This window comes from Columba livia, chromosome 14 (genome assembly GCF_036013475.1).
Source record: "Columba livia isolate bColLiv1 breed racing homer chromosome 14, bColLiv1.pat.W.v2, whole genome shotgun sequence".
Taxonomy (NCBI): Eukaryota; Metazoa; Chordata; class Aves; order Columbiformes; family Columbidae; genus Columba; species Columba livia.
Window position 1 is genome coordinate 4,302,244 of NC_088615.1, and position 976,088 is coordinate 5,278,331.

General features: G+C 42.8%; 17 protein-coding genes and 3 long non-coding RNA genes across 52 annotated transcripts; 12 read left to right on the forward strand and 8 right to left on the reverse strand.

Moving 5' to 3' along the window:
- Window positions 1-1,416: 1,416 nt before the first annotated feature.
- LOC102086398 (ovomucoid) lies at window positions 1,417-10,594 on the forward strand. 3 transcript variants are annotated; one of them, XM_065029662.1, is made up of 11 exons: window positions 1,417-1,555; window positions 2,559-2,578; window positions 3,296-3,432; window positions 3,932-3,989; window positions 4,276-4,412; window positions 4,991-5,051; window positions 6,080-6,189; window positions 6,635-8,558; window positions 9,397-9,413; window positions 9,847-9,962; window positions 10,400-10,594. In XM_065029662.1, the coding sequence occupies exons 1-8, from the start codon at window positions 1,501-1,503 to the stop codon at window positions 6,678-6,680; spliced, it is 624 nt and encodes a 207-aa protein (XP_064885734.1). In that variant the 5' UTR covers window positions 1,417-1,500; the 3' UTR covers window positions 6,681-8,558; window positions 9,397-9,413; window positions 9,847-9,962; window positions 10,400-10,594. The 3 variants fall into 3 exon arrangements, with proteins under 3 accessions (XP_064885734.1, XP_064885735.1, XP_064885736.1); XM_065029664.1 differs by having other exon boundaries at window positions 1,426-1,555; window positions 2,559-2,577; window positions 3,292-3,432; XM_065029663.1 differs by lacking the exon at window positions 4,991-5,051 and having other exon boundaries at window positions 1,422-1,555; window positions 2,559-2,577; window positions 3,292-3,432.
- Window positions 10,595-14,039: 3,445 nt separating this feature from the next.
- Window positions 14,040-18,598, forward strand: LOC110359585 (uncharacterized). Of its 4 annotated transcripts, XM_021289214.2 has the most exons (6): window positions 14,040-14,270; window positions 15,812-15,947; window positions 16,427-16,449; window positions 17,199-17,567; window positions 17,822-17,940; window positions 18,419-18,598. In XM_021289214.2, exons 2-6 carry the CDS (start codon window positions 15,890-15,892, stop codon window positions 18,462-18,464), a joined length of 615 nt encoding a protein of 204 aa, XP_021144889.2. In that variant the 5' UTR covers window positions 14,040-14,270; window positions 15,812-15,889; the 3' UTR covers window positions 18,465-18,598. The 4 variants fall into 4 exon arrangements, with proteins under 4 accessions (XP_021144889.2, XP_021144890.2, XP_021144887.2 ...); XM_021289215.2 differs by lacking the exon at window positions 14,040-14,270 and having other exon boundaries at window positions 15,602-15,947; window positions 17,825-17,940; XM_021289212.2 differs by lacking the exon at window positions 14,040-14,270 and having other exon boundaries at window positions 15,603-15,947.
- A 3,154-nt stretch (window positions 18,599-21,752) lies between these two features.
- Window positions 21,753-25,946, forward strand: LOC102086591 (serine protease inhibitor Kazal-type 6). The gene is made up of 4 exons (XM_005503340.3): window positions 21,753-21,958; window positions 24,001-24,026; window positions 24,879-24,991; window positions 25,771-25,946. Exons 1-4 carry the CDS (start codon window positions 21,901-21,903, stop codon window positions 25,814-25,816), a joined length of 243 nt encoding a protein of 80 aa, XP_005503397.1. The 5' UTR covers window positions 21,753-21,900; the 3' UTR covers window positions 25,817-25,946.
- A 12,470-nt stretch (window positions 25,947-38,416) lies between these two features.
- UBLCP1 (ubiquitin like domain containing CTD phosphatase 1) lies at window positions 38,417-51,716 on the reverse strand. Of its 5 annotated transcripts, none has more exons than XM_065029675.1 (11): window positions 51,584-51,716; window positions 48,506-48,699; window positions 48,009-48,100; window positions 47,517-47,602; window positions 47,310-47,425; window positions 46,136-46,234; window positions 45,132-45,169; window positions 42,746-42,844; window positions 42,200-42,316; window positions 40,708-40,835; window positions 38,417-39,438 (listed from the first exon to the last, which is right to left on the reverse strand). In XM_065029675.1, exons 2-11 carry the CDS (start codon window positions 48,657-48,659, stop codon window positions 39,411-39,413), a joined length of 957 nt encoding a protein of 318 aa, XP_064885747.1. In that variant the 5' UTR covers window positions 48,660-48,699; window positions 51,584-51,716; the 3' UTR covers window positions 38,417-39,410. The 5 variants fall into 5 exon arrangements, with proteins under 5 accessions (XP_064885747.1, XP_064885743.1, XP_064885744.1 ...); XM_065029671.1 differs by lacking the exon at window positions 51,584-51,716 and adding an exon at window positions 51,218-51,357; XM_065029672.1 differs by lacking the exon at window positions 51,584-51,716 and adding an exon at window positions 51,218-51,354 and having other exon boundaries at window positions 48,506-48,696.
- A 303-nt stretch (window positions 51,717-52,019) lies between these two features.
- Window positions 52,020-55,311, forward strand: LOC110359473 (uncharacterized). Its single transcript, XR_010466108.1, has 3 exons — window positions 52,020-52,160; window positions 54,590-54,730; window positions 55,177-55,311. It is a non-coding gene; the product is annotated as an uncharacterized LOC110359473 (long non-coding RNA).
- A 2,542-nt stretch (window positions 55,312-57,853) lies between these two features.
- Window positions 57,854-98,253, forward strand: RNF145 (ring finger protein 145). Of its 4 annotated transcripts, none has more exons than XM_065029670.1 (11): window positions 57,854-58,090; window positions 66,688-66,901; window positions 75,711-75,819; window positions 81,468-81,559; window positions 86,221-86,456; window positions 89,769-89,944; window positions 91,495-91,635; window positions 92,441-92,623; window positions 94,298-94,445; window positions 95,117-95,473; window positions 96,614-98,253. In XM_065029670.1, the coding sequence occupies exons 2-11, from the start codon at window positions 66,718-66,720 to the stop codon at window positions 97,055-97,057; spliced, it is 2,070 nt and encodes a 689-aa protein (XP_064885742.1). In that variant the 5' UTR covers window positions 57,854-58,090; window positions 66,688-66,717; the 3' UTR covers window positions 97,058-98,253. The 4 variants fall into 4 exon arrangements, with proteins under 4 accessions (XP_064885742.1, XP_064885740.1, XP_064885739.1 ...); XM_065029668.1 differs by lacking the exon at window positions 57,854-58,090 and adding an exon at window positions 58,232-58,548; XM_065029667.1 differs by lacking the exon at window positions 57,854-58,090 and adding an exon at window positions 58,401-58,673.
- A 16,983-nt stretch (window positions 98,254-115,236) lies between these two features.
- Window positions 115,237-388,745, forward strand: EBF1 (EBF transcription factor 1). Of its 10 annotated transcripts, none has more exons than XM_021288959.2 (17): window positions 115,238-116,203; window positions 117,607-117,763; window positions 118,017-118,080; window positions 118,355-118,410; window positions 127,584-127,657; window positions 134,710-134,778; window positions 287,797-287,878; window positions 295,816-295,957; window positions 317,341-317,474; window positions 325,081-325,207; window positions 356,656-356,744; window positions 374,019-374,084; window positions 374,693-374,870; window positions 376,067-376,246; window positions 379,850-380,044; window positions 380,414-380,482; window positions 385,538-388,745. In XM_021288959.2, exons 1-16 carry the CDS (start codon window positions 116,070-116,072, stop codon window positions 380,479-380,481), a joined length of 1,815 nt encoding a protein of 604 aa, XP_021144634.1. In that variant the 5' UTR covers window positions 115,238-116,069; the 3' UTR covers window position 380,482; window positions 385,538-388,745. The 10 variants fall into 10 exon arrangements, with proteins under 10 accessions (XP_064885753.1, XP_021144634.1, XP_064885750.1 ...); XM_065029678.1 differs by having other exon boundaries at window positions 317,344-317,474; XM_065029679.1 differs by having other exon boundaries at window positions 295,816-295,933.
- Window positions 378,162-684,737, reverse strand: LOC110359432 (uncharacterized). The gene is made up of 10 exons (XR_002414620.2): window positions 683,934-684,737; window positions 683,325-683,427; window positions 601,315-601,373; window positions 513,080-513,206; window positions 510,970-511,092; window positions 504,237-504,339; window positions 492,034-492,135; window positions 487,419-487,507; window positions 486,389-486,496; window positions 378,162-378,991 (listed from the first exon to the last, which is right to left on the reverse strand). It is a non-coding gene; the product is annotated as an uncharacterized LOC110359432 (long non-coding RNA).
- Window positions 555,511-565,366, reverse strand: LOC110359612 (uncharacterized). Its single transcript, XR_010466109.1, has 3 exons — window positions 559,548-565,366; window positions 558,247-558,334; window positions 555,511-557,332 (listed from the first exon to the last, which is right to left on the reverse strand). It is a non-coding gene; the product is annotated as an uncharacterized LOC110359612 (long non-coding RNA).
- Window positions 684,738-684,860: 123 nt separating the features above from the next.
- Window positions 684,861-733,428, forward strand: CLINT1 (clathrin interactor 1). The gene is made up of 12 exons (XM_065029677.1): window positions 684,861-685,066; window positions 709,499-709,603; window positions 710,626-710,722; window positions 712,204-712,312; window positions 713,196-713,360; window positions 716,596-716,770; window positions 721,734-721,977; window positions 722,475-722,556; window positions 726,412-726,489; window positions 729,998-730,293; window positions 731,006-731,210; window positions 731,677-733,428. Exons 1-12 carry the CDS (start codon window positions 685,026-685,028, stop codon window positions 732,015-732,017), a joined length of 1,938 nt encoding a protein of 645 aa, XP_064885749.1. The 5' UTR covers window positions 684,861-685,025; the 3' UTR covers window positions 732,018-733,428.
- A 9,807-nt stretch (window positions 733,429-743,235) lies between these two features.
- Window positions 743,236-758,314, reverse strand: LSM11 (LSM11, U7 small nuclear RNA associated). Its single transcript, XM_065029683.1, has 4 exons — window positions 757,828-758,314; window positions 753,736-753,875; window positions 752,917-753,000; window positions 743,236-751,443 (listed from the first exon to the last, which is right to left on the reverse strand). The coding sequence occupies exons 1-4, from the start codon at window positions 758,252-758,254 to the stop codon at window positions 751,039-751,041; spliced, it is 1,056 nt and encodes a 351-aa protein (XP_064885755.1). The 5' UTR covers window positions 758,255-758,314; the 3' UTR covers window positions 743,236-751,038.
- A 2,851-nt stretch (window positions 758,315-761,165) lies between these two features.
- Window positions 761,166-766,789, reverse strand: THG1L (tRNA-histidine guanylyltransferase 1 like). 3 transcript variants are annotated; one of them, XM_065029684.1, is made up of 6 exons: window positions 766,573-766,789; window positions 764,981-765,157; window positions 764,346-764,515; window positions 763,573-763,661; window positions 762,855-762,962; window positions 761,166-761,934 (listed from the first exon to the last, which is right to left on the reverse strand). In XM_065029684.1, the coding sequence occupies exons 1-6, from the start codon at window positions 766,743-766,745 to the stop codon at window positions 761,773-761,775; spliced, it is 879 nt and encodes a 292-aa protein (XP_064885756.1). In that variant the 5' UTR covers window positions 766,746-766,789; the 3' UTR covers window positions 761,166-761,772. The 3 variants fall into 3 exon arrangements, with proteins under 3 accessions (XP_064885756.1, XP_064885758.1, XP_064885759.1); XM_065029686.1 differs by having other exon boundaries at window positions 764,346-764,511; window positions 766,573-766,751; XM_065029687.1 differs by having other exon boundaries at window positions 764,346-764,511; window positions 764,898-765,157; window positions 766,573-766,676.
- Window positions 766,790-766,933: 144 nt separating this feature from the next.
- On the forward strand, window positions 766,934-775,343 carry SOX30 (SRY-box transcription factor 30). The gene is made up of 5 exons (XM_065029688.1): window positions 766,934-767,714; window positions 768,951-769,190; window positions 770,214-770,393; window positions 771,995-772,487; window positions 773,995-775,343. Exons 1-5 carry the CDS (start codon window positions 767,018-767,020, stop codon window positions 774,365-774,367), a joined length of 1,983 nt encoding a protein of 660 aa, XP_064885760.1. The 5' UTR covers window positions 766,934-767,017; the 3' UTR covers window positions 774,368-775,343.
- A 5,533-nt stretch (window positions 775,344-780,876) lies between these two features.
- Window positions 780,877-816,331, forward strand: ADAM19 (ADAM metallopeptidase domain 19). Its single transcript, XM_065029689.1, has 23 exons — window positions 780,877-781,029; window positions 781,271-781,356; window positions 784,005-784,075; window positions 794,656-794,734; window positions 796,059-796,135; window positions 797,565-797,757; window positions 798,229-798,294; window positions 799,821-799,892; window positions 800,739-800,905; window positions 802,061-802,145; window positions 802,389-802,528; window positions 804,147-804,324; window positions 805,011-805,100; window positions 806,322-806,517; window positions 806,771-806,879; window positions 807,408-807,612; window positions 808,149-808,229; window positions 809,182-809,290; window positions 809,392-809,527; window positions 809,758-809,824; window positions 810,367-810,582; window positions 812,967-813,113; window positions 813,856-816,331. The coding sequence occupies exons 1-23, from the start codon at window positions 780,969-780,971 to the stop codon at window positions 813,928-813,930; spliced, it is 2,706 nt and encodes a 901-aa protein (XP_064885761.1). The 5' UTR covers window positions 780,877-780,968; the 3' UTR covers window positions 813,931-816,331.
- Window positions 816,284-826,207, reverse strand: NIPAL4 (NIPA like domain containing 4). 3 transcript variants are annotated; one of them, XM_065029691.1, is made up of 8 exons: window positions 826,050-826,207; window positions 824,139-824,387; window positions 821,415-821,471; window positions 820,307-820,397; window positions 819,060-819,220; window positions 818,376-818,959; window positions 817,898-817,940; window positions 816,284-816,486 (listed from the first exon to the last, which is right to left on the reverse strand). In XM_065029691.1, the coding sequence occupies exons 1-7, from the start codon at window positions 826,084-826,086 to the stop codon at window positions 817,929-817,931; spliced, it is 1,191 nt and encodes a 396-aa protein (XP_064885763.1). In that variant the 5' UTR covers window positions 826,087-826,207; the 3' UTR covers window positions 816,284-816,486; window positions 817,898-817,928. The 3 variants fall into 3 exon arrangements, with proteins under 3 accessions (XP_064885763.1, XP_064885762.1, XP_021144648.2); XM_065029690.1 differs by lacking the exon at window positions 816,284-816,486 and having other exon boundaries at window positions 816,702-817,940; XM_021288973.2 differs by lacking the exons at window positions 816,284-816,486; window positions 817,898-817,940 and having other exon boundaries at window positions 818,340-818,959.
- A 5,542-nt stretch (window positions 826,208-831,749) lies between these two features.
- CYFIP2 (cytoplasmic FMR1 interacting protein 2) lies at window positions 831,750-885,256 on the reverse strand. Of its 5 annotated transcripts, none has more exons than XM_065029696.1 (31): window positions 885,081-885,256; window positions 878,061-878,201; window positions 875,935-876,024; window positions 875,779-875,856; window positions 873,934-874,035; window positions 872,519-872,700; window positions 872,131-872,227; window positions 871,333-871,461; window positions 869,884-869,988; window positions 866,711-866,799; window positions 863,947-864,064; window positions 862,982-863,101; window positions 862,229-862,354; window positions 861,816-861,982; window positions 861,401-861,548; window positions 860,919-861,072; window positions 860,218-860,374; window positions 859,419-859,515; window positions 858,783-858,859; window positions 857,693-857,801; window positions 857,225-857,344; window positions 856,345-856,544; window positions 855,769-855,856; window positions 847,471-847,614; window positions 845,821-845,911; window positions 845,010-845,140; window positions 841,847-841,919; window positions 841,245-841,339; window positions 837,094-837,332; window positions 836,463-836,610; window positions 831,750-835,940 (listed from the first exon to the last, which is right to left on the reverse strand). In XM_065029696.1, the coding sequence occupies exons 2-31, from the start codon at window positions 878,175-878,177 to the stop codon at window positions 835,773-835,775; spliced, it is 3,759 nt and encodes a 1,252-aa protein (XP_064885768.1). In that variant the 5' UTR covers window positions 878,178-878,201; window positions 885,081-885,256; the 3' UTR covers window positions 831,750-835,772. The 5 variants fall into 5 exon arrangements, with proteins under 5 accessions (XP_064885768.1, XP_064885765.1, XP_064885766.1 ...); XM_065029693.1 differs by having other exon boundaries at window positions 866,711-866,802; XM_065029694.1 differs by lacking the exon at window positions 885,081-885,256 and adding an exon at window positions 878,879-878,900 and having other exon boundaries at window positions 866,711-866,802.
- FNDC9 (fibronectin type III domain containing 9) lies at window positions 853,165-855,187 on the forward strand. Its single transcript, XM_021288972.2, has 2 exons — window positions 853,165-853,318; window positions 854,287-855,187. Exons 1-2 carry the CDS (start codon window positions 853,176-853,178, stop codon window positions 854,954-854,956), a joined length of 813 nt encoding a protein of 270 aa, XP_021144647.2. The 5' UTR covers window positions 853,165-853,175; the 3' UTR covers window positions 854,957-855,187.
- Window positions 885,257-890,416: 5,160 nt separating the features above from the next.
- Window positions 890,417-916,471, reverse strand: ITK (IL2 inducible T cell kinase). Its single transcript, XM_005503355.4, has 17 exons — window positions 916,180-916,471; window positions 906,120-906,224; window positions 904,171-904,252; window positions 902,650-902,778; window positions 901,943-901,983; window positions 900,995-901,146; window positions 900,486-900,551; window positions 900,242-900,296; window positions 898,409-898,488; window positions 897,643-897,779; window positions 896,790-896,864; window positions 895,931-896,102; window positions 894,986-895,202; window positions 894,196-894,260; window positions 893,988-894,106; window positions 891,202-891,359; window positions 890,417-890,662 (listed from the first exon to the last, which is right to left on the reverse strand). Exons 1-17 carry the CDS (start codon window positions 916,348-916,350, stop codon window positions 890,591-890,593), a joined length of 1,896 nt encoding a protein of 631 aa, XP_005503412.1. The 5' UTR covers window positions 916,351-916,471; the 3' UTR covers window positions 890,417-890,590.
- A 7,673-nt stretch (window positions 916,472-924,144) lies between these two features.
- MED7 (mediator complex subunit 7) lies at window positions 924,145-926,925 on the forward strand. 3 transcript variants are annotated; one of them, XM_005503356.3, is made up of 2 exons: window positions 924,145-924,286; window positions 924,834-926,925. In XM_005503356.3, exons 1-2 carry the CDS (start codon window positions 924,162-924,164, stop codon window positions 925,543-925,545), a joined length of 837 nt encoding a protein of 278 aa, XP_005503413.2. In that variant the 5' UTR covers window positions 924,145-924,161; the 3' UTR covers window positions 925,546-926,925. The 3 variants fall into 3 exon arrangements, with proteins under 3 accessions (XP_005503413.2, XP_005503414.1, XP_021144907.1); XM_005503357.3 differs by having other exon boundaries at window positions 924,184-924,296; XM_021289232.2 differs by having other exon boundaries at window positions 924,235-924,345.
- Window positions 926,926-930,971: 4,046 nt separating this feature from the next.
- Window positions 930,972-940,965, forward strand: LOC102089489 (T-cell immunoglobulin and mucin domain-containing protein 4). Of its 2 annotated transcripts, none has more exons than XM_065029698.1 (9): window positions 930,972-931,129; window positions 934,891-935,235; window positions 935,522-935,866; window positions 936,831-936,911; window positions 937,530-937,589; window positions 938,369-938,424; window positions 938,885-938,969; window positions 939,427-939,457; window positions 940,515-940,965. In XM_065029698.1, the coding sequence occupies exons 1-9, from the start codon at window positions 930,985-930,987 to the stop codon at window positions 940,558-940,560; spliced, it is 1,194 nt and encodes a 397-aa protein (XP_064885770.1). In that variant the 5' UTR covers window positions 930,972-930,984; the 3' UTR covers window positions 940,561-940,965. The 2 variants fall into 2 exon arrangements, with proteins under 2 accessions (XP_064885770.1, XP_005503415.2); XM_005503358.3 differs by having other exon boundaries at window positions 940,537-940,965.
- Window positions 940,966-976,088: the final 35,123 nt, after the last annotated feature.

Below are 976,088 nucleotides of genomic sequence, written 5' to 3' on the forward strand. Positions count from 1 at the left end.
CGGATCTAAAATGTTTAGGTACACTCCCTGTAATTTATTGAAACAAATCCAGCAGCGTAATTATTTTAATCCTTTTCCTTGTGAAGAAATTAATCTCCTTTAGGTAATAATGTAACCTATAAATCCATGCAGACATGCTGTGACCTTCATGACATGCTAGTGTCCAGGACAGGTGATTCCATGCACTACAGTGCAATTTATGGATCAAAGTGCATATACTCTTTAGACCACTGTGATGTATCAGACATCAACACAGTTGTTTGGACTAGTTTTCAATTATTTCAGCTGAATTTCATATGATTAATGTGTGGTGCCTTGTTTGTTCAAAGGAGCACCTGTAAAGCATCTTCTACCCTGCAGTGCTGAAGTCTGTGTTAAGCACAATATTTAGCTTCTGTGACCAAAAAAAAAACAGGTATGCTTGCCACTTTGGGCCCATGAAAGGGATCATGGTGAGAAACACAGGTTACAGACAGAACCCACTCCTACAATATTGCACCTCCTAAAACAGCAGAAGTCCAGACCTCCTCCTAGGAAGGAGCAACTTGGAGATGTTACAAAGGCTGGAGATGCGAGACAGACAGGAAAATGGGGATGGGGTCTGTGTTTTAAGTATAATTTTCTAAAATGTCTGTAGGGGGAAAAGACCTTCTGTACTTTCAAAAGTAGCTGGTGCTATGTAAATAGGTTCCCAAACATTCAGTGTCTTTTGTTCCTAAGATGGCTTGGAGGAACACTTTGGATCGGTCAGTGTGTTTAACTGTGACTAGGTCTGCAAATAATGCTCCCTGCTGATAAGTTTCAAGTGACATTTTTAGTGGCATTTGACAGATTTTGCTTTCAAGGCAGTGAAACTATCAAGAAGCCCTTTCTTTCATCAAACCAGTGCTAAATACCATTAGCTTTGCAGGTTAGACACAGTCCAGCCAGACTCAACTGACAATGGTTAACTGATTCTGCTGATGGCAAAGCCACACCTGACCCATGTTCATATCTAGTGGTGAACATTTGGAAGTGTGGAAAAACAAAACAACGTGACCCAAAAGCAGAAAGGAAAGGAGAGCTTGTCAGCCTGATGTGTCCGAACTGCTCCCTGGTGGGAGATGTTGCTCTGCAGGGAGGGATGAAAGACCTGCCCTCTGCTCCCCTCAGTATTTTGTTCTCCTTTCATTTTTGCTAGAATCGTAAAGAGGCTTAATTTGTGTAGAAGGCTGTTTGTTCGGTTTTGACCCCTGAGAACATGTGATACTTGTCTCAAGCTATTAACCAGATGTCCAGCCAAAATCAATTGCCTAGAGGACGTAGACCATTACCTGGAAGTCAAGACCTCAATAAATATTACCGGCCTCATTGTGTCAATGACAGATTCTGCTAATTGTGTATGTTACAATTGAGCAATTTAGACATTGCATTTGTATATATTTGCAGTCAGCCTTGGAGAGACCATCTCACGAGCAGAACAGGAGTGGGCAGCCTGCAGACTGGAGAAATACTTCCACCATGGCCATGGCAGCTGGTTTTGTGCTCCTCTCCTTTGCGCTTTGCTGCTTCCCAGGTGAGTAATTCTCAAGGTGCTGCAGAGGCTTTGTGTCTGAGTCCTGTCTGTCTTCAAAAGCATAAGATTGTGGCTTTGAAGAGAAAAACTCTCCTACTACAAAGAACTAGGCTGCCTGGATACATTAGCATTGCATAAGATGCAGGAGCAGATTTTGGGATGGTCTTAAATGGATCACTGTTGTAGCCGGTTGCCTGTCAGAAATACAAATAACTGCCAGTGGAGCTCTGTGATGGTAACTGGTGTTGTTACACTTTTTACAGTTGTTCTAATGCTGTTACACTGCTTACACTTGTTGTACAATTACAGCAAATGGATAAATACTTGAAACAAGGCCACGATAAGGTGGTCATACCTCCAGTAACCAGCCACAACAATGTTGTAATGGCACAAGCAAGTTTTGTGCAGGAGCCTGGCAACTTTCCTGCGATACTTTCGCTGCTAATGGAGAAACAAGAGATGAAAACAACCTGGAGTCTGATATTCTCGCTACATATTTACATCTGATGAAATTACAAAGTCAAAGACATTTTTATTTTTTTTCCCACACTCAGCTTCTTTAAAATGCATATTCCTGACAACAGATGCTGTATGTATTTGTTTATCCTCTAGGTGACTATTTGCATTTGAATTTATCTGTGTTGATTCAAGTTTCTTTTCAGATAAATAACAGCGGTTCTTTGGGGTCAAAACGGATGTGTAAAAAGATAAGGAAGGAAAAGCTATTCTATTTACAACTAATAAGTCTACCTATCTCAAAACAAAAAAAGAACAAAGATATTCAAAACCAAGTTTTATCGCAGCCAGCAATAAGCAATGCTATTATACTTATCAACATAGCAACAAATATCATACGTAGTTTGTTTAGTTCAGGAAACCAATCGCTGGAAATTGTTCAGCTTGGTCCTGTGTGCAGGAATTTTACATCCAGATTTCCAGCTTTAACTGAGGTCTTATCATACTGGCTTCATTTCACATGTTCTGCCTCTCTTTTCTTTTCCAGATGCTGCCTTCGGGGTTGAGGTGAGTGAGTATTTCTTTATGTCACTTTTCTCAGGCATGTGGCCTGTTGAAGACAATTGGTAAACACGCAATAACCAAAGGAGTGAGAAAGACCTCAGGCCCGTAGATGCTTAGCTATTTTTCAGCTAGCGTGAAATTAGTGTCACTGTAATCAGATTTTACAGTACAAAACATTAAATTATATTGCTCAACATCTATGCTGTATGTTAATAATGTGGTAATAATAAAAAAAAAAATTGGATGAGTACATTTTTCACCAACTTTAAACTGATCTAAATCTTAAGCTGGTCACATATGACTGGATCTAAACTGATACCAATAGACTGTGGTATCAGAACTTATCTGAAGACAACTTACTGCAAGAATAAAATACCGTGAGATACCCCAGCTTCAACACACCAGGTCTTTAGTCTTGCTCCTCCAGAAGGAAAAGAAAAAGTAATAAAAATCCATGTATTGAGAATAAAAGGGTAAAAAGATAATAACAGAAGTGCACTGAAGGGGCTGCATGGCTGTAGCCCTCTCCTCCTCTCCTGCCATATGGGGGGGTCTCTGCAGGAAGGATTCAACCCTTCCCAGGCTGCTCCACCAGCACAAGTTAGTGTTGTGGTGGTGAAAAACCCACTGAAGGTTGTATCTGGTCACTGTCTCATGTAAAGTGAGAGTTGTGAGTGTAGAATGTCTTCTCCTCCCTGTTGCTGTATGCTCCTTTGGCAGGTGGACTGCAGTAGGTATCACAACACTACAAATGTGGAAGGCAGAGAGGGGTTGCCCTGCACCAAGGACTTCAACCCCATCTGCGGTAGCGATGGAGTCACCTACGACAACGAGTGCCTGCTCTGTTCCTACAACAGGTACATACTGCACAAGAGATCTCGGGCAGTGATGCTTAGGACTCCTGGAACCCCCGTTTTTTCAAGAAAGAGTGATCTGTCACATGTCACTCATGTCAGTTCCTTCAAAATGAGCTTGGGTATCACAGCGTGGCACTCCGTTGCCTAGACATCACATTAGTCATTGTGTCTTCTCTTTTTCTGGTGTAATTTATTCAGGTTTTTCTTCTCAAGCCACTAGGGCACATCTCGTCTCAGCAAAGCAGGTGGAAAGGATGGAGAAATGCTATGCTCTGAACCCTCCAAATAGGTCCTAAAGCTCTCAGGGTCTTTATATCTCTGCCAGCCACTCAGTGCTGGCTGATCAGGAAGGATGGCACTACATTCTCAAAAAGTAGATATATAAAAGCCTGGCTGATAAAGAATCAGATTTCCCTTGTACTAACTACATATTTCCAGCACCTACAGTGTAGCAAGACATCTTTGATGAGCTTCCTAACGTTTGTCTTTCCCTCTACAGAGAATATGGAACAAATGTCAGCAAAGACCATGATGGACAATGCAGAGAAGTTATCCCTGTAAGTAAAACCAAGGGCAAAACAAGGCGTGTGTCCCACTTCTGAAGGGCCAAAGCTGCTTATTGACTCCCCCAAGTAATAATTCAAACACGAAATAAGACGACATATGAAATGTCGGAATCCTGTGTTGTTTGTCTTCAAGTGTACTGTCATCACAGTGACACGTGAAAAAGCATTCTTCCTAATGTGGTAGTTGTCTTAGACGGCCAAACAACACACTCACCAGATCTACTTGCTTCCTATAAGCAAGCCTTCACCAGTGTTTTGTTGCGTGTTCCCTCAACAGGTGGACTGCAGTAAATATCCCAACGTGACAAATGAGGAAGGCAGAGTGGCGCTGTTCTGCACCGAAAACCTCCGCCTTGTCTGCGGTGCCGATGGGGTCACCTATGACAACGAGTGCCTGCTGTGTGCCCGCAGCCTGTGAGTACCATGTGTGCCCAGCTCTCCTGTGAGGGATGGGTGCTTGGCACTCCTGGCAGCTGCTCTTCTGAGTATCAGGACTTCTACCAAGGCCTTTTCTGTAAGGTGCTTGGACTTTGACCCTCCTCTTCCCCTGGTAACTAGACCCTTGTTTTCCTTTGCGGTTAGAAGGAAAACTGTGCCTTTGATCTAGAGAGAGAAGTAGAGGGCTGGATGTGGATATAACACAGGAGAGAATGCTTCTATTAACTAAGTTAAAGGGGTGTATGTGGCAGATGTTGCCTTGCAGAGGCCAGCAGCTAACCTAAGGTGCATCTACATTGTCACACAAACCAGCGCCTAGTTCACCCCAACACCCTGGACTGTCCCTTGTCCTTCACATCACACTATAAACCACCACTCCAGCAGGCTGTGGCACCACCTGAGCTGGTGTCTAGAGCCATGCAGACACAGCCTAAGGGGGACATCTCCTGTATCCCATATGTTGTACCAGAGGCTGGTCAGCATTGCTGGGACATGGGCTTCAGCAGAGCAGGTTGCTCACAGAGCTCCCTAACACAGGTGTCTTCCCTTCTCAGAGAGCGTGGAACCAGAGCTGGCAAGAAGTATGATGGTGAATGTAGAAGGGAAATCACTACAGTAAGTGACCTGCGTGATGAGGGATGGGGTTCAGTCCCACTGATGTCAGGGGAAGCACTGCTGGTGTCTGCAGCAGCCCCTGGACCAGCAGCATCCTACAAGAATGTGACTGCCGCTGTGCTTTGGCACAGGGAAGATTCAGCTTTATCCACACATAATACACATTATGCATGCTAAAGTCAAAAGGAAGAGGGCGACTGCATGGGAAGGGATCAGTAAAAGAGTAGTAGCAGAAATAGTCCATCAGGGCAGAACAGAGAATGAGAAGAGAGAATGGCTTTTGGGGTCAGACCAATGGTCCATCAAGCCCATCATGGCTTGATGCAGAGCCTGCTCTTAGCAGGGGTTGTGAGGGCTGTGTAGGAGAGAGTAAGAGTAGAGTGTAAGGGTCTTCCCAAACACTCTTCCAGTCTCCAGCTATTTTCAGGTGGTGGACCTCAGGCGGGTGAGATTTCTGTATAGTCAGTAAGCCTCATTGGGTTTCTCCTTCATAATATTCCTCAGCCTATTCCTGGACCCATATACATTTTTTGCACTGATACCTCTCAGCAAGTGTAGCTCTTGTTGCACAAACAAAATCCCATTTGTGCAGTATGTAGCTAAGTGTTGATCTCCCTCTTTTGTGGGAGAGGAACTGAACCGCTATACAGGCATTAGTACCTATGCTTCTCCAGACACCAGTGTTTGCCCATTTAATTTCCTGGCCGGGTTGTGGACATGGTGAACGTGATCCCGAGCACGGCACGTTCACCAAGTGAGCTGCTGCTGCTGCTTAGAAATGCTGTGGTCAGGTTATGATGTACATCCCTTCAAACAGGAAATTATGATCTATTTTTATATTATTAAATTCTTCTAGAATAGAAGAAACTGATACTTCATCTTATATCAGATTTTGCAAGGAAGTTAATTACTTTTGGTTAGATTGTTATCATTAGTAATGCAGCTGTAGCTAGGGGTTCAAGTCCTTCTGCTACTGATTTCTTCATATCCCTCACATAAAACCTTTCCTTGTATTTATTTTTTTTCAGGTTGACTGTAGTGACCACCCTCAACATGCCTGCACACTTAATTACTTGCCTGTCTGTGGCTCTGACAGCAGAACATACAGCAATAGGTGTAACTTCTGCAATGCAGTCGTGTATGTACAAACACAGATCATGTTTGCGTTATCAGTTGCCTCCTATAGGCACAAGTTCGTACAGTTGCTACTTTCTTGTTTGCTGACCAGTGTTGACTAGAGATTTGGGGCGGGATGGAATATCAGCCATCATGGTAACCATTCGCTTTTTTTTTCATTAGAGCATACAAAGACCTATATCCGTTTTGTTAGTGTAAATGATTTGAAGACCTTTAACCTTACTGGAGTTTTTCTTGTGTGTTGCAAAGAAAATTAAATTTGAAATTTCATTATAGTTTCCCTCAAAATATTTTCAGTCTTAAGAATGGGTTAAATAATTTTGCTCATCTCTTAATAATCAAACAGCTAATGGGACTCTGAGTCTGCAATTTCTTTGGCTCTGGGGCAGGATCTTATCTGATGCCTTCTCTCTGTCTAATCCATTTTTCCCTCTCCTTGCTTTCAGGCACAGCAATGGGACTCTGACTTTAAACTACTTTGGAGAATGCTGAGAATTGGTGCTGAGAGAACTCACCACGGGATCCCCACTGGCAAATCCCAGCGAAAGATCTCACCTCGGTTCATCTCGCCCTCTGGGGAACTCAGTTCTATCCTGATTTTCTCTCTCAATAAACTAAGTCAGCAACATTTCTTTGTCTTGTTTCATGCATTGTCTCGTGAAACATTTTCTTCTGATTTGTTGAATGATGATGCCAGGCTGAATAGGTTGTGTGCACATAGCTCCGGGATATAACAAGAACGTCTTGCTCCCCTCCCTCTCATAAAAGGCAGAAAATTAAATAAAGATGGATAAACCTCAGAGCTGTGTGGCTTTGCACACAAATGATAGTCAGCCTACATTAGCATTCAGACCTTTTTAGACACTTGACATTGTAAAGGGCAGGAATACTGCTCTGAAGTGATGACACTGATCTCTCCTAAGGTATTTCTGGTGCACTTTCCCTGTGCAGGCAGCATCAGCAAAAGCCGTTCGGTTTGTGGTGGTGTCTGCACCGAGGGCTGAGCCCCAGCCCCCTGAGCACAGCCCTTACCTGAAGTGTAGTGTTCTACCAGGTCAGTCTGTTAGCAAAGCCCATATTTTTCTTGAAATGACCCTTTAACAACCTCTAAGTGTTTCAAGATAAATGCTTTCCTAGGGATGGTTCCTACTTCTGCCTACTTGTCTTCTCTCTTAGTCTTTAATAATACTCTTTGCCAGCCCAAGTATTTCAGCAGCATTTCACAATCCAAGGTCAAAGTATCCTTCTGTTTTTGAGAGTGTGACCTGTCATTGGTGTATTGTCTATGAAATTTATTGTACTTTTGTCCTGTGTTGGTGTATTGAATTGGTGGGGTTTTGATCCACACAAGAGAAAGATAAATAAGTTGGGCATATCCATTCTAAAAACTAATGTCTCCCATATGCGTTTCATCTGGGAGCCAAAGAGAGGTCAGTGCTTGTTTTCCTTGATGAAATGAGGTCATCCAAAAAAGTGACATTTTGATGGTAAAACAAAGGATTTATGTTGAGATAGGCAGAGGGATGAAGCAGCAATTTCTAGATTGGGTTCAACTTTTTTTCTGGGATCCAGGCTAGGGTCTCATATCATTCTGTCATCATCAGACTATCAGTCCATTACTGCAAATCTAACCCACAATGCTAATGGATTTTAGGGAAAATAGCAGTTGTAAATTCTCCACGAATGCCCATAAAACTTGCTTCATCTCTCATCCAGTCCAAGAAATCCCTTCAGTGTCTGGGACACCCTCCTGCTTGCCTGCCCAGTTTGCTGTTTTCCTGGCTTCACTATAACTTAATGATGCTTTACTGTGATGAAGCTTGAAAATAAAAGTAGAGACTTTCCATTCTGGAAGCTGTTCATTCAATGTTTCGCTCATGAAAAAGCAGTGTGTGTGAATTGGCACTGATAGGTACACGCAGAGAAAATCTGACAGCAGTCGCTGCTTGGGTTTGTTCAGTTGCTCTTTTGCCCGCAGGATTTTCCTGTGATCCTTCAGAAGGAACCTGCCACGTATTTCACTTGAAACAGTGACACAGAGGGTGTATCTAACACACCTAAACTCCTTGTGACTGCTGTTGATGGAGAGGCGTTCTTTCTGGTTCACAGCACGACTCACCTCTGTTGAGATTGCCACACCGACCATTGACCGGGAATGTTACTTCACAAACCAAATACGAATCTATACAAACACACGGGCACACACACAAACAGGCGCATGTACATATAAGCATGGTTACCACCTGAGGGCAGAATTAAGGCTCCATTTCCTGAGCAAAACACAGGCTCTGCTGCACACAGACGCTTCAGCCACCATGAAGACGGCAGATGTGTTGCTGCTGTTGGCTCTTGCCCTTTGCTGCGTCCCAGGTGAGTCGCTTTGCTGCCTCCTGCTCTGCCTTTGAGTAAGTGCTGGCTGTCTTTAAAACCACAAAAACATCCTCAGACTGGAAAGAGCTTCATTCTACAAGGACTTATTTACTCCTAGAAAGATAGTGTTGAAAAGACTTGACATCAAAGACTATCACTTATGGGGTAATATTTTAGCAACAGAACTGAGTGGGTAAGAACAACTGTGGGAACAGCTCTACTCTCGGTGTTAGCTTATGCATAATGAAAGAAGTGACATGTACGTGGTACAACCCGGAGACTCAGACATCCAGTATTTAACCTCTGAAATGTTGCAGAAACAGAAATTATTTTACTGAATGAAAGTGAACATTTCTTGTAGTCATCCTGAAGTGAGAGGCAATTTGAGAGCCTGAACAGCTGTAGAAGCTTTATAAAAGTTACACCTCGCTAAATAATCCTCTATTTAAGAACTATTGTGGCAACGCATATAAGATGCTGTGCCCATGCCAGCTTTATGACCCTGTTTGCCTTGCTTAGCTCTGAGTACATGTCCTGCTCCATCCTTTGAACCATGGAAAATGCCTCTCTCTTCTTTCATTTTTTACACCCTTTTCCATCTTGGCTGTAACCCTCATTAAAAAAATATATACCACAGAATCAATATTGTAAACGTAAAATATGGCACAAAATTTTGCCTGAAATTCCTTTTGTCTAAGAAGTAATTTACTAACAAACAGTGAATTGAAAGTTGTGTATTCAGGGCATGCATTCACAGATTTTTAACTCTAACAGAACCAATTAATTGGATTTGTATCATATCTCCTCATTTTTTTTTCTCTTTTTTTTTTTTTTTCAGATGTTGATGCGCAGCAGGTAAGGGGCAGATCTTTCTACTTTCCATCTCTTCTTTCCTTAAAGCAGTTTCTGTATAAATCCTTACTAATCACATTGTGATCGAGCATTTGAAAATCCTGAGTCACCCAGCTGTCTGAGCAATATTTGCCACAGATATTATTGGATGAAATTGCCATTTTCATCTGATGACAGCTTCAACAAGTAGTGCAGTCTGCAGTTTGCATCCAAGTTATTGCCAAAGTTACTGCAGCAGCATTTATGACGGTTACGCAGGCTCTACATTGCTGGAGGCAACAAACCTCTGTACTCCAGCCTTGTCCTCGGGATTTTTCTCAGTATCTGCTTCTGTCTGGTCCTGGGGGAACCTGGGGTGTGTGTCTCCTGATGTCACCTTTCCTACATATCTGTTGTTGAGAGCTTTTTTGTGAGCATACATTACGTCCTTCTACAGGATTACTGCAGGAACTACGTGGTACCCAGCGACGCCTGTACTATGGAGTACGAGCCACACTGCGGGTCCAATGGCGTAACATATGGCAATCAATGCTTATTCTGCAATGCAGTCCTGTATGTATGAAAATAAATCTCTCTACTAACTAAATCATGAACCAACTTAGCTTAAACTAACTGATCAGTCCGGTTGGAGAAGTAAAGTGCTTTTATTCTGTGTTGGCCTGTTCTCTTACTAGCAAGTCATTTTTTATCGCGACTTTTTTCCAGGAATTCCTTTCTTTCAGGTATAGTAGAGTTCTCCATTTCCCTCTTAAGTATTTTGCTGAAGAGCTTTCTTCCAATAAACAAAGTCTATTTCCTACAGACTATTTGTTCTACCTTTAAATTAAGTCTTTATCTTGTTTCTGAATGTTAGTAATAAAGGAAATAGCTAGAATAGTGTTCAGTTTTCTGGTTTAAGTTGCTCTGAGATACTTCCTTCACTAGAGGGAGAGACAAACAGTAAAAGCCTACATGTTCTGTCTCTGAGGTTCTGATTTCTTTCTCCACAGGAACAGCCGTGGGACTCTTCGCTTGAGATACCTTGGAAGGTGTTAACTTCTCAAGAGGTTTCAGCTCAGAAAGAGGAATCCTCCCTGGCGATATTCCCCATGGCAGATGCTCCCCTAAAGCCTTGTCCTGAACCTCGAAAGCTCCTGATGAATCTTGAAACCTCTGCTTAATTAAAAACAAACAAACAGCATTTATATCTTGCTTTAATAATATGTCTCATTCTGTTTTTACTTAAGATGTTGCATGATTACATCGCTGCAATGATCCTGGGGTGTGGGTATTAGCAGGCAAAGAGGGAACACATTGCTCTGAGCTATGAAGAAATCAACACCAACCACAAAGGTAATGGGTGGATCTTGAAGGCATCTGCCTTCATCCAGCTTTCCAGGGCTGGAGCTGCATCCTGGTGCAATGCTCCAATCAGTTTATTGCGTTAATGGCATCTTGGACAGGCACTGTGTCCTTGGGTGAGAGGAATCTTTCCAACTGCTACCGTCAAATACCTGCTGCCTCACGCCTGAGTTACCGTATGGCAGCGTGAAGGCACCCAAACAGACCTGGACACACATATTTAGAGACAGTCCCAATACAGGTGCAGTTGGGGGTGTTTTGTGGCTCTTCTGCAAAAGCCCAGGAGGCACAGAGGGTCTTGCTGGCACCGGGAGCTGCACATCCCTGTTTCAGTTTCCAGGGTTAGCCTCAATTTCTTATGCTCACAAGAGAAGTGGTGAAGAAGGGCAGTTCCCAGCTGCATCTCTTCCCCTTGCAAGCAGGGCTGGACAGACATCTTTAACTGAGAGAAGGCCTTTTGCAATCCGCTCTGCCTCCCAAAGCAACAGGACAGTGTGTTTTCTCCAGGCAGGCAGATATCTGGCTGCCCACATTCGTGTTTGCAATGTTCTTCCATGCAGGGCATTGCAGAAAACCAGTGGGCAGTCAGTCCTAACAGACCTGACATTTGGAGGACTGCTGGCAATCACAACTGCAGCCCGTTTCTGCACCTCACCCACCACTTAGCTGCTGCTTGTAGGTAATTACACCGACTGTTGCTTATAGAGGATCCTTAGAGATTCTCCGGCCTCTGGAAATCTCGGCTGATGAAAGGAAGGGCTCAGAGTCACAGCGTTAATTTATTATTCATTAACAGCAAAGCGCTGGCAGTGTGGCATGCTGTACAGGCAGCAGTCTCACAGTCAAATAGTTAATGATCTTAAGCGACAATGTGTCACTCTGCAGAGACCAGAGAAAGCAGCTCTCTGAAGGGAGACAATTTACTTCCAAAAGACATGACTCTCTGCAACCATTTAGTGCCAAGTCCCTTCCCGGGGCTGGAACATCCCTCCTGTGAGAGGGAGGTCTGTGTGCAGGAAGGCATTTCGGTGTCAGATGCAATTTCTTAGGACCAAGACAAATTGAGGCTCTGAGAGATTGTGCTGGGGGTGTGTGGCTCAGGGGCTTCACACTCCTTCTTGTCCCCATTCACTGAGTGAGGGAGTTGGGGGTAAGAGATCACCAGCTCCAGCACTTATTTGCTTTCCTGGGAGCAGCGGAGGGGATGAGGATGGTCCCCAGGAGCCATGGTGCTTTGGAGACAAGTGGAGCTCCCGATCGCACCCAAGATGCCAGTGGTCCTCAGGGGGAATCTTCCAGGGGCCATGTCTGCTAAGCAGAAAAATCCACAGGGCAATTGGGGGGAAACTGTGAGTAGAAATGAATGGGGACCAATCCTTCACCTTGATGCAGAGCTTGGTTACTCAGGAGTAACTGAGGGCAGAGCAGGACCCTGGCGGCACCCCCTACCCCCAGCGGGGAGATCCTTAGGATGGAGATGAACCAAGTCCTCTTTCATGGGCAGCTCATTGGAAATCATTTTTTTGCTGCTGCTCAATAAAATCCTGCCACAACAACACAAAATCCTCTCACCATTACTAATCTAACACCCCCTCCAGGAAATTCAAGGCAGGAAATGTTGTCTGCCTGCTGAGGTATTTTATGGTACAATTCTTTAAGCAGTACCTCAGCACTTTATGTCATTATCTGATGTTTGTGAATTTAGGAAATGTCGTTCAATTACCCCACAACCTGATTAACACATTGCATGTAGTTATTTTGTTCTGCTCTATTTTATATCAAAGCTTTTGTTTTAGTGGATTGTTGCTGGCCAAAATATACCTCAGGCCAGTCTAGACCTTTCTGTTAATGCCGTTTCTCTCTGAGGCTCCATTCAGGATAAATGGTTTGTTACTACGTTCTTTCTCGATGCGGAGAAAAATGAAATGATGTTTTAAAAGAAAATTACTTAGAGACGTCTTTTTTGGGGGCTGGCTGTGTCAGAGCTGTTGCAGGGAGGCAGAGCTGAGATTTGTTGAGGGTTGGGAGGTGTGGGGCCAGATCCTCAGGCTTTTGCTGTTTGTATGCGGCTCCTAGACAGTCAAATTATTCCAGACACCCTTGCCTGTGATATCATCTGTGCTTAAACGACTGGAGATATGCAGGCAGCAATCAGATAGCTGAACTGCAAGGAGAAATATTACATGAGAGCAGCTTAGAGCAGGGGCTTTGCTTGCTGTAAATTGAATTCATGTTGTCATAGAAGATCCAGTTCTGCCCCCATGTGCAGAGGTCTGGGAACAGCAACCTGTTTTGGGGAGCTCTTGCCGTGTGCCACATCACTCATCAACGGGAAATAAATGCATTTCACATTTGTCTCTACAGTAGCACAGACTGGAGCACAGCACCACTTTATTCTTGATTACGGTGCGGTGTGTGACAGCAGGATACAGGAGCAAGGACAATGATATCGCTGCTGGAATAACAACTTGTGGTCTTGCAGGCACACATCCACCTTTCTGATTTTTCAAAAGAATTTTAAAGTATCATTTTTCTTTGTAGCCAGATGAAGCCCGTGACAAGGTTTAAACTAAGGCAGGGAAACTAAATGAAGAACATTTTAGGTGGTGGTAGATTATGGACTTGTTTGACACAGGGAATCTTAAGACCAGAGGAAAAGATTTCCAGGAAAATATCACTGTTATGGGAAGAAATTTCCAGAGTTTTTAGAAATATACCTCAATACAAGAGGATCCATCACAGGACTTCCAATGTTTATCCCACTCATATGGCTACAATCTTCTTAAAAGTTTGCCCTCCAAGAACTTGGAATAGCAGGGGGAGTTTTAGTTGAACTTTTCTGTGGTTCTCCTATCTGTAGAAAGGGTAAAATAATCCTGTGGCCCAAGCTACTTTATGGAGCCCACTATCATGAGACTCCTGAATATCACCGAGGGGTTTTGGCAGGTGTGTTCATTTTACCTTTTGCATTTGCAACATGTGTATGGCATTTCCCAAAGCTCACTCTTCCCAGTGCATGGAGACAGTCATTTTTGACTTCTCCTAATGCCTGTTTTCAACCCATCTGCTGCACTACAATTGCTCCTGTCCCATCCCTCTGCTTCTGGTTAATGGAGCTCCTTGTGCAACCCCATGTCACACCCAGCCCAGCAGCTCTTGCTGCTGCCAATTGTCTCCCCCCCTTTCTCATAGACCCTGTAGCCGGACTCTTTCCTTGCTCCTCTTCCTCCCCCTGCTGCCCTGTGAAGTGGCAGGGATTTCTGGAGGAAAAGAGCTGCTTTTGGAGCAGTCCTCGTTGGCTACCCAGACCCTCAGAAGCAGATGCAGATCAGAGGGAGATCTCCCCGGCAGATCTAACTAGTCAAAGGGCGGGTGTTGGCCAAACGAATGACGCCGTTCCCCAGCAGATACTCTGCCACTCACAACAACTCCTGAGCCACCAGTGTGACCTCAGCCTGGCTGGAGATGTAACCGGAGAAGCAGCAAAGCTTCTGGTAACTGGGGAGCACAGATCTGGAGGTGGGTTTGGAGAAGCTCGGGTCACAGGGCTGACAAGGGTTCAGGCTGTGTTCCACTGCGAACCCAGCAAGTGCCATCTCCACCAGCTGCAGGTTGTGAGGAAGCCTTGTTTTCAGGCTTTGGCATTCTTGCCCCTGGAGAATAATCAATATTAATGCTTCTGTGATTACAGCTTCCCTTCCAAATATGCTCACAATCAGTTCAAGGAATTTGAAAGTCAAGGCACTCAGGATGCTAAGAATACAACAGAAACAGATTTCAAAGGAACCCTTCAACTTCTGATATTTGTGAATAAGATCCAAACAGCATTACTCATTTATTTTTCAGGAAAACGATTTCATTGATATGAACAGGCTAAATCCCACAAGCCCTATTCTGTGCCTATAGTTCCCTTGCACTTTCAGCTACTTTTTTATGATTTATCTGCCCATGCCAAGCCTTGAACTTCTCCCAGGATAATAAGAAAAACAATCCTGATATTCTATTTAAAAAATCATGCTGCCTTTAAACCACATATATGAATCAAGCTTCTTCTAAAGCACAAACATGCTCCATCTCTCACTTCCTTCCGTCTCTACCTTAAATCAAAAATGTATTATTTTATGCAATATTCCTTATTTATTTTTCCATACACTCGTGATAGAGTTGAACCACTTAACAGAGCCTAGCACATTATTCTTCACTTATCTTCCTTAAAACATGACTTCAGCTGATACTCTAAATTTAACGCCACATAATAGTGGGGGAAGGGGGAGCCTAAGGACTTGCCTTCTGTTGGCAGATGCTGTGAATTTTTCTTGAATGTCTTTGGTATTAAGAAGCCCCTTTCACCACTTGCTTGCCATTAAGAGGAAACATTATCCCAGTATGGATTTAAGTCTACTTATTCTCATAATTTCTTAATCAGACTCATTCCCATTGTCAACAGATGAATAATTATTGCTCCTACACAGAAATGTCTTATAAACTTCTGAAGTTTTAGCAAATGCTTTCCAGTTGTGATGACTGTTTTCTCTCTGTTGGTGAGAAATCCAGTGTACCAGGAAGCTACAGGAGAGAGTGTGGAGGGGTTCATTGAGCCCTCAGCATCTTTACAGTACACTGACACCTGCCAAACCCCAGATTTTATGCCTATAACAGTTTAGAGCATGCCAAGCTGCTCTCCCCCCACCCTGGTGTACCCTGCAACTCTCCTGGAGCCCCAATACTGTCCAGTGTATGCAACATGGTGTGCACAAGTTCAAACCACTTTCAACAAATGGCCTTTTTTTGCATTACCAACTTCCATATGTAATTTCACAACGTCTATTATTGAGACAGTGCTCTCGTTTGGAAAGTACAAATCACTCATTGTACAGCAGGCTGCTTTTGTTAACAGCTGGGTGTAGCTCCCATTTTTGTTTAATTCTTCTGGGTATCTCTAACAAGTATTCGATAGAGCTTACCTCAATAATCAATACAATTTTCCTAGTTTACATAGCAAATAATTACTCTACGGGATTACTTTACAAGGTCAGGGGAGATGTGTATATATATTGCAGGGAGAGCAGGCTGAGAACCATCTACCGAACACCACAGGGGAAGGTTTGCAAGTAACGGGGTCCACAACCATCTCCGCTATGCAGACAACAAGAAGTGCTGCCCTTCTTGGGCTTGCACTTCTCAGCTGCCTTTCTGGTAAGTTGGTTTTGTTCCAGTCTTTGCTGGTGTCTCTAGTCCTCCTGAACCTCTGTCTTCATATAAACATCTTAAAGGAGAGTTCGATCTTTTGAAGAAGTGGTGATTTAGCAATAAGTGAGCTCTCTTCTAATGAACTTTATCTTTGTGCAGATAAATACTGTAGATCATTAGGATGCATTTGTCTGATTAAAATGTATGAGGCTTAGTGGGGATAATAGTACTGCAAAAGGAGAAAATTTTGTACTATTTCTTCTTTAGTGAGTCAAAATTTCTGGTTTCTCAAATAAGGACTTTTTAAAGCTTAGCACATAACTTCTTGTTTACTTGGAGCAGACAAATCATTTGGGAAAATAATAACTTCTCAGTAATAAGAAAGTGTATTTGGTTACTATATTGAGAAACTGATGATTCCTGAGGAATTTTGGTCAAGGACATTGTACAATCTTTGTATTTTATAATCTCTGTTTTTATTGTAGATATTGTTGTTGCTGAACGACTGGTGAGTAGCAGATATTCTTTGTCATTTAGATTTCTAAGTCTAGATGAATTATTCATACACTGTGTCCCAGGGAAGGCTTGAGGGAGAAAAAAATAAGCGAGTGACTGAGAAAGAAAGAATTAAAAGCGCCTCTAAGTATTATAACACCTCTTGTCCCCAAAATAAGAAAATACTTTTGTCAGAGGAAGATAACTTACCATGTTGATGACAAAAAACCCAACGAATAATGTAGAGTGAGAATCAGCACAGCACAGAATGCCAGCAGAAAATCTATATGACTATTGAATAACTGCCTAAATATCTTCCCTGTCTTGGTTCCCCAAGGAATGATCATCTTTGCCTGCAGCTCTTGCCGAAAGCACTGAAAGTCTTAATAATGAAAAGGTGCTTTTGCATGCCATAAGAAATGCAGTATATTTTGTTCTCTTGAAGGACCGACAGAGAAAAAAAATGACCAGCAGTAGTTTCCCAGTGCAGAGAAAACACGATTAACAGGAGGAAACAGTTAAAATATGCTGGGGTGGAAGGGTATTGAACCAAATCCATGGCTCTGATATGCAGTTCCCCCTCAGATCTGGGTGCTGAGACCTTCTTTTACTGGGAAAGGGGCTGAGCATGAGACGTTTTCTGCAGGAAAGCAGGAGGGTCATATACTACCAGAACTATTAGTAGCGGTGTCTCCTTGGGTGGGAGTACTTCGTACGCTGTGGCTTGTGACCATTCACTTTCTGTATGCTTGCCTCTGCTAGCTGGGTGAACCAGGCCAGCTCAACCAGCCGGGGCTCCAGCCGGGGTTCCAGCCAGAGTTCCAGCCAGGGTTCCGACCAGGGTTCCGTCCAGGATTTCGGCCAGGGTTCCGTCCAGGTCTTGAGCCGGGTCTCCAGCCAGGTCTCCAGCCGGGTCTTGAGCCAGGTCTCCAGCCAGGGTACCAGACGGGTCTCCAGCCGGGTCTTCAGCCAGGTCTTGAGCCAGGTCTCCAGCCAGGATTCCAGCCAGGCCTTGAGCCAGGTCTCCAGCCGGGATTCCAGCCGGGATTCCAGCCGGGGCTCCAGCCGGGATTCCAACCAGGTCTTGAACCAGGTCTCCAGCCGGGTCTCCAGAATGGAATTAACAACTTGGTAACTTCACTATTTATAATAGTATCTATTGTTTCCACCACCCACCACTCCCCTGCCTTCTCCCCATTTCAGGCTGCCCCAGGCAAGCACTTTCACTGCCTTTGAGTTTGTAGAGTCACTAGAACAACAAAGCCCTGTACCTGAAAAGTGCTTTTATGTTTTGCCATATCATAAACATTAAATAAACTTAAAGCACTTACATTGGAAAACATGGGGAACAAAACCTTTAAAAGCTGCTGTTGCTCCATGATTAGCAGATCGACTGCAGCGACCAGAAGAGCAACAACCTCGTCTGTGCCATCGGCTTCGACCCTCTTTGTGGCTCCAATGGCAGAACTTACAAAAACAAGTGCGAGTTCTGCAAAGCATTTTTGTAAGTATGGAGCTCACTGTGTAGCCGTGGAACCAGAGGAGTTGGAGCACACACACAGCAGCGGCCGCTGGTGTGGCAGCCCCTGAGCTCCTGTTGGCCCCCCCAGTATATCCATCCCTGCTCCGCATTCCTCTCCCAACACTCCTTTGTCATCCCCCAGGTACTTCAGATCTTAAGCCTGAGTGAGTTGTCTTCTTCCCTTGCAATTAAATACAGATCCCCATTTGCAGGCTCATAGCATTGCTGAGTGACAGAGTGATTTAGGCTGTAACTGTAGGAGGTGTCAAAAATTATGGGGTTTGTCCCAAATCTCTTTCACATGAGAAAGAGTGTAACCTGGGGAATCAGGAAAAAGGTGAAACATTTAGCAGAGTACTTTATAACTTGGAGAGCATGAGAACATTGGCTTGTTTGGGTAAAGTTAGACTATAAAACTAAGATCCATGTTTGTAATTTTGGTCTCCCTCTTTCTCTACAGGCGGAATGAGGGAAGTCTGTTCCTCAGACACCGTGGCAGATGTTGAGCATTGGAACTGTACCCTTCGACCTGATTTTTCCCTTACAAATCCTGCAAGAAAACATGCTAACACACTCTTCCCTGCTTTCTCGACTGTTGCACCTTGGTCTCTGCTTTGATCAATAAATGAAATGCAGCCACTCTGTTTGCCATGGTCTGGTTTTTTTGGTAGTTTGTTTTTTTGGTGGTTTCTAAGGGCAGGGGTAATGGTCTTTGGGCTTTTAGGCACTTATCTGTCAGGCAAGAAGAGTTGTGAAATAAACCACAACAAAGAGCAAAGCGTAACACCCATCACACACCAGCCCAAGCCTTCACGAGAGTACGTCACACCATACCAAACCATCAGAACAGAAACCAGGCTGTTATAAGATACTGTCACTTTCCTAATTTTGGTGTCTTATAGACTACTAATGGATTTGTCTTTGTACCAGCATTGAGTCTTGGAGGAACTGGTCCTTTGAGGGGCTCTGGCATTGGGGCATGGCTCTGGGCAAGTGTGAAAGAGAAAGGTTAGCCCTACCTGGTCACACCTGGGCAAGGGGTAGGTCTGGACATGTGTTATAAAAAGGAGGCTTATGGCAAAGGGAGGAGGCTATCTCATTGGGAGGAAAATTAGGAACTGCTGCCTCCTTAAAGGGTGTGTCCATTGAGACTGTTGATTAGCAGAAAGAGCAGCAAGCTAGGCAAGGCTGTAATGAGCCTGATGAGAACCTGAGGAGAAAATGGACTGTGCTTAGGCCTTCAGCTTTCTGGAGAAGATATCTGAAAAGGTTTTGAGGCAGAGGTAAGACAGGGGACCCTTCAGGAAAAGGTCTGGGATTTTTTAACCCTCAGAAAGTAGGACCAGAAGATGTGCTGGTAGCTCCAAGCTGCTTTCTGTCTTGGGAGAAAAAAGGTATGGAGATAACATCTTTGTGGGAGCCTAAAGAGAGCACTGGAGGAGCAATGATGTATATGAATGTTCATAATGACGTACCATCTTTTTGGTGAGTCAAAGAGTTGATATGCAAATAGCGTAAGCAAAAAGTCCCTAGTGCCATGGCTCACACAGTCCTTTCCTCTTCCTTTCTCCACCTCTCATTCTCTTGTTATGTAGTAAGAGTATGTGCTGCTAAGGCTGATATTTAGAACAAAATCTATGATTTCCAAGTTTTTCTTTGGGTCTTGTTTCCTCCTGACCAGGATTTTTGTAGGTGCTTCCCACCAGAAGAGTCTTGACCTTCCCATAATACTAGCACAGAGCGATCAATGCTCTTTCCTAGGAAGAGGGATGGACTTCAGATTTTCAGGGTTTTTTTGTTGTTTGTTTGTCTTTTTGCTGTTAATACAGGCAACATAAATCACATCATGCCTTTGTGCCTGCTCTTAAGAAAAAACAAACTGGAGAGTCATGGGAGTCCCCACTGCTTCCTTGCTTGCGTGTGTGAAAAATAATTAAGGAACAGTCTAAGTGGCTAGTGGATGCAAAGGCAGATCTGTCAGCACAGGACAGAGATCCACTGCAATTTCTTGTTGGCCAAGAAGATTACGGAGTGGCCGCAGACTAGTGGAATTTTGGCCATATCATGAAATCATCTTCAACAGCAAAATCTTACATTGAACCTCCTCTGCAGTGGCAGTTTCTGCCTGAGGAAGCCCAATATTTGCTTAGGATCTCAGGTGGCTTTGGGAAAGCCCAAAGAAGAGCTGCTCACCTACAGGGAAAGGGAGGGCAAGCGGCAAGTACAGGGCATACGGCTGTACCCTAGATGCCTTGTGAGCATTCAGAGGTAAGAACTCTTTAGAAGATGGAAAGGTTTGTAGCCTGTAAGACTAAAGACTGGCCCAGCATGGACAAGTACTTGACACCAGCAAGACTCTGCCCAGCTACACATCTTAAACTGCAAAGCAAGGTCCAGATGCCCTTCTTCTGTCCCTGATTTTCAGAGAAGTCAGAGGAACAGAAGAATTCCCCGACCTGTGCCAGCAAATGGCCTGTTGCAGGTGCTGTAGTGAAGTGGAAAGGGCAATAACAATAATTACCTGCTTCGTAATTTAGTCTCTTCCTCTCCTCAGCCCAGAAGGGGTTGGTCCCTGTGATACGTTTGCGAAGGCTTTATCCACTCAGTTGTGCTGCAGCAACTGAAACGTTTGGGTAGATAAAGGACTGAGGCATTAAGGCTGTGGTTGTGAGCAGTGAAACGAGAAAAGGCAAACAAGCAGTGCTGCGAGTGGCAGAACCGAGCGTGATTTTGAACAGCGCTGCAGCTGACTGACTTGATAACTACATTATATGAGAGGCTGCATCGTGAGCTCACCCTTAATAGACATCTGAGAATTCACCTGTCAGTCACGGTTTCTCTGCTGTGTGGATTTTAAGATGTCTAGCAAGCTGCAAACTCTACTGCTTCCCCTGTTGTAGAGCATTCATATCATTGCTCTCCTGCAGAAACTCTCTCCCTTGCTCACCAAGGATGTTAGTAGCATCTTTTGTCTGTTGCTAGAAAAATGTATACAGATATATATATCACTCCTATGATTGGAACTAGTTGCAGATGTAAAATTTATTGGGGGAACTGATAAACATATATATTTACACACAGTGCTCTCCTAAGCCCTGTTTCCTTAGGAAAGCATACTAAAGTTTTAAGTTTATTCTTATCTGAACAGATATTTTGCAAATGGTGCAGCTGAACGCGAACATACTCAGCTGGAAATAGAGCTCAAGTCTCCCAATTCCCCATCAAATTCCCTTCATTGCCACTTGCTGTGGGAGCAGAGCCCTAACATATGTTTGTCAATGTGAAAAACTGGAAAATATTGACAGCTAGAGTTTAAATAGTTCAGGGAGGAGAGTCAGCAGTCCTATCTGGGACTGTGCACACAGCTATGGGAGCATGTCACATCGGAGTACTTCTCCACCCCAACCTCACAAATTTAGAACCATCCTCAAAAATAGCCAGGGAACAACGTATAATTGGTTTCACAGACAACACATTCCCATGCTGTGATTTATTTCGTAACGTCTAGTAAGTGTCATCGCGCCGCAGTCAAAGCCTCGGAGCTGGCATTCAGCGAGGGCCCAGAGAATGAAAATTACCAGCTTCCTCGATGAATCACCGCTTTGAAAATTCACCCTTGTGAGAATCCTGTGACTATTTAGAAGGGGAAAAAAAAAAAAGAAGATATTACAAGCCTGAGTCTATCACTCATATAATTATCCCTTTCTAGGTTTGATGTGGACAGGGCAGCATTCCTAAGGCACCATAAACATGGCCAGGACCAATAGCGGCTTTAGAAATGAAGTGGAGAAGTTCTCACAATTAAGGTGGGGAACGAGGACAGCTACGGACAGGCACATAAATACACAGAACGGCAGGTCCGTGTGCGCACTGTGCGCTCCGGTGCGGGGACGACACCTCCCGCACAGGTTGCTTGGCTTGGACTAAAGAGCTACCTGCAGCATGAAGGCAACAGGTTCCTTGGTGCTTCTCAGTCTGCTGCTGCTCTCTTTCTTCTCGGGTAAGTGATCTTTTCCCTAGCCTAGGAAGAAAAAATTCCTGACAACAGCAAACTTCAGAGTCTTGATCACCAGATGACAGGCTTGAAGACAAAGCTGAGGAAGTGGAAAATATCTGCAGGACTTGCTCACTCGTATGACATGTTTCCACTCCTCGGGTGCCTCCGCAGTGAATAACGCAGCGGAGGTGTCACCGGGAGACAGAGCGAGGAAATTCTAAGCGGGTCTTTTAGCAAATGTACCAAAGCAAAGAGTAATTATGAATTTTTGGTACAGATGTTCGCTGGAGAGTTTTGCTGAACCAGTTAGAGAAGCAGCTCGCTCACCTCAGGGTCGTCAGCTCTTGTTTTGATCCTAAGCATCTTGGCATTTGGTGTTTTCCTTGGAGATGTGGAAACGTAATTAGATGAAAGTTTCAGCTTTCGTTTATGTTGCAGAGAAAAGCTTGAAAATTAAATTCAAATGTCCTCAAGGAGTCAGAACAAAGAGGGCAAATTAAAAGGATCCAGTACTTATTTATCTGGAGACTTACACATTTCTCTGATGATCTGGGGAAGCTGAGTGATGATTTTTTGAACATATAGGTCATGTCAGTGTTATCAATCGCTTGCGTCCAGCTGACCCAGCTCTGGAAGGTTTATGGTAACAGTTATTGAGAATGTGCAGAACAAGAATTATTTATACTTGTTTTTCTGTGAATAATTTGACTAAAGAATTCACTTGAGAAAATTGCAAGCTGTGCATGGAGAAAAAGAGATGAATTACTTTGTACGCATTATTCATTATGAAATATTCATCTGTCTCTAATTGAGTCTTAATTGGGACTGGGTTCCGTCAGAGTGCTGAGGCTTCCTTCCAAGGCCAGGCAGAATAGCAGCAAACTCTGTGATCTCCCATAAAATAAACAAATGTCAAGAGACATCATCACAAAGTCTTCTGTAGCCGCATGTAATATTTATAAAAAATATTTAATGAGCTGTTTTGCAAATAATATGCAGTAGCCATAACACTGACACCTAAGGCAGCCTAGCCTAACCTAACATGACAAATACACCAGCACTGGAGGTAAAACACCAAAGGGCAATACAACTGGCAGAAGGAGTAGGGTGGGTTGATGGATGATGGTCTAACTGACTGAGGCTTGGGTGGGATTACCAGCTGCAGGACAAGGTCCCCCCATCCGCTGCCCCAACGAGCCAGCAGGTACAGCCTCACATCTGAATTCTGCTGCCTCACTGACATGCAAGGTGCTGAGTATTTGTCTCGCAGTGTTGTGACCCAGATTCTGCAAATCTGTGTTCAATCCACCGTTGAGTGTCGGGCTCCCCCTTAGAGACAGGGTCATCCTGTCCCAGAGCCATGAGTCAACCCATGTGCCTGGCTGCAGTCTTTGCAGGCAAGAAATAGAAAGAGGACAGACTGATCAGCTGCAAGCCCAGAGCCTGTGGTTGCAGCGGGTATTTTTGTGCTCTTGCTGACTGGCACTGCCTGTTCTGCTCCATATCACCCCATGATGTCCCTTTGTACCTCACCTGGGATGAGGTTGTTCCAGGAGGTTCTCTGGGCTGTGCTGTGCTGAGGGGGGATGCAAAGCTGACCGCGGGGTCTCCTTCTCCGTGGTGCACTGTTGTTAGCAGTACCAGCCATTTGCACTGTTCAGAGGTGCAGCAGCTTTTGCCTTAGAAGTGAATATAGCTTTAAAGTCTCAGTTGAGCGCAGCTCCAGATCCGATATGGCAGCTCGCTTCCCCGGGAGTGGCTGCCTTCCAGGAGATTGGGTTGTGTGTCTGAGGTGCAGTTAGCAGCTGAATGACTGATTACATGGTATTTTAGTAACATTTTTCAAAAAAAGCAAAATACTGAAAAGCAATTCAGATAATGTATTTCCTGCCCACTCCTCCGCTGCACAGGATGACAGAGTAGAAAAAAACCCCACAAACCCGGTGTATGTTTCACTGTGGTTTGTGACTTTAGTTCAGCCTCTATCAGAAAATAATGCCGGTATGTAAAGCCTCTGTTGTTGATCTGTGGTTTTTTTATTTCAGACGTAGCAGGTCAAGATATTGAAGAGGTTAGTGCCGCTGTTTCTGCTTACTGAATCTGCATTTTCTAGAGGAATGGTTTTGTAACCAAGATCTTGGTGCATGGTAAACAGTTTTTAATGTCTGCTGGGTGCAGGTGGGTCCTTTCAAGATGTCTCGACACTTTGGGGAGTTTACCATTGTACAGGGGCTATTACGTGTGGCATTAACAAGTAGACTGTGGAAACAGACAGTTGGTTTAGCAAATGCTTCCCATGATGAGGTGCTTGCACAGGGTAGGGTACCTGCACGGGGTTGTGTTTGTCCACTTTGCTCCACTGGCCAATCTCATGAAGGAAATGGACTATTGAGAGTGTTTTATTCCCCCAAATGAAGTTTATCACTGGGACTCGTCCAGAGACAAAATACATTTCCTGGACACCATTTTTTAATTCCCCACAAGCTGCAGTTTTCTCCTCCTTTTGCCGGGAAGGCAGGAAGCTCAGCAAGCGCCAAACCGGGTGTACAGTTTTGCAAGATTCACGAAGCCAGGCAGCAGTGAGCTGCCCCGGTGCCAAGCGCTTGCAAGAGCATCAGTGCTGACTCTTCTCCTGCATGCCTGGGCTGATCCTCCCATGTCTTTGGGAGATCAAGACTTCTCCCAGGTGACTACAGCTTCCCTCCTCAAACACAGGGCAGAAATTCCCCTGAAACACTGCTTCTGCTCATTTCTGACAGGGCTTTTTTTCTTTCAGTAAATGGGCAGTGTCTGTCATCACCACTGTTTTAGTCCTTTTACCAGAAAAAGCATTGTATTAGTGACCTTGTATCCAATTTGGAAAGTGAAAGAGAGAAAGAATATAGGAGTCCTAAAAAGGTTTTTTATTTCATTCCTTTTGCAGATTTGTAGAGAGTTTGTGGAGAGAAGCGTGTACTGCACGAGGGAGTCCAACCCTCACTGTGGCACGGATGGCGTCACGTACGGAAACAAATGTGCCTTCTGCAAGGCAGTGCTGTAAGTGAAAGTAGAGGGGATGGAAATAACAGAGAGAGTTGGCTCCATTTCCACATATCTAATGATGTTCTTCATGGCAGGGGGCCCTGCATCCAGGCTGCTCTTCTTGTATAGACCAGCCCCTGAATCATGCCGAGTGGAATAATTGCTCTTTGGAACAGAGCTGTGTGATTGCAAGTTAATTTTAATTCATTTCTAGGTGTTGCATGCTGCTGGTTACCATGCCGAGAGGCAGCACAGGGCCTGGGAGGCAATTGTACCCTGCCTGTACCTTCTGCACGCACTGAATTGATGCACATTTCCCACTACATGCCACAGGCTGCAACTCTCACTGCCCACACTTCTGGATACCGAGAAGTGTTTGGAGGAACGCGGGAGCTGAGCTGTGCCAAACGATTCCTGAAAAGTCTGAAAGGACTTTGTGGAACAAGACAAAAAATCTTGGAGGAAGAACCTGACTTTCTCCTTTTCCTGAGCTCTGTCACCTTTTAAAGGAGATGCAATCGGAGGCAGCACCCCAGGACTGAATGAGCTTGCAAAACATGATATTTTTCCTTTTCAGTCCTTTACATTTGGTGTGCACTCAAGGCTGCTTTTCCCTAGGGTTAAGCAGAGAAGAGCAAGGAAAGGAGAAAATGTCTTGATGTTCCCTGGGAGGCACCAGCGTACACTAGCATGAGTCAGGCAAATAGTCCTGTTTGGACAGACAAGCTCCTTGTCCCGCAATGCTGTGTCTGTCATACACTGCTTTGTCTAAGTTTGTGTTGCTTCTTTTGCAGGAAAAGTGGAGGGAAAATAAGATTGAAGCACCTGGGGAAATGCTGAATCCTCGCTGTCACCGAGGAGCAACAGCTGAGCCCCCGTGAGCAGCGGCTGCAGACGCCTGTGAGCGGACACGGGAGCAGCTCGCCCTCATCTCTGCCCTCTCTGCTCAATAAAGTGAAACTCAGCACCACTGTTTGGCTGGATTCCTTTTTCTGTAACACCCAGCAAAGCACTTTGAATGTCTAATGCGTGGCTTCGCTATCCCGTGCTGTTCCATCACCCCCCTCTCAAGGCGCTCCCCATGCCAGAGCAGCGATTCCCGTGGGCTCTGTGCCCCCATCCCCAGTAGCTGTAGCTCTTCTGTCCCCATCCTGCCTGACAAATTGTCACACGCCTGCCGGGCAGCCAAGCAGAGCAACCGCTTATGGGCTCCTGCCCAATTCTCCCCATCCCAGGGGGTGGGTGACAGCGGGTGTCTTTATTCTTTACCCAGCCCCCCATAGACATGTTCCTTCCTCTCTTGGAGGTTATTGTGGGAGGGTGACAGGAGAGCTGGTGAACAGCGTGACTGCATATGCCTCATCTCCTTTGGAAACCAGAGACAAACAAGCTGAGGCTAGGGAACATTGCTCCATTTAAGCCTGCAACAAGAAGATGGCAGGTGGAGGCTGGTTTTAGGTAGAAGCTGCGAGGCTCTTCTTTCCAAATCGGTCTCTTTCTTCTTCGTTCTAAGAGAGTGCTTTGTCTTGAAAACTGTGAACTCACCAGCATTAGTTTCCTGCTGTCAAGTGGTTTCTCATGCTAATAAAATTATATTTAGAAGAGAAACAGATTGTCTAGTATGTCAATAATTTTAAAAAAAATGTATTCCCTGGAGAAGAGCTGTGGGCTTCTTCTCCCCTCCTCTAGGATAAGTTCTCCCTGAATCATACATAGACCTCGATTTCATAGGCACAAAGATTTGTATTTATTTACAATTTTTAATACTCATAGACATCATTTCTTTCTTTTCACACTGCTGCCCTCTATCTTCTTGATGCTGGCTGGAAAATCCCTCTTTGTGCGAACATGAGAAAATGAATTCTATGTTCTCTCACCGTTGACTGTGCAAAATTCAGACAGGGAAATAAATACTTGTGACATCCCCTTGTTAAAACATTGGCAAGAGATCAATGGGACACCAGCTCCTTCATGCTAGACACTTGACTTTCAAAGGGAGCTTTAGATTTTATCATGAGCCTGAGGGGTCAACATATTTTGCAAGCACCTAAATGCTGAGCATCTAAACCTCTAGACCTTGTTTGAACAGAGCTTGAATGTTTGCTTATGTCATGGTTTAGTCCTGGCTGGCAACCAAGAACCACGCAGCCACTCACTGACTCCCCTGTGTCCCCGGTGGGATGTGGAAGAGAATCAGAACAGTACAAGTGAGAAAACTTGTGGGTCAATATAAAGGCAGTTTAATAGGTAAAGCAAAAGCCCTGCATGCAACCAAAGAAAAACAAGGAATCCATTCACCCCTTCCCATCAGCAGGTGTTCCGCCATCCCCAGGACAGCCAGGCTCCATTGTACATAACGGTTACTTGGGAAGACAAATGCCAGCACTCTGAATGTCCCCAGCTTCCTTCTTCTTCCCCCAGCTTTATATGCTGAACATGAGCTCGTATGGTGTGGAACATCCCTTCGGTCAGTTTGGTTCAGCTGTCCTGTCTGTGCCGCCTCCCAATCACTTGTGCAACCTGCAGCCTTCTGGCTGAGAAGTCCTTGACTTGGTATATACATACATTGTTTGGCAACAACCAAAACATCAGTGTATTATCAACATTCTTCTACTAAATTAAAAACACAGCACTATATCAGCTACTAAGAAAATGATCCAAGCTGATGGGTGGGTGCCAGGGACAGGGTAGGAGTGTGGCCATGGCCACAGCCTGTCCAGACTGCGCTCCTGTTTGTATCTGGCTGCCCTCCTGCACATGTACCAAACCAGAAACCAAACCTTCAGCCACTGCTTTTCCTTTGGTTTCCTTTCTCCACCTTTCGAGATGTGTAGGGTTTTGGGGAATTTTTTTTGACAGCTTTGAAAGGTGAGTGAGTCATGATACATTTCAGATCTCTCTTCTGTTAGATAACATGAGCATCTTCACAGCTTTTCTCTCCCTGGGGAGGAAGGGTCCTTAGCTACAGGGCAGAGGCTGGACTGGAGCTGCCCCAGCATCTCGGCTGCTGCCAAGACCAGCCTCTTGCAGCAGAATGAGGGTCCTGTGCGCCCTGTGTCTCACTCATTTCTCCTTGGCAGTTAAAATAATGGAAGAATTTAGTTTGTGCATGGTTGCTCTTACTGAAAGGAAGCCATTGCTCACAGCTGAGCACCCTCCTGTGACCGGACTATGCATATGGCAGAGGGGAAGGATGTATTTCCATCTAACAGCTTCACTTTGCTGGTGAGGCAGCTGATACATTATTGTGTCCAGGCTCTTGGCCCATTTAACTTCCGTGCTCCACCGCTTCCTCCTCCTCCTCTAGCACAGGCACATGTCACTGTCGCAACTCAGTTGAATCCTTTGTCCTACTTTTTTTCCCTTGACATTCACAGCTTTTGACAAGGTTTTTCTAGCTGCCGTGGGATAATCTTGGGGTGGTGGTGCTGACTGCAGGGTTCCGCAGCCCAGCCAGGGAGGAACTCTGGACTTGGTTATCATTTTAGTTCATCATCTTTTTCCTAGGAGAAGACAGACTGGATCATGTTGGAAGGGACTTCAGCCCAACCTTTTGGTCACAGCAGGGTCAGTTCTGAGGTCAAATCAGGTTACTCAGGGCTTTATCCAGTCTAGCATGGAAAACCCCCAAGGGTGGAGAATGTATGATCATAGAATCGTTTATGTTGGAAAAGACCTTTAAAACCACGAAGTCCAACCCTTAACCTAGGACTGCCAAGTCCACCACTAAACCATGTCCCTAAGCACTGTATCTACATGTCTTTTAAATACCTCCAGGGATAGTGACTTAACAACTTCCCTGGGGAGCCTGTTCCAATGCTGGATTTGATTCCATTCATGACAACTCTTTGGGCCAGGCCACTCAACCAGTTTTTTATCAAGGCAAGAGTATGCCTGTCCAAGCCATGAGCAGCCAGTTTCTCCAGGAGAATGCTGTGGGAAATGGTGTCAAAGGCTTTACTAAAGTCCAGGTAAACAACATCCACAGCCTTTCCCTCATCCACTAAGCTGGTCACCTTGTTGTAGAAGGAGATCAGGTCAGTCAAGAAGGACCTGCCTTTCATAAACCCATGCTGACTGGTCCTGATCACCTGGTTGCCCTGTTCGTGCTGTGTGATGGCACTTAAGATGATCTATAACCTTTCCTGGCACCAAGAGAAGACTGTCAGGCCTGTAGCTCCCCAGATCCTCCTACTGGCCCTTCTTGTAGATGGACATCTTATTGCTGACCTCCAGTCAACCAGGACCTCCTCAGTTACCCAGGACAGCAGATAAATGATCTCCTGCAGCCACCTATCCCAGGGCTTGACTGTTATCATGGTAAAGAAATTTTTCCTTGTATCTGGTTTCCACCTCTTTTGTTTCAACTGCCTCATCTCCAAGCCCTGCACCACTGTGAGGAGCCTGGCTCCGTCTGCTCAGTAACCTGCTTGTTAACTGGTAGGCTGCCTTTATGTTCCCCTGATGCCTTCTTGTCACCAGGCTGAACAAGCCCACCTCCCTCCACCCTTTCTCGCAGGGCAAATGCTCCAGCCCCCAACTCTCTTGGTGGCTCTTCGCTGAACTTCGTCCAGCTTTACAGTGTCTTTCTTATATTGGAGGGGGACCAAAAAGTGATCATGGGAAGGAAGGCTGAGCTATGGGGACAAGGAAAAGGATTGTTTGGGGAGCAGGTGCGAGAACTGTATTGCAGGGGACTGAAAAGATGTAGATAGTGACAGTTGTAGGGAGTGGCAGGAGGGTGTCAATGTGTATTGGGTCCTTTAAAGATTAGAGAGCAGCTGATCCTGCTCTGGGGTGAAATGGCTTCCAGATGTTGGGAATCAGCCAACAGTTCTGCCTGTCCCCATCACAGCTGAAGGATTTAAGTAGGACCCAAGGGGAGGTATTAGGTTGTTTTCACTGGTTCCAGAGCAAAGAGAAGGTGAGGAGTTTCCTTTGTAGTGTTTGTTTGATGTTTTGGTTTATTTTTCCCCTCTGAAATAAGCGGTGTCCTTTAGGAGCTTCTCATGGGAGTAGCTGCAGTAATTGTGGCTGGTGTTGGTGTCATATAAGGCAACTTTAAAAATGCTGGCAAAGGCTTATAAAGTGCATGTGGCAGACAAGCGTTATCACAATATGTAAGGGGAGAATGGGAGAGACATAAGTTATATCCATACAGAAAGGCAGGTACCACATAAAGAATTGCTTGTTTTAAAGGTCCAATGATGAGATGGTGCTCCAAGGCATCTCTTTGGATTTGACACCCATGGGCCAGTGAGGGGCTTCAATAAGGTCAGGTCCTCAGGTCTCCAGAGGAAGCAGAGCTTTGGCAGAGCCTCAATCAGGACTTGAAAGATAAGGTCAGGCTGAGCTTCTGCTGGGTCTGGAGGGATGTTCTGACCAACCTGAGACTGGCCCCAAACAACAGCTTCAGTGCTTGTAGCAGAGCTGGACCCAGTACCCAGCTTGGGAAGCAAAGGTTTCCCAGGAATGTGAGAAAAGTGGTGGTGCTGTGTAATGCAGTGCTCAACTTTCTGAGCTAAACCAGCTCAATTAATTGGCAGCGAACTGAAATGTTGGTATTGTGACAAGGGCTGGCTGTGACCCTTCTGGCCTTCTTCCCAGAGAACGTTGTGCCTTTCTTGGGAGGGTGGTTTTGTGGAGTGACCTATAACAAAACCATCAGCTGCTCAGGTTCTGCCCTGTAAAAGCCTCCTCATGTTGTCTTCCGCTTCTAGATGTACCCTTAATCCTTATTCACAGTTACAACTGGCAAGCGAATGCTTCAGTTTTGCGTGATGATGATGATGTCCCACTAAAAGGAGCTGAGAGGAGCTGCAGAAGGTCCCTGCGCTGCTGGCCCGTCCCATTGGGGGCAGCGCTGCCCGGCGCAGCCATGCAGGGATGTGGCTGCGGGGCCGCTGCTCCTACCCGGGCATCGGGCTCCCCCTTGTGACCGCCGGGCACAAGCCGGGACAGGGATGCTGCTCCGGCCCTGCTGAGCAGAGCTCGTTCGGGACAGAGGCCCCGATGTCCTTCCTCCTTGTGCCAAACTTTGGGAGCAAGCCAGCTCTGCTCCGATGAGCAAAATGCCATCTTGTGGTCCTAGTGCTCTGCCCAGCCACGGAGCTCATTTTACCTGTTGAAAATTTGTTTAAAATTAGAGGTGTCCACAGCAGAGCTGTGCAGAAAGAGTGGTGAAGTTACCCTCAGAGACTCGCGGGTTCCTGAGATTGCAGCACCCATCCACGGTGGGTGTTTGTATTAGCTTATTTTTGCCGAGCCCCACAGCAGTTCTTGCAATCAATTACGCAAATGAAGATCTGCACAGGGCAGGGAGGCACTAGCACAGTGAGCTGTCCTAGTAAATTGCTTGTTTGTTACTGCTGCCTTGTCTCTCCCTCCTGGCAGCCGTTCTCCCCCTCTTCTGAGACCGCTGCCAGGCCAGGGTGCTCTGAACAAGCTTCCTGGGCTCCTGCAGGCCCATCACCTCTCAAAGAGCTCAGGCACAGTCTCAGCATGTCCCCTTGATATAACAGATAAGAGGTAGCTCTAATCAATGATGTCCTTGGCCTGAGGCTCCCCAGGCTGCTGTCTACCCCAGAGGATTGCTCACTTCTCTGCCCTCAAACTTCTTCCTCCAGTGGCTGCAGGAGAAGTGCTGCTGAGATGAGCTGGGCTTTGCACCTCTAGGATTTGGAGACAGTTTTCCAGTTATGCTGTTGCTGGCTGCAAATACTGAGATTTAGTATCAGTGGTGGAACTCCAGGTGCAATGCGCTTGTTCTGCTTGTCACTGAACCCGCCTGAGGCTTGGGCTCTGCCTCTGTGAAGCAATTTCTCTCTGTTATTGCTGCAACAAAGGAGAAAGCTGCTGTGTACCCTTGTATCCAAGCAGCTATGGCTTGGCACAGCCAGAGCTGGTGCAAGCCCCCGCTACCCTAACAGGTCTCGGAGGACCTTTCACTGCTGAGGCTGCTCTGCTGTTTGCTCTTATCTCTTGGTGGCCTGTTTAGCACCTGCAGAGGGTTCCCTGAGATGGTCCAGGCCTTGGCGTTGTCTCTCAGAGGCCTGGCAGGATGGTGATGCTCTTCCTCTTGTGACCAAAGTGCGGAGCGACAGAGGGGGGGAGAGTGCAGTACCGAGGATGGACACTGGATGCTGCCACAGACCGGCTGGTTTGATCAGCGTTACTGTGTCTATTGGGCGCTGTGGTTCTTGCTACGGGATTTTTCTTTTGTAAAGCCCCAGCTCCTGGAGTGCAGTTGTTAGGTGAGACCTAAACTTCTACCTTCCTAAATATGTATGTATATTTATATAGTTTAAGCCACTTTCATGTGAGGTCAAATTGCGACTCAAGCGGAAGGCTGAGAAAACTCTAAGACAGAATAATAAACTTGTTTGAAAAATCAGCGCAATGTTGTATTGCAGGGGGCAAACACTTCAGTGGACTCAATCCCAGTTCCTGTTTGGTTTGCAAGTCTGATTAGCCCTGGGTCATGTCGTGCAAACGGTCACCTGGTAGCTCCAGGAGCCTGAGATATGTCACAGCTGCTGACACAAAAATGTGACCTTCCTGCCAAGCTGTGATAACAGCCCTTATTCCTGCCCCCCCAGGGCTCTGCTCCTTCAGTCACTCCAGTTGCACTCGTGGTGCAGCCCTTCTCTTGGCATCAGCCCTGAACCCTGGCTGCCTTTGACATGACTGGTGCTGCATTCCCCTGTGGCTTTTTGGATGCAGAAACAAAACAAAACCCCTCAAAAATTAAAACAGGGGCTTTTGCAGGTGCACATGCTTGTTTCTTCCCATTTGGCTGAGCTCTGCAATCTCCTGGGGCAGGCAGCAACTACTTACAGCCTGGCTTTAACAAGAAACTTCAGGTATACATATATCTGCTCACAGCTCCAGAACTTCTGTCTATTGCGATAACTTCTTGCCAGCTGCAGTGCTGTGCTCCAGGGAATGGTCTCTGCTCCAGAGCATGAGGCATCACAAGTACAGAGAAGGGCAGTGAGATGGGTGGTGGTAGAAGAAACCATTCATGTTCCATCCCAGTCACACTGTTTGTAAGAGGACTGTGAGTGTCTTGTCTCATCCTGGAGCTGTAGGGAAGTCTGTCATGTTTGTTTGGAAACCTGACAGCAGGCAATAAAGCGTCTGTCTTGAACTGGTCCAGGTACCTGTTGTAGGGTGGGAGACACTGTTTGACACTTCAGTTGTGTGAACACCCTGCCTGGTGCTGTCTCTGCTAGGTGAGATAAGGTCACTCTGTGCTGTCTCCTGCCTCTGTAAAGCTAGTGCAATCCAGCCCGTGCATGTTAATTGTTCCTGGCAGAAGCTTTAGCTCAAAAGCTCCTGTCTGGTTTCCTTCCTGGCCTTGAGCACTTTGCTGTCGTGCTTGTCCCATGCCTGGCCCAAGGCTTCTGCTCAAGCCCCAGGAAAGGCAAGGTGGGAGGAGGGTGTAAAGCTCAACTGATCCTTGTGAAAGATCGACCAGTACTGGAAACTCTGCCTATGACTCTGTATTTGTCCTTCTTACTGCCCCAACAGTCTGATAACTTAGTGCTGTTGCTGGTCTCTGGCTTGATTCAAGGTTCTTTGGAGGGAACACTGACTTTTTCACATTCATAGTTTCTGGAATTGTGCTCTGTTCTTGACTAAGTCATGCTTTGTGGGTCTATAGTTATCCCTTAATGGATATTTAGGCAACAGATTTTATATGTTAACCTCACAAGATCTACTGCTGTTCTTGATGTTCTCATCTTACCAGCTGCCCGCAACCTCTGCATGCAATGCGCTGGGCTAACTACAGGGCAAGTAGAAATGTGGACGGTTGTGGGTGGTGTTGGTTGGTTGGTAACTCACCCTTATCTCTGTCCCCCAGTTGTGCACTCGGGTTCCCAACACCCAGCTGAGGCTTTTGGACCAGCACGGAGCTGCGGGACTCTCGCTGTACGCGGCTCAACAGGGCTTTCCGTGCTTTGGGGAGTACGAATGGTTCTGAATCAGCAACGTAAGTTGAACTGGACAACTGCCTTATCGCACCTCTGAGGTTAAAACCAGGCACTGTCATATACCTTGGTCAGAGATTGCTAGAATGAGTGACAAGCTATGAATTTGGTTTTATCAGTAGCAACAGTATTGTTTTAATGCCACATGGATGCGTTTCCAGTCCATAAAACCATGTATTATGTAGTTTGGTAGTTGCAGAACTAAGTCTACCTAAATTTACTCAGTTTTGGTCTATCTAAAGCAAACATCTGAAAAGGGGTGGTTTGATATCTTTCAGCCAACCAACCAAACCAGCCATATTAGACTGAGGAAAAAAAATCACTTGAGGTTACTTAAATTCTTAAAATTTAGAACCAGATGAAAGTAGAAATGTGCATACAAAATAGAACATTTTGATTCTGTTTAAAGAAGCCAGACTTTTCAATAATTTGCCTGTTTTCTTCCAGCTACAGCTACTCAATTCAAAACAAAGTACTTTAATAGTTTCTGAATGTGTTTATCTCAACTATTTTACTATTTGTGGGGGTGGGAATATTGCTCAGATGTAACTGCTAACCCAGGTGTATCTGCATAACACCATCAGAAAAGGGCTGATGTATGAATGGTGGGGTTGAAGCCCCATGTGCTTATCAGGGATCTGAAAGACAATGGGGATTGCAGTTTAGATGATCTGGAATGGATAATACAGCTGGGCTGGGAAAGAAAGGCCTAAAATAGACAGTGTCATCCAGCAGATAAACCAGGTAGGAGAGTCAGACTTAGCACTGTAAAGCATCATGGACATTTTCCACCATTCTCTAGGAAAACCTAACCAGACTGGAATTGTTCATCTCTTGCCATGAGGCAGTTCTTCCAGACCCTTGATCTTTTGAGCTGCTTACACCTAAAATATGTCCTGATTAGCAAAAAGCCCTTTCAAAGCACACGTCTGGTAACTTACGGTTGTCACAAGATATTGTTAATAACGTTTACACAAGAAACTCATCTCCTTTGAAAGATGTACCTTGTCTTCTCCAGGAAGGATCAGTATTTTTCTCTTATTTTCCTGTTATTGTCTCTCTCCATGTTTCCTCTTCACAGAAATCTCTCTCCATCAATCCCCCAGACAAAGAACCTCATCAGCACCCTGCATTGGGCGCTGTGGTCGCCTACACTAATACCAGCTAGCACCTGCCACAAATGCTGCAATATCAATAGCGAAATGTTGGAGGATTCTGCCCTCTAACACCTCTTCATTCAGCATTTCTGGTTTTAAACAGCTTTAATGAATCAGAACTGTTCACTTTACCCTCTCAAACTCAGTTTTTTACCTCGGCTTCGCCTTCTTGGTAGAAAGAAAGTGTTCAGCACTTCTCACATCAGCCTTAAATACATCCTGAACAGGCAGAGTGGAAAATTGTCTTAAACCCTTTGGCATCCACTTGCTGTCAGTTGCATGTCAAGTCAGGAATAAAAATTGGCAACTAGCTGTAGATTTCACGGTCGTGCAGCAGGATTTGTGGAGCTGAATTTGCAGTTGAGTTCTTGGCTTCGGCTGTCACTCCATGTACCTCCGGTGATGGGCATTCGTGCCACAGTTGAGGCATTAGAGTTGTCAGATATCCAGAGCTCACAGAAATAACTTCATTTTCAAATGGACTGTCTCTTTTGGTATGAATAATCAGACAGAACAACATATAAAATACTTGACATGCACTGGGAGTCCAGTACAGTCTCTGACACATGAAAATATTTGGAATATTTCAGACTCCATTTAGCTCTTCTCCAGAGTTTTGCAGAACAGTAAATTATGTGCTCTATAATTAAGCCACACACTCTGTCTTTGTTTATGCTTGAATCCTATTTCTTTTAACAGAGACTGTGAAAGCCATTGATCAAATACTTCTCAGGGACCTTACTATAATTGAAGAGAACTGGATGTTAACAGAGAACAAGGCATTAGACTTTGCTGTTGATAGTTATTCCCAAGGCTCAACTACACTTCAGAAATACAAGTAGGTCAAAACTGCCTTTGCTTTGACAAAAAGTCAATTGGGGTGTTCTTCTCTGAACTTACATGCAATATATACATTATTTTGGAGCTAAGCAGAAAAGTAGCCATTTATCCTTACAGTTATACTAAACTTTGGTAGTTTGGCACAGAATCATGTTGTATGTTTAGCCAATGAGAGTCACGTAGCACACATGTGAGAGACTTGACCCAATTCCACCCAGAAGTGGTTAAAGACTTGGCCGCCACGTGTGACTCTCTCATCTTCTGAGCACCCACAATTCTCACATTAAGGATATTAGAGCTTCCGAGCATTGGGCCGTGGACTTGTTCATGAAGTTCTCCAACTCTCTCCTGAACCTGCTGATGCCACCTGCCGCAACAGATTCCAGGAGATCACTACTTGCTGCTCTTGACAGTTTTAAGCCATTCTCCTATTTGTGTGAGTGGCCTCTCATTCTAGTATTGTGGGATTTGGTGAACAGCAGTTTTGCACTTGCCTTGTCCACAGCTTCAGGATTGTATAAACCTCAGTTGTGTCTCAGCCCAGAAAATCACAGCAGCATTTTTAGAAGGTAGCCAGTAAAATACACAGGCTTGAGAGGGGGAGGAAAAATCAAACTGTAAGGCTAGTTTTCAAATATAAGGGAAACATTAGTCATAAAAGACACAATGGCTTATCAGCAACAGCAATGTGTTACCATCCATTGAGATCACACTCTCGTGTATTTCAGCTCGTCTTACAAAGTATTTGAAAGGAGAGTGCACATTTGCTTCTGATCAGCAAATACTTTGAAATTCTAGGATGAAATCCCAGTGTCACTGAAAAAAAAAAAAACCACACACACCAACAAACCACCAGTACATTAATATTTTTTAAGTGTTCCTTGTATAAAGCAAAAAGGAGTCTTGCTCATACACTACAAAGCTTCTGTTTCTATGCCAACTTTGAGCAGCAGATATGGGCATGTGTTTAAATTAATAACCTAATGAAATTTAACAAGGGAAAGTGTAGAGTCCCGCATCTGGGCAGGAACAACCCCAGGTTCCAGTATAGGTTGGGAAATTACATATTAGAGAGCAGTGTAGAGGAAAGGGACCTGGGGGTCCTGGTGGACAACAGGATGACCATGAGCCAGCACTGTGCCCTTGTGGCCAGGAAGGCCAATGGCATCCTGGGGTGTATTAGAAGGGGGGTGGCTAGTAGATCGAGAGAGGTCCTCCTTCCCCTCTACTCCGCCCTGGTGAGACCACACCTGGAATATTGTGTCCAGTTCTGGGCCCCTCAGTTCAAGAAGGACAGGGAACTGCTGGAGAGGGTCCAGCATAGGGCAACGAAGATGATTAAGGGAGTGGAGCACCTCCCTTATGAAGAAAGGCTGAGGGAGCTGGGGCTCTTTAGTTTGGAGAAGAGGAGACTAAGGGGGGACCTTATTGATGTTTATAAATATATAAAGGGTGAGTGCCATGAGGATGGAGCCAGGCTCTTCTCGGTGGCAAACAATGATAGGACAAGGGGTAATGGGATCAAGCTGGAACACAAGAGGTTCCGCTCAAATTTGAGAAAAAACTCCTTCTCAGTAAGGGTGACAGACACTGGAACAGGCTGCCCAGGGAGGTTGTGGAGTCTCCTTCTCTGGAGACATTCAAAACCCGCCTGGACATGTTCCTGTGCGACCTCACCTGGGTGTTCCTGCTCCAGCAGGGGGATTGGACTAGATGATCTTTTGAGGTCCCTTCCAATCCCAAACATACTGTGATACTGTGAAATAGGTTCTCTTGGTTCTGTTTTCTGCCTGGCTAACATGACACACTCCACAGGTGAATCAGGTGCAATGCATTGACGTTTTCCAGTGCTTTAAATTGGAAGGTATTCTAGTACAACATATACCACTCTTGGATTCCAATATCTATGCTACTGCAGGCTCTCTAGGCAAAGGATTGCTGTTCCAACCTCAGGGACTGTATCTGCATTGTACGCGAGTGAGTGAGTCAGCCTTCTAGTTCAGGAATCGGCTACTGGAGACAAAACTGCAGAAATTCACCCTCTGTACCTACCTAAACCAAAGATTTTAATGCATCAGGTTTCTGGTTTGCTAGTTTAAAACACAGCTTGGGTTGGCACTAAACCACAAAGAGTGGTGGATAAGAAACTGTATATTTTCTGACAGGCCACTGAGCCGGAGCCTAATGTGCTCATCTTAACAGCTCATTTGTGTCTGCTGTCCTGACATTCTGGCATTTGCTGTCACGGTTCCTTTCCTGGGCTGCTGTGCACGTCGCTGTTCAACACCAGCGCCCTAATCTGCAGCGGCACGTACCGGCCTCTTACCTGACTACTGGTGCAAAATCGGTATCTCTGTAATCCAGAGAAACACCCCAAAAAACCAAAAAGAAGATTATCAATGGCTTCTCTATTATGCAAACTAGATACTTAAGACAGCACAGGACACAGATTATGAAAAAAGGAATTTTATTTACACAACTGCTATAGTTCCTTAAGAACAATATATACCATTTTTATTTGAAAGGGTCAGTCTTCTTTCAAATACATGAACTGCATAATGCACAAGTGTTGGTAATGCTGAACAGCAGTCACATCACGCTTCTATAGTGCAGGCATAAGCAGCGCAAGTAAATGATATTTCAAGAACAGTATGGCTGAATATTGTATTTAAACACAGTGTTTGCACTTCAACAAGATTTAGCTAGAAGAGAACAAGGGTTTTGTTCATGCTTTGTTAGGAATGTGACTTTCCCATCTGAGGTTTAAACCCTTCAACTGACACGTGAGAATGTTTCAGGCAGACTGCTTTTCACTTACCAAATAAGAGTGGGTTGCTCTCCCTCAAACTTCAATCTTTTGTTTTCCAGTAAACACTGCTTTGTAGTACAAGTTCACACACTGGGGTAAATTGGCCATAGAGGTGGTATTTTCCCATCTTACTGTCTTGCACAGAGAAACACTGACGTACTAATACATACCAAACTTAGACAACTTGTAATTTATAGACTTAAATAGTGGAATGGGAGAGGGAGACTGTTCCTAAAGATGGAGGGAATAGAGGGCTTATACAATTCATACACTGCCAAGATTGGCTCCTTACTCAACTTTTTTGGTCTAAATGCTTTCATTTTCTAGTTTCAGAATGGTTTTGGTCTTTAATGGTTATGGTTGTACTTCGGCAGCAAAGGAGAGGAAAGTATTTTAAGTGATAACACCAGAACGGAACGCAAGAAAAAGTAACTGACTTCCTTCTCCCACTTTGAGCTTATTGCTGTGATCTTTTAAAAAAACCCACAACCAACCACCTGGAAGACCAAGTATAGCAGTCATTCTGGCATTGGATCCAGTGGCCAGCACTATTATACTCTAGCATAAAAGCAAGGAAAAGTCCAATGATCTTAGGTATGTTCCCTTCAGTTCAGTGCCACACGATTTTATTGGTGTTATTGTCCTTGCTTCTTTGAAAGATACCTGAAAGAAACAAAAGTACATTTTTTTCTTTTCCACAAAATCAGAAGTAGGCACAAATATATCTGGTACCTTTTATACACCTCAGGTATGAATCTGCTTCCTTTTCTCACTAGAAATCCTTCTATCGATAACCGAAAGTTAGAAATGAGATCAATACTACTTCTGATTTCATTTGCTTTCAGTATTCTTTCAATTCCATTCTAGGTTATCTCACAGTAATTCAAAGTCATGTTTTCAGCTACTCTGTTAGGATTTTCAAACAAAAGGTAGGAAGGAAATGGAAACATGTTTTATTGTAAGAGGTTGAAAATGACTTCAATTGGAAAAGTAGCTATTATATCCTTGAAGATAAAAAGGCCCATTAGATGTGGCGCTCCTTCAGATAAATTCAGGACTTTAATTGAACATAATCCAGCATAATCTGAAAAGAACAGCTCTTCGCTCGCTGCTTTAGAGAATCTGAGTTTCCTGATCTCACAGTCCTCCCAGCACTCCAGCTGGAGCAATCTGACCAGGTGGGGACATAGGGGAAAAATCTAATCAATTTAACTGACAATGTGAAACATCCAGTGAACTTCACTGCCTTTAAAGTTTCACGTTTGACTTTCGATTCTAATCAGAAACTAGAAAATTGTAGGAAGTCTGCAAAGCTGTTCTTTTAAGCACCGAATGAGTGTTTTTTCAAATAGCGCATTGCACATACTTTTTTTCCTATGTATTGAAACTTCAGGCTGTTGCATAAAAACTATTAAGAATTTTGCCTGAACACTTCAGTTAATCATTCTCCAGCACGAATCGGGATGCTAACTGGTGCCCTAAGCATTGCAAATGAATACTATAATGCCACACAACTTGGATAGCGCCTGAGAACCACACTGTAAACCCCAAACCCTGAACTAACTGCTGGAAAAGTCGCCTCATACCAAAGGACCTGAGATCTGAACTGACAGCCGAACTTTGCAGGAGTGGAACAAGAGGATCTCCGGGAATCAGGTTCAAAGTGTAATTGCTTCATTGCAAACAATCAGCGGGCCTGAATATTGGAGAAGTATGAAGAAAAGGTCTATTCTGTCAAAATCTTACCATTTTAGGCAATAAGCCCAAACACTACAGCCTTATTAAACTTCTACTCAAACTAAAGGACCTTCATAACTGTAAGTGATGTCAAAGTTCATCAGCTCAGTTGTTTCTGGTCTTTCTATGACAACCTCAAGCAAAACAGAGTGGGGTCAGGGACAGAAGAAGAAAGAATTTTGACTTTGTTCTTACCTTTCCCAGTGCTTGTGATTCAGTTCCAAAAAGTCATCTAATTTTGCTATTTCTTTGAGGTATTGAGTGAGCTTTAGAAGTTCCTTGTCTTTATCACGATTTAAATGTGCTTTCATAAAAGGCCTTATCTATACAAAAGAAACAAACTGGGTATAACCATTTGCTCAACGTAAGAAAAATACTTCCGATTCTCTATCATTTACCACCTAATTAAACTATATTTTCAGTACTATGCCAAGTTATGATTTTTCTTGGGTAAGAGGAAGAAAAACCTTTTCCATTAGTGGCCACATCCAATTTGCCTTGTAATTCACACGAACCCGACCGCGGGGTCTTTGCCTTGTGTACCCACCTCAAGCCTTCCCTTCCCAGTCAGACAGAATGAGAAAATGATCTGGAGTGGGCTGTCACATTTTCTAATATGATTTCATAGATACTTTTGCAGGAGACACGAGGGGTTCTCAGCTCTGCTTTATGAGTTGTGTGGCATCACTGGAACTAGATGCTTTTTTTTTTTCCCCAACAAAAAGCATTTGACTACAATTATAGTTTCTGTGAAGACAGATGTCAGAAATAAAGCTTATCTGACAACTGCTTTAAGCTCGGAATACATTACACGTGTGTCCTGTTTCAGTGATTCAACATTCTTGTCTGCAGCTCTGTTAACAACATTTTGACAAACATCTTTCCAATCTGAGCTAGAGGGAGCTCTTGGGATAATCATCTCCCAGCAAGTTCTTTGCTAGTCCTCATTCTCCTAACACTGTACAGCTCCAATGAACATCATCTTGCTAGATCTCTTCACATCATGGACACTTTCAAAGAAACATCATCTTGGATTTCTGCAGCTGAAAACAGGTTTGATTTTTTTAAAAGAAATTCATGAAGGTTCTTTTAGCCCCACACTGCTGTACCATCACATAGAAGTAGAAATTGAAGCTGCGTTCTTCTTATTCAGAACCAGCACTGATAATGGAGCACAAACTGGCTGACAATTTGATAACATGAAATATTTGCTGTTCTGCAGTCAAAATGGCTTGAGGTATTATTTCCCAGAATAGAATGCTTGCTATTATATTGGCATACTACCATGGAGTAGAGCTGCTTGTTATTTGATTTATTTTCTGAATATGACCACTCTTGAGACTGAACATCACGTATTTCAATGGTGCCTGTCAGCAATGCCCAGCTTGATTATGGTTTGCAGGTATCATTTAAGCAGAAATCATAATTTCATTGATTTTGGTAGTCTCTTAAAAGCTCAGTTAATAGTGAAGCCAAGCTTATCAAATACTACTATTAGGGAAATGTTAGTCCAGAAAAATGGCATTCTAAATTAAACAAAAACAACAAAAAAATCCCCACACAATGAAATATGCATCTTTGCCAATTAAGAATAGCCTTTCTTTGTGATCCAGCAAAGAAGTAAGACAAAGTGCTACTTGAAGTATAACAAAAAGTAGTAATAAACAAAAATCCCTGTTAAAATTACCTTGAGTCCATTCTGCGGATTCATTAGGAAGTTTCGGCCGATATCATCAAACATTATAGTATTTTTTTTGCTGTAATATTCTGAAAATTTTCCCCAGATAACACCAAGAGGCTTCACCTGCAAAAATATCAGATACAAGGTACCTGAGGTAAATCAGATCACAGGCAGGAGATGAAAACATCAGTCCACAGGAACTTGAGTCCAAACTCAAATGGACACTTGTACTTCTGCTGAAAAATCCGCAGGCACTTGGGCTTTAATAAGGGAGGGGATGTGAAATAGTATAACATACTAAATATCCCACACGCAAAGGAAAAGCTTTCTGTTATCTATTATTTGATTTGAAAGCAGTCTCTTCCAAACATACTACTCCAAATGAAACGTTAATAGAGAATTTTGGTAGAAAAAAAATCATCTATGCTTCCAATATTCTTAAAGTTTTTTTGCATGAAAACTCTCGTACAACTTCATTGTTGAATATTTCGAAGGGTTAACAATACATGTCAGTTGAATGTAGAAAAAGGTCAGGAAAAAATAGCCACTTACATCTATTAGCCCTCTCCTAGGAGTGTGCACTGTTATCATGGCAGCGCTGTCCAACATGAAAGTTATCTTGTAGTTTGCATTGGTACTCACGCCCAGCTCCTGCAGCACAAAGGTTTATTATTAAAGCTTCTAATTATGACAGTTTTACTGTTGTACAGCTGGAACCATCATTATAGCACATTGTCTGTCAAAGGGTGAGCTGAGGATTACCAGAGACACACTAAAAATAGATGTCTGAGGGGGGTTAAATTCTTCTATCCAATGAGGACCATAAAATTTACACCATTCTACCAAGAGAAAAAAACAACAGGATTTATTTTTGCAGTGATTACTATCAGCAACTTAATAACTGATGTCAGCATAAAATCAAAGCAACTTTGCAGGAGAAGCAAAATACAAGAGGTCTCACCCATACCTTTGTGCATAATCTCCACAAGTTCCACGTGCCTCAGCTTTATCTATAGCAAGGACAGCAACTGTGTACTGTCTATTTCTTCCCTTCAGTAAGTAGCAACCATCCAAGATGAAATGTATGGTAACAGTTCATTGTTACCCTTCCCTCCTACGCATGTCCAAGACAGTCAATGCTAGTCAGCAATCTGTCAGTTTGCACTTTAAAGATTTGGTAACTCGTGAAATAAAGACTCTAAGGAAACCTTATGCTTTTTAGAAAAAAATAAAACAACAAAAACACAACCAATTTTGACTAGATGAGAGAGCACCATTTCAAATCCTTTACAAAACTGAAAAGTAATAGTAACATGTGCTGACATGTTATAACATAGATATTGCTGACTTCATTTCTGGTGTGTGCAACAGTAGTGATGTGCAAAGGTACAGAACAAGGAGAAAACATCTACTACAGCAGCTCTCTTGCAAATATCCAGCCACACTGAACTGATTTACCTTTATATCAAAAAGTGAATCTTGCAAATGAAAAGCACAACCTACCTGGGTCAGTGTCGTGTTACACTGAAAAAACTAGCTGTTCTAGACCTGCTGAATTCCGGGCATAAAGAGATGGTAAATGGGAGCTTAAACTTGGTTATCTGATACTCCCTTCTTTTTAATGCTGTTCCTGCTTTGTAGTTTAAAACAAAAACTTTAATGCCGTTATTGCTGGGGTCATTGTTCCCTGACGTAAAGTGAAACTGTTCCAAGGGTTTCAAACTCATTTTCACCGGGGGCCATATCAGCCTCACGGTTGCTTTCAAAGGGCCGAATGTAATTTTAGGACTGGATAAATGTAGGAGTAGTTACGCCCCTGTGTTACAGATGAGCACCCCAGGTGCTATCAGTTTAATGAGAAACAGCAGTTGGCACCTATGGGTAGGAGGCTCAGCAGATCAAGATCCAGGGGTAGGCACAGAAAGGCTGTGATTCAATAACATATGAAAGGGCTGGAAAGGTGGTGCAGAAATGTAGAAAGGTGACCAGTGCAGGGGAAACAGCCAAGTTTTGAACAACGGTTTTCCACTACACTGACAGACACAACACAGAGATGCAACACTGCCACAATGTTTGCAAGGCTCAACATTGATTTACTTGCATTAATGATAGTTTTGATTAAAGGTTCTCACGTCTGAGATCACTCTGAGGCATTTTTGTTTGTTTAGAAAACTTGTAGCAATTTATTACTTTGAGATATACAACACTGGAAACTGTGCTTTGCTCTGTTAAAGCCTGAAAAAAAAGTTTAGTCTATAACAAAGAGTGGAGATAGAAAAGTTTAAATTTAGAAAAGTTTTGCCTGAAATGGAAACAAGCTTTGATTTTTTTTTAAGCCTAAAAAACCCCAAGCCACCAAGCAAACACACAGCAATTCTTAGTAAGCTGATTAGATTTACAGCTAAGCCTGTCTATAAATATGTTTACCACTAGGTCAGCTGTGCAAAACTGGCTAGTTGCCTGATTTAGGTACAGAAGAAACTAGGATTCAAAGAAGAGCTCTGACGGATGTTTAGTAAGGCAGAGGAAGCAAAAGAACCACACAGCTGCAAGAGCTACAACATAAATATGCCAAGAGTTTCCTCTTGATAACCTACTCCAGCATGTCACATCTGTCTGCTCCTTCAAAAAAATGATATTACAGACTAGAACTCTATAATTAGAAGTAAGATGAAAGCAACTGTGAAGGCTGTGTGACTAATCCAAGTTTCAGCAGGTACTGACTTGTGTTCAGTTCTGCTAAATTTAGCACCTACTTCTGATTGTGTGGAATTCTAAAATTAGATTTAATCTAGTTTTGTGACAAAGATAATTTAAAGTGACTATGAAGATTCAAAAAGCTTGGCGTTTAATTTGTAGGACCTCCCCAGTTGCTAATCTGCTTTATAACACTGAGCATGTGAGACTAGAAACAAATCACATTTTCAGGACAACTTACTTTCATTTTAGCTTCAATCCACTTCATATTAGTAGCAGCTGCAATAAAAGGGAGAAAAAGAGAGAAAGCTTTACCAAAATAAGTAATTGACAGACAAAACAGAAACAAGCCAATTGTTCACTTAATATATCAAACTTTTACAAAAAGATAGATTCCAGAAAAATCCATCCTTGTTACAGCTTCTAGGGTTCACTGCCTTGAAGACAGTCTTCCTTCATGAAGTTTATTTTTACTTGGAAAAGCTTACTTTTTGAATAAACAACTAGATGAAGCACTGCATGTGTTTAAATCATTTTCTAGATCAGCTGTTACTGAACTACAGTCTGCAGGACCATAAGAATTGGGCTACACCTGGTCTGACCCACAGAGCCTGTGCAGGATTTTCTCCTGAAGCAACAGTAAGTGAACACATAGATGGTCTTGAACACATAAGGTCTTGAAAGGGAAATATCTCAACACTGCCCATTGCTCTAAGAGTATGTGGAAACAGCGTTCCACACTATGAAAACTAAATTTTGTAATACAGTTTTCATATGGTTTAAACTCTGCACTGGCTAAAGTCTGTTCTCCAGCTGTCGGAAAGGAAGTGAAATAGCAGGCAAAGGATCGACCATCTCTGTACCAGAAGATTTTGGTTCATTTGGCACTTTTTATTGTCTGGATTGAGATCAAACAGTGGCTGAATATTGATGATACAATTCTGTTACTTCAAGCACTTGTTTGTTTGTGCAAAGTAACGCTCGGTAAAGTGATGTTAAGCTTTATCCTGTGATTAGATCCATTCATGTGAGCAAAATTTTCACATAAGAATTACTACTTTTCTAAAAATAGCTCTACCAGCTGTGTGAACATTCCTGCTGAATGTATTACAGCATGTATTAATTCATGTATTGTTTTAGATCTTGTGATTCGCACTAAAAAGCAATATAAAAACCTCCCACCTGGAGTATTTGCTCTGAATGACAATTTGCAACAAAGTCTTAGGTATTGAGTATAAAACTTACACCAAATTACAATATCGTAATCCTCATATGCAGATGTCAGGAATTCATGCAGGTATGGCCTCATCAGCTCTACCCCAGTTTCAGCACATGACCTGTGGTCTAAAAAGAATATAAGAGATAAGCAATTCATTATTAAAGTTTAGGTTATTACAGTTCAGTCTGACTTCCCTATCTATGCAAAGACCTGAAGAGTTTCATGAGGGAAGCACTGGGGCATTTTAAAATCATGAATGAATTCATAGTAATCTACCCCTCCCATTGTAAAGGTGGAGAAAAGAAGCAGAGGGGGATATTCCCCATAGGTATCTGAGGGCTTAGCTAATAATTAAAGCAAAGATCTGTGGTTCTGAATGTCTTTGAACAGTCAAGCCAAATAGTTCACCTGTGCAACTTAGAAAATTTGTAGCAGCCCAGATATGAAACAGATTCCTTCAAGCCTGGTCAAGTTAATTTTGTGAACATTTATCAGGCTGTCTGTTCCAATTAGAGAACCGCTGCCTCAAATTGTCCTAGCACAAGACCTAAATAAACATTTTAGACTCAGCAATGGGTTGAATTTTGATCTCAGATGTAAACAAATCTCCTCAAAAAGGAAAACTAAGGAAAAGGCATAAAGTAAGCTATTATTTACTGCTTATAGTTGAGCTGCCACGACAAACCTGTGTGCCAGAAAATTAAGTCAGAAGAAAAATTCGGGCTTCCAAAAAAACCAGTCTGACAGAATATCCAAGTAAAATGTGCTTTATGCATGTTTAGTAATCATCTAGAAATCAAATTTGAAGCTACTCTCCCATAGCCCCGAAAGTGGAGTCAATCAGGTACAGACCAAGATCACTATTTTACAATATCTTGCCCTGCCACCGTGACGCCCAAGATACAAGTTGGTCAAGAGAAAAAATATTTGGCTAAAATATTTAATTTCTACTTGTTTGTGTCATCTTGCAGAAAGCAAATAGTTGCTGCTCTAAGATCAGCAATATGCAATGTTTACAGAGCCCAATGTTTTTTAAAATATGAGCAGAAGACCCCACAACATTACAAAGCAGAAGTTATACAGTACAACATATACCAAAGTCACTGAAGAAGATTCGTGAGGCAAAAATCAGGAAACATGAACTGGTAAATACACTGACCTCTCAAACAAGCAAAAAACACGGGTTGCATAAAATCTCACCAAATAGTGTATAATCAACATCCAGCACCAGCAGCTTTTTGCCTTCTCTAGGAGGATTCAGAATTTCCACTTTGTATTCTTTAACTCTGCGGGAAATTTTCAGTAGGTTTTCTTCCCTAATGTAAGAGTGCAAAAAGTCGCAGTTAATTAAAATGCACACTGTACATTCAATAACAGGACTGTTTTTTAATAGCTAAAACTCCCAACCTATTTTCGACTTCCACAACTTCCTCTTCAATATCAAAGTCATTGACAACATCGTCATTATCAGGAGGCGGCCCAAGGACATCTTCCTAGAGGAATAATAACAACAAAAGATAGGTAGGATCACTGAGAGAAAATAACAATGGACAGCAAGTTTCTATTCCTGCACATTACAGGAAAACATACTATTTAACGAAAATTACTCCACTTTACTAGTGGGAACAATTACTGAAGCATGCTGCTGATGGTTCACATTTGAGAAGTCGGTGAATATCACAATAAGAAGTTAGTAGTTCATGTCTAGAACATTACAAGAAAATGAACACACTGCTCTCAGAGTGCTGCAGAAAAGCTTACATCACATAAATAGACACCAACAGAAATCTACTGTACCACCATCTTCCAAATGATTACTGGAATATTCAAAATTTAAAATCACAATTAGGAGACAGATAAGCATTTTTTCCTATTTAAGCTAAGGGGTAAAACACTTACCAAACTCTCTTCACGAGTGCCCATCATCATTATTTTAGTGTTTGGTTTCAACTTCAGAGCTCCAAGCTTCACGTCATCATCCGCAGGTTTGCCTATAATGCAAGCAGATAATTTCTTTTAATTGGGTAGAGAGATTTTAGAAAAATGTTAAGACATTTTAAGCTTAATTGAAATAAAACACCCATCAAGCACCAGGAAAGCCCAAGCTGCATTATTCTCTTCCTCCACACGCAGATAAATTGCTTGTCTGGCTGGCAGTAACTCAGCGTTTTCTAACATACATTTGCTGCACTTTCATATCAGCCATTAAAAAATGACCCAGTAGATGTATCAATAATAAACAATATCCAGTGATGTATAAAATTTCTATGCTTGTGTTCACTCAAAAGCTGGATCTGGGAGGTAGATGCCCTGTTACTATTCAGATCCTGGGTGGGTTTAGAGAATGGTCAGCCTTGAAGGCACGTTCACCACAAACAGCTAATATAAATAATTACCCTTCATTTTAAGTCCAAGTAGTTTTTGACGCTCTGGTAACACTCCAGTAAGGCCTTTAAGAGACTGCTTCAGATCCAACACTGTGTCTTCTTCTGACAGCGAGGTTATCGTATACTCCTGTCCACCCCATTTTATTATGAGAGAGAGAGACATCCTTGAAGCATATGTTCAGTATTATTTTCTGAAAAATCTGCTGCAGGAAGAAAATACAATGATTATGTAAGGAAGAAGTAGAATTGCTCTTTTCAGAAAACAAACCATACAGTCTGTTTAAAGAATTTTTGTGGGATTTTTATTATAATGTTTGTTTTGTGTGAGCAGGTGACAAGCGTGTTGAAACTGAGGGAGAAGGAACCAGCACTAAAACTGGGGCTCTGAATTCCACTTCAATGTGTTTAGCAATGTCATGCTCCCCGTTTGCTCCAGTACATGCTCGTTTGCTGTGTGTTCTGTGCAGGTACAGCCTGTTCCCTGCACAACCAGCACCCAAGCACAGTGCTGCAGTATCATAAAAGTCATTTCAAATCGCTGAAATGTCCTCTGTAATAATTATGCAACCGAATCAGCCACCGATATCTTTACATATGTAACAACAAAACAGCAAATATGAAACACTTAAAATATATAAAACCATAAGAATAGTTCTGAACCCACCAGCCCATTTTTAGCGTTGGATTTCTCTGATCACTTTCACTAAGACCTGTGAAATACCTGCAGTAATACACACCCCAGGTCACGTCTCGCTGTAGCAATATCAAAGCAGGAGTTTGAAAACAAAGCCAAAATACACACCCACGCCATGCAATTACACTGTAAGAACTGCACTTTCATTGCAGTGCTAACAAAGCAACCATAATTATACAATCTTTAATTTACACAGCATCACTTATACAAATTGTACTTGACAGTTTAGTCCCACATTAAACACAGCAGAACAAGACTTTTAGCTTTGTGCAGAAGGAAGGACATGTTTTTTCTGTTAAAGCTTGGAAACAGAGAATCAAGTAGATAGAAAGGTATGAAGAGGCTGTTACAGACTGTCAGGAGATGCAGAGAAGGTCTCTGCACCACTAATGGTGAGAGTGTCCTCGAAAGACTGATCTTTCAAAAGAGACAGACCTATGAACAAACCTGAGGTGATCCACCTTCAGGAAATGCCTTACACCAAGAAATACAGGTCTGGCGGATCTGAAACTCTCAGAATCCAAAAATCTGATTCCTCTTCCTCTCTAGCATCAGATTCTCACGGGTTACCTACCTGCTCTCACACAAAATACTACTCTTTCATACAGTGTCGCCTATTAGAAAGGAACAAGTAATTACTCAGGTGAATGCATTAAGCTCAGACCAGATGAGAAACAGAGAGCTAGACCCAACCTGCTTGCTGAGGACACTACAAGCCACATCTCCACACTATTCCCTCCAAAAGCCCTGGAAGCAAATTGAAGAGGAAAACTGGTCTCACATAAGTCTTTTTTTTTTTTCTTTCAAATATCCACAAATCAGACAGGGACCTGGTGTTATCCTGTGAAAAAGACTCATGAAAAACACGTCACAGAAACACTAAAAAATTCAACAGAGGTTATGGCTGCATAGCATCAAGTATGGGGTCACTACCATAAAGCATCCCTGTCCATAATCCTCAGACTAAGTTTATATAAAGAAGAGTTTGTTTTCTCACCTGTACCATACACCTCAAATCACTCTGCCAGAAAATGCCTCAGGCAAGAACTGTGAGAAAACTGCACAGGTCTCTGTCCAGCTCTACATTGAAAAGGTCATCTGTCTAAAGTTGAGCACTTTACCAACCCTCTGCCTTTACTGAGTTACAGTCCTGCTAAGTGTTACCAGAAACGACAAGAAACGCCTTTATTCAATGCCAAAACACTAAGGGGACTGAGTGTGGACACCAGAATCAACAATTGCAGGAAAACAGATTTGGAGCAGAGAAAGCCACAGAGATTTTTGAAGTTTCTGCCACCAGGGCTGGACGCCAAGTGAAACTGAAGCCTATTGAAATTGATCCTGCTTTGGTGAAATTACATTTTCAGAGCTTTAACAAGCCCCTTGGGCCACCAAGAGCCTATGGGTTGGAAGGTCCCTGGGGCAGAGAAAGTGTTAAAGTTGTGCTGTTGTAGTTAGATTGTCACATCACACAATTTTTCTTGGGAAATTTGGAAGAGAGACATCTACATCTTCAAGTTTCACCACGTGACATAAACCATACAAACCCCAAAAGCAGGGGTCGTGCGGACGGGCCCGCAGCACTTTCTCCTACATCGCAACAGGTGGAGGGAGGGGGTTTGAACCAGAGCTGCTCCGTGTCACCCACCCCCGCGATCGCGCCTCCGGCCGGCGCCGGCGGGACCGGCCCAGAGTTCGCTCCCCTCGGCCCCGGGCGGGGCTACCCCAGCGGCGGGACGGGCTGGGGGAGCCCACACGCCGCTGCTGGCCCCGGGGAGCCGCTCCCGCCCCGCAGACGTTATGGAGGCACCGACCCGGCCGAGACAAGCGCTCACCCTCGTCCCCCCGCCGCCATCGGCCCTGCCTAACCCCGGCCCCCGCCGCACACAGACGATCTCAGGCCCGTGCCCAGACCTACCGGGCTGCCCCGGTGCTAGAGGGCACGGCAGCGCTCCCCGCAGCCCACCAGGTGACAGCGCCGCCGCCGATCTGCCCCCCACCCCCGGCAGCGCGATGCGGCCCCTCACCGTGGCAACGGAACCGGCACCGTCCCGGGTTCCGCCGCACCGGAAGCGGAACTGGCGCCCGCCGGAAGCGGGCGGAGGTGGGGGGGAGGCAGTGCGGGGCGCCCGCAGCCTCCCGGATGGGCGCGGGTTTCCCGTCCGGCGGCCGCAGCGCCGTCAGGCAGGGCGGGGCGGCCGGGCCGGGCCGGCGGGTTCACTCCGGGCTTGTGGCCGGGCTCTGGGTCCCTGCTGGAACCGTCATCCCCGAGCCAGCCGCTGGCGGGCTCGGTGGCCCCGGTCGCCGGGGCCCGAGCGGTGGTGGGGAGGTCGAGGCGGTCCTGCCTGTTCTCGTACCGGTCAGACTGTGAGGCGAGGGAGAGTTTTAACTACCTTTAACGAGAATAACAGCTTAGGCCCGCCTGCGGAGGGTTCCTCAGGGCTGCTCCTGTCGGGTCACGCAGAAAGTGGCGGGTTTGTGAGGTAAAACCCACGGCAGCCCCAGGGCGCCCCCCCCATCGCCGGCAGAGGGAACTGCCGTGTGCCCCTATCGCCACCGGCGGCTCTTCGTTATTAAATCTGAAAGGGGACTGCTTTGTACCCAGGGATCCTGACTCCAGATTTTCTTAGCTTCGAATATGACTCTTTACAGGCATGTTATCTTTCTGTGTTTGTTGATTCAATGGGCACTTCGCAGCAGCTGTTGGGAACTGGCTGCAGCTGCGGCGCTTTTGTGCGTGGACCACAAATGTAGAAGGAAAAAAATGTATTTTGCACAAAGATGGCCTTTTGCACTGAGTATTCTCCTTTGCAGAAATACATGAAAGGAAAGGTACGGTCCAGTTTCTTACATATGTGAAATGGAGATGATACAGACTGCAGTTCCTCTCGGCATCAGCAGAGACGCTGTTAAATTGAAGGAACTAAAAGTTTCAGTCCTCGCTCATCTTCGGTCTTGCTCTTAAGAGAGGTTAGATAGTTTTTCTCTGCCTTTTTTGTGTAGTTACAAATAGGTAAGGGAATAAAAGAGCAGAGGTGAGCAGCTGTGCACCAAGTACAAGTTTCTTCAGAATGGCTGCTGTAACTGTAAGTAAATCACAGTGAAGAAGTGCAGTAGAAACAAAAACTGCGTAGAAGCCAAATTTCTTTGCTGAGTGGATATGAATTGAATGTATTTCCTGCCTGGATATGTAGTTTGAGTTCTGTTCTATATTCAGGTTTTGGCATAAAAGCAGTTTGGGTTTCAGGAGAGTCGTACAAATGGCAGAGTACTGTAGCGAATACATGTTGGGTTTAGCGTCTGACTGCACATAAATCCACGTAAACCCAGTCATTATGTGTGTATTGCAGTCAAGAAGGGTTTCTTTTTCCTTTAATGACACACAGTTGTCTTCCGCACAGACGCAGCACTTCACAGCAGTGCTGAAAAGCTTCCAAAGCTGCAACTAGTAACCAAAGTCACACCCTGTCATAAAACTGCACCCTCCAGACCTGTTTAAAAATTCAGAATGCAAAAATGATACGTAGTCTGACCGCCTCTCTATTTGTAATATTACAAAATATATTTTCTCATTATTTTTGGTTGGCTTTTAAGAAGCTCTCTTGAAGAGAAGGCAGTAGCATTTTTGTTTGGTGGTGGTTGTTTGTTTGTTTGTTCCATGTTTGAGGAGGAACATGAAAAAAACATACATACTTATGGATATTTCATTTCTGGTATGATACTGGTGTTCTACTATCCTGAGGTATGACTCGGACATCCTCACGTTAGGTGGTGTTGAAAAATGCTCCAATCCTGACAATATTTATGCTGCACAGATAAATATGTCCTTTTGCTTAGCTGTTAAAACACATGGTGGTGCTCAATCCTAACATTAAAAAGTGTTAAGTGGTAAAGTAATTTAAGACCATAGAATTTAAGCCCAAACAGCATAATCTTTTATTTGTACTGAGGAGTTTGGTTTGTGGTGGTATCCTCTGGGTTTATAGTGTGGTAAACTATAGTAGACCATGGAGGAAGGAGAAGCAGTGGGGAAATTTTAAAGCAAATGCATGTTCCCTTTCACCTTGATGTGCTCTACGTCCTGCGATGCTCCAGGGTGAAATAAAAACAGTGGCTGCATGTCAGATTGATGCCTCTGGCTCTGTTCCAGTGCCTCATGTTCACAGCAAGCATCGCTGCACGTTTTGAGGAATACGCGCACAACTACTGAAGCCTGGGAGCTCATCTCCTAAATTGCTTCTCTTACTGCAAGTGAGAGAGCAAAATTCCCAGTAGCAACTCTGGGGAATGCTGGATAAGAATCCTTTAAAATCGTCATTTAAAGCTGAAAAACGTGTGGAAAGCTCAAAAGGTTGCTTTGAGAATTAAGAGAAAGTTTAAATCACATGTGAGGAGTTAGAAAGCGAAGGTGATGATACTGCAGGGCTGAGAGATGCTTAATATTTGTTCTATTTAGTGACTTCAATGGCAGAGAGTCAGTGCAGATGTTAAGGTGATGCAGACTATGAATGGGCCAACATCCCGATTTCAAAGTTTCGCAACTTTTTATTTTCAAATTGCTTTTTGGTTCCAAAAACTCATTTGAATATATGCCTGTATCTACCCCACTTCTAAATTGAACCCATGTTAGGAAAAAGCCTAGAACAGAGCCCATATTCTCTACTGGGAATAGAAGAATAGTTAAAATACAGCTTTGTATGCTTTTAATGCTTTTTGATTTTCCCTCTCAACTCTTTGCTATTTCCTACAATACCTTCTCATTTATTACTGTTCCCAGTTCCTTTGTTTTATAATTTGTTCTAAGTGAGTGGTAAAAGCAATGTCTGAGAATGTGAAATGCTTGAAGTTTATACCGTCCAAGTGGTTCCAGCCCTGTGCAGACGCGTGTGCGAGCTGCCTGCACTGTTCATGAGCACTTCAATGGAATACAGCAGACATCGTGATTTACTGGACGCTGCCATCACCGTGCCCTGGAAATGCAGCGTTTGACTGTGGGCTGTGATGATCTGAGTCACTGTGTGACTCTGGGCAAAAAACCGAGAGCTGAATTTCCAGCGTTCAATAATGGGATGTATGTTAGTCGCTGGCAGCTTAGCTGGAGACATGGAAGTGTCTCAAGTTTGAAATGAAACACATTTTCGAGTTATCACTAATACAGTAAGCCTCTGTCTCAGCTTCCTTATCAGCAACGTGGTGGTTAGAATAATATTTATGTCTTTTCCTTACTGGAGTTTTGTCAGGATTATTTAATTAATGTTGGCACTGTGGATGCTGTGAGTACTAGAGGCTTGTACCAGTATACCATATGATTCTCCAGTTTCTGAATGCAACTGTTATTCTTCTGCCACTATTCAGCCCAATTATTTTTATTTTATTTACTTCGATTCTTTGTATTCTAGATTATGCCCCACTGGCAAGAGATCTTAGGAGAGAACTGTGATGCTTTTGTTTGCTGAACAAACCCTGATTCATCACTTTCCTTACATCACCACCCAGCTCTCCAGCTTCTCAACCCAGAGACTGGTATTTCTTTCCTTTAGGTAAGTTGTAAATCATAGCAGCTGTTTGTTTGTTTTGAGTCAGCGCTCTCCAGTGTTACAAAAGTGATAAGAATATATGTAATCATATGAGATACCTAATTATCAGAGATACTGCTGAAGAGGTTTCCTGAAGAGAGTCAAAATAAATATGAAATTGAGAAACTGCAACTAGCTGAATTGCTAGAAAGAACTGTGGAAAGCAGTGAGAATTAGAAGAAAAATAAGGGTTGATGAGAAGCCAAGTGATGGGGAGGAAATGTGGGAAATAGGGTCACAGAGAGGGGAAAATGGGTATTTCTGAGATGGGGCTACGGAGTGAGAGTGGGTAAATCAGAGACAGGGATGCCCTGGCTCTGTTGCTATTGTGGGACCCAGTCACGCTCCCAGTTCCTGTGTCTGGGGATGTGTTTCTGCAGGAACTGAAGTTTGTTTATTCCTTTGTTTAGTGAATGGGATAAAATTGCAAGAAGCGAACACAAAAGGCTTTGGGGGCTGGCTGCCATCAGCGTGACAAGGCATACGCTTGAGGCACCAAATTGGGTTTCACAGGCAATCTTAATTTTTGCATTATTTTACTTTTGTCTGACTTTATGCAATACAACCTACTTGTTAAGACATTCCTTTGCTTTTACATATGTATGTATGAATATTTTTTGAAATAATGACTTGTAAAAAGCTTCAAATAAAACTGCCCACGTTATTGTCCACCTTAGGCATGCAGTGTCCTTCTGTGTCAGCATATTTTGCTGCTTTTGAGAATTCTTATGAGGGATTTTCTTTGTAAGCAGTTTGGGGTGCTGGCATTTGTCCATCCTCATGGACAAATCAAGCTTCCACATCATCTGAACTCCGAGAAGGTCTTTTGAAAGTTTTAATGAGATGTCACCATAGCGGCCTCCTTCAGTCCTCAGTTGCTGATCACTGAAAGTTTGGAATTCAAATGCCTCTGTTAATAATGAGAGATAAACAATAATTGAATTCAGAATTCTCAGCCACCCAGTGTCAAATGCAGGAAAGGCTTTTAAAATTCCAGAGAAATGAAGCAGAAAGTTGAGGTGCTTTTAAAAGACACGCCTGACAAGACGGTGGTAACACCACATACCTGACCTGCCCATTAGGGAACTTGCGCTTTTGTAAATAACACATTTTCAGAATTAAATGCTGAGAGATGATAGAATGAAATGAAGGTTGGGTTCAGTTACTATTTGTTTGCAAACTGAACTTTGATGATTTGCTACAATACTTCCATGATACAATTACTTCTAAAATAATAATAGATTTCTACTCAATCTCCTATAAATACCTGTCACTGTCCACAGCTGTGATATGTATTTGTCTCTCTCTGCTGCTTGCTGTCTTTTTGCTCAAAAGCAGCACTGAAGACAGGTGGTAGGACTTAGATCCTGCACCATCACCCCGACTTCAGTCAGAATTGAACCAACCCCACAAAGAAAAGAAGCGACTCATGATTTTTTTTTTTCCATATATGTCATGAGAGGACAAGCAGACCCTAGAAATGAAGCTGAAATTCTCACTCTGTAAACCTTACAAGCCTGACCAGAACACAGAGCGCTTATGAGCAATAATCACATGTACATGCATGTCCTTACTTTGGCTGGACATGCTTATTTGTTCTTTCTAAAGAGAAGGATTACTGTGTTCAGGAGTCTTTGCATGAACTGATAGCTTGAAGCTAAATATTTCCAATAAAAAACTTATTTTCTGAACAGCATTAAAATCTGAAGTTTGTGGAAGATTATATCAATAGGCTGAGTTTGTCTATGGTGCCTGAGGAAAGGCTTCTGCCTGGGAGATCCCCGTCACTTGTGCTATTTGGTCTCCTCTGCCGTGTTCTGGACCCAGCGGAGTTTGGGAGAAGACAGATCCAGTTTTAACACCAAATAAACTGCCTGAGTATACAGCAGGGCAGAGCCCCGCTGCACCTTTGGTAAAAGTTCACACAGATATGTCCAAACTACCTTTTTGTTCTGTTTTGTAAACCTTTGGGTACTCGGACAAGGGGTAATTTTGCAAAGCAGAACGTGGACAGACACTCAAAGCCCTTATTTTAATATCTTTGCTTCATAAAGACAGCGTGTTGAGGCTACGCATTGCTGATGTCTATGTCTGCGAATGCTCCAGTCCTCATTAGAGATGGAAGGAAAAAAGCAATTATTAAGTTGGCCAGCCCAACCCTTGTGAACGACAGGATTTTCTGGTTCAGTGTATTCCCTCATTCCTCACTTTAGCTGAAGTTTTTTCACATCCCAGACAATGCGGCTTTGTAATTTTTCAAATATAAAGGTAACATTACTTCTCTTGGGTCACATTTTTTTCCTTAGCACTTAGGGGTGCACGCTAGGGCCTGGCCATGCAATCTTTACAGAAGAAGTAAATTATTAGTGAGGTGTTTCATGCAAAGGTTGTGAGCACAGCCTGGGAAACATAAGCTCCTGCACAAGAGCCTGTGCTGTGAGGGAACTGCCCCATCACGGGTCCCCAGCTGGAAAATGACAACGCACAACAAGAAGTCTGGGATTTTTCTCCTTGATCTCAGAACAACAGTGACTACGGATTCCGCAGTACTCTCCTGGGAAAAAAACGGGTCAAGTTTAATATTTTAAATTAAGACAGCATTTTGTGTTCCACAGGGCCAGTACAGAGTATTATTAAAGTATCTGAGCTGCCCTTTCAAACATCTGCCCAGGCACTACCTCAAATTTTGCTGACCGACCCTTGTGAGTCATGGTTCAGACTTGCAGCTGCCTGATGAGCCCTCCACCTCCCGGGAAGGCCCGAAACCAAAACTAAACCCCTGGTCTCCCATCGAAATTTAACCGCAAACCTTTGCCTTTTCCGGGGCCGGTGAGGGGGCGGCTGGCGCCGAACTGCCGGGCGTTGACAGATCCCGCTGGCAGGCAGGGAACCAGCCCCGCAACCCCCTCCGTCCCCCAGCCAAATTCCTACGCCCAAACCGGCGTTTTCCACCCAAACCCATGCTTTCCACCCAAAAACCGCGTCCCGCTCTCTTCGCTCCCCAGTCGCGCCGACCCCCCCGCGCTGCGCGGCGCCGCGGGCGGGCCCAGGCGGGCGCGCGGGGCGGTGCTGCGGAAGGAGCGGGCGCATGCGCGGAGCGGGCGCGGCGCGCGCGCGCAGGCAGCGGGTCCATGGCCGCCCGTCTGCGGATCCGGAGGGTGTCGGCGTCCTGAGGCGGCGCGGCGCGGCCATGGTGCCTCGAGGAGCCGCTCTGCCGCCGCCGGGCACCGAGCCGCCGCCGTCGCTGTGAGACGCGGAGACCCCGCGGAGCAAGAAGAAGAGGAGGAGGAGGAGAAGAAGGCGGCGGCCACCCCGCCGGCCCAGGTGATTCCCCACCCGCCGCCTCAGACACGCGCGTGCCTCTCTCTCTCCCCTCACGGCGTCGCGGGGCCCGATGCCCCCCCCTCCCCTCCCTCGCACACCCTTCCCGCGCGCGTGCGGGGGGCGCGCGCCGCCCCCGCCGATGCGCGCGCGGATGTTCACAAGCCGGGGCGCAGCTCCGCGCTCCCCGCCGCTTGTGCGCGTTTGTGTGGCGGGGGTTCCCCGACCTTTCCTGTGCGCAGCGCCCCCCTTCTCCCCTCCCTCCCCTTCCCCCATCCCCTCCTCTCTCCCCTCCCTCCGCCAGCGCTGGCTTGCAGCGAGCTTTGCAGGGGGTTACTAGAGTTCAAAGGCGGCGGAGCTGCGCTGGGAAGGATGCGAGGGGCTTTCTGCAGCGCCGGGGATGAACGCGCGAGTTCGGCGTGGCAGGCGGCGGGCAGGGAATAAGTCACTGGCTGGGGAGTGTGCGTGGAGTGGGGCCGAGGGGGTGGCAGAGTTTGCCCGCCCGGTGCGTGTGCTCAGCCCGGCCGCGGGGCTCGACTCGGGCCCGGAGGATGAGGAGCCGCTCGGCGCCGCAGCCGTGAGCGAGGTGCCGGCTCCGCTCCGGGGGTTGCGGTTCTCCCCTTCCTCTCGGGGCTCCGGCTTCACCTTCTGTCAATGTCCCCTGACCCTTTCCGCGGCGGCCAGAGGCCACAGGGCTCAGGGGTGGGACACGGGGCTGTGACCTGGGCCCAGGTGGGACGCGGGGGGCGGTTATTCCCTCCTGGAGACGGGCCCAACAACATATGGTAGCGCTTATGTAAGGAGCGGTCCCTCAGTAGCATGAAGAATAGGGCATTTTCTATCTTTCCTACTTATATCATCTTAGTCGATTATTTTGAGGCCTTCTGTAGCCTTTAAAATAACCTTAATGATGAGATTTTTCATTATTTTCTTCTGTGATTGAGAGTATTTCTGTGTAGCAAGTACACCTGTGACAGATGGTTGCTCTTAGAGGGATTTTTGTCTTTTGGTTGTGCTGCCTTTTTGAGGGTGAGAGGGGGCTGGTGCATAAATAATGTGATTGGGAGAATAAAATGAAGAAGTGGTGGGTTTTTTTGTTTAATGCACGTAAGTATCAGTAAACGAGGGGTAATAATAGATATTATAGGCAAAAATGCCTTTTGCGTACTAATGAAAAAGCAACTGTAACATGTTTGACGCATAAATGTTAGCCATATGTGATCTCATTCAAAATACTTTAAGTCTGAAGCTGCTGTTTTGTTCGTTTTCTTCTGCAACTTTTAATACAAGAGTTTCTATTATGTTTTGTGCACTTGAATACTTTTAGTTATGTTTGTGTTAGGGACATCAAACTTGAGGGGAGAAGAAGGAAATAGTTCTTAGTTACTTTTCTTTGATTACTTTGTAGATTAATGAAGTTAGGTTTAAATATTGAAAAAAATATTTTTAAGGTGAGAGCTGTTAAGCTGTTGCACCCTGTAAATTACGTTTATCTATAACCTTGGCTTATTTTTGCCAGTTCTAGTAAGAAAGAAGATACCTGTGCATGAGAAACTGTATATTTTTGTTTGTATTTAGTTTTAATAACTATGGTAATCAGCTGCTGGGTTTTGAGGCATAATGTCATGCAAGGATTTAATTTTATTAAGTCTTGAACTCATTAGCATTAAGAAATGCTTTGTGGCCACCATTGTGTGGAAGCACTGTTAAAAAAATCTTAGAGAGCAACCTAAAGCTGCTGCTTGTCCAAAACGCAGGATTTACCTTGTTTCTATCAGCCTTAGGAGGAACTACTGATGTTATAGTGACCTGTTTCTGGTGGTGATAGGTACTGAGTGACGTGCATCGGAAGAAATATTGGGGAATTCCTTCCTTTGGAGATGGTGGAAGGAGATCAGTATCTCGCTCGGTGCAGCAGCTGGAGTCCCTGGTGCAGATGCAGAAAGGCACATCGTGCCAGTAAGATGTGAACGGATGGGTGTGTCTTGGAAAACTGTATAAGCCTGCTCAGTGTTTTGTGTTCCACTCTCAAAAACAGTCTCTAATCTGTTTGCTGAACTTAAGTTGGTTTCCTCCTCTTTACAGGGACAGGTGGATAGCTTCTATTTCAGTCCACTGGAAATATTTATATTTGTGTGGCGATTTACTCTCTGAGTCCATTTTTAGCTCTAAATACACCTGGCAATGTTTGATGTGGTTATAAAGTGAACAGTTCACTGTAGTTTTGCTTTGTAAGTGTGTGTTCTCGTCTAGTGCCTTCAGTATGATTCAGATATCCATGGACCAGTTTCCCTGCCTTTACTTTTATAACATTTATTTTCATTTTAGAGAAGCCTTGCTGCTCTGTAATTAGTTGTGTACTTGAAAGCAACATTCAGAAGTGGGTGCTTCATCTTGTGGAGATTTTCTGCAAGATTTTTTTGGTTGCATGTCTTGAGTTTGAACATGTTTTAAAAGGAACTTTTCTAAGTGTTTTCACCATTTGATATTTCTGTCATATAAGTCTGGTACTGCGGGAAGCTAAGCTGCCTGTGTGACAGGCCTGGAAACTGATGCTTGTTATTTACTGAAGTCAAATAGCTAAGGCAGCAGCAGCAATGGAAGTTATCGATATTGACTTATTGATCTTAAAAGTCTTATTTTATATTTCAACTTCTAAACCAGTCAGGTAGCTAGTTACTGGCATTGCGGGCTCTAAACAGGCGGTGTCTGTATCTGAAATGGCTAAAAACTAAATGAGCAACCGTGGAGGATGGAATATATTTCATCCTGGTAACACATTTGGGTTGCAGGGCTTGGTGAGGCTGATGGCTGCGCCAGATTCCCTCGTGATGGGCTCTCTGAGGTGGGTTGTCACAAACCGCATCACCCTGGGCTGTCACCGATGCTCAGTGTGCGGGTCCGCTGGGTATTCTCTCCTCTGCAGAGACGCTTTGGGATTGCTGCCCAGATTTTTCTCAGAATGTGCTGATGCAAATGTAGTCAGGCAGGCTTGTAGGTGTAGGCTTGCAAACATGGCTGTGACAGCAAAGAAAAATGCTGAATAGCTAGTTAATAAACCCAACCTTGGACTGGCAGGGAACTGTAGAGTTAAAAAGGACCTCAGAGCAGTTCAGTCTGTTGATTCGACCTGGATTTTTTTCTGAAAATTTTACTTAGAGATATAAATACTTACATTTTTATTTCAATGAAGTAGTTTCCCATCTTTAGGGGACTAACTGAACTCCGCAAATCCGTGATCTAAAAGCCAAGCAGTGACAAGCAGCCCCTCTTAGTGTGGCTGGATTTGAAGTGATCGTGTGTGGGCTGAGCGCTGATCCTGCAGGAATCCGCAGGAAGACTTTGCTGTGTACCTGGTGGATTTGTTCACCTTCGTTAACATGTGTTAGTCCCTGAGCTCAGTTTCCTGGTCTTACCTGCTAATTATGAAAAATAAAAGGCAGAGGATGTTTTACAGGCTGCCTATGAATAATACACTTGCTATATAATTGAAAGTCTACTGGAACTGTTCATAGTGTATCAGTGTACTCTAGAAATAAATCTTTAAAGGAAACTTTAGCTTCACAGCCCTCTGATATGTATTCTCATTTCCTGATTTGATTTTCTTTTCCCTCATATAAAACTTGCTAGAATTAATGAAAGCTGGAAATATAGGGTTTTTTTCTTCTATATGTTAACTCTCTAGTTTATTTTGTCCATTTTTAATATGCTTTTAATGTGAATGTCTGTTCATTTATGTCCCTATGAACAGATAAGAGGTTGACCTAATTTGTTTTACAGTAGAAGTTGTTTTTTTGCAAAGTATGTTATATATTTGGTTAGAATAATTAGCTGTGCCTCAGTTCACAACTGAGTGAGTAGCAATTTAGGTATTCATTTGTTTTCTAGGTGGAAATAACAGTTCTTCCGTCACACCACCGCAGCAGCTCTATAGCAACCCATACTGTTAGACCAAATGTGGAAAAAAAAAGTTGTTTGTTCTTGTTAACTTCTTACACAGCAAGACTGAGCGGTGTTTGCTGACCAACTCTCAACCTTTAAATTGAAGGCTAAATACTTTATGGTTGTTACTTGAAATTATGGGGCTACTCCAGTGAACTACAAGAAGTGGGTATTATTGGGGATGCTGACGGGATCGGAATGCGGCGTGTTCTCTGGGTCTGGCCTTCTCAGCAGAAATTTGTGAGCACTGTCCTCGTCAGTCAGCACTGAACTCGGCCTCATTTAAATTGTCTGGGAGCAAGAGATCTGCAAGCGCTGGTTTGGTGGAGCGCTGACTCACTCGCTGGAGTTCTAGGGGTTTTTTTTGTACAGACTCACACAGAGAAATTATTTTCTAAGTGTGTATCTGATAAACCTTTTTGTCCTGTTCCTTCCCTTTTCTTCTCTTGGTTTTCTCTCTCCCAAACTGATGATATAAAGACATAACACTCCAAAGGATGAGATTCTTCTGTACTTCAGATTCCTCTCTTTTTGCCCTCTGGAACAGGACAGGCATATAGCAGGAGTTCTGGGTTCTGCCTGAATGCAACACAGCCTAATTTTAGACCTAATTTTAGTTTTTGAACTGTGACATTGTATTTTTCTAGAGTTACTGATAGGAGTTGTATTTTTTTTCCCTCTTCGAGATTGATCTAGCAAAATTTACCTTATAGGAAAACAAAAGCTTTTCCTGGTGATATTTTTAATTTCAGAATGTATCATTGAAAAATAATTTGAAGTGGAAACTAGACACAGATCAAAGCCTGCTTGTTAATGAATGTATCCAAAGTAATGAGAATTTCATAAATGTGAGGAACAGAAGTTGAAATTGTTTCTTGGTTTCTAGTCAATCTTTTCAAGTGATTTAGGTCATAATCATGCAGGAAACTGAGCACCTTGTTCACAGATGTTGGGCTGAACATGGCAGGATCAGGTCTGGTTTTGAAGTTCTCATCCTGACTGGAGTTACTGTATCTTTCTATGGTGATTTTTGGTGGCAGTGATATTAGAGTAACTCTGAAATTTGCAAGTATTCCAGTGTATTTCTGTAATTCTTAAGTAACTTTATAATTAATGCTTTTGTAAATGTGCAAGCTCTACTCCATTAATATAATTTTGCACCTGCTTGGGTAAATGGATGCAGGTTTTGTGTGGCCTCTTGAACTGCTCTACCAGTATTTTCTGCCTGTGATGTGATATATTTATATTTAAGTTGGTACATAAAGAACAGTGACACTGGTTTAAGTGGCATAATTCACAGCTTCAGCTGAAATGCTAAAATTTTATGCAATGGCAAAACCTCAGAAAGAAACTTCTGTTAAAGGGAAAATATGTCCTATCTTGGAGAGAGGGTTTTTTTTGAGCTAATTGCTGATCTGTTCTGCTAATGGAAAGAGCTGGGGCAGACTTGTGATAGTATTTCTAATTTTGTTTTATTTTTAAATTGTATTTTGCTAATTCTGCTGTTTTCTTTAAAGCTAACCAGGCATATGCTTTTGATAAAAAATGAGTATGTCAGGTGTGGGATGGAATTTTGGGAAGTACTGTGTTGTTAGAGAACAAAAATGTTTCGGTTATGGAAAATTTTTGAAAGCTGTTTTTGGTCCAGTAGCACAGCTGTGGTTGCACTCACTTAGCATGTGAAGTCTGAAGTTCTTCCTAAGACTGTTCTTTTTCTTGTCCTGATTTGGAAAAGGGAGATGTTTGAGATCGTGGGGAAAAAACATTGTGTCACAAACTGGTCCTGTTCTTAAGTCCAGTTTTTGACTATGTACAACAGTGACCTATTTTTTCCTCATGTCTGAGCATCCAGCAACTCTTGTCATCATCATTTATCTAAAGGTTTTAGAGGTTTAATGTTGTGGTGGGTTTTTGTTTTTGTTTGTTTTTCGCACCAATCAAAATAATGCATTGTGAGAGCTCTTGACGATTTAATGAGCTTACAGCAATGGACTTTGTTGCTTCCCTGCATTATATTCTGTTAGAACTTGGCAGCAAATACAAATGAAGCTTTATTTAACACATCCACATTTATGGTGGAGTTAATTTTAAAGGGTTTCTTATTAGTGTTGGATGCTTTGTCAGTCAGTGACAGAATATGCTGCGGAGTTGCAGTGGCTGCTTCTCATCTCCCATCCATGGCCACATAATGTGATTTTCAAAGTTTGTTTTAACAGGGTTTGAAATGTAGATTGTTTACTTAGATAATATAAATTTTGTACTTTTCAGTTCTCTTGCATTCTCAAATGTGCATGTATGAAGTTGGAAGGCAAAATTTTTCAGCTCAGTTTTAATGTGCCGAACCTTAGTTAACTTTCATAATAAGGAGAAGTCCACAGAATTCTGCATTTGGAGTAATTAAGGAAACTGAAAGCTCAAGTCAAAATTTTCTTCTTGTCCTACGTGATTGGTTGTTGACTGGAAAAGGTTTCACAGTTGCGAGAATGTAGTTTGAAATCAGGTGTTTGTTGTGACTTTACGTGGGTATTTTTATGACAGAGTGAAAACCTGTAAGTCAGTTCTCGCCCACCCCCAAGCCCTGCTCTACTTGCAGAAGTAACCTGCCAAACAAACAGGAGGCAGCTTCATTTCAGAGTTCTAATTAATTTTGCAAACTCGGCAAAACCAAAGAGTTTTGAAAATTCCAGGACATTTTAAGTGTTTTGATGTAAATTATTTGAGCTGTGTGCCTGTAAACTGTTCTGAGCATAGCCTTGTATATCAGTATGCAGCTTGGCAAAAACTCTGTGTAGCTCCCAACTTTTATTTGTACAATACCACACATTTAAACTCCATCTTCTATTCACCCTAACTGTTGAACGCTGGTATTCTGTAGTAACTGCTTGGGCAATGGTTTTGGTTGTTCATTCTAAATAATTGTAGTCTTCTGGCTGACCTTTTAATTCATTTCAGGAAACATTGTGCAACGCTGGTGCTGCGTGGGATGCCCGAAGTGGCGGGGGGGGAAGGACGTGGTGTCTTTGGGGTTTGCAGAGCTGCTGTAAGAGCCGCTCTGCCTGCCTTGATGGAACTTGCAGAGTTAGACTGTGGGCTCGGCAGCAACAAGCAGCAGCCCTGTAACCTGGGGTTTACTGAGCCAAATCTCTGTTTCGATGTCTCCCGACTTCTTGAGCTGGATTAATTTTATGTCATCATGTCTCAACAAGTGTCAGTGTGGCTTTAGGTGAGCACATGAACTGTTAATGGTGGGATCTTGGCTATGGCAACACAAAACTTCACAGGAGGCTTTTTTTTGTGTGTGTGTGTGTGTCCATACAAGAAGGAAGATGTTTTTGTATGTGAGCATAGTTTCATTTCATGCCGTACTTCCATGTTGGCATAAAAGAATAAAGCTTGAACAACCACAGAAATTTCTAAATTTTGCACAAGGACAATATGAATAAAGTCCTCTACAACTTTATTTGAAAAGTGCATTTTGAAGTGCAGATTTTTCTGTTTCTTTGGTCAGGAGTCAGTTCTTTCAAATTGTTCCCCTAATAATTGGGATTTGGAGCCTTTTCTTAAACTTGACCTCATTGGGAGATGGATTGTGCTACAGGTGATTTGTTTTACTTTGAACTGCTGTCTGTGGATAAAAACTTGCTGGATCATCCCCACCTTAGCCTTGGATACTGCACTTCTCTAGTACAGTGTATATAATTGGTGGCTTCCAAATAACCTGGGATGAATGCTGTTCAGGGTGGGCAAGTGGCGTGTGGTAAAACCAGCACATTTCATTTGGGAACACCTGTGAGTCTGAGCTGAAGGCCGTGCTCTGACAGGATGTGGAAACTGATCCTTTTGCTATTTAAAATGGTCCTGTTCATGACTAGATCTCTTTTGAGATGCTGTTGTAGACCAGAATTTTCTTCCTGTTTAAAAGAAGAAAAAGCGCCCTTCATTGTCTTACATTACCCATCTTCTCTGATCACAAGCACCAATATTAAATTACCTTCTAGTACTCCAGAGTGAGGATACGGTCTTTTGTTTGTATGATTCCTCGTGGTAAATTACATTAAAATGAATAGAATAGTTGCATTATTGGTCCTAGTCTTCAAAACCCGCATCCCTCAAATTCCACAAATGTATAAATTCATAGAGATTACCAAATGCCATACATTGTTTTTTAAAAGCTTAGGTATTGGAAAATCATTTATTTCAATTTGCATTGGCAAAGTGGATCTGAAATGTTTTAAGAACTATTTTAGTTGGTGGTCATTTCATTTGAGAGACATAGTTAAGTGAAGGTAGTGTCTGAATTTTGTTTGCTTTCCAAAGCTTATTATGTCATTGGGGTATTTTGGCTGGGGTCTTGGCTGCTAAATTAGTGCAAATAAGAATAAAGGTTTATCGGGTGCACACTCTTTGACCATTTTGATGTCATTAATCTGCTCCTCCCTTTCCCATGTTACTGTATCACTGTGGAAATATTGCTAGCAAATTGCCTTTTATAGAGCAAAAATAGAAGCTGTCCTGCATAGATCCGAATTTAACTCGGTTGATTCATTCAATCGTTTGTGGCCACCCAGGAAGCCCCATTCATATGGTCACAAAGCCTAATAGCTGTTTGTACAGTGAGATTGATCTGATTACTCTTCTCTGTCTTGTGCTATTTACAGTCTGCTGCCAGTTCACAGAAAGGGAAGAGAATGGCTGCAAAGGAGAAGTTGGAGGCAGTATTGAATGTGGCCCTAAGGGTCCCAAGCATCATGCTGTTGGATGTCTTGTACAGATGGGATGTCAGCTCATTCTTCCAGCAAATCCAGAGAAGTAGCCTGCACAACAACCCTCTCTTTCAGTACAAGTACTTGGCCCTCAATATGCATTATGTGGGTAAGTGTGCATGTATTCAAGAGAAAACACTACGGTAGTAAATACAGTTTTGTTTACTACAAGAATTTGAAGCATTTGGTAATAGCATGATGATATATTGATTACAACGAATGGCACAATAATATATTCATTACAGTTCTGCTTGAGGGACTATTTATGTTAGCAACAGAGAAATCCTGTGCAGTCTTCTACTGAACTTTGGTATGTAGCCGTGATATGTAGCATAAATCTGGTGTCTGGAAACGTGATTGACACCCTGAGAGAATAGCACAGTGACTTTGGCCTGTGTCTGACTGGTGAAAAAGCTGCTGTCAAATGCCATGCAGACAAGAAGTAATGCAATTTATATCATTGGTATTAAAGAAGATAGTAGGGAAACTGTCGCTTAGTTTGGATTGTGACGACAGCACCAGTTGCCTTTAACTGCTGCATGGCTATGGCTCTTCAGTGTACAACCTTATGAACCACAGGTATGCCGTGAGTGGATTAGAGCAGGTAACAAGTCCTTGTGTTACAGGCAAATGGACAAAATTCCTAACACAGCTCATGGAGCTGAGGTTTGAACCTTGGCCTGCAAGTCTAGCTCTGGAATGCTATATGTCTGCTTTTAGGAGATGAAAGGGTTGATCTTCTGGGACCTGTTCTCCAGGTGGGTATGTGATTCATCTATGACTGCACATGAGGTTCATTAGGGATTGGATCCAGGCTGTTGAGACTGAGAGCCACTGATGATCTGCAGGAGGACTGCCTAATTTGGAGAGAAATGGCTAGCATATATTTTCCCACTCTGCAGTGTATTCTTCCTTGTAAACGGCTTTGGAAGATAAAGATGTACTGCAGTCAGCTAAAGGAAACACTGCCTTTCAGTTAAGTAGTTACTGGTTTTCTGAAGTAGCATATTCAGGTTTTTAATCCTGACTGCAGAAGTGCTGGCATGTGACCTGACTTTTTTAATCGATTAAATGTCTATTGTCTGCAAATTATTTACTGTCATTAAAAACACATGTGACTTTCTTTGTTACAGCTCCACTATACTCGTGCAATGTACTTTTAGTGCAAAAAACTGGTGTTACAGTTCTATGCCCTTTTCGTCTGTTTGTGGGAGAGAGTACTCATTTGTTGCTGGTGAATGTGACTGACACAGGGCTGTGGTGACATGTAACTGCAGCGGGATTGCTCATGCACTTGTATGCACACAAGTAGCTTTTAGGAATGAGTTATCAGAACAGTTTCTAATACAGAACTAACAGTTGTGCAATAGGCTATCCAGATGTCAGTGGGAAATTTCCAGCTGTGACACAGCCCCTCTTTACAGCCATTTGATAACTTTGCCCTTGTTTAAGTGCTTTGAGATAACACCAATAAAAAGTTCTACAGAGAGGGTAGGTATTGTTACCAAAGTATTTCTCACCTGGATGCAATTTTAGTACTAAACCAGTGGATTCTGACTTGTGCTCCTCATACAAGTGATGATTTTGTGCTGCTGCACAGTCACTCAGCAGTTGTTTTACTTCTTGCTTTAACAATATTGAGTGTCTGCACTATTACTGCTCCAACTGGTAATTGCTGATCAAGAAGGGCTTCTAAATCATCAAAACATTTAGTGTTTTAAAAGATGTTCAGACAGTTTTCAGTGACAAAACTTTGCTAGTACTTCTAAAAGTTGATTTGTTTCAATTCCTTGGTTGTTTTTTTTAAGCTGTGCCAGTGTGAGTATGGGCTAAATTAATTTGCATGCCCGCACAAGATTTTAAATGGATTTAATTGCATCAGTTTACAGTATAACCTTAATTAAAATAGTGTCTCAAAATATGTGAATTTGATTTGTAAGGAAAACAAAGTACTTTTTCCACTAGTTTGTGAAATTAAGCTTCTTTGAAGATATGTTGGGGGAAATTAACTGCCAGTGTGTGATTTAAATAACAGCTTACCACGGATATGCTTCAATGTGCTGATCTCTTTTATTTAGGAAAAAAAAATCCACTGTTCATATTTGCGTTTAGGAAACACAGTATCAGCAAATGCTGTGGCAGCTTCGCAATATCGAACAATCACTGAGTTTCTTATATGGGCAGTGTAAGATACCGTACCATGGAAGTGCTTCTAGCAGCTTAGGAAATTGGGTGCTTCTGTCTTGGACAAGTACTCAAGGAATGGTTTGATTAGAGAGCCATAAAAATCAATGAACTCTACCTATCTTGATATAGTGAACATTTTCCCAGAACTAAGAATGCAAAGTTGGAAATTTCCTCAGAACTGGGGGTTACTAGGAGTACGTTTCTGTTTAAATACACTCTTTTTCTTCCATCAATTTGACTTAAAGTTTGAAAAGCCAGTTGTTTTTGATCAGGTGATGTATGTTAGTATGATTTGTGTTCCAGTTAGCCGTACTGGGAATGTAATAAAAGCCTCTAGGATGCAATTTGTCCTTTGATAGAACTTTCGCCTTTCATATCTTTTCATGAAACAGCCCTTATCTGCTTGAGGGAAGGAAAATATTCCGTCCTGATAACAACTCAACCGCAAGTTCAACTGCGTGAAATGTAACTAAATATGCACAAAGCTGTGCAAACAGCAGAGATAAATTTGTGGTTAGAATTATTGAATGTAAACAGATTGCAAAAGAGTTGTGTTTATGAACTTCTGAATTTACTGCCATCGTGTTTGCCGACTGCTCTCTACTTTGGTCTGCCTTCTTTAAGCTTTTGTGTGTTAATGAGAAGATCTTTTTTTGGTTTGCTTTTTTGTGGTGCCCTTTCTCTGAAGAGGAAAGATTTAGTACTCTGATACAAACACAATAAGAAGTGCCATGTGAAGTGTCAGTGTGAGAAGCAGCAGTCAGTTCATTCCAGAAACAAATTTCCCAAAATTGTGAGAAGAGGATGTATGACTACATGTGTGAATGCAATTAATGCATACAAAGATGAGATGCTGCTCAGAGTCAGCATCTCTGGGTTTGCTGTCCCATGTCTTCTGTCTCCCTCCTGCCAGCAGCATTTAGGTAAATGGGTAGTAGAACTATTTTCTGAGTGTTACTATTTTAAGCGGTAGCTATTTTTAACCAACTTCAATTTTGTGACATGGACTTGGTCTTTATTTCTTAACAAAAAAATTACTTGCTCTGTTTTCATATTCTTTTCTTGGATAAAATGCAGTGTATGCTGCAGTTGGTAGACACGGAAGAGGGCAGAGAGCATGCCATGCTCAAAACATAGCATACCCTTTTTTCTCTTGCCAACTCTAGAGGCTGCCGATTCCTATCTGCTTCCTTGGTGTAAGCTGCTACTAAGCAGCTTTTTCAGCATATGGGTATTTTCTGGTGACTTTTCTGTATAAAGCTGGTATCTCTCTTTGGCAACCTGAATCACTTTTTATTTAAAAAAACAAGCCAATAGCAGCTTGCTTGAAAGGAGACACTTAAAATTTTGAGGTTCATTGAACTCTGAGTAACAGTCCAATGACAACATGGCAATTTGTGTTCATAATTTAGAGTACATTGTGACTGTTTATATTTTTACAGTTCCACTTTGTGTTCTTTTCTAGTCCTCTTCAAGTTTTCTGTGGTTGTAATTTGTGCCAGAATTCTCATTGTTAGGTGTGCTGTATTAGAGAAACTGCCTCTGAATCATATGATGGATCCAGAGTCAGAAGTCCATATTATTTGTTCAGACAACACTGCAAATCTCTGAAGGAACTTGCTTCTTGGATTATTTATACTTAGAGTGCCCAACCTGTTCTGCATTTAAAAATTCAAGAAACAGCTGTTGAAACTGATGGCAGCCCCTCAGTAATGAGTAAATTCTTTTCTTGGCATTATTTTCACTGCGATGTGCAGATGTTGATAGCAAGATTTCTGATCTCTGTTTATAGTTGCACTGTGCCATGACTGGGTAAATACTCATTTCCTTGAGTGCAAGTATGTTTGGATGTGTGCTTTCTCAGTTTAGAACTAATCTGTCAACATTTTGCAAAGGGCAAAATATTTGCCACATTAGCTCCAAGCACAAAACTTCTTGGGGTGAATAACGTTTGTTTGGGCAGCTCTGGCTGAGCGGGAGCGTGAAGAAGAAATGTGCCTTGGCATTGCCATGCAAAAACATCATTCCCCGTAAATACAATATATCTTATTAATATATCTCAGCTTACACTGCCTTGCACAGGTATTGAGTGAGACAGTGGTGAGACAGGCAGCATTTGGTTGAGAGATACCCTTCAAAAGATGCCTAATATCTACGTAGTGAGGATGTACAAGGGCTTTTTGTCTCTCCTTTTATGGAACTTTAAGTGCCTGTTCGGGTTCCTTCTGTGCTTGAGCTGGCCTCCGGTGGAGAGCCCACAGAGCCTTCCTGGTAGCTTCTGCATCTTGCCTTTAAGTACTGTGAGTGCTAGAATGTCTCTAAAAATCATCCACTCTTGAAATTGATGCTTTAGACACAGACAGTTTATTAAATCTCCATGTAAATTGTGTAACTAGACTGATGACTGGTTATCCTGAGAATCGGACACACTGAAAAGAAAGGTGCCAATTGTTCTAATATTAATGCTTCTACCATATCAAATACTGTCTTTCCATTGTCTGTCTTGTGTTATTGGCACATGTTGTGGCCAGATAGCTGTCTGAATAAATGGAAATGAGGACAGTCAGGTGTTGGGCTGAAATGAAATGAGCAGCTCAGTAGGAGTTTTGAGGAGTTTTGATGGGATTCTGTGGCTCATGACCTGCTGCTTCCCAGCAAGGTGCTTCTCAAGTCATTGTAAGACGAGCCCTTCACCCTCATAGGATGTGGGTGAGTGGGAAGTTGTTACTGCCCTCCGACTTAATTTCCTAGTAGAATCCAAGCAATTATGCTATTACTTTCTGGCACTCCAAGAGATGTTGTGGTTTTATTAAGAAATGTGAGCTCTTTCCTGTGCAGGGTTCCCATTTTTAGACTAAACCTGCAGCAAACTTTGGGTATAATGTTGAAGTGGGCACAAGGGATCTATAATCATGCAAGTGAGCACTAAAATGTTTCATAAAGAGGATGGCTTGCAACTTTGATCATGCTCCAGAAGCCTCTGTTGTATGCAGCACGTCAATAAAACTTGGACACCCGAGTTGGCAAAGAGGTAACATGGGGTGAGAGGAGCCGGGGGACACCTTGGTGGTGGCACACAAATGGGGAGATTGCTGAAAGGCAAACTCTGAGCTCCTGCTGACGGTGACAATGAGCATTGCACAGTGAGAGGTTTCCATCTGGCTGAATCAACTGGTTGTAAATGAGGTCATGAGCTAGTTAATACATGTGTTCTTGTCTGGAAGTGTTTAACTCTTCTGCTTATTATTGTCTTAACAGCTTTATTTTCTTCACTGAGGCCTGAGTCTAGTATAACTGGATTTGAGCTTGTCTTCCATTTCTTCTGCAATGAAACAGTTTGGTAATGAATTATTTGCCTCTTTTTTTGGCAGAGGCATTGTCAATAAAAATGAGGTTGGTACCACTTTGGGAATAGGGCTTCTACAGCAAAAATGCAAATATTACAGTGTGAAGTGTGTTGAAATCTCCCTCTTACCAAGTCACAAGAGGGAATTGTAAATAAGAGTGAAAGGGAGCTACTTTAAGTGTTTCTCATTCTCTTCAAAATCTAACAATTAGGCCAAATGGCTGCTTCAAAGTGAACACTTAGATTCCAGCCCAGACTTGTGAGCAGTGGAGTTCATTGCTCAAGCCTCTGCAGTCACCTTGCCTGTCCTGTGCTGATTCCCTGGGCAGTGTTACAAGTGTCTGTGCTGTTTGGAAAACCTCCGTATAAAAAGCACAGATGTGATCGTAATCTTCTCATCTTTTGATTTGTATTTGGACATTTTTTTCACTCCTTCAACTTATCCTGCTACATTTTGATTCAAGTTGGGATCATGTAGAGAAGAACTGAACTTCAGTCTCTTCTAAAATACTCCTATGTAACATGGCTGTGTTGAAGTGCAGTTACTGCCCTCAAAAATGTCTTCTTTTTGCAGAAATTAGCCTAGCACCGCTCACGTACATCATCATGTGGCCAAGGAGCAGACTTTCATGTGATAGAATAAGGTGAAGAAGATGGCAGAGCTTAAATGCAGACACAGTAAACAGGTGTTCTTAGCCTATTTATAGAGTAATAGAGGAATAAAAGACTGCATAATAAACTCCATTTAGTTCTCCACTGGAGGTGAGTCATGGGCTGCCGTGCGAAGGAAGGGTTTAGAGAGATTCAGCTCAAGTGGTGGAATGATACATGGTTGTTTCACAGGAAGAATTGTCCATAACTAAGCAATTAAGGGAAGGTGGTGAGTGCGGCAGGGACAAGGTGTTAAGAACATCAGATGGTGTCAGAGCGGCTGGAGCTGGCTTGTGATGCTTATGATGGGGTGGGGCAAACTAGTTAAATGTCTTCATGGAGATGCTGCCGAGGAGTTCCTGCTCTTGTCGTTTGTGTATTTGGTAGAAGGACAGCGATGGATGTATTTGTTAGAAGGAAAGCGATGGACAGAGAAGATGAATTCCGTAAAATACAGGTGTCTGCTAAGAAAACTAATGGCGTAGAATGTCTGTGTTGTATTAACTAGAAGCATGTTATACTGTATAAACCAGTTGCTAGAAGGAAACTGTTGTAGTGCTGAGTTTCAGGCTCAAAATTTAAAAAAAAAAAAAAAAAAAAAAGCTCAAGATAAAAATCACAGAATAGTTTGGGTTAAAAGGGACCTTCCCAGCTCATCCAGTGCCAGCCCTGCCATGGGCAGGGACAGCTTCACCAGCTCAGGTTGCTCAGAGCCCCGTCCAGCCTGGCCTGGGATGTCTCCAGGGATGCTTCATCCACCACCGCTCTGGGCAACCTGGGACAGGGTTTCATCACCCTCAATTTAAAAAATTTCTTCCTTGTCTTTAGTCTGAATCTATGCTGTTTTAATTGAAACCATTACCCCTTGTCCTGTCGCTGCTGGCCATAGTTAAAAACCTGTCCCCATATTTCTTATGTGACCCCTTTAAGCACTCAAAGGCCGCAATAAGGTCTTTTCGGACCCTTCTCTTCTCCAGGCTGAACAACCCCAGGCTCTCTCAGCCTGTCCTCATGGGAGACGTGTTCCAGCCCTCTGGTCATTTTTGTAAATGATCAAATGGATACTGTGCAGATACTGGTGATGGTGACTGATGTGTTAACTTCATTTCTGTCAAAGAAGCTATCAATTATTTCAGCCTTCAAAAAGGCACATCCTCAGACAAATGTGCAACTTGTCACATCTACTTTATGAAAGTACTTGAAAAAGTACCTTTCAATACATAAATTGTATATTTGTATTTTTAAAAAGGTAAGTAAACAGGCTTTGTCTATCATCACTCCTATAATCTATTGTATCTGAATTGATCTTTGCTTGACGTACTGTGGGTCTGATGCCTTTTTCAGGAGCATGTTGTGTTACCTTCTTGAAGACCTAGTGATAGAGTTCAGAAAAAGCTTATTGAAGGTGGCAGGTATTAAGTAGCCTTGAAATACTTCTACGTACTGACTGGCTCTGAAATTGTATCATTTTCAAATATAGCAACATGCTGTGTTCACAAGCTGTTTTCTAGTAGCTGCTTGTCCCACTGCTTTTGAGTGCTTTAATCTAGAGTTACATTATTTTTTTAAGTATTCTTAAAAAGCTCAAAGTATGAATTAACTCAGTTAAAAAGGCTTTGCCCAGTGTTGCTGAATAGATGGATGAAACTTTAAATGTAATGTGACAAATGTAGCTGTAAGTGTCAGGATAAGTTCTGCTATAGCATTTTGTTCTTAGCTGCAGGGAAGTTGTTCGCTGTTGCTGGTTTTTTTTTTCCCTAAATGGATTTCAGTGCCAGGCACCGAAACCTGACCTTCAGAAAAAGTGTGAGTGCACCGCGTCGTGATGGAGTGCTGGGAAATGAAGATTAGTAATGGCACCATGTGCTGCGGTTTTGACCTGCAATCTGTCTGGGAAAGAGACGGAGATGGACATGTGCCACCCAGTTGTGAAGTGGACTTCAAAGTACTACTTTATTTAAGTATCCTAATGAGAGCAGATATGAGAAAAAGGATCTGCTTGTTGGAGAGGCTGCTGAGCAGCCAGGCTGTGGTCTTGAAGAGTAAAGCTGTATCTGCATCGTGTCTTTTTCCACAGTCTTACTAAACGCTAACAAGAAGTGAAGGAACTGGGGGTGTAGATGCCTACAAATCCCAGGCTGTGCCAAGGCTTGTCCTTGATTTATGTGACACTGATAGCTTGAATGGGATTTAATCTTACTAATATGGAGAACAGCCTGTGTGTCCCCATCTCAAATTATGGGCATGCAAAGTATGTTTAAATCATGAAGACAGAGTGGAAGAATTAAAATGTGCAATGCTGATCAGTGTGGAAAGGTGGTGTGTGTGTCCTTTGCTTGAAGAAAAGGAGCGTTTGCATCACTGGACGGAGTTTGTTGGGCGGATCGGCGTTTTTCCTGCCACACTGAAACTGGCTTTCACTTGGAAGAAGAGGGAGGTCTAGGCCTGTTTCCCTATTGTTACATAGGTTATGTTAATTTAGTCTTGTTAAAATACTGTGGATCAAGTCCATTTCTTGACATTGAGATGGAATCTTGCAGAATCTGGTAGAGCTGTTCCAGTTCGTCAGGTTTGTTGTGTGCTTTGCATTGTGATGTAGGTGCATGAATTTTAGAACCAAATGAAAACAAAGGTGCTTAAAGAATCCTGGATAACTGGATTGTTAATTCATACTTTAAGAAATCTGGTATTGGGTAGTATTTTTTGACATTCCAACCTCTGTTTTTTGTTACAGGTTACATCTTAAGTGTTGTGCTCCTAACTTTACCAAGGCAACACCTGGTTCAGCTTTACCTGTACTTTTTGACTGCACTGCTGCTTTATGCTGGGCACCAAATTTCCAGGTAAGAAGAAATGGATTAACTTTGCTAGCTTGGTTTGGAAATTAGAAAAATAAACGGTATTTTGTTAATATCTTGTATAAATGGGGGACATCTGGTTTTGTGGAAGCCTTTTTTTCTGTGCCAGATACCTAAATATATCTTGCTGTTCTTTGTCTTGAAAAAGCTTATGGAATCAAATATGCAGTCAAGTAGTTCTGGTGTACTTTTACTGACTTAAAGGGCATTTTGAGCTACTTTTTCTGTGGAGTGTAATGTCCACTAATCTGAGGAGAGAAAAAACACTCACCACAAGACTAAAAGTGGCCTCTGATATAGTAATCCAGGTTACTGAGTGGCTCAATGAATGTGTTTTCAACACTGCTGCATTTTGCAAAGCAGACAGGACGTTACTTTTAGTTTCCTGGCACCTAAGATGAGAGAGCACATAGAGTCATGTGGACAATGGTAAAATTGAAGTAATAGTGGAACTCATTCTTAAATTAATCTTTGTGTAATATAATTTACAGTGAAAATGAAGACAGGCATTTTGGATGTAAAATGCAGAGCAAGAGGCTGGAGAACTGAGTTGGACCAGACAAAGTCAACCATCTTTATTTGTTTGGCTGCAGCTCAATCTGCTGGAAGCCAATGTAAACTCTCATACTGATAAGAGGTTTAATTGGAACCAAAGAGAGTGCCATCACATTAATGACTTTATATGGGGAGTTTTGAAAATGTGGACTCCAGCCTGATTTATTTTGGTGTCTGCTGGTGGGAAGCATTTAAAACTGTGCTTTTGATTGATTTAAGTGAAGTAATAGGTTGGTTAACTCCTGCATCGAAACTGTTGCTCCAAAGTGTTTGCTGGAATATCTCTTTACTCGCAGTTCAGGGGAGTGTTAATGAAGGTTTTGTGGTGACTTGACGTGTCACTGTTGTGGCTGTCAGAGTTGCAGTTAATGATTTCCTGAATGTATGAGGGTGCAAGAGAGGAATTGTGGCCTCTTATTTCCTGGGGAGGAAGAAAAGAGAGGTTTTTATCATCCTTAGGGGAGGCCGGGGTTTTTATAGCTACAGTTTGTGAGTGTTTCTCATGGGCTTTAAGGCTTACTTATTACAAAAAGCAACCTGAACATTATTGAAGAACTTGTGTTAAAAATAACACTAGTAACAAATCCCCATCAGATACAGGGCTTTGGTCCAGAATGCTTGCTGCTGGAGATCTCTATGACATTCTGGATCTTTAAAGTTTTAAAAGAAAAGGAGATGGTCTGGATTTTGGTTGACACATAAAGGGACAGCATTGTGTTTGATTTTAATACCTTTTTTGCTTGTGTTTCTACATAATGCAAATAGTGATTTCTGTTTTGGGAGATTTGGGACTCACAGGCTTCATTGAAACACGTTAGGTTAATATTGCTTGGACTGCTCAGTGTATTTCTACTAAGCTTTCTCTATTTGGTGCTTCTGGAGCAAGTTAATAAAGACTTTAATTAAATCTTGTGTCAACTGGAACAAAAAAATCTATTTAATTAAAAGATGCCTTGGATTCAAATAGTCCAGCAGTATTCCCTGGCTATTTTGCAAAGCAAATGTAGTTGCTGATGCTTCGAAGCGAGTTTACCCATCCCCTGGGTCGGAGGCTGCCTTGGTTTGAAGGCAGCGCCGTGCAGGGCTTCCCAGCAGCCTTCCCGTCACCTGGGCAGTGACGCTTGCATTAGCTTTTCAGAATAATTTGTGTATCCCATTGCTTCTCATATTGAAAATAGTAAAGTGTAACACAAAAATATATTAGAGAAGCTATTCCTGTTATTGCTAAAGCTATCTTAATTCCAGCTGATGTTTCTATTTAGCAGCCTGATCGTAACAAAACACACAGCAGTCACATGTGCAAGCTACTCCTCGGTGTCGTTAATAATTCTGCTTACAGCTGAAAACTTGCAGTGGATTGCTTGCATGCACTACCAGTTGGGATGCTATTAAAAACAGATGAAGAGGTCTCATATTGAGGCCAGTTTGGTTAATGCAGATTATAGAACAAGACCAGAATCAGCTGGCACTTGTGACTCTGCAGTGTCCTGGAAATTCTGAGCTGCTGAAAGATTTCAGCTTTCAGTGTTGGTTTTTTTTTCCACCCCAGAAATAGCTTGTGGTTCAGCTGCAAGTTTGGGAATGGGAAGATCTGAATTTTATAGTTGGCTCTGACTTCAGACTTCCAGGTCTGTGTGACCTTGACAAGTCACCCAACTTCTTAAGCCTTTGTTTCCTTATTTGCAAAACTGGGAATTACCCCAGTGTGTGAAGAATGAAGAATTATGTTGGTGAACACTTGGGGAGTCCAAGAAGATACTACATTTGTATGTAGCATGTTAACCTGGCAATTTGGGTGGAGATAATGTGCCATCTGTTTGTGGAAAAAGGAGAAGTCAGCTTTAAAAACAAAATCCTGTGGCTTCTGACGAGGAAAATGGATGGTGGTTTTATTTTATATGTAGCTGCACAAATGTCTTGCTTTGAAGGATCACACTTCTTTTCCACATTTCCAGCAATAAAACTGGGGAAAACAAATGATGTATTTAGGCAGAAAAGAAATGATGCCATTAAATACACTGTTAATGCTAAAAATTGAATCTACATCGTTATTCCATGTTTTGCAGTTTTGTTAAAATTGAATTCCAAGTGTTGAGCCCTGGCAGAGTTTAGAATGAGAAGATAGGGGGCGGTGGGGAGCAAGAGACTGAGTTGTTTCTTGTGGATAGTCTTAAAATACACTTTTAATTCCAAGGTTGTCTGTAGACATTTAAAACCTATGAGAGTGTGTATTTGTTGATGGCGGAGATTAATCAGCCAGAGTAAATGTCAGCAGTATGAGTCAATTAGGTCAGGTTACCATTGTGCCTTATGTCAGTCAATTACAAAGCGTATTTTTAATAACAGAAGACTCTCCTGCACTTTCAGTAACAGAAGTGGTTGTGTGTGAAGCCCTGTATCTCTTCATCTTTTTAGAGCAATGTCAGTCATGGCTGGCAAAGAGTGGATGTGAGCAGTCCAGCAGTTTGATTGAATGAGGCTGGGAATGTGTCTGCAGAATGAACAGCAGGAAATCTGACCTCACATTTATTCTTACATCCTAATTTTCTGCAGTAATAACGCAGTTTCAGTCATTTTGTTAACTAGTAAATAATGATTTTAGCATTCTTGTTTTCTTACATCGTTGCAGTAAAGTGAACAATTCTCAAATGTAAAAGCTGCAGCTTAATACAGCTTTAATTGATCAAAATTGAGTGCAGGCACTTGCTCTTCTCAGCATCTTGCGTGGCACTGCAGCTGTTCAAAGCATCATCTGATCCGTGTCTGTGCCAAAAGATCCCGTGTTTGTACTGGTAATAAGAGAATCATTGCTTTGACTTCCTTTATTCAGACATCATCTACAAATACTGTTTAAAAAATTTAGGAGATTGTAAAACATTGCTTCTCCAAGCTGGTAGGCCTAAAACTCAGTTAATGAGAGTTACTTAAAGAATTAAGCCAAGTACAGACCTCTGTGCAGGTGACCGAATCAGATCGACAACAGCATGAAATGCAGCTTGAAGGAATTTGGGTTGTCTCCAGGCACGTTCCTGGTGTAGAAGAAGCAACTGTAAGTGCAGTTTTTTGGTATGGCTTAGCTAAGTTGTATAAGGTCATCTTGCTACAGTTGGTATCATGGGTGATTTTGTAACCTGGTTCCTAACGGCTATAGAAAAAAACTTGATGTCTTCACTGCTTTCCTTTTGGCAGTTTAGAAATAACCATTTTTACCCCAATTTCGAAAATGGAGTGTGGTATTGCTAATACAAAAAACAACCATTTGCAACATGCTGAAGATGGTATTTTTTTTTCCCTTTGTAACTCTCACGGATTATCCTGTTATATGTTGCTCATGTTTTCAGAAGGTGCTTCATGCAGGTTCATATGAAATAAGTAAAAATACCCAACTTTGTCCCACAGATTACATCTGTATAGGTGTTGGAAGGTGGGAAAAACCCTTGTGCTTAGCAATACCCTTATAACAAGGGGGAAAGTTCTACCTAGAATCCATTGTCCTAGGTGCCTTTTCAGTCCTCATGTGTTTTTAATTGCAGGTTACAGTATAAAGAACCCATTTCAACATACCTCCTGTATACTATGACACTTGAGAAGCTGCAGCAAGTAGGCAGGGCAGTCAGCTATGAAGAACAGGCTTTGAAGTGTTTGTTTTAGTACTTTGAGATTTCTGTCTTGAATTCCAGAGATTTTTCACAAATGAAAATGCGAATACCTCAGCTTGGGGTTGCAAGCTAGTACTAGAAGAAGGGTGTATCTCCACATTTCTGGGGAGAAGTGAATGCTTCCAGTAGCACTGAGTTGCATTTTTGGTTTTTTTGCTGCACTGAAATAAAAAACCAATTCTTGTCTCGGTTGTGGCTTCCAGTACTGTTTATCTTGCTTTGACTGCATCTGTTCCCAGCCAGTCTGGCTTGTCTCACTGATATAAATAAATCCACAATAAATGAAGTGCCGTGCCCCTCGAACAGACTCCACTTGCTCCGTGCGGGGTCAGATCAAGTGTGTCTGTCTGGCATTCCCGCGACATGAGTGACTGGACAGTGTCATGCAGATTCCAGCCCAGGATTAGCTGCGCTGTTTGGTGGTATTGCGGTGGTGTCGTATCGAGGGTGGAGCAGCAGCCGACCCGGAGCAGAGGAGGAAGGACCCAGCAAGGCAGAGAAGGGGGCTGGAGATGTGGATGCAGAGGGTCATGAGTATCAGCTGCTGTCCCATGGCAGGGGCTTGAGGAGCCGCTGGGAATTACTGCTGTGCTGTTCCAGAGTCGCCTTCTGAAAGCGGAGGGTGCTTGCTCCAGTGTGAAGTTTGTATTTGAGTCATATTGCCATGCCATGTGTGACCCTGCTTGATGGCAGAGCTGACGGATGATCACCAACAGCAGAAAAATGCCCCGTCTTCTCAAGTTCTTACCTTTTCCCTTGGTTGCTTGAGCCTACCTTCCTAGCCAACCTGTTCTGAGAGGAGTTACAAATACCATGTCAGATCTGTCTTTGAAGGTATCAGTTTGGTGCCCCAAGTTTCCCAGGATAATGCTCAACTTTTAGATCATGTTGAATAAAACAATTATGAAGCAACTGTGTTGCTGAATCTAGTCCGTGACTGTCAGTTTTCCTTCATGCCTCTTTTTTAATTTAGAAGAAAGAGCTTTTTAGGTGCAAGATACTTTAACTATTAGATTGGGAGACCTGTCTGTCAGGCTCTCACATTTTTTTTTCACATGGAGCTGATGGGAAAATAAATTACTATTAGGAAGAAGAACACTTAATAAGGATACTTAAAAATGGAATGGTGCTTAAGAGGCTTTGTCAATAAGCAGTTTCAGGCCACGCTCTGAAGAACAGCTTGGATGTCCCAAAGGATTTTTACAGCTATGCCAGTGAGTCTAATTACAGATAATACTCCTCTGCTTAAGTCATGCCTCAGATCCTTACAGCGACACCACTGAACAGTAGTGTTAATATTGCTTTTTGTAATTTAGTTAATTCACTGTGACATACACTGAAGTTACGTGTGTGGAATGAATAAACTGCTTCTTATCTGATTAGATGGATCTTTATAGTTTGTGGGTTTATTTTTTTTAGGGATTACGTGAGGAGCGAATTGGAATCAGGATATGAAGGGCCAATGTACTTGGAACCTCTCTCTATGAATCGTTTCATGACTGCTTTAGTAGGTAAGTGCTTTAAATATTTGTGATGCATCAGAGAGCTCTGCTTAATTCTCTTCATTGAAACCTCTGCAGGTTTTACCTCTTGATTTCAAATTTCTCTTACCGCTTTTAGTAGCTGTGATTCTCGTTAATATCCAAAATGTGCGGGACGCCAGGTGTATCCTGCCTGGCTTTTTCTGTGCCATCGATTGACCAATGCTCCCATACTTGCAACTTCAAAGTATTTTCTAGATCTGTTTTTTGTGCTCTGCCCCTGTGTTCTCAGACTTGCAATCTCATTCAGAAGGGACTGGCTTGTCTATAATCATCCTTAGGTGGAAAGTATGGTAGGAATTTCAATAGGAACCTGTATTTGTGTTGCTTTTGTCAATGAAAGTGTTGTACGAGTATTCTTGATTTGCCTTATAGATGAACAGTCTCATTGTCTTACAAAAAAATGGTGAAATAGATTTGTGGGTGGGTGCATGGGACTATAGGCTACTTTTTTTTTTTTAACACTCCCAAGGGTATTTCTAATTAGAGTTAAGGAGTAAAAAGTCAAAATTAAATTGTGTTTGGTTAATGGCAGAGATGACTTCTCTACCTTCAAATCCCGAATAAATCCTGAAGAATTGGACTTTCTAGACTGTTCCCTTACCCTTTGAACTTTGACTGGAAGAGAGTAAATTCAGTGTTAAGATTGCTACGCCATACCATATGTTCTGCTGAGAGGATATTGGAATACACACTCACCATGTGTATTTTGAAGTTAAGTCTGAGACAAGCTTGGAAGAAAAATCTTCCTTAATTCCTTTCACTAAGATCTATGGTTTTCATCAGATTATTGACAGATTTAGTCAGCCATGTACTGTTGGCAAGACTCAGCTGCTTTCTGTTTACTTGCAGCTGCTACTGGCAGATTTAAATGGGTTTACTTCTTTGCAGTATATTAGGTCTACCAGAACATGTACATCTTTAGATATGATTTCTTTTTTCTTTGGAATGTCTAGATTTTGCTGTCTTGTCAAATGACACCAAAGTACAACTAAAGCTTTTAGCGTGTTTCTATGAGCAAGTGTTTGTAATTTGTCCCTTGAATCTCTGGGGCACGATGCCGGGTCCCATGATGAAGCAGAATCAGCCTCCCAAAGCAGCAGGAGATCAGGAGGTGTTGTGTCATTCAGTAACATTTAGACAGAAACTGAACCGAGATTCAAACACATTATGTTTCATCCAGGATTTAATATGGATTAAAAATAAGTGAGAAAAACATAATGTTTTTAAGCAATACAGTTTTGGGTTGTACTAGGTGTCAAAATAAAATGTGCCCTTGTTGTAATTATTTTTCAGAAGTAGGTGCTTGACTATACTAGCAAATGTGTGTACATCAACATACTTAATATCCCCATTATTAATTTCCCATGTTCATTTAAAGCCAACTTGAAAGTGTAATTGTCGTGTGGATGGCAAGCAGAGCTCTTTGGGGCAGACCCATGACAGCGGGCTGTGAGGCCTGACAGTGTCTATATAAATATACATTTTCAGATTTGCTACATAAAAGGTATTTATCCAGTGCAATCTGCCGTGTCTTAGGAGCGTACTGCACTGAACCATCTCTTCTTCACAGCAAAATGAATATAAAAGTGCTTTGCTCCGTCTTTTTCTTACGTGTTCTGCTGGAGTGTTGTGCGGCGGCACTGTTGACAAAGGCGCTGAGGCAGGTGCGTGGGGGAATAATTGCGCTACTGATACTGCTCTGGTTCCTAAAAGTTCTAGTCAGGATTAAGGGGATGATGTACGGTATGCCAGCTGGTTCACAAATTTAATCTTTGTTAATGCTTTTATTCATTAGTGCTTTTTGAATGGACTCTCATAGTAATTTCTTCCCCTGTGTCTAGTTCAGCCTGATGACTCTTGACTGGGGTTACTAATACTTTCCAAAGTGCTGGATGGGAGAAGTAAATGTGTTTGAAGACTTTGCTTGGATGAATGTGCCACTTTGTGAGCGTGTCAGCTGTGAACGTTACAAAGCCGCGTGGTTGTGGAAACAATGCTGCCATGAAGACTTGCTTTTTCTTAGTCCACAATAATGGGATTATGTATTAACTTTAAGATCTCCTGGTTTTTGAATAGCAGTTAATGACGTAGCCAGGGAATTTGTTAACATCAGCTTTTTAAAACTTGGAATTAAATAAAGACAGTTCCCTACTAAAAGCGGCTTGAACAGTGGCTATACCACATAGGTTTTCTTGTTGCACATTTTCCATCAGCTCACAAACTGGGAGGCTTTGGCTTTCTGTCAGCAATGTTTAATGTATTTTGCAAAAGGAAAAGAGTGGGCAGGAGCTGAAGGCAATAGATTTATTCCTTATTGCCTCACTCCCTAGCAGAGGAGCCTGGTGTCCTGCAGGATTCCAGCTGTCAGGTTCATTAGCTGTGTCTGGCGGTTTTCAGTCCACGGCATGTAAGTTTATGGAGTGCAAACATCCGGCTGGCTTTGCTAATCTTAGCAGATAGCTAGGGTGTTAAAATATATTTATGATTTGATATGAGGTACAAACTAATTTCTTCTGACTGATCCTGCTATGTTACGTGTGTTGACTGACGGTGTACAGCCCCACTTGGAGATAATCTGATTTACTGCAGAAACATTGTCCATCCTGAACTAAGGTGCTGCTACCCCAGTTTAAAATGGGAAGTACCAGTGACCAAAAGCTCCGTTGGAGACATTTTCAGGCCTTTCCTGAAGGGGTTGAAAATCAACAGGCTGCAAACGTCAGGAGGGAGATTGGGGCCTCCGGAGAAAGGGCTCCATGTATTTTCCTCTGGTCTCCTTCCCGTGACAAGTAACTTTTGATTGGTGTTTAAATTAAAAAGGTGGGAGGGTCAGAGAGTTTAGCAGGGATGACCGGCATACTTCACACATCAGTGTTGGAGGAAAGCGGGTTTTGCTGTTGCATGAGACTGGACTTACAGGTCCTTATGTCATGATTGGAGAGCCCAGAGTCATCCCAAAGACTGCTGGATTGTTTAACGCAACATTGTTAAGATATTTTATCAGATGACCACACTCTTACTAAACCCTGAAGAACATATTGGATGCTGGTATTTGTATCCTTGTGTGTGTGAAGCTGGGTTGCCTTAGTTACCGTGAGTTGCAGAAATCTTCCCAAGCTGACTGTGCCAGGTTTCTCAATATTACAGCACAGCAGCACTGGTGGGAGCCGAAATAGGGTTGTAGCAACACGTGTGCGGGCAGAGAACAACAAAGCAGAGGGATAATGCTTCAGAACTGGAGTCTGTTGAACTTCTCAAAAAGATGAGTAACTTTCTCTGAGACTTAGGAGACCCAGTGTGCTGATAGTGTCCTGCTGAGAGCAAGGGGGCTTCTTCTGAAAAGACATCTGCTAATTCAAAAATACATTTAGCAAATTGACAGTAGGACTTAAACATGGAAGAGGACAGTGTGAATGAGGAACAACTTTGTATGCTTAAGTAGTACAGGTCAGAAATTGCTTTAAGCACAGTCGCGGTTATTTTGAAAGCAGAAGTCCCTTCCTGGGTAGGGAAGCAAGGCAGAATGAAAGCAAACCTCTGGTACTGCTGGTTTTCCTCTTGCAGCTTCCATCCCCAACCCATCCAGAAGGGCTTACAAGGTCAGTACACTTATGTGAACACATGGGGTTAGTGCTGACCCAGAGATGTTAACAGCCTTCATTTTTTTTCGCTAAGGTTAACTCCTGGTTTCGGGAGGAGCTGCGAAACACAAATATTAGTGGAGGTGGCTCCAAAACAGGGCATAAGCACTTGGTGAACCAAGGTTCTGCTTTGAAATAACACACAATAAACCTTTTCCATACTGCGAATATGAGGAGTGAGAATTACTCTTTTCCAGGCAATGTACATTTTGCCCCACTCTCTTTCCTCTGCGATAACTTCCAGTGTCTCCAATGGGAGCAGTTCTGTTGGAGTGGTCTGCTCTGGAAATACCACCCTCCACGTGTGTGTGTGTGTGTGGGGAAGAGCTCTGCTCGTGTTTGTGTCCCTGCCAACTGCAAAAGAGAATTTAGTTGTTAATTATCTGTCACTTGCAAGCTCCAGTGATAATTTTGAGCAACTGCCTCAGGGTATTATGAAATAATTGAAGTCTCAGCTGCTGACCTGGCTGTTTTCCTGTTGCTATTTTCGGCCAGTAATTTCTCTTGACACTTTAAATATTGTTTCTTTAAAAGCCATTCGGCACTTCCGATTACTTTTTTTGCATAGAGGGATGACGTTGTATGGGTGGGCTTCAGAAAAGCTGCTGCTGCATGTAAATATGCTGATGGGATTTAAGTTGAGCTGGGGAGGGTAAGGCAAAAGAGGGATGTCTTGTTCAGTTATCCTCTGCGTGATTTATTCCTGGAACATCATATTAATCTGAGTATAATTCTGCATGCGTTTTGGGTTTACATCTCACTAATCTGCAAAGTGAAATCCTGCACTTTGTGCAGTTGGAAAATGGCAACTTTTGTGACCCAGCAAAAGATGCAGAGGAGCCTGGTTTCATAACGGGTATGTCCTAGTTAGAACCGTCACAATATGCTGGATGTTGATAACTGTATTATGGAAAGATAACGTATTAAAATACGTTTTTTTCTGAAGGGGATAATCAGCTTGATTATAAAACCCTGTCTCGTTTTCAGGTCAGCTGGTGGTATGTACGCTCTGCTCCTGCGTCATGAAAACAAAGCAGATCTGGCTGTTCTCTGCTCACATGCTCCCTCTGCTGGCACGACTGTGCCTGGTCCCTTTGGAAACCATTGTCGTCATCAACAAATTTGCCATGATTTTCACTGGTTTGGAAGTTCTCTACTTTCTGGCATCGAATCTTCTGGTGCCCTATAACTTGGCGAAATCTGCATACAGAGAGCTTGTCCAGGTAAGGCAGTGAATGTAACAATGTTGTTTTCCTTGGATTGAGCTTTTTTTGAGGAAAGAAAAAAGTACTTTGTCTTCTGTGCAACTGTATTAAGTCACGTTTTCTTAGCAAACCAAATCCATAGCATCTTCTTTCATTAATTTATGGTAGCTTATAATTTGTATGGGTGACCAGTTAAGATATTAGCCTGAATTATGTTGCTCTCCACCTGATCATATCCACTTTGCTTGGACTTTGCTTAGTCCTTTCCGAATCCAGGCTAAAAGACAAGATTGTGCTTTATTTACAGCCTTATTAAGTGAGCAAGGTAATCCCCATGCATTAATTGCAGTAGCTGTGCATTGCAAGAAATTTCTTCTGTATGTGAATAATTTGTATTTATAATAGAGTTAAATTGGGAGTAATGCCAAAGCTGATTTTTTACGGTAATAATCACTGACTTACAGGGAGTGATTTGGAAGGTCTGTAGTATTTTCTTTAGAACAGCAGCATTGCTGAGACCTCTAACAGAAATTAGCAGAAACAGACTGATCTCATCCATTTAGTTAATGCCTTGGCATCTGATACGTATTTAGTTTAAAAGATATTTTGTTACTGGTACAGAAGCATCACACCTAATGTTATTTATATAAAAATAAAATATATATGCATATGCATCCTTCTGTATATTTCCATATAAAAAGATTGATGCTCGCTTGACTTTTGACTGACACACTTTTTCAGCTTTCACCGCTCTCTGGATTTTTATGTTTTGTTTTAAACCAAGCCACCAGTTTCCTGCCTTCTGCTCCTCGGTCAGAAGCAATCTGAAAACTAACTTGTTAAGCTCTTTCAAAGCCGTCTTTAAAGCTCTTCCTTACTGTCATATCTGTCATACACAAATAAAAACTTGGCAGTAGCAGGTGTCTGGTGTGCCAAGGTCTCAGCCTGTCATGTTGATCATTGCTGGCTGGTTATTTGTTTTGTATGTAATTGGTCTTTGGAGCAGGATTATCCTGTGCTTGTACAGTACCTAGCATGGTCTGGTCTTGCCTGTAACTAGCTTGTAGATTTGCTGATCATTAACTCCTTTGGGAGCTACCTGGCAAAGCTTCAATAGCTTTGTTTTCCAGTGAGAATAGGAAAAGCATACTTAACAGTTTACTTAGCGTGGTAACATTTGGGGTGAAACAGATGGACAGCTTGAAGACTTGCAACAGGTTGAAACCAACACTTTGCTTTTCCATGTGCATGAACACATGCAGAGTGTTCCTGAAGGCAAATTGGATGCAGATTTGAGAGTCATGTATCTATTTTTTATTAGACACATGTTTAAAACACTTCAACATCTTACACTTTAATTGCAAATACATTCCAAGGTGAGGGGGGCAAGAATTGTTTGTTGCTGAATTTTTTTGGTTGGAATTGTATTCTAAATAGAGCTGTTGGGCAAGTCTCCTCATCTCTAGGATTGCTTGTCTCTTCCCTCCAATGAGTATCTCACATTTTCCACACTAGACTGTATTACAGTGTTGTAATCAGGAGGAAGAAGCATTCCTTGTTCATGGCCTTAGGACACTGATCATACTCCTTCTCCTGACTTTTTATCCAGAGGGCATACAGGCTTTTCCTTGAGAATACAGAGAAAACAGTAAAAACTTTATAATGTGGCACTGAATTTGTAATAGAGTGGTGTATGCTGCTTTTCTAAATGCATGTAGTAGAGGGCGGGTTGGAATATAAAGTTGTGTGTGAGTGGTTTTTCCTTTGACAATATGGGAAAACATGATTTATTATTTTTTTTTTAAAGAGCTTGCTGCTCTTTGCTTGTGTTCCTGAAACAGAACAGAGAAAAACATTGGCTCATAGTATGTTCATATAATTGGCTGCAGCTCCACTACACATCAAGCTTAATATGCTTATTCTAGAAGAGGTTATTGCTGTTTTGTCTTCAGTGTTTTCCTACTTGTGTTTCCACCGCTATAACTCTGTGTAGCTGTTAGTTCTCAGTGATGCCTCCATCCTGGTATTTGCAAGTTTACTACTATTTTAGGGTGGATTTGGTTGCTGGTTTGAAATCAGTGGCAAAACTTCGTGAATATTGGGATGTTGAGCACCAGGAGTGTTTCCTGAATGCGGCACCACAGGGGAGACAGCCCCACCAGGTGGCCCAGGGCAGTTTTTTGTGTCTGTATTTCAGGCTTTGCCTAATGATATAACTTAAAAGCAGGTCCAGAATCTTGGCTGCCTATTTGCCAGAAATACCTCAGGGTTATGAATCTGCGTTATGAGCGTAGCATGACCCTTTTCCCACGTGGTGGGGCACTCTGCCAGCAGCTGCGTGGCATTGCTTGCATTGGTCCCAGGCCAAGGGAGTCTCCTGAGGGCACAAGTGTTTCCTTCACCAAGCTGTGTGCACGGTTAAAGCAGGAGCTCGGCACCATATCCCTGCCAGCAGCTCTTTGCGTGTTGATGAGCCACAGTACACACTGCAGCAGGTCCCGTGAACGTAACATCCATCCTGCTTGTCATGAAAGACTAAGTTGGCAGCTTTTTTAGTGTTCACTAAAATTTTCTAACCAATATGAATTGTATGTCATTGTGGGAAGCAGGTGATGAGGAAACAGTAGTTACGAGTGATTTCCTTTTGACCTTTTGTATTAAGTCAAGTTATATGAAGTTCCAGCTTCTTGGAAATTACTGTATTGTAACAGTCTTTGCAATACAAAAGTAATTTGAGCTTCAGAGTTTCTGAAATAACTCTTAAGCATGAATTTCAAAACACTTTGTGGATTAGGAGCAGTCAGATGTCTGGTACTTGTTCTTTTTAAAATACTTAAAATGTCTGAACTATTATGTTTTTCCTTAAAACTAAGTCAGCAAAACAAATCTATTGTGCTGAAGTGATGTGGCTCATATTTTCGTATCCAGTGTGTGCAGTGGGCAGTAGCTATAGAGAAAACAACGTTGCTGTCCCTTAAGCTGGGCAGAAAGGTCTGAGTGGGCTGCGGCAGATGGGCAGCACGTGTCCTCACCCCTGAGGCTGCAGCTGCCAGCTCTGAGCCCCTTGTTCACTGGAAGGGACATTGAGCTGCTCTGATAGTTTGCTGCACACTCAGGTAGGTGTCCGTACTTCAAGACAGAGAGTGGATCAGTGGGTAATGTGTTAGTGCTCTCCCTTTGTCACGTTGTAGTCTGGTGTACCACCTCTTCTCCTTTGGGATGGTTAATGCAGTGTGAATTATCGTCAGCTTTTTTGTGGCTTTATTGTTGTTATCAAATCACAGGTGCTGTGAACCAATAACAAACTGCATTTTTTTCTGTCTTGCCCAGGTGGTGGAGGTGTATGGTCTCCTGGCTCTGGGGATGTCTCTGTGGAACCAGCTGGTCGTCCCAGTTCTCTTCATGGTGTTCTGGCTTGTCTTATTTGCTCTTCAGATCTATTCCTATTTCAGCACACGGGACCAGCCTGCTTCAAGAGAGAGGCTCCTCTTCCTTTTCTTGACAAGGTAATTAACTAGTTAATTAATTAACACCGCACAAGGCAACACGCAGCAACACGACTGGAAAGCTCTTGCTTGTGTGTTTGCTGTTAAAAATTGTCCTGTACCTTTCATTTTCGTCGTTATTCCTCTCAAAGTCTTTTCCATGGGTATACAACTGCTGTGATTTTTGAGAAGCCTTGAAGAGTTCAGCTCTTTGGGACAATTCCTAAACTTGTGCTTGACACATGAAAATAACACTGAAAGCTTCCCAGGCTTCTCTTTGAGCTCTTAAGCTTTTCTGGGGCCCTTGCATAGTAGATCATCTGGAAATAAGTTTAAGAAGGGTACTATTAATAAAATTATCTGACAAAAAAGGATTGGGCGTCAGGTGGAAAACCCAGGATTCTTGATTTCTGATAATTTATTTTGAAACCAAACTTAGAGTTCCTCAAATATCCCACAGTAATAGCTGCTTTAAATACTGTATTTCTGACTGTCTTGACTGGCACGAGCAAATAAAAGCTTTTTCAGCCCATTTCAGTTTGGTAAACAGGCAGAATCTGAAGGTTTACTGCAAGCACTGCAAATAGTATATGTAAACATGTCAACATTTTCTGCTGTGAATTGCTTTCAAAGGAGTTTTCTGGTTAAAGTAGTCATTAAAAGAGACAAAGTAAATGTCTCTTGGATGAGCTTTGTTTATTTTTGAAGCATATGCTTCCTCAAAACTCTTTTGTCAGAGTGCTGGACTAGTTCACTCTTCAGTTGGCTAATTAGCATGGTGTGTTTCTCTTACAAAACTACTATCTTGGTAAACAAGTGAAGTTTTGGATTTGAGTGTATGGGGTTTTTTTTGGTGTGTGTGTTTTTTTGTGAGGGTTAGGGTTTGGTTTCTGTTGGTTAGTGAGCGGGGGTGTTTGTGTATTACCTTGGATTATGTATGTGAGGATTTCCAGATGTGCAGTCCTGTCTGACAGCTGGGTCTTCACCATGCTGGGGCACAGGGTGCACTGCACTGCACTCCCTTCTTCTGCCAGTGTCATGTTTCAGAAGCTCAAGTACTTTCTGAGGCTTAAAGTGCTCCAAGTACTATAGTGCCAGGATGAGCGGAACGGCCCTGAGGTGAGGGAGCTGAAATAACTATTCTCAGCATCATCAGATATATTCTGGGGTCTCAGCCTTTGGGACTTCACTGCTGTAGCAAAAGAGAGGACGAAACCTGCTGAGGGAGAATATTCACCGTCTTATTTTGCTGCTTCTGGCTCAGCCGTTTGAAAGACAGGTGTTGCCTACCTTGACCTGGTGAGAATGCTGCCAGAAAGCCCCCAGTCTCCCGATATTATCTATCCTTTTGATGTTTGTTTGCACTATTATTGTTCTGAGTGGGAAGTGCCTTAGTGAATCCAGTGAAATCTCAGCAACAGACTTTTGGTTGGGAAAGCCCGATGCAGGGAGGACAGTGCCGCCGTGTGGCACATCTGAGAGGGACCAGGGACATCTGAGAGGGACCGGAAACAGCTTTTAATATTGTCATTAAACCAATCTAATTTTGCTTTCCCCCTCTCTCCTCCCAGTATTGCAGAATGCTGTAGCACTCCGTACTCGCTGCTGGGCTTGGTTTTCACAGTCTCTTTTGTGGCTTTGGGAGTTCTGACTCTCTGCAAGTTTTACTTGCAGGGTTACCGAGCATTCATGAATGATCCTGCTATGAACAGGTAAGTGCCTCGTTGTGCCTAGGGTCTAAACAGAAGCAGCCAAAAAGTGATTTATTTGGAAATACACAGATTGCATTGCTATTTTTTAACTTCTGGACTCTTGGATATCTTTGACAGGCTTCTGGTCTGCCAGCCTATGTGTGCATTGGAAGGGTTTGAGTGAAAACACAGCTTGTCACAAACTTTTTGAGAGATGGTTCATTTCTGTAGCATTCAAAGATATTATTTGGGACTTGAAAGCACTAAGACTATCAAGCTGCAATTTTATTTGCATGAGTCACTAGAAAATTTTCACGTTTGGATAATATAAACACTTCACATTTCCGTGTCCTCATTTACCCTGTAGTCATGTGTGAAACTTTACTAATGGATGAGGCTTAAAACACTGCATTGTATTGATTGCCTGTAAATTACTATGGAAATAGCCAAAATATAGAAACTGCCTTTTCTTAACACTTGTCCTAACTTGTCTGATATGAAATTGGGATTCTGGCTATGACACTACCTTGCTCAGTTATTCCAGCCCTTAACTATAGAAAGTTCAGACCGTGTGCAAAAGAATGTTTTATATTTTGGATTCCAAGATGTGGAAGTAAAAACGGTATAAATCGGGGTTGCAGTGCTGGGTGCTCTGTACTTCACTGCATCAAATACTGGTGCTAAGATGTGCTTCTTGGAGGTATTAAATCCAGTCTGAAGGGTTGTGGCGGAAACAACTTATTTCCTGGTGTTTCTAGATGTATTTTTCATACAGCATTGACACACAGATGTGATTGATTGTTCTTTTAACTGTGTTGATCCACAGGGGAATGACTGAAGGAGTCACACTCCTGATCCTGGCTGTGCAGACAGGTTTGATTGAGCTCCAAGTTGTGCATCGGGCATTCCTGCTTAGTATTATTCTTTTCATTGTGGTGGCGTCCATACTTCAGTCCATGCTGGAAATTGCTGATCCCATTGTCTTGGCACTGGGAGCCTCAAGGGACAAGTAAGAGACTGGTTTCTAAACTGAAAGTTACTCAATGTTCTTTTTAGGAGCTGATAAAGTAATAATTGATGGCGTGATTTGGATTTTTAGTAGCTTGTAAGTACCTTGTCTTTTCTGTATGCAGATTTCTTTTCTAGTCTAAATTCTCTGGTTTTTCCCTCTCTGTCTTCCTCCCTCGAGGGCACACTAACACTTTTCACCCTGCTTTGTGCTGGCAGACAGAGCTGACTTTGGTCGCCCACTCTGAGTATTGCACAGAGGTTTCCCTCCAGTGCAGTGGTCTCAGACACCTGTTGAGGATGGGAAGTTTCTGGGAGTGACCTTGTGTTAGATATTGTAAGACCTTTTTTTTTTGTGAGGCTGTAATTCCAAAATGATAGGGTTTACCGGCACAAAAGAAGAGGTGGAAGACTTCCATTAGTGTACCAGATGTCCTGACCATGTGGGATTGTTGTTAATTTGTGTTTTGAAGAGCTGTATTGGTATCTGGTGTTCTTGTATTAATCTGTTTGTATCTTTGTTAATTGCTTGTGTCTTTTCCTTTTCTGTAAGCTGTAACTGAGGAAACAGGAGGTTTGTTTTTGTGTAGAGAGTTTGTTTAGCTCTGAGGCTACTTGTGGGCAGCGTGTGCTGCCTGCAGTGATGTTAACTTCAAATATAGTAACAGAGGGAAGGGGAGTTGAGCCAGGATATGAGCATCTGCCCAGCTTAAGCAAGCAGACAGCGAGTTTTAAATCTCTTCTGCCAAATCTCCCAGGCAGTTCTAAATCAACAAGGATCAGGGTAAATTCCACTTCAGCTCTTCCTTTCTCCCTCACCCACAGACACAGAATTGCAGACCTCACAGTAGCATTTTGATGTTTCTTCAGACCGTATTAAATTAGCTGATTTCTGCTGCTGGCCTGTCCACCCAATACCTGCACTTTTTCTATACCATATTGCCAGAGCTAAATGAGTTTAAAATATCAACCTGAGGAGCATGTAGAGGTAGTATAGTAAATAACTGGAGATGTTCTGAAAGCCTTCACAAATGGGTAGGTGTAAAAAGATGAATGGTGTGTTTAGGTTGGGGAGGAGATTAGGAAGAAGTAAATGATAAGAGCAGAGTAAGGACTGGTGGAGATGAATGTTCAAGTCCCACTACATTTCTTCTTTTGTGATCCCTAAATTAGGGAATATGCTTCTAAACGCAGCAGGATTAAATCTGGTGATGAAAGGAAATACCCTTGCTTCATGCAAAAAGACATAGAAGAGTTGTAATAAATATGTAATCTGGAAGAACTCTGTTTATATAGAAAAGTCTACAAAGTTACATGTCTATTTCATAATGGTTTTCATTTCAATAGGCTTCCATCTGAAACATTCAATATCTTAGGTATTTAATTTGTGTAACCACTGACTTGACCTATTATGACAGTTACCGGAGGTGAATTTTTTGCCTATAATCTTTGTATTGAAAGCAGCAAAGGTCAGATGAGAGGAAACTTTTCATACTGTATTTGTTGTAGGGGTGCATGCTGGGAATGAGACTGTGCCCAAGTCAAATAGAAACTCCTTTCAACAAGTGAAAGCCTTGAGCAAACATCTAACGCACCTGCATCCAGCAGGCAGCCTGTTTTTATCCTGACACTCACATCTGACTTAAGAAATAAAAACGTCTTGCGTTGTTTGCAGGAGTCTGTGGAAGCACTTCCGAGCCGTCAGCCTCTGTCTGTTCTTACTTGTGTTCCCTGCGTACATGGCCTACATGATTTGTCAGTTTTTCCACATGGATTTCTGGCTGTTGATCATTATCTCCAGCAGTATTCTGACCTCTCTTCAGGTAAGAGTGTTAGCCCTGTGCAGCCCTGCATTGGCTGTGATCCTCTTACTCTAGAGGGGGACATACGTGGTGAGAAAAGAACAGAAATGATAGAAGGACAGAAGTACAAGATACGATATAAAAATCTCTAATCCAGTGTCTGAGGCTAAGGATGGGCTGAGAGCATAGGTGAAAGGAAGTCTGTTTCAAATTGTAAGGCCAGAAGGCTTTTGAGGGCACAACTATCACAGTAAAAAGTTTGGGGTTTTTGTTTTTTGGTCTTTTTGTTTGTTTGTTTTTTCTAGAGCACTCATTTATGTATTGTTACCTAGATGTGGCTCTTTGAGAGCAGTTTGATGTTCAAAACACAGTAGTGTGAATACAGGAAATGTTTTGTACTATGTTCAGTTATTAAATTTATAGAATCGCCCCTCATGGTGCTCAGCACTTTTGTTTAATCAACTCAGCCGTGTTCTGGACTCAGGAAGGTACAGAAGGGGATGAACTTGGGAACAAGCTTAAGTGCTCTGCAGGAAGGAATGACTTCTGTTTGTCTTGAACTTGAGCAACAATGTGACTCCTTTGGGGCTTGTCTGCTCTCTGTGTGGTTTGGGAGCATGGACAAAGCTTGAAGGACTTGAGCTCCAGTTCAGAATTGAATGCTGAGCTCATGGTCTTGCACTGCATTACAGGTGCTTGGGACTCTCTTCATTTATGTCTTGTTTATGGTGGAGGAGTTCAGAAAAGAACCAGTAGAAAATATGGATGATGTGATTTATTATGTAAACGGCACTTACCGGCTGCTGGAATTCCTCGTCGCTCTCTGTGTGGTGGCGTACGGCGTCTCGGAAACCATCTTTGGTGAATGGACTGTGATGGGTTCTGTGATCATCTTCATTCACTCCTATTACAATGTGTGGTTGCGGGCCCAGCTCGGGTGGAAAAGTTTCCTTCTTCGCAGAGATGCTGTGAATAAGATCAAATCACTGCCCGTCGCCACAAAAGAGCAGTTGGAGCAACACAATGACATCTGTGCCATCTGCTACCAGGTAAGAATTCGAGTGTCAAAAAGATTGACTTGAACTTTAATACCTCTAGACTGTTAAGTTCAGCCTGCAACTAGTAAAATAAATTACTTGAATTATATTTAATGAGTTATATTGTGCTATGAAGTTATTTGAATTGCCCCGTGTTTTGCTTTGTGTAAATTGATTTGGAGTGCTGTCACTGAGATAGTTTGGATATGTTTAAATTTTCATTCCTTTTTTCCAGTTACACGAGAAACTCTGTCCTTGAGCTTCTTTGAAACCTCCTGTGTTTGGGTTGAGCTGGTCTCAGCAGTAACAGCAAACGTGCCTTTCCTTCGTTAGTGGAAGATTTGGATACTGAAAGACAATGTGTACTCAATAGCTGATCTGTTATTATTCCATAGGAGCAGATCAGTCTCTACAGACTTTGCTACTTCATGCACAGTGTCAGTTTTATAACAGAAACGTAATTATCAAAAGGTTAAGGGACTGTCTAATGTAAGTCAGCAGATGTAAAGACCTTAGAAATTAGTGCTGAAAGTAATATCTTTATCACATCTCCAGCTCCAATGTCTTTTTCTCTTGGATAGAAATTGTAGTTTTATGTGACAGTGAAAGAACCATCCTAAGATGAGTAGTGTGCAGTTGGAGTGTGATTGGATTGACTCCAACTCTGATCGAAATTCTTCCAGACTAAAACTACCAGTGCCAGATTGAGAGACAATGTTTAAAACACCAGGCGGGTGATTTGTGGGTCTCAGCTGACAGAATTAGGGTGTCACTTAGTTTCTGGTTTGCTGCTGTTTCCTGTTGTATCTGGAAGTGTGCTGGTTTCGACCTGCACAATTGTTTCTTGAGCCAACTAATCCTGTGACTCTCATCCTACAAAAGCTTGTATTTAAATGTAATAATACATATGCATTAGAAACAAAGCTTTTGGCTAATTTCTAATCCCAGTAGTGTAAGGAAGCAGATGCAGCCAGTGTGTGGATTGTGTGTGTATCTGATTGTGAAGGGCTGTTGATACGAAGAAACATTCACACTTGCCGGTGAGCTGTTTCTGTCTCTGCTGTGGCTGGTGGACCCAGCAGCTGTGTGAGATGAGATGAGATGAATGGGATTACAAATAATATGTGTTTTCTTTTTTTGTGTGCTTTCCAGGATATGAAAACTGCTGTAATCACACCATGTAGCCATTTTTTTCATGCGGGTTGTCTTAAGAAATGGCTGTATGTGCAAGAAACCTGCCCGCTGTGCCACTGCCAACTCAAGAGCCCTTCGCAGCTACCAGGACTGGGAGCAGAGCCAGCTCAACAGCCAAACCCCAGCGCAGAGCAACATACCAGACCTGGAGATGCAGCCGAACCCCCTGCTGTTGAACATGACAACGGGCCAAGTGTGAAAGGCAGTTCTGGCGAGGGGGATGGACAGGTTGGGGAGGGACAGGACAGCCCGAAGGCCTCTGCTGGGACGGAGGGATCTCAGAGCACGGACAGTGACACAAGCCCGTGTGGGGCCAGCCAGGGAGCAGCTTGTGCTGCAGAACCAATTGCAGCCCCAGAGGGGTGTCCAGCTCGAGACCCGAGCGTTTGTGTCCAGCTCTAAGGTGACAAAGGATGAGACGGGAACAAATACATTTCAGAGATCCAAGTTTGACTCAGAAGAAAACCTGTCCTTCCACAGCTGTGAAAGAAGTTTAGCTATTAATGCTGGTCAAAACGTAATCTCCCATGCTGATTTTTGTGGGCTGCTTGGTAGCGGTAACTCCAGTGAGATGTAGTAGAAATGACTCCAGAAGCTCTCTGAACTGTGGGCATAGGAAGGATGTCTGGAAATAAATTGCAGTAAAAAGTGTTTTTGGAGACATAGGTGAGAGGTAAGAGGAGTGAGAAGTCTGTGAGAAGTTGTAGAAAGACAGACAGAACACGAGCTTTTATTTTGGTCAGGAAGAGGGTGTCACATCCAGCCAGGTATCCACGAGGCGTTAAATGCAGAGTTGCCGGTCTGGCTGAGGTGCAGCTTTGGTTGCTGACAACATTTTTTTATGGCACGTATGCAAAAATCAAAGACAGAACAGCAGCGGTTGTACTGGAAGATGGAAGCACTCCGTATACGTCATGTGTATGCTTTGGGTGTTCTTGGTGGGGCAATTGCATTTGAATTCATGTAATCTATAGCGACTCTTGACATTTATGATGGAGTCTTCAATATTTTGATGTATATGAAACTTTTGCTAATAATGGGAACAGTCTGGGCTGCATGAAGTAAACTAAAGCTCTAATGAACACTTTGACCTCTGCTACCGTGTGCAGGAGGAAAGTGGGATGAGTTTTAGGGCACAGAGCAAGGCCTTACAGTACTGTGCTGTGTAATGTTTAATTCTTGCAGCTGAATTCAAACAGTATTAAACTCTGGCGATATTTGCACTTTGGGAATGAGTACATTATTGTGTATGATCAGACTCCGCAAATGCCACTTTTAAAGCTGTTAATAGGTTTGCACCCTTTTTTCTTTGACATGGACATGTCCATACTTAAATTTTTACATGCATCATGGCTTCAAGTAGAACTAGGGACTGGGTGGGGAAATAGGCGGGAGTAGGGAGCAGGCAATTTTTTTATGTGAATTTTGATATGAAGAGAAATTAGTCACTTATTTATACGATAGGCTTGACTCAAGTGTTTTTCAAAGTCGGTATTCCTAATGTGAAATGTGATACTATTTTATTTTTAGTAGTAAATTTGGATGTAGACTGACAGACATAGCTGAATGTCTTAATAAATTACATTTGAAGATTTTTACACCTGGTTGCGTGATTCCTGTACTGAAGTTCCGTGAATTATGTGTTGACTGGCTCTTCTGCAGTAGTAGCTTTCTGTTCCCCTTGGAGATCAGTGGAACTTGTGATACCTGCTTTCTCCCCCATTTCCATTGCAGTGCTGTGTGTTCTGGTGGTACCTCCTGCTCTCCCCTGGTTCTCACCACCAGACCTGCACCAACACAGAACAGCACAACACGAGGCCCGTTTGCTCCTGGAGCCTGTGGGAGCTGCTGCTGAGCCTCCAACAGAACCCAAACCTTCTTCATTCTCACTTTGACAGGATGGGAGGATCAGTTCCACCATCCTTTCATGCTGTATCTCAGTTTTGTTTTCTTGCATGTTGATCAGAAATTCAGGTTTACCAAGTGCTTCAGTGAGCACTGCAGAGCTTTTACTAACTGGTGGGTGGGTTGGGGGCGGGGGAAATTGTGAGAACTTCTTTCTTGAAGTCTCACTCCTGTTGGTCAGTGATTTGGAACCTTCTCTTCTGTGTCTGTGCTTCTGTGGAACAGAGTTTTTCTCAATAAGATGTTAGGCTTTTAACCTACGGAATTAATGATTTTTCCATTCTAGCCGCACTTAAAAATCTGCGGAGGTGGGAAATTGAGAATTTCTAGGCTGCGCTTTAGTGTTGTGAAACAAAGGCTTTCCCTCGATTCACAGAATACGTTCTTGAAGACCCTCTGTTAAACCCTGCTTTGCTGTCCCTGGGTGTGGAAAGATGAGCCCACAAGTTCCTCACACCAGGGGTGGGAGGTTTTCCCTTGGTTAAGATCAGCTCCGGGGAGCAGTGGTTCCCCGGGGAACAGCTCAGCAGAGTCGGGCTGGTGGGATGGAGCCTGGAGGGGCTGTGGCTGCTGGACACACCTCAGGGCGAGTGCGAGGAAGGGAGAACAACTTGTGCTCATCTAGAGTATTCATCTGAGGACAGGAGGAAATCACAGGAGCCATCAGCTCCATTGCCATCCCACACGGTATGTCACGTCACTTTCTTAAATATAGGAAGTGGTGGTGTAACAAAAAAATAAGGTTTGCCTTCACTGTTTATGCTAAGAGCCGTTTCTCAGCCTGACTGATCTCTTGGCAATGAACCTTTTAATTTCTACCCTAAATTATTCGTAGCTAATGGGTAGTGCAAAAGCTAGAGGAAAGGACTATGGATTTACACCGACATCGCTAAGAGGTAAGTGCGCCTGGAGACTGCTCATTGAGAATCAACAGACCCACAGCAGACTGAACAAATACAAATGCCCCGTCTGCTGGGACGGCGCGTCAGGGCGTGGATGTGGCGCTGGAAAGGAGCCCGGCGGACCGGGTAGGTACGTGCTGTCTGAGGAGAAATGACGCTGCAAGGTGCCCACCGCAGTGAACCACAACTGTTCTGTGCTGGAGAAGGTGCTCGAGGATGTGGAGGCTCAGGCAATCTCAGCTGAGTTCTGCATCCTGGCAAGAGGGTGTGATGAGATGAAAACATCTCTGCACCTTTTCGACTGTAAGAAGGATGTTCTGGAGAGGAAGGGAAGGGAAGGGAAGGGAAGGGAAGGGAAGGGAAGGGAAGGGAAGGGAAGGGAAGGGAAGGGAAGGGAAGGGAAGGGAAGGGAAGGGAAAGGAGGGGAGGCTGCTGGCTTGGAGAGTTCATAGGAACGGGGCTTTGCTTGAAGGATGGAAGTTACCTTCCTTGGGTGCCAACACTGTTACAAAGAATTGTTCTTAAGAGGTAGAGTGTGTATGTTCATGAGGCAGAGCTGACCGGTTACTAACATCTGCTGGACTAGAAAGTTCAAGGAGGGAGGGGTTTGTGTGTGTGTGTGTGTGTGTGTGTGTGTTCGTTCACTTTTGCTTCATTTTTGGCTTTGTTTTCTCCCACTCAAAAATGCTGACAAAATACCATTTTCTGAAAAACTAGGGACATCTACCTCTAGCAGAACTCAAGAATAAGCCTGCAAGGAATGGGAGTGGATGGGAAATAAACACTGAAAAGCCAAGCGGGCTGTATCTTACGGGTAAGGGTGTTCAGGGATGAAGTGAGAACTGTCAAAACTCAGGAATGAAATGAACCTATCTCAATGCTCTGTAGAGCATTTGGGTGAACAGACCTGATCTCTGAGCTTTGTCTGGTGCAGAACTCCCCCCTGGACACGCTTGCTTTGAGCTGATGTTCTCTGCAGCTGTGCATGAGTAAATGGGGAAAAAAAATGTCTTTTGAGTGTTTATGATGAGGGTAGAACTGCAGGCTGAGGCTTGAAATCATTTTCATGATGTCAGGACTCCTAATGGTGGTGTGATTGATGACCATTTGGACTCACAAAGATGCTTCCAGCCAGGTGATACAATGGGAACAGTTGGGAATTTCATGGCTGGTTGGTTTGTCGCTGGAAGTGGCAGCACTGATCACAGGTTGTGATGGTCTGTATGTCTGGTCAGTCCTACTGAGTATCCCAGTGCTGCTGATTGAGAGTCCATTGCTCTGGGCTCAGGGAAGTGTTATTTACACGAGGTGAGATGACTCCACGAGAAGAGCAAACAAGTCTGTGGCTGGGAATTTGAGCTGAACTCTTTGGTTTGAACTTCACTGCCCTCGGCTCCCTTGGCTTTTGGCTATTTTGCAGCAGAAAAACCTATTTCCTTCCCTGTTCCTAGTGAAGCACTTCATTTCATGCCAAGGCAGAGAGCTCTTGAAATGCACAAAGTTTTCCACCCCTTCTTTCAGAGTCCTCTTCTTCCTCATTAATTTTAAATTCAATTTCCAAGTTACCTCAGTCCTTTTCCTGAGATAGACCGGAGTTTGGACTTATCTAAATGTTTGAGAACAAAGTTGTAACGTTTTTCCTAACTGGCAGGGACGGTCACAGAGTTTGATTTCAGTTTGTTCAAAGTTCAAATTGTCTCTAGCAAATAAGATAGAAAATACAAGAAAGCTGATATCGGTGTCTAAAAAAACCACACTTGGGAAGGAGAACTGGCTGTTGGAAGCATGTGATGTTGGGAAGCCAGCTGTGTGCAGAATGAAAATAACTGAATTAGAGTGAAACTTGCTGGATTTTGTTTGGGTCAGGAGAGCGCAGGGCAGGAAACCCACGCACTGGGGTTGAAGCCGGCAGCGCAGCCCGTCCCGGCATGGGCGGTCATCAACGGCTGGAAGTTCTCGAGAAGGAGCGTTCCATGGACCACTGCTGGTTTCATAGAATGTCCTGAGCTGGAAGGGACCCACAAGGATCATGGAGTCTAACTCCTGTCCATGCACAGGACACCCCACAGTTCACATTGTGTGTCTGAGGATGTTGTCCAGTCTCTTCTTGAACACTGTCAGGTTGGGGCTGCGACACCTCCCTGGGGAGCCTGTTCAGTGTCCAGCACCCCCTGGGTGAAGAACCTTTTCCTCATGCCCAACCTAAACCTCTCCTGGCACATCTTCTGCCATCCCCTTGGGTTCTGTTGGTCACTAAAGAGAAGAGCTCAGCCCTGTCCCCCCTCCTCCCCTTGTGAGGAAGCTGCAACCCCATGAGGTCTCCCTTCAGTCTCTTTTGGTTCACGCTGCTCTGTGGAGGTGGCTTGTGGATTGGTACCGGCTTTTTTCCTCCTGTGTGTTGAATTTGTATGAAGAGATCTTTAATTTTCCAGCACTACTTGTCAGTGTCTGGATCTGCAGGGTAGCTGAGTCTGCCCTGTACCGATCGCTTATTCCAAGTCTTGCCTGTGACGGGACTCCACAAAAACATTTGTGGGCAAGACTGACAAATACATTTCCCTACTAAGCTCTTTGGCTTTGCTTGCACTTATAAAGGTGTCAGTAAAGGCAATTTTAAACTCAGTTTTTCATAGTGTTGCAATACTGAGTTTAGAAATTAACTGGTCCCCCTTTCTGTGAAGTGCATGTTCAATCACGTTAAGGATCACAATTCACTCCCCTGCACCTTGAAGATAGCAGTTTTCTTTTTGACAATGCCTATTTCTTGTAACTCTGGCTATTTTATTTATGAGCACCCTGCTGGAGTCCCAGGCCAGGGCTGCGCTGGCTTGGGGACGACGAGTGCTGATGTGGAGACTCTGGCCAGGGAAATTCCATCTGCTTTCATAGAGGACGTTACAATTCAGCTGATGAACCACTCAGCAGATATGTTCTGTGGCTCTAATGTATTGATTATTGTCTTGAAAACAAACGCTGTCTCTTGGAGAAAAAGGGAGCCCGCAAAACTTGGTGAGCTCTCTACAATTTGGAGGGTGTTAAACAATACTAAGAGAACATACCCGGCACACATGTAAACCTACGGGTGACCGTCTTGGTTAAAAAGATGTAAGAGAAAAACAACTTATATGCACAAATAACCAATCCAAATTAAAAACAACAGCCACAAATAGGTTTCTATGTGTTACAAGTAATTAGACGTGATTTTTCTCAGTAGTTGTCATTTTCTGGAGGCTTATAATCCACATCCTAAAATAAACCTGGTAGCTGAAATTCTGGGCTAATAAACCAGCCAAAGACCAGGCGATCTGCAGGATTTTGGAGCAACAAATGTGAAAAGCATAGGAGTGCAATGTGGATAAATGACTTAATTCTTAGGAATTTAAAATGTAAAACTGACTTAATTGGATCAAAATAATCAATTGAATACATATCTGGTATTTACAAATGAAATTATATACAGTTCCTTAATTGAACATAGTCTGAGTTTTCTTTAAACTGATTGTTCACTTCTAGCTTGGGGAAAAAATGCTGGAATGCGGGGGGATTAAGTTTTATTTATTTTCCTTGCTAAGAGCTGCGTTGTGCAATTTAAAGGGAAAGGTCCTTGAAAGATGGGTTCCTTTGTAAATGCTTTCAGACCTTGTTTGGTTTTGGATGGGAATTAATTTCTCGAAGACCATGGTGGAAAGTGCGTGTTGGTAAGTAAAGAAAAATGAAGAATTGTAACCTGCTAAGATACATCTTGTTTTCAAGACGAAAATCTTCGCATGCGTGTTGCTGTTTTGGGCATTGCTGATGTGGCCACCTTGCTGGAAAAAAGGCTGGTGATGATCTTTGTTTGCCCCCAGGTGGTAGGAAACACGCAGTGAGAGAACCTCATATCCAGCTGTTGGATATTACTAGAATTCTTCACTATACCTTGATGTACTTTAATATTAACCTTAAGTGCTGCAGAAGACGCAGCCACGTGTGTGGGCTCCTTGTTGAGCTCTGTGGGTGCCGTGGGGGTTCTGGTCTGTGTGTGTCCGTGTGTCCAGCTGTAACACAGCAGTGAGGATTGACTGAAGCAGTTAGAGACATTTTGACAAAAACTGGACCCATTCAGCCATTTCTCACCAGAATTACAATTGCATTTAAGGTGGATCTGATGGCTTCCAGGTCCCAATTTCTTTTTCTAAAGGTGTGGAGCTGGAAAGAATAATTAAAGGAAGGTGCAGGGTCACCTTTTCCCTCGGTATGGATGAGGAATGATATAAACCGAGTTCTGAGAACCTCCTGACCGTGGCAGTAGGCACAGGGTCTGGGGTGATGTGATGGGGTGGGCTGCTGTCATCTTCTCCCCAGGCTTCTTCCATCAGAAAATACAGATCTTACCCTCGTGGGCTTTTTCTTTTTAGCTGTGTCTGTCTGTCACTGATGGGTCCTGGAATTATCCCCTTTGCTTTTGGAGACAAGCAGTCTCTGGATCTGCTTGTGCTGTGCTTTTACAGGGGGTGTGTAGAACGCTGCCTGTGGTAGGTTCAAGCTCCTCTGGTGTTGCTGTGGATCAAACTCTTCTCTGAGCAGAAAACTGGCACTAAACCTCTTCTTCACTCCTCCTGAGGATCCAACCCTTCAACACCTGTGTGACAACCCGTGTGTAAACACCTGGATGAAACTAAACCCCGTGCGACGGGACCCCAGACTGCCCCAGAGCCCGGGGTTGTTTCCAGCGGGTTCGCTTTTCTCCTTTCCAACTGCAGAGGGAGAGGATGGAGTCAGGAGCCGGGGCTGGGGGCGGGGGAGCCCGGGCAGCCCCCGCGGTGGCCACGGCGGGGCGGTGCCGCTCCGCAAACCGGAGCGGCTGCAGGGGGGGAGCAGGAAGCGGGGCTGCCCTTCCTGGGGGTTCTGCACATTTAAATAGTGCATGGCGAGTTTTACAAGGAAAAGAACAACAATAATAGAATCTCACGTTTGAATCCACCAGCTGTAACAAATGCCGAGTGAAGCTGCGGTCCAGCACATCCCCTGCGATGCCGATGCCCTGTGAACGGTTTGTCTGCAAAGTTTGCTGTGAAGAATCGGATTTATATTTACAGGGGATGTATGATGTGCTCTAACACCCATATTTTTCTTTCAGCTTGAAAGATGTTTCCCTTCCGTCCCCATTAAGAACCAAACAGCGCAGTCAGCTCCGTTCTCAGTGACAAGACAATTAGATGCCACAAAGCAATGCCTTTTATTGGAGCTTCCCACAGATAAAGATTTATATGGTAGAAATAATTCGATTTGGATCAAGATTTCTGCTCAATATAACCCAAGGGTATTCTGAGAATTGCTTGGATTCTGGTGAAATCCCACTGGGTGTCCATCAACACCGTCCAGCTTCAATTATGGGTTCAGATATTTTTTCCTCTTCCTTTCACACAGGGTTTTAAAGCTGAGATATGCAAACACAGGCCATTGTCAAATACTCCAATGGGAGACAGCTCTTCACCTCCTTGAATACAGTATCTTTTGCCTTCTTGCATAAATATTTTAATTGCTAATTTGCTGGTCTCATTTAACACAGATTTGGCATTTATCATTTGAATTTAAACTTGTTAAAATTTACAATTTTCTTGGCTACCTATGTCAATAATTTAAAGGGAAAGCTCATTATTAAATTATTATGGGCAATTATTTCATGACTAGTGTGGAAATTTTCATTTCTGCAGCCTTAAGAGATCCTAAAGGAAGCACATGTGGATCAATAAGGATCAAATCCCAGAAAGCGTAAAGATGCACAAGAACTGAGTCTTCTGTATAAAACATTATGTACCTGGGAAAATTCATATTAAAATTCCTGGGTGGCACTGATACTTTTTCCTTCGCAGGAACATGTCAGGTGGTGGTTAATGCTCCAGATTCCTCTGAGGCAGTTAAGTTTGTTTTCTCTGAGAAATTATACTTAAGTATGATGAATGCAATTTTAATTTCCATCTATCACAAGCAAAGGCAAACAAGAGGGGCAGATAATTTCTGTGTACCTTGAAAAAGGGGACTGTTGGCTCTGTTTTCATTTGGCAGAGAACACGCTTGCTGGGGTGACATTTGCAGGCTGCAGTTTGGGATCTGTGACTCCAGCGCTCCCATCCAGCACACACCGAGCCTGCTGGAAGGGTGGGCAGCGCAGGCTGAGTCCCGGCCCTTCAGGGTTTCCAGCAGTCAGGTAAATGCTGCTGGTTCCAGTGAGGCGGTGCTGAGCTTTACTGGGCAGAATGAATCACAGAATCGCAGAATGGCTGGGGTTGAAGGGACCTCTGGAGATCACCCAGTCCAACCCACCTGCTAACGCAGGGTCACAAGAGCAGATCATACAGGAATGTGTCCAGGTGGGTTTGAATGTCTCCGGAGAAGAAGACTCCACAACCCCTCTGGGCAGCCTGTTCCAGGCTCTGGCACCCTCCAAGTAAAGAAGTTTCTCCTCATATTCAGATGGAACCTCCTGTGCTTCAGTCTGTGCCCATTGCCCCTCATCCTGTCGTTGGGCACCACTGAACAGAGTCTGGTCCATCCTCTGACACCCAGCCTTGAGATATATATAAGCATTGATGAGATCCTCTCTCAGCTTCTCTTCTACAGGCTGAACAGCCCCAGCTCTATCGGTCTCTCCTCATAAGAAAGGTGCTCTCAGCCTCTTGTCATCTTCGTATCCTGCTGCTGGACTCCCTCCAGTGATTCCTTATCCTTCTTAAACTGGGGAGCCCAGAAATATATCCTTTTCCAGCCCTGTGAATGCTGTGGAAGAGCCTTTCTCTGCCTGCAGCACCAGACTTTCCATCCCTAGTAGGTGTTGTGCTGCAGGCAGTGCTCCCATGTTTCTGCAGGTATGGTGCTTGCCCACGCACCAGCCCCTGGCCCCAGCAGCTGCCTCCATCGCCGACACAGAACCACTCGGCAGAAGTATGTTGTGTTTTGGCAGTGACATAGTAATTGTAGATGTAATTCCCTTGAAAAGGGTATTTTGAGGTGCAAGGTGTGTTACCGAGGTGATGCCAGCACAGCCCCTCCAGCGTTCCCCAATTTTTCAGCATCCGGCCAGCAGTCTCCACAGCTGGATTTAGCTCACGGCAAAAGCGTGGAGAACAATGAGGTAAAGTCAAACCCCCTCCCCACTCCCACCAGATGGCCCTCACGCTTTTTAAATTTTATGCTAAACGGCTGGTAAATGCTCTGCAAGCACTTGGTGAGTTTACAAGGGGGGCAAGTCTTTCCCGTCACTTTATTTTGGCAGCGCGAAGCGTGGACTCCTGGATGAAGCCAGTGCCTGTGGCGGACACCTCCCTGCCATTCCTGGGGGTCCCCTCGTGTTCTGGGTCTGTAGGACGAGTCCTGAAGGAGAAGCACTGAGCAACTTCGGGAGGGTGCAGAGCGGGTCCTGGAAATGTTCTTAAACTGAACCTTGCGCCTATGTGTTACAGATCATGTCTAGCGCCTGCACCTGGCCCTGGCACTAATCTGGGGGCAAGGCCAGGCTCCAAAGGGCAGGCGGCTGTTTCTTGCTCAGATGCAGCCCTCAGTCTCTGCCTGGCCAAGTTCTGCCAGCAACGCTTTATGCTTTTTGAGAGCAAGGGACAGTTTGGGAGGTACTAAAATAGGCAAATACTTGATTGTAGTTAATCTCAAAGATTAAGAAAGGACATTTACTAACCCTTTACCTACTAGCTTGACATTTGAGTTTCAACTTTATGGCAATGTTATAATATTGAGGAATTCAAGCAAAACCTTTCAGCTTGCAAAACAGTGAAGTTCTGAGTTTTGGCACCAGTATAAACCCATACTTGATCCTGGATTTCCTAATGTATGCATCTTCCCCCCTCCACCAGGATCATTTTCCCTTTGAGAACAATACCGGATTTGGCTCTCTCGTACTGTACTGTTACTGGAGTAGTTTAGTGCACTAACTGGTAGATTTGTTTATGCACAGAAAGGTTCTGCCCAGACATCGGTGCCGTAAGCTTTTCCATCTGCATGGCCCCGTTCTGACCTTGATCTGTTGTGGGGCTGCGGAGGGCTCGTTCACGCTTCAGCCTCACAGGCTTTTCTATCGGGATTAGCTTTAAGGGGCTCAAGTTGTTGAAGGGTTTTTCTACTGATAAATGGATTGAGACTCATATTTTAATCTCACGTCATCAAACATTCATCAGATACTCTTGGTCATTACTGACAGAGCCAGGTTTGAACTAGTGACCTAGCAGTAAAAGGTCCCATTAGCAATTTCCTTAAACTGTCAAGTCATTGCGTAACACAGATGAAATGTGATGGGATTTTTCTTTTTCCGCAGGTAAGGGCAGTGAGTTTCTGTTTAATTTTTATTTACTAATGACTGTGTTGCCAAAACATTCTGCGTTAAAGCATTCACGCTCCCATGTAAGCCAGAAACATGAAGAAACACAAAGATGGGGTGTATCACCCACTTGCAGCCCCTCTGCACAGGGCAGTCGCAGGGTCGGGCAGTGTCACCCGAATTTCACTCATTTGTTTCCATGAATGGGGAGAGTGCTGGGGAGTCCCGGTAGCAAATCCCATCCTCACCATATCAGGTACAGCACCCACACCCCGTGCCAAGACAGATCCTGGCTCTGTGTGTGTTGCTCTCTCTCCATAAGCAATAAAAACAAAGACTAACAGGCGTTTAGTAAAGCTTCTTTGGCTCACGTCGCACTGCACTGTTCTTTTACCAGCAATTTTTGTATCCAAGTCGTTTCTCTCTTTACAGAATCGTTTGAAGAAATAATGTGTGAGGGGGGGAAAAGAATTACCTCCGGCAGTCGTGTTATAATGGCTCTTGTGCTGACAGCCCTTGGGGAACAGTGGCAGCAGCGGGGTAAGTATGTATGACATCTTTGTAGTGATAAAGAAACAAATAAATGTTCCCATTAACACTCCATCGGGTCAACAGCTATTCCAGACCAACATGATGTTGACGGAACCCATTTGATTCATATCATCTAAGACACACTTCTCTCGCAACATATCTTCTGGAAGGCACATAAACCAGAGGTCCTGCTCGAACCAGGTGGAGTCATTAAAGAATCAGCGAACTTTTTACAAGTTGCTTGAAATACCCTGGCTAGGATCCAGCTCCAGCGTTGTTGCTGTGTCTGTTTAACAGTTCCTTCATCACACCATGACAATGACTCTGTTTCAGTGCTGGAGGAAGTAATTTCTCCATACATCGTTTGTAATGTATTTTGGGAGGCTTTCTGAAGGCTTCCTAAGCCCTGCAGTGAGATCAGTGGGATGTGAGCCTCACCATAATGATCTTGGGAAGCATGAGCAGCATTTGTATATCATCCATAATGAACGTGTGTGCATATGGAACAAGCACACATGCTCACAGATGCCTGCTCAGCCAGGCTACCCTTTTCCTACAGAAGTCAGTGCAAGTTGTGCTTGAGTAGGAACTACCATGTATCGTTCTCCACCCAAATGTTGGGTAGTGAAGCACATCTTAAAAAAAATCCCAACTATTTAGGGGAGTGTTTAAGCACAATTTAGCTCTGCTAAAATGCAGACTTTAAAACAGGCACAGACTTTTTAACTGACATAGGATAACCCAGAATGTGGTTCTTCCTTCCCGTTTAACAGGCGCTGTCTGGTTGTCTCTTCACCAGAACTTTTGTTTTACTATTTCACACAGGTCGAATATTTTTGAGGAAAGGTCTGAAGAAGGGACCTGAGAAGTCCAGGTGGATGGGATCATGCAAAGCCAGGATCTTGAACTTCAAATTGTCCAAAGCACTGTGGAAGGTACGTACAACAGTGAGTCTCTCTTTGTACCTTAAACTTCATTGCAACCAAAGCATTTCCATGCTGTGTTCTGGCAAAATCTCGCTTGTCAAAGGTTTGCCTGTGATTCCGGGGAAAATGTCTGAGCCCAGGTGATGAACTTTTAGTTCTTCTGCTGAAATCATAAAGTCTTCTGATGTTAACACAAATTCCAGAGAAAACAGGTTTCAAAATGGTCGGTACAAAAAGAGCAGCCAAATCCTGAGCAGCCAAGTCCTAGACATTGAGAAGTTAACACTTGCCGACCCAGCAAGTTGTGTCTCATCACTCCCCTGTTTGAAGGAAGAGCTTGAAATTCTGGACGACACCCTTCAAAAGTTCTTATGCATGTTTAAAGTCAAAATTCCAAGAGGCAAAGTCCTCATAGTTTATAGAAGTGTTCTAAAGGAGATACAGATTTCAGAGTCACTTAAATACTTCTGATAATAGTCATGATTCAGCAAAGCATGTGATCATTTTAGTAGATGTTTAAATCCATCCCATGTAATATGTTTAAACTCCTTCCCTCAGTGCATGTCTCTGGGCTTCTCCCTTCCATCTTAAATGGGAGACATGTACTCGCATGTCCCTGAAGCCGATTGCAGTTGATCATATGTTCACATGCATTGCTGAACTGACAATGTAAAAATCATATCAAGATTTTGTATGATAAAATAACCATAGTCTGCCCAGTGGATGCCAGAATAAACAAATAAATACCAGCCAGCCTTTAAATGTACTGTAAACTTCTGCAAGTACTGTAGGGAATGTAAATCTGCAGCTGGCTGTAGCGTAGTGCAATTTCCACCGATACACTAAAGAAACAGATTTCATCTGTTTTTATTAGTGAAAACAGAGGGTGTCGCTCCTCTGTAGAGATGGTTTGCCCTTTTGGCATGAGCAGGGCTGTGAGGACTAGGAGGTGGTTAGGACAGAGCCATCAGGCCCCTGTCACTGACACCCTGTGGTCCAACTACCCCTGCAGCCGTATTTACCACAGGATAGCAACAACTCCCCAAGGGTCAAATTCATGGCTGGACACGACCGCGTGTCCTTGTCTGCGAACGACAGCACTACCGCCTGCCTGAGCACCCTGAGTATTTGGGGTGGCCCACAGCACCCACCCCCCCGAACCCAGGCGGGTAACTGTCCCTGCTCAGATTTGCTGTCAGATGTGGGGACGCGGGTCCCGCGGGAACCCCACGGGACAGACGTGGGGCTGGGATGCCGGGGGGAGCTGTGGGAGCTGCTCTCTACCCCGGTCCCTCCCCCCTGGCCCCCGGGTGCATCCCGCGATCCACGCGTCCCCGCGGTGCCGGCGGGAGCAGCTCCCCCTCACGGCCGCCAGGTGGCGCCGTGGCCACGCGGCGAGGAGGCCCCGGCACCGCCCCCCCCGCCAGCGCTCGGGCTCGGCTCCGCTGCTGGGGGCGCAGGGGGGACTCGCCTTCCCTCCACCCCCCGGCCCGTGAGAGCGGAGGCTGGGGTGCCCTCCCTCCTCCTTCCCCGCCGTGCAGCCCCGTGCGGGTCTCACCTCGACGTATTTCCGTAGCTCTGCTCGCCCCGCGCCCCTGGCGGGCTCCTACCCCGGGCGGTAATGGGTGAGCTAAACTTGGGAAGGAGGGGAGGGCGTATCCCCCCGTCCCGTCGTTCTCCTTCCGACGAGTCCCTGGGGGCCAGCCCGCTCTGTCGGACTCTTGCAGCCGCCTGACAGGCCCCCTGTCCCGGGGTCCCGCTCCCCGAGGCACCGCTCTCTCCCTTCCCCCCGGCCCCTTGCAGGCCAGGCAGGCAAATACTTCCATCAATGTCCCACTGCTTCCCACCTGCAGGAGTTAACCCAGCCCCAGGGCCAGCAGCCTCTCCCTGCCCAGCGGGGAGAGCCCCAATGCCCCATGCCAGCCGGGGGTAACCCGGGGGGCCCCAGTTCCCAAGGGCTGGGGGAGGCAGGAGGAGGAAAGCTCCTGGATAAGATGTTTCCATCTAGATCACCTGCTACTGCTTCTTTATGGAAAATAGGGTAAAAGCGGGCTTCTGTATCATCATACTATAGACAGACCCTTTGTCCCAGAGGCATCCATGCTTCTTCCTCCACAGGCAGAGTGTTCAGTCCTCAGTCCTCAGAGCCTTTTTCTCCTCCTTCTCCCCAGAAGCAAGACAGGTAGGAAGAATAAAATACCCCAAGTAGCTGAAAAGTGTCATCACCTGCCAAGATGAACATTGGATTTATTTGCGGATGGAAAGTCTTTGCTTCAAAACAGAAACCTATTGGCAATAAGGAAAATACTCACAAAAAGCATCTTTGCTGGGGAGGATACAAGTGAACTGTACCCAAACCTTCAAGCCCCTTCCACCTCTGCATCAGCAGAAAGTGCAGGTACGTGCTCAGACTCCCAGTGCTTTGCTTTCAGTCCCACCTTGAGAGGAGAGTCTGCTTTTCCCTTTCCCCCATTCAGCATGGGTCTGTTGCTCATCTGCCTTCTTCCAAAAAGGGCAGGAAGGAGCACAGTCCCTTTGGGGGTGCCTCATCCATCTGCAGAGGTCAGGGAGGAGGGAGCAGGAGGCTTTTCTCTCAGAAATTCCCATTTCCAATCACTTCTCCCTCACTTGGGGTCTGGGCAGAGGGAAGCAGGTCCTGATTGTCACCCCTGTGCCAGGAGCCCTGAGTCAGAGGGAGTGGAGAATGGAGGCAGGAGGAGGGAGTTGTCCAGGATGAGCTCCAGGTCAGAGGAGAGAGGGGCCTTGGGCCCACTTGGAAGCCTCATCAGGGCAGGGGAGAGGCCTTTTCCCATGCGGGAGTCTCCTCTGTCTCCAGCCCCATAAGAGCTGTGTTTGTCCTCTGGAGTAAAACCTCTTTCCATGCCACTTTGTCCTCCCCTGTTTACTGCCATATAGGAGATGTGACACGTGGATCCCAGTGCTGCCCCATCCCTGCTATCTGTCACAACCGGGGACTCTGCAACCAGATCCTGGTCCTGTTCATAAACTGCTCTTGCCCGAGTTGCAAAGTTGCAGCTTATGAGTTGGTGTAGCTGTGGTAAAACCCACAGCTTGCCTATGCAGCTCTCGCCTGCTTTGGGAGCAAAGCACAGCCTGCAAGTCTCTGTGTGTGTTCTATTCTGCATTGTGCGCTGAGAGCATTTAGCTTGGGCTTGCAGGGAAGCCTCACTGCAATGTGCCTGAGTTTTCTTCTGCAGCAAAACAGTTAAGCACCGAGTCCCAGCCAGCCCACCGAGTACTCCCCCGTGGCAGGCTGCAGAGTGTCCTCCAGCTCAGTTTGCCATGCTGAGGAAAGGACGAACCCAGCTTCCCACATGAATACGCTCTGGCCTCATAATGGGCATGACAGCGATATGCATGCAGGAGCGGCTCTGCTGCAGTCGGCAGAGTGCAGTGGTGTTGGTCCAGAGACCAGACTCAGGTGGTGAGGAGAAAGTGAGTGCTAAAGGCAACTGGGAATGCTTTATAACAAAAGCCCTGGTACGCTGGGGCTGGCCTCTGCGGGGTGGATGGAGCACAGAAGTCTCCTTGCATGCTGCCAACATGTTTTTTTTTCTCCCAAAGTCTTGACTTTCTCACCCCCTCCTTGTTTCAGCTCTGCTTTTCTTTCACACTGCCCCAGTGGGGGTCGATCCAGTGTTTAACTCTTTCATCCTTGTAGCAATTAGTTTGTGGCTTTGAAACCGCCCGTAATGCCTCAAGTGTGGCATCTCCTCTGTCCCTCAGCAGGACCCTCCAGGAGCTTTCTTGTGTGTTGGACACAGAGGTGTGTGTGTGTGTACAAGGTGGAAAGTAGTGGAGAACTTGTCACTTTTATTGTTGTGGCTGGATGTCCCTGCCCAGTGGAGGTGCCCTCACACTGCTGCTGGGATGCTATTCCCTTCAGCATCCAGGAAAAGGCATGGAAATGGTCCCCTGATCCCTTGAACAGATTTGAAGGGTAAAATCTGCCAACTGCTCAGTATATTGATTCAAATGCATTATTCCTCCCTGGGCAGATCCCTGCCCTGGGAAAAGAGCAATCAGTGCAGGTGCAAATGGCTATTAATTGCAAAATGTATCTCACCATGGAGGCATTTAGGCTGGATATGATACAAGTGACAGAGCAGCAGCCTGAAGAAGACCAATAAGCCAGAGCACTACAGGGGCCAAACTACTCCTATGTGATACCTATGGTGTAAATATTCATGTATGGCTGTGTGTCGATGTTCTTCTGCATATCCCTGAGATATGACACAGTAGGATTATGTGAAGATTCAAATTTTATCTGCAGGGAATGTGAAAAACTTGCTCTCCGTAACGGTTCCCATGTGAGAGCTCAGTGTACTTCGAATGTGGATGTTTTGTGAGTGGATCCGCCTAGAGCCAAGGATCAAGTGCGGTTTCTCATTGCCGGCGAGGTGCGGGTAGCGGGCTGTGTGCCTGTGTTTTTGAGACAGAGCTCTTGCCGAGATGCAGCTGTGTGCTCAGACAGCCGTTGCACACATAGTGCCGTGCAGGTGGCTGGAAGAGGGTCCTGTAGAGTTGCCGGACTGCCCTAGGGTGCCTATGGAGCTGAATGATGTGCCTATAGCGTGTTGTACCTGTGCTGCCTGTTCTCTGGACCCTCAGCTGTGCTTCGGGCAGGGCTTAGCACGGCCCGCTGGGCTCCTCTGCCCTCCGCGGCGTTCTGCGCAGCCCCGGGAACAGCCACTCGCCCTGCTATCGACAGCATCTTCCGCACCTCGGGGGAAGATAGAGGGGTACGGGAGCAATTCAGAGACAACCCAAACACTTCAGAATTTTCCCTCCCCTCAGCGGGGTAGGGGGTTCCCCTCGAGCGGGGCGACATCGCGAATAACCCGGCTTGCCGGGACGCACCGGCTTTTGTTTTATTATATGTGCAAACCTGTATTTGAGGAGGCATAACCCACGCAGCCAGCACAGCGAACTCCGTTCCGTGTGAAAAGCCCGTGAGGGAGGCGATGGCCAGAGCCCGGGGCGCAGGAGAGCCGCTCGGCAGCGAAGCGAGTTGCGCGGGGGGAAAGACAGGGGTTGATACGGGAAGACCGGCGGGAGGCAGGTCCAGGAGCCCACGGAGAGGTGCGGAGGCTGCGCCCGCTCCACCACCGCGCAGCCAGCTCAGCGCTTCCCCAGCGAGGGAATGAATTAGTTTTATTATTATTATATTATTATTTTCCCTAGAAAACGAATCGGACTTCCTAGAGGAAAAAAAAAATAGGACTTTCTCTGTGTTCGGAAATGGTGTGCTTTTGCTGCAAAGCAGCGCACTGCTGCCCGGAACGGGGCAGGAACCGGGGCGAGCGGTGGAGGCTCAGCGGGGATTTGGGGATTTGCAGCGGGGAAGTTGACGGGACCCAGAACACGTCCAGCCACACGCGTGTTTCCAGCGGTGTTTGCGCTGAGGATAATCCCGCTGCGTGAGGCGGCCTCTCCTCCCGGGCTCGGGCAGGGGGCACTGCCGGCGGGGCGCCCCCGGAGCAGGGGTTGGCGGCCGCGGGGCATCCCCGGCTTTGGGCAGTCGGGGTCTGCAGCCTGGCGCTGGGGAAGGACCCGCCGGGACGGCCCCGGGGAAGGGGGGAGGGCTCGGCCACCTTTGCAAGTAGCGCTGCCGCTTGTCCCCGCTGGCTCCGGGCTGTGCGGGAGCGAGGAGAGGCGCTGGGCGCTGCGGGGGGAGAGCTGGGTGCCCCACCGAGGGGGTCTCCGTGTGTCAACCCCCCCTTCCCCGGTTATCCCCGCGCGGGGCGGCCCCAGCGAGCAGTGCCGCCGCCTCGTTGATGAACAAAGGCACGATCGTGTTTGTGTTAATACCCCCAACCCCCGGGGGGGGCTTCGGGGCAACTTTCCCCCGGGTCGGCCGGGGTTTCTGGGCGGAGCTATGCTAACGACGGGGGGCGTGGCCTCGCCCCCGCGGCAGCGTCTCCGCGAGCGGCCATTGGCGGAGGCGCCGCGGGGGGGGAGAGGTGACGCGATGCAAATGAGGGGGCGTGGTCGAGGAGGCCCCGCCCCCCGCCCGCCGGGGCTGCGGGGCTCGTGTTCGGCGGCGGGGACAGTCAAAGTGGCTCCCATAGGGAGAGACGGCGAGTCCGCCCCGGCGCTGCGGGAGAGGGAGGGGGCGCGGGCATTGGGAGCCCCAGGGTCTCCCTCCGTCCGTCCGTCCGTCCATCCGCGCCGCCGCCGCGGGTGCGCCCCTCTCGCTCCCTTCCCGGCGTGCGCCCGGCTCCGGCAACTCGCTTCCTGCGCGGCTGGAGGAGGGAGGAGAGAGCGCTTCGGCGGGGAGCGGAGAGAAGAAAGAGGGAGAAAAGAAAGAAAGAAAGAAAAGAGAGAGGGGAAAAAAGGGGGGGGAAACTTGCCTCTCTTGTCACTGGAAAATGACACTTGATGTAGCAGAGCCTGCCGCAGCTCCCGTTCGTCCTATTGTTTCTTAAACTGCCATCTGAGATTTTTTTTTTTTCCTGCTGCCATCCGAGGGGTGTCTTCATACAAAAGGGACTTCAAGTACTCCTCCGGCTTGCCAGCGCTGCAACCAGCCCCCAGCACCCCGCCAGCCCCTCCAAGCACCCAAACAAACTGCACACGCAGCAAACTGCAGCAACAAAACCGGGCTCTGATTGCTTCTGGATTTTTTTTTTTTTTAATGTGCGTGCCTGTGTTTGCTTTCTCTGACTTGCTTTGATTCCAGAGATCAGCTGCAGAGAGAGGAGAAAAGAGAGAAAGAAAGAAAAAAAAGACCTATATAACAGTCCGCCTGGCGATTTATCACTTTTTTTTAAATTATTTTTTGACTAAAGAAAGAAGATTTGCGCTGTTGTTTCTGATTCATGTTTGGGATTCAGGAAAGCATCCAGCGGAGTGGGAGCAGCATGAAGGAAGAGCCCCTCGGCGCGGGGATGAACGCGGTGCGGACCTGGATGCAGGGAGCCGGCGTCCTGGACGCCAGCACGGCCGCTCAGAGGTAGGGGGGCTCCGCGCCCGCGCCCCGCTCCGCGCCCCGGCGCGCACGCCGCCTGCAGCGCTGCTCCCCGCGGGCAGCGCCTTTCCCCCCGCACCACCAAAAAAAACCGGCTCTGGAGCTCTGCTGAGAGCTGCGAGTTTCGCGTAGATGTCGCCAGTTAAAAATTTATCCCTCTCGTCCCGTAGGAATGATTTTTAAAAATTAAATAATAATAATAAAGGAAGCAGCGAGTTTCGCTAGGTAGGAATAGGTGGGTTTTAATCTCTCTAGCCCCTTGTGCTCGCACGGAGGAAGGAGTTTTGAAAACTATGTTTACTGCTGATTTAGTCTTAAGATCTCCAAATGACACTTTCCTCCTCCGATAAGCCGCGAGTTGTGCACGGATGTATCCAAAATATATTTCTCTACCTCGCTTTTTTATCCTCGTCAGGATCAGCAGCCTTCCTTCTTCTCCTCCGATAAGCAGTGAGTTTTGCAAAGCTTTCTCGAGGAGAAATTTAATTCGAAGCCCCTTTGTAAAACCACTGCCACTTATCTCAGATTTTTTTTAAAGAAATCGCTTCATATAGGATGTGCATTTGGGGAAGCTGTGCCCAGCCTCGCTTTCTCTCTTATTTCTCCTTCTCATCATTCTCTTCCCCGAGAAAAAAATAATAATAATAAAAAAAAAGGAAATAAAAATAATTAAAACCTCCAACCAAAAACCAACCCAGCCCTGATGCTGGACTCCCAGCCTGAGCCCCGGAGCCGGCACTAACTAAGAAGTTGATGTTGACATCTCCCGGTGTCTCCCACCTCGCCCCGCACCCCTCCCTTTGGAGCCCTCTAAGGAAGGGAAAGTTCTGCAGGGACAACCCTGAAATATTTCAAGTTGTCTCTTGGGCTGCCATCGCGGTGTTTACCCACCGCTCTGGCGAGGGGAGGAAAGGCTCGCAGGACTGAAACTGAAAGATAAGGCACATGGGCGCTCGGGTGACAGCTTCGAGCCGAGTTTGAGAAGTGGCAGGACCGGTGCCGCTCCGCGGGCAACGCGCCGGCGGGGCTGAGCGCAGCTCCCCCGCCATGCAGGGCCGGCTGCGAGCGGGAACGGTCCCCGGGGAGGGTTGGTGGGTGCCAGTGTCGGGTTCCTGGGGGGACTGCTTGGCGCTTCGGGCTCGCTGCAGGGTGGGATAGAGTCGGGTCTGTGCCGCACTCTCGGCTCCGCGGGGTTTCGACGTGGCCGCGGTTGAACACGCCTTACCCTGGCCCGGAGGGAAGAGCCCCGGGGGAGGGGGGATGTTCAGCCCCGGGGGAGCCCAGTCGGGGCCCGGCGGGGAAGACATGGGCCCAGGAGCCGGCTTGCGGGTGGGGGTGTGAGGCCGCGTCGTCGGGGCTGCCGCTAACCCGCGTCTTTCTGGTCCCAGCGGAGTGGGTCTGGCCCGGGCTCACTTCGAGAAGCAGCCTCCTTCCAACCTGAGGAAGTCCAACTTTTTCCACTTCGTCCTGGCTCTGTACGACCGGCAGGGGCAGCCCGTGGAGATCGAGCGCACCGCCTTCGTGGGTTTCGTGGAGAAGGAGAAGGTGAGTAGCCCGGCAGCCCGCGGGGTCCCTCTCGCTCTGCTCCCCCGAGGCCGCGGCACCGGCTCGTCCCGGGAGCCACCGCCACCTCCTGGGTGCCTCTCTCTACCTTGGCCCCGTTATGCTTGGGGCAGGGCAGGGGGCTGAGAGCTGATCCGTCCAGCCCCGGGGTTACCCTGCGTGCGAGTGATGGAGAAACTTCATATCATATTTTTCTTCTTTTTCCTACGGCCTCCTGTGTCCTCTTTGACTTCAGGAAGCCAACAGCGAAAAGACCAACAACGGGATCCACTACCGCCTGCAGCTGCTCTACAGCAATGGTAAGGGCTGGGAGCCCCCGGTATCAGCCCCACCATCCCCCGCCGCCGCTGGCTGCCCTCCCCGGTTGGAAAGCCCACCAGAGGCCGGGAAACCGCTACTCTGGCTCCCTTCTGCTCCGCTCGTCCTTGCGCTCGGTGACTGAGCGCAGCCCGGTCGCGGCCAGAGCTGCTGGGACTGGCGGCCTCGGGTGGGAGCCCCGGCGGGCCCGAGCCCTCGGGCGAGCCCCGGCGCGTTGCCACCGGCCCAGCTCCTCACACCTCTGCCTTGTTTCAGGGATCAGGACGGAGCAGGATTTCTATGTCCGACTCATCGACTCCATGACCAAACAGGTAGGTGCTGCGGAACGCCCGCGGAGGACGGGGGGATGGCAGCCGTCGGGGCGGCCCCCGGGAGCGCGGCGAGGCGGCCCGCGGAGGCGAAACCCACCCCCGCTGCGAAAGGAGGCGGCTCTGTCCCGCCAGGGAAGGGGCTGCCGCCTCCCGCAGGGCACGGCCGCGCTCCCCGCTCCGCACCCGCGCAACTGCGACCGGTCTCCGCGCAGCGGCGGGGGCTGCAGGGCCGAGCCGCGGGGACAGACCCCGGCGTCGGGGCGGCGCGGAGGATCCGCTCGGGACCCTGCCCGCCTCAGGGCTTGGGAGCTCGGAAAAATACAGGCGACCTTCCAGCCGTCCTAGTTCGGGACGCTTAATTAATAAGAATTAACCTCCCGCCGCCCCCAGCCCACCACACGCCGCCAGCACAAGCCGCCGCTCAGCGCCGTGGCCGTGTTGGTCCTTTTTCTATTCGCGCTGCCGCTGAGTCCCCGGGTGAAAGAAGCAGCGATCACACCGGGGTACGTTTGTGTGTCGCAGGAGCCCCCGGAACTCGGTGCGGGGAGCGGCGAGCTCGGTGCTGGACTGCGGAGAGGGCTGTGGGGCAGTAGAGCTTGTCAATGGATTAACCCTGGTTTTAAGCTTGCTCTTTAGCTTCTCAGAGTACTAACGTGCGTGTCTACCTGTAAAAAATACTTGTATTTTTGAAAAGAGTATTTCTGCAAAGGAACTATCTGAAAAAATCGATTCTCTCTTTTTAAAAATTATTTGTTACTCTGGCTTTTTCTTCTGATACTGTTAGAATATTTTTGTTTTATAATACGTTTCTTTTAAATAGTTTGGTTCGCTTTTAAGCCTTTTATCCTTAAGAGAAGTTTTTTCCCTCTTCACCTTGTTAAAAAAATTCTTACATTTTATTTAAGAAAAACATTAGTCTCTTTTCTATTGATAGGAAAAGTCAGTCCATGTATGTTTTCTGTAGTGGAAAAAACTCTTGGCTTGTATTTGGGTTCCTTTTCTACAGCAAAACATGAAGCTCTAAGGGCTGAGTTTGTTTTAGAAAACTCTCTTTGATGGTCCCAAAACATCTTTTCCTGCCATTGAAGACTGTCTTGCAACAGAAAAAAAAAAAGGAAGTTGGATGAATTTTACTAGAGAACCTACTATGCATCTGAACTTTGTTAAACCATACACTTCCAAACAGAGCTCATTCCCTGTAGGAATTAAAACAGCAGCAACATGCCCTCCTTCGTAACAAACCTTGGAAAGCATTTGCTGTCATTCTTTGTTTTTCAGTCACCAATGGGTTAGTTTGTGTTAAAAGTAGCAATATCATCCTGAGATAGAACCTCTCTTTAGTCCTTTAGGAGCTTATGTGTTTCACTGTAGACCATACGAGGGAGGCTATCGATAAATATTATCTTTAAATAGCCTTCTTATCGTTACGGAAATGCAAAAGCCTCTGTTCATAACCCTGTTGAAAACAGAGCCCTGAACTCACGTAGAGCAGCGGATTCAAAATAATTTTCTTAACAAAGGCATCTTGCATATGAAGAGTTCATCCTAAGGCACTGTTTGACCTCTTGGTCTCTCATTATTATCAAGTCATCAGAGGGTCTTTGGAGAGAGGGGAAAAAACCTCCCCGAGATACAGTTTATTTGTAAAACCTGCCATGTAGCTTTAAAGTACGTTCACAATGATGAAAAATCTGATTTCAGGAAGTCTTACAAAAACAAAGTTAGTGCAAATTACGGATTTTGGGGAAAGCACGATGGAGTTGAGAGGCAAGGATTTAGAACAAAAGCGCTCTGAACTTAGATTAGAAAACAGGGAGTGAAAGGCTATTTTGGTCGCAAACATGTTTGCTTACGTATTAATTTCATGAATATAATTTCTTTAGGCATGACTATAATTGCTTATGAAGAATAGGGCATTGCCATGTCAAAACCGTGGCATGTGCCACTCTGATTTTTGTGAGGGGGTGGGGGCTAAATTCTTACTCTTCTTCTTTTTTAATTATTTCCTTTTTAAAAGCGAAATGATTTCAGAGTTGCAATTGCTTCGATCACTGAATGCTTATTAGGAAGCGGAGTCCAACACATGACAGAAGCTCACCCAAATGTTGAATATATCATTTATATTTTATGACAGTGAATTATATAGAAGATTTTTAAGTAACTTTCAAATCATCAAACTGTAATTAAATATTGCAAAGACTGTCTGAAAATTCTTTAATTTTTAATGAAAGTTAAATATATATTGTCAGTCTACTTGAAGGTGTAGTGTTTTAATGCATGACGCTCAGAACAAATTGGATAATGAAATGATTACTTTTAAATGAAACTGTTGCAGAAGCGTACATGTTTCAGCTGGCGAGGATCTTCTCAGCACTCACACACACGCATTCACACACTCAATAATTGTGAATTGCCAGACTAAAATTACAGCTACTCTGAGGTTTCTGGTGGCAAATTAAAAATCCCACAGAAACAAAGCTTGAATGAGTTAGGTTCCCCAGATCATACAGGAAAGTAGCTGTAGCTCTTTCTTTATATTAAATATATATATATTTTTTGAATTAGAGAAATCAGATTTAAATGTATTCTTTTTGTCTCACAGTTACAAATCACAAGGTTTTGTGCAGCTGCAGGTTATTAAGTTAGGCAAGATGAAATAAAATCTGTTCTGCAAACCAGACCTAGGTTTCTGTATATAGGATTGCTACTCATAGATTTAACATAAATGCCCCATTATATTAGCAGGTAGACAGGCAGGGCTTCACTATGCTGGGTGCTGCGTATATAATAAATGGTAATTCCTACTCGTTTAGAGTTTTTGCTCTGGATAAGTCAGGGATTTGTGTGTGTGGCTGTGCCCAAGTAAGGAACTCATGGCAGGAATCTCGTCATAGGTGGAATAGGGGATCTCTGCGTCCGGGTGTGCGCGTGTGTGTTCTCTGTCAGCTGGGATGTGATTTGGGAAGCGGGGCTGGACAGTCCCGTTACTGAAGTAACCAAGAATTTTTGTCGCCGGCTACATCCCAGGGCAGATCTGGGGTGCAGCACCACGCGTGTGCTGCCCCAAAACATGAGCTTTCGTCCCACTCGCGCTCCCTGGGCAGCCTGTGGGACTTCTGAATGGGAAACCCGGGCGGGATTGGTCTCGAAGTGCATCATTTCGAGTTATATTTAGGATAACATACTTGGCCTTTGGCGGTAGCCCCAGAGAAATGCTGGGTAAAATGGGAATTACGTGCCTTTGAGGGCTTTCGCTACATTTCCAAATGCGTCCACGTCATCTAAAAATTGTAAATACTACGCGCAAACCGTGAATGTTGCGGGGAAGTTCTTTTCAGTTAGGGTAACATTCGTTGTTGATGCTGGCTTAATTACATTTTCTTTTATGTTATCTTGGCACCTCATTTTATGTCGGGATCACATTCCTAATGCGTTCAAAACCCTGTAGGATCCCAAACTTTATAGCTGTTGCTTTCCGTAAAGCAGCAGCTCCTGCCGCAGTAGGTCTGGCTCTAACAATGATGCATTTTGAAATCGCCTGCAAAATGTGAAATGTGTCTGCTCTAATAAAACAGGAGTTTTCAGGCGAGTCCAAGGATTTTAATATATTTGCAGAGAAGAGATGCCTTCTATTTCTTCAGCTGTATTTTCATAAAGTTGAGATATTTCACTATTAGGAAAGATGGAGGAAATAAATCTGAAATAGTTGTTCCCCACCCATTTTTCCTTCAACTGTTCTCATCCATAAGGTATAATGGATGCTAATACGGCTCAGGCATCTTAAAAATCATAAGTTTTGCATGATAGCTATTGTCTATTGCTGAGAGTCCTCATGAGTCAAACCCCCTTCCTTCAGACTTAGACTCTCTTTATGTTTTGCCTTTTTTTCCCCAGTACTTTAACTCTGGATGCAAATGGTTTTTCTGTTGACTTCTCTATCATTCTGTGATGTCTGCAGATATTTGATCAGCTCTCTATTCTATGCATAGCGCGGCCCTTCTCTGGCAGCTACATGCATGGGAAAAAAACCCATGTTATCAGTAAGTTCAGAGGAGCCTCAGCAGACTCGGAGAAATTTCACACAAACATAAAACAAAACCTAACCCCTGCAACGGGGAAAGTTTACATTGCGCCAGATTTTAGCAGCTTTCTTGTGCCTTTGGTGAGATGTCAGAAGCGCAGGTGATTTTAATTTTCTTGTACAGAGAGGAATGGAGAAGTTTGGAATTTGCATGCATGATCAGGACCTGTGTTTGGGAAAATGTAAACTCATCACAGTGGAAAATGTGTTGTTTGGAGTCTGAGGGTGAAAACAAAGCTGAGGATTTTGGAGAGACTGCCTGAGCCAGATGGCCTGGTGCATTCCCAGTCTGGCAGCCCAACTGCTCCCTCCTGTATAATATACAGCCATTTGTTCTGGGATATTTACGCTAGAGCTGTTTCCATGTGAATGTTTGAAAACCATTAAAAATGAACATATTAGGAGAGATAAATTTATTTAATTCGTGTGAATATGCCGATAAGCAGGCCGGGTATCAAAGGCAGAGGGAGACTGCATAAAATAATTAGATGCTTCTGAATTGTGCATTGAGAGGCACAGCAAGAACTGACGGTGCTTGCGCTGGGACTCAGCGCTGAGCTGCTCGTCCGGGATAAACCTCACTGGGATGAGTGGAAATTTGCTAAGGGAAGGGGTAAAAACCTGGGTAATTAAGGGTTAAGTGTTCGAAGCCAAATAAATGTAATTCACAGTATTTTCTGTGTAGATATATAGCGGATACAAGCCTAATCCTCTCTGGGTGAAATCCTGGCCCATCTGAAGTCAATTGCGAAGCTCCTATTGAATTCAGTGGGGCCAGGATTTTATTTTCTCTCTGTGTGTATGGCTGTATACGTCATTCCAGATAATTTTAGTTCTGTTTTTGAAAAGATTCTCATTTTAATGAGTTTTTCTTTCTCCTTTATTTCAATAAAGGAGATAGTTTGTTTTGTGAAACAGATGAGGAATTGGAAACCGAGTGGATTTAGATGCATGTTGGTGATTTTCTCTCCTTCTCTTACTCTTTTAAAATCAAGGCCATGACATAACTGAATAATATAATGACCATGATCTCATTCCTTCAAGATTGTTTCTCATTCAGTTCAGAAAGCAGAATCACTTGACTGGCAAACTGACACCACAAGACGATTCTGCCCACAGTTACACCAGTATAAATCTGGATCTATTCAGGAATAGTTAAGGACAAAATCTGGCTCTATATTTTTTCCAACTTATTTGTCAACTCTTTTACTGATTGATCCTGTTGTCTTTACTCGGGGAAAAGTGAATTAAATGATAACTGTAGTCTTGACTTTTATATTACCCCCCTCCCTTTTATTCTATCTATCTATCTATCTATCTATCTATCTATCTATCTATCTATCTATCTATCTATTTATCTATCTATCTATCTATCTATCTATCTATCTATCTATCTATCTATCTATCTATTATCTGTTGTCTATCTATTATCTGTTATCTATCTATCTATCTGTCTATCTATCTATCTATCTATCTATTATGAACTCTGTCACTGTAAAGTTTCGGTAAATTGTTGGACACATTTATTGTCTCGAAATGACTGCAATGTGCCCAATTTAGTAATTTTTATTTGCTGGAAAGCAGTGAATTGCATTCTATTTAACTTTGAATGCAGCTTTATTTAAATGGGAGTGAGGAAGCCTTATATTTTGACACCGATTTCTTGGGGCCTGATTTTGAAATCTGTTTGTGCATGAATGATCGTTACTCACTGAGACTTCTTGTGGAGGGGTTACTTGGGTGAGTAATGGCTTACAAAATGGAAGATGAATTTTGTGGGGAAATATTTAAGTTGTGCACGAGGAGAAAAGCTGTTTTGAAACCCGTATGAAATAAGACCAGGTTAAAACTACATGATGTAAACAAAAAGTAAAAAAAAAAGTCTATAATTTTACGTTTCCTTTGCTGGTGTTTTGTTGTCCAACCCTGATGTGTATTTGCAGGCTTATTTTTAGCTTTGCTGTGGTCTAAGTGTATACACTGTAACTTTCACTTTATCTCTCATTAATGTGATCCTTATTTGACAAAATCATGATGAATGTCAGCAAGACAAGGAATCCTGCAGCAAGCACCTTGTTTTAAAGCCTGAGCTTTAAAAAATAATAATTAAAAAAGAAAAAAAAATACTTTTTTTTTAAGAGAGTGGCTTTTCAAATCTTACAGTTAAATATTTTCACAACGGTAACATTGTGGACCCTTCCTGTAAAAATACTTCTGGCAGCTGTAACGATCTGAAACTTAAGCAGTTCCTGTTTCCCTTTTAAAACTAATTGTAGAATTAATGCTTTAGAGCAGCGTGGTTCACAAGGCGGTGGAGTAGCTGTAGTGCTCTCGGGCAGCCACTCATGGAAACAAACACTTGGCGCTTCACAAGTAAATAGGGACAGGGAATGGGAGTCGGGGATGGGTTGCTCAGAAGTGAATTCGGCAGTTCCTCCTGCTTCCTAGAGCTGCCTAAAAATTCCTGCAGGAATAGGGCATGCAGGACTATCCGCACTTAATGTGGAGACAACAAAATGTGCATGGGTACAACATTGGAAATTAAATGCAAATAAAGTGAAAAGCAACTCCTGAACGTAGAGGAAAGCAGAAGAATGTCATGCACGCAAAGAAGGGATCACTGATGCTAAACACAACAGACAAGGTGATTATGTACCACAGTGTTGACTCTGTCCGTTCATTATTGCTATTTAGTTGAGTTATTTCAGCGGGTACCTGGAGGTTAAGTAAGCACAGCAGCACGAAGAGAGAGGGGAGGGGAAAACAAGAAAGTAAATTTGGGGTTCTGGTTTGTCATTTCTAGTGCTTCCTTGGCTTCAACTGGCAACAAGATAACCCACTTTAAGATTTAAAAGCCTGAGGAGAATGAGCCAAGTCCAGCAGTTGTCTCTCGGGCACTGTTCCCCTGGTGTCACACTCTGATGTACGGAGGTGATTGGGCACCCGAGGTGTTTGTCTCCACTAAAGGCCATGGGGGTAGATCTGCTCTTTACCTCCATGCTCTATACTCTCAGAAGCAGATTATTATTTAATTAGTGATTAAGTCCATCAAGTGCCCTGAGCTTCCCTTACCTGGCCTGTCTTACTGCCAGGTGAAACCCAATTTGGGGTTTTCTGGAGTCTTCGCAATGTCCCCGCTGACCAACCCCATCAGACACCAGCTGGTTACTTTGACTCATTGGTTTTGGCTGGAAGAAGCTTCTCTCCATCTTCCCCTTTAATGCATGGAAGTGCGGGACTCCTGAACGTACCGACTGTAGTGCATCTTCCACATCTTCTGGCAAAGCACCAGCAGCTCTTCTGGGCACTGATGTGGTGGTGACTCAGGGTATGCACCGGCAACTGAGCGGGAACGTGGGTCCCATTTGGGTTCAGGGGGGTTTGCTGGTGTCTGTGCTGTGGGGACTCTGCGCGTCTGGTGACAATTTTTGTGTCCCTTTGATATGAGTGCTGGGTTCACAGGTTTTGTGCCGTACTGGTGGGAATGAGGGGGCGGAAGTCGGGTTGAACTCTGTACCATTAGTTGCAACAGCACCAGTGGCCTCTGTTTTATCAGAAAGAAAAAGCCCCACTGGCTGCCAGGTTTCGGGGGAACACACAGAGCAAAACCAAACCGAAAAGATTAAAACTAGCAAAGATGACACAGCCCCATTCCCGATATTATTTATGGTATCACTAAATCACTTGATAATGCATGATATTAATATTGCATATTGCAATTAAAATGATGTTAAAATTCAGCTCATGCTTCTTCAGATGTGTGTCCTAAGATCCGTGCCCTGTTTGTAGGTACAACATCTCTTACCCTTGTTGGATTTTATTTGTAAGGCCTGGGAAAGCCATTCACATGATCTTACTTCATCATATATTAACATACCTTATTTTTTCTCGGTATTTTCCACACTTCCATATCAAAGTTACCTCATTCCATAAAATGTATTTCATCCAGATAATATACTATTTTTTTAAAATTTTCAGTACCTATTTCATTGCTAGCTTTAGGGATAGCCTTATCAGATGCATTTTTATCTGCAAAGTTTTTTTCCTCAATTTCCTCTGTCTATATTTTAGAGGCTGAAAAGGTCACGGTGCAGGGCCAGGGCAGAGCTGATGCTCAGATGCACGGGTGGGCATCCCACCGGGAATGGGGCTTTAACCATCGATCCCAGCTCAGGAGTGGCACCCTAAAAGATTCAGGACCCTCAGTGCTGTCACAAGATGCTGTTGCAAAGGCAACTCTTTTGCACTCGTTTTGCTGCTCGGGGGCTGGTCCCCAGGACCAGGAGTGCTTAGAAAACATAACTCTGTCGTGATGAGATGGAAACCCTTGCTCTGTGAGCACTAAACCAGTTAGCATGTAGTGCCAATCCCTCCCCGTCACCGCCTGTTCTGCCGGTGGGAGGACTGCAAACGTAGACTCTTCTCGCAGTGCGAATACACCGTCTTTCCACAGTTTTAACTTAAAGGATTCTCCCCGTGCTATCGCAGAGTCAAATTTCTCGGGCTGGTTTATCCTCTGTTTGTTTTGGTATTCTCTGCTCTGGTAGGGTCTGGCTCTCACTTATTTATATCCCTGTAGCCCTGGAGTCGCTCTCTGGAAAGTGGTGGATCATGAGGTTCAAGGGGAGAATCAGGCCCAGGCGCTTTCTCAGGAGCTACCAGGAAAATGCCTGGGATGTGCAGCCTCTGTAATTAAAAATACATGAGCTTTCTCTTTTTCAGTCTTTTTTTTTTTTAAAATGAATAGCACCCAAAGTATGCCAAGTCTTGGTGTTTTATTTCTTCTTTTATGTATTTTTTAAAAAAATGCTATTAGGTTTATATTTTATTCCAAATTGAAAAGAAAATTGTGGTTGTCTTGACTACTAAAAAAACCCATCCTACACACCACTTGAGAGATGTGCAACACATAGGAGGGAATTTAGCTGTACTCGGCTTCTGTTGTTTTCCAGCTCTGAGTCTTGGAGCAGGTTCGGTGAAGACGCGGTCTCTTTAGCCTGCAACTTGGCTTCAATTCCAGCTGTGCCTTTAGTTACTGCGATGTGTTTTTATTTTCTCCAAACTCACAGCTAAAAATATGTTTTGTTTCTAGGCGATAGTATATGAAGGCCAAGACAAGAACCCAGAAATGTGCCGAGTTCTGCTCACGCATGAAATAATGTGCAGGTAAGAAATAAACCCCCTTCCAGTTAATTAGTGATGAGAAGATGAATCTGTCTCTCAAAATCTAGGTTGAACCTGCAGCTATTTTCAGACTTAAATTTATCTTTCTTGCATTAAACAATCCCAAAATAACACAGTTCAGTGTGTGTAATTAGCAGCAAGGTCTCAGTCATCACACTAGTTTTCAATTATTTATAAAGAGTTATTCTTAACAGAATGCTACTGGTTTTCATTTAGACACCGTAGCCCACGAAAGGTCCCCTCACCAAAATTAACAGTCAAGTATAGTCTCCTAGCAATACAAATCTCTGTCCCCAGTTCCCACCAAAACCTCATCAGTAAGACCGAATACAAAAGTATTTGGTTTTGGTTGTTTATTATTATTATTATTATTATTATTATTATTATTATTATTATTATTATATCATTATTTTTTTGTCTTCTGGGTGTGCATTAAGACGTGAGTGAGGTCAGGAGCCCTGTTTTGTCCTAGTTGCTACTCATGCAAGGTCCCTGCTCAGCGATGCTCCTCCATGCAAAAGATCTCTTCTTGTTGATTTTCTTTTAACATCCCGTGCAGATCCGGCTCTGTCCTGTGCTCTCTTCCCCTGAACACGCCTGCCTGGGGCTGGTCACTTAAATTCAGGGCAGTCAAATATTTTCTCTCTCATACACGGTACTTCTGCAGCTGTTTCCTTCTCTTTTCTGGCTGATCGAAATAGGTGAAGCCTCTTCTGCTTCCTTTTTACCACAGAGAAGGCAGCATCTTCCCACAGACCCCTCCAACACCTAGCAGAGCTTGACCTTGCAGTCTCATTAAAGTTAGTGGGTGTTTTTTGCATGTCTGAAAAAATCATTTGTTACATGTTATTTGATGGCAGAAAATAATTCCCTGGTGGAAGATGAGGCATTCTTGCATAAGCTCATTGTTACAATCAGTTGTTTTAAGCCTGTAAAAATGCCATTGCATGCGTTGTAACTTTTACAAAACACACTTACTAAAAGGAGTACCTTGAGGGTAAAAACTAGAACCCACTTCTAAGAGAATAAACTTGGATGAGGGTTTCCTGGTGGGGGAGAGTCTTAGACAAAATAATCAGATGGAAACTTCTCTGTTGGTTGATTTGTTGTGTTTTGTTTTTTTTTTTTTTTTTAAATTCTTGGGGATCTGCATGTTTTGTCCTCCATGGCAGCTCCTCCCTGATAAAACCCCGCTCGAGGGCAGCGCTCTGCCACGCTGGCAGAGAAGGAGCTTCTCGCTTTGCCAGCCTGGGCGAAACTCCATGTAGCACTCCCAAATCCTTCGAGATGTTCGTTTTCAGGTCGTATTTTTCTAGGTGTTTGGTAAGTTTGACTTCTTCTAGGAAACCAAAGATACCCTGATCATTCCTGGGCTGTAACAGGTTATCTCCAAGAGGTGCCTGAGCTTCTCCCGGGAGCTGCAGTGTTGCTTTGCTGGCAGCCCCTGCCCAGTTCTCCCTTTCCAAATGGAAATCCAGTCGTGCTGACAACTCCTACTTGCCCGAAAATTCATTGGCCCAATTAGCACCACTTGCACACTAGACACCTAGCTAAGAACAATTCGTGGAAATATTAAAGGAGGCCCCCAACCTGATAAGGCTGAAGTGTGTGCTTTGCTTTGCTCCTGTAATAGGCCAGTAAAACAGTGGGACTGTTCGTATGAGTAAAATTAAGCACATGCTCAAGTGCTTCCAACATCAGGGGCTGAATCTGCTGTTAGTCCTGGGTGATGTGCCCTTCTGGTTCTTAAACGGCCAAGTTTTGGGGCAGGAATTACATGTGCCAGCCACTCACTGACCCGTTTGTGGGATATTAATAATATCCTACTTTAATGTATTAATTTTCTTGCAAATACTTTAAAATAGAGCGAGTAATAAGTAAATTGAAACTTTATATAGAGGCCTGAGTTTTAACCAGAAGACTAAACACCTGCATCAAAGACTTATGGCCATTCAATATACTTTGACTGAGATAAAATTATTTCTGCTCCAGTAATGTGGAAAGATATGAAGTCTTTCCCTTTATTTAAGCACTTTAGGTTTGCTTTGTTCTTAAAACTCACTTGATTGGGAGTCTTATTCTTCTTGTATTTGTTTACTGCCAGTCCCTGCTTTGTGTTTCATAACCATAAGGTGGAGAGGTAGCAAAAAACCCATAATCTGACCATGGTAGGCAAATGTTGTGTGCCCGATGGGGTGGGGGAGACATATTCAAATCTCTTGCAGCTCATATTAGATTTTACCCACTTCCTTTTCTGCCTATACTTGTGTAAGAGGGTGCTGTTTGTTTACCGGGCCGCTTGACCCTATTGCACAAATCTGTCATCCATTGTGCTGCTAACACTCTTTTAAATTGCAAATCTGATGCTCTTTAGGGGTCTAGAAGGGAAAAAAATATCTCTCTCTCCACACCATTCTGTTTCTCTTGATTTCTTGCCTGTTGTAAGTGGAAGTTGGGATGTGCTGAATTTGCACCAGGGGTGCAAATGCAGCCTCAATTATAAGCATAAAATTAGAGTCTGTTCCCCATTAATCAGCCCAGCTAATTGCTATGCACTACCATTAGCCATATGGTGTGAAAGACAGCTTGCTCTCCCTAAGATGAAATTTCTTCATTTCAGACATGAAATAGTGAGGGCTCTGTATTTTAAAATAGCTTGTTTTAGATATTTAATTTCTAAACAACTTTCAGCAGTGCTTTCTATCAAGGCTAACTGCACAATAAAACTTTGCATTTATGTGACAAAGCTGGGTATTTATAGTATACTACAACCACGGCATGGATAAGACAAAGAATTCAAATGTATAGGAGAGTCCTGCTTGCGGTAGGAAAGCGGGGCTGAGGTTTGCTTCAGGTGGCTGTTTATTTCAAAGGATTTCACTGCATTTAGTCAAATATAAAAACCTACACTGTTGGCAAAAATGTTAATAGCTGGGGAGAACTCACAGCCTCAGTGGAATTTATTAGTATTGTAGGCAGCATGGGGAGGGACATCTATAGTTAATATTGCCTCAACAATTTCCATTATGAAACCTTCAGTGGCTTACAGCTTTGCCAAACTTAAACTGTTCTGGCTGAAATATCCTTTGCAGGGTGTCAGCCTCAGGCTGACTTTCTTTGGAAAGTTTCAGCTAAAATGGTTCAGTGATTTCTGAGAATGAGGTTGGAGTAAAAGATGGTTTTTGTCTGTGTAAAATAAAATCCTACAGCTGTTTTGGCAAGAAGCTCTTGCAACTCCACACCTCAAGGCAAGGAGCCTGTTTGGGGCACGGGTTGTCCCAACTGCACCGTCTGCAGGATGAAGCCCTCCTCGCTGGGAGCTTCTGCAACATCTCCCACGCAGACTCGCTAACGACTTGTTAGAGCCTGGCAACGAAATGATCGGAAAGTCGCATTTGCACTGGCCACGTGCCATCACCCCGTAATTCCTCATTGTTCATCGTCCCCGCGGAAAGCCGGAGCGCGCAGATACACAAAGCAGGGCTCCTCTCGCGAGCGATGCTCCTGACCGCCAGGGTGGGGGAATTTGGGGGCACCAGACATTGGGGTGAGGAGGCCATCTCCTGTGCACCCATGGCAGGGCCGGGATGGAGATGCTCCAGCGCAGGGAAGGGGAGAAGAGGAGGAAGATGTGGAGCAAGATGGCAGGAGGGCAGCAGGTCCCTAGGGGGTTGCGGTGAGGACAAAGGCAGCAACAAAAGCTGGGAGTGGTGGTGGCCAGGGGATGGGGAAGCCTGGAAAGTGGCAGGATGGGGACACGTGGGGCTTGGACATGAGCCCTGAGGATGGCGAGGACGGCAACAGGAGGGGGGAAACCTGGGGTTAGCCAGAGATGGGATGCATGAGCTGGAGGGGGTCGTAGAGGCATGAGACTTCATGACTATCAAGGACTGCTTGTTTTAAAAGCAAACAAGCCCCCAGACAAAAGAATTTTTACAGGCTTTTTCCTGTGGGCCAGCATGATGTTCTGCCCGAGCTGTGGCTCGTTGCCCCACTGAAGAATGGGTATCATGGAGGCACAACGAGGACAAGTCCTTGCCCTCCGGCACTTGAACTTCTCCCTGCACTGTCACAGAGCCCTGCTGGGAGCGGGAAGGTTTCTGGGTGACTGGGAGAAGCTCCTGGGAATTTTTAATTCCTCAGAGAAAGGAGAAAGGGCGTTGAATATTTAGGAACCTTTTTTTTGCAAGCGTTAAGTAGGCACTAAAGGCTAAAGCTTTCGAGGCAAGTTGAATTAAAAACACTTCTTGTTCTGTGCAACCAGGTCTCAAACTCAGGGTTTACATGACGTTTTGATTCTCTGCATAGAAAAACTGAGGTAGAAGAAGCCTTGGATTCTGCTGTTGGGGGAAAAAAATGCAAAAGGCAATTTAAGGTTTAAAAAACAATTATCTAGAACATGAAAGAACATTTGAGGTCTCCTTTCATGCCACAGAGCCACCAGGCAATGGGACATGCCAGCCACATACCCATTCCTTCCTCAAATTCACTCTCAAATTGTGGTGCAATGAGCGAGGTGTCCTACTGTTACTCGTGATTATTGGGGTACACTCTACCCCAGCCAAACGAAGGGACCACCCAGTGAGCAACGTGGCATTTCCCCCACTCTCAAAGCCGGGTTGTCCCCATCAGCCAGCGCCTGGCTCTGTCCCGCTGGCAGCAGGAGGTGACACTGAGGTGTCCCCATCTCCGGGCACCCGTGACCGCATCTCCCGCTGGGTTAGTGCCCCAGGAAGGTGCTGGGCTCTGGGCTTGGTGGTGCACGGATGGTGGTATCTGCTCATCTCGGGCTGGGAGCCTGGGAACCTTCACTCGCCTGAGTAAGTGAGGCAATTTCTGTCCCTCCCGTCTGCTGTGAGAATGTCAGGACTAGCCCTGATTCGCTTCAGTCACAAGAACTGCATTGTCTTAACTTGTGCCAACTCTGTTTCTAATTACATTTTAATCATTTAAAAATGATTAGCAGTTTTTATTGCCTTGTTTGTGGGTAAATTTTCTCACCCCACACATTCTAGCTGCGCTCCAATGAGAAGTTCTTTTATAGGCAAAAAGCCCCCCTGAACATCCACATGACTATTTACCTACAGCATATTTTATTCCTTCCTAAATTTTAATACTTTCTGGGTGCCAAGGCTCTTGCATTTTCTGGTGGATCAATTGTGGTATTGTGCTGTAAAATTAAGCAGTTTTTTTTGGCAATCTCAAACAATGTAACTTCCACCAAAATGAAGATACCGCACATGTGTTAACTGTGCAAAGTTTCAGCCCTGAATAGTTGCCTTGAAGCTTTTTGCGGTGAAAAGAATTATGTATTTTCCTCTCTTTGAAAACAATTTTTTTTTAAAACCATGTTTAAACAGGCTGTTTTTGCAAAAGGCCATTCCCCACCCCCCCCCTTTTTTTTTTGTTATCTTTAGTGTGGTTAGTTGCTTTATTGCTAATCTTGGTGGGTAACTGTATATTATTCACTCTATTGTTTAGCAGCACAAGAGAACCTTTGTCATACTCCCAACAGGGCTATTTATATAGTGTGGCACTCTGAGGGCTTCTTCCTGCCCTCCTGTTCTTCCACCTTCTGGGTAAAAAAAGAATAGTTCATCTGGGTTGGGAATGCAAGCAGTGGTTGCTTCTGCCAGCTGCTGAAATAAGGGCGATAGGCAGGTCCCCAGGATGCCATTTGGAACAAACTTGGTGGTTTCCAAAGATTTGGTTATGTGGGGTTGAGGTTTACCATAAAGTTTATTGAATGGGGAGATGTGCTCAGGTCTGGCCAGGGAGAGTAAACTGGGTGGTCTTCACTGCGTGTCACCTGGTGCCACCATAGGATGGGGTCCCTGCTCCCTGTCCCCAAGCCCCCTGTAGACATCACCCCACAGGAGCTGCCCAGGCTTCATCCATGAGGTCCCTGGGGACCAGGGAGACCTTGGGAAGACTAGGAGCTTCCTGATATTTTTCTTTCATTGCTTGCAGCCTTGATTTTCTGTTAAGGGATGTCACCAAACAGCAGTTTTCCTTGCTGGGTGGGTGTTTTCTCTTTGGGATGAGCAGGTGGGTGAAAGCCTGAGGCTTTGCTCACCTACACAGCTGTGCCTTGTTCTGTTGGGTTTACATGAGCTGCTGGGGAGAACAGAGCAGCCCCCATGCTGCTCAGCCACAGCTCTGGATGCACCAGGAGGGGTTCTCACCCTGAGCAGAAACACCTACATTGCCTGTGAGTTTACCTGCAATGTATTTATGCCTCCTAATGGACAATAACCCCTGACAAGGAATCATCACAAACAACAATTTAACCTCTCTTAGGAAACAATGAGCCACCCTTAGCTTAAAAGAATCCCAGCCTAGAGGTCAGCGATGGAGCAGGGCTTTAAGAGACGGAGCTTATATTTCACATGCCTGCTTTGTATCCGAGCTGACGCAGGGCACCAGCCGCCGGAGCTGTGCTCTACGTGGCATTAGCGATTGTTAACATGCTTGGAAAACTTGGGGAAACAGGCACGCTTGAGCATTAAAATCCACTGCTGATGGTACTTGCATTTTGGCTTCCCCATTAACAACAGCGTTTCTTAGAGGGAGAATAATTGTGCTTTCAGATTTTGGAGGGAGGTTTCCTGGTAGCTGAGAATTCATCTGTGTGCAGAAGCAGGAACAGCATGTGTAACATAAACGTCAAGCGATTCTAAAAACCAGGCTCAGCAGGGAAAAAGCTGCTTTATTTTGTGTGCGAGTGTACACAGGACAACTGCTAAACCCTGTGGAAAAGAGGCTGCGAATAGGCAGTTCTCCCTGTTTCGGGTTATCCTTGAATTATTATTTGTGAAAGGGGCAAAACCCCTCTCTTTTTATATTTTCTGTTGCTAACCAGCTGTGCAAGAAGTTAAACATAGTAATTAACCCATATGTGACCCACTACATTTGACTGATTTCCAGGCAGGGACCGAGCGGTAACTCTAGCCGGCAATTTGAACCTACCGTGTTCGTAATGATGATTTTACAGTGTAATGGTCGCACTAAATCCTTTCACTTTTGCTCTATAGCCGCTGTTGTGACAAGAAAAGCTGTGGCAACAGAAATGAGACTCCATCAGATCCAGTGATAATTGACAGGTAAGGACTGCTATTGTTTCCTTTCATTTTTTTCCCCTCTCCTCATTATAATGAAACACCTGCCCTGTGTTGCTAATGGGGAAGAATTAGGAGTATATGTGGATGAAATTTTGTTTTTGATACCGAATTAGTTGTGCTTTGCAATTGCGATTGCCGTGGAAGGGCCATATGGAGGATAACGGAGCGACCTGCTCTTTGGAGGGCTCTGGTTCTTGTAACTGATTCATGTGCATAAAGAGGAGATTTTTCTTTCTGATTTGCTGCGGCTCAATTCACATGCTGTGCCAGGGAAGCTTCAGGAATAAAATAATAATAGTTTGTGATTTATGAAATGTGCTTGGGCGCTTATAAATATTTAACTTTTATTTGAAAAATGTTTGAATCATTATCACTTTTAGCTACAGTAGTTCCGTTGGATGCAATCCATCTACATTTTAAGGTTTTTATTTATGCATAAAAACAGTTAAAAAAATAGATCTGCAAAGTACTTTTTTTCCCCCTCCTGTTATTTTCTGTTGGTTGGAATATGATTTTGACTGTATTGTCAGTTGATTAATTCATTTTTGCCTGTCTTAATTGTTGTGTTTTTAAACAGATCCATATTGCTAATCTGACACCACCAAGTAAATCACTGTTGTACAGTACATCTATTTGAGTTTTTTGGAGCCACGCATAGTTTCTGTGCTTGCAAATCATGCAAAATGGTAGCCAAACAGTCATTTTAATTGCCCAAACTCATTGTCCAAAGCCATGTGGGGTAACCAGGTTACTATGCAGCATTACTCTAGAAGAGTTAAATAACCATGAAGTACTGAAAGTGTCTGTGATCAGCTGGGGGAAGCGATACTCCTCCACCAATGTGTGGGTAGAGGGACCCTGAAGGGAAACTACCTATACATATAGGGGTGAGAGTATGGAGTAGTGTGCTTCTCCTTGCATTATTGTCTGAGTTCACGCTTGCTGCATTAAGTTTAAACTATCTTCTGTGCCAGTGCATCCGTTTTTATGAAACACGAAAGGAAGTGCAGAGGGTTTGACGTGTCGAGTGCCACACGCGGTCCAGGGCTCTGGCAGAGCCTCGTCCGGCTTTGTGCTCATCCAGACTCTCGGATTTTTGGTGCTTGTTAGAATTTGGTGAGCAAGTGCATCTATTGGAAGCTTGCAGCAGATGTTTTGATTAGCTATAATATGTAATCCTAAGAATGTTTAAATCTCAGAAGATATTTCTATCTGCTTTACCTAGGCATATTTTCATCTTCTGTGAGCATTAGGTGGTACTAGGGAAAGTGGGGGGGTGAAAACCCCACAGTGAAATCAGTGTAGAGATGTGTTTTATAAGCGTGCTGCAGAGTTGAACACTATAAACATGGTGTTAAGAGTGGCATTTTGAGTGACATGAAAGCTACAAAATTCACATGAATTTTTCATTGTACGGGAAAGTGAGATGTTAAGATGCTAATGGCAGGTTTACGGAAATATTTTGTTTAACTATCTAGTATGCAAAACTGCTAGTTGCAAAGCACTTTAAATGGTGAAAGCCAGGGATGCTGTCTGTTATTTGCTTCCTGCAAAATGAGGAGAACAGTTACATGAAAAAAACAGATTGAGTTTCCTAGCAGTGATCAATTTATCGGTATTTAAATAAATCGGTGCAAAAGGTTCTGAAGACAGCTTTTAAAACGTGAGCTCAACGTAATCTGAAGATGATGATACAAACCCTTACCTCCCATACTGAATCACGCTTGGCTTGTGAATGGGTTAAGCTTTTAAGTTCTTCTCTTGGTTTTAAATTGTGACTTTGATACAGAAGGTTGATATGACTGTGGTTTGAATAACATTTGATTTTGACCTGTTCCTGTGGGTTGCAGTGGTATAAGAAATTTGACTCAGCAGTACTGTAATTAGCCCTCCCCATGTTTTTGAAACAGTATTGTGTTACCTGGATTGCATTAGTGTGGCTTCTATTGTTGCCGCTTCGCATCTGTCCCAGTAGGGTACTTAAAACCTTTTCTTGGCCGGGGCTAGTTCAAACAATTTAGGCCAAATAAGTATGTGCTTTATACAGTTAGTGGCTTTACTGATGTTTCTTGTGACATTTATCCTATTCATTTTTTTTTTTTCCCTGCCTTTTAGTTTGGAAAGGACGTAGTGATCTATGTGGAGCTTTTTTTAACCTTAAAATGAGTCCTTTAAAATTGTTCTAGTGTTAAAATGCCTGTGCAAATCAGAACATGTGTTTAGTTGTACTCTATTGTCACTTCTCCATGCACACAATTTTTAACTATTATGTCAATTGATATGCAAACCCATATTTAGCTATTTTTATTTGCATGTGAGCTTACAGAATTCATTTACCATTTGGGCTAAAGCGCTCCCACATGCCTTGCGTTCTGATAAAGTCTTGCCTATGGATTTAATCTAACTCTTGCATCAAATCCTACGAATCCACAGACTCTGACCTAACTTAGACTTTAACGTAGGATCTATCCATGGGATTTTTGACTTATGTACTTACATGGAAATGCTATCCTCTTCTTACACGCCGGAATACTATTTCAGATTGATTAATTCTCTTTGATGAGGCTAGAGAAACTTGGGATAGAGAGAGCTCTGTCTTTGTGGTGGTTTAGTGAACTTGGCAAAGAGGCTGTTTGGCAGCTTGGAAGTTACATGTGTTGTGTTCTTTTTCAAACACTAGATATATATGAAAATAAATCGTATATCTTTATTTAATCAAAATGTGGGATTTTAAAAAGAGTGTGTAGTTGTGTTTGAAACAAGATATGATTTTATCCTTTATAAAATTGCTTTATACTTTGCTGTATTACGGTATCAGCAGATATAGCAGTGAAAGGGATCTAGAGAAATTTATACTCATAGCTATCTAAATTTTCTCTGGAGAACTAAATAAATCTATTATGCTCATAGAGCAGTCATTTCAAGGGAGTTTCTTGGAAACATGTGTGTGTCTGAATCATCATCTTAGCATTGCCTGTATATTTTATCACTAATTCAGTTACATGTGTTGAGATGAAGCTCTGATGAACAGGAACTCATTTTAAAAGGGGTATTATTGTCACAACACAAATGCACAATTCCTCCTACAAGTGCAGTGGCGGGGCTGCATTGTAATCACACTTAAACAAAACAGAGAGCACTTCCTGTTATTAAATTAAATTCTAGATCGATTTAACTTTCAAATTGTAACTCATATTTGAATTTAAAAGGTTTGCAATAAAATTCCTGTGAAGAAATTGAATAAATTGTAGTTTTATTACCACTCTGGATATCCTGGTGGCCTAACCCTTTTCCTTACAGTTATCTTAGTTCAATAAATAAAACCTCATTAGACTATTCCCATTTCAACGAGTTTATTAAATTTTACAGGAGTAATTAGCATAAGCTGTGCTAATTTTTCTGGAAGACTAATGAGAAAGATTCCTAATTAGGTTTGCTTTGTAAGAATCAGAAAAGATGATAATGACAAAAGTCACATAGGGGAGAAAGTGGGGCTTTCTGTTATTCCTTGGTTCAGGAAAGCAGCTTCTCTCTCGGCATTGTGTTCCAAACTTTTAAACCCAATTTACAGTTGTTGGGACCGATATTTAATGGTGTTGCCTGTGTCTGCTGGGGCTTCTTTACCTTTTATGGCTGCATCCAGTAAACAGGAGTCCTACTGACTGATAAAATAGGAATAACCACTGCAATCCCAAATATAGTGGCAGAAACATCTCAGCATTTAGAATCTATACCATATACCACCAGCCTGTGACACTGCATGGCAAAAGGGCTGAAAACAGCCCGGTTGGCCATTGCTGGTCCACCCCAAATTTTGCACTTCCCAGAGCACACAAGCAGGCTGATGACAGTGACTTGAAATTGGCTGTGCTGAGATTTACCAATACAGATCAGCCCTGCCCAAGAAATCTCATGATTGTCTTTCTTTGGGATAGGTACATTTTAGTTGTTGTGTAAGTGAACGGGCTTGGTGCTGGAGCTCTCCTGGGTGAGCCTGGGTGCCCTGAGGTGGCAGGTCAGCCTGAGGATGACCAGGGTTTCTTCTAGCCCTTGTCTGGCCATATATTGAAGTGATCAGAGCTCTTGTCCTTGAAGCAGCAGTTGGCAACTCGTACATTGGAGGCTATAACATATTTTTATTATCTACTTTATTATCTGATGACACCAAGGTACATTTTAATGCATGACCTGCTACAAGTGTTTGGAAGGCCTGTGTGCTTTTGACACCTGCGGTATGGGATGCTTGGCCAGGCTCTATGTAATCTGTCCCCAGCTGTCACAGCTATGGAGGGAGCCAGCCTACCTACATATGTTTTTGAGATCTTTCAGTCTTTAAGCTGAAAAATTTTATGTTTGAGGGTAGGATTTCACTCTGCAATGACATGAAAAGAGGCGTGAATGACTTTCAGTGTCCCCATTTTACCACTTTACAAGTCATTGCGTAGTAGATTGTATTTTACCGGCCTGATAATCTTTTCACCCTAAATACCAGGCAGGTGGAAAAATGACACACGGGACTGGATTGCGCTCACTGCATCCTCCTCACAAATACACTTTTTAGGCAGATGTGGCGATTAATATACTTCGCATCAGGTTTCCATGCCCGGAGGGAGGGTGATGGAGATGTGGGTGGGATGGCAGAGCGGGCCAGCTTCGGGAGAGGACAAGCTGGGTGTTTTCCTTGGGAGGGAGCTGCCGAGGATTGCTTTGTTGCAGGGAATGGGATCGGAACCGCAGACGATCCCCAGCCAGGGACACAGGCTTGTCATAGCACCGGTGTCACAGAAAAGTGGCAGAAGATGCCAGGTGATTTGGGAGTGGTCCCTTTGCAGGAGTCCCAGGTCTTGGTCCCTCTGGCCATATGGGTACCTGAACCTGGCAGCGTGGGGTCAGAGGAAGGTGTCCTCCTCCCCCTGCTTGCTCACACTGGTGATGGGGCTGCAAAAGGCTGTGGGTCCCATCTGTCCTGCATCCTTGGGTGAGTTTTACATGCAAGAGGGCAGGCATGGATCTCCTTGATAGATGTCAAGACATGGGTGAGAAATGCTCCTGGGCCTGAATATTTGGCAGTTCTCCTGCATCTTGAGCTAGAAAGAGCCCACCTCATTGCTGTGCCCCTTCCAGTGTCAGATGGGAGTTATTGATCCAGCAGGGAGGGAGTGCGGGGAGCAGAAACAGGGTGACAGAGGACACCCCCAGCACTGCACAGAGATGTCTCCCAGGCTGTCTTTATAGGCTGTGCCGACTAAACCCTTAGGGCCTCTAAGCAGGGTGTTCAGACGGGCAGAAGTTGGCCTCAAGCGTTTCGTGCAAGCTCCCGGAGCCTGTGAACCCATGCGTTTCTCAGAGGGGAGGGACTGAAACACACATCCTTGAGGATTTGGTTGTGATTGATGCATCTGAGAAGCATTACCCAAAACATTTCCCACATGACTTAGGCAACCAAAGGCATTTTGTGTCTTTGTGAGATAAATGAGAGAGTGATCAGTAGATGCTTCTCACACAGAGAGTCAGATATGCTCGGCCCTCTACCAGCAGTCCTAATGTATCTGGTGTCAGTCCTCTTTCTGATGAAGAAATCGCTAGAGCTGGGGGTAACTTTGCAAGAGTTCTTGCAAAAATCTCTTGGTTTCAGCCTGTTGGGGTTGGCACATATTGCTGCTGCTTCAAAATCCATTAATTTTGCTCTTGGGGTCGAGAAAACTTGTGCAGGATCAAACCAGCTTCTGCTTACTGTTTGTTTTGTTTCTCTCCCCTCTGCCCCCAAGTATAAGGATTTTTGTATAATCTCAAAACTATTATGCAAAACCTTATTTTGGTCTCGGCTTCACTCAGGAGGTTTGTGATTTTCTCAGCAAACCTGTTCTGAGTTTTCACTTTGTTATAAAACCCCAAACCAGGCAAGTTTTATGTGGTTTTGGGTTTCACTGCAAACATTTCACACTGCTCTAATAGCAACTTGCTTCTCTCAGTGATGCCTTTTGAATCTGCAGCCAGTGTTTTGGGCTTTATTTCACTACGATCTCATGCCTGATTATTACTATTTAATATCACGGTGATATAACAGAGGCTCCTGTCTCAAAGAAGGCTCATTGTGCTAAATGCTATGTAGTCTCTAGGTAGGCTGTTGACTGCATTCCTGAAGAGAAGCGCTTCTCCTGGTGCCGTTTAAAAATTGAGACTGAAGTTTTTCTATGGAGAATAAAAAACTTAGGCTTGCACTGAATGTCCCAGGTATGAGGGAAACTGAAGTCCAGTCTACTCTATTGCTTTTGGCATTTGATTACCACCTTTAGTGCTCACCTACAGCCCTTTGGGGCTTGACCAGTTGTGCTGTCAGTCCAAAAAGTGAGTTGAGTGCATGCATGGGGTGTGCTGGACCTGCTGCCCCAATGTCCACATCGCTCTGCTTTGCTTTGGATGAGCCCAGGGTGAACAGCTCTGCACCCATTGCTTTCAGAGCTGTGGCTGACGGCAGGTCATCAAGTCCCTTGGGCTCTTGCTGAAAATCTCAGTCTTGGTCAGCAAGGATTAACAATTTTAGGAGAGTGCACCAGCTTGTCTAACTCCTTCAAGGCCATCCTGAAGAGCCGACGGGTTTGCTTGTGTAGAGGAGCACCCCAAGGTCTAATTGAGATCTCGTGGATTACTCTGCTGCTCATTCGGATGGCAGGATTTGGGTATCCAAGGTTAGAGGTGCTTAAAAAATGTGGCTACCTCTCCGCAGTGACCTCCTGCCGCATTAGGAAAGCTCCAAGTGCACCGGGATGATCCCAGGAGGATCCCGGGGCTTGGCAGGGTGATTTGCCCCTTTGTTTCTGGTCACAAAGCTTTGAATGTGCTATTCCTACCTATCCATTTCTTAACATGAACTCCTACTTCAAAGCGTGTCCTGCCGCAGGGAGGATGCGCTCAGCACTGTGGGGTCCCCGGCTCCACGCAGCTCAGTGCCAGCTTTTCTCGGTCTCAAGAGTGGGCATTTTTTTGGGGAAAAAAGTATTGGCTTTTTCTCATGTGCGTATACATGTAGACACTGTTTCTGGTGTGGATAAATTTTCCATCCCATCTTAACACCTGACTTATTTTTGTATTTTTTGTCACAGTGGGAATGCTTGCAAGAATCAGAGTGACAGGAAAATGTATTTGCAAAGATCATCCTCAGTTTTAATGCAGATTAGCTAAAATTGTTCTGAACATGAAAAACGTATCCCAGCGTTTATTGGGTAAAAACATAACCCAAGCCTTATTCTGCAGAAGCTGAGGAGTATGAGTAGTTTTCTTCCTGTGAGTTGTCATAAATGTTTGCATGTTCTATCCACCAAAATGTATTCTTATAAGTAACTGACCACATCAAAATAACTCTGCTAAATTCAAGTTCATTTCTGCCCGCTGGAGATATATAATTTTAGTACAACATCTAACTAATAAAGTTAAAAGAGAGTAAGAAACAATTGTGGGTTTCTGTGTAAATCACGACTGAGATAACTTTCTAGAAATGGATTTAATGTTGTCCTCAGAGAGCAGCAAGTCTCTGTAGTAGTATACTAGTATACTACTATACTAGTATAAATACTAGTATAAATTTTTCGCTGTAGCATAATTTTTCTCTAACAGTTCTGGAAAAGTACAGAAAAGCCATACAAAGTTCCCAGTGTGCCACATTAGCAACTTTGCATAGGTGGTTTGTGATCAGAATATATTACTGTATCAAATGAGTGTTTACTTGTTTTTTTGCTAAGGACAGTATTTTAGAGGTCTTTTTTTGTTGTTGTTTTTTTTTAAAGCAGAATGAATAATTTTCTACTCACTTTTTAAAAACAGTGTTTGGAAATAGGCAATGTGAAAACAAATTTTCTGGCACTGTTAATATGCGAACTATATAAAATAAGTTATTAAAAGGCTTCATTTCAAGTCACTGAAATTATATACTGGGCAGTAGTAAGGTGACCCAGATATAGAGCCTTTCACGGCAATCATTGAAATGCCACGAACAGTGCTGTTTTGTCTTTGGTTTCTTGCTGCCTCTAAAGGTGTAGGCAGATGAAGATAACTTTAAAAAGAGCTATTTCTCCAATTACAAGCTTTTGTCCAAGAGCAAAGAGAGATTTTTAGACTAACAGCATTCACTACAACAAAATTAAATTTCCTTCATCTGACAAGAAGCTGAGTTTGGCAGCAGTTTGGGATTTTTGTTGGTGATATGGCAGAAATCACCCTCTGCACCCCTGTTTTTTCCCGCAGTGGGGAGTGAGCCAGTGCTGAAAGGCAGGCACCCAAATTTTGGGGGGAGCAGGGTGGGTGGGCACTGGATGGTGTCACCCACAGCGAGGGCAGAGTGGCCATCAGTGCACTTGGGGACATCGCGTTCCCGTTTGCCAGTGAAGTGGGGGTTGTCCTTCCCAGTAGGGCTGTGGGGACCGGGGAGCACCACCACCCCCATCGTCCCCCCCGCCGGCATGCCCGGCCAAATCTCTCCTATATTGTAACAACAGGGTGATGTCCAAAATGGCATTCCACAACTGTGCCATCCCGCTAACCGGCTGAGGCACAATAGTTCAGTAATGTAATATAAAAAGTAATGGTGTTAGCTAACACATCCTTAATAAGATATTGTCCGCTGCTCTGCCATATGCTACCGAGCAGCCTTTCCCTCTGTGGGGCTTTTGAGTTCTCTCAATAAGATTATTTCAAATACTCTAATCCTGAATCATTGACATGAATACAAAAGCCTAGTGACATCTAATAGATGCCTCTTAGCTTTGCTTTTCCTCTTGTTCCTTTCCTTTTTCTTCTCTTTTTACCTGACAAAAAGCTTACAGACACTTGGGCTCTGTCTCTCAGTACCAGCATGTGGGTCCCCTCATGAAATATAAAGGAGGAAAAAGGGCTGACATAGGGCTGATAAGCCACAGAGCAAAGGACCATAGATTAAAAGTAAATGCCAGTAAATCCTACCCTGTACACTCAGTTGTTCTTTTATTGTTTTCTTTAACTCTTCCAGTGCCACATCGGGGTAGAAAGGGATGAAGAATTGAGTTAAATGAAAAAGCACAATGCTACAGTGACATAGTGCTAGGGTCCTAAAGGCTTCCTGTACACTTGGGTTTTCTCAGCTCTCTTCTCACCTTGACTTTCTAATCAGAATTGTAAACCATTTCAGCCAATCACATCGTTCAATTAGCAGAATGTTTAGGCTATTTTTTTGAATATCAATTAGAAAAAAAAAAAAATAGACACCTCCAAGTGACATGAGTGTGACCCTGGAAAGGATAAATTTTGTGTAAAGTAGATGTTAGGAAGAATGGATATCCCACTGTGAGTGTCTAGCAATAAAGAAAGGATCTTCCTCTTGTTAGTGTTGTCCCGATGACTGTTGGAGACAGAAAATAATTTTCTTCTTCTTTTGGACTTTGCCAACTATTCATCCATTGACTCCAAACTTTGGAAAAGTTATTGGTACAGGATATAGCCGGTGTCTATAATGGGTTAAAAGGAAGCTATTTAAAAGATGATAATTTTCCTTCATTTTCTCCATGATTTTGCAGGGAGACTCTCAGGCTTTCCTGACCAGGGTAACCACCCACTTCCACCCAGTTGAGTCAGGTCTTCTCTGTAATCTCCCTGAACACAATCTTTCAGTTGGATTTTTTGGCATCTGCACCACTACATAACCATTGGCTGACTTCCCAGCCGTTAAGTCGCTTTGATAAGTGGATGTTAAAAACCGCTTTACCTAATTCAGATTTTGTAGAACGATGACACAAGAAAAAGAGAAATGCATTGTATATTCATTATAAAGTTCTTTGCTGTAAAAGAAGAAGAAAATTAGAGCCATTAAGATCTGATGGTAGCGTCTCCTCCAGTCTGCTCCATCTGTCTCTGCATTGCTTGCACAGTCCCACACAAGCCGGGATTTGGCTGCAGATGGGAGCACATCCCATGGCACATCTCGCTGTGGGTTATGCAAGCAGGAGAAGAAAAGGACCTGTCCGTGTTTTGTGAGAGCTGCCCCACAGCTAGCATCAGGATTTGGCCCTTTTTAAGGAAAAATGAGAGAGTCCTGCTGCATTACAAAGGAGGGCCCTGCGTGATCCTGGACTCTTCTAGGGTCTTGGACAGGATTTGTTTCTCAAGCTGGGGCTTCTTACATAGGTGCATGTTGGCATCATGCTCAGATGTCACTGGGCTGCAGTGGTCTCTGGGTTCTGTTGGGCTGGTCAAGCTTTGGGTGCTGCTGGGTGAGGGGCACAGTGAGACGGAGCCTCTTCCCTAAGGAGCTAAACAATCCCTAGGTTACATCTACTATATATATGTATATCTTTTTTAAGCATAGCGAGCTCCGTAATAGCTCTGGCATTCCGAAAAATGGAATAAACTGTATTGTGGTGTAGGAGGAAAACTTGCTAAACCCCATTATGTGTACATGAATTGTCGTCTGTTGTATACTGTGTGGCAGGAGAGAGCAACATCTCTCTCTTTTTTTTCCTGAAGGATTGCCCTGCTGTGACAATGGTAACTTAATTTGTCAGAAATTACAAGAACATTAATACATCATGCCCTAATGCGTCATTAGTGCATTAATACTTCCGAAGTCATTGGAGTTTTTCTAATAAATGCCTTCAAATTCAGCTGGGCATTCACAAATTTGAGTTTTCAGTATTATAATTGTAATTGAGACACCTATTTTCCCTGATTAATTCTTGGAGTTTGTATGTAACAGTCAGCCTTGTTGACATTCACAGCCATCTGCGCTTGAAAGAATAACACGCCGTTACTTAATATTTGTGTTATTGCAAAGTGGTATGGTTTGAAAAAAAAAGAAATAAAAAAGAGACTGTTCTCGGGGAAACAAAAGAGAATTTTGGGAATGCTTTTTGCCATGGTAACCCAGTTATCACACATTAATCTGTCACATATGAAACAAGTTCCAGACTACAACACACTTAACCACGGCAGCGCTCCCGGGGGCTTCGCCCCCTCGGCTGCTCCATCTCTTACCTGCCAGCAGCGCCGTGGCCGGGCTCTGCCAGCGTCCCAAGGGTTAACCATGGCAGCAAATCCCATCATGTGCCTGGGTGGCTCTGAAAGAGGGGGACCCCCTCCCGGCTTGGGCCACCCGGGCTGCCTGCCCCTGCCACCCCAAAAGCAGCTCCTGGGGGAGCTGGTCCCCATGGGCGCCGCTGCTCTGGCTTTGGGGGCCGCCTGGATCTCCAGAAGGGAGGAAGTTTTTTTTCCCTTCATTTCCAAGATAAGGTGTCATTCATGAGAGCAGCCTGCTGAACTAATCAGGTTAATTGAGAGGCCCTGAATAGCTCTCATTGAGTGGATCCCTCCTTCCTGCTCAAGGCAGATAGTGCAGACAGAGAGATTACAAGTGCTTTAAACTCGTTCTCTCCATCTCTGAATTTCACACCGATTTCAGGATGACGAGGGGCAGAGCAGATGTGTGACATGGGGTTTGTACAATTTAGCTTTGCTGGGAGCAAGGCTTTTTTTTTAATCATCATCATTATGATTATTTTTCAGTTGTGGCCAGAACCTCACGCTCTCCTGGTGCCAGGGACACCCTGCTGATCTGCACCAGCTGCAGTGGTGTAAATTACTCCACTGTTTTGGAAAGACGTAGTGGACTAATCCAGCCGCATGATTTGCTCTAGATTAACCTGCTCTTGAGCATTGTTAATATTAAAATTATTTCAGTTCTAACTCATGGCAGGGCTGCAGGAAACATTAATTTTAAAAAGATGTTTTCAGTGTTTGAAGCAGATAGCAGTTGGTTTTATTGCTTTTATAGTATCATTTCCCTTTAAACCTTTCTAATTGAAGTGGCTGTACATAATTTTATTCAAGTTTACCAGAATGCAAAAGCATTTCCCTCTGGATGTTCTTGCCAAATTAGGAACATCCAGGCTCCAAACCTGACTCTAATCTTCCTACTTGCCACAGTCTATTGTGTTTTCTTTGCAAACATTGTAACTATTAGAATGCAGGAGAGAGAAGTTTCAGGAAAACAAATTCCCAAAAAGTAGCGTCCCCCCCATCTCTTCTCCAAGCCAAACCGGTTGCTTAGTTCAATTTGAACACGAGCATCATTGTCCCCGTTGGCCCCTCTCCTCCCCCCAACTTCTTTTCCTTGGAAGTTTCAGGAATGACTTTAATTATCTCTCCAATCAAATTCTCACTGCTGTCCCTGTGAAAGCCTGTAGTCATGGATTGCTGGGATTATTTTCTTTAGCACTTGGGGATAGAGAAACTGGTTGTTTGGAAATGAGAACCAGCTGGGTTCTCAGCGCTGGCGTTTGGAGGGAGCCACTTTGCACACAAACCCGGCGCTGAGCTGAGCTGTGAACTCAACCCCCAAATTACCGGCACTGGGTTTGCCACATGGGATTATGCAATTCGGGGGCTGATTTTTATTTATCTCATTAATACACATCTTCAGGGTGGCTGCTGCCAGAGCTGGCTTTAACTCCTCAAAAAACCTCATGGAGGCAGAGCCGTTCCTGGGCTTCACCTGCCCAAAGCGTAGCAAATAAAATTAACCCCCCTGATATGGGACACGTGTTCTGCAGATGACAGGTAAGAAGGGAAAAAGAGATCAATGCAACAAAAGGAAGAGCAGAGAGAACTCCTGTTATCTTACATCTTTTGTTGCCCTAGCAGACGAGCTGCAGGGGTGATGTTGTTCCGTTCCTTCCGGCTTGGAGAAATTAGTTATTTGTCATACCTTGTTCATCTGTTTTAGTGCCAAATTCAGTTTGAAATTGGGATCCTACATCTAGTCAGATATTATGACCTATGTTTTCACCTGGGTATTTTGCCATAGGGAAAGGCACAGAAATCTTCATTTAGTTGTGAGGATGTAAATTTGGAGATGTTCCACTGGATTTACGGTAACTGCTCCAGATTTCTGTCTTTTAAAGAAATAAATACAGTAATTTGTGTTTATGGATTATTTAAGTTTATATAGATGTATCTACACAATTTCTGCTTTGAGAGTGCCCTCTCACACTCACGCACACTTGCACAGCTTGTGCTTCACTGGACTCTGTTATTAGGGTGGTTTATGTGTGAAATTATGACTTTTTAATGTTTGAAACGCAACAGTCACTAAATCGGCAGCTCAGGTAAAAAAGTCCAGAAAAGAAGTCTTCAGTTCCTCTATTAAAAAATAAGTTTGAAGTAAAGAAAGCGATTGATCGTTTAGCTTTGAGCAGCTACTTTTATACCATTTGATTTCTTTAATGCCTGAAATATAATGACTTTGACTCTATTAATATCCCCTTTAGAACAACTATATTATTTTTTGAAAGATGAAACCATTTAGCTCCGAACATGCTTAGATCATACCATGACCTAAATATCTTCATATATCACACACACATAATTTTAGGCTGAAACAAATATTCTTGAGCCACTATGACTCCAACATGTTACAGGTTTCCCACTTCTTCATGTTTCCTTGTGCTGACGCATTTACACAGTGTTTCAGGTTATTATTTTATATGTATGTATACACAATCTCACAGGCTTACCGTTTGTATTTTGGGGTTTCTAATGTGGATTTTCCCTTTTTATTTTATGTATTTTCCCAACAAATAGCTGCTGCATTTCCAGTCACTCACATTTGGACAGAATTTTACTTCCTGTTTCAAAGGTCAAGGAAAACTGACCTCAACAGCAGTGCGGAGGCTGCTGAATTATTCATATCATTGACTTTGTGTCAGCTTCCACATTTGTGCAGAGGGATGTTTTATTCATTTATCTCATTTAGGGACCTGCTCTGCACCTGTTTCTACCATTAAGTACCCTGTAATTTGCATTTGATGCTAATTTAGTTTCATATCAGCCTGGTCCCCCCTTGTTAATTTAATTTTCTAAGACCCTTTTCATTACAGTAGAAATGTTTCCCTCTTTAAAGCAAACATCTATACAAGTAATTGTATAAACTGCCTTTTAAATAATATCTTTTAGAAGATTCCATCGTTTAATTCCTTAATTCCTATAATTAGCCATGGTTTGATTAATGTTTCAAAGGGTTAAATTAAAATGCAGAATTACTCAAATGCATACTTGAATAATTTTCTCTCTGCTGATAACAGTTTCTGCATTGCTGCTTTTATTCTACTTGTGATTCTGGATATTACATGTACTAACAAGCACTAATTTTCCTTATGTAGTGATTTCCCTCTGCTAAGCAAGAGCTGTTTTTAACATATAATTGTTGGAAACTCCGTATTGCCAGTGGGATACTTAATTTTTTTTATTCCAATCGATTGTAAACAGTGAAGGAGAAACACCGGGACTGAGGAGCTGCTCTGGGTTTCTTTCCAGATTGTAAGAAACTAAAAGGGATCCTTTATTTTGCCAACAAACATTGCTGTTATGTTCTCACAAACAGCGTGATTAGCGCCGATCGCTACACAGAATAATTTGGCAATATTTACAACCATCATGGATTTGTTTGTGTAGGTGAAAATTTACATACGCTCTGATCCTACAGGGCAAAATGTTCTGCGATTGTCACCTCCAAGTACATTTATGCATTTTCAGTGCAAGAATATGGCACTGGGGTAAATAAATGACCAGATAGGCTATAGTGGAATATCCAAGTCCCCTCACTCCCTCGTGGGTTTATTTAGAACAGGGCTGGATAATTGCAGCTGGGGTGGGTGTTGTGCTCCCACCTCCCCGTGTGTGGGGCTGGGGGTCAGACACCCCGCACTTCCCCAGCCAGGGGAGACCATAATGGTGACTCTGGGCTTCCAGAGGTTCCTCAGTGGGTATCAGAGAGGGGGACGGGGGAGATCAGTGGAAACGTGGGGCTGGGAGCAGCGGACAGCTGGGGTTCACTGTCCCAGCAAACCAGCTCAGGTTAATTCCTCCCTCTGGTTAGAATGGGGGACAGTGTTGGGGCATCTATCCCAGGGGACTGTTTCCCCAAATCCTTCTGTGCCTTCCTAAGGGTGGGAGACAGGTAGAGATTTGGCCTTGGGCTCTGCTTTGACACCTCGGTGAGGGGTTGAACCGGTGCCAACCTGGTGCTGCAGGAAGGATGCCGGTCCATCCTGCAGGGCCAGCTTTGTGTTAGCTTTCCTTTTGCCCCACCGGGAGGTGACACTTCTCTTCCTCTACATCCCCCTGAAGTCATGATGAGGTTGGGGAGAGATGTCTGCAGCTTTGGGCTGAAAGGAGGCTGTTCTGCTCTTCCACTTTTGCGTGGAGCCTGGGGGGCTCCCACTGCAAACAGTGGCCAGGGCTGTACTAGGGCCTGGCTTTGGCTGTGATGGTCCCAAAAGTGTGACTTACGCGCCCCATAGACAGATGAGCCTGAGACTCGGGATCTGAAGCTGCGAGAAGCATAAGGGTTCAATATCCAAAATTTGGTTTGAAACAAAACCTCTGATTTTGCATTGCTGTCAGGATGTTTTGCTTTTACTCTCTTTGGTTGCAAAGATGTCTTGAGGGCTCTGGTTGTGCTGGCAGAGCCCCCAAATGCTGGTGTCAGGGGTCCAGAGTGGGTTTGTGTCGGGGGCGTGTTCCTGGTTGCAGCTGGTTCTGGGAGCTCTGGAGGTGGTTGGTGGTCAGGCATGAACCTGAGTACCTGCAAACATCACCTCTCCAAGCAGCCTCCTAATTCAGATATTAATAACTGCTCCCCCTTTATTTTATCGTATACTCACAATAATGACCTCAGTGCCAGGCATTTCCTGGGTATTAATGACCAGCTGGGGTTAATGGCCCTTGCTTGTGCCTTGAGCCATCAGCTCCTCCCGACTGGTCATTAATTCCCAGGAAAAGCCCTCTGTGGAGGTCATTATTGCTTAATTATCTCCATACACTTTAATGCCAGTTTTGACAATGTACAGTCTCATACTTTGAGTTATAGGTACTTTATAATTCATTAAATAGCTTATCATTAAAACTGTAGATGATCTTGATTATTATTTATTAATGTTTTCCCTTTGATTTTTTTATTTTTTAATGTGATGCTCCCATGCTGTAGTAAGAAGGGGACAAAGGTAGAGGGAGTATGGCTCTGATGCTGAAAACAATCGTGTGGTGGCTCTCCATGTCTGGAGGGGTCTCCCTGGCTGTGAGAGGTCCCAAAGGCATCTGCCAACAGCGCCCAAACCTCAGCTCTGTGTTCAGCTTGCTTAGCCCTCAAGGGCCAGCAGAAAGACTTGAGGAGGAGCGAGATGTTCACCTCTGCTGGAGCTCCCTATGCCAGCCCTGCACTGTGGAAACGCTGGCAGGATCCAGCCCGCATTTTTGGCAGTTGCTGCCTCACTTTTCTTCCCACCCTGGACCAGACGCGGGTTTGGACTTTGCTCCAGGAGCCCTTTCTCACCTTGGTGAGTTGTTCACGTGGTGAGCAATCTTGAGGTTCATGGTTTGGCCCCTTCTCCAGCAGCGTCAGGTTGATGATGTGTTTTAGTGCAGTTAGGTGGTGTGGAAAAGAAGTGGGACAGGCTTAAGCCAAGTAGAGGGACTTGAATTTGTACTTTTTAGTAAGAGTGTACATCTCTTCCTCCTGGAAGAAGCTTGTCTTTCTGTCACTCCAGTGTCCCTCTGTGTGGCATGGCAGAGCTGTGGCTGCTTCTGGCTTTGCACCTGCAGAGCAGAGGCTCAAGGTGCTGCCTGTACCTGCTGGGAAAGGTCCTGTATGCAGCTTGGCCCCGATGGCTCTGCACTGGGCTCCTCGCTGGAATCACAACCCGTGGAAATGGCCAGAGGAGCGCTGACATGTACCAGTGCCCTCGCTCGGATAACACTGACCCTGGGGGAGTTTACTGTCTTATTTGTCCTAAATGGCCCAATCCTGCAACCTTATCTAGTTCTGCACAATTTTCCATTTTTTCCCCCCTCAGGCTTTACAAGTGAAATATTTGAATAACAAAACACTAAACCTTGGTGTCCGTGGTTCCTCTGAGGTTTTGGTGTGCAGGAGCCCCAGTCAGCACCCAGGGGGGCTGTGTCCTTGCTTGGGAGAGTCCTCTTGTACTGGCTTGGGGGCCGTGATGCTGCCCCATGCTTGGGGAAAATTGCAGGGGCAGGAGGGCTCCTTAAGCCAGAAAACCTGTTAGGATGTTTGTTTCTCATACTCGGTTGTCACTTGTATTTCTTTTGCTCTTCCCTGACAACATCAATCTGTTTAGGCAATAGTAATACAGATTTGGAGCTGTTTTCTCCATTACCTGCATCTCTGTTGGTTTTGTGTTTGCTCGAGGAAAAGTTGCTTGTGGATGTGAAAATACTGGCCCCATTGAGCTGTGCCATTGCTTTCAGAGGAGGCCAAGATTTCACCCACCGTATTTGCTTTTCTACCTCTGAGCTGTGTTTGTTTACAAAACCTTCTTCTGAACTGCTATAAACTGCCCAACTGATCTGCCTCCCAGTCCCAGTCTGTTCTGGCTTTCTCCAGAAACCAGTCCATTTTGATTAAAATCATAATGCCATTTGAAAGCAGGAAAACAAACAAACCCAAAGCCTTGCACAAAGTTTGAAAGTAGCCTGCTGCTGAGACGAAAAAAAAAACCCCAAACAAACAAACCCAAAATAAAACCAAAGCAACACCACTACCCCCCCGTCCCCAACAACCAACCAACCAACAACAAGCAAAACAAAAAAAAATCCAGAATCCGGACTCAACGGGTCTCTTAGTGCTGTCAGGGAAGTCTAATGGAATGAAACTGATGAAGAATTGCATGCTAAAAAAGAAAACACAAGGAGGGCGAAAGGCAGCAATGCTATTTATTTATTTATTTAAGAGCCTAAAAGATTTATGGTAAAGCTAATTTAGGAGCACGCTCTATTCTAAATTCCTGCTGTGTGCGAAAGCCAGCGGTGCGCAGGGCAGGGAGGCCGGCTGAGGGTTTTAGGAGAAGGGCAGGGGCGCGGGGCACACGCTGCTCCTTCTCTTCCCCTCCCCCCCCCCGCCCCGCTCTCAGTAGTGCCGTTGTAGCCGTCGTTAAACGGCTCTCAGACCGGTGTCTCTCCGCTGCCCGGCCAGGCCGCGGGCGGTGCTGGTGGCGGCCCCGGGAGCGGAGCGGCCCCGGGAGCGGAGCGGCCCCGGGAGCGGAGCGGCCCCGGGAGCGGAGCGGCCCCGGGAGCGGAGCGGCCCCGGGAGCGGAGCGGCCCCGGGAGCGGAGCGGCGGTTCCGCGCTGGCGCCAGCGAAAGCTCCGCACGACCCGCGCGGGCCGGGGCTGCGCGTGCTGCCGGCGCGGAGCTCGGGCAGCGCGTGCCCGGGGTAGGGGGGGGAGTGGGGTGGGGGGGGGCGGGGGTCGGCCGGAGTGGGGCCGGGGAGCGCTGCGGCTGCGCCCGCCTGTCACCGCCCGTTCTTCTCCGGTCTGGCTTGGTTTTCTTTCTATTTTCACTTTTCTTCTTTCTATTTTTACATCCCCCCCCCTTCCTTTTTCTTTCCCTTTTGCCTCTCCCCTTTGCCTCTCTCCCCTTTTATTTTCCCTCTCTTTTCCCTTCCCCTCTCCCTTCCCCTCTCCCTTCCCCTCTCCCTTCCCCTCTCCCTTCCCCTCTCCCTTCCCCTCTCCCTTCCCCTCTCCCTTCCCCTCTCCCTTCCCCTCTCCCTTCCCCTCTCCCTTCCCCTCTCCCTTCCCCTCTCCCTTCCCCTCTCCCTTCCCCTCTCTCTTCTCCACTTTTTCCACTCTTTCACTTCCTCTCCTCTCTTCTTCTCTAATTGTTCCCTTGCTAAAAGCCGAAGACAGAATTACAAAATGCTTTCTCTTCCGCTTTCTCTTCCACTTTCACTTTTTTGTCTCTTTCACTTTTTCACCTCCTCCTCTCTCTTCTTCTCCAATTGTTCCCTTGCTAAAAGCCAGAGACAGAATTACGAAATGCTGCTTTGCCGTTGTGGCTCACGGCATTCTCAGGGGTGTTTTCTTCTGCACAGTGTGTTCTGTAGCTTCCTTTTGGATTGTCATCCTTGCGGAAGAGAAAATATTCCCTCTGTGTTTAGAGCGGAGAAGCACGGAAAAATTTGCAAAGTGTAAGGAACATACGGTGTTGCTTCCTTTCTCAACACCCATATAACTACTGTTAAGCCAAACTGAAAAGCCTCAGGCTCAGAGCTCGCTAAAGTTACACTTTGCAAGATAAAAACTGAGCTCAGTACTTAAAAAGAAACGGTGACCAATTCTGTGTCATAGACTGTAAAAGCAGGCACAATATTTTGCTAGGGAAAAGCAGAGGCATTCAGGTTTGTTACCGTATGGGATACAAAATTATCTTTATTTACATTTATTTCTTTCCTCCTGGTTTGTGGAGAGAAAACTTAGCTATTAAAACTGTTGATATGTTTGTTTTTCAATAAGAATAAATAGGACAAATAAAGAAAACATCGGGGGGGATAGATGTGATGTACAGTGTTGATGTTGCTTTTTTTTAAGTTTTAATTTCAGGGTGGGAGTGCTGGAGCTGTGTTGGATGGGAAATGTATTCACGCAATGAAAGGCTGCATTTGAATGCAGCTTTTTTGTTTACATTTTCAGCAAAACCAAGATGACACAGCTGGGCATGTTCAAAGTGAAATAAAAATAGGAATGAATAAATAAATAGTAGGGAAGAATAGTAGTAAATAAAAATGAAATCAAGCGAGCGGCATACTGAGCCTTGTGGAAGGCGCCCTTGGCAGTGTTAGGCTGGGAAGGTGGCACAAGCCAATGGCCACGAAGCATGGGTGGGTGGCACAGAGAAGCCAAGGGAGGATACTGGACAACATCCTCAGACACATTAACTGTGGGATTGTCACATGCAGGGACAGGAGTTGGACTCAGTGATCCTCGTGGGTCCCTTCCAACTCAGGACATTCTATGTGCACATTCTATGTACTATATGGTGGGGCCAGAGCAGAGCTCGGCTCCTCCGCTGCTCCCACACTTCAGCCCCTTGGCTTTGACCTCCCCAGTGAGCCTTGTGCCGCTGACAGCTGAGCATTTTATTGCATGTTTTGGGGTGTAATGATTAGTTGAGAGGGGGAAATTTTGGTTGCCCGTGTCAAATTTCATGTGGAAACCTCCTGCTTGAAGACAGGAGGAAGAGGAGGAGGTGGGCAAAGCAGGGAGGGTGTGCGGGGGGTTGGGAGCTGTAAAAGAAGAAGAGGCTGGGAGACCTGGAAGTGGCAGGCAGACAGAGATAGATGGCAATTAGGATCTAGAAGCAGACTGGGAGATAAGGAGTCACTGAAGATTTACTGTATGTATATGGACAGAAAGAAGAAGCGAGTACATTGGGAGCAGAGAGGGAGGTGTGTACACACAGTAAATCTCTGGCGATGCCATATCTCTGGCTGCTTCTGCATCCTAATTGCTGTCTCCTTGGCTGCTGCTTTCTGGCCTCCAGCCACTTTTCTCTCCATTTCCCTTCCTACCTCCAACACCACCTTTACCAGCCAGGATTAGCCCCCATAGGCTTTCGGCTGGGCTGGGTGCTGCTTTCCTGGCGCAGGCTGGAGAGGTTTTCCTAAGCCTGCTGTGATTTATGCTCTGCTTTCCAGGGTCTCCAGCGAGCCCTGGGAAGCAGAGAGGAGCTGTAAATGCCGTGTGCTCGCTCCTTCAGGGCACAGTTGGGTGACCAGCCCAGCTCAGCTACCCTGGGGTGTTTTCCATGTAAGACCATTTTGCACCAGCCAGCCAGGAGTCAGGCAGTAGTTCTGTAATGGGGGAATTCGAGGGGTGTTTCTGATCATCACCCCGGGGATGAAAGGCAGCCCTGAGCTGCAGCTCATGCTCTCATTGACAACAGTGATCTTTGCAGTCTCAAGAGAGTTTGGTCACAGCCACCACTCTGAAATTTACTTTTAGGATCCCGTTTCTCACCCAGAAGCAAACTGGAAATGTCTGAGTCTTTGGGAAGATCTTTCCTCTCCTTGTCAACATTCATATCCATGCAGTTTCCCATGTGATTTTTCTCGGGTCAAATTCTATTTGCTTTAGCAATGTGAGTAGCCCCAAGGACCCTCTCACAGGGAAGATTTACCTTGTTAGATCTAAAGGACGGTCTAAAGAATGGTGGTATCTGTAGTATTGCGCTGAACCTTGTATGGCTTCAACTTTTAAGGATTCCTTTTTTCCTGCCAGACGGGAATAAATGCCTCTTTAAAGTGGAACATCTTATTCTTTTGTGCATCTTAGAGATCAGATCTTGATTTGTTCAAGCTTATATTAGTATACCAGTAATGCTTAATTAGAATAGTTTTATATCAAGTAAATATTTTCTTAAATGCATAATTGATTGTGTAGGGGAGGAAGAACTGCAGGAATGGAAATCATACATCATTTCATTATTAATGGCAATGTCTAAATAAAATGCAGACCTTGTCATATTTAATGGATGGCTGAGTCCATTCTGCTTTAAAACGCAAACTGTTGTTGGTTTTTTTTTGGTGTTTTTTTTTTTTTGTTTGTTTTTAAAGTTGCCTGCATAATTTCAGCCAGTTTAGGTGAATTTAATATTTCCATAACTGTGTTTGAGGGGTTTTAAGTTTGTAGGACCTAAAATGGATTGTCTCAGAGCAAACCAGTAAAGAAATAGTCTTGGCATAGGGTTTGAAGTTCATATTCTCTTAAAGACATTTTTTGCCACAATAAATTAATTTAGGGATTTTCTTATTAACTACATAACACTTAATGAAGATTTTATTTTTTTATCGTATTTAAAATTGAAGCTGGTGGAGCTCTGCAAATTTATACTCGCAGTGGCTGTAGCCCTTAGTGTTACCAAAGGGCAAATTCTGTTTCTTGTTCTTTTATTAGCTGTGAGGGTATATGACCGATGCTGAGGTCTGAACACGATATGTGCAGCACAAGTCATTCTGCCCTAGCCACAAAGAGCCTGGGATCAGACAAAAAATAGAAGGAAGGTGTGGTATACGAGCAATCCCTTAACATCAGTGTGTTTAAACAACAGGAGGATGCAAACAGGGGTTGGATTATAAAAAGAAGACAGATCTGCTGACTGCCCAGTCCCTCAGCTCTTGGCTTCAATGGGAATGGAAGTGCTTGGGGCTGTGTTATGTTTGCCTCCACACGTAGGGATCTTGAAGGGGTTTCCTCTGCATGGCAGTCTGGATCAAAGAGCAAAGCTTGTTCACTGGAGAAATGGTCTCCAGCGGACAGAGGTGTGGGATAAATGCACAGGTCCGTCTCCTGGGCTCAGTCCCACTGAGCTCTCATGGAGAAAGGTTTCCTGAGGTGATTGCATACTGGAGGCACAACACATTTTCTTGCCCCTCTTGTGCCTTCTCTTATGGACCGGATCCATCAGGGTGGCATTGGAAACTCCTTTAAGCAGAGCTTCCAGACTTTGTCCCAATGCCTTGCAAAGCTAGAGAAATCTGTTGTATTATCCACTATGTGAGTGCCAGTAACAACCACATGTTCCCATGACACGTACACTTGCCAGACCTGGCACGGGCTAATTTTCTTCTGGCAGGATCACTCGGTTTGTATCACAGCAGTGCCGGGACAGGAGTGGATCAGTGTCTGAGTAACGTGAGTGATGCAAACTGTCTTTGCATGGGGCTGTGGTTCAGGGGACTCCCAGCACAAGTGATTCCTGAGAGTGATGGTGGGAAAGCTGGAAGAGGAGAGTGGAGTGGCTGCAGGTGAGACACAATGGTGAGAAGGAGAATGACTGAATTCGAAGCATCTTGGCAGCCCTGAGCACAAGCTACAGCTGGTGCTTGCAAAAGGATGTCAGGGATTTTGTTCCCCAGCGTTTGGCAGGGCTGTTGTGTCTTCCTTGCCCAGCACAGACCGCAGAGGCCTTTAGATGTGAGCTGTGGAGAACTCCTGCTCTTCTCATCTCTACATCTTTAAAATATTGCAAATAGTTCATTTGTTTTAAAGCTTTAAACTCCAGCCTTTGATGTTGCTTTTAGGAAGTTAAATAATAAAGCACAGTGTTCTCCAAACGAGGGCTTTTGTCAGAAAACCTTGCTTTACAATGAAAAGAAGGAAAACATAAATAAATGATACTCAAATATTTATAAAGGCGTTCAGCAGATCAAAATGTTTCATTCTGCCTTTATATTGTTATTTCGTGTCTTCCCATCTGAGGCTATTTTTTCTTTAAACCATGCAATGCAGAATGGATTTTGCTCTTATGTCATTAATTTGCAGTGTTTTACTGAGTCCTTTCTCACAGGGACATCAATAGGGCATTCAAGAGATACATATGTAAATGTACAAACGTTATATCTCTGGCTGTCAGTTATGTGCCTCTCTGCTACGGGTGGTGGGGCTGAGCTCAAAGCAGGAGAGATGAGGCTGCTCCAATGGTAATGTTAATTGTTCACAGGCTGATTGAGCCCTGTGCTTGTGTATTTCTTTTTGAGCATTGCATGAAATTCAAAAACGCTTTTGCCCCTGATATGTACTATGTGCTGCTGCCTCCTCCTGCACAGGGAATATGGGATTCCCTGCTCACGTCAGTGGTGAATCCCCATCTCCAGCTCCTCTCAATCCAACGGCAGGAACTCATCCTGATCCCATTGCTGTGAGCAGGGAGATCAGTGGCCTGTTTGCTTTCTCCCCCGAAATCCCTCTGGACTGATGGGGCACTGTGGCTGGGAAAACTCAGGGAAGAGGGAGTCTCTGGAGATAGAAATTCCAGAAGCTCTTTAGGAGTATTTTTTCCCCCCAAACAAACAGTTGGCATCACTTCTGCCACCATTCGAGCTCCTTCGGCTCCTTGTCTCTCCACGTTGCCATGTACTGTGTTGCCATCAGTGAGATCCGGTCACGGTGTCATTGCCCAGAGGAAAATCCTTTCATTATGTCAAGAGGATCTTGGCCAGGTCCTTGAAACTCTTACGGTATTAATACGTGCTGCTAAACAGGAGGGGGAAATATTTTGGCACCCTGAGCCTGTACTGGGCTTTCTGCGTGCAAGGTGCGCTTTGGAAAAGCACAACAAAGTAATAAACTCAATGCATTTCAACAGAAAAACAAGAGTCATTGTTCGCATTTATAATTTGCCTGGCTGGGGGCAGGGACTCAGAAAAGCGTCCTGTGGTTATCTCTGGGGACTTGGGAGAGGTTTTCAGACGAGGTTCTGAATCCATAGCATTCATTGCTTCCTGTCACACATGTGGCCTCTCTCAATGTTTTTTTCTTCTTTATATATAAATAAGGTTTATTTATTTATTTAAGTATTAGCCAAGTTCTGTATTGTAGGTTAGTAAAAAACCTCACAATCAGTACTTGCTATTGAGTAATGTTAATTCCAATAAGACCTAAGCCTGAGCGAGTTGTAGCTTTTGTTCCTGGAAACTCAAGGATTCCTGGGATTCTCTCTGGACAATGAGATTATCTATTTTTTAATGACTTTGAATTTAACATATTAATTTTCTGCTGCTTGTTGTTTAATCGCCCACAGTTCAAATACAGAAATAGAAGAAATCCTGTTTATAAGAGGGAATTTGAAATGGATTACAGAACTCTTGACAAACTATGAATCTGTTAAAGCATAAAGTTGTGTAAAATTGATACTTTGGTATTTTGATTTTCTTTGTGGATGAAGTGAAAAAATAAATTGTCGCAACATGGTGGCAGTTGGAGAAAGCTGCTTTGAACCCTCTTATTGATCACTGGCAGAAAACATTGCCCTGAATTTCCAGAACAACTCATCATTGGGGTGCCTGAATTTCTGGGGCACCCAGCTTTGAGTTTTATGTGGGGTCTTGATTTCCAGAGCAGAGATTTCATTCCCATGGTCAATATTTTACAGTTTGGCTTCCAAAGCCACTGAGCCCCCCAAGAAGTGCAAAGTTGAGAGCTGGAGCAGCAATAGGCATCTCTAGGAAGCCCCAGCGGCACGGTGCAAAACTCCTCGTGCTGAAGGAACCCTGCCTGGGATGCTCTGGAGTGATACCTGCTCCCCACCGTCCTTGCAGTCAATTAATTGAGGTGTTTGTTTCTCTCCCCGGGCCGTGCTGTTGCTCACCAGGGAGCGGTGCCGCTGGTGCTTTGTGTCCCATGGTGCTGTGATCTGAGGGTCCTGCAGAGCCTCCTCAGCCGCGCCTGTGATTAAGGACACAGTTGGAGGGACCTTGACAGGAAGGTGTTCCCAGCAGCAATCATGTTGTAATGATGCAAGTAAACCTGTTTCCTGACTTCTGCTTTCCGATGGGGCTGTAAGACGGTGGGGCCGCTCCGCAGCACTTTCCACGTGCTTCCCGGCATGAGCTCCTGATGAGATTTCGCTCTGTGCTGCTTTCCGCTCTGGAGTCTTCATGGAAAGGGTTATCCGAGAACTTTCCTTTTGAGAGAATATATTTAAAAATGATGTGTTTTGCCATTGGGTGGCTGTCATGGGTGCTGGTGTGGAACTTGCAGTGGGCCTGGGCAGAGGAGAGCTTGGCTGGGCACAGTTATCTGGTCCCTGTCAGCAGCCTCGGGGGTAGAGGCCACCCAGCGTATGATGGAGAGGATAGGAGGGAGAAAAGGGGACACATCACAGAGTAACAGTAAAGCAGCTCATCCTGCTTGCTCCGAAGGGGATGATGCTGTGCTGCTCCACGGGACATGCCCAATCTAGTGTTCCCAGGGGAACTGGGTGACCTCTGATGCGTGGTGTTGCCTGTGAGATGAGGAGTTGAGGTTGCTAATTTCTATGGCAAGAAACACACTTGTTCTATGGTTACTTTGTCTCTGGTCTCAAGCTGCTGCTTTTAGTTGCGGCTCATCAGGCAGCTGGTCCTGTGAGGGCATCTGCCTGCCTGGTACCCCAGGGACTGCAAGGGGAGGGACATCTTCGTGTGTCCGTCTGTCCATCCGTGCAGTGCTGTGGGGCTGTGCAATGGAGTGGTTTAACTTGTTGGGCTTTGCAAAGATGAGCCTTGTAAAGCCCCAGAGCCCCTGGCTCACAGCAATCTCTGTGTGAGCACAGCAGGGACAAGTGTGGGCGAGTGTCCATCTGTCCTGGGAGCGTCAGTCCATCCTGGGAGCATCAGTGCATCCCGGGACCATCCCACCGCCTCCCAAGTGCCCTGGGGCAGCGTTGAGTCTGTGTGTCCTCTCACATTACAGGGCCCTCTCTTTGGCTTCCTTGGTCTATTATAATACAAATAAATAATCATAACAAAAGCCCATGTGCCTCCTTGGGAAAATAACAGTTTTCACATGCAGATACTCAGGAAGTTAAAATTGGCAGCTCTGATGAGTACCGCTGATTTGTCCACACATTTATTCTGATATGATGCTTAAATGGAATCAGCTTTGGGCTCTGGCAATCGCAAAACACAGCTTTCCTACACCCAGTCTCAGCATAAGAGGAGCAGAGATGGGAAATAAGGTCTGTTTCTAAATGAGTGGGAGAAAAATCAGGTATGTGACTCCTCTAATTCAGACAAGGCTGTCTCTTATTGTTTGGCAGTTTGACTATAGCTTCAGTACATGGGAAAAATTTCTCTTCCAATTACACAGCAGTTTTGTGGTGGCTGAGTGCTATAAATGGGAATGCTTTGCAGCCAAAGATATCTCATTCATAAATCCCACTGTTCCACTCTATAATTTTTCTCTTTTGGATAGATCAGTATTCTGTGGTCATATCAACCACAATCATGCAGGCAAAAATGAGTAGTTAAATATTGTGACAGTCCTATAAGTCTTCTCAAGGCGCTGTGCGTAACACAGTTATTCAAAACTGTCACTTGGTGGATGGAAAGGAATTGACCCTTTACTAATATTTCTAGTAAAAGCTCTTGATTAAAGAAAAATACTGAAGATGTCTGGTCTGGCTGGACAATTTATAAATTTGACTCTGAGTGCAAATATTTTGACACGTGTGTGTAAACACACACGTAGATACACACAGGTCCTTTTATACCATAAAAATGCAGGTATGGTATATACACACTCATATGTTATCCTGATACACTCTCTTACTTTCTACAGGATATGTTTATGAATTTAACATGACTCTCCCTCTCTATTTGCTGTCCCTGGTAACACCTCTAGCCAGCAAGCTAAAAAATGAAATACACATCTAAAGAAATGTTCCCATAAAAGAAATAACTCCTGGATCCCAGTGCTGTGTGCTCTGTACCCATTAGCATTCTGTGCAGCAGCTACTTTATACAGACCCCGGAGGAGAGACCCGGGGCTTGCAGCACTCCCATGGACCCCGTGTCACCCGCTCAGCTGGTGTAAATTGGGCAGTTCAGTGGAAATCACGGAGCTGAGCTGATTTACACTTGGCTCAGAGGCTGGGACCGGCTCTGAGCCTTGGGAAGACTGAGCAAAGACACACGTGCTTGTGTGCATCTTTGAATGCATCCCCGTGTTCTGGAAGGACGATGTGCACGTATATAATTGCACACCTATATGTGTTTCTGTAGATGTCTATTTTTTTCAGAGTTGCCTGCTGATCAAAAATGCCTGGGATGATTTTTCTGTTTGCAGAACATCCCTAATGTATTTTTTCCCCTCATTGGTATTTTCTTCTACCCCCACCCCTTTCCACCCCTTTTTTTTTAAACTTAAGGAGACCTGTCTATCTAGAAGTATATATTCATGCCGAGAGATCTAGTTATCCCGTAATAAGCACATGTAACTCCCATTAGTGTCAATGAGAACTTCACATGCGTATCAAAGGGGGGGAATAGATTCATACTCTGTGAAGCAGGATCTGAAATTCAGATTTATAGTTCACGTTGCGTTTAATGGATAAATTCTTTGGCAGAGAGCTAAAAACTCCGAGATGTTTATAACATTCCAGGTTCCCTTCCTTTTTAGTTAAAAGCAATAGCAGAACAAAAAATCTCACTATCGTTCTGTTGTATTAAAAATGTACATATTTACAGCGAGTCGTTTTTTCCCCTTGCTCTTCTGATTTTTCTGTAATGGCTTTCCTGTTTTTAAAAACTCACAGATAGTGACCTCCAGGGTCTCTGAGGGCTGGACGCACTTGTGTGGCCAGAGACCAAACTAAAATGAAAGATTAAAGCAATTCTGAAAGATTTCCTGATAGGCCTCTGCCAGCACTGTTTCAGAAAAAGAGTCCCCTGTCATCTGGCCCTCGGCCATTTCCCCGGCCACCTCTGTGGGTGTAGAGCAGAGACTCATTTCAGAGCTGCACTCGGAGTTTTTGTGGAATTGTTTATTAAATATTTAAGCTTGTTTTTTCCCCACCTCTAATTCAGCTACATTGCAACGAGCGCAGGATTTTCTAAGGGATGCTGTATCCTTGGTATTCAGCTGCTCTAGTGCTTGATAATGCGCTCTTTGGGAGGACTGAGCCTTTATAGCACAGCCACGGTTTGTCGCTGGTTTAGGGCGAGATTGCTGCTCTGCCTGCCCTGCTTTGCTGGGGGTTGACACAGGGACGAGTGGGGTGTTGCAAAGAGATTTTGGCTGCAGGGGGGACACAACCTTGGGGCAGGACCACAGGCTATAAGATCTGTCATAACACAGCAATGTGGGATCCGCAGCTGCCTCAAAAGCATCCCACGGGTCCTGCTGGTTGGTCAGTGCTGCGTCTCACCCCTCTGTTGGCCGATTTGGGGCTGGATTTCCCTTTTCTGGCATTTCTCCGTGCAGCCGGCTGTGTTTCTTCCTTTTTGCCCGCTCTGAAGAAATCATGGCCCCGGCAATGTGGTATTTTCAGCTGGTTTGGGGTTATGGGCAGTGGTACCCAGGCTTTGGGTGCTGTGGCTGAGACAGCTCATCCAGCAGAGTGATAGACAGTGATCCCATGGGGAAACAAGGGGCCCCCAAGCTCCTGCCATGTGTCCCCTCCAAAAGTCGATGCCAGGGCTGCTGAGCTGTTGTGCTTTGCTTTGGTAGCACCCCATGGAGCTGGAATATTTTAGTTTTTTTTGGCAAACAGCTGGATAAACAGTAATTTTCATGATGTTTAACTGAACTGGTTTCAAAGAGGTTGCCACTGAGAAGTGGCAGGATGGTCGCTCTTGTCTATCAGCTGGGCAGGCAACGGATAGATCTTTAAACAAGTTCTGTTTCAGACCCTTTTCCACTCAGAAATAATGTTCTGGATTCCAGCATTGCCCAGGATTACATGGTAAGAAACCCAAACAGAACCAAACCTTTTGAAAAGAATTCCTAGGGTGAATTTTGGGGCAAGAATGAGAGGCCAGCAGAGACTCCGGGATGCCCAGCCCCAGTCTGTCCCTTGGTTTTCACTTAGGGCCAGGCAGAGTTTCACCCACACACCCTGAAGGAGGGATAGTCCCAACATTCAGTCTGCAATATGGTAACAAAGCCCATTCACTGTCTCCGTGTAGGAAACATACATTTTCTCCGCTGTTTTAATTAGATTTTAAGTTGAATCAGTGGCATAAAGTTGTTTTAAAAAATTGCATAACAGAAACCACAGTTGATCTTCAAAAACTCTTTTTAGGAGGGAAATGGTGATTATAAATAAGAAGGCAGTTTTATAGCTCAGTTACTTTAGTAACTTGATTTAACAGCTTGTTTTTTAAATCTACACCAAACCTAAGATAAAGGATTGATAATGCAATATGTAGAATACATTCAGCATAAAAACCTGAAAATCCTACATCATACCATTGGAAGAGAAACATAAATGCATGCCGAAGTCTACAATGGTTTTATTTTAACTAGTATAATATAACAACGTGCCATACTGTGAAAAATAAATAACTTTTGAAAATGCATTTTCCAGGAATGAAAGTTATATTGAAAAATGACTGAAGTAATCACTTTTGTACAGATTCTGAGAGCGGAAGAGACGAAAAGAATAATTCAGAACTCAATGCAGTGTTATAGAAAAGGGTATAAGAGTTTTATAAAATACACTGCTCAAATCTGAGCTGTGTATCTGCTTATGGTCAGATGTGGTGAACTTTGAGTGGTTCCGTTTTCTGTGAATAGTCTTATGAAAAGTGCTGTATCTCGCTATGCATGTGGTTTTTATTCAGCCTTGAAGTGGCAGAATAAGACCTGTAGACAGAGCACATGAGCTTCTCAACGGTTACTAAATGCCATGTTTGCTGTGATTATCATTGTTTGGAGTGGAACAGACCAGCTACTGTGGAAATCTAATCTGCCTCCTGTTAGCCTCAATGGGAACAGCATCATGACTTTGCTTTTTGGGGGGGAACTGATTTCTTCCTGAGAAATCTCTCTTTCTGTTATTTGCATACAATTTGCTATTATTTTTTTAGCTCACAGTTCATAATACAAACGAGATGCAATACTTGCAAATTTTGGAGTATTCATCTGTCATTAAAATCTTTTTAGGATCAGACCAGTGACAGATCCTGATTTAGGAATTTTGGGGTCTGAATCTTCTCTCAACTACGCCAGCATGAATTTGGAATAAATTTCCTAGAACCAGGGGAATTGGTTATGTGTGATACAGAGAGTATGTGAATAGTTGCAACTCCTGCTTAATCCTGTGGATATTGTTGGAAAAGTAAACAGACTTGTGCTTTGGGTAGGATACCTTGCATGGGGCCCTCTGTGAGGCTGCAGCAAGTCATGTCTCCAGCTAAAGGCACTGAAAGTCAAGTTTCTATTCTGGTGCTTGATGTTGGGTAAGGTGGCAGATGCTGCAGCACCTTTTCTGTGTGCTCCTGCCAGTTTTTTGGAAAAGGAGACATTGCATCAATTTCAAAGCCTATTGATAATGTATCTAAAGGTGACATGAGGCAGTTAGGGCATTAAGCAAGTGCTTGTTGGGTGAGGAAAGTGCTATTCTTTGTGGGGCTTACATTTCCACTTGCAGGTCTGGGCAGGAGGGGATGGAGAGCTGACACTTTGGTGGGTAAGGGTAAGGGCTCCTGGTCTGTGGCACCACCAAAAGTGTCTGTGCTGAACACTTTGCATGATGCAAAGAAAAGCATGCAGGTCTTAGACCTAAAACTGTCTTTTCTGCATTGCCCTGAATATTCACAAAGTCCCACTGGGATCAGACCGGGCTTTGCTGGGCAAAGGATAGGAGAGTAGTGCCTATAGAGTTAAACGTGCAGAAAAGGCACTTTATGTGGCTTTATGTTAGTTTTAATTTCCTGGTGGAAAATGCTGTTAATCTCTAGTGTTCTCCCTTACACTGCGTAAAACAGGATATTATACCTATAGCAATATTAACTCACTTTTATTGAGGAGCTTTTAGTTTTGGCACAAAACGGTGACTCGTGCATTGTATGAAGTTGGTAGCTGTGCGCAAAGGTGGGCATGAATAGGAGCGATTCAGTGTCTGCGGTACACTTGGGACATTCTTTGCATCCTGTTAATTATGTTAGTTTTGGGATGGACTTGAAAACCCTATGTCGTGGCAAAAATCAGTGTTTTGAAGCCAGAACAAAGGAGTCTGTTAGGTTTGCTTCACTCAGACCTACAGAGAAGCATTTAAATGAAAGGAGTCTGTCGTTTTCCTCCTCCCGCGTTACTGTATGTGTAAAACAGTGTCCAGGCAAGAGGGGGTTAATTCAATAAAATAAATATAAAATAGTCTCCAGGCTGTTGGACAGAGCTGGAAGGGGTCAGAGGTTGCTGAGCTGCTTCACTAGCACACTAATCGATTTGCTGTCAAGGTAGTGGTGCTGGGGTTTCAAGTAAGAGAAGAATTGAGTGCCGCTCGGGCCCAATTTCCATAATTGCTCACTGCCTTTAGTGTACAACCTTTTATGAAACACAAAAAATATATCACTGAATTGTATTGATTAGCCATTGGTCTGAATAATTCACTTAGTATTTATTACCTGACCCTCAGAGGTTAAATAAATCCACTATCTAACTTTGGCTTGTGAGAAATATTACTTATTCATTGAAATGTGGACTGATTATTACACAATAGGAGTGTATCGTTGTAGTTCTCTTTTATGTCCTCCTGGAAAACTTAGTCCCTACTGCATCTTAATGGCAACAAGTTAAAAGAAATATTTATGGATAGTGAAGAGCATTTTCCAAAATAAATGCTAATGCATCCACACTAGCACAGCTCGGCTTGCTTTTGTGAAGCCTTTTTTTGCTTTCCTCACCCTGTAGTTCAGGTCACATTTAAGGTTCAAAATTCTAAATCCTCCAATGTGAACTTCCATGCACAATGGTGAAATATATTCATACACAAAGTTTTCACCGCGAGCATCAAGTCTGCATAACAGCTTTATTGCTTGCGATGGGATCTAAGTCCATTTTTATAGCACTATTTTTGGATAGCTCCTGAAGGCCGTAAATCTTCCTATCATATTAAACACCCTCTGATAATTAAATTCTCAAAGAAAACAGAAGCCTTTCCTAACATGAAAAGATATAAAATTTAAAGCAGTCGACCATGGACAGCTCACTGTCATTACAATAAAAATGATTTCACATCACCTTAAAATGTTTTGGACATAATCTGCAGGGCATTTTATGGCTTTGTCAAACATTAAGGTGATAATCAATTATTTATCAGAGGATGGTATTTACATATCGCTTTTAGCATAGCTAAATAGTGCTTCTTTTGTTGATGAGCTGATATACCTCGAACACAATAGCGTAGCTCTTAAATTTAATTATATACTCATTTACCATAAGATCTAGTCATTTAGATAAAATAGTTCAGTAGCTTCAAGTATTCCCTCCAAAAAATATTTCCTAACTTTGTGTAAAGTCTTTCCTCAGTTTCCTGCCTGCATCCTCTAGCATCTCAAAGTATTGTTTTTGAAGTTTGATGGAATTTGTGTTAGGTCAAGAGGAGGAAACTATGTGAAGCTTTTTTTTTGAATTAAATGTAAAGGAAAAACTTAATGTGGTCTCAGTGCTACCTTGTGTTTGTTGATAACTGTGTGTGTCTGTATCCAGGATCTGGTCTTATAGTTAGCAGGAGCTTGAAACCCACGTTCTTGGTGTTATAATACTAAACCTCTTTTCCTGTATCGCATAATGGAAGGAAAAGTCTGTCAGAAAATAATGGGGATATAATATGTACAAGATCCTCTAACATTTACCCAGGTGGCCAACTTCCTGAGTGCTGAGCATGGAGTGATAGCGATACTATGTAACAGCATTTCAGACCCTTCCACTCGCAGACCTCGCAGCGTGTGCTGGGAAGGGGCGGTGGGGGGTACCGGCCATGAACCCCGGCCGGGAGCAAAGCACGGCCGCAGGGGAGGGAGAATCATTCTTCCATATGGACCTTCAATTTATAACTTACCTGCTTAAGTGCCTGCGTGCGATGGACCGCCGGGAAGTCAATTTATCTGCCTGGGGGGCAGGAGCGGCTGTGAGCGGCACCTCGGTCCGGGGTAGCGGGGCGTAGGGGGCTTTGTACTCAAGGGGTGGGTGTCCACGAGGGCTCATCAGCAACAACCGAGTCCTATCGGGCTGTTTGATTCAGCCGGGGTTATTCCCTGAGCTCAACCCAGCTGGCAGTTCTTGGCAGGAGTGCAGCCCACGGGCAATGCTTGGAGACGATTTTAGCAGCTGGTGGGGCCAATGGGACTTTCACAGTGGCTGCTGGAGGCGGGGGTGCCCTGGCAGGCATCCATCCCTCTCTTCAGGTGCCTAAATACCTGCAGAAATCTGGCCTTTGGCTAAACTTCAGGCACACAAATTCTGCCTGATGTGTTTATGCTGCTGCTTTACACCAATTTGTATTGAAGGGGTTTATATTCCCCTAAGGGATGTCCTAATGTGTTTTTCCACTGTTAACTGGTGTCATTTTGGTGTTGCCCTCCCACTTCAGTGAGAGAAGGATTAAGAAATGCATCTTTCTGTCTGATAGGAAAAGATAAATTCCCTTCTACTGTGCTACCATCCCTTTGTTCAGGTAAAAACTTCCTAGGTGGGATGTACTAGGAGAACGATTCAAAAAGGTTTATGATGGCATCTCAGGATAATTCTGCTGTGGGTGTTGAAAGAAATACGTTAGCCAAACGATCTCATTTGGAAAGCTAATTATACAAATAACATTTTAAAGCAAGCTAATGTCATAATAAAGTCCATAATAACAGGCAAACAATCTATTAGGAAGACAATCCGAAACCAGCAGCTCTGTCCTCCGAAGAAAGGAGGTTTACATCTCAATTGGAGCCCCCAGGTTTGTTCACCCTTGGAACTCTCCCACCCTTGTGCTGGTGCTCATTTCTTGCCCAGAAGTCGTGATGTCCTCGTCCTGGCTCAGGGGTCCATGGTGTGCTAAGACATCAGCGCTTGACTAAAGCAGCTGTAAAGCTCTGCCAAGAAGTATAATATCTTTCCAGTTTATATTAAAACTGGGGCTTTATTGTTTGTTTGTTTGTTTTGTTTGTTATTTATTTGTTTTTGTTTTGTTTTCCTTGCCTTATTTGGAAAAAAAAATAGTCAAAAATAGAAAGGAAAAGCCTCCTGGCAGGTGAGGGTGAGAGAGGCTGGTCCCTGCTCCCAGTTACATTTTAGGAAGGGGTGCAGAGAATCTGAATTTCTTCCAGCGCTGCTCCACTCCTAGCAAAACCAACCAAGCAAGCAAGCCGAAAATCCACCCCAGACTGGCTCGCTACCTCCCTGTGACCCACTCCTGGGAAGGGAGCATCTCTGTGCAGCCGAGCGGAGGGGAGCAGGGGGTGGCAGGGTTGAGAGGAGCTCTCCTCCCTCCCCGCAGTGCTCCTCCCTGCCAATGTGCCCTGAGACACCAGATCCGCTCCATTTCCCTGCTCCCAGGAGGTCCCCGATGGGCTGAGGTGAGGAAGGGAAGGTACCAGGCAGGCAGGGTCCAGCGCTCCCAGAGCTGCTATCCCTCCCCGCAGGTTGCCGGGCATCTGTCTGTCCTTTCACAGGTGATTTTTTCACCCGTGTTAACCATGATGCTGCACGCAGGCGTGAGACGCCAAAGGTAGACACGGAAATTTGGAGCTTTTGTCCAAGAAAAAGGGAGGGAAACCCATGTGTTTTCCACTCTCTCCTCCCCCTCGTACACTTTAATGCATCCTGAAACATACATTTTCTTTTCCTTTTAGGCTGCGTTGTACATAACATTTGAAAAGCTCTGTCAAAACAACTCATATAGGGGGAAAAGTAATTGTCTTGATATGTGATGATTATCTAGAGCTTAAGCAGCAGCAGAGAGAGAGTTATTTTGTTTGCAATTTAACTAGAAGTGCCCAAGATTTCCCAACTGTTCTATTTTTGCAAATGTAAAAGTTTCATAAAAGGGTCAGATTTGGGCCCTTGTGTGGGAAACAACTGATACTGCCAGCAACAGGGCAAGAGCACTGCTGTGTTGTGGTTTAAATGTCTTATTGCATTCCATGCATTGCTGAACTGTATATAGAATGGATGACTCTAAATCTCTAGGACTTTGTGTGAATTAGTAACCTTTTGATTTTAACATTTATATCTTATTTTTAACTCCTGATGTTTGTGACTTCTACCCTTCCCCCAGTAAACAGTCGGCTTATAACACAGGAAATTATTGGAGCATTTACAAACAACCCTTAGAAATGAAGAACACTTTTCTTTCTCTTTTTGTGTTCTTATCTGAATGGTTTTGGCCCAGAACTAGAAGCAAATGGAGAACAGAGAATTGCCATCAGTACAGAAAATATATAGATTTCATGTGCAGTAATGATGCATCTCAGTAGATTTAGTAAAACTAGAGATGTCACATTCACAGCTGGTTAACATTTTACACTTAAAGTCCTCATAACATTTGTATATGTTTCAACACTTTTTTTCTGACTTGGGACCATCTGTATTTCTCATATGTGACACTGACTGGGAAGCACAAACTTCCGTAGAACCAGCAAATGACTGGTTAGCTCTGCCAGATGTTTGTCTCTTCCCACTTTGTCACTCTAGATGCTATTAAACTGAAATTGGGTGGGGGAAACTGTGGACTTCTGAACTACGAACGGTTTCCCAAAGAAGTTTCAAGTAAAGAATTTAGTTCCCAGCGTCATTGTTGCACTTAGAATAGCAATAATTAGGATGATAGGTTTGCACAGAAGGAAGGCCTTTAAAATTTTATTTTATTTTAAATTTCAAAATAGATCATAACTAGTCTGAACGGGTATTACATCTGCAAGGAAAGCTGTTAAACTTGTTCTCCTAAATTTCTGTTTGTCCTCCATGTACTTCTTTGCTCGGCTATATGGATCTCATTGTGCTTTTGTGTTCTTTCCATTTAGCAAAAGTTAATTTTTCATGCTTGCAAGGGATAAATGCATGAAAAAAGCACCTTCTTTCCTTCTGCTCAGGTCCTATTAGGAAAAAGCTAGGGAAGTAACAGGTGTGTGTGTGAGCCTCTTCTGATCAATGCTATCCCAGCGATTCATTTTCCCTCTCTTGGCTGCTGATGAGCCACACGGTACTTCGGTTGGTTTGCATGGGTGTATTGACGACGTCCTTCTGCATTTGAAGAATCTTGTCATGGAGTTTAGTGCCAAGTCAGCCACCCAGGCTGGGGGAAAGCTTGAGCAGATCCACTCATGAGGGTAAACAACAGCTTGGGATCGTACAGTGCAGAGTGACGGGTACCCCCTGAAGTCAGAGGCCCAAGCAATTATATTTAATCAAACCATGCTGAACAACTGAGCTAGACACCCCAACATTATAGTGTTATCGCTTTAACGTCCTACTTACACTCAGAGCTGAGGTTCAGGAGATGGATGTGACCATTCTGGCACTTTGCTGGGAAAGCCAAAGATCCCTTCAAAAGGAACATCTGTGGGTGTGCCATTAAAATGATATATAATTCTTGAAAAGAATACCACAAAGTTATTTCAAATCACATTACTGGGAGCTTTCACTAAAGGGAAACCTATTCTAAGGTGCATGTTGTCAGTAACTAAAGTTAGCAGGAATTGGATTCCATTTTTTTTACATTCAGACAGGCCTGTAGAGACATATTAAGAAGAAAATCCAAAGAAAAGGAGAACGACCTATAGGAAATCTTGCAGGGTTCAGCCAAGGGCAGTTTCATGTGACCTCGCAGATTGGATATAAAAAGGCTGCTATTAGTTCCATGTCAGTTCTTATACCAAACATTGCAGAGTAATGGAGGGTGTTAAACTGTCAAGTAATAGCAAGGGTTAATAAGGTTAAAGAAGAAGTAAGAGCAGGGCAACAATAATAATAAAAAACCCCATGGATAAATATGCTGTAATAAATAAAGAATGGCATATCATGGGGGAAACAAAAGTCAGAACCTGGGAGCAAAACAGTCGAAGAAATTCGAAGCAGGATAACGTCATGTTGTTTCTTTTGTGCTGGTGATATGTGTAATGCCACACAGCGTGTGGTGCTTCATGGCAAAGCTGAATCCCCTATTTCTTACAGATATTTGGGAAAAAAAAAGTGATGTAGTTGAATCCCCTAAATGTTCTAAATATAAACGCGGGGATGCAAATGAGTGAATAAATGCATGTGTGGACTAAGCAATTAAATAAGAGAATCTCAGGAGCAAAGCACCTGAAGTTAGATCTGAGCCGTGTTTTGACATTGTCCTCTGAGATGATTTGGGCTTCAGTGCTGCTTTTTCATATCTGAATTCCAAAGTAATTCATATCTGTGAGGTTTCTTTAAAAAAGAAGAAGGTAGAACTTGAAGCTCTTATGACATGTTAATATTTCTAGGAGATTCTAGCATTTGTCTCAATTTTGGCCTGCTAGAACATTATTAAGGAAGGAGTTTTAAAGCTTTTTTCTTCCTTGGGAATATTCTACCTGTTTTATAAGTCAAGCCTGAGTTCTGAAAGTCCTTGTATGCTGTCCTTCATCTTTAAGCATGGTTTCTGTGAGCTCAATTATTCCAAGGAGATCAGTATTGCCTTGTATAAAGTTAAGGCTGAAGCAGCATTTGCAGGTGAGAGCTACTGGACTGCAAAAAACGCTGAGCTGTGATCTCAGTGGGCATTTTGATTTTAGTAAAATTGCTGGCAGGTCTCACAAGCTGCTCTCGGGTGATGTAGCTTTCTATCACAAACGCAGTCAGCAGATTGCCCCTTTTATTGGGAAGGTTCATGGATTTGTCATGTTGTTTATAACCGATGTAAAAAGCTTGAGAGTGTATTATTTTGCCTTTTTACGTACTAGTCCTCAACCTTTTTACTTGTAGCTCCACCTGTCTTACCCGGAAAAAATATTAGGCCAAAGGACTATCCTAGGAATTGTTGCCAAAATGTTTTTACTTATAGCCAGCTATGAACTGAGCTAAACTTCGAATGTTTGTCTTTGCTTTTGTTTTTCCCTATTCTGTGTGCTCCTTGGCATAATGGTTTGCCATCAGGTAGGGGACGGTTGGATCTCATCTGCCGTTTGCTGGGACCACAAGGCTGCGGGCAGCCCACGGGGTGTCCCCAGTGATGGTCACGTCCCTGCCAGGGGTAGGGACCTTGCAGAACGATGGGTATATCTGCAACTGTAGGAAAATACTATCCCCATCCCAAAAGAACTTGTACAAGCTCTCTCTTTGCTTTTGCCAAGGTTCCTGCCCTAGGAGGCTGGTTTGGTGGGAGGGAGTTTCAGTAAGGAAAGGCCGAGGAAAAGAGTGTATTTATTTCCTCCACGAAGGAGCCTGAGGATCTGTCTCATTTCAAGACATCTGATTAATAGCCCAACTGAAAGAGCATTGGAAAACGTTCACATCATTTATCAGTGTGGTGGAGGGAACTCAAAACAAAAAATAGGTTGGTTTTCATTGGCTTTGCTTCTCTCCCTTCTCCATCCGTCCTCTGGTCCTCCCCACGGCCGGTGGGGCAGGGAGAGGCAGGGCCGGGCAGCCCTCGGCGCACTGCCTTCCCAAACCCAATTACAGAATTCATTGTTAGTTTTCAGCAGAAAATTGGAACATTTCAGCAAATGGAAAATTTTCTGTTGAGATGTTCTTTTCTATCCAAAATATTCCTTTCCAGAAAACTATTTCAATGAATAAAATGCTACTTATTTCTGTCCTGGAAAACGTAGCTGGAGGTTGAGATCGGAGCTCCAAGCTGGCCGGTTTCTCCTGGATCTCTTACAAAAGTTACACATCTCTCTGTGAGCTGCACTATAGGATGCTCGGAGGGGAGCAATATGTTTGTTTTTAATGATGCTGCTAGTTTTCGCTATAAATTTAAACAAAGTGGGCGGTATTGAAACCAGCTGCTGGAATCTTTTTGTTTGTTTGTTTTCATGAGAAAAATGGTAACGTACTGCAATAAATTAAACAATGTACATATTTTTACACAGCGCTGTCTCTGAGTGTCTAGCTGCTCGGAAATTACAGAAGCCGAGGGCAGCGTTGGGCCCTGTATTCATTTCATATGCAATGAAGTAAAGCGACAAATGCTTCAGAGTAACTGCGTTTCCTTTTAAAGTGACACTTTATTTGCGCTTGAAAAATGTAATGAGCCTTCACCAAGAGATTTTTCTGGCCGTGCTCTTTCTTTAATGACCTGCCCTTACAAAATAAGCTAAGGGAAACAATAATAATAATAATAATAATAATTAAAAAAAAAGCCGAACACCGTAGATGAAAAAAAATCCCAGATCCATTTGGTCAGCTTCTCTTTTCATTAAATGGAGAGCAGCAACGCTTTTAGATGGGGATATAAAATGCAGAGCCTCGTAGGTTCCCATTAATTCCTCATCCCCTTCTTAATTAGTGTTTTACAGCTAATCCTCATCATATATCTTCAAAGAGTTTCACTTGAGTTGGTTCCCCACAAGTTTTATTGCATGCAAAATACTCGGAGTGGCGGGTGGGTGGTGGGAAGTGCTGTGGTCTCAGTGCAGAGGGGGAGCTGCTGCTCCTCAGTCATTGCTCACCAGAGCCCCCCCAGCTCCTTGCCCCCCAGGCCTCACTTTCCCCCATATGCCTGGTGTCAAATTTGGGAAAGCAGCTGGTCACCCCGAGCTCATCTTGTGGGGAGCAGTGGTGCCGGCAGCCGATGAAGCGTGTTTTGCAGCCTTTAATTGAGCTGCATGACAACACCATTCAGCAGCTATCAAAATAAAGCCTTTGAGGAGATTTGTGTTAACAAGTTGTGTGTTTTTTTTGAAGAGACGGGGGCTTTGTTGCAAGTGTAATATGCAGATCAGATGCCTTTCAGCATCGCAATATTCTGCCTCGTGCTGTAACCAACTGAAACAGAGCTTGTAGGAAAAGGCCCTTTTTAAAATGCAGAGGTACTCTGGTGAGCCCCCCCTGGATGGGCCAGTTTAGGAGTTAACTAAAGACACTAATTTTAATGCTCTCAGTCTGTAAAATGCAAGTATTTTACAACTAGCAGCAGTAACGGGAGCAGACTAGACCTCTCCCAGTATCCATAATTGAAAAACACTATAGGGTCCATTAGGGCCATTTAAAGTTGCAATGCAGTCTAATGGTATTAAACTATTATAGGGATCACACATGTGGCATTAGAAATTAATGCCCACAACTGTGAGCAGCCACTGTGCATGCTTTTTTGTCAACTCTGCAGAACTTCCAGAATATCTCAATTGTTTGTGATAATTTAGACCTAATGTCGTGAACTTTTTCATAAAATATTACTAATACGCAGCAGAGGGGCTGGGAATTAGCATTTGATTAAAGTCAGCTTGGAAATAAATGCTGTCAATGTCTATGCCATTCAGCATAAGTTTATTTTGCATTCAAATAACCCGCCTAGAAGTGATGGGCTTCTCCCAGGTTTCAAATGATTTTCAGTAATTAAACCAAAGAAGAATGACTTGCTCCCGTCCACTCTCTCCCAGCTTTATGAGGACATTTGTCACCTTTCTCCCTCTCGCAGGTATGGGCTGAGTAAGGCTGTTTGTGGAACAGGAGATCTTATATCTTTTAAGCATTGTCATTCGCTTTCTTGCAAAAATCAATCTGCTGGGGAGCTGTGTACACTGAGGATGGAAATGAGAGGCTCCATTTCGATTTACTAAGCAAGAAAGTTGCACGGGATGGGGGAGGGGAAGGGAAAATCAGGATTCCTCAGCGTGGCCTTTGGGCTGGGTGATGCTGTACACTGGGCTGGGAATAGCACTGGCACCAACCCAGGGGGAAAGCTGGCCGAAACTTTGCTGTCTGTCCAGCTACAACATCAGCAGGTCGGATTTAAAAGGGTGAATCTGAAGGAGGGAGAAAGAGGACAAGTTCAGGGGTTGTTTTTCATAGTTTTCTGTTCTTTGGCAATTTGGTTAGGTTAATTTTCCTGCGCCGTTGCATCCTGCTCTAATTAGTATAATAATTTTTTGTACTGCACACCAAATATTTCTTTAAGGCTGTGACAGAAATGTCAGCATAAAGAAGTAGTGCCAGAGCTCTGCCAAAGGTATTAAATGGTACTCAGTGATCAGAACTTAACAGCAAAGCAGAATCCGTGTTGGAGGGAATACCCACAAAACAAGTGAGGAAGACAAACATTAATGAGCCTGGTATAAAACATTTTTAAAGCATTTTTATAGTTGCTATAGAAACACCTTGGCCTTCACTCTTGCTAATTAGTTGGATTTTGCACATTTTATATTTGAAAATGCAAATCGGATTTCATAAATTATTACTTATTTTACATTTATATTTACAGTACCATTATCCAGATACACTCAGGAAGTCTGAGATATTAATTAGTTGTATAACACAAATAAACATGACATTTATGGTCACAGGACATCGCTTGTTTTAAATATTCGCCTGGTAAACGCTTGGAGGAATTGTGCAAAGATTAATGCTTTTGTAGGAGAATTAGGTAAATATAAATGAATAGGGCCTAATAAGTTTTTTAGTAAAGTGCATTTTTGGAGCACTGGAAGAACTGTCAGTATTTTGGTCTAAGGAACACAAGTCCATCTTTAAGTGGTTATGCAGGGCTAAGAATATTGCTCAGATTTTTCTCTCTTTCACCCCACTGGAAATCATCACCAGTTACACGGGTGCAAGTCCAGTGAGGTCCCAGGGACGACACCAACATGCGAAATGGTCTCGCTACGAGCAGCGTGTTTAGTCCTCTCTCCTTCACTTTCTAAAGCCTCGTTTGAAGTCTTATGCCAATCAAACCTTTCCACTTTTGTACACAGTAGTCCAGGAAATACTCAAAATTCTTCCAAAATACACATAGTCCCCTTCTGTCAATTTTTCACTCAATAAATACCCCATTTGAGTGAGTGAGGGCTGAGCTGAGGAAAAGGCTGCAAAGATCAGGCTGTGTCTGTAAGTGTGTAAAGATTTACCCATTCAGTAAGGAAATGTGTTTGGAGACTCTGAAAATTCAGTTCTTCTTGTCATTATTTGATCTGTGGATTTAGTAAAAGAGCAAAAGCCTTTTTGCCTTGGTGGTCTGGTAGATTTTTTTATTGTACTTCACCAATTTTACTGAGTATTTTAGTGATAAGCAAGAATAGCCTGTTTTCCTGCATCTCTAGTTCCATGTGAATCCATATTTTTCCACATGCTAGATACTAAATGGTTTTAGGAAGGCACTTGGATAAATATCTAAAAAATGTGATTTGTTCATGTTATCTTGTTAATCAGTGACTTCCGCAGATGCACGTGTTCTGGACTGCACTCACTACAGCACTCACTGCAGTTTAAATGAGTTCATTAGCTGAGAATATCAACAGCTTGTTCAAATCTGATCAATTTTAACCGTATAAGTAAAATACTGAACAGATTCGCTTTATACGTTGCAATGAAAAAGAACAAAAGTTTGGAAAAGTCTTCTTTTCCCTACTTTTGGAAATTGCAACTGATATTAGCAGTGAAGATGTGCACATGTGGAAGCAGCCAGTGACAGGAACGGCACGGCGAGCAGCTATCGAAACGCTGCCGACGATGCTAATGGAGCAGCTCCCAGATCTAAAAACATTTTTGTTGGCTATTTGATACCTGAAATGCCAGCAGACAGCCAATCTGAAAAGGGAAAAAATCACATTTCTGATACGTTACATTGTGTTAAATTGGATTCTGTTGTGATTCCATGTACTGCTGTGTCATTTCACGTATTGACTTTTAACCGGCTGGAACCATGTCATTTTTAGAGATTGCAACGCGACAAAATCCAACCTGTGTTATTGAAAGAGCAGTTGCTGTTTCTCTTTTGGGGTTCTGGAAATGAGAAGAGGAATTGACTCTTAAGTATTTACAGAGCGAGATGTATGAATATGGAGTACATTTTTGTGCTGATTACTATCTTTCCTGCCAAGTAAAAGAATAGTGCCTGTGGAAGTGAGGTGGGAAGATAACTACACACACCGAGGTCCAGATCTCGCAAAGTTAAATGACATGGGGAGGGATTTTCTGCCGAATGCTCCACAGGGCTGAACAAAAGTAGATGTGAGCCGTGAAACTTTTTGCCCCGAGTTTTTCTTGCAGCAGCTTTTCCTGCTGCCCATTCGCATCCATCATCCATCTGGTAGATCGGATAGTGCCCAGATAGATTTTTGTGCACCCCAAAACGTGGTGCTTCTCACTGTGAGGGTGGGTGTTCTGTGTGCTGGTGTGATGGGTGGCAGAGCATCTGCAGAAGCAGCTGGCTTGGCTTTCCAGGGCTTGAGCAAGGGCTAAAATGGGGAGAAGAATTTGATCCCTTTTAATGAGCTACCAAATTAAGCGTCACTGCATAGAAAAAACAATAAGGACATCAGAAATGCTTAGGTAGGCAATGACACATTTTAACTCCACCAAAAAAAAAAAAAGCCATATAAATAAAAGTTTAGTAACTTCTGTATAACCGAGGTAGGAGCAAACATTTGCAGAAGCAGGACTCAGCCTTTGGTGCGCAACGTGTGTGAAATATGGTAATGTTGAATGTCAACACAAAAAGAGTTAAAACATGAAATTTGAGGCACAGTTCAGTGAAAAGTCAAGGAGGACAGTGAGCACCGGCCCTCAGTCCCACACACGGGCCGGTTTGCCAGGGTGTTGCTGCACTGGGAATTCTCCCTGGAGCAAACAAGCTGTTCCCTGTAGCGCTGGCCTGTGTTTCAGCTCCAAACTGGGAGAAGGGGCAAGGGGACAGTTTTAATTTTGTTGTTTTCTTTTTATGGACATCGCCTCTTCTGCTCTCTGAGTCCCAAAAATGTCTTTGTTTTTTTGGGATGGAATAAGCAAACATTGTTGCATTTTTTTTCTCTGCTTCTGCCCCAATACTTTTTTTTTTTTTTGGTAGAAGGAAGGCAGGAGGCAAAATAAAATGCAGAAGTTTTCCTTTCCAATTTCTTTTCCAAAATGGAGGTATTGAAATCAGTAGTCCTCTTGGGATTTCTCTTTCTCCTTTGCTCAAATTTTGGTATTTGTGACATTTGCTCCTCGTATGAGGAAATGCTCCTAAGACATCCCATGCCAAAAATGTCAATAAACAAAGCAATAAAAGAAGGCGGGATCGGTAACAAAAAGGCATTGTTTTTTGGTATGTGGTGAACAACAGTCTGTGGCGCGAACCTCTCAAAATAGACTCCATCCTTCAGGACGAGGCCCCCACACCTCTCTTGCAGAGGATAAATTAAACGCCGAGGCATTCGCCGGTGCCCAACCCCACCAAAGCAAACAAGCTCTTGAATCCAGGGCTGTCATCAGCGCCGGGAAGGCCCTCGCAGGATCACAAAACAAATCAAGCAGCGGAGGGTTTCCGGGCAGCCAGCTAACAAAAATATACTATCAGAGGATGCAGTCCGCTGAGCTCTGCGTCCGACGCAGCGGTGGGCGGCAGAGCTGGGCTTCCGCTGCGCCCCACATCTGGAGGGGCTGCGACCATCGGCCTCGGACCGTTTTAGAAATCAGATACTCGGGGTATCAGGAAGTGGATTCGACTTCCACTTCCTTAGCAAAACACGCATTAATATTTCAGGTTTTCTTTTATAAAGCCGTGTTCTGTCTTGAGGACAGGGTGAAATTATGCACTGGGAAAATGCGCCGGGATGGAGTGGGAGCGTTCGGTGATTTTGGGCCGTTTTTGAAAAAGCACAGGCTAATTGAATCCTGCTGGTTTGTTAGTGCTCTTTGACAGCTTTATATAAGTACTAAGCGACATTTATAAAAAATAGATATATATGTCTACATAAGCATATACACACCTAAAGAAAAGAGGAAAAAAAAAATCTATAAAACAGTTCTACACTCAGTTAGAAAAGAAATCATGTTTATTATACTCAATTCTGCACTGTGTTTAGCATCTTTCTTCAATTAGACGGCCAGATGACACGGATCTTCCTGTTTCTTTCAGTAAGCACAAGCTTTACTATCAAGGTTGGACCTTTTGCTTTTCCTTTCTTGAAAGACAATTTCCCTTTAAAAACTCCCCCATATTTTATTGTAACAGATTAATAGGGTGCCACAGAACTGATAACGCAATCTTGAATGCTGTGTGGAATTCCACTTCTAATCCAAAAGTCTCATTTTTCATATGTTGAAAATGTTTCTTGCTTATGAAGGTTTTGTTTTTTTTTTTTCCTTTTTAATGTTGTGGGGATAAAAAAACAAACAGAAAAATAGTTCTTTAAGGGCTTTACTGATTCTGTGTGAATAATCTATTTTTTTGAACAAACAGCCTGTATATGTTAATGTTGGTTATCTGAAGTTTCATGGTCAACAGATGTTCAGTGGAATAATATACAAAGGTTTAAATTCAGGCGCTGAATGTTCTTTCATGGGAAGTTTACCTTGTGGATCCAGACATGTTGTCTTTGTAGAAATGCTAAATCCTTTCTTCCCCTTTTTAATCAGAAATTAATGTAAACGTGCCCAATATACTCCTTCATACCACCATTTAAAACAACAAGCAAGACTTTTGACAGCTCTTTACCCATGTGCTCCCGTCCGTGAATAAAACACAACAGTCCAACGTCTGTCTCTCCCGAAAAATTAGACTTAGGCGAAGAGCTGAGACTTAAACTCAACAAACTCGGTCTCCGAAGGGCCGATGGTAAAAGAGCATTCCAGAGCCGGGAGTCATGTATCAGCCATGGCCTGTTTCCCATCCCCGCTTGCTCAGAGCTGGGAACAATTAACAGGAGGGCCACAGCTGATCCGGAATGATGGGCTGACAGATTGAGAGTGAAAGTGAGCTCCTAGGTACTTAGCCTCAAACCGCAGCCTCGGGGAGCTCTGGCAGAGATCTGCAGGCCGCGCCGGGGGGCCGTGCTGGGGTTGGCCACTGCCGCAGCGCTGCTGGGGACGGTGCGCACTGTGAGCCCTGGAAGCGCATCTTGGGGTGAAGAGGAGGTGAGAGGGAAAGGGAGAGGAATAGAGGATTTTCTTCGTGGGAGTAACCGCCCCGCATTTCCAGGTGGTCTCAAATTAATATTAGAAAAGGGGATTTTGTTGGTATTTAGGGCATTTGATTAATAAGCTGCCAGAGAGGGAAAACAGATTTGGAAGTTGGCATGGCTGTTTTGCAATACAAGCTGGATTACTGTCCGCCTTTAGCGCATGTTTAGCAGCTCTAATTGTTGCCTGCTCCTCTTGGTGTGAGGAATCTAGATCACAAAAGCTTTGTTTTCAACATCCTCAGAGATGCATACCTTCTCTTTTGTTTTATCAGCCTCGGCCTGTGTGAGTCTGGTGTGTGCTGCAGCAAGGAGGAGTTGGGGAAGGCTCGAATGAGGGTGAGGATGGTGCAATGCTGTGGTGGTGCAGCGATGTTCTCAGCCCCAGCCCATGCTCAGCTCCCCATCCCAATCTGCAGCAGCCCCTGCAAATCCATCCCCAAGCATCGTGGTGCAAGGATTGCAAATAGTCACCGTATCAGCTCCCAGTCCCTCGCTGGGACCCGGCAGCCACAAACAAGGGGCAGTTGGCAGTGCTTAAGATGTATAATTTTTTCCCGTGGGAAGAAGCTGACATACGAGCCAACCTACAGAGCCTGGGTTTGCTGCCGACACTTTACCTGGATACTGAACTGAGCTTTTAATTGGTTTCCCCAGCCTATTTTCCAAGTGTAATAACTGGTTTTGGGTCCTGAGCAAGTGTGCGTTGTTATTGTTAGGGACACTGCTGTGATTTTCCAAGGAGGCTGAAGGGGTGAGGTTCCCAGGTCCTTTGAAAGTGTCAGCCTAAGCCCATTGTGCTACCAAGCTGTAAATCAGTAACTGATAAAACAGCATGTGTGTGTGTTTGTGTGTGTGTGACCCCTTCCTTCTGTGTGTCCCTGTGAGCAGGCTGAATCTTTAATGCAAGGAAGAGTAAGGGGCTTTCTGCAGGTGAATACAAAAGAATGTTGAGGTTCTTTAGAGGTGGCATCCTGGAGATAGTTATATGGGAAAAGTCAGACACAGCCTAGGGGTGCATCTTTATTTTATTTATTTGTTCGTTTGGCCTGGAGCTGGACTCATCGTATGATTGCAGCTGCTGCAAAACTTATGTAGGAGCTGGTACTGCCAGGTACGACTGAGTGCCTTTTTGTGAATTCTCTGAGCATTCGGACAACATTTTAATAAATAGGCTGAAAAAGCCCTCACTTTTTAGGTTTCTAAAATAACACCTTTCCCTTTCATTTTGCTCTTAACTATTTTCTATTAGAATTTTTTGAGAGCAAAGTTAGGGACACTGAATAATTTCACTTTAAAAAGACAGGAATCATTTTAAGAGAAGAACTAGTGGTTCTGGAGTGGTTTGCACGTTATAGGATTTCCTTTTTCCTTAAATCTGTTGCCTGTGTCCTCACTGCAGAATGTTTCAATCTTTGCTGGAAGGGGACAACAGATGGGCCATGAGATGGTCTCTGACTTTTGACTCTGGAGATGGCAGCTAATTCCTGCTCTAGTTTTCCTGCCTGGCTGCAGGTGGTTTTCCCCATGTTTTCCTCAGAAACCTCAGCATTTTGGATGCCAAGTTCTTCTGCAAAGGTGAGGAACTGAAAGTACTGAGAGTCGCTGAAGGCTTGAGGTAGTTGTTGTTTGTTGTGCCTGAGGACTTGGAAAGCTGTCCTTGCGTTTGTCCATCCATCCAGGGTGATGTCATGGAGTGAGACAACTCCAGGTGCTTTCCAGAGAAGATGTGTCTCACGGCCAGATCTGCATCTCAGTGCTTCAGCCCTTTGCACAGGTGCACAGTAAACGGCAGCAGACAGTTTTCTCCTTACAAACTAGGACTGTCGTAGCTAAAAGTTTAAACAAATCCAAACCACTTGATTCTCAGCTGGGTTCAGCTTGCATAAGAATGTTACCTTGTAAATCAGCATGTCCCCAGCATCCTTCCTTAATGAAGAAATCTTCTTTTTCATTATTAAAACTGAGATTTATTTTTTTTAATTTTTTTAATTGAAATCTATTTTCCTCTTTAAGATACAAATGTTTCCTTTTATACTCTTCTGCTGCTTTGTTTTTTTTTGGTTTATGTACTCCCTCGGGTACCAATGCAACAGCTATTTGGTCATTCAGGAGGAAAAATACATTTAACAAATGCTTTTCTGACCCATATCTTGCTTTGAGATGTGCAGAAGATGGATAGTCCTAATACATTCTGCTCTATTCCTCAGACAAAAGTACCCAAATTTCACAGACAGAATGGAGGTTTTCCATGCTGCAAAGCTGCAAATTGTATTGGCATCCAGATTATTGATTTTTCTTTTTGAGGTGTTGTAACTATGGGCATGGAACAGTGCAATCTGTGTATAAGAATGCAAAATGCCCCTTTAAATTATAAATACTCAGCATGAAAAGTTCTGTCACATTTCTTAAAAGCCTGCTGACGAGCAGCTTTATGCTGGGAAATGGCTTCCTAAGCATGTTTGGTTCTGTGTGTCTTTATATCTGAAAATGGGGAGATTTTATTTTAGCAAAGATTCCCAGGAGATCTGCATGTCTCTCACTCTTTACCCCTGTTCTCTCTTGATTTGTGTGATGATGAGTGCAACGTCACTTTATTGCATTGATGGGATCATATTTAGTGGCCTCGTTTCTTGATTCTTATGAATGCCTGGAGACTGTATTGACACTGATTATTTCAGAGCATGTTATACTCCAAAAATCAAAATATAGTTGATGGAAAATATTATCAATCCTATGGCATTTGCAGAGGCTTTTCCATAGCACTGGAGTCTGAAGAGCTATAACTTTGCAAAGATACACAAAGGTTACAAGGAATCTGCATTTACTGCTCCTTTTTCCTGGTTGTTAGAAAGTAAGGAAGAGCCCAACCTGGATGATTTTTTTGTCATTAATTTTCAATGAGAATGTGATTAAGGTTTAATTGATGAGTGAAATCTCATGGCATAGATAATAAAGCTAACAGGTATCTTCCTGACATGGGGGAAGAACAGACTTTCCCTCTGTATAACCACAGTGCTAAAGACACATAATAGAGAACATCATTTCACCTTTTTTATCCTTTTTTTTTTAAATTCTGCTCCATCGCTCACTAAGGACCACATTGTCAGCAAATGTGTACAGCTTCATATATTTTTCAAGATATGCTTGCTACCTGTGTGATAAGCTTCATTTTATGCCCCACATCAGGCCCTCTCCCAGCCTGGGTGCTATTTGTTCCCTGGCCCTGGATTATCTTGGAGCAGGTGCTTCTGCAACGCTGTGATTTGGCAATTATTGTTCTTGACATTTTTCTCCACGGAAAAAGGAGAAACTTCCTTGTGACTGCATTTTGCTGTTCCAGGCTTATGCACCGCACAGCATCTTTACTATCTACTGATACCCTTTCTGAGGTTAATCTATTGTAAAATTAGATTGTAAAAATGGACACAGTTTCCACATTTACATGCCAGCACTGAAGGACTTCTGGAATAATTCAAATACTGTACAATTCCCTTTGCAGAAATCACTGCAAAATTCATTTGTAAGTGACATGTAAACCATGCAAATTAGCATGGAGTCTTCCTCAGTTCAATTCATCTTTCAGAGGTTGTTACCCTTCCCAATCTGATTGCTTTAAGAACACAGATTGTCTTCTCTTGATGGTGAAACTGCTTTAATCCCCTTTTCCAAAGGTCAACTAATCTCCAGTCTTAAGTGCAATAGATGCAAATACAGTTCTCTTGCAATGTTCCTTCTAATTTAATTCTCTCCTAAGCTTTCATGTATAAACCTAGTAATGGATCAAGTTTGGAAGGGGTCAAAAGGTTTCTGTTCCAGTAAAATTTAAATTGACATCGCATACTGATAATGGTTTGCTCTACTCTACTATAAACACGAGCTCCTGCTCTGTTGACATGTCATTCTGTGCAACACCACCGTGATTCCGCACAGCAGCAGAACACATTCTTTGTTATGTTGCAAAAGTTAGTGCCAGCAACCTGTGCTACAGGAGAAGCAAAAATGCGTTGTTTTTAATTCACGGCTTTTATGCAGCACCTTTGGCTTACTTGTTTCATTCCATCATCCCTAATTGCATTTATAAAGCAAAAAAATAAAAACTATGCAGATTGCACACAAATATAAAACTAACAATTAGTTACCTGCCCATTGCTGAGACCTAAATAAAGGCCAAAATGAAATGATTTTTTTTTATTACTTGAGAAAAAATGTTCAGGATTAACCAGATGTGTGTAATTGCCCCTTTTTTTTAGGTCTTTGGTGTACAACCCCCCCTATCTTTAAAAGCAAATGAATAAGCACAATCCAGCATCCAACTGAGTGCAGACAGGAGAATGGCAAGCACTTTGTGAAATACTGACAACGGCGTTTCGTAGGTGGAATGTGCCCATGATGTCTTAGCAAGCTGGATCTTACTTTCTTGTTAAATTGGAAAAAAGGGCTGATGTTGTCAGCGAGGGACACTTACAGCATTTGATTGATAAATTTACCGCTCTTGTGAACTACCTTGTCCTTTTGTGCAGGCGTGGCAGAGTGTTGGGGTTGGGTCTTGACAGACACCAGAACATATGTCCATACTAATTTACGGTGAGGACCGGGGAGCCAGGGCATCATTAGACACCAGGCCACAGTGACACGGAGTAGATGGCCTGGATTTTGTTGGATAGCACTTTTTCCTCCTGAAGGCAGCCTGTCCTATAACTGGTCTGTATGATTTCACGACGTACTAAAAGTGCTGTGTGATCATTAACGGAGTACGTGGAGGGGCAGAGCGATAAAAGACGGGGTTATTGATTAGCTTGTCTTTTAAAGCGAAGGGTTGTACAGAGCTCATAGCTTTAAGCAAGGAACTTAAAATGTTTTTTGTTCTAACCTCATTAGAGTTTCTGGACTGCCTTTTTCCTGCAGTGAAACATGGAAGGAGTGTTGGTGTCGCAGCCGTATGGTCCCCTGTCACACCGATGGGTTGGCCACGCTCTCTAGGAAGACCTAATGAGTATTTTTGAAACAAACCACTGTGCAGGGTATCAGATTCTAGCACACAAATTATGCTTTGTGTATGTGTTTTTCACTAAAGCAGAAGGGAGTTGAAGATAAACAAGGGGGTATTTTAATTTCCACGCTACCCTGGAATGGGGGCAGTGGTGGGGAGGGAAGGTTGTCACCGGGCTCTGCTCGTTCTGCTCTGCCCTCCCAGGCCTGACCCCCATGGGTTCGAGTGGGGATGTTGGAGCAAGGAACGTGTGGTTCTGCTCTTTGTTCCACTGCTTGAGGTAAATGTCTGCGAAACTTCACTGAGCATCTTTTGTCAGGTTTGCAAAAATTAAAAGAAAAAGAAGGAAAAAAAAAAAGGAAAACAAACCCAAATAAGATGGGGGAAAAGAGAAAGACAGGAACAATCCAAATGTGCCCTGCCAGCCTGAAATAGCTTGCCACAGGTTTGAAATCCATTTCTCACAATGGTAACAATTAAAAAGCCACAAAAGCCGACCTGTACATTTGTGCTGTACGAGGATAGCTGATACACAGCAGAGCTGTCATTTTAGGAGGAAATCATCCATCATCTGCCTGCTAGTCCCCAATAATCACCTTCTATTACAGTCAGATTGAATCTTCAATCGGTGGCGTAATGCCAGTTTTTCCACAGTTCTCAGTTTCCTGTTCTTTACAGAGGTATTCAAAATAATTTGCCATTCAACTCTACAAATGTAGCACTTGTGAAGAATATTATTATTGTTAGCATGTTGCTTCTAAAGCAAATCTGTGCTGAAGCATAATTTGCTGAATTAATCATTGGTCACCCACTTACATTCCTCTCCCCTTTCCCACCCCCCCCAGTTACAATTTTGTAATTGTCATTTTTGTTGTGTTTTGTACACACTGATGCAATGTACAATTTGAAAAAGATGTTGAGCAATGACCCTATTGCTAACGGTAAAAGCAATGACCTGATTAGAAAGACTCCATCAAGCAGAAAGCTAAGGGTGCCAGCGCAAAGAAAACTCAGAGACATAAAATGTATAGTGAAAATGCCAAATGTTAAGACAGTTTAGGATGGGTTTTATGGTGTCTCCCCCTTTTCTAATTGTTGGTGTATGGGAATACAAAGAAGACAGTGAGGATGTCCAACTTGACCAAACCTTGAAGATTCCTGAGCAGACAAGATATCATGGGGAGTATTTTGGGGGTACTGAGAGCCCAATAAAACTTACCTGTCTTTTAAATACTTTAAATGGATGTGAATTTTCACATCTTTATTTTTCCCTTCTCCCCAGTATGAATTAAGATGCAGCCTTGTACTAAATTGAATCTCTGCCTATCTTTCGCGGTGCTTGTGATTGCCTCTGCTTTTCACATGTCACTTTAGTCTTCACCAAATAGATTTCTTTTAGCTTTTTGCACAAAATTGAAGTACTGTATTAAAGCAGAAGCCTTTAGGGCATACCATTGTGTTTTTTTCCTTTTGGAAAATAAATAATAGTAAAATTTAATCACTGTACCTACTACTTAAGCAAAGTTTTGGTTCCTCTATCCAAAGTCCAATTTCCTACTTTGTGGTTAAAGCTCCAGTATATTTTGAGGGCAGTGTACTGTTACATGCCTGAATTCAGCAAAGGAAAATAGGAAATAATTCACTCTGGCTTGAAAAGGGTGGGGATTTCTTTGTTTCTTTTTATATTTATTCAGGAAAAGCTGACAATCGTTCCACATTAATGAACAACACCATCAATCAAAGTGCTGACAATGAGCGGAAAAGCGAGGTAGATGTCAGACTGACGGCATATTGCTTTTTTCAGCTAGGCCAGGGCTGTTTATAGCACTTTTCACTGGCAAAACTCTGGCTGCAGCTCGACAGGAATAGAAAGCAGAATCAGAAATTGTGTGTAGAAAGTTGCTCCTGTGCTTCGTAATTTGAAATCAGCATTGAAATGCAGTCGCTAGCACATTGTTTTCATGGGTTTGCTTTGCAAGGTGGCAAGGTCTTTCCTATTGCCTGGTGAAGCGATGATGAACCTGACTTCAGTAGCCAAGAGACAGCTCAACCAAGGGGTGCAGCACCTTGTGAACAGAGCTGAGATGAAAACACAACTTGGATTATAATCCAGTCTCTCCAATAAAACTGTGAAGGCAGAAAATTCTTCCCTGTGGGCACCTTTTTCTTGCCTTTCTTTTCTTCCTGGGCCATTTGCTTGCAGCAAGGAGAAGCTGCCAGGTTCCATCTCCTGCTGCCCGTCCATGGGCCTGGGATGAGATTGTGGTACCAACAGGGTTTCTGCCCTGCTTTGCTGTGTGAGAAGGGCGATGGGGCACCCGATTCATGTAGGATGGAGAGATGTGAATGTCCAAAGCTGAGTGGCTAGATGTCATGGGACATAGACCGCAATGGAAATAAAAGCTGTGACATAGACCGCAATGGAAATAAAAGCTGTGACACAGCAAAAAAAAAAAAGGGTATTTTGTCCGCTGCCCAACCTGTCAACTCATCTTCATCCTCACTTGCTCTTTCTGAAGATGTGGATTACCTCCATCAACTCTTAAAATAGCCACATAAATACCTATCCCAGGAGTCTCCCTCTCTTATTTAGGATCTGTAGTTTAAAACACACGTATCCGCCCCCCCTCTCCTCTCCTCTCCTCCCTCCCAGCTGAACCAAAGCCAACTTTTGCTTAAATGCTTGGCCTGACACAGCATCGCGTAACTCCTCGGTAGCTCCCAGGACTGTGTTATTCACAGCAGCCGTGCGGGGCAGTGAATCAAGCACCATTTTTTTAAAGCCTTTAGAGAAACAACTGTGTTATTGGAAATCTTTTGAGTCATTGCCCCGCTGCACGACCTTGGGCAAGTCATTTCCCCTCTCTGTGCCGCCGCTTCAACCCTCACCCCACGTCTGCCTGGTCCCTATAAATGTAAGATCATCAGGGCAGGGCTCTGTCTCTCACAGACATGCAGACAAGCATGAATACAAGATAAAACAGAGACTTTTGGCTCAAAAAATCGGGGCGGGAGTGGTGAACACAAAACCCAGGAATGTTTTGGTCATTTCAGCTTTGAGAATTTCATAAGAAAAGTTTTTCCTACTTCTCTGCCGCTGTGTGGGAAAATTTTTATTAAACTTTTTCATATTTGAAACATCTGAGAGTTTTGAGTTTCCCTTCATTGTCTCTTTCCCACCCTCACTCAGCACAGAGAAAGAGGAGGAAAATGGGGGAAAACGATTAAACTGAAAAATAATGTCGGAGGGCGTCAGAACTTAATGTTTCCTTTTAATGCTTTGGAACTTTCCAAAGATGAGGAAGTCAAGAAAGGTTGGAGCAGTGATTAAAACAAATAAAAAATAAAAAGAATCCCATACAAGGGATTTCATAGAAGGCCATGAAGCTTCAGGAGCTTTAAATAGGAGATTTTTACAGCTGTTTCCCTTCCTCTGTGTATTCAGTGGAAGGGCACAACACAATCTCGGGGTAGGAGGTGCCTCCTGTGACAAAGAGAGCATCCCAGCAGGGACTGGCTTGGTCCAGATGGGAGGGTTTCAGCCTGACATCTCTCCGTTACTAAATACCTTATGGTCTCACATGACACACACTGATATCCTCTGCAATGGGAGGGGATCATCTTGGCCAGCTGACATCAGGTCACTGCTTGGGACCGTGGCACGCAACAGATTTTTGTGAAAACAGAAAGGGCTGGTTCTGTGTTAGGAAGAGGATGGCTCCTGTGGGTCAGCCCTGAAAAATCACCCTGGCACAACCCCATCTGCCTCTTTGGGGATGTGGGTTTCATCCCCCTCCTGCACTACAGCTGTCCTGCCAGGTCCTGGGCACATCTCTTCATGATTCCCTGGCAATGTGAAGGTGTCACAGCTCTCCAGGTGGGAGTAAGGGCTAGGGACATCGGGGACAGCTGGGTGTTCAGGCACTGCAGGAATGGGGACCTGGAAAGGCGTTATCCAGAAAAGAACACGATCTGTCTCAGACAGATAGGGACAATGCAAATAAGTGAAAGATGTCCAGTAAACTTGTAGTTTAAACTTGCAGTTTAAACTTGCCCATTTACTCCTGTTTTTACTCCTATAGACAATCAGTACTTAGCAGCCTCCTCCCCCTTTCATGCCTGTGCTGCAGTTGTACTCATATTTGGGACAAACCCAGAAGGTCTGAATCAGTGAATGGTGTTTGTGAAAGAGCAGAGGGAACACTCGGCAGGTTACGGTGTGCAGTGTGTTCTGTGGGAGACCTGCTACACCGGCATTCAGGCCCTGGCCTTTTTTTGGTGTCCCTGGAATGCGATTTCCCACCTCACAGCCCCTTTGGGTTGCTTATAACCTTCCAGCAGCAGCACCGCAACTCAGCGGAGGACCCTGCGCAAAGCTGCGTGGTATTTGGCTTTCCCGAGTCATATAACTTTCTTTTTAATGGTGTCCAGAGGGATCTACGTTGGAATAGCATTGCAGATCACCTTCTAGAGTCTTGCTCCTCCTTTTTTTCTGGGACACGCTGTGCTGCTCGGCCAGGGCTGGCTGCAGGTACCACTTGATGGGGGTGTGGAAAGGGTGATACAGCGGGAGGGTGAATGTACAAATAAGGCGTCTTGTACAATGAAAAGCTCATAGTGGGGTGGAAGTGGGTGGAAATACTGACTCTGAGCTTAGGGAAACAGCCGCCCTCACGGCTCCTTCATCATCTGAAACAAATGAAAACCGGGCTGATAAAATTCATGATGTTATTCCCAGCTGTTTCATTTAAAGGAAAGTTTCCTTACATACAAAGTAACTGAAAACTAGAGATGTAATTGCTACAAAATGTAACAGTATCTAGCGAAAATTACAGCTGCTCGATGAAATATATATTTTCTCAGCATCAGCATAAAAGAAAGAACATTCTCATCCAGAAATGGTATGTAAATAAATAAACTCTAATTGGTTTGACAATGCCCCTTTTCCTGGCAGTGCCAAGAATCCTAGCATTGTAATTACACAGTGCTGGGCAGACATGTGGTTTCCATTAGGAAAGACTTGTGATTGACTGAGTTCACGAGGCATGTCAGAAAAAACACATCAATGTCTCTATAAAATGAAAAAAATAGATCCAAATTTACTTCCAACTTCGTGAGAAATGTGCGTTTGTAAATACTCCAAACACGGTACAAGAAACAGAAGTAAGGCAAGTCGCTATTGGGAAAATTTGTCAAATTCATGTTAGAGTTTAAACTTAGACAACTAGGTGCACCTACTTGTATTTTTGTAGGGAGAAGTTCTTGCATTTTTGCTGAGGATTTAAAGTTTTCCTAACCTTCTTCCCCCCAGTTATTTCTATTCAGTGGTGTAGTCATTGAAAAGGTTTCCAATGAAAATGAAAATGATATTCAAAGTCTACCACATTTTGTTTTCCCTACATCACACAAGAGCACTTAGAGCTAAGACACAAGCTTTAAGAGCAAAAACTGCACACAGTTTTTTCTGTGAGGAAGGAAAACTGGCTGGTTAGGTAAGGGAAAATCTTGTCTAAGAGTATTTTAAGCTAAAATTCTAATAACTTGTTTTAATCGCTTAAAGTGACTAAAATGTTGGATAGTTTATTTTCTGCCTTAGCATAAATACTTTCAAAATGACAAACATTTTCGGATGCTGCCAAATACTGTCATCTCTTGGCAACCTTAACATTTTATGCTAGATGTATTTTTCTTGACAACAAAACAATTCTGTCTGTTTCTCCTCTTCCTCCTTTTGAAAGGCAGCAGTGGCAAATACAGGGTGTTTTTTAAATGGTTTATATCTGCAATTACTTCTATCTATAAATACAGATTTAAAATCTACTGAGTTAAAAAAAAAAAACAAAACCAAATTTTGGGGATCACCGACTGTGCCCTTTTACAGCTGTGCTAAATAATAAGGTTGCTTTCTTGACCCCCTCACTATAAATTGAAAAAAGATTTCTTAATTCTGTGACAAGAAACATTGCTTTATGGATAGGTCACTGCACAGTGAATCTAAGTGTCCTGCCTGTGACTCATTCTCTGCCACAGGCTCCTGGCGTGGATGTGGGCAAGTCATTTAATCCAGTTTGTGCCTCCACCTCATTGTTATGAGGTTATAATCCACTAATCACTGTGAAGTGCTTGCATGGCGCAGCAGGGAGGACCAGAGAAGTACAGAGAAAGACGCAAAAAAAAGGCCTAGCAAAGGATTTCAATTGTGCAGTATGTCTGCAAAGTGGTTTAAACTTAAAAAGAACCAAACCAAACTTTTAAACTTTTAATGTGTTTTAAACTCCTAAGAAATTATGAATTGGCAGCAAAGACTGTTCTCTTCAGGTAACTCTAGACAATAGTAACAAGGAAAAAATATGGGTATGGTCTGGATTGTTAAAATGGTACAAGAATGGGAGCCACAAGTTTCTTAAATGCTTAAAAGGTTTAGAAGATCAAGTTGTAGAACATTTACAAAGTTCATGGGGCAAAATTACCTGTAGACAACCAAGTGCAAACCTTTTGGTTCAGGAAACAGAGCAAACTACCACTTGCAAACACCTTTGGAGCACAACATAGAGCAAAAATCTGTGTTGAGTTGCTGGCTGTAACCTTTGTGTGCATGCTGTATTGATAACTGCTTTTGGAAATAAGCTTTTAGGCAGTGTGCTTAGAGAAATGACACTTTACAGGGGATGCATACACATTTTGGAGATCCACAGTTGAGCTTCTGATCCTAGTACTGAATTTATACATCATGGTAATCTGCATAGAATACCTCAACGCATCTGTAGCGTATCACATCGACCTAAGAGCTGCTGAAAGAGTATCTCCACTCACTTTGTTCCTTGGAACGGGCTCTGAGTGGTTTAAAGTGTGTGGTCGACGTGAAAGTAGCTTGGAAAAGTCCCCATTTTTAATTTGCCAGATGCACTTTCTCAAAGGGGAATAACAGCGTTGTGAGGGCCCGGAGGAGATGGGGAGATGATGAGCACCCAGTGAGTGCAGAACCAGTCTCTTCATCTGAATATGATGAGCAGTTTCTGGAGCCGTTGCATATTTTATTAAAAAATGCTTTTTATAGAAAGAATACTTCGTTCATAGTTTCTCAGAGTACGATTTCATTATGCTGTGCTTTTCTGCTCCGTATATAGTAGTAGTATTACTGATCAGCCCTATTAGCAAGGTTTCAACAGAACAATTGTGTCTCTGTAGAACCTTGGTGCGGCAGTTAAAAATAAAACTTCCAGACTGATTACAAAATCAGCACCGTACTGATGGCAAGAGAAACGCTCCCTTCACTCAAGTGTCTGCCTGTTTACGTTTTGCTGTGAGTCTGGTGTCTTGGTTTTGGAGTCGGAAGGACGTAAGGACATTGGACTGTGCTGAGGTAGCCTGCAGTTTTGATGGGCAGTCTAGAAGGGACTGGTTTAACCCTCCATTTTCCTCGGTTCAGTGCCAACCCTTGCCGCTGAGATTCGGTGTCTGGGACTGATGACAAGCACAACTGAACACCGTGGTCTAGCAAGCGCCCAGTGCACGAATGATCCCATTGAAAACAATGGGGGTGTGAGAAGAAGGAAAGAGGCTTTCTGCTGAAGCTCCCATGCAAGTTGCCTGCTCAGTGCTCTTATAATTTGTTATTAGTTGCTCACAAGACTTCACAACTTCTCCTTATCATGCAACAGAGGAGTTTTTGGTGAAAATATAGTTTGCATTTTGGTTAGCTTGTGGAGTGTCAGCAAAGACAGAAATGAAATCTGCCACACTAGTGTCTGTTGGGGATGCTCGAGGTGATACAAGGTCTCACTTGTTAATTAAGTGTAAGCATTATCATGGCATCAGTCATGTAAGAATATCTGGGAATTTTCTACTTGTAATTAATCAGAACTGTAGGAGTCTCTGCACCTGGGAAAATGCGCTAATGCGCTGTTGGTTTGGATGTCTAGCTTGAGCACTTGCTCTGTGTTCAGGAAGTTTGTGACAAAGTGGACATGGTGGTGGTGATGGCAGAGACAAAGCCCTTTCCTTCTTTTTCCCCAAAGCTCTGCCACGTGGACAGAGATAGAGGAAAAGGGGATTTCCAGAGTAAAATCCGTGCACGAAATGGGGGATAACTCCTAATTACCAGAAAGAATCAGGCAGTCCTCACTCTTATTATAAGCTTCACGAGGCTTTTGGGGACACCTGGCCACCTGGGAGAAGCTGCTGTGAGAAGCAGTGCATCTCCTGGGAGCTCCTCCACATCAAAGTGTTTGGAGCAGCGTGGAGCTGTGACCCAGGATTTCCACCCTGAAGGGCTGTGGGGGGTGGTTTCTGATGCCAGACAGCTGTGTGGCTGCTGATCCAGCTGCACTGCATTTGGGGAGAGGAAATTCAGGAGTCAGTACCACAGGGCCAGGCTTTTAGTAGCATCAGATGTTTGAGGTTGAGCTTCTCTATGTGTCTTCCAGCACCCCTTTGCCAGGCAGCTACACGTCCTCTGCTGAGTTGATGTTGCTAGCCTGTCCTCAGCTCCAGAGATGATGGCTACGATGCTGAACGCTGTGTTAGTGAGTAACCTGCTGCCAGATTCATAAAAATACAAGGATCTTAGAAGCTCTCGAGGAGCCTGCTTTTCCATTCATTTGAAAAGAAAGTTAAGCATCTAAATTGAAGTTTAGGTATCTAAATACACTCGTGGATCTTGGACTGAAGCGACTCACTTAGGCGCTTTTGAATATGATATCCATAATATATCACTTTTCTTCTTGTTTAAATATTTATGGGGAAGGCTCAGGGTGAGGCAAGGGGGTGATAACGCTGACTGTAAAGTGAGAGACGACACTGGACTCTCTCTGATGTCACTGTAGATGAGTCACTGCTCCACATTAAGACTAATCTTATAGTGGCTTATGAGCCTTAGCAGTTTAAAAAGAACACTTTGAAAATATTTTTAAAGTGCCTGGGCATGTTCAGGAGACAGCTTTTTTGCTTGTGTTTTGTTGATTACTGTTTGGCACAGAACAGGCTACTGGATGTTGTTTGTACCACCAGAAATCCAAATTCCCCCAATGAGATGACCTGACCTCCTCTGGAACAGGAGGGTCCAGGGAGTTTAAGCTGCAGGAAATTCCTCTTTGGGGGCAGACAAGAAACCTGGAGGTTCAATGGAAAACCCTCCACATTTGTGCGATCTGAAATTTCTCCCCATAGATTAAATACTTCTCTGTATCCATGATCCTTTGGATCATCCACAGAGGTTAACCTCAATGGGGGGCCTCAGTCCTCCCACCCTTGCACTGTGGTCCATTTCTCCGAATGACAGGTACTACTCCCTGGTGCTGCATCCCCACGGTAATTAAATGTGCTTTCAAAGAGCCCTGACTTCAAGCTTGCTGCTTAATTGCTTTGGCTTCATCCAGTTGCTCCCCATCGCTGTGCAATTGGTATCGCTCACTGATATTGGAAACAGATACCTGAAGATACGGCCTCTGAAGGGCTTACACTGTACTGTAAGGTATTTCTAATAGGAATATACAGTCAATTACACCTACAGGAAGGCTGAGAAATGAATGTAACTTTACAGAAAGCGCATTTATATACACAAAAATTCTGCGTTTCTTTCTTTCTTTTTTAAATATTTCCATTTCCAGGAAACATAACCAAGTAGCAGACAAAGCTTTTTCAGTGAAAATGCCAAATCGAGTGCTTGTTTCATTTAAATACCTGCCTTGAAAAGCAATAATCTTACATATAGAAAAAATGACAATGGAGGATAGAGTCATGAAAATGTGGAGTCTGGGTCTATTTGTCCTTTCCGAAGGAAAGCAGGGTTGCAGAAAACCTTCTAGTGAGGTGAATGTGTTCTAATGCACATTTGCTTATTTTTTTTAGTAGCCACGCTATTTCTGCAGGTTACTTTAAAATGTTAAATTAGGATGTAATTGTTTTCTGCCTGTTGGACTTCCCCCTGCAGCTCCAGCCACACCTCATTGCTGAAACGGTCCTGTTTATTGTACTCCGAGCAGCATTTTAAAATAATAATAGCACGCAATATCCCATCCCAAAATACATATGTATTTTTTACATGTTCAGATGTGATATACGGACCTAAACCTAAATTAACACGTGTGCCACATGTGCGCTGTGTACAGTCTGTGATGTTACAGCATAGAAATAATACAGTATTTAAAATGGTAACGGGGATACGTTTGCAGGTAGAACTTGACTTGGTTATTTTCTAGGAGAATCTGGGGGCACTACGATGCTTCTAATGTATGTATGTTCTAATAGCAATGCATGCTGCAGTGATAATCTCCTGTACCAAAACAAATAATGCATATTAGAATACAGAATTCAAAATTTTTATGGTTGTTAGGTAAAGTGATTTTCAAATTAGATTTTAATGAGTTCTAATATTTTAATACAACACAAATTTTCAAGTTAGAGTTGCTTCTTTAGATTCTCTTTTTTTTTGTTGTTTCAGACAATGGGATACAATATTACTTCATGGGATAACATTTAATTAAAATATACTAATTTATGTATTTGTTTATTAGTTTTATCCCTAAAGCAGCAAAAACCTCTGCATAATTTTTATGAAAAATGTAAATGAGGACTTTGGCATCACTAACAAAGTGGAATTAGCATACATTTGAAAAATGGCTTGTTTCACTTTAATAATGTTTATAGCCACAACTTTAAAAGTGCTGCGTTGACTGGGAGCGCGATGAGTTTGCACTGAGGCAGCAGGAGGGTCTCGTCTTTTCCTGGGGGTGTGGACAGATTTTGATGCTGTGGTTGAGTTCAGCGGGACCCGTGTGAAGTGCCCCTTGGTGTGTCGTGTCCTCAGCTGGTGCCCGTGGTGCGATGGTGAACATGCCGGTGGGAATCCGGCTCATTCAGACCAAAGGCATCCCAGTGTTGGCTTCAGCCGCGGCAGGATCAGATTGCTCTGGGAATAACCTTCCATTTTCCTAATTTCCTTTTTAGCTTTATTAGGTTTTAGCTGATGAGGTCTTGTCAAAAAGAAAAGTTTCCTCTTATTGCTCTCAGCATATGAGGAGCTGTAAGGTGAAAATCGGTCCCAGGATGGACAAAACTTCCATGGAAGTTTATAGGAATTCTGTCTGAGAAAGGATTGTTAAGATCAGTCCTCAGATTTTTATCCTGTGGTATAACGCATCACTGCGAGACAAGTGGGGTTGCTGGCAATCTGCTAATGAGGCTGTTGGTGTTTGAGTTTCTTTGTTGTTTTAATCATAAGTATTTTTATGAGATCCTGTAACTCGCTGTGGGCTCGATCCTTGGTGCTGGGGGGCTGTGCTCCGTGGGGCTCTGTTAAGCTGAAATCGCTGGCAGTCAATGTGGCTGGGTGCACAAAGAGGGTTTCCAGTGATGAGGTCTCAATGTTTTGTGCTTGTTCAGGAGTGTTTCTATGTATATAGTAGAAAGAAAAAGCATACTTCTCCTTCTTCTCCTTTCCCAGTTTCTTATCTCTTTCTTAGTCTGCTTATAAGAATAAAAAAAATTGAAATACAGGAAGAGTTGCTGAAACACTTTGAGAGTGCAACGTCCAGCATTAGTTTCAGCTGATAAAATGCAAAGAAAAGCTGCAAACTGGTGCTTGGGTGGGGTGGTCTGGGGTGGGTGTCACAGGGATTTGGGCAGTGGGATCAGCCGCTTTCTCTGTGCCCCCCACCGCTGTTCGTGGGCCCCACTGAGACCCCTCAGTGCTCAGCATGGGGGGCTCCTCGGCCACCTGCCCATTCTTGTGAAATGTGAAGAACTGTCCTCGATGTTCCTTTGTTAAAACATCCCAAAAGGTTCAGATGACTCCAGAGTCCCCATCTCCCTCACCACATGCCTCTTTCTGTGCAGAAAATACTCCCCAAACACACCCGCCCCTCCACCCTCCACAGCCTCCCCCTTCCTCCGTTACTTATTTGGGTTCACACTTGAGTGCCTGCCTTCGCAGGCAGCCTGTGCAGGGGCTGTTTGGTAACAAACTGTCAATAAGCATATGGTTTTTGGGGAAAAAATAGCGAGTTTTGCACACAGGCTGCTTGGGCCAACAAAGCGGGATACGGCTCTGCTTCGGGGGCCGGGGGGGATATTTGGGGTGAGAGGAGAGAAGGAGCTGCCAAGGGGACACAGGCATGTGCCTTTGTGTGAACCTGTCCCTTACCGTCTCTAGCAAAGCAAAAGTCATGTTGGTTTGCTCTTCATCCAGAGCAACTTTGCAGAAAGTAACGACGCTTTTATCGTTGTTGTTGTTTTCTTTTCTCCTTCCTTTTTTTTTTTGGTGTCAATTATCCACATCACTGAAATGTTTTAATGAGGAAATCCCGACTGTGGGAAGGTCAGGAGATGAAAAGCAGAGCTGATTCTAAAAAATAACGCCCAGTTTTACTGCGCGGCCAACTCCCAATGCATTTTGAGATGAAAGGGAAAGAAAAGCTTCACAGCATTTAAGCAATAAAAGTGCTACAAGGAAAAGCTCTTTCATAGTCTTTGGCTGGCATGACTGGGTGGTACATACAGGGGGAAACCAAACAACTTCTTCAAAGCAGCGTAGGATATGAAACGTAACACACACAGAATCAACGTTCACCAGATAGACGTATATATGTGTGTCTTTATATTATATATAGTCATAAGCAGATGCAGGGCCTGAATCTTCAGGCGTGTTATGCAAATGAGGAACTATTTTATCACGAGCAGTTGAGATGATCATAAATTGGACTGATTAAGCACATAGTTAAATCTGAGCAGGATTTAATTCATGTACTTATTCCTATATTCCTATATAAGCCTATATCACATCAGTGTAAAAACAGATTACCCTAATGTGACATTAATATCTATTTGCTGCCATCTGAGATCTTTTAAAACTGTATTTAATTTCTTAATATTCTGAGACTTTTTTCCTTAAAAATTTCATGTATCATTAAAAAAAAAGTCTAGTCTAAGTCACAAATGCATCCCTTTTCTCATGTATATTTGATACCAGGCTCCAGTCTAATCTGATAAAGTGCACTTTGCCTGTGGTGTCTTACAATAAGCTGGCTGCATTAGTGCCGGGAAAAATCAATACCGATTTATAATTTACCATCGCAAAAACCTATCACTTTTTATGACCCTCCATCCTGGCTCATTAATATTACATTAAAACACACACACACCCCATTGCAACAGGGCGAAATTGTAAGCTTGTCAGGTTTGCAGTCATAAAGAAAGCTTTAATTGGTCTTAGTTTGGGAATTCAGCAGGAGATTTTGTTTATTTGTGTGATTACTGTTTTTTTAAAATCTTTCTTACTTTTGGGGCATTTTTAAAATACATCCTGGCAATGCATCGATTTCTGAGCCAACATCTTTCAGTTTTATCTTTTCCTCCATGAAGACATCGTTTCCAAATAGCGGCTATGCCTCCAAAATTTCAACAAGGTTATGTAAATCACTCAGAGGCATTAGTTGGTTGGGCTTTGCACACTTGATTGGAGGTGATAAAGTATAACAAGTCCTATCCACCAGTAGTATATCTATTTTTCTAATCATGGTTGGATTTTTGTTTGTTTGCTTTTCATCAGGGCTCTAGAAGAAAATTTTGGGGCAAAATGTAGAAATCAAATCAATGTATGTTATATCACTTATCTCATAAAATTCTTTTCTTTCCTGAGCTGGCAAGAGTGATCAGTTGGATGTTGTTGGCCCAGCCCTGGGGGGTATAAATGGCCCAGTGCAGTTTAGGGAGCACCAGCATCTCCAGTTGACTACAGTCAGCCTAATAATTTCCTCTCTTCAGTGCACACAGAGGACGACAAGAACTATGAAGTGTAGAACCAATGGTGAATCTGATTTTTTTCCTTACATATTTCAGAAACAAAGTTAAAAAAAAAATCAAACCAAAACAATAGTTCACCTCCCATAAATAAAATTAAACCAGTTTCATACTCATATGTTTTTAGACTCCAAAACTCCTTATATCTAAATTCTTTCCAGATAATGTCAAAAATAATGATGTCAGTGTTTATATTGGCAAGGGAAAGGTGCTCTTTATTTATTTCATACTATTCCCAGAGAGTTTCCAGGGATTTTTTTTCCCCGTTAATATCATGGAGATTCCGTCTTGATGATGATTCATGCGCTTTCTTCCTGCGTAAAAGGTTAAGGAATAAATAGGTAACCGGTGTGTTAACACAGAACTTTCTTAAAAATAAATAAATAAACACATAAACCGGGAAATTCAGTGTGTTCTCAAGTGTGCAGCAGATCCGCACCATGCAGCAAGTACATGTCGTGATTGGGTTTTTAAAAGACGTTCGCCTCCCCGCTGACTGACAGGGCCTATTGATTTTTTAGGTTTCTGCCGTCATCAGTTTTCAGCCTCGCAGCGGCCATATGTCGAGGTCAGGGCGCGCGGGGGCTCGGGCAGGCAGCCCCCGCCACAGCCCAAAGTGAAGGGCCGCTGAAAGAAAATCAATCATGTCATAAGTGGGAAGCATCAAAAATTTTCCCCCTGTATGGCCAGGGCCCATCAGGCTGTCTCCACTCCCCAGCCAAGGTTCGGCGTCTGTCAAGCCATGCTGGGTGAAAAGTATTAGAAATGCCAGTTAACCCATGGTACAGCTGAGCAGAGCCACGCTGCCTCTGCCTTTTTTTGCCCAGGGAATATGACAAGGTTAGCGTTTGCACTTAATTTTTGAGACAGTGAAGTTTCCTTCACCACCCCCCGCCCCCCCAGTTAATCTGCAGGATGCTCTGGACTGGCTCGGTTTTTGGTGAGCGATGGTGGAACAGGCAGGAGTGGGGCTGTGTTTGTACAGACGTGGGCAGGCACAAAATCCATCCATGTGAATGGATGTTGCACTTTCTTCTGGGAAGTCAGCACAATCTGTTCATAAGGTCCCCCAAATGTGGTTCTGAAACGAAGCATCATCACAGGAGCGCAGCTTTTTGAGCGGAATGTGTAAGTTTTCAGTGCGGTGTGGTTGTGGTTTTTTGTTTTCTTGTTTTTTTTTTTTTTTTCCTTTTAATGATAAAATGATGTGCTCCTGCCCCGTGCTGATCTGGATGTTGCTTGACTCTTGTTTCAAAATATCTTCACTGAATTGACAGTAAGTATTTCCATTGTTCAGCTAATTGGGGAAAATATATTTCATGCACTCTGTGAAAGTATACTGCTGTGCTGTATGATTTTAATCTTTTGCCTTCTTGTTCCATTTAAAATCCATACAATTAGATTGTGCAATTATGCTAAATAATCGATCTTCTGTATCTTGTTTGCCACTTACCTGATGCCTCTAGCAGAGAGGAAAACATATCTGAGTATGTCCACTAAATTTGAAATACTGATTTGGTAATACACTGCGATATTTAAGGTTATGTTGGCCATCTTTCAAGCTTTCTGATTGCTGATCATGTGCCCTGAGGAATATTGCAGTAGGCTATGGATAATAGAGTGTGTGTGGATTTATTGTTAAGCAATTAGGCAAAAAGAGAAAACAAATTTATCAGTATAAGAATGGGAGCATCACTTCTTCTTTTTCTTCATCCCCCCCTATTAATTCTAGGTGAAGAGCAGTGTGACTTTCAGTAAAGGTAGATTTGCTCGTTTACTTAAAAAAACCCCATATTTTCCACATTTGAGGCTGATTACGTATTTCATCTCCATGTGCAGCTTTTGTTGACTTAGCCCAATAGAAATACACTGTCCATGAGTGACACTGCCAATTTAAGCTCCTGAGGGGTCTCCTCCTACGAGCGTTTGTCAAAGGAGCGGAGCAGCCGCTTGTCCCGTTCACAGGAGATGATCCCAAGGAGATGACGGGATGTGGTCCATGAATTAGAGTGAAAGCTGTGCTGCACATCACCACTTCAACATCGACTTTCACCACCTGACCCGAGATGTGTACTTCCTAATAAATGTTTTAGTTCGCTACGATCCAGTGATTACACTCTCCATTGAATACAGATAAAAAGACAAAATGTTTCTTTAATCAGTACTGTGATGTGAGACTGTTAAGGTAATAGTGCTTGAAACTATTAGAATCCCGAAGATATTGACTAGTAGCTTGCTTTTGGCACTGCCATTATAATTGTATTTTTAGGCTCCATCATATAGTTTTATATATGGTTTATATATGGTTTTAGATTCTAACATGGAAAGCTTCCCTGTCCAGAGCCCTCACTGTAGGGAGATACAGAAGGAAGAAATTTTGCAGTCTTAGCTGCAGGTACAGCTAGCAGGTGACCTAATTGGGACCAATATAATTTGGTTTGAGAGTGTGCAAGGAAATCCAGGTCATCCCTCTGGAATCCACAGTGAATAAGCGTAGACAGATTTGAGGGGGGAAAAAGTGTTTGAAACCTTCCTCAAAGTGTGTTTTAAGCTCTTGAAGCATTGCGAGGAAGACCGGTGACAAAAGTTATCTTTTGTGAATATAAGGCTGCTTCTGGCCAAGGAATCCTCCCCTCTGCAGACACATATCCCCCCGTTCCCTGGGAAGTGAGGGTCCCCAGGTACAGAGCGCTCCGAATTTCATCACTAATACCAGTTATCCTGACTCATGGATGTAGACAATTGAAATCCAGAAGAGACCATGGATGATACAGTCTGACCTTTGGCTCAGCATCCCCCAGGGAAACTCACCCCTTTGTGACTGCACCCAGCCTGTAACGTTAACCAAACCCTGCCTTGAGAGGATAAGCTGGACTTCACGTGTGAATATGTGCCTGCAGTGACTCCATTTCTACCAGTGTACACCAGTGGTGACTTCTTCCTCACCATCGGCAATGCATTAACGTGAAAAGAGGATCAGGCACAGAAATTCTTACTACACTGGGTTATGGATATTTAACTCAGAAGATACCACAGCTTGCATAAAAATATCAAGAGCTGTCTTGTCTTTATTTCTAAATCTTATTTAGACATAAATTAAAATGGTTTAAATGTGTTGTCTTAGGCTTTTTTACTAGTTTAGTTAAACCAATGCCATTTGCAGCATCAGCAGGCTCATTGTCAGGTTGGATTTGATGACATATTCACGTGATAAGGCACAAACCATGTTTGCTAGCTTTTAGTCGGTACTTAATTCCAGTTATTAAGAGAAAAAAAAAAGTAAGGATGGCAGCCAGGCTTTTAGGATTGCTCTAGATTTGGTTCAGTGGCTGATCCTTCTCAGTGCTCTGCTCATGGATGCTGTGCCTGGCGCGGTGTTGCAGTCATGGGCACAAACCATCCGCGATGCTGGAATCACCCCATGTGGCTGAGCAGTGGAGCTTTGCAAGAGGCAAGCCAGCAAGCTCCTGCACGTTTTGATTTCTGACTTCTTTAAGTAGAGCAAAGCTGGTTTCATCCCTGATACAGCACTGAGTGAGGGCTGTTTCTTGGTGTTTCAACCAGAGTCTGATTCACCTATACCGAAATAGTGGGCTCCTAGTCCCAGAGTATTTTTCTAGGCACAATATTTTCTTCCCTAGTGAGAGTTAAAGTACTGAGATAATGAAAATCAAGTGTAGTGCCTCAAAGTCATCTGGTAGCACCAACTATGGCTCCTGGAAATTGTAGTATGTGTGTGTCTGTGCATACATGTAGAACTTGCTGCTTGCTGCAGGTTTTTTGTGCATCCACAGCTGGTTGTTCTTTGAGGGTCCTTATCCCATCCATAATTTCCTCTTGAGGGTTTGCTAGAGGCTGCATTTGAGATGGATCAGTTGATGTCTCTGGCACTTTACTTGAAGATATGAAGCAACATAGAAGTGTTGTCATTATTGTTCTTTATCAGTCAGAGAATGTTTCTAAAGAGTGTGAGCCGGTCCCTTCCCACTGACAGAGGCCATCGTGGCTCTCCGATCCACCTGACATGGGTCCAGGTGGCTTCTGATGGTTACAACCCGGCACGAGTGGGATGCTGGTTGTGTTATTTTGTTCTGTCTGTTCACGTTTCTCCTCTTACATTGTTAGCCCACAGTATGGACCAGCGTGTGGGCTGGGTTTGCCTAATGGGCACGCGGGAGAAGACTCAGTCTTTACTATTTTGTCTTAAGATGCTGATGTGCAAGTATTTACAGCATTTACCTGAGGTTCCTGTCAGCTCTGTAGTTCCTGCTCACTCAAATTGACCTTTTTATTTCTTTTCTTTTATTTCCTCCAGAGCTGGCATGCTGTACTGCTGCAGCCTGTGAGCTCAGAAATACTTTCCCCCCCTTTCCTGCAAATTTTGGACCTCCCACTCACTGCGTCTGCTGCCAGGACTGTGGCTCTTCTGTGCCTGAGCATCTCAGTCATGCGGACAGTCTCCCATCTTCTCATCTCCCTCTTCCATTTCTTCTCCTTCTTCCAGTTATACTTCTTTCTTTCCTCTTTCCTCTTCCTCATTTTTGTCTGAAAAACATCGCTGCTGTGTGTGCAATAACATGTTCCAAACTTCATTTCAGCCCTATTAAAACAATAAATTCTGATCGCTCCATAGAAGCTGTTTAAGATCTCTTGGGTCAAAGAAAAAAAATAAAACTCCTTTTTAACAAAAAAGTCCCTGAGTACAGATTTGCAAAATACATTTCAGAACCATTACGGCCTTCTGAGTAAATAATGTTCATTTTAGAAAAGTCTTTATAACACATATTTTAAAAGTGTTTTAAATATGATTTTTTTTTAATAGTAGACCATGATGGTTTCTGAAGAGCCATTATGGCTTATCAGGGAAATCATATGTCTTTTTTAAAAATTGTCTTTTAAATACTCATTCTGGAATTGTTGCAAGCAGGACACATTTCTAGCATAGTGGATTTTTTTTCTGTGCTATTCCCCCCACAACTAACATGAAATAAATGAACATTTCCCTATGTCTGTCTCATTCTAAAACAGAACGTGATGGTCTGTCTTAAATGATGCAATGACTGGGAACTCCACCTTCAGGGTACAATATGTTTTCCTACAATCATCCAGTTTAAAGGGCAGCTGATATATGGATAACTCTTTCCTGAGACAGCCTTGTCACATTGCGTGACATTACCTATCTTGCAAGAGCTTGGTACAGCAGGTGACATAATAGGCAACAGCTCATTATTTTTGGATTATTTTTGGCATTCATTCAATGGAAGAGGCTGAGTAGGGACTTCTCTGCATTGACAAGTCATTCCCTCACAAGGTAGGTTATGAAGAAGGCCTAAAGAGCCACCACAACCTCTCCAGAGTTTGGATGTTCACCTGGGGGGCTTTGCCAGCCAGTTTTGTGGCATATGCAGGCTGTGTTATTGTTGTACTCTGAAAGTCAGGAAGGTTCAGGGGATGACTGGAGAGGGCCTCTTCTCCAGCAGGATCAAAGCAGGGATGGATATGTCATCTGACTGAACCCTGGTTCACCAGAAAACGTGATGTGAATGCAGATTCTGGGTGTTGCTTTCATTAGAGTCAATGCCTCAGAGGAGGGACTGGGATGAGCTGAGGCGAAACGCCCACAGGCAGCGGGGAGAGGAGAAAGCTCCTGCCAAAGACCTTGTGAGATGTCCTCCCTTACACAGACACCTCCAGGGCAGCCACTTCCCTTTCAGTACTCCTCACTCCTTCATGTGAGGGCTGTGTATGGTTTATATAGGGTTTTCCGGAGATTCAGACCTGAAGCCTTGCATAACCTTTATCTTTCCTCCTATTGAGGCCACGAGGTGACCCAGTCTCTCACCAGCCCTCCTGAATCTCTGTCGCGTCTTTATTACCTACTTCAGGATCAAAGAAGACATTGGTTTGGGAAAAGTCCTTGCAGAGCCAGAGAGAAGGGATTGTAATGCTTCCAAATTTTGCTGGAATGAAGCAGCATTGCAAAGAAGTTGGAGAAAGTGTAATATTTTGTACTATGGTCACACCTGGGACACCAGTTAAGCACTGAGGCCCCAGTGTGCTAGACAGAGCACGAGCAGAGAGCAGATGCAGCAGGTGTCCTGGCACTGGTGATTGCTGTGTCTTCCAGCAGTGCCATAAAGGGGACTGCAAAGTATAAGATTGAGACACACAAAAAAATAGAGAAAACTCATAATCCATACAAGAATAACTCATGGGAAAACCACATTATCTTAGTTTACAAGCAACTATCTGTGAAATGAGATAATTGCCCATTATGTAATAGAGCTGTGCAATAAAGCTAAGGCATGTGCATTTGAACAGTTAATAAATGGACTTATTGCAGACTGAGATGTTTGTGGTATAATAGATAACTGGGTTAAAAGAAAGTTATTCTGAGAAGTAGGCTATTTTTTTTAAGGATGTTGGATATTTGTAAAATGATAGAAAATTTTTCTTCCCAAATACAAGTATTAGCAGGACTGAAAAGAACTAATGGGTTATTAACTAAGGATGCATGCATCAAACCAGCAGGACAGAATACAAGTATTAATTAAAAATTAGATATATTTATGCAATCAGTGTAGAATGACCCCAAAACAACAGAAAAATATCTGACAATGTAACGGCAGCATGCATGCATGTTACCCTGAACTAACTGCAGTGAACTTCAAAGGGACCCGTTCACAGCCATTTAGGAAACAAAATGTGATGCTGAGGATGATGCAGGATCTGAGCTTTCTAAGGAATCAGTAAGGAGTTTCCAGGTTCTGTAAAATCAGAGACATGTCAAGCAGTGCAAGGTTGGGAACAGTCATGTCATTTTTAGAAAGCTGCTGTTGTGCAGCACAGCAAGTAACTTTGAAATAATAGGTTGCTGAGACTGGATTTCCAGGTGAATTGACAGCAGATAATCTACAGTTCATGAACGGTATATTTCAGTATTTCGCTTTGACTTGTCAGGTCAAGAATGCAGAGCTCAAGCATTGAGTTTCTTATTGGTCAACTGAAGAATCAGTGTATGTTGCAATGTGCTTAATCTGAAGAAAGGATGAAGCTTCAGAGGACCCAAAACATCAGTACACGACATCTTCCTGATGCAGTGTGTCTTGAAAGGTCCATCATGGTCGCTAGTTTAGGGGCTTGTCGATAGACAACTGCTTTGATGGTAGCATACAATGATTCTTTGGGGATCCTGATAGAGCTGCACAGTAGTTGCACTAATGTGTGTGCACGCGTGTGTGTAGGCACATTGGAAAACTTGCAGGGAAGGCACAGTGTGGTAACCAACACTCCAAGAGGACTCTCCTGGTAGGTGGGTACGTAAAGAGCGAGCAGCTGGCAAACTTCCTATAGTAACAGCCACAGTGTTTGCTCTGTGGCCCAGCACCCTGACCTCCTCCTGGCACCAACCCAACCCCAACCAGGCTGAGCAGGATGCTGCTGGGTCTGGCTCTTGACCCGCAGAGCAGAAAGGAAGCCTGAGATCTCCTCATTGGCAGCGGAGTGGCAGAGGCTGAGTAAACCAGCAGATTTCTTCTGCAGAAGGGTTGATTTAACCAATGTTCCCTGCTGGATGTCAGAAAACCCAGTTATGTTGAGTGGGGCTTGTTGTATCCAGTGCCAACTCTGTTCCCTGGAGCTGTGGGAGTCATTTTAGCTGGTATCGGGGGATGTAAAGGGAGAGGCCATGGCACCTCTGTGGAGTCTTACGATCTGTAGCAGCACTTCTCATGGTATATTCTTGGACTCCAAAATCCCTTCCACTAGGGATGAGCAACTTAGATTTCCCTGCTTGAATTCTCCCTTCCCATGAGACCTCTCTAAGGGAGGCAGCGGTCAAACCTCAGAGCTTTTTATGTACCTTTCAGAGTTTCCATTGTGCCAACCCATCTGGGAAATGCTCATGAAAGTAACTTCCAAAAAGAATTCGCGCATCACAGGCAGTGACCATGGCAGCTGAAATGTGATACAACCACACTCGGAAGGTTTTTTATGAGCTACCCTCCCTTGCAGAGTAAACTATCACTATAAAATGTAAGACAGGTAATTAATAATTGTGCCAGTGACCTTGAAAATTAATATTGTTTGTTATTCCTGTAAACAAACTGAGTTTCCTTTCCTTATTATATTTTGTATGGTAATTTGGCATAAACACTCCTTTTCACATAATTTCCCCAGTTGACTTTTGTCTCCTCGGTAATTTCCGGCTTTAATAAAGAAAACCTAATTAAGAAGGAGCTGTTGATTGGTTTGCTAGTGTAATTAACACAGGTGATGCTAATGAGTTTCAATGAAACTAATGGTTTATAGGGAAAAATAAACAGAGTTGTGCTGCATATGGTGTGAGTGATATCTGCACTTTGGGAAGATATTATTGTGATTTTCAAGCCTCATGTGAGTGGTTTGCGAACATGGGCGGGGGAGATAAAATGTTTTATAAGATTCATTAGTGGTGTCAGACCAAGTTGAATAAGCTTTGTGGCTTCGGTATATTAAAAAAAAAGAACAGTTTTTTCTGACCCTGTTAATAGCATGTGAAGTTTTATCTTCCTGATGGAAGGAAGAAACTTTAACTTTTGCCTCTTTTGTCTGTGTTAAATCTGCAGTATGACTGATGAACTGTGCAGTTGGGTCCTGGCTCTGTGGGGTGGAGTAATAAGTCACCAGCCCCCCAAGAACAGTGGGAACCTCACTGCCCTGTTCTCTTCCTGCTCCCTGCACAAAGCAGAAAAGACTGGGGAAAGTCTGTGCAAGGAGCTTTTGCTTTTTGTGACTTCCTTGTTATCAACCCAGGCAGTTGTCTGTTCTGTTTTGGTGTTGGTTTTGTTGTTTGGTTGGTTGTTGTTGTTTTCCTAGATGATGAAAGCAAGATTTTGCCCCATGTATTTAAGTCAATGCAAAATGTGAAATCTTTGTTAGTGTGGGGAAGAGCAGTGGGATATTCAGAACTTCTGCCAGAGATACAAACGCTGTAACATCATGCTGCTATTGTTTCTGTGCTGCAGTTTCTTTAGGAGGAGCTGCTTACTTTTGTAATAACGTTGACAACATTTTATAGTTGGAATATATTTCTAAAAGGCATTTGTTGACTCTGAATTTACATTCTGAGATAGAGTTATGTTTCCTGTTTCAAGAGTACGCTCCTTTGTTCATTCCTGTCCTGCCTTTACATCTCCCTTTTATTTGTTTTTTCTTTTTTCTTATCATTTTCATCTCATTTTTCACCATGATGTAGTTAATTCTTTTTTTCAGCTCATGCTACACTTTGTCTTGTCTATTGCTATGTGACAGAAAAGCCAGAGACATTCCATGTCTGGCAGTGCACCTCCAGGGACATCTTTTGAACTCTCATAATTTGTATTTATTGCCACCCACTTTGTAAGTTCACAGTTTAATTTGCCAGCAGTGGCAGTGTTAGGCCGACACAGTAAAACAAGATAACGTTAAAATGTCAGAACGAGAGGGGGCATGAATGATGCATTACCCACTGCTAGAACTTGCACTTGTCATGCCTTTCCACCAAAGTGATGTTAACTACCTTTTGAGAGCCTTATCTGACTGGTATTACTCAGAAATAGGATCATTAGTTCACTGCTCTGATTAGAAGGTTGCTATGGTTGATTAACTCTTCTGGAGCTGGGATCACGCTGGGAACATAACATGAATCACATTGGATTATGCGTCTAGAACTAATTTTATAATTATTTTTTGCATTTTTTTTATACTTGTTTACATATGTATTTCCTTAATTCACTCCTGGGCTGGCAGGACTGAGGGGTAGAGAGAAAAATTTGAGCATATTTTAAAGAAAGCATTCAAGGTGGATTTCAGTTGAGCTGTTTCTCCTTCAGTACAGTGTGTTAATGGTGACCTATTATGCAAATTACTATAAAATCAGGAAAAACTGCAATTTGATGTGGTTTCTAGAGTTGCGCAGATAGCTAAAGCCTCAGAAGAGTGACAGCCCAAAGCAGACTCCGGTGTCGGGTGCAGAAGGATGCGTTGCTCCCCAGTATCACGGGGCTGCGGAAAGGCCAGCCAGGGTGAGCAGAGAGGAGCAGCGCAGGATCGGCTGATGGCTGATACTGGTTTTCCTAAGTGCTTCTAAAGTGCTGCCTTTCGAATGATTTCCTGAATTTGCAAAATGAGGAGAAATTAATGCACTGCAAACTTTTTAAAATAATAATAATAATAAAATTTGCTACAGCAATATAATTCCCATAACCAATGTAGGAATTTATTTCTGAATGTTGTTCCTTTGGCTCCTTCACTGTAGGGATTCCTTGCCCATTATGACTCCAGATACCATAATGGACAACTAACATTAGTGTTATACTAAAAAAGAAAAGTCCTTGTGATGTGGACATTAGCAAAGGTGCATTAGTAAGAATAATGTCTCCTACCCAGCAAGTGCACATGCACAAGATGGCTCTTTATAATTTCAGTGCTTCCTTTTGTGTACAAACAGTTTTCTCTATCAGCCTACCTGATGCAGGCAATTTCAGACTGAGTGCAGGCAGTACACCCAAAGACCTGACCGAAATACCTAATCCTCTACCAATGTTATGCAAAATGGCTCAGATCCAATCGTCTTTGTAGTCAAGGAGAGCTGGATTAGATCCTAAAAGATGAAGGGCCAAGGTGGATACAATTTAATGGAGAGAGTAGCATGACTGATTCCTACAGTTACATATCTGAGTAAAACGAGGAGGCTTTGGACAACAATTGGCTGAAAAATGCAGTTTTAAAAATACAATAACACTGTTGACAGTGACTTTGGAGAGTAGATTTTTGGCTGCTGAAGAAGAGATTTTGCTTTAATGATAAGAAATAAAGATTCCTTTATGTCAGAAACATGTTTTAATGAAGTCGAGACATTGGAAGCAGAATTTACAGTTGCCTTCTGCCATAGATTGTGTGTGGGTACGTTTGAGATAAGTCCAAATTTTATACCCCTTACTCACTTCTTCCTCAGACAATGATGAAAGAATTACTCAGACTTTGGTCATGACTTCATGGGGACTGTTCACAAGAGGACAGTCCTCAGAACTGGGTCATGGTTTATAGCTGGCTTTTTCATAGACAAATATGTCTACCACTGTCCTTTTTTTGCCGGGTTTGAAAGGTGACCCACAGATGAATTGACAGTTGCTGGTTCTTTTCTGGCTACATCAAAATCAACCACAGTGTAAATCAATGTTGCGTGTCTGCAAAGGTGCTGGTATTCTGCAGGGCTTGTCTTACTAAGACAAGCTCAAGAGAAGGAAAAGCAGATGTAACTTCTACTGGTTGCTAAAACAAGCCTCATGAGTAGAAAGCCACAATTAAGGAGTGGTACAGCACATGAGATTTTGAACTGTCACACTCAGAGCAGGGATGGAGTATGGGTCTGGCTTTATAACTATGGCACTTGTAGCTTTTAGGGTGTTATTAATTGAGGAGCCTTTTCATGGATTGTGTTTGAACGGGAGTATCTATACCAGCTTTTTTTGCGTGGAATTGAGCCCATATAATGTAGTTTGGAAGTTTGGTGTTTTGGATTTCTTTTTTTTTTTTTTTTTTTAATAATAGTATAGGTTCTCTTTGGCTTTAAAAATACTCAGTCTGCCTTTTGGAAATGGTGAAGTTGGGCACGATCTGAAAAGATCTCTGTTCTTATTAAAATTAAATGAAATTAAATTCTGAATGACAGTCTTACATTTTGGATGTGTTTTCAATAAGCGTTGAGAAAAGGCTGTAAGGGCAGAGCCAACGTGTTAGGCTGACAAGAGAGACCTGAAATATTTCCTCATCATGGCAGAAGGTTTTTCAGGGACCAGAGAATCTGTCTGTCCTTGCAAAACAATTATTGCACCTGAATTATTGAACTGCTCAGCAGCCCCTCTCTCTGAGCTGCCTTCTTGCAGCACTTTCTGCAGCGCCCAAGTATCCTCATGTCTTGAGTCATGTGGAAAAAGAAAGAACAAAAAAGAAAGTATCACCAATTTTTGCCTACCTTTTTTTCTGCTGTGAGCCAAGGCTTTTGCAGCACCATTAGGATGTAGATTATCATATTTAAAACCTGTGATGACACCATTGTACCCATCTGAATGATTAATCTGCTCATTAAAAGAGTGCCGATGGGCTAGTCTAATTGGAACATGGATCTTCTTAAAGGACGTTGCAGGGTCGGGAATAGGAAATATTACTCATAACATAAAGTAGGGATTAATTATGCTACTAAATACTACTGTGTGAAATTTACATATGGGTCTGGTCACTGGTGAGGGGTTAGGAAAAGTGTAAGCATCCTATTTTTATAACCTTAAAAATGTAGGTGGTCCATTCATGGCAAATCTTAACCCCTTGTTATTTCAAAGGTAAGATCTGCTCAGATGCCATGGGAGGGGCAGAAACAGAGCTTCACATCAATTAATCACTACTGCTTAAATTGCAATGCTTTTCAATGTGTGGATCCCAGCAACACCTCTAATACCAGTAACGATTTCTAACCGTGGATTCCTGAGAAGTGCAGCCCTTCATCCACAATTTCAGAGGTTGTGGTGTGGGGTGCCAGGGGAACACGCTGGTCGGTGCCTGGCCCTCCTTGCATTGCTCTGGGGAACTGCACCGGCCAGCTGAGTGCTTTGGCTCCAGGCTTAGCTTGGGAGAGCGACTAATCATTTAATTACAGGAAATAAGCATTGTTGCTCCAGTCTGTGAGGGTAAATTTTGCCTCTTCTCGAGTAGTTCTTGGTGACTATGTCAGGCAGTGTTATTCAGTTGCATGGATGGCTCTCACTCTCTGTTTCTGTCTCCTCGTGGTTGCTGTTGGGAAGTTGCTTTAACTATGGATTGGAAAATGCAGCTGTGGAACTCTGCTTTTCCTGAATGTTCTCAGGCCAAGGTATATTCTTGGTTAGATTCACCAGTCCCTTATGGCACTGATAGTCTATATGCTCTCTCTCTGAATTAACAGATATCTTTATCCTATAGTTGCGCTGTCAAGGTGACCTTAAAACCAGTTTGGGCAGAGATTTAGGAATCAGTGGAGTCTGGATAGATTGCAAATCAGGAAAAGTAAGAGTATCATGGATGAAACACCTGTTATTTCAGCCTTAATATTATAAAGTACCTGAGATGTTTTAATGGATATGTCCCCTCGGCAGTAGTAATGGGTTATTTTATTGAGATTTCGCAGGTGAGATTAAACCAATTCTCTAAAGTCCATATTCAATCTGTGATCTTCTTCCATATCCCATATTTCCTGAATCCCTGAGCAGTTCCATATCCACTAGATCTTCCTCTCAGAATATTAATCACTACTGTGTCCACTCCTTTGGAATTTTTTTTTTCCAAGTTATTATTTCTTAAACCTCACAGAATGACCCTCCCTCTTGTATGTGAGTGTATATATATATTCTGTGCAATTCATAACTTGGGTATCTGGTCACTGGATAAACATCCAATACGTAAGACAATATCCACAATGATGAAACTCAGGATGACTTTCCCAGTTTTACAGCTGGAGGAAATGAAGCATGGCTGGGCAGGGCTCAGATCACTGGTACGAGGTTACAGACGAGTCTGTGGCAGAGCTGTGAAAAGTGGATCTGGCTATCAAGCATCTGTGCATATTTGGTGAGCTGCCTTCTCTCTCATGAGCATTTAAGTGTTTTGTTGGATAGGGGCCTAGATGCTTTTAGGGTTTGTTTTGAGAGCTGTTGTTTATTTTGAACCACTTTTCCCCACTGATTTACAGGTTTAATCTTGAGGTCTGCTATGGAAAGTCCTACCTTATGGAAAGGGCTTCTATATATCATAAGACACTGAGAGACCTTTGGGATCCACCTTCTGATAAAAGCTCTTGAGGATGGAGCGAAGGAATTGATCTCTCATCAATCAGCACAGGCAGACTGTTCCCTAAAATACTTCTTGCCCATAACCAGATACTCCAGGGGCTGGTTCTGCCCGAAGACACAGATCGTGGAGGCAGCAATCCAGCCAGCTAACCAGATGGCCAGGATTCACTGAAAGCAGAGCCGCCAGAGACGCTGGCAGCACGCCAGTGGAGATATATAGTGTATATATGTATATATAAATTTGTTTGGGGGATGGAGACGGGGGAATACCAAGCTGCTTATTGGCCATCAGAGTGGGAGCCATTAAAAAATATTTGCTCCATAACTGCATTTCGCTTCCCAGTGGCAGAGGCTGTAATCCCTGTAGAAGCTGTTTTCAGTGTTGGTGGGTTGTGAGGTTTTTTATGTTATGTTATGTGTTTTTCTTTTTTTGGTTGTTGTTTTGTTAGTTTTGTTTTTTCAATAGAAGAGCCATTAGAAGAAAAATATGACAGTTCTCCTTTAAAAATAGAATCTGCTGGGATGTTTTAAGTGATGGTTGGCGAAGTAATCCTTGTATGCCAAGATTCTTCTGTAAGTAATGAGATCACTTGGATCAGCATGGGAAAATGGGATAATCCACTCCCATAGTAAGTGAAAGCTCTGATACAAAGCATGAGTGAGCTTGTGAAGTATGTCACTATGTTTAGCCTCTATGCCTATAATAACCTTGTACTTGCTTCCTAATAGTTGTAAAGAACACAGTAATGGTAAAAGCAAGTGTTCCTGACACATTTGTCAGTGTTTCAGTGAACCCTGATGCTATATGTCATTGATTTGTGGCAACAGACAAATAATATCTTTTTTCTTTGTCTGCCTTCCTGTATTTTCAATATTATTTTTATTTTAATAATGGCTGTGTGAGATAGGGGCTGCATTTACCGATGGGCTCTGTTGTTGACAATGTTGTTTACATATTTGGAATGACGCCGCCCCTCAAGCTGCTACGAGCTTATCAAATCACTTTAGCGAACTCCCATGCTACCATCAACGTTAGTCCAAATCTGTCACAACTGGCAACCTTCAGTGTTTGTTTGAAAAGATAGTTAATAGGTTGGAGTGTTGTCAGAATTGGAAGACATAAGCAAATAAGATTATTACACAGAGTATATTGTTAGATGCGTTAAATGCATGGATCACATAGGCCATGTATTAAATTTTTTGAATGTTTTATTAATGATGATGCTCCCATGCGCTTTCTGGTTTTCAGGAAAATGGTTTTCAAGTTTTCTCTCCAGTAACTTTCTGAATGGATAGATTTGCAAGTATACATGGATAATAGAAATAACTAATATGTTTTTCATTATAAATGAAAATCTCCACTTTTTCAGCTCTATGAAGACAAGAGTCTCACAGGAGAAAAGGGATAAAACTTGGCATAAAATAGGTTAGGTTAGGGTTAAATAAAAAATAGTGTATCCTTGACAAGGACCCAATTTAAAGCAAAAAGTTTAACTCCCATACCACACCAAACCCAGACAAAACAGCTTCCGTGGCCTTTGTGTGACGTGGAAGGTGAACAGAAGATAGAGCATCTTCTGTGATATTGCCCTCTTTGGCTTACAAAGTGTATTAAGTTACATGAATGGAGAAAGTTTTGAAACAGGCCTTAGAGTTTGACATAATGTCTCTCAGTTGGAACCGGTGCTTATTACAGTGAATACCTTTTTTTTTTCTTTATGTCCATAAAAGCGATTGGGTGACTGTTAGCGCAGCCGTGATATTGGCAGTCTGTGCCTTGACCTGGGATCTGATACTCTTCCCAGGGGTTCTTGCTTAGGAATGCTTATGGCAGCAATGCTGCTAATCACAAACCAAGAGGCAAAACACTGCTGGCTTTTGTCTCGATGTTAATCAAAAAGTAGTCTGGAGGGCTCCGTGGACGGTCTTGTCCCAGAATGGTGGGGACGTCATCTGTCACGGCATTAAAAAAGTTGGCGACATGAAGGTGATCTGAACTCTGTGTGATGTAGGCATCATCCCGGAGCCTGATCTCTGAATTTAAAGGTGTGGCAAAGCAATCGGTGGCACAAATTAGAGTCATCCGATTTGCATAGATTAACGAGGGAAGGTCGCAGCCTGGTGACAGGTCAGGGGTACCCCCAGGGATTTGAAGAAAAACTTTGATTCTTCCTTTTTTTCCTTTCCATGAAGTAATCGTGCTGTTCTATTGTAAGAGGAGCTCTGTTACTTATAAAGGAAAGCTTGTCATTTAAATTCATCCAAGTTAGGACACCACTGAGCACTGTCAGATGTCAATCACAATACAGCAGGGAAATGTTTTTCAACAGATTTCTACCTTCATTTTTCCATAGCACAGAGCAGTGGCATAAAGGGGGTCTCTGAATGTACTTCTTAAGGTTGGATTTTATTTCTTTTCATCTGCAAAGGCCTGTTTTTGAAGGTATGTAGTAAAGAATTGTGGTCATTTCTGTGACAGGGAGGGAGGAGAGTGAGGTGAATGTTGTTTATAATATCTTTTCCATTTGGGAGATGTTAGCAGAAGGTTTTTTGTGTGTGCTGAAGCCGACATTCTTTCTCGCTGGAATTGTTGATTGTGTCTCCTCGGCAGAAGTTGCTTTGAAATATTTTGGCTGGAGACCTGGGGTCTGTTCTTTTCACCAAATCTCTTTCACCTCTGTGCTGTGATCCTACATTTTTGTCCTAGTGTTGTGTAGATTGAATGTTCGCCCTACCTGACATCTGCTCAGGAATGAGATTTTGTACTCTGGCCAGATCTGGCAGAAGCATCAATGTGATGCCCTTGTCATCAGTTTCATAGGGAAGCCGGGAGCTGCATGATTTTCAGCACTGAGCCCCGGTGATGTGCCAAGCTGAACTATTGGTGTATGGGGCTGGAGGATTTGGAAGTCCTGGACTGGCAAAGTATTTAGGAGATGGGAACGGGGCAATTCCTTCATTTTGCACTCGTTATTATATCATCAGTAAATTTATTTCGACCTGACTTTTCTCAATATCTGTAATAATCATGTAAAATCACCACAACATATACTGAGAAAAATCTCTCTTTGGGCTGCTGCGTGCTCTAAAAATTATTATCATAGTTTGCTAAGCCTGCTGTTCTTGAAGATTCTGGTTTGTCTGATGGCCACTGAGTAGGTGAGGGTGTTGTTTTTTGCTCTTGGAAGTGACATAAGACCACATTGGCATCTGCCCCTAGGAATGAGAGAGGAGGACTGTGTCCATACGGCTCCCAGTCATGTTAAGCAAAGAACAGATGCTGGACTTGTGAGCAGCTTGGTGGCTGAAGACCAACTACAGGGGAGCTTCTGGCAGCTACTGGGGCCGGCGGTGCCAGTACCCGTCACTACTGTCAGTCAATGGCGATTTCTGCACAGCACCGTCATTCACTGGTGGCCACTTTTTGCTCCAAGAGTCACTAAGTGAAACACTTTCCTGGTAAGGAGTAAATAAAGAGATACACATAAATGTAACCTGTGGTTTAAAATATCATTGCAAGCATATATATTTTTTTTAAATTAGCATTTTTTGTTACCCAGCTGATTCTTTCCAGATCCTGCCTAAGTCCTTTTTTGGCCTTAAGTAAACCTATGTGTTTATTTAGATATGGAAGGATTTCAGGCTTGCAAGACTTGGGATCAACCATGCATTGATCTAAACATTTACTGAGTAGCAGGCAGTTGGACACAGAATACCCTGAGAAAACGATGTTTAATCATGTGGAAAATTTTGCCATTTGCATCAGCACAATGATACATAGATAAGTGTGCTTTCGGTTCCTCAAACAAAATAAATGCTGTAACTAAATGCTTTATGAAGTTGAACATCATATTGTACGCCACTTCACTGTAAAGCCATTAGAAAAAAATACTGTGAAAATCCCCTATTATGCAAAAAGGTGCATGCAATATTTCCTGAGTAAAATGAGATACAGTAAGAGGTATAACTTCATGGTTATTTTTTTTTTCTCCATTAGCTTTTTGTTTACAGAAATTAGGTAAAGTACCCAAGCATAAATCTGCTTGGAAATGAAACAGCACTTGGAATCAGCAGTATATGTAAGTGGGTATCTTAAGTTTAAACAGGTGAGTCATCTCCTTGACTCACAGGCTTAAAGATGCCACGTCTTAATAATTGCACTGCGGCTTGCTGAATGTGTGTCCAAAATTGCAATTTTTGCCCCCGTTATCCAGTCCAGTGCAATCCAAGCTCTTTCACAACTTTTTGTGGTGGGCTGGTAGCTCGTATTGTATTTTATTTCAGGGACCAACCCCTAAAAGAGAAGTTTATGGAAAGATGAAGAATCACATTTGCATACTGTAACGATAGCTTGGGAACACTGGGAAGAGATTTGTTTTACCAGAGTATCTTTGTAGGGACAAATTCTGCTCCATGGAGAAAACCCGCTTTGACACTGTCAGAGAAAAGTGCCGTCTCTATTTAAAATAATAGTGTTGAATCAGTGTTAGGAAGAGTAGTATTGAGTCATAAAAACTAATTATCACTGTTCAAAACATTCTCAAATACACTTAAGTGGAGGTTTGTTGCATAAACATACAATTAAAGAAAGAATCTGTGATGGATGCAGGAATACGCAGCTCACAGACTTAGTGTTTACTGGTGCAGTTAACAGATGGGCAGGCCAACTGATTCACAGATGTGCAGCTTATAAATATAAACTAACGTCTTACTAGTGATGTATATCTGCAAGTGGCAACAAATTACTTTCTCTTTAACTCTTGGCTGTATAGCGGGGTAGATTTTAATAACACAGCAACTGTCATTAGATCTGGTGACAAATGATAAACACAACGCACTTGCTGAGTCTTTGGGTGCACTGCTGCAAAGTGCTGGTAGGACTAGTTTTTAACATATCTGGGTGTTTTTTTTTTTCAGGAGGTGTCCAAATCTTGTATACTAAAGCACATTTCAGGTATTTTATCTAATCCTAGCAGATGCTAACAAGGACCACATCACTTTGTCCTTGGGCTCCTTTGAGGGGCTGAGGGCAGAGCAGTGGTGTGGTGGGTTGACCCAGTACAACCAGGAAGGGAAACTGGAACCTTTCCAGTTCCAAAATATTGTTTGTCTCTTAGTTCATACACCCCTATTCATCTACAGACCAACGCACTGATGAAAACACAGAGTTAAGGGGGGGGGATAGGGGAGGGCTGCATTCCGTTGTTATATTTGCTCTTTAAATAATTTAGTTGCAAAAAAATCTGAAGGCTGTTTTAGCACTAATTAATTATTCATTAATGACATGCTAATTGCATGGTACCTTTGAATATTTAACAAAATGCAAAAACAAGCACTGTAGTTATGTTTTTAATGTAGGAAGAGATTTTTTTTTTTTACTATATTACCTCTTTTGTGGAAAAAAAAATAGACCTCTTTTTTGATGGACCAGGGAAAGTCATAGTAGTGGCCTACTTTCTATTCACTATCTTCAGTCACTCTTTGTACAGTGGAATATAATGTCCTTATCTAGACTTAACAATTGACAGGGTGGCAATCCCTTGACTTTTGTCCAAATGATTTCTCAACAAAAATGGGTTAATTATCGCTCTCCGTAGCTTTTTGAATAACAAAAGGCCATGGTTCCTTTTCTTCTTTTCTTTCCTATTTACTGTATGGAAGCCTTTGAAATGCGATAGTTTAATCGGTGACACCTTCTAACCGGGGATTTCTGAGTGCTGGAGCTCTCTGCAATGAGCTCATATTGCTGTGTGTGAACATTACCATGATTAGGAGATATGACCTTTATTATGCCAAAGCCACCCTGGACTTTAAGGATGAAAATAAAACCACTCCAAACCTCTCCATGCGCTGAAGTAGGTTTGGATTGTTTCACCTCATAAAAGCCAAGCAGTGTGCTAACAATGTCCTTTTAATACACAGACTCACTGAGCTACACTCTCTTGACTAGCTTGTTAAAACTATTAATTGTTAGCTATACCTCGCAACCATTCTTTGTTAAGTGTGTTTAAGTGAACCAGATTAGAACTTCCCAAATCTTTCTCTGTTTGAGAACCAGCTTGGAGATTTTGCTATTATGCAATAAACTTCCATAAGCTGGCTAGCTATTTCCCGTCAAATATTTTGTTTTGTTGTGGGTTCGTGGGTGCAAAACGTAAGGCAAATAGTCAACAGAAATTAGAGTCACTGTCCTTGATTTTGCTCTACTCTGTAATTCCTCAGCGGGAAGGTAAGTGACATAGGCACTACTCTAATTTGCATCCTATAGCCTAGATTTTGTTCTCCTTTCTAATTAGTTGGTAACTCCCATTAACGTTAATAGTACTTACAAATATGCATCAGTGAGAGAATAGATCCCAGTAAATCTGGGCATTATTAGGGCAATACAAAATTAGCATGTAGTACACTTCGAGCTCATGCTGAATTTTATAGCTTGGCTGGCTATAAAGGCGTAGAAATGCATTCAGTGACAAGAGAGGGAAAACCAGAAGTACTTAACTAGAAGAAATAGGAATGCTCATGCATCCTGCATGTGATTGTCTTCCCAAATACTCCTTCAATTGGAGTAATTGCCTCAGAGTTGGCTCAGGTCTCCCTCTCTTTGTGCTGTTTGGAGGCTTCTTCTAGCATCTGTAGCAAAACTCGTTATAACTGAAAACAGGCTGGGCTTAGACTGCGTAGATCTGACTCTGAACTTGCTATCTGTATTCCCATTACGGAAAAGAGGAGGCCAGGATGGCTCTTCTTAGATGTTCTTTTTGCATTTATGAGATTGAATCCAATGGCAGAGAAGGCCATAAATAATATAATTTATTACTCAGGTATTCTTTATTCAGTCTTCTCACAAAAGCATTTGCCCTGTGCACGCCTGAAAGCATATGGATTAAAAAGCTGGGGAATATATGGTGCTTAGCTGGGAAGGAAAGTTTAGTCGGGCTTAGGAACTTCAACAGTTACCACTGGAACCACTTGCAGCATCTGCTCTCCAGGTGGAGTAACATGATTCAATGAAACACTAACCTGAGTGCTGAACCTTGTAAGATGTCTTGGTGACATCTTACAGTCCTCCCCAGCTACTGAGGACTGGTGAGGGACTGGCTCCCTGATTTCAGAGCGCAATAGAGAGTCATTCGCAGCATATTAAACCCCACAGCACTGCTCATTAAATAGAAGCAAGACAAAGAGCTTTGCTTTGAAAGTTCTTTGTGTTGAAGTGGCAGAGGGCGGGTGGTTCGTTAGGCTAGGATGTGAGCCATTCGTGGAGTAACAAGTACAATCCGGTCTCTGGCTTCTCCACCTGGGATGGAACAAGGATCCACTTGAAGGGACAGACAGGTTCTAGGGAATTGTTTCCTGTTCTTTATTTTTTAATTAGAGGTACCTATTTTCGGCTGCGCAAAACCAGCTCCTATGTTACACTTCTTCACCCTGTGGTTAGTGGTCAAAATGTTAGCCTAATGCATATAAAACATGTGGAAATTTATGCAGATGAATTAGGGTCATGGTAGAGAGAGCAATGATGCATTATCCCAGACAAAGTATTCCCAGTCTGCCCTATTGTTATTATTTATTATTTGACATCACCAAAGATACAATTTTTATGCTGTTTGGGCACTTTGCAATACAGATAAAGATATGATCCCCGCTTGAGATGGAGGATAACAAATTAATTTCAGACCTGACAAAGCAAGGAGAGGTGGGCTGTAAGAGGGGCAGACGAGAAGTGTTAGAGGTAGTCTGAAGCCTGTGCATGGCATAAAGAAACACCGTTTTTTAAATGAGGAATATTGTACAGGGTAGAAGCGAGGCTCGCTGGGGGCGACGTGTTGCAGAGGGTAGTGATGGTCAGACAGGAAGGATGGTCCGTGTTACTGTTGTGTCAGGGGCAAAGAGGTGGATTAATGGCATGTACTGGTTGGTGTCCCTGATATAAAGCACCATAAAGGCTACCAGAGCCAAAGCCAGGCCTTGGGGGAGAGTACGATTCCCTCAGGCCCTGCACTCAGCCCTGACGCTCAATGTCAGAGAGTTATTCTGGATGTTATGTGGAGGTGGTAGCCCTATTGGCAGGACGGTATGCAACGCCACTGAGCATTGCGTCGGAGTGAGTTGCCCTCATGTTGCACTTACACTGTGTGTCAGCCCAGTGCAAAATGAGCTATTTTACCACTTCCACCCACTCGCTTCTGGTTTCTGAATGAATTACACTTGATGGGTAATTTACAACGATGTTGTCGGTTACAGAGCTGCTCCTGTCACTCAGCAGTGTGTTCCCACCACCATCGTGAAGGTTCAAGGCCAAGAGATGCTTTGGTGCAAAGGGAACTCGGTCAACCTGACCTTGTAAGGACACTTCTGTTGCAAATGTGATTTTTAATACCAAATAGCAATTAAATGCCAGGTGTGGGTTCCTGACTGCAATTAAGTGTTTGGATTATCAATTCATACTTGCGAGATTTCATGGCATTAAATATAATAAATTAAGTCAGAGGAAGGAGCAGGAAATGAGGGGAAAAAAGGTCCTGTTGAAACATATTCAGACATGACATTTCCTTATGTCGATAACCATCAAGAGCTTTGCTTCTCCATCCATAAAGACAAGAATGCCACCTGTCAATCAGAGGGAGAGTCACAACAATAGATCAGGAAAGAATGAAACAAAAAAGTCTTCTTCCTTTAGAAAAGCACTGGCTCCTTTTCTTGCTGCTGATAATATTTCTAATGCCCACATGCAAGCGCAAGGTATATAGAGGTGGTGTGTAGCTTATATCATGATGCTTCATTTCTTTTTAAAATTGTATTCACCCAGTGGGAGAAATTACACAAATAAGGCATTTCAGGCCACTGAAGCACAGCCCATATTTGTAAGAGTTATTTTAAGAAGCTAGGTTCTTACTTTTGGTGCTCCCGGTCACAGAGAGTACCCTTTATCAGTATTGAATGTTCAGTTCAAAATAAAATCGACTTTTTGCTAAACAACAAAGAAGTTGTTTGGTTGCAATGTTACCAATTCTTATTTATAAAAGAAAGTTTCTAGTTCTTACAGTTCAGGGAAAAAAGTACTTGAAAATAATGTTATTTAATATTGGAAAAGTCTTCTGCAAGCTTTCACTTTTAACATTGCATGCTTTTTAATTCCATGTTCATGATTGTGGGCAGACGCTGTTTGCCCATAGCACATCTGGAGTCTGAGGTATGGGGATTAGCAACACAGCTGCATTAGGTAGATAATAAATAGAACATTATTATTTTTTTTGTCTTCCATATAGTAAGCTATATGTGAATAGAAATTGAGGAAGTGAAGCACGGTTACAGTGTAAGTGCAACACGGATGTAAAGTTTGAAAAAGTTAATAAAGAAGAATAAAACATGGATATTAAATACATCATAATGTGTGCTTCATATTTGAAAACTTCTCCCATCTAGAGAAATTTGAATTTCTTCATTTTGCCTTGATATTCTGATTAAATTCTCCATTCCTGGCCTGTGGGCTAACTTGTCCTAGATGGAGGCCCAAGTGCAAGAGAGGGTCAGGGAGCATCTTGTGTAATAGGCTTCAACTTTGAATATCAAACCGGTGCTGATACAGTCAAAATAACATCAGATGAAGTAAATTTTACGGTTCAGCGAAAATCTCCTTGTAGTTTGTGAATGCAAATGGCATCCTGTCTTTTGCAAGCTGAGAACACATGACAGGAAGTGGAGAGAAAATAAAACTTGAAAATGAGGGTCAGGAAATTAAGACACGAAGCAATTAGACGGGAGCCAGCCGTGCGTTTGTCTGGCCTGGGACTAGATTGTGACATTGGTGGGTCTGAACTTCCAAAAAGACTCACCATTTGTGCTCGATATCTCATTCTTTTAAGAACTGTGTGGTTTTGGGCATGTATCTGATGCTGACTCTTGGGAGTGGGGTCATAAGTGTTTCAAGTGGAGCTGAGGAATTGTTGGTTCCAGAGGTCCATGGAAAGTCTGGACCCGAATGTACAAGTTCAGTTGTGCTGACTGAAACCTAAGAATTCCAGTCTGCAGAAACATGAAGATTTCTCATTTCATTTTCTTTCATTTCAGGAGGAAAACAAGGTTAAACAAGCTTGTGCTTTTTATGCTATTTATTTATTAAGGAGAAAATTATTTCAAGAATAGATGATTCCTCTGGTAGCAAGCTGCTCTGGTGCAGAGATTATTGTGGTTGTAGTCTTAGTCTAAGATCAAGGATTTGAGCCTAGGTTTTAAACTTGACCCAGTAGCTCTATTAGGCAGATTGTCCTCTTTTTGCTGTAAAGATCTACTTTGGGTCTAAAGTACATGAAAAAATTGTAGAAATATTTGCAAGAAGTGACACCGCTGAGAAACTTCCATTTGTCAGTGTAAAATTTGTAGCTGAAAACCTACCGCTGGTCATTTGATCTGCCCCCAACCTGCGTTTTGAATATCTGGAGCATGTTGAATGACTGTTGGCAGTCACACTGACTTTAGCAGGACTACATGTCTATCGTGAAGCAATTCTGTGCCCTGCCTGCGTCTCTGGGTCCATATTACAGATATGTTCTGTGTGCGTGCCAGAATAAAACCTCAACACTCATCGATTTCCTACGGCAAAGGAAGCAGCGGTAGCGTAATGCTCCTACAGGTCTTTAATCCCGATGACTGGTGACAAAGAGTGCAGAGAACATGTTCCCATAGCTGGGATGCAGGCACAGTGTGCATGCTGTGCGCAGGCTGCAAAGCCTCTGAACTGCAGTCACAGAGGACAAGGATAAACACATTACACTCCTCCTCTGAGAACTTTTCTTAGCAGCTCCAGCATTGCGTAGAAGTTCATATATTGATGCCTCCATTCCCATGAAACTGCTGCTTTTATGGTCATGCTTTATTTTTTTAATTGTAAAAGAAGACCACAAATTCAATTAGTATCACCAGAAAACAAACTAATGCCTACAAATCTGCAGCTTATCTTGTACTTTATCTATTTTTCCCTTGAATATCATTGAAAATTTTTGTCACTTTTCTCTTATCTCCCTCTAATTTGCTGATATTTTTTGTCTAATCTTGCTGTCCAGAGGAGAACACAGTGCTGTAGGTGCACAGCCATCAGTGCCACTTGATCACCACGTGCCACCTTTGTACATCTGGCTCCAACTCAGTGCTCATTTTGTAGCGATATCACATATTTAATTTGCTGTCCACCAGCAGTACTCTGAGCCTGTGGCATCTCAGAAGCTCCTCTGGAAGCATCACATTGACAATCATTCTGGATAGGGACACACACATCAACTGCCATTCAGAAAATGTCACAATACCTTAACATATGGGATGTGTTTACTGGCTGCTATCAAATGCTGCCATAGAAAGCTGCTAGTTACTGATATCTGGATCTGGAGTTTTGCTTCTCCTAGTATTTACATTTCCACATCCACCTCAGTGTCATCATTTGGAGGAGCTGCTAATGCAAATCGGGTACTTTTCAGGAGGGTACAGGGATGGATTGGCACAGAATAAGCACTGAGAATTTGTACTAAGCCTATTCCTATGGTTCTAATAATATCTTGTGTTACAGTACATGACGTAAGCTCACATTTGAGACTATGTGTCAAATATAAGCAAAGGAAAGAACAAAACCAGAATTGGCCATCTTTGATATTGCCACAGAGGTGGATCCACTCACATGAGCACAGCATTATGCTACAAGTCAGCTACAAATGACTAAACTTCTGCCTCTTTGAAGAAGCGGTTTGGACACCCCAATGACGCTGCCTTCAGTGGTGCTTTCCTTCCTGCGATGACTAAAGAGAGCGTCATTTTTCTCAGAGAATATCTGAATGTGCCTATAATCACATGGGAAAAAATAAAACCAAAAACCCAGTGGGGCATTTTCTTGGTCAACATCTCATGTTTGCATTCAGGCTGAAATCCTGCCTCCTCCATGACCCGTGGTTATTCTGTGTGTGGGCGAAGCGCTAACGTGGTGACAGCACCTCTGCTCGGTGCAGGCTGCACATCACCGCTTTGCCCTTTCTCAGCAGGGTGGAGGTGGCAGGCAGAGCTGGGGCTGAAGGGCAGCCAGGCAATGCTGAGAGGGCATTGAGCCCTTCAGAGGCCACAAAGCTCTCCTGAGTGTTTGTGGACATCAACCGCACCTTTGCTCCATCAGTTTTTGTGCTGTGCAAAAGATGGATCTCTCCCCCAGGCTTTACCTTAGAGGCTGAGCACGTGATATTAGCATAATAAGCAAGTTTATGTCATGGGGTTTTAAAAACACTTCAGTGACTTGGAGATGCCCTTGAAATGTGTCTGTGGTACAATGTTGTTCTCCTTGCTTTTATCAGCAGCATCCTGAAATGGAGCAGCTGAAGCACCCATTATGAGCAAGGACAAGTTTGGACTGGTTAGAGGAGGCACCAAAGGATTTGCTTGAAATATTTCATCTCATCTTCTATTTCAGAGTCTTTGCAAAGGTGCTTTACCTTGAAGCCTGGGCTCATCAACACCATTTATGTGCAGGGAGGCCACACACATTTCATGTGGAGATGGAGGAAAGTTGCCAAGAGCCACAAGGTTGCCGATCAGCGACTTGAGAGACTCCTCTTCCAAGTCCTGCTTTTCCAGGACACCTTCTCTTACACAGTTTCCTTGGCCCTCAATTTCTTATCAGTAAAATGGGAAGAATAGCCCTTCCTTACCAGCTGCACTCTATTAAAATCGGTGGTGCCACTGCTGGTGAGAAAATATTAAGCATCATGGCAAGATCAGGTGGGTACATCCTCCATCTTTCAAGAAAAGTGTGTCAGAGCTCAACCATTGAGGTGCTTGGCCCCATGAGGATAACTCCCATCTGCAGAGGGCAGAGAAGGGGTAGGATGGGGTATCCTCTTCTACTTGGAAGGATGAGACCAGGATGAGCCCCTTCAGAAGACCATAGGACAATGCAGCTCCAGCCTTCAATTACAGATTAGGAGACAGCAATTTGTGAAGCTGATAGAAACCTTCTGGAGATGCAAACTGTCAGCTTCTACAGGCAGCTCTTCCCCAGGATTTTGTACTAGGTGGGATAAAGTTTTGTGCCATCTTTTATATTTCCAGAGAAGTTGGATTTTCAGATGAGAAGGTGCCTGTGATTTCAGATAAAATATAGATTTTGCAGTGGCTAATCTGCAGAAAGAAACTAATGTCTACTTTAAAAACGTACAATTTAGGCAACCCAACCTATTGACCTTCTAACTTTGGACTGCCAAGACTGCTTGCTCAGTACATCTGTTTTTCTATGGTTTTGCCTGTAATTATGTTGTCCTCTGCAGTTACGATAGTGGTTTATCCTGCTTTAGAAATGTTATGTTTTGAGGTTAACTTTCCCAGGGGGTATGTTTCTTTCTTTCTTTTTTTCCCTTTCTTCTTTTTGTCAAAGCAAACAAAACATAAAATCTCACTTGGTAAACAGAAGCCAGGAAGAAACCTATTAGAAAGAGTTAAAGCACCTTGTGCTGGGGGGACATGTCTGTCAATGGGAAATACTGTATAATGTAGTTACTTGAAAATGGCAAATAGTCCTGCATCTTATTGAATGAAAAAGGACAAATGTCACAGAGCCTGATGGAAAAATAAAGATAAGGTTAGGGGGCATGTGACCCAGACGTGTCCCCTGCTGTCCACATGAAGGGCGGCTCTCCCTACATCTCGCTGCGATTCCTGCTTTTCACTCTGCGTGGACAAAATGATGATTTATGGCTCCTGCTGTGGGGGTGGGTGCGTGAGTTTGCAGGCAATTTCTAAATCCCCGCTGCTGACTGTAGGGCAAAAATTCTTTTCGTGTCTTACAAACAAGTTGTGATGGTTGAATGGTGCCACTGTAAACGTTATTTGTAAAAAAAAACAACTTTGGGGACTGTGTATTCCTCATTAAAGGCCCGGTCTTGCCCCATTGAAATCAATAGAAGTTTTTCGATTGACTTCAAAGAGGAAGGATGAGACCCTCTTATCTCCAGTGTATTTTGATGTGTCTCGCACACACACGTGTTAAGCAAACGCAAGGGGTAATAACTGTGGGAAGTGAGTGGTTTTGCACTGTCGGACACAGATTGTATCCCAGGATGAAATGTATTGTGCAGTATCGTGCTCTTTGGGTTGTCTAGAGGCTTCACATGGAGTGACAGATGTCAATGGCCCTGGCCACCTCTGTCACCCCGCAGCGAAGGGCCAAAGGATGAGGTGGATTTGGTGGCTTTAGGCTGGTTAAACTTGAAAAGTGTTCTCCCTCCAGCCAGATGGAAAGCAACGCAGTACGGGCCAGGTGTTTAAAATGGGATCTGCCCAGAGACTCAAAGCTTTGAATGGCAGCTCTAAATTCGAACTGTAAGTAAAGATTTCCAGTATTAGGCCTGCGTATGCCATGTTGTATTTCACTTAGCAATTGAGCAGTGTCCAAATGCTATTTATTGGAAACAGTGGACTTTTTCCGCTGAAAAATATTTGTGGTGCTTTGCCTTTTCTGAATAATTTGAAGTTTGTTTGGTTTCGCCTCATCTGACATTTAAAAAATTTTTCTTGGAAACAAACTGAATTTTTAAAAATGAATTTGATTTAAACTGAAACAAATTATTGCCTCTATTCTTCAGTGAAGAAAAGGGAGACTTTTCCCATAGAGCTCATTTCTCTACTTTTTTTGGTTTCATGTTATTCTAAATAAGGAAAACTTCATAATCTTTGAACTGTAGTAGTCTGAAAAGAACATTCACTGAAAATGCGAGTGGTATTTTTACTGGCCTTAGTATTAACGTGTACCTAGTTCCTTATTTTTTAGCATACAAGAGCAGAAAAGTAACATTTTTATCACTTTCTTAATCATATGAGTGAAATTTGGGAGTTGAAGTGGGTTGCCAGGAAGTATTGCGGTCTGTTTATGTTCTGAGTAAAGCTGAATGTCTTTAACCTGCTGCAAGGCTTTAGGACAGATGAAGTCCATTGAAGTCTCTTTACTGCTCGCTACTATGCTGAGATTACTACTTAAGAGTCAACTGCTGCTTTGAACGTAGCTCTGCAAAATGAATTTTAGATAATTTTTTTAAATTCTGAAATATATTTGTCAAGGAATTGAGCAATTTGAGGACCGATCAGACTAGATGTTACATTGATATAAACATTGTCTAGTGAACAATGTCCATCTCCACCCAAGAAAGATTTAGGACCTTTGTGAATTTTTACCCCTGCTCATGCCAACTTGTGTAGACATGAGTCAATTTATTCACGAGCACTGATTGCGGGTTTACTATTTTTTCACGGGTATGTGCGTTTGTAGAAGCCATATCTTACTCATCAAACATCTCTAGGGTTTTTTCCTGTGCAAATGTGAGGCCAAACAAAGCATATTTCTACAATACCAAATCCCCAATGAGGAAGAGAGTAGCAGAGGCTCATAAGTACTCCTAGGGCAGACCTGAAGCTCCATCTAGTTGAGCTGGTCGAAGAGATTGCAACCTCTCCTTACAAACATACCTTGCCTTACTATGATATATCCTTAGCCTGTTGTGATCCCAGCTCTAAAACTACTCTTTGATTTGTGTAATCGTAGTATGAATTGTACAACTACTTTGCAGTTATTTTGTGAGCTGGAAATGATTAATTCAAACTGTTTGATTAGGACTTGCAAAATAGGCTGAAAACACCGAATTTTGGGATGCATTTATGAATGGGTTGGCAGCCAGAAAAGCAGGGCTACAATCATCACAAGCAAGTAGATTACTCAAAGCTAGCTATTTCTGAACAAAAACCCACTTACAATTACAGCTCATGCTACATTTCCTTTTTAAGGGATAGTTTTAGATGCAAATTCATTTACAGAGGTAGATGAGATGAAATGTGCAACAGACACACCTGACTAAACTCGCATTTTGTATCTCTAACACTCAAAAGTACAATGCTTATGGTAATGAATTTTATCTATTACAAGGGAAAACAATCACCTTTGATGACATTATAGAATAAACACATTTAACAGCATGCTGAATTGCTGAAGTATCATTTTCAACGACCTCATTAGTGTCACTTAATTAAAACTTCCTGCTCTTGACTTTGATGCTGGTGCAGGCAAAAACACAGAGGGAATTGAACAAACAACAAAAAAGGGAGGGGTATCTTCTAGTGATAAATAGCAGTAGTTGCTAATGAAACCAAATTATGTACCTTTTTCCTGCAACTCCGATAAAATAATATGAAACACACAGCAACTTTGCATCAAACAAATTAATCAGCCGTCAGCAGATTCGCCTGATAATAATCCCCTGCCCTTATTGATAATTTAAGAAAAAAAAGTTGTTTTTTTCTGTACACAATCATTAGGTTGGTGATAATTAAAGCTTCAGCTTCAGAAATGCCATAATAACCATTAATTAGCAGGATGCTATTTTCAACATAATTTGCTAATTAGAGAGGGAGCTTATATAGTGTACGTTCCTAATTATGAAAGGGTCTTGCGCTGTAGACTCATGTGACTGGAGTGTAAATGACACCATTATGGGGGTCTTGGCAAATTTTAATTATTTATTTTTAAAATATATTTTATTCAGAAATATTTAGCCAGTTTAAGCATGCAGAGTAACTGCTTTCCCTCAAAATCTCTTTCCCTGCATTGGCACATTTTACCCATCAAATGCAAGATGCCAAGTATTTGGTTGGATAAATTCCACTAATTTCAATAAAATTAAGCTGGCAGAAAATTTAGCTCAATATATTTTCTTCACGTGGTTAGAGGACAGAAGCCAAACCCTGCATTGATTGCTATGTTCTGATGCTCTAATTTCAGAGCAGAAATTGTGTACCTGCTGCTTGAATAGGATAAATGTCTGTTTCTCTGTCAAACCCAGTTTTTAGCACAGGACGCAAACAATACCCACCCTTTCTACCCCATTTAATTAAGGTGATTGAGTGTCAGGTATAAGTCTGCCTTTTTTTTTTTTTTTTTAAATAAATAAATCACGATATATTTTCTGAAACAGAACTTGATTAAATACATTCTTTAAAGAGAGAGAAGTGCTAGAATATGAAAAAAAGGTGCTAAGGTAAGAGGCAAAATACAATTTATACTGATAAATTTTGTAGCAACTTCTATATACTGTAGTGTCCCACTGCCTTGTAAAGTCAGCTTCTTCATAGCCTTAAAATTAAGCATATGTGCTGTTTCAGGATCTAGGCTCATAAATTTATTAGATAGATATAAACTGTATCTACATTTGTAGTTATAGATGTATTTCCAGATCTGTATGCAAATACATACATATATATATACATGTAAAAGCAGATACGCACATAAACCATATACATATGTGCATTCATAAGTATGTACATAATTTTTTAATCTACCTTTTCCAGCAATGCAAAACCAAAATGCCACTGTCACCCACAGATATGTATTCTTGTTTCCTGAATTGCAGTAGTTGCTTTCTTTGAACTGTTCTACCTTGTTTTAAAATAAAACTATATTTCTCTTTCCCTTTAAAAGAAATGAAAACTTAATTCAATAATAAATGAGCTCCAGCTTGGCATAAGAGTCACTTAACTTAAATCTTTTTGTAGAGGTTCCCACTTAAGCAGCTTGAAAGACAGTAAATCACGTTGGGGAACGGACATCCCAGCTTCATTGCCACACTGCGGAGCGCTGAATTAATGGCCACCTCTTTAGAATGTATGGATGTGCCTCCCAGCTGCTGGGCCTGACAGTGTTATAGCTCAATTAATGTGATTTTGATGTAATTGCAGATAGGGAACATAGCGCCTAAAAATTATATTTTGCCATAAGAATTATATTTTATCAACCAGATGTGGGGATGAATATGTTAAGTAGTGGGGCTTCTATCTATTTTTATTTTCTGGTAAATTACTTAACAGAGAATTGTGTGGTTTAGTTGCTGCCAGTTGCAACTGCTCAAAGGTTTGCATGGGAGGCAAAACATTTTTCTGGTTTCTTAGCCTGCTTGTGGCTGGTGTGTCAACGGATTTTGTTTTCTTACGAAGCAGTGCTCGTGAGACGCAGTGGGAACGTCTTTTGGCTTAGAGCAAGCAGGGAGATGTTGGAGGTGGTTTTGTCCCAGATGCAGGCACTAGTTCCTGTGATTCTGCTGTACGCACTTGTTGACCAGCAAAAGTCTTCGCTTCCTATTGAATCAATAAAAAAGGAAGGTAAGGAAGCATCTTAGGTTGTTTCTAAAAGCATACAGGGCAAAGAGATGGAGGAGGAAGATGCAGAAAGGGTTACTGCAGTGAGGTTAGGTGGGACAAAGCATTTTAGACTATGAGCCTATTTTCTGTGCCCAGATAGGAAGGTTACAGGGATAAGTGATAGCTGATTCTTGGATCGACACATTGCTCTGAAGGTACAGAAAAGGTAAAGTGAATTCAAATTCACAGAAATCTGTATTTTCCTACTTAGTCATGTGTTTTATTTAAAACAACATATATAAATGTATTCATTTGCATTAAGGAGAGATGGAACAGAGCAAGTACAGAATAAACATAGGAACAGGTAAAAGCCAGACCCAAATGCCTAGACCGAACACATATAAGCAATTTACAAAAGTAAGTGATACAAAATTCAGGCTTCTCCCTTCAGGTGAGCTCTGAGCTGATCAGCAATGCTCTTGCTGCTTGGTTATGAAGGCTGCTTGAGATGCACGTCACCCTCTTTGACCTCAGCAAAATAACTACAAAGTTGTCCTCATCCTTTTATTACAAAGTGAAATAACATGGGTCTTAGGCAGGTATGAAAAATAACAGATGACCCATTTGGTGTTTGCCCCTTTTCAATAGTTTCTTCGTTTGCCTGGTTTCTTTGGTGTAATTTTAGACAGTCTCATTAACATGGTACTTCAGGACAGTCCTACTGCTTTTCTCATCTTTCAGTCACCATTTGCTACTCAGAGTGTGGGGATTCGCACAGCACCCACAATTTGTTGTCAGTAACCGTTGTGACGGTAAATCCCTGTGCTCTGATCAGCCACTGTGGTGTCTCAGCTCCTACAGGCTCCAGGACTTTGATTTCTTGTGATGTCTACAGCAAATATGTTGAAAGGGCTGGCTTCTCATCCACTTCAGCAAAGACAAATCCCCTGATGTACCCTTGAAACACAATTTTCAAAGTACTTAACCACCTAGTACTTCCAGGAGGTTTCATTTTAGGTAGGTTCTCTGTTTAATACAAGTAGGGTCTTATACAGTGGCTGATATTACACAGAGCTTTCACGGGAGATGGACCGAGGCTCCATGTTTCCCTGTTTCTTGGTACCTCTTTCACACACAGGAACACAGGAAAACAGGATTTGAGGGGGGAGGAAAAAAAAAGCACACATGAGGAACACGATTGTGAAACCTCAACAGTTGGCAGGGAGTCAAACTGTAAATCCCAAAGCCTCATTTTGTATGTGTACTTTTAAGATGACTGGATTGCAACTTGACTAGATCCTTTTACTACCAGAACAGGCCATAGTAAATTAACGTGGAGAAATCTTGTCGACTAATGTCCTGGCTCCTGGGCAGCTATTAATGGATGGTGCCCGGTTTTCAATGCATTTATTAAGAGATTAAGAATAACGTGGCAATATTTTACCTCATATTAATGCCATTACCGCACATTATCAGCCTTTTGGCCTTGTGCTGTGAGGTTCCCTGAGTCCTCAGGGGCTGAATGTGGGTGAGGAAACCTGTCAGTGTGTACCAACATGTCAAGGCAGCATAAGCCCCTCCAACCCTCCCCCCTGCGGATGCCTGGCAGTGGAGGGATGACAAAAATTAGTTTCTTGGGGTATTTTTTTGTTTGGAGGGTCGGTGTGTGCCCGTGCAGGGAGGCGGCCTCCCCCGGCGAGCGCCCGGCCGCAGTGCGCGGCGGCGGCCGCCAGGTGGCAGCGCAGTGCGGGGCCACGGGGCGCCATGTTGTGGCGGGCCCCTCGGGTGCTGCGGCCCCTTCCTCTCCCTTAACACTCGTGGTATTCGTTGTTCCCCCTCCGCGCCCCCTTGTTTTTCTGCTGTGTAGTCCACTGAAAGCAGAAATGTCTCCTAACACCAAGTGAGCAGCCTCTTCAGGGTGACTGCTGGCCTTGTCCCAAGCCCTTGAGCTGCGTGTCCCAGTGGGGCTCTGGGGCTGGCGTGTGGCTGCCATGGAGGGAGGGAGGTGTGCAGGAGCGCTGGGCACAGGGAAGATGTCTGGCACAAACAAAAGGGAGGGCAGGCATACAGGCAGTCCACCCCCATGGCCTGTCACCTGTTTTGGATGCATGTGTTCAAAAGTTAATTCATGAAATTAATCAGTTGGATAAGCACAGCTGATGCAGACGAGAGGTATCAGGTATAAACCACAACAGCGGTGCGTTGCTGTTGTTGAGTTTCAGGAGCTGGCTGGGTTGTCTGAAAAAAAAAAAAAAATTCAGAGAGCTTATATAACTGTTGTGAAATATTTAGGCTACAAAGCTGGTGAAGGGTTTGGAGAAGAAACTGTGTGAGTGGCTAAAGTCACTTGGCCTGTTCATCCTGGAGAAGAGGAGACTGAGAGGAGACCTCATCAGGGTTACAGCTTCCTCACAAGGGGAGGAGGGGCAGGCGCTGAGCTTTTTAGTGACCAACGGCAGAATCTGAGGGGATGGCAGAAGATGTGCCAGGGGAGGTTTAGGTTGGGCATGGAGAAAAGGTTCTTCACCCAGGGGGTGCTGGACACTGAACAGGCTCCTCAGGGAGGTGTCATGGCCCCAAGCCTGACAGTGGTCAAGAAGAGACTGGACAACGTCCTCAGACACACGGTGTGAACTGTGGGGTGTCCTGTGCAGGGACAGGAGTTGGACTCCATGATCCTTGTGGGTCCCTCCCAACTCAGGACATTCTGTGATTCTATAATATTTATGTAATATGTCAAGCTATCCTTGGGTGCTCTGGGCTGTCCAGGCAAATGCAGATGGGTAACCAGGTAAAGGTGCACTTACCAAGGTGCTGTTGTCACCTGAGAGTTCCCAGCTAGCCAGTTCCATGGCTTCTGGGGAACATTTGTGTAGGCCAAGCACGTAAAGTTGCCATACTGGCACTGCAGGTTGAATCCAGCATGAGTTCTTTCACTGTGCCTTCTACTCGCTGTTGCACTCCAAAAACAGCAGAGAGATTTCAGGTTGTGCTAACGCTCTGAGTAAAGAAATTGATAATGTTAGATTTTAGTAGTGTTCACCATGGCCATAAATCAAACCAGGGCCTACAGCTTCAGGCTTCATACCCAGGCACATTGTGTTGTCCTCTTCCTATTTTATAAACATAAAAAAGGTGGTGAGGCTTTTTGTGATTTCACTGAGTTTAGCTTGGTAAGATAGCCCAAAGAGGAAAGCAGTACATGAGGACTGAATTTTATTATTAAGTGTAAATTTGAGGATTAACTTGTGTGGTCATTGCTGTGACAGCAGCAGCAACAACAACAAATCGTTGGGTAGTTGCCAGTCCTTCTACCACAGACTTTTTAAAATTCCAGGCTTGCTCAAATCTGGTTGGATTTTCTTCAGCCATTTTTTTGGAGAGAGAAAAAAGTATGACATGTTTTAACCCAAGGCTGTTTTTGGGGCAGTTGTAACTCACTGAGAACACAGTTTCGCATGAGCAGTGTTTAAGCCTAGATTACACATAGTGCTTCCAGTTATATTGTGGGCTGTGTCAGATGAAATATTTAAACTGACAAAGGCCAGAACTGGCTGTTTCAAAAGTTTTCATTTCTTAGCTATTAGCAATTTGCATAGGATGACAGGAAAAAAAAAATGGTACCTATCATGAAAACAAAACTAAGTCGTCTCCAGAGACTTTGATACATTTCATGATTTACTCAGATGCAGGTTTTCATTTTTCCCCTACCACTTTCCATAGGCACATACAACCAAACTTCTCATTTCTCAACCTTCTGCTCAGATGGGTTATTGTACCTAGTGCAATATATGTACGTAAATCTCTTTAGAGCTTTAATAATTTTCATAGCTTCTTCAGCCCCTGATTGTTTCAAGAGCAATATTTTAGTCTGAGCCTTTCATTAAGGGACATTGAAGCTCCTATTTGTCATTGTTTGATAATATCGGTCATTATTGTACCTCTTGTGTGATTTATACTTAGAAGGCTGAACTGTGGTCAATGTATAGGTTTCCATAATACACTGAAGAGGTGATCCATTTTCTGTAAAAGTGGTTTGAAGCATTTTTTGACAGGGAACTGGACGAAAACTTGTTTTTTGGGGGAATTCCAGCAAAGAGTTGATTGTGACCTCTGGTGCTCTGTAGTGTCAAGGACAGATGGGAAGATGCTATGAATCAATATATGTCAGCCACACAGATGGTACAGTCATGCCGTGTCCATATCCTGATCTCCTATCCCTTTGAAACAGAAATTAATAATCCCTTCATTATAGGCGATAGCTGCCAACCAGCTGAAAGATCAGACTGTGATTTAGGGTGAAATTCTCTCCAAGGTTTCTTTACAACAAGGAAGCTTGACTGAACGCTGATTTTTACAGAATGGGCTTGGGATTGGTATTGACCTGTCTTTGGGCCCAGAAGGACCTGAAGTGTGGAAGGGCACATGTGGAGACATTAGCTGGTTTTCAATAGCCTGTACAAGGTGACAGCAACACATGGGCTTTTGGAAATAAGACCTGGGAAACCTCGTTATTGGGCAAATATCCCAGATCCTCACTGGAAGATGCTAGTGCTGCTCTTGCAGTTTTATTGTGCTTTTCCAAAAGGCCCTGCTTTTGTGGACATGCAGCCACCTGAGAATTGCAGTTAATTACTGTTTAATGCCTGTCTGGTTTAAAAGCTTGTAATTCCTACAGCTACGGAGAAAACCAACCAGCTAATGTAAAAAAAAAAAATAAAAAAAAATATTAAAAATTAGAACTACTCTTTAGGCTCAGATGAGCAGAGGACAGCTAAGACAGCCCAGTTTCTAAACTTTCAACCAGCCTTCTGACTTGCGAGTGCAATCCAGCAATTGTGTCTGTTGTGGGAACACTCAATGACAGTATCTGTGAAGCAGAAGCCCAATGAATGGGCCAGGGTGGCTTTTGCACACTCACCCAAGGAACTGTTCACATGTAACTTTTCTTGCTGCTCAGTGGGAGAGGACCAGATTGTCCTTGTCGTTGCTTTTAGCAGCAAACAAGGCCTGATATTAAAGGCCACAGTTTGAAGGATAATATGTAATGTAATCAGCTACTGCAGCCCACCAAAACGAGTATTGGCACGCCTGCACAGGCCTCCCTGGTAATGATGAATTCAGTATTCACTACATGGACTAATTAATGCACTATAACATCTCCCAGTGCAATTTGCAAGTCACAGATTGCATTAGGTGATACAAATGACTCATTTGTGAACCTGAAGGATGACCTTTGGCAGGACTAACTTCTGACCTCAGAAATATTAAAGAAAGGTTATTTCACCTTGCCATTGTCTCCAAATGCCAAAATAGCCCAATTAAAAACCTTGACATGGAACCATAGGAGCAGATGCGAGTCCTAAAGGGCATTAATTATTTTCAGTGTCAGCTGGTTGTATAACTGAGGCCAAATGAGAGTTTGGAAAGCTATTAAGCCCCTGTCTTACATGGATTGGGTCTAAGGTTTGAACTGAAAATGGTGTGTGGTGTTCATTTGGGTAAGATACTCTACATATAAGGGCAGGTTGTCCCAGTGAGAGATATGAGCTACCTTTCTATACAATAACTGTAAGATGATCTTTAAAAATGTACCTCTTCAGTAATAATAATCCATCACAGCTTCAATATCTATGAAATAATCATTAGTCACCATGCTGCGAGGTCGAAATCCTGTGCATATGTTCAGCATTGTTTCCTTGTGTGCTGTTCTCACCCTCCCTTCCCTGGCCACTGATCTTGTTGTGTGTGTGCTTTTTTCCAAATGCGGTGACAGATGAAGATATTGCACCAAAACTAAGTTCCCATATGGCTAATTTCTACGTTTGTTTTAACAACATGCAGATTTAAAACAAATGAAATCACAAAGACTTGAGTAATCTTGGCGTTCTTTCCAGTGCTCTGTAATTTCTTCCTCCAGGTGGGCTTTTATTGACACATACTGAAATGCCTTGATGTGCCTTAAAAAAGAAAACTAGTCAGACCATAATTCACTGAAAGACTTTCATTTGTTTGGGACAAAGCCCTTGTATAACACTCACCCTTTGCAACCTTCCCTTCCCAACATCAACAGTTTGAAAATGATTCATTTTCTTAGCTCAGCAAACAATGAAGAAAAAAAGAATATTTAAGGAGCATGAATAAATAAGTTTGTTATTTACATCCATATCCGTAACAGTTTATGCCACTAAAATCTCCATTGCCGTTGTTTTTTTTTTATTTCCTATTTCCACTTGCCATAGTTGCTCCAGCATTAGTCACCAAGAAGAGCACATGATAATGGTTCTTGGATGCCATGATAATGGGAATAAAATAAGAATAGATAGGTCCTATTTGATAGAATGGTTACTGATTTCACCCTAGGGAAAAACTTCCAAACTTCAGTTATTGTCGCAACAGATATTTTTTTTCCTCACCTGCTGGCATTTGCTCTTTGACATCATAATTCTGAAGCTCTACTAGGAGAATATTATGTTTATGCTTCCCATTCATGTGACAGAGAATTAAATAGAGGCATTTTCCCGTCCAACATGTTGATGTGTCCTTCAGCTACATCTCTGATGTTCTTGTGAATTGTTTAGTGGACAGTTCAGTCTTGCCCCACTACAGGACCTAGAGCTGTGTTAAATGAAACTCTCCAATGTTGTGTGAATGAACAAAATAAGAGATAGCACTATGAACGTTTAGCTGTGCTATACCTAAAGTGCTTTCTCATGAAGATGAGTCTTTATTGCTCTTAGGAAATCATAAAGAACTCACCTTCATTATATGTAGTGAAAGATACTGCAAGCTCAGAATGGAAGGTTTTCCCCGTCGTTTTGTGTGGTTTTGTTTAGGTGATTATTTACTTATTCAGATGATCCTGTTCAACCTTCACATATCCAAATGGGTAATACTAGTTGTCCTCCTGCTTTTAGAGTGGTGGATTTCTAGGGGCAGGGGAAGTATGGTCTTGTGGTCTGGTCACAGGACTTTTTAACTTCACTGTGCATTGTATTATTAGTCTTGCTGTAGTCACATGCTGAGTTACAGGCATCTTATTGCCTCATTTATCCTGTCCCTAAATTGAAATAGTAATGCTCTCTTAGAGCTCCTGAAATGCTTGCTGGATTCTTAAAGGATGTCCCTTCTTAAGAAGATTGGGACAAAGGTTTATGAAAGTTGGAAGATAGTGAAAAGGGGTGTGATGGAGTTGCACATAATTTCCACTTCCCATTAAGGAGTGAAGTCGGTGACGTAAATGTAACCTTATGTTTTACATGCATGACCGATAATTTAGTGTTTTCTTATGCGAGTCTGCTGGTGTCTTACTGCTTGCAAATGATGTTCTTCCATAGCCATGGTGAAACCAGGAGGCGAAAAGAAAGAGAAATATAAGGGCAGTGAAAGGAAGGAAGAAACAGAGATGTAAAAAAGAGTATAACTTTGTTGAGTTTGTTCCATGAACACTGGAACTAATGGAACTAACCCCTGTTTTTCTACAGATTTGTATTGTTTCCTGTGCTCCTTTATCACAATAACTCCATTCATCATGTCTTCTTGTCACCATAATACTCTTTGATCACTGATGTGGCATTTATAGCCATCACTCCAATATTTTCACTACTTCCCTATGAAGCTCAGTTCCTCTGCAAACACCCAGTCCTCTCCTGCCTTCCTGCACAACTGTCCCTTGACTGTGCTCCCCATCCTGTGCTCCCTTTTGTACCAGTCGTTCCTTCCATGGGAGAACTTGCTGTTTTTTCTAAGTGATGCATTTGCATGGAAGTATCAAAACTTTTCCTTTTTTGAGACCTAAGTAGACAATGGACAAGGGGTTAAAACTATTAGGAGGAGGGACTCAGAAGCAGACAATGTGATCTCACAGATCCTCATTTCCCTAGGAAACGAGACTAAAAAAAAAAAAGCCTGATTGCCTCAGAGGAAGAAGACAGGAAACTGGCCCACTGGCCAATTATGGCATTGTTTTCTTCCTAATGTGGTTTATTTGCCATGCTGATGAGCACTGTACCAAGATCTGAGCACACTAGTGTTTGGGTATGTCTGATTCTGCTCAACACTGGAGTAACTGTCTAGTAGAAACAGGCTAAAATGGCTACAAAGGAATATAGGTCAGGGTTAGTAAAGTGAACTCATTTCTGGCTTTGCAAGTTCTAATAATGTCTATCTGTAACACCACCTGTGGTTTGGAGCATTTCAGTTCCAAAAAGCCTTTTCCAGATGCTTGTACTTTTGACAAATGTTACCTCCTGTGTTGAAATATTCTGCATTAGGCAAGATCTGAACATTATCGGAAAGTTTGATTTAAAAATGAGATATTGTTCTTGAGTGTGCGAGTGCATCTGTTGTACTCCAAGTTGTGGCCTTCTTGTAGGTAGTGCTGGTGGGTTGCTGATCGGACTGTATGAATCTGAAATTTAGCAGAGATTTAGTCCCTCGGTCACAGAAGTGTCTTTTCAGTGATTTGTTAAAAATCTGTTTTGAGTTCTCAGAGCTGTAGTGGTTTAAAAACATACCTCGCTCATGCACACTGGCCTTTGTTATGCAATAGCAGGCTTTTACAAACCTGCTCCCAGAATCTGCTGGCACTGTGCCTGTGCTCAGGCGAAGGGTAACCTCATTCAACAAGCAATTTCACCATTTTCAACTCCTGTTGTTTGCAAAATATAAAAGGCCGATTGCGCTGGATTCCATTTATGCTGCGTGGGTGTATCCAGGATGTGCTCTATCAGGATGTTTGGAAGGAGATTGCACTCTCAAGTTGAATTCAGAATTGTTCCATTGGCTGTGTTGAGGGTGATATGGAATAATTGCATACAATAAATGCCATATGCAATATATAAAATATGACATAGCTCCCCAGGAGAGGGGAGTGATGTGTTTGGAGTCAAGCATGTTTTTAGAAGAAGGGCTTTGTAACAAGACCGAGGGCAAAAGAAAAAACTATCCTGATTTCACCATATTCATTTAGTGGCAAATCCACCCGAACTTTTCATTCAAATCCTAAACTGATTTGGGAAAATTAGTATCCTCAGACATTGCCAGATTTGATACTTCTACTAAGGTTCACCTATGTTACTCACACTTGGGCTCACTAGGTGGATTGTCAGAATTGCAGCCTGTGTGTGCTGATGGGTGTGCTGATTTAAAATGCCATTATGGGCAACTTTTGCATTGGATTACATCCTCCATGGCCCCCAAAATTAAGGGAGTTACAGAGGGAGTGGTGTGTCAGCCCAGAGATTTGGCCTGCAGTTGCCTTTCCCATTTGTGACATTGGTGTCAGTGAACACGTGGTTTGAGGGAAATGATGGCCTCAGAGTTGGGGTTTTTCTTGGGTGTGTAGTGGCTGGTTTTTTTTATTTGCTTTTCTTATAAAACTGAAACTGATATATTAACATTCTCCTGCTCTCAATTAGCAAAAGCACATTTTAAAAAAACCCCGTTGATGGTCAAATGCATGGTAGATTATAGCAGGAAAAAGGATGGAAAACCAGCTGTAGTCAGTGCCATTTTTAAACCAAGGGAAATACAACATAAAATAGTATTTGTGGTACATTATATAAACTGTGTTCCACCTGGCTTGCATTGTCCCTTTCTTACATTTATGGTGTGAACATTTTTTCCCTCTCTGGAAGCAGCTGGAGGTGTAAATTTCAGGTTTAAGTAGGTGTGTGTTGTTGCCTGTGGAAATCTTTTCTTCCCCTCTCTGAGTGTGGGTAATGACATTACTGTATTTTGGAGAAGGCATCATGACCAGACTAGGACTTATCACCTCACTGCACTGTCCCTTTAAATAAAGCATGCAGAGTTCACTTTCTGAAGTTCATTAGCTTGTGTTATCAATAATTTAGGATAATATTCCAGTGGTGCCTAAGTGCCTGGACCACCTTATTTTCCCTGTCAGCTTTCTCATACCCTAGCAGTCCAGTGAACTTGATAAGTGTCCCATCATCCTGTTAATCAAATTACTTATGAACCAAAATTGACAGTTTTCATTAATTATAAAGGATTATTCTAATTGCAATTCAAATTTATTCATTTAGAACAGACGGCATTCAGTAATATTTCAGGAAATTTGCATATTAAATGGAGAGGGTCGGCCATTAAGTATGGTAATGTATGCATATTTCCTTATTTTTAACTTCTGGGCCATATGCACTGCTGCTACTTCAGCAGGTGAAAAACCAGAACGTGCTTAATTTGTTCAACAAACACAGAGGCCATTGCACATCTTTTGGCGTTAAACACCGTTGTCCTTCCTTTTTATTTCTCCCTCCCAAAATAACTTGCATCCTTCGAAGAAACTTTTGATAAGCCTGGTTTAAAATAAATGGATAATTTTTTTTTTAATGGTAGACACAGCTGGTTGGGGTTGATTGAAATGTTTTGCCATCGAAGCTGTGTTCATTAATTTCTTCAAGATGCTGAAGCAGGCATTAAGGATGCCTGCTGGAGTCCTTCCCAGTGTCATGTGGAACAGCGAGGGGGCTAATCGGCAGCCTTGTAACATCAACTGGTTACCCCCCTCGTGCGATATGAACCTTTCCCCTCCAGTGAAAAATGAACCTGTCGGAGACAAAAGCACAAACTATGCATGCAATGAGACAATGTCATTATTCAACCCTATATAAGGCTGTGCTCCCAGATCATTAAGAATCATATCTTCATGATATTAATAAGCACCTACCTTAAATCTATTGCTAAAGTTACATGCAGGTATATTTATATCTGTCCCTTTACTGGTGGTATTCTATATTGGGAGTATGAAAGCCACTGCATGGGATACTCTTTCAAACTGGTAAACTGCTTCTGTGCCTTATGTGAAAACTGTGGTGTCATGCATCACATGATCCAGATCGCAATAGTTTCGTTAACACACCCAGAAATTATTGCCATCTAGTCTAAATGATTTTAGTAAAACATCTGTCAACTCATTCATCTTAAAAAAAAAAACAAACAACAAACCAACAAAACTTTTCTTGGAAAAATACATTGCTCATTTAACTTGTTTTTAAGCAGGTTTCTTTCATTTTCTGGAGTGAAATGAAAATCTTTGTTGTTTCTATTTGCAAATATTTTCTTTTTGTTGGATGCTTTTGCTTCAGGCTGTTTACATATTACATTGAATCATTTTTTAAACTGTCATATTGATTGAAAGTTACTCTAAATAGCAGTGTGCAAATTATAAGTCTGTTTGTTTGAGCAGAAAGTGAAATTCAGATGACTGGAATGTGTACCGCAAATATTAATTATCCCACGTTACCCTTCTTCTGTACTTCTTTTTGGAGCCCTGAAAAGCACCGGGCAGGGGTGCATCTTGAGCATGTGCATAAATGCCTTTCTAGGACAAAGTCTAAAGCACATGCTTAAATACTTTGCTGCACTAGGATTATGGGCAGGAAATGAAAATAGTATTGAAAAACTATTAACTTTGATTTTCGACATGAACGCTGAAACTCACAAGGGGGTATATTGTCTTTGTAAGAGTTCTTTCTTTCTGGTGAGGTATCTGACAGAGGTGTTTTCCAGCATAAGGGGGATGCTGGATAGAGAGACATGGAAAAAATACCGCAAGCCATTGGAGAGACTGCAGGCAGCTTCTAATTTGCCTGTACATTGTGTGGACTCGACCCCCTGTTTTTGAGATGTTTGGCCATCCTGTAGAGTTCTCTTCAATGTCACGTAGTCTTTCCTGACTTTTCTGCAGTTATTTTTCACTGCTTGGCAAAGGGAACATGTTCCCTGCATTCATTCGGTCTACCTGTGTGTGGCAATTTCAACACAGCAGGTTTGCAGCATGCAGAGCAACTTCATCGCAGGATCAACCATTTCAGCACGTTGGTCCTTGTGAACTTAGACCTGTGCATGCACTGTTTACCTGTCCCAGACTCTCCGATTGCAACGTTTCCAGTCTTGGCCTTATTACAATTCCCTAGGCCAAAAGCTCTTTCTGGTTAGTTTTGTCAGCTCTTCCGAAAAGCACAAATTCCTAAATGTACAGAAAGATGGCATCAGTGTTGTGCGACTCAAGTTTTGTACTTGGTTGTAAGTCAAGTTTCCTGACTGTATGTGTGTGTGGAAACACCCAGAGCAAAAAAATAAAGTACTTTAGACAGGCATGACAAATTCCCTTCAGCCAAAAAAACCTTGCAAATGTAGTAGATTTTTCCAAAGGTCTTAATTAATTTGATCTGAAAATCATTGAAAAACTCCATCCCTGATTAGCATTTGTGAAACTCCGACTGAAGAGTCCCAGTTATTGTATAAACAGTTGATGCTTTGCAAATAACAGATCTCTTGAAAAGATTCCCTTCCGTTCTGTTTGTGTTCTGATTTCACTCTTTGATATTTGCTAATGTGTTCACAATTATGAGAACTTAATTTAATTGCAAGTCTGCAGGCTTGGGAAGCACATGATCTTAGCATTTGTCCTCTGGCTGCCAGTTTTTTCTCTGCGCTTACGAGACGTGTAAGTTGTCCCTGGTCCTTAAACTTTCCAGCCCAGAGGTGCATTTCCATATTCACTCAGGAAAAAAAGAAAAGAGAAATAGAAATCATAACTTAAATGTGCAGTTATCTCGAGGCAATATAGACTTCTATTCTTCCGTTAGTTAGATGCATTTTTCGTTTCACCCCCTGCTTCTCTATCTGTAGTGCTCTTTTTGATTTGCATGGCACGCATGTAAAGCTTCTGAAAGTAGTGGAAGGTGTAGCAGGATAGATGGAATGAGCCAGGAAAATTTGGTACTGATGTTGTTTCGTCTTCTCGGAAAGTGAAGATGTTGGATTCTCCACACCTCTGCATTTAGAGCTGTGACAGGCCATACTTTTCACATATATTTTTTTTAGGTTGTGTAATTTTTGGAAAAGTCATTATAATGGAAATGCACAGGGCAACAAAGATGCTGAAGGGAGTGGAGCATCTCCCTTATGAAGAAAGGCTGAGGGAGCTGGGGCTCTTAGCTTGGAGAAGAGGAGACTGAGGGGTGACCTCATTAATGTTTACAGATATATAAAGGGTGAGTGTCAGGAGGATGGAGCCAGGCTCTTCTTGGTTACAGCCAATGATAGGACAAGGGGTAATGGGTGCAAACTGGAACACAAAAGGTTCCACTTAAATTTGAGAAGAAACTTCTCAGTGAGGGTGGCAGAGCCTGGCCCAGGCTGCCCAGGGAGGTTGTGGAGTCTCCTACTCTGGAGGCATTCAAACCCACCTGGACACCTTCCTGTGTAACCTCATCTGGGTGTTCCTGCTCCGGTGGGGGATTGGACTGGATGAGCTTTTGAGGTCCCTTCCAGTCCCTGACATTCTGTGATTCTGTGTTTTGGGTTTTTTCTTTTTCAATTAGCGGTATTTAGACAACCACAATTTGCACCCCGGAACTTCCAGGATTTACACGCTATGCCACAAGCTGGCTCAGGCTTTTAATTAAAAGAGCAGATGTTTTTTGACAGAAATACGCAAGCCGTTGCTGATGTATACCTTTTACAGAAGGCGGGTTTTTGGCCTTTCAGCCAAGATGATATTTTATTCTGTACAACCTAGAAAGAGCAGAAATACTCCTGATACTCCACTTTTGATGAAGTAGACTTGTGCATTATGTATGTCCCTGTGTGCATGTAGTGAGCGGGCCATTCAGAAGGAGAGAGGCCGTGTCCGTGCTTAGTGGTGCAGATAAGTTATGGTATTAGCGGAGCGTCAGGAGAGGTACAGATGGCGATAGGGCTCTACAACTATCCTGGCATGCCAGAATTTTAGGAGAGCTCGGTAAGGTGCAAAACCAATACATGAAGCTGGTGGAAATGCCTGCCTGTGCCTCATTTTGCCTTAAGAATGAGTGTTTCTCTGATTAATGTCTGAAGAAAACCCTTGCTTGCTTAGTTTTTGCTTTTCTATACTTTATAGAGGGGCATAAAATGAACAGGTCCTGAGAAAGCAAATTGGGTTTCTCAAGTGAGAAACGGGACCTTCTTCACACTCATACACCCGTGCACATGTTATACACTAAGACCCAAGCCTATTTGTTCTAAGAAATATTTAAAGATATGGGAAAATTACCAGGTATTGCTGAGATTAGTCAAAAAGTACATATTAATACATTTTTTATTATGAAAAGGAAATCAGATTTAAATAAAATATATGGTTTTTAAAAAGTCATATCTGCCTCAGTGATTAAACATATATATCTTTACTCCTCTGATTTCATCAAGGTAGCTCAAACTCACAGGAGATGTTGAGACCGGTGCTAAGAAGCAGAGAGAGCAAAAGTTGCTCCTTTTGCTTTCCCTCCCTTCCTGCTCTTCTCCTGCCCCTTCCTCTTCCCTTCTCTTCCTTTTATTGATAAATGGATTGTGTGCAAAACACACACCTGAGCAAAGTGTGGGGATAATATTTTGAATCTTTAGTTTCTGTGTTTGACGTAGCAAATTCTGTGTTCGCAATTCAGACTTTGAATCTATAGCGTTACATATTACTGACATCAGCGTGTACGGAGGCGGAGACAAGATTATATATAGATATCTACATATATGTGTGTGTGTTTACTTCAAATATTCTGCCGATGCAAAGCTCTGTCCGTGGGATTTGGGTAGGAAAATCCTTGCCTACCTGTGTGACGACTTGATTATTCCCTGAAGCTGAGCTTATTTGTGCCTATTTTTAGCATGAAGCATCATCACTGATTTCACAAGTTGTTGGGATTAGCCAGCCCTTTCTAAAACCTTGGGTTAGGTTTTTATGCTGTTTTGTGGGGAGAACATTATCTGAAACACAGACATTTGTTGATGAGATGATTTTGTTGGCTACATAAACGTAGATAATTCAAATGAAGAAGAGTCATGTGCTGTAAGGTTACTCGTTGGGGTCTCAGGAGAGTCCCTTGCCTTGGCACAGATTTCTGATGCGTTTTTGGAGAAGCCATTTCACATCTCTGGCTCCTCGTGCCTTGCTTGTCAGTTATCTGCCTTGCTTGTCAGTTATCTACCCCTCTGTCCTCCACCCAACTATCTAGATGTTAAGCTTTTTTTTTTTTGACAAAAGTGGTCTGGATTTTTGTTTTTGCAGCACACAGTGAGACTTGACTGTTTTTGCTGTGACTGTAGGTTCTTCTGTATCAGAGGCACACCAGCTGAAATCTGGACCACTGCTTGTTGCATTGCTGTAACATAACACATGACACGTTAGAGGGCACAACTTTTTGGGTACGTTTAACTGTTCAGTGTCATGTATGACAAGCAGCATCATGTTTCACTTTGTCATTTGGTTTGCTGCTACTGATGAGTTTTCTTTCCTAATGTGGCATAATATTAATGTTTCTGCCTGACAACTTCCAAGCCTGGGGGTCAGAGCTCATGTTTCACCACACGAGACACCCAGCTATAAATCTTTTTAAATAATACAGGAGGCAAGATGGGGTCACTGCAGCAAAAGCCAGCCAGTCTGAACCAAGTGGCATTGATGCATGGAAGAAAGCATGTCAATTTGGTTGGCGTTGGATAGGCACCGTTCTAAAGAAGTTTTTCTAATGGGAGGATTATATGCCTGTTTTTCTGCTGAAAAATTAATAGTCTTAATTGCAGTCTGTTACAAAGTTTATTTAGTCAACTTGGCTGTGCCCCGTTTATTATTATTTTCAGAATACTGAAAGCATGGTATAGGATATTCACATACGCATAGTGGCTGCTGTATGTAATTGGTGGGAGCTGGTAGCAAGCAATTGATTACTGATATCTGAAAATAAATGCATGAAATAACTGCATGTTATGTTTTTTATAGAAAAATCCAAAGGGGAAATACATATGGTAGAAGCTAATCCCATACAGTGGCTGTAGGTGGACAACTGTCATAGATCAGATCTTGTGTTTGTGCAGCAGTTTCAGGTTTTGAGCCATGGATTGATAATAGATCTGTATTTTCTCACTTCCCACTATGTGTATTTATACTGCTTGTTATCTTTGCAAGACGGATGCAATATGAAACTGTCCTGAATATCATCGGAGCAGTACATGGCAGGTTTTGCTACATTAGATGTTTGCTTACAGGATCCACACAAGACCAAGAGTACCAAGTGAGGTATAAAACCCCCAATGCACTTTTCAATTTTGATTGTTTGTTTTCAGCTATTGGCTTTATGATTGCACGTTTATTTTACAATTCTAGTTAAATGGAAATTGTTGGTTCCTCTTGTAGTTGTAATAACAAAAATAACTGTCTTTTCATAGCACTATTGCCGTTATTTCATGGCATAGTCCTTATGTATGGAACAAAATGGTGAAAAAGCAGAACCGCGTTCTTTGACAGAAGCCACTGTATTTGATGCTAAGGGTGCCATGGAGGCTGCCTGGCTTTTGTCCTCCTCTGTTAAGAAAAGCTGTAGTACTTAGACCTAAAGGCTGGGTTATGCAAGCTTTTCAGCCAAATGGCAATTAAAACTTCCTAGGACAAAACTGCCTTTTTCTCTTCTACATGCACGCAGATCATTACATTTTAATGCCACTTCTTTATATGTGCTTTTGCCCTCTATAATTTTCGGCAGGTGGTTGGGTGCGTGTTTTGATCTTTCAGGCTCTGTCCGACGGTGCCACATCTTCCCAGACACCACTCCAGGGAGAACACCTTGCAATATCCGCTCTCTTTGTTGTTAGATGACCGTCAGCCAGGCTGTGCCTCTTCCTGCTGGGTGCAAGCAGTCCCCGGTAGCTAGCACCTGAGACAAATCCTTGTTGAAGAGAAATTCATTGACAGGAGACAGCACAGCTCATGAGGCAGCACGGTGAAAGAACATGGCAGCCTGAAGGACAATGTTTGTTTTATGAAAGGAAAATGGGAAAATAAGATAGAGCATGAAGATTAAAAAAAATAAACTGATAGCTAACAGCTTGAGTTAATTGTTACTGTAATGTGTTTTGGCTTGTGGATAAGGAGAGGTGCTATTCTATCATCTTTAAGTGTGGCCAAGGAAAGTGTGACATCCTAATTTTGGAATAAATCAAGCAAGGAAAAAGGGCTGTTGTGCTGAAGTATAGGAGGGCACTCAGTAATTCTTGTGTGCTTCCTTTGCTGGCCCACGAGCCGAAAGCCGTAGCACTCGGGCAGCCACACAAAGTAGGTGCTGTGGATAAAATGGAATCAAAGCAATATCTTTGTTCTAAAACTCCAAAGCACTTAGTTTTATTTTAATGTCGCTCTTCCCATTATTTCTTGCCTGTTCTCTTTTTCATGGGAGCTGACAGCCTCACCAGGAGCAGGCCCTGAGCTGGGTTGTGAGTAGTTTGAGCCTTGACTCTGTATGTTCTCCTGTGTGGAATGTCCTGTGGCCCAACAGCATCTCAGAGCAAAACCAGGTGCTGAGTCCTAAGCTGGTAGATGGCACCGCACTGGACACGGTTTGAATAACAAAGAGATGCAGAACTCTCACTTTTAGTCTCTTTCTGGTTGATCTGTTACTTAGAATACCAATCACAATAGTTCCACGTGTAAAGTAAGTATTTGCGTAATCTTTTTCATGAAAAACAACACTTAAAACCTAGGTATTTATTGTTATGATCAGCTCTTTATCTAACATATTTCTGAAGATAAAATGAGAAACTTTCGTGAAAGCAGTTCCTTTCCCCCTTGCCCCATTTGCTCAAATTAATTAACATTACAGCAATGCTGTTTTCTGAGTACACACTTAATAACCTCTGGAGAATAGATTAGTCTAATATTATTTACTTACAAAGATCAGTTTTGATAGGATTTTAAGTGCAAACACTCTTGCTTGTAATCAACAATTTCTGCTTCTCCGAATTTTTGCATCTTCAACTAAAACATCTATTACACAGGCCACCTGTGGTGATAAGTGAATCTTGTCTGTGAAATTATTTTAAACACTCTCAATTCACTAAAAATGTGTATTTATTCTCTGCATTTGTAAGCTGCATGCATCGTTCCTCCCTCCCCCATACTTGGTTGCTCTGCAATATCAAATTACTCCTAACCCATTTGTGTATAAGATGTCTGCTTTAGCAGAAGAGGTACATAACTGGAGGTTGACTGTTTGTGTTTCTTCTTCTCCATCTCATTTTTTTTTGTGCTCCTTTACAGCATTTTATGTATTTCGTAGTGCAGGTGGCCATAAACACCAGGCAGGTGTAGAGCTCCTAAGACATATGTTGTAGGTGGAGTAGTGAAGATCTCACTTAGGACTTATCTGAGATGAAGCATGAAAGAGCTCTCGACGGGTGGCAGTGGTCATCTGAGATGTGGCTACTGAAAATGAAACCACCAGAGTCTGCGATGTTGTGGGCAGATCTGGATTCTCTGAGTGTTAATACTGTGCATTTCTTCTGGTGGGAGGGGAAATTTTTGCCAGAAGATGCAGTCGGAAATGCTCCTATTGTTTGCCGTGTTGGTGCTCTGCGTGTATGTGGGATGGCTCTACTTGCTGTTATCCCCAAATCATCTCTCTGAAATGAGCAGGTTCTGTGCTCACCCTGTGTCCTAAACTTCTGGAGGCGGATCTTATTAGACAGGCTGACAAGATGAACCCATTGCAGCAAGAGCTGTTGTCCGAGCTGTGAATTTTGGGTGGGAAAAGCTGATTGTTGCGGGAATAAAGAGGTTAGCAGAGAGTTTCGCCTTGCTGTGTCACTGAGGACTTACCACGCTGTTATCTCCAATAGCTGTGGGTCTTGCTGTCCCACCTGTGTTCACACATGGTAGTGGGTGCATGCTGAAAGATGACAATTCCTGTGTGCAGGCAGCGCTCCAGAACACCAGTGTATGTGTGGCAGTGGCCTGGCCTGTTTCAGTGCCAAGTAGAAAAAAATGGGTTTATAGTTGTAGCTCTCCCTGATGTCACAGAACACCTCTTCATTTCTAATGATATTCAGTATCCTTTCATTTGGTTATTAAGCCTTTGACTTTAAATGTGTATCCAGACTGGACCATTTGATACTGTTGGAATACGGCTTTACTTGTAGATGTTCTTTTCACTATTAGCTTTTTGGGGTTTAAAATGTGAATTATTTTACCTTTTAAGAGCAACAACCTTTTATTAAAGGAGTTGTTGTACCTTAGATATTTTTTTTTCCTTATTTTTATTTCTGCTTTGTTAAATCCTTTTCTTCTCTCTGGCACCCAGGGCCTGCCAGCCTGGCCAGAAATGATTAAAAGACTGTGTAAACATGTAGGATGGGATTTTCAAAAGTGTTCAATATTGGCCTAACTGGGGAGCGTTGCCATTGAACAGTTATGTGAATGCTGAGTGCTTTTGAAAATCCCACTCTTAAAGTATCAGTGTTTTAACAGAGAAGCTCCTTTGACACGGTTGCTCATCACAGGGCACACTCTGCATGTGTGACATCTTTAGTTACTGACACTCAAGCCTGTAACAATGAGACGTGGTCTTTGTTGGAACCCCGCTGTGATTTGCTTTTAAAATAGTCTAATAAGGGGATTGGAAAGCTGAATGTGGGGAACTTTAGATGGCAATTTGGGATTTAATCGGGAGAAGGGTGATTGCCTTTGGTTTCCAGCCACTAACTTTTGTAGTTTGAGTTAAGCCTTTAGAGATTGGGGAAAGACAGCCAACAGAAGGCTGCCAGCTCTTTTTAGGATTGGAGCATGACCAGAATGAGAATAATTTACTTCCTAGGAAGAGCTGTAATTTAAACTATGTCCAGAAAAATTAGGAACACCTCCGAAAATTGCTCATATGCAGTGGAGATATTCATATTGATAAAGTGTTTACCTGATTGAAGAGTCGAGGCATTAAATTCATAATCATATCAAAGTGTTAATATAACCCATATTTTTCAACTAATCAATTCTTAGTGACATGGAAACATCTCATCATGCACTCACGCAGCTCTGGAGAGGCCCAGTGCCAGCTGACAAAGAGAACTCAGTTCATGAAAGGTGATTTAATCATAACAGAATGGCTCTCAATCTGTGTGTGTGTCAGTGAGGACCACACATAGGAGCAAGAAGAAGATGCGCTTGCTCCTAATATCTGGTGGTCTAAATGAACAGAAATGATATGGAGGTCAGGGGTGCTATGATGGTATAAGAACAGAAATGGGCTTAGTCATATATCACAGATCATGAAAAAGAAATCTGTCCTTCAAGTACCCATAACTGTAAAAAAACCCAACTGAATCTGGGGATGGGTTATCTTAAATGGGTTCTATTTCTTGCTTTTGGAACGGAAGGAAGGGTCCTTTGCAATATCAGCATGTGCTGAGGGCTCAGTGCCGCTGGGAGAAGAACGGTGTTCTCAGCCTGCCATCTGATTTTTGAGCTCGATTGGTTTGTTTGAAATAGATTTTTTTTTTCTGGAAACTGAAGTAAATGAAAATAAGAATTTACAGTATACCAGCAGAACAAGTAGTCTTAATAGATACTTATGGTATGGAGATTTCCCTCTGAATCCTCTTATCTTCTGTTTGTAAACAGGGTTGAAAACAGTTATTTGCAAACATTTCGCAGTAGGTGCCCTCTGACAACTTAGCAAGTTTCCTAACCTGATGAATAAATAACTGTTCCACCTGGTATAATTCAAGAATGTAAGTTTTGTTTGTTATTGTAGATAATGGGCTTGTGCTGGAGAAAACATGATTAAATGCAGTTCTTTTTCTGGAAAGCTTCTAACTCACCTCACTGTTCCTACATTGGGTTCCTTAGGCTGACGCAGATTTCCAGGTTGAGTGCAGTATCCAGTGCCAGATCAGGGCCCAAGACCAGCAAGGCAAAGACCCGCTGAAAAAAAGGGGAATTCTCTTATTCCCTCAACTTTGTTCTCTTACCTTTCCACAGAAACTCCCTCTGGAGGAGTTGATCTAGGGAGAGTGAAGCAATGCAATATTTCCTCTCTTCCACTTCAGAGTCCATGCTTTGTGTTGTGATAATTGGATGAGAGATGCTCCATTCAGTAACATCTCTGAAAAAAGAATAAACTGAATGTGGTTCAATTTGTACCTCCAGCATTGCGTATTACAACGTGATTTCAATCAGTGCTAGTGGTTAGAACTGGATTTTCTTCATTCGTGAAATACCTGTAGCACCAAGGGTGGTAGGTTTTGTTCTAGTTCTGGATTGATATGTAGGAGAAATCCTGTAAATGCTACACAGATGCAGGTGCTTTTATCTGCAGGACAGGCTTTAGGACCTCACAGTAAACTACAAAATCCCAGTGAATTTTTATTGGTAGTATTTGCACAAGTGATCTGTTAAAGACTTGTCGGATGTGGAGTATTTTCTTGCATTAAAATATTTCTCTCCCTCAGAGTATCTTGTGTTATGGGAAGCAAACCCTCTTCAGTGCATTGTGTTTTGAGGCTGGTGTCTCAGGCTTGACAACAAAATACGTGGGCTTTTGTTCTTGTTGACTCTGTTCCTGCACCACTACACCAGGGACATCACTGAAGAGCTTTGCAGAGGGGTGGTTGTGGGAAGAAGTGTGGGACAGAACTGTTCTAAATCAGAAAGTTGAGATGCAGAATGTGTATTGTGCCCACAGTATCTTTGTCCCGTGAATACAGAAACGACCATGATTTCAGTGGACTTGGATTTGCCTGAATTTCGGTGGGATCAGCTAGAACCCAGGGTGTATGTAGTTTTTGCTGAGATCATTCCTTGAAAGAGAGACACATTGATTTGCAATAATGATTTTTTTTTAATTGCACACACGTGTATACACAGACATGCTTATTCACACACAGATTCGTAGAAACACAGGCTAAGATAACTTGTCTGCATCACCTTGCTTCTTTCTTTCTCATTGTACCTCTTAGGGAATTTGCAGCACTGTTTTGTTCCAACACAAACCCCAATAAATTAAACAAACTCCCCTGAAAAGACAGAGACAACATAAAACATCTGTGCACTAGTTTTCTGGAAATCCAAACGTGATCATCAACATAAATTGCTAATAAGTTTCATAGCCATATTTTGGTCATTTTCCTAATTCTACATCCAGATATCCTTGAGTCTATTTATAATGAACATCTTTTCTTCTATTCTTTTTTTTGGTAGTGACACATGCCTCCAATCACAGGACATGTGTTAGCAGAACTCTGAAGGACACACAATGTCTGTAACATTTCTCAGATAATATTGTCATATACTTGGAGCAGCAGGCCCATTTTGAAACAGTAATTTGGTCCCTAAAGAGCTCTTTAGCCTCTGTCTTGCCTGCCCACCCTGGCCAAGCTGTCCAAGAGAGCAGCCCAAGATAGATGGTCTGGATTTGTGTAGAGTAATTTAAAGCATCCTGCTTTTTTCTTGCTTCTTTTTTTTTTTCTGCTTCGTTTTCTTTCCTGGTGGAGAATTTACTTGGGAATACACTTTATCTGCAGCATTGCTTGCTTATACAGGCGCATACAGCTCCTTGATTTTTTATTTTGTCTTACTAAAACCTTTATTAGAATGCAGATGAACCCTGACCTCAGCCGGGGATTAAGTGAACAGATTCTTTAAGTAATAAATCTAAAGGCATATTACAAGCAAGGAAAAGGGATTTCCCTTGTGTTTTTGGATTTATAAGTGCCAGAGGCTAAACAACTTTACAAGGGCTCCAAGATTGCTCCTTTTTTCTAACCTGGGACATGTTCTAATATTGTGACATAGCAAAGAATTAAGCTGGCTTACTGAGTATAAAACATGTAGAGTAATTGAAAATGTATCATACAGACAGGAATGCTCAGTGCAACAATGTCCTTTTACAAAGATTACTCTGATTTATAGGGGATGTCTTAACTCCTAATCCCAGGGACACAGGATCGCATCGACCATGTATTCTTTCATAAGCAGCAAAATAAAAAGGTGGTTAATAATATATATGCTAGAGATTGAAAATGAGGGAGAGGGGGCTGGGACAGCATTGACTTTCATATTAGAAAAATTTAACAGTGCCAATACTTTCATTAGGTTTTTGTGTTTGTCATCAGGGAAGTGCAGCTCTTTTGTGTTTTGTAGCTGAAAGAAGTAACCAAATGGAGCAAGAATGAATTAGTGCTAAATATTGTTTGGTGTAAGCTGTTCTGAAGAGCTCAGAGAGGAAATGGCTGGGGGTGGGGGAGGGAGAAAAGGTCAGATGGACCATAGATGTGAAGCAGGGTGTGGAAACAGCTGGAGCCGAATCACTGTGTCTTGAAATTAAAAGAGAAGATGGTGAAAACAGTTATTTTCTTTCAACCGTCCAAAGGGGAAGACTTCAAGGAGAACAATGGTGCTGCTCTGCAGAGCTCACGTCACCGATCGTGACCTCACCCTACACAAGTTCAAGGACCTCTTCTCCCCCATTAACCATATTCAAAATAATCACACATACTCCTTCCTGATCCATTCATTTTCTCCCAGCTGCTGGTTCCTGCTCTGGGTCTCTGATCAGTCTTTTATCTTCTCATTCGATAACAACTCTTGGAAGATCTGCTAGAGACTGGAGGAATTTTTTCTCTTTGGAGTCAGTCCTCTTCCCTTTCCTTCCTGCTTCTCGTGCTCCTTTCTACTTCCGATTGCTTCATCGAGTTCAGCTTTGCCAAGAGAACACGAATCTATTATTTCAGTCTTCTCCCCCGTGCTGAAATTTTCTGCCTGCTGTGTCCCTTGGGCTTGTGTTTTCCAGGTTGCAGAAAGCACTTCTTTCACCTTAGGACAAATTTTCCTCCATCTCAGAGACAAGTAGTAGGGGTTTGTTTCTCAAATTGGTAGGGACAACTCTTGCATCATGAAGCGACTGGAGAGGGATGCAGAGCTTTTTGCTCGAGTTTGCCAGGAGTTTGAAACGAAAGGTTGTGGAGGTGTATGGAGTCCTAGTTAGCTCACAGTTAACTCCAAAACCTGAAGAGGGCAGAATGACTGACAGTGTTGTTCATGTTTCACTGATTGTCATTTAAAAAGAAGCTTCAGGTTTCAATTGACACAGCTTCAAGCCATCTCCCCTGCTTTCCTATTCGTCTCCAGCTTTGCCGCGTCTTCTCCTGGTACATACACTTTCTTTGTGTTCCAAAACTTCTGGCATATCAGGAATGGAAAATTTATGGTCAGCATAAAATATATGGAACTTCAGTGGCAAAGCAGATGACAGAAAACCTTTTGTGTTACAAGTGTTAACATCCTGGTTATGCTTTTAGTTTTATCTGGCATTTTCATTTTGTTTGGGTTTTTTTTGTTGGTGCACAGATTTCCCTGCCCTCTTCCTACTTTATTACGTCACACTAAAGCCTGGTGTGAGAGGAAACTAGGTTAATTTCTGAATGTTGACATTATGTGGAGCATTTATTTTGAAATGAAGGATATCTGGGTGGTTGTGTTGTCTGAAGGCTGAATAGGGCTGTCACAATGCTACATTGAACACTTATGTATTTTGGAAGAAATGATAATTTTTGAAGATGCAACATAGGGAACACTTGAGTAAGAGGAGTTGGTGCACTGTAGTTTAATGCCTACAAAAATGTATGGCCCATTCAGGGAAGGTACTGTGGCTTTTGTCCCCATCTTGTGGTTGTCCAGATAAGGCATTTGTAAGTCTTAATCTTCTGGGTCAAGCTGTGGAAGGTTCTACTGTTAGCTCTGAAGAGCCTGTTCTTCTTTCACATTAAAATGATGTGAAGTTGCTCATTTATCAGAATCCAGAAAAAGGAGCTCCAGGTGACTGTGCCCTGCAAGCTCTGACGTCTGCAGCAGAGAAACGCTCACAATACTCTTCACGGGGAAAACCAGCAAAACTAAGTTGAAGTCTGGAGCAAGAAGCAGAGGGACACCCTAGAGGACAACCATGAATCTCACTACAAGTCTCTGGATTAGGCCAAAGACCTGTAACTCAGAGCCAGGACTTGGATGCTGTTTGCCGTTTGCTCCAGATGAGATTATCAGTGCCAAAGTTATGCTTGGACAAATTAGCCTCTCCTTGCTCCTTTGTGTTGGTTGGAAGAGATTGGTGACATCTAGGACTAAGGTAGCATCTCTGTGGACACTGTTGTCTGCCCACATGATGAGCTGTAGACCGTGCAGGTGACTCCTGAAGGTGTTGTTCGTCCCTTTACCTGCCCTGGCTGTGTTATTAAATGTAAGACAGCAGCTAGAAGGTAATAAATGGATTTTAGCCTCTGTGTGGGGGGATCCAACTCCAACAAAATGGTCAAGAATAAGTACAAAGGAGCAATTACGGATGGAGATTAGCTGAAAACAACATGTTTACAGATGTGAACTTTAATTAGCTCTTTGTGTAAGAAACTAATCTACAGCGTTGTGCATGGGATAACTATTGACAACATGGTCAGGAACAAATAGCCTAAAATTCTTCTCAGTAGTAGTAGCTCAAGACAGAGTGGAATAACCCATGGTAGCTCACAAACCTCATTATCTTTACCTGTGATGCAAAACCGGGACTAAGTGCAAGGCTGTCAAGATGGTGAGGATCAAGGGGATCAAATTCAAATAGCACAAGTAAATAAAGGAACGTCACTTACTGTATTACAGGAGGGAAATGGAAAGTAACCAAGATTAGTAAAATCCCTTCTTTGATAAACTCTGGACTCCAGGGGCGCTCAAACCACATTTCACAAGGACTTGTTTTCCATGCTTCCACCCTTCACTCAGCATCTTTCTGTTCACTGGCAATTTTGTAATGGCCATAATGTGATTTTTGAAATATTATATTTGGGTTTTTGTAAACGTCTGGCAGTTACAGTCAAGTTTGAGAAGGGTCTACATTTTAAGAAAATCATTTATTTTATTCTCTTGATTCTTAGCAAATGAAACCTTACAGAAACAAATTAAGAAATACATAATAAAAAGAGTAGTATGAACAAGACATTTACAAATACGATTCATCCAGCTTCTGCTTTTTCACTTCCCAGCATCCTAATCAGAAGAACACAAACAAGTCAAGGAAATAGATGTCTTTTGGGAGGGATGGGAAGGTGGGACCTGGGAAGAGGGATATTTAGGATTGTGGAATGATTCATATATGAGAAGAGATTGTAGAGATCAGGAATCTTTAGGTTGGAAAAGTGATGAGAGAAGGAAGATACAATCAAGGCTATGAAATTATCAAAGGGAATGTGGAATGAGAGTTCTAAATTCCTAACAAAAAGGTTAAAGATTGCCCTGTTAAGTGATCAGGTAACAGGTTTAACACAAGAAGAGGAAGTACTTTTTTACACAATGCAGAATGTAACTGTGAACCCATTGCAACAGGATATTGTGGAGGTCGAAACTGAAAATGAGTTCAAAGAGAGACAAGTTCAGGGAGAACCGATCTTATAAAGCCTATAAATACGAGGGTGCAGATGGAATCTCTGGGCTCAGAAAACCTTGAAACTTTTGTTGCTGGAAGCTGGGAGAGTACAGTTGGCTATTCTTTCCATATTCCTCTTTTCTCCTTTCACATAGCTACTATTGGCCAATGCTGAGACAGATGCTTGGCTCAGTGTCTGCCTTTATGGAAGACATTATGTTTGTAGGTGTTATACTTTGGAAGACTTCAAGAAAAGCCCTTTTGGAGGGAGTTTGTTCCAGATCTGAAATCCTTTTCATCTCCTTGGGACCTTGAATCTGTCAGGTGCTGGAACACCAGCTCCCTCCAGAATGAGATTGAATACAAAATCAGAAGATGTTTCAGTACAGAAATACTAGTTTCTCTCTATTTGCAGTTTTGTATGATGGTGAGTAAAGGGTTCATTTTGCAATTTATGTATTTTCTGGTTTTCCCAACGCCATATGAAATCCAGAAATCAACTTCCTTTAAAAAATGGTGTGACGAAATCCTCACAAAAATCACATGGAAACAGAGGTAAAAGAGCTGCTATTGTGAGAATTTCAACAACGCTAGTTAGTGTTGGAAGCAATGCTTTGGAGGGGTGTTGCAGAACAAATGGGGAGCCAGGGCAGGCTCAAATTACTCTCCCTGAGTCAGCTAATGAAAACTGTTTGGTATCTGTGAACTCTTCTTACAAGGAGATGGGCCCCAAACTGCACAATATACCAACTGAGATTGAATGGGGGTACATAAGCCAATAGAGAGGTATGGATAGTTATGTTGTTATTACTTATTTGTGAAGTAGCCTATACTGCCTTTAGCAAAAATCAGGATGCTAAATAACATTTTCTATACACAGTAGAAACCAGTCTGTGTTATCAGACATCCTTAGTGTACATAAGTAGCCAAAGACAGGCAGGAGCGGGGAAGAAGAGAACAGAGGGAGGCACAACCGGCTGAAGTGATTTGCCCAAATTCACAGAACACATCAGTGGCAAAGCCAAAAAACGAGCCCAGGGTTTCTGGGGCACAGCTGATGGGATCATATGCTGCACAAATCCATTACGGAGAGATGTAGCAGCTTTGTGGTCTGAGCTGTAAGTTCGATGTTCATCCACACCAAAAATATAATGTATGGAGACTTGAGTGTATTTTAAGAGTTGTTCCTTTCTTCTTACAGCAACTGGAAAGGATGGCAACCTGCCCTGAAATAGTAACTGTCAATATATGATGCCTTTTGCAGCTCTCCTTCCTGATCAAATAAATAATTTGTAAGGTTTTGATGACAAAAGGATGTATCCTCTGCTCAGCTATCACCTGCCAGCACTACTCTGTGCAATCTGATTTAGAGATTTAAGCATAGAAATCATCCTTTCTGCTGTTTCCCCTGGAAACAGGGAGCCCAGCGGAGAGGTTAATCATTTGGGTTTGCAATTCATAGTCGGCAAAAACCAAAATAATTCCCAGTCTTCTGAGTTTTAAAACGTGCTGCTAAACTTTAAACTTTCAAAGGCTGCGTTGTTGTTTGGTCCCTGATCTTGTTTAAAAGTAAGTAATTCTAGACAATAATATATGCCCAGAAGAGTGTGCATTAAATACAGTGAAGCTCCCCTTGCTTTGCTGTGGTAAAGCTATGTATGGGAAAGAGGAGAAATAATCCTTATCTTCCCTTTGGGTTAGTGGAGTGTTCTGTATAGCAGTAACTGTGCACCAGCATACCAGCTTCTCCGTGTAGGGAATATATCCCAGTATAAGTTGATTCATTGTGGGTGGAGGGTGAGCTGGGAACTGGGGAATCTTTGTCAAGAAATGGGTCATAAGCGTTTGGAGACCCAGTGGAGAGGAGCACTGAGTAGCCCAGTGCCCCCGTGCTGTGGGCTGCTGTCAACATTGTTTGTGAATAACCACCTATACCCTGCTTACCATAAAGAGAGAAACTCCTTCAAGTCTAAGGCTAGTAACTTCTTTTCTGCCAATCTATGCTACACGTGATGTGCAAGGGCATGAGCTTGCACTATCCAGGCATGAGGATGAAGTCACGGCTTTAGTTCAACTTCTGTATGGCTTGGCTGTGTGGGATTAAGTAAATCCAGCTGTAAAGTACTGGGTGCTGGATGCTGTGTTTCCAGCTAGTTGAAAAAGCCCTTAAAAATCTTGAAAATAATGATAAAAGCAGAGGGTTAACAAAAAAAAACCACAATGCAAAGCCTTCCTCTTATGTTTTGACCATTGGGGTCAAAACCCAGTAGGCTGAACTGGAGACATTATAATTTCCATTATTAGGCATCTGAGGGAGCCATGACTATAAGCACATTTTCCTGTGCTTTCAGTAGTGTTCAAATATATTGTAATGTTTCCTGCAGGAAAACAGGGGTAATTGCTGTCACTGCACTCTGGGGGCTAACATTCTCAAAAGATATAACTAGTCACTGCAAAGGGGTTGTAGCTGAAATGAATTTGACCCGTAATGTATTGCAAAAATACTATATGCATCTTGGGATCTCAGCACTCTGCATGCTTTGGAGGTGGGTCAATTAAAAGGCTATAATTTAGGGTCTTCATGAAAATCTTTGGGAATGGGGAAGTCTGAATATGGTGATGAAAATCCATAAGGGTATTTTCACTGTGTGTGTGTATTTGTGCGGTTTTGTCTCTGTTTTTTTTATAGGTAAAAAACCATAATATCACGTTTGTGTGAGATGTCTAAAAGTTAGATGAATATATGCACATAAATAGTGTGTGCACAAACACATGCACACACATCCAGAGCATCCACGTGCACACAGGCACACCCCGCCCCCCACACCTCCGTGTTAATGAGCTTTTCCTCTGGAGAGGACAAGTCGAAAGGAGCCAGTCCTTCCAGCCAAAAAAATCAATTGCTTCTTCATGAATTATTGAGATGTTTGCCATCAGTTTCTTTACAAAAAAAAAGGAGTCATTGTTCAGTGTTTCCTCCCCCAGCATGCTCTTTGCTTTTACCTTGTGATATCATGACATGAAGATACAAATTCTTACATATAGAAGTTTTGATTCTTTCAATGACATGTATATTGCAGTATTTTAATATCTTCTTTTCTTTCCAGTGTTGGCCAGTTTGTGCACATACACACTTTTCACATAGAGCAACTGTCATTCTCCTCCCAGCACTTAGCAAGGGAAGGGATGCTGAATGTAACAAAAAAATCACTTCATAGCAAAAATACTAATATTTCCTCTGCTACCGCGTGCAGTATTGATGTACTGGTGCTCAGAAACTGAATCAAGGCTCTTACGCTGAACTGTCAGACACCACTAAATGAACACTTTTGCCTCTTCTGTAAATAGAGAGATTAATGACGTTAAGTGAAAGCCAAGCCTGCTGAAATGTTAGCTTCCTTATGGTGCTTTGAATTTCCCTTATTTTTGACAAATGAACCAATCTGGCAATAAAATCCTTCCACAGTAGGTTAATAATGTCATAGCTGTACAGTGAAATAGTAATGTTTGTACTATCTCTTTGCAAACAATAATCCTTTGAAGCCTGATGAATCTATTTTCAACCAACTTGTCTGCCCGTACACAGAGCTTCCCCTTTGAAAATACAGCTTAGAAGATATTTAAAACCTGGGAGACAATAGGCCAGGGAAGAAGGACAGTGGTTTAAAAGGCAGAAGTGGAGTGAATTCTTTTCTGCTTCACTTTCTTCTCTGTGTCTCCTTTAATAGCTTTGAAAGCACTTTAAGAAAGGTTTCCTCGCTAATTTTTCTAGCCACAGACTACTGCCCAGTTTGTTTGCTGCAACATTCGGTTATCGCTTACAAAAGTAGCTTTTCCCCTCAATCACTTATGAAGAGAACTGGAAAAGCAGTGGCTGAATGTAATCAGAAACTTTGCTGGCTAAATCGCATTTCAGAATTGAGCTGTCTTTGGAGGGCGGCTTTCGAATGGTGACACGGGTTTTGTTCTTGTATTCTGGCAGGAGCTCTTATTTGTGTTTATATGTACTTTATCACAATTATATATTAACAAGAATATCTGGACACAGTGAACTAATTTCCCAGCAGGAGTTTTTCTTGCAGCTTTACAAGAAACTTCAAACGTGGACACATCTGAATTAAACTGGCCTTGTATACTTGCTAATGGGGAGATTGAGGAGGTAAAAAGGAACTGCAGAAGCTGTGAGAACAAACGGTTCTCATACAAGTTAATCAAGTAAAACAGGCAGTGAGCTGTGCAGGCAGCAGCAGATCCTCTGCCTGGAGAATATTTGTCAGTGTTCATACTCAGAGTGAGATCTAACGCTTCTCATTGTGCAGGAAACTGGATTCCATAGTGGCCAGACACCCACTTTCCATTTAAGAGGGAAAGACTGCAAGCAGGGAGGGAATGAGGAAAGAAACAGGGTGGTGGTGGAGCAGGGCAGTGAGGTCCTTTCTCAAACACCCCAGGCCTGTGTATGTGCTGCTCACTGATCTTTCCTCATCCCCTCTAATATCTCCTGAAATCTCAGCTTCCTCATGCCTTGCATGAGGAAAACCGGTGTTCCCCAAACAAGGAGTAGAAACAGCACCCTGCAGTTTAGGTGATCAACCACATCGGCCAAATTCAACATTGAGCACCCACCGAACGTCTCAGCAGAGACCAGCAGACCTCTAAAGGAGGCCTGTTTGCAAACAGAATTGATGGCAGCAAATAATTCTGTGCTCGTAAGTGCATCAGGGTGAGAGCAGCGGTGGATTTGGTGCAGTAGTGAGCATAATGGACTGGCAGCAATTGGGAGAGGAAAGAAATGGTGAAAAACCAAACTCTCCCATCAAATGGTTAGCAAAGGGCCAATTGTTCTATTTACAAGAGCTCTCCTGCCTGGAGGAGAGAGGAAAAAAAAAGTATCAAGACAAGCATTTCCTCCCTGTAATGATAAGGAGCTGTTGCCTGCAGCGTTCAGACTACACGGTTTCACAGATGTTTGAAAAAAAACCCCAGCTGACAGCCTCTCTCTACCTTAACTATAGCAGTAGCGCAATTGTCTGTCAGTCTTTGTACAAAGCAGAGTGGAAATATTGCCCTCCTGTTTCTTTAAGTCCCAGGGACTTAGTAAAATTAACACTAAATGTTTTAAAAGAAACCCTATCAAAAATCACTGATGATTTCGAGTTATTATTGAGCATGGGTGTCTGAGTAGCTCGGGGCAGTGCACATAAACTTGACAAACAGGGTACTTTAGTGCTGCCTGCCCAGATCCACATAATAGGGCAATGAAGCTTTTATTCATTCAGAGAAAGGTTGAGTTTGATTGGCAGGTCAGCCTGCCTGAACACCACAGTCTCTTTTCCCTAACACTTCACTGCTATCAATTACAGTTTTGAATGTGAATTGTTTCTAATGTAAAATAATGCCAACCTCTGCCTCTAACCTCAGGCCAGAAAGCTCTCTTGTGTTTTTTTTATTCATATTCACTGACTGCCTGAGGACTCTGTTTCTGCTTTGTATTTTCTCAGTCTCTCTCTCACCAAAGTGCTGCCATCAGAAGCCAGATTCATGCACAGCACATTATTTTCATTGTATGAATGATATCATTGGTGAGCAAAATCAAATAGAGTGATATTGCCCCCGCCTTTCAGTTGCCACAGTAGTACTGTTTGTAGCTGTAAACGTGCAGGTTCAGAGACGTAATTCGTAATAAAGTTGTAATCCATTACAAGCAAGCATGACTCTGAAATTACTTGATTTTTATCTGGCAGTTGACTTAAATCTGTTTGCAAAACTTGCTGGATTGAAGAGAATGCAGATCTTATTTAAATCAGGTGATTTGGTTCAGCTGCCATCTGTTGGCCGGTTCATTATTATGATTCTGTGGTTACAGTAGTTACCTGTCTTCATTTATTTCAGTAAAACAGAAATTACATTTAGTAAATAGTGGGGGGTGTTATGTAATGGTCCTTACCCCAGGGAACTGGTTTTATGTGTATGTGTGCGTAACACTAACACAAAATCTCCTTTCTATGCTGGATGGCCATTTATGCTGCAAGATGCATTTCCTGTTGCTTTGTGACAACCCTCAAAAATGAGCTGCTTTGCTGACTTATGAAAATGCTGCGTGTGTTGCATTGCGGTAGGTTAGAAAGGCCCTGCAGGATGGAGGTTTGGAATGGGCTCACAGAGTGGGACACGTGGGTTTAGAACCCTCTGTGTGGTGGAGTCTCTTGTAGAGACTTGTTTTGTAGTATCAGAAGCTGGTTTGGTTTGAGTTTTGGTGATTTTTGTTTATTTATTTATTATTCTTCTGCTCCTTCTTACGCTCTATGCCCCCTTAGTGAGGACTTAACTGTGTCCGTTTTTCCCATTTCACAAAAGCTTCCAGTCCAAGTGAACTTCCATTTCGCTATTGTTTACCTGGTTTTCATCAGCATTGTCCCTCTCTCGTGTTGGTGGCTCGTCTCTCCTGCTTCATTATGGAATCCATATAACACTGTGTGCACTCTGCCTCCAGTGACATCACTTCAGGCTTTTTCCCCCGTCACATCCATTAATATCTTGATAGGGATATAGAGGAAAGACCCACCTTTGCTCTTTCATCTCTCTTGAGACAGCCACTCTGCAGAGTAACCTAGAAACAAGCCATCCCTTTTGGATGCAATTGCTTACACAAATGCCAGTTTCAGGGTGGAACTGTGCTCTCAAGAACAGCTTTTTCATCAAATACATTCAAACATGGTTTTAGCATCTTTTTAATTTTATGGTGTGGTATTGCAGTTTGTGCTGGAAAAGGGTCTCTTACTTTAGAAGAATGAGTGGATGAAGATGTTATATGATACTTTGTATGACATAACTGGAGACACCTCCTGCTCCTGGCAGTTTTATGTTTTCCTGTGAGCTCTCTCCTGCTATCTGAGATTTCTCTGTTAGCTTCAAGTGTAGGGTGGTCTGAGAGCCTGAAACAGGAAAACCCATTATCAAGTTTCACTTGCCCGTGGTGTATATATCACAGTGGCCAGCAGAATGTCTGAGGAAATGATAAATTTCCCACCATATTGCGTACTTCTATCATGGCTTGCATAAGGTAATTTTGATATTCCAGGTCCAATTTCTAGTTTTTCACAGCACGTTGTGTTTGTTTGTTTTTAATTTTGATTTCAGATGAAAATAAATCTCAAAATTTCAGGCTTCTAAGTCAAACAAAACTTCTGAATTTTGACCAGTTTGACATTCAGAAAAACTCACAGCCTATTAGCATATTCCTGGTTGACTGGTCATTTTTCTACCCACTTTGCTGTTTGGGCAGTGGGGATAAAGCGGCACAAAGCCCAGTTTCTGTGTTACATCAGTTTTAGAGCAGAGTAACTACATATTTTGCACAGGGAATTCCTGCTTTATAAGCTCAGGCTAACACTTTCACAGCAAATATGTTATGTAGTTTTGGTGCAAATAAATGTGTGCCTTGCTCTGCTCATCAGTAGCTGCCTTGTGAGACTCAGAGCTTTGGAGCCTGAATCCAGAGTGTGTGAAAAGGAAGCTATGAGAGATGCCACCTACTCCAACTTGTCCTCCACTTCCCAAGCAGACATATGGCACAAACACATTGTAAATAAAGATGACTTCAGACACAGCTCTTTTCATGGGTGAATGAGTTACACTGGGCGTTTTACTGGCAAGCGGGACGTTACTTGGATTCCACATTTGAATACTTGATCTGTTAGCATTGCTGGATTCTTTCGTTCCCGTGTATTGATTTAAAGCCTCTCCTGTAAACAAGCAGCCCGCTGGAAGGCAGCGTTCCTTGGAGATGCTGATGCACAGCCCGGGTTTGCTTTGGCCGGGTCCTGCCGTGCCAGGGTTGTGTTCTCTCCTGTACAGCTCCGGGCTGGTGTTTACCCACCATCTCACTCTGCCTGACAGCCACCAAAACCCGTTATTTCTGCTGCAGGCGATGGCACTTTGTCAATGCCTGTGCTTTGGTCGCTGTAGTAAAGCACGGGCATTACCCAGCATTCTGAGGAGGGTCATGTTTGCCTTCACTGGAGTATGAAGTGGTTAAGGCCGTAATTCAGGAAAGCAATTGAGCGTTGAATGTAAATCCATCATTGTTCTGCACATACTGAAGCCTGTGTTAAACTTTTACTTTAATGAGACTTGACCAAGTGTTTGAAAGTCCATATGTATCTAAGATCAGCTGATACCATGAAGACTGTTTAGCTGGACTTTATGCGTGTTACGGATAAATACAGGTTTAGTATCAGATGAAAGATGCCCTGCTAATAAGAAAGCTTTTTGGCAGATCAGCATTTTGACTTTTGTTTTCCTGAAGCCTGTTGCAATTCATAATGCATACTTCTTTTGTTTTGGAAGGAACATACAAAGAATTGAATAACTAAACTTATAATTTTATGAGGCACCGATATTTTTGGATGGTCAGCAGAATCCTTCCTCAGTTGTTTGGAAGCTTAAGAGGTTTAGAAAGTTCTTCCTTAGAGATAAATAAGCTGTCAATTCATGATGAAGAAAATCAAACTTATACTGTTGATTTTGGCTGTGGTATTTGCAGAAGTATGAGAGAAATTTTTGCAGTCGTGGAGCACTCCATGTGTTAGCACTTAGCTTTCCAATGCCACATTGTGCCTCCGATAGCATTTCTGAAAGGTAAACAGAAATGTCAAAATAATGAAAATAAAAGATTAACCATTCAGATTTTTTTTTGAGTTAGAAATCAAATCTATGTTGCAAATTAATAGAAAGCCAGATCAAGTTCCAAAAGCTGCTTGTTACACCAGTTGCCTGTTCTTTCCCCCCCTTCTTCTGAAGGCCTTTTTCAGACTTCACCACATTTAGATTGCGAAATGTCTAAACAGAGATTCTAAACAGAAACCTGGGAGGTATAGAAGGTATGCCAAGAGCAAATTAGTTTACTTAGTTCATGACTTTAATACACCCTTGCAATTAGCAGAGTATTTCCTTTGGACTTGTGGTCTTAAGGTATGTGTTTCTGTTCATGATTTTTTTTTTCTTTATTCACTGCCTTTAAATGAGAAAAAACAAACTTCACAGTTCTGCTTTGCTGGATCCATATGTACCAGGAGTCTGATCGTGTTCAAGTTGCAGTTTGACTCGCAGATCAGCATCTCCAAATGCATTGGCAGGTGAGAGAAAAAAGTCTGAGTTAAGAGGCGGTTGCAAACAAAGCAGAATTAGGCTGTAAAACTTGCTTGTGAAACCTCTCCCCCAGTGCACCAGTTCCTCATGGGTGTACGCACTGAGGGGTGTGTGGTTTTCGAGCTTCTACTGGGGGAAATGCACCTATTTGCTGACTATTATACTCAGAGCAATATAGGATGCTGAAGGCGTCCATCCCTTCGGAGGCTGCATCTTCCCCTCCACATATCCTAAACCATTCCAGCTCCCAGATACTTTTCACCTCTGCAATCTCCTTGCTTTCTTGAACTAACTTCACCACCTTCTCAGTGCCAAACCTTCTAGAAACAGCTTCAGTTCAAACTGTGTCTTCCAGAGCCGCCTGGACGCTTGTCTCTTCCCTCCCTGGAAAACAACTGCAACCCACCTGGTAGCTGCCAAATTGGCACCCACAATTGCAGTGTCTTGACCCAGCACGACACAACCCTTCTCCCTCGGCTACCAAACCTGCCCACAAACCCCCCACAATGGCAACTTGACCCTGGCTGACACAATTGCCCCTTGTGTTTGCCAAACCCACAAAATTATAGGGGTCGTGCAGGAAAAGGCAGCGGGATGGGTGAGTTCGTGCTCTCTGCGCTGTCTGTGACACTGTGACCCTGTTCATGGGCACATCCTTGCAGGAGGACTCGGCAGCCTGTCTGCAACGCTTCGTTTTAAATTGTAGCCTTAAAAGATCCTTTTTTAGATGCAAATGAAAGACCCAATTAGCTTTTTTTTAAAAAAAATACAAGGCAAAAGTGTATTAAGATTAGCAAGAAAGATCTGATTCTGCCTCTTTAGCCCCATCATTTTTCTGTTCTCAGTCTTAATCTTCATTTCTTAAGCATGTGTGTAAGCTGCCATGTACCCAAAACCAGCCTGGTCAGTTATATTCACATGTGTGAAATCTTCAGGCTATCAAAGATCTGTTTATATTTGGCATAGAAGAGTTATCTGATGGTCAACCGGGTTCCAGCCCAGTTTCTTTTAATAGCTGGTGGTGCTTTAACTGTGTATTTTAGTTTTAACAGTCAGAGAATGGGAGAAATTATACATCCTCATTTCAAAGAGCTGATCTGTGGACTAATCAGACAGTGTTTATGACACATATCTTCTAAAATGTAAATTCATATAAATAACTCTATGTATATTTATATATACTATATTTATACGTAGTATAAATATAACTACAGTGTGTATGTAAGCACATACATGTCTTTGTGTCTATGTGTGTGATAGGCATGTAAAAGACTTCTGTTTTTCTAGTGTGTTATTTATTTACTAATGTGCCACTGAGCGCCCTGATTTGGGAGCGAGATTTGGGGGTCTCTGCTCCGGGTTGTATTTTGCTGCAGCCCCTTGCCGGTGCGCTGGGGGGATGCAGCCGTACCGCGCTCCTTACAGGGAGCTTTTCTCTGGGTTTGCTAATACAGGGAAATTTACTGGCATAATTATACCCGTATAATTATGCTGGAGTAGTTATACTGCTGTAGCTCCCAAGTGAATGCTCTTGTGCTGCGATAATAGTGCCCATCTGGGAAGTTATACCAGTGTATCTCTACTGGTAAATATCTCCGTGTGGGCAAGTCCTTCTTTAGGGGCAGATTTTGCAGACCGATGTACAGCACAGCCCTTGCAGGCCCTTTTGTACCTCATAGGTTACGTTCGTCAACCACAATTTATGCAGAGCAAAAAGTTATTTAGAATTCCTATCAGAATATTTGGAAAGAAACAAATGTTTTCTCTCACCAATATAGCATTTTTTTTTTTCTACAGTCACTTTATTTAGCTTTTCTAATATATTTTAATATATAAAAATACAAATGTAACTTCTGACTTTTGTGTTCAGGATATTTCTTTTTAGATGTACCGAGGATCAGATATAAGCCATGTCTGGAAGCAATACTTGGCCAACAGCTGAGTGTGTGTGTATGTGTGTGTGTTCATCTATCCATGATTCATTCTGAGGGCTGTTTTAGCCTTCATAAAATATTCATGCTGGTTGTGCATGGTTCTATAATTGCCATCTCAGGCCTTGAATTATTTATAGGTTGTACTGTTCACATAGTCTCATTTACTGATAGAGCAGATAACACTATACAAGAGGATCCCAAACACTCTAATGCCTGTTACTTTGCATTAAGTAGTGGAATTATATTACTGTAGGTGTAAAATGCTGGCCTTTTTCTCCTCTCACTTTAATATATCATTTTTGTATTTATAATATGCTAATTGTTGAGATGCTGTTAAGCCTCATAATTCCTGCCGAGTTTTGCAGAAATCAAGATGTGGTTGAAATGATTTAGCTCTTGATCCCAAAATGATTGTTCTAAGTCCACCCCCCTCCCTTCTCCCAGTTGTAACACGCAGGGTAATTTATTGAAGTGATGTATGAGTACACATGCATACCTGAGCTCCTTTGTTTTACACTATTGATCAGTTTGTGTATCTTAACAGCCAGCAAACATTCAGCAGTCCAGCTAACGCAGACGTTCACCAAGTGTATTTTCAAGTTCATTGTACTCAATTAAATGCTGACTATGAATTCATCATGAAAAGTGTCTTATTTCCATCAAATTTCCTATTCATCTTTTCAGTGATTAATTATGTCAGCTTTTCTGACCTACTTTTTTGACTTTATTTTTTTACTGAATATGTGCACTTGCATCAGTTTATCTTGGACATATGATGCACTTTGAGTTTTCTTTGCCTGCTCAGTTTTTGGTTTATTCCTTTTCTGAACCAAGTGCAAGTTCTAAGTGGCAAATTCATCCAAGGAAGACTTTATTTTAATCTTTAAATCCTTCTGCTTTTCTAATTAAAAGACATAACTACAAGAGTAGAAATCTAATCACTAGTAGAGCCAGAGTACATGCAGTGGAATAACCTTTTCTTCTTTCCCCCAAAACTTTTGCATGCCCTTGTGAACTCACTTATTTTCCTCCCCTATGAAAAGAGAACACAGGCGTTTCCTTAGCTGGCATCATGGCTATAGGTACTAAGTATATAAACAGTAATAAAAACAAAGTTCCATAGGAACACATAGGCTGATGAAGTCTGTGGTGGCACTGGAATAGCACAGGATCACGCAGAACACACCAAGCCAGGGTTTCTGTAGAGATGCCATTTCACGCCGGTAGGTGGTAAGGAGAGCTGGTTAAAGCCCTTCCTTTCAGTGCAGCTCATTTCGTTGCTCGCACAGGGATTAGGAAGGATGTTCCACCCACCTCTGCTCCACCTGAGGAGCTTGGGCTGCTCCCGCCCCCCTCTGCCACCTGGGCATTGCCCAGCTGTGGTTTTGTTAGCAAAGGAGATCCTTGCGATGGGATTCAGCCATGTGCTTCTGTCTCTGGTGGCAGTGGACTGAATCTTGTATTGTCAGTGCTTTGCTCCCTTCTTGGCTCCCCAGAGGTCTGAGTGATCTCTGATGCTTCAGGAGGGAGAACCCAGACAGATGTGCTGCAAGGAGGAGAAGGTGCTGGCTCAGCAGTGATTGCGGGTGCAGCTTCCCCACTCAGGGGAGGTCTGAGAGCAGCAGGTAGCAGAAAAGGTGAAGGTTTAAAATTTAACTCTCTTGGAGCAAAGCGAAGTATGGATGGAGGCAGCTCTAGGATGAAGCCAAAAGGAACTGCTAGAAAAAAATAGAGGAAAAAGAAATGTTTCTGCAAAACAAACCATTTTGGTGAACAATAAGTTCTTGAGAAAATATGTCTCTGCCTGAGGCCTTATTTTTCTTGATAATAAATCATTATAAAATAAACCTTGTGACATTCACCGTTCTATACAATGGGCTGAATTGAAAAGAGCTGTGTTCTTTTCTGTACGATTTTGTGAGCCCTTTGGGTCCCTCGGAGAAGGAAACAATGTTATTGTCATGCAGATTTCTCTTCTTTTCTTCAAGATTTCAGAGATTCCATGAATCCCTTGCTGCAGGGTAATTCTACTGCTTTCTTTTTTTATTTTTTAAGCTTTTTCCAGCAGTGCCAGTGTGGTAGTGTGGTAGTTTTATTGCGAAGTCTCCACCTTTCTCATGGAGGTTTCTAAGTTTTCAGAGGCTGCTGTGGTATGTGTATATTACTAAGCTTTCCTGTTAGCACTCAGCTCACTTTTTGCTTTTCTTCCTGCCCATTTAGAGCTTAATGTATATGTAAGAAAAAAAAAAAAGAAGTTTGTTCTTATATATCATGTATTTTGCAGTAGTACCTGGAGGCCTCTGGTAGGTCAGGTTTCTATACAAATAATATGCTACTGCCCCACAAAATTGATGACTGAAAGAACTAGAGATGGGAAATGAATGACAGGACACTGAGGAGAATGGGATGAAGAAACAAGTGACGGGGGTTCTGTACAGCTGTGCTGCTCAAAGAATTTGGTTTAGGTCAGGAATAATAATCTAATAATCTCAGCTTCTGCTTGGCCAGGTCTTGTCACAGAGTTACTTGGAGGGAGAGTTTGCACGACGATTTCTGAGTTAGGTGCTGGAAATACAACGCTGCATTATTACCAAATAAATGTTCTTTAGTGAAATTATTAAAATATTTAATATCTTGGAGATCTTGGTTTTGCACCTTCCCTATTTCCTCTGGTCGCTGTATTGCTTGGCTGGAATGCAGTCCTGGGTTTTCAGGGCTTCATTACCTTTAACATTGTGCAAATGGCAGGCTGCTGGGACACCAAGGCATCCTTTAGCTTTCATTAGTGACCAAACCTCTGTTGTGCACCACACGCTGCTGCGCCATGGCTGACTGCAGACTGAGCTCCAAGTTTCCTCCAGCACAGGGTGTTGCCCATTACGTAGAGTGCAGGAGCAGCAATGCTCACACCTTTCAACACACTTTTACCGTATCTACTGGTCTAAAGGCATGAAGTGCCAAAAAAACCCCACACGTGACCTAGAAAAACAAATTGGGAAGTGTGCTTCTTGCAGTGAATAATTATCTTAGAGACATTAAAAATGGTCTATGAAATCCTGCATCATTTCCCACTTTATATATGAGAAGTCTTTAAAAATATCTGAGATTTTTATTTTTTATGCCAACAGTACATGAGACGATCCCAGATATGTGTGACATCTTTTAGAAAGTGTCTTTGTCTTTATCTATCCTTACAGTACCTGTGTGCTAGGGAAGTGTCATGATCCCTATTTTAAAGATGGGAAAAGAAGACACAGAGCGATTTAAAGGTAGATTTTTAAAGGTGTTTTGACTTCTAAAGTTACAGTAAAGTGTGTAGTAGGACTTTCAAGAGAGCTTAATTGCATCTTTAGCAGCCTAAAAGTGACTTGGCAGCTTACAAAGTATGGCAAGCACAGAATGGAATCTCGGTCTTCTGTGTTCTGGTCTAGTACTTTAACCACTGGATGGCCCTTCCAGGGCAGATTGATTTTGGAAAATAAGTGTGAATTTACTGCACTGTTGTTCACTGTTGCTGCTTCAATGGGGTGTAGAAGCACTAAGCTGTGGCTGCTGACATGAAGTGAAGCGCACACCTTTGCAGGGGTTCCCGTGTCGCAGTGCGATGGTCCCTCAGAGCCAGGTTTTGCTTTGGTGTCTTAAGCCTCAGAGGGTCACAGAGCCAATGTCTGTGGGGTTTTTGCTGGACCTGTCCAGGAAACCTTTGTCCAGGGCCAGAGGCCTTTCAATAGTTTTCTGGTTTGAAACTGGGATTAAAAAACAAAACAAAACCCCAACAAACTGAACAAAAAAACCCCCATTAAACAAAAAAACAAACCACAATCAGAATCCCTATGCAATTTGTGAGTCAATGGTCCAAGAAAAAAAGGGAATACTGTGAATAAAAGCATGATTATTTCTACGTCAACCTTTAAATGTATTTCTTTTATTTTTTTTTTCTTTTTAAGTTAAAATTTCCAAGCAATCTTTGTATTTTACCAGGAAGGTAAATGCTTTTCATTTGTAAACTATCTGAGATTTTGTCACACTGGAGGTTTTCCTCTGAATATGGTTTTCATCCTTCCCCCAGAAGTTTCTTTTTTACAGACTATTGTTTCCCAACAGAGGCAAAAAAAGTACCCAGAAGGTTCACAGTCAGATCAGTCACTCCCGGACTGGCTGTGGACTCATTCACATCTCTCTTAAACTTTTCAAATTACTGTGTGTACTCGAATACACTTCATTTCACAAGGAATCTGTTGCTGTGACGCAGGGTACATTGTTGATGTAAAAGAGAACAGAAAGGTAAAACTGGTATTACCATTTGGAAAGCTTTGTGACAAAGCCAAAACTGGGGTCCGTGGTCTGTGATTTGGTAAGATTCAGCTTTCCTAGGGGTTGGGAGCTCAACTCTCAGAGCTCCTTTCCTGATCCATCTTCTGCTGCTGACAAACCAGGTGAGCTCTATAAAAGCTGTTTCTAGTGACGACTTTCCTTCTGGCCACAGTGTGCATTTCCAACATGCCGTTTTATTACTGCCTACAGTATGTAGATCCAGATGCCTTTTGTCAATCCTGAACCTGCCACAGCTGTAACCAAACTAACCAAAAAGACACCAGCATTTTTCTTGTTTACTTTCCACTGGGTACACTTGCAGGAAAATAGGAAGAAGCACATTAAAAAGTATATGTGTATCACATATACATTTTTTTATTCATGTACCGTGTGCCTTTAAGTTCTTATGTATTATTAACACTGTTTAAAAAAAAAAATCAGTTCTGCTCTAGAAAAAGAAAAGAAACTATTGGTGCCGTGCCAGTCATCTGCAGTTTAGCATCACATTTTGCAATGCAAGTCTGTGGTGTTTCATTTCTGTTTCAGGTTGTGATTGGCCATGGAAGCACTAAGCATGGAAATATTACAGGTGTTCAGGCTAATTGTAAATCTGGCTTCACCCCATCAGTATGTAGTATTGTTCTATAAACTTGGTTGGCTTAAACTAGTGCAAGCAAAGTCATGATACGATGTATACAGCAGACGTGGTTTTGGTAAACTTGCTGAAGAGCTGTGTATACATTCCTTTAATACTGTATGGTATCTACTGTGCATATATATGCATGTATGAATAGGTATGATGTGTGTTGATAAAATATAATGACCAAACGGAAAAATAATCTGTATCAAAATGTATGCAGTCCACCTAAAAAGTATACGCAGGTGCACCTTCTTTGTATGATATACCATTTCCATACACAGTATGCATGTACATGTGCGTGCACATATGTGCCCGTGTATATAAGTGTATCCATGTGTTGCTGTGGTCCCCAGTGCGTAGTTTATAGTTTGGAAAGAAATCATCCTCCATCATTCGTCACTGCCGAGCTGCAGCAGACCAGGCCAGCACATCATTTGTTAACAGCGACAAAGCCGCACTCATAAACGCCGACATGTTACATTAATTTATAGGCACTGAGTGACTTATTAAATGTGACGTGTGAAATATAACAGGGCCCGGTATGGATGATTAGGTTTTGGGCTTTGAATTGTTGACAAGGCAGGGGTAATGAATTGCGGGACACAAGCTAGTGTGTTTCCCCCTCATTAGTCAGTATTAGCTGCATTAATAGTAATAATTGGATATATTCATCATTTGAAATGTTTTAATAAATGTTTGGACAGCACCTGATCTAGGCTGTCAAATATTAGACTGGAAGGTTTGTGATGGGAGAAAAATTATGTCGTTCCTTCTGCAGAGATTTATACAGCCTAGGGGGTGCCGTTTGCTGGTGTCCTTTAAGAGGTAATGGGTGGAGATGATTTGGAATAAGACAGCGCAACACGAAAGAAACCAGCTTCTCTCGCCTTTCAGGAGGGCATTTCCATTTTATCCTGGAGACTTCTTGGTCCTGAGGTCAGGTCTCCAAGATGGGGTCTGAACGGGTTATTTCTGGTCAGGTGCCAACCTCAAATTAGAACGTTACAGAAGGTGTGCATGTTTCCATCTGAATTTGTGTTTCTTCTACAACTGCGGACTGAATGTTGCCCAAAGCTCAGGAACTTTCCAATTTGGGGTTTTGGCTTGGAGTCATCAGTACTTTGAACTATTAACATATTCAAAATTCCAGAAAATTTTCTGCCTGAACATCTTAGAAGCATGTTTCTCCATGGGATGGAGGCAAGACATTTCTGTGGGTGTTCTGCCAGCTCCAGTTTGTTTCCATATCTCAAATGCATTATTGCCTACAGTTTTACGCAAAGATTCCTCTGATTAAAGGAAAAAAAAAAAAGCTAGTTTTGTTTCATTATTTTGTGATCTTTAGGAGTGGAATTAAAAAAATAATCTAAAACTGTTACCAAGGAATGCAGATTGTATTAATCTCTTGCTTGAAAAGAGACACGTAGGTTAAACTGGAATGCACCTTCTAAATGACTGGATGGAGATCAAGAAGACCGTGTCCAGCTGCAAAAAAATGATATCGGTTCAAAACTTGTGACACGCCCCTTGGCTGTAACTCGTTGTGTAATGAAACCCATTTTTCAAACGCAACCTTCAGGATACACAAAAACAAAAGCACATGGAGTTATTGGCACTGCATCACTAGACTGACAATTTTTGTTGTAAAAGAAGAGTCCTCTAAGGAAAAGCCTCTGTGCTGCGGGAAGCGGCGTTCGGTGGCTCAGTAGGAGGTACGCTTCTCTTTCAGATGCTGCTGAAGAGGTGTCACGCCAGGGAGCAGCATGCTGGAGGTGCTGTCTTTCAGGAGAGACACAAAGTCAAGTGTTTGGCCACCTGTAGGCATAACAAGTCCCAAGGCACTTACTGTTAGGATGAAAGTTTTCTCCTTGGTGTCTTCACTAGTTCCAGCGAGCTGCTTGTACTGAGCATCAGGAATCTTTAGATGAAGGGATCTTCATGCTCTCCTAAATACAGTGAGCCAAACCTGCCTCTTTATATCCATCAACTTACTCCACAAAAAGTTGGTGGAGGACTCAGAAGGTGCCGAGGCTAAATCTGACTGTAAATAGGTAACGCTGTAGATCTAGGATGGCAGAAAATCCACGCTGCGGGGGGACAAACAGTGCAATCATTTTGGACTTGTCATAGTTATTCTGCACAGTGGAAGGAAACTTTGAGGGTAGAAACTTTGTCATGCGGTTGTAACCAGGATGATTCATACTTAGAACTTGGAGTAATGTTATTTTGTTTAATAGACACCAAAGTCACATACAACTTGTTTAGATAATGTACATTTAACTGTATTTTCCTCTTTGTTTTGAGTATTATTTTGTCAGGGTTGTCTGTTAGTTGGTGGTTATTGTTGACAAGTCGACATGAGAGTATTTTACAATGTTGTCTAACACGCCTGCTGATAAATTTGTCGTTGGCACCACACAGTCTTCCTTCAAATTCCCTCTTATTTTTTATATGGAGATTAAGCAGGGATTTAAAACTTGATATTGTATGCTCAGCAAATAAGCATCAAGCCTTTGGGCAGACACTTGTGTTTTTATTCCTGCATTAGTTGACTCTGGGCCTGGAGTTTTCACTCACAGGATAAGATGAAAATTCATGTTTTCTTTAGGTTTATATCAATATCTCTGACATAAGAGATATTGTCATCTAGGTTCACATTGTTTAGCCAATCATCTTAAAGGATTTTAGCCTTTTCCTTAGTGATATGTATGTATTATGGAAAGGATAACATATTTGAAGAAAACTATCGTGCAATTAAGTCTTTAGTGAAACTTTGTCAGAGCTACAGGATTGAATGAAAAGAGAATGATCAACATTCAGTACTCATGTAGAGTTCTTGATGATTTTAAGATACTGCCTTGTTAGAAAGATTTTGAGTGGGATTTGTTAGTTACGTTTAAATTAACGAGGAATTGTTACCAGTGAGGTGCTGGGGGGGCAGCTGTAGGTTTTTGCTGATCCTCTACTCTTTGCCAGTTGCCAGCACAACTGTTCTGGAAAGAACAATAGAACATAAAATGGAGTTAGAGAGTAAAAGTTAAAGTTGAAAGCACTTCCTTGTCCATTGAATTAATTGTGACTTTCATTGCTTGATGTAGATGAATAAAAACTTCAGCCTTTCTGCTCTGACCATCTGGCAAGTTTACTTAACTGCTCATTCTAAACCTTTTTTCCATCGCTGATGCTGTCCTCGCTGCTTTACAGTGACACGGAAGAACCATTATTACGCAATACTTATATAGGACTTTGAAAATCCCCATGCTCTGTGTTTTGTGGCTATGAATCCTGTTGATCTCAGGTATCATCTCTTCTTTTGCACAGAAGGGCATCTCGGTGCTACAGCCAGACATCCAGAAACACAGGAGAGATCCCACTTCTTGACTGTGTTTCAGCACCCATGGAAGGTGTCTACAGCTGCTAACAGAGGTCATCTTCTTTCCTAAGATGATAATGCACATTGTTCCCTGCTCCCTCGTGTAGGGTATCTAACACTGTGCCATTGTCTTCACAATGTCTTCACACCACTGAACTCTATGATAAATACGCTGTTTCTCATCATTCCAGCCAATGAAGCCTTTTCCACGTCTCTCTGAAATAGAAAAGCGCATCAGCAAAAGTGTTTTTCCTACGTGTTGAAGGCCCATTGCTTTAAGAAAAGTTCTGATATAATCAGATATTACTTGATTCTGCACGTCTGCTGCAGAGGTCATTATTTCAAAGATTAATTGAGCTCTTTTAATGTCATGTTAAAGGTAGCACACACGTGCAATATTTATTGATGACATCTCCAACACTGCATATAGCATGATCGTCTTCACCGTCACATCAAAAACTCTCTTTTCCCCCTTCTCTTTCAGTCTTACTCTTTTGTGGTGACTTGCAATGAATCTTACAGTGTCTGGATTGCTTGCTCAAAAAAACTTTGCTGTGTTTTAGACCTACAGCCACTTCAGCATCCCTTTCAAACACCCCTGGAATATCTCCTCTTGTTGAACCACCGCATGCACGGCTCAAACAATGCTCCTTCGCCTTTCCACGGAACATCTCTTTGCTTCCTTCCAGCACTCAAAATAGCAACTACACGCCAAAGCCCATCCTCATTGCCAGAGCTCCCTGCTGCAAAGGAAGCGGGGGCTTTATTCTCTCAAATAGCATGAAACAATGGGAACCCCTGGATGGAATGTCCAGCTTGTGGGCAGGAGCCAAAGGCAGCGCTCGTCTTTCTTCCACAGGATTTTTGTGCTTCATCTTCTCTTGTATAAATACAAATACACATTTGCAGATGTATATTATTTTCTAAGCAGCTAATTCTAGACTCATCATTAACTAGTACGTTTTAAAGACTCCTTTTAATTGTCTGGTGGTGTGGTTGCTTTTTTTATTGTGTGTGTGTGTTTATTTATTTTTGTGTGTTTGGGTTTGTTTTGGTCTGTTTTGGTTTGGTTTTTGTTTTTGTTTTTTCTTCTCAGAGGACTGAAAAAGGTTATTACAAAAAGTAAAATCGCACATCCCAGCAGAAACTCTGTCAGATTTTCCTCTATCTCTGTCTCAGACTGGGTTCCCAGTTTAGTTTTGTTTTTAAGTTACTAAACGTTAGCTTTTAATAACTTTAAGTTATTGGGTTTTTTCTCCCCCACATAATGTCCTTCACTGCTGCTATGTTACTTGAAACAAACACTCAACTTGCTTTTTGAAGCATAAGTTGTCTTTGGAGGGGATGCAATCCATCTTTCACCATATTGACACTTTCCAAGTATTTCTCTGTAGTTCCTCAGGTGGGTCGGGTAAGTTCCACTCATCTTCAGAGCAGGACTGTGTCAACAGATTTACAGTCTCGTTTCTAGGTTGGCCATCACTGTTGCAGTTCTGCTGAGGCTTTAGTGATGCAGAAGCTGAGACTGGGGTGTCATCCCAGCAGTAAATCCCATGGTCTCACAATGTTCATCTTGCTGGGGGTGATCCTGGGGCAGTGGAGCTGCTGCAGCTGAGAGCCCCTGGATTTGCACAGTCAGCATTTCCTGGGCTACTTCAGCACGTGTGCGAAGTTTCTGTTACATTTCTCTGGGGCTGGAAACTCCTTGGACTGTGTATTTTTAATGATTTTGAGGCATGAATGGACACAATAATAACTTTTTTCATTTTTTCATGGTTTATTGTAAATAAGAGATCTAACAGCACCTTTGTCACTTCTCTCTCATCAGGCCATCCGCCATTCACTTAAATCTGGTCAAAAATCATTGCCTGTCAGTCTAAGCAGATCCCTTGGCTTTTTCTTAACATGAAGCATTTTCCACTTAAAAGGGGAAAAAAAGAAATCTTGAGGACAAAACGGAGAGGGTTCTGAGCCAGGTCTTGCAACCTTGTCTGCATGTAGCCTAATCCTTCCTGGTTACATCTGTGCAGATGGGCGTTGAGTAGCACTTCACCGCTACTTGAGCCGAAACTTCTCTCAGTGCTTTAGAGGCTCACGCTCTGGCCAGGAGCTGTTGTGCACACACGTGTCATTTTAATAGCCTGACCCTCTGGGTTTCGCAGGTTCGGATGATAACACTGGTGTGTCAAGTGTTATTTATGGATATTGTTGGTGTGAGGGTATTTGAGGAATCATTAATTATTGTAAGTGCAGGCAGATTGCACACAGTTTTATATACAGGGGATTTACATGTGCCTGATCCAGGGAAAGTTGAGAAATGCGTTTCTCACGCTTGACCTACTTACCATGTGAATCTTCGTAACTTTCTGAATAAGCTGATGAAAGAAATAAATCATCAGCACCCTCAGCTCAAGGTGACAAGTTTTAGGGTCCCATGGTTGCTGTAAGAAAAACAGCTTCAGGTGCCTGGATTAGCACTGCTCTCCGACACACTCTGATATTGCTGATGGTTTTTGGTAACCATGCTAAAGCTACAGTAGTTTACCTTGAGGTAGCAGGCAACCAAATCCTGATATCATATTACAATAACAGTAATGCTGTTATGTGTCATCACTTCCACTGAACAGAGGTTCTTTTAGCAAAAGTATGACTTTGGGAGCTGCTAATTCAATGGCATCGTGTGAACTATGGCAGACCACAGAGCTGCTTTGGATGCTTTTCCAGAACTGAAGTCTAGCGTCTTCGGTAAAAACTTAGAAATAGTTAACCCACTTTCATATTTATTGTATTTGAGGAGTGAAAAAGTAGTGCAATGGGGAAAGAGCGAAGGGAAAAGGAGTTCGACTGAAACAAATTGATCGAATATTGGTTGTTTTTACTAAATGAATAAGGATAAATTCTCTTGGTTATGTGACTATACTCAATAATAAAACACTCTGATGCTGGAAATTTGTCACAATTTCAGCTAAAGTACCGACCCATCAGCTTGTAGAGAATAGTCTCAGATTTGAAGCATGTAAAGCAAGGCAGAGCTTTGGAGGCTTCTGTGCCGTGTATGCCAAGAGCAGCGCTGTGCTCGGGGCACGGGTGTGTGAGCACTGCACCGTGTATCTCACTATGTCCTTTGTGTCAGTGTAACCTAAAGGAGGTCTGTATGTTCAGTTGTCTTGCATTTAGCTGTTATAACCCAAATACACTGTGTATACTCTGTACGTAGATGGCATAAGCTCCATCCAACCTTCTTTTTTTTGTGATAGGAAGGTAGCTGCAGTTCAAATATAATACAAATTTTAGATAATGGAGTTGGGCACATGTAAGGAGATATAAGAAAATTCAGATTTTTACTACTTAAAGAGAAAAAAAAAATATTAAAAAATCAGACCTGGGGGCAAAATTAAATTACAGAAAACTGAGCACTCAAACCTGCCTCTGGACTATTTTTAATTCTGTTTCGTGATGTTGTTTTTTGGTGGTGTTATCTCTTTCTTTTCTTATTAAAAGTCTGAGAGAAGAAACCAAAACAGTCTCTCTGGGATTCTAACTCACTCATGGGAGAAAATGACAAACACACTTTCCCAAACTACTCTAAATTTCTCTGATGCATTATAACTCAGTATCAGAGAAGTCCAAAAGATGCAAGATGAAAAATTGATATGCTGCGCTTCGGTGCGCAGAACACACAGACCTGAGGAAAAGCGAGTGGGAACACTTGGCGAAGCGAGCAATGAGTAATTTAAGGCTGTTTTGGGCAGCTCTGCCTTCTGATTTGGTGATTATGTCTGTGCCTCCTTGGCTATTTGCTGTGCTGAGCTGAATATTTACTATATTGATAGCAGCAAGCCCTGGCAATGCTGGCTCCAGGAGTCAGAGCAAGTTCACAAAAATAATGTAGACTATTCTGTTTCTGTTATTATGGCATTGCCTGAAGAATCTCGGAATAGACTCTGACTGCTTGAGGCTTATTCTTTATGTCATGTTGCCTTCCTTGGACCTTTTCTGCAGTTCAAGGGGAAGATACATATTTTCTAGTAAACTAGATAGTTATCCAGGCTTTTGGTTTTGGCTTTTTAATTATTTCTTTTAACTTTTTAAAAATTTTTTTACCCGTTGAATTGTTTAGCATCACATAGATGCTGATTCTCTTTCCATTTTAAATCAGAGAGAACACTGAATCTGGGGAGAGCAGGTTTAGGTTGTATTTTCTTAATTAGGATGCTCAACAACTCAGGAAGGTTATGTTTAGAAGAGAGTTAGATGACCATATCTGGTGTTTAATTTCTCTTCTGCAGAATAAATGTACTGTTATAAAAATGACACAAAAGGTAGCTACTGCTGTTTATTGACTGAAGAGCCAAGTAAAATCCAGCTGTGAACATGTGGGTAATAGGAGATTTTCCCCATGTCTCTATTTGATTTCCATGCACAATCTTGTGCTGGTAAATATCAGTTTAAGTCTCAATTTTTCTTTCTGAATAGGGTCCCTGACATGACCAGTAACTTGTATGTGAAAAGGTCTACAAGGAGAGGAAAAACAAACCAAAGCAAATCAAAACCCCGCAAAATAAAACAAAAATGAAGCATTGCAACAACAGACTTGTTAGTAAATGGGAATCCTCATCTCCTAAATGATAAGGCATATTTTCCCCCTCCTTTTCCTGCAGTTATTAGTAGAGAGCTGGGCTGAGCTCACATTTCCTGTAGTGTAGGAAATGCCATTATTTTGAAAAGTCCTCCCTTCAAGCAGATTTTTAAAATGTTGGAAAATTAAAGAAATTATTGTTCAAGGAAAAATGTTGTATTTTATCTTTTTTTTTTTTTTTTTTTAATATGGGAATTTTCCATTGTAAAACTGGAGTTTTGATTAGAAGAGTCATCTTGAAAGGGAAAAAATGAGCTTTGTCCTTCTGAAATTTCTAAAGAGACATTTGTACATTTTGATTTTTTTACTTTTCCAAATAAAATTGCATGAAACAATGCATTCCTCTGTATTTTTATTTTAGTGGTAAATTACTAATTAGATCTAGCTACCAGTAGGTGCAGTAGAAGTTACTGTTTTAGAGAGAAGTGTGTGAAAAGTACATTGAAAACCCAAATCAAATGGCTGAAGCACTGTTGGCTTCTTGGTGTCCTGTGGACTCACCTCTATATTTGCTTTAGTACTTCTTAGTATTGCCAAGTTTACACCAGAAATAAAATACCCATCAGATACTGTTTGAGACAACTGTATTTGTATTATCACATCCCCAGCATCCTCTGTTGCTGGGAGAGCAACCAAAGAGAGGAGACGGGCTGGTTCTGCAAGTTCCTGCAGTACGTGAGTGGTACCTTTGTCTCCATCGGTACTGCTTGTGTATTTAAATTTATGCACATATTTAGTACTCTGCTGAATTGCTGTGTCCTACAGAATGAGCATGCGATCCCGTTATCTGATGGACTAATTGTTGCACTGGGCCATGTATTTTGGTTTTACTAATTTTGCAAACCCGCATATACTTACTGTTGTGTTTCATCCAGGGGTCTAAAGCTTCTCTTTTCTATCAAATGCATTTATACCTCAGAAAAGGTGCATTTTGTGGATTTTGTTTGCGCTAGGCATGTTTAAGTTGTATAATGGGCACTCACTTTCTGGACAGCCACTGCTCTGGCTGACCTTGGCAGCACGACAGCTGTCGTATTTTCACATGGATGAACTGTTCTTGAACAACTTCTCCAATGTATCAGGAACAAACTAGCTTTTCTTCAGCATCAGGAATGCAGTGGGCCTTCTTTCCAACTATTTTTTTCTCCTTCCACAGACATATTTATTGTGGCAATGGCAAGAAAATCCTAACGCTAAGCCTTCGTGTTTGAGCTCCTTTAAATTTCCTTCAGGGGAGTGACAGAAGAGCCAAACTAGATCATGTCAGAGCTTGCTTTCTTTAATTTAACTCTTTGGTTTTTTTGTTAATAAACATGGGTATTAATTTGTAGTGGCAAGAAATGTAGGAAGGCAAAATCCTTTTAAATCTTTATTGCTACTGTTTCCATGTCTGCTGTACTTATTTAATTTAACTCGTTGTGGTAGTTAGCCATGGCAGAAAGTGGGGTGCTGATGGGGATTGAATATGAAAAGAGTTTGCAGTGTGGTGGACTAGATGGCCAATGATGAATTGCGGGGAGTGTTTTATACAAATGTAGGGACCTCCAGCTGGTCGTGTGCTCACTGGATCCTTCGGCTGCACAAGGGGAATCAGGGCATGGAAGGACAAGGGATGAGCTGGTGTCAGGAGCAAGAAATAGCAATGTGGGAAGGCAGTGGGGACAACCAGGGATCTCAGACCTGGCTGGTGAGAGTCCCTCACTAACATGGAGCTAGAGGGTAATGGCGAGAGCACAGTCCTGCTGACACCAAAACCTTTTTGGGGATGAAGCAGTTTTGCTAGAAAAAAAATCATCATCTCCAGAAATGTATTTTCAATCAAGTTGTGAGAAAGGAGAGAATACTCCCCAAAGAGCCAATAACTCATTTTTATGCCTGGCATATAGAGGCTCAAGTTAATTTTGGGCCTAATTCAGATCAGAGTTTTGTATTTAACTATTAAGGTTATATTTCTACATTGGTCCTTGCAATTGATTAGGGATCAGTAGTAGTACAGTGCCATGGCATGGATGAACTGCTCAACAACTTCAGTCCTTGAGTAGTTTTTGCAGCCTGCACTGAGCTGCATCTTAGCACATCTTAATCAAAATTAACTGGTTTTCTCCAAAACTGCACTCCCATACCCTCCAACCATGTCTCTGTGGGTTAAGGGGTGAAGCACAGAGTCCTGTGATTTAATAGTAACGTAAGACAGTAAATACAAGTGCTTTGTAAAGTGCGCATGTTTCTGGACCTGAGCCCACTTGTGTGGCACTGGCTTGTGTTTCTCTGCTCCATATGCACCAGTTCTCCTCACACCAGGGATGTTAGTAGTCAAGAAGGGAGTCAGAAAATGTGTGTTTGATTCAAGAAAAAAATAAACCTTCAATGGTAGCAATAAGTGTAATTGCTGACTGAGTCTTGTGTGACAGAAGAGCTGGTGTTCAGCGAGCACATAAGTTTGGAGAGAGAGTTGAAGATTTTATTGACACTTCTGTGTTTTGCAGATTTTTTTCATCTTGGAAATGAATGTCAGACCCCAGTGGTTAGCATTAATGCTATATATCCTCTGTGGTTAGTATTAATGCTATACAGCCCTGCCAAAGGCGGATAAAGTTAGAACTGAAAAAAATAACCCACAGTGAAGAAGTTAGATGCAAACAAACAGGGATGGAGGTCTATGCCTACAAAGCGCTCAGCTCTGTTGGCACTTCTCCTGGACCAGTCCTGTCAATCTAAATCTGAATTATTTGCAGAGTGAAGTGTTGGTAATGACCAAGGCTGTCAGGACTGGACTCGAGGTGAAGAAGGCATCTGAAAAAGTGTTTTAAAGCACAAACCGAGACTGGGCTGAACCCCGTGAATCAAACTGCTCCACTCTACCCTTGTCCTAATCTGTTCTCATCCACGTTGCTGCCAAAGCTGGGGGAGACGGTCAGCCGGCACGCACTGTGCCAGCTCAGGAGCTGCTCAGCTCTTGCCCAGACAAGCGGGGATGCTTTTGCGTAGCCAGGAGGACTCCAGCTCTGGTGTGTTCCAAAACAAAGCGCAGCTTATAGTTTGTTTTGTCTTTCAGTGGAATAAAAACATGGCGCTTGGCAGAATGTGTTCTGTAAATGGGCGGCTTTTTACTTAAAATGCAGGGAGTGGACTTGGCTGTGTCAGATTGGTGTCTTGAAAATTGCTCTCAAAATACTGATGGTTTTTAAGTTATTTTTTCTGGAGTTGATTTAATTCGAAGGAAGTTTTGTTTGTTTGCTTGCTTGCCTGATATTTTTTTGGTAGGCTTAAATAGATAAACTTCATTTCTTCTGTAGTTTATTTTGATGAAACTTCTGTAGAATGTGGCGCAGATAGCACAGTGCAAATGCAGTTAGACTTCGAAACTTTGGGTTAGAGTTTGCAGACCCCAGAAGACAGCTCTTGTATTTCATAGTGATTTTCAAAGACCTTGAGCTGACATGAGCTCAGACTTCAGGAGGGGAGGTCCAGTGTTTCTCCAAAGAGCTTCATGAAGGGCTTTCCATCTCTTTTGGGGCCCTCGTGTCAACCCGCCAACCCCCATTGCCCAGAGCTCATGGGTGCTGGGCAGAGCCAGATTTGAAGGCACTTCCCATGTTTGCATGGCTGATGCTGTTTCTCAGTGCAGATATTTTTAACTATTCCATGTCCCAGCCCTGCTGGGGGCTGAGATGTTGCTCCAGGGCTGTGACAGACCAGGTGAGCAGCTGCTGGGCTCGGTACTTGGCTAAGCCACCAAAAATCTCCTGGCAAACCTGGGGTAGCACCAGCTTCTCCCCAAAGAGCAAGTGGCTCTGAGAGGCTTTGCCACATAAGGGCCCATTCAAAGCTGTAGGCACCAGCTGACAGGGATGTCTTTGCCTCTCAACAGATGGCCAGGCTTTTTATTTCAGCAAGCAATCTTGCGTGGAGGGGTGGTCTCTGGATCCTGCCAGCATTTTCCAGACAGGGCCAGCTTAGGGCAAGAGGGATCTGATGTCCATGCCCTTCATAGCTCATGAGCTTAAATGACGGGCTGTTGACAGGAAAGCTATAATCTAAAATGTAAGATCCTGAACTCTTCCCACTTTTAGTTTTTCTTTGGTGGAGTTAATGCCCTATTTGCTTGTCTCTCAAAATCCATTCTGGCGCGAGTACAAACCCTCTCCTGGTGGCGAGCAGTTGTCCGGATTTGAGATGCCAAGATTTGTGCTGACAGCTCCTTCTACACAATCTGAGTCAGGCTGTCACAGCTGGCCATTAGAGGCTTAAAAAGACACACACACCTACAACAAATAGCACCAACTTTCCATCATTGAATATCAGAACCTGCTTGATGAAAAAAACATAATGGCTTACACTGCTCTTTATTTTAGTGTAAACAGTGTCTCCAAAACCCTGTTCAAGTGTGGTAGCTATTTATTTTATGTTGATTGCTTGCTCTTATTTAGGAGCACAGGTTTAGAAGGGACTTCCTGGCTCAGGAGATACAGTCCTTGATAATCCCAGGCATCACATTTTATAATCCCCCTTGTAACCTTATTTTTCTTTAAGGAAAACAGTCTGTTGTAGTTTCAATTTGTCTTCACAACCATTTGCCTAGTATGATATTCTTAGCATGGAGGAACAAGCACCAAAACGCCTCATTGAGGGGCAGCATCACAACTAGAGTGGGGCAAAGAATGCTGCTCATCAAAAAGGGATTTTCTGAAGCTGTTTCCCCTGTAGTTTTGCCTTTCTTGGTGGCAGCCTGTGCAAATTCTGCTGATCTAGCATTCAGTTTGGGTGCTAAAAGATGGATACTTGCAAAAGTTAAATTTCTGATTTAAAGTAAACCAGAATCAAACAGTTCTCCACCCTGCTTTTTGTATATGGAGACAGGTCAGATTAACTTCTGCTTAGTCAACTGATGGTTGTTGCAAGTGTAGTGCTGCTCTGTCTGGATGTGCTAGGTTTTAAACTTACTGTAGGATTAAATTTTGCATGCCCGAGCTTTAGTAGACCTTAGTCTGTAGTTTATTTTGGACAAAAGGTTGATAAACTTTGGCTCTCAGGAAGGAAGCATGGAATCTGAGACTCACTATTATTCATTGACTTGTCTTTATGAGTTTACAGTCCACTGATGCATAACACTGAAGGAAATATTTTTTGTGAAATGTTTGCTTTTTTCGTTGGCTTTGTAAAATGCAACGTCTTTTCTTGGAGATATATGTCAGGGTCATATAGCTACTTCAGTGAACTGTGTATGGTCAGGAAATAGACTGCACTGAAAAGATTTCATTTTTCTGTGAAGTCAAGCTTTTAACCAAGACTTCCCTCTTTCTCCTTTCAGGGTTTTGATCTCCCACTAACTGCTATTTGAACATTAATTTTATGCACAAACAGGGGTAACTGTGGAAGGGAAATTTCAACTCTATGGAACATTTTCAGTATTTTTGTATTAAATCAAAATTCGCACACAACAGTGAACTTGTAAAACAAAACCCCATTTATACATAAGGGAATTTTCTTGGCTGACATTTTTGTGTCCTCTTTTGCTGTGCTGAAATATGCTGGCCGTTTGGTGTGATAGAGGGTTTGACTCTGCAAACTTTAATGGCTATGACACAACTGATCTATTAATTTAATGCTTAAATGTTTAAGACGTGCTTACATATTTTGCTGGATTAAAGCCCATGCAAGCTCTGCTCCCTCTTTGGATGGTCAGTGGGATGATTTGTCTGAGTTGGGAATAATAAGGCAAATAAGGCTTTGTTGGACCAAATGTGTGGATGTTACGTAGTACTACTACACACTGTTTATAAGATGTTAATGTCCATTTCTCTTTCTCCACAGGTTCTTCTTGAAATTTTTCCTCAAATGTAACCAAAATTGCCTAAAAAATGCAGGAAACCCTCGAGATATGCGTCGATTCCAGGTCAGTCGGACACGCTTCCTCCTTTAAAAATCAGCAGCTGTTAGGGACACAAGTACTTTGACCCAAACTAACCTAGTAATTCACTGAAAGATGCTAAAATCATAAGGTCACAGAGTATTGCTTGAGGACTTCTTGTCACAGCAGAATTGGCAGGAAGTAGTTGGATTTTCTTGCTCTGGGCAAGAGAACTCTTGAAGATAATGTCCCTTACACGGGAAATGAAAGCATGGAAAGGAAAAATCAGAATGACCTCACTATTGTTTTAGGTTATGGGGCTACCCTGCTCCGAGATATTCCCTTCTGCTGGGGGAACTATTTGCCTTCATGTAAACATTAAGTGAGCATTATACTTATTGGAAGGGGCAGAGGAGGGTATAAGAGCCATTAATAAAATCACTCTCATGACTACACTTCAGCAGTTCTTCTTCAGCAGTGTTAAAGACTCATAAACACGTATCAATAGGATGAAGGTCTATCCCAGTAGTCAGCTCTTAGAAAAAACTACCGTAGGGTGTATATTTCTTGGGATGTTTTTGGCTGGTATTTCCCTGCTGTTGCAGCTTGTGGCAGTGGGGCTTGGGAACTATAGTATCAACACAGCTTCAGATGGCCAAGAACATATTTTATGCTACACCTATGTCCACGACTGCTTTGGGATTAGGTATGCCACTGTCCCTTGGGAAGATGGTCTGGACTTGCCTTCCCCAGTGCTGGCAGCAGAGTGATGTACGTGGTGGCAATGCTGAGAAATAGTTGCTTCAACCCGCTTACTGAAGATGTGGTCCCTTCGCTGCCAATAATGCTTTACCCGAGTGCGTGCTGAAAAATATTGGGATAGAGAGCCAAAGGACCTTCTCTTTTAATGGGAAGAGTGTATATAACCCAGGGAGAAAACATGATAGTCATTCAGAGGGATTTGCCTCAGGCATCTGAGGAAAAAACAGGAGGTTTGTCCCAGAAACTGCATAGATCTCTGAAGGAAGACAGTTCCAAGAGTTGGCTGTTTTCTGCAGTAGCTCAGGACCTTGTTTGCTTTATTTTTCAGCACTGTAGCACTTAAATAAAAGTGCTAAATGCTATGTAAATGGCAATATTATTTATATGTAGAACATGTGTCTTTTGTTGAACTGCTTAATTGTAACAATGCTGGAAGGCAGAAGGGTGTTATTTGCCCCTCCAAGCATAGCAGTGCAGAGTGAGGAGATGTGGCCACAGGGATTAAATTAATCAGTATAAGAGCTGGCATTAGCATGGCAGAGCCCTCAGCCTCTCACCCCACACTCCTCCCTCCATCACATTTCTCCTGTGATTCGCGAGGGCATTATCACTGAACGAGAAAGAGGGAAAAGGACTCACCAGCACAGGGGTTTAGGCCAAGCAGTCGCCCCTGGGGCCCGTCAGATCTTGCTTCACAACATGTACACTCAACTTGGTTTGTGCTCGTCCAGGCTTGAGGCTGATTTTCATATGGTAATGCCTTTTCGTGTTCTCTCAGAACAGCAATCAGGAGTCTGTGTCGGCGAGTAGGTAGGACACATGAAAGGTTGTTGGTCTCTTGACTTGTAAAGACATTCTGTCATACAAACCCAGCTTCACAGCAGTTGAGCTTTCTGTGTGTAAACAGAAACTGCTTAATTACACAGGTCATGTCAATTAGTGTGACCTTAGCATTTTCAAGAAATTAATCACTTTCAGCAGAGCGAACCACTCATGCTATAAGACAGGGTGGTACTGAAGCTTGCAGCATCCTGTTAAGTGCCCAGGCTTATTGTCCTACAACAGCTCTTTTTTTTTCTTTTGTTGTTTTTTTTTTGTTTGTTTGGTGGTTTTTTGGTTTTATGGGTTTTTTTTTTGTTCCTTTTTTTTGGTTGTTTGGTTTGTTTGTTTTGTTTTGTTTTAATTTTGAACTTGTTGCCTTTTTAGAAATAGACTTCTTAAAATAAAACAGCCAGAGTCTTCGAAGTCCAGGCTTCATTTGTCATTTCTTAGAGTGGAAAGGACCAAGCCTACACACAGTACCTCAATCATATGATGCACCTAGATGTTTGAGACAATGTTGTATAGGAACCAAGTGAAATCTGGGGTCCTGTAAAGTCAGTGAACGGTTTGCTGTCAGCTGCCTTTGGAATATTGCAAATGACTTACAAGGTCTCTAACAGTTACATCAAAGTTCTGGTTAAAGGTGATGAGAGTAAGATATTTCCAGCTTCTTTCAGAGTAGTAGAATACTTTTGTAACAAGAAGAAAGTGAGAAGTCCCCTTCCTTTACTTCATTCCTCCATCTGTGCTGGACTGTTAAGCTGCCCAGAGATTTGTCGATCTTTTAGCCATGGTCTCTTATTCATCAGTGCGCAAAAGTTGCTGGGAGCTGTTAGAATGCACATTATGGTTTTGGTCAAAGAAACGGAGATGGGCCAGGGACATGAGTCTTGCACTATCTAAGCATGGGTCCTGTGAAAAATGTCCTTTCTTGTCATTTTTTGGTATTTTTATCCTGTAGCAGGGAATTGTCTGATTATCATATGGTATGGGAGGTTAAGAAAATATAGGGAAGAGGGAGAGTATGTGTTGATTCAGATGACCTGTGTGTGAAAATTAATTCAGACTCATCTAGGAATAAGTTTGGAATTTTTGTCCTGAACTTTGTGTGCAAATGTAGTAGTGTGATAAGCCTCACCTAAAATAAGTTGTGGGCCTGGAAGGAAATGCATTTCTCTGTATGTCTGAGGTGTCCAGGTATGTGACAATGGGAATGGTGATGAGTGCCAGCAAAAATGTGTGCTGGAGCAGTGCTGGCCCTGGCTGTGTCAGATGTGTTCCTATTAGCAGAAGGAGATGGTCAGAGAGGAGAGTCAAGTATTATGAAGGAACTCAAGACAGTTGGGTGTTCAGTTGTGCTACAGACTCCCTGCTTGTCCTTGAGAAAATCATTTTATCGCCTGTGTTTCATCAATTGCAAAAAGTATTTGGTGATGTCATGTATTGTCACCTTTGTCCAACCTTGCCTTTTTATTCCGACAACCCCATGGAGCAGATGCTCAGTCTGATTTTGCATTCTTCATCACAATAAGTCATCAGTCTTGGTTGGATGAGCTGTAGTGCCCCAGTTAGTTGTGGTAATAATAATACCTAGGAGAAGGCATCATCGGTGAACTCTGCCTGGATTTTATATTTCAGCACTAAGAATTCATTCGTACAACCTAAACAGTTTTGCATGTTATTGTAATTAATGAAACCCAGGTGCCCTAGTTATCTTGTTGTTCTTGTTTTAGTACACTTTCTTGCAAACTGACACATGTCAAGCTTTAATTTAGAGGAAACTTTTCAGACTGAGTCACTGCATAAAGCCCCAGACGTTCATTTATTATGAAAACCTTGAAAGTCACTTAGAAATTGCCATGCTATTTGATTCTGTTACCACAACCTCTTCCTCAGCCTAGGCTGCTAGTTTGCCTCCATGGGACACTGCCACTCATGTTTGAATTGAAACCACTTGTGTCTTATTGCAAATTTGCATAAGAGACAGAGATGATGCTTCATGAATCCCAGATAATGGAATTTGGACATGCAAGGCTCCATCCCCAGAGAAGGGAAAGGCAAAAAAAAAAGCCTGATTTAACAAGGTAATTAAGTGCCTGGCCTGTCCTTGAGCACATGAGCAAAATTACTGAATGTATTCTACTGATGTGCTTAAAGTTAGGTGACTTTTAAAGCGTCTCATTAAATCAAGAGTGATTTTTAGTCACTGGAATAAAGAAGTCAACACACTGGAGGAAGAAGTCACCAAGTGGTGCTGAAAATAAAGGTGTTGCTGCATCACTTTCAGAAGAGCAGCGAACACTGGAGTTACAGGTTTAACAGTAATGACACACTTCAAACTAGAGATCATCTTAATCTTAATTCTCTCTGCTTTTGCCACTGTATGTTGGGGACATCGCACAAATATCAGCTCCCTCACCTTACATCGGAGAAAATTGAAAGCACAAGGAACACGCTATGTCTTAATCAGTTAGCAGAGCTTAATGGGCTGTGGTTAAAAATGAGGAGTCATGCAATGCTTAATTTTGATATATTAGGTGAGGTACTATAACAAATAAACAGGCCGAGCGCTAAACGTGGATAAATAGCTTGATCTCCAGGCTCCTGGTCTCTGAATGTGGTGTTTTGGTTTTGTTTTTTTTTTTAAACTAAGCTCAGGCTTTCACAAACTGAACTATTTAATGGCAGGCAGAATAATTCACAGAGCCGTGGTACGTTAGCGCGACTGATAGTGCCAACTTCATTGAAGAAAGTTGTAAACCAATGTGTTTCTTTCATACCTCTGTCTCCCCTGGTGTTGATACAGGATTTAAATTCAAAATCTATGAAGGGCTAAAGCTAAAGCTCAAAATCATTTTCCATGTTTGCCTGTCCCAAATTAAAACTGTGTTTTGTTGACAAAATTTGGAAAGGTTTGAGATTTGGCAGGCCTGGTTATCCCTGTGCTTACATTAATGTGTCAGCACCTCATTAATCATTTATTAAACTGTAGTGTGCCTTTCCCTCTTGCTATGGTCTGTGTTTTAGGATGTCTCAGAGCCCATTCCATATATACTTTGGCTCTCCCCTCCCCCTAATTTTATGATTTCTCCACAAATTAGTTTTAGTATGTCCTTTAACTTGAACATATCCCAGTCATTTCAAAATCAAAATGAGGAGAGTGCAGTATTTTTTTAGATTAAAAAATATGAGGAGAACTTGTAACTCTGTAAGTGCTCTGTAGCGATCCAAATATGTAACTGTGTCACACAATATTCAAGGTGTATTTTTTAGGGGCATTAATATTTTCTTAGTGCGGTGTATGTTCAGTATACCCATATTAATGAGGTTTTGTATTTAAAGAATTGAGCAGTGAGCGTGTGGTGCATCTTACGGGTGCACTATGAATAATCTTATTTTTTTTTCAAACAGATACATAAGAGTAACCACAGGTTTTCTTAATGCATTTCCTGACACTGAAAAGAGTTTCTCTTGAGGATTCCTTTTATAGTTTCTTCTGCTAACGACACTGAAGAACCACACCAATGTGGTCTCTTTGTAGTAAATCAAACTCTCTGTTCAGGAGGTGGGTAGGAAGACACTGTTAAGTAATTCAAAGTACGTTACATCAACAGTTTTGGAAACCCAAAGAGGGAAAAATTAAATGTAGATTTACTCACATAAAACTGACCTCACTAGGATTTTTTCCTTGAGTTCTTGCCTAGAAAGGTGCGTGTATAGTGACAGCTACTTATATCTACAATTTTCACAGGAACCTACCTTGCTATTATTACTCTTGACTCATTATTTTTCTGGAATCCTATTTCTAGAAATGTTTAGAAGTTTGGATTTCAGCAGAGGATTGATCAGCTTCAGTGGGAAATCAGCGTGTACCTATAGAGTTTTAGGGTTGGGGAAAATATTTTATGTTGTAGCCATTGTTATTTATTGTAATAGTGTTAATTTTCAGATGTGTCTAAGCAGATCCATTGCAGAGTATAAGGAGCTGGCAGGAATCATGGAGCCTTGACAGGCAATGCCAGCTAAGGATTTGGCTTAAAATCCCAGTTGCAAAGAATTTACAATGGTTGCAAGTGCACAAATAAGATTGCAAACCCTGAGCCACTTACTATAAGATCATATTTTATTGAAAATATCATAAACTTTATTCTATCCCTCAGGAATGCAATGGATAAATTACTTTTTAAATCCCTTTTGGAATTTTATATATAGGGCTTGGGGTTTTCTTGCCTTTAGTTTGATTTCAGAAAAACTTACCTACAGTGTTCGGTGCTTTCTTTTTCCCAAATTTCCATCTGTAAGAGCTCTTGAATAATTTATTCTGTGTTTTAATATCTTTCACTTAAAACACGCACAAAAATCTATTGCCTGGAATGCCATTCTGAGGAATGGTTTTAGGATACTTCAGACGTAACCTGCTCTTTTTTGTATTCCTCTTTTTACAGACAAAGACCTTGCGATGAGCTATGGGCAGTTTTGCTTACTTTATATTTTTGAGCGTTTTAATCGGTGGTCAGCAAGAGTTGGAAAATTTTCCATTTACCTTTTTTTCAATCTAATTCAAATGATGAAATTGAATTGTTGTAAGCAATCCTTTAAGTGTCCCCATTTGACCAACTTTGAGAGGCAGGAGCTTCCTGAGAGAGTTGAAGCAATGTTTGCCAATCCTTGTAAAGCATTTCACCTCTTCAGAGGCTAAAGCCTCTCAAAACCAAGAACAATTAAAGCGAGAGCCTTTCAGAGTGACTGGGGAATTCAGCAAAATAAATCAGAAATCCTCTGCCGTGGCTCTGGAGGCTTGCCTCATTATAAGAGCAGATCTATTAGCCCCCTTGCCATTGTCTTTCATTTCTCAAGTGAGGTGATTCTAATTAAATTAATCTGCATGTCAATCTATCGGTGATCAATCAAAAGGGCTGAGGTCCCCCTTTGCGGCAGTGTGCTTGCGGCTGACAGGGGCTGATAATGGAGGAAGAAATAAACTGTCGAGCAAAGTTAATTAGTCAACATAATAGGTGGATTAAACAGGAGCTGCTGATTGCTGTTTCACATGTCGAAGCATGAGGTGGGAGCTGAAACTGCAATTAACAGACAATTATTATATTTGGTTGTAAGAGGTCACATGAATAAACATATCTCTGTGGGTTTCAGTTTTTAATCCCTTTCCCTGTTTAATGTAAGGAGAAGTGTAGGTCATTTCTTCTTATTGTTTTAGTTGAAGTTCTCAAAGGCGACACGTGCCCCTGGCAAACCAGCACAGCCAGCTGAAGGCCAGATCTTTGGCTGGGGTAAAACCCTTGGAATGCCATACTCGGTTGGGAAGAGGCTGTGGAAGGGGGTGACTGGATGAAAGGCAGGGAGGCTGTGAGGTTGCTTGGTCTGAGTGTGGTGGGAGGAGACCTGGTGTGATGAGCTCCCAGCTCTGCCAGGGACTTGCCCCATACATCCCTCTGTTTCCTCCTTGATAGTTCATGACTCCATTGCCCTCAGCCTGAACAGGGATCTCCTATAGGATGATGCCTGCTGGGCCTTAAGGTTGATATATGCCTTTGGACCCCTCTGAGTAGCTGGGTCTCCCGCTCTGGACCCAACATGTACCTGTTTGGCTCCTGCTGGGTTGGCTCCTCTCCCACCCCAGGCTGCTCTGGGGAGCAGAACTGTGGGATCCTGCCTCCAGGGTGGTGCTTCTGTCTCCCTCCCCTCGCCTTAAACCAAATCCCAGGTGTTGACATTGAGATAAGTTGAGAAACACAAATAATTCCAATGCTGCATGAATAGGGTTGTGTTCTCCAGATCAAGACCCCACTGTCAAGCGTGTGTGTGTACACAAACATGCCTATATGTACTCCCGAAGATAGAACTCGGGAGAAATTTGGGCAAGTCCAACAACCTGTAGTGACTGTACTGAGGGGGGGAGTGGGGGGGGGGCAGGGAGGCATGCAGCAACTCTCATTACAACTTCACAAAATACGCTTTTGTTTTCTTTTATTCTGAATTGATTCTCATTTGCAATGTCAACAGCTCTATCTACTTCAGCATGGAAACTGAAGGATAATTTAGGGTGAAACACAGATGCCCTTGTATGCAGGGGAAAAAATACTTAATAAAGATCCTCTTGTTAAAATGATGGTTAACAGTGTGCCGTCTGCCATGCAGCTACAAACTCTGCAATTTGACTTAAAACTGCATCAAAAGCTTTCGATGCCAAAGACCCACTCATCAATAGCGTCTCTTGTTAGATTTGTACAGCACAAGCACCAGTTATTATGTGAAATAGCTATGCAATTTTCTACAGCTCCCAGCTGTTATTTATTTAACTGAGTTTATTATACTGTGTGCTTCTTAAAAAACATACAGATATATCCAAATTTACCTCTATTTTGCTCTTGTCTTTGCAGGTTGTGGTGTCTACAACAGTCAATGTTGATGGCCATGTGTTGGCAGTGTCGGACAATATGTTTGTACACAACAATTCCAAGCACGGGCGGAGAGCTCGAAGACTCGATCCCTCGGAAGGTACGCCTTCTTATCTGGAACATGGTAGGCATATAATTTTCATTGATTGGCATTGCTACTTTAAATGTAGTTTTATTTGGTTTATTTCTCTGGCTTCTGGTTTCAAATTGTCCTGTAAAAGTTTATACCTTTGGGACCAGATATTTTGAAGAGACTGGCCTTCAGACCAAAGCGGGAGTTTTTCTAGTAGGTCAGTGATAAACGTAGTGAAATGACAAACCAGTAAGCAAACACGGGTGAAGAGTTTGTCCTGCGTTGGTTTGAGCTTTTCCAAATTGCCTTGATTCTTGATTGTGTATCAAAAGCATGTTGCATATATTCTGAAGGGATCAGCACCCAAGTTTCAGATTGGATTTCTTCTGTCTATAGAGAGCTGAGCTCTCCAGGAGATCCAGCTGTTTCTTTGAATTGCCCTAAATGAAAGCAGAGCCCTCTTGGAAATCCATCTGCTTACTCAAGCCATGGACGAATACTCTCTTCTGGCTCCTGCTGTGCCAGCTGAGGCAGCTGCTCTTCCCTACACACCACAGCTGCTTGTCTCTCCTCCCTGCTGCAGGCTATTCTCCACCGTGGACATGCCAGCTAAGATGGTTGTCCCATTGCTCCCTAGCCTTCTTCAATCCAAAGAAGTTCATTAAAGTTGAACCATTTAAGTAATAACTCTTCGCAAATCTACTTTATTTGTCTGAAATAATTGGAAGAGAAATGGTACAAGGCAATTTGTCCGGCTTTTCTGAAAGGACAGTAAAGCCCAGGAAGGGTGGGCTGGGGGTGCGTGGCTGGGAGCAGCCTGGGGGACAGTCATCTTTTCTGTAAGATCAGCTGATCTTGGGAAAGAACATCTGCTGGTGACTGTAGGTGCTTAAAATGGGAGTTGTTGAGTGCAAATGTACTTTGAAAAATATGGATTTGATTAATGTTTTGTTTTGCTCTTTGTCCTCAAAGCTGATGACTACTACTGAAAAGCAAAACAGAGGGCATTTCACTCCCCTCTCCCTGTTCCAGCTTGGTAGAATAGCTCTTTGTCTTCAAAGCTGTTTGTAATCCTAAATTCAATAGGTGCTTCCTCCCTCTAAGAGATGTGTATCCTCAGCTTCTATTGAAGTAGTTGAGTGTAGAAGGTTCCAGTCCTTTTTGCTGGTTTGTTTCACAAATATTTGCCAAGGATCTGATGAATAATTAAATAGATTTTTCCAAAGAGTGTAAAGAAACCAGATAAAATTTTCTCTGGGAAGGCTAATGCCACTCAGAAAAAATGTTAACTAGATATGTTGAAAGAAATTATTAATACTGAGAAATGGGCAAATGTGTGGGTTTCTACTACTCAGTGAATTCCTGTGGAAATAGCTTTCTATTCTGTTTATGCTTTCAGGCATCAGTCCTGCAAGCACTTATGCATATATTTAAGATTATGCACACATATGGTCCTGTTGGGATCAATGAGGCTTCTTGTGTCAGTAGAGTTGAGGGTATTGATAAGTGTTTGCAGAATCGGGTCTGTAGTTCACACTTACTAACCTAAAATTCTTAGCTCAGCAGCGTTTCTCATTATATAAACATAACTTACATCTGTATTTATTTAGCTCTAACTTTTTATGTAGGCTATGAGCCATTTTCAGCCATAATTCATATTATAGATTTTTTTTTCATCCTGCCAACGACCTAATTTAATAAACAAACCACTGTTATAATTTTTGCTGAATTTTTGTAAGGAATGTATGAACTCTGTCTTTATTAATTAGCAGAAGGCAGAATGTTACAGAACTTAACTTCTCTCTATTCAACTTTGTAATCTTTCCATTCAGACTAGTCTTTCAACAAAACACTCCTATTTTTTACTTGAATTCCTACTAAAGTAGATGCCATATATTTTTTCTCAATCAGTGCATGCTTTTGGTCAAGGCAATACTTACTTTCTCATACATAAATATTCTTCTTTGCTTGCCTGATGTAATAGCAAATCATTTTACTACGGTTATCATTCTCATTCCTGCTACCTGAGGGATTATGTTAGCAAAAAGAAACAAAAAAAGGTAATGTTATGCTTACATATCCACACAAACCCTAGTTACTGTGCCAACATTAAAAGTCAACATCTGCAAAATATCTCCATGTCTATATTTTGTGGGAAAGGTGATTTTTCTAATCTGCTTTCTCAGGCACCTCTCAATCAACCTCATAAAGCAACTAGTAAATTCTTACTTTTGAATAGCAACCTCCACACTACAAATTGCACTCATCCCAATGGCTCGGTGGAGTCTTCCTTATTAACCTAAATCCTTAAGTCCAGCTCTCCACGAATTCTATGCACACTTGAGTCCAAGACACAGGAAAAAAAAAATCCACAAACTGTTTTAGATGTTGTTATTAGATGTCTGAAACACTTAATGAAAGAAAAATAGGAAAAATCTCAGCTGGGCTTAACGCTGTTGAATTTTGGGCAACCACCACGAACCTTGGACCCCTTGGAACAGATAACAGTTTCCCCCACTGAAATTAATTTTTGCTTTTAGTTGGAGTCCTGAGTTGGAGTCTTCAGGTTTGGAATTTTTATCTTGGACAATATCTTCAGGTGTAAGTAGCAGAGACAGTTTGTTTGCCTTTCCTCTTTCCAGCTCTTCTGCCTCCGCCAGGGGAGGCCAGATTGACCTGAGCAGTAGCTGTAAATGGTGACATGTGAAGCTGACTTAGGCATGGCGAGTTTGGCTCAGGTTTATCACTCTGGTGAGCAACTTCTGATCACAGGTTTTTAAATACTGGGATCTAACTATCATATGCCCTTGACCAAATGTGTTCCAGTGTGCTTTTCTAGATGTTTAACTCTTTAACACAAGTATCTGATGGCAAGAGAGAAGAATGCCTGACTGTGTGTGGACCGGGGGAAGGGGAGGGGGATGTAGCAAGAAAGTGTGCTTGTGGCCTGGTTTAGTTAGACAATAGCCATCTTATTTTCCCTCACAAAGTTGTTTTGGGACAACATGCTCTTAAACATGAAGTTGCAGTTTATGTGACACCTAAAAGAGACTTTGGGTGCCAAAAAGCTGGAAAGAACGCTTTACCTCCCAAGCCACTCAGGAGCCTGGTGTCTCCACATTTGGGTTTTACCATCTCATTAGCAGGTAGCCTGGATTATTTTTGGGACATCCAACACATCTCTATTTATACCTTGCTTGTCAGACTGTAATATGAAAGTTCCTTTTCGTGGGTCATCTCTCTGAATATAGCTAGGAACCTACATCATGGTTTCGTATCCACACACAGTACTCCTTGAAACCAGTGGGTTAAGAAGCCCATACTTCAAATAAATATATCCATCTTTCAAAAGTAATAGCTGGCAGAGGTCGATTATTTCATATATCTCTATGTGGTATAAATAGGGTAAGCCACGGTAATCTGTGGTTTTCAATAATTATCACTTTTTCATTCACAAATAGTTGGATCATCACTTGTTTTATATTTATGGTAAACCAGAAAGCCAGTGTGGTTGACCTTTCTAAATTGTACATATATAGTAAGATGTATAATGTATAGCAAATAGGCCCAAACCAGTAGAATATATTTCAGCTTGTAGTTCATCCCAGGGTGTCAATTTTAAGAGCAAAATCTTTCCAATGTGATTTAAGTGAGTAGCTTATGGAAGGGGGGAATTCTGGCACGGTTTGCCACAATCCTTTTCAAGTTTACCAGCATGAAGTCCACCACTGCAGATGTCTGCAAAGTTTCCAGTTTAAACTCTCATATCACTGCAAAGTAGAAATTCTTTTATTCCCACAAATTTTTGAATAGCTTTACAAGAATGTAAAGCCAATTGCATCAGTTTCTCTGTTATTTTTCCTCACTGGCAGAATGCAATGCCCTCGAAAAATGATAGTCCCCGAGACCCTGTCAGTTTGCATGCTCTAACACTTTATTATCTAATGATCTAATATGCAACAAGGCAAAGAGGGGGTGCTTATCACCCTGACAGCATGCCTAAGAGAAGTGACTAAATTACTTTATGTACCATTAGTGCTAGCTGCCACCCTGAACTCACTGTGAGCATTTATGCAAATATTCCTGAATACATTCAAGTGGCCTTGTCAGGAAGATGACTGACAAGCAGCTTAAATGCTTGGGTTTTTAAAGGGGCAGTTTATTTCTTTTTCTTTTCCTTCCTTCTCCTCCATAGAAGAGTGCTGAAGAATTAGGTGGTGGTGACGTTTGCTGGCAATTTGGTTCTGGGTCAGCTCAGCAGCAGCAACGGGGGAAAGACGCTGGGTAGAAACAGGGCCAGATTGTAAAATGTGTCAGAATTTGAAGATGGAAGTGAAGATAACCATATCCTGCCATTGTTTTGTATGAAATGTGTATAAATCTAGTGTGTGTATGTGCATCTAAAATCAGTTATTATTTAAGAAAGCAATTATTAGTGTCTTCCTTATACTGGAAATGATGCATGGCTGGATTATTTCATTCCTCTATAACGTCGCCTGAGACTCTGTTGTTTTAATTCGTGATAGTAATGAGTGATTCAGACCATTTGCTGTCTAGAGGTGGAAAACCTTCCACAGTAAGTGAAGAGTAGTAGTTGCTGTGCCTCAGCTGGGTATGTCAGGTGGATCTTCTCACCAGCAGTGGGGTATTTTAGGAGCTTTTCTTGCCAATCCTGCCCATCCTGGGAAATCTGAGAGGCGACAGTCACCACAGCAGGCACATGCACAGATTTCCTGCTAAGTTTTCAGATTTGAAAGCAAAAACGAATGCGAGGTTGTGTCTTAGTTGATTAGAGATTTTCTATTTAGGTTAACAAAATGAAAGCTTTTCCTCACCTTATAAACTCTTTTGAGAGGATAATCTGGCTGCCTTTAAGTATCATTGTATCTAGTCTGATTGGAACAGAATTGTTGAGGAATGGTCGTTGTTTACCTTGAATTTAGCTGCATGTGCTGGGCATGCCTGTTAATAATTCTTGATGGAGGCTCAGAAATCTGACTTAGTGACCTGGTTCTTTGGCTCTAAGTGGCTTATGCCACAATGTTAACCACTACGTTTTGGGCAGTGTGGAGAGCCATGAAGAAGATGCCCATGGCAGCTCCATTTTAACCACTTCAATGTATCCATGTTATTTGATGAAATTGTTAATACAAGACACAATACTGACTGAACTGAAAAGTATTAGCAAGTTAAGAAAGGTTAGGCTTCAAAACTTGATACGTTTTACCCTTAGATGGTATAGGTTCAGAGTCTGAATCAAAGGTAGGCACTACTGCATTCACAAACTGGCCAGGTTTAACCAAAGAAACTTAGAATCACAGAATCATTTTGAGTCCAACCATTAACCTAACACTGTCAAGTCTGCCTCTAAACTGTGTCCCTAAGAACCTCATCTACGTGTCTTTTAAATACCTCCTGGGATGGTGAATATTTGGGTGGAAGCACTTGTTGTAAGTTAGTGCTTCACTTAAGAATGTTATCGTGATAATGTGAAAGATATAAACACACAAGCTTTTTCTGCATCATATCATTCCATACAGAGAAATGCAGTGGGCTTGATTTATTATTTAGAAGGGAAATAATGAAAAAAAATATTAGGATTCTACCACTCTACTTGAGGGGATCTTGTATGTTATTCTGAGTTACGTCTGCTTTCTAATTTATTTTCTATGAGGAGAGAATACCTAGGGTTGTTGGACATCTCTATGCATACACTAGGGAAAAAATGTGACTTTCAGAACATTGCACAACATGGATAGTAATAACAGTAAGTGAGCCTTGATATACTGAAGGATTGCAAAACTTCAAGCTGGAAATAATTTTCTTTACTTTTGCCAAGTTGTCTTTTTCATATCAGTTCCTTCATAAATGCAGTGAGTCATATATTCAGGCAATTTTTTACATAATGGCTTGTTATGTGTTCTTGGAGTTTGACCTCACTGAGTGTATAATATTAACCTCTTCGCTGCCCCATGGACCTACTGTATGTTTCTAATATAAGTGAGCACACCAGGGCTGAATTAGTCCCGTATGTACACCCAGATGGAGCTAAAGCATTTTTGCCCCTCAAGAGACAAAAAATGACCAGAAAGTTGAGGTGTTTCACTTCAAAGATTTTGTAGATAAAGACTCCAACACAATTTCAAGATTTTAACTCTAGGGACCACTGAATTAAGTTGCCAAAACTGTGGCAGGTTTTGTCCAGGCTGCACATGTTAAGTCAGGACATGGTATCTTCTTAAAATTATATGGGAGGTCCAGGAGAGGTTAAGGGTTTGAGTAATTCCTTACCCAGGAATTGCTGACTGAGGTTCTCTGGTGGATGCTGTGCAGGAGGTCAGGCTCTGTGATCAGAACGGTCCCTTCAGGACCAAAATCTTAGGATCCTTTAGCTTAGCAAAACACAGCAGAACTCAGATTCATACTGCTCCCATTTAGGTGGCCAAAACTGTGTTAACTAAATTATGCGTCTCTGAATTGTGCTGGTGTTTTTCAAATCTCCACTGGAGCAGACCAGTTGTCTGCAGGCCCAGACCCCCGCTACGTCTTTGGATGTTACTGGGAATTTCACAAGAACTGGGTGGATGGGTGAGTGGGTGGAGCTGCCCTTCTCATAGCCAGTCACGGCAAACAGAAAGCAGAAAATCTGCTGTTTCTATTTGTCTAGGTCATAAATCAGCCACTAAGAAGAGCTACTCAAAAGCTTAGAATATCTGGCTGCAGCAATTTTGATCTTTCAAAATTTATTTTTAGTCTGAGGCTTAAATGAAAACAACTTTCAAATTATTTTCTGGGAGGCGGACTTTTAATGGTTGATTTGGGTGAGGAGATTCCAGATTTGAGTTCTGCCATTAGGCTGTAGGTATTTAATGAAGTTGGTGGTTTGAGTTTGTGATTTTGGTCATTATTTCAAGATTATTTCATAATGTATATGTGCTAACACCGCTGTCGCCATGTCACAGAGGATGTTTGGAGTATCCAAGCCTTTAATAAAAAGGGTTGCTGTTACATAATGCCCATGGAAATACCTCCTGAAAAGTCAAGCTTGGGTACTCCAATTACCACAGTTAAAAAGAATTCCTGCATGACAGTCACTTATCAGGGATCTAATGTCACGTTTAATTGAAAAAGGAAAAATATGCTACAATGGAAGTGGGAGACATCTTGATTTTGAAAAGATAAGGTGTGGCAGTTCCTACCCATGAGCAGCTGCCCTTTAAGTTTTTCAGATAAATGAAAAGTAAAACAGCCCTTCCCCCAGAATATCTAAATGATGTCAAACTGCGATATGTTGTTACCCTCTATTGTTATGAGGATGTCATCAATTCACAAAAAAATAATACCTGGATAAAGATAGAGCACATTTTGTGAATTTCCCAGAGGAGCTTTCAGAACTGCGCTCCCAAAATTGCCAAAAGAAGAAAACATGGGGAAAAATCTCATTAAAATTTGATGCAGATTTGTGTGAACAAAAGCCCACCCTGTTTTGTTACAGCAAACAGATAAGGGAGAAAAGTTCAGATGGAAATTCTCCAACCACCGCGAGATTTGACTCTTATTTGAAGAGTTAGACCAAGCACTTTCTGAAGATTTGAGGTTTCTCTCCAGACCTCAGAGGAATCAGCGTACAATCAGAGTACAGTTGTGCCAGTAGAAAAACCTGAACTACTGTTTGGCAGAAACTTCACAGCTACCAGTACAGGAGAACATTTAGTAGCACTCAAATAGGCAATGAATATTCATAGATAATGGGCATTTATTACATTTCGATTTGCTTTGCTGGCCACAGTGTCACTAATACAATGGCATTACATTAGGGTGAGATAAAGGTTTGAGAGATACTGCACTGTATGGCAATGAAGTTTTGCCAGAGGTTGTTTTTCTAACCTTCCAAAATACGCATGCCAGCAAATTACAAAACATAATATTATTGTTGTATGATTATTGTTTCTGAACAAATTCCTCTATCTTAGCTTTTATATTATAGGATGCCTTGTTGTTATGCTGGGAAAAGGTGTTTTTTTCTCTCCAGTCCCCTGCTGATTTGGGCAGAGTACAAAGGAAAGGATTTTGTGTATTTTGATTTGTAAATGAAGACCAAGAACTGGTGATCTTTTGAGAACACATCTGGGTGTCGTAAAACGTCATGATTATCAAAGAATGGTGTTCACAGCAGTTTGCAGGTACCCGGACACTTTCAAATGTTTCACGTTAGGCACCCTGGTATTTAAATACCCCGGAGCGATTGGTGATTATGAAAGGTGTCTGTTCCCCTTAAACTTATGTCCAAAGGTCTGAATCAACTGAGTGCTAACAACCTCAGGATTAAGGTTTTATTTAGATGAAGATTTTCTTCCAAATTGTCGTTTAGAATATTCTGATTAGAACACTTCACAAATAAGGAACTCAGTATTTTTTGCATCTGAGGCTGTACATCTTCTTATAAAAGTGAGAGAAGGCCAGTGCGAGCATTCAAGTCTCTCTCGTACTGTCTGTTGTGGCGCCTGTCAAGTGTTTCCCCAGCAAAATGAGTATTTGACAAAGCTCCTCCATGTCTGAGGAAATGAGTTAATAGCATAAACCAGGAAACTGATGCAGAAAGTGGAACCGACCACAGTGGGATGTTTGGAGTGGTTGTTCTAATCTGGGTTTCCATGTGAAAATTATTAGTGTTAGTAGCAAAGAACAAAAATAAACTACTAATAATTAATATTGGAATGGAGACAGGCTCTGTGTTTGGCCCAAATCCAAATACAGGATTTTCGGGAGTGCATGGCATTGCAAATAGTCTGCTTTCATTACAGCCAGTAATACAACTTCATAAAGTGTTTTTTAAAATCTTAGCCCAAACTGTTTGCTGAGCATAACCAGAAAGCTTTGTGTGTCACAATTAGTCCTTTCTGCTTCCCACCTTCATTCCATGAATTTACGTTTCTCTTTCTGACAAAACAAATCTTTGGGGTGAAAGTGACTGTAATATAAGCGGTGCTGGTTTATGACCTCATTGAGCAAAGCAAATAGAGTTAGGAAGTTTATTAAAAAGATCAAGAATGAAGTTTTATGAAAAACTTGTCTGAAACTTAGCAGTTTAAATTTATTTCTCAAGAGGAATTCAAACATTTAGATCTGAAAGTTAAGGTACAAGTGAGATGCTCAACGAGATACTGTCCTTCTAGACGTGGATGTTTAGGACTTTCTGAACTTCTGATCCATTCTGTGCGTCAAGTGCTCACCCAAAAGTGTGAATTTAAAGCCGCAAGTGGGTGGTTAGTGGCCTTTTCTAAACTTTGGCTACATAATTTCTATGCCTGTCTGCCAGGTACTTTGAAAATACCATTAGGTGCTTGCTGGAAGCATTGGATAGCTGGGTGCTTCCAAAAATCTGCTCCCAAGTGCTGCAGCAACCTGTGTGCTTTTTACTGTGCTACTGTTGAAGTGTCTGTTCGTAATGGGAGTATAAGGAAATTCAAAAGTAATTATGCTTGGTTAATACCTTGTCATTATGGTTTTGTAGCAACTCTCTGAGAGGTTTTTTATCAACCCCATGAAAAAGCAAAGTGTGTTTCCTGCCAAGGTCCCTGTTTGGGTTGTGACATGGCAGCAGATGTGCTAGATCTCCCCTGCTCCTGGAGACCGAACACACAGCTCGCATTGCTGAGCATTGAAATCCCAGGCTTGCGTATGGAATGCATATGTCTGGTGTTACCTGATCCATGTGGAGGGGAAAGCCAGTGCTTGGAGGTGAATCGCAGGGCTGACCACAGCGCTGCTCATCTTTCCAGCTGCAGCTTTAGTTTGAGGGTTGGGGTTTGAGGTCACGGCGCTTTTCCGCAGTGTGTTCAGGTGAGAGCTTCACTCAACTCCCCAGGCTCTTGGAGGAGATGAAGAGAGGGGGGGAAATATATTTCTGACCAGGTTTGGCGCTCTGAGGCACTGAAAGGTGAAGCAACTCTGATTAGGGGCCCTTTAGGGAAAAATATCCCCTTCCTGGGACCATGACGTTGAAGGCGGTGGCAAGCGCTGCCTCCTCATTCAGCCCCGAGCCAGAGCAGAAGTGCCTGAGGGAAAGCCCAGGGTCAGGTGCCTGTTCAGTATCAGCTGCCAAATGTTTCTTACGAGGTTGCTTCTGGCTGCTTCCTACCTGTGATACCACCTTGCCAAGGTCCCTCGGTCCTGGCAGGAGCCAGCACAGAGCTCCCAGGTGTCCAGGCTTGCAGAGGTGTCTGCCCATCTCTGCTCATTGTACAGCAAAAAGAGGAGAGCCCAATTTAGGCAGTTCGATACACCCAGCCAGAGCTGGAGTTTGGTTGGTACACCCTGCAATGCCTTAGGTAGGTGGCCTGAATATGGCCCTAAATAAATAAATAAAAACATAGCATGACTTTATCAGACACATTGAAAAAACTTCTCTAAGCGTTTGTAGGCTCGGGTCCAAAGTATTTGCTCCTCAGATTTTCAGCGTGTTGGTTTTATGTGGTGTCACTGCTGGAGAGATACTATGAACTATAAATATATTTTTATGCTTGTGTTTTCGCAAGTAAAGCCTAAATGGCTATGAGGAGGTGCTTGACCCTGCATTCAGAGCAGCACAAAGAACAGAGGAGGAAGCAGTCTGAAAGACACCGCACAGGAGAGACAAGGGGGTCTCAGTCTTTGCAATGCAATCAGGGCTTCTGCTTGAAATGCAATTCATTGCTGTCCCGCTGCCATCACAAACATGGACTGAGTATTATATTGCATTCCTGAATCAAACCTCCCAAGTAGTAGTAGTTATAGTAATAATAATAATAATAATAATAATAATAATAATAATAATAATAATAATAATAATAGTAATAATTTTGTTTACTTTTCTTATCCACCCTTCCCATTCCAGGTAGTCATTAGTTTGTAGTATGTTTCTGTCCAGGACAGCATTTCAGTTAAGTCTTCTGATCACTGGGATGCTTTTCCTACAGAAGAGCCAGATTTCCTACCTTTTCCCTTGGCCCAGGGCCTGGAAACCTGAGCCGTCCGTCAGACTTTGGTCTCTCCATTGGCAGCTCCACATAACCTGTCACAGCGACAGCCTGAGCACAGGTTTTGCCCATGATGAACGTGGATATTTGCTGCATCTGGCAGGCTGCAACAATGAATGCAGAAGACCGTCATTAACAGATAATAAAAGCAGAACGAAAATTAATGGGAATAAGCTTTTCTTTTACTGGGACTGATTATTACTTCTTTGTTCTTGGTCTGTGACATGATTGAGACACAAATAACAGCAAACAACGCTGGGTGCATGCATGTGTTTTGTTCTTGGTTGGTTTTTAATCTGGAATATTTAACCATGATATCTTCAAAGTGCCATTGTGTCATACATTCTCATGCACTTATAGATTTCAAAGATGAAGAGCCTGCTGCTTCATGTTTAGTCGTGCCTTCATCTGTAAATTTATGGCAGTATTATGGTTTAATGAATTGAACAAGTCCCAGAACAACAACAAAAATGCTTTTTTCTTTGAATTTAGATATTGCATACTTTGTTCTTCAAACATATAATAAAACCAATATGTTTCTTCAGTGGTAAACTTCAGGCTAACTTCATCTCACATTACTAATCAAGTACTCAAGGATATGTGTGGCACATACACTTGTGTGTGTGTGTGTGGTAAAGAGGCGCTTTCAGTTGTGTGAGACATAGGCTGAACATTCGTATTCTGATAGCAATAGGCAAACCTCCGAGAACAGATGGAGCAGAGTTCAGCACAAAGGTTTAATCCTATCAGGATGATTCCTGTATGACCATCTGGATAATCCTGCACACAAATTCAGTGCCTGTTAAAAATACAACGTAGGCCAAGATTAGCATCACAGATTTTCCACTAGACTTGTTCATATTTGACTTTATGATTTTCAGACTCCAGAAAATTGCATTTGAGAGCAGCTTGTGATTTGTGAGAGAAATCAGAGGAAGAAGAACAACTCTTAGGGTACTCGAATTTCCCTTGAAGAAACTGGATTATAGGCGCTCCCCGTCCCTGCCACAACTGCTTTGTGTCTCTAGGCGCGTTGTTCTGTTTCTGAAGGATGACGACCGCAAGGTCTCTGTTGTGGACAGACTTTCTCAGTTTGGCTGAATAAAGAGACTTCAGCTAAAACTTGATTCTAGTTTGGGCTCTTATTTTTATCAGGATGAAATAAGTTCTTTGCCATAGGATCTATCTCAAGTGAACTGGATGTGGTGCTATATAACATAACAGGGGTGTTTAGCTGATTTTGGTGAATGGAGCTCTGTTTTTTTCTTTGTGATAGTTAAAGATTACAGAAAAGTTTAGTATATACTAATATTTTGTCTGGAGGAGTGAGAATTTAGATTTAGATTAAATTCCATGTAGCATCATCTAAACCTTGTCAATGTAGCCAGAACATACCAGTGTACATCTGGATGTCAAGACTCGCTGCTGTTGTGCGTGGGATGCTGAACATTTTACACCTTGCAGGGATGGGATGCTGTGGCTCAGGAGCTTTTATCTGGTCCTACATTCTGACTCCAGAGAGATTTTCTGGGGGAGACTTACAGTTTTGTTAAGGTGCTGATGGAAAATAAAAGAGAGGAAATGAGACCAGGGTAATGGTGAAATAAAACATGAATTTAGAAATAGCATCCACCTGCCTTTTCGTTAGGTTGGGATTCAGCAAAACAGTAAACCACAGGGCTGACATTAAGGAAACGATTGGTCCCATCTTATAAAATGCTTTGCTGATTCAGGACCTTCGTTAGCAGCACTGAAGGACCAGTCAGTTAAATTAAGTAGGTTTTGGAGTATGTGAGCTGTGCAGCAATGTTTGTTTTGACAAACTTTTAGAGTTGATTTATATTACATATTTTGGGCTTCCATTCTCAAGGTTACCTTCATCCTCACCCAGAAATTGCATCAGTGCAACTATTTTTAAACTTTAGTGCACTTAAACAGATGCAATCTCCTTTCTGGATATGCTTATTGTTTTTAAAATAGTCATATTGACTTAGCTGGGCTCTGTAGCTCTATCAGCGGAAGTTAAATCAGTAGGAAGCCGTTGAAATTGAAGTGGGAGAGGCATATAGGGCTTTTTTCTCTGTTTTGCTAACAAAGCTTTTAAAGTTCACATTCAGACAAAGCAGTGCAATCCCGTGTGGGTGTCACACCTTAGTCCCCTAGATGCTCTTCCCGTCTTTTAGGAGCAAACACTGTTCCTGCGCCTCCGCAAGTGACCCTGTGGGATGGAGGATGCAGTGAAGACACTGAGGGGCAATAATTTGGGGGGTCATGGTAAAGCATTTATCTTGCTTGGGGTCAAAAAGTGGCTGTGCATCCCCAAGAAGGGAGAGCGTGCTGCAGCACTCACCGGTTTGGCGCCTGGGTCTGTGCAAATCCATCTCAGAGCTGCACTGATTTAAGCGGGGTGCTGTGATCGGCCGTGGCCACCCACAGCAGTTTCTGTCTGAATGCAAAAATTAGAGTTTAAAGCCTGCTTGAAATTTCCTTGGAAGAAAAAATAATCATGAATTTTCCCTATAAAATTGTTAGGCTTCTTGAAAAAAAAATATATATCTATTTAGAAAGAGCATATGTATTTTTTCAAGAATAATAATGTAGATTTATTTTTTAAAAAGTATATATATATATATATATATATATATATATATGTTTAGACTGAAACTATATATTGAATTTAACCAAATTTTCAAGTGGTTTTGCAACATTACATTTTTCTTGGGTAATTTATTATTTGCCAAAGAAATATGACAGCTTTCCTTTGGAGGTTGAGTTTACTGAGTTGCATGGAAATGCTAAGGAATCTCACTGGTTTTTGAAAGCAAGAGGTACCTCCCAAAGCAAAAAACAACCAACCAAAAAAAAAAAACCCCAAACAAACCAACCAATCAACCAAAAACCCCAAATCTTCCTCTGTGATGTGAATGGGTTTGAAAGAATGACTGCACATACGTCTCTTGCAATTGGAGAGCTTACTAATTAGAGATAACTAACTTGCTATTTAGAGATAATTCTTGCTATTTATAGAGAACTAAATTATTATTTTAATGGAAATGTTTTATGTAAAATACACAGTGGATTTTTTTGTAACACATCTCTCATTATTCAGGGTCGCCTCCTTTTTCCATGCAATCATTTTTCAGGCTGCGTTCAACAACTGAGAGCTTTGGAAATCATTAAGAGAAACACAGAGGACTCCATGACATGTAACTTTGCCAGCTGGGGCATCAGGAAGGATAAAAGAGCAGCACTGTCTCAATATTGATTGCAGGTGGAATATTATACCAGATAATATACATTTTAAATTCTCATTAATGGAAACTGAGCATCCAAAATGTTAGGTAGAAAGTTACAGCCAATACCTTTAATTTCATCACTTGAAAACAGAAACAAAGGCAAACTTCCTCCCTTCCCCCAACCTGGAGGGATTGCACGGTGTGTGTATTTTTGATTCGGTCATTTCACTCCGTGCAGACGTCATGAAGAATCAGGTGGAGGTTGCCATTTTTGGCAGACTGCTGTAATCCTTAAAGCTTGCAAATGGTAAGTCCCAAATATTGAGATGCTGTAAAGGAGGGAGCTGGGAAGGAGGAATGGGGCATCTCATTCTCATGCCTGTGTTGAATAAAGCTGCATGAGTTATCTCCTCGAGAGGGAAACCTCTGTTACCCTGTTTCCTGCACAGCAGCTGCTTATTGTCAGGAGAGAATAGGAGAGAGAGCAGGCTGTGATATGAAAAAGGAAAGCAGGAAGATCATCACTTTACTAAGATAAACAGCGAACGCATTGTTTAGTTTATGAGTGAAGATTTAATGCTCCGGTACAATATGTAAAAGCTCCACCACATTCTCTTTCCCTGAAGTGTCTATGACTAACCCTTTTGGATGGTCCTGTGGGCTTTTCCCATCCAGACTGGTTTGGTAAACTTCAGTTTCTTGTGCTGGATACAACTCAGCCAATTCCTCTGTACACTGGACTGGAATGATATGTCTATGTGGGTGCACACACTTTTTAGGGCCCACCCTTTCAGCATGCTTAAAGTAGGTAAGCAGACAACAACTCCTGCTTCTCAGGAATGAGCAAGTTATTTTAAAACAAACAAACACAAACAAACCCACCCAAACTGAACCTCCTCACTGCAAATATTTGGTTCATTCTTTTAAGCTGGCAAATTTTTGAACATTATAAGTTTTAGCTCTAAAAACTCCCCACCCTTCCCATGATCAAATCGGTTTGTTAAAGTGCTTGATGTGGAAAACCCACAATAAACAAGGATGAGTGGAATGACCCTTGCCCTCCATGTAACACCCATTTAAATCTGTAATTTGACAAGGGAAGAAATATTGTTTTTCTCCCCTCTTAAGGAAAAACACACCTTGCCAAACTAAAAATACTTGATTCAAAAGGCCTTTAGCATCCCAACAAGTACCGTACACTGCTGACTCCAGGGTGCCGTGGGAAAGGAGTTTAGGCTCACATTGTTCCTGGGCATTGCCTTGCACGTAGTCACAAACCCTACATGATTTCAACAGCTATGATGTACCTGAGGGAAGATCTGCACCAGATGACATAAAAATGCTGTAGAAAACCTGGAGCTGGTGTTGAGTTGCTGTTACATTTGACTCTGACACACTGCAGAGACATAGCGTCTCAGTTCCTGAAATCAGAATGTTGCTGTTAGTATGTCAGCTCTGCTGCTGTATGTTCTTGTGTCAGGTTGGTTGAGCTCTGCACAGCACAGGGTGGTCTGCAGGTGACCCAAGTGGGTTTTGAAATGAGAAACCCCAGTTCTGTATACGTTACATAGCTCTTGGCAGCATTGTGCTGATCTAGTTCCTTAGTCTGTCACTTCTTCGGCTGTATTTTTAAGCACTTACTTTAGTGGTTTGTTGAATCACGACTTTAATAGGTCATGGTTTTGAGTGCTTAAAACTGATTTGTCTTGATATTCTGAAAATCAGCAGTTTGGCGAAAGCATTTAACAGGTTGCAGGATCAGACCTGTACACTGTTGTTTAATATGTGGCTTATTTATATATTTAGCCTGGAATTAGGTTTTATCCAAGAAAAAAAAAAAAAAAAGAAAATTAAACTCCAGATACTTTAATGATGGGACAAATTCCCTGTTTCTCTGCATTCCCAGTTTTAACTGCCTTTATGCAGCTCTCCTTGTGTGGCACAATACTCTTAAAGAAAAGAAAAACAAAAGCATGTACCCCATCATTTAAACTCCTGTTGTGATGCAGCAACTGTTGTCAGAGCCTCATCTATGGAATAGTGGAGGATGAAACCACATTTCATGATAGAAACTGCAGGCGAGGTCACTCTTACAGTCACCAGCACAAACTGGATATTAATCATATCGCAAATACATTTCAGAAGCTAAATAAGAGCAGTCCCAGAGCCCTGCTGATAGCTGTGCATCCCACTAATTCACCTCAGTGAACACGTACCTCTAAGCTCAATTAACCCTTATTCCAAGGCCACCCATAAACTTTGTGGTAAATATGTTTGTTGTTTTTTTTCCTCCAGCCTCTGTTTTCTATCAATGGAATAGATCATTTCTGTTGGAGGATAAAACACTATCTCTGTTTATAAATGCAGGTCCCTAATTAAGAGTATGAGATGGCCAGGGGGTCTTTGTGGGGGACTTGGAACCGTAGCTCATTGATTCTGTAAATTTAGATGCTATTTCTGCTGTCTTCAGGTGCTGTTCAAAGCAGATAGAAATGCTCACAAGGTGGATGGGTGGTGATGTTGGGGAGAGGGATTTCCTAGCGCAATTGCTTGCGTACAAAGTTAGTTGTTACACATGTACAAGAAGCTATGAGGAGACATTATTGCTGTTGTTGTGTTGTTATTATTATTGTTATTAGTATTATTAGTACTGTTATTATCCTCCCTTACAACCATTGTTCAGAGGCAAATTGGAAATGTGGTAATTAGGCCCCAACTGGTAGTGTAGTATTAGTGTCCTGAGCCAAAGTTCAACGCCCTGAAATGAAATTTAAACCAATTAATCTGTTAGATTTTTATCGCTTGTCCGTGTTTTCTCAGCAATTCCCTCAGCACGTGGCCTTTGATCAACTCTCATACAAAAGCTAAAATGTGTGCCTGCTGCTAGCAAGATGGGGCTGACATTAACATGGCACTCATAAAACAATCAGAGCAGTGAAACCCTCAAACAGACAGGGTATAGTAATATTTAATAAAAGCGCGCACATAATCTTCCGAATTAGCATTTTGTGCCTTGCAGTACCTTTGGGAGAAGAGCTTTTATTTGTGGAGTGATCATTATTATAACAAAGAAGAGCTACCTAATAATTTCCACTTTAACTCTGCAATATGCCACGAGCATTTCTGAACCATTATGCTAAACTGTGGCGGGGTAATCATTTTATTGTCACAGTTTGAAGGAAGAAAAATCCCCTGTATATCAGTAGCTTGGGGAGCACGGGAACACAAGAACACACTGACACACACGGCACAAAATGAAAAACTTTTCCTTTTTGCTATCTGTGTTGTGAAGTTGGTACCTACCATCCTTTCCATGGAAGGAATATACATTTTAACAGTTAATATACATTTTAACAATGTATATTCTGAGAAAAGATGAAGATTTCAAAAGAACATTGTTTCCCTTGAAAGTCGTTAAGGTTTTTGCTCATAAATCCTTAAAATGCATTGGTAGAGACCTTAGCTTGGAGTTCAGTGGCAAAATTCCCATTGTCTTCAGTAAGTTTGGGATTGCAGTGCCTCCCTCCAACATCTGTATCTGTTAACTCAAACCGCAGGAGCAGCACAATAAAACATGTCAGATGTTAACGCTGATTTGCCGTGATACTCTGCAAAGAAGGAGAGCAGCTCATTACGACTCAGAACCATTAGGCCATTTCAGCAGGTGGAGGATGCGGCCACATCCCCCTCAGCCAGGAGCTGCAAGGTCCGTGACTGTGGTTGGGAAAGACTGTTCTGAAAACATGCAGTGAATGTGATACAATCACTCCAAAGAGTCTTAAAATCTCTTGTGATAGTCAAGCTGTCCAACTCTTTTCATTCTGGTTGTAGTTGGCTGCCAGCTGTTCATTTAAAAAAGTGTTTCTGCGCGTAAGAAAGTGTAGTTATTATTTTTTATTACAATAAAATAATAATTAGTCCTTGGACTTAAAGTCTCTTCCTATTATTGATCATGTACATTACGTTGTCTATGTTAGAATTGGTCTGAAGTCCTTCACGGTGTTTTTTTGTCAGTGAAGTTCCAGAATTTGATAAAAATCTCTTTTTCTACAGAAAAAAACTAAATTTTAAGTAACTTTTTTTCTATTTGTTTTAAAAGCACCATTTTAGCAACGATGCCTTGGTGTTACAGAAGGGCATGTGAAGTGGTAATATTTTAAAACCAATTATTTTGTTTTTCTTGGAAATATTAAAAAGTGGTGGCGTTAATTCCAAATAGAGAGTCTGGAACTTTGCATTCTGAAAAAAAAAAGGTTCTGTATTTTCGTTTCTCTTGTGACCAAAACAAAATGTAGAAAAATCAAGGTCTCCAATGACAAGATTGTTTTGCCCAGCTGTGTTTTTCTAGGGTTGCACAGAAGTAAACACCTTCCAGACAGCACTTTGAAAGTTGCCAAATGATTAACAGAAGAAGTATGAAGAGCTGAGGGCCTGAGCTGGCCCGACATTTGTACCAGGGACATAAATAGAGCTGAGGTCATTGCCCTGTCCCCTTCCCAGTGTCACCTGTGGTGATGCTGGCAAATGGCACCTGATTCTTCCATCCTCCTTCCTGGTGCTCCAAGGGAAGGACCTGGGAAGGGCGAAGTTTTAGTAAGACCAGTATCCCAAATGACACTGTCTGTTGCAAATGTGTCATTGTATAAACATGATTTGTGCCTTCAAAAACAGGTAGCAGTCTGGATGCCTCCCTCAGCACGTCTCCTGGGGATGCAGCCCTTCAGCACCTTTGTGCAACCCTTCCAGTCCTTACAGACACTTGCATTTTAAGATAAACTGTGTGGGGAAAGTTTGGAGTTCCACTGTTCTTTTCACTACTGTTCCCAGGGGAAAATGATGCCCTGAAATCTTCTGAATGCACAGGGCTCTTGCTGCTTCTCAGGTAGCGCCTGTGAAGTGTACCAACCTACCCTGCTTATTAAATGACCAAGTCCTGACTTTTCCTCCTCAGAGCAGTTGTCCTGGGCTATTTCCAGCTGTTTTGGTGATGCACTGATTCAGCACAATTGCTACATATTTAAATAAAACTACATGTGCGAGTGGTCACATTGCAGCCGAGAGTGTCCCAGGGAACAACCCCCAGCCCCAGTGCAGCACAAGGGCCTGAGTGTCGGCTCAAAGTCCCCTTGGCCGCCATGGCGCTTGGCATGTATTTGATATTAAGTACATACACATATTAACTATCAGAATCAAATACACGAGGCAGCACAGACAGCGCAGCACCTTGCACTTCTGCAAAGAACATCACAATATAAATAGCAAGACCTTTAGCAGGGACCTGTAACTGCAGAACAGTGTCTTGCATTCATTTTGAAGATGAATTGAATCTGTAATTTTGAAGCCTGCATGTGTTTTCTGTTAATGGCTTATGGTCTCAAACAGTTTTTATTCACTGGTATTTAGGAAAAAAATGTTGCTTGTAGTCTTTAAGAAAAGTAGCTTGTTCTCTGACACATGGGAAACTGATTATCTTTGGGTTTTATTGTGGGGTGTGGGTGTCCACAATCAACTGGAAATATTGGAAAGGGTGTAATTTGGAAGTGATGTTAATTTTTATTTCTGAAAAAGTTTGATTCTGTGAAAAGGGCTAGATGACATTTTGAGAAGCTATAAATTTATTGCTGTGAGCTTGGCTGAAAGGAAAGCATTTGGTTTTGGACTTTTTGCAATGGTTTTTTATGTACAGTTTTATGCAAGCATACTTGAATCGAAATTAAACATATTGAAGTTACTTCCGTGTACGCAGTACATTTTCATGATGGTAATGTTGGGATGTTTCTTTTGTTAGCTCATGTGAAAGTTAATGGCTGCGCTCTGCCAAGTTTGGAATAGGGTAATGATTTCTTTTCTGCCTGCGTGTTTGTGTTTTTCACTGGAGCTGGCATCCCCGTCAGCTTAAGTAGTGGAAAAGTTTGTGCCTGACACTTACAACCTTTTGTAGGTGGGGATGGGGTCTGTTTGCTCTGCAGGCATGTGTTCCATCTCCAGGGGTGCCAGTCTGTAGCAGTGCCCACAGAAACACTCACTGCTAAGGGTGACTCAACAGCTCCGTTCCCTCCTGCTTCCCAGCTCCATGTCCACCCATCAAGCCCAGGGACTGGGAGGAAGAAGCTTCTCCAGCCTCACCAACTCTTGCAATTAGCTCCAACCAACCAGAACTTCACTAAATAATCATAAAGGCACACAGGGTCTCTTTAGTGTTTTATGTCTGGAGCATATAAAAGTAGGCTTCTGTGAATGAATTCATTTACTGTCTTTGCAATTAGGAGAATGCAGGGCAGGGGCTGTGCTGCTACACAGCCACATTAAGTAATTAATGAGGGCAAGGGTGTTGTGCTGGGTGGTGCTAACATGTGCGTTCACACCATTATCTTCTTAGTAAATCCTTACCTGGTGATGTGCCTGCATGCTCTCCCCTGAGTACGTCATCAAATCCTCAAAGTTACAAACCAAATTAACAGCCCAGCAGCCTTTTGACCAAGTAGCAATTCATAGCCAAATGCCAGCAACCCTAAAAGAAGATGTACATATGCATAAATATATATATATATATATATATATAAAAATGTAGATGCAGTGTAACTGGAGTGACTGGATGGCAGGGTTGTAGGTTTTGGCTTGCCTGGTTTTTGTTTTGTTTTGTTTTTTAGTAACCAAAGCAAGGCAAGGTGCTTTAATACTAGAACAACCTGGATCTAATTGCAGAATAGTTCAAGAAATGCTGAAGGTTACACACATTTTCATGTAACCAATATTTGCCATAGTATTTATAGGAATTTCCCTCATGAATTTAGGTTATGATGGATAATAAAGCAAGCTCACTCGAGATTGTTTTATTAACTCAGGTATGGCATATAGAATAAAGATAGGGATTTGTCCTGATTTCCAATTGGTCTCTGCCCATCATGTTGTGATTTTTTTTGGTAATATAGGTTTGGAAAAGTTAACTTTTTCAATGCAGATAACAAAACCAAACAGAAATTAATTGAGAAAAAATGCTCCGAATATATAGTTTGAGGTCATGCACATGTACTAGAAAGAACATGATTGCTGAAATCTTTGTGTTAGTGAGGGGGGAAAATGAAAGCTCCTTTTATTTTATTTTATTTTTTCAAGTCTTCTATCATTAAAATCTGGTTCTAACAGCAGAATACTTCTCTTTTTCATGTGTGTTGAAAAGCAGCTACACCATGTATCAAAGCCATCAGTCCAAGTGAAGGATGGACTACAGGAGGTGCCACTGTCATCATCATAGGAGACAATTTCTTTGATGGGTTACAGGTCATATTCGGCACCATGCTGGTTTGGAGTGAGGTAGGTGTTGTCTGAACGGTAATGTCTAATAGCTTTGTCTAGCTTCTAGCTAGCCTGTCCTTTTTCTATGCCACATGCTAAATCAGCAACAAATGTTGAAATGTGAATTCTTTCCTACTTCAGTTTTATCAAAATAATTAGTCAAATTTACCTGTGGCAGAAATCCAGTATAGCCAGGGGAATTGCATTTCCTCTCACTGGCCCAGAATTTAGCTTAGTGCCTTTTATTCCAAGAAAAGAGAAGGATAAATGCTTGTGTAAATAATTCTGCATTTAGCACTACAATTGCTAAAGGCCCACAGGAAACAGACATTTAGGGGATCCTGCTTTCCAGGGAAACTGGCTGCTTGTACCTGCAGCTCAATGAGGTGGAGATCGCAGAAATTCAGCTCCTCTGAATAGCGTATCCTTAAAGTGTAGGCACTTGGTGTAAGCACCATCTACATAATAGGAGCCAAATACACAGTATTGTATGCACAGTGGAAAAGACAGACTTGTCATACTTAGTGGGGGCCTCTGTAGTTTCACAGCAGGTATTTTTTTTTCTTTAATCTATTTATTGCTGTTGCTGTTCCTCCCAGTTTCTTAAATCCTCTCTTCTCCTGGCACATAATTAGATGTGGAGTCTGATATTCCCCAAAGGCCTGTGGAAAGTTAAAACCCAGGCTGCATCACCCAAGTGGCCGCAGAAGTCAGGGCAGAGTTCCCACTGGCTTCATTGGCATGGGAAGGCAGCTCCAAGGAAAGGTTCAGATTTTGCACTTATGACTTGTCAAAAGCATTTTGGGACTTTTATAAGAAATTGTTATTTTCATTATTTTAATACTGATATAAACACACTAACAGACAAACCAGCATCTCTGAAATAGCTATACAATGCTTACCCAGTTATGTAAGGATCTTCTGATGCTTTGCCTTGTATCCTATAAATATTAAATCAATATTATAGCTTAATTCATATCCAGCACATTCCCTCTACTGGTTTCATTGCACATATGGCAGCATTTTTTCCATATGAAGAGTATCCTCTAATGTCCTTCATGGGCTTCACTGTTCTCTCTCTCTCATTCTTCCACTTGAGGACAAGTGTGTATGAAAGGGCATTCCAGAAAAGGAGATATATTAAATGAGCCCTATTCTGAAGCCCTTATGTGATCATGAAAGTGCCCCCTGGGTCCAGTGTAAGCGTTTTGTGTGTTCGGATTGAAGCCATTATGGTTATAAACGTTGAACAGGGAAAGGTGAAGAGGCTGGGGAGAAAGTGCTCTGAATTTGGTACTGCAGCATTGGATCTTTCATTATAAATCTTGATTCTGTTTATTAGTAGAAGCCATTAATTGGCAATTTCTAATCTCAGAAGAGTGAATGCTGGTCAAAATATTGTTGCTGATGGTTGCAAGGCTTTGGCATAAAATTAATAATGTTAGAGGAGGTCTAGACCAGTCAGTCTGCGTGTTGTGAATGATATGATGGACTGCAAGTTGGCTTTGAGTGAAAACTGTTTCACTGTCTCTCCATGGCAGAATTGCTTCTCAGTTTCATAACTAATTAGAGCAATGAAAAACCTGCAAGGGAAAATAAATTCTTTCTAAAAGAAACAGACATAATAAACAAGTGCAGAAATGCATGAACTGTCGGAGTGATCCCGAAATAATAGTGATCTATAAATAATTCAAATTACACAAACTAGCCACATATGAAGTATAAAATAAGTTCTTTCATTTGCCTTCCCATTTCTAAAACTATCTAGTGCATTTTCGGTAGCCAGGAAGAATATTTCTGTTTTCCTTTAATAGAGTGTAGAATTGAACTGTCCATCTTCAAACCTGGACCGGATTCATCTGGAGGTGCCAGCCAGGTTATTTTGTTATTGAACCAAAGAAGAATTCTCAAGTTAATCCTGTTGTTTCACAGATCCAAGGAAAATGTGGTTTTAACTGAGCTGTAGATCCAAACCAAAACTAGATAGGCGGAAACAAAAGAAAAAGAGTGAGTCTTGCAGAGGATTTTCACATGGATTTCTTCTATCCTCAGTTTAAGATGTAATTGCAGGTGGTTTGGGGGTTGAAGTCTAATATTTAAATTAAGCATCATTTTGCTACAGACTTCGCATGGGACCTTGGGCAAACCACATAATCTGCTTAAAGTTCAATTCTCTTTCTCTAACATAGTAATAAGATTAGTCACCTTATTTGGAGAGGTGCTGTGAGGATAATTATTGTAAAGGTCCTATATTACTAAGATTTTATTATAGCACAATCCATGTAAATAGCTGAGATGCATGGATATTTAAAATATAAATCCTACCACGGTTTGGAAGCAAAGTTAAAAGCCAAAAAAAAAAAAAAGAAAAGTTCATTTTAAGGGTGAATTTGTTGCTGTCAAGCAGCATATGTTATAAATAATAGGAAATGTAAATAATATATTTTTAATTTATTTTACATGTATTCAAGTTTTGTAATTGAAATATTTATATGCTTGAAATGGAGTTGACTGTGTTAAAAAAGGAGGCTTAAAATGGTTTCTGAAACACCTATTTATTATTTAAACATATATTTTAACTGTAAACACTCTAACATAATTACAACCTTTCTCAGCCAGGGAGAACTAAATAAAAACTTAATTTGTCACATTAATTTTGTGCAGAAATGCAGATACCCTAAGCCAGTAGCTTCAATGAATCCTTAACTCCCATATTACTTTATAAAAATGACTTTAAAAGCCCTTGGTATTTTTAGAATACAGCAAAACGGGCCATCTAATGCCTTTATTTCAAGGGACTTTCGTAACCGACAAATGGCATCGGGGTATCGTGCACATGCTGGATCTGGACAGGCAGCTCACAGCAAATCGTCTGTTTGCCAGACAGACTGTGCCTGGCTGTTTGTCTGCTCCACGAACAGCCAAAGTCTATTTGCAGGTTTCTACCCAGCGTTCTGGGCTGTGTGTTGTTGCAAATATTCCCAATCCGAGTTGCTGATAAGAATCCTCTGTTGTTTCTCTGACTGGGGGGCTGAAACTCCCAGAGTCGAGTTTCAGGGCAAATACATGATTGTGAAGACAAAATTAGTTTCTTATAAATATTCCACAATATTTGCTTAAAATGAACTATTTCTTTAAACATTTTCCTGCCAAGAACATTCCTCCAGCTGTACAGAGTCAGCTGGAAACAACTTCTTTTATACTTAGAAAAGATGAAGCACTGAAACATCAGTTCTTTTACCTTTGTACAGTACAAAAATAGAAGATGGGTTTTTTGGCTTGTTTTTTTTTTTTTTTCCCCTTTCTTTTTTAATGCTGCTGAATCAAATTCTGTAACACAGATTTTTATTTTGCTTTTTATGTTTATTATTGATTTTGGAAGTTCTGAGTGCTTATTTTGGAGTTCTGACTCATTAAAAGAAAATGAGTAGGCACCCTCTTTTGGAACACCAAGGTTTATTAAACAGGATCTGGATGCCCAGAATTGAGACATGCATAGTCACCGGTCATTTTAAAAAATATAGGTATCTTAAGGGTCCTGTTCTCACTGAAAGCTGTCATTACCTTCAGCTGGTGGGGTTCTTCATCTCTGTCCTAATGGTTCCCTTCACATAGAGTCCAAGTAACATTGATGGCTGATTGTCCCCATTTCCCTAACCACAAGCCAGCGCACAGGCATGCAAAAATAAACCAGTGACTCAGATTAATGACATCTCCTTGTAAAATGTAACTTTTAAAAAAAGAAAGTAACCTGGCACTCCGAAGAGTGTGAAATTATGCTGTATCACACAAGAATGTCTAGAATATATTTTCAAACCACAGAAAGAGGCTGCTTGTACACACTCAAAACAAATGTGTTTTGGATTTTGAAGGACGTGCACCTCCCTCTGTTCTGAAGGTCTCTACCTCGGGGTTTAATGCGATCCACAGCAGGTTCCAACTGACATGTAAGAGTTTATATCAAACAGCTAGTGCAGTTGCCAAGTATCAGGCCAATTCACCTGAAAATCCCTTGGGAGGAAGGGTCCAGTTTTATGTCCAGCTCCAGATCTCAATTAGCCAAATGCTGGAATGGAATGGATCTGGGATTTTTGGCGGGTGGGTTCATCTCCAAATCACAGGTTAATGTCTTGCTCAAGATTTGCATTTAAAAAAATGTGTTCAGAAATGCACCTAACTCATGCTTACAAAATCTTAGTTCTTGGCACGTCATTGTTATGGTTGTTATGACGGCTGTTAATATACCAAGAGTTCCCACCTGAGGTTAGAAGATAGAAATGGCTGTATGAGGACAGACATGGAGGTTCATTCATCTGGCTGAGTATCTTGTGTTTGACGCTGGGCAATGATGGATATCTATAAAAGCAGTAGGGTGAGCATGTAGTGATGCTTCCCCAGAACGTTCCACCAGCCTCCAACGGTTTGGGGCTCAGAGGCTTCCACAACTGGTGTCTTTACTTTTAAAATCCCTTGATGCTAACAGCTCACCTTTTCCAGGTGCCTTATTTGCAAATATGGGACAGACTGTGTCTTGAAGAAGGTACAACCTGTGTCAATGTGAGAGGAGAAAACGTGGCAGGAAAAGGTGGAGTGGGTTCCCAAGGTCAGGCCACAGGGTGACAGTGTAGACAGGAGAACATCTCATAATCCTGGAGTTATTAAAGTCAGGGGCAGATTTTCTCTTGCTGTGGGTGGGCCTGGAGTACCCAGACCTGTGCAGTACCCATGGGGTCACTGGGATTGCAAAATGGACCTAGGGCGATTCAGCCAGCTGGTCCCAATCCATGATGCAGATCCTGGCAGCACTTGAGAATCAGAGTTCAAGTCCAAAGGTGAGGTTCAGAGGGCAGGTTTTGAAGTGCAGTGACGTTGTTTGTCCCTTAAAGACAATTTTGTGATATGCTACTGGTGTGCAACCAAGCTGGCCAGTTCCTTTCTGCGTGCATGAGAACTGAAGGCTGACCCAGAACAAAGGTCCTTCTAGCTCAGCACTATATCCCTGACAGTGGTCAGTGACAGATGCCAAGGAGAAAAGGCAAAAGGAAAAGGCACATGTATTCTGGTATACCTCCCAAGATTTAGTTCTAGAGAAGGAAGGAGTAAAATATATCCTGGATATCTGAAACCATAGGACTTCAGACATAATGTTCACCCTTTGGGAATGTGTGGGCGACATTATTGTATATTTGTGGTTTTAAACACAGTTAAACTTATTTACTTCAGAGCACAAAGGAAAACCAAACTGTTTGTGGAGAACAAACCAGGAAACTTGCTTAACTCTCCCCAGCATTCTGTAACAATGGACCATAAATAGGTCAGACATTTCTTGGGAACCAGGGAAGATGAGTATTGGAAAATGCCACAAATTATGTTTAAAGCACATTAAAGTGGTGACAGACCAGTAAATGCTGGGAAATTCAAAGATACAACCAGAAGCTGCCTGTATAGTTCATGGCAGAATGGGGGTGAGGGGTGCAAGGCACATGCTGATATAGTAAGATTAGCATGTTAACCTTTACTATTAAAATCCTTGGCTGTTTTTACAAATATTTTCCCCCTAAAAATGTCATGAATCTTTTCTCCTCTTGCCAGTTCACCCAGTTAACCAGAACCACTTGAGAATGGGATTCTTCTCAGCTGTGTTTGGCTGCCTACAGTTAGGCATCTAGTCTAAACTTGTCATCTCGCTTTATTGGAGAAAGGTAGATGCTTCCAGAAAGCAGCTCATCCCAACACGAGAGGTGTCTAAAGCACTGGAAATAAATTGCTGTTTGGCAGTGCTTTCTGCCTCTGCTGACTATTGAGGATGTGGAGATAACTGGCCTAGACTTTTAGGCTTGGATCAGCCCAACTGTAAGATAACTCAATTTAAGTATAAGCAATCTTTGGAAATTTGTGTGTTTTCCCAGTTGATAGAGTGAGCAATTTAGAAAAAAAGGCAGGTTTCTTTCAAAAGTAAATAAGTTCCTAAATCACATGATTTCAAAGCAGAGCCTGAAAATATGTTCTTTGGAGCTCACAAACAAGAAGGCATCAATTCCTACATGATCGTTCCTAAATCCACTTCCGTGGATCTGAATAACTTTTGGAGCATTGGATGCTAGTAGTTTTGGTTTTAATCTTCAACTTGATTTACTGTTAATTTTCTTATTTTAAATACGGAGAACTTCCTACTGTGTATGCCATTTCCCTCAGTAGCACAGATGGCGCTCAGACAGACATTACCCTTCTGTGCTTTTTCAGTCCTGTGCTTTAAACAAAGAACTGGTTTAAAGTGAGATTATTTTTTTTGTAGGACCTTACTACAATTTTGGAATATTCGGTTCCCAGTAAAAAAAAAGAATAAAATTAACTTTTTATTTTAGAAAAAGAAAATCTATTGAAATGTGTTCCCCCATCCAGGATGTGAGTCAATCAACAGCACAGAGCAGTTGACTGTCTGTATAGGGTGCCCATGGCTTTGCTCACTGTCAAGGCTGGTTATGATCTTGATCTTGTTTGCCCCTCTAGAAGTGCTTTAATGTGCCACAGTCAGCTAGAGAAGGATTATCCATGTGCCAGAGCTGTATCTTGCTTCCTGGACGCAATCATGTCCCCTTTTCTATGTACCTCGTTTTACTCTTGTTTGAGGGAGCATGAGTAAGAAGAGGACATTCCAGTGATGGGGAGGATAATTCTACAGGTTTTGAGTGCAGCAGAGATTTGAGATAAATTGCCATAAATGAGTGAACTCCTAGATGGCTCTTACATTAATTTCAGGGACTACATTTTAAATCCAGTCCAGAATCCTGAAAGAGCAAAAATGGCCTAGAACCTGGAAACTGCAGCACTGACCCACCCCGGCCTTTTATGTTAAGAGGATCAGGATCCCCAGCTCTGTTAGCAAGAAAGATAAGTTTGTCTACTTATTACTGTGTAAATCCACATGTGCAGGAGCCCTCTCAGATGTGTTTCAGTCATTGCAGTGAAGGCTGACTGGAAGTGATGGTTAGACGGTTATATTTGGTATGTCTCATCGTGTGCTCTGATCACCCGCAATGGGATCCAGCGTCCTTCAGAAGCCAAGCTTTGCATTTCTGCAGTAATCGGTTATACCTCCACAATATAAATAGAGAATTAAAGCAGCAGCACATGGTGCTTTTGCAGAGTACAGATGTCAGCTGGGGACCAGTGTGTTTACAAGCCTGGCTGGGCTTTTGCTGTGCAGTGTATCTCAGCCTGGGCTTGTGCTGCACCGTGTTCACACACGTGTGTATCAGTTATCAATCAGATTTGCTGGACACTGTCGTGACTCTAATGATCACCTGAGCAAACACGGGCATCCTGCTGCTGTGAGCTAGAGCTATTGCATTAAACGAAGGGTAATGCTTGTACTAGGAAGCAAGTGCCTGCCATGTATGAAAACAGAAATAATGTTGTTACAACTGAGAGGGAGAATGCTTGTAAATATTGTACTCACTGGCTTTTGTGTGGGTTATATCAAGATTGTACTCAAACATTGACAGGTTAATTACATGTTTCAAAGCTTGTTTACTGTGATCTGAGAGGAAAGTGTTATTAAAGAAGTGTTCAGTATGTAACAGCGCTTTTTTTCCCCCTTTCCCTTCTCAATGTTTTCCTCTAGCTGATTACTCCTCATGCCATCCGTGTACAGACGCCTCCCCGACATATCCCAGGGGTTGTAGAAGTCACATTGTCCTACAAGTCTAAGCAGTTTTGCAAGGGAACGCCTGGAAGATTCATTTACACAGGTAAGGATGCTTTAGTACTAGATATAACATGGAGAAATAGGGCAGGCAATATATCACACTTGCCAGGGCTTCTACTTCCATCGCTAAAAGCTGTACTGTATTTTATTATTTTGGCTGGTATTGAAGATACCAATTTAAGGCTGAATTTCAGAAATGGGTGACCACAGAGGTGAATCTGAAAACATATAAGTGTGGGATTGTTGTTTGCTTGTTTGTCTTCGCAATGGGACTTCTCTTTACCCGGGAGTGGGGAGGAAGGAGAGAAACATATACTTAAACAGAGGAAGAGTACAGGCATCAAGGGGCAGACACACTGATGCAATCACAAACCTGCCTTCCAAGAAGCATCTTGCTGAATATCTCCATCTCATGTTGTCCAGCAAGTATTCCAAGCATCAGTGGGTTTCCCTGCCCATCTCACCATGACATACCTGTCTCCCAGGGAGGCTCAGTGGCTTTCACCCCAGCTGACACTGCAGACGTGTGTTTAGGGGTGATGTCCCACACTGAGACCACTGAGTCAACTGGTTTGGCCTGAAGAGTTTTTAACAAAACATATGCTGGGACATCGCAGGTGCTGTCAATGTTAAACCACTCTCAGTAGTGACAAGGATGGCATGGGAAGTAAATCAAGAAGCAGCCTAACTTGTTAAAAGAATGTGTGTCATTGACTCCTTGGAAGGTATGCATGCTATGAGAATTAATGGCTTGGTCCAGGTTTTGATGTGCTTGTCGTTTTATGCACTTGTTAGTAGAGATATGCAGACAGGACTACTTCTGCAACTCTTTTCCAGAATCCAGTGCAATTCCTTTTCTCATTCTTAAATGCCCCTGAAACTTTAAGAGTAAGATATATCATAAATACTTGGGTCTGTGAGGCACTCTGAATTACACTGGGCACGTATATTGCCCCAACTATGAATGTGCACAGAGGGACTCGAGGCAGAGGACAGACCTCTGTGCTCCAGCTGGATAATGAAGCTCTCGTTTGATTTTCATAATGCTGAACAAATGGAACAAAGGTGCCTTATAAAGCTTTGTTGTCTTTTCCAAATACCCTCTCCCCAGCTGGGATTATGCACTGGGTTTCTTTAAACTGAGTCTTAAAATGTTCATGTATCACCTTGCTGGCTGAGCAGCCGGCAGTTGTGGAGGCTGTGTGTATTTATTGTGAGCATTATGATTTCAACAATCTCTGGGAAATTCATATATTGGACGATAACACACCATATATTAAAAAAAAAAAATAATAAAATAGTGTTTGAATGTGTTGAAACAAAAGCAAAAGCAAATGTTTAAATTGCCAGCGTATACCATGCGGAAGTGTCAGCCAGAGCTCTGGGCAGCGTGACCATGAATCCTTTCCCGTCTCGCATTCACACTCACAATAAGCTGTGCTGTCCTGCTTGCTGCCGAGCCACCAGCTTGGCTGCATCTCGGGCTGGAGGAATGGCAAGTACACATGCAGAAGAAGAAGGGGAGGAAAGCTGCCCCCATCGACATTGAGAAGAAATTTTGGGAGACTTCATTTTGCGATTTAAATGTAAAAATGGCTTGAGCCCGTTTTGCTTTTCAGATGATCGTTAATTAGCTTTTCCAGTGAAAAGGAGGGCGGCAGTTTAGCCTGTCTGCCCAAAAGCAGATGTCTGAATGTGAAAATAAAGTGTCCCAGCAGGAAGAGTGTTTCCATATATGCATTTTCAGGTTAGTGTTTAAAACACGTTATTTTTCATTCAGTAAACAAAAGTTACGAAATACTAAACAACAATGATATAATCAAAGGCGATCCAGGCCACGGACAATTCTCTCACTTATGCAGCTTTTATAGAGTTGCGGTAGATACAGAAAAGCTCTTGTGACTGCAATCCTACCTCACATAATTTGCATTTTCCTTTTACAGGCAGCCTGAACTTAAATGTGGCTTTTAAAAAAGAACTAAATGAAACTAAAATAAAAACAATTAATGCATCCTGACCTTCGGAAGTGCCTTCCAGCCCTTTAAACAAAATGCAGGTTCAGTACACGCCTGACGATTAGTTTTAGTTAATTGAAAATTATAGGATTGACCCAAGAGGAAAATTTTGTTTGCACTCCAATCACTTTTACAAATTAAGGAAAATTACCACAATTTTGTTTAGCTAAGGTTTCACACTGAGTTCACGAAATTAGCTCAGCCATCCCAACAAAGTCAGCACTTTGTTAGTGAGCACTAGAAAAAAACTAATAGTCTATGGTGTGTACAAACGAAGCATAGAAAAAGCTATGATGCTTTAGAGAACTAGGCCAAGTGTTTTTAATTAGGATTATTGGTTCATTGTAAGTTTTGAAGAACAATCAAACTAGCAGATTAGCTGTTTCTTTTAAAGCTAGAATTTCTTGCCATTCATTTTTCCCATGAGAACTTGTTTTAACTCCCACATAGCGCTATTTTTTTAACTCTTTTTTTTTTTAACAAGGCCTGCAGGAAATGGACCAATTGGAATTTGGGATACAGTAACATTCCCCAGCATCACTCCAGCCGATGGGAGTTTTTCACAATGTTCTTCAGTGAACTCAGTGTTCTGGAACATATTACAAAACCACAGAGGCCAAATGTTTTCTCAGAGGAGTTTGGCCTCTGTTTTTGGCCGAAAACATTTCAGCATCACTTGCTGCTTATTTACTCTGCTGTTAAGAACAAGAAAAGGGGAGAGGAGAAAAGGGGAAAAAAAAATAGAAGAGAGTGTGTGAGAGAGAGAGGAAAAAACGTGGGGTTTGTGGGCGGTGCAGGAGGCGATCAAGCGGAGTTTCCTTTCTGGTGAGAATGTCCCTGCTCGTTAATGGTCCCATTTTGTGGTCAGGTCTCATTTAGAAGAAATTATTTTTAATCAGTGTTCAACAAAATATCCCCTCAAGCCACCTGGCTGTAAACTGTTTTTTTCTTACTGTTAAGTACTTAACTTCTCAGAAGAAAATACCCAGTGACCCATTAATTTTAGCCTTTTTTTTCCCCCTTTAACTGCAAATAACTTAGTAACATGATCTCTAAGTAGTCCATGTGCCATCTAGGAATCAAGGTCACATATATACAGAGAAATCCTGGCTTTTGTAAGTATTTTTGAAAGAAACAAACCAGCGTCAACCCTTTGCTTACAAGTAAACATAAGTTTTGTATTTTCCATCTGCAAAGCAAGCCATTAGCATGCACTTATAAAGCAATTATTTCTTAGATTTAAGCTTTGACAATCCTGAGAGCACATTATAAGATATAGAGAAGTCTCAACATGCCTTGTATGTGTGTTCATTTTGGAATAATATTAAAAGTTCATACTGCACACAGAGATACCCAAATTTGCTTGCTGGTGTTTACCTGTGGTACCTTCACCTCTAAGTCTCTTCTGGTAATGAAGAGCACTGAATGGATTTCCATGTCACAACTCAGGAGTTGGGTATGTACCACTACCCTTATTTTAGAACTGGAGAACCTGAAGTAATGGAAGAAGCCATTAAGGATACAAGTATGTAGTTAGTTTGCCAAGGTGACTCAAGGCATATATGGGTGAGTTAAATAAGGGATGAGAATTGGCACAGATTTGTGATACTTTTGAGGTTTTTTTTTTTTTTGTTTTAATTAAAAAGAAATGGATACATAATGGATAGCGTGATTTTCATAGATGAATTTTGCTATGGATGGTGGTACTAAACTGCAAGATTCGAGTGAGACTGCATGAATGTAAGTGAAATGGGAATTTATCTCACTGCATGTTGGAAAAGACATATGGAAGGTCCATAAAAATGCATTATGCTGTGTCTTCTACCACCTGCTCAGTTTAAGGTTTTGTGCTTTTGTTACCGAGCTACAGCAAAGGACTACATAGCGACCAGAATTATACAGCTCTGTCACCAAGGTTATGTGTACAACATGGCGTTATATTCAGATGCTTTTCTGAGCGGTACTCCACATACTGTTCCTTTTTTTTTGTGAAAATTGATTACATGATTGGATACAGGTTAGAATTTTCATTTGCATTATTCTTGCAGGGAGGCTGAGGGCTAAATTGTTTGTACCTGGAGAAACAGGCAAGTCCTCGCACCGCTCATTTGGGGTTTGTTACAAGCTACGGGGCATGGTGTGTCTCTAGAAGTGCTACTAACAGGAAGGGGTGGATGTAGGGTCAGCGTAGTCACACAGGGCTTGCTGTGCCAGGCGAATATCCCAGATGCTGAGCGCTGATCCTCCAGGATAATTGTGATGAAGGTCAGAGTGGAGCACTGCCCGGACTGACCAGTGTTTGCATTGTGCTTGTGGGCCATTGTGTGTGGAGTGATGGAGAAATGCTAGCGTTGTGAAGGTCAGGATCCTCGCAAGATTTCTGGGAAACTGCATTTTTCTCTGAAAGGTCATAGGGCTTCTCAGGGAACTTTTCACTCCCCAAGTTGCTGCGAAGAAGAAATAGCCTCACGTGGAAAAATCCCTGCTCCATCCTCATTTCACCCTTTATCTACTTCCAAAAACGTTTGAGTCTGTGCACAAATATGAAGAGGCTTGCAGATCACAGATGGTTCGGGTAACATTTTCAAAAGCCTCAGTTTTAGGTGGCTTCATTTTTAGTTTTTAGCTTTAAATTTATAGAAGCATAAGGGTAGTCATCTTCTGAGAATCGTTCTCTTTTCTTTTCTTAAGTCAAATATATCCAAGAGTAAGAGACCAAAAACCTCCTATCACTATTTAAAATTTCAGGGCATGGACCTGGAAGCAGAGATTTAAGTCTTGTACACAGATCTGGTCAGAACTGGAACCACTTAAAAGGTGATATCCAGTCCCTAAATTTTCCAGCCTGGTAAACTTCAGTGATTCCTTTGCTGGGAAAATGTTCTGCTTTCAAGAGGGCACCAATAACTACGCAAAGTTCAAAAGATACGTAATCAATGCAGCAATCAGTTTTCAGAAAGGAGAGCTCTGGAGTTTGTAGACTTAAAAACAGAAAAAAGAAGTGGTGATGAGAGACAGACTGGCTGTCAAGAGGTTCCTGTAGCCCCACTGGAGCCTTTCTTGATCCCTGTGGGCTAGAGATTGACCCTTACGCCAGCTAACCTTGGCCATAGCTGTGTATCTGTTAGTTCCTGAGAAATGTTAAAACCTAGTGGCAGTTTTTCTCAACATCAGTAATACACAACCTCATTAGTTTTACAATGCCTCATTCATGTGTGTTTATTATTAAATCATGAGCACTTAAATAGCTGATTAGTATAAATGAGGAGGGAAGGCCACCATCAACAGAACAATAAAAATAAAATAAAAAAGGCAGCATCTCTGATGCTATCTTGGGGTTTATCCGGATGTGTTCATAAAATTCTTCACCCTCAAAGATATGATGCTCATTTATCTTAAATGAAATATAGAGCACATCACTTCTCCAGAAGAGTGACCAGCTATGAGATCTGGTAGCTAGCAAATGAATGCCATTTGTTTTTAACAGCAGTTTTTATCTGCCTTTCACTAGTAAATATTAATAGCAGTGGTAGAATAAAAAGTATCAGATGTCTTGAAGTTAAATCATCACCGAGTGCTTCAGAAGAAGAGAACAAAATCCCTCAATACAAAGAAATGCATAAAGTTTAAAATAAGAGCTGGTGTCTGTTCTTAAAAGCAGGAGAGCCCTGCACTGCAGGTTACCCTGTGCTTTGGGTGCTCAAAATAAAGTCTGTTCCTGATCTCAGAGAGACTCTGCAAAGGACAGAGGAGAGGTGGTAAATCCTAACTATTGCACAATCAAGTATTAAATTCATCCTTTGTAAATGTAGACTTTTACTGGTGAATTTAATTAATGTGTCTGGAGACAAGCAAAACCCCCCTCATAACAGCTATCTGAAACAATGTCCTAATGCAGAGTTTACTGGGTTCCCCCTGCATCTCATTGTGCTGAGTGTTGGCTCCCAGCTGGACCTCGCTGTGGGGACACCAGGGGTATCAGGTGCTGTGCAGAGCTCAGAGATGGACCCGTCTTTGGGGTGGTGCATTGGGCTGAGGAAGTTGAGCTGTATGCAAGGCTTTCTACTGCCACAGGAGTCTGCCATAGTCACTGAAGAGCTAGGTCCTCAGGACTCCACTGCTGGGTTGGGGAGGATTGCAGGTAAAATACAGATGGGAAAACAAGGGAGGGATTGGGGCAGTCTCCACCGTCCAAGCACCGAAAGCAGTGATGTGATCTTGGGTGTTACCTGCTTTTAAAAGGGAAACATCTCTGTTTAAGCTTGAACTGGCCTTTTCTGAGTTCCAGTCCATTAACTTCATGGCTCTGCTCAGTCAGTGTGAATACCTTGTCTGGAAATTTTTAGGGAAAAAAGAAAGGTTGCCGTTGTTTTGGAGCAAGCTCTCCTAGATGAAATAATTTCAGTCTTTATTATTTAGTGGTGGGCTTAGGGATGAATGTCATTACAAGAGTGTTTGCTTTGAAGTTTCTTAGGTTATGCCCAGTGGAGTGAAATACAGACAATTATCAGGGTTGAATATTAGGGTGGTTGGTTTGGTTTGCAGCAATTCAGGAAAAGAAGCTGGGAGGAATCCTAATTGATTGCGAGTAAAAGGGTGTTACCAGACAGCGAGGGAGCAGTGGAGGAAGACTGGAAAATCCCTTTTGTATGCTAATAGGAACACAGAACCCTCATCTCTTTGGTATTTCTTAAACACTGGCAGCATCATAACACACTGCAAAAAACAATAGCTAAAAGTGTGCAGTGTACCTGTAGGACAGCTGCAAAATGAAAGCAATTACAGCAACCATCAGAATAAAGCTGGCTGTGAAGGAAACATATTATTTTGCATATTTTATGTATACACTTACCAAGAAATATGACCTTTATTTTCTAGTTAGAGGGAAGTGCAATCAGAGTCTATGCAGCAAAGGGTAGCTGCATCATTAAAAAGAATATTTTCTCTGATATTAGAAGTCTAAATGGGCACTAGTCCTTATTCACAACCTTGGCTGTTTCTGTCTGCCCTGAGTTAATAAGTGATAAGGCCAAAAGAGAAATAAATCACTGAAGTCCCTGTCCAAAGAAAACATATTGACTACAGCCAAGCAAATAACAGCCCATAACCAATGGTCCCATTCATCACTCATGTAATAGGGATATAAAGTATTCTCTACCTATGAAACCATAGAGTAGGAAAAAGCCTGATAAGCCCCCAATCTAAGCTGTGTGATTTGATTATTAAAGGACATGAACTGTTTGTCACATACCTTTAATCTTTAAGATGTGTTGCCATTTCTAAACTATAAATTTGTGGTAAAGGATTAGAAAGCTATTAACGATAAAGGTATAAACTAGACTTTATAAGGATTTCTGCAATTGTCATGCAACCCCATAGGCCCTTGGAACCTTCACCTATTGAATATGATATAACATAGTTATCTGACCTTCAAAGCCAATAAAGTGTGTTTTGCTTTTCAAGTTCTGGACTTTACTCCATGACAAATTAACCCTCTGGGTTCACAAAATAAGCCTTGTAAATTCTTTTCTTTATCCCCACCCCAAAACCTTCAAATTTTCATGCCCTTGCTTCAAAACTCTGTTATTGAAGACTGAAATTGTTAATCTTTTTTTTATTCTCCTTTTAGCTCATGTCAGTTGATAAGATATTATTCCATCTTAAAACAAATGGCCAATAAAACAGAAAGCTGAGATGAATTACTAAAAACCTTGAATTGCACTCCATTTCTACAGGGGTCTTCACTGTCTTGTTTCTTAATGTATGAGTATTCAGATTAGATAAATGCCACAGAAACGTATAGTATATAGTAGCGGCAGTGGCTGTACTACTTACCTTAATGCATTTTGATCCTATGCCCTGAGAAGAGGGACAAGGCACTGTCTCTTTGCTCAGCCAGAAAGTCAACTCCTTGGCTACTTGTTGCAACTGAAATATTTCATAGCTGGGAATTCTGGCTGCCTTGTGGGTGTATATGTACCTAACTCACCCGTCTTGTACTTCTCATGGGGTGCAGCAGGTTTTGATTTCTGCCTGGAACCATGTGCAGGATTTACTGGGTGTTGTTGAAAACTGGCCAGGCTGTGGGCTGGACTGTCGGAGATGCCCATGCACACAGCGTGTTGGCTCCGGCCAGAAAATCAGAGCATGAATTTAGCACATGGCCACCTGAGGCACGCTCCTGCACGGCACTGCCTGCAAAATAGCCTCCTTAGCATGTGCTTAATCCTTCAAGGTGCTTGTTAGTAAGGGTTCATTTTGCTTTGGCATGTTATTACACAGGAGAAGGCTGCAGGGCTGGCTTAGACCAGTGGTGTCCTGTGCAGCCACTGTTCCCTGGAGGAAGGACTTGGGCAACCTCACTTGCTTTGAGCTTGTACTGGCATCCCGATGCAGCCAGTAATGCTTATCTAGCCTGGTTAAAGCTATGAATACAGAGTAGATGTGCCCCAATATAGCCCATGTCTACAGATTTAGGCTTTTTTAATATGTAGATAAAAGGAAAATCTTGTACTTGCAGTCTTTCATCTTAATAGATGCAAGAGCGACTTATTTCATGGAGTGTGAAGTTCTTTGTACTTTTCTACTGTCTTGTATAACCTTTACTGAAAGGTGTTTTGCCATTGGATCTTATCATGGGTCTGTTGTGAGCTCTGCAGTTAACTATGGAAGTATAAAACCGTCACTTTATTCTGCCAAGCCAGGAGTATGCAGATCTTTCATTCCACAAAGTAGGACAGAAGATTTTTAGTATATTAGTACACAAGCATGTTTGTGCGATGTAAATTAGACTGTGGTTTTGCAGCATGTTGACTGTTCTTCAGGAACTTCTTTGATAGCCAATACTAAACTTAGACTTTCAAGTATCGGATAGTTCATGGCAGTTTACATCTTGGGGAGATAACTGTGAACCCTCCATTCAGTATCACAATAAAGACCTGGATTTGGACAGGTACCCTTGTAGACTTGCAGTCTTGCACAGTTTACCCTAAGGTATTTGCATTGCCATAGCCACTGTTACTTCATCTTTCAGTGTCTTCTTTAGTTTCCCTTGTCTCCCTTCCCTCCCAAATGTAATGTTTTCATCTTTTTCCTGTTGGCATAAATTGTGGTTAACCTCTTTGCGTGAAGCGTTGCGGACTCTTGAACTGCTCTTGCATAGCACCAGGTGTCAGCATCGGTGGTTAAGAAGAGGAAACGTCATTCTCATTGGACAGAGCGTTAATTAAAAAAAAAAAACAAAAAACACCAAACCAAAACCAACAACAACAAAAAGAACACCCCCTCCCCCCCCAAAAAAAAAGCCACCACCAAAAAAACCCACCCAAAACCAGACAGAGAAGTCGCACATAATCAACTAAGAATGATATTTTTTAAGTCCCCATGCAACAGAAAATGCACATGGAAATTAAAATGTAGTAACAGTTACCCAGCAAATATACATGTTTGTGAAAACAAGAATTTGTGTCAAACTCTCCATTTTAAATGTGTGAAAATTACAGAGCAAAAACTGTGATGTCTACGAATAACTGTGAAACTTGCTGTCAGTTTTTAGTACTGCAGCATCTTCCAGAGTGAGCTTTATCTCTTTTCAACATAATGAGGTCCTCTTTTACATTGTCTGCGTGAGGGATAGGAATCTCGTGAGCTCTAGCAACCCTCCCTTTGGAGCTCTGGGGCATGATACCCCCTTGATGGTCTGAGATGTCATCTTAGAAGTGGGCGTATCTGCACCAAGAAACTCTCCTCTCTGTCTGCAGATGGGCTCTAATAAGTTCTCAAACGTGCGTTTGGATGGCTGGAGCTGGGTGAGAAGCTTTACACCCTCGGTCACCCACGCACTAGGTGCTGTGTAGGAAAGGAACTATTTATTGCTCCAAATATTATGATCCTATGCTGGTTTCTGAAATACATGTGCTTATTGTGCTCCCCATCTTTTGGGGGTTTTTTTGGTTGTTTTTGGTGTTTGTTTGGTTTTGGTGGTGTTTTTTTGTTTGTTTGTTTGTTTTTCTTTGTTTGCTTGTTTTTTTAAAATCTTAATTTATATCCTAGTCCCAGCTTTCTGTGAGGTACTTCCCTTAGAAGACTACAACTCATTGGATAAAAATACATGCAAACAACAGTTTTAAGCTCAGGCAGTTTTAGCAGCAAGCTTCTATTTGTAAAAAGGAAAGGCAAGATGTTACTGACAGAAGTAACCATGAATTCATGTTGAAAGGTCACTTCTGCAAGGGAAATGTTTTTTCCAAATGTAGATTTCTGACTAGATTCACCACTCCAAAGAAAATTCTCCCCAAAGTTTACAAGCATGTTGTGCACAGCTGCTAGAAATAGTCGTTACATTGTCGTTCCTAAAAATAGGTCTTAAAGTGGCCACCATACTGAAAAATGGTATTTTTCTTTGCAGATTTTTCATTTTGAAGTACTTCTGGTTCCCTTAACTTTTCCATTGAAATGTGTGTGTTGTTTATTTAAAAGGAAGAGAGTGAAACATGCATCACCTGGTTGCCTGAGATTGTGTTTTCCCTGGGTATTTTTGTCAGCTCAGGCTCTGTTATTGATGGAGGGGCTCTCAGGACAGTGGATGTGTCTGGCAGGTCAGGGAAAGGAACAAGCATCTGCATGAGGTATCTTTTGTTCTGGAATGAAGAATTTACCTCAGTTTTCCCAAAGACAAGGCCAGTCTGCACATCATTTCTTCACCAAAACTGTTCATCCTTGCACCACTTGCAAGTTCTGTTAAAAAGACAAATGAACCTCCTTTAAACTGGGGCCTAAGGGAAAGGATGGAAATGACCCCCTCCCCACTCCAATTTCCCCCATTAGACTTTTTTTCACAGATGTTCATGCTGATTATAGCTGGGAAATAAGGGTATTTCTAAGAACCATGAATATTCATTTGTTTTTTGGCAATGAATTTCCTTCAGTTTCCCTGTAGTGTTTTGCACTCTGAATGTGTGAAGAAGTGAGTTAGTTGACAGAGTTCGCTTTAAGAAAACCTCAGAGTGTACTATGAAAAGTGAACTTTCCATAGTGTATGTGTCCTTGCCTGAACAAAAGGACGTAAAACTTAGTGTTAGCTGTTAGGAAGCATGACTTGAAAACAGTGAACACACAGGTGAGGTGATGCCCTCTCTGAATATATGCCAGAAATAGACAATTTAAAATGAAAATTTGTAACAAGCCACTCTAATGATCTGTCTATAAGAACAAGGTTAATCAGAAGAACTATTTTACAAATGCTTTCAGCTAACAATTAATTGGAGAAAGATGTCTCGTTGGACAGGTACTGAGAGGGAATGGTTTGTTATGAATTGTTTGCGCACTCTACTACTGATGCCCAGACCCAAAGGAGCTGCTGGACTTGCTCTTCGAGGGGTCTGCAATACTGTGTCTGATTAGACCAAATGGATATGAGCAGAAATCTGTACAATTTACAGAAGAAAATCCCAGGGAGGTTTGCTTTGGTTTGGTTTTCCTTTTTAAAAATATTAAGGTGTTATAAAACAGTGAGTGGAGATTACTGTGGTGTCTACTGTTCCATCTTGTAATTGTGCAGTGAATGTGAGGATAGAAATAGTAGCCAATGTGTAGAGAATAGTCAGGGTGCTGCATTGCAGCCTGTGAACAGCCAGGCCAGGAAGACTGCATGCAGGAATTTGGCAGAATTCCTCCGATTGCAATGGGAATCTGCATTATCCTCAAATTACAAAGTTGCGGTCCATGAGATTACCCTGGATCGTCCTAATTTTCTGTGCAGCAACCTGTGTGTTCTGTGGAATAACGTACACAATTTTTGCAATAACTACATAATTAACTCACCTTGCTGCTCCCCTCTCCAGGGAAACTCATGCTTCTATTAATGCCATTAGGAAGGTCCTATGCATACAACAAAGAAAGTGGTGCAGCAGATGAGTTAACATGATTTGATTTGCAGATGCTTTAAACACTTAGCAGGAGACAGCTACGGAAGCTAATTAAATCACTCTAAGGTGCACAGGATTATCTGCTTTGTGAGAAACAATTTCAGTGAATTATGGTTGCCCTTTAGCTGAGGGAAAGTAAAAAGCATATTTGTTTGGAATTAAATTTCCCACGCAAAGTGCCCATCAGACCTCTCTTTCCCTGTGCTTCTCAAATAGTCTTCTTTTGTAGCTAATATTTTATAGGAATGTGGGTTTTGATTTTGTAAGAGTGGCGCTGTGTCCAACTTCCTTACGTAAAAATTTTCCTACTTAGGTATTGATTAGGATCGGCCTTTAAGCAGCGCCTTGAGTAAAAAATCGTGTTGGTACATTCACTACCTCTCAGATACTGCATCTTATTTAGTGTACCGGAATTCCCAGTTTAAAGTAATCACAAAATTTATGGAGAAACGGATAAAAAAGGTTGTAAAATATCGATTTGGGGAAAATAATAACACAACTCATCTATAATAAGAAGAAAAATGAAGCAATAATTCAGCGGTATTGAACGGCTTGCTGCTGGAAGTATTGATCCAGAGCTTTAGTGTGCAACATCGCACCTAACATTGCAGTGGAAGAGCCGCGCTGCATTCCTGGCTCATTATTTCGCAGACACTATTGCCTTGTTACACGGGTCCCGCAGAGCCTGGACTGCCAGCAGGGAAAGAGCGGAACACTCAAAATAACAACAAACCTGTCGTAACTTAATGTCACAATGTCCCGCTGTAACAATAGGCAGACATCGAGCTCTCTTGCTCCTCTTAGGACAATCCTGTACTTTGGCTTCGCTTGAGTATTTTTTGCTCTTGCTCTCTTCGCTGCATCACATGTATCACCCATGTTCTGTGTAAATGGTAGCTCCGCGCTGCCTCTTTTGATAGCATGTAATCAGAAACGGTGTAATTGAGGAAACATGCGTTCCTTAAATATTGACTTTCAGGATCCACATATAAAAATTCCTAATCATATTGCAGTGTTTGCTTACTGTAGCGATAAGCAAACATTGAAAAAAGGACAGCAAAGGTCAGTGGAATTTTAAAATAAGCACCCCGACATTTCCACAGCATTAAACTCCATCATGCAACATTGCATTTCTGTTTATCTGCTGACATCTGCAAAGGTATCACACTCAATTGTTTGGCATAAATAATTTAGCAGCAAGAATTTTATAATGAGCACAGATAAGATTTAACGATGTAAAAAAAAAAGAACTAAGAAACGGTGCGAGGCAAAAAATAATAAACTCCTGTAACAGGGCGACATTTTAGCACTTGGGAAGACAAACATGCATCCTGCCCTGTGATGAAGCTGCTTTATATGTGCCTGCAAACTTAGTTCATCCCCTGTGATCATCACCTAGAGATATGAGAAAGACTAGATGAGCAAGTTCTGAACAGATCAGGCCTACTGCAAATTTCAGCTAAATTTTCAGCTAATCTGCAGGATTTGCACTGGATCTCCAGCATGGTTGGACATGCAAGGTTTGTCCTTTTTTCCTCCTTTAAGCTGTGTAGTTGGGAGGTATGGGGTAGTGAAATGGGCACTTCTGATCAAGGAATATGGGGAAGGGAGGAAAAATGAAAGAAGGAAAATAACTTCTGGCTGATGCAGAGACCAAAGAAAATTGCTTTCTGTAAACTGCAAGGCCCTGCAGTAAGACTCTGGAACCCTCAATACTGAAGTGAGCACAGGTTGCGATGGTCACAGCATCTCACCATGTGCTGCTTTCCCAGGTGCAAGTTCTCCCTCCATGGGTGTGTGTTTTCTCCAGGCAAGAAGGTGAGGAGTGAGCTGCATCCCTGGCAGCTTTATGGCTCCTTTCATTTGCATCCTACGCTGGCTCAGGAAGCAGAAAACGTGCAATTGTTTTCGTAACCTAAATAACATTTCTAGTTTAGAAACCCTGGGGGAAAAATCCTTGTGGAGCTGGCAGGTTGAGATGGCAGGATGATAAGTGGCTGAGGTGTGTGTTCTGACTCTGCGGGGACAACGTGGGGTGAAGAAAACCCTCTTCTCTTGCGCTCATTGCATCTACTGTCAGGAAGGGGGACCATTGTAAACTGAAGACGTACTCTTGCCTCTGGAAAGAGGTAGGACCATGCCTTCATATTCATGGAAAGAACTATTTTCTTGTAGGTCAAGATGTTTGTGGTGTGGCATCTTTTTAAGGCACTGGCAATGCTTGTGGTTTTTTCTGTCTTTGGTGATTACACTCATAGAACAGATGAAAAACGTGTGTTGAGGCAGGAAACGACTATGGCGTGGGGTGTCAACAGAGCAGTTCAGCAGCTTCATCAGTTCACACGCCTGTTTTTTTAGAAAACAGCTTGAGACTTACCCTGTTATTGACCAGTGAAAGTTTTCTTACAAAGTAAAAAATACCAGGGATTTGTGTAACAAAGTCTAAAGCTGCATGAAATTTATTACAGATATTTTCTCAAATTTGTGCAGTAATTCCCTAATAGCTTGGATCCCTCTAGTTTTGGTAACTTGAGTTTTTATGGAAGTTTCTGGTTTGGTTTGTTTTTACTTTCCCAAAGTACTGCTTACAGTGCCAGATTTCATTTTTTTTTTTGCATATGCTCTCATAATGAACATTTCTTTTGCTCTAAAATTAATTTAAAATGTTTCTCTCTTGTTTATTTGCTACTTCTTTTTGGAAGCTCTGCATCTAACATTTAAAGAAAACTGATAAAGGCTTTATATTTACATTCACGACTAGTTAATTTTCACCATTTTTTGCATTAAAAACAGTGTAAATCAATTGGCACCCTTTAAGTTTTGAGAACATCCTTCCTTAGAAGCACCTAAATGGCTTGGTGAAAGTCCAGGAAACTCTTTAGGTTACTTAAGTGCTCCATTAAATTAGGAATCAAATTGTCGGTCTTTGTGAGGTTTCCTGGGATCATTCTAAGAATCACGATACCTACAGTCTTAACTGCTGGATTACAACCACATAGCGGACTTTTCCATCTTGCATTTTGATCTCCACCATCCCATTTCACAGCCACGCTGACTGATAGGCCTGGTTGGACTTGGAACCTCTCCTTGTCCATCCTGAGCTGAGCCCATCACCTCTCTGCTGGCAGCACTGGCAGGATCCCCTCAGCATTTGCTTTATGCTGCTGTTACCTACTCCAGAGCATCCTCCATCTCCTCTAAAACCTCTGTTGTGGCTGAAGGTAAAGGCCGGGTAGCTTTTAATATGATTTAAGAACCTAATATGTGTATCGTAATTATATGTAGGGGTACAGTAGGTAAAGCCACACACTGATTTGAGTCCCACATACCTCTCGGGCAAAATAAATATTGGCTCTGCCTTGTGTTGGCTTTCATTTCTGCTCTTGTTTTGTTAGTTCCATGTAAGTATTTATCCAAGCCTTTTTAATATGTTCTGAATAAGGCTGCTTTGCATGGCTCTTTGACAATTTCTGGTACCTTCTGAGAGAGCAAGATGGTCATACACACAGCATTTTCTCATTAGAAGCTTTCCTGTAACACGTGTATGCAGCTTGATTTCTTTTCAACTCTAATCTGGTAAAACAGAGGGGAAAAAAGCTAGAGCAATTGCATTATCTAGTTAAATTGCTCAGAGCTTATTCAGATAAAGAATTACTTGGTGCTTTTCTTGGTACATTGTACAGCTGCCTTTTTTTCACAGTCATCTTTTTTGCATTTTGTACTTTGTTATTCTGATGATGCTGAAAGACAAAGAAACAAACTCCTCAGTAATTCACTCCAAAAGAACGTACCATCTCTTTCTATTTTCTTGTTAAAACCAAATTGTGTGCAATTTGTAGGAAATTGAAACCACATTTTTCACTTAACTTTCCAAAATGAAAATTTATGAGGAAAAAGAAGCAATAAAGCAGTTACAATATGGTCATCTATAATTATCTCTGTGGTTGGAGTAGTTCCACATTTAAAGAAAGTGACACCAAAAGTGTATCAAGCTTGTGTCACTATCAACATTTTCACTTCTCTTTTGTTATTTCAGACCATAAGAACTGCTGAAACTAGTGTTATGCTCTTGGTGAATATTATACCTTGGTGAAAAAGGAATTGGGTGGTCCATAAAAACAAACATTCTTCTGAAAAACATTCATTCATTTTCAAATATCAGTGCTAAAATAAATTTAACAAATCATGCTCTTTAAGCTGATTTAATGGCGTTCATTGTGAAAAAGTTTAATTTTCCTCTAGGTATATTTCTAGGTATGTGTTTCACATTATTTTTTGTCTTTTGCTGTTGTGTTTCCCCTCCACTGTGTTGCTTGCTGTCCGAGAACAATGGAAATAACAGTCCAGTGCCAGAAATCCCGACTGCTCCCGCTCTAGAATGTTAGTGGCACTTGCTCTAGTTTTCTCATTTTGCCTTTTTTGTCTCTGAATTAAAATCAAGCCAAATGATGGATGCCCATTACAATCAATTGTTTCAGACAACCCACCAAAAGTATTGTAGGATTCATTTACATTTAATCAAATTACATTTTATTTGCAATTCAGGGAAATGAGAACTCTGCAGTAAATCAAATATTTCCTCTCCAAGGGCCCCATTCAGCAGAAAATATCCACAGTCCTCCAAGCTGGTGCCTCAATGTATGTAGCAAATCTTCCAGCGGGAGGAGAGCTTGTGCCAACAAACCATCTATTGCAATGTCTTTTCAACCTTTTTCAGAGTTGTAGACACCTTCATATTTTCCAGTACAAATGCAGATCCTTGAACAATGAACTGTGTGGTGATTTTAAGCCTGCTGGCAATAGACTTGCATCTCTTGTAGTTCTTGTTCATGGAGCACCAAGAAACAGTTGCAGGACTTGTGGTGTCCTGGAGGTTTGTACACTACACATTGAACAATATTGATCTTTCCTTTGTAGATCCTGTTATTTTAATGGGACATGAATAACAGTAATTATTATTTATTTTTTTTCTGGGATGTTACCTGTCTCCAAAAGATTTGGGGTTTGATGGCTCGGAATAAATTAGGAATGCAAATCCATTTAAAAATTTCAAATAGAGTAAATTCTATTGGCAGGCAATAGTACAGTGTTGGGTGGATCCTCATTTTACTCATTAGTGCCTTAAGGAGAAGTTAGAAAACATTATTTGCCACAGAATAGGAGGTCATCTTTGACTCACAGCTCCTCTTCTGTGCATTTTACTATGGAAAAAATGTGCCCAACAGGTGACTCTTTTACCTTTGCCCATCACAGCACAAAGTAATGCATTTTGAATCTTGTCCCTTGTGATTGTTCACATATTTAGTCAGCTAAAACTTGAATGACAGCAGGATCTTGATATTGCCTGTGCTGCCAGTGACCACCTGCAATTGTATTTACAGTTCTGAATGTTAATTTAGGTGCCTGCTGGGATTTTTACATACGCATAGTTACCTAAATTTTATGGATTTGTGGCTGTTTGTTCCTCAGCTTTAAATTGGAGACATAATGCAGGACTACTATAAATTACAGGGAATGCATGATGCCAAATAACATGGAAAGAGCTCTGATACTAAGGCAAAAAAACCCTGCATAGGTACTCAACAAAGAGGGTTACTTCACTCTTGCTATTAAAAATACATCTTCATTTCAGTACCCTGAAACTTAGAGGCCCCACAGCAGTAATCTGATTGACATAAAAAGATTTTAATGCTTAAAAAAAAATCTGACCAACTCATGTAATGTGTTCTTTAATCCGGTGGGATTGAAGAGCCTAACCAATAATAAATAATGGTTTGCATGCTTAGCAGTTAAATGTAATAAAAATCAACCCTGAGTACTTTTTCAAGCGTATTCTGCCATCTGATACTTACACCAAACTTTGGTGGGTCCGTGTCCATCACATACAATTAGCTGAAGTAAGATGAATGCTGCCTGTACAGTAATGTGGTATTTCACAGCACTACAAGCTTTAAAGCTTAGTCCCATCTCTACCTTTCCAATATTTTAATTTCTGAATATTTGAATGTTGAAAAAGGTTTTGGTTATTTTTTTTTTAGTTTTGTTCTAGGTTCCAAGGAGATGATGTATTTAGTTTCCTTTTATATGTGTTTCAGTTCCGTGTTTTATTTTATACATGTGATAATCTACTGAAACAGTAGATTTTGGAGAGCTCTCTGTCTGTCATGTTACTGGCATGGGCAGATTGTGGAAGGAAAGGCAATGAAGGGGAATGGCAGGTCTGCATTGCCTTGAGTAGAGCAGGAGAATCCTGTGTGAATTTTTTCCCTCTCTTCTTTTGCTCATTCACTTTCGTTTTGCGCAACAGGCAAAGTTTGGAAGAAAAAAATGTCATTACATTTCCCTTTGCTATATGGAGAAAGCATCTACCAGTTTGCAAATTGTAGTTTTAAATATTGTTGCTGTGTCTTTTCCAGCTTTGGCTGTGATAAGCTGGGACACTTCTGCTCCAGCAGGGATCTACTGCTTGCTACGGTCCCCAGGAAGGACTTTCCCCTTTCTGAACCTCTGTACACACGGATATACAGCACATGTAAAATTATTTGCTAGGAGATGCAGTTTTCACCCACCCACACAATCACTTATACACACGCATGTACATACAGATAACATTTGGGGGGGGGGCTTTGTTTAGCTCTTCCTCAAGTAAAGATGAAAAAATAGTGTATTTTTTGAAAAAATCAATTACACGAGCACATTGGTGTGTAATATGACACAGTATCTTGTCAGAGTCCTTTTTTTACTCAATGAGCTACAACTCAGATTTATTTTGGTTAATTACCTGTGCCACTGAATATGTATTACCTGGTCAGTTAGAGAAGAGACCGCATAGGATGTAAAAATCAAAGCCAACAAAGTGAGTAGAGTCCACTGCTGTGAATCTCCTTTCTGAAGGGACATCTCAGGTGCGGTCCCTACCCCCCCAAGCTGTCCCCAGGCTCTGCAAGTGCAGGCACAGCCAGCCCCACGATGTACAAGGGCTGCCAGGCATCAGCACGGTCTTTTCAGTGTGAAAACAAAGCGATTTTCACCGAAGCCCAAGGCAGCGAACAGTTTTGCAAACTCTTCTCTGCATGTAGCCAGTTTCCGACAGCCTTTGTGCCTGCTTTGCACACTGGCTAAATGCATTACGGGCCAAAAGACAAGTTAACTCCTCTTGGAAGTGTGCAGTGCTGAGAGATGGTGCAAGAGGCTGCTCCTTCCCAGCTCTGTCCCTGTGTCCTTGGTGAGCGGAGGTATCCTCACCACGAGTGGTTAGATACCAAGGTGATGGGCTTGGCTTGCACGGGGGTCATAGGAGGGGGAAGAAGCAGCTTAATTCTTGAGTCACCTACACCCAGCACAGGAGAGCAGAACGCAGAGGTGCCCCAGGCCAGTGATGATGGAGCTGGCTTGGAGCAGGAGCAGCAGCATCAGTGCATTGCTCTGCACAGACTAATTACCTCTGGCAGGCAGGTGCTTAATCCTTTGCTCACTCAGGGACTTAGTGACTTTGTCTGTTTAAGCGCATTCTTGCGTACTGCCGATGGACCCAGAAGTATATTTATATATATTGCTTACTGCCTGGAAAGCTACAAATCAGTTACTGATAAGTATACCACTTCCAGCAAGATTAATGTTAAATTCCTCCTTTTAGACTGGCAATTTGCAAATTGCTAAATTAGATTTTAACTCTTTTTTTCATGTCACCCTTGCAGCGTCTTTGTTTTTATCACCCGATGATAATGTTTGTGTTGGTATTGAACTTTGAGGCATATTAATACAATACACATATATTTTGGTGGCAATTTTTTATAATGATAACAGTTGTCATGAAATCCACTAGAAACAAATTTGTACAGAATACTGTAATCTATTATACCAGGGTTTGGTTCTTGTTTTGAATTGGATGGAAGGAAGGTGTTTGTTTAATACAAGAGAAAAGGAGCAATACCATGCTGCTCTGATGGTGTCTTATTGATAACTTCAGAGCTGGGATCTGAATTTTCCTATAGACTGCCAATGATACCTAGAAAATTAGGAAATAAACAGGCACAAATGCAGGATAGTAAACCTGTCTGACCAATTCTGGTTATCAGTGGTAACTTTCTATCATCTACTCTATTTTCTGATCAACTTGCAGTCTTTAATCTGTTTATTTTACCTCTGCCTTGAATTAGGGAAATGGTAATATTCTGGTTTAGGAAAAATTAATCCAATGACACTTAAAATATTTTTCTAAATCCTATTACAAGCAAAATGGCTAGTTTTGGTGAGCCCTATTTGAGTGCAAGAAAGTTTTGGCTATCTCAGAAGAGCATTATTCAGCTGGCAGATGAGTGTGGGTGGGTGCAGGAATGCGGTTGCTGCCTCAAGGTGCCACTGAGATGTTTTGCTGCGTATCCCAAATTCAGCAGTGGCCACCGAAGAACCGATGGTTGGTTCACACCCCCTGTAAATGAAGCATTTAAAGTGTTTCACAACAGGACACTGAGTTTCAGTCCAATTCCTCACTTCCCTCCTTTTATAGTTTATTTTGGAAGCATCAGCTTTATAGGCAAACAGCTGCACCTGGGATATTTTAATTTCCATACTCCACTGGTTTACCAAGGATATCGTAGATGGTAAATTGTGATGGTGGGAGAGAGGCAAGATGCAAAGGGAGTGATATAGGCAATTATTTTTACTTCCTCTCTCTTTTGCCTGTGAGGCTCCAGATTCCAGATCAGCGATGTCTCTGTAGGCGTGTTTGGAGGCTACTTTACTTGTATTTGGGGGCAGAGCTGCGGTAATTGTTGATTTCTGTATAATTGACTTGCAAGGGGATCTAGCACCAACAATTTAGCAAAGGCCTGTTTGGCCCCAGAGCACTCATTCTGTCATGAGTGTGATGAGCGCTTGACGGTGTTTGCTTATGGCCTCCAGCACCTTCACCACCTTTGCTGAACCTCAGGTCCCCCCAAAGCGCAGTGGTGGGAGCAGACCTGCTGGCAGAGCTGCTGTGCAAACGGCAAACTAATGGTTTGCCAATCTGGAGATGGTTAACTGATCTGTGCATTCAATTAAGATGAGTTTCTCAGTTAACAGGCATCCTGGGAAGAAATGAGTTACTTTCATTTCTGGGATTATGAGCAGTTAATGAAGAAGGCGTATTGGTATTCTGCCTGTGTTGCATGAGATAACCCTAAAATGCAGCATGGATTTTCAGCTTACTCGTCTAGCAAAAAAATGTGCCAGGTGAGAGGGAGAAATAGATGCTTGAATGGGTTCTCTAGCAGACAGGCTTACGGGCCTGAATGTAAAGTGCCATTACCTGCAAAGTTGGATTTTACTTTATATGTTTCTTTAGGTCTATTGCTTTGCTTTTGACTTGCCTATTTAAAATTATAGTTCAAAATGTAATTTAAACAAAATGTACCATATTCTTTCTATAAGACTTACAATGTGAGCAGAACGGCAGAGAAGGGTGGATGTATCTGACTAGAGGTGGAGGCTTGGCTATCTGATGTGTATATGCAAAATATAAACTCAGCTCCAGCCAGTAAAGTTTCCATCCACTATCAGTACAGTTTCAGAAAAACTGACAGAACACTTCTGCTTGATACATGTTACGGATCTTGGACAAAGGGAATTTAAGATGAGTTTATGCTGGGCCTAAATGACTAATAAGCACATTCAGGAGAAGCAAGGAAAACATAAATATTTCACACCAGTTTTGCACTGGCATTGCTGACAAATAGGAAGGATGTCTGTGGGGATGATACTTTGTTTTGGGGACTTCCCTTTGTATTGCACCTTCCATGAGGAATAGATGGTATCACTGTGTCTCATTAAGTGTTACAGCTAAGCCGAACCAGCAGCTGTATCTTAGCGACCGGCTGCCTGAAAAAGCAAGGCTGCTTTCTCCAAAAGTGCAGATTGGATCAGGGGCTGGAGTTTCTTACCCCCCTCTTATGTTTGCAGAGATTGAGAGGCTATATATAATTGTAAGCAAAAGTGATGAATGATGATATATTAGGGAGAAAAGGAAGGAAGGGCTGCTTTTACCTGTGGCCATCACTCGCTTGTGATAATTTTGCCACGTGAGAGTACTTACACAAGTGAGCTAGCAGGGCGAGACGCGTTCAGAGTTACACCATGGGGCTGAACCCACTGCTGCCAGAGCAAACAGCCAGTGCTCAAGGAATCCCTCTACTAAACATGCCATTCTCACTTGCAGTCCATGTTATTAATGAACACACTGGGCTGGCATTTTGGCAGTGGTGCAGAAATACCTGTAAATGAGGGGGAGGTCTGGGGTCCATGAGAAACAAGGGCCCTCTCATGAGAAAGGCTGCTGGAGGAGCGGAGCAGACTGAGAAGCACTGGAAATGATGAGTCTTCTCCAAAGTCTTTAGCGGTGAGGTGGAGGTTGGTTTTGAAAGACTTGTGCTAGGCAAAAAAACATCATTTCATCTATGTGCTGCACACACGTGAAGCCTGGAAGCAGGTGCTGAGAGGGGCTGCAGCTGGAGTGAACTAATTCCCCCTCCCTGGCTGCAGATCAGCAGACGAGTCCTTGCAGGGAAATGGGTGTTAGTCCCCTTAGGCCAAGGAAGATAATTAAGTCAGGTTCCATGTTTACTTGTGAGATCTTTTTTGGGGTATAATCAGTGCCATCAAGAATAATTTGCAATATTCTTTGCCCCTTCTGGTAGGAATAAGTGAAGATCTTTTGCTTCCAGTGCGATATTGGCCAAGATCATTGCAGTCACTTCACAGGGTGAGGGAAATAAATTAGAATTATTATGAGCCTACTCTACCTTGGCCATTGGTAGATGGGTCAGGTCATATTACTCTTTGCTTGTTTACTGACCTCCTCAGCAACTCGCCTTGGTTAATTAATTAGTTTCAGTTCAATTACTTTCACATATGGATAATTTTCTTTTTACCTCCAACTAGTACCCCATTTGATTAAATTAAATCGAGCACATAGTCAGTCAGCTTTCTGCCAAAAAAAAAAAAGAGAGAAAAACCATTGAAGTGGTTTTCCGTCATTTACAAATTACCTGGGAAAGCAGCTGAAGAGCCATTTAGTTTGGTCCTGAGGTATGGCTAGTCGGTGCGTGTAACACAAAAGCGATACTGCATCTTTAAATAGGCTTGAATAAGGTTTCTTTAACTATTGAGCCTAACTCTGAGATCTCCCCTGCTGGGAGCCATAAGTTGCTTGTAGGCTTGTTCTAGAGAGTAATAAGTATTGTTGTTTAGCAATTGTGTTGTTGAAATTCAGCTCCACTATGTCTGACAGTATTTATCTAAAATACTTTCCCTGGTGCGTGCTCAAGTTCCAGTAAACCGTGTCTTATTGTGCGACCTTTTCATTTTCCAGTGAAAAGGGATCAGCTCGTCAGATAAAAGCTACAAGCTAGAGTACAGGAAAAATGCGTGCTCAGAAAATCCGAGCATGATTGAAAACAAGATGTGTTAAATCAATGCAGTTTATCGCCTGCCTATTCCTGGCAATTGCTGTTCTAAGCTCATTCTGAGCACACACTAGATGATAAAAGTATAGTGTCACAGTGCTCACTGGGGTGTGAGGGCAGGGAAACATGTTTATCAGAAAACCTGCTATGATTTTTTTTTTTACTCTTGATAACTGTTATTATCAAAATTTTTGCAAAATAAAAAACCATGAACAATTACAGAAGCAGGTGATATAAATGCCGCTAAAATCAGAGACTACTGAGAGCTCCCAAATTATACATTTCTGTTTAAATGTCACAAACTAGCAGACAAGAAACCCAACTGTTTTAGTTTTAAACAATTTGCTGCATCATCAAGGATATAACCAAAACGGTCCTTTTGCTTTCAAGTGAGTAGCCTTTTCGCACTTTCATGTAGACAAATCAAAGCTAATGTTTAGAAGTAAAGATGTTTGGAAACCATTGTTTTCTCAAGGGATTTAAGCTTAGTTATTGTGAGGGATTAAAGACCTAAATTAAACCTCACAGGAGGTCAGTCCCTTCCAAGATCACACCTCTAATGTTCATTACAGCGAGGCACAGTTCATCTTTTATGATTCAGCTCTACTTGTGTTTTTCCGTAAATCTCATTTGCAGAGACTTGGATGTTTTTCCCATTTTGTCTCTTGAAGATTCTTTTTGCTCTGACTATAGTGCGCTTGCTCATCAGAAGGCTACAATTTAGAAGACACAGCCAGACTTCAGCTAAGGTGCTTTCTGATAGGAACGGCCTTGGCATTCAGACAGGACATTGAATTTTTCATTTACACATCTCCTGATAATAGTTTTTTTTTTTAATAATCTGAGAAGAAGATGAGAAATAGCAGGGTTAAAAAAGAGAGGAAAAGAGACAAAAAAGGGATTATTGAAAAGAAAATATTTCTGCATACCAACATATCACAACAATGATTTTCAATGCTATCTACCCCAAAGGAGTTTGTGGAGGGTGACAAAAAGAAACAACTCCCTGTATATTATACAAAATTATCTCTGTGAAAATTTTAAAGATGTCTGCACCTACATTGTGGAATTTGATGAGTCCATGCAAAGCAAAAGTGTTGAAAATATGTGTAACAGAAAATGAAAGAGAAGGTTACATGAGATGACATTTTATCATATCCTACAGTCTGTATGGTACGTCACTGTTTCTGAGCCAACAGTTTAAAAATAAATGCAGCGTCTTTATTCTTTAAATGTTTTGAGTAGACCTAAATCTTATAGCCAACCTTAGGTACCCATTATTATTAGCTTGGCTTATACGCATTTTTGTGTTTGTGTGTATGTGTAGGCATGTATTTATTTATTTAAATTAAGAGGTAGTCTATTGAGAGCTAGCCATTTTCGGGAAATTTTTGCTGCATGCCCGTGTGCATTACCAGAACATGTCTGACAAATAGGAAAATATTCACATGTAAATGCTGTTCTTTCCTTTTTTGTAATGACTGCCAACGGTGCATCAATTAACCTAGATGATTAGACAAAGTAACCAACATGCATTAATTTCCTTCTGGCCCTCTCTATACATATCCCCAGTGATTTCTACCAGCCTGTTCTGAAATTGGTATGTTTAAATTCCAGTGCCTGAAACTGGACTCTGTTTCAGAATCCCTTAGGGCCAAATCTTCCCCATTAGACAAGAGGTCAGTGCAGTCAGAGGCAGAAGAAATTGTGAAGCTCACAGATTGTTTGATGTTTTTTTCAAGCCAGATTGCAGGTTGCTAAGAGTGAACATTCAGAGTTAATGTGTTTTGAGAAGCAAACACATGATTCTTGCCAGACAGATCCAGTAATTTCATTCCTTACCTTTCATAAAGAAAAGATTGGGCTCAACACATGCTCTCCTTGCATCTTCAGCACTCCCACTGGCTGCAGAGACTGGGTTTGGTGGGAAGGGAATATCTCCTCTGGTTTTTAGTTGCTTGAGAAAAATTGTCATTGGGAAGAAAATATCACGCTGTCTATCATGTTTGTAATAACTCTGATGAACACAGTGGAGCTGTCTCAAATGCTGGCCTATTGCATCTTTAGCTCAGGTAAAGAGCAGTCACTAGGGAAACTCAAGGGATCTAGGTGTTAGATTTGTTATTTGACTCGGCTCTGCATTTTTCATATTGCTTGGCACATGCACGTGGTATTTCAGATATCTCTATCAGATTTTTCAGATATCTCTATCTCTTTCTATTTCTAATTAAAAAAAAAAATGGCATCATGTCACAGTTTGATTTTGAACATGGAAACTCAAGGCACAAGCGAGGGAGAACGGAGACCAGAAAAGCAAGAACATTCTGGGTTAGCACTGAAGGGCTTTTCTCGCCGAAACCTTTCTGTGCAGCTCTCACTGTTCCACCCGCTTCCGTTTTCCACTGCTTGTGGGAATAAACACTCCAGGGAAAGTCAGTGGAAAGGAAACTTTATAAAAAAGCAAGCCAAATTCACAACAAAAACAACAACAAATAGCTCAAATGCTTGCATGTTTTCGTTTAACTGTCTTTAATTAGCAAAGGAACAGTCTTTGCAGGGAGATTTGCAAAACAGGCTTATTTTTTTTTTTTCATTAGATGATGGGGTTTTGAAGTGGTATTTTTGCTGTCTTTGTAGAGCAGGCATAAAGAGGCCCCTATGCATAAGAGTTGTTGGGTAGGGTTTGCTTACAGCACACTATGTCAAGTTGTTGCTTTATAATATCATCCGTTGCTTATATTGCTGTACTGCAGGGCCTTAGCAAGGCCTTTTAGTACCTGGAGTTTGATGTTCATGTGGTTGTCCTGTCCTATCCCTAACTCCCACAGTCAACGTGTTATTTCGTTAGAGTCAGGGGCTTCTAGCAGAAATCACCCAGGGCTTGGGGACAGAAGCCACAGGCTGTTAGCAAAGGTAAATACTGTGGATCAGCTCCATGGCAGCATCTTGCCGCTATGAGAAGCAGGAGCTCCTGCTTTCCAGCACCTCATAAAATCTGTGCTCAGTGAGAGTGGGGAGTCAGAAGCCACAGCCTTTTGCTTGACTACTCTCATGTGTTCCCACTCGCACTCCACTCTGCTGTTTCTCAGCAGTGTGGAATTGCAGACACAAATGCAGATTAAAAAGCAGGAGTGCTGGTTGTAGAGGTGGGCATCTCAGTTGCTGGGGGAAGAGGCCAAATGTCGAGGACAAAAGAAGCCCTTAGCTATACAATTCCTCTGAAGCCACTAAGATTGCAAAGCTGCCATTGAAGTCTGCCTTCCTAGATGCCCTTGATTTTGTTTAAAATATTAATTTGTTGTGCCTTCAAATGTTCTGACCTGGTTTAATCTGGGCACAGGGAGACACGTTACATGTGTGCCTGGTCTGGCCTTCATTGCTGGGACTGTGCTGCAGCATTTTTGCATGCATTTCTTCATACTCTTTTGAGGCTATGAGGTGTTGAGATGGGCATATTTGTGTGTCTCGGCCACAGAGTCAACTTCTATTTATATTTTGGTGAAGTTTCTTTCATCACACAGGAAAAACACCCAGAACAACTGAATTGTAGACCCCAAATCCCCATCTCTCTGACATTATAGTTCAGGTGTCTAATTTTGTTGCGGAGCCAAACTGAAAAAAAAGAAACAGGATTTGTGCAGAGGCAAAGGTAGAGTCTAAAGGATTATCTTCCATTTCACAACCTCCTGGACATAATCTGAAGCCATTATAGCTCTGTGCTTCCACAGGTCATTCTTACTTTCTTCAAACTCCCCCAATCCTTCCAGGAAAACCAGTGATTCAGGAGCAAGCACTTTGGGACACTTAATTCCCATGTGCAGCCTGTCCTTGGGAGTTTCACTTAACACAATCGAGACCAGGTTTCTCATCTGGGATAGGGACAATCAAGCCTGTGGACCTGAGGCAAATTTGTTTGTAGCCTTCATCCTTTTCTCATTTTTGCTATTTGAGCCCTTCGAATCGTTTCCCTCGCCTTGCAGCCCTTTCCCCTGGAAAAGTATATGGGAAGTTCATAGGTCTAAGTGCTGATTTCTCATTGGTTCTGGGTCAAACAGAATGAAAAAGAAACAAGCACTGAAAAATAAAAGGAATAAATGAAACCATAAATGCATGGGAAACAAATTAACTGGATAGGTTTTACGTTCTGAAATATTTCCATAATGCTTCTATGTAGTGTGTGTTTATTTTTCTTTGAATAATAATGTTAAAATGTGTCTAATTCAATTACTCTCTGCATTCACTGAATGAGTTTTCCTCGGTGAAGAGTTCTCCTACACTACCTCAAGCTACGAATTCCATACGATATTTGAACAGGTCCTTTTAATTGCTGATATTAAGTGTCGATCATTCTGCTATAAGTTGGCAGCATGGCCAGAGAAACAAATTCCTCTCTCAGATACATCAGACAGTCATTCAATTAACGACCAAAGCTTTATTGACACAGTAGGAATTCATTATGTGAAATGTTTAAAAAAGCCCTCCACTGACTAGTTGTAAAAAAAGAGAAAGAGACTTTTAAAGATGGTGGATTATCTACATGTAGTTATTAAAATTATTCATGCAGAATTTGAAGTTATAGTTATGATGGAGGCACAAGCAGCATTTCTGTTGAAAAATAAGTTGGACTTTGAAAAGATGAATATATGTAAGCACCCTTATTTCCATAGACATTGTGCATTTTCTTGATTAAAAGCCTTAGATTTTATGAGTTATGGCTTTAGACTTGCTGCATAGAGCTTCATGGCTTATTCTGTTAGAGTCTAATTTGAAAGAAAGTTCTTCCTCAAGGGTTTAAGAAGTAATTCATAAAATTGTAAGAATAATAAATATTGTGCCTTAACTCATACACTAGGATAGATAGACAGATTTTGTACACCTGGGTGTAATTTTAGTTAATTCACACAAGAGACAGGCTGAAAGTTTATTGTTTGGAAGGAGAAAAATGGCTTAAATCTTGTATTTGCAAAAATGATTATATTAGCTTAAATGAAAATGCTACTCTATTAATGGCTTCAATAAGCTTTGCATTTGGAAAAGTATTTTAATAAAAAGTTACCTGAAGTTTACTGCAACTTAAAATATGTAAGTGAGGGAAAAGTACTTACGTTGATTTATATGTCTTTTGGAGGTGTAATTATTGGCTTTTTACTCACCTATGTAAAACAATGTACTTTTGTAAATGGATTTCTGGCCACTTTACTCCTTTTTTTTTTTTTCCCACATAAAAAGTAAGCACTGTCAATCAAAGAATTTTAAGGTTTATTTCCTCTTTAGAAATGATTGATAGCCTTTTAGATTTACAAGTTGACAAGTTAAAGGGTTCTATTGGTATAATTATGTACTAAATTCACAGTCTTTCAATTTAAATGTCCTTTTAAAACCACGAGATTATCATACCTGTATTTTGAAAAGTGGGCCAGTCAGTTTGGGTTGGTATACAAATTGCTTCCATTAGCCTTGGGACCTATTTGAATTTAATACAGTTTTTTAAAGTTAGTTATACTTTTAAAATTTAGGGTAATGCGAATGCATTTTAAATACAGCATGTGTTAGCTTGTTTTTAATGTATGGATGTCAAATAGAGAGTTTGTATTCCCTATTGATTCTTTTTTTTTTCCAATCATGGGAAAAATAAAATAATAGCACTGGGAAACATGTTATTGTGAATGGACTTCAAAGGCAGAAATCAGGCTCGTACATATTGGAGACAGAGGCAAAACCTTGCATGAAACTGGGATCTCGCCTTGTACTGTGATTGCCACCAAGGGCGACCTGAGCACTGGATCTCTGCAATGCCTGGAGATCAGAATAACACCTTTTCTTTGGAGTTTGGCCAGCTATTGACACAACAACTGGTGTGGCCTTAATGCTCGAGGTGGGGTTAAATATTTAAATGGGGTTCTTTCTTTGAGAAGTGACTAATTACGTTTGACTTGGATTATAAATGAACTGAGGAATGGAGGGCTGAGATTGTCCAGTCTGAGGTTAGAGGTTCAGGCAGCTAAAGATGTCTTCTTTTAATTTTATCTAAGATCGAAAGGGCTGAATGGTTATAGACTAATGAGTGATATTTAGCTTAGGACCCAATCCTGTGAATTGCTATGAGCAGCCACTCGCCACCACTCAAGTAAAGCTAAAGCTATTTGAGACAGAAAGTTTTCAGTATCTCTCAGAGGATACTTGATGCCCAGTGAGATTGGACCATACAATTAACTCTTTTTTTTTGGTCACTTAGTTCAGAAAATGCTCGCAAGAAATACTCTGTGGATTTCAAATGTGTTGAATGTGTGGGAAGATATGAGAAAATGACGGCTATCTCTGGGGGGATTTCAGAACTGGCCTCCATTTATAATACTGCAGAATTTAGTAACTACTTTCCCAAAGGATGTAAAGCAAAAATGGCCATAAACTAGAGTGAATTAGAGAAGAAACAAATTTGATGGTACCGCACTAAAACCTTCTAGCACATTTGCAAAAGAAATGTAAATTAGAACTGTAGGGGTTTGGGATTTTTAATCTTCTCAGAGAACAGCTATTTTTTAAATAATAAACAGCGGTAAATTAATTTATTGTAAAATTTGAAGAAGGTCTAAGCTTAACAGGTTGACAATAAGAAGCCATGTAAGGAAATTCAAAAGGAATGAAACTGGGGCTTTACAAACACAGGCACTGTGAGATTTTCTGCAGAACTACACAACAGTGTGCACAGCACATGGCCAGGGTGCGAAAGGAAACATGCAAAACACATCCAACCATCCAAAAACCACAAAGAACGCAAGCAGAAATAAAGCCTTATCCTCACCTCTTCCCTATGATGCCCTGAATATAAAGAAAAGATTCATAACTTAGGAGGGAGACCTTGTGCAAGAAGTATTTTCTTTTTGTTAATAAGCTAGGACAAAAGTAAGAAAAACTTTTAACTGACCCAAAAATGAAGGAAAAAAAAAGTCTAAAAATATAAAAATCCATACTGGATTTTTTGTTTGTTTGTTTTCGTTTAACTCAAACAAATTGCAAACAAATTGCTGTGGAAAATTTTGTCGTTGCTGTTGGCATGGGAGGGTCAAGATGCGCTGTTGTTTAGAGATGCTTGAGGATGCTTGACTGTTGTTCCAGTTCACCAAAGCACTTAGGAAATTTTAAGCACATGTTGAAGTCTCACTAACATCTGAGTTTTAAAGTGATCATATGACTGGAAATATAGCTAGAAGGTCATTCAATGCAGTCCCCTGTAATTACAGGCAATCATATAAAAAACATAATATGCTCAAATTTGCTTTGCTGAAAGCAAATGCGTTTAAGTATGTGCTTACAGATAAGCATGTGCTTAAAGGCTTGGCACAATCAGAGCTTTGATTAATGCAGGCAGACCAGCATTTTCATGAAGATTAAAGTGTTCCACTTCCACCATTTCTCTCCTCCATTTTATTGGACAAAGACTAGGGAAAGGTTAACTAAAACCATTATTATTATTATTATTATTATTATTATTATTATTATTATTATTACAATTAATTAATTATTTTTGATAAGCTTAGTGCTGATCAGAGCCTTTTCTGGGTTGCTAAAGTCATTGTGGGTGAGTAAAAAATAAAGCCTCTGCCTGTACTTCACAACAAAATTATGTGTGATTGTTGCACATGCAACACATTAAATGTATAATAGAATCTGGAACAGGAGAGGCTCCCGAATAGTTACTTCTTTTGTCTTCCAATCACAAAGGACCTTCCTCATAATATGAAAGCAGGAAAAAAACCCCAACATGAAACATGGGGTGCAAAGTATTTGTCAAATTAATTTCATCATGGCTTTCAGAGATAGTAATTGCTTCCTATTTGGAAGATGTATGCAACATCCTTAAATTTTCCAGCAACCTTGTTTTAGGAACTTAAGTGGGAAGGTTTGCATTGCTGTTTGAACCAAAGCCTCAGAACCAACCTCAAACAGCGTTTGAACCGAGACTTCACAGTCAGTGCTGATTTCAGTAAAAGAGGATTTTGCTGTGATCCTTCCTTGGTCTTGCAACGCGTTGCCAATTGCTACCGTGTGCCGGAGCCCGCTTGCTGCGTGCTTCTCACCTCACCATCTTGTTTGTTGTTGTTTCAGCTCTGAACGAACCCACCATTGACTATGGTTTCCAAAGGTTACAGAAGGTTATTCCCCGGCACCCTGGTGACCCTGAACGCTTGCCAAAGGTCAGCATAAAGTTTATTGTTTTATTAAATATGGCAAAGCTGGTTACTGCATGTTTTTGTCTGGAAGTACAAAACTCTGTTAATGTAATGGTCCTGGTTTGGTACCCAGCCTGGATAAGCTGAAACAGAGACATGAGCAGTGAAGCCCAATGAGCAACTTTCATTGTAGACTTATGAGACTTCTGTGACTTTTCTGAGTCACACCTAGTTCAAACAGCTCCTGCGTTTCTTAAAAGCAAATTTTACTCTGTGTTCTGAAATACTTAACAAAGAGCACATTTTTGGTTGGTCTTTTCGAACCTGAGAAGCTTATTCATAGAATGATGCATCTTAGTTTTGGTATCACAGTAGTACTTGCCATTATAATTTTGAGAACTTCGCCGTTAATAAAATCAAGTGATTTGGATCTTCAGGGAATGTGTGTCCACAAGTGCTGCACCATGTGTTGGTTTAAGATGATTATTATATACTGCTTTATTTCAGAATTGATGAAATACTTAGAGCAATGCTTAGTGAAATGATTTGATGTTCATTCCCATCAAAGTTAATGCAAATTTTTTTTGTTGATTTCTGTCAAGTAAAAACTGAGGAAGAAACAGAATAGTTCATGTGGGCTTGTAGAACTTCTGTCTTGTACTGTGAAAATGCTGTCTGGGTCTGCACTCACTTCTGTTCTTGCTACCTTGCCTTACTATACTCTCTCTGCCAAGAATTTGTGGTGAGTTTTGTGATGTACTGGAGGAAGAAGCAGAGTTCTTGAAGAAGTATTGCTCTTTGCCACAGGAATACTGAGCAACAGAGTGCATGAGCTGGAGTCACTGTGTGTGTTGTATCTGCTCTGGCATCGTGGCTGTTAGTTGGGCAGTCAAGTGGGCGTGGTGGGTGTATTTGATGAACACTGCCTTTGACTTACGGAAAGGAAGATGTGAATTTGCAGACCTGAGACACAGAACAAATTTGGCTTTGATGCCTCAGACCAGATCCTTTGAACAATGCGCATCCAGAATAGCATTTGTGACTGGGTAAATCTTGTGCCCTTTCTTCCGTAGCTCCTTGAGCTGTGAGTAGGATTTAATCACGGATTGTCGTGGGCTTTGGTTAGCTAAATTTCTAAAGTGTTTCAAAGGTGAGAAGAACCTGTGAACACCACAACTTGTTTTTATTTCTTGAAAGAAATGCAATTCAATATGTGCTTTTTTATTATTATTATTTTTACTTTTTAGCAGGCTTGTTAGGTCTTTTATCTTTGCTTAGGAAGGCTATAGACTGTGGTTTCAGGGTTGATGATGTGTTGTCCTTCCTTCTTAGCACTAGAGAAACATGCTGTCCTGGAGAGTTACATTTTACATTGGCTCTGTTCACCCTCTACAAGCTGTCCCTTTCTCTGACTTTTGGACAGATTTACAGCAGGACACAGCTTTTGGAGGTTGTCAAATTTCCCTCCAGAGGTGCAACCCTTTCCAAAGAAAGTATCCTTCTGTAGGGGCTCTGTCATCTGTGTAGTGCGTCAGCTGCCAAATATGCACACAGATAAAAAATTGTTTCAAAGAAAATAAGAGATCAGCCTTTATTATGCACTAGGCATTTGCAAGACCAAAAGAAATGCTGCAACATTTCCCTGAACCCAGTGTTCCAGCTGACTTGTAGATGGCTGCGGCTTTCCTCTAAATGAGGAAATTCAAGTAAAATAAGATTGAGCAATTCCAAATTGAGTTGCGCAGCTGAGGGTTGAAGTGCATTACCAACTTCCACAGGTATCAGGCTCCCTTTGTGACACCCATGGCACTGAGGGGCTCCCCAGAAATGCTCTTTTGTGCTGGTATGGGAATGCAGCCACCAGGCTGAGCATCTGTCTTCTTCCCACTTAGACCAAGACTGTTACCACACTGATCACACATTCCTGCTATATAGTGTTGCAGGACAAAAAACAGGCCCAGGAAAGCTCCACCTAGCTCCATATCCTGACCCTGACATTTAGTAGGTATTTATGGGTAGGGTATGACAATGAGGGTTAGTACAGAGTCATCTGTCCCCTCGTATACTCTTCTGGCTCAATATGTTTGTTCTGAGTGTATTTTCAAGCTAGTTTTTCAGATCTTTAAATCGAGGGAAATTGTGGAACTGTGGTTACGTATGCAGAAGTGTGATATGATGACCTAAAAAGAAAAAGTTACTGCTTAAGGACCGAACAAACTCAGTGAAGAAACTAGTATCACAATGCAAGGTTAGGAGGAAACAGGATGAAGAGGACCTTTCCTTTTTTTTTTGTCTTTGGGCAATTCATTCTGTGCAAGCTTGAAGGTTGGACCTCAAGTTCAAGGCTCATTAATATGCCGTGCACAGAGCTGAATGCAGCAGGGGTTGGCACATGTCGACTTCTGTATTTGAGACACTGATGGTTCAATTCCCAGCATCACTTGCTGGCTCCAGGATGATAATCAAGGACGCAGCGAGTCTCTGTGCTGGGTGAGCACTGCACAGTGCTCTTCTCCATGTCATTAAACCAGGAAGGGCTTTGGCAATATTCCACTATAGACAATTCTCAGTGGCTACTTAGAAGGGAATTGGAAGCCATATGGCTTCCACAGTGGAACCACGGGCAGAGAGGGCAAATGTATGAGAGAGACAGAGAGTGAGATGGCAGAGAGGAGAGCAGTGCTCAGAGCTTTCAATACCCTTTCCTCCATTCTCCCCCTTGACCTGCCAGGGCATCATCACTTTCTGTTCATTAAAAAGCTCGTACTTATGCATTAAATAAGTAAAACAAAGCACACTTCTATGATTGCTGCTAGCGTTTGTGGCCATTATTCCATTGAAACATTGCTAAAGAATTAGAGAACCTTCAAGAAGCAGAAGTGGTTATAATGTTTGTGTTCGTAAGGGCATGCAATCCTTGCCATGGACCAACAAGAACATTCTGTTATGTGACTTATCCCTGCAGTCAAGGAGAAGAGTTGAAGCCATCAAGTGAACGTTTCCACATGCTCTGCCCTCCAGAGCTGAGGAGTTAACAGACTAACCGGTGTCAGCAGACATTTCTAAACCCATTGAGGTTGTTTGAGAAGTTTGATCACCACTAGTGTAGAACCAGTATCTTCAGAAGTGCTCTGTGTTCATTCTTAGGATGAATTTTCTTAAATGTTCCAGACATGTGATGGAAATAGGCAAAGAAAAAAGCCTGATTGTGAAGTTTTTTCTATGTCTCCCAGTGCTTCAGTAGCCAAATCCCAGTGGAGAATGTCCTCCCATAGTGAGGAGAATGGAGCACCTGCAAACTAGTGTCTTTAGACTGCTAGACTGAGAGCTGATATGGAGGTGTGTTTGAAGTAGAAATGCAATTTATATTTTCTGGAGAAAAAGGAGTGGGAGCTGATGTTGGCAGCTGAGTTGTGGAGTCCTGTTCCCTTCTTGTACAGAGCAGGCCAGGGAAAGCAGCCAGTGTAGGTTTGTCACTAGCAGATGTGCACATCTGTACATACAAACACGTGCACCGAGAGGAAAGAAAGTCAGTACAGAGGTGGTGGGATTAGCACCTAAAGCTTGGAGTGAGATCAAGTACCAGGAGTGCACTGGACAGTATACCCTTTCCTTTCTTATACAGACAGGAGGCAGATCAGAGGAAAGAAGAGATCTCTAGGGAGAAGTGAAATGAAAAATCACAATGCTAATGTTAAGAAATTGTATTGTTGTCCTGTAGCAACAGTTTGTAGAAAGCCTGCCTGTGGAGCTCAGGAACAAGCCTGCACACGTGTGTGCAATTTCCCTGTTTCATGTGTCTGCATACATGCACACAAATACACATGTTGTTAGTTCTTGAGTAAGTAACTGCAGTGGAAGTCAGGAAAAAGTTCAGATCACAACAACATGTTGAGTCTATTGAGGTTCGTTTATGTAACCACCCTACAATCCTTAAAATAAATCCCTGGCAGATACATTGCAATTCTGCAATTTTGTTAAGACTCCACAGCTATAGCTGTAAAACCGTTTCCTCTGAGAGCTAGATTTGAAACACATACATCTTAAATGATTTAATAACAATGATTCCTTATTATATGCAATTTCCTAGAATTTATCTGCCATTTTCCCCACTTTTACAACTCATCACTTGTATTTAAATGAAGCACAAGATTGTTCACTCTGTGTTTGAGATCTGACATCCTCTCCCGCCCAGTTTGTTGCATAAACGCTCTCTCTAGGAGACCCCTTATCCCTCCTGAAAGGGACCATTACTTCTGGTTTCTCTTTATGTGGATGAAAGTGGAGCCTTTTTCTCTCTGTGTAGCACACAGGGGCCTCCCTGCTGAGTGGAGAGCACACGTAACCAGGCTCCACCTTCCCTTCAGCTCTTTTTCTCTGGTCTCTCATTAGACCCCCCAGAAGACATATCCCACCTTCCCGTTTAGGACACTAATAAAAGACAGGTGGTTATTAGGAACCAATGGCTGGCAAAAGCAGTTATTTTTTCCCATATGAAATCCCACAGATCTGCCCTTTATCCATCGTGACATGGACATTGTTTATATTGTAAATAAAGGTTGTCTCTAAACGTGGGTGGGTCGGCCCAGGCTTGCTAGTGAAGGTTAAAATAGCAATGAAGACAAGGCAACACAGGCTTTCTTCTTCAGGCAGACCCCATGGAAATTCCAGAATGGATATCCATCTGTTAACTCAAAATACTGTATTTTAACCTAAGTTAGTCAGTTCTAGCTAAGAAAACACTTTTTTTCTATTTTTCCCTCTCCACTCAGTGTAACAAGAGGTTTATTAGAAAACTTTTATACTAAGTATGGGCAGGAAGGGAGGGCATGTGAAGAGGAGCTGTTGGAGTTCAGTGCTAGGTTAACGGCTGGACGTGATGATCTTAAAGGTCTTTCCCAACCTAAATGATTCTATGATTCATCTGTATAGCAAGGAGGGCATGAGATGTGCTTGGCAGTTTCTACACTGTACTGTAAAATTTATAGGAATGTGAGACCGGAGTTAAGGTTGGTATTGAACCCTTAGGAGTTGGCTTTTTTTCATTTCCTAACAATTTGGACATTTAGTCAATTTGTCCTATTGAAAATATTCAGGGAGAGAAGAAGACCAGGATGCCTGAGGCCACTATGAGAGTATCACCCTTATGGAGTGGTGCATGTCAGAGGCATGTCTGGGAATATGCAGAGTCTGAAAAGAGAGAGAGCTGGGAGACAGAGGCACGTTGCTCGCTGAAGGGCACAGCCACATCCAAATGGCTGGCAAGGAGCCCTTTCCTTTCTGAAGGTCAACCGTGTGCATACACATTTCACTGAGTTTTCTTTATAAGTGGGTCAGCATTTACTCAGCAAATGATTAGAGCAGATGGTGTAATTTAGAATCTATGACAAAACTTTTAATAGATCAGGGCTAACACGATGACAAGGAGCTCCGTGCCATTCTCCGTTCCTGATTTCTGCTTTGCCTTGGGCTAAAAATCATGCCCAGGATTGGATTTTCTAGTCTGCACATTCCATCTGAGCAACTCGAACCACTTGTTTGAGCATCCTGTAAGAAGGATCCCTGCATTTCTCTGTTCCTGTATCCTTATTGTTATAATTTTAAATACAACAATTAACTGAGGGCGGCAGGGAGATACCAAACAGGTAAACACAATCCCTTTGAGGAGCAGAGCTTTTGAAGGAAAAAGCCACAGTTTGAAGAAAGTAACAAAGGCTGCATTTGTGTATTTTGCTCCGTGGAGCTGAAAATATCTAGTAAATTGATCCCGTGGGAGTAATAAATACACATTACTTTATCTTGTACTTCATGTCCTATACCCCTGAGCCTTGATAGAACAACACCACTTAATAGACTTAAAAAAAGAGTAATTACAGTCATTGGTTGTGTGATATTTCAGCCCTTCCAGCCCTGCCTGACCTTCTAATTTAGCTCACCGTGTCTAACTAATGCATTTATATTCATCTTTTATGAAGCATGTGTAGTACAAAATTGACTTTGCAGCCTTTAGCAAGCTGTCTTACCAGGTTGAGGATCTGGTTAGTACAGCGTACTGTATAGCATATGTACATTTAGAGCAGAATCTTGCATGTATATGGTTCTGACCAACTAGTTCTTTTTATCCTTCTGGAAATAAAATAAAGAATATTTATTCCATTTCATCTTCCCCTCCCCTCTCCCAAGCTTTTATTCATTGCGGCATTATTTACAGCTAAACATGCAGGCAGAAAGATGCAAGCATTTTTAAAATGATTACCACTAATGTTTTTACCTGTCAGAAGTGCTAAAATTTTCCTGCACTTTGTCTAAAAACTTAGCACTTTTACCTCTTAAGAATTACAAATTTATAAGATCTTAGCAAGCTGATTTACAAACACAGCTGACAGTTTATGATGAATGATGTTGCAAACTGTACAATATGTTTCTCTGTCATTTCTATGCATGTATATATTAAGAAGAAGATTAAGAAGGGAGAGAACCCCCCCTCTGAAAGAAACCCTTGAGCTAGAGAGCACAGGCACAAATCTCTCTCCTGCGTTTCCTCATAACTTCCTCCTCACTTCACTCATCCAGCAGAGCACAATTGTTCTCTGTGCATTTTCTCCCACCATATGGTATCCTCATTACCATACACTAAGGGTCCATATGGGGAACTTGTGAAGTGAACTGTATTCATTTTAACTGCCAGATGAGCAGCCTTTTGCTTTGCAAGCTTAGCTTAAGTCATCTGCTGTCTTTATGTTGTTATGGCAACACAGCACCAATAAAAAATTCTAATCTACTGTAAGTGTCTGGGATCACAGTATTTTAAATGCTTGCCGTAACTGTCCTCTAAGTGAAGATGCTTGTTCTTTCAGTATGACAAAGGGTTATTGTCAACTCCAGCAGGTGGCAGTAAAGAAATTGTTTCTTTTTTTTTAATTTTCTTTTTTTTTTTTCTTTGTAAAATTTGTTACCACCCCTCTCCCCTGCCTCAAAAAGTCATAGAATTACACAATATGGTCAGTCCTATACATTTCCTAGGATTTCTGACACTGAGGCTGGAATTGCAGGTGATGCTCAAATACTAAAGGTAGTAAAATATGATAATGTGGTGGCATTTTGCTGACAGAGATGCAGGTTCAAGAACCACTTGACCAGGATTCTGAAGCCTCTGTAGGCACATCACTAGCTCAGTTTTGGAGCTGCTTTTTAGCTACACTTCCAAACTCCTGATTCAAACACAAAGCTAATTAAGAATATCTTATAGTAATGGAAGTAGGCAGCAGCATCCTTAAATATAAATCATTTTCACCTCCGCAGGCCACATGATATGTTGCATCTCTGTCTCTCTGTCTGTATTGGAAGTGAATGTTTGTAGTCTCAGTTCATCAGTTCACATTAGCCTCATGCTGAATATTTAAACACAGAACAATTTGAACACACCATGAAGAGAGACAGTGACTGCACTTTCACTTGGAACAGCAAGAGCTCATCTAATAATAATTTAGTAAATCAGCCATTTAGTGGCTCAGTTGTATACAGTATTGTGCCAAATAATATTCAGTTCAACTGTATGCTAGTGAAATTGAAATTCAGACTCCAGTCACATGGCACTTCTTTGCTCAATGGAGAGATGAAATGGAAAATCACCCTCCCAATGGACTGTTTGAATGTAGTGATTTATCAAAAATATAGCGGAGTGACAATATAAACAGGATTTGGTTGTATGTGGTACGATCTATTCTAATTAGGCTTTTGTTATTGCAGTTTCTTCTGCACAGATTATTTGATAATTCAGGATTTGCATTTACATCTTCAGCTTATTTTATATAGGGGCAGAGAGCAGATATACATAGTTACTATACAGCTATAGTCCTTTAAGGCCCAGTGCTGAGGGAAGTGTGGTGAGACTTTTATTGCCGAATTTTGAATCCTGGCTTACAGGGAACACTGTGCCCTTAGGAGAAATGGGGAAACACAGCTGCTGCCTTTCCTCCTCATGAAGTGCCATGTATGTTACTTCAGAGCATGAAAGCAATATCAGATGAATTTATTTTCCCTGTTTAAGGCTATCAGGGTTTGCAGGGACTGGTAATATCTTATATTAGACTAACTGATATAACTAGGAAAAAAAAAGGCAAGGTTTAGGGTGCACAAGCCTTGCTTCCTGCGCACTGGCTGTGCCGCCTCCCACCTCTATTAGTGGGTCTAATAAAAGATATGATCTCACCCTACAAAACTGGTCTTGGTTGTAACCATGGACCATTGTGACTTCAACCAAACAGCTACGCTTTGGGGCTGTCTCTGATGAAGGTGGAAAAGAGAGAATATTTTCCTAGAAAGTGTGTTGTGGAGTTTAATTTGTTCCCATTAAAGTGGCGCTTTGAGATCTTTGAACGCAGGGCATTGCAGGAGTGTGAAGTAATGTCTATAATCTCACCTACAGTTTCCATTTCTAGCCTAGTTTTAGGTGTTACGCGGTGGTTTACGTGGTGATGTAAAATATGATTGCTGTGTATTTCTCACAACACAGTCCAATTGAGTAGCAGAAAAAGCATCCTCCTAACCATCATGATGCCATTTAGCAGAGAGTGCTGGAAGCAATGGGATGCCTGTTGTCGTAATTCTTCTAAGAAATACAGAGCTTCACAATCCGTACTCAACTGCTGACACTTGAAAACTCAAACATTTTGGTCAAATGAATCAAGCAGTAATGTTTCTTTTATGAGATCTCCTCACAGGAAGAGAAGTTTTGGCACCATTTGGAGATCAGGCTCAGTGATCCATCATAGCGAAGTCAGCTGTCCCGGCGCGTCTCACAGGTCACTCGATCGAACCAGTGGCTCTTACAACTATATTATTGCTTATGGAACAGTAATTGAGGCACCATGGTTAAAAATTACCTGGTCTAATAGGCAGTGAACAATTTGCACTCAATACAATTATAAGCCAAATCATTCATTTCATAACACTTGGACTAATTTATTTGTTGACCTTTTAATATCCATAGCTCTTCAGTAGTATTAGCTGCAACTCAGACAAAGTCTCTTGTTCATTTTACTTTCATTGATTTTTTTTTTTCCATTGAGGCAATAACAGTTGTTTGAGTACAACCTTTTCTTTCTGTTGTAAAAGTCAATCATGTAGCTTATGTTGATATAACTCAACTGGACTGAAATGTCCTCTAAGTACAATAGCATACAATCTCATGCCACTTGTATAAACACAGATATGCATTTTGGATTTATTTTAAATAATGTTTTGGAATGTATTTGTGACTATAGAAGATAAATGATATGCTTGCTGAGAGGAGAATCAAAACAAAACACAGAAGTAATTTTTTTAAGCAATGCCACATATATGTAACAATTTTTTGTTCGTATACTCTGAGAGATCTAAGATACAGAAATTTTGGTTTTTCTGTGTGTTAATTTTCTTCTTTAGGGTGACCTAAGAGTCTTTACTAATAGTACTATATATCGTTTCACTCACAACAGAGAAAGGAGCCCTAGATGGTGTAGAATAGTGTACCTGCTTTTACATTGTGTAGGTATACACAGAAAGACACTGTTATCTCTGTAAAATGTTGGATACATTTAATTTCTTAAATACATGGTTATTCAACATTTATACTTGCTTTGAATAACTTCAGCTGATTTTTTAAGGCTGTAAATTAAAATATCTTTTTCTGATAAGAAAGTTGAAAAAATTTTAGAATGTATGCAAGAAGGCACTTCATTGAAGTGCTCTTTCTGAACCAAAGTCTCTTTGTACAATAAAATACTGTAAATCCTTTGAACACATAGTTATAAAATATAATTGTTACACATTTGGCATTTTATGCTTCCCTAGAAATTACCACTTGGTATCAACACCTCATCTATGGTCTGTCTTTTCATTTCAATTGGGTCTGAAGTGGTCCTTCGTTGTAATGAGAGTGCCCCTTTCAAGAGACTTCTTTTAATTATACTGATGATAAAATGTAAGTGAAAGTAGTCATTTATAGGGGTTATGACTGAGCAGTGTTTTAACTGTAATACTAAAACCTACCAACGTTATTCCAGTCTCTATTTCAACATTTTTATGCACTCAGTCTCCACAGAACAGAGTGGAATATCATTGTAGGTCAGAATTTCAATACGTCTTATTTTTCAGTTTTCCTCCTGCTATTAAAAGTAACCTGAACTCTCAATTTCTAACTACTTCACACTTCCTACCTGAAACGTACAATCCAGAAAAGTGACAGATCTTAATGATATGCTGGAGTTTTTTTTCTTGTTTTGGTTTGCTGTTTTTTTTCCTCCCTTCGTTAACAGAAAATGTGGGCGGGTCTTTAATTGCATATAGGTGAACACTTGTTTTTTACAGAAAATAGTTTGTTTGGCATACTTAGATAAATTTTGTGTTTATGTGGACTTATCCATTCATGATCTAGTTTGTATATCTCATTTATTTTTGTCTTCTAATGATTTACTGGATCCGACAAAGTGATCATAGTAGGAAAGATGGGGTTGCAGAACTAGGGGAAAGTATGTGCAGAAGAACTGGTCTTTACATGGTGGGATAAATACTGCAGCCTTTTGTACAGCAGGAAAATGTGTTTCCTTTTGTCATCTTGCTATGTTTCAATCTGAAGGGATCTGTCTTTAGATCCTCACAGTCTGAGCTTGGAAGATAACCTGTGGGAAATGCTGTAGAAGATGCCAGTGAATTACCATAGTGTCAATGTGTTAATGACAGTGAGACCCAAATACGACTCACATCCACCGCTCAATGTCTTGAAAGAAGGAAATAGATACAAGAGTACAATGTAGTAATAACTACCAGCTCTGCGCTGTGTGCATGGAAGTAGATTGACCTCATGAGTTAAAAGTTGATAACTCTGAAGGATTCCTGCAGGTAGCTATATATGTCCTTTTTCTGGTAAACTTAGTGGTCTGGGGCAAGACATACTCTAAACATACTTAGGAGAATCAAATTTCTACAGCTGTCTGAGGGACACAGACATGAGTCATGTAATCACTGTTGAATAAAGTCCCTAAAAGAGGTGATTTAAGCACTGGCTATGTGATTTTACTTCTACATATCTGCTTTCACATATTTGCCCTTCTCCCTTTGACTTAGAGACCTAACATTAGCAGAGAACTCTAGAGCTTTTTCAGCAACAAAACCATCCAGTTTACTTGCCAGATGCTTCAGTTGATGGAATATGGTGGGAGCATCCAAATTCTCAAATGTCAGTTGATTCAAAGAGTTATTCCAATGCAACTATATTAATGCTAGTTTATTCCATGCTACTGTGTACCTAGCTGAAGTGTACATCTGTGCCAGCTACTAATTCTGTTACCATTGTTATGTGCCCATTATTTATGAAAATCAAAACCCAGGAGCATGAGTGGTGTGGATTAAAAAAAGGGGGCTGATACCTTTTTTTTACAATATATTAACAGGAGGATAATAGGGGTAAGATGGAAGACTTACAAGGACAGACTTACAGGTGATCATCATAATTTTGTTCCTTCTTTTTGTCAACAGTGTTTGCAATGGAGACTGTTTGAACAGGGTGTGTTATCCCTATCATTACGCATTTATCACCTTTGTGGTTAAGAGATGTTTTAATCATCGATTCTCAATGTTTATGGCTAGATGCCTGCTTGCATTTGCACTTCAGTGTTTGTTCTTTCTGCTGCCTCATATAGGCTTTCTATATTTTATTTATAAGGTTGGCTCACTGTGGAGCAGGTGGTAAGGTCATGCATGACTGTTTTTAGTGCTATAGATTTAGGATGTGATTTTCAGTTTGGGTGGAGGCTGATAAGACTAAAATGGCTTGGAAAGGCTAAAGTTCTAGCTCCCACTGTAGACTTATTTTCTGGAAATTGCCATTGAAATGCAGTGACAGGAATTCAGTGCATTTCCATCCTATAGGCAGTGGAAAGCAGAAGCTTTTATTTTCTTTTTTTACCCCTCAAGTGAAGTGTGTTGTCTTTCTGATTTTGCCTTCCTGTCTTTGTAATATCTGTATGGTGTTTACTTCTTCAGTATGATTCAATTATAATATATGGAAACAATTCAGTTGTTTGTTTGCTGGAGAAGTTTCCATCTTTATGCGAGTACAAATATCTTTTTAGTAAAATGGCCCTGTTATTTTATACTTTCCATTAGGCTGGCGTAGTTCCCTCAGTTTTACAGTAAATGGAGGGTCTTTACATTTTGAATGGCTTTTATGAGTCTTTATAAAATTATAATTGCTGAAAATGATACGATAATACAGTGCTCAGTGTCAGCGTGGAGATGGGAGGTTCTGGACAGGCTGAAACTCTTGTATACCAAGCTAGATAGCATTTCAGATCTGTGGCGTCCTTCTAAATGGCTTTCTACCAAACTGTTGGGTTTGCCTTTACACTTGAAAGTAGTGATCAAAATTTTATCTTTCAAAATGTGCACACAAAGTCTAAGTTTAAAACTTAGTTCTAACACATATCCTTAACTAGCACGTTTACAATTTCACCCACTGAAAAACAAAGCAAAAGTTTGAGAACAGATTGTTGCCATTTTGACTTGAAATTTCAGAATGTGACCTTTCCAAGGTGAAGAAGGGAACTGGAGGCTGATGTTCACCATTTTGACTCTGCAGAAGAGTTTTTTTTCTTGCAAGTAGCCATGAGAGTAGGAAGTTAGAAGGCAGAGGCAGGAGGTCAGACATAAGAGTCAAGGAAGTATGAATGACATCATCATCCCTAAGTACCCTCTCAGAAGATGAATGGGCTCTCTCTTGTATTACAATGCTAAAGAGCATTAGAAGGTGATATGATATCTAGACAACACATAAGATAAATGCCTCAGGGTATGCTAGAACAGCTTCCCCCCCACGCCCTCCACAAGTACATAAATCCTTTGGTGGTCTCAATAATACAGTGTGTGGCTGCTGAGTATTATATATTGTGGTCAGCTTCTTCTTGACAAAACTCATTTAGATTTCACAAGTACCTTGAACATTATCTAATTTAGTTACTTAAGCTGAATAACTCAGTGTAACTCTAGATACCCTTTATCTGACTAGACTCACAACCCTTTTGGGACACAGGATGGCTTTTTTCACTAGTTACTGAATAGAAAGTAAGCAGCTGTCGACAGAAGAAATATTCCATCTTTTTAGGAGGTGACACAAAATGTGTTTATCATGATAAAGCTTGACACAAAATGTTTTCATCATGATAGAACTTGAAATGCAAATTTCATGATCTTCATGAATTCCTTCTAAGCAAATGTGTGCCACAAATAAAACATGCAAAGTTGCTGTAACGTTGGTTCAAGGTACATTCTGTCAGAAGTGGATTCAGTCTGAATTTCAGTCTTTGTGCTTCAAAAGCACAGTCATTCTGGTATGATTTATACAATCTTTCCTTCAGTAATTTTGGAATATGTAAAGTTGCAGCAGACTTCACTACCAAGCCTCCTCTTTTGCTTATGTAAACACCCCTTAGTATTTTCAGAAGGAAAATTTGATTAATTTTTGAAACAGTCATACAATTAAATATTTTAAAGAAGTAAAAATCCCTCAGTAGAAAATCAGCTTCAGTTTGGAATAAAAATGGACTCTGGATCTGTGGTGTGTAGCTGCATGAAGGGCACAGTTCTGATGCATCATATTTAATAACTAAAGTAATCTTTTCAATATTTGCTAAATCATTGTTTTTATAGAAATAAGACGACGCTCATTTGAAATCAAATGCAAGACAAGAAGACCCTCATTTTAGCTCTAAGTAAATGCTGCAAAGTCCTTTATTCTAAACCAAAAGCTGTCAGACTTTTAGTATTAATAGAACTGTGGATCTTTCTTGACAAATTCCCCCATAAATTAGATATTAGCTTTAGTCAAACTCTGTCTCTCTCAGGAAATATTTCCACTTGCATATTCAATTGGAAGGACCTTACATGGTGCACACTTAATGCTATGAAAATCTAGGTTTTTGAGATGAAGGCAAAGAAAAATTTCTGTGAACAAAAGAATATCTGGCATAACAGACATTGAGCTTCTGCAGAGATTTCTTTTTATAGAATGTGAGTTTCACTCACTTTCTGATATGTCTGTCTGCTGCTCTGTCCACCTATCTGTTTATCTATCACCATTGCAGTGGTAACATGCAGTATCAATTGGATTTTAAAAGACATAGATCTTTTATATTAGCTGTCCTTTTTTATAATACCTTTTACAAATTTAATCAATGCATTTTAATACATAATATAGTTTAAGTGCAATACACAATAAATATCCAAGCTTCATCTTAAACATGCTCTAGCCTTTAAATTGTTAAAACTGCAGTGCCCTTTCAATCTACTTACATAATGCCATAAAATATACATTTCAAGGTAAATGAAGTCAGCTACTTCAATTTAGTCCCTCAAACTGGTAGTAAATGAGAGGTTAACACTATGGTGCCAAACCCATTATTGAGTAAATTTAGCACCTTGGACAGCTCTGTAAAATCTTTATTGCTTTCCTGACCTGCTCGTCATGTTCCGTCTGTGTGTTCAGTGGCTCTCGGCTCTGATTGAAAGGCAATATATTAGATCCCGAACACAAACATGCTCGGGGGCTGCTTCACTGGGAGCGTAATGACATGGAGGTGAGAACAATTTTCTGGTCACCGCAATCCAAGCACCTTGCAAGGTCTGTTGCTCTAACTTATAGAGGACTTTTGGGGCTCCTTTGTATGTGGAGTCGTAACAGTAGCTTCTATGGTAATTTAAGCAGAGCTGAAAAGGGCTTAAGATGCATTCAGAAAACAAGAAGTTACTATCTCAAGCATGTCTGTAGTAGCACTTTATTGTGTATTTTTATAACTAGTTTGTGTATATAACAACTACCGCTAGCTCTGGAATAGAAGATACAGAAGATTTGACACAGGGGTTTTTGTGTAACATCTACTTTGTGTGACCTGAAAATATCATAAACAAGGAATGCTTTTATTGTGTGAAAATATTGTTAGAGAAAGTATGAAACTAAAATTTACAGATTTTGAAACTGTTAAAAAAAATATAACCATTGACTAGCTAGGAAAATTGAATGCTACTTGTCAAGTATATTTCAATAAACCATCATGAAAATTGGTTTTATTTACATGCAATATGATATGTCATCAAAGGACTTTCACTGTTTAAGAACTGGAATATATTTGATATTAGGTAGAGCAGCTGTAAGATTCCATGTAATTACCTCATTTTTTAACATGGTCTTCAATCTCTTTTTAGATGCATTCTAAGATTTTTGGCTCAGCATTACATAAATAACTATGATTAGTCAGGTTGAGCCAAAATGACTATTTAAACTTTCTTCTATTTTTAGTAATTGGGCATAATGACAGCTTAGGTTAACAATATTCCAAAGCAGTTTGTGGGCTCTGTATTACATTATAATTTTCCATCAGTGAGATATATAGTGCAAACAATTTCTCCTGAAGTGAAATAAATCCTGCCTTGCAAAGTCAAACACCTGTGTAGTAATTTTCCACCTAAAATCATGAATTGAAAAAGATAACATTTTTCAATAACATCTCTGTTCGTATCTTCAGTAGGAGGTAAAAAGGGCAACTCAGTGTTCTGATGATTCTGGTAAAGCAACATTGATTGATTTTACCTGGATGTTGTTTGTAGTCTGTCTGTCCATAATTATACTGCTAGATGTTGTGGTCAAGCTACACACACACATAAAAAAATACAATAAAATAAACAACAACCATGAGACAACCACTACAAAAAGAAAAAAAAAGGCTGTAGCGACTTAACTCCTCAGAATCTGTTTCTGATGTAGTGATATAAAAATCCATTAATTATATATTACCTCTCACTTCATATGTGGAAAATAATTTAAATGTGTATTCTGAGAGAGGGTGCGTGCAGCAGAAGGCAAGCCTAAATGTTTACTGGGAGTACAAAAATCCTCCATCTCATTTTTGAATTTAGGACATTATATATGTCATAAGTAGTTACTGCAGTATGACAACTATTTTATCTTATATTATAGAGAATTTAAAATTGAAAAAAATGCTAATATGCATCTAAAAGCTTGTCATTTGAAGAGTTGTTCAAGGATTTTGAAGAGGTTATGGTGACAGCAAAATGAACGTAATTATATCTCTATTTTCTGATCAGAGTCTACAGTATATGAAAATTGAGCATTACTGTTTCTTTTTGGTATAAAATATGGCTATTGTGTAAAATATTTTAAGTTAGAAAGTTTAACTTTGTAGAAAACTGTAAAATCCTTAGAACTGGCTCTATTTTTGTAAGCTATTTGCAGAAATATACCATGGTGAATAGCATCATGTTAGTATATTACAGCAATGCTTAGGGGCTGGGAATTACAAAAATATATTGTTTTAATCAAAGGACAGTCTTGACTGGTTTTGATCAGCAATTGGGAATCTGCTACATGCTTTGAAAGAATAAGAAAAAAAATGTGTTCTGGTTTAACTCTGCAATGCATTTTTACATTTTCTATCAGTATTGTTCATAGAGATTTTTTCCACGCTGTATAATGTAAGAACACAGGAAATATTATTACTTGCATGCCAGTTTAAAATACTCGAAGAAATATAAAGAGAAAAGGAACAAATAGAGGGGAAAAATATGCCCCAAATGGAGAACTAAATCCCAGACTGTTTTAAATTCTGCTGTCCATGCAGGAATTTTCCAGGAAACACTGCACGTACTGGGCCATTCTCTCGTACTGCACATGTTCTCCTCTTGTGCAGCATTTTATGTACACGGATCCTGCCCTGACCCATCATATCAGATACAAACCAAAGGAGTTGAAAGGTTACATTACCAGTAGCACAGGACTGACTGGGTATCTTTTGAACGTGGCCTGCTGGGTAAGGTCACAATTCCTGCAGTATGCAATTAAGAATAAAATAAACACATTGAAGGGATTCATAACATGCTCTGAATGACATTGATTGCAGTAATCTAGTAAATGACCGCAGGATTGTATTCTGCAATAAACCGATGAGTGGTTTATAGTGCAGATGGTAGAGACAATTGAGTGATGTATTTTATTTTGCAGCACCAATGATTCTCACCTTTTGACTTGATTAAGCGTGTGTGCGAATAGGATGAACTAGTGATTTAACACCATTCGGTGGTTGCTGATAGTTGTTACAATTAAGGTGTACCTGGTGTGAGGAAAAAAAAAAAACCCACACAAACCACGGTGCAACTAATAGAAGAGTATAAAAAGATTCTAATATTTGTTTTTCTCCCCACAAGGAGTTTATTGAACTCAGAGCAATGCATCTGTTTTTATATTGACAGGAAGTAATACTTAAGAGGGCTGCTGATTTAGTAGAAGCACTCTATGGTATGCCACATAATAACCAGGTAAATGCATTCTACTTCAGCAATTCTAAAATATGGCTATTTCTTAGATGTATAGATAGATCAGGGGCTAAAGGTACATGATACTACAATGTAAGACAAGAATAAATATAGAGGGCAATGTCATATCTGCAGTGGGGTTTAGTGTGCTTGTTTTCTTTTTTAAAGGGTGTGAATTTAGTGCCTCTAAAAGCAACATGCTATTAACCCTGGAGGCATTTGCCCACTTTCAGCAGATACTATATAATATGGACAATGATATGCATTATGTATTGCCACCAGTGATGATTCAATCTTACCCTAAAGACAGCTTTAAGGTGGAGTAAGTCTAAGCTCCAGCCTCATTCTGCCAGTTGGTCTTGTTATACAGAAGTGTGGCCGCTGGGACTGAAACTTCCAGCTCTCTTACCGCAGATGTCAGGATTTATCACAAAGGCAGCAGATCTTATAAGCATTATCTATCAGTCAGCCAACTGGTCTAGAAAGAAAAGCATCTAGTTTTTGCCTTTGCCCAGGGAAATGTTTCATTTTAGCGTGTAAGAAAAGGTTTGTCAGAGTCACATTGGTAACACTTTTATTCTTTTTTTTTTTTTTTTCTCCTTATCCTCTAGGAAATAATCCTGAAAAGAGCAGCAGACATCGCAGAAGCACTCTACAGTGTCCCCCGCAATCACAACCAGCTCCCCACCCTTGCAAACACGTCAGTCCATGCCGGAATGATGGGAGTGAATTCCTTTAGCGGTCAACTCGCTGTCAACGTTTCCGAAGCCTCACAAGCCACCAATCAGGGTCAGGAGAAGACTCGTCTTCCTCTCTCTATGAACCTTTTCTGATAAAAGTCAGGGAATCATGAAGAGCAGTGAAAGAGTGACGGTTCAAATCTGCAGGCTAGACAGACACCATCCCACATATAAGCACAACCTTTGAAGGACACAACGCAGTCATGAGATGGGCCTTTCTTTAGTCACTTTTGCCCCAATTTGGGAAAAGCACTTCTGCATGTATCTAAATAGATTTCCTTCTGCTCAAAATAACACTTGTATTTGTGTTTAAATTCCACTAATTTTAAAAACCTTTTGCATTTCCCCCTCTCCTTTGCTCAGCTCTATTTTTTTAATCCAACTTAAAAACACACTTTAATGAAAAAGTATTAGAATTAGACTGTTTACTAGAAGGGCAGACAAAATTTTTCTGCTTTACACTAAAAACATATAAATTATTTTCAGATTAAAATATTTATTTTATGGATTCACTGTGTGGTAGGAAGAAAAGCTGGCTTTTTTTTTTTTTTAATTTTAGCAATGAAGATGCATTTTTTATTTCTGTGCTTCTAGAAACATATATTCCTTTTTGGATATTTGGATATGAGTGAGTCTCCCCAACTATCATTTCAAGAATTAAGTAGAGACTCAAATTTTAACTTGGTGCCAAAAATTTGATAGTCATTTTCTACCAAGATCATGATCAGACCAGTGCAAAAAGACTGAGGATATCCCACTACTTTGAGAAATATACCATACGTTTTCTAAAGTGTGCAGCAAGCGTCTGAGATGGAGTAAATGAGAGAGATGTCAGAATAGAGTTAACAAAAATTACATGCTTTTACATACCTTAGGTTGGCATGTACTCCTCGCTTTGAAAATGTAGGTCATGTTTACTCTATTTCCTACAATCAGCTCTTTCAGAGTGAGTGTTCCTGTGATACCCAGTGGTGATCTTTGCTTGAGGGCATGGGTTGCTTGCGGAGCTGTGGAGGCTGTAGCTTCCCTCCTCCTTTTTTGTGCTCCCATCAGCAGTGACCCAGGCAGTGAGGGTCCACAATTTGGGTTACATGGTGGTAGTGGTGGTCCTGGACCTCCCAATGCCTGCCATGGCCAGACTAAGCCACTGGCTGGTAGCACAGAGTTACTTGCTTGTTGCTGTTTGTGTAAAAAACTGTTTTTGGGATAATACCAATTTCTAAATGTGTTCCCTCCCCACAAAAGGTTTTACTCGCAACTCAAGCAGCGTGTCACCTCATGGCTACGTGCCAAGCACCACCCCTCAGCAGACAAATTATAACTCTGTCACAACAAGCATGAATGGCTATGGGAATGCTGGAATGTCAAATTTAGGTGGTTCTCCAACCTTCCTGAATGGATCTGCTGCCAATTCTCCCTATGCCAGTGAGTATTATATAGCTCTTCTGTATTTTATGCATTTTCATTAGAAGGAGATGGTGATTTTTTTGTGATGATACTCAATAGTTGGTTTCTATTCTGAGCACTTGAAACAAAGCTTAGTCCTTTCTCTCCTCCTCAAAGTACTGATCTTCGAAGCACTTTGAAGACATCAGTGTTGCCAGCAATGCTATTCCCTGGTTTATTATTATTATTATTGTTATTATTGTTATTATTGTTACTATTATTATTATGTCGTAGGAGCTTAAAAATTAGGATATCTCTCATGATTTGGGCTGATTGTTTTATAACTTTTACCTTATACTCTGTAAATAAGAAATGTTGTCCTCAATATTGCAGAAAGCAGGGATGACATAAGTGACTTAACGTCTGTTGCACTGGATCAAAAGTCAGTTGTCAGTACATGACTTTTTGTTGTAGGGGCTGTTAAAGGAGGCTGAGGGGCTTCGCTGCAGGAAGAATAGTTTATTCCAGCTGAAAGATATGCAGAGCAGAAAAGTTTGCTGTAATAAGACTGACATTTCCATAAGCTGCATGACGATGTTTCCAAGACCTCTGAGCAAATAATATGTTCATAACCTGTATAAAAATTATTAATTGCTATCGGGCCTGATCTTGATTGCTTACACGCCATTTGCCTTGGAAATAGGTATTATATTGACTTTACTGAGAGCTTAGTAAATTGTGACAATGAGTTTGTGGTTTAGTGTCTGTACAGTGAATGCCACAAACATGTAAGTCACACAAATCATACATTGCATGGCATAAAGAGCTTATGGTCTACAGTCCCAGATACAGAAATATTTATGTGTAGGACTAACTTTCTGCATTTTGATATCACAGGTCTAGTAACCTGCTTAAATATAAATGCTTTTCTATTGATAAAGGCCTATGAACCTCCTCTGCAGCCACTCACACAGCTCAGTAGTCCCTATTGACATGAGAAAATTAAATGAATAGGACCTGTCCAACTCCGCTGACATTACTCATATAGCACAAAGGATTCCACTGACATCTGCAGAAAGCTGGTAGAAGAATCGGACCAGAAGGTCTTGTCATATAAATAGGTTTATGAGCTGAGACCCTTGCATGGACAGGACAAACAGACTGCTGAACATACCAAGGTTTATGGAGCAAATCTTAAGTTTGATGGTGTAAACAGCAGTAATGACTTATTTTGAATTGCATTGCTAGAGCTCAGAATTAAGGGATAGTAACTCTGATTTTGGAAAATTGCCTCCAAGGCTTCTTAGCTGCTGCAAATTTAGAAGAAAATATTTAGCCACATAACTAGTACTTATAATCTGGGGATTGCTAACCAGTTATTATTTTTCTACTCTAATAATAATGTAACAAGTAACGTTACAAAGTACCTTACTTATTAAGTTGAATTTACTGTCATAGAATCTGTGCACTCTGAATTCATAATATAACATGATTGATGAGACATCTCTTTTTGGAAGCAGATGCCAGTAATGCATTTAAAATACTCTAGCAGTGTATTATTTCATATTTATGAAAGAAGTCCTCTTTAGAATAGCACTTCACTTCCCAGCCCTGGTTGTCTATTCTAGCTATATTTTTGGGAGGTTTTCTTGGTAGATCTGTCACTCTGCTAATGCCTAATCCATTGCATCAGAAAATGCTTCAATCATGACCTGAAAATTAAAAGGTGGCATTCTTAATTAAATCAATAAACTAATTGCTGTATAGTAGCAATTCAATTTAGGTGCTTTGATTGCTCTCTCTTAGCTAGTACTTCCAGACACGGAGTGACTTCAGACTAAGATTGTATCTGTCAGACTGTGAAACTTTGAACATTTAATTTCCATTAATTGATTTCCTCAGTGTTAACAAATATGATATCAGATTCTCAAATAAGAACTTAAATAGGGTGATTTTTATCTACATAAATGCAAATAAAATAATAATTCAAAGCCCAGATTATAGGAATTTTACCCTCTAATAAGTAATTATTCATAGAACCCTCTTGTATATAAGCAGTTTCTAAACAGAGCGAAGAACGAAAGTGCAGGATCTTACTATTGGTCTGACAATGCTGTTTGAATATAAAAGTAGTTGGCTTTATTTTCATGAGAACAAATTCACTTAAAACTCAAATACACAAACCAAAGATATTTATCCCACTATATAGTAAAATAATGCTTTAAGGTTATATGATTTGAAAACCAAACCTCCTATATGGCAGATTTGCATTTTGGACAATCAGTTCAATCCCTCAAAAAAAAGAGGTGAGCATTATGTGTACGCTTATTTAGAAAAACTGAAGACTTTCATTTGATTCAGTCTTGTCGTTAAAGCCAGATCTTCACTTGATGTAAACCAGAATGGCTTCATTGCTTAGCTAGTCCAGCTGAGATTCCAGTCGATGGCTCTGAATGAGAATGTTGTATTGACTGTATTCAGACGGTGGTCACAGATGCTCTGGGAGAATTATTTGTCTTGGCCATTATTAAACAGCCTTTCATTTTCAAAATTTTCCATCTCAGGTGAGATGCTAAATGCCAGTTCCATTCCTGTGCATAAATAAATGGTCACATGAAAAATACGACTGTTTGTCATGTCACTGAGAATTCCCGGGAAGTTGTCACAGTGGAAACTGTCCCAAAGCTGATGTATACAGGGAGGCTGGAGACTGACTTGGTGCTAGTAGTTGTAACACAGAAAGCATCGGTGGCCATTGTGAGAAAGGTTTAATGGTTTCTCCCACTGGAAGATAAAATCACAAACTCTATCAGTCATCCACACATTTTTTTTTGTGCAACAGACACTGCAAACACCAGTGCCAGGAGACCAAAGGAGTAAAAAACTGTCAGAGTGGCCATCTTGCTCATTGCTTCACTGGACAGCCTCCATGTATATGTATATACATATATATCTAGATGTGTGTGTACATATAGATATATATATACATTCACAGCTTTCAGAATAACTCTTTTAAAACCCTAGTTCTTGCAGGAGTTGAGAGAGGAAAGAAACCCAACCCTTTTTGCTGACTTTTGACAAGCAGGTTGACTAGACTAGGCCACCACTGAGACCTCTCTACCTTCTGCAAGTTTCCCTGAAACCTCGTAGGTCTTTCTGGAGCCATCTCACCACAAGGAAAGCACAGATTAAAACGCTGGTTTTCCATGGGAGTTAAAAACCTCAAACCTTTCCAGGTTAAAAATTCTAGATCCAGATTTATACTTTAACCACTCTCCACCTACACAAAAACATTACCTATTTGGACCAGGGCAGTGGTTAATGCCAAACACTAGAAAACTTTGAAACAGGATGGCAAGACAGGGTTGTTGTAAGAAGAAAGATTTTGCAGTGACAGTGACTTAAAAGAGTATTTAAGACCTCCAAGAATTACTGCTCCTCAACATGTGCAAAACAAAACAAGTGGGTTACCTGTAGCGATTGATCACACTTTCTGAACAACCAGAAATGTAACTGCGATAAAGGCCTTTGCCGTTTGAAATCAGACCCAGTGCATCCAAGAAGCAGAGTTATCTTGTTTCTGCAGCCTGCTGTTTATCTGATACTAAGAAACGTCTTTTTGGGGTCTTTTTTTTCCTGTAGTTGTGCCATCAAGTCCGACAATGGCCTCCTCCACTAGCCTCCCCTCAAACTGTAGCAGTTCCTCTGGGATTTTCTCCTTCTCACCAGCCAACATGGTCTCAGCAGTGAAACAGAAGAGTGCTTTTGCGCCTGTCGTGAGACCACAAACTTCTCCTCCTCCCACCTGCACCAGCACCAATGGCAATAGCCTGCAAGGTAGGTGAAACCAAGTACGGAGCATAGATGGCTTCTCTCAAACCCATCACTTCCCCGTGCCTTGCCAGGCTCCAAACCACACTGAGTTGTCAAAGGGGATAGAAGACAATGGGGAATCCCTGGTGGTCTCTGTCCTAAAGTTTTCTCCTGTAAAGAGTAACTGGACTCCACCACCAGCCCACCTAGTACTGTGCAGGTGTTTGGCAACCACCCTATCTCTAACTCAACTAATACTGCTAAATTGAGAGGCTGTGTCTTTTAAAGCACAGACCCACTGTTATGATAAAAAAAACAAGTAATATTTCAGCTTACTAATACCATCCTTTTTCTTTCTTTCCTCTCTTATTCCCTCTTGTCGTCCTTTGTCAGACCAGTCTTTTGTGGACTCTAGCAAGTACTCCACTGCAGGGTCTCTCCAGGGGCTGGCCTTCTCCTGAAGTACGTCACTCAATCTTCCCTTCCTTTTTTTCCTTCGTCATAGTACACTTGTGCAGAAATCCTACTGACAGCAACAGACCGTTACAGAGCTTAGCACAAATCTTTGCCTTTCATAAATAGAAGACACATTACAAACTAACAGCAGCATTTTTCCAGTTTAACTCATAGCAGGGCAAACATTAGTTTCCACTCATTAATGTACTTCTGTGCCAATTAACTCCATAAATGGTGCAGGGCCTTTTTGGAAGCCTCTTGAACTGTTGGTATCAAGGGGCTGCTGCTTGTCTGCATCCCTTCCCCTCTCATTACAAAGTATTCCAGCATTAGCACCTAAATATGTTTTGAAGCATCACTGCAAGCTGAGGGAGTGACAGACAAAAGCTTGTCAAACTGAGGGTGCTGCAAAGCCCAGCACTGCCCATTTCATTGTTTGGTTCAGCCCGTTTTACAACACTGTGCCTAAACCTTCCTGTGTAATTACCTCAGGACGCATTAGTGTGCTGAGAGAGTCATTTTCATGCTCGCTTAAACTGAGGCGTTTCCATAAGCAGATGCATCCAGCTGCCTCCAACTGTGCCAGAGGTGGGGAAGACGTTGCAGTATGCGTTGTGCTTCCCACAGACCTCAGGTCTGTTTTCCTTTCCACGTGTCTGTGCAAATTATCCAAAGAGCATCGAGCAGGGAAGAAAATCCATCATTTTTAAAGCCACGTTCAGAAGGAGATATGCAGGGCGGGGGGAGGATCATTCCATAGACTCCACATGTCACTCTACAGCCTCTGGAAAGAGAAATGCTGGGCTTGCGGGCATAATGCTGATAGCACCATTAACAGCCAAAAAAATCTATATGCAGGCAGAGTGGAAGGAATTCATTCATAAAAGCTGGGATCTATTGGGACTGAAGGAAAGCATTATCCTCTGTGCGTTTTACGCTGGTGAATTCAGAGGAGGACTCATTGCAGATGTACACATGCACACTGAAATTGGGAAAATGCTAGGAACTTATAGGCAGCACTTGTGTACCTTCGGTCAGGACTTTGTTATAAATACAGGCTGTGTCAGGAATAAAACAAACAAAAAAAACAGATGAGCTTTAATGTTTAGCAGATTAATTTTTGTGCATTTAAAAAACTCGGCACTGGTGACATGCTACAAATTTTAAAGGCAACAGCTAAAAATGTTTCACCTCCAAATTAAAAAGTAGAAAAGGAGCTAAGAGTTGACTGCCAGAAGCTTTTGAACCTGTTATGTTCATTTTTTTTCCTTCTCTTCACCTTGTCCCAACTTGATGTTGTGGGTGGAGAGAAAAAGCAAATAACAGGAAAAAGCTTTTTCAGGAACCGTTTTCCTTTGACAAGACATGGAATACCCAGATTCCACATAATTGGTTATGAAAAGCAATTATGGGATCAGCTGAGAGCACTAGACAAAACTGGGTTTTGCTGATTGCCACCTCATTATGTCACATCCAGATCTGCGATGCCCAGAAACCACACAGATCTGAGTGTTCCCCCTAATTTTTATTTAGCAACTCAGTTTTCATAATAGGAATGAGACACCAAGAGATGGTTCATTTCTAGGTCATCACTGAACTTCTTTGTGAGTTAAAGACAGGCTTTAGTCCCATGCCTCCTGACACCACCTGGGGCTTGTAATAATCACTCAGAAATGCACTGCCTGTTGTGCCTTATTGCTTAAATAAACAACCATGTATGAGGAGGCTGGCTTATCTCTCTTGGGCTTCTGGATACATCAGAAAGCAATCAAGCTTTCCTTATGTAGCTTAGATATCAGCAGAACTCACTAAAACAACAGCTAGGCTTATCTGTTGTTCCCTTTGCCATGCAATTTTATAAAACTCAAAATACATTATTTCTGTAATTTGCTAGCAGCAAATACAAATTAGTATATAATAGAAGAAATAATGCCCATTAGTGGGAGTTTTTCTACTCCCTACCCTCCCTTTCTGGAGGTGGTGTGATCTCATACCTGCACCGTTACGCACTGGTATCTCTGTTTTCAGGCTCAATAACATGCTACAGCTGAGAGAATTTGCATGACTAGATGTAGCACTTAAGGAATAAAAATAGAAAGATACGAATGAAGACTTGGAAAGAACAGAAATATCAAAGCTTTTAGGCAGAAAAGATATCATTCTGCCATTTGCCTTGTAATTTAATTCAGAATTTCAGAGCTCTTCAAAAACAATAATGCTTTGAAAAAATGAGTGAAGATCTGCATCTGTACCAGTTGTTTCCAGTGGCAAAAGGTGCATGGCTGATATGTAACTACATGGAAATGTCTAAGGGAGGAGTTGCAATTATGTGACCTTTATTTGGGCTCTTACCCAGGGCAGACAGCTACGCTGTCCCAAGAGAGAGACAATTCTTGACCATTTCTTGTTGAAATTGATTTGGTTTTGATGAATCTTTTAGCTTGAGACTCTTTTTTTTCTTGGAGTAATATTTTGACATTTTTCTGAAGTGTAGGCATTTTTTCTAAAGTAAAACAGTATCTTGTTTTAAAGTTTCACTAAATTAAAAATTTAGAAAGGACAAAAAAAGGTTGAAATGATATGCACAGAGGATGAATTATCCATCTGACTCTGCTCAGTTGCACTCATCACGTATAGGAAGACTCTCCCCATCTGCTCCACTCCTTGCTTATCTGAGCAGTAATGAAGGGAGGACTGTTGTCACTATTGCTTTTCCTTGCACTGTAACATGCGGCACTGACATCCAAGCACTGCAGTTCCACCCCTATATTGTGCTAAACAACTGCCATCTACAAATCTCCAAGTGCTTTACTATTAGGGATAGAAACTGTTATCCTCAGATAAGAAACAGAAACAAATCTAATCACTTGTCTTAAGATAGTGAGCTAGAAGGAGAACTGGGACAAAAATCTGTGTCTTGGGTCTTTGCCTTCATGAATCTTTCACATATTCAGATGGGAAAAATTACACTCTTGCCCTCAGCTATAGGTGAACAGCAGAATTAGTCAGGCTGACTGTATCTATTGCTGTCAATACATACTTTACTTATGCTATAGAGGTCCATGATTCAGGGTCCGTATCCTGGCCCACATGGAAGGATATCAAGAGCAGAGTAGGGAGCAACCAAAACAGTGAGAGCGTTGCTTGGCTTGGGTTTGCTTCTTTTTCAGTCTCACGTATGAAAAGGACAGCCCAATTGTGAGGATTCAGAACTTGTTATTTGAGACACTGCTGAAATAAAACCCTTTGAGAATTTTTTTTTTTAAACAAAGCTGCTGTTGTTTCACCCAGTGTTGATTAAATTGGCAAGGATTCTAAAAAAAAAAAAGGCAGTATTGTATTCATCCTATGATTTGAGATAAAGGAGACAGCATAGCTGTGGACATTATAGGAAAATGCATCCAAGATGAAGCCTAAAAAGCCCATGACAGGAAATACCTCAGCAAGGAGCATCTAAGACAAAGTGGTGTCCTCTATGCTACTCACTTAAGTGCCTTGCTGGAGGGCTTAAAGCAACTTAACTCACCTCCCTATCCCTTTTATCCTTGTTCTCAGCTCCTTAACGAGCCCTCATGGAGAATGGAAACAATCAGTACAGTCATTCCACATAGAAACATTGCTGAATTCCAAATATTTAAATGCTGCTGTATAGTTGCAACATGTCACCTCTGAAGATGGCCTGTTGCAAACATGTGGATGTGTTTTGCATTCTTGCCTTCTCCTCTCATTTTATTTCATTTAATCTGTGCAGTTTACTCGGGCTGTTCTCCCCTTGTTGATTAGACTTGTAATTCTTGCACATATGGTGGTGTTTGTGGAGAAAACATTTCCCTCCTCTCCCCCTCCAACCCTGAATCTGTGAGTCTTTTACTTTGGCTCTGTTCTTATCAAATAATTGCAGCTGTAATTAAAGCACAATGAATCAGCACCAGTCGCAGGTTTGAGTTCTTCCTTAAGAAATTACATGTCCAGATGTCTGAGATGGCAGGCAGCTCTAGCATTTAAATAATGTGCCCATGAAGTGCCGCCAACCTGAAGGCGAATCTGTTCTCTACCTTTTTTGCAAATAACCATACAACTGGTATTTTAAAGATGCATTGCTATTATAGTTTTCATCATAAACTTGCATGACTACCTCCTGTAATGTTGTGCTTGCTCACTTGGGCATTTATTACTCTGATCTGCATAGAGTGCCTTGTAAACAACAGGAGACCAAGCTGGAGGCCACACTAGGTGGAAGACTGTACCTGTTGATGTGTAATGAATGTCTCCTCTTTAAGAGAGGTGGTGGGTTCACGGAAAATGAGGTTGGGGAAGCATAATAAGTACTGATGGTTCAACTTTCAAAATTCTAAATTAACATTAACATATGGCTCACTCAATATAGTTGGTGATGTCTGCTACAAGTGTAATACAACCATGAGAAGCCAGTCTGCTAAACCACCAGTTAAGGACATTTTCCAATTTGAAAATTGGATGTGAGAGTTTAAGTCCCTTTCTGAGCACCTGGAAATGCATACATAAGTCTGAGGGCTGAATATTGAAGAGAAAACTGGCATAGGAGAATGAACCACTGTGCGTGTCTAATGCAATGAACACCCTATCCAATCTGTAATATTGGGGGCCTATGGGACCCCAACCAGTTGCTCATATGTGGAACAACTATCTGCTTTGCTTTTAAAAAGTAATAGAATGTGTAGCAACAGGTGGGTCAGGTTTAAGCCTCCTGAGATTTTGAAACTAAAATCAGAAAATGAAGTTTGAGCTCTGATTCTGATATCAGGGAAGTGCACTTTTTCTGCAAGAAAGCCACTAATATCAGCAGTCACATGTAATTTAAACTACCTTCTGATCAGAATGAGACTTCCCATGATTAACGTGTACATAGTTGTCTCTACTGGATGATACTTAAATATAAATTTAATTCACAGTACAGCTGAAGCTCAGTACGTTGATAGTAAATGCTAAAAAGCTCTGAGGATTTGGAAAGTTGCTTGATAATGCACTAAAGTAACTTTTCCCCCCCTCTCTCTCTCCCCTCCTCCCCTTCCCTTCTGACAGCTATATCTGGCATGATTGTTCCCCCCATGTGAAAGAATTGCCTTGAAGAATTTTATTAATGAAGAAGTTGAATTCTGCTTCAGAGAGAATCTGATACAAGTCCCAGAGTGGAACTTTTTACTCAGGCCTTTTTAAAAATAAAATAAAATAAAAAAAAGAAATAAAGAAGAATCTTACAATAACTGCGGATTTTTAAATAAACCAGAAATTGCCATCCTTGCAAATACTGAAATTAACAACCTACAATTGCAAGGTGTTGATTCAAGTTGTCCATCCCAAATACCTGGGAGATATATTTATTGTATGTTGATTAAAAAATCCACTTTTTTTTTATTTGGGGGGGGTGGGGCCTTGTTTTTTTCTTTTTAATTGGTTTTTGTCTTCTTTTTTTAAGGCTTGATTTAACTCAACCCCATTTGTCTTTTCTAAATCACACAATTACACAAGGGACACTAGAGATGGAACTCCACATTGTTAATTTATGATTTTCTTTTTTTAAAGCTGTGTAAAGAAAAATGAAGAAGTGTCATTTACATACAAGTCTGTATGGGACAGAATAGAAGTGCCAGTTAGTTTTTCGTAGAAGAATTATGGCCATTTAATTAAGGGTCAGCTCATACAGGTTGCTTATCCAGTGGTTGCTAGCTAATATGATGCATTTTTAATGTTCTAATTAAATAGATACCACTCCCTAGAAAGATGGTATTTTTGGATGATGAGGGCGGGTTGAGGGGTGGGATTAGTAACCTCTCTTTAATATCAGGCTCAATAATTCTGTAAATAATGCAACGAAAAAAATGGTGAAAGAAAAGGTAAGGATGCAAATAACACATTTCCTCTTGAACTGAAAATCCAGTGCCTCTAGATACAATGCTACAACAGCAGAATTAGATTAGCAGGGCGCTCCCGTTAGCTTATACATCAGACTCTTTCCAAATGAGTGGCCTTCTTGAGGTTTAACGTCACCTGAGCTGTGCATGAAATGCCACATGGATTTTGCACAGCCCTCTCCCAACACAAACTGTGGCCATCGCAGGGGCTCAGTGCAGCCCCATCCCCTCCCCCTGTTCGATTTTATGGGGCAGAACAAGAACAGACTCATCGGTGGTTCTGCATCCTCACAATCTAAAAGCACACGAGTCTGTCAGCATCCCACTAGGATTGGTCCTGTATCAGTCGACCCTCTTGGTTTGTACCATAATACATTAAGCAACAGGTAACTGCGTTTGAATAGTAAATGGAAACATGAGTTGGGTTGGGGGCGGGAGGGCTCTTAGGAAGGTTTCCAATCAGAACCATAGCTTCTGTTTTAAAACAATTTTGCTCTCATTATCTGGGAAGTGTTCTTAAAAAACTATTAGTCAATGAGGCAGCAAAGCTCTGAAGATGCATTACCTGATATTTTTTTCTTTGCTGTTGTGTTTTGTATGTAGTTATAAATACTGTAGATTTTTTGTGATTTTTTGCCAAAGTTGTTGTTCTATTTATACATTTTAATGTCTTAAGACAGTTTTTCAATATCACAAAAAAAAAAGAATTTTACTGCATATTTTGCAAAAAGAGCTCACTACCTTTAGCTTGCACATACTTGCAAAATTAATTAAAGAGGAAAAAAAGCTTTTTGTTTCTGTTTTTTGTTTGTTTGTTTTACAGGGGAGTTTGTAAAATATCCATATAAATAATGTATTTATCTTTGGAATTTGTACATTGCTCTTTTCCCCTGCCAAGTTTATTTTATTGTGTATGTTTGCTATGTGAAAAGTGCTGATTTGTTTGGTCATTCACCGTTGTATTAGCTGTTGAAATGTGATTTTAAAACATTTCATTTATAGTTTTGTTTTTTGGGTTTTTTTTAGTATTGTTTAAAACCATGCTTCCATTTTTTTTTTTAATTTCCACCCAAAAGCCATTGTCTATTTTTGTATTATTTGTAAGTTAAGAAGTTTTTTCCAATATATGGCAAAAAGTAGCATATTATTCTTGTAGCATTTAGTTATGTAGATTTAAAAAGAAATTGTATCCTTTGCTTTTGAGGCTTAACAAAAACTAATGCTGTTTTACTCTATTAATATGCATGGGATTTCTCCTCTTTGGAGTGACGCATTTTTGTGCATTAAATATGGGGAGAAACTTCATAGAAATCAATGAAAATACTTTCTTTCTTAAGTCTGCTTGTATATTTCTCTGTCTTTCACATAAATATAAACCAGCAGATTGGATGCCTTAACAATGCAAATCATATTCATTTCACTTGTACATTGTACTGTGCACCAGAACTGTCAAATCATCACTAACATTCTAAGAAAAAACAACAAAAAAAATGAATTGAAAAGCACAAAAGAACTGTTTTGTTACCTTAAAACAATATAACTTTTTTCTAGTCGAGCAAGAAATCATTTACAACGATGCTGCAACTGTGCATGTTTCCTGTATGAATTTTGCAATGGTTTTCACTAGAACGTCACAGTGTGATTTGGGGGAGGGGGGCGGGAAGGGAAGAAAACAGGATTTTTTTTTTCTATGGCAAGAAAATAAAAGAAGAGAAAACTGGAAAATGTGAGAGACGTCAGTTTATTGCTTCTCTGTATTCCAAACGATTACTCTAATTCACATAGCAAGCAACAGCACGACAATGTAATCAAATTTAAAGCCATATTTTGTCCGGTGACACCATCAATTACTCTTGTAGAGCTCCACTCAAAGTCATAGTGAGTTTGACACCAGTGTTAGCCATCGATGTTCGTAGCCTTCTATGCCAGTGTCCAAAGATCCTTAGACAGCGTGCATCATTTTGTTTTGTCGCAGCTATTTATAGTGATCCGATGACTGGGAATTTATATAAAACCCCCAGACACCACCCTGATCTTTTACAACGTAAAAGATGCGGCTGTTTACAGAATATGGCTTTAAGTGGAAAAGTTCAGATTTCAGTTTTAACAAGGTGAAGCTTCACAATGACTGGATTGCATAAAGTATGCCTATCTCCTCACAGTTGTACTAGGATGCAGCTAAAATGAAGTCATCTCTGAAACTACTAACCTTTCACCTTCTTATCTAAATCTTTTTCAATAGACACACACACTGTACAGTTCTATTGTTAGAGAAACTAACTACTGTAGAGATTGTTATAATTTTTTTGCAGAAATTCAAGCTGTAAAAACTTTTCAACTTTCACAATATTTAATTAAAGTTACTTCCTGTCTGTGAATACAGCTCCTAGTTGTGTGTTTATTTTTCTGTTTCTGCTGACTAGTAGACGAGAAAAAAACATAAAATACAGAAGCCGGAGCCTACTGAATTGTCTTTGTGAAATTAAGGAGAAGCAGAAATTCATGGCATTACACAGGGAAACATATGAATTCTCATGCACTGAAACTACTCTTCATCTGTCACTAATTTTCAAAGGCTCCTGACTCATAGTGCTGAACGTACATCTTGTTATCACTATTATTTCCATTGTTTTAGGCTACTGATTGCCTGAAGGGCCAACTTATTTTTCTAGCAGAATTCAGGAGCTTTAGGTACCCAGGTGCAAAGAGCTGTCCCTCTAAACACAGTGATCATGAAGTACAAGACAAAGGCATATTAGATCCAGTGCCAGAGACCGGGGAGATTTAAGTTTTCATCTTGGTATTATTTAAGTCAATGGCAACACTTCCAAGACCAGGTCTTAAGTGAGTTGCTCAAGGCCAGCTCCAAGACCTGCACCGAAGTACACTGAGCTGTAACTAGCTACCTGACCATGAAGGAGGCTTCTATAAGGTATTTCCATTCTGCTGCCCTTCCTAAGTGACGAATCCGTAGGTGCTAAATCAGTTCTAGGTGTTTCATTTCATTCTGTGCTCCTCTGGCAGAAGAGCACCACAAGGAGTTTTACCTCTGGGATGAGAATGGTTGATACAATGGCACTTAACTGGACCTGAAGAGCTGCTGTCATACAGATGACTTGTATAGGAACAATCAAAAAAACCCTTTAAACACGAGATCTAATGCAAGGATCCAAGCACTTCCAAGGTAGGAATAGGAATGTTTGGGTTCCAGTTTAAATGAAATTAAAATTTACTTAAAAAAAAAATTCAAGTGGCTAAAAACATAAGCAGTTGGAAGTGGCTTCTGGCAACGTAACATTTTGGATATCTCTTAAATGTTAGCAGATCCACTCCAGTAGTTGTTGTTAAGAGAAAAAAGAGCTGTTGGCAGAGAAGTCAGACCCCAAATGTGTTTACTCTGTCAGCACAAGAGATCTGTTTCTTCTGTCTGAGATAATTCTCCTGCTCCTCTTTCAAGTGGTGTGAATATTGGCAGCTCTCACTGCAGCCAAGGGCTCTGAGTGCTCAGCTAACTGGAAAGATGTTGGGTCACATGTCGCTAAAAAGCAGTCTTAAAGATGAAATTCAACCCACTCTAGGTGCCACCAGAGCTCTGCTTCAGCCTTTTGGATCCAATAAGAAATGTTTTTGTGTGAAATTTAATTTCAGCTACATTTTATAAAAAGGGGGTGAGGGAGATAAGAGCATGAACATTCAGACTTCTAGTCCAGGCAAATGCTGAAAGCTGCTATTCAGCTCCAGTGATGTTCATCTGACTAGCCAAACGGAGGTCACCTGGGTGACAGTACTGTAATAAATGATTAACTGCCTTTTTGATGCCAGAAAAAAACCTCCAAAGCCCAAACCACACGAGGACCAATTCCAGCACGGTTGAAGTACAACTCATATCCACCTCATCATTGCAGACCTGTGACCATTTATTGCTTAGTTCATCCACAGCAACATTACAAAAGCATCTCTTTCTACTCCCTTCTTTCTTTCTTTCTGTCTTCACAAGCACACTTCAATACTATCATACTAATAAAAATGTGCAAAACCTGCCAGTGAACACTCGAAGTCCACTCCATACAATAAGTGCACATTTCAGAGATGCTATGAAACAGCCTGACAGAGTTCAGCATGATACTTGGTCACCCACCAGGTACATTCTTTCATGTCATTGTTACCTCCCTTCCTGCCCCCACCACCATTATCTCCATGGGATGCTGCCTGATTTGGGCCTCATTTGACATCTCTGTTTACTCTATTTCCCAGAAGGAGCTGGCTCTGGAATCCCTTTCCCCAGCATCTAATGCTGATATTTCAGTAGGGGAGGTCAGGTCAATACTTTAGATAAATAAGTAATAGTTCCAACTCCACAACCCTGTTCTCTCTTCCTCTCCTTGGTGCCCTTGAGGATACAACCAGACCAGAGCTTATGGCACTGCTCCAACATGATTGGCAGGTCATGTGAAAGAGCACACATCTTAGAAAACTTTAATATAGTCATTCCAGGACACGAATGCTGATGACTACCCAGGTCACAGCCTAACAGCAGGGACTGCAATTCTAGGTGGGCTTTTTTTGTGTAAGCCTACAGCAGGAGCAGCAAACACAAGGCATTTTTCTCCTTATTTTCAATTAATAACCCAAACTTCCTCACTAATGTGAATGCACATTTGAAGACGTCAAATAACAACAAAAAAAATCATTTAGATGATTACCCAGCCCTTTCCTGAAACATATAGAAAACTCTGTCCTGCGTGTCCCAGTCAAGGCAAACTCTGTTTTGTATAAGGTGAAATGAAACTGTTCACTTCCTTCTTTACTAAAGTATAAGAATACCTAATTTTATCACATTTATTCATGTCAAATTGCATCTTATACTGTAAGCCCTTCCAAGGGTTTCAGTGGGTTTGCAGCTGGTGTACAAGAGAGACTCACCATGTCAAGGTGATTCGCTGCACTTTGGCCACTCTTGACCATGCGTATGAGAGAGAAAAGGACCGATTATGTTTGCAGCTATGTACAAGTGTGCTCTGAAGAGGCACCGCTTCTCTGGTTGAGAATAAACTCAAGATGAATTTGCCAGTGAGGATGCCTGAATGACTCCCTGCAGGAAGGCAACAGCTCAGCCTTTAGCTCAGGAGGCTCAAAAATGCAGACGTGTATGTCACAGCGTTCAGGTGGGAAACAGCGTGAGAGCCGTGACAAGCTCTGGGAAGCAAGCCCCAAGATGAACCCTGTCATAAAAGTTCACCTTTCTGCAGTGTTTAGACAAAAGGGGAGCACAAACATTGTACAGAGGCTCATCTGGAAGGTTGCTGTGCTGCAGCTTTCATCTCTACGCCCTCCCAGGCCCACACCTTACCCCCCAGCTTCGCACCCCACTGCCCCTGCCACGAAGGGCTCTGCCTTCAGCCTCATTTCCACGGAGCGCTGCTCACATCGCTCACCGTCAGCCCACCCCAGGCGCTGCATCGCTCCCCTGCCTCGCCACCATTAACTTTGCCTTCAACCTCTGCTGCATCATTGCCTTCTCCTGAGGGTTCCCTATTTATATAGAGGGGAAAATGCAGTTGCTGGGACTGGAAATATTTTGTTACCTTTTTCTACTTAAGTGCGAGGCATTTTCATCTGTGCTCTCTGGAGACTTATGCTACAGTGGGACTGATTTTATCCACTTACTCAATGCACTTTAGTTCAATAATGATTACAGAACTTCTACATAATATATTAGGCATAGCTGATTTCCCAGGGTTTGTAGCCCTCTATCTCCCTAAGCATTTAAAAAGGAATCTCTCTGTGATAAGTAGGTTATGAATGATACACTGCTCAACAGTCATGATGTAAAAATATTAGCAGCAGTGGCCCAGGAAAGAACAGGCAAGCATTTGGCTAGAAAATGCCAAAGCCTGCGGATAATACAACTCAACAGCAATGACCTGCTTTGTTCTTCTTATCACTGTTCCTTAGCCCACCAGCAGCACTTGCAATCAACAGAGACTGGACAACCCCGGCCAGATTCTCAAACCCTCCCTCCACCACCTTACCCAGAGGGGTTTGGCAATTTGGCTCCATTGCAGAACTGGGTTGACCTGGCCTCTCTTTTTAAAATGCAAGCTGAGTTCTTCAGCTTGTTCAACTGTGGAATTAGGAGCCACAAGCAGGCCTGTCACAGCCAGTAATCTCGGCCTTGAGGTGCCTGATGTGATTCAAAAAGCATGCACAACGTTTGTTTTCTTCAACAGCAAAAGGAGTAGCAATGTTTGTGGTCATGGTCTCCTTCACACCTCAAGTTTGACACAAGAAACATGGCCCTAAGCTTCCCTCAGCCTGAGAGGCTCTCTATGCACACTCCCCGAACCACAGGGACTACAAGGCTTCCCCATCCTCTGCTATCCCAGATGCCCATGGTGTTCTCCACCTGCCCTCCCTGGCCTGGCTGCTCAGCATCCTCATGGCAAAGGGCATCCAGCTCCCGTCCACAAATCCTGAGACCAGCTCATTCAAATCCCATTCATTTGCCCCAGGGAGTTTTTCCACACTGGACCCATCACTTTGAACCAAGTGCCTTGCTCATCTTATTGTCACCAGCCTCCCTAGTTGGCGGTATGGCACCCTTTTTCTTTTTTTAAACATAAAAGCACCAATTTACTCCATTTTCCAATAACCTCTTAATTTCAGTAAGAGCTTTTGGCAATGAGTCCCACAGGTTCATTGCTCTTATTCCCCTCTTTTCTCCTTGTGCAATGGGGTGTGTGGAAGCCCCCACAGACCCTCGAGGGTTTGGGGGCAGCCGGGGATGCTGCTGCCTCTCACCCAGCCCCAGCAGAGCGGCGCAGGGCCGCCCCATCGCGGCTGCAGCCCCACGGTCGCCTGATTGACGTCAGGAAATAGCACAACGAAAAGTTGCTACCAGCCAACAGCTGTTTCAACAGTTTTAATCACAAGGCGAGCTGGAAGATAAATAAATAAATAAAGCCTGTGAAGTGACAAAACAAATGGCCTGCTATCAGAGACAGATTTGAAGCTTCTGGCTGCCTTTATGGGAGAGCAGCCTGTGAGCTCTCACCCTCCCTCCTCCAAATAATTAATTTATCACTTAGCAGCACTCTGGCTCTCCGGAAGGCGCTTGGAGACTGCATTTGAAGGTGAACTCCAGCCCTCCAAAGGAGTCCATGAGGCTGGGGAAAGAGGCAGTCGAGCGCTGGAATCTACAGGTGAACCAGTAAAATTGCACAGGGATTTGTATCAACCTGCTCGAGCTACTATGAGCCAACACACACTATTTTGTTCCACCCTCACAAATCACTGTTATGCCCTTTCTGCTTTAAACACTACGGATCAGCTATAACAACACTTGATATTTATTTTATTTCAACTATCACTCTGATTTGTCAGGTGTATTTTTTATGCACAGCAGGTGTACCCTAATGGGGTTAGGGAATAAACAGAAAATTGATGGGCTTACACACCCATTAGCTAATGGATTACTAAGCAAAAGGGACTCTGTTTAACCCCACTGCACTTAGCCCACTGTTAGGAGAAACGTTAAAGACTATAAGCCAACACTCAAATGTCTCTTCATGGACCCAGGGGAAGAGAGCTCAAACTTTAATGCATCACTTTTGATAGGCAGGTGAATGAATGTGGCTATCATTATGCAATCATGCATCTCGGGAACTATTTATCAGCTGCACAACGTGCCCCATGAACCCTGTGTGCTCCTGCCCCACCGCACTATGAGCTTGTCACTATGGTGTATGGAAAGGGTTAAGCAGGATGAAATCCCCCCGGACACAGGCAGGCGCTTCCCACATCCGCCTTGTACAGAGCACACAGCAAAGACAGAGCTGCCACTGCAACTTCATGTTCCCATAACCCAATACTACACACCTTGTATGTTAGTAACGTGCGTTTTTGTGCAAAGGTCTTGTGTCGACGCCAGCTTTAAACAGTTATTTTAAGATAGATGTGCTTCATTAGCATCAGAACAATGCAATTACTTCCCCTCCTTCCCTCTCTCCAAATCCCAGGGTTTTATTGGGCTATTAATGGTTTGATTTGTTGTTGGTAGAAACAAGAAGGATTCCAACTCATTGATCATATTATCCTACAGATATCCAGCAGAATAAATAAATGCGATAATAAAACCATAAACATATGCACAAAGGTTATGTTTTCTAAATCCTTTAGTGTTCAGCATCATAGATTATGTTCCCTTTCAGTGACAAATACACAGTTCAGTGCAGTACATGACAGTTTAAAAAAGTCTGTAACGTTAAATGTTGTATTTGCGATCTTTTGCCATCTTTCTCACACAGAAACAAGTCATGCTGGTCCCCACTGTCCACAGCTGCAATAAGGAAAAACCCACTGACATGGGTGTATAATCAAAAGCCAATTCAAAAGGAGCCTTCTGTAAATATCAACTTGATCCAGGCATATGCATGCTTTGCTTGAAGCACTGGAGAGTCCCACTGACTTCAATGGGATGGCTCATGTGTTTGAAGAGAAATAGGTGCATGCATGCAGGAGAGATGAAGGTTGAAGAATAAAAACAAAACAAGAGAGAATATAATTTTGTGTTGCTTTTCTTTAAGCAATGACACAAAAACTCACAGCCGGGGGGAGCTAAGGTCCTTTTACTTTCCTTTGTGCCTGCCTGTACCTGGGGGGCTTTCAGGTGGCCCTTATATTTAGCTCCAGAGACCAATCTGGGTTGCAGGGCTGCTCTGAGGGAAATGGGATGCCTGTGACAGAGAGAGGGGACGTGACACAGATCCTGGTCTCTCTGGGCTTTGTCTCACCCACTTGACAGACCAACAGTTGAGCTCTTCAGTTTGCTGAGACGCCATAGGAAATGCTACAGATACAGAGGCAAACACAGAAGACACTGGGACTTCAGTCTAATCAGAATGACAGCCCAGGTCCCTCCTTATTCTAGAGAGCAGTGGTCAAGCAGAAATCTGCTGATGCCTGCTGATGCTCTGTTACCAACTCAGAATGAAGCTCCAAAAGTATGGTGGGGTTCAAGTGATTCACAGATACAGCTTTAGCAATAGGTTGTAGAGTCTGTGTTCAAGATTATTTAATTTATGCTGGAATTCATCAGCATCAGTCTAAAGGGCTGGAGCAGCATAGCAACAAGCTTATTAATTTCTAAGCAATTATTTTACTCAACTTCGAGACCAAGGGGATACCCAAAATATCCGCATCTGTTTCATTTTGATTTCTTATTGTTCCTTCCATGCTGTAGCTGAGGTTATTTCACAGCAGCTGTCAGTCAGAGCAGTAACAACTTCCACAGTAGCAGCTTCCATTTCACAAGCTCACTACACAGAAAGCGCTGTGATGGAGTGGAAGGGGTTCCTTTCTCTTTCTTAATATCATCTTCCCCTAGGACAGACTATCTTGCCCTCTCCAGCAGAACACGCTTGGATCACTCTGCAGAGTTTCTGACTGCTGCTTTTAAAAAGGTATATCTGTTTGTTTCTATCAACACATTTCAGCTCCTCTGGCATGCTGTCTTTGCAGCTCTAATAGAGACACTTCACATGTAATAGGGTCACACAGTGATCCTCACGTTCGATTCCATTCCTATCACCATGTTAAATTGAAACAATGTGTGTGCATCAGATTTCTGCAGTGCAGGGAAGCTGTAGCATCTACAAGTTTTGTGATGTGATGAAACTAATGATTTGGATTTTATTTTCTTGGTACCACATTCAGCTGGTGAACTCTTGAAAATACACCTTACCTCATTTTCCCCTCTATCTCTCTACCTCTCAAGAGCTTTCACCAGCAGATCTACTTTCATGCTGGGAAAGAAAAAAAAGTCATTCTATCAGTAATTTATGGAAATTAGAAAACTGATTAGCATAAAGCTTCTACTTGTGATAGTGGGGTTACAAAAGTGGGTTGATAGGTAAAAATGATCTCCTTAGTGATAATTAACTTTGATCTCTTAAATAACTGTTAACTTTCATAAAGAAGGAGAGTACAAATGACATTTGCATCATGGCAACTGTAAAAAGGCAGAACATAACTTTCTTTGGAGATTACATTATAAGCTCTGTTCTCAAAGAAAATATACTCATTTCAAAGCAAAATGACATGAATTGTCAAGGACTGTTGGGTTTGTTCTTATGTTCTGTGCTAACCTGAGTGCACTGAGATGAGACATTGCATATGCTTGTGTGAACAGCTCTGTACACCCATGTAAATGGTGTGTATTTATCTACAATGAAATGACAATGCATGCTCTGCTTAGCACTTGGATGAGATCATTCATCCAAGGACTTCCAAGTACTTTATAAACATTCATTCATTCTGACTATGCGACTGTGAGGTAAGTAAATATTAGTCTTATTGCAATATTATCGGGAAACGGAGAGACACAGCAGCTGAGAGACTTACTCAGGGTCAGTAGGTTACAGCTCAAATGCCCAGCTTGTAGTTCTGTGTGCAGGCATGGCCTCCTGCAAAGCATGTCTTTGGACACTGGAGGTTTACTATGCACTTCACAAACTTTGCTTTGAGTACTGTTTCGAAAACATTCCCGCCTATATTTCTGAACAACGTCCCAGTGCCTGTTTGAGGTGGGACAGCCTTACAACCTCTGTTTTACAAACGGGAAACTGAGGCAAAGAGGAAAAAACAATCCAAAGTACTCACTAGATGTGAACAGCCAGCTTAAGAAATCAAGGGCCCAGGAGCTATAAGCAGAAAACCTCCCACCAAGCTGCAGTTCCTTGTTTAAGCCAGAAGATAAGCAGTTGCGTCTTGAGTTTTGTGGACTCATTAGAAACCAAGTCTTCAAGCAAAACTGAAGCCTTAAAATCCCACTTGAAGTTAGCATGCAAGCAAAGGAGATACTTTGAAGCCAAATATACCAGACATCAGTTGAGTCTTCTCATAATTGACCTCAGAAAGATTAGGATTTGCTGGGGCTGAGAGAACGTAAATATAAAACAGAAGTTACATACGAGGTGAAGTGCGCATCAAGAAATGTACGCACACCCACACACAAGGAAGCTAGATAATTTAAAGTAGCAAATTTAAAATAATATCTTAATAAATAAATACTTGAAGCCATGCAGGCTCCAAATTTTTCAATGCACGGAAATAATCTTAGAACCTTTCTTGCACACGTAAAGCTCCTGACACACTGAGTTGTTGCAAAGAAACCATTGCAACATCTCAATATCTTTCTTCACTAGCTCCTCCAGATACAGAGTACGCTGGGCACTCTCTGAATCATTTTATCCTGTCATCTCTCTTCCTTTGATATGCATGAAGTTAAAGGGAAATGGCAGTCTCCTAATTTCTATTTCCACCCAATGTCATGGGAGAGAGGAAGGGAAAAAAATATATCGCTTTTTTAATGCTGCTTTTAAAATAGAAAAGCAAAAAAAAAATTTTTTTACAGCACTTAATAGGCCTCCCTTGCAATTTAAAAACTGATTTTCAGGAGCTCATATATTCAAATCTCCAAAGTCTATTTGAAGGCACATCTGAAGGTGCACCCTGCAACCTGTGTGTAGCAAACTCTTTTGAATCTTGTCCTTGAAACAAAAATTAGTGCCCCATGGGAGCTCAGCAGTGTAGACAACCACTAACTGCAGAATGACTGAAAGCAGAGCTGAGGAGGGAGAAGGGGATGAGAGAGTGAGGGAAGATGAGAAAAGCCTTCAGGAGCCATTTGGGAGACAGTCACTGGGAAGAAGAAAGAAAGACATGCACTAAAAACAACAGAAACACAGGTGGAAATAGCCTACTGGGAAATCAGGCTGTCAACAAACAAAAGCCGAAGGCCAGAAAGCAGTTTCAGTAGCAGCCCCTGCTAACAGGGCTTCAGTGTTCAGTAAATAAATTAGCAGCAGCTTTGACTGTTCGGAAATTAGTAGTGACATGATGAAAGAAGCAAATGACTTGCTTTTATCTGGAGTGGAAGCACTAAACTTCCAAAGAAATCCTTGCCTGTATTAGGAGAAGCAGAGCAGCTTATATCAGCTTAGACTTGAACAACAATAATATCAAAAAAGTTTCATTTCATTTACCAGAGGCTCAGAACTTCATTTGTAACTAATGACACCTATGCCCCTCTACACTGCTTCTGACAGCATCTCTCCTTTGAATAGTTTATCACTTAGGAGGTAAAAATAACATAGGTTAGGTAGATAGACAGATACCTAGATGTTTGAAAAAAGAAGTAGAGTTGGGACATTAGATAAACTCTTCAATTATTGCAAACTGGGAAAACTCCTTTGGGAGAAACTCCAGTGATTTATTTCTGTTGAGAATCTGATCCTGTTTAATTAAATGAGAACTAAATGAGGGGCTGAATAGTAAACAATTCAGCACATGCTTAAATATTCAGCATGTGCTGAACTCCTATTGATTCCGTTGAGGTATAATTTGCTTAAGCACTCCTCCCCAGGAAGGGTTCCTACGGAATCAGGGCCTCAGTTACTGGAGCTGAATGTTTATTGTGTCAGAGGTATTAAGGAGTTCTTTTCCCACATCCTCATCACTTAGAAAGGTAGTTGGATAAGGAATAACATTTCAGCCTCCAAAGTGAACAAATATTTATGTAAGCTGTGCTGAGTGTGCTTGGTAGGGCAACGGGCCCAGGGGGCAAGCTTGCACTCGCAGTGGAGATGTCTTCAATCTGGTGGGTCTATTCCACTGTCCCAATGTGTGTGGGTCCACATAAAACTCGAAATATTAACTTAGTCCCTAGCACGGACAGCCATGGGCTGTGTCCACGCTGCCTTTGACAAATGGCAACAGCCTCTGCTGTATCTGTTGCCCAACAATTTCGGAGCTGGAACTGGTATGTGATAACACCATGAAATGCCCACTCTAAAGAATCACAGACTCACTAATTGTTTAGGTATTGAATCTGCCCTTCAAGCAGCTTTAGTTTTTCTCCATGGCTGTTCTGAGGTCCAGCTGTCAGCCGGCAGCCTCATCCCAGCTCTCCAGGCAGACCCTGAGTGCTTTCAGCTAAGAAATGTCACAATTTCTCCGTCATATGCCAATGCCAGTGAGGCAGGATCTCCTTCCACTGTGCCTGGCTCGTACCACTAGTTCTTACCACGAGAGGTAAATTAGCTAGCACGCTCGTTCACAAAATGGCCAGTAAGTAGTGTCATCCCCAGGGATCAATACAGGGACCAATACTGCTTAATGTCTTCATTAACGACCTGATGATGGGATGGAGTGCACTCTCAGCAAGTTTGCAGATGACATCAAATAGTGGGGGGAGCAGTCAATATGCCAGATGGCAGGGTTACCCTTCAGAGGGACCAGGACTGACTGGAGAAATGGGCTGGCAGAAACCTCATGAAGTTCAACAAAACCAAACACAAAGTCTTGATATCTAGCCAAAAATAGCCTTACGCAACAATAAAGACTGCAGGCTTGACTGTCTAGGAAGCAGCAAAGAAAGCCAACCACATCCTGGGCTGTATTAGCAAGAAAACAGCCAGCAGGTCTAGTGATGTGCTCCTCTCTGGCACTTGCGAGACCACACTCGTAGTGCTGTGTCCAGTTTGGGGTTCCCAGTCATAACAGAGACATGGACATACTGGAATAAATCCAAAGAGGCCTCAAATTTGGCTGAGTGATGGAGCTGAGAAATGGAGGGAGCTGGACTTGCTCAGCCTGGAGAAGAGGAAGGGGAGGCACTACCGCTGCCTGCAACTACTTGATACAATGACAGTCAGGTGCCTCGTGGAGGTTCACAGCAATATGACAGGAGGTAACAGACACAAGGTGGAACAATAGAAGGAATACTGTAAGGGTATTTTTTTTAACCATGAAAGTGACCAAATATGGGAGCAGGTTGCCCAGAGAGCTTCAGTAAATACCACCCATGGAGGTGCTCAAGACTTGACTGGACTGAGCGACCTGATCTAATAGAACCCGCTTTGAGCAGGGGCTTGCACCAGATGACCTCTATAGTCCCTTCCAACCAGCATTATCCCATGATTCTATGGAAACAAAGCCTGACAGAAATGGTGAATAATATGTGGTACCATGTAACAGCTCATACAATTCTGTGAAAGGAAGATCAGGCCCAATTATACTGAGAATTTAATTAATGAAGACAGACATAACATAGTCGGATTTTTAGTAAATTGTTAGTTTAGTGCTACACACAAACTCAATAGGAAAGCTGGAGTTGCATAGCCTGCATAATAATACAATAAGGTAGACAAAAATCTATCCAACAGCTAGGAACCAATGAGTTATCATCAATGGTTTTATGTCAAAAGAGAGAGAAGTATCAATTGGTCTCCCACAGGGATTGATACCGGAGCCAGTATTAATCGATATACTCATTAACAGCCCAGAGAAGAATTTAAATTCAACAACCACTGGATCTGGAGAAGATTCAAAGAAGCAGTGGTGATGTGGCAAATGAGGGAGGTGGCATATAAGAAACAAAATTGTAGTCAAATGATGTGTAGATTTCATCAGAGGAATAAGCAAGGTTTAATATTTAGTATATTCAGGGAAGAATTTCACAAAAGATAAATATAAAATACAGTGGGGATCGTGCCTAAAACCACCACTTCTAAAAGGCCCAGGTTAGCCAGCTGCTAATTTGTCACACCATTGCAAAACAATGAGGCAGTGTATGAGTTTTAATCCATTAAAAGTCCTGCAAGACAATGTGTTAAATTGCCACTTAACAGCGTCCTTGGTGTCAGGTGTGAAATACCGTAGCCAAATGTCACAAGACATTTTGATTAAGAAGATTAGGAGTGAGTCACAAAAATTCTGCAAAGCCTAGATTCAAACCTAGCCTATGTGCTTCACCAACTTTGATTAAAGAGATGAAAATGCACTACTGATAATAATGGGACAAGATTTCACTTCCTGTGGTTTGGTATGGAAGCTGATACATATAATGGTATTTTCCCTCATGTTTTCCTACATCTTCTCCAATCTTAGTCCTGGGATTTTGATATGTGCATATATATATGCATATATATATATATATATATATATATAAATTTGCTCAAAGTTCATGTTGGTTGGTGAAGGTGTGAGCTGACCCATAGATATTAATTCCAAATGAATTGCCGCATTCATCTAAAATGTCTTCTATATCACACAGGCCAGAGCATTTCCCTGCATGGGTTTCTCAATTTTTAGTTTTTGGAAAAGATAGTAAAAATTTATTTCGGATTTCAAGCCATCATCTGTTGGAGAATATATGATACCCCTTGACCAAATGTTGATAGTTGGTTTATATACTCTCGATCGGAATTGGCTGTTGTAGCTTGCTTGCATCAGAAATATTTTTCCTCGCATAGCTACCCAGTGGTACCATTTAACTCCATAATGCATTATAACTACCATTTTTATAAAATATGCTTATAAACTAGGAACTTACATTACTCCCATTTAAACCCATGAAACTTCCCATGGACGTTAATGTAAGCAGGACCTGATATTTATTCATCGAAAGCTAAAACCGTGTGATGGAAAATAAGAAATCTTTTAAGCCACAGTTCTTAAGGGTATGTTGCATGGTGTTTACTGTTCAACACATCAGAGCCTCATAGCCATATTAGTTGTATGAATGGGATAAGATTACTTGAGCAATTTTCCTCTACATTAGAAACAAATCTCAGCTAACCCTCTGCTGGCTCCACACATTTTAAATTCCCATTTTCTCTCACTAGAACAGAAAAATAAATACATAGATAGCTGACCAAACTTAGAAAGTGTTCAAAGCAATCAAGTGCAAATTCCCTCCTGTTAAAATGTGAACAAAACAGAAAACCTTTGACTGAGAGGTAACTTCAGAGATAAGTAGTTAGATAGATGCTATAGACAACAAGACACAAACAAATTAAATCTATTCCACTGAAACAGTGATATAATTTCCCTCCAGAGACTATCTAAGACTGACAAAATAAACAAAGAAATAACACGTTTCTTAACTTGTGAAATGTGACAGTCAATGGCAGATAGCAAAACAAAACTAAATAGTGCTAGAAGTTCATAGCACAAACATGCTGTTCGGAGATGATGTAGCTCTATTTTTCTTTGACTTCGACCCCCTAATAAACATACTTTTTCACACCTCCCTCCTCTGAGGCTTTTCATCCTCTTTCCAGTGTGGTCCTCCTGTTCAAGAAACATGCTACATGTTTATTTTGAGGGACAGACTGATGGTGGAAATTAGCACATTTGGGAAGGAGAGAGCTGTTAGTCTGGGACTGTAATGTCACCTCTGAAGGCTCTTTGCCCAACAAAGCGTGCAGGGACATGCTTCAATTCAGCTTTGATGGTAGATAAGACCTTGCTAAATGTTGAGCACATACTGCAGAGCTTTGAAGGCACAGTGTCAAACATTGGTGTTCATTTTAAAGCATTACAGACCTGGGCCAATGAAGGAAGCCTTGGTCCACAACCTCCTTGGTCATCAAAAAACTCTGCCAACTGAATTTTCAGGCTTTTCACAATGACAGAAACCTTTCTAAGGTTTCAGGTCAGTTCTGAGACTTCTGTATTAGGAATGGTTCTACCTAGCCTAACCTAATGACTTTGCAAGTCCAAAAGAAGTATCCTCAAAAACAGAGTAAGAGAAACTTCAGGCACTACTGAGATGGCCATACTATTAAAACTCTAAAGATAGAAGTAAAAGCATGAGCATACCAAAGTGTAGTATGGCACTAATTTTCATGTTACTCATAGCAATCATTTTTCCACGAACAATCTGTATATGTCACTTACAAATATCTCATTTATCCCATCCTTCATATGCACATAATAATCCTTTCACTTTATTTTAGTTGATAGTTTGCCTTTAAAATGTCAGGTCTTTCCCCTCGAAGTTGCAAATTGCCTTTTTTTTTTTTTTTAATAACTGAAAATAACTTAGCTCAGAGCTGTACTGAGGCTGATGATGGAAAATGGATCCTTTCAGCCCAGCAGATGGTCAGAAACCAGTCCAGGTCTCCAACTGCCACCTCCTGATTACTGAAGGTGGGGTTTATCTCCAGATGTCTAATGTTAGACATCTAGTTTAAGCAGCTTTCTTGCTAGCCACTTTGCAAGCAGCAGTTCCAAAGGGCAGCTCACCTGGCTCACGTTCCCCAACACCTTTATTTCAGCCTAAATCACTTGCCAAGGTCCCACAGGAGGCTCTTGTAAAGCAAGACTGTCCCCTGACTCATAGCTCTGGACCATCTCTCACCATTGCTGGAAAAGTTCAGCTGGGAATCTGGTCTCTGAATGGCCACAAATACAAAATCACTCTTAAGAAGATATTTTGGACTTAAAAAGAAACACAGAACATGAAATATGAAGCAATGTAGAAACTACCATGCTGGTGTAAGGAAGGTGAGAGTAAAGGAAGAGTTGAGAGAAGGAAGGTGAAAGTAAAAGGAGATTCATTCCCTGTTTCTGAACAGCATTTTGTGGGTGAGTGGTGGTCCAAGCCATGTTTAAAGGGCCAAAGATGGGCTGTGAAGCAGTGAGAAATATGTTGCATGTTTTCAATCAAAAGTTTTATGATAAAGCTGCATGGTGGTCTCTGGGAAATTATGAGCTTTGAAAGTGGTGCAGCTTTCTCAAAGTCCTGGGGCCATGGCCATGCAGTTCAGCTTTGCTATCAAAGAGAACTCTCTTTTCATGGTTCTCAAGAGAGTGACTCCTATCAGCCTGCCTTCACTTGTGAAAACAATAATGAAAAACACACAATATGAAACAGAAGAGCTACTCGATAAATCACATTTTGGACTGATTTTTCAAGGGCGCTGAGTCCAAGCAGCTTCCAGGGACTTTAGCAGAGCAACCTGGGTTCATAGCATCCCAGGACCCCCTGGCATACAGAGCTGTTTCTTTTGCCACCGAAGAGCACCCACTGTACATTTTAACTAGATTTTAGAAGCGCAATCCGCAGTCTCTTTCCATGTTAAATAATAATTCTGAATTACATAACACCACATTCCTTTCCACCCCTCATCTGATAACAATAACAAGCCCTGTATCTTGGAGAATTGTATATTACATTTATGTTGGCACTATTGGAAATACTAACACGAACTGAATCTCTTCAGTGTTCTCAAAGACTAACAAACACCATTCATTTCCTACAGATTAGTTTCAACCTAACAAGTGTTTTGTTGAGCCCCAAAGAATATTTCATTTATTTAGATAATGCTGATTGCTCACTTATGAACGGCAACTCATTCAGTAAGAAACAGGCTGTTGTAGCTTGGTATTTTTTAAAAGAGGGAAGAAAAAATCTCAAACAGCAACTTGGAAATGGCATTTAATACTTAAAAGACAGCACGTCATTATAATAAGCAGATCTATTGCTGTGAATAATGGAGAAGGTTTAATCATACAATGGCACAGATACACTTAGAATAAATATTTAACGGCATGTTTTGCAAAGCTGAAGTATGTTCTACCCCACTCATCCAATGATTTGTGGTTGGTGCCATCACGGTGCAGGATTTGTATTGCACCACTATGCCAGAAGTGACCATGCAAAAGGGTTACTGTAGAATTTTAGATGTGTGCAATAAGGCGGGCAGAGTTATTCCCTGATGGAAGCAGATGAGGGGCTGCTTGTCTGCATGGCCATGATCCCAGTACATCATGAAAGAGCGTGTCCACCCCTGCCTATCTCCCCATCCTGCCCCTGTGCTCACCTTTTGGGTGAGGGACACAAAGCTGATGGCCAGAGGATGGCGTGAAGCCAGCCTCCGGTGTGCTGGGGGCAGGCCCGCTTCCCTCCCGGGAGAAACGGTCAGACAAGTTGGAGGGAAGGGTCCAGAGAGAGGAGAAAAAGACACGTTTGCTGCACTTTCTCTGCTTCAGCAACTCCTGTGCCAGATGTATTCGTCACAGGCCAGCCAGCTGCGTTTAGCTGATGGGACTGAGCAGCCAGAGAGAAGCTGCTGGGAGTAGGGGGCTGCCAGCAGTGCAGAGATGAGGAGTGTTATGGGCTCCAAAGGCTCGTTAGCCCCTCAGTAAATCTGTCTGGTTTTTACCCCTTCCCTCTCCTGCATCTTGAGTTTCCTCTTACTGGAGGCTTGGGTACTCAGCTATAATAACAGCATGATGGGCTTCTAGGAAATATGTACATTATCCACGGAGGTCTTATTACAATGACACTTAACAACCCATAAGATTTAGTAAACACACAAACTCATTCTGTATGAAAAAGCTGAACTGGAAATTGGACTTAAATAGAAACCTCAATGGAAAATTTATTTATGAGTGAGAAAAGCACGGGTGCAAAGGACAGAAGCTGGGTTAGCATACAATGGGGAACAGAGAGTGATCACAAAGGAAAAGAAAGAGAGAATTAAAAATATAATTGAACAGAAGTAAAAAACAAACAGTGAGAGAGCCTATCCTATTTTTTGCAAGGTCTACTGTTTTAAAGGGTGGGCATTACTGTTGCTAACACAAGGAATAGGTTTCCCCTGAGCCAGAAAAACATTTGTGTTTTGTTGTTTTTTTTTTTTTTCTTTTTATTAATCATCAGTTGTGTGGGGAGGGGGAAACCCCCTGAGAATTCAATGACAGGGAAAAAAAATGGTTTGTGAAGTCAGACTCAGTTTGCGTACCTAAAAAGCAATATGATTGATTTGCAAAAACCTCCAGCTTCACAAAGTTCTTCCATCTCTAATGAGAACTAACAGCATTTTTGTCCAGCTTCCCTGCAAAATATTGTTCTAGTGCTGAATCCATCAACAAAAATGGCTAAGCATTAGCTTTCTTAATGGCCTCTGGTTTCGCCTGCCAGCAACTGCAGATGGAGTGGGCTAAGCAGGGCTGGGGCTGGAGCGTGCTGGCCTGCTGCAGATCACAGCTGCATTTTGCTATATTAGAAGTAAGATCGAATAGTGGCTTTTTAGTATATTCCGAACACGACTGGTTTTAAAATCACAGGGTGTTTCTAGCTCTGGCGAGGCACAAATGCCTAAACCTTGCACGATTTAATTAATGTATATTGTTACACAAGTTAATTCTGTGATGCAGTACAATCAACGAAGGAAGGAAAAGAAGGCTTCCTTCAGTACTGACAGCAGAAGCTGTGGATTTTTACTTTTTTTAGTCTTTTTACCTGTCTCCATCCTTTGAGTGTTTGATTACAAAATACCCTCACCTCTACTTGCCTGCAAGAAAACACAACCTTCTCCTTCCCTCCCCCTGACTGCTAGTGTCCCTACACAGCACTCACACGGTGATCTCAGCGCACGAGGCACGGTTAGTCCTGGTGAGCAACCTAAACAGGCTGCAATGTCTGTATTTGTTATGACCTCTGGTGCACCTTCTTGGTCTCCAGACTGTGTCTGCACACTCTTTCACCCTTCTCTTTGAAGAGAAGCAATACTGGTCTCCCAGCCAAGCCTCCAGATGAATTTGTTATTTCCTAACTTTCAACCTCAGCAGAAGCAGCTAGAAGTAGTCTGATAACAGAACCCTGTTTTCATCAGTTTTTTCTGCTCCACCTTGAAAACCCCTAAGATTAAGATCAAGCTTGAAGAAGACTCAAAAGCCTGGGGACTTATGTGAATTTATGTGGACTTCTGGGACCTTGTGAAATCTGCATGTTCAGTCACAGCCCCAATGATTTTCTATTTCACTGTGAGCTAAATAAACTTGATTACCCCTCACCATGCGCTGGGACTCCATTTTTTTCCAAAACTATATAATGTTCTGCCAGGGACTGCTGGACAGCTGAGATTGGCAAAATGAATTTAATCTGAGAGCAAGAAACAGTAATTCTAACATCTGCTTTCATAAACACAGAGATTAATAAATATCCCTCAAGAACTAATATGGATCCTTCTTCAACCTTTATCAATGAGATTTCAGACCAAGAAACCATAATAGTAACCTGCATAGGATTTATCATCTGCTTAGTATGAGAGAAAGGTGTTTTATGAAAAAACAAAACAAAACACCCTCTTTTCACACCCTCAACTTCTGGATTATAAAACAGAAAAGGAAAGAGAGAAATATGTTTGAAATGTCAATTATAGATGGTTCATTGTAATAGCACTCCTTTTAGAAGGAATTCATGTTTTACAGTCTGCATTAAACTGCTCCGATATTTTTGCATGCCTTGAAGAACTTTACACTGATGATATAGCCACAAAAAGCCACCTTTCAACAGTGAAACAGCCCAGATAATGGGCTTGTAAGGAAGTGGAAGTGAAATTACGCTAAAGACACATGACATACAACACTTGGCACCATGTCTGTTACACGCAAATAAAAGAGAACAAATGGTACAAGATAATAGTTCCCAGTAATTACAGAACTGAACTTCATACCAGCATAGCTCCTATTGCATTCATGAGAAACTTAAATAGAACAATACATCTTAGAAAGTCTCGTTATGCCAGAGAGGATTTACGGATTTGTAACATGTTTGGTACGGATAGCACTGGGGTATGATATAAAGGATTCAGCATCACTCATCTGTAACGAGCTTCAAAGCCTACTGGTGATGAGCACTGTGTCTTCTGCAAATGGATGCTGCTGAAGTAAACTTCATACCAGTGAAACTAATAGCACCCTGGTGCATCTACCATGAGCTTTTGAACTCATATAATACCAAACAATTAAGCAAAGAAAAGAATACATACATATTTCCATATTTCTGCTACTAAAATATGCAGATACATTTCTTGTTTGCCATCCTAAGTCAAACAGTGAAGTATGTTTTCAGCATTCAGCAGAACAACATCCCTAACAAACAACAGTGTGGAAGTTTGAAAATGCATATAAGAGAGTTGACAATTGCCATAAGAAAGCAAAAATCCAAGAAACGATTTGCTGGGAATCAGAGATTACATTATTATAATATCACTGACATCTTCTGCACTAAACTTGTTTCTCTAGCACTTATGTCGCGCCAAATTTAATATGCTAATATTACTTTCGTTATTAGCTGACTACTAGGGTAGGAAACATTCATGTCTTGACAAAACAACAAAATATTGCATTCTAATGTTATATGTATAATATAAAATGTATAGTTAATTTGAATGTCACATCTGCTTGACTTTTTTTTTTTTAAAGTCAAATCCTTGATTAATTTCTAAGAGTTTATGATTAACATACTTTTATACTTGTTGTCTGTGTAAATCCAGACTGATAAAAATATAATCTGTTCTAGAGAAAGTCAACCACATGCTCACCAACCTTTAGAACAGATCTGTATAGTAATAGGAGGTAAAAATTGTTCATTCATTGTTTGAAGTTTTCCTTCTCAGCCCCAATTGTTAAATATCGAACTAAAGGAGTTCCTGAAACATTGATAAGGAGGTGAAAATCATTCCCTAATTTACAGCAGATTGTGCTAAAATCCACACTGATAGACAGTGTGCTGTAGATCTTCATAGTTGCTGAAATGTATGCCTAGTGGTGGGTACCTATCAAAGGGAACATTAGAATAAATGAATATTTAAATATTTAAATTTTCCACACTATGTTTGAAGTGCATTTTCAAAGCATTATCATCAGGTTGGAGAAGCCAGTACTCAGTTGGTTACAAACTCCTTGCTGAAGAGTTTCACAACGCTTCCTTCTCCCCACCTTCTACTCATTAGCAACCAGAATCACTTTGCCATGCAATAGTGTGACTGCAGCCCTCTCAGACTGCACTGGCTGCTTCTCTCCGAGTTCTAAGAATGCCCTTTGTGTGACCTTTAGTAACCAGCAAAGCATGGTGGAAAGGAGAGACAGGGATGCAGTCCTGAGTTTAGAGAAGAAAGGGGATGGTGAATATGCTGCTTTGCTTTCTCCAGAGGGCCAAATGTCAGAGATAAGTGCAAGAGTCACTGCTTCCTTTAATAAAGGCGTCTGTTTTTGTAGAGGTAACTAAATATATGTGTCGCACAAATGTGTGTGTGTCATATAGACATAAATGTTTGTGTGTATTTCCCATATACACATACCTGTAAGTGCTTGTATCTCGGTTTAATGAGAAGTGTACATTGAATCAAAAGTCCCTGTATAACCACACATGTTCTGTTCTGTCAAGCAAAGTGAAACAGGTGTCCTCATGAGCTGGCAACCTGAGTGTGGCAGAATACAAACATTCACCTACATTTAGCAGTTTCTTAATATCATGCTAAACCACATCAGCTGCCACAAAGTCCCCTTAGGCTCCATTAAAAAAAAAAAAAATCATCAGTAAAGAGAAGAAATCAAATTTCACACTGAATACTTTTCACTGCTTATTTTACAAAATTATTATTATTTGTCTTCTTAGTTACTCCTATTCATCAGAGTGATATGTGCAGATTGCGAGAATGCCAAACATTCTCAGAAAACTGACGAGTAAGCATAAAAAGAGCTGCTCTTTAAACCCTTCACAGTTTATAGCCACATTTACATAACATTAAATAAGTCAACAAAGGCATCATTAGCTCCCATTAAAATATGAGAGAAGAAATTTAAATGAACAAGACAAGCTAATTGGTAAGTAATGTTGTGTATCAAAAATTATGACTATAAGGTTCCAAAGTTAATGAGAAGCCCTACAATTGTGTTTACTAAATGTTTAAAAATTAAATTAAAGGTGAACATGTAGACTCAGAAAAGTTTCTTGCTGACATTTGGGCTGAGAATCATGAAGGTTACCACTGCTCCTGCAGGGTTTTGAGAGTCTCCTGAGTCACCAGCACATCATTTGATCCTCATGTCTCATTGCCAAACAGCACGATTTCCCACCAAAACAGCAATGTGAGCTGTGATGCCAAATAGAAAGATTAGGTACAAATCAGCTCCTGCAGGTGTATGAAACTGGATTAAACTATCAGTCCACCTTGTCTTGCCTGCCTGTTGACTTTGCTCAGGTGTTTCAGAGGGAGGCAGCAAAAGCAACTGTTAACTGTGCAGTTAAAAATGAACTGGTTCTGCTGCCAAGGCTGAGGCTGGACTCACACCAAGCCAGCTCTGCCACATCCAGTGTTCGGCAAACAGGAGTCAAGCCCTTTCCTGCTGCTTTTGTCCATATCCATGGAGTGGCCAGGACTTTTCTACCCTTTCTGAGCTGCAAACCACCGGCAGCTCATGCTTCCTGACAACAGTTGACTTTCACCAGTCTTTAGTCCACGAATCTCCATCAGTCTACTGACTACAAGTTGAAAGCCACTACAGAGCTTGCTTTTATCTTTAGCCCTACTAAAACCTCTTAAATTGCTGCATTTCAGCTGTGCTCTACTCCCTTCTAAAAGATGGAAACCACTGAGTGGAGATATAATCCTGCAGTGCCATTAATGAGCATAATTATAGTGCCACATTACACTGTCCCTCTTGCTAATTGGTCATTCATTTGCCATTGTGCATGAAATCACAGGTGTTTCTGCCTTCACGATGCTTATCTGCATTTGCCACATAGCACCAATTCCCTTCTGCTTCATTTCTCAGTCCAGTGGGATCAGTGTGTGTTTAAAAGGGGAGGACAGGACTATCTCATGTTCTATCTCATTTGCCCAGATATGTGGGAATGCGTTTCAGTAACATCACACAATTAGATCAGTATCATGTTCTCAAGCACACAGAGCTGTTACAAATGCACCCATTGAACTTCTTCTACAGGGAAGTTTTGGAGAGGCTGACTGAAAGAGTCTAGAAATTGTTTTTTAAAAACCTAATAATATTTGCAATAGTAATTGTCTTGTTTTAAGTGGATGTGTTTGCATATTTGGCAGTCAGGAAGGTACTGAAAGAAATAAGAACCTCATTGTGTTGGAATGCAACTAATTGTTGTACCATAATTCAATGCAACCTTATAAAACATGTGAGACAAAGCTGACATTCACTTGTTCTGGAGAGCAGCTTGCTACAAACTAGCTTTAACCAAATACTACAACTTTTGTGAACACATGAACAAGTGAAATCCCCAGACTCACATGACAGAATTTTTGGTTCACTGAAAGACAGAAAAGTCTTACAGCTATCTCATGTTATTTCATAGATTTACAGTGACAGAGTTTTCTCTGCCAGCTTGAAATCTCTCTTGATTTATTGCCTTTTCTGCTAGTTTACATTCATCCAATCAAGGAACAAAAACAAAACAGGGGGCATCAGTAAAAAATCAGGTACCAAGCATTACGTATGCATCAAGGATGTGTACAGGAAAAATTGTTCACAAGCAGTATGTCATCCTGAATCAGGAAAGTACTTCAGTAGGAGATTAACTCAAAGCATGTGCTCGTTTACCACAGTGGGACTCAAGTACATGCTCAAATTCAGCACTTTTTTATGTGTTCCCCTGAGTAGGGATAATTTCCTGATATAGGAAATACGTGCTGATTTTCCTCCCTTAGGATAATTGAAAAACATTTTTGTAAATTCCAGTTTGTTTCAGATACGGGGGAAAAGGCAAACTGAAACTTGGATAACTGTTTTCTCTCAGCACTTCGCCAGAAAAATCTGTCCCATTCCATGACCAGAAAAAGCTTTTCCTTCATGCTCTATTATGAGCAACCTAATGCAATTTCCAAGTTGGCTCTGCTTTGAGCAGGGGAGAGGGGGTGGACCAGAGATCTCCAGATGTCCCTTCCAAACTCAGCAATGCTCTGATTTTGCTCTGTGTTGGATACCCTATGCATGATGACGACTTAAGTCACAACTAAACTCATTTCAGAAAAGCACGGTAAGAAGTAAGATGATAAATATATTAACACATAAATAAATACAGCTTTGTTTGGATGAGAACTGGATATGGAACAGCATAACAAAGAGGAAGGAAAGTAACTTTTACATTACCCAGCTGCTCTTACAATAATATACAGAAACTCTGTGAATCATTTCATGGTTTATTAAATGAAATTTTGTTTGCAACTGGTGAGTTAGGAAAATAAACGTCCATGTTTGTTTTCATTTTACTTTTCCTTGGTTTGTCCAGATCTTCACAGCCTTGTGTGCCAGTATTGTCCTCTGGGGCTCATTAAAAAGCCCAGTGTTTGCTACTCTGATTGTCCAGGGAAATCAGCAACAGATTGCCATTAACCCCATGAGGCTGAGAGCCAGAAATTCTTGATGCCTTCCCTGTTGTGGGCAATAAGATCCATTGGAGCCAAAGGGTTAATTTTATCTTTCCTATAGCTGCTGTCAGACCTCCAGTAAAACAGTGTGTGACCACTACGGGGTACTGACCATTTAATGCAGCAGAACCTGCCAAAATTGGCTTAAGACTCAGTGAGATCAAGGGGCAGAAAAATACTGTTTTTTTCTAAAGCACATTGTATTACTGGTGTTTACCTACAGTTCTCTCCTGAGTCAAATGCTTAGTAAAATGCTCTTGCTTCTTATAGACTCAGCTCCACAGGAGGAAGCAAGTTACAACATTGCCTGAAGATTATACCCTTCTATGTGTTCACATTAAGTTATGAACTGTTGCAGATGGCATTAGCAGAGACTATCAAGGATATTTTTTTAACCTAGGGATTGATTGCCACTTCATTATTGTTGCCATAATTTCAAGTCATCGTTTCTGTACCCAGTATCGACCTCTAAGGTGCTGCTAGCAGTGAAGTCACAGAGCAGTGAAGCAGTGCACGGGCTCAGGTTGATATTAATATTTCTATTTTGTCTGTCCTAAATGGACAGAGGAATATCACTCGGAGGTGTGCCCAAAGCTGGGTCTTTGCTCAATGGGCAGCTTTGTCTCTCAGGAAGGGTGGCTCCAGCAGCTCTGCCTGCCCTCCCTGGCCACCGTCCTGGGGCTACAGCCAGGGCTGTGCCCGACATGCCCACCTGCTTCAGCTGACACATCTCGGTTCTCCCGGGAGGCCCGTGGCTGTGTAGGTGCAAAGCAGGCTGTGGGAAGGGGTGCTATGGGCTGCACAGTCCATGCTGAAGATGGCTGGGATGCTGCCATCAGGATCCAGCTTTGCTCTCCTCTGTACAGTGCCATGCAAAACCACTGCTACTGACACCAATAGCCCTAAGTGGCTGGTTTTAGATACCAAATTGCCCTGGAGTTTTTCAAAAGCCCTATTTTGGGCCAGAGTCACTGGCAGGGACTTCCATCCAGCCCTCATAGACTGTTGCGTTGGCACTGAGACAGGGCTGGGCAAACAACCATCCCACCAAACGTAGCGTGAACCAGGGGCAGAGCCGGGCTGTGTGCTGGCTCCGTCCATGCCAACTTAGCTGTCAGCTCTGCTTTTCTCTTCTTTCCCTACATCTGGAGCCAGGGTGTGATTTCTGTGAAATCACAGTCCTTTATGGTCTATGTAGGGCTTTGAGGCCTGTACCTGGGAAGTGCTGCAGAAATGTAAAGCATACCTATGGATGACCTTATCACTGGGAAAGGAATCTTAAATCTGATCCATTTGTGTGACTCCCGGAGAGCCACTGTTGCATTATTCATGACAGTCTCCCCTTCTTCAGAAGGCTAATATTACTTCCCTCCCCCCTACCCGCCTCCATACAGCATTCATAATATGAATTTTATATTCTGAACTAAACCACTCAGTCCTTTGTAGTGGTCAGTAACAGGATTCCTACCCGTACTTAGTAGAGTCCACATCAGAGAGAGCACAATCAGCCACCCCGGGAGAAGAGTTCCCAAGATCTCCTCTTACAAGGCATTGTAAAAGTTATAAATAGATTACTCTCTCTCCCTTTGTACCTTCTGGACCTTTTCCTACACCAAGGGAACATATTTGTCACTAGGACACACAATACTGCTTAGAAGTTTGACATCTCTGCCCTCCTCAGATAGGCCATGCAGAATTTTTCAACAAGATAGAAATTGTGAAATGTTTGGGATGCAGTTACAAGTTTGAGAGTTGTTAAAAGAATGTTAAGAAGAATTAGCCATGGCAGCTTACTTAGTAGTTTGTTATGGCTCCCATTTTCTAATACATCATTTTCTTTTATTCTTCTAATTACTTTTTTTTTTGTCTGAAAGACAATTCCCAGGGAACGAACACTTCATTTCTTTGAACCACTGCCAACAATATGCACCAGAATTGCTGAAAGCAAAAGAGAGGATCTGGCATATCTATTAGAGCTTTGCAAAGACACACTCTTTTTTTTTTTCCTTTTTAACCTTGGTTTTCCCTTAATACCAGCACTGAATAAATGAATTACATTTCCTATTTTCCCCCCTTTCCTCACAACTTCTATTTCTGTTTCAGGTTGTTGTTTTTCCTTTTTTTTTTTTTCCCAAGTCAGCTCTTGATGGGTAATTATTACATCTCATGTGTCTTCTGTCCCAGTCTTGTTTTAAAAAATAACAGCTAGAGAAAACAAGTTTAAATTAACAATCTACTTTGTAGAAAGTGATTTTAAAGGCGTTAGTACAGCATTCTTTTCACCTCACTCTCCATCTGCTGTGTCCTTCTATACATCCTTCTGGCATCAGCCACATTAGCTCACCTTGGGATGACTGAAACATTTATTCAAAGGCAAATCAAACCTAAAAACTTTACTGATCTCAAACATTTATCTTCATATCTACAGCAGTGACACAAAGCAGCCGGCCAGTTTTCAAAACATAGAAATTTTGGACCTTTATCTCTCGTTTCTCATTAATACCAAAGTCACTTTCATTCATACATCACCAAGAATGGGTAAAGAGTACTAACAAAGTACTTTAAAAATACACAGCTTGCAGAAGGGATACTGAACTTCTTGTTGGTTTTTCTGCCCATTTCTACCTACTGGGGACTTAGATGTCCCCAGGTGTTCTTGGTGGAAAATGGACAGCATCTGCAGACATCAGGAATTCCTCACTTCCCTGTGAAAATATCTGGGATTCTGGGTACTGAAGTGGGTGATACATGACCTTGATCCAATCTGACAAGTCCTATCTGTTCATCAGCACAACCAGAAAAGATGATCCTAATCCTTTCCTAGGATTAGAGAGTTTCCAGGAGTTGTTTTCATTGAAAATAAGGGAAGTAAGCTGCCTGTTGATCACATATGACTTACTAATCATTTAGCAGATACTAATTTTTCTGGGCAAAATACAAGTTGCAGTTCTGCAAGAATTTTGCTTGTGGAAGTCCCACTGGGCGAGGTCTTTAGGAAAGGAATCAAGTGAATAACATTCAAATAAAGGACCATGTTCCATTAGGAGGAAACTATTCCAGCTGAAATCTTACCCAGGAACATGGGGGGTTGCTGTGTGGGAACTCTCATTATGATCTCAAAGCAGCAGCTACTGGGGAAAATGGAAGCTACTGTTCACTCAGAATGAGGGAGATCTTTGTGCCCACAGTCGTGCACTGAAAAAAAACACTTAGCTGTTAGTTGATCTTACAGCATAGTGGTGCTTTAGAAGATGGGGCAGGGGGAAGGAGCTGACAAGCTTTTTGTAGTTCAGTGTTGGTTCAACACACTGGTAAGCAGATAAGTCATCTTAGATATTTCAAATAGCTAAGTTATGTAATTTGAATAAACAATCTGGAGACGCACTTTATTGACTTTATTGCCTATACTGACTTCATAAGTAACTTTGCCATGTAACTTTGGTCTCTGCCTGCCTGAAGTAGATCAGTATGAATACATACCCATAGATTGTATTTTCCATGCAACTCAATACACTTGGATTGATGTCAATAATCATGTTTTACAATGTTCAAAAAAAGGAAGTCTCAAGATTTCTGTATTTCTTTATTTTCCTCTATCTTATAGCCTTAACAAGAGCCAAATATTGAAAGTCTGGCACTTAATTTGCAATGCAAATTAACTAACATGCTAATGACTTGATTTGTGCACACAAATACTATTTGTATATTCACATTCTATTGTTTGAGCATGCAAATGATGTTCACACCAATTCAGTAGCTGGATGGAGACTTCCTGGAAAATGAAGTCCTTAAATTCAATTGCTGTTGGCACAAACAACAAAACAAAGCAAAACAAAGCAACACAAACAACAATCTCTATGAGTCTGGTGAGTATAAAGTGATACAAATCACTGTTCTCAGTTACGTTTTAGCAGAAATTCAGCAGAATGCACGGCTCTCATTTCTTTGATGCTGGGAACCAGCTCCAACATTACCCTCAAAATAGCCCATCATTCTTTGCAGATTTGTGCATTGCTATTTTTGGACCTTGAGGATATTTTGAAAAAGACAGAACTGCTGGTGCCAATTCAGTCACTCCTTCAACAAATGTTTTCTTCACCACCACAACGTATATGCTACGTATCTCACAGCAAACATGAGCACCAGGGAGGTGTGTCAAAGCACTGGAGAAATCCCAGATTCTACAGCGCAACCCCTGCCAATCCCATCCAGGGAGATATTGAGCAGCCCAGTGGCTGCAATAAATTATGCCAGCTGGACAGAATCCCTTCTTGGTGTTCTGCCAGCTGAGACATGGCAGAAACTGGTTGTTTCTCCCCTAGACACTATTAATTCGAGGCTCAGAGGCAATAATGTCTCCGTAGGGTGGGGAATGCTGTCCTCAAATACCCATTCCTTTCTCCCACGTGAGGTCTCAGCAACTTCTCATTAGGCAGAGTCCGGCTCCTCTTGGGCTAAATGGGTAAAATACCTGGGATCACATCTACAGACAGGCCTTTAATTAGTGGGGGAAGAGGTCTAACAGGCTAACAAACTGGTGCTGTAGAGAACATCACCCTGGAAATAGTTGGGGCTCGTGAAAATCAAAAGCAGAAAACCACCAAGGATAAGAACTTTCTCAGCAGCGAGCAAAAAATGTCACCTTAGACCCCTTGAGTTAATAACTTATTTCTGGATTGAGTAGTATGTCTTTAATTCAAGTAGTGAAATGTTTTACTCATCTTTTTATGTGGATGAATTCAATTATTTTTGGCAAAAGATGTAAAATATGTTGGATAGCTTTGCACTGTTCTAACATATGTTACTACAATAATTTAGACATTATAAAAAATGTTGTTAATACTATGGCATTGTCTTACATACTACCAATTCAGTATTTTTTTCCAGAAATAGATTTTATTTTCAAGAAAAATCGTTAAATAAGTTACAATAAAATGTGTATCTTCCATGGGATTCAGTCTTCAAGGAAATATATAGCCATCTGAAATTGCCCAAGGACATACTAAGTCCATTGTTTGCCCATGTAGAATGTTTCCTTTTTATTAGCATGGGTTTTTTTTTTTTTTTTTCCTTTTCCCTCTTTATAAGAGAGAGAAAAAAGAAAAAAAAATGATACAGGGCTCATTTCAAAATCCATGAAAGTTGGATACTCCCAAAATTCCAACAAGATTACAGAGAAATCTCATCTGGTAAATATTACATTCTGTTTTTGTCTTTGCTTAAGCTTTTACACAACTTGACAGCTTGTGGTATTGTGCCACATTTCAAAGTTAAGGTTTACAAACATCTGGCTTGGGTTCAACATTCCTCTCCATATGGACCACAATGTCTCCAGCGTACATTGTTTGCCTGGACAGATTGAGGTAGAAAATAAGAGTTTTCCTAGAGAATTATGGAAACCTCAACAAGCAAGCCCACTTTCATGATTCATTGACAACAGCCTTGATTTTAATGCATCTTTAGAGAAAAGAGCTTTTGTGCCATTATGTGGACATTAACATTGGGTGGGAAAACTTTCTTCATCCATACAGATAGTTACAATTTTAGAAAAAAGTTGTGTCCTGAACTGAGATGCAAGTTTAATATAATAATTACTGTGAGTGGGAGACACAGTTTAGGCCAAGTGAAACATTTTTGTCTCAAATAGTTTTAAAATATTTAATCTAATTTTTACTATTTTTGAAGGCACTGTGTGATTTTTTCATTTCAAAAAGTCGAGAAAAAAAATTAATTTGGAAAATACTGGAAGAAAACATTTTGATAACTTGGAACATTTACTGAAGTATCTAGTGATGAAAACTTTGTTAAATTGACTCTCTTTCCAGCAAGAAAATAGCACTTTCAGTAAGCCCACGTTCCTCACAATGCAGTTGTAACAATTTCATAAATATTTTTTGAACATAGATGTAATATGAAAGTGCACTAATGAAAATATATTTGTTTCACATAATCTTGGTGTCTCTTATGCATTGGGTCAATAGACAGATTTTTCCTACTGCAGCACTGAAATGGTTAAAACCAATTACATACATAGACCACTTTTACAACTCTACACAGCTCTGTCATTGGAGCGTCCCACTCTCTCCCTTGCCATGATTTGGTGAGTTTAAGTGCTGTTGTCTCCTTTTTTTGCCAAGGGTAACCAAGGCACAAAAATAGGTGCTTTTCTTTGGGTCCTACAGGAAGCTTCTGACTGTGCAGAAAATAGTGGCATGGTTTCCAGGTTTCTGAAGCAGTGCTGGTGGTGTAGAAAGGAGGAAAGGAGGCTCTCAGGTTGCTTTCAGGGAGGAGAGCTCACTGATGAAAAGGCTAGTTTGGTATTTAGCTTTAAAAAAAATAAATAAAAAATTTGAAAGAAAGCTCCCAAAATTTCGAAATTGAAAATGTGGGAGGTCTTAGAGCATCCCAGCCTGAAGAACTGCTGCAGGGCAATGAGACCTATGTACCCCATGGACCAAAAACCAAGGCAGTGTCCCTGGTGAGGTGGTGTAGGGCTGAGGACCAGGTTCTAGGTGAGCCGATGGGTGACCAGGAGCTTGGTGAAACAAGTCAGTCTCCATTAAACTATGATACAACTTATTTTAATTTGAGTTTTTCAGTACAGACTTTCTTTTCCAAGGGATGGTGCCGGATTACCAGCTGTGGAGTGAAGATCTCCAAACATTTAACCACCAATCTGGTTTATAGGACAGCAATAAGTATTGGATGAAAGGCAAACCTGTGGAGGAGATTGCTAAATGGCTAGTAAAGAAGATTTGGGTTTCAGATTCTCTGGCTTGGGAAATCTCTAGCCTGCAGAGCGCTAGAAAAGATCACTGTATACACTCCCTGTTTCTTCAGTTACACGTTCATTTAAAGGATGGAGCTTGAATTAACAGGGAACTGAGACCTGAAAGTTCCAGGTTTTATTCTCGTGCCTGATACAAGTGCACTGTACGATCACTACAAAATTCCTTAACCTCTCAGAGCCTGTTTGTCATCCTCTAGAATGGGGTATTTTGACTTAAAACTTCAGAGGATTAACCCTTGTAGAATAATTTTACAGGCTTTGATAAAATTTGACATGAAAAAAAAAGCAAAAATAAAAAATGCTTCCTTGCAAATTCAGCAGCATGCCTGTGCTGTCTGGGCACACAGATAGAGGTTGGGACAAGAGTTATATGTACTGTGGAAATAGTCATTCTTTATTCATTTTAAAAGGTCAACGCAGCTTGCCAGCATATCACTGCTGCAGCTGTTGCAGAGCTTGTTATGGCATTAGACTGACTCAGAATGATTTCCTTCCAAAGCATTCTGGCACGGAGCACAACCCGACTCATACCCGAAGTGAGGAAACCATTACTGATGGTGCTGATGACAAGAAAGCATGCAGGATGGCCAAGGCAGGGATTAGAAGCTGAAAAATGGAGTGGGGGTGAAAAGGAGGCATGAACCCCTTCTATCGCTGACCTGGCAGCACTTTCTTTCCACTGCAAAACTAACATACAATAGGCTAGAACACCTGCTACCAATTTGGGTATGTGCAAGCGCTACCCATGCGAGAACTTTTGAGCTGTTTCTAGCTAACAATTTAGTTTTCTGATGGGAATGATCACAACAACTTACATGCTGTGCAGCCTTTGGCACAGCACAATTGTGGGGCTTGGGCTGCTGATAGACAGGGAGCTATTCTGCTATTCTTTCTTCCTCCCTCTCATTTCTTTTTCTTTTTTTTTCTTCTTTTTTTGATCTATGGGTGGAACCCCCATAATTGTCAGAGGGAATTTCATACACCCTCTGATGACAGATTGGATCCTTGCAAGAATGTATCATTAAAACAAAGACACAGAAAAAAATTCAGGCTTCTAACATTTCAAATGAGACTAAAGAGAAACCTCCCTAGAAGGTCTTTCTGAAGCATTGTTTTAGTGACATTACTCTGTCTCCCTCTCTCAAGAGTGAGGAAAGACTATCTTCTCCAAAGGAGATACTTTCTGCAGCCAAAAGAACCATGTGCTGTCCCAGAGAGACCATCCTGAATGGTCCATTGTTCAAGCTCTCCCGATACACAGATCTCCTATCTGGAAAAGCATCTGCAGCTTCAGACAGCACCTCTCTGGATCACACTGCTTCTCTCTCAGTTCCGACTTTTTCAATGGAATATGCAAACCCCATTCTGCAGTCGAGACCCTGTCTTCAAATACAACATTTTTAAGGGAGAAAAGGGCTGTTGTGATTAACCAAGCTTTTTATCCAGCCTATATCACACATTCCATGGTTTGCAATCAGCAATTCAGGCATCTAAACCAGGAAACCAGGGGGTTAGTGAGAGCATGTCTTGGAAAGCCTCTATAGGCAGGACTAACCTGCCATAATCTCAGTTCAGCTCTGCAGAAGTTAACTATCTAGTCTAAATTACTCATTAAGTCTCCTTCAGCAGTCTGCAGAGAAAAGCAGGTAGCTCTGCAAGGATGTCAACATATCTCAGGATGGGTTGACTGGATTGACTCTGAAGATTTCTGTCTCACTGCTAATCTTTGTGAGATACTGGATGACTAGCTTACTATGAGCACTAATTTTTAAAAGGCTAAAATGCCACTAGAGTCTTCTCCATCTCATAGGAGCAGGTTCCAGCAATGGGTCAGCCTCACTGACAATATTTCATATCTGGTATCTATGCCAAAATTCCCTTCTTGCAGTGTACCTTGCGTGAAAAATCTAGGTAATCTCTGGAAAAAGGAATTACATGGCTACCATTTAAAACTCCAGTAAGCAAAAAGGATCCATGGTTTAAACCCAGATTAGCTGGCCACCTAGCTTCACTTGGATCTTCATATTTGCTATACAAACACTTCCATTTTTCCTCCTTTACTACCTTGACACAAGAGCATATTGATATGTAAGAGCAAACTCCAACAGTCTCCCCATTGCAATGAGTGACATAAAACAGCAACTCAGCAAACATTGGGCAGATCTACAGGCAGAATGAATTGGAAGCAAATCTTTCTGCAACAACCTTAATTACACACAAGAGCCAAATAAACAATATATAGCACACCTATTTACATACATTGCAATGAACCATTAGTGGGCTGGCTATGACAGATCATGTCTTCACATAGGTTATTTTTAATGGAAATTTCAGCCATGAAAACCTCTGAGCCCATGCAAATGCTCCTGAACAGACATATAGGATTACATGTATGCATATGCTTGCATGTCTATGCACATGGTAGATGTGTTTCAGAGGAAAGAAGACCAGTTATTCATGGTCATTCTTTCAATGCTATATCTACTTCACATTTCAGAGAGAAGCACTACATTTCTAAGTGCCTGTTTGCAGAATTCTGTTAACTGGGAAGACTTTAACGCAAAGATTATAGTACAGAATGACAACAGATCCTCTCACATTCTCTCAATAGAGAATCAGTTCCATTTTCTTCTCTGATGATCCATACAGCTGAAGCTCACAGCATTAAGCCAGCCTTCCTGATGGGAAGCAGGTTTTCTCTGTCACCATCAGAGCCTATGAGTGAGTGGGGTGAGTGGTATAGATTGGTACAATGCCAGTGAAAGTTGCATGAAGATGATTGACTAAATCACAGCATTTAAGAAGGAACTTATTTTGTTTAAAACAGGAGCAACTCCCAGACCCCTAAAACATGGTCAAGTCTGCTGGCAAACAAGCGAAGGGAGGCTGCACCCAGTCATGCAACGGAAAGCTTCACTCTCTGCCCTTGGATGTCTGTAACCAACCACTTTCTCCACTCTACAGGGGCACTGTCATTTACCGAAAGACTTGTCTGTTTGCCATGAGTGTCAGGTGCCTGAGGGATGGTCTGTTTGCACTAAATATCGAGAGGCTGCCCTTCATAAAAATGAACAAATACTTTCTAACCTACAGAGAGGGGAAAGTCACAGGAGATTCCACCAAGCAATTTGTCTGTGAGGAGTGAGACACATTCAAGATAGATTCTTTTGTAATGAGAAGCAGTTTTCAGACAAAATGGAAAAAAACAAAACAAAACAAAACCAACAACAACAAAAAAAACCACCTGCAATGCAATTGCAGGTAGCTATTTATTCCTGGAGTGTGAGGGCACAAAGCAGGTATAATATCTTAGGATTACATGGGAATTAAAGGCCTAGGTTTGCCCTGATTCCTCCCACACGTGGTACCTTACTCTGACAGTGTCAACCTGGAAAGCAGTCTGCCTCCCAGCCCAGGCTGGGGAACCACACTTCTCAGTGAGAAAATGCTAAAAAGATCCAGAGCATCGAAACTCAACTGCTCCCCAAATGACACATTCGGATCTTAAAATGTTATTTGCTGAAAGCACTGTGCAGCATCCCGACTGTGTCTATGCTAGTGTTCCAGTTTGGTGCAGCTCTGAAGAGAATCCTTTGCTCATCCCCATCAGTCATGGCATTGCTTTCAATAGCAGAGGGGTTCCTCCGCACCTGGATGGGATCCCTTTCAGAAGAAACTACATGAGATGTTCCAGTCCAGGTGCATGCCAAACATGCCCCAACTTCTAGTGGGGGACATGAAATCCAAATCAGTGCTTGGTCCTTCAGACTTTTTCAAACTACATGTGCAGTGAGAACACCCAATCCAGCCTTAATCTAATCCAGAGTAAAACCCCCAACTCTCAGACAGTGAAGATGTAGAGTTGTTATCATCAGTTCCTTTCACCTACTCATCTAATAGTCTGGAATTAATTATTAATGTAGAAAGAATATACACTTGCCCCAACACTGCTATAGGGCAAGACTAGTCACTCCCTTTCCCCATGAATTCCGTTCCTGATTGATTCCTAAATGGCCTAGTAGAAACATTTATTTATTTATTTATTTATTTATTTTGTGAGATTTGCTTTAGGAAATTGATAAGGAGCCCTGATTTGGGGTTATGCCTTTTGGCAGCTTTGTGCAACCACACCTGCTAATCGTCTACATTCAAAGCAAATCAGTTCCACTCACTGCGGCCAGGCACTGGCTTAGGCCAGCGCTTAACAAATGAATGACAGGGGAAATAGAACCAAATGTGGTAACATCCCATCTCCACCACTCCTTTGCTGTTTGTCCTCTCTAAATGGGAAAGTGTGAAGGGACATATAGTTTGGAGATGCTTATTTTGATGACCAAGGCCTGCCTAGGTACGGAGGTGCTTCTTTCCTCACCCTCTGGTGCACATTTTAAAATCTACCAAACACCCAGAAGAAGAAGGCAAAGGCAAGACCTGTTCTGCAGGAGTCCAGAGCTGGCATCTCGCAGCACCTACGTGCCAGCTGCCAGATAGTTTTGTTTTTATTAGGTTGACAGCTACACATGGGCGGGTGCCAACTTTTGTTCATTATATTTCATATTTTATAGCTTTGGTTTAGGTTTGGAAAGCTGTCGGCATTTGGAACAACAGCAGCCCCTGCCCCTGAGGGACAGTCAAGGCTTTTTTTTCCCCTTCCCTTTTTAACTTCTCTCTCTTCTGTGACAGCTGCACTTTCTACTGGTGCTTGTTGGCTGCGCTCCTCTCTGCCCCCCAGGGCCCTGCTCCTCTCTTGCAGCTCTGTGTTTAAGCCACGTTGCGAGCGACATTTAGCTCTGCCACAAGAACTCCAGGGCAAACAAACCAAGCTCAAACAGACTGGAAAAGCAGCCTTTTGATGACGCTCCACATGCGACATCGCAAGCCCAACGAGCTGTCCCTTCAAACCGACCTGCTAGCTGACCCGTGCAGCAGATAGGGATCGATCCAGTAAGGCTGTTTGCCTCCACAATGGGGCAACTTCAAAGGAAACAGATGAGTTTCAGCAACTTGGCCAACTGTGGCATTCAAAGCTGCAGCAGAGACGTCACACAATAGGGTCAACTACCTGCCAGACACTGCCAGCACTATGGGCTGCGGCGTGATTTTAAAGGGATAAAGGCCCCTTGCATTACCTGGGAATTTCTTTCTGCCAGGGAATCCCTTAGTGATGATTGATTTCGTTATTTGACTGTGTAAATGTGCCCAGTGGAGCTCAGGACTATGACTGTAAGTTTCTATTACAAGTGTCAGACATCAGTTTGAAAACAAACATTAGCTTGCAGATTTTGTTTGCATGTCTGTATTTTAACTGTCAGTTACTTATTTTTGACTAACAAACCATTTGTACACTAATGTTAACTTTGCTGTTCATAAGGACTTTACAAAGGACAAACCTTATTCTTCACCATCGGTCTATGCAGGAATACTTTGCTTTAAATTTCTTATCTGAGGACCAAACTTGTTGCAAAATTATTAGGGAAAAATCTTTGACTAGTGTTACTATTTTGCTTGTATTTTTAAGGAAACTGCATAACTACTGACTTTTGATCATGCATGTAGAAATCAGATGGCCCTTCATACCACGATCTGTGAAACTTTCAGTATTCTTCAAACAAGTTTCAACATCACCCAACTAAAACAAGGAGCAGAAAACAAGAAAATAACTATAAAAGTGGCACAGAATAAGCAATGAAACCTTTTCCAGCCAGCTCAAGCTGGTTTCCCCATTTAATACCAAGGAAGAGCACTGTCCTACAGCATGCACTGCAGAAGCCTGCAGCTGTCAGGCTGGATCCTCAAATTCAGCATGTTTGATGTTCCTTCAAATTCAGCACTTCTGTGATCATGAGTGAGGGCACTGAGAACGTGGAGAGAGAAATCAACAGCAGCCACTCGCTGCAACCCTTATTTATTGGTCAGATATGCAGAATCACATTACCGTGGTTTGTGAACTAGAAATCTGACAAGAGCAATTTGACTCTTGTATTTACATTTCTAGCAGTTTCATCTTGTCATTAGTGGTTTTCTTCAAATTAGAAAACAATTAAATGAAGACTCTGGCAAAGAAGTGGAGCCAGATGTAACAGTTTCTCTTTACTCTTTGTTAATAGCAGCAGCAGCAATGTAATTTAATTCTGTCAGCTCTTCAGCTGCTCAGCAGCTGAGGAGATATGTGAAGGAAGAAAAGAATCATTCTGCTAGGATGCTGGATCAGCATCCAGTACTTTATCTGCCAAAAAAACAAGAGGGAAGCCCTTGAACCACAATTCTGCTGGGACTCTGGGAGCATCACTGAAACCACTTCGACCTGACATACCCACCAGAGCTGCTCTGACACCATCTGGGGAGGGAAGAGTCATCAATTCAAATTGCATTATCCCAAAAGTGAGCAAATAAAGCTCCATTCATTTAATAAGTAACATCCAGAAAATTGTATGGCCAAAAAGGAATTATTTTACATTAGTGAAATGTTCATTCTCAGACAACACCAATGTCATTATTCAATCCAATACAATCCTTGAGAAACTCTATTTTGATTTCCAAAGTTATTTACTTTCACATACACCTCGGCCACCTGATCTCTCCAAGTTGGGTACTCAAAATGATAACGGATCATTTTCCACCAGTTGTAGGAGAAACTTTGCCCTCCACCTGCAGCAGAGCTGCTTGACCGCAAACCTCTGAGACCACGAGAGTGCAAGGGAGGAGACACCAGGACATGTACTGAGGAAACTCCTGAGCCTGGGACCAGTCCTCCTTTTCCCACTTCGCTGTGGACAAGTGATATAGACAGAAAGCCAGAAAAATACTCAGGCACCTGACCCTTGATTTCTGTGAGAGCTTATGTGGATTTCCCTGACCTGTCAGCTGAAAAACAGGAATAACAGCGCTACCCAGAAGAGCGATGACAGCACTTGCATCAGATATTGTCAGGCTGTATTTAATATTATGCTAGTGATACAGTGAAATATCTTTGCCACCACATAAATATCCAAATTTATCATTCTTCCTTATATTCTGCAAAAAATAATAGCCTGTTACAGCATTTGAGGGAGGGAAGGTTGTTGCCTTACATCAGAGATGTAAATTCTGAGAACTCAACTGAGAATTAGCCTGAAAGGAAACTGATTTTAAAAAACTAGTATTGTTACTGTGCCATACCACAGCCTCCTGTCCCCCGGGGGCACAGCCACACAAACCGCTGAGTCTGCATTTGTCACACTTGGGTGCCAGCAACCCCTGGGGTAGGGATGGGTGTGAGATGTATGGACTGCAGGAGAGGAAAAAATATCTTAGAACAATAGAAAAAAAGTGAAACAATCACAGAGAGTAAAAGAAAAACATCAATTAACAAATCCCCAATGAAAAGGCACATCTGAGATGCCTGCATGCCATGAGATGTTGTTCTATTTTCTTTAACTATAAATGTCCACAAACAACTGACATAAGACAGGAAACACTTTACAGGACTTGCCTTTTTTCTCTCTGTACAAAGGGGTAGCACCATTTATTCATCTCATGAGAACGGAAGTCTGGCACCTATTTGCTGGGAGAAGTGGGATGACAGGCTCTGAATCTACATCTTAGCACTGACAGGTCCCCAGCCTTATGAAGCTGCTTTCCACAAGGTCTGTAGTGTCACCTTTCCCCCAGCCACAGGCTGGATGCATCTGCCTCTGGAAATGACTGTCCATGTTTTAAAAAACGGGCCCTAAGAATTAATCTTTAATAAAGTTTGGCACTTGAGCTACAGAAGTTAAGATCAAAGGGCCATCTAAACACTGCCCTCAGGTACACAAGCACTTCTCCCATTGAAGTCACCAAAGAATTTGGCCCACAGTATGTTACTCTTCTTTATACTAATTAATTTTTACAGACTAATTAGTGTGCCATGTTACAGGCTTGAACTAAATGCTCCAGTTTCATTTGGTTTCTGTTTTCTGGGAAGAGAATTTGCTTGAGTCATATTCTAAATGGTTCTTATTAGCAACACGAACAAAAAGACCCAAACCTTGCAGCATTCGTGTTGACCTTAAATGATTGACTATAAACTCTTCTGTTACTGGGATTCCCTTTCCTCTCCACAGAAGTGCTGAACTTTTAGTCTCACACACCAGTGCCAGCTGCCCAGAAACATTTTTAATTAGTGTATATTTTTGTGCTGGAGGAAAGAACATGGGTTGCACTGATCAGTCTCTTAAAGAAGATTATAATCCTAGCAGCAAAACAAGTTGCTTGTCTAGATAAGGATCGATGAAAACGCTGTACTGGAGCCTCAAAGCCAGCAACCTGGGCTGCACAATTTGTGGTAATACTATATTTTAACAGCAACAGAAGCAATAAAGTCACAGCTTAATGCCTCTGCTCCAACCTCCTGTTGTTCCTGCTTCAGACATGCCACAGAAGCAGAAAGCCTACGTCCCTACAGCTCTGATTCAATGATATTTGCCCTGGTAGATTTTTCTTGGCACACTAAACTTCAGCAATTGCATTATTTGTCCCTGGGTCTCACACCAAACTGGAACCAGCAGGCCAGGTAAGCTTACTGGCGTTCTGGTTTCAGCAAGACTGTGCTGCAGTTATTTGTCCAAATGGAAAATAAAGCATTTCTCAGAAAGTAAACCTGGCATAAAACCAAGAGACCCCTTCCCTAGCCCCCTCCCCAAACAGCTATAACAGGTTTTATAGGAAATATATGATTGCTTTCCAAATTAAACTCACAAGAACACAACTGCTCAATTGTTTGGGATTCCACCCCCCACCCCCTATATATTTTGTGCAAAACAACTCTGGTATCAGACAGACGTACATTTTTTTTCACTACCCCGAACAGATCCAAGAGAGCACAGTCCAGGTAACACACACTTGAAATGACCTTATTATCCACATCAGGAAAGTGTCTACATAGCTTTTCATGGAACTGCTACAAATTAAGCATCAGAAAAAGGAATACAACACACCAACTACTGGTTTGGATTAGACTCTTCTCACCTACATCCTATATTAGATTATACAGTTCCTTAGTGTTAAAGGTGCCTGTAATAAAATAAAATTCAGGTGACAGTTCTGGTTTACTTTCTGTATTAATATGACCAGCTACAAGAAAATGCATGCAAGAGACTTTGGAAAAACTTTGCTTATAAACTAAAATAAATTATCCATGTGTTTTTCTGATGTCTTTGCATTCAAAACCCCAGTAGAGTTTATCCATTAAAAGAAGAGAAATTAGAAGAAAACCCTACATTTTAATGTAAAGCATGTGCTTGGAAATACTTGGAAACTCAGCATTTACAATTCACAGCCATAATGCACCAAGGAATATTTCTCCTTAAAACCATGACCCCAGTTAAGTGCTTTCAAGAACAACATCATTGTCTCCACGAAGAGTTCTCATTATTTACAATCCCTGAAACATTCAAAATTGCTGATATGGGGGTGAGCGGGTGGAAGTTGTTATTTGCTTGAGATTTTATTTTCAAGAAGTCAAAGCGCTTTTTCTAAAAAGAGATTATAAAGGACACTTTCTGGTGGATGTTTTTACTATTTTTTTTTTTAAATTAGCCTTACATTTTTAATAAGCATCTTTGGAACCTAACAACAAGTTTTTCTTACTTCATATATTTGTCACATTATGTCCACGGAAAAATATTGCAGGTCTACTCATATGGGCAAGTTTTTTACTTCATTTACCAGTAAGTTTTCAGGAATCTTGCACAAAAACAATATTTTGCTTGAGCTAGAGAAGCAGGTTATTCTTGTTACCTACCACTGTAGTAACCTCTACCTTGAACTTGCAATTTAGGGTCATTTAAGCCAGTGAAAATAAAAGATGGTCACTTACCTTTTGTCCTTCAGTGGGAGGTACACTGGCTGGAAGTAGATGACAAGGGAAGGTGGGACAGAGCTGCCTTTGCAACCAGAAGAGAAGCATGTTGGTGCAGGTCCTCAAAGAGACTCACCTGCTAATGCTATCAGAAGGACCACAGAGAGAACAAAAGCACAGGAAAGACCTGAGAGCACTGAATGAATCAGGAGAATCTGGGCTAAGGGCCAACGAGAGGGAGGATCACCTGGTGAGGATGGGCACACCTGCAGCATTAAACTAATAGGCTAAGCAGATTTAAAACTAAAATAAAATAGAAGGAAAAAAACCCCACAGTGGGAAACCCCCCAAAACCAGATATATTAGCCATAAGACAGAAAGGAACTTCAAAAATTCTACTTTTTATTTTTATGTACTGTTTTAACTGGGTAAGAAATTGCTAGCTCCAACATTCCTACAGTGCTGCCAGACTTCACCATGTTACTGTGAGCCTGGGGAAAAAATAAAGAAGTACAGGATGTTTTACAGCATCACTATACTTGAGAAAGGTTTAAAAATGCATGTGCTAAAGGCCTGAAACTCATAAGCAAAACCAAGGAATTGTAATGTTTTTTAGAAATAATAAATTTGTGACCATTAATCAAGCCTCATGGATTTTCAGACTGGGTTAACAATCAATTTATGTAGGTTGGTGATACTATAGATCATCACATGTGATGCTGAGGATTTGATAAACAAGAAAACTCTACTACACCATCCAGCTGGTGGTCTTTACATTCTCCTTTTTTTATTCCTCTGTCAAGACTTTTTTCCCAGCATCCAGGAGAAATAATAACTATATTATCCCCTTTATCAGCCTATCTCAGCCCTCCATTACTTCAGATTATGGAAGATAAAGTATACAATAGACAAGTTTCCTTCTCTAGCGATGGAGTAACATCAGTATGAAGGGTAAGAAAGCCAAGTCTCATATACCAACCTCCACTTTCCATGGCAGGGCTGGAAGAAAACAGAGACAAATTAAGGCAGGACAGGGGAAAAGTCTGATATCACAGGATCAGCTGGAAATACTGAGAAATCACAATGAATCTTTAGCAGAGGTCTTTGCCTAACTGCTAAGAATTGCAGAGCTTGTCTGTTAACTGAAAAGTTTTCTTCCAACCTTCATAACCCCTCACACCCCTTTACTTGAGGTCTCATCCCTTCTCTCAGCATCCCTCTGCTGCTCTGCCCACTCACCAGCCCTCCTTTAAAGCCTTCTTCTGATGGACGTTTAACACTAAAACTGAAGACTTTTCCAGCTGACATGGCCTTTGAGTAAAGCAACTAATATGAATGAAAGCAAAACAAAACACCAAACCACAGAGCCCTTCAGTTTTGACAACCTAACTTAAAGAATGTGAAGCTCTGCAAGACAAAAGGTATCAGAAGGTCTCTGCAGCCCAATGGTTCTCGTTGGTAAATACCTATTATCTTACTAGCTGGAGGACAGCCCCCACACCACGTCTTCCCCTTTCCATCACTGTTGCATAATACAGCTTCATTTCATTTCTGAAAGAAGTTTGTTTACCAAGAGGAAAGGCAAAAAGAATATGTTTTGTCACCTCTATGCTAAACCTATTGTCTCCTTCCTAAAAGCAATCATCTTTAGATATTAAAATGGCATGATCTGGGTATTGCATAGCATTTCTTCTAATCTGCCTGCATTGCCAATTCAGTTCACAGATTGCATTCATTCTCCTTTGAAAAGCTTACATTGTTGAGTCAGAACTTTCCTAAGAAACAGCATTTGCTCACATCAGCCTCGTGTTAGCGAGGCAAGGACAAAGTCAAGAACAGAGGAGGGATTGTGCTTTATAAGGAAGACAGGAGAGTCAGCGGCTGGAGCTCATTATGACATCTTTTGGAACAATTCAGATTAAAAGGCAGAAATATGCCAAGTTGGGCTTTTTTTCTTCCACTTACAAAATAATAACAGCAAGAAAGGCATAGAGCACATGTCACACTTAACCACAATGACGGGTAATGTACTCTTCACCATAAAACGAGAACAAAGAAGTCAGATCTCTTCCCAGCCCATGTCCCAATCTCTTTGGTCCTGGCCCAAACTCTGCTTTTCAGACCTACCAGAGAAACAGGCCAAACACCAACTTCCAGCCCCAAATGCAAGAATTTTGGGGCATTCCAGGTTCTCATACAAAATGTTAGCCCACTCTACAGGCAAGTAAAGCTTCCCTTGAACCGGTTCCTTCACTCACCAGTTCCTATGAACTGTAAGAACACTATGAAAGCATGAGATGCATGTGTATATGTTGATCTTCCCGTGAATATATCTAGCCAGCCATCTAAGCTTTGTACATCGTACAGGATCAGCAAGTCCACTGACCAAATCCGATCTTTTTGTTGGGTTCTTTATTTTTGACGAACAGAGTAAAGAAATGCAACATTCTACACAACTTCTCTTTCCAAATCTCCCCTGAGGCAGGTAAACCTTTCCACCCGGCTCTATTTTTTGTCCGCAGTTTGACAAACAACATTTCCCATATGATACAGGCAGACGCCTCAGTCCCAGGTCTGCATTAAAGCTTCACTGGGGAAGCACAGAGCAAGGGCAATAGCACTGGAGTGCTGTAAGGAAGCAATTCAGAAACATCATTCTCTATCAATGCAGGCTACTCACACCAATGTAAAAGATGTCATGCTGCATGGATCACCCATCTAACCCTAGAGAAGGTTTTAATAAAGACACATTTTTAATTTTGCACACAGTAAGATCATACAGGGCTCACAAAGCAGCAGAAATGTACCTATAACTCTTATGTGTTTCCAGACAAATGATGCAGCTTTCTTTATGACATCAATTTATTTTTCACTTTGCAATTACGTAAAAACAGCAATAACATGGGAAGAGAGATGATGTGACGGGTCCTGGTGCTGAATTATTCATTGCCCTTCAGCTGCTGACTTCACATCAGACAGTTCCCAATGCACCTCGCATAAATCACAGTGGATCTTTTTTGCCACAGCCACTCTAAGATCCTATCGGGTGCTTTTTCACCTAAATACCATAGGATAATGGTCTTCTTTCAAGGAGGGGATGTGCATACATTGATTGGAAGGGAGGTCTGTGTCCTATAGTCATTGATGCTTAGTGAGGAGGAAGAGTAACAGAATGAAAAAGATGCATCAGATACATAGGCTTTATATAGAAAAGAAGTTCTTTTACATACCTATTATATATGGCTGGTGTTATTGTGAGGAATATATGTATATAACTTGGTATACCTAATGTTCAGTATCTGATAAGCTGTATTACCTCACAGAGCTGAGTCTCATAAAGACAGTAATATTATAAGACATTTGGGCAGAAGAATTAATTTCATAATCTCTGATTTGAATTTGTTTGCTAAATTCACTTCCTAGCACTTGGGCTTGACCAGGTGAACTGCAGTTCCACTCTGAGGCAAAGTAATCAGGGTTTGCTGCATTGCAAGAACACCTGCAATAAAAACTACGAACTGCAAAGGAACACACTAACCTTAATGAACTTTTAAAATTATTTTGCTGCATGCCATGCACTACACTGGTTTCCAGGCCTGTGAAGGGTTAAGCTGTGTATTTCATTCCTGCTTTCCAGGCCCTTGGGCTGCTTAATCATTGCTTACTGTGAACTCTTCAGGGATTTGGATTTTTCCACCCTGCCTGCACAGGGCCTATTGCAGCGGGATCCTTCTCGCTTGCTCCCTAAGTGCTATCTCCTACTCTATGGTGAACAGTAAAAACATAATTCTTAGGATATTTTCACCTTTCAGTAGGCACTCTCTTCACTAACAATTTTGTTAAGGGTGGCTTGGCAGGCTGCTAGTTTATTTTTCTGGAAAAATAAAATAAATAAAAAAAATAAAATATACATATATATATATATAGTAAATTTCCTCCTTCTTCCCATTTTCCCTCAGGCTCCTTCTGAGACCTTCACAGATCACAAGGGTTTCAGGAACAAGCCCAAATTACTGTGGCAGAACAAAGTGTGATACCTCAGCTGAGCTATGGCAAGTCAATGTATGAGCTCCTGGCCCTCCCAGCAGTTACAGGCCATACGGCTTCCCCGAGCCTGGCTCCATGGTGTTGAGGCAGAGCTGATACACATACATTTACAGTAGCTCAGCTGACATGCAATAATATATTAAATCACATTTAGTGGCTCCAAGGCTTAGGTTCCTCTTTTAATTCATGTACTACTTTATGTTGTAGCCTAGAGAACTGCCTACAGCAAAGATTGTCTTTCAGCCACGTGTGCAATTTTGTTCCATGTGTTGCACTATAGCATTTGTGTCCACCTGCTCCAGTGGTTCTCTTTTGTGACATAACATTTGCTTCTCTGATGCTTCGTATCGGAGTTCATTCATATTAGTTTGTAATATGGCAGCTTCATTTTGTCAGCCCTAAAGAAGTGCAGACTCAAAAGAGTCTCTGCAAGGAAGAATTTAGCCATGCTCTTGTTTGCTTTAATTTGTCTGCCTATGCTAGGAGCAGGAGGATGTAGAAACAACAGGATGTCGAAGAGCAAGAGGAAAAGCAGGGAATCCTCAACAGGAGCTTTTCTGCCACAAACTAACTTTCCTTTTCAGGAGAGTCTGGGATAAGCATAGCTAAGAAAGCTTTTTTTACCATAATATCTGGTATATTTTGTGGTTTCACAGCTCACAGATGACCATAGCAAGTGATATAAATATATATGCAACATCAAGTCAACTGTGAATACTAGTTCATCTTTTCTACTTCATGTTTGTGGGTTTTTTGTTTTGTTTTGGGTTTATGTTTGTTTGTTTGTTTAGTAAACAGTAGAAACTGAGATTCAGAGCTAATAAGGGACATGGGGATGAGGGAGGCTGTGCCAAACCTAGAACCAGGTTCCAGGTCTCTCAAGTCTCAGCCCAAGGCACAAACTAAACAGGAATATACATGTGCATAAGCATTTGCAGGATCAGAGCCTGCAACTGTAATCCAACTTGGATGTAATCCAGCATGGATGAAATTTAATTCACTCATGAGATCTCAGTTAAAAAATGCTGGTTTCATGAAAATATAACATTACTATTGATTTTTTTAAGCTGTAAATTGGGCAAATACAGACGTAAATGCAAACCACAAAATACTTGAACAGATGCACAAAGGACATCCAGTCAGCAGACTAAAATCATTGGAAACTTTCTTCTCTCCACCCCTTCTTTCTTTCTTTCTTTCTTTTTCTGTATTTTGTTAACATTTAGAAAATAATAAAATATGTATTTCTGACCTCTTTGTTAAAAATATCGCAAGATTCATTAAGAGAAGTATTTGGAAACCTCAAAACTCTTCTCCATTTCCACAAATACCTGAAATCTAATGCCTCTGATTAAGCAGAAAAGGGATGAACTGTTATGTGAAGCCGACAACAATAATTGTGAGCTGAAGAATGGCATGTTCGTTGCAAGTAGCTGGTAATGATTTCATGCAACGGATTAGAGAGCTGGAGCAGGGGGGGCAGAGCTTAAGTTTGTTTACAGACAAAGAAATCCTGGGGGCTGCTGGGAGCCCCCAGAAATTGCTGAGCTCCTGAAGACAATAGGGGAGATGGATTTTCTGCTCTTGTAAGGCAAGTTCCTAAGGCAAATGCTTCAAATCTGGCTGTTTACCTTCAAATACCTAAATACAAATGGCTAATTTCCAAAGTGTGGCTACCCCCATGGATGGCATGGGGTTTTTTGGCCACTCAGAAGCACTAAATACATAAATGTCCCTTCTCTCTCATTACAAGAATTGCAGGCAAAACAAAATATAAATTGTTTTCATTGAAATGTTCCTCTGTAGAATTTACCTTTCTTGTTCAATTAAACTACAAAACCTCCAAAATGATGGTTTCAAAAACAGAAACTGTTCCGGTTCTTCTAACAAAACAAAATTTTCTCAAAAAAACCCATAACCATTGCTTCTGAGGAATTCTGATTAACTGAAAATTGATTTTTCCATTAACAAAAAGTTTTAATGTGGATTTAACCACTCCTAAAATGCACACTTCTACAAATCAAATATATTACATCTACAAACCAAAATATTAATTTGGAAATCTGACCTACCTATTCAGGCTTAGAAAATAAGCTGGCTTTGTTTCTTAAAATAAGTGAAATGACTTTTCATTTCAAAATATTAAAATATAGCGTGTTTTAGTGTTACAGTAGCTGTATTATTTTACTATCTATCAGCTTGAATGGGTTACACTGGAAGAATGCCATCTGCTAAAACCAAAATGATTCCTTCAATGATTGAAAGATATCGATCAATAAATACATGGCTGTTATTGATGCAGTTCTCAGCACGTGCTGAAGGACACTCTTTGAACTGAGCACATTTTTCCTTCGTAATGAACTTTCATTTTTCCAACTTTCGTCTTTGCAAGAAAGAAAACGGAGCCTAAAGATTCCCCTTAAAACAAAGCGTCGAGGGTGCCGCAGCCCACAGACCCCAGTTAAAACAGGCTCTTAAGCACCGGCGAGGCATTTGCCTTTTTCTCCGGTGCTACACAAAGTGCGTTATGTGTGGAACACGACCGGTCGTATAATTTACAAATCACTTCAATTGCTTTAGCCTCTTAATATCACTAAATCTCTTTCTCCCTTCCCTTCCCCTCCCCCTTGTCTCTCCGTGCACTATATTTATACCTGGGAGGCTGCATTCAAGCATTTGGAGATGATGTTTCCTGTGGAAACCTTTGAATTATTTCAACAATTTCACAGCATGTTGCTTTTCTCTTCTGTTCCTCGCTGCCTTGTTCTGGTGATTGGTACTAACAGTAATAGGAAAAATGGTAAAGAAAACAATGCCAAGACCGCTCTGCCAGAGGAATCCTAACACAGCACAAAGATCTGATTTCAATTAGATCAGCTCGAGGGAAAGAAATGCTGCAGCGGGGAATTGATCCTCGGCTGAAGTCAGTCCCGTTGAGCTGGGGCTGCTGCCCGCGCAGGCTGAGGCTGCACAGCGGGACGTGCCCCACACACCCCCCGCTCCCCTTGCCCCAAAAAACGACTTTCCAATCATCAAAATAGCAACAGATTGTTTGCCGGACTCCACTTTGCGCCAACGCTGCCAACAATCCACGCCGCGTCTAAACTCTTATAATGTATTTAATATGGGTTCCAGAAGACATAGATTTAGTAAAACATCTGAAGAAATCCCAGACTGCTGTGTATGAAGATAATTAATTATGAACCCAAATCCTTACCCAAAGAAAAAGTTTGTCGTGTGTTTTTGTTTGGTTTGGTTTTTGTTTGTTTGTTTTGCATGTTTCTGTTTGTTTTGTTTGTGTGTGTGCGTGTGTGGTTTGGGGCTTTTTTTCCTCCTCTGAATGGAGACAATGATTTCCTGGTTTCTTCTACATTTTTAATACCGCACTTTTTAAAACTTTCAAACTATTGATACTTTTGCTGTAAACCCAGAGTCTCCTGTGAAAGGTAATGAAGTGAGAGGCAGAATTAAGAATGCCCAGATGTGTTGTAGCACATAAGAACGGTTTACAAGGAAAATGCAAAACTGCCAGCAGACTAGCAGCGGGTTAGCTGTCTATATAAATATATTGTGCAGGAAACATATCGCCAAGCCTGGCTTCTGGACTTCGGTCTGGGGCGTGTAAGCTCAGCTGCTACTGCCTGGGCTGAGAAAATGAGAATTTACTATTTTTATGATGGTTCAGAGCAGTTTACACCATTCATCAGCAAGGAAGCTATGGTTGTTTCTCGAAGCTGGGTATATATGAAGGGCTCCTAATTACACGGAGTGGCTGGCCTGGACCTGATGCAGGGAAGGAAAAAGATGCTTCTGTCCAGCCCATTGTTAACTCTGCCTCTTCCTCCTGGGGTGTGCAGCCCAGCACCCCTCTCTTCACCCTCCTTCCTCCTGTTTTGGGTGAGTGGGCCCCAGGGCAGATGAATTTGGATTCTTGAAAAAATCTGCTGCTCAATATAATTCTTACTTTCTGAGCTTTTCTGCTAATATCACAAAGCAACTTTTTGTATAAGTACAATCCTCCATAGGTTATGTCTGAAGGATCAGGCACTCATTCTCACATGCTATTAGGTTGCAACAGAAATAGTCTGAAATATATGCAACAGAAATATACACATTCCCAGCTTTCCCTTAAATTAAATTTCCTACCCTGTTCCTCATGTGGGTATGGTCATTTTTAATTTAAATTTGTTAGAAACAGACATTAATTTTAAGGAGATTTCATAAATCCCATGCCAATGTTATAAAGCAAGCATGTAAATAGTATGTCAGTTTGCAGAAAGCCAGGCTTTAAAAAAATATGAAAGACCATAACACTGCTGACATTCTCATCATATGCTGAGATTTCTGTCCAAAGCTGCTTTCTGTCTCAGTGGCAAGGAGCAATTTCTGAGTAACAGAGATAAACAGATATGCAGAACCTCTGGGCTGTGTTTGGCAGCACGTGCGAGTCAGTCGCCAGCCGGCTGCTCTGCGCTCGGCAGCTGTCCCCACGGCGGGGACACGCACCCTCCGCCCCTCGCACGGGCTGGGCAGGGATGGCAATGCCATTGCCCACAGAATCACCGACCCCAAACAACTTCTCCCTCCTTTCAGGTCTTCCCAGCTCTGCATCACTTGCAACCACAGCAAAGAGACAGAGGAGTGAACAAGGTGGGGGGACCAGTGCATCATTCTGACTGGAGATGAGCGGCTGTTTGCTGCAGTGTCCCCTCCAGAGCTTTACTCAGCCATTATTTAGATATTAAAGATAACAGGGGTCTGTCCTTCTCCTGCGGGGAAACTTTCCACAGTCTCCTAAACCTCAAAGCGCCCTCCTCCAAGAGGCTGCACAACATAGTGATGGGAAATGGGGCTGCAACACACTTGGGCAGCTTTGTAACCCCCTGTTGCATGCAGTGAAGGTGTGGGAGCACTTAAAACGAGCATTAAATTCAAGAGACGTTGTTCTCCCACTATAGAAGGAAGTTTCTATATGTAGGTCTAAGCACACCTGATGCTCATCCCCTGCCTGCACAGGCAGCTCAGGGCGTGGGGAGCCCGGGAGTGTCGCAGCGCAGTAGCTGCTGTCGCGATGTCTGTGTCCAAACTCGCTCCAGCCTTCCCAAAACTCTGCTGCAATGCAGCTCCCGTCAGGCACCACTTGGAGACAGCAGGAAAAAGAGGTACTATAATATTTCTCCTTTAAAACTTAGGAAAAATTGAGCTTGTCCAGAAAGAGCCCTTCTGCTGTCCAACTTGGGCTCTCTTATTTACAGAGCAACATTTATTTCTATTGCCCTCCTGCTTGTTGCTATTTATAATATAGGGAAGCATTTTTTCATACCAAATGCCAGGGAAAAGTTTTCCTGGGCTGCTCAGCCCATTGCACAAGGGCTGCTTTGTGTGCCATTTGGGGAAGCTGTAGGTCTGTAAGAAACAAACAAACACAAAAAATACAGGAGAATGTACTTAACATTTTGTTGCAGTCTTTGTAACTCCACACGAGAAGCTAAGTATTTGGAGCAGATAACCCAGCCATGCACAGATTCGGCTGTGATTTCTTTCAACATATTACTCTAATTTTCTCCTTTCCTATTGATCTGCAGGGTACCTCCTCTTCAAACCCCAGACAAATTGATCCTCTGAGTAACATCTGTGCACACTATTAATCTCTTTCACACATTTGATGTTCCACATTACTGGACACAGGACACACACTATGACTCAAGTGTTAATCAACTAATACCTGAAAATTAGGCTTGTGTCTACTGTATAAACATTGACAGACTATCCATCACCTGCCTGAGTGAATAAATGAATTTTGCCTTTGTTGCATGCATGATAGCACTCTGTAGGCTGGAATACTAACTGGGCTCAGAGGACATCGCACAGCGAGGCCAATGTGCAGCCACCACTGGGCAGCCACCTGTGCAGGATGGGGTACAGGTGGGGGGACGGGCTCTGGACCACAACTTACCCCAGCAGACCACGCTGCTTCCAACTACGGCAACAGGCTTTTGTCAGTGTATTTTGGAGTTAAAAAAAAGGGTGGAAATCCATTGGCCAGATGGGCTAAGGCAAGTCCATAGATGCCCCAGGCTGCTGTCCAACTCAGGTCCCAGAAGGAAAATGGAAACGCTTAAACCACCACATGTACCATCCTCAATTTTACTGCGCATTAGCTGAGTGCTGGATGTTTGCCTCTGGTGCAAAAGGTTCTGAACTCACATCACTATCAAACCCTATTTCAATGCCTCCTGACAGGCAACGAGGTACTGCGTGCAGTGCAAAATCCTGGACATGGGTCTGTATTCCCCCTCCCTGTAACCATCGAAACAGATGGTTATTTCTTCCTAGGAGTTGGTAAAGCAATCTGATCGCAGTGTCTGATTGTGATCATTGCTGACTCTGACACCCTCCTGGCAGGCTCCTCTCTTCCGTTACGTCAACTTCCATTTAACAAAAAGGAAAGGGGAGAAGAGGACAGGCACAGCTGAAAAGTGGCGGGTTTGGGTCCCTGCTCGGGCTGGGCTGCGGTGGAAGCAGAACGGATCAATGGTCCCCACCCTCAGCACATGAAAAGGGCCAGAAAGATTCTGAGTTTAATAAAAGGTGATCGCACCTTAGCTACAGCATTGTTTCTGGGTAGGGCAAAACTGCTCAAACCATCCTTGTTCCTTTTTCTCCAAGTGGCTTTCTTGGAAGAGGAAATTTACCCAGGGAGGGTCTCTTGTCACAGCTTCCTGAAAGCATCTAAAAAATCTGAAAAATTAAATCTATGAGGTTATATGGCAACTAAAAAGTGAAACATTGTATCTACAGAAATTAAGCTGTTGTGGTTTTGATGGATGCCTAAAAGCTTTGGGAGAAAAATTCCAATGAAAAAAACAACCTTTGCGAGTAACAAAAATAATTTTCTCCTCACCAGGAGAGATTAATTCACTTACATTCCGCTCTCAGGCTGAATTCTTCATGCTCCATCTTTTCCTAATAGTATGTTTTTTTAATTTTTGAGGGTTTTTTGTAAAGCAGGGCAGCAAGGGAGAGGCCCCACAGTCAATGGGGAGAGGAGTCCACACTGAAGAAAGGTTGGTGGAAGAGCATGTTAGAGCAGGTTGGGCTCCATAAGTCAGAATCAATCACTGTAGCTGCTCACGAGGTGAAAGAAAATCATTTCTAATTCCTGTCTTTGATAAGGCTAAATCACTCTGGAGCTGCCAGTCTCCCTCCCAACTTTGCAGGAACCCCAGCATAACTGTGTTCTTAATACAGGTAGCTCAGGTAAAGCACTAAAGGTGGGATGGGTGGTTTTCTGTACTTGCTGGCTTCCCACCACATCTCCCTGTGCCAGTGGTCCCTTCACTTCTGCATGTTAGCTCAGTCTTCACTGATGCCTCCAATCAACATGGGAGTACGAATAATGACAAAATATAAATATGTCAGCAGCAGGTAAAGAATAACAGTGATATTAAAAAGCCTAAAATAACCCAGCTGCAAAGAAAACAAGATAGCTTCCCACATATATTTATACAGACACATGCACCTACACAAGATCGAATATTCCATCTAAAATGACTCCATGAAGACAGTGAGGGCATTAAAAATTCAAGCTCTTGGAAGTCCACACAATTCACACTCCTGATCAGCCAAAGGTGGACGTGAGGGACATAAAAGACACATCTAGATATTGCTCATGCAATTACTCTGTAAGAAAGCACATGTAGCTTATGTATTCCAGAGAAGCCTAATTTTTCCATGAATAATGTCTCAAACTCCAAATACACTGAATCTAAAACAGCTCTGCACATCCCTAATCCTGTTATCTGCTACCCAGAAGATAATCCTGTTATTTGCTACCTGTCTGCTATGCCCTGGGTCAGACAACTCTGCACCTGGAGTGCATTGAACTGTCTCCTGCGAGAGGGGACATATGGATTCGAACCACTCAAAAGGGGCACTGAACTGTGATTTCCCCCAACCCACAGGGTGCTGTCACCTTTAGGTGGTGGTATGGAAGGATAACAGCCTATTATCCCTGTTTTTCTAAACAGAAAATATTTGCCATCTAAGAAGTCTCTGCACAAGTAGGCAAAGGTGCTATACTGAAGTCCAGAGAAGTGCCTGGGTGGTAGGAATCAATAATCATCCCTGTGCACACTGTTTTTCATTTAGGAAAGAACAGCCAATACAACTGGTCAAAACTAGTTACCAAAATTCCCTCCATCACACCAAATATCAACAGGAGGCATCTAACTATTCCCACCAGCAGCTGGGGAGCTCACACACGTGTCCAGGCTGCTGGACTCCTCCGAGAAAATAAGCGTATAAAGAACAGAAAACATCAAATTTAATGTCTGCATTCCTTATCGGTCCTCATGCCTACAGAGTGCTGATCTGCATTGGGATGAGGCGCTGATTATAAACAAAACAGAAAAATGTTCCTTGAAATATATCTCATTCCCTGCACCTACTGTCCGTGCATCCCCGAGAAGAGTTCCTTGTATCAGCTGATGTGGTAGGTGAACCGTGAAAAAAAATCCCTGGTTTTGCTCAAAGTAATTCTATTAGGGCCTGAAACGACTGGGTGAAACATGAGTAAGGGAAATCATTGTAGAAACACAACAGCTGGGCTCCGTGACATCACTTGCAGGAATCAAAGGAAATGAGCTTATAAGTTATGCAAAAAAAATCCTTTTTGTTTGTCTGCTTATAAAGTTGGAGTTTGCTTCCCGAATGACAAGAAAGAAAAAGCTTTGAAAAATTTGGACCTGATATTTTGCTCTTTTAGGTAAATCGTTTTGCATTCATTGAAGCTGACAAGGAAATAAAAAGCCTGAAATCCTTTCTGTTTGCTGTGCATGAAGACGAGTTATTGCAGAAGCAAAAGTACCACATGCTTCCAACAAAAACACAGTAGTGCACAATCTAAAAAGTTATAAAAAAAAAGGATGCAGTGGTTCACATTTTTATTATTGTTGCTGTCATTTGTTTGCATGTTTTGACCTTATTGGATAGCTTATCAGTAACTAGTTCGACACAGACATCATGTTTATTGTCAAGGGATATCAAATAAATGATAAATAACTGCTTTTAGAGTTCAAAGAGCATAAAAATAACACAAGCCAGGATATTTACTGCAAAGGCTTCTGCCTCATGTTTAGCTCACTCGCTTGTGTCTTACGCCAAATGTGCCTGAATCTTTAAGCCACAGCCCAGGAAACAAATCAGAAACCAAGGAAGCATTGCAGACGGACAGACAGACTTCTAGTTCCTTCGTGCTCAGTAGTATGGGTATGCTAGGAGCTGGCTTCAAGGTACTGCACTTAATTATTTAACAAAAAATAATTTCCTAAATAAGGACATTTCTTACCCTGCTCCAGTTACTGCTGGAAGGGTAAACAAACATTTTTGATGGATTCCTTTTTTCACAAAAACAGAAAATAAGAGCTATCAATTCAGAGAGCTGGGATGGGATTCATGCAGCTGCAGCCATCACCTGGGATCTCCCTTCATCATTAAGAAGATAAGAGCATCTCCTGAAGCAACCTGGTGTAACCCAAAGTGCATCTTAGAAAGGTGACACGATCACCTTCAGGAGGGGTGAGTTCCCTCTCGATTATACATAGTCTAGATAACTGCAGTGGATTTTCTTTAGCAAAAACTACAAAACAAAGTACTTTTACCTTCGGTGCTTCTGTGACACAGCTCACTTACACCCACGGTGGTCCTTGCTCTCAGCCGCATCCCTGGTTTCCCTCCAGATGGATGTATCCCCATGTTTTTTAACCCAACATGCCCAGCCTCATGTCTGTGTGTCTGTCTCCAAGGTTTGGTTCCTGCCTCACACCATGCCACTCTTATTCCCGTTTACAAGGCTGTGGCCTCAGACACGTTATCATTAAAAAAGTGTCCACTGTAAAGATTGCCTCATAAAAAAAAACCCACTCTGTTCACAAATAAATTAAGAATGTACTTAAATCCCAGTGAAAGCAATGGAACATAAGCATGTGCTGAAAGCCTTTCCTGCACGGGGGCCTGTTGCCTCCCTCTTCCTAAAACCTATTTTGGTGGAGCTCGTATTTCTTGTTGGCAAGAGCTTAAAAATGAAAAGAAGGAAAAAAACTTTCCCATAAAAGTTGAACTTAATAAACCACTCTTGCATCCTTAATTGCCATATTTTTGTGCATTGATGCAAATACTTATTAATGAACCTTTTTAAGGAAAAGCTTACATTTGATATCAAAAATATATAACCAAGTGAGGTTGCATGGTTTTACAACATAATGTTTTGCAAAGTTAATCAACCTAGATAGTTGGAATGTGGGAGAATGTTTTGCTTCCAAATGGAGAATGATTACAATATATGGGGGGTGGTTGTCTTGCCAACTTCCTTTTAATCAACTCTTTTTTTATATGAAATGAAGGCCATGAAACATCTTTAAACTGCAAGCAATCTCTTGCTTTACTCAAAAAAGAACAAGGCAGCATTTTTTTTTAAGTGGGTAAAGGAATCCACTGATGTAATAAATTCATCCATGTATTCCAAGTATAACTTGGAGCCAGTCTAGTTATAAACTCCTTAAGATCAAGGTTCATCATAAAACTGGGCCCTACCTTTATTTTCGTAATACTAGCAGTTGCCACTAGAATTCCTGAACCCCTTCTTCACACCATCTGGAATGCATACACGAGCAAGTTTATGATGAAAAATATACTGTGCACTAGAGCTGGGCTTTTTTAGGGTAAAAGCAACTACAAAGGCAGTAATGTGCAGGGATTGTACATTTATTTTATTACAAGAACCGTGTTCTTTTTCTTTTGCTCTAACCAAGATAGATCATAGACGCAAGCTTTGCAAATGAATACTACAGTATATGTTCAGCTTTGTGCTATCTGGAAATAAAAAGGACACACCTAATATCTTTATCTACTTAATACTGTCACTGTTTAATTAATTATATAGAGTTTCAGTCTGGGTCAGCTGTTATGTCCAAGGTCAGTCTGTGGCAGGTTGCGTGCCATGTGTCACCCTGATACCTCAGCAGTCAGAACTTCCATTACAGTTATAGTGGGACAACAGGTAGCAAAATTCACTTTGGTGACTTCCCTAGTGTCATTGCAGTTGACAAGTGCTACCTCTAGTCACCTTAAGAGTTTGCTCATGTTTGCCACAAGCCAATTCCTAATCAAAGTGCATTTCCATACTATGTGTTGTTTTATTTTGGGGTTTTTTTAGCAAGAGCAGTGTGAGAGATACCATCTTTCTTTAACTTTTTTTCATATTTTCAGCCCAAGTGTACCAACTCTTTCTCAGACTAAAAACAGTAAAATAAAATCCTAAATTTCAGATTAGGATTCTAATTCAGGAAAGTCCTTAATCATGTGCTCGATGGAAAGACCACGTGTCATTTTCAGCAAAGTCAGTGTCCAGACATCATGTGTTGTTCGGCACCTTGAATGAATTGAAGTCAAGGTGAATTAAGCACGTGTTTTAAATCAGGTATGTGCTTAAGTGCTTTCTTGAACAATGACGGAGTTGAGCACGTGCTGAAGTTCTGACTTGGGGTTGTTGAGGGCCACTTTTTGCTCCTTCAGCTGAGAAAGGAGATCATCCAGCCACAAATGTCTTTCCAGTGGAGGCATCTGCTTTATCATTTCCTAGTGCAACATACAAGCATCAGCTTTCTAATTTGGTGAAATAGCGGAGGGTCATTCTCAGTCTGCATGGCCAGAGTCCATGAAGAAAGTCTCTTTGTAATAGCACAAGAATGCTATGAGCTTCACAAATACAAGCACTCAAAAGATAAGAGCACCAGATATCCAGCTGCCTGCTCACCCTTCCTTCCCTCCCCAGCACAGCCTCTCTCCGTCTATATTTTGAGGAGCTCACCAACACCGTGGTCCAGCAAAAGGGAGGTGAAATGAGTGATGCCACCAACAAACGTGTGCACACACAAGGAATCCACTTGCTCCTTTGCTCTTCTCCCGTTATTGAGCAGCACAGATTTCCTTTCTGTCCTACTCTCTTCTTTGGGTTCTCTGGTATAACTCTGCCATAAAGATTTCTTAAATCATGTGATGAAATAAATTCTAAAAATGCCTGGGACACCATTGGGTCCCCCACCATCCCCCAAAGGGCTGGCACATTGGCAGCTCCCTGCAGCTCTCCCATGTCCACCAGTCACTGGCTGCTATTGAAACCAGCCCAGCTCCCAACTGCTCCGCGCAGGAAATCTTTCCCAACAGCAGTCCTATTTTCAACAGTAACTGCCAAAGCCGAGCCAAGGCCGTGCACAAAAAGCCTAGTTTACCAGATGAATTCCCACAAAACACAAGTGACGCTATTCAGGATCTCATAAGCGGTAGGTCAGGGAATAAGGTGTTAGGACTCCTAAAGTTTAGCAGGAGGGAGCTGCTTGTCCCCTGGCCACGGGCTGCCTGCAGTACTGCAGGGCTAATTGCTACGCATTCCTCAGCCATGATGTCACTGGATCACCATGCTAACTCTTTCCCTCCTATGGATGGAGGCAACTTGTGGTGTATCATTGAGACGCCCAAAAATACATGTGCTGACCCTTTAAAAAAAAAGTCTTTTACCATATACCTAGCAAAGCCAAACTAAATGAAGCTGAGGTCTCTGTCCAGCATTTGGAAGCCAGTTAAAATAGGAAATCAGTGTTTCTCTAAATACACAGAGTATATTACCTTGGTCATAAAACTGGGGACTTTCAAATCTAATTTGTTCAGCACTAGCGCTGTTGAAGGCTGGGAAGTGTTCCAGAGGAAATCACCTCCACGCAAACAGAGATTAGCAGCTCCCCATTGCAGACATATGGAAATGATTGCCTATAATCTCCGGTAATTGTGGCTGTATTACATTCAAATCCTGTTTTCAATTTTCTTAAACTTCTAGACTGATTGTGTTATTAAATCATGCTGGCTGATGTGTTTAATAAGGACCTATTAAATGTTTATAAAATTAGGGAAATAAATACGGGCTTTTAGTCAGATTGTGTGATGGATCTGGTAACCTATTGTTAAAAGTACCGCTGGTAAAAATGTGTCTAAAAAAGTAGATGTAAAGGCTCCCTGTAAAATAAGAAACCCAATATTCAATTTCCAAAATGATATTCACAGATGTTCAGAGAAAGAAGAGGGGCCCAATTAGAAAGATCTCACGGAGCAGTGGGAAGAAGCGCTTCCTCCGCAGTGTGACAGGTCCCAGTCGTAGACAGCGCTGGGAGGGCACAGGTCAGCCCACGAGTGGCCGTGGTGGCCCAGGGTGGCTGTGTGGGCACCTGCGTGGCCTCAGCACTGGCGTTTCAGCAGCGTGTGAGGCCACGAACCGCCCTGGTCACCTCTGAGCTGTGGGTGGCAAGAGCCTCCCATGGCCCCACTGTCCCCTCTCTACCTACAAACAGTCACCTTAAATAGCTAAAGAGCTCCAAGGTACCATGTCAGAAAATTTGGCAAGACAATTTATGTATATATTTATGTATATATTTATGTATATATTTATTATTTTTTTTTAAATCCAGGGACATGTGTCTGGCACAGAAGAGATCTAAAGGATCGCTCTGTGCCTTCTCCTCCATCCCACCACCCTTCTCCCAGTGCCTGCATTCCCACGCAGTGCTGCCCACAGCCAGAGACAAAGCCTTTGTCTCACAGTTAGTAACCCTGGTAGCTCCTTGCATGCCTGGTGTTGCTTTTTGGAGGTAACCTTCTGTTTTTAAGAGCTATTTCTGTGCTTGCTTCACTCTCAGTGCCTTTACAATAGCTCTCACCTGGCTGTGAACGTGCATGCATCTAACTTGTTTTCACCATGGTACACATGCTAAAGTAATTTTGCCCTCTGTCTTAAGGGCAAACATGAACCTGTTTTCTCCAGCAAATTAATCTTTTATTTTATTCTTTTTTTGAGGGAGGGGGGTGAAGAGTAAGGGGGATTATAAATTAATTAATCGTTGAGTTTTTCAGCATAAAATGCACCGCATCATTATCTTTGCATAAACACACCATCTTTTAAAAAATATAACTAGCCCATAACATCATAGTTACAGAATATTATCAAGTAATGAGGAACTTGCATGGTTCACATTAGAGACTTTGAAAGGTTTGAAGAGAATTGGATATAAGGTTAATATTTGGCAGAGCCTTGTAAATAGCCTGATTGTTATTTTATATTGGCTGAAGTATAAAAATCTGTGTTGCGTGCCAGCAAAACCGAGTGGTGTGGCCAGGTAGTTACATGGCTCTGTTGTTCGCCTGTTTCATGTAGGAATGTTCTTGCTCTCAGTAGGTTATTTTTTGTGTGTCTGCTTATACTCAGCTAAAATAGAGCAAGGACCCAGCACGGCAATTATTTTTACTAAATTTTGTTGGTCTGCCCTCAGGGGACCTTCTCCCAGTTTAATTGTTGGAGGGATTGTTGCCTTCTGGGATTTTATTTCAAAATGTTCTTGTTAGAATTTGCTTTCTTAACAGGGTAAGGGCTTTTATTTTAAAAAATTTAATCCCTTTTTAATACACATTAAAAAAAATGCATAAAACACTATGTCCTGAAATTAATAGAGGTGTCTCATGATGCATAGATTTCTAAATTATTTGTCTAAAGATATGCTTGGAATTGATTATATTAAAGAGGCATAAATCTCCTGCCCCCCTCCTCCATGCAGGAGGTTTGGAAGCGAATTCAAGCAACACAACTGCATTTTAAGTTAAGACAAACATGGGAGAGATCATTTGTCTCTAGTTGTACATGAAATAGCTTATAATAGTTGCAGCTGAGTACATGAAGTAAATGTTAGAACCCCTTGGATATAAATCCCAGCATCGTCCTACAAAGATATTTCATTTATGCATCTGACAGGATTCACCCATAAATAATAATAGGAGAAAAATCCAAATTTATAAGCTGCTATTTCTGGATTTATTTTTAATGTGACTGAATATTCGTCCCAGTTCTACAGCAGGCACTACATTAAGCAGAGCACGGGCAATCTGGTTGAAATCAACAGAAAGAAAATAAATACTGAAATGTGCCCTTGTTCAGCCACAACGGTCAGAGACGAGGGACACGCTCCACATGAGAGCAGATATCATCCTGCCACAGAATTCAAAGAAACTGGGGAGTCACGTAACCTATTTTGCTATTTTTAGGTTAGTCGCAGTTTTTGTTTGTTTGAGGGAAGCTCTCCCCTTTCCCAAACATACGGTTCTTCCCCCATTCCCTTATGTCTCATCTACAGTCTATGAAACCTCTGTGGGCTAAATCTCAGCTCGTGTGAATTGGCATCCTCCACTGAAATCAGCAGAGCGGTGCTGGGGTCTCGCTCACAGCCTCCCTGTGACAGTCTACCTGCTAATTTCTTTTAGAGAAAAGAGTGGATGAGGTCAGACTTTATTCCCCACTTCCTCCTTCTCTGCTGTTTTTTGCAGTTAACCCAGCATCTGTAATTAATCTGATAGTCACTGCCTCCTTCATTGTCTCCCCCTCCCTTTTCTGCCCCCCTAGGGAGGTTTGGAAGGAAAGCAAGCTAAACATGAACATGCAGGTAGCTGAGTTCACCCTATATGTCAAAGCACTTTTTTCCACCCAAAATAAAAACAGTGTGTGGACTGAAACTCTGAAAGGTAAATAAGACCCTTGAGCCTCTAGAAGTAAACTCATCAATTAGAGCATTTGAAAAGCCTGGACATCTGTTGTCAGGTATAATGTTAACAGTTTAGCCCACATACTGGGCTCGTTCATTAATTAATAACGAAGCAGCGTTATATCCATCAACCCAAATCTTTAAAATCCTCTACCTTAGGATGGAAAGCGCAAACATCTGCGCTGATCCTCGCAAGCCGTCGCGGTGTTACTGAGTCGTACGCTCACAGCGAGTTTGGGAGGCCTCAGCCAAGAGTCCACATCACACAGCAGCCACACGTAACGCAACATAATTTTTCCCAATTAGTTGTCTCTCTTCAGGAAAGGCCCGAGGCAGATGCAGCAGACAGATCCCTAGAGAGAGCGGTCCGTCTAGGTAGGCTTGAGATCACTGGCAGATCAGTGAGACTGTCTGTATGTGCGTGTGTATGGAGAGCAGGGATGGGGAGAGCTCACAATACAGCCAGTCTTCAATATTCCCAGCTCTTACACAAGGAAAAAATATCAGAAATTCATGCTATTATGCAGGATAAACAAACCTCAAGTAGCTGCTGTTTAAAAATTTGATGCAGAATCAAACAGAGGAGGTAAAGTTCAGAGAAAAAAACAAATCAAACCAAAACAAAGCACCACCCCTCTCCAAAAAAAAACCAAGAAAGACTCGAAGGTTGGTTTTAGGGTTTGAGCCGTTTTTATAAGATGGAAATAGCAGCCAGGCTGGCTGAGGAGTGCAGGAGGCTGGCGGCAGCCCGTGATGCAGCGGCACCCTCAGCCAGGTACCCTTGCCCCGTTACGTTCCGCCGCACCCAAGGCAAACCGCTCCCTCCCTGTCCCAGGTCTCGTGTCCGTAAGAACAGGGTGGGCACTGATGCACACGGAACGTCCACATGGTTCTTTGAACATGAAAGTGCCACTTGACCATCATTTAATCAAAACCACTTTCTGTTCTTCTAAGAGCATTTGTATAATTTCCACCAGATTTCTCAGTATCCAAAACTACAAGGGAGACTCTCATCACACAAAGTCCAGCAAAGTCAATGGCAACATTTCCACTGAATTTGGCCAACTGGATCATTATGCTGGGAGTGGAAGAGTCTTCTCTTGGCTCGGTGCTGCAGTGCTACCACCACCAACCCTTACACCAGGGGTATATTAGACAAATTGGAGGAGTAGGGAGAAGACAACATGTGAAATGAGTTAACTCATGGAGATCACAGCCAGCAGATATTGGTCTACGTCCTCTGCTATGGTGTCTTCAATGATTTCAGAGAAGTTACCTTTGTGTTGAGGAAGAAGACTGCAGGATGCAGAGAACTGGTGCATGACATTGTGATGGACCCAGGTGACACTTGGTGACACTGCTGCTTGCCCAGGTCCTTGGAGACAGCAAGGCATCCTCAAACACGGTGTCACTGGGAATAAAAATTCTACTGTCTGATCCTGAGTAAAAGCCTGGCAGTCCATGCAGAATGAACAACAAGATAGCAAGAAGAACAAAGCTTTTGAAAGTTTTGAAAACAGGGTTGTTTTCAGACAGTGCATGCAGAGAGAAAAAAATCATTTTTCAAGTAAATGTACTGGGTAGAATCAAGGCTGGGGATGAGACGGGGCTGTGTGTGTGCACGAGTGTGGGAAGCAGTGGTATTTGGCACAGATGTCTTAAAAAATTGCTCAGGCTGTTCGGGGATGGTATGCAGCACTTTATTGCTTTGGCTCAGCTGTTCTATTGCACAAGTGACAGCTAAAGGCTCTGAAAAAGAGGGGAAGAATGGAAAAGTGAAAGGTGGAGAAGCTTCGAGTTTTATGTCAGAGCAATGTCAAGCTGGAGAAGTGAGAGAGATGATGTAATAGGTGGGGGAGAGAGAGAGAAAGAAGGTTAATGGGGAACTGTAAAATTTCAAATGCGGTATTTTATTACAGTATTGAAACCAATCCTTACAGTTTAACAATAGGACTGGCATGGAATAGCTTAGTGGCATGAGCCAGCAGTGCCAGGAGGATTTATGATTATATTTTTTTCCTTTTTTAATATTGCAGAAGGAAAGCCTCAGTCTTGTTTGGGTTGAGAAGCCTCAAGCCTGGTAAACTGGAGTGTGCTTGGAAATGCTGGCCAGTGGAAATCCGCCTGGGCTCACCGCTCCAGGGGAGGGAGCCAGGGCTGTCGGGTATTTTCTGGAGTTTATTGTTTCCTTCAGATGCAAAAGAGAAAAAGTGGCAGAGAAAGCAGGAGCAGAGCTACCTGTGGTCAGATCCTTGGGAAGAGGATCCCACTTGAGGTGCCTCAGAGAGCAGGGAGTCTTCTCCAGGCTGCCCCTAGCCCATCCTCAAATGACAGAGGTGCTGCCAAAAAAGCCTTGTGAGCCCAGACAGGGTGGAGCTGGGCTCTTTATGAATCTGGTTTGTGGCCCAGAGTATTGTACAATAATAAGCAGCTTGTGTGGTCGTAGGAGGCTTTTCCCAGCCTCAGACACAGGGATTGAAATGATTTCCTGTGCTGATGGTCAGTGCTGGATCTATAATCATGTCAGTCTCATCTATGCCAACAGACTTCAGTGACACTCGATGCCAAGGTGACTCCGTAGGTAGGACTGCAGGGCAGGATGAAATTCTACATGGGGAGAGCTGGCAGGGAACCGTAAAGGGGTTGAAAAAGCCCAAAGATGAGTGAAGCAGGTAAGTGTATTGGGAATACGGGCTTGAAATCAGCCTCAGAGTAAATTTGAGAAGTGTTCACAAAAAAAAACAAGGCTATTTATCTCAGAAGGTGCACCAACATATACATTTCTTTTTCAGTGGGAAGATTGTTTACCAACACATCTGTAACCTGGATGAATCCTAAGGAAGAAAAGCAAGAGCCTTCTCTCTTCTTTCCCTGCTCTTGTAGAGGAGACACAATCCTGAGTCTAAATTCCAGTTGACATCCCTGTCCCCAACGCAACCAACTCATCTGAGGAACTCACCAGCTCCTGAGCACAACAAGCTAACAAGGAAACTCTTTATGTGCCTCTGCTGCATCCTGCTCTGATATGTTCATAACTTAAAAAACAGACAAATTAACGAAAAAGTAAGTCCCATGCCATTACAACCACTGTTTCTGGGAGGAGCGAGAGCACTTTCAGGCACAGTGGAGTAGCGGACAAATGCCCTGAGCTTATGTACTTGTTGAAGGGAAAGTAAAAAATGGTCAGAAGAGATGTGTGGGGCCTGGGCCACCTTACAGAGGTGGCAGAGGGAGGTTCCATGAGCTTCCGGCACAGGGACATCCATGCACTGTGTATTTGAAGAGGCAGATACAGTTTGTCAGGACTGTCAGGGGAATATCACTGTGAAAGGCTGTGGCCACTTGTCGTGGATCTGAACATTAGCACAGCACTTCCAAGTTGCTCACTGGAATTTCAATTTTTTATGTTTTAAAATGTTATCTTTTCACAACCATGCGTTACCTTTCTAATGGATCTGTGCACACACACACAGGAAGAGAAAGTGGCTCCTGCAGTCCCTTTTCCTCACAGGAGACGCCACAACTTTTTATCCGTGCAGGGGGTGAAAGGCTGTAGCTCATGCTCTGAAGACCCAGCTCCTTTCCCCTTCATGCAAGGGCCACATTCTGCCCTGAAGCTCCTTTGAATTGCTTTGATTCAGGCGCAGTGCCATGTGGGGGGCCCTGCGTGCACACCAACCTCTCCTTCAGTCCTGGGAACACCAGCCACATGTCCCCTGACCCCTGTGCATCTCACACCTGAGGCTGGTCCTGGTGCTCCAGGTGAGGTGACAGTTTTGCAGCCAAAGCCCCAGGACCCTCCTGTGCCACAGGCAGTGCTGTCCCCTCCCCATCGCAAGCGAGAGGTGATATTCTGCAGAGCAGCTTGCCATTCTCCAGTTTCCCTTAGTGACCAAGCTACATATGTTCAGAGAACCGAATTTATGTCGGTGGCTCGTTGTTCCCAGCCAGAAGATTCAGCCTGATTTGTATATAGTTCTGCATAAATTCCTCGTTAACCTTTACAACCATCTGGAGCGGGAGTCGCTCCTTGTATCACAGCAGACCACAGCAATGGCAACAAGCGTAACCGAAACCGTCGGGCTTTACGAGGCTGTGCCAGGCACCTCATCAAGAGCCGGTGTAGGGGGGGGAAGGGAAAAACCTCCTCTGCAGAGTCCCCGGCCAGCACCCACCGCTGCAGTCATCCCACCCAGCCCAGTTCAGAGGGAGGAACAGCCCCACGTTGGTGCTTTCCCCGGAGGGAAGGGGCTGTTACTGTTCGTCTCCCTCCGTAGCACAAACCCTCTACCTTCTGTCACTCTGTTTAAGAACAGGCAGCCACTTAATGCAAGGCTGCCGAGGCTCCGACGGCAGCCGCACGCTTAATGCTTCAATTTCCACATTTTATTTTATATGTAATTTAAAGCCCATGGTGCCTTAATTGTAAAATAGACCTTATTAAAATAATAGCTTGAGAAGCAGTGGGGTACCCTGCACGGCAGAATGAAGCTTTCTATCTTAACTGCTGTTTACAAGGATTTAAAAGAGATACAAACAAAATAGAGTTGTAGAGATGTTTCCAGTGTGAGCGATGGACCAAAGACCACTGGATAATTAAGCCTCTTTCCTTTTCCTTCCCCTCACCCCACCATGTTATCAGTTGCTCTCTTTCGATATCCAGAGCACACCCTTCACGGCATTTATGATTGATGATGCAGTATGGATACTTTGGTACCAGTAGGCAGTGCAGGGTTTTGATTAATGATGTCAGGGGCACTCCCAGAAGACCAATGGCAAATATTATCAGAAAACAACTAACATGACTAGGAAAACCACAGAGCCCTATGAGTTTGGAGTAGTCTTTCTTATCTAAAATCACCCTTTTACGGCCCAGACTCTACTTTCTGGAGACAACCTGTGGGAGATGGAGGGCACAGTCACAAATCTCTGAACTGCCTTTAAACTCTCTACATCTTGGCCCATGCAAGGGACAGAGGCAGCCCCAGCGTAAGTCGGGGGTCCCTCAGGGCTGCTTTGATTTATGTTGTGCCTCAGGTCTCCCAGGTTATGAATGAGCAGGCTGTGATCAACCACCTTGCCACACCTGATCTTTCTGAAGGGCGGAGGTTGAGAACAGGCTGGCACAGCATCCTCAGGCGGGGGGGGGTATTAGCTCTGGGTACCCCAACCAGCCTTGTCTGAACAAACAGTGTGCTGGTGGAGGAGCAGAGGGGCCATAGGGCAACTTGGAATAAACTACCCATTGTGTTTGGCCCAATAGTTTCATTTCAGCTTCATGTGCTGCAGACACACTGAGGCTTAGGAAGGTGGTTGTTGGGGTTTTTTTTTGGTTCCCCCCCACCACCCTCTACTGTCTGTGTTGTACCCGCTTCCTCTAGAGTCTGCAAGCCTTGGCAGGATTTCGTTGCCCATTCAAAGGGCATGTGCATTCTTCCTGTCAGACTTCAGTCGGACGTTTCTACTCTCCTAGACTGAAAGATGAAACAGGAGGCACAGTGCCCTGGGGTTTGCATGCTGTGGCTTCTGAAGCCTGTCTTGCTGCCAGCATGAGCAGTCAGTGTTCACGCTGTAGAGCCGGGTGACTGCACTTCTCCTGCACTCACAGCAGCCCTACTGACTGTTCTCCTAGTGATGAAAAACCCTTAAAAACAAACCGAAACCAAACAAAAACCAGCTGTGTCTCTGTGGACATACTTCAGCAGCATCAGCAGACTGATCCTATGGAGTAGCTGTTGCTGCCTGGGTTTGAAGGCCCTCTTAGCATCCGGACTTTTGGACATCTCCACCACCATGATCCGTGCCATAAGCACATCCACGTGTTGTCTCCCCTAGACCCCCAGCGAGCAGGGAGCCTGTTTGTCCCCTGTCCTTCCACTAGCGCAGCGACACTGCCTGCAGGAACCCAGCGTCCATTGCAAGGGAGCACGGACACTTCTCAGGCTGGAGCTGCTGGTGGACAGCATCTCAAAGAGCACAAGCCATGCTGGGCTGCTGTCCACACATCATCGCCAGCGTGGTCCAGGACCTCATGTTTTCAAAGCCCTGGATAAGATGACAGGGGCTCCTGTAGAGCCTGGGTTGCTCATGGGGAGCTGCACACCCCAGAAGAAACAGAAGTGAGGCCAGACCTCACCCTGCCAAGAAAAGCCCCATCTGGGGCACCACGTGCTGCCAGAAGCTGTAACCGGGCACCGGCAGCTGCATTACAGCTGCTTGCTGTGTGGCAGTGCAGGGGTTGGAGGAAGGGGTGCATGTGCCAAAGGTCTCGGTGCAGATCTAGGGATGGACGTGACAGGGAGAGGGACACATGGCAGCAAGGCAGCTGTGATTTTGGGTGCTGGGAGTGCACATGGCTCCGCAGCACACCCCCCCACCTGCATGCTGCCCACAAAGCCCGTTCCCCGAGTGCCACTTCCAACTTTCCAAACCCATCAGCAGATTCACACAGCTGCTATTTAAAAATAAAATAAAAATAATTTTTAAAAAACCCACAGGAGAAATATTTCCTTTTTTTCATCCTCTAACAGTAACATTTCCCCTCCCAGCATTCACACTGGCTGGGGGCCCATGGCTGGATTATTTAGTCTGACTCCTGAAGCAGGAATAGATTTACAATTCAAATTCTCATGAAACAGCAGAGCTAGAAACTTTATCAAACTTTATGTTATTGGAAAGAAGAAATTCGGGCTAACTGCCTTTAAAGCTGGGATATCTTTACTGTATAAAGAAGTTACTTTATGCTGTCTTTCAGATGTGTTTAAAATGTATTAGTACTTTTCCTCATCATTCTCACCCTGATAAAGAGCTAAGACCCCCACAACTTTTAAGGATGGATTTTAAAAACAGTCTGAATAAATTTTAAAATGTATAGTAAAAAATTAAAAATACCTTTAAAAATGAAAATATTTCTGAAGTGTGTACTCCAATCTAGCACAGGATGTATATGCAGTGCCTGCTCAAAATGAGGGGCAAAGCCCCATCCTTTGCCAGGGCTTGCAGATCAGACACACTGGGATCTGTAACAAAGATTACTACTAATAATAGTTCAGACCCTGGTCATTTCCCACCAGTAGCCACCTACAGCAAGGAGGAGCTGAAGGGCCTGAAGGCACAGGTCTGTGGCAGAGGGGATGTTTATCACTGATAAATCATTGTCTTCCCCTCAACAATGCACTTTGAAAGCTGGTATAAAATTCTTACTGCACTCCCTCCTTGAAAGATCCCACCAGTTAACTTCAGTGACCAAGTGACCAGAGACAACTGGCAAGAACCTCAACATCAGAAGCCAACAAATGCATACCTACATTATATTTACTGTGTATTTATATACTTACACGTTGACATGTAACACATCTCCAGGTAAGGGTCTTGGTAAAATATTGAGAACATCCATTTTTTCTTAGAATATAATATGTCATTTATAGAAAGTGAAACATTTTCCAAATATATTTGACCTTATTAAAAAATCTTATTTTAGTGAATGCTTCAGATTTTTTATTAATATTTTTATCATGATTATGTCCCAATTCACTAATGAACCCTGAATTTGAGTAGACTGTTCTTAAAGGGGAAAATATAACTGAAACAGCAAAACAGTTCATTCTGAACTCTGCAAATTGATAGCAGATTCTCATTTTTAACATCTTACATAAAATGACTGTTCTGGGGGAAGAGAGGAGAAGAATGATTTTTCTTTGACCTGCCCTGGCCAAGTTTTATTGTAAAACAATACAGAATCACTACAATGTACCTGGAATCCAAAATAAATGTGTCTGCCTTGCAATATCTCTGCAGGAATTATCAGTAATACTATATGTTCCCGTTTCAGATGGTTCTAATCAATCTTTTAGTATCTTACATGTCTGCCTATTAAGCTAGAGATGATCACTTGGACTCTGAACCCTCTCTTTCTTTGTAAAATCATCTTGAGTAATATTAAATCATGTTGTTGGAGCCCTGGAATTTCTGGGTTTCATCAACAATTGCCCTCATCTTTCACATGGTAAAGTTAAGGAAATATCTGGTAACATTTTAATCCCACGTTATTCAATGTGGCTTGTGTAGGTGTGGTGCAATCGAGCCCTACATAGGAAAGGCTGATTTGAAGTCCTGGCAGAGTGATTAGCTAATTCCCAAAAGGTATGGATATAAATTTCTCCTAGGCACATCTGCCCTATCTGCTTTTAATTTTGAAACACCAGCTTTAATTTAGAAAGCGTACTGTAAGCTCTCCCTTTTGTGAACAAGAATGACACAATTTGCTGAGCAAAGACCCGGAGCCAAGCTTTTTTGTCTGAAGTAATCAATGAGTAGTAACCAACAGACGAATGTTCCTTCACTAATTCTTTTCTGCCTTCGCAGGTTATTGCACCGTGTGGATTGTGTCTTAATGGAGAGGCTGGGCTGGGCAGCCCTCCCCTTCTTTCAAGAGATCACCTCCTCTCACATTCTTGATCAGCTTCCCTGTGGCAACAGCAGCAGCGGATCACACGGAAAAGTAATATTAGGAAAGTATTTAATGTATTTATAGCTGTCTTTTAATGACATTTACCAGCTGGAAAGGAGGAGGTCTGCCAGCACTGAGTGATCAATCAGCTTTGAGGGACTCCAGCAAGTGCTCTCGAGACCACCAGCAAACCTTCCTTCCTCCGTCTTCTCCCGTTAGGCTGCAGATCCTTGGGGCAGCTCAGGCTGACAGAGTGTGTTTGCCTGGCCCTTATCACAGTGGGACCTTGAATTTAACCCAGGACTGAGGCTGCTGCAGCGTACAAATAAATAGTGCTAATTCTTAGATCATGGCTTAGAAATTTCTGTTCTACATCAGCCAGGCAATCCGTGAGCATGGGACTCATTATGAACACCCCATATAATAAATTCAGCGTGCCAATCAGTTTTTCCAGAGGACAAGGAGACTACTGAAGCTTGTGCTTGGCCACTGTTTGCAGCAGACCTTCAGACCTCTCCACACAACAAAACGCCAACAGACAGAAGTTCTGGCTGTTGCAGGAGGAGTTACCTGCACTTGGAAAACTGCAAAGACAACCCATATGGAAAAGATCATGATTGAAAGGTCCAAGTAAAGCAATTTTCTGCTTCCCAAAAGACGTGGATATAAATAGATCAGTGCCTGAAAATGAGCAGGCAGACACGAAATACACAAACGTAGAGCAAAACTTCTAAAACAAATAAAGGTTTTACTATATTTGTCCCCAAACAGGGTACACCACACCCATCAGGCAATGCAATTTCTTTCTCTACCCTGCTGTCCCATGCAAGAGAGGCAGGACACAACCACTTTGTGCAGAAAGGTTGAATCATTATTCTGCATAAGTACAGGCTCACCTAAAGAGTAATTATTGAGCAGAAGCACATGTTCCCGTGACCACATTATTCCCCACCGCTGTGATCCTGCGCATCCTCATATGCTCCTGAAGAGAGTCCCTCAGGAGACACTCCAAAGTTGTTCTCTGAGCATCATGCCAGCCTTTTGTTTTAACATCAAGGGGTCTTCAGCCATCTCATCCGTTGCTCTAATTGCTCTGACAAGCTGTGGAAATACACGTCATTTAATGTGTAAACCTATAAATTAATCATTTGCTGTCTGTGCGCTTGATGCTCAGAATCTACTGAAATTTCATGTGGGAAAAAGCTTCACTGGGTTTGGAGGAATGACTTTTCTGTTTCCCCCTTTTTCTCTGAAAGGGAATGCTACAGCTACTGCAGGAGCTCACGGCTCTCGGACTTCAAGCATTCATTGTTATTTTCTATCCCCCTCCCTCCCTTCCTGTACAGACTGTATATAAAACAATTTTGCATCTTGCTTGTACTTGTTATGATTTGAAGTTTCTAGTTTAATTTGTTTCTTTTGATAGCCGAAGTGAAATTCAGATATGGAATAAAGGGTTGCAAATGCTCACCATTTACAAGACAGGTAATGACAGCGAGAAGGCAGGAGATTGCTTCACCAGCTCTCTGCACTAATATTATTTAAGCAATAGAACTTAGAAATCTCATCCTCTTATAACTACATAACCTTGAACAGAGACAACAGGAGGCCGACAGAAGTCTGTCATGTGAAAAGCTGCAGGATGAAACACCTGAAAAACAAGTCTCCTGCAAAAAAATAAATCCCAGCGAAAAGTTGGTTGAAAGCTTCTAAAAACACTTCTAGTGGTCCCAAAAAAATATTCTCAAACATGAAGATTTTGTTTCCTCCTTTTATAAAAAAAATTGCATTTCAGCTATCTGTTGCCTTCTCAGAAAGCTTCACCTGTAGACAATTTACTAATGGATTTTCAGAGCTCTCATTAGGATTCTTTTGCAGAAAACTTGGACAATGCCCGTAGCTCAAATAAAGCTGAAGTATCTTTTCCTAGATTGTGGTGTTAAAACGTCAAATAGTAGTTTTACTACAAAGTCCTCAGTTTCGTGCAAAAGGAGTTGCAGGAGAAACAAACAGATCAAGGGCAAATCTCAAAGCTCTAGTGCAATCCCGCAGTGTTTAGGAAGAGGAGCTGGGGAGTGTGGTGTCTGTGATTTTGAGCAAGAACTATTAACAAGAAGTAAATATCACTTTAGCTTTAGAAATCAGCACACATTATACAGAAGAAAATAGGCCTCTGGACAGAGTGAATGTCATCACAAGTTTTGGGGTTGAGTGTTTTCCTTCTTTTTTAATTCAGACTAATACGTTTTCAGAAGCACTGGTGCACTTGCACCACTGGTGCTGTGCTGCTTCTGTTCAGACTTCTGTTATGAAATCTGTAATTGGAGGTGTTAACTTACAAACTACTTCAGGACTTTACGGTGTCCTGGAGAAACAGAACGATGAATTTCTCTGAACTGCTGAAGCAACTCCAGAGGAAGCTTAAACGATGAATATGTAGAGATGACAATGCAGGTAATGGGAGCATCTACAGTGGCATTATGCAAGGCCTGTCATTTTCCCTGTGCTTGTACAGTGCCTACAGTCAGGGGACCTGACCCAGCTGACTTCATCTAGAAACTACCGCAATCCAAATAACAAATAAAAATAATGGGATTAAATCTGAATACATGATATGAGCCACCATGCCGCAGGGCATATCCAACCCACCAGCTGCCTGAGGGGAAGGTAGGGAGAAAGAAATTTTCCCCATAGGCAGATCATCCCACAGCTGCTGTCTCTGAGGCTTCTTGGATCCTTCTCTGAAATGTCTTGTCTTATACTCTTTACTGGGAGAGACAGGATGCTGAACTAGATGGACAAACAATCTGATCCACCATGGCAATCCCTATGATCCCACAGAGATGCTATGAATAATTCAGATTTGCTGCAAAAAAAATCCCCCACACTTCATGCAAGGTAACTGGTGTCTCCATGAAAAAAGATCACACAACCTCTTTATAACAGTGTCGTCATCATCACAATTTAGGTGTGTATTTGACAGTTCATGGGTGCTTCCCTGCACAGGCTGTTAAATGAAATGTAATTAAAATTACAACTTATCTTTAGTAGGTTTAGAAGTCACAGAAGGCCCAGTCACAGAAAGACTTAACCAGACTCATTGGTAGGCCAGCAATAAAAGAGAACCTTGGTTTTTAGTGAACTTCCATGAAATGTTAATTATTTCAGCCTCATTCCTACGTGGAAGATATCCCCATCGTTGAAAAACACACAGGACTATACCAAGCTGCACTGCCAATGGGAAGAATCAAGAAGAGAAGCACTGCGGGCATTTTCAATTTGGGGTTTTCTCTCTGGGACCTCAGTTTTGTCTGAGTGAAGACTCCTGAGCCTTATTTTAGAAATGGCTGGCTCGGAGGTGACTGGTGGCTCGTCCACACTGGGCAACGAAGACCCCCGTGTTGTTGGAGTCCCATAAGCGTTAGGTATCCCAGAACCTTTTGACATAGCCCACAGCTGCACAAGGGGCACAACCGGGCTCACGTGGGGCTGTATCTAAGTGAACAAGCCCTCCTGTTTGGCCAAGGCACACTTGGAATGGAGTTACTCTGCTTCCAGTCCTGGGATGCACAACCTGCTCTGGGACCTCTGCTATACGATCCCACCTATTTTAGGGATAAATATATGAATATACACCACTGCTCTGTCTCCCAGTGGGGTAAAGATATGCCAGCATAACAAGATGGAGTAATGGCTTGGCACTTGGAGTTTCAAGACATACTCTCTGCTCCTGGCCTTACTACTGACAACCTGCACAGCTATGGACAAGTCACACCTGCTCTTTGTGCCTGGGTTTCTGCTCTCCCCACCCTGCTAGTCTGTGAAGCCTCTGAGGTCATGGACCTCCTGCTTCTGCAGGTTCATACGGAAGCAGGATGAATACTGCCGTATTCTCAGGTATTTTCTGTTGCAACCCAAACAGCTAATGACAAACTTCAAATATCTGTAGACACATCACCCTGGGCCTGTCACAGCTCCAGAGAGGCTGCTGTGGTTCACCAGCAGTGAACAAGATTTTCATTCCTCTCATTTCTGTGAGGAATCTTTGCTGTAGTCCAAATTTCATGGGTGTTCTAGCTCTAGACTATGCAAGTCCCTTACAGAAAAGCAATTATGAGTTATACCTAAACACTTCAGTGCTCCTACAGAGCAGGACCATTTAGAATTTGTAATCAGCTTAACTTGATAATGGTTTTATGAGTCTTCCCATGTGAGAGCTATTCTCATAGTCCCCTCTTCCCTTTCCTTCCCCACATCCATGTTCATGGGGAGAGAGGGAGGGAGCTGCTCAGTGTCTCCTGTGCTCCTCTGTGACCTGTTGCATGATAGTTGCTCACATCTTCAAGATTTTATTAAAATATCCACCAAAGAACTGGAGGAATGTTTTAACTCCAAGCTGCTTCTGAGAAATAAAAGCTTGAGATAATTTTAAAATGTCGTTCTGAAGCTTGGAGCTTCTACTAAAAGGGAAGAATGCACTGGAGCACTTGTGAAAATGTGTCTTCAGCTCACACTTCTGAGCCAGTTTCACAGAACTGTGTGGAGAGGAAGGTCCAATAGGGAATTTCCAGTCTCCAAATGAAAAGTAATGAATACAGACAAAATATAATGACTTCAGGACTTTGGTAAGGATCAGGTTATGTACCTCTTGAAAAGAAATAAACAAGTAAATACAGTATAAGAGAATTAGCTGTAGGAAAACACATGGGAAAATATAGGAGGAAGAAAAACATGAAGTGTTTCATAGTCTTGAGGAACGGACACCTGCGAAGAGGGAATCTGCTCCATATTCAAGGATACCTGGTAATGACAAATATTTGCCTACAATATACACATTTATCTGCAGACGTGGGATTAAGTGCACATACAGACTCTATTTCTTTACTTTCAAGAAGCTGAAATTTGATATAAAGTCAGAATGTCGATGAAGAGAATAAGAAAAACCTTGTAAAGGCAGTTAATGGAAAATGTCTATGTTGGAATAATGTAATTGGTCCCTGCAGAGTATTACAGGTTAGGGTGAAATGTTAGATAGTGACAAAGGAGAAAGAATGGATACATGGGAATTTTCCCCTTTTTCTTAGGAACCGCAAGTCCCAGTCCAGGCAGGAGCAGGGGAGGCTGATCGAGGAGTTCTTGCCTCTTCTTGCAAGCGGGGACGAAACTAAGAGTCAAAAATTTTAAAGAACTACTTACTTTCTGCCTGCATTTGAAGGAGAAAATGTGGGGATCTCATTGAAGGTCAATGGGAGTTGCACAGCACCAGGGGTGCTGCAGAGCTCAGATTGTGACCCTGTGTCTTTGAGGATGTACCATGAAAGAACAGTTCTCACTCCCTACACCAGCCCCTTCAGAGCATTTCTTTCAGTATATTACATCACTATCTCAACTAGGCTGTTGGATATTTATTGCCATTTTACTTCTTCAAGCCTGAAGTATCTGACTTTCTTCCACTGAAGTTTAGATACCGTCATTGACTTCAGGTGAATCAGAATCACGTCACCTATGTAAACTTCCCAAATAAACATGTACGCTCCCAAACTACAAGAGGGAAAAAAGATACCTTAGGGGATTGTAAGTGAAGGTCCTCAAGAAGAAATAGAGGATGGCTTACGTTCAGAGGTGACCTCAGTGAATCTGTGTCCGCCTGGGTATGCAACATGTCTGCACCATATATTCAAGACAAATTAAGAGCTTAGGATGTATAGAAACATGGATTCAGATGTGTCAGCTAGTATGCATAAAAACATCTGCTTAAAAATAATGTTTAGGGTTTGCTTTTATGCAATGACAGAAAAGGAATTCAGTGTCAAAGTTGCCTGGGCATTTAGCCACGTGTTATTTTACTCCTAAGCACATTGTACTCTGATCCTTAATTCTTACAATGCCTTCTTGAACTACAGAACCATCCATACAGATCTCTCCACACTACCTACCAATAACAAATGAATTTGCTGAGCGAATGACCCTGCCATGTGTGCTGGCCTGCATATAACATCCAAAAAAACCCTCAGGATAAATCCAAAATGCAAACTGAAACTCTAGCATGAAAAACACTTGTGTTATTTTTAATATGACCCAGTCCTTCCAGCCACACAATACGGATGACTGGATCTGAAGTGGTATGAGTCAGTCAAATGCAACCCTCGATAACTATCACACCAGTCTGTACAATCCAGGGAGCGTGATTTAGACAGTTGCCACTGTCTGGACTACAAGGTCTTTGGGGATGTATCTTCTGCTGGGGCTTCTGAGAAACTGAGCATACTGTCAGCAGTTAAATAATATATCCATATCATCACCATATAAAAAATACAGCCAAAAATCTGTTCAGATGGAGATTGTTGCTATAATTGTCACTTGGAAGCTTTCTCTCCAGCTGAGAATAAAGCTGAGCCTTCCTCACAGCTCTGTGCCTCAGTTTCCCTCCCTTGTTTTGAGTGTGCATCTACTTGGTTTGGGTGGTCAGAAGAGGAGAGACTGGTTCTGATGTTTGATGCTTCCAAGTGTGGGCCTTTCTCAGGTGGAATCTTGTTAAATCCATTAATAAACCAGTCCCTGCTCAAAACACAGTCTGGGGACAGTGACATTTTGGAAGCTAAAGAGGACCTTTGAAACTTAGCTACAGTGTGGCTACTAGAAAGCAATGTGAACCAGCAGAAAATCATTGAAAACTGACCCATAGGGATGGAAACTGGTCTCAGCTGGGTTGTTAAATTGCTACCTAAATAAAAAAAATCAAACCAAACCAAACCAAACAAAAAAACCCACATTTATTGTAGTTCATGGCAAGATTGTAAGTTACAGGTGTTCTGATCTTTCTGCTTTCGTAAGTTGATTCAATATTTAGCATATGCTGGTAGCACTTTTTTCCTAAGTCAATGGACTAAAAATCAACTCTTTTCTATGTAACATCAGAGGCTGCAATGGAGAAGTTTGCTGGAGAATTCCAGGCTAGACAGCTACTTTTGTCTCTTTTCCTGTTTCTTGCTTAAGAAAACAGTAAAAAGAAAGGAAGAATGGAAAAAAGAACTACTTGAAAGAAAAAAGTAGATAAATGGGAAAGGAAATCTTAATAAGGTTCTTTTTTCTTTTCCTATTTTTTTTGAGACTGCTGTATTAAATTAAAGTCATACATAGGTTTCAAAGAAAATTGTATGTCGGTGGAATGGTGAGCCCACCTGACAACGCATGCTAACAGAATTGTAAATGTAAAGGGTAATGCTTGTCACTTCCTGACAGCTCTAAATGGCCTTTTAGTTCAGTACGCAGAGCTGTCATAAAAAAACATAAAAATGCATATGCAGACAGCTGAAACTGCAATGCACATCATTATCTGCAAATGGTATAAGTATCCTGAACAAAGGGCCTTCCAGTTTAAGGACAAGCATAAGACATTTTTCTGCCTCTAGCCTTAAAACAAAGTGCTGTCAAGAAAACAAGATTCTCAGTGCCAGAACTGAGGATTTTCTGTCAATCAGCAAGGTGCTACATTTGTACATATTTTTCTGACCCCAAATATGAGAAGAGCATCCTTAACAGATGTGTATTTAACTTCTGGCAGATCCATCTGTTTCTTTTGGGTTTTTTATACCTTTTTTTTTTTTCCTCCCCCTCAAACACACTGCAGAGCAGAACAGTTTTGTTGTGTACTTATTAGTTCCTTCTATCCTGCCTTTTCCTCCTTGTTTAAAGCATCTGTGTGGTGGCTTCACCATTATTGTGCCAGGACACTGGGAACTTTAGGGACTAGTGTTAACCCTGTATGGGAATCACACAAACAAGGTGAACTCCAGTTTGTTGATGTCCATGACTACCGTGCTAGTCCATTTGGTTCTGGTTTAAAAATGCAAAGTTGCAAGTTCACTTCCAGTGCAATTTTAAAATATATATAAAAGTAACGAGATATTAGCAAAGATACTGTCATTCCCAAGCAGTGTTAAGAATAATCCTGTCCCCGTCACAACTCCAATGCGTTCATGGACATAAGAAGCCTGAGGTGCAGTGTGTGCACAGTGGCCTCTCTCTGAGTGCTTGACCCTGATTTAGGGAGCCCCCAGCGCCCCTGCATTACCATATGCACTGACATTTCTACTCAGAACATCTCTCCAAGTGAAGACTGGGAGACTGCAGGCTGCCTGATATGATTTAAAGATCAGGAAGAAAAGGAACCTAGGGTCCATGGTGAAGTTTCTGCTCTCTGAGGGCAAACTGGCATAAACAAGGACTTCCACCCCAAGCATTGCAGTTCATCTCATTAATTCACAAAAGAACAGCAAGACAGTAGTTGTTTGGGGTTTTTTTTCTTCCCAAACCTCTAATCCAGACCTCATCTACACTAACCCCACTCACAAGTACCCACTGCACTGACCCACAACTTAGACCTTCAATGGTAGCTAAATCACCCCCTCCCAGCACAAATCAATCAACCAAGGGTGGAACATGGATAAGCAGCAAGTACTCGAACAACAAACCCCATTTTCCTAGTTGCTAGGCATGCCAAGGTGTCTCTCTAAACTCTCACATTGGCTTCAGTTTCATTTACACTCCTATACAGACACCTCCATGATCATTAAATTGCATAAGACCTTTGTTGCTACAGACTGGTGTCTCCTCCAGATTTTAAACATGTACTTGTATTGGGTTTTTGTGCTGCTCTCTCAGCCCAGGCAGCACTCTCACCATTAGGAGCGGTGTGTGCAGCAAACAATGATTATTCTGGCCCTGAACATGACTTAAGGTGCAGGACCTGGTGTGCACAACAGATCTTTGATATATTTTCTCAGTGTCTTGCATTATCCACCAAATGCCTCTTTCCGATGCTCTCTGTTTTCAACATAAAGTATGGGAATATGAATCAAAGACATTTGGAATTTCAGAACTTCTGGGATCATGGAGGCAAAATATTTCAGTCCACAAGAAAAGTAAGGGAATAAATGTCACATATAAAAAGTCTCTATTCATCTCATGGCTTATATTTACAAAGTGCTATGTTTGAATCTGTAAATTTTCCAGTGTGAAATTACCCTGAACAGTTGCTTAATAGCATCTTAATTTTCCTTTAATTAATCACCTTTAGAATTTCTAGCTGTTTCTCCATTAAAATCCACATTTATCACATGTATAATCTTCACTCCTTTCTTCCAGAATTGCCCAAAGAAACCATCAAAGAATAAGGCTGTATCCTAAAAATTATTTTCCGTTTTATCTGCTGCAAGATGATATGGGAATACACAGCTATCTTGGAAAAATACAGGTTTTGTCTGAGATTTTAAAAAATTATGTAGTAATTCTGGCTGTCTCTCCCTTCTCGCTGCTGGTTGAGACATCTGAGGACATCTAAATCTCAAGTTTGGTTCCTGTCTCAATAACTGACTCTAATCCAAGCTTGAGAAAAACAACATCTTAATGCTCGCTCAACAGCCTTTCTTCCAAAGCTGCCTCTACAGACGCCTAAATAACTGAAAACATCTCTGCAGTACATCCTCCCCAGAGTCAAAGCTTGCAGACTATGTGTAAAAGCCCCATCTGGCGATGCTCGACATAACAGTATGTTTCCACCTAATTACAGTACACTTAAAAAATACACTGTGCATTATTGACACAAAAACAAGGGAATATATATGTGTCTGCTAATAAATTACACTGGACATAAGAAAAACATTTCCAAGCCCAATGGGGTGAATTGATGAACCAGACTTCCTACAGGAGTAGGAGAGGAAGGAGAAACGAACAGACAAAGTAGTTTTAGGATGCAGATTGGTACATTTGTGAATAGGATTATATGATGTGGTAATACAGCAAAGGAATGTACTTGATGGTCCATGTGACTCATGTTCCTGTAGCCTAGGTATTTTATACATACATTATTATAGCTAACAAAACTGGATATGTCTCATGATATTTAAAACATCTGCTTTAAATAACCCAAGTCATTGAAGGGACAGCAAAAGACATAATTATTCCTATTCTTATTGTCCCATATACATTTCATTATTAGTCTCTAAAATGATATGACCTGTAGAGAGATACAGTCAATGGTGCTTGCAGACAATGAGAGATAATACAAGATGAACTCTTACAGATACCATCAGCATTGATTAGCTAACATCAAAACTAATATTTGAAAATGTAAGACCCAACCTAAGCTTTAGTCAGCCAAGTAGTTGTGCCACAGTACGACACCTGCACCAGGATGGAATAATCACAAGGCAGAATTTGCAGAACTACTACTTGACCAGACTGGTGGTGGTTTGGGACAGATCTGGAGAAGGCAAAGGCGGGGTGGCCCATGAACTCCTCCAGCTTACCCACAGAGTGGCAGAATGGCACAGTGAGCACCAGTGTATACAGAACACCAATCACGTGAGAGACGTATGAGTAGCAGGTGGCTTTTCCAAGACTCATTTATCAAGGAACAAAGAAAGTTGTGGGTATAAGGAGCCTCATGCCTACCTTTCCCACCACATATTTGATTTGACTTTAAGCCAACCACTATATCCTATAAATACAACTGCCTAATTGAGCCTTTTTTGGAGCTCTCTCTGGCAGGCAGCATGCCTTGAAGGCCCAGAGATCTGCTACCAATGGCAGATCTTTGGTAAGAGACTGATATCATACATAACCTTGTAGTATGGTAACTTTGATTGCATACTGAATCTATACTAATGAAGCATTACCAGTCCTCATAGCCTTCCAATATTACAACCTCTGTATTCTTTACTCTCAATCCCTGCATCTGTGTCCTTAGACATAAACTGTTGAACAAGTCTGAGACTAAGTCTGTATGCAGTCACACCTAGACACCTCTCTGAGAAAGCAAGTGGGTCCATTTTGAACCTCATGACTCAACAGGAGGGCTTTCTCTATTCTTTGCATCTCCAGTCTCGGTGTGAAACATTCTAACTTGAGGCTAACTCAGTTTCCTTCTGTATATTTCCTCCATGCAGTAATTAATAAGTTGAACCTTGTGGAACTACTGTTATCTCAATAAAACACGTTGCTGCTTCTATTTTGAGTGAGGTACATTCCAGGACAAAACACATGCAGCTTTAACAACGTAATTCAGTACATGGGGAAGGCAATTCTTGATCAAGTGGTGAGATCTGTGCAAGACTGGCAGAAACATGAGTTGTTCTGGTGTTAACACTAGCGCAAGCCTTCTGCTCAGAGGAGATGCACAACATGCTGCTTTGGAGACCAAAGCAACCTCCACTACAGAACAGGTAGAGATGAGGCAAAAGCATCATTGGTTTCCTTGTACACCTGGCCTTAATGACACGTGCCCTTTCTTGATGGAATAGATGCTCCATCTAGCAATTCTATATTGTGTGTGGCTTTTGTATCACCAAGTTTAAAAGGTGACGCTGTGAAATGCAGCAGCGAGAGTCCTGGACTAACACCTAGAACTGAGCTATGCCAGCCAAAACATAACAATATTTTAACCACGGTGATACAGAGCTGGATTTGAACACACATCTTCCAGACAAGAGCTTCTATATCCCATTACCATGACCTGTGCCAGCCAGGCCTCCCTCTCAATCTGTTCCCTTTAAATTTACAAGGAAAGAAATAACAAGAAAGAAGGACATTCTTTTATTACATTTTTTCAAATAAAATGTCTGTGCTTTCCCTGGATGGTTCAAGTCTGATTTATACAAGGTGAATTTGACCTTCAAGAGGCAGAACATCTGGGAATGACAATTAAAACCATCTGCACCCAAGGCAAGCAGGTTGCTCGCTATCCACTCTGTTCTGTTGCCTTCAGAACACAGAGGAAGGGGGGTAATCTCAAGGCAGCCATCCCTTTTTTATTGACTGTCTCCTGTGCTTTTAGAGATGTGAAAATACACAGAGCCTGGCTGCACTCCTTCCCAAGGATGCTCAGAGGATGGTGTGAAAACTCTGGCAGTGCTCTTGAAAATTTGTGCTGCAGGTTCTATGGGGATGGTATTACCTGCACCCAGATTTTCTTTCAATATTTAATCTAACCTGTATAGATCTCACCAGTTGTGACTTGGCCTGTCTGAATTTAAGTTCTCACACCTCCTTTATGCAGCTGACCGGCTTATACATTTTTTACAGGCCATCCAGCTCCAAGAGGAGTCAGAGGAAATACCATCAAACCTTCTGTTCCTGGAGGTACCACTTAAAGCTCCAGCCCTGTTTAGGAAAGCTGAAGATGTAATATGTAGATATACTGATAAAAATCCAAATCACTATTTTCTGTAGGACTTCAGGGCAACTGGGTGTTCCCTAGAGCATGCAAATCTTCAAAGGTTTGTTGTAATAGGTGAAGTCGTAACACCCTAAAACTCAGTTTTGAGGATTTCCTGTTGTTGTTTAAATTAAATACAGCTAAGGCCTATCATACTGATTACCACTGTCCCAATTTTTCATTGTACTTTTCCACTTACCTGTACCATCTGACTTCTCGTTTCTTACTTTGCCGATGAGCTCTTTAGGACAGGACAATTTTGCTGTGTGTTTCTACAGCTCCTAGCAGAGCAGGATTTGGGTGTCTGGTCTGAGATGCTAAAGCAATGCACATGACAGAGAGTACTTGGAGCACTAGCTGTTTCATGTAGGTATCTGCACAGAAGGATCATGTTCACTTTTGGACAGGCAGTATAGTGTTAATGACTCATTTGGATAACCAGGCCTGGTTGGAATTTCAAAAGCAAAGGAAATAAGAAAAGGCCACAGGATGGGAAAAAGCCCAGCTAACCAAGAACTGGAATATTTTATGTGGTTTTTGGAGTATTATTATTTTAATTTTCTCTTTGTATATTTTTTTCAGCCTACTTAAGAGCTCCCTGTGTGCCACCTATTGGTCCAACCCATGCTCAGTTCTTCTTCAGACAAAAACAGTGGTGGAAGGATTGTGCAGGGCCAGGAAACAGGAGGTTGGAGGACAGAGATCACATACAGGAAAGCTGTCCAGAAAACAGGGAAAGGAAGTGTATTTTTCTAGGCAGGTCAAGCCAACTGCAGTCCAAATGACAGTCACACCCCCTGCTTCGAACTGCGGGTGTGACTCAGATAAACCAGCAACATGAAATTGCACCAGCAGAAAGGTATTTTAGAAAATATTCCACACCATGGATGACATATTCAAGTATTAAGCCTTTGGAGATTTAACCCTGCCTTCTTTGAGCGAGGCACCAGACATTTTGAGAATTAACTGATATTATATTGACAGGTCTAGGTTGCACAACAATTCCCCTTGTATATACCCCATAAACACCTTCCTTTCCAGTGTCAGTCATACATTCATTTTCTACCACAATAATTCTTTGCTAAGATCCCATTCCCATAATAGAAAGAGAAAAAAAAAATGAGTGACACCTCAAACAATATTTGATAGTCTAACAACAATTTCTAACTTCAAAGACTATCTACATAAAAGTTGAAGACTTTTGCTACAAAACCAAACCATTGGGAAATCATTTTCCATCTGACATCAATTCCCCAGCTACTAGAATGAAGGCTTTAAGTAACAGTATAACTTTTACTAGAGGTTCTTTAACATTTTAATCTATGCTATGAGAAAGTATGTACAGAGCCAGGTTGTATTGTGTTAGAATTCAAGAATGGGGTGTAAGAGAGTTAACCCCACAAATCAAATAGAGGGACGGCCTTCATGACCAGCTGATAAGCACTCAGATACACGACTGAGTTACAGCGGTTTAACAAATTAGGAGATGGGAATATTTGACTGAATAACCCTAATATTTGTGGACACGAAAACATAAGAGGTACAACCAAGAGCATTCCAAACCCCAAAAATTATTGTCCTAAAGGAAGGGAACAAATGTTTCAGAGCTGAGTCATTACAGCAAATCCCTCCTAATGTGCTGAACCACTGGAGGAATCAATGGATGCAGGTCTACAAATCATGCATTCCAGACTTGGTGCTGGCAAGCAAAGATCTGTAAGGTTTGACAAGGGGCTATTTTCCCTTCCCAGAAATGCCAGCTAAATCCCACAAAGGCTTCTGTAACAGGTTGGTTTTGGCTTTTTGTTGTTTTGTTTTTGTTTTTTAATCCTGCTTTTGTTTCTAGCTAAAGAGGAGATTGCATGTCTAAGACATCAAATTGTGACCTTGTGGTGAATTAAATGGGTGAGCATGTTAAAAGGCTTGTAAATGTATCTGGACCCTTTTTTTCCTCACCATCTGTTTCATACTTGATATCTTGATAGATAGTTCAGCTTATTACCCACCGCTAGCGTCATCTCTACGCTGAAGCCTTGTTATTTAAAATATGGGGGCTCTCCTTTGCATAGCTGTGACTAAGTACATTGGAACCCACTTAAATTTGTTTTAAATGTATTAAATGGGTTACATGCAGTGTTGCTGCATACCAGTTTCTAAGTTACATAGTAAAAGTTTAAATGATTAAACCAATTTAATGTATGAACCAGGCACTCCATACAGATGAGAGTGGTCAGGTTTTCCAGTGAAATGTTTGCCTGGTAGCTGGTGTTGTGCAGAGGAATGCAGATGCTTTTGCCAGGAGAAAGTGAAATAATTGATGCAGCTGAAAATGACCTTGATCTTAAAGTCATTACCTCATTCCTTGAAATATCTGAAAATACAATGACAGAAGCAAGGGCCTGAGTGACTACCATGACTTTTACTTTGTCCTGAGTATCAGTGTGACATGGGAACATGCCAACAATAAATCATTTTCCTGTAACACATGACAGTAAAAAGTTGGGGTCATGATTTCAAGCTGGCTTTTCTTTTTTCCCTTTGTTTGTGTCTGTTGGTTCTGTGTCTCTGCAGACTTTACATGACGTCCTCCTGTCTGCCCACATCTATTTTATAGATTAATGGTACCTGTAACTACTCAGATGAAAGGTAAAATAATGGCAAGGGTGATGAAACCACACGCTCCATGACATAGGAGGGTGACTCATAGGGTCAGGAATGAATTTCTGCCTTTCACCATTAGCAGAGCCTTGTATTGCTACCACCAGTATGTGTGGTGTAGCAGGGACAACACACACCTGGAGGCGCACAGAAGTCGACAAGATCCACCAGCTTTGTCTTCTTCCCAGGCAGAAGGGTAGATTTCCCCAAGCTACCACAGGACAGGTTATAAAAACCACAGCAGGTCTCAGGAGTGCTTCACGCCAGCTGATTCAGAGCCCAGCAGAGGCAAATAAAAACCTTTTCACTACTGTATTTCCATGTGGGTTGCCAAGGCCACTTGTACGTGTTGGAGATGCTCTGAGGTGAGGGACTGGAAGGATCAGACTCCTCCTACAGCTTCCCACAGGAGCAGGGCCACCCTTTCTAATGGGGCAAGCTGATGCCCACAACCTCTGGTCTTCCCTGAGATACCAAGAAAAGCAACTTGTGCTTTATTGGTGTTACAGAACAAGTTTCCCAGCCAAAGTGTGTGTCCATGGTCACGTTTACAAACCATGTTAGCTAAAGGACTCTCTACCTTTTCTCTTTGAACAGGAGCAGGGAATACACTGGCCCAAAGAAGCGAGGGAAAGCATTTTCAATGTGGTGAACTAAAAGTTGTGCAACAAACATAACTGTGACCAAACACCACCTGCCAAGTGTTAAGAGACTTGATTCACGCAGCAAAATATCACACCAAGCAGTTCTGACGCAGCCAGCTGTCACAGGCGAAGCGCTCTGCATCTGAAGATGACACGTTACGGTAGGAGCCCGTCGCCTGAGAGGAACCAGAGAATCACATTGATGACTTTAGCTTTGAGAAGAGCTTCTTCATAAACAGTGCAAGAACCAGAGCTAAAGTCAGGCTGCTCCTTGTGCAATAAACACACATGCCGTGGCCTTAAGGAGCAGAAGACGGGAAGCTCTGGTGCTTTTGTGGAATTTCACCACCTGCAAGACAGCCCATGGCTCTGGAAGGCAGCGTGCTATTTGCATGATAAAGTTTTGTCTTTTCACCTCTGTTCTTCCCTTTCTGTGGTCTGCCAGAGCTAACGCCCTGAAGAAAGGTGTCTGCAATGGCAAAGATGTAAAGTTTTCAGAGCTGTCATTCTCCACTGATACAGAAATGTGTTTTCCTAAATTTAACCGTTAAATACACATCAAGGTGTTACAAACACTTACTTATGTTACAAAAGATGGTGAAGTGTTGGCAGGCTACCTATATCCTGTACCCACTATGCAAGCTTGATTTCTCATAAACCCTGCCCGGGTTCATTTTCATTTCATCTTATGTAAACAGCATCTCTAACAGTGGCAGCAGGACCTCACCAAAGAACCAGAGGTTCTGCTTCCCAAATCAAACACAGTCCAGACTTTTCAGCTCAAACTGAGGTTTGAGCACGGATCTGGATTTACTCACAGAGTTCAATTTGGATTCCAATTTTATAATCAATTCTTCATTGTTTAAATCAATGTTGCTGATATAATGCAGAGAACTTCTCCCCTTGGTGGAAGATTTTTAAAAGCTGTATTTTATGGCTATGTCATCACCAGGCACTTGTGGCTTTAAAACATTTGTGAAATCGGATTTTCTGGTAAAATCTTGTGTGGTCCATTAAACATACAATACACAGCAGCGGAAATACTTGATTATGCTACACACTCTTCTCTGTTTCTGGTAATATTCCAAACGAATGTAGTTTTGCCTCACGGTTATCAGTTCTTAAGATTGCTTCTGAAGTTTGTAATTTTACTGCTCTGCCTTGCTGTTGACAAGTTACCTGGGACTACATTACCTTAGAACCTGCCCCACAGATATTTTGTATTTGCCCATGATATTACCTTTAAAGTGAGTTTCCCAGAAATTCCATTCAAAGGCCTTAAACATACTGCATATATGTATGCTTTTGCAGCACTCCCATATGTATATTTTGTTGGCTTGTGTGCTGTATACAAAGCACATATGGGATCTGTAAGCATAACAAATAGGATCATTAACTGAAAAGTTAATCATGGTCATGCAGATCATGTGAATTTGCACTATTAGTTCTTTGAGAACTCAGCACAGCGTCTACATAATTTAATACTTCTCTTCAAATCTCAGTATGGGAATCCAACAGTTCTTAGCTGACAGCAACAGAAGCATTGTCTTTCTAAGGATATGTATAAATAAAATGAGGATGTCCAAAGCACATGTATAAAGTGATATATATGTTCTTGTACTCCATGCTGCATAACAAAGCACAGCTCCTAAGCATACACCATTGTACCAAAAACAAATATTCTACCAGGCATCAACTGCAATATATAAAACTTAATATAAAAAGCACCTTTTAAGATATATGCTATAAAAAAATAATCAGTAACACTCCACAAACAGAAATACTACATTTAGTGGAGAGAGCCTCCTGAATTTCTCTTCCCAAACTGACCTAGCCATTGCCTCATGGATTTGCCACATGCTTTAAAAGCAATCTTTCTTAAAAAGAGATACTTTGCATGAATTTGAAAGAAAGTTCAGAATTCTTACCTGCCTGATGTATTGTTCAGCACAGAGGGACAGTGTATTGAAACTCAGGCACGACAACATAATGTTAGGTCATTAATGCAGTTCCTCTGGAGAGCAAGGAAGCCCGCGCCTTGAAATGCCTAGTGAATCCACCAAACAGCCAACCCATAATTACTGCTGCATCACAAAATTCGGATCCCCAGGACCAAAAAGACCAGAGGCTTAGCACAGTGGAGGAAGGGGGCAGGAGTCAGGCCAAGTACTACCAATGTAAGAGAAACAGGCTACACAGAATGCTAGCTTGTAACGCCATTTTCACAAACCCAAAGGTATTCAACATGATCTAGTGTTAAATGTATATCACGCTATTTTGAGACATCATATTCCATACAAAGAACTTTAATAGAACATTAAAAAAATCCCACCTTTTCTTAACATCCAACATAGGGAGACGCACAGTAGCTCTTGAAGCACACAGAGGAAAATCCGCAGCAAATTAGAACAAGAAACAAACAAATAATGTAGTCTCTGGAAATTATGGGCATGAAAGAAAACAAGATTCCAACTTCCAAAGTAAAACTCACTCTAACACAATCACTGGTGAAAACCACTAAGATAAATGAGAAATCACCAACACAAGCATTTTCTAAATTCAAAATGAAAATTTGACTCTAAAATAACATTCTTGGTTGATTTTTCTTACAGTTTTCCCCATAAAATGATGAATGTAATGAAGCAATCTCCTACCCACACCAAAATAATGTTTGGCTGAGCCCTATTTTTGGTGTAAATATTTCTCTGTTGAGGCAGCTTGCTCATGTCCTCATCGGAGCCTTGGAACCACTTTCTGGCTTTATTACACATCCACTGTGTCACCATCAGTAAATCACACAATCCGTACACCACAAATTAACATCTGTAAAATTGGGAAAGCCTATTTAAAAATGTTGTTGTGCAGCTCAGTTAGCTAAATGACTAATTATTTTGTTTAAAGTTATTGGAATTAAAGATGTCTACAGCTACACATGATTTTTGTAATCAGCACTAGGTCTCAGCTACACAGATAAGTAATGATCTCAAGCATTTTAGTCCAATATGAGCTAAGCAAAGTGAATGTAGCAGAGAGAAAGTTCTAGCAGATTCCCATGGGAACAGAAAGGTGATTTTTGCATTCAGAAGCAAAGAAATCCAAACCCCTATTTGCCCTTTACTCCATAACAAATCCCACTCAGGTTCTACATCTTCCAAAGCACACCACACCCATCTCATACAACCATCTACAGTAAAAGATTATACCATAACTCTGACAACGCAAAGAAAGCCAAAAGTTTAACATTATCAGAATTACCTGGATTTACTGACATTGATAGGTTTAAACCCCAGGGGATAGGTTGTATCGTTAACAGAGAAGGTGAAGAAAGTAAAACAGAGGCAATTACTCAGTTCTTCATAAAAAGCTGAACTAGAATTCCCTGAAGCATCTGAGTTTGCCTGACATAATCCACAGGTCAATGCTCGAGATAAAAAGAGATACACATGGATTTTTTTCTGCATTCCTTGGAAAATTCTGCATTCCTGCAGATGTATGGAAAGAAGCGGTCACTGGCCACCTCTGAGCATCAGCACTACTGGTGCAGCGAGCCCTCAGAGGCACATCTGTGTGTCCCTTGCACACACAGTCTCAGCAGCAGCAGGAAACTCATCCAGAATCTGTCTGTTACCCCCAAGCAAGTTCGTTTTCCTGATGTGAACAGGAAGTCAATCAGGAGAAGTCATTAGAGACCTAAAACATATAACTTACCTCAAAGAGACTTGTCCCTGTGGGTTGCCACTATGATTAACAAATCAGGATGAACGCATCTGGGCAATTTAGAGCAGGGATCTCACTGAGGTGCTCTGAATTATCTTCTTGGAGAGCTCTTCCCTGTCCACCATTTGCAGGCAAAGCAGTCTCATGACAGGTGCCATAACCTGGGATGCTCTTCAGAAAAATCATGATGTTAAAGCAAACCCAAACTCGTTTAATTTTCATGCTGATGGCCCTTGGGTGTGTGTGGAGCAGGGTGGATTGATGATGGCAGCAGGCTCCTTACCAAGCCTACCTGAGTCATAATCTTCAAGGAGGAAAAAAAGCCTTTTCCCTTTTGTGTCCAGACCTCTGCAGGTCCTGGCATCTCTGCAGGCTCACAATAGAAGACCTAACTTATTCATGCAGCAAAAGATCTGGAACATGACACTTCTCTTGGGCACTCAGTCCTGACAGGATTTGTCTCTGACACTCTCCTTTCAAGACAAGTGTCAGCAGGTGACGAACTTTGTATTCTTTCACTCCTGCAGCTTCAGTGTCTGGATCTGTTTCTGCAGAATTTATGAATGGTAAATGTCAAGCCCTTCGGTTTTTTTTCCAGACCTGTAGTTCTCATGTCAGAAAATAAAGGAAAGATGAACAACACTTTTCTTTCCTCCATCTTTTATTTTGCAAGTTCTTACACTGGAGAAAGAGCTGTACTGCTTGGTGTACAGAAAACACAAACAGCAACATGCAGCAGGGAAGACTCCAGCACATCTTTGTGGCACCTTCCTGGTCTTGCCCACTGAGTGGTGTCCATTGGTGACAATCACAGGTGTGATATTGTAACAGTGCACCTGGCAGGGCTCCATTGTATTGGGTAACTATTGTTAACTTCTCTTGTTATTTTAGTGTTTTGGTTAATCAGTTCCACCTCATGAGTCAAAGGTCTCATAATTACACTTTGCAGGATGTTCATTAGCTGAGCAGATTGCTTTCTCTGTTCAGAGCATCTCCAGCAAGGGCTCTGTGGTCACTGTATAAAGATGACGGCAACTGAGGCATGATGAAAATTGTACTGTAAAGCTGCCCTTTCAGTGAACTAGGAGTTCATGCTCACCTAGCACAACTGGACAAACCTGAGATTTAGAATACTAAAGCAAAGCAAATTATTTAGCATGAATGTTTTGGCCCTTACGCCTGTTCCTGAATCATTCCCATCTTGTTCTGAGGATTGACTCTGATAGCAACTTTATGCAAACATATTTCAACTAGAGTGCCCTGTGAACCATTTACTTTGACTCTGCCCTTGTCGAGTCTGCCTTTGATTACTCCTTATACAGTCCAAGTTCAAGAGTACTGAACTCCAAACACACACCGACTGCTTGGTTATTTCAAAGTCTAGGGAAAAAACCAAACCTGATCATCACAGGCTTTCAACAGAGCATAAGCACATCCTTAAAGGCTTGAGTGATTCCGGATCACCTCATTACTGAAGTTATGCAGCACAGGTTTTTCCTTCCCTAGTGAATTCCTCTTGCAGTGAATGGCTGCATGTGAGCACCCAGCACACCGGAGCAGCATCTCACCCCCCTTTGGGAACCCCAGGCTCTACCCTCCTGCAGACTGGCTGAGACAAACCCAGCCCAAAACACCAATTCTCTTCTCTCCTCATGCAACAACAGGCTTCCCTGTTTCCCCAGCAGCTGCGAAGCAAACGTGAAAACACCTCATGTGCACAGAAGCTTGTTGGAAGAAGAAAGAAATATGATCAGATCACTTATTCTTTTGAACCAATGCTTCTACTGGCACATCTACTGCTACTCTAAGCTGCTGCATATAGTCATTTTGTAAGCAATTTCTTTTTAAACTAGTAGGCTGAGTACCTCAAAACTGATCATAGCCAACATAGCTTGTCTGTTTTCCTGGAGACAATCAGGCACCACTCTGCATAGACCAGGGCATCACACTGGCAGAAACAGGATCCCTTTTCCAAGCTCTCCTTAATACTCCCTCTTAATAAAGAGTGATTCTTGAGGAAGTGCTGTACCTATTACCCCCATGTTAATACCAGCTTAGGTTTCATTATGACTAACACCATTATAGTGAATTCCAAATGAATTATTCATGATTGGCTCTTTCTTTTAATGCCTTTGGCATGTGGCATGTTTTCCACATTGCCTGCAAAATGTCTGTGGTAGGAAAATGCTCATAGGTGTCCTTGGCAGCTGGAGGCTGAAAATGTAACTGTTTTGCTTTGTATCCAATGAGGGAAGCTTAACATTTATTTTCATGAGAGAAAGTCTTTTGCTTCCCACAATTGGTATTCCTAAGTCAATATAAAATAGACTGGATGGAGGCTGATACACCTATCTTGGTTCAAGTGAGATATGTGGTCTTACTTTAAAATAAAAGAAAATGCCATCTTTATTACTCTACATCACAACTAGTGCCAAAGAAAATGTCTCATGTTCCCTAAAAACTAAGAAAAATTAAAACAACAAAAAATCCAATATTCCTTAAAGTCACTTTATTTCTCTGGGTCTCAGACTGAAATTCCAAAGCAGGGGAAAGAATCGCACATGTCCTCATCTCTTTCTCCAGCCTGTGGTTAGCTTTTCTGCATAACGAAACCCTTGGGAGACAGATGTGATGTGGAAATAAATGGGACCTGACTTCAGTTGGGACCTGAAGGACTCCATGCCACAGCATGGCCACCGGAGCAGAGTTAACAAGTAAGTAGCCAGGTTGTCACCACCACCTCCTGTTCTTAGTAAGCACTGCTCATCGCATTTTTCCACTTGTGGTTCATACACAAAACTCTTGGAGGCTTTTCCCAATAAAGTTTCCAACCTGATATATAACATCCTCCACTCTTCTCTCCCCAAACAATTGAGCTCAAAGGAACTAGCAGAGCCCAAGGTACTTGGCAGTTGGAGACTCACAGATTTCTTATATGCCTAAAAGGAGATATTTTTTTCAGACTATCCACACCTGAAAACATTATCTTTGTGTCTAACCTGAATGAAAATCCCTGCTCCTCTCCCTGTGCTCAAGATTATTCCTCCTTGTGCTCCCCAGGAGCCACAGGTACATACAAGAAAGGTTAGACCAGGTCATGCCAAAGGCCCATGCAACACAATATCCTGTCTTTGGAAAAGGCCAGTTATGGGCATTTGGAGAAAACATATAAGTGATGCAAGTGTGAAATTCTCCATATCTTCTCCATTTCAAGCAATTTGTGGTTTAAGGACTTCCTGAGCTGTAGCCTACATCTGCGTCATCTCATTTAATAGCCCTTTAGAGACCTTTGCTTCCATTCACTTGTTTGGTTGCTTCTTGAACTTTAGATACCTAAAACATCCTGTGGCAATGAGTTCCACAACTTAATTATGCATTGTGCAAAAAAGTAGATCTTTGTTTGCTTACGGGCTGTTGCGCAATCATTTATTTGGGTACTGTTCAGTGTTATGAGAAACAGCTCATTACCATTCCCAACAAACATTTCTCCATATCACTGCTTATTTTGGACTGGAAATGGATAGACAACACTGGAAAGTACTGAAATTGCAAATTACAAACAAATGTGCGAAGGTTGGCAATAAAGATCAGACTCAGAGGGGAAGGGAAGCTACTTTGTATATATGTGATAAAGATATAAATGAACTATTAATATTTTTATGTATATTTCTTAAAGCTGAAAATAAAATACTATTCACTATTGCTTAACAGCACAGAAAATGTTGCTCCCACGTGCAGTACTATTTTCATTGAAACAAATGCCCTTACAATACAAGACATTCCTATCGTACAAGTAGTAATATTTGAAATCATGTTAATTAAAGTGAAGTTTCTTCCTAACAGTTAAAACATTCTCAGTTGCTTTTCCAACCAAACACCATACTGAAGTATTCATACTATTCCCTTGCTGCAAGTATCGTGGCAATGTTATCTAAATAAAAAGGCAACAGTGAAAAAGTTTTTAAGAGAGACCCACTGTATGATTACTGGCTGTTGGTACTTGATGTAAAATATCTAACTTACAAAAGCACTTTGGCATGTTTTTGGACAGGCCTTATCAACAGCTGTAATGAGAAATGACTAACAAAGGACTTTCTGTACAAACAGCAAATGAGATGCTTGCAGACAGAAGGGAATTTATTCTGCAGGAAAAAAGAATGAAGTCTAGTGTTCTTATTCACTGGCCCTTCACCTAAAGTTGTTTTATTGTTGTTCGTGTGTGTCTTAAGTACCATGAAGAACAGCATATGCTATTACAAGGATGTCTTATTTCATCTGAATTTTGTTCCCCATAACCAAGCACCATTGTCATAATCAAATGGCAAAAGTAAACTAGCGATAAAATCCTAGCATTCATTTTCTTAAATAGTCTCAAGAAAAGCCTGCTTGCCACATAAGTCAAAGCTGTAGACACAATACGGTCAGGACACGTTTAGTTTCCAAATTAGTAAGCGAATACACAGGTAGAAATATTTTCATCATTTAATTGTAATTTATAAATGCAGAAAATTGTTTTTCACTTTGTAAAAAGTCTGCTTTAGACAAGATTAGAAAAAGTTAAGACTAAAGTCAGAGCTGGAGCAGCCATCACTGGGGAGTGACGGCTGCTTCACCTGGAAGCACCGAGCCAAACTTGACTCATTGCTGAGGGGCAGCTCGGAACAGGGTGAGTCTGTCCCGAGTCCGGGTAGTCCCACTACAGCCCCTTCCCACATCACAGCAACGGGGCTCCGGAAAGTCAGCTCACATGTTGTGAAAGCACAGAAGAAACAAGAAGTTGATTATTTTGATTCAAAGTGGAATCACACCCACTGAAAGACTCCAATAAACTTCACTTAGCACTAAGGCTCAGCTTTACCATGGTGGCACAGATGAAGCTCCTGCACTGTATTCCAAAGGTACCTCCGCACTTAATATCCAGCACTGGGCCCAGCTTTGCTCCCACTCTCTCCCCACTGACCCTGGAAGAGCCGTCCTCTGTCACATTGAATATTCAGTCTAGAAGACCTATTATGATCTGCCCTTTCTCAGCAACTAAATAATTTTTGTGGTCTGCACAGAAATAGCTGCAGGAAGTAATGAATGATACTATCACATTATAGAACTGTTTTTTTCTTCCATTTCTGTGGTTAAATAAATAAATAATTAATTAAATAAGCAAGAACCAACAAAGACTCTACTAAATCCACAAAGAGAGATGTGAAACCAATTAGTAGGCTAGCCCAGTACCTGTAAAGTTGCTGTCCATGCCATGAAATGTTATAAAACAAAACAGAACACAAACACACAAAATCAAATCAATAAAGAACAGCCCATGGTAAACAACAAGCCTGCAAGTGCTTGCAAGGTGTAAATTCAATATGAATAGTGGCACTTCTAGAAAACCAGCTATGACTGAGATGAAACTGAGCAGAACAGAAATTCAGAAGCAAGTGAGGATATGTTTTCAAAATACGTCAGGATTTATTCTGTTCCTAAGAGAACCAGACAGTTAATCCACCCTGTTGGCAGGTGCATGATAGTAGGTGATTCCTTGCAACAACCTCTATAACTATTCTCATTATATTATTCTCCAGATGGGGATAGAGGTAAAGTGAGCAGGGGCTGAGGATAGAGATGAAGAGCCCGTTTGCCTCACTTCCAATGTAACAGATCATGCAAAAACAAAGGGCCACTCAAACAGAATTTCTTGAGTGGGGATGACACACAGCATTGGTTCATGTCTCTGTGGACACCAGCTTCTGCAACGCATCTTTGGGAATTATGGTTACCTCATTTTGGGGAGGGGGATAGATGGCAGGCTTTGTTGCATTTGAGCAATGACTTTGACTCAAGTAGGAAACAAGGCAAACTGGTTCAAGGATGGAAGGTGCATTTCTCAAAGAATTTATAAATTAGAGTTCAAAGTGTTGCTGTCTTCTAAACAACTACAACCTCCTCCTCCCTCACATTCAGTTCTCTGCAGAAGCAGCTTCTAGGAAAAAAATAAAACCAGCTTTTTAGAATGAAGTATTTAATTTCTGTTTCAATCAATTTCCAATTAGATAATGCAAAATAATGAGAAATTTGGGAGAAAATTTGTTTCAGACCAAAAAATAATTTTTTCTTCATGTGCCTATGTGTCCGTTTTAATGTTATTGGAATTTCTCTCCAGTTTCCTCCCCAAAACAAAGTGGACTCATTTCCAGAAGATGCAGCAGCATTGAGACATGCAGAACCCAACAGCTGGTGGAATATGGTTTCTTCAATGTTTCTCTAGCCAGCTCTGATCAACCAAGGCACGATGAGCTGGTCACATCTGGTGACCTCCTCAAACAGTGTGGCTGCTGTGAGTAATTCTGGCTTTTTCCATGCAGTGAATAATCCCTACTAAGCGTCACCATCCCAAAGCCTGTCGTTAAAACCTACCAACCTTGGAAGGAGGAGAAGTATAGAAAGAGGCTGTTTTGTATTTTCAAATAATGGAAAAAGAAACCCAAACAGTTATGCTAAACAGCAGAAAAAACATCTTCCACACTGACCTTGCAGAGCAGACTTTGTGCTGCGCGTTCCTGAATGCTGGATCCCTGGAGACCAGAAAATTCATCCTTATTTATTTATTTAAATTAAAAATCCTAGCTGTGACCTCAGAGGTGTATGTTTATTATCAGCTTGAATGCACTTGTCACAGCTTTGGCTGGAAGGAAAGCCAGGGGAGGATTTAAAAATAATAATAATCCAAGAAATTTCTCCATTTCAAATGTCATTGTTTTTTGCTCCTAATTAGAACACAGTTCATCTTTCAGATTCCAAAGCATTTGGATTAGTGGTTTTAAGCATGATGTCATTTTTCTGTCTGTATGACCACAGCATAGCCTTAGTTTGAGTGTTTGATAGCAACAGAAAAGTAACTGTGGAAACCTACATGCAATTCTGCAGGATCTGAATTAGTGCCACACCATTACCAGTCACAGTTCAGGAACAGATAAGCAGAACCTCTACAAGAGGACATGTATTCACTCTAATCATCTTCACAAAGTGAGGTTTTGCCAAAAAAAAAGACAAATCCTACTCAGAAACTTACACCATTACCTGTTTCAACTATCCATGCTTTATGTGCATATGTAAAATGAAGATGGTTTGTCTTTTAAAACAAAGCAGGCAGAAAAAGAATTAGTGGACCAGATTTATTCTACTTACAAATACATTATCCTATTCTAGAGCCAAATTTCATCCATATGTGAATTGCAACCCTTCAGTGACTTAAGTATGAGCAATTTCTGGTTTGCTATCTCCTTTTCACCCCAAATGCATTTGTGTTCCCCTTGCAGAGCATACAGGACCCCTGGTATGTGGTATTTTTATTAGAATTAGCATTACCAAAGTTTTCAATGGCATTAATGACCTGACTCGAATTATTCAGGACTGTAATTCAAATTATTTAAGGAGAGTTCTCATCCCTCAGAGCTTCACTCTCACCTTAGAGTCTTAACACAGAAGAGGGTGAACAGCAAACTGGGATGAGAAGACAGAGGATAAAATTATAGTAAAAAGGTAATTTGGCTACAACAGCAAGACAGCAGCTGGTTGACCCCCTTGTAAACTGCACGTGGATAACGTGGATTCAGGTTTTCCAAGGATTTGAGTGGTTTTGCATCTCTCATTATGGATGGATTTACTGTTTGTGTCAGAAACTGGCTTGGCAGCACTGGTTTTGTAGATGCCTGGTTTTCTTATGGAGAGATTTCAACAAAGCTGCCAGACTGCCTTGTGCTTTTGGATCATCCACTGTCATATGTGCTCAATAAAAATCCACCCTTAGTTATCCCTGCAGATAATGAGCCGAAGGCTTTGGAGCATAAAGGTCTTCCTTGCATGTTCAGGGCTGCACTGAAAGAACCACCTGCGGAGGGGCCCTGGGATGCTGCAGCCTGCTGGGACAGCCACAGGTTATTTCCCCTTATCTCCACCAAACACAGCATCTGATGGACACCAGGTGAGAAAAAGAGGCATGCCAGGCCACCAGAAACATGAAACCACCCCATCCCTGTGTCCCCCTTCCCAGAAGACAAAGGCACACGCGCATACTGCATGTGTAACAGTTCAGTTTGCATTTGACAAGCATCCCAAAAAGCCATCTTGCCGAGCCTCCCTTGAGTCTCTATGCCAAACCCATTCATACTGGAGTGATAATAGTTGACAGGAATCAGTTTAGCTTGGCTGAAAACGAGGCACCTTAAGGATAAAATATGGTTTCAGAGGCCCACCCAAAAATGCAAAGGCTGGACTCTGTCTGAGAACAGAACTTGGCCTCCTGTCTCCACTCCCACAAAAAATGCTTGTAAATGTTATGCTCTTTGGGCTGTATTTTTTTTCCCCTGCATTAAAAACTGGGTGAATTTAGTGCTTATAAAACCAAGGGGCTGATAGCAACTGGCTGGAACCAGATGTTAGGAAAACTGGAGCATATCGTACAAACAGATCGTGAGCATATAACTATTCAGAAATATGTAGCTGCATTACTTATTCTCAGTCAGGTTAGCGAACAGATTGATTTCTGAAGCAATATAAAAACATTATGCCCAAATCTAAGGGCTTAGGAAGAAAGGAAAGGGGGGAATGTAGAGATGTCTGTAGGTAGACTGTGAAAGAAGAAAAACAAAATACATTCCTTCTCCCTCATCCTTTGCAGCTCTGTCCTTCACCGCTGTCCCAACCAGCAGTGCATGGCAAGTCCAGCAGGAACAGATGTAATGCTCAGTTACATCTGTAACCCAGCAAGTTGCTCAGCCTTTGGAGGAGAACAACGAGTGTCCCAGCGTGGGGGATGAGATGACCTCCCGGGACGTCCAGCCCCACATTCTCCTGATGTGGAACCATATGGAACACTGTAGCCACCACCAGTCAGATTGCACACAGATACAAACACCTCTGGGAGGACTTGTAGCAGAAATACGTGCCTGAAGAGCCAGCATCCCTCTCAACAAGGCACGGAAGATAACTGCTGCAATCTGCCAATAAGGTCTATGGAAAGACAAGCCTGTGGAACTGACTCCCTTAAGGAATTTGAGCTATTAAATAGGTTGAAGGAGGCATTCTGAACAAAAACTGGATCAGTTTTATTGACTTAGACTGAAATGTTTCAATTTATAGCTGTTGCTCCTTGAGATTTCTATTAAAACATTTAAGCAACCTGAAAGTTTCCTCTGATCTCACATTCCCAGCTCCATTCGGTACATCTCCAGTTGGCCTCACTCAAACACCAAGGCCTCCCAAAGCTCAGTTTTGGCCTTTCAGGCTCCCTCTAACACCCCCACCTTCCTTGCTGCAGAGCATTTACCTACCAGCAGGGCCTCGCACTGTGTGGGTGCTAATGAAGCCCTTCCTGAGCCTTTTTCCAGCACGGAGCCCACCTCACTGCCAGCCAGCCCCTACTGATCATCACGCGACAACATTAAAACCCAACACAGCCACAACTCAGCTTCTCGACTGAATCATTTTTTCCTTTGATGTCCATCTCACAGACTTTGAGACTAAAAGGAACCACTGCACCCTTTAGTCAAGCTTTTGCACCCCACATGGCCTGCAGCCCACCCCATGGCATGCCACTAGCAGTGCTGTGTCCACCACCAGTGGGTTGTGATTGCAACACCTTAAGCCCCAGTCTGGGCAGGGGCTCAGTGAATGAGACTTCCTTAGGAGATCCTACCCCATGAAACATACTGTATTTTACATCCCTCACAACATCAAGCCTGGTAAATTCATCCAGAAGACAATTTCTTCCCAGCTAAATCCAGCAATCACTGCAGTCTGTCCCAAACCTCAAAGTTTCTGCTCTTAGTACGTAGCAGAAGCAGCACCCCAGCAGACACATTTCCTAAGCACCATCCCTCTTTCTCTCAGGTCCATACTCAGGACACCACCGCAGTCTTTGTCTTTCTTTTCAGGCCATGACCACATGCCACAAAGACTTCTGCTACTTCAAAAGACTTTGCCTAAGCTCACTTTTACACTGATACTACTCACCTTATTTATCCGCTTTGTCAAAACTGTGGAAAGACTGAGATCTATGATCTTCTTCAGTCATGTATGCAGTACAAACTGGGATCATAGGTTGAGACCATTAGGTAGAGCCTGGGATGAGAGAAAAAGGCAAGTTAACAGTAATAGTGATGACTCTGGTTGTGGATGCAATTTTAATGCAGTGGCTCAAACTCAGCAAGCAGAGAAGTTGTGATGTATTAAACTGTGAAGAGTTAACAAGATTTGAACATCTAAAATCTAGCTCTGAGAAATTACTCCTTAAAGCGGGCAAGCAAGAGCATCCCAGGCAGAACCAGGAGAATATTGTTTTCACAGGAAACACTCTGTGGGTGTGTTATAAGCTGTTCTTTGGCCTGTCACCACATTATTTCTGCACTTCTTGTATTTCTCTTTCCTCATACTGAAGCACTGCCCTGTGATACAGCAGAAGTGCATTTACAGCTAAAATTACAAAAGTGTTCCATTATGTTTTTTAAGGTAGCAAAAAGGCTGCGGTCTGTCACAGCTGTCGGGAGCCCTGAACGCCTACAATCGGCAGAGCCCTGATGCCTTTTCCCTCGCCCAGGCTGAATCTGTGTATGTGCACATGCAGATTAAAGTTATGTACAAACAGCTCTTTTAATGTGCTTTCTGAAAAGAAAAAAAAGAAGAAGAAAAAAAAAGATGCTTCAGTGAGGCAAGAGGTCAGAACATTCCTGAGCACTTATTTCAGAATAGTTCTGCTTTGGCTGCCGCTTCCTGCCTTCCCACAGTGGCCACACCAGCTTTGGGATCTCATGGGGCTGGGGGAGTGTGGTGAGTCATCTCAAGAGGCCTCTCTCTAGAAGTGAAAAGTCTCAGCACATCCAGCAGGAAAGTTGCAAAGAGATGAGAGAGGAGTAACAGGCCCTCCTTATAGAGCCAACCGTTACAATGCCAAGCTCAGAAGCCCGAGAAAACCCAACCCTGCGCTGCTCCAAGCAAACCCTTTCCCTTGGAAACCTTCCAAATCCAGTACGCACCACCCTCTTACCACTTCTACAGTGTTCAGGGACTGTTTCTGCCAGGCACAAGATCAGAGCATCCCGACATGTAGGAAGTCAAGGAAAGGAGCCAGAAGACCTGCGTGGTTAAACAGAGAACTGATGGGTAAGCTCAAGTGGAAGAGGAGAGTTTATAGATCATGGAAGGAGGGGCTGGCCACTCAGGGAGAATATAAGGCTGTTGTCAAAGGGTACAGGGAGGCAACTAGGAAAGCTAAGACCTCCTTAGAATTAAACCTATTGAGAGGTGTCAAGGACAACAGAAAGAGCTTTTTCAAATTGGGTCCTTGTTAAAAAAGTGAGGAAGCCCCGCCTAGGCTCTGCTTCAATTAATTATGTTAATTGTGTTTTTCCTTTGTCAGGTGTGCTGAGGAGTGCACAGGTGTGATACATTTTCAGCAATGGGGAGGTTCTTTCTGTTACTGGGTTGTTTCCATTTCATTAGAAATTAGAGGCAAACTCTGCATGCAACAAAGTACCCAAGGCTGTTGGGAAGTTCCTGCTATTTTACATTGGCATCATACATTTCCCCTCCAGAAACAGTTGCAGGAGGATCAGGTTATGACCTGCTGAGGATCGCACAACAAAGATATCAGAATCTGTCTTTCAAAATTGATTGAAAAAGGGCAGATCTTGGGTTTCCCACTCAGTGGTGTTGGGTTCAGCTAGTGAGACACATGGCAGAGAGCAAATGACTTTCTATAAGGTCTTCCCACCCTGGGATACAGCCCTGCTTCTGCAGATGAGGCACTTTTGTTGGCCTTTAAAAGCAGGCAGGGACTTGCACAAGTTGGGGAAACTTTAATTTGCTCACTACAAATGCCAGGCTGTGAGAAGGTCTGTATTTTAGGCTAGAATTTTAGTGTGATGCAGTATTAAATCATCCACATCAGTCTAATTAACACCTTCTAAACTACAAGGGAAGACAAAGCAGTTTTATGTTATTAACTCAGGCTCAATGGGTTACATTAGAGCCTGGGCAGACAAAGCTAAAGGTGGCACTGCTGGTGTAGGCACAATTTAGAAGAGTTTTCACTGATTCTAAGCTGCCTCAGTTGAACTAACACCGCTGAAGAAACCACCTTTTTTTTGAGGGTCTCATCTAGTGGCCAATAACATGAAATCACAGCCAGTTGCTGGGCATGGGGCAGCTCATCACATCATAGCTGAAAGGAAAAATAAATAACGAACAAGCTCCTCAGAGCAGAGGGGGTTTCTCTCTCTGTTAGGCCTGCACGAGCCTCAGGATGGAAGTCTGCTCTTGTTTGAGGCCTTTGGGTGCTTGTGTAGTATAAATATTTACTAACAACATAAAGAGTGAGAGCAGGAGAATAGTAATTTTTCTCAGTGGCTTAGGGTTAAGTACAGGGCAATGGCATCTTAAATCCAGATGTTCTCCTTTTGGGATTTGCCCATGAGGCATATTCTCATGAGATTTCTCTGGCGTTTTGATTTGGATAGTAGCAAACACTTTTAGCCCAATGATATCATGAGCAGATGACTCAAAATGCTCAAGGATTTTCTTTGTGAATTCCAGCAGTTTATTTTATGACTAATGCAGGGAAGAAAGTTTTGTAGATTTCATCTTCTCATCCTTCTGTGTTTCTATTTTCAGTTAGCTTTAAAGGATGCTGAACTTGGCCTGAAAGCAGAAGATTTATTTAAATTTATACATTATACATAAATAAAAATATAGCATGCACACGAGTGTGCGTAGGAGTTGTTCCCAAGGTACTGGCGTAACAACTCATCCTGATGAAGAAACAGAGATAATGCAGATGTTTGGGGCTGCCCCTTTGGGAGAGTGAGATAAAATAAATTCTCATTGCAATTGTAGCAGGGCACAATATTTAGTGCCATTTTATCACCTGTGCTTGAAAAGAATGGCTCAATAATTACAGTTCTCGCACCTTTGACCAGAACAGTAGGAGTGTCCAAATCCTTTGCTTTATATAAAATGCCCTGAATGCGGCAGAGGAGGACGGAAGCACACACGAAGATGCACACCATTTACCGGCCATGAGTGCATGAGCAAGGAACATATTTAAAGACCAAGCAAACCCAGAAACAGAGTGAATAAATACAGGAAATTCATTGGAGGTGAAACTGGGCTGACTTGGCCAATGCAGTTTCACAACATCATCAATTCAAGCCTTGCACAGGGGTGATTTTTTTCTCTCCATCCAATTCACTAAGGAGTTGCACGATACTTTGGTGGATTTTCTGCACAATTACAGATTATTGCCATGGTAACAGATGCATCACATGACAACTTTGTTACCTCAGAGACAAGAAACAGCTGCTTAAAGAAACAGGCATCCTCCAGGAATGGGGATATTTATTTTCTTTTTTTTCTTGTTGGCCTCATATTGTTTTAGGAGTCCTTGCTGATTTTCTCATGTATGCAGCTTCCATCATTTGGATAGTTAAAAACGTTTCAGTGCATCAACTAGAAGTTATTTTCTCCTACATCATATTTTTCCCTCATCCTAAGAAATGCAGCATATGTTTCGGAAAAAAAAGAAGAGTTCCTCTAATTTTGGGAGAAGCTAAATGGCTCTTTTCCTCCCTCATCAGCATCTCTCTCTAGTGCTGCCTTTTGCTTCTATTAAGTTAAAGAATATTGAAACACTGCTAATCACATTACTTAAGAGAAAAGCCTGGTCCCCTGAAGTCAATGCTACTTTGCCATCATTTTGAGGGGGGACAGAAGTTCTCAAGCCAAATTCTACAAAAAGAGACAAGTCCCTCCCTACTGCAGGTACCTCTGGCCACACATTAGTTCAATGGCTTGGGGAAAACCAACAGATGAGATACTCTTGTGTAACTGAGTCATTATTCTTTTAACTTGAGAGATGTCATTTATTGCTACCTCACATTTAGGGAATTTTAAATTAAGAAACGTCTTTTAAATAGCTTCCCAACTTAATTTATCTGGTTTGGATTTTTAATTCCAGCTGCCGATTTATTCTCATTTTTTATTGCATAAGGTGTAATAAAAAGTTCAGGGGTTTTTACCCCCGTTTTATAACCGGTTCTCCCACTAAATGTTATCTTGTGGTCACTATGGGGACCTCGATGGAGCCCACCTGCACAGTGCACCGGACTCGGTACCGATGGCACAAACCACTCACCCCATCCCAACACGCAGCCCTGGCCTTGCAGCGTCTCCAGCAGCTGCTCCTGGGCTGGTGCTCAGACAGCCAGACCACTTCAGCCCACAGTGAATGTCTGATTAATTACAGGCTTATAATTAACCTTCATGGCTGAAATTTTCCAAAGACCTTCATGGAATGAGCTGCGCAAATCCCATTGACCTGAATGGGAGTCTGGAAGCAAATCTCTTTAATCCCCCACTGGGAATCCCCCCGTGCTCCAGCAAATAAAACTTCTCCCTTTCCAGGTTTGGAGGTGTTTTCCCAGAGTCACAGGGCTGCTGAGGTCTCAGAGAGAGCTGGAAAACAAATCGTGTACAGAAGACACTCTGTGCCCCTCTGTGCTACCACGGTCGCTGCTCACGCTCTGGGTTTGTATGGTGGAGCGACTCCGGATTTACCCCAGCAAGATGGAGAACAAGACTCTGGCCCACAGTTTCCATGCAAATAGCTTCAGTAATGAGGACTAAGGAAGAGAAATACATCAGACTTGAGAGAAAAACAGATTTTTGTTTAGTTTTTAACCATTTTTTCAGTTTCTTTCAGGAGTCAGATTTCCAGCCCCCCAAAAATGTTAACTGGGAAACCACCTCTGCACAGGACATTTTTGTTAATGAGGCCACTGCCTTAATGTGGTTTTCTCCAGTTAAATATTTCTGGTAAATGAAATCCTGTTGTACAGCTTAATTTAGCACTGTTTTTTTTGTTGTTGTTGTCATTTTTATTTGACCGCATGGAGCTCAGTGACTTGTAACCCAGTCCCTCAGCCTATTTTTAAATTTCATGTGGACCTTTTTCATTAGTTTGTGTTTTGTTTCGTGGGGGTTCTTTTGTTGGAATTTTTATTTATTTTAGAAGCATGAGAATGGAAGGACCGAGCAATGTTGCTTTATCTTTGGGAGCTTTTGTTTCACATGTACACATGATCATAAGTGAAACGAGTTTGTTTGGTTCTCAGCCCAGGCTCTGATGGGGAGCAAATCCCGATATATTAGCAAAGGCTCCTAATCTTGTGGGAGTGCTACTGATGCCAGCAGCACAAGAAACCCTCAGTCAAGGCAGTGGGGATGAAATGTTGCAAGAAAGAGCACAGGGATCCCTTCAACACCTGTACTTCTGATCCTAGAGATCAAGCTGTGTTAAATGGGCTTTGAAAACTCAATGATATCTTACCTAGGTGCCACTTTGGGTATTTTCTAGATCATCCTACCTCCCTCCACTTGTTGAGCACAACAAACATTTTTGTTTCCACTTGGTGAAAAAGAAACAGGGAGCGTGGTGAAGGGAGAGAGGGATGCTCTTAGTCCCTCAGCAAAGTAAAAGCAGAAAATCAGCTGATGAAAATGCCCCAAACTTAAACAGGGCATTAGGCAGAATTAACAGACTAGACCTCCGAGCCATCAAAAATTCCCGGTTGAATAAAAGATTGATTTCAAAGACTCAAAGATACCTCAAGGCCAGCATTTCCAAAGAAGACAGGAGCTGATGGGAGCTGAAGCATTCTTCTTGTTCAGTGCATTTGAGTGAGCACTTTAAGTCTCCAAAGATTGAACTATAAAGAGAAATTAGTTTATTAATAATTCACAAGCTCCAAGAAGAAAAAATGTCAAAAGCATATGCTCACGAACAAAGCTGATTTTATTTTCCCTGTTTAGAATTGAGCAACATGTAGAAAAGTGGAGGGTGTCGAGCTCAAAAATTTAATTCAGGGCTTTTTCTGTTCCTTCCCTTTAACCCAAGCAAGCATATATTCTAACTTCCTCATGAGCGCTGAAAGTTCTTCAAATCCCAAATGGTTTATGTGAAACATTAAAAGCACACTATCATCTTCAGCTCTTTAATAGTTTAGGACATTTTCATGGCATAGTTATTATCCAATAGCTCTTAATTGCAGCGTGTACATTTCAAGACAACACATTCACAGACTGGAATAACAGAGATTGTAGACTCCCAACCCAGGAACGTGGTTAAGCACACGCTCATTGTTAAGCACATGAGGTATCTCACTGAATCTGGCACTGCCTCAGCCAGTTCACCAGGCAAATGAAATCTGTAATATTCATATAGTTAAAATCCAGCATGTTATTTCTCCTGCACTTAGGCACTGTGATTCTATGATCGTCCCTTATAATTTCAGTAATTACTTGATTAGAGTACACTAGACAAATACAGGAATTGAAGAACATGCTTATTAATATTCACTAGAAGACAAGACAGTAAGGAGGTTGTGAATATCAAGATAAAAGGTCTTCAATCGCCCAATGGAGAAATTACAATCATAGTAGGGTTATCTCCACTATTTTCATCCCCCTGTCTTCAGTGGAATATTGGTTCTCCTTGTAAAGGTCCTTGTTTCCCTCTGCTGGAGATCTGAATGCAAAAATTTTGAATTTAAAGAAAAAAAAAGTTTAGAAAATAAATGTGTTGACTCAGAATTTATTTTGAAGTTTCCATTTGTCATTGGAGAAAAGCAAATTTAAAAAATTTTAAAAACAAAACCTTTCCTTCAAAAATATTCATGGGGAATATTTACTTCCTTCACAAAGGCTTTCAAGGAACACGTCACATCTTCAGTTTTTGACCCTCACCTACTGACCTCAAAGTGCTTTAGCACATTTACATGTGGAAAAGGCCATAAGGTTCCTGCATCCTTCCACCAGTGCAGGTAAGTTTGTAAAATTAAAGACCACACATGGACCATAAAGACCATAGAGAAAACCCACATGAAATCAGGAGAATGCCTATTATCTTCTCTAGTATTTCCCAAGGTGATATGGAAGATACACAGAGCACATGTGCAGCTCCAAGCTCCTGGGGAAGACAATTGCACAGCTAAGGAAATCTCACTTTCCTTCTCTGAACTTCATCTCACTATTGCAGATTGGACCATTATAGAATATAATTAGTCTCAGTTTTACACACGATTAGGCCTGGAAAGTTTGATTCAAATAACACACTTGCAAATCAGGAGTGTAATCAAATTTAGGATGTGGCTGTTGGGGAATCTTCTCTAGTTAAAGCGCGGTAGGTGATGGTCGGTCTGCAAACATGGGTCCTGATCCCAACTGCCACCCCCTGCCCTGTCTGCAGGGCTCTACAGTCCTCACTTGCAGCATGGGTTGAGGGAAACACCCCCAGGCAGAAGGAACAGCAATTTGTGGCATCTAATCTCGGTGTCTGGGACATGGCACCTCTTCCTCATAAGACGAATAACGTTTGAAAATTTCAGAACCACCTTAGCTTTTAACAGTGTGTTTGCCAGCAGCCTGGACCTTCCAGGAGGGTGTCTGGGAGCAATATTAGCATGCGGGGGGGTTCTGCATTGCTGATTAACTGCCTGAACAAGACAGGTTGCTCCCAAATGTGCCCTCTAGCAGGGAAGGCTAGGGCTTTCTCCTGTGCTTTTTTCCAGAGGTACTTCATCCTGAAAAGGGCTAAGCAATCAGCTACTACAACTGCCCTTTTTTTTCGTAATCTCAGGAAAGAGAAGAGTCTCATACCATGACCCAACCTCAGCAAGAAAAAAACAGATTATGAGTTAGAATTACATTATTAATGTGTCAGTCCCACTTGTTTCTCAGTTTCCATTATACTGAATCACAGTATTACTGCTTTTGGAAGGAATCTGATGATAAAGAAAGCCACCTCCCAACAACCGATGGGAATGATGAAAGTAAAGAACAGGCCAACCATCATCATCCTAAAGCAAATCCACCAACCCCAGGGCCCTGAGGCAGCTGTGATTCCCACGGGACTCTGCTCTGACTCAGAACACAGGCTGCAGCTGATGCTCATCCCCCCGGATCACACTCACAGCCAGCAAACTGTTGCTGTCTGAATATAATACTTTTAACCATGTGAATTTTTTCCTGCAAAGATAATTATTTATTTCACCTCTGAATGAACCAAAGTGGAACTTGTTCCAAAGAAGCACTAGAAGAATGTAAAAAGCTTAGATAAACTCTTTACGAGATGCCTTTCCTTTTTTCCCTTCTCTTTGCGAGGAATGCGTGGCCGGGAGACAGAGATCGTTGTCCTTTCTGCAGGTTCATCACGAGACAGAGTTCATGGTGCACAAAGAGTGAAACAAAGCAGGTTTAGTTGATCTTGGCTGCTCATAGTTGTTTCCTAATATTCTGCATCACTCAAGCAAAGTATTAGGCTTTTGTTGCTGTGATAGGTGAACTGCAAAAGATGGAGGTTCAAATTCTAGAGTTACTATTTCATCGTCTCCCAGGCCAATTTCCTCTTGGCTCCAGCTGGAGTCCTTGAAATCCAGGGAAGTTTTGCCTGACTATGGAGTGAGTAACGATTCCAGGAATCAACATTTGGACGTAATACCAAATTGAATATCTTTCCCAAATTAACTTTCCTCCTAAGGTCATCTCTGCAACACTCAAGCACACAATGTGTTATTTTCAAAATGAGCCAGTCTCTATCTGTTTATCATAAGGCTGATATAGGAATTACTGCTCATTTATCCACAAGGCACACATGATTTGAGGCTATTAGGTGGTGCTCATCCATACCTCCACTGGACAGATGTGTTCCTTGGGAGCGGTTGTCCAGGGTTTGGCAGTAATAACCCAGTGCGGGCAGCAAAATCAATCCCAACAAGTTTCAGAGGGACCCTTCCAAGGCTCCCTGCTATGTGACAGAGGGCTGCTAATGAGAGGGAGAGATAATATTCATTGCATGAGTGACGGGTGAAAGGGAAGATTAACGTTAGCATACACCTGCTCTTTGGTGCCCCAATTAAGACCTCCTACTGTGAGCAGTAACATAAGATGCAAATCAGCCGATGCACTTCCCCCTCCTCCAGAAAGGCTATGGCAGGATTTGGAATAAACTACAATAAAGAAAAAAAAAAAATGCAAAAGCTTGGATGTCCTCCTTGCTCTGTGAATCATTCGCTTGCTTACTGATTTTCCCCTTTTCCTGCCTTTTCTTTGCCACTCCCCAACTCTTCCTTCTCATGTAGGAAGGGATTATGACCTGTTTCATCAAGGCAATGCCAGCCCTGGGGACAATCCTGGGGACAGACTGGAAAGCCGTGACTTGAATTGACAAGATTTATCCCTGATTTAAATTCATTTGAACCAACCTTGCTCAAGCCACTGGCAATAGACAGAGGAAATGGGTAGAAATATGACAGAAGGAAATATGTGGAATGGAGAAGGAGGGGAGCCGTTCATCAGCTCATCCTGCATTGGGTCTAGGGAACTGCTTCTGAGGCAATATGTTAATGCAACATTGGCAATCTGTGCTGGAATATTGCAAATCCATGAGTAGCTCTTGTGAGTGCTTTTCCAATATGTCCATACTATGCCTTTTGGTCTCCTCCTACTGTCCAATATTAACCAAATATTGCTTATCTGATGGAATTCCAGCTGCCAAGGTATTGCAGACTCCTGCTCGAAAGTAATTGTCCTTTCAGCTTTCCTGTAGCTGTTGTGTGAGGAGAGCAGCCCAGAAAATGCAAATCTATTCCAAGGATATAAAAAAAAATAAAATTATATAAAATAAAATTTAAAAAGACAAATTTGCACCCTTTGCTCCATGAAAAAAAGGTTTGAAAATGTCTTTTTTTTTTTTAATAGATTAATCTAGACAATAAAATTCTGGGTAGGTAGACAAGGCCTCCAGGACCCCTATCTCCCTTTGTCCCACCCAGCCCAATGGGCAGAGGTGACCACGCTGTGTGGCAGGCAGACAGCCAGGGCACTTAGCCTTTCCTTCCTCCTCCCAGCTCTGCTGGCTCTTGGAAAACATGCAGCAATCTGTTTTTCTCCCTCCAGGCAGAAAATAAAATTGGCAAAACTCTTCCCAGCAGGAAGCCAGGAAGCTCTGTATAAATTTTCCCAAGGGAATGGGGCAACTGAGCAAAGTCAGAATTTTCCTGCAGAAAATTTTGATTTGCGTAAAGACAAATTTTTATTAGAACACTTTCTTGATAGGAAACATCTAGAAGACCCATTCCAGAGCTTTATTGCCAGAGAAGTGAACTCGTGCATTTCACAACCTCAAACCTCTTGTCCTTCAGCAAACTGTCAGCTTTTGACCACGCAATTAAAAATACCTCAAATCCTTTAGTTTGTTGGCCTGTTGCACTTTCTATCTGGGGTGACTTAGCCCAAATCATCTGAAACAATTGCACACACTCAGCATCCTTAGAGCTCTAGAAGCACTGATGTATAGGAAGGGACTAAAATTAATTGGATACTCTCTAGTTCATCTATCTATTCTTGTAATCTTTTGAAAATATCCATAGACAGGACCTAAGTGGAAAGCAATAGCTTGATGGTTCAGTTTCTCAAATTCCTACTTATACTGAAATTAGAGCTAAGAAATCCTCCTTCTGCCAGTGGTGTTGTGAGAATAAATTCTTCAGTGGCACTAAAAGGCTGTCAGGTATTAACGCTGAGTGCTTGCAAGGGTACACAGAAAGATGGATCACATGTGTCCTTAGCCCTCAGAAACCATTAAGTCCCCTTGCTCTGCAAACCTATTTGCTCTACTCTCCAAAGTTGTTTGCATCCAGTTACCTTCTCTACAAATTCTGGGGGTTGGGATTGGCAAATTTAATGAAAGCATCAAAAAGATGTTTTGGAGAAAATCTACCATCCTTTTCTGCCCCCTCTCACCTCACCTGATGTTCCCACTCAACTATAGCTGCTCCATGGCTTGGCTCTGTCAAAAAAAGCCAAATTAACCCCAACAGTTTTCTTAGTGGGTTTTCCTAAATCAGACCATTCTGAGAGCATTGAATGACAAGGAGCTGGGGCACAGTGGCCTCAGCCAGCCTGGTCCACTCCTTTACACTGTCACTCTACTCTGGAGAATTATGGACTCCTATGAAGATGTACTGGTGGAAAGGGGAGTGTGTGATGTGTATCTTGGAATGAAATTGGGGTGGACAGGAAATTTGTGCATAGTTACCAAGCAGAGGCATGCAAACAAAAACAACAACAACAAAAAGAATCTGCATTTATGTAATAAAGTATGTTAATTTGCTCAGAGTAATTTTCCATAGATTTTATTGATTGACTTCAGGCTTTGAGGGTTTAACCACCATGTCAGTTTGCCCACTTTAATCTAGCATGTGGATGACTTATAACAACAAGCTGATTTTATCACTTGAAACCCTTCCTAATTAATGATAGACAAAAGAGCTCTGGAGAAAACCCTCTGGGTGAGCACTTACCCTTCCCTTCTCTTTCATCCTGGAAAAGCTCTTAAAACTTGTGAACTTCAGTAAACCATTTGAAAAACTGTTAAATACATAGGTATAGCATCAGCAACAACTGTGCAAAGCTAATATGTCTCCCTGAACTGGAATTATTGCAATAAGGCTTATTCCAGATTTAGAACAAGGATAAATATCACTATGAAACACCTTCATCAGTGTCTTCAGCCTCTTCATTTTCTACCGCTGTGATTCAGCTACTACAGTGTACACATGCTAGGGAGGAAGTCAAATCTCTACAAAAGGAAAGAAGAGGGATCAGACCTCGCTGGGATCAAACAGGGATCCGATCGTTCTGCCACTAGCTTAGTTTATAGTGCTGGGCAATATATCAGACACCTCCCTATTTCATTTGTCCATCTGTAAACTGTTAAAACAATTCTCACCCCAGCATCCAGGAGAAATCAATCACCAAGACTGAACTGAACCAAATAGCAGTTAAGTTCTTGGATGGAAGACATAATAGAAACACAAATATTTTTACTTGAAGTGTTATACTGCCCTCAGTGCAGACTCTACTGGTGGTGATGTTAAACAACGCACATTCTCCTCTCCTCCAGGGCAGGCTGCTTCCAAACTTTTTTTCAGAGGATTATATAGCAATAACATTTTCTTTATCCCGAGCCCCTTGCAAGGTTGCAAACAGTAATAGGCATTGCAAAACCCCCAAGTTTTTCATTCTGGGAGACAGCCCTGATTACTCTCTAGCAGCTGCCTTGCAAGCACATCTCAAGGCGGCTTTGTGGTGATCCACCTTAGAGAGATCCTTGCAATTAACTGACCTTGTCTGGCCCCTTTACTCGCATACAGCAGCAGCATTGCCAGTTCTAAACACTTGACATCATGAAGTCAGGCCTCTAAAGCAGTCATGACAATGCTTCACAGATAATTTTGAGGTCTTTAAAGGAGGAATACACTTACATTATCCTCATGCTTGACCTCTGGTTTTGGTCACACTATAAACCCTCCCCCTGAAATCACTTGAACTTGAGTTTTCCTTTGGTTTTCTGAATGAGAGCAGAACCTCTTGCATAATCCCATAACTCCAGCAGCTGCGGCTTTGGTAAAAAAAAGATATCTTGAAGTACGGCATAGCATAAGTTCATTCTAAAAGTGAGAAACAACACCAAGCTCAACAGAAAGCAAGTACAAATCACCCCATTTGTTCGATATGGAGAAAGCCATGAAACACGTCTGTCCAGACCAGCTCTTGAGGATGTATTTCTCCAGCAATTCCATCACACCCTTCCAGTGACTGCCCAAAGAGCCACACTGTGGCAACCAGCACAGCGGCTGAGCCACATCATTCAGCACAACAGCAGGTGAATCTACAGAGGCTTCTTTAGCAAAGTTTGAGCACAGATAAAAAGATTTCTGCAATTCCAGGAATTCTCTTTCTCTATTACTTTTTTTGGAGCAAGCTTCCACTTTATATTGAAAACAAACTAAAATATTCCAGAGCTTACTTTCAAAAATAATCCAGAGAGACTAGTTTAGGCTGCAGCTAGAATCTGAGCTGCAGGCTGCAATAATGATGGCACTGCCTGGTTTTCCATCAATGCTCTCCAAGGCCTAGAGGCCAAACAGGCTGGGAAACTGAAGTCCTGCCAGAAGTCACCCCACCACCCAGCACCCCCACTTCTCCTGGCTCCCCGTGCAGTGCCTGTTCACTCAGCTGCACCGTCTTTCCAGACTTAAACCCAAAGGCTCCATATCTGTCTGTACTAAAGGAGGTTTCCCTGTCCACCTTCAGCTACACAACTTGCACGAATCCAGCAAAACAGTTATTGTGTGGCCCAAGCACAAAGCAAAGCAGCAATGTATGTGATAGCTTCCAATGACTCACCAGGCACTTCTGTTCAGAAATTTTCTTCCAAACCCTTGGGTCTGGCCAATCTTCAATGGTGGTCTTGGCATGCAGAAATGACAGCATGTCATCTATGTGTGAGCTCCGTGCCCTCCTCAGATTTGCACGTGCCAAAGTCGCTTGCGGAGCTCCCATTGGTCGTGACGATGCTTTCAATTTAGCAAATGCTTATGTGACTCTTGGTTGGAAAAGGATGGAAAGAAGTCCAAGCACATCACTCTAAATAGATCTGTGGGTAACACTTTAACTACACATTGAACTTCGATTTAGTAGCATCGTTATTGCATGTAATGTTTATTTTATTAGGTTTATTTTATTAGTGTGCCCACAGCAGAATGTAAGCCTTGTCTTTGTCAACTCAAAAAGCACCCCACAAGAGACTCTGAGTAGAAAAACATGGGGCACTTCATTTTTTCCTTTGGAAAAGCCAAGCAGATGCTGATGAGTGGATAGTCACAATAAGTGTGTGTTTTGCATACAGTGCTAAGCTCCGAGCTTAGCTAAGTTAACTTGGTGGGAAGTTGGGTTTAATTTGATCCTGTCTCTGAGTGTTCACAAAATGATGCGATTCAGCTTTAACCAGATGAGTAGTATCATCAAAATACATTATTTAAATCCCACCCCCTCAGCCATGTAGCCAAATTGGAAGAAGTGTCACTTAAGTATCTCCTTCCAGGCCAGGAAAAGATCAGTCACACTTTAAATTAAGTGTCTCAAGTAAGGATTTAATTTAGACCTAATAAGACAGCGATTGTACATTAAATACCATTGGGTTATTAAAACCATATTCATTGAGGTTTTACAGCTATGTCAGGACAATATGCCATAAATGGAAAAACTGCTAACAAGGCACAGTTATTGATTCTGACAACATGTGCTAGATAGGATGCATTTGTATGTTCAATAAAAAGAAGATATACGTAGAAGAAACGCCCACAAGAATGTTTTCCAGAGTCTCCATGGAGCCCTCCACCAAAGATCCAGAGCACTCAGACAGGAGAGTGAAGTTATCCTCACCGCCTCCTTAAGAATGAGATCTATTTGTCCTGTTGTTGGAGAAACAGACACAGAGAGGTCTTCAAAAGCACTTCTTTAGGCTTTGCTGAAGTTTTGGGGAAGGGCAGAGATTTAAAACTAACCCTGTGCTTCTCTTCTGGTGCTTTAGCCACAGGACAAACCTGGTAGAGAAAAGACAGGGTGGGTCTGAAGAAGGAGGCTGCTGATCCCATCCGCCAAGGACATAATTGTGCCCAGACATGACAGAGGACATTCCATGGGGCCTGCCAGGACAGTCCTCTGCTGAACAGGGAGTGAGAGGACTGGGCAGACCCACAGCACCTTGGGATCAGTGAAACACAATAGATCCTGGATGCGTTAGAGTTCGTGCATAGGGAGCTGGCAACACCTCTGCTTGCACAATGCTGGGAAAAAATATTGCGTTTGCATAAATTAATTTCCACACAAATATGCATATCTGTGTGCAAATGTGTACATATAATACATATATACGTGTGTAAGAGGACTTTAAGGAGGCACTTTCCCACCAATGCAAAACTTGGAAAATGAGAATGTTTATACAAAAAAACATTCTGTTTGCCAACAAGTTTCTGTATTCTCCTCACTGTTATTAGAGACATTTGTGTTTAAATCAGAGCTCCCAGCCCTGCCTCTCCTTCCATCTGAGCCTACACAGATTGCATAATCCTCTGTTTGTGGCATCATCATATGTTGCTATAGAGATAGGGGAAATGTCTGTGATGATGATGATGTCAAATCGTTCAGCCAGATAACTCCAATATCAAGATAGAGGAGGAGAGGGTCCATAAACAGAAGCAAAGTATCATCTCCAGTAGTCAGTAAAGAGGAAAGGTAATATTATTTATAGACCTTTAAAGGTAAACAGATGTCAGCTCCAAACAAGCGTGACTTGAGAGCTTTCTCTAGTGTGAAAGTTCCCAGCTCTGCTCCTGCTTTCAAAGGCTTTGCTCCGTCAACATGACTTCTTCAATTGCTCTTTTATTCAATGGGCTCTATAAATTTGGGAGTAGTTATGCTGCTACTGCCACGGGAATGCGGCAATCCTATGAATACTTTGTCTGTCTCATCTTGTGGCTATGTCTGGAGACAGGCTAAGAGTGAAAGTGCAGATCCACTACTCATAAGCTATCCATATTGCTCCTATTCAGGACTTCAGACAGGGTTCAGACCTGGCTGCTCTACTGTTCTACTAGAGAACAGCAGCCAGAATGCCCATGGCAGGGAGCTCACAGGGGTGGCAGGGAGGTAGAGGCATGGCTGTGGTGAGACCCCCACTCCTGAGTTCACAGAGAGATGCCAGAATTGCAGTATTCCTTAGAAATGAAAATATTTCTGTCTCTTGGAGGTGAAGTGCCCTGATTGTCAGGCTTGGTTCAAAGTTCACCCTTACTATCTGTGCTAGATGTGAAGGCTGCACAATGAGGACATTCCAGACCACATTTGGGAGCATCCTGCCCAAGCTCCCAGGGGAAGGAAGGCCAAGGGATTGGCAGAGCTCTGTCTGCACCACACCATGTACAGCCATCCCCAGGTACCATGGTGCGAGCAGGGCTTCAGGCTGGCAAGGGGTGGCTGTCATCATATGAGCCCCCACCAGCCAGATCACAAAATAATTCAAGCCCTTTTCCTGGCATGGGGTTTCAGGACAGCAGCAGCCAGCCTGACAGATCAATGGGGGTGGGCTGGTGGCCACCAGCACTACCAGACACACACGCAATTGTCACATACTACCCCAGCAGGTCCCACAGCCACCACCTCACTGCTTTGGGATCTCAGGTGCCTGTCCTGATGCACAAACTTAGGAGCCACTTTGGTCTGCAAGTACCAATCCTGGGGAAGCAGCTTGGACCTCACATTTCATATATTAGCTCATATTTCTGCCTACATGCAAGTTTTCCTCTTAGCCTTTCTCTACAATCAAAACACATGTATAAATGGCAGTTGAAGGAAGCTGATCTGAAAGACAATTATATTATACAATTTCTCTAATTAGGTAAAAGTAGTGGCTTGGTTTCTTTCCACCCCAGCCCGCTTAATTATTGGGGTATCGTGGAATGCCTGCATTGTAATAAAACTCCAGTGTGTATCCAGGTACCAGGGGATTTATTAACTTGCACTCAACACTGGCAATCAGCAGCCAGGGTCAGATGTGCCTGGTGATGATGACATCATCATTTTTGGCAGCTCTCTCCAATGAGTGTTGAATGAGGTAATGTCCCCAAAATTAAAACTGACAGCAGGATTAATAATGATAGATTCTTTGAGCCTTTTCTTTGTGTTTTAGATCGGTGTTCTATTTCTTCCATCAGGGGTTGCCAAAAGATCATCATAACATTCACCTAGCATTTCAACACGCCACCAGTAAGTGACAAGGGACACCAGCAAGTGTTTCTGGGTGAGCAGGTTACTTCAGGATGGTTTTGTCACACGCGGGCACAGACCGACTGTATTTTCTACTGGAGATAGGCAGGTCTCATGGCACCAGACCTGTTGCCATCCTCACAGACACGCCAACCTTCAGCTCTGGGTGTACAAAACTGGAAATAACTCATAGGGTTGTGGTTGTCAGCAGCTGAGAGAGACAGCGACTGGTCCCTGCAGATTTACATCTATTTCAGTTGGAGGAAAGTTGCATCAGAGTGTGTACTGCTCCAGTCTTTTAAGGTATCTCCAGTTGTACACCACAATACACCTGCTGAGCCCAGAAAACCTTGCCCAGCACAGCCATGGATATTTTCAGATTTCAAGTTGGGATTTTTTGGTTGGTTTTTGTGTTTGGTGGTGGTGGTTTTGTTTTGGTTTGGTTTTTGTTTTAATTTCAGAGCAGTTTGCAGGTGGTTTAGACTTTCAGGCCCAGGAGGTTTTGCTTATTTGCTTTTGAAACTTTGCAAGGGAAGGAGAAAGGAAAGGAAACCCAGGCTGTGGCTGACACCCTGTGATCAAGCTCCCTCAGCCCAAGACCTCAGCAGCCACAAACCAACGCCACAAGCATAGAAGCACGAGCTTCAGCCAGACTGACCCAGTGCAAACAACCCTGCTGACACCAGGGGACATGAACTTGCATCTATTTAAACATCTGAACCTGGCCCTCTTTTTTGTCCAGTTAAAGATCAGAGGGAAAAGTCTTCCTGGAACATCTTGAGATCTGTTCCAGTGATAAGCAACTATGTAATCACCACCGGATCTAGGGACAGGACAGATTTGGGACTCACTGAACAAAAGACACAGAGCATCCAGGATCCCACTTTCTGGCTCTAGCCCCTTTTCTTCCCACCACTCCCACTATCTGAACATTTTTCCTTCCTTCAATTCTACTCAGATTCATCTCCTGACGTTTTTTTGTGCTGTTGTTACCCGCCCTGCTCCTTCACCCCTCATCCATGTTCTCCACTGAGATGGACACAACCAAACAATAAAGCCTGAATGCAAGCTTAAACTTGAAAGTCAGATTTCTCACAAAGTTCACCAAACTGGCCAGAAGAAGACTAGTAAAGGCAAGTACCTGCATTTTTCCTGTTGACTGTATTCTGTCACAGCAGCTGATGGAGGTGGTTTGGCCACTTGTAGTCTGTTGACAAATTAAATCCTCTGATGGTCATCAGGCACTAAAATGAAGAAACACAAAACACTGGAACTGTTTGGATCTCAAATAGCTTATATTAAATGGCACTTACTACCCCTAATAGTCACACAACTCAGATAAAATCCACCTCACCAATGCATTACTCTGCCTATACACAAGCTATAGACCCGAGCACTTTTATGCACTTAAAATGCCATAAAAGCATTTTACTATAGTGTCTTCATATGTAGGTGGATGGTATGGTGCATAGAGCAGGACCTGAACACTCTCATGAAAACACAGACCCTCGTAGGCCCTACAGTCCTTGGGTCATCCCCACTCCTTGCTTCATATTCAGAGACACACTGCCTCTATATTGCTAAGTCAAAATGAAGACATGGAAATATGAAATAATGATGGAAGAAATGAGCAAAGTTTTGGTCATTGTTTAATTTGCTAAGAGAACAACCCCACCTAAGAGTCCTTCTGCCAACTCTGACAAAGTGGCCAAAGATAAAGACAAATATGCCTCAGAGATGGAGCACAGCTGTTAAACTGACAGTGAAGGAGGGGGGAAATGCACAATAATTTAATTAGTAGCTGTGCCCTTTCCATGTTTCTCCCTCCAACGCTACTAGTAAGAAAAAATTTTTAAGATTTTAATTTTTCCAATACAGATGTTGCCCTTAAAAAGTCTACTAATAACCTTGTAGAACTCCATTTCTCTGATGATGACAAAGTGCTTTAGTTAATTAAACCTCACAACATTTCTGAAAGTGTCAAACCAAACAGCGCAGCCGCCTCATTGCAAAACACAGCCCTTCCAAAAATGTGTCTGTGGGTTTTGCACCGCCACTCTCCCCCCACACCCTCTGTGTTCATATCAGTTGCAAAGGAACCTCAGGGGAAGATTATATACAAGTTGACAGAGAAAATGTGTTGGAACTGTTTCGACTGAAAGGTTTGTTGTTTAAGCAAAAAAACCCTGCCCTGTTAACAAAGCTAAAATGCTTTGTAAATATTATCTTGATTTTGCCCAAGATTTCAACAGAAAGGTTTGTGAAGTTCAGGGTGGACAAACTTGTCCCTCTCAATGAAAGAGGGGGAGAATGTGCAATCACTGCAGACCATGTTCTTGAGGCCTGAGTTTTATATTGCAAAAAACTTGGAAAGACTCCTTTTCATGTCAGCACAAAAACATCTCAAAATTGCAAAATGTGGTCACCAGACACAGTTGTAGTTTCACATCAAGTTCTATCATCAGGCAAGTTTGGATCTGCTTTATATTTCCCTTTCAGGTGGTGGAGTTGATAGTCCAAGTAATTACAACAATAACGTCTCCAGTCAATACCTGCTTGTAACAACCCCTTCACATGGCCGCATACATGTAGAATGGCACGTGTACATTTGAATCTACTTCATTAAGAAACGAGCATGAGATTTGCTATTATTGCTCTGCTATACTCCCCATCTTTTTACTTTGAACTCTGAGCAGGAAAAAATCAACAAGGGTTTCACCTGCGATGAGACACTTTAATCAAGGTTGCCACCTCACTGCTTGGTGCTGGTCCTGAGGACTTCAGAGAGGTTTTCAGCAGATCAGCCCGTGGTTTTGCATTTGGTTCATTCACGCTCTGATTCAACAGATTTAATTAAAGGACAATGTGATATTAGGGGCAAGAGAGCATCACGTTCTCTTCCATGCTTGCTGAGAATCCAGACCCTCTATGCCAAACTTTAGCCCCTGCATGGAGTTTGACTGCTAGATGTAAAAACACAGCAAGCAAGGTCTCATCAAGTATAAAGAGGCTGATATAGAGCTACTTACAGAAATAGGAATATTGGCAGCCAGGATTCATACAACCTACCTGGGAAGATAACAAAGAAGCAAGACCTATCTTCACATCAGGTACCAGCCTCACTCTTATTAACATTGTGGATCCTGCAGTGGTTTTCTTCACTCCAAAACCCACTAATTTAATGTACGGTACAGTCATTCTATGTGGGGGGAAAGAGAAATTCTTTCTTCCTTCCTGTTGGAAAACTCTTTGGCAGTAACGCTTGGATTGTTTTCTTTGTAAATTATATTCATGCTGTTTTCAATATGTTTTCCTGACTTTATTGAAATCCGACCAATTTAACGAGTAATGTAGAACTTGTTTCCATGTTAAAAAACTCACAAAGCTGCTTGGGAATAATTATTAAAACTTCCATATGTGCAGCAAAGCCAGTCAGTTTTGCAAATAGCAAAAAAAAAACACCCAACCAAACCAGTCCGTAACAGAAGGACATCACTCTAACAATAGGCAAAGTAGTGTACAACCAAAGACCATCAACCTCTGGAGAAAAGGGGCTACACTGGCTCTGTGCCAGGAACATAACACTCACACCTGGTTTTCATGCCAAATTCAGTTTTAAAAAAGTTTTAATCACGGATAAGGGACCAATACAAAGCCCTGAAATCAATGGAGAGGCTCATATGGAATCTAACAGAATGGAATCAAGCTCCAAAGACCTGATCTCTTGCACAGCAGTTACACATGCTCCTAACTCCTTCAACTCCCCTTGAACCTGTGTTTTGGGGTGTAAAGGGTTTGCTGTTAGCCCTACCTGATGCAGGTGTACCTGACAAGTAGAGCAGCTGCACAGTCTCTGTACAACCCGCATGGAGGGTCTGTGTCCAGCTCAGAAAGCCAGCAGGCATCTGCTGAAACTTTACCACTCTAGGTTTGGCTAAGTAAGGCATGCACTTAGAGGTTTGATAGACTTGGTGCCCACAGTCACACACAGCTCCATGCTCCACAGTATTCATCAGCCTTTTTTTTCCCCCCTCCCTTCAAGATCCAAAGCTTAGGGACTCCTTGTGATGGGCAGCTGGCAAGATTCACACCCTAAACTGAAGGATTTACTACCAATGGCTACGCATGACTTTAATAGTGCATCTTGGACGGTCATCTTTTGAAACAACAGCTCTAATACTGTCCACAGCAAACCAGCAACTGCAGTAACCTCCTGAACCAGCCCATTCTGCACAAGTAACGGTAGTAACACGTTTCATGCAGCTGCACCAGCATTAAAACCTCCAGCTAACTTTTCTCCATCATTTTCTATGTGAAATACGTGACAGCAGTGCAGCTGGCCGTGCCTTCATGCCACAAAACCTCTCTGAGCTCAGCTCCATCCAGAGCTGGGTGAGGGCAGCGATGCCAGGGAGATGCCTGCACCATGGACCCTTGTCAAGAGGGAGGGGGACATCCCCGTTGTTATTCAAGCAGAAAGCCGAAGACGACCCTTACTGGTTGCACAGGGTGCGAGGAGAACATTATGTACATGTAGTTTACAGAACTGAAATACAGAAGCTGACATTTTTATGACTTTCATAATTTTTCCAGTAAGCAGCATGTACCATGAAGCAGAGACTGGCCCTGCACCTGTGACACATATGCAGAGAGACAGGGCAGCGTGTTCAGGTCGCAGCCAGCACGTTAAGGCACTTCTGCTGATTCTTTGGCACCATGAACACCCACTAACTTACAAGCAACATCTTACATATTTCTTTAGCTATAGACTTTGCTCCATTTTTCCCTGGTGGCTAGAAAGTAATTCATGGGGGCACACACATGCATACATTCCTTTCTCCTTCTCACCCGTTCTTTAGACTTTGAGGCCAGCTTTACAGACAATGCTCCTCATCTGCCTTTGAGGTCCTGCTTTCTCCACAGGATTCCTTGTAACACTTTCAGTCCTTGTCACAGACACAAGAAAAGTACAACTGGAGATTTGGGCAACCAGAATAAATGGCCAGACATCCAAATCAATGGCTGAACAAGAGAATTTGTGATTTTATGGGCACTCCTTGCTTTTAGCTATTTCTGCACTGTTAGTTGGCTCAGCAGCTCTGAACAAAGCCCTTGTAACACTTGCATTTCCTCAGCATCAATAATAATCCCGTCAAGATAGGCTGTGCCACAGCGAATCGAGCCACACGGGTGTCATGCTGCCACGAGCCCCAGCAGGGTCACAGGACTAGATGGGGCTGTTGCAGCTGTAGTGGCATCCAACGTGGCAGAGCAGATGTTCTGCTCCAAGGGAAGCATCAGGGCTTCAACCTTAAAGTGCCTTTTTCCCCCCCCACCTCTGTTTTTGACACCCAGCTCCAGAATAACTACATCTGCGTGTCTGTTACTAATTCAGGACACATTTAAGAGGATGTTCATTAAGCACCTTTCACTCAAAAGAATGAAAAGCCTCTGCAACCATGACTCGTGCAACTGGTTCATCCTTGCAGGATGGGCATTCGGGGAGCTCCAAACTTCCAGGGAGGCACAGGATTACTTTTCAGGGCATCATAAAGAGGTGAATGAGGTAGAGCTGATGCAAGAAATTACACTTCCCTTTCCCAGCAAACAGGGCCTGGGTTTTGCATGGAGTTCAAAGAGGTGGCACATTCCCATTCACTTCAGAGGAACTTGGCTGCTTTGCTGCCTTTGAACCTCCCTGCCTTAATGCCAGGCAGATGTTGGCAATGCCTTCAGCTTATCCACCCAAGCACAGTGCCCACCCCATAGAGCAGCCAGCAACACATCTTCTCCACATAAGTGAGGCTCAAGGATAGCATTTAGGAAGCCATTGCAACTTCGCAGCACTTATTTTCCTCTTAAGATTAAACTGACACACCATATAGCGTGTTTATAAAATGCAGTGCTGTTTCGGTGTAGGCAGCATTTATAAATAAGAAAAAGGTGACTTATTTGCCCTCCTTTCTAGGGGCATGGGACAATGTGTGGGTTGGAGAACTTTGCCTGGTGCTTACTTGTTCTTCTGGCTGATAAAACTGTGCCTGTGTCCAGATGTTTATTCCCTGTGGTTGAATGGAAATTAGATGTAGGGGACAAGCGAGGCTCAGTTAAGCTGAACTGTGGCAAAGTAAATGCAGTCAAGGATGGAGGAGGACAGCAGACCTCAGCCAAAACCATCACATCTCCCTGTCTACTGAGCATTGTTCTGACCCTGTGAAATACTGGTAACCTAAACAATTGCTAGACTTGTCACATAACAAAACAAACAAACACACACACACGAGCAATTCTTTGATTTTATGCTTCACCACGACTTTCAGTGCACAACTGTCTTTGCAACTACTCCATGATGTTGTCACAGCTCTGGGAGTCAATGAGAAATTCTCTGTCCACTTACTAGTGAAACTGCAACATGTTAAGAGTGAAGTTTATGAAGGCCATAACTAATATATTCAGCATTCATTCCTTTAGTGCAACGTAAGCCGTTGAGAAGCTCAGACCAGGATGACAGAAATAAATATATGCGTAGTAACTTGTTTGGGGAGGAAAAAACAGAAAAGCCCCAAACCTTGAAATTTCCCTAACCCAGAAGAATATAATTGCTTTAAATATTTTTAGATTACAAATTGTTCCTCTTGCATGAAACTTCAGAAGTCTTATTCATGTGCATCTGTATTTCTTTGCCATGGCCAGAGATGAAATCACAACTACATTAGAAAGATTTTCAGAATCCTCAAATACTAAAGAAAACACCTTTAGGCGGGTCATATCACAGCCAAATCACAGTTTGCAAAGTAAAACACAACCATGAAAACAGATATTTAACATTATAAAGAACATCCTACCAATTGTAGTGAAGAAATGTCTCTTCTGCATAAGAAAATAAATCATAAAGTCATGGGTGCCTAGGATTTTTTTTGTCATTTTTTAAATCAAAAGGGAAACTAGCAAGATAGGGTTTAACATTCCTTAGCATCTGCTCTTTGCTGCTTGTTGAGAAGCAGTCTAGCACACATTACAAGGACAGGAGTTATGCAAGAGGACTAGAATGGTCTGAACACCTGAGGAAAACCAGCCTGGGTCACACCTGTGGAGATTTTAAATTCAGCGAAGCATGGAGAACACAAGCCAACAACAAGCAAGGCAGCCCCCTCCCCACAACACAAGGAGGAAGGAGCAGGCAAAGGGTGGATTCTAAACCCCCTAAAGCGATGCTTAATTTCAAATAAGGAAGCCAAGAGCTGCTTGGCAAAGGGCAGGGAGGGTTTTTACCGCTGCATCTCTGTGTTGAGGCTGGAAGAGGGGCAGATTCTCAGCTCCAAGCCCAGCAGAGCCACCAGCAGCTCTGCACTTCTCTGCAGGTCCCATCTGAGGAAGCACCAGCAGCACCATCCTGCTGCAATTTGCCCCTGACTTTATTCCTGGGTATGGGAGGGTTTCCCCTCCTGTTTGTGAAGTCCCAGATCACCTGTGAGCAGTTGGCAGTAAAAAGTGCCAAAAGCATGCAAGATAAATATATATACGTACACTGTATAGTATTTACTTTACAAGCTGTATATATGTATATATTGTATAGTATTGACTTTACAAGCTGCATGACAGGTTACTTAATTCACTTGATATCATTTTGCCACCAACAAGGCACTTCAAAGTTAGCTATCTCACAAAATCTGACCTTTAACAGGTTAACAGAACCCTTCTGGTAAACAGAGAGTTAAATATTCAGTGCCAGGAACACTTATGGAAACCCCAAGGAAGTCAGAGCCAGGACCAAAGGCAGATTTCAGAGGAATTCTCTAAAATACCAGCTACGAATGTTACAAAGTTCACCCACACTTGCTGTCAAATCCAAGCTGCTTTTGGGCAAGACTTACACATAAACCATTTGCAGCTGTAAAAAGCAATCTTGCTTGCTTCAGAAACTGTTCTTCTCTCCAAAAATCCAGAATGACTTACAAACATTATCATGAAGACTGAATGAAAAGGAAATAAAGTGCCTGCGAGGAAGAGAAAATAATTTTTGCAAAATTAGTCACATTTATCCAAATATTTACAATCAAGCTTAATATTACACACACATTTCCACTCAAAGCTGATGAATGTACTCAATCATATATTGTTAAGCATTTGCCTTCAATGTCTGAAACATTAGCGATAATTGGCACGAGAAAAGTCCTGATGCTTATAAGCTTTTGGAACTGCTGATAACCTGATAAACAAAATGTTAAGGCAACTTCAGGAGCTAGTCAAAACCCTGGCAGGTTGGGGAAATGTCAATATTTACAGCGGGCAGCCTTTCATCAGTTAATCACTTTTAACCTTCATAAACTAAGATACTACAGAGGACTTCAGGTTAATGTATGAACCCTCTATTCAATTAAGGTATTACAAAGGCAGTTACAAACAAGTAAGGCATCGTGAAATGAAGTATAATTGAGTTTATCAGGGTATAAGCAGGCCAAACAGGGAACAGAAAGCCTGAGCTTCAGTGTTTTAAAGGAAGAAGTGTTCTGTGCAATTCTAAAGAAACACACTCAGCATTAGCTCCAAATATTTTATTTCACACATAAAGCACAGTACCCATACCCATACTAATAAAGTACAGGTTTATGCCAAGTCTGGAGCATGCTTTTGTTATTGCATTATAGTTCATGAAAATTATTGTCCATAATTAAATAGAAAAAAACCCCTTGAACCTGGAATTATAAAAATGTCACCAAAAACCAACAATTCCACTTGATATGTATTAAGTCATTACTTTTTTTTTTTTACTTTTTTTTTTCTTTTTCTTGAAGAAAGAAGAAGGGAATCAAGGAGGAGGAAAAGGGGGGAAGACAGAGGAAAAATTCTTTTCCTTGTAAATCATTAAAAATGCATGAAGGTTTAGAGCATGCCAGGAACAGCCTGTGCATTCATTTAGAAGACTGCGCACAAGAAAATCCACTGCATTAAGAGAATAAAAAACCCTAAGAATCAGTATGGCAGGGAAGCTGAACAGGCCACGGACGAGACTGGTGCGGTGGAAACGCTCCAGGCTGGAGGGGCAAGTTCCTTGTTCCTACCCCCTTTCCTGACCAAAAGCACCAGGGGCCTTGAGCGCCGCAGCATTCGTGATGCTCCAGCAGAGCTTTCTAAGTTTTATCTTCCAGAGGAGCTGATCACAATAACAGACATATGGATTATTATTCTCACTGTTGAGTTCAGCTTCTGCCATAGAGAAACCTCCTGGTATGAATAGCTAATTTATTGAGCTACAGATGTGAGGTCTCCTTTGCATGAGGAAAGCGGTGTGATGTAGGAGTCAGACAACAGGGCTGGGGAGTCAGCAATTGCAGGTTAAATATCTCCTTGACACTTCCTACCTCCTGAAGGCACTTCAGCTCAGCGCTTTCCTGCCCTGCGAGAGGGAATGCTTGCTACAAATGATGCCCCACTATGACAATCCTAGCTTTTATATAAGTACAGTTTATCGTTATGAAACACCAGACATCACACACCATCAGGGGAGGATTTTCACCCTGCACAAAGCCGTGCTCCTGTGGGACAGGGTATCTGACCTTGATGTGTCATGCTGTAACTAGAGAGAGATGTCAGGAGAGAAATGGCTTTTATTGCGTGGAGCTGGTTTGTTTGGTTTTTTAAAGTTTTCTGCGTCATCCTCTTTAAATTTTTAGAGTGAATTTATTGCTCTTGAAATCCATATCCCAGGGGCCTGGGTCTGCTCAGCGCAGGAGAGAGTACATGGGCAGCAGTGCTGCAGCTTTCCCCTCCAGTGTCTCAGTCCTGACTTGCAGTAAATGCTTGAAGATATATATTTAAAAGAAACAAAATGTTAACTCCATCTCTCTTGGCCAGGAGACCCCAGTCCTGATGCTTTTCCTTTACACTATGGACAAAACCAGCCTGAGGGCACCACTCATTAGCCACAAGGCACCAAATAACCAATAATGCCTGATCATCACTGGCACCCCTGGTCCTACTCACCATTAAATACTGGCCAAGGGAAGGCTCTGTGCAGGATGCTCAGCTCCCTGTGTCCCCAGTCATCTCTTTGGAGGTCTCCAGCAGCCCAAGCTGCTGTTGCATCCTGGTTTATGCATCACTCGCACCCCTAAATTAGAGGTAAAATATGAGAAAGAATAGAAACATCAGACTTCATGACTTAACTAACACAGGGATTGATGTAATCTGTAAAAGGGAGACAAAATATCCCACCCGTGCCTACTGCAGGGCTCCTGCTGTCAGTGTGTGCAGCACAGCTGGTGGTGAGCACCAGAGCCTGAGCTGCACACACCACCAGGGTGACCCAGTTTGGGGACCACCACAGCCTGGGGCTTGGCCAGGGCTGAAATTCCACAGGCCAGACAAAAGGGCAATTCACTGCTTTTCTGGTCTGGGTGGGAGTTACCGCTGAGCCCGTTCGCTGGTCCGGACCAGCCCTGTTGTATCTCTCCTAATGATGCCATTTCCTACCACAGGCAGGAGGCAGTCAGGTTTTGCCTAATCAGCAATTTTTGAGCTTTTGATTCCCACTCCTCCCCACCCCCTCTTTTTGTCAATATTCATTTTAAATGCTTGAAGTCACGGTTCCTTTTTAGCTGACTGTGCTTTCTCTGCCTCACCCCTTCAGGTGGATCGCTGACAAGTGACCACTTCGTGCACAAGGAAACTTTAAATGAATCCCAAAAGGAAGTATTTGTGTAAGAATGAAAGGGCATTCCAGGCTTCTGCTGAGTAATGGATGTGATAATAATTGTAGGGAAAAAAAGATCCAAACAGTTGGGTGTTGGGTTTTTTTTTTCTCTTTCTGCAACCAGGCTCTTGATCAAAAGATGTGAAAAAACCTGACAGTTGCAGGAGCAAAAGCTGCACTTTGATTCTGGGGCACGCAGGAAGGGCAGTTGCCAAGCTGGGAATCAAGAAGCTGGCTATTGCTCCTTTGAACTGTATCAAAAGCTCATCATATTTACTTCTTCCAATTAACGGGTGAATTTATTATGAGTGTAAATGAAGGGCTGGTAGCCAAGACTGGGAGCAGACAGGGAGTGGGGCACTCGGCTAGTTAGAACAGCAGTAACACACGGCAGTTCGGCAACACGGCCACATCCAGCCCCAACGTCTCCGCACCGCTCGCTCCTGGCCCCAGAGAAGCCACTGCTAAGCCGTGGGCTGCTTTTCCCCAGAGACAGCCCCTTGTTGCTAACAGTCCATCAGTTTTGACATACAGAACAATAAAACCGCAATCAAATACCTTCCTCCCGTGCGCAGAGGCTGGGGATCAGGTTGCCCCTGTATCTCTTACCTTCCATCTACCACTTTGAAGGGTTTGTTCTTGAATTGTATCTGGATATCTCAGAGTGGAATTTCATTCTTCTGAGACTTTCAAAAGTGGACCGCGTAAAGAATTAGCATGAGACAGCGAGCACAGCGAGCGACCTGCAGCTCACAGAGCTTTCTGTCACTATTGTTGGTGCTGCCTGCAAAAGATGACGGGAATTACCCTGAGAAGCAACGGATGGCATCTGTGTGCTTTCCACTCCTCGAAGAATGAGGACAGTCTTCCTTAGTAAAACACAGGTAAAGATGCACTAGCTGAGATCAAGCCAGCATCTTCTCACTGAGAAAAGCCAAAAACTGATGGCTTGGGAAAGGGTAAAAAGAAAAAATAGGAAGTATACTGAAATTTTTCAGTATGTTTACTCCATGCAGGCTGAAAAAAAACACGTGAAAGGGCAGACCAAAGCAGAGCCCATTCCTCAGCTTTGAGGCATGTTTGTGCAGGCCTGAAATCTGCTGGGTTTAGTGCTGGTTTGTGTGTGTAAAAGAACTATCCTGAAAGCAGAATGTATATATCCAAGAGTTATATTAATATGATCTGATCTGGGATCCAATACAGTTGATAAACATACATCCTTGAACAAGCTACTGAGATTCAGAGTATACTCTAAGTCAAATTCTCGAAGGTTCTGCTGCATTCTGGTTTATATTCCACCTTCGTGCTTCTCCAGGTGTAGCAAACACCAAAGGTGCTAGCATGCACCCATGACACCCGTGTAAAATGTCTAGAGAGGAGTTGTTACTCTGCAGCAGAGCAAAGATGCTGTTTCCAGGATGCCATTAGAGGAGTAAGCTGTGCCCTACACTTTGTCTGTGCCTTCTGAATGAGATGTCCTGGCTGCTTAGCTGGGGAGACTGTCAACATGACTGATCACTCCTCACTGCCTCAGGAAAGGGCTTTTGTTTATATTTCAGGTAGACAGTTTTACTGCATTATATATGATCCTTGCAATTGTTACCACTATCTGCTTCTGCCCTAAATATAGTGTGAATGTTCCTTGCCCTTACCCTGGTGTCACTTCCATCCTTCATGCTCCCACTCTAGGTCTCTTACACCGGTTTCAGAAGCAACAAATCAGTACAAATGCATCGCTGCTCTTCAGGGCTGAGCAGCAAGGCAGCGGCTGTGCCTGGGACATGCCAGGGGATGCTGTGTCTCGGAGCTGAACAGAAACTCTGATCCCGTGTAGTTCCTCTGAAAGCTTCCCATAAATATACAAGGCTTATGCTGACAAGCTTGTGTTAGATTTATATCCCCAGGACAGAGCAGTCACTTGTTCAGTCATAGAGAATGTCCCCAAGTCCCTTGCAGATTTAGTGGTGGGTAACCTGCTAACAGGACAAAGCTTTGATTTCACTGTATATCAGATTTCACTGCCTTCTTGGGGATTTTGGGGAGGGGGCACAGAAAGAAGAGGGAGGGGATTACAGGGCCAAGTTGAGAGAGAAACCCTTGCTCACTTGCTTCTGTCAAGATCCTGCTCAGAAGCATCAAGGAGGTGGCTTTATAAGTGATTGCAATCACACAGTCTCTCTCTGTACTTATTCTTCCTGGCTGATGCTCCTGTCAAACCAACTTGCTCTGCAGGCCAGGAAAAGCTGCATACACTGATTTCAGCTTTAAGCTCAGCTTGTGCACCTGAAAATGAAATGAGAGAAATCCACATCGCTCTTCGGCACTAGAGCAAAGCAAACCACGGTGCATCTCAGGGCGCCAGGCTGAGCGAAACACAGCACGTCCTCCCCCCTCACTGTTTGCTCTCGCTTCTGACAGTGCCACAGACAGCTCCTTGAATTTTCAAAAAAACCTCACATCCTACTTAGGTCCAACTCAGAAGGCATCCTGAGAGGAAGAACTGTGTGCCACCGTGACAGAATTACTGTGAGATCCAAAGGATGCCTCAGAGGAAAGAAAAGAAGGAGCAGCAGGTCAGCCTTGCTGCAACAGAACCACCTCCGTTTCCTGCCCAGCCGTGTGCCCCGTGGCCCCTTATCGTGGCACTGGTTGGGCTCAAAACTGCTTTTCAGCTAGGCAGTTTTATATTTCAGTGCCCCTCCTAAGGCCAGATACGGAAAAAAGATCCAACTTTTTAAGACTGGTGTGTACTGAGTACGAACGAGCTCATGGGATCATCTTGTTGTCTATGTGTTTATAGATTTGTTCAGCGATTATTCCATAGTGAAATGCAGTAAATTCTGGCACGGAAGACAAAGAAGTGGAGTCACCAGGAAAAAACAGTGATAGATCACTGAAGCAGAGTTTATCCACCTGAAATTACAGGTTTCAGGGAAGGCAGGAGCTAGAATTTATGCAGGGCACAGAAGTTAATGCACTTCCTTTACTTACTGAATGCAGACAAGAATTTTACCATGCATCCACCATGGATCTGCTGCATTCAAAATGCAGCAGATCCAATAAGAACATGAGCCTAAAATACTCTTGGCTCAACAGAAATAACTTCAGCGCTTGACTTTTCCTTTGGACACCTCCTGAACACGCACTGGCCTGAGCTAACTGGGACTGAGTGAAGGATCCACTAGGGTTACAGCCCGAGTAAACTGGAAGTAGACAAGGAAAACATTGACCATGATGAATTCAATGGCAAAGCAGGGAAGTGCAAATGCTGACAAGTCATTTCCTCTCTGTAATTAAGGTTCCCTGTAGAGACACAGTAAATACAGGATGATCCAATACCTTACGGATTTCAAATTTCCGATGGCATTAGTGCAGCCGAGATGTCCTCAGATTATTTGCAGAAACAGTCCAGTCTAGTCCAGATCTGGAAAGAAACTTCTTTCTTCAGGTGAGAGGAGAGCAGTTTCATGCAGAACTCATTAGCCACTCTGCTGAGTTACCAATTACTAATTGTTTTGATCGGTGGCTCTTGAGTAACATCCATCTCCCAGGCTTGCTCAGGACCAGTCACTCCTTCCCACTTGCTGCTGATGGGCTCCCAGGCAGCAACTTCTGTGGCTCTTTCCTCTGAGAGATGTCGACCTGACAAGCAATCATTTTGCTTCTCTTTTTGATCTACCCTGCTGGCTAGATTCCTCCTTTCATTATTAACCTAAAACCAAAGTAAAAAAACAAACAAACAAACAAAAAACCCCCTCTTGACTGTGTGTCTAAAATAGCAAACAGAGTTTTTTTAATAAATGACCCATAATGGCACATCAGTGACTGTGCTCCATCCTAGATAAGGAGAATCCTGGCTGCAGCTTAGATATGCAAGCGTGCTGGTGAGGGAGTGATTTCCAGCCTACTCCACAGTACCATGAAATACAAGGTCATACTTCCCTTAAGCCAGAGTAACAGGGAAGTATTTCTATTTCTTCCACTTTCTTCAGGGCAGTTAGCTTTACTTTTCCTTCTGTACCCACCCACACAGCTTCACTGAGTATGCACAGAGAAGTGACAGCAAATAAATGTGGCCGTAAAATTGAGCGGTGGGATTTACCATCTAATAATACTTTAAACTTTTGAAAATAACTTGATCAAGTCTCAATGAGACTCTTTTGAAATGGCAAACCATCTCTTGCATGAAAATATATTCAGAGTGTAGTTAATAGCCAGCTACGAGAGACCATTTTCACCACTGAAATTGCAGCTAATTCATCGTATCTCAAGGGTTGGTTTGGCGTTGTGGGTTTTTTGCGTGTGTGTGGGTTTTTTTGTTTTTGTTTTTACTAGTAACTTTCATTCCATCAACACGCTGCAGCAATTCTTTGAACAAGACAGACCTGATAAAGCAGAATAAAGCCAAGGCTTGGAGAAATAAAGTGAGAACATGCACTCTGCGGGCCCAGAGCGAGACAGAAAAGCACATAACACACGGTGCCAAGGACCTTAAACCCCCCTACAGAAGCAGCTGCAGAGCTCCCCCTGCTTTAGCTGCAGCTCATTAGCTTCCAAACCTCCACAAACCCTTCCCAAAAAGCAGGTGAACTGATGGCAAGACCACAGCTAGAATTGCAGTTTTTCCCTGAACAAGGGCTGCTCAGACTTACCCAGCAGCAAACAGAATTAGACGAAGCAGCAAGTGCTGCAGACTCCCCTATTGCCAGCACCCACCCTGGGTGCCATCGAGGCAGGTGCCTTGGCAATCCAGCAAGAACAGGGCAAACCCGCAGTGGCTTTTATTTGTCACTGTCTCCTTTTTACAAACATTTTTTGTAAAGAATATTAGAAGCATGTTGCACAGAAACATATAGCAAATGGTAATTTTACTGAATGATGGCAGTGCTCTTCTGATGCTTAAATCAAATCATAGACTCTGGAAAAATATTAGGATTCATTGCATAACCCTTAAAAAAAAGAACCTTGAGAAGAAAAAGAATTCTGTATTCAGTTGTATTTACTTATTTTGCATAATTCTCACACCACGATTAAAAATTAAAATAATTTGTGTTGATTCAAGTTTTTAAAATGTCGTCTTCACCATTGGCATGTGATGGTGGAAAGCAGGGAGATGTCCGCACTTCTGTGCTGACTGCCTTGAGCATCTCTACACACACAGGTTTTGCCAGAAATCTTTGGCCCACTCATGGAAATTTGCTTGCTTGATTAACTTCTATCACTAATCACCCCTACTCCCATACTAAGTGGGTGAACACAAAGAGGTAAAGCCAGCAAAAAGTGAGCCAGACGGAGCTAAACCTCCTGCTGCAAGAGGCTCTTCTCCAAGATGAGGCTCTTCAGCCCCTGCTCCAGTGTCTTGCTGAGTCGGATTAGAAATTCATGGGAGGGAATGTATATTGAAATGCTAAAATCTTCAGCAATTCTGGCATCCGCAGGGGAAAACAAAAAAAAAATCTATGGGATAGGACCAATAAAAAATAAACTAGGGCAAGAGAATGATTAATCTCTCAAAGCCACAGCAAGGGCTCTCTTGCTGGAACTGCACCCTCCAGAGGATGCATCCCAACAGACCTGCAGCCACGTTCAGCTCGCGTATTTATGTGTGTGTGTTTTATCACACGCTAACATGGGACTTTCTTTGATTTGTATGTGGGATAAAATACCCGAAGTTCCCATCAAACTTACGGAAAACCTTAGTGGTGATTTAATGCAGTGAAATCTGGCTTACCACAAGGCTGTGACAGGGCTGTATTTTGTTTCTGCCAGGGTTAGGTGCTCTCTGGTACAGCAGCTTAAAAAGACAAAAACTTCATCATTTATGAAGCTGTAGGGTCTTGTTTGGACTCTGAATGTTGTTCTGGGCGCAGGGCAGGCAGCACGTGGCAGGAGAGGGCAGGGAGGGACAGGAGCTCCAGCGCGGAGCGGTGGGTCGTGGCTGGAGCTCTCGGTCTGTCTGAGCACAACGTCACAGCCGCGTCTGGCAGGTCTGTGAAACACGTCAGCGGGTTGGCCTCCAGTTTGTGTTCATGAATAAATTTCATTTTGCAAGAGCAACAACAACAACAAAAAAAGCCGGCAACCCCCCGGCTGCACGGGGTAAAGCGACTCAGCTTTCAGCCCATGTGCTTAATAACACCACCTAAGGCCATGCTGTGAACACGCCGTCTAGGGAGCCTTTTTGCTCATTTTTTTTTCCTCTCTGCCACATTTCATCATGCTTAATAATAAAATTCAATAATTGTTAGCGTGGAGATCAACCACTTTCTCTAGGAATTGCCCTGAAAAACCAGCAAGCGACATGGGAAGGTGCTACCACACAAAAAAAAGCAAAAGGAATTCCTGTTCCCTTGTGCCCTCTTTTGAGCAAATGATATCCTCAGCATTTTGCATTTCACCTCACTGTAAGAAACACCCCTGTTTGGGCAGAAAGAAACCAAGATGCTGTGGCTCAGGCTCGGAGTATGCGACTGACATATATAATCTAGATTGGCTTCCCAAGGCAGACCTTTGATTGAGGAGGAAGAAGAGCAGCTGGTCAAAGTAATCTGCTCGGAGCAATTTGCATAATTTTCTCCCCCGTTTCCTCCGGCATTGTGAGCGTGTCTGGAGAGGAACACAAGCGGCAGATGCTGCGTCGCTCTGTCACAGGGTATAGCAAAGTGGAGAACGTGGGTCAGAATTCATCTGCTTAATAACCCCAACAGGTTAAACAGTTCTGGAGAGCTTCAGGCACAGATCTTCTTTTGAAAAGCTTTTATTTTTTTTCTTTTTCCCTTCACCGAGTACAAATGATTCTATTTCTTCAGCAATTGCATGTTTCCTTTCACACTTGTGTGCTATTCAGAAAGATACTCTTTGTGTTTCTTTACGGAGCTGGCTTCCAGGACCAAGTATTTCTTCCCCTGCTTGGATGAAGAATCCATTACAAATGGGTTATTCGAGAGCAGAAAGCCAGGCTTCTGTGTTAAAAACACATGCATGTTTAACATTAAACACACAATTTTTAATTGTGGCAAGATAAGTTAAAAACCATCCTCCAGAGCTCCAGTTTCTTTAGATCTGGGATACTGGTGGAAGCTGCAAATCATGTAGCTGGTCCCCCCACTTTCAAACTGGGTGCCTAAAACTGGGGACCTGAATCATGGTTCTGCTGAGACAACGGAATCTCCATGAGCAAAGGACCGCTTATCTACCCTGACTGAAGCTCAAGCCCCGCACTGTGCTCCCATGGCTTCTAAGCCGGGCTGCTTTTCCCCAAAATTTCTTCCCAAGTTGCCAAAGGCAAATAATACTGTTTCTCTTTAAATCAGTTGTAGGAGCTCAGCACAGAGGATGGCACTACCTGTGCCAGCTGCCCAGCGGCCACATTTCCTACCCCAGAGGACTCTTGTTTGCAGAAAAGAGTGTGAACCATCCCCAGGGTTCTGTCCTTGCCCCCTCCCTGGGGCTGTCCCACCTCTGCTGCCAAGATTTGCCTTGTGCGGGACACGATGAACTCACCCCACGTCCAGCTGCTGACACAACCCAAATGTCCACAGGCAGCAGAGCCCCTTGCATATTTAAAAATCACAAGGTTGTCAGCAGAGGCTGCTAATTTTGACTGGTGAATGCCCCGGTTTGAAAAACAGTTCAGAAAAAGTAAAACACATAAATATTACTCCTACACTTCCCCTCAAGGGAGGCAGCCCCCTTCCAAAAAAAACAGCCTCCCTGAGGATGGGAACCCTTCAGCAAAGGAGGGGAGGTGGCAGGACCTCCTTGAAACAATAGTAAAATGGCAAAAGGTAACCATGAGTTGAGCACTCCTAATTCAAAGCACAAATGAGAGTGCCTGCAACAGGTTAAGACAGCTGCCATGCAGCATCCGAGGCAAGGGGACAGTGAGGAATTCGGTTCACCCACTCTCCAGCACTACCAGACGTCAGCTCCCTCCACAGCCAGCTGGGAATCCACGGTCCCAGCAGGGGTAACACGTCCCGTGTTGTGCAGTCTCACCCGGCTGCTACCAGGCTGTTATCCAGCCTGACGTTAGATGCCAGACAAGGGGCCAACATCTATTTTAGGCTTCACAGTAAGCAGTGACCACACAGTGGTGAAACCAAATGAAACCACCCTGCTCTGAAAAGGGATGGCCCAACTCGTTTCTCAACCACAGGCCAGAAACTACTAAATTGCTACAAAAAATAGGAGAGGGGTTTTTTTTCCCCAATTCTGTGTCTCATGCCTCCCCCCACTTTCCAGGCAGGGCTATATTTATGTGGACACAGACGGCACTGCCTATGCCCCATCCCAGCCCACCCCCTGGGTCATGGAGGGTGGTGGGGAAACTCCAGAAAGCCAAGGATCAGCCTCAACTGGGCAGGAGCTTACTGAGTATAGCAGCAAGTCTATTTAAGAAATTTGCATGCAGATTCTGAATGTTAAGAAGTTCAGGACAGCTTCTTAACGTTCTAATTCATTTACTAAAATCCACACAAGCTTGTACTCCACATATTGCAGAACAAGCTCACAGTCTGACTGAACCAGCCATCCACAGAGTGCAGCGGGAGCCAGCATTTCCCAGTATTTCTACCCATATCTGAACCCAGCTGGAACTGGAACATCCAAGAGTAGAAACATTACCCTGTTAGTCTATCCCTTCCATGACATTTTATTTTTTGGAGTGTCTGAAATTTTCTGGAGCAGGGTGGATTGTGCAAGGCCTGATCTTAAAGGCATCTCATTAATAAGTATTTTGGTGAAAAGAGTTTGTTTTTTTTTTTCTGTCTCAACGTCATCAACATTTTTTGTGGGATTTCAAAAATATGGTCCCATCCCCTTCAATTCTCTTTCCCCTATGGATTTAAGTGGGAGGCTTTTAAAGTTTTTTCAGACTTTTAAAAATAAAAAACTGGAAACAAATCAAAGAATAAAACCCAGGCACTTTTTACCTATGTGACCAAGTCCCTCCCAAGTATGGCTATTTAAGTCCATCCTTAATGCATTACTCGGAGGTTCACACTCAATAACTGGTCCACATCTGATGTGACACGACTGGTGTCCAGCAATGCCAACCTGCAAAGCTTCTTGAGGGACACCAGCACACACCAGGGATGTCCCTCTGATCTCTGCAGGCAGCTGGCAACTCCCTGAGGGTTTCTGCTCAAAAGAGAAGCACAAAGCAATTCCTTCCCCCAGCTATGGGCTCTGAACAGAGTTCAGCTGGGAAGAAAAAGCCAAGATCAGAATGTCCACAGTACCACCTCCCCACTACCTGGTGGCAAGAAAACTGAATTTTCTAACAGTGAAAGGAGAAGGCTGGAAGTCTTATGTTACCAATTTGTGACAGGAGCATCTTCAGCCACACAAAAACATGGAGTCTTGTGGGAAGGAAGGAAAAACAGAAAGAACAAAAGCTTTCTTTAAACATTTTTCTTTCCTTAGTGCCCCTCCAACTCCTGCCCCTCTGAGCTGAGCCTTGCAAAGCCGCTTGCTAAAGCACAGCTCCAGCATTTGCTGCCCCTCTTGAAGGTGAGAACTTCAGCTCAAGCCTGGGCTGGTAAAGCCAACCCACCCGGCCCCCCAGCCCCACACAGGCGCTGTGATTAATTTTTGCACAAGGAGTGATGTGTTGGCATGACAGCCATAAACAACAGACTCCATTAATTAACGTGAGATCCGAGCATCTGCGCTGTTGCTCAGTTTTACATCCAGTAGCATCTTCTTTGCACTTGCTCATCTGGAGACTATCCCAGAAATAAAACTCAAAATACTTAAAAAAAAAAAGTAATAATCCATATTTCGGACAGTAAAAGAGCTTTCCTTGAACTCTGTGTTAACGTGCCCCGTGAGGCTTTTCCTTCTTGAGGTAGCTAATTACAGAAACCCAAAGAGTTAATTTATTCTGCAAAAGCCCCTTTCATTGTTCTATTAGCACATCTGGTAAAATCAGTTTTCATTTAGTAATCTAACATGGCCCATACCCTCTCACTTATGTCCTACTACTATTAGTGCCAGCCTTGTGCTAACCCTCCATTGCTTTCTCTTTTTCCCTTTTTGTGTGTGTGTGTGCAGACACTAACTACCTTTCAGTCACTGAAATGCTAATTTCAGAGACAGGCAGTAGGCAGCTAGAAGATAATGTTACATGTTTCCATCCTCCCACGGGGGAAAAACCTGGAGGAATCACAACATCTGAGAGGCTTTTGCATTTTGGATAGGAAGACAAAGGGAAAACAGTTTGTGTGTATACATAGACACTAACATATTTGGAGACTGGGTCTTCGAGATTAAAAATGTAATTGATATTGGGTGCATTTTCTCCTTACTGGGCAGGCAAGGGAGAGATCTGAGCTTTGTATTTTCAGAAAGAGGAGAAACACATATGGCAACACCCTGTTTAAAATCAATATCTTGATGGATATTTTTCTTCTTAGGAGTACATACTGAGGAAATGGCGACGTTCCACACAGAAGTACAGAATATTTGTCATATTTTCTTGCCGTGTCACTTTTTCTGCACTGTTTCATTGAGCCCTGTTCATGAGGGAACAATTCCCTCATTGTCACTCCAAACGTCCCAGGAGCAATGCAACAGAAGCAAACAAAGAGGTAGGAGGGGGAAGAAAGACAAAAAGAAAGTGGAACAACTTTTCCAGCATGAATCACTAGTTCTTAAGTAGATCCTTGTGACACGGCAGCTTGGTCTTCCAAAATCCTGCCCCTGCTTTCACCATCCAGCGTGTGTGGGCTCACTCCATCCCTGCCTCTCTCCACTTTGAGTATTTGCATTCAGGTCAGTCTCCCCACTCAGAAAAGATAAAACAAAAGCCTCAAACTCATAAAATCCCTGATGTGGCTTTTGGGACAACTCACAAATTTCCTGTCATCTTTACCTGACAAAAAAAAAGATTGGGCCAGGGCATCTCAAAAAGAGATTGTTTTGTTTCAGTTTAGTTTTTACTGCACCATTGCTGTTTTCGTCAGATCTGATTTCACAGAATCACAGAATGTCAGGGATTGGAAGGGACCTCAAAAGCTCATCCAGTGCAATCCCCCCATGGAGCCGGAACACCCAGATGAGGTTACACAGGAAGGTGTCCAGGCGGGTTGGAATGTCTGCAGAGAAGGAGACTCCACAACCCCCCTGGGCTGCCTGGGCCAGGCTCTGCCACCCTCACTGAGAAGAAGTTTCATCTCAAATTTAAGTGGGACCTTTTGTATTCCAGTCTCAACCCATTACCCCTTGTCCTATCATTGGTTGTCGCCGAGAAGAGCCTGGCTCCATCCTCCTGACACTCATCCTTTATATATCTGTAAACACTAATGAGGTCACCCCTCAGTCTCCTCTTCTCCAGCTCCAGAGCCCCAGCTCCCTCAGCCTTTCCTCATAAGGGAGATGCTCCACTCCCTTCAGCATCTTTGTTGCCCTGTGCTGGACTCTCTCCAGCAGTTCCCTGTCCTGCTGGAACTGAGAGGCCCAGAACTGGACACAATATTCCAGATGTTGGCCTGGAAGAAGGCGATCCATGCAATTCCTGATGGCTGGCACAGACCAGGCTCTGGTGAGTGGCAGGACCAGAAGAAGACAGGTTGCAGCTCAGGCCTCAGCACGCTGGAACAGCAGAGACAAGAAATCCAAAGGCAATTCTTCCAGATGCACACAAGCAGTCAGCTATCACAGTGGGATGTCCGCTCTGTGCTCTTCCTACATAGACTGTGGGCATGTGAATCTAATCTTTCAACAGAGACTCATCTAAACATCTTTCTTTCCAGCTGGACAAAAGAAGGAATACACTAAGTAAGGGCAACCACCAAGGAGGCAAAGATAAGCATTCAGAGTCTATTTTTCCAGTATCTACCCAACAGACAACACACTATTTTCCACAATTGCAAATGGACCTTGGCTGGAAATTCAAACTCAGACACCATGAGACCCATCACCAGTAGTGGGGAAGAAGGGCGTAATGTTGGATTTAAATCCTCAAATTAAAACCAGCACAAAGTAGAACCAAAAAGGAGAAGAACATCCAAAAGCATTAACTGCAGCAAGAGTCTGGTGGTTAGCCGAAATCTCTGGGCAATGAATTGCAGCAACATTTTGCAGCACACTTGAATTTGTAATACAGAGAGCTGCTGGCTCGAGGAAAATAAAAGTATCTGAAAGTATCTGGGCACTTGCACAAAGCCAATAGCAACTAATTCTTGGTGGAGTGGGATAACCAGGTTTAGACTCTTAAAGCTATTACTCATCAGTTCAGACTCTTTCCTGCTGTCGAGTACTCAGCTCAGTTCCCTCGCAGCTGCCTGGTGTGTTATGGAAAGCAATCATACCAATTAAGTGATTTTATCAGTTTAGAACTCAATGGTTGAGTATATGCATCCTAGCTTTCACTGGCATCATCATAAACTATTGCATGAACTTAACTTTTAAAGTTACCTCTCTCCAGCTGAGGCACAGGGACCACCATGTCAAAACTTAAAATTCATTACAAATGCTACACTGGATTGCTTAAACTACTATTAAATTTCTCAGAGAGCTAGTAAAGTCCCTGAGAAAATTATCTTGTTTGATGCCCACCCCAATGCCTGATGTATTTCTCCCTGGGCTAAGGAGATCGGGCTGACCCTGGCACCAAGATGTTATCTCTGTGCCTTCAAAGCAGTGGCCTGGATGCACTTGATCAGTGTTTTTGTATCAGGCTCTCGGTTAGATTCTGCACACATATTTAAGTGAAGTACTACATAGCCCCTTTATTTTCTTTATATTTTTCCATTCCAGAGAACGCCCATTGTTATTGAGTTTTTAAGCTGAGGCTCAAGGATCGCTTGATTGCATAGGACAGACCATTTTAAGTGGTAAAGCTTAAGGATGGAAAAAATGAAAATTATGTAATTTAATAAAGAACCGCAACAATGGAGCACGATCTTCCTGCGTATTATTGACAATGATCATCTCCGGCTGCCGGCACTGCTGGCTGTGAGGATTCAACATTTTCCCCACGCCAACGCAGACCTCAGTCTTATTTCCAAGCTTTCCAAGTGCAAACAGAACACAGGCTGCTTTGCATTACAGGGAGGCCTGCCCATTAGTTTTCTATGAAAGATTTTCACAGATTTTTTACAACCTGGTGTGTGCATACAGGCATGCAGCATCGTTCATGAAGCATTTTGTTGACCTGTGCTCAGAGCACATGGACAAAGACGGCGATTCGGCTGCATTGAGGGCAACTTGTACACCTTCATACAACCCTTGTGTTTCAGATCCAGCAGAGGGTCTTTGCTCAGCACAACCTGTAGCAAAGCGTTTCTGTTGGGCTGGGCTTTTCTAGAGCCAGCAGAAAGCCCCATACGATCAAGCCCCATTGACCCCCCCAACATCACATTCCTTTGGGTAAATTCAGCTCCTTGCCTTTCATTTCCAACTTACTCTGTTTCTCGTTCCCTGGGTCTGTGTTTTGAAGTTTCTGGATTTGAACAAAGCCAAAATCTCAGCTGAAATCTCACTCCACTCTGGCAGCCTCTCCTTGTCCATCCTAGGTGGAACCAGATGTGGTGCTCACTATCAGCCAGGTTTCACATGCAACCCTTTCAATAGAGTTAAGCTCACAGTTGTACCTAGCCTATGAATTTTTACCTGAACTGCTGTCAATATTTTGAGCTCTCTGTTGCTTTGGTGGGGAGTTTACTGTCCAGCAGACTGTTCCCTTGGATTAATACTGCAGGGTGACACAATGAGCTGTTATTCTATGGGTAGGCCTTATGAATAAAGAAGCTCAACATTCTGAAATGAATTAGAGAAAGGCTTTCAAGGTATATCTGAAAGATATAGATAAAGCTGTTCATGACATGATGATGACTTTTATATGGGAGGCAAGCTGCCATATATCTCATTGCTTATGCAGTCAGGCCAGCTCCTCACTTCCAGATGATCAGGATGGTCTCAAGAGGATGAGAGGAAGATGATATAAAGGGATATAGGAAAATAAATTCTAATAAAATAAGCTATGCCCCAAACCTTCATCAGAAATTCCAGTAAAACTCAAAAAACCCTTCAAGAAAACAATCTGGAGATTCAAGTAAATCGGACTGCCTGAACTATAGATTCACTTCCGTCTTGAAAACATCTGTGGAGGCTTCTCACATCCTGGCCCTTCCACCCACTCCCACATTCCAGCACCCAGAAAGCAAAAATGAGATTGGCTCTTAGAAGGCTGGCGAGCACGAGCGCTTGAGTGCCAGGTATGTGCAGCTGTATGCGTGATTGCTAATCCATCTGCAGGACTCGGCATGGGCCACTTTTGTTCGAGCCTCAAGTAAGGATGGGAAAATGGGTTGGAATAAATAATGCGAAAGCCCTTGGCCTTTCACCTCTTTTGAAAGCTGAATTGGAAACAAAAGTTCCTTCCAGGTTTGTAAATGCTCAGTTAGTGCCACTCATTTGCTGATGGTGCTGCTCAGTTTTCGGATCCCATATGGGAGAGTAGACCCCAAAACACTGGGAGAGCAGCTTTTCTCCCAGTGCCCTCCCAGGCTGTTTGGAAGCAGAGGGAGCTTGCACGAAACCTGCTTTGTGGAAACATTAAGCCAAACTTTTTGCATCAGAAAGGTTGAGTCTAGGTAAATACAGAGCATTGGAGAATGTGAGGGAACAAGGTGTTTAATCTGGAGCTCAACTCTGGGCATCTAAAGGACTGGACGCACCAAGAGCAGATAAGCAGGACAGATTCAACATAATATGCAAAAGAAATCCAAAGTTCAGCTAAAAAACCCTGCTTGCTTCTCAATGGTTTATATTTTCTTGTTTTTTGTTCTGGCTCTGCCTCATCTCCTCTCAATGGGCCATGGATGTTACCAAGCAACATGGTAATACTTGGCCCAAAGCCTAAACAATGGTTTTTCATAAACATCAGTGAATAAAATTATTGAACATCCTGCCTAAACATTGTCTTAAACCTCTGGGTACACACTAGGGAGTGCCAGCCCCGTACAACATATACGCAAAAAAAAAAAAAGAAAATAAAAAGGCTGCTTTCTGAGTTAAGTCATCATGTCACCTTGTCACCATTTCTTGCCAGATCAACATCTCAAAATCAAGACCTTTCAAAACTATTTTGCAGGAAGTGAGTTGTAGCCAGAGGCACCCAACCACCACCTCGCCAAGGATGAGGCACCCACTTGAGTGACAGTAACCCAGGTTTCCAGGGTGCTCAAGTTGGAAAGGGACCTTGAACCAGGGTTTTTTGCCTCCTAGGGTTGGTCCCTCACTGGGAAACCACATCATATCTCACACACTGGGACCGAGATTCAACCAAGCAGCTCCCACCTCTGCAGCAATATTTCCCCCACTGGGGCTGTCCCTTGATCTATTCCTAAACTGCCCGTATGAGCCTCATGCCGTGGCTGTCCAGGAGGCCATCAAACACCCACACATTTTCCTTAGGACTTGCTCCCATCCCAGCTGCCACCCCACATCCCAGACCCCCACCCTGAGACATGTTCCCTCGCTGGTTTCTCCACTCAAAGCATGGGATGGCTCCTGCTGGAGAAGAAACCTGTGAGGTCTGATCCTGGCTGCGTTGAACGAGTTTGTTTCCCAATCTGTGCCCACTGTCTAATTGCACATGGAAGCTGGGAATGCTCCCCAATGAAAGCACGGATGGAGGGAGCACAGTTCTCCCTTCCCGCACCCAATCCCCGGCTCCTGTCGAGAGAAAAGCTATTCCCAGCTCTGCTCAGGCTGTGAAATGGGCACCACTCCTCCAGAGAGCCGCTGCCATCCCTCCCTCCCAGAAAAAAAAGACATCTCCAGGAAGAAATGGATTCATCACAAGGTGCTTAGCGGGATGAGCTGGCTCCCCTCAAATCCCGGGATTTGCAATTTGTGCTGCTTCGGGGCTGTGGGAGGGCGCCGGGCTCACTCTCCCTTTCCATTTGACTCAGCCTTCTCATAGCAGGGATTATCCTCGTCTATCAAAGGGAAAGCTGCGGAGCAGACGTCCGCCTATTCTTCCTGAGCACTGAGCCTGACAGCCGGCTTTTCAGCCCCGCTCCCATTACCAGCTGCCCTACAATGAGGGAGCTAAACTCCACACAAGGCCCACATGGAGCTCCAGAAGGAGCTGGGGGGCTGAAGGGTGCGGGAGGGGAGAGAGGGGGAGATGGGTTGAGTGGTGCAAGGGAGAGAAACAACTCATGCAGATGAGGGAGAGTTAATCCTATTTAGCACATGTATATTATCAATGAGTGTGTGTGGTGGGGAAATGCAGGGGGGGGAGAACCCCCCACTGCAGGCAGGCGGAGGCAGACAAAAAGGTCATTCATGTGTGGCTCACAGAATTAAGAAGGTACCACAATCTGCTGCTGGTTTGGCTCCAAATGCTTCTTCGTATTCAAATCAAAGCCCCTTCCCCCACCCAACCTGCGGAACATCCTGGCTTCCCTGTCCCTTCCTCGCTGTGCAGTTACCCATCTGAGTTTCACTTTCCATCTCTTCTGGCACTGGGGGTCCAATCTCAGATTTGGGACCACATCTCAGGCCTCCAAATTTCAGCCTACATTAAGATCTAGGTTTCAGAAGTGTCATATTGGCATGATCTACCATGTGTCCCAAGCATTATTCCAGAAATGGCTCAGGTCCCCCATTTCCAAGGCTCCAGACCCACAGCTGAACAGAGCACTTAAAACACTGAGCCCTTCCAAAATTTTGCCCACAGCGTCCAGAACCCAGATATCAACCAGAAAGCTCAGGAATATTTTGGTGGAGTGGTTTGACCCCAGATCATCATTAGCTGTGGCTTTGTAGTAAGACTTTGAATTTGCAAATATCCTTCCTCTCTCTCCAATTTTAATCCAAGTGCAAGGCACCAAGTGACTTTCTACATCCTCCCACCTTGGCTGAACAGCATCACTGCATCTTCTCCTGCAAAGTCTCTGCTTCTCTGAGAGCTGATGAAAAGGAATCCAAAACTCAGGGTTCTTTTAAATAACAGTGTGGGGATGAAAGACCAAGGCTGGAGTAAGTCATCTGAAATGCATAAGAAATCTCAGGCTTGACTCTACAGGCTGTCCCTTTAGAGAAAAGGTAAAATGTATTTTGGACAAACCACTTGACTGCTAATGAACCACAAACACAAACATTGCTCCTTAATTTGCATTCAGTGCCAGAGGAGACCTGTACTCCCTCTAATGAGCACTGCCAGCCACTCCTTTCCACGGAGAACTCCCCAGCCGCCCAAAAGAAACCAGCAATTCCTCTGGGACCTCTGCACTGGCTACCTCCAGGCTTTGGATGGCTGCTCGTGCTGCGTTGCATAGCTCCTGCTTCACCCCCCGGTAATCTCCTTGCCTTCTCCACAGGAATCAGGGATAGAGGAGCTCTCTCCTCCCCTACTGTACATGCTCATAGGTTTTAATCCAATTAAACCGTTCTCTCTCCTTGACAGATTCTCTTTTTTCTTCATTTGCTTTCAATAAAGAAGCATCATTTGCTTGGGAGCATTCCAGGGTTGCGACAACAGGCCCTTCGCTTACATGTGTCACTTACGAGTGGAAAACTGCAAACAAAGCTCGAGGTTTATTTTAGGAGGAGGGTGGAAATGGCCTTGTTATTTAATTTTTTTTTTAATGCTTTTTAAACCTTATTAAGCAAATTAAATTTCAAGAGACATCTCTCTTATTCTGGGAAGTCCCTTCCTTGTCCCTTTCTTGTATCAAATTGGTATGTTAGCAAAGGCGTGCCCATTGCCTGGCTCCCACAGACCCATCAAGCATTGATTTTGACACTTAACAGAATTAGCAATGCCAGCCATCCAAACCTTGATGGCTTTTCATGCGAACGAGCACTAACCTCCATTAGGAGGCTTCCTTGTATCACATAGATCCTCTTATAATTCGATTTGCAGTGTAATTCTCCCCCATCTCCCCAAACCCTGCCAGCTGCCAGCCCCATTCCTCTACCGCCAACTCTTATTCCTCAGTCAAACAGACCCACATCCAGTCCTTTCTGCAATTAAAACACAAAATCATCACTTACACCAGCTTCCCTCTGCTGGAAGGAAGCCACAGTCAATAGGTGAATAAGGTCTGTGCCTTGTTCCCCTGAGTTAATAAATGTTGAAAAGAGGGTGAGCCGAAGTCCTCCGTAAATATCTCTTGTGCCAGCCTAATAAACTTAATGTCATAATGCAGTGCCCCTAAGTTCCTTGTAAAAACGTGTATGAAACATGAAGATAACAGTGAAAAACTCAAGTATTATTGGTCTGCAAATCCTCCAGCCCTCAAGCAAAGAACTATCGGTACAGAAACAAAGTCAGGAAAATACAACTCAAAGATAAGTGGAACTGCTCTCAATGTGAGGCAGTGCACTACCTGGGTTTGATCCAAAAATTAGTCAAATTCTTCATTTAACTACAGGGGGTGGTTGGACTAGGTCCCACTTGGCTGATGTGCCAGGGGCAGAAACGTGCAATTCTGTATCTTTCTCCTCCTTTTAAATGCTCTCAAACTCTTATGTTATTTTACAAATTATTCAAGGACTTCATGAGTTTGCAGGAAATTTCCTTTGTGCTATTGTGCCAGAGACCAGGACCAGATCTGGTAGGCAGCTCTTCTCCATTTTATGGTATGTGAGATCCCCATTCTGCTACAGTAGGGAAATGTATGCACAGGATTAAAAATTATCCGTGATTACAATTTAGAGTGTTATAAACCACTCAGCACCTGGAGCCCTAGCGAGACGATATTTAAAGATTAATAAAATAAGCATTTGAAAATCCACTTCCCCTTTGGTTATTTGCCAGGATCATGGTCCAGAATATAGCATTTTCCATGCAAGAATTGGTAAGCTGATTAACAGCTAAAGGAGACCACTTTTCTGCACTTCCGTCAGCATGTACAGTACATAACATGTCATCAGCATGAATAGGATGAATGGGGTAAGCCCATCCTGAGCCTATATCTCAATAACTGGAAAGACAGTCCAGGGTCTGTATTTACGTAACTAGTTATTGAAGGAGAGACTGTTGTTCAGATATTTGGCCAAACTGACTCTCGATCAATTTGGAATTAGTTCAGTTTCAATCTAAGGAGTCACTTGTCTGACGATGGCTGGACTTTTATTAAATACAGGTTTTCATTCTGAACATGTTTTTAAGCTTTGATCCTCAAGACTGAGCATATGCATTGAACTCCACCCACCCAAGAAGTCTGTTTTGGTCTGGTGTTCAGAGTCCAGTTCAAAATTCCTTAAAATTAGTGTCTGTTCTTCCACTGTCCTCAATGGGCTATGGATTGCATCCCAGTTCAGCAGATCTCTTCATTTAAGTTTGACACCAAAGCCTACCGAAGTGAATTAAACAATTCCCATTGACACCAATGTTCTCCAAACCATGCTCTTTATTTCCAGCTTTATCTTAAAAGCAGCAGAAGAAAATTAAATCAAAACCAGGGCACCTTAACAAGGTAAATGATGTTTAAGCTGTAAAGGACTCTAACCTCTTAACCTGTACATGTTTGGGTAAGGTTGCTGGAAATTAAACACATTTTTCCCTCCTATAGTGTATTTTTCCTTTTCAACAGTCTATACCATTGATTCCACTAGAATGAGATTTGGCATTCAGTGAGATTTACCCATATAACTTCTCAAAGTACAGACAATTGTTGCAAATGATGCTACCCATTAACAGCAAATGCTTTCACTGTCTCCAGCTCAATAGATCTCTAAACATTACAAAGAGCTACTCCTCAGTTCCTCCCATGAGAGATTAGACATGGGACTTTCGTGGACACAACCAGTAAGTGTTTTTTCTCCCTTCTCCTTTTAGTAGCTGCTTATTGAATAGACATGTGGAAAGGGAGGGGACATCTGACCTCAACCATTAAATTCTTTACCATATAGTTTCCCTTATGCCCTGTATCAGAGAGTTCCCCTGGAAGAAATTCATTGTGGAGATAATTTTTAACAATTTGCACTCCATATTATTTTTTATGTGATTCTTCCAAATACTAAGACAATAAATACAAAGCTAAGGCATTCCCTGACTTACGTATTTCATGTGTTATTTGTACCAGTGGCATAAGAGGCATGCACACACAAGACGTAAATAGCAGAGCCTATAGAGGATGACGTAGGTCACGTTGCTCCAACAGGAGGGGTTTATCCGAATACCTGTGGATGAAATGCCTCAGAGAAAGAGAAAGCATTCCTCTCCTTTGCCCTGTTTCTCTCTAAGCTCACAGGCCAGATCCTGTTCTCACTTTCCCCGACAACCCTCATCACCTCCATCGGCTTTCTAGGAGGGACTCAAGATTAATGCCCATGTAGCAGAGCAGATTTAAGAATTATTTTATTTCAGTGGAAAGGTCTTGCTGTTACTTTAAAATATGTCCTTCTCTTTTTGTCTGACATTGCAATTAATCAAGTCTCCCACCCACTCAGAGCCCGTCTTCAGAGTTTCTCTGTCTCTCACTTTCTTTTATGGATGAGGCTTTAGAGCCTGCCAGAATTTATGGAGGGAAGTAACACGGATTCAGCCAGGACCTCAGAAATCAGGTTCAGATACTCTCACAGCACGTCTCCTCCTCACCCCCCATCACGGACAGCGGCCAGTCCCTCTCCCTCAGCATAAATCTGCTCCTGCATCCCTACGGCCTCAAAGGGTCTCACCCAGCGCTGAGTCCGGGCTCTGCCAAAGAGGAAGCAAACATATGTAACATGGCAGGTTTGAGGAATCTCAGGGCTCCAATTAGAGTAATTAACTTAGAGAATCTAATGCAGGGCACTGTGCAACCTGATGCCTCCCAGCAAATCAGTCTTACAGTCCGCCCCAGCCCCCTAATCTGAGGCTTCAATGAAACCCAGGAGGACCCATCTGGTTTTGGGGAGGGGGCCAGAACAAGGGGAGAAGGGGAGCAGGATCCTCAAAGTTTTGCTCGCAGTGAAAGTACTTTCCATCAGCAGAAGTAATTTAGTCCTTTGTTTTTAACATTACTGTATTTGGCTAAGAGTTTTGGACACAGCCTGCCTCACATTATCCAATACTGAGCTTCACTATCCAGGAGCCCAAGACAAAACCTGGGTGCAGAGTTAATCGTTCCCAGCTGCGGTGCTGTATTCAGGCCCAGGGTCTGGTCCAGATTCGTCACCAAACAGTCCTCTGAAAGCATGAAGTCACCAGTAGATATTATGAGCAGGGTCATGTATGTACAAAGCTGATCATGGAGAAACAGGGGTGGTTTTTGCCTAACAGACATACAAAAACAACCAACCAAAGGGAATTGCTAAAGAACAATGTAAATGTTATACCTTCTAACCGCAGGCTTTAAAAAATAGGCTTCATTATTTGTTTTTTTGGCAAAACTTGTCTGTTTTTCTTTTGTCAGTAGGTGCAAGTTGACTTCTGGAGCCAAAACCACCTCTTTTTGGCTAAATACCTGTTTCTTTTTTCTTTTAGTAGCACACCCTGGAGGAGCATAACTGAACTGACATAAATTATATGCAGAGGAACTGGGAGTTTAATGAATAGAAGACTCATGGAATTCACTTGATGTTGGCACATTAACAGACTTTTTCCTGTGCACTGAAAGTAAGTTCTGTAGTTTTCCCACATAAAGTGGGAAGGAAAAAAAAAAGAAAAAGAAACCTTTTAATTCTCAGACCTTAGGGTTATATGAGCAATCTGATCATTCGGTTCAGCCCCTCTGAAACGACATTTGAATGAACCAAGACCAGGCACAGCAGGACTGTGTCAAGGTAGGCAGGAGAAACCTCCACATGACTTCTTTGGTGTATTTGTTTACGAGTGTTTACTAAACATAATTTCAGAATAGCTTAAAACTGAAATTTAAAAAAATAAAAATACAAGTATCAGCAACCTGGCCCTCTTGATCATCTTTGAAATAACAAACTCAAACCCCAAACTGGCAGTTTTGACTCAGTGAAGACTATAACAGGCACCAAGAGAGCAGTATCTATGCCCTTAGTAATAGCGTACGTTTCTGCATTCCCCCTGGTTGTTTAAATACCACTCGCTGGTGACTGGAAGTCTTTTTTTAAAACAGAACCTGGGTGCATAAATAAATGTGTGCTGATGCTGTTCCAGCGTTATAGGAAACACATTTGTTTATCAGGTTTGATGAAGCTCACACGATCCAAGTTCTGCCAGAGTCAGGAGTGCATTGTACACATCATTTGATAAGAGAGAAGGATGAGTTATGTAAACACCTAGCAACATGTGAGGGAGATTTACTCTAATTGTTTATGTGCCTTTGTGGGAAGATTATAATCATGTTGTTTCATTAAACAAAACAGTTGTACAAGTCCTATAAGATAAATTGCCTTTCGCTCTATTCACTTGCAAAGGTCATCCTGTTACCACTGATTAGCACCAGACAGCCAGTCATACTTTGGCAAAAGGCGAGTTCATTCATAACAGGAATGCAGGAATAGGTTTCCCAGTGACTGACTTGGCAAAGACACAACGTAGAAAACACTTCTGCCCAATCTCAAACATTCACTTTCTGACAGCTCCAGAGGACATCAATCCTTCACAACGGTGCTCAGCACCATTGGCTCAAGCCTTTGGCTGCATTAGGGCCACAAATAAATACACAGAGGTGAAACGCAGGTAAATCCTTTCCAGATACTGCTAACCAACAGTGTAACCAACCGCATTGTTAACTAATCCCCAAAAGAACCATTAACGTTTGAGAAAATACAGCGGCAGAGGAAGCTGAAGTTCTGCTCTAAGTCTGTCCTAGTGTTGGAGAAACCTCTTCCTAATTCCTCCCCTTGCACCCCCATCTCATTTCATTATAGGCAGTCCAAGGAGCTGTCATGGACTCTCTTCACACATACACACACCACTCCCCAGAGCTTGGTAACTCTCTTGCTTTGTCTTTTTGATAGGCATGTAGGAAACAAATGAGAAGGAGAAGATGTCTGAAGAGTCCATTAACGTTGTTAGGTTAGATGCGTTGACAATAAATCAATTCTTTTTGACATGACTGTCGCAGTAATGAAGGTACATTTCTGGATAACTCCTCTTAATGTAAGATAAGATATGGATGGCCCATGTCTTCTGACATATGTCCAGCATATCAAATGGTGGCATAAGAAAAGGTTGTTTTGTTGCTCTAATCAGAGATAAAGTCTAATCTTGATTATGGGTGTTTTTGTCTGTCATATTTTTTGAGGGTTAGAGGTCATACACTCCTGGGGATGGCAGAATTAGTGCCCTACCTCTGAGAAGATAACAAATACCCAATAAGACTCATATTAAAAGGTCCCTCTTTCCTCTAGAGATGGAAAAAAACAGTAAAACATGCCTAAACTTGAATGTCACACTACCTTTCTCCACTGTTTCTGAGGTTCTGGCATTTGAAGGTTCTTTTATTTGGTATATAAAAGAAATTTATAGCACAGCGAAGAAATGTGTATAAGGGTCAAAGCAGCAAGAGGAGAGAAACAAACAAAATTAGCAAGTACCATGGCTGCCTCACATGGTAGGATGGGTAAGCCAGGTCCTGCTGATGATCTGTTCTTCTTGCTGACAGCCTGGGAGAGGATGGAAGGAAACCGGAAGATCTTTTCCTCCTAAATCTACATGGGCCTGTCACCCGTTCAGTTGCATTCTGCTCTGGTGTCCTTTGGCTCCATGAAAGGTGACACAGCCCAGGACTGTCCCAGCTGGTGGGATCCAGACCAGCTCTGAGGCCACCACCATGGTCCTGCTGAGGGCAAGAGCAGCACCGGCCCCATTCACAGCCCTGTGGCTGCCTGTAAGGATGCAGAGACCAGCGCTTACAGGTGTCCCTTGGCAATGTTATGTCCTGATTTGCCTACATTTAAAGCTGATGTAATACTAATATCCACTAATAGCACACAAGCTTTAGCCTGCCTTGTTTCTTAGGTAAGGTATTCAATTAATGTTTGGTGAGACCTCAAATCTATGGAGAAAAGGCATTATTACCTTGAATCACCTTGAAACAGGCGTAATTATACAGTTAGGATCAATAACAAAACCCTTGGTAGTAATAAAGAAACTATTTTTTTCTTCTTCAAAGTATTGTTTCAGCTATGGAGAGAATTAACTTTTAATTACTTTGAGAATAAAGAAAGAAACAAACAATTAACTGCCTTCCATTTACTTTGCTAAGTGATGAAGTCATGTGAAACATCTTTTGACTGGAGATAGGTAAAAGCCAAAATCTTGAACATTAACACTTCTAAATCTTGGGATAGATTCAGGCTCAAATCCCAAGGTCTGAATTAGCCACTGGTGTTTTGGTTTTGCATCTAACCTAAAATGCAAAAAGGATCAACAACTCATGAGAGCAACTATTTTTGTGATGCTTTTGCCAATGGAGATAATGGAGCAAGATACTTGCTGCTGTGCAGCCAAAACTCTACAGAAATGAAGTTTGCAATATTTCAGCCTTAAACCCCAAGCATAGTCCAAAACTTGACTCCCAAAAAGCATCTACCTTTCTCTGCCAAAGACCATGAAATCCTTCTGGAAATTCAATTTGTTGTTCAAAAGACGACATTTTGAACCTCTTGACTATAACACTTATGTTTCTAAGCTAACTTCATAGTACCAGAACCAATTTAAACAGAAAAAGAAAGATTGTTAAAAAAACACCATGGTTTGTTTTCCAAAACTTCTCACTTTGAAATATTTGGGGTAATTTTTTTAAGCCTTTTTCCTCCTTCTCTTTTACTAGATGTTGTCAATGAGTGTGATGGAATCACTGATACTTCCCCAATTTTTTTCTTTACTGTCTTTTTTTCCAGTTTTCTTTCCACTGTTTTTCAGTTTGTGTACAGATGAAGTGGGGAGAGAACCACAAACAAACACATAAAATACACAACATTATCTTTCAGAGAGAAGTAAAAATGAGGGACGTATAGAGGGACCCATTCCAGAAAGATATGGATGTTGCTTTGTGGATATTAGCCTGTTCAAGCAGATTTTCAGTCAAGCTCTTGCTTGGAAACAGCTGAAAGGAAAAGCCAAACTTAAAATGTACTTTTATTCCTTAGTTTTTTTTCTGTCTTAACTTCGGTCTGAAGCTCTAAGGACGAGTTCTGACCCAAGTGCTTCAAATTCAGGGGCAGTGTGGATGGTTTCCACTCTCACACTGAACCCCGTCCCTCTCTCCCCATCTTCCCAGAGAGCTGAAGCTTCTCCACGGATCCACCTTTCCATCTGAGCTTGCAGATCACGCCACTGATCTTTGAGATGAAGAACTGAGGTTCCAAGCTGATTTACAAAGCCAGTGCTGAGTAGATGAGCAAAATGAAATCATAGCTGCCTGACCTGCTTATACACTAAAAGGCCTTGGGAAAAAAAAAATAAATCAATTAATCAATTTGTTTATGGAGGCAACTTAGCAACAGGGAGTACACAGAACTGATTGGTTGGGTCTGTTAATAAGGAAGTTGAATTGCAGATAGTTGCATCAACTGATTTCAGATTTTGGGGTATTGATTTTTGTTAAGAAGATTCATTTCTACTGACCCTCCTCCCAGAGAAAGAATCGCTGTTCCTTTATGTCAAAGTAGTAACATGTTGTGATTAAGCATTACCACATTACTATTTCGAGGAGATTTTGGTACACTCAGGGTTTCTAAGCTGGGACTAAACAGAACAGCTTTGTGAAGGCACTTTAGGAGACAGAGCTCATGAGATCGTAAAAGACAAAAATATTTAAAATTAACTGTAATACTTGTAAAGTACAAGTTTTAGGTAAAATTGTAGGTTATGTTCAAAATCTGTGCAAAACAAAGGGAGAATTTCTAGAACATTTTAGATTTTAAAAGTGTGATAATACATATGATAAAGAAATACATAAACATAAATACTACCTGACAGTTTCTACAGTGTTATTTAATATTTTAAATTATATTTTTAGAGGGACATTTAAAGGCTATGATGTACATGAGTTTAGAGTACATGTGTTAATTGGACATTACAAGTGGTAGTGGAGGTTACAGCCCATAGCCTCTCAATGGGCAGAGGTTAATCTTGGGGAAACCTGTGCATCCAAACACCCACACCCCGGGAATATTTGGCTGTCAGTGTCACCACAGCTCCTGTCCCTGTTTTGTAAAGCAAAGCCATAATTTCCTTGTTTCTGCCACCCCAATGTAGATACTGACATCTCACTTCCATTCACCCTTTCGAGTCATATTCCTCACGGAAACGGTACCCTCAGAGCTGCCGTTCTGGAGGGGGCAGCAGGTAACACTCGTAGGGATACTGGACATGGCAGCATCCTGGGAATGCGCTACAGGTACCCCAACAAATAAAGCTGCCCGAAGGATACTGAGGCTGCAGAAACCCCAAAGGGGGTGCTGGACATGCAACCTGGCTATGAAGAGACCCTGTGCAAGGCTTACACCTCATGTAAACCATGCATTAGCCTCCAGACTGAGTACTAAGCCTTAAAAAAGGCTCTTTGACCTCAGTAGGAGGAGTGCCAGAGAGAGGGGAGTTGTCATTCGACCCAAGTGCTGCTGCCAGGGGTGGCTTGCAGGGACCAACATCATTAGGAAGCTTCAACCAATCTAGAAGATGACAGGAGCTGTTTGGATTCTTTCCCTGCTCCCTCTCAAAACGTGGCACGTGATGCACACATTTCATTTCTCCTTCTGGCTGAACTGGGTTGCCCATGATTATAAATCATCTTGGTGATTTCTTTGGAAACTTTGTCTCATTTATGCTCATGACCTTTTTACCTCCTGATACCTTTACTCACATCAGGACTTCTTCCACAGCAGTGCTGTTCATTGTCATTCTCCTGAGACCCAAAGGGCAAAGGGAAAGGAACTACAGGCACTTACATCTGAGATGCAAAAAATAGGGGTTTGAAAAAAACTATAAACAAATGAGAATGTGAATTCTGGGAGCACAGGATCGCCAAGTACTGAGTTTCTGCAGAGGCCCTTTTATTTACTGAACATTTATGTGTATACAAATACTCAGCTCTTGATGGAGCAAAGAGCTGGTTTTGATACTAGCAGCAAAAATATGTGCTGTAAATGTCATGACACGCCTTGTCCATAATATAATTTTTTCCAGATGGTTATTTTTTTCAAATTACTGAATGGAAAAATATGTCTTAAGACAAGTACACATAAAAATAATTCTTTTTCCTATTATTGCTTTTTTTTTTTTCTTTCTACATTTGTAAATGTGCTGCTGCCTGCCATGGGATGATACGCTGGGAGAGCACATACATCCTGACATCTGATTAATCATGCAAAGCAGTGGATGCATAATTCTTAACTGACAGCCTAGCTGACCAGGAACCATTTTATTACATGAAATGCAAAGGTGCACAACATTCACATCCTCTTCAAGATGGTTTCTAACACCCAAACATTCCACTGAGTGAGTGGTAGACAGATATTGAAGCTGGCTTTAGCACCAAGTAAACCTCTTGTTAGCTGGGACATGAACCTGCTTCTGGATCCAAAATTATCTCAGCTGGCAGTCCCACCCAATAAGCATTTGGATAATTGTCTTGATCCTGGTCTTAATTTTTTAAATTTGGTGTCCATGAAGTCGTAGCAGATGTGGGGCACCTCTCCTGTAAAACAACCCAGCTCTGCGGTGTGTTTGTTTCCCATGGAAAAGTGGATGAGTTGAGCTCTTCCCACACAACCCAGGACCTGGAAAGACGTGCTTGTGCTGGGGCTGAGAAGGACACACTCCTGCATAACAGGAATTTGGGAAGATTCCTCATACAAGCATCATATCATGCTTTCCACTTACTAAGGCTTTTCCTTATCCACATTCCTGAGAAGCACAGTGACATGCCAAGCCAGTGGGGTGAAGGAATGGGATTTTAGTGATGGGGTACAGTAAAGAGTCGCATGCGGTAGGTGAAAGGGGGAGAGAGAGAAGCCTCACTGTGGGCTGTTCAGAGAGAAGATGGGGACCAGATACAGACCAGGAGGTTTCCCCTCCTGTTCTCCAGGCATCTGGCTTTTGCCTTTCTCCATGAGAAGGCAAAAGCTCCCAGAAGCTTTTTGTTTCGCAGCCCTCACCAGCAGGTAGGAGGAACACTGCTCACTGCTCTGCCGCCCAGCACACTGCCCGGTAAGGCAAGAGCTGCTGGAGGGACAGGCTGTTCTTATTTATTAGCACCACGTGTCATGCCAAATCACACCTTTCCCCAGCCAGGAGTGGGAACATTGTCTGAAGAGATCAGTGAACATGAACTGGAGACTGACTTTGTAACTCATGGCGCAAATCTGAATCTTATGGTTCAGTTCTGGCAAGGTCCTGAGCAACTTTGGCTTGGGCAAGGGCTGAGAGCACTTGGCATTTGGCAGAACAGAGCCCTTAATGCAAACCAGTTAGTGAAGTATAAGCCTAGCAATTTCTCTTCCATAAAAAAAAAGGAAGAAATTTGGAAAGGGGATAGAAGGCCAAAGTTCAGAGCGGTTTCAGATTCCCACAATAACAACGAAGCCCAGCTCTTTCCCAAACACTTGCACATTTCCTTAGAAACAGGTGACAGACATCTGCAAGGCTGAGTTCAGCGCTGGAACGGTGCAGCCTCCCTTCCTTGGTTGTGGGTGTTCTGCTCTTACAAGATTGAGAGAGATTCAGCTTAAATATTTCCAGACAATGCTGCGATTTATTTTAAGTGTAATAGGGGTCATTCTTCACTGAAAGAATATAATAATCATTCTGTGTGAAAGCAGAAGAAATGTGGGGAAGCAGGAGATAGCAAGACTTACACCCACCCAATACATGGCTAAACAACTTTCTCATGTCTCTGCATCCTGGGGATCACACCCAAACCAGGAATCCCGGTGCCAGCCACAGAATAACACAGAATCCTTCCTTGTGTTATTCCATATTCACGAGGGGGTGGCTCTCAAGGGGTCAGATTCTCTTCCTGATTCTGAACAAGCTGAGTCTCATCAGCTGCATTAAGAAAGAAAAATGTGAAGAACAAAGGTGGTGAAAATGACCATCCAGCAGCAATACAAACATCCTGCCTTGCTGAGGCTCAGATCAAATAACCACCACATTACAACTTCCCAGTTTTCTTCTCAGGACCCTAAATGACCTTGCACAGTACCTCGTCCAGTGAGGCAACATTCATCAGCCTGCTTTCCTCCCTCCTAAGTGGGCAGACTGGGGAAGGGAAGAAGAGCAGGGAGCAGAGGAGGAGTAGAGTCCACCCTGCACAAGCCACTCATCATCACCATCCCCCAAGGACAAAAACACAAGACAGGGTAAGCATCAACTGCCATCAAGGAAACAAAGGCTTCTCCCACCCATGGAGAAAAGAGGGAGATTCACCCATTGGTCACTTCATCTTTCTGTTCCTGTCTTTTTCCCAGTGTGAAACATGGTCAATAATACCTCCTTTGCAATGTGCAAAGGCAAGACACCGTACGTAGGGAGGTGGTGTTACTGTAGAGAAGAGCCTTTGAAGTACTCCCTGTCCACCTTGAACTCTGAAATTTGTTCTCTAAGTCCTTGGCCAACACCAAAGAAAACAAAACTCATTTCAAATCAAGTGACAGAAAAGCCAAGACTCAATCGCAACAGCTCCCTTCCAATGAACGAGTTCCGCTCTCTGTGAATCCAATATGCATTCAACTGTTTCTAGTGCTTTATACGGAAAATGTTTCAGTTGGGAAGCATCATCACTTAGAGAGAAAAATAAAAATACCGTAGATGGTTTTAAGCTCTACATCTGTGGAAATCTCATTAGGTAGTTTTAGATGTGCTGGCATCTGGAAAAAATCATCCCTCTAAACAGAAAAATATGTCATAAATGTCATAATGGGGTGTTGGAGAAGTACATGAAATTAGTTTGGTTCCTCAACTCAGCATCTCTGGCCGGAATTGTTAAAAAGAAAATACTTGTATAAAGCATTAAACAGTTTTTGTCAGGGTTTAGCTGTATGGACTAATGTGGAGTCTAAAGAGTACTGAATACCTGATTGAAAGATGTAATACTCCAGAGAGCTACAACAGGTTGGAGCCAACCCAGACATTCATAGAAGGTGAGTACAAGTACAGCGAACCCTGCAGTCTGGACCAGCTCATTCAGCAACAGGCAGGCACTTTGCTCTGAGCTGTAAACTGCTCAAAGCCTCTAAGGGACATCACCGCTCTGCCCTTGTTCACCAGATGTTTGCATCAGGCATCACTGAAGACCTCAGGCCAGCATCACCTTCAGAGAAAGTCCAGGTAGGAACTAACAGCTGTTGAAGCACCTCAGTTTCCCTTGAACTGGACAGAGGCAGAAGGCACTCATGAGCTTGGTAGGTTGGTACTGTCTTCAGTCCCTCAAGAATGTCCATAAGGATCTCCTGCGCTGGGCATCACAGCATCGTGCCTAGTGTTGCTCTGCATGGAGCAAGTAGGTGCTGAACAGAAGGCAAGTGAGGAGCACACAGAGCTCAGGGTGCCCCTGAGCACAGGGACCGCACAGGAGGGCTGCAGACACCTGCACGCACCCCACTTATCTCCAGGTTCTGGGCTAGCTGCTTGTATCCTGCACTCCTTTCAGGCTCTGTCCAAGTCAAGCACAATCACTGTGCTGAATTTGGGGTGGGAATAAGCACAAGGTTTCCTTCTGCCAGGTGCCACATCCACAGCACCAGCCCTGCAGAAGCCAGCAGCTCAGCCACGGATTTTCCAGTGCCCTCTAAAGGTCCCTCAGCTCGACCTGACTCACAGACACACTGAGCAAATGCACTCGGAATATCCCAAGCCTGTTCCAAACAACCTTCAGTGTTCCCAGGTATGTGGAGCAGCAGATGTTTTTGCAGGGATGACTACAGCAATCAAAAGCTGTTTTCTGAGGGAAGATACTCAACTTCTGGGATGTGTAAGCTGTGGCGATCAGTTAGTGCTGATTGCTCTTTTGTTATTGCAGACTATCTCATCAAAATTTATGGGAGCATTAAATACCAGCCTCCAGGCCTTCACAAGGTGCACATCAAGAAGGTTTAAAGCAACTGGATATACAATTTCCTTGGGTAGTATGTAAAATGCAAGCAGTGATCACAACTGGTCATTAAAAATCCTGGGGCAATCTCTGCAATGAACGTTCGATCCATTGTTCCAAATCTAATCATTACACTCTGTCCTCTGCCCATTTAGCATCCTTCTAGTGTTTCAATTGAGGATAGTATTTCAGTGCATTTCCTGACCTGAATAGTTTAACGGATCATAATTGTCTCATGGTTACTTCATGCTCCCGCAGTCGGTTTGTTGTATCCATCTGTTTTCTTTATTCTTCCACGCAAACTGTAAGGTCTTTGGGGCCAGTGGCTGCCGCTGAGCTCTGTGTTAATACAGCACCGAGCACAGAGGGGTCCCGATTTTTAGGTTCAGCAGCAGAACAACCCATAATTAATAAATGGTGGCTTGTCTGTTCTAAGCAGAAAAGCAGCGCAGCAATCTGTCAGGGTACAGAGGAGGAGGGTGTGACCTCTCCCATCAGGCCTATGTCCCTTGGGATTCTCCTGATCATCCTCATTTTCTTTGGAAAAGTTATGGTGCCGATCACTTTTTGTGCATTCAGTTTCACTCCAGCCCAGGAACAGATGGTGGCACAAAAGAGGAGTGACTTAAAATCACTTTGTCCTCTTCTCCCCCTCCACCTGCTCCTAATCACAAGCCATCCATACATTTAAATACCAAACAAGAGGAAGGAAAGAGATTGTGTGCAACAGAAATACCAAACAATGTTTGCATTAGAAAAAAAAAAAACAACTTGGACACGCCCTTCAGCCCCTAGCAGCAGTCCCTATAGAAAATAATGTTAAAATAAACAAAAGCAACAATTCCTTTCTGACTGATGATTTTATAATATGGTTGGCGCTGCTAAATGCGACCAGCCGTCCCTCCCACACTCCTGTTATCCATCCAGAGCTGTCCCCCTATTTTAAGGGTGTCTCTTCACCCACTGACATGTGCATGTGAATTCTCTTTCTTAATGGTCTTTAAGCATTATTAAGAACAAAAGAAATCCTAATCATGATATAAGCCTATTACAGGATGACAATGATAAATCATTCATAATGATGCAGAATGGGCAGAAATCTGCAGATAGCACTTCCACTTCTGCATGTAGAAAGAAGCAAACTGATGTATTTTTATTAAATGAGGATGATGAAGTATCCCCCAGTCTATTAGTAACCAAATAAGATGTTAAACAGTATTTATGAGGAAGTTGTCCCAATCTGCACACTGAGAAAACATGAAGCCAAAGTCCTGTAAGACCTGGCCAAGGTGCTTTCTTTGCAGTGTTATTTTTTAGTAAAGCTTGGAACAAGTGTATTTCCAAAGGCTGGTATATAATCTGTGTATCCCTTTTGGAAAGCTCTGCTTTGTACTCCGGGGCAGACCTAGAAGCCGGCTGGAAGATCCTCATGTCACCACTGACAACAACAAAAAAATGTGGTGCCTGTGAGGTTGTCTCTAAAATACCAGAGGGATTATTCAGCAGGTACTAAAAACAGTTGTAGCCACAGAGGCTATAACTCTGCTGTAAGGGGTGGCTACAACCACTGCATGTGCCACTTGTGCCACATATTCACATTAGCTCTGTGCTGGCTCAGGCAAGCACCAGGATGAGCAGCCACACAGCAGCAACTCTCTGCAGCCTTATGGAAAGAAATTGTCCATGGCAGATCAGCTGGAGTGACCTGGAGCTATAGAGACCAACAGCTCAGGAGTTTGCAAGGTGCAGTGAAAAGCTGCAGCTACAGAGCTGAGCCCTGTCCTGTTTAAGCAGGGCTTTCTAGAAAGTTATCCTTGTGAAGTTATGCGGGTATTGACTATGCCCACCACCTTCCATCTGCCACCCATCTCCACGGTTTTCGCTGCGACTTACCGGTTAGAAATGATCTCTGTATGTGTCATACTGAAAAGTGCTTGCATACCACAGTGATGAGGTTTCCCTCTGCAGGTTACGTTTGGACAAGGTGTCTGCAGAGGACCAGGAAGGGGGAAGTATCATCCATTTTTCAGAGTTCATCTGTAGTCATCTGTTTAGGCAATATTGACTCAGGGAGGCAAACCAGAGCCCATCCTACTTGTTACTCAGACAGACTCAAGCCAGAATCAAAAATGGGAAGCCCATGTTTATTAGAAACTGCTTTTGTCTCTGGGGAACTATGCAGCTGAGGGCCAATTCTTCCCACTGAGCCCAGAGTAAGTAAACTGAGAACCACCAGAACTAACCTTCCCACTACAGCTTCTGGATTGGGTCAGGCTGGAGAGATGGGGTGTGAATTGGTTTGCTGAAGCTAATGGTTTACTCCTGATTTCCCTGAGGTCAGGATTTGACCATCCATGTGGGATGTCTTTATTTATGAGGCTGAAGAAATCCTCTCCCACTCTCTGCAAAGCAAAGCACCTGTTTTTACTGAACAGGACAGCAGCCGAGCATGAAGGAGGCTGACTGCAGGCACAGCACTGGTAGGGGGCTGAGCATATACACAATGCCTCAACTGTCCCTTGGCAAGGCACTTGTGATCCCAGGCTCTGCTTCCCACCACAAGCAGGGCAAAGAGGAGCTGCAGCCTTCTTTGGACTTCCCTTCATAGAGAAAAGCTTGAACAAATAGCTAAATGCAGGAAAAAATATGTTGGAGAGCAGTATTTGAGTCTCTTGTTCAAGACTTTCCATGGCATCTGTTGTTCTTGGTACTTACACCAACACTCCAGAAGCATTTAGGGTTCTAGCTTCCTTGTCCCCAGAAGAAATTAGGCTCTACCTGCCTTCAATATTCTCAGCTTCCTGCTACTGTCTGGTGTTTATGGAGCCCTAAACTAGCCCAGATAGCCTGGGGAAAGACATGATTCTTCCACTGCGCAGAGAAATGAGACGCTGCTATTAACCATGTGAGTGGCTAGTGGGAAGAAAGACTGTCCCAAGCCTTCAGGTTTGTAAAGCAAGCTCTGCTGAGGGCTTATCCCTGTTCCCACTACTCTTCCATAATTGTTTACAGAAGCTGGTAACTCTTTCTCACCCTGGTATCCTGGGTGCCTTTGTTGTTGTTGGCAAGACACCACCCCTGATCCTGCCTGGAGAGCCCAACAATCACCATCGCTCACTTACTTCACTTGCTTTAATGCCCAGCTTTTATACCTCCCCACTTTTACCATCCACATACAGTGCTCCTCAACCACATCTCAGTGCACTGTTGATGCCCCGACTCTCTCTGGAGAGGCTTCACACAGGATTGCTGGGATGCCTGAAACAAGAAGCTGCTGCGGTGTTGCATTTTGCTGCTCAGTGGAAAACTGCCTTCATCAGACACTAAGCTGGGATGTAAGGAGTTGTAAATCAGTGCAGTCCCACTGCTTCTAGTAGACTTGCAGGATTTGTGACAGTACAGGACTTTGCCACTTTATTACAGAGTCCCTTTAGCAACAACCCACCCTGAACGAGGCCCTGTGGCCAGCCAGGAGAGGTGGCAATTTTCTCTTCACCACAGCAAACAGCAAACTCACAGATATTATTTTAATCAGCTCTAAGTGCATAGGGAGGCTCTGTGCAGATAGGTGTGTGTTAACAAGGAGCACACTCATATCACACTGCTAAGTATTTTTGGGTGGCCGGTCAAGCATAGCTGCCTTTCAAACTGCCTCGGAAGGAGAAATATTAATAAACTCCCTGCAGCACGCAGATTTGATTGAATTTCTCATGGATCATAGCTCGCCTGCAGCAGGGTGGCATACCTGTCAAGCTAAGACATTGTTCCATAATTGTTCCTGATGCATTGTGTGCTAATTACCATTGCTGAAAATAATCTCCAAAGATTATGGCAGGCATCATAAATAACAAGCCAGCGGTTCGACACTGCATTATGACAAGGCCTCAATCGCTCTTATCTTTTACTAGAGTGGAGCCTATGCATTAGCTTTACTAATGAATCTTTTTCATTTGTACAAGTGATGTTTCCATTTGACAATGACACGAACATAAAGTGGAGGTTAATTTACTCTATTCCGAGAGGTTCATTATTTAACCTGACGTTGAGGACAAAACAATGTAGCCTAATAGATGGCAAATAGAAATTAGTTGTGATGAATTTTGCCATTTAACACTCTCATGCTCAGGGCTGCATGCACAGCACGAGGATGAGTTGGTTTCACTGGCAAAACCACTTTATTCTCACAGTTCTGGGAAAAAAAAAAGAAATTCCCCGACTCCCAGAATTCCCTGCACCTTGTAAAACACGATGGATTTACACAGACATAAAAACTGCTGGTAACTAATGGCCCAACATTGTCATTGTGTCAATTTTTATCAGATTAGTTGGCATTAACACTGTATCACCGATTGCCTTACAAGCCAAGCTGCTGTGAATTGAATTGGATTCAGGTAGCTATTAGAATTGCCAATTTAAACACTCGGGGCTTATCTCAGCTTTAAGCCATTGACAAAAAGGTTTGGTCACTTCCCCGACATTTTCTGACATGTGTGCTCTGGGCGAGCGCAGCAGCATCCGGTTGCTGCCTGCACTCATCCCTCCAGGCCTTCAAAATGTATCTATTCAACATTAATTTAACATCATCCAATGTGGTTCAAATCAAGCAAATATTTTCCTTGTTTATTGCACGCGCTCATTGTGCTGTTTCAAGGAGGTTTATTAATAGTTCGCAATAAATTTGCTGAACAATTTGCAATAAATTATGCAGTCATATTTATAGCAGCGACACATTTTAGAGGACAAAAGTTGACCTTTCCCATGGCTCAAAGAGAGAAGGGGCAGGGTGTATCCACTGCAGCCCAGCCTTTCGTGGGCTCACATCCTGGTTCCTTCAGCTCTCAGAGAAGATAAAATGTATATCTGCTCAAAAGGTAGTTTAATTGGCTTACAAACCATGGGACATATTCTCTGGGACTCTGAACGCAGCTGGGCTGGATTCTGATGTGCCACAGGAACTGAAACCTATAGGGTCTATTCAAAGGGGTTTGCAGGGCCATGTGCCCTTAGGATTTGAGGTTTTGTTTTGGGAGGGGTTTTTTTGGTTGGGTTTTTTTTGTGTGTGTGTTGTTTTTCATTCATAGCTTGACTAAAAGCAACATCTTGAGAGGAAACACTCCAATTTCAACAGTACCACATTTTCCAATGACAACAAAAATGTTCCTTTAATTATTTCCAAATCACATCTAATATTTAGTCAGGGAGAGATGTAGTAATGCATCTGGGGGGTTTCTCCAGCGCTATCCTGACCCTGTCTCACCACCTTGGCTCTTGGCTGTATGTGGTTTCCATTGTAGACACCTTCACCCCTCACTTTGGGCACACCAAAGAAAGGACAGTTGCACTTACAGCAATGGATATTTGAAAGTATAAAACACAGCCTCTTGCTTCTCTGGCGCAGAGCTGAGATGGCTGGAGATGGCACACAGCAAACCTGAGCTGTGCCCTTAGCTGTGGGGTTTCCATCAATCCCTCCCAGGGCTGTCTTCCTGCACCCTTCTCCTTCATATCCAGCTGGGAATACAGAGTGGAAAGAAAACAATCTTCCATAATTTTCCACACATTAGGACAGAGTTAGCCAGAGCAGCCCTAACGAAGAACATCATGGGATCATCAGTGGCCACATGTGGTCAGGAAACAGCTTTCAGATTTCTGAGAGGCAGCTTCTCCTGTCATGCTGGGATAATTTTCTCGTGGGTGACTCGGAGCACAAGGGCTGCCTCCCTGCCACCTACCACCCCAAAAACAGACAGCAGCCCATAAAAGGTGCTGGTGAGGTAATGGTCTCACTTCTCAGAGCAAGGGAGCACAGTGGTGAGAAAGAAAGAGCATCGTTCTAGGAATGAACCAGGCAGCAGTTTGACTATGCCTCTCTTTTACTGCATATTATTACAGCATTACATTCATAGTCAAGGGTCAGCTGCCATTTCCTGGGGTTTATAACTTGCCTGTTTTAATTAACATCAGGCTGAAACTTGGTAGGGAGGCGGGGTCAGCCCAGATGTTAATGTTAGTCCAAAACTGCCTTGTATCAGTGGTGTTCTTTAAAATATATTAAACAGGGAATATTTAGGGATGTGCTGATTCCAGGGTTGTATTTTAGGCAAATAATAAAGACAAGGCTTCATTTTGGAAGAAAGCAATTTGGCATAGACCTTGTGCCTCTCTGAGGGTGCTCACCACCAAGAGATGGGAAGAATCAGCTCTCTGCTGTCCAGAGGGGCCTCCTCTGGACCAGATCACCCAGCTGCCCTGGGGTCTCTGCAGGGCTGTTATTAGCTCAGATGCAGTGGTTTGTGAATTCAGCTGCACCTTCTCACTCACTTCAGATTTCTGGGTTCCCCATGTCCATGTCACATTCTATAGCTTCACCTCAGTCAGGCTGACTTGTTTTAAACAAAACCAGGACACAGAGATATTACAAGACCAGTTCTATTTTAGTGGATTTTCCTTTCAGCTAAGTCTTCTAAGTAACTGCACTTTTCTGAAGGTGGCTGCATGTGTTTCCAGAAATTGTTCACTCTGGAGCTGATAATGGCAGCACTGGTATGCAGAAGAGGTCCAGGTTTATATCTATTGCTACGGCAGCCAAGGTTACCGATAAATTTTGCACATCCCATAAGTGAGAGGGGCATATTTGCAAGGAGGGGTGGACAGAACGGGTGACTAAAATTGACCAACCAAGTATTCCATCCCATACATGTCATACATGCTATAAAAGCAGACGGTCACAAGGATCTCACTGTCTTTGACCATGGCTGGCATCTGAAGAAGACCCTGCCTATCAGGCCTATGAGCCCAGGCCTGGTTCCAGGCCCTGCATCCCTGAATCCTGTTCCAGTTTATTGCCAGATCCAGCCCAGGACTTCCAGGTGCCCGTGCCGTAGCCGCCACTGCGCTACCCAGGGAAAATAGAGATTAGTTTGGTATATTTTGTATTATTTTCTCTATTTATTAGTAGCATTAGTAAAGCATTTTTAACTTTTTCCAACTTGCAAGTCTCTCTCCCTTTGCTTAGTGGGGAGGGTGGGAGATTAACAGAGAGCATCTGCCATGGTTTATTGTCACCCTGCAGTAAATGGTGACAGTTTCTCCACGCACCAGACTGCAAACTCAAAAGCTCTTGTAGCTTTAGGAGCAATCTCAGCTTCCTCACTAGAAGAGTCTCGTTTGCTCACCTACTGAGTATCTGGCTTTGAGGCAGGACCTGGTGAACTACTTGTGTTGCAGGGAGGGAGCTGAAGTATCAAGAGAATAAGAGACTTGCCAGAGGTGATAGTGGGAAATCAGTGGCAGAGGTGGGAACTGAACACATTCTTGAGTTCTGAACAATTGCCCATTCTTCCCCAAGATCCATCTTCTTCCTAAGGATAAATACAGACCTTCAGCTTTTGGCTCTAGAGGGGGCTCGGGGAAAACAGCCCAGAAAACAGCCCTAACTGGCATGCTGCTTGTCACAACAAACAAGAAAGAGAATCAGATCTTCAGCCTGTGGGGACTATTCCCAAAGGACACAGAAATGATAACTAAGAAGCATATCTATTTCCAGTTAGCTTAAAATTATTCTACAAAGGGTCATCTATCTGTTAGAAAAAAAGTCAGAAATCCATACATCAAAGAAGACTAAAAAGTGCTTGTTAGTTTGCCAGTCACATTATGCTTTGAGCTAAGCACTGGTCTGCCCTGTCCCCAGCCTCCTTCCTTTGCTGAATAAATTAACAGAGAAGTGTCATATCATCACTCTTGCTACATTTGAATGCCCAAGACTAAATGTTTAGGGATGTAACCGGTACAATAGATTTTTCTTTCATGGCAAAGCTACCAAAACTGCCCCAGGCAAAAAGTGACATTTCTCCAACACTAACAGAGAAAAATGCTAACAAGCTAATTTCGCCTGTTTTGCTTTAATTTTGATTAGGGACTCACTGGCTACAGGTAAATATCTCAGTCTGATGGAGTTGAAAGTGTGCTGTTTGCTTTGTCTTCACTCATTAGTGAACAGCAGGAGCAAATATAGTGGGTAAGTTGATTACAGCTCTTGTCTCCTTTCACAAGCAAGCGATGAATTCCTGGGGACCATATTCCACCTCAGTGTTATATCCCCTGCTGACCCACATGAGAGTCACACACCCTGAGATCATGGCTAGAGCATCTTACTGTTTTTGGGGGATGTTTTGTAGTGTTTAGTTTTTGTGGGGGTTTTATTCATGGGTATGTTCATTTGTTTTTTATGTAGAAATCTGACTAACTTCAGCTCTTTCCTGGATGCTTTTTATTGTGTTTACCTTCAGAAACAGCAAAATTTGATCATGTGCTGAGAAGCTGCATGTTGTCTTGTAAATTCAAATTATTTTCAGTTGCATTCTGTATTTTTTCCTCTCAGAAACCTAAGACACCTCTGTAGCAAATACCTAGGTATAAGTATTTCTGGAATCCTCTTCATTTTGTTTCTTGGAAACAAAAGCTAGTGCCTTCTGCTCTTGTACCACAGCACACCAGACAGAAAGGGCATATTTACCAAAGGAGGAAAGGGACATCATTCTGATCCTGCTCACAGTCCCTACCACCATCAGATGCTGCTGAATGCACCAGTGCTAGCAAGATCATATTTTCCTTTTGCCTTTAGTACATTTTCCAAAGAGCCACAGTTCCCTTACAGAGTGAAAATGTAGAAGGGCAATAGATGTTTCTGCCAGCCAGAAGCAAAGAAGCTGGGAAACAAGGAGCATCAGTAGCACAGGTATCATATAACTATCTAAGAAGGAATGAGAGCATGGTAGTTTACTGTTCATGGATATGAAAAAATTGCAAGTAGAAGGAAGAAAACTAAACACATGGAGAAATAGTTCAGCATTAACATGAGAGGCTAATCAGTCCCCAGTGCTACACACCATGGTGTGTGCAATAAACAGGAGACAGTGAAACAGGAAAAGATTGGGGGGTCAGACCAAGTAATGCAAGAGCCTCTGGCTCTCTCCTGGGCACACTTCTTTATGTCTAGAGACCAACACTCAGTGCATGGCAACATCCATACCTCTTGATATCCCAGCCCTGTCTAGGCAAATATTGGCAAGACCCCAGCCATTAGACCTGCAGCACTTGCTCCAGGAGTAAGCAACTCCCTTGGGATTGTCAGAGAGGACTCAGAGCACTCTTATGGCTTTGGCTTTTAACTGTAGTTGCAGTCAGATCTCCCCTGCTTGAGAAGAGGGAAGAAGGAAATCCATCAGCAGGTGGATGTGCAAGAAAGGAGTTCCCCACACTAGGGCACAGCAAAGCCCCTATGGCCATCCCTTACCTTGAAAAAACGTGATGTAACTCTCTGGAACACATGGGAGTTAGTGGGACCACCCTGGGGCTACAGCTTACGTTAGGTATCATCCCTTGGGCAAATATTATTGAATTACCAAAGCAGTAGAAGCAGAGGTAGGCTTGGATGGGCTTACCCAACACTGACTCCCACAAAGCTGCAGCCTTAAATTGTCTTGCCAGCAATATCTGTTTCATCTTTTTCCTTCCTCATTTTAACTCTCAGAATCTGAGATGCACCACAACACACCTGCACCCCTTTAGAGGAGAAGACCAGGAGTTTTGTGAGACCAAGAAAGCTTTGACATTTTGTTTAACATGAGGGGTTACTTTCCAGCAGGCAAAAGTTATAAGCAGTTCCCAAGATCTGGGGATGCAGACTCAAAGGCAGACAAAAGATTTGAGGTTGTGTTCTTCAGAGAGGAGCCTCTTTTGGTTTTTTGTTTTCTTTTTACTCAAAGGGCATTTTTAATTTGTTCCTTGGTTAGCTGTTTCCAAATATATTTGTCTCTGCCATCTTCTTCCTTTCCTGCCTCTCTCTGGTTCTGATTTTCACATCCATTAGTGAGGACACCACCAGTGGGACCTCCTCTCTACAATTTGTTTATAGTTAAAAAATCAGTTTCTTCTCAGAAATGAGGATCAAGAGGAAAAAGTGCAAGAGAAAAGGAGAAAAATATTATAAAAAAAGGACTAAAAGAAAAAATCACACAGATGTTCAGATGAGACTGGACAGCCTCCCCAGTTTACAGGAAAAACTTATACACTGGCTTTGAGTCACAGTGCTCAAAACCATATTGTTCTCCATTTATTAATTGAAATCTAAAGAAGACTAAAAAAAATTAAGACACATTAGACTGACTACAACAACTACATGCCATCATAACACAAAAACTACATATGAATGAAATTGTTGATGTTTTCTAGAAGCAACTGTTGCCCACACAAACTACCAGGAAATTCTGTAATTGTCTGGTGAGATTCAAGTCCAAATTGCCAGCGCTCTGTACGGACAGACTGGCATGTGTTTAAACTTGGCTTTAGCAGATTAGTTCGCATTTGTGTTTCCCAGGACACTAGCTTATTTAGCTCAAGAAAGTTCAAATTGTTAAAACTCTTCAGGTAAACCAACTGAAGTGCTGTATGTGGCTGGAGGCAAAAATCGGGGATTAAGCAGCCTTTACCAAGTTTACTTATTCAGGCAGAAACAGGTCTGAGGATCCCCCGTAGAAACAGCAAAATCCTGCTTAGGGAAGCAGCCAGATCTGGAGAGGGGCAGCAGCAGCAGATGGCAGCATTCTCAGTCAGCAAAACCATAGCCAAAGGAGACCGCAAGATAAGAGCCTTCTGCCCTGGGGCAGAAAGGGCTTGTCCTTGCCCAAACTCTTGATTTGCATCAATGTGCAAGCACTGAAAAACTGTAAACTTCCCATCCAGACATTCTCAATTTATTGCATCAGGCAGGAACAAACATCATACATTTACTACATTAGATCTACCCTGAGCTGTGCAGGATTTATTTTGTTTGGACCACACATTGCATGGTGTATTTATAAAGCAGAGACCTCTGAAATACAGTTCTGCTCAGGGAGATCTCAGCTGCACCATATATTGAACAATCACACACATAGAATCACAGAAAAATTGGGGTTGGAAAGGACCTTCAAAGCTCATTCAGTCCCACCCCTGCCATGGGCAGGGACATCTTCACCAGCTCAGGTTGCTCAGAGCCCCGTCCAGCCTGGCCTGGGATGTCTCCAGGGATGGTTCATCCACCACCTCTCCGGCCAACCTGGGCCAGGCTTTCACCACCCTCATTGTAAAAGTTTATTCCTCATTTCCAGCCTGAATCTCCCCCTCCTTTAGTTTAAAACCATGACCTCTTGTCCTGTCATAACAGGCCCTGCTAAAAAGTCTGTCCCCACCTTTCTCACAGGTCCCTTTAAAGTACTGAAAGGCCACGTTAAGGTCTCCCCAGAGCCTTCTCTTCTCCAGGCTGAACAACCTTGAGTCTCTCAGTCTGTCCTTACAGCAGAGGTGTTCCATCACTCTGATCATCTTGCTGGCCCTCTTCTGGACCCTCTCCAACAGGTCCCTGCCTTTCCTGTAGTGAGGACCCCAGAGCCGGTCACAGGACTCCAGGTGGGGTCTCACCAGGGCAGAGAGAACCTCTCTTGACCTACTAACTACCTCCCTCCTAATCCACCCCAGGATGCCATTGGCCTTCCTGGCCACAAGGGCCCAGTGCTGGCTCATGCTCATCCTGCTGTCCACCAGGACCCCCAGGTCCCTTTCCCCTACGCTGCTCTCCAACAGGTCATTCCCCAACTTACACTGGAACCTGGGATTGCTCCTGCCCAGATTCAAGACTCTACACTTGTCCTTGTTATATTTCATTACATTTCTCCCTCCCCAACTCCCCAGCCTGTCCAGGTCTCTGGATGGCAGCACAGCCTCTGGCATGTCAGCCCCTCCTCCCAACTTTGTGTCATCAGCAAATTTGCTGACAGTGCACTCTATTCCCTCATCCAAGTCATTATTTTAATGCACTTTTTTTTTGCTACTGACTTATTACTTGCTGTTTATTTTATCTTTTAGACTATAGAAATGCTAGACAAAAAGCAAATTCGAACAGTTTTCTTATTCAAGTTCAAAAGGGGTCACAAAGCAGCAGAAACAACTCAACATCAACAACACATTCAGCCCAGGAACTGCTAACAAATATACAGTGCAGTGGTGGTTTCAAGAAGTTTCACAAAGGAGACAAGAGCCTTGAAGATGAATACAGTGACCAGCCATCTGAACTTGACAACAACCAACTGAGGGCAATCATTGAAGCTCATTCTCTTACAACTACTAGAAGTTGCCAAAGAACTCAATGTTGACCAGTCAATGGTCATGCAGCCTTGGCAGCAAATTGGAAAGCTGAAAAACCTCAATAAGTGGGTGCTTCATGAGCTGACTGAAAAAAATTTTTAAAAAAATCACTTCAAAGTCTCCTGTTCTCTTATTCTATGCAAGAGCAAAAAAACATTTCTTGATTGGATTGTGACATGCAAAAAAAAGTGTATTTTTTAGGACAATTGGCAACAACCAGCAGGAGATATTTGAAGAAGTCTCATTGTTGGTGCAGTGCCCAAAATACAGAAGCTTCCAGCCCAACTCACCACCTCATGGGATGGTGGGGAAGGACTCACCCAGTGCTCACAGTGTGCAGAGGGTTTCATGTCAGAGTACACACTATAGCAAGCTGGTGAATGGCAGTCAAACCTAGAAGTCACAGAAGCAGCTGGTCAATACAACAGAACATTTTAGGAAAGCTGGGTGTCATGAAGGGTGAGCAAGAGTCTGGAACCACCCTTAAACCCTGAGCTTTGCTGCAAATTGCAACAGAGGCTTTTCCCAACATCCTCCCTGCTCGCCATGAGTCACTACAGAGGCTCCACATTGAGTTATCACCATTTAGAGCGGCATTTCCTTTCAGACTGCACAAAGCAAAGGAGCCTTATTAGTAAATTTATTGAGTATTTCATTAGATCAATATGGAGTATGATTTAGGAGCCTCTGCCCAGGCTCTTTAAATCTATTTAATCAAACCAATTAATAAAAAAAATCTAGAAAGTTGAAACATACACTGTAAGGTGCATCGTAAATATACTCCCTTACTTATGCTTTTGATCTCAGCCAGGTAATTAACGGCTTTGGTTAAGTTCAAGTCATTCCCTCATGCCTGCTCATGGTCATAAAGCCCTAGGGCTATGCACAGCTCATGGATTTATTATGGTTTTTTTTTTTTTTTTCTAGTTGCAAAAGCTTCTCTAGCTCTGCTTCCATTTTTAATTCCCTCCCTTAACTGCACCTATGCAGACTTCTGTGGCTCTCCATGCCAGCTACAACAGCAGCTGGGACACAATGGAATAACACAGTGGAAAACAGGACCCTTTCAGCTTCCAGCTTGTAGGATACCATAAATACAACTGAAACCTGGACATCCCAACTGTTTTGCCAGAGCTGTAAAGTGACCATTGCACATGCCAGACTAATATTCCTCAGTGAGGCACCAGCTTCATTTCAAGAAAGATGAGGGAAACCCAGCAGGACATTGACCTTCTACCTTCCTCATCCAAAAGGAAAGGGATAGGAATATACTCCTCTGTTGAGTAAAGAGGATCTTAATTCTTCACCTGTAAAACTCTCATCCATTTACACAAGCACGGAGGAAGCTGAACGGAAGGAAATAAAGTGTCCATCACCGGGGGGATATGTAGTATGCTGGAGAGAGAGAGAGAGAGAGAGAGAGAAAGAGAGGGAGAGCATGAACACATTTCTTCCCAGAGTCTTTAAAGACAAGATAGCAGCTTTATCTTACTTCACAATCAAGGAAATCCAGGCTCTGGGGGAGAGAGACAAGGGACAGATGAATGGGTTTCCTCTAAGCACATGCAGTATATATCAGTATCTTAAGAGCATTGGTCATAACTCTTGGACAGTGCCCCAGCAAAAAAATAATGAGTGCTGGCTCACCAGCTGCTTGAAGCAGGAGAGCTGAGCCTGAGCATGCCACGGACAAGGAGCTTCTCTCTCCCTTCTGCTCACAGTGAACATCTAGTTTTACCTGAACAGCTATGGAAGGTGGAAGGGAAAAACCCCACACATAGAAAACAGACTCACCACACACAATTTCCTAGAGAAACAACTTACCTTTCCAAATGTGTGTCAGGTTAATTTTCATAGTTATATGAACATCCCAGGAACTATACTGAGATCTAGCAGGTGATGAATAGGCCTACATAAAATGTCAAATGTCCTCCTTCTACTAGGGATCAGATGTGTTTGGTAAAATAGTTTAAGACAAATGTCAAGCACTGTGGGACACCTGTGAGGTGCATTTTTCTTTCTGTGCTTTATGACACCACACTTCATTCCCAAATAAAATTAGGAGCTCACAGAGCTACTAAGAGGCTCCCAATGAGGACTTTCTGATCTAGACAGAGAAGCCAGAACCAGAATGGAGGATATCTTCCCTGTGACAGACCAGACAGTGCCCCAACACCCATCTATGAGTGGTACTCAGGTTTCTCAACACCCAGTTCAGCCTTTTCACAGCTTGCACCTTTCAGAAATAACTTGCCACCATCTGTGGTGAGGATTACACTAAACTCCCAAGTTTATCACAAGAACCCTGGAGGAAAATGTACCTTTTCTATACATCACACCTCAAAACACTTCCTACAACCTGAGATTTCCTGGGAAACACTGACAGCCACAAGATCTGGGGTGGGTTTCCTACAGCAAGAGGGGACAGCAGGTGGTGTAAAAGGAATAAGACTGGTGTGCAGCAGTGAGAGGGAGATGTCTGCTGGTTCCCCAGCTCTACCAAAAGCTCCAGGGTGAGTCAATCTGACCTTGACTGCATAAGTGGGAGTTCACAAATGGATCAAAGCTTCAACATAGACCCTGAAAAGGGCACAGACAATAGCCTTACTTTAGCTTTTAGTTGGGCTTTCCATTGCAGCAGCAGCCACTTCACAATGAAAGGAGCAGAGGGGATGATCCCTTCCTGGAGAGCGCAAAATACCCATCACAAATCCTTTGAAGACAGCAAGAGTCCTTCCACCAGCTTCAGCCAACCTTGGATCCAGCCCAGGACTCACAGCTGAACAACTCACTGGTCAGGTTTTTCTTTCCACAAAGACAGACAGAAAATACTGGTCTCAGAGCAGGTTTAGTCCATGCTGATGAGTTCCCTCTGGATTTTATTCCAAGCAGCAATGGGCCAGGCAGATTATCTTTAACATCTACTCAGTACTCATGGGATCAGAGCACAAGCATTATCCATTGTCTTACAGACAGAGAGTTCTTAAACTTGTCAGGCCCCACAGTGGGTTTCTGCCCCACCAACATCCCTCCCCACCCCTGCCCCCTTCCCAGAAACTGGGGTGACCATGTTCACTGGGCTTCTAATGAGTTGCCACCACTGTGGTTCCATTCCTACACAAACCATGTTCAGCTATAGGGCGGGGGTAGGCAGGAAAGAAGGGCAGTAAAGAGACTTCTGAAAGCAGGAAAACAAATCCATAGCTAGTAAATTATATATAGCTCTTATCCCACAATTAGTTTGTAATTCTGAAGGACTGCAGACAGTCAGACTCCTGTGTAATAATCCCCAAGATCAGATTCACATTGAATTGAAGGACTTTGAAGAAAGAGATACACAAAAGAATTAGGCCAGGATCTATACCAGTTTACACTAGTAAATGGTCTGTCCCTATAACAGTTTTTAGCAAAAAAAAAAAAAAAAATCTAGGGCCCTTTCTTCAGTTAGTTTTTCATTTGCACAAGTTCTTCTCCCCTCTGAAGGTTTTTCTCTGTCTCAAACTCTGATTCCTCTTCATCAGTTGGTTATAACAGGGTTACTCCTACTTCACACCATTGTAAGACAGTCAGGAAAGAGACATTACTGCAGGTGAAGAGATACCCATTTCCAGTTTGGATAATTAGGAAAAGCCACTGAAAATGTCTTTTATACATCAAATTATATTATATATTGTGAAATGGGTGGTATTTGAATTTATCCATTCATCATAAATATTGATTACTTGTATAGTAAGTGATAAATCAAAATGCAGTAATCACTAAATCAAAGATTTATACGAGTAAAAAGCAGCAAAGCAATTAATCAATTCCCTGTACGGCCAATGAGTGATTAGGTTCCAGTCTGAAAGTATGTAGCCTGGTTTACAATTAAGACTATTACAGATAGGCTTTATATATTTTTTTCCTCTAAACATCCCATTCTTGAAAAAGAGATAAGCTGACCCCAAACAAACAATGGCCTGAGAAGGATCAGATGATACAGTTGTGTGTTTACATTCATGGGTCTCAGCTCCTAGAAACACACACTAGAGAAGACAGAAGGAGCAACACGTTGCCAAAGTCTCATAGTCAGACTCACCACTCCGCATGGGCTTGCTCTGTACCAATGTGTGGCATTCAGGATCCTGGAATCCATCTCTATCCAGTGTACATTAAGGGGACCAACATGAATCCAGGTCACTTCTGACACCCCAGATATGGCAGAATTTGCAAGTGCCACCAGTCCTTGTGACAAGCAGCCCCAGTCCCCTCAGACAGAGGGACTCTGGTCATCTTCCTGCACACACCAGTATCACAGGCAGATGGTAAAGCTGTAAGCATCACAAAGTGCCACAGATCCCCCTGTCTCAGCGGAAAGTGTATCCTGAGCCCTGGGGAGCACCAGCTGCAGCATCCCAGCAGTGGGTGCCACCTGGTCCTGCCTGTACTTGCTGGTGGCAGGGACTAGGACATCACCCAGGGCAGACCACAGGCTGCTCTTCATACCCCTTACACAGAGGCACAGTGAGCAAATACCAACAGATTATCATCACTCCCCCATACAGACCACAGGAGAAGCTTTTGGCAATGTCCCATCTCCATGCTTCTGTTGAACTGGGAGCACTGGGGCTGACAGGAAATCAGCTGTGTTGCTCAGCAGAGCTGGCAAAAGACATATTTGTTCCCAAATTCTCCTACCAGCAAGAGCTCCTCCTTATGCCAGCCAGCTGTTTGGCAAGAGTTATTTCCTGCTTTTATTCACTGTAATGCCTCAGCCAGGCCAGTTCTTGTGCCTGGAAGAGAGCAGCATCCATACCATGCAATGATTATTTCATCCCTCTCCCTTCTTCCAAAGGACCGAAGAACAGACCTGAGACCAGCTAAGAGCTGGAGAAAGGCAGCAGGACAAACTACTCCAGCTCAAGGTACACTCTTACTTCAGAAGGATGAAGCCCTGGTTCATGCAAAAATGCTCTTTTTTGGTCTTGCTGCAGCATCACAATGTAAATTCCAGTGGCTGCTGGTTGTCAGCAGTGACCATTACACATCTGCATGACAGCTGTACCAAGCTTTATCAGCGTCACTGCTCAGATGAGCAGGAGTCAGACCTAAAAGAAAAGCTATCAAGTAAAGAAAAATGCTTCATACTGGAACAGCAGGTTTGTCTGCTCTCTTTTCCTCACAGCATTCTTTAGGGTGCTGGCTTTACCTCCCTTCCCTAGGAGGACAGGTGATAGGTGAGCAGAGAGGACAGGTGATAGGCGAGCAGAGAGATGTCTGCAAGCCCTGTGTACTTTGGCTGAGGGACACTAGCTGGACCCTCCTTCATCCTGGCACTAAATTACTCTGAATAAGTCTTTCTGTATGATGTGCATATTGAAAACGCAGAGACTGTGAGTCTGCAGCCCCATGTGTGTGCCTTTTTAAGGCTGTCCACATGTCCAGCTAAGCCAGGTGAGAGCTCCGGGTCTGTGTGCAGGGGTAGTAACAAATTCCCAGGTAGTTAGTTTACTCATCCAAAAGATGCATTTAAAAGTTACCCAGATACCTCCAGATTAAAAATTATCCAACATTTTTTAAGAATAAGTCAAATCATATTGTTCGGCATTTTGAAAATGAAATATTACAGCTCCATATTTCAACAGGAAGGTTTGGAGACCACGTTGGCTCAAACTAAGGCTTTTTATACATAGATGTATACTTTTTTTCAAACAGAAAAAACAATGTTTTGCATGATTCAAAGTGATAGCTTTCAGAAGAGATGACAGTGGTGAGAGCTATTTCAGAAGAAAACTTGCTTTGTGTTCCCTTAAAATGGTGAACAAGCTGAAAAATTAATTATTTGCACATCTCTAAAGCACAAACTGCACATTGCAGTCCAGGCCCAGGCAGAGGAACATCAGAAATCTCTCCTAGTCAGGAACTGATTCTTGATCCTGCTTCATCTCTGCGTATAATAACCGGACAAAGCATGAGAGCATCACATGGCTGATGGCAGCTGCTTTGCAGAGGTAGCAGAGAAACATCCTTTCTGCATAGTATTGCCTGCAAATGCTCTTTTTGACCTCATTTTGCCTTGACGCCTGCATTATTCACTCTGAATCTGGCTGCCTACCTTGCTCTCAAGCCTCTTGTCTCTACTTATTTGTGTTAAGCATAGGACACATGGACAACATAACCAGAGCAACGCCAAAGCTGTAACCCAACCCTGTGTGTTCTGAGAAAAGCAGAGAAAATAGCAATTTTTTTTTGTTGGAAAGAGAGAGGAAAGCAGGAGTTGGGTTAAAGAATCAGCTAATTAGCCTCATCTACATTTTAGCTCCATGGTTCACAGGTACTAAATCACTCCTGACATATTTAGGTTGCCATTTATTACCAAAATTATTCAGTGTGAATTTTGCCATTTAAGACTTGTTAAGAAAAATACTTATGTCTTCAGAGTCACTCCAGCTCTGATCCCTCCTGACATAACAGCACCAGTGGGCCATGGTTTAAGTGCACACTGCCTGCCCACCGTAACAACCCAGGCACACAGCTGGATACACAGCTGTAATGGACAGGACCACTGGGTTCAGATCTAAAGACTGGGGTGCTCAGAGTCAAAAACCCCTACATCTCCACCATTGCCCACACAGCTACAAATTAATATCTCCTGCTATGACACTTTCAGCATTCAGTTCAATGTTCCCAAGATATAGTGAAGACTTCACACGCATAGAAACTTAACACACAACTCACAGTCTTGAAACTGTATAGTCATAGTGGAAACATAGCCTTATGCCAAAGGATACACACAGGTACACCCTTCACACAACTATTAAACTGCCTTACAGTTTTATTTAAGCCTCCATTCTTTATTGACGGGTCATCCAAATTACGTTGAGCCACAGTTCTGCCCTCAAAAGAAAGAAAAAAAGCCAGACAACACACAAACAGCCTTTAAGTCAAATCCTTACTATGCCCTTAAGGAAGGGAACCTATGGGGCCACTCAGCAGACAAAGCTCCCTAGAGAACAGGTAGATTCAGAACTATGAATGCAGAAGTCACTTCCCCACAGCTTATTACCCACCTGAGATCCAGACTCCAGCTCCACCAAGCTCAGCTCTGCTTCACTCTTGCTCTGCTTTTTAATCCCCAGCCCTAGTAAAGCCTCCCACCCTTTCAGGTGAAACCACTAAGCCTGGATTATCACAGCCCACCCTCCACCCCAAGCCTTAACACTGATGGATACCAGTGTCATCAGTGCAGGGAGACTTCAGCTGGTTTCTACCAGCCAGCTTTGCAAATAACAGCTGTACATTATATTTGCATTGGGTTATGTCTGCTCAGACCACCGCTCCACTGGCAATTGTGTCTCAGGTCACCAGTACCACCAGTTTCTCTCTTTTCTGCTGTGCTCTCATTGTTCTTCTAATAGAGAAATGAGATTTATCACCCTGTGTACAACTGTGTGTGTTTATATCTGCAGGTCCCCATTTAATAGCTTTAAGATGCAACGGCTAATTTCAAAGAAAATTTGTCAGAGCAACCGAGGTCTCAGAGATATGAACTTCATGCAGGTTTTATGAAAATAGATTCCTGGATGGAGAAAACTGCTTTTATTAATGTCTCCCACAGAGAAAATGCTAATAAACTCACTCTTTATTAGACATGAGAGAGTCAATGTAGAAAAGCAATGGTGGAATTCCAGCTCATCAGTCCTGCTGCTCACGGAAAACATTGTATAATCTGAATTTAGTTTGCTCTGAGCCACTGCAGCCAAAGATAACTAAAAAATTAAGAGTTGCCTGTACATTCTCGTATAAATTAGCAAACAAAGCCCACCCTACATTTGAAGTGAAATTCCTCACATTAGTGACAGGCTGAAGATGAAATTTAATTATATATTTTTAGCTGGCCAGTTCCTCTGCCACTGAAAATCAATGAGAGTCCACAGGTGTCAATAAAGCAAAGCTGATTTTCATTGCTTTACTCTGCATTATTATTGGGAACATATTAATTCTGGGATCTCTACGTTCAAAGAGGAAAATGAAAATAGCTTTTTTTCATTTTAAAAGAAGTGAAAGTGGGAGGGGTTAGTTGGAAAGACGTTTCCAATGAATGGGTCTTGATTTTGCAACTGGCTTCCAACGGAGCCCACGGCAATCCGGATTCGGCTTTCAGGCTATCTGCTGAGCTATTTTCCCAGGCATTTGAAACAGATGAGATGTAACAGTGTTTTTTTCCCTTAGCCAGGACCAGTTTCCTATCAGAGGTGCAAATTCAGATTTATCTACTACAAGAAGCTTAATAAAAAACACCCTTTTCCCCCTCCCCCAGTCATCGGTTATCACAAACAAATCCCTCAGCAGAAGCTAAAAAGAAGATACTTGGAGGTTAAAAGCAGCCTTTAAAAGAAAATGATGTTGTACATCATCCCAAAATTTAATATGACTTTATGCACAATAGTAATGTGCCTGGTAATGCAAAGATTTTTCTAAAGTAGCTTAATAACAATCCAATATTCTCTTCCTTAAAAAATGAAAATGTATGTCAAAAAGGGATCTAATGTAGCTGCATCTTGTATCCATTGATGGAGAGAGCTGATTTACATAGATAGCATTTAACATACTATCATCATTATCCTATCAGTCTTCTGTCTAATCTGGAAGCCTTGAGACAGAGTTCTCAATGTTCTCTGAGGTAAAAAAAAAATACCAACCAAAATGATGGTAAAGGGGGAGAAAAAAAGCAGCGAGGGACAGATGAATATCAAATCAGATGAGATAAAAATGGGATTTTTTTTTAGCCAGCATAGTAGGAGCTTAAAATGCTGAAAAGTGGGTAAAACAAATAATGTTTAAGACTGTAGCATACGGTACCACAATGATGAGGAATAAAAGAGAGAATTATGTTAATGGTTGGGCCTGTGTGTGCTTGTGGAGACTGCTCAGAGATTGCTTGTGATGGCTTGAAGGATACAGATAGATAGTGTGGATCTCTGAAATCCAGGTGGTATATAATATTAGTTTCCTTTCCCTCTTACCCACTTTTGCATTCATTTAATGGGTGTGGAGGATGTAAGCAACAGAAGGAGGCCTTCCACTCTGAGAAAGATAGGGCCATATGAAAACCTAGACAGGGTGAAACCATCCCCACTGAAGTCAGTTTTGTGCTTCTCTTTGGACGAAGTTTTCATTAAATTGTTCATCTTCAGCACAAGTGTCTGGTTGTTACAACATCTCCTATCCCTTGCTCTCCTCTGTTCACTGCCTTTCTTTAAACTCAATAAACCCACAAGTGTCTGCACCTTTCCCAGCCCCAGTGTCTCCCCTGCAGTGCGAAGGGCCGCCCCAAAGCCCCACAAACTGCCCCAAAAAACTGCCCCAAAGCCCCCCAAATTGTCCTGAAGCCTCACAAACTGCCCCATCAGCAGGTAGGACCAGGTCTGCAGGTCCTGCTGCTGCAATTGCCATGCACAATTCCCCCTGCCACCATAGGACCGCAGTTTTACGGGTGGAAGAGAAGAAATGGTGCTTGTGTTTGTCCGAAAACCTTTCCTCTTGAAAACAAGGCAACTAAGCAGGTGGAAGCTTAGAAAGGCATGTGAGGAGATCAGGGCAGAGCTCAGGTCAACAGCTTAGGGCATCAAAAACAGCAGAAGAGAGCTGGCAGCCAAGGAAACTGTGCGAGGTCCTGCATGAGGTGACATCGCAGCCCCGTGGCTGCATTTGCTGCACTCTGTGGCCAAGCTCAGCTCTGGTGCTGGGCTGTATCCAGGAGCCACCCGGACTCTGCTCTCCTCCTTATGGCTCTCTGCATTCCCATTATGAGGTGGCACCCCCCACACCCCTATACACCACACTGGATATAGGGCAGGGGTGTATTTAGCACAGAGCTATAGGGGCTGCAGCATCACATTAGCATCCTACAAACACAATCACAGAATCATAGAAAGAGACTCTGAAGATCATCAAGTCCAACCACAAGCTAACTCTAGCGCTATCTCTAACACTAATGATGTTCCTGCCCTGGGTCCACAGTGGAGGCACGGCTGGGCAGGGCCTTCTCCACCCCGCACTGAACTGGATGGGGTGCATGGCAGCTACTGACCCCACAGCACAAGGAAACATGGGTTTTCTGCACACTTTTATAGGACTGCTATAGCCTGGGTCATCCCACCTCTCCTGCCAGTCCTTTGGCTCATGCCCACTTGTTTGCCCATTTGACAGATTGGTTCCCTCAGTCCAAACTAAACAACTGCATGATGTAAGGATGTGGTCACCCTCTTTGTCTGAGAAGGCACGGCAGGAATCTCCGCAACAGAAGAGCCCCAGGCGCTGATCCAAATGTGCCTCGAGCAAGTGGAAGCAGATTTCAGTGTTGTTTGGATAAGGTTCTTCAAGAGAAGGAGAAAAAGTAATCCCTCTAGCAAAAAGCAAGCATTTACGTCTGCCTGATGCCATTCACCACACTGGTCTCTCCCAGGACCACAAACTAGTCCTGCTCAGGGGAGGGCGATGCGCAAAATCCCAACTAATGGCCATTACCCCAAGTGAGCGCAAGGAATCAGAGGGCACTAAAGCAAACAAAGCATCCCTCTGGTGCTGTCTGTACCACACACATCCCCATGTCATGCAGCTGCTCAGCCTTCCATTTAATGCTGCGTCTGCCCCTGCATAGAAGCAAGTATGACGCAACATAAAGCCTGGTCTAGTCACTGCACCTAATTATGAGGAAGAATAGAGCAGATTTTACCCCTACATGGACATGGAGTGCTAAAGCTGTGCTGCCACTGGAGGAGTTCCCCTGCGGTTGTAACTATAGGGCACCCAGCAGGGATTTAATCCTGTTGTAAGTAGCATTATCTTGAGCTCAGATATTTGTTCTGGACTTCACGGGGTTAGCAGTAGGGATAAGTCCTGCCCCCAAACCTAGTGGTTTTCAAGGTGGAACATGATCATTTTATTAAAGGGATTATGTGCCATTGTTTGTTTGCAACCACAAAGCACCAGACTCAGCGACTCAGGAGGTGCCTTCCAGTCTTTTGCTGCTGCGTTGCTAATTGAAAGAAAAGCTGCTAGTTCCCTTGTCCTCCACATTTATCACACACGTCCCTTGGAGATCTTGCAGAAGTTTTCTGTGGGAGCCCAAGGGTCCTGGGACATGAAAACCCTTTCTGAATTTGGAGCTCGTATTTACTTGTCTCAGTTCCCTATTTTTTTTCGGAAGTGGAGAAAAAACTGGGACCATAAAAGACTGAGTTGTAACATTATTTTTCATAAATACACCTCATTTCACCTGCTTGATATTGTCCTTCTCAAGCACATACAGTCTGATCAACAGAGCTCATTGCAGTGCAGCAGAAAGGAGACGAAATGTCAGAGATCCACACTAACAAGAGCCACTCTCCCCACACCTAATCTAGAGCCAGGCTCAAAAAATACATCCTAGAAAATAAATTGCACAAAGGGAGTTGCCTGGAGAAGATGAGAGAAAGAAAAAATGAAACGCAGAAACTCTAGCAAGCATTTTTCAACCAGTCATGGGGTTAAATGGGCTAATGAAACTCTAAGGAGGAAAGTTTTGCTGAGCATAAATAGATGTATGGATCTGAGCACCTTTTGGCAGAGTAGGTGCTGCTTTGAAGAGGCTTTATTTGAGTTATTTACCAGGCTTTATTTGAGTTATTTACCTCCATTGTGGTCTGTGGGACTGTGAGAGAAAGAATTGCTGGGCACCATGTCAACTCATGCCAGTCAGGCTCATGCGATTTAGAAGCAAGACCGAGGTTTCGGCACATCAATTTCAGCCCAGGGAAGCAAAGATCAGATCACCTCACCCCAAAGATGGGACAGAAAAGGAAAGACTTTTATTGAAAGGAGTTCATTTGGAAAAGATCAAAAACAAAGCTTTGTCTTAAATACGGTAACTGATAATGCTCTGATCCTGGAGACAGACATCTAAGCAGATGCAAAGACCTCGTTGAAGACAAACATTAGTGTTTGTAAGATAAAGCCTTTATTGATACTTAAAGTTCCATCAGTTTAACTAAATGTATTTTTAAAACTCATTTAGTGAAAACATGCAAAACCCTTGGGCAGACACTCTAAAATTGTTTTAATGGTTTTAAATTGAATTGGCTTCATGATTCCTTACTAAATTAAACTGTGCTAACTTGAAATTGTTCTGCAAGTAGCCACAGTAGTATGCACCAGATTAACTAAAGCAAGTTTTAAAGCCAATTTCAGTCAAACCACCTTACATGTAAGTGTGGAAAAAGCTTTAAATACAGGAAAATCGTTAAATATAGGATGGTGAAATGGCACCTGGCTAAACACACTAAACACACTGAACCTTGTCCACTGAGACCCAGAGTTAGAATCACTTCCAAAACCTGATACATTTACTTTCTTAATTGTTCTGCACAATTTTTTAGTACTCGATTGACTACTGATATATGATTTTCTAGAGTAAATCTCTGTAGCTCTCCCATTCATTGGAGTCTGCTGTTATTTCAACACTCCAGGAGATTTAACAAGAACTTTTAAACTTTTTTTTTTGGTTCCTCCACAGCTTTTTGAGAGGGAAAGCAAAGAGGTGACATTAAAATGGCAGCACCCAGAGACAGCAATGACAGCTCCACAGACTATGATACGGAAAGAGTGACAAGTATTTCTAAAGGCTGCTTTGACAACTCATACCGGAGTTTTCCTTTAAGTTACAATCATTTTTCTGAAGCAGTAAAATTGGTGCCTGAAGGATCTGGAAATGAAGAAATAAAGTTGTGTAAAGTTGGCAGTATCTCACAGTGCTCATCGAGCATCAGTTATATATATAATGCCCTGTCTTACACCTGCCAAAGTTGCCTCAAGACCCTATTGCTGTGCCATGGTACAGAAGCTTATTAATAAAGCTACTGCTCTGCTTCTGGCAACTCCAAGGCAGCAAAGAGGGAGCAAGTGTGGGATGACAGCCTGGGGTCCCACCCTGGCACCTGTCCCACTCTCTTCTGTCCCCTTTCAGTCACCACCAGGCCTTCTTAGGACCTTCCCAAGAACTGGTCATGGGACTGGCTGTTACCTTTTCTGCTCAAGGCTCTCTGGTTGCTAAAAGGGATTCCTGGATTAGTGTCATTTTCATTAGCCGTTTGAGGTTTGCTCCTTGCTCTCTGTATAGAGCCACAGTGTCGAGGCACCGTGGTCGCTCTGCTGGATGCTGCGGGGAAAAACAAGACAGTCCCTTCCCCAGAGCCCAGTGCTGACAAGACATGGGCGAGTCATAAGGACAGGACGTCACTGTCCCACCACTGCCGTGTTTGAGCTGTAATTAACTTTAACACCTGAGGTGTTTAAACCCAGTGAGATCCAGGTTCAGCAAAGGTGTGGGAGAGGTTGAGATGCAGCCACACGTTGCCAAGGCTGCAGGGAGCCACCTTCCCAATGCAGCACCGGGCCAGTGGTGCCGCTGCCTGGGCCATGTCCCTGTTCCCAAGCAGAAAACACTCACCTGCTATATTCACCACTCAGGGTTTAGCCTGAAGGTTCAACCTAATCCTTGAAATTTGTTTTTGCTTGCCTAGAGAAATGATTGCTTGCCTGAATAATTCAGTTCCTGTCAGCTTTATCAGCTGGACATCGGGTTATTATTGTTTGGTTTAGAGGGCAGCAAATCATTCCAGGCAATAGTGGGAATCATCTGTGAACCACCAAGACAAACACCAAGATGTCAGGGAACTTCTTTAACCTTGCCCAGCTGCTGGGCCTGATGCTTTTGACTGACATGCTGGCATCACCCTGCTTGGTGCCTTCCACCAAAAGGCCAATGTCCTCCCATTTTGGCCTTTCTTTGGATTGGGGAAATTCCCTCTTTTCCAGGTCAATCAACAGAATCTCACCAAGATTTATGGCTTCGATGAGTGAAATTTTCAGCCTTGAATCTACAGACTGCCGCTTTAAATACATTATAGAGATTATCAGCAATGTATCAAGGTGTCTTTGCAGGATGGTATAAACTTCTACTGCACTACTTATTGCCATAAACCATACTTCCAGGTTTTTATTTATATGCGCATTAGCTCAATATGATTGGATCTGTAGCCAGCCCTGGGGACTGGAGTAATTTATATATATCAATAAAGGTCTCCAGCCAGCCACTGGGTGCTCTAAGGGGAACAGTAGTTCCATTTAAAACATTAGGAACTGGAGAAATTGAAAATAACTCTCTATTTAGAGGCCAAGAAGTAAGACAGCAGGCAACAGAGGTCCCAGCACAGCAAGGCTATACTAAAGAGATTGTTAAAATGTCATTTCACTTACATATAAGCCACAGAAAAAAAAAAATATAACCCTTTCTTTCCCATACTTGCTACAAATACCACTTGAAAAGAAAACATATTCTTCAAACCTAAAGTGTTTTAAATAATCCCAGAGGATATGACCATAAAATTTTGAGTGACGTGTTCAAAGAATTCAGGGGACTTTACTTGCAAAATTAGTTTTTAAAAAGACAGAAAATCTCATTACCTTTGCATTTGTTAATGTTAGATCTGAAATGTAAAAGCAGCAAAAAAATCCCTCAGTGGCTGGGTTTTACTAGGCATGAAAAATCTACAGGAAGAAATGTCATCTTGTCTACCTAAAGTAACCAAACCCAATATTATTAAATTTTAACGTTAAAGTGTCTTCAACTGCTCTTTTCCTTTAACAAGCAAGAAAAGCATTGCGCAAGCATCCAGCACAGATCTGCTGAGGTTTACCTGCCTCCGCCGCTCCTCAGTTTCCCATGGATACACTTGGCTGGTAGTCTAAGTTTTAACAGTGTTTATACAGTAAAAAATTCATCTTACAGTGAACTTTAATGACCTGTAGCTCAAACCCAGCTCGATTGCCTTCCTATAATTTTTTCAAAAATCCTCTTTAACTTTGTGCAAAAGATAACTAGCAGATCGGAAGGAGGGTAGGAAAAATGTTCTAGACAGAAAAAAGCCTATGAAGCTACACAAGACAAACAGGCTGGGGGGGGCTTGCTGTAGTTTGAATTATGGAGCCACACTATTTGCACATCAGGGTGAAAAAACACGTGGGATTGTTAGGGAGAAGCATCTGCTAAAAGATGGTCTCCCCTGTCCTGCTGCTCTGTATTATGTTCACTTTGAACTAGAAAAGCAATAAGAAAATGCAAGATCCTTCTCAGTATCCCAGCCCCTCTTCTCTTTCTCCTTTGCGGGACCGAAGTGCCGATATTTTGTTTTGCTTCCTCAAAACTGACAATTTTTCCGGGGGTCTGGAACACCAGCATGTGGGGTCTGCCTCCTGCAAAGCTAACCAGTTGGCTTTTCTTCCTCTGTTATTTACTTAACCTGGAAAAAAAACAACACAAAAACAACCCCAAAAAACGAAACACAACCACCGGCGTGCTGCTAAACTGAGGAGCAGCCGTTTCTAAGCAAACACAGCGTGGCTGGTGTGACCACATGGCAGAGCGAGAGAGCCCTCCCCGCTCCCATCACGCCCCCACACCCCAAGAGGACAAAAAAATGGCTTAATTCAGAACAATGCCATTGTGTGCGGGAGGATTCCTGCCTCGGAGGAAGCGTCCCCGCGAAGGAAGCGTCCCCACCAGAGTCCCCGCGTGCGGCTGGCAGCGCTTCGAACGCTCCTGCTGTCCTTGTGCCGCAGCCAAACTAAATCCATTTCTATTCAAAACTCAGATACTGCCCCACTGTTCCAGGTTTTGTTTTGGTCTTTTTTAAAAGGTTTGTTTCTTATATAGGGTATTTATTTACTGTGGGTTAATTAATGGTTCATGAGGCTTTAGTTTTCCGAGGATATTACTTTCTGCTCTAGGGAGACAGCGTGGGTTGGTAGATGGAGCCATTGGGTAGAGACTACAGAGACCTGACGTGTGGTTTGGAGCAGGTCATGCCCTGCAGCCTCTCTTCCTGTCTTTTCAGCAAAACCACCCACCCTCCTGGTTTCATGAATGGTTTCATTGCTCCCACTGAAGACATGGTTGCTAATTAATGTCATGAAAGTGCTCTACATAATCCTTCCAACGAGTGGGCCCAAGTTGATACCTAGGTCTTGTGTTAGACCTTGTGCCCTGGAGAAAAGTCATCCTAGGATACACAACAGGGGGGAGCGTATGACATGTTGTAAAGGAAGGATAAATGCCGGATGAGATGATAGCGTGACAGACCCAAGGTGAAGGAAGAACACACAGAGAAGTATCAGAGCATGGTAGCTGAGGAGGGTGCAAAACTTGCACCATCCACTGATGGCAATTAGCTCTATCATGTAAGGCAAACAGGGCTAATGCCCATGGGGAGGCATTACCGCACCAGCCTCGGTGGCCTCTGCCATTCAGGAACTGCTCGTGGGAGCAGGACAGGCCCGGTTCAGCTCAGACTGTGCCCGGATCCTGGCCTAACAAGGAGATCACAGACAGGGTCCAAACTGGGAATCCCGAAAAATGTTTCAGTGCATTCTGCATGACAACAGTGTTCCTTCCTAGTTGTTGATGATTATGAGGTTTTTTTCTGAATAAGTGCATTAGTGCTTTCATATTCTCACTTTGCTTGGAACTGCAGGCACACCATGCTGCAATGGCTGTGTTATTCTAACATTATTAAATGTCCACTCTTCTTTTATTAGACTTTTAATAACATTTAAGTTGCACTCTTGGGAATTTTTGCAGAAAGGGAATGTTGGCCAGCCTAATTTGTACATGAAAATACCCCATAGGCCAAGGAAACAAGATTCAGATGAATTTCATGTGCAGTATGACTATGAATACAACAATTTCTGAAGGCACTTTGGGGTGTAAAACCATTCAACTGGGAATGTTTGTTTCCATGTGTGGTGCTCTCTAGTCTGTATCTTGTCTGTGCACTTTACTGCTTACATTTCAAGTGTATTTTTGCTTCTTTAGTAAATGCACCCAGTCTTCTCATCCCATATCTAGGAGGTGCTTTGTTGCACCCCCACAATGGGGCAGCAGAGGACTCACTGCCCTTGCAGGAGACCCTGCTCTGCATGTCAATCCTAAATCACTTAATTCCCAGGCTGCCAGAAACATGAAGCCCTAAGGGATGTCCTGGGTGAGCTGTCCAAGTGCACTCCCAGCCAGGAAATTCGTGGGTGTAGAGCGATGCTAGAAGAGCAGGCAGATGCTTCTAGCTGACACTGTTGTTAAGGAGCTTTTATCTACAATCAGCTGTTTGTCATCTTCTTTGCTACTTCATTATCCCTTTTTAAAAAGCATTTGCAATAATTTTAGAATGGTAAACAAACAAAGTCACTTTAAAAGGGAGAAAACTGCATAACCCTTTTCCGTTCCCTGGGAAAATCCTAACTTCGACTTAAATGTTTTAATTCATCTCTCTCTTGGATGGTTAGCACATGAATACCCTGACAGAACGGGCTGCAGGAGTTCACAGGAACAGCACTGCATTTCCTTGCTCACAGCTGCCTCCACTGCTGCGGGGTTATTGTTTTCCTACAATACCACAGAGTTTGAAAAGTTGAGCTGTTAGTCTTAGAACTGAAAATGTACAGCATCAGATTCAGAATTAAAATGTCTGGAGAGATGTCAGGGACTCCAGCGAACAGAGTTTGGCTTTTGGTTTTGCCAAAAGCTCCCTGACTTAGGTGAGTCACTGAATGCATCTGTGCTAATTATTCTGCTTTGTTTCTTTAGAACCAGCTAGATAACCTCTTGTCCCCATCAGTATTCAGCTGTTTTCAAACCAAATGTCTGTGTCTTTATCAGGAAAATTATTGCAATAACCACTTACTGATGGAAAAATTATAAGTTCTTTGATGTTTGTTGAGCACTTTTCTCTACACGCAGTCACTAGCACATGGGAACTCGGATACTGCCTCAGAGCTTGCAGGACTCCCAAAATGCACATTGCTAATGGCAAGCGCATAAAGAAGAGATGGGAGAGATTGGGTCACGGAGGTTCAGTGGTCCGGGCCGTTTCCAGGGCTGTGGTACTGCATGGGAACCCTGACTCAGCAGCGGGAAGCCAGTTGCATGGTCACGTCTCTCTAAAGCTTGCAGGTTACTCTGTGGTTTCTTTCACATAAAGTCTGTGGGAACATTTTATTCAGTTCCATGACACAAGTTCTGGTTTTTCACTTCTCCTGTTTCATTTTGGGCATGAAATGATGAACAGACCCAGAACCTCAAAGTGAAACTCATCGGAAACCACCACATTTCTTTGGTCTTTGTTTTAAATCCAGGAAAATCCACAAAATGCTTGCACTTTCTATGAAAAAAACATCAGCTGGGTTAAGGAAAGATCCTAATCAAACCAGTGGGGAATTCCTGATTTATGCCAGAGTAAGCAAAGAAGATTCATAGTAAAAGGGCACAAGAACTATGCAGCAAACCTGGCCTGGGCTTCTCGTTGATTAATACAAACAAAAAAAAAAGAAGTGAAAGTAAATGAGTCAGATCAAGACAGTCTGAAAATGGGGTTGCACTCAGGTTTTACGACGGACGTTGTGCACAATCTCAGTCACAGTCCACTTTCTCTTGAGCATTTTATCTGCATCTCCACAAACCACGCTGGATGCAGGAATATCCGCTGGGATACGCAGGTCCGAACTCAGTGGAGATGTGCACATGGGACCCGAATATCAGGCTTGGCTTCCGTATGTTCTTTTAAGTCTTTCACTTCCTAGAGCCACATGTTGGCACTGGAAAAACAGGGACGACACATCTGAAATGGGCAGTGGTTGTGCTATATTGGCAACACAAAAGACGTGGCTCTCCAGCCCATCTCTGGGATGCGCAGGGAGAGGCAAGACAGCGGCTCTGCTGGGGAGCAGTGGTGGAGCTGCTTTTATCACCACTTGGGAAGTGGTTGCAATGTCTGACAATAGTGCTGATATACGAAACACATGTGAGGACAGCGGAGCGCACATGTGGCCTGGTCTGCACATTGCCTAGTCATTTCTCTTTCCTGGAAGACAAATGCAACGAAGATGATAGACTTTTCAGAGGCTGGAAAATTATTTCGGTGTTTTGTGATTCTGTTTTAGCTTGTGGCGAGGCTGGCACAGCATGGTGCATCAAGTGTGTGTGTACCAAACGTAGCACACTCCTAAATAACCCTGATCTCAGACACTGACGCTAGTAGCATTAGTCCTAATCTTTCTATATATAGTGACTTATTGAAAAGGTCTTACTTCAAAACTGCTGCTGCTGCAAAATCACTGTTGCTGAGTAATATGACCCATGGTATTTTATATTTCCTAGAGCAGTTCTATCTCATCCCTGCTCCATTTGATACTGCAACAAGAGATATGTGTAATGAGTTAGTCACTGTGACTCACATAACCTCAGTCCCTATAAAGCAGCTGTGTTTCATGCTGTCTTTTTTGTTTCTTAAAAAGACAAAAAAACACCCCAGTTCTAAGTGATTCAAGAGTAAAAGGAGGAGATGGTAGTAATCAGTTCCACCTAATGATTGATCAGTTTGTGAGGAATGCTGATCAACTCCAGATGTTGCATTCCAGCCTCAAAATGTGATCATCAATTCAGAACTCCCATCTGGTTTGTCTGACACCAATGACACAAGAAGTTTTCCAAGCAACTCAAAAAAATATGTGGTTGCTGGGAGAATATCTCCACTCAGCCCAGTATGTTTGCCAGTAGGATGTGGCAGAGCTCCCTTTTGTGAGTCTGGCTCCCTTTGGCGTCCCAGAGTGCCTGGTCTATTGATGGTGTCTGACAGAAAACCATCCATTTCTGGAGATTTCCTTTCCTAACACCTCAATTGTCAAGGCCAGGGGTTTCTGGATGCTGCTGTCTCTAGCTGTGCTGGAGAACTGTGGGTGATCATCTACTGTTAATATTTTAACTTCCCCCCAAAATCACAAGATAATTCGGTTCAGCCGTTCCGCCTATTTGCCAGATTTCACAGGAAGCGACTACTGCCAGCAACACATCAGTGTTTTGCATTTGCAAACTTTTTTTTTTGCTTCCTTATTTCTCAGAGCTCTGCTTCCCTTATTTACTCAGTTACCCCATCCATTCCATAAAGCAACCATGCCCCTGAATAGCAAAATGCCCAATTCTCATTTATTGATTCACCGTCTCCACTGACTTTAACAGTACTTACACAGGTGTCACCAATGGATCAGTCTAGCTCTGACCCAAGTGCCACAGTGAGTTCCCCAAGGGTGGCACTTGCCAGCAGATTTGTTATATTCCTGAACCACACGTGGTCAACATTGAGGTGAAATTCCTCCGCAATGAAGAGGCAGAAGGAGGCCAATTGCCTTTGCAAAGCCACAAGGAACAGAGGAGGAAAGCAGCCAGCAGAAACACTGCGCACATGCAGCGGTTATGCCCTCACCAGGTCCATCTGTACCCCTGCAAACCAGATCTTTTAATTACAGTTTGTAATCATTTAATGACAGCTTGTCCTACCAAAGGACAGGGCAACCCAACACCCAGGCTGAGCTGTACTCTCCCAAATGAGCACCCATACGCAATCACGCTCATATCAGGGATGAGGAACAAGAGGAGGCCAAGAGTGAAAAGCAAACCCCGCGGGAGACGTAGCTGCTGCCGTTGCAGGAGGAGGACTCCTTGCAGTGCAAATCCCATCCTGTACCCAAGAGAGGGGCTGGGAGGGCCCAGGGCATCCCCCAGGAGCATCCCAGGGCTGGCAGAGCACGGCAGCACAGCAGGACCGTGCCGGTAGCGCTCACAGCCGCCCCGCACCCGCGGCACAAAGCAACCTGCAGTAATTGGCTCAGTCTAACCAGCCCGGCTACTGCACAACCAAGGTAATTATCTAGGGGGACTTCAGCTGCCCACTGGAAAAACAGAAGCCGGGCTTGGAAACCAGTTGCATCATGAATGATAATGGTGCTGACAGTTTTAAAAGCGCTTGGGGACTTTTTAAAACACAGCTAACCCGTCTGAGAGAACCTTTCACAGGGCAGGAGCCGCAGCCATGCAGGCAGGAAGAGCTGCGGGGAAACAAAGAGCTGCTGCCATGTTGGGCCTTCTACCTTCCCCATTTCCCTCTCCCTGTGAAAATGATGAATTATGATGCTGCCCAAAGGAGCAGGAATGCTTCCAAGGCGAGGGAAGCCCAGAAAACGCAGTGCTCCTCACTTGGTGCAGCCATCTCTTAGGAACCCCCCTGCTCCTTATGAACATCTTGCCTGTATCTCAGGGCATCTCACCAGCAAGGCAGCGGCAACGGCTGGGAAACTGCGGCACTCACCCGTATTGGATGGGTGGTTAAGGTGCCCCTACGCACTTAAACACGTTTCCTTGCTAAATTCCCTGCGGTACATTAATTTTTACTGATTGCTAATGGCTGCCTGGCTGTCTCTAAGGCAACTGGTCCAGTTATTATTAATTTCCAGGGTAGAAGAACAATGGACATTCATTTATCAGTGAGGTACGAAACAACAGCCATTTTTTGTTGTTGTTGCAAACTGGTTTTTAACTATACAGGTCCCACAATAATTGCGTTTTGAGTAATTTCTTGCCATAAAAACTCCTAGTGGAGGAAACTTGGAGCAAGAAAAGGAAAATGGAATTGAAGCAGCGCTCAGGAGAAATTTCAGTCTCCTTCAGCAAATGAATATGAAGTGAATGCAATTTTTCGGCTGTCACTGACCTATTTTAGACCCTGTCCCTGCCAAAAAAAAATCCCTATGAAACTTCATTTGCCATAACATGATTTTTCTGGAAGGATCAGTGAAAAAAAAATCAGAGGAGAAAGTTTAAATATAGGGTTCATGAGCTGCTTTTTACTGAATGCAGGAACAGGGGCAAGCTCAATATATGGCTTTATGTCAGTGCTGTAACCATTTCTGTTCAGCCCTCGGGCCATTGGGGAGAAAAAGTGACCCAAGCAAAAGTTAGCATGGTCTTAAATCTTTTCTGACATGCACTGTCTGATAGGGAATCCTAAAATACACAAACTCAGGAGGCTTTAAATGCATTTCATTGTGTATATCATAATGGAAATCCGCTGAGTTTTTGCATGCACTTGATTTGATATATTTTGGGGGACAAAGTCTCCACTCGTTTAATTGTTTTGTGGCACTGGACTTACTCACAAAGACAATTCAGCGTGTTAAAGGCATGGTTAGGAGAATATTATCACATTAGAGATTATATTACCCCATAATGCTATTTCTTGCCTTGGAATTGAGATCTAAAGGAATGATTTGCAATGGAAGTAGACAGATTGAACAATTTTTTGTGTCACAAAATTCACTGATAGTGTAGGTTTATTTAAGACTATTTAACTCTATGTAATTTGCATATTTGTGTTAATAACTATATTTATTGTCTTGTGTCAACTGACATATGCAGACTAGTATATAGTGTGCAATATGACATAGAGCAGTAATCTTTTAGTATAGCCAGCATTTGTCAGGCTACAGTATTTAGCAATCTCTCAATAGTGTCTCAGTTTCATATTTACACACAATTTTGCAAACCTGCAGAGGCTTCATTATCACAGGGTGGGTACAGGAAATAATGGGTGAGTAAGTGTAAAAGAGTAATAGTAGCAGAGTGAGGGCTTTTTTTATTTTCAGATGTTTTTAAGGTACAAGGTGGTTTTTCCTTTCTTTTTTTTGTGAAATTGTGCCTGTTTACAGGCAATGGGATTGGGTAGTTGCCACTGTTGACGCCCACTTGAAACAACAGTTCTGCCTGAAATTCCTGTATTCTAACATTTTTTAATGTTTCAAAATTAAGGTAGAAATCAAGAAAAAATACAAATTGTTTTCATTTTTTTACCAAGAGATAATCACATTTCTTAACATCTCAAAAAAAGGTTTTATTTCTAAAATGTTTATTTCTAAACCTCTTTGCATTTTTGCAGACTACCAATTTCCTTTTCCCTCTCTATGTCCTGTGCTCTGTACTTCTGTGTATTTACTGTAAAATGGAGTTCCTTTGTAAAATGCTTTGAAGAAGAATAATTAAATAGGTTATATGTAAAACTACTACCATTGACATTGATTTACTGGAGCATTTGGAGAATACCGAGGTTGAATTTACACATTTAACTGTAATCTCAGCCTTATTCACAAAGTTCTTCAATGTACGTAACTTTGAACTGAAAGTTAATGACTTGCATAAGTTCTGTACCAAGAAGACATCTAGGTGAGAGTTACAGATATAAAAGTTTTAAATTACAAGGTATTTTAGGTTTCTTTTGAACTAAGTTATAACGCCACAGTGAATATATGATCCATTTCTATTTGAAATCAATGGAACCATTTGCATGACACCAATGCAAGGTTCAGTCGAGACCCTTCTATAGAGGAGAGCATGTTTTATTACCAGTGAAATAATCAGGGGATTGCTGTAGGTAAAAAGTGCTGATAGATAAAAGGTGATACTGCTCAGTATACCTGCTAGGAATCAGTTGGTGGTGGTTGAACCCAACAGTGCAGAAATCTAACCTAGAACAATATATCTTCCTGCGTTCAGCCACCATATGCAAAAGTCACCGAAAATCTATTGCAAATTGTTTGATCGTATCGCTCAATTTTTGCACTATGTCAACTGGATAAGTAGCCAGCCATGCAGGAAAGAGAAATGATACGGTAGAATTTATGCAACTAACACAACACAGCACAATTTTGAAGTTTCAATATTTGCTACAAATTGTCAATGAGCTGCTCATAAAGGTAAACCACTTCACCATATAATTTAAACAGTCTCTACTGTTCAATAAAGAATATACTTTAATAAACTAGCACGCATGTGGCAGACAATCCAGAATGATGGCAGAACATCAGGCAGGGCTCCTTAAGTAACTGTAATATTTGTATCCCCTAGTGTGCTACTTTCTGCTATGCTGAGACTCATCTTTTTAATATCGGGGGTGGGAGGATGAAAACCTACTAATCCATACTAATATCTCATGACAAAGGTCTGGAAACGTTGATGAATTTAAGAATGGCCAACCAGCCAACGTGGGCAGTTCTGGGGTTCAGGGTGTTTTCCAGGGTTTCTAACGAATTAGCTCCTCCCTGTCCCATTAATTGGCTCTTCTTCCGATTCCAGTGGTGGAGGCATCATCTCACCTCCCACCAAACCCACCATCAGCCCCGTGCAACTTCCAAAGCTCTCTAGAGAGTTGATCCCTCTCTCCCATGCTTAAAAATAAACTTTTCAGCCTCAAGTCCCATGGGAAATACTTCGTTAGGACAGGCAGGGAGCGAAAGGAGTTAAATCATTCGCACTATTAGCTCAAGTGGCTACTGCAGCTGGTCCAGTAAATGCCAACCCAGGCAAAGCTCAGTCATTTTCTCCCTCACACACATTGTGTATAGCGAAACGAGAGTGTCTGCAGATTTATTAGCTTGTATATAACACTAAATTGATGAAAACATCCTCTAGGCAACTTCATCTACTTTTCACTTGCCATGTTCCCATGACAGTGACAACTTGTTGTGTTACAGCTGACCTGTCAGCCTCAGCTACTCCCTGTTCACTGGGGGCTGTCTGTCACTGGATGGATATGAAACGGGAGGTGAGGAGAATACAACAGGCAGTTATACACACATTCCTCCCAAACAGCCTGCTTAAAACTGGCAAAGCTGCCAGTGGAGAGATTATTGTTCAACCTTCATATAGATTCATCCAATATATAAGGGTGTTCTAACAGACGAACGCTATTGCTGCACACATTTTCACATAGCTATAAATAATCAAATTTCTTAAACCGATGGTCCAAAAATAGCAGCTCTGGGCGTTTTATGCTTTTGCAAATCAGTGGTGAAAGGGACACTCATTAGATCCTCTTTTCTAGCTAGAAAGGTGACCAGCACCGACCTCGTATCAGGCAAAGAGTGAACGCTCCGTTGTTATTGCCAAGGTGTCAGTCCCTGGAAACAAAAGAATCGACACCCGTCTAGGAACAAACTCCCCGTTAGTTAGCAATTCAGAATGACTTCCAAAAGCAATCCCTTAGTCTCCAATGATATCTGTCTGACAACTACTTAATCTTTGCAAGAGCCGTGTTAAACCAGTCTGTCATCGTCGCTACCTCTCAGGTGTAGCTTGAAAAGGGAGAGAAAAAGAGAGATCTATGAGTTTCAATCACTTAGAAGAAATTAAAACTTTTTAGAAGCCTGTATGCAGAGAGCATTTACCATATTGAATGGAAGATGACAGTTACTATACAGACAGAGTGGTACAATGCAAAATGCCAGCTTCCAGGTGATTCTATCCCATCTCCGAGGCTGTCGGGAGCTATCAAATTAATGTTGAAATAATTGTCACTTGTGAATACCTGCCAGTGTAACCAAGTCGGGTATTTTAAAAAAATCCCAATTGATCAGCCTCACAAAATGTTCTGAATACTTAAAGAAAGAAGTTTCACTGAGGTGCAGCACTGTTACATATTCATTTCAGCAGAAGGATTTTATTTTTAAGAACAGAAGCAAAAATGAAAGTGTTTAAATTTCCTCACTGAAGCAGCGTTAATATCATCACTGCTTCTTTGATTATTTAAAATTCAGCTACCTTTACGATAAAAGAAGAAAATAAAAATTAGCTAATGCTTGAACCTCTTGCTACAAGAGTCATTTGCAATAAATCTTGATGTCCTTCTCTCTGTCTCATTGCTATAAAAATCCCCACTTTGTTGAAGTTCCCTTTTATCTCTGCACATGCTTACAGGGGTTTTATTGGGGTTAATAGTATTTTTAGGTCCTATTGCAGCAAACTGTTAAATGTTCTTGGTGTGTAACTTAATGAAGAACAGAGATAGATCCACTGTGTCACTCCAGTTCCATTCTTGTTAGCGTTTTATAATAAATGACAGCATGGGAAACTGTATTCTCTATTCATGGAACACATGCAGCACTGGCAACAGCACCACACATTTTCTCTACATTGACTTACCAACGTACCTACAGGAAAGAAGAAAGGAATATTATCTCTGTGCTGCACCCGAGCACTCCCAGCTCCCACTGAAACCCTGCTCCGTACTTGGCAGGCCTGAATCTTTGACATTTCTTCTAAACTGCTTTAAGGTAGCAGGTTTCAGTATTCACCAAGCACACCTTATTGCCCGGCACAAGGCAGACGATTGCATCCTCCTCTCTCAGACATGTCTCTCACCCCTTGGCTCTTCGCCCTTGTCACTTTGCAGAGGGCTAAAGGGAGTGCAACCCGAACGAGCTGCATCTGAACCCTCCAGCCAGTGCTGAATTCAGCAGACCCTTCCCAGGAGGCAGCTCGTGTCGGCACGACGTGGTACCAGAGCTCTGTAATCTGTGCTGGCCCTCACATGAGTGCCAGAACAGTCTAAGGTCCCAACACGCAACTACCAACCCTGTGGTCACCTGGTCCCTGACCACCTGAGGAGGCACAACACCCTCAGAGACAACGTAGCAAGACGTTCAATCTGATCTTCATTAAGAGCATCAATTTTGCTTTCCTCCTGGAAGGCAAATAAGGTCTTGTGCTCGCTGTCTCCCAGTTCACTGGTGTTTTCACTTGTATACTTGACCTCAAGGCTGGCCAGACGTGTCATGTCTTGCAAGCCATCAGGTGGGGGAGGTTTCATGGCTCGTGGGTTAAGTCACTGGACACCACCATGAGTTGACATGTTAAATCACAACACAAGCTGAGACTGTCAAACCATACAAATGATCTTGGAGCCTCACAGTCCTCTGACAAAGGTTCCTCTGTCTCTCTTCCGACAAACCAGACATCTAAATTCCATTTTCTAAGCTGATTATCTAAACTCGCTGTATAAGAGCTCCTCTGCTTCAACTGATATGAGGTCTACTGAAATTAATTCTCAACCACTGGATATTTACAGTGAATTAACTACCTCTTCCCTATCTTCTTATATTGTGTTAACAAGTACCTAAAGCTATTTTCTCTCTTCTGATATGATGAAACAATTCTTATAACTTGAGCTACATCCTGTGTTCTGGAGTAAACTGGAGCCATTCCGTATTTATACTGGCATAACAGAAATAGTATTTTGATACTTGCGTATATATGAATATGGACAGAGAAAAATAATATCTGCCAGCAGGGATTTATTTAGGGAATTTATATGAAGAATATCTGTATGCTCACAACCATCCATTTACATGGTTAACACATACTGTATTTATTTGTTGAATATGCATGCATGTTTCTATTTCTGCTTATATGTAATTAATATCCTGACAGTGACATGCAGAGAAGGAAATAGAGGGCAGGCTCCACATTTTCAACCTCAGGCCATATATCTCTAAATTTTGGAGTGACCTTTGCCGAGGGATGGGCCAGCGCTTAGAAACTTTTCCCTTGGAAGCCCTAACCCACGCACTCCCTAACACCGTCGTGACAAAGGCAGCAGCTGTTTTCCCAGGCCTTTGCTGAATTATTCCAGAAGATTAAAATATACATGTATATATTTATGCCGACAAGAAGGAGGGAAAGTGCAACTTCTAGTCAATGCCTAAATTTCCTGCCTCCGAAGCCCAGCTGGAGAGCAGGAGTTATAACAGAAAACAGCAGCACAATTAGCTGGAGTTCTGTAGCTGTCTGCAGCAGACTGCTTGCTCCTGTCTCTCTATAGGTGGTCTCCCAGTTCATCAGTTCATAAATAAGTAATTTGAAATGTGTTCCTGGGGGAAATTTTCCTCCTTCTCTCCTGAACAGACTGTACTCATCAGTTTTCCTGTTCTCCAGGTACCTGGCGTTCTCATTTATAATGGCCAGAGGAACTATGCTGTTCTAATTCTTGCTTCATTACATTTCCTAATGCTTGTTTTCAGCAGCTTCACAACTCCACATTTCTTTATATATTGATAAAAAAAACTCTTTGCATATATTATTTATTGGCACTTTCATGTTAGCTTTACTGCTGATTTAAATGGAATATTTTTACATACAAAGTAAGACTGTGAAGTTGGTTTCAGGTCTGAGGTTCAGATATTTTGATTTAAATTATGTGGGGGGGGGGGGGGAACCACAAAAAAACAATCAGCAAGAGAAATCATTGTCACTGGCCATTTCCCTCCCCTCCTTATCACACAATATCCACACAGATAGCTAGCACATACCAGTGCTTTGTAGAAAGGAACATTTGGTACTGCAGGGAAAAACACAAAGGCCAGATCAAAAGCTTATGGAGCCAGTTTATAAAGGTCTTTAGGTAGTCAAGGATGCAGCAAGATGGACAAAACAACTTGGCAAGGAAGTGCTTAATTCTAAATGAACAGCAAAGGAAATCAGGCACCTAATTCACTTAACTCTTTTTTTTGTAAATACCTGTAAGTGCTTATTGGTGTCTCCAAAAAACTAGGTCCATTGGCACATAAGAAAAAAGTGTGACAGCCCCTGGTTGAGGGGATAACGATGTTAATAGAAGTGATCATGTAAAACAAAGCAGTTTGAACCCAGGAAACGTGGGAGCAAACAGCCAGGTTAAATATTTCTGAAGTTTTGTTGAGTAAACTGATTATGTCACAAACATGACCCTCAGCACTGCTGGGGGTGCAGAGGCAGGAGCTGACAGGGGTCACATCCCATCCTGCAAGGACACATCAAAGCCTGCGGTGACCACACACCGTCCTGCCGAACCCCCGGCACCCAGGAGGGTTCAAGGAGGAGTCAGTCATGACACTGCCGGTGCAAACGCAGTGTAAGATGTCAACACTGGCACAGAAGCCAAAATATCTCCTGGAGAGACATTTCTGGGGGTTTCTGAGCTCCAAGTCACCTTCAGAGTGGTGAAGACCAAGACTTGCAGACGTGGTTGCCCACGACAGGCAGAGATTTGACTCGCTGACCCGAGAGGGCTCTTCAGCTCCGTGTTCCCATGAAACAAACCCCCCCCAAGCTTTAACAGCTGCCAACAAATAGTTCAAAAACACCCGGTTATGCGCATGTGACTTTAACTGGTCTGCTTTACATTCCTCTGTAGAACAAAAGGAAAATGTTGCAACCTTGAAAGCAGCTCCCCGGGAAATCCAGATTTGGTACAGACAGACCCTGAAGTGGAAAGAGGGATGCGAGCCAAGAGTGCGTCTCTATATTGCCTGGGATTACTGTGATTTTATATTGCTCTTTTCGGACTTAATCAAAGACACCCATTGATGGCAATGGATGATCAATCAGGCTTTGCTTTTTGCCATATTACACTAATCAATGGCTCTAATAAATTACATGGAACAGTTCACCGAATGACAGGTTTAGAAGCATCTATCTTTTCCCTTAAGAAATTACCCTGAAAACACCTAATGAAGAAGCACTTATTGCTTCCAGCTAGGGCCAAATGTTGCTCTTAATTAAACGAGTGGAAATTCAGAATCGTGCCATTGAGTTCAATAATTCGCCTGTGATATTTTTGATTTTCCTATATTTCAGAACCAGCTGGAAACTTTCACTGAGAAGATTTATTTTATATAAGGGAATACTTAGCTTACCCTTTTCTTTTAGTTCTTTGAAACATCTATATAAATTAGATGTATTACTGGTTCATTGGTTGGTTACTGGTCAGTTTCTTTTTAAAGGAATATAGAAAATATTTTAACTCTTAAAAACAAAAGGGCTGCTCTGTAAACTGAACTGAGCAATTTTCTTTGATGAAAGACATCAACATCTAGTTAGGCAAGCTGAATTCAGGTCCTTTTCCTGCTCTATTAGCCAAAATTCATATCACAATTAATGGAACCTTGTCAAGCTCAAATCTTCAGGTACCATGAATCAGGTCCTCAAATCTAACGAGTTTTGCTTAAAAAATATATAATTAAAAATGTTTAGAATCCTTTTCTGGTTTTAAGGCTGCACAAGGATTAACCAGGGTTCTTCCTCCTGCCGGCATATTTTCTGCTTTGCCCCAAAAGCAGGTATTTACATGATGCCTGGGGCTGGAGCTTTAAAACACATATTAACTACTTTGACATCCGTGGTGATGGATTATACAAAAATAATAATTAAAAAAGAAAAAGCAAAGCCAAGGATTTATGGCAATTGTTATTTTCCAAAATTATTCAATGAAAGGTGAAGAGGGAATACTTTATAAACTTTAAAAAAAAAAAAATGTAATTAAAATCATCTTCTTTTCACCTGGGATTTTCTTTGGTGGAAAGGGAATTTTGTCACCCAACTGATGCTGAATTTCTGTGTTAGCCTTAATTATTTGCTGGTTACCTGCATAGCTTAGCAGCCACAACTGGGATCAGAGCTCCCTTCCCATTTGAGCTCTTGCAATGAAGTAAATGCTATTGGATTCTGCCTAAACTTTCGAAAAATATTATTCTTAATGGGTACAGGAAAAAAAGAAAGTTGTTGTTTCTTCTAAAGGCTGAACTAGCAAGGAAAACAAACTTGGAGAAAAGGCTGGAAAGAAATGTTTTTAGCAGGCGACTTGCAAAATGAAATCAAAACATATTTCAGAGCCTTTCCTTGAAAGCGCCAGGGCGGGAGGAGGAGGGGGAGCGAGCAGCCGGGCTGTGGCAGCGCGGCTGCTTTATTGTGCGAGAGGCAGGACTCCGCTTCTTTCTCACTTGGACAACTTATATTCAAGTTGCAGCAGTTCCCAGATGACAGCGGCTCCACGCGTACACGCAGGGGTGTGGGCAGACAGAAGGAGAGAGGGGCAGAGGGAACCATGCAAAACTGGCACCCAACTAATCCTGTGGATAACAGGAATTGGCTGCAGCATCCGCATCCCTCTCTCCTGGCATGGGCAGCTGTGCCGTTCTCTCCCTTCTCACCGCGATATTCCAGGCAGGGAAGACACCAAACAGGTTACTTTGCTCCAGGAGCACCTTATCTAAAGTCCTCCTCAAAAGAGGAAATGAGCCTATTTGCATTTTGCTACCAAAGCATGGAGGGATGCTTCTCCTTACATTACACTGTATATTCAGCTTTGCCCCAGGCCTGCTTGTAGGCTAGACGAGCTCTGAAAACACCTGCATCCTTCCCGTTTAAATGCACACTTCAGACAAATCTTTTTGGAGGCTTTCAAAAGAGATAGACTAATATTTTTCCATGCTTACTTGTATTTTTTTTTTTTAATATGAGATTGCTGAAAGCAGAAATTAACCACTTGATTCTCACGTATTTCCCTTCCTTGGATGACTCTTTCATCTGAAAAAGCCTCCCTCTAGGTTAGGCTTTGGCTTTGGAAATGCACCGTAACTCAAGTATCTGTCATATATCTGAATGAAAGATTCAAGGGGACATTTCTGTGGGGAAAGACATGGCATGTTCCTCATTAGAAAAATCAAAAATCCATTAAGCCATCTTTCTCCTATGGATTTATTATCTCTGTTGAAAACATCCTGAAAATTTATTAGAGGAAGGAAAGCTACCACTTCAAAAATGGTTCAAGTCAGTTTCCCTTCGTGTGGGGCTGTTCCCTGCTGCAGAGGCTGGAGCGACTGTTGGGACTGGATCCAAGCTTTCCTGAAGTCAAGGCAAGGATCCTTCTATGAGTCCACGTGCATCCATCCCAGGTTGGGTGGAAGAGAAACTTTTTTTGTCTACAACTACTTGCGTGTACAAAATATTTCTGCCTGGATGAGAACAAACCTGTCAGAAACACTTCAAATAACCTGCACTTGAAGATCAGTGACTGCATTAATAAGTGGTGCCTATGGAATCATAGAATCAAGTCAGTTGGAAGAGACCCTCAAGATCATTGAGTCCAACCGTAAGCTAGCTCTAGCACTAAACCATGTTCCTAAAAGCTGGGTGCTCTCCCCTCACCACAGGAAACCAGCTTCCCCTGCTCCAATCCATGTCCTGCCTCTCCCAGCACCTGGGAGGTTCCTCGCCTCCTGCGTGACTCAGTTTCCCCATCTCGTAAAACTCTGAGGCTAAGCCTCTACCAAAGACATATTGTTAGGGCTCCGTAAGCGGCATTGCTCAAGTACAGCCCACTATGGTGAATATTATTATTTACACTTGGACTTAATTACCCAGTGCATGTACACCATCGTGCATATGCACATGTGGTTACCTTGGTGACAGCTTTATTCTGATATGAAGTCACCATAAGAAAACACCGTAGGGGATTGGCAGGAATAAGGCCAAGAGACAAATTAGTTCCCATCAGTATCAGCTAGCGAGAGCCTCTTGCCAAGTTATGTAACAGGGGGCGAAAAGTCAATGTTCTCTCCCTGTGTTTTTTTGGTAGAGCACAAATGTCCTGAAGTCTTCCCTCTCCCATCATATTTTAAAGCTGTTTCATTAAGGATAGAGCAAAGATTTTTTTCCAATGCATTCAGTAATTTCCCACTCTCCTAAACGATGATTTCATGTGTAACTGGCAGGAGATGAAATTTCAACAGATTGAATCTCTCTCTCTCTCTCCTCTGCGCGCGCATACACACACATTCTTTCAGTCCCCAGACAGAAACTATAATTCCCCTATATAAAAATGGAGGAAAAACATTTTTTTTTCCTTCTTTTCAAATGTATAACATGGTTGTGAAGGCTAATTATAAAATAATGTTTATACCTTGGAGACCAAGACAGGAGGTTACGAAAATGCTTTAAAAGTCCCAGTGCTGCAATAGAAGAATTTCATTAACTGAAACAAAGCAGAGCTGGTGAAAGTTTGAAAAACAAAGTATGCAAAACATTAAAAAAACAAAGCCAAATCTATTTACTGGTCTGGTACATATCAAACTTTCAAGGTTCAGAGTGATTCCTTCACATTCCTAAGTGAAAAATGCAATTAAAAGGTTCATTTTTGTTCCTAAAAACTTGGCTTTGAAATGCACAATGGGCTTCTCCTTCCATGCCTGAAGCAAGTGCGGCGCTGACTGGTTCCCAAAGAGGTTTAGCTGATGATATCCCACCCAGGGCCCCGCGGGATGAGGCTCTGGAACCCCGGCTGTGCAGAGTCTCTGCAGCACTAACTCCTCCAGGAGATAATCCGCTAACCCCGCTCGGGGTACCCGCGCTGCCGAGCCAATCCTGGCCCCTGTGTATAACAAGTTTGCCCTGCGCGATTGTCCGACGGAGCCGGTGACGAGGAGATGAACCCTGACAGATGTAGTCTTTATCACGGAATAAAACAGGCTCACAGCAGTGTCCCGCCAACGTGAATGTCACATTTTATGAGTTGCCGTATTGCATGCTGCAGTGAGCAGTGGCTGCCTGGGCTTCAGGCTGGCAGCAACAACTCATCTCTCCCGCTTTACAGCCTCAGCTCGCTGCCTGCGTCCTCCAAAAGTAGCAAATAAGAGCAGAACCAGCACCATCTGCTTCTCTGCAAACTCATCACCCCTAAGGTTCAGAAATAATGTGAATATAATACAAGCAAACCAGAGGGGTTAGGCTGTCATGGTTTCAGCTTTCCAGGACACCTAACAAGGGTAACGCAGAGCTGAGTAGAGGCAGCAGAGACCCTGCCCCATGGAGCATGAATCATGAAACGGGGACAGCATTTCCCTCCCTGGGCCCCCACCCATTGCAGCCCATGGGGTCTGCATGGAGCCCAAGATGGGCAAGGTCCCAGGACCATACTTTCAGTGTCACCTCCACCAACTGCAAAGGGCTGAAATGCCACTCCAGTTACAGAAAATGAAGATTGACTGGAGGCACCCAGTTGTGCTGACTCAGCTCCGACAAGCACTGCTCCATCATGTGTGCAACACCCGCACGCGAGATCGAGCCGCCTGGGACGGCAACAGCAACGGCAACGTCAGCAGGGAGGATTGGTGCTAACCCACCCTCTCCACCCTTTTGGAAGCTCATAATGCAAATCAATGTCTAACTCAGTCAACCCATAGTATGAGCAGAGGCTAAATCAAAAAGGAAAGAGGAGTTTGTTAGGGTTCACTCAAAATAGACAAGCATCATTGTGCTGTCAAATGAGGCAAAAATCTCAGCAGGGTGGAAGGCCTGAGTGTGTGTACATTTCCACACAAACAACTCAGATGTGTTATGTTTGAAGTGGAAATAATAGTCTGGAAGAGATTTGAAAAAATAAGAATGGTTATATATCTTGAATCCAGATAGAAGAAATTCAGCTTGCGGTCCCTTGGCCTGGGAGCCATCAGTTTGCCCTATGTCCCAACACTGCCCCAAGTCAGGCACCGAGCAGCGGTGTGGCTCACACCACTGCACCGCAGAGAGGGCAAAATCCTCCTGCCCAGCACCGTGCAAACACCCCGTTGGCTCCCATGTCCCAGGCTTGAGCACTTGCCCCTGCTGAGACACCCAAGCCTATTAATAACCGCTTTGGTTGGGAAGTGGCCATGATGTAGGCAAGAGCATGGCCCAGTAGGCTAGATGGAGAGCTATAAAACACACACCTGCAAAAACCATCAGAATTTGTTTTGGGTTTTTTTTTTCTTCTTTTTTGGAATTGTCACTTCTGGAAATGCACTTTTCCAACAGGAGCATGAGCATTTCTTGAGGTCAGTGGGAGAACTGCCCGGGTGTGAAATAAGGAACGATGCTGACATCTGGCACACTGGGAGAGCTCTTCCTTTCCCTCCCCTACAACTGCACGTCCCCACCTCTCCTGGCATTCCTTGGAAGGTTCATCCACAGAAAGAGAGTGCTGGGGTTTGGGGGACCTGACACTGCTATTCATGGTGAGGGGTCTGTCCTTTGCATGTAAACTTCGAGCTTTCCTTGGACTTCTTTTGCCTCTTAAATTACCCTGCCCAAAGGTTGCGATCACTAGACTCAAACATCCACAGTTTTTGTCACGGAAAAGTTGTACCTAACACCCCACTCTCTCACGATCTTCCTACTTGCCCACGAACCTCTCAGTTCTCCATCTGTAAAATAGGAAAAATAGCATTTTCTGAACTCCCAGGAGAGCTATGAAGGTGAAAAGCACTGAAGACCGCATGGCATTCAGATGCATTGCAGCTGGAGTATCGCAGATAGTGCCGGCATGGTACTATAAATGCAATGATATATGTCTGTATACACACACACTCTTTTAAAAGTGTTCAAGGGCATAAATCTGTTTTGAAATCTTGCCCTTGCCTTTAAGGTCTCTGACTACTGATTCTGCCCAAAAATAAGTATTAGTAAAATATGTCAGATCCCAAGCCAAGCCAGTGTAAAAGTATTTAATTTCTTGCATATCAGAGAACTGGTTTTATTTTGGCTCACAAAGGACAGTCTTTTTGACAAATATATCAAACTGCTTCCGCCTGCTAATCACAAGGGGCAGGCCGACCCATTAAAGGAGTCAGATCTACATCCATGTGACAAGCGCGGGCGTTTAATGAAACACAACCACCAAAGCTTCAAAATCTCTGCCATAAAAGTGGCTGTGATTTTTTTTACCGAGACTTCAATGGAAGAAAATCACATTCTTAATTCTAAATGTAGTCTCACCAGTGCTGGAAGTTTTGCACAAAGAAAGCAGGTTGTCCGTTTTCAAAGGCATATTATTTTTTGTGCTTTTTTTTTTTTTTTTTCTGATAACGGAATAGGATTTCACAGAGCTTGCTGAATATTTATTTGAAATTTTCTTTTTTAATGAGGAAAATCAAATTTGTTAGGGAAAGATTATTCCTGAATGTCAATCGATCCAACTCAGAGTAGAAGATGAGTACTTTGCAAAGACCAAACTCAAACTTGCAAGAAAACAGAAGTTCCCACAAAGCTTCTAACACCTTGTGCTTTTAACACCTGAGGAAAAGCTCTGGGGATAATAAAATGCAAAGCAAATTGAAAAACTGTTGTTAGTAGCAGAAATTTCCTATTCTTACCAAAAGAACTAGTTAATTCTTCAGGATTTTTATGCTTTTGTCTGGTATTGTTTGAGCAACTCTTTGGGTCTATTTGTATTTTATTGAGGCCACTTGACCTTTCCCAAGCCTATAGAGTTTTGCTCTCTATTTCTGAAGAGAGTACACAGAGCCTGGGAATGGCGGTATCACCGAGACTCACCATTAGGCACATTATTTAAAATGAAAAGAAAAAAACTGTTTAAATCTGAGCATCTTGTTACAGGATCTCTGTCACACAGATGAGAATTCCAAACTTGCTTCCTGAGCAAACGTGTTTTTCCTCCTTTTTAAGCAGCCTGGGAGATTTACTCCTGAGCTTACAGCAGTTTTACATCCAGGCAACTTCCTTAAGACCTTTGGAGCTACTCCTAATTGTTTATCTTGAATTTCACAAGAGGACAATCAGCATCTCACTTGCCTTTTTTGGATATATTTGTTTATTTGCCTTGTATTTTTTCCTCTCTGCTAGAAAACGGAACAGCAAAGAGACATAAGAGAATTGTCCTTTGGAGAACATGGTTCTGGAGTTACAGCTCCTCAGAGGACTTGCATTTGAGTCCTATAAAACTTGTCAGAGGCTCACAGGCTACTGGAAATGTTATTTACAGGTGTGAATAACACAAACAACAGAATCCACCATGCACAAGTTACTCCTCCCTTCCCCGCTTTGCACCTTAAAAAACTAGTTGAAGGAGAAACAAGAATGACAGCAAAGGGAATAAAAATTAGGATGAAATAGAAGATCATGTAAGAAAAATCTCTTTTTGCTCCAGTTGACAGCATCATTCATTTGGACCAGACCAGGACCAGCACCTACTGATTCAAGAGACGAGGACAGCTCCTCCTGTGAGGAAAACGAGACATTTCCCTTGGGTATTTATACAGTTTCTTCTGCATGGACCTGAGCACAGTTTCTATCACTCTGAGATAGGGAGGTCCCTGTTAGAGCAATGTAACTAACTTGCAGTCCCCTTGCTATTTAAAAGCTTTTGTTTCCTATCCACCCACTGAGCTGCTCCCATGATGGCTTGAGTGTGAGAGACAATTTGATTTCATTGTGGAGGAAGCAGAGTTACAGCGTCGGGCTTTGTTTTTTGCTTGGAGAAAAATCAACAGAGGAAGAGATGATGGATGATTGACAGCTGTCAAACACAGGTTGTACATGTGAACACTCCCCTCCTTCTCCCCACCCCAAGCACACCCAACCCAGCCAAGACTGGGAATCTGTGGAGGTTTCATTGCCCTGAAATCTCGGCCTTGGGTTCTGTGTCTCATCCAACCCAAATTGCAACACAACCTACTGCCCCATTGTTGATTATTTGCTGATACTTCCTATCTAGTTTAAACCAACATACTGATTGTATCAGCCATAAAGCTTTATGGAGGTTGGTTTATTCCCCCCCTTCAAATGGACTGTTCTCCTCTCTGTCATAAAGTTAATTTTATAGTCTTTGTTCATTTTCCTAATCTGCAAATTACATCCTCCTGTACTCTGATTACTTTGTATTGGAAAAACAGACCTTCTATACTTCCCCTCTGCTTCAAGTTTGAATATTCTTTGCATTATCTTGATGACCTTAATCTCTTTTTTCCCCTCACTGGCTTTTCAAGGAAGCAGCAAACGCACCAGCAACACTGACTGTGTTGGCCAGAAAAAACAATCTCAGCTCCTGCTCTATGTTTGTTCACTCCATCTGATCCTTTCTCTGACTTCTTCTTTTTTTCATTTTTTCTTTCTTTCTCTTTCTTTCTTTTTCTTTCTTTCTGCTCCTCCATCAACAGCAAAGACTGTGGGAAGAAATTAAATTGTGGCAGGGAGAATTTGGCATCCTTGTAGAAATCCTCCATTTCCTATTGGGAAGGAAGTTTAATATATTGGGAAACAAGGTATTAATATGCCAAAAATTGGCCAGTGAACAACATTGCAACAAACAGGTCATTTTCTATTTAAAGATCCGTTCAATTTGTAATAAATGTGTTGTCGCACGTGCTCACATTTCTACTTGAAATGGCCACAGCCCAGCAGCAGTACACGCAGCACCAGGAACAAGAGGTGTCCCATGGGAATTCGTGCCTGGGTGCCACTGAAGTCCTGCTTCAGCCTCAAAACCAAGGCAGAGGCAGGGTCCAGATTGCTCCATGTCCTCACGCTATTTCTGTTCCCTGGATGAGCACCCCTAAACCAGATCCTGAGCTCTGGGTAACTGTGAAACTGTACTGCCGAGCTTGGAGAAGGAAAGCCTGGGGAGGAAAAACTGATAGAAGGGATGTTGCTATATGCAAGACAAAAATATTCTCTACCTGCAGTTTTCAACCTTATCCTCATTGCACATCCCTAAAAATATGTTTGTGTGTGAGCTGACTGACTGTAAACCTATTTTTTTTTTATTTACTTTTGCAAACCGCTTTGAAAGTTCCTATGAATACCACAGAAGTCAATGGACCATGGCTTGAACATCGTAGTACAGCATCCAGCCTCTGCCTTAGGCTACAAAGTGGGGAAAACGAGCTGCATGCTTTACTGTTGAAACAGTGGACCCTGATCACAGTCTAGTCTGGGTGGAATAGACCTGAGCATCAACTGGGAAGCTCCAAATATTTCAATAAACGTTATCCCCCAGCCCCCACCGGGTTTCTTTTTTCCTCCTCAGTTGTCCTGTCTCTCTTTCTCTCCCTCTCTTCCTTCCGACTCTCACCTGCATCCCTTTCCTGCCTTCTCCTTGCAGCTGTAATACAGTGGGAGCTGCTGTTCACAGTCCTAATATGCAACGCAGACGGTGGGACTGCTCATGCAACCCTCACTTGCAAACAGCAGCTCCAGCCAGAAAAATAAGACACCCACTAATTCCAGCAGCCAACTTTTTGCTTAAAAACCTTGCATTATTTCACATTAGTGACCAGCAGTCTCCGTCTGACTGCAAACTGCCTGGTGCCAGGAACATATTAATAGAGGGACCTATGGAAGGAAGGTTTGGTGCCCTTTTTCCCCCTAGTAAACACAGTAGAGATACAGGGATTGTTTCATTTCAAATGCATGTGCAATTCTCCAGGGCGCAGCACGAGGCCGGAGCAGGAATGGGCCTTTATTTGTAAGCTGTTAGTCTTGGCAACTCTGCAAAATGTTTTCCCCCGAATGTATTTTACACTTATAATTACTGCATGGTGGGTTTATATCAAATCCCTATAACTTCAGATGTGTGACACAATCTATTAAAACCTTTACATAATTCAGGGACACATTTTGGAACGGGGTGTCGGGGGTGGTTGCCGTGGGCAGCGCGGGGTCTTTCCTGGGCTGCCAGCGCCATCTAGGCGGGCGCGGAGCCGCTGTCTGAACACGGCCCTCCCACCCAAAAAGCTGCTTTTTGACCTTCCTCCCTGCGCCCACGGCCAACAAAACCGCCGAGCTGGGAGCTCTCCGGAAGGCTGAAGCCGTGGTTACCATCCATCACCCCGCTTTGTTCCCCCCCGGCTCTGCCACCACGTCCTCGCACCACGTGCGATCGGCCACGCGTCGCCCCACAGCCCATTTTCCAGTTCAGCTCTGGAGTTTGTGGCACTGGGGAAGATGCTCGGTTGCAGAGACAGGTTTCATGTCTGTTTTCTTTTTTGTTGTTGTTGTTGCCTTCCCAAGCAGTTATGGGCACACAGGAACCACTGGATGGATCAGAGCTATGGGGCCGTCTGGTTCAGTAGCTTGTTGTGACAAATGCCCAGTGCATGCTGCGGAAGAGGGAAGGGCAAGAAATGTCTGAGTAGACCTTATCAGATTGTAAATAAACCCTTGTCTTTGCACAACATTTTGCTCAACTGCCATCATCCAGCAGATGAGCTGTGCCCTCTGCGGGAATAAAGCGATGAAGTGACTTGTAAATAATTTCAGACAAGAGCCGAGCCTTCCCCCGCTGAGGACAGCGAGGTGGTTGTTCATTGAGTGCATGGGTGTTGGATTTGGCCCAGTGTGAATTCAACTGAGTATTTCATAATCCTTTTGCAGACCAATATTGAAGAGGATAATGTGGGAGGGAAGCAGAATTTCACGGAAAGCAAGCTCAGGTCTCCCCAGGCTGCAGAGCCCACTAAGCTTGGAGAAGAGCCACAGCAGCTCTGTTAGGTATTCCAAATACTAAATTGCTGTTTCATAAAGACTCGCCTCAGAAATCAGGGCTATGCTTAAAACAAAAAACAACCATGAAACATTTGTGCAGGTAGTGCCGTCTCTTTCACGCCCTGCTCTCTGCCACTCCTCCCGGGATGGGAGGTGGTACCTGGGTGATGGTACCTCAGCCTTGCAGTGAGAGGACTCCACAAGTGCCTTTGACAGATGTGTACGTTTGCCCACTGCCTTTCCTGTCTCATGACTATAAGGTCTTAACATAGTAGTAGAGCAAGTTAACTAACCTGACATACCCTGCTCCAGGGAACATTTACCAGGGGTGCCATTTCCAAGCTGTGTATTAGCCACACAAGACAGCTGAATCTAACATGCTGTCTTGCACCAGTCCTCACCCTAAATGAAGGTGTCTGGGGCAAAGTTGATGTGGCAAACACCCACTTCCAAGGGTGTTAACACAATACCGAGGTGGAAGTGATGGGTTACCCACAGTGTGATTGAGCATCTGCTCTGCCCGATTCCACCATAAACCAGGTAACCCAACCAGTACACTTCACAGCCTGAAGAGTTGAACAGGATGTTTCATCTCTGCTTGTCACATGAGAAGCACTCCACCTCTCACAGCTGAAGCTCATGCTAAGCCTTGTGTGCACACAGTCAACAGCCCTGAATGAAAAGACCTTTCCAAAGTCCACCTTGACCCTTGGAAAGCTTTTGTAGCAGACTGAAAAATCATGTTTGTGTCCCCTCTTCCCTTCCTGAAGAGCCCCATTGTCTGCAGGACAAAGTCCTCTGCGGAAAGAGTGGCTCTGAAGCTCTGACCATCAGCTTCAGAAATAAAACATGCTTGCTGTTTCTTTCCTAACTGAGATGCCTGCTGACCTCTTCTCTCATGTAACATAAAACTTTCACACTTCAACTTCTCTGGCTTTCTTAAAGTAACACTTGGAAACACAAACCAGTCAACACCTCGGGGAGCCAGGGCACTGCTGCTGTTAAGCCAGAGCTCCACAGCAGCAGCCAGATGACAGGGCAATGGAGACTTGGGGTGAATGCAGACAAGGGCTTCTCTCTGGGCAATACAACCCACGGACCAGTGGCACTGGCCATTGCACTCAAAGCACCATTGCCATAGAACCAGACCTGCCATGACAGATTCCTTTGTGGCATGGAAATCACCATCCACATTTAATTCCAGGGGAAACAGGAGTAAAAATAACAATTGCTCTGGATTTCTGCTTCCCAGCATTTTCCGGGATACTTCACACGCTGTGTTCCTAGTGTTTAAAAGCATGATAAAGCCATATGGTCAGTGGGAAGAGATTCCTTTGCCCTTTGTACAGCGAGTGCCTGTTTGTGGGGGGCAGCTGGGGATGCTCCGGCTCTCCCGGGCTGGTGCGGGGCTTTGTGGCTCACACGCTGCAGTGCCAGGTCAGGGAGCTGCCATCAGCACACACACTCATTGTGCACACCAGGAGCTGAATATCGATTCCCAGCAAGTATTGCGTCACCACACTCAGTTCTGCTTTTCCTGTTGTCCCACGAAGCCTGAACTGCAACTTGGATTCTAGGATGCCCTTATCAGCATTTCTTACTGCAGTGCAAGTGCAGCTTTGTTCTAAAAAGGAGCTCTAGAAATGGTATTACTGGGTTCCACATTTACTGTATCTTAGTGACTTCCCAGAAAACTGTCTTAGCTTGCACACCAAGAGTTGCATTTTTATTTGCAAATTAAACCTGAGATCTACAAGTGACTTTGGGTTCTTTCAGTCACCATCAGGGACAAAGACTTCGCAACTGCAGTTTTGCTAATTGTTCTGTCAATTACAGCAAATTAATTTTCTTGTGTTTATTTATCGCTGGGCTATCAAAACTGCACTCAGAGCTGTGCAATACACCAACAGGCAGCCTTCGCTCTGGGAAACTTGCAGCTTTATTCGAGTTTGCTCAAGAACTTCTCTGTTTGCTGAACCTGCAAGGAAGGCAGAGGAGGTCAGGGCCTAAGCCAGCACCCACCGGACTGGTGGGAATCAGAATTGGATCTTCCCTCTCACAGCTTTTTTCTGTATTCCTAACATTTTAAATGGGCAGAAAACAGAATTATAAGCACCCTCCCTTTCACAAATGAGCTTCTTCCTTTTACTATAATTATGCCAGCACTGCTAGGTGAAGTCAGGTGAACAGTATATAAACCCAGTTAATATAATAATGACACATGTGATTGTGTGTAATGTGGCAGGCAATTGTACACTAAACAGGAGTATTAGTGGTCACTGCACATGATAACTCACTGTGACACCTCTTATTTTCCACTGCCTAGAAAGAAAGAAAACAGAATAATATACTTCCCCGTGGCTCCCCGTATTTTACAAAAAGCTTGTCATTAAAGAAGTGTAATTTTCTATTCCATTCTCGACAGGCAGATCTTTTGCATAAAATATTCTCCTGCTCTCTGCCCCGTTACTCCCCAGAGCTCAGCTCCCAAAAGACAGGGGTCCCCTTTAGAACAACCTCCAGAGGAACAGGGTGCTCCATTTCACCTAAAATTCGGCGGTATCAAGTGTGACAGCTCCGCATGCTGAACTCCTGCTCTGAAATGCCCTCTGCTTTTCAGATTCCCGAGAACTAAATTCTTCATTGAGAAATTCTAGCTGATTGTTTATTAGGAAACAATCAGAATCTGTCAAGTAAAGTATTAAAATAGATTCCTTTCCACTAGAACGTAAGTATTTGTGCATAAATAAATCTGATATAAAACTTAGAAAGCCTCACAAATAAACATTTTATGTATAACTATAACAGTAAAGGTATCGTTCATCATCTTACAGTGAAGAAGCATTTCATAGAACATATCTAGTCTTTCATGTTTTTATAGTGGTTGAAATATTTTGCACAAAATGCCCTCAATAAAAAAATCACCTTTTCTCCCTGAAACAAAATTTATCATTAAAAATGGTTAACTCAATTAACATAATCCATTTTCCTTGGCATTCTCTGTGTCTGTTTCTGCTGATACTGTTATTAAAGATTTGATCAGAACGATGTTTCAAATTATTTTAAAATTTATTTTCCAAATCCCGTATTTTCCTCCTGCAAAGTCGTATAAAAAGGGAAAGAGAAAATCGAAAAGGGATTCTGGAAAAGGACTGGGGTTTTTTTGGAATATGTTGCAGAAAAATGTTTTTCAAATAGTTGGAGTGTAAAATCACTATGAATCCAGTACTGGAAAACAGACAACATACATCTTTTTATATTGTTTTCTTAAAATGGCTTCTTTAGTTTTGACCAGCTCTCTGCATTTCGGTATCTGGGGAAGGCATGATTTGTTACAACTTTGCAGATCATCTATCATTTCGTATGCTATTATATTTTACAATACCAAGGCTTAGCTAGATTATCGCTGCCGAGAAAACACAAACACATTCATACAATATATGTGTTTATTTTAGTGCACATTATAGGTGTGCACATAGAAGAACATTCCATGGGAAATGTGCTCCTATAATATATAACTATATAATCTACTATATATAAAGTAATGCTTACTCATAGACAATTGTATATAGGAACGATAGAGGCAAAAACCTTCATCTCTCTGCAATTTTGTTAGCGAAGGCTTTGCAAAGGAAAGTTCAATGCAGCCACCCTGGCTGAAGCGCAGCACACATCTGAACCGCACAATTCTTATCTCACCGGTGGCTCTTGCAAGGAAGATATGAAAGTCTCATTCTTTCATAAGAGGGCTGCGTGGAATTGAGGATTGTATGGTTCTGGGGAGACTTACTGTATAATATCAGAAATTGCTAGACATTTGAAGACAGAAATGGCTTTCTCCTTTGAGTATTGCATCCTAAGTGCCAGCCAGAAATGATTTATACATGCTCATCCTTATTATGGACTACACATAATAAGGGCATGATAGAAATCGTATCTGCATAGATTCAGGCAGTTCCAAAAGATCTGCTGCCAGTTTTGTTTGACAAGACACTCAATCAAGTGAAAAGGTTCAAAATATTTCAGGAGGAACCTTCTGCATTTTTAAGACCAAATATTTGTATCCACATAACAGAAATCCTAAATGAGAGTAACATTAGTCTATATTCACCCTTAGTTGCATTTTGCAAAGAGGAAAACATTTTGAGCTTGGCTGCCAGCATTTTAAAATAAACATTTTATTCATTTCATCATTTCAATAAGATCCAACACATTCTTGTTTCTTTTTTTCATCCTTGAAAGAATGCAAAGCAGGATAATAAATACTGTGCTGGAAAATGAATTTCAGAACATGTTTTATATATTATTTTATTAATTGGGCAGAGGGCGTTCCATTATACTACTTAATGCCTCTACAGCTCTCCGCAAATCCTACCTGATCTTTGAAAGGCAGGTCATTTTCCAAAGAAGCAGATGCATAAAGAAAAACAGAGCACTTGAGAGAATTTTATAGAGAGAGAAATTAGAGTGATGGGAATTGACATTCCTTAGAGCACATCAGATTTTCCATGGAATGTTCCACTGCTCCCTTCAAGGCCCAGTTCATCCAAACTTGAGCAATAAAACTACTCACACAAGTAAAGCTTCGCAGGGCTGGTTCCTGATGGGCAAGGAAGGAGGGCAGGGCTTGTCCTAAAAGAGACAAAACCAGCTCAACCTGAGGGATTGGCTTCACTGTCTCATAGAGTTAAACCTCCCCCCCACCGCCCCATGAAAATCCACGGACACACAACTCATTAAAAAAGCTCTTTTCCTAAGACAATGTCATGCAGTACAGACTGAGCCGTGTGCAGGCCAAGAGGCTGTGCCATAGCAAAGCACCGAGAAGTAAAACATTCACTCTTCCAGCACTTAGTGCACTGACAGCTTGATAAAACGGTTCAAGGCATAATGTTCAAACAGAGGGAGAAAAAAAAATTAAAAATGTAATAATAAAGTTAAATGTAACTGTTTTAAAGTATAATTCTTTGGAGAGCTCAGTTTTATGTTGGGACGGCATTTGAAGTAGCACTAGTCATTATTAACGGGAAGCAGAGATAGAGGAGATTTAAATCACTAAAGTAATAAAATCTGAACGAGGGCTAGCACCTTGAAAGGCTCTTGGAGAGAAGATTGCATACAAATGCAATTAAAACGATGCTTATAAAATACTAAGATGTTAATTGGGTTTAGTCCCAGAAGCCCCAGCAGTACAGTATGTCAGAAGTTAGCTGGTTTGAAGTTTAAAAAGAGTGGTTTAATTTGTACACCTTGTCCTAATTACGAAGCTTTCTGCAGCCTGTGTATCGGCATGGTTTATTGTAGCTTAGAGCTTTGTAAAACAAACACACACCAGTTAATTGGGTTATTGCAATGGAAAATTGGGCTGCAGAACTGAAACCTTCCTTGCTAGTGTTTTTTTACAGCTTGTAATGAACGCTCCAGCAATGTCAGGATAGACTGATTTGTAAGGTGTGCAGTTTACAACTTGGTTATACCGCTGGTCCGAAAAATAGGTGATACAGTGAAAACAAAGACTAGCACGATATAATGTTGCTGAGCTGGTGGGTTGAAGCCCCAGCTGGCTTATTTATATCTTGCAATCCCCCCAAATACTCCAGCAGGTCTGAACTCTACAGTCCCATATTCGAGAAAGGACCCTAATAAGGCAGGGAGAGAATACCGCGGTTGTTCGAGGAGCCCGTGGAGGCTGTGAGCACCTGCTGGGGGTCTTGTGAGGTCGTGCGCTTTTTTTTCCTCATAATCAGTAAATAAATACTTATAATAAGAACAGAGTAATAAAAAGAACGGGGCAGAATGGGAGACGTTACCATTCAAGTGCAGCTCAAGACCCCTCTCCTTGGAGTTCATTTGTGCCATTTGGCTGATACTCATTTCTTTGTACAAAGAAACACTTTCCAAAAAGAAATCCAGCCTCTCCGCTCCTGTCTTGCTTCAGTCATGGAGTTGGAGGTCTCAGAGGATGCTCCAGCAAAGTCCTTATACAGGTCATGAAACCTCCTGTACGTGGTTTGCTGCTATTTACTGTTAAACAAGCTCTGAGCCTGGCACCCCTCAAACTTGTACTACAGCAAATCAATAGTTGCTTTGCTGAGGGCAGTGGATTCATCCTAATGGGAAGCAGATAGCAGGAGAGAAGACGGAGACCCATCAGCTCAGCGGTCATCACAGAGACAGTGTGACCCAAACCTTCCCTGCCCTGTGCCAGCTCTGCCATTTGAGGTCAGATACCAGGAAACAGCTTGGGAAACTTTATGAACTGCTGCAGAGGGTGGTGTGACAAGTTGATGTAACTCCAGTTTAGGTCCTTGATGTGGGGACTTCCTCCAGCAAAGGGAATTTCCCCTCTGCTTCCCTGGGGAGCTGCACTTTGTCGGTCACTTTGGGACAGGCTCCTACTGCCCATCTGGCCCATCTGGGTCTGGACCTGCCCTGCTGCAGGTCAGATCTGGGTCTTTTTGGAGAAGCGTGGAGCGTGCACGCCACAGAAAGCTGGTGATACACTGGGAAAGTGGATGATATAGTTTTCTGCATGTTTCTTAGAAGCCTGATCGCTTGCAGACCCCGGGCAGTGACTGTAACAGAGCCATGCCCAAAGTCTCCAGCTAAAATGCATGAATGGTGCAGCGGGGATCCAGAGACACAGCACATCAAGGTAGAAGTCAGGGCATAACACAAATAATATAATGTGTGACCAGTCCTACAGTCAGCAGACTGCAGGACAGAGGAAGGAATGTCCCTTTGCACATCATTATCTCATTTGTATGTATTATTTATGTCATTATGGGCACAGTTGGCTAGCTAGGCACTAACAGGCCACTTTAATTAGTCATCAAGAAGCAAAGAAGTTGCTGAGAGGGAGGAATGGTTATGCAATCAGAAATGCTAACTTTCTGCAGTCCAGGTGACACGATTAGCATCAATAGATCATATACAATGGGTCCAACCTTCTGCAGTCTTGACGTACATCAGATAACTTAGAAATGTATAAAAATATGCACCTATGCAGATCAAGTTCTTACTACACATAGGAAATTGATATTGTTTCTGTATCACTACCACTGGTTATATTTGATGAGAAATGCATGCCAAAAAAAACAATGGGATCACTGGTATTTCCAGTAACAGCCTGTCCACACAGCTATCACTTGCCTTTAAAGGTCTGCAAAGTCCTGCATTTTCCAGTCTTGAGTAACTGCCACCCCAATTGCTTCATTTACATGCTCCTTAAGATATATCAGGGCTTAATCTCACCTCATTGAGGAGGGGATTTACATACATAGCTCCCATTAGCATTTATAGCCAATACGCATATAACTCACAGCCCTACACAGAATGAAAACATAATTATCATAACCATTGCTACATTGCATGAGGCTTGGGCCATTCCGAGGCATAGGTCTAATTAGCTCTAAGCTGCAGAAGATTTGAGTGCAGTAGTTTCTTTTGACTTACTGCTCAGTGCTTGGTCTGAATATTCAAATGTATTGTCGCTGCTTCATGGCTCACTGTGTCATGTCAAAACTCCCTTATCTTGGTGACTTTTTGTAAATGTCCCTGCAGGCGCATTAAGATACATTTTTAGCCTGCTCTGTTGATCTCTCTGTTCTTGCTTCCTTGTCTATAAATGCAAAAGACCAGTGCTGCACTGGTAACACTTTTATTGTTTTATTCACCAGGACTTGCCAGCAGTGAGGTTATGTAACACTAAAAGGAGACTTTTATGCACTGTTTGCAGATAAATGCATCTTGTGTGTGCTGAATTCACTTCAAAAGTTTGTGATATTTACAAAAATGGCAACTCGAGACCTTATCGCACAGGTCTGCCCGTTTTCATTGTGTGCAATGTTCCCTGAAGTTGGGAACAGTCACTCTTGGCTTCCCGTGCAGGCAAAAAAGAGAGATGTACCACCGGGAGACAAATAAGATTTCAGGTAGACTGAATGAAGCTCAAAAGGATCTTATTTCTCTTAATCAAGATGAGAAATTTATCCCACCTTATCTTAGGGACCTAGATGATGTACCAAGAATCCCCTTTGTGAAGTATTGATTTTAAAATGCTAGATCCATAATAATCCTGAGGTAAAACACCATGTCTGTAGGAGAATAATGTCTTTTAAAGGATCTCTAAGAGACAAGTGCCTGTAAATTTGTTTTTCATAGGGGGCCAAGTCTCAGGGTCCTTCTTCAGTTTCACTCTCCTCAACAGAATAAAGGGTTTGCTTGGATACAGGATGAATAAGAAATAATGAGAAAGATCTTCAAGGTTTGGGCCTTCCTCTCCTAAGAGCCACGACACAATTCCCAGCACTGCCCATATTCACCAGCTCAGCTCAAGTGGGATGCACTTTATGCAGAGTGTTCCCAATGCCACTTGAGCTCTAAAGTGCATCTCCAACCACAAATACAGCATCTGTCTCAAGAGCCTGCAAACATGCTTAACTCCTGGGCTTGATGTGGGGCGTCTTTGCTGCTCCTAAGGCTGCAACATCGCATTACAGCCATGCTGGTCAAATGGAAAGCCCCTGGCAAAAGGGGTGTCCCACTTCAGCCTCCATCTGCAGCCGCATCCCTCTGCCTCTCCCTTCCTTGAGGGATGTATTCACCATACGCTCAGCGGGCAGCTCAGGCATGAGGCTGACTTGCAAAATAAATTAGTATTTTTCTTCTGGATCAGCCACTTGAATCGACTCATCCCATAAGGACACAATTTCCAGTCCCGATCCAAAGGGGAGTTTTTACATACAACAGGAGTCAGTCTTTGTTTTGGGCACAGCTCTTCATCAGCTACTCGGTGCAACATGAAACCTCACCCTTAGCTTGCCAGGTTTGGGGAAAAAAAGAAGTAGCAGGGAGGTGAAAAGGGGAGATCTGAGATCCAGGACACATCTCTGAAGAGAAAGGAAACACATGGGCATCTCTCTTTCCTTCCCGGGAGTGCTGGCAAACTCTGTCACATCAGCGATGTCCCAGCTGGTCTGAACTTGGAGAGAAACCCTCTGCCATGGCACCGCTCCCATTTCCATCAACACCTGACTCCCTCAGAAAGGCGTCGTGAGCCGGTTTTGCTCCACTCACTGTTCTGGAAGCAGGAGATAAGTGACACACTCCAACATGCCGAGGGCTTTGGGAAAGTCATCTTGCTGGAGGAACTGGAGGAGAAGTCTCCCTGGGAATAGCAGCTCATATTTAACCTCCCCTAGATCATGTCAATTTGAGTCTGGAGAGAACAGGTCTTTCATTTTTCTTCCTCGGTGAGCTACCATATGTACCTCATCCCCCACTTAAGCTAAGAGATTGATGGCTAAATTGCTTAACCCTGGTGTTTTTAATTAATTAGGTCTACTTCATAGAAGGTTTAATACAGTAGTTTAATTTAGACTTTGCTCAGTGCATGATATAAAATCCAGATTTATTACTATTTTTTATCAATTTTTATTTTTATATGATTCAGTCACTCATATAAAAAGACTACTGTATGTTATAGACTTTAAAAGTGATTCCCTGTAGGTATTGTAAAGTATAGGGTCTATTATATGACAGTAGTGTGTTTATAGCTAAGTTTTCATGCATTGTTCGGGAATCCATTCAAAGATGGCATATAGAAAAGACATTTTATTCTGTAAAATAGTAAGGGAAAGCACCTGTTCTTTTAAAATATCATCTTACAGTGCTTTTACATAATAATGAAGTGTACACGATAACCACCGCTTTAAGAAACTCAATTCTAAAAGGAAAATTACTGTGAATCTTTAAAGAATAAAAAAGGTACAACATTTTGTTGATACCTCTTTCACAAAATACCTACAGAGCTGTAATCTGGTGAAATCCACTGCTACTTTTGGTTAATGAGCAATTTGTTAGTTAACAGATGTTGTTATTAACATGAGAGGTACCTGGTTTATAACAGCAATACTTAATCACGGTGTGGGGTGGCAGCATCATTTATAAGAACCAAGGCAGTGGCATAGTAGCAACTGTAAGTGCTGCCATGTGGACACAAGGTGACGGGGTCACATATCCATCCTGGTGCCTGGGTTTGTGCTCTGTTTTGTGGGATCCTGGTCACATTTTGCAAAATTCCAGCAAAAGTGACTTTAGAAGAAACGCAAGCAAAGTCTGCATTGAGACTATCTTAGTCAGGGAATCAGTCACATTATCTTGATTTTAATCAGATATTCAGCTGCTTAAATCTGGCCTCATGAACATAAAAAGTGTAAAAGATCTTAAGACAGTGAGATGATCCAGGAAGGGAGGTCACACAAGGACCTTACCCAGATAACAGACAAACAGGCAGATCCTTTTTCTATATAGCGACACTGCCAGAGACTTTCAGAAAGTTTGGGGATGTTTCCTTTTTATGGAGCACTCAGTTTCCAGAGCCCAGTTTTTCAGACGGCTGGGTTTTGCTGAGAGTCACGCAGCTCTGGCCCAGGCTTAACTCCCACTATTTCAGCTATTAAAGGTATTTCAAGGTAGGCACCCAAAATCTTTATTCTCTTCCTTGAATTTTGGCCCAAGGAGTCCAGGCAGTTCACTTATTTTCTGAGGGTAGTACACCAGCATATTGCTCTACCTTATTTTCCCAGAGTGCTAAAGAAATACAAAGACACTTAGGACTCGTGCGAGGGAAACAGGGAAATAGAGGAGAACGAAGACCCTGAGGAACTCTACAATGCCTCCCCTGCCCAGCTGCCTGCTCAGAGCATGATAACATGAAGCCTCTCAGGGCACGCCACAAGGAAAACCAAGTAAATTAAAATAGCAAAACAAACAAGCATGTTCTAAATATGAACCTGACTTTCTAGATGAAGATTGAGGTCTGGAAGGTCTGAGATTTTTTTAGGCTAAGTTTAAATCCTTCAAGGTGCATAGTCACTCCAAAACACAAGCAGTGACCATACTCCATAAGAAAATAATGTCTTGATACTGTGCCCACAAGCCCAGATACAAAATGCTACCTAGGAAAACCCTAGGAAAGGAAATTGGGATGCTTCACGTCAGCAGATTTAACATCATGAAGTAGCAAACAGGAAGGAAGGATTCAACTCCCCTTGCTGCCCAATGGTCAGTCCTTCCACCAAAGGCAGTGGATGCTGAGGGTGTGACAGAGCTCCAGATCTCCAAGTCAGCAGCCCAAGAGAATCCTTCTGTAAAGCAAGAAGAGTGGGGACAGAAATGCAGGTTTAATTTCCAACTCTTTCCTAGGTAGTGTCAGCTCAAAGGGAGAGCCCATGGTATTTCTCACGCACATGCATGCAGGGCTGTTGACGATATAGGCACAATAACACATGGCTCGAAAAAAAAGCTGTTAGAGGAAGGAGCAAGAGCAGGTTAAAAGGTAAGCTTCCAGCTTAGATTCAAATCAGTGTACTGACTCAGCTTTACAGATCCCCAGCCCAAAATGAATTCCACACAATAACTAAGCAGTTGCCTTCCAAAGGTGTTAAGCCTATTTGCCTTATGTTTGTTTTGGAATGGCCAATAAAACAGCTTTAGATGATGTCAAACTGTGCTTAGGCCCATACAGAGGGAGACAGCTGCTCAGATAAATACTCAACCCCCAAACCACGTTCTGTTTTATAAGTCATCAAGAGCTCTTTGAAATTCCACTTGATATGTAGGTGGGAGCTAATGCAACTTCCTCACACCTGATAAACAACTCGGCGCAAGTCAGTAGGCAGTAAGTTTGACCACCAGTTTGATCTTGGGCTATTATTTCTTATCTCCTAGAAAAATTATAGACTGTTCTCATATGTTTCTGAATAGTCATGTCCCTATGACATTGTTGTTCCCAAGATCGGATGCTATCACTGCTTCTTGCAGCATAAGTGGTAGAGAGTCATAAGCACGTACAATCTGACCTGCCTGAAGGCACTTCCCATCATTTCACTTAAGACGATTACTATTGCCAGCCAAATCCCTCACACAATTTCTTCTCTACATATTCATTCTTTTCTCTATTGTTCTCTTTGACCTGTAATTAAAATTCCTCAGACCTGAAGTGTGCCTTTAGCCTTTAGTTTTCAGACATATACTGCACTTTAGGTATAACACATGAAAAGCACAGTGTAGGCTCTGAAGAGAGAATTGTTCCTGTGTTTGTGGGATAAGAGACAGCTCCAGTCCTTATCCATGTTACAATGGCGTCAGCGAGGAGTAATTCCATAAGAGCCAAGGAACTCATCAGAGCTAAGAGCTGCAGGTGCTCTGTGGTCTCACATTCAGCCCCAGTGACCAAGTGGTTAAGAAACTGCTACTAACTCTATGTGCCGAGCAAAACAAAGGAGGTGCTTTAGGGCACAACAGCACTTACTTTCTAAATCCTGAGCCCTGGTTTAAAACCAGCCACTGGCAGAAATAGTAAGTCAGAGGGACATGTCCTGGTGTCCCATTTATCTTTGCTGTGGACCAGACAAAAAGGAGCAGGTTGCTGAATGGGTTTTGTGTTTCAGACAGTCAGACAGGGCTGAGCCAGACTAATGTACCAACTATAGCAATATTCTCCTGGGCACAAAGGAAGGAAAAGCTGCCAAGAGATGTTTAAAAAGGAAGATCTGTGGGTGGGCTCTCTGCAAATGCTCAATTCCAGCACACCAGCCTGAGTTCTTCATAGGAAGGCAAAGCTACAATTCTAGGCATAACATACACAATTTTGATCCTAGAGTGCTCCATGTTGCCAGTTAGGAGAGATGGTTGGTTAATGGAACTTTGTACAGATTCATGTCTCTGCCTTCACTTCAGGGGGCTTGAACAAATGCTTCAAAAAAAAGTAGAAGCAGCAAAGAGGAAAAAATAAAAGGAAAAGACCAGTGCATCCTTTGTCCAAGTGGTCTCTGTGCTATGACTTATCCAAAGTGTGGATCAGAACTCGTGGGATTCCTCAGAGTTACTGAAAACCAACACAGTTACTTCCTTCTGAAATGTTGATGAGGAGTTGAAACCTTCAGAGAAGGTGAAAATTAAGGTAGATTGTTTGATGGCAATAATGGCTTCTTCAGTGCAACCTGATCATTTGCTTTTTATGAAGAGGAAAGGAGGGATAACATGGCCCACACCAATCAAACCATTTACAATGGCCAAAAGAGATGTAGCTGAGGCCTTCAAGCACTACAAAGAAGCCAAGTAGGGTAAGGAGAAAGATGACAAGGGGTTGGATACACGTGCAAAATTATTTCCTTTCCATTCAACATAATAATAGACCTACAGCTGACCTTGAAACTTCCAAAAGGTGCCCTTGTATTGAGGCCTGGAAACAGTAGAAACAGCAGAGGGCTTCTGATCTCTAGGAACTTCACTCACTCACTGAACTTTTGAGCTGTCATTTCCAATAAACTTGGCTGCAGATGAACCAGAACTTTTTTTAAAGGAAAACTATTCATAGTCTGAAAAAAAGAATTGTGGGGATTTTTTCCCTTTGTCGTTCCATTTGACGTCCAAAAAAACTACAATGTCCTTCTGGAGTAGAAAGGGAGATAGATGGAAGAGGAAAAGCGGCAAGAATAATGCTACAATGAAACCACAAGCAACAGAAGAGGAAATGTTAAAGACCCCAAACCCAAAGAGAAAAATCAAGCTAAGAGCATGCCTTTAAAGCAAGTGAGACCCAAATGTGCTTAGGGAAATTAAGCGATTCCCTATACGAGCTACTTTCTCAATTTAAAATGGGTTGGTAATGATTAGCAACCAACTTATTAAATGAATATCTCTTTTTACTATCAAAAGTTTTAACTTGTCTATGCCAGACTTGACTCCTAAATCTAAGCAGTTCAGGAAGGTGACCTGAGATGACAGCAGAGGATGACACACTATTGACTACAGTGAAGAAGTGGGAGGAACAATTGTGCCTATCAATTATTAAACAGAGAGAAAGGAAGAACCCAGTGAATAACTAATACATGGAAGCCTCCACCTCTATGCTCTATGCAGACTTCAGTAGCTTAGATTCATAGGAAGAAGAAGCCTTATTATATAGGAAATTTAGTATAAAATAACCAAATGGTTTCTCTTTAATTAAATAGTCATTAAAAACTTGTTTGCTGTCCATCTGACGTAAAGCAATGTAATTTTTGTGGTACTAGGCAAATGTTCCCCACGTCATCCAGAACAGGGAACAGAGTCAGGCAGTAATTACACTGAGGACCAAATCCCTGAGTCACTGAAAACCTCCACAAAATGTTTGGTAGCACTGCTAAGGCAGCCAGGTAAGAAAATCTCGGCTGATGAATGGGAAGAGAAACAGTACAGCAATAAATTCTTGTGTCTACTCCGCAGTCAATAGATTTGTCTTGCACTATAGTCAAGCTGAGTGTTTTTCACCTTGTACAGAGAATCAATGCAAAATTTAGGCTACATTTAAGTTTGCGTAAGCCAAAGGTTTCCAAAGCTTCCTGAGTGCTTCCTAACCATTCCCATGAGTTCCGTACATGGCTTTTCATTTTCTCGCAGAGAAGGATTGTAGTTTTTAACTTGTTCCAATCCCCCTCCCACTTCTGTCATTCTGTGCCCGCTCTGCATCTTGTATATTGACCTTTCTGATGTAGCGGAGATTTACAAGAACTACCTTGCTGAGGCCCTTTAGGTCCCAGAAATAGAAAGAACCTTGCAAGAGGTAGATGCATGCATGAAATGAGATAGCGTATTCTACATCTGATAAAGCTTCCTTGTCTTAGCTGTCTGAAAATCATTACCTGTGTCTATTTCTGTAACGCATATCGATCAAAAAAGTGCATGCTTCTTTCTGGCTCTCAAAAAAACAAAGTTTTAGCCAGATATATGAACTGACATGTCTACCAAAATGGTGATGTGCTATAAGAAAGCCAAGGAAAAAAAAACCTCCCTTAAATGATCCCTCTTAAAGCAGAATAAACAACAAATGGTACTAAATCTATTTTCTTTAACTCCCAGAACTACTTTTAGGAATAGAAGCAGAATTTGCCTAATAACAAGGAAGTTAAAAGACCTGCAGGCGTCATTACGATGGGATTAAGTCAGAACACATCCACTGACTCCAGCGGCGTCACCTCAGCCTTACAGCATCCACCCAGAATCCCTTGGCATCAGCAGAGCTGCAGCAGGTTTCCGTTGCTGCCTTAGATCCAGATTCCACCATAAATCTTCAGTTTCATTTGTCTGGGAAGGAAGAAGTTTTATTCTTCGAGCCTACCATGAGCTGGCAGTGGTAGTTTTTTAAAAAGGCTGTTGTTGATATTCGTATCCATCTTAGACCCATCGAAAACAATGGCTTTAGCGTGGGAAGGACCAGATCTGTTGCTAATTTGTTTTCTGGGAGGCCTTTTAGCAGAGAATTTTGATCCAGAACTCAATAGAATTAGAAAAAGAAGTACAAGTGAAGACGGGGGACTTGAGATCAGAGGTTTTGCCTCTGACACGTTTGGTTATTAGTAACACAGAGAGTCACCTTCGGCTATACAACATTGAATGCAAAAGTCACCATTACCCTGCAAGGTGCTGAGCAATCCCAGCCCTTTTTACGCTCATTGTGGAGAAGGCAGCTCGCAGGATCTGGCCCTGTGGGTGCCAGGAAAGACTGACAGCCCCTTCCAGCTCCCGCATGAGGAGGAGAGACCCTCGGTCACACCAGAAACCCTCCCAAAGAGTGAGCACAGGCAGGCTGGCAGTAAGTCATGGGCGTACGGATGCCACACCGAACAGCTGGGGTTTTAATAGGCTAGATATTGTCCCAGCATTTGATATTCATAGATAATAATAGAGATTAGGTTTACTTAATGTATTTGCTATTTAGGCGGGTGATTCATGTTAAGCCATAGGCATTCAGTGGTGAACACCATCAGTTCAAATTGTACAAGGGAAAGGCCCAGGAAGAGGAGCCACAATCTGGCTTCTATCATAAACAGCTGTGTTTCTAAATTACCGTTTTCGGGTTGTTTCCTGTATATGTTGGTATATACTGTACACTGAAAATTAGGCCTCAAAAACACTTATTAAAAATTTATACAGCTTATGACAGGCTCTTTCAGAAACATAACCCTTAACTAATTCATGTTCACTTACCCTGCAGTTTTCTATTTATAATACTTTACAATTTCTGTGTATTTGTATTATAAATTATTCAATGACATCAAGGTTTTTATTTTGATGAGAGAATTTTTGATGAATTTGACAGAGTAATTACTTCAAATCCTGTTCTGGATCGCTATGAAAATATTTAATTTTATTTACTCCAATAAATAATTAAAATGTGAGAGTAGCAAGCATACTCGCAGTGCCTTATAGCCTATGACTTCTGTTTGCTTCTCCCTAATTAAAATAGCAATGTTTATGTGTGCACTGATTTAAAATAATAATAAATTACTAGTTGTGGAGGAAAACCTAAAGGAGGAGGAAAAAGACTCTTGTAGCAACAAGCACAGTCTTAAATACAGGAAAGATATTCGGAAGAAATAGTAAGTTATTCATGCAGAGAGTCAAATCTATTCTAAGTCTCATATGTGATTTTACTACTTTTGGGTCAGAGGGCTCAAAGACAGGAAAACTCTGTCCAAAAGTGAAGAAAGAAAGAAAGAAAGAAAAGTCCAAACCTTCAGAACCTCTTAATCATTTCACAGGTTACAAACAGGCACATATTAAAAGTTTTTAATTACATCGAAGCCATCAAGCACTCAAGTGCATAGTCATTATCCCATAATAACAGGTTAATTGCTCATTAGTTGTTTAGGGTTTTTTTTACATTAAAACTTGCTCGTTATTGTCAGGTACAATGGTGACCTGGTTACCCACTGGCTGGTAATTGAGAAAAAGTGATATTTCTTGACAAAATGACTATTTGTATTTCACAGGATTGGAGTGAAGGGGGATGGGACACTGGTCAAACAGCCGCAAGGAAAAGTATACTTTGGTTTTTTTTCTAAACTATTTGCATGGCTAAAAGAGGTAGATTACAACGGATCCCAGCTGGCAGTGAAGGATGGAGCTTTTTGGGGCTTCAGTCGCAGGTAAGAAATCGGTAACAGTTGGCAAACCATGGCTGAAAACAGGGCCATCTGTCAGCAGTTTGCCGGACCATATAAAAACTGAACGGATGATACCTCAGTCCAGTTCCCCCTGGACAGGTCTTCGTATCTCCCCTAAAACACTAACAGCGTTGAAACAAATTGCCACTCTGGGTGGCAGCATCAGCAGAGAGGATGTATCTGAACATTCACAGGGCTGGAGAACTAAACAGCAAAGACTCTGGGAGCTACCACTACCCCCAGCTACTCCATAACCTCAAGGGGCTCCATCTATGTAACTGAAACACAAATTGCAACCCTCCTTCATCCCCAAGTGCCTCCCAGTGACACAAAGAGTTTGCAGGCTCAGCACCACAGGAGATTTAACCCCAAGCACAGGACACGGCATGCTGCGAACTCACTCCTTGCTCCCCTATGGCTCAGCTGTAGCTCAGCCACTCGCTCTGTCCCTCGAGCAATCGTGCACACACACGCGTGCACAAAACCGCACACAAACCCACAGACCCCGCTATTTCATCGTGAGCTCTGACGTAACTAGAAGTCATGGCTGGTAATAAATCCTTGCTGCCGGTATTGGGTTGGATTGCATGTGGGTGGGTTAATGCAATAGCGGACCTTAATAACACAACTTTCAGCTTGCTGCAAAAGCAATTTCTGTGCAACGTGCCATATTTCTATGGCAGTGCCTCAAGTCACAACGAGTAACACGTTCTGTCACAGGCTGTTGTAAACACTTGGGCTGCTCGGCGTGTACCATGCACAATGCGGCTGAGCAGAGACCTAAAATCTTACACCTGACTGTTTCACTCACTATCAAGACTAAATAAAGCTTCAATGGCAAAAGCAAGCAGGGAACACAAACCAGTTGTGACTGGTGCTTGGAGCCGAATGCTTAGGAGCAGAAGATGCGGGGGTCTGGTTTTCCTTTGCTTGTTGTGGAGACAGTGGAAGTAGCAGCATTAAGGAGGGTCTGGCTCGGGGAGGCATTGAACACCGACCAAGCACTTCCAGGCAATGGGAGAGGAGGAATCGGAGCTTGTTCTTTCTGGGACTGAAATCTCAGTGATCACTTGGCTGCAAGTTCAGGTACAACATGATTTTGAGCTGAAGGAGATCTGGTGGCTACAAGAAGCACAGAAGGCCTATCCACTTTCTGTTCCTGGCCCTCTTATTGATCTGTTTGTAACCCAAGGAGAGTCTTGTCTGGGCCATATTGTTCTCAGCTTGGAAGCCAAAAGTTAATTTAATGTAATGCAGCTGTTAAATAAGCATTTTGGTTTTCAGAGGTGATAATATCAAAGAACAGAAGAAGAATGTAATACAGTGCACCTTTTCTGTAACATTTTACTTGCATTCATTCACAGACATAAGTCTATAGAACAGCAGCCTCTGTGACACGTAAAACAATGTTTGGCATCTGGTTTTCCCTTCATCTTTCCCCCTTCTTTTTTTTTTATTTCTAGTGTGTGCAGCTAACACTGAAGATTTTATTTTTCCTTCTTAATGGAGCGATTGTTATTGACTACCTGGTGCCTGTGTTCACAGGGTAGGAAAATAAGCCAATAAAATCTACTGAACGTAAAAATAAAGAACCCAAAACAACAACAGGAGCTCTCTGTCTCAGGTGCAGCTGGAGGAAAGCAGTGCTGGAATTCCCGCAGTCCTCTGCGCATCAGGAAATACGATCCTGTGGTGGCCCTGTCTGTGTCCCACTAAACAAGGGACCTGGGGCAAAATGCCTGGTGTCCCCCCACTGTTCTGAACTGTCCTATGCAAAGGATGCAGTGTATGAATGGTTGAGCTTATTCACAGATTTCCAGGTTCCCCGGTTTCCATCAGCTTTTAGAGGGTCTGACAGCCCTTTCCAAGGGGTCCCTGTCTTGCTCTAAGTCTGTGACAGCACAAGAAACAAGTTCCAGCACCAAAGCCGTATTAAAAGCCTGGAGCAACTTGCAGAAAGACCAGTGAATTAGCCAGGACTTGAAGATTCGCTTTGGAAGTTTAAAAAGTTTATGAAGCTCGAAAAGAACAAAGTTTAAAAAATGCTCCTTAGTATCAAGCCCTGCCCAGTGTGTTCCAAAACCTGTGCTGATAAAACTTGGTCTGTGACAGGCCCAAGAACTAATCTGCAATTGCTTAGCACAGCATTGAAGCATCTTGTCTCCTTTTCCAATTGTTATTACTATTTACAGATCATCAAATGTTGACTACAAAGGAAGCAGGTGTACAGGTTACAATTTCTATTTCAACCCAAGGCCCTTGGTGTTCCTTCTTTGAGAATGAGGACATTAACTACATGAGGACATTAACTGCTGGAGTTTTACCACCAAAACCAGTAAAGTAAATTTTAAATTGTGTAAAAAAGGGGGAGAACAAGTCTTTCCTTCAGAAACTTCTTGGGTGGGAAGTGACAGCAGTCATGCCACAAGGACAGGAGAAGCCAGTGCATTTTATTGGAAAATAAATATGAGAGTAAACCTACTATGATGAATATAAATGCCTCTTTTGGATTTAATTAAGAGTCACCTTTTTAGGTGACCAGGAATGAAACTTCTCTTTTAAGGGCACCGCTTTGTACCTGACTTCTCACACAGCAAAGCACATGGCAAGCAAAGCAGGAAGTGGGGATTAAGGTGCATTTTAACGGGCGGCATGTTCAGCCAGATGGCCTGTTCCCTGCTCCTCAAGATCCGTATGCTTTTTTCCCTCTCCAGAGTTATTCTGATTGAATTCCTTACCTCAAATTAAAAAGTAAAAAAAATTAAAAATGTCCACATTATATGCTGTTTTAATGCATACTTTTCAGTCCACCTCCCACACTTCCCCACGTATCGGCTTTTTAAACAGAAATCATGGCGTAAAGATAAGCAAGAGTCTGTCTGGCTCTGAGGACAACAGCACCTCAAGATTTAAGAGCCTTTTCCAGCGAGCACCTATGCTTTCCTCTCCTAATCCGAGCAGCAGCAGTGATAGATAGCACCACAAAGCTGTTCCATCAATGCTGACAGCAGCAAGGGGCCAGAGCTGCTGAAGAGCAGCACAAGTCTCTGACTGACCCAAGCAGAGTTCCCAGAAAGTTTGAAACAAGGTACAAAAGTACACTGAAAGAGAACTGGTCTTGTTTTAAACGAAACCAGGACACACACACACACATATACATGAAAAAAAAATATAAAGCAAGCAAGCAGTTCTATTTTAAGAGAAATACACTATTTTTATGGCAAACAGAAAACAGTAATGATGATTACACTTCCTCATTGGAAGCTTTTATTAACACAATGTAAATTGCACGACACTAATGTAATAATAAGGCTTCAAAACTCTGGCAAGTAGCTACTGGAGAAATTTGGATGAGATATCGAGGAGGGAGTAGAGGGGAACTTCCTGTGGCTGGAGCTGGACAGTGTGTAATGTGCAAAATTCATTATCTTAAACTTTTGGCTATGATGTGTAATTGTTAACCTCTGCTGTTAGTTCAAGGCTCCTTTCAGTAAAATATATGGGTTGCCATCAAAGCTGATTTGGATTAGGAGGCAAGCATGTGCCCTCACTTTTAGGTTATATTAATACACCAAAATCAATAACATGCCATAGCTTTCAGAAGTAGTAATAAAACACCCTAAAATATTCCCAGAATACTTCTATAAATTATTTGTTCAATGTACTTATGTTAAAAAGGTTGTCAGTTACAGTGCTCTGAAAGACTCTAAAATTACAAGTCATCGTATTTGTATTTGATAAACCCCCTGCTGTTTTGGGTCAGAGAGGGCTCCAGAATGAGGGGGGAAAATCATTATTTTCCCTAATAAATAAATTACTTGCCTATATTTCATGTATCACTAAAGCCTGCCAGTATTGAGGGCTTAAATAATAAATAGCAAATAGCTTCATTCATTTATTAATAATAATGCATCTTTTCTTCCTCTTACCATATTTGTGGGCAATGGATTGAATGGTAGTCAGGTGGAAGGACAAATAGTTGGGCCACTGGGACCATTTAAACTTTTCCAGTTTAAGGTGAACATGTCAGCACCGTCAGCCCTTTCAGCCTGGTCTGCGCGGTGCGGAGCCTGGGCTGTGCACAGGCAGTGGTACAAGCCTTTGGGCTTCAAACTGTAAAACCCCGTGGAAACCTGATTGGCTAATGGAGTTTGTATGTGTGTTTCTCAACTAAAAACCCATTTTCAATTAGTCATCGCGATGCCTGTTCTGCCCTTTTCAACAAAGGATGGAGATAGCTCCCTGCCCTTGGCAGCTTTAATGTTCCTACCACCTCTGGCAGGCGGCCCCGGCCCTGGCTGTACAGGTGGCAAAGACATTGGGCAGGACAGGTGGCAATAAGTAGGGAGCTGATCCAGATACACGTCTCTCTTATCTTCAACTAACCAAAGCGGTATGTTTTATTTGTGACTGTTCTCAGCATAAACTGCTCATTCCCTTTCTGACACAATCCACTTCTATGTCAGTCTGCCTGTTTTTAACAGTCATTCCCCTTCCTGGCTCTTTGGTTTAAAGAAAAATGAAATGTGAGCAGTTTACCAGAGGTGCAGGTTTCTCAGGCTCTGAAACCTCCAGACAAATATCCTCATCCCATAAGCCGGGTCTTGCAGCTGACTGCCTGTGCAAGCAGTGGTACGAATGTCTGCATGAGTCCTAGAAACCAATGTCCTTAATACCAGCAGCAGCCCAGACTGTAGGCGGTGGGGTTAGTGGATAAGCACAGATTTCAACTTCACACCTTAATCCAGCATCTTCCATGGAGAGCTAAGAGAACACACGCATGTGCACAGAGATGACCACATCCACCACCGCTGTTACTCCAGAAGGAAGAAACTAGAACCTCAGTATTCATGTAGATCTTGCAGTCATCCTGCTTCATGATGGAAAATGAACTCCTTTCTTTGTCTAAACACCCAGTGGGAGCAGATGGGATGTAAGCAGCCTCAAAGTCACCTTTGCCCCTTACCTGGAGGGCTAATCTTTTTCAAGGGTCAGGAAGAAAGTACTTTGCATTCTCGGTGTCCCTTGAGCAACCCACACCCCTTTCTGACAAAACAGAAAGCCAAGAAAAGAGAAAAATGCATCATGTCCTACCACACGTACCAGACATGCATCAGACCGTGCTGATATCTGGAAGCTCAAAGCCTTGGACAGGAGGGGCTGCCAGCATTTCAGCTCGTCACTATTAAGAAGAGCAAGTATGGTGGTGCTCAGTCAGGGTGCAGAGTCTTCAAGAGCATGCCCTGCTACCCTCCAAAGGAATTTAATCACGCAGCCGGCTACAGGAACTTCACTTCCAACTACCTACAGAGTTCAGGTTTGTGTTTAAAGCAGACTATTTCATACAGCCTTACCCACTGTGAAGTGCAGTTATGTTTTTCTACAAGATTTAGCTACAGGGCAAAAGACTTCAAGCATCTAAAAATACAGATGAGAGATCCAGCATGATACTGCTGACCCGGTATAGTAGGACCCTTGATAGCCAGACGAGTTGGGTCACATCCTACCTCTTGTTTCCTTACACCCAGAGTGCCACTGGCTCTTTTCTGACCTAGGTAAATTGGTTCTTTTCTTCTGGCTATTCCTTAAGCTACCCTAGGCACCAAGCAAGGAAAGTAAACACATGGCAAAGGCACAATAGGCAGAACGGACTTGATCTTTGTTTAAAGCACGAGGTCAGCTCCTCGCTGTGAGCAGATTTTCTTCTTTGGAAACAGGTTCATGTTTATACTTTAAGTTCCAGCAACATGCTCTGGATTTTCAACATGTGCAGCACATCTGCTCCAGCCCAGATTTATGAACAAATCTGCATATAATTGTGCTGGGCTAGGGTGTTGTTGTTGTTGTATTCCCCCCACCCACCCACCTTTTAAATAAAATGGCTTTGTCCATGGCTGTATAAACCCCCGATTCCAAGCCATATAATTTTATGGACAGGGAAAAAAAAAAAAGTTCTTTTGTATTGCACCTGAGCTCATTAAAACCCCCAAATTCCATAATTTTACACTACCATGTGCTGCATATTGTATTTAGTACCTAGCAGAATAATTGCTTACAGTCCTTCAAGTGAGTGTGCATAAGGTGGAGAAATGATGGAACAGGTGGGAGAGCTGCCCTGTGCGTGGCAATCGCAGGTTTACACCCCTGCACAGCTGACGTCGAGCTGTGTGGGTGAACGGTTCAAAAGCCTGGATTATGGGTTTTCGTTCGCCCTCCAGTGTGTGCCAAGTCCCAGACCTCAGCACCCAGTGAACACAGTGGCTTCTGTAACGGACCAGGTAAAACAAGCATGTGGGATCCAGACTGGGGAAAGGGACAAGCCAAGGATCAGAGGGTCACGGTGAAAAATCCAAGATGCCAGAGGAATGGGTAACTTAAACAAGTTAACCAGACATCCCAAGAGAAAATAACCCTGGAAAATTCAAGACAAAGTGAGCAGCCCAAGAACTCTTCTGTGGTAACATTCAAGGTTTCCTAACTTAGTCTGGAACAAACCCAAAACCTTTTGTGCATCCTCACAAAGGGAATGACACCCAAACTGTTGTTTCTAAATTAAAAAGGGTTTGCACACTCCCCGTCTCTCTGAGCAAAGACCCAGTGAAGCTACTTTTGCAACTATGCCTTGAACACATGAAGTTCTTCTGGAGTGGGAAGAGGAACTGTGTCCAGTTCTGGGTTCAAGAAAGACAAGGAACTACTGGAGACAGCCCAGCAGAAGGTTACAAAGACAATTAGGGGACTGGAGTATCTTTCTTACCAGGAGAGGCTGAGAGAGCTGAGTCTGCTCAGCCTGAAGAAAATAAGATTGAGAGGGGATCTTATCAATACATACAAATATCTCAAAGGTGGGTGTCGGAGGATGGACCAGACTCCTCTCAGTGGTGCCCAATGACAGGATGAGGGGCAACGGGCACAGACTGAAGCACAGGAGGTTCCATCTGAATATAAGGAGAAACTTCTTTATTCTGAGGGTGCCAGAGCCCTGGAACTTGTATTAGAGCTGCTGATAAGCACTGGGTTATTTCCTTGTGCCTGGAACTCTAAGTGCATTCTTCTTGAGATTTTCCAATGTCTTATCTGCAGCCTTTCAGAAGGTTAAGACTAGGAAGCCAGGAAAAAAAGACAGAGACACTGTGGCCACAAAAACGTGAACAGGCAGTGATTGAAATGGGAATCTGCCAATGTCCAGCTACATAGACAATGGGTCTGTACAGGGTTTGCTGGTTTCCTAAGGAAGCAATAACAAAACAAGACAAAATAAACCAAACTAAAACATAAATCTCTTGACATCATTGAAACCAACAAGTAGGTTTTGCAATGGTCAGAGAAGAACTAATATTTTGGTAACAGCAAAGCAGAAACACATAAAAATTACACTTAGCTGTGCTCAGCCTTAAATGGTGGGAAAGGTGGAAGGCTCTAACCTCGACATTAGGAAACTTTTGACATTTAGAGTTTCAGAAGGCTCTTAGCAAGGAACAACTTGTTTCCTTTTTTATTACTGTGGTCCCTCCTCATTTAAAACATATAATGAATGTGAACAGTGTCAGTCTGTAAATACTGGTTTTAAGTTCACTAGAGCTTTGTTGAGATATTCCTCCTAGGTAACAAGTCTGTGGCTCATTAGTCTCTCATTAGCAAGATAGAAATAAAGATGCAAAAGAAAAAAAAAAAACACAACTTTCTCCAAAGATATTGTTCCAGTCTAATTGCCTGCAAGGAATTCTTAATAATGTTTACTAATGCCTTTTCAGCATTGCCAACTTTATAATGTTCCAGATGTGACGTTGCTGTTCCCTGCTGTGATATTACTAAGTCTGCTAAGGCACCTACAGCACTAAGTTTGGAAAGATTTTAGCCCCATCTTATGTCACTGACACGGAACAACATCCATTGGGGTTTTCCAGCATCACATTCGTACTTTTGAAAAAACTGATCAGAAAAACCCCTGTCTGATCCACCGTTTATGCAGAACTAAGTAAATTCAATCACAACACGCGCTGGCTGGAGCCAACAGCCTTCCCGTGGACATTTGCAGCACTATCAGTTACTCAAAGTTCGGTGACATTTGCTTTCCTTTTTTTTTTGATTTTTAATATATTGGTTTAGACTTTGTGACATTAATTGGTTCCTTATTTGTAGAGAAATATCTTTTGTTTGGGATATGATTTTACACTGTAAGCAGCATTTGGAAAATAAAACAAGCAGATGTTAGCAGGGATCTGAAAGCAAGGCTCACAGTATCAACATTGTGTTATATTCTCGCTTTACAGCCAAGCTAAGGGAACAAAGCAGGCAGCAAACAATAGAGCTCTTAACTGAAATTATTCAGAAGTTTTTTGGTGTTCTGGGAACGAGTGGACTTGCTACCTCAGTCAGGTTTGTATGCCACTGAGGATACATAAATAAACATATTTCTGGCCAGTTTTACTAAGGAAAAAAGCTTGTGAGATCATCATGTCTCTGTCATTCTTCCCATCTAACAACCTGCGTACCTGCAGGCCAAACTGGAAACGGGGTAGAAATCCCCGTGATATGAAACTCCTGGAAAGAATTGGGTAAAGTGCCAGCATTAGTGCTCCAAGGAAGACAAATTCTGTGGTGTGAGCACTGTGTCCATGTCAGAGAAGGAAGCTTCAATTGGAAAGAAATAGCAAGAACACCGAGACACAGAGAAAGCCTCTCTTAGAAAGAGAATTCAGCCATGAGATAGCAGGCTCTCTTGTTACTATTCACCATGGACCAAGTTGAGGGTTTGTTGCTTTTTTTTCTCATTTTCCACATGGTCTGTCTCACTTATCTTCTCTTTTCAGGATCTGCAGTGCCTGTATTAGACATAACCTGCATGGCCACCGTTGCATCTCCCCATAGCACGAGCATTTCCCCACCTTCCAGCTGAGCAAATGGTCCAAGTGCTCCTGTAGCCCTCCCCACAGAGGCACCCGTCCTTCAGATTTGGCTCTGCCAAAGCGATCGGGAGGAGCTATGCTTTTCATAATAGTGTGGAGAACAAGCAGTCAGGGTCATTTCACCAGAACTGGGTTAGGAAAGAAACACACAGTTACACCAGCAGATTTGAGGGCTTCAGGGCAGTGACCAGCAGCTGTGTAGCAGACTCAGCTCTAGCTGAACTGATAATTATGGTCAAATCCTGATGCACAATCTCAGAATCAAAGAAAGGGCTGATTTTGTACAGTGAGGGAGTGAGGAGGAGTCATATCACAGTCCTATGATACCAAAAACTAAATGATGAGCAAGAGCAATCTGCTTTCCAAGTAGCTATCTAACCCGACCATTCAGAAAGCTTATGCAAAAAAAAAAACAAAGCACAAAAAATACCCCAAAATTTAGAGGTATTGTAACTCTAGTTCATCTACAAAACTAATTTCTTTTCCTTAAATGTATCACCCTGCTCCTACAATGATGGCTCTGTCAATTATGCTAAGGAGTTCCCTGTGTCTGTCAGGCTGGGGCAACACCAGCTGCGAGGGCACGCTGCGCTCCACTCGCTTCCCAGATCCAGAAAAGATTCTGGCCACCTTGGCTCATGATATTATAATAAAAAGCTTTTGGTTCCAACTCTGAAGGTCCCCAGTTCATTTTCCCAGTATGTCAGCCAAGACGGTGGTCCTCACATTTGCACTCTTCTAATAGTTCCAGGCTTACATCACATTCCCCTTTATTTACTCTTTTTCCAAGTTATATATATGTCCTTGGCCTTAAGCACTGTTCAGCCAAGGTTTCTTCAAGCAGACCCAAATCTAGCGCTGAGTGAAGCCAATGGGAATCTTTCTACTGACTCCACGGACTCAGGATCATTAAGTCCTGAACCCACAAACATCTGCAAGATCTGGAGGCTTTCCAGTACGGATTCAGATTGGACATCAGCCACTCAGGCCCATCTTAATTCATAAATCAACCTACCCAACTGACTTTCTCTTCTCTGGATCCCCTCCAATTTGTTAATACGTTTCTGTTAACGAGGTGCTTAGAACTAAGCACAATATCCCCAGTGCAGTCACATGAGAGCTGTTACATTCCTACTTCATAATGTTATGTCTCCACATATCCCGGCCAAAACTACGCTGACTTCACGAGCTACCATGTTTTGTTGTAGCCCTGAAACCCTCCTCCTGTCATTCACCGAGAGCGACACTTTGCTCCGCAGGTGATCGTGGCAAAGTCAGCAGGACTCCTCGCACAGGACTGGCAATGTGAGCAATGCAAGCAGAAACCGATCCCAGAGAAAGAATTCATATCGAGATTTTTGAACTGATAAACTCAGACAGCAGAATAATCATAACAATGCCATCCTGCTGCTTTCCCGAGCAATAATCTATTTTCCTCATTGGGATAAATGACTTGGCCATCAGTCTCCCGGTTTAGCCGTTTGGGAACTGGATTATTGCTTCATAAACTGTGCAACGCACTCCTATTACTGTTTAATTGCATTGGGCAGAGAAAGGGGGGAAAAAGATTTTGCAATTTCTAACAGAAATCTCCCAGAAGCACTCTCTTTCTGTGTTACTTTCCTCAGTAGTTAAGGCAGTGAGCTGCATCCCAGGCCAAATCTTCCTCTGAACAAAGAGCATAATTCTTCTTTACACAGTTCCGCCAGTGCAGCTCCTCTTTCCAGCAAACTGCTCCTTTTCTGGACCCGGATGCTCAGTGTTCCTTAGCACCTCCTGGAGTGAGATTACACTGTCTTCTATATAAACGCTTTCTCTAAAATCTCAGCTCTATATACTAGCCTGAACCTACATGCAAATTTTGTATGATTATCAGCAGAAGGTGTCCTTGAAGCACTTTCCCCATCCTTTTTGGTTTGTTTGTTGCCTGCAAGCTATTCAGAGCAACGACAGCCTCCTGTTATACACAGAACCTCCATCCAGCGCTCAGGCCAACAGGCACTCCTGGAATTGAGACATATCCCGTGTCCCAAAGAAAGAGTTGTAGCTGAGGGGAAACAAAAAAGGGCTTGGGCTGTGGGTTTTTCATTCTCAAACAGTGCAGCATTCACTCCTGTGTCCAGCATATTTCCTCCCAACAGTAATCTCCATCCACCGACACAGCACTGAAAAGTCAGGAGGAGTTCAAGCAAGCTCTGTTCAGCTGCTTGAGAAAAGGCCCAGACCCTGTTTTTAATTATCTATCATTGACACTTGTTTCCCTTTAGGAAACTTTAGCACATTTCTTCTAATGGTATTTCTTTCTAATTTCAGGAGTTGGTTTAAGTGTTGTCATCAGGATGTTTCTCAGGAAAAACACCTTTTCAACACAGGTGGAAATTCTTGCTAGCCAAAGCATTCAACATAGTGCTTTTTACAGATTTTTCCCTATGAAAACCCGACAAAGAAAATGAACAAGTAGTTTCTTGGCAAAATGTTTGCCCTTAAAAAAAAGCCATGATTGGTTTTCAAATATGGCTTTGTAAGAAGTTCGAAAACTTGTACCAAAAGATACATTTTAAAATTTTAATCACTGTAAATTTCCTAAGACATATAAAACAAATAAAAATAAAGTTAGGAAACTTTTGTGAGCACCGATGAAAAGGAGTTGGTAGAACTACATCTCAGTGTTTTTTAAAAGGCTATTTTTTTTTCTCTGCAGGAAAAAACTAGGAACTCCCTGGCCTTACTGTGTCCCAGACAAGTCTGAGAAGCTGCAAGCCAACTTCTCCCTTAAGCACTGCCATGTGTTCTCCCACACTGCTCCACGCATTTGTGCCAAAAACCTGTCCAACTACCCATCCTCTGGTAAACCATATCTCATCATTTTCTTGTGTTTTGCTCTTGCAGTTTGTTCCCGTTGCTTTCTCTTGATCAAGCAGCCAGCTGACCTTTCTGCTAAACTCTCTGTACCCCACTGCAGCAAGTGTTTTCCAAATCACATCTGCCCAATTTGACCAATTAATCTGTCACTGCACTGTGGCACATGGTCTTTGGAGCTGGACCTGCTTTCTCCAGCACCTGGCCAGGGAGCTCTGTCCTCGCAGGGCTGCAGCTCCTAACTGTAATATCAACAAACGGGGGATCTGTGACAATGGAGACCTTCAGCAGAGCAACCAGAGATAACTCATACTCTGATTTTCAACGCTGGCAGTGTCTTTCTACAGAATATCAAGCTGCTATCACAACAGAATGGAAAATAGTTGGCATCAGCAGTTAATTGTTGGCAGGCATTGACTTTAACACACTGCTACACCTGGGAACCCCTTAGCTGTAAGCACATTATCTTTAATCACACATAAGATGGGGAAGACGACCCCTCTGAAAGGAGGTGATGAAGTGGATGGCTGAGCTGCTGGTTGTCTGGGTGCAGCTTGTGTTGCTTTGGGAGAGTCAGATGAAAGGCTTGGCAGGCCAGGCTATCAACCCCGCTTTCCTCCAGTCAAATTCCGGCTGGAGATCTCCTAGCAGACCCTCATCTTCTCTCTGCTTTCTGGGACACTCACTCCTGCCTCCTGCACAACTTCACAGTTTCCAAGGAGACCGCAGGCTGGTCCCCCGGCCCCACCGGTGACCGGTGACTCCTCTGGGTCAGGAAACCCATAAAGCACCGCAGCCCTGACTCCCCGCCATATTAGTGAATCCTAAAGGACATATGAACCTCATGATGGGTTATTCGGTTTACTTTTTCATTAGGGTTGTTATGATGAGACCTAGACATGGTGTCACTGCCTGGAGACAGCCTGAAGAAAAAAAAACTACTGTGGGATAGCAGGCTTCAAAGAACTGATTCCAATAATCATGTTACTCAGTTTCCTGAAGGGAGATAAATATGAGAAGTCAATTTCATAATTGTAACGGTACAAAAATACACTAAATATTCAACATTTATAACATCAAGTAAGTTCATACCAAGATCAAAGATTAAAAATTGGCTACATTCCTAGGAGAATGAAATGCATCAATTAGGTAGCGCAGCCCAGTGTCAGGAGTGTGAATTCGGTGCTTTGCTCACTTGCAGGCTTCCTGAGGGATTCTGGAAAACTCACACAGGACATAAATGTTATAGGGGATTTTTTGTAAGGAAATACTTATCTCCACCTGAAAATTAGGCTCTGGAAATAGTTTTTCAGACCGCAGTCCAGAAAGAGATATCAACACGCAAATTCTCTTTGGGAGGCAAATAGAAATTAGATACCTGGATGCCTTTGTGAGTGTAGCCCTTACTATTTCTGTGGCCTTAACTCCCTGTGTCTTGAGTAAGAATACTAGAGTTTATCTCACAGGAATGTGTTGAAAATAAGAAGTTTAAAGTAATTATGAAGCACATATAGTAATGTGGAAAGCAGTTAGACAGTAAAGTTTCTATTGCAGAAGTGTTGGAGGAAGTCCTAATTCAGAAATATCCCATCTGCATACAGCAGGGTAATTCACAGATAACAGTTGCAGCCCAGCTGATACTGCTGACAATATTCAGTTTTCCCACATTTTGTCAGCTGTGGCTATAGCAAGTAAAGAGCAAAAGATGCTATTTACCCAAAGTAAAATCCACAGCTGGTTAGAAATTAAATATTTCAATGTTTCTTCTTGAAAAGTTTATTAAAAAAATAATTCATGCAGACTTCTTCCCATATGTCAATCCTTTCCAATATTGTCCAAAATCCTGCTGAAAAGTTCCAAATGCTCAAGAAAAATTGTCAGTGTTTCTATACACACTGTAGTGGAAATGATGTCTTGCCTCTCAGATACTAGCCAATTAGGAAGGTGATGTCATTAGTTTTATGCAGCAGGAACCACTCTTGAACAAAGAGACCAGGAATAGTTTTGCTTGTTTGGACATTCTCCATCTACACAGTCTGCATCCAATATGGGAAAACTGAATATTCACATTCATTCATAACAAATACGCTGCTCTCCTGCCATTCAGGTTCTGTCTACACCAATGGTTTTAGCAGACTTTGAGGTTCATCTTGCACCAGCCTTGTGCACTTTGACCATATTGCTCATCTACAGAGTATCTCACAGCCTTTCTCAAAATCATTCACATGGTGCCTTTTCCCTACAAAGATGGGTTGTTTTAGAGCTTCTTCCAGGCATGTCTTTATGGGATGTGTAGTATCACTCAGCACGCTTTGACATGACCCAGCCCAAGAGAGAAAGTGGGAGAAGCAAGGGGCAGAAAATGTGTAGAGTTCCCATACACCTGCCTGACAGGAGTAGCCAGTTAGTGTATCTGCTACTTACGGTAATTTTCCAGTGGGTCACAACTGTTAACGTAGGACTGAAAGTGTGTTAATTGGCTAAAAAAGCAAATATCACAGTTTTGGAATAAGTGATTGCAAGAGGCAGGTCCCAAGTGGGACCTTCCAGTGGGCTGGGGCCATTTGTTCCTTAAAAGCTGTTCCAAGATCTTGCACAAGCACCAACCCTAAATGAACGTTTCTACCATAAGTACAGTCCTGCTTGACTTGTAGTCTAAAACATTTCAAAATCATGATTGTTAGCAACAACAGCTCTCAGTGGAGAAACAGATGAGCAAAGCACGTCTACAACAATCACATCAATATCCCTCAACAGTCCTAGTAAAGGAGGTGGTTACAATGAGATACTGAAGGAAAACAATCTGCTTTGAACTTTAATAAATAGAGAGCTGAAGAGAAAACAAGGAGAAGTGAATCTCCCACATTGACACAGAGAGATTAGCCTGGAAAGATCTCTGAAGTATTATTTTATTCCCTCCTTCTGAAAGAAAACACTTCAAAAACCTATATCCTACTCTAAAAGTAATTAAGAGGAAAATCCACTTTACTCTTCTGCCATTAAGAAAACAGTAAATGAGTTCAGCAAAAGGTGGCAGCCTGAGTCCTGAGGAGCTCCTTTTACTTTGTCAGTGACTGACACGACCCTCTCAATTTGTTGAATGAATTGGTTTTTTGAAGACAAAATACTTTTCTTTCCACTCTTCCAAATGTTGCTCCAGGAGTACATATTACCCCAAAAATGTGCTGGATGCATCAGAAATTGCAGCCCCAGGAAAACAGCCCTTGATAGAGCAGAGTTTCTCTCTTACTGTTAAGTTTCCCACGCTTCTCAGCCAGATTCCGCTGGCCACGGCTCAGAGCCTGACTCTGGCTGTGAAAGTACGGGAAGCTGGTTCATCCTTACAGCTCCCAGACCCTGAGTGTTCGAGCTGCAGGGGTTGGGGTGGATGCCGGAGGACAGAGACGTGATGCAGAACAGCCCTCCATCATGGTTGGTACTCTACGGTCTCCAATCTCCTGGCACTTTGGCCACTTGACAACCTGGAACGCGTTCATCCCTGTAATGCCTGTGTGAGGAGAAAACCTCACTGTCCAGACAGGGAATAAACACAGGGTCACAATGGAGAAGACAGAAAAGGAATATAACCCGGTGGCTTTCAAGTCCCAGACTGTATCCTGCTCCCTCCATCATCTTGCTCCTCCTCTTCCATCCACAAATAAGACAATGCAACTCAAAGGCTTCTGTTCAGCAGGCTTTGTCCGTAGGAGTCTTTCTGCTATGGCAACCAGAGGTAATACACAATATACTGAGTTATCTGTTTATTCAGCTCACAGTGGCTCTGGAATCTGTTATAAACTCATGGAAGAAACGCATCTTTTTTAGGGCACTTACAGACACATCTGAAGCAGGCACAGAGAGGTGCTTGGGGGCCCAGCAGCCAGGAGATCAGGGTATGTGATCCTTGTCCTGGGTCCTCCCTCTCTAAGCCAGCAACTCATGCTCAGTTTTAGGTCTTCACTTCTCTACTTACAAGTTACAACTCTGCTCATTCAGTGGAGCCTTGTGAAATTTATTACTTAGTTATTGTAACAACTTGGAAATTATTCTGGGCATTCCAAGCATTATCTGTATAAGGCAGAACTGTCTGGAGGCCTTTCATGAATTGGGATCCCATTGCGTACAGAAAACATAAGAGACTATAAACAGCAGTACAATGGAACAAACATCTGCAGATGCAGCATGGATACCATTTGACCTCACTTGGGTCTGTAGTCTCCTATAGTGCATTCAAAATATTCTGCAAAATCCCACTTCCTGTCCTGGCCCCATGGCAAGAGGCAACACAGAAGCCAGGGAGAGCAAGAAATTCCACTCAAATTCCAGCTGCAATCATTTCTGTGAACAGGAGAGACAAAATGCAGTGGAGATCGTGGTAGATAAATGCCATGTGCCCAAAGAAGCAACCAGCAAAGAATAAGGTCTGAGACAGGGTGCAGGTCACACACAGAAGTGGAAGCAGACAGCCCTGAGCCTTGCCGTATATATTGTACATCAATATTAATTCACAATTGACTTTATGTAAATAACATCAACACTGCTAAAGGTGTCTGGCTGAATTTCTTGTTCCCAGTGAAAGCTGGATAGAACTTCACCCTGGCTTTTAGGAGGTGGGAGGAGAGACTGGAATTAATTCAAAGGCTTTTTTAGTCATTACTGTAGATCTTACTGGTACAGTTACCGGAATGAAGTTAAGAATGCAACCCACACACACCTCTTGAACAAAGAAAAGGAAGTATCGCAGTTTTGCTTAATGTCTTCACTGGTCCTCTCTTGGACCATGAAGCTGTCCTGAAATACTTATCCTTCTTCAAAAGCAGGAAAAGTAAGCCCAGGAGCTTGAAACCAGTGCCAGCAGAAGACGTGTGTCTTTTGATCTCACTAGAAGCTTGATTTAACTAGGTGGATTGCTCTCTGATATTTTAAAGCTAGATTTACAAATATTTAACTTCTCGTGGTGTGCATGCTAGTGCAAGGCAGGAAGTGAATCCCTAACACCTGAAGGGGTTTGCCGTGTTTTAAATAGGTCCCTTATTTAAGTCAACACATGAGAACTGGTGCAAACTCAACACATAGGCAGGTCTGAAAGGCAGGAACTACCCTGACTATACTGGAAATTATAGAGACCCTCTTCCCAAATCTTCCAAGGTTGCTCCTTTGCAAACTGAAGGCAATGGAATCACCACCACCACACGGTCTTTGCCTGCAGGAAAACAACCTTTTCCATTTGGCTGGGGATGTTGCCAGATCTTCCCCTGCCCTTTCCACTTGCCATCTTCCCAAGGGACCTTCCAAAACAATGCAAAAAAAAAAGGAGTCAACATCACTCTGACAAGTTGTCTCCTGCTACTACGCCAATAAAAATGATCTTCCTTACACCACACTTCTCTGAACCTGACATCTTTCCTAAATCTCAAGACATACATACCATCCTTCCATTAACATGAGTCATCCTACAGACGTCCTTCTGCTACTCTTAGAGTCATGTCAGAAAGAATCATTGACTTATTGTCAGCAGATTCAGCCTACCATGATAATGGTGTCTGCAGAGCCCTCTTCTATGATCAGCTCATTCTTACATCCCCCAAAACACTGGAAAATACTTGCTGAGCTATAGGATGTTAGAAGCAAGGAAAGAATTGCCTGTCCTCTACTGCTACTCTGTCTGGAGTATAAAGGGTAATTTGCCAAATTTTGGAGATCTCCATCTTGAGGCAGAGCAGATAAATAGGTTTTTCTCAGGAACTCACAAAGCCCCAGGCTGCCTGTATAAAAGACCTGGTGCTAGTGATGATTTTAGGAAACATAATTGACTTTCTCTACAGAGATTATGGGCACTACATATATGAATCGTGCCTGATCTATCCTGTAACTGAGTTTATACTGGACCCTGCCTAGTTCCAGATGCTTAAGGGTAAAATACCAGGACTTCAGAGTGGACAGCTGCATAAGAACAGAAAAGACAATGAATGTCTTATGCCTTGAATCATAAGCTATTTATGTCCTTTCTGTTACTAAAGCAGAGATCAAATGGGGAAAAGGCATTTTAGGGGCAGGGGCCATGGCAAGTCCTGCTAGTTGTTTTCATTATTCCATCAACTTGGTGTCTTGAAAGTTTGATTAACTCATTCTCTGGGAAGCACTCATATGCAGCAGACGAGGACCACCACTCAAGAAAAGCTGATGATGGTTGTAGGAAGGAGGTCAGGTCTGTGCCAGCTGGGGAAGGACAAAAAAGAATAACATTCCTAGCACTCCTCTGCTCATCACAGCTCATTTTGCTTCGGATGCAATGATCCCGATCCCTTACAGTCCCACCCCAAATGCAAACGCATATGGTTGGGGCAATCACTGAGGCTAATTGCACGCACACAGAGCTCAGCGCTTTGGGATGTGCCCACACCCCGTCATCTGCCAGGTGGGGGAATAACATGTCAGTGAGGTTCAGATGAAGCAGTTCATTCCATCCCATCATGACGGTGGACAGCAGGCTGCCATGAAACAGTCCCATCTCTGAGACAGACAACCACCTTGGCTATAATTAAAGCTAATTATTCAAAGGCACCCTGTTCATGTTGCACTGCTGAGAAGCTCCCTGCATGAGCATGTAGGCAGCAGGGCTGTTTTTCTTCATAAAAACTTATGAGGAACGCTGTGCAGATTAACAGCTTTAATGACAAAAATTACCGCTTACAACACTGACTTCAAATCAAAGAACAATATCTGCAGACAGATATTTTCATGGTTTTCATAACAATTCATTATAGGTGGCACCAAGGGATTACATTTTTATTTCCCTTGTGTCATTTCTCTCAGACTCAGGTTCATTTCTCTTAATGAGGCAGCGGAAGATAAAGGGCAGTGAAGGCTCCTCCAATGCTTCTGCAGAGTGTGAGGAGTTTAGGGGCAAAGTGATAACTGATCCTCTAAAGGAAGAGGGAGGGGGAGAGGGAGAGTGATGGGGTGGGATGCTCCCTGCCATAATGAACTAAAATTAAGACATAAATTCCCCTACCTTTGTTCTGACCAGATCTAACAAAAGGGATTCAGCTTTTTAATGAAGAATGGATCAGTAGCAAAATTATTAGCTAATTAATTGTAAAGGGAAGGGAAAGAAAGAGAAAAAAAAATCTTTGCCTGAAAGGACAGGACTGAAAGTTCTCGTAGGCTTCAGAATAGGAAGAAAGACTGTGAACCTGGAAGCTTTTACTCAGGCAGCGAGGCACTTCTTCCCCAGTAGTTTGGGATGGCAAGGCAAAGGTCCAAGCAAGCAGGAATAAGAACTAAGCAGAGCTCAAATGGGATCCAGAATTCCCCTGGTAGTACCAGCCTTGTCAGAGCTGAGAAGAGGTTCCCAGTGGAACTGGGTAGACACTCTCCTGTGAATTAGTTTCCTGTTGGAAAATAATGTGGAGAAGGCACAAAAGGGTTCCTTGGAGTGGGGTCTCCTGGCACAGCCTCAGGAGACTGAGCAGCTGTTTTGTTTCTAAAACCAAAAACATCAACCCAAATGCTTCAAAGTCTCCTGAGAACAAAGTGAACTGAGAACTGGCATTTGCAGTCCATGGAAAGCCTTCTCATTCCTGAGTTTTGTTCTAGCATTTGTTCCAACAATTTTGGTTTCTTGTGAGTGGGGCAAGCTCTGCCCACCAGTCAGGTCCTCAGGGCTCCCAGTACTTATGGCTTGAAGGAACAAAAAAAAAACATTCAAGGTTTCCTCTATTTTGGGGATCACACGTGCAGAAAAGTCACTATTTGGAGCTTCCCAAAGTGGAATGAAACTGAAATTTGAGCTATCAAAAAACCTCCAGTAAAGGGAATCACTTTCTTTGGGTTAATTCTAATTCAGATCCTTCTTCTATCTGCTGTAAGTAGTGCTTTCCTGAAAACCAGCATTTTAAGCATTGCTAGAGTTGGGCAAAAGCCTGGGAGCCTGGATGGGTAAATGTATCTGACAAGCCATAGAGACAGGAGACAAAGGGGCTAGACAGGGGAAAGGAGAAACCAAGGATAAATGAGATACAGTTAGTGGCATTCATGTGTGCTGGGCTGCGGTAGAGGCAATCTTGAGAAAGAGGAAAGAAGTATTTTTTTCATTGCCCCTCTCCCTCTACTATTCTTGGCTCCCAACTTTTCACTCTCTAAATGCAAACGGAATGGCCATCCTTTTGGGATGGGCAGGCTAGACTGAAATAAAACTCTGCGTTATGGAATGAATATCTACGGAGTTTTTAGCCCGCACTCTTTCTGCCTCTTTCAAATGATGAGGAATCCTTCACGCCTTGGCAGGGCCCCACGTCACACCTGCCCTCCCACCCTGCACCAGCACCGGGCAGTGCAGGTTTGCGGGCTGAGAAATGTGGGGTGAAGGACTTTCAAGGTCCCATCCTGTCTCCAGTGAGTTGGGCTCCAAGAAAGTACAAAGTTGACCTTCAAGAAGATTTTTCAAAATTTATATGTATGTATTTTATATACATATATCTCAAGAGGGTAACTCGTCGCCTTCTGCTTCCCATATTTTTCAGTCTTTTCACTTGAAATCAACAGGGCTTGAATCATCTCTCTCGTTTAATGAAGGCTGAGCTTCTTGTGGACTCGCAGGACAGCAGGAGGTGCTCTGGCTGAAAAGCCCAGAATGGTGGGAGACTTTGATAATATCACGAGAGTTGGTAACACGGGCAGAAGACTTTGAATAAAGCTGCCTGACCTCCTTGGCCCAAGTGCTTTTACAGCCAAGCAAAACAATTTCTCTGGACTCTAATGAATAGACTTCTGTCATTGTTCATCATCATAATGCCCTGATCCTGGAAAGATTACCTAGATACTACCATAATCCTGCTAATAAGTGATGATTATAAAACACACACTTGAGGAAAAGGAAAGGTAGAATTTGGATCTTTTGCCCCAGTCTCTTCCCAAAGGAAAGCAGAATAATAAATGACTTCTGACTGTGATATATGACAAAGAGCCTTACCACATCAGAGTCTGCTACAGCAAAATTCAGCCAGCTCACTCAATTTTGTCCATAAAAATACTGCTCTGTTCAGTGCGAGAGGCCTGATAAATGTGGGGGGGACCATACTGAAGACATCTAGTGGGATTTGTTTTTTCTTTCTGGGGGAGACAGCTTGAGATAGAAAAAAAGATTAATTGTTTTTTGTTAAACAAGCATTTTTTTCCAAGCAGCAAAACTTAGTACTACAGACATAAATGATTCTCCTATTATGTGTGACTTCCTATCCACTTTCAGCCAGTGACTTCTGTTTCTGGCAGAGTTCAATACCAAATATTTTACCCACAGGCAAAACCAAGTTGCTTAAGACAGCAAAGTGTGACCGAGCAGACTAGAAATACTGGGCTAATTCTCACATTTTTTCTTGGAACAGAGCACATATGTGATGTCCCTGCTGTCCCGCTCCAACTAAAGCTGCTGTCTCTTGACCGTGGAAGGTACTGCAGGTACTTATCACAGTGCAGGTGGTGAGAGTTTGTGTTTCAAACATGAACTTCCTTTTTTCTTCAGAATTTGGTACATAATAGCCAACCGGGGATGTGGCAGATCAGAGTTTCTCATGCTTGCTTTCCTTCTTAAGTGCAACTGCTGCTTCCAATGCTAACAGAAAGGATCGCTTCATTCAGAACCATGAGCAACGTGTCAGGCAGGCAAAAATTCAATGTATTCTGTACTCTTAAAAGCAGAGAATGAGATATTGGTTTATGCAATGAATAGAGCACAGTTAAGACCATCTGACTGTGAGACCTCCGCGGGTCCAGCATAACAAGATTTGGACAAATTCCAGCACAGGAAGCATTTAGGTACTCATGCAAGTAATGTGTTTCTACTACACCCATTATTATTCATTCCTGCTAACAACACATGTCACCTCATTTGCACACCAGAAGTAGCTGGTGTGCAAACCTGCATGAATTCAAAAAGTCCAATATATATTTTGTAAAAAAAAAAAAAGCAATCACAATGAAGTTACCAGCAGCTCAGCTACCACCTGAGCTAAAAAAGCTTTCGTCTTAAGACAAGAGCCTTTCTCTTCCCACTGGATTAGATTTCAGTAGGAGCTAGGCCAGGAAATTGCTTTTATTTATATCTCCACCCCTGGCAAAGTCAATGGCCTCATTAATCTGCTGATGGGCCAGCACCACGATGGAAACGAGAGATGCAGCAGGGAGGACGGCCAGAGGAACTGCCGCTTTTCTTCTCCCCCCAGGTTCACGCTGCTCCCACCCCAACCTCACCTCCAGATCCCGCCCAGCCCTTGCCACCATCTTCACCTTTCCAGCTGGATCTCCACCCTTCTTGGAGAGAGGAGGAAGGATATAGCCCCAGATTCCAGACACATCACAGCTGCTAGGATGAATTGGACAAGGCTGAAACGAGTGCATTGCCTCTGGGATCAGGCCCAAATAAACCTTCAGTTTCTTAGATGTGCAACGGAATTGTAACACAGTCTGTAGAAAACTAATTGGGACACTGACTATGGTGAAGCCAGGCAACACTGTCTCCCTTTCAGACCACAACCAAGATTCTTGCTGAACCCCTGTTGGAGGGGCTGTTACTCTCCCACTTCCTTTTAACACATTTTTTAACTTTAGAAGTGGTTTTGACCATGGACTTTGACACTGTGACTGGTTTTGGTTTGACCTTTATTTTCCATATATTATGTCTTGCAGTAGCAGGACCATTAACCAGTCAAACAATGTTCAATCCCAATAACATTATTGCTTAAAGGGAGCACGGCAAGAATTCCTGCTAACCAGTGGGCAGTAAATTTGCTCTTCTAATAGGTTCATCCTTTATTAGGTATTTATTTCAGGAGGTTAAACCATAATTAGAATGCATTAGGAAGTAGAAAAAGGAAGGAATTGAGATTTCAGGGTGGGAATTTGTTTTGTTTGGTGTTGGCATGTCCAAAGAAATTCTCAGCACAATCTGTATTCTTCCAGATAGGGGGTTGCACAACTAAACAGCTCCAATGTTTCTGCCAGGAGTTTGCATTTGTCTTTCCTGCACAAAAGTTATTGCCAAGCTGTAATCTTTCCCTGAAATACAGTGTGCGGAGCCAAGGCTGAACCCAATTTACTGTGGCAGATGAATATAGCCAAGGTGGTGGTCTGAATGTTTGCCCTAAAGGCACAATCCAATTTTCAACTGTTTCAAAGCTATTATGTCAAAGGCTGTTTGCATAAACATAACAATAGCAGGGAGGGCAGGCAGGAGAGGAAAGCCTGCCCTCTCGTGTCCTCTGCCCGCACCTGCTCGGGACCACATTTCCAGCCACACAGCAAGTTTGGTGCGTGGTCAGGATGGAAAGCTAAAGGTCAGAATGGTCGGAGGAGAGCAGGTGTGTGTGTGCATTGCTGCTCCCAGCTGTTGCAAGAGCCGCACGCACAGAAATAGAGGCCGGCCGGGTGGAGGTTTGCGCAGATACACACGCATCGTTTCAGCCGCACGCACACAGACATTTTTTCACGTGCACACGTGTCCCCGCTGCCGAGATGCTGATTAAAAAACAAAACAAACCAAACCAAACGAAAAAACACGACACAAAAAAACTCAGTAGATTCTGCCAATGATGAAAACGAGAGAATGTTAATGACTTTTTAAACTTTTCTCAAGCTTGAGAAACAGATGTGATTATTCAATTCATTACAAGAAAAACGTCTCGCAGCAGCACGCATGTGATGAGCTGACTGATGATGTGGGAACCTATGAGAAAGCTGTTTCCCTTATTAGAACTGGAGGATTTTCAAGTCGATGTTTTATTTCTCTTTCCCATTATGTACACACATACATGCTTTCTAAAATGATAGAAATCTGGGCTAAACCTTTAAAACTATAATGAACAAAAGCAAAATAGCAGACCCAAAGATTCTGTAATTCATGGGTTTACCTATGGACTGTCATGTTCGGACATTGTTTGGACTCAGGCCAAGTATACAGACTGGACCCAGTACTGAGGTTCATCTCGAATTTAGAAGACAGGAAGAGGATACACTTATCAGTTTTCTGGAAGGTAGCTGGAGCAGGAATATCATTAAATGACAGAAGCTGCCAAAAATAAACATCTTCTGCTTTAAAAAATCCTCCTTATATAGACCGGCAACGCACAGGGCTTATTAAGACATCTGGCAATTTATTTTTCTGATGGAGAGAATTCTCAAGGCCTCAATCCTAGAACAATAGAGGATTTCTTAGCAAAACAGATTTGCAGCGTTAACGTCACACATCCCACGGGCACGTCTGAGAGCCTGAGTTCACTGGGGTCCAGCACTCCAAAATCAAGGGACACGACCCCACAACCACCTGAGAACAACGTCCTTCTCACCCAATATCTGATCTCCAGCCAAAGCCAGCGTTAGACAGCGCTAACGAATAGAAGGGAGTGAAGCCAGACATGCGTGACAGATACTGAAAAACTGCATTTCAAAATTAAAATTCTAAACTCAGATGTCTAGAGTCTTAGACAAAGAAACACAGGATTTTACATTGTTCCAAATGTCTATTTTTGCACTGATTACTGTTAGAAGCACATATGTTATCTAGAGCTGTAACTGGACAACTCTATCACCTTTCTACAACGTGGCCTAGAACCCTACCTTATTTTTGGCAGATTAACAAATATGTCTCACAGAAGTGGACTCTTTACTATGATGATATTAGCAATATGAATTTTTAAAAATGCAACTCATAATTATTATAACAGCCCAGTGATCATACAAATACAACAAAAAAATAAACAAAACCATTTAGCCAGTCAAAAATAATAGATAATGACTGCAGAACGTGAAGTGCCACCCAGGTTAGAATGGGTGTTAGAATACCCTACATAATCAGCTGACAGAAGGTAAACCTTGCCCTAGGAAGCCAGTTGCCCCAAAAAGATAGAGCGCGTCAAAGCAAAGCCACAGACAAGTAAGAATTATGTTAGAAATATGAAAATGGTTCTTTTACTCTGTAAGTAAAGCTGGTGAGGGGCCTGGAGCACAAGTGTGATGGGAGCGGCTGAGGGAACTGGGGCTGTTTATCCTGGAGAACAGGAGCTAAGGGGAGACCTTATCACTGTCTGCAACTGCCTGAAAGGAGGTTGGAGCAGGGAGGGTGTTGGTCTCTTCTCCCAAGTAGCAAGTGATAGGAGAAGAGGAAACGGCCTCAAGTTGCACCAGGGGAGGTTTAGATTGTATATTAGGAAAAAAATCTTCCCAGAAAGGGTTGTCAGGCATTGAAACAGGCTGCCCAGGGCAGCAGTGGAGTCACCATCCCTGGAAGGGTTTAAAAGGCATTTAGACGAGGTTCTTAGGGACATAGTTTAGTGCTGGAGTGAGGTTATGGCAGGACTTGATGATCCTGAGGGTCTCTTCCAACTGAAATGATTCTATTATATGATTTCCTTCCAGAACGGAGGTAGGATTTGTACATCATGTCTTGTGCTTAAGAGACACACAGACTTACTAAGAGCTACAAACTACTGGTACAACACAGCAAGGTGTCCCCAGGGTTTTCCTTGCCTATTAAATGTGACATTGACAACTGAGATAATTACATTTTTCACAGGACACTGGGATGATCAATTAGTTATGGAAGGAGCACAGCATCCAGAAATGAACATGTAGGTATTTTTACATGATTTTAAAATATTTTTACATCTATATTAACACTGCCTGACACTCGGAAGTGAGAGCAGTGACTTTTCAAGCTGTGCCCTTAACAGTCTCCTCAAAGAAAGCATCTGCCAGGAACAGCCGCTCTCTGCCTGCCCACACGACCTCCCAACACCTTCCACACACCTGGAGACCCACTGGCCATGGCTGCTGCCACTCCAGTGCATAAAAAGAAGCGTGAACACAGGCCTTCGGGTGTCAGGGGCGGTAAAAACCACAGGACAGGAGCTGAAAAGGAAAACATGACACTGCTTTTGCCCAACTCAGTAGCAAAACTAAGTCTCCCAACTCACAGCCTGGTGTTTCACCCACAAAAGCATCTGCCTTCCAGGGAAGGGCTGTCGGAGCAAAAGGAACTAGGATGCACTGACAGAGTGGGAACGGCTGACAGAGACAGCTGAGAAATGCTTTAATGAAGACCAGCTTTCCTAGATATTTTTCTGCATCTTGTTGTTTTAAAGACGTATTCCTGTTTACATTGTTCCAGTTGCTGCTTCGTCCTTGGCTTTCCTGGGCCTGCTGTTAGATCCTCCTGCAGAGATCAGGATGTTTGGAATTGCTGTTCTGCTGCTGCGACTCGGATGTTAGAAACCGCTTTGGCATAAACAAAGCCTACAACGTTGGGAGGTGCTCCCCCGAAAAGGGCTGCGACAGCCCGAGAAAGACACCCAAAGGCAGTTCTCAGCTCCACCACCACGTGCCGGGCGCATCGGCTTCAAACAGGGTCATTCTCTGAACAGACGTGAGATGTTTTTGCAGATAGAAGTTGCAGTGCTTTGCTGAGCATTAATGTTCTGGTGTAAGCGTTTTGCTGAATTGCAGGCTGAACACAAAGAAATAATAAGCAACTGACCGCAGGAGGGAAAATGCAAAAAAGTTGTTCATTGTAAGGCTGGCTCGTTATGTTAGAGTCCCACATCATGGAGACCCTACAGATGGGCTTCTGCTCTCACACGAGTCCCTTGGCTGGTAGTTCAGCTCAGGGGGACAATTCTAGCAAAAGAAGAACCGAAAGGATGTGGGTAAAGCTACAGAACCAGGACTGGTTCTGTGTAATCAATAGTTGTTCTACAATTTGCTTCACACTCGTTGCCAAGTCACTTCACTCTACATTTTTAACACCCCTGTGTTTTTAAGGACCCAATTACTCACTTTCTGAAGCACACCTATGTCTAGACTGGAGGAATCAAGAATAACCTTGAGCTCCTTTATCCGTGTGGGCCCTGCTCCAGTCTCACTCCCATGCCCTGATTTTCAAGAGTGTGGGTCAGGCAGGAGAAGAAACAGACAGTGGAAGAAACAGCCCCCCAAAAGCAGCAGCCAGCACCAGGAGGTCAGTTTAGCAGTCATCCAAACTCTGGAATGGAGAAAAGGGGAAATTAATAGAAACTTGAGGATCTTGCAATTCCATGATTTAAACCACTGTAAAATGAGGATAACATCTGCCAATGAGGTGCAGACACTGCAGCATCCTGTGTGAAGTCAGCAAGTCCTGGCTTTGTCTCACGCTGGTATTGCAAAGCTTCTTTAACATTTGTGAAATGTTTGGAGAGCCTCAGATGAAAGATGATATTGGACAGCAAACAACATTGGTTCATTAGTGTTAGAATTAAGTCTACGTGCTGACAGCAAAGTAGATGGAAAGAAAAATGTCAAAAGCTCAAAAAAACTGCAAACTTCAAGATGCATAAAGGGAGCAGCCTGCTTTTCCCCTTCCCCCTTCTTCCCATCACGCTCAGATGTAATAACTTTCCCTAGTTCCGTGGCTCTCACATAGCTAATGCTGTGTTGGGTTGCTGGAGTCTTTACAGATGCAATGCATTAGCAAAGCCTGCCAGTCGGCATCCTGTTTTTCCAATCACTCTTCTGAAACTCCTCCACTTTTCTCAGAGGTTTTATCAGAAAGATGTTCCTCTGAAACATTTCAGCGAGGGGATCTGACAGCTCTTCAAACACCAGCTGAAATTCATTTGTTTTCCACTGCTTCCTGTTTTTACAAGTTCATTAGTGTTTCACCAAGATAGACTAAAGATTAGAAACTTTCACCAGGCATGCTGGATCCTTGACATATAAAGTCATGGGAGACTGTCTAAACCTCCACATTATATATACAAACACAAAAATACACAGCCTGCGTGCATGTACATGCAGACTGTATGCATAGGTCTAAACATACACACATATAAGCATATATAAAAAATGTGTGTGTGAGAGCTGGGTATTTAAAAATCCCTTAGACTCTCCCCAGTTATATCAAGGAACACGTGTAGCCGTGACGTGCACACACACACGCATCAACACGCATGCAGAGGAAAAGCAAAGGCCCCATTGTGGGCAGCCTGACACTGAGCCATTTTTTTGAAATGGAATTTCTGAGGCCAACAAAGTAAATAAGCCCCTAAAGTATCTCAGCTGTGGTCCACGGGTCAGGGCTGCTCTCAGGACAGGCGGAAAGCGCGTACAGATACATTCCTGAGGACTCACAAGGGCTGAGTGTTGAGCTCGATGAAGAAGGCGCTGTGTGTGCTCAAGCATCCAGGCTTTTAGCATTATCTGTCTGGTACATTAATATGCTAATTGTAAGAGAAGAAATGTGGCACTAATTCCATGTATCATTCATGTAAGAGCATCTAGGTAGCAGTGAGATAGGGTTGTATCAAAACAGACATAATCACATTACTACTTTTCACATATTCTAGACCAGGAGCACACAGTATGTTCTCCCATTTAAATAGGTTAACAGGCTGTTTAGTTAAAACAGCAGCAAGAAAACGGAAATCTATTTCTAATCTTCACACAGAAGATGCTTTCTCTTGTATCACTGGGATGCAGCCGGACAACTTCTTATAAATTGCAGTTGCGAAGAAAACAGCAAGGAGCAAGAGAGAGAGTTTTCAGATTAGTAAATGTTTATTTCCAAAGTCATAAGATACCATTTTGTTGCTAACAATGTTGATTTAACAGTTGGCACTTAAGCTGTCTATCTTCTATCTGTGGTTTGGTTTGGTTTTTTATTACTGCTTTCTCGAAATCTTGTATAATTGATCAATTCAGAAATTACAAGAAAGGAAAAAAGGTGAAGGAAAGCATGTCTGCCTTGGTCTAGTGATTTTAAACAAGCCTGATGTGTCAGCCAACAGAAAGTGCTGCTGATATAATCATGAAAGGCACTGGGTAACTTACTGTACCTTTACATTAAACTAAATTTGTATGATCTGGGAACTGGAGCTTTCTAGTTGACTGCTAAGAAAATGTCAAACAACGTCATATTTTTTAAGCGGGTTCTGGGGCTGGTGGTGATTTACAGCCAAATGTTTATGATAGAATCAAAAAGCTTTCCTTCTGTTTGCTTTTGTGGCAGATCAACTTCTATGATTTCAGGGCTCCATCATGTGAATAAGATCAGTCTCACTTTAAAAATGGTTCCCTGGATGACCAAAATATCAAATTCCTTTAAAATTGTCCTGAGCCCTTAACACCACAGAGCCATTATTAACTTATTGCCAGAGACCATAAAATAGAATATTATTGCTTGGTTACACATTATATTTCTTTTTTTATCCTCAGTTTTTAAGTGAAGTGAAGCAACTGCTACAAATCTGCCCACTTTGGAACCATTTGCTATTTCATGCTATTATTAAAAGTATTATTTACTTTTAATGACTAATTAATACTCTATTATTATTTAGCTCAAACTTCACTACAGTGTTTGTGTTTTCTCCAAAGTATTTTGGCCTGACAAACAAAGCTGGAAACAAAATCAGGTGTTTTCATGCTATTTTCATTACTGCTCTCCCCCTGGCTGAACCAGCACAGCGGTGAGAGTATTTTATTTGATGTATTTCACCTTCACCTTCAAGGTTTTGGTAAGACCACCACAAAAGGACACTAGAGGGAAAAGTATTAAGTAAACTAGCAGAGGTTTTCTAGGCTGTGGAAAGGAGAAGGTCTACTGTTAGTTCAAGCATGAGGCAAAGGTGCAGATCATCACCAAGTTTATGATAAAAGATACAACCACCACCATCATGCATCAGTGCAAAATTTTTTCATCCTGACAACACTGAACATTTTATCCTAACAGCAGCGCCACGTAGCAAACAGACTGCAAGATCTTTGGCACAACACGAGCCATGCAAGACTATTGATATTTTTGTTGGTCATCCATCCTGTGAAAAAAACGCAAGCGTTTGGTCTGTAAAGGAAACAGCAAACTTAACCCTCCTACCTGTTGCCTTTGTCTAGTTCCAGACAAACTGTTCTGAAGGCAGGTTGTGAAGACAAAACTCTACCTGGCAGTTTCATCCACTCGTTAGCTGTTGTAAATGAGCAAGGTGCCATATTTATTTGAAGACAATATTTTTCAGCCTCCCAGGCTCTTAAGAAATAAGTGTCACGCTGGGGCTGGTATCCTTGAATCTGAGTAAAACCACTAGAAACATGGGGGAAAGGGAGGGAGAATGGTAGAACTAGAAATGATTGCAAAGTTAGCATGTTTGGAAATGATTTCTACTGTTTCCCTTTGAAAATCCCCAGATATTTAATGTGGAGTGTTACGAGTGTATAAATTACCTTTTGGAAGGAATGAGTTTTAATGACGTGCTTGACAGAGGGGAAGCACAGGGGCATAGAAAAAGCCATCTGGGAGCAGAGCACAGCGTGACTTCAAAGAAAAAAGCCAAGAGCTGAGAGTAGGAAAATTCATCAGGCAGCTTGGCCGAGGTAGTGGAAGGCAGTGGAAAGAGATGAGAGAATGGAGACAAGCTTCAGTAGATCTTCCTTCCTCATTGCTTTGCTTTTGCCACTGACCCCTCCCCACCTCCCTTCGCTCCGAGCCGCCACGGCAAGGTGAGATTGTCTGGTGTCTGCAGCCCAATTCTTTCCCCGTCTCTCCCAACACCATCTGGGAATCCACACTGCTAATGGAGTTTGCAGATGTGTGTGTCATTCTGGTGTTTGTGCCATTCTGGATCTGCTCTTTCAGGTCTGATCTCCTGTGTGGCTTCCATGGCATTGCACGTGCATCAAAACTTCATGCTGCTCAGCAGAAAGTGCAAGAATCTTACCTAGAGCAAAGCACGCTGCAGGTAGAGATGACTGAGCCTTCATTACTGGTGTTCATACAGGTAGAACTATCTCACAGACAGCCACAGGTGTGCTAAACTATCTATGGGGTGCATCACCCCACTTTCTGACAGCCTTTAACACCAGTCAACTTTCAATACACACCTCAATTATCACCACTGGGATGAGCATTGCTTGGGACAGTTTTCCTATAAATATAGATAAACCAACACACGATACCAGAAGGAACAACTTGATTGAATTATTGGAGAAAATTTCATCTAGTAGGTCACTTGCATGTACAACTTTCATGCTGTGATGAGCAAAGGTAACCCACAGCATGGCATTGTAGGGATCCTCCCTGAGCTTGGACATGCACTGCTTAAGCCAGAGCTTCTCCAAGATAGACCATAGCCCTGACACGTCTAGAATTAAAATTTACCGGGTTTAAAAACAGAATTATTATGACTTTGTTTCCTCAGACTTACGTATGTTTTATGCAAGTGTCACTCAGGTGCGTGTTCTGATCAAGACCTGCTTGCTTTGCTCAGCAGCCATTTGGTGTCTTCACCCTTCCTGTTCTCAAGGTACCACCAAACTATTTCGGCAACAGGTTTGCAGCAGACACTGCCTATGAGACATGGGGTTTTGAACCCTACGAGTCTGCCCTGGGACACTGAAATATCTCTCTGTCTGTTTTACTAAAAGAGAACCACATATCAACTTTATTCTGATCTTTTAAAAGAGGAAAAAATACAATATGGTTGTCTGCAGCTACTTTAAGCAAGTGTCAATGCTGCTATAGTATATATATTGACTATATAGCAAAGGCGGATGAACATCTAAAACACAGTAGCTATTTCACAAACTCCTGAATTGTAAGTACCTTTTCTTTAGTTTAAATTAATCCACTTGTCAAGTGGATCAACCCACGTTGCACAAAGGCGCTTTACTACAGAAGAACATCCACTCTGGGAGTTAACACAGAAGAGTTACAGCGCCTAAAACGTATTCCCAGACTTACTCTGGACTCACTTCCTGCTCAGATAAGACCGAAAAGTTGAACTTTTTGGTCCTAACCTTCCTGTGCAAAACCCAGGGTGGTGGGACCATACGCCTTGGAGAACAGGGGTCAGAACTAGAGAATCTATTTAATTGTTTTCTCACTTAAATGACAAAAAAAGAAACAAAAAGTTCCCTTACGCTCCCAGCCAAGGAGGAAAGTAACTTGGCAAACAGACTTCTCCTGAGCTCTTTTACAGGAAAGATTTATATTTTGCTCACTGCAAATATACAGAGCAGACATTAGCACACTGCCTACCTGCCTGTGCTCCTTGTGGAAGTTTTTGGCAGTCTGTTCTAGGGTAAGGTTTGGAAAAATCACACTGCTGGGGGCAACCTGGCCGTTGTAAAGGCCAAAATCAGCTTTTAACTAGATAAGTTGTGATTTTAGGCCAGAAGGTACTATTGATAACCCGATCTAGTCTCGTGCACAACACACGACATAGGGCTTCTCCAAATTAAACTCCACATCAAGTCCAATAGCTGCACCTGAATTCAAGTGTCTTTTAGAAAGACATCCAACTGCAAGAGAAAAGTTTCCAGTAATGGAGAACGTATCAGAGAATACCATATGTCCAGGATTTCTTGGACAACCTCACTGCATGTGTGCTGTTTACAACCCACCCAACAAGTCAGAAAGTTGCAGAAGGATCAAGCCTGCTGTTCCCACGCAGGAACCACTGCAGGCCCTGCCCTTTACCGGTCAGCCTGCCCTGGGACAAGAGCTCCCACCTGCCTGGAAGCCCTGGACAAATGCAGCCAACCCTCAGATCAAAAAGGATTTGGGTAAATTCCCTTCCTCTGCTCTGCAGAGGACCCTCAGAAGTACAAAGGAGAACAGAGGTGCACAGCACCTAGTGCTGCTAAAAAGAAATGATCCTGTCTGTTAAAGCATCTTGGAAACACCTTGAGGAAAAGCAAGTAAAAGCAGAAAAAGAAAGAAAACCTTTACTGTGGTCAAAGAGTTCTGACAAAGCCCCTGACCTCTTTCCTTCTTTTTTGTTTTTTTTTTAAGTAGTTTCTCTCACAAAGGGTCTCATCTGCTCTGGACAGATAATGCCCTACAGCTGCCTCATCCCTCCACCAGATGTGAGCAGATGTTCAACCCAAAGGAATAGTGTTAACATTTTCTCTACTGACCTATCAGGCTAATTTAGTCTTTTGGGTTTGGGGCACATAGAAAGTGCCATAAAGACTTGCAAGAAGCCTGTTGAAAGCGGGAAGAAAATCACTGTTTCTTGAGGCTATGCTGCTGGTGGCAATAAATTTTGCAAGTTAAGGTGCACTTGTGTGTACTGTGGGTTACTGAAAGCAGGGAACTTCAACTGCATGACCATGATTTAATTTGTTTTGCACTTCATCATGCCAAATTTTAGTGCCTCTCCTGAGACTTCATGTTCTGCCTTGAGAGGAAGGACCTAATTATTGTTGAGCTTTACCTGCGTCATATACTCAAAAGTTTGACAGGCCAACAATCACTAGGCTTTCCAAAATGCCTCGCAATTATAAGGAGTCCTATTCTGAGGGCTCAGACTATGTAGTGAGTTTTCAAACAGAGTCCAGCATCTACTTTCTGAAACGCCGGCATTTCCCAAGTATTTCCAGTCACTTTGGATGTCTCTCCCTGAGAGTCTGTCCTCAAGATATTTATAGTTCAAGGAGGGGTGGTTCCAATTCGGTTGGTATTGACATCAAGCTACCCTGTGGGAATCATTCTCAGCTTTCAGTGAGGGCAGAATAAAGGCAATTTGATTTTGAAATGGTGCAGGCACTGAGCATGTACCTTGGCCCTTGTGATAAAGTTGTAGCAACACAATTGTACAGCCTCTTTCCCCTTCATATTCTGGCTGCACCCAGCCTGGTGAAGTCTCCCGCTTTGTTAGTACTGGATTTTTAGAGCACTACAAGGGATTTAGCTTGCATAAAACAGTGGCATTTAATCACAGAAAACAGATAGTTGCATGGCCCTACCATACAGAATGACTATGCTTTGGCCTAATGCACTAAGAAAGTGTATGAAAAACATGGCTAGGTAAAAGTTTCATTATACACTTTATAGTGAAGCAGTATTAGGAATATGGACAGGAGAGTATGTGTTTTTTCTCTCTTTTCATCCTGTGTTTAGAAACAGAATTTTACAGGCCAACCAGCCAGCTGGTGCAACATCCATTATTTAGTCCTGTTGGACTGGGAATCTCAACAAGACCCAGCACCAGCGACCTGACACTGGCAGCATAAAGAGTGGAGGCAAGAAAGCTGCTCCCCAATGTCCCCAGCAGACTGTTCCTGCTGTCTCAGCCAGATGAAGAGCACTGCGTGTTGCTCTTGTTTGGAAAGTAAGAAAAAGAAAAGTATTTATTTATTTATCCAGCAGCATCTTAGAAAATTCATTCCCTGCTCAGTGGGCCTGTTTTTCCATTGCTGCCCCGCCTTACCTCCATGTCGCACTCTTTTTGTAGTGATTTATGAATGCTGTTATTTTATAAAATAGAATCATAGGAACACAGAATCCTTTAGGTTGTAAAAGACCTTTAAAATCATTGAGTCCAACCATAAAATGGTATAATATTCATAAAGAACAAAGATATTAAATTCCTGCATGGGCATATAAGCTTTTCCACTCTTAGCTAAGAAGTCTTCTCCACCTCAACACTTGACATACACATCTCGACCTGCTAGGATTCACAGCAACTTTTGCCGTTGATTTTAGTGAGTTCAGTTGCACATACAGCTTCCATTACCACAGCACAAACTGCACAGCTTTCAAGGAGAAGATAAATTAGATTAAATTTAAAAAAAAAAAAAAAGTAGCAGATGGTATAAAAAAAAAGCAGTTGCTTGTGCACAGAACACTGTTGTTTGTTTTCTGTTTGTTTTGTTCTGTTTTCCTAAGCTACTGCTGTCTCTGCAGGCCAGAGCCTTCTGGGGATGGAGAAGCTTCTGAAAAAATGGAGAAGCTCATGATTCCAAAAACGTTTACAAATTGCTGGAGACAAATCATGACCATTTACCTCCAGTGTATAACATCTTAAGAAATGAGCTCCAGAGTATATATACTGCTTTTTTTTTACTCTAGATATTTTGCCTCCAAGCCCCTACCCCACAAAGGTTTTCTTGCAGAATGTGTCATTTGTGACCAGCTTTGGGCGTTTAAAACATTTATAGGGGGGGAAAGACAGATTGATGCCTTTAGTGCAGCCTGCACTCATCAGGTCTAAAGACAGGTCAGGGAGATGACAGGAATACTAAGCTTAAGGTGACGAGCTTGGCGCCATGCTACATTTAAGCCGAGACTGAGAGTCCAGAATTCCTGGACATCATAAAGAATCTATTATCATTGTGGTCACTTTCAGCAACACTGGTTTCATTACCATCTGTCTTCATCCACCGATGCTTAGGGAATAAATATTAAATATGGAACTTTTCCTGGATTCAAGTCACAGAAGGCAGAAGGCGAAACTGTTCTCTAGGAATACGATCTCAGACCACCTTCCAGTGGGTGGAGGAAGATAAAGAAATCAGATAAGATCATTAGCTCTGTCGAGTTGAAAATAAGGGTTCAGTTTTCAGTTGAGCAATAATTCTCTTTTCAAGGTGGGCAATATTTAAGCAATCATCCCTAGAAAATTGGTCATTACCACTGGCTAATAACCGATTTGTTAGTTAATAGCCCAAGGTGAAACCAAGGGCACTAAATGCTCTGGCAAACCACTACTGACTGCAATATTAACAGATTTCAAGGGCATCATTGCTATTATAAACCATGTTCATTGATTTATAACAACACTAATATGTTTTATAAAAGAGCGGTGCAGTGTTCTGGAAAAATTAATCATTTCTTACTAACCCACAGCTGACTGTCCACTGCTCTCAGTCCCGTAGTGAACTGGATACCATCACATTTTGTTCTGTTTAGACTGAGGAGCTCTAGAGATGGACTGGAGGAAGCAGGGGAAAAGAAAGAGTCCTTTCCAGAGTAAGGAGCACATATCCATGTCATACTGGTATGAGATAGATGGCTGCCCAGTCTCCATCATCCACAATTGCATGTTTTCTCCATGTTTTTCCTGGTGTCACATTCACACCCATTTCTTCCACACTACCCCAAGAGCCATTCATAGCTGCGGTCTCCTGAAAGCTTTCACAGTTATCCCTGAAAGAAAAGACACGCCAGAGGCTCAGATATACATTCATGCCACAAATTACCATGTTCTGCTGAACTACGAGCTCAGCACGCACAAGCTCACAGCCAACATCATCCGTGACATAATTCAATCCCGCTTGACATTAGAGAAAGGCCTTGATGCCAAACTGCAGCACTTTGCTGCCGGAGCGTGCTAGAGGTGCACGTGTGGATGCCGCTCAAGCTCAGCTGATGTTTTATACCTTGTTTAGTCACCGTAAATCCGGCACATCAGTGAACGCACCGACTCTGCGACTGAAGGCTGTAGCTATACGATAACCAGAACAGAGCAAAGCCCAAGTACACCCACCAACAACACTGGGCCATAAGGCTGGGAAAAAATGCAGCTTCTATGTGACTGGTGTTGTGGTTCCTCCCAGAAGACCCTTCCTCATTTCACCCCAGAGGGCTTTGGGTGCCATACGTGTACATCTAGTAGATATTATTTACTATCCTTGTCATCAGCAGAAAGGAACCTACAGACTTGTACAAATGTCCTGCCTGGGGAAAATCCACTAAGCCCCTCTGCACTTGACTCTTGTGAGCAAGGTGAGGAATTCCAAGAAAAACACTTTGTGGGAATTTTACCTCTGGATTAGTGTTGCCGCCTGGCACTCTAGTAATTTCAAGTGCTGCTGCAGACCTGGTAGAGTCTGGACGGGACTCACTCAGAAAGAAAAACATTAAAAGAAAATTTAAAAAAACCTTCTATTAATCCTTTCCTTTTGGCAAAAAGAGGGATTTTCCTAATTGCTGGAATGCTTGAACTGAAACCAGTCAGCTCACACAAGAAAACTTCAAGCAGGGATATTCCTCCTTAATAGTGAAAGTTCATTCTTGCCTTCTGTCAGTAAATCTGTTCTTTCTGCCAGCGATGCCCATCAAGCCTGAAGGAGCCTCCGTGTTTTCAAGGGCAGGACACCGCGGTTCACGCAAGCGTTCCCAGGCTGTGGCATGAAAGCCTCAAAGAGAAAAACCTGCAGGAGAACAAGCTCAGCTTCCAGATGGCCGGGCAAACTCCTCTGATCTCAAGTCAAACAGCGCTCTTTGAGTAGTTAAACTACTTGAAGCTTCATTAGAACTGAAGCTGAAATGCCCAGTTCATCAGAGAACTTCAATCCTCTTGATCTAATATTTCAGTGGGAATTTGGTGCCTAAATGCCGTTGAGTTCTCCAAGTGGAGAAGGACTTTACAATCCCTGCCTGTTGTTTCCCAGAGCAGATTTGAATCTGAACCCAGCCCTGCCAAAAGAAACAGACAGATAAAAGAGAGCTACTGTGTGTACATACCTGCCTGTATATAGATTAATCATAATAAGGATCTGGTGGGGACATTTCAACCCAGTAATTTTAATGGAAATGAGGCTCTAAATCTGTATTATCGCACCAAGAAAAATTGAGCTATTTTCACATCTCAGTTGCCTAATGGACTAGACACACATTTTCCTTTGTCTTGGGGAATGAGCTGTAAGTGACACGCTCTCCCCTGGTTGTTAATGACGTTTTCTGCTGCTGCCTGGCCCGTGACAGGGTAGGGTTACCATAAGAAGCCCCACTTTACCTCCAGACCAGTTTGTGCACGTGCTGGTGTGTATGCACACCGCAGTGAGCAGCCCCTTCTGCTTCTGAAATGAAAAAGTCGGGTGAGCTGAAACTTCAATGAAACGCAGACCTGAACTTGATGCAATAGTTAAGGACTTTCCCAGAGGTGATTTTTCTCACAGAGAAAACGTGGTGTTGCTCTCATAGCCAGAGTTTTGGGACCCGCCCCAGTTCTACCAGTCACGGGCAATGTGTTTCCATGTATTACACAGGCTCACTCCGTGATACGTTCCGAAGTTGGCCCTGCCCAGCAGACCCAATAAAGATTGTCGACTGCAATAAAACTTCTTTGACAAGTTAGGAAGAACAATTGGAAACATAAATTCATGCTGTGGATCCAGCACCTCAGCAAACATTTACTGCTGCTTTTTTTTTTTTCTTTCCCACAGATTTTTTATTTTAAAGAAAGGAAGAAAAATGACAAAGAATTAGCTGTACGTTTGTGGTTTATTGGTTTTCCTAGAATTTATTGCGATGCCAGAAATTAATTTATGAATAATAGCAAGCATGGGATCACAACGAACTTCATGCAAAGAAAAAAAACACCTAAAGAATGTTCTAGTTGGCAAGAAAAAGCCCCTGTGTCAATTTGAACGCCAAAAAAGGAGGGTAAATCTCACATACCAGCTTTGGAAATCATTAGGGGTTTGTAAATTATGAGACAATGTTACATTGTCTTCCCAAACATTTTTTCCCATTTACTTCTCTGTGTGTGTAAGCTCACAGTGTCTTGGAATTTTATTGCTTTATGGCACCGATATGTGGAGATTTAGGAAAATGTCACTTCTTTATTTTTCCAAGAGTTGTTCTTTCTTTTTCTTTGAATGAGATTGCTATGTATTACTCATTCCCGTGTCTCTTTGACAAGGATCATTACTTATGTTTATCATAAAAAGATGCTCTGTATTACTGTCATATGGTTTCAGGATTTGTTATTATAATGTTGCAGAGTCCAGAAATGGCACAAAACAAAGGCCAGTTTTATTTGGCATATTTGGGATAGTCTTTCACTGCTTTAAAAGCTCCTCCTTTGTTGCTTCAATACAAGCATCTCTAAGGTCTAAAATAGAAGAGCTCATTTTGTATAGGGAAAATAATAAATGGGCCAATTATCATCTAGGGAAAACAGGTAAAAATTCATAGAAAACACATACAGCCTCCTTAATATTTCCTTCAACCTAGCGAAGTCCCCCCAGGGAAAAATTCTCCCATCCATGTGTGGCTACAGAAGGAGTGGGAGCTGCCAGTGTGAAGCACAACACTGTACTGGAGAAAAATTTGGGAAAGATACAAGAATTTGCCCAGTGCTGATGTCTCAATCCTGAGAAAATGGTGCAGGAAAGGCTGGCTGCAGAGGTTCCACCATCGGATCCTTCACTGAGACGTATCAACTCTAATCTCCGCCAGTCAGGACTCGTAACCCTGGCACAGATCCACGATTGACACAAGACCATTTTGTACAACAGATTATCTGTCCATTAAATGAATATAATAATGCTTACCTGCCTCACAGACATCTTATGACTCTTAGTCATCCAGTGTCTATGGAGATATTTGCTCTCCCAGCTCAACATTTGTTACAATGAAGCATTCTCAAGTATTTCCAGGTATGTTTACAGGCCTAGTAAATGCAGGATGAATACTACTTTAAAGATATTCATGGTCCTAATCACTAGCAAAAACTCAAGTAGTAACGTCTTAGCCATTTAGATGTCAATGTATTAAACATTTGCAGCTCTTGGAGAAAATTTAAATTGTTCCAAACACGAAAATGTGATAAGGAAAATCAACATCTTGAAGCTGCGTTTCATTGTGAACTTGGAAGAAGACTAAAAACCTCCTAACACTCTGTTGAAATATTCTTCATTTATGCTGCATAAATATGTTTTCAATCAGAAAGGTCAAAATGTTTCCACACTGTATTTTATTTTAATTTCATTCATATATTATAAGAAATTATATTGAAATTGAAATGAAACATTTTGACTCTCTTGGAATTACAGATTCTTTTCTTATCAAAGTGAATTTTGAAGTAGCTTCCCAGGAAAATATTGATGAAACTGGTAATTTGTGAAAATATTTCAGTTTTGTTAAATGGGTATTTTCCAGTGAATTAATTCTAATGTACTTTCCACAAATAAATACTTTGGCAATGCAAACAATCATTTTGAAGTTCTTCTGCTTTTATGAGTACAAAGCAAGCAGTGCCTCTGATAATTCTTAATTTGAGAGATGTTTGATTACACTCAGCAAAAGAACAAAATTAGTACTAGACAGCAGAACAGCAAAGCGATGCCATTTTGCAGAAGCCTGACAGCCACCCCCAAACAACAGCCACGCAAAAATTGTCTTGTCAAACTCCCTCTCCGCGAAGCCACTTTAAAGCGGGTTCCATTGACAAGAGATTTCTACAATGCTTCTGCAAACTCTTCCAAGTGTGGCCAAACAGACTCTGCACGCACAAGAGCGGGTAAAAACCAGCTAGATTTAAAATCCACAAGGGCTGTGCTAGAGAAATTGGAACTCATGAATCCAAATTAGGTGTTCACAGGCTCGTAGACACCGAATACTATACCGCGAGCCGAGGGTGCTAACGAACGGGGAGCACGGGGAAGATTCCTGTGCCGGGAGTAAATGACAGAGGTGGTTTGTCTTATTGTTTCCAATGGGTGCATTTGACAGGAGTTCAACTGGAGCACAGAAGGAGAAAAAAAAAGAAAAATGTTAGGTCTGGACCGAAATAATAATGACTGAGAATCACAGCGCTTTCCTTTCAAGCACCTCCAAAGAAGTTGTCATCTTAAACAGGGGTGCGTTTGATCAGAAATGGAATGACAGCTGTATTGGTGGCTGTAGTTAAAAATGCTAGCTATAGGGTCACTGGAGTATAAAAAACACATTGAGAGGATGTTTTCATTATACATTTGCTTTTGTCTTCCTTTGTCAGGTTAGTGTTGCATTTGTTCTGTTGTGTAGTAGACATGACTTTTATTGATTTGTGTTTTTTATACTGTAAATGCTCCTGGTCAGGCACTGTCATCATTGCTTGGCATGACTACATTCTGTACAGTACTTAGCATGAAATATATCAATAAAAATGGTGAAGCCCCTAGAGGATACAGCTGTGGAGTGCTGAGCACGTCCCTGACACATTTCACCTCAGGATCCACAAAATAAGGATTTACAAAGGAATTCAAATGGAACACTTTGCTGCGTGTTCCTTTCTGAATGTCTCTGCTCCTCCGTGCAGCATGGACAGGCACTGGCGTTTGGGAAAAATGAGTCAGGCCCGACTTGATTATATCAGGGATTTTTTTAATCTTCAACTCGAAGAGTTAGAATAAAGACAGACATACAGATAGAGAGAGATGCGGAAATACAGAGGTTCCTAAAATCCCAGGACCCCAGAGATTAGTTTTTAAGAAGAAACATGCATTAGCGCAGGACTGCTACTAACATAATGGAAGCCAGCAATGGTCTGGTCAGGGCTTCCCTTATGAAATCTCCTTAGAGAAACTTTTAGTCTTTACTACTTCCTCATGACCCAGTTCAGGATTTTCACTGTTATTCCCTGGGGGCCCTTACACCACTGCTACTTCTTTAATTCAGGTCCTGAGTCAGCAAGATACTTATATCTTTGCCTAGTAGCCCCACTAGCTGTACTGGGATTACTCCCGTGTTTAAAAGTAGTATCTCGCCAAATTGAAATAACATGCCCTACTTAAAAACACAAAACCATCAGGTGTCTTTTCCGAACTACTATCTAAGATCAGTTATATTATCACCCAGAAACCAGGAATCTTGTATTACTAGCTGGATGCAAGAAATGTATATAATAAGTCTATCACTTTTCACTTTCAGGTCCTGGGGGTACAGAAGATGACAACATTTCTCTGCCAAAAAGAAGAAAAGGTCTTAACTGCTTTTAATTTAAGAGATTTCAAACCAGTTATTTGTTAGAGTGATGGAAGGGTAATGGAGCAATCCTGTTTTACCCAGATGAATTTCCCATGACAAATGATATTGGCTCATCATCTGTGGTCATGATTGAATTCCAGTATTTTCCTTGCTCTAAAGCATGGATAGGGCTGTAAAGAGCTCTTGTTTTCCTTGGGACATTTGTTTCCAATTTTGCAAACACTGAGAATGTGGTTATTTTTGTAGTACTGTTATGAAAGCCTGGCATTTTCTTCTTCATGTTGGAGTTAATTATAAATCACTGGAGTTGCACTGCCCACAACAAAGTTCTCAGACCCAGAATCTGAATCATTGCTGATCACTGCTCTCCCACCCCTGCTCTCTCTCTCACTGTCAGTTACTCTTTGAGGAAGGGAGGGGGCGTTATTTTAAGATGTTTTTATTGGCTTCAGAATCTAAAGTGTCAGTTCCAAGGTCTTTTTTTCCCAGAGCAAGATAAACTCCTTTGGGCCATATATCATGGGGCTTTCGCATAACTTGACAGGACCTCACATTTAAATGCCTTTGCAATACTGTATCTGATGAGTTATGGGACGACTGTAGTTTTTCAGGAGATGTATCATCAAAAGCCCCTTTCAGTAGCATTGGGCTTAGGCCCAGGTTTACTTCTTTAACACTTTCAAAAGCAGCTTTTCTTCCTTAAAAAAAAAAAGAAAGAGGAAAAAATCACAAGCACAAGTAATATCAGAACTGAGGATGGTCCTGGGTTGGGGTTCTGTGTTTGTTTGGGGTGGGTAGGCTATTGTTGTGTTGTTGTTTCAAATTAACAGCCTAGCTCTTTGGTGAATTTTACTGTTGGTTTAGGCTCAAGTATGTTCTTTAAAGCAGATTAAGTCTGAAAATTCAGGTCAGAGGATCACATCAAGTTCTGTTAAAGGAAATTTGTTAAAGCTCCCCTCCCACTAACCTACTTAGTGTCAGGTCTGATTTGAAAGTAGGGCACTTATAAGTGTAAAGAGTTTAATCAGGTTTCCCTTTTTTATTAGAAAAGATGAAAATCCAGCTTCTCTTTAAAATAAACTGGTCTATTTTTATTGGAGTCCTGGTAAAGGCATTTGTGTTCATTCCTAAGGATGAATGCATTCGCAGGAGCTGGTTGCTGCAGACTTGTGAAAGGGGATTGTCTCTGGAAACAAAATAATCATATTTAACGTAATTGGGCCCTTATTCAGTGAAGCACTTAAGCACAAGTATAAATCTAATCTTACTCAAGACAAGACTTACACAAGCACTTCAACCTGAAGTGCTTAATTTCCAACACAGTCAATGGAGCATTCCAAAATCATGACTCAGGTCTTAGAATCATTAGACTGGCATGACATTGGGGGAAGAAAAGCATACCTAGATGCTATTTCTCCCTGTCACTATGGTGGCTATAAAATTTCTTAAAAATAAAGCTACTTCCTTCAATCTTAGGAGCACGCTTAACTTCAAGATTCTTTTTTTTCTGAATTAGAGAGATGGAGCGCTATGTCCATGCATTGCAGTCCAATCTCCCCTCAAAGGAAGATCTTTCTGAGACCTGAGAAATACACGTGTCATCAGAAGATGAATGTGGGGGTATAAAGAGATGTTTGTAGAAGACTTCACTGGAGGTGGGGTCAGAGACCAGAACCATTACATGGAGGTTACTGTTTAGTGCAATCCCCAATGGTGACAGTGAAAAAAATACAACCTCTCATGTTTAGACTGATGTGGATAGTGGCTGGGAATAATTTACAAATCCTGTCACTAGCTCCTTTGAAATAAAAGGGAATCAATGTTGAATGCAAATACCAGTGCAAAATGCACAGCTATAAACGGTGCATTAAGTTCCCTTTCATTTAAATGAACAGCTTTGTGTTTGTAGAAAGACTGAAAAGACACATCTATTTTGCAGTTTCAGGTACACTGGTACTAAAAAATACCTTCTAGGAAATAAGCCTGTCAGCTTGCCTACATTGTATATTAAGCAAATAATATATTCAGTGTTAAACTACTTCCTGGCATAATATGTGGAATTCTATTGCTGGCCATACAGCTGCATGCTCATTTACACCAGTGGGCATGTTGGCCATAATTCTACTATTCAACAGGCTCAGTTATTCCTATTTAAAAAGCTCAAACTCATGACAATAAACCTGTGGTTGTAGCAGTTATGTCCTTTCCTCACTTTTCCATGGGCCCAAGATATTTAATATTTCAGGCGACACCAATATGTTGTTTGCATCTGGGGTAAATCAGCTTGATTCCAGTGAAGACAAAAAGGCAACGGCAAGTCCCTGTAGCTGAGAATCTGGCCCACAGTGCCTGCTAACTTCTTTATAGAGGCTAATGGGGAAAATGCCTGTCATTTTGCGGCTTCTTTCTCTCCACAAACACATTTAAGACGAGTTTGGTCAATTATCCCCATGTCTCCTATATCCATTTAGTGTAATTCCTATTAAGTGCAGTTCCACCTACAGCACTAATGGGAGAAATACTGATCAACCACAGGTCCCTCTTTGCTATATTTAGCTAACGTAAACGCCCGTGATTCCAGCACATTGCCAGGGGAATGAAATCGTTATAGACTACAGCATTTCCATTTGACTTCCCAGGAGGATAGACCAGCATGGGTGAAATCCAGAAACCTACTTTGACAGAGTACAAATAATAATAGGTGTAAGTGACTGCAGGCTCTGCAGTCACAACATCCTGGAAGCCAGGCAGCTGAGCTGAAATTACACTAAACCAGGCACCGAGAAAGCTCAGTTCAACTCCTGTCACTATCCTGTTGTGTGACCCTAAGCAAGTCACTTCATCACTTCGAGGCTTTCTACCTTATTTCTTTCCTTTGTTTTCTCTCTTCACAGCAAGAACCAGCCTCAGCCTGGAACATGTTTTCACCGCATAGTTAGATCTTGGCCTTGGTGCTCATCTCAGCTCTGCCTGGGGTGAAGTGGTTTCCAGGTTGCTTGTCTGCTGTCCCTGCACAGGGTGGCCCAGTAGACAGACCCTGGAGGTGCTCAGGGTGCTGTTTGTCCTCAGGGACAGGTACTTGCCCTGTGTGCAGGCTCTGCATGGGTGCCCAGGGAAACCTGGTACTCCCTGTGCTCTGGGTCCTCACTCTTTCTGTAGCCACTGGGATGCCCTGTGGTTCTCTGGGTGGAGACGCTTTGGGATCACTTCTCTGATGCTGGCAGGACAGTTATGATGGCAAACCGAGGTTTTTGAGGAAGAATCAACACAGAAGTGAGTTTGCTCCTCCCTGGAATGAGTTTTGGCATGATCCAAAGCACAGCTTGTGTTTTGACCCTGATACGTTTGAGCAGACAAGAACCTGCCCGAAGGCTCTGAAGTGCAGAGAAGTCTGATCTGGCTGCACTCACATTCATACCACAATCAGAAGCAAGCCGGCCACCCCATTACTTGTGATATCCAACTTCATTAGGTCTGCCAAGTGGCAAGGTTCTGCCCTAAGTGCAAATAAATAAGAATACTAACTCAAACAACAATCAATTAAACATGTGCTTACAGCTAGGGATATTTAAAAGTTTTGTAGAGGTCAGCAGTCAGGCACATATGCACATCCGGCTCCAAAAATGGGGTTTTATTGGGCAGGAAAAGGATGTAACAGATAAGCCTGCAAAATCAAGCCAGTGGGCAGGAGGGAAAGAGATAAGGAATCACATCTCTAGAAGGAATGCAATGAAACTGTGTTTTCAACATTTGTCCCTGTATCTAGAGCCCAGTGGAAGGCTTGGGCAGTCTGTTCACACACAGACACCGGGAACCTGCATATTCATTCCACTGCTGAGCCCAGACCAGGGAAACAGAGACATGTGGCAATAAAACATCATCAATGTAGGTGTATTTTCTGCTTCCCTCCCACACTGAGCACAGTAGGATGATTCTCAGGAGTCACATACATGCACAGTCACACAACTTTAGGTATATATTCTCCTTCAACCTTACCCTCCCAAATAGAAATTATCCCTGCTACATGCTCATACAATCCTGGACATCTTCACACGTTTCCTAATTCACAGACAGTGAGTATAGGGCTAGACCAGAAATCACCAGATGGAGGAAGCTGCACAATTTTGGACAATGTGTTGCTGCTGCTTGATCTCCCTTAAGTTAGATCTTCTGACAAGCAACTAAATAACAGGATCATAAACAAACAGCGTAGAGGGTGGGCAAGGCAGCCATGGAATCATAAACAACTTCTTACAGGAGCAAAGCAGCTAACAAAGCTCAGTTCCCTCCAGCTTCGCGCTCCACATCCCTATAGCCCTTGCTGGGACCCTCTCCCTCCTGTCCCACACAATAACTTCCACAGTTGCCTCCTCCATCCCCTGTTACCTGAGCACAAGGCAGCAGAGCTGGGGTTGTTTCACAGCTCCATTTGTGCCCAGAGGTTGGCTGTTACCTGTGATGACTGGCAGCTGGCTGCTGCCTCTCTGAATGAATGAGCTATAACTTCATTTCTCAGTAGGGACACTAATTTGCGTCTTTCCTCTCTACCCAGCTGCTGATTTTCATGAAGCTCTTGGAATTCAGTATCTCTGAATTCAAACCTGCTTGAAATTGGCTGACTTGCTCCAAAACTGTTGGGGGGGGAGGAAGGGGGAGAATAGACAAGCAGAGTGGCTGTACAAGCACCATATCCCTAGGAAATCAGTCTCAGATGAGGGCTGGAAATGACCTCAAGAGATCAGCTACACTATCTGCCTGCCCCAAGGCAGGAGCAGCTCTGCCTACATCAGTCTTGACAGATGTTTGCCTGCCTTGTATCAGGTATTGAATACAGGCTTGGGAGGATGCCCAGGAGATGAGAAAACTTGGCGATCTTCAAAATGCCTGGCAAGCTCTTCCATGAGCTTGACACTGCATTTCTCAGCACCTGGAAACCTGAGAACATCTGCTTTCCAAACAGGGAGAGCAGAGCTCAGTTACATCAAGTCCTAGCATCTGTATTTTAATCTTATGCGGGCGACTACACTGCCATCAGCATGACTTAGGAGGACTGGAGTATAAGTGACTTCACAACCCCTGCAAACATCCCTCAGTTCTTGCCCACGTGGCTGTTTTTCCTTATGCCAATTGCCAGGGAACCCTAATGCTTTGGAGCAAAGCGGTTCATTGCAGGGTAATGTCCCTTCTCCCCCCAACATTGCTAGTGTGGCTGTGGCCTAATGCATCTACTTGCTCCATTTCATCCACAAACTCCCAAATCAGTTCAACACATCACAAGGCCAATTCCTGTCATGGTCATCAAAGAGTCCTGCCACAACTGTAGGAGACGGGAGCTATAGCCGGAGGAAAGGAGGTTTGGCTGGGCTGTGCCTGAGCTGGTGCTGGGTTTCCAAGACAGACCACACACAAGGCAGCTCTGACCTGCCAGAGGGAGGTGGCACCAGGATTAATGTGAGGAGGAGCTTCACATCCTCCTTCTCCAGATTCCCGATTTGCCTTTTATATTTTCTATTCTTTTGTGCCCTGAATTACAGCTCAGTCCATTTCAGTGCTTGACAAATAAAAAGAGAGGAGTTCTGCGAGGACAGAGCAGTGACCTCTCTTTTTGCACGAGCTGCTGTGCGACTGCAGGTCCAAATCCAGTCACATGCTGGGTTAGTTAGGAATCCACTTCAGTCCCAAAGTCCTCATTATACACATGGGTCACTCTGTCGTCAAAAAAGTGACCTGCATAACATGAGTAACTCAGTACGTGTCAGAAATATTCCTGACCTTATTAAAGAATCTCCGTGCTCGGAAAAGAGGTTTCCACTCATCAATCACCGTTTTATTCACACACGATAACAGCCTCATTAAATCATACGAGAGTTGCAGGAGATTTTATATGCTAATTTAATACCGATGTAACCAATTACACAAACTTCACATAATATTTTTAAATAATCAAGTGGGTATTCAATTAGCATGCAGTGACCATTTATTAAAATCTCAATTAATTCCTTGTTTAAGACTTGTGCAGTGATCAAACTGTGCAAATCCTAAATAAACCCGCACGGAGAAGCTGCGGCCCTGAGACAGCAGCACTGCCCAACACATTAGCAGCAGAGATGCCACCGTTCTGCAGGAGCTCTCTGACACTGCCCCCCCCCCCCGCACAATGAACACTCCACATGTCCCCTGGCACTGAATGTCACTGCCCTGTTTAATGGAGAATCAAGTGTCAGCCTCAAAGACTACAAAAGCTTTGGCTCAATTTGCACTTCAGCTGTCTCAGATCAGACTCATAGGGTCTAGACACAGCCGAAAGCAGTTCAGTAAGTTGCCAGCGATCAGCACAGCCACAGTAATCAACTCCGTTGGCATCAGTGATGAAGTAAGATGTGCCTCACAAGCAGAGTTGGCTGATAGGCAGTAACTTGTCACCACAGTTAGTCGGTGGCTTGACCACGGGCTTTGAAGTGTGTCTCTGCGGAACACTCCAGCCCTGGACTGGAAGCTTCTGGGGCGGCTTAAGGCACTCCTGCCCCTTGCTCTGTGCCCCTGTTGGAAGCCCCTGTCCCCAGGCAGGAACTAAAAGAATGAGTTTTGGCCTTTCTAAAGATGTGACTTGCATGTGGGGGGGCCACTGCCAGCCTATGTCTCAACATGCATGAACCCCTCAGACCCGACCCCTCGCAGGGCCGTCTGGCCACGGCAAACTCAATTTGTCTGTGCTGGTGATCAAGCACCACAAACACACAGTCTCTAAATGCTACGAATAAAGATTCCTGTTGTACCTTGACAACAGCGGGTCATCTTTGTCGTCACTGTCATCGTAATGCTTTCAGCTCCTACACAAAGGGCATCGCAAACATTCAGCAGCTTCCTAAGAGCACAAACCCACATGTTTGTCCTCTCAGCTGAGATGAGGTATTTATGCATTTCCTTATGAAAGACAATTACGTGCATCAATTCCAGCCCAGCAGTTGAAAAATCTGCTTTATATACAGAAAAGTTTCCGTGCACTGAGAGCTCCTTTCTCACCTGTGAAAACAGAGCACGGGTTGCATGTGCAAACAGTTGTACTTACAAGTGGCACAGCTGTGTTCTGAGAAGCCGGGTGGAAAATTTAGCCCATAGCAATTTTGCATTTTTCACAGGCTTTATTATGAGCTCTCTGACAGTTTCACCCTGTGGTCTCCTGGGATCGTGTCACAGTTGGTTTTCATTTAATGGTGTTAATCAAGAAGTAACTGTGAAACTGATGTTTGTCCTTGCTGCAGCTAGAAGACCATTCACCTGGCAGCAAAAAGAAGTTCATATTTGGAAGAAAAGGAAAAAACAACTACCCAAACGGTTTGCCCTTTGTTCATGTTGGGGCCTCCTCCTTTCTCCCACAGCAAATTCTTTGGCAGTATTAAGTGCAATAAAATGAACCAGCACACAGAGGAAATGATTGCTTCGCTGAGCCTTGCAGTGAAACAAACCCTCATCTTTTCTGCTCAGCTTCTTAAATGCTTTAGTGCAATTGTTCCACTAGATGTCAGCGCCGAGCATGGAGCGACCAGACAAGTCCCAGCTCCCTGTTCAGCATGTCTTGTGAAACAACTGCTATTCTTCATCACCACCCCAGTTACAGGCAGCTCTGTGTGGCCTTCAGGGTCAGCCTGGAAGGCAAACAGCTCTGCATGCTGGTGAAAAAAGGTGCAGGAAACAGGAGGGGGCCGTTCCCGGTTGGTGTCCTGCCTGCCTTAATCTGCAGAGGAGATTTGCGTGCTTGAGTGGCTTAGCGGAGGAAAGCCGAGTTAAAAGTGAGACTGGAATGTGCCGATGTATTACTTTGTGGTGTGCAACCTGCAAATGTTTCCAAGGGTCCCTGGGAGGTTACTGAAGGTGCAGCTCTGCAGCAGTTTAAAGCAGATTTAAATGAGGAGGGAAAGAAAGCTCCTGGAACAAGCATACTTGGCATGGTAGAGTGTAAGGATGGCTCATCCTCCTGACTCTGCCATCCAGAGCAGTCTGCAACCTGTCACACATGGGAAAATACATGCTGTGTATCAGATCTCCAGATGGTCAGAGCTCTCAGCTGTGGTGCAGAAAAGTACCCGACAGGGATTTCAGTGTGCATGAACTTCACCTCCCTTTCCTGACCCTGACCTGCCGTTCACATCCTCAGCTTCCTGCCATGGCCACCAAGGTGTGAGACTGAGAACCGACATGACAATGAGACAGTGATGCACTGACCTGACTGTGGGAGAGCACGACCGGGGATTCAGCCATGTGAGCCCAGAGCTCAAGGCTTGGGACTTTGGGAGATCTGAACTGGAGAGTGGGGGCGCAGGGGGTCAGAGAGGTGCTGGGAGACACCCTGTGAAGAAAGGCTGTCTGGGTGTCAGACCCTGGGCACTGAAGCTTCAGGGTGCAGGACAGGATATCCAAAGAATGACCCACAAGAATGATTTGCACAGTTCTCACTAGAGCTGCTTGAACCCATCTCATGGTGCCTTTCATATCACGTTAGCCTTTAATAACTTCCCCTGGCTGGACTGGGAGTTACTGGGCTCCCAGCTGGAATGAGTGAAGAGCTCACACAAGGTTTGTTTCTCCTGCGAACAGGAGGGAACATGGGGCCCCCATTTTCGTCAAAGATACTTGCCTAAAATGTCTGGGTCAGGCCTGAGGGTAGGTGTGTCTGCTTGAATACATGAGCTTCTATTTAAAAGAAAGGCAGAGCCACCCTGACTGGTTAGGCTCGCTTTTCTCTGGATTTCTGACAAATGCTTTGTATTCAAAAGGTCAGACTAGCAATGGCACCTCTCACCCTGGAGCAAAGAGTCATTCTTCACTGCCTCGCTCTGCTCACGGCTGGCTGCCCAAGCTCGCTCCATCTCCCTGCATCTGACATCCAAACTCCTCTCAATGACGGGGAGATGCAGCCAAGTCCTGGCATCAGCTGTCAGCTCAAATAGAGGGGAACAGCACAGTGACATCAAAAATGTGTTGATGGGTATTAGCTCTTTACCCAAGTCCTGCCTGTTAGTCGCATGCAAGGGAGTGAGTTTTTCTTTTTCAGCAAGGGTCTTATTCTTTTGCTGCAACAGTCTCACAGTCTTTGGAGGGGAAACAGGGAGGTTGTATTACTTTCCTCTACAAAACCTGTAGTAAACAGCTGCAGTTCTTGCAAAAGCTACTTGTCATCTTTTGCATACTCTTGTAAAACAGAAACAGAGATATAGAAACAGAGATATAGTGCTTAGAAGGTGAGCACACTCCTAAAAAAAAGACAACCCCTCCCCTGCAGCACTCTCTTCTCATGGGCTGCATTTCATGACAGAAAGCACCCACCATGATAAACTCTTCGCACTTCCAAGAGAAAATAATTTCTCCCAGTGACCAGCAGTTTTGATGACTCTTCCATTAGTAGGTGCGAAAGTGCCTCTAGCAACCCTGCCCTCTCTGCACTGGCAACCCGGGGGAGTCTGTGATGAGTCCCAGCAGAAGGAAACGCACTGTCAGCTACCAGACCAGGGAGCGCAAGTGTCCCAGACCAGAAAGATAGGTGTTTAAACAAAAAAGCAAATAAAGTGTGGTTGCAAACGTACTGGGTAACCAAAACAGCAGAAGTCCTGACTTGAGTCAGACATATTTCTCATGCGTGGTCTCATACCCTTTCTCAAGGTCTGTCCTAGTAGATACTGAACACTTGTGCATGTTACATTTCTTTTTTGGCACAGGAAAATGTGCTCTTTGGGCCCCCTCCTGCATGACCCGGTTCAGCTCCCTGAGGCGGCAGAAAACTAACGCTACAAAAAGAGAAGAGCCATTAGTTTCTGCAAAGTTGAACTCTGAACCGATAGTGAGTGTGGAGGGAATGCACAACTAGAAGCTGTGCTGGTCCCAGCATAGACCAGCTTAGGCTATTGTGAAACCATGCCCCAGGTGATCCTTCCCTTTCTAAAAGACCTGTCTCCAGACAGAGATGGGGGCAACACCAACCCTCTTGGCATTGTGCTGGTTTAGATCAGTTCAAGGTAATGCTGAAGCCACTCTCCAAGTATAACTACTTTTTCTACGGGATTCAGAATCCTTCATAAAGATCAGGGTTGGCTGGCTGAAGAGGTAACACACAACCCCCCGCCCCTGGAGCTGGGAGACTCGCTGTGTCCAAGTAGAGCTTTTAGCACAAGGAAGGTTTTCTCTGTGAACCAAACTTATTACAGACAAAGAAATGAAGGAGGTTAACCCAGATTTCAAGGAAGAGGAACAAAGCTCACCCTTTCTCCAGAGGATTAAAGCTGATTGCTTAACAGGAATCCAACTTAGGCAGTTTATTTTTCAAAATAGTTGGCAGCTGGAGTTGTTACACAACAGGGTTTGAGACACAGACTTGTTGAAAGAGGGAACCTTGCACCAAACTGCTCAAATGAAGCCTTCCGCATCTTTCAGCATTGGCAATATTTAACACAAAAGATCTTATGCCTTTTAAAAACATTTTGTTAACATTTTTTTCTAAAAAAAAATGAAAAAAGAAAATAATTCTCCCTGTCTCCACGAGAGTACTTAGACAGTACTTATCATACAGGCATTGAGGAAACCAAATATGGATAAAGTCTTCATCAGCATTCTGGTTAAAAATTTGAAAAATAATATTTGTGGAAGTGTATAAGAAACAAAAAGAATTTTTTCAAACTCTTTGAAGTGAAGGTCTTCAAAAGTTATATATTTTTCATGAAAATCATTTTAGGAGATGATATAATGTAATGTGCAGTAAGCCTTTCAGAATGTGGGATCAGGTTCTGCTCTCACCTGTACCAGCATAAATACGGAATAATAGCTAAGTTACATTGGTATCTATGAAAAAGCATCTGGCCATCATCCTTTCTTTAAGTATAGAGATTTTGTCTGATACTAAACCAAACCACTGTAAGTATCACTGTTGTTACAAATTAATCCTGTTTGATAGTATAAACTGTGGTTTTTTTCAGTTTTTTATTTTATCGCTGAAGGATTAAAATCAGTAAAAAACAATAACACTCTAAGGAACCAAAGAAAAGGGGAAGAGAGTAACTAAAATTATCTTTTCTCTGGGGATTTGGTCACAAGCAGTGCAGAAGAACCTCACCTGCAAAATGCAACAGACTGGGGTTGATTCGGTGTGAATGACATATGCAACAAGCATAATGAACATGTCATATCTTCATGTTGGAGAAAAGCATGTAAAGCCAGAACAGCTGCACTGACCTCAGGGCTGCCCAGCATGACTGAAATACGTCTCTCACATAGTGGGACTGCAGAGGAGCAAACACTAGAAATTATCGCTGATGTCCATTTTCCCATTAACAAGTCAGATTCTGATATTGTCCTGTTGGCTACAGCTATAAATGAAAGGCAGGGTTCGTGCCCCACAATGTGCCTCAGATAAACTTAGCAGAACACCAGTGGTACGATTTGGACAGCAGAATATTTGCTAATACTGCTACAGAGTCAGTGGGGCTGATCCTGTTTCTGCTACATCACTGTAAATCCAGGGAAAGTACCACTCAGACAAATGGAATTAGTTCACATTTTGTTAGGGTAAATGGGCTGACTTTTGACAAATCATTCACCAAGCTGGCATTCAGAAGATTTATTCTCCTTGGTATTTAAATAAATACATAGTAAGTATGCACCATCAACGGACATGGGAACTGAGGGCAGCATGACAGACAAGTGACTGTCTTCTCCTTGCCACACACAGAGACGAGGAAGCCACTGGTGGGGATCAAACCGCAAGGAGACAGGCCAGGTCATTGTGGCTCTGCTCCTCATCTGCTGTATCATTTTAGAAGCAGTTTTCCCTTCCCTGCGCCTCCATCTCCTCTTTCATCACGCCTAGGTAGACTGTCAATTATTTGGCATAGTAACATTAGGGATGCAGTTTTGACTCTGAGCTGCTAAGCTTTCATCTAATAAGAACCTAAGAAGTAAGGCTCTGTTTTAAAAGGGAGAGAGGCTTTTATTCCTGAAAATCTCTCAGCTGTGACACGCAGTTTAGAGCACATCATTTTCAGCAGTTAACACCACAGATACACCAAGTCTCAAAACCAGCATAACCCAGCAGTGCTGCTGAAGGAAATGACCTTTCCCTCCCCTCACCCCCAGCCCACATTCCTCTTTGCTCCCTCTGCTGCTCCCTGCCTTGTGCCAACAGAAGTGTTCTTGTGGCCCTGCAATGAACCAGATCAGGGAACTCATCCAGGTTGAAATGAACCTGGGGAAAAGGAAATTGTTTAGTTTTAACCTGGCAGAGTTCCCTGGCCTGGTTCACCACACAACCATGTGTGTCCTGGTGCCAGCATAGGGAAAGGAGCAGCCCTGGGCCAGGAAGGAGGAGGCAGAGGAATGGGGATGGTGGAGCTCCCTCTGAAAGAGATTGTTGCAGGGCTGGCTTATGCCAGCTTAAAGTGCTTGTAGAAATGCAGCACATATTTAAGATCTCTCTTTAAGGAATATTCGTCTTCAGAGAATTAATGCTTCCCAGGATATTCAGCCTGGGCCATCTGCGGAGCATTGCTTCTCCCTCCTTCACCCCCCGTCCAATACACTGGCATGGAATGAAAGCTCTGGGAAACATGAAAGCAACAGGCCTGGGGATTTTGTGACAAATGCAAAAATGCTCATATTTGTCAAGCCATTAGCAAAGGGGCACAGCTGTTTTAAGAGCCTTGACCCCATGCCAAGTACGCTCCAGCCTGCTGAAGGTTGTGTGCCTGAATCCTACTCACTCCGGCAACTCCCATCGTGATCCCTTCTGCAGATCCGTGACAGGTGCCCAGACAAGCACGGTGGACTCCAAGATGTCCTGAGGAAGATTACAGCATGGTACCTGAGCCACAGATATTTGCTAAAATGCAGCACTGTTTGCATGTGGCTACAGCATTTCAAAAATAGTCGAGCTCCAGTGCTGCAACTGTGTTTGCCCAGCATGGAGCCTGAACGCAGAAGTTCTGCCAGACACGGGCCAGCTCCTGCAGGTCAAAGCTGGGCGGCTCTGGGCTGCGTGACTAGAGCCTGGAAAACCAAACATGGCAACAGTGGAGCAGCTCTGAAGAGCAACAGCCCGGACCATGCCCAGTGGTGGCCCTGGAACTGGAGGCAATAGCTGCAGTCCCACTTTTGGAAGAAGACAAAAAGAAGTCACGGCTTTCACTCCTCAGGGTTGGGAATGAGGGAAGAAGGGAGCAACATTAAAGTCTGGAGCAAGAAAAGAGGAGGCAGAAGTTGGTAAATCCATGGGTGAGGAACAGATGACAGCAGGCACTTCTGTAACACAGGGCACTGTATGTTCAGCAGCTTCTTTCACTAGCCCCCTTTACCCTTTGAAGAGCTAGGTAAAACACAAAGCAGGCACACAAAGTCTAGGCTTTGGGTCTGATAGTCTAGGCTGAGTCTACTAGAGTCAAGGGCAAGGCTCTTAGGAACCGGTCAGGCTTCCTGGCTTTGCACTGTGCTGACTGGTGCTCAGCGCTCACAGCACAGAGCCCCAGACGATCTGTTAATAGCTAAGCCCAAAGCCTTTCATTCTGACTAATCGTCCAAAGTTCAGGTCTGATCCCAAAGTCTTTGGTCAGCAAAACTGGCTAGAAATGTCATGCGATTTGGCCTCCACCAGATTCCCAGAAATCTGTGGGCTGGAAATGCCATGAGGATTAGGCAAAAGTGAAATCTTTCTTGCAGTTTATCTAGATATATTTGTCCCTGCTCAGCAGAGCAAATATGTTTGCTTTCCATATTTGCCCATCAGTTTGAGGCTTTTTTGTTACTGCTGCCAATTTTTGCCTACTTTAAAGCCTGATAAATCTTTCCTCTTCTCTGCACCATGTTATGTTTTCTGGGAGCACTGATTAATCCCTTTCTACCCTCATTCTTCAAAGAACCACCTTCGCTGTGTGCATTTAGGAGGAGGGGCTCCAAGGCTACAGCAAGCCAGACAGAGTGATGTTTAAGAATGGAGCTGCCTGCTAAAAATAATCAATTCTAATTCTGGCTGGTTTCCATGTCACTCTCTGACCTTTGGTCAGGCTCTGCTACTTTCACACATTCTCAAAAGATGTATATTTTTCTTATCTCCAGGAATTGCGCTTCCATAGTACTCTGTTGGGTGGGATGGGTGCTGAACACTTGGTTTACACAGTGTGCATAGAGAGACACTTCCACAAGTTCTACTCTGACTAGCCCTGGTGACACAGGGAATGAAGCAGAAACTGAGGAAGGTTATGTCATGACTTAAGCCAAGGTCTTCTTCTCCATGTAGTAGTGTCAGTGTGAGACCCTGTCACCAGTGATGTGACACTGACCTGCCTACCCAAGAACACCACCTTTCCCTTTTTAGACACGCTGATGGAGCAGGATCATGTGAGCATGCTGTAGTTTGCTTCCTGCAAAACCATTTGGATCTGTTTGTCCATCCATCCATCCATCCATCCATCCATCCATCCATCCATCCATCCATCCATCCACCTGGTGTTGCTTGAATTCAGGATCACTCATGGGACGTCCCATGGGCGGAATGGCCGGGGCAGTAAACCTCTGGCAAGGTAGATGATGAAGATGATCTCCTGGGAACGGCAACATCTTCTACCAGCACAGCTGGATTTGTCCACAGCTGTGTAAACTTTGACTAGCTAAATCCAGCTACTCAGAAATAGCTTTTCAAATTAATTCCAGGCCCCTCGAGCTCAAGTTGAGTGAAGTCTCTATGTCACACAGTCCTTCAGCTACTGGGAAGAGCTCCAGCAGTTAAAAACTACTGAGTGTATGACAAGGGAGAAGGAGGACGTACCAGGCTTTGTAGAGCTTACAGTCTCAGTGCTCCCTTCTCCAAACACAGCTAACACCTCTCTCAGGACAACTGGAGTATAAAGCATGAAAATGGTTGCAGTGCTTTAATAGAACAAACATGATCAAGAAATGGTAAGTAAAGTTGATAAATACAAATTTCCCCACATAGATCAAAGCAGAACTCTCAAACAGCAGAAACAAGTAATGTTATTCAACTCTCCCTCAGTCTCTCCAGCAGTGGCTCCTTTAAGACCTCTGGTAAGTAAACTACTCTTTACAGCTACAAGTAAGAAAGTTTATAAAATAATGATCATGTCAACTGAATGCCAGATTTTTCCCTCATATACAGTAACTAATGTATTTGCAGTTGGTGGTCAATGTGCTATGATGTGCAGTTCAAACAGTAAAGCCAAGAAAGAGATATTTCATGGAGATACTTCTAGCTACGCATACATGTATGTGCTCACATTTGTACACAGACACAAATCCTGCTCTGGGACTGGATGAAAATAGAAACACTTTCTTGAGGACATTTTCCAAATAAAATAATGAAGAAAAACTCAGAACAGAGAAAAAACTGAGAAATAAAACGGTACGGGCAGGTTTTCCCAGCTGTCAGCTATTTTTTTTCTCGCTAATTAAGAGAGGAAGGGGATGAAAAGAAAGGAAAATAAAGTAATTTAGGAAATATCACAAGTCTGAAGTTTCAGAGGTATATTCAGAGGGAGGGTTATAAACTCCTTGTGAGGCAGACGAGTTAGTTCTGTAGCCTGCCAATCAAGACAGACAAAAGCCAGGCAGGCTGAGAATTATTGCTGTGATCCTTATCAGGAGGGGAAGAGATGAGAAGAAACTAGAACCTGCTTCTCTTCTGTGTTGTGAACACAGCTCAGTCAGTCTTGATGGCGTCACCAGGAAGATGTCCATTCTTTTCAAGGGATGCTGAATCAGATTAACAGTGAAAAACAAGTATGCAGAGACTGGAAGGAATATTAACTACTCCAAGTAAAACTCATCTGGAGCACAGGCACTGACAGCTGAAATTCCAGAACCTTTAGTTGGAAAATGTCTACTGAAGGAGCAGGGGGCATGTAGTGGGAACTGGCTTTTTTATGGCAGTATTCACTCATTATTATGCCAAGGATGAAAAATATCGATGAAAAGAAACATTGTAATCAAAATATTTTCCACTGGAAATAAAGGAATTGAGCCATTTGCCTGCTGGCAGACAGTGTGTTCACTCATCCCACTCCAACTAACCCTCCGCATCCCACCTGATGCCTCTTCGCCTCTACTGAAGAATGACCTCCCAGAGCTGCCACGCAACTCAACCCCCTGCCTGAGATCACAGGGAGAGCGACCCAGTCTTTCCAGTCTGCAACAGCTCCCCAGGTATTTTGGCACAATTTCACTGACACAGGCCTTTTCACTTGCAGACGAACTCAGAACTGGAAAAACTTGAGATGTTTGAGGTCAGAACCAAGCATGTCAGCAAAGCAGAGCTGAAAGGAATCTTGCACAATGTCTGTGCACTCCGTGCCAGGAAGCAGTTAGTCCTAATACCCCTCCAGTTTATTAGAAGGAGAGGAGAGGAGAGGAGAGGAGAGGAGAGGAGAGGAGAGGAGAGGAGAGGAGAGGAGAGGAGAGGAGAGGAGAGGAGAGGAGAGGAGAGGAGAGGAGAGGAGAGGAGAGGAGAGGAGAGGAGAGGAGAGGAGAGGAGAGGAGAGGAGAGCGAAAGGGAGTAAGAAAATCTCCCTGTCCTTATTCCTACAGATCAATTGTCTGTACATACATATCCCTCTCCTCCCTGTAATGGTGCACCCCTGAGGGATAGCATGGCCTGATTGCCGTGAGCTATGGAAACTGAGCTGGGTTCTGCTGGGTCTGCACAGTTCCTTAAGGATTCATCCCATCATCCTCTCAAGTGCAGCTGGTGTGTTTCTCAAGAGCCAGACTGGGCTGATCCCATTCTCTGGAAAAGGACACACATTGTTGCTCAGCCATGGGTGTGCTGGGAAGAAATTCTAGCCGTGGCAAGATTTCAGCAGGCAGTTGCAGTCTGCAATAAAACTGAATTCAGTTGACTACAGCCAAGCCTTCTGTGGGCTCCTGGTGACTGTTCAGACAATCACAGTCCCCAGTGCTGCCTGCACCTACGCACTTGTCCATTTTCACAGGACATTCAGCTCTTTCTTTGCCTTGAAGTCTGTCAGTGGGCATTACAGACACATTCTGTGCGTAGCCTTTTCTCTCCAATTCAATATCTATACTGAACCTCAAGCGAGAGCATCCCGTACAGCAGACTGGCTGTGTTCAGCTCTGTGCACATGCAGATGCTGAAATGGTGAGAGTTCTGGCCAGGAGATAAGAAATCCTGTTATGGGACATGTTCTCCGGTGTGATACACTGGGAAAGAGCCATCTACATTTTAAGTGTCAGGCTGGCGTACAGTCATATACTAGCTTGTTATAACCACTCTCTACACAAAATGCAAACAGTGACATAGTAAAAAGCCGCATTTGCAAAATTATTGTCAAACACGGTGCAGTGCTGACTCACTTTCCTGTTATTTTCGGTGTCAAAATATTCTGACTGAACACAAATGGTATTTTCAATTTCCACCAAGCTCAAAAAGCATTTCAACCACTGTGTTTTGTTCGTACACATTTATGGAAACCCTATAAATAATTAGTACCTTCTTACAGCTTCAGACAATGTAGAAACCCATCCCAGCTATTTCCTACCCCAATTACTCATTCAGACCATTTTGTATGCTGAATTGACTCTCACAACATAATTTTAAGCATGTAAAGTTAAGTGGATAAACAATTATGAGAAGTTGGGTTTAATGAAAACTACATCATCTAGAAATCTAGGAAAAACAAACTTTTCACAGCTTTTGAAAAGTTGCATGGATAGGGAAATATTAGTTATTGTTTGAGTCCAAGCTGGACAACAAAAAAGGAAAGGAATAGACTGTTGTTTAGTTAAACTCTGAACTGCAGCCTGTGTCTGGGTTGCCCCAGCAGAAGAGGGTAACCAAAGAGTCCTTGTACTGCCCAAAGCTGTGAATTCTCTCCAGCACCAGATGGTACTTAATTCAGACCATGGAGTGGTGAGAAGATTCCAACACTGTTCTTTGCAGGAAAAATGAAACCCTTTCAACTGGTTAGCCACAGCCTCTGGGCACTTATGATTTTGTTTTCTTTATTACTTTGCTGTGAGTGAGCAGAATTTTCCTCCACCAAGTCACTTGCATTTTTTACATGACACACGTTAAAGCCAAGCTGACCAATACACAAAACCCCTGGGAGCTCTCTGGGCCAGTTGCAGACACAATGGTGATATGAAGAGTGTTGCAGCAGCTCAGTTATTCGTTCCTGACACAACATATCCAGGACACCCATCTGTGCTTGGAGTCAAGCAGTTTTTCCCTGAGCCTCCATACCAAGATCAGAGTTTTAGGAAACGAAACCAAGTATAATAATAATTCTATTCATTGAGGCTAAGGCTTGTAATGGTACTTAGCCATGAAAAGATGCAGCCAGTGGGATTTTCAAATTGCCTAAGTAGATTACACATCTAATTCCCGTTGACAGCCAATGGGAATTAGGTCCCAAACTCCCTTAGGTACTTTTATAAATCCTATTAGGTGTCTGTCTGCAGCTTTGTGTGCCTAAATACCTTTGTAAACCTGGGCAAAGGTGAGTTCCCATGTTCTTTAGGTTGCTTCTCAGGGTTGGGTAGTATAACAAAGTCAGATCTTCTAGCCTGTCTTGCAGATCTCCAGATTTAGAGTATGAACTCCAAATCAGGTGATTCTTTGCTACCTTTGGAACGTCTGGTGTTAGAGCAGTAGAGCTGCTGAGGTGTGTTCAGAGGTTGCTCACTAGTGTTGACTCATCGCTGTTACAGCAACTCTTTTATCACCAGCTGCCCAACCCCTCAGCACTGCTAGAACAGGTCAGGGAGCCCAGAGCAAAGTCAGAAACCTGAAGCCTTGTGGCATTGAACCTCAACACCCAAAGTGTTTCCTCTTTACTTTATGCTGCCATAAACATAGAGACACAAGAGATTATGATGAGGACACAGTTCACCTGAATTTTGCTGTGGCCACAACTGGTTTGTGTGCTTCTGGCTGAAGGGTACAGGGAATAGGTGCAGAGTACTAATCAGACTAAGCCGATTCCCTGGAAGCACAATGGTGCAATTTTTAAAAGATCACGGCCATGTTTTTTCTAAGTCTTTGAGAATGCATCCTTTACTGAAATGGCTTTGTCACAATGTGAAACTAAGCAGGCAGAAGTGAAAGCAAACATTCCTCTGCTCTAAAAGGCTCCAGTGCGATCACAACAATACCAGTTGAACGCTACTGTAAGTTAAAGTAGTGCTGGTGACTATTTAGAAAATAATTAACTGAACTTTACATGACATTCAGATGTTTCTTGGCTCAAATACCAGTCTATTCCTCTGCTGAATTCTAGGGATTCAGCAAACAATGAAAAATATTTGCTTAATGGTAGACTTGCATGCTGTGTTCTTCTTGTGCTGAGTCACTGTGTCTGTGAAGACAGATGCTGAAAAGAATCATGGAATAATTTTGTTTGGAAGAGGCCCTTAAATCATTAAGTCCAACCATAACCTATGTTCGACAGAGAAACAACTTTGGTAGAGAGGCTTTGAGTGTGATGAAGACCTGTCATAAATATGAAGCAAATACAGAGTGTTTTTATGAAAGTGTGTCTCTGGGTTCAAAGGCAGCCTTTTAAAGCTCCCCACGGAGATTCTTCAAAGAATGTGGAATTTTTATTTTGTTGAGACAAAATTGCTAATATAATCACTAGAAATGTTAAACAGTCTTTGGTTCGGATTATGTCAAGAAGTGAAGAATGGGCTTGAGAGCGGACATCAGTTTGCAGGGCCACGTGCCCCTCTGCCTTTCCATTTGCATTGCTGGCTATGGATTGAGATCAAAACACTCATGTGATGGTTCAGAACAGTCAAGTTCTGGACATCTACGAGTTAAATCTGGTACCCTGTTCATATCCACTCATACCATGTGAAGAAAACTGTGCTAAACAGTTTTCTCCAGCACTTAGCTCTGCAGCTGGAACGGTGCAGACTTGATGGTCCATGCTCGATCCTTCACCACTGCTAATTGACTCGATAGGGCCTGTTACCTCTTATCTTGAGAGTGGCCTCAAACTTCTGTCAGGGTGACAGTGGGAATGGATGTGCTACATCTTTCCCTGAAAATCTGAAGAAGGAGAAGCTTGTTGTTCGGCAGGCCAGGGAACGTTCCAAGACAAAACTGCCAGATTGTAAAAAGAAAGGCAGACAGATTATGAAAAAAGCTTGGTTGAAACAATGGGAGTAAACAAGAAATAAAGAAAATAATTTATTTTTTTTTTTTTAAAAAGAGAACAGATTAGTCCCCAAGACATTTTTCCTTTTATTGATGGGTGTAAGGACAGATGTTTGTGTGTCCGCCCACATATGTGTGTGTACACAGTGCTGGAACTGGAATTTCACATATCTCAAGGAAACTTCATTCTGAATTGTCATGAAAAACTGGATATTCCATTTATTCTAGGGAAACACATCTTCTAAAAAGCACCACAACAGATCTATGGAAACAGACACAGCAGAGAACTAGATGGCTGGTAAAAGAAGTGAAGGTTTCAAATTTGGCCATAGCAACTAAGTGGACTTATGAAACACTTGCACTTAATAATCGTGTTCTTAAAAGCATCCACTGCCAGCCACTGTTGCCTCTTTTTCGAAAACAACAGTTGCAGTGTTTCAGTTTCACAAAGATGTTTTTGTTACAAAACAAATATGTGTGCAGGTGCATCCTAAAACAAATGGCTTAGATGCCATTAGTGGGGCTGGGTTTCACTTATGAAACAGAAAATAAAAAATTACCCAAAATAGATTTTTCCATAAGAAGGAGTTATTCATGATCATTACTGTGGCCATGCTGAAATCAAGAAGATGGCAAATAAAAAGTACACAGATTGTGCAAAGGATAATGTAATCTCAAAAGAAGAGAGATGGCACCTAGTAAATATTGGTATGGAAAGATAAACTCTGAGCAGCAGCTGCACACCAGACACTTCCTCACTCCAAATGGAAGACTGTCTCAATGACTTAGCACTTGCAAGCTTCTTACTTAATGGAGCCTTGACTGGGACTCTCTGGGCTAAACCATTTAACACAATCCTTTTAGCATTAAATAGCCCCTGCTGCCAATATCATAAAAATATCTCCAAGCACAAAAGCATCCTTCATATGCACTAAATACAAACTGCAATTGAAAAAGCCATGATGTTGGACATCTCCTCAGAAGGATTTGAGAAATTCTTTTGAATGGCTTGTGCAGGATGTATTTGTGCTCCAGAACAGCTCAGAATGGCCCAGCATTTCTACCGGGTGAGCGGAGAAGCTGAGCAGGTTTGCAGGGAAGCACACGTCACTTATAGCAGGTACTCAGTGGCAAAGAGCTAAATAGTTTTTGAAAGATCTGATTACTGAATGGTTCCCTTTTATTGGCCATGTGCTTTCTCCATGGATGGATTCATTGGATGTGCAACAATAATTGAGTTTCATCCCATGGGTGAAGTCCATTTGGCAACTTAAGTGCAGTCACTTGTCAGGATGGATTTTTCCACAAATGTACATTTTTCAACTTTGCATGTCTTTTGTCAATACCTCGGCTCTCCAAGGGACAGCATGTCAACTTTCTACACTCTTACATTTGACTGGTACTGAAAATCCGTCTGCTATGCTTCTCTCAAGTCTGTTTGATGGGGAAGGCTTTTTGACAACTCCTGCCTCTCCAGAGCTCTTACCTCTTTGTTTCTGTTGTGGATTTATTTTTTTTACCCCTCTTCCCAATAACAGAACCTTTTTATTCAGGCTAGCAGCATTTATACTCTCCTTTTCTGTTCTTGTCTTCCAAAAGAGGAGGCAGTTCCCAGACTGATGAACTCTAATGAACAAACACCTGGAAGCTTGAGGGCTGCTCACATCTTCTCTCTCAACTCAGCCTTCATACAAAGGTAAGAGTGAAATTCATGACACAGGGGGACACAGCAAATAAAAGCCACACCATTGGGAACAAGAGAGGAATTGAAACCATTGCAAATGAAGAAAGCAGTTGAACAACTCATACAAAATTAACCAGGACACTGCATTATGGTCTTGTGTAACATACTCGTTTTACTGGGTGGTACCATGTGCAAGGCAAAATTTTAGATCTATCTGGCAATTATTCCAGAAGGAGGAGACAGGCACTTGGAAACAAGCATCACTTTGTTCCCAAAGCTACCCTCACGATTGGAGAAAGAGTAGATGGCAGCTCTCACTTTCTTTGTCCAGATCTAAAAATTGAAGGTTCCAGACACAGTAAAATCAATATTGATTGAAATGTCAAGAACTTCACAGAAGAACTTTGCAACCAGAGATGATCAATCTGTTTAATTTACTATTTTTTACCTGGTGGCGGCCAGTACCAAATCATCCTGAGAAAGAAGCTGTAGCAAATGATTGTGGATAAGGTTACTCAATGCTGCAAGAAAATGTCCACTTAAATTCCAGTGGATCAAATCTGGTTCTTCTTTCACAAGAAATAGATGCTGTTAATTTGTAGTACTTTTCCCATATGACATTCCTCTTGACAATAAACCTCATCAGTTTCATCTTGGAGACTGATTTTGCTCTTTCAGCTTTCCTTTTCATTCATGAAAACCTCAGTAGCTTTTCTGCTGCTGATGGTGTTTGCGCTTTGCTTTCGTAAAATACTAATGGTCAACAGCAGCTTTTAAAGGTTTATTTTGTAAACCAACATGAACCAAACCAAACACATTCTATGCAAGCAACTGAAACAGAAAAGAAGAATGAGGGAAGCATGGAAATAAAAGTCACTAAAGCACCATTTCCTCTCCCCAACTGAAGTTACTCAGGTGAGAACTCTTCATTGCAGGACTTGCATTTGTACTATTTTGCTGTTGACGCATATAAATTATTATGTGAACTGACAGAGAGAAAAGAAACTCATTAAACAGCTTTATTATTATTATTATTATTTGAACATAGAAAAGCTAGCAGTGTTTTCTTCCATTCTTTTCTTTGGAATACAATCTAATTAACGATTTGGGGGCGGGGGGAAGCACTGTCTCCCACTTTGAGACAGAAAGCCAGCTCCTCTGACTAAAACTGGCTGGATAATTCCAGGCTGGAGAGTCCTGGGTTGCCAGTCTGTGAAAATGTCTCCATCTACTGTGTTTCCATCCAAGTCCAGCTAAATATTCTGAAAAAGGAATTTGAAGGCCATCTTGTGAAGTGTTGCCACGGCAGTTTTCATTTCCAGCCAAACAAAAATGAGACTAATCGTTGGCTGTTTAAACACTGCTTTCCCATCTCCCTGGTTTTTGTTTGTTAGCTTATATCCATGAAATCATGTACACATGATCTTTAAGAGAAAACGTTGCAGTGATTTCATTGACCATGTTTTACTGGGTTACCTAACAGCAGTTGCTTTGCACCATAGCTTGAAGATTATTTTGATTTGCCATTTCTTTCACCTGTTTAGGGGGCTATTTAGTGGCATCAAGAGGGAAACATGACTAGATTTCTGTGCCCTCATAGTTCACAGCTGATGAAAAGCCACAGTAGGGCTTTATCTGATGGGACACGAAGACATCTATGATGCTAGTTAATAAACATGAGGATAGCCAGACCAAACTGAAACAGTCAGTGAGCAATAAAGATCTGTTCTCCTATAGTTTTGTGTCACGTGGCTGGATTCTCCTGTGTGTAAGAATGAACAAACTCCCTCAAAGCAGGAACACAGGTAATAGTGCTCTCCAAGGGGATTCCCAGCTATCCAGCTGAACGCCTACCACAGCCTTTCTACTCCTGCTACATGCTTATAGGGGCATTCATATGGCATCTCTCTCCATACAGCTGTGCATTTCCACAAAACAAAACTTCATATCCTCAAGCCTGCCACCCTTGTATCTAATTGGTTTGAAATTGGCCCAACAATAATTGCAAGGGGACTGAGAGACACAAAGGCAAAAAATGGCAAGATCTCCTAAGCTTTGTATACTTAGGAAATCAGGCAAACAAGACCTTTCTGGCTTGGGATCTGGCACAAAGCTGAGTGGCTTGGACTCCAGTCAAACTGACAACATAACAAATGGGAACACTTAGGGGCTGCAGCCATACCCAAAAATTCTGACCTCACCAGTCTGGCATGTGCTTCTGGTTCAGCCCTGTTCTGCTACCAGTTTTCTAACTCTGGCCACTGTCACAGGAATTTTGGAACTTGAAACCAAGACAAACCTGTCAAGGGCTGACTGTTACAAAAAGCAGACAGTGGCCTGCATTTTTCTCCTCCTCCTGTATAGTTTAAGTGCTAGAGAGAGATGGATTGTTGTCAGTGGACAAAAGAACTTACTGGAACAGCTGCATAATAGCAAATACCAGCAATAGTCCAGGCTCTAGATTCTTAGAATTTACTGGAGCTAAAACAAAAGACCGAAGAATCTGGAGATGAGTTTCTGTGAGAAGAATAAAGATCATGCATGATTCATCTGAGAGACAAGAATTCTACTCTGAGGATAAGTTCTCAAATACATTCTCCTAAATTTCCCTTGGAAAGTACCAGGGCCACTCCAAGGAAGCGTCTAAGGGCATGCCAGAGATAGCTATGACACCAGGACATAATTCAGAAGGGGTTTCCCCATATTTTGCACTTATAACAGTGGGAACATTTCAAAAACTATGATTCCAAAGCCTCTCCAAGAAAAGTATCAGATAAAGCCTGAAAGCAAGCTCAGAACACCTAATATCAACCATTAGTTGGCAATCCCCAAGCCCCACATTTTCATCCTAATTTGGAACCCTGCACACACTGCCAGTTGTTAATGTAGGAGAAACCAAAAAACCCAAGTAACTCTGTAAAAAGTGGAACTAATGAAAACTGCTTCTCTGGGGACATTTGTCTCACAGTTGATTGGTTTGATAATTAAATGGTAATATTTCGGCAGCGGGAATTTACCCCATTCAAGACATCAGGGAATCCACAACAAAGAGCAACATTGTGAATGCCCTAGGCACAGAAAAAGCCAGAATTTACTGCTTACTGGACAATGGAGAACCCCAAGAAGAGAACCTTGACCTTAAATGCTTTCCACTAACAGCTGAGCTCAGCTTGCATTACTTTTTCAGGAGCGGTAACAACAAGTTCCCTCCTATTCTGTCATTTATTTTCAGGAAACTTATAAGATTTTTGCATAAATCGGCAATTCACTTGGAGAACTAACCACCTCTGCCTCACCTAAGTGAAATGGTTCAACCATTTCAACAAATTGTGAGGAGATAGAGTGAAATCCACAATATGCCCAAAGTAGGGAATCAACCTTCATTTCTTCAGGCTAAAAAATAAAGTAGCACTAGGGCCGAATGCAGACTGATGTTAACATTTAACATGGTCTCCCTGCAGGGCCTTCCTGCAAAAATCCACCAGTGTTACCTTGGCAGAAGAAGCTGAATTGTCCTCTCAGCTTCCGAGATAAGTCAGCACCTTGCTCAGCACTCCTAGTCTTCCACAGGCATAACATGGGCAGTTGTAGTCTTAGCTCTAAAGCTTAAATAGGATCATTTACACTTCTCAAAAAAACTTTGAAGGAAGTTTCCTACCTAGATTCCTTTATAATGAATCAGAGAGGTCCTGGACATGCAAATGCTGTTGGTAAATGGGTGTAACAGCTGAAGCGTGGAGGGAGAGAGGGCAGTGGTAGGAGGGATGAAGTTGGACCAGCAGAAATCACTGCCAGAGGCTCCTTTTCACTCTCCCCACACTTTCCCCAGGGGGTATTCACTGCCAAAATTCCCTGTTACCGCCTGCACCCCAAGATTCTCTCCTTCTGAGATGGGTGTGATATGGGTTCAGCTGCTGAGTGGTGGAAACTTTACAGGCAGTTTCATGACCATGGAAAGACTAGAGGATTTTGCCATTTTTCCCAGAGGCAGAACCATTCCGTGGCAGAGCAAGAAGACAGGCTGAAACAGCCCACCTAGCAACCTTCTGTTTGTAACAGGATATGTTTGTGTGTATGGGGTGTGTTACCAAAAGACAGATTGGGATTTGGAGAAGCTGCAATTGTTCAGAAAAGCCTGGGACACTAACCAGCCTACAGAGTATTATTTCAATGTTACTTCTGGCCTATTGACTAATTCTTAGAACAAACAAACTTTACGAAATTCAGACTTCAGCTGTGTAAGTGGGTAAAAAGTGGAGCTTTGTGAAATCATGAAAACAAATACTGCTTTAAATGAAAAGCTTGTCTCAGTCTGTGCCACTGGCTCCCTCCCCTGCTGCAGTGTGATTTTCCTTGACACTCCTCTTTTTTTTCTCCTACATTTTAATTGTAAATTAATCACTGACTTGGACATCTCTCTACTGTGCATTAATACGGTTGATATTAACAACAATATTGCTCTCCAGGCATTTGGAATGCGCAAGACTTTTTTGTGCACCAAATGGCCCGTATTAACTTCTGGAATAGCCAGGTGCAAACTCTATTGCAGTGTTCAAATTAGTTCAATTTCTCTAACTGCTTCTCCTATAATTGATGGCTTAAATTATAATAAAGTACAGTTCCTCTGCATGATATATGTTACAACCTGTTATGCTGGATATTGCATTGCTTTGAAACTGCATTACTCTCTACCTACACCGATCAGATCTTTCTTTTAAAGGAACTACTTATGAACCAGAAAGTGTCTTCACATCATTCAGAAATTATACATATGCTCATGCACTTTATCAGTAGCTGACAGAATGGGGATGGCAAAATTAGTCAGTCATGTTCATCCAATCTCACATAAAGACCTGCTTTTCACTATACCTTAAAATTGACAATAAATGCCAGTCGTCTCTTCTTGCCCCATTACTGCATCCAGACATAGCTAGTAATGCTTAAAAGAGAAGTATCTTCATCTTAACTGCTTTTAAATTCTAGCTTCATTCTCTCTTTCTTCTGCATTTACTGCTGTTCTCCTCTGCCTGCATCTAAAATACTCTAATATTCTCTTTTTCTGAAGTGTATGATTACAGTGACTCATATTTTTTTATATGGAAAAAAAATTCTAAAACAAACAAACAAATCAACCAAATCCTGTTGACTTATTGACCCATAACTGTTTCAGTTCAAATCTCATCCCTGATGGGAAAATGGGGAGGAATGGGTGGATTTGACTTTGGGGTATGTGCACCCTGAGGTGTGGTCAGAATCTGGATGCTGGAAACTGCCTCTTGCAGCCCATGGTGAGCTTGAGCCCAGGTCTACTCCAGCACCCAGAACGTGGGGAGCTGCTTGCAGCTGCTCCAGGAAAGCAGCACTAACAAGAACGAACCCCAATTTCATTGCACCACAGCAGAATCTGGGGAACTTGGAGTTCATCAGAAATTAATTTAGAAATTTGATTTTGATCCACTATCGACTGAAGCCAAATTTAAAAAGAACATTTCTATCAAACTGGAAAAGCGGTGTTTCTGCAAGCTCCACTTAAAATACTTTATATTACTTCTTCTTTAAACAGATATTATAAATGTCATCTTCTACTCCTGAAGACCAGTCTCCTCAGTTTATTCACAGAAAAAAATGAAGGGCAGGTATCAAAGAGGAAGAGTCGTCACCCAGCTTGCTTTGTCAAGCGTTATAATATGAAATTAAGGATCTCCCTCCCCCAGTCCAAGATGGAAAGGCACATGGTAATGATGTGCCCCACATTCGTGTGGGCAGCAAAGCTGGTGCTGAGTTCAATTAAACACCAGCCACAGTCACCATAGATGTTGTGCTGCAGATGAAAATATTATCTGTGTTTTGTAGCCTTCAAAAAGGCAAACTGTGTTAAGAACTCTTATGAAGCGAACTAAGAAAAAAATACAAAACATCTCAAGGCTGTTCAGTGTCTCCACTACTGCACAGAGGACTGGTTCCTCCCCTTCCGTTTCAAAAACGAGACAGTAGAACTGAAAAGATATGGCACAACTTCTGAATGAGGAGAAATTAACTATATTGCAAGTCTTAGCCACAGTGAAGAAAACAGTGTAGTAAGAAATTGACAGATTTCTCAATTCGCAACTGACAAGGAAAGGAGCAACAGGGAATTGTTATAGACTAATTCTCATAACGCCTGAACTGCTGATGCTATTAAGGAGAGGATTTAAAATACACAAAAGGATCTATTTTTTCACACAACAGTTATATCACAGAATTCATTGCCACCAGGTGTTGTGTAAGCTAATCTAAAAGGATTCAAAAAGCAACCAGTTACATTCATACAACAAAAGTCCATTCGGTGCTCCTAAGCAGAAAGCTTGAGCACCAATACTCCAGAACAAAGTCCCCAAGCCACAGAAAACTGAAAATAGGAAAGATGTACCTGGGGATTGATCCATCCACATTCACCAGTTCTTCCATTCTCTACATGAACGTCTAATACTTACTGTTGTTGGTGAGAAGATGCGAGATTTGATGATCTGTTCAGGATGCTCTTATATTCAAACAGATTTCACTGAGATGTTCAGGAGACTGAAGCCATGAAAGTATCTATGCAAAAAGATATAATGGTATGTCAGAACACGGTCAGGTGATAGGCTGTTTAGCTTTCCTGAACAGTTCAGAGAACCACCAACTTTTAAAAGAGGTGACTGTTACTTGAGCAGCAAGTACAGTTGCAACCATCTTTCCTATACCTTTTTTTTTGCTTGCTCTGAGTAAACAATTTAAAGGCAAAAAGTTTACAGATATATGTTGCCTTTGGGTAAAAGCTTGCAGATGTATATTGTCTTAAGCAAAATACATTCATTTATGACACAAGCACACAAACAAGAAATATACATCAAGACTATATTGGGGACTAACTATAACACCCAGGCAATCTGTTCATGCCCTGTGATGTGCAAAGAAATTGACAACTTCTATATCTTTGGAGAAGAAATCCTCCCCATCATGACTGGTCATTCAAAACTCACATTGAAAACAAGTTGCTAGAGAACCAAAGTAAATGTATGGGATGAAACTGACAATCCCAATTATAAAACCACTTCACTGACCTCACTGTTTTCATTATACCCAGGGAGCTGAGATTCCCGTTCAATACCCAGCACAAGCACCATTTGCAGGCAGTCTTGCAATGCTTCTTGGCAAGCACCTTAATACAGTTAATATCCTCCTGAGGCAGCTTTAATGGATGTGATCGTTCCTTGGCTTTTCATCAACTGACTTGGTCTCTCTTGAGAAGTGGAGCCGAGGGTCCCCTGTGTGCTGTGCCCGATGGGCTGTGCTGTGTCTGTGCACACTCTGGGCTCCTCCAGCCGCGCTCCTGGGCTGCATTTATTGTGGAAATCCCTGGCAGGGCCTGCAGGAGGAATCCGGAGAGTTCGCCCAAATTCACCACAGTCGATACACCACGACCAGTGAACAGTCGTGAAGACAGAATGCTTCTCTTTAACGAGTTCCTTGCAATAAAAGCAGGGTATTTTATATCTTATTATAGCCAGACATGACTTTTACACCTGTGTTCTGTGCTTTAACCAGCTGTTTGCACGGACTGTTCTCCCTCCGGTGACTCGCGGGCTGCGGGTCAAGTCGTTCCCCACAGGCTGGGTGCTGCAGCGGTGTGAGGGCAGGTCAGAGCCGGGCTGAACCGGCACCCCGAGCCAAGGAGGGCACAAAGCCTGGGCTTTAACAGGGTGTGGCTTCGTGGCCCGCACGACGCGCCCAGGCTCGGCTCGGCTCGGCTCGGCTCGGCCAGGCTCGGTCGCCGGCCCCTCAGGCAAAGCCGCAGAACTACAATTCCCATCAGGCCTTGCGCGCAGAGCCAGCGCCCCTCACCGGAGACTAAAGTTCCCAGCAGGCCCCGCGGCCGGCCGGCGCGCGGCTCCCAGCAGGCCTTACGGGATGGCCCGGCCTCCCCGGCCCGCCCCGCCGGCAGGAAGACTACATCTCCCAGCAGGCCGTGCGGCCCCGAGACGCTCCATTTCCGGGAGCGGCGCCGCGTCCCTCGTTCGGCAGAGGCGGCGGCTGCCCGGAGTGGGCCTGGCTCGGCGGCGCGGCGGCGGCTGCCCGGAGCGTGGCGAGCGGGGCCTTCAGGGGCCGGCGGCGGAGGGCAGCGAGGCCGGGGAGGTCTCCAGGCGGTCGGCGCCATGCTGAACATGTGGAAAGTGCGGGAGCTGGTGGACAAGGCGTGAGTACGGCGGGGCGCGGGCGGGCAGGGCGGGGGGCCCGGGGCGGCTCGGTTGTGGCCCCTCAGCCGGGCCCGTGCTCCCCCGCCCCCCTCACAACATGGCCGCTGCCCCTCCCCCTGCTGAGGTGGCTGCCTCACACCCACTCCGTGCCCGGCTCACCCCCTTCCCGCTCCCTCCTGACCCTGCTCCCCCAGTCCCTCTCCGATGCGGCCCCGGCCCGTCCTCCCGGTGCCGCTTCGGCCTCTCCGCCAGGCAAGGGCAGCTTTCCAGGGAGTCTGTGGCCTTCCCATTATGGCTGGCTGCTTTCCCGCCCCTCTCGGGCTCGTCTGGGCCCTTCCGGCTCTTGGCGAGCTGTGTTTCTTCTTTGGGTACCCCCTTCCCTGTCGGGGTCCCAGGGAGTGTGTGTCCCTTTTGGTACATGAGCCTTTAAAACCTGGATCGGCTCCTGCCGTGGCCCCCGGGCCCGTCGGGAAGGAGCAGACAAGTCCCTCGGAAAGTAGGAGGGGAGTGGAGAACCACCTGTACATCAGGACATTTTCAGAGCGCTTCCAAAGTCGCCACACGCTCTCTAAATGTTTTCCTCGTCCCTACAGCAGTTGCCATTGAATCCCCACCTCTGGGCTTTTCAGAGGTGGATCATGGTAGAGGGGTGAAATGCTGTGTCCCACCCCTTAAACACTTACATAGCTCAGATACTTGAGAGTTTATTTCCTTGGCTAGAACCTGCAAACTTGGCTAATGTGTTGGCTGTCACGATCACTGCGTTGCAGCTTGAGAACGTGACGCTATTGTTGTGTTTCTCAACCATGACATGAGGAAAAACAATTGTTTTGCCCCCTTTAGGGGCAAACTTGGGCCACTTTTCCATGTGTTGTGGACTAATTATAGTAATAGTCTGTAGATTAATACATGCCAAATGAGATTACATGAACTAATAGTTTTGTCTCGCCTTAGAAGTTGAATAGCGAGTTGTTCAAAATTGAAGTTCCATTTTGAACGTTTTACACTGTTGTTTCTCCAAACAGTTTTTAAACTGACCTGCTTTGTATGTAGACTTAAAGACAGCAAACTGAAGAGAAATGGCAGCTCATTCATGATAGGCAAGTGTTTTGCTTGTGGTGCTGTATACCAGACTAGAGACTTTTCTAGGCTAAGAACCAGACAACATTTAAAAACCACCAAGACTTCCATCCTGTTTACTTTTTATAGCTTCTTGCATGCAAAGTCAGCCCTTGCTAAAGTAGTTTTAATAATGTGACAAGTGATATATATATAGCAGGACAACACAAATAACCCTGTCTTGAGTTCCAGAACCTCAAAGGACACTTTCAGGGAAATCAGGTTTTTGCTTGTGTACTTTTATTTATGTAGGATTCACAATCACTATAGTATTATAACATTGTTGCTGTTTTAAAAATGTTTACTTTGAAGGATATTTTGTAAGTTATTAAGCCAAACAGTACATCAAAGTCTGATTTGGAAAAGACATTCAATTTCCAAACCAGTTGCAGGAAGTGGACATTTCAAATAATAAAAAATGTGTTTTTTTTTAATAAACTCCAGTTTCTGGGAATAACGTTATCCAAATAAAACAAATTGTGTATTTAAAAAGAAAAAGGGGGAGTGGGAGAGAAGTGGAGCTTGCAGAGTAAATAATATTTAGAGGCATCTAAATCAATAGTCCCATTGTATGTGGTGCAGAGTTGTCATAATGTCTTCTGTCTTAGTGCCATGACTTACAGAATTCTCTGCAGAAGAGGCTAAGTGATGTTATCTGCATCATAAATAACTGCTGATGCTGTGGCAGAAACATACTGAACTTTAACAAGAAAATCTCTCCTTAAAAGAGGAATATGATTATATGGGGATTTTGAAAATGTGCAAGTAGCTTGAAATTTTGCTACTTCAAATGTCGATAACTTTATAGTGATTGTTAGCTCTGCGTCTTGGTTTCATATTCAGCTGATACTTATCTTAGAATTTCAGCTTACTCGCTGCTTTTTTTTAACCTTATTTGGGCTTCAGGTGCCTGAGAGCTTTGTGAGGTCAGAGATTTTTTTTCTTTAAGGTGGAACACTTGTATTGAACAATTTTCTGATTTTTTGGTGTGTGAAAGTTCAATAAGCGATGATACATAGTTAAGTTATTATTATTTTCTTTTTCAATGTCTGCTGGTTACTTTAACATCAAAAAACTGAAGTAAAAATGGTAGCCTGTTAAAATTCTTCAAAGTTTTGGAACCTAAAAAGAAGTTATCAACTACAAAATACACAGTAAAAATTCAAGTTTGTATTTGGTATGTTGAAGTATTTGGTATTTATATTTTCTTTGGTGTGACAGAAGTTGAGCAGTCAAGTTCATTAGGTCGACTCCGTATCTCTTTACACTAGAATCACCTCTCTAGCATTTCCTGGTAACTCAAAATTATGGATCTTCATACTTTTGTCCATAAGACAGTTATTTTTGATACTGAACGGTGGTCCTATTATATATGAGATATAGGAAGACTATGTGATAGGTTATTAGGTTTAGACTGTTTAAGATGTGAAAAGACACTTTGTTATATGTCAGTTCTCCCTTTTGTTAACTTCATTGTTCTTAGTTGCTGATATAACTCACACTTCTTAAATTTTAAATGCCTTGATTAGTTACGATTGAACAATAAAACCTTGTTCCTGATTGGGCATTGCCAATAAGTTTGGGGCTTAAACCAAATAACTAATAAAGCATGTCTGTGCCTAGTACAGTTTGCTTGTCCTAAGCTTTATTCTTGCAGTTTCTAAAGAAATGTCAAACATTTTTCACCCTCCAGTTTCTTCCCAGGTACTGCAATGTGTGTGAGAGTTCTTCACATGTGTGGAATTATATTGAGTTTCTGTTTAGCTTGTACTGCAGAAGGTGTCTAAATTTAATTATTTCTTCTCTAATAAGTTCTATTTCACGTTATTTTATGATGTCAATAAATTAACTTCAGAAGGCAGCTTTTCACTATTTATTTTTTTTTTAGATGTTCACTTGCATGGGTTCTTTTTCCTCAGTAGGTCAAAACTGAATTGGAAAATAAACTGTATAAATGCAGCCCTCTGTGCTCAACTCATTTGCTCTACAGCAGTAAGCTCAGTTTAAATGGCAGAGGTTTCTGATGGCTCAAGTCCAGGGTGGTGCTGGATACAAAGTTTGTGAGTCAGGTAGCATTTCTGAGTCACTCCTGAAGTAATGTCGGAGATTTGATTCTGTTCTGTCCTAGACTTAGGTCTGCAGTAGAAATATGTAGCCTAAGCATTATATGCAAGAGTTGGCCAATTTTTCTGACCTAACGAGCTGCGTAACAACATCTTAACATGACAGAGTGCAGAGACACCCGTCGCATACTTCAGATAGCTGGTGGGAGTATGAGCCCCGAGATCGTTTGGCGGGTGGGGAGGAACCTGGACAGCACTGCTCTGCTGCACTATGGCCCTGCCGCTTGGGCTCTGCACGACCTGGTGACAGCTGCCCCAGATGTTCTGCGGCTCCCGTAGCAGGGGGGTCAGGTCACCCCATCCTGTTCCCAAACAGGCCTGTAGTTGCGATGAAACTTGAGGGAAAGTGTTGCCTTTGAACCGCTTGTGAGCAGCGTGAGACTCAGGATCTGTGGACCGGCCAGTACTGTGCAGCAGCTTATATGAGAAATGTCATATTTCTATCAGAATAGGTGCATCTATACTTTGATAATAAAACCATCAAAGGGTCCAAACAAGTATCTCTTGACTGTGTCATAACAAAACTGGCAAATGTCTTTTGGTCCCTAAGATACAGTTCTGGAGTCCTGGCTATGGAAATCTAGATTATGGTGCAACTTGTTAACTTCCTTCTTCAATCTTATAAGACAAGTATATGTTGTGCTTTCTGTTCCCTGTGAAATTTTGAGGTGAGTTCTACAAAGAAAACACCCTGGCTTTTTCAAAAGAAAACAGGTATAAAGAATGCCTGTTAAAACAGTTTTTAACTTGGCTGAAGCAGAAAGGTTTTAGCTTGGCCTTGTGGCCGAGTTCAAAAACCAGGCTGCCATATCCCTCTAGTTTTGTTGAATTTTCTTGAAGCAGAATCTGCTGATTCTTATTTTCCTGAAAAGTTACTAAATGTTGTTAACCTAGCACAAGGTTTTTTGATTTAGAGCAGAAGGCAGAATTTGTGCATGTATAATTAACAAGGCTAATCAAACTCCTCATAGCAATAATTCCTCTCAATATGTCATTCTAATTTAACACTTTTGCTAACCAGTCTCTGTCACAGACATGTAGGACGTGCAATAAATAAGGTGGAAGACCTTCGGACCCATTGAGATTAGATTGCTGCCTGTGTCACAATGTTATGAGACTTTACAGCCACTTGCTTTAAAATTTCATTACCATTCTTAGCTTTTGTGATCTTCTTCATGTATGACCAGAACATGAGCAAGCTCATTTTAAGCACCTTCCACGCATCAAAGAATAAGAAACAGTCTAAAAATATGGTGAAGGTGACAGATGTGTATGTAGTAAGGATGGTGTAATCCAAATGTTCAGTTGAATTGGTTAAGGTGGGTGAGATAGTTGTCACTGAGTTTTTTAGTTTCTTGGGTGTATACTTAAGAGGAGAGTCTGTGAATTTCTTCCCAGTATTAGGATTATGACTTTGCCATCCTCCTGTTTTATTCCTATTCCCTGCCCAGTTCAGTTGTTGGTCAACCTGAGTCCTGCCTGCTTTGCTCTTAGACACACCTTCCTAGTGACCCAGCAGGAATGTATTTCCACTCCCTCGTGTTGTGAGGAGGGAGGTGAAGCATTATAGAGCCATGTTTTCATAGATTTTGCAGGCTTGATGAGTTACCCAAGTATGTAATATTTTTAGCTGTTTTTAAATTGACAGCAAATGATCTTGTTTAGAAGGGACTGTAATGCTTGTACAGTTACTAAATGGCTAGACGCATTTATAACACTTGAGCATTTATTTGTAGAGTTAGGCACTAGTGTACTCTGTTCATTCTTGTGTTATGTATATTCAAGGAGGAAGGATTTTTAGTGTTAGTGAAAAAGGGTTAAAGAAGCTGCTGTCATCAGGCCCAATACAACCAGGTAGAAGAGAAGTTCCTTTAGTTAATAAGCAGCAGGTTTTCTTTAGCACTTCTAATTGTACAAGCTGTAAAGAGAAGGATAAATTATGGGTAAAATAGAGTGAATTACTGCTTCAGTTGTCATTGTAATTCCTTGCTGTTGTAGCCTAAAGCATAGCATGTAAATTAGACCTTGCACTTCAGCTGAGGAGTACAGGTTTCTGGACAACCCCCGCTCCACAGATGAGGAAAACTGAAAAGGTAATTGCGTCAGGTAAACCAAGTCACAGCGAGTTGATAACAGTTAAAACTGTGGGTTTGCCGACTTCCAGTCTCATGTTATCTGCTAGCTCATGCTATGTCTTCGTTATACTTATTAATATGGTAAATGCGTACCAGTAATTTACCCTACAATGACATGGCTTACAGTTAAAATTCAATTGCTTGTTGCTTGTAGTACGCTCGTGTTTGACCAACATATAGGCAGAATGCTACATATACTCATCTGGGGGTTTTAAATCCTCTTGCCTAACTACCTTATTTTTTCAATGTGCCAGTAATTGTTATTGTTTATGGGCGATTTTCTTATGGTTCATGGAATTGTCCACCCAGACTATTGAGCTCTTCTATAATGAAGTGCTGTTTGCAGGATTAGTAATAGCAGGCATTATGGTAAATGATCCGTCATATGATATATCCAGCAAAAAGGTAAATAACTGTCTAACACTAGTGTGTTGCTATCTGACCTTCCCGTAAACTCCCTTGCTCCAGTTCCAGGATCATTTAGTTTTCTTTATATTTAAGATTGATTTTGGTTTGCATAAGCAAGATCTTCAGAGCAGTGAACACTTCCATCGCTTTATGTAAGGGACAGTTAACCCTCACTGCATGAATTGTCCTCCTATTGCTGCTTAAGAGATGTCCTGCTGATAACTGCTTTAAGAACAGCATTTCGTATCATTATTACAAGCAAGGTGATGATTATTATCTCCAGCCCTATGAGGACTTGTCCTCTGCCTGGTTACCAGAGAATGAGACGGAGAAGAAATAGTCTTGGGAATGCAAAGTAAGGCTGTATTTGAAACACATCATTTGACTCCGCAGCAGTATGCGGCTGGGTCTGCCAAGCACTTGTTGCAGCACTTATTTCTTAGGGATTTCCTCCTTCCTTTAAAAAACTTCCAAAAAGTTGCTGGTTTTAATAAGGAATAAAAAGTTATAGTCTTTGGGCCATGTAATTTAGTATTGGTGATAAGCATCTTTGAAAGTGTTATGCTCCGTTATCTCATGTACTTAGATACGTCATTCTCCTGTTTGAATATTCAACTGGTGGAGTAATCAAAAGTAGGTAAACGTTACAAGCTGAAGGGTATATTGGGAGTTAGCGTAAGGTAAAATCACAGAATCATCATCAAGTCCAACCATAACCTAACCTAACTCTAGCACTAAACCATGTCCCTAAGAACCTCATCTAAACACCTTTTAAACAGCTCCAGGGGAAAAAAGGATTGGGGAAACTCCCACCAGTGTGGACCAAACACACAAGTTTCATTAACAAACCACATCAAGTGGTGCTTTTGTTAGTGCTCTTTCAAATTGCCATTATACACCCTATGGAAGCTAACAATAGTTTGTATTACATAAGGTGTTGGTCTTATGTATTTTCAGGGAATCTAAATGATGTTTGCATGTGTGATAACTTCTATGTCCTTGAATTATTTTTAAAACATAGCTTTGCATCGCCTTGCCAGAAATAAGACTACATCTTGTGCTTGGGAAGTAAATGGAGCTTGTCAAACCGAAGAGCTTTACCTACAGCACTGTGTAACTGTGGTCAAAAGGCTCCAGGTGCTTAGCTGAGCTCTGTGCTACTTTCTCTTGGTTGCATTGCCAGCTAGTGCATGATAAAATATTAGCTGATTTGCATAATTATTTTATATACAAGGTATAATTACTTCCAAAACATTGTGCAAATGCCTAACACACTGCTGCTTTCTCTCCTGCTGGTCCTAAAACACAGTATTAAAATTCTGATTCTTGTATCTCATATCTACCTCTGTTCATTTAAAGTTTTCAATAACAGTGTTAGAAAAAACCCTATTCATTACTTATTTATTCCTGCATCATGTGCTGTGTAAGTAAGGCGGTTTCGGTTGCCGTTCGGGAGCCGGATAGAGGAGCAGATTCAGTTGGAAGCTTTCTCTCTTTCTCTCTCTCCCAAAAGGAGTTTGTAGGTTATTTGTTTTTAAGTTAGATTAGTTTCCTAGACTCGTTTGCTATACAACTGCACCAGTATTTGTATCGCATCTCTGAGGAAGTGGTGCTGAGTTGGGAGGGGAGAGGAGAGAGAGAGTGAAAGCTGGTGTAAGCAGAGGACATGGGAACATGTGGCTGAATCTCCCCTTGTAGTTGCCCTGAAGTCTCAAACATCGTCAGCGCTATCACAACTATGAAAACATAACCTAACCCATGAAATCTTCGGTTGTAGTTTCACAGTCAGCGTAAGCGTGGGCTGATGGTAAAAGAGGTTTTGCAGCCTTCGTCTGCCACAGATGGCATGTTTCTCCAATCCTCCTTTGGCTGGTGCTAACATACTTTCTGCTTGATGAGAGAATCTTTCAGGCTAACCAGTTGTTTTTGACAATTTCATTCTTCACTGGATCAGTTCCCTGGTGCAGTTAACTCCATGGTCACACAAATATTTGTACTGGCATAAAGGAAGGAATGGTGTTTGGGTAAGAAGGAGGGCAAGGTACAGGTTCAGTGTTTGAAGTGCAGTGTTAGTGTGTGGTTTCACAACAGGTTGACGAACTTCAAGATTGTTCTTCCGCTAAAAGAGAATGTCCCACTTTTATACCTGATCATTCACTGTCTTTGCCTTCCTTACACTGACACTGTGTAGTTCAGGATTTGCTTGTGCTGTCTTGCTGACAGAGCTGAGAAAACCCCAAGCTTTTAGGGTTTGGAGCTGATTTGGCTGCGTGCTGTGTAAGCAGCTGCTTCTGGCCTCACAAGCCCTTGTGTTGATAAGGGAAAGGACAGGCAGATTGGTAGGGACCCTTTTTTAACACCGATACGTTTTTGCCTAACTTTATGTATTATCTGAAACTGCACCGTATATGGTTTGTTAGCTACAAAACTGCTCTAAACCATCACAAATCTGAGTTACAAGTTTAAATTTCTCAAGGTTGCTCTTCTCTGTTGTGGATCACTGCTTCAGGCTCCTGAGCTGACCTTCCAATGTTTGTATCACTGTTGTGTTGGGGATGTGCATCAATATGTCTAATTCCACTCCGTGGTTCTAAGTTTGGGAGAAGGGATATAGACTGAAATAGATAGTTGTATATCTTGTATGGTGCTCCTTTGAATGATTCAGTCTGGAAGCGACCTCAAGATCCAAAAGGTATTCTTATGAGAGATGCTTTCAATTAAATTTAAAAGCGCAGCTAATTATATTAGAACTACTGGTGGTGTCTATTTCAGTTATTATAGAGTGGTGAGAGTAGTATTTTAAGTAGACTGTTATTTTAAATGTATTAAATCTTTTCAGATGTGTTTGGTTTGCCACTAAAAATGAAACTAATATGACAACATCCGTATTATTAGTATGTTGTAAGGAAGATACATCAAAGCTGTTGCACTCCTCTCTCCCCTCATCCAGCTAGTGTGTCCTGTTCTAACCAGTTTTAAATATTGACTGCATGCTTAATAGATATTAACTGGTTCATTTGGGATACAATTAGGAATATTAGTGTATATTCAACTTGTTTAATGAGACTGACCTGCATTTTTTTTGTAATCTGTTGTAATAATAATGAGCCCTATTGGGAGTTAAGGAGTATGTGGTTTGTTTTTTTTTCCTCTGCTCCATTCTGACTCATAACAATAAATGTTTTTCTTATTAGTTGCTCTCCCCATCTCGTCAAGCTGTTTAGAAACATTCTAATGTACATTACAGACTGTTCAGTGTTTCCTCTCAAGACTTCACTTCGGTAAACAGGCGCATCCCTATGTGGTTCTGGGGAGGTGTGTGTTTTGTGTTCTATGAGACTAGTCAGGTGGTATCTCAAGTCTATTTTTAACATAAAGAGAAGAAAAAGGCTTTGGATAACCTTAGATAATTTTATTGGAGTTGCAGTGGGTGACCGCATCTTCTGGAAAATAAATTACGTCCTTTGTAACTTACATCTGCAAACAGAGCCGATACCTTAATGATTGCTGTCACTTTTAATTATTCATTGTTTTGACAATGATTTAATTAGCTATTCCTCCATCTGATGAAGCAAAGAGAGGTGGGGGAAAAAATAAATGCCTCTGTTCAACGGTGTGGATTGTCTAAAGGAGTTAAGTTCTAGAACAGCGGTTTATCTCTCCTTGCTGCCAAACAGATAATGTGTATCTTGAGACAGCTGAAAACTTAGGACTAATAAACTTCTAATTGGAAAGTGGAGTCTCTTACCCTTTAGGGTAAATCTGCCAGCATCATGTTGTCGTTACTTACACAGTAACTTCTGTAGCTGCAGAAATTAGTTCATAAAAATCCAGTGATCTTATTATTAGTGAGTAAATAAATAAATTGTTCCTTTATTGAACCATAGTGAAATTAGTTTGTTGTAAATACACAGTGTAATTTGAAATTATCATCTGTATCTGGGCAGGAACTAGAAACTGGGTCTCTGAGACAAATGAAACAGCTCTTGTTACTTTTTTAGGACATAAGTTACTTGATCTCCTGGAGGAACCAGTTTAACAAATGATACCTATGAAAGGAGGGGAAACATCATTATCCTCCACAAATAAACACGGCTTGGCATTTTGAAAGTTAATTTGTATTTAATTTGCCAGACTCATTCCACAACAGAACACAATTTTGAGGAAAAATGCATGTTTGTGAACTTGTGGGGTTTTTACTTTGCCGAGCTACCCTTTTTATTTAATGTGAGATACCAATTTGAAAATTGTAATGAAATAACAAATATTAATAACATTGATACCATTTGGGGTAAGTGGAGTATTATGATATGTTCTTACTGCTGGTGCCCATTTTTGGATACTCGGCTGCAAACAGCTGTAGGACACTCTGCTTTTAACTATCAACCAAAGTTACTTCGTCCCGCTGCTTAATACAGTAGTAGAAGGATTTCTAGGTTGTGACCTGCCTTCAGAGAAAACTCAATGACAAAAGAAAATAGGTTTTAAGCTAATTTAGTCTATTTAGGGTTATGACTACTGCTTTTTATTCTTAAATACACTTGTAGCAGGAAAGAAACATAATTGAGGGTCATTAAGGGATGAACAATCTGAAGTAGGATTTTAGTTTTTTTTCTAAACCATTTTTTTTGTTGTTAATTTACTGGCTAGAGTGTAATAAGCTGAAAATGAAGTGATTGTGCTGTTCCTAGGAACCGCATTTGGATTGATTTAAATTCTGCGCAAGTATTTTATTCTCAGTGTGTTCTTGGAACAGTGTTTGCTTCCTCATGCACTTTTTTCCCTTCCCCTTGTAGCAATTACGCTGGTGTGGTTTAGTGAAAAACTTCAGTCTTCTCTTTCTAAAGACTCACCTGAAACCAAAGTTTTGTTTATGACAAATAAGACTAAAACATCATATCCCAGTAATATTTCTAGAAGACACAGCAAATAGTAATAAAACTTGACAGGGCAAGAGGCAGAGGGCACAAATTAAAACACATCATCTTGCATCTCTGCGACCACAAGAGCTCTTTACAGAACACTGTAACGAATATCAGCCAGAATACATCAAATGAAAGTGGACTGAGAAGGTACCACAGCCCTGGATTTCCTAATGCTCAGTTTTTGGGGTTAAAAAACGCTGTTTCAGCCAGTGGAAATACTGTGAGTGACACAAGTGACTGGTGCAGCCCTTCTGTAGTATTTCATTATTGTTTCATGTGCCGTGAGCCTTGTCTATAATTCTTGTATCAGTTGAACTATTCTGATGTGCTTTTGATTATATATGGTGTATTTATCCCATTTAACAAGGTGTTACAGAAGAAATAGTGGGGAAATGGCTGATTGTCAGAACTGCTTGTCAGCAAAACTTTGTTGTGATTGTACTAAATTATCTTAATCAGGAGATGACAACTAATTTAATGGAAGGAAGGCCTCCAGTTGGTGAAGAGCAAAATAAATCTTAGATCTATTGTACAAGATGTATATCTTTTACAAAGTGTATCTGTCTTGGTATAAGACAGATTTTAGAAGACTGAAGAATAAGGTTGGACCTGGAATACATTTCTTTCAGAAAATTTTGGATAAATCTGTTCTGTCAGTGTCATATTTTGAAAGAGTTTGGTTGGCAGGACTGTTATAGGCCAAGTATGAAATAACACAAGCATGGCTTAACAGAGGAGCAACATCCTGGAGAGAACTTTTTCAGATCAAATTAACAAACTGCGTCAACTAGTCAGTCCCAACAAACTGAAAATTCAGGACTAAAGGTGTGAGGGCAGAGCAAGAACAGGCCCAGGACTGTATTGCTTGAAATCTGACCACCCCCTGTGGGTGGGGGAGAGGTGACGTGGGCAGGAAACGTGAAAGCGATGGGTGACTTCATGTGTCCTATGTAGGTTAGATGCACATTGCATCAGTGTCTTATCCTGAGAACAGGGCGCATTTAGATGATCAGTTCACCAAAGAGCTAGTCAAAGGGCAGTAGTAGTAAGGCCTGGACTTGAGCCTGACCTGTGCATTGATTCTGGTTCAGGATGTTACTGTCAGAGCCACTCCGAATAGTGAACATAAAGCACTTGGATTAAAGTCTTCTTGTGAGCAACAGAAGCATATAGGAAAAAAAAGGATTGGGGGAAAAAAAAGGCTTCCAAGGGCCTGCTGAAGAATGGAGTCCTTGCAGGTATGGAGGGAAAAAAATGCTATATTGGTGGCTCATAATGAGACTGTTATCACTTCTTGAAGATGATGAAAAAGAAGCATCATTGGTGAAAAGGGTGAAGACTGTAAGAACAGATTTTGCGAAGATGATCAGCTTCTCTGTAGTGACATCAGTATTCATTTTCTGATTTTAATTATTTTCAGGAAATAAAAGTCCTGGAATCCAATGTTGAGGTTGTGGGATTTTTGCAGACAGCAACAACTGTAGAATTCATTGCAGTTTGTTTAGAAATAAGATCAGTAAATGATAATGCAGTTCACTTTAGAAAAAGATGAAGATGATAGTCTCAAGTGTCTCCTTCTCTCCCACTGAACACCTCCTGTGTAGCAATTGCACTGAAAGACACTTGAATAAATGAAGGAAAACAACTGGTTATGAGCCTGCAATTTGGTAACTGTGTAAGCTGTTGCCTCTTCTTCCTTTCTCCTACTCTGAAAAGTGCAGTGCAGCTTCTGCCTCAGTCTGAAGATGTTTCCCAGGACACAAGACTGTATAAATTGGCAGCTAAAGGTTTTCTTGTTTAGTTGCTTCAACCTGCTGCTTGGACCATACTTCTAGATTCTATTGTTGATGAGCTACGTGTCTCAGGCTTCCTTATCTAATATGACCTGAATGCTTTGGTACATCACAGATTAAACATGAAGCTGTACAGAGTCATAGCTCTGTAGTTGAAAGCCCTTGCCTGTGGATGTGATTGGAGAAGACCTTGTAACAGGTGCTTGCTGTTGGTGTAGGGGAGTTATCTGTACTCAGGTTTATTCTTCTCAAAAGGCTGGCAGAAGATGATTGATACTGTGAAGTACTGGGCTGCATGGGGCATCACAGTTCCAAAGTGATTATATAGTAGCAGAGAATGATCAATTTGTATTAAAAGCTTCAGTGCCTGCATTGTTTAAACCTTGATCAGCCCTCCATAGTGGAACAGCTAGCATGTGTTTAGAGTAACGCTTAATTTGTAAAAAATTTGGAATTAGGGTAATGTTTTAATGGTACTCAGCTTGTGATGAAGGGATAGCTGAAGCACAAGAATCGTTGAGCATGGGCCATGAATGTTAGAGGTGCATAGTTTTTGGCAATATTAAACTCCATATTATCACATGTGATTATTCTGTCAATACCAAATACTCTCAGTTGACAAATATTTGAAACAGTTCTTTGTCTAAGGAAAGTTTAGATTATTTAGAATTCAGTGTGATTAGTGACACTGAATAGGTCTGTGCCATTCATAGGTGTAGGAACTACCAGGCTATGTTCCTGCTTTTCAGGGTAAAATCTCTAACTATTCAGCTAATATACTCCAAGCATGTGTAGCATCATGAGGAGGTTTCCTTAACCAGTCATTGCATTACTGCAAACTCAAAACTGTTACATGGACCTCAGTGGTGTCAGAAGCTCCTAGTGTGAGGTTATTTGTTGAACAAATTTCACATGAATAGTGAATGAATAGTTACAAATATAATAGCTCAGAATTACAGAAATTACAGAGGGGGGCTTATCAAAGGAGTGTGTGAAGACACTAATAGCACAGCTCTTTTGACACTCTTAAAACTTAAGGTTTGTTTTGGGAATAGGAGACACATTGTCTTAAGTACAGATCATTACGCACCATTCTGTAGGGCTGGGAGTCTTGGTATTCATTTCAGTGTGAGGCTGGTTGGTTGTTTTCTCTCTCTCATCTTCCTCCTCCATTCAAGATCACTCTTAAATAGAACGCCTGAGGTACACAAGTGAGTTGAAATGACACAACTTCAAAGCGTACTGCTGCCTCACCTTGGGTGTACCTCCAGCTTACTTGTCCTCTGAAAACTTTTACCCCTTTTATTTCTTGTTTCAAAAGAGGGATAGGACCTCATTCTTCTTGTAAATACTGCTCTCTCAATATTAAAATATTGTGCCCCAGTTTTGATAGCTCACTGAGAGTGCTTGGAAGTCTCGGTGTCTGCTCAAGGTTTCTGTACACACTTGAAATGCTTAAGCTGTGGGCTTCAGTGTGGTGTGTTAATACTTTGTGCATACAAAGGGAGTAGCACTGGGTCACTAGGTACCTGACTCAGAAGGCAGCTTATGCAATGTATTATGAACACTTGAAATGAGCTTTTTGTTTTGGGGGGAAGTTGCTCTTGAAGTTATGGGAATGCAACAAAGTACAAAGAAACACAGTTGGAGGGTGTCAGCTATGGTGAAGAGTGTTGCAGCCTCTCTTTCTCAAATAATGTATTTATGTTTTAGTTTTCTAAGTGTCTAGTAGTGTTTATTGGGACTGTCTCTTTTTTTTGTGTGCTATCATTTTATTCAATAAAAAGAGCACTCTACAGAAGGTGTGTTTTGAATTAGATTTCTCTTGCTCTTTGTCCTGCTTGGTTAGACATTTGTTTTCCGTATGTCATGTTACCTGATTGGATCACACTTGGTGGAAAACTTGTAGTGGCTCTTGCTGAGCCTTGAAGGAGGAAGAGCAATGTGACTGAATTCTGGAATGAAATGTCGTTGACTCTAAAAAGCATTTTAATTGTTGCAGCTTGTTTGTTACAGAAGAAAACATCTGAAGGGTAAGGAGTAGGGTAGTGAAGTTGGAGGATGGAGCAAAAATAAATCTAGTTGTGACTACAACATACATATGGAAATCTCTAGTTCCGCAATTGCAAAAAGTTATCCATGTTTTGTAATTCCACTTTTTCTTTGCTATATGGCTGCTATTGTTTAAACATAGTGTATTGAGCTTTGAAAGCAATTAAGCCCACAGGGAGAGGAGCTGTGAAGCAGTGACTGCAGTCTGGTAAGGCAGGTGATGCTCACACGAGTCCAAGGAGATTGAAAGCTTGAAATCTGTTTGAATCAAACCCAGAGCTGCTCATTTAGCGCTGTAACTGTCCCGCCAAAGTGTCAACTGTTGTCTGAAAGGCAGCTTTCTTCTGCTTGTTTGTGAAATTGGTTTTCATGCTTAAGATGAATCAGATTTGTCATAAGAATGGTTTAGGTGTAATTGTACTCTAATTGCAATTAAAATTTGACCTAAAAAATGTGACCTAAAAACTAATACAGAAAAATAATGGAAATACTGTTGCAGTGTTCTTACATTGGAAGTTAAGTGTTTTGATTCATGCTACTTGCTATATAACACTTATTTTGGTAAATCACCTAGTAAGCGGTTTTTTAATGGAGGAAAATGACAACACTTACTAAGCCTTTAAAAATGGAAATGTGGTTTTGAAGAGAAGATTTTGAAGATGGGAGGATGCTGACTGAAGAATGTCAGGGTGGGTGTTTGGAACCAAAACATCCCCTAAAGAGACGGGCCTGGGTTTTAGATGAAGAAAAACTATATGTAGATGTGGTACAAAACCACTGTTAATAATATTAACATGGCAAAATCCTCAGTGAGTTTGAGCAATTATTTACCATCACATATTGCCGCTCTACAATAGTTAGCAACTGAAGATATTTAAAGCAGCCATGTGTCTGTTAGTATAAACCACTAGGGATGGTTTTATGTAAGAATATGGAAGTATTAACACTTACATACTACAAGGAATCTGCAGTAGGAGAGATGAAATCAGTCTTAAATCAACTTGGGGAGGAAGTGTTCATTCCTTGCACAAATATGCTTTAAAACTACCATGTAATTAGTCACCTCATGTTCCAAACACCTGTAAAAACTACTTCAGCTGCAGCATAGCAATTATGAAACATTAAGAATCTAGTGAGCTGCAGTTGGGTGATTTGTGAGAGGGGGGAAGCTTTCCAAGGAACACTTGAGCGATGTGCAGTGGTGGTTTCTCTAAGTGAGAGATCTTCCCAGTTCTCTAACAGGCTTCCATTTAATTCTTAAAAGTCACTGTCCTTTTGGGAAGTGTGTGTGTGGTGGATATGGGGTTATCTTGTTTACTTGGTAGTCTTTTGTGATCAGAAGTTGTAAGGCACAGGAAATAGTTCATAGTTCCTTCCTCCCACAAGTCGTAATTCACTTGTGGCCATCAGGATATTTTTCTTGGCTTATCTCTTTTTGTGCAGTTTGCCTTGCACATCTGCCACATAAATTATGAAGCTGGTAACTTGAAAAGCTGAAAACGTATTTCAGATCCTACTGTACCATAATGAAGGTGACGTGTTGGTCAGAAAATGCGTAATTGCAACTTGCATGCAAGGTCTGTAATAATGCCTGGTATTCATGTACTAAATTGACTGGTGTCATAATTGTGATGCTTCTGAGAAGTGGTTTAAAAATCAGTAACTCAAAGCAGTCAAGTATCAGCTAATATTGCGCTGTTACCTCTGTGTAACCTGAGGTATTTCACCAGGCATTTGTGCAGATGGGTACCCATCTGTTTCTTCCTTGACTGTGGACTGCTGGCTTGATACTTGGTATCCATATGTTTCATCTGTAAGGCTCTAAATCTAAGCTGCGTGTTTTGTAATAAAAGTGACATTACTGACAGGAGCAAAATGAAAATGCATTAAGTTTGTTACATGTTTTTTTGTTAGTTTGCCTTCACCAATGCTGGCTGAGATTGAATATCCCAGTTGAATATCACTGAGGGGGAAGGGCAGCACCGTCTTTATTTTGAAGACGATTAATATGTTTTTGTCTGAATAATTGTCCTGAATGTCCATTATATTGTTTGGGAAAATAGGTGGATAAACGATGTCTTATTTTTCTGTCCCCTGTCTGCGCGTTGAGTTTTCTAAGGTAGTGACAGGTTGTCACAGGGCAGGGAAATTTGGGGCTGAGATGTACCTTTCATTTTGACTTTGTCTTAAATCCTTTCCGTTTCTTGAAATGCAAGTTTGGCATGGTGAACAGCTTTAATCCCTCAGATCCTGAGGGAAGTGATGTTAACAGAACTAAGTGGAGTTAATATACCGAGGTGCTTCTTGCTTGGCATGCTGGCTCTCGGGGGTTTGGGAGGTGGTGCTGTGCAGATCAGGAGCGATTCTTCTTTAGCTCACAGATTGAAATACTCTTTCAGAAGGATTTCATGCCCAGATGGATAAGCATTAAATGACTTTTTTTTTAATTGGAAAAAATGTTTCTGGAAACTAATTAACAATTTAATAGATGCCAAGATTCCCACACCTGGGATTAGAGGAGATATATCCTGTACTCAGATAAGGTGTTTAGCTTTTTCAGTTACCATGTACTCTTCCTAGTTAAAACTAACTTCTGCACACAGTTAAAAGATAGATAATATAATATTAAATTAACTTTTTAGCATTCTCGAAACCTTTCTGTCTTTTTCCATTCCTGCTTTACAGGAACCCTTTAATCTAGACACTAAAAATAGCCTTGATGCATGACTCACAGAAGATGGAACAGTGGGGGTAAGATGGTGTGTTCCCTCCTTTCCAAGGGCTTCATTTAAATGCATGTGTGTCTGCGGGTGGGGGTCTTTTAGATAACTATATTGAGAAAACGTTACTGGGGTCTGCCATATCTCTTCTCCAGATGTTGAAAGTTTGCTTTACTCATTTTATAGTGCATTTGATTCTTTCTTTAAAAAAAAAAACAGATGCAGTCTCAAATGTCTAAAAGTGAAGCTACATTATATATATATTTTTTCTTTTAAATTGTCAGCTCGTGTATTGATTTTTTGGTAAATCTGAAAATAAATTGCTCCTGTCGTGTTTTGGATGATATTCCGAAAAGATGCACCGTGGATCAGATGAAGAATAGCTCATGCGTCCCTGTCGAGTCCCATAGTGACAAACTGCAAACTTCTCAGCTGGAAGGCGCTGAACAACCCAGCTGGCAGTAGAGAAGGAGCTGCTGGGAGACAAAGGCGGCCCTTGGACCGGAGAAGCAGAGCATTCGCTCGGCTTCCACGTGGGAGTTACTGCTGTCTTTGTTCAGGGGCTCACGGTGAAGCCACCACCAGGCTGGTAACAAACCGTCCGTATGAGAGCAGGGCACTCCTGCTCTTGTCCGGGTGCCCTTCACTGGAACGGTACCAGTGGTCAGGTGGAGATACACAAGGTGATTAAATGAAGCAACTGCGTATGTTCTTCCTCATTCGGAGTTAAACTAAGCTTTCCTCATGCTGTAGTTTAATGGTTTCTCAACTATTTATTTATTTTTCAGATGCCATTTATGGTCCTTTCTGGTTGGACAATGCAATTGATTAATTTTTAAAAGCAAGTAGCACAGCATAGAGCAGTGCAAGCGTATTCTTATTGGATTTTATCTAATAGAGCTTTAGAGATGGTTACTGTAACAATCTCCTTTGCTCTGTCACCAAGTGAGGTGATGAGATTTTATTCTGAGTCAGTAACATCTGTTACGGACCAAATTTAACATTTGCTTTGTTTTTATTCAATTATAAAGTCATAGCAAATAAGGAGAAGACTTCCTAAAAATAAAGAAGCTTCTAACAAAATTAGAGGAAGAATGAGATTAATGTATATGAGACTGCCTGTTGAAAGGATAATGCTAAACACGTAGTTATTTAAAAGATCAAATTATGTTGTGTCTGTTTTGGCACATTAAATAACAAAAGGTTAAAAGATGTGTTTCTTACAGGACTTTGGTATCACGCTACATGGTGCTGGAACAGAGCTGCTCCCGTCCTCTGTTCATCCAGACCCCTCCCGCTCTAACCGACTAATTATTTCCTTCAAAAAGTGTAATTTCTTTAGTGTTGCTGTTTGTTAGAATAGCATTAATGTTCAAGCTGTATCTATGATAGACACATGTGTGTAACGCTTGCAGATTTTTCTTCTGCACTTAGATTTTAAACAGATATTTGCAGAATGGTGTCTCATTGGAAACTGTTAATGGTGGTAAAATGTAGAAAGTTTCTCATCTCAGCTTTTAGTATTTTAGTGCTCCCGGTTGTAGAATTAAAAAAAAGGAAAACAGAAGGTGCATAATCCAGTGATGTCCTTGGAGTAATAGTTAAAGGCATAATATTATGCACATAGGAGTCCCATGTATACATGATATTGTAATTGGTTTGAAATATATATTGAAAAAAAATTTTAACTGTGTAACCAGGTTTCTTGTTCCTGCTGCTCAGTCCCTGAGCACAGTGGGCAGCTTCCCAGAGCTTCCAGAAGTGTTTCTAATTAGGCTCACCCTGTCCAATCCAATACCTTTATCATCGCTAGAAAGAAACTGTTGTAATGTACCCTTTCTGTGGCTTCAGTTTATTTTAGTTTTCACAAGATTAGGCATGGCATTTCACAAATCTTCTGTGGGTTTAATGTCCAGAACTGTACTGGTGTCCTCAGTGACACCACCCACATCACAGCAGCTCTAATCCTAATGGTGCTTTTAATGGAGAGCTCTGACTCTTGCCCTGGGGCGTGTTCAAGGCTTTTAAGTTTGTGCAGAAACATTGACTAAGATCTGTTAGGCTTTCTGATTCCTTAATATGTTTTAAAGTAAGTTCCATTCTGGATGGATGGGTAGATATTTATTTATTATCCTTTCATTACATTTAATGCATAAATACCTTATTTTCTCATGGTGCTTGTTTTCTCTGTCAGAGGTTTCCTATGCACATGCTATTTAAAGGTTTCTGCATGTTGAAGACTCTGCTGCTATATGAGCATTAATGCAGAGTACGTGTTGTTTGCGGATCTGAACCTTTGCAAGGTATAGACTCTGCTCCTTTCCCGATGAACTCCTATCTCAGGAATATTTCAAAAGGGTGTTGCTCCCAAAATCCAGCAGAGACCTGTGAGCTTCCTTTAGGAGTTGTGATTTCGCACACTTGAATGCATTGTCTGTGCCATGAGGGAACAGAAATCGCCTGGAAGATACAGGAGATGCTGGGGGGCATGAAGTGGAAATCTCTGTGTGGTGTTTTTTGGGAAGACCGTGGGCATTGAACTATTTGCTCTTCCTAGTGCTACGTGCGCAGCAAAGGATCCAACCCAAGTGTTGCTGGATCGAGTGAACAAAGACAAAAACTGTTGCATCTTTTTCTTTAGCAGGTCTGCTAGTACTGTATGTAAATCATTGTCAGGAAATATTGTTTGAGAATTAACTTTAGAGTTTGATGGTTAATTTTTGAGTAGAGATTTGCTGAGAAAAGAGGCTCCTTCCATTTCTGTTACTGACTGCGTTCAAAGCCTTGTTTCCATGTTTCCAAAGTGTTCCTCGTTCAAGGGGTACAATTTAAGGTGGGATTTTTCAGTGTGGAACCAGCAGTGGTTGATATGGGGTGATTAGTTCAGGCACAACAAAGCCAGCTGTAATGTTACCACTTGGAAGCTATTACTAGAAGCAGCAGTTATAGCTGTGTAATATTTTACAAATGATGGTAATATTCTAATAGATAATTGACTTGACTTCAGCTACAGCATATGAGTATATAGAGAACATCTTGTGGTCCTGAACACTGAAAAATCTTCACTCTGAAACAAACACTTCACAATGTTGTGAATATTTAATGTTTTAGTAGAATGTTTGTTGGAAATAGAGTAATTTAACTTTCCTGGCATAAAAATGATTCTTTTTCCTGGTCTGTAAGAGATAAGGTTTCTTTTTAATTCTTTATTTTGTGGCTATTTTATGCAAAAAAACCACTGAAGAAGCACTGAAGTGCTTTTCAGGCTTTTGCAACTGTGAAGGTTGAAGTGGCAGATACTGGGTTAACATTTGGGCTGAGCCTATTTGGGCTGGACCTTGGGAGCTTCTCGGATCCCCTTGGTTTTGTATGAATAGGTACAGAACTTCTTGTCCCCTCTTGCTGGCCCGTTTGCTGGCCGCAACACCACCGAGACATTATTTCTATCTCAAGTTATGCATTAAAGGTACATGCAATGCTTCCTCTCATCCCTCACATCCTTCTCCTCATCCACTTCTTGTTTTCTGGGGTTTTTAGCACGCTATAGGGTACGACACCTGGATGACAGCTTTCTCTCAATTTACAAATCTCAAAACATAACTTAGAACAACATTTGAAACAATTTGCAATCAATTGAATCCTTAGAAAGACTTTTCTTTGAAAAATGCAGACAGAGTTGTGGCCAAAGCAGTATTGTGGGGGTGTCTCATCTGTGGTACATCTATTCAATGTCCAAATATGTTAAAATATGATTTATGGAGTGCCTGTAAAACTTTTAACTATATTTATCTTTTTTCCTCTTTGTTTTTTAAAGAGGAAGCGTGTCCTATTGTCTGATGCGCTCGGAGATGATCAGATATTTATAACCATTACCCACTGGCTTTTCACTCTATCCATTTATTCATGTGGAAGAATTTAGTCTCAGACTTGAGCTACCTATTCAGTGTTGCTATAAATTGTAGATGCAAACATTTAAAGTTGCGTGTTCCCTTGTAATAAATTACAAGCTAACATTTTGCTGGCTGTCACCGTGCCGACTGTTTCAGAGATGTGACAGTGCCCTCTCTTGGCTTTTCTGAACAGCTTTGCTTTTGTTTAAAAGAAACAATACTGAAATAATTTATAAGGGGTACAATGAAAAGTAAAAATCATCTGTTGGCACTGGTCTATGATTTAATAGACTTAAATGTGGGACACAAACAGAAAATCATGCAAAAGTTTGTGAGATTAATATCAACCCTTTTATTTTGAATGTAACTTTTAAAATACACTTCTTGTGTTTAATGTTTTTGTCCATGTCAAAAGTTTCTGTAAACGTACATATATTTATGTACATATTTATGACAATTTGTCACAAGATTCCCCTTGTGCAGGGTTTCAGTTAGTGATTTGGGGTAAATCCAAATGTAGTCTCACAGATAATAGTGTGTGTTAAACGCTGTCTGTCCGTCCTGCCCGCTGCGCGTCCGTTTGCTCACAAAGCAGAACGTGTCCCTGCCATCCGGCACCATTCCCTGGAAGCCGCCCAGTATAAACCGATCAGAGAGCCCCCTCTGGTGTCTGACGGGATCCTCGGATATTAAATTTCTATCAATCGCAGGAAGTCTTGGCAATCACGCTCGTCACTTTTTCCCTTCACATCTGGACGTAAATGATTTTTTTGTTGCAAAGGTCCCAGGAATCATGGGTAGGGCAGGGAATGAGGGCCATAGAAAACATGGGAAAGGAAGAATAAAACTGCATTTCCACCTTTTTAGAAATGGTTATTTTTAAGTGACCTGGAACGATGCCAAACTATACAACAGTTCTTTTTTTTTTTTTCCCTTGGAGTTTACATTTGTTGCCGAATTAAATGCGGCTTAGAGATACTTTGTTTTGGAACGCTTTATGCCATTACATCTCATCTTGGCATTTACAAAAGAGCTTTCTCCTGGTTGCTGAGAACAATAACTTTATGCAGGATAGTTTTAGAAACAGAGTGTGTCTCTCTACTTGTCAGGGTTTGATGGCACTTTCTTCTTTCTTTGGGCATTACTTAATTTCCCTTGTTTCCCTTCCATTTCCCTCTTTCGACCCTGATGCTACTTGAGCCATGTGCTTTGAGTTCTTCCATAGCTAATGCTGCTGCTAGATAGATATAGATTTTTTTTTTACAGTAAGCTTGCATCTTTTCATGCCTTTTCCAGTCTTAAATTCTTTGCTCGAAGAAATGGAGGAAATGCTTCGTTTTATGCTTCCCCCCAACTCCCCATCACGTCTCCCACAAGCTCTTCAAGAGGGGTTATAACAACAACCAACCTTTGGATCCGGACAAGGCACCACTGTGCTGAAAGCTGCAAAGCACTTGAGCCTGGAGCTTTGGGCTTGTGTGTTTGGGGTTGTTTTCTTTTCTCTTCTTTTTTAATGTTCCATGCATATGGCAGGTAAAGATGGGATTAGTTTGCATTTGCACGTATGGTAAAGAAAATGGCAGAAACAGAAGCTGGAGGTGCAGTTGGCATGAATGAATTTATAAAACCTTCATTGCTGTTGTTTGTAATTACTGCTGTGTTCCTACATGCTTTTTTTTATATGTATACATGGGTTCTGTTAGCTTGCTGATCATTTATTCAGTCATGTAGCTTATATTCTCTTTAGACACAAAGTTGAATAAAACCAATACATCAGAATCCGACAGCAGGAATTCTCACGGTGAGAATCCAAGATTGAGTCCAGGAATTTTATTCTGTTTTAACAATTACCTTCTGTGTCCTCCTTTGGACTTAAAGGGATCTCATTCTTGTTTCTGCTGTTCATAACTCCAAGTTCCAAGACCTTTGCTGTCCTTATGCCGAATAAAATTGAAGGGATATAGCTCGAGTGCAGCTCTGTGCCGGCTCCTGCGTGGACAGTGGGATGACTATTCAGCATTATGATTTTTTCTTCTAGTCCTTTCAGGTTCAGAAGAGGTTTTTAAGCAGCAAATGCCTTCTCCACATTGTAGTAGAACTTTCCTACAGTTTAGTTAATTGAACTTTGTGGGATGGTTTGTTTTGAACCCAGTCATTTAGAGGGTTTTTTTGGCTTCTGAAACCTGTTGTATGATTAAGCAAACTGTCAAACTTTAGATACAGCAGCTGTAAACACGTTATTTCAAATACACTGCAAAGTAGGTGGGGAAAGCAGAGGCCACTAGGTTTCCTTCGACTGATGTTTTTGTTATTATTCTATGCTATATTGCTCCATAGCTAGAGAACTGTTTCTCAAGCATTCCTTGTATGAATTATGTTTTGAGCCTGCTTGCTCACCTTAAAATATAAGGAAAATCACTGTGTTATCGAACGTATCTGGATGCTTTTAGGGGCACAAAGGAGGTTGCTGGACTTAAAGGTTACCAGTCTGAGAGATTCATTTGAAACAAACGAACAAAACACACACATTGACTATTTTAATATAACTGATATGGAAAAACTGCCTCTTTTTCCAAGTTACATTTCTCTCTGAACTCTCGTAGAGACAGCCTGAGCTCCTTACAGTATATTTGCATTGCTTTAGTCATAATCCAGAGTGCTCTGCAGCTTTTCTTGTGTGCTGTTTTCCCTCAATTAAATAAATTCGAGCTAGGAAACAGACTTTCCAGTGAGTCATATCTCCCTTACCTCACCCTTGTTTGTGAGGTTTTTCTTCTTTTCATTTATTTTTTTACAAACTCGTGTTTGGTACTGATATTCTTGAGTTTCTCTTGTAGCACTCATCATTGGGGGGGTGGAATCTGCTGCTGATTGAGTTATAAAGCCTCTTGCAAATCACCATACACCGTACAAAGCTGTAAGCAAACCCCATCTGGTTGGGGAAGCTTGCAGCTTTGAATCTAGTGCTTCGGTTTGGATTTTAATTTGACCCAAAGCCATTTTTACTGGATTGAATCCAGCTGTAATGTAATCCCGGCTTTCTCACCTGTATTCTTGCAGACTAATAGAATAGTAAAGCCTTCTTAAAGATAGCTTAAATGTGTTATATGGTGTCCTCAGGGTAACTTCAGCACTAAAGATGTTTTCTTTCCCATCCTGTAGAGGTATCTCATTAAGTGAGATACACACGAGTGTCATTATTAAGTTTTCATGTGTTTCTCACTTTTGATGCTAATCTTCATGTGTGTTAATTTTTTCCTTTGCAGCACCAATGTGGTTATGAATTATTCAGAAATCGAGTCTAAGGTTCGAGAAGCAACCAATGATGATCCATGGGGACCTTCGGGGCAACTCATGGGAGAGATTGCCAAGTAAGTGATAATTTGGCTCAGTGATGAAGAAAAAGAAAAGTGTGAGACCTGGACAGGGCGGAGAGTTGGGCAGGGTAAAATTTAATGAAATATAACAAAGGCAAGTGGAGAGTCTTGCATCTGGGCAGGAACAACCCCAGGTTCCAGTATAAGTTGGGGAATGACCTATTAGAGAGCAGCGTAGGGGAAAGGGGCCCAGGGGTCCTGGGGGACAGCAGGGTGACCATGAGCCAGCACTGGGCCCTTGTGGCCAGGAAGGCCAATGGTACCTGGGGTGGGTTAGAAGGGGGTGGTCAGTAGGTCAGAGAGGTTCTCCTGCCCCTCTGCTCTGCCCTGGGGAGACCACACCTGGAATATTGTGTCCAGTTGTGGCCCCTCAGTTCCAGCAGGACAGGGAACTGCTGGAGAGAGTCCAGCGCAGGGCAACAAAGATGCTGAAGGGAGTGGAGCATCTCCCGTGTAAGGAAAGGCTGAGGGAGCTGGGGCTCTGGAGCTGGAGGAGACTGAGGGGTGACCTCAGTAATAATTACAGATATATAAAGGATGAGTGTCAGGAGGATGGAGCCAGGCTCTTCTCGGTGACAACCAGTGATAGGACAAGGGGTCATGGGTTCAAACTGGAACACAGGAGGTTCCACTTAAATTTGAGAAGAAACTTCTCAGTAAGGGTGACAGAACACTGGAACTGTTTTCCTGTTAAAATGAGTTTGGAAGTTGTATGTTTGACTAGATGCAATGGTTATTAGGGTATTCATGTAAATAATTATTTTTGTTATAAATTAGAGGAGGTTCTTTTACTGCCTCAGATTTTTAGAATTACTTTTTTTTTTTTCTTTTGAAGTACTGGTATGTAAATTACTCTATAGATTAAGAAATAGGGATGGCTTTTTCCCTTATAATGTCATGTAATGTGAATGGGCTTAGATCAAGCCTGCCATCTACTGTCAGCCCTGAATTTAACAAGCTCTTCTGGCAAACTGTGGAGAATAACATTTATTCCCTCCTTTTATTTAATTCTTTAGGGCTACGTTTATGTATGAACAGTTTCCAGAACTCATGAACATGCTTTGGACTCGAATGCTGAAAGACAATAAGAAGAACTGGAGGAGAGTTTATAAGGTGTGTATGTATACGAGCTGGATGTGTTCCATACTTTGTGTTGGTCTATGAAGGACATAATGCTTGTTGCCAGTATAATGTTCTGATGTAGGTCCTGTTTAGATACTGCTATATCACTTACTCCACTAGCTGCCTATATTTTTTTCATAACTATATCCTTATAATTCCGTTACTGAAGGCAAAGATGTCTTTCAAATGCTGTATATGAAAGAACCCCACAAAATTCCTGTTTTTAGAAGTGTGTCTAAGATGCTACCTAACAAATATAATAGAGCAATTACATTTTGCCGATGTACAAGTAGTGGAGTAGCTTTCACGTTTTGAACTTACCCAAAGGAGTAGTTGTGGTGCGCTGTGAAAAGTAGATGACAAGTTATTGTGCTGTCAGGAAAATGGTTTTTGAAGGAATTCAAGAATACCTGAAATAAAATGGAAACTAATCTTAATTTTCTGCCAACTCATAAATCTCTGAAAATGGTAGGTTAGAATTTGAGTAGACCAAATTGTCTTGCAGATCTTATCATATGAGGCTTTTATGTCCTAGATGTGTTTTGGAAAAATAACTGAATCATTTGCATTTTTCTTGTCTAATTAGCACAGCACAGAAACTTTTTGCTTAAGATTATATCATGCTGCACTTAAAGTGATGTTCGATGTTCACTGAATTATGCAAATATAACCTCATTTTTTGGAACTGACGTCTAAGACCAGCTTATATTTTGTTTTTCTTGATGCTGGGATTGTAACAAGACAGAATTAATTCTAAGGCATGGTTTGTGCTTTTCACAGGTGCTTGATGTTTTGTATTCATAGTAATTGTTTTCCCTGAAGTACAATATAAATTAATATTTAATGCTATCACACATAGCTACTTAATGTTATAAAGACTGCTTGGAATTGCTTATCGGGTTTGGATAGGTTGAAATACAATGACAGCTTTAGTTGATAAAGGCACTGCTTTGGAGAAACATAAAAAATTGCAATTAAATTACTATTTAAACTTCATTTGTTTTGTCGCTTACTTAAAATTGTCCTGAAATGCAGTTTTGTGTCTCCATTGCATCCTGCAGAAGGCTTCTTGAATTTGTGTAGGAGTGAGTTTTCAGTGGAAAACATTGGAAAATGGTGAACAAAAAGAGGGAAAAGAAAATGCTTCATTTAGCAGGGTTAACTCTTTGTCTCTAATTGTTACTGCTGTCTTGTAGAATAAGCAGGAGCTGGTGGAGGTTGCTGCTTGTGATTTAGTAAAAACAAAATAGAGTTTGACAAATACAGTGTTGATATTCTAAAGAGCAGAAGGTGCATGTGGGGAAAACATGGGGTTTTTTGGTATGAACTCATAAGCATTTATTTAAAAGGGGAAAGTCTTATTATTTACTAATTTAGGGAGCGGGGAGGGTTTGGTTCTCTATTGCTTTTTTTTTTTTTATTTAAAAAGAGCTTTTGTTCATGCAATCATAAGGTGCTTTGTATTTTTATAGTCTTTGCTGCTCCTAGCTTACCTCATAAGGAATGGATCAGAGCGTGTTGTTACAAGTGCCAGAGAACACATTTATGATTTGCGATCCCTGGAAAATTACCACTTTGTAGGTGAGCAATAGAAAAATCTTATAAGCAAATTAAAACAGTAGTTGGAGTTGTCAGTCACCTGAACCAGCTTAGAAGCTTCCCCAGTCTAATTAGAATGTGACTGTTGCCAGTTGTGTGAAGAGTGCAGAATCCAAGACGTGGGGCCCTAGAGTATTAATTAGTGAAGACAAGAACTTGCAGAAAAGACTGGCTAATAACAACAGAACCAACACAACATGAGTGTTCGGGTTTATATTAAAATATGCACTAGAGACTGGTCCCCTGTGGTGTCCGTAAAGGAATAGCTTTAATCATATGGGAAGAAAAGGTTAGAGCTCCAAAACACACACATCTGTTTGAAGCTGGGGTTTTTTCCTCCCACCAAATAATATTTACAGTGCAAAGGCAGCAAGGCCAGTGTGTGTTTTGAATGTGAAAAAGGCTGGGAAAGGAGCACGTTTAGCTTGTAGTACATCCCAACAGAAAGTGGTTTCTCAAAATCCAGTTTTGCGATACGACTGAGTTCTTGCAATTAAACTTGCAAAAACTACTGTAAAGGCTGAGGAAAAGAGCTTATGTATCAAAGGGTTAAAATTGATCAAGTGGAGAATATCATTTCTGTCTCAACCTTTATTAATGTTTTCAGTGTTTCAGCAGCAGTCGAGTGTTTCTAAATACACCATTCAGGGAAAATTATGAAAGGATCAAGATGTGTGTTGAAATAAAATCCTTGGTCATTTTTAAATAAATGCAGTGGACCTCAGTGGCCTCGAGATCTTTATCTGACTGCTGTGGTCATAGTTCTGATTTTCTTATCAGTTTATTCAGTATTGCTCCCTCTAATTTATTTTATCTTTTCCCCCTCTCTTCCATCCATCGTCTGTATCCTGCATTACCTACACAGATGAAAATGGCAAAGACCAAGGTATAAACATACGCCAGAAGGTAAAAGAAATGGTTGAGTTTGCTCAAGATGATGATCGACTTCGAGAAGAGAGGAAGAAAGCAAAGAAGAACAAAGACAAATACATTGGGGTTTCTTCGGACAGTGTTGGAGGGTTCAGATACAGTGAGTATGATGCTTTCTTCATCAAGGACTGACAATCTCGACTTTTCATTTCACTTAGATAACACAATTTAAGGCATTTCTAAGATACTCCTTTTGATGCTTTTTTCTCATATTTCTTTAACTGTCAGTGATAAAATTAAAAAAGAAATCTTGCCCATTTTCCCCCACATAGAAATTTAAATTAATTACTTTAAAAATCATTAAGTTAGTCTTTTTTAGATAATAACTAACTAGAAGCTTATACAAATGACATTAATGCATTGACTTAGTCAAATCTTAGCTGTCTAGTTTTCATCCATAGGCAGAGTCTCATTGTGAAATGAATGGTGCTATAGCAGAAGCAGATAAATAAATGCTCTTGTAAGTCAGGGTTTCTTAGTATTACAAAAAAATAGTAATGGTACTTTCTACCCACCACAACACAAGAGTTACTACACCTACTCCTGCCATCCTCCTTTAGAGCTGTTGGTTAATTTGGGTTGTTTGGGTGGAACAATGTAGATATTGTAACACCATTAGACGTTTTTGTTTTCCCAAGTAATACTCTTCAGACACTTGAAAGATATCTGTGGGTTATCTGTACGGATTCTGATGTCTGATATTATAGGAGTACCTTGTAAGTGATGGTGCTTATACTTCAGGCATTTTCCAACACAGTTGTTACTGTCTGGGTTAGTGTGTGTTTAAAATCTGGTTTGATTAGTGCTGTAGATCCCATGTGCTCTTTGAAGGGCTCCCGGAGGTCATACCCAATTTGCTGTGTGTAGACACGCTGAGCTTGCACAGCACACCCATATGCGGGCTGGAAATTTGGTGCACCGGTGTTCATCCCTAAATCCTGGGGAACTGCAGAAGCCAGTGAAGAGGTTGTAGTTAACACCAGAAAGAGAGAGGATGCAGTGTTCTCTGGTATCCCAGTTAGATAAAGGCACACAACCCGTACGAGGTTCTGCTCATCCAGCATGCAGCTTCCCCTGCTCCTCAGTCCCGCCACAGAGTGCAGCAGGGATCCGAGCTCGAGCTGGATTTATGTCTGATGTGTCCCAGCATGTCCGTGATCCAGCTGTTGCTCTTGAGATGTTTATCCATGTTTTCTTTGGCCTGAGTAAATCCTTGGCTGCTTTTATTAGGGGATGAGTCCCAAAGTCACAATGACACAAGGCTCTGGTTTGGTAGAGTTGGTGACTTCTTTGAGAGAAGGGTTTGGTGTAAGGTCTGAGTAGCAACTATGCAGGACTTGAACTTCACCCTGTTCTTCTCTGGTGCTCTGTATGGGTTTTTTTACCCCTCTTCACTGTGTGATTTGCTCTCTGGTTTTGACAAACTACTTCTCCATGTTCCTCTATTCTCCCTTTTCATATGCAGAGTGGTTCTTTCATTGAGCTTATTTTTTGACTTGCTCTCTCCAGAGTCGTGATCTGCTCCTGGATGCTGGGGAGAAGTTTTTTCTCCGTATGCTCTTCAGTTTTCATTTGAGCCTTTTAATTTAAAGGACTATCTTCTTTGTCTTGTATTTCATTTTGATGGGGAAGGATTTTTAATTATCCCTTTATTTGTTGAATAAAGTGGGAAAAAAAGCCACTAGCTTTCTAGCAGCACAAAACAAACTTTCTCTCAGGTCACACTTCTAATCTAAAAGATTCTCGTTACTTATGTATAAAATACTTGTATTTTCCTTAGTTCTTTTTGTCCTGAAATACCGAGCTCTCAGGTTTTCTTATTTATTTTAAAATTGCTGTCGCACAAGGAAACCTTCTAATGGAATCTACGTTAAGATGTTTGAGAGCCTGGCAGAAACTGGAATAAGGCCATTTTATTCTCCTGCAAAATTTAGCAGTAGTACATTCCTTAGCAATTTCTCCTTTTCCAAGGATAAAGATGTCACTGAGCATACTGCCTCATTGATTTCTACCACGTTCTCTACTTTGAAAAAGTTTGTCTGCACTTCACGGACCTAAACAAATATCATTGGAGACTTGGCACTTACCTCTTCAATAAGGAAATATAACCTGTGATAAATGGTGTTATTGGACAGATACAACTCCAATTTTGAACCTTGTAGTACTGGAGTCCATCAGTTTATTTTTATTAAAACGGCTGAATGTAATATATCTAGAACATGACCTGAGCTACAATGTAGTTTGTACGTAACTTGAAGTAATGAACTTTTCACCATTCTTCCTTTCTGCTGCTCAGTTTTGCTCAGCTGAAATAAAAATTGGGTGTTTCACACATTTCAATAATACAAAAAAGGTAGTTTTGTGTGTGGTGGCCCGAAATTGAAAATATTTGTCTAAAAGTGTTGTCTAGAAACTGAGTTATATTGGGTTGTTTTATCTACCTGTATTTTCAGCATAAGGTCTGATATAAGAGCACGGTATAAGTTAGGAAAGTGTGCTTTGCTTCCAATAGTTAAGTCTTTGTTCAAATTAAGTGTTGTTTTTTTTCTTTTAAATTAAATTCAGGTTGGCTGGGTGTGTATAAATAAGCCCAGGCTTAAGCTTTTTAAACTTTCTTATTGAGATTGTACAGCAAACATACTTATTTGAAGTAGAACTCTCAGCGGTTTGTAAGCTGAGATGCCAGTATGGTAGTCTTGAATACTTGTTTTAGAAGGAAAGATGGTTTTGATTGCTTGATAGTAGCGTTTAGTAAAGATGTTCAGGGTACTCAATGGCTGCTGGAAAGGTGAGTTGCTTCCCTGCATGTTCTTACATCTCTTTAAAAGGATTTTTAGTCATGCATTGCACACTTATGTCTTTCGGTATTCTGCAACTATGCTTTTATGTGTTCATGGATGTCAGCCTATTCAAAACCCATCACTTTACCTCTGAGCACACAGCTTGGCCAAGAGTGGAAGTTGATGCATTAAGTGACTGCTACAAAACCAGCACGTCCCGTTTCTGATAAGCTGCTTATGCAGCCAGGGTTGATTGTGCCCCTTGTGCTTCTTCAGCAGAGTCCAACACTGGCCTGATGTGCATTAAAATTGTGTCGCTGTCACAAACAAAAGTCTTTGGATCTGCATTCCTGCCACTTAATGATTTGGGTTACCTGCTGTGCCTTGCTGTAATGGTGTTGATTCAGCACTGTGGGAGCTTTCAGTTTGCTTTGAAAACTTGTAAAGTTTTTGTATAGAAGGCAGGGGGGCTTGAGAGACATTCCAAAAAGACCGCAGGCATTTATTTTTTTCCCGGTTATCTTTAGTATTTCTCATCTTGATGCTTTTACACAGGTGAAAGATACGATCCTGAGCCCAAGTCAAAATGGGATGAAGAATGGGATAAAAAACCAGCTTTTCCATTCAGCGATAAGTTAGGTGAGCTAAGTGACAAAATCGGGAGCACGATCGACGATACCATCAGCAAGTTCCGAAGGAAAGATAGAGAAGACTCTCCAGAAAGATGCAGGTACTGGAGTTTTAACATTAATTTATTCTGTGAAATTGCTATTTTGAAGCTCTTTGACGTTTCTAATCATTAGTTACAATACTCTGCCATTCTTTTTGTCTGTATGGAAGCATTTTGGGTTCATTATTTGTTTCCTGGACTTGTTATGCAGCTCTTCCTGGCCTTGGGGAATAATATAGCTCTGTCAACGGGTAACTGCTCTTGGCTGCCTCCCATTACTGCCCATAGCTTAGATACCTGCTGGCAAAGCAGGGAATTGGGCTGAAATTTCCTAAACTTGTCTTTTTCTCAGCAATTCAGTGCTCTTCCTTGCGCCAGTGTACTGGAGGCTGCCGTTTAATGCTACAGTTACTCCGAATGCTGAAGTGCTGAAGAAGATGATGTAAAATTACTTAGACCTACCTTGACATGTTGGTTCTTCCATGAGTTGATCTCAGGAAGAACAGACTGCAGGTCACTTATTAAAACAGCGGTTTCAGTTGAACATTCTCAAGAAACTTGTATTTTACATCTGGCTGTTACATTTTTTTCAGTAAGGAAGAAAACCTGCCCTACTTTGCCTGCAGAAAGACCTTTACATACATCACAGTTCAACAGGTGCATTGAATTTTATTAGCTGGAGATCAGATTTGTACTTAACAGAATCTGAAAAGGTTATAGAGAAAGTACTCAGGTATATTGAAATCATTCCCTTTTGGGATACAAAATTCAAATTTGCGCTGAGATTTGATTAATTTTACAGGAATGTCTTCAGATGCAGTCACACATTTTTGTATATATGTGTATAGAAATACACATGCAAACACGCATATATTACAAAACTCAAGCAATTTTGCACAGAAATAAAAATAATGGTAGTATTTCGGAGGAAAAGGCAGGTTGGACTTCTTGCTAGGGCATTAATAAATCATAAACATGGTGTTCTTTGCACTCATCAGGGTTCCGTCTCAGAACTTACTATCAATAGACCACAAAGAGAAGGGATCAGAAGAAAAGTAAACAATTTCAGATGAAACAATGGTGCATTGCCGTGTGCTTTTCTGTACTTACCTTTCAAAAGCAGCTTGTCACACGCAGTCTGTGAAGCTCGCTTGTCCGCACGCCATGTAGAGGATGTACAGTAAACATGTTTTTAATCTTATCTCCTTTGCTTTCTTTCCAAATGGCTCCTGGTCTCTTGCTTGTGCCGGTGTAAAGTCTTGCACCTTCCAGTGTATTAGACAGTCCTTTCTGCACTTTAATCTTTATAAAAAGCAACTTATTTTGAGTTCTTGTTCACTGTACGTCTCTACCCCAAGTTACACGGGTCATTTTCTTTGGCTAATACTACATTTTTCATTTTCATTTTGCTCTTGTAACCCTTGTCCTTTGTTTCTTGTGTTTTTTGCTAAATGCCAGGTGTGATACTCTTCTCTAAAATTTGTGAAAGAAACAAACTCAGGTCTTGAAATAAAAGTAGGATTTTGGGGGACATAACATGAGCAAAAAACAATTTGGTAGTTGCAGGTTATCCTGCCGTAAGGAGGAATCCAGGTTGCAGAGCGTGGCTTCGTGGCTTCTCTTGCGTTGCTACCAGCCTGAAATTTCCTTTTGGCTTCTCTTGCCATGGTGATTAGGGAACATGGGAGGGATTTCATCAGTGTTGAAAGAAAGGGGGTTTCTTTCTGCAGAAGGCATCAAAAGATCTAAGACGACCGAACTCAAGGTTATAGAATATCTGTCTATTTATACTTAAGGATACCGCAAATACAAACCTTATAATTCATGCTGTATCAACAAAATACAATGTTTTGTGGGAAGTTAAACATTGAAACTGAAAGAAACATTAAATTTTAATTATCATGTGACTTAAGCTCACAACAGCATAACATTGTAAATGCTTCATGCATTTCTGTGTCTTTACACAGAAGAAGCCTGCAAAAATTTACTAGTTTATTTGTGGCCTGCTACTATGTAACAACATTGAATTAAGTTGCTATTTCCCCTGGAAAAGTGACTAAATGGTGATACTTGCTCAGCTGGCAAATCCGATGTTGTATGTTCTATTGTTTCTATCTTAATAGCTTTATAAATCAGTACTACTTCACTACTGTAGAATCCAATAAAGGTCTTGAAGCACAAAGAATAAATGTGACTTACGCATCTTTACCGTGATTAATGGAATTTGGCTGACACCGTCTTTATCTCCAATATCCACACCAAACTTCTGGATTTGTGAGTCTACTTGCAAAACTTGTAGTTTGCATAGAATCAAAAAAGAAATGCTTGAATTCACCAAGAAGAGTTGAAGCTGTGATGTAGGTGGCTGGAGCTGGCAGTAGATTCCAGTGAAGCCGCAGCTCACACAACTGACTCTGGAGAAGCCTCATCTGCCTTTTTCTTCTTCTTTAGAAAGAAAATCTGAGTACTGCTGTTGGGGAATTGGATTCTTTTTATCCAGTAATATATCCCCTTGGAAGTAGAGATGACCAGAAACAATACCCCATGGGGTGGGCAAACTGCTGTTGTTCTTTCATAGTGCTTGTTAGAACTTGGCTTAAGCGAATAAACCAATTGCTGCCCTGAGTCTGGCCTCAGATGCTGAAGTTCTGTTTCCTAAATGAGCTGTAGATATACAGAGGTTATTCTGAAACGCGACTCTTTTTTCATAAGAATTCTTAAAACTCTGTCAAGCCTTCTTTCTCCAGTATTCAGAAAGGTTGATGCAGGTAGGAGAATAGAAAGGAAGCAAAACCTGTAGTACACCTACACAAGGGTGCAACAGCCGTGCTAAAAGGCAACTCCTGTATATGTAAAGGATTCTTTTTGTAGTAGGGTATAATGCAGGTAAAGTACCAGTAAACTTTTTAAATTGTCTTAAAGAATGTTCAGAAAAAACCCGAACACACCAGAAAAAAATTAAGGCAAAGAAAAAGAGCATATATCCATACTTTGTCTTCTGGAAGTTGGAACCATGTACTTCCTTTGCAGAAGTTTGGGGTTTGTTTTAGTCATTTGGTACAATGCTAGCTATAACTTTTGTTTTTAAGTTCATTCGGCAATTCTCAGATGAAGCGCTGCAATTTTACTCTTCCAAGCACAGTAAACACACTTAATGGGAACATTAATTTGTAATATTTCTCCTTTTTTGTTAATGTGACCATTAAAGAAAAATAAAAACAGATCTCCTGAGACAGTTTGGAAGCAGTGCAGATTGTCATAGAAAATGGAATATTGTAATATTTGTCCTGCTTTCTGGCATATATGTTTAACTTCTTTTCTAAAGAGCTTTTAGACGTTTATTTTGCTGTAGATCACCAAAGACCTACTCTTTTTCATTCTTATATTAGTGGGGTGGGTCTATACCAGTTCTGTAGCAGTGGCTCCCTTGACCAGACCACGATGGTTACCAATCACTTAACCCGCAGACCATGTATATGGACTGGATGGGCTCTGTAGTGATGACAAGAAATATTTTGCAGCCATTTTGAAGAGCCTGAGCCATAGTTGCGATTGTCCTGGTCTTCGACACTTCAACATGCCTCTAAAAGGCAATTTCATCCATGATCTTCTGAGACTTTTAGGGTGGATGTGCCACGTGGGCTGTGCTCATGTGCAGATCAGGCTTCTCTGGGGGCTTGTGTTAAAATCCCGATGTCACAAATGAAAACATGGGTAGCGGTCCCTGGGGTGTTTGCGTGTGCAGGAAGCCTGTCGGCAGAAACCAAGGCTGGACCAGTTGACCTGTTGTTGTAAGACAGGGTTGAAGTGCCTTGAAAGGATGATGGTACGTGGTGCCGTTGGAGTTCGCTTGTCTCTGTAAGGCTGGTTCTCACAAATGCCGGTAGTTGCTGAGTTGACCGGCCACTAGGTTATTTTTCTTTTAAAAACAAAAAGTTTAAAAGGAGTGAGCGTTCATATTCGCTGATGTTAATGGATGGAGCCATCCCCAGCCGTGAGCAGGTGATGTGCACAGAGGAAATGACACACACAGCCCACTGTTGTTAACAGAGAACAAAGGCTGCCCTGTCAGAGTATATTGTGCTTACTGGCATATTCCCATTGACAAAGGGACAGCCTTTCTTAAATTTTGCGGTTTTAGTATTCTAATGCATTATTAAAATATAAAAACCTTCCACTTTCAACCACGTTGCTAAGGGAATTACTATTTCAAAATACGTTTCAATGTATTTAAGCTTTCTCTGTAGCAATTTTCACAGTTACGTACAAATCTTATCTTGATGGTAACAGGCAGTGTGACTGGTGGGGGCAATTGGCTTGTTCGTGAAATACTTAAAATATAAAAGTGGAAAATGTAAACAAATTAAACAGATATTATGCAGTGACATCTAAAAAGTTTCTGCCTAAAACAGTGACACTTTTGTTCTTTTACATTGTAGGAATAAATGTGTGTTCTCTGATAGAAATTGAATGGTATCCTTGCATTGTATAATTCCGTAAACATTCTTTTTCCACAAACCTTTTAAAGAATGTAAAAGCCTGTTTATGTGGAAAGGGAAATGAGATGAAATAGGAATGGAGTTCCTGAAAGCTGAAAGGTAGTACCTGTATTTGGTTCACTGCTTTCTGCCTCTTGGCGTAAGCACTGAGCAGAGCTGCCAACTGAGCTTGCTCTTGCTGACGTGTTACATAACGTGTGGGGGAGTTCCTGTCAGAGGGTAATTAAATGTGCTGGATTTAAACACCGATTTCCTATTATCCTCTGCCGTGGACTTGCAGTTGATGTTTCACAAAATAACTTGCTTTTCTTCATCGCGTTTGTACAATGGGTGCAATGCTGTGTTAGGTAGATATATTACGTAAGGGTAAAATTTCGCAAATGGAGGAAGAAGCAGTATTTTTATTACGAACCATTGCTATAAGGAGCTACAGTAACCAAAACTCTTGTGGGTTAAGCCAGATATCCACTCGAGTAACTGAGGAGTCCATCACAAATTATACTCTATTGCTTTTGTTTTTCTAGTGACAGCGACGAGGAAAAATCAAGACGAGGTAAATCTCCCAAAGCCGAATTTAAAGATGAAGAGGAGACTGTGACAACGAAACACATTCATATTACACAAGCTACAGAAACTACCACCACCACCAGACACAAACGCACAGCAAATCCTTCAAAAACCATTGACTTGGGAGCAGCAGCACATTATACAGGGGACAAAGCAAGTCCGGACCAGAATGCTGCTGCTCACACTGCCCAGCCTGCAAAGGTGAGACAGTAAAACATGACGTTGGAAACTCTTTTCTTCTGATCTCTGAGACACTTTACAGTACAATTTTTGTTAAGCAGCCTTCAAGGAACTTCAAAAATGTTTAGTTGGGGTTTTCAAAGGTTGTGGAACAGTTTAATTATAATTAATTGCGTGATTGCTTTAAGATGTAGAATTTTTAAAATATATTCATTACTACGTTTTACTTTCTTCCGGAAAGCAAAACGAAGATCTAGGCCTGAAGTGTGAAGGATTCTCTGAACCTGCACACTTATTGAAAAGTTATCAAGTTCATCAGTTATCCTAAAAAAACGGAGCCAGTATTAGATTTTAAATTTAGCCAGGTTCCAGTGATTGTTGACTTCAAAGATAAATATGCCATCGCTCCAAAGCAAAAGAAAACAATCCAAAAAAGCCCTCCAGAAAACCCAGACTACTTAAAGTCGTGTAGGATGAGTGGTTGCATCATGAGATCTGTTGTGTAATTTATTCTTCAGGCTTCTGTACCCTCTGGCAGCAAGTCATCTAACGACCTGGTTGACCTCTTGTTCGATGGAGCCAGCCAGCCAGTCCCAACAGGTAGGTATATTTTGGTTTGATTTTCTTAGTGTATACTTCGAACCAATTCTGAGGATAAGCTTGTTTGATATTACTTAGATGTAACAGATAAAATGAGAAATGAATACTGAAAAACTTTGGAGCTGTCTGGAACCTTTTGTAACAATGTACTCTATGTGCGATTGCATGGGACTAATAAATGTTAGCAGCACAAAGATTAACTGCCAGATCAGTCTGTCAGAAGCCGTGTTTGTAATGCAGTTATTCATAATTAACTCTAAAAGCAAGTGCAATCCATTCACATTCGAGCATTTCTTATAGTGCTATTCAAAGGCCAGGCACCTACATGGTCTTCATATAAGCTTTCATCTAAAGCATATGGCAAACTTGTTTCTTTACCTCATTTTAGCTTGGCACTAACATGGAATAGGAAAAGGACTTCCAGGCACTTGTGGACTGATGGAGAGTTTGTGGGCAGAATTTTTGCTTAAGGATCACTTTGAATAGCAAGTAAAATTCAAGAATGTGCATTTTCGTAGATAGAAACTTCCCATGTAACCTCTCTCCATTATAAACAACCAACTTCTGTTACTGTATATGGGATCACATTGACGTTATTTGTAGATATGTATGTGTGTATCTTCGGGCCAACAGATACTCAGCTCCAGTCTTTGTTTTAAAGACAGTGTAAAATCACAGAGACTGCGCCACAAAAAAAGGCAGTTCAGTGGCTGAAAGCACACGTGTGTGACAAAGTGAACGCATTCGTGCATGTGTAAAATCTACTCTTACCTCTGCCCGAGATTGTGCCACTTATAGCGGGAACCCCTGTAATATGTCACACTAGGTATTGTTATTATAATATCTAATAAGTACTGTCCACCACACAGTTCCTTTCATCACTGGGCTACCGGTAATAACCTGTGTAAGTAGTTAATAGGAGGGAAATTTTCATGGTAATTTAGCATGAGAGATCTGAGTCTTCTCTTTCTTATTTTGGGTACATCTTTAAAACTTCATGCTCTTTAATTTTTTGGGAAAGTAGGTAAGTTTGTATGTCTGTTCTGAAATAGGTGTTAATTCCTAATGGTTAAGAAATAAATAATTTCATGCATCTGTTCTTTTAGGCACAAATGCCCCCACATTTTAGGAACAACTTATTTCACGTTATTTTGTTAACTTCATATACAAAGGTGCTCGTTGTACATCGGCATTAGCACAGTTCCTGTGGAATTTTACGGTCCTGCATCAGAACCACTACCCCGAATCGACACTGAAACATCTCCTATCCAGTTCTTATGGGAAGAGAGATTAGAGCCTTTTTTGGTTTTATTTATATACAGATGTGGATGGTTTTATTTTTATGTATAAAAATAAAATCACAGCGTATATTTCCACTTCAACTTGAGCCTTCCTGTATTTCGAAGGGAACTATGGCAGCTTCCACGTTACAGTGTATTTGAATCTTTCCTCAGTTTGGCTCTTTGCTGTAGCAAGCCTTTCTTCTTTTTGCCTTTTTTTCTTCTTTTTCCAAAGCAGCGTTTAGAAATGGTGTTGAGAAGAGGCGTATTACCAGCTGCTGCTGCTCAATAACCTCTTTGCTGACCTGGGCAGGCAGATGGAAAGGGTTCGTTTGAGGACAGCTCACGTTGAGCAGATCAGCGCTGTCCTTCCCATACAGGTCACTTGTTCTGCCCGCTGCTCCCCCAGCACAGGGTGTGGGGACATTCCCAGTGTCAGGACATGGGGACAGGGTCAAACGTGGCCTTTGGTCTGTGCTGTGAAGGAGCCAACAGGGAACTTGTGAATTCACGGAACTCAACATTTGCTTATCTTTGTGTTTTCAGATGCAGGAGGACGGTTGGTGGGGCTTGGGGGGTGGCACGTCACATAAGCAACACAGCTTGTATGTGAGGGGGGCAGCCGGTTGCCATGAAGTGACAATATGTTTGAGAAGGCGTTGAATCTGTGGTGAGACCTGCTGGAAACATCTTTTTGATGTTACTGGCCATGAGTGTCTTTAATCTTAGCTTGTGATACCTTTCTTTAGAGAGTTACCGCATTCAGCTTTTGCTGGAACTTGATGTTTCATTTAAAAACAGACAATAGAGGTAGAGGAAAAGTTGACTGAAAATGTTAAGGGGTTATTTCAGGTTGAAACCTAGTTCTGTTTTTAAGATTAAATTAATCCCTAGATACTTGGAACAGCCCAGGGATAAGAGGTGTAGCATGAGAGCATTGATTCTTTTTTTTTGAGGATATGGTCGAGCGTGTGTCATCTGTGTTGCTCATTCTGCATATAAATCCTCAAGCCATTAACCTGTTCTGAACTCTGTAAGGACACAAGATGAAAAACAATCATTTGAAAATGTGCTTTGCAGTGGGCAGAATAAACATGATCAGAACAGTTTTCAGCTTGATATTTCACTGGCTTATCTTACCCTTTTTCCTTCTCTGGTTGCAGTCAGTATAAAACTTGTACATAAACATATGTAAGGTGCTTATTAGATCACTTCAGAACTTGTGTTGAAGAAATTTCTTCACTTTGTGTGAAATCTTCTCCCTCTTGAAAAGGTGGTAAAAGGATTCAGGTAGTGCTGTATTTTTGAAAATTCAAAGAGACCATCCTCATGTTCCCTTCTCGTGTTTTATATCATATGCTGCATGCTCAGCAAAAGACATTTCCCCTTGGAAGAACAGTCGCCTTCCTGGCAACATCTACAGTAAAATAACATTAAAAAGAAATACAAGTACACATGTATCAGGAAGGGAATGGTTCCTTTTATTACTGCTAGCCATTTATTAAAAAGGAGATGGTTCTAGTTTAATTAACCCAGTTGAGAGCAGCAGATGGGGCAGAATGTCTTGCAGCGATAAGACAATTCAGAAATGGCACCAGATGTTGGAAGCTGTCCCTGGTGGTGTTTGAGTGCAGCACAGCTGTTCCAGTCCCACCTGGCTGGTTTCTAAGCACTGCAGGCGAAGCAGCTGTGATGTAACCTATATAATGTACGCATAACACTAAAAGCAAAATAATTGAACTGCCGCAGCTCCTTTTAAGGGTGGGACTGCTTGGAGGTGAAATCTTTGAGGACAAACAAATAAGGTCAATGTCTTAGCTTCCTCAGGTCAGTGCAATATCTACTTAAAAGCAATAGCAAGGATAATTTGATTATTTCCTTTTTGTAAACTGTTTATTTTATTTAAAAAAGCAGTTTTCCAGTATGGTTCTTGAATCTTTCTGGTTTTACATCTTGGCTGTACTTTTTTTTAGTGAAAATTCGTTACTATGCTGTATTCAGCTGTTAATAATTCATGTGCTGTATGCAAACGTCTGGTTGGAAAACTTAATGTTCCTGCGGTAGAAAAGAAGCAAACTTATAAAAAAATTAACAAAAAATCAAGCTCTGTCCTTGAAATCCCAGTTCAAGATCATTGCAGAATCATTCATGCTTTAAGTAACACAAAAACCACATATAAGGGAACGTGTAATTTTTCACAGTAAGCATAATAAATCAACTTTTTTTTTTTTACAATAAGAATGTTCAGCTTTTATATGTAATACTTCCAAAGCTTTAATTTTACAAGCTGCCAAACTAGTAGCATCTCTCACTAGTAAAAACCTTGTTAACCTTTTAGAGATAGCAAAGTCTTGAGTCTTTTAGTCCTTCCCTAGGAAAACACAATTGCAAGCTCTGCAAGACAGTTGGAAGTAATCCAGTTGATTGTTGCTCAGGCTGGTGTAATTACAGTATGATGGTGAACGGGAAAAACAATGTCCGGCACAGAACAGCTTACCTTCATCAGCCCGCGTGCGGTTGTTGCAGTGGATCTTTGCACAACCCTCTAACAGCATTTGGCTCCTTCTGTTTCTAGGTGGATCAACTGACCCGTTTGGAGGATTTGCTGATTTTAGTTCAGCTGCTGCTTCAGCAAGTTTCCCGCCATCACAAGGTAGGATTAATTTACAGATTGAAATGCTGGTTAAGGGAAGAGACACCGCATGGCATTATTTAAAATCACTTCCCTTTCCAGAGCAAACTGGATTTATGTAACTGGACCACAAGTGCTATATTGAGTAAGGAAGGTCTCTACAATCCAGCACAGCACGTCTCATCCAACCTGAAACTTTTCATGGGCTTTATTTCAGAAAAATGTTAGTAGGAATTACAAATATATCCCTGTTCATCTAGTAATATAAGCACATAATAAGACTCAAAGCATAGCTTCAAGTCTAATTCTGAAATGCACTGAAATCAGATGCGACTTCTGGAGAGGAAGAGTAAAACCTGAAGTAAGTGTGGGTCCAAACGCTGGCTGAAGAACACTCACCCAACAATGGAAAAAAGAGCCCAGTGTGTCCCGCTTTTGCAGTGGTGGGCAAGGAGCAGTTTTAATTGGAGTTCTACTGTGATGAATGCTTCAGGAAGACAGTATTTGTGTTTCCAGAATGATTGGAAAATTGGCTGTAGCAATAGGACCATTCAGATTATTAATCACTATAGTCTTCCCAGTGTTTCATGTAAGGTTAATCAAGTATTTTATTTGCAATAAAAAGCATTTATTTTTCTAATATTTCCACTAACAGTTTTCAGGCTTTTCAGATATGGGTAGGTATTAATTATTAAGAAAAAAAAATATGAGCTGCTTTGGTATGGCATAATGAGGGGAGCCTGAGACAGGCTCTTTCCAAAGCTTCCAGTGGTGTCTGGGTTACTAGTGGACGGCTCATATGCTGGAGAGGAATTTAGCCAAGCTGTGTCTTCCACACACAGCACAACCTCACTGATGGCTGTTAAAGTTGCACATACGCATTTGTGGGATGAAACTGACCAATGCTTTATTTCAGCTTGGCTAAATAACAATTTGTTACGGTCTCTTTCCCTTTTCAGAGAAGCATGTTAAATAAAAGATACCCAGATCTTACTTCAGTCAGGCACAAACAAGTCCCTGCCCATCACAAGAGCAGGATTTTAGCAGCACTTGTTGGGACAGCGCTCTGGTTTGCCCTGGCTGCGTGGCGTGTGGTTCTGAGCTGTCGGGTGTCCGCACGGCTGGCCGGTGCACACACAGTCGTTTTGCCTGCAAACGCACAAGCTGTAATGTAGACATGGCCACTGTCTGGAAAACATTTCCCTTAAAATTGGACTGAAAAAAACAGGTACTGGGAAGCTCCCTGAAGCGATTGGCTTCCTTCTGTTGGAGAGTTTTTGGGAGCCAGACAGGCCAGTGCTGCAAACAGCCGTGGAGTGGAGGGAGCTCCTGGCTGCCTCTTGGCCAGTTGATCTGGGCAGCAGTGCTGTTGGTGACTGCGGGTTCACACCAAGGGGGTGGGATTTAGTCAAGAATAAGAGAAGAACAGTAAAGAGGTTGATCAGCAAACCTGCCTGCGAGCCAGCTTGATTCAGCATGTTTAGATCTCTTCCTTTATGTTGCTGTGTTGGGAAAACTGTGCAGGGCATGGATTAGTTAATACACCTTTAATCTGCTTGGCCAGAAAGAACTGCTCTGATGTTTGGGTTTTTTTAAACAGGCTTTCTTAGTCAAAACAAAGTTGTTTTGCAAGCACAAAGCCGCCTACTATGCAAATAATTTGTGTGTTAATACAGTCTAAATTGATACAATCCTTTATCTGCATTAACATGATTAATCTACTCCAATCACCATTATGCAAGGGACAAGGAGTCCTGTGAAATGATTAATCATTCCTGAACAGCGTAAGCCCCTCTAGAAATCTTTTCCTTTTTGATTAATCATCTTTGAAGTTCTACTGAAGGGGCAAAACCTTATCCCTTTTACCCCCACTTCCATTATTGGCGCCTAGTGCACAGGTCTGAACACAGAAGGAGCACACTCAGCATTTACTTATCTATCAGGAATATTTAAAGTAGGTTTTAATATTTAATATGTAATACTAATTGAAACATTCTAGTAGAGCCCTTCTTTGTGAGGGAGATCAAAGCAAATGTTCTAGTAAGGCCCTAAGCTAATGAATATTTGTCCACTTCATGCACTGATGTTGTTGGCAATACTTGGATTTTGTGAACAGGTTTATTCTCCTACTATTCTTTAAATTCCAATGTATTGTTAAAGACAAAGACGACTGAAGGTTGAAGGTGGTTGTTGATGAATATTTACATGGAACTGGAAACTGGCACTGGATTCATGTACTCCAGCTTTACGTGTTTGAGTTTTCATTTGCTCATCTAAATAAACTGAAGGCATGACTTCACTGCTCTCTGGAACTCAGAGTTCATTGCATATGGCAGTGACATTGCTTGTAGCTGCAGTACCAGAAGTCTGTCAGTGACATACTCAAAATCTGCTCTGTGTGATGGCCCAAACTTGGAACGAGATTCACTGTGTAACGAGAGCTATTTAAATGGTGTTGCTATATTTTTAGCATCTCCTGTAGATGTTTTTGTAAGCATTTCTTCCCCTATCACTCCTGCGAAGTAACACTTTAATAGAAGAAAATGTGGTTTTTAAGGGAGATAACATCTCCTCCCATTCGGCTCTAAGGTTTTGACACATTCTCAGTTCACTGGTTTGTGTCTCTGGACATTTATGATCCTGAAATAGCCGCCCTTGCAGTTGTCTACAAACAGCTCATACTGTTTGGCTCTTCACCATAAGATACAGAGAGCACTGTAACTTGTGTTTTCACTTAAGTGCTTGTTGCAAAAAACCTGGTATATTGAAATTAAACAAAGTTTAAGTGATCAACTAAGATTTCAGCAAAGCTTCTGCTGAGGGAATTGTTAGATCCAAGATTGAGTTTCAGCTTCAAGTCACAGCATTCAGATGTAGAGAGCTTAATGTGTTTCACTTGAGCACTTTGTGGGATGGGAAGAAATTATTCCTTATCACCTCAAACAAGAATTCCCTGGCAACCCGCTTTCAAAGTTCTGGTTTTTATTCCCATCAGCGTTGTTTTATACAAGAGCTACTAGTTGTATATAAACAATTTTTGAAGTAGTTGTGTTTGTTTTTATCATGACAGTATTTGCTTTATCAAGTGGTTCATTCCTGACAACTGTTCTCTCAGAAAACACCAGATAACTGAGATAAAAACTTGATAAATATTATCAAAGTTCTGGGTGGTGTTTTGACTGGAGTCTCCAATCTCCCCCTAAGTGATCTTTTGGTCGTATTTCTGCGAAAGAAAACCTGTCCCTACTCCTCTCGCATCCACAGGTGATGTTATCAAACATCCTTCTTGTTTCTGTGCATGGGTGTTTCGTATTCCCTTTGCTACCTTGTTAAAATTGTTGGAATATTCATGAGGGGGAGTGATGTCCAGATGGAGGTTCTACCTGCAGATGTTAATGTGGACGGACACAGATCAGCTCTCATTTGTTTCAGTTCGTGGAATATGGCATTTGTTCAGTGCCTTTCTCTAACTCTTCTGCCTTTCTTTTCTCTTGTCTTCCTTCCTCCCGCACTGTTGCCTTTTCTTCAGGTGCAGCAACAAGTGGAAATGGAGACTTTGGTGACTGGAGTGCCTTCAACCAAGCTTCTCCTTGTCCCAGCGCTTCAGCTGGAGACCTCTTCAGCAGCACGGCACAGCAGCCATCTATGGAGCTCTTCAATAGCTCGCAGCCATCATCTGGCCAGCCTCCAACTGCTTCAGATTCTACTGATCTTTTTGATTTGATGGGTCCCTCTCAGACAACCATGACTGCTTCACAAAGTATGAATTTCGCTATGATGAACTTCAATGCCGTGGGCATCAGTTTACCCATGTCGAGGTCACAGGTATGCTGCTATTTGTACAGCTGGCCGATGACCTTCCTCAATTAATCTTTTGCTTTCTCCTTAATCACCATTTTGAGAATTAATCCATTCCCCTCCTGGAGCGTCTATCTCGTCACTCCAATATTGTGACCAGCATTTTGTAAGAAATTATTGTCTGAAAATGTTTGCATAGCCTCCTAAAAATAAAAAAGGTGTCAAAAGTTCTTGAAAAGCCTCTTTTTATAAGCTGGTCCTCCCTGAGGTGATCTTCATCATTTTGTGGAGTGTTGCTGCTTTGTTGGGGAAAACGAGGTTGAGAATATTTTAAACCTTGAAGCCGTCCTGCACAGAATCTTACAGGTTTCCAGCCTCAAGTAGATGGAGGTGGGGACTGATCTGTTCTTCAGTGGGGAGTGGTTTTGGAAACCAGAACAGGCCAGCTTGATTTTCAGAGGAAAAGAAATCAGTGTTTGAGTTCAAAACTTGACTGCAGGTGAACGCTGTCATTCTACCTGTTCAATGAAAGCTTGATATTAGTGCTTACAAAATGCTCTTTTAAGCTGTTCTAGTGGCATAACAGCACATGGCAACACTGCTTTGGAAGAGCTGATTCGTGGCTAAGATCTCATTGGCTTTTTATTGTATTCTGTGGAAAAAATCATGCTTGCTGTTTAGTCCTGATGCTTATTGATCAATTGTTTGAAGTAGATACCAACAAACTTTTCTTTTTTAGCCTCTGCAAAATGTGAACACTACGATGCCGAAGCCTAATCCCCTTTACAATGCAAGCACAGAGGTGGTGCAGAAGAACGCAGGCAAAACTCTACCCTCAACTTGGTCAGATCCCAGTGTAAATATCAGTTTGGACAATTTAGTGCCTGGGATGCAGCCTTCCAAACCCCAGCAGCCATCACTTAATACCATGATGCAGCAACAGAGTAAGTTCTTATTGCGCTGTTTTGCACAACACTGAGCCCTGGTTGTATTTAGTAGGTTGTCCTTGAGATGGAGTATTCTGTCAGTTACTGTTTTCCTACGTTTTGTCATTATTTCTTATGCTACTGTGATGGTTCTGACACAAGTGGGATTTTCTAAATGGAGACCAATGTGCAAGGAGGCTTGTGTCCGTACATATGTTTACTGGAGAGCTGCTGTATCTTGATTTTTAGGCTTCCTAATCTCCTGGATTTCTCTAGAATATACATAAAAGCATGTATTGTTAAAAATGCTATTTCAAAGTTTTATCAAAGTTTTCTGAGCCTTCACACAGAGAACAGAGAAACATGTGAAATAGCCACATTTTGGGCCATCATATCTTTGTTCACAGCAGTTACCACGTAATTTCTTAAATACACCTTCAGCATCAGGTTGCGACTAATGGTTTTTGCATCCTCTTTTTGGCAGATATGCAACAACCCGTGAATGTCATGACTCAAAACTTCGCAGCCGTCAACCTCAACCCTCAGCCCAACATGACGCCTGTTCGACCCCAGACAAGCCCGTTGGGGGTGGGAATGCCCAATGTGATGTTGGGTACGATGGGGATGGCGCCCATGGTCCCCTCGCCCATGCTGAAACAGGGAGTGATGGGAATAAACGTGAACACGGGAATGCCGGCAACAGGAATGGGTTTGGTGGGCATGATAGGAATGGGGGTACCCAATATCTCTATGACCCCCCTGACTCCTGGGACTATACAACCCAAGCAAGATGCCTTTGCAAATTTTGCCAATTTTAGCAAATAATGATTGTAAACAAAAAATAAATAAAATGAAATTAAAATAAAATAAATGGGCAGACTGAATGAAGGATTTTTAGCTGCACAAATAGAGCTGGGGAAGGGATGGAAAACACTGATCAATACTTTTTGTTTTTTCTCTATCAAAGTGTCTACATAAAGAACCAAAAGCTATTTTCTAAGTGTTAAAATAACTCGTGTTCGAATTCCGGAGAGGCGAAAGGTTCTTCTAAGGAATGTGTTAGATGATTTTGCAAAATAATTTGTATTGAGACCTTCCAAAAAACCTTTCCTATGTAGAACCACCAATTTTAACTTGGAGACTTGATGGAAGACTGGAATGGGAGCTGGGTAGAAATGTTTGAATCTAATTTTATACTTTTGTTTTCTTGAAGAGCTTGACTTTCTTTTCCCCGCTCCCTGATCACTTGGTCATAATTGGATCATTCCTTTTGCTACCACCGAGTCCACAATTGAAGTCACTCAAGTACTATGATCAGTTTTTTATAAGAATATATATTTTTGTCCAAAAATGGCTTACATATGTGATTATGGCTAATTCAAAGGGACCTGGAATGTATATAACTTTTGCTAATGTTCCAGCCACACTGCTCTATTACCCAAATTTTTATTGTAAAAACCCTCTCTTGGCAATTTGGTGATCAGCAGATTTTTGGGGTCCTATCATGCTTCTGTTAGTACTGCTATCCAGTGCAGGTCTGGGAGGAGCTTTAGCCAAGACTGCTGGAAGGTTTCCTTTCAGAAAACTCCAGAAAATGCACTTTCTTGCAGTTCTTTTACAGTGGCACTTTGCATCCTTTGGACCACCAGCATCCCAACGGAGCCGCTGGTTTAGGGCATTGGGATCCACTGCTTTAGGGCATTGGCAGCAGGCAAAACGCAAAAAGTAGTATTTATTTTCTGCGTCGTTACAAAAAATAACAGGGCGAATGACACTTATGTAAACCTCTAACCCTACCTAATCCAACACCATTGGATCTTAGCTTTTCTACAACATTTGGTGATTCTTTTGTGTAAATATGGCATTAGCAGCTGTGGAATCCAATAGAGGAGTAAAATATATATATATTAATAAAGGAAACCTGTAGCGGTCGAAGATTTTACTGATTTACTGAAAACAAAAGAATGAATTATGGTTTGGGGAGTTTTTGGTTTTCCTTCTGTAATTCTGCATTTGAGTTCACATGAATCATGGTTCTAGAATCTGGAATACAAAGATGTTATATTCACAAGCTGGGAATATGGGTAAGAATAAGCACTATACTATAGGTATGAAATTTATTGCCTCCCTTTTCTTATGTTGAATTTCTTTTTTATTATTAAATTGATAAAACTTTGTTTCCATTGTATTCATAATGTTCTGTTATACATAACATTAAAATGTTCATTAAAATCAATGTTGGGCTGCTTTTCCTTTCATTCCATTTGACATTTATGAGAGCATTTGGGAAAAAAAATAATTATAATTTGGGCAAAGTAATTTTTATAAATAATTTAAAATTGTTTAATGACTTCTTATCTGAAGCCTTTCCTATCTGGCTCTACTGTTAGGAATTAAAAATGAAGCAGGCAAGATATCCTGACCCGCTCCAGCCTTGCTAATGCTCCATCTACAACATTTCTAATTAGGCAGAAATTCATGTACTTCAGCTAAGTGGTAATGAAAAGTGATTCATTTGCTGAATAAGAGATGAGAGTGAGTGTAATTAGCTGACTGCGGTTTTTAATCTTTCAACAATTCAATGTGTTTAAATTAGTTTCAAAGAATAGGAGCTTTCAAGTGTTGTTACATCAAAGTAATCAAGGCAGGCTTGAACGGCTGAGGAAGAGAGATCGCTCTGGTTCCTGCGCTGAAGCCTTTAAACTTATTTGGAATAATCATCTTCAAAACCTCCAGTTCTAACAGATTGAAAGATTCAAACTGGTTCAATATGTGAAAATTGTGGTGGGAAGAAAGCTCGTTCCTTGGGTGGTAAATGGGTGGCAAGGAAACCCAAACCTAAACCATGTTGCTGACGGGGTGCTGTGCTTCTCGGTGGTCTCGAGAAGGTTTTCTGATGAGGAGAGTGAGTCTCTGCATCATCCTGTTCTTTTAAAGTAAGTTTAGCTGGTTAAATTGTTGGCTTTGAGCTGAAGGATCGCGTCTTTGTTTAGGTTGCTCACGTCTCCTCAGAGGAACCAGAGATTTTGCTTCTAATCAAGAGATTAGTTATAATGAAACACGTTTGCTGGGGTTAGAATAACTCCTGTGGAAAACATTGGGTCAGTTTAGAGTGGATCTTTGTGGTTGCGTCCATTGAATCTTAGCCAAGGGTACATGGGCTCATGGAGCAGTTGTACTGAACTGATTCACCACCTCTGCCGTGTTCATCTTAAGGATCAATATCGTCATGATTAAAAAGGTATGGAATGTGAAAAGAGGTTTTTTTCAGGCAGCCACGTTGTCTGCAGGTGGATGAGAACCAAGTCCTTTGAACCAAAATAAACAGCAGAAAAGGAAACCTGGAAAGATTCCTTCAGCCCACGGGCCGGGGCAGCCCGCGCTCCCTCAGCCCGCGGTGACGGAGCCTGTTCCGTGGGTGGTTTATCCCATTCTCTGCCCCGCTACAGGACGTGGATCAGAGGTAACAGCGTAACAGAATACAGTTTACATCTTTAGATAAAGCAAATATAAAATGAGGCTTGTTTGCTTAAAACAATCTTGAACTTGTTTAAGACGTATACCACAAAATGTTTCCATCTCTGATATTTCAGGTATGAGCAAAATAATATATTAAAAATGGAAATTATCTTTCCAGGTGAAAACATCAATGAGCTGTTGTGTGAATGGTGACAGATCCAGCATTTATTGGCTGCTGCCGAATAGAACTTGACTATAACCTAAACCATGCTGCTGTGCTTGTTGCTACAACTCTCTTCTCAAAGTCCAGTCCAGCTTGGCTTTCCCCCTCTGCTCCTTGTCAGGAATCTGGAGTCCTTGCTCCCCCCCAGACTATCTGTAAGTTGTTACCTACATTTTATTTTAAAATTAAAAAAGGATTTTTAAAAAGTGCTTGTATTATCATGATATTGTCCCAAGCACACGAGGGTTGCAAACCTGGTCCATGAGCCTTGTGACTGTGGCCATTGGCGGCAGAGCTGGGTGAGCTTTTCACACCAGGCTGAAGAGCAGCAACTGTCGTGCGAGTTTGGAGCCTACAGGGAGTAAATAGCGAGAATTTGCTGTTTGTGTGCTCGTAAGATCTAAACTTTCACCACCTCTGCGTTCTGTAGCTTCTTAACTTGATAAGAGGTCGGTGAATTAGTGAAACCCTTTGTAAAGGATGCCCCCACTTGGGAGGAGAAAGGGCCGTCAGAATCCAACCCTCTGTGTATTTTTTATAAAATCATTCAAAAAATGCATCTTGATGTGTACAAAGGAGTCATAAATTCCAGCACAGGTGCAAGTTCAGTGATAACCAGAGCACCCACCGTGTTCTACAAAAGAAATTCTATCCGAAACAGCAAAACAAGGGTATTTATGGCAGCATCTGTTCCAGCTCCATCCGTCAGCTCAGAACTGTCTGACACAGCTTAAGGGAGGTGGGGGAGGATTTATCAATGGGGTGTTTACATAATGCAGGCAGGCGTTGTGCGCTCAAGGTGATACCAGCTAGAACGGGATAACAAATACCTAAAGACACTTTTATTCTCAGAGGCCTTTGCTCCAGGCCTCGCTCTACAAAATTGCCTCCACGTTGCTCTGTGCGTGACTGTAAACAGGTTTATAGCAGATGACATTTTATAGTACTATCACTTCCTTCTGATTGAGGCTTTGAATGGAGATGTGGGGGGGTTAATTCTTTTTTTCTTCCCCCCCCAAGTTTTATTCCAAGCTGTCACTGATTAAAATTCCAAATTGTTTCATTGGGTTTGCACATAACGTTGAAACTCTTCATTTTAAGCAAAATATTTGACCGGCAAAAACTAGAAGTATAAATGAGAGAACTGGAAACTAAATACTGAATACCTGTATACTAGCTGTATGCTTCCAATTATTCTCCTTTTTTCCCCAGACCATTGGATTTGGAGCTGACTTAATGATTTAAACGTTATCCGGGGGGTCCTGGGTGGTTCTTGCTGTGCTGGTGCTGCTAAGCCCGGCCTTGGGGAGCTGCCGTTGGAGCTCACAGGAAAGAAAGGAGAAACCAGCAAGTCGCAAAGACAACCGGGTGAGCCTGGTTAATGTTGTGAGACTGAAAGGACGGCCCGTGGAACGTGTAAGTCAATCCGTACAGCCTGTTCAATGATCTGCTCACAGTTCAGCTTGGGGTGCTGTGGAAATGTGCTTCTCCGTGTAAAACGACCTTTAAAAACGGCGATGTCGCGTTTTCGTTTTGTATGTGCTTCTGCAGCCACTGTTCAGATATCGGAGGGTAAGAGCTAAGGCACAAATTCTGCAGAACGTGGAAAATGAAGGAAGGTGCCTTTGCAAAGCTTGGATGGCTGCAGCTGGGGGTCCTGACATGGAATCATCCAGGCCTAAGGGAGCTCTGCCTGTGTCCAGCACAGCGAAAGCTCAGCCTACCTCTGTTTAAAAACCAGTTTTACCCACAAATCTACATTTTTTTTTTTAATCATACCGTAAGGTACTGACGCAGTAATTAACTGGTTCTTTAACAGAGCTACAATTACTTTGTTTCATGATAAGTGGAAAAAAAAAAAGGCATTCCAAGACAGAGCTACTTTCGACATCTGGGAAGCTCCTAACAGCTGGCTATCTAATGAATATGCATCTGCTTAAGAGGCTGTAGGCCATTAATAAACCAATAGATATAAAACAGAAACAATCTTTGTCAGCTCCAAATGAGATTGGATGCAATGTGCTGTGAAGTGTCACTGTCACATTGAATCGAGCCGGGGAGGTGGATGCACAGCAAGGGCTGGAGGGAGCGGCCTGGGCCGGCCCGTTCTGCTGCGTTTTCCCTATTTCTCCCGGTACCGGTTGTGTTTGCGGCACTGACGGCCTTTTGTTCAGCGCTCCAACTAGTCTGGTTTTGCTGGCAGAGGATGCGTTTTCTCCTACACAAATGATCTGAGCGACACAGGAGTTGGTCACGGGAATAAGTGACTGGGGAGAAGTTACAGGAACGTGATAAAAATGCACCTATTTGACAGAGCTGGGGCTTTGTAAGGGACTGAGAACACCCCACTAGCACCGTGTTGTACAACAGGATGGTTGTAGGGTGAAATAAACACTCTTAAAAACACTGACCTCATTTGACTGTATACATCTCTCTGACCCCCTAAGAGCTGTATCAGCGCTTGTTTAAAGGTGCATAGCACCATGCGTTATCCCAACCTGCAGCAATGTTTGGGATATTATATCTATATTACTCTGCACCTTTATTTCCTGGGGCAGCTCCCATAAGATGACGTGGATTTAGCCTTATTTTAGGCATCCTTATCCCTTTTGCACAGCTGTTCAATCCAGCCCAGGTTAGTCTGGCCTGTTTTTCCTTTCAGTCACACTGAGCAGCAGCTTCTTGCAGCAGGGAGAATTATTTTGATGAGAAATTTTAACAGCGTAGAACTTTCCTAAGAGATCCTGTTTTCCTATTGATCTTTTTTCCTATTTGATCTTAAGTCACAGCGATGATACAAGTTACTGTCAGCTGTCGAATCAGAGGTCAGGGTAGCTGGGATTTTTGGTTCTAGGGAACTAGAGCAGTGTCTTGTAGCCCATCTGGGCTCTGCTTCAGAGCCAGACTTAGCCTGTATATGTTTTAGTTCCCAGCAAACTCTCTGTAAATTGAGATTTGGAATTGCTTTCTTTGCAACTCAGTTGCAAAGGGTGGTCTTACGCCCAGCAGAAGGATCACTGCAGCGTTACGCTCTTTGCCCCCTGATTTACTGGTTTTAGTTACGAGAAAGTGACACCAAGGTGAGGGCTGTGTAGTTACTGCAGATCTTTTCTAACAGCTTCTAAAGAGAGGAAAACTATTGCACTCTGTGCCATCACATTGATATAATTTAAGCCCAAATCTGTTCAAAAGATTAATTCCTAGAATAGTGTTTTTCTTACCCTAAATAACTACATTTCAAAACATGAGATTATTCAAAGTCCTTTCCAGAGTCGCAGGCGCACCCGTGACCAATTCAGCTTCTCAGGCTTCGGGTTTTACACCCAGGGCTGGTGTAAACTGGAGGGGCGAACCTCTGGGTGCCAGACGAGCCCGGCTGTGGCTGTTCCAGGGGCACGTTGTCTGTTCTCGGTGCCCGTGGCTCTGGGCAGGACCCACCGCTGGTCCCCTCCGCGCAGCCCCTGCCGTCCCCGGGCAGCGCTGCCTCCATCCCAGCATCAGCAGGACTAAGATGTTACGGTTTTTATCTCTTTTTCGAGCCAGACAAAAGAACCAGCTGTAAAGGAGCACTGTCCTTTTAAATACTTCAACTTTTCAAGGTCGTTTGCGAGCTTTTATCAATCGGGAAGCTAAATTCATACAAAAAGCATCTATAATGAACCAAGCATATCTTGAACCTTATCCCTTCAGCTGAATATGAATTATCTGGGAAGGTGCTTCAGTGGCCACGTTCGCCGAGTTCAGCATCCCCGTGAACATTTCTAAAGTAAGCAGAGAAGCCGCTACTATTGTGGTTTGGTATCTATCAGTTTCTTGTCTTTTTTTCTGTAATTGATTGATTAATTATAGCATCTTAATAACCTATTTAAAATAAATAAACCATTTACACTATTTCAAAGGTATTTTGTGATGTTCAGCTGATATTAAATAGCACCAGCCTTATGTGCTTTTTCAGCAAGTGACCTAATTAGTTAATAAAGTAATTGAATATTAAAAAGGATGTTGCAAGTGATTAAAATTTAAGAGCCTTCAGAACATTATTAAAGCTATAAATCATACATCACTGTTTTAATTTGCATAGCTACAGAATTACTAATGGTCCCACATGCATAAGCTACTTGGCAATTAGTCTTTTAACAAACTGTTGGTGATACTGTGAGGTTACCAAAATCTTTCCCCATTTTTGGTTTGCAAACAAAATCGAGGACGAGACAACACTGAAGGTTAAATTCCCAAAACCCAGGAAATGTGGTTCTTTCAGGTGTCTCTCTGCCCTTGCCTCTCCTCACCCCTTGGCCCTCTGGCCAGGGGACCAAATCCTCCCTACCTGGTGCTGGGACACTCTCCATTGTCTCAATGTACAATTGTCATGCTGCCACATTCCTTCCCCATCACCTGGACCCCAGGTCCATCACAGCACCGGGGGGACTCAGCAAAGAGTGGGCTGGTGGCTGCTTGATCTTTGTCCCAAGGATGTTGCCTTTGGGCTGTAGGAAAGAGCCGAACCTGCTGCCTGTCACCTCGCGCTCCCTGCGCTGGGGCTTGCAGGTCACGGGAATCTCAGGTGTCTGCAAACAAAAAAGGGTTGGAAAAGCATCACTGACGGGAGGTACCTGCTCTGCAGGTGGGTCGGCTGCCCATGGCCCATGACCGAGACCTTGGGTTGGCTGCGGGCAGGAGAGGAGACAGGATGACAGTTTTCACCTTAATTAGAGACAAACTGCTTGGCCAGATGCGCTGCCCCAGGTCTCCTCTCTCACCAGCGGTGAGTGTCTGCGCGGTGATGGTTCTTGGCATCACGAACACGGTCCAGGTCCGCGGGGCACGGGCTGGCGCGCAGGCACAGAGCGGGTCTATCTCTGGGTTTAGCACTTGCAGCCTGACAACAGAAACGATGGTGCTGTGGGCAAAGTGAATGACCCGGTGTGCGCCAGAGCGCAACCCTGACACCGGCGGGAGCCGCCCAGAGCTGCCGAGAGTGAACACAGCCCAAGCTGTGGCCGTGGCCAAGCAGGCGGCACAACCTCGTGAGAGCTCAGCAGCCTCTTCCCCCACAAAGCATCACAACACGCTGCTCCCTCCTCCCTGCCCAGCACATCCCCGGGTCCCTTCTGTCCCCCAGACTTGTTTGTTTGTGCCCATTCCAGGGAGAGACTCACAGCAAAGGGGGTCCTGGAGGAGTTCCTGGTTGCCACCTTTATTCCCTTGGGAGAGGGGGTCTGCTCTCTCTTTGGGCGCAGGGGCTGGGCCCAGCCTGGCTCTGGCTCCCCAGCTCGTCCTTCCCCGGCTCCGGCTCTTGCGTAAGCTGGTACCTTCATCTTCTGCATCTCAAGCTCCTTTTTTAACAGAGCAAAAAAGCCATCACAGAACCATGTTTACATGCAAAACAAAGATGTCATTTCCACCCAGTCAGCAGAAGCCTTGACGTAGTTTTAGCTATTAAAGTGCATTGGCTGCTACGCTATACCAGGAGAATTTCTTTTTTGCACTGCAAAAAAACTTTTCAGGAGCTTCCTTTGAAGCCTTATTGAGGTCGGGGCTGCAGCCTCCTGCAATCTTTCCATATCAGCCTGCAGCGCTTTTTGAAAACCCTTACACTGGATATTGTGACAAACGCCAGCTCTTTGTTCATTAGTTTAGACTCGGAAATAGATGTGAGGCTGGGGCAGAGGATGGCTCTCGGCAAGCGATTCACACTCTGCTGCACTAACATTTGTCATATCTTGAAGAGCTGGAGCGAGCTCCATCACGTACTCTCAGAGCACATCACATTGTAGGGTTTACTCCACTGCATCACTGACCATAAACGATACACGATTTCTGCCTGTGAATAGGTGCCGAGATACGGATACCCACGGAACACAAGTCGCTGCCTGTTTCACAGCCTGGGCAGCATCTGCCAACGTTTGCTGCTTCCAGCTGTGTTTCGGTACACCCAGCACCAAGCAGCACCAACTCCTGCTGTCCTCCCGCAGCCAGCGTTATCACCCCCAATGGCCATAGGACTCAAGCTCCTTTCACACCCAAACCGCACACAGCGGTTCCATGTGAGCGCAGCGCTGCCGCTCCTGCCGCCTGGCCCGGTCACCGTCCCCTCTGCTAAGGGCTGCTCCCCAGCGAGGTCTTCACATCTGCATCTGCGTCCCCCATGTGACAAATCCGGGCGTGTTTTGCCGACCCTGGTGTTCCCTTTGCAGGCTCTGGTGCAATCAGTCAGTTTGCAGAGAACACCCCTAAGCCAACACACGATAACAAATTTTGGGCCAGTTCCTGCCTCCACCTCGTCAGCCCCTGGCCTGGACATGAGGGGTCTTTCCCAGAGCCTTCAGCCAGGCAATCACAACTATTATTACAGGAGAACTTGTAAAAATTTTAGCCTATTGAGGTGGGAAGCCCCGTTCTGCGGAGATCTAACACGTAACTATTCACACGAGCGCTGCGGCATCCAGGGCCTGACCCCAGCGCAGCAAAGCCCAGGATGCAGCGTCTGCTGAGCACCCGCACTCCTGGGCCGGAGCTCAGTAACAGCTCCCTGCGGATTTCTGGCTGCCCGCTGTCACCTCCACCCGCTCCCAGAGACACGGGTGGGGCGGGGAGGACACGCAGTGAGGAGCGGGGCCACCCCCTCCGCGTCCCAACGGGGGAGCGCAGGTTCCCGGGGCGGCGCTTTTCGGGAGAGCGGCTGGTCCCGCCGCCCCTGCCCGCGGGGGTTTCCCTTCCACCTACCGCCACCTCGTGGGGAGCGGAGCGGCCAACAAGGCGGGGGGGGCAGCTTTTCGAGCTCTCCCCTGTCAGGGCCAGGGGAGGGGCCTCCGGTTCACTTGATTCATCTCGGTTCCTGCAGCACCCGCGGGTTTTCCACTCGGTTTTCCACTCACGGGCTTGGGAAGAGTCCGCCTGGCATTTCCGTCACTCTGCTGCCCAAACCTGAATGGAGGATCTGGCCAACAAACTCCCAGGTGAAGAGCAAGCAACCTGAAGGGCTGAAATGCATCGGGGATTCTTTGAAAAATGCTTTTTGGAGCATTTAGTGCACGTGAAAGAGAGAAATCCACAGCCCCTGAAAATTTCTCCAGTGCTTTCCTGGAGAACAGGACAAGTGCATCTCACCCCCACCACGGTGCCCGTCCAGACCCCCCGGATGGGATCCCCAGAGGGTGCACCGGACCTGGGTCCTCCCTCTGTTGTGGCCCTTGCAGAGCGGCAGTCACAAGAACAGGGTTCCGTGTGGTTTGAAACCACGTCCCAGAGGAGTCCAGACCATCAAAATCCAGACTAAAAGCCTCTGGGCAACTGGCACAAATCAGTCTTTATGCATACAGTCCAGATTTAAACTATAACCAGGATTGGAACCACTTACTTTCCTTTTAAAAACGATCTGCGTAAATTTTAAAATCCAGGAGCAATTTCTTTACAGTTCGACCTGCGAGCTTTTAGTGCTAGAGTTAGGTTATAGCTGGAGTCAATGATCCTGAGGGTCTCTTCCAACCGAAATGATTCTATGATTCTTCTCGTGCAGTGTCAGATGGGGCTGCTACGGGTACCCCGGCCCATCCTTACCTGTGCACCCCATTTCCTCAGCGTCAGGCAGGGACACAGGGTGAGCGACCCCATGGGCACAGCCGCCCCAGCGGGTTGTAACAGCACAACCAGCGGCTGGAGGGAAGGGACAGCCGAGCTGGGTAACAGCGGAACCGAGAGGAGGAAATTCCATGTGATCCCGATCTCAAACACTTGGGCTGACTAGAGACCAGCAGAGACAACTGGCACACAAAAGAGATTTGAGGGTGACACTGGTGGCTATGATAAAAATACCTGTTCTAAAACTCGTCAAAGGCTGCGAAGTGTGAAAGGAGAGATAAGGAAGAGAAGCGCTGAGACACTGGCAACTGCTGGCGGAGCAAGATCCTCAAAGCAGCCATGAGGATCCAAACAATCACCTTCTCCTGTTGAAAGCTGCACCCATGGCCAAGGCTTGTAAAGGACACAAATATTGTGAGATGCAATTGTCTTGCCAGAGCTTCCCAAAACCTACAGCTCCATTCAACAGAACTGACGTTATCAGAATACCCAACCCAGCTGGTGCTGCTGTGTGCTGTGTGCAGTTCCCATCCACTGTTCATTAACTGAGAAACCTCTTGATAGTTCCTTCCCACACCTCTAAGACAGGCATAGTGATACTATTTTGTAGACTAACATACTTCTGAACACACAGATGAATGGTTTGCCCCAAATTACGTGACACTGGCATCAAACGTGGTGGTCTCCACATCCAGACACCTCTCCCGACTGCTGCAGTGGAAGCTTCATCACTAACACAAGTATATTGAACAAGCGCAAAAAACATGCTTTGAAGCAAACTGTTATATGGATATGTTTATTGCATTGCAGTCTTAGCACTTTAAAATATAAACATTTATATCTAGAAAGCAGAATATTGCAAACTCAGTGTTATTCAATATGTTCATAGCAGCATCAGCTTCCTAAGAAACAAAGTATTTAGGAAGACAGAGAAGGACTTAGAAATGAGTTGTTACACTCTCATTTATCACCATTTGACCAAAACATGGTATTGCAGCTGTGAACTGAAGTCACCAAATCTGACCTTGAAGACATAAGTGATATCAAGACCGAAGTGCATCATTGTACCTGATATCCTGCACATTTTCAGGGCTCCAAGATATCAGGCTAACAGTCAAGTGCCTGAAGAGGGCAGATGATCTATGCATCTGTGTCACCTGATGTATTATAGTTTTAATAACAATACTTAGCACTTGAGTAGCACTCACCGCTTCCCCACGTCCTCGCGAGTGGCAGTAGAGAGATCAGAATTTGTCGGCACTCAACTTCCAGTCCCATATCAGTCTGGCAGGTCATGCTGCTCCTCTTGGGTTCGTTAGGGAAGTTTTATAGACGACTAATTGGTTAACAAGTCCCAGTCGATGTGATTACACTGGATGCATGCACCATTTGAAAGGAGGTCAACACAACTGCTCCCCTTGTAATGCCCACTTTAGTTTTAAAGAAACCAAACACCTTTCTCATTCTCTCATCTCAGAATGATCTGTCACACTGAAGATACAATGACACAGCTGCACCCCTCTCTGAAGCACTGGAAATCAGAAGCCATCGCTATAGGTGCAGGAACAGCTTTCACTTCTTTCCTGAGGGAGAGCACTGATCTTTCGAGAGGGAAAAAGGGTGGATATGTTTTTATACAAACTGATCAAACTACTTTTCATTCTAAGCGAATACAAGACTGACTGGAAGTCTCAGGTGTACTAATTTCCTTCAGCTAAGTCATCCAAGTGCACACTATGAAGCTAGCAGCTAATAAAATAGTTATCCAGGAACATCAGAAGGCATTTTCCTTCCCTGACAGGCCTTCACTTCTACCAGCTAAGAGCAAGAGCACTTACAGCGACATCTAAAAGGACTTGTAAACATGATGACACAAGCCATCTCTGATTTTCCTCCACTGAAGCGGTCCTCTCCCCCGCACCCCCTGGAAGCTGACGAGGATAACCGAGCCTCCGACCAGCCCCCTGCCTCTAAAGGGGAAATTTGCTCACTTGTTTTTTATCCCACTGGGTTTCCTCTGCAAAATTTTACAGGCAGGATCAAGAGTGCCAGTGATTAGGGACGGAGTCTGGCAGAGACTCTCGAGGTGCAATTCACGTGCTGTGAAACACAACGTAACACAAGCTGCCCTCGAGAACTGTCTCTGTGCTCCCCTTCACCCACACGGCACCGCTGCCACGGCCGGCAAAGTCGCAACCTCCCACTGCAAGGAGCTGCCACTGAGCAAAGGAATTCCTCCTTTTCCTTGGCTTCTTCCCCACTTCCCTCATGCCATGAAAGCCCGTAGTTGGGAAAGTGTACGGAGAGGTACATGTTATACTTACAGTATATTACGCACATCTTTTTTTCCATCAAGAAAAGTCTTCCTCAAGCGCATTGTTGGAGCAGGGACTGGCCGGCTGCCCTGCACGGCTCTTCCCAAGCGGCCTCAACTTGTTTTCTGCCCAGGCTGCTGATGGGTAAGAACGATGGCAGCAAAGGATGCTCTTAAATAGTAAAGTTTTCCTCCATAACATTTCTACCGTTTAATAATTGATGCTTTTTCCTGACAATACATCGGCAACATCTGACAGAAAAAGCTGTGATTTTTGAAAAAAGTTTTGCTTTCCCAGAAAACTTTACCTGCTTTACTTGCATCCAGTTGTTCCCAATTTCACATTGGGTTATAGAGTCAGAATGGAAGAAAAGCCATGCAACCTCCTGAAAACAGGTCTTTGCTTCTAATGACAGCGGCTCTTAAAAGCACCTTTTAGATATGAAATGCACATTACCAGCTACATGAGCAGCACAGTACTTGGAAGAAAAGGTTTTAATAATGTTTATCTGGAGGTGAGACACAGGCATTGCTGGAAATTCTGACCAAATGAAAGTTTCTAAATGAAATTAGTGCATTCTTATCTTTTGGTCCAAGGATATCCTGCCAGTGTATTAATATTTTTGGTAAATTAAAAACTGAAGCTCGGCTTGGACTCCATCGTCCATTACTGGAATTCTAGCTCATTAGCTAGAAGGATATTACTAAGATTTTATGTCTCTCTCCTTGAGTTCCTATTGCAACTGGCCACCCACCTTCCTTTGTCCACCTGGTCAGATCTCGCCATGGGCCCCACAGCGTCTTGATAAAAGTAACACACCACGGATCCTTGTATTCGTCATCTTCTTATGGGAGAGGACAATAATGCCAAGAAAACTTTGCGTGGAGCTACTGCTGGAGACATTACGACTGTAAACTGGAGTTGCTTCTCTAGAAACTCGCATTGTAAAGTTACGCTGTTGATACTCAAGGCTGGAAAACGAGCCACATCTCTTTGAGCTCTATTTTTTGTACATGCTTTATCGCTTTGAGTTCAGGCTTCTTCAGGCCCATCTACCACGAAGCCTTGAAATGGAGAGAATTAGCTTTGAAATTAGTACCTTGCTCTAGAGAGAGAATTTTCCTTCACTAGAAGGAAAGTATTTATTTATCCTCTCTTCTTCCAGTTGTGGTTTCATGCATTTCTATTTGTGCATCTTGATAATATCCCGAGGAATAGATATTTTTGGTCTGCAATCCCTTAATTACAGTAAGAATTTCACAAATTCTGCGATCCTTTAGCTTGTAAATATCATTTCAAGTAAGCACTAGCTTTCCACAACATTTTAGCAAAGACAGACTTAGGATTGCTCTAGTACAATCTTCACATTTTTAAGCCAAATGTCCAGAAGCGAAAGCGCGGCCTGAAATAGTTCTGGGCTGCAGAAGATGCGTACTGCAGCATTTATGTTTTATACTTTGCAATGCAGGCAGGAGAGAAAACATCCACGTACTAACTTGCGGCATTTTTGCAGTAACGCTTTGAGGCAGACACCAAATAGAGCTCAGGACAGCGCTTGCCTGGCTGAAGGGGTCACTGCACTGTTGCTGCCGCGCTGCCCCTGACAGGGTGCAGTGCTGGGCCTTCCAATTCTATCCAGTTGCAGAGCTTGCAGTTTGATACAGTGGTTATAAACCTGATCTATTTAATCAAAGACAGGAAGTTTACCTCAAGATACACATCCTCAGAAGATCAGGGTGTTTTCACAGGTTGCTGTCCCTGCTGCTTTTCCACTGTCTTTCAAGATTCTGGATGAAACCACTTTCCACCTGTCGCATTTAAGTTGGTGACAATAAGGAATAACAAGGGAATAAAAAGTGTGGGCAGCATGTTGGGCAGAATGTCAAATTCAACAGAAATAAGATATGGTTTTTCTCTGTTTCTTTTCTCCTGGATGCTTCTTCACCCACGGTGATTCAGAGGTGTAAGCGGGTGACTGCAACACCACACTAGGAAGACCTGGCACTGTGGCAAGGAAAGTAAGTTTAAAAAATATATTAAATAAAGGTCTGCTCCAGCTGATCCAAGATAAATAATTCTTCTGACCGAATAGTTCCAAAAGCCTGCAGAGAACAGCATGAAAACAAAGAATAGCTACAGGCTATCTGGATGCAACGCAGTAACAGTCCTTAGGGAGGGGAAAACAGCGGGCAGTCAAGTCTGATGCTGCTGAGAAACCCTGTCCTGCTTCCAAATGATGCAGAGGAAAACTGCATCAGAAATAACAAATCCAGAAACTGAAGGACAAGAAGCAGATGGCAAACAGCACTCACCGACTATTTCAGTAATCACCTGGTGAGGACACGCTAAGTATCTGTCTTTACATCAGAAAAAGCAAACCAACAAACAAAACAAACTTTCAGGCAACTAACAAGCTGGACCAGTTGAGAGAAGGAACTAAACCCACACTTTCTACAAGCTCTTTTTTCCTTTGGCCTGTTCTACTCTACTACGACAGCCCTGCTTAAGAAGTATTTGATAATGAAAACCCCATCCAGACTATCTGCAAAGGTCTCTAGAATTTTACCACCATGTAGAGAAAATTGTCACTGTCAGAGTTACCACGAGACTCAGCTCCCTACTGAACTGCGCCGGCAATGAAAAGATACACGATGACACCAGGAGATATATCTGTGATATCACATCCCAAGACTACTGCATTACACTGATTCTGCAGCTTTCATTGTGACATTTCACAAGTTTCACATTCGCCTTCTATCTTAGAAATGATCCTGAAAAGTTCTCAAATTATCACAACACTTCTTCCATAGTAATTCAGCAAACTTTGCTCCTCACGGTAATTTGGTGCCTCACCATAAACACGCTTTAGGAACCACCACTGAGCACCAGGCTGGACAACGTCCTAGAAATACTGAGCAGACTGCAACCAGTAGGTGCATCCTTTCCAGAGTTCTTTGTATTTGGCCCATCGCTCTTCCACTCTCCCACAGCTCCCTGTTCCTACGAGTGCCTCTTGCTCCTGCTCTTCATTCTTTAGCGTAATGATTTCAGGTGTCTGTGCCCACAGCATCTTTGTGACACCGCAGCAGAGGAACAGCCCAGAAAGAAATAGCCAGAAACAATAAAAACCCCCACAGACCTGATTTGTTTCCAAGGATTGTTTTCTTTAAAAAAAACAACCAACCAAACAAAAACCTCGCAACAACAAACAAACAAAACCAAACAGATTTACATGAATACTTAAGTGAGGTAGAAGACTTCATTTCAGAACATCACATTCAATTTTATTCAAAGAGCAACTTTATCTGAAGTATTAACCATGCAAGCGACAACACACATACAGGATCACTTGTTTAGCCACAATCACGATGCTTGAAAAAGACAAAAATCACAAACGCTATGCTTGAAAGAGACAAAATTAATAAAAAAGCATTTTGATAATGGGCTTTAGAGCATAGAAAGCAGGGAAAAGAAAGACCCTTTGGAAGATCTGAGGTTGTGGAAGAGCGTGTATTTAGGAAGCAGCTTGAAAATAATGAGAGATGGATATGGAAGTAGGAAAAGAAGGAAGAACCACCAGATAAGCCATTAAATCTGAATTGGAAGAGAGAATTTTAACCAACTGAGAAAAAGACAATAGAGGAGGAACAGTTTAATAATGAGGTAGAGCAAAAAAAGTAGATAAACTGTACGGTTCTTAATGAGGTTTGTTGACTGAGGTGATGGTTTTGGAAGAACGGGTCAGTGATGACATAAAAATCAAGGCACAAATGCAAGTCTAAGCACCAGCATTTTTCATAAAACATAAAAAAATCTCATAGATGTGAAGCAACAAACACCTGCAAGAGAAGAACTTCTGATGCAAGGAAACGCTGAGACTCCCAGTAGGAACTGAGAACTTGGTGGTCAACTGGCAAGGGAAGAGCACAGCAGTACAGCCACAAGAACATTCACGGTGGTTATACCTTATTTAATGCCCAAGGCAGTATGAACTAGGCCAACAAAGAGAATCAAGAATGTGAGGTAAAGAAGAGCAAGAATTCAATTAGATATCATAGTACATAGGCCTGAGTGGAGATTTGACACCCTTTGGTCAAGTATGAAGGAAAGAGGAGAGGTGTCAAACCCAGGAGCCTTTGGCATGAATGGAAGAGGCAGAGAGAGTTATCCCAGGCAACTGAAATCAAACCAAACCCGTTGGAAAGCAGAAGGGAAAAACAGCCCACAACCAAGGAAGAAAAACAGTCACTGGTTCTGGACAGTTGGCGACCACACGGAAAGCCAAGCAGGAAAAGTTCGGAAAGCCAGGACAACTAGGGGAGAATACAAGAACGATCTTCCTAAACCAGAGTTTAGAATGTCCTGAGGAGACAAAGTACTGAGAGGAGACAAGAAAGGAAAAAAGGAGAGGAAACAAGGACCTCCAAGAGAAGAATCCTTTCAGTCTCAGTTGATAGTAGGAAGGGATTATAGCAATAAAGCTATGCGTTGTAAAAAACTGTAGATATTCTATAGATATTATTTCCTTTTTTTTTCCCCTCCCATTTGTTTTTTTCCCCGCTCTCAATGAAACTGCTTTGTGCCAACAGTACTTTTTCTTCTGAGGCACTTCTGTCCCAGGCTGAACCTGGGTTTGCAGCTCAGCTCATCATCCATCCAAGCCCCATGGCATCTGAAACACTGACATAAAAGTTTCAGGCTCCCCCAGAGGCATCCAGCTGCTTTGTGTGTCCAGAAATCCCTGCTAAATGATTCCTGTAACTCACCCAAGCAGCAGACATACCCCTAACAACAAGCAAGCAGTATGCTGCATTTGCAGCGACAGAAATACACGTCATTGAGAGTACAGTTGCCTAGTTTGAGGACTTACGACCTCTATATGCAATACAAGACCTGCTACAAGGCATTAAAACTTGTTTTACCCATTGTCAGACCTGACCATTACCCTGGCAATTTCCCAACCTCATCTTAAACACATGGAGCTGCTGCAAAGCATAAGGTAGTTGAGATGAAAACAGGAATAGCACTGTGAAATCTAGTGTCCTTTGGCAAGTAGGGGAACAGACTAGATAACAGAACAGTTTCATTTACCCTCACATTTCTGCATGTAGCTTTTGAAAAGCAGTTTAGAGCTGCCAAAACCTGGCCTGATCGACTGTAGCTTAACAACCTTGCTAAAATAAAACCACTGATGAGCTGAGTTTGACTTTCATACTTCAAAACATTTCTAGGCACACCTCCAAAGCTCAGTTCAACTGGAATTAGATGATGCATCATTCATATGGATAGGAAAGACCCACGAAGATTTCTGCTCCATGAGAATCGCTGGAGACACAGCACCTCTAGTTTCAACAGAGGGGACTTGAAAGGCGCTTAGATACAGTACAGTTGTGCTCAGCACAAACACTTAAATTTGAGAAGAAGTAACTACATCTCTGCAAACTTCACTATCACACTAAATAGCGAATGGTTGGAATATAAAAGTACAGTTTTCCATCTGCATCCACAACATTCCCAGATAAACTCCAAATATGGAGGTCCCTGGATCAGCGACATTAGTTGCTTGCTGGTGACACAGGGCTAAAGCACACTTTTACAAACAGAAGCCTAAGCTTTGATATGGAAAATAAATTCAAGTCTTGCCATCAGTCACAGAAAAAGAGCAGTTTTCAATAAAGAGGTCACACAGGGCATTACAGAGCTCCCTATGGCAAAGAGGCTAACGGCCATCAGTAGTATGTCACTCCACCTTTTTATATACTATCTCAAAACGACTGTCAGAATTGTCTGGAAAATAACATATCCATGTAACAACTGCAGATAAACTGTTGGTTTCATTAGCAATCTTCTCTTGAGATTATTCAGAACATGCAAAAAAGTATTTGTGATTCACTTTGGGTAGGAGCTAATCTTAAGCTCCTTATGTGTGTGCCACAATTAGATCCTCTAACTGAGTACACCAAAATTCTCTTCCAACCCTCTCCAGGTCGCATCTTTTTCAGGAGCAGTGGGATCTGCGCTTACCTCCCTCACCTCCCAAAAACAACTGCCTCACTGACCTCATCCTGAGACTCCCAATGGAGAGTTAAGGAGGCTGCTCCGGCATCCAGCTCAGGATGCTCCAGTTAGAATTATTTCCTCTACCTTGTTATGGCGACAGGAAACCAGTCACGGTACCATCATAATTAATGAGAACGCTAAATAGCAATGAGAGCTGCAGCCGCAATTCATGCTATCAAATAAATACGCTGATGAAGGCTCAGCCAAGTCAATGTGCTAAATGGACAAGCAAGACATTCTCTCCTCGAATAAAAATCTGGTTTATGTGACGGGTGAACACCTGTTGATAATCCACTTTGGGCCGCCTTTTTCTCCGTGACTGACTTCTTGCACGGGCACCGCCAGCACTGGCCCCCTCTGCGTGGGCAGTCCCGCTGCCCACATCAGCTTCACCTGTGGCAGCCAGATGCAAACTGTCACCTGGCATCTTCTTTTCTGCAGCTCTGCCCGAGCGTTTCTGTTTCTCACGCTCATCTTCCGCTTTCCCTCGTCCTGATCCAACTTTCCGCCCGAGCGTCTGAGAGTCACTTGTCAGGGCCAGCTCGTCGGAGACAGTCTTTGAGTCAGTGCCCTTCTTGACTGAGGACTCCTGCAGCTTGAGTCTGTCAAACAGCTGTAAAAGAACATTTGTATTTGTGACCACATTTATAAAACAAGAGAGGCTGCTTATTTGGCATTTCCACATGGTATTTGTGTGTGCAATCCCAAATCAGAGCTCACAATACAAAATTAGTGAAGAATCTTTCCCAGCAATAAATACTATATTTTCTTGTCAAAGTCAAGCTGCGACATAAGGTGATGGATCTCTTGCATGCGCGCGAGTGTCTTTAATTTGGGGAGTAATTCAGATGTGCAGTAGCATTTAACTTTGGTCAGGAACAACAGAAAGCAACAAGTTCCTCCATTAGTTCACTTTCCCCAATGTTCTCGTAATGTTGTCAGATATTAGAGAGATTTCCACCCTTCTGTCCTTAGGCAGGACGTGAATCCCCAAGACAAGGGGAGTAAAGAGTGTATACTGAAAAAGTGATGGACCTTTTTTGTTCCCCAAAACAAACTAACAGAGGCTGCTTGGGCATTCCAGGAGATGAGCAGACTAAAAACAATAGAAAAATAATAAAAGATAGAGCAGCAAATTCAAAGCACTGAATGAACTCATTAATCTAAGAATACATGGTGATGAAACTGGAAAAGAAACTGCTTTGACTCAGTCAGCAGGCAAACTTTTATGATACACTGACAAGCGAAAAGGATTCTCAGCCTTCCCAGCAACAGGATGGAAAGCCAGACCCTGTCCGGGCGGGCTAAAGAAACAATGACAACTCCATTACTTTTAACTCATCTTTAAAAAAGGAAGGGTGGGATCTATCAGAAAATACATTTAAACGACAGGAACTTGAAAGCTAATTCCTCACAATGAAACTGCATCTTTGTGATGCCTCTCTGATGTTCAAAAGGCCCAGAGCGATGCCATTCAACAGGCACAGCCCTGTCACTTTTTTTTCCCTTCATTGTTCAGAATTTCATCTGTCATCTCTTCAGTTCTCAACTTCATAAACATGTTGTTTTTTGCGGCTGGATCCTAGACAGTGTCTTGCTTTGGAGCAACATGCAGAATCTTGGGCTTCACAGTACCTAGACCAGAGTGACCAGACCCACTGTTTCGTTGGCTGGAGACAGGAGACTGTTGCCCCATGAACATTACTATGTTATGTGTTGCCAAATCACACAGCAGGACAAATGTGGACCAGATCAGTCCCAGGTGCAAAAAACGCGGAGCACAAATAAATCAAAACCCACAGAATGAGCTTACAGAAGATCAGCTTATTGCACTAAGCAGCAGCAGCAACTGTGATTGAAGATCAGGAACTCTAAGGGGAACTTCTCTCACACTGAACTATGGTGAAAATACTTTCAAAAAGGTCAGAAAATTGTCTCCTCCCGCATCATTCAACTCATTTTAGAGACAGCTGTAATAGAATGAGGTAAAATATTTCAAATATAGCTTTCCTATCAATATACCCCTTTTAATACTTTGAAAAAGTAGATCCTAAAAAAAAGACGAAAACTGGAGATGGTCACCTACCCGGGTTAGTGTGAGCTGAGGTTCTGCATAGAAAGCTTTGCCCATTACTGGTTTCCTGTATGTCTCATCCACGTCTGTCAGGGCCTAGAAGATAAAAGAAACCGAAAGGTCCAAATTAAAAGAAAACATGAAGCAGCTTTGGAGCAGCTTTGTGTCATAGCGTTATGAAATGATGCTCTCGCTGTACTTTGGACATGGCTTCTCTATCATCTAAGTTATACTGAGGTGTAAAAGCAACAGCAAAGCCTAATATCCACTCTGTATTACTCGCAAAATCTTTCTGAGCTTCACCAGCAAAATCCTTTCCCCCCGCCACCTATTTCCAAACTTTTCACAGCCCCAGGCTCACCAGTATTTCATAGATGCTTTCCCATCCACTGTCTTTAAGATCTGCATGAGATAGAACACAGAGAAAAGCTTCTGCCACTGACATCTCAGCGATGTGGTAGTGAAAGAAAACAGAGAAGTGACTACCACTAAAAGAAGATAAGGTTTTGCAGAGAAAGCCCTGGAGACTTCTGATATTCCTCTTATTCCACCTTCCTGAGTTCTTATACAAAACCTTTAGAGCTGTTGGGAACACGTCGAAGCTGCTCTCTCACCTAAAACCTCTCTAAGATGTCCAGGCACTTCTCAGACGTACCAACCCAGCACCAACCATCACTTAAGTCTGAAACCCAGCGCTCAGTGCCAGAGCAAATCAGCTTTATGAACCTCACTACCACATTCACCTTCTCAAAATGTAGTTTGCTTAAACATGTTGCAAATTTCAAGCTTTCAAAATAGCCATTGCAAATCAACGGGTGGAACAATAATTACCATATTCCAGAATTTGTCAAATGCAACCAAAAATCCTGTGCAGACTCCACGAAGACCTTTGAAAGTGCGGATGTGGACGTTGATTTTTACGCCATCTCGGACACAGCGATGAAGTTCCCCCAGTGGGCTGCCTTCATGGACTGAAACAGAAAGAGAACATCACCCATCTGCAACAAAATACATATATATATATATATACACATATATATGTGTATATATATCTCACATGCAGAAATCTACTCTATGTAGAAGTACAGCAGATCTTGGTACAACACGTGTCTTCACATCAAACGAAAGGAGAAGCCCCAGAGCACTGTAACACACTGCAGTTGTAATTACTACACAACCAAAACTCTCCTTACTGTGAGGACAGAAACGGCTCCACCGAATATGAAGGTTTCACTTGACATAACCCACAGCCAAATCAGCCGTGGCTGAAAATCTTTTTGCTGCATTTCAAAAACATACTAAGTAATGCTAATCTTAAATAAAAGTGGTTCAGAGGGAACAGAAAGCTCACAAACGCAGAGTTTTGCAGAGAAGACAAACGCCTAGTTAAGGCTATCTCAGGTGAGATATGATCTGTTAAGAAGGTGTTGTCTCAGATGTGTTCCTTTTCTTTACAAGATTTCTGAAGCAACAGATGACTCGAAGTTGGATCAGTTTAAGTTGATGAAAATGTATTGTTTCAGCTAAAACCTTCAGTAGACAGCTGAACATCCTTCAAAGGCGTACAAGTCTTCATCCTTCAACGATGTACAAGTCGTTGGCAAAGAAATAAAATTACTATAAGCAGCAGCCACCAATGAAATCATGTTGAACTACAGAACAATAATGCTTTTAGTCAGGGCAAAAACATAGGAATTCAGTAAAATATACAACATACCTGGCAAACACAAGCTTTACCTACACACTATAAATCTTTGCAAGTGGAAATTACCTAGAGGGGTAGATATTTTTACTTTAAAGTTTCCACCCGTGCCGTGGTGAAGCCGTTCCAGTGATTAATTACAGGTACTTGTCTGCTTGTGCAAACGCAGCCGCAGGATTGCTGAGCGATTCCGACTGCGGGTCAGGTCTCAAATCTCACACGGTTCTTCAGATTGATGAAAATATGCAAGTTGGAGATGACCTCTCACCTTGTGCTATAGCGACTATGTATTCAAGGTTTGATTTACACACTAGAAAATGCATCCTGTGAGTACATAATGTTACCGTGTGACAGCTGACCTGCAGTATTTGGCTGCATGGTAATTCTTAGGCACAGCAGGGGAATCTAAAGCAGTTTCCTCTGAATTAACCTAATCACATTTATTTTCTGAGATCCACTGTCTTCATGCCAGCTCTCTCTGGCCAGGTAGCTGGGGAAAATTGCTTTCACACACAGCATAAGATGTCTCAGTACCTCCCAGCTTTGTTTATGGGGATCTCTGTGCTTCATTCACCCTGACTGTGAACTTCTGTTCTGAATTCACAGGCCCATGACGGGAACCACAGATGACACCATCACTGCATCAGATTGATGCTTTTAATCAGATAACAGTATTTTTACTGTTTCAGCAACCTGAAATTTACATGATTGTTTTAGTTTTAGCTTTTTTCAGATTTTAGATCCAGGGTTTTTTTTTTTTAGATTTTAGATTCCTTTTACACAGGATTTTTTTTCTATGATTTCTTATAAAATCCAAGTACAATCTTTATTTCCAACTATGCCTTTGCTTGTCGACGCCCCATTAAGCCTGGTGGAAAACGCTACATTCCAGCTCTACCACATCTAGACCATCCGCTTTTCCTTGCTGTGTAAAATTCCAGTTCACCAGGGAAAACCTCCAACTTCACCTGATTAAAAGGGCAAAACACACCATCCAAAAACCTTTCAGCAATTTGATATCTGCTTCTCAGAAAACAATGAAACCGGCAACACAAAGAATTTAATTTTGCAACATATATATCTCTTCTGCAAGCATCAAAGCCTGCAATGATCAGGGTCTGCACACAGCTAGATTTGCCTGTGGCTTTTGATGTTGTTAAGTACCAGTATTAATACATCTTCAGTCCATAAGGAAAAGTTACCCAGTTGGTGTTGTATGCAAAATCCAATCCCTATTTGTATAAAATAAGCACATGCTTAATACCAAGATTCTGAAGATTGCTAAAAAACTACTGTAAGCCAGAGGCAAGTACGCCAGGAAGGAGAAAATAAAGATCCAAACTCTGGTTAAGTTCAAGTCCTTGTCCTCAGGGTAGACTTTATTAAGAGGCAACATTAAAGCAAAGCAAGTCAAAACAGTTGAAATAACTCAGAACACTATCAAACGCCTTTCTAACTTCTCTGTGGTAACCGCTTGCATGAGCTCTCTGCCCCCTGGTAAATGCAAAGTAATTAGAAATAGCTTCTCCCGACCTGACTCAAACCAGGCACTGCTAAAGCAGCTTCCTTTGCACTTTCACGGCTACTGAAATCACACTCATGACAGGCAAGATTTTGGCTCCATTTTACAGGTCTAACACACTAAATTTAAGGAGCACCTTATCACAGCTACCTGGGAGCACAGCATCACGACAGTGAAACGCTGTAAACCACGTATTACACTTCTTTTCAGAGGTGGCTATGGCCCTAGAATCCAAGCTTCAAGCGCTGGCCCACTGGCTGTGCAGAAAGGCCCCCTACTTACACCAAAACCACACAATTTTGGCTATGTATTATTATTAAAAGTCTCCAGACTGCTGGATAGCACTTTTTATGTCAGTTGTGCCAGTCTTCTTCAAAGTCGATGCTGTCCAGCCTTAGATGTCGGAATATTAAATACATGCTCTTAATGGAAGCATGTAATTTATTTGCTAGGCCACCACTAAAGTTAATTCTTACAGAAGTGTTTTGTTTTGTTTTTATTTCCCTCATAACTATCTAAACACAGATTCTTTGTATTAAGATCCTAAATAAATATTTCAGGTTAATTATTTTGGAAATCTTACACCAAGAGAACCTCTGCATTTGTGCCGAACATTAAGCTGATGTGATGTTTAGGATCATGCAGAACCTATGGCAATGCATATATTGTTTTGGTGTCTAAGCATGAAAAACATCCTGTGTTGGGCATTTAGAACTGAATATAAAAAGGCTTTGCCTTTTTTTAAAAAGAACAATAAGGTGATGCTGGTGATTAGAAGAGATACTCTGACTCCAATAAAAGCTCTGTATTTTAATTAAATGCACTGAAGTTATACTTCACTTGATAGCAATGCCGTTTGGCTCTTGGTGTAGGTGCACAAGTTGCACCCTTTAATGTTCAGGGGCTCTCACCCTGACTATACACAAGAAACTTGTATCATCATCGCAGACGACAAATTTAGCAACATCACAGCTGCCTCCCACCTCAACCCACTGTTCTGTCATCATGTTATTAGAAATGCCAGGGCTGTATTTATGCCCCCAGGTTGTACAGTTAGTAACCAAGATACAGCAGTGTATTACAGACTCATGCTGCGGTTATTTACAACTTAGAATCACAGAATGTCCTGAGTTGGAAGGGACCCACAGGGATCATCGAGTCCAACTGCTGTCCCTGCATGTGACAACTCCACAGTTCACACCATGAGCTGCATGGACTCAAATCTGGTTCCTGGTTTAAAAAGGGTACTTTTCAAAGCACGGCAGTTTCTCACCCTTTTTACCGTGAAATCAAGAGGATGAATGCAATTAACGAAACAACACAGGACATCACCGTAACAAATCCGTGTTTCTGTGAACGGCACCGTTTCCCATTTCTGGACACAGTCCCCCAGTCTTTCACCCACCCAAACATCATCATTTCCCCCCTCTCCTCCCCCACACAAACCGCTGTCACCCAACCGCTTCCTTCAGCTCTTTTGAAACCTACGAAGTCCCCGAAGCTCCATCCCAACTCCACACCTCCGGCCACATCCAAGCCCAGGGCCCCTCAGCCCCCACACCCCCCGCCACCCCAGGCTGCCTCCTCAGCCCTCATCCAGCCCCACCTCACTCCCCTTCCCCACCGCAGCCCCCCTCAACCTGCCACCTCACCCGCTCCTTCACCCCCAGGACCGCGCTCCCTCCGCCCGCGACCTTACGGGGCATCCTGGTGAGGACGTTGCGCGGCGGCCGCCGGCGCCTGGCGGCCGCTCCACCCTGGGCCGCCTCCTGCTCGGGGCCCGCGTTGACCATGAGGCTGCGGAGGCGCTGGATGCGCTCGGGGTCGGCGGCGGGCGGGCCGCGGCGGGCAGCGCGGGCGGCGGATGGGCCGCGGCGGGAGGGAGCGGAGCGGCGGCCGCGCGGGCGGAGCAGGCCGCGCTGGAAGCTCTCGTACTCGGCCAGGTTGTTGAAGCAGGGCGCGGCGGGGAAGGGCAGCGGCGTGCTGGCGGAGTACAGCGCCAGCAGCGGGTCGAAGCGGCTGGAGCTCACGTCCAGGCGGCTGGGGCTGGGGGAGCGCTCGGCACCGGGCCGGCGGCGGGACCGCCGCTGCTCCGCGCCTCCCGCAGCCCCCTCGTCCTCCTCCATGCCGGGCTGCGGGCAGCGGCCCCGCCCGCCCCCCGCTAGGGGGCGCCGCTGCGCCGCCCGGAGAACCCCGGGGCGGGGCCAGCGCGGGGCGGGCGCTGCGGAGACTCCGCTGTCACTGAGGTGATTCCGCTGTCACTACGGAGACTCCGCTGTCACTGAGGTGGTTCCGCTGTCACTACGGAGACTCCGCTGTCACTGAGGTGATTCCGCTGTCACTACGGAGACTCCGCTGTCACTGAGGTGGTTCCGCTGTCACTACAGAGACTCCGCTGTCACTGAGGTGATTCAGCTGTCACTACGGAGGCTGCACTGTCACTGCACTCTGCTTTGCACTGGTGTGGCCTCACCTGCAGCACCGTGTGCAATCCTGGACGCCACAGGATAAAAGGGATGTTAAGCTACTAGAGAGTGTCCAGAGGAGGGACACGAAGTTGGTGAAGGGTTTGGAGAGAAAGGCGTTTGAGGAGTGGTTAAAGTCACTTGATTCGTTCAGCCTGGAGGAGACTGAGAGGAGACCTCATGGTGGCCACAGCTTCCTCACAGGGGGAGGAGGAGGGGCAGGCACTGAGCTCTTCCCTTTAGTGACCAACAGAACCAGAGGGGATGGCAGAAGATGTGCCGGGGCAGGGGTCAGATTGGGCATGAGGAAAACGTTCTTCACCCAGGGGGTGCTGGACACTGGAACAGGGTCCCCAGGGAGGTGTCACAGCCCCAAGCCTGACAGTGTTCAAGAAGAGACTGACAACATCCTCAGACATATTAACTGTGGGGCTGTCATATGCAGGGACAGGAGTTGGACTCAATGGTCCTCGTGGGTCCCTTCCAACTCAGAACATTCTATGATTCTATGTTTTCCTTCCTGGCTGCACCCTCAGTTAACTCCCCAGTGTGATGCCACCACTGGTCTCTGTCCCAGGACTCCCTCTGCAGCCCGGCCTGAGCCCCCAGGTTGTTGTGGGTGTGCTCCCCAAGCAGGGACCTCACTCCACCCGCCCTCAGCCCCAGGCAATGAAATGGCACCTGGGCAAAGGTGGTTGCAATATAACTTGCATTTTAATCCATAAAAGGGTGTACAGTGCAGAAACATTTCTCTGAAGAGAAGCAAGGCAACGTGTGTTAATGCTGCAGAGTGGTTTTACCGTAACAGATTCCAGCACCTGCCATTAATCTTTCATAATGGGTTCCAGTACATTTAACACTTCTTGTTCTGGTTGCAGACCAACTTCAGAGAAAACATCTGTTTCTTCACCAGGTCACAGTACAGGACTTCTGCAGCTACAGAAATACCCATAAGTATGGGCACAGGTCGAGCTGTGTGTGCCACTAACGCCAGTCCACTTGATCCTGAGGAAGATTTATTTTCTTCTACAGCTACAAAGTCATATATATGACTATATGCATGAGGGTACCACAGGGAGTTCCTTTCTCTAGCATTAATATTAATATAAATTAAAGGCCATAGCTGTACAGACAATCCACATCTTGGTTCCAAAGTCTGCATCCACATGTAAAGAGATACGTTTACTTATTACATATTATTGTAAGTATAACTTAATTAGAAAACACTCTTAAGACCTCCTACGTACCCATTTTTTATACACACACACAATGCACATACATTCTGTAATATATTTATGTATCGGGTACTCATAACATATATTATAAAAAACCTACATAATACTTTCCATGCATGAATCATAGTTGCCAAAATAGTTTTTCATCTTTAGTCACACTGCAAAATCTGAACGTCACCACCTCTGGAGCAGATGCTTTATATGTAAAGTCTGAAGTCAGGCACCAGGCAGTAACATATGGCATAGCAAAGTCAAGTTACATTTGTGTTACAAGACTAAAAAACCCCAGCTAGACAGATAGGAAGTTCTTAGCGGTAAATGACTGGTGCAGTGATTCATTCAGAATCATCATCTCACAATCTCTCATATCCTCTTCCTGGGAATTATAGAACTCATTCTACAAACTAGAACTGATACATGTTCTCTCATTGAACTGACTTAACTGCTCAGTATTTGCACACAGCAGCAGAGGGGAAGTCCTGTGCTATTTTAAATTCATAGAATCCTTGTTTATTCTCAGGAAGAAACTGCAAACTGGTATTTTACATCAGTATCTGTTTAGGGGTTTGGTTTTGTTGTTTTTTTTTTTTAAACACACACACAAAATGCACATTTCCTTAAATGTACAGGCTCTTTCTGTGGGGAGGGTGAAAGCAGCGAGTAGCCCGCTGTCTGAATTCATGGGAAACTAACTCAGTACTCACCTTCTTCAGTCAGATTTGATCCTCTTTCCATTTTGATGGCCAGTCCCAACTGCCGATTATCTATCCCTTAGCAACACCTTGCCAGCCGGATTACTGTTCTAACACCATGTTTTTGAAACTAGTATGGTTAAAAGCAGTAATAATATGCTTATAAACACCCGTTATATCATTATAGTTGTATTTCTATACTGAAACAGGTTATTTCCCTCAAATTGCAGTTACATTGGGATGAGCTCCTTTACATTAGCAGAAGTATTTCTGCTCTGAGAGCTTGTGCGATTTAACCGTTTTGACAAAGGGGTTTAACTGTTAAACCAGAACAAAGTTGGGCGTAGATCAGGCAACACACATGTCTCCCTTCCCTCTAACCAACACGTACTGTCAGGACCGCTACATTTGCATCACCCCCAGGAAAATCAGGGAACAGCAATGCAAGCTGGTGTCAGTTCACGTGTTGCCACCTTTCACTCCACTGGAGGAGACAGATGACTTCCCAGGCCATGGATGATGAATGTCTACCCACATCTTAAGAGAATCTGAGTCTGTACAGTATCTTTATTATTACCTTAACTGTTTGGAACCTTCACCAATTACTAGTAAAAGTCCCAGGAAAAAGAAAGGCCAAGTAATAAACACAGTGGGGAAGATCTTTTATTTATTTTTTGAAAGCATAAAAATCCTGTACATCTGACAAAAGCTTGTAAAAATCAGTCATAGGAAACTGCTGGGCTACTGCATGTCCTTTCTGTAAGAATCAGTTTGTCACTAACCTGACCGAACACACTGGGATTAGAGTTTACTATCAAATGCCAATTGAAGTATTCTGGTCTGTATCAGTTGAAACAAAAACAAAAAATGAATTATTTTCTCCTCTGCCTTTAACTGTTCAAATATACAAGCTTTTTTTGTAGCTCAGCAGTTCAGTAAGGTATCTCATGGTTTAAATGCTATAGAAATGTATGAAATTTCTATACTCTGTTTCTACAAATACACATGTAGAAAGGAGGAGCAGTCTTAATTTATGATGGGTTCTTAACATTCAAAATACAAGGATATGCCTATATGAAAAACTTATATTGTATGTTAGACAACATATGAGTGTCTTGTTTTCAGGCAACAACATTGCTAAAACCAATGTAGTTGCTGAAGAGGGTCACAGGTTCAAGTGAACCAGCCACCAGTCATACTTGCCAACAATGCCAGCAGAGCAGCATGTTACAGTCAGTTACACTCAGAGGCATCAACTATCCTCAGCCAGAATTTCAGGATATTCCTCCCAGAACTGGTCCCCAATAATGTCACAGTGCAGGGGAACGACTTTAGTCCTTGTCCGGGTCACTTCAACTTCCTTTTCTTCTGCGTCCTTTGGCAGTTTTATTTTCTTAGTCATGACTTCATTAATCTGAAGATACAGTTGACACATAAACAGACATATGAGGCTCCAGAGGGGATTCACAAATGGACAAGAAACAAAGCTACAACAAAAGCAACTATCAACACTATAGCATACTGCAGAATTTGAACACTGAATGTTTTTTAAGAGAATCTTCTCAGTTTAAAGACTGATACATGAGCCGTTGAAACTGCATGTCTTCATCACATGGCTTGAAGAAATTACCTCCAAATTCATATAACTGATTGCAAGTATTCTTGAATAAAGCACAATATTTAATTTGGAGCTATATAAAGCAAACAGGAAACCTTGCAAACGTCTACAATTACCAAGGAAAAAACATGCATAAGGAACAAGTGCGGAAAAGGACTAAGCACACTATGAGCTGAGCTGCCTTACTGAATGCCAATTCATCATTCCTTTGCAGTGGAAAAACTTGGGAACTAATCCAGTGAAGGGCCTGGCACAAGGCTCAGTGATTACCATATCAAACTGACAACAGTCATTAAAATGCAATTTTTCAGGAAGCAAAATGCTTCCTCAATTTTCAAAGCTGCTAACAGTAAGAAACCAACTGTATGATTCATTAAACAAGAGAGATGTATCCTACAAATACATCAGACTTGGGAAATTCTACATATACATTGTCATCTGTTGATACATGTTTTATTTCAAGTCAATCTGTACCCAAGCCAGACTTCAGCAACTAGTTTTTGTACTATGCTGATAGATACAGATATCTCAAAACCACCTCCAAAACAATTAGTCATCTTACACATCAATACATGGCAAATATGATTAGTTTTAAATATATGTATACATAGACGTACATTCGGGATACCTCTGTCGATCTTACAGTGTAGCTTGGTTGACACAGTGTAGCTATTTAAAACATAGGCATGAAGCAAGTGGTAATATAGTTTTTTTACCTTCTGCCATATTAAGACAGTTCCTTTTCTATACATCAAAGGTTCATTGTTGTAGTTGATGTTGAATTCAGAAAATAAGATTTCATTCTTATCTCCAGCCAAAGTTCCCTGCGAGGAAATGAAAAGAAAAAGCACTCTTACAGAAAACAAACAAACTGAATCTCTAGGGCAGAAGACAAGTGAATATTGGAAGAGTGACATTTATGCAGGTTTTTCACCTTTACATTAGGTGGCTTAATTACCTCTCACAACAGAGGAATTGCTTCCAACTGCCAAATGAAGATATTAAAACAGAGAGGCTTTTGATTACATTTTCAAGACAAGAAAGTTAACAGACTCCAGGAGAAAACAGAAATAATCTGCTCAAGTCTACACAATGAGACAAAACACTACAGAAGGGACTGGGAATCAGTAGTAGCTGAATCCTGCTATTGTACTTTGTGCTTATGGTTACTGGCTGTTTATATGACATTTTTAAGATTGATGAAATTGCCAATTAGGAAATAAAAATCCTGCTTAAATCTGACCACAACCAAATGATTTGCTAATCACATTAACATCTGTACAATTCAAGAAGCTGTTGAATCTACAACGGCAAAATTATTACAGGAAGAACGGATGAGCCAGTCAGCGCTGCTGGGTAGACAAGACACAGCTTAGCAAATCTTATTATTTTCTTTGGAGCTAGGAACAAAAAAAGACCTCAAGACAGTCTTACCTGGAGTCTCTCCTGTGCTTGCATGGGTGTCAAACCACTTCGCTGTACAAGCATCCAAAACACTGTATTATAAAGGTTATTAATATGGCCTGCAGAGGAAGAGAAGAGAGAAAGAGTATTTACCAAATTTGAGTTACTACTCAAAAAGAACACTTTATTTCCAAAGTCATATCCAAGAAACAGCCAAGAATAAAGAGGAATTAATAATATCAGTTGCTTGAGAAGACACAATCTTTCTGATTCATTTTTAAGGTACTGCATACCATACAAATGATTACAAGATAAATTTCATTATAAAATTCTGACAAGTGAGAACAGAGGGTGAAGGGTGTTTATGTGTAATGTAAATTACCTTCATTTGAGCAACACGGAGTAGGTACTAACAAAAACCTAGAGAATAAATCCAACGGTCTGCCCTAACCTGGAATAAAGAGCAGTTTCGACTGCTACAGTTTTGCTATATGGCCTGAATTTGAACATTCATATCTCTTCAGTAAAGATTACTTGGCTAGACAAACTCAGAACATAAAAAATGGGCTGAACTCACTCCCAGGATATAACAAATACAGTTGTAGCCTGAAGATTCAGAATTTCAGAGCATTTCTACATCCATACAAAGCCCCAAACAATTCTCATATTGTTTATTTAAAACTATGACCATAGGTGCTCTTCTTTCACTGATAACCTATATTTACACACTGGAAATAAAGGCATTCTATTCAGAGAAGAAGAGAACTCAACTGCACAAATCTCTGTTTTCTAGAAACGCTTACAATCTGCTTGTCTCCAGCTGAGGTAGTCCTTCAAATTTTGGTTGCTTGGATACAACACAATTCGTCCATCAAATCCTGGTGGGTACAGAAGCTGCTGGTCCTTAAAGTAATCCTTCCAATAGAAAACGTAACTTGAGGCAAACTGGGAGACCACATGAGTCATGAACTTGCTTGCAAACACAAAGCAAAAGGAAAAAGAAATAAATACATCAATATGATTATATATATAAAAATATCTGTAATTATCTGAGCATCAATAATTTGGTGGAGAGCAGCTTTTCTTAAATAATGGCTCAACAGATCAGCAACAGCGTAAGAGTCTTTTAAAAAACAGCAAGTACTGAGAATCAAGTAAAAGACTTTGGAAAAGGTAACATTTTCTTAGAAAAAAAAGTTTAATCCAACAATGTTTGTTTCTAATGTTGTTTTATGAAAACTTTAAAAACTCTGCATGACTAAACATATTTTCCTACAAGATCACATGCAAAGAGTTCACATGAAGAACCTGAACTAACTGTAGCGTCTGCACCCAAACACAGCTCTATTCCTCACCTTTGCGTGTAGATGAAGGCAAATCTAAATTATAGAGTTAGAGACGTTAAACAAGTTTACTTCCATATCAGAACACCTGTTACCTTGCTCTTCTTTTAAACCATCTACTCTTCTTTTTGAAAACAAAACTATATTCGTCACTCTGTCCATAAGCAATAGCAATATCCTCCAATTCTTCCATCACTGTCTGGGCACACTTGGTCATCAGCTGAAGAGCACGGTCATCATTTGGCTTTTTGAACTCGTGCTGCTCAGAAAACCTTCAAAGCAAAAACAGTTGAATAAGAATCCCTTAAACAGCTAAACCATTCAGTTTCATATTTGCTTTCTGTGAATATTGATTTCCAGTATCTTGTCAATATGGACACAGAAATCCCTCCAGGTATGAAAAATAGTAACAAAAGGTCCTGTTATAATTCTGGATAACCCATCCTCTTTCCCATCAGTATCTCACCCTAACCAGTCCTTCAAAACACCTGGTGCTCCTGTTTTTTTTGGAATAAGAAGATGACAAATACTATTTTCTGCAAACTCCCTTTTTCCCAGGGTGTCTTTTAGTCCAACAAGGGCAACATCATCAGTAAAACTGTTCACAATATGAGGGCTTTACCAGGCCCGCATGTGACGGAACCAGAGTCCAAATCCCCAGCAAGAACACATTACCTACCACTCAAGAGAACTGTGTTCGATTAATCCCGAAGAAAGGCAAACGTCACACACACACACACTGACTCCAAACATCAATGGCCCCTGAAGACAAAACACCAGTAGTTCTCCTGTGCCCTGGAGAGGCCAAGTGAAGTGCAACAGTGCGTCCTGGCAGCCGGAGAGGCTGTGTCCTGGGTGCATCCAGCACAGCATTGCTGGCTGGGTGAGGGAGGGGATTGTCCTGCTCCACTCTGCCCTGGTGCAGCCTCACCTGCAGCACTGTGTGCAGGTTGGGGCACCACAGGATAAAAAGGATATAAAGCTACTGGAGAGTGTCCAGAGGAGGGACACGAAGTTGGTGAAGGGTTTGGAGAAGAAGCTGTATGAGGAGCAGCTGAAGTCACTTGATTTGCTCAGCCTGGAGAAGAGGAGACTGTGGGGAGAGCTCATAGCAGTTACAGACTCCTCACAGGGGCAGGAGAAGAGGCAGGCACTGAGCTCTTCTCTCTGGCAACCAATGACAGAACCCAAGGGGATGGCAGCAGATGTGCTGGGGAGGGTCAGGTTGGGCATGAGGAAAAGGTTCTTCACCCAGAGGGTCCTGGACACTGGGACAGGCTCCCTAGGGAGGTGTCACAGCTCCAAGCCTGACAGTGTTCAAGAAGAGACTGGACAACGTCCTCAGACACACGGTGTGAACTGTGGGGTGTCCTGTGCAGGGACAGGAGTCGGACTCGATGACCCTCGTGGGTCTCTTCCAACTCAGGACATTCTATGATTCCAGGGTTCATCAGGATTAGGGGGGAAAAGGAGGATTTGTAACCCGCGCGCCTGCAGAATTCGCAGAGGCCGGCAGGGAACAGCCCAGGCCAACCCCACGGCACCAGCCCGGAGCCTCCTCCCGCCTCAGCACCCCCATGTGTTTCCCGCCGCACCCCAAACCTCCCCCCCGAGCTCGCTGAGGCTTCGCCATAGCGACCACCCCGCTATAAGCGCCCCGGCCACTGGCTGCCCGCCCGGCCTTCACCTGTGGAAGTTGCGGCCGTCCAGCCGGACGACTATCCAGCAGTTGGGCAGGCACGTATCGTCCGCCTCAAAGTCCCGCACGTACTCGAACTTGCTCTTCGCCATGGAGACGTGGCGGCGGCCGCTGCCGCTCAGCACAGCGACGGCTGATGCCGCCCACCGGCACCTCAGCATGGCCAGAGCGGAAGCGGAAGCGCCCTCTGAGAGCGCGGCAACAAGCCCTTCTGGGCGACCAGGCGGACCTCTCCATGGTTTCAGCGGGTGGGCGGAGCGTGGCGAGGGACGCACGGCCGGGCCCGGGGGCGGGGCCTCCGCCAGCGGTCTCCATGGCGACCGCACTGTGTGGCGGGAGGAGGGCTTGCTGCGCGCTCATTGGTGGGCGGTGGCGGCGCGAGGGCGCGGCGAGCGTTGGCGCAACGGCCGCAGGGGCTGAGCGGCCGCGGCCGATGGAGCGGGGGCAGCGGCAGCGGCAGCGGCGGCTCCGTCCCGGGGCTGCCCCGGGGCCGCCCCTGGTTCTCCGCCGAACCCCGCCGGAGGAGTCCAGGGGTCCCCCCGAGTTGCTTCACATCAAAGTCGAGGAGCCCGAGGCGGAGGAGGGAGATGGCCCGGCCTGCTGCGGGGACAGCGGAGGGTCGGCGGGCGTGTTCAGACGCTCCCCGTCTCCATGGTGGGGCAAAGAGGGGAGCCGCGTTGTCACCAAGAGAGAAAGGGACCACGAAAGGGGCAGTGGTGAAAACCAGAGTGAGGTGAAGGTGCTGGAGAACAGGGGCGATGGGAAGGAGCCCTGGAGAGCAGCTGCTGCCAAAGTGGAGCCGCTTCCCGCGGCCTTCGAGGTGAAGTTGGAGAAGGACGATGGCCCGGCCGGCTCCCCATGCGGCCCCGTTCAGCCCAGCCCCACTGACCACAAGGCACAGCTGTGCCAGGGCTTCGGGATCCTCCCTGAAGATGTGAAGCTCCCGGTCGTGTTTCGCCCCTTGCCTCCTGGAACCCGCATTCAGATCCAAGGGCCTCTGCCGCCGGACCTCATCCATGTGACCAAAGTGCCGGTGAATCAAGTGCCGCTTAAAACGCAGTCTTTGCTGGAGCCTTCCGTAAAGATTGAAACTAAAAACGTTCCCCTCACAGTACTGCCCTCTGACTCAGGTATTCTATTAAGAAAGCTTGCCAGGGTTCAGTAAGCGGCACACAGCTGACAAGTTATCAGATAAGAGAACACAAGTAGGAATGTCGTGTTGGAGAACCATCCCTTTGAGTAGACTGGAGTTTGTGCAACTCTCTAGTGTAAGATGTAAACATACAGGAGTAGAGTTCTCTATCGGTTTATTAAAATCAGTGCAGTTTTGTCCACTTGCTCCCTGACTACATTAAACCCCCTAAAGAAGTGTTCAGAATCGCACCAAGTTGTGATTGCAAGTTTAAGGTCAGGAATCTGCTTGATTTTTAAAGCTATGAAACATTCGTACATCTCTTTGAGAAAATCTGGATCTGTTAAATCAGGAACACGTTGAAACATCTATATTAGAAGCATACTTTTTTTTGACAGATATCAAGGTTTTCAAAATTAACGACTTAAAGTGAGCATTTAAATACTAGAAGTCTTTTGCCCTTTATTGGTAATGTGAAAGAGTTCATTTCTAAGCCCTTTTCACAGAGGAAATTGCTTGCTCAGGGTTCAGTTGTGAGTGGTCTGAGGATTCATCATGTCACCAGCTCAGTTTAAATACAGTCCATATTTACAAAGCCAGGGCAGGGTGTCATGTAACAGTTGTTTGGTAACACAGGTTCCTACAGCAAAAAAGTGTCCAAATCTGAGAAAAGAGTGGAGGGAAAAATAAAACCCTCAACCAGAAGCCCAGAACAGCAACAACCTCAGCTGGGAGGCCAGAGGCTGCACCAGTGTGGGACTGAACTGCTGCACCATCACTGGAGCTGGTCCCTGCATCATTAGAGCTTTGGAGACAGTTCTGGTGGTGATGACAAATTTGCAGTGATATGGTCTATACTATATAACGTTTAGTTTATAAATTCATAAGTTTATTGATTAATAAGAAAACCATCTAGTCAACTGAAATCCAAACCAGTGTGTTAGCGGTCCCATAGGCTTATTTTATTGTTTCTTTCTTTTTTTTTAACATGTAACAAAAGCCAGGTACATGATTCCTTGTGCAGTGGTTCAGCAAAGGTTAGCAGAGGATACTCCCTTAGCCTTAATTATTTTTCTAGGAACTGCTCTCCAAATGCCCATCAAGTTTCGTGTGTTCCAAACCTCTAGTGATTCTTTTGACTGTTGCCAAATATCCTCTTGATGTGCTATTGAACGTAACCCCTATTGCGTATATTGTCTGGAAGATGATCATCTTTCCTCGTTTCGTTGCATAGGTATGCCAGATACTCCATTTAGCAAGGACAAAAGTGGCCATGTAAAGCGTCCGATGAACGCGTTTATGGTGTGGGCAAGGATTCATCGGCCTGCCCTAGCAAAAGCCAACCCAGCTGCCAATAATGCAGAAATCAGTGTTCAGCTTGGACTGGAGTGGAGCAAACTGACTGAAGAGCAGAAGCAGCCCTATTATGATGAAGCTCAGAAAATAAAACAAAGGCACAGAGAGGAATTTCCTGGTAAACATATATTTATTTACTTGAATGCTTTAGAAGTGCCACACTTTTGAAAGATGGATCTCTTTCATTAGAGCAAGTAATAGGATTAGAAGAAAAATCATCAAAATTTCAAGCACACAGTCCTTCTGTCAGCTTTCTAGTGCCTGAAAGTATATGTATTTTTTAAAGCATCCAAAATGATGTTTCGTAGGCTCTGATGTTTCTTATGGTCTTAAACTACTGCAGCTACAGCAGCTCTTCGGAATGCTTTATGGTGAGATACTGAGTTTAGTGTGAAGGGGCCTATTGCATCATTTTACATGCTCCAGAAACTGCTGCCCAGGTGGCCTGTGGTGACACATGCGTCCTTTCCTTAGGAAATGCCACAGCAAGCACGAACGGCACTATATTCTGTGGGATTCAACGTGGAGGCTGGGGATTCTAAAATAACATTGTGGAAGGTGTTTCTCAGCCTTTTGTCAAAAGATTTAAAAATCTGTACCCTTAACAAATTGCTTCTCCATAACAGTGCAGTTCAATAAAACAGATTATAATTACTTTGAACAGTCTTTTTAAAAGCTGTTGAGATACCAGGTGTCATGATCCTTTCAGGCTTCATGCCGTTCAGGATTATGGCTAATCCTGGTAGACAAGAACTGACAAATCTCTCATCAATAAGCAAAAGATAAGAGCAGCACTCTCTCTCCTGCCCTCCTTGCACCATTACAAAGAAAAAAGCTTCTTTAAAGTTTCATTAAGAGTTAATCTATGTTAACTCCTCCCCACTGTTCTGTATTTCCTTGTCTCACAGTTACAATTTAGTAACATAAAAACAGTGCCCAAATATGTCCATTTTATTTTCGCCTCTGATTAAATGCCCTATTTGCTAGCTCACTGAAGCAAATGGAGTTTTGCCATTTACTATAGGAGCAGGGTTTGGACTCATTTTTTTAGATACTTTAGAATTACAGATATCACGGCTTTACATAATGAATGAGACCATCCCAAAAACTGGATGTCTGCATCTCTCTTCGTCTCTGACAGGTTGGGTTTATCAACCACGACAGGGCAAAAGGAAGCGTTTTCCACTGCCTGTCTCTGCTGTGTTTGCCGGCGCTCCTCAGAGCCTCATCACCACAAATCCAGCTGGCATTTGTCCCTTCCAGCCGCCTGCTTACTCTGTTGTCATCCCCAATGTTAAGAACAGTATTGGACATCCAGTCTGTGAGTTTTCAGTAGTAAATGATTTTAAAAATTCAGAATTTACCTGTTGTAGTAGAAGTTATACTTATGGCAGTGTAGATATAGTTGAAACAATTTCTCAGTCTTTCTTGACACCACTGTTTCTATTAGTCCTCCCCTGCACTGAACCTCTGCACTGTTTCCTCAGCCTCCTAAATTCTTTTGGCTGCTTCTTCGTTGCCCACAGATCTCCGCTCTTGTCCTTGTAGCTCCTGGTTACCTCCTGATACCTCTAAATCTTTTTGGATCTCTATTACTATTACAGCTTCAGCTGTTTCGTTTTCGTGTTCTGTCTCTGCCTCACATATACCTTACCTCACCAGAAAGGCAGTTAGCAGGGTGTTAGTAACATGTGTGCTGCAGTATTAAAGTGGTCACTAAATTTGAAAAAGAAACGTTTCATTTGCGCATTTTCCATGACCAGTTACTTAGGTGTCTGCATGCCTGGAATAGTTCGATATGGGCAGTGTTATAGGTTGTAGCGTGAGAGCCCACAAGCAGCTACAACAGTTGATGTGCAAATTTTGTGTTGAAAGAACTCTCTATGCACAAATAGCGGATTTCAACAACAAATAGCTTAGATCCAGGCAATAACGTTTTTCTCTAAGCGTACTGACAAGGGCCGCTCTCTTCTAATAAAGCAAGAAAATGAAAATGCCTGTTTATGCTGCGTGGCAATATTCAGAGATTTAAAAGAGAGCACTCAGCTTTGTTCTGGTGAAGTTCTGAGAGACGTGATCCCTTCCCAAATCCTTCTGTAAATTTGACTGAATAAAGTTTCGTGGGTTTTTTTTACCCCTAGTATATTTTGTAATGTTATATTGTCCTCAGATGCTACTGTATTTCTTTCCAGAGTTTACTATCCCATTGTGGTTGAAATGATTCTTAAATACAAACTATAAAAATGTAGACACATTTAAATCCTGTTGACTCAGAATTGAGAGTCTTAGAGTAGGTAGTGGGGGTGAAAATACCTGTGCAATGTGTTTTGAAATCTTTCCCTATAAAGGCATCCCTGTGGATGTGCCACGATTTGGAAGTGTACATTCAAGTGTATACTCTGCAAAATGTTTCAAAGTGAAATGGGCCAGCTAGTGTGTTTGTTGGTGAAACAAGTAAGAAAACAGACTGGAGAGTGGAGTGTTTTAACTGTTGCTTCTGCTCTTCGCTGCTGCTTTGGTACCACACAGATTTGCTAACAATTTGGCTTACTCCAAATCAGCTAGTAGGTTTGGGAGGTCTTCTGAGCTTCAGGTGCTAAATGCACAATCCAAGCCCATTCTGTGGCCATATCAGGACAAGACACAGCCCTCAGCAGCCTCACAGCCTCACCACTCACTAGCCAATTCCTTTGTCTTTCACCCTTGGGTTTCTGTAGAAGGAAGCTTAGATGTGTGGGATCGCACCCCATCTGTCAGAACACATGTAGGTCAGGCGGTGTATGACTGTGAGTTGCAGGGAAGTAATGCTAGAAAGTGTTTTTGAGGAAATGGTTCTGGCTCTGGCTGTGGTTTGCTACATTACTGTTTATGGAATCTCTTCCTCTGTTCATGTCTGATAAATAACTGTTCTGTTTCCTAAAGGTGAAGCTTCTCCCGCGATCCGTCTGCCGGCTTCTTCCATCCAACATGCTGGTCCAATTACTCTTTTCCAGACTACTAGTGCAAGCACCGCACCAGTGGCTGTTCCAGCTCCCACCCTGCCCCTGCGCCCTGTCATTTCACCACAGCACTTTGCTGAACCTGCTCAGACAGAAGCTCTTGATGTATCATCTGGGCTCAGTTGCTCTCCTAAGAGACCTACCCCAGTTTTCATCGAGAGCTTCAGCAGAAACCCAAGTAACGTAACCAACACCAATGGCAGATTTTCTGTCTCTAGTAGCGAGCCCCCAAAGGAGTACCCAGGGGTTTCTGTTTTCCCTAGAGCTGTGCCTCTACCCCAGGCTACTCCTTTTCTTCACTCACATCTTTGTGAGTCTTTTCCCATCAGTCAGCCACCCAGTCTGTTTGGAGTGCCTCCTCGCTTTTCATTTTACCACCCTTACTTTGTACCTGGACCGCACTATTTCCCCTCAAGGTAATGAAACCCTTCTTTTCAATACCAGTTAGAATAAATACTACACGTTTAGTATCCCGTAGGTATTTCCTGAGCTAAGCAGGCACAGAAAGGCCCAGTGCTCTCCCAGCAGCAGCTGTGCTGGTCAAACACAAGAAGTCTGGTAGCTGACTGATGTGCTCTCATTTCACAAACCCATGGCTATGCTTATTTGTGAGGCACCATTTTTCTTTCAGGACCATGCAAAATCAAATGTAACAAATTATTATGACTATTAGACTTAAATTCTGCCTGTTTATTATTCCTACTAATAGCAATAACCAGTATGTTCCTACAGCAATAAGACTACCTGGTCATGAATTAGGGCTGATGATGACCCATCAAACTCAAAAGAACTTAATGAGCTGATAAGTGCAATACAATATATTTCAATTTTTGAGGTCCCTTAAAGAAACACAGGACACATATTCCCCAAATTGCTAAAGATGAGCTTTGCTTAGCCCTTGGTCTGTGAAATTAGAGTTTTGTGAGGCCTTTGTGGGGGAGAGGAGTGTTCTTGTTCCATAAAAGACCATTCTGAGTTCTCACATTAATGGACTTCTGACAGCTGCCAGCTTTGCTAATGCCGGGATCTTTCTAATACAATGATTTATAAATTCGCTTTCCTATAAAATCTTTTATTGCATACAAGAACTATCATTTCTAAGTAGCATTGACAGTGCAAAGACGTGTGTGCAGATTTATGCACTAAAAATTCAAATGTTAGATTGGAAAGCTGAATAGTCTCTTTGAAACCTCAGTAGACACTGTATCGATGTCTTTATAATGTCTGTACTGTAGAGCTCTGTTACTTCTTCACATACTTTGTTTTCTTAACAATGTAGTTCATTTCTGTAACTGTGTGTCATTCTGCATCAGAATAAAAATTCAGGCTCCTGACACCAGAGGGATCCAGTGACATTTGACACAGTAGCTCCTGCAATCTACTGGGGAGTTGCTTTTGAAAAATCACTGTACATTCTTTAAATAGTAACATTGTCAACCACATGTTGGGCACAAGGATTCTCTCACAGTCTTCCTGTTTAATAACAATGTAAAGGTGCAAGAGCTCCCTCTGAGAATAAATAAGAACGTTTTACCCCAGCTCTGTCACAAGTTTTGGCATACAGAAATAACACAAACTGACTTTTGATGCTTTGTTTTACTCTTCTATCAGTTAACATAGCGCAGGCTTATCCGATGGTGGTTTATCCACATTATTTCATTGATAAATACAGTGGGTTTGTGTTTGTTCCCAAAGCGATGTCATGCATGTATCTAGCGTGAAAAGGTGCTTGTATACAGATATGGAATCTGTGCATGACTGTTGTTATAGACCCAGTGTTTAGAATAGGCATGGCTTAAAAGTATGCATGTTTTTAATATTTCAACAGGATAAGCTGACTAGCAAAGAACATTAGTGTCGTTCTGGTTTTCTTAGCTGCAACCTGCATTTCTGAAAGCCAGCTTTCCATCTCTTTCATTGCAGCACATGCCCCTTCAGCCGACCTCCATTTGGCTGTGGGAATTTCTCCAGCTCAGTGCCTGAATGCCTTGGCTTTTATGAAGACAGGTACCAAAGAGCAGAGGTGATGTTTTCGGCTCTGGATGGAGACTATCCTTTCAAGGAATACCCAGAAGGAAGCGTCCGTGAGGAGCCCCGCAGCTGTGAGAGCCTTGACGTGGTGTCCTGTCACAACAGCGGCAGCGAGGAGCAGTATTTAAGCCCCCTGCCACAGCTGGATGTTGGAGCGTTGGAGGAGGTTTTGTCAGCCACCCCATCTTCTCCTTCCAGCGTCCACCTTATCAACGTAACTGACAGCGACGAGGAAGACGAAGTAAAGTTGTTGCAAGAATTGTAATTTTTAAAACAAATTTTAATCCAGAGAACTATCATAGAATGGGAAATAAGTGTTTTCCTCAACACAGCCTTTTCAACCAGCGTGTTCAGTGGAAAACCCATGTAGCTTGAGTGAGCTGTACAGGTCATTTTGAAGAGTCTGGTGACCTGTTTGTATTCTGAGAGGTCACACACAGACCTGGGGAGGACAAAAACCCCTGGAGTTTCACCTGCTCCATCAGGGAATTGTTTGGGCTCTGGCTCAGGAAAGCACACAGGAATTCAGCTCTGTGATAATGTGCTTTCCTGAGGAGAGCTGTGTTTAAACACATCCTTTTAATGCCAAAATAAGCATTTTGATGGTATTTGCCATAATTTTGTAGGTATTACTTTAGGAATTTTAACAAGTGAAGTAATTCTGGTTTATGACTGTACTGTAATTCTTGCTGCAGTAAAATACTAGAAGGCCTGGAGAGTGAAGTCAAGAATTATTCTACAATGCTTTATTTTTTCCCTTTGGTGAGACAGTTTTAAACGTATTTTGTTTAATTTTTGACTGTAGTTTGTATTTGTGGTACAACTGCTATGTAACACACTGAAAATTTACATCAGTTTCAGTAATACCTTGGTCTGCAACCGGTTCCTTTAATAAAAATGGGATTGTCCAGAAGCTGTGGTGAGTTATGGTAGCACCTAGAGACAGAGGAAAATGGATGGAATCTGGCCCTGCGACCTACTTACTCTAGTGGGCTGTGACTTGATTCCTGAACGCAGTTATTACTGTAAAGAATTCTACAGAGAATACCAAATTCTCTGAAGAATATCAAAGGCTTTTAGCAGAGACGGTATCTGTGCTGAACTCAGTCACGAAATACAAAATCTTTTGGTGAAAATTTGTAATTTATGTTAATATTTTTTTCCTCCCTTGTTTTGTGGAATAGAATGTCACTTTCTTCCAGGAATCCTATTATTTTACTGTTGTTCCATTTGAATAAACTCACCTGAACAATGTACACCTGGTGCTTCATTTTAAGCCATGGACATTGAACGGAGTGGGGACAGATAAATCGTAATACACGGAACCCACAGACCTACTGTGCAGCTGAGCTGCACGTGCCTGCAGTGATACTAGTATTTATAATTTATAATTTATTTATAATTATTTATAATTGTGTAAATGCATCTACCAGAGAAATATGGGAAGAACTGAAAGCCGTGGTCAGAGAAGCCCATCCATGCTGGGCTGCCAGAGAGTGCTAAGGAGCGATTCAGAGGGAGTTCGACCATCTCATACAGAACATCCTGTATTTTACGGGTTGTCACACTGGATCTGTTGGACCTGAGTGTCCTGTCAAACCTGAGGTTCCGGCCCCCTTTATCCATAGGGTCTGCATTACTGATGAAGACAGGTACAAATGAAGTTTCCATATGCCTCAAAAGTTAGTCCTAAGTCAGTGTAGAGTAGATATCTTCTGGCTTCTTTGCATTTTAAGTTTTCAGTCTTGTATCAACATTTTCATGCTTTTCTGCTTCTGTGGGCTCACAACTCTGTTTTCCAAGTCCCAGAACAAAACCGCTCATTTGAGAACTACTGCATTTTGTAGTTAAAGAACGCAAAAGCATGAAAAATCCTGGCTACCCTACATGTTGCAACCATGTTGTAAGCAGCCTCCTGCTCCCCCTGCATCTGCAATGCAGATGAGTCATTAAGAGTAAAGTCTTATAAATAGTAGAAAATGCCTGTTCGTTTCTAAATTATCTTCTCACTGAAAGCTGATCTGGCTTCCAGGAATGCACGTGGACAAATGCACTAATTCCTACACAAGTACATTTAAGGGTATAAAACAGCTGTTTGTGGGAGTATTCTCTAGGTCTAACTTTCCTCTTATCCCATTTTCTTTTTATACACTATGGTACAATATAAGACATATTGCAGTGCACCAGGATCTAGAATGGTTGCTTGCTATGGATAATACAAGTTTACTTGCTCCTGTCTGGGGGTGTCAGCACTGTTTGAAGGGAGGTGCCTCAGAGCTGCTCACTTGTACCCAGTGCTTGTTGTCAACCTGGTGCTGATGGCTCTGAGTGAGCTTCAGTGGACTGAGGGATCCAACATTTGCTGCACAGCATCTGTCCGCTAATGAGAACTTTGCTGTTTGTTTAGGAAAACACCGTGTTATACCCTCAAGTGGAAATCCACTCTGTTTAATACCACAAAGGCCAGAAGAAGAGAAGACTGAGGTTTAACACATCCTGGATGTATCGATGTGAAACAAAACGTAGGGCTGATCTCTCCTTCCCTTCCCAGCGAGACCTGAAGTCCTGAATCGGTCAGACAGAATCTGTGCCTGCAAGTCTGTGGCGTTGGACTCAGCCCCAGCTGAGCTCCCTTGAAGACCATTGTGTCTTGTCCACAGCAGAAGTGAAAATTACACAAGCAACCCATTCAAACCTGGCTTCCTCTGAGTCATTCCTTAGCATGCTCTGGCAGCCCTGCGTGGGGAAATTCTCCTGCGATCAAAGAGGTTTTTAGCTCTCATTTTTAGGTAATTTTCAGCCCACCTTTGAACTTCTCTCCTAAACGCAGCCTCCTGAAGTGTCAAGTATCTGTGCTGTTCTTTCTCCCCTTGCAATGTGTGAAGCTGGTCACAGGGAGGGCCAGTCCCATGGTGACCGTGTGCTCTCCTGCTCCGTGATGGGCCAGAGGGTCCTTGAGACATGAGAAACATATTTTACTCTTTCCCCTCTTTCTCTACTATTTACCTTAATCTGAACTAGAAGTCACCTTGCATGCTTCTCAGCTTGAAAAACAAATTGGATGCGGCTTTTCCAAAATGCGTTTTCCTCCTGCTGCTGTAAAGGTCTAAAGACATTCAGCAGTGCTGCATTGCTGCCTCTCGCTATCTGTTTGCAGAGATGAGCTGCTTCTCCAAAGTTACTGTATAGTTTTATTGACTGGATGTTACTAAAAGCCCTTGTGCCTTTACACTTGTTGCCCTTCTCTTATGAGAATAAACTACAGTATAATCAGCATTGCATTTGAGAAATCTGCAGGCGGTGTGGCGAGGGCTACAGTGCTTTACATATACAAACATGGTTAAAAAGATGAAACGTGTCTGCATATACAACCTTCTACCGTTAAGCTCACTTGTTTGTAGGAATGAAGCAGAAGTAGCAGCAGCGACCCACCCTTTAAAAAAAGCAGAGAGAGTGCTTTGATATTATTTCACTAACAGCACATCGGAACAAGCCCTTGCCTGGTACCTGATCATCTTACAGCACTTCTCCCTCTTTGGCAGGACAGCTGCTCCAAGGCTCTTCCAAGCGTCACCGCTGTCCTACACGGGTGGTGGAAAACCAAAGCTAAACAGAAGATTCTGGGTCAGCCAAAGCTGTTAAGACTCAGAACAATGAAGTCCACTGTTAAATCTCCAGTTCCTTAGTGGATTCACAGCCTTCCTCCTTTGATCATTTCAAGTGATCTGAAGGAGAAAAAATGTTCTGAAAAATGGGAGATTTCACATTCCACTGAAGTCAGCCGAAGACATAAGATTTCTTTAATCAGTGCATATGTCTGGAATGCAGAGGTCAGGCAGGACAAAAAGTCTTCTACCTTCTACTTCTAAGACTTTGATTCTTGGTAACATTTTCTCCAGTGTCAGCAGGAGTCTTTTCAGAACAGTTCGTTCAACAACCTTTCCCATTTCTGAAGAGAGAGTTCCAATGAAATATTACTGAGCCTTTAGTCTGATAGGCATTCGAGTCATTCTCTGCATGTCTGTTTCTTCAGCAGGTGTTCTCCTCTCTATGTCTATCTCTTTCCTTCTAGGTGGCTAACTCCTAATTTACTGTGAATATAATGAGAGAATCATCATATTTTGCTTCCCAGCTGACAAGAGTAGCGTTGGAACACCTTGCAAACTGTCCAGTAAGTGCAGAAACCCCACTGCAAAAGTATTCTCAGCAGCTTTGACCTGGGGGAGCTGAAACACCTAATTTTCAAACCTAGTGAAGGACCAACACTTGCTCTGGGTGCTGCATGGAGGCTGCAGTTAATATGTCCATCCCTTGATCACGGGGGATGCAATAGATAAGGGAACAGAGCTCAGACTTCCAAATTCCCAGCTGATACCTTTAACAAGGCAATTGCAATCCTGGAGGAAATAGGTCTGAGTCTGTGTAATTTCTAGATAACCCAAAGCCTGACCCTGCTCTTTGAATCAGATGAATGTCCTATTTGCTTCGGTAAGAGCTTTTTGAAGAGATGGGCACAGGCAGGATCTGACTCATCGTGTGCCAGAGGCAGGTAGCGTTACAGCCTCTGAGCACGGTTAATAGGGCTGGAATATCCCGAATCTTTCCATGCAAGGATGTCCCAGCAATGTAAGTGATATATCATATATCTATAGATAGATTAAACTATATATAACTGCACAATCTGTGGTTATATTTTTATAGAGGGAGTTTCTGGTGATTACAAATTAAGATACCAATTCTCATATTACCAAGATCCAAATATAAAAATATCACTGTATAACAAATGCAAATATTGTCTGTAGTTCATTTTTATTATGCAGGAACAAAAATCACAATCAGATAGTTATTGGCCTAAGTATTTTAACAGTCTTTAAACAAGGCTCCTTTTATATAATTGTATGCCTTTATATATACATATATATATAAAATCTTCTTATAGAGAACTATATGGAGCAGTCCCTGTGAAGATTTGTTGTACTGGGAAGATTTGTCGCAGTCTTTCCATCCAAATATACATGTTTCTCACCAAAGTACTTTTCTTTCCTTTGGATAGACAGAAATTTTATGCAGGGATGAAAGCAGAATAGCTAGATTTGTGTCTAAATTTGGCTTGCATTTCTCCTTATTTATAGTAAAAGCACAAACAATAGTGCTGTTGTTTTCTTCTATATTACAGGCAGCTATAAATAAATGGGAAAGTTCACAAAAATTCAATATTTCCCTTCAGGATATTCCATATGATTAGAAAACAGCTGACATATGGTCCCTGGATTTTTGCTCTGGGAAATAACTTGATTTAGTGGTGTGATGAAAATTCGTGACCTGTCTGTGGGTCAGCCAAAATGTCATTTATAGCTCACTCACCCTCATGGTTCCCTCCAGGTGTCCCCAAGGTGTCCCAGCTTTCTTCTGCCAGGATGACATCAGGAATGAACTGGCCTTTGCAAGATCACAACTGTTCATCATGTGAAGTGCTGGGGTGTGGAGTGGACACATATGAAAGTCAGAAACCAAATGGGCATCTGCAAATGGAAACAGTCACATTTCCTTTGGGTACAGTACAGGAACCAGCAAAGACCTTCAGCAAAGGAGACCTCAGTGGTTTCAATAGCATAAATAAACCTCTGGACAAGAGACAAAATTACTATTATCTAGCAAACCTTTATTCTAAACAGAATATTAATTTCTCATTGGCCTGATTTACTGATACACTCTGAAACATAGCCAGGTGCAAATTCTCCCCATTTCTTAAGTTGATTTCCTGCTGGTTCACTTACAGAGGCACTTCAAGGAAGAGATGAATGGAAAGGGTGTCAGACGATGGCTGTCTGACGAGTATGACTAAGAGATGATGCCTTTCCTTGCCATCAGTCCACCCTTGCGGCTTTGCTAGCGTGGCTGTAGCTGAGCTGGCCAAGAACCACAGCAGAAATACAGTGACACAAGGGAACTCAGTTGCTTTTCATGGGCTCGATGTGCACAAGGAGCATCTACAGCACCATGGAGCTCAGATGTTTGCAGCTGGAAACCTCAGCATGACCCCACTAACTTGGACTCTCCTCTCGGTGTGACTGTGACCCCACTGGGTCTGGTGTGCCCCTGGGTGCTCATCCCCGTGAAGGGTGGAGGACCAGCAAAGAGGCGATGCAGGGACTGCAACTGCTGGCTCAGCCCTGAAGGATGCAGGAGAAGACAGGGATGCTCCTTTGGGAGCCTCATGGGAGAGAGTGGATATCCATGAAGGGCAGCACAGGGAATATGAGCAGTGGATTCTCCCAAGCCCTTCTCCAACCCCAGCCCATCCATGTGTCTTAAGGGAAGAGAGGCAGTGAACATCTTTTTGCTTCTTTTTGCACAACAAATTTCAGCTGTCCAGGGGCAATACACTTCCCAGGAGCAGAGGGATTTAGAATGGCTCTGGAAACATGGGTTCAGCCATGAATGATTTGATAAAATTATGCATAAATAGAATAAACAAACAAATAAATAAAGCCATAGCACAGCTCCTACAGAAGCCTCTTGACAACTGTTTGGCTGCTGCCCTCCACCAGCGTTCTTTGCTAGCTTTAGAGGGACAATGGATTTCCCTGCTGGTAAAAGAGCTGGGATGTGGTGGGGTGGGTTTGCAGGGGGAGCCCCAGGGGGAAGTGCTCAAGCTTCCCCCTGCCCCGGGGACCGGCGGGACAGCTCAGCCCTGGAGGACAGAGCCGCGATTGCAGCCGCGGTGCATCCTCCAGGTGCTGCCCGGGGTGGGGTGGAGGAAGAAGAGGAGGAGACACCCCCACCCCCAGGCAGGGGGAGGAGAAAGCCTCGCCGGCGGTTTTATAGGCGAGGCGGCGGCGCAGCGGCGTGTCCTGCCCGGAGCCATGTGGGGCCGGGGGCTGCTCTGCGGCATCGCCCTCTCGCTGCTGCTGTGGGCGCCGCCCTGTGAGTGCGGGGTGGGGGGGCGGGCTGCAACGGGCACCCCAACCCTACTAAAGTGCCTCTGGCTGCACGAACCCGCGGGGAGGGTGGAAGGGAGGGCAGGGGGTGGTTTGGTGGGGGGATCCTTCTGCGGCCCCTCCGGCCAGCCCAGAGCTCTCCCCTCCCGCACCGGCTTCGTGTTCTTCAACGCGTGGGGGTGCGGATGGGGTGGGGGTCCTGAGCGGCTCCTCTTGTGTCTCCCCAGCCGGAGGGGTCGCCGCCGGCGCGGAGCCGCAGCCCGGGGTGGTGGTGCCGCGCTGGGCAGCCCTGGGCACCCCCAGCAGCCACAAGGTAGGTCGCGCCCGGCGCTTTATTTATATTTTATTTTCAAGCCTCCGTCTCGTTTCCAGGGGAGGACCGATGTCGCGGTTAGCATAGGACCATGCGATGTGTGTTTTGTTGCAAGCTGAGCTCACTGATGAGCCGCAGGGATGAGCAAGAAAGCCCATCTACAGCACGGGGAGCTGCGGCGGCTCCTCCAAATCCCGAGCAGGGCTGGGTGAGCTCGGGTACTGAGCGTGAGGCCGCTCCCGGCCGCTTGTGTCCACCCCAAGCAAGACTTTGTGATGGTTTGTCCTCTGCCATGCCTTAAAGCCTAGATCAAGTCTACCTGATCTATATTTGTAGTAGTGAGTTGTATTTAGGGTGCAGCCTAGCATAGGTATCTGCTTTAGGAGGAGAAAAATCTCAGCTGTGTTTCACTGTGAAAGGCCAGCCACCAGCTCAGATGTGTCTAACTGTGTCTAAGGCATGATATGTATTGATACAGATCGCACCCCAGCTTATCTTACGTGGAGAGATGAACTGGTGTGTCAGTTATCTGCAGCCCTTCTGAGAACTGTAGGGGTGCCAGACTTCAACATCAACCACAAACCACAGTTCAACTTCCCAGCCTTTGCATTGCCACAATCAAGAAGTTATCTGTTGCAAAATCGGATGAAAGAGGAAAATCCAGCTGGTGTTATTTACGTTGTGAACCAGAAATAGGGAAGCCACAGCATTATACTAAAGAAAAAACATGGCATCTCCCCAAGTGGTGTTGTTTTGGGGTTTATGTACTCTCCATATGATGAGACATTCTAAAACTTTTTGTTGTGTCCTATATTAAAAAAAAAGTTACAATGATGCCCTCATGATCTTAATTCTTTTAAAAATGTTGTTGCAAATGTGCCTGGTAGTTTTGATTCTGTCTATTTTTGATAGTGATACAAATACATTTGGACAGCATTTCCACTTATACAAAGTTACTGGGTCTCAGGGGTAGTACTTGGTTTGTTTCGGACAAATTCCTGTTGGCTCTAAACCCAGCATTAGTAAAGCTTATGTACAGCTGGGATATTTCAGTTACACAACAATTGATGGACTTTTAAGTAGTGAGACTATTGAAGGAGAAGGGAAAGTGTTATTAGTAATAATGATGTTTGCACAACCTTTGCAAAGAGTTTTATGATGATGGGGACTCTCAGGCTCCCCCAGGTAACCCTCATTGCTTCCATGCTAGTTAGCAAAACAACAGACCTACCCTTGGATGTACTGAGCACCTGCGATTCAGTAAACTCAGCTCCTGGGAATTAGCCCTTGTTGCGTATACTAAATGTATTAACTTATTTTTCATCATCTGTGTGGGCTTGATGCGATATCCCAGAAACTGAAGGAAAGATGAGCAAAATTCAGACTATCAGCAGGGAGCTGATGAAAGGAGAAATTTGTAACTGAGCTTGGAATTGATGAAGTAGCACCCAAGCATTTCTTTGGGATGATGAATCTGTCAACAGAACATCCTGTTCAGTCAGCCTTGCTTTATTTTGCTTTCAGTTGATCTGTTCTGCAAAATCCCTTCCAATAATGAATTAGGAAATAGTATGGGTTGATCATCTCATCAGGTTTTTATTATTTTTCTTCTTCCAGCTGAATAGAGAAGTCTGTTCTTATCGAGCGGGTTATTTGTCTTCTAGGGAGTTCATTTGTCCATTTTCTTTATGCGAAAACACTTGGACTGAGAAATCTCCAGCTGACCTTAGCTAGTGGTCGTGCTTTGAGGCAAGTAAAACTGGAGACCTCCAGAGGCCCTTTACGTTGGGCCTATATTCTATACTTCTGGTCTCTTGAGTTATTATTGTTATTTTTAATGTTAGTTTTAGTGTGTGCATTTGCCGTTGCACTAAGAAATGAGGGTCCTTTCTGTGAACACCAGTAAGTCTTGGGGAGCCAGCTGTCCTGTGTCCTCATTTGGAGCTGTAGGCAGATTGTAGACCCGTGCTGTGATCATGTGCTTGAACACACTAGAAAGTTGCTGTCATGGTTTCCAGTCCCTTGACAGCCTGGGGCTCATCCAAGAGCAGCTGTGAAATACGGTCTGAACAACGGCTAGAGCCTGAAGACATCTAGGGAACCCTGCTGCATGCATCCTACCGGCATTTTCTGAGAGTGAGGGAATTCTGTGAAAATCTCTTTCAGAGGCATGATTCCTGTTGTCCTGAATGGGGCTGCTAAATATGCCATTTTCTGCTGAGAAAACAAAGGAATCTTTGCTTAACTAGCTGATATATTTGACTCTGGGGCAAGCTGGGATGTCCCATGATGTGCTCCTGAGCACGGTGTATAGGGGAAGGGGTGCAGTGCACCCCTCCCACCCAGCCAGATCTCTAAGCACCCCAGCACCAGGACTTGCTGCCACGTTTGAGCTCATCCTTCCCCCTGAGCCACCAGGGTCACCAGCTGGAGTACGGCATCCCATCTGTGTGCCTGTGCTGGGAGCCGCCACAGCCCGTCCCTTCCCTCCCCAGCACCCCGGGTCTGAAGGTTAAAGCTTTCCCCTATGAAGGGAGGTGAGAAGTGGTTTAAGGTCAGCTGTAATTTCCAGGGGAACCATTTGTGTTTCTGGATGTGTTCATAATTATGATTATATGTGAGTAACAGGCACTGTCTCTGGCACACAGCATCCATTCCGAGCTGAAGTTAAGATAAAGGCAGAAGGCCAGGAGCTCACCTTGGAACTGGAGAAAAATGGGTAAGTGTGCTTCTGCCTTGCATTCTGACTTGTCGTCTCACTAAAATAATGAGTAAGGATTACAGTGAAGTCAACAGGAAAACCTCCACTGACTTCAACAGGGTTTTGAGAAAGGCAGGATGAGGAAGTCCTTTTCTGGATATCCAGGTTATTCCAGGTCTGAGTCCCCACTGATGTTAATCAGCCAAGCAGAGCTGACTGTAACAGAGCTTTGTCAGCAAAAAGCAGACAGTGACCTGGCCCTTACTGTATAAACTTATTTTTGCATCATAATTCTTACTACATTAAGTAGAAAATGTTGCTGATATGAAATGCACTATGTACCAAATGTCTCAATGGTTTAAAATTGGTGAAACCCCAAAGAGGACTTCATTTGCTGTGATCTGAAGAGGACCTTCTCTGTTTCCTAGGAGAAATGATCTGACAGTTTCAATTCTGTTAGTGCCATTCATGCTAAAGTAGACTGAGAAAATGCTTTTGCATTAACTGAAATGCAGGCTCCACTCAGGCATAATGCAGAAATGCTGTGGGCATGATGTGTATTGAATTCAGCTGAAGCTGAGGGAGATTAAGGTAGGTAGGAGGATTCCTGTCTGGAGGTTTGTTCCAGATGTTCTCTGCCCATTGAGTGCATTAGTTTCCAGTTGTGGAACAACAGCTGGACATTTAGCTGCCAAGAAGTTTGTCTTTGCTAAGCAGTCCACTTGCACTGTTGGTATTCTATTTAGTTTTAAGTGAGTATGAAGATTTGTCTATGGAAACACAACCAAATGTGGTTATATTTTAAATGTTATTCATTGGACATCCCACCACAGAGCTTGGGGGCTCAGCTTTCCTCCTGAAAGAGTGAGGTGTCAGAAGATTGTATTAACTCTGACAGTGCATAAACCTTAATGATATTCAGGGCATTTTGGAGGAAAACCAGATTTTTCTTGGCACTGTCTGCAGTAAAGACGGAAATCTGATGAAAGGTGTGTGTGTCCTGTAATAGGCCACATAAGCTACTGGGGCTTTCAGAGCTGCAAAAGCTGGACATGTTTTCCAGGCAGTCGGGCACCTGTGTAGAGCTAAACAGAAACAGCTATAAATTCTGTGTGTTTTGGCACCTCTCCGCTGAGAAAATAGAGAAGGAACAACCCCAGGAACAACCCCAGGTTCCAGTATAGGTTGGGAAATTACATATTGGAGAGCAGTATAGAGGAAAGGGACCTGGAGGTCCTGGTGGACAACAGGATGACCATGAGCCAGCACTGTGCCCTTGTGGCCAGGAAGGCCAATGGCATCCTGGGGTGTATTAGAAAGGGAGTGGCTAGTAGATCGAGAGAGGTCCTCCTTCCCCTCTACTCCGCCCTGGTGAGACCACATCTGGAATATTGTGTCCAGTTCTGGGCCCCTCAGTTCCAGCAGGACAGGGAACTGCTGGAGAGGGTCCAGCGTAGGGCAACGAAGATGATTAAGGGAGTGGAGCATCTCCCTTATGAAGAAAGGCTGAGGGAGCTGGGTCTCTTTAGTTTGGAGAAGAGGAGACTAAGGGGGGGACCTCATTAATGTTTATAAAGGGTGAGTGCCATGAGGATGGAGCCAGGCTCTTCTCGGTGGCCAACAATGATAGGACAAGGGGTAATGGGATCAAGCTGGAACACAAGAGGTTCCGCTTAAATTTGAGAATAAACTTCTTCTCAGGGAGGGTGACAGACACTGGAACAGGCTGCCCAGGGAGGTTGTGGAGTCTCCTTCCCTGGAGACATTCAAAACCCGCCTGGACATGTTCCTGTGCAACCTCACCTGGGTGTTCCTGCTCCAGCAGGGAGATTGGACTAGATGATCTTTTGAGGTCCCTTCCAATCCCAAACATACTGTGATACTGTGAAGTGATAGAGGAGACCAGGCAACATAAGCATGGCTGTGTCCTGACTAATGTGGGAAAAGTAGCTATTGCTGACACGAGCGGTCAGTATTGCCCGTCTCTGAACTGAACTTGGAAGAACAGACCTGCTGGAGCTGCTGAGGGGCTTTCTGGTGGAAAGACTGTTGGGTCTTGCATGTTCTGCAATTATTATGCAAAGGTGGATTTATTTCTGGCACAGTAGAAGTTGGCAAGAGCACAGATCCTTGGTGAATTAATCCATTTGTGCTTCCAGCATGATGTAACCTCCAGGTGCCTCGTGGGAGATATTTCCAGTGCAGACAAACTCATTGCTGGTGTTAGTAAACAGAATTGCAATAATAGAAGGTTTCTATTGTGTTTATTTCCTGAAATGTATTTTCATTCATTGAGACGTGTATACACAGGCTTAAGTGTGCACACACACTTCCACTGCAGGATGAATTGCTTTACTAGGACTGATGAAATACAGCAAGTGATTTGGAGTTTCTTATTTTTATTTCTGTGGAAAATACAAATGATTCATAGATAGCCATGCTTCATGTGGGAGTCTTGCCAGGCCTCAAGTCCTTGTTCAAGAAAGGTGATGGCATGATCCCAAAATATAAGTCTGAACCTGATTAGATGAGAGGCTCTGGAGAGTCACCACTTTTCAGAGGCTTGTGAAGGTGCTGAAGTAGTTTAGAGACGCTCAAATTAAAAGAGAAATGATGAAGCAAACAAACACACGAAGTCCTTGTGAGCCCTGTGGATGCTGTAATTGTTAGCATCCCTAGAGCACTTCTAAGCAGAGGCAAACTGCTTCTCATTGACCAAGTGTGCAGCAAGGCAGAGTCCAGCCTGGCTCCTCAGGTCACCAGCCTGAGGTTGTTCCCCAGTGCCTAGGAGCTCACCACTGCAATTGCTTCTCTTGCAGGGCAGCCTGAGGTCCCAGCTGAGGTTTGGGGTACTGAGTAGTTTCAGCATCAGAGACTTCTTATCTGAAGGGTTTGTTGGGCACCCAGGCAGTGGGAGAGAAGATGAAATCCCCCAAGTGGGAAGCATCCCTTCAAAGCTGTCTGAAACCTGGCCGCTCCTGGTTTCGGGTTCATGTGAAAGTGCGTATTAAAGAACTGCAACTTTAAGGAAGGTACTTAGGGCTTTTTAAATTAAAATGAACCCCAGAGTTCTGGGCCATTTAATTGATCCAGTTTAGAGGAGCCTCTGGAAACGAGCTTTGCTGCCAAGGTTGGAGCTCTGCTCCTACCCTGTCCCTGGCCTCAGCATGGGGCTGGCAATGTATCCACATGGCTCTTGTTTTACTCTTGTATCCACATCCCAGAGTCCCACCACTGTAAGAAAGCCTGGAATGATTGACATAATTCAGGTCTGGTTGTGATATCATTTACCCAATGGCCTCCAAAACCAGAAAGGAGATATGCTGAGCTAGTGGAACTGTTGTGAGTGGTGTTCTTGGTGGATCATGGAGAGACAAAGCTGATGAGAATGAGTTTACTTCAAAACAGGGGCAGGGGGAAACAGTTGTAATCCCTACAGCTTTGATAGGGATGCACCAGCTTTGAAAGAAATGTGCCATTTTCAATATGCGGAAGAAATGTTCACACCAAGCCTGTGATGTCGTATCCCATAAGGAAAGGACATTGTGTTCATCCACAGAGGTGAAACACAAATTATTGCATATCTTTCTTCAGAACTGTGCACAACTGTATTTTGTAATAAGCTCAGCACACATCTGAGTTTGGGCTTCATATATCTACAAATACAACTATTGCATTAGCTGTAAACATAATATTGCATTATTTCCTGTTTAGGAGTCTGATCAGAATGTGGAACCATACTGTAGTTCCAAGCAGAGTTCACAGCACTATTTAACATTCCTGAATAACTATAAAATTATATCCCCTGAATGACACTTGTTTTAAATGACTCAAACCCATGTCTTGCAGCTGCAGGACTGGAAAGCTCAAAGCTGCACAAACAACAAATATATGGAGAATTGCCTGTAAAGCAGCTTTAAATTTGGCTGTGGTTTGCGAACGGAAGAATGTGAGTTGCAAACTTTGGATGAAAAGTGACTTTTAAAAAGGCATCTGCATTTGTTAATAAAAAGCAGCTTTGAGCTAAGCAGGGAGGGGATGCTGAGATGCCCTGAATGTGTGTGGCATTGCTGCTTGGTGCGAGCCTTTTCTTCATAGCAATGGGGAGAGCTCATATTTGCACAGCAGAAACCTGCATGGAGTTTGTCTTCTCACCTGAGTTCGCGAAAACTATCAACAAGACTTAAATCCCTCCTATCCTCTTCCTCTTGTGTCTCTTCATAGGGAGAGCAGACTCGGGAAGGCTCACTCGGCTGCAAGGGGCAGTGGAGGATTCTCCAGGAGAAGTCACCTTCTCCAGGGGATGTCCCTGCCTGTGAGTGTGTCTTGTGGGCAGCATGGGGCACAGATGTGTGTTTTAGCAGTGTATTTTAGCTGCCGCCTGCCCACTGCAGCAGCAATAGCTTGGGGTACCGGGTGGCAGAGCCCGGGTGGAGATGTGCAGCAACTGGCTGAAGACACAGCAAAAAAAGTCTAAAGCTTATCCCGTTTGACCTCAGGAGCAATACGGAGAGTTGTTTTCAGCCAACTGGATCTAACAGCAGTATCATTTCCAATCTCTTCTGGCCCCACCTGTGTAGACAACAAGCACTCAGCCTGTTCAGTGCTCTCAGTGCTGCGATAAGAGATCTATATGTCACTTGTATTTTACCATTTCCTGCTTTTACTCATTTCTACCGAGTGAGAAAGAAGAGAGATTGCTGCTCACCTCTGAGCAGGAAGGATATATGAAATTTTTCCACTGATGGGCTACACATCATCAATGTCTGATGGGCTTCCTGCGTGGGGAGGAGGTAAGGGGTATGTAAAGGAGGGAATTTGAGTTTATGCTGCTCTACTGGATCTTAAAGTCATCAGGAAAACAGGGTTGGGACCTGGAAAGCCATAGCTGCTTTTCAGCCTCCTGATTCTCTTGGGATATTCAGTGATTTCTCTGTTTACAGCAGGAAGAGATGAGGAAGTGGAGTCCTTTAAATCTTTTGCTCCCTGACTCATTATCAGACAGTTTCCCATTTGTTTTATTTCCTTTTTCCTCTCCAGGCAACTTTTATGGTTCCCATTGGTAAGCCAAGGGACTATGTGACAAATTTTGCTCTGGTCCTGTAACCTGATTTACACAATGAATGTCACAGATAATGTGGGTGGTAAAAGGGGATGGAGAGTCTTTAGCCTGTAATATTTTCCCAGGCATTACTAATAGCTAGTTTAGTTCTACCTCAATAGCTCAGAAACTACTTTTTCCTTCCAAACTGCTGCTGTTCACACAATAAACATGTTCTCAGATATATCAGCAAAGGCTCTTGAGGAAGGGAGCTTAAGAGCTCCAGGCTTCATTTGGATGAAACTCACCAAGAAGAAAAGTTTTGGATTTTGTTGATTTTCGTGGAGTGCCAGGTTTTGGTTAGAGGACTCCAGAGATGTGGAATCTGTGATTTCCCACTAGTGGTGGATAAGGAAAGCAGGCCTGCCTGCTCATGTTGTCATGGGTCTTGTGTTGGTGGTGTCCAAGCCAGGGTCACCTCAGGTTTTAATGCTCAATTCTGACTTTAGGGAACACTGAAGTGACTGGGAGGTAAGGGGTCAAGTTCCCCTTCTTACCCTGCTTGGATCCTGTTAAGAGGCAATGGAATGGGACCACAAGTTGTAGATGGAAATCTGATGTCTAAGCTTTCTTAGGAGAATCAACTCCCTCCACCCCCAGATCCTGGCAGCCTGGTCAGACAGATTTACTGTGATTTGAGGAAAGGGAGAAGGAAAGAGATATAAGAGACTGCAGGCTTCACTTTTCTTGGTCCCATGACTAAAAATTCAGAGTTGATGTTTCTCATAAGAGCTTCATGGACCATTTGGCTTTTGTTTTTCAGGAGGAAATAAAAAATAGTCTGTCTCCCAGATACTCATGGGTGTTTTTAAATTGGCAGCTGCCCATGCAGACTAGCCTCTTTGTAAAATGAACCCAAACAAAGTTGCTAATGGGACTGAATTATAAAAAAGACCTTCTTGCTCAAATTAGCAAGAGCACTAGTGTGTTGCCAGGGCCCTCCCAGTGCCCATGGGTGATCTCTGGCTGGTGGAGCCAGGCGTGTCCATGGTGGTCCTCTGGGGTGGGTGGCTCTGAGCCCCTCTAAGGCTTGTGCTAACAACTGATGTTTCACAGGCAGGAGAAGACTGCTCCCATTTATGAGGAAAATAGGGGTGAAGTCCTCTGGAGCAGCTGGGAAAAGTGCACTCCATCAAATGAACGTGGTCATGCAAGAAATGGCGGAGCTTTTCTTCTGCTGTTTTTGGGAGCACTGGGTGTGCTGTGCAGCTCGTGTTCCCCAGCTGCTTCTCTGCTCCTCTGCAGTGGCTGGCTGAGCTGGAGGCCACATCCTTGCCCTGTCCCCAAGTGCCACAGGGGCAGCTGCTTGGCAGGAAACCTGGATTTTTTTGCCCCACGCCCTCAGCCTGCCTCTGCCATTGAACACCATTGGCTCATGTGGGCAGTAACATGGTGTCTCCATGTGGCAAAACAGAGCCATGCTGGCTGCCGTGTCAGCTCTGTGTGGCAGGGCCCCGCCGGGGAGCAGCACAGCGGCATGGGGAGGAGGGTTTTGTTTCAAACAATGATATCATTGACAGGCTGGAGTGGGACCAAGGTCGCTCCATGTCGGTCATCAGCAGAAACAGTCTCAAGCCATCTGTACATTATGGCACGGAGCCACACTTCCTTCGTTTGGCCTCCTTGCCTGTATTTAACCCGGCTCCCAAGGCTTTCTGGGGAAACCCTGCCAAGAGCAGGCTATTCCACCCTGAGCTGCATGCTGAGCTGGATCCTGGGGAATGACTGATCTTGCCGAAAGCTGCTTGCTGTTGGAAAGGTGTGAGGTCTTCTCTAGAACATCCTGAGTGCTCATGTGTAGCTCACCTTGGCCCCACACAGCCCCATGTGGCTGCAGCTGTGATTGAGGTTTAGCAAAGGAAAGTGCTCCCACCCCAAAACAGCTTTTCCTCTGACTTCATCAATTCTTCATGCTGATAACTCCTCTAATGATGGACTCCATGCTGCCTTTTAGGAAGATGATGCACGCTAGCAATCTGCCAGCTGCCTGACCGTCTCAGAAGCCTTTAAATGGTGTTATTTGGCATCCAAACTTCTGCAGCTTCATCTTGAGCTGCTGGAGAGATAGTGACTGAGACATACAAGAAAGGATCACATAATGCTGTTTGTTTGGGGCTTTTCTCTTCCAGCAAGGAGGTGAGCTCTGTGCTCCTCTTGAAACAATGGATCAGATCCATCAGCACTTTGCAGGGCTGAGCTCCCCTGGCATCAGCCCTTCAGCCTGGCAGTGACGCTGTACAGAAATGATGGCAGATAAAGGCCACTGCTAAGGTTTTGGGGTACTTGTGCCTCACTGATCTCCCCTGTTTATCCAGCAACTGCTACACATGGAGAAGAGGGACAAGAGTGGCTGATAAGTCTGGTACACTCTGAGATTTATGATTTGGTGGGAAGCTTGATGCTCACTGAGGAAGTGAGCTGGGCTGGGAATGAACTTTCACAGGCTCTGAAGTGAGGATAGCACCCCAAGGGTGTTGCAAGATGTCCTGTTGTGTTTCCTCTTTCTTCACTGCCCTCCCCACCACACACCATGCAATGCACAGTGATTGCCCTTCTCAGCAGTGCTGCAAGGGCCCCCAGGCTCCTCTGCATTAAGGCAGGGGAGGGCCTTCAAAACACGACTGTTTCAAGCTCAAAATAAGAAACTGGGTTTTTTGTAGACAGCCTGCAATGTGGGATAGGAGTGAACTGGTGGAGAGAGGCTTCAAAGTTGTGACATGGCACCGCTCGGCCAGATAATACATGCTTTGAGCTCAGCAGGTGCCTAAGTACCCCTAAAAATTCAGGCAGACATATCAGCTCCTTTATCCACCGTAGGAGGGGATAGAGCCTGAGTCTGCAGGTAGGAAGAGATGTGCTCACACTGCGTGTTGTGTGGCATCATCCTGTGCCCTGAAGCGTGGTGTGCTGGGTTCTGGTGCTCAGCATGGCCCGGCTCAGCACTGGGGCTGGGTGGCAGCACTGTGGGCTGGGCAAGAGTCAGAGCACTGAGGATTTTTATCTTGGGTGCTGGAGGAGGGATGAAATAGTTATTCATAGTGAATGCTTTCCAAGAATAAAGGAGCAGGAAGAAAACATAAGCATGCTTGTTCGGAAATGAAACAAGTAGGCTGTGCAAGCCTCAGCTACTGGAAATCCATGGACTGGTGCCTAATTCTGGCTTCAGTAGCACTGGGCAGATACACACTGGTTTAGTGTCTACTCTTGAGATGACAGTCTCTAACACAGACCAGATACCTGCCAGAGCACGTTGCTCAAGGTGATTTCCTGCAAGTTAATGCAATCTGTTGATTAAACATTTGTTTCTTGCAGCCTCATGCTGAGCAAGCTACTACAGTCAGGGAGATGAAGTGAGTTATTTTTTGTGGGATGGTGCTTCTGTGCTTATCTTCAGTTTACAGATCCAAGGTAGCTGAAATGCAGTAATCTTGCCTTCTGATCACTGACAGGATCTGGTGATGAGACTTAACACATCAGAAAGAAACAAAATGAGCCTTTCTGGGCTACAGTGAACTTTGCAAGTGGAGATAAAAGCTGTTGTATTCCCGATATCAAATGCTGTGAATACAACAGTAACACACAGTTTTGGCTGACACAAAGCCAAATACTTGTTCAGGTGTCTGAGCCTCTGGATACCGGATGGGCGAAGCACTTTCAAACACTGATAAAAGGTTGTGTTTCCTGTTGCTGTGGCCTAATTTAATTAGATATCACAAGCACTCAGTCCCTCATTCAGAGGCTTTTTGAGGTAGATTAGACCTAACTGCTACATACCAAGAACTAAGACAGATGGAAAAATCTTTGGATTTGCTTTTGATACAGCTTTCTTCATCCAGCCTAAAGAAATCAAGCAAATAAAGGAAGAAAGCTTTTTTCTTTCTTGCAGGCCATAGTTCAAAAAATCTGGTGCCTGAAATGCCTTGAACAGCGCTACAGAAGGACTGACCTGCAGCCCTGCTGGCATCGTGCTGCTCAGGGTACACGTGGCATCCTTGTGACGTGGCAAACGTGATGCTTTGGTGGCCTGACAGCACCGCAGGGTTGCTGCAGAAGCATGTTCCATAGATGGGGCATGTTCTGTGATCCTACTCCAAATTTTTGGAAGTGAGGCCACTGTTTAAAAAAACCCAACTGTTTCAAACCTACATTTTCCTGCTGCTGAGATGGACACAGGATGTAACCTTCTTGGTTTGGCCCAGATTTTGACATGCTGTACTTTTTTACATCACTTTAGCAAATGCAGATGTTTAAAAAGAAAGGGAAGGCTGTTTCCTCTGGAATCAAATCAAAATGCTTACTATTCAGTGCACAGGAGTGCCTTTTGTAGACTTCTGGTCTGATTCTGGGCTGAAGACAGGGAGAATATTGTCTATATGAGAATGACATGAACAAATTCAAATGGGGGTATCAGCATTTTCCTAGGGCAAAAATGTGAATTAGTTTCTGGGCAGAAGTTGAAAAGCAGATGCAAATTGATTTATAATTGTGCTCAGATTTGGGCACTAGAGTGGGTCTGGATTTGAGCTGCGAACTCACTCCAGTGCCCAAATGTGTCCTGAAATGACCTTTTGTGTTCTTGCTACGCTGGTTTTGGTGTGCTGAACCTAATCCCAGCTTAACTGGGCCATAACTTTGCAGTAGTAACGGAAGCTCCAGTCAGAGACTTGCACCCGCTAAGAGAGAATTATGATGTTGAGTTTCCAGGGCTGTTTTTAGGTTTTCACTTACAAATTGAATTGTACACTTGCAGTTATTAGAACTGGATCTCCGTGCCTAATCAAAATCAGGGACAGGCTCTATTTTATTATTTTAATTTAATAAATGTCTTGAAAGAGCACTTAGGAAGATTGCTCACTGCACTATTTCAGAGTGAGTGTACTCCACAAGAAGAAGTGCTCAGCTCTGGCCAAGGCAGCGGACAGATGGATTTGGCAAGGTCAGCTATACTTCCACCTTCTGGCCCTCTGCCATTGCAGTGTGCTCTGCCCAGGCAAGCACACCCTGCGGCACCGGTGCTGCAGCAGCTCCCATGGCTTCAGTGTCACCAGGGACAGTTGTTAACAAGTGCCTTGCAGGCAGAAAATGATGATCTGGAGTGGAGTGCAGAGATACAGCGTCCTGTCGGTTGGTGTCCCCCAAATCCCTGGCTCCTGCCTCTCTGTGCATTGCAATTGGTTTTGCACTGCAGGTAGCAAGCAGTGATCACCTCAAGTCCACAACAGTGGTTCACAGCAACAGGAATATTTACACAGACTTCAGAAAGAGCTGCATCTAGTCAATTTTCTAACACATGTGAGAAACAACAATCCAGGTCTAAAGAAAGGTTTTATTGTCTTCTCTTCTCTTCTCTTCTCTTCTCTTCTCTTCTCTTCTCTTCTCTTCTCTTCTCTTCTCTTCTCTTCTCTTCTCTTCTCTTCTCTTCTCTTCTCTTCTCTTCTCTTCTCTTCTCTTCTCTTCTCTTCTCTTCTCTTCTCTTCTCTTCTCCCTATATCTGCAGAAACCTCTTTGCACCAGGCTATACTGAGACACATTACAGCCCAACTGGACAAACCCAGACCACCTCTCTGACCCACACGGTGAGTGCACAGAGATCTTTCCCTTCTGTGGTGTGAAGGGGAGACCAGGCAGGGGGCCTGGAGAAGCTGGTCACCTTTTTTCTCTAGAGCCTTTCTTTGAGGCTGTGGGTCTGCTTTAAGCTGGAGGGGGGTTGCAGTCTGATTCTCTGACCTGGGGGGCTTCAGCACCAAAGCTTGCTCATCCCTCAGCAATGGTAGAACTTCTTACTGTTTTGCCTGAGCTCTGATATGAGAGCCCAGATCAACCTCTGGCATCGCTCCCCTCTCTCTGGGTGCTGGGTAATTGCTTATTCCTCCCTCTGCTCATCCTCTTGCTTTTAGTTTTGCCACTGGGTACTCCATGCTGGGGATGTTCCCAGCCTTTGGGAAAACCAGCCTGTGTAAGCTGGCTCCTGTTCAGTAAAAATCCCATGAATTACGATCACACGCAGGCCTTGGCTGACTCTCTGCTGCAGTGGCACAAAGATGTGCATTGGTTGCGATGCAAAAAATAAGAGATGAAAACCCCATGAGATCATCTTTGCTGATGCTGCCCTGGGGCAAGGGGATGTGATGAATATGTTGGTGTTCCTGCCCCAAAGCCTCCTTGTCCCTGCCAGAGGCTGCCTTTGTCTTTCTAGGAGCCCCCAGATGGGGACTTCCCCGCTGTCCATGGCGTCACCCTCTCTGGGGCTGAAGGCAGGTCCTTTGGGGCCTGACCCAGGGCCAGCTGCCATCGACAGGCATCTCCCATTACAGGAAGAAAGCTTTGGTTCAGCCTTAATGCTGCAGCCATCTGTGTTGCTTCCTTGGGGATTCAAAGCTTAGTTTTTACTGGCAAAAAGGAGCCATTTGATGCACTCGCCTAGGCCAGGCATGGCGGCTGAAAAGCCAAATTTCAATGCAGACTCAGAGATTTAGTTGTGACAGTCAACTACCAAATGCAGTGGAAAGAGAACAATTACGGGAGTATTGGTTGCACTCACATGGGTCTCAGTGATGCCTAAATATAGAATCATAAAGTCATTTCAGCTGGAAGAGATCCTCAGGATCATCGAGTCCAACCATAACCTAACCTAATTCTAGCACTAAACCGTGTCCATAAGAACCTTGTCTAAACACCTTTTAAACCCCTTCAGGGATGGTGGCTCCACCACTGCCCTGGGCAGCCTGTTTCAATGCCTGACAACCCTTTTCAGGAAGAATTTTTTTGTAATATCCAATCTAAACCTCCCCTGGCGCAACTTGAGGTCATTTCCTCTTGTCCTATCACTTGCTACTTGGGAGAAGAGCATATGTCCATCCTGAAACTGCATTGCCAACTGTGCTCCCTTCTGCTTTCCAGGACCACTGCTTCTACCATGGGGTTGTGAGGGGCTGGGAGGGCTCCAGCGTCACACTCAGCACATGCCGAGGGCTGCGGTAAGTGCCAGGGGATGCTGAAGCTGCAGGAACACTTCAGCTTGGCTCCTCAGTGTGCTGTCATGCCAGCCCGGCTCCCCAGGAGCCTGGTTGCCTTATTTCTTCCTGAGCAGATAGACCTGTTCCCCAATGCCACCCAGTCAAGCATCCTGACTCAGGGCTGCATCCCTTACACACACAGGGGCAGGACTCACCATGTCCCAGCCCAACACTCTACAGTAATGCAGAAACCTCCTCCTTTTCCCAGTCTCTTACAAATATCAAGTTTTTGTGTGTGTTTTGAGGCAAAGTCTTCAAGTCTGAACTTCCTCCTGGCTTGTCAGCTCAGCTCTCTGCTTTCTCCCTGGGTGGTGCTGAGGTTGTGTGTGTTATGCATTTAAAACCTTCGCTTTGGTAGTAATGGAGCCTTTGGCAGGAAAAGATGGTCTGTATCCTCAGCAGGAGTAAATGACATGGCTTGTTGTGACTGAGGAGCTGCATTCGTTTACACCAGCTCAGAATTTGTTTCCAAAGCACCACATGGGCTTTATTGATATTAGTGGTCATCTGCTTTCAAGCACTGATTGGAAACTGTGCTGATGGGACCGACTCCAACCAGGAAACAGCCCATGCCAAAGCAAACCCAAGACATCTCGAGCGAATGTAGCACAGGCCAATGAGCCCAGTGAGATAAACAGGACAGTGCAGCCACCTGTGGTTTTCAATAAATAAACCAAAAGCAGTCACAGGTGTGCCCTGCTTCTGTAAGCTGGTATTTTCCTAGGAGAGGAGATGGAGATGTCCCAGTGTGCACATGCAGTGGCTTTTCTGCTCCCCTGAGCTGGCCGCATGTGCTGGCAACTCCTCGACATCATTTCTAATTGCCGGGAAGGCACAAGAGCTGAGCACACATGGCTGTTTTTGCGTTGAGCCTACACAAGGAGGGGTGCTGCCTGCCGAACCACACATCTTGCAGTGGGGATCAAGCCCAGGAGATTGCCAGCTCTTGTGGCTGTAAAAGGCTCAACGAGTAAACTAGAACCTTATGGCCACATGCAAGTCCCAGAGAGACCTGTGTTTTTTTTTCCGCTGACAAAGTCTTCCCATTTTTTAGGTCAGTTGTGTTAAAGACAAAAGCTTCCACTGCCCCTAAAGTAAAAGCTGTACTTAAAAAAATCAGTACTTCTTAGCTTAGCACTGTTGCAGCACGTGCTACAATAGCCCCTTAATTGAACGTCTGAGGCCCATTGAATAGATTTTAATATATGCAAGCCCAGGGATTCCCCGCTCTGAACTCAGAATAACCCCATCATTTTATTGATGAACTTAACGGCCTAGTGAGGATAAGTGCCTTGTCAGGGTCAGATGGGAACTCAGTAGCAGCAGAAGGACTTACCTCCGGCTGCTGCGATAGTAGTTAACTCGCTCTTATTGCTTCCCGTTTCAACAGAGGAATTATCGTATTGAGCAGCAATTCCAGCTATATCCTAGAGCCAGTTCCTGACAGCCCAAACCAGCACTTGATCTACAGACTGGATGACCTGAAGCTGCAGAGAGGAGTCTGTGGCTACCAGGGCACAGGGGATGCAGCTGAAGACTGGCTCAGGGACTTCACAACTGGGATGAAACCACCTCGCCAGAGGGTGAGCAGGGCTTAAATCAGGTCCATGCATGGCATGGTGCTGCAAATTTCCCACCTGTTCCAAGCCCAAGAGCCTGTTGCTCTCTGGGAGCTCGGCTTGGAAAGTGGAAGGAAGGAAGATATTTAAGAGGTTTTGTAGCAAGCTGGTTGGCTCCAGCAGGGAGATAAATGAGTGTTGGGACTATTGTGCAGCATCACAAATCTGGGATGTAGCTGTTCCTGCATGGATTTGTGCATTCAATCAATGAACAAATTGGGGTGGGCTGAGGACAGGCACAGGGCCACTTGCTGTAGCTATATTGACTTGTGATACTTGTTGCTATAAGTCAATCTCATTTGGAGGTGCCTGTGTGTGGTGAGATGGTGTGAGTGGCCAGTGAGAAACAAACTGGGAAAAATGGGCTGTACATATGTTTTGCAAAGTGTTTCTTGGGGGATATTGAGGAAATAACCCATGTTGCTGCTGCCACAGGTGAAACGGGAGACTCTGCAGGCTACAAAGTACGTGGAGCTCCTGCTCGTGGCTGATTATGCAGAGGTAAGAAAAAGGATCATGTTTATACTAACTGAACACTGGACCCAGAGCAAGCATCCCACCTGCAGCTTCTCCTGGGGTGGGGGTACAGCTGGGGCCCAACATGTTTCCTCTTGCCATCCTGATCCCCACCAACAAACAGGGAGAGCTGTGGTTTGTCCCTTTTGTCCTAGCAGCCACGACCCCTCTGCCACCACTGTCAGCCACCGTTGGCCCTGGGAGAGATGCAGGTTGTGATTTGGATGAAGGAACAGGGTTGTAGGTCAGTTCTGTGAAGTATTATTCTATAGTGTTTATGCAGTATTGTTTTATAGGAAATAGTTGCAGTAATATTGCAGTACTTTTTGTACGTAGTAGCGAACAGTGCTGAAATACTAGGGACCTGACTTCTTCTGGCTTGTCTTGCTCTGTGCCACATTGAGCAGGTTGGCCAGGGAGGCTGTGGAATCTCCATCCTTAGACTCCCAGGGTACCAGTGGCTGGCCATGATTCTTGATGGGAGAGGTTGCCTTTAGCCAGGGGTGACATGGGTCTTTCCAGGAATGATATGTTTTGTAACGCTGCAGTACACTTAATCTCTGGAGAAGATAACTGTGATTATCCTCTGCTCTGAGCTGGTAGCAGATACATAAATAGACATTTTTAAGTGTCCAGGTCATAGAATAGGGCAGAAAGAGACCCAGTGAAGTCAGCAAACACTCCCTGCTCCCCCGGCCTGGACGACGTGCCAGATGTACTTACTGAGAGTGCAGACTGTGCAGTGTTTAGCTGATCATTTAATCTCCAGCACAGACGGGAGTCAGGCTGGTCCTATTCATAATTTACAACTTGAAACTCCAATAGTAAAAGCCATGTAGTGCTCTGGGCTATAATTTATTCTGAACAAAACTAAAGAGGCAGAACCTGTTTTGGTTTCTCTGTTAGCCACCAGGATGCCAGGGAAATTATGAGAAAACACATTATACACAGGAACTGCCATATGTTGTTCACCATTTGATGAGACAAGCTGGGGTCGAAACTCTTGCAGTGTCGTCATTGACTGCTATTACTTTACTGTCTCCCTTGCCAGAAGATAATTCCCAGCTTTTGTTGTCAGTTAAACAAAAATATAATAATTTTGCAACTTTAATTTCCTGAATCAAACAGTTTGCGAAAATTAACTTGTTAATTGACCAGTGGTTTAAAGAGGCAACTTTGCTGGATGAGTGAGATGCACCCCCCATTTGTTGGATGAGTGAGATGTGATGAGCACTGCGGTAGCCTTCATCTCAGACATGAAGCCATGTTACCATACATTTTACCCGGCACATCTGTCAGTTCTTTGTCAGCCCCTGGCTCTGGGGGTTCTGATAAGTTTGGGTTGCTCCACTGTGTTACTGTCACAGCTTGAATAACATTGCTGCGGTGGGATGCTGAGGATGAATTCTGAATATACATGTACAGGTGGGCTTATAGTGAGTGCCTTGTTTTAACACATTTCAGCTCTTTCTAGTTGCCTTTGTGCTGCCTGACATGTTCATTTTGTTCAGTTTCAGAAGCATCACTTCAGCATTGAAGAAACAAGGCTTAAATTAGTGGAAGCTGCTAATTACGTAGATAAGGTGAGATCAGGTGTGCGTGAACTGAAGAAAGCCAAGTCCAAATCATGAATTACGCAAATTAATTGTGGCAGAGGAAGACGGCCTTGTTGGGAGAGAAAATAATGTTCCAGCAGTTCTTTGCAGTGAACTGGGGAGCAGAGACCATCTGACAAACAATTCTGTTGTTGGACACCAGGGGCAGGGTGGGGGAATCTCCATTCCTTATGTTGGAGCCGTCATGAGCACCTCTGTGTTTTAATACATCTCCGCATTAACAGTGTTAGCTAATTACTGCTTTTTGACTAGGGGCTAAGGTATTGACTTCAACTTGTAGAAATCTTGGCAAGTAGAAGTGGAAGAAGCCTTCAGAGCTCATTCTTGCAGTGGTTCCTTGTGCTGCTGAAGTGAATGTCACAACCTTTCAGATCTATTCCCTTCATACTCCTCTTCTCCCCTTAAGCTCCTTGTACTGCTCCCTTTACCCCCCAGCCCATGGAGGCTTATCCTGTTTGTACTTGACATGAGCAGCAGATTATTTCCTTCCTCTTTTCAGGAATTTTGATGTATCTAAAGATAAACATGATCTCAGTCTACAGTCCTTTTTTTTTTTTTTTTCATAGATAATCTTTCTGTCATCCTTTTAAAAATGAAAGTTCAACATCTCTGGTTCAATTGAGCTTAGGTTTGTGGGTAGTGCACATTTCTTTCTGCAGAGCCATGGTAGTAACTTGCAATGTGCTTCCAGATAGAGCATCTTCTCTGGATTTGTGTATCTGTAGTAGCATTTAGCAGGGTGTATATACAGGAATTAAACGTCAGTGAAATAAATTAGCGGTGCTCATTTCGTCATCCTTTTCTGTATCTTAGTTTTACAGGTCCCTGAATATCCGGATTGCCTTGGTGGGGCTGGAGATCTGGAGTAACTGGAATAAATGCGATGTAACTGAGAACCCCTACGCCACCCTGAAGTCCTTTCTGGCCTGGAGTAGCAAGGAGCGGGTGCACAGAAAACACGATAATGCCCAACTAATCACGTAGGTTTGTTTTTATCCTGAATTAACCTGTTTCTGATGAGGGGGTTGGGTGGATGAGAAATCCGTGTGTAAGACTGTATTGTTCTAAGATTCAGGGTGGCAGCTGTATGGAGTGGCCACTCTGCCAGCATTAAGCTCTGGCACCCTGAACACAACCACTGCAGGGAAAGTGGAGGTCCCAGGCTGTGCAGCAGTTGCAATACACAAGCAGCAAATTGCATCAGCTTCATTGGGTGCGCATATCGCAGGTGCTGCCGTGATCTGTCTCAGCCACATGTACAATGTCCAGAAAATCTGAACAAGAAGTAGACCTGTAAAAGGGAGTTAAGCCCTTTGTGGAAGGAATTCATCCTGAATTCATCCCTCTGAGACACAGGGGACATGGTGCTTGGAGTGAGCTGATCTGTGACTCATCCTACTGATCTCATTAGGGCCAGTAGCTATGGCCAGCAATGCAGATGTCATTGGAAGAAAAATTTGCAGCAACTCTAAGACTTCGTTACCTCTTCCATGGTAATTCATCTACCAGTAAATAGTGATGAGTCAGAGGAGAAACCTGTAGGACAGAAATGTGGAGATGCAATGCCTTTTCCGTTTTTTTGTTTGTTTTGTTTTTCCCCTTTAACGCCATTGTATTCCACCTTTGCCTAGTCATGCCCTAAGCACAATTTCCAAGGCTCCCATTTCAGACATGCCAGCACAGATGGTTCAGAATTCCAGCTCACCAGGCAGGGCCCGAGCATGGATGCACCTAAAAGGTGTCAACTAATAATCTGTCAAGCCCCTGCATCTCAAACTTGCAAATAACAGGCTTAAGGTAAAATAAGCATTTGAAACAGTACCCAGTTAAGGATCCAGAAATAGTCTCTTCTGTGCTTGTTGCAAAACTCAGGGGGAGCACTTTTTGGCACCAGACCATTATAAAAAATAGGATTGACTGGTTGGCCCATAAAACAAATTATCAGTCCAAGAAAAATAGGTCTTAAGGCTTTGTAACTCTGCTACAATGTCCTTTACTTGAAGATATTACTAAAGAAAATGTGTTCACCTGGCACTGTGCATATGTATAAAGCTGTAGGCTGCAGGATGTATTTCTCTGCTTTGCCTCCTCAAGTGCCTTGGTGCCATTTCATGGTCTTTCTGGGTTGATTTTAGGGGTGTGCCCTTCCAAGGTACCACAGTAGGCTTGGCTCCCGTGATGGCCATGTGCTCTGATTTCCAGTCAGGTGGAGTGAACATGGTAAGTAGTTGCTAATGCCTAATACGATGTTTCTTGCCAGCAGTGAATAGATAGATGCCTTCTAAAGCCCAGGAAGAAAATATTTCCTGTGGAGGCATCCAGCTCACCTGCTCATAGGCAGGAATACCTTCAGTAGTTGTTTTCTGCAGGTAGTAAAGAGAAGTGCAGCTTACCCCATTGACTTAGAGTGCACAGGACAGGCATAGACAGAAAATGCTGACGTGCTCATTTAACCTTGCACAGGATCACTCTGATAATGCCATTGGTGTTGCTGCTACCATTGCCCATGAGATGGGACACAATTTTGGCATGAATCATGATTCACCTGGCTGCTGTACTACCCCCGCAGAAGATGGAGGCTGCATCATGGCTTCTGCAACTGGGTGAGTTTGTCTTGGTCTAATGGAGAAACACAATGGTCTTTGTTACAAGAGACTTGGTAGAGTAAGAGCTAGAAATGCAGACCGAAGGTCTGGCTCTTGCTGCCTGTTGGAGCCAATGTGTTTATAGAGAACATGCTGCTGGGCAAAGCCTGGCTCATGTTCCAGTAGCAGTTTGCTAAATTCCAAGTGAGCTTATTCCTGCCTGAGATTGGCTTTAGGTAATGTAGGGACCTGGCAGCATTTAGAAGTGGAGTTCTAAGCTGTCTGGTAAAAAGGAAAATTTTCCTATCTTCTGTCCTGAGAGACCATCTCAAGACCCCTCTGACCCCTTGTCTCCAAGATTGTGCTTCTTGCTGTGTCCTACCAAATGATCCATCACCCCAAAGAAAGTTCAGTGTGTATGCACACACATCCTTCTGCAAAACCTGGACTGCCTATTGCTAGCAAGTACAGAACAACAAGGCGTGACCAGAACATGCGTGACCTTGGCATGTAGAGGTTTACGTGGGTTTCATTTCTGTGGTGCACACGAGATGCGTAGATAGATAGTTGATAGGATTTCTAAAGCATTTCGTGCAAAAGTTAATGTATGTTGTAATGTGGTAATGAGAAGAAAAAGGATTGCTTCAGGAAAGAACTGATTTTTATTAAAAGGAACAGTGATAGGGCTATATTTCTAGGTCAGAAGACACAAAACCAAATTGACGGTGTGTATTCTTAAGAACACTGCTTGGTTTCAGTGAGCCACAGAAATCCTGTGCTTAAAAGGGAAGAAATAGAAGGCTTTGAGAGAAAGCGGAAGCAAGAATGACTCTGGAAACCCACAGGGATTCCAGAGCTCATTTTGCATGAGGAACCACAACAGCTTCCATATTTCAGTCATGTAAAAACGTCAGCCAAACCCATTCACTTAAAGCCGCATTCCCTGTTTCCTCAAGCCTTCCTCGTTGGGTTTTAGCAGGTTTTAACAACATTTTCTCTATAGATGTCTTCTTTTACATGCATGATTCCCTCCAAATAAGGAAAAACATTTAGGTGAGAAGTGAAGACATAGTGGCATGCAAGTAAAACATGCAACGTGAACACAAACATGCATGGTCATATACAGAGTGCACAGGTTTTGGCATTTTAACAACAGATAATAATTCATGTAACAGAAAATATTCACATCTTTTGCAATGAGGCAGTAGTTAGGAAAAACAAAATATTCTTTTTATCCATTGAATTCACAGTTTGAGTGCTCAATTCTCAGTCTTGTTCAAGCAGAGTTAGGAATAAGCCACAGCTTCAGTATTGAGCAGGTAAGGACTGCTGTATGTGTTGGCTGTCAAAGTCCAACCTAAGTCAACATATTTTGTTTCAATAAAGTTTATTTTTTAAGGCAGTTATCTTACTAGGCAGTTTTGCAGTGCATTCTCACTTTACATCCAAATGAAATCCAGATGGATCTGATTTTGAACAGGTGCACCAAATCACAATCTGCTTTTGCACATTTCATGGACTTCAGGGAAGGACCTGTGCTCTTTGGCCCGGGTCAGAATTTGTACGTGCTCATTTTTGGTTCTCTAAACCATTGCCCAGATCTGTCATGATGTTCATCTATACTGTCCGTATTCAGGCACCCATTCCCCAAGGTGTTCAACCAGTGCAATAGAAAAGAGCTGGAGAAGTATCTGCAGTCTGGTGGAGGGATGTGTCTCTCCAACATGCCGGATACCAAGAACATGTATGGTGGGAAGAAATGTGGAAATGGCTACTTGGAAGAGGGGGAGGAGTGTGACTGTGGAGAGACGGAGGTAACAATTGCTCAGATCCAGCCCTTTGGGGTTTAGTGGGACACAGTGATTTTATAATGTACTTCACAAATTCGGTTATGTGATATGTAAAAAGCTTTTGTTTGTGCAGGAGATATGCGTACCTTCCCTGTATGTAAATGTATATGCGATGTAAATCAAGGTTGTAAAGTATCATGTCTAACTACATTTATAGTGCATAGTACAATACATCCCAGAAATCATGGATGGTGTAATCCACGGTTGAACCAAAGTGACGAAAACTTCCTTTAAAAAAGAAAAGAAAAAGTGCTCTTAGATGTTGCAGTTCCATATATAAGTTCGCTTCACCTATAGCTCCATTCTTGATAAAGATGGAGCTTCTCTTAGTACTGTATTTACATCTCCATATTCATACTCTGACTAATAAGACAAAAAGGAGCTGGAATAAGCAGCCCAGATTCATCAGGTGTAATGAGCACAACCTATAGTATTCAGTCAGTCCGACAGACGATATGATTATGCAGCACTGTAATTCAGCACATGCTGGGTATCATGAACATATTGTGGGAGGAAAGCTGTTACCTAGTTTGCACATAATTCATTGTGCATGAGAGCAGATTAGAGTCAGCCTCACACTTTGATGCTCTGGCACATTCTTGTCCTGAACGTCTGCCTTGTAAACTCTGCTGCATCTCGCTGTCTTCCAGGAATGCAATAACCCCTGCTGTGACGCCAGCACCTGCTCCCTGAAGCTGGGTGCCGAATGTGCCCATGGCAGCTGCTGTCATCAGTGCAAGGTGGGTTCACTGGGTTTTCCTAAGAGAGGAGAGAGAACAATGGTGGTGGAAGTGTGAGGCTGAAAGATGGAGAAGGGGGAGCAAACACAACCAAACACGGAGTTCAGCTCCTTACCTGTAAGAAGCTAGGGGTGCAATCAAACTAGTGGGTTCCTTTCTTCTAGCTGACTAGTTTAATTGACTCTTTTAGTAAATTAAGATGAGCTGCTGGAATGAAGTCAGTCACACTGCATCTCTGAAACACTTAGTGATGAGATGAATCAGAATTAATATTTCTCTCCTTTGGCTCTGGAAGAAATCTGGACAGAGCTCTTAGAGCAAACGCTTCCTCCAGGGATTATGCTGGATGCTATCTTTGCTCCAAACCCTCTTTTTTTGGGATACTGTTGAATTCCTTTAGCCCCGGTGCTTGCTGAAGAAACACTAGCAAAGAGGATTGTTTACATGTGACTGCTATAATTTTAAATCTCAGCTTTCCTTATAGAGGCTGAGTAAAATGTGTTTCTTGTTCTGGAGCCAAAGACCTCAAGCTTTGACAACAAATTAACTAAAAAAATTGAACATTTCTCCTAAGCTCATTTTTGTGTGCTCACACATTGGCTGTGTGCTCTTACTGACTTATCCTGAGCATGTGGAAAATAATTTTCCAGGAATCCCCCTGGACTCACTCCTTTCACAAGAGACTTGGAAAATCCTACTTGATGTAACCATGTGTGCCCTTCTGTTCCCCATGTCCGTGGTGGACAGGATAAGAATGAACTGGGTAAACTTGTAAGCAAGAGAGACTTAAGTTAGACATTAGGAAAATGTCTCAAGCAGAAGTGTCAGACAAACACTGAAACAAACTTCCCAAACAAGGAGGGTTTAGAGTATAGATTATGCAAAGCTCTGTAAGAAATGGTTTAGCTAAGTCAGATCCTACCTTAGGGTAGAGGGAGATGGATCTGTGTCCTCTTGAGGTCTGGCAGCTTTATTTTCCATGCATGATCTCATTGCTACTTAGGGAAGGGAAGCAGTCATTAATTTGATTGTACACAACTCACCCAGTTAATAAAGTTACAGAGTCATTTGGATCACTGCTGACCTCAAAAAACCTAAGGCAAGGTGGATGAAGAGATGTATGCAAGATTTTTTCTTATCTACAGGGAGACATTGTGCAGATGTGAGACCACAAAGGAGCCAAGCAATAATTAATTTTATTTTTCATTTATATCTTTCTAGCTGATGTCCCCAGGAACTCCCTGCAGGGAAAGATCAGGACTCTGTGACCTCCCTGAATACTGCACTGGCAAGTCACCGTTTTGCCCCCCCAACTCTTACCAAATTGATGGGGCTTCCTGCGATGGAGGGAAGGCCTATTGCTACAGTGGCATGTGTCTCACCTATAAAGACCAGTGCTTGCAGCTGTGGGGGCCTGGTAAGGACACTACTGGCAGCTAAATATGTTGTCCTGCTATAATATTCACCCTGCGTAAGGCAGTAGTGCCTTCCATGACCACTATCAGTGGCAAAGTCTGAGGAGCCTTTTCTCCTTCCTCGCTTGCTTGGAAGAGACAGTAAAAATTTCCCATGCTCCAACCATCCCAGAAAAAGAACCACGGCATGGTTGGCCTGGGGTGAGGTGGATGCCAGGCTCCACAAGATCGGCCACGTGAATCTCTTCCACACAGGAGCCAGGCCAGCACCAGATGCCTGCTTCGAGAAGGTTAATGCTGCTGGAGACATCTACGGGAACTGTGGGAAGGACATCTATGGCAACTACAGGAAGTGTGAGATGAGGTAGAAAGCAGAGTGGGAGCCAAGATTTGCTCATTGGAGAGGTTTTTATATATTACAGGTTATGGGCCAGCAGATAAAACTGATCCATGCTCTGGTTTCACTCCCTCCCTCTGCCTCCTGGGAAACCAGCTGCATCCTTGTCAGACTTAGAGCCCTTACGACTGAAGATTTGAGTTTACCATTTTCCCTGCCTTTTGCATTTTAAAACATCTAGTTGATATTTTTTTCAAAGCAACAGAAGAGGGCATTTTAAAATCTGTAAATTAAATGCAGCTTTTTAAATGGAGATATAAACTTCTTAATCTTATCTGTGATTTTACTGAGGCTGGCTTACTCACGGGGACAGTAATATGGTACCATGAGTACCCACCAGAGACACTCTTGCTTGGGCTAGCTCTTGGGATCTGCTTGTTCTTTTGCCATTGAACAATGACTCAACACTACTGCTTTAATTTACATGTAGAGCTGATGCCTGCAAAAGATTCAGCAAGCCAGAAATAATCACTTTAGCCTTTCCTTTGAAATTAGAGATGCTAAATGTGGGAAGATCCAGTGTCAGAGCTCTGCTTCCAAACCCCTGCAGTCCAATGCAGTGGCCATAGACACAACTATCCGAACACAGAGGACAGAGCTGAGGTGCCGAGGGACCCATGTGTACAGATCTGAGAGTGAAGAAAAGGAGATGCTGGATCCTGGCTTGGTGTTGACAGGAACAAAATGTGGGAGCCATCATGTAGGTACAGTCCTGCCTGTAATGGCTTGGGGGAGGTTCAGGGTATCTCTTTTCCATCTGGAAAGTGATTTGTGATTATCAAGCCATCAATTTCTTACGTATAATGCCTTTCTAGGGGATATTAATGTTTTTTTAGAAAAATAATTTCTTAGAGGCTTCTGAGGAGCAATGGAAGAATACTCACCAAAGGCCATACTGTAAGGCTTTCCAGATGAAGTCCAGGCCCAGTGCTAAATTGGGGATTTGCTAGTTGATTGAGGTGGTTTTGTTGAGAGGTGAGACACACAATAACAAATCAAGACACCTGAGAGCTCCTCCAGGACTCTCCACAGGGGGATGGTCCAGCCATCAGCTTCTGAGCTCCCACTCCTCTCTGATGCATGTTAGCTGGGATTTGGGGTAGTGATTAAATGTTTGCCTGGGAAACAGGTTAACTTCACAGCCTGTTGTTCTGCCCAGGGTATTACTAGTGTTGCCAAGGCAGTAATATGGTACACCGAGTTCTAACACTGAGTTTTTGGATCCTGTCTCTGCAGGCTTGCTTTGAGGGACGCTGCCAGAACACATCCATCATCTTTGATTCTGACAGCTGTAGCAAGAAGTGCCATGGGCATGGAGTAGGTATCTTCCTTTTCGTCTCCATTTCAGACTGAAGCAGGATGGGTTGCTGTTCAGCTCAGTTCTGATACCACACTTAGGTTCACTTCGGACTTCTGCTCCTTGATTATTAATTTGCATGTTCCTTTAATGTTTGATGCATTTTCTGGTCTGTGAGTGTCCCTTTGATGTAGAACTGAAGGAGGTCTACAGGAGGGATAGGAATTGCAATGAATTAAAAACAAGAAGGGGTAATCTTATAGAAAAATCTTCTGGAACCAGTTTAGATTGGAAAAAACGTTTCTGGCACAAAACATCAGCATCTCTCCATCCTCATGGTCCAGTTAGGCAATGGGGAGGAGTGATGAATACAGCAGTGTGTGCTGCCCTGAGCAGCCTGGGAGGCATCATGAGAGACCCAATGGGGAGAGGGACTCACTCCGCTCTTTCATTCCCAGTCTGCTTCATTTCTTAAAACCCATGAAGCTGTAGGAAGTGATTGTCTGCTATGCCACAGGATTAAATTAAATGCTACGATTAGCACAGCATATGCCTAATCAGAGGGATCAGCCCCTCTTCCAGGGACTGCCTAGATGATAAAAAAATAGCAATGGGCCAAGCAATAAACCTAAACAGTAAGAAGTCTTCAATGGATGGAAGGGAAGACTTTTTTCCTTTAGTTTTGATATAAGAACAAGAAAAGGGCATTTCTAAATGCTGCTTTTCTACTGAATCCAGGTCAGTGGCCTTTCAGCTGAAGAACCCTTGTCTTTTGGAGAAGGGGAGAATTTCTGATGAAATAAAAGACTCTTTCACACCCTGAAAAAAAAAACATTTCCAGGCACTTTATTCCATGTTTATGCCAATAAGAGTTTCTTCTGTAGTGTTTTATCCAGCAATGGCTTAATTTTTTTTTTAGTTTGCAGATTCTTTAGGACCTGGCACTAAAATCTCTGAGTCTTCCTGTTCCAGGTCTGCAATAACAACAAGAACTGTCATTGCAACCAGGGCTGGGCCCCCCCATTCTGCAACAAGCAGGGGAGGGGAGGAAGCTTGGACAGTGGTCCCCCCATGCCCGAAGGTGAGTGGAACCAACTCTCACCTATGGTGGCACTTCAGGACTTGAGTTGGATGGGGACCAGAGAGTTTTCCACTTAACTAATGCTACTTTCTTTCCCTCAGGCCCTTCTGCAGTTGTGATAACTCTCGCAATCCTGGCCCCTATTCTCCTTCTCATTGGAATAATGTTTTTGTTCTATTATCTGAAATGCTGGAATAAATTTGCCATCTGTTCTCTAAAGAAGACCCCGCAGTTCAGGTAAACTGTCAGTGCTGTGCCTTATCTGCTTACATCCATACCTTTTCAGTGTCAGGACAGAAAAGAAATTGCAAAGGCTATGAGGAACATAACTAAGTCAGTTTGTTGGTATAGCCAGGATATGCTTCTCATTTTTCTTTCCTTCAGTTAAGATATAATGGAAAATACAGCAAAGAAAAAGGAGAAAATGTATAAAGGAAATAACACTCTGTTCTTTCTGTCATTGCCAGTGACACCTCTGGAAATGGGCACGCAAACCCTGCCTTCAAGCTGAAAACCCCTCAGGAGCAGAGGAAGGTAGGGGCCAGGTCACCTTCCACCTCCCCAGGGAGAGATGCAGCTGCCCTGAGATGTGGGATGTGGTTCCCTCTCACACTGCAATTAGGGAGGGGATTTGTCAAAGCATGGGAAAACCAGACAGATATCCCCATGGCTGAAAGTCAGCGGGAGCTGAATGTAGCATTTCTTTCTAGCCATTTCCTTAAAGGTAGGCGCTGGGATTTGACGAGGCTTCTGTGGCTGCTTGTGTCTCCTGATAGATCCTCATTTGTTACATCCCCTCTCAAAACTGTAGAAATCACAAGCATTGCAGTTATTTCCAAGTGTCACTGAGTTACATTTTTCTCTTGATTCCCGCTTCTGCCTCATGATCCCAAATTGTCCCAGTCTATCTAATCAATGCCTACTAGACATGTACAACACATACCAGTGTTGCAGGCAATCTTTTCTACTGTGTGGCTCAAACACCTCATGCGGATCCTCAAATGTGCAGCAGAGAGTAACAAGGTGGTTTGAAGTGGAAGTACCTAACTCACAAGGTTTGTGGATCTTCTGCACAGGTGATTGGCTTCCCTCAAATCCCATCAAAACCTCCTCCCCAGCAAGCTCCAGGGCTCCGAATGAACACACAGCAGCTGTCTGCCTTCTCTACTGGCTATAGTTGTGGTGTGGGGCATCTTGACGGGCCAGCATCCTTGGCACCTGCAAAGGACATTCCCCGACGGACACCCCCGAGCAGACCAGCACCTCCCGCTCCCAAACCCCCCGTCTCTCAGGTACGGAGTTATGACATTGTCCTGCAGATGTGGTTTGATGGGAGGTTTGTTCAGAGTGAGGCTGGTGAAGCCTCTCTAACCCTGGTGGTGGTGTAGGAGTTACAGTCCTCACTGGCGTGTGCTCCATCTCGCCACAGGACAATTACTGGTGGTCTCCTTGCTTCGTAGTGCAGCTGTAAAGGGCTGTGATGGACACTAGCATACACAATTACTCTTCATTCAGCTCCCCCAATGCCTCTGATCTGTACTTAGAGTCAGGTAGCTTGGATCACCAAGGTCATCTAAACAATTTTTTTGCTGCAAATCAGATGGATAATTTGCCAGGAATGAAAAGGCTGTAGATATTTTTCACTAAACATGCCTAGCAAAGCTCCTCTTCCCATTTTCACATATTTTTGTCTCCTGGAAACAAGCCCCTCTGAGATTACCAGTCATCAATAAGTCTGAGGTTCAGTGTTGAGTACAGGATCCCTTTCCTTGGGATGAGCCCCCAGGTAGATTGCATTTCGCCATTCCTGGACTAAAACCTTGGGAAGACAAATTTTGATGTGGAGCAGAAATGAGACTGTTAACATGTTGTAAAGGAAATGTTAGACTTAACCCAGACTGACTTCATCTTATGGGAACGTCCTAGCCATGAGGTTGTCTTGAGGGTTATAAGAAAAGGCTATTAATGTAGTTCTCTTGCTGGCAATTTTGTTCTAAGCTTAGTACAGACCCCGCATTCTTATGGAAAAGATGGCAAGTCACTTTGACTTAAACCCATTTTACCAAAATCCTCTCCTACTAGCTCTATTAGCTTAAGGCCAGCAAAGAAGCAAAGGGCTCAGTTACAGGGGATAGCAGAGGCTGGCTCCCAGACAGTCTCTCTCCGATGGATACAGAGGAAAACAAAACCACAAAGGTTTAGTGAATAGGATTTGTCTCTAGCCCCATTGTTCCTGTGAACAGCCGGCACTTCAGCAGGAAAGAAAACCAAAACAAAAGCAGGAAGATGACTGCAGTCAATAAGGAATAGGTATCCTTCCCCCAGCTGGTTGTTGACAAGTTCTCCACAATCTCCATTGTGTTTCCCCCCAGTGCATCCAGTCTCTTTACATCAGTCAGACCTACTAGATGGGACACTTTTCCTAGGATTTCCAAAAGAAACCTTGCAATTTCTGGCTTGGAGGAGAGCCACAAAATGTAGAAGTTACAGGGGAAGTCATTGATTTCACTGTTTGTTAGTGTCAGTGTCCTTCCTAGATATTTGCAGTATCTGCCAGATTTGCTCTCTTGCTATTCCTATAGGAGCTCTTTGGACCCAGTGGGATTTAGTCTGCCTTGTCCTTCCTGCAGTCACAGGGGGAGGTCCTTGGAGAGCAATATATCCCCAAGCATCATATTTGTGCATAGTCTAAGGAGACTGCAGGGGTTTGGGTGCTGTCCAAGTTGTGAGTGCAGCTGTGTTTATTAAATCAACACCTGTAAGCCAGTGACTTTGCATAGAGACTAAGAAACAACAGGCGGTTAGTTCTTGTGTGGGTAACTTCTCCCCAGGGGCATGCTTTACACTGAAATTCATTAGACAAATGGAAAATATAATGCTCTGACTATCCTGTTAGGGACAGCTGTGTGCACAAAGTAATAACTGATGGGTGGTGGGTGCAGGGCTGCGTGTGTTTGTATGGGCACATGTATACAGGGTTTACAGGCATTATATGGGCAATCATATAGTGAGTGTATGTGTGTGAAACTTGCTTCCAACCTTAAATACATCAATAATGTGGCTAATTAAAAGGGTTTGTAACATAGTTTCCCTATTGCTTGCAAAATTCAAGGCTTAAAACTTCTGGATCGTTTAGTAGCCAGAACATGACGTGCTTGCAGCCCACAGCTCCATTTAGGAGACAGAACAAGGCAACCCTGTCACCTGGTTTGGTTGTCCTCAGTTTGAAGCCCCCTGCCCAGCAGCCTAAGGCCACCTGGTCTTCATGAAACTTGAAAGGTGAAAAACTTGTACACGTTGAAAACCACTAATCACCAGCATAGTACGATAAGTCATCGCGGCAGCCACCTGCGCTCCCCCCTTTCTTCAGAGACAGGGAGGTCTTTGCAAGCATGGGTTTGCTTGTACCCCATCAGTCCTTTGTCTGAGGCAGGAATGCCACAGGCTGAGTTGTGCTGGGGACTCCTGCCCAGTCTGTAAGGTTTCTCCTGTTTTTCATCATGCAGCCATTAGATTTTAATATCCCTGGGGCTAACTCCAAACCAGAGACATCAAGTGTGCAGCTGCAAACCCAAGCTGCTGCCTCAGACTTACGAAAAATTGAAAAAATGATCTCTGGTTTCAGGCCAGGCATCTCTTCAGGCTGAGAATTGAAGACTGTTTCTTTCTTGCATAGGATATTTCTAGGCCTCGGCCACCCCAAAGAGCTTTGCCGGCTAATCCCGTCCCAGCCAGACCCAGAGCCGGGCTGGGGAACAGCCCTGTCATCTCGCTGCCTCCTGCGCACCCCAGAACCCCAGGACGACTCCAGCCTGCAGCAGAGGTAAGCAATGAGTGCGGTGACAGGAAAGCAGCATCCCCTCATTACCGGGGGATAAAACTTCTGTGAAAGGAGTAACCTTGCTGTCATATGGCAAAACACCTTCCTGCACAGCCCCAATGGGTGGAAACATTAAGGTTATTATGTTGGTTGCCTCTAGTTTTACCTGTTCTTCATTAAACATTTACTGGGTTAAGCAAAACAGTTAATTCAGTCCTCAGCATCCCTGAGCGCTTTCTCAGATAAAACATTTGTGTGACTGGGGCTGAGCAATGAGGGGGTGTGTGACCCAGAATGCTTAGTGAAGAGCAGCAAAACAGGGAGGTGCTTATAGGATTTGAGGACCCCAATAAGGAAGAGAAACCCTCTCCAACCTCTCTAGCTGTGGCTGAGATGCTTTCTCTGCAGGGAGTGTTTCCCAAAGGTGTCATTAATAAGGACAGTCGCTGAGTTCAGCTCCCTGCAAGCTGGACCCCTTCACACAAAACACCTCCACTCCACACACCACAGGTGCTGCCTCCAGCCAACAACATACTTGAGGCCACCTGTAAAGGATGGAAAAAACTGCATGAACTTCATTGTGCTACGGACGTGAGAGTTTCCTGTACTGGGGTGTGAATGCATGTGAAGGGAGACGGGCTTCCTGGCCCACTGTAACACCAGCTCTGGGACGGGGAGTGGGAAGCATTTGCTCTTTCATCAGTGCTCACCCTTCTCTCTTTTCTCCGTTTTCCATCTCACCCAGAATGCTGGTGTCGGGACAACTGGAGCAGCAAATATCTTGAAAGTGGGACAGCTGGGCTCCCGTGGACACTCATGAAGCAATCTGTTCCCAGCTCGTTCTGACCTTTCCATGGAACTGGGTGGACTTCATCACCCAAAAAAACAGCCACAGACAGTGTCTCAGTTCCTTTCCTCTACCCTCACCTGTTTCTTACGTGACTCAACAAGCTGCCATCAGGTTTGGCAGCAGTGTCCCCAGGAACTGCACCCGGTACATGCCAAGCTGAACTCAATCCTCTCTGCTGATAGCCTTTTCCATATAGGGACGACTTGTTTATACGGTATTTAAATATTGTTGTGCAATATCCAATGCAAGGATGGGGTGATGAGGTTTTCATGTTTTTAATCAGTTATTTAACTGCTACCAGGAAGAACAAACTGTGAGTGCAGGTGCTGGCCCTGATGGGCTTTCATGTAAGACCCAGCCCTGTTGGCTTTCTCAGCCCATCCATGCAGCTGCAGGAGCATATGTTGGTGCTATATAGAAACCACTGCCTCTTGGGAGAGCAGAAGGCAGCCTTTGATATTCTTCAGCTTATTCTGAGTTTACAGTGGGTGGCAATTAGGGCCATGACAGGGAGCAAACCATGGAAATATTCCTGGTTAAAATAACTTGTGGGTCACCATAGATTTTTATCAGCTTTAATAGAGGGGATTAATTATTTTTCCCATGTAACCATCTTCAGCAAGATCATTCCAACCTGTCTGTCCTCCAGCACTCACTTGCCTTGCCTCAGTGCTGTAAGACCCGACAGCATCCCCGGTGTGGCCTGTGCTCTCTCGTCCGTGTCATTGGGACACAGTCAAGGTACGACAGGAAAATTCTCTGGCCAAGATGCAGAGCGATGGCCAGAAGGAAGCTCAGCCAAAGTCAGTGCTGAAACCTCCTCTCCAGCATACGGTACTGCGCATAATCAGTAGATACTTTTGCAGTTGTCTTTTCAGGCTTCGGTCTGTACTGAGCAGTAATCCAGCATGGGCTGTCTGCTCCCCATACCAGTGAGAAACCTACCTGAAAATTGCCCAAGTGGTAAAGCAGCGGAAATATTCATGTGATACATGGTGCTTTTGTAGGGCAGCTCATTTACTCAAGAGTTTTTCCTCCATGACATGGATGGAAAGAGCTGTCTGTGTGCACTTTAAGCAGCTGATGGTTCTGACCCCGAGAACCTTCCCTTATGAATTTTTTTTTCTCATAATGGTTTGGGCTTTTGTACATTTTTTCTCAGGACTTTAGATGACAAGCTTCTGTTACGCCAATTTTTTGTTGTTGTTGTTCTTTTTCCCTTGAATTGAAATGATTTCCTAAGAGAACACAGGGAATTCTGGAGCTATGGTTACAACAATTCTGTTGTGTCTGATTTATTATGGACAAATCCTAAGGGTGATTGCTGCTGCACATGTGAGAAACTATATTATTGGCATAAAGAAAAAGATTTGTCTGATAGTCCTCTTTCCCTAAGCTCTGCCGATTGAAAAACAACAACAACAACAAATAGATAAACCTTAAGTGCTCATTAAATTTGCAGCGATATATAGTAGTTTATACATAGCATGACATAAGCCACTCCAGTTTTTGCAACTTTACTACCTCTTTCTCCACAAGGAAACAGTACACAGGGTGTGTCTTGAATTTCTGGTTGATTATTCCTTATCTTGATCATTTAGGGCCTTTTCTTACCTTCTATGTGCCTGGAAATCAAACCAACCCTAAAAAACTTCTCTCTGAAATGAGAGATGTAAAGTGAAAGACATCAGCTTTCTAATCTTTCTATGTCTTTTCCTATAGTTGAATTATATTACATATAAATAATGTATATTCAAACAACCCCCAGATCTGTTGTTTCTTGGGGTAATGGCCTATTTTACTGCTCACAGGTGGAGCAGTGAGCTGGGCACATGTTGTACATACAGGTAGTGCAGATTCAACCACAAGAACTTGATCTTGTATCTGAGCCCTCGCTGAAGACAGCGGCAAACTTCTGCTACAGCCCCTGATCTTTATCAAACTGCCACCAAAGATCGCTAGGGATATTTTCACTGCATTTCATGTGAACATGGCATCGAGCTTTTAAAAAGCTTCTCCAGACACCAAAAGCTCAGAGAACAACTGGGACTGCCTGGGCTCTAATGACAAACTCAATTGCTGGAATATCATAAGGTAGTTATAAGTCCTTTACATTTTTTTATATGCGTGCAAATTGAGTGAATAAGAATAGGGGAACTGCAGGAGGAGTAAAAGATGGTTAAAACTTCTTGGTTTTTTGAAGATAAAGTTACTTGGGAGAACACATACCAAAATACATCTCACTTTCTCCTGTGTCCATGTATTAATGGTTTACAATAATGCTCTCTGTGCACCTATGCAAATACTTGAATAATGCAATTCATTGTGCCTTTTGCTTAGTTTTAATAAATTTATCAGTTGTCATTGACAATTATTCTGTCACTGTGTGCTATTTTGTTACCTTGATTAAAATCTTCATTTTATATATGTGTGTTTGTCCAGAGCTGGCAGGATAGCTGGAGAAATGGCTTTTATGAAATGCAGTTCTAGGCAGTGAGGAAAGATGAGTCCTGTTTACATCCTTTTCTAAAAGAAAATGCATAAAACATTACACCAATTCTGATGCCAAAAATGAAACTAGAGCAAATTACTTGGATTATTTTCTGCTACCAAAGGAGGGCGCTGCTGTTTTACTCTCTGCCCCAAATGCTCTTTCTGCTGCACTCAGCCAACCCTCAGCCTATTTAGCCTTTAGTGCTACACCTATAAGGGTAGAGAAATCATTAGATCCACCTGCAAGGTTTGTTTTTGGGTTTTGTTTAGAAAAATCTTTTATTTCCCTTTCCACGTTCCCAAAAAAAGCCCCAAATACAACCCTGAAATGTTATTAAAATAAGAGATTGCATATTCCTCTGCCGCCCAACCCCAAATTGCTTGTGCTTAGACCCAGGTATAACTGGCTCAGCATCTCAGACAGCATCAGTGTGTGCCCTGGTCCAAGGCTAACCCAGCCAGAGCTGCCTCCAGTCCAAGCCAGCCTGGCAAAGCCAGCTCAGGCTTTGCTGCACCCTGTTTGGAATTTGCTGTGAGCAAACAGGCTCTAGTTTCCCTGTGCTGTAAGACCCAGTGGCAAGATGGGAGAAAGCTTTAGCTGCTGTAATACCTTCCTTTTTCACCTTCCAGCTCAAAATGTCACATCTCCCATCCATTCGTTCTCACCACTGATACAAATCCAAGGGGGTTTTGAAGGTGAGACACAAGCACACAAGCAGAGTCCAGGTAGCACTCATACTATATTGAGAGGTGGAGGGGAGTGAGCAGGACTGCTTTGGGATAAAATGCATCCCTATAGCTCTGCAGAGCATCACATGCAGCTCACACCTCCCTCTAAATGACAATAGAAAAGCTTTGGGGCTTAAATGATGGCAGGAGAGGTCATGGGGCTTGAAGAGTGGGGAAGCTCTCCAAGGTCTAGATGTTTGCTAAAAAAGCCCCATGAACCAACCTTAAAACTTACAGCCACTCACTCTTTCAGGCTGAAAAGATTTTCACAGACCACAAAAAGTGTTGAAGACAGTGGTGGTGTTTCTCCTGACATGGGATTTAGACTATCAGAGCTCCCCAGCCTGAGCCAGGGTTGCTGCTTGCTCAGGGGACGCCTAGATCAGACCCAGTGGCTTCACTGACCACATCGACATGGCCTGGGCACCACAGCTGCTAAGGAAAAAACACCCCAAACAAACAAAACAAAAAACCAAAACAACAATATCAACAAAGCAAAACCCAAAAGCTGAAGAATGTTTCTCTGCCACGGTCCTACAAAAACACTTCATGCTCGGGTTCTGCCACTGAGCCTCAGTGAGCACCTGTTCCAGAACTTGCCATGTTTTACCCATATTCACCAATATTCTTGTCCCATATTTGCAGAACAAGTAATTAAACATGGATGAGTGGAGTCTGAATAGCAGGCGTGCCCCATTCAGTCCTTGTCTCTCACCTCCATTTGGTACTTGTGTGTATTTTAGAGTTCACGCAAGTGTCTGGAAAGAAAAAAAGACAAAAACCACTGATCAATGACTCAATCAAGGCCTGGAAATAAACATGTTAATGGTCACCTCAAAGAAGGAATGCAAGAGTAAACATTAGCCCTGCCAAGAATAAGAAGTGGGAAGAGGCCTCAGAGAAGAGCTCTGTCACAGGACTATCATCTTTTGAGGTTTTCATTTTCAGTGGCTGCATGTATTAAAGCCCAGTGAGGGTTAAACATACCCTTTGCTGCCACACCACGACAAAGATCCAATCCAAAAGAGCAGGGAAAGATTTGGCTTGACTCTATCAAGCTCTGGATAAAATACTGTTGATTTTCTGCTTTTCCTTTTAAAAATTGCTTACTAGCATCTGGAATATTGACACCAACCCATTCCTCCACCCTCCAAACCCTCAAATAGAATGCATTAGGTGTAGATTGTGAATACTTTGGGTTTATCCTCTGGGGCGATGCTGGAGTTGTCCACCTCTATCAGGATGTTCTTGTCGTCTCGGGTGACTGGTCCTTGCTGTTCATTCTGGAGGACTTGTGGTAGATTTCCTAAACTGACGTCCATGTCTTTGAAAGCATGGAGTAAAAACACCCCCAAAATGATGGTGAGGAAGCCACAAACTGTCCCAATTATGTCCACTACAGTCATGGTGACCCACTCCTTAAAGAGAATGATGGAAGTTGTGATGACGATGGTGGTGAACAGCACGTAGTAGATGGGAAACACCAAAGAGGTGTTGAAAATGTCTAGAGATTTATTGAGGTAGTTAATTTGTGTAGTGATGGATGCCACCAGCGTGATGACCAGGATCCATGTCAATGGGTGCTGCAGCACAGGCCGTCCAGCAAAGAAGCCCTTGATGGCAATACCCAGGCCCTTGACTGAGGACACAGAGAAGGCACCAATAACGGAGCAGATGGTGAGGTAGATGAGGATGTTTCTCTGGCCATAGCGGGGGGCGAGGTAGAAGATTGAGAGGAAGCAAAGAGCCAAGAGGATCGTGGCATAAGCGAGGAAACCTGAAAGAGAGAGAGAAATAACTTAAAACTGAGCAGCAGGCACAGGGAACAAAACAGTACACACCGCCCAGCCCCAGGAGGGAAAACACGACCTGTGTACCTGGCTCTTTCAGCTTAGACAACATCTCATCCAGGGTGGTGACCTCCTCGTCCTCTGGGGCATGTATCACCATCACCGTGCTGCCCACCAGGCTCAGCATGCAGCCCAGCTTTCCCAGCAGGTTGAGCCGTTCTCCAAGCAAATATGAAGACAGGATGGCACTGCATGGGACAGAAAAAACACCGTCAGTTCATGCTTTGAAGTCCTTTGAAGAAGGAACAGCAGCTAAAATGAGGTAAAGAGTGCCTTCATGTGATAGAAGGACACAAATTTAGAGTAGGTTTGTTGGAATCTAATGTGTTAATGCGTAATCACATTGCACCTACTGACAGCTGAACCTGCAAAGATGCAGGTGTGATCTGTAGATCACAGCTCATGTATTAGCAAAGTTAAAAAGTGCTGAATGTGTTAGCACAACCTCAGAAATATTATCAGGGTCTCCAGATTCATTCATGACCCAGTGGACATTATGAAGCCTCTAGTGCTCAAGGAAACTACTTAAAGGACCAGCATAACAGAGAGAAAAATCTCAGCCTAACAGCAAAAGAGTTAATTTTAAATCATCAGAACTATCAAGCCCCAGAGAAACTCTGAAGGCACTGGGGCTATAGATATATCTGCAAGAATGTCTAGTTTTCCATAAAAATTTTGGGCAAGACACCAGACCAGTCCGAACACTCAATTTACTTATGCATTTCACACTCCCATAAAACTTTCAGTACTTGGAGTCACAGATTTTGGTATGAATTTCCCTTGTTAAATATATATTTAAACAATAAAGCAGAATTTCAGCCCTTTTGGCAACAAACAGAAATATAAGCCCACAACATCAGAGCACCCTAAAAACTTAGGAAAAAAAAGCAAACAAAAGACAGTTTAAAAATAAGTCTGATATTTTTGACCTTTTTGACTTTTAGTGCTGTTCACCACAAAACCAAACCAAACCAATACCACCCAACCTTGAATAAGGATGGGAACAACACTGATATTTTCAATAATTTAACCTGAAGTGTATGCAGGTGTTCTCCATATCCAGCATTTCCAGAAGGGCATGCTACTTAATTCAACAGTTTCCAAATGATCCCCTCAAAGGACGACAACTGTTAACATGTTTTTTAGAAAACACTGAGATATTTTCTTCCTTCCAGCAGAATAAATCATATCAGCACCCCTTCAAGTCTTTCTATCTTACAAGACAAACAGACAAATAAAAAAAGGCAAATAGTAAATTATAGACCATAAATCACCTTATGAGCACACTCAGAGCCCCCAGAGGCGTGACAATAGTTGCAGGAGCAAAGGCATAGGCGGCAAAGTTGGCAGCTTCCCCTCCACCCACTAAACAAACACAAGAAAAACAAATACCAGTGAGTTACAGTTTGCTTTTTCTGTTTTCTCTTGTGGGCTTGCAAAGTAGTAAGATGTCAGAGAGGGGGCTTTATTATGGGGATTTCATGCTGCTCCTTGACAGAGCCAGATAGCAGGTGAAAATCTCTCTTGTACAAATTAACGTAAGCAGAGAAGCACCCCTGGAGCCTGCACCCCCAGGGAGAACGGCTGGGGGTGCCAGGGCTCAGCTGTGCCACAGCTGATCTATATCAACTCATTAAGCCCCCATAGCCCAGCCAAGCAGCTGCAGCACGTCTGGGTCATTAGTGAGGGGGTGGGCAGTTGTGGGAGCTGCTGGGAGGCTGCTCCTCACCTACAAAAGTGTCTTCTTGGGGGTGTGGTGTCACCTTCTGTCTGAGCTTTTCCTGTCCCCTGAACAGCAAGTATTGTGTGCTTGCTTATGGGTTGTGTGATGGTGGTTGTGCAGCAGGAGCTGCAAGGGCAGCGCAAGGAGGGGGCACCTTGAGCTGCTGTAGCACTAAGAGCCAGAAAAGACTGCTCTGAAAAACCCTCTGCTGCTCTTTGCCTGGCTGTGACTCCAACTGGAGAAAATGAAAAGGAGGATTTAAGGCTTGCTCAAAGATAAAGCAAGTTTTGCTCAAGAAGGGATCTGCTACCAACATCTCCCTGCTATCTTCCTTGTGCTGCAGCAGTAAACCTTCCTGGAGCTTCCAGGCATGCATGAGAGGCTGTTTGCCCTGTGCCTAGTACCCAGAACAGCCAGCTGCCTTATTAAAACCTGGCTCTTTATGCACTTCATTGGGTAAAACTGAACTAGCAAGTCCTATCAGCTCTGCAGAAGGATGGTGAAGGAGGTCCTGTGTGGCTTGCTGCCTCTACTCTCCTTGAGGTACTTCTCACCATAAAAAAGGATTTAAGCCACCACATGCTGGGCTTGTTCCACACCTGATTCACAAGGACAGACCCTGGATAAACTGCAAACCGAGGGAAACAGCTTCTACTTACTGGTTAACAGGCCAGCCCACCAGAGCCAGTCCTTTAAGTAGCCGTGGCCTCCATCTCCTGGGGAAGCAAAGGACAGAGGAATGCAGGAGTTAACAACCATGCTCTTCAGAGTAAGAGATGAGAAATGTCCCTTTGGAGAGGGATAAGCTGAAAGGGGAAGAATGTGATAAAGAAAACATCTTGGAAGGAGAGACTATGCAGACATGCTATCCTATGTGGAAATTGAGTCAAGACATTAGCAGAAGCTGGAACTCAGGGCTGGACAATACAAATACAATAAAAGCAGTTGTTTAATTCTGGGTAGCAATGGGAATGGCACCCGCACAAGTTATTGTCCTGGGGTGCAGCTTGCCCTGCTGCAGCATGGACCTTGGGGTTGCCCCTCAGCCCTGGGAGCTGTGGTTATCCCTGCTGGTTCATCAGGGTGCATCAGCCCCCAAACCCAGCAATAAGCACCCCAGCTTGAGCTCTCATGGACCCATCATGTTTTGTCTTGCACGTTCCACTTGCCTGTTCACTATGGAGCACTCCTGGAGCAGGGGGATGATGCTCTGTGCTGGGTGCCCCCCACCTACAGCTGCTCCCTGGAATGCTGCCACCTACATCCTGCCCATGGGGAACCTGCACTCCACCTTGCATTGCATCGGCTTGTTGGGGAGTCTCGCACATGGACACTAAGGTAAGGCAATGAGTTTTTCCAAACATAGCTCAGGTGGGGGTGATAGCTATGAAGGGGCCTAAAACTGGTCGGTTGCTCTGTGCTGGCATGTGCTGTCATAGTTCATGTTGCTATCGAGTTGTGGTGAAGGCTCCCTGCATCATGTCCCTGCTATCTGCTGGTTTTATACGTTGCTTTGTGTCGTATAATAGTTGTCTCATAAGGCCTCAGCCTGAACTGCCAGAATTCCCTATGTTACTTAATGTGGAGTGTTTTCTGACCGAGTGTTTCTGATGAAAAATGATTTGTGGCATTGGAACAACACAATGAAAGAAATGTGCATATAAATGAGGAAGAACGGACATACTGTGTTGGGAACTAATCCAGCTCTTGGTTTAACACATAAGCTGTTAGATGTACGGAGATTGAGTCTGCTGACATTGTGCGCCCTGATTTTACTGGGTCAGAGAGAGCCCGTGTTTTCGGTAAGTGTGACATGACCAGAGCTGTCAATGACAGCAGCGTTTGGCCTGCCTTGGAGAAGAGCGACATGCTCAGATAGCTGGGGTGAAATGTGTGGACTGAGAGATTAAAGAGTAATACAGAGAAAGAGGGAATGAGGAGGTAGACAGGAATTTGCTTGAATTCAACATCTTCTGTTTTCTAAAGTATACAAATGCTAAGTCCAAATGCTATGCTTTGGTATTCCTTAGAAACTGCTAGGTGGGGGTGGTGTTCGTTGGTTGTTTTGTTGGTTTTGCTTTGTTTTTTTCTTTCGAGAACTGTCAGCTGCAGTTTTCTGTCATTGATCACTAATTCCTGGTTAAACACCCTGAAAAATATGGAGGGGTTTGCTTTTGCTTTGCTTGCTTGGCTCTGTTGTAAGAGGAGCTTGTGGAGGGAAGGAGGGGAGACCTCTTCTACAATCGAAACAATGCTGATATTTCATTGTGAAAATATAAGGTTGAAAAGCAAACCCATGTGAATTCAGCAGCTGCATGCAGCCAACCTAATGGCAGGAGATGGAGTCAGACTCAAGACTGGTCCGTGGCCCAGGTGCTGTTGGCAGCTTTGCTCATTGACTCTGGACAGTCACTTCATTCCATTCCTCTGTGTCCCCATATGGGGACGTTAAAATGGGGACAGTGACACTGACTTTCTTTGTAAAATGATTTAAGAATTGTTCCTAGGCCAGAACTGGGAAGCAATAGTATTTTAATTATAATTATTTTGTTCTGTAGTTATGCAAGTAGGTCAGCTGCCAGATAGGAGTTGCGCTGCTGCTAGAGCGCATGACTGTGATGCTGATGGGATGCATCCAATTCCACAGTGCAATCCCACTGTAGGCAGTGCTCCTCCACCACTTCCCATGCAAATATGTGTGCACATAAACACGCACCTCACCCTAAGAGCTAGAGGAAAGTTATTTACACATTGTTGAGCAACACACCTTAGTAGTATCCTTTCTGAGAACCACAAGCAGAGTTCACATAGACAGCTGGCGTACAGTCTCACATTGACAAATGGCTCTTGCTAGTGCAATTAAAGCACATGGGGCCACATCCTTGTCTCAGTGACTTGGTGGCAAAAATGCCTAGTGCACCAATAAGAGCAGGAGTGGGGTCATGGGGCTGTGCTGTTCTGCTCCAGTCTGCGGCGTGGGGATGACTTGCACCTTTGTGCAAAGGGGCACGCTTCAAAAAGCTTTTTACGCACTTTCCCACGTAAAAGCTGTGATGGGCATGTATTGTTCTCCTGGTGGGTGCACATCTGATCACGCTGCACATGTGCCTTGCTATTTGTGCTGCAAGGCAGGGGAATGCTGTTTTTAGCTGGCCCTTCTAATGTAGGGCTCTGTAAATTAGTTCCTCTGCTCCAGCACAGCACTGTGTTCTGAGTCTCACACACAAACATACACGCAGAAAAGGTTTATCTTACATTGCTGATGGAAGGCTCACTTGTACCCAGAGGTATTCCCTTGCCATACAAGTGCTGGAGTTTGGCTGATGCATGTGTTTCTGGGAACAGGGGGACCTCCTCCGTCCTGCCCCCCATGAAAGCCTTACCTGCCCTGGTGCCTCCCTTCTCCACCAGCCGTAGCAGCCCCTTCTTCTTGAGGATGACGCTGCTTCCAATGAGGAAGCTGGAGAAGACAGCCAAGCCTAGGCCAATGTAGAATCCATAACTGCTTTCCAGACAAGTTACCCAGAAGTTATCTGAAGTCCCATTGTCCTGGACAGCGTCATCTGGCTCAGCGTTGCCGATCACTTGGCACACAACCCGATGGGAAAGGCAGGAAAGGGTGACAAGAGACCCTGTGAGACCACCATGGAGATAAAACAGCAAATTACTGACATGGCTATCAACTCTGCTTTTTGAACTGATTCAGATGTCCCCCTGGACAGCCACCTGTGCTGTCACCCTAACAGCACATACCCACCAGCTCTCAAAAATTCAGGATGTCTTTACTCAGATATGGAAATGGCAAGGTGTTGAGTGGTGGATTTATTGTGTGCAGTTCAAGCAGCTCATTGACTCTGTGTCTGCTGGTCCACACTCTGAACTGGATGGCCACAAGGACCACTATAGTAAAGTAATTTGAATTTCCAAACATCCATGTCAGAGTCTCTCTACCAAACTCCAGTGTTATGAGTTTGAAATATGGCTTATCAATATTCAGCCTCATTGATTCAAAGGCTTTGGTGCTTTCCAGACACCTGATCCTTGCATCTGCCAGTTTGTCTGCAGCTTATTGCTTTGGGTCTAACATGGAGTGATGCCAGTACTTTGTAACAGTGCTTCTGTCCCAGCTCTGTGTACACAGCAGTGTCATGGGATTGCTCATATGACAGCAGCAGGCTCATCCTTGACCAAAGTTTCACCTCTGTGTTGCCTCTACTGCCTAATGGTTTTATTCTACCTATTTGCAGAGAGCCCAAGTGCTTGTAAATCACAAGTCCTGCCAGTGTAGAAGGACTAAAAACAGGAATGTTTTTCCACTGTTAATATCAAAAGCACTAAGTCCTTGTGCCTGTAGCCAAGGTGTGTTACTGTGTGTGGGTGGCAAAACTGCTGAGTTTCTTCCTACCCTCACACTCCTACCACACCCAGCACTTCTTTCTATCACAGTTTTCACTTTGAGTGTAGTAAAGACAGCGTGACTGTGACCGTGGGGAACAGAGCACCCAACTGGAGTGTCACAAAAGTCCCTTTGTAGTAAAAGATTTTAATTTTTTTGCCTGAACTCATGTAGAAAGTATGGAGCAAGTATTTGTCTCTACAGGCAGGGGTATGCAATGGTTAAACTGACCCCCTGGGCATGGGGGGCCTTTTTTTAAACCAAAAAACTGGCTTAGATCTTTTGCAGCTGCACCCCAGCCCCTGGCACATGTAGCTGAGGATTTGCATCTCAACATTTTCTAATGGAAAAAAATCCAGTGACTTTCTAAGATGAATTTCCAAAGGTTCCCTAATAGGTTTATTTTCTTGTGGAAAAAACACCCTTGATTGTGGAAATATATCCTGGGGAACAGAGGGACATCTTGCCTCTTCGGCTAGGTGAAAGTCTCTGCAACGTGCTGCTGGGCACAGTTGTAAAGCAGCGGGATGGGGTGATCACAGACCGGCTTAGGTAATCTTTAAAGGAAGGAAAAAAAACAAACCAACTAGCTTTTCTGTAAGAGCTGTAAGGCTGGCAGAGTGCAGAGCTTGCTGCCGGCAGAGCAGGCTGCGTGCCTTGCGGATAGTGCGTTTTCCACTCGTATCGAAAAACAAACAAAAAACCCCAACAATAACAAACCTGAAACCCAGAAAAGCAGAGCAGTGTCAGGGAGCAGCCCCAAAGCTGGGTGGGGGTAGAAGGCCCGGGGTGCAGCCGCCTCAGCCCCCGTGGGGAGCCGCGGCTGCCACCCCCTCCCCGAGACCCTCCCGCCGGGCTTGTCCCGCTCCCCCGCGCTGCCGGCCCGGGCTGCACCCACCGTTGCTGCAGCTGCTGTTCGCATCCAGCGGCTCCATCTCCTTCGTCCTCCGGCCGGCTCAGGGCATCCCGGCGCTGAGGGCTGAACCGGCGGGACTGGGCAGGGCTGGGCCGGGCTGCCAGCTCACCTGCCCGGCCGGCTCCTCCTCCGGGACGGGGCTGGGCTCGGTGCAGCGGCAGCAGATACCTGTGCAAGCCCCGGCAGCCCCGTTGCTGCCCTGGCCCCTGGGGCTCGGGACTGGAGTGGGAGAGGAGGGTATGGTGGCAGCAGCAGGTGGGTTCAACAGCCCTTGCACAAATCCAGACTCAACTGCCTCAGCCCAGACAGAGATCTCTGCTCTCGAGTGGGTTTTCTTGTTGGGAGCAGGAGGGAAGGGGGAAGGTGTTGAAGCAGGAGGCTGCACTCCAGGTGAGGTGGCGTGTGAGCCTGGCTGCAGTGGCCGAGCTGCGGGTGTACGCTGAGCAGGTTGTGCATGCTGCAAAGCTGTGGACTTTGTGCGTGTGCGTAGTGCAACAGACAATAAAAGTAAACGAGAAAATAAATCCCCAATCGTGTTTGTGGTCCTGAAAAGATTTCATCTTACTAAAATCTGTAACTGCAGTTCATAAAGCAAGGAAGCGTTTCAGAAAGTGTCTTATTGCTTCAAGCGTTGGTGTTTATTATTCTCAGCTTAGTACTACAGCTGTGTGCAGTAGGTTGTAGGACTGAAGAACAAGGTTGAGGGGCCAAGAAACACATAGGTGTCAAGGGAAGATGGATATATCCTAAATGGAATTGTGGGGTTCCATGCATCATGTACTTGCTGGGCAAAGGCATGTTCCCTGCTGAAGGTTGTGCAAAATTTCCCTAATGATCCTTCCTGACTTTTGAATTATAGTGGGAAAGGATTGGCTCCCAACAAAGGTGCATTTGAAAAAGAAATATTAACAAAAGATGAGCGTGTAATGACCAGGGCACTCTTGTGCTGTGAATTGTTGTGTAGCACAAGATCAGAAGTAGTACAGGACACAATTTTGCCATCAACAGCTGTGATTTAAGACTTAGCTGCCTCCATACTGAATTCCAGTGCTGAGAAAGTCAGGAGGCCCATGTCCTCCTCCATCACTTAACCTTATTTTACACCCTTCTGTTTTGTGATTGTTTAGTTGGCAGGCCTCATCATGGCCACATGTTTCAGCCCTTTCTATGGATTGTGAGCTATGACTCCCCTGTCAACTCCCAGTCCAGCTGCAGCCAAAGCCTCTCTTGCTAACAGTAGTGTGTGAATGCTTTGGATTGTGCTGCACACCAGTATTTTGCCTTCATCCCCACCCTCCTCTACCGACATCCTCCCTGTGTGTGTGTGCACAGTGATTGTGTGTACACAAAAACCTACTGCTGATAAAAAGGCCCTTTCATTGCTGCAGGAGACATTAGACACATTTTGCTGTAGGTCAGCAGAGTCAAGCAAAAACAATAGTAAAACCAACAACTTTACTTGGTCAAGCCCACATTTATAGGTAGAAATGGTATCTGTCATAAGGCAATGTAAAGATGTAAGATCTGCAGGATATGAACATATCTGATATTTTTTTCTTCCATAAAATATATTACCTGCTACTACAAAAATTGCCCTTAGACTATGAAACTGTAGCATTTCCAGCACCGTGTGGCTCCTCTGCTCAGCACCTTGATCCTATCTCTGTACAACTCTCTTCTCCAGCAAACGTAACATTTGGGTGTTTTGTGAGTAATTTGATTTTAATTTGGTCTGTTTGTTGGTGACAGACCTCTGGGTCACTGGTTGGGAGAGACTGTACCAGCCAAGCCCCACGTCCTCCTCTTTGTCACAGGAGCCCTTGATAATTGATCCAAAATGTGTGGCAGCAGGTTTCAATGTAGGAAATGAAACTTGTGCTGATTTATCAGTGATCTGTGAGCAGCTCCTCCTGTAGATAGTATGCAGGTAAAAGGCACCCTGGGCAAGACAGTGATGTCAGGATTTAGCCTTTATTTAGTAAATTTACTTGCAGGTGCTGGTTAAGTGCAGTTCGTGCAATGTGTGAGTCTGAGGCTGACTGTAGAAACAGAGGTGATGGCTGAGTGGGATGAGTGTTGCTGTGTTTGTAGTGCTGACTGCCTGCGTCTGGCTGGGGGAATTGCTGTCCCCTCCCAGGCTGTTCCACCTGGCTGCTCAGGGGCACTGTAGGGCTCTGAGGTCTTGCTGGTAGTTGGGGAGTCCTAATGGTGATGTAGTGATGGACAGTTAAACTGCATCCAAAATAATTTCCAAGCATTTGTGGGTCAGTGTTGTCATCAGTGCAGAGCACAGTTCGTTGCTACACAGAGAGGTGTTGGGGAGGCAAGCAACTTCTGCTCAGATTCTGGGCAACTGCTAAAAAGTGCTTCTGCTTATGCAGGAAAAAAGCCCTGTATGGCCTATGTCTACAACTGCATTTCCAGAAGCAAGCTTAGAAGCTATGGAGGCACCTCTAGAAAGTGACTCTTGTGTTGATCTAAATCTGAGCTCCAAAAAGATCTGGCACTCAAGTGTACCTGTGTGATGAATGTGGGAAGAGTTTATGGGAAAAAAATAATTATACATTTTGTTTTCATCATTGTTATAAGTATGTCAGGGATAAGCAACGAATGGACTCATAGCAGAGAGGTGTTGGGGAGGAAGCAAATTTTTATGGAAGGGATCTTGCGTTAAAATGATCTTTTTGGTCATGGTGCAACCTCATAAATGATTGCCACAGCAGAGGGGGTGGTGCAGTCAAAAGCAAAAGGCATGTTGGGCTACAGCTTTACTTTCCCCTGTCACCTTGATTTCCTAAAGGAAAGGGCACACATAGATTTTTGTTTATGTAACCCACTTCATTCCAAAGATATTTGGCCCCATAGGCCACTTTTGCCAGATTTGACAAGAGAAGCTGTTCTCAGTTCTGGGGAGAGAGGAGACATGGCAGGGAAGAGGTCCCAAAGGGAGGGGACACTGCAGTGTGAGCTGTCAGACATCAGGGAAAGAGCGTACCCACTTTGTCACCACCGTGGGGAAAGCTTCAGTCAGGTCTTGCTATCAAACAAAGGGTACAAGTGTGTCATGTATTTCTTTCTCTCTGGTGCAGGGCCTGCGAGGGTGTGGTGTATAAAATCTCTAAGTCACAGGAGTTGCATTTGATGGATTTAACAAGGCTGTGTATGGCAATATGGGAGTTAAAAGCCAGGTAGGATTGGCATGGAATTGGCTTAGTTAAGGGCAAGTTGAGACTGATAACAATAAAGCAGGGATGCAACCAATGCCTCTTTTATTGCTTCATATCCTCATTTTAATGGGAAGGCTGTAATTAGGGAAATTCAGCTCCAAGCTATGACCTCACTGGCTGATATTCTCATCAGATGTTTCCTTAAAAATAATTAGAAATTAGAAATCAGGGAGTCTTCCTTAGCAGCTCACCTTCTAACAATGCAGTTCCTCCTGAAATACTGGTTTCCAGACCAAAAGACTTGATTGGAATCCAGGGGCAGAGCAAGACAGCTTTGCATGCAAATAACCTCTTTAGCAACATCAAAAGGCTTTTATTTCCCCTGCTCTTCTCTGCTCATCTGTTTTGGTCTGGAAAAAATGATGGAAGAACACCGGCCGTCTGCTGTCCTGTGTTTCAAATAATGGTGGAAGTATCCTGCTAACAGGTGATGGAAACTTTTGCCCTCAGATGTCTGCTAGATGTTTCTGTGCAAACTTTCAGAACAGGGTTGTGGTCTTCTGCTGTGGCTTTGTAGAGTTTGAGGGCTCCATGGAGCCGTTTGCTGCTTCAAAGAGAGGGTAAATTCTTCTCTTTCTAATGATGCCCTGACTGTGTAGGGGTTAAGGGAATTGCCTGGTGTTCAGGTGATTGCAGCACTACATGAAAGGATGCTCAAAAGCTTGAAAGACTGGACTTTGTTGAGCAGACGCCTTTTAATTCAGCCTGTCTCAAGGTACCCGTGTCTGCAGTGGCTGAGGCTGCCGTTTCATGCTGCAAGAGTTTAGACAACGCACACAGAATTCCCAAGCCCATCACACCCACAGTGGGTTCCCACCCCTGTTCTGCCCTCCTAGTGCCAGTGCACCTACTGGTGGATTTGTGCTGTGGAACAGCTGAGTGATCCAGGGTCATTAGACCATAGAACACACCCTAATGCATTTCTCCCAGGGTTGCTAAATTTCTTTCTCCAGATCGGTTCCGTATTCTAGGTCACTGTGGCCCTATAAACCATGTATGTTTGCAGGAGTGGTGGGCTGGTGATGGATAGGTGGATATTCTGCAAGCACTGGAGGCCTTAAGGCGTCAGAGCAGCAGTGGGTGCCACAAGGTGAAGTGACTCGTAATTAGCAGGTTGTTTATTTGCAGACCTCTTACCTGCCAGATGTTTGCATAAGAACACTAAATCAAGCAAAATCAGAGGTGAAAGGCACTCCTGGCTTGTAAGATGGGTCACAGAAAGGATCGTTTTGTTATGCTTTTGAAAGAATAAAACAATCATTAATGAACTGTTCTTTCCATTGGTGAAGTGCCTTTAATCTGAAGATGTAAATATATTTAGAAACACTAGGAAAAAGAAAGGTGTGGGCCTGTATCTTTGGTGCTGGTCCCTTAGGGTCTTTTATCCAAAATTCAGAGTTTTGGAGCCTGACACTCAAAGCAAATATTGCCTCTGGCTCCAGGTGAGACCATGCAGCCTGGGCGGTGTTGGCATTTATTGGGGCTGGTGTTAGTACTGGGGTGTCCATGTGACAGCAGGTAAAGTTAGTGAAAGAAAATAATTAAAAAAAACCCAGCTTGATGGAGGAAAGGATGAAAACTAAACCACCTGCCTAGTACCAGTGGCTGAGTCAGGAGGGAAGTCCTGCTCTCCTCTCTGCTGTTCCCCATTGCAGAATCAATGGCAAATCCTCCTCCACAGCAGTGTGCTACACACAAAGCTGCAGGCACCTCGTACGTCCTGTGACTTACAGCACATGGGAAAGATCAACAGAGCTGCTGGTCATGGTGTAAAGTTCACTTCCAATTGTAGGTGAGGAATCACTGCATTTTTATTCCTCTTAAGCTCAGAAGCTGCTCCCATGGGGGAACCTTGGGAAGAAGCTACAAAAGGGAACATCCGTGACAGCATTTTGTCTACAGCAAATGAAGCATAGGTGCTGCCCCTCCCACAGACCCACATCAGTTGTTTCACCCCAATTCCTCAGTGCCCAGAAGGTCTTTTCCTTTCAGTTCCCACTGCTCCTTCTGCAAGTCAACAGCCACAGCTGCTCTGCTCCTTGGGTGCTTTTAACACAAACCCCTGAATGGTTTCAAATTGAAATATGGAAAAAAGTAGTAAGGACAGTCTTTTGGAATAAAAAGGCCCTTGTTGGGTTGAAATGGTTGTGGTGACAAGAGGAAATTAACTCCTTGGTTTTGAGCAGGGCCTGTCAAATTCTATTTTAAAAATTATATAATTACCCCTCCCCTAGCCCTTTTATACTAAAATAAGTTTTCAAATGAAAATATAAGTGGAAGGATTTTCTTTGAAAGTAACCAACTTTTTCATATGAAAGTTTGTTTGCTTGTTTTGGCGTTTGGTTTTGACAAAAGCTTGACATTTTTATCACCACAATGCTGCCATTATTCCTCTGAGCTCTTTCTTTGTGCCAGGTGCAACTGGAGGCTCTCCACAAATAATGACAGCACAAAATCAAGTCTGCCCATTTCATGAATGAGCCCAATTTTTATTTCTCTTCATCACAAAAGTCATCCCACATTTGTTGTACACACTGTTGGTTGCTGTGTTACGGGACATATCACCACGTACCAGATGCTTTACTCTTGCAGAAGCATTTCTAGTTGCGATGGCAGCTTCTGTTAGCTGAATTTTAGAACAACAGCAAAAAATAATAATACAAAACCAAAATATCATCTTCAGCTGCATAGCAAATATGGATCAAAAATTTAACACCGTTATCAGATCACAAGCGTAAATATACCTCACCATAAATAAAATCAATTGTACAAAATAACTCAAGCAGCTTTTCATACAAATATGGTACATTTGACAAGAGTTTTTAAGAATATTTTCTTGAATTTTTTTTTACACCTTCAATTCTTTTTTCTTTTGTTCTCAAAGACACATGAACCTACTGGGCTGGAGTAATGCAGGAGAAAAAAGACTAACATGTTGTTCAATTCTAATAAGTGCTGTCAGAGTTTAAAAGGAAAACTATTGAAGTGCTGAGCTTGAACTAGTTTGCTTCCCCTTTCTATTTTGTCATCGAACATCAAGTGTAGCATCATTCAAGAAAGGTGTGTGCACTGCCAATACTCATATTTTATAATGTCAAAGCCAGAGGGAACATTAATATAATCTAGTCTGACTTAATTTGTGACACAGGCCATCCTTTCTCCCTCCTGTAATTCCTGTATGGAGCCAACAATTTGTCTTTGCAGTAGACATTCCAAGTGGTGGCTGGTAGATCCTGGGGAGTTTGCAGACTACTTCGGAGTAAGCAGGAAAATGTAGGTAAAAAAGCAAACCATAGTCAGTGGACTTAAAAGTATCCAGACAGGGGTCCACATTTCCCTAGGAAAAAAAAGAATGGGTGTCTGCAGACTGCAAAAGGCTGAAAATTACAGGATTAGAGCACACTTGCAAGGAAAACACCCAAACTTGGCAGAACGTCTGCAAGTGTGGAAAATATGACTGACCTTTTGCCATTCAGTAACTGTTTAGCCCTAATGCTATAAGTTTGCCTCCTATTTTCGTTAACAATTATGACATTAAAAAAGGATAGGAGAAAAAAGATTCCATTTTCATGGAGTTCTTCAAAGACCTAAGACTGGACCTCTTTCTCGTATACAGACAAGGAGGGTTATAGAACTGAAGCTAAAGACTACCTGCATCCTTTAGATAATAAAAGGACAACAACATCAAACCTCAGAAATGAAGAGAAGATTATTCCTAGCTGATATCTCATACTACTTGAGCAACAAGGCAAAACATCTGCGTACACTCTACAGTCAAAAACACTTCACATTTTGTTCATGCACTTTGGACTTTTCGCTCAAAACGTTTCAGCCCTCACAATCTGAAGGGATTTTGCGTTTTTGCCAGCGAATGTGAGGGCAGAAAACAGATATAATCTACCTGTTCTTTCAAGTACATGCAACTGTGTTTTGCAGAGTTTCAGAGAATTATTATGGGTAAAACTTCAGCAAAAGAATGCAAAGCGATATTCATGTTTAGGTAAAATATCTCTTGACTCACTCCAGACCTAAACAGATGAAAACAGATAATTAAATTCACCTTAGTATATCCTATTTTGTCTAGGTAGCTGAGACTGGGCTGTGTGGTACTGTTCATCCTTCTGTATTAACTTCTTGCTCTTGCTGGTTTCTGAGAAGGCTCCAACATCCCATAACATGTCAGACGCAGTAGGACATTTAATTTGTGCTGTGCCCAAAGGAGGCTCTGGGAGCCCAACAGGGACTTGTGCCACCTTTTCAGCAACACTTTCGTACCAAAATAACAAGCACTTGCTATTTAGGTCAGGAAAAACAGGATCTCAGTTGCATCTATTTTCCTTGTATCTTGTTTTCCATAAAAAATAAAGTGCTTGATTCTCCTCTTCCTTTTAAAAATATATATCTGTAGATACCCTCACTCCAGTAGGCTACAAGTGTTTGAATGTGATGGAAAACAAAAATTGACATCCTTAGTGGAACAGTAAATAGAGAGCAAGAGCCCTGCAGTGTCATCGAGTCCCAGATGCTCTTCTGCTCTTTGTCACAACAGAGAGGAAACAAGTCCCCTTGCTGGGCTGGTCCTTCCCTGCCACTCAAACACTTCAGCCAGACTTCTTGAGTTTCCTTTCTACTTTCAGATTACTGTGCCACACAATTTCCTCCCTGCAGTTTAAATGTCTGTCTCGGTAATTAAAGGAAACTCGCGATGTGAAAATGTCCAGCACTTTTCACGTGTGGGGTATTTCTTGATTATCAAGGGAGAAGGTGGTAAGTGTCTGTGAGAAGAAATTCATCCCACCCAGCAAGATCTCCTCTTGCTAATAGTAGTGTGCTGGCTGTTGTTTCCTAAGACAAAATGCTCCAGCTGGGACATTTCTGCTAATTAATTGTATGTTCCCTCGGAGAGAATAAATGCCCAGGCTCTGCCTTTTTAACATCTGTAACAGCATGCGGTTTACAAGGCATGATGATATGCATGAAAGGAATACATATTATCACATCTGTATGCTGTAACAGCAATTATTTGCTGTTACCTGTCTAAAGCTGAGAATCAAAATATTGCCAGTGGTAAGGCTAGCATCATTTTTTCTTGGGGTATGTGGTTTGATTTCCTTTAAGCACCAGCTTTTGTATCACTTCAATGACATTACTGTGGGGAAGCAAGGAAGACCATGAGTTATGAAATCCTCCTTGAAGTTCCTACTGAATCTGTTCTCAATATCCAGGAATCTTATATTGGCTGAGTAGGAAGAGGAAACAGACCTCAGTGATTCCTCTGAACACTTTTAAACCTGGAAAATTCTGGGTATTTTTTAATGCTTATCCTATATTTTACCTCTTCTAAACCACTGTATCTTTTCTGAGTGACGGGAAGTTCCCTAAGCCCTGCTGATAGTCACCATTCTCTGAAGAAAGATATTTAGTCTCTGTGCCACTAGGAATTTGTCTAAAACAAGGGAAAATAGCATCCCAGAACATACACAAATGACACACCTCAGCTCTCATCCTTGGCAGAAGATGAAAGATCATATATGTTCAAGGTAACTATACCTGCCTCCTGTCAGGACCAGAGATTATTTCCACCCAAATTAATATGTTCACAAACACATTCACATGAACACAGCCTCTTCTGTAGTCCTTAAGAAATCTTGTTTAGTCCAGGGAAGATGTGTCTACAGGGGAGAACCCTTTGCATTAAAATAAGTGGATGTCCCATAGCAGGGAAAAAGCCAGGCCAGGTTCTCTTTGCCCAGCTCACTGAAGTGCTGAGGAGTTACTTGGCGACTACATCATTGCTATTCTGAAACCCACGTGCAAAAACTCTCTTTAACAGGTGCTAGAAAGGCCAACGATGTGGCAGAGGACACAAAGCTAGCCCCAGCCTGGGGCACGCAGCCATCCGAGACCAGCATGGCACAGCTCCTCTGTGCCCATCACTTGATCCTCAGGGTGCTGCCACAGATGACATCCTGCCTTCATCCCTTCTTCTCCGCAGGGAGCGAACCAGGGGCTTGTCTTCAGACCCTCCTGCTCCATGGCTGGTGGCACATGTCATCGGGGGTGTTGATTTGCCCCATTGCTTCTGTGGTGGGAGTGGGCTCCTGGCACTATGGAAGCACAGGGCTCTTCCACCAGGAGCACCGCGTTTGGGGCTGCAGTATGGCTTCAGAGTGATGTATTCGATTGGATGAACCACAAGGAAAAACTGGACCGCTTCATCATGGGAAAAAAAAGCACATTTTGCCCGCCCACCCCCACCTACCCCCAAGTCTGAAAGCTACAAGTAAAATTGATCACAGGGATGGGACAGAAGAACATGCACTCAAACAGGGCCAGATGGGAAGATGCGTCCTCATGTGTAGTAGGCATACCCGGTCTTACTTTGTTGCCAGATCACACACCGTTGAGTTTACCCCTCCCAGCTGTTCCGGGCTCAGTCTCTTCTCCCTTCCCAGCCTGCGCAGGGTCAGTGTCCACACTAGCAGGTGGTGGCCAGCGACTGGTGGATTGGGGGCTGGAAGCAGCGCACGTGCTCCACCGTGGAACTGTCTGTTTCCACCGACTTCATGTACTTGTTCAGGATGGCAAAAATCTCATTGTTCAGGATCTGATACTTCCTGATCCTGTCAGCCATCTTCTTCAAGGGCTGGAGGGATGACGAGGGAGAAAAAGAGCAGATGAAGAAAGTCATCTGGCCAGCTAGAAACTACCAGTACCTCTGCCCCGCTGCTGAGAAACCTCTGCTAAAGCAAAGCAGCTAGCTATAACACATTACAGTTCCACTTAGCACCTCCCAGGGACCAGTGACTCACTTCATTACAGGGTTTGAAGAGTCAAGGTCATTAACAAGGTCAGTGAGTGGTCCTAAGTTAACTGATCTGAAGTCTAGACTACCACCTCACTGAGATCACAGTATGGCTGCTGGAAATACCAGCTTCTCTGCTCCAGCTTCCAAATCCCAGGAAGAAGGGAAAAGCTTTGGGAGAAAACAAAGGTTTGATTGTTAAGCCAATTAAAACCTTGGCCTCTCTGCTGAAGCTGCAGATGGAAATCTCACAGTGAGCGTGTCCAGTCTGAATAAAGTTAACATGGGGCATAGTTGTAATTTATGAGTTTGAACAAGGCAAGACAGAAAACGGAGAGGGAGAAGTGTGCTGATTCAACTTACCACGTTTTTTATTATTTCATCCTTCCCGTCCTGCCTCTGCACCTTCAGCAGGTGGTAGCAGAAGTCAAAGAGGTCAAAGCGCCGCTGTTGTCCAAGGAGAACAATGATAGAGCAACCTGCCCAGTTCAGACCATCTCCAAAGCACTGCCTGGAAGGAACACAGGGTAACGGAGTGGGGAGAGATGACAGGATAGAGTTAGGTAAGAGAAGTCCTACTGTGGCACCAGGAACTTTCCTTGGTGAATTCCTGGGGAATTCAGATTCAGTCCTATGCCTAGAATGTGGGTATAAACCTAGAGAAAACGAACTGGGAAGGAGATATGCAGAACACCAGGGCCAGGCTGTGCAGGGCACATCACAGGGTACGATGGAAGAGGACCTAGCCCCTGACGTGGGTTGTTTGCCCATCTACCCATCTCCTTCTGCATGTCGCCTTGGGTATGTCCCATTGCTCTTTTCCACAGCTGTTCAGATAAAAAGCATTCTGGGCAACTCTTCATGTCCATGCATGACAAAGTCCTTTCATCAAGGACCCCCGTTCTCCCTCCATCTCTAGCCTGGCTGAGAGCATCCCAGCATCCCGCTACCTCATGAACGGCACTGAGGGCAGAGCCAGCTGAGGGACACTCACTCTGCAGTGAACTCGTTGGTGCCCACGGGGATGCAGTACACAAACTGCATGGCACTCCAGAGCCGGTGGAACTCCACGCACTCGTCCACGTGCATGACCCCGTTCGTCGGGGGTGGCCCGCGCCAGATGGGGTCCTGCAGGTAGCTCCTAATCCGTGTCAGGATCACCTCGAACATGGACAGCCCGCAGCATAACCGCTCCTTGGTCAGCAAGTCACCCTCCCGGGCGATGGCTATTTGCTGGGGAGGAGGAGAGCCAAAGAAACAGAAGTGACAATGTAATACGGACCTTCTCGCTGGACTTAACGCTTCCTGGTGTCCCCAGCTCTTTCAGAGTTAACGCACATCCCGTGCAGGGTCCGACCTTACCTCTGATGGCTGCTCCTGTGGCATTCCCCACCAGAGAATACTCATCCCTCAAATGGAAGACTTAATATTGTCCTCAATTAGATTTCACTAAGCTAAGTATCTTTTGAAATAACTATGTACGTCAGAAAACAAAAGTTGAAGGCAAAGCTGTGACCAGAAACCCTGATCCTTAATTCTTCTAGCACGCTATTCTGTTATGTTAGTGATATTCAGCGTTGCTGGATTTAATTTCGTGATTTCTGCAGATTATGAAGATAAAACAGGAGAGAACAGGGACATTTTGCTTCCCAGGATATTGCCACCATCTCTTTAAAATGTAGATAGCCTGTAGCTTTCTTGATTTCTTTCGTAGTTAGGGTTTAAAAGTTCTGAGGAAGATGAGAAGCCACTGGAACCTTAATACTGGAAAACCTGTGGTTCATAAGAAACTCAGTATTTTTTACATATGTAGAAGCTTTACATGTGTGGAGGATTTCTATGACATCCCCACTGAGATTTACTTGTAAAACTCTGAAATGGCTCCACTGGATGGAGTTCATTTGGCTTTTACACTATCAGAAAATTAAAAGAGAATTGACTTCATTTCAGCCCTGTTGCTCTCCCTGAGGAAAGAAAAAAGGGGATTTTAAATAAGCTGGGTCTCCCCCCAGTATGGGAGCACTGACTGCGGCTGGGCTGCAAGTGCGGGGTTCACTTGGTTCGCTCGCTGCCTGATATCCTTGTAGCTGCCCCTTTTCTTCCCATTTCCAGCAGCATTGCTGACTTTTCTTTGCAGCACTGCAAAAAATAACATGGGAAATGGGAGACAAGTGCTATCGGTGGTGCCTGTGGCTGGGGGAGGCCCCGGCTCTGCCACACTCATCCCCATAGATGAGCGGCTGCCCCAGCACCCTGGTCCCACAGGCAGAGGGACATTGTACCCCTCACCACTTTGGCAGGGGCACGCAGAGCGTACATGGCAATTACCGACCCCCTGCCTATCCCAGAGGACCTCTGGAGCTTTAAGTAGTTTTTAAGCATTTGCTCCATTTCCAGCTGTCCCTGTAAAGCCTATAAAAACATCATCCCGAGCAGAATCACAGTGTGGGCTTGGAGCATCTGGCACAACAGGCAGGCACGTGTCCTGGCCAGACATTTAAGAAGATGAATTATGCTCGGTTTACTTGGGTGATCTTTATTCCACTCTAAAAAACATGCATGTGCCTGCCAATTCCCTTTCCCGACTATTAGTTTATGCTGGCAGTAACCTAAAGCATTTTTAATTTGGTGGCTATTGAGATTAGAAGCGTTACAATTCCTGCCTGTGCCACAATTTCAAGGACGTTCTGGGAACCTCTGATCAATTAATGTTCAACTAATAGCAAATATCAAGGGAAAAGCTGTATTGCTGTGCGGAGGCCAGATTGGGTCTGGGATCTTTTGATTTCTTAAACACAGGAATGATATCAGCAGTTTCATGGCACGCACTTGCATATGTTTGCTTAGCAAGTAAAGATTTATTTTACCCAGCTTGTTTTTACAGTGAAAGGCTGTGTACTTTTCTCATCTGCTCCAAACTCTTATGGGTACAGAGTAGTATCTGCATAATCTGTGATGGCAAAATGGGGACAGAGAAGAAGTAAAGCCATTTCATATACAAATTAGGTGTTAGCATTACTGTTTGCTAAGATATAGAGACAGAACAGGTACTTTTGAGAACACACTGGTCCACTTATCTCAGTATACTGTTTCTGGAGAAATCTTAATCTAGAAAGGGACATACCTGGCTTTCAAAGGATGTAGTGCCACTCAGTTACACACATTCACAGACAGAATTTGGTTCTAAAATTCATCACCCTAAGACCAGTCTCTGATACAGGACTACTACTGTTGGGTAGATATCTGACATGCTGAAGGCAGTTGGAGAGGTATTAGGCTTGTGGCCACATCTGCCTCAGTCTGGGGTCCCACCGACCTCTAAGATCAGGATAAGAAGGGTGCTCTCAAGATAAACTGTCAGCGATGCCACTGTACTGGCTCAACTAATCCTTCTGTCTTCAAAAGGAAAGGCTCCTATTACTTCCAATGAAAAAATGAAACTAATCAAGCCCTTTTGAAAACCCCTTACTAAATATCCATATGATCAGCATTAAAAGGGAGAGGATTCCTTTAACAAACCACTTTGGCCTCCCTGGTTCTTTATGAACCACCTATCGAACAGCTGCCTGTGGATTCATAACGCACACTGATTATTTACAATAATCACTGACAGTTTTCCTGCTATTGCGCTATACCTCTTTGGCAGCTCGTTAACTAGCAAGCCTGCAAGAAGGGTACCCAAAGCCTGCAAAGACTGGTAGATCCCCACCAACTACTGCAGCCTCTGTCTAAGCCCCTTCACAGCATGTAATTATATGAAATGCATAGGGCCACATTTTGGGAGAGGCATCTAGCAGGCAACTTCTGCTCAGATTCTGGACAATTGCTAAAAAGTGCTTATGCTTATGCAGGAAAAACCCCGTATGGCCTGTGTCCACAACTGCATTTCCAGGAGCAAGCTTAGAAGCCATGGAGGCACCTCTAGAAAGTGACTCTTGTGTTGATCTAAATCTGAGCTCCAAAAAGATCTGGTACTCAAGTGTACCTGTGTGATGAATGTGGGAAGAGTTTATGGGAAAAAAAGTAATTTTTAGCAGGACAAGAAATACATTTTGTTTTCATCATCATTAAAAGTAGGTCAGGGATAAGCAACGAGTGGACTCTAATAGCAGATTTCAATGATGATTTTGCATGGAAAGGAGGAGAGATAGAAAGACCAAGACAAAGACACAAAAACACAGAGGCGAATTCTTTTTCTCGAGTGTCTCCTTTAAAAGGAAGCCGATGCGAAGTGAGAGAAGTGTCTAGGAGGTAAGACAAACCCCTCAGTTAGCCAGCCAGTTTATTTGTTTCATATAATTTCCAATGAAACCAAGTTCAAAATGTCCTTAATTCATCAGAAAAACAAGAAAAAAACTAACAACTTCCCGCCTGCCATAGATCTGTCACCTCATACAATGGAATGTTCGTTCCATTCCCTTGGCAGGACACGACAGCAAAGGTGTTGATTCATTTAATATTTTGCATGATTTTTATCCTATTGACCCCACTAAGTAGGCAGTGGAAGTTTAGTAATTGATATCAATGAAGCTCGAATTTTGCCCATTACATTGATCAATCTATGGAGATATTTTAATGGTATTCAATTTTGGCACAAATGAGATCTTTTCCAAGCTGAGACCCACCTCAAGAAGACACTTAAGTGGAGCCGCAATTTTAAGCATGTGCTGAAGCTCTAAGCATGTGCTAGGAGGGAAACCATTCTCAGATGTATTCCTTGACAGGGATGAGCTTAAAAAACAGACCACACTGCAGCCCTAAAATGAGATCCCCAAAAGTGATGGCAATTGATTAAGTCAGGGACAGCCCTGCAATGTTCCCCCTCAAACCACCCCAGCAATTCTCCATCTTTTTAAAAACAGAGAGGAAAGAGTTTGAATCAGAGGTGTTTGTATTCAGAGCTGGCGTCTAGCACAGGTGCCTTACAGCTCCCTGCCCGAAGGCAGCAACACACCATCTCTGGACCTGTTCACAAATTTCCATTCGAGGAGTCTACTAGGGCAAGGATTCTGATTTTCTAGTCCGAATGATGTTTTGGAAAAAAACAAGGAAAAAGAAAAATTAGATCACTTTCCTGAGGCCAAACAGGCCATCTGAGGACTGCTATGAATTTTCAACAGCCATCCCTTTCAATGAAATCCTTACCTGCGGAGTGCCCAGCCTCTCTATTAAGGGAACCAGGTGAAGTGGGGCATACTTGGCTTCGAGACGCTTCATGCGCACCTCCAAGCGTTCTCCTTCTGTTAAGCGAGCAGCAAACAGTGAAATGAGAGGAGGAAGTGGAGACCCGCAATTTCCGCCGAGTTTGCTCAGAGCTGCCCCCCAGCAACCATCCAACGAGCCTTTGGATCAGTGAGCCAAACCGACAGCAAATGAGGGAACCAGTGATGCAGAGGAGGGATGTGCGATTGCAGTCTCAGCAGCAGCTTAATCACACATGTCCAAAAGCGTGTCCCTGTTACTGACCGCTCCTGGTGAGATGGACATTTCATGCTGTCATTCTCCAAAGATGCTGTGAAATGGCTTTAAAACCTTAAGGGAACCCCCAAGCTGACTAAGGTTTCATTCTGTAACTAGGCTACAGAAAATGCACCCCTGGCATGTTTCCACCTGACTTTTGGCTGTATCCACTCAACTATTTCGAGGGGGAAGCAGGGCCAGAACTACTCCTCAGCAGAAAAGGGAGAGAAACAGCTTCTGGGCAGAGACCCCTGAGTCTGTCCACTGCTTCTCTCTCAGCTTCTTACCTTTGATGTAGACCCTGGGCAAAATATTTTGGAAGGGAGCAGCATGCAGCAAATCACAAACTTCTTCCTGGGACTGAGGCAGGAAGAAAGAAAGATAAAGTAAGTTAAAAAATAACCTATAGGGGTTGAGTGTATGGCTCAGGGGCCTGGGCAACACCACAATTCATGTCTACAGCACCTATTCAAATCCAACCCAGCTCAGTAGTAACCCTGGTGGTTTCAACCTAAAGGAACTAAAACCGGAAGAAATACCTCTCAACTTAAGCCAGGAAGTTTCCTTAACTCAAATAAGTTACTTTCTGCCAGTACAAGGCCAGAGCTTTGTATTTATTTTCTGTCCCACTTACTAGTGCTGCAAGTAAGAGGCAATAAAGAACATGGAGATTTCAGTTCCATCTTCACCTGATGACTTCCTGCTGTTTAGTTTTACAGAGAGTGCCCAGGTGGAAATAACCCTTTGGCTTACTTATTTTAGGGTGTGTCTGTGTAAAATATACTGATGCATGGCTATACTGCAAATAGATACAGAATACGTTGGTCAGAAATTATTTGGTTGTTCATATGGTGTTCTCAGTCAGGGCTACCAGACCAGAATCCCAGTGGTGTAGGCACTGGGGAGATTAAAACAGAAGTCCAGAGAGGAATAACATCATGAGATGCCACCTGAGAGAATGCATGCCGATGCACTTGAGAAAAAATAATCCCAAACACAGATGCACAAGGAGAAGAAACCTAGAAATAGGCAGGTGGAGACTGAGGAGCGATGGCTGACAATACATTGTATACAAGTCTGCAATGGGAAACAGCAGCAAGGAAACCAAAGCTGTTCAACACAGAGGCATTGCGTCACAACAAGGCATTCGTTTGCTCCTACAAAAGTCTAGTTCTAGGGCATGCTTTCAGTTCTGAGCTTATCATAGAGATTTAGACATACTCGAAAGCAGGTCATGACAGTGCAGCAAAAGATATTTGGGGCCAGATGGAATGGCTCAGCTGGGTCTGTTTGGGATGCACGGATGGATAGCCCACCTTCCAGCCAAGAGGGAGAGGACAGCGTAGCATGGAGCTGCAGGAGGCTGTACCGGCACATGGATGCTGGGATGAGAGCGAGTTTGTGGGACTGCAGTTTGTGACACAGTGCTGAAGTGACAGGAACAGCCCAGGGTCCCTCCATGTATAGAGAGATACTGATGCTGACAGAGTGTGCCTGTCACCTTGGTTATTTTGTTTGCAAAACACTATTCGTCCCTAGATGAATGTTTTTTCACTGCTGTTTCCCTCTGATAAAGAGAGTATTTTCACCATTTGCAGCCTGCAGTCACCTGACATCTGTCCCAAAATTAGTCGTGTTATTAACAGATTTCCTTCCCAAGGCTCATTACCTGACAGTACGAATTCTGCTTAGAAATTTAGTCCCAAGCAACCCCCCTCTCCTCAAATTTAACCAATAAAAAGGGAGCAGAATGGAGCAAACTGCTCGTCTTCACTAGAGCAGTGTCTGCCGCAAATACCACCAGCCTTAGTTCATTCTGACAGCTCTGAAAATAACTGCACCATAAAAGCAATTGCTCCTGCTGCATAAGAGCTCCATTAGAGGGAAAATCATCTTATGTGATGGCTCTTCAAATCTGACATCTTCCAGCCAGCGAGAATTAGTGCCTGCTGCATGTAAAATGGCTTGATAGTCTGAAATCTATTTCTGTGTAGAAAACCAGGGGATCAGAGAGGGAGAGACTTTGGCTGGCATGGAAAGTGGGCAGACGTGGACTTGGATGGGCAGCCTTCCTAAAGGGACCTCCACATTCTCACCATGTTCTTTTGTTTGATTTTCTGCTATTCTAAAATGCCAGTATACTGCTGATGTACAGCTCCTGGGACTGAAGGAACATTTTTGCACTGAAATGAAGGATTTCTAAAAGAAACCACTCTATGTCCCTTAAGTGTCCACTTAAAGATGGGACGGAAAAGGCAAATGCAGTACATCCAGCATAAAATCCAACAATGAGAACAGCAGAGAGCAGTGACAAAGCCATAAAATGAACAGAAACTGCCAGAATATAGTTGGCAACTCTGGTCATTCTATAAAATAAAGCCAAGCTGCTAGGTAATACACGTCTTTAGTTTTCTTAATCTTAAGCAACTACTACTCATTGAATGTGTTTTATACATCCTGTTAGGAACTAAAAGTATCTCTATGTGGGGTTAAGATGCAAAGGTAAGGGCAGAAATAACCATTTTGAGGATATGCAGAGATTTTTAGTCTTCCCTGTGCTCCATGGTTGGATAAAACTTAAAAATCTTTGAACTTGCTTGTGCTTTTGCTCTGAACAAAACTTTTTGACTTTGCTTGGAAGTCCCATTTCTGGAAAAACCAGATACAACCCTGCCAAAACCATTATGACATGGAATATGCATTTATAATGTAAAATTGTGTTGTTGAACACTCCTCAGTTGGCTCTGGGCCAAACTGTGAGATAAATTCACTACAAAGTAAATTTATTGTGTGAAAAACTAGACGTTAAGAAGATGTATGGCTCTTGGCCATAATCTTTGCCCTGTACCAGAAAGGGCATTACATGAGCTGAGAGACTTGTGCGTGTGCAAAACACTCATGCAGGGTGTAATACCAAGTCATCGCTCCGGCTAAGTTTTTGGTGAAGATAAGTCACAGGACATATATGGACGAGCTCTTCTGAGATCTTCCTGATGTATTGCTTTATGCTTATCACCATTAGAACCAATCAGTATTTCATTGCACTGGCACCCAAAAAAAAGCAAAGGGCTCAAATCTGCTTCTCACTGTGCAAATATGTATATAGAAAAGTAAGGATCCCTGCCCCAAAGAGCTTACAATCTAGAAATAAGCCTCAGTTGGTTTTATTGCTGAGAAGGACAAATTACAGGGTAGCTTTGGGTCCAAGAATTAAATCTAGATCTTCCAGTATTCAGATTCTCCTCCAGCAATCCCAGATATCAGTGACCAAGTGCCAATGCACATCATCTCCCACGGACCCCAATAACACAGCCTCATAGAGACCCTGAGTATAGAAGAAGCAGGAAAGTAACATTTGCCAAATGCTTCTGCTGGAGAACCCACTTCCACTTATGCTCTTGAGCAGGTAATTTCAAGTACGGTCTGTTTGTGCAGGGGGTTTTGCCTTACCAAAGCCTGCTCGATAAGGAGGCAGAAGAGAACAGCATTGCCCACTTCTCTGAGGCTCTGGAACACATCGGTCTTCAGCTCCGCGTACTCAATGATGTCCTTCAGCTGATGGTGGAAAAACTCCAGGATTCCTTAAAAGACAAGGAAGGGCAGTCAGAAAAGCGAGAGCAGAATTACCCTCTGACAACTTGGATAAAACAACAATCAGTGCCTGATATTTCCTTAATCACAAACTGCAAGTTGTAACTGCTAAATGGATGGATGGAGACTGACCCTGGGGAGAACTAGCATGCAGTGTCTTATCCTGCTTTCAGTAACCCTTGGGAAGTAGGGAGTAATTCACATGAAGTCCTTAGATTTCCTAATCAGAGGAAAAAAGAGATTCAAGACAATGCATGTCCTGATGCTGGCTAATGTGCTTCCCCATCCAGCTCAACAGCAGACTTCAGTCATGCTGCAAAAAATCTTTGCATCAACTAAGAAGATCTTTTGAAAAATATCAGTGAACCCACAATAACAAAAACTTACAAAATCCTGAAAACAACACATAAGGTACCAGAAGATATTCCCTTATCAGTCATCCACGTGTTCAAAGGGAAATTTCTAAAAGATTTCCCGGAAAAGTTTCCTATACGTGTTCCAGTGTCAACAGCAAAGAAGCTGAAAGTCGCAGTGGGCCTGGGTTGCATTCTGCACTGGCATGTCAGGTGCCAAACCTTGTTTAATTACTAGTGTGTGCCCGAATAAACACTATACAAACATGTGGGCAATCTCTTGCTCAAACCATTGTGCATCTTCCTGTAGCACCCACCTGGAGAGCCATATTCATGTCTTGGCAAGCGGCATATCTTGGGCATTACTTCAATCAGAGTCTTCACATACTGCAGGATGGTGCCTTGTAGCTGTTGGAGACAAAGGCTCATTAAACTGGAATGATGACTTCTCCTGGCGTTGGTTTTGAAAGAGGGCTGGTTGCAGACGAGTTCACATCTGACAGCACAGGATGAAACTTCAGCTGGAGTCTAAGAAGAACTTGCTTAATTTGGATTTCATCCAAATATAAAATTCAGGTCGAGTACATGGAGTTAAGAGTGATTTTACAGCTTCCTCCCAAATAATAAATCACAGCTGCGTGGATTTTCAACTTCAAAATACAGCTTGCAGTGTTTGCATTTTTGCAGCTGAAATCCAAACAGGGCTCAGTCTTAGATCCAGCTGGACTTGTGCTTCTAACCCAAAAAGCACTTCACCAGAGCCGCTAAAGGGGTCATTCCCCAGCACAGGAAATGCTCCTTCCACCTGAGGAATGATCACTACATTTAGAGTTTTTTTAAAAAATTACATAAATGTAGAATAAGCTTCTGCAGATCTGATTTTTTAAACTAACATGGACAAGAGCAAAGTATATTTCTTAGTTAAAAGCGTTTGCTGTCATTCGGAGTTATACACCTGCATCCTGTAGATACATTATCCAGGATTATGCACTAAACACCGTTTAGCCCAACATAGGATCTTTGTCTTTGTGTTGAATGCTGTCTGATCTTGCACACCAGCTACAATATTTTCAACTAATTGACACAAATTAGATCTTCAGTAACTGTGGTGCTTTACGGTAGGGAAACTGGGTATATGCTTGAGATTCTCAGTTTTATATTGCTTTGTTAGACAAGTTCAAAATTACGGCACTGCAGTCAAAACAGAATTTAAATATTTATAATGAATGAAAATCATCTTTCCAGTAAGGCAAGTGTTTTAGAAGAAAAGCATGACCTGAAAAATTACACATTTTTGCACACTCCCTCCTCTCAATGCTCAGTATTGTTAGTACGCTTACGGAGGACATGCGATCATTTCCATGCAGATATCACATTTCTCTTCTGAAGAAGAGAGAACTAGAAAGCAGACAGGGCTATTGGCACCCTGGCTTCTGAATATCTGATGGAAATGGACAGTATTGTTTCAATAAGGACTCATCTATAGCAGGAATTTTCTTATAAAGACTCGGGAAACTGGTATCATTACTTTTACTGCCTGCCCTCTACATTCCTGCAGTTCTCCAGGGGTATCAAAAGGTGGTGAGACACATTGCTCCTGTACTATCGCTGAGCACCAGCACAGGTCTTGAAGGTCCCCCAGACTGCGTGAGTGCCACATCCCACCCCATCACTTCTTGGTGGCTTTTAGCAAAGCAGCCTACCAACTCTCCCCCCCTCAGATGTAGGTGTCTGATCACAGTTAACACTTCAAGATGGTGGAAACGCTCCATCATCCCACGGGAATCACGGGAATTCCTCAGCAACAGTGAAAATCACACCAGTAATACAAGTGTTTCAGTGTGGATCAAGGGACACAAAGGTGCAAAGACGTGAACACACTAAACCCAAAGCCCAAGCTGACTGTCCAACTTGCACCTCTCAAAGCATCGAGGTTTCTGCATTGCCAGGGTCAGCCTCAGAATTACCAGGCTCTTGACGATCTTCAACAGCTCTTCCATGACCACTGCGATCCCTTGATAGCCAAGAAGCCTGCAGATCGTCTTGAAATGAGGCGGCCCCACAAAATTGCGGTAGGAGCTATAGATGTGACTGTAGGCAATGTTGAGAGGCTGAGAAATTAGAAGCACAATGACAATTAGACAGGAGTATTTGCCAGACCTGTAAGTAACTCTCTTAGTGTGGTGTTATGTTCCATCACTTCAAAGAATTTTTAAGAAAGAAGGAGAAATAATAATGACCATGATAAGTCCCATTTCTTCTACTTCTTGTGGCAAAGAGGAGATGGCTTTTCTTCCTACATCATCATATTCTAGTCATGTTCCTACGTGGGCATATTCTAATCTCAACACACTGTCATGTCACAAGGTTTATTATCCTTCTACGTAGCAACACCATTTTCATTTCCAAGGTAATTTACTTTCCCATACATTCCTGGTCAAGGATTTCCATTCACTAGCTCTTTGCCTCTTCAAACCCAAATTCTTCTCTACTAAAACAAAAAGCTTTATATACAGGTAACCAGACAGATTTTTCTTTTCTATGGGCACTTGGTTTAAATGAGGCTTACTAAGAAAAGTAGGAACTGCAGCATCTGAGCCTAAGGGCAGCTGGAAGAGACACAGAAAATATCTTTCTTTGCATCCTGCAAAGCTCTACATCTGCCTCTGTACTTAAGAAACATCCCTATGGGACTGTGAAACGGGCAAGAATCTAATCGTGGTCCAGGGAGAACAGTACCCAGGGCTCTTGGCCTCCCAAAATTTTTAGCAGCAGAAAACAAAGTGATTTCAAGGAATGTACTCTGTCAGTGTAATCTTGGAAATGTGGAAATTGTTGCAATGTTTTATCACTGGAACATTTATCGGATCCATCTAGTGTGAGGGAAACAGAAACAGGGGGTATTAATTCACTTGTGTGATCTGCAAAAAAGAAATACTGAAAATCAGATTTAGCTGAGACACCAGATGCTTGGCTTAGTCTCTGCAATAGAATTGTTGGCATCATGACTCAGCCCAGCAGAGAAGGGCTGCAGTCTCCCCCCATGACATCTAGAACCACAGCCACAGTAACCACCAAAAAAGCACATTCTTGAACAGATTCGGGCATGTAGTGCCCCTTCCAGCAAAACACAGATAAACCCCTGGCTTGTGCTTAATAAAAGACCTTTCTTAAACAAAGATAAGAAAACAAATTAAACTGTAACCCGAATGCACTGTGCAATGCTGACTTTGCTTCTGGTGTGAACGCTGCATCCCCGAGAGCCGCTGTGTCCCCATGGAGCACAGAGCTTGCTGCCTGCGGGTACCGCACACCCCGCGCTACCGGGATTCCCTTCCCTGCCAGGAATGGAGCTGAGGGAGCATGGGGACCATTGCAGAGCTCAGGGTGAAAGTGAGCAGGTGCTGAAGCAGTAGAACAGGACAAAATGTTGTCTATCCTCCAACAACGCAACTCCCAGCAACTGCAATGCAGCCAGCTGAAGGTTTCAGCTGTCCTCCAATTCTGACTCACTTCTCGAGATCTACTCTAACACTTTGAGTTGCTAATGACTTACAAAGTGAAGTCATTTGCTAAGAATCAGAAAAGCATTTTCTTTTGCTCTCAGCTATAGAATTTCAGTGGACTGATATACTGATCGCGCTTCCATAGACTTGTCAGTTGCTTTAATCAATTAACTAGTTTTCCCTCATTTTGTTACAGCCCTGCTCTGGTCCAGCAACTTATTGCCTACTATAATCCCTAGGTGTTCTTTGAAGGAGCTAGCAGAAAGAAGATACTTAGAAAGTCCCCTACTTTCGGTGAAATATAATTTAACCTCCTGGTCCTGATACATGAAAAAAACCCCTTTAATACTATTATGTACAGAAAGGCCACCTTGCAGGCTTTGTAGTGCATTACTTCACAGCGAGCATGAACTTTCTGTCCCATCAAAATTAAGGAAAGGGCCCTGAGTATGGGCCAGATTTTAAAAATATTTAGGCAGACAGATGCCTACGTTCACATCTCCTTGGATGCTAGCTCTTGTTAAGAGAATGGTGTTCAAGCATCCTGCTCAGGCTTCTATCTGCATCTTTAGACAGCCAAGTCTTTAAAAATCTGTTTGTCAGAGACTGATCCAAAGCCACTAGACACACACTGACACATGTGAAAAACAGCAACAGTTTACGTTTTGAAAAGTGTGTCTGTTTAAACACCAGGTAATGCCCAGCCTGGAACATTTGACAAGTGGCCAACACGATCACATGCACACACAATGGTCCCCTGAGACAGTTGTGGAGCAACTGGTCAGATTTTCCCCATAACAGGGCTGACGTTTCACTGTATGGGCTCAGCCGCCCACCCTGTAGCACTCCTTCGCCTCTCAGTGGGATAATGGGGCTGGAGGGCAGCTTTCAAGTGGGCTTTTCCCTCAAGCGGGGGTCTCAGCAATAAGCCTGATTGCAAGAAGACACATTTTAGGATATGCATTGGCTGCAGGCGAGCAGGATGATTCATCCCTGCCTGTCTGCAAGATGAGGTAGGTTCATTGAGCTCTCCACAGAGCCACAGAGCGCACTAGCAGCAGGCTTGTGTCTAATAATAATATTCTGCCAGCAATTAAAAATATAACTCCATTTAAGTGTGAGATACACAGCTTGGGGTAAAGACTGTAGGATGTAAAAAATGACACCAGTGGGTATTTTAAAACAAAGCAGCTGAAGGTGCAAGCTGGCTGCAAAGCACAGCTCGCTCCCCCGCCTGAGGCAGCCGCTGCCACCCCCTCTGAGAGTTGGAGCAAAGCCCCTGGTCTCACCTCCTCTTGGGAGCAGCAGCTGCCTGAGACACTGCAGAGGTTTGCCCCACCTTTGGTTTGGGGCCAAACAGGCAGGTTTTGGGGCTGGGAGCACAGGCAGATTGGGATTTGCAGCACGGGGCAGAGTTCCCGGTGTCCCACCTTGCACCCAGATCTCAGGGAGAAGCCACCCGTACTTGGGAGCTTTGGGAGCTCAGGAGGTTACTAGGGATGCTCTGGAGTGGATTCAGCAGCAAATTAAACAAGACAAAGCCCCATTGTCATTTCCATGTCTTAGAGCATGTTGTTGGCCATCACCCAGAACTGTCTCAGCTCACCTGAGGGAAGGCTGGGAGGGTTTTATCTAATAAAACAGATCAGAAAGAGACAACAGACAGATAATGCTGCCTATGCGGGAACTTCCTTGAAAAAAAGAGCTAACAGAAGGGGAATAGAGACAAAAAAGGACTTGCACACAGCCAAGACTAGTCCAGGCTCCCAGCCAGCCTAACTTCAGTGTGACAGCTGAGACGGTGTATAAGAAAGTGAAAAATAACTGACCAGAATTGTCAGAGAAAGGTCTCTAATTCAAACAGTCTGAATATGGCCATGGCTTGGTTCCTTCCCCTGCCACAATCAATGTTCACTCTCCCTATAAAGCTTTTACCATATTTAGCTGTATTATCACCAGACTTTCATGCAAAGAAAATACACATCCCCCAGCTGGGGTGAACAGGACATGTACAATGCAGCAGGCACCTTATACACAGTGTTGAGGCTGTGTCTGGGTATATTCTGTGTATAGAGGCCGTGTCAGTATCTCGTTTGTGTCTCAGCATAACGCCTGGCTATACCAACTAGTGATTTTCAGAGACTCCATGCACTGCTGTGATTTACACCTCCTGTAGCAACCACAGCACCTTAACATCTTTGTGCTGCCGCTGCAGACATGGCAGCAGAAAATAGAGCTGCTCCATCCCATTCACATGCAATAACTATTTTTACAAGCGCCGGCAGCGTGCACTGTCCTTCAGGTTACATCTGTCTGCGAGCTCATTAAAAATGGGGGGGGATGGAGGGGCGGTAGGCAAAGAGGGGAGGGAAGCAGGGATTTCCAGCAAATTCAGTGTACCCCTGGGTCAAGCAGTGCCAAGAAAAAGAGAAGCACTCAGGAAAATACATAAATGAAGCCTAATCTAAAGCATTTACAAAGCTAAGAAGTGGTTAACGAGCAGTAAGTAGTGGGTTGCTGGTAATTTTGCAGCTTCTTTGTCAGACACTTGGCAACCTGCTGTGTCGTATAAGTGGCTGAATGACAGAAAATGGCTCAGTTTCTGCTGGCCACTGGAGCGTGCCTGCGGTTTGCATCCCATGGTGGGGAGAGAGGTCCCAGGCAGGGCCACAACTGGGTCCACCTCCAGATATGGGGAACACCAGTGCTGGAGCAGTCCTGGCACTGCGATGGTTTTGGCCTCCTCTCATCCTGGCGAATGAGAAGTTCAAGCTTGATTTTGGGAGCAGGTATTACCAACACCACTGACAGCTTTGCTGTGGTTCCCTTTGAGCTAGCAGGACTCATGTCTGCACAGAGAAAGGGCAGCAGGACCCTCTGTGATTCTATGATTTGCTGGCCTAATCCAGCTATTCCCATTTTCCTCTGGTTCCTCTCCTCCTGCTAACACGTCTTATTTGTGAACAACTGAAATTTAATTTCAAAGCAACTGGGTACACTGATGAACTCAACAACCCAAACACCATAATAAAGCAGTTTTCTCACGAAAACATTACCACCTTGTGTAATCCACCTTTCTGAAGCACAGTTTTGTACCCTCAGCTCTCTCCCTCCAGGCAAGGATGTACTTTACTCACAGCATGGAGCCAGCTAAGAGCTCTCTATCCCTCCGCTCTTGTAAGCAGGACCAAGCCATGTAAATGGCAGGATGCCACCTGGGAGCACTTTGATTTCCATCCCTGTTCATAATTATTTTCATCTCTGCTCCCAGTTTTCAGTTTGCTGGCAGCCGCAGCTCATCAGGGAGACAGAAGGGAATACAGATCTTGGAAGACAAAACCAAAACATCCAGAACTGCAAAGCGTAAATCAAAAGCAAAAGTCACACACACACTTCAGGCTTGTAACAGCCTCTCCTGATGCAGTTTGATATTTAGAAGATCTTCAAAATGTTGCAAGCACCTTCCCAGGAATGACATGGAATGAGTAATTCCAGACCCAGAACCAACAGTTCTTCTGGAAAAGTTCCTCTCTTGAACACATTTTGGCTTCAGAGAACAGTGAGTCACTTGTTTGGAGCCTCTCCTTACCAAGCCCCTTGCCACATCTGGCCCCTCATGGCCACAGACAGGGGACATCCCCAAGCCACCTGCAAAGTGGAGGCATTCAAAGAAGAGCCTGTTGTGACCCCACAGGAGCTCAGCAGGGGGTTGAGGTCATTGAAAATCCAGTTCCTGCTTCCATCACATGGCTTAGAAAATATTTAAAAGCTCGTGGACACTGCTGCAGCATCAGGGATAGAAATCTACTGCTCACTGGCTTTGGCTTAAATCAGTAGTTTAAATGTGCAAGAAATCATAGAATGAAAGACAATGCCTCTGTGCACTGCAGACCAGGATCCTGGATTTCGTACCAATTGCCAACGTGTCTCTAAGGCCAGACCCTGCTGGAGGGGCAGCGATGGTCCTACTGGGGGACTGTGGACAGGGGAAAAAAAGAAAACCCCAAACAAGCCAGTAAACAAAACTACCCAGCTTGTTTCATCTGCCTGGGAGACATGTAAGTCTCCCAGGCAGAAGCTTTTAGGAATAACATTCCCGAATCACTTGAAGATGCTGGCCCATCCTTTCTTATTGGTTGCTATGGTGAGAGATGACGGAGCCCCAGATGGGTATAATACAAGGCAGCGTACAGGGAAGGGATTTAGCAGAGACAGGAGGGAGGCAAGCAGTGGCAAGAGGGGAAGGTGCTGCCGGCCCGTGGCCACGCCGCTCACCAGCACCGATGGGCACCATGGACCTGGCGGGGAGGTAAGGGCTGCCCGCGGCTCCGGGAGGGCTCAGCAACGGGTGCGTGGGCTGTTCTGCTCTTCATGTAAGAATGGTTAAAACTGTCGTTAAGATGAGCTGCTGCTTGAGTGAATTAAAAGAAAGTTAGTTATATTAAAAGTGAGAGGAAGAATTAAAAAAAGAAACTGGTTGTGTTGCGTGCAGCTCCTGCTTAGAGCACTTGGCCAGTTGGGAAAGAGAACCCTGTGCTCAGAGAGCACTTTGGGGATGCAAAGGAATAATGTACTGAAGTGATCTCTGGCTGTTCCTAAACAGTAGTTTGTTAGTCGTCATTATTTGAGGGAGAGTTTTGTACTTATTATGCATATATTTGTACTTTTCTAAAGGTACTGATTCTATATTTCACTGGCCTTCAGATTTCACGTTTAAGATCCTGATATTACAGTGTGAGATGCTGTAGGAACTGAAGGAGTTTATAAAGCAACAAGTTAGGTACAGGAAATGCAGCAGAAGCTTAAACCAGTAAATTAACAATTATTCAGGTTTTAAAATAGCATTTTAAAAGGTGTGCAAAATCAAAATATCTATTGGAAGGTCTGCAAGGCAATGATCAGTTTATGCAAGCCACACTTGCATTATTCTTTTTATTCCATGGGAAACAAAAAAAGCTAAAAAAGCTCCCTATAAAGAGAACCAATCAAAACCAAGAGTTGGTTTTTTAATCTATCTAGAGCATAACGTATGCTCTGTGTCCCAGTTGGGTTTTTTTGGTCATGAAATATGACGACACAGTAGTCTGGGCACCCACCGGCTTCATCTTCTGTAATTTCAGTCATCTAAGACCTAGCATCTAATCTAAGCTAGCCAGGCATAGTCCTGAGTCCAATCTAAGGACCAGTAAAGCTGGTGGAAAAACTTCAGTGGTGTCAGTGGCCTTTCAGCCTGTACATGAATTGGGAAACTCAGCCTCTCCACGCATCTGTTTTCAGGGGCATGATGAACATTGAAGTGCACAACATCACCTACACCAGTGCCACCATCTCCTGGGCCATGAACAACCCCTGTCCAGAGAACTACTACCATGTCATGTACCGCCCCAACTGGAACAGCATCTTCGCTGGCTATTTACGCCAAAACTTGCACCGTGAGGAGCGAGTTCCTCACCCCCTCAGCTCCCTCGTCCTCCATCAACTCACGCCATCCACCATATACGTCCTCTGCATCACGTGCAAGAACTCTTACCCCTCTGGCAACCACTGCACCACATTCCACACTCTGGACAAAACCCCCCTGGTTTTTGGCAGCTCTAAGCATGAACCTACCACCTCCATGTGGATGGTGAGCAGCCTGCTGCTCCTCTGCTTCATAGCTCTCCTGGCCTATGGCTGCCTGCAGTTCTGGTCCGCCCGCTGCCACTGGGCTGCGATGCTGAAGCATCCCAACACCAGCCCTGAAGAAGTGGATGAAGGCAGCAGCTCGCTGGAGGGGCTGCCAAATGATGGACTGAGAGAGGAGCTTCTGGAAGTCCCCATGACCACTGTGCTAATGAGGAGCTCCAGTTTCATAAGGGAGAGTCCATATAGCTCCCCTCACTGCTTTTTTTCCTATAAGAATAGTGATGAAAAAAGGGCCATCTTGCCACAACATAGCCTTCAATGACAGCAAAATAAAGGGAGACCCTGCCTGGAAGTTTGTTTTGTGCTGTTCTTTCCCAACTCTTGCCAACAGGTCTCTCTATCTGTCCACAGGGTCTGTTTGTCCCAGGGTAGAACATGAAGCAGGGACATCAGTTGCAGGGAGAAAGATTTTTGTCAAGTGACAAAAATATACTCATTTGCTGAGGATGTTCTTAAAAGAAACCAAGTCAGCTCTCTGGGTATGGCCACGGCTGACTGCAGTGTCATTAGCTAATCTGCATCAGTGCTGTAGGTTCACTTCAGAGTCATCAGCGTGCACAAGAAATAAACTCCACTCAAGCAGTTTCACACTTGAGTGACCCTCCACTAGCATCACACCCCAAGCCCTCATAATGCCTGTATACACAGTCACAGTGTTGTCAGTCTCAAGTAGTCTATGCTTGCACAAACAAGTATATTTGTAATTCCCATTCTGAACTACAAATGGCATTTCTGAAGTGGTACCTTCCTTGGGGAGAAGCACTACTTTGAAGCTCCAACTCACTCTCCTCTTTGTGCATTTACATATATGTGACTTGGTCTCAGTGCCACCACCAGGCACAGAGCAGTCTCAGCATCCCCTAACACAGGCATGTTATGGAGAAGAATACAGGAAAGCAATAGCAAAAGCACACTGAATCTACTTCTTGCATGGCTTTTTGGTTTCACATGGTGACATGACCCTGCACATCTGCACCCTCCATTCTGTTAATGAATTAGTTCTTGCGTTTCTTTCTTCCCCAATAAATATTTCCAACATTCACCCTTTTGGGCTGTTGTGGCTCATTTACTAACCTTGGATCCGTAGAGGTAATACGGCTGAACGTTGGCTGGTTTATCCCGCTGGGGTTCCTGCGTGAACGGGATTGCTGTCCTCACAAACCTGTGGTGGGCACGGGAGAGGGCAGGAGAGCAGTCAGAGCTTGGTTAACCTTGTTGAGTACAGATATGACAGGGTCTGGGATGAACTGCAGGTTGTAGACTAGCTACATGAACTAGAATGCAAACTCCTGCCCCAATCCATTGATGGTGTAAAACATCAGTTTAACCTACCAAAGGTGAGGTTTCTTGTTATCTAAGGCAGGCAAAAAAACTATATATGAGCAGCTACCACAGCTCTGCTGCTCAGTAAACCAACCCTCCAAAGCAAACTAGCTCAGTTGCTTGCAATCACTGTGCAACGTTGTTACCTGAATTTGTAACTAACATTTTCAAGGCCAACAGGAGCTGGTGGGCTTGAACTTCATTTTAACTGTAAATGTTGCATCCCATAGGGAATGAAAACCCCACTGCAATGCATGTGGCAGGTCTGACATTTTGTGAAAAAAAGCAGGGTCTCCAGGTACCCTGGGCCTTGCTTTTCCTCCTCACCTGTTGGTGGATCCATTGTAGCAGTAGTTGGGTAGAAAGTCAAAGTTGAGCTCCCAGAAGACGTGGAGGGTGATGCGCCCATAGGGCGCAGAGACGTTGTGGTTGGCCTCCCGGAACATGGCATCGAAGCTGTCCAACGTCATGTGCTTGCACAGCAACCTGTGAGTCAGGCGATTGATTTCCAAGAGCCACTCCAGCTCCTGCAGCACATAAAGCAGCAGCAAATGCAATATATTACCAGGATGACAATAGAAACGGCTGATTTAATTGCCACAGGAATTATTTTATATCCACACCCATGCAGAACTTTGCAGGTGAGAATGTTGCAAATGCTAGATCATCATTTTAACTCAGAGGCTGAGGCCAATAGCACTTTACTTAAGGGGTCCTGGTCCAGTATCTCCTAAATCTGCAGGAAGCAAAATTAATTTGTTCCCCACTGAGCACTGGCTGGTTTTCACATCAGAATCCTTCAAAGGTGGAAACTGGCAATTTTACACTACTTGACTCTGATGCTCCTGTAACATAGCAAAGGCAGCAAATCTGTACACACAAAAATGATGTCTCAGCCACCTTTAACCAACAAGGGAAATTAAAGTCAAGATTTCCTTCTCCCAGATCACAGGAGTCTCTTACATGAGCTCTGCAAAATCTAACTGCTGACTGTCACCTTATGATGAACGCAGATGCTTAATGGTCCAATAATAATGCAATTAAAGCTGCATAAATAGAAACAGTAGAGACCAAGCAGCATAAAGGAGGATACATGGCTGGCTGAAACCTAGTGTAGGTGGGACTGGAAGCAGAAGACAGTTGACTGTGTATCCATGGCAGTGCATTAGTTTCTCTGTTCATATTCTCAATCAATAACAGTTCTTACCACTATGGATGTCAGGTCCTCGCTCTCAAAGCGGCTAATGGCCTGGTCTAATGATTTGTACATCGCTGCTGAGATACGCTGGGTAATGAGCCTGTTCAGGTCAATTGATCTACCCAGCAGCTGGGAAGAGAAGATATTTGCAGGTTATATACAGATGGAGAACAGATAATTTATTTTTTTTTCCAACACAAATTAAACCCAAATATCCAAGTCTGCTTCAGTGTGAAAGTGGTGATGCAAACATTTTGCTTGAGTTTACCATCACTTTAAGAGGCAAGGAGGGGAATGTGGAGCATTCCTCATTTTCCCCTCAGGCCCCATGCCCTGAGTGTGGCGTGTCAGAAACAGCTTCAACCCTTCTCATTCCAACACTGACCTTGACTGAGCCCAGCACTAGGATACCAGCCACCAAGAAAAGGGTAGTAGACCAAGAGCTATGAGTACTGGAGTCTACTGCTTGCACTGTACCTGGACATGCCTCTGCTTGAGCAGCGTTTCATAGCGGTTGGATGGTGGGTATGGAATAATCACCCCATAATTCTTACATTCAGCCCGGAAACGTTTGTCCAACAAAACACTGAAAAAGGGAAAGAGTGTCAGGAAAATAAAGAAACATCTTCTCTCTGGATCTTTTCCAGAGTTGTTTTTGTCCCTTTTTTTTTTTTTTTTCCATCTTGCCCTGAATACCAAGAAATTTCCACACACCAATAACTCTGCTTTCACTACTAAGTCACAGAGCAGCGGTTGTTATATGAGGACTGCAATGCTGTTGTCCATCGTTCCTGGCTTTTATGTCTAAAACATTTCAAAACATTGAAGACTGTGCTGAAAGATATCACCAGTGCCAGGTACTGGTGTGCTCTCTCCTTGAAGATCTGCTGTTGGAATATTTGGTTGGTGACAGTGATTGCTCTCCTTCTCTAAAGGCCAAATGTCACCTAGAGACAAAACTCCTTGCAGAGTTACACCGAAGACTTGCTTCACCTTTGGGGACATGGGAGGAGGACTCCCATTAGAATTCATCCTTGTTCTTTAAATGGTTAGAAGGAAATGCCACGAATGGCCTGTCTCCCCACAACAGAGCAAGGGACTCTGCAGAAGTCCTCCAGTCAGTTGGTCTGCTGTGTGACCTACAATACTGAGTACCCTTCTGGCCACTGCAAGTCCAGCTGCTTTACTACGGTGAGGATAAGTGCATGCTCCTGTGTCTTAGAGATGTGAGGCTTCCACTCCTTATCTGCCTGGTACACAAAAGTCAAGCAAGGACATGTCTTTGAAAGGCTTGGTTTGCTTTTCTGCTGTTCTTCACAAATTGTACTCAGACAGCTACTTAGGATGTCAATTATTATTTTTTATTTTTTAACCGTGTCTCCTTGCCACCATTAATTAATTTTCTCAATCTACACTAGTCTGACATGGACAGCCAGCTCTGTGGGATGGGGATGATCTATTTTGTTATGTCTACCTGCAGTGGCTGCTCCCTGAGGGGAACCTTTGGTTAACAGCAATTTGGATGCAATGATATCATCGCTCAGCAGCAGCAGCCAGTTTCTCCTACCTGCCAGCCATTGCTTTATAATAGGCAAAGATCTGATCTGCCAGCTTGTACACAAATTGATCAAAGCACAAATTCACCTGGGGGAGAAAAAACAAAACATCGTGAGGGTGTCACCAGCACACAGCAGCTCCTTCCTATGCATGCAAGATCAATACCATTCAACAGAGAGCTCTAATTTAATATATACCTGTATGTCACACTATTGAAAAACCACACTGGAGTTCTCATATGCTAAAGATAAGCAGAAAATTGCAGGTACATTTCTCTCTTATAGTTTCTGCATGTTCTTACAGATCCTAGTCCCCCATCCTCAATCACCTTTCCCTGTCAGGGATCTCTGGTTTCTCATTTTCTATGGGTATCTCATCACCCTCTGCCCAGACAGCCTCTTCCATGCCTCCAGTGCCTGACAGCTTTTGGCTTCCTCTGTTCCCCATGGGTACAACTGAGGTGAAGCCCTTAATCAGCAGAGCCTGCAAACCCTCTGGAAACTCTGACCTTTTAAAACCTTCTCAATCTGATGTAGTACCAGGAGATAGCTATAACAAATTCACTGAACTGCTGGGTGGGGCTGTCAAACAGGGCAATGTGGCCCCAGTGAGCTCTTTCCATACAATAAAGACGAAGAGAACTTACTTCAGCTTCAATTTCATCGTATAGGAACTGCTTTTTGAACTTGGTCAACGCATAGTATGCGCTGTCATTATAGAGGTCCAAGGGGTACAGTACGTACCTGAGGGCAAGAAGACAGATTATGTCTTAAATTAACTTTGGAGCATATCAGCATAAATGGCAGCCAGTGCACATGCCCTGCTCAGGGCAAAAAATGGCTTTTCTCTGACTTCATTGCTATCACCTCCCCTCACTCCAGCCCATCAAATACTCCCTCTTTCTCCTTGTGTCTTACTGGGAAAAGCTAGAACGGATCTGGATTTGAGCTAACTGTGACTTATTCAATCAAACCTTTCTTGTCTGCTGTTAAAAAAGCTTTCATCCTGCCCTGACTCCACAGAGTGCTCAGACAATGGCTGTAAAATGGAAAACAAAGTTTTCATAATGAACATGATTATATTTGCGTAACAGCAATTCATCTCATAATTTATCATGTATATACATAAAGAAGTGTTTAGGTGCCTTAGCCAGGGGCCCATCCCTTTGGTTGCACATATTCTCTGACTGCTGCATGCAGTGCCCACATCCAAACAGAGCAGTTGCCAACTGCTGGTTTATGATGCGTAAGCGCAGTGCACGAACAGCCTGTGTGCATCTGCTCACAAGTTATTTGTACAGTGCACATTCATGTGACAGCAAGTCAAGAAACATTTATTTTACCTCCCACCTCAAACAAACTGTTCATCATCAGCCTACCCTACTCCGCAACAAAATCCCAACGCCCAGCGCGTGCACAGTCCCAATGCAGCCCATCTGCTCTTACTCCATCATGGAGGGTTCTTTGGTTTCCAGAATATGGTCCGTGAGGATCCAGGGCATGGACATTTCGATGGGGAACTGGATGCGGCGGCCCATGGTCAGCTCCAGGAAGAACTCCCGAAACCAGAGCTGGGACAGGTCACAGCACTGCTGCAGCGCTTCTGAAATGCAGAGGAGATCCCCCCGGCGGGAGGGCACCCACGTTACCCCCATGGGGATGGCAGTGAGGGAAGGGCACAAGAGGCGGCTGCTGCAGCCTCATGTTGGACATGTTTTGGGTGGGGAACATTTTTCTGGGATGTCTCTGTTTTTAAACCTGGACCATGTCCATGCTGTCTGAGCACTTTGTAATGGAAGAACAAAGAAAGGATCATTTCTTTTGCTCTAGATCTCCAGAGAGAACATTTCAATGGCTCAGAGTCATTCTGGAACATTTTTTCTGTGCCCAGTGGCTCAGAAGTTTGTCTGGGATGGAGAGAAAACTCCAACTACCAGCTACCACTTGTGGCTATTTACTATTGCTAACTCATTGCTGTTCACATAATGATTACTACTCAGAAAACACCTGTACCAGGCAGAACTAGAATATTTGGGAAAAATCAAGGAAAATCTTCTGCATCACTCAATGAGGAGCAAAGATGATCTACCTTTGCCTGTCTGAGCATGCAAGAGTTGGATTAAAGTCTCCTCCTGCCATAATCTCACCACTGATGTTGAGAAGGTGGGTGAAGAAGAAGGACTGCTTGTGGAACTCCTCAATGGCCAAGACTATCGGCCCATCCAAGCTGCTCCTCAGAGTCTTCTTTGAGCCACTCTTGTCTGCTATGAGGGACTCCAGCATGGTCCGCACCATGTAAAGCTTCGGAAGAAAGTTAACGCACTGTTACCACTCTCAGTGAGACACCATCAGGCACAGCCATGGTGTTCTGCAATGAAAAATAACACTTCTCCCAGGTGGCTACTACTCTTTGCACCCACAAGCCACCATCATTCTGAGCTAGAAATAATCACATTCCTAAAAAAGGAGGCTTTGGGAACTACACAACTAAGCACCGAAGCAACATTTAACACAGCTTGAAGCCTTTGTGGAAGACACCACAGTAACAGCTGCTAATCCACTGGATGGGAGACTCCTACATGGCTGTAAAGCCATTAATTCCCTACACAGAAGATGGAGATTCATGTACCTGTGTACTTGATGGTCCTACTGCTCGTCGTGGGACTTTAATATCAAATCCACCTTTAGGATCCTTCTCACCTCTCAGGCAAGGATCATTTGGAGGCTCTCGACCTCCCTCCCAGTCACAGATTGTCTTCCGAATTGCCTGAAGGACACTGGAGGGGGTGGGAGAGGGAAAAAACTCCTTAACCTTAATTTTACCTCAAAATGAAAATACGCACTGCTGTGGACATATGGCAGGAACCATATCTGAGGTGGGGACATATGCTGGGGGAGTTACGCCTGAAAGTTACCTTGGAAAGAGTTGCTGGCCAAGCTATGTTGGCTGGTTGCATACCCTGAGGTATATGCAGGGCCATGTGCTTATACATGTTACACAAATAAATACATGGGCTTTGCATTACATTGAAGGACATACTGACCTGATCAGAACATTCTTCTTCTTCCTGACCGCCTGCCTGAGTGGCTCTCGCAGGGTCACCTGGGCAAAGTCCTGCAAGGCTGCATAGATAGTGTTGCGGATGGCTTGGTTGAAGACGCTCTCCATCCGGCCCATCAGCACTTGGAGACCTTTAATCATGGCAATTACCTGAAGCAAAAATGAAAAACACATGTACTTGCTATTTTTCCATTGTATGTCCATAAATCCAACATTAAGAAAATTTGGGACTAAATTAATTCTACTCAGGTAACTTAGGTCCAGTAATTAGGTGGCTAATTTTTTGATGTTACCTGCTTTAGAGATCACAAGCTGAGGAGAACATTTATACCACCACTTTCTTGTAAATGCCCCCTGACTCTTGCTGGTTCTTATTCTCATGCAGTTGGTACCTACCTCCACAAAGGCAAACTTCTCTTCACTGGTGTAGTTGTAACGGGTGGCTCTTTCATACTCTTCTGCTGTTCCTGGGCAATCCTTGTTACAGAACTTATCTGTGGGATGAACCAGCTTCCAAGAGTACTAGAAGATGGAAAGAGATACTGTCAACATTGCAATGAGTAAGAAGCAGAGCTAGAGGAACTGAAGAGGGCCCTATACCAGGAAAATGCTCCCTGGGCATTACTATTGTTGTTTGACGTTCCTTTGGGAGCAGAATTTGTGCTTCTTCCCAGCTTTATTATCAGTGAACTAAATATATTTTTGTTTATTTGGGGGCTTGCCAGTCATGTTGTGCTTTTGACATCCACGGACTGTGTAGACACGTGGTTGAAATTTTCCAAGTTAAGAATTTCCATCCTCATTTGAACTACAGTTTTAGTTGCTCAAGACCCAGACTCATCCCAATCAGTTTTCAGTGGTTAACTGAGATGTTCAGGTTAGGAGAACAGTCACCCAGGCCCCCTCCAACATTGATGGGGACACCCCAGCACCTGCAAAGGGTGGTTCAGGTCCAGGGTGAGATGATCAAGCCCTTTCTCCATTTGGTACAGAGGGTGTTCAGCGTCATTAGCTGCCTGGTCTTAGCATGTGTCTTAATGGCTTGAAGTCAGGTGGCATGAAAACAATCTCACCTTTCCACAGTCTTTGTTACGTGCCATGTTAAAATGTCCACGCTCACCTGGCATGAGGAGGACCTTACACACTCACCACTTCCATGACATGGGCACTCCACTTGGACAGCAGCTGCAGACCCCGTAAAGCAAGATCGAAGAGCTCCCTGTACTCTTCATCTGATTTCTGGCTGTCCAGTCCTGAGCCAGTGACCACCTGAAGAACATCACACCATGTCAAGGCCAAACTCAGTAACTTGCTACAGAGGCTCCAGAGCTGAATAACAGCCATAGATCTCTCTCTCAAATCCCAGCTGAAATGACCTTATGATCAAGTTAAAATGGTGCAGTGCATATACTGTCCCCTAGGAAAACAGGTATAACTTGGCAAAGCTCTTTTTAATGAGGCAGTCAATTTATTTCCTTACAGAAAAATGAGTCTGACCTGTCACCTCAGAGCAAAAAACTGACTATTTTTATTCTACTTTCCCATTCCTTCATGATGGTCCAATACTACTGAAATCCTTGAGAATCCTTTCCTGATTTAAAGTTCAAATAAGCACTTACAAATGCCAAAAATAAAAGAGCTGAGAATGCAAACAATTCATTAAACTAATGGTGATGAAGGAGGATCACACACTTGCAAAAAACAGTCACAATCAGATCAGAGAGGGCTCTGACATTCAGTAATGAAAAGAGCAGATGCCCTTGTGAACTTTCTTTGAAACCCTGACCAATAGCTCTGTGTAACAGAACAGACCCATTATGCAAGACATGGGTGTTTGCCACCTGGCTGGCAATTAACATTTAGTTGCAAAAATTTTTCTACTTCTTATTTTAACTGAGCTGTGGCCAAAGAGCAGAAGCTTTTGCAGTAGATATTCCAGCGCAGGGACTTTTCATAACTTGCTTTTTTATTGCTGGATCAAGAAGTGGTTTGTTCCACTTGTGTCCTTCCCTCCTCACTGTATGTTCCTGCAAGACCATACTCTTGCCACACTTGTCTTCTCCCAGCCTGTCTGTCTCACAAGCCTGTTGATGGTTGCTACCCACTGAACTTACCTCGCTGTTGCTGTAGCGAGCGAGCTCTGAGATGAAGCGGATGTGGTCATCTCGGATCTGGACCATCTGCTCACAGATGTTGTACTGGGGACTTATGCTGCTCTGAGTGCACGTCCACCTGGGCAAAAAAAGCAAAGGTTTCAAGGACAGGACAGGCTCCACTCAGACACACTCGTGGACAAAGCCTTGTGCTCAACTGCCCTCTTTAACATGTTCAAGACATGGCACCTTCAGGGCATGTCCCCTGGGTCTGTGAGGTGTTCCAAAGATGATCTCACACATGACAGGGTTGCTCACCCCACCTTTCAGCCTGAACATCTCTGCTCCATCCACCCTGAAGGCTGCTCTCCATGTCAGGCTCACCTACCCCCATGGTCAGAGGTGGCTATTTCCCAGGTCACGGCTGGGCAAGCCTTCAGAGAAGGATGAACTGCAGAGCCACAGCATCATTTGCATCCTTTCTGCTAAGCTTAAGGATAATCATGCCCTTCGAGGTCATCCCTCTGGGTCTGAAAGTGCTGGGTCATGCTGCCATCTCCTGCAAGGAAAGACCCTGAAGAGGCCAGCAAGGAAATATCCCTCCCACTCTGGTTTTGGTTCTGGCTGACACTATATAACAACACATAAATGATGAGCAGAATATGATTAGATGAACTAGATCATCATTTGCATTTAGCCACATGTACCATGTAACAGTGTAATGGGGTTGTACAAGAAGGCAGCACTCCCCTTCCAAAGGTGCATACGAAGAAATGGTGCAAATCAGGTCTATTTAATTCAAGATCTCATTTTTCCCCATTCTGTATGAGCCACAGATGTAGAACCAGAAGGGCTCCACCAAAATGCCTTGTGCAAGCTGAAGTCTGTCAGTGAGACTCTCGTGTCTTTGCCATCACAATGTAAATGTTCAGATCTTGTTTTGGTTTGTGTTTTTTATTTTCCCCTAAATAATTGTACACCTAAAGATAGACAGTCATCTTCTCCAATCTAGATTGGCCATACAAAAGGAAGGTGAGAAACATGCCTCTGATGAGGACACAGACATGAAGACATATTCCTACAGTTAACTGCAAGGCACTTGTTGCCAGTATTTGTGGTGGTAGAAGGTCCTGGAAGTGCTGGACCAAGTAATCCCTTGTGAAATCCATCCTCCCACAGTCCCATCGCTCAACTCTTACCCGTTCCAATGTCCTGTGCTCCCCGCCGGACAATCGGCAGGTTGGCAGGAACGGCCAGGGCTGCACCAGCCCTCCCTGCCACACACAGACTAGTCCACAGTGCAGAAATAAAGCGCCATGCAGGAAAAAACACCAATTAATTCCACTTTCATGGAGACAGGGAGGGAAAGAAAGTGACAAAAACAATATTAGTCATGGAAACACCTTGGCACAGTTAGTGTTGGGAATCCCATGCAATTTGCTGGGAAAGCAAGTGAGTGAGGAAGAAATGTTGGTTAGTAAGGTACGGCACACAGACCTGAGGAGACAGATTTCAAGACAGACATTAAAATTGTGCACAGGTAAACAGCCCATGAGCTACCTTGGTTTGGAGATGAGAAAACAAATACAGCTGACACATGTTTTGTTGAAATGTGCTTTCTGAATGATTCGGGATAAAAAGGTGCAAGTTTTTAGATAACTTTTCCCTTTTAAATTGGGTTTTCAGAAATATTCTTTAAAACTACAGTTTGTAGATTTTTATTTTTTTCAATTTTAATTGAAAACCTTTTGCTCAGGAAGTTTTGCCACATTGTTTTCAAATGGCTCGTGAACAATTAATTGGCACTTTTCAACCAGCCTTCAGGAGGGCAAGGGAGGGCCAGAAAAGCCAGACCCTCCAGGGTGGAAGGGGACGAGCAAACAGAAGCTGGGAGATGAGACTGCAGGTTAGTCCCTGTCCTGCTAAAGAGACAGCTTGGCTGGGCTGCTTCTCACACACACCAGAGAAATTTGACTTCCACACAATATGGTCCCAGGGTGAATGGCCACTCAGTGTTAAAAGCCAGGTTGGATCAGCGATTACAGCCAGACACAGCTCAGAGGGGCTTTGCTTAGATGTGATAGCAAACACTCTTCCAAGGATATCCAAACCTAACACCGATTCTTCTAGCAATAGCTGAGCACAATGCAAAGCTACAAAGAGAAGCATGGCCTTCCATATGCCTGGTGTGATCCAAAACGCCACCTGCAAATTCATGTGATGGGAGCAACAAACTGCCTGTGAAGCCCGGCTGGGAAGCGGTGCCTTACACTCCTGAGTACTGCTGTAAAGACTCCATTTCTCCCACAATATTCATTTCCAGCGCACCTGACCCACTGCTTCAACCTGCATTCCTGCTGCCCTTCTTCACAAAACCTGCCTGGGCTAGAGGAGCCACCCTGGCTAACTGCAAAGAGATCCACTGCTGTGTTCACGCTCTGGAGGATTTTGTCCCTGAGGTGAAAAATGTGGATTAAAATCTCTCCAGAGCAGGGACACGCTGCTCACACTCACACACCTCCGGGCGCGCACACCTCGCAAGCACTCAGCGGCGGCCCCAATCTGTGCACATGGGGGTACGGTACACGTAGGTTCAGGGGCCGGCGGGGACATCTTCCCATGCAGGGACAGGGAGGCAGACACAGAGCTGGCACGCCGGGACTCACACCTCACAAGGACACACACGGGTACCCGCGCACAGACCTCACACACGCCAGGGAGTCGCAGCTCCCGTGGCTTTTTGGGACACACACAGAAGCCAAGAGACATTATGGCAGGCACTCACTTGGATTTGTTCTCCTCATAGTGAGCACTGGTCTTAATGTATCTGGCCAGTTCTATCTGCATATCGCCGAATAAAGGAACCACCTGCAGCTGCTGGAAAAGAAAACAAAAGATGGTTTAAATACGGCGGAGAGTGAGAGCCCGTTGGCCCCAGTGCAACACAAGGGACTAGAAAACAGCATCCTGTGTCTCCAAAGCTATGGAAAGTGTCAGGCTGTTTAAAGCAAGGTGCAAACCTGGACCCAGGGTCACTTTGCACCTAGAAAGCGACTGATAATGATCACAAGGCCTTTTGTGTGAAGAAAATCACCCCATGTAAGTGCTCTGGAGCCCTGGTCTTACCGATACCAGGCTGGTTATGACCAGAATGGTTCAGGGGTGTAACCAGCCAGAGGAAAGGCACTTTTTACAACAAAAAGAGAAAAGTGTATCCCTGAGCAGGGTTTATTGCCTCCCATCTTAATCCTCCAAGAGAAAAGAGGGTTGAAAAGCGAGAACATTGGTATTTTGGCAGCAAGTCACTGCAGCTTCCTTCAGAGAGGAGCTGTAGGCTGCTTTGCTGCCTAGACTCCCAGGCACGTGGCGTCTTTCCCCAGGGACTCAGACTGTACTTTGGCACTGCGACTGCCTGTGATGCGTCACCAGACTTCTCTACAAAGTGAAAGACACAGGCACTATAACATGGTATATCTCACCCTTTACATCTCAGGAGGATTTGGATGGGAAATAAATTCAAAGTGCACTAAATGTACCTCAAGCTCAGACAGATCTCTGCTTCACTAAGCTTTCAGCTGCAAACAAAATTCAACCAAGAGCTACTGACATTTCTTCAATAAAATACGAAGCTTCAATTTCACCTAGCTACAAAAGCCTTGCTCCAAAATTCAGGGAAGATGGTGGCAAATTCTGTGTCTTATCACACGCTTCTCTTCTCAGGCTGACTCGTGCAGCGGATGTGTAATGCTCTCACCAGGGATTCGCAGTGGCACTTTCATAAAAGGTTTAAATGAAGGGATAGTTCATTTTCACTACTCAAATTCCTGGTCAATCCACTAGAAATCTAATCAGAACACAATAAGCAGATGTTTTAAGAGGAGTAGTTGGCCTTTTCTTATTGAGATCTGATAGCCTGGAGTGGTACTTAACTGATTAGGTGAGACCACAGCAGATGTTGGAGAAATGTTAATGGAAAAAAATCTGGAAAGGAGAAAGTTATTCCATGCAAGGGAAGATATTTTACCTGATTATCTGATGGCCCACAGCACTTTTCAATGAACAGCAAACCTGTTTGAATGCACCAAGATGACCAAACTCTACAGATGACACTGAGGGCTTGATTTAGACTGAGAATCAGTTAAATTAGCAAAGCTGATAGGGAAAACTTGGAAGACTCCGAGGGATGGCACGATAAATCACCTTTGCAGAGCTGCAGTCCTCAGCAGTCTCCCCAGTGACTGAAGGGTATTCTAATCCCCCATAATCACCCTGTCATGAGGTCATGGTGTCTGTCCGTAGTTCCCTATGCAAGCATTTGAGCCCTGATCTCAGGGTTGTCTCCAGGACATGATGCAAATTGAGGTAAATAAGTCCCCACTTGCTCAGGGTGAGGATGCAGCAGCTGGTACACCAGCCTTTCACGAAAACAGCTATCTGGGCTCAACTGTTCCCTCCTCTTGCACAGCCCCAGCACATCATCTATAAACTGCAAGCTGGAGCAAAAAGCGAGGAGGCATCCTCTGTCATCACAACCGACCTCTTCTTTCAGGCTCCTCAGCAACTCTCTGGGTAAAGCAGCAGGGAGAATCCACTCTGCTGAAAGACTGATGGAGAAGAAGCACTCTGTGGTCCCCCCCAGAAATAATCACCTCATTTTCCCTTATGTGGAACAAATGTCAGTAACAAAAACTAATCTTTCCATCTCAGGGGAAAGATAAATACAGTGGAGACAAGAGGACTCTGGAAGGACTGCTCAAGTCCAGTACATCTAAAAGAAAACTAATTGCTCCATCTGGGAAGTTATTCTGCTGTACCCCTGCTATACTGTTATTCTTTGTTGCCCATACCTTTGTCCGTTGCCAGATCCCACCATGCCTCCTAGAGCTGACCTGCCCCAAACCTGAAATGCATCCTAGGCCCAGCTTGTGTGCAGAAGATGACACGGGGGTGTCATTTCCCCCATAAATGCCACAGTCGGTGCAGTGCGGGCTCTCAGCTGCCCTCTCCTTCTGCCACACACCAGACTTTGGGGAGAAGCAGACAGGGTTATCCCAAACCTTTCTTGTGATGAGTGGCCCCAGGGCAATGCAGCCTGGTCTCCAGCTGTGGACCAGCTCAGGGCTCGACACAGCTGCACATGTGCATGGGCACAGGGAGACCGCATGGCTGCTTCCCACCCTGTCACTGGGAGTATCCAGTGCTCACGGACCTTTGCCCAAAACCCAGATCTCAGATAAGACAAAAATGGTTCATCAAACCACTGGGTGAGCCCTTTGAGAAACTCACTGAGCACCCTGAAGTTCTAGCTGACACAAGAAGCTTTTTCTGTCCCACAGGGAGCACAGTTTATGCATGAACTAAGACTGCCAGATCACATATTGGCTGGCCAGCTGTGTCCTCTGTTCCTCAGCTCAGCAGCTTGCTGAGGAAAAGGGGAGTGCAATCATCATCAGCACAGACCTCAGCAAACCAGCCAGCTTTGCCAGTGGCTGGAAATCCTGGTGCTCCTCAGCAGAATGCAAACCTGCCTCAAAAATCTGCAAAGAGGTAAAAGTGATGTCAGTCGGGCACAACCTTCCCTCATCCACAAAACAGACCTCTCATGTGCTAGCCCTGTCCTTCACCCCTCAGAAGCAGACAGAGCCACAGCAACAGCTGCTGCCCAACAGGATGTGCAAGGTCCTCAGTCCCACCAGCTCCCCAGCTCCAGCATCAGCACCGCTCCCACATCCACAGCCCTGCTGGCTCCAGGGGCCAGCATTGCTCATCTGTGCCTGTGCACATTCACAGCAATCCATTCCTCATCCTTCAGCCTAGATAATTTCTTGAACCTTTGTGTTTTTTGGAGCTGTAAATGGTTCCTGTGGTTTGCTCTTTGCTGGCAGCATGTGCAGCGGTCCAGGTTGCTAATTCATTGGTCTGCAATAAACTCCAGTCTCACCCAGACAGGTCACTGACCTTGAAGAACTTGTCTATTTTGCTAAGGTTGATTCTCTTCTTGGCATCCAACTTGTAAATGTTGCTGACATTCCCATCCATGAGATACAGGCCAAACCCCATCACCTGGAAAAGACCGAAAGACAAGGTTTCATTAGCATGAAGTTAGCAGCACAAGTCAAAACCAGTTCTTCATTGCTTAGCACGAGGAAAGACCATTTCAGGCTCATGTACCACTCTGTAAAACACGCACACATCTGCAAGGATGTACATGGCAGATAGAGGACACATGATTGATCACTTCTCTTTCTTGTGCAAAAACACATGATGTTCACTCCAGTAATTTGTTCCTACTCTCTCCCACATAACAGCAACCCAAAACTCTTCTCCACCCAAAAGCAAACATTTACTTCCAGAGAAGAACTGAAAGCATTTAAAATATGCTCCTGGATTGATTTTTTTCCCTTTAATTCAGGACAACTCATTATAGATATTCAAACTACCCATATTATCCTTCAAAGAACACTGGTTGACTCACACTGTGGTAATTAAGTCCTTATGGTAGTAGTGACTGCAATTACTGCAATAACTGACTTACAGTAAGGACAAATACACAAAACAAGCAGATACTTCGGCATGTTCATCTTGAGGGATCTTTCGAGTCAGGAAAGCAAACCTGGAAGGGTCTGCCTTCTGCCCAGAATTATTGCTGGGAATGGGCATCAAGAAGAAAATTCAGAGTTGCAAAGTTGGTAGTGATTTTGGCATGTCCTATACAGTTACCCAGGTCAAGCCCATGATATCACACATCCACGAACAACAGAAAAACTCCTTCTAGGTCTGGAGAGCACAGGGCACCCACCAGTGCTCACAGCCACCAGCTGCAGAACACAACCACACACGAAGGAGGGAGAGCTTCTTGGGAAGGACTGGGGAAAAAGACAGAGATGGAGATGGGGAAGAACAGAGGAAAGGGAAGGAGGAAGGAAGATTTTTATCTGGGAATATGGGAGAAGGCCAGAAAGCAGAGAAATGATGGGAGAAGGTCCAAGTTAAGGGGTCCAAGCTCATGGCACTGCCTGACAGAGGTGACACTTCAGAGCACTGGGGTGGGACATCTCCGACCCACGATCACATCCATTCTGTTCAGCTACGAAGAAGAGGTGAAAGAGAAGAAAATGGGAGGATTGAGGTATCGCAGCAGAAGACACAAAGTAACAGAGGTCAGAAGAGAAGCAGGAAGAGGAGGAAGGCAGCTTAGCTACTGCATGCAGAGAGCCTTCCCATCTCATAGCTATTCGTGTGGCCAGAGGGTGCTGGCCCTGCAGAGAAGTGATGCATATAGACCCAAAGGAGGAAAAAAAGACAGAAAATTAAGAGAAACATTGTCCCAAGAGGGCATTTTCATTTTACTAAAACAAAAGTGAAACTGCACAAACACCCAGCCCCATAAGCATGGCCGAATCTCACCTTTAAGAGCATGTGTTTCTCACTGGGAGTAAGATACATCTTGTTTTCATAGTAATCCACACAGATGTTGACAATATCAGCCAGCAATTCCTCATAGCCAGGGATAACCTCCAGTTGTTGGTGCAGACACTGAAACATCAACAGGGGCCATATTATCCACACAGCCAGAGGAACAGCAGGAACCAGGGGAGAAATGTATTTGAAAGATTGAGAGTAGAATGATAAGAGGTTTCTTAAAACCTCATCTGTGCACTTTTCTTAAGTTACAGAGAGCAGACTGACCCCACGGTACCACCGGTAAGGAACAACCTTCCTTCTGCAGGACAGGTCTCCCCTTCAGACTGATCACAACAGCCAAGTGTCAGACAGTAGAGATGTAAAGAAAGGGTCTCCCTCAGAAGCAGAGTTTCTGACTCCTGCCTCTGTGCAATATTTTATCTAATTAGCAGAAGCTATAAAGCCTGTGGAGTGTGGAGGGCCATGGGGTCTGATCTGCAGTCCCAAGCAGTTGCAGAGACAGACTGGATGGATTTACTGTGGAAAACAGAAGAGTTTCTGGCGGAATCTCCTCACGATAGCTCTTATTTTATCTTTTGAACCTTCAGCCTTGTCTTGATATAAAGAGACCTCCAAAACCACCCAGAATAACCCATGAGAAGGAGATACTGCTCGAATTATACATCCTGACCCAAGGACCATCAACAAACAAGGCAGCTATTGCCACAGTGCTGTCAGCCTCGGTGAGATCACTGCCTCCACCTACGGAGAAGTTAACCAGTTCAGAGGAATGGAACATGCCTGTGTGATGCGGTTGTGGTTTGCCAAGAACATGGAGAGGTTCTGGGACTCCTGGATAGACTGTGGGTCTGCCATCTTCCGCAGGAACTGGGCAGCTCTGGAAGGGAGAAATCCAGCATTACCAAGGATCACTCACCCAACGTGTGACTCTCACCCATCTTCCCTGTTTCACCTGCAGCTGCAATGCAGCAGCCTCAGACCTTCTGCACTACGGCTCTGCTCTTTCCTCCTTCGACCAAGAGGGAACCAAAACACAGTGAGGCTCATAGATTTGCCTAAACCCACACAAGAGAGCCTACAAGAGCACAGAAACCCAGCCACCTGGCCTCAGTGCTGGGCAGCCCAGGCACCATCCTGTCCCTGCTCCCGCTGCTTCACTTCCTCTCACCTTTTGTAGGCAGAGTGGTCGTTTTTGACGCTGCACTTCATGTTCTTCAGCTCATCCAGGACAGCAAACATGTTAATGAACTTGCCCAGCGTAAGGAGATAGGCCTCAGAGACGAAGTCTTTCCTCCGCTCAGCGTGGCACAGGCGCTTCACCTCGCTGCAGAACCGCTCAATGGCCTTGCGCTGCAACGCAGTGGGACATGGTCATCCCGGCAGCAGGTCTTGTGCATCACCAAGCCACCAATGGGACCCTCATCTGCCCACCCACCACCTCCTTCCTTTAACGAATCATTTTTCTGATGGGGATGGAGGCTCCCAGGTCCCTCTCCACTGTTGCCATGGAGTGAAGCAGTGTTACAAACCAGTGCAGACAAATGTCCTCAGTGCTGGAGGCAAGGATGGTGGCTCAAAGCCTCTTAATTGCACCTGCACTGAGTTCTGTAAAATCAGGCTTCAGTTTTTTAGGTGGGACACAAAGGCATCACAGGACATACAACATAAACACACCAGTGAAACCCAGCTGCAGCCAGTTATAAATGCAGGTGGTGATGGGGGGAGGTTCCTGGAGCACACAGAAGCTCTGTGTTTGCTACATGCTCCTCTGCTGGGATCTAAGCGTATTATTTTGTCAAGTGCCTCAAGCATAGTAACTGCTAAATTTAAGCTCTGGTGCTCTTTGCCATTTGACTCATGAGTTTAGGGGGCTGTGAGCATATCCCTGTTCCTGTGGGCACAGGAGGAGGGTGTCCAGCAGCGGTGGCTGGATCCAGCCCTGGGCACCAGCTGCATCACCAGCCATCAGCTCTTCCTGGTTTTGCTTCACAGGGAAGAGCAGAAGAATGAGCTGTGCAGATGCTGGTGGAGAAACGGCTCTGCACATCCACCAGCCAGAATCCCAGAAAAAAGGGAGCCTGTGGCACTCATTAGCTCCATGTAATGAAGGTGTGCTCATTCCCAACCTGTGCATGAGATTTCAGGGCTGAAAAAGGGACACATGGCACAGATTTTGCTTTGGACAGGTCTCTCATAGAATCATAGAATCATTTCAGTTGGAAGAGACCCTCAGAATCATCAAATCCAAGCATAACCTAACCTAACTCTAGCACTAAACCATGTCCCTAAGAACCTCGTCTAAATGCCTTTTAAACTCCTCCAGGGATGATGACTCCACCACTTCCCTGGGCAGCCTGTTCCCATGCCTGACAACCCCTTCCTGGAAGAACTTTTTCCTAATATCCAATCTAAACCTCCCCTGGTGCAACTCGAGCCCATCTGCTGTTGGTTGCAAGGAAGAGACCTACCAGGGAGCCTGGGGGCTCTCCGGCTGGCCAGGCAGGCAAGGACAGCACAGCCCTGCTTAAGATATGTTAACACCAACGTAATAAATTATTTTTGCCTTTCTCCTTGACCACCTACCTGAAAATACATGAACTTCATAAGCTTTGTGACTTCTGGCTCCAGGACTTCCACCGTCTTCTCATAAATCTCCACTCGGTTTGGCTGTTCATTACATTTCACCTGCATGACAAAGACAAATTATCCTTGTCAGCATCAGAGTTTCTAACAGAGCTGTGGCCTGCAATGCCCACCATCTTCTGCTTGTTTCACAGTGAATCTTGTCCCCATCTGAGGACAATGGAGAGACCCAAGAGGGAACTTGTTCTCAAGGAAACAGGTGACAGCAGAAGGGACTGTTTCTCAGATACGAAATTCCTCCCATGCATTATAAACAGGCACAATCCTGACTCTGAGAAATGACAGTCCTCTAATGCATTTGTCTGGGGTAGAACCCATGCAATATGGAGCCTGGACTTGTTACACAATGCGAGAATGTTATATCACAAAGTTATCTGAGACTTTGTGTTGCAAAGTCCCATGGACACATAAGGCACCAGGCTATGGCTCTGCTAGTCTTGCTGGGATAATTTTGATTCTGTTGCTTACCTGCTAAAAATCACTGGGCTTGTATGTGGCTATTAGCAACAAAGTGAGTCACCTTCATTGGAATCCTAGGAAGCTAAATTAAGGACTTGTTTGTCATGCATTTCATTTCCAAACAGTTACCTGGAGTCATTACCAGACTTTTAGAGAAAACCACAGCTGCACAAGGCAGTGCATCCTGCTGCCCTCCTCTGGTTTTATCTCCAGTTTTTCCTGACCCAGGACTGTCATGGGGCTGAGAGCTCTGGTGCAAATTTCTTAGCTTAGCAGCTGATCCACAGGGTGCAAGGGGACAAATGAGCCAGTTTTACATGTGGGAAGACGCAAAAGTAGCGTTGCCCTCTCTGTAGTGGGGAATCTAATGTCCCAGCCCTGGTTTTTCATGGTGCAGTTAGGCAGTATTGATGGCCATGAGGATGCAGCTCGCAGTAGGGAGGAGTGGTGCATGTTTAGGTGTAGGCTCTGTTGGTCACCTGTAAAACCACTGTCCCTGATGCAGTACAGGGAGGTGGACACGACCAAGCAGCCATACTGGGGGGCTGAGAATAGGACCTCCTGGCTGCAGACGTGTGCCCCATGGCAAAGCACAGGGGACACTGCAAGATCGAATCTGGTGAATGTGTAAATGAATGTTTTGCTGTGGTGGTGTCTGGTCCCTCCATCACTTGTGGCATTGCCTGCAGGCCCAGGGGGCAGGATGGGACAGAGAGTAGGGACCTCACAAGCTGCACCTGGAGAGGTACAAACGTTGTGGGGACAACCAGGATGGGACGACACTGAAACACCAAAACAGGTGATCTGTAGCACTGTCTTGCCCAAGACCCAAGTGACAAAACACAGCACTATCCCAAGTACCATGCTGGACCAGAGCTGTGTTCAGCTGGGTCCTGTTAGCAGCTGTAGGACTAACAAACTGGTCCTGTGGGGATGAAATAATTTCAGGTGCAATTGCTCTGGGGAGTAGGGGAGGGACTGGAATGTATATAAGGCAGTTGGCTTGTGTTGAGTGTGACTGAGCTGAGAGATACTGCTGGAGGTGTCAGGGATGGACCCTGCATACACATGAGAGTGTAGAGGAGATGCCCTTTGCTAGGGCAGCAGTATAAATCTGTTTCTGAAATGGCTACCAGCTGCTGAGATCTGTGGATGAGACTTTGGTGAGAAGAAGACAATTTGAAGACTCTGTGGTTTTTCCTTTTGATCTGCTTTAGTCTTCTCTGCTATTTTTGTTCTTCTGTCTCCGGTCCAAACTAACCCACGCTGAAGACAAAACCAACTAGGTGCTCTGGGAACATCTCTGCCTAGGAAGGGCTCGAGTACCTGGGGGATGGCTCGTGAGCAGCTCCTCCATGTGTAAAGCATCACAGCATACTCATGGCCTTCTTCCAGCATTTCATTCTGAAAGAGAGAGGCGTTGCTAGGGCAGGGCACGTACCGCAGGCTCAGCATCGCTAGGGCAGTGCCCGCGGGACTCACCATACTGGAGTGCACCGTCGCCTGCTCGATGTACCTGGCAATGCCAGTCACAAAGGCATTTCTGTCTTCAAAGTTTGTGTCAAAATTAGCCTATGGATGAAATGGAGAGATGGGGGTTAAAATACAGCTAGTTGTTTGCTCACCTGATACAGTTCAGCATGGAATGTGTTGGCACGGCTTCTGGGGCACAGGAGCAGCTTATGAACAATTTGAGATTCTGCACTTCAAGATCTGAAGTAGATTCATATGTGCACCCTGAGATGCTTCTGAACCACACATGTTCATTAGAGGAAATCCGGCAGATTATATGTGTGAAAATATGGCAGTCAAGACTGACAAACCCCTGTGAAATCAAGCCAAACCAGGTGGGGATCAGTTACAAGGAATTGCAGCCACACCAGAGAGCAAACCTACAGCAATTATTTTAAGGATTTCAGCTTGGTAACTCAAAGACAGATGCAGCCTCACTAATTTCTATTTGTGGCCTGGCTGCTAGGGGAAGACCACATCCTGTCAGCAGGAATTGCAAAGAATAAACACACAGAAAGGGCAGGGAATGTGATGTCTGGAAAACATAAATACGAAAGTCGGTACTCATCTAGACACTATTATCAGCATTAGTGTTGCTCTTGCAAGCAGATGCTTCGGGAGGAACAGTTGTTTAGGTCTGTTTAGGAACTGCTTTGGGTCAAGACAGGGGACTAAGAAAGTGCAGAGCAAGGGGGGGATGAAAAAAGCAGCTCCTCAGCCTCTCTGCACCAAGTGCCCATTCACATGCTCTTCACTTGGGTCATCTCCTCTGCGAAGGCTGGCTGATTGTACCTGCTGCAGGGCAGAGAGTACAGAAGTCCGAGGCACTCAGAGCCGCTCCTTGCAGTAACGTTAGCATCACAGTGACCATGCTCACCTCAATAACTGCTTTCCTGAGTAGGAAGCCTGGAACACAAACCTATGGCCGCAGAGCAACTCTTCTCAGTGCCTCCAGGACATCACATGTGACTAATGTGACACCAAAAGCTGAGGCTGCATATGCATTTCTGGCTAGCAGGAGAGAGGGCTACACACAAACCAGGTACGAAGAGGAAATAGGCTTGGCCAGTACCTCTAGATGCAGTTTAGAGAGGGTTTTTAGGCCCAGCTGTGTGCACACACTTGTGGCCCTGACAGGAGGCTGCACCCTGATCCCTTCACAGAATACAAGACAGGAAAGAATAAAAAGGTTTTAAAGAAGCGACATGCAAAAAGGATATCAAGATTTTTCCAGGGAGAGCTGAAATCTGAGCAGCCCAGAACTGCCTTTGGGTCTGATAACCTGTAGAGATACCAACGCTACTGAATGTGCCCACAGCCTGACCTGCTGAAAAGATACTGTAATTTCAGACCCCTGTGTACATGGCGTGGCAATCACTGTACGGGTGTGTTTATACACTGCCATGGGTAAGTCGGCAATTCAGGAGCAGCAGGATGGAGAAAGTAACCCACATTATATTTAACCCTGGGTGTGTGCTATAGGGCAGGGTGTGGTGGCCAAGCAGCTGAGGCATCCTGCTGCGGATCCAAAAGCAGGAGGTTGAGCCTTGCCCTGGGCTTATGCCAAGCTTTGCTTGGTCAATGCAGCTGCATCTAAATCTGTGGTTATTCAAGGCAGAGAAGCAACGGTAGCGACTGCCCGCCCTTGCATGCCATCAGCTCCCCAGACCAGCAGCTCCAGCTGTGTGAGCAGCACAGACCGGCCAAGTCAGGCAGAACTTTCATTTTGATCTGTTTAGCTGCACACACTATAAAAAGGAAGCACAGAAATATGTGCACAATAAAACATCACTGAGAACTTTCTGCTGTTATCACAAATCTTATATCCTGCTTCTTACCCATTCATGCACTCTGGTCCTCATTTTTAACTTCCCTATGTCTTGCTCAGCCTTAAAGATCCCTTTCAGTAATCTCTAGCACTTTCCTTTTAAAACCTTTGGGAATAGATTTGTGGCTAGATCTGTTCTCAACATTTCCTGAAAGATGGTGAACCCACGATGTTTTCAGCTGCTTCTCACAGCACCATGTGCCTCTGTGCTTTGCATGAGCTACCAGAACAAGCCCCCTGCCCCACCACCTCTGGGAGCTGACGGTACCTGGTACATGATGGAGGATGGAGGTGGTTCGATGCATGGCTGCTGGTCTGGCAGAGGCAGCTCCTCCAGCAAGTCCACGTTGGACAAGGCATCCTCCAGCGTGACGTGAGTGGTCATGGTTCTGGATGTTCAGTTTCCACACTAAATCCAAAGGAAAAGAGAGGGTGATAGACAGACAGACAGCAGCCAGAAGACTGAGGGGGAAAGAGCTGAAAGACAAAACCAGAACCACGACTGGTTGGTTCTGTAGGAGACATGATCCCGGTTTATCTTGTTTTCTTGTGTATTTAACCTACACCTCTATGTCATCTCTCCTTCTGTGATTCAGCAGGAGAGTAGAAATGCAGAATAAGAGGAACACAACTACCCACCCTCTGCTTAACTCTATGCAAAACTGCTCAAGACAGAGAACAGCTGGGTGCTGCACTGCAGCTTTAGCAGCACCAAGTAAAAGTGTGTGCGCTCTGAAATGCAAAGCGGCATTATCAAAAATATCTCTTGAAACAGCACGATTAGAAACGTATGACTGGTGCTGGCACTCACATGCTCTCCTTCTCACACACATGAACAGCGCTGGAAACTGTAAACAACAAATTGCATTCTCAAAGTTGACCTGGAAAGGATCGAGCGCTGCGCAGGCAGACTGGGGCACCACGAGCAGCAAATAAAGAACTTGCTGTTAAAATAATTCCCCTGTTTTTATCACACATGTGGTGTCCCCTGCCCAGTCCCGGTCTGCCATGGAGCTGCCAATGGTGCCAATTGCACATAAGATAAAAAGCAAAGGGGAATGTTTCTGAACACTCACTGGCACTTACCTAACGGCAACCCCAGGACAAACCTCTCTGTCCTTCAGCTCCTTGGCCATTGACCTTTGCTGCAGGAGCACGAGCATGGAGGGACGGCTGCTGTCACCCAGGCTGAGCGCTGGTACAACCACAGCCACGAGGCTTCCCCAGTTAATACCTAATCCATGTGCAACAGCTGCAGCTGACCTAGAGCTTCTGTCTCCTAGAAAAACACCCCGCTGCGTTTAAACATTTGCAGAGAGAGAACTCGCTTTAAATACTGACATGTCATTCGATTAGCAAATCAGCCCCCTCAGTGCTTTTTTCCCCACTCAGAGCTTGTCTAGTTTCAAATGTGAGCCATCGAGTTTTACCCTCTAATCTGCAAGACAGGAGAACTCTCTGTTACCAAAGTTCTTGTGAAGATCCTCTGCCATTTCAGTAAAACACCCTGCAACCTCTGCTTTGGCTCAGGCAAGTGGACGGAGCTCTTGGCCTGCCTCGTTATAGAGAATAATTTCCAATCCTTTAATCGCCTCTTTGGCTTTTCTCCAAGCTTGATCCAATTTTGCAACTTTTTGCCAAAGCAGGGATGCTGTAGCTGGACACAGGGCTCCAGCAGCGTCTGCACAAGTGCCAGACAGGTACAACAGCAATGTAGGTTCCCTCCTTGCATAGTCACACCAGTTCCTTTGGTCGCCAAGAGCAGCTCCATAGGTGCTCATATTCAGCCGATTATCTGCCACAAATCCCTCAGGTCCTTTTTTTTTTTAAATTGAGTCAGTGTTTCCAAGAACATGAGTTTGCTTTAACCTTTCCAGCACTGGGAGCATAGAAGGACAATCGCTTCGGGATGTCCACAGACAGACACGGGTGCACCCAGCAAGGCCCACGGCCAAGGGGGCTGCACACTGTGTCTTCGTGTTGAGTGATGAGAGGGACGAGTCTGCTCCTATGCCTTTTATCATCGTTGCTGCACGCACACATGGGCTGCAAAGATACGTATGAGCCTGGTAAAATGCATTCCACCTCCACAAATGCCTCTCCAAGGTACCAGGGAGCTGCAAAACAGGCTTGGTGATACCTGCAGCTGAAGCACCATGAAATAAGTGTCTGGAGAAAATCTCAAGCAGCCTCTTCTTTACATGCTCGAATTTCTGTTTGCTGCTTTACCCCTTTTTGCTAAAATGGTTTCCTGTTACAAATTGTAGCAACTGTCAAAACCAGACATTACATCCCAGCAGCCGCAGGCAGAAGCAGCTTCCTCTCCACCCATGAGCAGCGGGTGCTGTGTGAGTGGCTCAGCTCGCCCAGCCCCACAGAATGTCCGCAGCTGCCCAGCTCTCCACCATCCTCCAGTGGCGCAAGGCTCCCCTCTGGACCCCAGCACAACATCCCTGGTACTCACACATGCTTCATTACAAACTTCAGGCTTGGGAGGACAAAAACCTTCCATTTCACAGCTTTAAGGACTGTGGCTATTTATCTGGACTCACTTCTCATCTTTCTGTACGTCAGACTCTGTGGCCATTTGTGCAAAGTGCTGGCAGTCTGCTGTAATCAAAGACATTTCCCCAATAACCCTGTGACACCCAAAGCACTCAGCAACTCAAGGGAAAAAAATTATTGCTGCTGTTCGTCCATACCAGGAGATGTTTGTTCAGCTCTGAAGTGGTCAGGCAGTTGGACTAGATGATCATTGTAGGTCCCTTCCAACTGAAAATATTCTATTATTCTATTCTATTCTATTCTATTCTATTCTATTCTATTCTATTCTATTCCATTCCATTCCATTCTATTCTGTCACAAATACAGCATCAGGGTACTGCTGTGCCAGGGAGCACACAAATAAGAGTTACTGCCCCAAAGAACTTGCACTCAAATAGAGGAAGAGAGGTAGACTGTAAAAATATATGAACAGAAAAGGAAGCATCAAGCACTAGTTAGCAAGCAGTACAATCAGCTGGCAGCCCACCCCAAGATTTGCCATCGCTGAGCAGAGTGTGAGAATCTGGATGCAGATGGAAAAACTTCACAGACTTTATAGGTTTAACAGAGGAGTCTTTATAGGGACTCCCAATTTCAAGTCTACGTTTTCTTAAGCCCAAGAGCAAAACCAGTGGAGGCTACAGAGAAAACCGTGGTTTGGCAGGACTTCTGGCTCTCATGCCTGTAGCACACTGCGACAGACAGCAACCTCACAGCCAGAGTGCACGATGGAGCCACCACTGGTCCAGGGCTGGCAGACGTGGATCCTCAACCCAGACCATCCATGGAGGAGCAACCTTGAGCAATCCCCCACCTGCCTGTGCCTTGGCCCCTTGCCTGCTCCTTGGGGTGGCTGTAGGGCTGGCGGGGACCCTGCTCTTAGTTGGGGTCACCACCAGTGGTAAGCATCTACCAGCCAGAGGTGGTGTGTGCTGGTACAAAGGCTGGGGAAGGCTCTGAAGGCATCAGTGATTGCTTGGCCCAGACCACGGGGTGCTGTGTGACGTCTGCCCACCATGGGGATTGCCCAGGAGAGCAGAAAGGGGAAATTCTGCTGCCACAGACCCACGCTGCGCTCCCTCACCTTCCCACAACAAGGTTTCTAATACAAACGTGCTGGGGCTGCTCAGGAGGGGGGCAGCTGTCAGGTAACATGGCAGTGACCAAGCAGCTCCAGCCCAGGGAAGACAGGCATCCCTGAGGACACTCATCAAGAAGTCCTCATTAAGCCTTAACCACCATCCACCACCTGGGCCTCTGGGCAGAGGCAGCTTCACTGGGAAGCGGAGAGTCAGCCCAAGTCGCTGGTTTGCTGACGGTGCTTGGGGGCATGTGGCCATGGGGCTGGGGGCTGCACCGCTGGGGAGCAGCACAGCAGCCTGCCCAGGAATGGGGCTATTTTGCTGCAGTAACGTGCACAGCAGGGCAGGGCTTCCCCTCGCACACAGGAAGCATATCCTGCCTGTGTGGATGCGAATGCAGCCGCGCTGGCTGCTGGGAGCCATCTCACAAAACTGCTTTCTTCTCCATATCCCACTGCGGGTCAGAGAAGCCAAAGTCCCTCTGGTCCTACGTGTTTTGACAAAACTGAACATAAGCCTGGCAGGAGCCAACCCCACCCCAGTGAAACCCCAGAGAGCTGACTATCTATTCCACTAATGAGCAGCAGTGCTAACAAGTGCTGCCCACACCTCCTACCCATCTGCTGCAGAAACTTCCTCTCCTCATCCCACATGTCAATCGCAACCCCTCTGGACATCCCTTATATCTTCTAAAGCCAAATGACCACACTTCTCCACCAACCCAAGGCAGATATTAAGAGTTCCCAAAATGGTGATTCTGCTGTGGCAGCTTCCTGGGAGCCAGATTTAACAGACAGCATAGGAAAGCTTTGAGGACTGAGGATGGACTTTCTAGATGTCTGCACTTGCAGGGTAGGTCCTACCTTCCTCACCTAAATGCTTGCCCAGAAGTATCAGTGCAATATCATCCTCTTTGCAGCAAGAGGAACAAAGACGGCTTTATTGTTAGAGCAGCTTGGAGGAACAAAGGAAGACTTTTAAAAGCGGGGCCATAATGAATATGTTGCATGCATGTGCACTCGGCTTCGAAGCTGCACAGCTGATAGCTCTGGGGAAGTGGCATGGACTGTTTGGGTTTTTCAGCTCACCTGCTCCTACAGCAGACGTTCATGTTGGAGCTGCAGTAGCTACCAAAAGCAGGAAAGGAGGCAAGAAAAAAAGGGAATTGCCCAGGAGATTGGCAGCAGGACAGGATTCAAGCACTGGAAGCCTGGGGTGAGACAAGCAGCAAAATAACTTTTGCTGGGGAAATGGCAATGTGGAGAAGGACAAACTTCTGCTGGTTGCTTCCTGATGATCTGGGATTCTCCTCCAGCTCTGCTGCCCAGTACCTGGGTAACCTGAGAAAGTCAACTTATTTTTGTCCTGTGATAGTGCTTCTCCCTCTTAATCCAAAATAGCATCTACCCTGTGGTCAGGAACTATCCTGGCCCAACAAGTACCCCATCAGACTGACGTCTCAGGTGCATAAAAGCAAAGCATTTCTGGTACCCACTGTCTCACAGCAATAGGAGGATAAATGCTCCTGGCCATCAATGTATTTTTAGTCAAGAAGAATAACTTCACGGCACAAAAACTTAATTTGACTGTTGCCTAAAATGTAAGGGATTAAAGTCCCCTGTGTTTTAGCATTCATGTCATCAACTCCTTCTCATATGCTATAAGAATTCATTGTAATTGCAGCCACCACCACAGTCAGAAGGTTCTTTGCAGGAGCAAATAAACACAGCCAGGAGAAGTGAGCCTGGCAGAGCTGAGCTCCTGTCCTACACTGACACAGATGTTAATTACCATGAAATTACCCCTCCCATTAAAAAAGGAAGCCAAACTGTACAACTCCTGAAGCTGTTTTTCTGTATCTACGTTTTCTTCCGTTCCATTAGGGCTGAGTTCCAGGCATTTACATCGTCCTTGTCTCTCAGCAACATAATTATTTGAAATGTATTTCTCTTAGAATAACTTTATCCTTGTGGTTTTGTTTGGTTGGTTTTTGTTTTGTGGTGGTTTTTGTGTTTGTTTGATTTGGGTTTTGTTTTGTTTTCGTTGGTTGGTTTTTATTTGTTTGGTTTTTTGTTTGGGTTATTTTCTGGTGCCAAAGAAAGGGGCAAAGAAGGAGGCAGGTATAGGAAGCCACATCTCCCATATAGTTGAGAAATTTAGTGCATGTTCACAAGCAACCCCATTGCTGGCAGCTGAAGCGCTTCTTGGGAAATTAAATCATATAGGACAGCATTGTTAATAGTTGGCCAATTATTGATCTTCCAAAAACGATCTTCCTATTTTTCATGCAAATATGATAACTGTTAATAAAACCCTTATCATGAAATCAGCACATAGCTTGCTTTGCTCAAGAGACCCTGGTTAGAAAACGGAAGATTTTTCCATATTCCTCAGGCTTAACTGTACAGACAAAATAATTATCCTTTGCAAGGAATTATCCCAGAATTATACAGCTGTGGCAGACACTAAAATACCGGGCTAGTCACCCATCTCAGTGACTAACCCTAGACAACTGTCATCATGCAAAACATGAGGGTGCTTTTTCTTTTGGTGTCTGTGCAGGGCAGGAGGAATGCAGAGGGTTTAGCGACTCAGCCTGATTCTAGGAAACCTTTGTGATCCAAACCCCGCAGTCAGGAAGCCCCCATGGAAAGTGGCAGATGGTGAAGAGGGACAAGCTCTGCTGCTGGCAGTGTCCTCTGACAGCACACACAACCCTCACCCTTCCCCCTTCTCCAAACAACCCTGAGCAGGCAGGCAGGTTTTAGTACGTGACTCTTTCTCCTTTCCTCATTCCTTCCTGGTCGTTCTGACCCACGGAAATTTCCTGCAGAATCCATCCACTGCTCCCCAGGTGGGATGTGGCTGGCACCACGCATTTCCAGCATCCTCGGGTGGAAAGTTCAATACAAAGAAACCCTGCCCGGGGCGCCCCTTGCTCCCGAATGGGCTCAAGCAGCGCAAACCCCGCGGTTCTGGAAGGGAAGGGTTTCGCCAACTCCAACCGACGCCAAAGCACGAACCCGCGGGCGCAGCTCCAGCCCACCGCTCCCAACCCCGGCACAGACCGCGGCGCGTCCCCCTTCTCCCCAAGGACACCATTTTTTCGCCTTACGGGTGATTCGGGCGCTGGCCGCGACTCCCCGCCGAGGCCACCTCCAGCCCCCGGCCCGGCGCTGCCGCTCCTCCATATCCTCCATCCCCATCCTCCCCATCCTCCCTGCGCCAAGCATCGCCGCGACCCTTAGCGCTGCCCTTGCTGCCCGCGGCACGGCCTGCAGCACCCGCCGGGCCCGGGGCTCGGTTCCTGTTCCCTCCTGGGGACGCGGAGCCGGGATGCAAGGGGGAGAAGGGGATTTGCGTTATTTCCCCCGCCCCCCCCCCGGCGCCTTGCAGTGGCTGCGGAGAGGCTGAATGCTGCAGGTAGCTCTAAGCATTGTGGGATACATCCCCGCACATCCCGGCCCAGCCGGGCCTCCCGCCTTCTCTCTGCCCCGGAGCGGCAGCACCTGCCCCGCCGCTGCCCCCCGCCATCCCCCCTGCACCCGCTCGGAGCGGCCCGGGGAGCACCGGGCTCGGCGGCGGCGGGCGCAGCCGCGGGGAGGGGATGAAGGAGGCGGGTGAGGCCGCGCAGCCCCCGCGCCCACCCCCGCCCCGCTCACCTGGCGCTCCGCGGGGTGCGATGCTCCGCGCCGCGGGATGCTCCGCGCCGCCCGCACAAAGAGCAGGAAATGGCTGCAGCAAGTGCACTTCCGCGGCTCTCCGCCGGCCCCTCCGCACGGCGGCGGGGGGAGCCCCGGCCCCCGCCGCGGGAAGGGGCTGGAGCCGTGCGGGCGGCTCCTCCCCCGGGCAGAGCGGGGGATGCGCAGCGGGGCCGGGGGCTGCATCCCCCCCACGGCGGGGCTCGGGGCTGCAGGCTGCGGCTGCTCCGCTGGGGCAGGCGGGGCTGGCGGCGGTGCGGAGCCGGCGGGCTACCCGGGGGAAAGGGGGAAGGTCACCAATCCCCTCCGGCTGCAGGGAGGGGACAGGGCCGGGGGCGGCTGCCGCAGCCCCCCGGAGACCCGACGCTACGTTAGCACGTTTGGGTCCCTGAGAAGGCAAGGACCTGGCGGGATTTCCCATCTCACTGCTGCTGAATCTCAGCTATTCAGCCTTTCTTCCCCTCTGAGGACCTGTACCATCGCTAGGTTTTACCTACCATTTTAACAAAATCCCTGTTTACAGAATACATATGAAGCTTTGGATCACTGAGCATGTAAGGAAGCAAAACCAGAAGGCAATGCCTTTGCTCAGAGCTCCAAGCCTTTTCTGACTCAGCATCGTATCCGAAAGATCTTCCTTTCGGCATCTGGCGTTTCTTCAGGCACACTTCTTTCCAGTCCTTCTGCTCATGCTTCTTTTTAAAGCTCCAATACAGCTCTTCAGATCTGCTGTGAAATCCAAACTGGATGGACTTCTTACAGCTTTCACAGGAACATCACCTCACAGTGAGGTGATAGAAACCCTGTGCAGGGCCTTCATTCATTTTTCTGCAGATTTTTTTTTTTTTTATATGCATTGATGGATAGCCGAGGACTGTTGAAAGTGTAGATATAGGTCTAGATATATTTCCTTGGTGGCCCTAGCTGTGTCACTTTCCTGAGCACCAGCCTATGCTAAAAATGCACTGCCACACTGCCATCCATCCTGTCCTGGATTAGTGACCACTCCTGATTCCTTCAAGACTTCTGCTCTGTTGTCCATGCCAGTGTGGGGCTGAGCTTGCTCCCCATGGTTGTATGTTGGCTCAGCAGGGAAGCTTTGACACCAGCTTTACACCATAGTGCTCCTCCTACTATAGGTTGAATGGTTGCCATGGGCTGAGAGCATCAGGGTCTGCAAACCACAAAACCAGCAAGACAGACTTAGAAAAAAATCTTTGTTTTAATAAACAGAGCACACCTGAAAAGAATACATTGATAGCATCACTCAGAGTAGCCTCTCTCTTTTTTCCCCTGCATGGCATTTCTTCTCTCTCACCTTTGATCGGAACATTTTGTAGCCATCATTCCTCTTTTTACTATTTATTGCTTGTCAGAAAAAAATCAGTAAGTAAGCATCATTACTGCAGATCCAAAAGATTTAGCAGCTAATATTGCTATGGGGCTCTGGGTGAAACAAGGTCAGTTCAAGAAAAATGTGACAGTAAAACCTGGTGTGGACTTCTTTTGTGTGTGTGTGTGTAGTTTAACCTGCTCCCATTATCAGCCAGGCTCAGGGCAGTGGGAATTCCATGAATGTTATGATATTATTTTTATTTTCTAGATGGTATTGTCTTCAGTTGTAGAATAATAGAATGAGCTTCTCTGCATTTGTCCTGCAGATCTCTTTGCAGGCTAGGAAGAACGGCAGCATGGGCAGGAGTGTGTGCACCAGCTGGTTATGTGTGGAGGGGAGAGATAATTTGATGGTGAGCTGGTCTGAACAGAAGAATACACACAAATCTGAAGTGGCTGCCAAGTGAGATTTAGTGAGCCATTCACCTGAATCCTGCCAGGCTGACAAGCACAGCATTCAGAAAGGGCAAAGCCAAACATCATCTAGAAACACATTCATTAAGAAGTGTTTCAGGAAATTCTAGATTTTTTCACTCCTGATTTTAAGGTAATTATCCACTGGAACAAGCACCCACAACTGCCAGGGTGACCAGCACATGCCCAGGAAAGAGCTATTCATGGCTAACGCTGCTGCACTCCAGCCCTTGGTCTCCACTGAAAAGCATCAGCTGCTCTTTCTAGATGAGGCTGCTGCTTGGCTGCCTTTCCTATCTGGAGCACCAGCCTGGCTGTGCCAGCGTTTGGCCACCCCAGCAGCAGGTCAGGGACATGCTGGGACAGCGCTCTGGGCCTCGCCTCTGGCCAGATGTGCAATGTAGGCAGAGCTGTGCACCCACCGCCTCTGATAACCAGCAAGGAAAGGTAGGGACAAGCATAAACTCCCACCCTACTGCAGATCAGCTAAGCAAAAAGCATAAAATTGGCAAAGGTGGAATGGTTTAAACATTCAGCACATTGCAAATACTTTCCAAGGACACAGGGAAGGGGTATTCAGAGAAGGGTCATTCACTTTGCAGCAAGAGGCAGCTGACATTCTCACCTCTACTTTGTGGTGAACATCTACAGTTAAGCCACACTAAGGGCACAAGCCAAAACTTGCCATAGAAGCTGCTAAGGTGGGAGAATACTGTGTTACAGTGGGTTAATATCATGACATTATCACAGCATGGCCTTTTGAGATTCATGAAATCTCCTGCAAATAATAGTGGGAAAACACTCTTTGGGAGCACTCATATGTCATTACCCCCATTTCATGAAGATTCAGAGAATTTAGTGCCACCGCAATGCATGTTTAGATGTAGAAATTTACGTGTCCCTATAGCAAATTACCCAATTTGCAGAGATTATGAATACTTCCTACCCCCAATAAACCCAGCACATAGTCTAATATCTGGGAATGGACATATTTCAGAAAGCCAGAAGAAACCTTTTTTGTTCTTGGTGGGGAGGATTCGGAGGAAGAGCAAGCTGTATGATTACAAGAGTATAAGGATGGCTTTTGCATTTTTGCTAACATAGTGAAACCCACAGTTGGGACTCAGCAATTTTATTGTTTGTAAAAATACGTATTGTGTACATAGAAATACTGCAAAAGAAAACTGAACATAAAACATCACAATATTATTTTGTGCAACATTCTATAACTAATAAATATTACACTTATCCAAATATAAATATAATCTCAGAAACATTACCTAGCAGAGCAATACTGCTGCTACTTAATAGCAACCTCCTTAAGCTTGATAGACCCCTGGTTCCTCCCAGGCTGGAGGGACAGCAAGCCAGAAGCTGAACTTTGTGAGCCTGCAGATATCCCTGCCATAGCGTCTGTGCTCGTGGAAGAATTGTTTCAGAGTATCCTGTGGTTATAAGGATTGTCTAAGTGCAATTGAGAGGGGGAGAAAATAGGGTTATGGCCAGATGTCCTCAAATTTAACTGTAGATGTGCAGTCTAACATGGTTGGGGCTACTGAAAACTTCACTGCCTAAATGCCCAATTCAGCATCACCAGCATGTGACAACAGGCTAACGCAGAGTAAAGGGTAAGAAGGATGAAGAGAAACTTAGCTTAAATTCACTGTAGGCAAAAATTCAACATCTGTTTATAGATGCTCACATTCCATACATTGGTTCAGACTACCTAGAGATTTTGGTGCCAATCCTGATTGGAAGGTAGCACTCTGATCCTGCATTGAGGATTGACAACCTTTGGTGTGAATGTTAGGATTCTCCTTGCCTGGGAGAGTCATTCTGCATGATATTTGTAGGAGTAAACCAAAGAAAATAATATGGAATCAAAGCAAAGTGGGAAGATGTATAAGGCAGGAACTAATGCCTTGCCCATAAACATATACCTGAAAAGATATTCTGGCTCCTAAAAACTACTCTAGAACCACGAGTCTGAAAAATACCAAAAATTAAGCGTCCTTCTATGAAGAAATAGTTTGACACAGGATATGTGAGATCATGGGATTACATTATTTCCTTGTTCCATTTTTGTTGGCAAACATATTTGAACCTGACTTCTATAATGAAGGGAGAGATTCCTGCTGGAAGTTCGCACTTCAGTTTTTGTAAACTGCTGTCACATCAGGTTTACCTATGTTCTCACCTGGCCAAACAGAGAAGCATCAAAAAAACACTGCATCTATGCACATATCATCTGTGAGTCCTCTGACTTCTCTAGTTATTGTTAATGCGAAGCAGAAAGTCCTGATCTTATTTACAAATTCTGCAGGACACTAACACCCACACTTTTGGTTTTGAGGCCGGTAATGTCAAAACAGTGTCTGTCTTGTGGTGAAAAAGCAGATATTCACTCAAGTACCAGGAGATGGATGTTGTTCGTACCTTCTTCTGCTGTTACCACATAGTGTGGAACTCCTTGTGGAGTAAATACCCAGGGAGTCCATTAGCATAGGACGTTTTCTTTGATCAGTCCCCGGAGGATTCACCGGTTTGTCCACAGAAGAGGTGGAAAAGTCTTTACTTGTGATGATTCAGTTACTCTTTGAAGTAGGAGAAAACTATTTTCAGTATCACTGGTGCACTGAGTACATACTCTGCATGTTTTCTCCTCATATGTACTCTCCTGAGCCATCCGGCTCCTTCCTTCCAAACACATGAGTTCAGGAATATGTTCCTGTACCTTGCACAGATAATCAGGTAATGGATTCTTGTCTTGTCGTGCACTGGAGGCACACAGCACTCTGCACCGCTCAGTCCTCTGTACGCAGCTCAAAAAAAAATGGATGAAGATAACATATTTGTCTTCTGATGTAGAAAGACTGAAGAAAAAACTAATACAAACTTTCAGGTTTGACTCCCCGCCTCCAAGAATGTCTGCATTCACATCAGAATCCCGTTTTCCCACTCCCTATACAATGCAATTTGAGAGAATTTCAAGACTCTTCAACATGTTGCTTTTTTTCCCTTCGTTCCTTACAAACTCCAGTGCACACGCAGACACCTCATCAGCTTGCTGGGTACCTCTTCCTAGTTTGCCACAGTTTCAGAGAAAATCATGCAAAGGGAGAACAGAACCACCTTGAAATATCAACATCAGAAATGCAGTCATTAAATCCAGGCTGTTCTCCTGTGTCCCAGGCTCATTCCTGTTCAGAGCTTTCAGGTCCAACCCACTCTGAATTTGAGATCCATGGATGTGTCTAAACATTCCTCCACAGTCAAACACAGGGTTTTCTTCCCCAGGGAAGAACTTAATTTGGGAGTTCACAGAACTGGAATAGCAATGTCAGTTCTCTTAGTTTTTGAGGCTGTATCCTCAGGAGAAATGCACTTGCTGGATTGTGTGGTTCAGGACTGTACTCAGTTGCTGATTCTGCTTGTAAGCTGCAAACCGCATTTTTGTTGAAACCAAAGCTTGCATTTGTTGAGGCTCTGGAAGACCTGGGGATATCTTGTCTGTCTGGAAGTACCAGCCTCTGCCCTCTCCTCCCCAGGCATATGGCAAGTGTCTATGGTAAGAGGATTCCTGTTAATGCTTTGTGTGGGGAAAATCCAGCCATCTGCCGTCTCAAGACTCTCTTAGCTTCACTTAGCAGCCAGCGCCGTGATTACAGATCAAACTCGGAGATTTCACTCAGCTGATACAGCAGAACAGAAAAGGATGGACGGTCATCTTTCCTCTGAGCAGGGGAGGGAAGAGAGCAGGAGAACATTAATGTCAACTTGAGAGGAATGGCGAGGTTAGGAAGGAAAACCTTGTGAAGAAACTGAGTATTAACAAAAATACAATCTATTGTTACAGCGAAAATGCCAACGGAAGAACGAGCTTCCTTCTGTACAATGTTTCTTTTCTACTGGAAGTGAATATTGCCTAGTGGACACTAAGTACCTCATAATGGGTTGGCTGTCATTTTTACTATCACTGTTAAAACTCTGCCCCACAGATCTGCAGCTTTTTTAGGAAGCAAACTGCTGAATTAACTTGAGTTAGGTGCACTACATAGAATGCTCAGTGAAGTCAACACATTCTATAGAAAAAGCAGCTTAAAGAAAAGGCAAAGAGCCTAGAGTTTGCATGCTATGCTGGTGCAGATGAAAGCTACAGAATGCTCAGCTCCAGGATTTTACCTTGTGTTAGCATGTGGAGTGTGTACCTCTCTCTCCCCTCCTAAAAGCCAAAGGGAAGAGAGATCTTGTCTTTGGAAACTACAATACTAACCATCATCCAGCAGTGGCTCATGACCTCATAAATCGCCTTGGAGGCCAGCTTGGGTTTGTAGAGCCGAAATCCTGCATTGATTTCTTCCACCACTTCTCCATTGGTACGATTCTCATAGGGGATTTTCCCTTCACTGAAGACCTCCCACATCAGCACTCCTAAAGGAAACAAATGAGAAAAATCACAAAAAAGCAAATAGAATCCTTAGCAGGCCCATGGCCATCTTCCACCTGCCCTTCTCTGCAGTTCGGCATTGGTGTCTGTTACTTGGAAAAGCATTTTCACTCGGATTCTCAGTGCACTTCTGAGAAATCAGGCCCTAACACAGCTGTACAGTTTGAGGATGCCAACTAGGATCTCTGCAGCTGGACTGCAGCAGTTTGGTCACTGCAAGTTTGACTTCTCTGCATCCTACTTCATGATAGTCTAGCACGACAGGAATGTCTTTCCCCGTGAGTCAGTGAGGTCTAAGTGTGTTACATGTCATAAAGCAGAGAAGTGTCTCATGTCTCCTCCCAAACTGTGAAGAGGGAATGCTTGTCCATGTACTCCATCCAGATGTGTAATCTGCGAAAGAGAACCCACTTTTGATCACTGATTCAGTTTATCTATTTTTGCTTCCAGTTAGTCAACAGAAGAGACATGTCACTGATCCTGCCTGCAGTGTGTCCTACACCAGGATCTGCTTGCATTTTGGTGAGACTCGGGAGCCGGAAAGCAACATGAACTGCTCCATTCCTGTTAGTCAGCTTAGCCTCGGTGCTGGGAAATCACCACCTGCAAAACATCCCAGGTGGTGTGATTCACTGGAATGAATTCACATGCAATGATAGTAGAATTTCAAAGGACTGCAGTGTATTTTTCCTCTTTTCCTAAACAGTCAAATGTTTTCTTATGATTACTGTTCAGAGCAGTACAGAAACTCATGATTCTCTAATGTAGTGGAAGAGCAACAGGTAAAGACAAAAAGACTTTGGAATATGTGGTGGTTGGCCACCAGATCAGAGAGGCTGGGTAAATTGAGTGAATGCAAGGCATCTGTGTTATTGTTAGGTTTAATTCCCTTGGTCACCTAAGATGACTGACTTGGTAAACTGTGTCCACATTGTGTTAGAAAACAGACAGATGGGTAGACTGGTTTGCAATAAAATTGTGTAACTCCACAATCAGCTTTGCTAAATAATACCTGCTTTCCAGCTTTGAATTCTTCACATAGGAAGATGCACAGAGATTGCAGCTCCTCACCAATGGTATTTGCTCTACTGAAGAATAAGCAAAGCAGTTGTACTCCCCCAGTGTGCAGATTCCTGCACTGGGAATTTCTCACACCCACTTTATTCTCCTGGGCATAGCAGGATTTCAGGCCTGGCAGAAGAGATGAACGGGCTGCAGAGCAGCAGAGCAGAAAGCTTCTCACAGTCATGAGACCATGACATGACAGAGAAATCCTCTTATGCAAACCCCACTGGATGGGGAGATAACAAGTCTGACAGATGTACAACTCTGTTTTCTGCACATTTCACAAAGAAGGACTGACCAACGCAAACAAAGCTCACCAGTATTTCATTCAGCCCTGCAACTGGAGTGAGCCAACTTCACCAGGCTTGGCTTGACTGTAAATCAAACTGAGAAGCCTTTTTGCAAACATCTGGCTCTCAGTGTACAGTCCAGTTTCCTATTTGTGAAGCAGAACAACATTCTGACCAAAGTAGCAACTCTCCCCATGTCATTGCCACTTTGCTGTGAGGTGTCTGAGATAGCTCTGCTGGCAAATGTCCCTTGGTGTTATATGGTGAGACAGCCTCCTCCACATGCCAGGGCACATGGAAAGAGGAATGGTGCTCTCTGAAGCATATCTGGGTTGGGTTCTTTAAGGCTGTTGCGTGGGTCTGAGCACCCCCACCACAAGAATGCACAGCTTGAAGCAGCGTGAGCTCCACAGCAGGGCATGGGAGAGGGAGGGGGAAGCACAGAATTCACAAGTGCAGACTAGCAAAGGTTATAATCCTGCATTATTTACTGCTGGGCCCAGAGCTGAGTGGCACCCCATTGACTGTGTGCTGTGCACCGCACACTGCGCCGATTCATTCTGCAGTACCGTGATTTGCATGTTAGCTGGAGATGCGCCAGATGTGTTAGTGTGCCAGATCAACAGGCCAGGGGACAGCCTTTGTTATCTCCAGTGCCAAAGACTTGGGGGAAAAAGATATACAACGGCTTTCTTATCTGTGAGGGTCCAGAAGGGAAATGAAAGAACAGATGCAAATCATAAAATAATTCATTGGGGAGCAGGAAATGAGGGGAGAAAATGTGAGCAGTGAAATAATATTTTCAGATTGCCAGAAAGCAAATGGAGTCAGCAGAGCAAACTTGGAAAGGCAGAGGGTTTGAGTGGAGCATCAGTGCCCTGCAGAGAAACGAAGTGCCCAAATGTCTTTCCTTTCCTTACATAGTCTTGTCAGTGACTCTCCGCTCTTTCCTTTGACACTCCTGCTATATCACCATGAAACAGAGTTCATTATTTGGTGTTGTATAACCTTGCATAGGTACAATACACTAAGTTGGCAGTATTTGCAGTGTTCCAAAGCATCTAGATAGTTTGCTATTATTTCCTTTCTTTCACTTAAATGACTTAGGCTTGCTTTACTAAACCATTATTCAGGCAAAACACCCTTGGAGCCCAAAGGATGTAGTGTTTAGGAGACTTTACTTGAGGATAAAGCCCCCAGTTTTTTTCCAAGCTGGTGTTTGTTGAATTTTTTTCCATTCTAACATTTGATTCTTACCAAATGACCAAACATCAGATTTGGTGCTGTAGTTGCTGTAGGAGAAAACCTCTGGAGCAGACCACTTGACTGGAAACTTGGTACCCGTGGAGCTGGTATACTGGTCATCAAGAACAATCCTGGAAAAGGAAAAAGAGGGAGTGTGCTGAGTAACCCCTCTGTCCCGTGACAGCCTCACAGGTAATGGGCACAGCCTTGGCATCATTACCTTGACATCCCAAAATCAGACACTTTGACCACATGGGATTCCCCCACCAGGCAGTTCCTGGCAGCCTGCAAGAAAAGAAGGTGCAAAGGCAGAAGGTCAGAGCTGAAAAACTATCACAGCCACTTGGTTTTATCCTGGCAGAGCAGATAGTGCTTAAAAAAAGGAGAATCAAAGTGACATCAAAGAGGGCAGAAACTTGAGGTTTTCAAGCTTTCTATACATTTTATGGCCATCATGTTCCTGTTGCCAAGAAAGCTCTTCAACCATCAGCCTTACTTGTAGGGCTTGTTGCCCAGAAAGGGCAGAGAAAGACTCACATCTATCCACAGTTCTTGCTCCCCTAACAAAACAGCAGCAGTGACCGATACAGATTGATTGAACACCATGCAATTAAAAGCATTTTATCAGAAAGAGATGTTTATGCATATATTAAAATAGGTCTTTTTGGCACTTTCATTTAGACATGAAGAGTGGTCAGTCCTTGGGAACTGTGGGAGTTGGGGCTCTCAGGGAGCAAAAGAGTCAACTCAGAAAAAGAGACAAACTTTGTGTCCTCGTTTCTTCTCTCCCAAACACAATTAAGGGAAATAGATTAATCAGCTCTCCAGAGGACGTGTTTTGGCTTTTTGTTTGTTTTCTGAAGTATTGATGCTGCTTCTGCAATAAGGGGTAATACTTGATCCCCTGTCAACAGATGGGCAGGAGTGCGAAAGCTGAAATTAAGGAAGGGAGGAAGCACAGGGAAAAGCCCAGCAGCAGCAGAGGAAAAGTCTGTCTGCGACCAACATACCAGGTCTCTGTGGATGACAGAGTTTTGTTCCAGATAAGCCATTCCTTCACACACATCTTGGCACATCCCCAGCAGAGTTTCCTTTGAAAAACTGCCCCTCTGGCTCCTCAGATAGTCGGACAAGCAGCCATTCTCCATGAACTCAAACACCAGGCAAATGGGAGTGTTCTCAAAGCACACGCCATAAAGCTGGACCAGCTTGGGGTGAGACAGCTTCCTGTGGGATGGTGAGGGAAGGTTGGAAAGAGGCTGAAATAAGCTCAGTGCCTTCTGTTCTTACAGCAAGTGTGTTATACATATGGCTGCCTATGTCATCCTGCTGTGGCCCTCACTCTGCAAAGGCCAACTATGAAAGCAGAAAGAAGAAAATGTATAGACCAGGTCTAACATCATGTAGCACTATTGTTCCATTTTAATGGTAACGGTCAGCAAAAGACTTTTCTGCATGGAAGATCATCCAATCAAACAAAAATAAAATCAATTTCTGTCTATTTTGAAGGGAACAAAGTGTAAAAAATACAGGCAAAGTAAATAAAACCAAAGAGAAATATTTTCAGTTGTGCAAAGAAAAAAAAGATTGCAGGTAAGAGTTTTCAATAAAATTTCCCTCAGATGTTAAGAGACTTCTCCATCTAATTATTTTTGAGAAAAACCACCTTGCTTTTCAAAACATGCCATCCATTAACCCTGCCTTTCAGAACAGCAGAGATCTCAAAGACTATTCTGGATATTGATAGACTTAAAAGTAGAGCAATTCACTTACACCTTGAATTGCCTTCCTCTGTAATCACTAGAGCTCACTGGTGTCTCTAGATACTATTTAGATACATAGTAGATAATCCAAGTTTAAATTACCCATTCATATTCCTGAACATTATCACAACCTATTGGTTCAATCTTACGAATCCTACGGGATCTGGTTTTCTTGGTGAATCTACTACTTACATCAAGACTTTAGCTTCCTCGATGAAATCCTCTTCAGACATCGCTCCTTCACGAATGGTCTTTATGGCTACCTTTGTCTTCTCCAGCAAGTAGCCAAGGTAGACCACCCCAAACTGACCACTGCCAATTTCCTGTACACGGGTGAGCTCAGAGGGGTTAATGACCAATTTTCCTGTTGATTGTAAGGGAGAAAGAGTAAGGTTCTAGCAGTAAAATGACAAACAAAAAGCTTTTGTGGGTTAAACATTGAGACAGGACTTGGAATGAGATTCTGACTGTCCCTCAAGTTGTCTATCTGACCTTTGGTAGCTCATTTGTCTGATCCATGCTGCAGGGCATGTTCAGGAATAACAATATCCCCCTTTGTTTCCCTATTTGTCCTGTCTATCCAGTTCTTCAGGGAGCATGGTTTCTATCATGCATATGTGCACTACCAAGCACAACATGGTTTTTAATTTCTTTGATGTCTCCAAGAGTTACAATAAAGGTGATACTAACAAAATTCTATAGACAAAATATGCATATGGAGGCACCTTAAAGGAATAACTCAGCTTTCATCAAGTTATGCTATGCTTCTACTCCCATCAGCTTTGTTTAGCATTCATTTTGGCATCTAGTGTTGACTTCATTGAGACCCCGGGTATCTCATCACCTCCATCAAGGCACTGCACGATCAGTTCATTCAGTTACCAATGGTAATGAAAAGATGATAATCTAGTGAATAGTGCAGTGTAAAGATCTGAAGAAAGCTATTTATTGTGGTGATAGTCAGATGAATATTCATCAGCATCCATGGAGATATTCAGGATCACTCAGATAACCAGTGAGGAGTGCAATTCCCAGATAGAGAGTACCATACCGTAGCTCAGCCCTGCAGTGATTGGGGCCTTTTTTCTCCAAGAAGAGACTGCATACCGCAATCGAGTGACAAGGCCTGAATAAGAGAAGATGGGTTCCAGTTATTGTCACAGTCATGGGAAGTGTGGCTGTCACTACCCCAGAAGGCCATCTGGATACTGGAAGCAGATTTATTGTACTGAGCTCTCAGTTCCACTTGAGGGCAGTTGAACCTCTATTCAGACTGTGATTTCCTGCCTGCTAAAAGGAAGCCAATTCTGAGCAGTTTCAGCCCATTTTCCATTTTTGCTCTGTCAGAAAATGTGAGCTGTGAGTCTCTATTAACTCTGATGAAATTCCAAATTATACCTTTTATTATACTTCTTATTTGTAGTGTAGTTTAGAAGCCCAGGGTTTCCCTTGGTACTCCTGAATGGTAGGGATGCGAGTCTTAGTCTTTGGTGACTCCCATGTCTGACTACGGGTTCTAGCCGTGTTCCTAACTTTGTGTCCAATCAAGTCCCAGAGATATATCACCTCCTGGGCAAGAAGGCCTTGAAGGGTAATTCAAACAGGTAGCTTGGTCTGGCAGTGGTCACACACCCCCACGGGCTTTCTACAGTATGTCATTACAGCATCTGTGTTGATCATATCAGCCTCAGAAGGACAACCACAATGAAGATGTAATGCTGGAAGCTGGCCTGAGATGGTGATTTTTGTGTCATCCAAGTGCCAGGATAAGTAGAAGAAAAGGTGATGCCATTTGACATTTCACAGTAAGGACAGAGATCTTGAGAGCTCTCCTTCATTCAAAACCTTCACCTGGATGCATGGTAAAACCACAGCTTCCCTGGTCAGCATTGGCCTCCACTCACCTGCCGCATTGTGCTGGTGATAGTTGATGAGTTCAGGGATGCAATCAAACACATGCTTTTCTGCCAAGTAATATCGCTTGGGAAAGTCAGTTGTCTCATTGATGTGATAATGCTTTATAACAGGATTGTTGTCCATGCTGAAAAAGAGGAGGTTTTCTTTGGGATTGCAGCAAAAAGACAGGAATTCAGGGTGTAAATGGAAGAGGAGCAAGTGAGCCAAGGGGATGAACCTTCACTACTCAGAACTAAGGGGAGGGGAGCAAGGAGTGAGCTGCAGTTGGTAACAAAAGCTGTGTACTTGTATGTTTTCCCTCTCACTCACAGATGGTCTCATCTCTAGAAAGGCTGAGGTTTCCTGATAAGAGTGGGTTGAGTACCAGGCTTCTCTGCCTCTTCTTTCTGAACCAAAACTTTCTGCCCCATCACTGAAACCCTTTCACTAGTCTTGTATTACCCAGCTCTGATGAGTCCATGTTGATCTTACCGACACTTCACTTGGGGTACAATTTTCTCAAAATTACAACCCCAGTGATGTCTAAGAGACTATTTATAGGCATATATTTATATGCAGGGAGAAGTGGACCCTTTAATACACTTTGCGAATGTTAACTAACTCTTCTGCCTTTTTTGGAAGTGTTTTCCTCTATTATTTTCATGAGCCTTCTGCTCTCTCTTTATAATGCCAAAATAACTAGAGAGATTACACTCTCACGGAAGCCATTTCATTGATGTAATTGATGTGAAAAGCTGCTGAGGTCAGCTGTACCTTAGTGCTTTGGTGAAAACAGAGACTGTGTACATGCCAGGCTGCCTCGAATCTCTCACCATGAAGGCACCTTCCCTACCCTGTAACCGAAACAAAGGAGAGAAAACGTGTTAGAGACATAATGGAAAAAAAGAAGTGGGCTGGGGGCAGAGCTCTGCTCGTTTCAGCCCTGTCTACTGCTCCGTCACGAGGATGTGCTAAACATGTAGGAAAAAAAAGAGCCATGAGCAGCTGCCAGAGCTCGGTGTGTTCCATGCACAGCTCTGATGGCTGCCCAGGGCCTGCAGGTACACCCAGCTGGCTTCTCGGGTGCTGTGTATTTTCAGCTGGGTTTCCTGAGGAAATGAGACTTATGCACTCGTGCTGAGTATGCGTGGGTGTGGGTACAAAAGCATGTGCCTCTCTGTGCCTCCAAGCCTCTCCTCTAGAAACTCTGAAGCCATTGATTGCTTTCAACCCTATCTGACAGAACATTGGCGATACTAATTTCACACAAGTTCAATGAAATATGCAGCTGAGTGGAAAGGCAAACCCCTTTGAGTGCCCTTCACGGAAAGAGCAGCTATAAAATCAGAATACAATGTATTCAACATCAAAGAATCCATATGGGAGATAATTTACCAATCTACCACAAATGGGAAAAGTTTGGACAAGCACCTGCCCTTTCATAGTTACCTAAGTTATATAATATCTAAACATAAATGTGTAGGAAAGCAGGCTTCCCCCACTCTGGCACTCACAAGACAATTTTCCTTTTTATTTTTTCACTGTAATTGTTTTCTACTAATCTGAATGCTAAAATGTATCATAGGCCACGATCCTGCAGGGCCAGGCACTAATGGATCAGGTGGCAGAGAAGAAGATTTACCGTCACAGTTTGAATGAAATATGCTGTGCTTACCTACCTATCAATAATAAAAAATGCATTTTTCTTCTGTTTGCAGAAAAAGATGCTTTTCATACGGCATCACAAGTGCCTGATTATTTAAAAATTCTTTTAGTTCTATGATCTCCTATGGTACGGGTCCATGCATGGTGCAGTGATCTTATTTTTCATTTTGGTCCTACCAGCGCAACTTTTCTGTGGCAACTACCCCTGTGTGGCTGCAGAGCCTTCTGGTTCAAAACCTCAGAACCCCCATAGCTCCCCCCAATATGTGGCAACTAAAGGAATTTTTAACACCACATAAAAATGCTTTTATTTCCATAAAGTACTATCATTCCAAGAAACAACACGGTATTTGGATCTCCTGTTAGTGTGAGAGTTAATTTAAAAACTAAGGTTGTGTTTGTGTGGAAAAACTCAACAAGAAGTTTGTTCTTTTTGTTTTCACTACGGTCTTCACTGGAAAACCCTGGCTCAACTGAAAAATTACAGATGTGTGCTCACATGCACACACACTAAACTAAAAAAAAGCCAAACTCATACTTTTGGCTTTCGCCCAAAATATTTCAGCATGAGATTGGTTAGATTTTCAGAGAACTACTGGCATCTGCAGGCCTCCCGCAGAGACAGAGAAGATGAGCTAAAATCATGGTTTTCAGTTGACACAGTGTTCACAACCAGTGTTTTCCATCAGCCCCAGTCAGTGGGTGTGTTTGACCGAAGAAGGATGGCTCAGAGCTCTGCCCACGCTCGGCTGCCATGGAAGAGAGAGGGGTTGCTAGTGGTCCTTTATCTTGTATTGCACACTAAGAAGAGCCAAGGACAGCAACACAGCAGGGACCCAGGGTTCAACAGTCTCTCACACAAAGTAGCCTCCCTAGGATTCTCCTTATGTCTCATTAATTAATTATTATTGCCCATCCACTCCGCACGTAACACTGGTTTACCTCATCCTTGAGGAGTGTTTCTGCTTTGCTTCTGCTGATGTTCTTATTGTACCATCTGAAAACATCAAAAGACTCCGAGTCAGCGTTTTGAGGCTGTTCAAGTTTCTGCTCAAAAGCCTCTGAACTGAGCACCCCCAGCGCTAGCAACGACACATTCTGTGGGGCAGGGACATTGGAGGCTTGTAGCTTCTATAACAAATCCAGGGCATACAGAGGTACAAGAAAAAACGTAGGCACAACTTACTCATACATTTGCAGATTGTCAGGCGATTTTTCCACCAGGTAGCTACTTGGCACGTAGCCTTCATGCCTGTTAAAGTGCAATACAGCATGAGCATGCTAGACAGACAGGATTTTCTTTGCATCTGTGAGAGTCAGCCCTGAAGGATTTGCTTGCTCTTTGCATTGATAGAAATGCTGGTTGTTATGTACTTAGTAGGGTTACTTGGCAAAGGAAACAACTTGTAGAGTTTCACAGTTTTCCCCCTGCATGTACGACAGCAAATATCATCCTGAGCTAAGGACTGTTGTTTTGATTTGTTTTGTTTTTACTTAATTTTTGGATTCTTCAGCTGCCTGGATACAAGCAAAATAAAATAGAAGAAAGTTACTGTAAATAATCTTCCATCACTCTTGTTCTGTATATCAGAAGATGCTTCACAGAAGTTACACTAGGGGCCAGCATATATGTCAATGGAAGAACAAAGTGGATTTAGGAATGATTTGTAAACTCGCTGTTGAAAAGTGACTTACCCATTCTTATCTTGAATCAGCCACCAATGTTCCTCAGAGCTGTCAATCACATAATACTCCTCGTTATATTGTAACGTCAGCTCCTGCGGATTCTGGGCTTCATAGTCATATATGGCCACAACTAAGGCTTCCTTTGGGTCTAGTAGCATTTTCTGCACAAATTAGGGAAAAGGGTCATCATAGTCATATTCATAAAAAACAATGGCATGCTCTCTAAAATGATGTTTCCCTGGCAGCACTGGTGTCTTCTGTGTTCAAAAGCCTCAAAGCTAGGAAAACACGCCAAGGTGTCTAGTGGGGTATATTGACAACATGAGAATTTTTAGCACTTTCAAACAATGAAATTCATATAAAAATTTCAGCTGCACAGAAAACAGTTATCTACTCCTTCTTAGGGCAGGATTACCTGTCTGATCTATTCTTCACAAATGTTTCCTAAATCCCTCTTGAAAGCCTCCAGTGATAAAATCCCCCTGGCCTCCCTAGAGGGACTGTCCCCATGCCCTGCTGCCCTCCAGTAGGACGCAGCCCTGACAACCACCCTGCTTCTCCCTTCTCATTGAGTAAGTCAATGACATTTTGTCCCATCCACAAGTGGGTTTGGAAAATCACTTTTCTCACATCCTTCCTACTTCCCCAGTTTCCCTTTTTATAGATTAAAACAAAACAAAGCCTAACAAACCACCCCACATTTGAAACTCCACTAATCATTGGAAAGTTATTTGTGAAACCAAGCTGGGTTTGCAGGACAACCTTAATTTAGTGGGATGCTGCTGATTTATAGCTTATGAAAACACAGGAAAAGGTAAAGGGAATGCCCAGGGAATGTTAGCACAGGTGATATTCTAGGTCACTGCACTGTGATGAACCTTAATGTGGATATTTTCAGTGCTGCTAGTTACATACACAGGGCACTAAGGACAGCTTAGCGTGTCTCACTGCACTCACCCAGTTATCTTCAGGAGTGGGGGGAAGAGGCTTCTTTGAGGCTGAAATGAAATCAAGAAAGCTAATTTGAAGTAGATCTGAACATAACCAGGGATGAAAACACCAAAATAATGAACTGATAAAGGTGACACAAACCCACTGAATAGCAAGTCTTGGTCTTTCAGAGTAAGATGTGCCAACAGCCTGCACCTACACAGTGGCTCTCAGCCACACGCCATGGGTTTGAAACTGGTGTACAGAATACTTAAGGAATCACCCAGGTACAAGCAAAAAGCATCTTGGGTGAAAAATGATTGACTGCTTACATGCTTTTTTCAGGAGACAAAGTAAAGATTGTGCTTGGCCATTAAAACCACAGAGGAAATACAATTAGGACAAAACAGGACACACAGGATTAAATGCACATATCTTAAGAAAGTTGCTATGGCTTATTGACTGAACACAGCTGGTCAAGTTTTTAGTTCTCCATCTCATTCCAAAGACAGCACCAAGCATCACACAGGGGAAAATGTTAACTCAAAGCAAAGAATGCCATATACAGTAAAATCTATGCCAGAATATGGAATGTCCCAAGAAGCCAGCAATATGTCTCTTGCTGGAAACGTAACATGATATTCTTTGATGTTCTGTATGAGACAGATGTGATCCTTTACTTTTGGTAGGAATAAATATTTTCAGTTTCAGGATGGTCTTAACAAATCCCATACCATTTTTGGTGGGGTCATACTCCACACAGCCAGCTGCCATCTTCTCTGTCTGGGCACAGCATCGCCACTTGCCATCTATCCAAAAATCTGGATGGCACTTTGAAAGCAAACTGTTGTTGTTTTTGGTTTCTGCAAGACATTAAGGGAATAAAAAACAGGGGGAAAATGAATTTATTTGCACTCGCATCAGTTCTGAAAGACATCTAGTACTGTTTGGGAATAATCCACACTTTTAAGAAGCTGCTTATTATTTTCAAATCAAGCTTTGGTGAATATTATCAGCCTCCTCTGTTAATGTTTTCCTTTCTCTCAAAAGGAGTGAATGCCACCAATAGCCTTCCTGCTGGTGATGGAACCCATACCTCTCTACCGCAGGAGAACAGAATCCCACCAAAGTGACTCTCTCTTTAAACTGATAAACACCAAAACCACAGAAGGAAGGTCTCAAAAAGAGAAAGAAAACCTGACAGGTCATATACTGATGATTCCCATGAAAGACTACAGCTCTACAGTATGTGTATATGTGGGACCCAGATGCTGCTTTGTCTTGCTGTTCAGCAAGAGCTGTACATACTGGCATTCACCAGCACTAAACATTTTTTGCACATGTAAAGACCAGTCTTGAATATTAGTGTGAGTGATTAAAGGCTCTTTTTGAAGTTAAGCCTCTCGATCTCTAATAATAATTTTCCTAAAAAGAACAAAAAAATTCTGCTGGCGTGTTTCAAGAGACTATTAAAATTATCCAAGTAAGTGGACAATCCCCAGACATTGAACAACAAGAGATGATAAAGTAGAAGCTTGGAGCAGGTGCTCTCCAGAAGGGAAACAACTGGTTGCAAGAGTAAGCGCATTAACTTAATATTATATCAGGCACATTTTTTTTCAGAGAGAACAATACAGCAGCTTGTGTTACACAGCAGGAAAAAGCTATGACGGGTCTGGTGCAATTTTCATGTAACTGAGTAACACCTTCCTCATGTACTATGCTTCATTTCTGCCTGCAGTGGTTAGTTATTGTGCCTCTGCTTCAGAATCGTTGCAGTGAACTACAGCACCATTCAGGAGGTGAACAGGAAATAAAAGCTACCCACAAAATTGTTTTTAATATTCATGATTCTCCAAGAAGGTTTTGATCTAAACAAAAGACAAATCTATTAGTAAGAGCTGCAAAATCTCTCTTCCACCCAGAAAAGATTAATTTCTAAAAAAAAAATAGCCATATACAAATCCTCATCTCTTCCTGAATAAGAAACCTCAAATTACAGTAACGTATTAACAGTTTATCCTAGAATGAGGCAAATAAGGCATTCTGTGTTCAAAATTTCCACTCCTGTTGAAAACACATGCACCCAATTTGTAAACAATTTGATTTTATAACCTCATTTCCCATTACCAGTTTGCATGCTTAGACAGAAGACACGACTCCTCTTGCACATTTTCTCTGGATTATAGCTTGTAGAGAAAACTGGTCAGGGATAAGTAACTTCAACATTTAGGTGGGCACAGGGGTTTTATTACCTTCCTTCAGTGTAAAGACCCATCTCTGCCGGCTCTCACGATTGGGTGCAAACACATAGAGGATGTAGTTATCGTGGATGATCTGGAGAGGGGAGTAAAGAAGGGAGAAAACCATTAGAGACAATCCTAGATACGCCGGGCACGATGGAGTCACTGAAGGAACAAGGCAGCAGCCCCCATACCAACAATGTACACACAAAATGATGATGTGGGCAAGCGGAGTTAGCAGAGCGTGTTCAGAGCATCTCTCAACCTCATTGACTTTTGATTATTTAAAACAGAGTAGAAACCCCGATCAAGAAATAATTCTAGACAAGCAATGTTCTAGCTCAATTTTATGCTGTTAAAAAACGGCAGTGAAATCAACGCAGATGTAGCAATTTCAATGTACAGAGAGTTCAGCCTGACTTACTCACTGACTGCAGTGATTTTGCTAATGTATCTCTGGGGAAATGACATCTGTTTCTTAGCAGTTTCTTGTGAGATACTTTCACTTAAGATCTACAAGCCAAACTTAGCTTTTCTTTGACAATATAAAACCTGAGCAACTCCCTGGACATTATTTGGATTACTATTGTTCTTCAAAGTTTTTAATCGCTTTCTCTAGGATTATAGAGGGGAAATACGAAGCTGGAGCAGATGAACATGGAGCACTCAAGATCCTATTTTCATCATCTTGGCCTTAATGATGAACAAGTGAAGAGAAATACAGAATAATTGTGAAGTTTCAGACCAGGGAGTAAAATAATCACAAGAATTAAAATGACTCAGAAACTGAACCAGATGACTACATTTGCACCTAAAATTTTATGTAATGCTTAATCTAGGTTTCTCTTCCAATATTTAACTCAACAATTGAATTCCAAATGGGACCTGGTCTCATTGATGCACAGATGCTGTGAAAAACTTTGACCCCTCTTTTTAAACAGAGGTTTCTACAAAAAAGCAGCTGTTTTTAAAAGTTTTTTCCAGAGGTGTAGGTGAGGCAATGTTGATTATTGTTTAAAGAACAGGAAACATTTGCTATCTCTTGGCCTGAAGCCCTCGCAGGCACACACAGACAGCTGTGTGACTCAGTTGCTTTGCATGCTATGGAGAGATAAATTATAACCTCTTTTGCAAAAAACAGAAATAGTGGTGGAATAAGCTCCCACTCATTTATAGCCACCCCTGTTGATATTATTGTTATGTCTATATACTGTTTTGACAATCTAAGGCACATTTTGAAATATGCAGTAGAGCGGATCTCCAAAAGACGCGGCCATGAGCATGCACAACCGCACAAAAGCACTCATCTCATGCCGCTCTGCGAGGGGCTCATTGCCAGAGGGAATTTGTGTTGTAATAACTGAGCAAATATTCTATAGTATTTATGCTATAAATGTATCCCATATTTATGTTATAAACGTATCCTGTATGTATTAATAATTAACGCTAGACATGGTTTTCCTCATACTAGAGCTAGCACTGTCCACCTCTTGGTCTTTGAACCATCTCATCACTAAAAGCCATCTCTGTAAGAACAGTCTGGAACAGCCTCCCTGGCACACCACAGCCACCAGTTTCTGATGCAAAGGCTACTGGATGTATTTAGTTTCAGCACCAAATAGGTAAATTGTCCAAAACCCTGGATAGATTACCTGTGTGAAGGATGGGCTTTCTCTGAACATAAGTTAATGGGATAGATTAACATTATGTTAAACGTGGGATAGGATTAGATGATCCTTTCCGATTTAAAACCAATGAGTATAAGAGTTTATGAATCTTGTATTATAATAACAGTCTCTGATTCATTCTCCAGTTCAATTCAAACCTTGATCTGCTTTTTCTTCCTTTGTTGTTATTCACCTTGGTGTTGGGTTCATTGACGACTGCACTGTGAGGGACAATTTTATCGAAATACAAAATGAAGTGATATCTCTATCAGTATGTTCAGAGGACAGACTCACCTGGAAAGGATATTTATACTGACAGGGAATAATGATGTCACTTTTCACAATTTCCACACATTTAATCCTGGAAAGTTCCACAGAACCCTTCAAAGTCCTTTTTTTCTAAAAGACAGATAAAAGCACTTGGTTAGAGCTAATTAGTGTGGATTAAGAGAATAATTAGTCAAGACTGTCATGTCCATAGGACATTTAGATTTAATGGAGCAGAAGCAAAGTAACAGATTATGTTAGACATTTAAAAGTATAAAGAATCATTCCCATATATGGCACCTCTATATGGGTTGCACATACACATATGCACATACACAGATTTCAGCTCAGCACATGGATTCTTAGAGAACCAGTCAAAACTTTTGGCTCAACTTCAGGTTTTATTTTTGATTCCAACAAAATGAAACACCTTTTTAATGAAAAAGAACTATTTTCATGAAGCATTTGGTTTACTAACAGTCCTCTTCCATGCTGAAATCTATAAACCAATGTTTATTTAATTAAAAAAAAATATTTGCGTACTGAGAATTTAAAAACTAAGCATTTTATCTAAAATGTAACATTTTTACTGCATCTGTTTTCCAAGAAACAAAAACACTTTTCTGTTTTTGTTCTGTCTGGGTTTTTAGCTAAGCGAAAACAACAGGAAATTTTGAAGTAAATAACATTCTCAAAAAATTGCCGACAAAACTGTTTCTTTTGGCAGCCTGTGCTGTGTTATCATTCATCCTATACCAGATAGCTGGGTAACAGTATGGGCAACTAGGAGAGGGTAAGAACAGACACCCAGGTATCCCAAGTACCTCGGCATACCCCATTTCCTATGAACCTCCCCGGCTTTGCAGGACCAGGCAAAGCAGGAACTGAGCGAACCCCAGGAGCTGCTACTTGCAGCTTCTGAAGGATTCGCAACAAACCCATTCGCCCTTTGGAGGCAAACGGGTTTCCTGTTTTGATTCGTTTTCAGTACGGATTAAACAGTAGTTGTGTCCCAGCTCAGCTTTGCAACACCGTGACGGAAATTGGTGAAATTTAAAAAACCCCAAAACACAGCAAAAGCTGCTGTTTTTCAAACATGGACGACTGTCAACAGGAGAGAGCATGAACTTCAACAACTGCATTGTACCTGTCCCAGGTTGCCATTCGGAGACACAGCAAGACTCCGACAACCTCCTCACCCTCCCTCAGACCCCCAGCCCAATGCTTTGTGTCCTTTGCCCCCAGCTCTCTCCCGTCCCTTGCTCCCCATGTCACCAGGACCTGGCGGCTCTGCCGTACTGGCAGCAGCCATCCCCACTGCTATGCTGACCCTCTATCTGCTCTGTTGGTACCTTCCATCAGTAAATTTAGCCTAAAACAGGGAAGCAGGTGATGCTACTGGAGATAGGGTGAGGTTTTTCACTGTGTGCTGTCTAACAGCCTCGAAACAGAGAGGTCCCAAGGCTCCTCAAACCTTATTCTTGCTATTGGCAATATTGCCGTTGTATACAGACTTGAGAAAAGACAGGGAAATTATTACAGTGTGGTCTCATATTGCTCTTGCTGGACTTCGCTGGTGAATTTGGGTTTTGTATTTGTATTTGCTTGCAGTTTAACCAGTGCCTCTGGATTTATTGCCAGGACAGCATCTGCCTACATAGCTCTAGGAGGTGGAGTGGGATTTTTTATATCAATAAACCCAAGGCCATAAAGCATCCCTACATGTAAATACCAATTAACTATCAAGAGTATTGCCAAGCCTTGCAAGACATCACTGCATGCCATTTTTTACCATGTATTTTCCTTCATTCCTGTCTATTCACTTATTTCTTTCAGACTTGGCTTCTTCTGTCTCCACAACCTCCTCTATCATTTGTTCTGCCCCTGAGACTTCTACCCCTTCCATGAGACACAAGCCATTTATGTCCTATAAAAACCTTCAATTTTACTAGCATTGAACCCTCCTTCATCTTATGCCTTTGAAGGGCTTAACCACATGCACTCCTCCTCTGAGGCTTTAGGAAGCGATGCTGTGCCCGTCACATACTCTGCTCTTTCACTCCAGGCTGGTTTTTGGTGATATTTTTCCAGACTCTGCTGAGAGTCAGGATGCAGCTTTCTCAAGGAGCTTTGTGCAGCCATCCTGCAGCTCTCATCACCTACTGTGCTCCTTTTAGTCATGTAAACCCAGCAACAGAAGCATTTTATAATCTCACGTTTTAGTGCAATGTCAGGGTGTCTCTCACAGCCAGTGCGTCACCTGGCAGATCGTCATCAGATGGAACTTTGCTGATAAAGAGCAATTACAGTCCCATAGCAGCACAAACAACTGGAATTACTGCTCACAAACCAGGCATTACCCAGAAACTGGGCTGGAAGCTAAACATATCTCTGCTTTTGTGATGTCTGACTGCACTTTAATCCAACAAAAGCAAACGGGCCATTTGGAAGGGATTGGAGAGGAAAAGCCTCTTAAAAGTGGTCTCCAAAAACCTCAGAAGCTTGTTCCTAAAAGGGCTAGACAAAACATGCTGACAGATCCCTATTTGTTGTTTTCAGTCTGCCTGGAGTATAATTGTGTAGATGTTTTAGCTGGTAAGTCAGAAAAAAACGTCAGTACTGTATAATGTGTGGGGAAAGATAACCAAGGCATGCTGCTGTCCCACGAGAAGTCCACTGTGCTGCAGGTCAGTCTGTCCTGTTTTATTTCTTTTGGTCCTTTATTTGCAATATGGCAATTCCAGGAAGGAGGGCTGACAGGTCAGAACAGAGCCAGGTACATCACAAGCCAAATGCATTACAGTCTTCATCTTTGCTGTTTCACCTCCTCTTGCCACACAGCTCCAGGAGCTCTTTCACTGATTAATCCTTTATTTTGTGTCTACTGCATAAACTAGGTGATCACAATGGTCCCTATTTGCCTTAGATACTAGGACAAATGACAATGAGACAATTGACATAGCCCTGCCCTGCAACACAAGAAGGCATCTCACTGTGCTTGCTTGGGAAATGAGCCACCTGCCATTTGTCACGTGCTAAGACTACACAGCCACCAACACCACCACTCGCTCACACCACGGCAGCTTGGCCACACAACCAAGTGAATCACTTTTCAGCATCTCAGGCTCTGGGGCAGGGGAAGGAGCAGGGATGTGGAGCCCATGGTGGAGGTTCAGCAAGCCACCAGTGGCTGCTGGAGGTGACCCAGATCTGTGCCGTGAGCACACTTCCTGACCATGGCTCTGCACACCCAGACTTCACTAATGTCTAAGATCTTGTAAGATATGGAGCTGTGCAGTCTGAGGAATTTGCTGCTTTCTGGCTAACGCTTTGCTGTTGCTATTTGTGAAGCCCATTCATCAAATGTGCTGCACCAAGCATTTGGGCTGAAGGTCTCTTGGTGGATGTTTAAAGGTTTTTTGCTGAACCATGCTGTGATTACCAAAGGGCCCTGGCAAAAAAAAAGGTAGCCCTCAATGCTGGAAGCAGAGGGAAGAGAGGGAGGCCAAATGCTGGGGAGAGGTGAGGCAGGGGTGGGCACAGCCTTATCTTCAGGTCCATGGGAGGAGAGAGCAGGCAGCATTTTTCCGGCAGGCAGAAAAGCAGCATGCCATGTTTTGTAAAGCCAGCTTGGCTCAAAAGTTATGTAAGAACTTGTATCTTGTTTCTTTTGTGCTGGTGAGGGGTAAACTGAGCAATTAAGGTTCATGTGGCCCCAAACTCCTCAGCAGCAGTCACTACCAAGGGCTATCCGTGCTGCAGCCAGGCTTTGCTCGCCCTCTGTCACTGCCACATGTTTGCGTTCACCTCTTTATCTCCCTGGATGCAGAGTTCATAAAACTGTGTTGAATGACAAAATCAACTGCAATCAGTGCCTGAGATGCCTCCATTCATCTAAGCAGTAGAGATGGAGAAGAACACCCAGGTGCGCATACCTATTACTGGCACAAGTGGTTTGACAAGAAAATCAATGTCACCATTAAGAAATAGAAGAAGAAGAGAAAGAGATTCTTGGCTTTCAAATGAACTTTCTAATATGATGGAAGTAAGTATTTTATGTTGCAGAAAAGTGTATGGAACAACTGCTGAATACTATATTAGTTTATTCAAAACTATTATTGACGCTACGAAAGACTTGGAGGAGTGGATTGCAGTAAAGATTCAATGAAAGAAGGGAAGCTAAATTAAATTGACCAAGTGACATCACTTTTTCATTAAAAAATATAAGCTTTAAGGACAAAAAAAAAATGACCAGAAAAGATGAGAAAAATATAAAGCAATGGGAAGGCATTTCAACAGTATCAGTTACAATGCTGATTGTGATGTAAAGCAAAAGCAGGTACTGGAAGCAAAAATGGCTACAGTAGAAAAGTCTAATAACAGGTAACTATTAAGAAATCCCATACTTATTGTAGTATATTCATATTAAGACTATTCCTTCCTTAATGATATAAAAGAAAACTTGGGTTGCAGACTTGGCCCAATCAATAACATTCTCCGACAAAAGAAAGATTTGAACTTTGTAATTTAAAGAAAATGGAAGTATCTGATGATTTCTGGGAAGACACTGCTCAGAAGCAATTTTCAATAATTCTTGAAACATTAAAGGTCAATAAACACCTAGGAAAAGATCTAGCGGGAGCAGAACCAAGTGTGCACAGAAAGTGCAACAAGAAAATTATTGTAATCAACTTCTGGAAGATAAAATGAGTTATTCCAGAAAAAGAGAGCTATTTTTATTATCAGACTCTACCACACATTTGTAGAGTTAAAAAGGCCACAGACACCAGACACAGAACAACCCGCATTTTGCTTAAAGCAATCTTGTCTAGACAGTATCACTACCTTGAATCATGCCGCAGAAATCGTGAGCGGGAACTGCAATAGATGGGAACTTTGTAAATATCCAGAAAAGCACCTGATATGACACATCGGAACAGGTTGCCCAAAGATGTGAAATCTCTGTCTTTGGCTTTCAAGCAGTGGCCAGTCAAAGCCACAGTGGCGTGTTCTAGTGTTGGTGATAGTCCTACTGTGAGCGCTGACCTAACGCTGGCAACTGTCCGGCCCTGAACACCAAGTCTGACTAAATGCATTTAAAAAGTGCCTTCCAGCCAGTGTATCTATGATTCTGTGATTTCACAGTACATATAAAGCAAACAATATGAATTTAATCGTCCTTCAACTCCAATACTATAAATTGGATTATTAAAAAAAACCCATGTTGAATTTAGAGATGTGTACTAAAGGACTCATTTCACATTAGGCACAGGTTTGTACCTTGTATTCATTGATCGTATTGATTTTATTACATAAAAATCCATTGAAAGAGGTGTACATAGATGTCAAGGTGTACAAGAGATGTACATAGATGTCAAGCCTGACTTCTTTGTGGGCGATGTGTCTTACTAATAAATTAGAGATATGCATCAGAAGACAGATGGTATTGCAGATTCTGGCAAGCAAACAAGACTTGTTAATAAATATATGACAAGTTACGAAGAATGACATATCTATTCAGATATGTATTTATTTGGAAGGCAGTCTTTAAAACCATAGTTAATTCACTTTAGATGAAGGTTATAGCTTCATGACTGTTAAGGTATTCAAAATACACAAAGCAAATATTATATTAAACAACAAGAAATAGTATGAATGGTCACTCTAATGAACAGGAACACCAAAACGGAGATCTTCACAAGCGAAGTCTTGGTCAGTTTATATTAGAGTCTTGGGGAAAAAAAAAAAAACAAGTCTTTGCAGGGCAAGATGCACAAGTTGGATTCTGTGTAGAATAATCAAAGTAAAATGGCTTGATGGACCAAGGAACAAAGTGCTGCTTTTGTTGTGGTGGGTAGCTGGACTGCTGCAAGTAACCCAACAGGTAGATAATTCACAGAATGTTGGGGATTGGAAGGAATGTTGAAAGATAATCTAGTCCAATGCCCCCACTGGAGCAGGAACACCTAGATGAGGTTACAGAGCAGCTGAAGAATTTTTAGGGTGCTGACAAAAGGCTATTCACCCAAGTTTAATCCTTTATTCTCCTGGAACAAGAGACTGAAAACAAATTTCAAGACACACTAAAGTGCTATCTTTATATCTCAATATCAAAGATCTGAATGAAGGAGCTCAGGACAAGGCTGATTCATGCTATGTGACCTCTTGAGCATCCGAGCAGTGTAGGAAGGATAGTGCTGATGTAAATGAAAAGCGAACTTGGTCCTTTACTGTGTGCTGAAGCTGAAGATATAAAATCTAAAAACATTTATGTGCCTGAACTTCCCAGGTGTCAGGTGCAACTTTCCCAGCCCTGCAATACTTCTCAGAACGCCTGTATAAGGCAAAATGGCTATTTATGAAGAGTGAAAATTGTGGCATAGGGACAAGGAGCACTTCTCCATAGCTGATCCAGACAGACCCAAGCACTCTCTGCAGGTGTCAGCACCCCGAGATGAGTAGCCCCGATGTGGAGATCATGTAATGGTAACAGTACCGCATTAGCATGGTACTAGCCCAGTGGCCAATCCACTAAGTGTGGCATCGGCCTCAGACATCTGTGCCACTTTTATGCTACAGACGGCTTGAAATACAGGGAGAGATGCTAGTTTCTGGCTGTCCCCATTTAGGCAGGAATGTGACAAGTGGAAGACTATGAAAGAACACCTCTACTTAGTGTCTGAAATACTAAACTATCTCTGTTTAGTCTCCTGTCTGCTAACCTGAAGGATTTACCAAAAACCATAAGCTGTTAGGTGAATCACATACACATAACTCACCAGTTTAAGAGTCTTTTGCTAAGTAAGGACCTTTGAAAGTCTGTCCTAGGCACCTCTCCAAAGGGATTCACTCATCTGCTTCTTCTGCAGTATTGCAAGTGTACTGGCACCCTGAGAGTATCACATAGTGTCTTCACTGTCGGTTATTCTGGTGAGGATAAAACTCATTGAAATAGTTAAAATGATTACTCCCATGTGCTCCTTTACTTACATGCACAATAGCTATAAAATCAGACCCTGCAAATGAAGAATTTTTGCCTGTGGAATTGATTTGCATGTTATAATAAAGGCACTTCTGATGTATTATAGTAGAGACAGGGGCTGAACTCATGCCTATTATCAGGGCTTTGCGTGATGTTAAGACAGCCCTGCATTGTGCACTGTGTAATGAATTCCAGAAAACACAGCTTCTTATTGTTGTCAGTTATTGGGGGCTCATTCTCCTAGTGAGATATGTAAATACCCTTCATTAACATTAATGGCGATTGTGTGCTTGGCCCCTGAGAACAGTGCTTTCTGTCCAGCTGTGGCTGCTATGATGAAAATGCTGTAACAGTTATTGCAAAAATTTGCCATTTTGATGTTAGTTGTGTGGACAGCTTTTGATATCATTTACAGAATTACCCTTGTACTGCTTTGACCTGCCTATTTCCTACCTTCGGTTTGCTACAATAAATGCTTAAATATCTTTTTATACCCACAGTGTCAAAATGCAGAGGAAGGGACTGGGTGCCAAACCCTGTTAAATACAGGCAAAACATATAAGCCTGGGCTCAATGCATAAGCGTATGCTTTACTTTAAGCCACCCAACTGAAATCAGTGGGACTTCTCAAACTGCTAAGCAGTTTGCTGGTTGTTTTGCCTGCCCTTATGCACAGGCTGTTATTACTGAATGACTGGAAACCAGAGAGGTGGGTACTGGACAGTGTTAAGTGGACAGTGAGCCACTGGCACGGTTGGTAAGGGTTTCTTAAAGAAACTAATTGAAAACTTTTAGAGCAAACATCCACAGAGATTTCCCTTGAAAAATATGTACTTTAAAAGCCTGGACAGCTGCTGGCCCCATCTCTACCGTGCAGTACACACGCCTAGGGACACTCCCCATCACTGCAGCCAGCTGGCAGAGAACAGCTCTGTCCTTTTACCACTTTGCCCTAAACCTCCAGAGCAGGGAGACCACATGCAAACTACCTACAGGTAGTGGTGACAGCCTGTGCCGATCCCTGCCAGCCCCACAAATTATCTGCGAGAGTCCTTGGGGAGCAGAGCCAGACCTGTGGCAGGGCCTGTGCCAGAAAATGAGCACTACATATTGCTGATTTCAATGCCTGCACACACTCCCTGGCCCTGGTTCTCTCTTAGGGATGGGCATAGCCCATGTGTTGGGCAGGTACCCTAATTTTCCCTTCACTGGCTGTGAATTCGATTGCTGGGGGTTCATTCTGTTCTCAGCACAAAACAAGACGGTGCTTGCGTGGGCTACCCTGAGCTTTCCTCTGCAGCCTGTCATTTCTTGATCAGGTCAGGATGGTTTAATTTGGGGGAAGATTACTGAAGAGGCTGAGGATCTGTTCTGGGAGCCTTTCACAGGACAAACTCTTTTCTCCTCATTTTGCATGAAGTTCTATTCACGTAACGACCTGATTCGTGTCAGCAAAAAATTAGCATTTCATGGAAAATCTGCCCTTTAATTACAGACATATCCCCTGTCCACCCAATGTGTAGAAGAGCCTTAAGTTACATGTGCATTTACATATACATGTCTACACATATGTAGTATGTACACATTTAAAATACATAACATATAACATAAAGTAGATAATATACCAAACCCTCATCTCACCCGATTGACCTTTAGGAAGGCTAGGGGAGAAAATTTCCAAAGGCATTCACATAGCCCATGAGATCTATGCCCCACTGAAAGTCACCACGTCAGATTTTCCAAACTATTTCAGTGTCTAAAGCTGATGACAAACACCTACTGTGCTTCTGCAATCGTATATAGGCAAAGTGCATGTTGAATTCATCTCAAGTCCACCAAGACTCAGAAAGCGCCAAAGAAAACTAGTTATGAAGATTTCTCTGAATACCTACAGAAGAATCACTTGGATGCTTTTGAAAATTTTACCCAGAATAATTAAGTGTAAGGTGTATAATAGAACTTAAACTTTGAAAATATGGCATTTGAAAGAAAGTTTGGATAGGAAAGAGTCTCAAACCAAATATAGACACACTACACAGCAATAAATATTTTTCTATGTAAATATGGAGGTAAGAAAAACACAGACTACAAAATAAAAGCAAGAAAAACTTCCTTTTTTTACACATTTGAGAGAAATAACTTTCAACTAAAAATAATTGTTAACCCTTAAAGCTGATATCCAACCTCAACTGCATTATGATACAATACAAGGGCACATGATATTTTTCTTGTTGGATTCAGTTTAACTTAATTTTCTGCAACTAAGCAAGATCAGATGGTCTGAACTTGTGAACACTGGATAGCAAGGCCACACCATCCGCAGTTCTGCTCTGAGTACAGCAACAGTGTTTAAACACAATGGATTAACAGCGTGTTCAGTGACTGTTGGAAAACAAGCAATATTATTTACAACCGTAATGAGGCTCAGCAAACATCCAGCTAAACAGAAGAGGGAAATAATTCTCACTTCACTGGAACACTTAGCACAATGGGGTTGCACAGATTGCCTTATAATTTTCTTCATGTTTAGCAAATCGGGGAAAGGCAAGCTTGGGGAAACAATGCCTAGTCTGAGCATGGATCTCATCATCACATCCCTTCCGAAGTTAACTCTGAAGACAAAGTCTGTTACACACGGCAGCTGAATTTTTTTTAAATGCAATGCAAAAGCATTGGTCTGCTGCCCTGAAGAAAAGAATGAGAGTGAAGATCTGTGGATGAGTTTTCCCACAGATGTGATCAGGGTACACTTCTGATCTTTGCAATACACCACTCCAGGTCACCCCTGCCAGGCACAGGCTCACACAGCTGTTACACACCGGTTATAACAGCCTGTGCTACAACAAAACTAGATCTTTTCTATAAAAGAGCAAGGTAGTCTTATTTCTCCATGCACACCAATTGCCGACTGCCCAGAAGCTCTACATGACACATCCAAACACTTAGCAATTTTCAGTGAACAGTGCTGTAGTAAGGACTAGAAACGCCAAATTAATAAAACTTAACAAAGATCATCCTTCCCTCCATTACCATCCTTCCTTTCCTTTAATGAAGTTCATCCTTCCCTCTGTTACTCTATTATGAGAGAGAAAATGGCTGACGTACCCCATGGCGATGTTCATAGTAAGCCAGCTTGGATTTGGTTAAGACAAAGTAGCGCACTTTAAAGTTGGAGGGTGAAGTTCTTCTCTTCTGCTGGGATTTTTTGATCAGCAGTTCCTCCAGGAGCACACAGTTATTCATGGCTGAGCCAAAATTGGTCCTTTCCAAAGACATGGGATACCTGTCCTACACGCTGGGTGCCCGTCCAAGAAACAGACACAAGAAGGAAGGCAGTTAATTTGAAAAAAAATAAAAAAAGGTGTTCAAAAGGCAGCGTAAGTGCTTCGAGCTTTATCTTCCCATCTACAGCAAAGCTTCCTTTCTGTCAAAGCATAACCACATCCTCTCTGAAGTCATAAAATGAACAGCACATGTTGCAATACATGCTAAGGTAAATGTTGTGGAAAAAATAACACTTGAGGGACATTCAGTAGATGTGAGTCAATGATTAAGGATTAATTAAAAAGGGGTGTGGCATGATTAAGCATCTATCTCCCACTCACCCATTCAGTAAATAGAGTTATAAATGCATGCACTGAATGTGGATGTATAGGATGTCTTTTTTCAAAGGAACAATGACTTTTAACAGTTGTCTATATGTCTCAGAGATTTCATACTACTTATTTTGAGGAAGTTTCCCGTGTAACATGAACGTTCTTACAATGTAAGCAAAGAAAATGATATCCAGGATGTATCTGTATAAGGAATTATAAATATTTGTAGTTGTTAGATATATAAACTGAAAGCAAATAGTTACAATAACTGATAACTAATTAATTATCATTGATTACTATTTACTGATTACTGATTTCTTCAGGTGCAGCTAATTAGTCTGTGGCTGGATGTTCCAGGCACAACATGCCCTGCAGACGCAACCAAGACCAGAGTAATCAGAAGTGAAATGAGCACGAACAACAAGCCAAACACAACTGGTTTCCTCTGGACTTCAGAGCAGCATTCAGGGCAGTCACCACCAGGCTAAATATAGACTTACAAAATAATTGATATGTACCAAAGGCACTCAGTACAACAGCACCGGTATTTTTAGAATGAATGCAATGCATTTTCCTCACCTTTTCCAATTTTTATATTTTGTGTATTTTTTTACTAGGGAAATAATTGCTTTACTGATGCTATTGAGGAGTGGAGTGATGGAGTCTGGTGGAAAGTGAGGAAACCACAAGATAAGTGTTGGATTAATCAGGTATTTCTGAAAATTCTTCCAGTGTAAATAATTTACCAGTGCTGACTTTTGGCTTTAATGTAGCATTAGAGTACAAGGAGGTAGCACCCTATTGCTGATCTATTTTTAGAGCTGTTTGCAACCTCCAAAGAAGATACTTCATTTTTTAAAAATTCAGTTCACGAGGAAAAAAAAAAATCTGAAGAAAGAGCAGAATTGCAAAGTGTTTAAATGAAGACTTGGATTGTATAGAGCCATTCTTAGACTTGGCAACCATATTTCTCAGTAGAATGTATTGGTTATCCCCCCCCAAAAGAGTTGGCCATCCCTTTCTTGCTGTTTTAGGTTAAATGGTTTAGGCAGCATGTTCCAGGGATCATCAAACATTCCTTACGAATTTTGTTCAATTCCAACTGAACAGCTGCATTTGCATTACAAATATAATTGAAAGTTAGCACTTGACATACAGATCCATAAAAGAATTTGTTAAAGGCAATGCAGTATCACCAAACAGAAACAGGGAGAAACAGAAGATGTTGTGCAATTGATGCCTACCTATATTTATCTATATATCTACACCTGTGTGATGGTCTTGCCAAAGAAAAGATGCAGCATATATTGAAACATTCCTTGTGCGCAAGTCTAGCAAGGCTATGATGTTTCATTTCTTAGCAGAGTGACTGAGTTTCAAGGAACTCCTGTGGTTGAACAAGAAAGATGACACAAGTCTGTGATCTCCCAAAAAAATAATCTCTGCTGCCAAAGGGGATTTCATATCTGTTTGTAGATTAGGATCAATACTCAGACCAAATTTCCCAATTCTTCTACAAAACAGTTTGCCTCGTGCAATGCACATATATAAAAAATTCAGTGTCTGCTGTGACTTTTCTAAAATTGCACTCTGTGTAAACAGTGGCTCTTCATATACTTCTAGACCTTCTTTAGGTGCTTGCACGTCTAAAATATAGGACCGCTTCTGCGTGCACATAATTTTCCTCATGCTTGAGAATTTGCTGGTTTCAATTATCCTCAGAGATCCTTCCTTGTAGTTAATAAACCAAAACATGGACAGTAGAGTGCCATGACAAACTATATGGACTTTGCTCGCAATGGTGAATCCCCTCAAAAGGCAGTTGGTCTTAATAGTATTTTGCTTGATTTGTGTCAGTACAGATGAATTTATAACCACAGCTTGTAATGTCATTGCATTTTTAGCTATGAACACTTATTTAGGACTACATTATTCTTTCTAGTATCTTCTTCGCACTAACTGTAGTGTGTTAAGGAGTTTCCAAAAAGTCTTTGTAGCTTGGGCCAAGGGGGGCTGCAGTCTATTGGCAGAGATGTATGTGTTGTCTTCTCAGAAAAGTGAATATAAATAGAAATGCAAGGGTGTGACATTGCAACTCTGCAGAAAAAGCCAGGCATGAGGACAGCAAAGAGATGAGATGCCAACACATAGACCTCTGAGGGGAGCAATGCTGCTGGAGATGAGAGGATGTGGGGAGAGAAGAGATTCAGCAAGGGGGGCAAGTAGCGGGGGAGAGCTAAGAAGTTCTTTGAATGTACTGACTGGCAGCTTGATTTCTTCATGAGATAAGAGATGAGTTAGTAGAGGGGCACAAAGAGGGAAGCGATTTGATCAAATGTTCAGATAGGGGGCTTGACAACTGCTCTTCATATGGTGTAAACATGGTGTGATGCAATGGTGTGATGTGCTATAGGAGATCCGACGGGAAGATGCTGTGAGGGTCAAGCAAGAGAAACAAGGAGCAAATGAGATTTGAGCTCTGCATGTGGGAGAACTGGACAGGCTGAGCTACCGTGGAAGAGAAGGTACAGATTTGATATAACACACGCAGAAGGAAAGGCACACATAGCTGTAAGAAAATAATAACAGATTTTGACCTAAGTAACAACGAATCTGGTAGTTACATCAGAACTAGCAGAATTTAGCAGGCAAGATCAGCCATTCTGAGTTTTCCATGGTGCATTCAAGCTGATGATGGGTCAGCTAAGATATTAGACACAGAAAAAAAAGAAGAATGACTGTAAAGAAGGAAACAAGTCAACAGAGCCACATTCGGGTGTCACTGACATAAACAAGAAGCTGATTTCAATGAGAGCTGCTATTTCTGTTTTGCAATATCTTTATCAACTGATAACTCTTCACTGTTGAACTGGGGAGGAAGGTAGGGACTGATGTATTTTTGTATCCACTCATGCCACAGATCTAGCCCTTAGTGTTGCTTGTTCACTTTAATTCCAAACCCCATGTGTAGCGAACATGCAAATATTCGAGTATAGAAAGCCAAAAGCAGAACGTGAATGCTCTCTAAGTCTAATAAATATATAACCAGGTTGACACATACATACAAAAACATATGGTCTAAGAATTAATATTTAATTATACATTTATGAGACAGTAACCTGCTTATGTGTATTTGAATTTTATTTAATTTCAAAGATCTTGATGTTTTGTCCAATTTTTAAACCAAATTCTTCGTTGCTTTCAAGACATTAACCGTAGACATAAAGCGTATGTCATCATCCACCTGGATGATGTATGTCATCATCCACCTGGATGACGAACATATTATAACCCTTTTAAACAAAGCGTCAGTCATTTAAGGGCTTCAGGACCCTTCTGCATTAGAGTAGGAGACATATAGTCATATGTAGTTAGGTAGAAATACCCCACTTGTCTAGGACCACATTGGCACCAGAGCTGGAAGATGTGAAGACAAGTCCTAGAGCTCTGAATACATCCTGTATGGCTTTGCTGAAAGGGCTCGTTGTGTGAGCTGGAACATCGCACTAACACGGGTACCTCACTTCTGGAAGCTGGCCCTGTGTGACGGTGCAGCAATACACTGAACGTATGAGCGCGCTCCTTTTGTTCAAGGTTTTGGCACTGCTATATATTGCACAGTACATAAATTCTGTACAGAATATACGGGAATTAAATATAACTGTCCAAAGTATCTGAAAAGCACCGTAAGTCTGTCCCTTAAGATGAGGAAACAAAGCCTGACGAACTTTTGAAGTATCCTACATCTTCTCTTTTTAGGTGCCTTTTTCAAGCTCGATACCATCCTTTGACACTTTTCCATCCAAATGCAGTAAAAAAGGAAATATTCTCCATTTTTCTGATGTAAGTTTGAGCTGCTGTGTGCACTAAATACTCCTCTGCGTGCACTAATTACTCCTCTGTGCTGGGCAAGTTGAGGTTACATGTAAAGTTGTTTTTATCAACTGTGGATTCAGTGGGCTCTTTTTTTTCTTTAATCACCTTTGTGCTTCCCTTGCCACCTCCCGCAAACTGCTCTGTTTCTGCCCTGAACAATGTTATTTTAGGGATTGGATTTTTTCTTAGGGGATTTACCCAGATTATGCAGTTCACACTTTTATTACTGCATACAGTGGAAATCTCCCCACCCGCACATCCTGCTCTGATACCAATGCCTATGTCCTGAAGGCGGCAGAGAAATTTATAAAGTTAAATATAGATAGTTTTAGTTTTTGTAAAAAACAGACCGCAAGACTGCACCTATATCTTCATTCTCATAAAACAACCTGTATACTTCTACCATGGGTAATATTTGTGCCATGTTTATTGTCTGGGTGACAGGTCTTAGTCTTCACCAGCTGTTCAATATGATGATTATCACTGAACGTCCAAGCTTCCAGAAATCAACCCATTTTGCTACTTAGCTTTTTCAGAGTGTGAGAATCTCTCTTTAGGTTATTCAGCTGTCTTGCTTCTTTGGCAGTTCATTATCACCCCAAGAAACATGTCTCCAGTAGAACTGAAGAATAAGACAGAAAGCTGCCGAAAAAGGGAACAATTAGCTTGGTCTTTATGAGCCAGATGCATCCAGCTTCCCTCTTGGTCTTACAACTGCACCTTTGAATCTTGCTCACACTGCTCCCAGTGAGCTGGTCTTGTAGAACCAGAGCAAGATTCTCCTGTGAGCTGTTCAGGAGCCTTGGGAAAGTAGATGCCTTGTTCTGAGCATCTGCTGGGAGGATGGAGTGAATTATCCTTGATTTGAATGTCTAAGGCGAGTTATTCCCAGACTTACTGATGTTGGCAGTAACACAGAGAACATGTTTTATACTGGTGAACTTGCACAGGGTTAGGATGAGCTTTCACAGGGTTAGGACAGACTCTTCTGTGATGAAGGTACCAATAATCCTTTCGCTCAGCTGTTCTCTCTCAGGCAAAAATGCAGAAAGGAAAAGCTCGTTTAATTGGGTCATTCCCAAACCAGGAATTTGCTCCAGCTCTTTTTATTAGTGCCTGCCTATTGTGGTTCCTGTCTGTTACCGTTTCCTTCTGAAGGCCAAGGCGTGACTTACACTGCTGCCAAAACTGCAGTGCTGAAATCCCACAGTTTATTCTGGCAACATGACATGTTTGCAGCTCCCCAGGTTGCTGATGGCTGGATAGGCATTACTTCTTCACGTCAGGCAGACACATTTTTTGAGGTATGTTCATTTACAAGTTAGAATAGGCAGTCACCACAGGTGTGGGATCAAGTAAAGACCCGGCATTTAAAAAATCAGGTAGGGGGGTTGCTTCCAGAAACAACATTCCGACTATGAGCACAGGAAAGAGTGCTGGCTGATTCTGTCAAAATGTGCTTGGATTTTGAGCCATGTCAATTCATTAACCAGTAGTGAGATACCTGTTTAGTTGCTAAACAACCATGCAGGCTCTGTGCTGACATTTGACTTTCTTTGAATCTGGCAATAGGCTGTATAGCAAGAAACAGTTCAACTGTCATGTTCATTGAAGATTGGTCTGCCCCAGTTTTTACATGACAGGAACATTAAACTTCTTTCCTGCATTAGCAGGAACACCAATAGGCTGCAGTTGTTTTTTCAGTTTGAGAAGTCAGAAAGAAAAGGCAGCACAGCACTGCGCTGCAACTCCATTAATTCCCAGAGACACAGCAGGGGACAGGGAGGTGGGAATTAACCACAGCAGATGGAGACATAAAGATTGCTTAAGTCCCCTTCACCTCCAACAGGCTCAATTTCTCTTCCGCTCTTCCCTGGTATATACTACAACAAAGCCTATAACAATCACCAAAAAAGGAAATTCCTGAGCTTATTGCTTAACTAGGCTGTAAGATGTAACACTCAACCTAAACCCAACAAGAGACTGGAACTGAGTTTCATTTTGGGGTTATTTTTCAGACAACATGAGAAAAAAAAAAAACAACAAAACCCACACTTTTATTTTCTATTTAGGGTGCAATGGCATTCAAAAATGGAAGAAATGTGCTCTAGCACAGAAGAGCGCAGTGCTGTTTTAAGACATGCATGAAAATGGAGTTTTTATTTATTGTGCTTGTACAATTCTTGGATTCAAATTCTGCTAAAAAAACTTAGCATGCTGCAATGGCACACACTGTACACACTGTTGCTGAATTAACAGAACTGGAATGCCTGATAGTTGAAACATGCCAATTTGCCTAAATTAGTGATGAAGAAAACCAAAATAAACTTAACTAAAGCAATACATTGTGTCTTTGAGGCAGAGAACATCATTGTACTGATTCACCGTCTGCTGAAGGGGTGTTCAGGTTCATTCCCACAATTTGGAGATGCTGTAGGAATTGTGCTGTATTATCAGCGGTAGGTTTGTAGTGGATAGCATCCTTACTTCAGAAAAGAGCTGAAATGTGGCAGAAAGCAAATTGTGGAGTCCTACACATGGCACTCACCATCATTCTTAATTTCTCATTTGGAACCACCATAAAGAAAAATCTTAACAGCTCCCCATAGGCTGGAAAGGGTCGTCCATGGGTCTTCTGAGAATCAACCATGCTACCCAGAATGAGACTGAAACCCTTTTTTCTGCTCTCATTAGTTGATGTAATGTTCCCTCTGTCGTGGGCACTACAGACAGACTGGGAAAATGACTCAAGAAGATCACAGAGGTCATGTAAAATACGAGTGCTTGGCCCCCACTATTTTCTGCTTTTTGAAGTCACAGCATTCAGTGAAACATGAGTTGTGAATGTTTTTCAAGTTTTCTAGTCAAATAAACCTGTTTTGGAAACAATTAGCATAACCTAGAGTATTATAATTCAATCTAAACTTGCTGCTTTTTTTGTTTTTTGGGGGGGAGACGGGGGACGACGAAATCAATCTTGGTGGTGCCTGTACACACCACGGGCCCCCGTCAGACAAAGGCCATTGCTGCCATCTGCTGAGGAGCAGATAATAGGGGACACAAATGGCCAAGTGGCAGAAATCCGTCCTGTTGGCCATGGCAGGGAGCCCAGCTCCCCGGGATCCGCAGGGCGAAACACTTAAATCCATTAAAGACCAAAACAAAAGCAAAACAAAAACTAAAACAAAACTGAAATTAACAAACAAAAACGAAACAAACAAACAAACAAACAAACAAACCCAACCCAAAACAAAACGAAACCACAAAAAATAGAGCCAGGCTGTTTGTTACAGTCTTTAGTCTTTATTTACTCAGGTTTAATGTGTTCAGCTGAAAGAAGGATGCACACGCTTTCCAAGCAACGCTTTTATTTCATGACCGGGGTAATGCTCGTGTTTCTCATGCGTGGACGCAGCACACACTATATGATCACTGCGTACCGTACGGTCACTACATATCATATGTTCCCCACATACCACCTGCTCACATACTAACCGAATACTGCGTAATTCAGCGATTAACGTTACGAACGCTCCCGGTTCCACTCGCGCCCCGCCCCACTTGGTACCGCCTCCCCAGCGAGCCCCTGCGTTGAGTGGAGCAAGCTTCTGACCGATGTTCAGAAAGGCCAATCAGAGCGTGTCGCCCCCAGGCCGGCGAGCCAATAGGCGGGAAGGGAAGCGGGCTGCTGGCCGGAAGTGGTGTGCCGGCGGTTACGCTGAGGGGAGCTCGGCGGGCAGGTGAGCGCAGGTGGGTTCTCGCTTTCCGGGCCTCCGAGCGGGGTTATCTCCTCTGCTGGGTACGTGGTCAGTCACCGATGGGGTCTTGCTGTAGCGCGCTCCTGTCTCTTCTGTCTTTAGCAGCGGCCTGGCGAACCCCGGCTGCTCTTGGGCCTTCTCAGAGCCTGGCTCGGAGCAGAGCGGCAGCGGCGGCTGCGGACATGGGGCGCAAGGCCGCATCCTCAGCCTGGGGAGGGGTCTCCCCTCTCCTCCAAGGGGCTCCCCCCGCTCTCCCTGTGACTGCTCGGTTTACAAACTGCTCTTGCATGCTTCGGGAAATGATTGATTTTTGTGCTTCTAGTGACGTTAGTTGTGCTAAAAGTATAAGTATACCCTAGTGAAAAACTAATGCAGATTTACTTGGGAATTTTCTGTATTCTGCACATTGAGATGGCTTTCTTCTGGCTAATTTTCTCAGAGCCGTCGTCTTATATTGCCTTTATTTCTATTGATATGGCAAGGTTGTCACACAAATTGTTTAACATCTCTTTCTTGGGACGTTCCGTAGGTATTTTCCTCTCGCAAAAATGGGTGAACCTCAGCAAGTGAGTGCTCTTCCTCCACCTCCAATGCAATATATAAAAGAATATACTGATGAAAATATCCGTAAAGGCCTGGCCCCAAAGCCACCTCCACCTGTGAAAGACAGTTATATGATGTTTGGTAATCAGTTTCAATGTGATGATCTGATTATTCGGCCCTTGGAGAGCCAGGGTATTGAACGGTTACATCCTATGCAGTTTGATCACAAGAAAGAATTAAGAAAACTCAATATGTCTATCCTGGTCAACTTTTTGGACCTCTTGGATATCTTGATAAGAAGTCCAGGGAGTATAAAGAGAGAGGAGAAACTGGAAGATTTGAAACTGCTGTTTGTCCATGTCCATCATCTTATAAATGAATATCGGCCTCACCAAGCCAGGGAGACACTGAGAGTCATGATGGAGGTGCAGAAACGTCAGCGTTTGGAAACAGCAGAGCGATTTCAGAAGCACTTAGAGCGAGTTGTAGAGATGATTCAGAACTGCTTGGCTTCCTTGCCTGACGATCTGCCTCATTCAGAGGGAGGACTGAGAGTGAAGGTGGAAACCATGGATGCTGATGATGGCAGCAGCTGCACTGGACAGAGTGAAAAGCAGAGAGAGCGTTCTGGTGGCAAGAGAGATCAGGTTTTAGACAAAGATGCAGCTATGTGTAGCATTATTGATGAAATGACATGAGGCAAATACTTTTTATTAGCTCACCTTAGTGAGAGGCAGAATGGATTCTGAGGGTATTTGTTGTATTTTGTTCTGCTGTTATACAAGCAGACAAAGCGTTTATTGTACACCTCTTGGAGGCTGTGAGTGACTAGGTGGATAAAAGTGTTTAATGTTTTGTGAGCTCTATGCTTATTTGTAGAAACAAAAAAGTATACTTTTTTATGAATGTATCATGTGAGGTGGTAGCCAGAGATTAAAGTTAGATTTTTCTGTTATACTCTCATTTGTCACTTTCTACTTTTTGGAGTATGCTTCATTTTGTTTGAATTGTTTTATAGTATGGAAGCAAGTAAGGGATCTGAGAGGAATTGCAGTTAACAGTTCATTTCCAATAAGTGCTGTTTTTTTACAGTTTCAGTGGGTCATTTCAAGTACACATAAATAAATATTAAAAATAAAATTAGTGTCAAGTCTTCAAAACTAATTTCTTTCTGGCTTTGTAATAATATCACTGTGCTAAAGAGAATGTAAGCATTCTTTTATTACAGATGTAGTGTGGTGTAACTTGCTTTATAGGCACATGCTGTCAGGAATCTCAACAACTAAACGAATTAAAATTAATTAATTTTATTTTTTCTTAAATGTAAATCATAACCGGTCTTGAGCTTGCAAAAATGTCTTTTTTTTTTCACATAGATGTTTAGACTAACTTGTATTTCCTTCATCATTAGTATACATGCATGAAGTGACTCAGTTAGCAGTACGGCGGCTTTGTATTTGCCTCTTAGGTAGGCTCTGTGCCCAACTGGGTCTTTTTTTTCTCAGGAAGGAGAGTCTTATCGAATAATTGGTCTTTATGCTACTTGAGAATTTCTAAGTTTAAAAGAACCTGCAAGCATTCCATCAAGTGGTGGCCATATCAACCATGTTTAAATAAATGTGAGTTGTATCAACCCACCATAGCAAGAAGAAAGGAGTGATTTGGTAGAGAATTGGCTTCTTTACCCTCCTGCCAGGGAAATCCTACTTCGGTCTTTTTGCCACATAACACCACAGTATGTCTGTTTTCCAAAGTTATGTACAGAAGCTAAAACCAAGGTAAACTTTATGGGTGAGGGAACTTGCACAAACTCTGGTTTTAATGATGATTTAGCAACCTATGTCTCTGTTTCATTTGATAATTCTGTTGTTTTCAGAAGTGTTGCTTAAACGGGCAGGCAAAAGTACTTTGCTGGTGGGGGGGGGTTGAGCTCAGCATGGATAAAGATGAAATGAACTGAAGCAAGTGAGTGACTCACTGGATGACAACATCTGTTATTTTAAGTGCATGTGACAACGTAAGTAACAATAAAGTAGAAATATTCTTTTAGAAATGTATAAATAATTTTACAAAGTTAACACTTTTGTCCTTCATTCAACTCCTGTTTCCTTCTCTGGCCAGATGTAAATTATATTGTTTGTAGTTAAATAGCACTGTTGCAAGTGAGCAGAATTAATTTGGTGTCTACTTTGCAAATGTTTCACGTGGAAGACATGAAGAAACATTTAGTGACTCCTGGGGAAGAGAAATTGTTCACTGTGGAACTGCTGTTTGTCACGCACATTTCAACTTTGCCATTCAAAAAGAGCTGTCATAGATGCTCAATGGTTTTCTGCTGATTTTTGTCTGAATTTTATGCTTTTAATAAAGTCACAGGCCTAGGTACCATAGTTTGAAAATACTGCAAAAGCTGAGTTCTAGCAGCAACTAACAATTCCAATGAACTTGTTTGTGAAACCATTCAAGTAAATGGGGATCATGTCATGTAAAAAATACTTAAAGCTGCTTTCACTTTCCAAGAAGTTTCATTAATACTTTGTTTATTCTAGATTTTTTTTTTTTTCCTCTGTTTAACACTTAAAAAGATGAGGGAGGCAATGTGTGTTAGATTATATATACATTATGAAACTCGATGAGATAAAGTTAATATCAGGTGTTAAACAGCCTTTTGTTGGATGTTTTCTCCTTTAAAAATAGGAAGAAAAAAAGCAGCCTACGTCTTCTTTCACACTATCTAAACAAGCACAGGGATAACTGAAGTACAGTTACTTGAACAGTTTTAAAAGTTTCTTGATATGGAGAAGCCAAGTGTGTCACCTGTGAACAAAAGGGTAAAGTTTGTAGCTCTGATCACCTAGGGGGAAGGGATAAAAAGCTATTTAATTATACAGCTTTAAAATAGTGCTGTTAAGGGATGTTTCCAATAATGCTTTAAATATGTTTCAATATATAATGGTTTGGTTTGGTTTTCACAATGCATGAGCTGACTATATACTCTGAGTCAAGAAAAAGTGTGCAGCTACGTTAAGGGCTGCATAAAAAAGATGACATTGGCACCTTTCTACAGCAATAGCGCTCAGCTCTTGCACAAAGAAATAATAGTGCCGGACAGCTCTGTTGGTTCTGATTCTAGCCTAACCTTGTTATGACAGTATGTTTTTGGAAGCATTTCTGCTGTTTCAGTTATTTATAAAAAGTTAACTACTTACAAGTGAATTTTATTTGTATAAAATGGTGTGAAGTAGATTAGTTATGTCTTCAAAAAACACTTGTTGGCCCTCAATCGGATACACTTGATCGCAGCTGCAGTTTTAGTCCAAACAGCGTGAAAAGACGAGATGTGCTCAAGAGGAGTTGGGTAATCCAGGGACAGAGGGTGGACAGGGAACGCCGTTTCTCAAGAGCTTTGTTTCAGCGACGTTTTGTCCTAGCGAGCGGTGAGCCTGGGATGTCACAGTTTCCACCCTGCTAAAGTGACCTCTGTGTTCTGTGTGGTTTACATTGCAAAAATGCAGATCCATACAGAATTTTTAAGAGTCAGATGATGACAGACTGCAACTCTGTGAGGCTACAACTGTACGACAGCAGAGCAGCTTTCCAATATCACCAAATTATAGCCTAAAAAGAACATAGCATTTGCCTAAAGATGCTCTGAGCTGCTTCTGAGTATTAGAACCAGAAGCTCATGACTAAATGCTTCAGTAATTCTTCCTGGGAATCTGTTATTTTGCCAAATTTTCTGTTTTAACAGTCTGTTACATATCCTATGTAATCTCTTATCCAAATTCTATCTACTGTGGCAAAAAAAGGTGTAGGAAGCAGTATGAGGGTTACTGATCCTTGTGTCAGGTCGGTGAGTGTGCTTGCAAAGACTAGGAAAGGAGGAAAAGGCTCATCCTGCTGAGAAGGGGAGAAATGGAAAGTAAGTTGGGATAGGTGGCCCTGCTGTGTGCTAGAAAGGATCTGCTAGTGTTAGCCTGTATTGTTGTATTTTGAGTATTTGTAATGATTGCTAAGCTAAAATTCCTGACCCCGCTGCAGACGGTGCTTTCCTTCTGCCTGGCTGAGTGTGTCGCTGCTGTGGGCTCTAGCCCGTGATGGGAGCTGGAGGAAGTCTGGGCTGGTTTCTGAACTGGATCTGAAAAAAACATAGTCAGCAATTTCTGCTTTCTGCAATTTCACCAGAATAGTGTCTGTTGGGATCAGAGTTAGGTAAGTGTGGGATTTCCAAAATTTTCTGATTCCAACCACACATGCTCTTAAGGAGTTTGAGGACCATCCTTTAGACTGCTAATCATAAAACCTGCTTGCCCATAAGGATATTTTTCTTAATATTACAGACTAAGGCAAACTAATTCTTATATCAGTGAGTTTTCCATGCAAAACAAAGTTCTAGAATATCTGATAAGCAAAGTCTTGATTAAAGTTTCCTTTCTGCTGTGCAGTTACTTGGTAAAAAGACTTTGCAAAGGTTGTGCGGAGCAAGAACTTCACTTGGGATATGCAGTATAATACATGCAAATACATGCAGGGAGAAGCTCCCGGTTCTTTTTCATTAATTCGGCTCCTGTCAGTGGATCTTGGAATAGGCATTTCAAAATGAGCCCTGGAGATGTGCAGGTGACACTTAGAGCCTGTTTGTTCAACCATTAAGAGATTATCCAGCTACACACCAGCTAATCAACAAGCTGCAAAGTGACTTTTTTTTTGAGGCAGTTCTCTGCCTTTTCTGCCTGCAAGCAGCCACTAGATAGCAGTACAGAATCAGAAAGCAAGCCACATTTTTCTGATTCCTCCCAGCACATTTGGGTATTAAGTGGCTTTTTTCTATTCACTGCTCCATTTAGCCCAGTCTTGCTAAAGAAACAAAGCTGATGTGATGTCATGTTCATCTTTTTCCTTCCCAAGTCACCTGTAACTTACTGATCAATCCTGTTTTTACAAGCTTCATGGAAATTGGTAGCTGGGTACAGCTCCGAATTTGTGCCTCAGGTGAGATCCATCTGCTCACAGCCACTGCTGAATGGTGAGTGACGGGAGACAGAGGAGAAACTGGGATCATTGCTGGAAAAAAAGTCTCCAGGATATTCAGCACATGTAAAACTGAGGAAAGAAAGAGAGGGGTCTTCAAACGGAAGGCAGGATCAGAGGAAATGAAGGGATTAAGAAAATGTAAGTGAAGTCCAAGTCAGAAGTAGAGACTAGGGCGAATGTTCAGAAGTTTAAGAGCACAAAGCTTGTTCTTGCTGCTCAGCACCACAGAATGGTAATCATAGAACCATTTCGGCTGGAAGAGACTCTCAGGATCATCGAGTCCAACCATAACCTAACTCTAGCACTAAACCATGTCTCTGAGAATCTTGTGTGAGTGCCTTTTAAACCCCTTCAGGGATAGTGACTCCACCACTGCCCTGGGCAGCCTGTTCCAATAATGGGCCTTAAGAGTTTCATGGAATGTCAAAACAAATAGTACATTGAAATCGCTGGTGATAGTACCATGTTGAGTGTCTTGGAAATGGAAAGAATAGGATAGAATAGTTTAGTTGGAAGGGACCTACAAAATTCAGCTAGTCCAGCTGCCTGACCCTTGGGCTGACCAAGAATTAGAGCATGTTATTAATGGCTTTGTCCAAATGCCTTTTTGACACTGACAGGCTTGGGGCATGGACAACCTCCCTGGGAAGTTGGTTCCAGTGTTTGACCACCCTCTTGGTAAAGAAATGCTTCCTGATGTCCAGTCTAAACCTCCCCTGGTGCAGCTTTGAACCGTTCCCATGTATCCTATCACTGGATCCCAGGGAGAAGAGCTCAGCACCTCCCTCTCCATGTCCCCTCCTCAGGAAGCTGCAGACCCATGAGGACACCCCTCAGCCTCCTTTTCTCCAAACTGGACAAACCCAGAATCCTCAGCTGTTCCTCCTAGAACGTGCCTTCCAGCCCTTTCACCAGTTTTTTTGGCCTCCTCTGGATGCATTCAAGGACCTTAACGTCCTTTTTAAATTGTGGGGCCCAGAACTGAGCAGAATGCTCGAAGTGAGGCCATACCACTGCTAAATGCAGCAGAATCACCCCTTCTGAACAAATTCCACCCGGAAGAGAAGGAGCAGTTGTGGTACATAAAAACTTGAAATGGAGAAATGAGACTTCGGTGGTGCTCACTCAGCATCTCCAGAAAGTATAAGATCTGGTTTTCTCTCCTTCAACTCACTTCCCCAGAGCCTTCATCAGCTAAAATGGCTGATTTTGTGCTGTTTCACTGGATTATGATACAGATCTTTATCGGTGAGTCTTCACCTGCCTTTTTTTTTATGCTTGTAAAATTAAAACCAGTCGCATTTGTTATGTGAAAACAAAACAGTGAAAAAGATCGTAATTGTATACAGAACTTCAAAAGTCTTCTTAAGTTACTGAGTTAATACAGATTGAGATTTTATTTTTCTTTTTAAAAATGTTTGTGGTTTCCTCTGTGTACAGGCTTGGTTAGTTCTTCCATTCCCCAACATTATCTGAGTTCTTTACTACTGTTAAATGTGTACTGCTGGCTTTGCTTATTCATCCATCTCCCCACAACGCTGCAGTGCTGACACAGCCCAAGCTAGGGAACTGAAATACTGACAGAATAATGAATGATACATGATGAAGAAAGGATTTTCTGAAACTCTGAGGGCTGTCTGCTCCTATGAACTGAGTATGGGAAAGCACGACTGGAGATTCTTCTCCTTTCATTCCCAAATGTTCGGTTCATCCATCTAAAATCTGAATCCTAAAAGAGATACAAGTCAAAGAAGAGAAACTTGGGAGAATGGGTCTTGCAAGCATGGTTGTTATCAGCTACATTTATGCATGTCCTTTTAGGCATCGACAATGCACTTTCCAAATTGCCGGGGGTGGCTCAGGAATGCAGGTTCACCCGCTCCCAGCGGGGCAGGAGCCTCCATCAGGACTTGTGCTTTTAAATCGCTTGGGCATTTCAAGAAATTCTTAGATGGCTAAATATTAATTGGTTAAAATATTGGATGAAATATGTTGTATAAAATGTGTCTTTTGCCAGTCTCAGCAGAAGAAACAGAGCTCTTTCCTTGCCACAACTTCAGCATAAAATTAAATTGGAGGCACTCGCCTCCTTTTGATCTTATTTTCAAAAACATTCTCATATACAGAGAAAGGGCAAGAATGGCTTTTTTTGCTTTATCTCGGCTTGGTGCTGAGAATGGGTGATCTTGACACTTGGGAAACCAGCAGAGTGGGCAGTTAAATGCTTTTCTTTTTTTTCCCTGTTTATCAGTAATTTTCATCAGCTTCAAGAAGAAATAAAAAGAAAATAAGTTTGATAGGGAAAAGATGCCAAGTATCTTCTACAAAGAAGGAAAATTGTTCCAGAAATAGATCAAGAAAATAAACTTGTTTTCCAGCCAGCTGTCTTGGCTGGAGGATGTATGTCTTTGTCCATCTAACAACCAGTCTGTGGGACAGAAGCGCCCTGCAAAAGCGACTATTGAAGGCAGTGCTTAACGCCAACTGTCATTGAGGGTTAGTTCAAGAGAGACTATATATGTAAATATGTGTATATATAAATATACGTATATCTGTATGATCTTAACAATTACGAATACCCCTTTCTCTTTCGGAAGATGTAGTAAATATCTGGAGTCCATTTCTCTCTCATTTGGATTAAGGACTTAGAGTTGCAAACCTCACTGACCAGTGGGACTCCCCAGGCACAGCTGATGCTTTGTGTTCCCTGGCTTGAAATTGGGTGCCTGGGTGTCACTGCCATGGACAAGGGCAGGATCCTTCTCTCAGTAAGACCAGGGTATCAGAATATAACGGTCTCAGGAACCTCTTAATTCCAAAGACATGTTAATTCAGCCCTAAAATGTGTCTGTGGAAGAGGCTGCAACTGAGAACGAAGTTATTTGGCCCTTGCAGAGGTTTGTATTGTTGAATCAAGGCTGCTGTGGTATTGAAGCTTTCCATACCAGCCTGCAGTGCAGGCAGATGTTAGCAACATTAGCTTCATGTAAATAAAAAGAGGACTTGAAACTGCAAAACCTGTAGCTTTCTAGGACAAATACTGGTGGGAAGCTGCTTTGGAGACATTCTGGTGCCTTGTGTCTTCCCTCTTCTTCTTCTTTTTTTTGTTTATTTTATTAATAAGCTTAGGACTCTGCTTCTTTTAAAGAGACAAACAGGCAAATTTTCATTTGTTAAAGGGTTGCTTAATGAAGCTGCTGTTGTGCTGTGCAGGACTAGGATGAAATAAAAACAGAAGCCCACTTCTCTTCGAGCAGCAGTGACCTTAACTCTAGAAACAGTTCAAGTTTGTCCTGGTTTTACACACATCTTTATTGGGCTGACTTGAAAATATGTGTTAACCTGCCTGGTGACTAATCCCTGGCTCCTCTAGGGATACTTTCAAGGTCAACTTGGATGAACTGTTTTGTTCTGTCATCACAGAAAGAGGCTGTTTTCTCTGTTTTGCTGTACCAAGGCGAATGAACCTCCCCTTTCCAAGGACTAAAGCAAGCAGACATCTTGCAAAGCCTTATCCTGTATTCAGGAATTCAGTTTTTTGGCTCTTCTTGCTTTAATTTCTCTGCAAAAGCTTCTGCCCTTCACACCATATTGCATGTTGTTTTGTCTGCCTCTACTCTTTTAGCATTTGGAGCTTTGGAAACCTGAATGAGTTGGCTTATCTTGCCAATGGGATAAGCAATAATGAAGCTGAAATGTCATCCCAATAACAAGTCGTGAGGCAGCCTGCCACAGACTAAAACCTCACCTGGGGAATAGTCCATTAAAGACAAAACAAAAGAGACATGGACACAGTTGGAAGCATCTGTTTGCAATCTGGGAGTCATGCCAAAAAGAAAAGGCATTCAAACAGCTGGCAAAATAGAAATGTTTGGCAAACCAGGGCCAAAGCTGGTGATAATAACAGCAACTGCTCTAAGTCCTGTTTGGGGTAAGCAAGCTGGCCATGAGATATCAGATCTGTGGGATGATCCTCTTGCTGCAGCGCAGAACCAGATCTGGATGCTCCCAGGTCCCTCTGTTCCCACTACACCATATGTAAATGATAATAACATGGGGGGAAAACTACAACAAGGTAGGAAGACTGACGCAGACTCGATGAATGTAAACTAGAAAAGATATATTCATCTAGGGAAACTTCTTTCTTTTTTTTTTTTTATAATGCCTTTCATGAAGAAGAAATCCCTTTTAGGGCAATCTGGGACCTGCATGGACAGTTCAAAGGGAACAATATGCAGCCAAGATTCAAATCAGACACTAAGGTGGGTATTGGCTGTAAAACACCAAGTAAAGCTGGTCATTAAGAGTAAGAGCACAAGGAAAGCATGCATATGCTCTTTTTAACATCACTATAACACTAGCAGTTAAAGCTTCTGTGTACACAGTGCTCTGCAAGGTAAGTGGGATGCTTGGCAGAGGTTGCCATGAGGCAGAAAAAGCAATGCACTTTCTGAGAACAGATTCCCATAGACAGATCCCACTGTTCTGCCAGCTTAATTAGGCCCTAATTTCACACATGAATAGGTATTTTGGACCCTGCTATTGAGACTGTCAGTGAAAGGCAACTATGACAGCATTTCTTTTTTGAAGGAGATGACGGGGGACTGAGAAAACCAGATGCATTTCACACCAGGTTTCTGAACAACTTTCAAACAGTGTCTTAGGAGAGGAGATGGGTTGGAAGCAGAGTTACCAAATTCCATTTGAGCAGGTCTAGTTGGTGTTTGGGCTGCCAGCGACAGACCTCAGCTTCGCTCACCACGTTTGATGTGAGTGATGTATTTGGTGAGCAGCCCTCCAGCAGCAAGCCAATGTCTGCAAGCTCCTGGCTGTTGCCTGAAGTGTCCTGGGCCATGAGCGGTCACAGGCTCCAGGGGAAGGCTTGGGGACCCCTAACTGTGTCCTGCCTGCAGGCAGGAGTGTTTCTTCTCCTGCCTCATGGTGTTGCACAGGTAGGGTCATGCACCAGAGGCCACCAACACTCATCTTTCCTTGTTCTTCCTTGACAGGACACGCCACATCTGAAGCTGTTGTTAGAGGAGTCATAGGACAGCCTGTTCGGTTGCCTTGCTTCTACCAGGTGGCACGATACAAGTACATCTCCGATATGTGCTGGGGCAGAGGCCCATGCCCAAATTCAAAATGCAATAACAAGATTTTGCACACCACTGGGAGCAGGGTGACATTCAGAAAATCTCAGAGGTACAACCTCCGGGGCTATATTTCCTATGGAGATGTGTCTCTCACGATTGTGAATGTGAAGGCAGAAGACGCAGGTACATACTGCTGCCGCATAGAGATCCCGGGCTGGTTCAACGACATCAAGCAGAACATGCAGCTGGACGTAGTCAGAGGTGAGTTTGGGGACTTACGTGTTACATTTCTGTAAGATGGTCAAAGGGGGAGTGTTTAAGACCTAACAAAACAAAAGAAAAAGGCAAACTGTAAATCTGGGAATTGCTCTGGCTGGGCCATGTTTTCTGCCAATTAAACAACTTCTAAAAACAACGACTCTCCTACCTTCATTCTTGGTGTTTTAGCACTTAGATAATTTTCATGAATTTCTGGGTTGGCTTTCCTCAGGGTCAGTTGTGAATGCTCTGATCTGGCTTTCATCTTGGCTATGTCTTTTCCATGCAGCCCCTCCAGTGATGACAACCACCACAAGAAAGGCTCCCGTTTCGCCCAAACATTTTAGAAAAACATCTTTTGCTCCCCAAGAAACCTCTGATCTTCAAACAACAGCAGAGACTGCTGTCCTCCTGACAACCACTGCCGCCCCAGCAACAGCTGCAACCACCGAGTCTCCAGCCGCAATCACACTGGAGACCCTTGCTCCCCCAACGTTTGCTGTGACAGCAGATGAGACTTTTCCAGCAGCTATGATGACAACCAGTGCTCTCCCAGATTTTCTGACTGGTTTCCAAGGAGCTGACATGAGGACTGAAGTGTTCTGCTCAACAGAGTCTGTCCCTCTTCCTGAAGGTACATAGGGTAACTAGCACCAATCCTTTGTATTTTCTGCGTAGCAGACATGGGCTTTGTTAGTCTGACTCTGGCATCACAGAGACTCTCCAGATACTTATATTTGTAGCTGGTGAGTTTTTTCTGAGATGCTTATAGATATGTATGTCTCAGTAGGCTTAAGGAAACACAGGTCAAATGTTGTGGATGATGCCAAACTGGGGTGAATGGCCAAGATAGCGGAGGGTCAGACTTGCATTCAGGGGAGTCTTAACAGGCTACAGAAATAATGTGACAGAAACCTCATGAAGTACAACAGAAATAAATGCAAAGTCCTGCACCTGGGATGGAGTAAAGAGATTCACTCAACTATGCATTAATTTTTTTCTTTATTTGGGGAAGACAATTGAAATGGTCTGCTGAAAAGGTTAGTTTAGAGCATGTTCTGCTTGAGCAGTAAAGTCAATGAAAATTCAAAACATGCTTAAAATTGAGTACTTATATTATCATCCCATATGAAAGCTGCCATTATTATTAATATTTAGTTGATCAGAGTGGCCTATTATCATCCTAACCATGCCTAGTTGCTATATATCCACATCAGTGACCTATTTTGCACAGATCAATGTCTGCACACAAGACTGGTTTTTTTGTTTGTTTGTTTTTTTACATTTTTGGATCTTCTATCAGTTTAAGTTCTTTCTGACCTGAACCTATGAGGACAGCTTTTCTGGATTATCTCTGGCCTTCCAGCCACAACAACACACCCCAGTTGAACTTGGCAACAATTAATTGCATCCACACTGAACAGTTGAAACATCTGACCACTGGCCATGCTAGTAAAGTACGTTGGTTTTCTGGATAGGATGAGCTGCAGATTCACCTCTTAGTTGCAGATGAAGAACTGTGCAAGCAATTTTAGATGTCTTATGAAGACCTTCTTAATCAGTGATCTTTGCAAGCACTACTTTTTACTTAATTTCAGTGACTCCTGAATTCACAAGTACATTTGTGACTGCAGAGGGAACTACAACTCCTCTCATGGTGGAAGATGTGCCGACTGCAGGTGAGCATGATAATGGTGCAAGCTCAGAAGTGAACTTTCTCACCACTGTCTCACTTGTCATTTTTCTTATATAGTTCTGGATAATACCTGTATCCTGCCATTGTAAACAGGAAGTTTTGCAAAGGGTCTTGTCTCTGGGATGCTGGGGGCAACTTAAGTAATGACTGTGGGCTAGAAAAAGCCACCACAAAATTAACAAAAGCAGAAAACATTCTGTACTTAGGTGAGTCATGTATGCTCCCACCATGCAAAAACTTATGTCGTGCTATTTCTAAGAGCCAAACTGTCATAATGCATGAGAATGCTGCAGCATAATTGAGCACTGTCTAGTATGAGCCATAAGCCAAGTTAAGTTCTCGATTCTGTCTCCTTTTACTCTGTGAAATAATGCAATAATTGGACTGACTTCAGCCTCATTGTAATATAAGGAAAGTCTAATTTGTTGCGGAACTCTGTACCAATGTTAGCACAGTGGCTGGGAGAGAAACCCATGTTTGAGACAGCCCTCCATCTCCAAGCGTAATTCTTGCCAGATGAGTTGGGTTAACTGGGACAGTTGGTTCCTGCTGACCAGGTTCTGATTTAGTTTCTCTTCTGTCTTCATCTGCTTTCCTGCAGAAACAACCCCGCCAGCGGCAACCGTGCTTCAGACCCCGAAAAAAGGTGTCGCTCATTCAGGTGCGGAAAGTAAGCTGCAGTAGTTGCTCCCATCAGCCAGGCTGCAGCACACTGCCAGAAAGTTTAATTTTGACTTGTGGGACATGCATGTCAAAGCAAGATATGCACTTGTTGTGTATTTGGGATAGTTTTGCTGAACTCTCCTCTCTCCTCTCCCCTCTCCTCTCTCTTCTTCTCTCTCTTATTCTTTTCTCTCCTCTGGGGTGTCATAAGACAGGCATATGGCAAAATGCAGTGTTCACGTCTATCTATCCCTAAATAGAGAAAAAAGCATTATCTTCATAGAGTTTTCTTAAATCTGTGGTAAATTATCTGAACATAGAGAAGTTTCCTGTGGTTTTCAGTACTAATGCAGCTTTCAAAAACTGCAATCACATAGATGTCTGATCACAATTAAACTGAGGCAGTTCCTCCACTTAGACTGTACTTTGTTTACTACCTCTGCTCTCTGTGACAACTTGTCATGCTCACAGAAGTGAAAACTCCTTCATAGCAGACAAGTTTCTACTGTCTTGCTTCATGGGCTGTCCCTGGGAAGCCTCGTCTTTCCTTGATAGAGACTGACATTTCCCAATGACTGCCTGATATACCATTTGTGACAGAAACAGATTGTTCCCTTTTGGTTGCAAAGTACTTTATTTCTTCTACTCAGGGGCAGATTTTGCCCTCTTCATTCTCTGGGAGTTCATTAGTCCCTGACTCAAGCAGTGACAACTACAGTGGCCCTCACTTCTTCAGGTGACTGTGCCAGTAATAATTTCAATCTCATTTATTTTCAGGGATTTCAACAAGTTCAGACAGCAAAGCTGAGAAACATGATGGTAACAGAGTTAAGGTAAAACTTCCATTAAGTTTCAAACGTGTTCAACCAGAAGCCAGAAGGCCAGTAGGAGATGATAGTGATTTTCAGTGTATTCATACTAAAGGGACAGTGTTTGCAAACAGTAGCTTGAACTTTTGTTTAAAAGCCCAGGAGCCATCTATTCATCTTCCCAGTGGATAGAGCCAAAGACTCTGACTGTCTGGCTTGGACACTTCAGAAGAACCTCATCCCCCTGCAACCCCTGTAAGATAGGCAGAGGTAGAATCCACAGGTAATTCATGTTGTTTATCATAATCAACCTGATGTGTCTTCTCCATACTTTGTATGGGCAAGCTCAGAAAAGCATTGCAAACTCCAGCCCAATGCAGATATTTCAGAGCTCTTAGCCAGTACAGCAACCCACTCCTGTGTGAATAGGTCTGAAGGAAATATACTTCTAAAGCCTTTTCACTTTTTCTCTTCTCCCTTCCAGTTTCCCAGCTATGCCGTTCTCATTGCCTGTCTCATAGTGGTGTCTATTCTTTCCATATTGATGCTCTCGTTGTTGTTTTGGAAACGTAAGTATCCCTAAGCACATAGTTGATTAATGTTTCTAATGCTGGCCTAGTGCAGGTGTCCTTCTGTATCTCTGGTTAATCTTATGGGAAATGTGCTATGGCCCTGTGGCAGCACCCTGTTCATCTTATGGAGGTTGCTGTTCTTGCTCCAGGACCGTGTCATCATGAAGAGACCAGGGAGCATGAGTTGGTGGGCATGCAGCAGGAGCAAGCCTGTGCAAGCAGCCTGTTCACAGGCTCATCTTGTTGGCTCTCTATAATAAAGTGGTCCCATAGTTTCCTGGAATTGCTCCCAACAGACGTTGGTGTAACTTAAATCAGCATGAGATCCTTTCTTTCCTGCCTAGCCCACAGAAATTTTGCAACTTGCTATCTTTGATCTGAACTCATTTGACGGATTCATTAGAACTACAGATTTCTTTTTGCCATTGTGACATTAATGTTGCTTTACTTCTAGGTAAAAACGCGAAGAAGTTTATAATTAAAAGGTAATCCATTTTGTAATTTCCTGTTAAAAGTGCCAATGCAATTTTTCTTAAAGGCAGGAAGGTATTGGCCACTGATCATAATGGGTGTAGTATTGGCTTGTGGTACTGACTACCAAAGTTGTATTATGAGCAAGCTTCAGATAACTTCACCCCAGAAAACAAAACAGTGGCTCCTGGATACTGCTTCTATGTAGCAACAAACAGACATCCAGAGTGCTGGAGAACTTCAGCAGCTGGTACTTACCAGCAGTGACCCAAGCCTAAGGAAATACCTAATCTACCTTACTCTTTCACCAAATACCAGGGCGTGACCCTGGTGGGGTTATTTTAAAGAAATTAAGAGATCAATTATTATGATGATCAACCAGCAAAATAGTTGATTGGAAAGGGATCAGGGATTTATGGACAGTCCTCCATGGAGTGGCAATTCATGCCAATACGCAAAGACTGGACCCCATGAAGGCTGCACCACAGCAGTGGGGGAAACCAGGCTTTCCACCACTAAACAAATCTTGCAGCTCTCATGGGGCCACCGCACCCTCTCACACATTCCTTGGTTCACACTGAAGTAGCTGAGGTGATCATTGAGGTGATAATTTTGAGGCAGATATGAAATATGAATGTATGATGAGTCACCCTGTGCAGGTGTAACTGATGAGTACATGTCTTCTGGATTATCTTGAAAAAGGATTTTCCCTAGACAAACCACAGGGTAGGCCAGTGAATTATCATCCCTTTGCCAAAGACCAGCAATTTTTCAATGGTAGATGGTCCTCCACGCTGTACCCCACCTAGTAGATAAGGATTGAGGGTCAAGGAGGAACTCTTCCCCAAATTCCATGGTGGTTACCCTACATTATAAGATCTGAGCGGCCCTTTTCTATCCATTACAAGAATGCAAGCAAGGTAAATACTTGTCTGGTGTAAAAAGTAGGCATTGTACTGTTGAAGTCAGTGGACTCAGGAGCTTCTGGTCTCCATCTCAAGGAGAATTTGCTGACATTACAAATAAGAAAGGATGCTCTGAAGCATCAATGTGCTTCTGTCCTATCCATAGTGATCTGTGCTTCTCACTACAGCCTTGGACCAGCAGAAGACCTTGAAAAAGTCTTCAGTGGTGCTGAAGGAGAAAACAGCATGTTTTCCCTGTGAAGGTGTTTCTGACACCCTGTGAAGGTGTTTCTGGGTGTTTCTGGCATCTGACTTCTTACTAATGCCGTGTTATGGAACTGAATTTGTTTTTCTCTATTTTTACTAATGCTCTTCCTTGAATACAACTTATACTATGAGGAACAGAAGACAGAAGAAATAACATGGAATGCTGCCTAACTTCAAATTAAAAAGAAAAAAAATCAGCAAATACAGTTCTTATATAATCAAGAGAAAAAATAAGCTGTGAATATAAATCAAAAATGCAGATTACTTAAGGGGTACCAGTGCTGCCTGTGATTCAGCATGTTTGAATGACCCTTGGAGACTATGTTAATAAACTTTGTAATTTACCACTAGCAATTGTATTTTTTATGCCACATCCTCAGGTGTTTGAACAGGAGTTAGTTATTCCCCAGGTGTTGAAATGGCTGGTGTGCTGACTCAGCTCTCCAAGAAACACTGCAGCATTTCCAGAGGTGGGAAAATGCCCAGAAGACCAACATGCAGGGAAATTTTTCTATCTTGCCCCTACAGGCTGGTTACCAACTCAACCTAGTTTTAAAAGCCTAAATCTCACCCTAGGTGAAACACAAGCAAAAGTCTCCTCAGAAAGGTGCGATTTGCATGGTGAAAGGATGGGCTTCGCTCTGCCATGCATTGCCCATCTGGCCCACAGCTGCCCGAAGGTCCCAGTTTTCCCATCTGAGTAGAAGCCAAGGTTGGTGCTGCAGAGCTATTGTTATGGCAGCATTTACAGTGCTTGAGGATAACAGGGAGGATTGTGGGCTTCCCTGGCCTGCTCTGTGCTACCGGCAGATGTGCATCTTGCTCAGCACCCCAGGGCCAAGCCAAGTTCCACAGCGTGGAGCTGGTCTGTCCTCCTGTGCTAACCACACATGTGGTCACCAGCTCGGGGGCCACAGTGAAGAGGGACTGGCTGTTGAGACTGGGGGATCATCTACGGGATATGCTGCAGAGCTTTTGTGTATATCATTGGGGTCCTCACTGACTCTGCCGCAGTGACTATGGGAATGGCACAGGAGAAGGTTCATATCTGTGACACTGGTATCTCCATTGCCCAATGTTTACCGCTCCCTGCTATGGCAACTCCAGGCAATGACAACTTGAAGTAAGAGCACACTGTGGGAATAGCATCTGATCAGAGGAAAACACTGTCTGGCAGCTCTGGGTTTCCACGCTAGTCATGCTCAGATCTGCGGTGAGTGTTTTTGACTCTACAGCATCTTCTCATAGCCCATGAGTTAGGAGGAGGCAGGGGAGGTTCCTCTTTGGGGTCCCTCTCCGTCTTGCCCAGGCTCAGCATCCTGCTGTGCACCCCGGTCTAGTGATGCTGTGGGAGGCAGAAGATCGTCCCCAAACAGAAGACGTGACCTGCAGGCTCCTGGGGTGGGTTTGCTCAGCTGAGACCTGTCTGTCCCACACTGGTTAATGCAGCTGCTGCCACCCCAACACACAGTACATTCTGAGCCTAGGGGCCTGGTGCCCAACACTGCTTCTAGGCATGAATCCCATACAAATCTGTGAGGAATGAAAAGGGGGGGGAAAAAATCCCAGATAGTTTTGATGTACTCCTTTAAAAAGAAAAAGGCAGTGTTTTTTGTTTTGTTTTGTTTTGTTTTCCCCAAGTAAACCTGCTAATTAAGCCAGCACTATCCTCATTGCAATTTCCAATTAGCAGGGCTGGGCCAATACTTTTGCTCTTATTAATTAGCTCTGTGCTAGTGACTTTTTTAGAGCAGGGCTGGCTCTTGCTGGGGAAGGTTCTAGCACGTTTGCTGTGGTGCTGGCCAGACTTGAAGGCCTTGCTTTGGGGAGCTGCACAAGGGCAGAAGAAATAGGAGCCAACAAAGTGAGTTTGATCTGATCAACCATGTGGAAATGCAGCCCAGAAATGCTGTAGGGAAGCTGTAAGTGTAACTTATGTCGCCGAGCATTTTTATTTATCTTTTTATTCACACCAACTACTGAGGCTGAGGTTTGGGTTTAGAGTGGCAATTGGAAACAAGGAATCTGGGAAGGTTATACTTAAGTGAGAATAGATTGAAGTAATTTCTGAGGAACTGACCCTGGCTGTCAGTATGTTCAGTGGAAGGTTAAAGGGAGTCTTTTAAAATGCAGCTGGAGGAAAATGAAGTGCTGTTTTCCAAAAGCAACAGAAGACCCAGAATGTAGTTTCTGGGTCTAGTGAAGAAAAACTGGATGAAAATAGCAGGTATTTAGAAAGAAAAGACTGTCAAAGAGTATGTCATTGGCTTCTGGAAATATTAGTCTTTATTTTTAAGACTTGTACCCTGGAAGGCAAAGAAGAAGTGCACTTGAGTAAACATAAAGCACTGCAGCCAAGAAAACCCTCTGGTAAGCAGATTAAAACAATGCACTGGGTGTAAGCTGCAAAGCCCTCCAGCGACCAGTGCTTCAAACGGGAAAAACTTTGGCAAAAGACAGTATTGGGAGGCTCGTGCTGTTGTGGGGTGTGGATTTCCTTGAGTGTTGTTGTCCATTGAACCCACCAAAGCAGGTGTCCCTGCAAAGTCTGCCCATGTGCCCCTTCCCCCTGCCCTCGCTAGCCTCCTGTTCTTCCCAGAGAGCTGCCAACCAGCAAAGCCATTTGCTTGAAAACTGCTGTGCATTTCCCCAAAATCTCCAGTCCTCCCAGACCTTGCCTCTCGCCACCTCTCACACTGCCAAGTGCTAAGACCTGAAATATCCAGGTTTAACATATCTCCCCAGTGCCCTGAGCCACTGAAGTTATTGCAGCATTTATGGGCTTGCACTGGGAGCCTGTGGTTAGAGTGAAGAGGGTTTTAATTTGTTCAGAGTCTATGTCAAGCCTAGATGGTGTTATATCTGGGGAGTCTGGCTCTGCTCCATGGAGCAAGGTGGTTAATTAATGAAGGATTCAGCTTTTGGTCTAAGTAATAATATTCACTGGACCCCAGTACTTTATGGACAATTGGCTGTATCAAAACGACCGATTAAACTGGGTAAAGGATGTCTGACGTGAAGAGATAATGACTGAACTACCTGATTAGTATGAAGGAGGTGCAGAAAAGCAATTAAAAAGGGATCTGAATATTCTTGGACATGGGATTGGCTAATGAGAATAGAGGAGGAAATACTGAAAAATAAAGACAAGCACTGAGTTAGGAACACAAGTCCTTTAAAGAGAAACCAGAGGAATGAATTTATTGTGGTTTTGAGATTAATAAGAGACCTCTCTTAATAGACTTTATTGGAGCTGACTGCTCTGATGGTCCCTTTCCATCTCAGCAGTACATTTCATTATGTTTCCAGGTTTGTTTCTTAGCCTTAATGTGCTTTTCTAGGCATTTTTTAAGGTTAATATAAATAAATCTCTGGGTTCCAAAGGTGGAATCTAATTGGAGCTTAAGAAAGAGCAAGCAGAAGGGAAGAATGTGGCTGAGGACATAGGAAATTGGAAATAAGAATAAATAGCATCATGGGACTTGGAGAAAGAACAGAGATAACCACGCAGTGTGAGATGAATGCATGAAAAAGTGGAAAATTCTAGCCTGGTAGAGAGGAAATGGGGCACGTTGCTGTGGACATGACAGCAGGTGGCAAAATTGAGCTACAGAGCAGAGAAACAGCTGTAGAGATTAGAAGCGACTGTAAAGGTGATGCAGATTTGCTGCCACCAGCAGAATAAATGCAGCCTCCCCTAGTTGTGATGGAGGTCCCGACTGGGATCTCAGCTCATGACTGGCTCCAAGTCATATTTCGGCACCCTTGTTCCGGGGTCCAGCTTATGTGTTCTCTAGGAACACGGTTTGCTGCAAGTCTCAGTAACGACCTGCTTTTCTTGTGCTCCCGAGGCCACGGTGACCATGCACTTCTTGCTTTCCTCCTCCTGATTTCTAACCCCAGCTGGCAGCAGTGTGGCTGTGGTTTCTCTTGCTAATTTAAAACGTAAAAGCCAAGACTTAGCACCTCTCGCAATCGCACCATGGCAGCAGTGACCTGGCAAAAGAAATGTCAACTTCTAACCATCCCACAGCTCATCTCAGCATCCACCCTCTCCTGCTGTCAATCTCAGGACAAAGGGGGGGTGGTCTTAGCAAGGAGCCCTCCAAATGATCACTTTGGGGAGTGCTCAGAACTAAGAGAAACACTGAGATTAAAGTGGGGCTTTCTACTGAGACCCCTTTGGTAGGAAGGCTCATCTCCTGACCCTGTGGAGCTTAAGAGCTTCCAGTGGTTTGAAGCTGATAAGGCCACATGGACACTGGAAAGATAGGTGCAAACTGGAGTGTGCAAAAAGCACTGGAAGGATTGGGGAGGGTGGTGTTGGGAAATCACCTCTGGTGTAAATTAATTGACTTTCTTTAGGGTTTCAAGCACTGAGCTTTCTCCGAGTCGAAGGGAAATTTTTAACTTGTTTCTTTGTTTATTTGTTTTTCCTAAGAAGGAAAGAAGCTGCGTATTGTACTGCTGTTTCAAAAATGCATTTTTAAAGAATATATCTAGAAAAAATGAAAGGGTTGTGGGTGTGATTTTTTGTTTGTTTGTGTGGTTTTTTGTTTGTTTTTGAATACCTAGAAAAAGAGGAGTAAGGTAGGTAATCCAAACCAGGAAATAAGTCCAGTCCATAGTTATGTTTTCTAAAACAAAAATTTCTAAGGCCTGGCTCCTCCTCGCTTATGTACTGGTATGTGCTCTGTAGTTCTACCGATAGTGAACCTTGAATCTGTGAAGTTAACCTATTTTCCTGCTTAGATGTACATCTAATGAAGATTCATGGCTTCAAAGTTGCTCTCAAGCACCAGAGCTGGTATTGTGCTTAATTCAGACATCCAGTAGTTAATACCACACAATCATTTGCATATTTAATGCAGGGCAGAGAATTTCTATGGAGAAATCTATAGCTTTTAATCCAGTGATGAATCATTAATGGGATTTTGGATTATTCACTTTGCGCTGAATTAAGTTGTCTCTTTTTCACAAAGTGAGACCCCCTCAACATGGTCTGCATCACAGACCAGGCTGCACAGTGATATATGTTGCTGAGATTAATTATTTATTGTACATTATATATCACTTGCTCAGCAGTGAACTAAGCCTGTTAATTTTAAATCTGTTCATATCCTTTCCTAAATACACAAAAGGGATTTTACGTACATGAAATTAATCTCTCCTTCTTTCTCCCTCTCCACCCAGTGCACTAGTGAATAATCCGTGAAGTTTGTGTTGGGTTAGCTTTGGATGCAAACTTTCTCTTCGTGGAGGCTGTGGCCGCATCCTGGCAGGGGGGGCTGTTTGTCCGAGCCATTTTTGGACCTGATGTGCAGAAGGTGTTTGTGTGAGCCCTTTAGCTCTCTGTTGTGTCCTACTTTAAACACTGTGGAAGTGGAACTTTGTGATTTCTCAGCTTGTCATGTACATGGTGTTGTCCTCTTAAGCCCAAGGGAGCTCTGCAGAGAACTTAGTACAGGGAGCATGGAAACTCCCATAGACCATAATGACCAAGCACTGATTATTTTTATTTTTATTTTTATTTTTATTTTTATTTTTATTTTTATTTTTATTTTTATTTTTATTTTTATTTTTATTTTTATTTTTCACGCTGCAAGTCTCAGCCCATGAGAGGGCAGAGCTCTTTCCCAGGGCTTTTCTATACCCTCCGCTTCAAGGACAAGTGGAAATCAGTCTCTCAATGCTACTTCTGAAGTCAATGCTACTTCTGAATTCTGCTTGGTGTTTTACACCCTTGGCCCATTATCTAATGAAGAATATGATGAGGTAATTATGGAAATACACAAATTGCAACCTCATGAATACCAAAGAAATTCGTGATGATCCATGCTAAAAGAATGCATAAAAATGCAAATCTTTTCTAAATGGGGAGCAGTAAATCTTGTTAATATTAATAACTTAGAGCATTTAATTACATCAGGTCTGGGTGAATTCTAACCAAAGCCCTCTGAGGAGAGGTTTTTTAAGACTCTGTCCTGTGAACTGTGTACTGTGAGGTCAAGAGGAGCTCTAACTTGGATCCACTTGGTATGTGGTTACCTTTGGCTCCCTCCATAGTTGAGGGAAGGAGGACGGGACTGGTCCAGAAGGTGACCAGCTCACCCAAGGGAAGGTGGGGGATGATCCACAGGCTTTTTGTGTGCTTTGTGGCTTTGACTTTTTAGGTTAAATGGCACTGTTGAGGAAAATGTCCTTGGTGTATAAAACCTCCTTGTGTCGTCAGACGTGCAGGCTCTGTCTTAGCTGGACCAGTGTTGGGGAATGTGGCAATTAATAATAAGAATGGATTGTCTCTGAGGTAGGATCAGGTCTCCATCTTCTTGTCCAGGGCAGGATGCCTGTGTCTTTCCAGATTTTTAAAAGGGTTTTTTTTCCCAGTTGCGTCGTTAGTAGCATGCAGCAGGCTACCAGGTAAAGAGCTCTAGTAAAGTGCAGCCCGTTGTCTCTGCAGAAAGCTAGCTTAGCAGCTGTGGGCAAAGATGTCATCAACCTGCTGATTTATGCTAGTTTGCTCAGTCTGCCAGCACTTCTGACAAGTTTGTTCCACACTGGGACTTTAGTGTTAATGGTCAAGCTCTGGACGCCACCAGCATCATTGATATGAGCATCTGTACAGGCTCTGTGGTAAGCTGTGTCACTGCACAGAGGAGATGGTAGAGAACTGGAACCTGCAGAAGACTTGGAACTTGCAGAAGGCCCTTAAACAAGTCAGTCATAAAACTGGAATGAGAGGCCGTTGACCATGAATTTCAGTGCTGTTTCTGACCAATCTGATCCCTTCTCTCTCCAGGTTGCTTCGTTTACAAAGCTGGGGAATGTGTTCCCCATGCCCATGCTTAAGATGCAGTCATGGTACTAGTAAACCATGCAGGAAAGATGAACAAAAAGGCCACAGCTGAGTGAGCTGGCGATACATATATAGGTGATGACTACATTCCTCTGCTTTCCCCAGGAGCCTGATCTGCTGTGGTTGCCTCCTTCAGACAGACTTCATGGGGAACAAAGCCCCTCCAGTGCTGAAGAGAATTGGAGTTGGGTTATTAAGCTTATTGAGAGTTGCACAATGTGTGGATCTATGGATGACAAAGCCTGGGGAGGTCCTGTGACAGCACTGTCACTAGAATGCATTAAACCAATTTTAATCCTGGTAGCAAGACGCTGGGAAGCTACAGGGTGTCCCTTTCTGCAGCATAAACACTGCTTGGCCAGTTCTTCTGTGGGCTAATGATGGGGTTGGGATTTGTCTTCAGGCTTCACTCTGGCTTTTGTCTCATCACAAACCCCTGGGTTTGCTGAGCTGTGCGGGAGGAGCTCCCAGCAGCATCCCTGGGAGGAAAGGGAGAAGAAATTCCAGCTGTGCTCAGATTTTTGCCCTTTTTGTGCTGTTCCTGTGACACCTCTGGTGGGGCATGGGGGGTTTTGTTAGGGGTCTGATAGGGTGCAATTTCCCTCTCAATATCTACTCACTGAAGCTTTCCCAAGCCCTTACCTGAGTGTTTGATTGCTTCTTTTCCTTCAAACTTTGCCAGGCTTGCCAGTGGCTGTGTGTTTGGTAGGGTGCATATTAATATTTATCAGCTTGTTCTTCCCTCTTCTCTACTTCATTCATTTCCAGTCTATAGCTGAGTTATTCTACAAAAGAAATTAATTTTACAATACAAAGATAGTGGATGACACTTTCAGACATGATGCCTGCAGCTTCATAAAACCTGATGAAGGAGAGAGGAATATTCCAAGAGAAAACGAGAAAAGGTCATGATTTATTGCTTATAAACAGCTCCCTGGATCTTATTATCTTTTCTGTGTAGAAGCCTGAGATCTAGATTGGGCTTTATAATTCACATCGAAATTCATTGTATCACGTGTCTCCTGTAAAGCTACATTTTTGAATGATACAGCAAACTCTATTAAACAGGTACTCATTAAACTACAACACCTTATAAATTCTTCCTGAGTTTTGTTGACAGTACACATCAAACACAAACCATTAAGTGCTTTTCATTTTCCTGGTAGTGTGCGATCATAATGCATTACATGACAAAATAATGTGTTTACATGACAGATTTAATGCTTGATCTGCTGTATGAAATGCTTCTCAGCACCAGAAGATAAGAGAAAAATGTAACATTATACTTCCAAGTGCCTATTAATTCTTAACTAATAATAAATTACAGTGGGGTGCTGATAGAAATGGATGAGAGAGGCACATGCACATGGGAGGAATTCATGAGGATCAGTGACACGGCAATGAATACTAAACACAGACATCATAACTAGAGGTAAAATGAAGTATTTCTGTGTTGGCAAGAGAGCTCCTAGAGCTTTGTGGACATGCTGCTGCTCCATGTGTATGTTTTTCTTCTTTTGTGTCCTGACAGCCCACACAGGCTTGGAGTGAAGGTCATGTTAGACTTACTTCCACCTGTCCTCCCCTCCCAGAATGGTGCCAGTGAACGCCCCTCTTTTTTAAAAGACCCCAGCTTGCTCTGTCTTGGGAACTGGCCAGGCGTGCATCCTGGTCCTTTGTTGAGGGACCAGGGCACTGAGCAACCCTCTTGGGGCTGGGAAAGCCAAACTGAAGGTGAGCACTTGCTTTCAAGGTTTTGCTCCCAAACTATGTCCCACCAGCAAAAAAAAAAGTAACCGAGTTTCAATTTTTCCCAGTAAAAGTGTCTTTTTTTCCTCTCCTTCCCTGGCCCCTCTAGCTGGGAACTGGTCCATTCCTGCATCTTCTGTGCTGATCTCTGCAATCTGTGCACAGTGCTGGGCATGTTGCTTCCCACCCTCATCCTGCGTGTCCCAGCCATCCAGCCTGTGCACCTCCAAAACAACACCAAGGGAAGGTTTGCTCCCATGTAAATAAACTGTTGTATTTGAGCAGTGATTTCTTGATTTGGGTAATGCTTCCTACTTGTCATCAAGAGGATGAACAAATTTAATCTCAAGGCATTCTGTGCCAAATTTCTTTTTACCTTTTAAAAACTTCTAAGGAAACTGGTTTTACTTTTGTTTGTTTTCATTAAAATAGTTGCTACTTTGAGAGTTTCTTTATGAAGAATCCTCCTTCAACAGGTCCAATTTCTCTACAGTGCTACCAGCCTACCGCCAGCCCTTTCCCTCCATGAAACCCTACTGTAATCCACAACCCGTTTGACTTCCAGCCCCATCAGAATTGTCAAGGCCTTGAATTTGGAATTTCGAGAGTGATATTGAGATACTTCACAAGTTTAGAGTATGAGGGCAGCTGTGCCTATTAATCTTTAAAAAAAACCCCAAATCTCATGAGGGCAGCTGTGCCTATTAATCTTTAAAAAAAACCCCAAATCTCTGTTTATTTTATTGCAAGTGGGAGCTAAGAGGGAATTGCTATGTGGGAAAACAATGCTGTAATAATGACATAGAATCAAAGAGAGGGCAATAAACCTGCTAGTTCTCTATATTTACTGGGGGAGTTTGCTGGGGAGCAGGAGCTGAGGCTTGTTTTAACTACAGACAGCTTTCTCCTCTCCGTGTTTATGGCTTTCTCAATCACTTTGCTCATCTGCTGCTGGAGGCTTTTATTTGCTGATAAAGGCTGTTAACCAGTTGGAAAGTCAGACCAATGAAGTTATGTAAAATGCAGCAAACAGATTTTTGGCAGGTTAGAGCCGTGATGCCAGAGGAGTGAGGGAGATGGGAGGGCTCCTTGTCCTCCTGTTGGAAAGCAAAATGTCCCGAGGAGGGGACAAATCACAGTAAACCATAGGTATAGATCACCACTTTATTGCAATTTGTCCCCCCCTCAGGAGGGGGATATATAAATATAAGCATATAGTCACATTTATATACATATACCTAAACCTCTTCCTGTTCCTTGGTGCTGATGGCACAATGAATTCCTCTTGCTTACTCTGTTCCTTCTTTTTCAGAGAAATTTCTAATCTCCTTTAATGGGGAAATGAATAACCAATGCTGATTTGCAACAAGAGGGTTACTCAGACTGCCTTGCCCCCATGTGATGATGTGAGCAGCATCTCTTAGTGAGGAAATGATCAGTTAAACTCCACTAAGTCTTTGAGGTACGTAAAAGGCTACTTGAAAAATGGCTTTGTAGTACCTTTGCTTGTTTGGAAGCAAACAGTGATAGAAATGGAAAAAAGACCTGATTTTAACTTTGCAATTACCCTTTGAGCAACCTCCAGAGTTGTGTCTCTGCAAAGATGCAGGGAATAGTATAATGGATGCAGCACTTTCTTTTCTAGCAAAAGAATTTCTAGGAGAAGAGCATTGAATGTGTGAAGGCTTCCCTGTGTGTCCATGGGTGCTTTGGAAAATCCCAGGATTTGCTGAGAATTCAGATTTTCTTTTGTTTATAAGCTGTGTCTGGCAGTGTGACCTTGTTTCATAGAATTTTGCCTCCAGGACAGTATTTCTGACCTCTGGAGCTCCTGCAAAATTCAAGAAGAGAGTACTGCTAGTTGGAGTTCTTAAAGGGATATTCAGCATGGAATGCTGGAGTGTGGGACACAAGGCATTATGATCCATGGTGAACCTGGACTTTTTGGTTTGGAATTGGAAGTGTCATCTATACAGGGTTTTTTTTTTTGCAGAGGCAACAGTGATTCTAAGTGTGCTTAGTTTTGCTCCCTCAGCCATTATTTATCTATTCTTATTTGTCCCTTTCTGAAAGAATTAAAAATTAATCTGGAATGTCAACGTTTGGAAAGTCATGTACAATGTGTAAGTATATATATAACCTATATAGTTTTTAAAATAATGAAAAAATAAAAAACAAACAAAAGCCCCCCCACCACCACCAAAAAGAAGCCAACCTCAAACAAAAAACTTTTCCCAATATCTAGTTACTATCTTTCTGGTCCCTCGTGTAACTTGCTGACATAATTCAGTCAGCCTGAGTGCACTTTGAACAGTTTATCCAATTTTACAATTTTTAAAATGTTTCTGATTTGCTTTAGACTGTTTCATGTCCAAAGGGTTGTGGATTCTTTTTAAACCATGTATTTCTCACCAGTTGTTTGGAGGTCTCAATTACCGGAGCTCAGCAACATCTAGTTTCTAAAAAACGCCCTGGAAAAGCAGGCGTCCTTTTCCAATCTCACCTCCATTTGGTTGTCACTTGAAAAATGAGGGGCATCAGATTTTACAAAAGCATTTCAATTCCCTGTCATTCTTTCAGAATCTTTATGTCCTGAAATAAATTGGAAACATTCTGTAGTAACTTCCTGTAAAGTCTCACCTCTCTCAGATTGCATGTAATAGAAAGGCACCTATCTACCTCCTACTTTTGGTTTTGAAAATCATCCATGCACCCACAAAGAAATATGAAGTCAAAACAGACAACTCTCTCTGGAAATCATTGACTTTAAGGTGGCAGCTCCTCCTCGCCAGAGCAGAGTGGTAGTGCGGGCAGCCTGGGAGAAATACTGTTGGCTGCAACAAATAATTTGCTCGATTTTCCTTTTCCTCTCTGGAAATAGTTTGTCCAAAGCCATCTGCAGACAAGGAGTCTAATGAATGGGTTTAAAAGGTCTAGGAAAGGATTTGGTCTTTGCATTAGTTGACAGACTTCAGTCTTCAGTGTAGAGCAGTTAATTGAAAATCAGGGAAGGAAAGGCTGTTAAAAGGTGAGTATCATGTGAATCTTGGCTCAAGGATGTAAACCCCAGCTTTCAAGCTAGTTTATTCCCTGTTTCTTTCTTGAAGGAGGTGCAAGTTCAAGGGTAGAGATCTGAGGGGTTTTGCTTGGTCATAAAGCTGCTTGGTAGCGATGAGTGATGGAACAGAAGGAGTGCAAGGTGCAAGCCCAATGGGTCTTTGAATGCTTGTTAGAGTAACTGGTTTCCTCTGTTTCTAGAAATGTTTGTGTATAAACTTCCCAAATTGCTATTGCATCTGGTCTCTCTCCTCTAGCAGTCTGGATTTTGGGTCCGGACATCATCACAGCAGAGCAGGGTGATGCCCTGACCCCAGGGCCTTCTGCTACCTCACAGACAACAGTTGCTGCATTCACACTTGTCAGCTTTGCCCAGCTGCTTCAGAATTTGGAAGATGACTTTCCAAATTGTAGTCTCTAGACTGTGTATAATATTAGCACTGAATGTGGACCTTACTTTAGGACAGGCTGGTATGAATCCTTTTAGAAAAAATACAGCCAGCAAGTCTGCTGGTTTGTGCAATGGGTTCCCTTTTCTACCCTCTGCAGGAGGGATTTGAGGTCTCCTTGACTGATATTACATTTTCTGGTGGAGGCGGATTAAAGATTAATTACTTTTTTTTATTTATTTTTTTTATTTTTTTTTAGCAGGCTCCACTACTTTCCTGCTGGGGCTATTTATGTAGAAGTAGCTTTAAACATCTCCTATTTACTCAAAATTGTATTGACTTAGTAAAATCCATGCCATTTTAGCGAAGTCTGTTCCATTTGGAAATAAGATATAAATTTCCTGACTTCAGAAAGCTTTTCTAGAAAACCCTCATCTGAGGCACAAGTGAATTCAAAGCAAGCTGGAAACTGAGATCCAAAGTTTTCTGTGTCTCCTCATCCAAGCTGCCACCTGCCACCAAACCAGTGTTGTTTTCCCACATTAAATGCCCAGTGAAAAGGAGAGCTGGGGTCTGGACTCTACACCACCATTGCTTTGCATTTTCTATTTGACAACCAATTGACCAAATACAGAAGCTTTTGGACCAGGAACAAAGTCTTTTTCCCTCTCTGTGGATGTCTTAGCAAGCAGCTTATACCCTTGTAGACCCTGTGCCCATTTTGTCTGTTAAGAAGACTGCAGGTGGATCATCCCTCTGGATGGTTTAGCTTTGGCTAGATCATTTCCAAAGCGGCTCCTAATCCCTGTGCAATGCTCCTCTTGCAGACTTTTCACTCCAAGATCTGGATCCACTCCAGTAGCCGAGTGCCTTTATTCAGCCCCAGAAACTGCCATGCCTAAATTTCAGATGCAGAAGGTACTTTCATCCAGCCCCAAGTGTATGCAAATAGGAATAAGTGAGCTACTTGATGAACTAATTAAAGATTTATAGTTCTTGGAGCACATAGCCATCTTTTGGGGAAAAACCTGGATCAGAAATCCATTTCTGTCCTCACTAATTCACGTATTATTCTCTCTCATTACTTTGTATTCATTTGCATTTCATGTTGCAGCATTAGGTCACCAGTGTGTGTCTGATACTGCAATACATTATTTGGGTGTTTCCTGACTCTCTTGGGCATTTGATAGCATCTGTGAGCATGGTTGACTCCTCTCTGTCTATTTATTTAATGATGGTATCTTTTATTTTTTTTCTTAATAGTACCAACATCCTACAGGTCTATTAGCTGGTCATATTCTACTGGAATCCAAAGTTAACTCTTTCGTGACTTCTCTTTCCATTTTACTTCCTGCAAAATGTTATCAGGAACTGTTATTGTCTCCTTTGACTTGCCAAGTGATAAAAATCCCATTTATGCTGTCATCTCATGGGCATTCACACAGGAAAATGGAGAGCAGAGAGCTCTCCCCTGCTGTCACTTACCTCTGTGCTGCCATTCAAACACTGGAGGGAAATATCCAGGATGTCTGGGGAACTTTACAAGAGAATATCTACCCAGACTTAGTGCCATGCAGGTTCAATGTAGTAGGACCAGGCTTCTGCCTATTTTCTATATATTTTTGACTAAACATTTCAAATCAGGGATTCCCCTCCCTCTAAGAAAAGGAGAGTGGAACCTGATTTACTAGTTGGGGTTCTTAGGTGTTGTTTTTAATACAAATAGAAATCCTTTTGTCTTCGCAAAGCCCACAAAATCCCGAGTACTCATCTCTAAGAATACAGGAGGAAACCAGCGAGTGGTTCTTGCTTTCTAGTGATGAGCAAGTCACTGCAGCAAACAGCAAGGCGAGCACTGGGTGTAGAGGTGAGCTGGCATTGCTGGCACACACACAGGCACTGTGGAGCAGCATGTTCTGTAGCTGCCTGCTTGCACAGCCCTGGTCTTTCCCCATGACCTGTCCCTCTGAAGAGGGACTGCTCCGTGTCTCTCTGGGCATGACCCACTTGCTGCCTCTCATTGGTTGTGATGGGCTTTTAATATTTTAAAGTGTCAGATAACGTGTATCAGCTCCAGAGGTGATGAAGCCTTTCTTTGATGTTCCTGAGCTTGTAAAAGTGGTGTTGCAAGGGACCGCAGAGCACTTCTGTTTAGTTTCAAATCTCCGTGTAACAGCTGGGCTGTGTCATCCCCCGTGCTCACAGCAGCCCAGCACGGTGACCCCTCTCAGCAGGCTGCTCTCAGCCTCAGTCACATCCTTTCAGGGTGTCTCTCATCTGACCAGCCCTTCTTGAAATGCAGACTAACAGTCTCCTCTTGGGATTTCTCATAATTTTCCTTTGCTGGACTGCCTGAACTACAATGAAAATACCTCAATCATCGCTCTCCATCACTAGAAAATCCTGTGAATTCTCCAAATCACAGCTATTCCTCTCACTTCTTCTGGACTCACAATAATAACAAAATGCAGCTTTGCTGTGCTGTGTAACTCCTTCCTTGCTCGGCCAGAACACCCTGTTCCACATGCTTTGAGGACATTGCAATACCTTAACTCCAGGACTTCAGTAACCCCACTATGCCAATAACTGCCCCATCCCATCGCTGGATAGAAAGGAATTAAGCTGTTGGAGAGCTATTATGGCAAGGTTTAGGACAGGCTTGGCTGCTGGAAATAAGTGTTGCTCAGAAACACCTCTATGGACTCCCTATGACTAAGAATGTGAATACAGAGATCTTGCAGATAATCCACTCAAGTCTTTTTAGGAGTACTAAAGCCCTCACATTTTTAATTCCTTTTTAAAAGTTTTCCACCTTATCAAGCATATGTGCCTCAGCTGTACATTGTCCCTAACCAGATGAAAATGAGGTCCCATTGTCCAGAGTGAAAATTTCTGCCAGCCCTGTTCAGACTTTGGCTGCCATGGATGCTAAAAGTTCTGCAGCCCCGGGGAGCACTACAGGTGCTGGTGCACAGGGCTGACCTCCAACAAATACTGTTCTTATTTCCTGGGTTGTAGGTGGCATCTGCTGCATGTTTGTCCTTGCTGAGCTTTAGAATATCTCATAGCCTCTTACTTTTCTGAATCTAGATTGTTTCATGTTTCTCTTTTTCAGCTAGTTAAATTTTTTAAAATGTTTTTTAAAAAGCCATCGGCACCAGAGTTGAACCAACGTCCTGGGTTTGTCTCGCCAGTGGTGCAGTTGGGAGTAAATCTCACCTTCTTCATTTTGCTTTCTCCTGTGTGGTTGAGCTGGATACATCCCCAGTTTTAATTCAAATACTGCCTGTGATAGAAAATCTATCAGGCACTAATGGAAGATGTTCCCATGGTTAATTACTCTCTTTGGTTTGCAAAAAAGAATTAGAAAATGGCTCCCTATACTTAGCTTGGATTGATCCGGTTTCAGCTCCCAGCCATTGGGTCTTATCTCACCCCTGTCTGATGGATTAAAGGGACTTTTCTTAATAGGAAATCATGTGGATACTTTAGTGACCTCTTAACCTTCTCTTGGCTAAATCAAATAAATGAAACTCTTTGGTCTCTTACTGCAAGGTAAGCTTTCCTGACGAGGGTCAGGGCAGGCCAGCGGGGTCCAGGTCAGAGACCACAAAAAGAGAAAATATTTGTGTTCTTGGCCCGCTTTCTGGAAACCCAAAATAGATTAACTGTGCAAAGGGGCTGGGCACTTAAATACATTTCCTCTCTCCCCTCTTCATTATTCAAATTAACAGACAACTAATAGATAAAATTAATCAGGTGCTGTTTCATCCCTCTCTTTCCTAAAAAGGCAGGTGAATATTAAACTACATCAAATATTACTTTATTATGAGCAAATTGAGATTCCATACAAATACAGTTAATTAAAGATTGAAACTAGCCAATTACTTGAATATGTATTAGAATGATTTGAATATGGATGCTACAAGATTGGAGGAGGGAAGAAGGAAACCTGTCCATGCTCCTAAAACCCCATTTGAACAGCTTAGTGCTGTATTTCATAACTAATAAGGGCATTTATGTATTTATTGTTAATGAGATGAGAAATGTGATGGAAAACAGGACTAAGTGATTAAAACAGGAAGTTCTTGAGGTGTAGCACTTGGCAAGGGTGGAAATGGGAAGCAAGTGGGTTACCGGGAGCATCTGATAGGAAGGGCTGTGCTGGGACCCATCAGACTGGCAGGTGGGCACCCAAAGGGGTGTCTCATAGATCCTCCAAGGTTCTTTGGCTTCTTGCCCTTCCCTCTTTCTTCCCACTTCCTGATGCTGCTGACTGTGTTGCTAACGAGCCTCGATCATGCTGTTGTTCTGCAGGTCTGCAAAAGTATGTAAATGAAAATACAATCTCTGCCCAGAGATTTTTCCAACCTGTGTGCATTTGCTTGTTGAAAACAACAGTACCAGAGGCTAGATTAATAAGAAGTTCGTCACAGGACTGGAGTCTTGTTGAACAAAGATAGCATAATTTCACCCTTAAACCATAGGAGATTTGGAAGATTCTTAAATTATGTTAGTACAGCTGGGTAAATTTCATGGTTTTAGTGACCTCCAAGCAAGGACAAAAAAATACTGCTTTCTGTCTAAAGCCACTTTCTGCAAAAATAACATGTAGTCTTGACACAGAAGCGTGAAGGCATCATGGTTTCAGAAGCTGTGTGTGGGACTTATATTTGCAATTTTTCATTTGTTATAAAACACTGAGAGGCTGAATTCAGTGTCTCCATTCCCCTCTGGAACTGACCTTCCCTTGGGAATGGGCTGCTGAAGCATTTAATGTTTAGATTGCTGTGAAAACTACCTGCAGCAAAGCTGCACCAAGAAAATGTGAACATGTTATTAGGGTTTTGTCGCAGCATACCTTCATTGTCCTTTCAGTTCAGGTTAAGGAACATTAGGTGGCAAAACCCCCTCAGATGTCACTTTGCAATCACAGAGCTGGCAATTCAGTGCATGTTACTGGGATAGTGAAGGTAGGTTTGGCTCTGCCTTCTCTTCCATGCTGAAGGTATGAAGTCTTGCTTTTCTGGGCTTAAATCACTTCTAATCATGGGAAGTAGGGGGAAACCTCCCTGGACCTGGGTTATCCAGTGTCTACTGAGGAGGTTTTGTATATTTCTTTGAGGTGTCTGGCTCTCATCACACCGTTGCTTGACAGCTGCAAGGACAAGAAGGCTGTGTTGGCTCATACGCTTTGGAAGAATTTAATGCAACAACAGCCACTAATACATTAGAGGAGTGTGCTTATGAGGAGGGGAGAGAAATCCAGAGAGTGACCATGGGAGTGTCTTGCTCATGCCATAAGTACTAAACCATAATGGCCAGACATGGGCTGGAGACCATTCTCCTTTGAGAATTTAGTCTTTGTCTCAGGTCTCCCAGAAGTGACAGTTACTGGCTCACATCAGCAATGCCATGCAGGGGGGTCCAAGGAGAGCTGAGCTTTGTGTTCTGCATGCATTTAGAGTATGTGACATGCAGGACAGAGGAGAAAATAAGATAATGGTTGTTTTGGTTTCAGCTGTATGGGCACCATCTCTGCCAGGGAAGACAATAAAAGAATCTGTGAAAGGAAAGGCAGTGTCTTTTGGTTTGTATCATGCAGAACAGGACAGAATAATGACAAGGGAGAAAAGGAGGGACCAAACAGTTCCTTGAAAACGTTTGGCCATTAGGTGACACTCTTCTGCTATGTTTCCAACAGCCAACGATGCAGGTGGACAACACTAGGCAGACACAAACTCTTTTATTTCGGGTGGGTTTGTTTCCTCAGTCTACAGGTTTACTTCACATGGGAACCTTATAAGAAATTTTCTGATCAAGAACCTACTTCATCCAATTTCTGGTTAATCTGATTCTCCACTTTAATGTGATGGAAAATTCAGGTGCCAGCTCCCTTGCATTCTGAATAATAACCACCAATACATTTTCTTGGTTTAAATCTCTTTGGGTTAAGTATTGTGAGATAATTTCACCAGCAGCTCTAGGGTGACATTTCAGCACTGCGGAAGGTAAAGGAGTCAAATAAAGATATATGAATAACAAGAATAAAGAGAGGGACAATCAGGGAGTTATGTTACTGATATTTATGGCTGTGCCTCTGACCTAATGACTTGAGTCAAAACAAAGGCTCTGAAAACAGTACAGAATAACCCCAAAGTCAGAGAAATGAGTTTGCTGTTTTCTGGCAGCAAAATCTTTATAAGCACATCTGTTCCACCGTCTTCCACAACTATAACAAAAGATAAATGCATGCTTGGCCTTCCCTTGAAAAAGCAGCATTGACTTCTCAGATTACATCCACATCACAATGACTCGGTTGGGAATGATGGCTTGCATGGAAGTAGCAGTAGCATTAATTTTTTTGTCAGGAGCATTTGGAAGATTAGTAGCAAAGTTACATCTCAGTTCTAGGGAAGTAACTAGGTTAGTACTAATTAAAGACTATATTTTAGATTTAAAAAACCTGTCACTTATGGATTGCAGATCTAAAACTCCCTGTTTTTTTCCTTCTCACTAAGATTTTTGTTGTTGTTGCTGCAGTCAGCAAGAGGTAAGCTTCTGTTTTCTGCAGTACACCTTGCTGGGAGGAAAATTGTCAATATTAGAAGTGAAGGAGACTGGTGGGGAAGGTATTATATATTCCTTCCTAATCTTTTTAATATCCATGTATAAGGGACACAGAGCCTGCAGTGACCTCTCCCCAGCTGACCGAGTGCCTCTGCTCAAGGTCGCTTATTTATGCCTCTATTTGTTTGCTCTTGAGCCCACCTATCTTCTTGAATAATTCACGAGCACACTTGGGTCCAGGAACCCTCTTTAATGAGTTCGGGAAGCGGGCAGAGCTCAGCGTTGCAATCAGCTGCAGGTTGCTGGAGTGTAGAGCACGGGGCACCGCAGGCGAACCCAGGGCTCCAGCGATATTGGTCTTCCAGTAATTCACACTCAATGAGGACACGACAGGCCCCAACAGGAGGCTGCCAAACCTATCTCAGGCTTTCTTCTTCATCCCTTCAAGATAATTAAACTTGGTAAGAGGTAAGGGAGAGAGATTTAATTTCTGCTGGGAGGGCATTCTGAATCTCTTGTTTCTTTTTGACTTGTTTTCTCAGTCTAGGGCCCAGATCCTGTCCATTTTGCAGGTTTAACTGTGTCATTGATAGTGGAGTAAAGCACTGCTTAGTGGACAGTCAGGGTGATCGAACTGGACCTGGAGGAGCCAGTGCAGATGGTTATATCTGTCTTTACAGGATTAGGAATACGTCTACTTGCACATCTGCTAGGAGCTTCCCACCATGCTGTTCATAAACACAAGAGCACACCAGCTTTCTTTTACACCAGGTTTCTGGTTGTGTGGCAGAGGGAATTTGGTCTCTGAACAGTATCTATATACTACAACTCAAGAAATATGAAAAGATCTGTGAATGTACTTGCTGTGGTAGCCATGAGCCTTCATCCTCCTCCTGCCAAGCACTCCTCTCTGGGAGGAGCCAGCATGGAACAGGATTCACACCCCCGCTCCAGCCTCGCTGGTCTTCATCAACTTGCTTACAAGTTTTCTGAGAATATTCAGCTTTGCAGATATGCTCCACTAATCCGCAATGACTTTGGTGTTGGTTTTGCATTCCACTGGCATACTTGTATTTACTCTTTTGCAACACTTTAAGTTTGGGTTTGTGGGTTTTTTTCTGTCTTCCTTTCTGCATCTGTGTGAAGTAGGCAAAGCAATTTTCTGTTTGAATTGCTTCTGGGGAAGGCACATTTAAAGACATATACATGCTTGAAAGGCATGTTAAAGACTTAAAGGGTCATCTTAGGGACCAAGCTGTATGCCTTGAGTCTGCCAGTACATAAAAAAGAACTATAATCTGGATGGGTTCTTCTGATCCTTTCAGGAAATAAAAGAAAAAAAAATAGCTTAATTTACAGTAGTTTTTTGGTTGACTATTCTGGAAAGCTTTCTAACTATAAGTTCATTAGAACAAGCTGAAGGAGGCTTTTGACAGCAGGTTATGCCACAACCCGTCAAATGCTGGTATATTAGACCCAGGAATAAAGGAAAAAATTGACTTGATGTCCTCTTGCATTCCCCATTTCTGACCTGATCTCCCAGGCAAGGGTAAGCAAGCATTGCATTATTGACCTCAGTGAGTTTATAAAGACTTATCTCTGTTTGGCTCTTCTTTTGTGGACCTGAGCTAGACTGGTGGTTAGACAAGATTTGTGTCCCACCTCGCGTAATGATCCTGTCTTTCAGTAAAATGGTTTTGCTCCACTCGTTAGTAGCATGGGCTAAGTTGGGACTGTCAAACCCGGGAAATTATAGTTATTTTGAATGCTCGTTCCTGTTGCAAAACAAGCTTTAAAGAGCAAGGTTCATGTCCCACAAAGCTCTGGTTTTGGATTATGTTTTTTTGGCTGGTCAGCTGAAACATTTGATCTTTTTTATAATGCAAAGTAAATACTGAAATGAAGAGCTATACCACATGGCTGCTGAAGCGATTGAAGTGCTCCATCTTGACATTTTCAGAATAGAAGACAGATGTTACCAAGATGTTTATGGAATGGCCTGTGTTTTTCTTTAATGAAAGTTCATTAGTCAACAAATGTCCACAGAAGGTCTGAGCTTTAATGAAATGGGATTTTTCTGATAGAAGATGTTTTACAGAAAGTTACTGTTGCTTTTTTTTGGCAGTTAATTAGCATACCCTTTCTGAGCATATGCCCTGAATCTTGCTTGTTTGATTTGATCGGAGCATCTTCCTCCCAGAAGACATCACTCTGAATGCTGCTTTATACCACATCCCCAGGAGTTTTTTGCTCCATGGACATGCTCTGTGAGAGCTGCCCAGTCTTTCCCAAATGGTGCAGTGGGATTTTTGCTGGCCTGTATATAAAATGGAGTTGTGCCTTTATAAATCAACTGGCTCTAGTCTCAGTGGTAGTAGAAGGCTGAGCAGCAGTGCAGGAGGTTTGTGGTCAGATGTTGGAGCTGGGATGAACCCCATGGACAATTTTGTAGTTGCTGCTTGCAGAAATCCTGTGAAATAGCCCCCATGGATTCTCCTTGTCACCATGTTATTTTGAAAAGCCTGAGGTTAGAGATGGGCTGTCTGGAACATATTGGGCAACTTAGAAATGCTCTGCACTGTTATACTTTGGAAAAAAAAGGCTATATTTGTCTGTATGTAAAATCTGTTCAGGCTGTTATCTTTCTTACTGTGGCTGTGTTGTGCTTGTTCTTCTGTGCTGCCTATGACTACAGGATATAATAATGATTGTCCAGTAATTGCCTCCTAATTGATTGCAAGCATAACTAAGGTGTTACTGTGTAAGTCTATTTTCACTAAATTAGAAAGATTAACATTAGCAAATTAATATTAAAGAGAGATTCAAGGCAGTAGCAGCAACAAGTGCTTGTTCTTCTGAAAGCCTGGACAGAAGTTACAGCCCTACAGGCCAGCATTGGAGAAGCAGTGTTGGGTCAATCTTGGCCCTTCTCCGGTTGGGCAAGAGCTTGATGGAAAAAAGCCACCTGAGATCTAAAAGGACAATATGAAAAAAAGATGTGATCAGTGCAGATCCCCAGCAAGCAGGGGGCTGCCAAGGAAAAGCATTGTGGGAAGGTTTGCTCATTGTCACACTCATTTTCACTCTGCTGTGGAATTATTCAGAAGCGGTGGTCTTTGCCGTAGTGCTGAGAGCCCATCATTTCCCCATAGCTGCTGGAAGAAGGGATGATCCAGCTGCAGGGATTGAAACCCCCGTGTCTTTACTCCCTTGTGGGCTGCTGGGGCCGAGCTGGCGGTGATGTGCTGCCTGTCCGAGCACAGCTGGGCACCAGAAAAGCTGCTGCTGCTCTGGGCAGGCACGGTCCAAAATCCGCATGCTAACAGCTGGCTGGTGCTCGCTTTCAATGTGCTGCAAGTGTCAGTCTGCCTTCATTCAGCCAGTGTTTCAGGAAAAGGGCAATGCAAAGATCCCCCTGTTTAAAAAGCACTGAGCTATCTTTGTATAGGATGTTTTCCCTGAAAGTCAAATCTATATATGGACAAAATGAAAATTCCTGCTTGATGCTCAACCTGCAGACCCAGATCCCTGTGGCTGGAGGAGATCTACATTTTAGTCTTTCTGCTGCAGGTGGCACTACTGTTCCTTTTCTTTTAACCATCCCAAATCTGAAGTGATGAGTTATTTGCTATGGTCCAAAGGGCAGCAGAAAAGCCTGACCAAATTTAACTAAACCAGAAGGGCACAAAAAGGATTTTGAACAAAATGTGAGTGACTTGCTTGCCCTGCCCATCCCTTCTCAATTACTGAGAGCAAATAACTTGTGTGTAATGGCTATGGGGGAGAGGCATGGAGAGGAATCAGAAAAATCTTTTTGGCAAAAACAGTGAGATTTGGGTGGGAAAAACAGATGAATTCCACAGTGTTTGCACAAACACGGTGTGTGCTCAGCTGCCTTGGGACCTCACAACTGGCCTCACAACTGACACACACAGCAGTCTGCCACTCAGGGCTCTGTGTTGGTGACCCTTTCAGATTTAATGTCCACCCTCTGCACCCTGGCTTGGACAAGCAGGTCCCCACAGCATCAGTTCCCCAGAATACAGGCCAGCAGGTTGGTCCTAACTTCCCTAAGGACATAAGGAGAATTGGCTCTCCTAGCACCACAATTAAGTGCTGGAGCCGTGAGATGCAGAAGATCCCCAGGACTCAGTGTGGGTTGTGTCTATAGGATGGCCCAGGTCAGATTTCCCTGGCAGAATCTGGGCAGCCAGATTTCTTCTATTTCTTAAAATCCAGATGAAGCTTTGTTTTCCCTTGTGAGCTTTGTTGTGGCAGTGGGAGGGAAGAAGCCAGTAGCAGTTAGTGGAGCAAATGCAATTATCAGGTGGTGTTCAGGTAGGGGGAGAGAGTTGGTGGGACCTCTTCCCACCATCCCAATGAAGTCAGCAAGGGAACATAGGGTTTGGGCAGGTTCCACCTGCACAAAACTGTCCATCAAATCACAGTGGGTTAAAAAAGAACAACAAAACCTGAAGACATAAATGTGCTGGGCCGAAGAATCCAAGATACTTAGGGTTTTATCCAAGGAAGTTAAGTAGTGACCCAGTCACAGCCTGTAAGTAACAACAGCAGGTAGAATAGTATTTTTTAATGTGAGGGAAAGAGTATAAGTAAATTTTAAAGGCTGTAAATAGAAGCTACATAAATCCAAACAGGAAACAAGGTGTGTGAAATGCCATTCAGTGGCTGCCCTGGGCAGGTAACAGGACGGTTCAAGAAAGATGCATTTCTTGCTTGTGTGCAACACCATGTGCACTGATCTAAAAAGCCCATAAAAATCTTCTGGCAGTTTAGCTTGATTCCATACAGTACAGGAAGAGTAAACAGAGAGGAAAAGTATATGGATTGAATTGATGGAAATTTACTTTCAACTGATTGAAACTGAGGTGACATAAAGCAGATGGAATTTTTTCTCACCACTGCTAGCTTAAGGAAATGAAGTCTTTCATGATGATCCAATTTTTTTATTAATTTTCATATAAAGAACACAAAATGTTGTGGCTGTGAAAGAGCTGAATACGAAGCAGAAGTAAAATATGTACATAAAAGAGGATAACTGACAGCTTTAATACATTTTCAATTTATATGTGAATATAGACACAATTCCCCTCTGAATAAACCAAACAGCTAGCCACAGGGTATAACATGGGAAGCATAAAATCAAAGCAATGTGCAGCACTTGAGCTAAGGAAAGGGTGGTAGAGTGATGGCAGAGGGCAGGTGGGATCAGCACCTCCCTCCTTCCATGCCCATCACACTTGCTCAGGACCTGTCAGGCACAAATTGTTAATCTTTTTGTGCAGTGTCTAACACTTTCTTCATCAGCAATTGGGACGTTCTGCTAGAATCGGGGAAATCACCAAAGTTAAGGATTGATTGTAATGGCCAGATGTGACAGAAGGCAGTTCAAAGGCAAAGCTGCTGTGACCAGACATCAGCTGTTTCCTAACAGCTCCCAGACAATCCATAGAGGCTGCTTCGAGATTGTTCTGAATTGCACCAGGCTCAAGTCAGATCCTGTGTGACTTCAGACACGTGGTGCCATAAAGCCACCCTTACCACCAGTTCAGAAAAAACATACAAGAAAAAGGAAAGAACAGGCACAAACACAGAGGAGCAGAGTTAAGAGAGGAAGAGATTAAAACTCTGCACCCACAGCAGGAACCTGTCTGAGTCCCAGGATGCCCGGCTGTGCCCAGTGCTGCCTTTTTAATTATTGGCATAATCAGGTCGTGTGGCTAATCAGCACCCTGGTGTGGGAGCTCACGCTGTGTCTGTCCTCTGCCAAGGCGTTTTTGGAATTTGTTTAGCTGCGTGACACGGTGAAACCTCATTAGGAATAAGACTGACTCTCCATAAAGGATAAGTTCTGATGAGTGGGTCTTTTCTCTTCTGCTTGAGCTACTTAGTGCAAGGGCTTCTTGAATTAATTTCATATAAAGCAGCAAGAAAAGCCGCTCAGACAGCTCTGCGCTCTCCTTCCCCAAATGGCTGTTTACAAGGATTCCACTGTCCTACCCTGTGTTTTTCAGCACAAAATTTGCAAATATTAAGCCAATACTACCAGGGCCTGCTGCAGCTGCTTTGCACTCCTCCAGGGTGACTTTGCTCACACAGCAAAGAGTTGTTGTTGTGTCCCAGGGAACCACTGGCTTTGCTGGGGCTTCTTCCCTGCTGGAGCAGTTGGGTGGCTGTGACATAGTGGGAGAACAAGGTTGTGTTATGCCTAAAGAAAAACATCTCCAAGGAAAATGGACTAGAGATTTCCTGTGGCTTTGGAGGAACATCCCAAGCCAGACCCTCTCTCTCAATCCTCCCATGGTTTTCCAGCAATGCTTTGGTCTAGATCTTTTCTAGGAATTTCTCGCACCTTTCCAGGAATCCTTCCATCCAAAACCTTTCTAGGAAATCTCCATGGCTTTCTAAGAACATAATAGCTGCTTTCCAGGGATCCCTGAGTTAGAAGGTTTGTGGCAATTTCCCTCATTTTCCAGGAATTCCATCATCTAGAGACCTCCTAGAAATTCTTTGGGGTAGAATCCATCTGGGAAGTTTCTTGGTGCTTTCTAGGCAATTTCCTAACACTTTTTATGAATTTTTCCAGCTGCTTTTCAGAATGTTTGTTTGTTTGTTTGTTTGTTTGTTTTTCGGTGACTTTGTGGGCAATTTTCTTGCAGCCTGTCAACATGTGCTTTTTGAGGAAAATTTCCATTGCCTTTTGTGACTTCTCTGCTGTTGCGATTTCTGCCTGTATTATGTCAAATCGGAGATTTAAGGAGAAACTTCTATATTTTGAAAAAGTTGATTTTTTTTTCCAGCAGAGTGACGCTTTGCAATTAGAATTGCTAATGCTCGAGTGTGGTAACAGCTGAGCACGATGCAACCTTTGGGTTTGGCACAGCACTGAAGAATTGTTAGGAAAAGGAACTGATTCACTTTACTAAATTAGAACTGATGCCACAGGCACTAGGAATGTTAACATCCATGTAATTATGCAAAATATTTGCACTTTTATCTACATTAAGTACGGTACAAGTGTACAAGACACAGAGGCTGTCAGAAAAACACCCACAACTTACTCAAAAGAAAAGTTTCTTAACTTCTTGATTCCCAGAAAAAAAAGTGTAGCGACAGGTTCTGTCTAAATCTGTGTTATGTAGTGTATCATTAGACATAAAATCAAGCAGGATTCAGTGCCTGAGGTCTCCTGCTTATTAATGGGAAGAGCTGCCCTGCTGTGCTGGTTGTGGTGTGAACAGTGCAGCCCAAGGAAAACAGGAGCTCATTGGTTCTCCCTTTAAAATAAGACATGAAGGTAACTGTGTCGTCTGCACAAGGAAAAGGAAAAATAAAGTATGACCCAGATAAATTATATGTAAAGAAGCCAGGCACAGCTAACAGTTTCTTCATACCTCTTGCTAAAGCAGAATTTTGGTGGTTTGTTTTGTTTTTAGCTATTTCTATGTATTAGCTATTTCTGCGATCTGTGATTATCACCTTTTCCTGCAGTGCCAGGAGACAACTCCCCTGTCTGAAGTTGCTGTCAAGACCTCAGAGTGAGGCAAACCACCTATAACTTTATGGTGACCATGGATTAACCCTTTCTGCTGGTCAGCTTGAACTTCTTGTCTCAGTGGTAGGACGCAGCACAGGACAAGGCAGGTAACAGTCTGTGGAGAGACAGCAGCGTGTTTCACCCTGACAGACTCTCTCAGGCTGAACTTATTGAAAGGATAAGCAGGTTAAGAAGTGATAGTGCACCTGTTCCACTTGTATTCACACACCTGCGGTGATGACACTGAAACCTTTGCAGGTGTATAATGCTTCTCTGCATTTGGGGAAAAAAAGAAGTTAAATCTTAATAGTTTAAACACTAAATCATCCCACACGTTCAGAGCTGCCAGAGGAATTGTAGAAATAACCCAAGATACATGATTTTACTTTCAGCTCTTTCAAGTTTTAATCTGAATTTAATTATATTTTGGGAGTGGGGGCGGTGGGGGGGAGGTGTTACTATAGAACGCTAAAGCTTCAGCACTTGCCAATTTGAAGGTTTCTTAAAGGAGAGACTTTCTTAAAAAAGGTTTCAAGGTCAGTTGCACTTATTTTTAACAAAAAGAAGGCTCTTGAGAAAGATTCTTATCGGCAAAACCTTTGATCCTTCACTTTAGTTTTATAGATTCTTTTCAGAAGACTTTGTCACTTTTTCCTATTCATTATTTATCTAAGAAACTTCATGCGTATGCTCGGAGAGATGTTTGACCTTTGTATGTTAAAAGTTGTTCAGGTAGCAATTATTTTAACAGAACAAGCACCTTCCTTCAGTAAGCTGAGCTTTAACTGACATATGTCTAAAACCATCACAGTCTGGACAGCAAAACCCCACAGTCCTGGGATAGATGCTATTTATTTATAAGGTTTGAGAAGTAAAAGACTTTTCATCAATATTATCATGGTTCTGGAAGTCAATACCAAATACCTCTGCTTACACTCCAGGAGATGGTTTGAAACAGCAGTATATAGAGATGAAATTCCTCCATGAGGTTGGTGGTATAAAAACCTTGGCAGCTTACTCACCTTTCTACTTTTCTGAGATCCACTGAAGACAGGTGTCATTTGTGAACCAGAATACCTCAGTGAACCTCAAAAATATCTCAAGAGCTTCGTATACTGTGAGGTTCTGAATGGAATCTCACTGTAGAAAGGGGTTTCCTCTTTCCTTTAACACACAATATGAGTACTAATTACTACAACTGTTATCATCAGTAAAGTATCAACTCAGTGTTGTACTTGTCAGGCCAGGTTCTGCCATACCGGAATGGAGTTAAAATGAAGAGCTGTCTGCTGCTACCTGTGACAGAATTAGGATTTAGCCTTTGTATATTCTGAGTTTGGTGGTTGTTGTTTTTAAGAGAGAGGTAACATTGGTGATTCTGAAACATCAGCCTGTTCTAAGCCAGTAAAGCTGTATTCCAGCTCATACCCTAATACATCTTATTCATAAAATCATCAGCTAATCCTTTGTACTGGTTCTGGTGATCTACAAAGCCTCGAAGCAGTTTTTTTTTAAGATGGTACATTGGACAGAATTGGTTCTGCTGCAGATACTCCACTGCTCAGCAGAAGCAGTCATGTTTAATTGAGAAACTGCAGTAAGGACGATGTAACTGTACCAGCCATGGAACATCAGTGGTGTTTACTGTCTTCCCTCATGAGTGATGGTCTCAGAGCAGGTGTTCCCATGGCTGTGGTTGTGGTCAAGTCTCAGAGCTTCAGAAGCTCATGCTGTGAGCAGAATTAACTTTTCTGTTACTAAGATCAAGTGTACCATCTTACACGTTATATGAGGGTTTATGACACAGGACTGCTGACAGGTGCTGGCCCAGAGAGGTTACTTAGAACCTGGATGTGGGATGGTCAGAGCTGGGTTGCAAATTAGCCTTGTTGTGGTAGAATGTGTGATTGTCCTTTTCCCTGATACTGTCCCGACAACTCACAGTCATCAGGCTGAGTTCTGCATTGTATGCATAAACAGATGATTTTTTTTTTCCTTGTTGTGTTGAGAGTCTGATGGGAAAACGGTGCAGGTGGTTTCTCAGGGATGGATCTCAGTCCTAGAGGTGTATTACTGATACGTGTGTCTGTGTGCATACATACATGTGCAAAGTGCTGGTTTGTCATGGCAGGGCATTTTAAACTGCTGAGAGACAGAAAAACCTCTCAGTAAACAAACAAACCCGAAAACCAGAAAACCGAAACACAAAACAAAACACAACACCAAAAAACCCCAAACACATCACACCACAGCCCCACCTTCCCCAAAACGCAGACGGAGCATTTGTTTTTAGAGAAGAGCTAATTTCACTGTGGGACTGCATCAAAAATGAACTGATGCCTGCTTGAGAAGCTTGTGAAAACTCATTTAGCAAGCAAAAGGGCATTGCTACCAGGTTGAACAAGTGCAGCATACTTCTCCTCCCTCGGGCTCTGCACCTGGAAGCATCCTAAGATCAAAGAAAGAGTGAGAAATACTGGATTTCCTACAGGAATCACATGTCTCACCTTAGCAGTGTCCAGGCAAGGTGTTCATGTAAACTGAACTGGCATTGAATTCCGGGGTTTAAGGAGCTCTGCTGTATCATGTTCCTCCAAGTTATTTAATAACTTCTTTTCTTGTGTGTGTGTAGCCAATAGTGGTAAATGGTAGTGTTTGCTTGACAGTGCTTTAGCACCTCTAAGTCTGGTCTTTGTACTCAGGTTCTTTTAAGATGCCTCAAATTATATTGCCCAGATCAGAATCACTCCCCATGTGGAGCATCTGGGTGCTGTTTGAGCAAGTGAAGGCAGCGGTGAGTGCCCACCAGCAGATGGGACACAAGTCAGGGAGAAAGTCTGGTTGTAGCTGGGTAAGGTATTGTCTCTGTTACCTCCTTGTTCTTTTGTTTTCTGGAAGGCAAGAGCTGAAGTGGAATGAGGTGGTTTCCAGCTGCTACTTTAAAGCTTGACAAATGACTGCAACTGCTGGTGGGATAGGAGGGTCCACAGTGAAAAGCTTGAAGTGCTGATTATCCCACCCTTAAGCAAGATATCAAATTTTTAAGCTAGGTGGTGAATACACTGACATTTAGCTTGGGAATAGTCTCCAAAGTTGTTTATAATTCTTTCTTATTCTATGAGTGGGTGAAGTATTTTGTCAGTCATGAAACCTATTCTAAATCCCAGAGAATTGCTGTGAAATAAGCAGTTTGTATGTGATCACAAAACAGCAGTTTCTTCAGACTTGCTGTATATTTACAGCTCTCCTCCCCAGGAGTTTTCCTCTTTCAAGTAAGAGTCGAGATGTATAAGCAAAATGCTTTCTCTGTCTTCTACATAGATCTGTGTCAGCACAAGAGAAGCAAAGAAAGACAGTTGAGCAGTGGTTGATGTACATAGGAGGTATTTGATTTGTATTGATTATCATAAATAGCTTGAGCCCCAAAATGTGATTCATATGGGAGACGGACAAACTTCAATGTCAACATCGCAGTGACAACAATAAAAAAGAAAGGAGGAGCAACTGCAAGCTCTGGCGACAGTCCTTCACAGGGTGACTTTCTGTGTTGTTAGACAGAGGGAGCAACTAATTGGAGCATTATTTTCCTAACAGAAGCTCAGATTTTGCTCTCAGCTACATGTCAGCAACGACACTAAAGTAATTGGAATAACACCTCCAGCAGAAGAAGTTCAGATACCATGGTGATGATTGCTAACAGAGAGACCAGTTAGATAGTGCAAGATGCACAGATGACAGATTGGTTCTGTTTAATGTATTTTACAAGTCAGAAAGGTTCTTCACCTGTGGCTTTTTTTTGAACCAAACACTAGAACAGAGAGCTTTAGAAATCATCTTCCCAGAGAGAGATTCATTTGCAGGAATTTTACAGTTGCTTTGCAAAGGCTTCAGAGATGCAAATTCTGTTTCCTTTTAAGTCAGCAGAAATTTTGCAGATATAAATTTGATCCTAGTTATGAAATCTTATTTATTACCAGAAATCTAGACAATATACAGTTCTACCACATCTATATGATCAGAAAGAATTTTCTATGTGATACTTTTGAAGATATGCAGATCATGAGATTTTAGAGCAGGCTAATGACACCTGCATGTTAGTTTGGAAAGATGGCTAGAAAATCTGTAGGCAAACCTGAGCAGTATGTCTATAAATGTTTCATTGCTATGAGTATTTGCTGAAGATCTGCTCCCCAGGCACTAACTACAGAGGACAGAACTTGATTTTTTACATTCACAGCTAACACTCAAATAAGATTAACAAAGATATTATTGACTGTGATTTTTCTTTTATTTTTTTCAAAACATCTGGAACTAGTTCTTAGGGAATTTAATTATTAAACTTGTGGTAATTCTATGACAGGCCGCAGTTGATATGAACTTCATTCTTCGAACTATATCTCAGGTAAATTACTGTGTCTGGGAGGGAACTGGGCTGACATGTCCTGAGAAGAAATCAAACTTGTTTATACACAGTAAAGACAGTCATTATGTGCCTACCAAAATCTGGGTAATCCACTCGGAGCAGGACTTTGACAGTATTCCCAGTCTGTGGCAGTTTCTCTAGGCAGCTTAATAGGAGCTGATTTGCACATCAGACTTGAAGATTTCTCCACTGGTGTCCCCTGAAAAAAGGTACCTCAGCTTGCCCACCTCCTCCCTATCCTCAGAATGGGTATCTTCCATCTAGTATTTTTACTCAGCAACATGTACACAGGGTGACAAAGTTATTAATCTTTCACTAACAGGTTACTTTATAGACTAGATCCTCCAAAACAGATGCTTGTGAGAGTATTTGCTTACATTCACTTGTAAGTGCTAATTGAGCTGTTCGGCCATTAAAATACCCCTTGCAGTGAAATACAAGTGTGTTGAATTATGATGATCCTCAACCAGTTTTGTTTGGGAAGCTCCAGAGGAAATAATGACATGCTTGGGTTCCATACAGCTGAGTAGTATAGCAAAGCTTCATTCAGTGTAGAAATACTGATGTTCATCCAGAAAATGGAAGCATTGACCTATACATAAAAGCAACATGCATGAATTTTTAGAAATAAAAGTTCAGCTTCATAAGAGGGATTATCCTTTTCTTTTTAGTGGCATATGGAAGTTAAAGTCACTGCTCGATGGGCTGTAGCTGACAACGAAAATTATATGGTCTGACAGCTTTCCTACTCAACATAGAAGGTCAGCTTCTGTGGTATCAGGAATCATTCCCTTTGTAATTGTTCTGGGTAAATATAGGTTTCTTTTATAAGTTTCAGCCAGCCTCCAACATAAAAGCCTATAGATCAGACATGGTGAGAAGCAGATTGTCTCTTCATAGGTGTCTCAGAATTCATTCAATGTGACTTTCAGTTCTTCTCTTCCTCAGCTTCTGCTTTTCCCAGATTTTGTCTAAGCCTTTTAGGCAAACAGCTTCTGCATTGTGTAATGGACAGGTATGTTGCAAATGGAAGAGTTTTGTGATAACCCCTGCAGGTGTGTGTTTCTCCTAGTATGACAGACACTGCAGCAGAACTAGGAACGGGTTCTGTTTTCAGGTTATCTGAAGCTTCTTTGTGCTCATTACTTCACCATGTGTCAGAGAAGAATCTCCCAATAATCCCAGAATAGAGCTGCAGGCAGAGCTACTAAATGACTTACAATGAATTGTTCCAAGCACAAGGTTTCCTGGACCCTGGCCTCATGCATTAATTTCAATCTTCCTCAAATAATTTGCTCTGTCTAATTTTGTCATAAGACTGAAAATTTACGAATTTGACTCGAGTTCCACTTTGCAGCTGGAAGCCAGAAGTAGTAGCACTTTGCTGAGTATTAATGTTTCTTCCTACAAGGAAGTTTCTCCAAGTCTGTGCCAGCCAGTGGCTACTCTCACGGACAGAGTGAAAGGTATTGGCATAGACAGGAAGTTTCAGGGCCTTGAATGGAGAATTTCAGCTCTTCTGTCCTATCTAACTATATGTCAAATGTTAATTCTGCCTTGGAGGTAACTCAGATCTCTCTAAATTCTTGGGCTAGAGCTAGGTGAACTCACTCAGATGAGCCTCAGGGTTAGTATCTGTACAACAGATGTTATCTCTCTGTGCTGCTCTTCACATTGGTTTCATGTCTATCCTGAGGTGGAAGAATGCTGTTTCCACATTAAATTCATGTTACTTGCTCGCCTTTATCATCTTGGAAAGCAACTTTTTGCATCTCAGAGGTGTCTGACCTTGTATCTGCAGAATCTACTGCAAGGAATGTCAAATCAACATTTCCAAAGTTCTGCCAGGGAAAAAAATAATCAGAGGAAGGCATACGTCAGTCTTTTGCCAGCTGAACATCTGGGAAATACAACGTGGTCCTAGAAAAGTTGTTGCACTGAGGCATTTTAACAGCTATTTGCTAAGCAAACATTGGTAATTAACAGAGAACTTGAGAACATTGCCTATCAGGTTTTCCACGTGCCTGGCATCTCATAACCTATGTACAAGTCACAGCTGCACTTGTTACTCAGCATCAGGCTGAGGGGACCGCTTTAGGAGGCACCCCAGGGAGGAAGCAGAGGTAGTACAGTAACATTTGGAAAAGAAAGGCAGAACAAAGCATTCTTGGATGGAGCATCTTCTGCATCCGTGCTTTTGGACTCATCTCCCCAAATTTTCCTTCTTAGAGACAGGAGCTGAACTCAAACACCTTCAATCCCCCCAATGACCATACTAAGGATAGCTGTTTTTTTCCTACTACTCCTCAGTTGCGCTGTTATTTTCCTTCCTTAGCAACTATTCCTGGTTCTCAGGAGTGTTGATCCCTTCTAGGGGACCAGCAGACACCCTTGACTTCCCACCCTCTGCAGAACTGACCGCTGGAGAGGCTGCAAGCCCATCAGGTTAGGCTGCATGGAGTTGTCATTAAATGGAGCATTTGCATAAGGGATGTTTCAGTCTGCTTTAGTGTCTCTCTTTGCACCTAATCAGCCCTCTCATCTTGAGGGAAATCATTGCAGAGAGGTGTCAGGGTGTCAGAGGTTTTCTGTGCCAGCTCCCCCGCCCAGCCATGCAAGAACCAGTTTCCCCTCTCGGGCTGAGCAGGACATAATCCATCCCATTTTCCACAATGACTGTAATCCCAGCACTGTTTATTCAAGCATGGCCATGCTACAATTAGAGCCAAGGGCTTTAAACATCCAAATGATGCTCTTGGCAGAGATTATGCTCCAATGAATGAACAGCTAGCACCTCCTCTATGATTTGTGCAGCCTTTTCCCACCAGTAACTGTGTGGCCTTAGTGTGGTCTGGAACCTAAGTAGAAGAAAGGGCTTTTCCAGTCTCACCTCTGATTTTGGTATGCTTCCCCCACTCCTTCAGCACACCTTGTCTCTGGGCTTTTAAATAACTGACATGGCTGAATGGACCATCTTTTTCTTTAAACTTCTTTAATCTGTCACTCCAGGCAGAACTGTTTCCTATCTGAATGCTGGGTGAAGTCCTGAACACCAGCTCCGGAGTCAGGAGAGAAAAAGCTTTAATACCTCTGGAAATTCCTCTCCATGCAACATGTATAAAAAAAATCCCCTTCCAAATCTGTCTCCTGCTGATGAACAGAAAACCCATCCTGCTCATGCTGGCACGGCTGCATCCACTCCTGAGAGGCAGCTACTTTGCAGCCTGCCAGCGGCTGCTTCAGAAGCATATTCCTCTCTTTAGGTATGTGAATGTTCCCACTGAAACCAGACCTAGCCTTGGCACTGCTGGATCAGGAACAGTGAATTCATCACTAATTTTTTTCAGCTATCTTTTCACTTGAGCCTTCCTGTTTGAAGGGATTTTAGCTGAAGTTGACAGCTTTCCTAAAATTCTTAGAGTGAAACAATATTCCCCGTAACATGCAGATTGAAGCTAGCTGTTAGCAGTCTCATGCAGACAGGCCTTTTTCTTGTCCCAACAAGCTTCAAATGCCTCTTAGCTTACCTATTGTTATATTAAAAACCTGTAGTTCACCACTGTGGCTCCAAGTTCTCATTAATCACAGTGAGAAGCAGGGCAGGGATGTCAGCGCCATATGGGGCGGCAGAGATGCTGAGAGCGGGTGCTGCTGCCTGGGGCAGGATGGTGCTGGAGGATGGACTTGCCCAACATCATAGCCTGGTTTATGCTGAGCAAGCGGTTTGTCTGCTGCTGCTTTGGTGGAGGGCAACTGCCTTTCCTGTGCCATGTTTCTGAGCTTCTGTGTGTTTAGTGTAAGCAAATCCCATGTTTAACCGCAGGAGACTCCACCTGGCTTCTGGGATTGAAGGAAGCCAGAGGAATTGCCACTAGAGCAACGCAGCAGTGTTTAATTTCTTGTGGATGTGACATGTTCTGGCAGTGAAAAGTCTTGAAGGGCAAGGAAAAACCCGAGGTGTGAAGTCACTGCCTAATCAATTTTGCAGTTCAGCAAGGATCGTTTACATTTAGCCATTTATCAAAGTGTAACCAAGTATTTTGCAAAAACATTATTTATATTTCAGCATAGAGCAAACCCAAAGAAATCGGGACAGTTCCAGTGCTACACCATTGCGATATCCTCCAGGAGCACATTCTTTTCTAGATTTGACCAAAGAGCAATTGCTTCTAGATTTGCCAAAGTGTTTCTGGATTTGCAGCCTAGGCATCGTCACTATGGCTTTTAGCTATTTTGTTCAGGTGCAGGTGCCCATGTACCTTGGGCTCCCATGCAGCACCATGTGGCTGGCTGATGGGTGTTTGGGTGATGCGGGCTCAATGACTGGTAGTTCTCCATTTTCTTTGGGAGGGTAGGAAGTGAATTTAACATTTCTGGATTCTCTTTAAGTCCTCCTAAGGCAAGAATCAAGCATGTGCGATGAAGCTTGTTCTTTCTATTCTGTCGACAGTAAAATAACAATATGCCCAAGTCCTAACTGCTCTCATAAATTGAGTAATTGCAGTCAGGTCAGATGTAGTTATTTTCTGGAGTCCATGTAACTTTACAGCCGTCTGGCAGTGACTTCTGGTGCACGACACCGAAGCCATTACAGCATTAGATCAGCTCCACACCTCATGAAGGAACCTGGTTTCTCAGTGGTCCCAAGCATGTTCTGTTTTTATTCCTGTTGCAAACAGGTTTGTGCTGCAGCCTAAAGTGCTATAACATATGCATTATATCTTTCAGCCTGCTGCATGATGGGCAATGCACTCCTCACCTAATTATTTTTTATGTAGTGACATGAAAACATAAAAAAACCTCAGGTCCTTCTTTAATATGCAATTTGGGGACACTTTATATAGGCCATGCAATGTTAATGGAATTTAGCA

Bases quoted from the DNA above. Each gene is read 5' to 3' on its own strand.
- LOC102086398 (XM_065029664.1), top strand. From the start codon at position 1,501: ATGGCCATGGCAGCTGGTTTTGTGCTCCTCTCCTTTGCGCTTTGCTGC. The intron at 3,433-3,931 runs GTACATACTGCA...TTCCCTCTACAG, and splicing joins CTGCTCTGTTCCTACAACAG to AGAATATGGAACAAATGTCA. The intron at 5,052-6,079 runs GTAAGTGACCTG...ATTTTTTTTCAG, and splicing joins GTAGAAGGGAAATCACTACA to GTTGACTGTAGTGACCACCC.
- LOC110359585 (XM_021289214.2), top strand. From the start codon at position 15,890: ATGCAGACAACAAGAAGTGCTGCCCTTCTTGGGCTTGCACTTCTCAGC. The intron at 16,450-17,198 runs GTGAGTAGCAGA...TGCCTCTGCTAG, and splicing joins TTGTTGTTGCTGAACGACTG to CTGGGTGAACCAGGCCAGCT. The intron at 17,941-18,418 runs GTAAGTATGGAG...CTTTCTCTACAG, and splicing joins GAGTTCTGCAAAGCATTTTT to GCGGAATGAGGGAAGTCTGT.
- LOC102086591 (XM_005503340.3), top strand. From the start codon at position 21,901: ATGAAGGCAACAGGTTCCTTGGTGCTTCTCAGTCTGCTGCTGCTCTCT. The intron at 21,959-24,000 runs GTAAGTGATCTT...TTTTTATTTCAG, and splicing joins GCTGCTCTCTTTCTTCTCGG to ACGTAGCAGGTCAAGATATT. The intron at 24,992-25,770 runs GTAAGTGAAAGT...CTTCTTTTGCAG, and splicing joins GCCTTCTGCAAGGCAGTGCT to GAAAAGTGGAGGGAAAATAA.
- UBLCP1 (XM_065029675.1), bottom strand. From the start codon at position 48,659: ATGTCTCTCTCTCTCATAATAAAATGGGGTGGACAGGAGTATACGATA. The intron at 47,603-48,008 runs GTAAGTGTTTTA...TTATTCCTCTAG, and splicing joins GCACTCGTGAAGAGAGTTTG to GAAGATGTCCTTGGGCCGCC. The intron at 40,836-42,199 runs GTAATTTTAACA...TCTTTTGTATAG, and splicing joins ATCCGCAGAATGGACTCAAG to ATAAGGCCTTTTATGAAAGC.
- RNF145 (XM_065029667.1), top strand. From the start codon at position 58,488: ATGAACGCGCGAGTTCGGCGTGGCAGGCGGCGGGCAGGGAATAAGTCA. The intron at 75,820-81,467 runs GTAAGAAGAAAT...TATTTTTTTTAG, and splicing joins GCTGGGCACCAAATTTCCAG to GGATTACGTGAGGAGCGAAT. The intron at 95,474-96,613 runs GTAAGAATTCGA...TGTGCTTTCCAG, and splicing joins TCTGTGCCATCTGCTACCAG to GATATGAAAACTGCTGTAAT.
- EBF1 (XM_021288959.2), top strand. From the start codon at position 116,070: ATGTTTGGGATTCAGGAAAGCATCCAGCGGAGTGGGAGCAGCATGAAG. The intron at 317,475-325,080 runs GTAGGTGTTGTC...GTTTTCCTCTAG, and splicing joins CCATGCTGGTTTGGAGTGAG to CTGATTACTCCTCATGCCAT. The intron at 380,045-380,413 runs GTAGGTGAAACC...GTCCTTTGTCAG, and splicing joins CAATGGCAATAGCCTGCAAG to ACCAGTCTTTTGTGGACTCT.
- CLINT1 (XM_065029677.1), top strand. From the start codon at position 685,026: ATGCTGAACATGTGGAAAGTGCGGGAGCTGGTGGACAAGGC. The intron at 712,313-713,195 runs GTGAGCAATAGA...TTACCTACACAG, and splicing joins GGAAAATTACCACTTTGTAG to ATGAAAATGGCAAAGACCAA. The intron at 716,771-721,733 runs GTACTGGAGTTT...TTGTTTTTCTAG, and splicing joins GACTCTCCAGAAAGATGCAG to TGACAGCGACGAGGAAAAAT.
- LSM11 (XM_065029683.1), bottom strand. From the start codon at position 758,254: ATGGAGGAGGACGAGGGGGCTGCGGGAGGCGCGGAGCAGCGGCGGTCC. The intron at 753,001-753,735 runs GTAATTATTGTT...TTTATCTTCTAG, and splicing joins TTGACAAATTCTGGAATATG to GCCCTGACAGACGTGGATGA. The intron at 751,444-752,916 runs GTAGGTGACCAT...GTTCTTTTACAG, and splicing joins CTCAGCTCACACTAACCCGG to CTGTTTGACAGACTCAAGCT.
- THG1L (XM_065029684.1), bottom strand. From the start codon at position 766,745: ATGCTGAGGTGCCGGTGGGCGGCATCAGCCGTCGCTGTGCTGAGCGGC. The intron at 764,516-764,980 runs GTAACAGGTGTT...TGTGTTTGCAAG, and splicing joins TGGTTTAAAAGAAGAGCAAG to CAAGTTCATGACTCATGTGG. The intron at 761,935-762,854 runs GTAAAAAAACTA...CTGTATCTTCAG, and splicing joins CTGTCTTAATATGGCAGAAG to ATTAATGAAGTCATGACTAA.
- SOX30 (XM_065029688.1), top strand. From the start codon at position 767,018: ATGGAGCGGGGGCAGCGGCAGCGGCAGCGGCGGCTCCGTCCCGGGGCT. The intron at 767,715-768,950 runs GTATTCTATTAA...TTCGTTGCATAG, and splicing joins AGTACTGCCCTCTGACTCAG to GTATGCCAGATACTCCATTT. The intron at 769,191-770,213 runs GTAAACATATAT...CGTCTCTGACAG, and splicing joins GCACAGAGAGGAATTTCCTG to GTTGGGTTTATCAACCACGA.
- ADAM19 (XM_065029689.1), top strand. From the start codon at position 780,969: ATGTGGGGCCGGGGGCTGCTCTGCGGCATCGCCCTCTCGCTGCTGCTG. The intron at 796,136-797,564 runs GTAAGTGCCAGG...CCGTTTCAACAG, and splicing joins AGCACATGCCGAGGGCTGCG to AGGAATTATCGTATTGAGCA. The intron at 809,291-809,391 runs GTGAGTGGAACC...TCTTTCCCTCAG, and splicing joins TGGTCCCCCCATGCCCGAAG to GCCCTTCTGCAGTTGTGATA.
- NIPAL4 (XM_021288973.2), bottom strand. From the start codon at position 826,086: ATGGAGCCGCTGGATGCGAACAGCAGCTGCAGCAACG. The intron at 821,472-824,138 runs GTAAGGCTTTCA...TTGCTTCCCCAG, and splicing joins GAAGGGAGGCACCAGGGCAG to GAGATGGAGGCCACGGCTAC. The intron at 819,221-820,306 runs GTGATTTATGGT...TGTCCCATGCAG, and splicing joins GCTCTGAGTGTGCTCATAAG to TGCCATCCTGTCTTCATATT.
- FNDC9 (XM_021288972.2), top strand. From the start codon at position 853,176: ATGGGTATAATACAAGGCAGCGTACAGGGAAGGGATTTAGCAGAGACA. The intron at 853,319-854,286 runs GTAAGGGCTGCC...ATCTGTTTTCAG, and splicing joins ACCATGGACCTGGCGGGGAG to GGGCATGATGAACATTGAAG.
- CYFIP2 (XM_065029693.1), bottom strand. From the start codon at position 878,177: ATGACCACTCACGTCACGCTGGAGGATGCCTTGTCCAACGTGGACTTG. The intron at 857,802-858,782 runs GTAGGAGAAACT...TCCCTTTTTCAG, and splicing joins TATAAAGCAATGGCTGGCAG to TGTTTTGTTGGACAAACGTT. The intron at 847,615-855,768 runs GTTAGTAAATGA...CTAATTTCTCAG, and splicing joins ATTACCTCTACGGATCCAAG to CCTCTCAACATTGCCTACAG.
- ITK (XM_005503355.4), bottom strand. From the start codon at position 916,350: ATGTCTTTGGAAAGGACCAATTTTGGCTCAGCCATGAATAACTGTGTG. The intron at 901,147-901,942 runs GTGAGTGCAGTG...TAATTTGTGCAG, and splicing joins CCACTCCTGAAGATAACTGG to AAAATGCTACTAGACCCAAA. The intron at 895,203-895,930 runs GTAAGTAGTAGA...ACCATCCCACAG, and splicing joins GAGGAAGCTAAAGTCTTGAT to GAAGCTGTCTCACCCCAAGC.
- MED7 (XM_005503356.3), top strand. From the start codon at position 924,162: ATGTTCAGAAAGGCCAATCAGAGCGTGTCGCCCCCAGGCCGGCGAGCC. The intron at 924,287-924,833 runs GTGAGCGCAGGT...GACGTTCCGTAG, and splicing joins GAGGGGAGCTCGGCGGGCAG to GTATTTTCCTCTCGCAAAAA.
- LOC102089489 (XM_005503358.3), top strand. From the start codon at position 930,985: ATGAGACTTCGGTGGTGCTCACTCAGCATCTCCAGAAAGTATAAGATC. The intron at 935,867-936,830 runs GTACATAGGGTA...ACTTAATTTCAG, and splicing joins GTCTGTCCCTCTTCCTGAAG to TGACTCCTGAATTCACAAGT. The intron at 938,425-938,884 runs GTAAAACTTCCA...TCTCCCTTCCAG, and splicing joins ATGATGGTAACAGAGTTAAG to TTTCCCAGCTATGCCGTTCT.